Genomic DNA, 1,008,425 nt, shown 5'->3' with positions numbered 1-1,008,425 from the left:
TCTCGTCTTCCCGCTCTCTATTAAGTATATCTAACTGTTCTAAATATCCTAATAATTTGCAAGGTTGTGACCATTCCCTTTCTATCATTCTTTCCTTTACATAATATGGTAACCTACTAATTGGGACTCGTATTAGATGACTTTCAATAATTGGTTCTTCAATTAATTTAGCACAGTTTAAATGCCATTCGAAATAATTTCTATAACCTCCCCACCATTTAGAATAAGGAGGAGGGTCTAACAACTCTAAAGTTAAGTGTTGTTGTTTTCCTCTTGACCAATAATTTTGTTTAAACTGCTTAACAAAATCGTCCCAATCCCTAAATTCAGTTCTATGCAGTACTGCCCATTCCACAGCTTCTGCTTCTAATTGTCCTATTACAAATTGAATCCGTTTTTCATTACTCCATTTAGGAGATAATGAAGTTTCAAAAGCTTTTATAAAGATTATAGGGTGAAGTTCGCCTCCTGGTTTGAATACAGGAAATCGACTTGCTACATTTGAATTTGTTGTTATATCATCCCAACATTCTACGAGAGACATAGTTTGATTTTTTTTAGATTGCAGAGACGGAGTTGCGTCGGATTTGCTTGCCGTGATTTCTTGATTTGTATTGTTGTCGTCCGAGCCAGCAAACACGATGCGACTGTTGTCTCTGATTACGTTATTACTTCTACTACTTGAAATGTTTTTATTATTATCTAATTCCGATAACCGTTTAGTAATTTCCTGTCTTCGCATTTCTGTACTGGATAGACACACAGTCTAACATAACAGTCGCGACACTCACTGCTACAAAAGTTGTTGCCGTTTGACAGATGGAGCGACACTACCGCTCCAAGCAGCAAGTAAGGTGAACGTCAGACGCGTCGTAAGCATAATGTTTGTTTGCATCCATTTCCTACGTAATTTCCGAATTATTCGAGTTATTTTCTTGCCTCCAAGAGTTTGTGTAGTATCAGAAAGCATATACGTTTCTAAAAATGATTCTAAAATATGCGCAAGTGTGGACAAAAACCATGAATAGAGTGACAAGCTACAACACATTCGTGAAGAAACACTTGTGACATTGGACAGAATTTCAGCTTACCACGTTGATATCAAAAGAATATAAACACATAGATTCACATGTAAGAAGCACAGACATGTACCTCTACATGCAAAAGCGATCGACAGCTCGTTTATCGTTCTGTAGGCTTACTGTGTTTGTCATTGTCGCCTGTTGCCACAAGTGCGACCTTCGTTTTTATATTATTCTAAGTGGGACAAGCAACTGCCAAATAGTGGGAGACATATGCTGAAAACATTATAATGAGCTGATTACATTACATTTCACGAAAAACCAAATATTTGAATAATTTTCAAACAATCTGTCTGTAGGCACTTTCCTTGTCCGTAATAGTTTCGCTTCTGCACATTCTGACACTTCACACGCTTTTGTAAGACACAAACAGCTACACTTAATTTAATCACTTCATCGCCAAAGCAGATCTGTGTTGATGATTCACACAAATCTGGCACTGATACATGGAGAGTCGAACTGGCTGCTTCTGTGTCATAGGACTGTTTTACAGCTTTAGATTGACTGTCGAATCTTTGTGGCAGTTTCTTCTTCATCGTCAGTTGAGGGGGGTTATTTGGAATCTCAAACAGTGTGGGTACTGCATTCCAAACGAGTTTGTTATTGTCTGCGTTCATGAACTGGTTTTGTTCGAAATGTAGCGAACAAAACCTAGTATTATTATACATGTAAAGTGGGTCTTTCTTCATCAGGTCTTCTCGTCTGCTATTAACTAGCCATTTTCTGCTCCTAAAAGTAAACATTCATCATTTATACATATACAGTTTGCAAGTGAATCCTGACGATACAGTTTAGTAACATGATGCTATATACCTCCCAGGATCCTAAGGAAACCTAAAAAAAGACAGCTGTGGTGTCTTCTTCCTGTTGTTGCTGCAATTTATTGCGCTACAAACGCTCCCGATGGTAAAAACCATTGTATAAATCAAAATAAACAATCACTATTCGCTTTCACGATCGCGCCGAACATATAGTTCTGGCGCTGTAGGCAACAAAATAGAGGCGAAGTGTCGCGACTGTTATGTTAGACTGTGATACATGGTTAGCTAATATCTATTCTTCACTGTGTTCACGATGTGAAAGCTCTGTACGTTTCTTCTCAGAAATTATATTAATGCAAGTTATCTGCTTTAATAAATATTAAAACCACATTGAATAAACTTTCAAGACTCAAACTCGCGATGAACGTTCTCAAAAATTAATAATCTTGTCAAATAAATCAGTAATACTTCTTCCTTAACTTAATTTTTCATAAATAAATTCTCGGAACACGTATTTAAAATTTTGTAGTATACACTAGTTTATTATCTTCATATATACTACATATAGACGTGAACATGAGCCTTCACAAGATAGGACTGAACATTTATAGCATGATTAAACTTTCTATGACGTCATTGTCGTAGAAACATTACAAATTCTTATTTTTTCAGTTTTTAGAAGCACGACGCAACAACTCTGTTTCAGGATCTTCTGTTGCTCTTTGGCTGTCGACCCGCGACGTATAGTGGCCAACAATTTTCTCTCTGGTCCCAGCAGTGAAGATGTTGTCTCCATTCATTGCGCCGCCCTCTCCATACATGAAACATAAAAACAAATACAAAACTTTAGATAATTCACAACCATTACAAATATTACAAAATACATAAACAAAACACTAAATTAAACTTATATTCACCTGCAAACTGGGCTGACACTGGTGCATGGGTAACACTTCAATTTCGTGTCCACTACAACATATGGCTGGACTAGCACTTGAGATGGGAGAATCATCTAGAAGCTTTCAATAAAAGAGTAGATAAATGTTGCTATGTGCTAAGAATGCTTCGCGACTGTTTCAGCATTGAATCATCCTCAGGGGAAATACCAGTATGGCTAGATAAACTTTCAGGATTCAGAAAGTGCTATCAAAATAATGAAAAGAGGTCCCTATGGAAAATCATGCAGGGAAATATTTAAAGAATTTAAAATACTGACACTTCCTAGCTTATCGGTAAGCATGTGTTATCCAATATGTTCCAAAAGCTGTACATACAAACAGTATTCTTCTAGGACTCATACCTCAGGATCTGTTAGTGACAGGAACGTAGTGTCAATTTTTTGGATAGCCCTAGGGGTAGGGGCCATTTGAATACTTCAAGAGAAGGACCGTCTTCATGTCGTTATCCTACAGTATTGGGTCAAAGTATGAATATTACACACCTATTCCACCTTAGGCAAATGAAGCAAACTGTGTGCTTTTTTGCATTTGATGTGGGCTACAGTGGAGCTAAAGGAGCTTATGAAGGCACCATTAATTCATGGGTGGATCCTTAGAGTAAACAAAAAAATTTTTTTACCTTTCTTTCATACCAGGTCCCAGCCACACAGTGCACAGCAAATGAATTTTTTATTATATATTTCTAAGCTCCAGACCTCGAACATGCTTGAACATTTTTTTTAATATCTTTATCCATTTCTGAGATACAGATGTTCAAAGCTACTTTGCTTATACACATAAAATGCGCTCATAAATTCCAATGTGGGGTGGAAACGACGTTTATAAACTGATTTAGCATGGTGAATATATTTATTTATTTATTTAGTCTTTCAAATCCTATATGTATAGAATATATACAAGGATATTGGACATGGTTAGGTATTTACAATATAAAATACAGTTTGTATTGCAATCCTAAGGACTAGATATTGAAATTATTTAGCAAAGATGCATACATACAACAAACGTTACAGGCAACATACAAAGTAGAATATTAATAATGCATCTTTATTTTTGTTGTTTGGCTTTTATATATTCTGTCAGACTGTAAAAGCAATGATCAATTAAATATGCCTTTACTTCAGCCTTAAAACTACAGAGTTTACCTATTGATTTAATATGGTTAGGTAGATTATTGCAAATCTTTATCCCAGTATGTAGTGTGCCTTTTTGGCACAATGATGTTCTCACCTGTTTCATATGAAGGTCAGATTTTTGCGTTGTATTGTGTACAGCCGGCCGGAGTGGCCGAGCGGTTCTAGGTGCGTCAGTCTGGAACCGCGTGACCACTACGGTCGCAGGTTCGAATCCTGCCTTGGGCATGGATGTGTGTGATGTCCTTAGGTTAGTTAGGTTTAAGTAGTTCTAAGTTCTAGGGGACTGATGACCTCAGCTGTGAAGTCCCATCGTGCTCAGAGCCATTTGAACCATTTGTATTGTGTGCATGTATATCTTCATTTTTAATAAGATATCTGGGTGTCCATTAATATATTGTTTGATGAAAACTGATGTTTCGTAGATAAAAATGCAAGGAAGAGGAAGAACTGACAGTTTTTTAAATATGGGTCTGCATGATTTCGTATTGGTCACCCTTTCAATAATTCTTAGTACTCTCTTTTGCATCCTGAAAAGTTTAATATTTTTTGTTGTATTGCCCCAGAAGATTGTGCCATATTTAATTACAGAATGCACATAGGAATAGTATGCATTTAACAGGCTGGCTTTGCTGCAACAAGTTTTTAAGATCTGTATCATGTAACAGGTTTTGCTTAGTTTTCTTTACAAATATTCAATGTGTACCTCCCATTTTGTGTTGTTCTGGAGCCATAGTCCCAGAAATTTAGTGCTGTCAACACTTTCAAGAACTCTGTCCCTAAGTTCTATTTCTATGTTTGGGTGGTGTCTTCCTTTTACATTATAGAAGTTCAGTGCTACTGTCTTTTCTTTGTTTATAATTAGCTTGTTATAGCTGAACCACTGTTCTACACTGTTCATTGTTTGGATAGCGGAGTCTTTCAGTTTTTCTTTTGTTTTACCACTAATAAGGAAGATTGTATCGTCTGCAAATTGGAGGGTAGTTTGGCAATACTTGTACATAAGATCACTGACATAGAGGAGAAACAGAATGGGTCCTAATACTGATCCTTGAGGGAGGCCATATTTCTCATTTTCATATCTTGAATAGTAGTAGCTGATTTTGTTATGGTCAGTATATTGCACTTCAACCACCTGTTTGTGGCCACATAGGTATGTCTTGAGCCACTCATTGGATATATCTCTAATTCCTAATTGGTCAAGCTTCTGCAGTAGGGCATTATGGTCAATGAGGTCAAAAGCTTTAGATTAATCAAGACATATGCCTGTCACAAACTCACTTGCATCCAGCTTAGTACAGATTTCATTAAGAAATTCAAATATTGCACTTTCATTTGAATAGCCTTTCCTGAAGCCATGCTGTGAAGGAGAGACAATTTTATTTTGTCATTTGCCATTGTTTTAGCTTTCCTTACAACATTTTTGAGGATCCTCTTATAATTCTTCAGGTACAAATGAAATTCATGAGTCATGTTCTGTGCCTTTGCTATATCATGTAATCTTCTTTTCTCTGCACAAGAGATTCTAATACCTCTTGTAATCCATTTGTTCTTTTTGAGGTTAGGTTGACATAGTTGTTTTTTAAATGGAAATACAGCTTCAAAGTATGACGTGAAGATTTCCATGAATTTTTCAAACTTTTTGTTAGTATTTTCAAAAGTATACACTTCATACCAAGTTTCTTCACTTAGTCTCTGTACAAAAAGGTTTATTTGTTTGTTAGTGAATTTCCTTGCTTCTTTTACAAGTTCATCTTTCTCAGTTGTACACTTGGGGTATGCAAAGCAATAAACTGTGCATAGTGATCACTGAAGCCAGTATTAAGATTTCTGGCAAAGAAATTGTGAATTACATTTGTGTTTGTTAATATCTGATTACTTGTTGAGCTAGTTGTCGGTGTAACTCTTTTAGGAGAGTCTATGGTGGCTTTTATGTTATATGTTTCCAGTAGGGTCACCAAGCTTTGCTGGTCTTTTGAGATTTCTTGAAAATCAATATTAAAATCTCCACATATGATCACTGTTTTGTTGAAGTTTTTTATAGTATTTAAAGCTGCTTCTAGCTGATGACAGAAATCATTTAAGTTCCCATCAGGGCTCCTATGTACACAGGTGATTATTAATTTTAATGCAGAGAGTTCAACTGCAGATACTTCAAAAACTTTCTCTTCAGCTAACAGTTCAATGGCTTTTATGTTACAATAATCAATGCCACTTTTAACGAATATACATGACCCTCCATGACCGGATGTAATTCTAGAGAATGATGATGAAAGATTGAAGTCTGCAAGTTTTGTGACTGACATTGCATCTTTAGGCAGCCAGTGTTCAGTTATGCACATTACAGAAGCGTTTTTTAGCTCATCAGTACATAAAATTTCAACTTCATTTAATTTGTTAGCAATTATTGGACATTTTGATGAATCAGCATGAAATTAAAGGATGTGTTAGGCTTTGGCACATTTTTAGACTTTGGCATATTTAATTGATCACTTACCTTTACCTTGTCAATAAAAAATCATTCAGGTGTGCTGGAAGTACTGCTTTTCTTTTCCCGACTGCACCTATTCTTCTTTTATCATCTGCAGCAGAATTTTCTTCTGTGTCTGGCTCCCCTGGTAGTTGTTCAGCTGCTGATTCTACTGTTGATAATATTGCTGCTGGTGTTAGAGCTGAGTCTGCAATTGGTAGAGCTGTTACTGCATTCATTGTTGTTGCTGTGCCTGAATATTGGAGGCACCTTGTTCCTTCTTTTGTTGTTGATGTTGGTGAGTGAGGTCTTGCTGGCGTTGTTTCCTTCGAATATTTGGGGGGCCAATCCAGGATGATTTTGCTTTTGAGTGTTTGATGCCTATTGATGATAATTTCTTCAATTTTTCCGACGAGCAGTTTTTTCCCCATGTTGTTAACGTGCAATCCATGTAATGTGTGGAATCTGCGACCAATATTGTGAACATTTACGAGTTCTACATTTCTGAAATGTTTGCAAAGTAATGAAGTTTGTTGGTTGGCATTGATAATTTCTTTATTTACGCACGACCAAGACGGTAAGTCATGCCGATGTGGGATGTTCAGCACTAAAACATTTGTGTGTGTTAACTGTCCTAAGCACCTTTTTAGTTCTTATTTTGCTTTGTGTGTTTCGTTTTTATATACGTCATTTGACCCACCAATTAGCACAACCAAGTCTTCAGAAGATAAGTCAGCAACGTCTGTGGATCGTACATGCTTGCAAACTTCCGACACAGAAGCACCAGGCTTTATGTAAACGATTGTTTGTATACTGGACTGACCGTTCAGAAGGCGAGCAAGTCCACGACCATGACTGTCTGCCATCACAACTACTTTTCTGTGTTTATGTTTCACTGCATGTTTAGAAGGCCCACCGGCGTTATGGCCAAGCAATTTAGTATCAGCGCTGGACAAACAATTGATATTTAGGTCACGCAAGTGTTCAGGTCTTTCAGTTTCATTTCCTTTCATAACAGTAGTTGAGTTGTTAGGCACTCTTTTGGATGTATCACTCCGCGTATTTGTAGTTTCATATTCAGCTCGGAAGTTAGTTTTATCACATGCACAATGTTTCTTATCTTGGACAGTTGATTTCACACTGAACCTGCTTGTAACTGCAACAGTAGGCTCATACAATAAGCTTCATTGAGAATGAGGCACTTTGTTTTTCACTTTGCCTGGAATTTCGTGGTTACTGTGAGGCAAGTTTGATGTAGGTTCACACTTTCTGGACGTAAGTTTTTTTAGTTCGCTCATCAGAGTATTAATGGTTAGTTGCATACTACTTACACGATCATTTAACTTTCTGATTTCATCACTACAATTCTTGCACACGCTGTTTTTATCGGTGTAATTTTCACTTTTTTTCGCATGAACACTATGTATATCAACACTAGCCGCCATCTTTTTTATACTATAAAGCGTCTCTGTTATCATCAAAAGGAATATGGGAGCCCAATCTTGTAGTGCTGAAGCATATGCAAAACTTTTGTGCAGGTAAAATCTGGTCTGAGATGTAAGGTTAGTTTTGCATTGTCTCAATTTCACATAAGTAAACTATCAAGAGTTCACTGACCCATAATGTTCTTTCCATATGAGTGACATGCCCTGCTCTGGCAAAGATAAGAAGCAGACAAGCATAAAAATGCTTCTATCAGAGCAAAAAAAGGCCAATATGCTCTTGTTTACGTATTTGTACTCCTTTGTGCTGAGAGAGACAGTGGCAGTGGGAAAGAGATGGAAGAGCAATGAATGTGGAAGATAGTGGTTGTCGAACAGAGTGCAGGAGACAATGACAATGTGAGAAAAAGAGAGGGATACAGTTGCAGTGGAGCATAGCTGACACAGACAGAACAGTGCCAGAAAAAGAGTGAAGGTGACAGTGCTCATGGGACAGCAATAAACAGAAGGAAAAAGTGTAAGCAGATCAGAGCAAGTGATAATGAGAGACAGGGTCTATGACAATTATAACGAGGAACTGAGAGATAGTTACAGTGAGAAAAGTTAGTAGTAGTGGGAAGAAATGAATGAGACCGTAACAGTAAGAGAGAGCAAGAGAGAGACAGTAAGAAGGAGATTGCAGCTGTGGGACAGGAGACAGTGACAGAGGTACACAAAGAGATAATGATACACATTTGGGCTGAACTATGAGTGAGAATGAGCAAGTGGGAATAGATCATTTTGAGTGACTTATAGCACTGGACTAGTGAGTATGTGAACGGTTTACAATTAGGTGAGTTGCATTAAGAAGAGTTTGGATATGTTTGTAAGACAACATTTTGTGAAAATATTTGAAGGTGCTGAGGGAGGTAGAATGAGGTAGCTGGTACCCCACTTTTCAGTCAGAGTCTTTTAAACAGGAGCAGATTCACCTTTCTTGTGCTATGATAGAAGAATTTTTCTGCTGATGCATTTAGGAATGTGTGTGTTTTCTGAAAATTCACCAGGAATTTTCGGCATTGAACAATCAGGTTCATAACTAAAAAACAAGGAACAGAGATTATTTTCACAGTGAGACCCACAAAAAGCTCTTTACCCAAAATCTGAACGTTATCAACCCAAAATCTTTTTAGTGTGCAGCCTGCTACAATAAACAAAATTAGAGAATTTCATAAATTCAAAGTAGAGCTAAAGCGATTTTTAATAACTTGTAGCTTTTATAACACTGAAGAATGCCTGAACATGAAAAAGTAAAATTATTTGGATATATTGATGTAAGATGATTATATTTAAATGTACGTTTGTAAACAACGTAAATATAAGAAATTTTGTTGTAAGTAACTGGCGCTTCGCAAAAGCCGTCAAGCGCCGGCGCCACATGACAACACATCGCCATTTGTTGGGTCCAGCTCAGCTTCTATGACCACACGACATCCTGGCTCCGCTATTTGCAGCGTGACCTGCGTAGGTCCTTCCCATACACTGGACCAATGCACAGAGAAGGTGTAAATCAACAAGAGAGAGCGCTCCTGCCCCAAACCCTTTGCTGCATCCGCCAATTTGAAGTGCAGCCAATCGGGAGAAAGCGTACCTCTACCGTGCAGGTATTTAGGGCCGCGCCCGCGCCTATCACCGCAGTTACGATGAGCCAGCCCAGAGAAGAAGTCTGCTCTGGATCCAGCGCTGCCTCGACCACACGCCACCTTCGCCGCCAGGGACCTCGGAAACGTGTTCGCGGGACTGTTGTTATTCTGTCAGATTCGGTTGCGAAGACTGTAGAAACTGTAAACTCGTATTGAACGTAACTTAAGTGTTAGTCTGTTCCAATATGCTCCGCTCAAGCAGAGTGAGGACTTAAACATTTGGTAGTCAAACTAGTACAGAAAGAACTCTCACTGCAGAAACACTTATTGTGTTGTCTCCTCAACCAAGACTTGTATTCAAGTACTTGAATTTAGTTTTGAATTTATTTCCCTGCTGGGAACTAGTTACAAAGTTTGTTACTTATTTGTGACGATCAACGAAGTCCATTTGTGTTGAATTCATAGCGTCCTTAAATATAGAGGACGAACTACATGCTCATGTGTTTCTCGCAGATGTGTTCCAAGTCCAGGATAGTTTAGTTGGCGATGAGGATTTAAACTAAGTTGCTATGCAACTGTTACAGATAGTGCCGGTGTTCAGGCAGTTTGAACCATAGCAACTGCTTTGGAACTGGTGGACTTAATCGCCCATTCTGCTGCAGAAGATGTATCACACCAACGAACTCCTGATGGAGTGACTCGCAGCGATCTTCCAGACGACTCCGGAGGTGGCCATACAGTCATTGCAACTGAATGCCTCCATGTACAATGTGCAACGTCTGGCTGCTGCCACCACCTTTCCAGGAATTCGATCATAAGGCAGAACCTTGGTTGTGGTGTATTACAAGGGTGAAACATCATTTTCTGGGTCATGACATCATGGGAGAGACACAAAAGTGTGCTTCCCTCCTGGCCAACGCTGGTCCATCAATTTATAAACTGTAACAGTACATTCACCCAAAGGTAGAACTCCATGCCCTCCCTTATCATATGCTGCGATCTAGTCTGCTTGATTACTTTGATTACCACATACATGTAGCGGCGGCACACCACAAATTTTTTTGTCGTCATAAACTGTCTTCTGAGTCATACATGGAATTGATAGCTCACCTCCAAGTACTCTCTAGGGAATGCCGTTTCATTTGTGCTGACTCACAATGTAAGCAGACTTTTCACTCATGTAAGACATGATCCTTGTACATTCCTTGGATGAAACGTTATCTCATGATCTCTTGAAACTCAAAGACCCATATCTGGAAGCGTGTCTGCCTATCATTCGCGCCTTTGAGCAATTTTTGCACTGCTCTGCAACTTTGCAAGATCCATTGTCGATATTTGCCTCCCACCTTGCTGCTGGCGCTCCTTCTACCTCTCACACCTGCCGGGTGTCGTATATGGTCATGCTGCGGCCGTGTCGGTCTAGACAGCACCCTTCCTGCAGCCAGACCTTTGTCAAAACCCAGCACCAGAAATGTCGCCACCGACGGGCAAAATGCGCCGTCTGTGGAAAATCAGGTCACAAACCGAAAGTCTGCCAGTCTTCAAAGGCGATGCAGATGGACTGGACTCAGGTTAAGTTACGTGACTCAGGGTGGATGCTGCTGAGCCCATTGTGGTCTCTTTGGTACAGTCCGTTATTATGTCTTCCAAGAAGCTGATGTCTATCACTGTTCTCATTGATGGAGTACCAGTGGACCCGCAAATAAACATTGGCTCCCCTACTACAATTATTGACTGGGCTACATGTCAGCCACTGAGAGCACCCTCCCAGCAAAATTTTGGCACCCCCCTCTATAATTTCAGTAATTACCTTTGTCACAGAAGCGTTTTCAGCCCAGATCCAGTATGAATCTAAGACACTCGTTGCTGACATATTGGTGGTAGCCTACCCTGGCGTTTGCAACTCCCTGGGCCTGTACCTCTTGCCTGCCCTGGGCTTACATATCTGCAATCATAACCTCGCAGTTAATGTCATGAACAGTGGCCCTTACACAGAGGAGCCTTTTTAACAAATATCCATCGATCTTCTGAGGATCTTCCTCCAGGGTAAACAATTTTGGAGTGCAAATCACTCTTTTGCCTTTGTCAGTTCCAAAGTTCTGCAAGGCGCATTCCATGCCATTTGCTTTACAAGACAGGCTCAGTCAGGGACTGCAAGACGAGGGAATTCTAACATCAGGTTCAAATGGAAGACGGGCTTCTCCCATAGTGATTGTGGAAAAGCCAAACAGTTCTCTCTGAGTCTTTGGTGGTTTTAGTGTTACAGTTAATTCTCATGCAGTAATAGACTCATGCCCCATCCCCAAACTGGATGGCATCCTCACTAAACTCGGAGCTGGTAAGGTGCTTGCGAAGATTGATCGATGGGAGGCCTACCTACAGGTGCCACTGGACGCACCTTCTTGGGAAGTGCTTGTGATCAACACATTTTAGGGTTGTTTCAATACAATCAGCTTCCATTTGGCATCGCACGCGCGCCTGCCGTCTTTCAAAGGTGTCTTCAGCAATTAATCCGTGATGTCCCTGGTCAGCTAATTATCTGGATATCATGGTCGCCGGCACATATGTTGAGGACTGCTCCAGTCGACTGCCCCCATCCTCATCAAGATAGTATGATGCTAACAATGCTGGGCCCTCTTTCTATCGAGCTACACGCATGAGATCCAGTTCTGCTCTACAGCACACCATTCTAATGCGGGCATACTTTCGAGGCTGCTCACTGGACAAGAAGCAGACTTCAATGTGAATCCAGAAATGTGTTTCCACTTGGATGAGGTGGCAGCACAGGCACTTTCCCAGCTTCCATTGGGTGTAGGGCTCATCAAAAGCACACAGCCAGCGATCCAGTCCACAGAAGAGTTCTACACTACATCTTCTAGGCTGGCCTTATAACTGTAATACACTGCCATATCCCGACCTCCAGGCATTCTGGGGGCGCTGACAAGAGCTGTGTGCACTGCAAGGCGTCAGCCTCATCTAGGGCAACAATAGCAGATGTGTGTGGTTGTTCCACATGCCCTTCACAAGAGAGTCCTGGACCTTCTCCACGAAGGCCACTGGGGGAGAGGGGGGTTGGTAGTCTTCACCAATTAACTGGCTTGATAACATGTCTACTGGAGGGGCTTGGACACTGCAATAACCAACATGGACACTGCCTACTCCATGTGGCAGAGCAGACAAGCTGCACTAGCTTGATGACACTTCACCTGGCTCACTACTACCACGCCTTAGTCCCAGATCCATCTCGATTTTGTGGTCCCCTTCGTTAGTGCATCCTGGCTCATCATCATTGTTGCTGGAATGGGGTTTCCATTTGTAATTAAGATGTCCTCTACTCTTGCCACACAGATAACCAAAGCCCTCACACACATTTTTGCCTTAGAAGGTCTGGCTGAAACCATTGTCACAGACAATGGATATCAGTTCACCTCCAACGAATTCGCTTCCTTTTGTACCACGAATGGAATATCTCTCACTCATATGCCACCATTCTGTCCACCATCCAGTGGCATCACCAAGTGGTTTGTCCACACATTCAAGAACCAAATGGCAAAACTGTGTCGTCATCACTACTTGGATGATGCACTCATTCGCTTTCTGGCATCATATCATGCTGCTCCATAGGAGGGGACCTTCCTGGCGGTATGTTTACATGGTTGACAACATTGCTCCTCTCTTTTCATCCTTCACTCGCAGGAACAGCAGGACCACCCCTCAGTCCAGACAGCACTGCTTCTCCTTGCAGGACCCAGTGTGGACAATGAAGTTTGTCTTCAGTCAACCTCAGTGGCTCTCTGTTACAGTGACCAGCATCCTTTGCCATGCAGTGCTGTAAGCTACACTACACGATGGCTCCCACAGTCACAAACACATCTGTCAGGTCCAACCACAGCATAGCTCTGTTCCACAGACAGAAATTTATCTCAGTTTTCTGATCCACACAGATACCATGACAACAGGCTCCCTGGGAATGCTGACATCAACGCTTCTCTCCAATGGGATGGGAGGTGTCCATTGCCATAGTCCAACACCCCAATGAAAGTCAATACTACTCAGCCCTCACCTGCTTGACCAAGACTTGAGGATATTAGTGACCTCTTTCGGGAGCCAGACACCTGTCTCCACATTGTCTCTGTCACTTTGGGAGGAGTAAGAGGAATGACCTATCGCAAAAGCCGTCAAGCGCCGACACCACACAGCAACAAACCGCATTCGGGTTGGTTGCCAGCTCAGCCCCTGCGACTACATGATGTATCAGCTCCACCGTTTCCAGCTCGACCAGCAGAGGGCCTACACATACACCAGACCAAAGCATGGAGGGCGTGTAAATTAGCAAGAGAGATCGCTACTGTCGCAAAGCTTTTGTTGCATCCGCCAGTGTCATGTGGAGCCAATCAGGAGGAAGTGTACCTCCCCCGTGCGGGTGTTTCGGACCACACCCGCGCCGATCACGGCAGTTACGATGCAGCCATCCAAGGGAAGATGTCTGCGCCAGATCCAGCTCCGCCTCCATGGCACGCCGCCTTTGCTACCAAGGGCCCACAGAAATATGCTCACGGGCTTGTTGGTTTCTGTCAGACTCATTTGACGAGACTGTAGAAACTGTTGGAGCACGAACTCTGACTGTAGAAGGTTTCATTGTGTTGTCTTCTCAACACTTGTATTCCAAGAACTTGCGTTTACTTGTGAACTTATTTCAGTATTAGGAACCAGTTACAAAGTTTCTTACTTGTTTGTGACGGTCAACGAAGACCATTTGTGTTGAATTCATTGTGTTCTTAAATATAGAGAAATGACTGCCTGCTCGTGTGTTTCTTGCGAAAGTGTTATAGGTCCAGGATACGTGAGTAGCCTTGGTTATGAACTGACTATATCCATATAATGTATATTGTTAATGGGTGAATAAAGAGATTGAATTGAATTGAGATGGGGTGCTCTGATTACCAAGTCCTGACTTGCAAAGTACTAAAAATATGATAAAAAGTATCGAATCATATTATAGTAAAAAATAATATAAAGTCTCGAAGTAGAAGAAGAACCTACAAATTTATGAAAATTCCAAGTGATAACTTTGCACAAATATTCATACTAAGGTTCAAAATGGTTCAAATGGCTCTGAGCACTATGGGACTTAACAGCTATGGTCATCAGTCCCCTAGAACTTAGAACTACTTAAACCTAACTAACCTAAGGACAGCACACAACACCCAGCCATCACGAGGCAGAGAAAATCCCTGACCCCGCCGGGAATCGAACCCGGGAACCCGGGCGTGGGAAGCGAGAACGCTACCGCACGACCACGAGATGCGGGCTCATACTAAGGCGACTTAAAAGGACAGAAACTGACGATCTGAACCAAAGAAAAGTTGGGAGTGTTGTGGTTCCTCTACGAACTATTACAAATTGAAATGAATTATGCAAATTTTGGAAAACACGATCTAAATTCCAGTAGATTCTGGATTAAGTGACGTTGGTTAAGCAACTTTTTTTTATAAAATGAAATACAAATGACGTATTGAATGTCAATTGACCTTCATATTACGAGAAAGAATCCATCATTCATTTTCTCACTTTCGGGAATATTCATTGAAATACTTTGTTTGAAAATGCTAAAGAAATAGCTAAGGCTGGTATGTAAATCACTTGTTATCAGCTAACGAAATATCATTGCCAGCCTTATAACTGAGAAACTGCATTACACGTAAAAGTATCTTGCCTAGAAAGATACAAGTTCTTGCTGTGACCTTCTGATGTTTGCAAACAAAACATCACCAGCACTTCTCTTATGTAGTACCTCTGTTATCTGTATACTATTTTATCCATGGAGGTTACAGTAATTCTAACCTCATTGATTTTAGCCATACAACCGTTGTGTTTTCTTTTTCTGTTGGTTTTCTTTACAATAACTGCAGCACAAAATGCATAATAAAGAAATGGATGCATAGCAGATGTTAGAACGCTCAGGTGACATATGGATATGAGAGCACATCTGCATACAGTGCCAGTGGCATGTACTCAGGAGAAGCAACTGGACTGCTTCAGTAATAATAAGTGAAACAATTTGTTATCTAATTATAATTACATGGTTATTCCACAATATCTAGGTAAAACTTCGAAATGCATAGAACTAATATGTTAATTACATTACATTTTTGATAGAGCATTGTGATCCTAACCGCAGCAACGTCCATGTATAGTTGGAGTCACAAACGATGTTCTGCACATCTATTTAATGCATTATCTGACAACCAATGACCATTCAGTGCTGTTCTCAGCGCTCTGCCGTGACTGTTGTAGTCAATGCGAAAATTAAATGCGACTGTAGCGTGTTATCTAGTGTTTTTTTTTCCATTTGTTGCGAACTGTCACAGCTGATGGTGGTGGTAAGCGACAAATTCTGCAAGAGCAAGAGGGAGACATAATTTGCAGTATACAGGCTTTCTTCAAGGCCGAGAATGTGTACGAACTTACCGCAACTGTTGCATGGAACCGGCAACATTGTAATCCCTGTCCATGTCTTAAGTTGTATGAACTACCATGATTCACATATCAGACTATAGTTAGCTCAGCAGTGAGAGACAAACGTGCACATCTGTTGGTCACAGGCCATGTGCGTGTTTTTCTGCCATATTAGAAGGATGGACATGTAATACAGAGTAACAGTGTGTCAATAACTCTTCAGTATTGTTTCATTCAGTTTATGGGTTTGCAAAATGTGTATGAAAGTGTATTAACGTGCAAGGATGTATCTACAGTAATAATAAATATGTAAACGTGTTTTGTCTGGCTGATTGAATACGTTAATCTCCAAAACAACTAGTTGAATTTTCATGTGGTTTCGTGGATAACTTGAAAATAGCTTGGGGCACCATGTAGGTTATATTTCATCAAATTTGGATCTTGCAAAGAAGATATAGTGATTTAAAGTTGTATGTAAAAGTGCCATACTTACCTGTTTGGATATGCTAATATCTTTCGAGGGATTTTCACAGGTAACTTATTTTCTTTTCACAAAATCAGATCACAGAAGACAAGGATACTGTATCGTAATTGAAAGTTTTATCCACACTAATATTCAAATGTGAAAGTAGCTCTGTCTGTTACATTTTTATGACTAACTTGTTTCAGAAAGTGTCTAGTACAAGACACTTATTGATTTGAGCAATATTACAAGAATTAGGGAAAAATATTTACTCTTTGAAAAGCTATTTACTCTTTGACTTTTGATCTTTACCATATTTGTGAAAATGCTTTTATTGATTGATGTTTGCTATGTGATCTGATTCAAGGCAATGAGTACAATGCTTATGCAATCTTCAGTATTTTCAATCCATACTTCCAGACTATTTGTTGCATAATGTATGCATAGTATAATGTACAGCTACTTCAGTAGCACGATGGATAGATGCACACTCCTGTCCATGGCCCTGTGTACGCAGTACTCAACAGAAATGCTGCATATGCTGACATACGATATGTTGGGACAGTTTGGGAGGGGAGGAGAGTGGGGAGCACATCATGAGCTATGCTTACCCGAACAGGCAGACACATGAGAGTAGCTGATGTTATGGCCCTTACAGCAGCTTACTTACTTACCATCACTCATCATAACGAAGCTACTGATACTTGAGCACAGCCACGGGTAACGGCTAGTATAGGAATATAATACAGAATATGTCTAAGTGAAAATGAGCTTCCAACACCAGAACTACCAAAATTGGTTCAAAATATCAGTAAATTCAGCGCACAGTTTCAGTGTAATAAACAGGATGATTCACAAAGATACGCAAATATTTTAATATGTTATCCTACAAGTAAAACTAAAGAAGAAAGTTCATATAAACATAGCTCTGCAAATGTTTAGTTACAGAATTACGGATAATAAAAGATTTCGCCTGAAATTTAGCAACTTTGGTATTATGAAGCCATCACAACTGCTGAATTTCCATTTATTTTGTTGTTATTAGTCTGGTGACTCATGTCCCAGGTGTGTACTTGAAGTAATTTTCGAGAACATCCAGAGAAGCAAAGTTTATGTCATTGTTGGAATTTTTGTGTACGGGGGTGGATGAGAGACTTAGTTTATGAGGACAAAGTCAATACATATGAGGCACTACTTGCCTCCATTATGAATTCAATAGACGAAATTAAGAACAAACCTGTGAAACTGAAACGAGTAACAAAATCTGTTCATACACATGCAGCTAAATGCATTGAACTCGATGGAGAAAATTTTGAATATTTATTGTGAATGTATTGTGAAATTTTATGTAACTGTAAAACATCCTTAACACTGAGCTTTATTTTTTCTGGTTTAACATGAATTCACATATGCTTTGGTATTAATAAAAGGAGATTGTCTGACACATTCATACAGTTTCAGTTAACATTATACCATCATTTTTCGAAAACTAAATTTTCTACAACTTCCATTGAAAACTTTGTGTAATTGTCTGCCGGCTTCTATGACCGAGCAGTTCTAGGCGCTTCAGTCCGGAACTGCGGTCCTGCTATGGTCGCAGGTTCGAATTCTGCCTTGGGATGGATGTGTATGTCCTTAGGTTAGTTAGGTTTAAGTAGTTCCAAGTCTAGGGGACTGATGACCTGAAATGTTAAGTCCCATAGTTCTTAGAGGCATTTGAACTATTTGTAATTGTCTGGAATTTAAAAAACAAATTGGGCCAAGTAGTTAATAAATTAAAATTTTTACGATATTACATCTATGCTTCTCTGAATGTTCTGGAAAACTACTGCAAATACACATGTGGGACATGTTTCGTTAGATTCATCACATCAATAACAACAAAATAAATGAAATCGCGCCTTACTTTAACCTCATACAGTTTTGTGATGGATTCTTATTAGTAAAGCTGCTGAATTTCAGGCAAAATCTTTTATTAACCGTAACTCCGTTACTAAACATTTGCAGACGTATGTTTATATGAACTTTTTTCTTTACTTTTACTTGTATAATAACATATTAAAATATTTACTTATCTTCCTGAATCACCCTGTACAAAACAAATGTGACTTGTTAGTTGGTATGGTGGCCTAAATGTGATGTCTTGCTGGTATTCTGTGTTGTTTGGAAAGGATGGAAATGCTAGTTGGACCCAAACCAGATACAAGTATTTGGAAAATTTAGTGAAGTTGATAAATGATCATAGACTGATTGTCTGTAGCTATAGCTGCTTTTGGGGGAAATGGAATAGAAATTATGCTTGATGACCAGTTTAAAAATGATATCTCTCTACACAATCAAAAGGTAAGGCTGTCCAGGGGCATCCACAAAAGACTGATGCATGCAATGTATTTTCTGGGAAAACAAGAGTTGGCCTTTTGATGACATTATGAAACAACAAATTCTCTTAATCAGGGAAATTATGTGAAACTGGTGAAGTATATTGGAGAGTGTGGTCCTCTTTTAGTGGAGCAGATAGAAACCACAACTACGTTTAATGGAATTTCTAATCGAATTCAAAATGATCTAATACATACCATAGGTTCAACCATTTGAACAGCTATAATACATGAAATTGTGGACCCTCCTCTTGTAGCCATCATGGTTGACAGAATTTCAGATGTGGAAAATAAAGCACAGTTTACTTTTGTCCTACATTATGTATATGATGGAGAGATAAAGAAAATATTCTTGGGGTTCTGTGATATAAATGGTGACAAACATATCCAGGTTTTTGCAGGACTTATCTAGCAAATCTTATCAGAATTCGGATGTAATGAAAAATTAATTGCACAGACATTTGGTGGTGTGGTGACTGTGACGGAAATCTGAATGAGGTTTAAGCAAGAAATAAAGTCACTGTACACCCATGCACAAACCTCATTTTGTCTTGAGTGTAAAATATTTTTATAGTTGGCTTTATGGACTTGCACCTTTTTTCCATGGTCTCCTCAATGTCTTAAATTTTTAGAACACTCTCTTGCACATATCTGTTAAACGAAATGGAAATGCTCATCAAGATTGGTAAATAATGTGTGCAGGGATATAGATAAACTTTGTTGCATTTTTAGTGCTACGTAAGAATATCACCAAGAAGCTGATTCTGATATTTAGCACTAGTAAATGGCCTTATGGCACTTTTAGAAGACTTCAGATTAGTTTTTCTCTTGTACATATGCAACAAAATATTTACCTTCGCCAATGTATTGTACAACATCCTTCAGAACAAAGCATGTGATATTTTGCACCGTGTATAGAAAATCCAAGAAACTCCACATTCCATAGTTCAACTGTGGTGACTGTGAACAAGATTTCCAAGAAATCATGTCTCCTGTAAGAGAACCTTCAAAGACTGTCAATATAACTATAAACACATTTTCTACGAAGAGTTTGATTATGTAGGTAGCCACATGGATTTAAGACTTCAAGGTTGCTCTAAACTGAAATTTTTAAATTTACTATCACATGAAAACTGTGATTAATATTATGACTAGTTTCCTAGAGTTCCAAAGTTTTTTTAGATGCACATGGAAAATTCTTCAATGCCATTCAATACAAAAATGAGCTGACTGTAATGTTCACTACTGAAGAGTTTAGGAATAAAATCATAGTGAACTTGCAGAATTACTGAGTACTAATTCAATGATAAATAAAAGTTTTCAGCAGTTTAATATGTTAGTGTTACTACTTTATATACATCCTGTGAGTATCTTTTTCGTACAAAGGTCGTTTTCAGGACTGAAGAGACTCAAAAGCTACTTACGAAATTCCACTGGAGATGAGAGACTGCCTAAGCTTCGAATTATTTCAGTTGAAGCTCGCCTACTAGGGGAAGTCAGAAAGAAAGAACATTTCTTTGAGGAGATGGCCAACAATTTTGCTTCCCAGGAGAGAAGAATGGAATTTAAATTCTGTTGATCTAGCAGAAATGATCTACTGAAGTGTCAAGGGTGTCAAGCTTAAAGTCAAATAGTAAAAAAGTTTGTTTATGGCATTATAAATGGATATGATTAAGTTAGGGCAGTTGTTCTTTATTTTATAGAAGTAATACAGAACAATGGATAAAATTAAATTAAGGCAGTTGTTCTTTAATTTATGAAAGTAATAGTCATGGAAGAAACCATGACATCAATGGACAAAATTAAAGAAAATATAAATTATTAGTATGCATTAATAATACACCTCTTATAGTTAGGTCCGAGTACAGTACATTCTTTCTACAATTTTTGTGCATGAGTTCTGTTTCCTTGCATCTGTGCTAGTGTAAGATGAAGAAGGCACCATGTGAACATACTTTAAAGTGTGTCTATATTATGCCTTTCTTCTGTTCAACTTTAAGGTACACCCAAACAATGTCTTTTTTCTGTTCAGCTTTGCCTACGCACCTACGTTTCCTACAGCTCAAGCATGCATGCAAAGTTATGCAAGTGTAATTTATTTTAGTAACAAGCTACTAGATATTGAAGTGAAAGACACTAATGATGCAAGAAATACAAATTTTGAAAACACGGCACCCATTCCAGTGGATTCCAGGATTAATGACATTCCTGAATTTGTCAAGTCTGAGAATGTTAACCTATGTATGACCTTTTTAAATGAAGTTTTGTAAACAACTTGTTGTGTGTGAGCTAAGGAGAGAAATCAGTATCCAGTTAACTCTAGTGAAACACAAAAATTCTATTAATTAGGGAACAACTTATCTTTCATGGATCACCCAGATGTGGCAGTTACAACAGTGTGTAGTTGTTTAGTACTTGGTCGTTGCATTGCTCCAAGATGAAGCAGCTAAATAACAACTGTGCTGTGTGGTAATACTGGTCTGACAAGTTGACCCAACTGCTGCAGACAAATAGGTACACTGGTCAGAATCAGTAAGTATGGCAGTACTGTAATGTACAGTACTACAGTGAACGCTTGTAAGAACTATATGTTTGATTCACAATAAGAACTATTCCACTTGTCAGCCTGACAACAGAACTGTGAACTGATTGTACGATGGTAACTAGCTAACAACACTCAAGGAACACTGTAGCAGCTATACACAGCCATAATGATGCAACTCCCAGTACACTAGAACTGATTAACTGCTGCAACTATTCTTATGACAAGGCCACATGGTGGTATCGCCCAGTAACGAGGGTTGTGGGCAAAAGCCCACTCCGACTGGCTGCACGATTTATGTTGCATTAGGTTAATGTAATTTTGTGGTTGTAGACCTCTTGCTTTCAGTTTCAATATTTTACAACACCGCACAATGGTTTTATATAATAAAATACAAATGATGCATTGAAAGCCAATTAACCTTCTCATAACGTCCCAGAACAATTCTTAAGCATTTCTCAGTTGAAGGAAAGATCATTGAAGTGCTTTGTTTTGAGATACTATAGTCCACATCATGTAGTACGGCGCTTCCGCTCATAGAGGCGGAGCGGAAAAGAAGGATGGGGGGGATGAGAACTGCGCATGCGTGGAAGCAGAGAGTGGGCAAACAAAGTCCACATTGCTGAACTGCGTTGCTGTCGAAAACAGTCAGGCTCGTTTGCCTACGTTCATTTTATTATACGTTCAAATCTGTGAGGGGAATAGTATATATTGAAACTAATTTCGATCAATCGTCATCAGAGAAATATTTATTCAAGTTTTGACGACATTTTGTCCACTGCTCTACAGATTTACTCTGTGTGATATCAGGAGGCGAGAACAGCTGACACAGGTTCAAATGGCTCTGAGCACTATGGGACTTAACTTCTGAGGTCATCAGTCCCCTAGAACTTTGAACATTTTATTATACGTTCAAATCTGTGAGGGGAATAGTATATATTGAAACTAATTTCGATCAAGCGTCATCAGAGAAATATTTATTCAAGTTTTGACGACATTTTGTCCATTGCTCTACAGATTTACTCTGTGTGATATCAGGAGGCGAGAACAGCTGACACAGGTTCAAATGGCTCTGAGCATTATGGGACTTAACTTCTGAGGTCATCAGTCCCCTAGAACATTGAACTACTTAAACCTAACTAACCTAAGGACATCACACACATCCATGCCCCAGGTAGGACTCGAACCTGCGACCGTAGCGGTCGCGCGGTTCCAGACTATAGCGCCTAGAACCGCTCGGCGACCTCGGTCGGCTGCTGACACAGCTTTGTGCAGATGCGAAGTACAATTTTCCTCAAAATGACAATTGTGTGACGACATGATCATCGAAACGGCTTGTAATAATTACCATTTATTGCGATTTGAGCTGTGTTATAAGTAAAATTTTAATACATCACAAAATTGACTTTGAGCACAAACCGAAATCATTATCTTTGCTTGACAACTGCTTCTACTCAATAGAGTTTAAAAATGTGTAGGATGTGTGTGTGTGTGTGTGTTAAGTGCAATCACTGCACGTAAAGAAGAATTAGTGGTAGAAAAGACTAATGTAAAAACTGTCCTAAAAATGGTCAGTAAGTTGTCATATTTTTCGAATGGGCACTATGAGTGAAAACTAACTCGTTCTACATTGCAGTGAGAGACTGCATCTTTAATCCAATGAACAATCAAATAATTAACCATCATCTGCGAATAACTCCAGGGAATGCTGACCGATAACATCGAAAACCACCGATATCTCGACAATTACTGTCATTTTAGGGCCTTGTCCATTTCGCGATTTGAAAATGACAGGGGTTTACATGTGGATATATCGGGCTTCTGACAAATTTAATCAGCTGCATTCTAACGTGTTATTGTAGCATACTATTGGTAAGAGAAGCTTCACTTCTCCTTGGGCAATATGTTGAACATTATAGTCTGCATAATTCAAAGGATACAAAGTCCTAATCAAAAAGGCTACAGAGGTCTCATTATTATGTATGCAACTGATATGTTGACAAACACATTTTTTAAACCATAAGTCTTTAAAACTAAGAAATATTATTACTTTATTCCAGAGTCTACATCGTAATACCATCGTCACTTCTGTTTGAGTCTGTTTCCTAACAATCTGATTGCAAATTTACGATGAGAGGTTGAAGACTTATATCCATTATCACTTTCCTGTCAAATTCTTCTTTCTAAAGCTTTTCAGCACGCCACACAGCCTGTGCCTACGCAACAGGTGGAATGTTGTCTATAGCCTCATTCACAAGCGATTCAATGTATGTTATCTTGAATGGTTTTTTTTCTCCCACATAGCCCTAGCCCTATGCCCAAATTAATTCCATGGGGCTACACTGATAGGGTCATATGGGTAAATGCAAAACTGTGTGACCCCATTCACGTGCAACGAAGTTAAGTTTGTACGTTCTGTCACGTGACTTGTACAAATTAACGAGTCTGGTTTACACTGTGCTTAATATTTTTATTTTTAAGCCAGGGAAAATATCCACTGTTCTGGTTTTTATACTTGGTGTTTTTCTCCATAACAGTTGAATTATAACTGACAATGACTGACTTCGAAGCAAGGTATGACAAGAATTGTGAGTCATGTCACGAAACTGATAGCATTCATTTCCAAATAGTAGTAGCTGCTGTTTTTCTTACACATAAATACAAATCTCAGAAACAAAACCAGAAAAAGAGTCAACATGCAGACTATTCCTATGAGAACTTTAAATCGCCAGCATCATTACTCATTTTCCAGCAGGTCTTCCTGGAATGATTCTAATTGACCCATGTTTCATCATGGTAATACACTTTTCAACTACCTCCTTCTCTTGTAACGTTTATATGGGATGTAGTTTGTGCTGTACCTATGTCACTTCTTTGAACTAAAAAAACTATTCTTAACATATCTGGAACCAACGTCTTTTAAAATTCTTTACATCGACGAAGCGCTTACCATTGAAACCAATTTCCTCCCGTATAACTGCAACACGTTTTTGTTATGTCGGGAGCACTTTGAAACATCGTTGTTAAAACCATCCATTTGTGTTTCAGGTTACTTGCGATTTCTATGCTTTATAGGCGACACGAAATCAACTTTTTGTAGGTTCCTGCAGCTGTGACTCTTTCGTTTCTTTAGTTTTCTTGCAGACACCATATATTTCTGGACTCCGTTCTTGTGTCTTCAGATGTCAACAGTAGGGGATCTGCTTTCAAATTCACGTTTGAAAAAGTTATAAATCCGGAAATAAATCCCCCACGCCTGCTTGTGAAGCACTTCACATTTGTTGCCGTCGACTGAATTTTTTTTTTTTTTTTTGTCGCACTGAAATGATTACAGATACACATTCACAGCTGTACTGCTGCAAGAAAAAAAACAGAAAACAAAAAAATTGACAGTTGAATGAATAATTCTGTTGTCGTGAAGTACAGTAACAGTGCAACATGTAGGAGCGAGATTCTCCCCCTCTAGCTGTAACTCGCTGCCAGCTGCTAGGAAAGAGAATGAATATTATTGACTGCCAATGGCCTGTGGAGGGGGATACGCACAACGGCTGAAAATTGGGCCGCCTACCTACATGAGGCAAACTTCAAATAAGCTCCAACTACTATTACTACAGCATGCCATGTTGCATGCGGAGTCATGTAGAAGTGGCGTCACAAGCTGATGTGATACGGGATCCTCTGTTCAAACATGACCATCACCAACAACAATCATTTGTTAGTATGTATCATTTCTGGAAGGTTCTCGCAATTTCTTATGTTTGTATATTCTTGAATAATCGATATCTGTATAAACATCAGCACACTCCATCCATGAGGTCAGTTGAGTTCAGGCTGTATGTCGATATTCCGAAACAGCGTGCTTTCTGGGCCAACAAGTAAGTGTTATGCTCCACAGATGGTCCCAGTTTTGGATTTGGACTTGACTATAGTTACGACATGATATTGTTTGGTGGAGATACTGGCTGCTTCAAAACTTCTACATGGCTGTGGCTCCAATTATGCAACCTAGAAGACTACACGGACAGACATCAGACTACAAACAATTCATCATTGCCAGGGTCTGTATATTCAGGAGAACAGTGGTTTCCAAAATAGCAACAACCCAGCTGCACATCAGGCATCCATCAGCATCTTCCAGAGACACTAGTCAGGATATGACAATACGACTGAGAGGATTCGCTTGAGTTGCTAAACAGGGTATGCGGGATGGCATGAGGTGTTTGGCAAATGTGTGCTTTTACTTGGACAATTGGTTCAATAACAATGGAGAGGAGTTTAATAACTGGAACAAAATCCAATCCAAACTGAAAAAAAAAATTTGGCGACAATCGCCAGCAAATTTGTTTTCAGCCACTTGTTATGATCATGGAGTAAATCCAGGAATGGCAACCAAAGAATAGGCTAACGACAGTGTAACTGGGAGTGTGTGTTGCACGACGCCATTTTATTCACCAGTTAGTTATTCCTGGAACAGTATTTCCATCCAGTTAAGTTGGCGACAACTGAAGAGGGTGATGGGTATTTATACCCACATTATTTATTAATCATTGTCTGCGGAAATAGTGTCTTTTAAAAGTCCCACACATGAACGACAGATCACAGTGATCTGCAACATGGATGATGGATTGATTCATAGATCACACATGTGTGGGCAAATCACAGCGATCTTTCGCTAATCGCAAGGAAATGCCAGCTAATCTGATGGAGTGCAAGAGTCAAAAATGGCTCTGAGCACTATGGGACTCAACTGCTGTGGTCATTAGTCCCCTAGAACTTAGAACTACTTAAACCTAACTAACCTAAGGACATCACACACATCCATGCCCGAGGCAGGATTCGAACCTGCGACCGTAGCAGTCCCACGGTTCCGGACTGCACGCCTAGAACCGCGAGACCACCGCGGCCGGCTGGAGTGCAAGAGTGATTTGTGCGTACAACATGGCTGCCTCGCCAGTTAGAAACAATGTGTGGCAATGTGGCTGCATCTCATTTGTCTAGTTATTAAGTGTGGTAGTGAAGTTTTTCTTTGTTTCACTTTGCCCATGTCGAGGAAGAGCTTCACTTGAGAATTATTCTCGGAGCAACAAACTACCCTGAGAAGTGAAGTTAAGGTTGGAGTTGCCTGTAACATTAAGAAGATATACAAAATACACCTTTCGATTTTTCAGTCATTACCATTTTGAAGCTTGTGCTGCAGAAGTACAATTGATTGGAAGTAAGTAATAGTCACGAAGCACCGGGCTCCATCAGATGTTTTGAGTTACTTATGAAACAATTACTCACTTCCTTAGAGTTTTGAATGTCAAAGGCCAATTCGTACTACATGTCAACATACTGTTACGTCACGTCACGGTCACATCAGGGTTTGTTTGTTCACGCTGGATGTCATACCACTTTGCTTAAAACAATGTTCTGTCACATCCGCTGCCATGTACAAGGCTTCTTCGTAGGTGAATTTTTTGTGATTCAGTCCGGCTACGTGGCAGTACGTTACGGAATGCTCTTATAAAAATTATTGGGTAGACCTTTTCTGACTCGATAATCCCTGAAATTGGCAATGCTTTAAGAGACTTTCATCTACCAATACTATCAAAAGACGTTGTTCTGTCCCCAGTGAGTGTAGTACAGACTTGTGTGGCATGGTGCAACTCATGGTTAGTCACGAACGTTGGCGATTGTTTTTAAGTGTCGAAATCTCTTTCAGCGGCATTGTGAATCTGCAGAGATGAAAAAGTATTTTTTTCTCTCGTTTGCTAAACTCTCCTGCGTGTTTCCTGCATTAACTGAAGTCGATTCATTCGAATTCTGCCATTGGCCAGTTCAGAACCATTTCGTTTTACAGCAGCTTTGATGTCCGCATCTACTTTGGTAACAATTTTGTTTTCCTTTTCGGATATCAATTTTTCGGCTTCGCCGGGTAAGTTCGGTGCCGGAGTTCAAACTTTTCGCCAGTGTGGTGTCACTGTCGATTGCCCCCAGTTGCTCGCGGTCGTCCAGCTTCTTTACGTCAGCTTCAACACTTCTTTTCTAGTTTCGTAAACCCAGTTTCCTCCGACACTTACTCGGGAAGTTCGTTGCAGGTTGGTTGTAGCTCTGAAACATCTCTCTGAACTGTATATACATTCTTAGCTAACTCGTCATTTGCAATTTGCAGACTGTTTTGCTTTTCGGTCGGCTCATCTAACCTACAGGTAATTGCTTTTGTTCTTCGAATAGTTATGAAAATTTCTGAACAAAATCGTTCGATATTTCTTTCATATCAAGTTTTTGATTGAGAAAATCTGACATATTTGTAAACATATTTTTTTAAAAATCTGCATCATCTCATTCATGTCGCTCTGCTCAGATGAAGTCGCGTTTCTTGTCAGTTTTAACGCCATTTCATCGACAAATATTTTTTGTTCTCGCGACGTAGGACTCTTGAAAATACTGGATTCTTTTACAATGCCTCTCTCCAATATAAGCTGATAAAAAATACTGGTGGTAGCTGAGACGGTAATTCATCTATCGTTTGCCACATGAATATCTCCTAGCAAAACCCCTCGGTTGTATCCCACGTCAAATTCGGGTTGTGACTACTATTTATGGCAATGTCATTTTGATTATGGTCAACGCCAGTTATTTCTGTCTGCATATCTGTAGTATTTATTTCTTGACTAATCGCTTGGGATACTTCCATTAACTTCTTTATTTTATGCCCGCACTGCACTTAATATGAATACAAACGAGAGACGACCCCGTATCGCACGTCATTCGCATCGTTACCGCTGCTATCTATAGAGATCAATGAAGTCACTTCATGAAATAAGAGCATCGACTGAGCAGTGATTATCTAGTACTTATGGTGTAAATAATGTCCAGTGTGGAAGCGGGCAAGCTCATGAAAGACTGAAAAACCAGTCCACAGGTAACTGCTCATTCAGATGTCATTCAGTTCGTGCTAACAGTTCACTGCTACTCATAATAATGTTTTCTGCAACAAGATAGCGTCGGGTATAGGAGTTACAGTAAACTGCTCCGTTAAATTTAGTAATGTAATCAATATGAATTGCGTGTTGTGTAGCGAAGAAGTTACACAAGGTATGAAATTGTGTTCAGTGATTAATAAATGGATTCACTAATCGTGTTTGTCGAAAAGACAAATAAATCCCACTTATAGTTTTGGCTTGGTGCATTGTACCCACAAGCAACTGCTCTCTCGAAATTTTTAAATTGTCAAAATCAATCCGTTGAAGAGTGTTTACAGCAGGATATACAGAATCCAAGAAGATACATCCTCGACACTGACAAAGTGATAAATACTATCAAAAAGACGAAATACTGTAAAAATTGTTATTAGCAAACGATTCACTCAGAACTTCACGAACCTGTGTTTACATTATTTCCACCTCAAGTTTGTTCTAACAGCTGGTATCATTTACTTATCAATTAAATGTTGCGTTCTGCATAAAGATACAGACATACAGACGGACGACAAAGAAGTGAGTGACATCACCATCCAGAAGAGACTAAGAGCTGGTAATACACAGCATACTGCTTTGCAAGTGTTGCACCGCAGACAGGATGCACCATGGAGGAGAAAGATGATTTCCTTAATGAATTTTAAGAACAAATGACAGAGGAGAACACCGTCGTTATGGTCGACCTGAATGCTTAAGTTGTTAAAGAAAGACCAGGATGTGAAACATCATCAGTCTTCATGGCTATGGGAACAGAAACCCGGAGCCGGCCACTGTGACCGAGCGGTTCTAGGTGCTTCAGTCCGGAACCGCGCTGCTGCTACGGTCGCAGGTTCGACTCCTGCCTTGGGCATGGATATGAGTGGTGTCCTTAGGTTTGTTAGTTTAAGTACTTCTAAATCTAGGGGACTGATGACCTCAGATGTTAAGTGTCATAGTGCTTAGAGCCATTTGAACCATTTCGAACAGAAACCTGGAACGAGAAACCTAACTGATTTCTGTGTAAGAAACAACTTAGCATACAGAACACTGGTATCAGAAGAGGAGATGTCATAAAACAACGACATACAGCTGGGATGGTAAGGTAAACATTATGATAGATTTCATCATCACTCATACAGCTGGGATGGTAAGGTGAAGACTATGATTGACTTCATCATCACTGATACAAAAGATGGTCAGTATGTTACAGATGTTAAAGTCACATCCAATGAGTGCCTAGATCGCGACCACCAACTGTTAACTGCTGACCTAAAAGGTGTTCAAGCGCCAAAATTTAAACAAAGGAGAATGCCAAATATTAAGACTTGGTTGTTGAACGACATGGAAAGAATAGAAAGTATAAAGCACAAATAGCAGCCAAAGTACCCAAAACTGAGAAGGGGAGAGTAGAAGAAGAATGGTCCTTATTAAAAGAAACCCTTGTTAGAGAAGCCACGGACATATGCAGAAAAACGAGTGCTACATCTAAAAGAGAAGGAAACACCTTGGTGGAATGATTGGGTAAAGACGGCAGTGAAAGATAGGAACGTACTGAAAAGAAAATCTGACAATGAAAAACAGAAAACAGATGATAGATAAAATGAATTAGCAATTGAACACCTAGCGCTCAGGAATACTGGGAGAAAGAAACTAGCTGTTAAAGGCTGATCCAGGAAGAAAAGAAAAAGTGCTGGGAAAAATTTACTGCAAGGATACAGGAAGACTGTCAGGTAAGTAGAAAATTACTATCGAAAGTACTAAAGAGTAAATGAAATGAATATGTAAATATCCTTGCCCTGGAAATAGATGACGGTAACTTAAAACAGAGGAAGTGATCAGCGATGAAATGAAAAAGTACTTCAACATGTTGCTAAATGGAGATAGGGACAACACAACCATGAATGACTGTAGACTAATTTATGAAGCCCAAAACAACAGACACTCATTAACATGGCGTGAGCTAGAAACAGCATTAAAGAGCATGCAAATTGGAAAGTCGACGGGCTTTGATGATCTCACCTCAGACATGATAAAGGCAACTGGCATATTAGGCTTAAATTGGCTATACAGAGTGTTATCAGTGGTTTCGGAAGAAAATAAAATCCCAGAAGACTGCAGTAAAGGAGTCATCATCCCTCTGTTGGAAGAGACCAATCGACGAAAATATGGAATTACAGAGGTGTCACACTGCTCTCACACACCTGTAGGCTGCTAGAAAAGATCACAGAAGTGCGAATTAGAAAGATAGTAGAATCTTCGCTTGAGGAAGAACAGCATGGATTGAGGAAAGACCGTGGTACTGTGAATCTTATTCTTGCAGTAAGAATGCTGACAGAAAAGTACTGGGAATAAGGAAGAAATCTTCTGATTGTATTTGTGGACACTGAAAAAGCATTTGACAGTGTTCCTCGAAAAAAATATGGGAATGTTTGTAAGGCCTAAAGGTGTCAAAGTACGTTACTGATAAAGTCAACATGGTGTACCAAAAATATAACAGCTGCGTCTGGATACGCAACGGACGATCAGAATCGTTTGAAACAAAGAGAGGTGTCCAATAAAGAAGTGTCCTATCACCATTCCTATTTGTAATAATAATGGCCAACCTCACAAAACCTATCAGGAAAATGGACTGTGAACCAAATGGCCTGGCTTTTGTTGATGATTTGATAGTTTGGGGAGAGACATAAACTGAAGCACACAAGAATCTTAATGACTGGAACAACTCATTCAAAAATTTCGGACTAAAAGTAAGTAAAACAAAGACAGAACAAATGACCATCAACAAAAATGGTTCAAATGGCTCTGAGCACTATGGGACTTAACAGCTATGGTCATCAGTCCCCTAGAACTTAGAACTACTTAAACCTAACTAACCTTAGGACAGCACACAACACCCAGCCATCACGAGGCAGAGAAAATCCCTGACCCCGCCGGGAATCGAACGCGGAAACCCGGGCGTGGGAAGCGAGAACGCTACCGCACGACCACGAGATGCGGGCTGACCATCAACAGGCAAGGAACAACCTCAAGCATATTTCTAGGCGGAGTCAAAGTAGAATCTGTTTCGCATTTCAAGTAACTAGGAACCATAATCTCGAAAGATAACATCATTAAGCAGTATATACTTAGTAGGACACGGAAAGCATCCAATTTTTAAAATCAGAAATCTTCTGTGGGATCATAAAATGCCACAAAAAGCTAATGTGACCATTTACTACACCTATTTCATACCAATCCTAACATATGGTATAGAAATATGCACACTACCAAACAAAGACCTCACCAGAATTCAGGGAACATAAATGAGATTCATTAGCACTACGAAAGCACAAAATCAGGAATGAGATGAATAGAAATGTAGATGGTATTGAGGGTCCTGTTACTAGTGTCACAGAGAAACGCAGGCTTCAGTGGTATGGGCACATAATGAGAATGAGAATGACTTGCCAAAAAGTATTTGAACCTGAACCCTGTAGGAAGAAGACCATGCGGAAGACCAAGAAAACGCTGGATAGAGACTGTAAGATCAGACCTGGAGGAGAAAGGACACAAATGGGAAGCTGCCCTGGAATAGAAGCTGTATGAAGACAGGGATGGCGAGCTTTTGCACACCACACCTGGGAAACTAGAGTTGGAAAACGATGATGATGATGATGATGAAATGTTGCGAAGGGTTTGTGTAATTCTGTCAATATCGAAAATACCAACCTCAAATATGAAGAAGTATAACGTAGAGCCTGTGCTGGAAAAAATCCAAATATGTGCCTTAGCAGACAGCCATGCCAAAGGAGTAGCCAGTATAATGGCTGCTATGCAGTTTCCCAAAGGCTACCTTTACTAACGCAAACATCAAGGAGAGAGGCCACTTTACAAGGCATTGCATGCACACAAACACACAGGAAAAAGAAGCTACGTGCAAACAAGTGTTAGACGCTATCAACAGCACCACAGTGGAAAACATGCAATAATACCTCTGCCAGTGAGCTTAACAACAAGAAAGGAGGGAAATGAGTGCACCGAAAGTGCCTATTGCTATATGCTTAGATGATCCAATTTCGTCATCAAATAGGGAAAACTTAGTAGTTACATTTACTTAAGAGGGAAATCGCACTGGCAACAGGAAAAGAAACACTACCACTCATTGAACCTACAGTAGCACTGTTGTGCACCCATCTGCATGCAATCATCAGCAATATCATCTTTATCAGAAAGGACAGCTCAGTGTCAGCAGAAGGAAAATCAACAGCCTTCCAAAAAGCACACAGATCACAGGTAGATGTAAAGTACTCTGCCCTTTTTTAACCACAGTCAATAGAAAGAAGAAACCACTAAGATAAGTAACACCTCAAACAACCTGTCCATTATCTATCAAAGTGTATGGGGGCTAAGGAGCAAACTAGGTCAACTAGAAGTTAACATAAATGAGAAAAACTGTGTAAACAATGCTCAGATCTTGTGTTTCTCAGAACACCATAGTACTGAAGGATTTGAAATGTTACATATAGACAGTTAAAACATTGCCATCCACTACTGTAGAGATAGCAAGGGACAAGGTAGTGTAGCTGTTTTTATTAAAAATAACTTTATATTTAGATGTGTAGACAAAAGAATATATTGAATTGACCAACAGTTTGAAGTATGTGCAGTAGTAATAACATTAAACAGTTCAACAATAATAGTGGTTACAGTTAAAAGGGAACCAACGCCCAATTTCGAAGCGTTTATGGTTCACTTAGAATTATTATTATCAATCTTATTTTCAAAAAATAATGAAGTTATCTTATTTTGAGATTTAATGTGAACTTCTCAACCAAATGCAACAACAAAGTAGATCTCCAGAACTGATTAGTTACCACTATCTTACATCACACATTGACTTTCCTACTTGGGTCACACCTGACTGCCAAGCTCTGCAAACAATATATTTTTAGATATAAATTTGTACCAGAACTTCATTGTCACCCCAGTCTTAAATGGTCTATCAGACCATGATGGATAGCTCCACATTCTATGTGTCAATAGACCTCTCAATAAACAATCTCCTAGAAATCAAGCAGACTAATAAATGAAGAGTCCCTGGAAATTCTTAGCCATAAACAGCAGGACGAAGTTTGCAGTTCAGTACACAGCGTAGATAATGTTGATACCATGTTTAACATATTCATTAATGAATTCTTAGCACCCTTTGAAGAAGTTATTCCTAAAACGTTTGTTAGGAACAATATTTCCTCATCCTTAAAGAACACATGGAGCACAAAGGGGGTTAGACAGTCATGTAAACAAAAGAGGGAGCTTTGTATTCCAGTTAGCATGTCTGAGGACATTGAAATAATTAGCCAATATAAAATTTACTGTAAGATCCTAAAGAAAGTGATTCAAACAATAGAAGCACTGTAATGTGAACAAGAAACTGATAACTCTAATAATAAAATGAAAACTATTTGACGTGTAATTATCAAAGAGACCAGGAGGAATAAAAAAAGATCTGTAGGAAACTTACAAATCAATCCACAAAAAATAAGGACTTCTGTGGAGCAGATAGTAATTTTAGCAAACTGTTAAAACAGGGTTCTACTTCTGAAACTGATATTCTATGTCACATCTTTAATGCTTCTTTGCAGCAAAGAATCATTCCTGAAAGACTCAAGTATGCTCTGGAGAAGGCCCCTTCAAGAAAGTAGAGAAACCTGATGTTCTAAGTTTCAGGGCAATATCTCTCCATTTTTCATGAAGCCAGTCGTTCTTTCAAATATACTTGAAAAGCTTATGTATTCTAGAATTTTAGAACACCTGCATAAGTTTAATATTCTTAGCAAAAACCAGTTTGGTTTCCAAAAGAGTCTGTCAATTGAACAAGCAATCTATGATTATGTAGATGAGGTTTTCGACTTTCTGAATGACAAAATGAAGACAACAGGCTTATTTTGTGATTTATCTAAAGTCTTTGAAACTGTGAAACACCAAATATTATTACTGAAGGCAGACAATTTAAGAATAAATGGTATACCAAATAATTGGCTACAGTCATACCTGAAAGATAGGGAACAGAAAGTAATTTTAGGAAGATCGTAAGATTTGTGTGGGGGGAATGGCTTCATCAGAATGGGCAAGCATTAATTGTGGAGTGCTACACGGATCTGTTCTTGTTCCTTTACTGCTCTTGATATTTATAAATGATTTACTTCATTCTACAAGGACACAATGTAGTTTTACCATCTTTACAGAAGACATAATGTTTAATGTTTGTAAATGTGAAAATGTTCAAGAGTCTATGAATAATACTCTTATAATTTTTATTAAATGGTTTAATGCCAACTGTCTTTCACTCAACTTTAGTAAGATTAATTACATTCAGCTCACTCGAACTGGCAAAACTGAGAAAAAATAATTGTTTAATATGCCACACAAGTAATAGAGCTGAAGTAATAAGGTTTCTGGGTGTTAAGTTTGACTGTAGAGTAAACTGGTCCCATCATATTTTAGATCTTTAGAGGAGACTCAGCTCATCAATTTTTGCACTGCAAATTATCTCTGACAATGGAAAGTTAAGCACTAAAAAGGCAGCATACTATAGTTACTTCCATTCTTTGATGGCATATGGAATTATTTTCTGGGGAAATCAACATGAAAATATTCATGTCTCAGAAGCATGCTGTAAGAGTGATGGGTGACTAGACCCTAGATGCAGTTGCACAAGCCTTTTCTGAAAACTGGAAGTTGTTAAAACTGTTTCTCAAGACATATATGTGTTTCATCAGTAAAAACACTAGTTTATAACAGGTGTAATTGTGAATACTAACAGTAAAACACAAGATTCCATGTACTGAATGTAAAAATTTGGAAGTAATGCTGAACAATGTACAATAATCTGCTATAAAACTAATTAATGCTCTTCCTCCAGAAATGAAATGTGCCATAGAGAAAAACTGAGGCAATTTAGTTTAGCTATGTCATATTACAGTTTGAGTGTTTGTGAAACACAGTGAAAAATTGCCTTAAACCTAAAAAAAAAACCTTAAGATGTGCCATACTAGGCAGCTGCACAGTCTCCCTTGGGCATGGGCGTGTGTGTTGTCCTTAGCATAAGTTAGTTTAAGTTAGACTAAATAGTGTGTAAGCCTAGCGACCGGTGGCTTCAGCAGTTTGGTCCCATAGGAACCTACCACAAATTTCCAAATGTTTACCTTGAGATGTCTTTTCATATAAATTAAGCATTACGGTGTACATTCGTGTCAGATATATAATTCTTTCAGTGTTGTCCAGATTATATGTGATTTTCTGGGTTACATGTTTTTTTTGTATTTAATTTTATACATTCTATATTTGTAATTTGTCAGGTTCTCATTCTTGTGATCTTGTATTATGGAACAGTTTAGTAGTTATGTAAATCCCTCCTGTCCTACTTGTATTTAAATCTGTGGGCTATGGGGGCGCTTCTCATATAAGTTCTGTATTATACACATTCCAGTCTTTACTTGTAAAAATAGTATTAAGTACTGGTCATTAACAATGTAAAAATTTTGACACTCACTACATCCATTTGTAAATAATAATTCTGGTTAAATACCAAAAAAACCCTTAATTGCCCTGTATCTCTGTTTATGTGATGTGTTTTCTTACTCTGTAGTACATAATTTCTCATGGTGTGTAATAAGAAAAGAAAGTTACATTCATTATTGCTCAACAATTAAATATTTTATAATTGTTTACAAATATAAAATTATGTTACAGCTACAGTCCCTTTGAGGTTGCCAATGAAATATTTATACTGTTATGTGTAGAGAGAAAGAAGTGGCGTTCCTCACAGAGAACATTATTATTATAAGGAAATAAAGAAATTTTTTACAATTGTCTTTCAAGTTGGATTTAACATTCCTTGCCATATTTTCAGTGTAGTGTCCAATAAAGATTACCTTTCGAAGTTTTCCTTCTTCCTGGAGGTAGCACATTTTCCCATTTGCCATAATGATTTATGATGTGTACAATTCTCATGGCTGGCTGATGTGACCGAGCGGTTCTAGGCGCTTCAGTCTGGAACTGCGCTGCTGCTACGGTCGCAGGTTCGAATCCTGCCTTGGGCATGGATGTGTGTGATGTCCTTGGTTAGGTTTAAGTAGTTCTAAGTCCAGGGGACTGATGACCTCAGATGTTAAGTCCCATAGAGCTTAGAGCCATTTGAACCATTTTAACAATTCTCATACAAGGCGATTGGACTTTAAGCTGTGCTTTCTTCTCTTCCGTTGCTAATTACTATTTGCAGACTGATTTTTAAAGAACTCTAAGAGAATATTTAAAACTTTCTTGAAGTAGATTTAAATAAATGTACAAATTTTGTCATGAATTATTCAGTTAGGGATTACTTACTGTGCTGCTCATGCAACAACACAGAATGCAAAACAGAAGTTAAAAGAGGATCAGAAATGTTTCTTTTTAATTGAGATTTATTTGACATCTTAACTTTCCTGTACATATTTGTACAACACAATTACAGATTGTCAATAAAAAAGTGTTTTCATCATCAGTCCTTGTACCATTTGTCATCCATTAATATTTTCATCTCATTTTCCCATACTTACGTACATCACAGCATGATTGTCAAACCACATGATGAATTTGAAACTTTTGAAGTGATGGAAATTTTCAATAACATTCCCATTAATTTCCCACAGGTCCTCTTAGCTTATAGGTTGACTCTTACACAGAAGTTTACAGTAACCAGCCACTTTTTACACTCCGATTTATTTATTTAAACAGCGTCGGTACTGGTTTCGAACCGACAGGTTCATCTTCACATGGCTAGTTCACTTTTTATAGTCTTTTACGTACCTGGCGAGGTAAGCTTCATCCTATTTTGTCAAAAACTAACATATTGAGCCTGTGGGTATGTACAAAATGCAGTTTGACTCTTACACAGAAGATTACAGCCATTGTTATCACCAGCTAAAAAGTTAAGAGCTCAAAAGAGGCTTTCATTACAATAATATTTATTGGTTTTAGGTCTCTCTCATGCTGAAATGAAGCTATGATACTTTCAAAACAGAGTAAGGTGTTCTTAAACTGATGTAACTGAAACTTTCCAGTCTGACCATACGGAAACAATAACTATGACAAATAATAAGAGGCAAATAATTTTATGAAAACACACTGCTAGAAAAAAAGTACACCTGGAAAGACGATGTTGATTCAGATCTGATGATGGCATATGCCAACTGGGGGATAGTAGATGTACTTCTAATGGCTTCAGCTTCATCTGCCAATAGACAGCTAATGGCATAGCTGCCAGAGCGCCATCTGTGTCTATCCTTTAATAAGGAATTCTCACAGCCAAAAGACTCAGCGCAGTGTGCAGCGAACAGGTGAATATGCCATGAAAAAGAACTTGTTCTTTCTACTGTGGTATTGGCTGCTGTCCTGTTCGCCACACTTTCAAATATGCTATCCACCAGTTACACTGCCAAGTTTCCTACAGCTGACAATACAAGGGCGCTGCCATAAACGGCTACACTGCTGTCAATGAGATGCAAATATCTCTTCTCTGGAGCTCCAGCGGAGGATATGCATAAGTTTAAACATTCATGAACTGAGCCCATTTTGTGTGTTTGCTAGTTGAATAACATTTACAGGCTTTCATAGTGGCCAGGGCTCGACATATCTGGAATAGACATTGTGTTGAAGAGTGACACATTTACAGATCTTTTGTATCTGTATATATTTCTACAATCAAATATACAGTTACCAACAGGTGCTGCAACTTCAACACCAGACTTATGTATTATTTTTGCTGTTTGATATTATATGTAAAACAAATTACTCTTTGAATTTTCTGTTCATGAACAGCGTTTGTCCCTCAATCCCACATCCACTAAAAGAACCACACAGCGTTCAAAGGGAGATATATCACCTACAGCCAAGTGAGGGAGTTTGAAACGGGTCAAATTGTGGTCTGACAAGGGGATGTTCATTTCAGAGAATTGTCACACAAGTTGGATGTGCTGCCTCAGTTGTGCAATGATGCTGGTATCAGTGGTCACATGAACATTCTCACGACGAGGTTCTGGACGTCCACACAACACAGATGTCTGCCAGAGCCGTCATATTGTAAGGGCAGCTACAACTCTCGTTCATCTTTGGAGTTCCCGGAGGGGACACTAACCAGCACTCAGTATGTGTAGAATGTTGTAAGACCTGTTCTTTTGCTGTTCTTGCAACAAGGAGGTTCCAGCAGGATAATGTTTCTCACACACTGCCTGTGATACTCAACGTGCTCTATAAGAGGTGCAGCAACTTACCTGGCCAGCACGATCTCTGGATTTGTCTCCAATCGAGTAAGTATGAAATATGATGGAACGAGAAGTGACTGGTGCGATTTGTCCACCAACAACTCTAAGAGAACTACGTGAACATGCTGAGCCGACGGAGAATAATGTTACCCTTGACAGTATGTCCCATCTGTAAAATCGACTGGATGTAAAACTCAGCACCTGCATCGCCAGCCATGTACAGTACACCACATATTAATATTGGTTTATTACTGTGGATAGATACTCGGTGTCTCAGATCTGCTTGTGCTATTAATCTATAAATGTAATCATATCATGCAATCCACATACAATGTTCCAATAATAAATCATGAAAGAATCGGAAAACTCTAAAAGCGTGATTTACTCTTTTGGAGTAGATAAAAATATTTACAGCAAACATATACATTATGAATTTCTGTTACCACAGCATCGCCATAGCCTGTCCCTGAACACAAAGCATTGATGCAGTAGTAAAGCATACACACTGCACATCAGACATGTAAGTGGCGAAATAACACATTCTTGCTTTACCAGTGACCCCAGCATTATCAATAGTTTAACACGTAGTGGCAAACTTTCATGTGTGTGATTGACGTGAAACCAGTAGTGGTCTAATACTTCTGTCTTCATATACTAACTGTGATTTGTTTGTGGACAAACAATGGAGAACTTGGCGCTAATGGAAGATGATGGCCATGGAGGAATGGAAACAGACAATATGCAAAAGACAAACGACAGTAGATGAGCTGTTATTACACAACCAGAGGCTGGAGAGTGGGCTATAAGCATTCTCCTCACCAACAGACTCCGCACATGTGGAGCCAACTCAGGCAAACTTCCACACACAAGGCACAGCCACACAGACAGCTCCAACTACTATGGGAGTGATTGATAGCACAGAATGGGTGATAGTTAGGCTGCTGCCATTTTGGCCCGGTGCCCAAATCATGTTGTTTAGCCAAGTGGAGGCGGTTTTCCTGAGCAACAACATGACATGTTGCGTCCCGAAATTTGGACACATAATGAGGTAGGTAGACCAAGTGGGGGACATAATTACCACTCCATCAGAGAAGTCTACATATAGGCAACGAGAGGTAGCAACTATGTGTGTGTCAGTTGCTTGTTTAAAAAAAGCTAATTTTTAATCATCTCACATAAAATACCTATCACTGTTCCGAATACTAATCCAAAACCCTGAATACCATGAAATTAGTTGAACACAGAGCCTTACCTAGAAATCATGGTATTAGAGGCTACAACAAATTAAAGAAATCAGAATAAATTTATTCCATTATGTTGCAGGTGTTTCCTTTTCAAAATGAATTACATCATATAATGGTATCAAGACCAAATCAAACACCGAGAAAAATGAAATTAGTGAGACTAGATCAAATATTTCCATTCTAGTAAAATATTTGAGCAAGGCAAAGAGGAAAAACCATGGAAAAAAGAGTTATTTAAAAATAAAGAAGTAAGAGCAGGATTTAACGAAAAATTTAAAGTGTGGTCTATTCACTACAAAATTATCTGTAATGATACCAATGTTAGTAAACTTGATACCATTAATGAATAGACAGATTATGTGACTGAGGTACTCAGTTCTACTGTAGAAGTAGCTAAAACGAGGTAAGCTGAATTAACAACCACAAATTCAAAAACATTTTATTCAATTTCTACAGGATGTAAAGCATCAGATAATATTCAACAATCTGTTTCAATTTTTGTGCAATTGAGATATATTAACATCTGATGAGTCTGTTGATGTAGTAGGTACCACAAATATTCAGATGTTAGCAATTATAGAGGCACCAGGGCTAATAAAATAAAAAAAAATATCTGATGACAAAAGGACTAAAAGGTATATTACAGATATTAATACTTATGATAATCTATGTTGTCTTAGATCTATAATAATGCAATTAACATATCATAAAAATAATATTTTGGGTAGAGAACTAACTAAATCTGAAATTAAGAAAATTAGAGTAGGAGATAAATACAAACTACAAAGAGAGGTAACAGACATATTATGCCACCAATTACGAAAATACAATGGAGAAAGATTAACTCTAATGGTATTAAAAATGCTGAGCAAGTAAAAGTTATCAAAATAAGTGTTGCATGTGCTGATAATTTCAATTCAGTTATATATTGTGGTTCCGCCAATGCAGTAGATATATAATGGTATAAAAATTACAACTATTTTGATGTCACTAACTGTATGTCAGTATTCTTAGTATCATCATATTTTCGTGATTATCATAACAAGATATATAACAACAGAAACAAATAGAGATGCAAAGTAGAAAGAAAAATCTGTGTATTATGTGAAGGGCGAACACAATACTGAGGAAAATAAAATACATTATGAAAACTGTAATTGATATTGTTATAATGAAAAATGCTTAAAAATCATCAAGAAGTAAGAATGGAAAAGAATTTGTTTGCGATCTGAAGTACATAAATATGGTTTTAGAAGATGCAGTAGCTATCAACTAACAGTAAAAATTAAAAATCATCGATGTTACATGCAAATGGAAAAAGGAGGTGTATGCAAAAGAAAGTGTAGTGAAGAAATTATTGTCAAAGGATACCAAAATTGTAATGAAGGTAGTTGTTACTTTAATTGAGAATATGAAGATTATTATGTTTTCCAATACTGGGTATGCAATAAATTAGTTATAGCTAAACAGTTTTAATGTCATAAAATGGATTATACTGAAAGATATTCTGTTTTGACTATAAAGTGCAACAAAAACCAGAATGCATCTTCCAAACGTAATAGTAGCTCGTAATTTTAAAGGTGATACTGTTTATAAATGTAAGACAAATGCTGAAATCTGTAAGTGGATGATATCTGATAAATATCAGGTTTATACATTCATAGCTCATTATGATAAAGATTATGATGCACAACTGATTCTGAAGTATTGGGCTGAAAATATCGGTAAACTGTATACTATGCACTCAGGACATAAATTAATGTTATTCTAGATGAAACATTTAGGTCTCAAAATTATGGCAACAATATTGTATGAGGGCTATGTAGTAGCTTCTCAGAAATGTTTGGTTTGAAAGAACAGAAGAATGGCTACTTTCCACATTTGTTCAATACATAAGAAAATGAAAATGACGTAGAATATAATCCTGATGTCCAATATTATTGTTTTGAAACTATGAAACCAAAAGATAGATAAATATTTGTCAAATTGCATATACAAAAAGTTAAAGAAAACTGTTCACACAACACGAAAAAAGACATTAATGAATAATGTAATTATGATGTAGATATACTGAGAAGAGGTTGTTTAGAAATAAGGAAACAGTTCCTAGAAATTGCGATATAGATTCATGCTGTTACCTATCAATTGATGGTGTTTGTATGGCTACTTACAGGCCATAATATTTGCCTAATGGAAAAGTGCTCTGTTGGATAAAAAATACAGAGAAAATTATAGCAAATAGTCTGTAGCTTGGGTAGCCAACAATGATATTCAACATGCTCTTCATGGTGGTGAAGTATGTATAGCTGGAGCAAAAGAAAATAGTTTTGATAAAGTAACCAACACTGTTTACCAATTTCATGGTTGTTTCTAGCATGATTGTAAAAAATGTTTTAAAACTGAAATGAATAACAATAAAAATAGTGAATCAAGATATGGGTTGTATCACAAGACATCAATAAGTACTAAAACACGAATGCTGGATTTAATTTAGTAGAGGATTGAGAATGTGATTGGATTTACCCAGTAGAATATAAAAAACCTTGAGAAATTTAAACAGTTACCTGAAATTGTTGAGACTTTGAATCCAAGAGATATCTTTATGGTGGTTGTACAAATACAATCAAATTAGGAGCTAAAGCAGGTGATGTTAACACAAAAATAAAGTGTGTAGATTTGTTTAGTCTTCACCCAACTGTTCAATATTTTGATTATTATCCTGAGCAACATCCAATAAAAACATGTAGACAAAGAAGTTATATTAAAACATGGTGTGGATTTATAAAATTTAATGTATTGGTATCTAGAGGATTGTATCATCCAATTTTACCACTATGGATAGCGAGTGATAAAAATGAAAAACTGTAATTTTCTTTGTAAAATGTACAGAAAAGAAAATACATAAATGTAATCGCAAAGAATGAAATCTTATTGGAACTTGTACAACTGGTGAAATCAATTGAACTATAGGAATAGAATACAAGAATTTAGATGTCCATGAAGTATGTTATATGTTTAAAAATTATGTAAAAGGCTTTATAGAAATAAAACTAGAAGCTGATCTTCACGATTTTTAATGCAGTGAAAGAAAAATGGGTATTGAATTAGCTTATAATAAGATAAAGGAAAATCCATAAAATGGGCTGTTGTTGAAATATATCAAAATTCATTATGTGGAAAATTTAGAAACGTACAGAATATGAGTACAACCGAATATGTTGCAGATCTGGAACAGTTTCACGAGATATTATTGGATGACTGGTTATGCATACACATATCTACCTCATAAATGAGACTGTGGTTCAGATGAGGTACATTTGGAAGATTATTATATGGAAAATAACATGTATACAAATATTTTTACAGGAGCATTCACTACATCAAATGCAAGGCTAAGGTAATATGATATCTAAGATAAGCTAGGAGAATCTACTATATACAGATTCTATAGTATATGTTGATGCAGAGCTGCTGAGAGCCAGGACTGGGTCTGGGGCAAGATGTGCGACTGGTCCCCATCTCCAAATACAGCAACCCAATCCTACTGTTGTTTTAAAGAAGGTCTGACATGCTTTAAGTACAATGTAATTCACGGAATATTGGACATATAGAAAAAATACACATTTGGGTGAAATACCATTAAATATAGTTCCTTACTAAAAACTAAACATGTCTTCACAAATGCAATTGGCCCATACACAATACCAATATGTTCCTAAAAGCCAAGAGCGAGAATGTAATTCTTCAGTAGGTCATATCTCGGATTCCATTAATCGCAGAGATAAGAGGTCAACAGTTTTGGATAGCCCTTGTCCTAGGTACTATTTGTATACCTATCGGAAGAAGTAGCATACTGAGAGACAAGGATATCATCAGGAGTGCCCCAGAGAAGTGTGATAGGACTGCTGTTGTTTTCTACGTACATAATCGATTTGGTGGACAGGGTGGGCAGCAAACTGCAGTTGTTTGCTCATAATGCCGTGGTACATAGTAAGTTGTCGCTGTAGGAGGATACAAGACGAATTTGGTGTGATGAATGACAGATAGCCCTAAATGTGTAAGAATATACGTTAATGCGGATGAGTAGGAAGAACAAACTTGTAATGTTCAGATACAGTATTATTATTATTATTAGTATTAGTAGCTTTATTCATCTGTAGATCTCTCTTTAAAGGCTATAGGACATGTCAAAGTATTTACAAGTTCAGAACAATTAAAAATAAGCTAATTCGTATACACATACATTTACAGATTTTTAGTTGGACACAATCATTAGATTTACTCTTGGTGTAGAACACTTTTTGTTACAAATAACTTATTAGATAATGTCATGCCACACTGTTCACTCATATCTCACTATTAGTCACTGCACACACTATACACACATAGTTTCATAACACTTCACTCACTACACATACAAACACACACACACACACACACACACACACACACACACACACACACACACACACACACAGGTGATCTCTGGGCCATTCTCTGTACAGCAACTTCCCATTTGCTGTCCTGAAAAACTGAGTCAGCATCCCTCTATAATGAGTTAGATGTTGAGCTCATAAAGAGGAAGAGATGTTAGTACTGTGCTAAGCATAACTTGGGGGTAAGTACTTCTAGAAAAGGAAAAAAGTAAAAACATAGTGTAAAGATGTTATGTGGAGTGTTATCATTATTATTATTATTTACCTGTATAACTTCTTTTTTACCAAACCCTTACTCTATTTTGTCTACATAAACCTTCAACATATAAAATGTATTGCATAACAGGTATTTTAGCTGCCTTTTTAAATAAGTGTATTTCTGTAATTTCTTTAATCTCCTTTGGTAATTTGTTGTACAGTTTTATTACTTCATAGAAAATGCTGTTTTGAGTTTTATGTTTATTTTTTTCTTGGTAAATGTAAGTTAAGTCTAGCTCTTGTTCCATGGTCATGGACAGAGCTGTTTATGCAGTAATTACCGATTTTATTTCTGATGTGTACAACTGACTGGTAAATGTATTCACATGGAGCAGTTAAAATCCACAGTGTTTTGAACAGATCTTTACAATGAGCTAGACTACCATTTTTGGTTATTATCCTTATGGCTCTTTTCTGGATTTTGAAAATTGTGTTCATATTTTGTGCATTTGTTCCCCAAAAAAGAATGCCATAGCTGAGAATTGAGTGTACATATGAATAGTATGTAACTAAAAGACAGTGCATGCTACACACTGATGATAGGAATCTAAGGACATAACATACTGATAACATTCTGTTTGCAAGTACCTTTGTGTGTTCACACCACTTCAACTAAGAATCAATATTCATTACCAGAAATTTTGCATTTGTTACACAGTCTATAGAGGTGCCATATACATTTAATTTAACATTGTCATTTTTGCTCTTCAAAATGAAATTCATGGCATTAGTTTCCTTTATGTTCAATGTCGCTTTATTGCTTATTGAACAATCATAAACTGCCTTGAGAGATTCATTTCCTTTCTCTGCAAGGAGTTCTGTTGTTTTTCAGTGACTATAATTTGGCTGTCATCGGCACATTTTTTTCACCATGAGTACTGGGAAAGTCATTGATGTATATCAGGAATAGTATTGGTCTTAATATGCTACCTTGCGGAGCCCCTATATTAATGTATGTCAGTTCTGATAAGTGTTTTCCTAATGTTTAGATCTGTTTGAAGTATGAGTTATCTTTACTCTTTGTACCTTATCTGCTAGGTGTGACAGAAACCAGTCATTAGCTACCCCTGTTATTCCTCATGCTTCTAATTTATTTAACAGAATATTGTGGTCGACTGTATCAAAGGTCTTAGAAAGATTCAAAGATGTGCCTGTGCACACTCATCTTTGTCAAGAGCGTCAAGTACAACTTTTGTGAATTCTACTACGGCTGACTCCGTATTTTTGCCAATTTGGAAATCAAACTGTGATTCACTTAAAATATGGTATTTATTCTGGTAATTCATTAATCTGTCCTTCATAATTGCTTCTATTATTTTTGAGAATGATGACAGTGGGGAAATGGGCTGGTAATTTTCTATATCTTCTGCATTACCTTTCTCAAGCAAAGGTACAACTCCTGCCTGTTTTAACTGTTCTGGAAATGTTTCGATGTGAACGAATCATTTATTATATTTCTTAAGGGGCCTTGTATAATCTCTATGCATTGTTACAGTACACATATTGGTACTTCATCTAAGCCTACTGACTTTTTATTTTTTTAGTTCTCCAACAGTTTTACTGACTTCATTCTCTGTTGTTGGAAGTAACACCATTGTATTTAATGCAACATTATTTACAGGTATTATATTTGTTTTGGGAAATTTTTTTAACTTCTCTGCAATGCTTGAAAGTTGTTTATTTACATAGTTTGCTACATGTTGTGGATAATTTATTACCTTATCCCTCTCCCTTAGCAGTGTGTTTGTTTGCCTCTCCCTGTTTACTTTTTATAACATCCCAAACTGTTTTGCTTTTATTCTCTGCATTATATATTATTTTGTCAGTAAATGACTTTTTGCAACAATCAGAACCTTCCTATAGATATTTTTTTATCTGTTACAGAAAATTAAGAATTCTGGATCATTGCAACTCTTTTTCATGGAGCTGAGGTATTTAAGTGCTTGGGAAGACTTCTTAATACCTACTGCTATCCATCTGTTTTTGTGAGATGCTGATATAGACATGCATACTTTTGGAAATGCCTTTTCGAAGTTCAATTTAAATAATGTGGAGAATTTAGAGAATTTCATAGTCAAGTTGGTTTCCTTATACACTTAACCCCAGGTTTGTTTTGTTAGTTCTTTTGAAAAATCTTTTATTTTGATTTCTGAAAGATGTCGTTTGTAGGCTTGTAGTTTAGGGAATGGTCCAATGCCTGATTTTACTGTTGTTGTTTGACAGAGATGGCCTGATAGTCCGAGATCCTTTACAGCTACATCACATTTTTCCCTGTCCATATTTGTGGCTAAGTGGTCAATTACTGATGCACTCACTGTAGTAACCCTTGTTGCACTATTGACCAATAGGGGCATGCCAGAACTGTGAAGGATATTTATGAGGGTGATGCTGGGTTCATTTATGATATTAGTTTTGATGTTAATGTCCCCACACAGAATTATGTTGAGCTTTGTACGTGAGACTTTATCTAGAACTTCTGTTAATTTATTGGAAAAAGTGTCCACACTACCCCTGGGAGATCTATACACTCACATGTAACCTCCCCGCAAGAATAAGACAATGATAATGAGGCAAGTGTAACCTCACAGCAAAAATATGTCAATAAAAATCTAAATGGAAATGGAGCCAAATATCGTTACATTGAAATGAATCCAAGCGTAATCTCCTCACACAAAAATTAAAGAATAATAATGGCCCAAGTGTAAACTCTCCACAAAATTAAGGAATCAAGATTGATCATAAACCCACACAATAATATTAATCAAATAATGAACCATGAACCGTATCTAACATCTCAACAGAAATTATTAAACCTGATGAATTTTATAAGGACAGCAGCACTGACCTTCGGCCCTGTGAAATAATTAAACCTGATAAATTTTATAAGGGCAGCAGTGCTGACCTTCGGCCCTGTATTCTGAATAACAAAAGCAAAATTCTTACCTCAATAAACTGCATCTATATCTGCTCTTATTTATCGACACAGCTTCGTGCAATGCTGGCGTATATTTAATTTTGATTTTTGGACGAAATGCATAGGAAATATTCTTTAAATTGAAATGAATGTTTTTCTTTAAAAGAGTTACTTTATAAAAAAATTATTATTGGGGCATTTTTTGAACAAATTAATTACAATTAACATACATTACTAGATGTGCGCAATGCTGCTTCATTACCTTCTACAACAATACTCATCGTCCCGAATCGTGACCAGAGTCGCGAGAAGAGCACGCCGCCGACGCATGCCGACTTCTGCTCAGTACAACCGTCCACTCGCTACTACTACTGCCGACTAGCTACTACTATAGACAGAGTACAACTGTTCCTGCTGACTCGCTACATGCTACTACTGTTCCTGCCGACTCGCTACACGCAACTACAGAGTACAACTGAACACTCGCGCGGTCAAGCGCAGACTAGCAATGATAAATAACTCTCTGGTCAGAGATTCTGTCATGCCTCGCCATCGCTGGTAATGAATACATACGTGTTTCATAACCCTCCACTGGGAGGGCAAAAATTTGGCAGCGATGGTGAGTCATTAGGACTTGCCATGAGCAACAAATTTTTGTTAACTAACTAACTTTACAATCACAGAATATACAGATATATAGGTGTAGAACACGAAGTAAATATAGTGCACATGCACCGAGTACAGAACATATCAGATAATGACAAAATATATATCTAATGAGTACAAAACAAATTAACAAATGACATAAGTGCACATGCACTGTAGTTCAGAACATATCAGCAAATCAAAAAATGTATAGGTCATGAATACAAATCAGGTTAGCAAAAAAATGATTTTCGCTATGTTACAAGAATTAGGATAGGAAAGGGAAGGATTGCATCATGGTAGTAGCACTTTAGGTTGCACACAGCTGCACTGAAAGTCCATATCTTTCTACAGAAGCACAACACCAAGTGAGACAATCTGAAGTTCTTTTCCCAGAAGTATCAACCAGCGTAGCCAAGACACTGAAATGTCGTAGTAATATTCCATGTTATCTCTTTGGTAGTACATTAGGTACACCAAACAGTGGGACCATAATAGCATCTCCATCGCTCACGGTGGTGGACAGCATGTCGTGTCAACACCACGTTCTTGTAAGGTACACCAACGTAGAATTAGTGCAAAAACCAAATATAGTGCTCCATGATCATGAGGATATACAGGACAAACGGATATTGCAGTAATTCCAGGTAATTAGGTCAGAAGGTGAAGGACATTAAGTCACATACTAGTCTTCATTGAGAATTACGCTAATAGCTGGTGGCACTCATTTGCCCAGTTATTGAACATTTCTGTACCATGTATGTAGTATTACAGAATAATGTTCATGAGTTGTTTTACAGAGAACATTTGCACTCATTGCCTAATTATAAACCATCAGAAGTCATCATTGAAAACAGGAGCTTATAAATGACATAGTATTACAGAATAATGTTCATAAATCGTTTTACAGAGGACATTGGCACTCATTGCCTAATTACAGACCATCAGAAGTCATCATTGAAAACAAGAGCTAATAAATGATATAGTATTACAGAATAATGTTCATCAGTCGTTTTACAGAGAACATTGGCACTCATTGCCTAATTACAAAGCATTATATATATATATATATATATATATATATATATATATATATATATATATATTTAAGCAATGCATTGCGTTGGGTAATTACTGAAGAATGAAAATATTTGCTTTTGAGTTGTTGCTGCAAATGTAGATGTGTAACGCGTCATTCGTCATGTGTCAGCTGTAGCAAGATTATGAAACAAGTAGAGTATATGTAATCACATTCATAAATGACATAGGTTTAATGAACAACTGCTTATAGCACATTAATTTCATAAATAATTTATCCTGCAAAATACAAAAATGAATTATTAAACTGAAAGAAGAAACGCATTTTATGCTGAAAAGTAGTGAACTTCGAATTAACAGGTAGTGAAATGTGTATAAAAAAAATGTGTTCCCTAGCTGTCCTTTCCAAAACCTTCAGTCATCATACTATGCAATAAAACACATACTGTCAAAACGAACTGCAACAAATACTAAGATAACTACATAGCATAAATACATAACTTCAACATTATCCTCGTCTGTAAAGAAAAAAAAACTTCATTATCCATCACTTCATTATCTATATTATCATAACTCCATTATTATCATCACCTGTAAAGAAAAACTTCATTATCCATAGTAACATATTCTTCATCATTATTCATCACCATTCATTATCATCTGCAAAAAAGTCACTTCATTACTCATTACACAACTATTCCTTATTTCTAGCATATTTCATCACTAAAACTAAGATGTGTAGTTCTGTCTGACAGCCTGCATGAATCGCCTTGTATTCTGAAAGAAAAAATTAGTTAAGACTGCTATTCTACGATGTGTATAGTATATTCTTGTGAATGCTTGTTAATCCTGATCCATTTACCCTTCATCACGTAATATTGCATCCTCTTTCGTTCATTCCGGAGGTGAAATTCCCATTTCTGTTTAATTTATTTCTTTTACACGTTATTTCTTTCTGAAAATGATGAACAAAGATTAATGTCTTGCATTTAAATCATATACCCATTAGACAAAAACTGGTTTATAGTAGCATAATTGAGCATACAGCATAGCATGACAGAAAATGTAATATGTCAAAAACATAGATAGTGTTCAGAGGCAAAAATGTACCCAGTGTATCACAATGTAGCAGCAAAAAAAAAGAGGTAAAGTAGTCACGATGTTGAGATATCATAAGGCAAAAATGTCAAAGTCAACTGGTGTTTGCTATATCTTAACAATTTCATAGTGCTTACAAACAAAAAAGGGAAACAATCGTATATACATAAAAAATGATGACAAGAAATGTGACTTTCTTTGTGTTCAGCTTGTATGTCATGTAGTTAATAGAGGCGAGAATTAAAGACTTTAATGGAGAGAGAATTTAATAAAATTAACATGTCACTAGATAAAATTGCATAATTATTCATAAGATACGTAAGTTTATCTGGAAAAATGTGCACGGTCTGATGTGTAACGACAAGAAGAGCGACCTGCTAACCTTACCTTGCCGGGCACTTGCCAAGAAAAAATACGACAATCATCAGTAAGTATTCATGTGAATATAATTGCATAAGTGGTCATAAAAATTAGCAAATGGCATTACAGCATGTTAAATCATAAAGTATCTTTAATGAAAGGTTTGATATTCGATATGTGGTGGTTTGCTTTGGTTTTTCTGGTTCTCAAAGTTTCCACGTGTACAACATTGGGGTGAGGAATGCTGTGAATCCGATATGGACCTGCGTATAGAAGTTCAAATTTACTGCACCTACCTTTTCCTTTGTTCGATAAATAATGTGTACGTACTAAAATCTTCTGTCCAATGTGAAAGTTACGGCGTGTACAAACCAGTTTTTGTTGTCTTCTCCGGCGCTCTGCGGCACGTTTGATGTTGTTCAGCGCAATGTCAATTATTCCATGGTGTCGTAGTCGACGTGATGTAGGAAAGTTTACTAATTCTTTAATTTTGTTAGGTGGTTCAACATTTTTCAGTATAACAGACGGAGATAGCATAGTGGATTCATTTGGTATGGAATTAATTACATCCTGGAATGAGAGTATGTGTGTGTCCCAATCAATATGTCTTTTATGGCAGTATATTCTACACAGTTTACCAATTTCTTTCATTAATCGTTCACAAGGGTTCGAAGAAGCATGGTACCTGGATATATAGATCAGAGAAATGTTTCTAGCTCGTAACATACGTGTCCATATAGCAGATCGAAACTGTGATCCATTGTCGGAAATTACTTTCAACGCATGCCCTACATGAAATAAAAAATGTTTTACAAATGCTTTCGAAACAGTTTTAGCAGTAGCTTTGCGTAACGGAGTGAAGGTAACAAATTTTGAAGTGAGTTCAACAGCGACAAAGATGTAGCAAAAACCTCTATTAGTTCTGGGAATCGGACCAAAAATGTCTACAGCGGCCATGTGTCTCAATTTAACAGGTACAATGGGATGTAATGGTGGAATATGTGAAGTCGTATCTGATTTAGCTTTCTGGCAGATTTTACATGACGCTAAAACTCGTCAAATACGTTTCTCCATGTTCGTAAAATAACAGTTCTGTCTCAATATAAGAAAACATTTTCTGGCTCCGTAATGTGCGTAACTTAAATGAGTATACCAGATTAATTTGTTAACAAGTTCATCAGGAATGCATAATAACCAATTGTTGCTGTCAGGATGAGAGTGGCGAAAAAGAATGTCATTGCGTACAGTGTAATGGTTTCCAATGGTAACATATTCCTATCTTGCCAAAGGTGTTTAATCTCTTTCCATACGTTGTCTTTATTCTGCTCTTGTGCTATGTCCTGTAATGACGACGAAATGAAATTTTCAAATGCAACTTGTTGAATGTACATGACGCTGAAATTTGCTTTGCAGAAGTTGGTTGCGATGTCTTGCTGATTGTTGCTAAGAGAACGAGAAAGTGCGTCTGCTACAACATTTTGTGTGCCGGGAATGTGAACAATTGTGAAATTAAATTCCTGCAAGTAAAGTTTCCATCTGCTTAATCTGTCGTGTGTAAATTTAGCCGAAAGTAAAAACTCTATCGCTCTGTGGTCTGTGTAAACGGTGGTATGTCTTCCATAAAGAAAATGCCGAAATCTGGTAAAAGCCCATACAACACAATCTTTCAAGTTCTGTAACGGAATAACTTCGTTCAGCAGCTGACAAAATGCGACTCGCAAAGGCGATGTTTTTAATTACTGTACAACCATCTTCTTCAATTTCCTGAAAAATATGTACGCCTAAAGCGGTGTTAGAACTGTCGGTGGCAATGGAAAAATTTCTGGTAAGATCGGGGTGCGATAAAAGTGGTGCATTCAACAAAGCATGTTTCAGGTTCATAAATTCAGAATGTGCTTGCTTGCTTGTCCCAGGACCAAATTGTGTTTTTACCTGTCAATTGACATAATCTAGGGGTGTGTAAAGCAGAGTAATGAATAAATTTACGAAAAAAGTTAATTAAACCCAAAAAGCTGCCTAGTTGTTTTTTCGTCGTAGAAACAGTAATGTCACGTAAAGCTTGAAGTTTTTCCGGGTCAGGCGCAATGCCTTCTGCTGAAATTACGTGTCCAAGAAATTTTATAGATGTTTTACCAAAGTGCGATTTACTGAGATTAACTGTGAGTCCTTGTGCATGAAAAGTTTGCTACAGTCGTTCAAGAATCAGATTGTTTTCAGACCAGTTAGCTTCTGCAATAAGAATGTCGTCTACGTACGTTGTGATTCTGTCTTTAAATTCTGTCGGAAGTATTGTATTCAAACCGCGAATAAAAGCTGCTGAAGAAATAGTTAAACCGAACGATAATTTACAAAATTGATAACAGTCACCAAAAAAGAGAAATGCTGTGTACTTTCTGCAGTTCGGATGGAGCTGAATTTGCCAAAATCCAGATTTCAAATCTAATGTGGAATAAATAGCAGTACCGTGAAATTTCCGTAGAAGTTCCTCCAGTGTCTGTGGGCGATCTTTTTCATTAATAATAATGTCATTGATGTGTCGCGAATCAAGCACAAGGCGAAGTGAGCCATCCTTTTTCTTAACAATATGGAGCGGGTTTATGTACGGACTAACTGCCGGTAATTCCTTGGTCAAGCATAGCTTGCAATTCTTTCTTAACTTGTTCTCTATAAATATACGGAATGGGGTAATGCTTGGCTTTAAATGTGTCGTGTTCTTTGACTTGAAATTCATACATAAAACCGGACATAGTACCAGGAACATTGTCAAAAACTGGAGCTTGCTGTAAAAGAATTTTGTGTAGTTGCGTGCGTTCGTCGTCTGTATTTGCACTGCTTTGTTTAACTTTATCAGAAATCATCTGTATTACGTCATAGTCGGCTTCGTCTGGAGTATTATAGTTATGTACGTACGTATCTGTGAACAATGTGGAATTACAGTCTATGCTACGTGATACGGAAATGACCTCTGTGCGATTAATTGTTTGTTCTTCTGCAGATAATGAGTGCTGAAATTCTGAAGCCAGTTGTACATTTTCATCCTTTAACATTAAATAAGAATTTTGAAAATCAATAACTGCGTCGTGTTGTACCAGAAAATTCGTACCTAAAATAACGTCTGTCGTCAATAAAGGAACAATCCAAAAATTTGAGTGAAATGTGTGACCTGCAATACAAAATGATAAATGTGTCTGTAATTTAACATCTACTCCTTTACTCGATACTGCTCCTTTCACTTTCGTTTTGCCTAATGGTAACGTAGGATAGGTATTCTCTTTGTTACACTTGTTGAAAGTTTCTTCATTTATAACTGACATAGGTGATCCGGAATCGATTACTGCCGAAAATTTCTATGATCCAATTTTAATTTAGATGACAGGGTGTGAAATAGTTTTTTGAACAATTGGTCTTTCCTGCAAAAGAGTGTCTCGGATGTCGTCAAAAGTAATAACATTTTCATGAACAACATTCTGTGTGTCTGAAGTATTGCTTACATTGCTGGAAGATGCAACCTGTACAGTATCTAGTCAAATTCTATCTGACGTATTATTATTATCAGGAGGATTCTGTGGCATTTCGACTATTTGAACTGTTCTGTTATTTCTTCCAGACGTATTACGTTCTGGATGATACCTACTGTCTGGTTCATTCATGAGAATATGTTGTTGCTGATCATTTTGCTGCTGGTAAGACCGACTGTTATCAAACGTTGTTGAAAATTGTGCTCATTACTTTTACGTCTGTCGTGATAGTCATTTCTATACGGTGCATTGCGATAGGAATTGAAATACTGTGTTTTTTCTGTACGTAGTTATTTCCTTGTTGCTGTGCGTTACTATTTGTTGGAGCTGAGACTATACGTGCACGTGGCGAAACATTAAAGCTTGGTTGACCTTGTACATTACATTGTTGGTTAGGTATGCTAACCGGCTGGTTTTGTTGCTATTGTGGTGAAAAACCTCTATTGTTATTAAAATATGTTTGCGACTAATTGAAAATTTTACACATACTGATGATTAAAATTTTTTCTGATATTAACATTACGGTGGTAGTTCTTGTCATTTCGGGAACGTATAATGATGATGTCACTTTTGGTAAAATTTGTCGTATCAGGTTTTCTTTACTCATTTTTAATTACAGATAGGGTAATAGTTGAAGAGCTGTTTTGATAGATATAAAAGATTGTAGAAGAGAAGGCAGCAGTGCAGAAAACTAAAGATGAAACAGCACTACTACGGCTTGGGGCCCTGTGCACGCTACGGTACATTAAAGCGTAATGAATCCCCTGAGGTCAATTATGCGGTACAAATAAATTTCAGCTTTTGTGTTACAGGCAATGGCGGTAAAAATTCAGAAGTAAATTGCTGTATCCATGCTACTTCAAGTTTCTGCATTACAGGCAATGCTATTGAAAATACAAAAACAAATTGTCATATCCAGTTCAATGCGTGTACCTGTGCTCTGTCATTTTCAAATGCCTTAGATTTTATTACAGATAGAAAATGTTTGTAATCAAAATTATCGTCTCGGTATGTCTGAACAGGTTCACGATTGTATGAGAATCTGTTTGTCTGTGACTGTTCAGAATCTAACTCACGTAATCTCTGTAAATTACCTAAATTATATTGGCTGTGTGAGTCTGACAAATGTTCGCAATTCGCCGTATGCTGTGACGTGTTATTAACTGAAATATTTTTTATCTCTGTTACCTCTTGCTGTAAACTTGACAATTTTCTACGTAATGTATTATTAGACGAATCTATCTCATTGCTTGTCTGCTGTAGATTTTGGAATTCAGGTGTTTGGTTAAACGAAATCGGTGAAGTATCGTCTGATTTGCTGTCATAATTACTTTCGATAACATCAATACGACTGGCCAATTCATCATATTTTTCAGTCAGTATTTTTACCTGATCATCGTTTTTAGTGTCAGAAGCATTAATTTGTTTTTGTATTTTACGCGTGGTTTAGTTCAATTTTTTAACGTCAGCTTTAATGACATCAGAATCAAGTGTTGGTTCTAATTGTTCGAGTCTGTCTGTCACTGTCTGAAAGTCTGCTGTGTGTGTGTCCGTTTTTGATTTACGATCGGAAATTTCATCACGTAATTCTGTGTTCAACTGTTTGATGGTATTAATTTCGTCGGACACTGTAGCAATATTGTTGTCTACGTATGTTTTTGCTTTCGCAAACAATTTACGTTTATCTTCCTGTCTCTGTGCGGTGATTGTTTTCGTGACTTGTCGTTTTACTTTATTCTGTTCCTGTATAAATTTACGGAAACGCATATCACTGTTTTGTAGGTGATGATTAAAACGTTCGTCAATTTGACTATTCTGTTGGTCGAATTTCTCGTCTACTTTTGCATCCAGTGTGCGCGAAAGTTCTGCTGTCATTAATTTAAACTCGTCGCGTAACTGTGTTGCTTTTTCAGAGCACTGTTTACCGACTGCACTAATTTCGTCTCTAAGTGATTCTGTTGTAGTTGTTTGCATATCCCTTAATTCTTGAGCAACAGATCTAATTTCTTCGCTACTTTTCCTAGCACAAGCCTCAATTTCCTCGCGTAACTGTTCTTTAGTATCATGACATTGCGCGGCAACGGCTGTAATCTGTTCACTAAGCTGTCTGAAATTGTTGTCTAATTTTTCATTAAGGTTGTCATGTTTTTTATTAATTTCATTAAGTTGTTTGTAATTGTTGTTGTGTTTTTCATCCATTTGTCGTAAAAATGCCATATCTTGATCCCAGCCAAAATTATCGGCTCTATTCTCCATGCTGTATGATGGCGTACCTGCAATTGTCACATTTTGTGTGACCATTTGGTCATTCTGTGATTCACCAAAAGGTTTGCCCATCGGATGCGCACTGTTAGTCACTACCTCGGAATTAAATAAATCCGACGCATTCTGATCACACTGTTCGTTTTCATTAAAAAAATTTGTCGGTTCGTCACGTAAATCCTGCAAACCGGGTGTGTTAAGCTGGGCAGCGCTCATTGCAACAGAATGCACCGCGTCATCAATTGTCGTCAAATTAACAGAGGACACAATTGAATTCGTTTGTTCAACGTTAAGATAAAAATCATTTTTAATGGTCGGTACCCACTGATTGTCAGTAAACGGAGGATTGTCATCATTACACTGTGTGTCACAAGTACTATCGTTCAAATTATTAGAATCGGCTATTTCATTCATTATGCATCGCGATGTACTGTTAACAGTTTTTCGCGGCATTTTTCTCAAAACAAATTAATCACAAATGAAATAAGCACAATGCAAAAAGCAACAAACACAAATACAACAAAGAGCAACACATTGCCGATGATCTGTGGAAGAAAGATTGACAAATTAGAAAATGCGTTGCGCCAAATGCTAATTATATTAAGTAAATAATAGCGGATATATGACTACTTCTCAGAAGATTCACAAAGAAATACGATCCTGGTCCGGATGTCGCCAAGTGTAACCTCCCCGCAGAATTGTTTAACAAAAAATGCGAAATGGAACCATACGTGAACTCCCTACAAAATTGACAAATGAAAATTGACCAAGAACCCACAATAATATTAATTAAATAATTAATGAACCATGAACGAAATGTAACCTCGTAACAGAAATAATAATATCTGGTAAATTTTATAAGGGCAGCAGCGCTGACCTTCGGCCCTGTGAAATAATTAAACCTGATAAATTTTATAACCACAGCAGCGCTGAACTTCGGCCCTGTATTCTGAATAACAAAAGCAAAATTCTTACCTCAATAAACTGCATCTATATCTGCTCTTATTTATCGACACAGCTTCGTGCAATGCTGGCATATATTTAATTTTGATTCTTGGACGAAATGCATAGGAAATATTCTTTAAATTGAAATGAATGTTTTTCTTTAAAAGAGTTACTTTATAAAAAAATTATTATTGGGGCATTTTTTGAACAAATTAATTACAATTAACATACATTACTAGATGTGCGCAATGCTGCTTCATTACCTTCTACAACAATACTCATCGTCCCGAATCATGACCAGAGTCGCGAGAAGAGCACGCCGCCAACGCATGCCGACTTCTGCTCAGTACAACCGTCCACTCGCTACTACTACTGCCGACTAGCTACTACTATAGACAGAGTACAACTGTTCCTGCCGACTCGCTACATGCTACTACTGTTCCTGCCGACTCGCTACACGCAACTACAGAGTACAACTGAACACTCGCGCGGTCAAGCGCAGACTAGCAACGACAAATAACTCTCTGGTCAGAGATTCTGTCATGCTTCGCCATCGCTGGTAATGAATACATACGTGTTTCACACAAAATGATTAATTTCTTGATGATATGAAGCCCTGTTAAGTCAGTAGCTGATATTTGAAAGGGTTTATCTTCACTCACTGTACTGAGGTCATGTCTTGATTGGAACGATGTTCCTTCTCTGATATAAATGCATAATCCTCCACCCCTTGAAGCAGTTCTGCAGTAAGAGTTTGTCCTTTCATACTATGATAATACTACATGTTGCATTTCTGTGACTCTATTCCAGTGCTCAGTAATACAAACTACTGTGCAGTTGAGAGATTCGAGCTCAACTTCTAATAGTTGTGTTTTATATTTTATTGATTGCATATTTTGATGGAGGACTGTTAAGTCTGTCAAATGCCCCATGTTACTCTTTCCAATGGTTTGTTTTTCTTTGTGACATCTGGTATGTGTGATATTTGAAGTGTTAAAATCTGTCTTGTAAGTGATTGTTTCAGTATTTTTTAAACTGCTGGAGATACTCTTTAGGCAGGGGAACTTGTTGTCTTGATTACTCCTAAAAAATACCTACTTTTCCTACCAATGACAACAGGTATTTGACCATGTGTGGCCTGAGATCCGCTCTCTATACTTTTATCAATCAGCTGTACCAATCTTCCCTTCCCAGTCCTGTTTAAGTGTAGGCCATGCCTAGTGAAACCGTATCAGGTGATAGTCCCAACGGGCACCAGAGAAACATGAGAAAAGTTGGCTGCCTCAGAGCCATCCCTTACCCCACACTGATTTGCCTCACAGTTTCATCAAGGTGTGGTCAATCATGATGCCAGAACAGCTCAACAAAGCGTACATTGGTACCATGAGTCAGGGAAGCTATCTTCTACATGTCACCACCTATGTCATATGCCCCATCTCTGCGCAAACTGTTTCCCGCCCCAGCCACTATTACTTCATGGTCCTCTTTTGTAAAGTCCTTACATAAAGACCCTAAGTCCTCTATTACATGACTTAGTCCTGCATTTGGGTTGAAGATACTGGTGGCCTGGTATGCTGCCCCTAAACTTTCCTGTAACTGAGGATCTACACCTCGCTCATGGCTACTACCTATCAGCAGCACTTTCTTCTTTCTAACGATTTGTACATTCCTAGGCTTCTTGGCCTAGGTTAAAGTGTGCTGCACATTTCCTGCTCCTCGTTCTACCTGAGGCTCTTCTCCACTTAATTCTGGCTGTGGTAGATACCTGTTTCTGGTGTTGACGATAAAACTGTCAGATCACGTTCTCTTTCTTCCTATCCTCCTACCAGCTGCCGGTTCCCAACCATCCTCCTCCCCCTATCTCCCTTGATCCTTATCAGTTCATTCATCTAACTGTGTCTGAAGCGCACAGATTTCCCTTTCCTATTCCCCAATCAAAATATTCCTACTGCATACTCTGCAGTTCCAGGAGACAGCCTCTTCTTTTCTCCCAAAATTCTCCCAACTGCATCCACCCCAATGAAAATATTTCTTACAAGATTGGCAACAAATCCATCTACTCACTACCCTATAACAGCTCCCACATTTCTCACTCATTGTCAGTTTCGAAAGAATAATTAAGTTTAAAGAATGTTTTAAATTTGTCAAGGGCGCGAGATTGGCTGTGTATAAACAAAAAACGACACAAAGATCTTATGTGCGGTTGCTGTTGTTTTTGTGCTGATTTAGAGATACAATGACAGAAGAATGAATTAGTAATTACTTTGTTTTTAGAGAATTTACATTATCAAGCTTGTTTGGTCAGGTTTTTAAACCGTTTATAACTCCGAAAATTTAGGCCTAGATCACGTCTATCTAACTAATAAACAATACGAAATGTGTTAATTAAATACGATTTCGTAACGTTTAATTACACTTTTACTGCGGAAATAGACACTGATGAAACTACTAGCTGTCTTTTTTAAACGAATTTTGCACTATGAAGAAAACTTGAATAGAATTTTTTGTGTTTATGTCACGAAAAATTTGGGTTTATGTCGCGATTATCGAGACTTCAGATAACACGAAGTTTTTCAAGAACAAGCTCTGGCCGTGACGCTAATATTCAATTGTGTGACAAGAATGGTCACTACAGCAAGTACACAAAACAACGAAAATTTAAATTTGAATCTATTTCCTATTAAATAAGAAGAAAATACCTGTCATCTCACTTGCCGTCCATCTTGGAAGATATGTCCTGCTTGACACAGTCAAGTCGTTGAAATATGTGGGTGTAATGTTGCAAGGCAATACGAGTTGGAACGAGCATGTAAGAACTGTGGTAGGGAAGGAGAATGGTCGACTTCAGTTTACTGGTAGAATTTTAGGAAAGACTGGTTCACCTGTAAAGGAGACCACATATAAGACCCTGGTGTGACTTATTCTTGAGTACTGCTCGAGTGTTTGGGATCGATACTAAGTCGGATTGAAGGAACACATTGAACCAATTCAGAGATGGGCTGCTAGATTTATTACTGACAGGTTTGAACAACACGTAAGTGTTCGGGAACTCAAATGGGAATCCCTGGATGGAAGGCGACGCTATTCTCGAGAAATCCTGTCAAGAAAAATTTAGAGAACTGGCAATTGAATCTCTCTGCCATACGATTCTACTGCTGCCAACATAGATAGCGTGTAAGAACGACGAATATAAGATACGAAACATTAGGGCTCATACAGAAGCATATAGATATTCGTTGTTCCCTCGCTCTATTTGCGAGTGGAACAGGAAGAAATGTGACAAGTATTGGTGCAGAGTACCCTCCGCCAGACACCATTTGGTGGCTTGCGGAGTATCTATGTAGACGTAGCATTTCTACAGTACATGGCCAAAATTTAGACATTATAAACCTTCTCCAGGCAAGGCAGTTTGAGCAAATAATTTGGTTCCTCTGCATTATGCGTGGTGTAGCGTAGGCCTTAGGCAGATTATAAAAGCATGGGCGATTCGTGAGAAAATCCCGAAAAATGACGATGTTGTTAAAATGATATTCTCGTGGAACTTAGAAACTTTTTTGGATATCATTATCTGTTACAAAGCTCCAGGATTGAAAGCTGTAGTACTTATGCAGTAAAATATGTGTGTAGTATCCAGTTTGAGATATAAATGTAGTTTAACTGCCTTTGTGACACGTGGAAAAGGTTCTAAGGCAATTGCAAGGATTCTCAGCTCACCAAACTATGTTTTTAGTCAGAAATTGTTCTCTAGTAATACTTTGTGGGGTTCTGTTTCTATATAATAGGCACTTCATGTCTACACAAATGTGCTCAAAGTGGAACTGCAGTAACAAAAAAAAAATGGGCTAAAAAGGGTCTTAAAGTTCCTGAAAATAATTTAAAATGACTGGTAAAAAATGTGTAAAAATGAAAAGACTGCAAATTCAGTAAACTATTTCTAATAAAGTTTTTACTCTTTTATGTTACGAAACATAAATTGGTCATTTTCGATGAATTGTGATCGACGAGCAATATATTGAGAAAAAAATGTAAAGCAAACGATTTGTATTAACCTTATGTTATGTGTACTTATTTGTTGTTTTATGTGTCATTATATGAATGTGTCGAAGTGTATAAATTGTAGAACTTTGCTGACCCGTAGACTCGTTTTATATAAGCTGCATACACTGTTGTCCCAGGGAAAAGAAACTGGTGGAAAAATGCTCCTGTCACAGCACAAAAAAGGCGACTATGTTCCCCTTTAAAAGAATCTGACAGATAAGTGGGGAACCACCTCCCTCAATCCTCATTCTGCTATCCTAGGCAAAAATTTTGGCATTCGAATTTATTCACTCTTTTTTATGCCGAACGAAAATGGCAGAGACAATGATGGGGGAAGACAAAGGAGACAGCACCAGTGGGAAAGAATGAGAGAGGAGACAGTGGGAGAGAGAAAGTGTCAGTGAAAGAGAGAGAGAGAGAGAGAGAGATAGAGAGAGAGGGGCGGGAGGGAGACAGACAGAGATAGATCCAACAGTGGCAGTGGCATCCAAAGAGACAGGAGGTACTGACAGTCAGTGAGAGAAAGTGCAGGTAAAAGACAAGGTTGGAAGCAGTGGGAGGAAAAGAGCAAGGAGACAGTGGAAGTGAAAAGAGAGATAAATGAACAAAATACATAGGCTTTGGGGTGGGGGGGGGGGGGGGAGGGAGGTGTATCTGGCTCCTCCCAGTCCACCGAACTTCAACACTTAGGTATAGAGGAGGGTGTATCTTGGACCTAAATTTTAAACACTTTGGTATAGGGTAAAAATTAGTTGGCCCCCTCCCCCCAGTTTTCAGCTGGCGAGGTTTGGTGAAGACTGCACCAGTGGCAAAGAAAGACAAAAGGGAACAGTCTAAGTGAGAGTGGAGAAAGTAGCAGTGGGATATTCTGTAAATCAGTGGAAGAAATACTAGACAGTGGGAGAGAGACATAGACAGTGTCGGTTCGAGGGAGTTGTTGAATTTGGAAGCTTCACTACAGAGGGAGACTGGATAAAAGGATTTAGAAGGTTCTGTGTTAAAAGAGCACAAATATGTTCGCATGCCTAAAGTTGTGGTGTGGATGGTGGAATGAGGACTGAGACGGCTGGTTCCACACTTTTATGTCAGAGTCTTTTAAAGAGGAAGACATTAACCTTTTTTGTGCTCCAACAGGAGCATTTTTCCGCTGGTTTATACTGTGTGGTACTCTAAGCTGCATGAGATACTGCCAGCGAAATTCGAGCGAATGAAGAGTTATTCGTGGTACAATAGATTGAATCAAAATGCATGGCAGTATATACACAGTATCATTGAGCCACTATTAACAGTACTCACTTTTGTTGCATGTTGGATGCACTATTGTCCTGTATTACAGAACATGTGAACATTCGAGGAAATTCTACAGACTGTGACATCACTCTCATTTTAGATGCTTTTTGCAGTTGTTATTCTTGCCATGAGAACAATGAACTACTGGAATTAGTCTGGCACATAACTTCATAGAGATTTTATTTTGCGTGTTGATATTCCCATTGCTATGGGTTTATTTAACGATTGTCATTTCTTCTTTGTAGTTCTCTGTTAGTATCTGAATTTACAAATTGTCATTTTGTCATTAAGAGATAATGAATGGAGCTCTGTACACTAAAAATGGAGTGCTAAGTGGATAAATCAGAGGATTATATATGTATTCTTCTGTGTGAGTTCAATAGAGGGGCGAACGCAGTGGAGGCAGCCAGAAACATTTGCGCCATGTGCGGGGATAATATCTTGGACAGAGCATGACAAGAAAATGGTTTTCTCCTTTTAAGAAGGATCGTTTTGATGTTAATCACTCTCAGGCTCGGGAAGGCTTTCGTGGTTTGATGTAATCGTTTAAACGCATTAATCCACAATGTAGAACTGGCAGATGTGACGAACTGCATTCATTCCACCACTGTACAACATCTGCATGCAATGGGGAAGGTTCAAAAATCGGGTATATTGTATATTCTTAAGTAAAAATTACTGGATGGACATATGTGCATCTCTGCTCGTCATCAATTGGCATGGGAACGACGCCGATTATTCCTATCAGGCACCGTTACAGTTACGAGAAATAGCGACTTTATGCTAACAAAAGGAAAATAAAGGAACAGCTGAGCCCAAACAAAGCAGCAACTCCCCATCTTCATCAAACCGCGAAAGTCTTCCTGAACCAGGAGAGGGATTAACGTCAAAACAATCCTCGTTAAAACGAGAAAACCATTTTCTTGTTGTGCCCTGTCCACCAAAGATAATGTTACGCACCTGGTGGAAAGCTATGGTGTGGGTGCTACGAATTCCTTCTAGAGGTGTACCATCACTGCTGACATTTATTGTCAGCAACTGAGACGTCCTACAGATGCAGACCAAGAACAACAACCATGAAAACTGCATTAAGTGATACTGCTCCACGATAATGGCCGCCCACATTCTGTTAGACTGACAAAATACACTATACAAGAAATGGGTTGGGAAGTCTTGTCCCACCCACCTTATTCATCTGCTCTTGCGGTCTCAGATTTCCACTTTTTCCGTTCTCTTTTGAACAACCTTCAAGGAACTCCATTTTCCAATGAAAATGCGCTCCGAACATGGCTCGACGAGTTACTTGCCTCAACCATGTGCTTTCTATAGCTGTGGAATCGAAAAGATGCTGATGGGTTGGTAGACTGTTGTAAATAGTGAAGGAGAATACATTATAGGTGACTTAAGTGTCTGTTATGCGTATCTGGAAAAACGCTACGAACTTACGCACCAACACAGTAGTTTGTTACTATGGGTCACAGAATATATTCTACGAAATTTGTTTACTTATTTTCGGGCATAAAAATACGTAACACTATGTCTCCGATAGTAGGATAAGACAGGCCATCTAATTACAGAATTGACACTGAGAATTAAATTTGCTGCCTCCAATATGTATTTCTTTCCGTGTGCACTTTCTGCATTCTTATTTCTGATTTGCACATACATTGTTCCATCAGAATTAGAGTAGATGGCGGTAACTACGAATTTAAGTAAGATTTTAAAATATATTTTCAGTTTTCATTATATTTAAATATAATCGTTTCATAGAAGGAAACCAGTTGGTAGCACACCTGCGTGATGTGCCTTTGCTAAGATCATATTCCAAATTTCACGCTCCTTTTGCAGTGTATTCCTGGCGCGCAAATCGTATGAAGCATGAAAGAATATCCAAAGGTTAAATATACAGGAAAAATACCAGGGCTGTAATGCTTTCATGTAGTGGGAGACTAAAAGAATAGTAATAAATTGGTTTGAAAAGTGGAGATGGAGACAGTTATCAGGAGCCCAAGATCACCACAGCTAGGGAACTGGATTTTAGCTCAATCATGTCCTACATAGCAAGGAAGAAAACTGATGCAACTGACAAACTTACACGTTCATTTTCAGATGCTACTCAATAATGAATTATTGTAAAATGTTAGTATGCTCCATTTAATTTCATTTTTCAAATTGGTTTAATTCCCTTTCACTTCACTTTTAAACAGAAGGTTAAGAATTATATGGATTTGTATATTGACGAAATGTGTGGTGCAAGTAACGCTGCGATATGGAATGTTCTGTCACTGCTCATTCCCTGGCGTGTCCACACATTCAGTAAGCACACATCAGTACGCTTGCAAGTAAAAGGCAGTGTCTCGTTCAATGGCCTTGCCTATAACATTGTCAGTGGTGCACTGCGGACCATTCTTTCAGAAAATGTTTGAACTACAGCATCAAAGTCTTATATTCACTTGCCAAGGTTCCCAAAACGGTGAGACATTGTTGATGCATAGTTGATATGAGTCAGTTTTTAACATGGGCCAGAGCATGAATAACCTTCCTGCCTCAGGTACAATACCAGGAAGGGTGTAAAATAGGCGCAAAGCTACACATACATTCGGAAATAAGCTTGAAATGTTAAGCTCATGAATCTTATTCTGCAGGTCTAATTGTTCCACAGCGAAGTATTCAAAGTATTAACTGTGAATTGTTTTCAAATATTTAATTTCTTCCTCTAAATCTGTTGTGACATCATTAAAGTACTCATTAATTCAGAGATCTGATCGCCAGTCATCTTTGGGTACTTCGATAAAATCCAAATGTTTCATCTAAAATCTTCAAAGTTTCGTATTGGATTTCCAAGATAGACACTAGACTGGCAATAATACCACAAAATACATTATCTTGAATAAATCTTCTGAATTAAAATCTGTCACTGCCTCTCCTTATTGCACACCTGCAGAATTCGTGCTCGATATTAATTGCTTTGGCAACAACTTTAGCTCAGGAGAATGGCGTCGCAGTTTTTGCGAAAATATTTTAAATCATTTAATAAACTCTCAATGTCTTATCTCACCATCAACTGACCTGCACTTTAGCTAAACTGATGCCATGATTAAACACTTGAATGATCTCACGCAACCAAAAGGCCTCGTAGCACAGAACGCGTTTCAGCTGACAAATTAAACTTACAGAGTTTCAATAGCAATGGCAGTCTCATACAAGGAAGCTGAAATTGGTTTTGCAGCGTCCAACTCTCTGTTTTAGAATTTCCTATCTTTTAGACTGCTTCTGAACAGATTGTAAGAAGTTGAATCACTCCAAAAAAAGTACCTGTTTCATGAGAAGTCTCAACTGCAAATACTGCACATAAGGATATGACAACTACACAGAGAATATCTTGCAAGAGGATTTCACGAAGAAAATGTGTCTGAAGTCCTTTATAAGACCCTCTAATACTACTTCCATTATCATAAATGTGTCCATAGTATCTACTATTAGGAACTGAGTGTTTCTTAAATGTTGATCTGTTATGATTTGAGCTTTAAATGAATATGTGGTTCCAGTTTGAAACTAAGTAATAAACTTTTGTCAGTTAACAGAACGAAAGTGACACAATTAGCTTCCAAACGAAAAATACGCAATAGAGCACATACACAGGCTGTTTGAAAATGAACATACCGGTTTTAAGGCGTTGTAGCATTTACTACATTCAACTTACAATTGTAAATAATACACCAAATGAAAGAGCAACTCAAACAGTTTTGTCTGCATACCTGCGCGCAGAAAGAAGAGTATGGAATGACAAAGAGTGACTGAAATACATGTTGAATGTGTGCGAGTCTTTCACACTTAGCCCTAAGAAATATCCCCGCGGAACGTTTATGGGCCTTTCTTTTTCGGTGAATCAACTGTAACTGATGTTTCTTATCTTGATGTGCTATGGGAAGCTGAACGACACATCTTTACTTGGGAGCGAGATGGTGCGCCACCTCACTGGCATAACTCAGTAAGCGATTGGTTAAACGACATTGTATCTGACCGGTGGATTGGGTGCAAGGGGCAGTTGACACAGCATTTTATGCATGGCCTCCATATTCACACACGATCTGACACAATCATATGTATGTGCCTCCGATACCAGCTGATCTATCAAACTTTAGAAACAGTGTCATTGCAACAGTTACTCCTGACACATTGATCAAGGTTTTGGAACAACTCGCCTATCGACTCGATGTGTAATCGGTGTTCACACTGAATAATTGTAAGCAAAACTGTTTGTGTTTCTCTTTCATATGGTGTGTTATTTATAATTGTAAAGTGAATGTAATAAGTGCTACAAAGCCTTAAAACACGTATATTCATTTTGAAACACTCTATATAAAAACTTCCATAGTAATGACGCCAAAGATGAATGTTCTAGGAGAGGCACTGATCCTAAATGAAATTTCCAACACCCCAACTACATGCGATGCCTCTCAGTACTTCAGCTTCGTATTCCAAATTCTTCAGTTAGCTGATGTGTCCGGTTCTTGGCAATGTCTGCGAACATACCTCTCATTGAAATCTGCTCCACTGTGATTTCTTCTGAATCAATTTTTTCGCTGAAGAAGTGATGTCTGACGCCAATGTGTTTAGTATGGCTTTGTATCCACTTGTATTTTACAGATCAATTGCAGTTTTTATGTCACAAAACAATTTAATAGGGCCTTCTTTTTGAAAAGTGGATATTTCTCTTTGCAGCTGTTGCAGCCAAAGTGCTTCCTAACATGCTGAGGCTAATAGCATGTACTCTGCTTCTGTTATCGAGAGAGCTACAGTTGGTTGTTTTCTGCTGCTACACGAAATTGCTGCAACTTGTGACATAAGCAAGAAACTGGTAGTCGATTTTCTATCTGTAGTGGCCCCATAGCAGTCAGCACCTGTGTATTCTGTGATGTCATGGTCCTCATCTTTAGAAATTTAGAATTTGAAATCTTTAGTTACTTTTAGATGTTGTCGAATTCTTTTTACAGCTTGCCAGGGGGGTACTTCTGGGTTAATATTAAACCGACTCACCTCTCCAATTGCATATGCTAGATCTGTTCTAGTACCTAGTTGAGCATACATTAAGCTACCTATAGCTTCTCCGTATAGGACATTCATCATAGCAGTTTTTTCTCTCTCTGTCTTTGGGCTAATTTCATGAGTTAGTATTTGACTGTTATCCAGCAGTGTGGATACTGGATAGGAGTTTGGTCCAACAATAAAAGTCCATGCTTGCGATCTCTTGTTACTCGGTTTCTTAAACAACTGGATGCATCGCCAAGGCCTTTTAGTTTACAGTCTTCCTTTGGTTTCTCTTTAAATGCAGTGCTTTGCTGCAGACTGTTGCAAAAAAATAGCATATATGTTGACTAACGATGTTGTGGCTATCAATTTCTTCTCTGCATCACAAATTCGATAGCTTCTATCATCAAAAATGACAGAGTGGCCTGTTTAACTATTTTGCTGACGAATAATAAATTTGTACTCAACTGAGCGACATAGAGCACATCTGTCACCCAAATGTTTGTCGTCTTTCTGCAACCTTGTGGTTCAATGTAATGTCCCTTTAATGGGTAAATTTTCGTCGCTAGCCACTAGAACTTATGAACTGGTCGCTGGCGCTTTGAAATTTAAATCGCATGGGTGCACTGATACATGTGCTGCTGCACCAGAATCCACGTACCAGTCTTTGCTTATAGCTTTAGCTGACGCTGGCGTCATTAAGAATGTCTTACAACTAGTTTCTCTCATGTTAGATTTTCCGTTTGCCTTGTTTTTACTGCCTCTTCGCTTTGTGTCTATATTGGTTGCAATTGTAACATCTCGAACCTTGGTACAGTAATATGGATTGCGGTTGTCCTTTTTATTTGCATGAAGAGCTGCGTCATTAAAACTTGAATTGCCACATGCGTCATCCTCCACTCCCCGTAGTAATTTGTTTTTAATGGAATCACCTGTTAATCGGCATCTTGGAATTCTCTAAACCTATTATCATTGGTTTGTACTCATTAGGCACTCCACATAACAGAATACATCCTACACATTCGTCTTGCACTTCAAAGTTAAGACCATTTAATTTGTTTGATGTTGTAATTATTTTCGACACATACTCTTCCACCGACGAACACTTCTCCAGTCTTATAGTTAAATGTGTTCTCAACAAACCTACTGTTCGATAAAGTCCAGAGTCTTCAAAAATTTGTTTTAATTTGTGACTACGAAGGCTTTCTCGGCGTAATAATTGATAATATTCTTCTCGGGTATGCTGCCGGATCATAACGTCTTCATGACACAATATTTCCGCGGTCCAACTGGCCACCATCTTCAGGTGAGAGTGCTGGTGCACGATCTCGCCGGAACTGACTTCCCAGCGCAAGCGGCGGCCCCTATATAGGCCGCAGAAGACCCACAACGCGTGCGCGAGAAGGTGCCGTAACTGCCCTCTAGCGCAGTAGACATACCCCGCCGCCAGTGGTGGAAACAGGCGAAATCGAGATATCACTGTCAAAAATTAAAAAATTTTATTCCGACGATCGAACCACAGACCGTTGTTTTTTAATGTCAGATAACACCGGGTCCCAAGTCTTACTTAAAAGGTAACCCTTGTCTCTATTAATAAGATTGTCAGATAAACGAATCTCTATGGATTCTTTTAAAACACAGCCCCAATAGCGAGATGCAGGGGCAACCATTTGTGTCTCGTCATATAGCATTCTGTGTCCCTCGGTGAGACAGTGTTCCGCCACTGCAGATTTCTCAGGTTGAAGCAGCCGTGTGTGCCACTGATGCTCAACACATCGGTCCTGAATGGTCCGGATTGTCTGACCAATATAAGCCTTCCCACAGTGGCAAGGGATCTTGTACACACCGGGCTTCCTCAAACCCAAGTCATCCTTAACAGAGCCAAGGAGCGCTCTAAGCTTGGCTGGCGGACGAAAAATACTTTTGATATGATATCTTTTCAGAACCCTCCTATCTTCGAGGAAATGCTCCCAGCAAAAGGCAGAAAAGCCACCGATTTGCAGGTATCTTCTGGTGGTTCAGACGAAGGTCCAAACTGGAAAGCACGACGGATCTGTTTATCTGTATAGCCATTCTGCTTGAACACAATCTTAAGATGGTCCAATTCTTGTGTCAAGCTTTATCCATCTGAAATGGCATAAGCTTTTCTCGCCAACGTCCGCAGGACCCCAGTACGCTGGAACGATGGATGACAGCTAGAAGCATGTAGGTAACGGTCCGTGTGCGTAGGCTTTCGATAAACACTGTGTCACAGTGTCCCATCATCCTTTCTGTACACCAGAACATCCAGAAACGGAAGCTTTCCATCACTTTCCACCTCCATGGTAAACTTGATGCTAGGATTCAGGGAATTAAAATGATCTAGGAGGCGGTCAAGAGCTTCTCTCCCATGAGGCCACACCATAAACGTACCGTCAACGTACCTCCAAAAACAGGTTGGTTTTAAGGACGCCGTCTTCAGCGCCATGTTCTCAAAATCTTCCATTTAAAGATTGGCGACTATTGGGGACAATGGGCTCCCCATAGCCACTCCGTCAGTCTGTTCAAAATATTTGTCATTGAATAAAAAGTACGTCGACGTCAACACGTGGCGACAAAGGCTGGTTGTTTCCTCATCCAGTTTCTCACCAATTAATTGCAAGGATTCTTCCAGAGGAACCCGGGTAAAAAGCGACACGACATCAAAGCTCACAAGGAAATCCCAGGGACTAAGAGACAAGGACTTCAATCTCCGAATAAACACCATAGAATTGGAAATGTGATGTTCGCATTTACCGACGTGAGGGCCAAGAACAGATGCTAAATACTTGGCTAGATTGTAAGGTAGGAGCTACCATACCTATCAACTCGTCCAAGTTCTGGTCAGCCTTCCGTTGCCTTACCGGAACTAAACCCTCCCCCTACTATCCTCTTCTCCATGATGATCACCCCTTTCCTGACACCCTTAGTAAGGCCAATCACTTTGCCTCCTATCTCTCCGATGTGTTTTCCATCCCCGATGATCCCCAGTTCTATTACTCCCTCTTCCCGGATGTCTGCGATCGAACTGACACCTCTGTCCCTCCCCTCGCACCTGGTTTCCAGTACTTGGACAACATTGCACACACGGAACTCAATGCCCCTATCACTACACAGGATCTCATTACTACACTCCGCACAAAACGCAACACCGCTCCTGGTCACGATCCTGTCACCTACCGTCACCTTTGTGAAGCTCCTGTCGCTTCCCTCTCCACTCTGGCCAGGCTCTACAATGTAGTCCTGTCCACCGGTTACTACCCCGACCTGTGGAAAACTTCCCGTATCCTGATGTTCCTTAAACCTGGCAAACCGCCGTCCGCTGTCTCCTCCTACCGTCCCATCAGCCTTACCTCGGTCTTAAGCAAGGTCCTGGAATCTATCCTCACCCGACGCATCCACCAGCATCTCCACCAGCACCGTCTCTTCCCGTTACCCAGTGTGGCTTTCGGCCGTCCTTCTCTTCCGACGACCTTCTCCTTCACCTCACTTATCTCCTTTCCGACCAGCTTAATTCCCGTCGCTCCGCGATCTTCCTCTCCCTGGACCTCGAACGTGCTTATGACTGCGTATGGCATTCCGGTCTCCTCTTCAAGCTCCAAACCTTCGCTCTTCCCATTAACTACGTCCATCTGATCGACTCCTTTCTCTCCCACCGTCCTTCCTATGTCACCATCCATAACACGGATTCCTACACCTTTTTCCCCTCCGCCGGTGTGCCCCAAGGCTCCGTCCTCTCCCCCCTTCTGTACCTTTTGTACACGGCGGACATGCCGCCACCGTCACCTCCCGTCCACCTTCTCCAGTTTGCCGATGACACCACCTTCCTTGCCATTGCCCCCACCCTGCAGCGCTCCCAACACCTTCTCCAATCCCATCTTGACCGGTTCACCATTTGGTGCAACCAGTGGTTGCTCAAGGTCAATCCCTCCAAAACCCAGGCGATCATTGTACGCAAAACCACCCCTTCCTTCTGCCTCCTTGATTTCTATCTCACCATCTATGGCCGTCCTATCGCCCTCACTCCCACCCTTAAGTACCTTGGCGTCACCCTCGACCGTCGCCTCTCCTGGACTCCCCATCTCCGGACAATCCAAGCCAAAGCACGCTCCCGACTCCGTCTCCTCAAGCTCCTTTCCGGTCGTACATGGGGTCTGGACCCCTCCACCATCCTCCACACCTATAAATCCCTCATCCGCCCTCTCCTTTGTTACGCCCATCCGGCCTGGATCTCCGCCCCCCCTACCTTTTATAAATCCCTACAAATCCTTGAACGCCATGCTCTCCACCTTGCCTATCGCATTCGTCTCCCCTCCCCCACGCGGATCCTGTATGATCTCATCCTCTTCCCCCACCTCCTCCTTTTCCTTGAAAGGATACAGATTCTGTACACCTCCCGTAAACTCGATCCTCCTCATCCACTTGTCTCACCCACCCTCTCCCACCCCCGCCCGCTGCCGCACCTGTATTCCCACATCCCACCCGGTCTCCATCTCTCCACCCTCCTTACCCTCTCCCAAGGTGGCTTCCGCCAGCTCCCCCTTCCTGATGATGTCCTCCTCCTCTCTATCTATCCCTCCTACCAACTTTGATCAACTTTGATCCTCCCTCCCTCTTCCTGTGTCTGTTCCTTTGGGCACCCTCCCTCCCTCCTCCCTTTCTCCCCACTCCTCCCTCAGGCCTCCCCTCCCCTGTCCCTCTACTCCTCCTCCCATCTCCTCAGCCATTGGCATCTTTGTTCTCCCCTCTCCACCCTCTCCAGCCCCCCCCTCACCATTCTTCCCCTCTTGGCAGGTCCCTAGACTTGCACACGCTACGTGGACTTTCACGCGCCGGAGATCATCACCATCAGTGTCTCATGTGTGTGACGTTGTTTTGTGTTTTTAGTGAGAGCCGTCACGCTTCTACGTTCACTTGTGCCGTCGGATTCATCAGTGTTATGTGCGCCGTGTCAACGTGTTTTCAGTGTCGTTATCGTCGAGTGTGAACGGCTCCGTGTTTTTTGTGTATCTGTGACCACTATTTTTTGCCCGTCACTATGTTCATTCTAATTCTCCATTCTTGTACTGTTATTGTCAACACTATGGCTGAAGAGCGGCGTAGCATGCCGCTGACAGCCTACCTGATTGTTCAGGTATTAAAATAACAATAAAGAAAAAAAAGCGCTGGGAAGTCAGTTCCGGCGAGATCGTGCACCAGCACTCTCACCTGAAGATGGCGGCCAGTTGGACCGCGGAAATATTGTGTCATGAAGACGTTATGATCCGGCTTGTTTTAATTTATTCAAATCTTCTTTCGCACTTCAGGTGTGCGGTAGGTGCATATAAACAACAGGGTCAACTGATAAGATTATTTTAGTTCCTTCAGTACATATCTTAACTTCGCCTTTGATTTCGTCCATTACACACTGCCACAATTGTTCGTGTTATAAAAAAGATTTCATTGCAGATTACCATATGTTGTAGTTTTCGCTTCCTTTTCAATTTTTTCAATTAATGGCAACGAGTTAGCTGTGCTGGAACTCATGGTGTCTTATACCTTTCTTGACTTTTCTGCTTGTTTCAAATAAACCGCTGTTTTCCTTACTACTGGCGAACTATGTGGTCTGGGTCACAGACATACATGAATGTCCGTGTTCTGGGCCCATAACCTGTTGTAATTTGAGGTTTAAACGGAAACAGTTTGAAACAGAATGAAAGTAACATGATTAGTCTCAAAACGAAAATAATGAAAAAGAGCACGTACATAAAAGTGTCCATAGCAACGACGCCAAACATGAATGTTCCAGCAGAGGCACTGATTCTAAATGAAATTTCTTACACGATTGAATTAAGTATTTTCTGATCACAGTCTACGAATTCCAAAAACCTTTTATTTATTTCATATTTATCAATTTCTTTCTTGAACTGAATATAACGCAGGAGTAAATGTTGTTTGGTCAGCATGACTTGAATAAGAACTTGCATCAACAATAAATGACTAACTTCTCATTTTCTTTCGGTTCCAAGATGGTACCCCTGTCATGATGGGCAAAACTAGAAATAAATTAATTCTGAGAATTATATGACAGACAAAGCACTTGTAAACGTTTTCTTGTCGGCCTCTAACCTTGCAAATATATGTGTGGCAAGACGTGGATTAGAACTCTAATATTCTGAGGAAATTTTTATTACTTGGATTTCTTAATTTTCTGAACAGAACCTCCGAAGACCAAGCCTTTTTGGCCAAGAAATAATGTCATACAAAGTAACGAGAGAGTTTCCCTGTAACTTGGCTATTCTGTAACACACGAACAAATAAGAACATTGCCTGTTTACTTCTGAGCTTCAATATGGCCAATGTACCTCTTGCATATAATTTCATTTCTTCACATTTTTGTTTCTTCCAGGACAGCTCTACACAAATAGAAATATCTTACTTTATGTTTACTCTTAAAGCAAAGCATTTTCTTTATACTCGTTTTTCGTGTAAAAACGCCTTGTCATGGTACCTTATCATTGAATGTTGTTGGTAAACCTAGCATATTATAACGACTTTTCACGGCTGTTGACGAGTACATTTGTTAAGGAAGTGTTTTGGTAGGATTTCTAACAACATTTAAAGAAACTGCTCTTACGACTCCATCACAAGATGGTTATAGTGCACGGTGTGTAAAGAAAACGTTGTGCAGTCCAGGTTAATCCACGATCTAACATAAAACCATGGAGGTAAAAATAAGAGGAGTTGTCATGACGTCACAAACTTGAAGCCGACTCAAGTGAAGATCCGCCATGTTAGCTACCCCAAAACATTCGCTTCTGGTGTTTTGATTCCGTGTAGTCATGAAGTGTTTTGGTAAAAAATGCTGGCTTGCATCGCTTACGGGTGCACTAATCATTTTGATTGTAGTCTAAAGTTTAAACAAATAACATTTCATTTATAAGTGCACTTATGTAAGGGCTATTTACTTATATATACTTGAAAATTTGATGCACTTTACAGTTTTGCAGTATGGTTTTATTTCTGTGATTTGACTTTAGATTTACCATCAATTCAATACGAAGAGATCTCTGGAGGTAAGCAATAGACTTGGTCTTCATTGTTTGGTTATTCCCTAGTAACTTTCAAACTCCCGGCAAGAAATATCCTGGAAATGGGGACTAATTTTTTAAAATGCAATAATTTAATATAAAAGTAATATAAATACATGTAGTTAATTAAATCTTCAGTAAAACGTGTGGAGCACCTGCTACAGTGGTTAAATTATACACTACTGGCCATTAAAATTGCTACACAAAGAAGAAATGCAGATGATAAATGGGTATTCATTGGACAAAGATATTATACTAGAACTGACATGTGATTACATTTTCACGCAATTTGGCTGCATAGATCCTGAGAAATCAGTACCCAGAACAACCACCCCTGGCCGTAATAACGGCTTTGATATATCTGGGCATTGAGTCAAACAGAGCTTGGTTGGCGTGTACAGGTACAGCTGCCCATGCAGCTTCAACACGATACCACAGTTCATCAAGAATAGTGACTGGCGTATTGTGACGAACCAGTTGTTCAGCCACCATTGACCAGGCGTTTTCAATTGGTGAGAGATCTGGAGAATGTGCTGGCCAGGGCAGCAGTTGAACATTTTCTGTATCCAGGAAGGCCTGTATAGGACCTGCAACATGCAGTGGTGCATTATCCTGCTGAAATGTAGGGTTTCGCAGGGATCGAATGAAGGGTAGAGCCACAGGTCGTAACACATCTGAAATGTAACGTCCACTGTTCAAAGTGCTGTCAATGCGAACAAGAGGTGACCGAGACGTGTAACCAATGGCACCCCATACCATCATGCCAGCTGATATGCCAGTATGGTTATGACGAATACATGCTTCCAATGTGCGTTCACCGCGATGTCACCAAACACGTATGTGACCATCATGATGCTGTAAACAGAACCTGGATTCATCCGAAAAAATGATGCTTTGCCATTCGTGCACCCAGGTTCATCGTTGAGTACACCACCGCAGGCGCTCCTGCCTGTGATGCAGCGTCAAGGGTAACTGCAGCCATGGTCTCCGAGCTGATAGTCGTACTGCTGCAAACGTCGTCGAACTGTTCGTGCAGATGGTTGTTGTTTTGCAAACGTCCCCATCTGTTGACTCAGGGATCGAGACATGGTTGCACGATCCGTTATAGCCATGCGGATAAGATGCCGTTGGGATCCAGCACAGCATTCCATATTACCCTCCAGAACCCACCAATTCCATATTTTGCTAACAGTCATTGGATCTCGACCAATCCGACCTTTATCAAAGTCGGAAACGTGATGGTATGCATTTCTCCTCCTTACACGAGGCATCACAATAACGTTTCACCAGGCAACGCCGATCAACTGCTGTTAGTGTATGAGAAATCGGTTGGAAACTTTCCTCATGCCAGCACGTTGTAGGTTTCGCCACCGGCGCCAACCTTGTGTGAATGCTCTGAAAAGCTAATCATTTGCACATCACAGCAGCTTCTTCCTGTCGGTTAAATTTCGCGTCTGTAGCACGTCATCTTCGTGGTTTAGCAATTTTAATGGCCAGTAGTGTAAGTACTTAAAGGGTTACATATTTGTTAAAGCAAAGTTCCATATATACGTCCAGGCTATTTAGATCATTACATTAATCACTGTGTTGTCGTGTTACCCTATAAATTGCAGTTATCTGCCACACTGAATGTCACTTGGTAGGTACAGTTTAAAAACAAAGCACATGTGTAAACTACAATGGGCCTGACAATCTTAAATTTAGTTCTTTTCCTTCGTAATTTAACGAATCTTTCACTTTTTTGACATGAACAGCTCACTTGTTTATGTCATCCCTGCATACATCTATGGGACACCAAAGGAAATAAGGCAAGTTTCTCGCAAACTTGAACATTTAAAATTTACATTTGACTTGAAAATGCATCGAACATAAATCGGTGCCTCTAAACATTCAATCATTGCTATTGGAGTTCTGGCTTTATCAATTATCGACACAAACACAATGAAAGTGAATAGAAATGGATTAGAAAATTACGCTTTTCATAGCACGTACTTCTCTTCTCGGTTATTCGAAGTGTATAAACAAAAAAGAATTACGGTACTGAGGCCAGATGCGTCATATTTTCGTGTCGTATTACTGTATCGAATACGCATTTAAGACCAGTAAAGCGTTTGAAGTTATGTTCCTTATGGTGTGTTGTTCACTAAAACAGTGTAACATTTACTATATAAAGAAAATATCGCGTGCACACGACAGAAATAACGAACAAGAAGCAATTGTAAACACTCGTCTGCTAATGTTTTGGGGGGTCCAAGATGGCGGCAGGTCCCGCCCACTGGCTTCAAAACGGGAAGCCTAACAGATTGTGCAGCGCGTTTGCTTATACGTCATTTTGACGACACTTCCGAGTGGTTTTGGACCACAATGATGTGTCTGTTAGGCTTCCCGTCCCCACTCCGCCAACCGATCTACGTCACGAGGCGCTTCTACAGGCTGTTTCCCAACATAGTACCAGTATACCACAGTCTATGTTAGACTGTGGTAGACCGGCCCTGCCGCGGCGCGCGCTTTAACCCTAGGACTCACTCTGCTAAAATTTCCCTAGTACTCCATATGGGGTCATACATGACCCCAATCAATATATAATTGACTGTGTGTACTAATCATTCAGAGAACAACGTATTGTCGTTTAATACTGGTTGTTTACATTTAATTTATTATTTAGACACATTTCACAGCTTTTTTAACGGGTATGTACATAGTAGAATTAAATTACATATGGCAGAGTAATTACATATCAGAAGTTACAATATTACTCTAAGCCATAATTTGTTTCACTCATAAAAGTTTCACAATGGCTTCAAATTTACAGAAAATGTGATGAACAACTCAACAGGAAACATAATTCTAACCGGAATCCGTACCATAGTCATCTTCACATATTTTGCAAGTAGTAACTATTTCAGAATGTTCCTTGCAAACAAATTTGTTACACTTTTTGCATGTTGAACTTGATAGGGAGCAAATGGAGCCTCTGCCTCGCTTTCTCTTCTGATTGTCGGGTATTACGTCTGGATGTCCATTGTCTAACAGATCATCAAATCCACACCGTCTGATACTGCTAATAATATCCTTGTTCCTTGCTTGTGGTAAACTCAAACGACGTTCCACTTGGGGCTTTGCCATTTCTTTGGCCAACTTCATTAGAAAAAGACGTCTCTCTGTTTTTTCAACAGCAACACAGAAGAGTCTGTAGGCATTGAGTGCAGCTAGATCGACAAGATGATAAAATACTGCTAATGGCCAACGTTTTGTACCCTTTTTCACAGAATAGTAAGAGCGCATTTGATCTAGCGTATCAACACCTGATTTTGGTGAGTTGTAATCTAACACTACTTCTGGTTTTCGTTTCAAGTTGTTTTCTTTGGGCACTTCAAATGATTGATGTTGTGTTGACAGGATTAGCACAGCCTTATTTCTTTTTGGAACATACGAAACTAATAGGGTTTTACCACTGTATGCAAATCTGGAGTGCATTCTTCCCTAGTTTTCCAAGGCAAAAACTCTTTTGGGACTTCTTTTCTTGTAGAACGTAGAGTACCTACAAGTGTCAAATTCATTTTCAACAATTCTTGGCCAAGGTCATAGCTCGTGAAAAAATTGTCAGTGGTAATATTCCTACCACTGCCAGCCAGATGACGCACTAAATCTAAGACCACTTTCTTGCCTTGATTCACTTCTCTCACATCACCACTCCTTCCAGTGTACATTTGAAGATTTGTCAGATAACCATGTTCACAGTCTACTGCGCACCATATCTTGATGCCATACTTTCCTGGTTTTGAAGGAAACTGCACCGACCTCTGTATACGCAAAGATGTTCATCAACAGTAATGTTGCTGGAAGGTATAAATGATGTTTGACATTGCACGGCAAACAAATCAAATATTTCCTGTACAGCTTCAGCCTTATTTCCAGTCCTCTCTTTCCTTTCAAGTCTTGTGATGCGGTCGTCAAAACGAAGTGAACGCAGAATGTCCTGATATCGCCTCCTCGACATAGTAGCACGGAATAGAGGAGTGCCATATTCAGAGTCCCAAAATTCGTCAATAGGTTTCCCCCGGCTCTTCTGTACGCCATACAGAATCAGCAAGCCTAAAAATGAAAGAAACTCGCATCTGTCTGTATCACGCCAGTCAACTAATTTTCCAGACACTTTCAAATCATTTCCTCGTTGATTTGTGAACTGAACTATTATATCCAGCAATTCATTAGTAATAAACTGCCTGAAACAGTCAACAGCTGAGCTAACACTAACTGTACTAGGAATACCTGCTGAAAATCGTTGTATGTTGCGGATTGGAAATCTACGAATTGATGGTTCTTTTGTACTCCATGCAATATCCCGACCCCTGCTTACCAGTACTGCACTTTCATCTTCTCCACTGTCATCATTTTCAGCAAGAATATCATTTTCTTCTAATTCATGTAAACAAATTTCATCACTTTGGTGTACCTGTGTCTCTGTTCCATCATCTTCGGCGTCACTACCTTCTGAATCACTACTGCTACGAAATAAGTCTTCAATAGCTTGGTCTACACTATAACCAGGAGCAAAACGTATTCCATCCATGCTGAAGTTACACTGCAACAACAAACGTACAACAAACGTACAAACGAACTTCCAGTTTGAGGTTAGTTCTGAGTAACACCTGAATAACACCTGAATTCAGTGTTACCAACTCAAAATACCTAAGAAAGAGATAGATAGTTGATAATCTATACATTCTATGAATGTTACGTATAATCTATCTGGGGTCATAATTGACCCCAAAAGTAGTTTTTGTTAATTATCGATTTAAATGTTGCGTCAAGCGCTCTAAAAATTTCTGTGAGAGAACTACAATACTGTGTGGTAAAAGTCATAAAATTCTGGATTTTTACAAGAAATAGAAATATTATTTTATCCATAGTAAAGATGATTGGGGTCACCTATGACCCCAGAGTGAGTCCTAGGGTTAAGGGGCTCCGGAAAGGCTCAAAATCATGAAAAGTTCAATTTTTACTTTTTTGCGTTTTCTGAATCTGCAGACTATTACCTTTTAATAGATATATAATTTATTCAATTCCGAGGACTACAACTATTTTTAAATTTTTTTTGAAATGTGTTCTACATGGGCGTGACCCACTGTGGCGCTGTTAAACTGCTGTCAAATGGTGTTATTATTAACGTCCGTGTTCATCAGGTACATTTTAGTGATGTGAGATAAAGTATGTGGGAAATACAGAAGCGTCCGATCTTACCCGTCGGCTTTGACCCATGACGTCACAAATACCGCGGAAACGACCATAAACAACAATTCCAATATGGCGGATATAAAAACATCGAATACGTATTGTAAACACTGAAATACACAAGTTTCACAAAAAGCCTAATGACTGTAACGGGACAAGCGTGGGAAATTGGGGGTTTTTGGGTGGGGAGAAACTAAATATGTCGTTATGCGGTGGGGGGAGTCTGCAGTGCCCCCCCCCCCCCCCCATCCCCCCACAGGCTTCATTAGTGTCAAATCAATATTTTCGAATCATAGGCGGCCGCTGCCGCGGCCGCATTCCAAAAAAAAAACTCCCAACCTAACCTCAAGTGGGCTACGCTACAGATCAATATGTTCATCAAATTGCTTCATATTACGTATACATGTTCTTTAAACAAGAGTACATCAAACCATGTATTAGGTTGTGGTTTTTTGTTCAGGAATGGATATGAAAGACACCGTTAGAAGTTATCAAGTTCTTACAACTATTCGGTTTAATCGCCAAAGTTGTTGAACGGACGCTTTTGTATTTCCCGCGTGCGTGCGCGCGTGCATTTGTGTGTGATTGTGGTGGCCAATCTAGTTTGTGGGGCTGGAACTTTTTTGAGGTAAGTTCCTTTTTTTTCTGTTTTTGATGTATGTTTTGTGTCAACAGAAACATCCGATCTCACGCGTCGGCTTTGACCCGTGACGTTAGGGACCTACACATTGATCTGTAGCGTAGCCCTGAATACGAGGTTAGGTTGGGAGGTTTTATTTTGGCGGGGGGGGGGGGGGGGTCAAGGGGGGGCGCAGACCCCCCCCCCCCTTCCTGGCCTCGAGTACCACTTGTTTATTATTATCTTTGTTCGATCGTAATTTATGTGTTTGGGAGCTGTTGTAGATGTATGTAGGTGTAAGGGAAGCGTTGGTTTTTTAGGTTGGTGTTGGGGGATGTGATCGGTAGGTTCTGTTGAGCTATATAGGTCAACGGAAGTGTTCGATCGTAATTTATGTGATCGGGAGCTGTTGTAGATGTATGTAGGTGTAAGGGAAGTGTTGGTTTTTTAGTTTTGTATTGGGGGATGTGATCGGTAGGTTCTGTTGAGCTATATAGGTCAAGGGAAGTGTCCGATTCTGGATAGGAATGTGTTTTTTGGTATTTGGTCATTTTTGTGATGTTGATTTATTTCGTTGTTTCGCGTGGTTTTGTATGGCCGTCGCTGGCTACATTTGTGTATATTTAGTTTGTTCCCACCCAAAAACCCCCAATTTCCCACGCTTGTCCCATTAGAGTCATTAGGCTTTTTGTAAAACTTGTGTATTTTAGTGTTTATAATACGTATGCGATGTTTTTATATGCGCCACATTGGATAATACGTATGCGATGTTTTTATATCCGCCATATTGGAATTGTCGTTTATGGTCGTTTCCGCTACATTTGTGACGTCATGGGTCAAAGCCGACGGGTAAGATCGGACGCTTCTGTATTTCCACACCTGCCCATAGCAGTCAGAGTGGGGAAGAAAATACTTCACAGAAGAAGCTTGGTTCAATGAGTGAAAACTATGAATGTTTTATGGGCGAATCGGATGTGAATGAAATATTTGATATGTCGGTTCTCAAAGGAATTTTTTCAAACTGTGTACGATGTATTCATTGTAGTGAAGTTGGTCTGGAACTCTCCATAATAAAGCACGTAGGACTTGCTAGTGAAATACAACTGAAATGTGATAAGTGTTCATACATGACCACCTTTTGGAACAGTGTTGCAGTAACTGCAACTGAAGAAAATGGTAGCAAAATCTACGAACACAACATTAGATTTGTTTATTCCTTGCGTTCAGTTGGTAAGGGTGCTACTGCAGGTGCAATTTTCTGTGGCATCAAGAATCTTCCAAATCCTCCAACCAAGTTTACGACCTATAATAAATTAATAGGGTCTAAAGTAGAAGATGTCTGTATAGAATCTATGAAGAACGCTGTGGAAGAGGCGGTAATGGAAAATAATGGTAACAGAGATTTGACTGCAGCGTTCGATGGTACCTGGCATAAACGGGGACACACATCTCTTCATGGTGTAGTATCTGCCACCAGTATGTATACAGGGAAAGTTTTAGATGTAGCAGTAATATCAAAGTATTGTAGATGTCCACAAAAATATAAAGGTACACATGAAAATAATTGCAAAGCTAACTATAGTGGCAGTAGTGGAGGAATGGAAGTGGCTGGTGTTGCCAGTATATTCCAGCGTTCTGAGGCGTGTGATAAAGTGCGATATGTTAATTACCTTGGTGACGGTGATTCTTAAAGTTTCAAACATGTTCAAGGACTGAAGCCATATGGTGATGATGTTGTAGTGCAGACATTTGAGTGTATTGGACACGTACAGATGCGAATAGGAACAAGACTTCGGCGACTGAACGCTTCATACAAAAAACAAAAACTCAGTGATGGTAAAGGGTTGGATGGGAAGGGAAGGTTAACTGACAGTGTAATTGACAAAATACAGAACTATTATGGAATGGCTATTAGGCAAAATACACAAAGTGTCGACGAAATGAAGTAGGCTGTTTGGGCTCTTTTTTTTCATACTTCTTCAACCGATGAAAATCCCCAACATAGCTTGTGTCCCAAAGAAGAAGACAGTTGGTGTAAATATAACAAAGGATTGCTAACTGGTGAAGTGTACACTCATAAGCACAGTCTGCCTCATGCAATAATGGAGGTGATAAAACCTATTTTCAGAGACTTAGCACCACCTGAACTGTTGAAAAAGTGTATTCACGGAAAAACTCAAAACCCCAATGAAAGTGTAAATAGTGTTATATGGTCGAGAATCCCCAAGACTGTATTTGTTGGAATAGAAACACTTCACTTTGGTGTGTATGATGGTGTTGCGACTTTCAATGATGGCAACATTGTAATGTAAGGTGCAAGGTATTTAGAAATATGGGAATGAAGATAGGTTCTAACATGGTACGAGTGATGCTTGCTTTAGACAAGGAACGCCTTCGGGCTGCAGACAGGGCTGTAAAGAGTCTAGAAATACAAGCAAGAGTAAACAGGAGGAGGAACAAGAGGAAGCTGGAGGAGGAGTTTGCAGAGGATGAAGATAATCCATCCTATGGACCTGGAATGCACTAAAAAGTTAATCCAATCTTTGTCGCTCGATTCCCAAAACTTTTATTTTCTCATACTAATTACATGTTTTCTAAGGACCTTCCAAACATATTTGTTTCACACTTTCAGTAAATGTTACACAGTACCTTCTGCATAATTTAACACAGCCTTTTTCCAAAAAACTGTATATTTTTGAATATATAAATAAAAAATTGCAAAAAAATGTTGTGAATTTTCATTACAATTGAAAAAAAATCATCTTTAATAACTGAACTAAAATTTTGTAAAATCCCTGTGTTAAGTTGTAGCCCATATTCCAATAAATAATCTGTAAAAAGTTCAACTTCCTACCTCAAATACTTTGTGAGGAAAGATGTAATTTATAAGTGTTATTTTAACATTGCAAGTATAGGGCGTTCTGGAGCCCCTTAAATCCGTGGCGATGCTGTGCACTGATACGTCCCGGCAGCATTTATTTTTACACAAATGCGTTAAGACCATAATGAATACTAAAGACGATAGCTTCTTCCGAAACACAACATTATATAGTAAGCAATATTAACATAAGAACGGAAGTCAGGATTCTACTACAAACATAGAACCGACTGCCTGTTCATGTGAATCTATGCACCTCTATTGTTATTCGTAAAGAGAACCCCGTATAGTGCAATCAATCTGCAGAATTTAAGGCTTGTTCTTACTTCGTGTTTCTACTAAACGCTAGAAATTTTATTTGAAGGGTTGCGTTGAAACTTGACAATTCTTGCAACATGAAGACTGTTTAAAAAGTAAGGATGAATTTATGATTTCGCGTGTTGTATTAGTCCAATTTGCACTACATTTTTTGTCACTGTCTTCGTAAACATGTCTGAAAAGTGTGTTTATAATGTTATGCATATTGGGTATTTATTCTGTTGTCAGCTGTCAAAAAGGTTACATGGGTTTTGTAGTATCAAGGATTATTTGTTTTGTATATAAATAGAGTAGAGAATCTATATTAAAATTTTTAATAAGAATGGAATAAAGTGTATCAAATTTTTAGTAAATTGCCAGCAGGCTTATGAGATTAAAAATACAGTTACGAGACCCATAAACTATCCCGAAGAAACCGTTCCAAACGTGTTTCGGGAATTGGAAAAATCACTGGCATAAGTGTACAATATTTATTGGGGAATATTTTGAAGAGGTTAACTTGCTGTAGATTACTGCCTATAACGACCTCCCAAAATTATCAGTTTTCCTTCGTGGCGGTTCCAGTAAACCACGCGGCTTACTTTTGCTTTTACTTCCTTACGTCAGCCGGTCACTGTGGCCGAGCGGTTCTAGGCGCTTCAGTCTGGAACCGCACGACCGCAATGGTTGCAGGTTCAACTCCTGCCTCGGGCATGGATGTGTGTGATGTCCTTAGGTTAGTTAGGTTTAAGTAGTTCTAAGTTCTAGGGGACTGATGACCTGAGATGTTAAGTCCCATAGTGCTCAGAGCCATTTGAACCTTATGCGTCCTATTGTGGTGAGGCTGATGTTTGCATAAATTGCAGCCCTCTGACTGGGACTGGTTCAAAAAATGGTTCAAATGGCCTTGAGCACTATGGAACTTAACATCTGAGGTCATCAGCCCCCTAGAACGTAGAACTACTTAAACCTAACTAACCTAAGTACATCACACACATCCATGCCCGAGGCAGGATTCGAACCTGCGACCATAGCGGTCGCGCGGTTCCAGACTGAAGCTCCTAGAACCGCTCGGCCACACCGGTCGGCGACTGGGACTGGTAATATTAGCCAACAGTTCTTTTTGTGCCGCCTCTTTAATACACGCTGTAATAACATTAGAGACGATCGAACACTCGTTACTCCGCAAATACCTCCACTTCTTCGTATTCTGCATATTTTCTTGCAATACTAGACGATTATCCATCACTTCCGGATATCGAAGTACATCAGTAAGTATACAAAGTTAACTCACTGACACTGACAACTAAGATTCCACGAACAGAAACGGCCAGCCATTGTGGCCATGCGGTTCTAGGCGCTTCAGTCCGGAGCCGCATTGCTGCTACGGCCGCAGGATCGAATCCTGCCTCGGGCATGGATGTGTGTGACGTCCTTAGGTTAGTTAGGTTTAAGTAGTTCTAAGTCTAGGGGACTGATGACCTCAGCTGTTAAGTCCCATAGTGCTTAGAGCCATTTGATTTGAACAGAAACGGCGTATTATCACTGCACGCCGATCTACACTGCTAGATCGATAATGGGCAACAGATTTTGGGTGCCCCTGTAGGCCAGTGGCAGCGTTCTTCCAGGAAAGGCCACTTCCCCCACCAAAAGCACTGCTCACTCTTGAGTTTACAGACAGAATATAGCGTCATCTCCCCTTATTCTGTCTCCATGGGTTAAACACAAAATAGAATTGCACGCAATTCTCCTGTATGACTGATAAAACAGAAGAAATGCGCTGGAAAGGTGCTGGGGTAAAGGTCTTTTATTTATGACATGATACTTCTTTTTGTTTATACCACAGCTAATTTAGTACCTTGAGGAACCAAACCTTGAGAGACTTGGGGCGTACCATGAGGCTTGGGCCCTGGGGATTTTGCTTCTCCCCAGCCCCTCCCGCCCATCATAGCCTGCATTGATGATGATAAAAATACTGTGGAAAATGGTTCTGATGAGTTAAGAAACAGATTAGAAACTGGGCATTATTTTGAGAAAAATGATAAATATACTGTGATGAAGGTAAAGGGTATTACTTTAGACTATAAGAATATTCAGTAGTTGAATGGTGAATCTATGATAAGATTAACTGAGAGTGAAGTGAAAGGAAAGTGCAATTCGAGTGCAACCAGATATGTTAATACAAAAAATTTAATCAACAAGGAAATTAAGAAAGAATTCTTATTTCGGTCGATTATGATACAGTGTCACACGGATATTACAATTATTTGATAAAATAAAATTAAAATAAGTTTCCTATATCCTTTAGTGTTGCATGAAACATAGTCATAATAAGTTTTCAGTGTGTTCTAACATGAAAATAAAATTAGTATTGGGAAGTTACTTAAAACAATTGTATCAATGCAATAACTGTTTTTTATTGTATTCTTTTTTAAATCTTTCAATTCGTATTTTTGAGAATCATGAAAAATATCAGAATCAGAAGGAAAGAAATCTGAATAATATCTTTTTAAAAATGCTTTATTAAATATAAGTAACAGATTTTTGGGCAAAGTTGTAATTATTATACAAATATTCATATATGACATATAGACTTTGTTCTGTCAGTCTCAAGTTTTTTTTTATTAATTCTTTCAAGCATATTTCCATTCTTTATAAGAAGAAGACATTTTTATTATTTCTTTTTTTCACCAGGTTTTCATGAGTAATATTGTTTTCACAAAAAGCTTTGCCAGTTTGCGCACTGTAGTCAATTTATAACATATAATCTTTTTTATCTTACTAAAAACTTTTTCAGTGTAAACGGATGTACTACAGAAGAATCTCAATAACATATACAGTTCTATTTTGTTTAAAATATTTGTAAGCTGCAAGTAAAAGTTTTACATGGTAGTACCAGATCTGAATATTTGAATACTAGATGCGGAGAAGAAATTTGTATGGAGCTCAATAACGAGTTTAAGATTATTTTGCCAGACATATGTCATAAATTAATTAGTGACTGTGGTTTCAATTTTTTGAAGATGAAAATGTTGAACTGAGATAAAAGGGAATCAAGAAATTTAAAAATTTTATGATCTGGAATTTTTGGTTTAATGATTTTGTGTCTCAAATTACTAGTCGATATTATTTTAAATGTCAATGGCGGTTTTCTCTGGAAAGGTGTGCTCACAAAATGTATGCCCATGAAAAATCCCCTAAGTACCCTAACTTGCCTGCTAACTACTCACGTGAACTGACTGCAGCAAAGGACGACATTGAGGCAATGTTGAGACAAGGCATTTTTCAACTATCATGCAGCCCATGGTCTTCTGCCTTGCACTTGGTCTCCAAGAAGGGCAATGTGTGGCAACCAGGCAGAGACTATCATACCTTAAATTCATGAACGATGCTGGATAGATATCCAGTACCTCACCCACGGGATTTTGGCCACACCTTGGTGGGCTCAGTTATATTTAGCAAAATTGACTGCGCAAAGGTGTTAACGCAGATTCCTATGGCACCTGAAGACATTCAGAAAAGAGCAACTGTCATGTCCTTTGTGCCTTTCGAAAGCTTGTACGTGAAATTCGATGTTTGTAATGCTGCCGAGACCTGGCAGTGTTTCCTAGATGGCAGCTTATGAGGCTTGCAATGGTGTTTTGTATATCTTGATGATATCAGCATCTTTTCGAAGTTGCCAGAACTCTGTCGCCACTGCCTTACTACCACCTTTCGGTGCCTGAACAAGGCTGGCATTGTCATTAACCCCTCAAAGTTCAAATTGGGTCATGAAAATTGAGTTTCTAGGGCATTTAATCATCCCTAGCAGAACTATGCCACTACCAAACAAGGTACACACAATCTTGAACATGCCACAATCTCAGTTGCACAAAGGCTTATGCTGCTACGCCAGCATGATAAATTTTTATTGGTGCCATCTACCTAATGCTACTGCAGTGCTGGAACCACTAACTGTGAGAGAAACAATATATGTGAGAGAAACAATATATGTTTTGTGGATGGATGCAAAGAAGAGAAGCTTGATTGGGTCCAAATGGAGCCTCACTGAATCAGTGCTTTTCAGCCTCACTGAAGCAATGCTTTTCACTCACCCAGTGCACCCTGCTGAACTGGCCACGATCACAGATATGAGCGAGACCAGCTGTCCTTCAACTATGCACCAGCTGTATTTAGCAGCCACTCAATTTCGTCTTGCAGATGCTATCAGAGTCGTAACATACCTCGGGGGCTTATGACTGTGAGTTGCTTGCAGTGTTCATGGCAGTAAGATACTTCTGCCCATCTTTAGAAGCCCTTACCTTCATAAGTTTCACATTTCGGAACAATTGTACCGAGCGTAAACCGTGTCAATTCAAGCAGTTAGAGTATGTGTTGCAGTTCTCCACAGACAGCCACCATATTTCCAGAATTAACAGTATCGCTCTGACTGCTTCTCCATTGCTGGTGTCATTATCACTTCACTTGTTGACTTTGAGAACGTTGCTCAAGAACAGGACAAACTACTCAACAGACTCTGTCATGACACCTCCAGCAGCCTACAGCTCGAGCTAGTGCCCACTCCTGGCTCTGTTGGCAAGATTTGGTGTGATGTTTCAACGAGTACACACTGCTCATGGATCATCACACTTATCACACCCTAGCATTATCACCACTGTCGTTCATAGCCGGCCAGTGAACCACAGTTGTTACGCACACTCGTGCACCCATTGGCACCTTCCCCAATGTGGCACGCCACTTTGCACATCTCCATGTTGACATTGTGGGCCCGCTCCCCCATTCTTATGCCAAATATTACTTGCTGAGGATGGTGGACCGCTTCACTCGCTGGCTGTAGGCAAAACTCGTAGCGGACATCACAACTGAGACTGTCGACACTGCCTTCGTTAACACCTGGGTGCCACACTTCAGCTGTCCCAGTCATGTCACAATAGACCACAACCATCAATTTGAATGTGCTTTGTTCACACATGTCACTGGACAGTGAGATGTACAGTTACACAGAACTACTAGCTACCTACTAACAGCATGGTTGAGTGGCTTAAATGAACATTGAAAACCTCCTTAGCTTGCCATGACAGTGCGTGGATGGAAGCTCTCACATTGGCACTGCTCTGCCTGTGAGTAACACCAAAAGAAGAGATCGGTGATTCACCTGCTGACCCCGTCTGTGGATAACCCTTTGCCATCCCTGGTGATTTTATGGAGGAGCTACCAAAATCCCATGACACCTCAGCCCCTACACTGGCAGAAAGTCTGCACACTCACATGGCCCACCTCTGACTGCACGCACTGATGTGGCATGGCACTGGCAAAGTATTCATGCATGCTGATTTACTGTGCTGTACACACATCATGCCATACACTGACACAGAACTGCCACCCCTTCAGCTGCCCTACTTAAGGCCACACTGTGTCATCACCTGCAGTGAGAGAACACTTGACATATTGAGTGCAACAGCAAGCTCACCAAAGTATCAACTGACCAAGTCAAACCTTACATCTTGGCACTCTGGCCACCATCCACTCCTTTGCCCCATCAGAAGAGCTGTCAATGGGTGATGGTTCCTCCATCAACTGTCAGACAACACCACACCCATGGCTGCCAATGATGTACACATGCCATGAAATGTCACTGTGCCACCACATTCATCTCGGTCTCACCCCACTTTGTCCAGCCAGCTGGCATAGTTACTCATGCTGTGTTCACCACAGACACCCGGGTCAGCCCGCACCACAGCTGCCAGCGTACCACATCACGAGTGCCGGCCGCTGCAGCCCAATCCAAATGTCAGCACTGCATCATAACAATACCCTAGTCGCTGCCTGCCATAGGCTAAGGCCACACAAGCATGTTTTTCATACACATGTCTGCTGGAATTCATGCAGCATGCACAGTACTATCAGTGCTGGCCACATGAGCATTTGCAGCAGAAGTGCATTGGTGCAATCTGCAGTGACATTTACTGTGCACAGTTAGTATCAACTATGAGCAGAATTTCACTAAATAAGAATTCCATTTTTGTACTATGTGCTGCAATAGTTGTCCACAGGTGTTGTATAAGGTATAAAAACATGTGCAATTTTTGAGTAATAATAGATCTTGATTTCGAGTTTCACTGCTAACTCTGTGTAAATGTCAATAACTAACTAAAATTTTTGAGTGGTTTTATACATTACACTAAAAACAACAGAACGATGCAGCACCTCACGCATGGAAAAATCGAGAATAAGTGGCATAGCATACAGAAAACACACTTGAAAATGGGAAAAATTTTCTAAAAAGCATCATGCAAACTATAAATCAAAAGAAATCTGTGGGCTTTCACCAACCATTTCTGTTGGATCACATCAAATTTTACAGTTATCTATGGACTGGGAATTCGATGCATTCTCTGCTTTTTTTTGTTTCTTCTTGGCCAATCTACAATTGCTCGCATTATTAGAGACACATGCGCATTCGTGTGATAGATGCAAAAAGAGGAATGTATGAAATCACTGACCACAGAAGACTGGCAGAATGTCAGCGACCAGTATGAGAATACAGCAGTCTTCCCACATCATGTGGGATTCATCGATGGAAGACACATTGGAATTGTTAAGCCGTGGAGGTCAGGCACCAAATATTATAATTACAAATAGTACTTTTCTATTGTACTAACGACCACAGCAGACAGCAATTATCATTTCAGATTCACAAACATAGTGGCATCTGACCATCAACAAGGCTGTAAAGTATTAAAAGAAACTGAATTAGATAAAGAAATTTACAATCACACTTCCTTTTTGACAGATGCAGCACTGACTCCAAATGATCCTGAAAAGCCCTTATGTGTTTGTGGCTGATGAGACATTTGTTGCAATGAGTGACAACTTAGTGAGAACATACCCTACAAAAGATCTGACTAACAAGCAAAAAGTCTTTAACTACAGGCTATTATGAGCACAGTGCTATGTAGAACTTTCCATCATCTGATTGATGTTAAAGTGGATGTGGAAGAGATACTGTTATTCAAGTGTGTTGCTCACTTTACAATTTTGTGAGACTACATGATGGCTGCAAATTTTGTAGTACACTGACATGCATAATGGAAAGAAATCTTGCACATGGGAGAAAAGAAACGAATAGGGGCAAGAGTTTCAGAGCTCATTTTGCTGATTACTTCTGTTCCCCTCAAGAATCTGTACCATTATGGCAAAATCGTTACACTACATCTTCATATGAAGACCAGCTTTTTAATCAAAAAATTGTCTTGTTGAAATTTTGTTCATGAATACATTTCAGGGTACACTGTTTATAAAAGTGAATGAAATATTTATTGTCAATGTTCATCAAGCTCTGATTTCTGCTTGACATACATTCCATCCCACTTTTCTCCCCGAATGATCAGTGTAACTGCTTACCGTGATTCTCTCTTTTTATCTCTGTTTTTCTACTCCTCATCTCATTTGTTATACAGCAATGGGTGTTTCTTCACTTCCATAATAATTACTTCACTGACTGGAAGCTCCATTTTGATACTTTATAAGATACAACAGGATGGCTACAATGACAATGACATGAGAGTGGTCTAGTCTGTCTGCAAACTGAACAGCAAGCTGCCAAGTCCGCAGTCCCTTCATAGCTATGTTTGTGACTCAACATTCCCACTATATGATGAGTAGCAATCTATCTTTTCCAAAATATTGTATTATTCCATCCTGGATTTTCCATTTTTTGATTTCAGCTAAGTAACACCTGCATACTGACTGGTCCAGGGAGTTATAATGAGTCTTCCACAGTGTGCTTGTCAAATCTGTCATGACTCATTGTGCTGACATTTCTGAAGTGTGCTAAATTTTTGCTATGGCATACAAAATACAGTAATTATTAATTGATTTAAAAATGCAAGAAATTCACACAAACAATTTAAGTACCAGTCACTGCATTGTGCTGCTACATACATAACAGATTCTTAGTCCAATACATCCGTAGCCATCAGCGGATACAGTATCCTCAGTCTCCAGGCTCTCTACCCTGTCCACCCTCTGGTCCACTGGATTCAGGACTGCCTCCACTTGCTCCACTTGGGGGGCATCTCTGTGGCATTCCTCTGGATCCCAGGACATGTTGGTATCTGTGGAAATGAGGCGGCCGATATAGTGGCCAAGGCTGCAGTCTCTCTTCTTCGGCCAGCTATTCGCACGATTCCCTTCGCTGATCTACGGAATGTTTTATGTCGTCGTGTTGCTCTTTTATGGCATGCACATTGGTACACACTTCCCAATAATAAATTACGGGACGTGAAAGCTCTTCCCTGTGCTTGGATCTCTTCCTTCCGAACTCATCGTCCGGAGGAGGTAATTTTAACTAGACTCCAGATAAGGCACTGTCTTTTTAGCCATCGACATCTTTTAAGCGGCGATCCTCCCCCACTCTGTCCCCACTGCTTTCAACTGTGGACAGTGAGACACCTTTTACTTGAGTGCCCCTATTGTACTCCATTACGCACCCGTCTACAGCTGTCACCTGATATATCTTCCATTTTAGCAGATGACACGCGATCAGCCGATAGTGTTCTCGAGTTCCTTAGTGCCAGTGAGATGACGTCAGTCATTTGAAGCTCTTTTTGGGGACAAACAACCCCCCTTCTATAGTAGTGTTTTAAGCTTTCCTTCTGTTTTTGGTTTCCCCACTTTTTTGAGTTTTGCTCCCATTGCTGCTGGTTTCCAGTTTCGGTTTTTTAGCTTTTCTTAAGTCATAGATCGGGCGCTAATGACCATAGCAGTTTTGCACCCTAAAAAAAAAAAAAACAATTCTTAGTCATTCTATACTGTAGTTCTTCCTGGAAGGCCTCTCTAGCAGGTCGCATCTTCAGCACATCGTTTCCAGTTGAACTCCGGACATCATCTCTGCATAAACAGCTGCTTGTCTGTCGGAGTTCCTGAGCTTGGTTTCGCCACTGCATTGGGTATTGAGGCCAGATTAACTTCCATACAGGTTTTCTTTGCTTGTTCCCATCAAGCTTTGGACATCGTGCTCTGTGCTGATGGGGTAGTCCGTCACAGTTCTGGGATCCGCGTTCAAGTCACGACGACACTGTGCTTGCATGAGTATACACACTGCCACTAGCTAGCAACTTGAGGACATGCCCACTGTGCACTTGACCAGACCTGCACATTGATGTCACTCATCAGCACACAAACACCACTGATGGCCTGCCACCATCACACTTGTACTGACAGCACTATGAAGTACATGACAATCAAACATCTGTAACACAAATTGGCTGCAGGCTGGATGCCTGTGCTTTCTCATGACTGCTGATCTCCACTCTCTGAGGGGGACCTTTGTGGCAGCCATATAGCAGAACTGCAGGAATGAATCAGAGCTGTTCACGATCAGCACAAATTAGCTGCATCAGGTGTCGGGCAGTGGACACTCTTAGTGATAGTTGAAATCCTGGCAACATATGTGGTGTACATGGACACAGGTCAGCAAAAAGCAACAGCTGTGTGAGTTGAGCCACCAGACAGTACAGAACTGCTTTCCGGATTCCATTTCTGTGGGCCATGTGGGTTGAGCCAAACACAAGCTCCCCACCGATGTGTACAGAAGTTTGTTTGCCGTTCTCCATTGCTTTCCATTTCATCGCATCCACAAAGCATTCAGTGTCCCAAACTCATGAAAAAAGTTTGCTTCATTTGGGACAAATGGCCATAGTTCTCCTGCAGTCATGTGATCGGTCGATGCATCCATCACTGAGGAGTGTATAGCCTCCAGGAAAGTGTTAGAATGGAACTATTATGTACACACAATTAGTGCAATCACCAGTTAATAGACATTGTGAACATTCCATTTGTCAATTGCTCATTGACTCTTTCGGTGTAGACCAAATATATTGATGCTAAATGTGTACATTATGAATACCTGTCACCACACCATTACTGAAATCGCTTCCCAGAGCAGTAAAGTCTACTCGTTGCACAACTGACATGTAATCAGTGAAACAAAATGTTCCTGCTTCACAGTCATACCACTTAAAATTGTGGAACACCAACAAAGCATGTCTTCCACTTGTGGATGTTAACAATAGAATTTGCAACAACACTCACATTCTTTCAACATTTTAACATTGTGTATGTTGATTAAGGCCTCTTAGGTACACAGCTAGTTTCACCTTAAAAAGCCCTTTTTGAGTGTTTATGGAAAGAAAAATGCTATACACATGAAAATGGCAGCACACACACATAATATGTTACTTTTCACAATCGTTTCAAATTGTAGTAGAAGTACTGTTTGTGAAGGTTTGATATGTTTCCTCTGCACTTAAGGTGGCAAAAAGCTGTGGAAAGATACAACTAAAATTTCTAAAGTATAATGAACAGTAGAATTTCATTTGAAAACACTTACATTTGCATGTGTATGGCACCTTACTCTCAGCTAACACCTAAAAATGTTTTTAAGCTGAAACTTCACATGGATACCACTAAATATCTACAAGTGGATGACTTGTAAGGCACAGCGGTAATTTAGTGTATGGACCACTGTGTAGAGTTACTATTGAAATCCAGAGAACAATGTTAGATAACTGAATGTTAACTTCAAATTCTGCTCACTGTTATATAACTTAAATGGTTCAAGCAGTGTATGTCAGGAGAGTTCTCAGGAGGCATAACGTAACTGACAAACTTTATCATAGTTCCGGTAATTTGCACATACCTTCCATGTGCATCAGTCTGTCTGTTAGTGAAAATCATATCAAAATCCCTACAGTAGTTCCTGATATTAGCTGCCACTTAAAGACAGATAAATGCAGCAGGGAATTTAATTTATAGTATTTAGTTATAGTATCCATCTTAAAGATGGAGTTCCACATGTAACATACAGCAACTGATGCAAGAAATCGTTTCTTACCTTTCAAAATAACTTTTTTTCTGCATTCTTTTAATAACATAAAAATGAAGTCATTTAACAGGTCATTAATTGATGAAATTCACGCAAGAGTATTAGAAATTCATTGTTTATTTAAGCAAATATGTTACAAAAATGTGAGCACACTTCTCTTTGTATTTGCCCAGCTTAATGTTCATGTGAAGTTCTTGTGATATTGTTATTTATTGTGGATTAATACTGTTAATGACAGTAGCTACTTCTATTTAAAGAGTGAAATTTCAGATCACTGTAGTTATTTCTCAAAATTATTCTATTGACATAACAGAACTTAGAAAACATAGAAGTTTAATTGTTTTCAGTAGCTGTGAAAGTTTTACAATGAGCGAGAAGTCCAGGCTTTGTCATAGGTTTGTAGTAGGGGATTATGGTGTGAGATTTGTTCAAAGTATTTTCATTGGGGGAATGCAGTGGGGAAGTCAGTGAGCATTCTGGTGATATCCTCTACTGAAATTGCAAGTTACAAAATGCAAAGGTGGAGCTAGATGGCATGAGGAGGGAGGAGGGAGCTGGGGAATGGGAACTGGCAGTTGGCAAGAAGGCTGCTAGGAGAAGGAGATATTCAGATAGTTGTGCTTTGCTTGTTAGCAACAGATTTGACTAACTATCAAAGTCTAGTGGAGAGGAATCTCTTGTAACTGCAGATGTGGGAAATATGCAACAGTCCTCAGCAGTTATGGAGCCTCAATCAGTTGCAAATTCTAACAGAAAGAAGGAAGTTCTGCTGCTTGCATGACAGAGGTGGGGGCCAGCAGTTGCAGGAAGTGTTGGGGAATGAGTACCAGGTCACCAGCATTGTGAAGCCTAGTGCAGGGTTGGCTCAGGTGACTATTAATATAGGGGAGTTATTTAGGAATTTTATGAAAGAGGATCAGGTAGTGATTGTGGGTGGAGCTGGAAATAGTGTGAATAGGGATGGGGAGTATGATGCAGTATGATGCTACCCAAACTTGTGGCACAAATGTGCATTTTGTGCAGCTGTTTTACTGTCATGATCGGCCTCTTCTTATTACAGCAGTCAGACATATTAACCTGAGGCTTGAGAGGGCACTGGTGGCAGAGGGCATGGCTCACTTTGCAGTGGTGTTTGATGAGTCTATCTACAGGGTGGGTTTCACTAGGTATGGCCTACACGTCAGTACATATGGGAAGGGGAGGTCCTGTAGTAGCCAGTGTTAGAGCTGCACCTTTTCTAGACTGAAGTCAGCTCATAGGTATTCCTGCTTAAAGGAAGTCTCCCTACCAAAGGGACCACTTTCAACAAAGGTTAGGTATTCAAGTAATGTGAGAATTAGCATATTTCATCAAAATATTCAAGGTATTAGAAATAAGTTAGTGAAACTGCTTATAGATGTTGACTCTGACATTACTGTGTTTCAGGGCACTTCTTAAATAATGTGATAATTCAGAGGCTTTCTTTACCGGACAGAGGCTAGCTGGCTGTTTTTCTATGAGTACTTTGTGGTGTAGAGGACTGGCCATGTATGTGACAAATGATGTTCCATTTGAGTCCACTGATGTTTCAAAGCACTGCACGGAACAGGTATTTGAATGTTGTGTAGATGTGGTTGAATTTAGTGGAACTAAACTTCTAACTGTTGTTATTTATAGGTGCCCTGACTCTGATTTCAGAACATTCTTGCTCTTGGTTCACTTTATAGGAAGTATAAAAAATTAGTTGTATGTGGTGACTTCAGTATTAATTGTGTGAATGATTTTGAAAGAAAGAGGATGCTGGTAGATCTCCTTGATTCATATCATCCAATGCAAACTGTATTCTTTCCAATGAGAGTTCAGGGAACAGTAGCACAACCATAGACAATATTTTTGTGCAGTCTTCTTTACTACAGGGGCATTCTGTTAGCAAAAGGGTGAATGGCCTTTTGGACCATGATGCACAAATTTTAATGCTAAAAGTATACACTATTTAGAAAAGCTAATCCAGTTGCAATAGAGACCTTTTCAAACCTCACTAAGGAACAAGCGTGGCAGGATGTTCATAGTGCTGATAACTTAGATGATAAATAAAATGCTTGTCTCAACACATTTCTCATGCTCTTTGAAAGTTGCTTTCCACTAGAATGTTCAAAACAGGTTACTGGCACTAACAGGCAGCCTGGATGGCTGACTAGGGGAACATTCAGACAGAGCAATATGTGGTGTAAGTTTGCAAACATCTTGTTCACCTCTGTTCAGTAGTCTGGGAATTCTGTCATTGGCTTATCAGTAAATATTTTCTTTACTTTTGTTTGTTGTTAATAATGTCAGATTATTATCAAGCGTTAGCAGATTTCACTCAGTTAATACTTGGCAGAACTCCAAACTGCATTTGGAATGCACCTCCTTGACCCTTTTTCAGAAAGGTTTGCAGTATTCTGGTGCAACCATTTTCAGTAAGCTGCCACAAGAATTCAAAAACCTTACCAGCAATCCACACACTTTAAAGTCTAAACTGGAATGTTTCCTTATGGCTCACTCCTTCTATTCTGTCAAAGAACACCTGGAAAAATTAAAAAATTGAGCTGAATCCTATGTTACATTGTAGAGTATGTTTATTTAAATTTATGGCTTGTTATCTGCATAGGATTTACATAAGTTTCATTTTATCTGTTATTACTCTCCTATTATAATTTGATGTACTGACTTGTTCCATGACCATGAAGTCTTGCTCCTCAATTTGGACCTACCAAGCATGACAAATATAAATAGAAACAGAGAAGCATGAGAAGACAAATTACATTTTTATATGCATTTTCATTTGTTTCAAGACAAATGAAAATGAGAAGGTAGCAGAGATAGAATTACTGTAGGGAGTGTGTAATTAAGTAAATGACACTTGTCAAGAAAAATAAAGATGAAAACACTACATAAAACCATGAAACTAAACAGAAAAATTTATGTTGCAGCAGTGGGATGAGAAGTATATTACAGCCACCAGTTTTAAAGCAGGAGAAAGCTACAAATTCAGTAGTATTGATGTTGATAAACATGTATCTTTTTTTTATTTATTTAGCAGCTTATGATGTACATCTATGGAGTAAGTCCAAGTGCATATTTGCTTTGTCAGTTTTCCAATAAAATACATTACTTTTACTGATTCAAACTATAGTTTTGCTAAGATAACTAATAAATTTTATCAAAACTAGACATGATTTCTATAAATAAAAATATGGCATTTCAGTCTTGGATCACTATTTTTTATTTTCAATGACTGGTTTCAGGCTAGCTGCCCATCTTCAGATCTGTTAGATAAAGTTAAAAAATATAATTAACAAGAGCGATATAGTTACTGCAGTAGCCACCAGAAAGATCAGGGGAGGCGCACATCGGCACGGCACATCACGGACGGTAGTTGCTGCAAGTAGAGTCCCGTCAACCAGAGGGCACGCGAGAATTCGGCAGCAACCTCTGCTGGCGGAACAACAACAACTCAGGCAACACGGGCCGTGCCCATACAGTTCACATGGGGCATGCCTAGGACACAGTTCCCGGTCTATGCTAAGTGAAGTGGGCCAGAAAACGTGAACCGTGTTACTACACAATTGGCACCAAGTAGGGTCGTTCTTTCGCATGTTGCGTCGTTGTTCCGGTTTCGCAGCTTATCCACGGCATGGAGGATTTAGTGCGGGTTTTGGTTGAGCAGCAGACGGAGCTCATGGCAACCACGAAACAAGTGCTTCCGGCGTTGCTCTCCACGCAGTCTGCTCCAGCGCCGTTCCCTCCTCCCTTTCCCCCGTACGATGAGACGGCAGAGGATTGGGACGCATATGAACATCGCCTTCGGCAGCATTTCCAGGCGTTTCATGTTACCGATGTGGAGGTATGTCGTGCTCTTTTCTTGTCTTGGATATCTCCCTCGCTGTATCAAGTTTTGCGGCAGCTGGCGCCATTGCAGGAACCCTCGTCCTTGTCTTTTGACGCATTGTGTTCATTGCTGTCTTCATATTATCGCCACTGCACGCATGTTGTGGCGGCTAGGGTCGCGTTCTATCAATGCAAGAAACAGCCCCATCAGTCTTACCGGGCGTGGGCCGCTACCCTGCACGGCCTTAGTCGCAAGTGTCATTTTGTCATGGAGCAGTCGCGAGAGTCGTATGCCCACATTATGGTGCGCGACGTCATTGTTCGTTTGGCCCCTGATAGGGAGGTCCAGCAACGGGCCCTGCAGTTAGAAGACCCTTCCCTTGAGGAAGTCCTGTCCATTCCTCATTCGTATGAAGTCTCTCATGCTGCAGGTCAACAGCTGGAAGCGTGGTGCGATGTCGCGGTGGTTCAGGGCGGCGTGGCCACGTCCACTGCGTCCGGGGTGGACGATGTGCGAGCGGTACAATCCGGCCGTTACGGCCGCTCCCGCACGGTGCGTAAACAGAGTTCCTGCCGCCGTCCCCTGTTGCCGTCCTGTGCGTCATGCTATATACATCACAATTGGTCAGAGTGCCCCCAGCGTTGGGCCGTTTGTCGCAAATGTAATAAGAAAAGACAAATTGCTAAAGTTTGCTGCTCAGCCTCAAAAGAATCGAAGGAAGCAGGTACAGAGGACATGGACGTTGACATTCAGGAAGTTTCATCGGGCCAGGCTCCCGATGCATCGGCACGCAAACTCTTTATCGCGGTGTTGGTTCGGTCGCGCCGACTATAACTGCAAGTAGATACGAGTGCGGCAGTTTCTTTGTTGAATGCACAAACTTACTCCGACCTTGGGTCGCCCCTGTTGGCGCCAGTTTACCGGCGTCTATGTGGTTATGGTAAACAGTTCATTCCCCTACTGGGTCAATTCACTACCGAAGTGACTTACAAATCAGTCACTTGACCTATTACTTTTATTGTTGTCAGTGATGCGAGCTCCGCTAACCTTTTTGGCTTGGATGCCTTTCAAGCTTTTGGTTTTTCTATCGCTGACACCATACAGTTGGTCTCCAAAGACGTTCCCTATCAATCATTGGAATCTTTGATCACTGATTTTCTGGGTATCTTTGAGGAGGGCCTGGGGCGTGTTTCAGACTTTGAAGCTCACTTAACATTGAAGGCGTCAGCTCGCCCGTGTTTTCTACGCGTGAGGCAGATCCCCTTGGCTCTCCACCCTCAGGTAAAAGAAGAGCTAGACAGGCTGACAGCCCTGGGGGTCGTTCTTCACATTTCTTCTAGTGAGTGGGCTTCGCCACTTCTTATTGTCAGGAAACCCTTGGGAAAATTATGGCTTTGTGGCGATTTCAAGGCCACCATTAATTCCCAATTGGTGGTGGACACCTATCCTTTGCCTCGTGCTGATGAATTGTTCTCTGCTGTGGCGGGAGGCCAATATTTTTCGAAAATTGATCTTTCAGAGGCTTATCATCAGATACCACTTGATGAGGACTCCAAATGGCTGGCAGTCGTCAACACCCCATTTGGCCTTTACCAATACCAGCGGTTGGCCTTCAGAATATCCAGTGCCCCGGCGATATTCCAGCGTTATCTTGAGCACGTCACGTCGACAATCCCTCATTGTCTTAATTAGCTGAACGACATAATTGTCGCAGGCCGCAGCACGAAGGAACACTTGCACAACCTTCGCACCCTCTTTCTCAAATTCAGGTCAGTGGGCTTGCGTTGCAACCTGCGTAAGTCAAACTTCTTCCAACCGTCCATTGAGTATGTGGGCTACACCATCTCTCGATTCGGCGTCCAGCCGCTAGGAAGTTTGGTCCAAGGTATCGTCGACCATCCTCGGCCCACTTCACTGAAGGAGTTACAAGCTTCTTAGGCAAGATTGCTTATTACCACCGGTTCATTCTCAGGGCTTCCACCATAGCCTGCTCCCTGTACTGCCTTCTGCGCAAGGGTGTTCCTTTTGATTGGTCGCCTGCATGCGAGCGAGTGTTCACCTCGTTGAAGGGCCTCCTTACGTCAGCGCCTTGTTTGGCTACTTTTGACCCCCATAAGCCATTGGTCCTGGCTACAGATGCTTCACAGTATGGAGTGGGGGCAGTCCTGGCCCATCGCAATGCGGATGGTTCCGAGCAGCCACTAGCATTTGCGTCTAAAGCTCTTGGTCCTGCGCAGGCCCATTACTCCCAGGTGGATAAAGAGGCTTTGGCCATTGTCTACACTGTTACCAAGTTTCACCCTTTCTTGTATGGCACGAAGGTTAAGTTAATCACTGACCATAAGCCGTTAATATCATTATTTGGCCCCGCCTCTCAGATTCCGGATAGGGTGGCCCACAGACCACAGCGCTGGGCCTTGTTCTTCTCTAAGTACCATTATGACATTCATTTTTGCCCTACCGGACAGCATGCCAATGCAGACGCTCTTTCCGGTCTTCCGGTGGGCCCGGATTCTAAGTTCGATCGAGAGGAGATTATGTGTTTTCATTTGGATGTGGCATCTCGCCAAGCAGTTGATGGCTTCCCGATCACTAGTTCTAGAGTCGCCATGGAAACGGCAGCTGACCCGGTTCTCCGGCAAGTAGTTCGCCTCATTCAGCAGGGGTGGTCATCCCGACCTCCAGGCCGGGCCTCAGACCCTCTTCGTAATTATTTTGCTCTATGAGGCCACCTCTCCATCTTGGAAGGAGTTCTCCTTCTGGCTACCTGCATGGTTGTTCCTGCAGGTTTGCGAAGGGAAGTCCTCACGTTATTACTTGAGGGGCACTGGGGTGTTTCCCGTACTAAAACCTTGGCTCGCAGACATGTTTATTGGCCCGGTATTGACAGAGAAATTGAGCACTCGGTGGCCGCCTGTTTCCAATGTGCAAGCCAACAGGCATCTCCCAGGTCAGCGTTCTCTTCATGGACACCTGCAACCCAGGCATGGGAACGTGTCCACATCGATTTTGCGGGCCCGTTTCTCAATGGCTTTTGGCTCATTGTCATTGATGCTTATTCCCGATTCCCATTTCCCATATGTGGTTCGCTGCTCCTCAACCACTTCAGAAGTTGCAATCCAGGCACTAGCAAAAATCTTTTCTGTGGAAGCTCTGCCAGTCACCCTGGTCTCGGACAATGGACCTCAGTTTATTTCGCAGACCTTCCAGGATTTTTGTAGGCGTTTAGGTATTCGGCACGTTTGCTCTCCCCCCTTTCATCCACAATCGAATGGGGAAGCCGAGCGCATGGTTCGCACATTTAAGATGCAGATGAAAAAGTATGTGCACGAATTTCCTGCGGAGGAGGCACTGATGTTTTTCCTGACGGCATACCGGAACACACCAATGGGAGAACGCAGCCCCACAGAGCTCCTCCACGGGCGCCAACCTAGGACTCTGCTGCACCTCCTCTGGCCTGGTCCTCACCAGTCTTCGCAAAACAGAGTACCTGGCTTTCCACCGGGTATGTCGGTCTGGGCACGTGGTTTTGGTCAATCCACAATCCACGGTGGTCCTGCGCCGAAATGGCCGCCGGCTCTATACCTTGCAGGTGGGGGACTGGGAGGTACATCGTCACCAAAATCAGCTACGTCCACGTTCGGGCTCCCACCCTCCGAACCCTCGGGCGCTGGCTTCCCCATTGCCAGCACCCGTGTTGGTTTCTCAGGGGACGTTACCGCACCTCCCCACTGTGACTCCGCCGCACTGCGATGGTTCTCAGCCTTGGCAGCCTCCAGTAGTTCCAGCACCGGCATTACCATCATTAGATATGCCCCGGCGAGAGCTGCCCCCCCCTCGCAGGCCCGGTTTCTCAGGAGGCTGGTTCACCTGTGGTCGTCCCTTCCCCATCGTCCCCGCCACTGAGTCTTGCCCCTCCCGAGGTGGACCAGGATCCAGAGTTCGAAGGCTTGTCTCCCATTCTGTCCCGGGCTCCAGTGGTGGGACGACGGGGGCCTCTCCGTGTGGGTCACTTCCAGCCGTATTCGAAGGTTCCGGCTCGAGGGTTGGCAGATCCCCTCGACTCCGGCCTTCCCATGGACATGGAGGTCATCGCTCCTGCCCGATGCTCCACCTTCCGATGCAGTGGATCACAATGGCTTCACCCCCCCCCCCCCCCTCCCGAAGGAGGAGGAGTGCAGTAGCCACCAGAAAGATCGCGGGAGGTGCACATTGGCACGGCGTGTCACGGACGGTTGCGGCAAGTAGTCCCGTCCACCAGAGGGCACGCGAGAATTCGGCCACAACCTCTGCCGATGGAACAACAACAACAACAACTCAGGCAGCCCGGGCCATGCCCATTCAGTTCACATCGGGCATGCCTAGGACACAGTTCCCAGTCTACGCTAAGTGAAGTGCAACGGAAAACGTGAACTGTGTTACTACAGTTACTGATGGGACTACCAGTTTACAAAAAGAAATTTTGGAATGTATTAAGTGCAAAAATACCATATATTGCAGTTACAGAGTAACCTGTCAGTACAGAACTATTTGTTTACTATCATAACTAAAGTAATTTGTAATCTGTTAAAACCTTATATCACAGTTTGGAGAAACCTGATTTGTAACTGTAAAAAGTGCGCTCTATCTGTAAGAATTGTGTATATGTACTAAGATGTTATTTTGTCACCATACATATTAACGGCAGGATACTTTTTAATAATAAGACAATTTTTAAAGAAATAACATATGAATAATCGTTTTTGAGTGGACCATGAACTGAAATAATTTACTCTAATTTAAAAATTTATAAAGAAACTTTAAAATACAATTAAAACATATACATATTCTTTTGAAAATGTGTGTTTCCTCTTCTTTGTATTGATTGGTGGTGGAGAGGATTTCCCTATATCAGAATGTATACAGCACCACGCTAAGTCCTCTTCTGCCGCGTCCAATTATACTCGCTGCCAGTACGCTGAGGGCCTTTCCACTGCAGCTAGATAGAGGGCACTTTTTACTGTTACAAATCAGGTTTCTCCATACTGTGATATAAGGTTTAACAGATTAAAAATTACTTAAGTTATGACAGCGAGCCAAAAGTTCTGTACTGACAGGTTACTCTGTAACTGCAATATGTGGTATGTTGGCACTTAATACATTCCAAAATTTCTTTTTGTAAACTAAGAGAGTTCTATCAGTACTATATCTCTCTTGTTAATTATATTTTTTAACTTTATCTGAAGATGGGCAGCTAGCCTGAAACTGGTCAGTGAAAATAAAAAATAACGGTCGAAGACTGAAATGCCATATTTTTAATAAATTTTAGGCACAACATTTCTGGAAATTTACCTCATAGATAAAAAATTTAGATATTGTAAAGTAAATGGATTTTGTAAGGCATACATAATCTATGTACCTAAATTACAGAACATTTAATTGCAATGATACTATACTATGGGTCCATCATTTTATATATACGGTATAATATAGTCATACAGCACATACATATTCTAGATCCCATTTTGTTTACATTTATAAAAAAAATTAGCAGCAATAATACTGTAGAAAACAAAATATTTAGATAAAACAATGCTGTTAAGAAGTTAACACATTTTACTTTTTCTTTTTCTCTATACCTGTGTACATTTTTTTTAGTGTACTATGCCTGTTTGCCTCAATTATTTTCGTTTTAAAGAAATTATGTGACTGAATATAAAGGAGTTTCTATTAGCAGTTGTTTGATTGACTGTTTAAACTTATCCTTCGATTTGGCAATAGTGCTGTGTGGTGGTAAAGAGTTGTACAACTTTACTGCCATGTAACCACTGCCTCTCTCATATTGAGTTGTGTTATGCTGTGGAATTCTTAATTTCTTGGTGTTTCTGGTCTGGTGGTGGTGTACATCTTCATTTTTGTTGAATTTATCTTTATGATCCCAAGCAAGGAGCAGAATTTTATATATGTACAAGCTGTAGAAGGTTAGAATCTTATATTTTTTGAAAAGAGGCTTGCAACTACCTCTTGTTCTTTTGTTTCCTATTATTCTAATTGCTCTCTTTTGTGATTTGAATATTTTAATTGCCTCAGTCGAGTGGCCCCAGATTTCTATACAATAGCTGATTATAGCATTGAAATATGAAAAATACACCATGCGCACACCATCTTCAGTTATTAGTGGCTTAATTTGTCTGAGAGCAAAAACAGCACTGCTAAGTTTATTGCTGATATTGGAAATATCTTCCATCCTAAACAACTGACCACAGTGATCCCTAAAAACTTAGCACTTTCAACTACTCTTACATCTAGCTCGTGCAAATTTTCGGTTCACTTGTTTTTCTTTTGGTGTTCCTAAATAGGATTGCATTAGTTTTCCCATAATTGAGGATTAACCTATTCAGTTCAAGCCAGTGGGTGATCATTTCAAGTGTTTGACTGTTTTTACTGATGGCCTCCTGTAAGCTTGGTCTCACAGTTATGCTTGTTGTGTCATCTGCGAAGAGTATAAATTCACTGTCTATGGTACAAGATAAATCATTTATGTATATAAGGAAAAGGAGGGGTCCTAGAATAGCACCCTATGGCATCCCATGTTTTACATCTTGTAGTTCTGATAGCTGTTTCCCTTGATTGTCTGACACTTCCACTGCTTATTTTCTGTTCTACAGAAATGACTTTATGATATCAGGAGCAGTTCCTCTAATTCCATAATGGTGTAGCTTCATTATTAATATGTGGTGATTGGAAAGATCAAAAGCTTTAGATAAGTCACAAAAACACCAACCAGGATTTGGCCTTGATCTAGGGCTGCAGAGATTATATTAATAAGTTCAAATGCAGCTGACACTGCAGATTTTTCCTTCTGGAACCCAAACTGTCTACAATTTATGATACAGTTTTTATCAAAAAAAAAAAAAAATGCCATTAACCTAACAAATATTATTCTTTCTAGGATCTTTGACAAAACGGGATGAAGGCTAACTGGTCTGTAACTATCCGGGCATCTTTAACTATCTGGGCACATGTGATTACTTTTTTTTAATAGTGGTAGTACTCTGACAATCTTCATTCTATCTGGAAAGATTCCTTTTCGAGACATGAGTTGACTCAGTGACAGAGGGGTTTAGCAGTTTACCTAGGAGTTAGCTTCAAAATTTTATTTGCAGGCCATTTATGCCTATGGTCTGTGGGTGCTTTATTTTTTAGTTTCTCTATTATTTTTATCTCTTTTTCAGTTGCTGCGTACAGGTAACATGAGTTACTGGGTGACTTTTGTTTATTCTCAACTAGTAACTGTGCAAGTTGTTGGCAGATGCTGGTAAAATATTGGTTGAAAGTGTTGCTAATGATTATTGGATTAACCGTTACAACATTATTGATTTTTAGCCTTAAGCTTTTATTGTTATTTCCTGATGACTTTCCTGTTTCTGTTTATTATCTTCCATATTCTTCTTACTTTGTTGGGAGCTTGTGTAATAACATTTCCATTATACAGTTTTTTACAGCTATTGAAGTTTTATTGTAAATCTTTTTATAGGCTCTATAATATTCAACAAAATGAATAGGCCCATCTGAAGCTTTCAAAATTGCATGAAGAAGTTTCAACTTTTTACAGGATACTAATAGACCTTTTGTTAGCCATGGCAGATTTCCTTGCTTTTTCTTTATTGGTTTAGTTTTGGTTGGCAAACACTCTTCACCTTAGAACTTGTCATATCTCTGTAAGGGATAAAGCCGAGTGAATCTAGTTTCCCTACTTCTTTTATTATTACTGTTTGTGAGTTGTGATCTGATAAACTTATGTCTTCTGTAAGGCAGTTATATCTGCCAGACTGAATATTTGTAATTATGTAATCAATGGCAATTTGAGTGTTCATACCTATTCTCGTATAGTTTTGAATTGTGTTATGTAAACCATACATTATAAGTAAGCTCTCTAGTTTCGTTTTATATTTTGATTAAGATAGGGAGTCAATATTCAAGTCTCCACATAAAATTAACTTGTTCTGCCAAAATTGTATAGCAGCCTATCAAGGTTTTTATGAACACACTGAAATCACCACTGGGAGCTCTGTATAAAGACATTATTACATAGGTTACATTTTGCAATTCAGTTCTTATACCACTATACTCAAAATGTTTTTCAGTTGCATACCTTTCCAATGGAATTGCAGTTACAGGGCAGGAGATGCAATCTCTAACAAATATGCAGCTACCACCATTTTTTAAATTCTTTCTGCAAAAGTATGATACTAACTTATAATTGTCTAAGTTTATACAAGTTATTTCATTGTTTTTTAGCCAATGTTCAGTTACACAGAGAACAGTAGGTCTTATACCACTGCTTTTTATAGCTACTTGTAAGTTTAAGAGTTTGTTTCTGATTGATTGAATGTTTTGATGTGTAATTATTAATGTATTAACTGAGGTATTTACTCCTCCTGTACTTTTGTCCTTTTTCTGGCTCCCATCAGAAAAAAATCACTTAACTGAGCTGGAGTTACTGCCTTTCTCTTCTGTAGATGAACCATTGCTGGCTCTTTTGATGCTGGGCACTTCACTTCTGGTGAGGCTGTAATCTTCCTTCTCGGCACTGGAGCTGCTGTCTTATTCCTCTTCTGTTGCTCATCATTAGATGGTGATTTTACTGTCTTCTTTTTCTGCTGCAGAGGATTATTTGATGTTTCTGATGTCAGATTCACTTCTACAGTGGCATTGGATTGGTTTATATTTTTTGTATTGTTTTCCATTTCTTTTGTTTCCTCCATTGAAGAATGATGTTGTAGTTTTGATTTAGAGTCTGCTGAATTTTTCTGTGTACTTGAATTGAAAGGGTAATGCCAATGAAGAATCAGCTTTTTATCAAAAGTGTTTTTCTGCCTTTCTGACACAATATTGGTTATTTCTTTGGATTTCCAAGATTCAGTAAATCAATAAATCAATTTAGTGTGGCTTATGGCATACGACAAGCTCTTTGATTTGATGCCACTCAAGTAGATAATTCATAGGTATTGTTGCTTATTAATTCAGGAAGTTTCTTATTTGGTCTCACAATGCTAGTGTACATGGGATACCAGTTTTCAGAAATAAATTAAAATGTTGTTAAATACTAGCAGTGGAAAGCGAGAGTAAGAATGTCAACATTTTTATGAGCACTCTGTAAGATGCGCACATACCTACTTTACACATTATTGTTTCTGATCAATTTATTTATTGGTATTTTTGTGAATGGTTTTCAACTTTCATTTTTGAGCTTCTTTTACAATTTGTAGAAAAACCTTTTTGTCTTTCTTGTGTATGTCTAAATGAGCCTTTCCAGCAACAGGTACAAAAGAAATAATATCCACACAATAGTTCCAGGAATGAAATCTATCTGCCTGAGTAAATACAATGTGTGTGTATATGTTTGTTGATTGTTTGGCTTTTAAGTTCCTTGCTGCAAAATTATGTGATATGTTTAAGATATTTATGTATTTTGTTTTGGAGTTTTGGATGTACGTATATGGATCAGATCCAAGTACATATTTACATTTTCAGTTTAACACAATAATGATAATAAACACTACTTAATTATCAAGGTATATAATTTTCAAATAAAATAGCATTATACGTAATTACACATTTTATGTTTATTCTACCATATATAAGAACACATCTTGAATTTATAACAAATCTATGTGCTTTTTAATTCCATTACACTGTATGCAAATTTCCAATTTCTTGCATTTAACATGCATTCATTGACTGAATAAAAAGGACTTCCTATAAGTAATAGTTTTATTGTTTGCTTAAATTTCTCTTTCAAGCTAATGTTTGAAATATGAAATGGTAAGCAGTTGTACAGTTTTACTGCCATATAAACAATACTTCTTTCTAGATGGGAGAAATATATTAAAAACAAAGATTCCATGACTTACCAAACGGGAAAGCGCTGGTAGATAGACACAATAAAAAGACACACAAACACACACACAAAATTTCAAGCTTTCGCAACCAACGGTTGCTTCGTCAGGAAAGAGGGAAGGACAGGGAAAGACGAAAGGATGTGGGTTGTAAGGGAGAGGGTAAGGAGTCATTTCAATCCCGGGAGCGGAAAGACTTACCTTAGGGGGAAAAGAGGACGGGTATACACACACACACACACACACACACACACACACACACACACACACACACATATATATATATATATAACAGAGGGAAACATTCCACGTGGAAAAATATATCTAAAAAGAAAGATGATGAGACTTACCAAACAAAAGCGCTGGCAGGTCGATAGACACACAAACACAAATATACACACAAAGTTCAAGCTTTCGCAACAAACTGTTGCTTCATCAGGAAAGAGGGAAGGAGAGGGAAAGACGAAAGGATGTGGGTTTTAAGGGAGAGGGTAAGGAGTCATTCCAATCCCGGGAGCGGAAAGACTTACCTTGGGGGGAAAAAGGACAGGTATACACTCACACACACACACATATCCATCCGCACATACACAGACACAAGCAGACGTTTGTAAAGGCAAAGAGTTTGGGCAGAGATGTCAGTCGAGGCGGAAGTAGAGGCAAAGATGTTGTTGAAAGACAGGTGAGGTATGAGCGGCGGCAAATTGAAATTAGCGGAGATTGAGGCCTGGCGGATAACGAGAAGAGAGGATATACTGAAGGGCAAGTTCCCATCTCCGGAGTTCTGACAGGTTGGTGTTAGTGGGAAGTATCCAGATAACCCGGACGGTGTAACACTGTGCCAAGATATGCTGGCCGTGCACCAAGGCATGTTTAGCCACAGGGTGATCCTCATTACCAACAAACACTGTCTGCCTGTGTCCATTCATGCGAATGGACAGTTTGTTGCTGGTCATTCCCACATAGAAAGCTTCACAGTGTAGGCAGGTCAGTTGGTAAATCACGTGGGTGCTTTCACACGTGGCTCTGCCTTTGATCGTGTACACCTTCCGGGTTACAGGACTGGAGTAGGTGGTGGTGGGAGGGTGCATGGGACAGGTTTTACACCGGGGGCAGTTACAAGGGTAGGAGCCAGAGGGTACGGAAGGTGGTTTGGTGATTTCATAGGGATGAACTAAGAGGTTACGAAGGTTAGGTGGACGGCGGAAAGACACTCTTGGTGGAGTGGGGAGGATTTCATGAAGGATGGATCTCATGAAATCCTCCCCACTCCACCAAGAGTGTCTTTCCGCCGTCCACCTAACCTTCGTAACCTCTTAGTTCATCCCTATGAAATCACCAAACCACCTTCCGTACCCTCTGGCTCCTACCCTTGTAACTGCCCCCGGTGTAAAACCTGTCCCATGCACCCTCCCACCACCACCTACTCCAGTCCTGTAACCCGGAAGGTGTACACGATCAAAGGCAGAGCCACGTGTGAAAGCACCCACGTGATTTACCAACTGACCTGCCTACACTGTGAAGCTTTCTATGTGGGAATGACCAGCAACAAACTGTCCATTCGCATGAATGGACACAGGCAGACAGTGTTTGTTGGTAATGAGGATCACCCTGTGGCTAAACATGCCTTGGTACACGGCCAGCATATCTTGGCACAGTGTTACACCGTCCGGGTTATCTGGATACTTCCCACTAGCACCAACCTGTCAGAACTCTGGAGATGGGAACTTGCCCTTCAGTATATCCTCTCTTCTCGTTATCCGCCAGGCCTCAATCTCCGCTAATTTCAATTTGCCGCCGCTCATACCTCACCTGTCTTTCAACAACATCTTTGCCTCTACTTCCGCCTCGACTGACATCTCTGCCCAAACTCTTTGCCTTTACAAACGTCTGCTTGTGTCTGTGTATGTGCGGATGGATATGTGTGTGTGTGTGAGTGTATACCTGTCCTTTTTCCCCCCAAGGTAAGTCTTTCCGCTCCCGGGATTGGAATGACTCCTTACCCTCTCCCTTAAAACCCACATCCTTTCGTCTTTCCCTCTCCTTCCCTCTTTCCTGATGAAGCAACAGTTTGTTGCGAAAGCTTGAATTTTGTGTGTATATTTGTGTTTGTGTGTCTATCGACCTGCCAGCGCTTTTGTTTGGTAAGTCTCATATATATATATATATATATATATATATATATATATATATATATATATATATATATATATATATATATATATATATATATATATATATATATAACAGAGGGAAACATTCCACGTGGAAAAAATATATCTAAAAAGAAAGATGATGAGACTTACCAAACAAAAGCGCTGGCAGGTCGATAGACACACAAACAAACACAAATATACACACAAAATTCAAGCTTTCGCAACAAACTGTTGCCTCATCAGGAAAGAGGGAAGGAGAGGGAAAGACGAAAGGATGTGGGTTCTTTTTTCCCCCTAAGGTAAGTCTTTCCGCTCCCGGGATTGGAATGACTCCTTACCCTCTCCCTTAAAACCCACATCCTTTCGTCTTTCCCTCTCCTTCCCTCTTTCCTGATGAGGCAACAGTTTGTTGCGAAAGCTTGAATTTTGTGTGTATATTTGTGTTTGTTTGTGTGTCTATCGACCTGCCAGCGCTTTTGTTTGGTAAGTCTCATCATCTTTCTTTTTAGATATATATATATATATATATATATATATATATATATATATATATATATATATATATATATATACAAGCAGACATCAAATGTAGCTGTGTTGTGTTGTTGAACTATATAATGTTTCTCGTGGCATTTTATGTACATCTTCATTGTTATTGAACTTGCTTTTTATGTTCCCATCTGTTTTATGTACACAGGGTGATTCAAAAATCACGCTACATAGGGCAATTCCATTATTTGTGCAGGTACCAAAAAAACCAATAGAGAGCAAAATTTTTGGATGTAAGTTTTAAATCACAATATTGGTGTTGAATTCATATTTTTTTCGGTAATCAACAACAAAACAGCACGAAAATTATGTTATAAATCATTACCTTAACGTTGTATTTTTCTGCCTCCCTGCCTCTGAATAATCTACAACAGTGTGCCAATACTCAGTTCAGGAAAGGGCAGAAATGCTGCAGGCATGAGTCTGTGGGAAATGGGTTATTAGAGGTGTGATAGCAAAATAGTGACACATCATAGAGATACAATTTCCACATTATTTATTACTGGACACAATAAACATAACTTGTGTGATTGTTACAAGTGTACGGAGCATACTAACTCACTTTACCTTCTGGGGCAGTGATCTTCCTTTTTCTCCAGTCAGAGATGTTACGTCACTCCAAGTCTATGGGAAGCTGCTGAGGAATATCACAGACTGCATCCAGATAAACCACCCCCATATCATGCAACCACTGGACAGCAGTCTAAGGCATCAGGCAGTATCCATGACAAACAATGATCTGGGCGGCCATGTGCAGCAACAGATCATGCAGCCTCAGCTAGCAGTCAGTCAGTCCAACATGGTCAACAAGAAAAGTGGCTCACGTGTGTGACATCAGTCAAGCATCTGCATCCAGGATATTATCCAGAAATCATTTCCATACACATTATCTGCATTTCGTCCAGAAATTACATGTAAATGATGCAGCTAGGCATGTGCAGTTATGATAGTAATTGATAAAAAGATGAGAACATCAGCCACAGCTTGAAGCTGATATTCTTTTTCAACAATGAGGCCAGTTTCCACCTGAGTGGAGCAGCGAGTAGACATAATGCTGTTTCAGTCAATAAAATTGTTTTGTATTTGTGATCCCATTGTCAATATGTTTCGGTCACTGTTGCAAGTGGCATTCTTCAGGGTGTTTATAATGCTGTTTATTGGGCAACTGAAAACCCATGCATTGCTGTAGATGCTCGTCATCAAACTGACACAAGGCTAAATGTGTGGTGTAGCATATACAGGGATGTTCTCATTGGCCCCATATTTCTTAACAACAAGCTCACTGCTGAACTGTGCAGAGTGCATCTTGAGTTGACACTCCTGCCCCATTAGCATAATCTATCCCTAAAAATGATGGTGTTTTTCTTTCAGCAAGATAGACCACCACCACATTTTGGACAACCAACTCACGAACTGCTGAATGAAGCACTAGATAGGTCAAAGAGGTCCAATGGAATGTTCGCCTTGATCACCTGATTTGCCACCCCTTGACTTTTTCCTCTTGAGCCATATCAAATCTGCAGTGTACAGAAATGGACACTAAATACAGCAGGAACTGCAGGAAATTATCCGAGGAGTGCACAAATGTTATGTGACCTGTATTTGGATGTACCTTCAACACAATGAAAATCACCAACAAGTGCAAAGCTGGTTGGAAGCTAATGAATAGTGTCGCTAAATATGAAAGAAATGTTACAATTAATATATCTCCCCAAAAATTCAGTGATTATTTTGCTAAATCAGTTGAAGAAGTAGGAAGTAGTATTGCTAAACCCAAAATCAGCTCATCACAGTTACTGTCAAAAAATAGTTGTAGATCATCAACAAATACAAGTATCTTCAGTTTCTCTGAGGTCTCACCAGATTTTGTATTAAGAATAGTAAAGCAGTTAAAATCATCAGACAGTCTAGACATATATGACTTATCCTGTAACATACTGAAGAAAGTCGTAGGCAGTATAGTGTACCCCTTAACACATTTTATAAACAAATTTCTAGCTGAAGGATATTTTCCTGATGAGCTTAAACTATCTGGGGTAGTTCCAGTTTATAAAAAAGGGGATAAAGACTCTGCCTCAAGTTACCGGCCAATTTCCATAATCCCATCTTTTTCTAAAGTTCTGGAATGCACAATTTATAAACAATTATCTGATTACATTGGTAATATAGGAACTATTAGTGGATCTCAATATGGTTTTAGGAAAAAACATGTCAACAATTAATGCGATAGATGCTGTTGTAAAATACATCCATCAAGTATTTGAGGATAAAGTGCTCAAGTAACTTTTTGTGACCTAAGCAAAACCTTTGACTCTGTAGAACATACACTACTACTTAAAAAAATTGACTTCTATGGTGTTACAGGTAATAGCCTTAAACTATTAAGATCATTTTTACAGAACCGTAAGCAAGCTGTCTGTGTTGGCAAAGAATTGTCCAGTGTAGAACTAGTTAAGGTAGGTATCCCACAGGGATCTGTACTGAGCCCTCTCCTGTTCCTAATAATGATTGACCTGCCATCATGTATTAAATAAAAAACTGCACTATATGCAAATGATACAAGGTTTCTGAACAACAGTAATGAACTCAATAGCCTTAGAACTTGTGTTGCAGAGACAATTGCTCGAGCATCATACTGGTTTAAAGCAAATGGATTTTTGCTTGGTGAAAATAAAACTCAGCAGATAGTTACAGCAAGCACTAAGTGAGGAAAATGCAGATGTAGTTATTCTTACAGAACATGGATTGTCTAATACTTTAATTACAATGACTAAATTTGACAACTATACTCTGAGTAGTAATTTCTGTCGAACAGAACATAAAAGCGGGGGAGTTGCCATATATTGTAAAGACCATCTACATGTCACAAAACTGGATTTTATCACAGAACTTAGTGTGGAAATGACATTTGAAATTTCAGTAATAAAGCTGTTGGTAGACAAAGTGCCCCTGATTGTTATAGGTCTGTACAGATCTCCTAGTAGTATTGTGGACAATTTCTTACAAAACATGGAAAAAATAACATAGGTATTGTTATAGCTGGTGATTTTAATATAGATTCCTTAAAGTATACTAAAGATTATAAAAAGTAAATGATATTCTATGTAGCTATAATTAGTCAGACAGGATTAATGGGCCAACCAGACTAACTAAGGACTCTTCTAGCTGTATAAATCACTTTTACACCAACTTAGATAACTGCAGAGTTGACATAATAAACCTTCACCTTTCTGATAATCTTTGCCAGACAATGGAAATACTGAATATGTATGATTCACAAAGTACATATGAGACGATTGAAATAAGATGTACAAATGAAAAATGTTTAGAGAAGTTGAGGTCTGCACTGCCACCTGAGACATGGAATGACATATATTGTGCAGAAAATGTTGCAGGCAAATGGAATTACTTTTATAACACTTTCTTTGCCCATTTCAATGTAACATGTCCAGTTACTTTCAGAAAAAAATATACTCAAAACCACATAAGACTACCTTCAGAAGTAAAACAGCTGAAGAAGAAAATGTTTATTACTTGGAAAATATATAAAGGTTCCAGGACACATCAACTAGAGACACCAAACATGTCAAAAAGCCTATAAACAAGCACTGAATGTATACACAAAGGAAACTATACAGCAAAAAATTGCTACCTCAAATAACATAAGCAAATCAATATGGAACTGTGTAAATGAGAGAATCAGCAGAAAACCAAAGCCTAGTGCCAACAATATCCAACTAACAACTGATAATGTAAATATTTCAGATCCATATATGATCAGCAATGTTTTTAATACCCACTTTATAAATTCAAGTACCATGTGTGTGACCTCTGACATTGATGTCTACAGAACTCCTTACCAGGTACAAAAATCAGTGTTTATGTATAAACAGATACAACTGAAGTAGAGGGAATAATAAATAAAATGCAAAACAAATTCTCTACGGGATGGGATGAAATCTCCTCCATTATATTAAAACGATGCAAACGTTCTCTAATACCTGTTCTGGTCCACCTCTTCAATGAAAGTTTGAATAAAGGTGTGTTTCCATCTGAATTAAAATGTACAATAGTCAAGCCATTGCACAAAAAAGGTAGTATCGACATAGTTGAAAACTACCGACCCATTAACTTAATTCCAATCCTAAGCAAAGTATTAGAAAAGATTATTTCACTATGGTTAGAAAACTTTCTTGTCAAAGAAAAAGTACTTCGAGAAACCCAATATGGTTTTAGGAAAGGCTATTCAACATCATCTGCCATAAGTGATGTAGTACATACGATACTTATGGAATTAGATGAAAAAGAAAGGGTGGCATGTTTGTTCCTAGATTTATCACGTGCATTTGACACAGTATCTCATGAGCTGCTACTTGAGAAACTGGAAACTTATGGTGTTAGAGGAATAGCCAAAAGTCTCAAACAATCATACCTACAAGACAGATATCAGGTCACACAAGTCACACACAAAGTGGGCAATGTTATTAAGAAGTACAGCTCCAGTCCAGCTATAGTAAAGTATGGTGTGCCCCAAGGGCATATGTTAATGATCTGCCCACAGAACACAACAGCAAGATACTTAACTATGCGGATGACACAACCGTTGTTAACTGGGGAACCAATGAGAATGATTTGGCCAAAAATTGTTCTGATGTCTTATTTGGATTGAAGAACTACTTCCAAAACAATCACTTAAGCTTAAACATCAATAAAACAAATCTAATGGAATTTCAAATACACCACAAACAAGATGAAATGCAATGGAGTGTTGTGACTGACAATGGTTCAGAAATAAAATTGAAAGATAAAACCTCCTTCCTTGGCGTAATGTTAGATCAGCATCTCTCTTGGGAGCATCATATCGATTTCTTTTGCCAAAAACTTAGCAAATCAATTGTGGACAATGTCACAATTTATTAAATATGAGCAAATGAGTATAATCTACTATGCTTTAGTGTATCCATACCTCACAGATGGAATTGAAGTATGGGGATGTGCTGCTGCCATGTTAGGATCATTTGTAAGCTTAGATATAATGAGTCTTGCAAAGCAGTTTTTAAAATTAAGAAACTACTAACACTCCCATCACTATATATTTATAAAATTGTTCAGGTGATGCTAAAATACAAGCAGTACAATCATCTAAATAGAGAAGTGCACATGTACAATACTAGGAGGGACGATGATTATCACCTGGAAGGAAATAGTACAAAAAGTGCAGACAAGAGTCCCTATTACATGGGGATCAAATTTTATAACAAACTTCCAAAAAAATTAAAAAGCTTATGTGGAAGCTGCCTTGAAATTGCCTTGAAGGAGTTCCCTCAGCAATAAATGTTTTTATAGTATTAAGGAATTCCTCTCAGAGGAGTAGAATACTTTCATTTGTATAAATAGTATTTACATGTACAAAAAAAAGCAACATAATTTTTTATCTGTTAGATCTATTTTATATAATTGTTTCCCACAATGTTATAAGAGTAAATGATCAATATGTAAACAATCCAAAACAAATCCTTGTATTTGTCCATGGAGAATAAAAATAAAAATAAAAATTTAGTCTAAAAGACAAGCTACCATCTGATGATCCTAGTTATGTTAAGTTTTTAGGGGTATATTTGGATGACAAATTATCTTGGGGTCAACATGCCACAATTTAGTGGTAAGTTGTCTAGGGTAATCTATCTGTTAAGGTGACTAATGGATTTTGTACCTAAAAATTATGTTGGAATATCTTATCTCTCATTCTTCCAAAGCATAATAACCTATGGTGTCATTTTATGGGGAAACTCCAGTTGTGTGCATGACATCCTTCTACTACAGAAGAAAGCTATTAGGGTAAGTACAGGCTCATCATATAAGGCACACTGTAAACCTTTGTTTTCTGAGCAAAAAATTATGACAGTAGTAAACGTCTTAATCTACACAAAAAAGAAGCTACCCGAGCTACCGGAAGCTAAATGCAGAGAAAATTATACATTTCTACAACACTAGAATGAATAGATGTATTTATACTCCATTCCACAGACTCTCAAAATCACTGAACAGTTATGAACTAATGGGGCTCAAATTATTTAACAAACTTCCACTAGCTATATAAGATTTACCAGAGCAACCATTCAAACAAGCACTGTATGACTGGTTAGCTGCCCACCCATTCTACAACACAAAGGATTTCATCAATTGCAATATTATACTGTAATAACAAACCGATTGCTCTTTTGCAACAGGAATTATTTAGTAATATAAGTATGACTTTGTAGGATTTCACCAATCGTAATATTACCCTGTAATAACAAACCTATTGTTCTTTTGCAACATGAATTATATTGTATTACATGTATGACATTGTCAATTGTAATATTATACTGTAATAACAAATCTATTGCTCTTTTACAACAGGAATTATATTGTGTTAGAAATAATACTTTGCAGGATTTCATCAATTGTAATATTACACTGTAATAACAAACCTATTGTTCTACTGCAACATGAATTATATTTTATTATATGTATGACTTTGTCTATTGCCTTCATGGCCTAACGACAATAAAATTATTCTATTCCAATCAATTTTAACAGTTCCTCTGATACTGGCCAAGAAGTGCAGTTTGCTGGATTTTGCAGTTCAAGTCATTAATTTGTTTCAGTTTGTCACTCTGTTTGCTATTGTGACTGTCAATTTTGCAGTTATGGTGTATCAGTATGAAACTAATTTGTTTATTTCAGTTTGCCATTTTGACAGTCTCTCTCTCTCTCTCTCTTTCTTTTTCTTTTTTCTTCCAGGCAAACTAATAAAGTTACTCAATAATTAATCTGATTGGTGAATCTTACACAGTTAAACTCATGGTTTAAAACAATGTCTTTCCAACAATTTTGCCCTCTGCTTTTTTTTTATTATTATTCTTGCATTATCCACTATTCTGAGGGTTACTTATTGCAGTTTGAAAACTTTTTTTGCATCACTTGACTGAGACCATATTTCTATTCCATAGGTAATGGTACCATTAAAATATGAGAAATACACTATTTGCATAGCAGCATCTGTTACTAGTGGTTTAATGTTTCGTAAATGAGCTTAGTTTGCTTGTTAGGGTGGGAATATGTCTTCCCACAGTAAACAGTTATCTGTCTATGATGACACCTAGGACAAATGTTTGAGCAGTAGTGGCAATTATGTAAGAATTCCTTTTTTTTTTTTTTTTTTAAAAAAAAACCTCATAATTTTTTATGAGATACAAGTAAACCCTTCATCAACTGTGGCACGTGCTCTCCATTTTTATTTACTGTTCTTGTGGTATTTGGTAGGCACTCTTCTATAGGTTTGAAGTAAATATCCAGCAAAACAGCAGTGGGTATCTGCCTTCACAGCATCATTTATAATTAAAGACTGGGAATTGTGGTTCGATAGCCTCATCTGAGTTATAAGGCACCTCTACCTACTGGATTCTGCATTTGTAATTATAAAATCACAGTATTCTCTCTTATTTTAGTAAAATTCTCAACAGTATTGTGAAAACCATATGTTCTAAGTAGAGTGTGAAGCTCTGTTTTGAGTCTTGTGTCAGATAGAGAGATCAGATTTAAATCCACACTTCTGGAAGTATGACAGTACACTGTCCATATAACATCAAAAATTTTCTATCTTCGTTTGTTTCAGCTTTTATTATACTTTACCATCTATAGTACTAGTTATATATTGATACTGAGAAACAAATTACTATAAACCATTTATGTGGAAAGAAACTGTAAGTTTTCTGTCATTTTGTGCATTCTATATTTTCATTTTTGTGTATGACAAATCCAATTGTAGACTATTTCATTTTGTATGCAGTCTCAGGTAGCACCTGAAGAAGGCAATGAGTTACGTGGCCGAAATATTGTGCCAGAGCGACACAAACATCCAGCAGTAGACCCGATTCTTCCACATGTCAAGATCTCACCGGGAAACACTGAAGAGTTACACAAGTCCAATATCATTTGTACGATGACATGGATGCTAAGTAAATATATAAATAAATAAATTATTTGTATAAATCTGTGGAAATCGCCACTTGGTGACCTACAGACAGATATTGTATTATAAGTTACGTTTAGTAGCTAAAATTTTGCACCACTGAATTCACAGTGCTTTTCTACAGAATATTTGTGCATGGGAACTGCTGCTACTGGGCAGTTTATGCTTTCCTTTACAAATGTGCAGCTGCCTCCATTACTGATCTATTACCTGCAAAATTGTGATGGTAATTTATAATTTCCTAGTTTTATATACTTAGTTTCATTTTTCCTGTGCATTTTTTCTATTATGCATAGAACTGTGGACCTTAATTCTGTGCCAAACAATGGAAAATCCATGATGGAATGTGGTTTCAGTTGCCTGAGACTGCAGTCATGTGTGCATTGGTGTGTGTGTGTGTATTGTTGACAAAGGCCTTGATGGCCGAAAGCTATAATTGTGAGAGTCTTTTTGTTTTGCCTACCTGCGAACCAGCATCTCCGTTATATTGTTAATTCTATGTCAATGTTATTTATGGATACCTGAAAGTTCAAAAGCTTACTTTTTATTTAGGAAGGAGGCAAGATGACTCTAGCATTTCAGAAACAGCAGGAAGCTGTATACAAGGAAAATTCCATAATTTTTATTATTGGTGCATCTTATACATCTTTATTGCTTAACTTTGTGTACTTAAGTAATTCTGTCAATGAATCTGCTTGATAGCTCTGCAATAGTTTCTCCATGTAATGTATATTTTCACTCACTTTATATTTTGAAAATGGAGGGTCCTGTAACAAAAAATGGATATAAAAGTTTATACAGTACTTATAACTGAAAAAGTAAGATATTATATCCTAACAGTTGTTAGTAACTCATGCAAAAATGAAGACACTGGTACAAAAGGAAAAACGGACTTAACACAACTCTGTGGCTATGTAAGTGGTTCTTCAAAATGGCATGTGATGTTATTTGTGACCTATATCTATATATGCGAGGCACAGGCTTATCCAGCAGTTCATGCTATGAAATGTATCAGCCTGTGTTTTAAAAATGTGTTACATACTTTTCTTGCTTCACCTTCCACTTCAGTGATTCAGTTACTTATTGTCCATAGACAGGCACAAGATTGGTTTTAGATTATGGACACATGTTACAATTCACACCATAACTTTCTGAGTCCAGTTACAAAAACATAACATATCTCAATTACTCATAAATAATATGATGCAGATGAAGATACTCTAGTTCTATAAATGGAATTTTTTATTCCAATAACCACTTATTAGTAAGAACCTCCTTCAAATACACTTCCTTTTAAAGTATTTATACACTCTGGAAGTTTGTTATACAGTTTCTTCACCTTTCGTGTTATGCCTTGCTAGGTGATGATAATGTTTCTCCAAGTGTTGCAAACATGTATAACTTTGTTTAAACTATTATTATACTTGTACCTTAAAATGTACAATTTTAGTAATACTGATTTATGTAAGTAATTTATTACTCTTCAATAGCCTACAACATAACCCTCATGTATGAGACTCCACAGAATCATTCACATCATACTCCATTATTGTTCACTTGGATGAAAAATGTATCAAACAATTGCAGAAGGGTATACGCTGTCACTATTCTGTTGAAGATCACTGGGATATTGTACACCCTTGTATGATTTATGCCGAGATTATTTTAAGAAACTAAATATAATGACAGTGCCTAGCCTGTATATTTACAACTGCCTTGTCTTTGTTAAAAAGAATCTGAGTAAATTTGACTTAAGGAGAACAGTTCATGACCATAACATGAGAAGTGGACATACAAATTAACATGTCATATGTTAGACTTGCAAAGACATATAACAGCTACAAATATCTTGGTCCTGTCTGTTTCAACAAATTACCTGAAACTGCCTACACAGTGCCAGTAAATAAATTTAAAACTAGTCTTTCAAGGTGGATCAAAAGTAAAGTAATCTACTCTGCTCAAGAGTTCCTTGAGTATGTGACAAATGACCCACTTTCCTTATGAGAATGAACCATAAATTACTTGCAAACTATACATATGCCACACTGTGCAACTATTTTATTACTGTTTCATGTGCTTATTGTTAATTATTATTTGATTATTTATTTGTCTTTCACTGAACTGTGTAGTTCATTTATCTTGTAATTGAGCTATTAGGAAACTTCTTGTTGTTATTGACATTTGCACAAATATGTATTGTATCCATCCTGGATTATTATATTGTAGTTAATAACATTTGTCATGTTTAAATTTATATTATTATTACTGTTATTATTATTATGATGTAAACACTGATGACACCAGTTGCATGTAAATATGCTCAACAGTGGAATAAAACATTTCTGTTTATGTTAATCTTTATTGTGAAGTGGGTCACCATGAATACTGTTGTAGTTCATAATGAAGCCATAACATATGTAAAAACCATGTCATATTTAGTATAAGCTCACTGTCAGCAGTAAACTGCTTGAGTAAATCATGATAAGCAACATGTTTCTCCACACTGCTTGGGTTCAGTTCAAGTACTTTAGTTTAGCAACCAAGTACATCTTTCTCCTGTTTTATTAACATTGTGCATGGTGGTGCAGTGACTAAAGTGGTGTTTTTGCATTTTGGAGAAGTTGAGTTCAAATCATATGTGAATAACCATGTTATATATCAACATGCATGCAGGTACTGTTCAGCATTAGCTTTTGATGTCATGATATATCAGTATTAATGAGCATTGATAGAGAGATACATTGACAATATATAGCATTCAATAGGAGTTTGTTTTGTTACTAGATACATTTGGCTTATTTCCACTATTATCAGTATTTCAGAACTATGACCATATCAAGTTGTTTTCTTGCTCAAATTTTTCATTGTCATCTCATAATGGGTAAGGAGTTATCTCTTATGATTTCTATCAAGAAAGTGCTACCCATCAATTCAATAAGGATTAGTCTGATAAAGTTGTTTGTTGTATTTTTAAAATATACCAGGTAATAGACAGTAATGCAAAATACAGACTTCTGGGTCATGACTTTCTTCAATTTACACCCACTTTTAATATACTTATTTTTGTTGTAAGCATCTCTCATTTCCATTTATTTTTAAATTTTCTTTACTATTTCTTGCATTCTTTTGTCTATACATCTGTCTCCTTTTTCAAATGTTTCAATGTCTTTCAATCCTATTTCATCATTGCAACACTATGTTTACGTATATGAAGGCTATCTATTTGTTTCACTACTTTCCATTTTAATCTATATTTCCCATAAAATTAACTTCTTACTCTCTGTGCTTTAGGTCTAAACTGCTATACTTAGGTGTACCTTTCTTATATTCAGTTTTTACCTGAAGTCTCTCAGAAACTAACAAGTAGCTTGTGGGTATCTAAAGTTGGGTATTTTAATTGTTCCCTCTGTAATATTTGTTTCATGAACTGGAATTCTAACTTTTGTTCTTTTCTTCTTTCTTCTTAGTTCAAGACAAATGAGCTTCTGGTTACAAGTGCTAAGGATTCTGTTACTTTTTTTGAGTTACCTTCTAATTTATCTGTTTTTTTCTCAAGAACAACTGTTCCTTTGTGTCAAATAATTTTAAAGTTTCATTTATATTGCTCTCTGACTTAATATTGTTATTTTAAATAAATAATTACCTTTAGGCAGTTCCAAATTTCGCCACAGGCTGCAGCATCTAATATATGTGACTGTATATGATGGATTAAACTGACACAAAAGTAAACAATAATTTCTGGTGGATAGAGCATGCACAGTAGTAGCCAGTGACAGATCTGAGCCCAGTCCAGTATAGACCAAAAATTCTGGGCAACCCATGAATAACAAATTTGTGGCCATGGTACGTTCGACATCTGCAACATAAATAAGAAGTATTTTAGATAGTGAGAAAAATATCAGAATGCATTGATCCGTGAGGGAAAATGCAGCTTGATGGAGGATGTTTGTAAAATAAAAATTTCTTCAGCTTTGGCAACTATTGTTGTTCTGTTTGTGTGCAAATCATTTATAACTACCAGACTGATCTGTCAATTTTCAGGTTTTTACCAAGTGTCTTGTTGATATTTGTGATTTCATTTTTGCAATGTGTAGGTGCACTCAAAACAAATACTACTAATCACATCATTCGTGCAATGCCCATGTCAACAAAATGCATTAGTTTGTTTCCCATTACAAGCAAAATTATTTTTAAACTGGAATTTTATGTGCACGTTTAATAGAGCAGTCCCAAATTAGTCTATTGCAATAAAGGGTGTTTATAAATTAGTTATACAAAAGTAAAAGTAAACTTTAATTGTAGTAAAAGTAAACTTTAATGGTGAAAAAGGTAAAGTTTGATACAACACTGAAAGCAGTATATTTTCATGTTTTATTTACAAATTTTCAATGTGGCTACCATTTGTAACCTGGAAAATGCCCCACCTGTAGTCAGTTTCTTGCTAAATTCTATGAAACAAATCTTGATGTATGGTGGATACTGCTTGTGTAATCTGCTGTCGCAGCTCATCAATGTTTCCCAGAAGTGGACAACAAACACCCTGCTGTTAATGTATCACCATACATAGGAGTCTATTGGGATTAAATCAGGTGATAGTGCTGGCCAGGATATTGTTCCACCACATCCTGTCCATGTTGGCACATTCCTATCATTGGAGATACATGACGACCTCGTGTTGATAAAGTGGTGTTACACTACCTTGCTGGAAATAATAAAGTCTTTGCCCATATCCTGTTGTAAATGAGGCATTGTTCAGGTATGATATACCATTACAGTTGACTCAGCAAAAAGAAAGGACCATAAATCTTGTTACACCTTACAGAACAAAACACATTTACTTTAGGCTAGTCCCGCATATGTTCAATTACATTACACAGTTTCTGATCACCCCATATCAGAATATTGTGCCAGTTCACTTTACCACATGCATGGAAGGTGCCTTCGCCAGTGAGTACATTTTCAAATCATCTTCAGACTGCACTTTCTTAAACATTTCTACACAAAACTCAGCGCATTTTTCTTTGTCACTTTTTATAAAGCTCACAATAGTTCCAATTTGTAGGGTTTGAATGACAGATGTTTTTGAAATACCTTCCACACTGTAATGCTAGGCATATTCAGTTCTAAGCTGTCTCACGTCTTGTTGATTTATCCAGACCACAAATTTAATATTGCTGAGTTTATTCAATTGCTGCATCAGAGACTGCCAGCTGATGCTGACCCTGCATCCTATGTGATATAAAGCCAGTTTCGGTGAAACAATTGTCCCAATTAGTAACAGTCTGTCTTTGAGGTGGTGGCTTGTGATATTTAGTCCTTAACAGTGTCTGAGATGTAGTACCAGATTTGAATTCATGAAACCACAAAAAACACTGTGCATGCCCTGCAGCATTATGTGTCTCTATGATGCCTATTGGAATGACTTGTTCCTGCATGCCACCCAGCAGGAACATCAGGATTAGCAGTGTTAGGTGGGAATAAAACTTGTATAGGCTTCATTCAGTGCTGTATAAGACATTTCTGTAAGTTATTTACCCTTTTCATAATTAAAGGTTACTTTTGTATAACTAATTTATAAACACTCTGTGTTTCACTTATCTATATGTATTAACAGAGATAGTAAAACATGAAGAATAATGAGTACTCCAGCAGCGATTGAGCAGTGCTTCTGCATGGCGGCACAAGTCAGCTTGGGTCAGGACTGTGCTATTGGTGTTGGAGTACTGGTTATTCCTCATGTTTCATGTTCCTGTTAATACATACTGATAAAACAAATATCACATTAGACCAATTTGGAACCACTCTATTGAATAAGCATACAAAGCTCTACTTTAAAAAGATATTTTGTTTGTAATGGGAAACAAACCAACACTTTCTGCTAACACTGGGCATTGCATGAAAGTTATAACAAGTTGCATGTGTCTGGCCTGACTCTAGCTACACATGCAAAAACAATATTGCAAATATTATTCTCCACATGAGATGGCACAGTAAAAAGGGTAAGTAAGTAAATGTCATGCAGCTACCAGTCCATTGCAAGCCTTTCTACTTGACACCACTTCAGCAGCTTGTGTGTCAGTTCTGCCCCTTTTTAGTTCAACAGCTTCTCATTTGGCCTCATTAGTTTGAGAGAATCCCATTCCAGACCTTCCGACTACAGAAAAGTCTAAAACGGTCAGTAGGAATAAAAGCCAGGGCCTCTGCAACCATAAACAGCAACACCAACCCTGAGACCACAGTAGAGGTAAGATGAAGTTCCGCTTTCTTCTCCTGGCTGAACCTGTCAGGTCCAACGGATTGTTGTGTCATCCTCTGCCAATGGTGTCATTGGATGTAGTATGGAACGGCATGTGGTCAGCACGCTGCTCTCCCAGTCATCATTGGGTTCCTTGACCATGGAACCACTCCTAGTCAGTTGAGTAGCTCCTCAGGTGGCCTCACAAGCTGGCAGCCTGTACCAGTCCTACCACCAAGAAAAAAACCACTGGCAGTGCCTGGAATCAAACCTATGCATGGCAGTCAGCTGTGCTGTGGAGCAGATGTGGGACCACGGAGATGGCACTAAAAATGAGTGCAATATGAGAGAATAAACGAGCAGCTGTCAACTAATTTGCACATGAGTACAGCTATGATTAGTAGGCAATGCTGCAATAACTTATGGAATGTCATTAAATTTCAAGTCATTTGAAAGAGTAATTAATTTTTTTTTATTGCTCTGTTTATGTAAATACATGTTTTCATCTATATATGAGTGTGCAGACATCCTGTACAAAAATTGGTTGCAATGTGTTATTTTCTTTCATTTTTCCCCATTTGTTTTTCCCCATCATTTAATTATCTTTGTTTTCTGTTTATTATCTGTAATCTTATTATTTTGAGCTTTCTCTGTCAGAGATTCAGAAAACACACATCACATTTGGAAAGTAGGGTGCAGTAGGTCTCCCTCCAGTATCAACAAACAGGGAAGAGGTTTCAATCTGACTGGGGCCTCACATGGTTCTGTTCTGGGTGCACTGCCTTTCTGGATACAAATCAGTGTCTGTCACTAAGCAGGACATATGACTTAAATATGTAGCTAAGAGGGTAGTCAGTAACATCAGCATGTGGCTTTCAGAGAACAGATTTTAACTGCAACAAAACACAATTCATACAGCTTATGACAAGGAACTCTTGCAAAAGTGACATCATATATAATTTTTTTGTTTGTCTGGCAAAATGATCATGACCATCACAGTTTTCAGATCTTAAACAAAGGTTTAGTTGAGTCTCTGGTTTGCATCAAGCATGATTCTTATGGCCCTTTCTTGCAGTTTGAATGTGCTGATAGGTGCTTTCTAGTTTTTCCAAAATGTGACCCCTATTTAAGGTGAGAATGAAAGTAGAGATGATATGTGTTATTTACTGTTTTCTCACTACAGCACAATTTTAGGTACCAAAGATGGTAGCAGATTTTATTCGATTTTGTGTTAAGATATTTTATACATTTATTCTGTTTTACATTTCAGACTTAGCATACTGTTATTTAGAAAAAATGTTTCAAGTGGAATGCAGTATATTTAGATGCAGAATAACCTAATTAATTGGGTGAATAAATCTAACTTGCATCAGTTAGTATAAAACAACAAAGGTGCACTATTGGAAATAGAACTGATCTTTTACCATGCACACCATAACAAGATATTTATTGAGTAGCAATCTGCTTATGGGTAATAATGGAGAGGAGCCCATTGTCAGCCATTATTCTGTTGCGAAACTTGGTTGTTTGCCTTTTGGAAAATTAAACTGTTGTCAATGGTGATAAATTCAAAGTTGAAGGCGCCCCTGGTTGATGTGTAGCTGCCCCCCCCCCCACTCCATTTCCTAACAAGTATGACCTTGCAATATAAATATAGGAAAATGTACTTGCAATGGAATAACAGATGATTTATGAATTATGGGAGTACCACAAGTAAACTATGGAGATTAATCGGGTTTATCAAGATGAGCTGAATCAACTACAGAATGGGCTGAATTAACTGCAATGTGGGCTGAATTAACTGCATGATTATTTGTCTGTTCAAACTCTAACATTGATTTTCAGGTTTTTATATCCTGTTTTTTTATTTTTTTATTATTTTTATTATTATTATTTTTTATTTGCCACAGAAAAGTCCTCAATACAGACTGAAGGGTGTAGTGCAACATCCATTGACAATATGTGTTTACACCCAAATACCTTCAATGATTTAGACGTACAAGAAAGACTGAATAGTTTATGTGGCAACTGCAGTCAAATGTTAGCAATAAAAATACTGCCCAGTTAGGCTGAGATAATGTAAGAAGAAACACAGTATGCAGGATTGTAAGAAGGACTCTTTCACAAGTATGTTCAAAAATTTCTTATAACTAACTTACATACTAGAAACAAAGCAAAAAAAAGTAGAAAAATACAGGTAAGTCCAAACATATGTTACAGTCCACTGACATTTCCAGGCATTTCCAAGTTTAAGCACTTGTATCATACAGATGTGTTTAATACATTGTTTATCTCCCACAAGTCTCTTTCCTTTCTTGCTCAAAAGTGTTTTTGGCTTATTGTTGTTCCCACTGCTTTCCCAACTCTCATTGTTGAGTGCTGTCTCTCCACCCTCAGTTTGTCACCTCAGCAATGCAAATAGATAGTAACTGTGAATGGTTTATATGGCTTGGTGCCTTGTCAGCAGTGTGTGGAAATATTCTGCTCTAAGATTTATGATAGCTTGCATGGGGTAACAGAGTTGAAGGGTACAGAATGCATGGCATACAAGCCACAGAATTCTGTCATGTAAGCACCCAGATCATCCTCTTTTTTTTCTTTTTTTTTTTTTAACCATAGTCTTTTGTGTTCAGGAAGTTCCTTAGAATGTGCATTCATTCATCATTGATGTGCTGATCAGCAATTTTTGAATGATGCCTCACTTTTCACTTGACATAGCAGTACGCAGTTATACATTTGCCTTTTCAAGTAGCATTTGCTTATAGCTTTTGATCACTTACACTCTTCTTGATTCTTGAATATTCATAGCCCCCAAATACATTACAATGTATAATATACTGTACAATGATTACAACTGAAATATCATTTTCAACACAATTACATACAGGTCTATGTTTAAGAACAGACACATAAAATAGCACTATAATTCTACATTTCTACCTTATGGACAAGGACAGATTTCCCCATCCTGATGATCATATCTGTGCACCACCTAAAAATTCTGTACCCTACAGAAAAATTAACAGACCCATTTGCATCCATTGTATTTAACTACAGAGCATACGGCTTTGTAGAAAGTTTGACAGTACTGTGAAAAAAGATAGTTCACCATATAATGGAGAATCACAGAAGGCACAACAAAAAGACTGCTAAATAAGTAAGCTTTCAGCCAAAAGGTTTCCTTCTGAATTAAGACAATTTACACACGAGTGTGTTAGATGCGTTGGCATGATGTTGTGTGTTTTTGTTGTCTAATTCAGAGAAGGCCTTTTGGCCAAAAGCTCAGTTGTTTGGCAATCTTTTTGTTGTGCCTTTCCGCAACTCAACATCTACACTATATGGTAAGCAGCAATCTATCCTTTCCATAATGTTGTCACTAGTCCATGCTGAGTTTTCCATTGTTTGGTTTCTCCAAAGTTCAGTATAAAAGATTATATACTAAAAAGATTAGAAAGAATTACTATTCACAAAGGAAAGTAAAACTATTTCAACATGAAGTCACCTCATATTATCAACCAGAGCTTACCTGATTGTCAACATTTTACTCATCCAGGCTCTCCAGCATCTCGCTGCACCCACATGGTGACTTAATAGTGGATTTTGTTATTATGTATTCTTGTGTGTTGCTTTATAATGTGTGACATAAGTATTTTCTGGCATCTTTCAAAGGTGGACTTCAGTACAGGACAAGTTCTCATATGCAAATGTATTTTCCTTCTACAACTAATTATTTCTTTTTTATGTAGCAATTCATCTAACACAGAGTCTGAAACAGCACTGATTTATGTATTTGTTGAAGTGTTTTCCACAAATGTGAAAAGACAAACTAAGACAACTATGCAAAGTCAAAGCACCTTATAACTTCTTGTTATAACATTGCGTAAGATTTACGTATACAGGTGTACTTGTAATTGCACAAATGTGGGGCTATATAAAGTTATAGTACATTAGTAAATGTCATGGCATTTTATGTTCCTTCAAGGCTAAGGTAAAATATTCTGTCTGCCTTTATTAGCAGTCATATTTGTTTTTCCATTGATAGGTGAATATTCCAATGTACTGTTGTTGTTGTTGTGGCCTTCAGTCCTGAGACTGGTTTGAAGCAGCTCTCCATGCATGCTCTTCTGTGCAAGCTTCTCCATCTCCCAGTACTTACTGCAACCTGCATCCTTCTGAGTCTGCTTAGTGTATTCATCTCTTGGTCTCCCTCTACGATTTTTATCCTCAACGCTGCCCTCCAATGCTAAATTTGTGATCCCTTGATGCCTCAGAACATGTCCTACCAAGTGATCCCTTCTTCTGGTCAAGTTGTGCCACAAACTCCTCTTCTCCCCAATCCTATTCAGTACCTCCTCATTAGTTATGTGATCTACCCATCTAATCTTCAGCATTCTTCTGTAGCACCACATTTCGAAAGCTTCTATTCTCTTCTTGTCCAAACTATTTATCGACCATGTTTCACTTCCATACATGGCTACACTCCATACAAATACTTTCAGAAAAGACTTCCTGACACTTAAATCTATACTCGATGTTAACTCAGAAACGCTTTCCTTGCCATTGCCAGTCTACATTTTATATCCTCTCTACTTCGACCATCATCAGTTATTTTGCTCCCCAAATAGCAAAACTCCTTTACTACTTTAAGCGTCTCATTTCCTAATCTAATTCCCTCAGCATCACCCAACTTAATTTGACTACATTCCATTATCTTCGTTTTGCTTTTGTCGATGTTCATCTTATATCCTCCTTTCCAGACACTGTCCATTCCGTTCAACTGCTCTTCCATGTTCTTTGCTGTCTCTGACAGAATTACAATGTCATCGGCGAATCTCAAAGTTTTTATTTCTTCTCCAGGGATTTTAATACCTACTCTAAATTTTTCTTTTGTTCCTTTACTGCTTGCTCAATATACAGATTGAATAACATCGGGGAGAGGCTACAACCCTGTCTCACTCCCTTCCCAACCACTGCTTCCCGTTCATGCCCCTTGACTTTTATTACTCCCATCTGGTTTCTATACAAATTGTAAATAGCCTTTCGCTCTCTGTATTTTACCCCTGCCACCTTTAGAATTTGAATGAGAGTATTCCAGTTAATATTGTCAAAAGCTTTCTCTAAGTCTACAAATGCTAGAAATGTAGGTTTGCCTTTCCTTAATCTTTCTTCTAAGATAAGTCGTAAGGTCAGTATTGCCTCACGTGTTCAAATATTTCTACAGAATCCAAACTGATCTTCCCCAAGGTTGGCTTTTACCAGTTCTTCCATTCATCTGTAAAGAATTTGCGTTACTATTTTGCAGCTGTGACTTATTAAACTAATAGTTTGGTAATTCTCACATCTGTCAACACCTGCTTTCTTTGGGATTGGAATTATTATATTCTTCTTGAAGTTTGAGGCTATTTCGTCTGTCTCATACATCTTGCTCACCAGGTGGTAGAGTTTTGTCAGGACTGGCTCTTCCAAGGCCGTCAGTAGTTCTAATGGAATGTTGTCTACTCCCGGGGCCTTCTTTCAACTCAGGTCTTTCAGTACTCTGTCAAACTCTTCACACAGTATTGTATCTCCCATTTCATCTTCATCTGCATCCTCTTCCATTTCCATAATATTGTCCTCAAGTATATCGCCCTTGTATAGACCCTCTATATACTCCTTCCACCTTTGTGCTTTCCCTTCTTTGCTTAGAACTGGGTTTCCATCTGAGCTCTTGATGTTCATACAAGTGGTTCTCTTTTCTCCAAAGGTCTCTTTAATTTTGCTGTAGGCAGTATCTATCTTACCCTTAGTGAGATAAGCCTCTACATCCTTAAATTTGTCCTCTAGCCATCCCTGCTTAGCCATTTTGTACTTCCTGTCGATCTCATTTTTGAGGTGTTTGTATTCCTTTTTGCCTGCTTCATTTACTGCATTTTTATATTTTCTCCTTTCATCAATTAAATTCAATATTTCTTCTGTTATCCAAGGATTTCTACTAACCCTTGTCTTTTTACCTTCTTGGTCCTCTGCTGCCTTCACTACTTTATCCCTCGGAGCTACCCATTCTTCTTCTACTGTATTTCTTTCCCCCATTCCTGTCAATTGTTCCCTTATGCTCTCCCTGAAACTCTGTACAACCTCTGGTTCTTTCAGTTTATCCAGGTCCCATCTCCTTAAATTCCCACCTTTTTGCAATTTCTTCAGTTTTAATCTACAGTTCATAACCAATAGATTGTGGTCAGAGTCCACATCTGCCGCTGGAAATGTCTTACAATTTAAAACCTGGTTCCTAAATCTCTGTCTTACCATTATATAATCTATCTGATACATTTTAGTATCTCCAGGGTTCTTCCATGTATTCAACCTTCTTTCATGATTCTTGAACCAAGTGTTAGCTATGATTAATTTATGCTCTGTGCAAAATTTTACCAGACGGCTTCCTCTTTCATTTCTTACCCCCAATCCATATTCACCTACTATGTTTCCTTCTCTCCCTTTTCCTACTCTCGAATTCCAGTCACCCATGACTATTAAATTTTTGTCTCCCTTCAGTACCCGAATGATTTCTTTTATCTCATCATACATTTCATCAATTTCTCCATCATCTGCAGAGCTAGTTGGCATATAAGCTTGCACTACTGTAGTAGGCGTGGGCTTTGTGTCTATCTTGGCCACAACAATGCGTTCACTGTGCTGTTTGTAGTAGCTTACCTGCATTCATTATTAAGCCTACTCCTGCATTACCCCTATTTGGTTTTGTATTTATAGCCCTGTGTTCACCTGACCAAAAGTCTTGTTCCTCCTGCTACTGAACTTCGCTAATTACCACTATATCTAACTTTAACCTATCCATTTCCCAATGTACTAGGGTTCACTAATCATTATTTTTCTATTCATAAAAAAATTTCACTCAAAATACTTATAACTGCATTACAAGCAGGCACACCACCGGCACCTCTGCCAAAATCATATAACTCCTGTCATAGTAAGTGGAATATACAAAGCATCATTTCCATAACCTTTTTATAGTCTGGTTTTCCACAGATCAACCAGCTATTCATACATTCATACTCATTCATACAAGGGGTTCCTAGCCAAAGAATATCTACCATCAAAATAAAGTGTTAATATTTGTATCCTTTTGTATTACAAATATTTCAATTAAGTTTATACCTCTATCTGTTGTTGGTTGAATGTAACATTGGTCTGTGATGCATTTAATAATCTATACAGCTTCTTCTCAATGTAGGACCCCTTTTCCTTAAACGTAGAGCATATTGTTATACAATTATCTTCTCATTAGGGTACTTTTTTTAAAAAATAGTTTAGTAAATTATAGTTGTAGTTGTAGTACTTGCCTTATTTTTAACATCATTGTTAACTTAGACTTCAGTGCATATTGGATATATGTACATGTAGTTAGTTTGTAGGTTGTTGCATTGTACATAGCTGTTTATATTTGTTGATCATTGTTGTATATAGCTGTTTATATTTGTAGATCCTTGTATACATCATGTAGCTTGAATTATATATCATACATATTTTGCTATTTTACCAAATGGTATCTGGTATTCATATCCTAAAATATACCACGCAATTTATGTGCATTGATTGCCTCAAATATTTCTAACTCTCATCACGTCATAACATAGTAGTGTTCTCAATGTATATATCTTTTATTTGGCTCTTGCCGCAGATAATGTGGTGTTACTCTACCACCTTTTCTGCAAGTGTTGTATCACTGTCAAATAATGCAACATCAGCACAGTTGTTTAATTTTTGTGTGTCATTACTGATGCATTTCATTCTAATTTGAGAAATCCCATATCCTCACATATCTTTTGTACTTGATCCTGTAAACCCCTGTATCTGTTGTGTAAATCCGACATGCTCACTTGCACTACAGATACCATCTTTGTTAAGCTATCATGTTCTGTCTGTTGCCTATTTTGTTTTAGGGTCAGCGCATTTAACTGGAGAGTGTTTTTCTTCGATTCACCTACAAGTTCAGAAAATTTTTCATCAAACTTTTCGTCTTAGATTTGCTCAAAACTGACAATTCTGTTTCTAACATTTAAGTGGGCATGCCTATGTGTAAAGAGCACCAAACACAAATAAAATTATTTTGAACTGTTCCATTGTTGTTTCACAATTGCAACCCCAAGTCTATTCCTTCATTATTGATTCAGCTGACACAATGGTAAACTGTGTTGTCATACATCCAAGTGACCAGCAGTAATAAAAAACAAACAGGAGCTAGATGAGAAAAAATTTCCTTTGCTTGCAAGAAAATTATCCAGAATACAAGCTAGCAGCACAATTGCATAATGATGTAGCTGTCTATGAGATAAAAGAGTAAATGAGTAAGTGGTTGCCTAGGATCTGATGCAACTCCATTGTTTAATGCTTCAAGTGGTTCATTTCTGTGGGATATCATCTGTCTATAACAACAGAGTGATATAAATGAAAGTTTATTTTATAATTGTTTAATTAAATTAAGATTAAATGGTGATTTTGTTCATTCACGTTTACTGTGGTAAGAAAGCTATTCTTTACATGTGTACAAAGTATGCCACCTGCCCATTTGTGTTGTGAAAAAACAGCGCACCTGCTCCAGGGTTAAACTTGAAAGTTTCTGGTCAAAGTTACTTAACATTTGGTCGAAATGCTTAGACAATATTTGTTCATACTGCTTAAACATCTGTTCGAGACACTGTAGGACGAAACTGTCACTCCCAGATGCTGATAAGACTGGATTTCCTACTATTTATTGTCGTTCCTGTTGAGTGGGTATTTTCTGTTCCACTATTTGTGGACTAGGAACGAGATGTGATTCACATAAACCATTATGATAAAAACTATCATGCAAGGACATGCTTGTGGGGCATAGATCCAAATGGCCACTTATTATAAGTTATCATTGTATCATCCGACAAACCATTGTTTGTTATTTGTATTGAGTTTAAGATCAGGTTATCATCTGTCCTATTTTCAGTGCTTTCTTGTGTAGTCACAATTTCCATTTGTGACTGATTATCATTCTGTTGGACATTCATTTTGTTGGACTGCATTATTTTGTCCATTTTCTTCACTAATATTGTTCACTTCCATAGTAAAATTCTACCAGTAATGTCTATATTTACCAAGAGATACCCCTTTTATTGTGGATATGAGTATTCTACTGGCAGCATGCTTTCCTTCTACATCTGGAATGTAATAACAACACAAAGTCCACCAACTGCTACTACACATAACATGCTATTCTAATAAGCGAAATTATCTAAACAAGTGAAAGAAAATCTATTTTCTTAGATGCACTAAAATAGACTTCTAAAAGAGTTGTACAGAGTGGATGCAAATATACCTAGTATGATTCAGTTGATGTTATTAACTGAACTTAGTCACATATTTCAAAGACGAGTACATTTGTAAATGTTGTTGCCTATAAATGTCATATTATTATTATTTAATTATTTATACTTTTCTAAAATTCCATTTCTGCTCGAGACACATATACACTGAAGTTTTTCATGAAATGGAAAATGATTGGCATTAGTATAGCCCTACATACATTTTATTAATTCTGGAAAATTATATTCACACAGGTCACATAAGGTTGAAACTCTCATGTAATTCAAATAAAAGGCAAATAATTAGAATTTTATTTGGGTCCTGTCATTCAGAATTGTAGTATATTGTATTATTGTGTAGGTAATGATACAACAGTGTGATTGGCTTCAGAAGCTAGACATATGTTACAAAAATCATTACAGATGATCCACGAGTCAATTTTGAAATTATTTTATTTGATTAAATTACAATTGTTGCATTGATCACTTCAGTGATACAATAACTTTGTTTATTATTCAGAAATGACTGTTGTTGTAGCAACATCACTAGTGCTTACAGAAAAAATCTCAAATAATGCAGTTCATAAGACTTCATGTACTAGCGTGTCAGCAATGTTCAACCATCTACAATGTAATGTGTTGTCTCACAATATTTATTCTTTGACATGGAATGTTTATGCTAAAGGTACAGCAAATTTTATGTTTTATAATAGTAAAATATTCTTATTTGGTTTTCTTTCTCATTTGGAATCCTTTAGCATTCATTAGGATGAATTCCATAATTTTAAACATCAGCCAACAGCAGGCATCACACATTTAAGAGGAAACTGTGGAGAGGAAGGGATGAGTGTCAAATATATGAAAAGGGAGAGATCGGGGTGGGGGCATGCAGGTAGGTATGGAGGTGGGTGTAAAATTAGGCCAGACGATTACAGGGCCAAATGGTGTGTGGTAAAAATGACTCTCATATACATTATTTGGACATGTTTGTAAGAACAGAAGCCACACATTCATATAACTGATTCGCCTCAAGGGGCAATGAGTCCACCACTTTCAGTTTGGATGCACAAATAAATCTGACCTCTCACATGAAACTCAAAGTAGCAAGTATGGAGGACATGGATGTGGACTACACATAGGTGGCGCTATGTGAGAATGTGTGTCAGCTAAGAAGTGTCCTGAGATAGTCCACAAAATTGCGATAAACACTGTGTCCAGATGAAGCAGTGGTTAAGTCAACTGTCTAATATACAGGAGATCTTGGGTTTGAATCTGGTACACACTTTCACTCATCATTGCTGATTCCACATAAAGTCTCAATAGAACTGACATAAATAGTCCTTTCCCTCCCCTTTCCTTTCCTTTCACCCCCTTCACCTTCAATTCACATAATATGTATCACAGCTCTGGTGTCTGTTCTTTCGGAGACAGCTGAATGAACAGACACCACACATTGATATAATTATTCAGAGAGATTGTCATTGTGATGTATATGCGTGGGGAGGGGGAGGGGGAGGGGGAGAGGGAAGGGGAAGGGAGTTGAGAGGGAGAGGGGGAGGAGGAGGAAGATTGAGGGAGAGAGGGAGGGACAGAGAGAGAGAGAGAGAGAGAGAGAGAGATCTGAAATGAAACATGTGCTCAGCACTATGCTCTGGAACTGCGTGATCAACTCTGTTCATGACCACAGTATGGTAATGAGCATTGGTTCAAGTGGGGAGCTGGTTGTTGGTCATGACAAAATGGAAGGCTTGTCAGAAGTTACAGCAGGGCTGGTATACAATATGATTACTTTTATAGGTGCCTCTGCCTCTGACATGATGGGATATGGCTGTGTTGGGCTGAAACAAGATGTGCTGGATGGCTGCATAGGACAGATCATGTAAATGTGTCTTTAACTAGGTTGTCTGGGGTGCCTTGGGATTGGTAGAAAGTGTAACATAAGAATAGACTAGGATATTTTATAGATTTGGTATGCAGGATATGTACCATTCTGGGAGGGTTGGGAAGGGCTGTGTTTAGGATGTTCTTCTAGGCTGGTAATAAGCTGTTGAAGCCTTGATGAAGGATATAGTTTAGCTGTTCAAATCCAGAGTAGTCATAGGGGGAGTGCCCCTTTTTAGTTGTTTCGTAAAGATGATAGGATGATTAGGAGCATGTATGGACATTGTATGAAAAATCTGATTGTGCGTAAGATTTGGAGATTAATGCTTGTCTATGAATTCCTTAAAACCTCAGCATACTGGGAAAAAGAGAGCTGAACTCTGCAGATGTACCATCACTGGATGGGCTAGTCCGTATGGGAAGGACTTTTTACTGTGGGAGGGATGATAGCTATCAAAATGGTGGCGGTGTGGATGGTTAATGAGCTTGACAGAGTTTTTATGAAGTCTTTAGATAGGGGGAAGTTAACATCCAGGAAGGTATGCCAGGCCTGCAGGACCATGTGAAGCAGATGGGAGAGAAATTCTTCAGACAGTGAAAGGACAAGGGTAAAGCGTTTGGTGATGGGTCCTGTTCATGAAGATACCATTAATGAACTTGAATTATAAAAGTGTCTGTGATCTTGATTAGTATGAAGCATTCCTCTAAATGACTAAAAACCAGTTTGGCATATAAGGGTTCTATGATGGTGCCTATGACCATCTCAAGGATTTGTTTTTATACCTTTCCCACAAAGTTACAGGTAAGGATATAATTTTTTAGGTGTGTAAAGAGGGCTCTTCAATTGCCTGACAGAACTTAAGCTATTTCCTACTGGTGGAACGTAAATTGTCAGCACTATCAAGTTGTGTGTATATAATTCATTTTGGTGTTGCAGACTTCAAAGATCTGATCATCATAATAATATTCAGTTACCTGCAGGACCTGGTTATTAACAATGATTTCTGAATATATAGTCACTTCTTATTTCCTTTTACTGCTTGTGCAGTTGTGTGATATCTGTCTAGGATGCCGTGTACAGTTTAAGTGATTTACAAGTAATGACGTATCCTTTCATTACACTGTAACAAAATCAACAGTTCATCTCTTCATTTATTTAATTTTTCACATTCTGATGGCATTTACTGCTACAAGTTTTCTTTCAGATTCACAAATTGCTTCAAGCTGCAAGTAATTTGATTTGCTGGCAGCAGCATCAATGATAGCTCTCTGTCTTTCAGAAGAATATGCTTAAAAAAATGTATTCCAAACATTGGACATCACTGGGACATAAAGAGTAGGACTATTGCTTTGGCCAGACTAGATGCATATGATTGTTAACCATGCAAGTTATTTCTTAACACAAGCATTCAGGAGATAAAAGGCTGCATCTGCTGTGACCAAGTTGGGAGCATGTATGAATTACACCCATCTCACTGAGTGACCGTTAGCTGGTGAATTATTTGCATATTCTGTGCAACATAATTGTGACATCTTCCTATGATGTGGAATGAATCAGTTTAACACTGATATACACCTTCTCAGCAAAAAATATGGTGACAGCCAAACCATTTACATGATTTCATAAGTTCTTTCCAGTAATTACTATCATCTTGTCTTCGTGATCCCTAAGATCAAAAGACATATGGGTGCTGTAGTATATTGCGCTATTCGCCACTTAAAGATGGTTCTTAAAAATATATAAGTAGGCTTTCTTGGGTTAATTTGCGTCTCTCTTATAGTACCAACCAATTCAGCTTTTTCAGCATCTCTGTGATAGTCGTCCACAGATCAGACAAATCTGTGACCATTTGTGCTGCTCTTCCATGTATACATTCAATATTCCCTGTTAGTCATATCTGGTACAGATCCCACACAGTTGAACAGTATTCTAGTATGAGCTACAGAAGTGTTTTCTAAGCAATCTATTTTGTTGACAGATAGCATTTACCTAGTATCCTAACAAGGGAGCAAAGTCTGCTACCCATCGTGTCTATGACTAGGCCCATTTAATGTCCATACAAGTTGTTACACCTTATACACTGATGAAAATAATAATAATAATAATAATAATAATAATAATAATAATAATACTCATGGAGGCCCGGGAAAAGAATAGGCCTCCGGTATGTTCTGCCAGTCGTAAAAGGCGACAAAAAGAATAAACCACTAATAAGGCTAACCCCCCTTTTAGTGTGATTAGTTGGTTCAGGACAGAACTAATGAAGCCTTGGACAAGCGCTGTCACGGTCGGGGACGACGCTTGAACCCTATGCCCGTCCATAATGGTAACGACACTGCTAGCCACACAGAAAATGATTTAAATCCAAATAGAGGTGTTTTGCAGGATATGCTTCCTGCAACCACTCTAGAAGGAAAACAAAGACAGAGGATGAGATGGTCAGATGAAGTTAACCGACAGCTCATGTTCTGTTATTACCAAGCAACAAACTTGGGAACAAACACAACTGGATACAGATCACAAGTATACACAACATTTATTACCAGATACCCAGAATTAAAATTTTTAACAGAACAACAACTAGCTGATCAGATCCGTGTAATAATCAAAAATAACAGGATACCCCAGTCAGAATTAGAAAACATCAAACAACAAGTACAACACATACTAGAATAAAATAATGTGCAATCAGAAGAAGAAGAAAATACAGTAATGGACTCAAACAACCCAGAGCAAACAAACAAAGAACAACACACATCAATTAAACAATCAGAGGAAAACAAAATCTTAAGACAGCCACCAGAACAAGCACAAATAGAACACAAAGTGACACACCTGTTAGATATAGAAGAAAAATTTCAGCTGACATATATAGAATACAAAGACACAAATACAGACATTAGACCATTCTTGCATAGACCACCAAATAACCCACAAGTCGAAACAACAATAACAACTATCAACACAATCATACACAACAAAATAAATGAAAAATAAATGAAAATACAACTATGGAAGAGTTACAACTACTGATTTATATAGGAGCAGTCACTACACTAAATATACACACTAGGCAGAGATCAGAACCAACCAACACACAGAAGAAACCCACAAAACCAGCATGGAAACACAGGCTACAGATCAGAATAGAAAAACTGAGAAAAGACATCGGACAACTAACACAATTTATAAGAAATTAAATATCAGACAAAAAACCAAAAAGGTTAGGTAAAATCTCACAACAAGAAGCGATAGAGCAATTAGATGAAAAGAAGCAGAAATTACAAGCATTGGCCAAACGACTTAGAAGATACAAAAAAAGTGAAAATAGAAAGAAACAAAACCAAACATTCAACACATACCAAAAGAAATTTTACCAGACAATAGATAACACACACATTAAAATAGACAATCCATCAAACATAACAGACATGGAACACTTCTGGAGCAACATATGGTCAAACCTGGTACAACATAACAGGCATGCACGGTGGATACAAGCAGAAACAGACACATACAAGATGATACCACAAATGCCTGAAGTGATAATTTTGCAATATGAAGTCACCCAAGCAATTAATTCTACTCACAATTGGAAAGCCCCTGGAAAAGATAAAATAGCAAATTTCTGGCTAAAGAAGTTCACCTCAACACGTTCACATCTAACTAAATTATTTAACAGTTACATTGCAGACCCATACACATTCCCTGATACACTTACACAAGGAATAACTTATCTGAAACCTAAAGATCAAGCAGACACAGCAAACACAGCTAAATATCACCCCATAACATGCCTACCAACAATATACAAAATATTAACTTCAGTAATTACACAGAAATTAATGACACATACAACACAGAACAAAATTATAAACAAAGAACAAAGGAGCATGAGGATGTAAAGAGCAACTGATAATAGATGCAGAGGTGACATACCAAGCTAAAACTAAACAAAGGTCACCACACTATTCATACATTGATTACTGAAAAGCTTTTGATAGTGTACCACACTCATGGTTACTACAAATACTGGAAATATACAAAGTAGATTCTAAATTGATACAGTTCCTAAACATAGTAATGAAAAATTGGAAAACCACACTTAATATCCAAACAAATTCAAATACTATCACATCACAGCCAATACAGATTAAGCGTGGAATATACCAAGGAGACTCATTAAGTCCTTTCTGGTTCTGCCTTCCTCTGAACCCACTATCCAACATGCTAAATAATACAAATTATGGATACAATATTACTGGAACATACCAACACAAAATCACACATTTTCTATACATGGATGATCTAAAACTACTGGCAGCAACAAATCAAGAACTCAACCAATTAGTAAAGATAACAGAAGTATTCAGCAATGATATAAAAATGGCTTTTGGAACAGACAAATGTAAGAAAAATAGCATGGTCAGGGGAAAACACACTAAACAAGAAGATTACATATTCGATAACCACAGTGACTGCATAGAAGCGATGGAAAAAACAGATGCCTATAAATATCTAGGATAGAGACAAAAAAATAGGAATAGATAATACAAATATTAAAGAAGAACTAAAAGAAAAATATCGACAAAGACTAACAAAAATACTGAAAACAGAATTGACAGCAAGAAACAAGACAAAAGCTGTAAATACTTATGCTATACCAATATTGACCTACTCATTTGGAGTAGTGAAATGGAGTAACACAGACCTAGAAGCACTCAATACACTTACACGATCACAATGCCACAAATATAGAATACATCACATACATTCAGCAACAGAAAGATTCACATTAAGCAGAAAGGAAGGACGAAGGGGATTTATCGACATAAAAAACCTACATTATGGACATATCTAAAAACAAAGATGATGTGACTTACCAAATGAAAGTGCTGGCAGGTCGACAGACACACAAACAAACACAAACATACACACAAAATTCAAGCTTTCACAACAAACTATTGCCTCACCAGGAAAGAGGGAAGGAGAGGGAAAGACGAAAGGATGTGGGTTTTAAGGGAGAGGGTAAGGAGTCATTCCAATCCCGGGAGCGGAAAGACTTACCTTAGGGGGAAAAAAGGATGGGTATACACTCGCACACACACACATATCCATCCACACATATACAGACACAAGCAGACATATTTAAAGGCCTTGTGTGTCTTTAAATATGTCTGCTTGTGTCTGTATATGTGTGGATGGATATGTGTGTGTTTGCGAGTGTATACCCGTCCTTTTTTCCCCCTAAGGTAAGTCTTTCCACTCCCGGGATTGGAATGACTCCTTACCCTCTCCCTTAAAACCCACATCCTTTCGTCTTTCCCTCTCCTTCCCTCTTTCCTGACGAGGCAACAGCTTGTTGCGAAAGCTTGAATTTTGTGTGTATGTTTGTGTTTGTTTGTGTGTCTGTCGACCTGCCAGCACTTTCATTTGGTAAGTCACATCATCTTTGTTTTTAGATATATTTTTCCCACGTGGAATGTTTCCCTCTATTATAATCACTACATTGTGGACAGGTAGACAATTTAAGAAAATTCTTTATAGAACGAGCAGAAACTAGCAAAATACACAAAGCAATCACTCATATAAATACATCGGCTACACCACTACAATTTCATAACCACCTCTACAACCCTTTAGATCACATAACATCAACAGATACAAAGAAAATAAATTGGAAAAAGAAAACACTGCATGGCAAGCACCCATATCATCTAACACAGCCACACATTGATCAAGACACTAAGAAAAGGCAATATATACAGTGAGACGGAAGGATTCATGATTGCAATACAGAATCAAACAATAAACACCAGATATTACAGCAAGCATATTATTAAAGATCCCAATACACAACAGATAAATTCAGACTTTGCAAACAACAAATAGAAACAGTAGATCACATCACAAGCGGATGTATAATACTAGCAAGTACAGAATACCCCAGAAGACATGACAATGTGGCAAAAATAATACATCAACAACTTGCCATACAACATAAACTAATAAAACAACATGTTCCCACATACAAGTATGCACCACAAAATGTACTGGAGAATGATGAATACAAATTATACTGGAACAGAACCATTATAACAGATAAAACAACACGACATAACAAACCTTACATCATACTCACCAATAAAAAGAATACATTAACACAACTAATCGAAATATCCATACCCAATACAGCGAATACACAGAAGAAAACAGGAGAAAAAATTGAAAAATACATCCAACTGGCTGAGGAAGTCAAGGAAATGTGGCATCAGGATAAAGTTGACATTATACTATCAGCTACAGGAGTCATACCACACAATATCCACCAGTACATTAACGCAATACAGTTACATCCAAACTTATATATACAACTACAGAAATCTGTAATTATTGATACTTATTCAATTACCCGAAAGTTCCTAAATGCAATGTAACATGTACCGTACAGTTAAAAGGAAGTCACGCTTGATCAAGATCCGCGATTCTTTCAATTTTTAACCAGACATAATGTCCGAGAAAGGAAAGAAATAATAATAATAATATTCACCACACCCAGAAGGAGTTGTGCAAATAAACAAAATGTTGGTAGGCATGTTCCTATGTCTGAAAGAAGACATCTTGAAATTTTGTACCAGTCAGATAAGAGTGGCATTAATGGCACCACTATGAGGATTCATATCAGATTGTCTTTAAATATGTACTGCCACAGTTGTGAGCATTAGATACCTTTCAGATTAGATGTAGAGAGTTGATGTTAGTGAAGAATGCCTTTGAGACAACAATGATGCAATTATCGACACCTCGCTGAGTTTGAATGAGGTTGTGTAATAGGGCAATGAGAAGTTGAATGTTTCTTCCATTATATTGCAGAAAGACTTGGCCGGAATGTAGCCACTATACACGATTGCTAGCAGTAGTGGTCACAGGGAGGTATGTGTTGCGGATTGGCAGGAGCCAACCCACGGAGTTTGGAGGAAGCCAAAAGGCACGCGTTTAAGCTCACGCAGGCTGGCGTGAGGTCTGGAACAGGACAAGGAATTTAGACTTCAGAAAAAAGGTGGTACTTGGTGGAATACTTAACTTTAATCCATTAATGTTGAATGTAGCTCTTGTCTGTACATTCTTTACAATATCAATAGCAACTGATAATGGCGCCTTGCTAGGTCGTAGCAAATGACGTAGCTGAAGGCTATGCTAAATATCGTCTCGGCAAATGAGAACGTAAGTAGGCAGTGAACCATCGCTAGCAAAGTCGACTGTACAATTGGGCGAGTGCTAGAAAGTCTCTCTAGACCTGCCGTGTGGCGGCGCTCGGTCTGCAATCACTGATAGGGGCGACACGCTGGTCCGACGTATACTAACGGACCGCTGCCGATTTAAAGGCTACCACCTAGCAAGTGTGGTGTCTGGCGGTGACACCACAGTATGGTAGCAAGAAGACTGGGCTCCAGACAGCCACAAGAGGAAAGACCATTGTGTTTGACATATGGCTGTGGCACATAGTACTGCATCTGCAGCAGCAATTTGAGCAGCAGTTGGCACCACAGTGACACAATGAACTGTTACAAATCAGTTACTTCAAGGACAACTCTGAGCTGGAAACCCTGTAGCAAGCATTCCACTGACCCTAAACCACCACAGTTTGTGACTTTAGTGGTGTCAAGCAAGAGCTCATTGGAGGATGGAATGGAGTCTGTTGTGTTTTTTGATGAAATCCGATTCTGCCTCATTGCTACTAATGTCTGTAAGAGCCCACTGAAGGGTGGTGTGGAATCTGCTGTATTTTATGCTGAAGGGTGGCGTGGAATCTGCTGTGTTTTATGATGAAAGCCAGTTCTGCCTCTGCCTCTGCCTCTGACATGTGTCAGGAGGGGGCCAGATAAGCATTTGCAACCAACCTGTTTGCGTCCTAGACACAGTGGACAAACACTTGGAGTTATGAGCCGGGATGCGATTTTGCAAGAAAGCAGGAATACATTCGTGGTTATCTCATGCACCATAACTGCAAATTAATACATGAGTCTAGTGATTTGACCTATTCTGCTGCCATTCATGAACAGCATTCCAGGGAGTGTTTCCCAACAGGGTAGTGCTTGCTCATATACCACTGTTGCAACCTAACATGCTCTATGGAGTGTCATCATGTTGCTTTGGCCTTCTCAATCACCAGATCTATCTTGAAACAAGATTGTACATAATATAATTGGATGAAAAACCCAGCATCATCCACAACCAGTATTAACCATCCCTGTATTGACTGACCAAGTGCAACATGAATGGAACTCCATCCTACAGACCGACATCTGGCACCTCTATGACACAATGTGTAGTGTCGGCAGACTTGCCAACACTACGCACACTAATTGAAAGAGGCGGCCAAGATGCACACGCTAACTCATGAAGGATGGAGTGAGGTCTGAAACAGGAGACTTAATGAATGTGATAAAGAAAATACGTATCTTTGGAATATACTTAACTTTTAATACATCCTTGTATACATCGTTCTTGATGAGAAATCTGGAGATTGTGGCGATACAAGTGACTCTTTATATACAAGCTATTTAAGGCTAATGGCGCCTTGCTAAGTAGTAGCCATTAACTTAGCTGAAGGCTATTCTAACTGTCTCTCGGCAAATGAGAGAAATGGCTTCGTCCGTATAGTCACTAGCAACGTCGTCGTACAACTGGGGCGAGTTCTCGTACGTCTCTCGAGACCTGCCGTGTCGTGGCGCTCGGTCTGCGATCACACAGTGGCGACACGCGGGTCCGACATGTACTAATGGACCGCGGCCGATTTAAGCTACCACCTAGCAAGTGTGGTGTCTGGCAGTGACACCACACATTGCATGCACATTTGCATGCTTGCATTCAACATTTTGGCAATTACACTGGTTATTAACATAATCATTATTTCACATTTGCAATGGCTTTTCTCATGCTTACGTTAACATGTGATATTTCAACTTATCTACATTCTTGTTTCTTGGTGTTGCAACTTTTTTCTGTCAGTGTATTTGTATGAGTTTACTGATACCAGTTGTGACTCATTGACTTTATAATCATTTCTGCATTTTCTGAACTTCAAACTATTGTATTTCTGGACCTTATAAGCAAATTACCCACCTTTCCATCACTTTGAAGTCTTATCAAGGTCTGTCTGCATATTTGCACATCTATTTTCAGACAGTTGGCTCTACCTCAGTACAGGTAACTGTATCAACTGCAAAATGTCTTGAGCTTATTATTAATATTGTCTTCAGCATTCTTAATATGCAACATGAACAGCAGGGGTCCCACCACACTTCCCTGGGGCACATCTGAAGTTACTTGTACATCTGTCAGTGACTCTCCATTCAAGGAGCTGCATTGTTGCTACCTAGAAATCTTCAGTCCAATCACAAATTTCACTTGATAACCCATACATCACTCTTTCAATAATAAGTATAGGCTTAGTACTGAGTCAAATGCTTTTGGGACGTCAAGAAATACTGCATCTCACTGTATCACTGACCCAGGGATTTCAGGATGTCATGAGAGAAAAACATGAGATGGGTTTTGAATGTCCCATGTTCACAGAATCCTCACTGGTTGACATGGGGAGGTAATTCTATTTAGGATACTTCACTACATTTGAGGTCTGAATATGCTCTAAGATTCTACAACAGATGTCAAGGATATTGGGAGGTAATTCTGTGGATCAGTCCTGCTACAATTTATGTAGACAGGTGTGCACATGCTTTCTCTTATATGGACTTCATCGAGACCTGGAACTTTGTTCAGTCATTTCGATTTTAGCTCTGTCTCAACACCGCTGACACTAATATCTATGTCACTCATCTTTACAGTGGTGTGAGAATTAAACGGGGCAATAATCCTGGATTTTCCTTTTTAGAGGAACATTTTAAAACAGAGTTAACTATTTCTGCTTTTACTTTGCTAACCTCAATTTCAGTTATGACATCATCCATGAAGGTCTGGACAGTAGCACCACTAATAACCTTTACATATGTTCTTTGGGATTTGTGGGAGATTTTCCAATGATATGCAGCTATAGTGGTCACTGAAGGCTTCAGGCATTGCTCTCCTGGTAGGCAAGTGCATTTCATTAAGCATTTCTCTATATAAAACACATGTTACACATGTTATGCAATAGTCTCAGATCCTTTAGAGTGACTGTTTGCCAAGGGGGGTGGGGATGAGCTTTCCTCCCATCATGAACTCTTCTATTACGTATATATGTAATCAGTGTATAAATAACTATTCTTCTTAACTCCAGCCACAGTTTGTTCCTGTGCAGAGTAGATGCTTAAAATTCCTGATTGAGATAAAACAGTACTGTTTGTTTATCTAGTTTGATAAACATATAAATCTTTTGTTAGTTTTAGCTAGCCTTTGTACTTTGGAAATTATTGTTGCCACTAGTGCATCATGATCACTAATATCAGTTTCAAAGCGGACAACCTCAAAAACACCACATCTATTATTTTATATTAAATCCAATATATTTCTGAGCTGGCTTCTGAACTGTCTGTTCCATGTGGGCTTCAGAGGAGGCAGTTAGTATTTTTTGCAGGATGTCTTGACACAACCACCACTTAAAAAGCTGAATCTATACCAAATGAGTGTTGGATAAATAAAAACTCCTCAATTGATTATAGTATAATTGTGAAACATTCATGGTAGTGAACTGAGGGTTTGTCTAGTTTTTGATTACATCTGGGGAGTGAGTCTGGTGGCTGATAGAGAGATTCAGTTACAAGTTTACAGCCAACATTGTTAATGAGTTTTGACCAGACAATCTCACATGCAACTTCTGTTTCTCTCTGAGTGGTTTTGAGTTTATTGTTTACTGTGACAAATATGCCACCTGTATTTCCCATTAACCTAACATTTATATAAACTTAGATTTACCCCACAAATTTCACTGGGGTCAATTTTCAGTTTTAGACAGAGTTATAAGGTGTGTGAGAAAAGTAAGGAGACTGGCAGCACTGTGAGCAATCTGGCAACACTATGTTGTTCTGCCTGTGTAGCCTGATGTGTTCATCTCTTCCAGAGACTCAGTCCAAGTTTCAGCTCTAGACAGCCATCACTTGATTTTTGAGAGTGCAATCAGTGAAGCTGTGTTCTTGTTGTGTTTTACAAAAACAGAACAGCTAAACAATGTTAGGCAATCAAGTTTTGTATAAAACTTGGGAAATGCATGAGTGTAACCATTGAAAAGTTGAAACAGGCCTATGGGGAACATTCCTTATCAAGAGCAGAAGGCTTTTGCTGACACAAATAATTTCTGGGAGGCCAAAAAATAAACCTTGCTCAGGAAGATCTCCAAATTCAAAAACTGATGAAAACATCAAATGTGTGTGTGCTCCTGTGAGGTCACACCAATGTTTAACAATAAATATGATGAGTGACCTGATAAACTTAAACACTTTCACAGTACATCAAATAGTGACTCAAAGATTTGCACATGTGAAAGGTTTGTGCCAAAATGGTGCCAAAAAACCTCACAACTGGGCAGAAGAACAATCGTAGAAACGTGTGTTGATCTTCTTGAGAGGACTGCCAATGACCATGACTGGTTCAGTTGTGTGATCACAGGTGATGAATGTCATTTTGAGACTCTGGGGAACATTCAAAAGAAAGTGACCAACATGTTGAAGATCCTAACAGTTGAAGCCTTCCGGCGTTGATTCCAAGACGGAATGACAACACTGATGGTGTATAGTGGAATTGTGAATTGCGGTTTATTTGTCTCATAATGTACATAATCTAAATCATTTGAGTCAAATACAAGAGACACATCAAAGTTGTGGTAAAATTTCACCATAAACACAGAACAGCAGATGTTAACAAACAGCATCATAATAAAAATACAATTTTGTTACATATACGTTGTTATATATATGTACAAACTTGATTTAAGGAAGTGGAAAAGGATTTGAGAGAACTCCAGATTACCAAAGTCATGTTAAAGACCATGACCAAAGTCGAAACCAAGAGGTTCCAAGTTAAGATCAACACCAGGAAACCGATTCAGATATCAGAGGAGGAAAGAAAGAAGAGGTCATATAGAATGAAGAACTAATGGGAGAAAAAGAGAGCACAAGCATCTAAGAAGTGATTGATCTGACGTACCCCAAAGATGAGTGATTTGAAGTGGAAAGAAAAAAAAATGTACAATAAAATCTAACACTTAATTACCCCTTGCTCAAATTATAATTTCATCCTCTATGAATATTCTGTTGAACAGTAGCATTTGTCCCACAGAATCTGCTGTAGCCTTGTTTTTAAAATTTCTGGATTAATATTAAGTATGTTTTTGCCCATTAACTTATTGTCATCCCCATGTACCATGGAATCAGTGCATATAATTCCAATTGGTGTGTGGGTAGCATAAAATTATTTCTTGCATTATATGTGTAGTTGAAATGATTCTCCTCAAACTTTGTCTGCTGTGTAGGAAGATTATGATTTCATAAGTATATATGGAGGGAACAGTTAGGATTTGTAGTTTCTGAAATAATGGGTGACAAGACTGTGTTTGCTGTGCAGTACACATGTATCTGACAATTTTCTTTTATAGTTTCAAGGCTTGAAATACATTACATGAACTTCCCCAGAAGATTATACCTTCTCTGATAACAGATTCAAAATAAGTATGATAAGCAATTTTTCATGTGCTCAGGTCAGTAGAATTTGCTAGTATTTCCATTTCAAATGCAAAACTGCATAGTTTATTTGATAGGAAGTCAATATGTAAATTCCAGCTTAAGTTCTTGTCCACGTTTAGTGCCAAGAATTTAACCATGTTAACTTCTTTCATAAGTTGGTTTTCATGTTGTATTGTAAGTCCCACATATTTTGAATGTTTGGTTTTGAAATATACCATATAGGTTTTTGCAATGTTCAGTTTCAACCCATTTAATTGGAAACAGTTTTTTGAGGTATCCAGTGTGCTTACAATGGAACTTAGAATTTTTTTCTGAATTGTCTTCTTCAATTAAGACGAGTATTATCTGCAAACAGAACTAATGGGGAATTTATACTTATGGGTAAGTCATTTACATAGAACAGGAACAGGATTGGCCCCAAAATGGAGCCTTGAGTTGCACTTTGTGATACCATACGCCATTTAGAATGAGAATTCACTGCATCTGAGATGATAGTTACCCTTTATTTTCTGTTGTGTAAGTATGATGTGAGCCAATTAAGAGCATTGTCCTTAATCCTATATTTGTCAGATTTGTAGATAGGAAAGTTGTGGTTCACAGAGTCACAGAGCTTTTGTGGGATCACAGAAGATACCTGCAAATTTACTCCTCTGGTCCAATGATTTGCACACTTTTTCAGGAAAGTTATTCAATGTGTCCAGAGTGCTTTTTTCTGGTTGGAATCCAAACTGGTTGCTTGTAATAATATCATTTTTTACAATAAAATTTTTTATCTGGTTTGCAGCTACTTTCTCTAACACTTTTGACAGGACTGGTAGAATAGAAATAAGTTGATAGTTTTGATGTCTTTCCTTGACCCTTTCTTGAACAGAGGCCTGACTTTGGCATTCTTCGAAACATCGGGAAAGCATCCCCATTCAAAAGATTGGTTGAATATTTTAGTTAAGGGAGGTGCTATTATGTCACACACTATTTTAATTGCTTTAGTTGGTATACCATCCCACCTGTAAAAGTTAATATTTTTTTAATGATAAGGGAACTACTTTGAGGGGGACAATATTGTAGTTTGATAAAAATAATAACTATGGTAGATAAAAAATTAGTCTCATTATTTTTCTCACACACATAATACATCCCTATAGCTGGAGTCATGAATGATGGCAGTTGAATTTAGGCTTGTTCTGCACACCTACACTATGTGATCAAAAGTATCTGGACACCATGCTTTTTCATATTAGATGCATTGTGTTGCCACCTACTGCCAGGCACTCCACATCAGCGATCCCAGTAGCCATTAGACATAGTGAGAGAGCAGAATGGGGTGCTATGCAGAACTCAAAGGTCTTCGACCTAGGTCAGGTGATTGGATGTCATTTGTGTCATACATCTATATGCGAGAATTCCACACTCCTAAACATTCATAGGTCCACTGTTTCTGAAGTGATAGTGAAGTGGAAACACGAAGGGACACGTAAAGCACAAAAGCGTACAGGCCAATCTCATCTGCTGACTGACAGAGACCACTGACAATTGAAGAGGGTTGTAATGTGTAATAGGCAGACATCTATCCAGACTATCACACAGGAATTCCAAACTGCATTAGGATCCACTACAAGTACCATGCCAAACAATGCCTCGTTTGGTGTAAGGAGCATAAACATTGGACCATTGAATAGTAGAAAAACATTGTGTGGAGTGACAAAGCATGGTACACAATGTGGTGATCTGATGGCAGGGTGTGGGTATGGCGAACGCCCGGTGAACATCATCTGCCAGCATGTGTAGTGCCAACAGTAAAATTCGGAAGCAGTGGTGTTATGGTGTGGTTGTGTTTACCATGGAGGGGGCTTGCTCCCCTTGTTGGCACTATCACAGCAGAGGCATACACTGATGTTTTACGCACCTTCTTGCTTCGCGCTGTTGAAGAGCAATTCGGGGATGGCGATTGCATCTTTCAACACGATCGAGCACCTGTTCATAATGCATGGCCTGTGGCAGAGTGTTTACATGACAATAACATCCAGACTGGCCTGCACAGAGCCCTGACCTGTATCCTGTAGAACACCTTTGGGATGTTTTTGGATTACTGACTTTGGGCCAGGCCTCTCCGACCAACATCGGTACCTCTCCGAGTGCAGCACTCTGTGAAGAATGGGCTGTGATTCCTGAAGAAACCTTCCAGAAGCTGATTGAATGTATGCCTGTGAGAGTGGAAGCTGTCACCAAGGCTAATGGTGGGCCAACACCATACTGGATTCCAGCATTACCGATGGAGGGCACCACAAACTTGTAAGTCATTTTCAGCCAGGTGTCCTGATACTTTTGATCACATAGTGTACATCACACATTCAGCTACATCCAACAAGTGTTCAGTAGTGTTCTGAGCAGGTTGCTGTGAATGTTGTAAGCAATGCAAGCATTAAACCTGATTGTGGGGAGTTATTTAGTTAATTTTTATTTTATTTATTGTGAACTGTCATGGCTGATAGTGGTACTAAGGGACAAATTCTGCACAAGAAAGTGAGAGACATAATTTGCTGGATACATGATTTCATTAAACTCAAAGTACCTGTATGTGTGTACTGCAAACTGTCGCTTGGAACTGACAATGCAGTTCCCGTCCATGTCTCAACCTGTGCGAACCGCCATTGTTCATAGATCAGACTATAGTATTACATGAGCTACACTGCATTTTACTGGTGATTCAAACTCTGGAACTTCGTTACAAATGCTTTGCCAGTTCATCACTAGGATTTTGATAGTTTTGCCTGTTGGTGGGGGCATTTCTGTGGACTTAACATTAATACAGCTAACATCATCTGGAGAACTGTCTCATTTTAAAAGTCTGCAGCCCACACATAGTCACCTATCTGGATAGCAGCCTTTGCCGTGTAGTATACACATGACTATTTATGGGGTTCTTACAGTTCTCCACTCTATGCTGCAAGTTGAAGAAGTTACAGCTTAGCTTGTCACAGAATCTTCATAGTCACTGGTTCGAGCCTTCCACTTGACTCACAAGCAGGATGCCATGATCAGTCCTCTATGGAATGAATAATTAATCTAATCTAATCTAATCTAATCTAATCATGACAATGCCACAGAGTGTGTAGTGCTTTGAGAATTTCCACATAAATTCTAGAACCACTCGTCCTTCTAGATTTTAAATATAAGTGGGAGAGTGGAATCGTATCTACTGCGCCACCTGCTTCTGTATGCAGGTTGGAAGTTTGTTATGAGAAGACTTTACAAGTGGCGGTCCACTGACAACGACAAGTGTTTGCCGCTAGCGCCACAGATGCTGTGTGAATGAACACAGAGTAATTACATGCTATTCTTTGCTGTTTTAGTGAATGTGAGTATTGTAAAAAAGAAAAATGAACAATTGACTATAGACTTTTAACTTACTTCATGTCTTAGCCCTGTGTGAGGCAAGACGTATGTGATGTCCATAAATCATTTGGTTGTTAGACCAATGTTGTTATAAATATGTTTAATAGAGTCTAATATTTGATGACTAAGTTGACTTGCAGAAGTTATTGTCTCTGAAAGTTGAAAATATATTATGATTGAACTGAAAGTATTCTATGAGTACCCAATTCTTTTAAGAATAGAGAAAGAGTCTAATTCATTCCTATAACCAGCGAAAGTCTTCAGAGAAGAAGCTTTTGGGAGATCAACGTAGCTGAATATCCAGAGAAGAGGATTGACTAGTCACATCACGTAAGTCAACTGATGAGAGTGAGGTGTGAATTGTGAATGCAAATCCAGTTCCACACAGCTTCTCATGTCATCAAAACTATTAGAGGTCTAACAACCAAATGATTTATGGACATCACATACATCTTGCCTCGAACAGGGCTAAAACATGAAGTAAGTTAAAAGTCAATAGTCAGTTGTTCATTTTTCTTTTTTGCAATAATCACATTCACTAACATAGCAAAGAATAGCACTAGCGGCAAACACTTGTTGTCGTCAGTGGACCGCCACTCGTACAGTCTTCTAATAACAAACTTCCAACCTGCACACAGAAGCAGGTGGCGCAGTAGATACGATTCCACTCTCCCACTTATATTTAAAATATCATGTGTTCAAGATGGTAGAAGGATGAGTGGTTCTAGAATTTATGCAGAAATTCTTGAAGCACTACACTGTCCTTGTGACAATGCCACAGACTGTGAGATTCTTTGAAACTGTATGAACAAGGCTGGTCTTCCCAACCTACCCTGATGAACTGCTAATGATTAATACACTCCAATCCTTTTGCATTTTCCTCCCCTTGACACAGGATACAACTGGTGAGTTCTCTCACTGGTTCAGTTTCAGTGGAAGTCAGCATCTTGGTTTTGTGGGTTTGTGGAATAGGAGTAACGCCCTATGTTCTCCCTGATCCCAGCCTGCTCTGAATGGGATACATATACCTACCATTGACATACTACTCACATTCAAGTGGGTAACTGGTAATGGATCCCTTTCTTCCTGTAGAGGAGACAGTGGCCTCAAGAATGGATAGTATTTGAGGTACATTTGGTATCGCAGGTAAATGTTTCTTGGTAGTTATCTTTATGACCCCCTTTGCAGCAGGTTACAACTGCTGAACAGTAGTAAGGTTGATATCCAGTTGCCTACAAACAGCAACCAATTCATAACGAATACCTCTAGATAAGCTCAAGTACTGTGGTATGAATGGGACAGCACTCAAATGGTTTAAATCATACCTAACTGGAAGAGTGCAGAAAGTTGAAATAAGCAGTTCACATAATATGCAAAAAACTGGTGATTTCTCAAACTGGGGAACAATCAAGAATGGCACCCAACAGACAAGAATTAACTGGTGAAATTGTAAGTGATGTTTTTCAGAAAATCATTAAGTGGTTCTCTGCAAATGAGCTCTCATTAAACTTTGACAAAACACAGTACATACAGTTCCACACAGTAAATATAGACTTTGATCAGAAATTGGTAGCTAAGGTAGAATATTCAAAATTTCTAGGTGTATGCATTGATGAGGGGTTGAACTGGAAAAATCACTGAGGATCTGCTGAAACGTTTGAGTCCAGTTACTTATGCTATTAGGGTCATTGCAAATTTTGGCGATATACATCTCAGTAAATTAGCTTACCATGCCTATTTTCATTCTCTGCTTTTGTATGGAATCATATTCTGGAATAACTCATCATTGAGTAAAAGATTGTTAATTGCACAAAAGCGTGTAATCAGACACTTATTTAAAGAGCTAGAGATCTTCACTGTAGCCTCACAATATATATATTCACTTATGAAATTTGTTATTAACAATCCGAACGAATTCAAAAGTAATAAGTACATGGCTACAACACTAGGAGAAAGGATGATCTTCACTACTCAAGGTTAAATCTAACTTTGGCTCGGAAGGGGGTAAATTATACCGTCACAAAAACCTTTGGTCACTTACCTAATAGATCAAAAGTCTGACAGATAGCCATATAGTATTTAAAAGTAAATTAAAAGAATTTCTTAATGGCAACTCCTTCTACTCATTAGATGAATTTTTGGATATAGTAAGTGGGTAATTTCCCCAACCCCCCCCCCCCCCCCAAAAAAAAATAATAATAAATAAATAAATAAATAAAAATAAAAATGTGTCATGTAATATTTTGTGTAATGTAATATCTTGTATTTTATTTTTCTTTTATTAACCTGACACGTTCCACATTATTATGAAGTGTCGTATTCATGATCTATGGAACAAGTACTAATCTAATATAATCTAATCTAATCCTACAATTATAGTGGGGCTGCAATTTGGCCAGTGCAATGTTTTATAGAACAGTAAACAAAATAACTTTAAACTTATCTTGCTGACTCTTTAATTTCTAGGCCTGTTATGGTACAAGTATTGCAGGATCCCTCCTCCAGGTAAGGCTAAATGTGTGATAGTCTTTCTGTTGTGCCTATTTGAAATCGAATGTGTCATCTTCACATTGAGTTGCAATCTACCCTTTCCCTAATATTGTTAATTTTTTATTATTATTATTTCTTAGGTTGTGGTCACTAAAAAACTTGAAAGTACTGAAAATTTAATATAAATGAAGTCAATATACGAGGGGGGACCCAAAAGAAACCGGACTCTGAGGGCGCTGCCACTCGTAGACGTAGCGCAGGGTTCTCACGCTTGATGGTGTTAGTTGAGACCTTCGTGAAACAGCTGTGCATGTAGAGCTGAACGTGCAAGTGTAATATTGTGTCTCTCTGACTGCTGGCGGGTTACCTCTGCGAAGTCGTTATGGCAACTTTAAAAGAACAAAGAGTGTGTGTGAAATTTTGTTTCTTGCTTAAAAAAACTGCAACAGATATGCATCAAATGCTTCAGGAAGCTTTCCAGGAGGACACTATGAGCCGAACACAGGTTTTTGAGTGGTTTGGGCGTTTTAAACGTGGTGAGATGTGTGTTGAAGACCAAGCTTGTTCTGGATGCCCTTCAACATCGCGAAATGAGGAGAACATTGAAAAGGTCCGCCAAAAAAAATCAATGAGGTTCGTCGCCAAACAATTGACCAAATTTCAGCAGAGACAGGAATCTGTTGGAGCTCATGCCAGCAGATTTTGAGTGAGGATTTGCACATGAGATGTGTTGCTGCTAAATTTGTTCCACACCTTCTCACACAGGAGCAAAAAACCATCTGCATGAATGTGTGTCAGGAATTGAAAACAGAGATTGCACGTGATCCAAACTTCTTGAACAAAGTCTTTACAGGGGATGAGAGTTGGTGTTATGGGTATGACCCAGAAACCAAGCAAGCGTCAAACCAGTGGAGGACTCCCAACTCTCCCAGACCAAAAAAAAGCAAGGCAAGTGAGGTCAAATGTGAAGACGATGATCATTGTCTTTTTTGATGTTCATGAAAATGTGCATCGGGAATTAGTACCCCCTGGCCAGACTGTTAACCGGCACTTTTACTTGGATGTTTTAAGGCATCTGCGAGAGAATGTGAGGAGGAAACACCCGGAACTTTGGCAATCAGGTGACTGGTTTCTGCATCACGACAATGCCCCAACACACACGGCCTTACGAGTGACCCACTATTTGGCAGCTCAGAGGTGGTCTGTCATTCCCCATGCTCCGTATTTGCCGGACCTAGCCCTGTGTGACTTTTTCCTATTTCCACAAATGAAAAAAACACTAAAAGGGGAGCGTTATGACGATGTGGAGGCGGCAAAAACAGCTTCACAGAGGGCACTGGACAATATCAAACTTGAAGAGTTCCAAACATGCTTCCAACAGTGGGAAAAGAGACTTGACAAGTGCATCGCACGTAATGGAGAGTATTTTGAAGGTGACTGAAGTAATTTTGTAAAAAGGTTCATCAATAATTTTTTTATGACAACAATCCAGTTTCTTTTGGGTCCCCCCTCGTATGAACCTGCTGAAAAGGGGGAAACCAAATGTGAACACAATACGATAGTTATATTATACACTTCAGCAACTGTAATGCCCGAACATTGATTTATTGCAAAATATGCTAAGTACAACATTCACAGCTTCTAAAAATTATTAAAAATGTCTATTTTTTAATGAGATATACACTGAAATTTGGGGCAAACAACTTTTCTGAATGAGGATATTACTGCTAAAATTGTATACAGTGCAAAGGTAGATCACAAATGACAGTATAACACAAAACGTGTTTTTTTTTTTTTTTTTTTTTGCAGCTCTCAACATTTGAAAGTATAGAATTTATCATGACACATGTTCAAGTTTTGACACAATTGGGATGAAAAGCAGCTTTACATTTTAGGAAGTGTGTTTTTGAAATGAATTTATCTGAAGCACATGTGATTTTACTTGCACACAAAAAATACCAGAAGTTGACTTATATACATAAAGATATGTATGTAAATTTGATAAATACATAGATATTGAACTTAGATGGTTTCATGACACATTCTGCATTAGTGTGCCAAGTATGAAAGCACTGTAGGGTCATTAGATTTTATTAGAAACAATATAGACTGTGGACTCAACAAACCACATCTTCCACATGTCACAGCTAACAATGCCTGATGTCCATCAGTTCCACAGACAAAGCCCCACAGACTTAAATTACACCTATCTGCACCACTGACACATATACTTGAAAATGAAGTAGGACTGTCAACATCAACATGCAGACCAGTTATACTCCTTCCAATCTTCTGAATGCGTTTTCAGAAAGTGCCTGTCATTTTGATTTTCATAAAGGATTCAGATACTTTTGGATTCTACAAGAACTTTCTTACATCATAAAGGATTCTATACACATGAACCCTTGTCAGGGCATTTTATTTGGTGTACCACGAATTTCAATGGGGGAATTTAAACGGTATGTCTTTAATGGCATCCCTCTTACAGGGATGGAATCTCACCTTCATAACAGAAAGAAGGAGGTCACACTGACTAACCGGACCATGGAAATATAACTAAGTTTGGGATGTAACAACAAATATTTTGAAGTCTCAAAAAGTTTAGTGTTGGATCCCTACTTATTTTTAATCTGCATAAATGTCCCTCCAATGACTTACTGAAGACTGTGAACTGATGAAATAAGCTACTAATCAAGTGATTAAACTCAGCAATGTCATGCACACAGAGATGATAGCATGACAACAATATAGTTGGTTTATAGTATACAGTTTAAATTGTAATCTAATAAATAGTCATAATATTCCACTGTAAACAAATAAGATTTACCTGTCAGTCCAGTCAGTTAGTGTTCAAAACATCTGTTTTCATAACAAAATCGCAGAAGTTTTTTCGTCAATGGTTCTATATGTTTTTTGGGTGCTGAATCCGAATTTCATGTTTGCTGCTTCGTAGAAAGTGGTTTCACAATGAAAAATGCAAAAAACTTCATTTTTTTGCACTTTTTCGGTTTTTTGTTTATATCTAGAAAACTATTTGTTATTTGCACATGAGCACTCAAAACAAAAATTAAAGAACACAAAGTTTCCTACAAAATTTTCTAAACAGTTCTGATTTTCTGATGAGTGGTATCAATGCTAGAATACACTTAAAAGCAGAAATGTTTTGGATCTTCTGTGGAAATATCAAAAATGCCTACTTCCACCCATTACAACTCAAAAAACATGTATGTTATCAACTAAAATTTGTACACCAAATGGAAGTACATTAAATTTCCTGCAAGAAACCTCTGTAGCATGCAACTCTCACACAAGTGGGGAGGGAAAAAAGAGAAAATTGCGAAAAATGCCTTCTGTGCCCTATAGTCAAACAGTTCCTTGCACTTGTATATCTCTCATTGGTTCTATACTTTCAGCACATTATGCTTAAAAGAGATTACTTTGGATCAATGGTGGGAAAGCAAGTTTTATGAATACATTAGCAACATATTAGATATATGACACAGAATGGAAATATGAATATTAAATCTGTGTGTATACAAGCCATGAAATGAATGAATGTTGAACCCAAGATTGGATCATCACATCAAATAGGTACGCTATCTGAAAGAGAGAGAAGGCCTTTAGTGAAAGAGTACAAAAGACAGATAAGTTGTATAGAGAACAATCAACATGTGAAGGAATATCTGTACTGTAATCTGGTGTGTAGTTTTTTTACTCATCTCCCTTTGGATGTTGGTGGCCCATGCAATGTTTCTTGGATATTAGAGGGCCCAGACGGATTGGTCTTGGACATTCAAAGGCCCATGCAAAGTGTAAGGGGCTGCGGGAGGTCCAGGCTGAACATTGAGTAGTTGCTGTCCTTCATCTTCATTTTCTATATCAAAATTTTCATTGATGTTGCAGCATGACCCTTCACTTTATTGGCAGTTTCATGGAGGATAATCTGTCTGTTCTGGATTAAGGTAGTTTCCAATCCACTGTTGCACCTGACTGGACATGATTCCACTTTCATAGCATTTTGTTGTCAGCTTGATGATAAGTCTATCTTTGTTTCTTGTTTTCAATAGAAAATTTCCCTCTGAAACTATTGGTGTCATGGTGCTGCTAAATTGCATCTCACTGGACAGATTTTTGGTCAACCTCCTCAGAGAGCTCCATGGACTTGGTACTCTTCTGTTCATCTGTGGACTCATCAAACACAGTTGTTGCACTTGGCTGCATATCCTTCATATGTAATGGATATATGAGTCACAACTTTGTGCAAAGATATGCCCACTCGACCATACAAATCAGAACTACAAAAAGCCCCATCCGTAACAAACAGTCTACTACTTGGATCCAGAGCCGTTGGGGTGGGAGTTAACAAAAAATGGGTTGGCTCCTATTACCACACTAAAACCCTCGACCCTCCAGAGGCTTCTCCAGCCTATATCTTGCAAAGGCAAGACAGAATGCCAAGGCTGATGTGTGCTTTGCATGAAACAGTAAAGTGAAGGGTTATGCTGCAGACAGAATGCTTTGCATGAAATTGTAAATTGAAGGGTTATGTTGCAACTTCGTCGACAAATTTGATATAAAAATGAAGATGACATGGCCAAGCACCTTGCAGTACCACTGTCTGAAGCTCCTCAGGTGACACAAGGTATTAATTCATTTAATATTTTGCAGCTTCAGGCCTAGGCTCCTTTATTGATCAGTTGTTCTCCTGCATAACATTAATCATTCAGCATTGGCCATATTTTGTTGTTTTATTGTCAGCAAAATCGATTTTTGGTCAGTGCTGTAACATACAATTAAAATTGGTAGGCGCTGGTATCAAGCTATAACCACAACCATCCTCAGTGCTGTAACATACAATTAAAATTGGTAGGCATGGTATCAAGCTATAACCACAACCATAATTGTATGTTACAGCACTGAGGATGGTCACTAAGTGACCAAAAATTGATTTTGCTGACAATAAAACAACAAAATACGGCCAATGCTGATTTTCCTTCCAATTCTATCCACTATTTGGTCGTGGTGCACACAACATGCCATGGAGTAGCCAATCAATTAATCATTCAATTACAGTTTTTTCAGCTGAAAAACAGCAACAACTCACTCTTCAGTCTGGACCTTCCACAACCCCTTATGTGCTGTTTGGACCTTCCATTGCCCAAGACTCATCACCTGAACCATTTAGCACTCAGGAAAGATTGCTTGGCCCACAACATTCAAATGGAGATGAGTAAAAAAAAACTGGGCATGATATCAGTACAGGCATTTTTCATAAATTGATCATTTGCTATGCAGTTTATCTGTCTTTTGTATTCACATTCTATCACTAAATGCCTTCTGTCTCTTCCAGATGGAATACTTACTCAATGTGATGATCCAATCTTGGGTTCAACATTCACTAATTTCGTGGCACATGTACATTACTACATACATGTCTAATATTCATCTTCCTATTCAGTGTCACATACCTAATATGTTTTACATATAATTTGCTAATGTTTTGTCAAACATGTTTCCCCATCTTTCATTCAAAACAACTTCTTTTAAGCATAATACACTGAAAGTATAGTAGTGATAAGAGACAGACGGGTGAGAGGGGTTGTTTGGCCCTAACATGCATAAGGCATTTTTTTTTTAATTTTTGCTTTGCTCCCTCCCCATATCAGAGAACTGAATGTTGCAAAGGTTTCTTGTAGGAAATGTAATGTGCTTCCCCATGGTGTAGGGACTTATGGTGATGACATGTATGTTTTTTTAGTTGTAAGGGGTAAAAGTAAGAATTTTTGATGTTTCTGCAGAAGGTCCTAGAAATACTGCTTTTCAGTGTACTCTAGCACCAATACAGCACATCACAAAATCAAAACTGAAGTTTTCTCTACTTTAATTTTGTAGAGAGTGGTCATGATCAAAAAACAAATAGTTTTCGAGATATAAGCAAAAAACTGGAAAAAAGGGCAAAAGTTTTGAGTTTTTTGTATTTCCCTTTATGAAGCCGACCATCTAAAATGCAGCAAACATGAAATCTGCATCCAGCACCCCAAAAGACATATAGAACAGTTGAGAAAAAAACTTCCACAATTTTCCTTGGGAAAACCACCATTTGAGTGAGCTGTGTTGTGATCAAAATTTGAAATCATCAGGCAAACTCTTAATGAAGAAACTGTGCTTATACTTATTTATGGCCTATCTGGATAACAAACAGGAAAGGTATAAACACACAAGTGCTCAATTCAGTATGTTTTGCATGCTGAAAGGGGTTTCATTTGTTCTCTTGAAGACTTATTATGCTTGTTTTCATTGTTTGTTTCGTCACAGTATGCTCTTTTTAGAGTAATGCAGCCAAAGTAAAGAAATTATTCATTCAGCATAAGGTAACTGTATGATTATGCATGAAGTATGTAACTATAATTTGCAGAGTCATCTTCAAATGCGTTGCAATTAATCTGTCACAATCAGCATATTTGCTCCTTAACGGTAACTGTGGTTTATAAAAAGAGTCAACTTCAATTTAAATGATATTTGCAATACCACAACTCAATACAGAATAATAATTTACATGTTGACTTTGCCTAAAATTCAAAGTAGGCTTCTGTATTCTTGTGGAAAGGGTTTCAACAAGCATCCATCTGACATAAAGGAAGAAACTGAAAATCCCTATAAATATTAATTAAAATCATAAACTGTACCTTGCTAGCCAGTTGTTTTGCAGATTATCTGATTGTGTAGATGGCTAATGGGTTGAAGATTCCTGTTAACTGCATGACAAACAGCAGCGTCTATTGTAAACGGGAATTATGGCAACAGATAAATAACTGTTGTTCATAACAGTTTAATGATATTTAGTTATTAATCCACGTTCTAATTATTTCGTTGTTTCATGTAATGCCTCTCTCTCTCTCTCTCTCTCTCTCTCTGTCTCTCTCTCTCTCTCTCTCTCTCTCTCTCACACACACACACACACACACTCACACTCACACACACACATTTGCTCTCTTACTGATTCTGCCTTGGAATCCTCTAAATTCAATGCTTTCCTTCTGAAAACATCTCATTTTGTTGCTTTTAATACATTGTGAATTTCTAAACTTTTTTAACTTTTCAGATTCACTTCATTGTTAATTCCTTTTCCCAGAGTTACCTGAAAATCTATTTTGTCATCCAATTGCCTTTCATCCTGTAAAAATGTTGAAAGAATATTGGTGTTCATTTCCTTATTGTTTATGTTATTTTTCACATATTTTGACATATTTTATATTTCCAGGCTACTTTGCTTCTCATTGGAGCTAATTTTTTCACCACAATTCTTCTCTATGATTTTATAGTTTATCTAATCTGTAACTCAGTGCCAGGTAATGTAGTGTAACATGAGAGTCTCTGGAATAATATGTTCCACTATTATCATCTTAGGCTCATGAAAGATGCTTATGAAAGTTGAAAATATATGTTAAGTAGCTTTTAGATAGAGAACATGCAACTGTGCACATTTTGTGTTGCTGTATGTGCAGAGATTATGAAATAAGTACGGTCACAGGACATCGGCAAAGTGTGAAGTGATTGAGTGTCTCCACCTGCTGTGAAGGCATTGCTTGTGCTTTGACATCATGACTTGCCAGTGCTTTGAATGGCAGAGAGAAAGGTACACTGTCTACAATTTCAATGCCCAAGAAAACAATTGAAATCTTTTATGTCTGAAATGTATATGTTAATTTGAATACTCTTTGAGGTGATATCGTAAGTTTCACTCCAGGTTTGTTGTTCTGGTTAATGTAAGATTTTTTTACCCAAATGCATAACTGTTTTATTTGAACCGCAAAATACATAAGTTCTTCAAAAGTCATTTCATCATTTCATTGTGAGTTCAAGTAGTTGTGTGCTCTCTTACAAAAACTGACCTTCTACAGTCAGCGAAGAAGTTCAGCAGACAGTATAATAAGTGGAGCTGCACAGCAGATCCACAGCTTCAAGTAAATATAATAAGGCCACTGAAGTTTAAAGTGTAGAAAAATCTTAATACAAGAAACATCTGAATGACAGATCATCAACAAGTGAAAATTCAATTCTGATCCACCATCAGACACTTTTTTTATTTCACCTCAGACACTTTTTTTATTTCACCTCAGCATCCACTGTCTGCAGCCATTTTCTTTCACTGCAATGATGAAGTGAATCATTTTCACATTGTCTGATATTAATTGTTCACTCTAACAAGTCTCTCAGCATAGTGACTGATGGCAGTCAAGAAAAAGTCAGAAGATGATGAGTGACTTCATATCAACATTCAGTTGTTTCCTGCGACTACCAACAGAGCTTTCTGTACTGTATTGTGGCACACTGATATTGTTGTAGCCATATAGTTTCCATGTGATCATGGCTTGTGATTATGGTCATGTACAGAGGGCATGAATTGAAACTAATAATACAGTTTTGTTTACAAATATGCTCTGTCTCGTGCTGCCTGTCAGTTAATGTCGGATTTGCTGAGAAAGCTATGGATACCGACCAAGGTAATTTAGCTTCTCCCAAAACTGCTACTTCCATCAGCCACCCTACCAATAGTATTCTCAGAATGAATAATTAGTACCTCTTTTTACTGTTAATATTTTCTGTTGTTTCATATGCCTTTTCCACTTTGTGAATTTTTTGTTTATGGTTAATTTTTGTAACCCATTTTCTTGAATTTTTTCTCATAGATAATTAAACTTTTTGACATTTTCTATTTGACCAAGGTCTGTATGCAAACAATTTGGTGCATTTTTTACCTGTGATAAATTTGGTTTTCTCAGCAGAGAACCTTAAACATGCTCTACTGGCTGCCTGTTCCAAGAAATTGTTTTGTATTTTTGTATCTGATAAATTTTCACATAATACAGCAAAATTATTTTCAAATGTCAGACAGATTACTTTAGTAAACTGTTCCTTTCTTCTTTTACTTTGTTAAAGTGCAATATATTTTTCTGAACACAGTAGAGTAAAATTTGTGGTATTTCTACTCTCTCTCTCTCTCTCTCTCTCTCTCTCTCTCTCTCTCTGTGTGTGTGTGTGTGTGTGTGTGTGCGCATGGATTTGTACTCTAGCTCATCAAAGTATTTGTCCCAAAAGCTAGCAAAGTTTTCATTCTTTTTTGTGTGCCTGTCGACTATGTAATGCTTCTTCCATTTGCTGTGTGATCTCCTTTATGCCTAAAGTATTTACATCCTGCCAAAACTTCACTTACTACATCATATTTAACATGAGCAGTTCACACCTTTGCTGACGTATTTGCATATGCACCTTTCCTCAGCAAAAATAATAGTATAAATAGAGTTACCACGAAATTCCAGAACATCTATATCAGTGCACGCATTAAAATTCATTCCATTAATGGTAAGAAATTAAATTAACAGATAAACAATTCAGTGATATATTAGGGAACTGCAGTGTATGAGGACATTTAAGAAGTTTATAAGTGTGGCTGATACTTTCCACGGTATCCATGTGTACTGTCAGAACCTTTTCAAATTCTATAATGTTGATCTAATAATAATTGTATGCATGTAAATATGAACAAATTATTTCTTGTTAATTTGCTTACTTTCATTGCTGCACAAACTTCAGGAATCTCTCTATCTGCTGTGTATTCCAAGACATGGCAGAATGCAAGATTAATATTTGAATATCCAATATGTTCAGCCATTGCTGGCCAAATCAAAGGTGAACATGGTAGGTTAGCTGCATTTCCCAAGAACTGGATACATCTGTTTGAAATAAAACAGTTTATTAGTTAAGAGGCAAGCATTATTTTCATTATTACATTTGATAGTGAATTGTATTACAATAATGTGAGTGTTGAACAAAGATTCAGGCAGACATCTGATGAGCAGTTTGTGTAATTCTGAAAATATGATCTAAGTACATAACAGATGTGTACATAACAGATGTGTGGTACCAGTAAGCTATGAGAGAGCTCTACCTCATTTGAGTTGTTATTTTGATGTAACATTGCTACTTTCTTTTTAAAATGTTAATTAATGTGACAAAGTCATTTTGTACACGATGAAGGAAAATAAGTGGTACTGAACTTACTAGGTAATTATTTATTTCTGTTACTTGACTGAAATACAAGTTTTCCTTATGAACTGGAAAGAGATAAATGAATGTGGATAGATATGGCTAGTGTATTAGTAAATTAAACTCTTGGTAAAAACCCTATATCCTATGTAGCTGGCTAATTTATGAATTATTATACCCACTTTCAGTTTTAGTGAAAAAGACTGTCATAAAAAACTGATCATTGGTAACAGCACCCTCACTGTACAATTAAGAATGTCTTCAGTCATTAATAAGTATTCTAACCAAAGTTTTGGAGTGGAATAAAATCCAACCAGTTATAGCTTAGCATTTTTCAACAACATACATGAGCAATGTGGGGGTAAAGAACATTTGTTACACTTTAATTTGCATGGATACATTTTTAAATATACTTTCTTGAAGATTTTTAAACTTTTTTAGTGAACAATCTTCTCCTCCTCTTTAAGAGTCCATTGACAGTAATCAGTAAATCATACTATCTCTTTATTAAAGATATACAAAATTACTGATAAGCTCATTTCATCATGCTGATAAAATGAGAACAGCTGATTAACAGACATTATTTATGTAAAATAATTGAGGCATGAGAAGCAAATATTTGATCAAGCTGGCTGAATCAGTCCTGGACTTACATGTAAGCAGGTTAGCAAATATTGGTTTCCAAAATTCTGTTTTCATGTTAAGAAAATTTTGTTGGATATGGACAGGGTGAATGTTGTTATTCTGTTCCGTGTCATGGGGATGGCACGAGTCAGGGAATAGTCAGCAGATTCTGCAGTGTACTTACTGCTGTTAAGTCACCTTATCAGAGGAGTGGACATGACAAACCCCACACTACCAGCCAATGCAGTGCTGTAAACCATGCATGTCACTAGGGTATTCAACTTACCTCACAGGAATCAGATAATTAATATTATCTAACACCTATGTGTACTCAGATCCCGGGCACTAATATCTCACCTACATACCCTATCCAGTGTACTAATGCAATAGAATAGACATCAGCAAAAGATGATAAATTATTTTAACACAATGTCAACACTATCTTTCTATCACACCTTATGTGGTAGACTTCTAATATAGACTTCTAATATGGACTTCTATAGCAATGTCCCTAAACCATAAGATAAAGTAATCTTAATATTGCACCCCCCCCCTCCCCCCTCCCTCTCTCTTGACTAACTCAGTTGCCAAACCAAGTGACATTACATTATCTTATGCTCAAGAAATGTAGAAACAAAAAACAAGAAGGCCTATAAACAGACATGTTTACTGTTGGTAAATGGGTAACATTTTATATGAAGTTTTTATGTAACATAATCTAAAACATTAATTTATCAAGATGAAGTCATACCTCTCCATATCACCAGAGCACAGTATATATACAGATGCTGCAAACCAGTCAAATCTTTGGAACTCAAATTTATTTCGAGTAATACCAGCTCTGAGCATAAGAGTAAGATTATGTTCATGCTGTTGCTGGGAATCCAAAAGTTTCACTGCTATGCCATATCTGAAATAACAAAAAAATTACTATATCTGCTGATATTTGTATTAAAGCACTTGCCAACTTCTGATTATATTAAAAAAATGCAGAAGAATAATTGTACATCAACTGTTCAGCTGGTAATTGTGGTGTTATCTGAAGAGCGAGTTGCCAAAGTGAGGTCAGTATGTTGCAATGCAACTACAAGAGAAGATATCTATTGCAAACTGCATTGATGAATGAGTGATGTCAGTGTAGCCATGCCCAGAAATGTTTCATTATGCCACTGCAACTGCTCTTCTACTTATGGTCGAGTGCAGCCCCAGTATCATGAGATCATCAACTAAGATGATAGCATCAACTTTGTGATCAATGTATTAGGCAGACTCTTTGTGAAAGTTATTGTTAAATGCACTCTGAGTGAGACATTCATATTTTGTTTGTATCAAGTGATACATTAACCAACTCTGATTTCATAAGGAACCCTTCTTTGTAAATGACACATTAATATTCACAGACAGCTGTAAATACTCATGATGTTTCTGTGAAAATGGACTGTACAAAGTTAAATAATTCTTCTTATCTATATTTTAATAAAGTGTACAAATATTTTATATGTTATAGCATCCACTCATGCTCCTCCTGTAGCAAAGTAAAGAACCCACCATTGTACCAATGAGTATATTTTTGTCTGGTACAACACTGGTTATTCTATAACATGAAAAAAATAATACTTGAGTACAGAAAGAATGGCAAATGCAATGGAATCTTATTTATCCTCACCAGGTACGACTGTAGGTCATCCAGATTACTGAAAATCTGTGTAATCTAGAAACTTGATAAAAATTAGACTGAAATTGGTTTGATGCTTTAAATACGCACATTATATTTATTTTTCACATCACCACATGAATTATGCACTTTTATCACATAAATGTTGAGCAAATACTGTAAAAGAAGACAGTGAGTTTTATACACTGAAAAAAAAATCAGTAAGTTTCTTTTTAAGCCTGATTATTACTTCTTTCATGGCACCATGGCCACACAAGCCTTCCACTACCACTAGTACAGACAAAGCTATTACCTCCTGGTGTCCCAAATAAAGCATTATTTCGTTTAGCTTCATTGTTGCTTCTGTATGTGTCATAATGTTTTCAGACTGAGTACCAACATCATCAGCTAATCCCTCATCACTATCACCATTGTCTGCAAATCAACAAAAGCATTACTTTCATCATCAGAACTCATATTGTATTGTTATCATTTCATAACTTGGCATTAACATCTTTAGTGCATGTGTCTGAGTACCCTGGAGTGTTTGCAAATGCTTCAACAAACTCCGACCTGTCAACAATGCCACCAGTTTCTTTATTCAATGAATAAACTGCTTCTGTTGTTTCATAAATGACTGATCATCAATTATTTTTCCAATCTGACAACACTGAAGTATCAACACAAATCCTTCTATATCCACCCTACGTGGAGCATCCTTTTGTCCATAACCCAATACTATTGAAGCCCAGACTACATATTCCCTTTTTTCAACCATTTATGAACCCATATCCTAAATGAGGCTGATTCTACAGGCTTTTATCGCCAGACTGCTCATAATATTTGTTCATTGATTGTGCAATCTGCACAATATCTACTGTTTCCTTGGCATTTGATTCATGTCCTCTCATTACATGAGCTAAGATTCAAGCCCTTCACACTGGTAAATGTTGTCCTAAAGAGCTTTTAGAAATCTGGCTCAGTAATGGGCCAGTGACAGTTTGCAGGTCATCAGCAGAAAAGATCCTAAATTTCATAAAGTAGTTAGAAACAGTCGTAATGAGGATGTGCCAACTTATGAGAATTATGAGGGTTGGAACTTTAATAGTGGCGACTATTTATATACAGCTCATACAAAATAGATATTTTTTTCAAAGTTTTACTGACCTTCAAAGTAGTCACCAGCATTATGTATAAACCATTGCCAGTGATGTGGAAGTCACAGGATACTCTTAGCAGTGCCAGTTGTGTTGACAGTTTGATTGGCAGGGTCTGTTGCCCAAAGAATTTGTAGCAGTTCTGAAGCAAATGCCGTGAAGTGTTTTCTTCAGTTTGGAAATCGAGTTGAACTCATGAGGGCTTAAGTCAGGGGAGTGCAGTCAGCAGTATAGCACTTAGCAGTCCCATCAGTCAAACAAATCAGTAACAGCTTGCATTGTATGTGCTTGAGCATTGTTCTGCAAAATGATGGTCAGGTTCTGCAGAAAGTGTCATCACTTCTGTCTCTAAGCTGGTCGTAGGTTGTGTTCCAAAAATGAACAGTGTGGAGACAGAAGTGATGACACTTTCTGACCATCATTTTGCAGGACAATGTTCAAGTATGTACAGTGCAAGCTGTTACTGATTTGTTTGACTGATGGGGCTAAGAGTTATACCACCTACTGCACTCCCCAGACCTAAGCCCTCATGAGTTCAACTTGATTTCTAAACTGAAGGAAACACTTCATGGCATTCGCTTCAGAACTGCTACAAATTCATTGGGCAATAGACCATGCCACTCGAACTGTCAACACAAATGGCACTGCTAAGAGTATCCTATGACTTCCACATCACTGGCAATGGGTTATGCAAAATGCTGGTGACTACTTGGAAGGTCAGTAAAACTTCAAAACATGTATCTGTTTTGTATGAGCTGTAAATAAATAGTTGCCACTATTAAAGTTCCAGCCCTCGTATAATTTGTGGAGGCTGTTATCTTGATAAGATGTAAATGTAGATTATCAGTCAGATAGTGTTAATGAAGGGCACCTTGAGTTGCTGATGCCCAACTTTGCATTAATTCCAACACTAAAATTTGCTATGAGGACTGAAGAGCACAGTGAAAGAGCGGTTGACAGATAGTTATTAGATCCACCCTCCAATGACTTAGCTGTAATTCAGTAGTCAATAGTTTGTCCAATCATGATGGCCAAATTTTAATGATACAATATACTGACTATTTAGGTGCAGATAATAGAATAAAATTATTACACCATAGAGTCAAAAAAATGAATCGAGAATGGCAATTAGGGACAACTTTTGTGAAGAACGCTAGGGAAGACAGAGTAGAAGGAAAATTTAACTCTTGCTTGAATGTATTCCAATGACACTTTGAGTCTGGTTTTTCCTTAAAAGTAATAAGGACTGGGTGTCAACAGCTTCAGGTGCTCTTCATCAATAGTATGAGATTGAAATTACTATGTGCTACCCAAACTTTCTGAGAATATTCCCATAAAAAAAATCAGAAAACTAACCTTACATGTTAATTTCCACCATCTGCCTTCTGCCATAGTAATTGCACTCTCATAATTGTTTCTGGACCTGTACATGATGGTGACACTTCACTGTGTGTTTGTCACCCTCCACAGACTTCTGGCTATCTTTAAATTGCTTAAACAACTCACGAGTTCTTGTTTGGCTCAAAGCTTGTCCACAAAACCCTCCCTTATCACTGAGTGGGTTTCAGCTGCAGTTTTGTGGCGCTTATAAGTAAAACTTAATACAGAGCCTGTCTTCCTTCAAGTCAGCCATTCGCAGACACACAAGAACACAATGTAAAGAAACCAACAGTAATGTTCCCACTGATGCATTCACAATTGTGGTACTGTAGGGAAATTGTGGTGCCACATCAAAATCAGCAACATGAATTGATACCACAGACATGAGCAAGTGCTCACTGCAATTCACAACAACCCAACCATTGGGAGTCACTCCAGAAGACTTGCCCTCCCTCTCAGCATAGCAGCACCCTCGTGCTGAGGACAATATAGTGTCAAGTATGCAAGAACTTGGCCCCAGGTTTCATGACATTGGCTACAGCAGTCAACATCATTGTGTAGGATGAAAATGTACTTTTGTAAACGTAGTATTTTGTGCCTCAAGAGAACAGTTTGTTCATTAGTGTATGACGTGATGCTTTGCTAGTCAATGATAGTACTAAATTATTATCAAGTACTCCTGTGGCAAAGATGTGTGTCATAGTTAAGCAATCTTTTATCCAGTAATAAAGAGAACTAATATTTCGTTTGCTCTAGTTTGATGAACATTCTCACAGAGCAATCAAAGAATGGAGAGCTATTTTTCCAGGGAGATTGAAATATGCCAAGTTCCCTTTAAGAAAGATGTTAAGAGAGATGTCAATAACTACCAACCTGTTTCACTGCTAACATCATTCTCCAAAATTTTTGAAAAAAATTATGTATTCTAGAATAGTATCTCACATTAGCAACAATAGTATCCTCAGCAAATCACAGTTCGGGTTTCAGAAGGGTTGCCCAACTGAGAATGCCATTTATACATTCACTCACTAGATTTTACAAGTGTTAAATAACAAAAGACTGCTATGTGGTATCTTCTGCAACCTCTCTAAGGCATTAGACTGTGTGAATCACAGTAATCTCATAGATAAATTGACACTGGGATTGATTGTATAGCCAATCAATGGATAATGTTAAATCTAATCAAAAGACTGCAGCAAGTTGTACTTTGTAATTCAAGCACTATAGTCCAGGGATGTAATTCTGACTGGGGAGAAATCACATATGGGTTTCCCCAAGGTTCAATCTTGGGTCCACTACTGTTCCTCATATATATGAACTACCTTCCATGTTATATACAAGCAGAATTAGTTATTTTTGCAGATGGCACTAGTATTATAATCACTCCAAGCATTCATTCAGAAACAGAAGAAATGGTAAACAAAGTATCATTGACTGGTTTTCTGTGAATGGTCTCATCCTCAATTTTAAAAAGACACGACATATTGAGTTCTGCACATCTAGAAGTACTAAACTAATAAGTATAATACATGGTGAGAAAATAATACATAGGGTGGAAACTAGAAAGTCTTAGGGGTCCATATTGATGAGAATTTAAATTGGAAAAAAAGACATTTTGAAACTCCTAAAACAATTTAGCTGTCACATTTGTACTTAGAGTCATTACAAATATTGGAGAGAGAGAAATCAGTAATTTGACATATTTTGCCTATTTTCATTCAATAATTTCATATGAAATAAAGTTCTGGGTAACTTATCTTTAAGAAAGAAGTGCAAAAACGTGCTATAAGAATAATACATGGTGCTCACCCATGTTAATCTTGTAGACATCTGTTTGAGGAGCTGGGTATTCTGACTACTACTTCAATACATATTTATTCCCTCATGAAGTTTGTTGTAAATAAATGGCTACAATTCAAGAGGAACAGTGAGGTACACAACTGCAATGCCGGAAGGAGAAATGACATTTATTACTCCATACTAACCGCCTTTAGCACAAAAACAGGGTGTACAATGTTGTAACAATAATTTTTGATCACTTACCCAGTGATATAAAATGCCTGATAGATAGAAAAGTAAAATTTGATGAAAAACTGAGAAAGTTTCTTCTTGCCAACTTCTTCTATTCTATAGAAGAATTTCTGTAACTGTAATGTGTAACCGGTGGTCAGTAGGAATTACTAACTCACATCTGTATATAAGATTTAGAAATGTTCAGACTGTAACAGTATGTACAAATTAATTTGCAATGCAAAAGTAAAATGACTCATTCCACCTCATTATCATCTATAATACAAAATGGTCCATTGAACATGTAAGTAATTAACTAACTATGGCTACACGAATGCAGTTTAATAGTTTCATCTGGTCACAGCAACAGTGATACCACATGGCAGACTGGCAGTTGAAAGACACAACTAGAGACACCAACCGGTGGAAGATTTTACTGCTTAATATGTAACAAGTAGGTACTTCACATCTGCTGTGTCATTAGCTCCAAGTAATTATCAATTTTTCCCCAATATGATTATATTTTTAATAGAGTTGTTTCTGTAACATGCAATAGGTACATGAAAATCAGCAAATCATTATGAGGCAAAGTTCAATTTAAATTCATTGTGCAGTTTATTCTTCTCCCAGCACTGATTTTACTGATACCATTCATTTGGCTATATATCATATCAATTGAAAATAATAGCTAATTAAAAATTCTAATACAGTACACAATATATAAACACTTTGAGATATTATGTATAATCCAGTGTAATGACCTATACCATTTGAAAGCTAAACATTCTAGTTTTCAAATAACATATTTTAAATTACCTGAAAATAATTGTCCTGTGAAATAATTACAATTGTAGTTGTGAGACATTACCAATTTTCATTACAGATTTTGCCCTAACCTCTGTTAGATTCAGGCCTTTGAGTACTTACTTTTGTTACCACCTTAATTTTTCTGCACACTACAATGTACAGCACTAATTTATTATCCCTTTAATTAATAATTTCATGCAATATACTTTGATTTTCACTGTGATGCTTATATTTGTAAACAAAGGATTCACGTCACAGAAGCATAAAAGTATCCATAATTTTTTCTTCAGTTGTAGCCAGTAACATTTTTTTATAAGCCAAAAGATAGTAAAAGCTTGCAATTCATTCAAACCAGCCAAATTCAACACAGCCAATTTTTGAAGTACCTTGTAGTTTATGAAATAACAGTTTGTTCTCACACCAGTCTCTATAAGGTCATCTGAGCCCCGAGCTGCAGTCTGCAGCCAGATATCATTGAAATAACAACTACATCAGTCAGCATGGGGCAGTTTGCTGCAGTCAGTCTGACAGCAACAACAAGTCATAAAATGTACCACACTCAGGTCAGATTTCATATACTGTCATTTGTCTCTTAATAGATCAGTCACATTACATTCTGATCATTTTTCATTGCAAATCTGACTGTGGTGTGGCTTAATGTGTTAGAACTCAACAATGACCTACTGGAGCAGTGATAATTAATTGCCACCACAGACAGTGTTAACTAACGAAAACATGTGGTTACATGCAAACTTGTTTAATTTTGGTGTCTCTGCTCAGCATGAAAGATGATGGGAAGTCTAGAATGGAATAAAAACATCATGAAAGGATGAACTGCTACTCATCACACAGAGTAGACATAAATTAAAGGAACAATCAGAAAGGTACGTGGAACAGTGGATAATTGGAATGAGTGACAGTAATCAGTCTGTTAGATATTTTGTAGGAAATGCAGCAGGATATATGTGCTAGGAAAGACACTGGTAGTATGAATTAAAAAATGGACAAAAAATAGAAAAATGGTTGTGATTAAAACCAATACTACAAACTTGAGGACAAAAAGATAGAGTCTGTAAAAGTTCATTTTAAATATAAGTTAGAGAAAGTAGCACAGAAAACAGATATAAAGATAAAGACTGTTAGCAAAAATTATAAAACTGAAAAGGGCAGAATTAGAAAAAAATCTGTGAAAAGAGGATGGATGCTGTTGCTGATTCCAGTAAGAACAGTTATTTGACTTCAAATAAATTTTGTTCTGGGAGTATGTATGAGCATGAAAATCAAAGTGAATGGGCCAAAACAAGGCTGGACAATAAAATAGAAACAGTAGAAAGACAAGTACTGGATAAGTGTCTGGTTACTATTAAAAAGAAAATGAAAGCTTCTGGAAACCCAGCAGTTGCAGCATCTAATCCCATGAAAGTATGTCCTAGTATCCTCCAAAAGCATGCAAGGGAAAACTGACCACACACAAAGGATGTCTATTTAATTAATTAGTCAATCAATCTGGTAGAGCAAGGGAATATTTCCAAGGTATCAAAAGTTGAAGGGGGGGGGGGGGGGGGGATTTACAGAGAGGTGACAAGGGTGATCCTGAATCCATATTTTTCAATAGGAAGGCCAGCTGAAATCTGTCCATGGAGACGGTCTTCTGACCATGAAGTGGTTCAATAAGGGACTATTTTTTTAGAGTGTGAATGTATCAGATATTGTCCATCATAGATAGGTTGTAGAGGTTTTCTCCTTGCAAAGAGGTCATGAGTTCAGGATGGATGAAGACAGAGATGTTGTAACCTGTCAAACATCAGTTGGTTTAAGTGATGTCATATGCTGTTTCAAGTTGAAAATGATCATTGTGATGTCACACTCCATGGGTGTGGGATCAAAGAAATCAGCAGCAGGTCTAGTTGTCATGCTGTAAGCCATTTCTGCAGCAGTGGTATTATATTCTTGAATCATGTAACTACAGAGACACATTAAAATTGTTGGTAAGTTGTCAACATAGTCATCTGAAAGTCAGGCTCTCAATGCTGTCTGGATGTTGTGATGCACTATTCAACTCTGACTTTCAGTGCTGTATGGTAAGCAGTGGTTTTTATGTGGTGTATACCTATGGTCACTGGAAGGTGAGTGAACAACTGATACTCAAACTGTCATCCTCTGTCAGTGGTGTTGATTTTTGGGTCTCCAAAATTGGATCCATGGTAATAAGAGAGTGTTGGCAACAGTTTCTGCAGATGTGTCCTTCGGTGGAACTTCCTCTGGCCAACGTGAAAATCTGTCAATCATTTTTAAGAGATAAGTGAAGCCTCAACAGCAAGATAATGGTTCCACTAGATCAACATGTATATGTGAGAAGTGACTGTCAGTTTCACAGAAAGCTCCACAAGCACTGGTTGAACATTTTGAAATTTTTGCTTGTTCACAGCTAACACATGTTTTTGCCCATGACTTTATATCTTGTTTCAGTGAAGGCCACATGAAGTGCTGTTACATCAAGTTTACTATGCCTTTGATACCAGGATGAGGGAAGTTATGTAGTGGATGAATGAACTGTTGTCAGCAGGGTGGAGGAACGTATGGCCTGAGTTTACCTGTAGATTTATCACAAAGTAGCTATGATCCATCAGGTAACAATATCAGCAAAAACACTAAAGAACAGGAGTCTGAATTCTTCACTTTGTCCAGTTCACAGTCACTGCTTTGTGCCTTTGCATTGCCTTCATATGAAATGCTGGATGGTAACATGATGCCTGCAACTATGGGACATGTTTCAGCAGGAAGGTATTGAATATCCATGGTGAAATGACTGAAAAATTCCAGATGATGCAGCTGCTTGGGTGTTGCTTTTTCTGACTACTGTCTGTGAATACTGTGAATTCTCTGCCTGCCAAAGGAAAAGAAAAATGTTTGACTTCCAAATGTGCTGCCAACAGTTCATGGTCATAGGTAATGTAGTTATGTTGTGTGTCGGTGAGAGGCCTGGAGAAAAACACAAGTAATTCCTTCTTGTAGCTGGTGTAAGGAAGGACCTGTAGCATAGTCCAAAGCATCAAGCATCAAAATTAAGAAAAGATCTGTCAAGGAATGAGCAAGCTCAGCTGCATTAGCACTTTCTTCTTGTACCTCCTAGAAGGATTTGTCCATTTTTGCCAGTCCATGTAACAGTGAAATTATCCTCTGCCTTGGTGTTTTTGCACAAGTTAAACAAAGGTTGTTGGAGTTCTGCAGCATACATCTGCAGAAATTCATGTCCTAGAAAATGATGTACTTTTGCTGCTCCTTTAGGAAAATGGAAGTACTTGATTATATACAATGATAACCCAAGAATGATATCTCTTCCTCTCCAAAAGTGCATTTTCCCATGTTAATATTAAGATGATATTATTCCTGCCACTGAAGAAGCTGTTGCCACTACCGGTACTTTACATGTTCTTCATCTGATGCCAAAGGAACAAGGTTCTCACATGTGTAGGAATACACAAAATGCATATCAAAGTTCCTTCCATACAGTCATCAAAGCAAATGTATTTGTTCATATGCAGAAACACAGCAAGTGCCATGTAGATTCTTCCCCCAGACACCAGTTTCTGTGAACTCTGCAAGTGTGAACTGGCATCACAACCTGTCCTTAATTCTTGCCACCCACCTGCTCTAGATTTAAATTAATTTCTTTAGTCACAGTACTCCTTTCTTCGGTCCCTTTTAGTTTTCTATATCTTTTTTTCTGACCTGTCTACTTTCTGCCCCCCCCCCCATGTCAACCACATACAATGCAATTAGCTTTCCACTATTTATTAACTCATTGCCAATGTTTAGTCAATAATCTCTGTACTGCATATTGCACTATCTTGTACCTTAAATCTCTTAGGTTTTCAAATCTCATCCAGTACAGTCCTCCACAATCAGTCTTTCCATCTCATCCCATCCAGTAAGACTCTCCAGAACTGGGGTTCTGGGCAGCTTTTTCAAACTCACCCCATTTCCTAAACCTCATGTCATTTTCCTTCACCCCACTTCCTAACCCTTCATGCCTTCTGCTAGAAGGAGCCACTGGCTCCAAAAGCTTGTACATTTCTATACCTTTATATGCGTGTTATGTAAATTGGTGGCTGATCATCTCAAGTTTTGCTTCCACAAATTTTTCTGGTAAAAAGTGTCTGGCTCATGCATGCACTGGAGGTCCTGTTATTGTGATTGTAAGTTACACATTAACTTCAGGAAAAATGCAATTAGGTTACTCTGTGAGAATGTTAGGATATCTCTTAAGCACATCTCAATATTTATGATGTACGTCAATCAAATGCACTAAACTGTCAGAGGTATGTATGTAGAGCCAGTACTAGAGATTAAAGTTTCTCATTCCAGTAACTATTTTGAGTGAACATCAAGCAACAGACCACAATGACTCAAGAAATCAGTACCAATAATTGGGTGGCGAATATCTGCAAAAACAAATGGTCATGGAAATCTTTGTTAAAAGTCTATTTCAAGGTTCAGAAGTCATTCACAATGCGTGCCATTATGGAACTGTTTGCAGCACAGAGTTGCCATTTCTGAATGGTTCTGTGATCTAAAATTGTTTCTGGTAGCACAAACATGTCTGCTATGGAACTGACCAAAAATCAAAGATGTGTGTTGCGATTATTTATGAGCAGGCTGTGAGATGATTCAGCCTCCTCACTCTATGCTGTGCCAAGTGAGTACCATACCAAATTTCTGTCTGAGCATTAGCAAATTGTTGAGAAATAAATAAACATGCCAGTGTTCATTTCTTTGCCTTTTGTTTTAATTTATAATGACATCAGCGAACAGAACATTTCTGTGCATGCTGCAGAGATTTCAATCTGCTTCTTGATCATGTCCCAGTTTGTACTTTCTGAATCCAAATCATTAGCTCTAAAAGCTGCCTTTCCAGATGGGAAGGTCTGTCACATTGAGGTAGAGTTGAAACAGTTTCGTATTATATACAAGCTGACTTTGTGTTATAGTCACTACGATTTTGTTGGACATAGAAGCCATTGCTTTGAGATTTAGATGATGACTCTCTGCTAGTATAGAATGTGCACTAGTTAGTGGTCAATAAAGAAGTATTGTTGCAGAAGAAGCTGAGTAGCACAGCCACTGTAGTGTAGTGGGTATGATACTAGACTGTTGCATGGAAAGTTGTGAGTTCAAAACTCACCTGAACTGTAAAATTTTAATTTCTATATTTGGTTCGAGTACATTCTAGAAGTATCCAGTGTACTGGAATGTCTGTAACTGTATATATACTGCATGTGTTCTGGCCGGAAGCAGTTCGTACTGTGCTCTTGTATGTGCAAGTGCTGAATAAACCTTTGTTAAGTTAAGTTAGAGTTCATCATTCATCTAATTCCACCTTCTCCTATGTGACATTATTCTGGTGGAGACGCTGGGTATTGGAGCTTGTGATAGTGCACATTATTGATGACACAGTGGCTCCCATCAGGCCATGACAGAGCTGCCGTTTACGTGGCGAGAAACCCAAGTTTGAGCCATATTCAACAGATCACAATCTATTGGAGACAGAAGAAGAAGAGGATGTTAAAATGATAGCAACTGTGTGCCACCACATGAGACATCCTTCCGGTTTCTCTGGTGGAGATGGCCAAGATTCAAACAAGTGACTGAAGGTATATGAGCATATGATGGGATGACACCATGTGTTTGGCTAACGTATTTTTCTACTTGGAGGACACTACCAAGCAATGGTATGAGAACAATGATGAGAAGTTCGCAAGCTGGGAAGTATTCCAGGCAGAACTGCGCAGATATTTCAGCACACACAACGACAGAATGCAAGGCTGAAGATAAATTGAAGTGCAGGGCACAGCATCCAGGAGAAACTACAGCATCCTACATTCAAGACATCTTGGAGCTGTGTAAAATAGTGGATCCTCGAATGAAGGAGGAAGATAAGGTTGCACATCTCATGAAACTATCCTCGAATGAAGGAGGAAGATAAGGTTGCACATCTCATGAAACTATCCTCGAATGAAGGAGGAAGATAAGGTTGCACATCTCATGAAACTATCCTCGAATGAAGGAGGAAGATAAGGTTGCACATCTCATGAAACTATCCTTGAATGAAGGAGGAAGATAAGGTTGCACATCTCATGAAAGGTGTTGCTGAGGACATGTATCAAGCCCTTCTCCTGAAGGAGGATTTGACAGCAGACGACTTCATAAAATGGTGCCAGTATATTGAGACAAATCATTAAAAAAGAATTACACGCAAGAAATTTGAACAGCTTCCAAACATCGTATTGATGTCTGTGATGGAGGAAGAAACTGATTTCACAAGTGTTCTTTGTCAGATAGTGGGAGGAAGTTTGGAAGGCACATGGATTGCATGGCGAGCAAAAAACCAAGACACTTCAAGAGGTCACAAGGGAGGAAGTGGAACAGACATTGAACCCAGTCTCTCATCCTTTATTTCCCAAATGGTAAAAAAGTCGAGACCCAAGTGAAGTTACATTCCTACAATGCTGCATGGGGACCTGTTTGGGCACCAAGGAAGACTGACATCTGGAGGACCAAGGATAGCCAACCAGTATGTTTCTACTGCAGACAACTGGGACATATGGTGCACTTTTGTTGAGAAAGGTGGTGGATATTTGATGATGCCCATGCCAGAAGACAGCAGACCGATCTTGGCCGACACCAACTCTAGGACGACGAAGATGAACAAGAAGAGGTGGGTGCAGAACGACGTAGGTCACCATTGCCACAAGCTAGCCGCTGGAGAGGACACTCCCCAGCACAAGGTCTTCATCACTGTTTAGAAGCTCCAGCCAATCACCTAGCCGCTACAACCTGGAAAACTAAAGGGTGTGACCTTCCTTTGAGGTGAGGCCGCTGAAGAGAAAAATCATCAGCCATCAGTCACTAAAAAAATTATAGGAAACTACATCAATATCCTCGTGGATAGCCAAGCGGCCCAAGCTCTTGTGGACTCTGGAGCATCATATTCAGTCATTTTGGAGGAGTACTCCTGCCAGGTGCAGAAAACCGTATTTGACGACAGCAAAACATCTCTGCTGAAGGTGGCTAATGGGAAATATGTAAAACCTACAGGAAGATGTGTCATTCATGTGGGTATAAGTGGCCATACACAGCCCTTAGAATTCATCATCTTACAAGAGAGTAGTCATGATGTCATTCTTGGATGGGACTTTTTGAAAGCTTCTCAGACAATGATAGATTGTGGTCGCTCGAAGATTATGCTAGACGAAATGAGATACTGTGGACAGGAAGATGCGCTTTTGAGTGTGTAGAGACTATGTGTGCTAGATGAAGTGATCATTCCCGCAGTCAGCACTAGAAAGGTAACTGTCATGTGTCATTCCATGCATCAACCCATAGATCTTGTAGTGGAATGTTAGAGAAGCACACCACTGAAGAATAACTTAGTCATCCCAGCCTCTGTCATCTCATTTAAGAACGGATTCAGTGAATTGTGGAAAGTTAACTGTCACCGAGAACCACAGATCCTTCCAAGATGCATGTGTGTAGCAAATGCTGAGCCGTTTATTGAAGACCAGCTGAGCATCATAGAAACCTCCCATGCTGAGACTGTGGGCAAAATCAGCGCTACCACCATGAGACAAGATCTTCTAGTTCAACCATCACCAGATCTCACTAAGGAACAACAGAAGAAGCTACTTGGCATTCTTCAAGAGTTCTCTGAATGCTTCAATCCACAGGTGAAGAACAAATTAGACAAATCGATGGTGAAGCACCGGATTGGCACTGGAGACCATCAACCAATAAGCCACAGAGCGTACCATGTGTCAGCAACAGAATGTCGAATAATCTGCGATGAGGTAGAGAAAATGATGAAGAAAGACATCATTCAGCCTTCGCAGAGCCCATGGTCATCACCAGTGGTTCTCATCAGGAAGAAGGGTGACAGTTGGCGCTTTTGTGTTGATTACAGGAAGCTTAATAAGATAACTAAAAAGGACGTTTACCCTCTTCCACGAATTGACGATACACTAGATTGTCTGAAGGGGGCTAAGTTTTTCTTAACCATGGACATGTACTTGGGATACTGGAAAATTGAAGTAGATGAGGCTGATCATGAGAAAACTGTATTAATTACCCCTTAGGGCCTATATGAGTTTAAGGTAATGCCGTTTGGTTTGTGTAACGCACCAGCAACTTTTGAACAAATGATGGGTAATCTTCTATGTCACCTGAGGTGGACGATGTGCATTGTTATTTAGATGACATTATAATGTTCTCAGAGACATTTGATAAACACATAGAAGACTGAGGGCCATTCTTAAGTGTCTCCAACAAGGAGGACTGAAACTTAATCCAAGAAAGTGTCTCTTTGGAGCAAAAGAAATCAAAATGCTGGGACACCTTGTGTCAAACGAAGGTGTGCGGCCAGACCCAGAAAAGGTGAGATCTATAATGGAATTTCCTGTTCCTAAAAGTATTAGAGATGTGAGAAGCTTCCTTGGATTATGTTCTTATTACCGTCATTTTATCGAAGACTTTTATATCAAAGCCAGGCCACTCCAAGAGTTGCTAAAAGCTGATGCTAAATTTATCTGGGGTGGTGCTCAACAAGATTCTTTCAATGTGCTGTGATCAGGTCTGACGACTGACCCTGTACTTGGTCTGTATGATGAGAGAGCACCTACAGAACTACACACAGATACCAGTGGGTATGGGATCAGTGCTGTTCTGGTGCAAATTTCAAATGGAAAAGAGAAGGTTATAGCCTATGCATCTAGGACACTTACAAAAGCTGAGAGAAAATACGCAACTACAGAAAGAGAATGTCTTGCTGTGATCTGGGCCATGTGGAAATTTCGACAGTATCTCTATGGAAGGCCATTCACAGTTGTTACAGACCATCATTCACTTTGTTGGTTGACAGGTCTTAAGGATCCAACAAGATAACTCACCAGGTGGGCACTATGTCTTCCAGAGTATGACATTACCATAGTGTACAAAAGTCGAAGAAAACACCAAGATGCCGACTGTCTCTCAAGAAACCCTGTGCGTCCATCAAGACTTTGATGAAGATAGTGACTGTCCCGTTGCACTCGAGGATCTCCCTGCTGAGCAGAAGAAGGACGCCAAGATATCTCAAATTATGCTTGCCTTAAATCAGTCAGAGGATGTGAAAGGACAATTTAAGGCAGTTAATGGATGACTTTGCAAGAAAAACTTTGATCCGTTTGGAAAGAGGTGGCTACCAGTGATTCCTAAACACATGCGCTTAGATGTTCTACAGAAATTCCATGACACACCTGAGGCCAGACATTTAGGATTTATTAAGAAAAATGATAGGATCCACAAGAGATTTTTCTGGCCAGGTTTATTTAGGAGTGTCCATCACTATGTGTCACACTGTCAAGAATCCCAGAGGAGAAAGGCAGTTCCTCAGAAACCACCCGGCCATCTCATACCAATTCCACCAGCCAAAACACCTTTCCAGCATGTTGGGATTGACCTCCTCAGACTATTTCCAATGTCTGCTAGTGGCAATAGATGGATTATTGTTTGCACTGATTATCTGACATGCTATGCCATTACAAAAGCTGTGAAAACAGCCAAAGCATTCAAAGTACCCAAATTAATCATAGAAGACATCGTATTAAAACACGGTACCCCAAGGTTGTTACTTATGGATTGAGGGAAAGTTTTTCAATCGAGTCTTGTGACAGAGATAAACCGTCGGTGCAACATTACTCATCATGATGACTGCCTACCATCTGCAAACTAACGGGCTTACTGAACACCTTAATAAGACCTTGGCCGACATGCTACCAATGTTTGTCAATGTTAAGCGGAGCAACTGGGATGAGGTGCTACCTTTCATGACATTTGCCTACAACACTGCCAAACAAGACACCACAGGATTTATGCCATTTTTCCTGGTGCACGGGTGTGAGGCGACGATGACGACAACAACGATGGACACTGTGTTTCCGTTACAACCTGATGACACGGACGAAGAGTACATCGGCCAGGTGTTAACCAGAAATGAGGAAGTTCCGTAGTTAGCTTCACTCCACACGCTGCAGGCTCAAGATATTGATCACTGGAGGTATGATGCTAGCCATTGCCCTGTTTACTACCAGCCTGGTGACCTCATCTGGATCTTCACTCCTGTTTGGAAGGTTGGTCTCTCTGACAAGCTCCACGGGCACTACTTTGGACCTTATAAGGTTGTAAGACAGTTGTCTGATGTTACTTATGAAGTTGAAGATTTCCACCCCGACACAAGAGGATGAAAGATCAGAGATACGGTCCACATCCTTCGAATGAAGCCCTATAAGGATCCTGCAACCCAGGGTAAATTCGAAGCTCCAGTGACAGGCAACAAGCAGAAAGGTGATGAAGAGCATAGTGGCAAGGGAAGTTCTAAGAAGATTACTGCCAGGGTGAACATCAGTTATCAGGAGTCAGAGTATGCAGGACCAATTACTCATTCCCGAACGAGGAGGACGTAACACCGAGATGCTGTTCTCTTAAGGAGGGAGCAATGTCACAGAAGAAGCTGAGTAGCACAGCCACTGTAGTGTAGTGGTTATTATACTAGACTGTTGCATGGAGAGTCGTGAGTTCACAACCCACCTGAACTGTAAAATTTTAATTTCTATATTCAGTTTCACTACATTCTAGAAGTATCCACAAACATCAAGAATCAGTGTACTTGAATATTCTGTAACTCTACATATATCGTATGTGTTCTGGCCACAGGCAGTTTGCTCTGCACTCTTGTATGTACAAGTGCTGAATAAACCTTCATTAAGTGAAGTTAGTGTTCATCATTCATTTAATTACACCTTCTTCTATGTGACAGTATAGTTCTTAAAAAATCATTCATTACTTGCATTCCAGCAACTGCAGGTGTCCCTTGAGGAAAAGTAGATGGTGGCTTTTTGTCTCCTGGTTCTACTCTGGTTGGCAATTTCTTAACTTTGTGTGATTCTGATTATTCAAACTATTCAGTAAGATGTGTTTTTAAGTATACATGGGAAAGCTGATAATGGTTTGGTCACGAAACCTGAAATCACCTCAGACACTTGACTATTGAGCAATCCCAAACTGTAATGCTACTTTGTCATCTCATTGCTAATATTTGCAGCAATAAATAGGGACTACACTTGCAAAAACCATAGCTTTACATTTTTCACCAGAAAGATTGTATTTTCACTGCCACACACAATATTTCAATACTGGTGTTATTCGATGATAGGTTTGCCATAAAAAATCTTATTTAAACTGCCACAGTAAAATTTAAATAATTACTGGAGTGATTCTTGTATATTGACTATCATGCCAGGCTCACCAGTTGTTAGTTCTAGTAAAAATTATTATTTATTCACAACACACAAAGGAAATTATCAAGAATTCAAATGTATTATGTCTTTTATAGTATCAGATGTAATGGAAATTATGAACAGACAAACAAAACACTAATTACTCCAATGTGTATCTATAATTATTACGGAGTTTACATTTCACTGTGTCCTTTACACCCACAACATTTTTCCAGTACTGTGCAGAAACAGTGACAATCACTGCATATCCAGAAGTGAGTAGCATGTAGGTTGTTTTACATTACACATGAAAACAATGCTGCATTTGTATATAAAAAAAATCACATGAGAAAAAAGCAAAGTTATGAGACACAATTACTGTCCATTATGTACCTTCGAAAGCCAATAGAATACACATAAAATACATGGCATGATTGTAGCTTTTGGAATTATTAGAACATGGGAACAGGGGGAGTCAGACTTTTATCTGTCCCTGTCCTCACAGCAGATAATTGCCTCACAACCTGGGGCCTGAGTGACCTGTCTTCCATTTTAACCTTTCCCAAGTTATACCTCCCTCCTCCCTGAGAAAGGAATTAATAGTTCTGAAAGCTAAGGTACTGACATGTGTTTTATATGGGTGCGTACCTGCTAAGCTAATATTTTGCCTCCTGCAGATAGCTGCTAGCAATTATATCTCATAATTTTACAATGTTGACATGCCTCACACTAATTAGCATTCCTAATGATTCTCTAGGAGTTTTTACATAGGTTTGTTTTGGAAAGTGAATTTGTGCTTAAGGGATTTAGTTAAAAATTGTTTATGAGGGGACTGCTAAATTTTATTTTTTGACAAAATAATTTGCAATTGAGATTATTTAGCAACAGATGAATTTTGTAATTTAAATGTGGCTTTAAAGCATAAGTACTCTCTGAAATGATATTTACTTATGAGAAAAAGTGAGAAATATTTATGAACAATAAGTTTATTTACAAAAGATAATTAAAGTATCTACACAATATTAAGCTTACATGATTTGTAAGGACACTTTATTAAGTGTTGATTAATGAAGACTACATGATATATAAAAAAGTTTACTGCTACAGGAATAATGGATAAGTCAGTTCATAGCCACTAAACAATAGAAATAAGTCTTATTAGCCGCTCTTTCTACAAATGATCCAGAATTGAAGGATTGCAGGAGAGGTAGTAGAGCTCATCATAAAAAGATCTCCAGTTTTGTGGCATAAAGATAACCATTCTAAGCTAGCAAAAGGACATAAACAGTACTTATTTAATATAACCAAGAAAGTAGCTTTTTTGTCCTTCAAAAGCAGGATCTTGGCTATTAACTTCATTATGTCAAAATTTGTTTATGTAAGCCAAACAATTTGTTGTAGTTGATGATGTTGGATAAAATCTTCTCGGTTTTCAAGCCGCATCAATTCCAACAACATTCTCAAGCTTTAAATGGTCATCAAGAGTAAAACTACTGACTGCCAGGACTGGCACTATTTTGCATTTATATACCTATGATTATGGCCACTGGTACCAATCAGAGAGGGCTGACATGGTCCGTGAATGGAAGGTGAGCTGGGCAGCTCATAACAGCTCCGGCCCATCGCATGATCGAGTGACGTCAGGTGCCCCAAGAGGCCAGCGCCATGTTTGAAACTGCTGCTCCCACCTCCCTACAAGCGTTAGGCATCCACTGTTGCTTCCTTTCGACATCCAAAGCCTGCCCCCATGTCCCACTCAGTCTGTAGCCCTGTACTCTGTTGAAATTGTTGCTGTTCATTCTAATCTCATCCACCTCTTTTGTAACTGAGTCCCAGTGTGTTGACACCTGAGCCAAGACTCTTGTGTTATAGAACTGTATTTTGTGTCCATCGAGGCAATGCTCAGCTATGGTCGCTTGTCGAGCTCCCTTTGCTTAATATGTCTCTTGTGCTCAGTACAATGCTCCGCAACTGTGTGAATTGTCTGGTCTATATAGATGCTGCCGCAATGGCAAGGGACACCATAGATACTGGGCACATGTAGAGCTATGTCATCTTAAACAGGGTACAACATATCTCATATCTTGGGGTGGGCTGGAACACTGGTCTCAATCCATGTCTTTGCAGTAGACATCCTAACTTGCTGCTTGTTGCCCCACAGCATGGCAGGAAAGCCACTGGCTTGGCTTCTTCTGCCACTTCACAAGGCATCCTTCTTTGGTGACACCTGGAAGCATTTGCAATTTCTCTTTTGCTGTAGCCATTCTCCTTGAATATGTGCCTCAAGCGCTGAAATTCAGACTGCAGGTGGTCATCGTCAGAAATAAATTTGGCTCTGTGTATTAATGTGTTTAGGACTGCTTTCTTGTGTAGGTTTCATCAACATACCTAGGGAAGCAAGAGAGACGCAACACCACAGAGTTCAGAGCCTGTTCCTCAAAGGGCTCCATGAAGAAATTTGTGACTGCAGGAGACAGTGGCGAGCCCATTACTGTGCCATCTGTCATTTCATAATATTTGTCACAGTATAAGAAGTACATTGTTGTTAGAACAAGATGGAACAACTTGAAGATTCCAGGTGAAAACTGTTGGCCCAAAGGATCCAGTGTGTCTTGTACTGGCATCCTCGTAAAAAGTGATACCACGTCCAGACTAACCATTACATCATTTCAACATATTTCCCAGTTTTGGTGCTATGAGCAGCCCAGCTTGCCTTTTGTGCACATGTCATTTCAGCCCTCTCCAATTTGTGCCAGTGGCCATAATCATAGGTATACAAATGGGAAATAGTGCCAGTCCTGGCATTCAGTAGTTTTACTCCTGACAACGATGGTGGAGCTAGCCATTGAAAGCTCGTGAATGTTATTGGAATAGACACAGCTTGAAAACCAAGAAGATTTTATCTAGTCATGCCACCATGAAAGACTCTGAGGACACAGTTGGTGATGCTGTTTATAACATCTTTTTCACTTTTATAATGTACAACTTGATTCATACCACATTCCTGAAGGTACTCTTCCATGATGCAATTTACAGAAGATTAAAATGAGTACTAATAGTTGTGACCCTCATACCAGCTCCACTACATAGTCTTACAATCAAAACAACCAACTGATAAATTTGGAGTTGTGAATTTGTCCTGGAGAATGTGTTTTTTTTTTTTTTTTTTTTTTTATCCTTGTCAAATTTCACTATATTTTCCATTAATTTCTAAGTTGTTTTCTCTCTCTGTTCAATGCCACATATCTTTAAGCCACGCATTTGTTACACCATTTTCTCACTACTTCATGTTTATTGACTTTATCTTATAATTTGTCTCCTCTCTTTCTTGAATTCTACATTTGCTTTTCTTTACAGTTTGATCATCAGCTATTTGCGTCTTTCCTTTTTCATTTTGATCACTCTGTCACTGTATTACATTTTTTCCTCCTCTTACTTCACACTGCTTAATTGTTATCTCTCATCTATATCTACATCTACATCTACGTGGATACTCTGCAAATCACATTTTAGTGCCTGGCAGAGGGTTCATTGAACCACCTTCACAATTCTCTATTATTTCAATCTCATATAGTGTGCGGAAAGAATGAACACCTATATCTTTCCGTATGAGCTCTGATTTCTCTTATTTTATCATGGTGATCATTCCTCCCTGTGTAGGCTAGCATCAACAAAATAGTTTCGCATTCGGAGGAGAAATTTGGTGATTGGTATTTCGTGAGAAGATTCCCATACAGCAAAAAATGCCTTTGCTTTAATGATGTCCATCCCGAAACCTGTATCATTTCAGAGACACTCTTTCCCCAATTTCATGATAATACAAAACATGTTGCCCTTCTTTGAACTGTTTTGATGTACTCTGTCAATCTTATCTGGTAAGGATCCCACACCGTGCAGCAGTAGACAAAAATAGTGTACGCAGTCTCCTTAGTAGATCTGTTACATTTCCTAAGTGTCCTGCCAATAAAATGCAGTCTCTGGTTAGCCTTCCCCACAGCGTTTTCTATATGATCCTTCCAATTTAAGTTGGAAGGAACACATAGAAAATGTCTATCATCTTCAATATTGACACTTCCTGAAAGATTAAAACTGTATGCTGCAGTTAGATTCAAATATAGTCACAATATCATACAGTGACAATCTTACTACCTGAGCCATCATTGTATGTACCTCACAACTTAATCCGGCAGCAATCTCTTCTCCTGAAGTTCTGCAGTGTAATTAGTCCATATATATGAAGGTTGGAACTTTAATAGTGGCAACTATTTATTTACAGCTCGTACAAAATAGATACATGTTTCCAAGTTTTACTGACCTTCAAAGTAGTCACCAGCATTGTGTATAACCCATTGCCAGTGATAAGTAAGTCATAGGATACTCTTAGCAGTGCCAGTTGTGTTGACAGTTTGAACAGCACGGTTCTGAAGCGAATGCCATGAAGTGTTTCCTTCAGTTTAGAAATCAAGTTGAACTCTCAAGGGCTTAAGTCAAGGAGGTGCAGTAGGTGGTACAGCACTTAGCAGCCCCATCAGCGAAACAAATCAGTAACAGCTTGCACTGTACATGCTTGAGCATTGTCCTGCAAAATGATGGTCAGTTACTGCAGAAAGTGTCATCACTTCTGTATCTAAGCTGGTCATAGGTTGTGTTCCAAAAATGAACAGCATAGAGGCAGAAGTGATGACACTTTATGCAGGAGCTGACCATCATTTTGCAGAACAATGCTCAAGCACATGCAGTGCAAGCTGTTACTGATTTGTTTGACTGATGGAGCTGCTAAGTGCTATATCACCGACTGCACTCCCCTGACTTAAACCCTCGTGAGTTCAACTCAGTTTCTAAACAGAAGGAAACACTTCACGGCATTCGCTTCAGAACTGCTACAAATTCGTCAGGCAATAGACCACGCTGCTCAAACTGTCAACACAACTGGCACTGTTAAGAGTATCCACATCACTGACATTGGGTTATACACAACACTAGTGACTACTTTGAAGGTCAGTAAAATTTTGAAACATATCTACCTTGTAGGAGCTGTAAATAAATAGTTACCACTATTAAAGTTCCAATCCTCATATTTTCTGAGCAATATGGATGGTACACATCACATGCCAGTATGTTTTAGTTGACAAATTTTATTTGTCCTGTCATAAGTCTTAGAAGAACATTTCTGACTAAGGGAATTATCTATCTATTTAATCTGATATGATAGGGCCATCAAGTCCTCTCTTACACTGGAGCAGGATTTCTAACGTACAGTGCCTTTTTTACATCATATTTTCCTAAAAAATAACAGTTGTAATATGAGAAATAGTACTGAAATGATTTGAGTGTCTGAAGTGCCAGTGTGAGTATATAATACTGACTAGGGCTAATAAAGTTAACAGTGGCAGTAACAGTGCTATGGCAATTGCTACCACTGATAGTAATAATAAAAATAATGGCAATAATAATAATATTATTAATAACAATAATTTATTAGTTTACATTGTATGGAAAGTTGTTGATGTATTATTTTTGCTACATTGTCATGTCTTCTGGGGTATTCTATATTTGCTAGTATTGTACATCCACTTGTGATGCGATCTACTGTTTCTATTTGTTGTTTGCAAAGTCTGCATTTATCTGTTGTGGTATTGGGATCTTTAATAATATGCTTGCTGTAATATCTTGTGTTTATTGTTTGATCCTGTATTGCAATCATGAATCCTTCCGTCTCACTGTATATATTGCCTTTTCATAGCCATGTGTTGGATGTGTCTTGATCGATGTGTGGCTGTGTTAGATGATATGGGTGCTTGCCATATAGTGTTTTCTTTTTCCAATTTACTTTCTTTGTATCTGTTGATGTTATGTGATCTAAAGGGTTGTAGAAGTGGTTATGAAATTGCAATGGTGTAGCCGATGTATTTATATGAGTGACTGCTTTGTGTACATTATGGACAGGTAGACAATTTAAGAAAATTCTTTATAGAACGAGCAGAAACTAGCAAAATACACAAAACAGTCACTCATATAAATACATCGGCTACACCATTGCAATTTCATAACCACTTCTACAACCCTTTAGATCACATAACATCAACAGATACAAAGAAAGTAAATTGGAAAAAGAAAACACTACACGCAAGTACCCGTATCATCTAACACAGCCACACATCGATCAAGATGCATCCAACACATGGCCAAGAAAAGGCAATATATACAGTGAGATGGAAGGATTCATGATTGCAATACAGGATCAAACAATAAACACCAGATATTACAGCAAGCATATTACTAAAGATCCCAATACCACAACAGATAAATGCAGACTTTGCAAACAACAAATAGAAACAGTAGATCACATCACAAGCGGATGTACAATACTAGCAAATACAGAATACTCCAGAAGACATAACAATGTAGCAAAAATAATACATCAACAACTTGCCATACAACATAAACTAATAAAACACTACGTTACCACATACAAGTATGCACCACAAAATGTACTGGAGAATGATGAATACAAATTATACTGGAACAGAACCATTATAACAGATAAAACAACACCACATAACAAACCTTACATCACACTCACCAATAAAAAGAAGAAATTAACACAACTAATCGAAATATCCATACCCAATACAACAAATATACAGAAGAAAATAGGAGAAAAAATTGAAAAATACATCCAACTGGTTGAGGAAGTCAAAGACATGTGGCATCAGGAAAAGTTGACATTATATCAATTATACTATCAACTACAGGAGTCATACCACACAATATCCACCAGTATATCAATGCAATACAGCTACATCCAAACGTATGTATACAACTACAGAAATCTGTAATTATTGATACATGTTCAATTACCCGAAAGTTCCTAAATGCAAAATAACATATACCATACAGTTAAAAGGAAGTCACACTTGATCAAGGTCCACGTCACTTTCCATTTTTAACCAGACATAACGTCTGAGAAAGGAAAGAAATAATAATAATAATAATAATAATAATAATGATAGTAGCAGATACAAGAATAATTTATAGGTGTACAAAATAGATGCTTTCTGATATAGTGAGTTCTGGGGTACAGAAAATTTAAGGTTACTGCATTGGCTCAGAATACTGGGAAATGAGGAAGATTAGGTTCGAAAGAACGATGTACAAGAGTAATGAGTACGTACAGGTAAACGGTAATTCTTATTGCTGCTTTAGCAGATGTGTCATTAGGTGTTTTCTGAAGCTGAAGGTGTTACTCAGTTCTCTAATATAATGTGAGAAGTTGTACAAGAGTTGGGTTTCTGCTAATGAGAAAGACTTCAAGAAAGTGACTGAACAATGAAGTGGGGGAGAAAGGATTTTGCTCTGATGGGAGCAGTGTTTCTGCCATGTTGTTCAGGTATGAGCATTAAGGGTGAGGACAGATATGGGGTACAGTGTTCATTGATAAGACAGTAAAGACAGAGGGTATGGAAATCTCTGCATTTGTCTACCAGCAGAGCTATGAATATAATGATGAAATGTGGTCAAAGAGTGGAACATCAGAAATATAATGAACACAGGCATTACCAACCAGCTCCAAGTCCCATGAGTTTTCCTGAGAACAGCCTTCCAGGATAACATCACTGTAACCAATAATTAGGAATAGAAGTGTTTGTACAACATCCTTTTTCAGGTCAAGAAGGAAGACCTTTTTATATTTTCATGGGGTATAAAGATAATGCTGATCCCTTCTTGCCCATTGCAGTTACATGCTCAGTTCAATATAGATTTTCAGCTATTATTACTCACAGACTCTTTTTTGAAGGAGAGAAGTCGATATTTGTCCCATTTAGGGTTAAAGATAGTAGGGATTCACAATATTTTGGGCTAATGAGCCTAGAATGCTCAACCAGTACTGCATGGGTTTTGGATGGGCTGAACTTTAATCCTATATCCTGTGCCCATTTTGATAGTGCACATAGGTCAGTAATGAGATTCTTGGTAGGTGTCTAAATGGTTTATTGGTTTTGTATTTATATACAACTGAAAGTCATCAGTGTACAGATAGTATCTGCAGTAGGACAAAACTGACGGCACATCATTTATATACAAAGGAAAGAGAATAAGACCTAGTATCAGATCATGGGAGACCCATGATACCATCTGCCTCCACTGTGACTTTATGGTGCCAGATCAGTGAGACATCAGGTATGAGTGAAACCATTGCACTGCAGTTGGTGAGAAATTTGGGATGCTTAAGTTTGGCAAGTAAAATGTCCTAGTTGACAGTGTCAAAGGCTTTGCTGAAATCTGAGAAGCACATAATAATCACCTTCTGTGCAGCCATAGTGAGCTTCAGGTGATCTGTCACCTTTATTAAGGCAGATATGCTGTGATGTTGGTGGAAGCCTGATTGTTATTCATCTAGGAGATTGTGTGTAGTTAGGTAGTTGCTTAGCTGGTCAGGGACTACATATTTCAAAGCCCTGGACAGTGCAGGAAGAATGCCAATAGGTAGGTAGTCAGAGGGTGCTATGGCAGCACCCTTTTTAGGCAATGGCTTAACTAGTCCCAGTTTCCAGGCCCAGGAAAATCACTTGTTTTTAATGAGCTTTTAAGACATCTGTTATTGTGGTCAGAAGTTGGTCAATCACATGCTTCATCATTAGGACTGTGATGCCATCGTGTCCAGTAGATGCTGATCTGATATGCATGATGGCTTTTATGAAGTTGTTGCAAGTAACATGCTTTAGAGAGAATTTTTTGTGGATATGGTCCTGTACCCCCGTGAAGAAATCAATGAATCTCTGTTTCATTTGTGTTCAGTTGTGGTTTAGGTAATGAACCAATAGGATCAGCTGCAGCTTTTGCTTTTCATATACCGAGACCACACAGATCTTTCTAGAGGACAGCTGACATTAAAGTATGGGCACATCTGAGTTTTGTGTTTCTCACAGCTTGACCAACTCTGCTCCATTTATACTTGTAAGTAATAGGATTTTCTGGAGTGGGGTGTAGCTTATACTCCATGTCCGATGTGCAGTGTCTCTGAGGTTCATTAGCCATTTTAGTTATTCAGTTGTAGTCTGGTCCCTTCAACCCCCACAAACCAACCAACGGAGTTATTCAGTTAGCCAAGATGCATGTTTATGTCTTAATTTTCTGGTGCTAAGGGGGACATAATTGTCATGTAGCTGAGTAAGTTTATTAGTAAACTGATGAAGTTTATGGCTTATGTCAGAGAATGGATCAGAGAACAAACCCCACACTACCTGTTGTGCCTCAGTTGCAAGTTCAGATAAATTAATGCATTTGAAGTCTCAGTATGTAGTCAGCAGCAGTATCTTTCTAGCACTTTCTAGTGAGTACATCGTGAAAATTAAGTCATGGGTGAATATGACAGGTGCAGGTATTTCAGAGATACAAACAATTCTGTCTGGGGATTTCATCACAAATATATCTGTGATAGTGTGACTATTGTCCATATGATGGGTAACAGCAAGCTGAAGTAGTGATATGTTTGAAGAAAGCATCTACTTAAATTTCACCCTGGATGGACTAATGTACAGAAAATTTATTTATGGCAGTGCCACCAACTGTAATAATATATATGTATGTTGAAACAAGTCTTTAAAGAGCAGTTTCAAAGCAGGCAAATCACCTTACTATAGGAGGGCTGTAGAGTACACGTATCAGGCACTTGCAGTTAATGGATTCAATCTCTAGGAACAAATATTCCACTTGTTTATCCCCATTATCATTGGATGTATGTAGTACAGTAGATGATAAATAAGAGCATACATATGCCCCCTCTCCACTCCTTTGTCAGTCACATTTGTTGTCTTAGAAAGATACAGCTGTCTAGATTTACTGAACTTGTGGGGATACTTGATTGGAGCCAGGTCTCTGAAAGAAGTAAGAGGGTGGTTTGAAAAGTCCTCGGACTCACTACGAGAGGTCAGTGGTAGTGCAACATGTTGTTCACGTAATATTCATTGGACTGTTGCCTGTAAACATGTGCCATGTCAGTGATCTTGGAAGAGAGCTGTGGTGGTGATGTGGCTCTGTTGTTCCTGCATAGTGATTTGCGAAGATGGAAAAAATTGAGATTCGAGCAGTGAGTAAGTACTTTGCAAAGAAAGGTATGAAAGCAAAGAACATACATGCTGATTTCCAGAATACACTGGGGGACTCTCCTCCTTCATATTCAACTGTTGTCAAGTGCACAAATGAATTTAAATTTGGTTGGGAGGGCGTAGATGATGATCTGCACAGCGGTTAGCCAAGATGTGTCACTACTCCAGAAATCATTGCAAAAGTGCACAAAATGGTCATGGAGGATTGCCAACTGAAAGTGCATGAAATTGCTCACACTTGCCAGATGTCATCTGAAATGGTATATCACATTTTAACTGAAGAATTAGAAATGAAAAAATTATCTGCAAGATGGATGCTGCGACTCTTGCAGCTGGATCAAAAACGCATGAGAATGGACATATCGGAACATTTGGCCTGTTTTGCACCAATTTGTCACAACAGATGAAAATTGGGTGCACTACTATACCCCAGAGACAAAACAACAGTCAAAGCAGTGGAAAAATGCTGATTCTCCACCACCAAATAAAGCAAAGACAATTCCTTTGGCGGGAAAGGTCATGGCATTAGTGTTCTGGGATGTGAAGGAGGAACTGTTTGTAGATTATCTCCCCAGTGTGCAAATAATAACTGGAGAATACTATGCTAACCTCCTGGACAAATTGCAACAAAAGATACATGAAAAAATCCAAGTTTAGCAAGGAAGAAATTCATCTTCCATCAAGACAATGTGTGCCCACACACATGTGCCATCACCATGGCAAAATTACAGGAACTAAGGTATGAATTGTTGCCACACCTGACTTATTCACCTGATATGGCTCCGTCATACTTCCATTTCTTTCCAAAACTGAAAATTTTTCTTGGTGGTCAAAGATTCACTTCAAATGAAAAATTGATAGTCGGAATTGACAACTATTTTGCAGGCTTGGAGGAAACTCATTTTCGAGATGGGATCAAGGCACTGGAACATGGTTGGACCAAGGCATTACTCTACAAGGAGACTACATTTCAGAAATATAAAAAGTTTCAGTGATGTAAGTACTTTTTTTCTATTCCATTCTGAGAACTTCTCAAACCTCCCTTGTATTACATGGATGTCCATTTCTTGAAATGTATGATGTAACTTTTTGAGATGAGCTGGTGAGACTGGACATTTGTGCATGCAGTGTGAAGCTTAGTGCATTCAGGTGCAAAGCTGGAGAAGATTCCACTGGTTGGAGACAGTGACTCTGGGCCAGTAAAGATGGGGAACAATGTGTAATGGAATGCTCTGATGTAGAGGAGGTAAAGGAGCAGGATTCCTGGATGTGAAGTGGCAGCTAACAGGCGGAGTAAGGAGATATTGTCACTGAGGCCAGCTGGTGTTATACTGGTTGCTGAACAACCAACTGGAAACAAGAGAAGAAACTCACTAAACAGAATTAGAATAACCTATGTGGAGCAGCATTGAAAGCTAGATAAATGGAACAAAAACATGGTGTGTCATTAATAGTTCCAATTATGAGTAAGAACAGTAATACTATAATAAATTCCTAAATGAAAATGGAAATAAGACAGTGCATTAATTGTCTGAAATGGGGCCCTGTGGGAATAGTGAAATAATAGTGAAAGAATACACTATATTGATATTGGAAGTATGAGAATTCAACAGAAAATCTGTAATTGGTATTAAAAGTAAACCTAAACAAAAAAAATTATTATATCAGGAACCTGTTTTATGAAAAGATTACAAAATCTGATTGTTTCTTTACAAAATAAAGACACAAAGATAAACACACGAACTAGAGGTAGCAAGAGTTGAGATGTTTTAGCTTCTAAAGCACAGGCATTTGAGTTCATCTGCATCGTACACTGATCTTTTCCCATTTTCAGTCTTCATCATTATTCTGCCACCTTTTGTTCACAACACATTTTGTAGCCCAAGTCTTGATCACACTGTTCAGAACCTTTAGTCTTCCAGGTGAGATCCTTGCATATTGTCAGACCTGACTTTGTGAGTTTCTTCTTCACTCTGAAGATTTCAGATCTTTCACTGTAAGACACAAACTTCACTATTATGTGTCTGGGTTTTGAAGGTCCCGGCATCTTACACCCCACTCTGTGACTTCTGTCTATGTCACTCAGTGTCACCTGCAGGCCTAGCTTCTCTTGGTTAAGATCAATCATTAGTTCATTGGTGTCCTCTCTGTTGTTGAGAGTATTGCATCTCTGATATTGCTCAAATTTGCCCAATTTCTCAATCATTCAAGCAATCATGCCCTATCCTCTGTTTCTTTTAAAGTTGTTTAGAGCATGGATCTCACTCACATTCATCTCCAGTCTCCTGTACCTTGATCGTCACTGCTGCAGTGACAACATCAGTGGTGGTCTGCACATTGAGTCCAAGTGCATCTTGTGACTGGCATGCAGCACTCACCTCAGCTTTCATGAGCATGGCAATGTCAGGGATGCCGGGTTATGTCGCTGCAGCTCCTGGTGTCGGCTCGACTCCAGACTGGCCACGGGTGATTCTGCTGCACGTTGCTCGACAATTGTCTATTTTAAAAGCAGTTCCAAGTCACAGATTTTCAAAATCAAATGCTAATGTGTCGCTAGGCACTCTCCATACAATTCTTGTAATATATATAACAGCCTAGTTGCTTAATAATACCTCCAAAATTCAGATGATCTTGCGAGCCAAACTAATGCACATCGCTCATTCACTGCCATCTTACATATTTACTCCTGGCTATACAGATAATTTAAGAAGTGATGTCAGAATATAAGTTATGCTAAATTAATAGTGCTAATTTTTTAAAAAAAGATTTTACCTCACAGTCATGCGAATCCCAAGCTGTTCCTCTGGCCATAAGCTATGATCTGCAGTACTACCCCAATCAATACTTGATATAGTGTTTCCATAGTATTCAGACAAATTTCCTACAATTCTGTGGACAACAGTACCCTGTAAAAATGTTGCACATGATGGATATTAGTGAAAAGGTTATATTTTTCACAAACTTGAAACTAAGGTCTTGACCATATCACTTCACACACACCTAAAATAATAGTGTATTATGATCAGGTTTTTAACGCATAAATTGTTTACAAAAGCTGGCAGATTACTTGAGATATTGTACTAAGGACAAGGACCAACAGTTAGTCACATAAAATTTTTTCAGTTTATAAGGATTATGGTAAAAAACATTGCATTAATTTATCTCAGAAAACATTTAGTTTATTAATTTTCACAAGGAAATTTTCAATTTTCATGTCTATACTTCAACAAAACTATATTAGATTGTCTTACGTCAGTTATCTCATATACAGAAACACAGTGTTTCCACTTTACAGAAAACAAAGTTAATTTCTGAAATATAGTTATATGAAAATCTGTCTGTAAATGAATTTCCTACTGAGTGGAATGTGTATTCAACTAAGTCTTTGTGTCATATTAAAGTTGAATGCTCAAGTGTGATTTGAATTCAATTAATTTTTTTCTGTTTTATGAGTAATTTTTTTTTCAAAAATTAACTTAAATCATCAGTTTGTTACAGAGAAAAATCTTACATAGCTTAGCTGGGAAAACATTATGCACAAAAGACAGATTTCAGTTCTGAATAATCTACTCGTTTCATATTCCCTAATCATAAATGAGACATGATGGAAAGAAAGCCATGCTGAAAACACAAAGACCTTCTAAAATGAATAATTCATTTTACTCCCAGTTTACATCACAAATGATCATCCTGAGATAGAGAAACCATCACATTAGCACTGCAATGGGTAAACAATCATAACATCAGAAATACCAATTAGAAGTTGAATTACTTATTAAAGATGAAGGTTGTTGAGAGTTTCAGGGGAGCATTAGGCAATAGTTGACTAAAACAAGGGAAAGGAATATAGTAGATGATGAATGGGTTACTTTTAGAGATGAAATGATGACGGCAGTATAGGACAAACTGAGGTGGCGCAGTGGTTAGCACACTGGACTTGCACTTGGGAGGATGATGGTTCAAATCCACGTCAGGCCATCCTGATTTAGGTTTTCCATGATTTACCTAAATCGCTTCCTGTGAAAGGGCACAGCTGACTTCCATCCATAATCTAATGGGACTGATGACCTTGTTGTTTGGTCTCCCCCCCCCCCTCCCCCCCAAATCAACCAATCAATCTTAAATGACAAGGCCTAGCAGAAATCTTTGGATAACACAAGAGATATTGAATTACTGAATTTAATTGATGAAAGGAGAAAAAATAAAAATGCAGCACATGCAGCTGGCAAAATGGAATACAAACATCTAAAAATTGAGATTGACAGGAAGAGCAAATTGGATAAGCAGGAATGGCTAGAGGGCAAATGTTAGGATTTAGAAGCAAGGATTATACAGGGTGTCTATACAAGGGAAATGAAGACAATATTATAGAAATGGAAGGGGACATAGATGAAGATGATATGCAAGATATGATACGGTGAAAAGAATGTGACAGAGCACTGAAACACCTAATTCGAATGAAGGCCCCGTGAGTAGATGAAATTCCATCGGAACTACTGACAGCCTTAGGAGAGCCAGTCATGACTAAACTCTTCCACCTGGTGTGCGAGATGTATGACACAGGTGAAATACCATCAGGTGTCAAGAAGAATGTAATAATTCCAATTCCAAAGAAAGCAGGTACTGAAATGTGTGAAAATTACCAAACTATCAGTTTAATAAGTCACTGTTGCAAAATACTGACACAAATTCTTTACAAAAGAATGGAGACTGGTAGAAACTGACCTTGGGTAAGATTAGTTTGGATTCCAGAGAAACATAGGAAGTTACGAGGGAGTACTGACCCAATGACTTATCTTAGAAGAGAGGTTGAGGATAGACAAACATGCATTTATAGCACTTGTAGAGATAGTTTCTGACAATGTTCACTGGAATACTCTCTTTCAAATTTTGAATGTATCAGGGGTAAAATGCAGGGAGCAAAAGGTTATTACAACTTGTGCAGAAACCAGACAGCAGTTATAAGAGTCAAGGGGCATGAAAAGTAAGCTGTGGTTGAGAAGGGAGTGACACAGTGTTGTATCATATCCCCACTGCTATTCAATCTATACACTGAGCAAGGAAACCAAAGAAAAATTTGGAGAAGGAATTATAGTTCAGGGAGAACAAATAGAAACTTCGAGATTTGCCAATGACACTGTAATTCTGTCAGAGAGAGAGCAAAGGACTTAGAAGAGCAGTTGAATGGAATAGACATTGTCTTGAAAAGAGGATGTAAGATGAACATAAAAAAGGATGATGGAATATCTATAAATTATAGAGTGCAGCAATGAGTCGTCCGTTTTCTCTCCTTTTTTTTTTTTCTTTCACCCCCCCCCCCCCCCCCTTGCCTGGTGCTTAGCCATTATCAATGCACTATTTTCTAATCTCGATTCATGCCAGTTCCCTGTTGTTTGGGAGTCAGTCACAGTTGTTTGAATACTACCGAGTACAGTAGGGACGACTGATTGCTGCGCTCTATAATTTATAAATAATTTCAGTCACTGAGTGCACCAACTTTCCTAATGGAAGGTAACCTGATAATGGAATAGAGTTGAATTAAATCAGGTGATGCTGAGCGAATCAGATTACGAAATGGGACACTTTCAGTAGTAGATGGGTTTTGCTATTTATGCAGCAAAGTAACAGATGATGGCTGAAATAGAGGAGATATAGAATGCAGACTGGCAACGACAAGACAAGAGTTTCTAAAGAAGGGAAATTTGTTAACATCAAATATAGACTTAAGTGTTATGAAGTATTCTAAATCTACATCTACATCTATTCTGGAAGCCACCATAGGTGCATGGCGGAGGGCAGCATGTTCCACCACTGGTCATTTCCTTTCCTGTTCCACTCACAAATAGAGCAAGGGAAAAATTACTATCTATATGCCTCTGTATGAGCCCTAATTTATTGTATCTTATCTTCGTGGTCCTTACACACAAGGTATATTGGCAACAGTAGAATCATTTCACAGTCAGCTACAAATGCCAATTCTCTACATTTTTCAATAGTGTTTCTTGACAAGAACATCACCATCCAGGAATTACCATTTGAGTTCCCAAAGCATCTCCATAAGACTTACATGTTGTTCAAACCTGCCAATAACAAATCTAGCAGTTTGTTTCTGAACTGATTACATGTCATCTCTCAATCTGACTGGAATGGATCCCAACACTCAAGAAGTACTCAAGAATAAGTCACACCAGAGTCCTATGTGCGGTATCCCTTACAGGTTAACCACTCTTTCCTAAAATTATCCCAACAAACCAAAGTCAACCATTTGCCTTTCCTACTCACACGCTCGTTCCATTTCATATCGCTTTGCAATGTTATGCCCAGATATTTAAATGATTTGATTGTGTCAAGCAGCACACAATTAATACTGTATCTGAATGTTACAGGTTTGTTCCTCCTACTCATCTGCATTAACTTACATTTTCCCACATTTAGAGCTAGTTGCTATTCATGACATCAACTGGAAATTTTGTCCGAGTTGTCTTGTATCTCCCTACAGTCACTTAACTTCGACATCTTACTGTGCACCACAGCATCATCAGTGAACAGCCCAGATTGCTGCCCACTCTGACTGCCAAGTCATTTATGTATATAGAGAACAACAAAGGTCCTATCACACTTTCCTGGGACACTCCTGATGATACCCTAGTAGGAACACTCGCAGTCAATGACAACATACTGGGTTCAATTACTTACGAAGTCTTCGAGCCATTCACATATCTGAAAAATTATTCCATATGCTTATACCTTTGTTAACAACCTGCAATGGGGCACTGTGTCAGATACTTTCTGGATATCTAGAAATATGGAAGCTGCCTGTTGCCCTTCATCCATAGTTTACAGTATCTCATGTGAGAAAATGGCAAGTTGAGTTTCGCATAAGCAATGCTTTCTAAAACCATGCTGATTTGCAGACATAAGCTTCTCAGTGTCAAGAAAGTTTATTATATTCTGATTGAGAATATGTTCAATAATTCTGCAGCAAGCTGAAGATAGGGATATTGGTCTGTAATTTTGCGGTTCAATTCTTTTACTCTTCTTCTATACAGAAGTCACCTGCACTTTTTGTCAGTCACTTGGTACTTGGTACTGGGCAAGAAATGCAAGATAAAATGCAGGTTAGGTAAGGGGCCAATGCTGTAGAGTACTCTTTGTATAACTGAATTGGGATTTCATCCAGACTTGGTGACTTATTTGCTTTCAAATCTTTCAGTTGTTTCTCTATGTCAGAAATGCTTATTACTATGTTGTCGATATGGGAGTCTGTCCGATGGTCAAATGATGGCATGTTTGTATGCTTCTCTTGTGTGAATGATTTCTTGAATGTGAAATTTAAAAATTTGCTTTTGTTTTGCTGTCTTCAACTGCCACAGCAGACTTGTCAACGAGTGACTGAATGGAGGCCTTGCACTTGCTTAGTGATTTTACATAGGACCAGAATTTTCTCAAGTTCTCCACCACATCTTTTGTTAAGGTGTGACAGTGGTACTCATTGTATGCTTCATGCATAGATCTTTTTACTGGTACAAATCTCTACTAACCTTTGCTTGTCATCATTTGTGTGTTCCTTTTTTAAACTGAGTGTGTGACAGCCTCTGTTTCCTCTGCATCTTCCATATTTTGTTACTGAACTATGTTGGGTCTTTTCCATCCTTTATCCACTTACTAGGCACATAACTCTACAGACCATAATTTACAATCTGATTAAAGTTTACCCATAATCCCTCTGCATCCATCATACTGGAACTAAGTGATATCAATTCACTGTGAGATGCTAACAACTGCTTATCTGCTCTATCTGGTGGAAAAACTATCCTAGCCTTCTTGACTTTCGTAATCATAGTTGCTATAATGACACCATGATCACTGATCCCCATTTCCATACTGATTTTATCAATAAGATCTGGTCTATTTGTAGCTACAAGGCCTAAGATATTTCCATTGTGTGTGGGCTGCTGAGCTAGCTGCTCAAGACAGTTTTCAGAAAATTTGTGTTTGCAGCTTGGCTATATGTCACTTCACTGTTGTTTGGATAATGAACAAATCTACTTCATTTTAAAGACTTTTTGAGTCTGTAGTCACACAGACATCCTCTGATAAACTTTCATTGTTTAGCTATTTTCATCTAGCCACCCAAGAAGATAAATACACATTGTGACCACTGTTGGGAGGTAATGAACATCAAGTATTTAAGTGACTAAAATGAAATGACTGTCTATGACTCTTAATTTTTACAATTCAGTAAATCTCTTTGTTTGTGTCCTCTGCATGCTATGCATGTGAAATATGTCATTGTGACTTAAACTTAGGTACTACAGATACTGCTGTTACGGATCACACACTTTTAACTTGGCTGTGGGCAGAAAATGTTGGGTGTGACAACTTGTGATCAGCTCATGGCACATTGACTGCTGAGACAAGCTCCATCCCCTCCTTCCAGAGCATCCAGTTTGTAGTTTATAAGAGAAATGAACATGCAATGGATTAATGCATTGTAAAGATGACACAAAACTTGATGGTGAATCACTAAATTGACCTGCTTTCTGCTATGGTGTACAATACTATGATGTAGCTATGTTTGGCCACTAGTATAAACATTCTGGAGCAGAATGAAGTCACCCAACTTTCATCAAACAGAGAGGGGCCACGTTAAAGCGTGTGAACTGTTCCATCATTGGTCTCTGCACCACCATTATCAATATTTATGTAAAAACAAAAACATCACGTATCTGCAGGTGCTTTATACCATTTTACTTATTAAGTGTGTGCTCTAACATGACTCTTAGCAAAGTGGTTCATGGGAGTAGTTGAACAATGTAAGCTGAATTACCTTGAATAGCACTGAGTGCTTTGAAGTCATTTCCAACATTAATTAGCAGACAACACTGTATTCCAAGTAGAAGCAACATGTGGAGTTAACATATGCTGAAATGTTATGTATAACTGGGTTTGAAATCATTGTATTTATTGATATGTTGCAAGTGTTAAGCATTGTGTTGTTTGATAACTAAAGTCAATTGTGACACTGGAAAGTGTTCATTAGCAGACATCATATTTTGCTTGTTACTGATGCAGTTACATGCAAGCATAATACAAATGTTACCCAGCTTGTGGTTACCTGAGCACATGACTGGCCTTCTCCTGCTTTCACCTCTCAATGTATTTTTATTTTATTTTAAGTTACTGCTTAGTGAGAAAATCTGAAACTGAGCACAACTGTCTTGAAGCTTACACCTTCACCAACTACTAACCAGGACTTTAAATATGTCTATGCCCTGCACAACACCACCTTACGGTATGTGGCAGTGTGCTACAATTATCCAATACACCCTTCCTTGTCCCATTTGTGAATGACACATGAGAGGAACAATCGTCACTAAAACCAATATTAGCTTTAATTGTTTTTCTCGTTTTCATCATTTCTTGAGACATATGTGGCAGAAGTAATACATTGACTGACCATTATCAAAAAACATTGCCTAGGATTTTGACAGTAAACTCTCTGTGATGCACAATGCCTCTTTTGTAGTGCCTGCCACTGGAGTTTGTTGAGCATCTCTGTAATACTCTCATTCCAGCTAAACTATATGAGAAAATGCACTACTCTTCATTAGATCTTATTTATCTCTTCCATTAATCCAACCTGGCAGGGGTCGCATATTGATGAACAATATCCAAGAATCAGCCAAACAAGTGTTTTGCAAGTCACTTCTTTTGTGAATGAATTACATTTCCTCAAGATTCTTTCTATGGAATCTCAGCCTGGCATCTGGTTTCTCAACTATTTGTTAATGTGGTCATCATTCCACTCTAGTTTACTCTGGGTAGTTACTCCTAGGTGTTTTATGGTAGTTACTGTTTCCAGTGGCTTGTCTCTGGTAGTGAAATAGTACAGTAGTGGAGATTATAGTCAGCAAGCATACAAAATTCCACCAACTGGGGGAAATGACCCGAACAGCCACTGGCAAGGGCAGAATGCAACTGGGTGACAAAATGATCTGTCACAAGCTGACTATAATCAGTACAATCAAAATTACATTTCGAATAGTATCCAGGGACAACAAAATTTCAAATCAAGAACCATGCCAGATACTAACCGGTTGGTGAAACAAGCCAAATAATGTGTACATAGTTGAGGTTACACCTAATGAAGAGGTCAGTGCTCAGGGTAATTCATAAATCTCAAAACAGTCTTGATAGGTCCCCATTCAACAACCAGTAATAGGGGTGGAAGCATGGAACTAGTTGAAAGCTGTGTTCTTAGGTATGACAACTGTGGTGATATCAAAGATGACCTGCATTGAGAACATATTATGAACTGTGTAGATGAAAATGAAGACACAGTATAGGCAGTATTCAATGCACAAATATTTAGTTTCGGGATACCCATAGTACTGGACACTGGAGCTACCATCAATATTGTGGTGTCACCGCCAGACACCACACTTGCTAGGTGGTAGCTTAAATCGGCCGCGGTCCATTAGTACATGTCGGACCCGCGTGTCGCCACTGTCAGGATCGCAGACTGAGCGCCACCACAAGGCAGGTCTCGAGAGACTGACTAGCACTCGCCCCAGTTGTATGACGACTTTGCTAGTGACTACACTGACGAAGCCTTTCTCTCATTTGCCGAAAGACAGTTAGAATAGCCTTCAGCTAAGTTAATGGCTACGACCTAGCAAGGCGCCATTTGTACCATTGCATGTATCTCAAGATAGTCTCACTTGTATCATCAAGAATGCTGTATACCAAAGGACGATATAAAAGTTAAGTGTTTTAGTAGCTACGTTCTTTTCTTTATCACATTCATCATGTATCCTGTTCCAGACTTCGCGCCAGTCGGCGTGTGTGTACGTGTGCCCTCTCGGCTACCCGTCTTTGTGGACTGGCTGCCTTGTCAGTCCACTACAAATATAATTTCATAGGGTCTGTTTGACCAATTACAAAAATGAGGACACACCCATGCTTCCAGTCCATAATTGTAAAATCCAAACAGCTGTAGGGGTTAAGTCTAAAGGCATAATATTACAGGCACGGATTCCTATTCAAATTGATAGCTTCTCTTTGGAATGCATTTTTCTGATGGTCAAAAGGCTAATAGCAAACTGCCTCATTGGCATGGACACCTCTAGGAAGTACCAAGCACAAATTGACACTGGTAACGCAATGTGCCATTTTGTTGGGAATGACCAACAATATTCAGTAGACCTAGTCAAGTCAAACAGTAGTGAAATCAAATGAGAACACCCTGCTGACATTCTAATACAATTCTTCTTTCCTACCATCATGTTTGTAAACACACAAGAAATTGAGCAATCAGAGAAAGAGGAAATAGGCCATGAGATCATGCCTACCAAGGTGAGTGAGTCAGTGCATCTTACAGAAGAACAAAAAGAAGAACTGCAGGAGATTTTAATACATTATGCTAACATTTTTGAATAATGCCCTGGCATAATCAAAGGATACAAATATAAAATGGAGGCGTACCCACATGAAACCTTCGGTTTTTATTTTTACCACATTCCATGGGCCACGAGGAAAGAGATCAGTAGAACACTAAACTAGGAATAATAAAACCATTCTTTTCTCAATACTGTGGCTGCATTTTAGTCATTAGCAAATCAGATGGTAGTGTCTGCTTCATGATCAACACATGAGGAATAGATAAAATTATTATTCCTGTCAGGATGCAGCCCGACAAACTGAAAGAACAACTTCAAAAAATTCCATAATGTTAAGTACCTCACCATAATAGATCTCTGAGCCTTGTACTGCCAAATTTCACTACATGAAGTAAGTACACTGTCTTTGTATGTGGGGGCAAAAGCTATGAGTTCTGTGTTCTCCCTTTTGGTTTAAATGTCAGTGTATGTGTATTTATTTCTGCTTTAGATTGAGTCTTAGGGCCTGAAATGTTAAGTAGACTCACAGTGTATATTGATGATTTACTGATGGGTACCCCCACATGGTCAGAACACTTAAGGCTCTTGGCTCAAGTCTTGTATAGGTTTTCAAAATACAGAGCCACAGCCAATCTAATGAAGTTACATTTTGGTAAGGAAAGGGTTAAATTGGACACATAATATCTCCTCAAGGCATACTTCCAGACCCTAAGAAGCTTGTGTTATCACACACTGTGGTATGCCTCAAAATAAGAAACAGAGTGATATCTTGGATTAGTATCTTTCTTCAGAAAAGTTGTACCACAGAAGCCTTTAAATAGTGATGCTCTATCAAGCTATTTTTAATGCCAACATCTTGCATCATCCTGACATGATCCAGGATTTTTGTGTGTGTGTGCAGATGTGTTCTCACAATGGTTGGGTGCTTGTTTATTCCAAATCATTGACATGAATAGGGAGGTTACCCAAAGGTAATTAGTTTTGCTAGTAGGACCCTATCTGAAGATGAACAAATATATTCTGTGACCAAATTGGAAGCTCTCATGGTAATATTGGCTTTCAAAAAGTTTGAATATTACACACTCACAATTACCTGTGGGGAAAGTATTGTGACCATCAGTTGTTTTTCCTTCCTTTTCAATTGTAAAATCTTAGACAGGAGGTTTGCTAGGTAGAATTTGTATTTACAGAAATTTGATTTTGAAAATGTGCATGTCAAAGGTAATTAAAATGTAATTGCTGATGCCTTATCAATGTTTCCACAAGGTCTGGATGAATTCTTGGAATTTGTGTAGAACAGTTTAGACATCATGGTTCTGTTGATGAAAGATAAAACACAACAGCCATGCTACATTAGGATGTATAAAAGCATGGAGCAACTACAACAAAATGACCCCAGATGGTAAAAGGTAAGGTTACAACTGGTGCAGAACAAAGATGACAGGTTGAAGAAATTTTTTACGATTTACCAAGGTGTATTGTTTCATCGACACAACCCAGAACAGAGCCTGTGGTGTGTTTGTTTACCACATGATCATGTTAATTACTTTATGTTACACACTCACAATGTTTGAGGACACTATGACATCTCCATATGCCTTAGTAAGATAAGTACTTATTGCTACTATTGAAATTTAAGACGAAAAGTTCTGCTGGTAATATGGAAATTTGTTGTGTGTCCGAAGGCTAAGCATACAAATAAGTCAAAACTAATTGACCTACACCCAATATTGCCTAAAAGACCCTTGGAGATAGTTTCCTTGGACATGGTTGGACAGTATCCACAGGGGAAACAAGATGTACAATATGTTGTTGTGCTATATGATGTTTTCTCCAAGTATGTCAAATCCTGTGCCATATAGTCAGTGATTGTGAGCATCATTATCAGAAGTATTACAATGGATTTTCTACCCAGAGTAGACAAGCCAGAAATATTGTTGGTGCAAAATGCATTGTACTTTACAGGCAACTGTTGGAAAGATTTCATGAACACCAACAGTGTTAAACATGTACTTTTTCCCAGGCTTCACCCAGCCCTTAGTGAGGATATTTAAGGACTTTAACAGATTTATCTAGACTTACACCCCTCAAAAACACACAAGGTGGATCAAATAGATTACCCCATTCCGGTAAGTTGTTAATAATCTCCCACATAGCTCAACTAGCTATGGAATTGCTGTTTGACAAAAGACAAATACATAATTGGTAAAAACATCTATCTGAGCTATCTAGGAAGGAAATATTACATGAGGAGAAAATCGTTGGGCACTGCACTGGTTAGCATTGAAGAAAAGGCAGAGTACAGAAAACAACTGTATGATAAGAAAGTAGGAAGCACTGTAAAGTACCATGTGGGACAACAAGTACTCCTTAGGATCCATCCAGAATCATTAAAGTACGGTAAGCTGGATCACAAGTGGCAACACTGTACACAGGGCCATTTTTTATATCAAAAATCCTTCACCTACGATCCTATATGTTAGCATACTGAAACAGTGGTAAGGAGAAAGGACTCTACCCACACAAAGATTTAGGTGAATTTGTACACTAAACAGAATTTGTCACTGATCAGGCATGGCTTAGTTTAATGTATATAAGTGTATGTAAGAGATTCCCTACTGCCCACTTGAATATACTTATTATGACTGATCTTTAGTGTCAACAAAATATTTCATTTTTGCCTGTTTCATGTGTGTTGCCCTATTAGGATGTAAATTTTAGTTATGTAAGATTTTTATTGTATGTTTATGGGCCAGAGAAGCTCAGAAAACATTACCCTCGCTGAGCGTGAGAAATTATTTAATTTGACACTGTACTCTTTAAAAACACAGCAGGCATGTGGGATGCAGCATTTGTAAGTAGTGAAGTGGACTGAAGACAGAACTGTGTATACACAGTTGCTAGCTTTAAGGCTGACAGCCTCCATGCATGTGCACAGCACAGCTGCCAGATGACAATTGTAACTTAGCGAAGAAATGCCAAGCAAAGTACACTTACAGAAAACTTTAGACTTGACTTATTAGGAAATAAAATATCTACCCCACAGAACTAAACTAAGGTTAAGAAATTAGGAAGAACTATGCTAAGGAATGTGTATACAAAGAATGAAGCAAACACTATCTACAGAAAACTAGCTACACACTATAATACCATGGACAAGCTATTTACATTTATACAAATGGCTTCTTACATCCTACAGAAAAGGGGATATCCACATGAGGAATTAAGGAATATAAATTACGTCTTGAATATACTATGTGAAACAGGATTGTGCCCCACATACAACAACACTTTTCTTCCCAAGTGCAAAAAGGTAAGTCAAAACAACAACTACATACGAACTTGTAAACTCTTACAACTAAAAATAAATAAATAAATAAATAAATTTGATAAACTGATAAAGACTGAAGTGCATACTGATAGAAATTGACTGTATGAATATTAAAAATGTGATGCGTTAGCAGCAAGCAGCTAGGCACTTCCAGAATGAAATTTTCACTCTGCAGTAGAGTGTGTGCTGATCTGAAACAACCTGGCAGATTAAAACTGTGTGCCGGACTGAGACTCGAACTCAAGACCTTTACCTTTTGCAGCAAGTGTACAGCACTTGCCTGCAAAAGGCAAAGGCCCTGAGTTCGAGTATCAGTCTGGCAAAGAGTTTTAATCTGCCAGGAAGTTTCAACTATGCACTTAATTTTAAGATAATATTTAAGTGTCCTTCCAGCAAACAATCCAGAGTCACATCATTGGCAAAAAAGAGAATATACGAGGGCAGTTCAATAAGTAATGCAACACATTTTTTTTCCCGGCCAATTTTGGTTGAAAAAACCGGAAATTTCTTGTGGAATATTTTCAAACATTCCCGCTTCGTCTTGTATAGTTTCATTGACTTCCGACAGGTGGCAGCGCTGTACTGAGCTGTTAAAATGGCGTCTGTAACGGATGTGCGTTGCAAACAACGGGCAGTGATCGAGTTTCTTTTGGTGGAAAACCAGGGCATCTCAGATATTCATAGGCGCTTGCAGAATGTCTACGGTGATCTGGCAGTGGACAAAAGCACGGTGAGTCGTTGGGCAAAGCGTGTGTCATCATCGCCGCAAGGTAAAGCAAGACTGTCTGATCTCCCGCGTGCGGGCCGGCCGTGTGACTCCTGCAATGGCGGAGCGTGCGAACACACTCGTTCGAGATGATCGACGGATCACCATCAAACAACTCAGTGCTCAACTTGACATCTCTGTTGGTAGTGCTGTCACAATTGTTCACCAGTTGGGATATTCAAAGGTTTGTTCCCGCTGGGTCCCTCGTTGTCTAACCGAACACCATAAAGAGCAAAGGAGAACCATCTGTGCGGAATTGCTTGCTCGTCATGTGGCTGAGGGTGACAATTTCTTGTCAAAGATTGTTACAGGTGATGAAACATGGGTTCATCACTTCGAACCTGAAACAAAACGGCAATCAATGGAGTGGCGCCACACCCACTCCCCTACCAAGAAAAAGTTTAAAGCCATACCCTCAGCAGGTAAAGTCATGGTTACAGTCTTCTGGGACGCTGAAGGGGTTATTCTGTTCGATGTCCTTCCCCATGGTCAAACGATCAACTCTGAAGTGTATTGTGCTACTCTTCAGAAATTGAAGAAACGACTACAGCATGTTTGTAGGCACAAAAATGTGAACGAACTTCTCCTTCTTCATGACAACGCAAGACCTCACACAAGTCTTCGCACCCGAGAGGAGCTCACAAAACTTCAGTGGACTGTTCTTCCTCATGCACCCTACAGCCCCGATCTCGCACCAACGGATTTCCATATGTTTGGCCCAATGAAGGACACAATCCATGGGAGGCACTACGCGGATGATGAAGTTATTGATGCAGTACGACGTTGGCTCCGACATCGACCAGTGGAATGGTACCGTGCAGGCATACAGGCCCTCATTTCAAGGTGGCGTAAGGCCGTAGCATTGAATGGAGATTACGTTGAAAAATAGTGTTGTGTAGCTAAAAGATTGGGGAATAACCTGGTGTATTTCAATGCTGAATAAAACAACTCCTGTTTCAGAAAAAAAATGTGTTGCATTACTTATTGAACTGCCCTCGTAATAGTTAGGTGTTTAGAACCAAAGCATAAGGGCTGGACTGAAAATAAATAATTATATGTATAAAAATATGTGTGAATGTGGTTTGTGTATGAAAAAGTTATTGTATGCCAGATGTATAAAAAGGTTGGACTCAGGTCTTGTGCTACCAAATGAAAGGTGGTCAAACCAAGCATTACAAGTCCATGTGACTGAGAAGAGCATCAAGCAATAGATATTTCAGTACATTTGCACACGAACACAATTTGTCTCAGCATTGTTTAACACTAGCTCACTGACACAATTCTCAGAGAGACATATTCATGCACAACAGAATACACAGGGGTGATATCATGTAGCAAAGGAAGTATAAGTTACTGATGCTGGAGTACATTGTTTACAGTTGATGATGACACAATACTGTACTGCCAGAATGTATCAGTAGATAGTAAACATGAAGTAAGTGTATTAACGCTAACAGGTAGTCATGAAATTATGTACTCATTAGTTCTCTCATGATGAATGAAGGATTGCAGTGGTAGAGTAAAAATGAATGCTTCTTGCTGTCCATAACATTTCCTGAAGATCAGTAGACACATCCTAATAAACTTTTCAGAGGCACAGCTAAACGTAGTTATGTGGGCTTATCGCGATTTTGTGTTATGAAACTTCCCTTCCTCTGCATCTGTGGCAGTGATGCTCATGTCAGATGTGGTTTATGAACAAAAGGCTTATGCACATCATGTGATAATGTTGTATGCAAATATTTTATCAATAGTGGAAAATGAGATTGACAAAACGACAATCTGTATAATGTTAAAGTAAGACTATGAGACTATGAACATAGACTACTAACAAATGAACATTCAAAAGAGTAATACCGAAAAGCAAAATGTTATAAAAATGATAATGTAAAAACTGAAAGACGTTATGTGACATAAAAATCACAAGAAATGTATGTTGTATTACTGTCTTGTATTTATAATTTCTGTACAGTGTTTATATAAATGTTTGTACAATCTTTATGTGTAGAAAGGTAAATACCATATGAAAATATGTATGCATCGAGTAAAAAATACACAAACCCAGTGGGTCAATATATTTTAAAATGTAAATACTCAGGTTATTGTAACAGTGATAACTATGATGCAATGTAAAGTAAAGCTGAATATGTTTTCTGGGACTGCACATGTGAACAAATAACTGCAAATGTGCTACAAACATTTTCTGAAGGTTCAAAACCCTTAATTCTGTGTGTTACCATAAAAAAAGGTGTGCTAGTGCTGTGCCGTAACGAACATTTATATCCTTGGTAGACTCAGGTATCGACAAGACATTGTACTGCAGAGGGGGTATGAAAATGAATAAAGGCATTGGAGACTTACCTTGGACCCATTCAAATATCTTCAGGATGCTGATAGCATCAGCCTGATTTAACCACTTAAACATGTGTATCATGACAGGAACAAATGCCTGGGTCGTAAATAATGAACCTCCTCGCTACAGCATCGATGGTTCCACTGATACACAATCCTTAGCACACAACATTGCAGTAATGGGATGAACAATTTTATTGACTTAGGGTAAAAAAGTTAAATTATAGCACACTGATGGACAGCTCGACTTAACTGGAAACTAAACTCAAGAGCGTGCACAACATATGTCAAGTGAAACGCGCACACTGGCCAATGTTGCAGTAGCAGCGTTTATATTCCAATAACCAAACTACAGACTCCGAATTCAAATGTGGCTGTTGATGCAACATTAAAAATGTTTTTTTTGTAAATAGTAGTAGTAATAATTTGTAAAATGTACATTAAACAAAATTAGTCATACATATTATGTAATGACATATTCCAGGGGTAAATGAGGTAAAATTGGCCGTGAATAGAGGTCTCAGTACCCTGACAGGCCAGGAGTGGGAAGTACAGAAAAGGTGCAAATAGTGTAATGCATCACCACTGTATACTGAAGTCCAGTGATATGGATGAAGCCAGTATACAGTGAGAGGGGGGCAGTTGTGTAGGTTCTTTAAAGGACCTACACGTATAAATAAATATTTGCACCATCTTCATGTGGCAAAGATATCATAGGGAGGTATGTTTATCTCAATATGTTAACAAAAATTTGAAGGGTAAACTGTCAATTTTTTATTTACCTCATTTTTTTTCCTTCCACTGATCTCGGTCTGTCTGTCTTTTGAGCTGGTGTAATAAAGAAGTATGTAATTGCACTCTCCCAGTATTGTTTTAATTAAAAGTTATAATATGCAGAAGTCACAAGTTTTCATTCTCATACCTAGCTAAATCCTCTCCTCCACCTCTTGATGTGAAGAGGACTTGCATTTTTAAATGAACCTTTTTGGTGAGAAAGTCAACACAAAGAGAGGATAGCCACAGCAGACAGGCCAGCATTTTTGTACATCTTTGGGGAGAAAAGGTAAATACCAAGCTGCACACCAAAACTAAAAGAAATCAACATTTATCCAATGTTCCAGAACTGCGACAAAGTTCTTGACACACAAGCATTTATACCTGCGTGCACTTATGGGCAGGGAATTTTTGGTGCGGCTGAATGGTAATTACTACAGCTTTGGACAATTCACATTATTTCTCTCCCCAACCACTGTAGTGCCTTCTTGGTGTCGCAGGATGTCAGCCTTTTGTGGGATATGATGGAAAGACAGGTGCAGTGCTGTGATCCAATGACAACTACGACAGGTGAACTTGGGAACCAGGTGAATGCAGCATGGATGGCTAGACCACAGGACACTGTTCACGCCTTATAAGCATTGATGTCATCACACTTAGAACAAGTTATCAGGGCCCATGACAGATTCTGTGCCTGCTAGACAACAGTACACATGAAGAGCTGAGGTGTCTGAAACGCTAATCATTTCTGCAGAACACATTAATGTACATGTCTTGTGAATGTGATTGCCCTATCTCTAGTTGTTTGAGGTGTTCTGTTTTTTTCTGAGCAAGAGTATTAGTGTAAAACAAAGCATAGTGCTGGTGACAGAGATGCTGAATGAGAGGTGTTTGGCCAATTCCTGATGCCTTCAATGACTACTGTAGCAGAATATTGTCAAGTGAACTTTCACAAAACCCAAAAAATTCTGGTCATATATACAGGCTGTTAGTGGCACCAAAGTTAATGTTCAGTCCCTAGTGAATCAGATACTTAACTCAGTTTTCAAATGTTCCTTTACAAAGGAAAACCCAGGAGAACTGCCCCAATTTAATCCTCATACCACTGAAAGGATGAATGAAATAAATATTTATGTTAGTGGTGTTGAGAAACAGCTGAAATTGTTAAAACAGAACAAAGCCCCAGAGCCAATGGAATCCCTGTCAGGTCCTATACTGAAATTGTGGCTGAGTTAGCCCCTCTTCTAACTATAATTGATCATAGATGCCCCAAACAAAAAACCGTGACCAGTTCTTGGAAAAAGGCACCAGTCTCACCCATCTACAAGAAGGGTAGTAGAAGTAATCCACAAAACTACAGTCAAGTATTCTTGACTTTGATTTGTTGTAGCATTTTAGAGCATATTCTGAGCTCAAACATAATAAGGTATCTTGAATGGAATTGACCTCATCCATGCCAACAACAGCAGATTTCAAAAACATCGATCATATGAAGTTCCACTTGCACTTTTCTCACATGACATACTGAAAGCTTTGGATCTAGGTTATTAGATAGATGCTGCATTTCTTGATTTTGGAAAAGCATTTGACTCAGTATCACACCCACCCTTATTGTCAAAAATTTGATCATATGGGATATCAAGTGAAGTTTGTAACTGGATTGAGGACTACAGTCACACCCACCCTTATTGTCAAAAGTATGATCATATCAAGTGAAGTCTGTAATTGGATTGAGGACTTTTTAGTAGGGACAGAGAGTCATCATCAGATGTACGAGTATCTTCAAATGTGCCCTAGGGAAGTGTGTTGGGATCCCTGCTGTTCATGTTGTACACTAATGACTTTGAAGACAATATTAATACCAGGGCAGTTCAATAAGTAATGCAACACATTTTTTTTCTGAAACAGGGGTTGTTTTATTCAGCATTGAAATACACCAGGTTATTCCCCAATCTTTTAGCTACACAACACTATTTTTCAACGTAATCTCCATTCAATGCTATGGCCTTACGCCACCTTGAAATGAGGGCCTGTATGCCTGCACGGTACCATTCCACTGGTCGATGTCAGAGCCAACGTTGTACTGCATCAATAACTTCATCATCCGCGTAGTGCCTCCCACGGATTGCGTCCTTCATTGGGCCAAACATATGGAAATCCGACGGTGCGAGATCGGGGCTGTAGGGTGCATGAGGAAGAACAGTCCACTGAAGTTTTGTGAGCTCCTCTCGGGTGCGAAGACTTGTGTGAGGTCTTGCGTTGTCATGAAGAAGGAGAAGTTCGTTCATATTTTTGTGCCTACGAACACGCTGAAGTCGTTTCTTCAATTTCTGAAGAGTAGCACAATACACTTCAGAGTTGATCGTTTGACCATGGGGAAGGACATCGAACAGAATAACCCCTTCAGCGTCCCAGAAGACTGTAACCATGACTTTACCAGCTGAGAGTATGGCTTTAAACTTTTTCTTGGTAGGGGAGTGGGTGTGGCGCCACTCCATTGATTGCCGTTTTGTTTCAGGTTCAAAGTGATGAACCCATGTTTCATCACCTGTAACAATCTTTGACAAGAAATTGTCACCCTCAGCCACATGACGAGCAAGCAATTCCGCACAGATGGTTCTCCTTTGCTCTTTATGGTGTTCGGTTAGACAACGAGGGACCCAGCGGGAACAAACCTCTGAATATCCCAACTGGTGAACAATTGTGACAGCACTACCAACAGAGATGTCAAGTTGAGCACTGAGTTGTTTGATGGTGATCCGTCGATCATCTCGAACGAGTGTGTTCGCACGCTCCGCCATTGCAGGAGTCACACGGCCGGCCCGCACGCGGGAGATCAGACAGTCTTGCTTGACCTTGCGGCGATGATGACACACGCTTTGCCCAACGACTCACCATGCTTTTGTCCACTGCCAGATCACCGTAGACATTCTGCAAGCGCCTATGAATATCTGAGATGCCCTGGTTTTCCGCCAAAAGAAACTCGATCACTGCCCGTTGTTTGCAACGCACATCCGTTACAGACGCCATTTTAACAGCTCCGTACAGCACTGCCACCTGTCGGAAGTCAATGAAAGTATACGAGATGAAGCAGGAATGTTTGAAAATATTCCACAAGAAATTTCCGGTTTTTTCAACCAAAACTGGCCGAGAAAAAAAAAATGTGTTGCATTACTTATTGAACTGCCCTCGTAGTAAAATCAGGCTCTTTGCAGATCATGCAGTTATCTGTAATGAAGTACCATCTGAAAGAAGCTGTATAAATATTAACTCAGATCTTGATAAGATTTCAAAGTGGTGCAGGGATTGGAAACATGCTTTAAATGTTCATAAATATAAAATTTTGCACTTCACAAAATGAAAAAATGTAGTATCCTATGACTACAACATCATTGAGTCACTGTTGGAATTAGCCAACTCTTACAAATACCTGGGTGTAATGCTTTGTAAGGATATGAAGTGGAATGAACACATAGGGCGAGTCGTGGGTAAAGCAGGTGGTAGACTTTACTTTATTGGTAGAATACTTGGAAAGTGCAATCAATCCACAAACGAGATCTTACAAACCACTCGTGACCAGTTCTAGAATAATGTTCAAGTGTGTAGGACCCATAACAGATAGGACTATCAGGGGATGAACATATACAGAGCAGGGAAGTGCAAATTGTCAGAGGTCTGTTTAATCTGTGACAGTGTGTCACAGATTTATTGAAGGAACTGAATTGGAAGACTCTTGAAGACAGACATAAAAATATCCTGAGAAATACTATTAACAAAGTTTCAAAAACTGGCTTTAAATGATTAATGAATATTCTACAACCATATACATATCCTCTGCCATGCATCTAATGGTGGTATGCAGAGTATAGATGTAGAATCCCTTTCTAGCACACAGTTTTAATGAGCCAGAAGGTTTTGTACTATTCTTACGGTTCACTTTTCAAAAATAATGCTTTATTTATTTTAATTGTATTTCCTGTCTGCAGAAAAGCAATATAGCATCAAATTGAAACAAGGTCAAAATAAGAACAGTAGCTTTTAAATTTTCATCCATACTCTACAAATTAGAGTGAAGTGTATGACAGATGATACTTCCCATTCGCCGGCCGGAGTGGGTGTGTGGTTCTAGGTGCTGCAGTCTGGAGCCAAGCGACTGCTATGGTCGCTGGTTCGAATCCTGCCTCGGGCATGGATGTGTGTGATGTCCTTAGGTTAGTTAGGTTTAATTAGTTCTCAGTTCTAGGCGACTGATGACCTCAGAAGTTAAGTCACATAGAGCTCAGCCATTTTTTGAACTTCCCATTTACCCATATTAGGAGTTCTTCCTGTTCCATTTGTTTAAAATTTACATGTAGAAATATGGTTTAAATGCTCCTGTGGCACTGTAATTAGTCGTTATTGACTTGATGACTCCTGGGGGAGTGACGCGTAAAAGGTTGTAATATGTTCCTTGATTCTTTGCTTAATAGCAATTCTTGAAATGTTGCAGGATACTTAATAGCTAGCTTCAAACATCTGCCAATTCAGCTTTTTTCACATTTCTATTACTCTCTCGCATGAGTCAAACAAAAATTCCATGGTTCATGCTGCCCCCCTCCCACACCTTCCTTTTAAAGCAGTCTCCTTTTATAGACTGATTGTATTTTCCTAGGATCAGAAGTCTGCCACCTGCCACAGATGAACATGTACCATTATTCCTCTCGATATCCTCACAAATTGTTACAACCAAGTATATTTATATGAGTTGATTGATTCCAGTTGTGACAGTCATGTTGTAATTAGAATTGAGTCCAAGTCCAAAATCAGGTTCTTATTAAAGTACAGCACTTGACAATGAAAGCAAGTTTATTATCTACATGAACATATAACCAGAACATAAAAGAACTGACCTCATGGACAGAGAGTGCTGCTGTTTATACAAACAATGAATATTCTTGAATTTACAAACATAAGAAATTTCTAGAACCTTCCAAAACTGATAAACACAAAATAACAAGTACACATTAATGTGAGCACCACCTATGTTTGACATCAGTGTGCAATAACCACTCACATACAGCAGCTGCCAACACTAGCAGTGGAGAGAATATAAAGTGTGTCAGGAGTGTGCGGAAAACTGTGCAGTTGTTGTTGTATTGGGAAAACAGAGCAATTTACCTGATGCCCAAAAGGTAATGATCATTGGCTTTTGGGCCAAGGGTGGAATTATTTATGAAATAATTAAGTTTGCAAACCATTTACATGATGACATGGGTGAACAACAGTTGCAGAGATGTGTACAGACAAGTACACATTCAACAGTTGAGCAGGTGGCCACCCAGATGATCCAAGGGGATACAAACAGTTTCTCTTCAGTGATGGTCCAGTGAATGTTGCTATGTACAGGCCTCAGCAACAGGTGCCTGGTTTGTGTACCTACGCTGACTGCTGTTTACTGACAACAAAGGCTGAAATCTGCATGTCAATACTGCAACTAGAATGCACTGAGTGGCAACAGCTGGCCTTTTCACATGAATCAGTTTTTATACTCCATTGGACAGATGGCTGTTGGTATGTATGGCATGAAATATCTGAAAGCAAACACCATGCAACCATTGTTGGAAGGGTTTAGGCCAGTGGAGGGAGTGTTATAGTTGGGGGAAAGTTTCCATGGCAAAGTGCATCAACAAAAATACCGTATTTACCCAAGCATAAGACAACTCTGGTTATATAAGATGACTCCCATTTTTTTAAGAGGCTTCTTGAAAAAAATTATTTTTAATGAATTCTGACTAATCAAAATCACAAACTTTTTACTGGCATAAAGTTTCAGCCTGACATGTTGGCATATGTTATATACAGTAGAGTCCCATTAATCCGAACTAATTGGGACTGGACCTAGTTTGGATTAGCCGGAATTATGGTGACGAGTTTCTAGAATGAAGTATACCAAGCAGATAAGTAGGTACACCATGGTAACAAATGGGAACACGTGAGGGAACAATAGCTCACTCTCACTCCCTGCCCTTTTTGTTGTGCATTATTGAGACCTTTGTAGTGTCTGAGGTCAGTGCACAGCCAGTTGGCTCATAAAGCACTTAGTTATGTTAGTTATCGATTGCTGACACACATAACAGTTGTATTCATTCAGGTGTAGTGGTGTATGTATTTTCATTATGAGTAAACAGAACACACAATGTTAACGCTCAAAGAAAAACTGAACGCTATGAAGCGGATAGACAATGGTGAAAATGTATCTAAGTTGGCAACAGAACTGGGTGTTTGTACAGTAACCATTTGTAATTGGAAGAAGAACTGAGTGAAGCTTGAACAGTCCTGTGCAACGTCTTCGGGAAAAACACTCGAAATTTGGCAGACTTTGAAACAGTCCCAGTACAAAAAAGTGGATGAAGCTCTTTACCTTTGGTTTATGCAGGAAAGAGAAAGGGGAACTCCTTTGAGATGAGCACTGTTTCAGGAGAAGGCTGTTTACCTGAACAAGTTAATGAATGGTGATGAGTCTTTTAGTGCAAGTACGGGTTGGTTGGACAGATTCAAAAAAGTCATGGAATCCATCAGCTAACAATTACTGGAGAGAAACTTTCTTCTGACCATGATGCAGTGAAGGACTACTTGGGTGTGTCTGAAAAAATTATGAGAGAGGGAAAGTATTCTCCCCAACAAATTTATAATGCTGATGAGACTAGCCTTAATGTTAGGGCATTGCCAACAAAAAGCCTGGCATCAAAAGCAAAAGATCATGCTCCTGGTTTTAAAATGTGCAAAGATCATGTGACTTTATTAGTATGCAGCAACACTGCTGGTAATCACAAGCTACCTTCAATGCTGATCGGCATATCTGCTAGGCCCAGATCTTTTAAAAACTGCAACATGAAGTCCCTGCCCATGTATTATCGCAACCAGAAAAAAAGCACGGATAGATTGTAAGCTGTTCAAAGAATGGTTTCACGGCCAGTTTGTTCCCTCCATTCGACAGTTTTCTAAGGAAAATTATTTGGCTCTCCATGCAGTCCTATTCATTGATAATGCGCCGTCTCACCCCAGCACTGAGGAATCATGTGACGGAGAAATTGTGGCAAAGTTTTTGCCGCCAAATATTGCACTGGTTCTACAACCGATGGACCAGGCGTACTGCAAACATTAAAACAGATTTACAGAAGACAATTTTTAAGAATGCTGATGCAACATGACAGCATTCCTTTAGTGGAAAAAATAATAAAGACCTATGTGAAGGATGTTGTTTATTGGGCCGCTGAGGCATGGCAGAATATTTCAGAAAATACTCTGAGAAAATCATGGAGAAAACTGCGGACATCTCTTGAATTTCAGGACAACCTAGTTGAAAATGAAGAGGAAAAAATCTACTACAAATGATACAGACAGTCAATGGATGTGAAGAAGCTAGTGAAGGAGATGTAGATTAGTGGATGGCAGCGGATGGGGCTGATTTAGTTGCTGGTGTGAACCATACCAGGAAGAAGTGGACTGCTGTGATGGAAGTGACAATGAGCCTGAGAGCGACAAAGGAGAGCTGGTGTCACACAATGATGCAGCAGCCCTTCACCTTGTGCTACATTACTTAGAGCAACAGCCCACTGCTACACCTGCTGATTTGATGTTTATGAGATGATGGCGCAACTATGTGTCATACATTAGACTTTCTTCATTATGCCAAAAAATAATGACTGAGTTTTTGTTATCTAAAAACTAGGGATAAAATGTCCGATGTATTTTAGTAAGTTTGACAGCTTTTCTTTCATTATTATGCATTGTTTAAACCTAATTTTTTCTTGCCAATTTTTCTAATACACATTTAATGTACTGTGTAAATTAAAATAGTTTGTATGAACACAGTTTACTGCACAGTTTTCCATACTTAGCCTAACATTTCTTCATGTTCAGGTTAACCGAATGTTCGGATTATCGGGGTTTGGATTAGTGGGACTCTGATGTATTCTAAAGCTGGACCATTTATTGTTTGCCTGCAATTTGATAATATAAGGAGAAATAAAATAAACAAAAAGAATTGGTTAACATTAATTTTTATCCTCATAATCTGTAAGCCAGTTATTTGGGGTACCACTGTTTTTAATCACCACCATCATCCTAATAACACAGCTGTGAAACTTATTTGACTGTTCTCTCTGAATATATTGTGATTTCTGAGGTTGTGGTTATGGTTGTCCTGAGAATACAGCTGTTTCTTGCTGAACACATATTGGATTTCCCTTCTCTACTGCTGTGAGAATGTTACAATGTTTCTTGCTTCCAAACATATCATCTGCCCACCCCTCTGTCATTGGCTGTGTAGAAGCAGCACCTGACACATCCCCTTTCATTCCCAGCATACCTCACAGTGAACTTGACAACACTGCTGCAGTATGCTACTGGGCCCTGTGTAGACTCTTACTGTCTCCTGCAGAAATGTATACTATTGGTGCATATTTCTCAAGTTTTGATGTGAATTCAAATGGATCTGGACAAACTGTAGTTTAAACATGGTATACATTCATAAAAATTCAGCACTGCGCAAGGTGGTGCAGTGGTTAGCACACTGGACTCGCATTCGGGAGGACGGCGGTTCAAATCCATCTCCAACCATCCTGATTTAGGTTTTTTGTGATTTCCCTAAATCATTTCAGACCAATGCCAGGATGGTTCCTTTGAAAGGGCACGACTGATTTCCTTCACAGTCCTTCCCTAATCCGAGCTTGTGCTCCATCTCTAATGCTCTAATGACCTTGTTGTCAATGGGAAGATAAACACTAATCTCCTCCTCCTCATAAAAAGTCAAATTTCTTGGTATAGATTCCCTTGGTTGGCACCATGATGAAATTTGTTGCCAATTCACCACTGCTCTTCCCACACTCATCCTACTTTTCAGCTGATCTGATGTCACTGTTCCCCCTCCAACATTTGCACAATGCTGTGCTTGATCAAACATTGGTTCAAATGGCTCTGAGCACTATGGGACTCAACTGCTGTGGTCATAAGTCCCCTAGAACTTAGAACTACTTAAACCTAACTAACCTAAGGACATCACACACAGCCATGCCCGAGGCAGGATTCGAACCTGTGACCGTAGCAGTCATACGGTGATCAAACATTGTTTGTAACATCATCTAGGGTGTAGGTCACACACAAGAACACCAACTCACATGTAAATAAAAGATGGTAAGCACAGATCAGTCCAATTCTCGAACTTTTGCTCACCCTGTGGTCTCGTGACATCTGTCAGTACTATCTCCATGACTGGTCTTGCAGTTGAAATTTATTCTTACAATAGAAATTACAGTCAGTTTAACATGATTTATTTCAATATTTTTAGACATTTAATTCTGGATTAACTTTCTTTCTTGCTTCATCTGAATGTCACCATCTTGTTCTAAATCTGATTAAAAGGTTGTAATGTTTTTACCCTGTATTCTAATACAGGACAGTGACAAATTTCTCATTTGCAACCCACTTGGTAAATCATTACAACTCTCATAACCAAATAAAATACTGACCTGTATTTAGAATCGAGCAGTGTTTGCTGGAGACCAACATTTAGGCCTTTCAATATTACCGTTACTTAAAGAGCAGCATAAATGTTTGTATATGGTACCCATACATATACAAGAACTTTTATTGCAAACCTGTTCAAATACTACAAGAGCTTATAATATCTTAGAATTTAATGCTATGTCCTCTTGTAGTTCACAAAATTGTCAAATTTCAAGCAGATCAGTCAGTTCCTAGTTGCCTGTGCACCTCTTGCACTAGTACCCTGTGAAACAAATTTCTGTACAATGCAGTTTATTCATCTCATAACATACAGTTACAAATCAAAGATTCTTGTACTGGAAACATGTGAAATTACTCAAAAAAAAAAAAGAAAAAAAAGGTTATAATAAGTAACATATTTCAGCTGGCATTTCTGCATTTAACACATGAACAGTTTAACAAGAACATATATAACACTTATGGTCATTTTGCAGCTTGTAATACAATTTATACAATATATTAACAATTTATTATACGCCTGCCAGGTTAGCCAAGACCGTTAATGCACTGCTTCCTGCCTCGGTTCGAATCCGCCCAGTGGCTTAACGATGGGGGCCAGTGTGCCGGCCAGCCTGGATGTGGTTTTTAGGTGGTTTTCCACATCCTGCTAGGTGAATATTGGGCTGGTCCCCATGTTCCATCTCAGTTACATGACTCGCAGACATTTGAAACATGTCCGCACTATTCCATGGCTTACACTAGACACAGACAGTTGGGGTGGACACATTCCATCTTGGGGAAGGGGGGAGGGGGGGCAGGATGGTATGGGGTGGCAACAGGAAGGGCATCTGGCCACCCCTTCTAATTAACACAGCAAATCTGGTTATCCATAACAGCAGACCCCACAAGTCGGGATTAATGCTTGGAAAGAACTAACAATTTAATATAGAATAGATAACCTTTATTGTTTCTTTTCCTTTCAAATTTCCAAACAGTCCTGCATGAATTCTTCAATTGAATAATAACATTTTTCCACTAGTGTATTGAGTAAGAATCTCTTTAGTGGGTTAAACTTCATATTTAACAGATTTGTGTTATTTAATTTATTGTAAACTCTTAGTCCCATGTACAATGGTGTTTGAGCATAAAGTTTTAAATTACGAGAGGGAAATTTGAAGCTGTGTCTGTGACAAGCACTGTAATTGTGGTTAAAATGAAAATTGTCAGCTGAATTTTGATTTTGCATATGAAAATAAAAATTATGATTCTCTTGTGAAGTGTAACTAATCTCGGGCTGTTCATAGAGTTTCCCCAGAAAATTATTCTGTATCGACTTATAGACTCAAAGCAGCTGTGGTGGACTATCTTCTTGGTGTCCATAAGGGTGGGACCAGATAAGACAGTCATTTCATAAGCTAGGCTGTTTAGTTTGTTTGCTAAGAAGTCTACACGTGCCTTCCAATTTAAATTTTTGTCAAGGTTTAGACCTAGAAATTTTACATAACTTGCTTCAGTCATTTCCTGATTGCCTTGCCCTATTTTTATGGCAGATGATGATGTTTTAGGACTGAACTGCACTAACTGTGTTTTTGTGACATTGAGTTTTAATCCATTGTGCTGAAACCATCATTCTACATTTCCCATTATATTTTACACAGTATCATGAATTTGTTCTAAATTGTCACAACTAAAATGGAGTGAACATCAATGTTCAAAGGTAACTCATTTATGTACATCAGAAAAAGATACGGTCCTAAAATTGAGACCTGTGGGACCACTGTACAAATTTTTTGCAGTCCGAGAATGAATTTTTTCCATTTGAATTTAGAATAACTCTCTGTTTTCTTTCTGACAAATGATTTGAACCACTGCATGCCCTGTCCATGACCCTCTACCTATCTAACTTGTGTAGTGATTGACCAAATCAAAAGCTTTGGTCAAATCACAAAATATACCTGTGACCTTTTTACCCTTTTCTAAAGCAGAGCTTATCTTTTCAGTGAATTCCCTGATAGCATTTATTATTTTTCCCCTTTTGAAATACAAATTGATTTTTCTATAAGAAAGTTTTCAAGATGTTTTGCAACGATCCTTTCTATCACCTTAGCAAAACCTGGCAGCAGGGATATACGGCAGCAATTTCCCGTGTCATCTGGCGAGCCTTTCTTGAACAACAGTCTTATTTCAGCATATTTTAACACATCTGGGAAATATCCTTCCTAAAATGACTGATTAATAATTTTAGCCAATGGATGAGAAATGATGTTATAAACAGCCTTGAGTACAATGGTTGGAATTTCATCCCACCCAGCTGATTTCTTGTTTTTTAAAATCTTCTACATCTTTTGGGATAATTCTTTTGAATGTTTTAAAGCTTGCATTTTGTTTTCTATTTACAAAGTTGACATCTACCTTGTCCTGGTGGGCTGTGATATCTACTACTAATTTTGGCACATCTATGAAGAAATCATCGAAACAGTTTGAGATTTTAAAAGTGTGGTGTCACCGCCAGACACCACACTTGCTAGGTGGTAGCCTTTAAATCGGCCGCGGTCCGTTAGTATACGTTGGACCCGCATGTCGCCACTATCAGTGATTGCAGACCGAGCGCCGCCACACGGCAGGTCTAGAGAGACTTCCTAGCACTCGCCCCAGTTGTACAGCCGACTTTGCTAGCGATGGTTCACTGACAAAATATGCTCTCATTTGCCGAGACGATAGTTAGCATAGCCTTCAGCTACGTCATTTGCTACGACCTAGCAAGGCGCCATTACCAGTTACTATTGATGCTGTAAAACATGTACCGTCAAGAGCGATGTTCACCAATTATGGATTAAAGTTAAGTATTCCAGCAGCTATGTATGTTTTTTGTTAGTCTCATTTCCTTGACCTGTTCCAGACCTCACGCCAGCCTGCGTGAGCTAAAACGCTTGCCTTTCAGCTTCCTCTCATAGTGGGTTGGCTGTCTTGCCAATCCACAACAAAAAGGATCTATAATTATACGATTTTTAATTTTTATTTGGACAGTTTCTTGGCACTTTTTTTTTCTCCCTGCACAATTTTATTGAATGTATTCTTATATCCCTTTACATACCCCACAGAGTCAGCATTTTTATTATGTTTTAACTCATTGTGAAGCTGTCTTTTCCTGGCACTAGAAACTTTTATTCTTGGTGTAATCCAATTTATTTTGTTGGCCACTCTCTGTTGCCAAGCTTGAGGGGGAAAAGTTTCATTGAAAATATCTAAGAAACAGTTTAGGAATGTTTTGAAATTTTTTTTCACTTGACACACTATTATCTAGAGGCCAGTTTATAGTTCTCACTTTATAAGAAAATATATTTACATTCTCTTAGATAAAGATCCATTTAAAACATATTTTCACATATGCTGGTTTTCCTATTTTTGGAAGCTCTATGAGCGGTGCTGAATGATCCGATATGCCTAAATCTAAACAGAATTTGATGCCATCCTCAAACATAAATTGTCAGAATATTGTCAATAGATGTTTCAGAGTGGCTATTCCTTTTAGTACATTCAGTGAAATTTAAATTAAAAGCATATTTCTGAATTAAGTCACAAACATTTACAGTGTCATTATTATTATTTAATACTTTTATATTAAAGTCTGCTGGAATTACAATTTTTTTCTTTCTGTCTTTCTAATAAACATTGAAATCTGGATAAAAATAATTGTGTTACAGCACTTCCAGGAATTCTGCAAAGAGATACATTTACAGAATTTAAACAATTAGCTCCACAGCTCAACTTTCAAAATTACCTTCCTCATTCAAACAATTAAATTCATTTCTCTCTTTGAAATTTATTGAGTCATTTAGAAGGATGCAGCAGCACCCACAAGATCTGTTACCTCTACAAAAACTACTGGAAACTGTAAAATGTTCAATTTTGTTAAGGATCTCTATACTGCCTTTTGTCAGGCAATGTTCGCTTAAACATACAATTTTTAAATTTGAACATTCTGAAAGCAGAACCTGAAGTTCATCAATTTTTGAATAACTTGGGTTACAAAAATCTGAGGCTATACCAATTATATTAGAAAATGTTTATCGCTATTTTGAATGCTTTTAAATAATTTGTTGCAATATATCTATACTTTTTATTTTCAGTTGATTCTTTTCTTTTAACATCCCTTCCACACTTTGTCAGTTTCCCAGATTATCGATGATTTTGCAAATGTCCAAAAACATTTGACTCAGAGTTACTGAGCCTAGCCTATTTAGATGTACCCCATCTATACCCAGACATTTGTTACTTATAAATTTGTTTTGGTTTATAAATATAGCACCCAGCTTATCACATTGGCCCCTAATTCCATTGTTTATTTTATCTGTGTGTCACTCACTGATCTCCTGTAAAAAATACTACTTATTACCTGTCTTTAGTTACTACACAAAGATTTGGCAGTACAAATCAAGTTTTGAGATTCACTAATGATTTAGGCCTCACTGCTGTGTCGAACAGAGTTTGTCGCAATATGCATGAATATGCCCTTGAAATTTGATTTGACACCATTTTGGTTAGTAGCAATGGTTTTTGAATGGTTGTTTAGTTGATCCAGCCTAATGCCTGGATGCACGTCATCTTTTGAATTTGGCACAACGATATTTTTAAGTAAGGAATCTCCTATGAAGAGAAATTCTTCTTTTCCATTTGCTTAAACCTTACTTTGAGGCTTAATTTTCTTTTTCTTGTAAGTAACACTGCACCACTGGTATTTATTTTCTGAGTTTGTGCTGTTTGACTGCAGGCCTATCATCACAAACTGATTTAGAAGCATTTGTGGATCTTGTGAAATATCACTAAGTTTGCCAAAATTTTTGTTTTCACATTGGACTTGCTCTAAAGTCACTATGTATGCATCTGTTACTTCATCTCTTTGCAAATTGGACTGATTTGGATTGATTGTAAACCTATCACTCCACGTGGTCTTGAGGTTATGTTTTTCACTTTCACGATTCACGCAACTGCATATTTTGCGATTCTTCATATCAGTGTTTTCTTTCTTGAGTAATAATAGCTCTGGTTTTAGAGTGTTAACTTTGTTTTGCAGTCCTTTGATGGTGACATCTTTTGTTTTCACTTCCGAAGCTAGTGACAATCCAGAAATGACCAGTGACATTGTCATCAATGAATTTTAACGATATTTTTGTGCACTTTTCGTGCAACCAAAAGTTGCATTTCACACACAGAATACCTTTTACCACACATTTTAAACATTTTTTACACAATGAGCCACTAATCTTATTGTTTTTCATGAGACTTGTTCCACTGCACTGTTCTACAGATGCCATGTTTCCTTCTGTATCAAGCACTTCAGCATATCAGGAAATCTCTTGTTTGTTTGAGTGCAAGTGTCGTTTGCTTGAACTATGCTTCCTAATTCTTAAAAATAAATCTGCATGAGATCTCAATAGCCAAAGCTTAATTTGTAAATGTAAAACGAGCCCTATATCACTTTATTAAACAATGTTAATCTCAGCAACCATAGATTAATCTGCAAGTTTAAGAAAACCCAGCATTTTTCAACTGACCATTTTGGGAATCATCTTATAATTGAGTAAATATGATATGCATATACCCTTGTGGGCTATGTCCACTTTTAAATGCAGTTTATTTCTCCTCGGCACAATGGCATCTACTGTCAGGACAGTGCAAGATGTCACACAGCTCACACTGTACGAGCATGGTTCAAAGAGCACCTGGATGAGTTTACTGTACTTCCCTGGCCACCAAACTCCCTGGATGTAAATCCATTCGAGAATCTGTGGGACCACATCAATCAGGCTGTTCACACCCTGGATCCTCAACCGAGAAACCTAGCACAGCTGGCCACGACACTGGAGTTGGCATCGCTTCACGTATCTGTTGGTACCTTCCAGAACCCCACTTGCTCTTCCTGAATGTCTCACAGTGAACCACACTGCAAATCATGGTTATTCAGGCTTTTGACAGGTCGTCATATTAATGTTACTGGACAGAGTATTTGTTGGTGGTCACATTTGAACTGGTGACCTGCAGCAGGCCAGCTAATGATGTTAACTACTTTTCTACACTGCATGCAGCAAAGCTCACAGCTTTACACCCTCTCCTGGAGAAACAGTGACCTGCTATTTTACTGGAGGAAGAGCAACCCACTGTTTCAGAAGATCTCACTGGAGCTGACTGCGGAACCCTGTATCTAGACTTTGTCAATGGACCTCTGTATGACAGTGCCGACAGATTCTCAACTGTTATATTCTCTTCATTATGGCAAGCACCAAAGGCAGAACTTTCCATTGAGGTTTCTCAGCTGTTAAGCAGGTCTTCAGTTTCGTTAAATGAGACCTCAATCCTGGTTCTCTTATGACTGTAGTAGTACTTTGTACAGAGAACATGGATGATGTATCTGCACTTTTGAAGGGTCACAATTCTCAACTGCATATGTGATATTTGACAAGCAATGAAGGATACAATACAGTGCAGAGTAGCACTTTAGTCATCCAGGTTGTATCTCATTGGCTGGTGCTTGGTGTTATTGTGCTTTTAGCTTTTCTTCTTGGTGTCCAGGGTCCATATGTGAGCTACCTGTGTTGCTTCATGAGTTCTGGTGACTATGTGTTTCATGTATCATCCAGATCAAATGGGACATTGTTGTTTCAGCCTTGCAACCCTGTACAGAAACAACAACGTGAAGCCTGTAGTGTCTTGCTTTGCCATATTGCATGTGAATGTGATAATGAACAGCACTGTACTCCAATCTCTCTGTTAAACACCAATGTACATCAGCAGCATATCTGCTAATATTTTAGTAAAGCATTCTGTGACACCATTCATCTATGGGGCTTGGTAGTTGTCATCCTGTGGTCGATGCTGCAATGTGAAATTACCTCTGGCACTAGCCTTGACTGGTAAATTTTCCATAATCAGAGATGATCACAAATGGTGTCCTGTGCTCAAAAATAATATCTTCTCCTAGGAAATTTACAATTTCTGGGGATTCTTCAGCTGGAGCAGCTCTGGTGAAAGCATAGCAGGTGAGGTAGTCATTGCAAACCATTAGTGGTCACTTCATGTTTGTCAACTTCAGGAAACCCACCAAAAGGTCAGTTGCTGCTGCTGGTGGAATTAGTATCAAATGTCCTGAAGGGAACTGTGCCACATACTTTCATCATTAGCATTCCTTACAGCATCTCACATAGTGTCTATTGGATTGGTAGAGAGCTGGCCATTGATACCTATGTCTGATTGTGTCTAGAGTCTCCATAAATCCCACATGACCAGATGTAAGAGCATCATGGAAATAGTTCAGAATATCTGACCATAGATGAGTAGGGATAGGAAGAAACCATTTCTACTCCAATGGATCATAGTTCCTCTCATAAAATGATTTGTTTGTTAGCTGGAATTCTTCTTTGGTTGGTCCTTTCTTCATCAGGACTTCAGTGGTTTTCAGCACTGCTGGATCTTCCTTCTTTTCAGCAGCAATGTCATTTAATGCAGTGATGACTGAGGTAAAACACGGCCACCGCTTGGTCAAGTGTCAAGGTTGATATTGGATTACGGAAGATTGGGGTCTGTCAGATTCCTTGCCACTGTGGCATATACACATCAGACGGATGCTGCATACTGTTGAAGATCATTACCATGAACACCAATGACAAACCAGACTGCAGTAGCATAACAAGTTGTCAGTCATGGAAGACTGTCTATTAAAATTACACAAAATGGATTACAATCCTACTAGTTCTCACACAGACTTCCAACTTCTGAAATAACCTACTAAGATTAGAGTAAGGAACTGGTCATTGATGTCATGGTAGTAGCTACATCCTTAGCAAGGCCCTGGAACCTGCACATAGTTTGATTAAGAACGCACAATGAACTGACATTGGGGGCAGGTGGAGCAACGGCAGAAATGCTTCCAGCAAGCACCAGAGGGTGTGAGCTACAGACCAAGTGACCAGTAGGCAGGAAGAGGTTGGGGTCCAGATATCACACTCAGCGCAAGGTTGGTGGGAGAGGGGAATGTGCCACAAGTGCCACAGTAGCTCCTGGATACTCAGTTAACCAGCACAGCCAATGATGGCATGGTGGTCATTTGATGAAATATTGTGCCCATTGTAATGACACCCAGCCATTCACCCATGAACTATTTTGTCATAAATTACATGGGAGAAGTTGATAAACATATTATTCACACTATCTATGAGGCTGTAAAAGAAAGATAGTGTTTTTCATTAACTTACGTTTATATGTTTTTCAGATGATGCCTTAAAAGCTCTGCGTACTTGCTGTAACCATTGACTGTCATGCAGTCCTTTATCTTGGAGTACCCTTTGTAACTCACTGTTATCTTCATATTGGCTAGTTTCTTGGGATTCAGGTGATGGAAGATGCCTTTGAAAGTCCAGAAAAGGAACTGTACTGAGTTCAGCTACAATGTCATCACTGGTCCTCCTGATTTCATTGCAGGATACAGCAATACATTCATTTGGTCCACTTGGTGCATAAAGGCGAAATAGAATACAATGCCGTAAGAGACTGCACTTGTCAACAACAATGTGCAACTTATTAGGTTTCAACAAATCTTGATTAATATCACTCTTTGCTCTAGCATTTTCCTCTTGCAGCTGTAGAAGCTTGCTCTGTAAAAAGAAAATACAGTTTCTGTATTTGCAATAGAAGATAACACAAATCAAAACCAAATATAAAACTCCAGTTTTTCCTAGCACACACAATAATCAATTAAGTTATGAGCCAATATACAAAATGAAACTATCTGTGTTTACTAATATTTTGCCCCTGTGCTTTGAAGACATATTATGAGTGAGGCAGAGGGTATACAAGGCCAATGCACAAAATATTAGTGGGACATGTTATTTACACCCAGTGGTTGGCCAAAAATTTCAATGACAAAACCAAATAACTATGAACAGATAGTGTTTAAGAAAGAGTTATGTTCTTGCCAACATAGCACAGATCTGGAAATTGTTTTCTGAAGAAGAAGTGCAATTTAATAAAAATGTAAATAAAGAGCCATTGTGGTCACAATTGGTGGTGTCCTCTCATCAAGGGTCTGAGTAATCTGCCTCCTTTCTAACCTTCCCCAGTCCATTTCTCTGCCATCCTGAGAAAGGAACTAACACTTCCAACAGCTGCAATGGCTGTTTCTACTTTTCTGTGTGTCTATCAGCAGTAGTAATAATTTCACCTGAACGTATGATCTGGGTAGCTGGTGGTTTATGGTTTTGTTGGGCGGATATTCCTTTTGATACATACATTTAAGGACAATTATATTTATAAATTTTGCTCAGAGGAGTAAATAGAAGGATGTGCAACAAAAACAAAATTTCATAGTAACTCTCTATTGAGCATTCAACAATAATAAAAATGTAGTGGCTACTTGTGATTTTTGTACAGGCTTTCTTAAAAATTATCAGTGAGAACTTTGATAGTATTATGAGAAGGAAAGATTGCTACACACCATATAGTGCAGAAGTTGAGCCACAGATAAGCACAACAAAAATACTACTAAACATGTAAGCTTTCTATATGTGACATAGGCTTTCTGGCGTAAACTGTTGATGAAGATTTCTTGGGTCTCCAGCCGGGTGGTAGCATTGAAAGACATTTTGAGAAGTGTCATATTACCCACCTTCTGGCGAAGACTTCACCTGAAGATGTATAGTATGACACTTCCCAAAACATCTATCAATGCTACCACCTGGCTGGAGACCCGAGGCCACAAGTCCAATAATATCGATGAGAAAAAGGAGGACACTTAATACGGAGCCCTATGGAATGCCATTCTGCTAGGTCTGTCGAGAGTTGAGGGAAGTTCCAACCTAAACTCTGAATGACTGGTGGGACAGGAACTGACAAATAGAAGTTGGAGGGATCCCTGAGGAGCCCACTAATGGAGAATAAATAGGATGAGATGGCACCAAGCTGTGTTGTAGGCCTTACAAAGATTGAAGAGAATTGTGATAAGATGGTAGTGTTGAGAAAAGACCTCCCAAACTACCATTTTTAATCAGAGCAGATTATTGACTGGAGATAGTACCTCCCAAAAGCTGTCACAGAGGAGTAGGTCAAGTACAACTGCAGCTGTTTCAACACTTTGCAGCCTACAACATTTTGGGGGTTGTTCAATGGTCATATTTCTTTCCTTGGGTTGACATAAGTATCTTGTGCATCTTTGTTAAGCCTCCCTCCCATGTATTTCAACTTTCAGGTTTTGACCACTACTGCAGGGTATAAGTTCTTTTGTATGGAGCACCAACCTACCCTGCACATCTTTGTTAAGCCTCCCTCCCAAATATTTCAACTTCCAGGTTTTGTTCACCACTGCAGGGTATAAGTTCTTTTGTATGAAGCACCAACCTACCCAGTCCTATCAGCAGTGGCTTGTAGAGCTATGAGGCATTACTGCACCTGCAAATTTGTGTGTCCCTGTGGTAAGCGATACACAGATGCCATGTTGCAGAACACTAATGTTCAAAATGTTACTATTATCAGACCCTTTGCTTGAGGATGTCACTCAAATAAAGGCTTAGAAATTGTTTGACGCTAAAGAGCTGGAAATGATGCTGCCTGTCAGTCTTGTTTACAAAGGGTCTCTGTTTCTTCCTGGCATTGTAAACAGTGGTTGTTTTGGTTGCACACCCATGGAAACCACATAACAGTGGCATCATTGCTACATCTCTCATGATGTAGATGCTTGTCATTTCTGCAAACAAAATGTTTGTTTTGTAAAAAATTGGGCACATCCAAAACATTTGCTCAAAGAAATTATGGTAACTGTCTGTTAACATGACTGCACACGGTTCTGAGCCAATGTATGTCCATTATGTCAATGTCAATGATACCGTGCTCCTCAACTCTTTGCTTCAAACCCCCAGTTCAGATCTGCTACAGCATTTCCTCTATGCAGTAAACTTCCCAGCATCCATGTGCACATACATGAGCCAAAGAAACTTTTCATTCAGCTGCTTATTCAGAACCAGGATGTCCAATTGCAGCTGGATGCTGGGGTTGTATCACTGATCAGTAGGTGCACATTTGGGAAGCTCACCTCTCCATGGCTCGAACCTCGAGACAGGCCCTCAGCACATAAAATGGGATAGCATTGTCATCACTGGCACTTGTCTTCTACAGATACAGTAGAAATCTGCATCTAAGGTGTTTTCAGCCATGGTACTTACTCTTACTACAGTCCTAACATATTTGGCTTCTGTAATTGGGTAATCACAGCACCCCAAAATCACCAATAATGATTTTAGTGGAAGTACTGGACCCCCAGGCTTTTGAATCATCATTCACCACTTATTGAACACAATATGAGCTATACATAAAAAATTTCAGAATTAAAACAAACAATGAACTTTAAATGGAAATTAAAGGTTCTCTAAACACAAACAAAGTTTATGACTTTAAAGCAACTGTTTGATAATATAAAACTTTCAGATAGAGAAACAATTAATTTAAAAGAATTTCAAAAGTTGTTTGAATAGCTATAATAACAACCCTTCAGTGGGAAAGAGATCAGGAAGTGACACTTCATTTCATATGAACCAATTAATAACTGTTTTAGCAATTAACAAAGGGTCAAATGAATAATGACAATTCTAAAAATTTATTTACAACAGATAACAAGCCCCAAGGGGTGGGAATGATACTAATAATAATTTATGCCTAGAAAGAACAAGATGATAGCAATAAAGGGTAAGAACTTGATTTAGGAAAATGAGGGGATCACAACTCCTGCTTATTAAAATAATTTTGAACAATACTGATAATCACTATTAGTGGGGACAAGAATCCCCCATACTGTTAGTGAATATAATGGGTGAAATTCTTCATGCCCAATAGCATTTTTAGGAAATCATTGTCATTTCAAACTTAGAAATATAAAAAATAAACAATAGTAAAAAATATACCAACCTAATTACACGACCTGAAGACATTGTAATATAGTACATAAAACCCTTTTCTTTAAAACAGGATTTAGTGAACACTTTGAGAACACAAGCTATTAAAGGAAACATTCCAAAATTGTGTTGAACACTTTGAGGAATTGTACAAAATGGATATAACTTATCCTGTATATGAATGCTGTGCATGGAATGGGCTCTGATGACACCACTGCACACAATGGTAGACACAGTTAATGCTTCACTGGTGTGACCGCTTGACAGCTGCTGGAGAGACAAACAGTGGACCGCTATGTGCTTGCAAAACAAGGATCAGGATCCCCAACCATGCTTGACCACTCACTTCTGCACATTGTAATACAAGGCCCAAAAGCAATCAAATTTAGCACTGATACAAGGAGTGCAGAAACCTAACATGAACTAACCTAACAGTCATTGCTTATTCGATGCAGAGACAACTCGCAAAAGTCCACAGAAAATATCTGGCGGAATAACGAGGCTGTCGAATATTACAATATACTGACACTGATAACAGATTTTCAAGGTAACAGTGTCAGTGAAACAGTTCAAAACCTAGTGTGGATAGCTTGAATTACTGTTCAGCACCACTCTGAACTTAATGGATTGTAACACTGACTTGTGTAATAAATCATGAATATGAATTCAGAGTTCAGGTGCAAACAGCAAACTGCACTTAAAACAATTTCAGGGTAAACACATCTGCAACTATAGAGTCCAGAAAACATGTTCAAATAAAATGAGGTAAGCACAGGAAAATCACTTTAAAACATTTCCGAGAGTCCAAGTCTGACACTATAAATTCTCCTGTTGTCAGATAAGTGAACCAAGTCCACATGGCAACAGCTGTCAATGTCCCCTCAGTGCTTAGGCACCCCAGCTAGTCCACACCACAATGCAAGTACTGATGATGATGCTGAAATCAATGATCACTTTTCGAGGCACTTGCTAGGCCCATACTGCTCTCATCTCTTTCCAATGAACGCTTTTGTCCCCATCAGAGTGTGCCACCTTGTGCTTGAGTTGCAACCAATGACCAAAGAGGGAAGGATCAATAACTGGAGAGTTTCCATGCTCAGCAACAACTTGGCATCTTCAACCCAAATCTCAGATAATGTGGCAACGATAAACTCCTACAACACCCACAACAGCATTGTGGAGCTCTGTGACAAATATCATCAGCTTTGTGAGGACTCTTTGGGTATGGTAAAAGACTTTTCCACCCACTTTACCATGAAATATACCACCCAGCCACAATTCATGAAATCACAAGAAGTTCCCATGCCACTAAAGAGGAGGTTGCGGCAGACTTGCGAGATATGGGGTTATTATGCCCATCTCCGCCAGTCGGTGGGTGTTGTCCCTCATCATAGTCAGAAAACCCAACAAAAAAACTCCACCTTTGTGCAGATTTTAAGTCCACGGTGAATGCACAGTCCATCATATATCCATACACTCTCCCTCGCCCAGAGCAGTTAAGGGCAAATTGTAAAGGGAAGTATTCTTCTGGAATATTGATTTCGGGGATGCCTATTTGGAGCTCCCATTGGATGATGTGATGTAATCCTTCCCTGTCATTAGCACTCACATCAAGCAGTTCTAGGATCAGTGTCTACCCTTTGGCAGTGCTTCTGTCCTGGCCATCTTCCAACATTTTTTAGTACAACTGATATTGAAAATGCCCATCTGGGTGACATTGTCATCTTGGTCAGTACTCCAGAGGAGCACCTCTGGAACCTGGAATGCCTCTTCCAAATCCTCAATGAAGCAGGACTCAGATGAAACTGGGAGCAATGTGAATTTTTCTGCACCCATATTGAACAACTCAGTCAGTTCATCGACTCCCACAGTGTTTATCCTTCTGTTAAATACTTGGAAACTATTTGGGAGTTCTCTTTCCTGAAAAATCTCACCAAATTCCAGGCTGTTCTTGATGAGATCTCATATTATTTCACTTCATACCTAATGCTGCTCAGATCATGACACATTTACATGCAATCAAGCAAAAAAATATTTCCTTCATCTGGCCACCTGAGCAAGAAATAGCTTTCCAGACATAAAAAAAAGTCTTGCTTAGTGACAGATGTCTAGTCCACTTTGACCTGTGAAACCAGTAGCCATCATGGAGGATGCCTCATCTTATGTTACTGAAGTGGAGCTGTTGCACAAGATTGGTGCCACAAATTGCCCAATTGCTTTTTCATCTAAAATGCTTCGCAAAGCTCAGGTAAACATAGTTAACTAGAGGAGGAGGCCTTGGCAATTGTCTATGGTGTTTCCAAGTTTCATCAGTATCTTTATTGATGGAAATTCTTCCTGTTAATGGACCACAAGCCTCTCATCAGTTTATTCACGAAGTCAAACATGTGCCTGTCCAGATAGCACAAAAACTTCAACAATGGGCTCTTACCATGGTCAATTATAATTATCTGATTCTGTATTGCCCAATGACATGTCACACAAATGCCGATACTTTTCTTGTCTTGCTGTCAGATCAGATGTGGAATTTGATTCTTTTGAGGAAGCTTGCTTTCATACTGACCAGATCGATGAAGCCACAGTGGGTATCTTACTGAAGGACCATCATCAAATCGCCACAGCCACAGGGCAAGATGGTACCTTCCAGCTCCTTTGCCAGTTTATTCAATCAGGCCAAAATGCAGATGGGACATCACTTCCCAATGAGTTTCTTCAGCTTTGGTTTTCCCAGCAGGACAGCTTTTCAGTCCAAAATGGGAGTTTTGAGTTTTGCTCTTACACACACCAAATGAACAAACATGGGTGCTGATGGTGGTATCTCTGTGGCAGTTGGTGTTGGAATTACTTCATAAAGAGCATTGGGGCATCAACTGTACAAATCAGTTGACCAGGTGGCACTGCATTTGGCTGGGGATGGACGAGGACATTGAGCGCTGATATCACATTGCAAGTAATGTGCTGAGAACTTGTCTACTCCTCACAAAAAGTTTTTGACTGGCCCCAACAGGATATGCCCTAGCAACAAATCCTCAACGGTTTTGTAGGACCATTTTGGGGTTCACACTAGTTTCTCATTGTGGACACTATTTGCAAATTTCCTTCTGTGGCCCTCTGAATTTCACAACACTGACTGCCATGGTGCATGCTTTAGCAACTATATTTGGCCAGGAAGGGTTAACAGCTGCCATTTTATCTGATAATGGCCCACAATAATTTTAACAGAATTTGAATCTTTCTGTAAGGCCAAATGGCCAACTGTATCACCCACAGGAGACTGACAACTTTCTTACTACAATCTAACAGTAAAGCAGAACAATTCATGCATATCTTCAGAGCGCAACTGCGGAAATGAAGACAGTCCAACTCAAAGGAAAATGTTTTGCTATTGTTCTTATCGACATACCATATGACACCTTAAGAAGGGAAGTTCTGTGTAGCAAATCTCACCAGACTACACTGCATTTCCTCCATCCTTCACGTTCCCCCAGGGCTTCTCTGTCTCTTTCTAAATTCCAAACAAATACCATGCTGTATTCCATGGTTTGTAACAGTGGTGATCTGTGGCAACCTGGGATTATAGTTCAATCTGTGGTGAGAGCAATGTTGCTTGGAACACAATCCTCACAGACACCAGAATCAACTGAGCTCTGATGCTATTCCCAGCAGTGCTGTGGATCTTTCTGTTCCAGAGCATGCTTGGGCAGATGGTGGCTTCCCCAGCAGGTACTCATGGTGGATATCATACCAGCTGCTTGGCACTACCAACAGGATTCCTGCATTGCGACTGCAGTCACCGTAGCCACAGTCTTTGGAGCCTGAGTCACCTCGGTCATGAGTACCAATCTCTCCACTGCTGCAGCTCCAGCCATCACAGCCCAATGGCATAGCAGCCTCCATCATCAAAGCCCACAGAGCTGTTAATCCAGCAGTTGTTACCAGAGACGCTGCTCCTCCTGCCATCTTGGCCACAGCTAATGTCCTTGTCAGTGGCATCTACTGAGATGCACATGGAGCTGGACTCACCTATGCTGTCATGGGATTTCTCATACCAGAATGGGCAGATGTTGCATTCTGCCTTTGTTTTTCTTCTGGTTTTCCTGGGGGCCCATGCAGCAAATGCTGGAATGCCATTCCTGGGCCCAACTCCTGGTCTGACCTCATCATCCTGCCATGCAGCTGCAGGTCACATGTACGCAGCCCGCGACCAGCTATTCCCAGCTCATGCACGGCACTGCACAGCCAAGCAGCAGAGGAGCTGCTCATGCGCATAGCTGCCTCCATAGTAATGTACCAATGGCCATCTGGTATACTCATGTCAAATAGCTGCATGATGGTACCATGCCAATCACAAGGTGCCACGCCACTGTAGACTCATTGATGGTGGGCATATTCCTATGCTATTAGGGCTTTGTAAGTGCACATGGTACTTCACACGGGCATTCTTGTCTGACACTTCATTACTGTAGAAACCTTGATGCCATCCTCATCTGGATTTTGACTACATTTGGAACTGGACTGTTCAGGGATTTCTACAACTTGGCACTTGAGTCAATGGATTCATTCAACAAGTTTGCCAATTGCCATCTATAATATATCATTTAAATATACAATGTCTAAAATTGTGGAATTCATCTTAACAAATGCTAAAAAATTCCAAAAGAGAAACAAAACCAAATAAGAACATTTCCTCTTTTACTTTTATTGAATATAAAATTTATTGTGACTTGAACATAAATGTTTACCCTGGTGCAGTAGAAACAATCATAAGTAGGACAGTGACAAGTGAAAAAATTATGTACTTAGTGTAAGATAAAAAGTAACATTTGAAAGTATGAACTGGGGATTACAGTGGAAATGGACAGTGAAAACGTTTTGCATTGCACAATTGAATCAAAGCACAATGTATTTAACCTGACGGACAATAATGAAATTAACAATACCAGAGAAGGAAAGTTGTTACTCACCATATAGCGGAGATGCTGAGTCGTGATAGGTACAACAAAAAGATTCACACAATTATAGCTTTCGGCCATTAAGGCCTTTGTCAGCAGTAGACACACAAACACACACACACACACACACACACACACACGCACACACACACACACACACACACACACACGCACGCACACACGCAACTTGCACGCACGTCTGCAGTCTCAGAGAGCTGAAACTACAGGGCATGTGTTAGCGTGTGTGTGTGTGTGTGTGTGTGTGTGTGTGTGTGTGTGTGTGTGTGTGTGTGTGTGTCTACTGCTGACAAAGGCCTTAATGGCCAAAAGCTATAATTGTTTGAATCTTTTTGTTGTGCCTATCGCGACTCAGCATCTCCGCTATATGGTGAGTAGCAACTTTCCTTCTCTGGTATTGTTATATTCCATCCTGGATTTTCCATTGTTTAGTAATGAAATTAATTATGACACTGTGTAGCCAAAAATCAACAGGCACCACCAGAAGCAGAGGACTTCAGTCAGTCTGGAGCAAGGAGATCATGGTGATTCTGTGCCAAGCAGCAACCAATGAAGAACTCCAGCCCATAATCAAGCAGTATAGATTGCAGACCAATGTGGAGAAAGGCATATGATGCATTTATATGGCAGCAGTGACGGACACTGAAACAATATAAAGTTAACAGAGTTTGTCATTAAGAGTTCCTATAATATTGACAAAATGAGTGACAGGAAAATGAAAAACAGAGTATGAAAGATTGGCAAGGAGGACCTTAACTCATGTTTAATGGAGTTTGTGGTTTAAATGTACAAATGAACAAAAGTTATATTGAGTTTAAAAGTGAAATTAAAAGTGCCCTTCAGAATATAAATAATAAACTATGTCATGTCGTTAGCTAAAAGACAAGTCCTCTGAACAATATTAAGAATTAGTAAGAATAAAGATGGATCTTTGAGCATGGCAGAAGGAGCCCATGTGCCACATGTATTCAGCCACTGGAACTGGCTTAGGCAGCCTATTGCAAAAAAGTCATGCACCTGGCCTACAGGAGCCCAAGAGATCACCTCAGGAGGTCTATAGAGATAAGGAATAAATTACTTCACATGATTAATAAGGCAAAGGCCTCAGACACTTAAGATAAATTAGACAACAGAATTAATGAAGCAAGGTCCTTAGGCAGGGGCAGCCACACCATGCCAAACTTCATGCATGTAGCATGTGCAGGCCATGTGTGAGCCAAGGCCTGGCCTGTCACTCAGCTTTGTTCAGTACTTCTTGGAAATACCTGTAACAATACGACATTTAATTTCGCTTTGCAGCGTGGCTTGTTTCAGTCGGCAAAACTCTTGAGTTCAGGACAATTGTGGTGCAGTCGCTGTTTACTCTTTGCTATTTGTCATGGTATGAAGAACGTTCACAGGTCCACTGGCTGTTTGAAAAAAAGAGGTAGTCTAGTGACCTATTGTCATAATGCTTTAAAATGAATTGGAATGACAGAAGAGATGGATGAGATTCCTCAATTCATGTAAGGGATCGGTACTGCATATATGCTATGTAACGACATTACCATACCATGCAGAAAGAATTTAAAGATCTGGTTGGCAATGAAAGAACAAAAAATTACAATAATTGACAAACAGGATTCATTGTTCTGCAAATCAAGAAGCACTTTGCACTTAACTTGCAGGCATGGAGCATGTGAAGAAATTGATGGTAATAGTAAAATTTCTGAAGGCACACACATTATTCCATTGTCACTTGCAACAGTTTTCAGTGGAACTGAATAAAGACTAGGGAGACTTCATATATAACTCCAAAGTATGTTGGTTAAGTCAGGGGGCACACCTGGAATGATTCTTCAGTTTAAAACTTGCTATTGTTGAATTTATGAAAGAAAAGGAGTTCGGGAATGAAAATTGGAATATCCAGAATGGATTGCAGACTTTACATTTTAAGTAGACTTCACTGTACATTGCCAATAGTAAGACACTGCAAGGTAGCTTCTTTATGATTTGACAGGGGTGCATTTAAAAAGAAATTGCATTGTACAAGGTACACATTCTGACAAAGACAGTCCAGTTCTCTAAGCTCAATGGCATTAAAGAAAGCAAAGCACAAAGTTTGAAGAATTCATTGTGGCTTTAAAAGAATTACAAGGATAGTTTTATAAAGATTTTGAGGACACTGTCACTCTTGCAGCTGTTTTTGAGACCATTTTCCATTTCAGTTGAAAGCACCACAGGGCATGAGCAAATGTAACTGACTGACCTGCAAGGTAATTCCAGTTTTAATGTCAAATTGTTTTACATTAAAACTGTCTGGTGCTTCTACAGTGCTTTCCTTAAGTACAGTCTCCTTAATTAGGTTGCAAAAGTACTACAATATATTGATCAACATATATGTGTGATAGACTTTTTTTTTATTACGAAACTAAATAAGTCACAATTGCATGGCAACTTGAATGTGAAACTTTGTGACATTTTCTGTGTTTATCTGTAAGTCGACAGTTTGTACCAAATAAAAATTATCTTATGTCTTCAGCACATCAAAAATAATTAAATAATACTGCAAATTTGTTTTGGTTGTGATCTACGTTGTTGAGAAACGTGAAATATAAAACAAAATTGCAAGCACTGTGACTGCACTGCCACTAACATGTGATGCTTTGCAAATTTTCCCCCTCCTGAAGCTCACACAGCGTGGTGTGGTGGTGGGGAAATGTGCTAGCCAGGCTGAGTGTTTTGACACTCAGGTGAGGACATAGCCCGCGTGCTGAAAGCTTGGCCACCCGTGTCGTTAGGCAACAATTTTGAAACTTTGAATGAAGCTGTGAGAGAGAAAGAGAGAGGGATTTATGATGGAGGCTACAATAGTTATGAGAAGCTAATGGAGAGCTTTGGGTAATTCAATGGCCTTATAGGGGAAAGATTCCTCACCGCTCCACGCAGTCTCTGAAACATAACTGAAAAATAATAAAGTAAGATAGCCACTGAAGCCTTAGATGCTATGTCATTCAGGGACTGGTGGGGTCTAAGGGGAAAGGCAAACAAAATGCTAAGACTGGATTACAGCAAAAGATTCATAGTGAACAGTAATGGAGAGCAGTAGATAGGTTCAGTGGAGACAGGTGCAGGCAGAGTCTGCCAAAGTATTAGGCTGATATTGCTAGGTCAGAATTAGACAGCTGCAAGGCTCTGTTGATCATAGATTCAGATGAGGGTTTCAGTTAGCAGATGGAACAGTGGCAGATAGTCACCATCTCTGTGAAAAGGCCTTTTAATATGTCTGCTTGTGTCTGTATAGGTGTGGATGGATATGTGTGTGTGTGCGAGTGTATACCCGTCCTTTTTCCCCCCTAAGGTAAGTCTTTCCGCTCCCGGGATTGGAATGACTCCTTACCCTCTCCTTTAAAACCCACATCCTTTCGTCTTTCCCTCTCCTTCCCTCTTTCCTGACGAAGCAACCGTTGGTTGCGAAAGCTAGAATTTTGTGTGTATATTTGTGTTTGTTTGTGTGTCTATCGACGTGCCAGCGCTTTCGTTTGGTAAGTCACATCATCTTTGTTTTTAGATATATAACAGTAAAATGGTGTAGACATATAAAAGACCTAAAGTGCTTTACATGTGGACTGTGAGGAGACATTGCTGGTAAATGCAGAAAAAATAAGCCGGACAGCAGTGTGCAGTTGATGACAGCCATGGAATTTTCAAAATTTTGTTACTCATTTGACAAGAAGGATCACACGTACAAAGAAAGCAGATTAAGGAAAGTGACTTCTATAGATCCAAATGAATTAAAAGCCAATTGGAAGGAGGTTGATGGACTGCAGTCCTTACACAAATGGAAATACCCATAATTCAACTTGTCTGGTAGCTGTGGTGCAATGCATACATGAGAAAGAGATGTCACTTATTTTGAGTTTAGGCAATCGGGACACTACACCAAAGGTTACCATGAAGGTCTGTGGCATGCACAGAGGAAATGCTGAGTGCCAATGCCAACCAAAAACGGAAATTGCAGCAAAGCTAAAGCATGACAAAGCTGCACAGTCAGGCATTGTGGCGTTACAGAAGCCAACAGTTATGGCAACAGACGGGACCACTGAAAATGATGTGTTTGTACTGTACTGTGTAGAATGAAGAAAGAAATTTAAATCATTGGTAGAGACTGGAGCATGTTGTGCTTGTTAAAGAGAATGAGTATTCCTGCTAACTGCACTGTTAGAATAAGTGAATCAGAAAGGTTTCATCTGAAAGGCATTGCCAGTGAAGCAGTATGCACAATGAGTACCATGGAGGTACACCAAAGTGTGGAAGCTACTGGAGAAGTTGACCACAATTTCATGTATATGGGTCAGGGTTGGACATCTCATACAATAGGTTAACTGGAAGAGACTTTGTAACACAATATTTGGTTAAGTTAAATTATGCAGGAAAAGTGTTAAGACTACAAGTGCAAGACATACCCTTAGCAGTAAAGAGGAACTGAAAGGTTATGCATTTGAAATGGATCAGGAATCCAGTGGAGAAATAGAACCAATAGAGGAAAAGATAATGTTGCTAAGATGGATGGTAAGGTACCACAAGATAGTAAAAGGGAAATGGTTATCCCAAAACAGAGATTATACGAGGGGTGTCTGTAACAAACTTTTTTGTGACAGTACAAAGTGGCAGATGCATAGCGAACACAATACATTTTTCAGAGAACGAAATTCAATTGAAGAATGTCAGGTTGTGATGGAAGAATTGGAGTAATTAGCAAAAGTATGCAAAGCAAAAGGTAGCAAGGAAGCCAGAGAGGAGGCAGAAAGTCATGTCAGTGTTTTATGGAAACAACAGAGAATTGATCATTTAAATGCAGAAGAGAAGAGAGCAATAATGGAGGTTTCCATGGAGTATGGAATCATATTCTATATGCCAGGTTACAGATTATCTTATGCATCTACAGTAAAGCATTGAATTCTGATAGCGCCAGAATAAGAAGGAAAATTAGTGACTGCTAGACTGTACTGGATTCCAGGTATACAAAAGAAAATTTTAAAAGAGTAAATTGAGCAAATGCTGAAGGATGACATAATTGTTGAAAGCAAGAGAGCCTGAAATGCACTGTTATCATTAGATCTAAAAGTGACAGATGATAGTGATAAAGGGAAGTGGAGAGTTGTAGTGGATTACAGGCAATCAAATTATTTACTGTAGGTGATGCACTTCCGATACCAAATGTCTTTGATGCCTTGGACCATCTAGTGCAGGCAAGGTACTTCTCAACACTTGGTTTGGCAAGCAGATACCATAAAATATAGATGCCTGAGAAGTGTAGAGAAAAAAACTGCATTCAGTTTGTTTTATCAGCATTATGAATGTAAGAATGTTTCCAGCAGGTGATGAACACAGTATAAATAGGTTTGCAAGGGGTAAAATGTTTTGTGTGCTATGGAAAAAACCTACAGGAGCATAATGAGAAGCTCTATGAAATTTTCCGTAGGTTGCAAGAGGTTAATGTAAAGCTGCAACCAGATAAATGTGAGCTCTTAAGGAAAGAAGTGATCTTCTTATGCCAATGAATAACAGACAAGAGGATTGCACCAGATACAGTGAAAGTGGAGAAGGTAATGTTTCTCCCACAGCCATGAACAACAAAAGAATTAAATGGGTTTCTCAGTTTAATCACATATTACCAGTGGTTTATTGCTAAATTTAGAAAAGTTACTAATCCATGAGATATTAAAGAAAGGAGAAGCATATCAGTCAAGCTGACAATAAAACAATGCATTCGAGGAACTAAAGGAAAAATTGATTAATCCACCACTACATCAGTATCCAGACTTCGAAAAAACCATTGATAGTGATGACTGACATAAGGAATGCAGCATTTGGAGCAGTTTGTTGCAAAGTGAGAAAACTGGTGAACAAGGTGAAATTAAACTATAGCACTACAGACAAAGAATTGTTGGCTATAGTATATGCAATGAAGCAGTTCTAACTATTATATATGGACAAAAGTTAACATTGGTAACAGACTATAAACCATTCAGTGTGAAGGATCCAAGTTCAAAACTCCTGAAGTGGCGTCTAATGCTTGAAGAGTAGTTACAAGGTAGTCTATCAAACAGGCAGGTTAAACAGTAATGCAAATTAGGCCCAGAGAACAAGAGCAAAAAGATGAAAAAGAAGTGGTTTTTGAAAGGACTAATGTAAAAACAGAGCAGAGCTCTGTGGCAGAAGCAGGTGGGGACAGTAATTCCATAAACATGCAACAAGCATAGGAAACCCCTGGTATAGAAAAGTAAATAGACAGTGAAGAGGAAATCACTCTTTAAGAGAAGCAGAATATACTAACAGAGATGCATCATAATAAATTGGGAGTACACCATGAATGCACAGGACTTTAGAGAGAATAAAGTTGCATAGGCAGTGGTGCGGAATGAAGTATGATATTGAGGGTTGTGTATGAAAGTGTCTGTCATGTCAGAGAAATAAGTACACACAAGTGAAAACAATAACTTACAAACTTTCAGCATGCTGCAGGTGAAAAATAGGTCTGCAATTATATTATAATTGATATAAATGTATGTAGCTTCCTCATATGTTGCATTGAGAAGTATCTAGTTTTTGTTTCTTGATGGTGGCTAGTTTCGGACACCTGTGTCCATTTTCAAGCCATTTGTGCTGTAAGTGTGACAAATACAGGTGACTGTCCATGAACAGAAACAGGCCCTGCAGTAATGAAAGTGGCATATGGCTGACTTAACAGCAAAAATACACCACATAGGATGGATATTTTTGCTGTTAAATCAGCCATATACTGCTTTGATTACTGCAGAGGCAGTTGTGTACATGGGCTATCACCTGTATTTGTCACAGACCCAGCCAGAGACTGGAAACTGTCCAAAATGATGATGATGACAGCACGGATGTTTTGAAAGTGGACACAGGTGTCCAAAACTAGTCACCATCAAGAAATAAAAAATAGTTACTTCTCAATGCATCTTATGATGAAGCTACAACCCTTTCATTCAATTTCAAAACAGTAATGCCTTTAGAGACCACTGATGCAGCTGAGGCAGTGTTTGGAAAGTGTTCAATGGACACAGTGGGTCCATTAGATATATCAAGTACAGGTAAGAGATATATTTTAACTTTTCAGGATGATTTAAGTCAATTTACTTTAGCAGTTCTGATATAAAGATGATACACAGACACAATAGGTGAAGCATTTGTGGAACATACAGTATTAAGGTATCAGTATTAAGGATCATGGTTCAAATTTCTTGAGAGACATTTTCAGAAGAATGTGCAAATTGTAAAGAATTAAGTGGATAGAGACTACAGCTTACTGCACACATTCCAATGGCACACTGGAGAGAAGTCATTGTACATTTGTCAAATATCTAAGGTATTTTGTAACAGGGGATAAAAGCTTTTGGGACAAGTGGGCACACTATATGCAGTTTTTATGTTCAACCCCAACGCTGCACGGCAGACAGGGTACACATCATTTGAACTACTGTATCGAAGAAAAGTAAACATATCAGGAATACTGCAACAGGAATCAATGCAGGTAAGTTACAATTACAAATCATACATGGACAGATTAAGATCAAAGATGCAGGAAGCACACAGAATAGCAAGGTGGTGGGGGTTAAGAATAAGAGAGCAAGTAAGGAACAATATGATAAGAAACAGATCCTGAAAGAATTTAAGATCAGTGTCAAAGTATTGCTCTCCAATTATTTCATAAGCCAAGGCAGATCTAGAAAACTAGATTCACAGTAGCAAAGGCCATATGAAGTAATAAGGGTTGATACTCCAATGGAAAAATAAAGATTAAAAGAAACAAATGTATATGCAAACAGACTGAAAAAGTACTTTTAATTTCAGGCATGGCACATGCAAAAAGGATGTTACTACTACTACTACTAGTACTAGTACTACTACTACTACTACTACTACTACTACTACTACTACTAGTAGTAGTAGTAGTAGTAGTAGTAGTAGTAGTAGTACTCCTCACAGCAATATGTGCAAGTTTGAACACAGAGCAAATAACTGTGGATTTTGAAGTAACCAACGTAGATAAGAGTTTAGACTGTATTATGATAATTTAAGGGAAGTTGAGACATACTATACTACATTGAGAATAGTTAGACATGTAAATTTAGGTGCTACTACATATCATTTTCAAAAGGCTGAAAGGTATGGAAAATTAGCAGTGCAGAGATGTCGGGACTCAATGAAAGAACTGAATGCAAGTTTAATTGAGTGTCGCCTCTTAGGCCAACAAGTAGCATGACATATCAAGAAAGTCACAAGGCAATAGCAAATGGTGCAGCAGCTAACAAGGTAAATAAGTAAAATATTATAAGGTAGACTAGATGAAGCTGATGCTACATACTACAGAGAACACATAAAGACCATGGAAAGGAACTCAGAAGTACTGTTAAGGTTGACTATGGAACAAGTGGCAGCAGTAAGAGCAACAGTGTCCACAATCAATAGGACAGTAAGCGCAATAAAGGAAAATGGAAACACCTTGACACCAGGAATGGAAAAAATTATCAGATCGTAAGTTAAAGAAACAGACATGGGATTTAAAAGGGTAACAACTTTTGTAATTATATGTAACCAACTGCCAGATGTATTTGGGGCAATAGAAGCAGAACATGAACATACAATAATTGCAGTTGTTAATGCACAGAAGGGAATATTGCAGTCACACATAATGAGCCCCATTCAAATTGTAATATGAGAGGAGCTACAAGACATTAAGTTTCCTGTTCCTATAACTGAATCAGTAGGTACCCCTTGTTAAAGCTGAGTGATGTAGATGTATTCATAACTGTTCCTTTAGTTGATAATAACATGTTTAACTTGTGTAAAATGTTTCCATTACCAAAAGAGAGTCCTCAGTAAGAGGAAAGCACATATTTATTCAGCCTGAAAATGAATTTTTGTTAAGTGATGAAGCAAAGCGACAGTATGCAAAGCTGTCTGCTTAAATTGCAAGGAATTAAGTAAAAACAGATAGTTTTGCAGACAAATGTTTGTACTATTCTCAACATTAAATTGGGAAGGCTGCTTCAGCCAGTAGACAAAATTTGCAACGATTGACTAAAAAGAATAGTATATGTAAATCAGAGGCTCTGGATATACCTAAATAATGAGTGGTTGTATGTAGCTCCTAAATAGGAAGGTCTGACAGTACTATGTGGATACAGGTTCCATGGAACATATTGTTGAAGGGAGAGGGAAAGGTGAGTTACTAGAGGAAATGTAAGAGGTATGGAATAAGAGTGTTCACACAGACAGATCAGGTGATCCATACAAATATGACTAAGAAAGATATAATACCTCAAGCAGGATCAGAGTTTGACTGTTGTCTAATAAATAATGAAAACCCGAATATTAACTTGTCAAATTTAGAATTACCTTTGGATCATGTTGTCATACAGTTTAATGATTTGAAAGTTCTGGGGAAAGATTAGATGATTAGAAATAATGGATGACGAACAGTAGGAGGAGATGAGATGCTCCAGACACTTAACACATTTTTCTGTCTTGACTTATGTAAGCATAACACTTATTATATCGGTTATAGTAACATGCTGTAGCAGACAATGTAAACATTGTATGGAATTATTTTGATAAAATGATTGTTGTGGGAGAATTTGGTTAGAACTACCACAATAAACCAGTGTCCAGACAATATGTCATCTTGACAATCTCTAAACAGAGGCACCAAGGAAGTAGTAATCTATGAAAGACCTCATACAGACCATGACAAAACAGTAGCTTTTAGCAGCAGATGGTAAGTTCAAAAGAAAAATATTGTAATGACTGAATACTGTAAAACGGTGTATTATTTTCAGAAAAATAAAGAAATGTTTGAATATTGTAGTATAATTATAGAGTGATAAGGTTAAGCCATGTACAGTTCCCAAAGTATAACTGAAATAATAAGTATACCTATTTACAAGACAAAATAAGGTTGAAGTTTATTTGTGCAGGTCTCTGACTGAAGCTGTGAGAGAGAAAGAGGAGACACCTGGTAGAGGCTATAATACATCATAAGAACCCAATGGAAGGTGCAGGATGAACTTGCCTTTTATGGAAAAGCTTCCTAACCACTCCATAGAGCATCTGAAAGGTAATTAAAGAATAACAAAGTAAGATTGCAAATGAAGCCTTAGACACTATATCATGTCAGGGCCAGGTGGGTTCTAGGGGGAAAAAAAATGCTAGGACTGGAGTCCAGCGACAGATCCATAGGGGACAGTAATGGGAAGGGCAGGTCATACTGTGTCATCTCTTAACATTATGAAGTCACAATCTGGGAATGCTTTGTGAACAAAGACTTTCAGTGCCAATGGTGGGAGGCACAGACATGTGCTATGTTGTTCCTGGCATGCATGACTCTGTCCACTAGGTCTGAGGACATCAATGATGGTTCTTGAAGTACAAAGTCTGCAGGCAGTGATAATGTTTCTGAGGATCTCAAGTCAGGTTTTTGTGCTGTTTGTAGTCTGAGAAGAACCCGTGGGAGTGCCTCAGTCCATAGCCCTCAATGGGACATCAGGGCCACCTTTAAGGTGAGGAGCCATTGTTCAACCAGACCATTACTTTGAGGCTGGTATTCTACGGTTCTGAATCACTTAGTGTCTGTCATATTGCACCGTTCAAGAAAAGGTGCAGATCAGAACTGCCGGCCCTGGTCAGTTATAATGGACATGGAGCAGCCAAAGCATAAAATCCACATTTAAATAAATACTTTGGCAGTAGATTCAGCTGTTATCTCTTTCAGTGTTGCTCTAACCCAACATGGGATCCAATTGATCACTGAGAGAATATAGCACTAGCCGTTGCAGACAAGTATTGAGCTGATGAGGTCAATATGTGTCTGGTGAAATGGCCAATGGGCACTTGTGTATAAGGTGAGACTTTGATCTTCTGACACAGGACACACATACAAGCCCAAAATTTACAGTCTTTCTTTACAGGTTACCTGAACTTGTCCATTTCTAGGTGGGTGGTTGTGTGAATGTCCTGGTCTGCCAAGTTGTGGAGCTGATCAAATATAACATGGCAGAACTGAGACAGGCACCTCTGATTTTGAAAAATGATGCAGAGTATAGGTTGAGTCATCTCCAAGACAGGATGAGATTCAATCCATAGATTTATGGATGGGTCGTGAATGAGGACTTGTACTGTCCATCATGTTGTTGTGCCTCAGCAAACTGATCATAGTTGAGGGTAGATGACAAGGTGCTGATGCATGAAACATAATCTTTCACAACATTCTCTGCGCCTTTGAGGTAGTGGACACCAGTGGTAAACTAGGCCATGTAGTCTAAATGCTGAAACCATTGAGGGCAGGTGTCCTTGGGTGGGTTTTAAGAGATCAGTATAGATAATCAGGGGGTGTCCTTCTACATCCTATCTGAAGTAGAAAATCCCTTCATAAAGTGCTAGTAACTCCCTGTCATATGCAGAGCACTTGTTTTGTGAGGATGTGAGCTGGCATGAAAAAAAAAAAAAAAAAAACAGGGTAGCTGCTGCATTCCCTCCACCTCTTGTTGTAGCACAGCTCCAACAGTGTGTCACTCATACATGGTGTTATGATGAGCTGTGCATTTCCAAGGTGGTGGCCTTGTGGGGCGGCAGGTGAGGAAAATATGTTGTTTATATAAATATTGTTTGTAGAATGTAGTAACACTGCATTTCCCTGCCGATTAACCATATGTGGGGCGGCTGGTGCAGAAATTGTTGTTATATTAATGTTTCTATTACTTATGCTGTTGTTTGCCGTTCTCATCACTGGCTCTCTAACTACAATATTGGTAACCAGAAAGTGATTAGCAAAACGTGAAGCCCGTAATTAGAATTCCTAGTGACCACTTCATCTGAGAATACACTTATAGTTACAGCTTATAACTCTGATAAATTAGGAGATTGTCTGGGATTTATAATCAAAAAACGGTCATGAAAAAAAAAAAAAAAAAACGTTCTGTATTCTGAAAGTCACAGATGAAAACAAAAGAATCCACACAATCTAACTAACAGAGCAGCTCAGTGTCTAATGCACTGATGCAACTATAAATGTCCCAATCAAATGTTTAAATGCTCGCCATAATTTGATGATTAGGTTCATCAAACACCACGCTAAATAATTGGTAGAATGTCTGTCCCGCGGCGGCACGTGAAAATACGACAATACGCAAACTGAAGATCGATAACTAATGTCATCCCAGAATTAACACTTCACTCGAAAAATGATTTCATGGTTACGCGTATCTCGAGTAACTTAATACGGCATCCGAGGCTGTTTGTAGCAATGATACCGACGCGACGCGACTCCCGCCACAGATGGCTTACTGTTCAGCGTCTGGAGAGAACTGGGGCCTTGCTTCCTCGCGCAGCGTTCTTATATATAAAGCCGCGGTGCGGACGGCTAAGGGAACGCCTGATCAAATCAGCTCTCCCGACTAGCCGCTGGGCTAGTAATGCACCACTTTAAGTTACCTAATAAATCATTGCTTCTCTTGCTGATGGCCGATGAAGCTCTTAATTTAAATGTGCATTCAGCACGCAGGTAAGTATTGATAATAAAATTTTGACATGGCTAATTTAAATATTTTTGGCGAGAGAATTAATTTAATTACGCTGCACGCAGTAGACGAGCTCTGAACTGGCCCTTTGGAGATACGCTATCGCTATAGTTTTATAGGTATTCAAATGAAACTTCTCACATCCTTATGGTGATAGCGGATCTCCATTCTAATTAAATATAAACATCCTAGCCTTATTTATTAGCCTACTTAATCTATCTTGCTTCCTTAAGTTTTAAGACAAAAACCAGAAAATCATGAATTTCCACTAAATTTTTAATTTGTGTAATCCAAAGTACTGTTTTTATTAAATCATTATGAAAGATGAATCTAAATATAAATTTTTAACTTTGTAGCTCTTTTCTGTTGCGCCAATGATTTTTACAGAAAAACGTCCAAATTTCAAAAATGGCTAAAGTTATCGAACTGATATTCAACACATATTAATTTAGTATTACTCCTGACATGCTAGAAATGTTTTAGGTTATTTACTTGATTTTTAAAGTATTGCACAACATTTATGACGTCAGAGCTAGTTACAGCAGACTGGCTGGCACTCAATGGAAAAACTGATGTGAATTTACTACAGCGTGAGTAGGCTGCTTCCCTACAGCCTGGGTAAGACAGTCCTTAATGTTTTCAAAAGCAGTTTGTATCTCACTCATCTATGCGAGTTTGCATTTGCCAGTGGTATCTTTACAGGCGGGAGCATTTGTTGATGGGACTTGCAGGGAGGCTGCCTGTAGAAGGTGTATTCTGCAGAAATTTATCATGCCTACAAACTAATGTAGTTCTTGATAGTCTTTTAGTGGAAGCAGTTGTAGGATAGTCTCTATACGATGTAGAGTTGGACGGATGCCCAATGCAATGACAATATGATGTCTCAGAAAAAAATACTTCTTTAAGTTGATGTTGACCATTTGTCTTTGTTGATTATGATGTTATGAGAGAGAGTGTTGAAAACTTGTCAAGGTGGTGATTATGTGTTTCCTGGTCCAGTGATAAAACAAAAAATGTCATCAAAAGAAGCAAAACAGAATGAGCATTTGAAGAGCAAATCATCAATGAAATGTTGCCATGTTTGTGCCACATTATTAAATTTGTACAGCATGAGAATAAATTTGAACAAACCAAAAGGCATGATAATGGCTGTTTTGTAGCTATGTCATTATACAATCAATAACACTAAAAACAGAGGTGTTGCCAAATAAGGATAAAGTCATGGATATTTGGTGCCACGTAGTTGTCCCTAATGGTAACAGCAATGAGAATTCTGTAATCACCTGAGAGAGACAAGTTTTTTTTCAGGCATCAATTTTATGACAGAAGCCCAGGAACTGATGGAGGGGTGGACTACCCCTGCCTGTAAGAGCTTGTCCACTGTAACTTCAGCAGGCCTAAGTAGATCTGGTGGTAGCTGACATGGTATGTGGCATAGTGCAATGGCCAGGTGTGGCGATGATCTTATGTACTATTCTGTTTGTGATGGCATATTGTCTGAATTATTCTGTTGGTGATTGGGGGGGGGGGGGTAGGGGAGTACAAAGACTCAGTACAGTACAGAATGGGGAAATGGGAAGCACAGCACTGATATTCAACCTTTGTTGGAGTGGATGGGGGCAGTGATGCAAGTTTGTTCTTGTATGGTGACCGAGGTGCTGGGTCAGTGTGGTGCAGAGATATCGGTGTGATGGAGGTGATGGATGGAGGCAGTTGATGTAGTCAGTCAAGAATCTATTGTGTTGGGAGTTCATGTTTGATGTCTTGGATCTTGTGTCTGATGATGCTGTTGTCTTGTTGTAAGTGAAAGTTCATTTTGTACATGTCAAAATAGAGTTATTAGATGTGTTGAATATGGCCAATGGTATGGAGTGATTACTGGAGAAGACAATGATTGTTGGGTATATCTATGAGAGGAGGTAATAGTGGCGTGGATTGAGCTGTGCTGGTGTTGTGGCCCTCCAAGAGGGCATGGCTGAGCACACCAGAACCAAAGTATCCACTGAGTTAACAACATGCATTTTTCAGGTCCAGAACCAAATGGAAGTGCTGGAGAAAGTCTGTGCCAAATAATTGGTCCTGCTACATATATGACAATAAATAAGTGAATTCTTCATTGAGGCCAAGGTCTAATGTACAGACTTGTGAGCTGTAGACTTAGATTGTCGAATCATTTGCTACACAAGGTTCAACACGTATGTGGGATGGTGTATGGAAACTAGTGAGGAAGTCAGTGAAGTGCTGACGTCTGAGCCTGTATCAATGACATACAGCCTGCTGTTGATGTGCTCACTTTCAAGAAGTCTGTTATCCTAAAGGGGATGGGGCAAATGGGATCTGTCATCATTGGGGAAATCATGGTCTAGTGTGCCTCAGATGAACCAGGCACATAGGTTGGAGGATGGAAATTTCAGGCAGAATCGGAGTATGTTGCATGACAATTACAAAAGCAGTTCTGCACAGGCACAGTGTGGTCAGCAGCGTGTTGCAATGCAGCTGGCCATCTTCTGCACAGGCATGAGCCTGGCACGGATGGTGGGGATATGGGGTTTTTATGTTGTTTCATGAAGATCATTGCTCTGGCTGTGTGTTGGTGATGTCAGAATCAGTAGAAGTCAGGTGATGTTGGCTCGGCTCAAGGCTGGTGAGCCATCATTTATACTGCCACCGAAGTTGCAATCATGCTCAACACCATGTTGTCAATATTACTGATGTACTGCCTGCCTTGTGCAATAGAATATACACTGATAAGCCAAAACATTATGACCACTACCTATCACGACAATTGGATGCCACCTGGTGGCATTGGGGGTAAATGACACAGGAACAAAAGTATGTAAGCAGAGCAGACATGGATGGGGGATCACCTTAGTGAAGAAAGGACTGCAAATGGGAAAATCCATTGAGATAAATGACTATGACAAAGGGCAGATTATTATCACACAGAGCCTATGTATGAGCATCTTGAAAACAGTGAATTTGGTTGACTGTTTAATGCTACTGTGGTGAGCATCTACGGAAAGAAGTAGAATGACAGCAAAACTACCACTAGGCACTAAATGGTTGAATTACTATGAAATGACAGCCCTTAGCTGCTTACAGACGTTGACATATGTCAACGGGGACAGATGAAAATGTGTGCCCCGACGAGACTCGAACCAGGGATCTCCTGCTTACATGGCAGATGCTCTATCCATCTGAGCCACCGAGGACACAGAGGATAGTGCCACTGCAGAGATTTATCTCTGGCACGCCTCCCGCAAGACTCACATTCTCAACATATTGTCCCGCACTACATTCATAGTGCCCCCGCCCATTATACTCATTACTCGTGGTGCGTTGCCGATTCCCGTAAGAGTTTGGGCACTGTTTGTGCATCCGCACAGAAGAAGAAGATGGTCAAATGGCTGGTGAGCCTTAACTATATATATACGAAGATGGTATCTGTTCTTTCGGACATGTCCGAAAGAACAGATACCACCGGTCACCATGCAGAGGGGCACTGCGAATGTAGTGCGGGACAATAAGTTGAGAATGTGAGTCTTGTGGGGGAGTGCCAGTGATAAATCCCTGCAGTTGCACTATCCTCTGTGTCCTCGGTGGATGATGGATAGAGCGTCTGCCATGTAAGCAGGAGATCCCTGGTTCGAGTCCCGTCGGGGCACACATTTTCATCTGTCCCCGTTGACATATGTCAACATCTGTAAGCAGCTAAGGGTTGTCATTTCATAGTAATTTCGCTCTAACAAGCTGCATGGTAACCGATGGTATGTGTTCTTTCGGACATGTCCGAAAGAACAGATACCATCTTCGTATATACTAAATGGTTGGCCATCCGCAATTATTCAAAGAATTTGGGGTTTGGAGGCTTGTCTGCTTTGTAAAGTAGGATAAATGGTGATCTGTGGCATCTCTGCCAAAAGAGCACAATGGTGATGTACACACAAGTGTTTTGGAGCACACTGTCCATTGCACATTGTTGAACATGAAGCTCTGCAGCAGACCATCTCTAAGTGTTCACATATTGGCCTAATGACATCATCAGTTATGATTACAGTGGGTATGGGACCACTGGGATTCAACCATCGATCAATGGAATCACATTTTTGCTACACTAGGTCAATGGTTGCCTCCACAAATGACATCAATGAGGTAAACAGTGGCTCCAGACATGCAGCATAACTCAGATGCAAGTTGTCAGGAGCAGTACTATGCTATGGGAGACATTCTCCTGTACTTACATGGGACCCGTGATAGTAATGGAAGACAAAGTGACAGTTGTGGACAACCTGCATCCTGTCATGCTTGGTGTCTTCCCCAATGGCGATGTCATTTCTCAACAGTTTAATTGGCCTTTTCTTGGAGCCAGAACTGTGCTACGATGTTTGAGGAGCATTTTAATACACTCACATTGATCTCTTGGTGATCAAATTCACCTGATGTAAATTGTATGGAAACCATCTGTGTTGCTATTGGGCAACATTACCCCATACACAAACAAGTTACGCATTATTTATGTGAATTACATGACTTGTGCATAGACATCTAATGCCACATACTTCCACAAACCTACCAGCAAACTGTCAGAGCCTTGATAAATATCAGTGAAGTATTTAATTTAAAAAATGGACATATAGGCTATTAAGCAGGTGGCCATAATGTTTTTGCTCATCAGTGAATGTGATCAGCAAGTTGAAGGCATACACCCAAAAGTTCAAGCTTATATGAGAATATGGCCAGAGTACTCTGTGGCTTTGGCCCATTACCTACCTTGCATTTACTGTGAATCTCTCGCCCAGCACAAAGCCCCAAGTAACTGGAAAAAGGCACAGGTGACTCCAGATTTTAAGAGAGGTAGAAGAACAGACCCACAAAATTACAGACAAATATCCCTAACTATGGTTTGCTGCAGAATCCTTGAACATATTCTCAGTTCGAACATAATAAATTTTCTTGAGACAGAGAAGCTTATGTCCATGAATCAGCATGGTTTTAGAAAGCATTGCTTGTGCAAAACTCAGCTTGTTCTCACATGATATATCAACTATGGATGAAGGGCAACAGGCAGATTCCATTTTTCTAGATTTCCAGGAAGCATTTGACACAGTGCCCCATTGCAGGCTGTCAACAAAGGTATGAGCATATGGAATAAGTCCACAGATATGTGAGTGGCTCAAAGATTTCTTAAATAATAGAACCCAGTATGTTCTCAATGGCTAGTGTTCATCAGAGACAATGGTATTGTCAGAAGTGACCCAGGGAAGTGTAATAGGACCGCTGTTGTTCTCTATATACATAAATGATTTGGCAGACAAGGTGCGCAGCAATCTGCAGCTGCTCACTGATGAAGCCTTAGTGTATGGTATTGCATCAAAGTTGAGTGACTGTAGGAAGATACAATGAGACTTAGACAAAATTTCCAGTTGGTGTTATGAATGGCAGCTAGCTCTAAATGTGGAAAAATGTAAACTAATGTGGATGAGTAGAAAAAACAAACCAGTAATGTTCAGATACAGTATTGCTAGTGTCCTGCTGGACACAGTCATTTAAATATCTGCGCATAATGTTGCAAAGTGATATGAGATGGAACGAACAAGTGAGAACTACGGTAGGGAAGGTGAATGATCAACTTAGGTTTATTGGGAGAATATCAGGAAAGAGTGGTTCACCTGTAAAGGAGATCATGACCTATTCTTGATTCTTCAGTACTGCTCAAGTGTTTGGGACCTGTACCAGGTCAGATTGAAGGAAGATGTGAAAGCAATTCAGAGGCCAACTACTAGATTTGTTACCAGTAGGTTCAAACAACACACACATTATGGGGATGCTTTGGGAGCTCAACTGGGAATCCCTGGAGGGAAGACACTGAAAAACAGGGTGACTTGGGACACTTTTTGTGTTTCTTTAGCTATTTCTCAGAGCCTATGCAACTTATGAAAAGGATATGTTAGGTCTACGTCAGTAGATTACATTTATGTATCAAATACTATCTTAAATTCGGTCATTTATTTTTAATTTAATTTTTTGTTGGTGTCCCAAGTCACCCTGCAGGGTGGGGTGACTTGGGACATGTGGGGCGACTTGGGACACCTACAAATATTTTCCACACAACTGCATTCACCTCACCAAAGAGGTGACTGGGGACAGTGAAAATGTTTTTCTTTTTTTATTTTAAATATGTGACAGCAATTTTAGTGTCTTTTAAGATGAAATAATCAAAATTATGATATATTAAAATTTAAAACGAATCATGAAAAGTTAAAAAAGAATCAAAAGAAATTTTTATGACATTTATTGTCTTAAAATAGTGTTTCACATATATAAAAGTACAAAAATGAATTGTTTCATGTTGTTTTTAATTACAGTAATTAGATTTTTTTTCACATTAGGTACTCTGCAGTTTCATACGGGAACTTGTAACAACCACGAAGAACAAAGAGGGGAACAAGTTTGCACAAAACTTGTGAAATAGAAACTTCTTGAATGTCTTCTACATTTGGAAAAACATAAATGTCTGGTTGCTTCTGAGACTTTCTCATAAATGAAGGCCGGCCGAAGTGGCCGTGCGGTTAAAGGCGCTGCAGTCTGGAACCGCAAGACCGCTACGGTCGCAGGTTCGAATCCTGCCTCGGGCATGGATGTTTGTGATGTCCTTAGGTTAGTTAGGTTTAACTAGTTCTAAGTTCTAGGGGACTAATGACCTCAGCAGTTGAGTCCCATAGTGCTCAGAGCCATTTGAACCATTTTGATCATAAATGAAGTTTTCACTTTGGAATCTTTTATGGCCAATATTTTCCCTATGAATGTTTTCAGAACTATCTAGGATTTTCATCCAACATAGTTAAACATTACAGAAATGAAGCCTCCTTCATTTAACTCATCCTATGAAGTGATAGGTACTGGTGTATTAGTTTATCTAATTGCGGCATCTGTGTGCTCATTGTATTTGTCTGTTGAAAGATAATCATCTGTGTCATTATCATAGCTCGGATATTTTTCACTCTCTGATCTTAAATTGTCTTCAGCAGAAGGCTTAGAAGTTGAAGGTACTAATGGAGCATTAGTGTCACTATTCTCATGAGAGTGTGAGTCATCAAGATCATCCAAATCTACATTTGAAATGCTTTTACCAGGTGTGACAGAAAGTCTCTTTTGTCTCACACAAAGTGGCTGTGTCTCCTTTCTGAACAATTCATGCAAAAATGTATGAAATGCATTGTTCAGTGTTCGAGAGTCACCTTCATTTTCAGTAGTTTTGGGAATGAGTTTCAAGACCTGTTGTGGATCGAATGAAAAAATTCCAGTTTCCTAGAATCCAGCTTTTAAGTTATGTCTCGTTTGGTCATTGTAATTCATAATGCTGAGCGTCTTCTTCAGTGCTGCAGGAAATTTGTCCTTCATAATAGGACCCCAATTCTTCAGCTTCCATTCTTCTAAAACTTTGCGCCACTCAGCCTTCAGTGCATGGAAGTAAGCCACTTCAAGAGGTTGGCACAGATGTGTTGAATTGGGTGGCAGCAATATAAATTTAATGTTATGCTCCCTGCACTTCTGTAAAACATTTATGGAGATATGACTGGACAAGTTATCTCCTATTACAGCCTTCGGCACTTCTTTGGGCAGCTTTTTCACATATGGAAGTGTGATTCCTTTGAAACAATCAGAAAATATAATTTCATTCAACCAGGAAGTGTTTGAACATCCATAAAGTGCACCTTTTGGGCCGCCCTGCCTCCAAGTATCATACACATGTGATGCACCATAAACTACATATGGTGGAAGCAGCTCACCACTAGTTGTGCCACAGAACATGACACTAATACTACTTTTTGAACTGTCCATTATACGGTACACACATTTTGATCCTCTTCGACCAATGACCCTTTTAACTCCAGGATCGTCAGTAATGTTGGTTTCATCATAATTGATTATTGCTTCAGGAGGAATGCCATCTAAACTTTTTTGAAGTTCAGAAAAATACTCTTGCATCATTGTTTGGTCAATTCTAACATGTGCTCTTTTGATATTCATACATCATCGCTCAGACAGAATTTGCTTGTGTCTTTTTAGGAATGACACAATCCAGTCCTGTCCTGGAAGGTTGTTATTAAACTTTTTCACTCTTTTTGCCAGCCAGTCTAGATATTGTTTGACAATTACTCTAATATCCATTGAAGTCAAGGGAAAACCCCACTCACTCGCAGTTACCAAATTGATTACTATGGGGTCTTCCTCACGAGAACTGAGAGAAGTTTGGCCACTGGCTTTCTTGGGTGGAGAGTCTTTTGCTGATGATACCCATCTCTGAATAGAGCTCTTGGGGACACCATACTTATCAGCTGCTTGTCTTACAGACAAAGTTTCAGCTTGAACATCTGCCACAGCTTTTGCAAGATTCTCCGTAACATATCGTTTGTAAGGCCTACCACCAACCTTCCTAATATACTCTCTAGCCATCTGAAACAACATTAACAGTTTTCTTGTAGATATTTAAAGTAATATGTTCTTCAAAGTATACTGCAAAACCAAACACATTGATAAACAATTACACACAGTAATATCAAATGTGATGTAACCCAACATAACCTAACCTAACCCCTTAACCTAACCATAAAACAATAAGCAAATACTAACAATGACTCCAATGTGTATAAGAAACACCAAAAACTTCATTTTAATGCGCTTTTGTGCAAACAACTCTCTTTAGTTAAGTCTAATGAAAGGTTTCTGCCAATCAATGACAAATCACCCCAAGTTTGCTGTCATTTTCAAAATCGAAAATTTCAGTCCAAAATATGGGCCTAAATTTTTATCTTTCTGTGGTTATTATTAGAGATAGAAGTGGGGATCTCATTTAAACATTAACCACATTTCCACTATTAATCCATAACAACCAGCAGGTCTTCCTGTTTCACTATCATTTTTTTGTTAATATTTTGACAATTTTCAAATATTTAAAAGTGGTACTTACATTGATAACAAGCTGCTGAGGACATCAGCACACCATCACATAAACGATAACAATGAGCAAAACACAGTTCTGGCCACCCACTGCTGCCAACATAATAAAAAACAAAACACTATCAAAATGTCCCAAGTCACCCCACTGTCCCAAGTCACCCCGTTTTAAGGCAACATTCTTTTCATGAAACACTACTGAGAAAATTTAGAGAATCAGCATTTTAAGCTGACTGCTGAATGATTCTACTGCCTCCAACATACATTGCACATAAGGACCACAAAGATAAGACACGAGAAATTAGAGCTCATATGGAGGCATATAGACAGCTGTTTTTCCCCTATTTCTATTCACAAGCAGAAAAGGAAAGGAAATTGCTGGTAATCATACAGAGTATCCTACACCATGCACCATATGATGGCTCCTGAGTATCTACTTACATGTAGAAGTAGTTGCTGATATAGATGTAGATGTACTTGTGGGGGGAGCTTCACGACCCACAGAGTCCCTAAAGTATGGTCAGGTAGGAGGTGAAGGTCGATGTGCTTGCAGATGGGATGCTACTGAAAATTCATTGTGAATGATGTGACAGACTTCTTCCTTCAGGGAGTGAGTGAGGCTGGTAACAAATCTTGTTCTGTCACTGAAGACATCACTTGATGCAAAGACACTGTTCACCATGGAAAACCATAATGTTGGATGGTCTTGCTGGAATGATGGTATTTTGAGGTGTGTCCAATGGTTCATTAGGTTGGCCAGACAATGTTCATAGTGGGAGAACAGCTGACAACTATTTCCTGTACACAACAGAACATGATGTTTGGTAGATGATGCAGGAGGTGATGCAGTTAGCTGCATGAGTTTCAGTGTGATCAGATTCACATGCAGCATAGTTGATATCTCTTCAAAAGCAATTAAGCATATATCCAACTTGTTGGATTGCTGTGGGGTGGATATAGCCCAATCTGACAAAGAAATGAAGTACATTGTATGTTACATTCCACTGTTTTGTTGTGTAGCACTTTACCATAGCACTGTCCAATAGAGTATCACTGTCATTTTTTATCACAGGTGCTGCATGTTGTCCACAGACATAAATTATGTGGCATAATGGGGGCACAATGGTAAGATTCCAATTGCACAATAGTTAGAAATGATGAAATTATATGTAAACATGGTCATCAGGGTTCATTAATGTGGTTCTACAAGATGTGTAGGTGATGACACTGGCAACTAATCGCACAACCAGAATACAATACAGAACATTTTTATGATCACAAAGAGCATACACAAGACAAACAACCAAGCAGAAGAAAGCTATAAGCCAGACTGCCTGTAAGAGAGACTCTAACTGTAGTTCCAGTCGACCTTCAGCGACAGTGGTGTAACGAACTTAACTGGGGCTCGGAACATGACACTTTATACTTTATTGGCCTTCCTGGCCCCCACCTCCCTTGTCCCATCAGCACCCAGAGCACAACACTTGATGCCCCACCTCAACACCTGGGGTGTGACACTGCACTTTTTGGCACCCCCCTCCCTCCAGAAACAATAGTACTATAATATACAGAATTTACTCAAATAATAACACATTTTCCAGAAAATCTTGTTTATCATGGAGACCATTTGGTGTCCCTCTGCAAGCAGCACCTTGGGAATGATAGAACACTCCCTACCTCCTCACTACAGCCCTGATCAGTGATGCTAATGGTCAGTGCAATGTTCACAAAAAGGTAAAGAGAAGCTGTGCCTGCTATGCAACAAAAAGTAATGTTTTGTTGGATAAAAATTTGTTTGTTGCTGTAATGTGTCATTTTTAAACTTAATTTGGAAAAGAAAAAGAAGCAATAAATTAAGGTTTAATGACATTATAACGAAGAAGTATTTAATGAAGTAATATAGTAATGAAGTGACGAGTTGTAATGAAACAATAATGAAGCAACAACGTATTTCTGAAATAATATGGAGTAATAAGAAAGTTAGTGCTCAAGTAATAATTGGAGATATGAAATGTACAGTCTAGCACAGCAATGGTTAGGAACCCTCTTTTTGTTGCAATTTGTTTTTACAGATGCACTGTTACAGTTAACTAGGTTCATTATGTAAAATATTAAACAAGAGTACAGAAAAAAGCAAGTAATGAATCATAACTATGTGAAGTTAAAGATAAATTTTGCAGAAAGTTATTGTAGAATGTAAATTCTTTAAGATTAAAGGAGACTACACACTGAAAAGGGGAAGCATTGAGTTGTCAACAGACACACACAATTGGAAGAAAATGTCCTAGCTTTTGGATTTTATCCTTTGATAAGCTAGTGTATGATAAAACTCTTATTCTCTCTCTCTCTCTCTCTCTCTCTCTCTCTCTCTCTCTCTCTCTCTCTCACACACACACACACAAAGACAGACAGACAGTCTGACAGTGACAGTGCTCTCTCGTGGCAGGTGGACAGGTTGTGGTGGGGGGGAAGTGTGGGGCAGGGTGGGTGGAGGGAGAGGGAGGTATAAGGTAGGGAGAAGGACTGGGGATGGGTGACTAGTGGCTCAGAGGAAGGCAGGCAGTTTGCTGGCAAGGAATGGGAGAGGGGTAGGTGGCAGGTATATGGGCTGGCACAATCGTAGCAGCCAGTGGGAAGTGTTGTAGCAGCCAGTGGGCAGTGGCACATACTGAAGGAGACGTGAATTAGGAAGGGGTGGTGGATGGAGGAAGGGGAAACTGTTGGGTGGAGGGTGTGGGAACAGTGGGTTACCTGAGATTGAGGCCAGGACAATTACAGGAGCAGAGGCTGTGTTGTAAGGATAACTCCCATCTACGTAGTTCAGAGAAGCTGGTCATGGAGATGTACCGATACATGGTACAAAATATTAAATCATGGAATAACATATCAGACACAAAACAAAGTACTACAGAAAATCGTGAAACTCTGAAAAACCATGTGTAATTAATTGTCAGAACTGTAATTTGTAATGAAACAAAATGATAATGAAGCAGAAGACTCTACAAGATAACTGTATAGAATCTATGTAGCAATGTAATGGTTCTTTTACTTGCTGGTCCAAGGGGGGGGGGGGGGGGGGGACCACAGCGTTATTACACACTCTCTCTGTTCTAGCCTTTGACCGCTTCTCGGCAAAGCAAAGTTTATTCCATTTAAAAAAGGAAATACTTTCTTTAATTCAAAGGTTTCCTTAAAGTTTGCTATGGTGAAGATATCCTGAAGCAAAGCAATATTTTAATGTCATAATACCAAATATAATCCCTGAGATTATGTTTCTGTTTTCATCTCTATGAACGCTCCACGTAGACATCAGTTTTAACAGATTCTAAAAGCATCTCACGCAATCCTATATTAACAAGTTGGTAAGTCATATGCTGTTAAATAATTAGAGATGAGAGAATGATTTTATGAAAGTATAGATTCTGGGCCCCCATATTATCATTATTTTTTCTTGTGTCCACTCTGCCAAATAAATGCTCTATTCATGCTGTTGCTGGACATAAAATATCAATGAAGTTAGGAGTTAAGATTTTCTTATGCTCTTTTTGTCACATTTGTTGAAGACACCATATGTATACTTGAGATGGTGTCTGGACTTGGGCGTTAGCAGTACAGAGGTAAGGAGCCATATAGTTCAAGTTGTGAAGCAGCCACTGAAATTGAGCATGTTTTGCTGAGCTGCATGTTGTGCCACTGTGTGGGCAACAGCCTACCCAAGATCTTTTCCAGCCCTCCTAAAGTAGTATTTCATTGCCCACCCAACTTACACAACATCTTAGTCTCTACCTATCCCATTTCCACTTCCACTCCCAATCCCTTGCCACAGGGATCATATCCCTGCAGCAGACCAAGGTGCAAGACCTGGCCAATCCATCCACCCAGCACCTCCTACTCCAGTCCTGTCACCCCAGATCACGTAAGAAACAGATTGCCCAATCGCTTGGTCTAGCAGGCAACCCTTGTCAGGGAACAGCCACCAGGCGGCAACAGCATCACACCCTTACTTGTGGCACCAACCACTAGATGGCACTCCGTTCTTTGAAATATGTGGCAACATCGTCCGAACGCATGTAGCTTTCCATCATTTGGCGTCTGTGAAGTACAGCTGTTTCTGACATACCGGTGGTAGTGGATCGAGTCGTCATGTCGAGGGCGTGCGAGTATATCAACTGTGGAAGGAGTAGACGGACTTATCCTGAACTAAAAATGTTCAGATTTCCTGTCAAAGATAAAGAAAGGTTATGGGAGTGGATTTTAAATTCAGATAAATCAATAAATTAGTTACGAGTAAGAATTAATAAAGAGCCCCAAGCATTCAATCCTATCTAAATTTTGTTGATCTTATATTCTGATATAACGTGGCAGCCCTTCCTGTACAAGAATCATAGCATACAATTTTTAAATGAAATCTTTGCTGCGATTTGGACTTTTTAAAACTGTTTATTCACTGCACTATTGTAATTTTGGCTGTAGAGGCATTTTTGTGTGCAATGTGAAAACTGAAACAAATATAAGATATGGATAACAAAATGCAAAGCATAGTGTGGTAACATTTGGTAAATAATTTAAGAAGCATTACCTTACAAGACCTTTCCCTTGGTACTTGAAAATGGCTCTAGAGCTGAAATCGCAAAAGTGAAATAAATGAATAATAGCCGTCATCTAACTGCTAGGTCATCGGTCCCTCTAAATCCTGGTATATACTAGAGCGAACGAAGTGAATGAGTGTAAAACCTCATTTACACTGCAGCAAACGAGTATTCATAGATAATTCGCCAATTTTCACTGCCATTCGTTTATACTTGTGAACAAGCGTTTATACTGGAATGAAGGGAGGAGAATAGAAGAGAATGAGCATAACATGCAAACTATAGATGCTGCCTATTTTAATTTTTTTTATCTGTGCGCTAATAATCCTCTCACAGCTTTCACTCGAAAACAACACTACTTATAGTAACAGGTCTGCGCGAGTGCGGATATCTCCAGTAATAACTGTGTTGCAGATGAAAGCGTACCTCTGTTGTGAATATTTGCAGGTTATCTTTAAACTGTACAAAGTAAATTTTTAACATAATTATGGTTTGCCGTCTGTGGCTCTTCAAAGTTGACACCGCCAAAATATGCTCGAAAAACACGCTTCCACTTGTATATTACTGCGTTTGCAGCCCCCTTTCAACAACAATCCAAAATTCATCATTTTGTGCCACTCTTATATCATTTACGATAAGTTACATGCAAAGTAAAAGAATTTAAATTTGAAATGACTGTCACTGAAATATGTCCAGCATTAATTTGCATCATAACGGAGTGCGGATTTTGAAAACTTTCTAGTGTTAACCTGCACATGGAGATCTTTTTCACCACCATAATCTGTATGAGAAGAGCTGTATAGCAAAGGGGAAATAGACGGCATGGAAGGCAAGTGTAAAACCTATGTGACTGCAATACAGTCTGCATTTAAACAGTAACTCGCGAGAAATGTTTGTGTGTTACGTTTCATTTATTTCATTTCGCATATGATTGTGAGAAATAAACTTGGTTTGTAGAATTACAGGAGCTAATCTACATTCTTAGATTGAAAACTCAGGAAAAACCACAGCCGATCATGAGCTACTACAGTCAGCAGTGTGACGAATGCATTTCGCGCGCATCGCTCTAGCCGAACACAAATCAGCGTCATTCACGTCACAGAAGATACAGCGTTGCCAATTCCGCGACATGGACAGGTCAGTTAGCATTGTAGCATTGCCTGCGACATCTGTTGACCGACGGGAAAACTATTTTTTCGGTTGCCTGTTCTGCCGTAAGGACGGTCAATCTGTTTCTTACGTGATCTGGGCTGTCACAGTCTTATCATACCTCATCAGAAGTAGGGCCACCTGTGGAAACAGCCATGTCATATACCAATTCTGCTGTAAACAACTGCATAGCCTTTTATGTTTGTACCCACCAGCTGTCCAGCAGGATGAACAGCCACTGCCAAACTTTTGTGAAGGACAAAGCTGAGCATCTGGTTGCACAACATGCTAATCTGCAATGGCTGCTTCACAACTCAATCCGTCTGGACCCTTCCCTCCTTCACCAGCTTCTCTGACCCACATAAATGGAAGTTATCCTTACAAAACATCCTCTGCTTCTTAATCATCCTGGCTTCAATCTCAGGTAACCCACTGTACCCTAACCCTCCACCCAAAAGTTTTCTCTTCATCTGTCACCACTTCCCAATTTACATAGCCTTCAGTGTGTGCCACCTCCCATCAGCCGCTTCAATAATTCCAACCCATATACCTGCCACCCCTCCCTCCCCCAATCCTAGCCAGCAAACTGGCCACTTCCCCCTGAGCTGCTGGCCACCCACCCCCAGTCCCTCTCCCTCCCTCCTCCCTGCCACCTCTCTCTCCTCCACCCACCCCACCTGACACAACTCCCACCACAACCAGTTCACCTGCTGCAAAAGAGCATTGGCACTGTCAGTTGGCATCACATAGTGGTGTAGTCATGTGTCTGCATGCATAGGAGTGTTTGCTTTTGTGTATTTTATTTTACTCTAGCTCATCAAAGGATAAAATCTGAGAGCTAGCAAGTTTTCTTCATTTTGTGTGTGCCTATCGACAATCCAATCAATGCTTCAGCTTTTTGGTGTGTGGGCTTCTTTAATCCTCAAGTATTTATGAAGGTAAATATAATTTTGCTATGGTGAAACATTAATATGGATTGAGGCAACATTTGGTACTATGCTTGTAATTTGTGACAATTTAAACAAAAATATTACTTTCTCAACATTATGTGAAACTCTGTACTGCTGCATAATTTATTTTCAAATTTGCTACCTATGGCTTAAAGTGAATATATATTAAAAGAAAAGATGCTATGGTAATTAACTAGTTGCAACACATGTAAACATGAACGTTCTGAAGGGGAGAAATGCCAGTGAATTTGACTTGTTGTTCAATAAGTTTAAGTAATTTCCTTTGAGTGAAATCAGTTGACATTAAAAAAGAGCTTCCATTCAATTAATTAAAATTATATAATGTGTTGCCGTACAATAGTCATCAATATCAAATGCATAATGAAAATTTTTAATTGTTTTACTCTAGGTTTAGAAAGAAGTGTAGCATTTTGCTAAGGTAAGTTATTTTTCATAGTATTACTTTATTTATTATTAATTCCTTTCATCTCTTATTTGGAGCATAGGGCTGCAACAAAGGATCACTGTCTTTTTCTGTCTTCTGCTAGTATTTTCACTTCTTCCAATCCTCTTCCTTGTTGTTGACCTTCTGCTTCAACTGTTTGTCTCCACGTCATTTTTGGCCTACCTCATTTCCGCCATCCCTGAGGGATCCAATAAAGTGCTTCCTTCACAAAATGTTCATTTGGCCTTCTAAGTCTATGTACTAACCATATCCACTTCCCGCTTCTTATTTGCAGCTCTATTCACTTCTGGCTAGTTCTTTCCCAGAGTGTTTTGTTAGAGATGACATTTGGCCACCATTCCCCCAGGATGTTCCTCAGACATCTGTTGTTGAATGTCTGCAGCTTTTGGATTCGCTGCTTTGTCACTTTCCATGTTTCACATTCATATAGAAGCACAAATTTTACATTTACTTCAAATATCTGCAATTTGGTCTTCAATGTTATTTCTGATTATCTTCAGATAGAGCAGAGAGTCATAAAAGAGCTTTTGGCTTTGTTGATGCAACTGTTAATGTTCTCTGTTGCACCATCATATGGTGTAATCATGCTTCCAAGATTGCAAAACTTATCCACCATTTCGATTACCTGTATCCATTGCTTGAGTCATTACAAGATTCAGTACTATGTTAAATAGTATTGGTGAGAGCATGCTGCCTTGCTTGATTTCTGTTTTCAATGCTATTCAATCTGAAAGCGGACTTTGATGTTGAATCTGAAACACGTAGTTTTCATACATGCACTTGACAAGAGCAATTATTTTCATGGGAATTTCAAAAGTTTGCAGAGAGTTCCATATTTTTGTTCTAATCATACTGCCGAAGGCCTTTTCAAAGTCTACAAACAGCATGTAAAGCGGTGGTTGATTCTAATATGAATGTTCAGCTATTATTCTCAAGGTGTTTATCTGGTCAATGCAAGTGTGATCTTCCCTAAATCCTGTTTGTTCTCTTCTTATTTTCTTGTCTACATATGATTTTATCCTATTTAGGATTATTTACAAGAGGATCTTGCTTGGGATTGACTGCAGGGTGATGCCTCTCCTATTATCACAAACCGATAGGTCTCCGTTGTTGGGAAGCTTGATGAGCATGCTTCTGTTCCAATCATTCAGTACTTTTTCATTAATCCATATGGAGTGGCTGTCAGGATGAGAGATTGCAGGGCACTCTCACTTCTGATTCGGAGTAGGGAATACGATCTATGGCGATTTGACTTCATACATTGTGATAAAATGGTGGGCAGCAGTTTATGGTCTTGTTTGCATGCTCTAGGGAAAGAAATATAGTAAGTTTTACCTGCATTCAAAGGAACAGGGTGCAGACTTAAATGACTGCAGTAAAAGCACAGCATTGGTGGGGTGACAAAGCACGTTTTTTCTGGAGAACGATGAAGAGACATTTCCGGATGGCCCCATGCCGTGGTCGTATTGTGCAGAAACACATTAAGCTTGGCACCACAGACAGGGGCAGATGTCCAGGTATACGGCCTAACGCCGAAAAGTTGCTGACAGTGCATTGTAGGCCTTGTTAGTGAGCAAGCTGCCAAAAGAAATGTAAACATTCTGCAAATGTCCATGGGACAGGAAAACTGGCGCCCAGACATACAGACTCTGTTGGAAAACATCTTTTGTCAATGCGAGTTTATGGCCATTCTTTGCAAACTTTGAAATTGACGCAACAGGGGAGATAACAAGCTGTTTATGGAGGGCTGTGCTTTCACCCTGTATTGTGTTAGCAAAAGACACAATGAACATGTGGGAAAGAGGCTGCAAAGCTGAATTTTTTTCTGTTCTCTGCCAATTAACTTTAAAGTCTCCAATTGGTCGAATTGGTTTGCAGTGCAAAGACCATTCTCTGAGCTTAGAATGCCAGGCTCCAGCTCGTGATTGGCTTGTGTGAAACTGGGGGAAGTCAAAAACGAGAAATGTGCTTTTGGAACTGAGCTGAGGAGGCAACACAGAGAAAGGGAGATGGACTCTTGTACAAGTCTCTTGTACTGGCACTTTGCTAGTAAAGAACTGCAGGTCTCTACCTAAACGGTAAGACTTGTGTCCTTTGCTAGGGTGCGACTTAGAGCCTGTGCCAGTCACCTTCTGAATCATCAGAGGTACTGCTTATATCATCACAGTCACAACAAGTGATGCGTGGGTGTACTTATTTGTCTTGAGTCGGCCGTGTAAACATTAGATGTACTCCGACATGCACAGTCGTGGAATGGAGTCAAATTGGTTTGGCAGACCAGCAAACGGGTCCATCTGCACACTGGAATCTGTGGGGGTTTCAGAGGCTCTTAGGGAAGCACCTGCATTCTGAATTAAACGAACGCGAGACTGCTTACTTGGATTTCTCGGGAATGCGCATTTAATAACAGATTGCCGCCGTCCATGACTTTGGTCGCCGAATGCATCGTAGTGTGCCGCCTTGACCAGTAGTATGGTAAAGTATTCACTGCTTCGATGTAGGGCTAGGGCTATAATATCTATTTCTCAGCACCCTGTTCTTTCAAACCATAGTTTTCCTTTTTTTTGTATGGTAGAATAATGATGCTTGGTGGTGGCATAGTTTGATGCCATAACCTGGATTCACGTGTATGAAGTGAGATAGAGCAAGCAGTGTTCTGGTTAGTGTCGTGTGTCGATCCCCAGCAGATCACTTTGTCCACCATAGATCCCATTTTAGTAAGGCTTTTGTTAAATAAATATTTTTGTATGATGTTTCTTTAATAATTTTGTTGTTTTGTCTTGTTTAAGATCAATAAATCGATTATGAATAAGACTACAACTTCTCCCTGAGTTCTGATTAACAGTTCCTTCGCATTTTTATGGCAGTCTAGATCAGAAACATAAGGAGTAGCTTTTTCATTTGGTGTCCACTGCATGGATCCTTTACTTCATTAACCGTAGTCATCTTACAAGGAGTGGATGTAAAATTCTGCTGTTATAGAGGGATCCACTTTGAGTAACTCTGGACTGATGTTGTCAAGGCTTGGAGCTTTCCATTTTTTATTTGTTGTGCTGCTTTAACAATTTCTTCTTCAGATGGCGGTTCTATATGTTAACTGACATATCTTGGGGGAGTCTTTCCCCATCCACATTCAGTTGAGTTCCATTGCATATGTATTTTCATTCTTCAGAATGTTCTCAAAATGTTGTTTCCATGAGGGGTTACTGATCCTCCACCAGGCACCTCCACAGGTGGTGAATAGGGAAATGCTCATGAGATATGATGGGTTCCAATGAAATAAAATACCAGGGGCAGACCAAAACCAGTAGCTGCTGCCTTGCAGAAAGGGAGGACCCTCAAAGGTTAAAGGAGAGAAGCCCAACTGAAAACTCCTGTGAGCTTGACTATAGTCAAGGGAGCAGCCCTCCCATTGAGCTAGGGTGTATGGGCCGCTAACTCATGAACCTGGAACCAGCATATCACGGAAACTGCAACAGAGATTACCAATAATTGAAAGCCTTTAAAGATCACAACTCATGAACCTGGAACCAGCATATCACGGAAACTGCAACAGAGATTACCAATAATTGAAAGCCTTTAAAGATCACAACTTTGATACTTTTTCATATACTTTTCTTGTAATCAATTCCTGAGCATGCGTGGAGTCATGGAGACAGTTAGGAGCACCTGGAAATGAACCATAGCGTGGACATTTGAATGCTATGATTAGAGGTACTAGTGAAAGAAGATGTATTGCAGGCAAGATGTATCATGAGTGACAGATGTAAAAAAAAAGTGCTAGTATTATCCATTTGTAAAATTTTGTTCTTATCCAAGAAATTTATTGTCTATACCTACATAAAAGTAATGTAAAAAATTAACAATGTAGGAAAAGACAGATTGCTACTTACAGTAAAGAAGACATGTCAAGTTGAAGACAGGCACAATTAGAAGACACATAAAGCTTTTGGCCACAGCCTTCATGAGTAAAAGAGAGATATACACCATTCAAACACACAATTGTCTTTTAATTGTGCCTGTCTGCAACTTAATGTGTCTGCTCTGCTTTACAGTAAATAGCAGCCTGTCTTTTCCTACACTGTTGATATACTTGCCTGGAGTTTCTATTGTTTAATGTGAAACAGATTGGTATATTTAAGTATGAAGGGCAATGACCAGCCACAGCCTCTTTACAATTTGATGTTTATTATTGAAAATTAAGATTATATGAAAAATCTGATAACTGATTTCCAATGTATTTTAAGAAATTTGTAGCTAATTGTTGTATAATGGATTATACAATCAGCTATCTGTCTATATAACACAATATGGGAGTGTTGTGATATAGCAAGTTGGAATTATTCCATCTGTTATGACTTCAACTTCTGTTAATAACTAATTTTTTCCCTTAGCTTATTTCTCAAGTTTTGCATATTTTCTAGGTATGTATATGTGTGAGGTATTCAAATATTTCAAAATGTCAAATAAGCTGTTTCCCACTTAGATACATTACTCTGTACTGATTTTTTTCCAATTTCTGCATGGGTGTGACAACTAACAAGCTGTCTAACAGCATGAATGGGCACTGCCAAACTGTGACCAAGAGACAGCTGGGCCATGCAGCTGCAGAACACATCACCCAACATGATAAGTTTTACTTTAATGACTGATCATAGCCTGTGTCATTGGATTCTTCCTACCAACACCAGCCTTTCTTAATTTTGTGGGTGGTAACCCTCCCTGCAACATATCCTTTGTCCCCATGACCTGTCTGGCCTCAACCTTTGCTAGACCCTGCCCTCCACCCACCTATTCCCTTCCCTGCCCCCATTTCAACATCATATTTCTGGGAATTACCAATTGCCTTGTTTTACGCTAGCTGGAGCTTGTTTAGTATCTTTGCCCCAGAATACATAACTCCACTTAGAACCCTATACATGTAGGAAGTCTACATGAAAAACACATTTGTGTTTGGTATTACAATTTTGCATATCACAGTTCATTTGAAACTGCTTTTTACTATCAACAACAATAAAATTAAGGAGTAAATTCACTGGAAAGTGAGTGTAAGAATGCTGAGAGCCGTAACAAAACTTATGCTAGTTGTTCAGCTATCCTATTTACAACATTTTTTTCTGCTTGACTCTACTGAATAAATAATTTACTTATTATAGTGTCACTGCTGCAGAAGATAATTTCATATGACAACAGGGAGAGCAAATATATGAAATAAGCAGACACACAATTCTTTAGCTCAACACAATGAGAGGTATTATACTGCAGTGTCTGTCTTATTCTGAATTGCAAAGTTACTTTGCACATGCAAGCATGTCCAAAGGAACAGGCACTGCTGTGACTACAGCCATCATGAAATACATTAAATGTATTCACAATTGTGAATTTGGACAACCATCAGCTGTACAATGGAATGATGACAGTGAAAATTTTTGCCAGACTGGGAATCGAACCAATACTTCCCACTTATCGTGAGTGGTCACCTTACCATTTGGCTATCCATGCAGGACTCATGGCCAGACCCAAACTCCCATGTGGCATCAACCATGTGTCTCTAACCTGTACTCGTACATCCATTATACAGAGTGACCCATTTATCTTGACCACCTTAAATAACTGTTTGTCCAGATGCAAATTACAAAATGTTTCAAGAAATTATTCTTTAGCTGTCAGGGGGACATCAATCAGCATGATTGCCTTTGTTGAAGCTTTGTTTTTTACAAAGATATGAACAATGGTATGACCTTTTTAAATGGCATGCTGTATTTTTCATTCAGTAATTCATTTTGTCTCCTAAAGACCTATTCAAAAATGTATCACTGTGTACCATTCACTGAAACGCAACGTTATTAATTACATAACACAACATTGATGTTGACACTCCCAGTGCTTAGTGCAGGTACTCAGGGTAATGGAACACATCCATGTGCTGACGTTGACAGAGGACAAATGTAAACATAAGTAGAGTGCACACCCGTCATTCCATCAACCATCATCAGTTGAAGAGTTGTGAGAGTAGAATGCACACAAATGAAGAGAAGGTAGAAATGCTACTCATCTATGGGGAATGTAAGTTAGCAGAACAGTAACTGCAATACTGTTTTCTTATGTATGGGTATATTTAGTACAGTAGTTTAGTCCTTTTAAGTACTGTTGTGTAGAGTAGGCATACAGTGAAGGCTGTCCTTCCTAAAAACTGCATCAACATAACATTTCTTTTATTGTTGTTGTTGTTGTTGTTGTTGAAGGTAGGCGAAATGCTACGCAGGCAGCAAAACTGTACAGGGAGTGATATCCTGACAACACCTTCCCAATGGATGTTTTCTCATATTGTTGTGATGCTTCAGGAAACAGGAAGTTTCAACGCATGACAACGCAATCGATGTAGCACTCGCACAAACGAAGCTACCAAAGTTACTGTTCTCACTTCCATTGCTATGAATCCACATGTAAGCACATGACAGCCTGAACATGAGATTAGCATTCCTAAAACCACTGTACATCGTATTCTTACACATCACCGGTTCCATCCTTACCATGTACACCTGCATCAAGAATTGCATGGGAATGATTTCCAGAATCGTGTACAGTTCTGTGAGCGTGCACAGCGGCAAATTCTTGCCAACCAGAACTTCTTCTTCAATGTTCTATTTACTGATCAATGTTCCTTCACAAACAAAGGTCAGGAAAATACAAGGAACCTGCATTATTGGTCCAGCGACAACCCACGATGGCTTAGACAGGTGGAACATCAGCGTCTATGGACAGTTAACATCTGACACTACAATTATTGGCCCTTACTTCATCAGTTCCATGGGAATGCATTAAAGACGTTGTCTATCACAATATTCCAACTCCAGAGGACATGCAGGAACGTGTCGTGCTTGCTTGTAATTCTCTTCTGCAGGCAACACTGTAAGCAGTAAATAATTCTTTCATTCAATGAGTGCACCAGAGAGTATCAGTATCCAGAATCATCACTTTGAGCACCTTTGAATGTTCTGCTCCTGGGAAATGGTACAGGAGAGACAAAGTCAATTTTGTGTTATGTTTTTACTTGGTTTTCATTTGTTTTCTGACAACTCCAGCAAGTGGACATGTTTGTGATTTGTGATCCCAGGCTCAAAGTCAGGTTGTGTTATGTAATTAATAATGTTGTATTTCAGTGAATGGTGCACTGTGATACATTTTTGAATAGGTCTTTAGGAGAGGAAATGAATTACTGAATAAAAAATACAAGGCACCATTTAAAAAAGTCATACCACTGTTCATATCATCATAAAAAACAAAGCTACAATGAAGGCAATCATGCTGATTGATGTCCCCCTGACAGCTAAAGAACATTTGCTTGAAACATTTTGTAATTTGCCTCTGGACAAACAGTTATTTAACGTGGTCAAGATAAATGGGACACCATGTATATATTCCGGTACAGGTGAGACATTTTACTTGAAAGTTGTCTGCCCAGTTGTGGCAGATAAATACAATATTGCAGTGCAGTGTTATTCCAAATTATGATGCCGGGTTCTTTTGGTCATGTACACATGTCTTTGTATTGTAATTCGGAATAACAAAAGCACAGCAATATCATTTTTATCCACCACAACAGGGCAAGTGACTTTAAAATAAAATGTCTCACCTGTATGGGAATATACATATTGGATGTACGAGTACAGGTTGGAGATTCATGGATGATGACATATGGAAGTTGGGGTCTGGCTATGAGTCATGCTCGGATAGCCAAATGGTAAGACAACCACTTGCGATAAGCAGGAAATTTGGATTTGAGATGCAGTCTGGCACAAAATTTCATTGTCGTCATTCCATTCTAAAGCTGATGATGGTCCATATTTGCAGCTGTGAATACGTTCAATGAGAGGTATCTCTAAGACTAAAACATGGTGAACTGCAATCTTGGTTAGTTTATCTTTGCATTGACTGCATTTTAAATTGTTATCCAGAAATTATAAAAACAATGTTTAATTTAGTGTATGTAGTGTATGGCTAGGAGGTAATCTTTGCTTGTTTAAAATTTAATGATACTAGTGTTTGCTGTGGACCAACTGTACTAGTTTGTATGGTGATGCACTGTTTTTTGAGTTAAAGAGGGTATGAATAAGCTTTTCAGTGTTTTGTATTTGTGTTTATTGCTGCAGGCTATGAACCAGCTTTCAGCCTGAATGGTCACCACAAAATTATGACCAACACCACCCAGCAGCAGAACATGCTGCTGAGCACTATATGCTCCACTTAAGAGGCTCCTTCAGAACTCTTGACATCTGGTTCCTACCCACAAGTGCTAGCTGTGAAAATATCCAGTGCCTTTTGTTATAAACATCAAATAGAATGTACTGATCAGTTCAGTATCCCACTACTTTAATTTTGCCATATATATTCTACGAGCAATATTTTTTCTCCTTTCTTCCTCTTACTCTTTGTGGTGGCTAGAGTAATATACCCACCAGTTTCTTTAAACCTCCTATGACTAGTCTAAATGCCACACGGTTATGTTTACTTGTTAACAGGAACACTTAGTGAAAGCCACTGAAAGGCTACACCACCCATCATTGACAGTACATCCCTCTTACAATAAGATGGCCCTTTCATAGTCTGGCCTTGCATGGTCTGTGCATCTGCAGTGATAAACAGTCTTGTCACCAGACCTTCACAGAGAGTCACTATAGCCTCCAAATCTATTCCATAAACTGGTCTTTCCTGACACACTCCCAAATGCCCCTCATCCAACAGCTGCTCCACTTAAGTACTTGTAAGAAGTACCACCCCAATAACCCAATATCACCGCATACCATAGCAACTTAACTACATTCTTTCACAGAGTATTAGCTACAAATCACTGCTCCCAAAAATGAGGAACATCCTACCCACAATCCTTCCTAACTCTCCCACTGTGGGTTTCTGCTGCCCAGACAATCTACAAATCATCTTGGTCTATCATTATCACAAGCTACTCCTAACCACTTTCCACATAGACCATATCTCTGCGAAAGACCAAGACACAAGAACTGTCCTACGCATGCACCTGGTACATTCTATTCCAATCCTATCGCAGTCATATCCCACCCTGTCAGAAACAGTGCCACCTGTAAAAACAGTCATGTCATATACCAGCTCTGTTGTAACTTTTGCATATCCTTTTATGTTGACATGACCACGAACCAACTACCCACCCAAAACGAAAGACAACTGCCAAACTGTGGTCAAGTGCAGAGTTGACCACCCAGTGGCAGAACATACCACTGAGCACAACATGACTGACATAAATGACTACTTCACAACTCACTGCCATCTGATGTAGTAGACACAGGCTGCCAGAAGGAAATACATGTGTAAGTATATAGCCAATGATCACATGCCCTGCAAAACATGCACTACTTCTACAAACTGCCTCCATTCCTTTCTGTTTTGTGCTCAGTTCTTCCAGATATCTGCAGTCCCGAGGGCTGCAAAGTCCTTCACCAGCTTATCCAGCCACCACTGTCTTGGTCATCCTATGGGGCATCTGGTGCTCAGTTTCACAGTTTCCTTTCAAGTGCCTTCTTCATCTGTCTTTCTGCTGGCATACAGGCTGCATGGCCTGCCCATTAGATTCTTTTACTCTTCAACTTCTGTAGGATTATTAGATATTGTGTCAAGAAGTAGATTTTGTCATTCTTCATCTTCCTCCTCCTCCTCTATTCTCCTTTACCTGATATCAGTCCCCATATATTCCTCATTGCTCTTCTTTCACATAATAAATTTTTTTGCCTTCTCACATTTTATCATGTTCCATGTTTCCATACATGACTGCTGGGCATTTCCTTGTGTTACAGATTCTTATCTTAGTGTTTACTGATATTGATTTTGAGCTGAGTGTCTCCCTGAGTGATACATGCAATTCATCTGTACTGCTATTCTTTCCTTGATATTCACTTCTATGCTGTAGTTACTGGTAAACCAAAATCCCAGGTATCCGAAGTGGCGAACTCTATTGAGCCTCATGCCACCTATATCAAGAAATTATCCATGATCTTGTCTTCTTCTTAATTGCTTTTACTCTGTTTTGTCTTGATTCACTTTTAACCAAAACTTCTGTGTGTAGGTGTCCATTTTCTGGTACATTTCTTTCAACTAATAATTTCATTCACTTAGTAGTATTATACGAACTGTATATGCACAACAATTAAAATTACCATCCATCTGTATGCCAGCCCATTCCTGTTACCTACATTTCCTTATTACTTTCTCTAAGATGACACTGAACAGAACACATGAGAGAACATCCCCATGTCTAAGACCTGTCTCAGTTTCAAACATTTCTGAAATGACACCTCAGAAATGCACTGCTGCCCTTGACCCATTAATACATGTTTGCACCATTATTACAAGCTTCTCAGGGATTCTGAAGACACACAGTGCACTGTACAGGCTATTCCTGTGGATGCTGTTGTATGCGCACTGAAAACTGATGAACAGACTGTAGATATCTTTATCATATTACCGGTCTTTTCAAGCGACTATCTCAGAGTGAAAACGGGTCTATAGTTGATTGATTGTGCAGAAAGAAACTGTATTACCAATTTCTTCATGAAGCATTTTGAAAGATAAACAGTGGATTTGATACCTTGTAAACGTATGGAGTAGTGCAGGTATGTCACTTTTGACATGTTGAATCATGGTGAAGAATGTCTCGATGGCTTCCTAACACATCTGAACAGTCTTTGTGCCAGTTTTCTATGGAAACAGAAAAATACAAGAATGCTACTCTTTCTCGATATGCTGGTTACAAGGAATGATACAAACCAATACCAGCATGAACTTCCAAGTCACCAACTGAGCCACAAAAGAGGTGTGATCATTATGCTCATAATGTTATGAGGTACAATGGGTAATCCATCAGGGATATAAGGAGCTTCACAAAACTTAATGCCCAGTGAAGTTACACATCAGTAAAAGAAATGTCAGGCATGAATTTTCTGCCATACATCCCCAGAGTGACACATAGAATTGGCCATATATTGTGCAAACATGGTAACCAAGAATTTCAGAGGTCTTAGATTCAATAAGGACACATGGGACCCACTTGCCATATCAGGAGTTTACCACATGCCACATACACATAGAGACATCTATGTTGGAATGACCAGATGATCCAGCAATACCAGGATCACTGAACATAAATGGCACTGCAGGTTGGAACAGGTGGAGAAATCAACATTGGTGGAGTATGCACTGTGTGAGACAGACCACATTCTAAAATTTGTAGACTAAGAGAAAGGTAATCAGTTACTTATAGAGAATTGTTATGTGGCACACAGAAACATTAAATAGAAAAGAGTTAACACTTGCTCTCAAGCTCTTTTTCTTTTTCTGGAAGAGTGTGCACATTCACATGTGAATGTATGTACTCATATTAGAAAAAGCTTGAAAGCTTGTATTAACTGTTTTCTATTGCATGTTTCTTTCTTCTATAGGTAAGTGATTGCCTTTCCCTTATTTTGCATTCTTTTTCATCCAGAAATTTACATTATTTTACACATTATAAAATTCATTTATATGCAGGGTCTTGCTGTGGAGTAGAACTAGCCTACCGATTTGTGAAGATTAGCCTTAAAAATTCAAAATCTTGACAACAGTTTCAAAAGAACCAGAAAAGTCTCAAGATAAATGGAGGCTAGATTCTCCTGCTGCAGGAAACTATTGTTGCAGGCAACAAGGGGAATCGACAGTGGTAATGACCTGAAAGACATAAGTTGATGTAACAAGTGCATATAACATCCATGTGCATGTGTGAATTCAGTCCGCCACCAGCAACAGAGGAGTGAATTTTGGACAGTGCTAGCAATTTTTATGGGTAAATGTCAGAAAAACTAATAAATAACTGCTGCCTGAAGATACCAAAATGAGTTTCAACAGGTAATATAGCAAGAGGTGGCCATGAAAGCTATAACAATTTCATATTATTGTATTTTATAGCTTCTAACTTTTCAAAAAGTGAAGCTACTATATATTTACTTTTTAACTATTTATTCTTCCCACAGAAAATACTGGTGTAAGTACAGACATTGTCTTACCATCCAGTGCAGAATGGCAGCATGACAGAATTTTCTCTGAGAACAAGTGCCATTAAGAACATATACATACAACTGAACTGATATGATAAATGTCTACAAAACAATCACACCAAATCTTATAAAAGTTGAATAATAGGATGAAAAAGAACCTCAGATAATAAGAAACCCAGGACTTCCCATTCCATCTTTGACAATTAAGAACACACATTTTATGTTCTTGAATAATCAATGTTCTACTGTATGTAAATTATATGAACAGTTTGAGTTTATGTTTGTCGTACATCTAAGTGTAATAAGCACACTGCAAGAATGATGATAAGATGAAATATAATCAAATCACTCTATTCAATATAGATTTGGAAAATCATAAATACTTACAACAATTTGTCTTACCTCTATCCCAAAATTTGTTTCTATATGCAAACAAATGTCTAGATTTGCATTTAATCCTTGTAATATCCACAAGCATAAACTATGCCAAGGTTCTGTTCTGTCCTCCAGAGAAATTAACTCTGATATTTGCTTGTATTGAAATACATTATCTTCTGGCACTGTCTCTAATTTTTCTGGTGGTACATCCAAGATGCCTTTTGCTCCTGTAATTGACACATTTCACAAACTCATCTCTGAGTAATCAGCTAGATGTATCTTACAAATAAGTGAATAAAATATATGTTTATTAAAAAGACATTCTCTCTCTCTCTCTCTCTCTCTGTCTCACTCGTGCGCGCACACACACACACACACACACACACACACACTCACATTTATTCATACAAGCAAGCATACCCAACGCATAGATGACTGCCATCTATAGCATCTCAGACCAAAATCCAGCTGTCATGTAGAACAGAAGCAGCAATCTGGAGAAGGTGGGGAAAGGCAAGGTATGCCAGGATATTCGTGGGTGGAGGGAAGAGTGTTGTCTGGTGGAGCATGCAGGGATTAAACTGCTAACAAGCATAACATTGGGAGGCTGTGTGGCAGGGACATGAAGATGGGATAGGGCAGGAGGAGGGAGGGGGGGGGGGGGTGGCGGGGAAGTGAGGAGCAATAAAGGAAAGGGGAGGGCAAGGGAACAGATGGGCAGATGCATAGGCAGAGGCGGCACACAAAGAGGGTGATGGGACAAGAGTAGGGAGGAAGTGACAAGACAGAGGGGCAGAAACTGTTGGATGGAGGGTGGAGGGACAGTAGATTACCGTAGTTTGAGGCTGGGATAATTATCGAAGTGGAGAATGTGTTGTAAGGAAAACTCATTTCTGCAGTTCAGAAAAGCTGGTAGTGGAGCTGAGGATCAAAAAGACCAGGAATGTGAAGCAGCCATTGAAATCAAGCAATTTCTGTTCAGCTGCATGTTGTGCCACAGGAGTCTACTTTGCTCTTGGCCACAGTTCAGCCACGACTGTTCATATTGGTGGACAGCTGGTTGGTAGTCATACCAATGCAAAAGGCTGTGCAATGATTGCAGCAGAGCTGGTATATGATATGGCTGCTTTCACAGGTGGTGTGGCTTCTGATAGAGTAGGAGAAACCTGTGACAGGACTGGAATAGGAAGTGCTGGATGGGTGGAATGGGCAGCTCTTGCACCTGGGTCTTCCTCCCTGAGGTTAAGGGTTGGGACTGAGAGTGGCAAAGCAGTATACTAGACAGTTGCTGGTGTTGGGTGGATGGCAGAACACCACTTTAGGAGGGGTAGGATGCCCTTATTTCAGAACATGGTGATAGGTAATCAAAGCACTGATGAAGCATGTGGTTCAGTTGTTCCTGTCTGGGGTGGTAATGGATGGCAAAGGTGGCACTCTTTTGTAGCTGCATCTTTGGGGGGATGGGAGGATTGAGGATATCTGTTTGCAGACTACATCTGAGGGGTAATGCCTGTCTGGGAAGGCCTTGGTGAGACCCTCGGTATACTGTGCAAGGCAAGGAAGTTCTAATCACTGCAAATATGATGTCCTCTGCAGAGCACGCTGTATTGGAGGCATTTTTTGCTGTGGAAGGGATGACAGCAGTTGCAATGCAGGTACTGTTGGTGGTTGGGGGATTTAATGTGGGCAGAGGTGTGGATAAAGCCATAAGAGAGAAGGAAGTCAATGTCCAGGAAGGTGGCATGTGGGGTTGAAGAGGACTGGATGAAATAGATGGGAAGGAATGAGGATAGAGTGTATTGTCCATGAGTCCAGATTATGAAGATATCATCAGTGAACCAGAACCATACTAGGAATTTGGCACTTTGGGAGACTAGGAAGGTCTCCTCCTCTACAGGGCCCATAAACAGGTTGGCATAGGAGGAAGCTATGTGGGTGCCCATGGCTGTGCCATGGATTTGTTTGTATATCTTCTCTTTAAAGGGGAAGTATTTGTGAGTTAGGAAAAAGTCAGTATGGTGTATGAGGAATGAGGTAGTATGTTTGGAGTCTGAAGGATGTTGGGGAAGGTTGCATTCAATAGGGATAAGACCATGGGTGTGAGGAACATTAGTGTATAGGTAAGTCACATCAACAGTGATAAGTAGGGATCCAGGAGGTGAGATGGTGGAGAGTTGATGAAGGAACTGATGGGTATCATTGACATGGGAGGTTACATTATGGGCAACTGGTTGGAGGCATTGGTCAATAAGTGTCAGAATTCTTTCAGTGTAGGCCCAGTAGCAGTTACAATAGGACATCCAGGATTTCTGATGAATTTTTTTTTTTCAAATGCAATGCAAATGTGTGATCTTTTATGTGACTGTATAATATTCAATCTGTAGGTCTTAATATTGGGGTTTTATGCCCAGTTCCAATAACCAGATTAATGTCAAAAGCATATGTTGTATTTTTGTTAAAAAAAAAAGTTTTCTATATATGTATCATACTTTGCGTAAGCTTATGTATATTCTTCATGCTTTGTTTTTTGGGGCATTGATTTTCCAGTTAGCTGTTGTCAATACCTATCTGGTCAATTCAATCAGGGGTTTATGTAGCAAAGCAAGCTGGGATACATTCCCATGTTGTTTTGTTATTTGCCTCTTTAAATGACTTCTTTTTTCTTTTTTAGTTATCATTAGTGTTAGTTAGTGATATGCCATAACATATAGCTATCATTCTGTAATTTCAAGTATAAGACCAGGTCCAGATTTGCTAAATTGTATTAGAATAATTTGCTAATTAATTTAAATGATTTCAAGTAACCAGTTTTGCTAAAGCTCATTTCAGTTAACTAACAGTAATTATTTACTATTCCAGTCACATTGTTGACATGTAAACAGATGTAGCTATTATATTAATGGCAAATTTAGGAAAGTAACCCATAGAAATTCTTAACGTAATTTCCATGACATGGTAGGAACATCTGAAATTAATTGGCTTATGGGTAATTAACACTTTTATGTATGGTATTGATTATTAACCTGTTTTTGCAGTTTGATCATCAAGATGGCTTATTTCAATCAAAACTCTTGTTGTAACATAAAGTTCAGAACAAAATTAATTTTGGAATGGAGAGCAGAGGTCAAGGGGAAAGCTGGGAGGATGTATTGGCAGAGGGTGACACACAAAGAGGGTGGGAGAATGAGAACAGGGAGGAGATGATATGACAGAGGGCAGTGGAAATTGTTGGGTGGAGAGTGTGGGTACAATAGGATAGTGAAGGTTGAGGGTGGGATAATTTCAAGAGTGGAGAACACGTTGTAAGGATAACTCCCATCTCTGCAGTTCAGAAAAGCTGGTGTTGGAAGGGAGAATCCAACTGGCTCACGTTGTGAAGCAGCCATTGAAAAAAGCACATTATGTTCAGCTGTATGTTGTGGCACAGGGTGGCATACCGTGATCTCGGCCACTGTTTGATGGCAGCTGTTCATACTGGTGGACAGCTGGTTGGTAATTATACCAAATAAGAAGCTGTAGAGTGATTGCAGCAGAGGTGCCCGTGGCAAAGGACTGGGATTGGGAGTGCCATAGGAATGGACTAGGATGTTGTGGAGGTTGGGGTGGTGACAGAACACCACTTTAGGAGGGGTGGAAAGGATCTTGGGGAGGATCTTGGGAAGGGTCTACCTCATTTCAGGGCATGATGATAGTCATCCTGGCAAAGGATGTGGTTCAGTTGTTTGAATCTGGTGTGGCACTTGGTGGTGAAAGGGGCACTCCTATCATAATGCTTCTTTGGGGTTGTGAAAGGATTGGGGATGTGTGGGTAAATGGGACAGGAGATCTATTTGTGGTCTAGGTCTGGGGGATAGTGGCTGTTTGCAGAGGCCTTGGTAGGACCCTCAGGATAATCAGCAAGCCAGTTCTTCTCACTGCAGTTATGCCATAGTTCCCTCACAACCATCTAACACCTTCCTTTGCCCACTTTCATGTCATTCCCGTTTCACCTATAGCACTGCTGCAACAACAGACTCCTGGGCCATATTTCTGCACCAGTTCAGAAAAGTATCACTTTCCCTATTTAAACCCAGTCCCATGCCCTGTTTCTTAAATTCTGCCTAAATCATGGAATTTCCCAAAATGACCTAACCATAAAAATTCATTTCTTTGGATCCCAAGCCTCCTTTCACAATGATTGTTGCCTTTTCAGATTCTGCCAGTCCCCATCCCACAAAAGCCTGGTACTGCAAAAATGCATCTCCATTGCACAGGCATCCCAGAACCACATCTGCTCCCTCTGCAAGATACTGCTACTGTGCAATACCTACTACATACAACACATATCTGAAATTGAAGCCCTTGCTATCCAGCATCTGGAGGAGCATTCCAGACACATCCTTCATAATTTATCCAACCTGCTGACATCCTACTGGCGTTTCAGGGTACCACTATCCCACCCCTTCCCCAACCACAGAATTCCTCCTTGTTAACTCCTCACAGCACCCTGAGCCTGCCTCACTGACCTTTTTTCCTTTCTGTATCCCCCAAAACTCCCTACCAACACTCCACCAAATCCAAAGCTGAAACATTCCCATACTATTATTGTTAGTCTTTGCAGCAAAACCTTCTGCTGTGTGGAAGATTCAGTCCTATCCAAATGTCTCACCTTTAGCCCTGCACATGACTTTAATTATTTCGGATTTGTGAAGGAAGAGATGAAGATACAGTAGAAAAATTTGGATTAGGAATAGGAAATGAGAGAGGTGAATGACTAATTAGTTTCTGTTAGGAAAATTCATTAGCAGTGGGGAACACATTATTTGAACACCACAAAAGGAGATGTTACACATGGATATCAAATTTTAATAGGGAAAGATATCAGTTGGACTACATCCTGATACAAAAAAGGTTTAGGAACTGTTAGAAGAATGCCAAAGCTTATCCAGGAGCAGATATAAATTCATACCACAACCTAGTAGTGGGAGAAATACAAGTGAATTTGAAAAAAGTCTGGAGAGGTAAAGCAAAAGAAAGACTAAACATAGAAAGACTCAAAGAGGTAGGAAAGACATCAGATTTGGAAAACAGATTTATGGAAAAATGGGAAAGAGGTAGTGTTGATGAAAGTGTTAATGACAAATGGATAAAAATGAGGGAATGACTCATGGACTCTGCCAAAGAAGTACTAGGAATTAGAGTATCCCAAAGTACCAGGAAAGAATGGATAACAGAAAACATATTGAAAAAGATGGAAGAGCGGAGAAAGTGGAAAAGTGTAGAAACTGAAGAATGCGAAAAGAGGTACAGGAAACTGAATAATGAACTAAGAAGAGAAACTGAAGAAGCAAGGGAAAAATGGATGAAACAGAAATGCAACGAAATAGAGAAAATGGAGAAAGAGAGAAAGTATGAAATGATGTATAGACTGGCTAGTGAGATAATTTTTGAATGTAAAAGAAAGAGGAATAACATGGAAATAGAAAGAGCGGATGGTACTCTTGCAGAACAACTACAGAAGGTTTTGAACAGATGACAAGAATACACTGAATGTCTGTACAAGGGGGATGAGATACAAAATGAAAATAAGGTTGAAGAGGAGCAATATGTGCTGTAAGATGAAAAGGGATTCACCATCTTTGAAGCAAAAGTAGAAAAGGTGCTGAAGGAGATGAAGAACAGGAAGGCATGTGGAACTGATGATTTGCCAGCAGAACTGTTGAAGAGTCTGGGAAACAAGGCAAGAAAAGAAATAGTCTATATCTGTAACAAGATATATATGACAAAGGGGAATGGCCTGAGGACTTCCTTGCAACAGTTATGATACCAATAGAGAAAAAAGAGAAACACTAAAAAATGTGAAGAGCATAGGACCATCAGTCTAATTTCACATGCAGCTAAAGCCTTGCTGAGAGTGTTGAATAGAAGGTTATATGGAAAGCTGGATAGAGGGATTGCAGAGCAGCAGTTCGGATTTAGAAGAGGAAAAGGAACAAGAGATGCTATTGGCCTGCTAAGAACTATAGGAGAAAGATATATGGAAAAGGGTAGAGAAATCTTTGCTGTTTTTATAGATTTAGACAAGGCTTTTGACAGAGTTCAGTGGAACAAGCTGATAGATATTTTGAAGAGGAAAGGAGTAGACTGGAAAGAGAGATCACTGATACAGAATCTATATTTACACCAGAAAGTAAGGATAAAGATTGGAACTGAAATTTCAGAAGGAAGCAGCATTGGATGAAGTGTTAGACGAGGTTGTTGTCTTTCCCCACTGTTGTTTAATGCATACATTGAAGGGATTATTGCAAAAGGCTTAGGTGGGAAAAGAGGAATACGTATTGGTGGAAAGAGAATAGAGTGTATAAGATTTGCTGATGACATGGTATAAGTGGCAGAAAGTGAGCAGGCAGTGAATAACATGCTGAATGAAGCTTGTGTGGAATATGGGATGCAAATAAACACTGCAAAAACAAAGAGTATGGTCATCAGTACAAGATGCAGACTATCCAATATTAAAATAGGACAATCTACCTTTAGCCAAGTAAGATCATTTAAATATCTTGGGAGCACAATAACTGAAGACTTGAGATGTCACCAGGAGGTGAAAACTCGAATTGCCATAGTGAAGGAGGCATTCAACAGAAAGAGTAGACTCTTATGTGGCAAATTAGATAAAGGACTAAGGAATAGGCTTGGCAAATGTTTTGTCTGGATTGTGTCACTATATGGGGCAGAAACATATATGCTGAGATGAAAGGATGAAAAAAGGTTAGAAGCATTTGAGATGTGGATGTGGAGGAGAATGGAGAGAATAAGCTGGATGGAAAGAGTGAGTAATGAAAGAGTATTGGAAAGGGTGGCTGAGAGGAGATGTCTGCTGAAGGTTGTAAGAGAAAGGAAAAAGAACTAGTTGGGACATTCATTGAGAAGGGAGCACTTGCTAGCAGATGCTTTGGAAGGATTGGTTTGTGGGAGAAGACTGGGAGGAAGAAGGAGATTCAAGATGACATAAAGGGAAGAGGAAATTATGCAGACCTGAAGAGGATGGCAGAAGATGGGACAGCCTGGAGAACTACCATGTGAAAACCTGCCTTTTAGCAGAACACAGATGATGATGATGATGATGATGTGAAAGACCCCTGCAATGGAAAAACTTCTTTGCCATCACTCTCCCCAATCAAAGCCAACCGAATCTCAATACTGAACACTATCTCCCCCAGTTCATATCACTATCTGATCATCATCTTTCCCCTCTCCCACCTAACCACCTTCTGGTCACCTTCCAGGAATTCCTTACCTCCAACTTGGCCTCACCATCATCCCCTACATCCTTTCATCAGAACATCCACCTTTCAGAAGAAGAAATGACAGCCATACATAACTTCAAAACAAACGTTGACCTAATCATCCTACCTGCATACAGATGTTCCACCACTGTCATGAACTGCAGTAACTACCTGGCAGGAGGTCTCTGGCAATTATCTGATTCCTCTACCTATAACATCTGCCACAGTGATCTTATCCAAGAAGTCCAACATAGGTTCCAATCTCTGTATAAAGCCTTAGGGCCTTCCTAGAACATCTCTCCCCTGTATCAATTTCCCGCCTCACATGTATGATAGCCCACACACCCACACGATCCTCAAAATCCACAAACTCAACTATCCTGGATGCCCCACTGTAACTAGTTATTGTGCCTCCACTAAAAGAATTTTGGCACTCATTGATCAATGTCTCCAACCAGTTGCCCATAATGAAACCTCCCATTTCAATGATACCAACCACTTCCTTCACTGACTCTCCACCATCCCCATCCCTATGTCTCCTGGATCCCTACTCGCCACTGTTAATGGCACCCCCCTACTCATCACCATCTGTCATGCCTATGGTCTTACCTCTATTGAACACTACCTTTCCCAATACCTTCATAACCTAAACACATCACCTCATTCCTTATACACCATACTAACTTTTTTCTAGCTCACAAATACTTCTTCTTTGAAGGGAAGATACACAAACAAATCCACGGTACAGCCATGGGCACATGCATAGCTTCATCCTACACCAACTTGTTTATGGGCCATCTAGTTTCCCAAAATGCCAAACCCTTAGTATGGTTCTGATTCACTGATCATATCTTATCTGGAATCCTGGCCAAGACACCTGATCCCCATTCCTTCACACCTCAACTCCTTCTCTCCTGTCCATTTCATCTAGACCTCTTCAACCCAGCATGTCACTTTACTGGACATTGACCTCCTTCTCTCTGATGGCTCCATCCACAACTCTGTCCACATTAAGCCCCACAACCACCAATAGTACCTGCTTATCAACAGCTGTCATCCCTTTCACACCTAAACATCCCTCCAAAACAGCCTGGCTACCTGGAGATTTCATATCTGCAGTAACAATTGTGCAGAATGCTGACAGTTGCACCAAGCCCTTGACAGACAGACATTATCCCCTAGACATAGTCTGCAAATAGATGTCCCATGCCATTTCTCCAGACACTTCCAATCCTTCCACCACCACTCACCATCCAACCCCCTTGCCACTAGGATATTATCCCTGTGGAACACCTGGGTGCAAGATCTGTCCAGTCCTGGCACAGGCTTATCGTACCCCACAGAGTCCGAGCCATTGAAGCAGCCATGTCATACACAGTCAGTTCCTTTATGACCGAGGCTATTAAGAATAAAATCCACTAGTCTCCCCCTGACCCAGCACACAGCTGAAATTGTTTTAAAAGTGTTTTCAAACAGTCACTGCAGTCCGTTTTTGGAACTTCATTTAGTACTGCAGTACAATTTTCTTGGATGTCCTTCACTGCATTGTAACAGTGCCAGCTTCAATTTGGGGAACAACACAAATTTGGCAGGGTTCAAGTTTGGTGACTGTAGTGAGTGATCAGCACTGTGATCCAGTTGCTGGCCAGAAACTTGTGCATGATCTTCATTTTGTGAGGCAGGGCTTTGTTGAGGCAAAGTGACCAGGAACCTGCCTCTCAGTATTCTAGCTGAATTCAATGAATTCTCAACCTCAAACACAAAACGTAACACAAAACTTGATGTTGCCTCAGTGCTCCATCACCATTTTCTGATAAATGTCAGACACATACTGTTACATTTGCGACCAGGACACCTACTGCAGCAATGCTAGTGCTCTAACCTTCTCCAAGGCTGTTGAAACTTCATGAATTGTAATGCCACACCTCATCCAGAGATAGCATTGGAGTTAAGAATTTTACACAAGCAGTCTTAATGGGTCTGGGACACACTGTGTATACTAGTTCTGCTGCAATCATTGCACAGCTTTTTATATTGGCATGACTGCCAACCAGATGTCCACCAGTATGAACGGCCACCACTAAGCTGTGGCCAAGAGCAAAGTAGAACACCTTGAGCAGAACATGCAGCAGAATATAACATGCTTGGTTTCAATGGCTGTATCACTACCCAAGCCTCTGGACTCTCCCCTCCACCATCAGCTTTTCTGAACTGTGGACATGGGAGTTATCCTTGCAACACATTCTGCGCTCCTGAAATTATCTCAGCTTCAACCTACAGAAACCTACTGTTCCTATACCTCCACCCAACAGTTTCTGCCCCCTCTGTCCTATCACTTCCTCTGATTTCTTCTTCCCTCAATGTCTTTCTGTGCTATTCTCTGTCAACACACCCTCCTATCTTTCCCACCGCCCACCCTCTCCTTTTTCACTCACCACTTCCTCCCCCCCCCCCCCTCCCCTCCTTTCACACTTCACTGCCCCACATCCTCCTAAAACTGCACCTGTTGGTAATTGAGTCCCTGCACTCCCTGCCAGAAAGTGCTTCCCTCTCCCCATCCCTCCCCTCTGCCGTACCCCGCTATCCATCCCCTCCTTGTCATCCCCTCCAGATTGCTATTTCCATTCCACGTGACAGCTGTATACTGGTCCAAGCTGCTGTATATGCCAGTTATTTGTGTGTGAGGTGTGTCTGCTTGTGTGAATGAATGTGTATGTGTTTAATTTTCCGAAGAAGGCTTTGGATCCTGCAACCTTAATGTGTAACTGTCCTTTTGGTGTGCCTGTCTGCAACTCAACAGGTCATCTTCACAATGAGTACCACTCTATCTTTTCCTTATGTTGTTTCCATTGCTTGATTCTACCTACATTTCAATTATTTTTCAATCTGCTGTTTCAGTTTTTCTTCATTGACACCATGACAACCTCGAAGAAAAAAATGGATACATGGATACAGGAATTTTCACTGTTCATACATAATGCCGTGGAGCAGTCAGTATTCTCCTCACAATAGCTATAACCTCAGTGCTTGCTCAGTCACATGAATACCCTGAGACACAGGTTTACAAAGCTCTCTAGATGGAAACTGGCTGCCCCCCCCCCTTTTATGTTTCTGTAAATTATTTATTGGTCTTTTTTTTTTCCAGGGAAGAGTGAAAGATGCTCACCCAGCACATTGATGAGATTGGCGTAAACGAAATTTGGTTTTTATTAAGCTGGTAGATGTAGTGTTGCCACATGACATCATTATTGTCATTGGGCAAGAATGGGGGTTTACAACCAGGGAGCAACTACAACAACTGCTAATGCAAACTGCATGGGGTTTTCAAGAGTTAAAGGCAGCAACATTACCAGCAGTGCAAGTGTTAAAAAATGGAATTGGTACATCTTGCATGCCATCCACATCCATCACTTTTCCACCCTTTTACCAACAAAGTGAATAGTGTGACACTTACCACCAACCAATGCAGTTACATTTTACAGATTGTGGTATTTTAGACATGGAAAGACCAAAGATCACATTTTCATAAGAAAATACTGAACTATGTCATACTATACAGGAACTACAGCCACTAATGAATCCAGCAGAACTTGATTGCCTGGAATATTGTCTTTACTATTTAGAATATTTCTTGACAAAGAAATACACTATTGCAGACAAGATAGAATTTTTGCAGTGAAAGATATGCCCAATCCATCTTATGTAGACTGGTCTGCTGATCAATATTGATTAAATAAGAATTGCAATTTTCAATGTTTGTGTGGGCAGAATTATGCTGACTCTCTAATACAGGATATTACAGCAAGTCTTCTACATCTACATCTATACTCTAAAAACCACTGTGAGGTGCATGGCAGATGGATACATCCCATTGTACCAGATATTAGGGTTTCTTACTGTTCCATTCACATATGAAGCATGGGAAGAATGATTGTCTGAATGCCTCTGTGCATGCATTAATTATTCTAATTTTACCGTCATCACCTGTGTGTGAGTGATATGTTGGGTGTTGTAGTATATTCCTAGAGTAAACATTTAAAGCTGGTTCTTGAAACTTTGTTAATAGACTTTCTCAAGATAATTTATATCTGTCTTCAAGAGTCTGCCATTTCAATTTCTTCAGTATCTCTGTGTCACCATCCCATGGATTAAACAAACCTGTGACCATTTGTGCTGCTCTTCTCTGTATGAATTCAATATCACCTGTTAGCCCTATGTGGTATGGGTCCCACGCACTTCAGCAATATTCCACGTGATTTGTAACCAACCTCTTTTGTAGACTGACTGCTTTTTCCCAATATTCTACCAATAATCCAAAGTTTACCACCTGCTTTACCCACAATTGAACCTAAGTCATCATTCCATTTGATACACCCAGGTATGCATATGAGTTGGCTGGTTCCAACAGTGACTCATTGAGATCACAGTCATAGGATACTATGTTCCTCCATTTTGCAAAGTGCACAATTTTACATTTCTGAACATTTAGAGCAAGTTGCCAATCTACACCATGTTGAAATCTTATCAAGATATGACCAAATATTTATGCAGCTTCTCTCAGGTAGTACTTCATTATAGATAACTGCATCATCTGCAAAAAAGCCTGATTTTACTATTGATATTGTCTGCACTGTCATTAATATATAACATGAACAGCAATGGTCCAATGCACTTTCCTGTGGCACACTCAAAGTTACTTCTACATCTGACAATGACCCTCCATCCAATATACCATGCTGTGTCCTACCTACCAAAAAGTTCTCAATCCAATCACAAATTTCAATTGATACCCCATATGATCATACTTTTGACAATAAGCATACATGTGTTACTGAATCAAATGCTTTTCGGTAATCACAAACATTGAATATACCCGACTGCCTTGATCCAAAGCTTTCAGTATGACATACGGAAAAAGTGTGAGTAAGGTTTCACATGATTGTTGATGGCTGGAATTGAGGATGTCCTTTTGTTCAAGATACCTCATTATGTTTGAGCTCAGGATATGTCATAAAATTCTATAGCAAATTGACATCAAGGAATCTGTAAGAGAGTTTTGTGAATCACTTCTACTACCCTTCTTGTAGATGTGTGTGACCTGTGGCTTTTTTCCAAGGACTGGGCACAACTTTTTGTTCAAGGGATCTACAGTACATTATAGTGAGAAGAGGGGATAACTCATCCACAAATTTAGTATAGAATCTGACAGGGATTCTGTTGGGACCTGGAGCTTTGTTCAATTTTAAAGATTTCAGCTAATTCTCAACACCACTGACAAAACTTATTTCATTCATCTTTTCAGTGGTATGAGGGTTGAATTGGGGCAATTATCCTAGGTTTTCTTTTGTAAAGGAACATTTGAAAGCAGAGTTTTACCCCAAACTCAGATGGGAGAAACCACACACAGAGGAAATTGGAGCCTTCTCTGACGGACATAATGCAGATATCTGAAGGCCATAAAACTGTCCATGTAGCTCAGAATTTTTTTATAATGGAAAAAGACATTGCAGCAATCAATTCCCCAGCACTGGGTATGCAGGATGTCATGTCAGCTCTTTCAGGGGCCTCACCTCCTCCATAGCCTGGATGACCACATCAGCAACCCCACCAGCAGTGATGGTCCCCACAGCCTGGATGTAAGCATTGTACCCTTCACCACATTTGCAGCATGTGGTCAGTTGGTGCACAACATGTCACATGCATGGCAAAAGTGGACACTTGCAAGATACACATTTTAGCAGCTCCTCTGCAAATGTACCCTACCTGTGAAAGTGAACCAAGTGAGTCTTAAATCTGCAAAAGTCAGACTTCTCATAATGTAGTCCAGAAAATGTGCTTAGATGCATTCATAGGCAAAAGCTCAGAAATTTACTCCTTGATCCTGACACTTCTGTGCTTGTGCTAAACCAAACCACTTATTTAAGTTTTAGGTTGCTGCACTTGCAGGCAACTGAGACCAACCTTTAGGCCTATGGACATTGTCAAGGACCCTTGTTAGAAAATCTTTAAGTTTTATGCACTTACAACAAATCACATGTCTAGTAAATATTCTCAAGGTAGCTGACCCCAAAGTGGACAATGATTTTATGACAGAACCTTTCCATGCTTTTGGACTTACGGTTCTTGAAACAATATATTCCATGCAATATGAGGACCTTGTGTTACTCTCTGTGATAGGTACACTCAAATCTTCTTACCTGGGTTACAGAAAGAAACTGATTTTGAAACTCACCGCATTCTTCATGTAATACCTAGACCACAATTCTTCATGTCTCACATGGTGCCTCAGCTTGTAAAGTACACCCTCAAGACAGAACTAAACAGACTCACTCATGAAGATTTGCAAAACGCACAGTATGGGCTAGTCACATACAGCATTTTTAAAACATTATTAGTAATTTATGAAATGAATCCACTGGTTTTGCACCATCTGAACTTATGTTTGGTGAGAGACCAACTAACATTATTAGAGAAGAGGTGGATTTTCCAATGATAAAAGAAGTAGAAAAAGGTGAGAAAGCTACATTCGCCAAAGAAGTGATGAAGAAGAAGGCATTAGGACGGAAGACCAGACACAACCAAAATGACTGGAGAATCCTTCCTGGTGAAGACAAAAGAAAAATCTAGCAAGATTAACGATGAAACTAAGAAATTTTTGCATGTATAATCAAAATAATCTGAACTGCACATGATAATGCTTATGCCTATACTAAGTATTATAGAATTTTTGTCTTAAAGAATGTTACTGACTTAAAACTGTTTGTATGATCTGTAATATGTTTGAAAGGTGATTCACAACCATTTGAACTACTTCTCAATTTGGTTAAATCATGCGTGAGTTATTTAAGCAGTAATCTCTGTCTGCACATTACCCTATCTTCCACCTTTAAACTCTTGTGTTTTCAAATCTTGTCTGATGCAGTCCCCAAAAACCAGTCTTTCCTTCTCACCACGCGTGGCAAGTCTCCCCTGACCTGCATCTCTGGGTGACTTTCCCAAAATCTATCCCTTTTCCTAGACTTCTCCCACCCTTCTTCTTCACCCCTCTTCCTTCCCTTTCAACCCTTCTGCCTGAAGAAGGAACTACTGACTCCAAAAGCTTGCCAGTTACAACCATCTTTTATGTGTGTGTTAACTGTGTAAAGATACAAATGATTTTGTATAATGGAACATCTTGAAGAAATTAAACAATGGAAACTCCATTAGGAATATCAACAATATAGGAAACAACAGACAGCTATTTATCATAAAGAAGACATATTAAGTTGCAGACAGGCACAATTAAAAGACACATACACAAAGCATTTGGCCACTGCCATCATCAGCAAAAGAGAAACAAAGAAACACACACCATTCATACACAGCTCACCTCACACAAAAATGGCTCTGAGCACTATGGGACTCAACTGCTGTGGTTATCAGTCCCCTAGAACTTAGAACTACTTAAACCTAACTAACCTAAGGACATCACACACATCCATGCCCGAGGCAGGATTCGAACCTGCGACCGAGCAGTCGCACGGTTCCGGACTGCGCGCCTAGAACCGCGAGACCACCGTGGCCGGCTCACCTCACACACACACATGATCAGCAATTCTGGCAGCTCAGGCCAGAATCTGGGCTGAGTTGCTGCAGAAGGCAGTCATGAGTGTGTGAGATGTGGTTGATTGAGTGTTTGAATGGTGTGTGTTTCTCTTTTTCTCTTTTGCTGACAAAAGTTGTTGCTGAAAGCTTTGCATACATGTCTTAATTATGCCTGATGCAGCTTAATGCTTCTTCTTTATGGTAAGTAGAGATCTATATTTTCCTACAGTGTTGAACACCTTGGTGAGTTAGGCAACAATAGTGGATATGAAAATTGAATAGAAGAGTAATATTTTGATGAAGTACTAATAATGTTCTGCTGCATATCCAATTTTCTTGCAGTTAGTAGTTGCTACTGAAGTTTTCAATGAGAATGATGATCAGTAAAAATGAATAAGACTTTTGTTAATTGAGTAACTAATTACAATGTGTAAACAGTAATTTGAATCTGCAGAGTGGATTTGCCATTAACGAAATAGAAGTTATGCGAAGTATTAAGTAGTATTTTGCAAATTTGACTGACATTTTGACTTTTGAGTTCACTTACATGAAATGGTGATCCAAGTTCATGTACAGGAGGACATGAAACAGATCCAATTCCAATTACATTATTTGAAGTAAACCATTGTGACAATTTGACAAATATGTAGCAATGGAAAGTCCAGATAGGAATATCAACAATTACACAATGAGACAATGAGTTGCAGACAAGCACAACAAAAAGGTTATTACACACTTAACTTTTGGCCAAAGGCTTCTTCAGAAAATAAAATATAACACACATATGCATGTTCACATGAGATGGCACAGCTCAGGCACACATGACAGCTATCTCTGGCCACTTTAGCTGGACTTAATTTACTGTGTTGAACAAAAGGAGCAATCAGGGGCAGGGCAGGGATAGCAGGGTACTGATGTGGGTGGGAGATGGGGGAGGGGAGAAGGCCGCTGTCGGGCAGTGATTGCTGTAGAAGGTGGCAGGGCAAGGCTCGGCCAATGTTGGGTAGCGTGAGGAAGGAGGGGTGGGGAATGGGGACCGGAAGAGAAGAGGACCAGAGAGGGTAAAAGACTGGTGGCGGCATTGGTAGAGAACAAGCACAATGAGGGTGAAAGGACATGAACTGGGAGAGAGTTATAGGACAGAAATGTTGTGTGGAGGGCGTGGAGCAGTAGGTTATCATAGGTTGATGCTGGGATAATTTCAAGAGCAGAGAATACTTTGTAAGGATAACTCCCATCTGATAGTTCAGAAAAAGCTGGTGGTGGAGGCGAGGTTCCTGATAGCTTGGGATGTGAAACAGCCATTAAAATCAAGCACGTTATGTTTAGTTGCCACAGGGTGGTCCACTTTGCTCTTTGCCACAGTTTGGCAGAGGTAATTCATCCTGGTGGACTGCCAGCTGGTAGTCATACCAATATAAAAAGCTATGCAATTATTGCAACAGAGCTGCTATACAACATGGCTGCTTTCACAGGTGGCCTACATCTGAAGGGGTAGGATAAGCCTGTGACGGGATGGTAATAGGAAGTGCTGGATGGTTGGATTGGGTAAATCTTGCTCCTGGGTCTTCCTTAAGAATATGACCCTTGTGGAAAGGGGTTGGGATTGCGAGTGGCATAGGGATGGATTAAGATGTTGCAGAGGTTGGGTGGGCAGTGGAGTACCAGTTTAGGAGAAGTGGGAAAGATCTTAGGTAGGATGTCCCTTATTTCAGAGCATGCTAAGGGATGATTAAAGCACTCATGAAGGATGTATTTCAGCTGTTCTAGGCCAGGGTGGTACTCGGTGATGAATGTGGTGGTCCTTTGTAACTGGTTCTTGGTGTGGTGGGAGGACTTGGGGTGAGTGGGGAAATGGCATGGGAGATTTGTTTGCAGTCTAGGTCAGGGATAGTGCCTGACCATGAGGCCCTTAGTGAGACCTTCAGCATACTGGGAAAGGGAGGTCCTGTCACTGCAGGTATGCTGTCCCCTGGTGGCCACGCAGTGTGGAAGGGATATTTTGGTTTGGGAGGGATGTTTTGGTGTGGAAGGGATGGTGGCTGTCAAAATGCAGATACTGTTGGAGGTTGGTGGAGTTAATGTGAACTTGTTAGAAGCCATTTAAAGTCAATCTGCAGTGAGTTTGAAAGAAGCAAGACATATGTCAACAAATATGAGAAAATGTACCACAGATGAGAATAAATTAGAAGTAACAAAATGTACTGCATTTTATCTAAAGTTCATGTCTGTGAATTTTATTGACTGTTCAAATAATTAACTGGACAGTGAAGGCGTAATTATTATTATGGACTGCGTTAAATTTCAATAATATTTAGTTGTGACAATAGGGTCAAGCTGTGACCTGTGATATTTCCGAATGATAATTACTGTGCACATTGTTTTCATTTTGATATGACTGTTAGATTTCAAGAACAATGATTTAGGAACTGCGTTACTTATCTGTTTGCCACACATTAACTTCTGTGAATAGTTTCTTCAGTGTTAGGATACAACACTCGAACAATATCACAGGACAGCAATGCAATATGCAACTGTTTGTTTATCTGCATTGCAATTATAATACATGAGATTTGATCTGCCCATAAACTGTATTTCAGTCAGAAACAAAGTACAAGTAAAGTGTCTGAACTACAAACCTGATGTGGACTGCATTGTTAATAGCCAGATATGATGGAGGTGCAGCTACTGAAGGCATACTTGTACAAATAACAGCAAGTTTACATACTGTGTGCTGCACTTATCTATTTTTCACTATTTCATCCACTGTCAATAAGTGAAGTTACAGGCTAATGTGAATGCGCTGTTCTGACAGCCCCATGCCCATGGGGACCGACCTAGTTTTTGACCAGCATGAACTGGTGTGTTTTAAACTTCATGCAGATCTGGATTCAGCTGTTCAGCTTTCCCCTTGACATAATGTGACTTCACATACACCATCTATCATGACCCTATGTTATACAACCTCACTCATTTTGTGTAAAATGGAAGGCTGATCAAACCTGCTGGTCTTGATTTTCTCAGCTACTGGCCACATTGAAATCAACTGCACCTAAATCAAGGGGTTCTGTTGTGGATCTCAGATGAGATGCACCACAATATACTTATCCCTCTATCTCTTTCATCATGAGAGCTGCAACATCTGCACACTGCCTGTTAGGCCATGTACCAGATGAAAAGCATGGCGTGACAACCTGTGTTCTGGCCCAGTACTGATTCTGACATCACTGACCTTCTCTGTCAATAACTTTTCTGTCAGGCCCATGACGTTGGTCCTCCCCAATGGTTCTCTCCTAGGCCTCACCCTGTGGAGCTGTGGGAGTGTATCCAGCTAGATTTCACTGGCCGGTTTTTGGGTTTCATATAGTTGGTTGTGGTTGATTCATTTTTTCACTTCACTTTTGTGTTCAGCATGTGCCATGTCACTTCAGCTCCATGATAACAGCTTTGGAAAAAATTCCACATAGTTTTGTGCCCATAATGGTATCAACACCTTTGTAAAATGCTCCTTTGTCCAGTCTCCAACAGTCATGTGGAATGCCTTTTCAGCACTTTCAAGACTTAACTATGCAAGGAGATGATTCCAACATTGCACCTAATGCCACCTGTAATATTTTGGTAACTCACAGTGCCAGATCAATTAAAGGTTGCAGCCTGGTGAAGTGACTTCAAGGCTGCCCTCATTATGTAGTCTTGGGGAGTCTCATCATTGGGAACTCTCCTTTCCTGATCCACAGAATGACCTCCATCCTTCATGTACATTATGGTCTCCACCCAAGGCCTGCTGCACCACTGTCAAAATAAACTTTGGCTCCACTATCCTGATCAACAGCCAACTGCTTCTACACCACCATTGTAGCTTCCAGTGCCACAGTGGCTCATGTATTTTCCATTGAGCTTCATCCTCTTCTGGTCTTCTGGAGTGCCATCCACCGACACCAGTCTGCTGCCTCTCCCAGGGGTGGCTCCAGTGGATCATGTTCAACCATCTTTTTCTCCCTAACTTGTCACTGCTGGTTGGGTGGGGAGGTAGGAGTGCCACATCACAATGGAAACTGAGTAGCTTGCAAATACTGATGTCAGCCAGTATGGCACTGATATCCAGATGGCAACTACCACTAGGAGCACCCTCTGATGAGGCCACACCTACTAGACTCCTCCATATTAGCTGGCACAGGGCTGGATTGAACCTGTTGTAATTTGATTGCAGTGTGGATTGAAGTTCACACTGGTCATCTATTGTTTTGGCTCTGACTATGGACTTGGTTTGTAGGTGTATACTCTCTGGACTCTGTCGGTAACTGGCTGCACTCGGATACTGAATGAGCTGGTCTTGGTTTGACTGCTTTATTGAGGATGGCTTTCACTTATATCTCACTTAGCCAAATAAACCAGTGTGGGTTGCGTTAGTTGTCTATAGTGTAGATTGCATATGAGGACCCCAGAGGTCAAGGGGTCCAAGTGACATTTTTGACAAAAATTGGTTAAGTACAGGAATGGGACGTGATAATACTAATCTGTTTGGTGGTAAAGGGATCCTAGTGATTTTATTGACAGTACTTTTCATTTAGCATGAAGCCCCTTGGCTACTTGGTGGGTTGTAGTTAAACAGTGGTGCACTAGAGGTCCAATATCACTAGGATGCCTTTACCACCAAACAGTGCAATAGATTCTGTTTGTAGAAGCAGACATAAGTGATAGTGACAATGTGTGTCACCACATTATCTTTCATACAAGACTAGCTGACACGTGACCATTTCGTGCTGTGCTTAGTCACATTTGGGCATTTCATACAAAGTAATTGTAAATACATCATTTGTATACAATGAATTGGTATGAGAAAGATGTTCAGCCTAAGCTGCAAATGATCAACATATTTATAACTGGGTAACAATTTACTTATTTAATAGTAGAAGTATGGAAACTTTAGGCCTCTCATCTGTGTAGCAACAAACAATGAAATTGTGTATGAATTTGTTTTAAAAAAGTAGTTGTTTCCAGATCTTATGCCCAAGGCTGATAACAGAAACAGTCATGGTGATACCAATAATGAATGACAATGACAGTTATATTAGTAGAAGCAGTGATGCACCACTGTTTGGAGATGGTCATGATTCTGACACAGACAATGATTGGAATTCTTGTGATGACGATGATGAAACCAGTGAGGCTTCTTCAGCTACATTACCTTTGTAAGTTAGATATTCCTAAAGCTACATATCTAACACATTTATTTTTGTGTTTACATTTCAATGCAATTTAAGATACCACAACATTGTTAGCTGACATTATAAAAACCCTGATTTAGTATACATTATTTTTAGATGACACAGAAGAAGAAGCAGAATGAAGACCTGGTCAAATTGAGGACTTGCCGGCCAATGGTATTGCCCCTGAACCTCAGCCCAGGAACTAAGGGAAAGAAGGGAGCACACCAGGAAATCTCAGAAGAGGAAGAAATTGAGGAACACAGGACAGGCTTTTGTTGATCGTTATATGATGCTGCATGGGGCTAGAAAGTTACATGAATACGATCACCTATGTAAGTACAAATGTAATGAAAATATTCCCCATGAGCAGAGGGAAGTAATATTTAGAGTTATTGGAAACTAAGTAGCTGGGAACGTCTGACATCGTTCTTGAATGGTACCATAGACATACAGCCTGTGTTGAGGAAGAAAACCAGTTGTTGTGCACAAAGACACATCATGTATTGATAAACTAGATGGTTTTAGAGTGTTCAAAGACTTTTTTGTAAAAACGCTTGACATATCTAACAAAAGGATAAGAAATGTTATCATTAACAAAAAATCAAACCCATCTGGCATTTCACCATGTGACAAACAGGGAAGGAAGGAGCCCTCAAATAAAATTCCAGCAAACAGAATTGCAATAATCAAGGAGCATATAGGAAGATTCCTGATGTACTCAAGCCATTACAGTAGAGCAAGAGCTCCAAACCAAAAATTCTTACAAAGACAAAAAAGTGAAACCTGAAAATGAAAGTTTGTGCAGACATATATTCAGGACAGAATTTAACTTAAGCTTTTACAGGCCTCATACCGATACCTTTGTAATTAGTGACAGGTTGCAAATGAAAAGTGTACATGGTATGCCTGATGGAAAAAAGGCAGCTGGAGTTTAAAAAGAATTTCATCTCAGGAAGGCAGAAGCAGGAAAAGAAGCCAAAAGCAAATGCAAGGAATTAAAGGACGACAACCACGTTGAAATATGCTTTGATCTTCAAAAGATGTTGCTGACACCACATGTGACAAATTGAAAGCCTCCTATGTGCGACAGTTGTGGACATACAACCTCAATATTCACAACTTAACCAGTGGTACTGCCCATATGTTTATGTGGCATGAAGGACAGGCAAGTAGGGGTTGCCAGGAGATAGGATCTTGCCTGCTGAAGTATATCCAGAGTCTTCATCACACTGTGAAGCACATCTCAGCCTTCAGTGACAACTGTGGAGGCCAGAACAAGAGCCATCTAATAGTAAAATTTTGGTGTTATATTGTTACAAACACCCAAATTGAAACTGTTGATCACTATTTCCTCATTTCTGGACATTCATACAATGAATGTGATCAGGACTTTGGGATCATTGAACTTAAAAGAAAGAGGAACCAATGCGACATTTATATACTGGAAGACTGGATGAATCTGGCTGCTGCAGCAAGTCAAAAATTTGTTGTTACGAAATGACAGATGAGGACTTCATTGATCTGCAACCACTAAACTGGTACTTTAGGAAGTCTGTGCCAGGGATACGAGGAATGCAGGTACTTCTTTTTGAAAGGGGAAACCCAAATACCCTTCTTTATAGGAAAACATCAGCTGAAGGTATTCTGCCTTACCAGAAACTGCCAATGGGAAAAAAAGAACAGGAAAAATGTCTAAACAATGTCTCAGTCCTCAATCCACTGCTGTGAAGCCAAAGCTACCATACACAAAATATGAAGACCTGATGGAAGTTCTGCAATTTGTGCCACTGATACACCACCAATTTTATAAAAATTTATTCCATGAAACAAAGACTGGTGAACCATTTAAGCCTAGCACTCATGTGGATGATGATGATGATGGTGATGATGATGTCACTACGGACTTGTATAACATCTATGTGTAACATGTATGACATAGTTAATGACTGTGATACATATTGATAAGTGTTAAACCCAAATATTTGTATTTTGTAAATCAATCAGTACACTATTGATGCAATACTGTATCCTGTTATAACAATAAATCTCTGTTATGTTGAGTATGTACTCTGAGTATTATCATTTTATTCTGTTGTAAGTGAGAGGTAAAGGGGTCTAAGTGTGTTTGTCCATTCTTTGTACCTATCAACTATAAACCAGATGTTCTACCTACTTATTATCATTGGTAATAAAAGGCTAAGGACCGGAGTACTTGTGTGAAATGTTCGAAATGGTGAAAATCTCATGTCCCCTCCTACAAAAAACTTTTGACATGCGTTTTCTCGAAACTATGATTTTGTCTCTTAGACCGCTTGACCTCTGGGGTCCTCATACACAAAAATAGCTTATGTTCTTTCTTTCCTCTCCAGTCTGAAGACTGGTTTCATGCAGCTGTCCATAATATTCTATCTTCTTAATATCTGCATATCTACTGCAAACTACAACCACTGAAACTTGCTTGCAACTGTCAAGCCTTGGTCTAGTTCTACAATTTTAACCACCATTGCTTCCTTACAATATAAAAATAACTGTTCTTTGGTACCTCAGGATGTATTCTATCAACAAATCCCTTCTTTCAGCCATGTTTTTGCAGAAAGTTTTCTGCTCCCTGGCTCAGGTCAGTGCCTCTTCATTGGTTACTCAATTCACACACCCAATCATCAGCATTAATTGGTAACATAATATTTCAAAAGCTACTACTCTCATTCTGTCTGAATTTTTTGTTACTAATATTGCACTTCAATGTAAGCTGGTAGTTCAGACAGTTTCGTGTTTCCATACTTTGTTTTTCATTAACAACATGATTTGAAATATTTCACTGCTGATCTCTCAAGAACATCAGGTTTATAGCCTGAGAACTATGACCAATTTTGTCCTAAGGACTGTTTATTTATTTGAAGTAAACAGTTTTTACTACAAAAATAGTCACAGATCTCACACTATAACTTTATAGTTCTTGCCAGATAAGCAGCAGAGTATTCCAAATCATTTATTTAATGAAAGCCAAAGAATGAAAACAAGGAAATCAAATGATATTAACATGAATATGGGTAATTTTCAGAAGTAATTTAGCAGTTACATTGTAATAAAGCTTAACACATATTTTGAACTCTCTGATACCAGGAGGTAGCAATCAATTCATTTGTAAGACAGTAACTGAAAATGAGACTGTTTATATGAAAATGTCATGCTTCATGCTCTGCTGTTTATGTTCTATATTATTCAGATAATTTTGAAGTTATTTAACATGGAAATATGCAACTCTTATTTCCATTAAACCAAGTTTCATTTATATAAGTAGTATTTATCAGTCCATCTAAGAGTTTTGCAGCTCCTGTGAGCAGCTACTAAGACCATTATACTCCAGAGAAGAAGACAATGAATCCAGTATTCAAAATTGGTTATGTACAAAATTCTCAATCTATCAAAGTGGGAATGCCTTTCAATTTTATATAAAAAAAAAAAAAAACTATGAGCATCTGAACAGTGGATGTGTCACAAGACATATATTTCTTACTGCAAGAGCATGTTACACAATATGTTCTCTAATTAATGCGTGGATGAGAGAAAATATATAAAACAAGTATTTATATACTTTATGTGGAAAATGGTAACACCATGATACTTGTTAATCACTGTTTGATTTAGTATATTTAACTGGTATCACTAACTACATTGACTGGAAATTTAACACTGAAATCTATCTAAAATGTAGGAGATATGAGAAACAATTGCTGATATTGGTAATGTGCAGAAAGCATTACCCAAGATATGTTTAATTTTTAATTCATACATGTATCCAAAACATCTACATCTAAATACATACTCTGCAAGCTACTTTATGGTGTATGACAGAGGGTAGCACGTTCCATTACTAACCATTTCCTTTCTTGTTCCACACAGAGATAGACTGAGGGAAAAACAAATGTCTAAAAGCCTCCATACAAACCCTAATGTCTCTCATCTTATCTTTGTGGTCCTTATGTGAAATGTATGCTGGCAGCAATAAAATCATTCTGCATTTGGGCTCAAATGCCATTTCTCTAAATTTCTGCAATAGTGCCCCACAAAAAGAGTATCACCTTCCCTCCAGGGATTCCCATTTGAGTTGACAAAGCACCTCCATAATACTTGCATGGTTATTGAATCTTCCAGTGACAAATCTAGCAACAAGCCTCTGAACTGCTTCACTCTTTTTCTTTGATTTAACTCGGTGGGGATCCCAAATACTTAAGCAGCACTCAAGAGTGGATCATACTAGCATTGTTTACACCATATTCTTTATAGATGACATATGCTTTCCCAAAATTCTCCCAATGAAACAAAGTTGAGCGTTCACTTTCCTATTATGAACCTGATGTGCTCATTCCATTTCATACGGCTCTCCATCAGATATTTAATCAATTTGATTAATTGTCATGGATCACACTACTAATGCTGTATTTGAACATTACAGGATTATTTTTCCTACCCATCCATATTAACTTACATTTTTCTAAATTTAGAGAAAGCTGCCATTCATGCCAACAACTAGAAATTTTGTCTGTCATCTTGTATCCTCCTTTAGTCACTCAACGAAGACACCTTCCCAAGCATCACAGTGCATCAGCAAACATCCATAAATATGGGTTGTTGAAATGGGACTACCTTTTGATCCTTACCTGAAATTCCTCCCTCATGTCAACATTCTCTGAAGAGGTCAGTTTAGCTTTAATTTGTAATTTTATGGACTGTTTAAAAGAAAAACATTCCAAATTAATTTTTTTCCGTGTTCATGTACTCTACACTTCACGGAAATGGCCATGGGACATGAACATTTGTTTCAAAAATTTACTTTACCTGGAAATCGAAGGCCACCCATGTGACAACCTGGCATCCTACCACAAAGCCCCACAGCCCATCAAGACAGTGTACATGCTTTATGGTGTTAAACAACTTCTGTGAACTTTAAGGTAGATTTTGTGGGGAATTTTTGAGAGCTGCATTGAACTATTTTAGATAACTGATATTTGATTTTGAGCTTCATGCATCACATATATAAAAAATTACAAAACTCTGATTACTGTGCGGTCTCTTTGTCAGTTCCCAACTTACGGAAAAAAAAGAAAAAAGAAAAAAAATTGTCTGTTTCAGTTCAAGACATACGTTTGGATGGCATCAACTAGTAAACAAATAGGACCTAAGAAGAGGAAAGTTACAGAAGAGTTGAGAAATTTTCAAGACAAGTGAACTGTAACAACTTTTTTTGTGGGATATAAAACAAAACCCATATGTCCAATATATGAGTACAATGAATCTGTCTCGGTTTCAAAAGAATGTAACATCAAATAGCATTACGAGATTAAACATGCAGCTATGTCTGATAAGTATAAGGGACAATTTCGCCAAGACCAGATAAACTACTTAGAAAGGAAACTTTCTGCCCAATAGCAGATCTTTACAAGGTGAATTCAGAGTCAACAAGCTGTCTGGAAGGGAGTTGTGCACTGGGGGAAAAAAAATCAAAGCCATGTTCAGTTGACAAAATGGTTAAGTAATGCTTAGAGACCATTGTTGAAATTGTGTGTCCAGAAAAAAAAAAATGATTTCTCAAAAACAGGCCTGTTTTGTCATACTGTACTGACATGTGGACGACACAGGAAAACAAATTGTGCATCACATCGTGCATCTCAGTTAATATTTTATACTCTAACTTTGGATGAATGCACAGATACAGTGGATACTGCCCAAGTGGTGATTTGTGTCAGAGGTGCTGATGCCCTTTGTAATAAAACATAAGTATTAGTGGCACTGAATCTACTTAAGGATACCCTGACATTGCGTGATTTGTTGGAACCACGTTTATCAGCATTAAGTCACTTCTCATTAAAACTTAACAACCTATGGGGGCTAACAGTGGATGATGCTCCACCAATGGCTGGGAAACATGAGGGTTTAGTACAGCTGATTGAAAATGAGGCCCACAAAGTTGGCAATGTGTCAATGCTAGACTTTCATTACATTATCTATCAAGACAATTTATGTGGCAAGTCCATCAAAATGGCCCATGTCATGAAGGTAGTTGTCAAAACAGTGAATTTTATTAAGTCAAAAAGAATTGAATCACCATCAGTTCCAAGAATTTCTCAAGTCTTTGGATTCAGAGGATGATAACATCTTGTAGTACGCAGAATTAAGATGGCTAACAGGTGCAAAAATGTTGGAAAGAGTGTTTGATTTGAAGCAAGAAACACAATCATTATTTGACAGCAAGTCAAAGAGGTCCCAGAGTTCAAAAATGAAAACTGGCTCTCCGACTTTGTGTTCTTGGTTGATATTACTAACCACCTAAATGATGTTAATACTCAACTCCAAAGAAAAGATCAGCTGAACAATGTCATGCATGATCTTATTTCTGCATTCCAAAGTAACTTGGGTTTTGGGAACAGAGTTAGGAACAGAAAACTTCACAAATTTTCCTACACTGTCATAGCAATCGGACATCACACAGGCGGAAGCAGTTAAATAAGCTTCTTTGATATCTTGACTTGAAATACAAATTTGAAAACCGATTTCAAGATTCTAAGAAACATTGTCTGCTTTTTATTCTGTATGTCCTATGCCAATCTCCTATGGGACCAGGATGCATGTAGCAGAATATTGAACAAACTGTCCCACAAATATCTGGACATAAATATATATTTCCACAGTAGTTGTACACATGTACACAGCAAGAGACATAAATGCAGACTGCTAGAATAACATGGCAGCTTGAATGTCCAATCTCAGTCAAAGACCATGTTGTTCATGGTCGATATGACCTATTGATGCTCCCCCCCCCCCTCCCCCCCTCTCCCCAAAAGTACGAATCTTGGCTAGAGACAGTGTGGGCATTGACACTGTTGGTGGTCATACGAGATGGCAGATGTGTAACCGGGACCTTCACTTTGACCGGGGGGGGGGGGGGGGGGGGCGGAGGTGGAACGACAGGAGGCAGGTCCACCTCGAAGTCGTTGAGCCAATGAGGGCGGACGATGCAGCAGCCGGCCCATGAGCAGCGGGCAGAACGGCACATGGAGGGGTGTAGGTGTGGCAAACCAGGATGCTAACTGAGCCATCTGGCAAGATGAAGGTACAAATTGTCATTGGGTCGCACTCACGAGGGAGGGTGAGGCTACGCGCAACACTGAAGTTTAGCTGGTCATTGGGTGGTGAGGTCACGGTGTCTGTGAGTAGAATGAGAACTCAGTCATCGAGAGTTATGATTGAAATGTCATCCACATGGTGTGGTGGTATGTTGCAGAACAGGTTGACTATGTGAGAGAGTGTCTCTGTAGTCGGTGAGGTAGATGCAAAACCCGCACATGGGATGGACATTGACATATCCAAAAACCTGCAAATGACAATGGGGAGGCATCGGGTGAAAAAATCGGCATGGTGGCCGGAGGACAAATGTTGTTGGACTCCACGGCAGGAGAGAGACTGGCGGGAGAGTCGTTAGAAGAATCTTACTGAGCCAGCATGGGGGAATCGGGGTCCACAAATGCTGGTTTGAGTCAGTGTGATGAAACAGTTTGGGGAGAGTCTTTGATGATGATGTCGAAAGTTGTATCACCCTGCCGGAGGACTTTAAAGGGGCCGAGGTAAGGTGGTTGCACAGGTTGTTGTTCCAAATCATCTCTCAGCTTCACATGGGAGCAAGTGTTGAGAGCAGTTGGCACGCAAGTGTCCGGCGGGGAGTGGCTGATAGGTGGGTGCAGGCGCGTATGTTTGAAGTGAGTGTGCATGAGACTTAAGAAATCCGGGTGGGGGGGGGGGGGGGAATCTATGGGTACCTGAGAGGCTGAATGAGTTCCCCTAGTAGGATGGGGTTCTCCCTGAAAGCGAATTCTGAGATAGTTTCCTGTAGGTCAGGCTTGAAAGTTGAGCGGAGACCGAGAAGCACCCATGAAAGGGCTTTGGACCAGAGGTAGTCATGGCACCTGAGGGCCGTTTTCAGATTGCGGTGCTACCGTGCTACCAACCCATTGCTTTGTGGGTGGTAGGCTGTGGTATGAATTTTCTTCATCCACAGATGTTACACAAAATGGTGAACAGAGAAGATTCAAACTGTCGACCCTGGTCGGTGGTGATGGGGGTCAGGCAACAGAACCTAGCAATCCATGAGTAGATGAAACCCTTGGCCTCGGTCTCGGACGTGATGATAGGTAAAGGAACTGCTTCTACCCAGCGGGACATGTGGTTGATTGTGGATAGAAGGTATCTGTGGCCCTCTGAAGCTGGAAGAGGACCAATAAGATCGATATGTACATGGTGAAACCGTCCTGGGGAATGTCGAACCTGCCCAGTGGTGGGGTGGTGTGGCAGCTGATTTTGTTGTCTTGACAGGGGACACAGCTGTGTGCCCAGGTCTGTTTTATATTTTTCCAAATGCAATGCTCGGAGACGAGCCGTGTAGTGGCACGGACGCCAGGGTGAGAGGTGGGTGAGGTTATGCAACACGTCAAAGCCCTGCCAACGCAGGGGGGGGGGGGGGGGGCATGGGCGTAAGGTACCAGCAGAAGAGTTGCATGACACCTTGTCCACAACACTGGGGAATTTAGCTTTGGTAAACACAAGGGATGTTTGAGGGTCCGCGAGGAGAGCTTGAGATTCCTCGTCAGAGGCTTGTCAGACGGGCAAGTTGGATAAGTCTATGATGCGCAAATAGTACTGATCCATGAGAAAAAATCTACGGTGATGTTGTCCTTGCCTTTGATGTAGCGAACGTCAGTTGTCAATTGGGAGACTAGATCAAAGTGGCGGAAACGTTGAGGGGGTGGGTCCTTGGGGGGGGGGGGGGTGCAGAAAGCGTCTGCTAGTCGGAGTGGTTTGTGATCTTTGAGGACGAAGAACGAGTGACCCTCCACGTCAGGGTGAAAGTGTCTGATGGCCTTGTAGCCTGCAAGGAGTTCTCTGTCGAAAGTGGAGTATTTCTTCTGAGGTGTTGATAGTTTTTTAGAGAAGAAATGAAGAGGGGGAAACCATGTCTGCCTTGCATTGCTTTAGTACCGCTCCCACTGCGATGTCACTGGCATCTGCAGTGATGAACAACTCGACCGAGGGGTCAGGGTGGGCTCACGGCGTGGGCTAAAGAAGTCTTTAGTGCACTGAAGTCCTCCGGAATAGGTGCAGTTCAGCAAACGGGTTTGAGTCCTGAAGTCTGTTTACCCGGCAGCGAGTCTGTCAGTGGTGCCTGCACAGCAGTGGAAGAGAGCAGCTGATGGTGGTAGTAATTTATTGTGCCAAGGAAACGTTGGAGTTCTTTGTAAGTAGCAGTGGGTGGCATTGACATGATGGCCTGCACGTGAGATTTGGGAGGCTGTATTCTGTGTAACCCAAGAAAGTGACGAAAGGCTGGCACAATTGGAATTTGTCTCTGTTGACCTCAATGCCGTTGGAGTTCAAGGTCTGGAGGACCACAGATAAATCATTTTTATGTTCCTCAGCCATCTTTCTGAAAATTAGTATGTCATCCAGATATGCAAAACAAACCTCGAACTGTCTTAAGATGGAGTCAATGAATCACTGCCACATTTGTGCCACGTTTTTCTGGCCGAATGGCGTGAAATTGTATTGGAACAAACCAAGTAGCATGATAATTGCTGTTTTAGGGATGTCTTCTGGAGCTACAGAAATCTGGTGGTAGGCACATTTACAGTCGATAACACTGAAGATTGTAGCATCCGATAACATATGAGTGAAATCATGTATGTTAGGCACGGGGTAATTGTCTATGACAGTACGAGTTTTTAGACATCTGTAATCACCGCACATTTGAGAAGAACCGTCATGTTTGAGGGCAAGGTGAATCAGTGAAGACGAGTTGCTGTCTGACGGTTGCAGGATACCTGCCTCCAAAAGTTCATTAATTTGCTGCCGGGCCACGCGCAACTTAATAGAGTTGAGGCATCTAACCTTGTGCCTAATAGGAGGGCTGGCAGTACTAACTATCTTGTGCATCATTCCATCAGTGATGAAAGAAACTGAGAACAGCACACGAGACTGATCATTGTTATGAAACAAAGTTTTTGGACGAGTAGGGTGCGATGAGGCGTAGCCGTTAGCGTAAGTGGGAAAGGGCAGCCAGAAAGTCACATGCCTAGAACGTGAGCGCAGCATGTGCTTGTGTGGAGAGGGTGGCTGTGTGCACAGTGTGGAGCAGGCCGGAACGCATGGTGAGTGTCTGCTGCCAACCTCGCACTTGGTAACTGGCGTGGGCGAGAGCAGCGTTGGTGTTGCACGAGGAACTTGAATGACAAAAGTTTGAGTTCTCCACGCACGTTGAAGATACGCCTTGTGAGATCAGACTAGAAATGACCAGTGGAACTTGTGGAAAGTCACTCTGGTGTGGTAAGACGCCATTGGAAGGTGAAACAGCGAATGATGCACTCGAACCAGCGTGGTCGAAAACTTGAGCGACCGGTCTGGGGGGTGAGTATGGAGAATTGTGCACACTAACATGTCCTATATTAGTTTGCAAATGAGGCAAAACCTGACCAGGTCATGGTTGATAGGGGCTGGGTGCGTTTTGCGGTAATGGTAGCACTGCACACGGCACCACAGTAACTGTCGTTGCGGCCTGTTGAGAGTCAAAGTATGTGTGTGAATGTAGGTCGCTTTGAGCATTATACGATTGATCAGTAGGTACACAGTCCTGAATATTGTTAACTTCAAACTTCACACATTGGCTAGCACAGTCTGGTGACACGAAACCTGAGTCCATTGTATTTGTTAGCGGTGTAGCATTCGACCATTGTAGAGTCACAAAGTTTGAGGTTAACATGGCTGGAGATCACGAATTACTGTGAATTAATGTATAACTGGTTATTGGCAAAGGAATGAAGAGGTCAGGCGATCATTGTTGAGCTTCCAAATCTTCAAACAAAGTGTTGGGTGAAGCGGCCATGGCGGCATGCACATAACCTGTTGATGCTACAACACCCGGCGTGGTAGTCGCGGAAGACATGTAAACTTCAAGGTCACCAGTATGGGAACAGGATGCATGTAGCAGTATACTGAACAATCTGTACCACACATATCTGCACATAAATATATATTTGCACAGTAGTCGAACACATGTACACACCAAGAGACATAAATGCAGACTGCTAGAATAACATGCTGGCTTGAATGTGCAATATCAGTCAAAGATCATGTTTTTCATGGTCAATATGACCTATCGATGCCACACTCCATAGACACCAGTTCAGTACTGGGACATTTACAAATGGAATAATGTGAAATGCAGTATCACACACAGATGTGAAATGCGGTACGATGCACAGCTAAAAGATAAATTTAATCAGATTGGACTGGAACAGATCCTAGAAAACATGTTTGGACAAGAAGAAATATCCAACATTTTGCAAATATGCTTCAAAAATGATCTCATTATTTGGGCTACACTTACATGTCTGAACAGCCTTTTAGTCAGATGAATTACATCAAATCACTAATGAGAACATGAATTACTGATGTTGATCTGGAAAACTCTTTGTGTGTAGCAGCAACTTCAGTTGCCATCAACATTGACTCACTCAGTTCAGTCAAACAAAGCCAGACATCCCACCAACATTGTATTTCATTCAGTTATATAGTAAATGTATAAATGTTCTTTCCTCAGATTTGATTTATTTTCTTTAAAAAATAGATTAATATTTCTTCTTGTTTTGGTTCACAGAACAAAAATTGGTAATGTGGCCCACAGGGAACACCCCTCTCATAAATTTGGCCTATCTGCCAAAAAGGTCGGCCACCCCTAGTGTAGAGAATCTCCACTGGGTGTGCTTCAAGTTTAGTTTGTGCAGAGATGTTGTGAGCAGCATGAGCACAGGGCATCCACAAGGCAAAATGCTGTCAAGAGACTCTACCTGCTCTGTGGCTCGCATTTATACTTTGGTGTCATGATTTGACAGTGTTCTGGAAGGAACACAGGAAGCACCTTTGTTGACAATGTAAACACCCAGAAACGATTGACTGAAAACTGTGGAAAAATATCATTCAGTTAGGCGCTTTTCTGAGATTCACTTCAGATATGTTCTGATTAATAAGAGACTCATCACCTAATGTTGTAAATGTTATATATGAGGACAATGAAATACAGAAGAATTCCTTAAAATGGCAGTTATTTTATTTTGTGGTGAGTTATAGACGTGAACTCTCTTACAGCCCTAGACTCTTTCCAGCTGGAAATAAAAGCCAATGGCACAATTAATGGCACTGTGTAACATGTCCACTGCATGAAGAAAATATAGGAAATGGCAAACTGCAAATCTTAAATAAGGTGTAAGTGTTCATGAACAGTACCAAGGTGACAGCTCTTTTCTGAAGTTGCTAATTCAGTTACAAACCATAAAGACATTACTCATAAACACTTCATTTTGATTCAGTTTCATGACAGCACTGAGGCTGAACATGTCATTTGGTGATGAAGGTGAATGACATGGATAAGAGTCACTGAAATAAGAAAGGTTTTGAAATATAAAAAAGAATTTTCACAAAAGAGAAGAAATACTGACGTTGCCTTGAGTAATTGAAGTAAACCCACCAAAGAAGAAATTGGTGAACATATGCTGTGGTGTCGACCAATATAGTTGTTACATTTAAGTTATTTGGTGATTTGACAAAACCAAATAAGCATGAAATATCACAACATATGACATAAACAAGATTAGCCAACCATTGCAACCGGGTCAACAATGACAAATATTTGCCTGTTGAAATAATCGTCAACAAGAGAGTGTAGAAACAGTATGTCTAATAAATTGAAGACTTTGAAGTACTGCTTCTATATCTAGACATGTAGCAGCAATCTGCTTCAGCATTTTTGTGGCAGCTGACCAACACAACAGCAGTGTGTCTAGGTCTAGCAACGGGGCAGCCAGTCAGTTGAATATGGCAACAGCTATGTAACGGTTCACCAAGACATTGTTTCGCCCACATACAACATGTTGGCAGCTTGGTGCTGTTGGCACTGTCCCCCCTCAGGTGGACTGTACAAGCCAAAGAGGGGAAATTTTTTTGCGATGATTTGTTCATGAAATGGTGTCGATAAAAGGATGATTGTCGGTGTGTCAGTTTCAAGTTTGGGAATCTTATGTTTTAATATATGGAGTAGCTAATTTTCGTACAAGAACAATTGTTTTCAGTTCTCCTTCTTTTAAAGTAAATGGGATGTAACCATGTGAATAATAAAGAACACGGAATAATATTATTATTTAGTACCAAGGAATGAGTCTTTGGCCAACAGCACTTAAAGATAACTGCCTGTGAGTGAAGACTTGTTGTGAAGTATTTCGAGGACATATAGGTGACTTACAGAACTATGAAAAGTGTAAAGAAGAGATATAAAGGAAAGAGGCAAGAAACATGTTTTAATTAGCTATGTAAAAGTCACTAAGCTTACGGAAAAGCTTTGTCACTGAAATTTATAAGGTAAGGGTCATAAATTAAGCATACAATTTCAGATTTTTAAGATGGGTGGACCACATTTTATGTAGGTATGAGAGAGAAAAAGGGATGGATCAACCTAGAGAAGAGATTGAATAATCTTCAGTCAGGCAGATCTGTGGAATGAAAGATCTGTATGATTTCTTTCATGTATAGTGGTAAAGAAAGGGACACCCACATCACAAAAACGATAATGTATGTACACAGTATTTGCTCAAAAGATAAGGTGTGAGTGCAGTTCTTACAGGGACATGGAGCTATAACGTGACTGTAAGTCACTCTATAGAAGTATTCTTCAAAGCACTTGGGTGATGATTAATTCTTTGAATTTTAGTTTCCTTATACATTAACTTACAGCAAATGTGAGATTTCAAGTCACAGTAGGTAGTGTAGAGTGAAATGTTGGCATGTAACTCCTTATGGTAAATAAGATACTAATTCTTGTTTATCTCAATAAATTTGAGAACCTGGTGATTTGGTACACAAAAATTGAAAAGCAACATAAAGTTAATTGCCTTTGAGCAAAAGTAATGGAATGATCAAGCCTGGTTACACAGAATGAATCTCCTATGGGTTTGCCCTTCTGCTATAAAAAGCTAACAATATAATTACAAAGTTATTGATTGACAAATACGTGAAGTGAACTTAGTTACAAGACTCCTTAGCCTTTAACAAAGTAAGCACAAACACATGTTAAAGACACTATCCAAAAATAGAAAAATAAGCTACATACTTGCCTTTGGTACACCAAGTGATTATTAATTACTAATGACATATTTAAGGGTTATGATCACTCATATTTTGTTGAGTGGAGAAATTAAATTCAGTCTCACAAGACATTTATTTTGGTAATATTAGTAATTTATTAAAGAGTACGACATTATTATAAAGTTAAAATTAGATAATTAAGTTATTTTACACAACATCTTTAATCTTAGTGAGGGGATCTGTGGTGTAACAACTTGTTTCATCTCTTCCCTGCAATCAGATGAAAGATGTTCATGTAAAAACATTGTTTATGTAGTTATCACATGGAAAATCTCATCTGTGCATGTTTCAATTTTGGTTTGTGCAGAGATAATGAGAGAGGCATGAGTGCAGGACACTGGCAAGACATAGTGCTGTCAACAGTTACTATCTGCTCTCAATGTGGCTTTTACACTTTAGTATCACAGTTTGGTGTTGTTTTGGAAGGCACAGAGGAAGCCCCTCCACTGACAATTCATGCACCCAGAAGCAAAAGAAAAATTCTTGGGTGGTGTTCTGAGATTCACTTCAGATATGCTTCTCTGGGTAATTTATTTGACAGATTGTCACCTGACATTGTAAATGTTAAATATGAAGACAGTCAAATACACATGAGGTCTTTAAAAGGCCAATTACATCATTATGCAGTGAGGTGGTACAGACATGAGTTCTCTTACAGTCCTCGACCCTCTTCAATTGGAAACGAAGTCCCATGGCACAATTAGTGGCACTGCATAGCAAAGCAACTGCAGCAAGAAGACTTGAGAAGGTGACTGTAACTCTTCAATAAGGTAAAAGTATTCACAAACAACATCAAGGTGACAGATCGTTTGACAGGTTGTTTGTTCAGTTACAACCCATAACCACTTCAGCATTGATCATCTTACAGATGCATGGATTTCTACTAACTTTAGCCTGTCAACTTTTGAACATTCTTATTTGAATCAAGGATGCAATAATTTCGTCCATTCACTGTCTCAACAGGATGCTAACAACTGCTTATGTGCTTTTTCTAGTAGAAATACTCTCCTAGCCTTCTTGATGGATTTATTAGTACTCATTGCCACTATAGTGACATTGTGATCATTAATCTCTGTCTCTATACTGACGCTATTGATTAGATCAGGCTTGTTTATAGCAAGACGATTAAAAATATTTACCTTGCATGTGCATTGTGTAACTAGTTGTTTAACACAGTTTTCAGAAAACATGTTTAAAAGTACTTCACAAGGCTGTCCATACTATGTGCATTGGATCCATAGATGTCACGGTCTATACTCAGTAGATTAAAGTCACTTAAAACTAATACTCCATGATTTGGGTATTTCTATGCTACTGACCACAGTCTTTCCTTGAATGATTCTATAACTGTTATGGCGGAATCAGGTTGTTGGTAAGAACATCTGATAATTAACATGAGTCCACCTAGGCCTGTTCATCATGGAGCAATGACTACTCCACCAAAATCAGTGTCCAGGCACTCATGAATGAAACAGGAACTGACACTGAGGGTATAATACCTAAAAAAGAAATGATATATTCCATTCTCAAATGAATATACAGGAGTATTGTGCCATTTACTTCCTGCACCATTCCAAAGATGAGCGATACAGAGTTCCTATCAGATTCTATACAGAATCTGCAGCTGGGTTAGCTAATATTTTGACCATTATATTCTGTATATCCAAGAACAAAATACAATGCCCAGTGTTTGGAAGAAAGCACAGATGTCACCAGTCTACAAGAAGGGTAGCAGAAGTGATTCACAAAATTATTGTTCTTTGAAATCCATCTATTGTAAAATCTCAGAACATATTTTGTACTAGGACATGACTAGCCATCTTCAGCAGATAATCTGGTCCATGGCAACCTGCACAGTTTCCAAAAACGCTTCATGTAAAACATAACTTGTGCTTTTCCTGGTGACATTCTCAAAGCTATGGACCAAGGCAGTTAGATGGATGCAGTATTTCTCAACTTCTGAAAAGCATTTGATTTAAAATCACACCAGTGATTATTAACAAAAGTTGATTACCAAACAAAATATGTAAGTTGTCTGAGAATTTCTTGGTATGGAGAGTCATCTGCAGAAGAAGAAGTAACTTCAGGTGCACCCCTGGTGTCTCCTGTTTTATGTTGCATATTAATGAAATGCTGGACAATATTAACAGTAGCCCCAGACTCTTTGCAGTTGGTGCAGTTGTCTATTATAAGTCACTATCTGAAAAAAGCTGCACAAATATCCCCTCAGATTTGGATACGATCTGAATGTGATGTGAAAGATTGGCAACTTGTATTAAATCTTCATAAATGTAAAACTGTGCACTTCATAAAACACATAACTACAACATGAGTGCATCCCAATTGAATTCAGTCAACTTGTAGAAATATCTGATTGTAACAATTTATAGTGATATGAAATGGAATGGGCACATAGGCTCAGTTGTAGTTACATTACCTAACAAGATAGAGCGGTATAGAAATGACTGGAAACAGCAGTGTTGGGTCTGTGGGCAGACAGTCCACTGGAGATTACAGCAGAAGCATGGAAAAGAAAGTTCAGAGCAGTGAGCCTACTTGAAGGCTCATGACGAACACACGTGCTTGTGACAATGGAGTGTTGATTTGCGAAAGTTAATAACATGTAAATCAGAAATAAGTGCAGAGTGCAAGTTGTAATTATCAAAATGTTGAATATCCACAGAGTAAGGTAGTGAGATGCAGCTGGGTTGGTTCCAAAATACTGAATGGTGTGTGACAAAGTTTCATACAATACTGGAAAGTCACTATCAGACAACCATGTTTGGAAACTTAATGTATTAGCCAAAAACACTTTTTGATCACCTGATCCAGTATGAGCTAATGCACAGGGAGGCTCATATGCTGCTGACTTGGTCACCTGTAGCATCTCTGATTTATCATTTGAGTTAACATCTACATTGTACAATGTTATGCAGAAATCATATGTATCAACCATCTTAGAATACTGCTTAAAAATTTGGAAAGGAGCAGGACATGTCATTTATGACAACTTGCATGGTACCTCTAACTTTAAGTGTAACCGCACATCCCATGTCCTTGCGTGCTTTGCATCTTTACAACAGATACCCATCCTCATCCATTTAGGCCTCTTTTACTTGTGCCCAAGGATACTTTTTGGTGCATTTCTCATCCTTCATGTATGGGGATGTAGGGTTCAGCACTCCATAAGGACTTGGATTAGCCCCTTAGTGACAATATCATATAGTTCTTTGTCTACAAAAAAATATAAATCATTCAAACCCAAACAGAAAAGCCAAATCATTGTTTAAGGATCCTGATAATACCACAATCAACTACCCTTCCCAAGCATTCCACTTGTTGCAAGATATTTTCATACATATATATTTCATTGCTAAGGAGTTGCTTTTATTCTACAGGAATATTTCTGCTGTTCTGCATTTATGTACATACTTATTTCATTTAACAATCCCACAGGAACAATGATTTTTTTCACAATAAAAGGTAATGTATCATATGTGTTAGTTCAGGATACACACTATTTTCATTCTGAATTTATGTAAACAAGCATACTAACTCAACGAAGAAAGAAAATAAGCAATTATTAGTTCAGTGCAGTGCAAACTTTATAACATTTGTAGGCGTAACAATGTCACTTGCCCTCACATTTGTTTCAGTTACCAGTGGATATGCTCACATATCATAATTAAATCCAGCCTCACTAAAAGCCTGTCATATTCCACATGTATAGGCATGACACCTCCCTGTCATACAGCATTTAAATGGCATCACCATCCTGTGTCTTCAAGTGTCTCAGATGCTGGAAGATACGGAAAAAAAGGGGGGGGGGGGGGATTCACACAATTACAGCTTTAGGCCATAAGGCCTTTGTCAGCAATAGATACACATACACATGCACACACACACTCACACAAACACAACTATCACACACGTTTGCAGTTTCAGACAACTGAAACCGCACCACTTCAGTTGGTGGTGTCTGGTTGCATATCCAATTGAACCTGGTTTGAAGTTAAAAAAAATGTGAGGAAAAACTGGCAGATGATGGGTCGTATCACATTCCTTATCAGCAAGCTGTTGGTTGATTTGTATATATGACTAAAGGCATAAAATTGGGCATCGGATGTGCTTTGCAGACTGTATATAGATTTGACTCCAGGTAATGATAAACGCAGATAAGAAAAACGAATTATGAGATGCATCAAGACACAGTTCATAAATGACCAGCTTTACAAAAAAGTGGAACATCTGAACTGTAGCTTACTATGATGCTGATTATGAATCAGATCTCAGTCAGTGATGGGCTGTATTTTTTAAGATAGCGGTGGCAGAGGTATTGTGGACTTCAAAATGGCAACAATCAGTAGCTATATCAGCTACAGTAGCAACTACAACACAAGAAATTATATCCCTTCAAGCATGTCTCTGTGAAAAACAGATAAGTGTTTTCTGTGATAATTGAGGTGCCACTGCACTCAAACAAAAGAGATCAATGTGAGGCACCAACACATTCACGAGCTCATTAATATGGGAAAATTCAGTGTCAAATTGATCAGTACCAAAATGTAATTAGTTGATTTTTTGGATGAAGGCACTTTCTAGGATTGAGCCTCAATGGTGCAATCAAGTGGTGGTAATTCTGTAGTTTACTAATTAACATCTTGAGAAGTCATTGAAGGGGGGGAGAGGAGGATGGGATGGTTATGAACAACTATGTTTTCATCCTGACATCTTGTTTTAAGATTGTAGTTTTCTTAACTTTGGTTTCTCTTGTTGTTTATTCTTTTAACAAAAAAGTGGTTGTTGTTGAAAGCCAAAAAAAGTTCTGTTTCACTTAGAATGAATTTGCCGCACACTTTTACGGAATATAAAAGCACAGAACAACTAATTATAAATCACTGCTTTGACAAAAGATTTTCCATTTGTCATGTTTCTACTGGTACGTGTCCATATTTGTTGTAGCTATAACATCTCAGGTCTTTTGGACAGCGGTGTGGGTTGTTCTGTGTGTCTTCCATATCTGCTTGAAGAGCTATGTCATTGAAACATTATTTGTCAAATGTCCATCCTTTACTTCCTTTAGTAATTTGTTCTTGTTTGAATCCCATCATGAAGAAGAGTCTTCACTGAGCATTCTGAATATTTTATACAAAAATTGCATTACATGAAAGAATTTCTGTCTTTCTGGATTTGAAACGATTGAATTGGCTGAACAGAAATATGTATTCATAAAGTCAGTTTGTATGGACATATAAATCTGCATTAGAAATGAGACGATGAACTTTGTTTCTGTAGGTCATTAAATTACTTCAGATCATATAAAAGAATGATTATTATGTGTGACAGAAAGAAATGTAATCATAAATATACACCAACATGAGAAAAATTATAGTGTATCCCGTTCTTCATTAGAAGCATGCATTGTCTACTCCTATAGATATTCGAAATTAGTTTATTTCATTAACCCGCCATCAGAATTGCCCAATTAAATCTCAACATTCCCTCAATCCTGTTCTGTGGCATATGAAGTGGAATGAGAATGTGAGAACTGTGATAGTGAAGGTGAATAGTCAACTTCAGTTTATTAGAAGAATTTTAGGAAAGAGTGGTTCACCTGTAAAAGAGACTTATTCTTGAGTACTACTCAAGCATTTGGGATCCATACCAGGTCAGATTGAAGGAAGACATCAAAGCAATTCAGAGGTGGGCTGCTAGATTTGTTATCCGTAAGTCAGAACAATACACAAATGTTACGGAGATATTTTAGAAATGCTTTTTGAGAAATACTTTTAAGAAATTTTAGAGAAACAGCATTTGAAGCTCACTCCCAAAAAACTGTAAACCTTGGGATGTCAGATCGTGCAGGGCTGTTGCTTAGGAGCTCTCTAAACAGAAACAGACAGTTCTTCAACTGAACTCGGGAGAGCAATCAGGCCAGACAATGAACATAATTTTGAATCAGTTAAGAAACAATCTTAATTGCATAAACTGGGGTACAGTACTCACTAATGTCTACCAATGATACAACATAGAATTTTTTAGAATTATAGGAGAAATCCTTGTCTAATGTAGTCCCAAATATCACAGAAAACACACAAAGAAGAACCAGAGAAATAAACCTCAAGAACTGAGAAACTGGTATATGTTGCACCTGTGCAAACTTAGAGATGGTGTACCATGACAGACTTCAACAGAATCAAGCTGAGAAGGAAGCTTACACAGCTGTGAGAATCGTGCATAGATCAGAAATTAGAGCAGCCTAGAGGAAAGCCAATGACAGTTACACGCTCAATTTGACAAATAAGTTTAAAGCAGCAAGGAAACACAAGTAAGCTCTGAAAGTAAACATAGCAACATTCCATTTCAACCAAATACCGTAAATGCCTGCTTTACCAGTTCTGGCAAAATGACACTTCAGCTGGTCTCATGTATCCTACAGACAATTTAGTGAAGCAATTGCCATACTTAGTAAATCTAAAGCAGAGGACTTCTGTGGACTTTCAAATCATACAATAAAAATTATAAAGAAAGAAATTCTACTGCCACTAAACAAAATCATCAACCAAGTGCTACATGAAGAATCTTCCCAGATTGCCTAAATATTACTATTATAATAAAAGCATCTCCTGATACCTATCATCCCACCTCATTCATACCAATCATATAAAAAATTACAGAATATTGTTTGCACAAACACTGAACCAGTACTTTGAGCAAAATAATGTACTTAGCTCTTAACAGTCTGGTTTCAGATCTCATCTTTCCACAGTCAAAATAATTGAGACTATCATCACAAAAATATATGATTCTTTTGAGACTAAGAAAACAGCCTGTGCAACTCTTCTAGATTTGAGGAAAGCTTTTTATACTGTCTCCCACAGTATACTTATCAAAAAGCTCCAGCACTATGGAGTTGGAGAGAATGCTCTTCACCCTATTGAGTTAGATCGAAGCAACAGAAAGCAGGTGGTAATTATACACACCCAAAAGTCAAACTCATTACCTGTTACAAAAGGTCTTTCACATGGCTCAGTACTGGGTCCATTTCTGTTCATTGTACGAAGGTTGGAACTTAAATAGTGGCAACTATTTATTCACAACCAATACAAAAGAGTTACATGTTTGCACCTGTTACTGTCTTTCAGAGTAGTCACCAGCATTATCTAGAACCCATTGCCAGTGATATGGAAGGCATAGTATATCATTAACAGAGCCTGTTTTGTTGATGGTGCAAATGGAGCGGTCTACTGTCTGTCGAATCTATGGAACACTTCTGAAGCGAATGCCATGAAGTGGTTTCTTCATCTTTGGAATCAAATCAAAGTCACAAGGACTTAAGTCCAGGGAGCATGGTGGATGGTACAGTACTTCCCAGTCCCATCGACTTAACAGAGCAACCACAGCTTGCCATGTAAGCGCCCATGCATTTTCGTGCAAAATGATGGGTGGGTTGCGCAGAAAGTGTCGCTGCTTCTTTTGTCAAGCTGGTCACAAGTGTTACTCAAAAGATGAACAGTAATATTGTGCTCTGACAGTCTGCCATGGAGGAACATAATGTGTTAGGATAACACCATCACAGTCATACGTGAGAATCACCGTAACTTTCACCATACTGGGGCTCTGACGCACTTTCGACTTTCGTGGCAACCCATAATTTGTTGGATTGGCATTTCAGTTTTGGCTCATACAATGTAGCCCATGTCTCATCCAGTGTTATGATAATGCATAAGAAAGCCTCTCCTTCATGCTCATAGCGCTCCAAGTGCATCCGAGCAGCATCATAACGCATCCATTTCTGCATTTCCGTCAGTTCATGTGAAACGCATTGTGATGCAATTTTTTGCATGCCAAGGTGTTCCTTCAGGATGGGTAGCACAGTCATATGTGCTAATCTGGTTTCATGGGCGAACTCATGAATCGTATGGCATCGATCACTGTCCACTAACATGGCAACAGCATGCACTTCTTCTTCAGAGATGCTAGGACGAACTGCCCGATGCATGTCTGCCACAGTTTGCTTTTACCCAATGTGCCACTGTTCTGTACAGCAATGCCAACTCTCCGCACGCCTCTTGAAGACCTTGATGATACTGTTGTGCTGTATGACCTGTGGCACATTCAATCTTGATCCAACTCCATTGTTACTGTTTCGAAAACATAGTGACACCATTACGTTAGACTGCTCGCTCACAAATGACTGTTTTTCCCTCGTTTGTGTGCACGCTGGTGATGTGGGACAGGCGAGTCCATTTGTTTGGAGGTAAGGTAGGTATGTCAACAATGTGTGCTATCAGTGACAATAGTAGTTTCCATTGCATAGTATCTCCACAGCAGTGTTGCCACTATTTAAGTTCCAACCAATGTATATATGAATGAATTACCATTGCTTTGTCAGGCAGTACTGTATGCAGACAATACAACTCTAATCACATAAGCTGATGATCTAGAGGAGGTGCGACATAATGTAAATATAACAAGGATCAATGCACTAACTCGTTTCAGGCAAATTATTTATAAATTAATAACAATAAAACTGTTTTCAATTTCAATGTTTCTAATGAACATAAAAAATAATCGAATTATTAGGTTTCCACATAGATAAGAAACTCAGCTGGGCAAGTCATACAGAGAAATTGTGCTCAAAACTTTCTCGAGGGATTTATCTGCTGTACAGACTGAGAAATAATGTAAGCAGAACTCTACTAGTATACACATATTTTACACTTTTCCACTCCCACCTTACCTATGGAATTCTTCTGTAGGGTAACTGCCGCAGCTCAGAAAACGTGTTCAAGTGACAAAATAAGGCTTTCAGATGTATAGCAGCACTGACTCCAAGAGAATTTTGTAAAGATCACTTCAAAGAGCTCAGTATTATGACAGTCCCATGTCTCTACATGTATAGTTACCTTATCAGTGTTAAAGAGAATTTAAATTATTTAACCTTAAGATGCCTATACAGGGTCACAACACAAGAACTGGACAATCAACTGATGTACCCTAAAATTGGCTAGCTAAGGTTCACAACAGCCACAAACATCTACGCCCCAGACTTTACAATAGAATCCAAAAAGCTGGTCATTTTGTTTCCTATAATACATTTAAGAATGTTCTAGCAGAGTGGTTTGAGCAGGAAGCATACTACTCCATAAAAGAGTATGAATCACATAAAGTTCTGACCACTGTCATACTAAGTTGTAAAAATCACTGGTTAAGAGGTTCCCACACATATTACTTTCACATTACATGTAACAATGTGTCACTGATATTTATATCATGAAATTTTTATGTATGTCATGTCTCTTAGCCTTTATATGCAAATAATTACACCAGTAACACATAAAATGTTCAAAGGTGAATAAATTCAGATTCAATTCTACTCTGATAAAATACATTGTACATAAGGACCATGAAGATAAGATACAAGAAAGTAGGGTGCATAAGGGGGCATACAGATAGTCATTTTTCCCTTGCTCTATTTATGAGTGGAACAGGAAAGAAAATGATTAGTAGTGCTACTGGGTACCCTCCGTCATGCACCGTTCAGTGGCTTGCGTAATTTCTACGTAGATTTAAATGTAGATCTTCTGTGGCACTGAAAGTAATGTGAAAAACTGTTCATTCTACAGAAGTGCACAATAAGAAAAGTGTGTAAGTTTGATAACCAAACGTGTTACAGAAGCATCTTCAGGAACCTAGGGACTATTACTCTTGCCTGACAATACATATACTCCCTAATGGTATTTGGGTTGAGGTGGACAAGAGTGCATTTAGGATAAACTCAGCAACTAACAACCACAGTAGTAGAAGTAGAAATAATTTCCATATAGACTATGTATCCATTTCTACAATACCTTTCCTTCTCATCCTGTTTAGTAGGTCTCCCCTGACCTGGGGTTCTGTGTGACTTTCCCAAGCTCTCCTCATTTCCTAAACCTCACCAGTCTTTTTCGTTCACTCCTCATCCTTCCCCTTCAAACTTTCTTCCAGCAGAAGGAGCCACTGGCTCCGAAAGCTTGCAAATTTCAATACTTTTATATGTATGTGATTTTTTATCCATACAATTATATTATAGTTTCAAAAATTTGTTATTTTTGTTGACATATTAGACCCTGTTAGACCCTGGGATTTAATAAGTTTTTTATGTGAAGACCCCCCCCCCCCACACACACACACAGAGTTACACTGTCTCTCGGCACTAACAGTCCCACTGAGCCAAGATTTTGGCTGAGATCACTACTCAGCCCAGTGGTGTGTGTGTGTGTGTGTGTGTGTGTAGGGGGGGGGGCAGGGGGTGTCCACACATGTGTGAACAGTCTCCCTTTAATTAAGCCTTTTTGTCATTAAACGCTTCCTCTATGGGGCAAGAGATATAACTGCCACTATGTCTTGTTACATCTTATGCAGATGTGACAGAGTCAGGGGTGTTGTTTTCAATGTTCACCATCTCCCTCCAGACATTATTAGAGATTTTCATGGGGTAAATATCTGGGCTTTAGTAAGGTCAGCTCAGATTTCTGATGGATTCTGAATTTTTGTCATGCCAATAAGGGGTAGCACTAATTTGGCAAGTGCAAGAAATATCAACTTGGGAAATATGATTAGTAGTGTTACAATTCTCACTAAAGTTATGGATAAACTGTGAATTCTGATTTTCAAGCAGCTCAATGCAGTTGGTGTTATTCTGCATACTTTTTCCTTCAATCAAAGCACACATCATTAAAACAGATCCAGAAGAAAATCAGAGCCTCCTCGATTCCACACACACAGACAGTCTTCCAGAACGTCACCTAACACTTGTGATGAACATGGTGTTGTAGGTCATACAAATACAGATATAAATGTGATTCATTTGACCACATTACAATGTTCCATTTATTCCAGGTCCACTCTTGATATATCTTTGCCCACTTTGGATGGGACTGAGAAAGGGAGCACAATGGTTATTACACTGGCCTCAAATTCAGAAGGACAAAGGTTCCAATCTCCATTATGATATCTTGGTTTCACTTAAGGCCAATCCCATGATGGTTCCTTTCAAAAGGGCATGGCCAATTTCCTTCCCAATCCTTCCCTAACCAAGTTTGTGTCCTGTCTCTCATGACATAACTGTCTCTGGGATGTTAAACATGACTCTTCCTTTTTTTCTACTTTAAATGGATCTTTATGGACTGGCTCAAATACCTTGTGTTTGCATGTAACCCTACTTTAATGTCAGTGCAAAGCAATTGCTTCTGGATTATACATTCAGAAATGGCTCACACCCTACAGAAATTTCTGCACTGTTGTGAAGCATTTTTAAGCCACAATGTGGGACACACTGAATGTCTACTAGCCTGTCATTGTTATCTTACTGCTATAGTCCTGATATGAATTCCTTGTAGACAACAATATCTGCCATTGTTGATGATCCTATTATCTGATACATTTGAAATCTGCCATTTCCTTCAATGGACTCTGCTATACCAGTCTTTTCACTACAGCTTGAGACTTGTTATCAATGGAGGAAAGATAAGATTGCACAGATTCACTCTAAGCATTCTCTAATTGTCAGGCTATAGGCCTAGTCTCCAAATAGTTACACTCTGCATCATCTCCTTTCTGACAGTCAGCAGTTCCCTAAAGATTGTATTAACTTTGACATACCAGGTGGTTAATATTTATGTAGTGCGCTTACTACTTTTACAGACTGGTCTATTATGGAAACTACACTCCTGGAAATGGAAAAAAGAACACATTGACACTGGTGTGTCAGACCCACCATACTTGCTCCGGACACTGCGAGAGGGCTGTACAAGCAATGATCACATGCACGGCACAGCGGACACACCAGGAACCGCGGTGTTGGCCGTCAAATGGCGCTAGCTGCGCAGCATTTGTGCACCGCCGCCGCCAGTGTCAGCCAGTTTGCCGTGGCATACGGAGCTCTATCGCAGTCTTTAACACTGGTAGCATGCCGCGACCGTGGACGTGAACCGTATGTGCAGTTGACGGACTTTGAGCGAGGGCGTATAGTGGGCATGCGGGAGGCCGGGTGGACGTACCGCCGAATTGCTCAACACGTGGGGGGTGAGGTCTCCACAGTATATCGATGTTGTCGCCAGTGGTCGGCGGAAGGTGCACGTGCCCGTCGACCTGGGACCGGACCGCAGCGACGCACGGATGCACGCCAAGACCGTAGGATCCTACGCAGTGCCGTAGGGGACCGCACCGCCACTTCCCAGCAAATTAGGGACACTGTTGCTCCTGGGGTATCGGCGAGGACCATTCGCAACCGTCTCCATGAAGCTGGGCTACGGTCCCGCACACCGTTAGGCCGTCTTCCGCTCACGCCCCAACATCGTGCAGCCCGCCTCCAGTGGTGTCGCGACAGGCGTGAATGGAGGGACGAATGGAGACGTGTCGTCTTCAGCGATGAGAGTCGCTTCTGCCTTGGTGCCAATGATGGTCGTATGCGTGTTTGGCGCCGTGCAGGTGAGCACCACAATCAGGACTGCATACGACCGAGGCACACAGGGCCAACACCCGGCATCATGGTGTGGGGAGCGATCTCCTACACTGGCCGTACACCACTGGTGATCGTCGAGGGGACACTGAATAGTGCACGGTACATCCAAACCGTCATCGAACCCATCGTTCTACCATTCCTAGACCGGCAAGGGAACTTGCTGTTCCAACAGGACAATGCACGTCCGCATGTATCCCGTGCCACCCAACGTGCTCTAGAAGGTGTAAGTCAACTACCCTGGCCAGCAAGATCTCCGGATCTGTCCCCCATTGAGCATGTTTGGGACTGGATGAAGCGTCGTCTCACGCGGTCTGCACGTCCAGCACGAACGCTGGTCCAACTGAGGCGCCAGGTGGAAGTGGCATGGCAAGCCGTTCCACAGGACTACATCCAGCATCTCTACGATTGTCTCCATGGGAGAATAGCAGCCTGCATTGCTGCGAAAGGTGGATATACACTGTACTAGTGCCGACATTATGCATGCTCTGTTGCCTGTGTCTATGTGCCTGTGGTTCTGTCAGTGTGATCATGTGATGTATCTGACCACAGGAATGTGTCAATAAAGTTTCCCCTTCCTGGGACAATGAATTCACGGTGTTCTTATTTCAATTTCCAGGAGTGTATTTTACATACCTGTTAGTGTTGTGGCAGTAGAAAAGACAGCATTAAGCAGTTGTTGCTGTTTCTTATTCCACAACCTTGCATCATTTTGTTCAATGCACCATGACAACTGAGACAACAATAAGCAGATCTCCACAGTAACATCCAGAGCATTGCAAATGTTGGGGATAATTGAAGATAAGAAATACGAAGTAAAGGATGGATTTTCATTAATATTTTGTTGGAAAAGTTTAGTTATGATATCTTTGTGTTGTAGAAGTAGCAGGAGCCCCACTGAAGAGTTGGCAGTCAGCGTGAGAAATTTACTGTGAACACAATAAAATGCTTATATTAGTTCTTTTAAGAGATAAACAGTAAATTTTAAGCTTAAAATGGCACATCTTAAATGTATTTTCATACAGTACAGAGTCAATACGAATCAATACGAATGAATACATATAAACTAAATAAAAGCTACTAGTTTATAAAACAGATTATGAATGTGTGCATGTGTGTGTGTGTGTGTGTGTGTGTGTGTGTGTGTGTGTGTGTGTGTGTGTGTGTGGAAAGTCCAGGACGGAATAGCAATAAAAATGAAAAGGCAAATTGCCGCTCACTACAGAGAGGAAGCATTGAGTTACAGACAGGCACAATGAAAAAGACTGCTTAAATATTTATTCTTTCAGACAGTCTTCCTTCCGAAATGGAATACATTCACACAAGTACAACTCACACACACATGGCTATTGTTTCTGGGCACTGGGATCCAACTACAACTGCATCTGATGTGAGAAGTAATCTGCTGGGGTGGGTGATGGGGGGAGGGGTAGCAGGATATTGGTAGGGGAAGATGATGTGCTGGACATGATGGGAACAAGATACAACTACTATGAGGGTGGTTTGAAAAGTTCTTGGAATCATCACGAGAGGTCAGCTCTAACACAACGAGTTGTTCACACAATATTCATTGGACTGTTGCCTGTAAACACATGCCACATCAATCTTGAAAGAGAACTGTGGTGGTGATGTGGCTCTGTTGTAGTTCCTGCATAGTGATTTGTGAAGATGGAAAATATCGAGATTCAAGCAGTGATTATGTACCTCATAAAGAAAGGTATGAAAGCAAAGGACATTCATGCCAATTTCCAGAATACACTGGCGGACTCTGCTCCTTGATATTCAACTGTTATCAAGTGGACAAATGAATTTAAATTTGGTTGGGAGAGCTTAGATGATGATGATCCACGCAGTGTTGACCAAGTTGTGTCACTACTCCAGAAATCATTGCAAAAGTGCAGAAAATGGTCATGGAGGATCACCAAATGAAAGTGCATAAAATTGCTCACACTTGCCAGATGTCATCTGAAAGGGTATATCACATTTTAACCGAAGAATTAGAAATGAAAAAATTATCTGCAAGATGGGTGCCGCGACTCTTGATGCACGCCCACACACACGTGCCGTCGCCATAGCAAAATTACACAAACTAAGGTATGAATTGTTGCCACACCTGCCTTATTCACCTGACATGGCTCCATCAGATTTCCATCTCTTCCCAGAACTGAAAATTTTTCTTGGTGGATGAAGATTCACTTCAAATGAAGAACTGATAGCCAGAGTTGATAACTATTTTGCAGGTCTGGAGGAAACTCATTTTCGAGGTGGGATCAAGGCACTGGAACATCATTGGACCAAGTTGCATTAATCTACAAGGAGATTACATTGAAAAATAAAAAAAGTTTCAGTGATGTAAGTATTTTTTTAATTTTTTTTTTTTTTTCTGAGAAGTTTTCAAACCACCCTTGTAGATGCAGTGTCATGAGGCTGTACTTGGAAGCAGCGCAGGAGGGAGACAAGTAAAGAAAGGAAAGAGACAGGTGTGGTGGTGGTATAAAAGGCGTGTGTAATCATGGAGTGGGAGCAGGAAAGGGAAGAAACAAATGTCACATTTATGTAATATTTTTGTGAAAACGTGGCATTCAAATAATATTTTTCTGAGACAATTATGTTTTGTAGGTCAATTTTGAATACAAACACTGAATTATTGCAAATAAAATTGAGTTTTAATATCGATTCAGCTACTGCGATGGACTGAATATGGAAATGGGTTCTATAAATTGTGAGACGGAATCAATAGAAGACAAGTTGAATCACAGTTGTAGGATTGAAACAAGTATATTTAGTATAATTTGAAATCAGAATCAACTATTGTGAAATAGAAGAATGGAAGTAACTGTACAGAAAACAAATTACTAATGCAAATGAAATGGGCTATTAAAATGTTACAATGTAACTAAAACAACCTGTCCAGTAGCTGCACAGCAATCAAGATTTTCATTGAGGGTGGAATATCATGTTCGTAAGTGGAGCCCAAATCACAGCATATCTACAAGGAGAAGAGAAGTATTGCAGAATATATTGGTCTTCAAGAATAGTGTGGGTGGCTGAGACACATTGAAAGCAATGTTAGATCTGAATTTGGTGCTTAAATAGAATTCAGAAATAAATCGTTGCCACAGAATTTTTAGGTAATCATCCTAAACTAAACAGTTCATTGCAAATTGTGGAGGAAGCTCAAAATGTAAATATTATTCAGTTCAAGCAAATAGCATAACTGGAACTTTGAATCAGAAGTAAACCATGCAAACACTACCTAGCATTTAGTTTGTGGCGTTTTTAGTTATCTTGGGAAGGTTTTTGAATGTGCAGGTTATGCCATTCCAGTGAGTGCCCACTGAGGGTGCCAGGTGTTCATGCACACAGGTGGGCAGGGTGGGCAAACAGCTGATGAACAGGCAGTCAGGGTGCCAAGCTGTAGCCTGCACAATGGTATTGCCCTCGCTGAGCAGATATGGGTGGGTGTGGCCAAGTAGCTCATGGATGCACACAATCTATCCAAGAGGGCTGCCCAACAAGTAGCTTATCATACCACCTGTACCCACCTGCATAAAATTTGACTAGGGAAACAAAAATGGTATGACATTGAAGGGATTCCACTCACATCGATAAGTCATATTTCAACAACAGAAAAACGCAGTTTGAAACTAACAGACAACACCATACAAATAATACTCAATTCAGAATGGGTAAATATTAAATGTGGTGTCCCACAATGTTCTGTATTTGGTTACCTCCTGCTCTTAATCTCCATAAATGATTTTCATTAGAAAACACTTCAAACAATGTGATACAAATATACTGATAATGGACCCAAATGCTTCAATACCACATGCAGCAATGAGAAAGGAACAAAATACACCTAATTTACAGCAAAAAGCTTAAACCTCAGTCATTCAAAGACTCATATTATGTAGCACCACCACTACTACTACTAGTAGTAGTTGTAGTAGTAGTTTTCATTCATGGCAATTTAATTGCCTTGGTTCATTATTATGTTTTCAACAAAATTATGAACTGTGTTGATTACTAAAAGAACTGAACATTCTGCAGTTTTTAGTGTGGACTAACTGCCATAGTCAAAAAATAATTTTAGTGGTGATCCCAGTTTCATGAACAAAGTAAAAGTTTCATGTATATAAAGTGCATACTTGTAAATCAAGCCAACAATGCAAGATATAAGCCGCTCCAGCAACATTTCATTTGTGCCATTCCATATAAGCATCGAATCAGACACCGATTTGATCTCATGAATAGTTCGCTGTTTACCACAGTTTTGGCCACAGAAATCAAAAACTTGGTTCACACAAGTGGAAGCAAACGTTTTCTATAGTGGAATAATGAATGATAAGACAAATTTCAGGTATGTGGTCAAAACTTCACTTCTATAGTGAAAGATATTGTCACTCCACCAACTTCCATTTGTTACGAACATTTGAAGTCAGTGGTGATGCAACAGGTTTCCAAATCAGTGGTTAATGTTGTTCCCTGTTTTGCCTGTGACTGACTGTAGCTATCTTCTGAGGAGGTAGTTGCATCCTGATGTTCCATATGAGGTCTGGTCCTGTTAATTATCCCCAGTTGTCTGAGGTTCATTATTGGAGAAGGAAACTTTTTCCCAATGTTTCTGTGCTAGTTCCAAAGCCACATTCCATCGTCTACTGGGCTGGTGTCCTTCTTCCCAGCTGATCAAGTTCTCTGCCATCAGAGTGCCGCAAACACATGATACCAACAAGGTTGGTCTGAGTGGTCACACATTAGATGATGCTACTTTAGAGATTTTGGAAGGGACCTCAACTTTGCAGTCACCTTAAGAGCCCTACCAGTTCTGGTTTCATCAGCTTAGAGGAGAAAGTGGTCAACACTCTGCCATCAGTTGTTCCAGAAGAGATTCAGAGAGAGAGAGAGAGAGAGAGAGAGAGAGAGAGAGAGAGAGAGAGAGAGAGAGATGCAGAATTCTAACCAGAGCCAGGCCGCTTAAAATAAACATCTCAGGAGATGAGAAGATGGCGCTCAAGGGTTTGCAAGAAGATGAAAACTTAGTAGTGTTACCTGTGGACAAGGGGAATTCTACTGTCTATGATAAGAAGATCTGTCAAATTTTAGAGGATCCTACTTACAATCCACAAGAGAATAATCCCAGTGATGGAGTGGACAGGAAAGCCAAGGCTCTTCTTAAGGAAACAGGATGGCCTCAAAAAGATGTCAAGCAACTGAAAGCTAACGCACCAGTACCACTCAGACTATATGGATTACTCATGAGCCATAAAGAGGGTGTACCACTTCATCCATTCGACCAACATTGGTGCAGCCACCTACACTGCAGCCATATACCTTAAGAAGATGTTAGCATAATTTGTGGGAAAATGTGTCCACCACATCAACAACATCCTATGAATCTCCAACACAGACATCATGGTCAGTTTTCACCTTGTCTAAGTAATATTAAATGGCTACACTATGATATTGCAATAGGAGGTGATCTGAATGCTGATTTTGATGTTACTAAATGTAAGGGTAGTGTTGCAGATCTGGAAAACTTACTAAGACAATACAATTTACATCATGTTAATAACAGGCCCACAAGAAACAAAGCATGTTTAGATAACATCTTTGTAAGCTTCAAGACCACTGAAAACACATGCAAAGTTGTAGTGTTCCCATTCTCTGACCATGACTCCGTATCTCTAAATTATGCAAGTAAAATTCCCCTCAATAGGAGCAATGCATACAGACCTGTCCCAACAGTTGTGATTACCAGACCCGTAACTGAGGATAAAATTAACACATTTCGTAATTCCCTTGCTGACAGAAACTGGTTTGGCCATTGTAGTGTCGATGGACATTACACATCAAGTAATGACCTGCCAGCTAAAATAATATTTGATAGATTTTTTAATGCATTCTTGACCCTATTTAACCATAGTATTCCCATAAAGAAAACCAAAATAATGGACAGCAGCCACAAATCCAGATCTCAAAACAGACAAAATATATGGTACACTAAACAGCTGACAGATCTAAAGAAACAAGTTTTGTTACTGTACAACATATACAATAGTATGAATCCTGACTGTGCCAAATCAGCCTATGTGGAATGCAGGAGTGAATACAAAAAAGTCATCCTGCAAGCCAAAAAAACCTACAATGCCATATTAATTCAGTGAAAGAAATAGGAGATGCAATTATCAAACCAGACATTAGTCCATCAGAGCTACTCTCCCAAAATTGGGGTAGACAGTTACTAAATACAAGCATGCTAACATTCTCCGAAGTATCGCCTAGATATGTACAAGGGGTCATAAAACAACTGAAATCATCTGATAGCTTAGATATATGTGGCATATCATGCAACCTGCTAAAAAAAGTGTGTGATTGCATTCTGTACCCTTTAACCCATTGCATAAACAAGTGCTTACTTGAGGGATATTTTCCTGATGAGTTAAAACTGTCTAGGATTGTCCCAGAATACAAAAAGGGAGATAAAGACTTTCCATCTAGTTACAGGCCTATTTCAATAGTACCCGCATTCTCCAAGGTAATAGAATGCATCATGTACCAACAATTATCATCTCACTTTGAGAATCTAGGAATAATTAATGCTACACAATACAGGTTTAGGAAGAATCTGCGACCATTGATGCAATCAACACGGTAGTCAGTTACATCCTCAAAGTTTTTGAGAACAAAGGCTTTGCTCAGGTCTCATTCTGTGACCTAAGCAAGGCCTTCAGCTGTGTTGAGCACACACCACTACTAGAGAAACTAGAATTCTACGGCATCAAAGGAAACAGTCTCAGACTATTAACAGCTTATCTCAACAACCGTAAACAGGTAGTTTGTGTTGGTAAGGAAATGTCAAACATAGAAAATGTTAAAGTAGGTGTGTCTCAGGGATCTGTACTGGGGCCCTTCCTGTTTCTGATAATGATCAATGACCTCCCCTCGTTTATTAGATCCACCACTGTATTGTACGCAGATGATACGACTTTTCTTCATAGCAGTAACAATCTTAAACCTGTGCTGAAAATACACTCACTCATGCAGCATATTGGTTCAGATAAAATGGTTTCCTGCTAAATGAAAATAACTCAGCAGATAATCTTCACTCTAAGAGACAAGCCACTATCTGATGACCCTAGTTCTGTTAAATTCCTGGGAGTTTATTTAGACGAACAGTTTTCCTGGGGTCAACATGTAAACTATATTAGTAGTAAGCTATCCAGAGTAATTTATTTATTAAGACAACTCAGAAATTGTGTACCTGAAACATACATCAGATCATCTTATTTTGCATTTTTCCAAAGTATAATATCCTATGGCATTATCTTGGGGGTAACTGTAGTCATATACATGACATCCTATTATTGCAGAAGAAAGCCATTAGGATAATTACAAATTCTTCACATAAGGCTCACTGCAAACCCTTATTTACTAAACAAAAAATTATGACAGTAATAAACCTCTATATATACAATGTCTTAATCTTTATGAAGAAGAACCTACAAGATGTGAAACGTAGAGAAAATGTACATTGTTACAACACAAGAAGCATCAAACACATATACACGCCTTACCACAGACTATCAAAATCAATAAATAGCTATGAAGTCACAGGGCACAAACTATTTAATAAGCTGCCACATGCTATACAGGATCTTCCTGAACATACATTTATTGCCCACCCGTTCTATGATATCAATGAATTCTTCAACTGTAAAATGCAGTAATCCAATAGATGACCCACTGTACATTTATTGTAATATAAGCTAAAATATTTCAGTAGTCAATACCTTATCACACTGTATTATAAATTGTAACTTCATTTGACGTTGTCAATTGCTGTAATGGCCTAAAGACAATAAAATCTTTATTATTATTATTAGTATATACCAGGGCACCACTTCAGGACACACCCAATTTGATCAGTGAGAGATCTGACAGGGTTCTGCTGGATTGTTTCAAGCATATTTTAACACTGACTTATTTCCTATGAGAAGGCCAGTTCTATGAGCACACTGAAGGAGTGGTGATGGGCAGTCCCTTATCTCTTGTATTGGGAAATTTGTTTATGGAGAAATTCAAAGATGAGGTCGTTTCAATGGCTGCCTACCAGCTGACACATTTCTTCATCAGAAAAATACTGGACAAGTTCCTGGATGATCAGAATTAAAGACATCCCAAGGTTAAGTTCACCATGCAACTAGAGAATGATGATCAGCTGATGTTTCTGGAAGTATCGGTGAAGAGGAAGGCAGATGCCACATTTTTCCAAAGTGTGTATAGTAAACCAACACACACAGACTTATATATACCACACAGCTTTACAGTAGAGTTCGAACACCTACAACAAGTGTTCACAGACAATGGAAATTCAAGCGTGGACATCCCCAAAGCATTACATTGAACCAGGTAATTTGATACAATGGAAGAGGAACAAGAGAAAAAACCAGTAAAATAGCCTTTCTACCATATGCAGGGACCTCTATCTAAGATCATTAGAATCCTGAAGAAACACAAAATCAAAAGTGTGTTCTGCCTGTCCAGCAAGACTGGCAAGCTTCTTGGAATCCACATCTACATCGATATTCTGCAAACCACAATAAGGTGTGTACCACTACTTGTCACTTCCCCTCCTGTTACACTTGCAAATAGAGTGAAGGAAAAATGACTGTTTTTACACCTCTGTATGAGCCCTAATTTCTCGTATCTTATCTTTGTGGTCCTTACACATGATGTGTGTTGGAGGGAGCAGAATCATTCAGCAATCAGTTTCAAATGTCAGTACTCTAAATTTTCTCAGTAGTGTTTCCCAAAAAGAAAACTGCATTTCCTCCATGAACTGTCATTTGAGTTTGGAAAGCATCTCCATAACACTTAAGTTTTGTTCGAACCTACCGGTAACAAATCTAGCAGCCCTCCTGTGAATTGCTTCGATGTCTTCCTTCAATTTGATCTGGTATGAATCAAAAACACTTGAGCAATACTCAAGAATAGGTCACACCAGCATCCTATATGTGGTCTCCTTTACACTCTTTCCTGGAATTTTACCAATAAACCAAAGTCAACCATTTGTCATCCCTACCACAGTTCTGACTTGTTTGTTCCATCTAATATTGCTTTGCAACATTATGCCCACATATTTAAATGACTTGACTGTGTCAAGCTGAACACTAATAACACTGTATCTGAAAATTACAGGTTTGTTCTTCCTCCTCATCTGAATTAACTTACATTTTTCCACATTTAGGACTAGCAGCCATTCATCACATCAGCTGGAAATTTTGTCTAAGTCATCCTGTATCTTCCTACAGTCTCTCAACTTTGACACCTTACTGTACACCACAGAACCATCAGCAAGGCTGTCCACCCTGTTGCCAGATCATTTATGTATACAGAAAACAACAGCAGTCCTATCACACTTCCCTAGGGTACTCCTGACGATACCCTTGTCTCTGATGAAAACACAGGACATCCCAGTCTATGAGGACAACATACTGGGTTCTATTATTTAAGAAGTCTTCAGGCCACTCACGTATCTGTGAACTTATTCCATATGCTCATTCCTTACTTAACAGTCTGCAATGGGGCACTGTGTCAAATGTTTTCAGGAAATCTAGAAATATAGAAGCTGCCTGTTGCCCTTCATCCATAGTTTGCAGTATATCATGTGAGAAAAGGGCAAGCTGAGTTTCACAGGAGTGATGCTTTCTAAAACTATGCTGATTCATGAACAGAAGCTACTTAGCCTCAATAAAGCTTATTATATTTGAACTGAGAATGTGTTCACGGATTCTGCAGCAAGCAGAAGTTAGGGATATTGTTCTGTAATTTTCCAGGTCCATTTTTTTTTACCTTTCCTATATACTGGAGTCACCTGCACTTTTTTCCAGTTGCTTGGGATTTTGTGCTGGATGAGAGATTCATGATAAAAGCAAGCTAGGTAAGGGGCCACTGATATAGAGTACTCTTTGTAAAATACAACTGGTTCTCCTATGTAAATGATTTCCTGAATGTGAAATTTAAAACTTCGGGCTTAATTTTTCTGTCTTCAACAGCCACACCAGACTGGTCAACAAGGGACTGAATGGCAGCCTTAGAACTGCTTAGCAGTTTTACATACAACCAGAATTTTCTCAGGTTCTCTGCCAGATCTTTTGCTAAGGTGTCACAGTGGTAATAGTTGTATGCTTTGTGCGTAGATCTTTTCAAAGGCACATGAATCTCTATTAAACTTCACCTATCATCATTTGTGCATCCCTTCTGAACCTACATTGAAGCAGCCTCTGCTTCCTCAGCATATCAAAAATTTTGTTATTAAACCATGGTGGGTCTTTTCCATCCTTTATCCACTCACTAGGCACGAAACCCTCCAGACAATGATTTACAATCTACTTAAACTTTGCCCATAATTCCTCTACCTCCATCTTACTGGTAGTAATGTTAGTAGCTGCTTATCTGCTCTGTCTAGCAGAAACACTCTCCTAGACTTCTCAGCTAATTTATTAACTTTCACAGCCATAGTTTCTATAATGACATCATGGTCACTAATCCCCAGTTCTATATTGAGATTGTTGGTAAGGTCCAGGCCATTTGTAGCTGCAATGTCTAAGAAAATTCCATTATGTGTGAATTGTTGAGCTAGCTACTCATGACAATTTTCAGAAAAATATGTTCAAAAGTATTTTGCATGACTGTCTGTCTGTATCCCCCACCTCACAATGAATCCATAGACATCCCAGTCTATGCTCAGCAGGTTAAAGTTGCCTCCAGTTAGTACTGCATGATCTATTTACACACTATTGACCATAGACTTTCTTTGAATGACCCTAGAACTTCCACAGTGGAATTGAATGACTGGTAAAAACATCCAACAATTAACTTAGTTTCACCTACACCTGTTATACATGACCATACAATTTCACTGTCATGCTCAACTTTGACCTCAGTAGAGACAAAATTTTTATCAACTGCAATGAAAACTCTCCCTCCAATGGTCTCTAGTCTGTCTTTCTAATAAATGTTCCATAACATGCTAAATATCTCAGAGCTTTCCACTTTGTGTTTCAGCCAACTCTCAGTTCCAAGAATAATTTGTGCATGAGAATTTTCCTGGAGGGCAGTAAATTCAGGAACTTTACTACAAATACTTTGACAGTTTACTGATAAAATTGTGACAGTCAAAGTGTCTTTATTCTAAATCTGTTTGACTTCCCTTGCTGTGAATTGACTGGTGAGTGTTCATCAGAGCACCTCAAACTACCGCCAAGCCTATAAAACCCTCATGTGCACCCCTTTGTGCTTCCTTTGTGAAGTGCACCCCAGACATATCAAGGAGAGTCCTACAAATCCCAACATGATAACACAGGTCCAGAAATATACATCCTAGACTGTCACAGAGTCAATGGAGCCTTGGTTGAGGCCCTCCACTCAGCTCCAAACCAAAGGACCCGAATCAACTCTGGGAATGATGCTGCAAATTGTGACTCTGCTTGCACCCCATGAGTGAGGCCAGCAGTCTTCGCCACCTCCGCCAGCCACCTGTACAAACTGGGAATCATCTCAGAACCCAGGTTACAAGGTGTTGTTGGTGCCAACATGAGTCACAACTTGCAAATGATTGCATCCTGCATGCTTGATAGCCCCTGGCAAGGTTGCCTCCACATCTCGGATGAGGCCCATCAGTAGACGTACTGAGTGATCATTGGCTTTCTTTCTAGCCCTGAATGCTATCTGCCTAAGGGGCTCCAAGACGTGCCTGACATGGCAGTTCCCAATAACCAGTAAACCACTCCCCCCTGGTGTGCTTCCTCGGACCCTGCTGAAGGAGCGTCCACCTGTACACTCACAGGATGAAAGGGCAGCCGGTCTCCACATCAGCCCTCTGCCTCAAGTGACACGAATGCATTACCACCCACTGCTCACCCTGTTGTGATGGCGGAACCACTGTGTCGTGTGCTCTAGGAGGTGCCTTGGAAGAAGAGACCATGGGCAATGAATACTATTGATTAATAAAGAAACTGAGTATTCTGAAAAGGTCTTAGTGTGCATCAACTTTTATAAATAATAGCTTTATATCCACAGATTATTTTTAAAAGTATATTGACATGCAGTTCCATACAAAAAAATCACTTACAGGTATCGGAAGTAAAGATAAATAGATGCACACTGAATCCAGATGGACAATAAACTGAGGTGGCACCCGAATGTGCTCAAGTTGATGAAGAAGATCAGTTCTGTGTCCTTTGCCCTTAGAAATTTATTTAGATCTCTTGACCGGCATGTGGGATTGCTAGCACACTTATAGCATAATATTCTGGGACAATCCAACTAGGTCAAAAAGTATTATTTCACAAAATTGAGCAATACGGGTTCTGAATATTGCAGAAGCCTTTTTAGGGACCTATAGAGCATACAAAAAAGGAATAATAGGGGACACTGCTAGGAGGGTGTGCCATGAACAGCATACTAAAGACAGTGACTAACAAAGCTTGAGGCCAGAAGAATTATGGGAATATAGGATACATTGCAGGGAGAGTTCCCACCTGCACAATTCAAAAAAGCTGGTATTGGTAGGAAGGCACAGGCTATGAAGCAGTCTTTGAAGTGAAGAACATCATGTTGGACAGTGTACCCAGCAACTGGATGATCCAGCTGTCTTTTGGCCACAGTTTGTCAGGGGCCATTCATGTACACAGACGGATTGTTGGTTGTCATGCCCATATAGAATGTCGAACGGTGGTTGCAGCTTAGCTTGTAGATCACATGACTGGTTTCACAAGTAGTCCTGCCATTGATGGTGTAGGTGATGCTTGTGACTGGAATGGAGTAGGTGATGGTGGGAGGATATATGGGACAGGACTTGTATCTACATCTATTACAGGGATGTGAGCCATGATGCAGGGGGTTGGGAGCAAAGGTTGAGTTGGGATGGATGAGGAATTTGTGTAGGTTCGGTAGGCAGTGGAATACTGCTGAGGAAAGTGTGAGAAGGATAGTGGGTAGGACATTTCTCATTTCAGGGCATGGTGAAAGGTAGTCAAACCCCTTGCAGAGAATGTGAATCAGTTGTTCTAGTGCTAAGGAGTACAGAGTCATGAAAGGATGCTTCTGTGTGGCCGGACAGGAGGACTTCATGGTAATTGGTGGGTCACTGGAGAGATAAGGCATGGGATATCTGTTTTTATACAAGCCTTGGAGGGTAATTACAGTCTGTGAAGGCCTCGGTGAGACCCTTCAAGTACTTTGAGAGGAGCTGTTCATCATTACAGGTGCAGAGGCCATGGGTGGTTAGGCTGTATGGAAGGGACTTCTTGGTATGGAATAGGTGACAGCCATCAAACTGGAGGTATTACTGGTGGTTGGTAGGTTTGATATGGTTGGAAGTACTGACATAGTTATCTCTGAGCCAGTGATCAACATCAACACCTTGTTGGGTTGAGGAGGACCTGGTGAAGCAAATTTGGGGGAAGGTGGCGAGGTTCTGGAGCAGTATGGATAGGGTTTCCTCACCCCAATCCACATCACAAAGATGTCATCAATGAATCTGAATCAGATGAGGGGTTTGGAATTCTGAGAGGTTAGGAAGGATTCCTCTAGATGGCCCATAAATAAGTTGGCATAGGGTGATGCCATGCAAATGCCCATTGTTGTACCCCAGATATGTTTGTAGGTAATGCCTTCAAAGGAGAAGTAATTGTGGGTGAGGATATAGTTGGTCATGGTAACCAGGAAGGAGGTTGCACGTTTAGAATCTGTTGGGGGTTGGAAAAAATAGTATTGAATAAAGGCAAGACCATGGGCATTAGGGATGTTATGAACAGAAAGGTGGTATCAATAGTGATGAGCAGCACACTGGGTGCTAAAGGAACAGGAACTGCGGAGAGTCAGTGGAGGAAATTGTTGTTATCTTTTATATAGGAATGAAGGTTGCAGGTAATATGCTGAAAGTGTTGGCCTACGAGAGCAGAGCCTCTCTCAGTAGGGGCACAGTCACCAGTCACAATGACATCCTGGGTGTTTAGTTTATGGACTTAAGGAAGCATGCAGAAGGTAGGAGTGAACGGAGTGGTAGAGGTGAGGAGAGAGATAGACTCCAGGAAGACAATATGGGATGGGCCTAAGGATTTGAGGAGAGACTGGAGATCCTGCTCAATTTCTGGAATGGGGTCAATGTGGCAGGGCTTGTAGATGGACAAATCTGACAGCTGGCAGAGTCCTTCCACCAGGTAATCTTTGTATTCAAATCAACAATGGTGGAGCATTTTCCAGCATGTACGGTTATAAGGTTGAGATAAGATTTTAGGTAGTAGATTGTGGTTCTTTCAGGGGATGTAAGGTTAGTTTGCAAGTTGAGGGATTTTGGGTATGAGGGTGATGCAAGGTTGGAGGTTAAGAAATACTGGAAAGTTAGCAGGGAGTGATTTGGGGTTAGGGGCATGGATCACAGTTGGATGCGGGAGTCAACTGAGTCAGGCAGGGTTCAACATTGATCTTTGCTTGAGTCTGATTGGCAGGGTTTGCAGCAAAAAAGTATTTCCACTGTAGAGACGGGTTGAAGGAGAGGTCTTTAAAAAGTCCCGCATGACTGAATTTGGGAATGGGGCAAAAGGTAAGAGGCCTTTGCAAAGGACTGATACTTCTGTGTGGCTAAGGCTTTTGGAGGAAAGTTTCTTGACTATTTCGGGTGTGTTTAGCTTCTGGATTCTGTATGGTGGTGGAGGGAGTTTTTGAGGGTGAGGTAAATGCAGCGGATCTGTGAGACGGGGTTTGTCAGCTACGAGAGAATGTGGGGGAGCTCTGTAGATTGTTGAAGAGGTGGTGTACAATGGTAGTCCAAGGCGGGAGCATGAAGTGAACAGGGTGGAGTTGTTTTTGAGGTGGCATTTTCCATGTTGCTCTAGTTCCAGGAGAGCGAGGGTTTCTGTGTGTGATATGGGATCCAGATTTTTGGGATTGCATAGCAAGAGAATTTTACAGATGGAGAGGAGGTACTGCAAAGAGGTTTGCCCCTGATTGATATGGTTTTGTAGGACTTTGTTGGTCCTCATCACAACAAAAGGACTGTCATAAAATGAGCTTTCAGCCAACAAGGCCCTCATCAGATGTAGAACATAAACACACACACACACACACACACACACACACACACACACACACACACACACACACACTCACACTCACAAAATGCAGCTCACACACACAGCCGCAGTCTCTGGCTACTAAGGCCAAACTGTGGGCAGCTACACATGATGGGAGATGGACTGGGTGATGGTGGTAAGGTGGAGGCTGGGGTAGGGAGGGGCAGGATAGCAGGGTGGGGTGGAGCCTGTGGGAGCACACAGAGATGAGGTGGAGAGAGGGTAGGGCAGCTAGGTGCAGCACTCAGGAGGTTAGACAGAGGGTGGGAGGGAGTTAGCAGAAAAGGAAGGTGGTAAAAGGACTGTGGGTGTGTTGGAGGAATAGAGGACTGTGTATTGCTGGAATGGGAACAGGGAACGGGTTAGAGGGTAGGGTAAAGACTAACGAAGGCTGAGGCCAGGAGGGTTATGAGAACATAGATATATTACAGTTAGAGTTCCCACCTGTGCAATTCAGAAAAGCTGGTGTTGGTGGAAAGGATCCAGAAGCTATAGGCTGTGAAGCAGTCATTGAAATGAATAATGTTGTGTTTTGTGGCATGCTCGGCATCAGGATGGTTCAGCTGTTTTTTGACCAGAGTTTGTCAGTGGCCATTCATGTGGACAGACAATTTGTTACTTGTCATGCACATGTAGAATGCAGCACAGCGGCAGCAGCTTAGTGTGTACATCACATGATTGGTTTCACAGTAGCCCCGCCTATGATGGGCTAGGCGGTGTTTGTGACTGGACTGGAGTAGGTGGTGGTGGGAGAATATAATGGACAGGTGTTGCATCTGTGTCTATTGCCCAGATATGAGACATGAAGCAAGGGGTTTTGAAGGGATGGACAAGGATTTTATGTAGGTTTGGTGGGTGGCTGAATACCACTGTGGGTGGGGTGGGAAGGGTAGTGAGTAGGATTTCCTCATTTCAGGGCACAATGAAACGTAGTTGAAACCCTGTCAGAAAATCTGCTTCAGTTTCTCCAGTCTTGGGTGGTACTGAGCCATCAGGGAAACACTCATCTGTGGCTGGACAGTGGGACAGTTGAAGGGAGTGGGTGGCTGGAGAGATAAGGCATGGGAGATCTGATTTTGTACAAGGTTGGGAGAGTAATTACAGCCTGTGAAGGCCTCAGTGGGAACCTTGGTGTGTTCTGAGAGGGACTATTCAGGTTTCTGCCTTGCTCATCAATACTGATGCCACATTCCTTTACACTAACATCCCTAATGCCCTTGACCTTACTGCTATTGAACACAACCTTTCCCATTGTGTCACAAATTCCAAACCTACATCTACTTCCTAACTGCCATGACCAACTACATCCTCACCCAAAATCACTTCTCCTTTGAAGCATTACTTACAAGCAAAACTGGGGTATGGCTATGGGCACCCACATGACACTATCCTTTGCCAACCTATTCATGGGCCATCTAGACGAATGCTTCCTAAACATCAAGAATCCCAAACCCCTCACCAGGTTCAAATTCATTGATTACACCTTCATGATCTGGATCGATGGTTAGGTCACCCCATCCACATTCCTCCAGAACCTCAACATCTTCTCCCCCATTTGCTTCACCTGGTCCTACTCATCCCAACAAGCCAATGTCATCAATGTTGGCCTCCACCTCAAAGATAGCTACATCAGTACCTCCATCTATATCAAATCTACCAACCACCAGCAATATCTCCACTTCGACAGCTGCCATCGATTCCATATCAAGAAGTTTCTTGTGTACAGCTTAGCCACTCATAGCCGTCACATCTGTAGTGATGAGCGGTCCATCACAAAATACACTGAGATTCTCACTGAGGCCTTCACAGACTGTAATTACCGTCCCAACCTTGCAAAAAATCAGATATCCCATGCCTTATCTGTCCAGCCACCCACCACTTCCAACAGCCCCTCTGTCAAGTCACAGATGAGCATTTTTCTTGTAACTCACTACACACGCAGGACTGGTGAAACTGAATCACATTCTCTGCCAGGGTTTCAACTACATTTCATCATGCCCTGAAATGAGGAATATCCTTCTCACTACCCTTCCCATCCCTCCCACAGTGGCATTCTGCCACCCACCAAACCTACATAAAATCCTCACCTATCCCTACAAAATTGCTACTCCCAGCCCCATGCCTCATCGTCCCTCATATCCCTGTAATAGACTAGATGCAAAGCCTCTGCCATACATCCTCTCACCATCACCTACTCCAGTCTGGTCACAAGCATCACCTATCCCATCAAAGGCAGGGCCACCTGAGAAACCAGTCATATAATCTGCAAGTTAAGCTGCAACCACTGTGTTGCATTCTACGCGGGCATGACAACTAACAAGTTGTCTGTCCGCAAGAATGGCCACTGACAAACTCTGGCCAAGAAACAGCTGGATCATCCCACTGATGAGCAGGCTGATTTTCATTTGAATGACTGCTTCACAGCCTGTGCCATCTGGGTCCTCACACCAACGTCAGCTTTTCCGAATTACATTGTTTGGTAGTGGAAACTTGTCAAATGATAATATAACACAAAGCTATGTAATGAGGAAATGGAAGTTGCTGTTGTTGGTCTCTATCAAGCTGAATAAATAGAGACAGAGAAGAATAGTGTTGATATGAAAGGGAATTAACTGATGTGTGTTGCAGAACATGGCAATAATGTTGATATTTGGGATCCGGAGGTCGATCAGATAATTCTCGCTGTGAAAAACCGAGTCCTTTGTTCATGTTGAGACAGACTGTTGATATGAAAGGGAATTAACTGATGTGTGTTGCAGAACTTGGCAATAATGTTGATATTTGGGATCCAGAGGTCGATCAGATAATTCTCGCTGTGAAAAACCGAGTCCTTTGTTCATGTTGAGACAGACTGTGTACAGTTACTAAATGGTGGAGAAAGTTAGTAATCTTATTAACAAGGAAAGTGTGTTTAATAATAAGGCAAACAGAAAGTGTGAGCAGCACCACAATGAATGCTGCTCCCTCTGTCATGTTACCACTGCCCTATTCTCACCCATTTTGTCCGTATATTTGGGGTCGGCCAGGTTGGGTCCATAGCCCAAATTTTCTCTTGCGTCACTTGTGCACCTACAGTACCTGTAATCAGTGTCAAGTGTCTTATTGCATGCATTCCTTTCCTCCCCCTCCCCTCCCCTTACTGCCATATGTCAATGGGAAATGTCATTAAAAAAAAAAAAAAAAAAATGGGGCCATCTCTCAGCAGTGTTCCATATTCTGGAGCTATGTGGTTGAAAATCAAGTATTCATATTTAACTTACAGCAATATTTAAATGAATAAAGTAGATTTTCTGCTAAAAACATACTTTAATTTATTAAGTATTGAAGAGACGCTAGAAACCAAGCAGTTAGGTGCACATCAACCAACAGATATCTCAATGTCTGAATTCTGTGGAAAGAACAACAGAATTTTCTGCAATATATGGTCCTGCAAAAAGTCATGTTTAACAATGAGAGAAGACAAATAGAAGTTACTTTGTTTCTATTGTGTGTTATTTGGTGGTGAAGTATTGTGCACAACAGTCAGTTGTAAGGATATAAAGCATTTAAGGAATCAAATGAAGACACATGAGGAAAGTGAACTACATTTAGAAAATCCTTCTAAATACAATGTGTTTGTCTCTATTAAGATTGCTTCTCAGATTGAGTCAGCATATAAAATGTCAGTTCAGAAATGTAGTGAATTTGTTATGAAGAACAGACAAATATTAACAGAGTAGAAGAGTGCTTAACATTTTGTGGAACACAAGTTAGCACTAAAGCAGTAATTTTTTCAAATATTTCTGATATGATTGGGAGTATAGATATGGGACGATAATTTCCCGTATCACCTTTTGAGCCTTTCTTAAACAATGGTTTTACTTCTGCATATTATAAATGATTAGGGAAGTAAACTTTCTCAAACAATTTGCTAACCTTGGCAGTTTCTTAGAGCAAAAGTTAAAATATATAATACTGGAATGAAAAGTGTGCATATTGGAAAGACAAAGGTTGCCAAAGCAAAGAAGCATCTTGTTAAGTCAAGAGTAGCTGATCAAATAATTAGAAGTTAATAAAGATTAGGAAAATAGTGTAGTGGTGGTAGAAAGAAATTTTGAAGTAGACAAGTGATTTGAAAAAGTTAATGATCAGAACATAGTTCTTGTAGATGTAATGGTCAATGCACTTGTGTTTTCTGGGGGTCAAATGCACAGAAAGTTCATTATGTTTTGCACAGGACTGACAAATGTTTTGAAAAGTAAGGGTGAAATTACACCCAAAGTTTGCAAAAATAGATGGTGAAGCAGAAGATCAGATTCAAGTCTACCAGTATGTAGAGGGTTCACTGTTATTTACTGGATATGTTACATGGTGGGCAATGCTGCCCTGAGCTGTGTGATTCTATTCTGGTTTCCTGGAATCGCTACCTCTTGATTCTCTGACTACTCTATTTGTAGTTTGAAAGAAGAAAAACATAATTATCTTACATTACCTGCAAGTGCATATAAATATGTAATATGTCAATAATCAAATTTTTCTTTGTGCTTTTGGGTTACAAATGTGTACTGTAGTGAATACTGGCATAAAACAAAAGGATGGAAGCATAAGTTTTTATCATATTGGTGAATAAGTTTGTAATGTTTTTAGCATGTTGGTACTCCAGTTGCTATTGGTTTATTTATCAGCTGTCAATTTTTATTTGTAGTTCACAGTTGGTATTTCAGTTTACATACTGTCATTTGGAGATAGTGAGTAGGACTGTGGATGCTACAGAATGGAGTCCCAAGTGGAAAAAATGGAACATTTCCAACACATTCTTCTGTTAGAGTTCAGTAGAGAACTCACAGCAATGGAGACAGTCAGAAACACATGTATCATGTATGAGGATAATTCCACTGAACAAAACATAGCAAGAAAATAATTTCCTCTTTTGAGGAGAATCTTCTTGGCATTAGTGACTTCCCAAGTTCAGGAAGACCTTCGAGGTTTGATGAACATCATTTGAACACATTAACCCACAATGGTCCATTACAGTGTACTCAAGAACTGGGAAAAGTTATGAACTGTTATTATTCCACCATTGTGCAACATTCACATGTAATGGTGAAGGTTCAGAAATCGGGTGGATGGGCTCCACAATGCTCTATAAGTGGGTGACCATAAGTGCATCACAACTTGATCTTCATTACATGGGTCATGATCCCATCTTGTATCATTACTGGTGATGAGAAATTGTATTTTTGTGCTAACATAAGGAAAAGAAAGCAATGGCTGAGTCCAAACAAAGCAGCAACTCACCACACAAAAACCTGCATGCATCTACAAAAGATAATGTTATGCATCTGGTGCAACAACAGAGTGGTGTACCATGAATTGCTTCCCCGTGGTGTAACCATCACTGCTGACATTTACTGTCAAGAACAGAAATGTCTTGTAGGTGCAATCCAAGAATAATTTCCAGGATGAATGTGTGAAGTGGTGCTACTCCACCACACCACCCGCCTGCATTCTGCTAAAATGACAGAAAACACTATACAAGAGTTGGATTGGGGAGTCATTTCACACCCATCTTATTAACCTGATCTTGTGCTGTCAGATTTTCACCTTTTCTAGTCTCTATTGAACAACCTTCAAGGAACTTCCTTTCCAGATGAAAATGCACTCCAAACATGGGTTGATGTGTTCTCCTCAATACCACATGAGTTCTACAGATGTGGAATCGAAAAGGTACCCCAGAATTAGCAGACTGTTGTAAATAGTGCACGAGATTATGTTATTGATGACTAAAGTCTCTGTTAAGTGCATCCTTTGTTTTTATTAAACTTCTGGAAAAATGCTACAGTCTTATGCCCTAACTGAATAAAATGGTATTTATATTGCACAATAGATTTTCCACTGCCATACTCGTTACCACATGGGTCCCTTCTGTCCTTTATCTCATGTCATGTTTTTTGTTGCTGCCTGGTGTTCAGTATCTTTTTCCATCAACAAACAAAGTAGAATATTCATAATGCATATTTATTTTTGTTGTTTGGATTCTAGGTACTCTGTCAGACTGTAAAAGGAATGATCAATTAAATATGCCTTTAGTTCAGCCTTAAAACTACTGAGTTTACTTCCTTATTTAATTTGGTTAGGCAGATTATTGTGAATTTTTATCACGATATGTAGAGTGCCTTTCTGGCACAATGATGTACTCAGCTCTTTCTCATGAAGATCAAATTTTTGTCTTGCATTGTATATCTTCATTTTTTCATAAGATATCTGGGTATCTATCAATATATTGTATTATGAAAACTGACATTTCATAGATAAAAATGCAAGGAAGAGTTGATATATTTTTGAATATGGGTCTGCATGATTTCCTATTGTTTACCCCTTCAATAATTCTTAATATTCTCTTTTGCATCCTGTTGCATTGCCCCAGAAGATTACACCATATTTAATTACAGAATGCACTTAGGAGTAGTATACATTTAACAGGCTGGCTTAGCTGCAATAACTTTTTAAGATCCTCATCATGTAGCAGGTTTTACTTAGTTTTCTTTGCAGATATTCAATGTGTACCTCCCACTTTGTGTTGTTCTGGAGCCAGAGTCCCAGAAAATTTGTGTTGTCAGCACTTTCAAGAACTCTGTCCCTTAGTTCCATTTGTATGCTTGGGTGGTGCCTTCCTTTTACACTGTAGAATTTCAGTGCTACTGTCTTTTCTTTGTTTGTAATTAGCTTGTTATTGCTGAACCACTGTTCTTTGTTTGGATAGCAAAGTCTTATAGTTTTTCTTCTGTTTTCCCACTAATAAGGAAACTCTCCCTGCAGTTTTCTTCTCACCTATCTTTGCTGGACTTCTATAGAACTCTGTAGTACTAACTGCAGTCACTAGGCCACAGTGTAAATATCCACCTACAAACCAAACTATCTTATAACAGGTCAACATTATTGAAATAGCAAATTACCTCAGTTTATCATCCAACCTATGCACCCTCTCCCATACATTGGTCCTGTCATTATTTCATGTGATATTTGTGTTGTTGTTGTTGTGGTCTTCAGTCCAGAGACTGGTCTGATGCAGCTCTCCATGCTACTCAATCCTGTGTAAGCTCCTTCATCTCCCAGTACCTACTGCAACCTACATCCTTCTGAATCTGTTTAGTGTATTCATCTCTTGGTCTCCCTCTATGATTTTTACCCTCCATGCTGCCCTCCAATACTGTATTGGTGATCCCTTGATGCCTCAGAACATGTCCCATCAACTGATCCCTTCTTCTAGACAAGTTGTGCCACAAATTTCTCTTCTCCCCAATTCTATTCAATACCTCCTCCTTATCTACCAGTTTAATCTTCAGCATTCGTCTGTAGCACCACATTTTGAAAGCTTCTATTCTCTTCTTGTCTAAACTATTTATCGTCCACATTTCACTCCCATACATAGCTACACTCCATACAAATACTTTCAGAAATGACTTCCTGACACTTAAATCTATACTCGATGTTAACAAATTTCTCTTCTTCCGAAATGCTTTCCTTGCCATTGCCAGTCTACATTTTATATCCTCTCTACTTCAAACATCATCAGTTATTTTGTCCCCCAAATAGCAAAACTCATTTACTACTTTAACTGTCTCATTTCCTAATCTAATTCCCTCAGCATGACTCGATTTAATTCGACTACATTTCATTAACCTCGTTTTGCTTTTGTTGATGTTCATCTTATATCCTCCTTTCAAGACACTATCCATTCTGTTTAACTGCTCTTCCACGTCCTTTGCTGTCTCTGACAGAATTACAATGTCATCGGCGAACCTCAAAGTTTTTATTTCTTCTCCATGGATTTTAATTCCTACACTGAATTTTTCTTTTTTTTTCCTTTACTGCTTGTTCAAAATACAGATTGAATAACATAGGGGATAAGCTACAACCCTGTCTCACTCCCTTCCCAACCACTGCTCACCTTTCATGTCCCTCGACTCTTATAACTGCCATCTGGTTTCTGTACAAATTGTAAATAGCCCTTCGCTCCATGTATTTTATCCCTGCCACCTTCAGAATATGAAAGAGAGTATTCCAGTCAACATTGTCAAAAGCTTTCTCTGTCAAACTCTTCACGCAGTATCATATATCCCATTTCATCTTCATCCATAATATTGTCCTCAAGTACATCGGCCGCTATATACTCCTTCCACCTTTCTGCTTTCCCTTCTTTGCTTATAAATGGGTTTCCATCTGAGCTCTTTGACAATGACCTAGATCTTCATACTCCACCAGTCACTATCCCTTACCAAGCTAATACTATGGAAACAAATCTCCATGACACAGGTATTTTGGAACCTCCTCTGCTCCCTCTGTAAAATACAGGTCTTGTGCAGACCCAACTAGCTACATGTCCCAAGTTAAAGCCCTTACCCCACATTCCAGACACCTTCTCTGAAAGTTTCCAACATCCGCCTCCTACATCAGAAAATCATTGCCCAAGACAAACTACCGTATCCAAACCCCCCTCCCCCCCTCTCACACACACACTGAATTCTCTTACAGCTACCAGACTCTGCCTTGCTGACCCTTCTTCATCTGCCACATCCCCCAAAACTCAAAACTCCCCCCCCCCCTCCCCCCCCAATATCCCTCAAAACAAGAACTGAAACAAAAGCAAACTATTGTTGTAAATCTATTGACCAAAAACCTCAAACCTGCATAAGTTTCAGTCCTATCCAAATGTCTCAGCTTCAAGCCCACATCCACATTCCCTCATACTGGACTTTTCTGTGACCTGCTCTTCTTCTGTTGATCCCTACAGTGGAAACACTTTTTTGCTGCTAACCTGCCTGACCGTAGTTAACAAGAATTCAACACTGTATATTGCCTTTTCCAATCCACACATTTGTCCAACTATGACCTGCTCCCTCTCCCACATAACCAACCCCTCATTATCTTCCAGGAATTCCTTACTTCTAACATAGATTCCGCCTCCCTTTCTTCTCAATAACATAAACCTCACAACAGAGGAAAGAAAATCCATTTGAATCATTAAGACAAATCTTGATTCAATCATCCTCTCTGTAGACAAAGGCTCCACTACTGCTGTTACAAACTTGGCAATTACTTCACAGAAGGTGTCCACATCACCTGTCTGACTCCTCCAGCTATAAGTCCTGAGACAGTGATCTCTTTCCTGGTTTCCAACATAGCTTCCAGTTTCTACTAACATCCTCTGGCCCCTACCACAGATTACCCCTCAAATCCTTGTCCCTCCATACCCAAACTATCCAAATACCATATATCTAACCATCCTGGATGCCTCATTGTAGTTGGTTACTGTACTCCCATAGTAAGGGTGGCGACCACCACCCAGGATTAAGTGAAAGTAAAGTAGTAAGTACTAAGAGAGAAGAAAATTGGTGACATTCTGTTGTATTCGTAATTGGAGAAACCACAAATAACGATTGGTGTGAGTTCCAAATTCTGTTTATTGCCAACAGTTCCACAATACTAACACAACTTGGCGCTTGATCAAGAGCAGCGACTGGGCTGCAGAGTCCAAGTCCGGTATCATAAACAGTCGTAGCACAGTGTAGCGTCATTCCTGGGTGTGACGTCTACATAGCAAGTAGGTGGCCCAACAGGAGACTGCCAGGCGTGGTGGCGTATGCGGCTATATAGGGTGAGTGGTGGAGGCATATGCCCGCCGTAACCGAGTCCGCTTGTCGTGTCCTGTTATGATTGGTGGCGTGGCCTCACGTAACTATATCTCGGGAGGACGGCGGCTGAGGTTGCCGTGGCAGTGCGGAGGCACTCAGTGTGTGAGGCCCGCGCGTGCGCTGTACAGAGTTGCACACAAGCGGGGCATGCTGGCCGTTGGCTGTATGACGTAAAGACCACGGCCACGCAGCTGCAGGCGCCACGGTGTGGGCATTGACTATACCACACATCCTGTCGATAGTACTGAACTAAAGGAGCAAATTACTCCCAGGAGAAAATTTTCGTTTACTTCTGAAGTAAATTGATTTACTCCATTACTGGTGGAGAGCACCATTGAAGAGCATGCTACTACGTTAGTAACTTGAGGAGGAAATAAGCCCAAAATTTACTCCTAGGCAGTTGTAGGAGTAAAGTAAGACAGCAAAGTGCGATCTTTGACTTCTGTGTTTTAAGTGTTGAATTCTATGGATTAACTGGACTATGAAGAATATATGGAGATGGAGAAAGAGGTGAACATCCCATGAATGAGGGTTGTGATGGAGAGAATAGACCCATTTGCGATGTACAGTGATGGTGATTTCAAAGAGTGGTTTGGGTTTTGTACGGAATCTTTTGAGTTGCTACTTGTTATGCTGGAGCCGTTACTGCAGCAGAATTCTGTCATGAACTGTGCTTTGTCTCCTAGGCTGCAACACTATTGTGGACTGCAAATCTTTCACACAGGTATTTACCAAATTGTAGCAGGATATCTCATTAATATCCATCATACTACTGCTGGAAGAGCTTCTAACAGTGTGATAAATAGTTGAATTGCCTTAAAGCCACTGTATGTGTGCGTGCCACAGAGCCATGAAAATAAATCAAAGAACAAAAGGGATTTCTATCAAACTAGTGGATTCCCAAATGTCATAGGAACCATAGAATGTGTACACATACCCATACTTTGCCCTTCTGGAGCACAAGAAGAATTATACAGAAATCACAAGAATTTCTTTTCTATCAATACATATGTTATCTGTGATGCCAATGTGACGCTTTGAACATGATAAGCCGTTAGCTGGGTTCCATGTACGATGCTTGCATTTGGGAAAAAGAGTAGAGTTGCTGCAAAATTTGAAAATGGACAATACGACGGGTTGCTCGTTGGAGATAGTAGACATGCTCTCTCCAAACATCTTATGATGCCTGTGTTCCGAGCTCACACAGGAGCTGAATGGTGCTACAATAGAGCCCATACTGCTACCAGGTGTGTAGAAGAGCGAGTGTTCGGTGTTTGGAAGAAATGTTTTCAAATTATCACTAAAACAATGTGATTTAAACCAAACAAGTGTTGTAATGCTATTGTGGCTACTGCAGTTCTCCACAGCTTTGGAACAGAAGTTAGAGATGTGTTTCACCCTGATGCTGCGGAGATGAATGACATCACATTGTACCTGCCACCGGATTGTCATTACTGCAGTGAAAAGTGACTCATTTTATTTATGTGTAACATTACAGTTATGTTTTTTTTTTAATTTTTATTTTTTTATATAGACGATTAACCTTCACACTTTATTTCTTAATTGAGTATACAAAGTCATACAATATTTCGATTATTTCTTATACACATGAATATTTTCATATTCATTCACAAAAACCCAAATTACTCAGCACATTGGCTGAAGAAATGGAACCTAAAGTTTGCTCCATTACGTTCTTGAACTTTTTCATAATTTCCATTTTAAGGTTATGCTCTTCTGCCATGATTTCTCTGTCCTTCTGTTAGTAAAATCTCGTATTAAATGCATTTTTAAGGAATGAAGCTCATCTGCTTTTTTCAGCAACTCTCAGTTCTTCATTACAACTGCATGTTCTCTGCCTCTTGTGCTCGATGCATCTTCTGATAAGCTCCCACCAGAGATTGCAGGCTGAGGTTCATGACTATGGGATAAAGTTCCACCTTCAGCAGTTTCATTGTTCCTTTCAGAACAGTTATCATCATCAAAGTTGCTTGAAAGTATCACACTATCTTCATATGTGTCATTGTTGTTGACTACAGCTACAGCTATGCCCTTAAAAACTTATGGGATTATATCAACAACAATTTGGCTTATATCATCAATCTTCATCTCACCTACTCCACCACCAGTTTGAAATTGTTCTCGATTACATTTAGCTTTCATTTTCTTTGCTTTTGCTTTCATGTTCTTCCAAATTACTTTAAGCTAATCTAGTGATCTTTGTGTATAAGCTGCACTGTATTCAACGTGTACTTTTTCCCAAGCGTCCTTTTCCCTTATTAGCATGTTGACATCATGCTTTTTAGATTTAATAGTAGTTATGTACTTTTTCATTATTTCAGCAAACTGCTCTTTTTCATTTTCTAGTATGTTTTTTGAACATTTCTTGGCTATCACCATGTTGCTGCTAGCTCATATCTCAAGCTGTCACTTAAATTAATGCATGTCACCAACCAACAATGGATGTTATAGCTGTAGATGGTGGGGTTAACAATAGATTCATCCATTAATAGCACGTTTCTTTTTCATAATACACAGGTCTTATCATTAATTAGTACACTAGCATTTAGATTTTTTCAGTTTTAATAATTCAATTTAATAATCCTTGCTAGCTTCTAAAACTGTAGCGATGAACGTAAATTATGCAAAAGGTGATGCAATAATGTCTACCGACAATCAGTATCTTCTAAGAGGGAATGTAATGCACGTGCCAGCAGTGTGCAGAAATGACTTCTTTAGTAAAAAGAAATTGAGCTCTCCAAAATACTAAAAAGATAACCGGTATATTACTACAGAAGTAGTTTACTAAAGCAGTTCAGACTAAAGGAGTAAGAGTTACTACAAGCGTAACTTATACTAGTTTGGTGCTCATCACCCTAAGAATCTTAGTTCTCATTCACCAACACCTCAAACACATTTCCTGCATTCTAGCCTCCCTTATCAAAAACACAAAGCACTTCCTCCACTATCTCAACCATCCTCAGCCCTTATAACCAGGATCCCTACTCATCACTGTTCACATCACCTCCCTACACGCCAACATCCCCTATGCTCAAGGTCTTTTCACCATTGAACACTAACATTTCCACATTTTTTTATCAGTTACAAACCCACCCTCTCATTTCTTACAAAACTGACTAACTACATCCTTATTTACAAATACTTCTCCTATGAAGGGAAGGAACAGAAACAAATCTGTAATATAGCCATAAGCACCTAAGTTGCATCCTCCTGTGCCAACCTGTTTATGAGCCATCTAAAGTAAACCTACCTATGCATACAAAACATTGAAACCCTTTTCTGATTCAGATTCACTGATGATATCGTTATCATTTGCACTATCATTTGCACTCAGCATCAAGACACACACTATCCTCATCCCTCCACAGCTTCTTTCTCTTCCTCACGCCAGTATGTTCCTTTCTGGACACTGACCTCCAACTCTTTGATGGTTCCCTGGAAACCTCTGTAATAAGCACATAAATCATCAACAGTACCTGCATATCGATAGCTGCTACCCCTTCCACACTACATATTCTCTCCCATATAGTCTGGTCACCCACAGATGGCACATCTATGGTGACTAGCAATCTGTTAACCAGTGTGCTGAAGCTCATACTAAAGCCTTCACAGACAGTCACCACCACCACCAAAATTAGCCTGAAAAGAGATTTTATGTGCCATTCCACATATTCTTCTAATGCTCTGAGCAACACCCTAAATCAGGAATACCACTTTTATCCTATGCCGACCTATCCATGGGCCATCTAGAGGAAACCTACCTAGAAACCCAGAATAACTAAACCCCTCACCTGGTTCAGATTCATTGTGACATCTTTGCTATCTGGATCAAAGGTGAGGGCACCCTACCCACATTCCTCCAGAACCTCTCCCCCATTTGATTCATCTGGTCCTACTCAACCCAACAAATCACCTTCCTAGATGTTGATCTCCACCTCAAAGACGGCTAAATCAGTACCTCATACATATCAAACATACCAACCACCAGCAATACCTCCACTTCGATAGTTGCCATCTATTCCATACCAAGAAGTCCCTTCTGTACAGACTAGCTACCTGTCATCGTTGCATCGGCAGTGACGAACAGTCGCTCTCAAAATATACCAAGGGTCTCACTGAAGCCTTCACTGACCGTAACTATCCTCCCAACCTTGTACAGAAACAAATCTCCTGTGCCTTATCTTTCCAATCTCCCACCATCTCCCGAAGTCCCACCATCTGGTGACAGAGGAGCATCCCCCTCATAACTCAGAACTACCCAGGACTGGAGCAACTGAATTACATTCTCTGCCTGGGTTCTGATTACCTCTCGTCGTGCCCTGAAGTGAGAAATGTCCAACCCAATATCCTTCCCTATACCCCTCCCACAGTGGTATTCCGCCGTCCACCGAAACTACACAATATACTCGTCCATCCTTACACAACCCCTGCTCCCAGTCCCTTACCTCATGGCTCATATCCCTGTAATAGACCTAGATACAAGACATGTCCCATACATCCTCCCACCACCACCACCTACTCCAGTCCAGTCACTAACACCACCTATCCCATCAAAGGCAGGGCTACCTGTGAAATCAGTCATGTGATCTACAAGCTAAACTGGAACCACTGTGATGCATTCTATGTAGGCATGACAACCAACAACCTGTCTGTCTGCATGAATGGCCACCAACGAACTGTGGCCAAGAAACAAGTGGACCACCCTGTTGCTGAGCATGCTGCCAAACATGACATTCTTCACTTCAATGACTGCTTCACAGCTGTGCCATACGGATCCTTCCTACCAACACCAGATTTTCTGAATTGCACAGATGTGAACTTTCCCTGCAATACATCCTATGCCCCCATAACCCTCCTGGCCTCAACCTTTGTTAGTCACTGTCCTCACCCATCCAGCCCCTTCCCTGTTCCCATTCCAGCACTACACAGCCGTCATTCCACCACCACACCCAGTCTTTTTCTTTCTCTCCTTTTCCGCAACTCCCCCCTCCAGCGCTCATCCCTGCCCACAGTCTAACCTGCTGCCTGAGACTCCAGTCTTGTGTGTGGGTCGCGTTTGTGCATGTGCACCACATCCTAGTCCATCCCTAACACCAACCCTTTGTCAAAAGGATCATACTCTGTGGAAGATCCAGGTGCAAGACCTGCCCAATCCTCCCACCCAGTACTTCCTATTCCAGTCCTGTCATGGCTTTTCCTACCCCATCAGAGACCAGGCCACTTCTAAAAGCAACCATACTATATAAAAGCTCTGCTGCAATCACTGTTCAGCTTTCTCTATTGGTGTAACTACTAACTAGCTGTCCACCAGGATGAATGGACACTGGACAAAGTGTGGCCAAGAGCAAAGTGGACCACCCTGTTGCACAACATACAGCTACTCATAACATATTTTATTTCAGTGGTTGCTTCACAACCCAGGCCATCTGGATCTTCCCCTACACCACGAGCTTTTCTGAACTGTGCAGATGAGAGTTGTCCTTATAACACATTCCCTGCTCCCAAAACCATTCTGGCCTCAACCTACAGTAACCTACTGTCCCCATACCCTATACCCAAGTGTTTCTGCCTTCTCTGTCCTATCATCTCCTCACAATTCACCTTCCCTTGCCCTCACTGTGTGCTGCTCTCTTCCAACCCATCCACCAATCTTTTCCCCTTCTCCGATTATCCCCTTCCTGCTCCCCATTCCCCTTCTCCACCTTCACAGCCTTCTGATGCTGTACCAGTGGTGGTACCTCTAGTCCCTGCATGCTCCGCTGGGCAGTGCCAATTCCTATTGCCCTCCCATACCCTCCTCTCCCCACTTCATCCCTGCCTAGCTCTGGATTATTCTCTCTGTTCAACACGTGTGTGTTGCAATATGGATGGTGGTAGCAGTCTTATGTTTATGAGGTGTGGCTGCTCTTGTGAATGCGTGTGCATTTCTCTTTTCGGAAGAAGATTTTGGCTGAAACCATATATGTAAAAGCCTTTTATTGTGCCTGTCTGTGACTCAGAGTGTCATCTTTTGGTGAGTAGCAATCTATCCTTTCCTAATACTGTTAATATTTCAGTATGAAATATAAAAAAAATGCATTTCCTCAAAAATATACTTTTTAGCATTTATTGAGTCGTACAGAAATGCTACACAACTCTGGAACAAGAGAGGAGTTAATATTTAAATTTTGAGCTTATTTTCCAGTAGCATAAATACATTTAGCACAGTTTTGTGCTGCAGTTTGCAGCAGGGCTAGATCAGATGACAGGATTATAGTCAAGTCTTTCTAACCAGTAAAAAGATACAAGAGACGCTGCAAGTCTAGATACCTCCAATTGCTCCAGTACGTTGGAGACTGTGGGCAGAAGCATACAGGCGTACTAACAAGTTCTGAACCAGTCTGCCAGTACAGATCATAAGGTGCAAGCTAAGAATTTAATGGAGAGAGTTAAGATGATGATGCTGGAAGTAGTCATGAGAAGGAAATATCAGAACTAGTATAGATTTCTTGGAGTGATGACTATCATGTAATAAGTATTTTTAAGCTTAGTGAATGACTCAGTGATGTCATCTTTGATTGTGGCTCTTTTGGGGAGGCTTATGGCAGAGGTTGTCATGTGTGTGTAGTGGTAGTGGTAGTTGTGTGCACACATTTGTTTGTGTTTTCATCAGTTTTCTCTGAGGAAGGCTTTGTCAGAGCTTAGCAATAATTCCAGTCTTGTTTACATTCGTGTCAACAACTCAATACCTGAACTAATCAGTGGGAAGTTATATCTACTTATCAATATAAAATTAAATATTTTTCTTTCAAAGCTTCTCTCAATATGGTAAACTTTTGGAAAGAAGGTTTGTGAGTCACAACAGCTGACAAGGAGAGGACGCCTACTAGTCATCCCTGAATTTGTCCACATTCATGGTACGTGTAGGGTGTGGTGAGACATGAAAGTGCCCCAAGTGGAAATTCCAGAGATGGCCAAGCATTTAGGAAATAAAAGGAATTTTGACACAGATCTATCAACATGTGTGCCTTATCAATTGTCCCTGTGACACTGTGTTTAGGAAGTGGTGTTCAGCTCAGCAGTAAGAGATCAGATTCACATTGAAAGGATTGCAGGTTTGACTCCGCCCAGTGGCAAATATTTTTGTGCTCCTTGGCAATGTGTACACTAGTAACATCATAATTAACCACATCATATATGTCATTTTATTAATTCATATAAACACAAAAAGTATAGGCATAAGATGAAATGCAGGACTGCAAAAATTTAAAAAGGAATTGTGGTTGACACGTACACAGAAATGTCTTGTATGTAAATCGATACTTCCATTCCTTTGCAATTGATCAATTACATGTACTGTGGTGGGGGAAAAAAGAAAACAGGAAGAAATAATTTTGACCACCTCTTGTGCACATTATAAATGCTGCCTTTTAATAGTGACATGGTTTTTTTTAATGTCTCCATTGAAAAACAAACTTGATTGACATTCTGAAAACAGCTTCTTTCATTGCACAGTCCAGCAGTGAACCACACATAATGCAGTATGTCATTGAATACGTGCGAGGATAGCTGGTGATGTATAATGGAATGTAGTTTGATGCAAGATTCTCAGGATGTGATTTCTTCTTCTTTGTTAATGAGGTAAGTGCAGTTTTGATATTTTTTTATCTGATGATAAAAATATACATTGCAGGGTTGCAGTAGTGGCGTACATTTGGGGAGAATTGCTTTGTTACTGCAAGTTGGCAATCTGTCTTCATCTTGGAACAGTTCGTTGTATATTTGTGGACTTGTTTGTTCTTCCCACAAGTCAAGACATTTATTCTCTTCTATGTAGGGCTTCATCACATCAGTTGAATATTTTTTGTGCAAGTCTGTTGTCAGTTTACTGGATTTTGAAGAAGTGATTATAACATTTGTATATTTTGCTGCATACACACCTACTAATTTTTTAATACTCAGTCCAAAAGAGCCAGTACTCTCCTGTAGCCAATGTAATGTGGTAATAGTTTTCCTTAATGGCTCATAGCATATTGTGCTGTATATAAGTGTGTTACTTTGTTCATATCCTTTCATTTCACACACACCTCTTTTGACCCTTGGTGTTCTAGGGTTCGGTCATATGTCGACAGAGAAAGAGAAGATACAAATGTAAACCTATTATACATGACAGTGCAGAATGTATGTAAATCAACATAGACAAATAAAACATCTGGTTTACCTGTCTGATCGGTGTATATAACAAAGTTGTTGTAGTTGGGAATAAGAGCTCGAGTCTGGTGACGAAAATTCTCTGCCACAGCAGGCGTTTCTTCAATAGTAGCAGTCTCTCTTCCCGATACAAATTTTGTAACCTTTCAATTTTATGTCTTTGTTTAAACCCCTTGACCCAAGTTGCTGAAGCTTTCAATTTCTTATCTGGAAACTGCATCACAGCAGCAAATGCCCATTGTTGCAAGTTTCTAGTAGTGATTTGTTGGTTACAGCTCCACGCTTCTACGAAGTGATCATATGACCAGGAATAAATTATGTGATATTTGTTGTTCCGAGTTTCACCCTGTTAAATATGTTCTTCCCAAATTTTCAAATCCTGCATATGCTTCAAGCGAGATGCACCTTCTGTTTGCAGACTCTTCAACTTCCACTTTGGACGTGTTTTTGCAAGATCAACCATCATTATTTTGTAATCCAGTGGAACAGATTCTGGATCTTCTTTCATTTTTTAAGATTGGATTCGTAGTCATCACCTGATGTAACGCCACCCTTCATGTCTGCATATTCACATTCTTTGGAAATGTCGCATCGAATAAACTCTTGATCGCACAAGAATGTATATTCTGACAAAATGTCTAGTATTTTCCGGTGTATTTTATTTGCCATTTGAATGTGTTCTTTGGTTATTACTGTGGAACTTCCTAATGTGGTCAGATCCTCTTCGGTCAAATGCTGTGCACATAAATCCAGCACAGTCTTCAATCGTCGCTCTGATGCATCGCTGTGGAGGCTATTATCTTCTGGCTCCTTTTCTTTATCTACCAATGTTCGAGGCATGTTATGATTTTCACTTTTGTCTGACATTTTTGATCTTTCCACAGTATTTTCCTCCATTGTTCTCAGGTACAGTTGTTTTGTCTGCAATGATTGCAGATAATTCCCAGAATATTCACACACTAATCTCGCAATATTAACATTACCTGGTCAAGAGCAACCAGGTGAATGAGTTACCTGGCTAGTGTTGTCCCTTACCTATTGTAAACCAATACAACAAGACATTGTCTGACAATTAATGGATATGACAATGGCAAAGTTCACAACACAAACAGCGATACCTGTTCAAAGCACCGTCATAATAAGCATGAAAATCACCATGACCACAGCAAGTATCCACGAGCAAGAGTCCAGTACTCATAGCACAGTATACAATCAGCAGCACAGTATGTACACGGAACCTGAATGTATGATGGTGGTGATCTGTTGTCTGGTAGCAACCTCTATATACCTGCCTGTCATTCAGGCCGGCATTGTCAGGGGTGTTTGTGCCGACAGCACCACCGAGGTCAAAATAAACTCACTGTATATGATTATTCATGTTTGCACCTTATGGACTGTTCACAACTCCAAGTTTGCAAGATAATGCGCTTTTTTTAAAAGACTGACATCCCATGCTGATGTTGTGCAAACAGAAATGCAAAATAACCTATATGATGGTGCAGTTAATTGTGACGTCAGAAATGTACGCGTTGCCAAGGACCACAAAAATACTTGCCACTGGCCAGAGTCGAACTGACAACCCTTTCAATATGAATCCGTTCTCTTACTGCTTAACCACACATCACTCCCTGAACACAGTATCACAGTGACAATTGATAAGGTGCACAGGGTGATAGATCCATATCAAAATCCTTTTATTTCCTAAACAGTTGGCCATCTGAAGTTCCCACCTGGGGCACTTTTATGTCTCACCTCACCCAAGATGTACCATGAATTTGGACGAATTCGGCAATGATGGATAGGCGTCCTCTCCTTGTATGTATATTTGCCCATGATACAAGCTCAGTGTGGTTGAGTATTATCATTTGTAGGACTAATCTTTCACTTATTGAACTGGGCTATGAAATGCCTAAGGATAACCTTGATAGATCAGCCAAGTCACAGCTTCAGAAGGAAGTATTTGAAGGTGTATGTGTACAAATAAAAATAAACTACTGCAAAATTTATTTATGATATCGGACTTCCAAGGCTCTCTATCAAAGTTAGTTCAGTACGATACCTTTATATCATTAGATCAAGTAGGCTATGCCATTGCATTCTCTTACACTCACAGCATCAACCCTCATTTTATTCTCCATCACCTAGTAGCTTAATACCTGCAGGTGGTGCAAGTTTTACTGCACCACTGGTATGTTCTGTGTAGCTTAGCTGTGATAACAATATAATAGACTTTGACAGTTGCCTTGTGCTATTCAGAACTATTTTTCATTTACCCTAAGTTATGAAAACATACAGATTTTAATATATTCTGCAATTAATTTGTTATTGTGTCACAGACACAAATTGAGAGGGCTCCCACGGAATAAATGTGCTTTGGATATTACACTACATAATTATTTACAGTGCATGATCCATGCCTGAACAAGAAAATTAGGATTATACAATTCCGATACAACTGCTGCTAGCAGCTTTCCATCAAATATGAGTGACATAAAATGACTTGTATGTTGTCGTTGTGGTCTTCAGTCCTGAGACTGGTTTGATGCAGCTCTCCATGCTACTCTATCCTGTGCAAGCTTCTTCATCTCCCAATACCTACTGCAACCTACATCCTTCTGAATCTGCTTAGTGTATTCATCTCTTGTTCTCCCTCAACGATTTTTACCCTCCACGCTGCCCTCCAATACTAAACTGGTGATTCCTTGATGCCTCAGAACAAGTCCTACCAACTGATCAATTCTTCTAGTCACATTGTGCCACAAACTCCTCTTCTATCCAATCCTATTCAATACCTCCTCATTAGTTATGTGATCTACCCATCTAATTTTCAGCATTCTTCTGTAGCACCACATTTCGAAAGCTTCTATTCTCGTCTTGTCAAAACTATTTATCGTCCATGTTTCATTTCCATACATGGCTACACTCCCTACAAATACTTTCAGAAACGACTTCCTGACACTTAAATCTATACTCGATGTTAACAAATTTTTCTTCTTCAGAAATGCTTTCCTTGCCATTGCCAGTCTACATTTTATATCCTCTCTACTTCAAACATCATCAGTTATTTTGCTCCCCAAATAGCAAAACTCCTTTACTACTTTAAGTGTCTCATTTCCTAATCCAATTCCCTCAGCATCACCCAACTTAATTCGACTACATTCCATTATCCTCGTTTAGCTTTTGTTAATGTTCATCTTATATCCTCCTTCCAAGATACTATCCATTCCGTTCAACTGCTCTTCCAAGTCCTTTGCTATCTCTAACAGAATTACAATGTCATCAGCGAACCTCAAAGTTTTTATTTCTTCTCCACGGAATTTAATACCTACTCTGAATTTTTCTTTTATTTCCTTCACTGCTTGCTCAATATACAGACTGAATAACATCGGGGAGAGGCTACAACCCTGTCTCACTCACTTCCCAACCGCTGCTTAGCTTTCATGTCCCTCGACTCTTATAACTGCCATCTGGTTTCTGTACAAATTGTAAATAGCCTTTCGCTCCCTGTATTTTACCCCTGCCACCTTCAGAATTTGAAAGAGAGTATTCCAGTCAACATTGTCAAAAGCTTTCTCTGAGTCTACAAATGTAGATTTGCCTTTCCTTAATCTATCTTCTAAGATAACTCATAGGGTCAGTATTGCCTCACGTGTTCCAATATTTCTACGGAATCCAAATCGATCTTCCCCGAGGTCGGCTCCTACTAGTTTTTCCATTTGTCTGTAAAGAATTCGCCTTAGTATTTTGCAGTCATGACTTATTAAACTGATACTTCGGTAATTTTCACATCTGTCAACACCTGCTTTCTTTGGGATTGGAATTATTATATTCTTCTTGAAGTCTGAGGGTATTTTGCCTGTCTCATGCGTCTTGCTCACCAGATGGAAGAGTTTTGTCAGGACTGGCTCTCCCAAGGCTGTCAGTAGTTCTAATGGAATATTGTCTACTCCCGGGGCCTTGTTTCAACTTAGGTCTTTCAGTGCTCTGTCAAGCTCTTCACGCAGTATCATATCTCCCATTTCATCTTCATCTACATCCTCTTCCATTTCCATTATATTGTCCTCAAGTACATCACCCTTTTATAGACCCTCTGTATGCTCCTTCCACCTTTATGCTTTCCCTTCTTTGCTTAGAACTGGGTTTCCATCTGAGTTCTTGATATTCATAAAAGTGGTTCTCTTTTCTCCAAAGGTCTCTTTAATTTTCTTGTAGGCAGTATCTATCTTACCCCTAGTGAGATTTGTCCTCCAGCCATCCCTGCTTAGCCATTTTGCATTTCCTGTTGATATTATTTTTGAGACATTTGTATTCATTTTTGCCTGCTTCATTTACTGCATTTTTTATTTTCTCCTTTCATCAATTAAATTCAATATATCTTCTGTTACCCAAGGATTTCTACTAGCCCTCGTCTTTTTACCTACTTGATCCTCTGCTGCCTTCTCTACTTCATCCCTCAAAACTACCCATTCTTCTTCTACTGTATTTCTTTCCCCCATTCCTGTCAATTGTTCCCTTATGCTCTTCCTGAAACTCTGTACAACCTCTGGTTTAGTCAGTTTATCCAGTTCCCATCTCCTTAAATTCCCACCTTTTTGCAGTTTCTTCAGTTTTAATCTACAGTTCATAACCAATAGATTATGGCCAGAGTCCAAATCTGCCCCTGGAAATGTCTTACAATTTAAAACCTGGTTCCTAAATTTCTGTCTTACCATTATATAATCTATCTGAAACCTGTCAGTATCTCCAGGCTTCTTCCATGTATACAACATTCTTTTATGATTTTTGAACCAAGTGTTAGCTATGATTAAGTTGTGCTCTGTGCAAAATTCTAGCAGGCGGCTTCCTCTTTCATTTCTTACCCCCAATCCATATTCACCTACTACGTTTCCTTCTCTCCCTTTGCTACTACCGAATTCCTGTCACCCACGACTATTATATTTTTGTCTCCCTTCACTATCTGAATAATTTCTTTTATCTCGTCATACATTTCATCTATTTCTTCATCATCTGCAGAGCTAGTTGGCATATAAACTTGTACTACTGTAGTAGGCGTGGGTTTTGTGTCTATCTTGGCCACAATAGTGCGTTCACTATGCTGTTTGTAGTAGCTTACCCGCACTCCTATTTTTTTATTCATTATTAAACCTACTCCTGCATCACCCCTATTTGATTTTGTATTTATAACCCTGTATTCACCTGACCAAAACTCTTGTTCCTCCTGCCACCTAACTTTACTAATTTCTACTATTCTATTTCCCTTTTTAAATTTTCTAACGTACCTGCCTGATTAAGGGATATGACATTCCATGCTCCAATCCATAGAATACCAGTTTTCTTTCTCCTGATAATAGCGTCCTCTTGAGTAGTCCCCACCTGGAGATCCGAATGGGGGACTATTTTTCCCTCCGGAATATTTTACCCAAGAGGACGCCATCATCATTTAACCATACAGTAAAGCTGCATGCCCTTGGGAAAAATAATGGCTGTAGTTTCCCCTTGCTTTCAGCCGTTCGCAGTACCAGCACAGCAAGGCCGTTTTGGTTAGTGTTACAAGGTCAGATCAGTCAATCATCCAGAAAAGGCTGCTGCCCTCTTCAGAAACCACATGTTTGTCTGGCCTCTCAACAGGTACCCCTCTGTTGTGGTTGAACCTACGGTATGGCTATATGTATCGCTGAGGCACGCAAGCCTCCCCACCAACGGCAAGGTCCATGGTTCATGGGGGGGATGACTTGTATATAGTTTGTAAAATGTTTTCCACTCCATTAGGCTGCCTGGTACAGCGACAATATGTAGAAAATTTGAATTAAAACAAATCTTGGTTGCAATTTATTCCTTAATTAATAACAAAAGGACTAATAGCAATGAAGGCAGCTTTTAATCCAAATATTGCATACCTTTTTTTTAAATCAGATACCTCTTTCTCAATCCTCTTCTGGCCATGGGAATTGCTTTTTCCATGCAGCTGTGTAATAAATTAAAATTGCAGTTCATGAAGTTCAGAAGAGTGTACTACGTTTCCAATTCTAAATGGAACAATGTGGCTTGTGGACTGTTCAGTAGTGGCGGTACGTGATAGTGTTTCACAAATTCCAATAATTTTACATATCATATGTTCCCTTTTCCTATTTAGTTTTTGGTTCATGAAGCTTAACGTAGAGGGTGATACAGGGGGAATACCATGTAACTTGTGAGGTAATTCTACTTGAGGCAAATTGAAAAATTCCTATGAACATATGTCATTATTTCAGAAATTATGGAATTGGAGATGGTTGAAGATCACACACATCCATGAATGACTATGATGACAAACATGAATATTAATGACTGATTTGCTGCGTTCGCACTGTGATGGACAGAATAATGGCAGGACAAATGACTGAATCCATCCTACAAGAGGTGTTAAAAGAAGTTCCACACCCATATGAATGCACTTGTCAACGTATTGGAGAGTGTGTTGTGTTGCACATCAATCATCATCTCAGCAGGCTTTAATATGGGCAACAGCATCGGTGATCTGAGCGACAAGTTCTTCACATGTATTCACCTACGTAACGTACAAATCCCCCTTTAATGAGATCCATAATAGAAGTCTAATAGGGTTAGGTTTGATGGTCTGGCAGGCCAGTTAATGTGACCATCATGTCCAATCCACCATTGAGGAAGTGTGTTATTCAGATACTGGGGTACCTGTCTGGTACAGTGAATCAGTGATCCATTATGTTGCAGGTACATTTGCATCGTTGCTTTAAAGTCACGTCTTCCAGATGTGAAGGTAGGTCTTCTATCAGGAAATGTGCATATGATATGCTGCAGTTGTCATGTGATTTAGTAGGAACTCAGGCCCTATCGCCAGATGATCATCAATCATACACCCCCCCCCCTCCACCCCGAACCATGGACCTTGTCATTGGTGGGGAGGCTTGCGTGCCTCAGCGATACAGATAGCCGTACCGTAGGTGCAACCACAACAGAGGGGTATCTGTTGAGAGGCCAGACAAATGTGTGGTTCCTGAAGAGGGGCAGTAGCCTTTTCAGTAGTTGCAGGGGCAACAGTCTGGATGATTGACTGATATGGCCTTGTAACAATAACCAAAACAGCCTTGCTGTGCTGGTACTGCGAACGGCTGAAAGCAAGGGGAAACTATGGCCTTAATTTTTCCCGAGGGCATGCAGCTTTACTGTATGATTAAATGATGATGGCGTCCTCTTGGGTAAAATATTCCGGAGATAAATAGTCCCCCATTCGGATCTCCGGGCAGGGATTACCCAGGAGGACGTTGTTATCAGGAGAAATAAACCTGGTGTTCTATGGATCGGAGCATGGAATGTCAGATCCCTTACTCAGGCAGGTACGTTAGAAAATTTAAAAAGGGAAATGGAAAGGTTAAAGTTAGATATAGTGGGAATTAGTGAACTTCGGTGGCAGGAGGAACAAGATAGATACGAAGCCCATGCCTACCACAGTAGTACAAGTTAAATGGCAACTAGCTCCGCAGTTGACGAAGAGATTGACGAAATGTATGATGAGATAAAAGATATTATTCAGGTAGTGAAGGGAGACAAAAATTTAATAGTCATGGGTGACTGGAATTCGATAATAGGAAAAGGTAGAGAAGGAGAAGTAGTAGGTGAATATAGAATGGGGCTAAGAAATGAAAGAGGACACCACCTGGTAGAATTTTGCACAGAGCATGATTTGACCATAGGTAACACTTGGTTCCAGAATCATGAAAGAAGGTTGTATACATGGAAGAGGCCTGGAGATGCTGGAAGGTTTCAGATAGATTATATAATGGTAAGAAAGAGATTTAGGAACCAGGCTTTAAATCGTAAGACATTTCCAGGGGCAGATTCGGATTCTGACCACAATCAATTGGTTATGAACTGTAGATTAAAACTGAAGAAACTGCAAAAAGGTGGGAATTTAAGGAGATGGGACCTGGATAAACTGACAGAACCAGAGGTTGAAGACAGTTTCAGGGAGAGCATTAGGGAACGACTGACAGGAATGGGGGAAAGATATACAGTAGAAGGAGAATGGGTAGCTTTGAGGGATGAAGTAGTGAAGGCAGCAGAGGGTCAAGTAGGTAAAGTAACAAGGGCTAGTAAAAATCCTTGGGTAACAGAAGATATATTGAATTTAATTGATGAGAGGAGAAAATATAAAAATGGAGTAAATGAAGCAGGCAAAAAGGAATACAAACGTCTCAAAACTGAGATCGCCAGGAAGTGCAAAACGGCTAAGCAGTGATGGCTAGAGGACAAATCTAAGGACGTAGAGGCATATATCACTAAGGGTAAGATAGATACTGTCTACAGGAAAATTATAGAGACTTTTGGAATAAAGAGAACCGCTTGTATGAATATCAAGAGCTCAGATGGAAACCCAGTTCTAAGCAAAGAAGGGAAAGCAGAAAGGTGGAAGGAGCATACAGAGGGTCTATAAAAGGGTGATGTACTTGAGGACAATATAATGAAAATGGAAGAGGATGTAGATGAAGAAGAAATGGGAGATATGATACTGCGTGAAGAGCTTGATAGAGCACTGAAAGACTTAAGTAGAAACAAGGCCTCGGGAGTAGATAACATTCCATTAGAACTACTGAAAGCTTGGGAGAGCCAGGCCCAACAAAACTCTACCAGTAGAGGACGACCTCGGGAGAGATCAGATTGAATTCTGTAGAAATGTTGGAACACGTGAGGCAATACTGACCCTATGACTTATCTTGGAAAATTGATTAAGGAAAGGCAAACCTACGTTTCTAGCATTTGTAGACTTAGAGAAAGCTTTTCACAATGTTGACTGGAATACTCTCTTTCAAATTCTGAAGGTGGCAGGGGAGCGAAGGGCTATTTACAATTTGTACAGAAATCGGATGGCAGTTATAAGAGTCGAGGGACATGAAAGCTAAGCAGTGGTTGGGAAGGGAGTGAGACTGGGTTGTAGCCTCTCCCCAATGTTATTCAATCTGTATATTGAGCAAGCAGTAAAGGAAACAAGAGAAAAACTCGGAGTAGGTACTAAAATCCATGGAGAAGAAATGAAAACTTTGAGGTTTGCCGATGACATTGAAATTCTGTCAGATACAGCAAAGGACCTGGAAGAGCAGCTGAACGGATTGGAAAGTGTCTTGAAAGGAGGGTATAAGATGAACATCAACAAAAGCAAAACGAGGATAATAGAATGTAGTCGAATTAAATCGGGTGATGCTGAGGGAATTAGATTAGGAAATGCGACACTTAAAGTAGTAAAGGAGTTTTGCTATTTGGGGGACAAAATAACTGATGATGGTCGAAGTAGAGAGGATACAAATGTAGACTGGTAATGGCAAGGAAAGCATTTCTGAAGAAGAAAAATTTGTTAACATCGAGTATAGATTTAAGTGTCAGGAAGTCGTTTCTGAAAGTATTTGTATGGAGTGTAGCCATGTATGGAAGTGAAACGTGGACGATAAATAGTTTAGACAAGAAGAGAATAGAAGCTTTCGAAATATGGTGCTACAGAAGAATGCTGAAAATTAGATGGGTAGATCACATAATTAATGAGGAGGTATTGAATAGGACTGGAGAGAAGAGAAATTTGTGGCACAACTTGACTAGAAGAAGGGATCAGTTGGTGGGGCATATTCTGAGGCATCAAGGGATCACCAATAGTATTGGAGGGCTGTGTGGAGGGTAAAAATCGTTGAGGGAGACCAAGAGATGAATACACTAAACAGATTCAGAAGGATGTAGGTTGCAGTAGGTACTGGGAGATGAAGAAGCTTGCACAGGATAGAGTAGCAGGGAGATCTGCATCAAACCAGTCTCTGGACTGAATACCTCAACAATAACAACAACCACACCACACATTCACTGAGATCCTAACTTGGAATCCTGTTTCACTAGTGTCATGTGGGTTCTCCACTGCTCATGTATGAGAACTGTGAGTGTTCATGTTACTTTGTGTATAAATGTCGCCTCATATGTAAATAAAGTGTACTGCATGACGTCTCTGTGTACAGCCAACCGTTCACAAAATTTTCATGTTTACTAAATTACCTGGATGCAGAGGTTGCATGTGTTGACACGGAATGGGACAAGCCCACAAAATATAATGTATGCCACACTCGTGTCTGTGGAAGACACAGCTAACAGTTAATGAGCCATGTATTGGTAGCATGACTGCATTGTACCATTTCAATAATGTCTTCCCTTCCCTCAACTGACTGGACAGCCTCACATTCTGATATTACTTGTACTGGTTAGTGTTCAGGATTCATGTAATGTTTGAAAAACCCTGGGAAATATCCTGGGACAGGGGGTTCATCAATCAAGGAAACATTTCTGGTATTCTGTCATAGCTGCATAGGCTCTGCCATTAAAGTTCCCATACACAAATAACATATCTGCGTAGGTGGCGTCATGTTGATATTCACGGACTTGCTCAATTAAACAACACTCAAGCATGGCATGCACAAGGCCTAATGATTTTTCACTGATCCAATCCACAGTTGCACACTGGGTACGCTTGCAGTTGTCGCTTCAGCGTTATGTCACTGTGCTGTCATCTGTTGAAGAACCCCCACACCTCTCGTAGAATGGATCAATCATCTGTCCCACCATCATTATGCCCACCACAACACCTACACAGCGTTTCAGTAGGTAATATTCAAACTTGTCTTCATACTCATTCATGGATGTGTGTAGACTTCTACCTATTCCAGTACTGTAACGAGCGAAGATTGGACACGTCTTCGAGGACTTTTCTGGTTTATTTTCACATGTTGTTTTTGAGACGATTCTACATGATATTAATCCTGAATGACCTCGTATACCATTAAATATGTTACAATCAACTACTTTTGGTCATACAATGACCTACTGCTTCATAACGGACCCAAAAAGACTGCTCGTCTCGAGGCAAACTCAGAGGGTTTCCACTCCTACAGCAATGCCCTGTCAGACAGTATGGCCCATTATACTTCAAGCAGGCACGAGATGAGGCCTGTCCATAGCAGAATACCTTCTGCTATGGACAGGCCTCATCAGACTTGCATGCATGCATGCCAGTGATGTCACAGATTGTTGCATTGGGTTGCAAACTCCCTGTCTAAAGAGTTCCAGATGCACTCTACAGAGGAGACGGTTTTAGAAAAAAGCTTTCCGAGGCTATCTGAAATACTCCTCCACAATACTGACAAGGGGGAGATACAATCAATAATTAAATCACTAAGGACTCTCGTAGATATGATGGTGCATCTAGCAGAATACTTAAGTATTTTTCTGCAAATATTAGCCCAGTATTTAGCAATATCTCTAAATTTTCCTTTTGGAATAGTCAGTTTCCTGACCAATTAAAGTACTCAATAGTAAAGCCACTTCATAAAAAAGGAGAACAGGGTCACGTAGAAAATTTTAGACTTCCCATCAGTGTTTGCTTAAGTTATAGAAAATGCTGTACGAGGTGTGGCTAGAAAAAAACCGGACTAGTACTGGTGAAACAATAAAACGAATGCAATAAGGCTGAAAGTTGTGTGGCCTGTCACGTGACTCTCGCTCCGCCTACTGCTCGAGTTTCATCTGCCTCCTGCACTCAGTCTGCCCGTGGCATCTGTTTTAAGTAGTTGATGTTTTGTCTGTGCGTCGGAAAATGTTGAGTGTACAGAAAGAACAGCGTGTTAACATCAAATTTTGTTTCAAACTAGGAAGATCTGCAAATGAAACGTTTGTAATGTTACAACAAGTGTACGGCAATGATTGTTTATCGCGAACACAAGTGTTTGAGTGGTTTAAATGATTTAAAGATGGCCGCGAAGACACCAGTGATGACACTCGCACTGGCAAACCATTGTCAGCAAAAACTGATGCAAACATTGAGAAAATCGGTAAACTTGTTCGACAAGATCGCCGTTTAACAATCAGAGCAGTGTCTGAGTTAACAGGAGTTGACAAGGAAAGTGTTAGGCAGATTCTTCATGAAAGTTTCAACATGAACAAAGTGTGTTCAAAAATGGTTCCAAAGTGTCTCACAATTGAACAGAAGGAACGCCGAAGAATGATTTGTTCTGACATCCTGGAAAACATTGAAAGTGATCCCACCTTCTTACAAAATGTTATTACTTGCGATGAATCGTGATTTTTTACTTACGATCCCGAAGCTAAACGCCAATCGATGCATTGGAAAACTCCTGGTTCTCCACGACAAAAAAAAAGCACGAATGTCAAAATCGAAATTCAAGGCAATGATGATTTTTTTTTTTTTTTTTTTTTTTTTGACATCAAAGGGATTGTGCACATTGATTGGGTACCAGAGGGACAAACAGTGAATCAGCATTACTACATTAGCGTCCTGGCTACCCTACGTGAGCGAGTACGGAGAAAACGGAACGATTTGTGGAGTAAAAAGTCATGGATCCTTCACCAAGACAATGCCCCAGCTCACAGTGCGTTGTCAGTGAAGACGTTTTTGGCAAAAAACAACATTCCCATCTTAGATCATCCACCCTACTCACCTGATTTGGCCCCCTGTGACTTTTTTCTTTTCCCTAAAGTCAAGTCAGCTTTGAAAGGAACTAGATTTGAGACTGTTGAAGCAGTAAAAGAAAAAGCGACGGAAGTAATGTATGGACTTACCGAAAATGATCTGCAGCATTGCTATGAACAGTGGAAAATTCGTATGGAGCGGTGTAGAGACCGAGGAGGAGAGTACATTGAAGGAGATAACATGAAATTGTAAATAATTGTAAATAAATGTTTTTTTCCAGCATCAGTCCGGTTTTTTTCTAGCCGCACCTCGTATATACAAATGTAATTGAGCTTTTCAATTCACACAATTTACTGTCAAATGTACAGTTTGGTTTTAGAAGTGGCTTAATGACTGAAAATGATATTGTGGAGCACTGGATGGATTAAATAAAAGATGGTGAATGCTAGGAATCTTCTTTGATTTAACTAAGGCATTAGATTGTGCTGACCACACGTAATTATTGCAGAAATTGGACCATTTTGGAATAATGGATGTATCTCACAATTGGTTCACCTTTTCCCTTAAGAACAGAAGGCAGAAGGTCATTCTCCACAGGACTGAGAATGGCTACAATGTGCAGTCCCAATGGGGCAGAGTTAAGTGGATGGTGCCACCATGGACCAGTGCTGGGGCTGCTGAGCCCCTATTTCTTATTTATATAAATGGCACGTCTTCTAATATTACAGTTGATTCTAAAATATTTCTGTTTGCTGATAACACCAGCTTGGTAGTGAAGGATGTTATGTGCAATAGAGACACAGTATCAAATAACACAGTTCAGTATGTAAATTCGTGGCTTGTAGAAAATAAATTGACGCTAAATCACAGCAGGACTCAGTTTTTACAGTTTCTAACACAAAATTCAACAAAAACTGACATTATGAATACACAGAATGTGGATATGAATAGTGTGCCTCCAGACTGCCAGGTGGTGAACCGAGAGCTACAGACCACCAGGTACCTTTGCAGGCAACAGAAAGTGGTCATTGGCTGCATCACAAGACCACTCCTATGTCCAGTCATGAGTTACTAGGGATCAGCACATCTTTTCCTGGAGAACAGCTATTTAAGGAAACCCAGCATCACTGCAGACATTTCCCATTGACGAAAACTGGCCGATTCATGCACTGACTGCTTGCAGTTCCTAAATTAAGCTCTTGTCAGTGTGCCACTTTTGACAATAGTGGAATGCCGAAAAGTAGGCTTCTGCATTGGAAAAGAGCTTAAGATTAAGCATATCCACTAAGCATGTTTTAGAACCCGACTATTTGATGTGAATACATAAAACTGCAAGCAGACACTTTTTTTAAATCATTATTTATTCATCCCTTGAACTGGTTTTTGAACCTTTTCAGGCTCACCTTCATATGGTTTTTCAGAAGTTACATAGCTATTTCAAGCATAATCTGGGTGCTGTGGCTCTGTGTCAAGAAGATGGAACATGCTTTAATGCATTGCCATGAGTGTTGTTTATCTGTCAATTTGGGTCCAAAGTTCTGTTTTGTACTTACTGTGACAATATGGACAGCTTCTGTTGTTAGTATTCATCCGTCTGCTTCCACTGCGATGGTCAGTTGGTACCCCACTACTCACTTTTACACAATACGTATGGATATACTCTCTGATAATGAAAAATTGCCAGCATCCAGCATGCTATTACTTGTTACCAAGATCTTGACACAAAGATATGACATAGGCCTACTTTGCTCAGAAACAAACACACATAATATCTCTGAGCAAAACAGGCCTGTGTCATATATTTGTAACAAGTAAGTTATATAGCACGTGCTGGATGTTCAGTCAGCATCAGTTTGAATCTGAGTCACACACACATAGCTGGTCAGTCACTAAAAATAAAAAATTAAGGGTTCACGTTGTTGTGGCAACAGACACCACCTGATATGTGCACAATATACGTCACAGATGCAGTACTCCAGTCTGCGCGAGATGGACAATCAAAGTCGATACCTTACTAGCAGCTCAACAGAGAGCGACACCACTGGCCAAGCCAGCAGTAGCTCCAAGTCGCATGTGCAGCCCTGATTGGCGTTCATAGGCTGAACTGTTTCCTACTGCTACTGAAACTAAGTTTGAGCCAATCAAACAAAAGTGTCACTCTGCAAGATGACTTTAGGCCTGTACCACAATAGCAGCCAGCAGTTCCAGTGCAGTCAGCCTTATTGGGAAGATCTTGCCTGGACAATGTCACCGTTAAGGGGGAGTTTGCCAACAGGAGACTGCCGAGTGGAGAGGATTTGGTATTTTAATTCTGCTAAATCTCAAATACTCGGAAAGTGTCTGACTTGGTGTCGTCATAACAAATCTGATTCATACAGACTCTAATGGATTTATCTTGTGAATTATTTTTGGAACTTAGTTTACTTGAGCATGTACTCAGTCAATAAAGTTTCTGTGTGTTTCATTTTTCTCCAGAATTTACTTATTATGTTCTGTTGCCTGCAAAGGTACCTGGTGGTCTGTAGCTCTCGGTATGTAAGTCTGTGAAGTTATATCTTATGTTGCAAATAAATATGTTTAATTGTATACCTAGTGAATGTTTCGTGTGTTACAACTGAAGTAAGTGCCATACCACTTGGTGACGGGGTTTGAAAGAACAAATTTTAATTCGACACACACTGTTCCAGGTAGCCATTATGAACTTCTAAGGTTGTTTCAAGACGGCCACAGCCAATGCTCCGGTGGCTCTGATGCATCCAGTAGTCACACAGCTACAACGGCTGACGGAACAAGCGGTGGCACTCACCATGTCGGGACAAGAGGAGTGGGTTGATAGAACTGTTTGCACCATCTGGCCAACGCCACTATCGTTTCCAGGGTTTGAATGGAAGGTAGAACCCTGGACCTGCCATATACCCTCGAAAGAGCAACACTTCATCGTCCACACAATGAAAGGTGATACACAGCAATGAACATTTTTTTCTTGTTAATGACTGTCCTCTTATTTGGCAGCTGATACAACAGTTGCACTCTGAATCACAGCCCCACTCCCTATCATATACCACACTTAATGCTGGTCCAACAGAATATTTTGATTCCCTAGTCAATTTGGCCACAGCAACACACACATTTTTTTGGGTGCCACAATTGTGTGATGTTATACAGAATGGATGGCATGACCTTAAGGTCTATCACAGGAGTGTTGTATTCAATGTGCCAACGAACAATGCAAACAATCCTACACATCCTCCCTCATTCAGTACACATTGCTCAACCATGCACCCGATGAGGCCCTACAACAGAACTTGCTAAAACTGAAGGACTCCACACTGGATGCCTGCTTAACAATCATACATGCTTTTGAACAATCAGTACAATCCATGGCCTCCATACAGGACTTGGCTTTAGTTATTACATCTCACCAAGTGGCTCGCCCAGCAACAACTTTCTTGGCAGCATATGGACAGACATCACTGCTTTGGTCTTTCCGTGTTCTACAGATCACAGCAAACAGTCCACCCTTAACAATTGCTCTCTTCGGCCCATTTTTAGGCTCCTCCAGGATTATTGCCATAGATGCAGAAACAAACTTCCCATTTGTGACCTGGATGATCTCCATGTCCTCCACCCATACCACCAGAGCATTAGCATGCATCTTTACCTTTTTCATTTCTGCACCAGTGAGGGTATTGCTCTTGTGGTTGCATGGGTTGGTGGAAAGGTTTACACATATCTTCAAAAATCAGATGACTATGTCATCACCATCCCGTCAATGAGGCAAAACACCTTTTCCTTTCTTCCCACTGAGCTACACCTCAAGAAGGTACATTCCCTGCCAAAAGTCTGCACAGCTGTCCTCATCAATCACAACTATTCGTCATCCACCCCTCTGCACTCCACCTTCCCGACCATCTTGCCATCACAGATTTCCCGTATATGATCCATTAAAGGACTTCACTTTCACAATCAGACGCTCCCACTGGCTACCCCTTTGCACTCCACCTTCCTGACAGTCTCACCGTCACAGGTTTTTCATACACGAACCCAATAAGGGTCCTGACTTTCACAAGTGGACACTTCCACTGGATACAGGCCTCCGTCACTCGCCCTCTGGGATGTGCCGTGTTCAAAGCAGAGTTTCTGGATGGGTCACATTATGAAGGGCACGTCAATCAAGTGTGATCTCATTAGGGTCCTTCTCTGCCACAGATGGGCCAATTTTATGTTCCATACAACCTTCTGTTCAACATTCTGCTTCCAGAAGCTGTGCAGCCAACATCTGCTGATGTGGACATTACCCAAGACACTGATCGATGAGCAGCCCAGCTCTTGCTGTGGAAGTGGATCAACATCCTGGACATTGGAGAAGACTGAAGACTGCCTACTCCTCACCTACTCTGTCCCTGGAGGAGAGGACAGCTGTGGCGGCAAGTGCAACAGGCACCAACATCTACCTGCACTACATACATTATGGCATCGGTACTCCAGTCCATGTGAGGCAGAAATTTAAACCAGACAGCTTACTAGCAACTCAACAGAGGGTGATACCAGTGGTTGGGCCAGCAGCAGCTCCATGGCACTTGTGCAGGCTGAACTACACTGCTGCCCACCGTAAATGCAACACCCTGAAGGAAGCATCCGAATCAAGTGAAATTTACACCATGGGTTTGCAGCGATGAGATATGCAACTGATTAGAATTTCAGCGCAGACGCACATCACGCGCGCCTGTGGCGCCACCTCATAGCCCCATTTAAGGCTTGGCGATTTCGACGAGTGTAGGTTTGGCACGTGTGTTTACCTTGTGGTTGTTTCACAAGACGATCAGTTATGCCTCGTAGACAACAGCGAACATCGTTTGATCAAGTATCCGAGTTCGACAGAGGAAGGATAGTGGCTTACCGAGATTGTGGATTATCATACAGAGAAATTGCTAGTCGTGTTGGACGAAACCAAACAACTGTAATGCGGATATGTGACCGTTGGATGCAGGAGGGTACGACGGACCAACGTGGTCGATCGCATTAACCTCGGTGCACCACTGCATGTGCTGATAGGCAAATTGTGCGCATGGCAGTGACGGATCGCTCAGTGACATCCCGAACCATAGCACAGCACATTGCGTCTGTAACGCATCATCCAGTGTCTGCGCGTACTATTCGACGCCGTTTACAGCAGAGTGGTCTGTCCGCAAGACGTCCATTGCTTCGTCTACCATTGACGCAGAACCACAGACATCTCCGTCGCCAGTGGTGTGATGACAGACAGATGTGGACGGCAGAATGGAATGACGTTGTCTTTACTGACGAGGAACGCTTCTGTCTGCAGCACCACGATGGTCGGATTCGAGAGTGGAGACACTGTGGAGAGAGGATGCTGGACAGCTGCATTATGCACCGCCACACTGGTCTTGCACTGGGTATTATGGTATGGGGCGGTATTGGATATTACTCTCGCACGCCTCTAGTACGCATTGCCGGTACTTTAAATAGCCGGCGCTACATATCCGAGGTGCTGGAGCCAGCTGTCCTTCCTTACCTTCAGGGCTCGGCCACAGCCATATTTCAACAGGATAATGCGTGACCACACGTGGCACGCATTGTCCAAAGGTTCTTCGTCAATAACCAGATTGAATTGCTTCCCTGGCCGGCTCGCTCTCCGGATCTTTCGCCGATAGAAAACATGTGGTCCATGGTTGCTCAACGAGTGACCCAGATTACATCCGCAGCTGCCACACCAGATGATCTTTGGCAACGTGTGGAAGCTGCTTGGGCTGCTGTACCCCAGGAACACATCCAACGTCTCTTTTACTCAATGCCGAGACGTGTGGCAGCGGTGATCTCCAAGAATGGCGGCTACTCTGGCTACTGATTCTGGCAGGAACCACATGTCACAGTTGTCTGTAAACGTAATCATTTGATACTTGGTCAACATGTTATCTACAAAATAAATTTTGTTGTGCTACCTCTTGTATTTCTTGGGGTTGCATTTACGGTGGCCAGCAGTGTATTTCCTACTTCCACTGAAACTATGTTTGAGCCAATTAAACTGAAGTGTCACTCTGTGAGATGACTATTTAGGACCATGTCACAATGACAGCTGGCAGTTCCAGTGCAGCCAGGAGCATTGAGAAAACCTTGCCTGGACAATGTGCTCTTCTGCACATCGCCATCACCATGAAGTGGGATTCACCAACAAGACGCCACTGAGTGGAGAGGAAATGGTATTCTGATTTTTTAAAATCACACACATGTAAAAAGTGTTGGACTTAGTGCCATTATATCAAACTTCATTTACACAGACACTTATGGATTCAATATGTGACAGTTATTTTTGGAACTCAGTTTATTTGAGCATTCACTCAGTCAAGAAAGTTTCTTTGCATTTTCTTTTTCTTTAGAAGATAGTTGTTTTGTTAATATCAAACCTGTGAAGTTATTTCTTGTCTTTCTCGCAAGTCTGTTTAATAATATACTTGGTGAGTGTTTCATGTGATATAAATGAAGTAAGGGACATATCATTGGTTGCGGAAGCCGTTATCACCAAAGTGAAGTGGGCGTAGTGCAAGTTGGTTTTTATTCTCTGAAACAGATCTAGTTGACAGTTGCTTTATTCTTTGGACTCTTATTATTTGTTCCTTGGTTGTTTTGTTTTGCATTTGTTTGGACAGTTTATGCCTAGGATTGGTAATACAGTATATAGCAATGCTGACACATGGTAATTGTTTGGATACAACTTAAGTGTAGTCAGGGTACCTATAAAATGTTGACCCCACAAGCAACCAGAGATATCTCAACAGACACGCACAAGCAATATCATCAATTCAAGGGATGACGCGTGCATGCACACATACAAAAAGCAGTTAGCAGACCTCCAAGATGGGTCTGCAGTGACAGATGAAGATTGAGGAGCTGCAGTTGGCAATGGAGGAGCAGGAGAATCCTGTGGTGTGCCCAAGTACAGCATTTAGCAGCAGATGTGCAGCAACAAGCAAACCACTAATGAAGGTTCGGACACTACAGTTCCTGCCAGACAAACCGGAACTTTGGTTTGTGATGCTTGGGCAGGAATTTAATCAGAACAAGGTAGTCAATAAACCCATGGCACTTGTAGTGGCAGTAGACACGGACATCATACTTAAGCCCCTGGCAGAACAGCAGTATATGTGTTTGAGAAAGTTGTTGATCAGTAGGTCTTGTAAACCACTAAATTAATGTATACGGCAGGTACTGAGGTTCAAGAAAATGGAATACAGAACACCCTCCAAATATTGGTGGCACCTATGGGGCACTCTTGGAGAAGAAGAGTTATTTGATTGATGCTGGAACACATATGGCTAGCGCAGCTGCCGGTAGCAGTCAAGGTAGCAGTAGCGACTTGCGATAAAAACGATATCCAGTTGTTGATAATGTTGGCAGACAAAGTTTACACAACATTGGAAAGTACACACACAGCAAATGAAACAATGGTCACAGACTGCTGCATACAGCAAGATATCGCAGCAATACAGAAGGGCCAGCACATGGATATTACTAAACAAATACAAGAGCTTACAGAGCAATTTGATGCACTACAGAGGCAAGTGTCTATGTTATTGCAAAAAGAAGAGCTTACCCATGCAAGGAACAAGTAACAACAGAGCTGTCAGAAATAGCCAACTAGAACAGATTTGTTGGTAACACCAGTTGTTTGGTGACAGAGCAACAAGATGTATGCAACCACGCACACATGCAAATGGTGACAGCGGCTGGCAGGAGGCACAGCAGGCTGTGAATACTAACAGGAATGCCTTCAGCAGAGATGTCAGCCCAGCGAGGAAACCAGCATGATTTTACCTACTCCACCACACAGGTTATATGTTAAAGACATGAGGTCAGGATGCCCCTACCTCACTGATTCAGAACCAGACATTAGTGCACTGACATCCAGAGACAGAAGAACTGCAACCACAATCTTGCAAACGCACCTCACAGCGGCAAACAAGTCACCAGTAGCGATATACAGAAAGTGTGAAATGCAGAAACATTCAGGATTCTGTTACCAATGAATCTTTGTAATAGCAAAGGTGGCAGATGCCATGCCGGGTGCTGATTTCAAGTGACTGATGGGAATAGAGGTACCTATCAGCACAGCGCAAATTAGGAAAGAGAGAAGTCATATGGGTATGCTAGGATGAAAAACAAATCAGATCATGAGCTACACATGCAGTGGTAGTAACTGCAAAAATGGTGCCAACATGGCACATATGCCAAAGGTGTCGCATAACACAGTCTACCACATCAGGATGACTTCAGCACAACCAGCCTCATAGCAGCTGTGGAGGTTAGTCTTAGATTGTTTCGTAGCAGCAAAAGTTGAGGGTTTGTTGAAGACGGGAATGCTACACAAATCTGATAGCCCGTGGGCATTTCTGCTCCACATGGTAAAAAGAAAGATGGCACCTGGAGGCCCTGTGGTGACTAATGGATGTTAAACATCAGAACAGTGTCAGACTACTACCTGGTTCCAAACATCAGGGATTTTACCATTTTCTGGCAGTGACAATATTTACCATATCTGACTGCAAGATGGCATACCATTAGATACCAGTTATGGAAATGAATATATCCAAGACAGCAATAACAAAGCACTTCACTTCCTTTCAGTAAGTGTGAATGCCATTCGACTTGAAGAATGCTTTTTGTTAGTTTTGTTTTGTTTTAGAGCACAAAAACAACTAGTGTCATTATGCGCCCATGTCAAAACTGTAGAGCATGAAGACAAAGACGAGAGTTAAAAACAACTACACATTAATCCCAATTGATGGAAAAGATGACAGCTAAAACAGGGATGTGGAGAAATGTCTATAAATTACGCCATACAGAAACGGAGGTCCTGAACTAAAAACTAAATGGCTTCACCATATTGCTACAGTGGATAAAAAGTAAAATGCGGTCGACAGCCCTCATGTTGTTCACTAAAATGGCCAGTAACTCAGACGGCAAACACAAATGAGAACGTAAGTGGTTAAAAAGAGCATTCCGTCAGGAAATGGCAGTCTGTCAAAGGTTGAGCACAATGAGTACAAAGTGGTGGGGAAGTACCACTTAACAAATGGCGATGGCTAAAAACACAGTGCCCGATATGCAACCTAGCTAAAATAATCACCTCACAGTGAGAGGGCCAAGAGGAGGTCGTCCAATCCACTGGGAGACGCTTAATGGCCCGGAGCTTGTTCCCATGAAGGGAGGACCAGTGGAGATGCCAAAGTGGCAGGCACCACTGCTGACAGACAGCAGCACAGAGATCATCAGAGGGCATGTAATAACTAGTGGGCTGAAATGTGACAACTGCAATCTTGGCAGCAGCATCAGCAGCCTTGTTTCCTGTCAGAATAACGTGACCACAGACCCACATAAACATCACAGTGGCTTCATCAAGAGTGAGCTCTCCTGGACCTGTTACACTAAGGGATGGATGGTGGACAGTACACAGAGGCTTTGAAGAGCACAGAGAGAGTTGGAGCAGATAATGTAATTGAAAAGCCTGTGTTGCTGGAGTACTGTATTTCCTGATACAGGGTGAAGAGCTTTCCTATAAATACTGAGCAGTGTTCTGGAAGCTGATACAGAAAAATGTCGGTGTCAATGATGAAGGCCCACCCGACACCACGGTCAGTCCAAGAGCCATCAGTGTACACAAAGGTACTAACGCAAAGTTTCGTGAGAAGGTCATGAAACTGAAGGCAATAAACCAAGGCTGGAGTAGTGTCCTTACGAAGCAAATCAAGGCCAAGGTGAACGCGGACAGCTGCATGAAGCCAAGGTGGTGAAGGGTTCAACCTACTGGGAAAGTGGCAGATAGTGTAAAGTTAAGCTGCTGGAGCAAGACCTCAAAGCAAACTCCAGGAGGTAACAGAGAAGAGGGACATGTCCCATACTGCCGATTAAAGGAGTCACTGAAGAAGGAGGCATAGGATGGGTGGTCACTCATGGCAGACAAACGGCATGCATATCTGCTGAGGAGAAAGTCATGGTGGTAAGACAGTGGTAGTTTGGCAGCTTCTGCATACACTCTTAACTGGACTAATGTAAAAGGTGCCAATGGCCAAACGAATGCTACAATGGTGGATAGTATCAAGATGGCATAAGAGAGACAGACGTGCAGATGCATAAACAAAACACCCATAATCTGGTTTCATATGGACAAGGGACCGGTACAAATGGAAGAAGGTTGTTCAGTATGCTCCTCAGGAAGTACCACTGAGGACATGTAGGACACTGAGGAACTGCATATAGCAGGCTGCCAAGTAAGACACTTGGGAGGACCAAGAAAGTTTCCTATTGAGCATGAGCCCCAGAAATTTCATACTTTCAACAAAAGGAAGAGCAACTTGCCCAAGACATAAAGATGGTGGAAGGAACCAATAGTGCCACCAGAAATACATAGAAACAGTTTTGTCGGTGGAAAAGCGAAAGCCATTGTCGATGCTCCACGAGTCAAGACAATTGAGAAAGCACTGAAGACACTGCGCTATAAGACAAGTAAGCGGAGAACTGTAATAGATTGCAAAATCATTAACGGAAAGGGAACTGCAGATGCCTAGCAGGAGACAGGCCATTATGGGATTAATGGTGATAGCGAAAAAGGGAGATGCTCAGGATGGAACCCTGAGGCACTGTTTTCCTGGATAAAGGTGTCTGACACGGCAGAACCTATACGTACCTTGAACACTCAGTCTTTTACAAATTACTGAAGGAAATGGGACATGCGGCCCTGGAAGCCTTGAGGATAAGGAGGATACAAGTCTTCTAGCAGGTGGAGAATTGAGAAACAGGGCCACAGTCTAGGATTTCTGCAGAAAACTATTCATGAGATGGGTAGACTGCAGAATGGCACACTCCAAATCCACAATGCGCAGTGGTTAGTAAATTGCGAGACTCGAGCCACCATACCAGCCGGGCATGAATCATATGTTCCATCACCTTGCAAACACAGTAACACAGCTGGTGAGAGAAACTGGGTGGCAGCTAGAAGGAAGGTGTTTGTCCTTACCAGGCTTAGGTATGGGTATCACAGTGGCTTTATGACAGCATCTGGGAAACGTTCTCTCTGCCCAGAGGCCATTGTACATATGAAGCATAAAAGTGGTTATCCGGAAGAGAAAGGTGCTGCACATCTGAATGTGAACGTTGTCTGGTCCTGGGGAGGAGATCGGGATGAAATGAGAGCATGGTCTAGCTCCCTCATAGTAAATGCAGCATTATAGCACTCACAGTTCTGAGAAGAGAAGGGTATTGCCTGAGCCTCCTCTGCTTGTTTATGATGCAGGAAGGCAGGGTGATAATGGAAGGAGCTCGAAATCTCCGCAAAATGCTGGCCCAAGGGGTTACAGAGAGCAGTAGCGTACATAATGATGTCGTCTGCTACTGTCAGGATGGAAAGGATCTTGGTTCCAGAGAGCTGTTGGAGGTTGGCCCACATGACAGAAGAGGGAGTGGAACTGGTAAAATAAATGGTGAATGAAATCCAGCTAGCTTTTTTGCTATCCTGAAGAATGCAACAACACTGTGCATGCAACTGTTTATAATGACTGCAGCTTGTTATCGTCGGATGATGGTTAAAAATGCAGAGAGCATGCTTCCGCACGCAAATTGCATCAGGACATGTCTCGGTCCACCAAGGGACCAGGACACGGTGCGGCAATAAGGATAACACTTTTAAGATATTCTACCTGGTCATCACAACTGGGGAATTATTGTTCGCTGAAGGCTGCCAGGGAGGAGTAAAGGCTCCAGTCGGCCATTTGGATGTGCACATAGGTGAGGTAGGAGTCAGCAAGCAGAGAGCACAAGGGAAATGGTCACTCGAGCATGTGTCAGAGAGAACGGACCACTCGAGACGATGGGTAAGCTGGGCAGTGCAGAAGGATAAATCCAAATGGGAACAGGTGTGTGTGGAGTCTGAAAGGAATGTGGGTGGTCCTGTGTTAAGGCAGAGGAGGTCAAGTTGATTGAGGGTGTCAGCGAAGAGGGTGCTTCTCGGAGAGGTTCTGAGGAAGTCTGCCCTGGTAACATTGAATAATGGAGGAATGTAAACGGTACAAAGTGAAAATGTCAAGTGTGAAAGGAAAAGGCGAACTGCAACCCCTTGAAGTTGGGTAATTAGGGATATGGTTTGACTATGAAAGTTATCCCATATGAGCAGCATGATCCCCCTCCCAATAGATGAAATGCCGTCCTTGAGGGAAAGGTAAAAATGGACCGGGAGGAAAGGCGACAACTCAAAGCGGTCGTGAGGATGCAATTTTGTTTCCTGAAAGCAGAGAACAAGTGGATGCTGCAATTCTAAGAGCAGACGTACATCCTCTTTGTTGCATCGAAGACTGCAAACATTCCATTGGAGGAGAGCCATGATGAAAAAATGAGGGGGTATCAACTCGGCAGCTGCCGAGTGCCAGCTTTCGTAGACTCACTGCTACACGGCACAGAGGCAGAAAGAACCTGCTCCATGAGGTCTACAGAAGCATCGGCATTCTTCCTCCATTGGCCTATGGAGTCCAGAGCAGAAAAATGGTTGTTTGTGTGCACTGGCAATACGGAGGTTGGCCTGGCGATGCACGGCAACACCATAGAAGAGGATCTTCAAGTTGGTAAAGGAGAAGACTGTTTGCTTTTGCCTGACTTCTTCGGGCCTTTCTGGTTAGCAGAGGAAGACTCACGGGTTAGTTGGCTGGAGGGATGCAGAAAGTCTTCACAGGAGCATTTCATCTGTCCTTTCCCACCTGCCAGTTATGCAGCAGGTGACTTCGCCCTGAGAGACGAATGTTTGATGGCATGTTGCCCAGCTGGAGGAGGAGACAGGGATGCTACCATTATGCTGGGTGATTTCACAATTGCGGGGCTAAATTTGAGGTCGCATGTCCGCCTGTCCATGTCCTTCGTGGAGCGAGATGTAGCAAGAACAGTACTGTAGGTGCCAGATGGTGAACAAAGGTTTTCCAACTAGCCAACGACTTGCAAGCTACTGGGTAAGGCACTTTTTCCTTTATCCAGATATTCTGGACAGCCTACTCATTGAGATACATGGGACAATTGCAGGACGTCGTGGCATGGTTCCCACTGCAGTTGATGCAGCGGGGAGAAGGAGGTGGACAATGGCCCTCGTGAGCATCCCTACCACGAGTTCCACATTTGGCTGGGCGTTGACAGGGCTCTCATGTGTGGTTGTAACGATGACACTGGTAGAATCCCATCATGTTCATTATATATGGTCTGACCGTGATAACTTCATAACCTGTTTTGATCTTTGACAGAAAAAGCACTCCATAAAAAGTGAGAGTGAGGGCACTAAGGAAGCATCTACTTTTCTCATTACCCAATGGACTGCAATGACACACTGATCTGACAGGTAGATTTGGATTTCTGCGTTGGTCAGCCCATTGAGCAGCCTAGTGTAAATAACACCATGGGAAGAATTCGGCGTTCAATGGGCCTCAATATGAACAGGATAGCAACAGAGGAGCGAAGCTGCAGGAAGTTATTGTGCTTGAGAATTAGAAGTAGCCTCCAAAAGCAAAGTGCCACTGTGTAAACGAGGATAGGATTTCATAGGGCCAACAATTGCATCAACACCTTTCTGAATAATAAATGGATTTACTATAGCGAAGAACTGACCGTTTTCAGTGTGAGAAACAAGGAATCGTGGTGCAGCTGGGAGGGTCTTTGAAGCATTAGCCTCATTCCATTTACATTTCATAGACATTGATTGTGAAGATGATTGGCTCATTGCGAGAAAATCCCCCACAATTGTCAGCATCTCCAGCGGTGGATAGTTCACGCCTAAGGCTGGTAACAATGTTTACAACAATCCTGAAGTGTGGTAATTATTTTGATATGACATATGGGTATGCAGGGTACCAAGAAAGTATTTCTTGTGGTGTCACCGCCAGACACCACACTTGCTAGGTGGTAGCCTTTAAATCGGCCGCGGTCCATTAGTATACGTCGGACCCGCGTGTTGCCACTGTCAGTGATCGCAGGCCGAGTGCCATCATACGGCAGGTCTAGAGAGACGTCCTGGCATTCGCCCAGTTGTACAGCCGACGTTCATAGCAGTGGTTCACTGACAATCACGCTCTCTTTTGCCGAGACGATAGTTAGCATAGCCTTCAGCTACGTCATTTGCTACGACCTAGCAAGGCGCCATTACCAGTTATATTGAGCTTATTATAAAACCTGTACCGTCAAGAGCGATGTACACCAATTATGGATTAAAGTTAAGTATTACACCATCTACGTACTTTATTTGCAATTCTCAAGACATTGTCCTGTTCCAGACCTCACACCAGTCTGCGTGTAATGCACGCGTGCATTTCGGCCTCCTCTAGCAACACGGTGTTGGCTCTTCTGCCAACACATCATTTCTCTTTCTTAATTCGCCACTCTCAGTGAGTCATACAATAGGTGTGGTACCTAGAATCTCTCCCGTGTTGTTCAGATAAGACTCCATCTATGCAAGGAATGACTTGGCATCATACCATTTTAGTTTCCCTAGTATAATTTTATGGTATATATGATAAAAGGCTTTGCAAGATCACAGAAAATGTCATCAGAGCAATTTTTATTTAGTTCTACCAGAACTGTTTTTATTTAATCATATATTGCTTACTCAGTGGAGAAACATTTATGGAAACAAAGTGGGCTATTTTCTGCTGTTTGCTACATTCTCAATGAGTTTTGAGAAATCGGGAGGGAAGGAGATGGTCCTATAATTAATAAGAGATCACTAGCACATCTTCACTTTTATAAATGGATATTACTACTGCGTACCTCAATCTTTCAGGAAATACACATTTAATTGTTGACTCGTTACTGAGGTCAGCACAAGATTCTAGTACTTTAGTTAAAATAGCATAAAATCCTGCAGAGTTATTAATTTTCAGTGACATAACGATTTTTATGATTTCTCTAACAGTTGATTCAGCAAAACTGACCTGTTGGTGGATTATGAAATCCCTGTCAACATAACTCTAATGGGTCTGCTTTTCATAGCCCACTTTTTGTCCCTCTGACTTCTGCTGCTGTTAGGAAAAATTCATTGAATCTAGTGACTAATGATTTGAATCTAACATTGTTTACCTTGTTTCTACTATTATCTGGTTTACAAAGCCATGTGTTTGATGAAGGATATGTTAACACTGCAGTCTCACTGTTGGCACATCACTGTGCACTACATTATTCTTCAGCTTTTCACACTGTTAGCTCAGTACATTGCTTGAAGTGGTATGAAGCGAAAAGAATAATCTTACAACAGTAACTGTGGTTTGTTCATGCCAAAAATGTTGTTACTGGTGAGGACAAAGAAGAGAAGGAATGGGTGGCTCTTTTGAATGCAGAACATCTACACTGCAATTCAGCTGAACTCCTGAAAGCACACAATTAACCAATCATGCTGAGAAAGCCTGAGATATCACATGCTTTTCTTTTAAATGGAATGGTTGTTGTATAGTTTATATTTTGTAGCATGAAAAGAGCATTCTCTTAAAGACTCATAACCATATACAAGTATAAACTTGTTTCACCTTGGGGGCCTGTACTATTTTCAGCAAAAAATGGTTCAAATGGCTCTGAGCACTATGCAGCTTAACTTTTGAGGTCATCAGTCGCCTAGAACGTAGAACTAATTAAACCTAACTAACCTAAGGACATCACACACATCCATGCCCGAGGCAGGATTCGAACCTGCGACCGTAGCGGTCGCTCGGCTCCAGACTGTAGTGCCTAGAACCGCACGGCCACTCCGGCCGGCTATTTTGAGCACTACAGATTAATATGCCATGCCAGTGGCTATTGAATGGTACAACCAGATACAGTTGGTGGTACATGTTGGTGTGAATGATGCCTGGCACTTGGGTTCTGATGCCATTCTCAGTTCCTTTCAGCAGATGGCCAATTTGGTGAAGGCAACTAGCATCACATGTTGGGTTCTACATATATACTCCACTAGCCACCATGCGGTGTGTGGCGGAGGGCACTATTTGCGCCAAAGTCTTATTTCCCCCTCTCTGTTCCACTCGCGGATCACGTGAGAGAAAAATGATTGTCTGAATGCCTCAGTACAAGCTCTAATTTCCCTATCTTTGAATGGTGATCACTGGGTGATTTGAAAGTTGGTGGTAATAATATACGCTCTGGGGGCCTACATTCTTGGTGAAGATCGGATTTTGGAATTTAGTGAACAGCCCCTTCCATTTAGCGCGTCCCGCTTCAAACTTTCTATGAGATTTGTAACGCTCTTGCGATGGCTAAATGCACCAGTCACAAATCTTGCCACTCTTCTTTGGACCTTCTCAATCTCTTGAATCAGACCCAACTGGTAAGGGCCCCACACAGATGAACAATACTGTAAGACTGGAAGAACTAAAGTATTGTATGCAATTTCCTTTGTTGAAGGACTGCATCGCTTCAGGATTCTACCAATAAAGCGCAATCTAGAGTTCACCTTACCCATTACTTGTGTAACCTAATCATTCCATTTGAGATCATTTCGAATAGTAAAACCAAAATACTCGACGTATGTTACCGCTTCCAAAGACTGGGCATTTATTTTGTACTCTTACATTAACAGGGATTTTCGCTTTGTTATACGCAGTAGGTTACACATACTAATATTGAGAGATAACTGCCAGTCATTTATTTTCTGCAAATCCACATTTTAGTGTGATACTACTTTCCCGTAGACTACAGCATCATTGGCAAATAGTCTAATGCCGCTGTCAATACTATCAACCAGATCATTTAAGTAAATCGTAAAAAGCAGTGGACCTATTATGTTGCCTTGTCGCACATCTGATGTTACACTTCTTTCTGTCAAAGTCTCCCCATTCAGGACGATATACTGCTCTCTGTCTGTTAGGAAACTTCCTAACCAGCCACATGTCATCCGATACAGCATAAGCATGCACTTTTTGGAGCAAGCGACAATGAGAAACTGAGTCGAACACCTTTAGAAAGTTGAGAAATATGGCATCAACCTGGGAGGCAGTATCTAGAGCCTGTTGTATATCATGCACAAAGAGGGCCAGCTGTGTCTTGCATGACCGCTGTTTCCTAAAACCGTGCTGGTTTCTGCAGATGAGCTTCTCAGAGTCTAGAAAGGTCATTATGTCTGAACACAAAATATGTTCCTTGATTCTGCAACAAATTGATGTCAGTGAAATTGACCAGTAATTACGTGCATCCGATTTTCTACCCTTTTAATAGATTGCTATGACCTGGGCCTTCTTCCAGTCCCGTGGAACTTTCTGCTGTTCCAATGATGTCTGATAGATGATGGATAAGAATGGTGCTATATTAGTAGCATAGTCAATGTAAAATCTTACAGGGATACCGTCTGGGCCAGATGACTTCCTGGTGTCTAAGGATCTTAACTGTTTTACAACCCCAGATACACTAAACACTATGTCAACCACCCTTGCGTTTGTTTGATAATTGAAAGGGGGAATGGTGCTGCAGTCCCCTACCGTAAATGCGTTTTTGAAAGCTATGTTTAGAATTTCGGTCTTCTGTTTATCATCATCCATACATTACCCGTTTTGTCAGCAAGCAAAGGTATTGAATTAGTTGTAGGATTCATAGAATTTAGATAGGACCGAATTTTTTGGGGTTATTTTTAGAATCTGCACATAAAATACTGGTTTCAAATTCGTTAAAAGAATCTCTCATTGACCTTTTGACAGTTGCTTTCATTTCACATAATTTCTGTTTGTCAGCAGGGCAGTGATACTTTTAAAATGACTGTGCAAAATTCTCTGCTTTCTCAGCAACTTCCTAATACGTTTGTTGAACCCAAGTGAATCCTTTCCCTCCGCTATATTTTTGCTAGGCACATACTTCTTTATCATTTGGTGGACAATACCTTTAAATTCAGACCAAAGATCTCAATATCTTTGTGTCCTGCGGTGAATGCTTGGAGCTATGAAGATATTCATTAATGACACTATTTACTTTCCCAAACAAGAAAACTCTACACTATTTTTTTTATTTTTTTTTTCTCCAGTCAATGACATAGAAGCCACAATGACGTTATGGTCACCAATATCTTCTTCTAGATTAACTTCCTCAAAAAGATCAAGTCTGTTTGTTGCCAAGATATCTAATATGTTTCCATCTCGTGTTGGTTTTCTAACCAATTGCTCAAAGTTATATGTTGAGAGTGCTCCTAGAAAAACTTCACACGAGTCTTTGCTTCTGCCCCCTGTGATAAACATGTAATTTTCCCAGTCAATGGACGCCAGATTAGTCTCCACCTACAACTAATGAATAATTTGGATATTTATTTCCTATGTACTCAAGACCTTCCCTGAAACGTTCTGTGATGTATGTTGCAGATGCTGGTGGTCTATAAAAACATCCTAATACAATGGTCACTCCTTGTCTAATTGACAGCTTTATCCAGACTATTTCACAGTCTGACCCAGTATCGATCTCGACTGTGTTTAAACAGCTTTTAACTGCAATGAACACACGGCCTCCCACAGTATCAGTCCTAAGGCTAAGCTCACTACTTGTAACATCATATCCATGGTTGACCGCAGTCCTCTGATCTGGAGCGGAGTGCAAGTTCTAAACCAGAGGCTCAGACTATTCTGTGATGATATTGGATGCGAATTTCTGGACCTTTGCTATAGGGTGGAAAACTGCAGGGTTCCCCTTAATAGGTAAACTGCAGGGTTCCCCTTAATAGGTCAGGCTACTAGGGTACTGGAATATGTGTGTGAAGTGCAAATAGGGGTTGTTTAGGTTAAAGGAAACCCCTTGGGATCAGAGGTGAATTGCCTTGCAAAATCAAAGATACGTCAGCCACAATGTTCTCAGAGAACACACATCCTCACATATTGTACACAGAAGAGATTAATAAGATATTAGTAAACTGCTGGAGAATCCCAGGAGAGGTCTCAGAATGATCACTTATTGAAAATTATAATGCACAGGTAGTGTTAGGAACAGAAAGTTGGTTGAAACTGGAAGTGGATAGCAACAAAATCCTAACTTCAGATTGGAATATTTATCACAAGGATAGGTTAGTCATCAACGAAGGCAGCATATTTACTGAAGTAAAGAATTTGACAACATCTGAATTAATGTGGGTGAAATTATGCATTAAAGGTGGGTCAAAAATGTAATTAGAAGCTTTTGTAGACCACATGCATCAGGAGCTGTGCTGGTAGAACATTTCAGAGAGAATTTTGATATCCCAATCATGCCATTGTAAGATGGGGTAATTTCACCTCGTCAGGTATAGATTGGGAGAGTCAAGATATCAAAACTAGTGCTAGAGACAGGGATTGGTGTGACAGTATTCTGAATGTCTTGACCGAAAATTACTTTGAGCAGATAATTGGAGAACCAACTTGAAAAAGGAACGCCTTAGACCTCCTAGCTACAAACAAAACTTATCAAATCAGTTTATGTGGAGGAAGGTTTCAGTGAACGTACTGATGTGAGAGGTATACAAGGATTGTTAAGAAAGATAGGAAATTATTTTTGTTTAGCAAGAGTGACAAGATACAAACCACAGGGTATCTAAGTTGTTGGCATCATATATTCAGTGATGAGGTTGAAGACATGGAGCACAAATAGAAAAAATTCAAAAGCATTGTTAAATATGTCTTAGACAAGTATGTTGCAAGCAAGGTCTTGAGGGATGGGAGAGACCCACCATGGATCACTTTCAATGTTAGAAAACTGCTACATAAACAAAGGGAGCATCCGAGATTCAATGGAAGGCAAATGTTAGCAAACAAATAAAAGCTGTGCAAAGCAAAAACAAGTATAATGGGGTCGACCAAAGCATCCGATCCCACCCGTCTGTTTTGACCCATGATGTAAGGCTGCTGTTGTGTGTGATGTCACAACGGCGCGGAATTTAGTTTGTGAGAGTGTTGTGTTTGTAGATGTCATTTTGATGAGATTGGTGGTGCTCTCTGGTGGTGTGTTAGGTGACGTTTTTGGTTTAGTTTGCATGTGTGGCGTGTTTATAGGTGGCGTATTGTTGCACTCAGTGGTTCTCACTGGTGGTGTGTTTATGGGTAGCGTGTTACGTGGCGTATGGGGTTCATTTGTGTTATAGCATTGCACATGTGTGGCATTGGGACTGTGCTTTCAGCGAAATATTTTTGAGTGAGTTAACGATTTTAGTTTTGTTATTTCGACGTTATTGTAGCTTTTTTTTCTGTTCGTCGTGTATGAATTTTGGTAAATTGCTTTTTTATGTCTTTGGTAGGTATGGATATGACTGACAAGGTCAACAGTTTTCGGTTGTTGGCAATGATGGGGGACAGATCGTTCTCTCTAATAAAATTTCTTCAAATATTCGGATTTTTGGATGAAGTTGTGAAGTGTTTAGTATGTCGTGAAGAAATGAGGCTTACGAAAGTTCCTGCGTCTCGGGCCAGGGACGGCTGTAGGTGGAGCTGTCGTAAGGATAACAGGTCAAGGGAAGTGTTCGATTCCAATGTGTGTTTGTGGCTGTGGGTGTTCCAGTATTGGGAGTTGCTGTTGAGCTATATAGGTCAAGGGAAGTGTTATTTGTGGGATCGGGAGCTGATGTTGAGCTATATAGGGCAAGTGATGCGTTCGATTCCAGAGGATATTGTGTTTAGTGGAATTTGGGGAGTTTTGTGTTGTCTGTTTTTTCGTTGTTTTGTGTGGTTTGGTATGGTGGTGTATGTCTAAATTTGTTTATATTTACTTTGTCCCCAGCCAAAAACCCCCAAATTTCTACACTTGCCCTGTAAGTTTCTTTAGGTTTTTTGCGGTACGTGTGTGTATTGGTTTTTCAATGTATTTTCGGGTTTGTGGTCATGTTTACGTAATGACGTCATAGACGTTATATTGGAGTCGTCGTGCATGGTCGTTTCCACCATATTTGTGACGTCATGGGTCAAAGCAAACGAGTGGAATCGGACGCTTCTGTATTTCCGTATAATGAGATCAAAATGTTGTCAACTGATCTGAGTGAAAACCCCAAGAGGTCTTGGTCTTATGTAAAATGAGTATGCGGTTGGAAATCATCTATTCAGACACTCAGTGACCATAAAGGCACCAAAATGAAGGTAACAAGGAGGAGGTCGAAATATTAAATTCAGTCTTCTGAAATTGTTTCACTGCAGAAAATCATAATATGGTTCCTTCTTTAAATTATCATATGAACATTGAAATGGCAGATATTGGGATAACTGATCGCAAAACAGAAAAGCAATTACAATTACTTAGTAGAGAATGGCATCAGGACCTGTAAGATTCTGCAAAGAATATGCAAAAGAACTTGCTCCCCTTTTCGCTGCAGTTCATCACAGGTTGCTGGAGCAAAAGGGGACCTAGCAACTAGAAACAAGTGACACTGCCCCATACTGCTGTCTAGTGAAAAAAAGAAAAAATGACCTTACTGAGAAATTGAAGCTGATTTGCAACTGGATTCAGGACTTCCTTGCAAATGGAACTCAAAATGATACTCTTAATGGAACAAATTCTACAGATGTAAAGGTAATTTTTGGAGTACCACAAGGAAATGTGATGGGACTGTTTACAATATATATAAATGATCAAGTACAAAGCAGTTTAAGTTCTTTAAGACTTTTCACAAATGATGTAGTCTATAAGAAAGCAGGAATGCCGGAAGACAGTATCTATCTGCAAAATGACCAACAGAAGATTGATGAATGGTGCAATCCCTGGCACTTGATCATAGACATAAATAAATGTAACATACTGTGCATACACAGGAAATGAAATCCACTACTGTACAACTATACCACTGATGACGAATTTCTGGAAACAAAAACTGCTGCAAAATATCTAAGAGGAAGCATGCAGAGTGACCTTATGTGGATTGATCGCATAGGCCTCACATAAATAGAAGGAAAAGCAGACAACAGATTGAGACTCACAGTAAGAATGTCGAGAAAATTTTACTCATCCACTAAGTATGTGGCTTACAAGGCGCTTGTTCAACCAATTCTTGAGTATCATTTATCAATTTGGAACCCTCACCAGGGGAGGACTGATACAAGAGAGAAAGATGATCTATCGAAGAATGACGAGTTTCATCACACGGTCATTTAGCTGGCACAAGAGTGTTAAAGAGATGTTCAACAAACTTCTGTGGCATATGTCACAAGAGAGGCATTGTGTATCATGAAGAGATTGACTACTTAAATTTCGAGTGACTACTTTCGTGTAAGAGTTGGACAACACATTACTTCCTCCCACACACACCAAGTGAAATGATCATAATGAAAAAAAAAAATCAATAAATTAGAGCTAATATAGAGTCTTACTGACAATTATTCTTCCCATGCACCATTCAGGAGTGGAACAGGAAGGGGAATCAGTTAGTGGTACCTGAAGTACCCTCTGCCACACACCATTAGGCGATGTGCAGAGTATTGATGTACATGTAGATATAGCATAAACCTATACTGAAAACAGAATTATTCCTTACTGTTTAATTTTCAAATCATCATTCCTCATTTGTTTCATATCACATTTTAGGGATTTGTAGATGACAAAATATTTCTGAGAGTCGAAGCTGCAGAGGCACATTATTGTTCCAAGAGGGCAACTTTAACAAAATACAACAGCATACATTAAAACTGTGCATACAAAACATTTCTGTGAATTATCTACTTGCACCAAAAGAGGAAGAACAACAACAATAAAATGTGCTCTTATATGTGAGGGAACCAATAAGTGAGATACAAAGAAGTTGCCTGCCTTCAACTTACCCAATCTCTTTGCCAAACTGTGTTTGTTCCCCCTCATTAATACCAGTCTGAGACAACTTGTAATAAGCAATAACAGTTGTTAAAAAATTACTGGTGAACGAAGGTATCGTACAACCAAATGAGACGGGCATTAATGCTACACACGTTTCCAGGAGCATGCTTAACAATCCTGCGGTTTCTTTTTCATGTCTTTCAAGTCTTGAAACTACATAATTCATTATCAAGTTTTGAAATGGTTCATCATTTGGAGCCTCCACTGCACATTTTGAAACTGCCTCAAGTGTACCAACCGATTTTCGACACTCTTCTGCACTGTGTAGTAAATAGTGCAGGGAACGCTCATCTGCAGTGATGGAATGTAAGATTCTTATAGTGTTCTCTGGTAACATAGTAGTCTCACAATTTAATGTTTTAAGTGGTTCCAGTAAACACCTTACTGTTGACTCATTTATGTACTTGTCACCCCTGTTGTGAAATATTTTTATCACAGTTTCTGTAATTACTTTTTTCAGCGGAATACTACATGAGTGTGCATTTAAAGATGTTATAAGGGCAATTAGGATATGCTGCAATGGCACTACTCCAGTCTGCTCACTGAAATAATCAAGAATAAAACTGTCTCCTCTTTTATAGCATGCCATAATACCTAAAATACTGACAGAATGAATAAATATTCCTTCCTTAATTGCAGAAGAGGTGAGCTTATTGTTAAAATCAGTACTGTGACATGAATATGTTGGGTGCTTTAAATACTGAAGTATTGAACCTGACACAAATTTTAAAAATGCAGACACTTTTGACTGAAAACTGAAGAAAATATTTCTTCCAAGAGTGCCATGCAGCCAATGGAAACACCAAATAGCTCTTGGGTCAAGAGCAGCAATTACATGAAATGGATAAATTAATGCATCCCCTGTTGTAGTGTGTATATGCATGGTGATCAAAATCATAAATGCATTAATTATTTCTTCTATCCAACTGTTTTTGAAGCGTGCCCAACTCTTGGGCATTTCGTTCGACATTGCAAGTATAAAATGTACCAGTTTTATCAATTTGTTATGCACAGGATTTGAAAAATTCAATCCTTGTACAAAAGATGGGGTGGTGCCGATTGCAGCATCTATATAGTACAACCGTAAGCTTTCTACAAGATTTATATAACATTCCTTCACAAACGCCAACGACGGGGACGACATTATTCTGGCATGCACTTTTAAGCTTAATGTGAATTCTTCTTGGCTCTTCTGGCTAAGGCTGTGCTGTAAATTGCTTTGAAGAGTGGGCCAGCTTTCAAATGATATACTGTCCGGTAAATTAACAGATAACAACTCTCGTAACGCATGAATACGTACAAAAAAAGATTTGTGTGGCGAAGTTTTGCGGCATAAACTTTCAAAATATTTTGACGGCACAAGTTTAGTATTATCCCTATACTGCAGCAATTTGTGAGTGTTGATCAAATTTCCACCTGTTACAGACAAATGAATCCAATCAAAGTCAGAATATTCTGCACGCTGTTTAATTGCATCAGCAATGTCTTCAATGAATAACTTCACTTCTGCGGAATCTTTTACAGCTTTATATATATTGTGGGAAACTATTTTCCATGTCTGCTTTTTTATTTCACCACTGTATCTAATCTTCCTGCGCACCGTTTCATTAAATTTTTCCTTGGTTATCATCTTAATCCACTTTACAATTTCGTCATTGGTAGCATCTTGATGAGGTAAAAAATTCATTTTCATGTTACATGGCAAGATGATTATTCCCCTAACAGCTGTTCATTCACTTTCTTCGTGAAGACCTTCACCTAAGCTTCAATTCACACTTCACTGATGTTCAGTGCTGCAATAGCACCTGCCTTTTTGATATTAACCCTATCCCAACTCCACTACACAGCACAATATTAACGGTGATATCCTATAGCTTCAAGCTTCCAAGTAATGACACGAGTACACGACTCATTCAGAGTAAGTGTTGGGAGAAGCCGCTGTCAAAGATACTATTTAGCAACACAGATTCAATGACATTTCTAACGCCGTTCAACTTCTTGCAAACTGTAGACAGTAGTATTGCATGCTGATGTGTCGCTTTAATTAGATGAAAAGGAAATTTTTAAACTGCGAATAAAACACATTGTGAATACGAAGAGAGTAGTGGGAACTTGTGGCAAACACGACACAAAGCTGTTGTTCTAGAGGCTGTTTTTGAATATTTATCTCACGCCGTGAATTATATTTTAGATATGTTTGAGAGTACGCGACTGGGGATTAAAGGGGATTATATTTGTCGTGCAGGCCGACAGACTGCTTGTCACGGTAGTGAAGTCGACAGCGTAATGTACGTTGGGTGAGTCAAACGTGAAAGTCCAGGAACAAAAACGAGCGAAGTCCATATGATCGTCGCGATGTATCGGTTTTGCCATAAATACAGAGATTAACAGACGACAAAAGCAGCAACAATAGTGCCAAATCATTATTTACTCTTTATTAAAGTATGAGAAGCAGAACGACAATTAACTTTAATTACACATACAGAACCTGGAAGAGGACGCTGCTTATGTTATGAAATGGTTTCAATTATAAAGAATCAGCTTTTGAAGCATTTGTCGAGGTAATGTAGCGTCAGTATGTTGTTGTGCACTTTACATGTGTTTCTTGCGAGTAGTTGGATCACAAAATATTTCATTTTCCCAGATTCACCAAAAATTTGTCAGCTGATAAGATCAATTTGAGCACATTTAAAGGTGAAGGTGAACTGTCAAACCTCCAACTGGATGAGGCTGTGCTCACTGATTTGCTGGAGCTGCCATCATGGCTTCAGCTTACAAGTGCAACCTGCAACAAAGTTGCCTTCCGGATTCAGTGGACGAAATTAAAAAGTGTTCCTATTTGTCTTGTAAGTTAAAAGTTAACATATCAAGCTGCCACATCTCTTTTTTTTATGCCTCCAAAGTAAATTGATATAACTAATGAACATTACACACAGAATTGTACCCATTTATTTGTTTCTTTGTTCTTGTTACAACCATGCCCCCTCCCACTGAAAGAAACACTTTTGCTAGAAGCAGTAACATCATATGTATGTTTCCAAGCAGATATGTTTTGGTGGTGCTACTGTCAGACTCAGAAATGATAACAATTTAATAGCAGCATCCATAACAATTATAGAAATAAACAAAACATTAATGAATAACTATTTCTATAGAAAAAAGGTTGAAAAATGTTTAAAATGTAATATTGTACCCGAATATGCAGATAACATAGAGTGACAGTATTGAAAATTATACCTGATTAGTGATGAGTTGTGGAAAAAAAAAGCGTAGCAAAAACTTCTAAATGAAGGGAACAGATCAGTAGTACACTTGATAACATTCAGTGGCATCTATCATTTTACTAAACTAGTAGCCTACAATATGCAACCAGATAACTGTTGATAGGTGTGTACTGTACCACATCGTATATGACCTCCTACGACAGATTGATACTAATACTAATATATAAATGATCGGGTTCAATGCATTGTAAATGAAGAACAAAATAAGCCGTGCTCTAACTTACTAGACACATAGTAATGGTAAGTGTTTTATAGTGATCTTCCTTTGCATAACATGCTCAAAAAACATTTCACAGATTTCCTACTGTGAAATACAGCAGTTTTAAATTGACTTTTAATTTGCTGTTCATAATGAAAAATGCTGTATATTGTGCAAATGTTGACCTTAGGCTTTGCTACAAATCAATCGGTTACCCTATCACAATTTTTATTTTGCAGTTCACATTTGTTGACTTAACAAAATCACAAAGAGTGTGTCACTTTTCGACCAAAGCCAGACTTCGGTTTGTGCTACAGACCAGTCGGTCTCTACAACCAAGATTTCACAGGATAGACACTAAAACATTCAGAAACCATAGTCATTGCTGTAAGATATTCATTTCTCGAGTTTTCTTTTTTCGTGTGAATCACTGAGCCATTGTAGGCAACTGCTTGATAATGCTTCAATATTTGATTTCTACAGAAATTTATCACCAAATTCCAGTTTTACACCTACATACAAACTCTGTAAGCCACCATATATTGCGTCAGAGAGTATATCTTGTTCCACTCTTATTTATTTGCTTTCCTGTTTCACTCACAAAGAGAGTGAAGGAAAAACGACTGTCTGTATTCCTGTATATGAGCCCAAATTTCTCTTATCTTCGTTGGCTTTACATAAAATGTACCGTGGTGGCAGTAGAATTGCTCAGCTTCAAATTTCAGTTTTCTAAATTTTCTCAAGAATGTTGTGTGAAGAGAATGTCGTCTTCCCTTCATGAAGCGTCACTATAATTGTGTATTGATAGAATATATGGTAACAAATGTAGCAGAGTACTTCTTTCTAAGCATTTTATCAGTGTTACTTTTACAACATATTGCTGTCATTTCTCTCTTGAACAGTGCCCCAATACTTTCTACAATATTTAATAATTGATTGTTAAATGTATTTGCTACCAGTGACTCATTGGTTATAGCTCTTCCATCTCCTCCATTCAGTTCAGTAGTTATGTTATCCTTTTCTGTGGCTGGTTGTCTTGCCTCTCGTGTCACCACATTCCATATAGCCTTAAGTTTGTTGTCAGAATTACTGATTTCTGACTTTTTAATAATCTGTATTAGCCTACTAATTTTGAGGATGTCTTCTTGTTCTTGGCAACATATATATTTCCCTTCCACAAGATACTTTAATCCCTCTAGAGATCCATGGATTTTACAAACCGACAAGCAGCTTTTTCATCCAGAAACTCTAATACTCCCTTAATATGTTACTAGGTTTGTAAAAGGATGAGTGAAAAGCTGATTATCAGTTGGATGTTGTGAGTATGACATTCAATAAAAATAGCCATTTGTTTGTTACAAACTGTGTTTTGGAAGTTTACATTTTCACACTATTGGTACCTTCAATATATACCTTGCACTAATACGGCACAATTGCCGTATATCTGTTTCCATTCCCAAAAAAATTGGCAAAGGCTATTCTTCAAAATAACCTGTAAAGCACTCACAGGTGGTGTTTCATTATCAAAATTATATCTGTTAATATTCGTTACGGTGGTGCGGTAGAGAAAAAAATTGCAGAATGCTAAGTTTGGACTGTAAGCTGGTTGTGGTAAAAATTCCTTTCTTGCTCATAAACTTTGTCACACTTTGGGCAACACAAGCCTTGCATTATCCTGATGAGGCTCCAAATCTCGACTGGCCCAGTCCCATTTTTTTACACGAGCTCTTTCTGTTTCTGAGTGTGATCCTCATCAGTTGTCTATAGTATGCTGCAGTAACTGTAGCAACTCTTGGAACAATACGACTGTACACCACTGAAGAATGTGATGACTACATATGGCCTTATTTGCAGGCCTCTGTATGAACACTGTTTTTTGGAGATTGGGGATGTGGACCATATAACACTTACTCTGTGCTGCACCATTTCATTTCTGACTCATAAGAATACAGAACTGTTTCATTCACATTGTCGTTGTCAATAGTTTGTTCCCAATAGTGGCCCACATCAACATGATTCTGCCTTTGTTCTGAAGTAAGCAGTCGTGTTACATGGTGTGCATACTATAGACTTCTACAAATGTTCCTTTAAAGGAATATAAATCCTTTCAGTTGATATGCCCAGAATGTGTGCAAGTTATCTGATAGACATGGATCACTGCATGTAATGGTAGCCACTGTATTGATTGTTGTCTCTGTCAAGGCCATAACAGGCACACAGAATGTACCCTCATTGCAATTTGCAACTTTCTGGCAACAAAAACAGGATCAACATGGCATGGATGACTCACCAAAGCCTTTCTTCAGTTCATCATAGGGCACAGAAGCATTTTTGTTCAGGTGAATACAGCATTTTATTGTGTAGTTCCACTCACAAAATTGAGACATTTTGAAGTCTTAAAGGTGCCAAGAATGCACAGCCACTTCCATTATGTATTGTGATAATTGTGTGGTTTGGGTATCGAGACAGGTCGTAGAAGGTGCTGGTGCCCCACCGCACATAGCATTTCTGGGGCACCCTGCTCTCCCCATTTCAACCCCTGCCCCCCCCCCCCCCCCCTGTTCTTTCCTCTTCATACTGCCCTTATGTCCCTTCTTCCTCTTTGTTTGCATGTTGAGTGGACTGTGCTGTTTTTGTTGTTCTTGCCTTGCTTCCTGCCATTGTAGATCGTAGGACCAGTAACATCACTACGACACTGTTTGGTTCCCTCCCCCACATCAACCAACCAACCAATCAATCCATTACTCTTTACCAGTCATTGAATACGGTTCAGGATGTCATTTTTCATAAGGAGCTCATCCTTCAAACTGATGAGGCAGGGCAATCTGGAACAGCTTTTTGTTTGTCATTTTCAGAAAGACAACTAAAGTAGTCTGATAAAAAACACACGCAAGAAACAGCATGATTATTTTGTACTAATTTTGCAGATTTCATATTGACTATTTCCTTCTACATTGTTAATTTAGCTTGTTATATTATTAACAAAATTACTTGACTTTTCATCTGCATTTTTATGCCATTCAGAATTCATATGCAGGTTTGCAGAATTGGAAAACCTTTATGAATGCATCATGATGACTGCCATGCATTATATGTGGTGGGAAAAACTACCTACAACACAGTAAGTGCGCCTTTAGTTGCTTTAAAATACACCAACCGTGGATATAGTGACAGCCAGTCAATTGAAATGTCCTCTTTATGCCATCCACATTATTCTTGAAATAATAATTTTTGTCAGATTGCCATAGATTCAATAAACTCTTGTACTTTCGGGAATCGTCAGTCTTGTTTGTTATTTTTTTTTTTTTTCCTCAACGTAATTTCCAACATTGGAAATACTGATGAGGAGACTACTGCTATTCTCATCAAAGCACTTCAAACCAGCAGGTTCTCTTAGCTCTATATTTTCTCCATCAGTACAATTAATGTTATGTTTTATTAGAACTATTTGAGCTTGACCAACCCTTTTTTTGTGATATTTCATCACAGGTAATATATTTTTTTTTTAATCCCGCACTTTCATTTTCAGTTTTCATTGGTTTATGAAATACAAAAAACTTTAGGAAATAGGTCATTTTGCCACTCTATTCACTATGCTTTTACTCATCAGGCTACACACAAACTTTTAAATGAACCACATTCAGGCACTGCTGCTCTTTTAAACTCATTGTTGACTGTGCAAGAACTGAGAGATAACTTCAGTAATTGCTGACAACACTCTCACCCCCTATCAGTCAGCTTAGGTTCGTGTAGTGCATTATACAGTTGTTTATGCTCAATTGTGGTGCTCATTTGCAGTAGTGATTATGCAGTTAATTAAATGAAGGCTGTTGTACCGTAGTTACTCAGTGAGTGTCACACTATTGGATCATATAGGTTCATAGTAGTTCAAATAATGAGGACTTCCTACTTCTATCGCCAGTTACCAATCGGCAGTCACATAGTACAAATGAACACACCCAGCAGATGAAGAGAAATATAACACAATGTACTACTTTTAATTAGCACCTGACAGTTATTGCTACATTTACTTTAATTTCGAAGACGATAGCTTTTGTAGTGTGTGTTTTGTTGTGTAACTATTTTACTACACCAATAGCCATTTGAAGTTTATGAAGATGTGCACATGTAGTGATGTGGGAACTGGGAGGGTGACCTTTTTGTTCTCTAGGTTGGTAACGTTTCTGAAATGGAACTCTCACCCTGGGTATCCTTAACGGGAGAAGTATGTACAAGGTGAGTCAATTAAGGACTGAAAAGGTCCACTGTGATTTACCAACAAAATTCAAAATCTGCTGAGAAAACCGAGATTGCTGCAATCTTCATTCTTAAAAGAATGCAGATATGTCAACAGGAAAAAGTTAATAAAATTTCGTGCATCTATAAAAAGATAAATTTGTGAATCATACAACTGCTTCTACGTCATTCATACCTTGTTAGCGAAAGGTTGTGGTGAGAACCAGAGAAAATTCTGGTCCTGTGTAAAATCACTAAGCTGATCAAAGACGTCTATCCAGTCTCTTGCTGACCAATCAGGTGTGGCAAAAGATGACAGGAAAAGGAAAGCTGAAGTTTTAAATTGTTGTTGCTGTAGTCTTCAGTCCGAAGACTTGTTTGATGTAGCTCTCCATGGTACTATATACTGTGAAACTGCTTAATCTCTGAATAACTACTGCAACCTACATCCTCCTGAGTTTGCTTAATGTCTTCATCTCTTGCTCTCCCTCTACGATTTTTACCACCCACAAATCCCTCCATTACTAAATTGGTGGTCCCTTGACATCTCAGAATGTGTCCTATCAACAGTCCCGTCTTTTAGTCAAGTTTTGTCACAAATTTCTTGTCTCCCCATTTTTATTCAGTACCACCTCATTAATTACACAATCTACCTATCTAATCTTCGGAATTCTTCTATAGCATCACAGTTTAGGAGCCTCTATTCTCTTCTTGTCTAAACACAACTAATCTGCTACTTTAAGCATTTTGTTTCGTAACCTAATAGCTTCAGCATCACCTGATTTAATCCAACAACTTTCAGTTATCCTTATTTGACTTCCTCCTTTCAAGATGCTGTCCATTCCATTCAACTGCTCTTACAAGTCCATTGCTGCGTCTGACAGAATTACAAAGTCACCAGCAAATCTCAAAGATTTTATTTTTTTCTCCTTGAGTTTTAATTCATACTTCAGATTTTTCTTTAGTTTTACTTACCACTTGTACAATGCACATATTGAATAACATCAGGGATAGCTTATGACTGTGTTTCATTGCCTTCTCATCCACTGTTTCCCTTTTATGCCACTCAACTCTTATAACCACCATGTACTGTCTGCCCTCAGGGGTTGAGCATTCGTTTGCTGAGTATGGGCTAGGTGACCCTGGGTTTCCTGAGCTGGGGACAGGTAAGTGCTGCCAGTCTCCTTTCACTGTAAGCTCTAGGCATGCTTCAGTGATCACCATGTGGTGCGGCCGCGGATCATTGTGTGTCACAGGGAATGGGAATCTTAGCTTGACCACCTGTATCAGGAGGATGCTACTAACCTCCATTAAAAAGCCTTAATCTCAAGGTGTGCTGTGTGCTGATGAGATTTATGAGTGTTGAGGTGGAGCAGTCATTAACGGGCAACCTGTGGGGAATGTGCTGCACCTCAGTTGTATAAGACTTACCTAGGCATGCAGGGTTTTTCTACATGGACTTTTGTTTCCCTAGATGCTCATTTGACCGAGATGGATCCTTCGAAGTTTCCTCCTTCACTCCCAATGGAATGGGTAGGTACCAACACCCAATCAAATAAGAGGGCTTATGTAGCCAGTCCTCCAGACTCAAGTATATTAAAGAATTATAGTGTCTTTAGTAACAGAACACATCCTGATGGCCAGAGTGGTTTTTTATTTGTTAAAAGGAAAGAGGGAAGTTTTGGAAAAATGTCACCTTTTTACATACAAAAGATTTTAGAGGGGATTACAGGTCCATTAAAATTTGTTAAGTGGTTACAAAATGGGTCACTGATGGAAACATCAAGTTACCAACAAGTGACAAATCTGCAGAAGTCCAGAACTCTTGGGGAATATGCCATTGAGACTGAGCTCCACACCATGTTAAACTACATTAAATGCGTTGTGACATGCAGAGATTTGATGGACATCCCCAGAGAAGACGTGAAAGTGGAATGGACCAAAGAAGGCATTGTAGATGTGTAGAATATTATGAAAAGGGTGAAAGGTGATCTGATTAAATCTGACTCGTTCATCCTCACTTTTAATAGCACGAAACTCCCAGAACATATTAAGACAGGTTTTCTTTGCTTAACTGTGTGGCCGTAAATCCCCAACCCAATGTGCTTTGGGCACACCACTCTTAGATGTAAGGGAGAAGCCACTTGTATCAATTGTCGTAAGGCTGCCCATGAAAGAGTTAGATGTTCATATCCTCCACAGTGTGTGAAGTGCTCTGGGGCTCACCCAGTGTGGAGTAGAGACTGCTGTGTCTTCCTTGATGAATGGAAGATACAGGAGATTAAAACCAAAAGACAGATCTCCTGTGGCGAGGCCAACATGATTTACAAGACCATTCAGGCTCTGACTTTTGCTAACTCCTTTGCTTCAGTTGTTAAACAGCCAGTACAGAAAATGGATGCTGCTACACAATTGGTAGTCGTTAATGTTGCGGAACTTACTGCTCCTCCAAAGGTTCAGTCCAGTCCACCATCCACTGCCGCCATTACCATTGCCGTGATTGTGGCTGGGAAGCCTACCCAGTGCAAAAAATCAAAGGCCAAGCTTCCATTGCCAACGGAATCAGGAAGTGAACAGTCCAACAATATTTATATCATCTTATCTGATGCCTCTCTTTGACTCTTCAGTAGAACTAATGGACCTTGATGTTGGACTGGGGAAATCATCTCACCGCAAGACTGACTGATCATCTATTATGGGCTTCCCACCCCAGTGGAAAGACAGGGTGAAAGTACAACCCTCATGATAGATGGCTTCCATTTTGCAATGGGACATTTATGGGTTCAGGACACATGTGGAAGAGCTGAAACTGCTACTGCATAAATGCCCCCTGTGCCTGTGTTTACAAGAAACACATTTTAAAGTCACTGATACACCTGTGCTATGGAGCTATACTTTTTGCTGAAAGAAGTCATTCAACTGGGGACAGAGCCATTGGAGTGATTGCTGTCTCTGTCCATAAAGCACACCAATCCTCTGCTCTCCCCCTGGCTGCTGACCTGATCCGGCATTTTGCCACTACTGTGTGATTGCAGAAAGGGGCAAGTTGGACTTCAGACTCTACAATTCTGAGTCTTACAACTGCCCTTTCTCCATGTGGGAGCTGGAATCGGCACTGTCTGAGACTCATGATAATGCATCTGGTCATGATCAAATCTGGAACTGCATGCTTTGGAATTTGCCAGCAGTGTCAAGGAAATCCTCCTGGAATGTTTTAATTTGATATGGCAGTCAGGTCAATTCCCCAACTTTTAGGGAGAGACAATTTTTGTACCTTTTCTCAAACCAGGAAAGGACTACACATGCCCCAGTAGTTATTGGAGTGTTTCCTTAATGAACTGTGTAGGAAGGACTGTGGAGGAAATGGTTAACCGTCATCTGGTCTGGTTGTTAGAGACTAGGCAACGCTTTAGCCATCCTCAGTGTGGATTCAGAAGATTTCAGTCCACTGTCAACAACCTGACCCTGCTAGAGATGGCTCCCCATCTGGCTTCCCTACATAAACATCACTATATCAGCATATACTTCTATATCAGTAAGATGTGCTATACTACTTGGAGACACTGTATTCTTGCACAACTGCATCAATGGGGCTTTCATGGCCACGTCCCCATCTTCATACAGTCTTTCCTGTTTTAGTAGGTTCTTAGGGCCCAAATTGGTGATGCGTTATCAGATCATTTTGAGCAGGAGAATGGTGTCCCACAGGGAAGTGTTTTTAAGTGTTACCCTCTTTATTATAGCCCTAAACAATATCATGTCTATGGTGAGGAATCCTGTTCAGTGCTCCCTATTTGTGGATGATTTTGCTGTTTTCTGTTCCTCCACCGGTGTTGCAACAGCGAGCCAACGGTTGAAGGAGTGACTGCAAAGATGGGTTTTCAGTTTCTGCAGATAAGAGAGAGAGAGTGAGTGTGTGTGTGTGTGTGTGTGTGTGTGTGTGTGTGTGTGTGTGTGTGTGTGGAGGGGTTCATTTTAATTGTTCTTGTTGTATTTTTATTTTGCCTGACTTGCGTATGAGGGACACCATCCTAAATTTTATATGAGGGACATCGTCCTAAATTTTAGAGACTTAGTGAGCTTTCTGGGCCTCATATTTGACTCCAGATTGTCATGGTTGTCACACCTGAGAGACCTGAAAGCCAGAACACTCAAAGGCACTGAACATCATAAAGTCCTTAGCCACAGGTCTTGGGGAGCGGACAAGCGCATCTGCTCCAGTTTGATAGGGCTTTTGTGTGTTTGTGGCTGGACTGTGGGTGCACAGTATATGGTTCAATTAGGTCATCTTACCTGAAGATTATTGATGCTGCCCACCATGAGAGTATTCGACTGGCATCTTCATCATCATCATTATTTAACAATTCCAGTTTCCTGGGTACTGGTAATGAGCCTCTTCCACTTAGTCCTGTCCAAATACACCTGTTCATGGAAAACATCATCCACTGTCCATCCTCTGGTCACTGGATCACCCTTAATGAAGTCCATCCATCGGGTTCAAGTTCTTCCTTGAGGTCTTTCCCCATCCACCTGCCTTTTCAAATTTATTTTGGCTGTTCTAGTTGGCTCCAGTCTCATCACATGCCTGTACCACCGAAGTCTAGATGCGCCAATTCGATCTAATAGTGATGTCTTTATTGTATCTTCTTTCCTCACCTCCTAATTCCTTAACTTGTCCATCTTGGTCTTTTTTATGGTGGATCTCTGATACTTACAGCCTTGATGATTCTCTTTTTGTGATGGTACATGTTTCGATACCATAGGTCAATATTGGTATGAAATAGCAATAAACATTATCAGTTTGGCTGTTTTTGGAATCAAGTTATCCAGAGTATTCAAGTGGCAGTGGGTGCTTATAGGACCAGTTCCATACCCAGTCTCTGTGCTGAGGTTGGGGAACCACCACTCACCATCTGGGGCACCTCCTCATGGTACATAAAGCATGTAAATTCACCGCATAACATACTGTTGCTCGTCTATCTCTGGAATGTCTTTTCTCCAATCGTCCACGGGCAACATTGCCATTTGGAATCAGGGTACAGCATGTGCTGGATTCGCCACTCATTGTGGAGCAATTACAACCCCAAATCCAGGTTTTTAACTGTCTGCCGCCCAGACTACTGCAGAGGTCCAGAGTCATTTTAGATATGGTGTGGTACAGGAAAGATGTCACTCCTAATTCTATTTTTAATGTGACATATTCTGTCATTTTATGTGAGCACCACAACTGTGTGGCTGTCTTTATGATGGGTCTAAACAGGGGGACTCAGATGGTTGTACTATTGTTTTCACGGATCGTGTACTCCAGGTCTGACTGAGTGAAGACTTTACTATCTTTGACACAGAATGATATACGCTCTTGCAGGTACTGGAGTAAATGAGACAGTCTTCCAGTTCTAAATTTCTTATCTGTTCTGAGTATCTTAGTGCCCTTCACTCTCTACAATGTTTGCGCCCAGCAGATAAAATAGTTCAGAATATGCTGAATGCTCTCCTCCAACTAAAATGGCAGGGGAAGGAGCGTCTTTCTGTTGCGTACCAAGGCACATGAGTAATGCGGGGAATGAAAGAGCAGATCTAGCAGCCACGGAGGTGTGTCATGATCCTCAGCTATTTCAGTATGCCATCCCCTGCATGCTGTGGCCTCACTGTTGAGCTCCAGACTCTTGCATCAGTGGAAGGATGAGTGGCTGGAAGTGACAAACAATAACTTCAGTGTAGTAAAGCACACAATGCGGCTGTGGCATACATCCTTTCAGCCATGTTGATGGGATGAGGTCCTCTTTACTTGTCTTCACATAGGCCACAGCCCTATGAAGCATGGCTTCTTGCTCTGGCGACAGGACCCTACAGTGTATTGTGCTTGTGGTGTGTAGATCACACTGTGCCACATTTTATTGAACTGTATTTTATTTTCCAACCAGTGGACCGCACCCGATCTGCCCTCTATTGTAAGTAACGAATGTGGTTCGTGTTTTTAAAGTTTTTTGAATTGTCCAGCATTTTTGCCAAGATTTTAGGAAGACGGTTGTAATGTGTTAACAGGGTGATTAGCTCACCCATATTTTTTGTAAGTGGTCAGCCAGTGTCATTTCCTTGTGCCTTTCTTTTAGCCCCTTTGTCATTTACTTGTTTTTTTTTATCTGATGTATAGCTACTTGTACTCTTTCTCTTTTGTTTTGGCACATGAGATAGAGGGATTGTGTGGTTGACTCAAGTGCATGAGTGGGTAACAATTTTCGAGGTTTTATCCACATTTGTTTGTTTTAATGGGTGTAAGGATGCTGATAAAATCGCCGTTGAGTGCCCATAAGCTACACACACACACACACACACACACACACACACACACACACACACACACACACACACACTGGTTTCTTTATAAGTTTTAAATACCCATTCACTCGCTGTATTTTACCCCTGCTACCTCCATAATTTCAAATAGAGTATTCCAGTCTTTGTCTAAGTAAACAAATGCTATAAACATAGGTTTGCCTTTCCATAACTTACTTTCTAACATGAGTCATAAGGTCAGTATTATCTTGCGTGTTCCTACGTTTTTCCAGAATCCAAACTGATCTTCCCTAACATTGGCTGCTACCAGTTTTTCTGTTCTTCTGTAAAGAATTCGTGTTAGTATTTTGTGTGTGTGACTTATCAAACTGACAGTTCGGTAATATTCACATCTTTCAGTGCTTGCTTTCTTTGGAATTGGTATTATGACATTTCTCTGGAAGTCTTACTGTCTTTTGCCTGTCTCCTACATCTTGCTCACCACACAGAATAATTTTGTCATGTCTGGCTCTTCCGAGGCTGTCAATAGTTTTGATGATTTGTTGTCTACTCCCAGGGTCTTGTATCAGCCTAGGTCTTTCAGTACTCTGTCAATTTCTTCTTGCATTGTTGCATATCCCATCTCATCTTCATCTAAGCCCTCTTCCATTTGTGTAATATTGCCTTCAAGTTCATCTCCCTTGTATAGGTCTCTATATACTCCCTCCACCTTTCAGCTTTCGCTTCTTTGCTTAGCACTGGTTTTGCATCTGATAGTCATATGGTTGCTTCTCTTTTTTTTCCCAAAGACCTATCTTTCCCAAGTGATATATGCTTCTAAATCCTTACATATGTCATCTAGCCATTCCTCCTTAGCCATTTTGCACTTCGTATCAATCTCATTTGTATTCCCTGAGGTGTACTTCATTTGCTGCATTTTTGTATTTTCTTCTTTCATCAGTTAAATTCAGTACCTCCTATGATATCGAAGGATTTCTAGAAGACCTTGTCTTTTTACCTATTTGATCCTCTGCTGGCTTCACTATTTCAGCTCTCAAAGAAATTCATTCATCTTCTGCAGTATTTTGTTCTAGTCAATTATTGCCTAATGCTCCCTCTGAAACTCTCAGTAACCTCGTGTTCTTTCAACTTATGCAGATCCCAGCTTATTAATTTTCTACTGTTTTGCAATTTCCTCAGTTTTAATCTACAGTTTATAACAAATAAATTGTGGTCATTCCACATCTGCCCCTGGAAAATCGTTGAGTTTAAAATCTGGTTTTGAAATCTGTGTCTTACCATTATATAAGCAATATGAAACTCTCTGGTGTCTCCGGATCGTTTCCACTTATAAAACCTTTCAGGATCTAAACAAAATATTAGTGATGATTAAATTATGCTCTGAGCAAAATTCTATCAGGCAGCTTCCTCTTTCATTCCTTTTCCCCTAGTGCACAGTCATCTATCCTTTCCCCACAAGTCCATAGTCATCTACTGTTTTTTCTTCTCTTCCTTGTCCTACTCTTAAATTGCAGTTCCCACAACAATTAAATTTTTGTCCCCATTAACTGTCTGAGTAATTTTTTTATCTCACCACACATTTCTTCAGTGTCTTAATCATCTGCAGAGCTAAACTGGCACCACTGTGGTGGGTGTGGCTTGGTGTCTATCTTGGCTGCAATAATGGGTTCACTATGCTGTTCATAATAGCTTACCCTTCTGCCTATTTTCTTATTCATGATTGAACCTACTCTTGCATTTCCCTGTTTGATTTTGTGTTTATAACCCCGTATTCACTTGACCGGAAGTTGTGCTGCTCTTACCATCAAACTTCACTTCATCCCATTATAGTTAACTTCATCTTATCCATTTTCCTTTTTAAATTTTCTAACCTACCTGCCCAATTAAGGGATCTAATATTCCACACTCTGGGCTATAGAATGCCTGTTTTGTTTCAGCTGATGAACACATCCTCCTGAGTAGTCCCTGTCCGGAGATCCAAATGGAGGACATGTGAAATATTTTACCCAAGAGGATGCCATGGTCCTTTAACATGTTAGAGCTGTATACCGCTAAGAAAAATAATGACTGTTTTTTCCCTTTGCTTTCGACCATTTGCAGTGCTAGCATTGCAAGGCCATTTTGGTTGATCTTATGAGGCCAGATCAGTCAATCATCGAGACTGTTGCCCCTGCAACTACTGAAAAGGCTGCTGCCCCTCTTCAGTAACCACATGTTTGTCTGGCATCTCAACTAATATCCCTCTGTTGTGGTTGCACTTACAGTTCTGCTATCCATGTCGCCGAAGCACACAAGCCATCCCAGCAACCACAGGATCCATGTTACATGGGGGTGATTGGGGGAGAGTCTTAAATTACACCTTTAAAAAATCATACATGCAAGAGGATTGTACAGACGTACCATTTTTTTGCCATTGCACAGAATCCCATATGAAGGACACAGAAATAGGCATTCATGCTGTTGAGAAGCAACTGAAAGAGCTGAAAATAAATATATCGCCAGGTCTGATTGGAATTCCCATTTTAGTTTAACAGAGAACATGCTTCAGCATTGGACCCTTACGTAACTTGCATTTCTCATCAATCTCCCATCCTGTGCAAAGTCCCAGGCAACTACACAAAAATGCAGGTGACTCTCATGTATAAGAAGGGTAAGAAAACAGACCAACAAAATTGCAGACCAGTATCCTTGACATAGGTCTGTTGCATAATTATTAAGCATATTCCAAGCTCAAATATAATAAATTTCCTAGAGACAGAAAAGTTCTGTTGACAAATGAGCATAGAGTTAGATGGCATCACTCGCATGAAACTCAGTTTGATCTTTTCTTGCAATATATCCTGCTAACCACAGATGAAGGGCAACAGACTGGTTCCATATTTCTAGATTTCTGGAAAGGTTTTGACACAATTGACTATTGCATACTGTTAAAAAAAGGTACGAGCATATGAATAACTTCTCAGATGTAAATAACTCAAAGACATCTTAAGTAATAGAAGCCAATACATTGTATTGCATGGTGAGTATTTCTCAGAGACAAAGGTATTGTCAGGAGCACCCCAGAGAAGTGTGAGAGGACCGCTGTTATTTTCTATGCGGGGCGAATGACGTAAAACTTGCACCACAAATATTGCAGAATGGAAAGTGCTATTGATGTGAGGTTTTCACAGAATAGATTGGTAGTCAGGGGCTCGTATTGTTAGCCAATCAATAGATCGTAATAGTACTTGGAAAGTGTATTTTTGTGCAAACATACTCTTTTTTTTTTAAAAAAATGGAACAATACTCATTGACATTTACAATCTAAAACTAGGGTAAATTAGAATGTCAGTGGTATTTCGTGCAGGATTTACTGCGAGTTATTTATGAGATACTGTATTTTGAAAAGTTCTAACAGACAGTTGTATAATACCTTTGGTAGCACACACTTAAGAACTACACAAGTGCAGACACTATTTATGTGGATTCTGACCAGTAACGAGACAACTGACCATCATAGTTGTGTTCAAAATGACCACTGGCAGTGGCAATACACTCTTGCAGTCCGGTATGAAATGACTGCTGCATGCGTGCTAGCATTTTATACGTCGTTGCATGTTACCGGGTGAAGTTGGTATGTCCTTGTAGACAGCGTCTTTCAGCCTTCCTCACAGAAAAAAGTGTACGGATGTCAAATATGGGGAATGGGGTGGCCAAGGTACAGGTCCCCAGCATCCAGTCCAACAATTTGGAAATAATTCTTGAAGACATACTGTAGTACTTTGTGCACTGACAGCCATAATGTTGATAACACAGGTTCCTTGGTTCCTTAGTCTGCAGAGGAATGTGTTCTAGCATTTGTGGAAGATTGTCTGTTAGGAGGCTGCGATACTTGTGCATATTCGGTGTTCCATCTATGAAAAATGGATCTTTGAGCTGATGGTACACTATCCCATACCACACAATTTCACTCCGTGGGCACCGATATTTCACCTGACGAAGCCAACGGGAGTTGTCAGCAGACCAGTAGTGTGTGTTTTGGTGGTTTACTGTGTCATGATTGGTAAATGTGAGCTCATCTGTAAACAAGATACGTGATACATCTGGAGTGTCTTGTCTTAATGTCTGTGTACAGAAGTTAACGGGATTATCACAATTCTTTCCATGCAGCTCTTGATGGGGAGAAATGTTATACGGATGGAACCTATGTCGATGGAGAATGCATAGGACACTGGCCTGATTGACGCCAAATCCTTGTATGACTGCACAGGAGCTAACGTGTGGATCAACTGAAACATCAGCCCACTGAAACATCAGCAAGCGTATGAATTTCCTCCTCTTCTGTTGTCACTTGTTTCCTTCTGTTATGGCTTCTAGGTGTTATACTGCCACGTTCACATTTCTGGTTGAAGAGGTCGATAGATAATTGCTGAGATAGTTAATGTCTGTTGGGATATCTTGTCACACACACTGTACAAGAATGAACTGCATTCTTCTTGCACTCTCCATACTCCATGAGCATGATGACTTTTTCTGCATTGGTAAATACCATCGTCCATTCATGACCTACTGCTTGAACTGTCACACCCCACCTGACTAGCAAATCGTAGTGATCTCAAGGAACAAACAAGAGCCCTGTAAGCAAATATAAAAACATTGTACCTAGTTACTATGCAGGTTGCATGGCACAAACAAGTGTCAGTGTTCAAGCTTTTCAAAATACATTGTCTCATAAACCACCTCACGCTAGAATCCTGCAACAAACACTATTCAAATTCTGATTTACTATACTTTTAGGTTGTTATGTCAGTATCATTGTTCCATGTAAATAGTGTATGTTTGCACAAAAAAACACTTTCTAACTATTATTACACTCCGTTTATTGGCTAACAATACGAGCCCCTGACTACCAATCCATTCTGTGAAAACCTCACATCAATAGCACTTTTCATTCTGCAATGTTTGTGGTGCATGTTTTAGGTGATTCACAATGTATACACCAGTGAGCTGATGGATAGGGTGAGTTGCAATCTGTGGCTGTTTGCTGATGATGCTGTGGTGTACAGCAATGTGTCATTCTTGAGTGACTGTAGGAGGATACAACATGACTTGGACAATATATTTTGGTTGGTGTGAGGAATGGTAGCGAGCTCAAAATGTAGAAAACTATAAGATAATGCAGATGAGTAGGAAAAACAATCCCATGATGTTCGACTACAGCTTTAGTAGTGTGCTGCTTGTTGCTTAAATATTTAGGTGTCACATTGCAAAGAGATATGATATGGAACTGTCATATAAGGATTGTAGTACGGAAGGCAAATGGTTGACTTTGGTCTATCATGATAATTTTAGGAAAGTATGTGTCATCTGAGTATGACACCATGTTTACAACACTAGTTTGATCAATTCTTGAGTTCTGGTTGAGTGTTTGGAACTCCATCATGTAGGTTTAAAGGATGACATCGAAGAAATTCAGAGAGGGACTGTTAGATTTGTTACCGGTGACATTTGCACATTAGTCCATACGAACGTTCTTGAAACAAGGATCCCCCTTTATACCACATTGGAAGTCTAGGTCCATTTAGTCTCTGCAGTCACGGTTCACAATCTCTCTCTCTCTGTCCTGACAAGCCACAACTACATCCAGTGCCCTAACTACCTTCCTTCAGCAACTCCTCCTCCTTTCCTCCTTGGGGATTTTAATGCCTGTCCTCCCTTGTGTGGCAGTGCATTTTTGTCTAGTCAAGAGCTCTTCATAGACCAGTTTTTTTTTTTTTTTTTGCAGACTGTGACCTGTGCCTTCTTAATGATGGTTCACCTACCCATTTTAGTGCCGCTTATGGCACCTTCTATGCCAGTGATCTTTCACTAACTACTGCTCCCCTTCTCTGTTCATTACATTGGTCACCACATGATGACTTCTGCAATAGCAATCATTCCCCACTGATTCTCTTGTTCCCTTCCCATCTCCCAATGGCCAGTTTACCCCCCTTTGCTTTCCATCCTGCTGATTGGTCTCTAAATACCTCCTAGGTCTTGTTGACCCATTCTTTGTTAGATTGTATCGATAAAGTGTAGAGACCACTCATTTGTCTAAAAGTAAGAAATAAAGTAGATTAGAGAAACATTGACATGCATTTGAATGATTCTTGAAATCATTGTCTAACGTATAATCTTAGAATTTCAAAGAATACTATAGGATATTTGTTTGATGGATTGTATAGACTGTGGAGTTTGCTGTTATGCTGCCTTGACAGATTTCACACAACATTTAACTTGCTTTAAACTACTACATAATTCACAAATAATAATCACCATTAAAATAGTTGAAGCAGCAAAACAGTATCATTCAACAAAACTAAAAGCAAGCAAAGACTCGCGAATTTAATAAAACATTGTTGATCGTGGTTCATTCATACTCCATGCGTACCTCAATATCCACTCTGTTTTTCTACTTCTCCAGCTCACAAATGTCTCTGCAACATAAAAAACCTTTTAGATTGAAGAGAAATAAATGTATGTGCATTGGATTGGCTTATCTTTACAATTTCAAAAAAATTATTTACAAAAGTGACATGACTTTTTTTAGTCCTCACTAATACTAGGTCTCCAATAAACTTAGTCCTATGTTTCTGCAGCTCTTTTCACCATTACTTGCTTAACAAGCCCTTCTCTCTCCTGTGGTGTGATGACTTTCCCTGTTGGTAACTCTGCATAACTCCGCTATAAGGTCAAGAAGTTTTATGTAGTGCGATCAAAAACTAATAGAAATATTTGTTTTTCTTAAAGAATCTGTACTTATTCATCATCATCGTCATCATCATCATAGTCCCATTCAAAGGAATACCCCTCATATGTAATACATTTGTGCCACAGCTTATTCCAATCTTAGAAACATGCCTGGAACTGACTTTTCACTGTGATGTTCAGCTCCCTCATGTGTTCTGTTTTTACCTCATTAGTAGTGACAAAACAACAGCCTTTCATGGTTATCTTCAGCCTCCGGAAAAGAAAGGGGGAATTTAAAGTAGACTGCGGCTGAAGTGAGAATTTGGATCGAGGAGGGAGGCATTGCAGCGTAATCCGTAAAGTTGTGTGAACCGCAGTGCCGAGCTGGCTTAGTGGCTAACACACATGCCCAGTAAGCGGGTTCGATTCCCAATCTTTGTGCAAATTTCACTGCTTCAGTCTCTATTCATTAAAAGAAGAGAAATAAGTTGCAGGAGCCCATGTCCAGCAGTTACGGCAGCTGAGGCAACATAATTTTTTTTTTTTTTTGCTTTCTTTCTCCCCCCCCCCCCCCCCCCCCCCCAAAATTATAAACAAGCATTGAGGTGTGAGCAGGAGCAGTATTGTGATGCAATTTCCACAATTTGCCAGAATTCTGGTCTTTCGGATTGCTTCACACAAATGGTGCGTGACTTCCAGATAGTATTTCTTATTGAACGTATGACCATAAGGCTCATGATTGATTGTCTCATTGTAATCAAAGGAAACAGCAAGAAGAATTGTCACATTTTATTGAATTTGTCATTTTTTTCCTCTCTCTCTCTTTCTCTCTCTCTTTCTCTCTGTCATCATTAGATCCATTAATTACGAATTACCCAGAAGCATAGGTCATCAGGTGCCAACTGATGACCTGTGCTTTGAGGTAATGTATAGTTAATAGATCTGTGGATAACTTAAAAAAAGAGTTGAAAGTGGTTATCCAATAAAATAAGTGACCTGGATGGTATTTGTCTTTCTATACACTGGAACTGGCCAGTTGTGTCTGGCTTTTATCCCAGATTCAAAGCTCTTTCTTCTCCCTCCTGACCCTGTTATTGAAAAGTACCTTATCTTGCAAGATTTCAGTGAACTTACGTGGTTCATAATGATCATAACTTTGATGGAGATAGTCAGTGAACTCTTCAACATAGTCTTCAGGGAAACACAACTTCCATTTCTCACTATGTTCATGCTTCCTTCTGAACAGAATCCCTTTATACAATTAGTAATTTGTTTGTTATTCATGGTCCCCACTCCCTAAATGTCTCCTTTCCAGCTGTTGTTGTTGTTGTTGTTGTTGTTGTTGTTGTGGTCTTCAGTCCTGAGACTGGTTTGATGCAGCTCTCCATTCTACTCTATCCTGTGCAAGCTTCTTCATCTCCCAGTACCTACTGCAACCTACATCCTTCTGAATCTGCTTAGTGTATTCATCTCTTGGTCTCCCTCTATGATTTTTACCCTCCACGCTGCCCTCCAATACTAAATTGGTGATCCCTTGATGCCTCAGAACATGTCCTACCAACCGATCCCTTCTTCTGGTCAAGTTGTGCCACAAACTTCTCTTCTCCCCAATCCTATTCAGTACTTCCTCATTAGTTATGTGATCTACCCATCTAATCTTCAGCATTCTTCTGTAGCACCACATTTCGAAAGCTTCTATTCTCTTCTTGTCTAAACTATTTATCGTCCATGTTTCACTTCCATACATGGCTACACTCCATACAAATACTTTCAGAAATGACTTTCTGACACTTAAATCTATACTCAATGTTAACAAATTTCTCTTCTTCAGAAACACTTTCCTTGCCATTGCCAGTCTACATTTTATATCCTCTCTACTTCGACCATCATCAGTTATTTTGCTCCCCAAATAGCAAAACTCCTTTACTACTTTAAGTGTCTCATTTCCTAATCTAATTCCCTCAGCATCACTAGACTTAATTCGACTACATTCCATTATCCTCATTTTGATTTTGTTGATGTTCATCTTATATCGTCCTTTCAAGACACTATCCATTCCATTCAACTGCTCTTCCAAGTCCTTTGCTGTCTCTGACAGAATTACGATGTCATCGGCGAACCTCAAAGTTTTTATTTCTTCTCCATGGATTTTCATACCTACTTTGAATTTTTCTTTTGTTTCCTTCACTGCTTGCTCAATATACAGATTGAATAACATCGTGGAGAGACTACATCCCTGTCGCACTCCCTTCCCAACCACTGCTCCCCTTTCATGTCCCTCAACTGTTATAACTGCCACCTGGTTTCTGTACAAATTGTAAATAGCCTTTCTCTCCCTGTATTTTACCCCTGCCACCTTCAGAATATGAAAGAGAGTATTCCAGTCAACATTGTCAAAAGCTTTCTCTAAGTCTACAAATGCTAGAAATGTAGGTTTGCCCTTCCTTAATCTAGCTTCTAAGATAAATCGTAGGGTCAGTATTGTCTCACGTGTTCCAACATTTCTGCGGAATCCAAACTGATCTTCCTCGAGGTCGGCTTCTACTAGTTTTTCCATTCGTCTGAAAAGAATTCGCGTTAGTATTTTGCAGCTGTGACTTATTAAACTGATAGTTCGGTAATTTTCACATCTGTCAACACCTGCTTTCTTTGGGATTGGAATTATTATATTCTTCTTGAAGTCTGAGAGAATTTCGCCTGTCTCATACATCTTGCTCACCAGATGGTAGAGTTTTGTCAGGACTGACTCTCCCAAGGTTATCAGTAGTTCTAATAGAATGTTGTCTACTCCCAGGGCCTTGTTTCGACTTAGGTCTTTCAGTGCTCTGTCAAACTCTTCATGCAGTATCATATCTCCCATTTCATCTTCATCTACATCCTCTTCCATTTCCATAATATTGTCCTCAAGTACATCGCCCTTGTATAGACCCTCTATATACTCCTTCCACGTTTCTGCTTTCCCTTCTTTGCTTAGAACTGGGTTTCCATCTGAGCTCTTGATGTTCATACAAGTGGTTCTCTTATCTCCAAAGGTCTCTTTAATTTTCCTGTAGGCAGTATCTATCTTACCCCTAGTGAGATAAGCCTCTACATCCTTACATTTGTCCTCTAGCCGTCCCTGCTTAGCCATTTTGCACTTCCTGTCGATCTCATTTTTGAGACGTTTGTATTCCTTTTTGCCTGCTTCATTTACTGCATTTTTATATTTTCTCCTTTCATCAATTAAATTCAATATTTCTTCTGTTACCCAAGGATTTCTACTAGCCCTCGTCTTTTTACCTACTTGATCCTGTGCTGCCTTCACTACTTCATCCCTCAAAGCTACCCATTCTTCTTCTACTGTATTTCTTTCCCCCATTCCTGTCAATTGTTCCCTTATGCTCTCCCTGAAACTCTGTACAACCTCTGGTTCTTTCAGTTTATCCAGGTCCCATCTCCTTAAATTCCCACCTTTTTGCAGTTTCTTCAGTTTTAATCTACAGTTCATAACCAATCGATTGTGGTCAAAGTCCACATCTGCCCCTGGAAATGTCTCACAATTTAAAACCTGGTTCCTAAATCTCTGTCTTACCATTATATAATCTACCTGATACCTTTTAGTATCTCCAGGATTCTTCCATGTATACAACCTTCTTTTATGATTCTTGAACCAAGTGTTAGCTATGATTAAGTTGTGCTCTGTGCAAAATTCTACCAGGCGGCTTCCTCTTTCATTTCTTAGCCCCAATCCATATTCACCTACTACGTTTCCTTCTCTCCCTTTTCCTACTGCCGAATTCCAGTCACCCATGAGTATTAAATTTTGGTCTCCCTTCACTATGTGAATAATTTCTTTTATTTCATCATACATTTCTTCAATTTCTTCGTCATCTGCAGAGCTAGTTGGCATATAAACTTGTACTACTGTCGTAGGTGTGGGCTTCGTATCTATCTTGGCCACAATAATGCGTTCACTATGCTGTTTGTAGTAGCTTACCTACCTGCATTGCTATTTTCCTATTCATTATTAAACCTACTCCTGCATTACCCCTATTTGATTTTGTGTTTATAACCCTGTAGTCACCTGACCAGAAGTCTTGTTCCTCCTGCCACCGAACTTCACTAATTCCCACTATATCTAACTTTAACCTATCCATTTCCATTTTTAAATTTTCTAACCTACCTGCCCGATTAAGGGATCTGACATTCCATGCTCCGATCCGTAGAACGCCAGTTTTCTTTCTCCTGATAACGACGTCCTCTTGAGTGGTCCCCGCCCGGAGATCCGAATGGGGGACTATTTTACCTCCGGAATATTTTACCCAAGAGGACGCCATCATCATTTAATCATACAGTAAACCTGCATGCCCTCGGGAAAAATTAAGGCCATAGTTTCCCCTTGCTTTCAGCCGTTCGCAGTACCAGCACAGCAAGGCTGTTTTGGTTATTGTTACAAGGCCATATCAGTCAATCATCCAGACTGTTGCCCCTGCAACTACTGAAAAGGCTACTGCCCCTCTTCAGGAACCACACGTTTGTCTGGCCTCTCAACAGATACCCCTCCGTTGTGGTTGCACCTACGGTACGGCTATCTGTATCGCTGAGGCACGCAAGCCTCCCCACCAACAGCAAGGTCCATGGTTCATACCAGCTGTATAGTGTCACAAGAATTCTGTGGCCTCTGTAGATTCTTGTACACACCTTTGATGTACTTTATCTTAAACTGACACTCTTCCTCATCCTTATCGTCATCATCAACCTGTTTAACACCAATTTGTGGTCTGGAAAAGGCATCACCACCCTTGTTATTAGTACCCAGATGCTGTAATGAAGCTGTTATAAGAATGTTTCCCATCTTGTTATCTGATATGTAGTAATTTACATTCCTGCAGCAAACTGGGTACTTCATGGTACGTAAACACCACTGTTTTGTGTCCTAGTAGATATTTCTGAACTAAGTCCACATACTACGGGAAGCAACTCCTCTGCTGATATTCCATAAGACTTTTCATGTTTTGACTGCATCCTGCAAGCGGATGCTATGCTCTCAAGCTGCTATTCAGATTCCATAACTGCTGCTGTCAGTTTGTAAATAGAAAGACAATGAAAGGTTTTGTTCATGCAAGAGTGTGCTGTTGCACAGACTTTACTTCATTCTACAGAAGACCTCATTGCTCTTCTTAGACCAAATCCAAGCAGCATTTTCCTTCACCATTATACTGTGACTTGGGAAATTAAAACATGTTTTTGAAATGAATTTGTGACAGAATCTATTCATTCCTAAAAAGGTTTTGAACTGCTTCCTGGCTTTTGGTATTGGAAATTCAGCATTGCCTTGATGCTGTACTGTTTTTGTAAGTCTATGACTTCTCATTGTCTTGATTCTAAAATCCGACACTTGAATTATGAGAGAAATGTGGGTAAATGAATTAATAATTTATGAGAAGAAATTGATAGCTTTGTAACATGTGGAATTTTGGGTCGGTCCAGGGAATGTGCTCGCATAGCCTAAATGGTAAGATGACCATTTGTGATAAACAGGAAATCTGGGTTCCATTCCTGGTCTGGCACAAATTCTCATATTATTTAATCAGATAGATAAAAAATCTACTCACCAAGAGCAACAGAACACACCCACATAAAAGACTGTTGTGACTGGCAAGCTTTTGGAGCCAGTGGCTCCTTCTTCAGGCAGAAGGGTTGAAGGGGAAAGTAGAAGGGTGAAGGAAAAGGACTGGAGAGGTCTAGAGAAAGGAGTAGTTTTTGGGAAAGTCACCCAGAGTCATGGGTCAGGGAAGACTTACCATATGGGAGAGGGAGACTGATGACTTTCCCAAAATCCACCCCTTTCCCTAGACTTCTCCAGTCCTTTTCGTTCACCCTTCTTCCTTCCCTTCAACCCTTCTGCCTGAAGGAGCCACTGGCTCCGAAAGCTTGCCATTCACAACAGTCATTTATGTGTGTGTGTGTGTTCTGCTGCCGCTATGTGAGATAAATTTTTTTTATCTATCCGATTAAATAATTTTATTAGTAACTGATTGTTTTCATTGACAAAGTCTCATATGTCACGTTAAGTAGTACATCTATACGTATTACAGCTAAGTTGAATTTCAGGAATAAATTTCAATATTTGTAACTGTAGTTCATCATCAGATATAGTACCAAAGTGAGTTAAGATGAGGCTTTGAAGCTCTGGCTCCTTCTTTACAGATCCCCACTTACTCAATTTGAGTTTTATTCCTTTTCTCCTGAATGCGTTAAATAGTTTCTCAATTAAACTGCAATCTTATTCCCAACTGGGGAATGAAATTAATATGTCATTAACATATGTTGTTAATTTACTCATTAGCTGCTTTCCTAGCACAAGACTAAAATTGCCATTGAAAAGTTCAGACCAAATGTGACAATGCAGGAGTGATAGGACTTCCTCCACATAAGAAAGCAGTGTACTGCCAAAGGTATCTGCCAGAACCTAGATATAAGATCCATATTAGACATAATGTTTACCCGAGTAAACTGCTGTGACAATTAATCTCTGGATGGTCTGTGCACACACACACACACACACACACACACACACACACACACACACACACACACACACACACACACCTCCACTCTTTCCTACTCCATCTCGATTAGTACCTTTCAAAGCTGCATCTTTGATTTATAGTGTTTGTAATAATGGCTTGCTTGGCTTGTTGCTCAAAATGCATTCAGAATTCTGGAGCTTCAGAGAATGCACCACAATATTTCTCTAACAATTCAGAGACTTGTTTCATCTTTCTTTTATGCCCTCTGTCCCTTTACTTCTCTCATTAACTGCACAAACTGAAGTTTTTCTCACACAACTGCCAAAGTTGTTAGCAGACTCATGACAGAATTAGACTGAAGCTGCAACTTCATTCTTGGATAAGACCTTGTTAAATAGTACTGTAAAAATCATTATTTTGTTCTGTAAACCGAAACAGTTTCCGACTTGCATGAACTGTTCCATTATCTATTATAAAATACAGATTTCAGCTGGGGATCAGTAATCATGACTGACGGAAATAAATATAACCTGTTGTGAATGTTGGGAAAATCTACTTAGTTACTGGATTATTTTGCTTGTTTGTTGCTGCTTGTATCTTCATCCCAGTGTCTGACATATCTGCTAACTCAGTATGTGCTCTTGTGTGACCTAAACACATTTGGACAAACCACAAACTCGATTCCCTGTATCCCGTAAAGCCTCTGCTTCAAAATCTCCTCTGTTTACTTACATCATCATTGTATTTTAGTACTAAATGTCCCCTTGCATACATCATCATTGTATTCTAGTACTAAATGTCCCCTTGAGCTTCTGTGCCTTTAACAGATCTTCAAAATTATCTTAATAAGCAACTGAATGCATGGTAGTCACATTAATTTGCTTCTCAAGCAACTTGATTTCCAGATCACCCTCAAATAATTTGTTGTAAGTTACCTTTCATGAAATATTCTGTTTTACAGTGCATTGTAGCACCCTCACATATTATAATTAAGTGGCTGGTTTTTAATTGCTGTCTGACCTCACTTGGTCCGAGTTACAATCCTGGCCTTACGAGGAAAAACCCCAAAAAACTTATTTTTATTGAACTCTACATTCACAGTGATTTAGCCCTCTTTACATTATTGTCCATATGCCTTAACACACTTGTCACAATGCTTTTGACAATGCTGAAAACAATTCTGGACATTTTGAGGCAGGATACTGCTCAAAGCCATTCATGTGTTTTTTTTGGCATGATATCCATCACTGAATTGCTTTCCTGAATGTGTTCCATTTGTGGAAACCAAAAAAGAAAGAAAGAAAAAAAGGTCAAACAGAGCCAGATCAGGTGAGTAGGGTGTATGAGGCACAAGCACCATGTTGTTTTTTGCCAGCTGTGTGGGCTGGAGCATTGTTCTGGTGGAGCAACCATTTCCCATTTCTCCACAGTTCTGGTCATTTTTTCCTGAGTGTGTTCCATTTGTGGAAACCAAAAAATAAAAAAAAAGGTCAAACAGAGCCAGATCAGGTGAGTAGGGTGTATGAGGCACAAGCACCATGTTGTTTTTTGCCAGCTGTGTGGGCTGGAGCATTGTTCTGGTGGAGCAACCATTTCCCATTTCTCCACAGTTCTGGTCATTTTTGTTGCACACTCGTTCACAAGCTTCTCAACACATCTGGATAAAGATGTTTGTTCATTGTATGTGCTGGAGGAATGAATTCCCCACCATTGACATCAAAGAAACAGTCAACATTATTTTCACATTGTATCTCACTTGATGTGCTTTCTTAGATTGTGGTGACATTTGATTTTTCCACTGGCTTGATACTTACTTTGACCATATCGTACCTGTAACACCAACTCTTGTCCCAGTCACAACTTTCTTTTGGAAAGTTTGGATCATTCAGTACTTTGTTCTTCAAGGTGTTGCACACGTTCACGTGGTTCTCTCTTTGGTCATCTGTGAGAACCGAGGAACAAATTTTGCAGATAGCTGTCTCACTTTCAAATCTTTGCTTAAAATTCGTTGGACCATGCTCCATGTTACTTTTGTTTCCGCAGAAATTTGGTCAATGGTTCTTCGACAATCTTCATCAGTGGCATGTTTGATTGTGGCAATGTTTTCATCATATCTTCCTGTTGAAGGATGGCATGGGCATGACATATCTTCAGTTGATGTGTTACCAGATATGAAATGAGAAAACCACTCTCAGACCTGTGTTTTTCCCAAAGCATCATCATTAAAGGTTTGCTGAAGCATCCCAATAGTCTCGACTGCAGTTTTCCCTAACAGAAAACAAAATTTTGCACAGACTGTTTGCTCCTTCTTGTCAGCCATGTCATTAATCACCAAATGGTGGAAATAGGCAAACAAAAGAGCACTACAAACAAACCACATAATTTCAACGCATAACTACAAAGGGTGCACGTGCAGCAGTTTGAGTCCAGTTATTTGTGGGCCTCCTTGTATTCATCACAGTGTGGGCCTCGAGTGGGATCCCTCTTTGTTTCCCCACTTGTAAATTCTGTTATATACCGCATTTGTACTTCCTATCTTTTTTGTCTGACTGTCTCTTGGAACCCAGTTTCCCACGTTACTGTCTTGCCTTCCATTATTTCTATTTCTTCAAGGCTCTCTTCTTGCTTCCTATGCAGTTTCCTATGCTGCCAATATACTTTTCTTTATTCCTTCTGTATCTTTTGTTGTAAGACACATTTCTATTTCTGGCCCCATGCATTGCCCTCTGCAAGTTCTGCCTGACAGTCTTGAAACTTATAGTACCACCCCTCCTTTCTATATAACCTAGGTAGGTGTCTGTGTCTTCATTTGGCACACTAATCAAATCCCATTGAATATTCATTAATCAAATCCAATTGAATATTGTTAGGTAGACAACCTATTTTTAAGGATAGAAATTACTGTAAATGTATCTGGTGGTGGTTCTGAAATGCATTAGATTTTTCAGTTTCTTCATACAGAATGCTTTTGTGCTTTTTCCTGTGTGGTCTTTGTGTGAAACCATTCAGAAACTCATTTTGAATCTGTTGAGTCCTCCGAAGATAGGTGCCCAACGTAAACACAGCAGGAAATGAACCCTGCTACACAACTCCTTGGCTATAGGAAAGTGGCCTACGAATGCACTATCACAGTCATGTCACAGGCCAATATATCTTAAACTCAATTACTCTGACAACAAGTGAGTAACAAGAATAATCATTTTTTAAAATAATGTACTTCAAAATCTCTTCAGCTTTAGCTTGTAGAGAAGCTGTGGCACTAATCTAACTAATAACCATAGCAGAGTCACAGATAGGCACAACATAAAGATTGTCAAACAAGTAAACTTTCAGCCAAAAAGGCCTAATCGGAATTAGATACCATACACATATACCCTCATGCAAATGAAACTCCCACAGCCACGTGGAGTGGCCGTGTGGTTTGAGGCGTTCTGTCAGGGACTGTGCGCCCCCTCCTGCCGGAGGTTCGAGTCCTCCCTCGGGTGTGTGTGTGTGTGTGTGTGTGTGTGTGTGTGTGTGTGTGTGTGTGTGTGTGTGTTGTTCTTAGCATAAGTTAGTTTAAGTTAGTTTACGTAGTGAATAAGTCTAGGGACTGATGACCTTAGCAGTTTGGTCCCCCCCTTAGGGGGGGGGGGGCACATGTGCGCCTCTTTGGCTGAAAGCTTACATGTTTGGCAGTCTTTTTCTAGTTCCTATCCGCGACTCATCTACCTTTTTCATACTATTGTCATTATTCCATCCTTGGTTTTAGATTGTTTACTCTAACTAAAGAAGTATACAATTGCTAAATAATCTAGTTGAAGTTCAATATGGACTACAGTTTTGGGTGTTTAATTTCAGTCTCTCAGTGTCTGTCCCTTTGACACTCAACTTAAACTCTGTGGCAACTGGGGATTGGAATTGCAGGAACTGGCCAAGTATAACAATGCAACTGCTTAAATTATGTGTTCATCATATGAATGTCATCCTATGAACTATTTGGCAGATAAATCAGGTACTTCCACATTGCAGTGGTCTCTGTGGTGACCTGCATAATTATTGTTGGATGAACGGCCTATTTCAATGTCTTTTGCAGGATGATAAAATAGTTCCTGGTAGGAGTGCCATGTAAGAGATGACTGACCATACTATGCAGGAGGCACCACACTGTTACTGCCTTGTGTGTGGTGCCCTCAAAAAATAATCCTGTGTACCATGTCTGACAGAGATATAGCATTCTTCTCCTGGGATAGTGGATAGTTGGGAGGGGGGGATGGGGTAACCTGATGAAGCTAGCTTCATTAGCTGCATGCTTTCTTACTTGTGTCTGCAGTTCTTGGTCTGATGGTTAGCATTGCTGCCTCTGGATCATGGATTCCTGGGTTTGATTCGCGGCCAGGTTGGAGATTTTCTCCTCCCGGGGACTGAGTGTTCGTATTGTCCTCATCATTTCATCATCATTTGGGAAAATAGCAAGACTGAACAGTGAAAAGATTGCTATCTTCATTCCCTCCCTCTTCCCCCTCCCCGCTCCAACTCCTGTTATCCCTCCCACCCCCACGTCTCTTCTGTACCAGCACTACCCAGACCACTGAAGATCACTAGATCCCCACACTCTAGCCTTGGGCCTCAGCACCCAGAGACGACAGTGGCCATATGTGTGTAAGTTGTGCACTCATGAATGTGTGTTGTGTTTTTCTGAATCTGTCAAAGAACTTTCCCTGAAACTTTTAAATTACCTGTCTGCCACACACCATCTCCTCTTTGTGGCGATTAGCAGTTTATTCTAATTCATACTGTTACGCCACCCCTGCGTTTCCATTCTTCAGTTTTATCTTCTTTTTGAAATAAAGATCTGGATACGAGGGTGAGGGGGGAGGAGTTTTCCTTGGACTGAATAATCAAAATTCACATTGTTCTGAACTGACAAGTCCACTATATATTAAACTATGCTAAAAAGTTAAGTACTAAACACATTGTATTGTCATTAAACATGGTAAGTATATTGTTCACTGGCTCACAAGTCTTTTTTACAATTTGTACTTCCCTTGTAATATACTTAACTTACTGTCAGAATAGAACAACTATTTGTCAAACTGTATTGGAATTTGAGAGAACCCATCACTTTTATTTTTTTCCTTCATTGAATACCTGTTATGATTTTGAATTAATTCATTTATTATTAACTTTTGTATGAACAGCAGAAAAAAGTTATTGAAATATTTTGATATCATTTATAAACAACAGCACTCGTAAATTATAATTTTAACAAAAAATCCAGATTTATTGATTTTTATTATTGATAACTGATTTTGTTCTACAGGGTGGGGCAAAAGAAAGGGGCCTGGAGAACAGAGTTTCAGGGTCAAAGAAACACAGCAAAGGAAAGAAAATACAGCAGTAGCCTGCCTGTAGTAGATGTTAAAAGTGACCATCATTCATCTCTTGGCACTTTTGGGCCCTGCTCAGCAAGTTGTTGAATGCAGTTTGAAGCTGGGCTGCTGGAATTGCCACAGTCTTATCTGAAATGTTCTGCTGCAGTTCTTGAAGACTACGAGTGTTGTTGCGATGCACCTTTGCCTTGCGGGCTCCTAACACATAGTAACTGGACGACACTGACAGCACTGACAGGTCAAGTGACTTGGATGGCCAGTGAGGTCCTTGACCCTACTGACCTCTGCTAACACCTCTGTCTGGTATCAAGATTGGTAAATGTGCTGCAAGGTGTGGCTGGCTGTATGGGCAGTTGCTCCATCCTGTTGGAAGTAAATGTGGGTCTTATTCTCCTCCGTTAATGCTGCCATAAATGGTACATAGAAGTCAGCATCTGGTGAATGATGATGGGACCAATAGTGCAGCCTACAGACACTGCACACCAAACTCCATCCGTCTGATCATGCGACGGTGCTTCATTCAAATTATACGAATTCTCTCCTCTGCCCAGAACCTGTGATTCTGTGAGTTGACATAACCATGAACGTGAAACCAGGCTTCCGTAAAGAACAGATATATGTCCAAGCCATTCATTGTTATGTAAGCCACTCTCAAAACTGGAGGTGTTGAGGAGATTTTTGCCGGTTTTAAAGCATGAACAACAGATGCATTTGCAGGTCGAGGTCATACACATGATCCACGTGATATGCAGGCTCTTATGACAGGTGCTGGGTTGATTTGATAGGACTCTGAAGCATTTTCTGGTGAACTGCAGCCATGTTTTCTGGTGTGCGGGCATATTTCGGAATGTTTTTTGACTTGTTCAAAACAGATTCTGTCTGACGCTGTTTTCAGACTAAGCATTGCGCAGCACTGTGTGTTTGCACTTTGACAGCATTAATCTTACCTGCAAACAAATGACCACACTGTTTCCATGACTTTGTTGTCACGTAACTGCCCTCAACAAACACCTGGTGCTCTGTATTCTGAGTAAATTCATCCCCTTTGCACCGCTCCACTCACACTCACACAACCTGCACCATACCCTGAACTGTGTGGATCATGTTGCAGGGGAGTATGTGGTATGCGTGTCACGATGTGTGGTTATATGCATACATTCACATCCAGTCGTATCCACTCGTCTGGGTGACTTTTATTTGGCCCACCCTGTATATGACTATTTCCAGACAAAAGATTCAGATGACATCAGATAGCTGTCACCAGCTGATAATGTACCAGTTGGAGGCAGGTACCCATTGGTACTTACAGCATTACAAATCTAGTAACTTTTTCTGGTTACTACTTTCGATCATAGAAGCACCAGACGTATTTTAAATGCCAAACATTTAATGCCAATATATATATATATATATATATAGTGTGTGTGTGTGTGTTGTTGTATATCTAAAAACAAAGATGATGTGACTTACCAAATGAAAGCGCTGGCAGGTCGATAGACACACAAAATTCAAGCTTTAAAGTTTGCCAAGGTAATCCCATTCCCGATGTCCAGGTGGAGCTTCAAGGAATCCTCAGAACCTTAGGCCCCCTGCAAAACCTTTCACCTGACTCCATCAACCTCCTGACCCAACCAACACCCCGCACCCCTACCTTCTACCTTCTTCCTAAAATTCACAAACCCAATCATCCTGGCCGCCCCATTGTAGCTGGTTACCAAGCCCCCACAGAACGTATCTCTGCCTACATAGATCAACACCTTCAACCCATTACATGCAGTCTCCCATCCTTCATCAAAGACACCAACCACTTTCTCGAACGCCTGGAATCCTTACCCAATCTGTTACCCCCAGAAACCATCCTTGTAACCATTGATGCCACTTCCTTATACACAAATATTCCGCACGTCCAGGGCCTCGCTACGATGGAGCATTTCCTTTCACGCCGATCACCTGCCACCCTACCTAAAACCTCTTTCCTCATTACCTTAGCCAGCTTCATCCTGACCGACAACTTCTTCACTTTTGAAGGCCAGACATACCAACAATTAAAGGGAACAGCCATGGGTACCAGGATGGCCCCCTCGTACGCCAACCCATTCATGGGTCGCCTAGAGGAAGCCTTCTTGGTTACCCAGGCCTGCCAACCCAAAGTTTGGTACAGATTTATTGATGACATCTTCATGATCTGGACTCACAGTGAAGAAGAACTCCAGAATTTCCTCTCCAACCTCAACACCTTTGGTTCCATCAGATTCACTTGGTCCTACTCCAAATCCCACGCCACTTTCCTTGACGTTGACCTCCATCTGTCCAATGGCCAGCTTCACACGTCTGTCCACATCAAACCCACCAACAAGCAACAGTACCTCCATTATGACAGCTGCCACCCATTCCACATCAAACGGTCCCTTCCCTACAGCCTAGGTCTTCGTGGCAAACAAATCTGCTCCAGTCCGGAATCCCTGAACCATTACACCAACAACCTGACAACAGCTTTCGCATCCCGTAACTACCCTCCCGACCTGGTACAGAAGCAAATAACCAGAGCCACTTACTCATCCCCTCAAACCCAGAACCTCCCACAGAAGAACCACAAAAGTGCCCCACTTGTGACAGCATACTTTCCGGGACTGGGCCAGATTCTGAATGTGGCTCTCCAGCAGGGATACGACTTCCTCAAATCCTGCCCTGAAATGAGATCCATCCTTCATGAAATCCTCCCCACTCCACCAAGAGTGTCTTTCCACCGTCCACCTAACCTTCGTAACCTCTTAGTTCATCCCTATGAAATCCCCAAACCACCTTCCCTACCCTCTGGCTCCTATCCTTGTAACCGCCCCCGGTGTAAAACCTGTCCCATGCACCCTCCCACCACCACCTACTCCAGTCCTGTAACCCGGAAGGTGTACATGATCAAAGGCAGAGCCACGTGTGAAAGCACCCACGTGATTTGCCAACTGACCTGCCTACACTGTGATGCATTCTATGTGGAATGACCAGCAACAAACTGTCCATTCGCATGAATGGACACAGGCAGACAGTGTTTGTTGGTAATGAGGATCACCCTGTGGCTAAACATGCCTTGGTGCACGGCCAGCACATCTTGGCACAGTGTTACACCGTCTTGGTTATCTGGATACTTCCCACCAACACCAACCTATCCGAACTCCGGAGATGGGAACTTGCTCTTCAATATATCCTCTCTTCCCATTACCCACCAGGCCTCAATCTCCGCTAATTTCAAGTTGCCGTCACTCATACCTCACCTGTCTTTCAACAACATCTTTGCCTCTGCACTTCCGCCTCGACCGACATCTCTGCCGAAACTCTTTGTCTTTAAATATGTCTGTTTGTGTCTGCATATGTGTGGATGGATATGTGTGTGTGTGTGTGTGTGTGTGTGTGTGTGTGTGTGTGTGTGCGAGTGTATACCCGTCCTTCTTTCCCCCTAAGGTAAGTCTTTCCGCTCCCGGGATTGGAATGACTCCTTACCCTCTCCCTTAAAACCCACATCCTTTCATCTTTCCCTCTCCTTCCCTCTTTCCTGATGAGGCAACAGTTTGTTGCGAAAGCTTGAATTTTGTGTGTATGTTTGTGTTTGTTTGTGTGTCTATCGACCTGCCAGCGCTTTCGTTTGGTAAGTCACATCATCTTTGTTTTTAGATTATATTTTTCCCACGTGGAATGTTTCCCTCTATTATATATATATGTTGTTGTTTTGTTATAGACTCTGGATGAAGTACGTGTTGAAGTTGAAACCTGTGAAGAACTAAGATCAGTTTCTGTTCATCAAGGGCTGTCGTCAATAGCTGGGCCAGCAAAATATAGTTTCATAAATAAGGTTATTGATGGTATGACTGTCATTGTTAACACTGTACGAATTACATTCAGGAGTCCAGCTTTCAAGGCGACTGTTCAAGTGAGTATAGATAAAAATCAGATACTTAATATAACAAGTAGAAAGGCTACTTTGTTCAAAGAATTAACTTTTGTATATTTATAACCTTACTCAGGCACAAATAGAGCATAACAGATTGATGATAGCTAGTTGGTAATACAGTACGCAGTAGTGCATTGATAGCTTCCTGTCCTAGATAACTAGTACTTTCACTTTACTGACATGTCTGGACATTTTTCTTTGTTACGAACCGTGATTACAAACAGGACATGCAAAATGAGTTGTTGGGTTTACCTACAAGAAACTTGCTGAAATCGGACACTGTTCCATGCCACAAAATACATAACTGGTACAGAAATAAAGTTGTTGCTGCAGGTTGTGTCAACTCAGAGGACAGCATATCAGAAAGAGAACATCGTAGTAACATCAGAGCAGTGTGGTGTAAGAGGGTGCCCAAAATGTTGAAAGTTTTGTCTCCAACAAAAACAAAACTGGACAAGTCAGTTGACACAGAAATTCTTTCTGATCCTATCTTTAAAAAATCAAAAGAGCAAGAAATTGCGCACTTGAAGAAATAATTGGCTATTGCGAAGAGCAGAAATGCTTTAATGGAGCAAAAAACTGCAGCTATGACAAAAGCTATGAAAAGGGTGTACCTCTCAGAACAACTATTCCTGCTAGTAAGAATATGGGATGAGTAAGTAAGAAGGTTAAAACTATACTGTATCAGTGTTTCACCCAAGGAGGAGGACACAGCAGTCGCCCTTACTTTGGCAGCATTATCTACAAAAGCATATGCTTATCTAAGAAGAAAGAACTATCCTTTACCCTGCTGATCAATGCTCCATAAATGGGCAAAACAGTTTAAGTGTCAACTAGGAATTTTAAAGGAAGCACTAGATTTTACAGAGGCTAAGTCAGGAATGCTTACGCCATTTGAGACCACGGCTGTCCTAAGCTTTGATGAAATGAACCTTTGACAGCATTGTTGCTGTGATTCATCTGACGATGTCATTCTTGGAACAAACAAAAACGTCAAAATAGTTACGATAAGAAGTTTATTTTCAAAGTCTAAACAGCCAGTGTATTACAATTTTAATGTGAAACTGGCCAGCAGTTTTTTGAGACAATCATTACAGAACTTGAAACAGTTGGGGTTCGTGTTGTAGAGGTTATATGAGTATGTAATTTGGGAGTGAAAAATTCAAAAGCGAGGAAATCACTTGTATCCACTACTAAGATGTATTTTTCAAACCCTGTAGGTAATACAAGGAAAATATGGGTTTTTACGAAGTACTCCATTTTCTAAAATTACTAAGAAATCACTTTGTTGACAATGGAATCACCTAGTCCATAGGTACCGTATTTGCTTTGAGACTGTGATCTTAGTGAGTCAGCAAGCTCCAGTGAAGATGTTACTCACAATGCTTTAAAATATTTGGTTAGATACATTGCCTACAAGTGCAAAAACACGGTCAGTTTATTTGTAATTACAGTCCTATATGCCATGTCGATGAAAAATGAACAGCTAAAAACAATAGGTGAGTTTGCTTCTCCATTATCTGAGTAGTTTGCTGCAGTATCAGATTTCAGAATTATTTTTGTGTATTTTATGGAACAAATGTTTCACATTGCAAATGTGAGGTGGAATCATTAGCAGCACTACTACAATCAGGATTTCCCACAATCAAAAATAAAATCAGTGATTTTATGTAAGAACGAGAAGTTTGATCTGCATTAAATTTTCGAATAAAAGAACCATGTGGCATGCAATTGGGTGGGATTCAGTGAAAAGATATGTTCTCTGGACTGTGTCGTCTTCAGCAACTTCAAATTAAGTTTTCTGTGTCAACATCATCAGGTAATTTTCATCATCTCTGTTGTAATATTCTGTAAATATTCTCGGAACTAAAGCAGCACATAAAACTGTAAAATATTCAGCATAGTCATGTTCTGAAGTTATAAGTTTCATTGATAATCATCTACAGCTAGCTTTGGAAATTAACATGTGTTGTCATCAATGCTTTTACCTCTTAACATTTCCTTTAGGATATTTCAAAAACTAATTCTTTCAGATCATCGGGAACCCTATCAGTGAGATGCTAAAAATGGAATGAAAAGAGATGTGAAAAATTCTTTTACAGTGTGAGATTTCCATTAGTGACTGCCAGCACTGGCCACCAGACGAACAGTATAGCTTCAGGCCATGAAGATGTGTAGTAGATCTCTGATTTACAGTAAGACACCACTATGTATATTAGAAAGATCTACTGTTGGTCTTCCCAGATGCAGGGAAAGCGAAGTTTAGGAAACATTAATAAGGAGAGTGATAGAGAAGCAGACTGTACTGAGAAACACCACTATAAATGTGAAACATTGGAAAATCCAGGATGGAATGATGACAGTATGATGAAAAGGACAGATTGCTACTCAAGATATAGCAGAGATGTTGAGAGGAAGACAGGCACAGAAAAAAAAAAAAAAAAAAAAACTTCTAAACATGTAAGCTTTCGGCCAGAAGGCCTTATGGCTGAGGCTGTCTCTGGCTGCCAGGTCGCGTGTGTGTGTGTGTGGGGGGGGGGGGGGGGGCTTCTAACCAAAAGCTTACATGTTTAGTAGTCCCTTTTGTTTTGCCTGTACGTGACTCAACATCTCCGCAACATCCTAAGTACCAGTCTATCCTTATCATAATATTTTCACTATGAATCAAACAATGAAAAATCCAGAATGAAATGTGATTTGTGACAGTCTTTTTGTGTTGTGCCTATCTGCAAATCAGCATCTCCGTTGTATTTTCACTATAAATATGAGATAGTTCTGTCAAATGAAGTAAGAATGAAAGGGATGACAAAGCAGACTGTACAAGGTAAGAATTGTACTAAGAAAGTTAACGGGAATAGAACAGGATGGCTGAAACAGAGAAACAGTGTGAAACAAAGAAGTGCACTATATTCTTTACTTTTGTTATTGGTGATTAATGATAGAATGACACAAGCGGTAAGAGAGAGAGAGAAGACAGAATGACAGCAGTGGTGTTTGATGATTTTTTTTTTTTTTCTTGGGAGGGGTGTGGGGGAGGGGTGAACGATGAGGGGGAAAGTACAGAAGCAGTTATATGTGCAGAGAAGAGGTTGAGCAAGAATATGGCCTTAAATTTAATACAAATAAGTGTTAACTGGTGATCATGACAAAAGTAAATGGGTAGATCTATGCTACCAAGCTGATGGGGGTGGATCAGCTAAAAACATCGAAAATTTCAAGTATCTGGGGATTATAATACAGGAAAATACAAAAAATGACCAAGAGAGTAGTGAATCTGCAAGGCAAGCTCATAGGTTTACGGAAAGTGTGAAAGGAATGATATGAAACAAGTAAATCACGCATAGAAGTAAGAAGGTGATATACTAAATAATATTATGTGGGAATGTACTGCAGAAACCAGGGTCATGAAGTTGGGGGGGGGGGGGGGAGGCAGGGGAGAAGTGGGAGCAAGTGAACTGAAGTTTTTGAGAAGTCAGAAAGGCGTGACAAAAATGGAAAAAATGAAAAATGTAAGTCTTATGGAGAAAAATAAATATGGAATGTTTGCAATCTATGATTGAGAATAAAAAGATTGAAATGGTATGGTCATGTGAAGATAATGGGCAAGAAGAAAATGCCTGGGAAGATGCACGAGTTGAAGATAGATGCAAGAGACCATGGAAAGAGCTAAGGGACAAGTGGCTTAAAGAAGAGGAAGAAAGCATCTGGAAGGGAGGAGAAGACTGAACTAAGCAGTGACTTGTCACTTGACTTCCCTTTGGTCTTTCCCTTGGTATCCTGTCCTCCATATTCATCTTGTGCATCTTCATAGGCATCATAGTCTCATCCATATCATTTTATCTTCTTGCGTCAGTCTTACATTGTAGGGTATCTTCGTGTTATCTTCCTAACCCATTCATTTCTCATTTTTCTTCCATTTTTGCTACACCTCTCTGATTTCTCAAAAAACTTCATCTCAATTGCTTGGTCCTTACTTTTTACTCATTCTTTCAGTACCCAGCTGCAGCAGAATTACTGTATATTTTTTTGGGATACCACTTTCTTCCTCCTCTGAGGAACTTGTGTGTTCCAGACTATTCCTTGTGGACTTTACATAAAGCTATGAGGTTACCTTACCCATTCACGTATCTCTTGTACATTTCTTTCAATTTCTTGTATTATGCTCTCTCCAGTATCTGAAACTTCCTACTATTTCCAGCTTGCTATAGGTCTATACTTTTTTCTTGCTGTGACGAACAGGTAACACTTCTCAGCATCAATTTTTAGGCCTAGCATCTAATAGCTTCTGTAGTTCCTCCTCATTGTCCTCTCATACCATTGAATCATCAGAAAACAAGATTGCTATAATCCTGTCTCCAATCTCTCTTGCCATTTGTATCGTATCATCCATCACCACTATGAACAGTAACATACATAGTGTAATTCCCTCTCCCTGTTTCTCATCTTCAACACTCACACTACTTATGCTTCTCTGGTGCAGTCTCCTCCTCCTCCTCTTCCCACCTCTTTTTTTCTCTCACAGTGCAGTTTGCATCTCAGTACCTTTCCTTCTTAGTGCCTCCAACCTTTTACTTCTGGGTGCTGTGTCGCATGCTTTCTCTAAATCCAGGAGGACTATCTGTAGTGCTCTCCTGTACTCGTACTGGTGTTTCTGTAGCTATCTCATTGCAAATTTGAGATCTGCTGTAGTGTGTCCTGGTCTGAAGGCATACTGTTCTTCTCTCAGTTGCTTTTCCACTGTTCTGCAGATACATTTCACTAGAGCTTCTCGTAGATTTTTGCAAAGTGACACGTAAGGCTAATGTTAGCAAAAGTTTCTGGAACCCTTTTGGAGACAGGTATAGTTATTTACTTCTACCAGTCTTCTGAAGTTCTCATTACAAACACTGGAAAATCCATGATTGAATGTAACAATATTATGAAAAGGAAAGTTGTTACTCACCACATAATGGAGATGCTAAGTTGTAGAGAGGCACAACAAAAAGACTGTTACAAATAATACTTTTGGCTGGCCCATAAGGCCTTCGTCAAAAATACACACACACACACACACACACACACTCACACACACATGCAAACGCAACTCACACACACATGACTGCAGTTTAAGGCAACTGTAGCCACACTGCAAGCAGTAGCACCAGTGCATGATGGGAGTGGCATCAGGGTGGGGGTAAGGAGGAGGCTGGAGTGGGGAGGGGGAGGGATAGTAGGATAGGGATGGTGGACACGCAGTGCTGCTGGGGAGTCCACAGGGACGAGGTGGAGAGGGTAGGGCAGCTATGTGCAGTTGTGAGGTTAGACAGAGGGCAGGGGAGAGGGGGTAGCCAAAAAGGAGAGAAGTAAAAAGACTGGGCGCGATGGTGGAATGAGGGCTGTATAGTGCTGGAATGGGAACAGAGAGGCTAGATAGTTGAGGACAATGACTAATGAAGGTTGACGTAGATATATTGCAGGGGAAGTTCCCACCTGCGCAATTCAGAAAAGCTAGTGTTGGTGGGAAGGATCCATATGGCACAGGCTGTGAAGTGGTAATTGAAATGAAGGATGTCATGTTTGATGGCGTGTTCAGCAGCTGGGTGGTCCACTTGTTTCTTCGCCACATTTTGTCACTGGCCATTCATGCGGACAGACAGCTTATTGGCTGTCACACCCACATAGAATTCAGCACAATGGTAGCAGCTTAGCCTGTAGATCACATGGTGGGTTTCAGAGGTAGCCCTGCCTTTGATGGGATAGGTGATGTTTGTGATTGGACTGGAGTAGATGGTGGTGGGAGAATGTATGGGACAGGTCTTGTATTTAGGTCTATTACAGGGGTATGAGCCATAAGGTAAGAGGTTGGGGACAGGGGTTGTGTAGAGATGGACGAGTATACATTTCTATCACGCAGTGGTGTGTGTGTGTGTGTGTGTGTGTGTGTGTGTGTGTGTATTTTTGACGTAGGCCTTACGGGCCGAAAGTTTTATTTGCAACAGTCTTTTTGTTGTGCCTATTGCGACTCAGCATCTCCACTATGTGATGAGTAGCAACTTTCCTTTTCATAAAATTAAAGTTCTCATTTAATTCCATATATCTCTCATAACTCTATAAAACAACTGTGTCCTGATCTCTTCTGCTGCTCTGATATTCTCCTCATTTGTATCATTCATCCCAAATGCCTTTCTCATTTTTAATTTTTTTTAGTGCTTCCTCCACATCTATCCTCATTAGATCTTTTGCCATTTGGAGTTCACCCCCGTCTTCTAACTATCCACCTATCTATTTATGTATCTATATTCGGTGTGGTGGTGGTGGTGGTGGTGGTGGTGGTGGTGGTGGTGGGGGGGGGGGGGGAGGGGGGAGACACCTGCCGTGATTTTGTTTGTATGTTTGGGCTAATCTCAGGAACTATTGTAAGGATTGTGATACAATTTGCCCCTAATTTGTGAGGAAGGTTTCTATCTATAATTTATGAATTTTTGTGCAACTTGGCTGAGCTACAAAGAATTATTCCCCTTCCCCAGTTAAAATGATGCCATTGTCATCTAGTGGTGAATGGCATAACTCCTCTGTGTAATGCAGCCAATGCAAAACTGAGTGCACATAAACCCTACACTTCTTTTGATGTATCAACAACAGCCGGAACGTGTTTGATGTGGCATAATCATTGTGGATGTGACTTTATGTATTCAGGTATTATTTCTTGGGACACTTTGAAAGAATGCATGAAACTGGTAAGTGAATCTCAACTGATGAGAAAGGGATACAGGCATTCTATGATCATAAAGAAATATTTGATACATTAGCAGTGTATAACCTACAGTGTAGCAACTGAAAAGTAGCAGCATTGCTTATAAACATTGATGGATTCGTGAGCTTCTTAAAGAAGGAAACAGACATAAATACAATCTCCTTGACACTTTAAAACTAGATGATCAAATAGGATTCTGAAATTCCTTGTAGGTGACTACAGAAATTTAGAAATACTTGTAAGCCAGTTGGAGGACACATTTCGAGAAAAAGATAATTTCACACTGTTAATTTCTGCCTTCCTTATAAAGGTTGTTTATAAATGATTATTGGGGTTTCAACACTTTATAATATTTATTACATTAAACTTACAGTTGTAAATGATATGTCAAATGAAAGAGCAAATCAAACAGTTGTGTTTGGCACCAGTGTGCATGCGCAGCGCGCGATGTTTCTGCCGCAATCCGCTAGATTGGTTGAACTTCACTGTACCCAAGTGCTGGATAGGTCACAAGGGACCCAGTGACAGGGCTTGCTTTGCATGGCCTCCACATTCACCCGACCTAAAGCCGTGCAATTTTTTCCTTTGGGGCTTCATCAAGGATCGTGTGAACGTGCCTCCGCTACCGGCAGACCTCCCTGAATACAGAAACTGGATTGAAGGAGCTGTTGCTACAATCACTGAAGACACATTTATCAATGTGTGGGAAGAACTTGGCTATAGACTTGATGTATGCCGTGTGACAAATGGTGCTCACGTTGAACATTTATAAGATTCTTGGGAAAACTGTTTGAGTTGCTCTTTCATCTGATATCATTTATAACTGTAAGTTTAATATAATAAATGTTATAAAGCATTAAAACCCTGATATTCATTTATAAACACCCTGTATTAGCAGTTGCAATTTGCCCTCATAATTCAGAGCACAGTATACAAATTACAGACAGTGAGTTAGTTTGAAGTAACATAAGCAGTCACTTTAGAACAATTATGCAGTGAAAAAATATGTGAATTCAGAAGATTGGTTTTTAATTTGTATGTGAAAAGTAAAGCATTTTCTGAAAAACTGCTTCTGCAAGAGATGCATCTTCAATTCATTTACTTAAAGTAAGTTTTTCGGCAGTGCAACAGAACACTTAACTTTCAGATTTATGTTTTTCTTGAACTGAAGCTAGATACGTACATAGTTCTTTCTGTGGCAGGGCAAAAATAGTTGGCAACAAAGAGTTGTGACAATGAGTCCATACATTGAACCAGTGTGTGCTAGGGTTTATAAGACGAGTACTGTAATAGGCCACATATGTACATATGTAGATTATGCATTTTTTCTGGTTTTATTGTGCTTAATTTGTGGCTTTTGGACATGATATGCAACAAATTAAAAGAAATATATAAACACACACACACACACACACACACACACACACACACACACACACATGATTGGCATAGGATATTTACATTGGTTGTAAACATATTAATTAAATCGTGATGTACTCCCACCATTGCCATGAGAAGTTACTCTGAATGCCAATTAAATATGTAATAGACAACACTCATGCCTCCTAATAACTGTTATGGCTCGCCCTGCTTAGATAGCTTGTCATATGAAATTTGATGGTATTCAGTTACATAACATTGTTTTATGAATTTTAACTCTAATAAATGGCCTGTGACCAGTTTAACACTGCACCACACAAGTCATCTGGCCATAGATATTTAGTAGTACACATGTGAAGCGGGGAGGGAGACTAGTCACAAGTCTGCTCTACATTTCTATCTTTCTCCACTTGTTTGTCAAAATTTTCAGCAAATCGGCAGAATTTTCAGAACTCCACCAGTGAGTGTTGTTGTGTCGTCTCCTATTGCCAGTTCTTCCACATGTCTCTTCTGCTGCTTCTGTAAGTGTGTTCTTAAAACTCCAGTCTTCTTTCACAGCTACCCAGGGGAATTTTATCTCTAATTTCCCTTTGTTATGTTTCTTTAACTCTGCTTCTTTTAGCTTCTTTACTTGTATTCAACTTGCTTTGCTTTCTCACCTTCATCATCTGTAGTCTCTAAGGCCACTGTAGGTATTACCTTGACACGTAACATTTCTCATCATTTCATTATCTATTAACAGGTAGCCACTGATTTTTTTAGACCAGTCACTGCTATACCACATTGCCTTGCACTCTAATCCACTCCTTATGCAAAAGTCCAACAATGCTTTACCTCAATGCTTCTGCTTCCCCAGGCATTTGCACCAAGTATATTTTCATATTCAGATTTTCTGCATCAACATGTGCATTCATATCTCTCATTACAGTTGTGTTCGGTCCAGTCATATGCTTTCTTCTTCAGACTCTCTCTCTCTCTTTTTTTATCCGATGTGAGTCCCACCAGGTGGGCATACTATTATTATAGTATCTTCACTGTTTTCCATTCAGAGATGTTTTGGTCAATATCATTCTCTCATTAATTCCAGTTCATTCAGTGTTTCTCTCACAACTATTGCCACTCAGTTTTTGGTGTCATCATCATTGCCTATCCCAGACTATTTGAACATTGCTCTTTGGGGAAAGAGCACCCATACCTGTCCCTCAGTACTTTCATGGGCAGGCACAGGCAGTGTAGGCCACCCGCCAAAAGCTCTTATTGTGTGCTTTCTGAGCACGTGGAAGCTGTTTGGCTACATCTTCTCGCGTGCACTCGGTTGGTGGAACACAGTTCCATGCCCTGCAGCAAGGCTGCAAGATCTTGAATGCTTCAGCTGTTTGCACCTCTGCCCACATGTGCCTTTTCCGACCCGGCTGCACCCGGATGGGCATACGGACTGGAACAGTCTGATCTATCCTGTACAGCATCAACCCATTTCTCATTTCACATCTTCCTTCACTTCTCCATCTTATTTCTCCTACACCCAACATACTATTCCAATTCGCAAACCATGTTTGTTTCTCTGTCATCACCCTGTGGCTCCATTTTCCATTCCAAGGTTTGTCCATTTTTGAAAGCTCATTATTTGTCCATTGTTGGCTTGCTTGATCTATCACTACTACATCAGTGCCCCAATTGGACAGGTTTTTTCAGGGTTCCCATAGGGCATTCATAGATTCCTTAGAGGTTATGCAGCAAAGGTCTCCAGTATACTTCATCTCTATAGTTGGTTATGAACTGTAGATTAAAACTGAAGAAACTGCAAAAAGGTGGGAATTTAAGGAGATGGAACCTGGACAAACTGAAAGAACCAGAGCTTGTACAGAGTTTCAGGGAGAGCATAAGGGAACAACTGACAGGAATGGAGGAAAGAAATACAGTAGAAGAAGAATGGGTAGCTTTGAGGAATGAAATAGTGAAGGCAGCACAGGATCAAGTAGGTAAAAAGACGAGGGCTAGTAGAAATCCTTGGGTAACAGAAGAGATACTGAATTTAATTGATGAAAGGAGAAAATACAAAAATGCAGTAAGTGAAGCAGGCAAAAAGGAATACAAACATCTCAAAAATGAGATTGACAGGAAGTGCAAAATGGCTAAGCAGGGACGGCTAGAGGACAAATGTAAGGATGTAGAGGCTTATCTCACTAGGGGTAAGATAGATACTGCCTACAGGAAAATTAGAGAGACCTTTGGAGAAAGAGAACCACTTGCACGAATATCAAGAGCTCACATCGAAACCTAGTTCTAAGCAAAGAAGGGAAAGCAGAAAGGTGGAAGGAGTATATAGAGGGTTTATACAGGGGCGATGTTCTTGAGGACAATATTATGGAAATGGAAGAGGATGTAGATGAAGATGAAATGGGAGATATGATACTGCATGAAGAGTTTGACAGAGCACTGAAAGACCTAAGTCGAAACAAGGCCCTGGGAGTAGACAACATTCCATTAGAACTACTGATAACCTTGGGAGAGCCAGTCCTGACAACACTCTACCATCTGGTGAGCAAGATGTATGAGACAGGTGAAATTCCCTCAGACTTCAAGAAGAATATAATAATTCCAATCCCAAAGAAAGCAGGTGTTGACAGATGTGAAAATTACCGAACTATCAGTTTAATAAGTCACAGCTGCAAAATACTAATGCGAATTCTTTACAGACGAATGGAAAAACTGGTAGAAGCCGACCTCGGGGAAGATCAGTTTGGATTCCGTAGAAATGTTGAAACACGTGAGGCAATACTGACCCTACGACTTATCTTAGAAGCTAGATGAAGGAAAGGCAAAGCTACATTTCTAGCATTTGTATACTTAGAGAAAGCTTTTGACAATGTTGACTGGAATACTCTCTTTCAAATTCTAAAGGTGGCAGGGGTAAAATACAGGGAGCGAAAAGCTATTTACAATTTGTACAGAAAGCAGATGGCAGTTACAAGAGTCGAGGGACATGAAAGGGAAGCAATGGTTGGGAAGGGAGTAAGACAGGGTTGTATATCCCCGATGCTATTCAATCTGTATATTGAGCAAGCAGTAAAGGAAACAAAAGAAAAGTTCGGAGTAGGTATTAAAATCCATAGAGAAGAAATAAAAACGTTGAGGTTCACTGACGACATTGTAATTCTGACAGAGACTGCAAAGGACTTGGAAGAGCAGTTGAACGGAATGGACAGTGTCTTGAAAGGAGGGTATAAGATAGACATCATCAAAAGCAAAACGAGGATAATGGAATGTAGTCGAATTAAATCGGTTGATGCTGATGGAATTAGATTAGGAAATGGGACACTTAAAGTACGAGGTGCATTCAAGTTCTAAGGCCTCCGATTTTTTTCCTCCGGACTGGAAAGAGATAGAAACGTGCGCATTGTTTTAAAATGAGGCTGCGTTCATTGTCAATACGTCCCAGAGATGGCAGCGCTGTACGGCAGATGGAATTTTACCGCCAGCGGCGAGAATGAGAACTGTTTTAAATACTTGAAATGGTGACGTTTTCCTTACTTGAACAGCGTGCAATCATTTGTTTTCTGAATTTGCGTGTTGTGAAACCAATTCAAATTCATCGACAGTTGATGGAGACATGTGGTGATGGAGTTACGGATGTGTCGAAAGTGCGTTCGTGGGTGCGACAGTTTTAATGAAAGCAGAACATCGTGTGACAACAAACCGAAACAACCTCGGACTCGCACAAGCCAGTCTGACGACATGATCGAGAAAGTGGAGAGAATTGTTTTGGGGGATCGCCGAATGACTGTTGAACAGATCGCCTCCAGAGTTAGCATTTCTGTGGGTTCTGTGCACACAATCATGCATGACGACCTGAAAATGCGAAAAGTGTCATCCAGGTGGGTGCCAGGAATGCTGACGGATGACCACATGGCTGCCCGTGTGGCATGTTGCCAAGCAATGTTGATGCGCAATGACAGCATGAATGGGACTTTCTTTTCGTCGGTTGTGACAATGGATGAGACGTGGATGCCATTTTTCAATCCAGAAACAAAGCGCCACTCAGCTCAATGGAAGCACACAGATTCACCGCCACCACAAAAATTTCGGGTAACCGCCAGTGCTGAAAAAATGATGGTGTCCATGTTCTGGGATAGCGAGGGCGTAACCCTTACCCATTGCGTTCCAAAGGGCACTACGGTAACAGGTGCATTCTACGAAAATGTTTTGAAGAACAAATTCCTTCCTGCACTGCAACAAAAACGTCCGGGAAGGGCTCCGCATGTGCTGTTTCACCAAGACAACGCACCCGCACTTCGAGCTAACGTTACGCAACAGTTTCTTTGTGATAACAACTTTGAAGTGATTCCTCATGCTCCCTACTCACCTCACCTGGCTCCTAGTGACTTTTGGCTTTTTCCAACAACGAAAGACACACTCTGTGGCCGCACATTCCCCAGCCGTGCTGCTATTGCCTCAGCGATTTTTCAGTGGTCAAAACAGACTCCTAAAGAAGCCTTTGCCGCTGCCATGGAATAATGGCGTCAGCATTGTGAAAAATGTGTATGTCTGCAGGGCGATTACGTCGAAAAGTAACGCCAGTTTCATCGATTTCAGGTGAGTAGTTAATTAGGAAAAAAATCGGAGGCCTTAGAACTTGAATGCACCTCGTAGTAAAGGAGTTTTGCTATTTGGGGAGCAAAATAACTGATGATGGTCGAAGTAGAGAGGATATAAAATGTCGACTGGCAATGGCAAGGAAAGCGTTTCTGAAGAAGTGAAATTTGTTAACATCGAGTATTGATTTAAGTGTCAGGAAGTCGTTTCTTAAAGTATTTGTATGGAGTGTAGCCATGTATGGAAGTGAAACATGGACGATAAATAGTTTGGACAAGAAGAGAATAAAAGCTTTCAAAATGTGGTGCTACAGAAGAATGCTGAAGATTAGATGGGTAGATCACATAACTAATGAGGAGGTATTGAATAGAACTGGGGAGAAGAGGAGTTTGTGGCACAACTTGACCAGAAGAAGGGGTCGGTTGGTAGGACATCTTCTGAGGCATCAAGGGATCACCAATTTAGTACTGGGGGGCAGCGTGGAGGGTAAAAATCATAGAGGGAGACCAAGAGATGAATACACTAAGCAGATTCAGAAGGATGTAGGCTGCAGTAGGTACTGGGAGATGAAGAAGCTTGCACAGGATAGAGTAGCATGGAGAGCTGCATCAAACCAGTCTCAGGACTGAAGACCACAACAACAACATATAGTCGGTCTCCTACTTCACGTCCCCATTCCCAGAGCTTGGATGAGTAGTTGGACTTTGGGAAACCATTTGTGATAGTGTGTAATAGGAAATCTTGGGTATGTTATAAACACCCACCCACCCACACACACACACACACACACACACACACACACAAAGCTACTTTTTTTTAGTTAGTAAAAATGTATGCTTGTTGTGTGTTTAAAAGCAAAGAATTCACTTAAATAATCAATATGTAGCTATATATCCACCAAGAAGAGACATATTAAAAAAAAAAAAAAAAATTGATGTAATATGTATCGTAGCAGAAAATTGCAGAATTGAATCAGTAAGTTATGAAAATATGAATCTGAGAGGTACATCTTCATGTTTCACAGTATAATCAGGTGTATTGTAAGAACTACATGTCCTTGACTGATCTACTGACTGAGCTACCAGACATCATTCGCGTCCACCTTTTAAAAGTTTGCTTGGTAGAATGGTACACTGACGGATAAAAAAGTGAAACACCCAGAAAGGCATGGTCATGGTCGACTGTCACTGTAACTTTGTACGCATGCACACCATCGACAAGTATGTAAATGATTAGAGTTGGCAATTCTCTGTGACTGGTAGAATGGCTGCCAGAGTGCATTAGTGTTGTAGGTGCCCTGTGTTGTTTCCAGGCTTGGTTGGGCATATAAGGGACATGTACAGGATCTAATGTTTACTGTGAAGGATGTGGAGGAGACGAGTACTCCTGTGACGCAGCATTATTGGTAAACAACAAAATTTGAAAGGGGACTCCCTGTGGATCACCATTTACCCAGATGGTCGAACTGTGCAGTATCCAGATTTGTAGGGCATTCGGATGTGACAGTGACCTGATGTTGGATTGCAGTGGGAATATGAGAAATGGCACACTTGTTGTCAAGTTCCTATTGATCACATCTGACTATCATAAAGCAGGATCACTATTTGTATTCTGCACCAAGCACATCATAACCCCTCCACATCTGTGCATGCTATCCAAGAACGAGTAATGGACACCCCACACTTTTGATTGGAAACTAGCAGAGGTCCGAGTAGGGACTTACTGCCCCATGTGTTCGTTGTCTTTAGCACTGTAACACAAATGGAGTGCGTTTGGAGTGGTGCCATGACAGAGAAGCCTAGACTACTGATGAATAGTGGTAAATTGTGTTCAGTGATTAATCATGGCTCATCACTGCCCCATATGAACTGAATTGTTAGCTGCTCCAGGCAGAAGTCGTGCTTTGTTGATGCTGCACGTTTTTGCAATTTTCATAGAGATAAACTGATGCTGCACTGTTTGTCTTGGCATGCCAGTGGGCTAATTGTCACAAAATTATCTAAGTAAAAAATCAGTGCAACTTGCTTGTTTATTTATATGTAGAAACCAACTTCGGAATTTTCCTTTGTGTGAGATTGTGTGTGTCAGATTCATGTGGTGATGTGAAATTCTAGATTCACATATTTTACTGTTTGTGTTACTTCTGCATAATTTTTCATTTATCGTATCACTACTCATTTGTATTGTGATATACTGTGAATTTCAAAAATTTGTGAGTGCCAGGATAAACTCTTACTGTTATTGTGAATTGTAGGCTTTAACTTATTTATTGTATTTTAAAATTTTTGAGAATAGTAGGCCTATACTTGTTGAAACAGTTGTTCTCTAATTTCATTGTATAATTACAAGAGAAATAGTATTCTGAAAAGGATAGTTGCTACTTACCATATAACAGAGATGCAGAGTCACAGATAGGCACAACAAAAAGACACACACACACACACACACACACACACACACACACACACACAAAAGCAACTCATACACATGACCAGATGGGTAAGGACAACGGCTAACGAAGGTTGAGGCCAGGAGGGTTATGGGAATGTAGGATATATTGAAGGGTAGTTGCTACCTGTGCAATTCAGAAAAGCTGGTGTTGGTGTGAAGGATCCAGATGGCACAGGCTGTGAAGCAGTCATTGAAATGAAGAACATCATGTTGGGCAGCATGCTCAGCAACGAGATGGTCCAAGTGTTTCTTGGCCGCTGTTTGTTGGTGGCCATTAATACAGACAGACAGCTTGTTGGTTGTAATGCCAAACATAGAATAAAGCACAGTGGTTGGAGCTTAGCTTGTAGATCACATGACTGGTTTTGCAGGTAGCCTTGCCCTTGTTGGGATAGGTGATACTTGTGACCAGACTGGAGTAGGTGTTTGTGGGAGGATATATGGGACAAGTCTTGCATCTACGTCTACTACAGGGATACGAGCCATGAGGGCAAGCGGTTGGGAGTAGGGTTTGTGTAGGGATGGATGAGAATATTGTGTTGGTTTGGTGGGTAGCCAAATACTGCTGTTAGAGGGGTGGGAAGGATAATGGTTAGGGCATCTCTCTTTCCAGGGTGTGACAAGAGGTAGTCAGAATCCTGGCGGAGAATGTGATTCAGTTGCTCTGGGTGGTACTAAGTCACAAGAGGACTGCTCCTCTGTTACTGGATGGTGAGACTTTGGGAGGTGGTGGGAGACTGGAGAAATAAGACACAATAGATCTGTTTCTGTACAAGGTTGGGAATGTAAATATGGTCTGTGAAGACCGCTTTAACACCCTAGATACATTTTGAGAAGGACTGCTTGTCATTACAGATGTGACGGCCACATGTGGCTAGGCTGTATTAAGGGATTTCTTGGTTAGGAATGGGTGACAGTTGTCAAAGAGGAGGTATTGCTGGTGGTTGGTATGTTTGATATGGACAAAGGTACTGGTGATGGGGATCAACATTGAGGAAGAAGGTGGCTTATTGGGTTGAACACTACGGTTCCAGTGCCCAATGGATTCCAAACCTACAATCTCCTTCCTAGTCGCCATGATCAACTACATCCTGACCCACAATTACTTCTCCTTTGAAGGCATTAGCTACAAACAAATCTGGAGTATGGCTATGGGCACCTGCATCACAGCATCCTGTTCCAACATATTCATGGTCCATCTAGAGGAATCCTTTCTAAACACCCAGAATCCCAAACCTCACCTGGTTCAAATTCATTGATGACATCTCATAATCTGCAATGAAGGTGAGGGCACCCTATCCACATTCCTTCAGAATCTCACCTCCTTTTTCCCCATTCGCTTCTCTTGGTCCTACTCAACCCAACAAGCCACCTGCCTTGATCTTGACTGCCATCTCGAAGATGGCTACATCAGTACCTCCTCCTATCAAACCTACCAACCACCAGAAATATCTCCACTTTGACAGCTGCTACCCATTCCATACCATAAAGTTTCTTCCATACAGCCTAGCCACACGTAGCCATTGCATCTGCAGTGAGGAACGTTCGCTCTCGAATATAGCAAGGGTGTCACTGATGCCTTCACAGACTGTAATTAGCCTCCCAACCTTGTACGAAAACAGATCTCCTGTGCCTTACCTCTCCAGTCACCCACCACCCCCCAAAGTCCCACTATCCAACCACAGAGGAGCTCTCATCTTGTGACTCAGTACCACTTAGGACTGAGGTAACTGAATCACATTCTTTGCCAGGGTTTTAACTACCTCTTGTTGTGCTCTGAAAACAGGAATTTCAAACCCACTGTCTTTCCCACCCATCTCACAGTGGTACACCACTTCCCACCAAACCTACACAATATACTCGTCTATCCCTAAATTATCCCTGCTCCCAACCCCTTGCCTCATGGGTCATATCGCTGTAATAGCCCCAGATGCAAACCTTTCCTTTGCCTCCTCCCACAACCATCTGCTCAAGTCCGCCCACAAGCATCACCTACCCCATCAGAGACAGGGCTATTGGTGAAACCAGTCATGTTATGTACAAACTAAGCTGCAACCACAGAGCTTCGTTCTACGAGGACATGACAACCAACAAGCTGCCTGTCTGCGTGGATGGCCACTGGCAAATTGAGGCGAAGAAATACTTGGACCACCCTGTTATTGAGCATGCCACCCAATGCAATGTACTTCATTTCAATGACTGCTTCACATCCTGTGCCATCTGGGTCCTTCCTATCAACGCCAGCTTTTCTTAACTGTGCAGGTGGGAACTCTCCCTGCAGTATATCCTTCATTCTCATAACTCTCCTGGCCCCAACCTTCATTAGTCATTGTCCTTACCCATCGATCACCTGCCCAGTTCCCATTCCAGTGCTACACAGCCCTCTATCCCACCAACAACCCACAGTCGTTTTACTCCTTCCCCCCCCCCCACTACTTGTCTAATCTCCCAATGGGACCTAACTGCCCCATCTTCTCCCCACCTTGTCCCCCTCCCCCCCAACAGTGGGGGCAAATGGCACTTTCTGCCTCTCACCCCTATCCTGACCCATCCCTGCCCCAGCCTCTTCCTTACTGCCACCACCCTGTTGCTTCTCCCATCATGCGTTGCTGTTCACAGTTGGGCTTCAGTAGCCAGAGACTGTGGTCGTGTGTGTGAGTTGCTTTTATATGTGGGTGTGCGCGTGGGTGTATTTCTGACGAAGACCTAGTTGGCTGAGAGTTCACTTTCTGACAATCTTCTTGTTGTGCCTACCTGCAACTCGGCATCATATGGGGAGAAGCAACAGTTCTTTTCATAATACTGTTACATTCCATCCTGGATTTTCCATTATTTGATTGTAGATGAGAAACAGGTTATTCTTGAGTCTTTCTGGACACTTACAAAACTGTATTTTTGAAAATGTTCATAATTTTTGTAAGTTTGTAGCGAATCAGCATTTGTGGGTTAAAGTTATTGCCAAAGAATAGCTCACACTAAATTTCATTGTATATCAATGGAAATAAATGTACATTTCTGAGAGAATTTTCGGAAATTACAATTGTCCTGTGTATAAACTAAGTCATAGTATTAAATCAGCATTTGTGATATAGTTACTGTAGCAGATGTTGTAACTAACATATTGTTTTACTTTTGGTTTTTCCCTTTCAAAAGGAGAAGGCTATATGTTATCCAATCATATCATAAATTACCTCTATTTTTGATTTTTTTTGCATTTGTAATGAATCTCAAAAAGCTGTAGTAAACTAGTAATTTTTACCAAAGGTTTTTCTGTTACCTGAGTAGAAGTCTCGTTTTGTGTATTTGCTACAATTCTTATAGGGAATTTGTAATTTTTTAGCTTAACAGATTAAGTCAGGAGGCTTAGTTTAAAGTTGTTTGTTCATTGCCCTGTAAAACATTGCACCAACGACATTGCAGCTCAGCTGTGAATGCTGTTTTTGAACACAAGACGAGTTAGTTGACATTCTTAAGGAGCTGATTACTGTCAAACGATTCGGAGCTGCTGCAAATCAATGTGTGGCATGTGGCACCAAAGATACCTCAAGCAAAGTCCTCTCTTATGGGTCGTGTCTCCACTGCAGCAAGTACGGGGTCTGTCATTACTCATCCACATGACTGTGGGTGACCTGTCAGTGGTAGATCTAGGCATCCTGTGCAGGGTAGACAGGGACCAGGGAGGACTCAGGTGTTATAGTGATCTCCCTAACGAACAAGTTCGAAGTGCTGTCTGTCACTGAAACTGAGCCAGTATGTCTCATTTGACCTTTCTGGAGTAATCTAATTTGTCCCGTGTCAAGAGAACGCAAACACAAAAGTGCTGGGTCTATAAATCATTGACAATTAAAATATATGGTGAATTATAGTACCCCTTATGGAAATGGCGGCAAGGGATGGGAAGGAACACCAGGTACACTTAGTGTGTATGTATGAGGGCCTCATTCAACATGTTGAAGAGGCTATTCAGCAGACATTGAGGGAACAGGATGAAGCCAACTGCAAATTGTGGCACACATTGCAAAAATGATGACGTGTCATTTAGGCTCTGAGGTCCTACTTCTTCATTCCAACTGTCAGAAAAGGTTGAGAGGACCAACCTTATGCACAGAGTTTCAACAAAGCTGACAACCTGCAGCATTGTCCCCTGAACTGATCTCGGCCCGTTGGTTCTAAGTTGAGCGGTAGGATTGAACCAGAGACTTTGAGGGTTCTGTGACAAGCTAGGTTGCGATTTCCTGGAATTGTGCCATAGGGTTGAGAACTGTAGGGTCTCCCTGTGTGGGTCAGGTGTCCACTACATCAGTGGCTGGTAACCAGATAGCTGACTTTGTGTGTTTTTCTGGTTAGGCGACTTCCCACCTTATACAGATAATGATAGATGTAGGATGTCCAGAAGTATCAGTGCAAGATTGTAAGAAATGTCTCCCACAGTAGAGAGTATTAAAAACCTAGTGGTTAACTGCTGAAACGTTTGCAACGGAGTGCCAGAGTTCGAAGTCCTTCAGAAAAGCAGTGAACCTCACATAATACTAGGTACTAGTACTAGCTGGTTGAAACCTGAAATTGATAGCAGTGAGATTTTTGGGGAAAATTGAAGTATCTATCAAGAGGATAGGCTTATGGGAAATGAGGTGGTGTATTTGTCACAGTAGACAAGAAACTCAGATGTACCAAGATAGAAATTGTAACTGCATGCAAAATTGTTTGAACTAATCTCAGAACCAGGGAAGGGCATAAAATGGTAATTAGATCTCTCGCCCATTGGGCTTACTGCCGAAATAACCAAAAACTTTAGAGAAAATCCCAGTTCATTTCTATGTAAGTTCCCCAATCATAATCATTAAAGGAGACTTAATCATGAGACAGTAAACTGGAAAATTTTAGTTTTGTTAGAGGTGGGGGTGACAAAATATCCTGCTTCACCTCATCAGTGTTGCCACAAGTTCTGGAAATGAGGGAATTCCAAATGTGTCAGGAAACTCAGGGAAATTTGAAAAAAATACTGGAAAAATATCTTTTTGTCTCAAGAGATGAAATCATTTGTTTACTGAGATATGCATCATCACTGGCTGGGCACAGCTGAGTATGTTAGCCACTAGTCACTTGAATCAGCAGTTGTCTTGTGACAGCCAGAGCGAGAGCACCAGCAGCAGCGAGTACTGTTTGTATAAAGCGTTTTTGTACTTATTTGCTGCGCTTAGCCTTTAAATAGTTTTTCTGGGAAAACCTAGCGTAGTTTTCGCGTCTCGTATTTCAGTGAGTGTTTCTTGATTATCAGAGTAGCTCATCAGAAGATTATCTTGGGAATTTGTCACCGTATAGAGTAGGGTAATCATTGTCATGTGTAGGGACTGTGGTTGTTGTGAGCGGACGCAAGGAGAATTGGCCACTCTTCGGGGGCAGGTGGAGGCTTTGTCTGTTAGGCTCATCGAGCTCGAGGCGCAGGCGTCGGCTCGTAGTGGCGTTGGGGCAACTGTGGTGAGACCTATGCCTACTTCGGTGGCCTTGGAATCACATGGAACCCCTGATGTCGCTGCGTCTTCCGGCAGTGAGCATCTTACCGGTCAGCCATCACTCCAGGGTGAATGGCGGACAGTGGTGGGCTCGCGCGTGCCTGGCCGAAAGGCGAAGGTGGGATCTGGCCGCGTGGCAGCTGCCTTACCCCTTTCCAACAGGTACGGGGTGCTTCCTAGTGGTGATGACATCGTTTCCGAGCCACCACAGGATGCCTCGCCTGTTGGGCCAGTGGCCGATTCTCCGGCAAGGTCCCGACAGTCACAGAGGGCGGGCCTATTAGTTATAGGGAGCTCCAACGTTAGGCGGGTTATGGAGCCCCTCAGGAAAATAGCGGGTAGGTCGGGGAAGAATGCCAGTGTGCACTCGGTGTGCTTGCCGGGGGGTCTCGTCCGTAATGTGGAGGAGGCCCTTCCGGCAGCTATTGAACGCACTGGGTGTGACCGGCTGCAGATAGTAGCACATGTCGGAACGAATGACGCCTGCCGCTTGGGTTCTGAGGCCATCCTTGGTTCCTTCCGGCGGCTGGCTGATTTGGTGAAGACAACCAGCATCGCACGCGGAGTGCAAGCTGAGCTTAATATCTGCAGCATAGTGCCCAGAGTCGATCGCGGTCCTCTGGTTTGGAGCCGTGTGGAGGGTCTAAACCAGAGGCTCAGACGACTCTGCGACTATAATGGTTGCAAATTCATCGACCTCCGTTATTGGGTGGAGAACTGTAGGGCCCCCCTAGACAGGTCAGGCGTGCACTACACACCGGAAGCAGCTACTAGGGTAGCAGAGTACGTGTGGCGTGCACACGGGGGTTTTTTAGGTTAGAGGGACCCCCCCTTGGGCGAAACGATAAAATACCTGACGGCTTACCAGAGAGAACATTATCATCGTTGATAAAGAACGTCCGTCCTCAGAGACCAAAAACAGGAAAAGTTAACGTAATATTGGTAAACTGCAGGAGTATCCAGGGCAAGGTTCCTGAATTAGTATCTCTTATTGAAGGAAATAGTGCGCATATAGTATTAGGAACGGAAAGTTGGTTAAAACCGGAAGTGAACAGTAACGAAATCCTAGACACAGAATGGAATATATACCGCAAGGATAGGATAAACGCCAATGGTGGAGGAGTATTTATAGCAGTAAAGAATTCAATAATATCCAGTGAAGTTATTAGCGAATGCGAATGTGAAATAATCTGGGTTAAGTTAAGTATCAAAGGTGGGTCAGATATGATAGTCGGATGCTTCTATAGACCACCTGCATCAACAACCGTAGTAGTTGAGCGCCTCAGAGAGAACCTGCAGAACGTCGTGAAGAAGTTTCGTGATCATACTATTGTAATAGGGGGAGACTTCAATCTACCAGGTATAGAATGGGATAGTCACACAATCAGAACTGGAGCCAGGGACAGAGACTCTTGTGACATTATCCTGACTGCCTTGTCCGAGAATTACTTCGAGCAGATAGTTAGAGAACCAACTCGTGAAGCTAACGTTTTAGACCTCATAGCAATAAATAGACCGGAACTTTTCGACTCCGTGAATGTAGAAGAGGGTATCAGTGATCATAAGTCAGTGGTTGCATCAATGACTACAAGTGTAATAAGAAATACCAAGAAAGGAAGGAAAATATATTTGCTTAACAAGAGTGATAGGGCACAAATCGCAGAATATCTGAGTGACCACCATCAAACGTTCATTTCTGAGGAAGAGGATGTGGAACAAAAATGGAAAAAATTCAGAAACATCGTCCAGTACGCCTTAGATAAGTTCGTACCGACTAAGGTCCAAAGCGAGGGGAAAGATCCACCGTGGTATAACAATCATGTACGAAAGGTACTACGGAAACAAAGAAAGCTTCATCATAGGTTTAAGAGTAGTCGAATCATAGCTGATAAGGAAAAGCTGAACGAAGCGAAAAAGAGCGTAAAGAGAGCAATGAGAGAAGCATTCAACGAATTCGAACATAAAACATTGGCAAACAATCTAAACAAGAACCCTAAAAAGTTTTGGTCATATGTAAAATCGGTAAGCGGATCTAAATCCCCTATTCAGTCACTCGTTGACCACGATGGCACCGAAACAGAGGACGACCGAAGAAAGGCAGAAATACTGAATTCAGTGTTCCGAAACTGTTTCACTGCGGAAAATCGTAACACGGTCCCTGACTTCAGCCGTCGCACGGACGCCAAAATGGAAAATATTGAAATAAACGATATCGGAATTGAAAAACAACTGCTATCACTTAGTAGCGGAAAAGCATCCGGACCAGACGAGATACCCTTAAGATTCTACAGTGATTATGCTAAAGAACTTGCCCCCTTTCTATCAGCAATTTATCGTAGATCTCTGGAAGAACGTAAAGTACCTAGCGACTGGAAGAAAGCGCAGGTCGTTCCCATTTTCAAGAAGGGTCATAAATCAGATGCGAATAATTATAGGCCTATTTCGCTTACGTCAATCTGTTGTAGAATAATGGAACATGTTTTGTGTTCTCGTATTATGACGTTCTTAGATAATACAAATCTCCTTCATCATAACCAACATGGATTCCGCAAACAGAGATCATGTGAAACTCAGCTCGCCCTATTTGCCCAAGAAATTCACAGTTCCGTAGACACTGGCGAGCAGATTGATGCCGTATTCCTGGACTTCAGGAAGGCATTTGATACGGTTCCGCACTTACGTTTAGTGAAAAAAATACGAGCTTACGGAATATCGGACCAGGTTTGTGATTGGATTCAGGATTTCCTGGAAGAAAGAACACAACATGTCATTCTTAATGGTTCAAAATCTGCAGATGTAGAGGTAATTTCGGGAGTACCGCAAGGAAGCGTGATAGGACCTTTATTGTTTACAATATACATAAATGACTTAGTTGACAACATCGGTAGCTCCGTGAGGCTATTTGCAGATGACACGGTTGTCTACAAGAAAGTAGCAACATCAGAAGACTCGTACGTACTCCAGGAAGACCTGCAGAGGATTAATGAATGGTGCGACAGCTGGCAGCTTTCCCTAAACGTAGATAAATGTAATATAATGCGCATACATAGGGGCAGAAATCCATTCCAGTACGATTATGCCATAGGTGGTAAATCATTGGAAGCGGTAACGACCGTAAAATACTTAGGAGTTACTATCCGGAGCGATCTGAAGTGGAATGATCACATAAAACAAATAGTGGGAAAAGCAGGCGCCAGGTTGAGATTCATAGGAAGAATTCTAAGAAAATGTGACTCATCGACGAAAGAAGTAGCTTACAAAACGCTTGTTCGTCCGATTCTTGAGTATTGCTCATCAGTATGGGACCCTTACCAGGTTGGATTAATAGAAGAGATAGACATGATCCAGCGAAAAGCAGCGCGATTCGTCATGGGGACATTTAGTCAGCGCGAGAGCGTTACGGAGATGCTGAACAAGCTCCAGTGGCGGACACTTCAAGAAAGGCGTTACGCAATACGGAGAGGTTTATTATCGAAATTACGAGAGAGCACATTCCGGGAAGAGATGGGCAACATATTACTACCGCCCACATATATCTCGCGTAATGATCACAACGAAAAGATCCGAGAAATTAGAGCAAATACGGAGACTTAGAAGCAGTCGTTCTTCCCACGCACAATTCGTGAATGGAACAGGGAAGGGGGGATCAGATAGTGGTACAATAAGTACCCTCCGCCACACACCGTAAGGTGGCTCGCGGAGTATAGATGTAGATGTAGATGTAGATGTATGTGCACCACTTCCCTACTCCATAGTTCTTACTGCTTCTTCCCTTTCTACCACTTCCCTCAGCCTGCAGTCAGTGCTACCACCATTTTCTGCCTCTAGCCTAGCAGCTGCCAACGAGAGGCAGGGAGGAGTGAGAAGTCATTTGTTTGGATCTGATTCTGAGAGACTGTTGACACAGCAGTCGGAGACAGGGGTCATGTGTACATGAGTTGTGTCTGAGTGATTGTGTGAATGTGTGTGTGCTGTCATTTTCTGACAAAGGCCAAGGCCAAAAATTTAGTTGTGAGATTGTCATTGTCTTTTCTACGTGCCTGTCTGTAGCTCAGCAATCATCTTTATGGAGAGTTGCTACCTGTCCTCATTAGTATTGATTCTCGGAGTATTTGAACAAGTTATCTGTTGCATGGATTGATCACCACAGTCTCATGGTGTCTGTGACATGTGAATACCTGCCCACATGAATGGACTTCCATGACGGGCCAAAACTGCAGGCCATTTCTGTGGGTATCTCTAATGGATCGGGCCTGTTGATCTGAAGCCCATCATTTCCTACTAATGTACAGGCCCTGCCCATCGGCTCTAGTCTCACTGATCTGCCTGCAGGCCAGGTTTCCTTTGTGTGTGGCATAATGCAGCGGATTTTTGTGGTTTATCCATGGACTCAGGACTCCAGTGCTCCTCGGCAGGCCAGAAGCCACAGGCAATGGGTTTCAGGAATTGTGACTGTCTCACCACATGTACCTTGTACAGTGTGGCATTTTATAGACATTTTATTTATTCGAGTACATTTTGGCTTCAGAATTAGTTTATATATTATAAAGTATGGACGATAAGAAGAAGAAAATTGTGGCAGTCGCTGGCAGTTTGTATGCTATGTACTCATGTATTTTTTGAAAGAAGAACCACACAATACCTGTAAAATAATAGACATAACACAGTGGGTAATAACCGACAATAACAAACATATACACTTTTTTCTGAGGTTATATTTGTAATCAGTGAAGGTATTTTAAATCTGTCTTGCAACTCCAATGAAATGCATGTTTTTGTCACCAAATGAGTTTCGTTTTATTGAAACCAAATAACATCAGTGGTCTTACTGAAAAACATATACCATTTAGCTTGCTATATTCATCTAAAAACAGATCGTTACAAAAGATGTTGATGTTAGTAGTTAAGAGTGTTGCTGACATGTTTAGAGATACAGTAATCCATACATTTTTTGTCATAATGTATCTTTACATGAGATCTCAAAATTTGTCAGGGAAAAATGCTAAAACTTGTCTGGAAATCAGGGAAATATCAGGGAATTTCACTTGGGGAAACATGTGGCAACCCTAATTACGAAATGCTTTCTCTGAAAACTACATATAACCTATAGTTAGGACCTCATGATGGAAAGGTGGTGGTGTTGTTGTTGTGGTCTTCAGTCCGGGGACTGGTTTGAAGCAGCTGTCCATAGTGCTCTACCCTGTGTGAGCATCTTCATCTCTTAATAACTACTACAACGTACATCTTTCTGAATCTGTTTACTGTATTCATCTTTTGGTCTCCCTCTACGGTGTTTACCCATCCCCCTCCCCCCTCCCCCACCCCGCCCACACAAAATACACACACACACTTCCCTCCAGTACTAAATTAGAGATCCCTTGATGTCTCAGAATGTATCCTATCAACCAATCCCTTCTTTTGATCAACTTGGTCCGCAATTTTCTTGTCTCTCTAATTCTATTCAGTACTTCGTTAGTTACATGATTGACCCATCTAATCTTCGGCATTTTTCTGTAACACCACATCTCAAAACTTCTATTCTCTTTTTATCTAAATTGTATATCGTCCATGTTTCACTTCCACACATGTTTACACTTCAAATACCTTAAGAAAAGACTTCCTAACACTTAAATCTGTATTCAATGTTAACAAATTTCCCTTCTTCAGAAAAGCTTTTCTTGCCATTACCAGTCTACATTTTATATTCTGTGTACTTCAGCCATCGTCAGTTATTTTACTGCCCCAGTAGCAGTCTCTGGGGGGGGGGGGGGGGGGGGGAATGCAATATTTTCAGCAAACCTCAAAGATTTTATTCCTTCTCCCTGAACTTTAATTCCTACTCCAATGTTTCTGTGGTTTCCTTTACTGCATGTTCAATGCACATACTGAATAACATCAGGGATAGACTACAACCATGTCTCGCTCGCTTTTCAACCACTGCCTCTCTTTCGTGCCCCTAGACTCTTCTAACTGCCATCTGGTTTCTGTACATATTGTAAATAGCCTTTCATTCTCTGCATTTGATCCCTGTTATGTTCAGAATTTGAAAGAGAGTATTCCAGTCAACATTGTCAAAAGCTTTCTGTAAACCTACAAATGCTGTAAATGTAGGTTTGCCTTTTATTAACCTATCTTCTGAGATAAGTCATAGAGTCATTATCGCCTCTTGTGTTCCTACATTTCTCCAGAATCCAAACTGATCTTTCCTGAGATTGGCTTCTACCAGTTTTTCTATTTGTCTGTAAAGAATTTGTGTTAGTGTTTTGCAACCATGATTTATAAAACTGATAGTTTGGAGATTTTCACACTTGTCCGCAACTGCTTTCTTTGGTATTAGTATTACTACATTCATCTTGAAGTCTAAGATTTGTCTTGGGGAATTTTCGCTGTAACTTCTCTGCAATACTTGAAAAATGCTCGTTTACATAGTTTGCTAAGTGTTGTGGATCATTTATTACCTTATCCACTTCCCTTAGCAGTATGTTATTCTGTGTTTGTTTGCCTCTCCCTGTTTCCTCTTTTATAACATCCCAGACTGCTTTGCTTTTATTCTCCTCATTATATATTATTTTGTCATTATATGACTTTTTTACCGCAGTCAGCACCTTCCTATAGATCTTTTTCTCTCTATGATAGAAATTTAAGAATTCTGGATCACTGTGAATCTTTTTCATGGAACTGAGGTGTTTTAAATGTTTGGGAAGACTTCTTAATACCTGCCGTTATCCAGCCGTTGTTGTGAGATGTTGATACAGACATGCATACTTTTCAAAATACCTTTTCAAAGTTCAGTTTAAACAATGTGGAGAATGTAGAGAATTTCATATTCACATTAGTTTCCTTGTACACTTCATCCCAGCTTTGTTTTTCTAGTTCTTTTGTAAAATCTTTTATTTTTATTTCTGATAGGTGTCGTTTATAGGCTTGTAGTTGAGGGAATGATTCGATGCCTGATTTTACTGTTGTTATTTGACAGAGATGGTCTGATAGTCTGAGATCTTTTACAGCTACATCACATTTTTCCCTGTCCATATTTGTGGCCACATGGTCAATTACTGATGCAGTCATTGTAGTAACCCATGTTGCACTATTAACCAATAGGGACAGGCCAAAACTCTGAAGGATGTTTATGAAGGTGCTGCTGGATTCATTTATGATATTAGTGTTGATGTTAATGTCCCCACACAGAATTATGTTGACCTTTGTAATTGAGACTTTATCTAGAACTTCTGTTAATTTATTGAAAAAAGTGTCTACACTACCACTGGGAGATCTATGCACACACAAAATGATTAATTTCTTGGTGATATAATGCCTGTTAGTTCAGTAGCTGATATTTCAAAGTGTTTGTCTTCACTTACTGTACTGAGGTCATATCTTGATTTGAACTGTGTTCCTTTTCTGATATAAATGCATGATCCTTCTTACAGTGATAATACTACAGTTTGGATTTCTGTGTCTCTACGTCAGTGCTCAGTAATACAAACTATTGTGCAGTTCAGAGATTGGAGCTCAACTTCTAACAGTTATATTTTATTTTTTATTGATTGCATGTTTTGATGGAGGATTGTTAAGTCTGTGAAATGCCCCATGTTACTATCTCCAATGGTTTGTTTTTCTTTGTGACATCTGGTATGTGTGATGTTTGAAGGGTTAAAATCTGTCTTATGAGTCAGTGTTTCAGTATTTTTTAAACTGCTGGAGACACTCTTTAGGCAGGGGAACCTGTGTTCTGATTTATCCTAAAAAATACCTACTTTTCCTGCCTATGACAACAGTATTTGACCCTGTGTGGCCCGAGATCCACCCCCTATGCTTTCATGAATCAGCTGTACCAATCTTCCCTTCCCAGTCCTGTTTAGGTGTAGGCTATGCCTAGTGAAACCCCATCTGTTGATAGTCCCGACGGGCACCAGAGAAACATGAGCAAAGTTGGCTGTCCTCAGAGCTATCTTTAATCCCACATTGATTCGCCTCACAGCTCCATCAAGGTGTGGTCGATTATGATGCCAGAACAGCTCAACAAAGTGTATGTTGGTGCCAGGAGTCAGGGAAGCTATCTTGTCCAGGTCACCACCTATGTCATATGCACCATCCCTGTCCAAACTGTTTCCCGCCCCACCCACTATCACTACATGGTCCTCTTTTGTAAATTCTAGGAATATACTGCAGCCCTGATAATTCTAGGAATATACTACAGCCCTCTACTTATCACTCACATACGAATCATGAGAATGAGATTAGATTAATTACAGCAGACACAGAGGCATTTAAACAATCATTCTTCCCACCATCAATATATGAATGGAATGGGAAGAAACTCTAACAACTGGTACAATGGGGTGTTACACCTGCCTTGCACTTCACTGTGGTTTGGCAAGTGTATATATAGATGTAGACAACAATTGTCAGCAAGTATGGGGACAGTTTGGAGAGAGGTTCCATTCTTCCAATGTTTAGGAGAGGCACAGTGATGTTACACCGGGTGCCATGGTGTGGGGAGTCATTGGGTATGACTCAAGGTCACAGCAGGCAGTGGCTGAGGGATCTTTGGTGGCGCAGTGATACGTCAAGGACATCCTGCCTTCTCATGCGTTACATTTAATCTGATAGTATCGTACTGCTATTTTTCAACAAGACAATGCTCGTCTATGCATGGAATGTGTGTGTGTGTGTGTGTGTGTGTGTGTGTGTGTGTGTGTGTGTGTGTGTGTGTGTGTAGATACTCCTGTGACGAGTAAGTTCTCCAGATCTGTCCTCAAGAGAATGTGTGGGACCACCTTAGTGTCACTCTCTTATATGCAATACCATTTACAATATTTGTGGGTCACCTTGCCTCAGAAGCAGGGCTGTTCATAAAATATTGGAAGGATCGCAGGTTCAATTCCAGCTTTACTTTGCTCCTCCCCCCTCCCCCCCTCCCCCCTCCCCCCTCCCCCCCCTCCCCCCCTCCCCCGGCCCCTTTTTCCTGAAGACAGAAATGTTTCTGGCTCAATACGAAACACATTCCTCAGTCCTTGTGTACTGTTAATTTTCCATATTATAAGTGATGCTCAGTTGGCTATAAATTCACTTCTGGAGACAGGTATGATAACACTGGTCACAACCTGTAAATTCACTGGCTGCTGCTGCTGCTTCTCCACTGTTTTGGGATGGCTCTGACATCTACAAGAAATAATAATAAAGGATGAATTTTGTTACAGTTAAGCAGAAATCTATCAAAATCTGAAATTTTGTCTATGTAACAGCAGCAGTACAAAACAGAGATTTTAGAATGATTTAATTAATAAATTTAATTTTGGCTTTTTACAGCTCAGTTAAGAAGAAAACCCTCACTTCAGTATACTGGTCTCCAGCAATATTTGAACAGGCTATTATAGCAGCCTTCTGGAGTTTCTGTAAACTTGTTGTCTCATCTCATGTATGGATTATTCAGAATATTTCATTTACTTGAAACATGTGACTTATTCAAGTATTTCATCAATTTGACTAGAAAATATTGAGTAAATGTAACCAGATAATTCATCTCCGCACCAGGACATTGCTTGATGATAATAGAATTGCCAAATATTTCTATGTTGTTATTGAAGTGTCAAGTACATTGACAACAGAAGAAACTCATTTTGATGGAAATCTGTTTCTTGAGCAGATGTGATGTCTTGTGCTGCTTGGCACAGTCTGTGGTGTTCAGCTTTTTAGGAAGGACTTGTGATAGGGTATCAAGATTAAGGAGTAGTAAAATACTAAAAGTTGTTTAAGTGTAGCTGGATAAAAAAACTGAATGCAGTGATTGTCAGCTACTCCATAAATTAAGAAGAGGCAGTTAACCAAGCTGAATTACATTTGTGGCCATTTTTCTTACAATACAAACTTATTACCTTCAAAAGTACTCTTCAATATACATAACACATTTGTCCAATGGGTGAATCCATGCTTGGAAGCATTTTTTATACTCATCTGCATGGGTCACGGCGGACAACTATTCCTTTTTTCCCCACCTCTGCCATGTAAAGTTGTTTCATGCTCTTATTTGGAAATATCATGCTCTATTTGGAAATAAGAAGAAATTGCATGGAGCTATGTGAGGAGAGTAAAGCATGTGAGACAATGGGGTCAAATGTGAAGTGCAATAGCAGCAAGATCAAAGCGAAAAATCAGAAAACTTGTGGAAGTAATGCAACCTTTGTGCATGAAAACACATTTCAAGTACTTTCAACCACCGATAGTGAAAATGCAACATATAGTTCACAAGAATGATGGGAAAAGCGTAAAGGCTCTGTGAATAAGGTAGGAGAAGAAAATTTATTGACACAAACAAGCGTGGTTGAGGTCAGTGTAAATGTACCGACCAAAAATTGTGCCGAAGTGTTTAGTAAACCAACACAAAACGATTCCCACATTGTGAATCCAGTAACAGCAGACTGTTTGTGCTTTCAGACAGTGATGGTCGTGTACTTGTGATTAAGCTAAAAGAAACAACTAAAACACATTCATATGGTATAGTGAAACTGGGAGCCACACTTGGCAAAATTAAAAGAATGACTGCATCCTCAGAGGTAAAAAATCTGCATGATAAAGACGTTGTTGTACTTCTGGGAGGCACAAATGACATCTTCAAAAATGAAATGGGGAGTGCTACGCGTGATCTCAAACAGTGTATGAGAAACCTCACTCGTGCAAATTGTAGTGCCTCAAGAATTTCAGGGTAAATTCAAGAAACACTCGGCCTTCAACCATCTCGAACACCCAATTTTTTTAGGTACGAGTGCGGGAGTGTGAGAATGTTTATACTGATCCACCTGTTTCTATGTGCAGGTCAGAAGTTTGTTATTAGAAAACTCTAAGAAGGGAGAGTCACTGACGACAACAGGTGTTTGCCGCCAGCGCCACAGAAGACGTGATGAAAGCTCAGGGAATAATTATGTAGTATTCTTTGATGTGTTAGTGTTTGTGGTGATTGTAAAAAAGACTAATGAACAATTGAATATAGATTTCTATGCACATTCATGTATTGGACTCTCTGAGACTAGAGACTTTATTTATTTAGTTATTTATTTTTATTTATTTATTTATCTATTTATTTTCACATCTTAGCTCTGCATGAGGCAGGACACATGTGATGTCCATAAATTATTGGATTACTATGATATTGAACTTGTGGTTTATAGAGTCTAATGTTTAAAGACACCAGTTGGCTTGTCAGAGTTTACTTACTTATGTGAAAAAGAGTAAATGTAGTTTTGTATTGAGAGATGAAAATATACCAAGAATGATCTGAAAGTGTTCCATGAGTACACAAATTATTTCAAAAATAGAGAAGTAGCTTAATAATTCCTGTAATCCGCTATAATCTTCAGAGAAGAAGCTTTTGGGAGATCGACGTAGCTGATTACCCGTGGAAGAGAATTGACTGCACACAATACGTAAGTCAACTGTGAGAGACGTGAGTCTTGCAACTCAGTACCACACTGTCTCGTGCCGTCCGAAAAACATTAGAACATGGCGACCGTGACAGGACCCGAAGAAAACGGGAATTTAAAGAGAGATATGGTGCACATGTTAAATGTAGTAATGGTCAGTATTTCAAATCGCTATGATCTTGTAAGATGGTCATGTATTAATACGGAAATAAAATGTGCCAACAATCAGTTTGCAAAAATTTGCAGACATTTAAAAAATGTCAAATGTGTTGATATAAGCAATATTGGACATATATTCCACACACAACACAAACTTCACCTGAATGGCTTGGGGAAATAATATCTGGCAAACCTGATAACCAAGGGAAAAAAAAAAACACCAAAATAAATTCAAAACCAAAATGATAATTGCATCACTATCGCCAGACTCCATAACGAAAACACTTCAAAAAAAAAAAAAAAAAAAAAAAAATGAAATCATTAAAACCATCATCAGCACTAGTAAAGTGTGCAAAAAAAAGACGGTGCGTTAACAGGAAGAACAGCGCACAACGATTTCAGCGACAAGAGAACTACAGTTACTCATCATCCAAATATTATTTTATACGAAAACAAGAAAAACGAGATTACTCCAAGTTCACAAGATAGCATGACAGTAGTGGCAGAACCAACATTTCAAGTGTCAGAAACAGCATCACCATCAACAACAACAAGAACAGAAATGGCAGTATTAAGTACATTAGCAGCAGCACCAGTAGCAGCAACAAGCAACTCACCACAGCCCAATGTACAGGTACAATCTGAGAGGTGCAGGAGACCTGTCCTTCTCAAGAATTTTTGTATCTTACCAGGACACGGGAACGAATATGACAGCACAAAATGTAAATAAAACTGTAACCAGCTTTCCTCCTAGTTACCAGCAGATTTTAAGCCTAAATATTCAGTGCCTTAGAAATAAATCACTAGAACTTGCGGTAGCAATGAATGGTGTAAATATTGACTGCATATGCATCATGGAGCATTGGTACAGAATTTTTGAACTAAATAGCATCAGTATTCATCCATATAAGTTGGAAAGTCAGTATTGTAGAAAAAAATGTCAAAAATGGAGGTGTATGTATCCTTAATAAATCAAGTGTCAGGTACAAAAGAAGGTGTGAAGCTGTATCATTGAGTGTCGAAAATCTTTTTAAAGCAGCAGCTATACAGTTGTGTGAGATACAGGGAAAAGCCATAGTCATAGCAACATACAGACCACCTACTGGGGATACAGACATGCTCATTAATCAATTAGAAACACTGCTTACATTACATTAGATTAGATTTACTTTCATTCCAATTGATCCGTAGTGAGGAGGACCTCGGGGATGTAGAGCATGCCAGAAGAACAATAATTTATAAGTTAATAAACATATAATAGAACTACTACAATACTTTTTCAACAGAGAAATCCATCAATCGAGTTGAAGGAGTTGGCCACCAATAAATCCTGTAGGCTTCTTTTAAACTGAATTTCATTGGTTGTTAAGCTTTTTATGGCTGCTGGAAAGTTATTGAAAATGTGTGTTCCTGAATAATGTACACCCTTTGGTACAAGAGTAACTGACTTTAAATCCTTGTGAAGATTATTCTTATTTCTAGTATTGATTCCAGAGCTGAGCTGTTGGTTTGAAAAAGTGATATATTTTTAATGACAGTTTTCATTAAGGAATAAATATATTGGGAAGCAGTATCCCTAGTTCCCTAAACAGGCCTACGCAGGATGTTCTTAAGTTCACACCACCTATAACTCTTATTGCACATTATTGTGCCCAGAAAACTTTAGCTTGGCTTGATAAATTGCCCCAAAAAATAATCCCATATGACATCATGAAGAGAAAGTAACTATAGTATGCCAGCTTTTTCATTTTTATATCCCCTATGTCTGACAATTCGCATTGCAAACACAGATTTGTTAAGACGCTTTGGCAGTTCTGTTGTGTGCTCCTTGCAGTTGAATTTATTATCAAGCTGTAATCCCAAAAATTTAATACTGTCCACTTCTTCTATCTGCCTGTCATCATATGTTAGGCATGTAGTCATGGAACACTCCTTACAAGTTCTGAACTGCATGTAGCGTGTTTTTTTAAAGTTTAGTGAGAAAGAATTGGCTAGGAACCAGTGATGAATGTCCACAAATATTTGATTAGCCAACCTTTCTAAGACTACACTTGATTTCCTATTTATTGCAATGTTTGTATCATCAGCAAACAAAACAAACTTGGCATCTGGTAATGTTACTGACAAAAGGTCATTGCCATATACAAGGAAAAGTAAGGGCACTAAGATGGAGCCTTGTGGGACCCCACATGTAATTAGTTCCCAGTTGGATGATGCCTGATAGCTTAATACATGTCTCTTTCCTAATAATGCTCTTTGTTTCCTGCCAGAAATAAAAGAGTTGAACCATTTTGCAGCATTTCCTGTTACACCACAATATTCTAATTTACTTGAAAGGGTATTGTGATTTATACATTCAAATGCCTTTGACAGATCACAAATATACCAGTTGCCTACAAGTTTTTGTCTAATGAATTAAGTACATTTTCACTGGAAGTGTAGATAGCCTTCTCAATATCAGAACCATTTGGTAATTTGAAATGCAACTTTGACAATATGTTATTTGTGATAAGATGGTTATAAAGTCGATTGTACATTACCTTTTCTAAAATTTTTGAGAATGCTAGCAAAAGTGAAATTGGACGGAAATTTGATGCTATTTCTTTATCTCCCTTCTTAAACAGTGGCTTAACTTCAGCATATTTCAACAATCCAGCAAATATTCCACTGATAAATGACTGATTACACAAATAGCTTAATATGTTACTTAACTCAGAATAACATTCTTTAATTAGCTTTGTTGATATGTCATCATACCCACCAGATGTATTCGATTTTAAAGATTTTATGATGGACATTACTTCTGCTGCGGCAGTGAGGGTCAGATTCATATTATGGAAGTTACTTGAAATGTCTGGTTTCAGGTATTCCATGGCAACATCTACAGAACCTGACAATCCCATCTTTTCATTGTTTTTACTGTAGTTGTCTGTGGGGATTTCAACATAAATCTTATGAATGAAATGCTAAAAAATCAATTCCTAAATCTATTGTGTAGTTTCAATCTGTTTCCGCACATACATGAACCCACAAGAATAACTTATAATACAAACGGTCTTATAGATAATATATTTTCAAAGGTACGATATACAGAAGTAGAAGTAACAAATACTGATTTGGGGTTACCAGACCTTAATGCTCTTTCTCTCAAAACTCCTTCAATGCCACTGCAAGGGAAAAAAGCATACTACATGTATGAAAGAAAATTTTCTACTGAAAACTGTGTAGAATCTACAAATATCCTAACTTGTGAGTCCTGGGCATAAGTGCTGTCCCTAACAATTACGAATGATGCATATAACACTACTATTTCAATTTTCATGGGATATTTCGAATGTGCTTTCCAAAGAAGCTGTCAAGAATCAAATCAAATCACATCACAATACAAAGCCAAGTTCTTGGATCACAGCTGGCATAAAAACTTCTAGTGGAACTCTAAAGAGACTAAATTCAAAATTGAAGACAGCTACAGATCCACAGTTCATAGAATATGTTAAGAATTACACAAGGGTACATTGAAAAGTAACTGCCAAGGCAAAATTTATGACTAATGACTACTTAATAAGACAGTCTGATAACAAATCAAAGGCCATATGGTGTATTGTGAAGACTGAAACAGGAAAGAGATGCAAATAGCAGGGTATCATTCTCAAAAACGCAGGGGGGAAAAAATTGCCAAATTACACCAACAATTATTTCATAAATGCAACAACTTCATTAACACTTTCGCTGTGCCATCGGTGCAGGCGTGCAACTCTCCAGTGCAGCCCGGCAAGTGCGAGTGCGGGCGGGGCTGGTAATGCTTGAGTGTGGGCCTGTAACACTGAAACGGCAGATACCGTTTGGAGCCGACGCTCCTAAGCACACCTCAGTTACAGGCTGATGTCACAACCTTGTAAGATCTGTAGGATCATGTTCTATACCGACTTAATGATGACACCTTAGATGCATTACTTCAAATAAGCTTCGACTGTATTGTGGTCATGTTTTAATGTCCGTTTGCTATCTGAGACCTGTAGGGGTCACCCGCGACATTAAAATGTTCGTGATTTGTTGATAATGTAACAAAAATACAATTTGGATTCCAAAATGCATATTCTCAAGAAGGAAAGAAAGGAAAAAGGAAACTGGATTCATTTGAATTATTTACTTCAAATGCGCGTTTTTAAGATTGACTCTGATAGAGGTTGTCAATTTAGTAGCAAGTTTGCTACTGGTGTGAGAGAAATAGCCATCTACATTTATCATAGACGCCCAGGGGATGACCAGGATGTGTAGAAATTAGTAAGCGAAACACTTTTCCTGCTCCTTTTCACATTGGAATGTCCATTAACTGCCATTACAAACAATATACGTTCGATAACTGACCATACAAAACAAAAGTGCACACGCTTTGATGCTAGCTTAGATGCTGCAACTAGACTGAGTAATCTGACAGAAACCAAGGAAAACCAGAATTTCCAAAAGCTACTTGTAGCATGACAGTAGATCCAACAGATGAACATGAAGTGTTCAAAGTAATAAAAAGTTTGAAACCTAAAATGTCCGCAGGAGTAGGGGAGGTGCCTGCTTATATCGTAACAATGACAGCTGCACAAATCTCAAGGCCCTTGGCATACATAGCCAACTTATCATTTAGCGAAGGAGTGTTTTTGGAAAGGATGAAAATGTCAAAAGTAAAGCCATTATTCAAAAATGGCTACAAGTGTAAGATAGAAAACTATTGGCCAATATCCATCCTGCCATTTTACAGAATAATAGAAAAATTAATGAAGCACAGAATCAACAAATATATAAATTACCATAAGTTACTAAATAGAACATCTGCGTCATACTCTGCAAGCCACCTGACGGTGTGTGGCGAAGGGTACTTTCGGTACCACTGTATGATCCCTCCAACACTCCCTCACGAATAGTGTGTGGGAAGAATGATTGTCAGTAAGCCTCTGTATTGGCTCTAATTTTTTTAATTTTCTCCTCGTGGTCAATATGCGAGATGTATGTGGGGGGGAAGTAATAGGTTGTCCGACTACTACTGAAAAGTGCTGTCTCAAAATTTCAATTGTAAATCTCTCGGTGATGCACAATGCCTCTCTTGTAACGTCTGCCAGTGGAGTTTGTTTAGTATCTCTGTAACGCTCTCTCGCCAGCTAAATGATCCTGTGACGAAACACAACGCTCTTTTCTTTGTATATTCTCTATCTCCTCTATCAGTCTTACCTGATAGGGATCACAGCTAGATGAACAGTACTTAAGAATCGCATGAACAAGCACCTTATAAGCCACTTCTTTTGTAGATGAGTTACATTTCCTTAAGATTCTTCCAATGATTCTGAGTCTGGTGTCTGCTTTTCCCGCTATCTGTTTTATATGGTCATTCCACTTGAGGTCACTCCGGATAGTTACGCCTAGATATTTTACGGCAGACACTGTCTCCAGCTGTTTGTCAACAATAGTGTGGCTGTACAGTAGTGGATTTCTTTTCCTATGTATGCGCAATGTGTTACATTTATTTATATTCAGAGTCAACTGCCAGAGTCTACACCATTCATCAATTCTCTGCAGATCGTTCTGCAAATTCTTACTATCTTCTGGCATTGCTGCTTTGGTATAAACAACTGCATCATCTGTGAATAGCCTTAAAGAACATCCAACACTTTCTACTAGATCATTTATATATATTATAAACAGCAATGGTCCTATCACACTTCCCTGTGGTACTCTAGGTATCTGTCGATTTACTTCCGTTAAGAGCGACGTGTTGAGTTCTATCTGCAAGATGGTCTTGAATCCAATTGCAGATCTGCTCCAATACTCCGTAAGCTCATATTTTTTCCATTAAATGGCAATGTGGGACCGTGTCAAATGCCTTACTGAAACCAAGGGACAAGGCATCAACCTGAGCACTGTTGTCCACTGCACTGTGGATTTCGTGGAGGAACAGAGCGAGCTGCATTTCCCAGGATCTCTGTTTGCAGAATCCATGTTGATTCTTATAGAGGATATGTTCATTTTCCAAGAACGTCATAATTCTTGAGTGTAAAACATGTTCCATAATTCTACAACAGATTGACGTCAACAATATAGGTCTATAATTGTCTTATGACCTTTCTTAAAAATGGAAATGACTTGCACTTTTTTCCAATCGTTGGGTACCTTTCATTGCTCAAGCGATCTACGATAAATTACTGCTAGAAGGGGAGCAAGTTCTTTCAAATAATCTTTATAGAATCTTGTAGGTATCTCATCTGGTTCTGAAGCCTTTCCAATACTAATTGATTGTAGCTGCTTTTCAGTTCTGCGGTCGGTTAGCTCAATATCTGCCATTTTGACGTTCGTATGACTTTTGAAAGCAGGGACAGTGTTACAATGTTCCTCAGTGAAACAACTATGAAAGACCGAATTCAATATTTCGGCCTTCTCTCTGTGATCTTTCATATCGGTGCTGGCGTGGTTGCTGAGAGAATGGATAGATGATTTTGACCTGGTTACTGATTTTACATGTGACCATTCTTCCATTTGTTCTCCACATCTTCGTCCTCATCACCGAATATTTGATGCTGACTGCTGAGATATTCTGAAATTTGTATCCTGTCACCCTTGCTGAGCAAATATATCTTCCTACCTTTCTTAACATTCCTTGTAGGATCCGTCATCATAGATGCTGCCACAGCCTTAAGAGCACTGATTCGATAAGTTCAGGTCTGTTTGTTGCCAGGAGGTCTAAGACGTTACTTTCACGAGTTGGTTCTCTATCTGCTCAAGGTAATTTTTGGACAACACATCCAGAACAATGCCACGAGATTCTCTGTCTCTGGCACCAGTATTGATGGCATAACACTCCCAATCTATACCTGGAAAGTTGAAGTCACACCCTATTACAACGGCATGATCAGGGAAATTACTAATGATATTCTGCAAGCTCTGTCTGAAGCACTCTACAACTGCAGATCATGATGCATCTGATTGTTGTTTTGACTGTTTTTGATACTCAATTTCACCCAGATTAATTCACTTTTGGAATCTGTGATAACCTCGCTAGATTTTATCGAATTTTTTAGTGCAATGAACACGCCGCCACCATTGGAGACTAACCTATCCTTAAGATAAAAATTCCAGGCTGAACTTAGGATTTCATTGTCATTGATGTCTGGCTTCAACCAGCTTTCTATTCCCAATACTATCTTTGCATTATAACCTTCAGTAAACAATACTAATTCTGGGACCTTTCTTTGGATGCTCCTGCAGTTTACTAAAATCATATTAATCTTTTCTATCTCTGATCTGTGAGGACCAAGATTCTCTGAGGTCACTGTGGCTGATTTAACAGGCAAATTGTCTTTGCTTCCAACTAACAAATCCCCATGTGCACACCACACGTACTCTGCTACCCTAGTAACCACTTCCTGTGTGTAATGCATACCTGACCTATTAAGGGGAACCCGCTATCTGCATCCGATAGCGGAGGTCAACAAATTCGCACCTGATACCATTGCAGAGCCATCTGAGCCTCTGGTTTAGACCTTCCACTCTATTCCAAACCAGAGGACTGCGATCAACCCTGGGTATGATGCTGTAGATAGACAGCTTAGCCTGTGCCCCGCATACATTGCTAGTTGCCTTCACCAAATCAGCCAGCTGGCAAAAAGGAGCCCGAGGATGGCCTGAGAACGCAAGCAACAGGCTTCATTCGTGCCAACATGTGCCTCTACATGCAGCCGGTTGCACCCAGTGCGCTCGATTGCCACTGACAGGGCCTCCTCCACATCACAAATGAGACCTTCCGGGATACATACCGAATGAACACTGGAATTCTTTCCTGCCTTACCTGCTATCTCCCTGATGGACTCCATCACCCGTCTAACATTGGAGCTCCCAGTGATTAGCATACCCACTCTCTGTACTTGTCTGCAGTGGACAGGAAACTAGACCGCTGGCCCAACAGGAGAGGCATCCTGTGCTGGCTCTGAGTTATCAACAACACTGGGTAGCACCTTGTACCTGTTGCTCAGATGTAGGGAGCAAACCACATGGCCTGCTCTCTCTTTCGCCTTTCACCCACTGACACGTGAACCCACCACTGTCTGTCTGCCACCCACTCTGGAGTGAGGATGTACCAGTCAGATGTGTATCAGAAGCCGCAGCGATGTACGGGTCACCAGGGGATTCCAGTGACACCAAAGGTGTCACAGGTCTCGTCACTGGCGCCATAAAATCACCGCATTAGCTAGTAGCTTGTCGATGGTAGCCAACCCCGCTTCCAGCTTTTTATGGACAGCAGCCAACTCTCCTTGTGTCCGCTCAAAACCAGCACAGTACCTACCCATATCGTACTGTGTGTAAAATATATATAAGGTCTCAAATGGTGCTACTGAATTTGAAAATATACCAAAGGAGAATAAAGTAACACTAAAAGTCAGTGTGCAGATTTCTCCCTGTACTCTGAGACTGTAAGCTATTAAACAGAAATGAATTTCTCTATATTGAAAGTCTACACTAGGAAGCCGCCCTACACAAGGATATTCACAAGACTTATGCAACAACAAAAACTATGATTAATTTTCTAACCACTAGTATACACAGTAAAATACACGTGTACAGTTCACTTCTTTGCAGAAGCAAGTGAACAAAAAACAAAGACTAAATTAATTTACAGTTTATTACACAAGTGCTGCTGCAGCTGCTCTGCTGCACGTCCTCTCGGCTCAGCGATTGAAATCAGCATGGCTTTCAGACAGGTAAAGATACAGAAACAGCACTAATGTGCTACACTAGAAAAAGACAATTGCATAGCAAGAATAAATTTAGATCTCTCTAAAGCATTAGACACTGTCAATCATTGCATTTTTTTAGAAAAACTCGAAGCATTAGGTATTCATGGGACAGGGGAAAAGTGGTTTGGATCGTATCTACAAAACTGAACACGGATTGTAGGACTGATGTCAGATTTTAAAAAATAAAAAAATAAAATTTGGAAATAGGAGTGCCGCAAAGCAGTATTCTAGGTCCCTTATTGTTCTTTGCCTGCATAAATGACATTCACACCTCAGATGGAGCAGCAAAGGCCATTCTATTTGCAGATGACACTAGTGTGATAATAGATGCACCAAAGCAAATGCTGCAAACAACTACTTCTCAAGTAATAAAGAATGTCCACACTTGGATCAATGCAAAGCGGTTGACATTAAATGCAAATAAAACAAATTATATGCAGTTAGGGAAAAATGTCAAAATGTAAATCTCGATCTGTTTTTCGGTGATAAGGCCGTAGACAGAGTGGCGTCAACAAAATTGCTAGGGATTCATGTAGATGAAAGTCTTAATTTTAATGACCATGTAATGAAACATGTGAAAACCCTTATTCAATAAGCTTAAAGTCCTAACAATACCTTCCTTTATATATATATATATATATATATATATATATATGATGTGACTTACCAAACGAAGGTGCTGGCAGGTCAATAGACACACAAACATACACACAGAATTCGAGCTTTCGCAACCTAAGGTTGTTTCATCAGGAAAGAGGGAAGGAGAGGGAAAGACGAACGGATGTGGGTTTTAAGGGAGAGGGTAAGGAGTCATTCCAATCCCGGGAGTGCAAAGACTTACCTTAGGGGGAAAAAAGGACAGGTATACATTCGCACACACACTCATATCCATCTGCACATACACAGACACAAGCAGACATTTGTAAAGGCAAAGAGTTTCAATATATATATTGGTCTTTAAATATGTCTGCTTGTGTCTGTATATGTGTGGATGGATATGTGTGTGTGCGCGCGAGTGTATACCCGTCCTTTTTTCCCCCTAAGGTAAGTCTTTCCGCTCCCGGGATTGGAATGACTCCTTACCCTCTCCCTTAAAACCCACATCCTTTTGTCTTTCCCTCTCCTTCCCTCTTTCCTGATGAGGCAACAGTTTGTTGCGAAAGCTTGAATTTTGTGTGTATGTTTGTGTGTCTATCGACGTGCCAGCACTTTCGTTTGGTAAGTCACATCATCTTTGTGTGTCTATGGACGTGCCAGTGCTTTCGTTTGGTAAGTCACATCATCTTTGTATATATATATATATATATGTATATATATATATATATATTAGAGGGAAACATTCCACGTAGGAAAAATATATCTAAAAACAAAGATGATGTGACTTACCAAATGAAAGTGCTGGCAGGTCGACAGACACACAAACAAACACAAACATACACACAGAATTCAAGCTTTCGCAACAAACTGTTGCCTCATCAGGAAAGAGGGAAGGAGAGGGAAAGACGAAAGGATGTGGGTTTTAAGGGAGAGGGTAAGGAGTCATTCCAATCCCGGGAGCGGAAAGACTTACCTTAGGGGGAAAAAAGGACGGGTAGGTGGGTAACGGGAAGAGAGGATATATTGAAGAGCAAGTTCCCATCTCCGGAGTTCGGATAGGTTGGTGTTGGTGGGAAGTATCCAGATAACCCGGACGGTGTAACACTGTGCCAAGATGTGCTGGCCGTGCACCAAGGCATGTTTAGCCACAGGGTGATCCTCATTGCCAACAAACACTGTCTGCCTGTGTCCATTCATGCGAATGGACAGTTTGTTGCTGGTCATTCCCACATAGAATGCATCTCTGTGTAGGCAGGTCACTTGGTAAATCACATGGGTGCTTTCACACGTGGCTCTGCCTTTGATCGTGTACACCTTCCGGGTTACAGGACTGGAGTAGGTGGTGGTGGGAGGGTGCACGGGACAGGTTTTACACCGGGGGCGGTTGTGGAATGTTTCCCTCTAATATATATAAATTAATAGAGGGAAACATTCCACGTGGGAGTGTGTGTGTGTATATATATATATATATATATATATATAAGGGCCCATCTTGCAGATTTTCAGACAAATGCTAACTTGCATAGCTACAATACCTGAAATAGCACAGCACTCCATACTCAGTGAACAAAAAGAACACACACACACACACACACACACACACACACACACACACACACACACACACACACAAAGGCATGTGAGCCATATTGGTATAAAACTATACAACATACTGCCAGCCAACATCAGGAAGTTAGAAGATGAAAACAGATTTAAAGTAGAATTTGAAGAATTTCTACTTGAACAGTGTTTTTACTTGGTAAATGACTATTAACGCCAATACATAATTATGATGATATTTATATTAAGGCAAAACTGAAAACACTGTCTTTCATCCTCTAAAGTTTCTGTTGAATTTGTATATCTGATGGACAGCTATTGAGTGTGGTAAAATTTTTATTAAAATGATGTAGTGAATATAAGAGCTTCCTGTTTAGGAAAGACAAAAGTAAATCCTTCTAACAGACTATGCAGTTACAATACATGTTAGTATACATGTATAAAAAGTTGTATTACTGTGTCTTGTATGACCAAGTGTTATTCTTTTTACATTTTTTGTACAATTTTGTATGTATTATTCTTTGTACTACTTGATGTAAAATTTTGTATGTTCCTTTTACATAAATTGTTTCCCATAAATTTACATGTACTTTTGGACAACATCCATGCAGTATTTATTGTCTACAGATGGATAAATAAAAATAAATCCTTTTTATGACCAATGAACTGGTGCACAGAGTTGACAGTACCCACAGGAATGTTTTAAAGGGGGAAAATCCCCGATTGCCACAGATAGGGCTGTCTGACAGACACTGTTAGGAAATATTCCCAGAACCTCCAAGTAGAGACCTTAATTAGCAGTCGTACCTGGTAGCATGAACTCTGAATGATGCACTGTCTTGTTGTTGTTGTTGTTGTTTTTACAGACATCAGATAACTCACCTCCAAAAACATATGAAAAATTGCGTAATTAAATAGTCAGTTTTGTTTCCATTTACCAAATAGTGACATAGATTCATTTTTATAGAATATCCATATTGTTTCATATGACTGCGGTAATGTGTTATAGACAATAGCACAAACTTTTATTGTGCTATTGAGGCTATAATTTATGTCTCTACAACAAGCATATATTTCTCATAATTATCTACTTACAAATGATTGGAATTTGAGAAGTTTGAAAAGAACACATTGCATGATAATGTGCACTTTGATATTAGATAACATTGAATAGAAGAGCTATTTCTTTAAATTTGTTAAAAATTCTTTTATGTGAAAGCAGTGCTTTTGCAATCTGCTTTTGGGAATTGTACTTCATGAAGATATATGTGCTAAATAATGAAAATAATTTTAATTGTACATATTGATTGTGTTTGTGTGTTTGTGTGATTGTGGTAGGTTCTGACCATGTGTAATTGAAGTGAATCCTATATTTTGTGTACTTTTAATCTTATAGAATGGGCTTACTTTTTTGCAGTTTTTCTTTATTTTCCTTAAGTTATTTGTGTAGTAATTTAAATTGTGTCACATGTTTCTTTTTGTGAGGGTTGGATGCATTGTTCATATTTGGGCAATAAACAAAAGTCACTGAAGGACATTACTGGTCTTTCTGTCAACAGATACTACGCATTGTTGTCGAGTCAAAGTCACCAAACTGGCAGAAGTGTGATTTACGGATGACAAGGTTAAAGGAACCTGACCGGGGGCAGATCCTCATTTTCAAGGAACTTGAGTGGCAGACAGTGAGAATTGAGGCAAATTCCACAATGGATAGCACTATGACTCCACTAAGGCTGCTGACAAACCATGCATCATGCCGTATAATAATAAAGAAACGATTATCAGATAGTCTTGTATTGGGTTCGTGCCTTGCACTTATATTGGATGATTTATTATGGGTTTTGACTGATTCACAGCTGAAAGCTGCCCTATGTTTTGTGGGTTCCCTTGTGGGTTTGATCCAAAAAGCCACTGAACTGACACGCATACGCAAAGCGGCACGGAAAATTGAGGTAAGTGAACATGTGAAACTGATATATACAGAGATTAATACAGTTCACAAATTTTGTAGGAAAATAAAGCTTTTCTTCATTGCTCCTCACACCAATTTTAAATAACTGTATTCAGCTTTTGTAGAGTGCCTTATGAAAGGATGTGCTTACAGGTCCCTGAGAGTCTCAGAGCAGTCAGTCTTTCCTTGCTGTTTTTAAGGAAAGATGATATTACTTGGTATTGGAGCAAAACAAATATCCCATTGGCATAGAACTAAACATGACTGGTAAAATCCATACAGTGATTATTCTTGAAACAACATGTGTTTTTTGTTTTATTGGAGCGTGACAGATGTTGTAGGCTACACAGTCTTGGTGCTGTATGTGCCATCCTATGTCTATTCTGATAGGAAAGAAATAGTACAGATTTTCAGGAAACTGAAAGAAACAATCAAATAATCCTGTAAATGATGTTTATTCAAAGTCTAACAGTGGAAATTCCAGGTTGAAGTACAACAATATTATGAAAAGGACTGATTTCTACTCACCATAAAGATGACATATTGACCTCCAGACAGGTGCGATGAAAAGACTGTTACATATTAGCTATCAGCCAACTCCTTTTTCAGAAAAGAAAGTACACACACATTCATAACAGCAAGAACACCTCAACACACATGGCCACAACATATGGCCACTTTCTTTCCTTGAAGACTGCGTCATTCAAAATGTTAAATGGGAAAAGTGAAACCCTTTAATAAGATATTGTTGACATGTACGTGGCAGTAATCTACCAGTAGCATTCTTACTCTGCTTAATGTATCACTGCAAATTTTGTCTGCCCTTTTTCTATCTTAACAGAAGTTGTCCATACTATGCTATGGAGCTTATAGTTTGTGTCCCAGTGATTGAACTGTTGCAAGACTCATTTGTCATTACAATCATGACTGCCAAACGCTCTCCAATAAATGCTGTCAACTGATATCTCATTATATCTCTGCAGATATTACAGTGAGAAATGTTCTGTTGCTTGCACTTTAGTGAACAGTTTCACATCTAATTCCAGCTGTCAGACAGAATTGTTTCAGGAAGAAAGCTGCCAGGATTAACACCTATCACAGGAAAGTTAGCTTTGCATTTGTCTAGATGTCCAAACAACATTCATAGTTGGTAAATGTTACAAGTATGATCTGCCAAGCTGCTTAACTATCCATTCTTCTGGCTATCTACTAACACAACTGTTTCTGGTGGAGTGATAAAAGCAGCTTTACAACCAGGGGCAAATATGCATCACTGTTAATTGTGAAGGGTGGAAAAATTGCATAAAACCTCACATTGTTTTGCATAGGGAGATGAAAATATTGACATGTTGTATTAAATACAGAAAGAAGGGTTTGTGACAACAGTTTGTAGACTTCATAAATTGTTCCACCAGACTATGAGTTGTGTGCAGTGGATTATTAAGGAGAGGTGGAAGTTGTATCTCTTCCTTTGAGAGCACAGCCGGTGGGACAAAGCTCAGGTAATCTCAGAATATTTCACTGGTACCAGCTGTACCATCGATCATTGTCCCATATACTATCACGATATAGTTGCTGCTTAGGTAAATGTAATTCTGAAAGGAGTGGTGGGGAGGGGGGGGATTATGAACTAGTGCATGTGATAACTAAGAGGCACTGAACCTCCTCATAGTTACTTTACAACACAGCCCCCCTTTCACTGGTAGTATGATGTGACTTTGGTGTACAAGCAGAGGGTCATGTATGAAATGGAGGAGTAATTAATGAAAACAAAGATGAAGTTGATGAAATCTACATCCGGTCACATTGTATATCCTTCTGATACTTTCAAATTTGGTGGCCATAAGGTGCCTTTATGTAATGAGTTTCCCTTTGATTCATAGGTTCCTAATCCCAGTGAGAGATACCAGAAATATGTGCACTCATGACAGTAGCTGTGTTGTATATTACAAGAAACATCTGACAAGTTCCCCTGTAGTAGTCTTCTACTTCAACTGATAATGAAATAGATGTTTGAAAAGTTTTCAAATTTATTATGTTGTTTGCCTTCGTTCTGAAGCTGTACTTTAGAATGTTTTCAGGATGGTGAGCTCTTCTGTTGTTGTGAATTACCAGTTAGACATATTTTTGTGAACTACTGTTTAACCTTACTCTGTCCCTTCAGTTTTATTTTCAATCATGTTTCATGGAAATGCACCACCAAAAGTTGTTAAATGTTGTCTACTTTCTTATGAACATTCAGTGAATATGAAACAATGGAAAATGCAGGATGGAATAATGAAAATATTACGAAAATGATAGATTGCTACCCACCATATAACGGAGGTGCTGAGTCGCAGATAGGCACAGTGCACAACAAAAAGATTGTCAAACAAGTAAGCTTAAAGCCAAAAGGGCCTCCATTTGAATTAGACAAAACACACACACACACACACACACACACACACACACACACACACACACACATTTGGCTGCCGAGGCCAGACTGCGAGCACCAGCACGTGATGGGAGAGTCAATCTATGTGGTGGAGCTAAGGAGCTGTCTGGGTTGCGGAGAGATGGAGGAATGGGGCGGGGGGCATGGGCACCGTAAAGTGCTGCTTGTGGGAGCATAAAGGAAGAGGTGGGGAGAGAAGGGATAGGGTGGCTAGGTGCAGTCAGGAGGTTAGGTTAGACCGAGGGTGGGGTGGTGGGTGGCTGGAGAGGTAAGGCGTGGGAAATCTGTTTTTGTACAAGGTTGGGAGGCCTTACTGAGACACTTGGTATTTTTCGAGAGGGTCTGCTCGTATCTACAGATTCGATGACTAGGGGTGCCGTGCAGGTGCCAATGGCGTATTCTGGATCTGTTCATAGGTAATACCTTCAAAAGAGATGTAATTGTGGGTGAAGATATAGGCTGGTCATGGCGATTAGGTATGAGGTTGTAGGCTTGGAATCCATTAGGCGTTGGGAAAGTGTGTTCGATAGCGGCTAGGCCCTAAGCATGAGCGATGTAGATGTAAAGAGAGGTGGTATCAACAGTGATGAGCAGGACACTATATGGCCTATGCCAACATATTTATGGGCCACTCTAGAGAATTCCTTTCTAGCCACCCAGAATCCCAAACCCCTCACCTGGTTCAGATTCATTGATGATATCTTTGTGATCTGGTTTGAGAGTGAGGTCACCCTATCCACATTCCTTTAGAAGTTCAGCACCTTTCCCCCATTTGCCTCACCTGGTCCTACTCAACTGAGCAAGCCACCTTCCTCGATGTCGACCTCCAACTCAAAGATGGCTATGTCATTACCTCCATCCATATCAAACCTATGAACCAGCAGCAATACCTCCACTTCGACAGCTGCCATCCATTCTGTCCCAAGAAGTCCCTTCCATACATCCTAGTAGCCACCCATAGTTGTCACACATGCAGTGATGAGCAGCCCCTCTTGAAATATACTAAGGGCCTTAGACCATAATTAGCCTCCCAACCCTGTACAAAAACAGATGTCCCTTGTCTTATCTCTCCAGTCACCCACCACCTCCCAAATTCCCACTCTTTGGCCACAGAGGAGCATTGCCCTCATGACTCAGCACCACCCAGGCCTGAATCACATTCTCCACCTGGGTTGCGACTACCTCTCGTCATGCCCTGAAGTGATTAATGTTCTGCCCACTATCCTTCCCACCCATCCCACTCTGTGATATTCCACCATCCACTGAACCTACACAGTATTATTGAGCATTTGCACACAATCCAGCTCCCAACCTCTTGCCTCATGGCTCATATTCCTGTAATAGACATAGATGCAAGACCTGTCCCATACATCCTCCCATCATCACTTACTCTAGTCCAGTCACAAGCATCACCTATCCCATCAAAGGCAGGGCTACCTGTGAAACCAGTCATGTGATGTACAAGCTAAGCTGTAGTGACTGCGCTCATTTTACATGGGCATGAGAACCAACAACCTCTGTCCGCATCAGTGGTCACCAACAAACTGTGGCCAGGAAACAGTTGCACCTCCAAGTTGCTGAGCACACTGCCCGACATTTCAGTGACTGCTTCACAGCCTGTGCCATGTGGATCCTTCCTACCAACACCAACTTTTCTGCATTGTGCAGGTGGGAACTCTCTGTGCATTTCATAACCCTCCTGTCCTCAACCTTCATTAGTCATCGTCATTTACCTACCTTTCACCTTTCCCGTTCACATTCCAGCACTACACAACCCTCTTTTCCACCAGCATGTGCACAGTATTTTGATGGCAATCCTTTTCACTGCCCCCTGCCCCCCCCCCCCCCTCTTCCTTCTCACCCCGCCCTCTGACTAAATGTCCCAACTACACATTGGCTGCAGTGGAGGGAGAGTCAGTGTGGGGTGCACAGCCCACACTATTGTCAAGCAGTTTCGGCAATACACTTGCATTCATGTTCAGTCTGTGTTCCAGGGGGCACTGATAATGCCATTTATCAGCCAACGCCTTAACGGCACTCAACTGCTACATATTGTGTGTCCATGAAAGTAAAATTTGAGACATACAACACTTCTGTTGTGGCAATAAAAAGAGAAAGAGTAAAATTGTGAACATTTATTTACATATGTAATGCTGAATTGTAATAAATCACTCAAAGTCACTGTCATGTTCGTCATCTGTACATGATGCATTATTGTTGCTACTGTACTATTCAGTGGTATTAATAATAATTTTGTTTATTGCATATCTGATGACACCATCGTGCCTTCAGTAATCTTCTTCCAATTGTTGGACCTTCCTGCAACACCCTTCCCAGTCATCAGCAGTTATTGAAATAAGGGATTCACTTGCAAACAGTCTGTGCTTGGGCATAGTCCCTGAAAAGTTGTGCTTCTAACAACCATTTCACTTTTTCCCACACCAAGTGGACAACTGTATGGCCTATCTCTTTTGCCATTTTGTTGAACACACAACTTTTTTTTGCAGTCATTCCCAAAGAGGAGATTTCTTACCCCATAACGACGACATCATCATCCTTCTGCAAAAATTTACTGATTGTCATATTACTGTCCATAAAAGTTTCACCCAGATAGAGTATTTCTGTGTATTTCCACAATGTATTTCATTCCTGCGATGAATTGCAACTCCCAGGCAATAATTTCTCTATGCTCTAGCAATAAAGACCCGTTATTTTGTTCTTTTTCCACATGACTCCTATGGACAACAAAATATTCAACAGAAAATACCCCAAGTCCAGCCAATCGTTTCCTTGAGTGTTGATCAAAGTTTCCGCAGAATGGGAGCAATCTTCTGAGCCAAGAAGTAGTCTTCAATTGTTTGTTTCATGACACCTCTGTTGAAGTTATCCAGCTGGACTCTCCCAGTAGATCCTGACCTAAGTAGATCCTGACCTAAGAATTAAAAAAAAGTCAGAACGTAGAATTCCATTTTATGTAGTATGTGTAGTTTTCCAAATAACAAGAAGAGGCACCAGGGGAAGGATCGACTTTTGAAATCACTTATATAGAAGTGAAAGCTATGGTCCTAGGTGTCACATGATGCACCATTAACTGAATAAAATTAATGTTGGCAGTCATTTACCATATATTGCAATGTTTTTTTTTTTCCTCCAAATGTGGCAGGTCTCGTGCCACTACCTTTAGCACACCAGTCAAGTACCTTAACCACTATGCCACATGGGAGTTTCTGAATAATCAACTATGTTATTTCCTCTTCAACCACCTACCGGATGACAAGAAATTCTTTTACACACACAAGCAAAACAACCACTTTAAATCAATTTAGACGAAGGGGCAGTTAGTTTCAAAGCACTATCAAACAGAAAAATTTGAGCTGCAGTTTAGCTCTTTTTGCTGGGAGTTCCTGGTTATTACCCAGGAATACCTTTACAAAATCTGTGAATTCTTTTCACAGAGCTGAAGCTTGCCCCTGTACATGTCGCTGTTTGTCTTCTTGGTTGAGAAAGAGAAAGGAACAGCTCTTTAATTTTTCTCTCCTTCTCTGAATATGCAGTGACATTATTATTTCCCTTGCTTCTCTCCATAATATACTATCCCTTGCCTTCTTGGACGGGTTCAAGGAGTTTCTGGTGTTGTCTGTGACAGGCCAGGAACTGCATCATCACTCATCAAGAGATGTATTATTTTGCAATGGAACACAATACAGCACAACAGTTGCTTCACAATAGCTACATACGCAAGGTTCTGTATTAGATCTCTGAGTTTGGCACTGGCTGGTCGCAAAACATCAGCAGACCAAAGTCTACTGACTTCCACCAATTCAGAACTTGGGAAGCCTCCTCCTTCTTTTTGTGAACAAACTGAGCACTTGCAATTCATTTGAGAAGTTTGAAAAGAACACACTGCACTTTTATTTTAGGTAAAGTAATGAGTTATGAAAGAACACTGAATAGAACAGCTACTTCTTTAAAATTGTTAAAAATTCTTTTATGCAAAAGACCTGCTTTTGCAGTCTATTTTTGAGGTCAGCACACAGTATTCATCAACATTGTTATTGCCCTTGCTCCACTCCATAATATGCTACCCCTTGTCCTTCCTTGAGGAGTGGGAGTGAGTTTTTGGAGTTGCCATGATAGGCTGGGAATCACTTCATCACTCATCAAGATATGTATTACATTACTAGGGAACACAATACAGCACAACAGCCACTTCATAATGGCTCTTTTTCTTACCTTTGATAGAGTGGTGCTCCTGTCCAAGATCAAAGCAGGCTATGAATTTATAAAAGTCCGACTGTACATACCGAACCCGATGCGCTGCTACCAGTGTCATCATTTCAACCACACTAGAACGTCTTGTCGACACCCAGCCAAATGTGTAACCTGTAGTAGGGATGCACATGAGGGTGATTTTCCGCCTCCTTTTCCCTGCTGTATCAACTGCAATGACGAGACTGTCCCATGTATCTTGATGAGCGAGCTGTCCAGGAGATCCGGGTAAAGGAAAAAGTGCCTTACCCAGTTGCTCGCAAGTTGTTGGCTATTCACAAACCCTGTGTCCTCCTGTCTGTCATTTACATTTCTGTTCTTGTTACCCCTCACTCCATGAAGGACATGGCCACACAGACATGCAACCTCAAATTCAGCTCTGAGGTTGTTAAATTGCCCAGTGTCAAGGTAGCATCACCATCCCCCCTGTCCAGCTGTGCAACAAGCCATGAAACTCTCGCCTCAAGGGGTGAAGCCCCCAGTTACACAATTGGTAGGCCGGAAAGGACAGGAGGAGTACTCCCATGAAGACTTCCTACCTCTCTCCAGCCAAACAACACCTGAGTCCTCCTCTGCTAACCGGAAAGGGGCAAAGAAGTCCAACAAAGGTAAACAGTCTTCTCCTTCGCTGACTTGAAGATTCTCTTTGACAGTGTTGCCAAGTGATACCTTAGCCAGGCCAGCCCCTGTGTCGCCGCTGTGCACAACCAACAATTTTTCTGCCTTCGACTCCACAGACCAACAGCACAAGCAAGCCAGTGCTTCTGTGGACCTCATGGAGCAGGATCCTCCTGCTTCCGTACCTTGTAGCAGTGAGTCTTCGCAGGCTGTCACTAGCCCCCTTCATTTCTTCCTCATCATGACTCTCCTCCAGTGGAATGTTCATGGCCTGTGGTACCACAAATAGGATTTACAGCTGCTTTTAGCATCGCAGCATCCCCACTCTGCCATCAGGAAACAAAATTGGGTCATCATGACTGCTTTGAGCTTTCATATTTCTTCCCAGTTCATTTTGACCTTCCCCCTGAGGTCAGCATCCCATCTCATGGGGGCGTCATGCTGCTCATATGGGACGATGTTCATAGTCAACCCCTCTCCCTGACTACCCATCTTCAAGCTATTGCTGTTCGCCTTTTCCTTCCTCACCTGACCTTTTCCTTCTGTACCATTTATGTCTCTTCGTCGTCCGATGTCACCAGGGCAGACTTCCTTCAGCTTATTTGGCAGCTACCTCCCCCATTTCTACTACTCGGTGACTCTTAACGCACATGATCCCCTTTGGAGTTCTCCCAAAACCTGCCAGAGAGGTGCCTTCTTGGCTGATCTTAATCAACTTAACCTCTTCTGCCTTAACACAGGAGCACCCACATTCCATTTCGACTCCTCGCACACCTATTCCCATTTGGACCTATTCTTCTGCATTGCGCGGCTTGCCCATCATCTCGAGTGATCCATTCTTTATGACACCTACTTGAGCAATCATTTCCCATGTGCTATCCATTTGCTGACTCCTATGCCATCGGCATGCATATCCAAGTAGCAGCTTACTAATGCTGACTGGCAGCTTTACTCCTCCCTGGTGACCTTCGAAGATCAAGATTTCCCCAGTTGTGATGACCAGGTGGAATATCTCACGAACTTTATCCTTACTGCTGTAGAATGTTTCATTCCTTACACTTCCTCTTTCCCATGCCGTTTCCCTGTTCCTTGGTGGACTGAGGCATGCTGCAACACAATTCGTGTGCGGAGGCGTGCTCTCCACGTTTTTAACCGTTATATTAGAAAGGCAAACTGGATTTATTATACGAGGGCATTTCGAAAAATAAAGATACAATGGCTCACAGTACTTAAATAGAACATTTATTTAGAAAACTTCAGTTACATCTTATTAACTGGATTATTTGTTATTTTTCAACTCAATCGCCCCCATTATCCAAACATTTGTTAAGTCGGTGCACAAGCTTTTCTATTCCACAGTCATAGAAGGTTGCCGCCTGTTGTCGGAACCATATTTCAACTTCATCTTTGATCTCTTCATTGTCGTAAAATGATTTTCCGCCAGGATGTGACTTCAGGTAATGGAAGACATGGAAGTTGGTGGGCGCAAGGTCCGGGCTGTATGGCAGATTGTCCAATATGTCCCATTTGAATTGTTTGAGTAGTGCTTTGGTTACAAGCGCTGTATGAGGCCGAGCGTTGTCATGAAGCAAGCGGACTCCGCTTGTCAGCGTTCCCCCGCGTTTGTTTTGAGTTGCCCTTCAAAGACGTTTCAAACTCTGGCAATATGCAGCAGCATTAATTGTCGTTCCAGGAGGCATAAATTCCAACAGAAGAATGCCTTGTATGTCCCAAAAAACAGAAGCCATGATTTTCTTCGCTGAAAACGATGTTTTCCATTTCTTGGCTTTTGGTGAATTCGAATGGCGCCATTGCATTGATTGTTGTTTGGATTCAGGTGTATGATGATAAACCCACGTCTCGTCACCTGGCACAGTGTGATCAAGGAACTCATCACCTGCTTCAGCATAGCGTCTGAGGACGTCGAGTGCAAAGCCCATCCTTTTCTTTTTGTGTTCTTCCGCTAACAGTTTTGGAACCCAGAGCGCACACAATTTCCTGTACCCTAACTTGACAGTCACAACGTCATAAAGAGTTGTCATTGACGCGTCCGGTATGATCTGATGCATTTCTTTCAATGTGAGACGTCTATTCGAACGAATTGCTTCCTCCGTTCTCCGAAGAAGGGCATCAGAGATCACAGATGGCCGACCTGTTCTTTGTTCGTCGTGGACATCGGTCCTACCTTCAGAGAAACGACGACACCATTTCGTTACATTTTGTCGATTCATAATGTTCCCATAAACACAAACAATTTCTTTGTGAATATCCGCTGGTCGCTGACCTTTTGCATGAAGAAAACGTATGACAAAGCGCACTGTGCATTTGGTGGGATTCTGAATCGGCGCAGCCATTTTAAACATGACCTACTCCAACCAGAAGCAACGTTCAACTGCCGAACGACTGCGTGGAGAAAGCTAATGGTTCAAGGTTAACACCAGTGTTACCAACTTGCTTGCCAAACTCTTCTGTTCCTCTGGCGTACAGTGTATCTTTACTTTCCGAAATACCTTCGTAAATAGGTGTGTACAAAGTGTCATCGCTTTCTTCAGGATAACGAAAAAAGGTAGCTGGATTTTATTCACTGGTTATTTTAACAGTTCCACCCCTTCCTCTGTCATGTGAGTCAACCTCTGACAGCTCTCTGGAACCAAGATTCATTCACCAATTTCCAGCCGCACAGTAGCAGATGATGTCATCGTGGACCATATTGCTATCTCCAACACCTTGGGCCACCATTTTGCGGAGATTTCGAGCTCTTCCCACTATCATCCTGCCTTCCTCCATCAGAAACGAGCGGAGGAGGCTCGGGCAATACCCTTCTCTTCTCAGAATTGTAAGTGCTGCAATGCCGCCTTTACTATGAGGAAGCTCGATCATGTTCTCAATTCACCCTGATCCTCCGCCCCAGGGCCAGGTACTGTCCACATTCAGATGTCCCAGCACCTTTCTGTTGCGGGAGAGCACTTTCTGCTTAATATGTACAACTGCATCTGGGCAGAGGGCTCATTTCCCAGACATTGACATGAATTCACTGTCATACCCATACCTAAGCCCGGTAAGGACAAAAGCCTTCCTTCTAGCTACCACCCCATCTCTCTCACCAGCTGTGTTTTCAGGGCGATGGAACATATGATTCATGCTGGGCTGGTATGGTGGCTCGAGTCTCACTGTTTACTAACCACTGTACAGTGCGGATTTCGAGCATGGCGTTCTGCAGTTGACCATCTTGTTACTTTGTCCATCCATGTCATTAATGGTTGTGGAAATCTCAGGCTGTGGCCATGTGTTTCGATTTGGAGAAGGCCTATGATACCTGCAGGAGAACTGGTATCCTCTGTACTCTTTACACGTGGGGTTTCTGTGGCCGCCTGCCCTGTTTCTTTCAGTAATTTTTAAAAGACTGAGTTTTCAAGGTGCATGTGGGTTCTGCCTTGTTGGACACCCTTATCCAGGAAACCAGTGTGCCTCAGAGTTCCGTCCTGAGTGTCATACTCTTTGCTATCACCATTAACCCCATAAAGGCCTGTCTCCTGCTGGGCAACTTCAGCTCCCTTTTTGTTGACGATTTTGCCATCTATTGCAGTTCTCCACAGACCTGTCTCACTGAGCTGCATCTTCGGTGAGGTCTTGATCGTCTTTACTTCTGGAGCATCGACAGTGGCTTTCCACTGACAAAACCATCTGTATGAATTTCTTGTGGTGCAATTGGCTTCTCACCATCTTTACATCTTGAGCCTGTTTCTCTTCCGTTCGTTGAAACTGCTATATTCCTGGGGCTCATGCTCAATAGGAAACTCTCTTGGTCCTCCCATGTGTCTTATCTGGCAGCCCGCTGTATGCGGTCCCTCAGTGTCCTACGTGTCCTTAATGATACTTCCTGAGGTGCAGATCAAACCACCCTCCTCCGTTTCTACCAGTCCCTTCAAAACTAGACAGTGGATGCTTTGTTTATGCACCTGCACATCCATCCCTCTCACGCCGTTTCAACACTATCCACCATCGTGGCATCTGTTTGGCAATTGGCGTCCTTTACACTAGCCCTAAGTCTGTAATGCTCAAGTTGCTGATCTACCACTGTCCTACCGCCATTATTTTCTCCTCAGCCGGTATGCGTGCCATTCGTCTGCCATGCATGGCCACCCATCCTATGCCCCCTTCTTTGATGATTCCTTTGATCGCCAGTATCGGGCGTGTCCCTCTTCTCTGGTACCTCCTGGAGTCTGCTTTTGGCACTTGTTCCAGCGGCTTAACTTCACACTACCTGCAACTTTCCTGGTGGGTGCGAACCCTTCACCACCTTGGCTTCGTGAAGTGGCCCATGTTAACTTTGGCCTTCATTCACTTCCTAAGGACACTACTCCAGCCTCGCTCTATCACCTTCAGTTTCACAACCTTTGCATGGAACTTCACGATAGTACATTTGTTAACACTGATGTATCTTGGACTGACTGTGGTGTCAGGTGTGCCTTCGTCATTGGCGCCCACGTCTTTCAGTATCGGCTTCCAGCACACTGCTCAATATTTACAGTTGAGTTCTTTGCCCTGTATCAGACCACAGAGTACATCCAGCGACACAGACTTTCCAATTGTGTCCTCTACTCAGACTCTCTCAGCACCCTTCAAAGGCTGTACACTGCTCATCCATTAGTGCAACGGGTTCAGGAAAATTGTCACTTGCTCACTCTTGGTGGAGTCACTGTGATGATTGTGTGGGTTCCTGGTCATGTCGGTCTGCCAGGAAATGAGGTTACTGATGCTGCTGCCAAGGCTGCAGACCTTGTACCTTAGCCCACTAGTTCATATATTCCCTCTAGTGATCTCTGTGTGGCTGTGTGTCAGGAGATGCTGTCCCTTTGGCATCGCCATTGGTCTTCCATTCATGGGAATAAGCTCCGAATTATTAAACCTCTCCCAACAGCTTGGACGACCTCCTCTCGGCCCTCCCACTGGGAGGAGGTCATTTTAACTAGGTTGCGTATTGGGCACTGCCTTTTTAGCCATTGTCATTTGATCAGTGGCGCTCCCCCACCACTTTGTACACATTGCACCCAAGTTTTAACTGTTCGCCACTTCCTGATGAAATCCCCATTTTTTAACTGTACGGTGTCTTTTGTAGCTGTTTCTCCACATCCCTGTTTTTTAGCTGTCTTCTCTTATGTCAGTTGGGATTGACGTATAGTCATTTCTTAACTCCTCTCTGTCTTTGTGCTCTATAGCTTTGACTTAGGAGCGTATGACCCCCATTGTTTTTGCACCCTAAAACAAAACAAAAACAGCTGCCCCATCCTCATAAAGCGTGTTATCGATTCTGTGTGGTGCTTATTTTGAGCTACTGATTCACATTATATTTCCTCGGCAATTCCTATCATCATTGTGAGATGATCCTTGGATGAATAAAGATAAATTAAGTGCCCAAAACAGGGAATAACCAACTAAAAAGTACACTATACAAGTACACTATTTAATTCATCATCATTTATCAGTTTGTATGTTCATTGGACTGGTAAAATATGTATGGATTGCTTGGCATTGAAATCTGTGCCTGATTATTACCTGCGCCCCCTGCCCCCCACCCAAGAAAAGGAAAAGAAAAAGAAAGGAAAAACATGTTTTTTGCAGTGCTAATTGTGTTTCTTTCCTTGCAGAATTGGGTGCACAACAGTGCTGATGTACAAGAGACATTACATTTTTTGCATGATGGAGAAAACATAACTCTTTTTACCAGCTTTTATAACACTTCTCATGGTAACATTTTTTTGCATGATGGAGAAAACATAACTCTTTTTACCAGCTTTTATAACACATCTCATGGTATTACCTTCAACATAGTACTTAATGGTCATGCAGACAGATTTGACAACACCAAATGATTGCAATACTGTTATAGTATTTTTATATTGCACAACTTCTTAGTGATAGCGATCCTGTATATGATTCAAAAGTTTTCATTATTTTTCAATAAGATACTGCGACTGATAAGTCATGTTAGCTCTTCGTGGACTAATGTTGCTTGTTCATCCACTGCAAGTGCTGTTATGTCACGTCCAAGTCAGAGCTGTTCTCTCATTCAAATGTGAAAGTTTTCCATTATCATGGTGAAGAAAGTTTCGTAACTAACAGCTGGAAATCAGACCTTTTGTATATAAGTTCAATAACTGGTTTGACATTTTCAATTCTTCTAAACATTGCACACCAGAAAAGTGTATTCATTCATTTCAGAATGAACTTAAATGAACAAGAGAAGACATAACCTAACTAGGATGCCCACAATAACTTCTGATTCGTTGGAAGAATGGACTGACCCTATTACATCCTGGTGTGTCACAAGTTATGTACAGATAGCATTGGTGTATTATGGGCAAGTGGGAGATAAGTGGTGAAAGATACCTTTGCTTTGCAAGGTGTGTTGCTCTCTATCTCTGAAGTAAATACTCCAGCATATGTAAAGAAGCAGCTGAAACTTCTTATAGTAATATAGGAGTATTTTGTAAATTTGCTACAAAATGAAATCCAGTTATTAAGAACAGTTAAGAAAATGATATTTGATAAAATCAAGGACTTGTTAGTGCTAGAGAAAGTTACTGATAGATTCATTTGTGCTAGGACTTGTCAGAATGTGACTCCTCAACTAGGAAATAATTGTACAGCAAGATGACAGGAGCAAGAACAGATCAAGAAGTTGAGAAAATATTATACACTCCTGGAAATTGAAATAAGAACACCGTGAATTCATTGTCCCAGGAAGGGGAAACTTTATTGACACATTCCTGGGGTCAGATACATCACATGATCATACTGACAGAACCACAGGCACATAGACACAGGCAACAGAGCATGCACAATGTCGGCACTAGTACAGTGTATATCCACCTTTCGCAGCAATGCAGGCTGCTATACTCCCATGGAGACGATCGTAGAGATGCTGGATGTAGTCCTGTGGAACGGCTTGCCATGCCATTTCCACCTGGCGCCTCAGTTGAACCAGCGTTCGTGCTGGACGTGCAGACCGCATGAGACGACGCTTCATCCAGTCCCAAACATGCTCAATGGGGGACAGATCCGGAGATCTTGCTGGCCAGGGTAGTTGACTTACACCTTCTAGAGCACGTTGGGTGGCACGGGATACATGCGGATGTGCATTGTCCTGTTGGAACAGCAAGTTCCCTTGCCGGTCTAGGAATGGTAGAACGATGGGTTCGATGACGGTTTGGATGTACCGTGCACTATTCAGTGTCCCCTCGACGATCACCAGTGGTGTACGGCCAGTGTAGGAGATCGCTCCCCACACCATGATGCCGGGTGTTGGCCCTGTGTGCCTCGGTCGTATGCAGTCCTGATTGTGGTGCTCACCTGCACGGCGCCAAACACGGATACATCCATCATTGGCACCAAGGCAGAAGCGACTCTCATCGCTGAAGACGACACGTCTCCATTCGTCCCTCCATTCACACCTGTCGCGACACCACTGGATGCGGGCTGCACGATGTTGGGGCGTGAGCGGAAGACGGCCTAACGGTGTGCGGGACTGTAGCCCAGCTTCATGGAGACGGTTGCGAATGGTCCTCGCCTATACCCCAGGAGCAACAGTGTCCCTAATTTGCTGGGAAGTGGCGGTGCGGTCCCCTACGGCACTGCGTAGGATCCTACGGTCTTGGCGTGCATCCGTGCGTCGCTGCGGTCCGGTCCCAGGTCGACGGGCACGTGCACCTTCCGCCGACCACTGGCGACAACATCGATGTACTGTGGAGACCTCACGCCCCACGTGTTGAGCAATTCGGCGGTACGTCCACCCGGCCTCCCGCATGCCCACTATACGCCCTCGCTCAAAGTCCGTCAACTGCACATACGGTTCACGTCCACGCTGTCGCGGCATGCTACCAGTGTTAAAGACTGCGATGGAGCTCCGTATGCCACGGCAAACTGGCTGACACTGACGGCGGCGGTGCACAAATGCTGCGCAGCTAGCGCCATTCGACGGCCAACACCGCGGTTCCTGGTGTGTCCGCTGTGCCGTGCGTGTGATCATTGCTTGTACAGCCCTCTCGCAGTGTCCGGAGCAAGTATGGTGGGTCTGACACACCGGTGTCAATGTGTTCTTTTTTCCATTTCCAGGAGTGTATGTAAAAAGTTTTGTGCATGTAAGTTTTGTATTAGATTTGAAAATTATCAGTAATTTTATTGTTAAAGAAAGAAGGTCTTTCAATACAATAAGTTAGGAAAGTGTCCTGACAATATTGAGGTTTACAAATAATATAGAAATGTCCAGTGCCATTTCTTGCAAACAACTGTGGCTATTTTATGTCCCAAGAACATCTGTAGTAAACATCCTGTATTTGAATAATGTTTAAGTTTTGGAGCTTTATTATTATAACACTTTTACTTGAAATTATATCCTAATCTTTTTTTGTAGGAAGGAGATGGGGGAAAAGAGAGAGAGAGAGAGAGAGAGAGAGAGAGAGAGAGAGAGAGAGAGGAAACAAGACACTAAAAGCTAATCTGGATCTCTTGCACTTAGCTGCAAATTTACTCTTCATTTGAATTGATCTTGTAAGATGAGGAACAAAGTTGCACACTTTACCCTATCCATACTAGGAGGAGTAGGTAGTAAGAGTGGTGCTTTAGATTGGTAAAATCTGATAACCTTGTGGGCAGAGCGGGAACAGTTATGGTATTTGAATTAACATTGAAATAAAAAAGCAATTTTTTTAAATGTAAACTTAGAATTCCAGTATCTCGTACAAAAAAACATGCAAGAGTCGCAATAGCAGTGTGGCCAGTATAGTAAATGGCAAGTATAGGAAAGTGATGAACAGATAACTTCTAAATTTGGATGTCCGTGATTGAGAGTCCAGCATAAAATGGGAAATGAAGAACATGAAAGGGGTTTGGCCCTCAGGCTGCCACCTCAGGATGTAGAGGTGGCGGAGAATCTGGTGCATTGCCTGAGACATATCAGTTGTTGCTTGTTTCACCCACGGGCTCAGCTGCCAAGGCATTTCCTAGTGTAGCCGATATGGTGGGTCCACCTTTACAGTAGGCTATGTGGCAGGTGGTAATCCGTTTGTGTTGCTCGAGGCAAAAGACCAGTGTGGAGGCTGGCGGTCTGGCCTCATCGTGTGAGTGAACTGGTGGCTGTTCTTTCAGCAAGGTCCAAGCTGACACATATGGGTAGTGGTTCGCTGGTTATCAGGAGCTCCAACATTAGGCACATTATGGAGCTTCTTAGGAAGATAGTGTTCAGGGCTGGAAAGAAAGCCACTGTGCACTCAGTAGGTCTGCCCTGGTGCCTCATCCAAGGTGTGGAGGTGGCTTTGCTATTGCTATTGAGTTTGCAGGATGCAATGGTCTCCAAGGCTCACATTGGCAATGATTACACCTGTCGCATGGGTTCTGATACCATCCTCATTTCATACAGGTGGCTGGTGGAGGTGCTGGCCTTGTGTGTGGGTTGAAAGCATAGATTACAGTTTGTAACATTGTTCCCAGTGTTGATCAGGGTCCTTTGGTTTGGAGCTGAATGGAGGGTCTCAACCAAAGACTTTGTCAACTCTTTGGAAGTCTTATCTGCAGATTTCTGGATCTGCATTATAGGGTGGAGAATTGCAGGACTCCCCTTGATAGGTCAGGGTTGCACTGCACAAAGGCAGCAGCTACTCAGGTAGTAGAGTACTTGCGGAGTGCATATAGGGGTTATTGAGGCTAGGCAGTAGTTTCAGGTACTATGATCAACACTTGTCAGTAGATGCTGCATTCAGAGTAAAGACACTTGACTGCTATAATTTTCTTAGTGAAAATGATGTTATATGGTCATGTATAACAGGTCTAGATGAAACCAAGTTAATTGTTGGGTTTACTTACTGGCCAGCTGATTCCGCTGTGGCAGTTTGAGTCAATCAAAGAAGATCTATGATGAATAGTGTGTAAATAACTAGATCATGCAGTACTAGTTGGAGGCAACTTTAACTTTCCAAGCATTGCAGGCAGTACAGTCAGTATTGCAAAGTATTTTTGAAGACATTTGCCAAAAACTGTCTGGAGCAGCCAGTTTGGCAGCTCATATGTAATGGGAATATCTTATACCTTGTAGCTACAAATAGGCTGGACCTTATTGATGGTGTAGGTATAGAGATGGAGATTAGTAATTTTAATCTCAACATATCGACTGGGGTTACGGAAGTTAATAAATCAGTTAAAGAGGTTAGGAGACTATTTCTGCTAGAAAGAGCAGAAAAGCAATTGGTAGCATCTCATTTAGACAGTGAATTGACATCATTTATTTCCATTATGATGGGCATAGAGGAATTATTGGCAAAGTTTAAATAGATTGTAAATCATGCTTTTGAGAAGTAGGCACCTAGTAACTGGCTTAAGGACAGAAAAGACTCACCATAGTTTAATGACAACAGAAAATGCTGAGGACACAAAGGCTGTTGCACTATCACTTCAAAAAGAATGTGCAAATTAAAACAGACAAAGGTTAGTAGACATATGAGCATCTTTGAAAAGATCTACGCATGAAGCATACAACTACTACCACTGTCATATGTTAGCAAAGAACCTGGCCGAGAACCCAAGAAAATTCTGGTCCTGTGTAAATAGCTAAGCAGGTCTAAGGCTTTCATCCATTCACTCATTGACCAGTCTGGTGTGGCAGTAGAAGATGGCAAAAGGAAATCCTAAGTTTTAAATTCACTTATTATGAGTCATTCATGCAGGAGAATTTTACAAACATATTATTGTTTGACCATCACACAGAGTCCAGTTTGGGCAACTTAGTAATGAGCACCCATGGTGTAAAGAAACAACTGAAAGAGTTTGAAAACAAATAAATCACCAGATCCAGATGGAATCCCAGTTCGGTTTTACAGAGTGTCCATTACTTAGCTTGCATTTATCGCAAATTTCTCTCCCAGTGCAAAGTCCTAAGTGACTGGAAAAAAGCACATGTCTCCTGTATACAAGAAGGGAAAAGAACTGACCCACAAAATTACCAGTATCATTAACATTGGTTTGCTGCAGAATTTTGGGACATATTCTGAGTTCCAGTATAATACATTTCCTTGAGACTGAAAAGCTTATGTCCATAAATCAACATAGTATTAGAAAGCACTGCTCGTGCGAAACTCAGCTTGCCCTTTCTCACATGATATACTACAAATTATGGATGAAGCACAACAAACAGGTTTCACATTTGTAGATATCCGAAAATCATTCAACACGGTGCCCCACTGTAGGCTCTTAACAAAGATATGAGCATGTGGAATAGGTTCCCAGATATGTAACTGGCTCAAAGACATCTGAAGTTATAGGACCCAGTGCATTGTTCTCTATGGCGAGTGGTCATCAGGGACAATGATATCGTCAGGAGTGTCGTAGGGAAGTGTGATAGGACCGCTATTATTTTCTATATATGTAAATGGTCTAGGAAAGGGTGGGCAGCAGTCTGAGGTTTTACTGATGATGCTGTGGTGAATGGGAAGGTGTTGAAATTGATTGACTGTTGGAGGGTACAAGATGTCTTTGACAATGTTTCTAGTTGGTGTGCTGAATGGCAGTGATCTGTAAATGCAGAAAAATGTAAGTTAATGTAGATAACTATGAAAAACAAACCAATAATGTAGGGATACAGCATTAGTAGTGTCCTGCTTGACACAGTCTTGTTGTTTTAAATGTATGCGTGTAACACTGCAAAGTGATATGAAATGGAATGAGCACGTGAGGAGTGCGGTTGGGAAGGCAAATGGTCAACCTTATGTCAGTCTTGTTGTTTTAAATATCTGCGTCTAACACTGCAAAGTGATATGAAATGGAATGAGCACGTGAGGAGTGCGGTTGGGAAGGCGAATGGTCAACCTTATGTCAACAAAGATAATCCATTTTTGGAAACATAATTTAATTGGGTAGAAAAAAATCTACTCACCAAGCAGTGGCAGGAGAAAACATATGTAAAAGATACTATGTGTGTAAGCTTTTGGAGCCAATGGCTACTTTTTCTGGCAGAAGGGTTTCAGGTGAAGGAAGAGGGGTGAATGAAAAGGATTGTTGAAAATTAGGAAAAGGGGTAGTGTTTGGAAAAGTCACCCAGACTCCAGGTCACGGGAGACTTACCAGACAGGACGAGAAAGCTTGCATACTTAATACTTTTTATATGTGTGTTCTCCTTCTGCCACTTAGTGAGTAGAATGGTCAGCTTTGGATTATTAGGAGAAAAGTCTGAGGGTATTTCGCTTGTCTCATACATCTTGCTCACCAGATGGTAGAGTTTTGTCAGGACTGGCTCTCCCAAGGCTGTCAGTAAGTCCTAATGGAATGTTGTCTACTCCCGGGGCCTTGTTTTGACTCAGGTCTTTCAGCGCTCTGTCAGACTCTTCATGCAGTATCATATCTCCCATTTCATCTTCATTTACATACTCTTCCATTTCCATAATATTGTCCTCAAGTACATCGCCCTTGTGTAGACCCTCTATATACTCCTTCCACCTTTTTGCTTTCCCTTCTTTGCTTAGAACTGGGTTTCCATCTGAGCTCTTGATATTCATACAAGTGGTTCTCTTTTCTCCAAAGGTCTCTTTAATTTTCCTGAAGGCAGTATCTATCTTACACCTAGTGAGATAAGCCTCTGCATCCTTACATTTGTCCTCTAGCCATCCCTGCTTAGCCATTTTGTACTTCCTGTCAATGTATTTGTATTCCTTTTTGCCTGCTTCATTTACTGCATTTTTATATTTTCTCCTTTCATCAATTAAATTAAATATTTCTTCTGTTACCCAAGGATTTCTACTAGCCCTCGTCTTTTTACCTACTTGATCCTCTGCTGCCTTCACTACTTCATCCCTCAAAGCTACCCATTCTTCTTCTACTGTATTTCTTTCCCTCATTCCTGTCAACTGTTCCCTTATGCTCTCCTTGAAACTCTGTACAACCTCTGGTTTAGTCAGTTTATCCAGATCCCTTCTCCTTAAGTTCCCACCTTTTTGCAGTTTCTACAGTTCATAACCAATAGATTGTGGTCAGAGTTCACATCTGCCCCTGGAAATGTCTTACAATTTAAAACCTGGTTCCTAAATCTCTGTCTTACCATTATATAATCTATCTGAAACCTGTCAGTATCTCCAGGCTTTTTCCATGTATACAATCTTCTTTTATGATTCTTGAACCAAGTGTTAGCTATTATTAAGTTATGCTCTTTGCAAAATTCGACCAGGCAGCTTCCTCTTTTATTTCTAACCCCCAATCCATATTCACCTACTACGTTTCCTTCTCTCCCTTTTCCTACTGCCGAATTCCAGTCTCCCTTCACTATGTGAATAATTTCTTTTATTTCATCATACATTTCTTCAATTTCTTCGTCATCTGCAGAGCGAGTTGGCATACAAACTTGTACTATTGTAGTAGGCATGGGCTTCGTGTCTATCTTGGTCACAATAATGTGTTCACCATGCTGTTTGTAGTAGCTTACCCGTACTCCTATTTTTTTTATTCATTATTAAACCTACTCCTGCATTACCCCTATTTGATTTTGTATTTATAACCCTGTAATCGCCTGACCAAAAGTCGTGTTCCTCCTGCATTCGAACTTCACTAATTCCCACTATATCTAACTTTAATCTATCCATTTCCCTTTTTAAATATTCTAACCTACCTGCCCGATTAAGGGATCTGACATTCCATGCTCCGATCCATAGAACACTAGTTTTCTTTCTCCTGATAACAACATCCTCTTGAGTAGTCCCTGCCTGGAGATCCGAATGGGGGACTATTTTACCTCCGGAATAGTTTACCCAAGAGGATGCCATCATCATTTAACCATACAGTAAAGCTGCATGCCCTCAGGAAAAATTACGGCTGTAGTTTCGCCTTGCTTTCAGCCGTTCGCAATACCAGCACAGCAAGGCTGTTTTGGTTAGTGTTACAAGGCCAGATCAGTCAATCATCCAGACTGTTGCCCCTGCAACTACTGAAAAGGCTACTGCCCCTCTTCAAGAACCACATATTTGTCTGGCCTCTCAACAGATACCCCTTTGTTGTGGTTGCACCTATGGTACGGCTGTCTGTATCGCTGAGGCACGCAAGCCTCCCCACCAATGGCATGGTCCATGGTTCAAAGTGAATTATATTACTGATCTTTGAAGGGTATTCTGTATCTTAATTAAATGATTAATAAATATATGTTACAGGTTGAATAAGTCACTATCTGTTACAAGGAAAGCACTTAAAGGTAACATGGCAGTGACTGTAGGGATGATTTGATCTTAATCATATGTTAAGAAAACTGTATTGCTGTAGAAGGCAAACAGAATACAAATAATGCACGTAACAATGTGAACTAAGGCCAGTATATGGTACACTTTGTCATTTACGCCTGATGTGTAAGTGTTGTTACATTTTTTGCTTTCAGCAAGTAGCCTAATACATTGTGTATATAACATTAGATGATCTTTATTGTGCCCACCAGGTGGCACAGTGACGTAGGATTTCTAATGTTTTGTGACAATATTATGAACAAGATAGTTTGCTGAGATGCTGAGTCACAGATAGACACAACAAAAAGACTGTCAAACAAGCACACTCTCAGCCAAAAAAGCCTTCATCGGAATCAGACAAAAAAAAAAAACACACACACACACACACACACACACACACACACAAACACTCAGTCTCTGGTTGCCAAGGCCAGATTGCGAGCATCAGTGAATGATGGGAGAAGCAATCTAGGTGGTGAGAGTAAGGAGGAGATTGGTGCGGGAAGGGGAAAGGATAGCAGGGTAGGGGTTGGTGAATTGTGACTTGTGGAAGCATACAGGGACAAGGTGGAGAGAGGATAGGGCAGCTAGGTGCAGTCAGGAAGTTAGATAGATGGCAGGGTTGGCGGGCATAGAGGGGGGGGGGGGGGCAGCGGAAAGGACAGAAGAAAAGATTGATAGGTGGGTAAAGGATAATGTCTAATGAAGGTTGAGGCCAGGAGTGTTATGGGAACATAGGATATATTACAGGCAGGGTTCCCACCTGCACAGTTCAGGAAAGCTGGTGTAGGTAGGAAAGATCCAGATAGCACAGGCTGTGAAGCAGTCACTGAAATGTAGAACACAGCAATGTGCTGGGTTCTGCATGGGCATGGCAACCAACAAGCTCTGTGTCTGTATGAATGGCTACTGTCGAATTATGGCCAAGAAACAGCTGGACAACCCAATTGCTGAGCATGCTGCTCAGCATGATGTTCTTCATTTCAGTGACTGCTTCACAGCCTGTGCCATTTTTCCCTTCCTACCAACATCTTTCCTGCATTGTTTGATTTTTGAGTTTTCCCTAGACCACTTAATGAAAATTCCATAGATTAACAATACCATGTCATTCTTTTACCATCACCATTATTGAGTACAAGCAATCCATGTGCCAGTTCTCTGTCTCAATTTCTGAAGCAGGTTCATTTCTCAAAGTAGATTATTAATAAACAAATGCATTTTTGCTCCGTTTATACATTTGTTTAGTTATATCTTTTGCTTTTAGGATTCATGTTTTTATTGTATATTGGCTAGACAGATGCTAATGCTATGATACTGTGGTAATCTGTTCATGTATAATGTACAAAATAACACTTTAATTTTGTAAGTAAATTGTCAATCATTATTTTAGAGCTTCTCAAGCAGAGTTGAGAACGCCTCGGAATAATGGAATCACAGAAGTTCTTGGGTGATGCACAACCGAATAAATTGTAACTCTTACTGCTATGTTAATTCTATGTGAACCCAACATCAACCAGTTTGTTTGTTTGTTTGTTTGTTTTTTAGATGCTACCTGAGTATCAAGCACAAATATCACAACAGGAACATATCAAAGATTCTGGAAGCACTTTGTCCCGTCTCTTTAACCGCTATGACTTCATTGAAACTTCCTATCATTTTCTGCTTAAGCACATTGACTTACATCTTTGTGATGATCCAGGTGGTAAGTAATTCTGTCACTCAGCCTTTATAGATGATGAAAATGAGCAATAGTTTTATAATTTCTAAATACCGCATACCAGTGTGCAATATTATGCGGTTACATTTCTGTGTCGAGAGACACAAAAACGTGTTAACTTATTACAGCACAACTCACGACTGAGCAGGCGCATCAATGTGCCGCTTGGACTAGAAGCAGTTTAAAGACGAAGGTCAAAGATATTGTGCCTATGCAAGCCTGCAGGGTTGCCACATCTTGCAAAGAAAATCAGTCTCATTACTTTATTGTCGCACCTCATAGAAACTGTTGCCAAAATATCAAATAGGCCTATGAAAGCCTCTAATTCAGCAAATAAGGAAAGAAGAAAATAATAGTGCATACTAAGCTGCAACTTCTAGCAGAAAGAAAACAAATTGCAAGTAATCAGCCATCTTGAACTTTTGTAGATCTGTCGTTTTCATTTACATACACTGAAGAGCCAAAGAAACTGGTACACTTGCTAAATACCTTGTAGGGCCCTTGAGAGCACGCAGAAGTGCAACAAAATGATGTGGCATGGACTCAACTAATGTCTGAAGTAGTGCTGGAGGGAAATGAAACCATGAATCCTGCAGGGCTGTCCATAAATCCATAAGAGTACGATGGGATGTAGATCTCTTCTGAACTGCACATTGCAAGGCATCCCAGATATGCTCAATAACGTTAATGTCTGGGGAGTTTGATGGCCAGTGGAAGTGATTAAAGTCAGAAGAGTGGTCCTAGAGCCACTCTGTAGCAATTGTGGACATGTGGGGTGTTGCCTTGTCTTGCTGGAATTGCCCAAGTCCATTGGAATGCGCAATAGACATGAATGAATGCAGGGGATCAGACAGGGTGCTTAAGTACGTGCTATCTGTCAGAGTCGTATCTAGACATATCGAGCTCATATCACTACAACTGCACATACGCCCCACCATTACAGAGCCTCCACCAGATTGAAAAGTCCCCAGCTGACATGCAGGCTCCATGGATTCATGAGGTTGTCTCCATACCTGTACGTGCCGATAAAATTTGAGACGAGACTCGTCTGACTAGGCAACAGGTTTCCAGTCATCAACAGTCCAATGTCGGTGTTGATGGCCCAGACGCTTTGTGTCATGCAGTCATCAAGGGTACATAAGTGGGGCTTCAGCTCCAAAAGCCCATATTGATGATGTTTTGTTGTTTTACACGCTGAGACTTATTGATGGCCCAGCATTGAAATCTGCACCGATTTGCACAGGGGTTGCAGTTCTATCATGTCAAATGATTCTCATCAGTTTTCGTTAATCCCATTTTTGCAGGATATTCTTCCAGCCACAGCAATGTCAGAGATTTGATCTTTTACCAGATTCCTGATATTCACAGTACACTCGTGAAATGGTCGTACAGGAAAATCCCCACTTCATCGCTACTTGGGAGGTGCCATGTCCCATCACTCATGTGCCAGCTATAACACCATGTTCAAACTCACTTAATTCTTGAAAACCTGCCATTGTAGCAGCAGTAACTGATCTAACTACTGCGCCAGACACTTGTTGTCTTATATAGGTGGTGCGACCACAACACCATATTCTGCCTGTTTACGTCTCTCTGTATTTGAATACGTATGGCTATACCTGGCTTTTTGGGACTTCAGTGTGTAAAGTTAAGGTGTTTTGATAATTTTTACTTTTTGGCTGTCATCCCAGATATAAAGCAAATAGCATAAACAAAAATATACATATTACAGGCCACTGAAGATGCCTATCAAGTGCTTTTCATAATCTTCACATGTGTATTTGTGATGGGACACAATGTGTAGCATAGATTATTTATATAGAGCATAAGATCAAAATATGGTAATGTAGTCTTACCAAAACCGATTATCCAAATAAATATTTTAGTAGTGATCTTGGCTTTTTGAAGTTTTTCTGCTGAGTTTAATATGGTGCTGCATACTGTCCACATTCTGGCACAATGTCAGGAATATATAACAAATGGTAGCAGGTAATGAGCACTAAACAAAATTAAAAAGAAAAAAACTGTTTATTCTTAAAGTCTCAAAATACGCCACTTAGACTTTGGTGGGGCGGGGAAACATTTTTTTGTAAAAAACGGCTGCAGTATTTTTTTGCAGTATTTCTCAAGACAAAATTTTGTCTATTGTCTGTAGATAAATACTGGATGTTGCAGTGCACTACTAATAACTCTGACTCACCCCTGGGCAGCCTGGAGTAGGGTGGTAGACTGGTTTGTCCCTTTGTTGGGCACTCCCTGCTGCCAGGGTCACTGGCCGCTGCTTCCGTGAAGTGACATAACAGAGGGGTGTCCGAGATTTTGCGCGACCTGTTTGTGACTCTGTGAGTGCCAAAAGAAAGGCGATTGCAAGATATTTCCTAATGTTGCAGGGGTATAGAAAATGGAGTAGTGGTATTTGGTGCAAGGAGAATATGACCAAAACAGTGACGGCTGTATGTCACTGTGTATCCTCTGTCGTAAGAAGTGAAATGTAATTAGTGTATTTGAAACAGCTTAGGATGGAAATAAGGAAAAGGGGAATGATTTAAAAGGCCGATGTTACCAGCAGAGAGAAGTAAGCTTAATAACTAGTAGATTATCATAGGAAGGTAGAATTAAATTGAAATTTATTAGAGTGACACTGATAGTGATTATCGTAGGAAAACTACAATTGGATTGAAATTTACTAAAGTGATACTGATAGTGATTTTTATTATGAACAATTGAAACCAAAGAGATGGGTGATTAATGAACAAAAGGAGAGACTAATAATTGCAACGGTACTATTACAGAATGGAAGAGAATAAACTGAGCAAATAAAAATAGTATTATCAGTAACTAAAATTAAGTAAATGTCAGAGCTACAGGTACAAAAAATAATACAAAATTAATACAATTAAAAAAAATTAGTTGAAGGTACAAATATGGGGATAATTAAAAAGTTAATACAATTATGAGACAGTATATCTGAGTATAGGGGATGTTACAATTTGCAAATGGTGTTAAGTTTACACTTTTGGCTCGAGTAGCTTCACTTAATACTATTCAGTTCTGTCATGTTTGTGACTGTATTCTTTCCAGCTGCTGTCTTCATGATTACTCTGCCATTCTGAGCCCACACATTCAGAAGACCGAAATGGGATATGGCACTGTTTAAAATCTTTAGCCATTCATGTGTCAGATCTTCCCTTACTGTAAGCCCTGTCTTGCTAACCTCTCCTTCTGGGTAAAGAACTCTGCCCTTTTTCGGTATGAGACAAATTTAACTATTGTCGGACGAGGTTTGGTAGCACCTGGTAGTGTTTGTTCCACCCGATGGCTCCTGTCAATGTCTACCTTAGTCACTTCAATGCCTAATTTTTCACGTGCAACCTGTATAAGCAGTTTGTCTGTGCCTTCTTCCTTATTTTCTGTTATGCCAAACAGTCGTAGACTATTTCGCCTTAGGTACTGTTGTAGCTCGTCTGTTGCGGCAGATAGTTTTACTTCCAACTGTCATGCCTTTTTCTCATATTCAGACACAGACTTTTTTAATGCTGTAATTTTGGCAGTATTGGCCTCAACAGTTTCACCATTTTGGCCAATACTGCTGCCGTTACTGTATCTGATATAGTGCCTGCTATCAGATTGAGGTTGTCTTTATCGCGAAGCGCAGCGTTTACCTCAGAGTGGACCATCTCAGCTATACCGGGAGCCGTGGCCACATCTTCCACCAAGAGCAAGCCCGCCGCACCTGCTGCTTCCCTGCTGCTGGACACACTGCTGTTCACTCTCCTGTTTACCATTTTCTCCAGCATAGATATTGGTGGAGCACAGAAAAAATAGCACTACCACACAGAACACTGTTGTTTACACAATTTCCACTGGTACTAGACAACACCACTTACGAGAGCACCTTCGAATTCAACTAAATGTCACGAGATTGAACTTAACACGTTACACTGCAGCCGCCATCTTACAGGCCTTACATGGATGAAAGAAAGAAATTACTAGTTTTCTTGAAGCAGGTGTTCTATTGCCTAGAATAACAACACCCAAAATCTCTGCACCTGACTAAGAAATACCAATTTTGATTCTATTCTAATAAAATTAATAAATTGCTGTCATTACCTTCAGACATTAAGTGTATCGGGCAGAAGAAAGCTTTAGTACTGCAGACAGACACACATTAAAAGTAAAACTGACATCATCCCAGCTTCAAAGACAACCCATTAGACAAAAACAGGACCACTTATTTACCTGCAATTGTGTTAGGATCAGTTGCTTCACTGCTAATATACAAACTAACATAGAAATGCACCAAATCTCAAACTTCTGGAACTTTAATCACAATTTAAGGGAAAAACATAGACACGAGATAGAGGAAAGTTAAGGAAAACAGTGTAGGTAAAGGAGGAACAACAACATAACATGCACAATCAAAAGATATCAAAGCAGCTAGTAAGTTAATGGAAGTAACATAAATTAAAACAGCCAGTTTTTGAATTCCAGAATTTGGCTGATGAGCTTGTAGTACTGAGCATAAAAGGGAGTGCCAGCATTTAGAAAGCCACTATTCTTTGCTAGGTGAAACAAAAGACAAAGGTGTAAAAATATGATATAATAATCTTTATTTTATAATTATCTTTTATAGCACATTGTATGAGTTGGTAATATTATTACAAGAGTCATATACGTGTAGTGAATGGCAGTTCTTATTATGTATTTTAAAGAGAATCAGTATATGTTGTTAAAAAAGCATTTTTCTCATTTGTGTTTTTTTGTTTTTATTTGTATATTTATTTGTTTTAGATGGACGATCTGTGCATCCAGATCTTCAGGATGGTGGTGCGTTACAGATCAACCTCCAACAGCTGCAGGTAACGTTATATTGAACAGTTTTAATAATTAATTCATTTTACAGAGCAGCAACAGAACATTGATCCAAAGCTACTTTTAAGCAAGTTCTCTTGCTCATATGGCAGCATTGAATAATGATGTGAAATTTTCATAAATGACAGTCTAAATATGATGTTTGTAGTATACAGTGTGTGCCTGCATTGTTCATTTTGTTCCCCTTACACAACACAGAATTGTTAGCAAATTGTGTTTCCTTTCATTTCCATAATAAATCTTTTCCTTGTCCCTTCTGTTGATTACTAGAAAAATAATTATTATTTTTGAGAGAAGTGCTTTGTGTTGTTCTAATACCTGTTAAAATCATTTGAAGTTCCAGCTTTTAGAAACAGTGATCTGTTCTGTATGGACAGATGCAGGAAAACTGCATATAAGAGAATAATAAGTAAGTCACAAACCTTAGTACACCTAACTGGGGAAAAGTTTAAATGTTCGAGATTATAGTAGGTGAGAGCTGGACCAGTGTAAGGCTCAAGTGATACAAACCACCACTTGCGGTGTCAAGCTGAGGGGGCCACCAGAGACACCACAATTGTACGATTTCTATTCAAGACGTATTAAAGTAATTTGCAGCCTCTTTGTGTGTCAAGCTGAGAGGGATGCCAGGATCACCCAAGTGCAAGACTTGTGTAGTGTGTGTATCAGTAGTAGTGAAGTGCGAACTGACACAGGTGAAAGGATAAGGTGATAACATTGGGTGAGGGAGGCACCAAATGATGAGCCGTTTATGTGAATAAATGATTTCTAACCGATCCTGCATCAAAGACTTCGAGGACAGTTAACGAGGATAAGGTAAATGATGTGAGGTTACAGGCATAAGACAAAAGAGTTAAAACAAAAGGAATATCAAGGATACTGAGCCTTAGACTGTCTTTATATGTAATGGTGGTGGTAGCAGCAGCAGTAGAAGTAGTAGTAGCATTTGTTGTTGTTGTTGTTGTTGTTGTTTCATTCAGCCCTTACAAGGATGTTGGCTATCACGCGGTATTACAATTTAAGAATAAAGAAGAAAACATAATTCATACATACAGACATTTATGTACTTATGGGTATAGTGTGACAAGGATGGAACAGGTAGTCGGCTATGGTATAGAAAGTAATACTATTTACTACAGAGCTTTGGTACTTTTAACTGTCTTTTTAAATAAGTTAAAGAAGTTGTCATTTAACAGCCTCTTTAAATAAGTTGCTGTAGTACTTGTGATCTCCATAGAAACTTTTTTGTACAAGGTTATTCGTTGATAGAAAACGCTGCTTTGAATTTCCTGTTTATTATGCACTCAATAGAGGTGCTATCTACATTTAATTTAACCAAGTCATTTTCCCATTTTGAAATAGAAATTCATGACATTTGTTATTGTTGTGTTCTGCGTAACTTTATGCCGTATTGATACATTGCAAACAGAGTGTTTAAAGTGCTTTCTCTGCAAGGAGTTCTCTTGTTTTCTCAGAGACTATAATATTGTTGACATCAGAAAAAAGATTTTTTTTTCTCCAAGTCTAGCACTGTTGGGAAAGCCAGTGATATGTATCTGCAACAATATTGGTCTTAAAATGCCAGCCTCAGGAATTCTTACATTAATATATTTTGGTTCTAATAAGTTTTTCACTGATACATAGCTTTATTTGATGTTTGTGTTATCTGTACTCCTTGTACCCTATCTGTGATTGGAGCCAGTCATCAGCTGTTCCTCTTATTCCTAATGATTCTAGCTTATTTAATAGGGTCTTATGATCAGCATCACCAACATCCTTAGCAAGATTTATGAGTGTGTCAAGAGCAATAAGTACCACTTTTCAGAATGAGATTTTCACTCTGCAGCGGAGTGTGCACTGATATGAAACTTCCTGGCAGATTAAAACTGTGTGCCGGACCGAGACTCGAACTCGAGACCTTTGCCTTTCACGGGCAAGTGCTCTACCAACTGAGCTACCCAAGCACGACTCACGCCCCGTCCTCGCAGCTTTACTTCTGCCAGTATCTCGTCTCCTACCTTCCAAACTTTACAGAAGCTCTCCTGCGGGACCCGTAAAGCTGCGAGGATGTGGCGTGAGTCGTGCTTGGGTAGCTCAGTTGGCAGAGCACTTGCCCGCGAAAGGCAAAGGTCCCAAGTTCGAGTCTCGGTCTGGCACACAGTTTTAATCTGCCAGGAAGTTTCATATCAGCACACACTCCACTGCAGAGTGAAAATCTCATTCTGGAAACATCCCCCAGGCTGTGGCTAAGCCATGTCTCGGCAATATCCTTTCTTTCAGGAGTGCTAGTTCCGCAGGGTTCGCAGGAGTGCTTCTGTAAAGTTTGGAAGGTAAGAGACGAGATACTGGCAGAAGTAAAGCTGCGAGGACAGGGCGTGAGTCATGCTTGGGTAGCTCAGTTGGTAGAGCACTTGCCCGCGAAAGGCGAAGGTCCCGAGTTCGAGTCTCGGTCCGGCACACAGTTTTAATCTGCCAGGAAGTTTCAGTACCACTTGTGTTAATTCTACTGTGGCTGATTCTGTACTTCTGCTACATTGGACTCCAGACTGTAACTTGCTTAGAAAGTTGTATTTATTCAAGTAATTCATTGATATGTCTTCCATATCAGTTGTATTATTTTTGAGAATGATGACAGCAGGGAAATTAATTTGAAGTATTCTGTGTATTCGGTGTTACCTTTCTTTAGCAGAGGCACAATTCGTACCTGTTTTGACTACTCTGGAAAATTCCCCAATGTGAATTCTGTTAGTTAAGAGAGCTTATACATCCTGCATGCATTTTTTTTTCAGCAGACAGGTTGATACTTCATTGAAGCCTGCTGACTTAATTTTTTAAGGTTTGTACATCTCAACATTGATTTGCTAGTGGGTAAGTCTTTTGTAGGTGTGCAGGTTTTGTCCATACATGGTTTTACTTCCATTATTTTCCAAAAATTGTCTGTGAATCCAAGATATTTTACAATATTAGAGAAGTAAAGTTGCTATTCACCATATAGCGGAGATGCTGACAATTATAGCTTTCAGCCATTAAGGCCTTTGTCAACAATAGACACACACACACACACACACACACACACACACACACACACACAGGCAAATACAACTTCCACATACGTCTGCAGTCTCGGACAACTGAAACCACATTGCGAGCAGTAGCACCAATGCATGATGCGAGTGGCGACTGGTTGGGGGTAAGGAGGAGGCTGGGGCAGGGATGGAGACGGATAGTATAGTGGGGGTGGTGAACAGTGAAGTGCTGCAGTTTAGACGGAGGGCAGGAGAGAAGGTGGGGAGGGGGGTAAGTAGCGGAAAGGAGAGAAATAAAAAGAAATTAAAAGACTGAGTGTGGCGTTGAAATGATGGGTGTGTAGTGCTGGTATGGGAACAGGGAGGGGGCTGGATGGGTGAGGACAGTGACTAACAAAGGTTGAGGCCAGGAGGGTTATGGGAACATAGGATGTATTGCAGGGAAAGCTCCCACCCGTGCAATTCAGAAAAGCTGGTGTTGATTGGAAGGATCCGTATGGCACAGGCTGTGAAGCAGTCATTAAGATGGATGTTATATTTGGCAGTGTGTTCAGCAACAGGGTAGTCCACTTGTTTTTTGGCCACAGTTTGTCGGTGGCCATTCATCCAGACAGACAGCTTGTTGGTTGTCATGCCTATATAGAATACAGCACAGTGGTTGCAGCTTAGCTTGTAAATCACATGACTGGTTTCACAGATAGCCCTGCCTTTGATGGGGTAGGTGATGTTACTGACAGGACTGGAGTAGGTGGTGGTAGGAGGATGTATGGGACAGGTCTTGCATCTGTGTCTATTACAGGGGTATGAGGTAAGTGATAGGTAGCAGGGGTTGTGTAAGGATGGACGAGTATATTGTGTAGGTTCGTTGGGTGGCAGAATACCACTGTAGGAGGGGTGGGAAGGATAGTGGGCAGGACATTTCTCACTTCAAGGCACAATGAGAGATAATCGAAACCATGGCGGAGAATTTAATTTAGTTGCTCCAGTCCCGGATGGTACTGAGTTACGAGGGGATGCTCCTCTGTGGCCAGACTGTGGAACTTTGGGAGGTGGTGGCAGACTGGAAAGATAAGGCACAGGAGATTTGTTTTTGTACAAGGTTGGGAGGATAATTACGGTCACTGAAGGCTCAGTGAGACTCTCGGTATATTTTGAGGGGGGTCTGCTCGTCACTGCAGATGCGATGACCGTGGTGGCTAGGTTGTATGGAAGGGACTTCTTGGTATGGAATGGGTGGCAGCTATCAAAGTGGATGTATTGCTGGTGGTTAGTAGGTTTGATATGGACGGAGGTACTGATGTAGCCGCCTCTGAGGTGGAGGTCAACAACTAGGAAGGTTGGGTTGAGTAGGACCAGGTGAAGCAAATGGGGGAGAAGTTGTTGAGGTTCTGGAGGAATGTGAATAGGGTGTCCTCAACTTCAATCCAGGTAGCAAAAATATCGTCAATGAATCTGAACCAGGTGAGGGGTTTAGGATTCTGGGTTTGTAGGAAGGATTACTCTAGATTTCTGATGTATAGGTTGGCATAGGATAGTGCGATGCAGGTATTCATGGCTGTACCCCAGATTTGTTTGTAGGTAATTCCTTCAAAGGAGAAGTAATTGTGGGTGAGGATATAGACTAGGAAAGAAGTTGTTAGTTTGGAATCCATAGGGCGTCTGGAAATGTAGTGTTTGATAGCAGCAAGGCCATGGGCATTAGGAATGTTAGTGTACAGGGAGGTGGCATCAATAGTGACGAGCAGGGCACTGTGTGGTAAAGGGACACGAACTGTGGAGAGTCAGTGGAGGAAATGTTGGTATCTTTTATATAGGAGGATAGGTTCCGGGTAACAGGTTGAAGATGTTGGTCTGTGAGAGCAGAGATTCTGTCAGTGGGGGTGCAGTAACCGGCGACAATGGGGCATCCTGGGTGGTTGGGTTTATGGGCTTTAGGAAGCATGTAGAAGGTGGAAGTGTGGGGAGTGGTATGGGTAAGTAGATAGATGGATTCTGGGGAGAGTATCTGGGATGGGCCTAAGGATTTGAGTAGTGGCTGGAGATCCAGATTACTGGAATGGGGTCACTGTGGCAAGATTTGTAGGTGGAAGTATCTGACAGATGACGAAGATCTTTTACAGCTACGCCACACTGTTCACTGCCCATATTTGTGGCCACATGGTCAGTCACCAATCCTGTCATTATTGTTACCCTCACCACACAATTGACCAACATGTAATGTAATTGGATAGATTAAAAAATCTACTCACGAAACAGTGGCCAAGGCGTTAAAGGGAATCAGAAGAGGGATATAAAGGAAAGGAAGATCAGTCTTTCCTTCTCATCATGTCTAGTAAGTCCCCCCTAATCTTGGGTTCTGGATGACTTTTTTGAACTCCCCCCCATTTTATAAACCTCACTAGCCCTTTTTCTTTATCCCTCTTCCTTCCCCTTTAACCTTTCTACCAGAAGAAGGAGCCTCTGTCTCTGAAAGCTTGCTCATTTCGTTAACCTTTATATGTGTTTTCTCTTGCTGTCTCTTGGTGATCAGATTTTCTTTATCTATTCATTTGTATTGCATTTTCACAGATCGACCAACGTAGATGTACATAAACTGCGAAAGATGTTTATTGGGGTGCTATAAGATTCATTTGTGATGTGTTTATATCTGTATCTTCATACAGAATTATGTTAACATTTGTTGTTGAGATTTTACTGTAAAAAGTGTCCACTCTGCCACTAAGTGATCGATACAGATTCAAAATGATTAATTTCTTACTGATGTCAAGCCCTGTTAAGTCAATAACTGACATTTTGAAGTGTTTGTCTTCACTTATCATACTAAGGTCAGGTTTTGATTTAAACTTGTTTCTTATGCGATAGAAAAGCATACTCCTCCACCCTTTGAAGTAGCGCTACAGAAGAGTCTGTCATTTCATACAATGGTAATACTACATGTTGGATTTCTTTGTCTCTAGACTTGAGCTCAGTGACATAAACTATTGAGCATTTCTAAGATTTGAGCTCAACTCAAGATGCTGTGTTTTATTTTCTTATTCATTGCATGTTTTGATGAGGTGTTGTCAAGTCTGTGAAGTGTCCTGTATCACGTTTTCCAGTGGTTTCTTTTTCTTTATGACACGTATTACGTGTGTCATTTTCTGTGTCATGAGTGCTTGTTGCAGAATTGTTTAAACTGACAGGGGTACTCTTCTGGCAGGGGAACCTGTTGTTTTGATTTATCTTAAAAAAAAAAGACCTGTTTTTCCTACCTGTGACAACAGGTTTTGACCATTTACGGACTGAGATTCACCTCCTATATTTTCACGAATCGGCTGTACCAATCTTCCCTTCCCAAACTTGTTTTAAATGTGGGTTGTTCCTAGTGAAATCCAAGCTATTGATAATCCTAAATGATACAGCAACATGCACAGGGTCAGGTTCCATCAGTGCCATCTCTAACATCACATTAGGCTACCTTACAGCTCCATTAAGGCATAACTTATCATGCCACTACAACAGTTCTACAAAGTTTATGTTGGTACCCACAAGTGAGGGAAGCTACCTTGTGCTAACCATCACCTAAATAATATGTCCCATCCCCATCCAAATAGTTTTCTGCGCCACCTACTATGACTACATAGCCCTCGTTTAAAAAATCCGTACATAAAGACCCTAGGTGACTTGACTTACCCCTGCATTTTATCTGAATATTACGGTGGGTTCTAAGCTTTCTTGTAAGTAAGGGCCTACATCTCACCTGCAGCATTTTCCCCCTTCTAACATTTTATACACTACTAGGCTTCCTGATTACAGCTGTAGTGTACTGCACAATTCTTGCCACTAGTCCTACCTGAGACTCTTCTCCAGTTAATTCTGGCAGTGGTTGATACATGTTCTTAGTGTTTATACATATACATCTACATGGATACTTTGCAAGTCACACTTAAGTGCCTGGCAGTGAGCTCATTGAACGTCCTTCTCAGTAATTCTCTATTATTCCACTCTTGAAGAGCGCGCGGAAGAAATGAACACCTATATCTTTTTGTGCGAGTTCTGATTTCCCTTATTTTATTATGATCATCATTTCTCCCTTTTTAGGTTCGTGTCAACAAAGTATTTTTGCATTCAGAGGAGAAAGTTGGTGATTGAAATTTTGTGAGAAGGTTCTGCTGCAATGAAAAACGCCTTTGCTTTAATGGTGTCCATCCCAAATCCTGACACTCCCTCCGCTATTTCCCGATAATATGAAACATGCTGCTCTTCTTTGAACATTTTCAATGTACTCCATTAAAACTATCTAGTAAGGATAGCAGCAATACACCAGAGGAGGACGGTCAAGTGTAGTGTAGGCAGTCTTTTTAGTAAATCTGTTACATTTTCTAAGTGTTTTGCCAATAAAACAGTCTTTGGTTTGCCTTCCCCACAACATTTTCTATGTGTTCTTTCCAATTTATATTGTTCATAATTGTAATTCCTAGATATTTAGTTGAATTAATGGCCTTTAGATTAGACTGATTTATTGTGTAAAGTTTATCGGATTCCTCACACTTTGCATTATTTAGCATTAGTTGCCAGTTTTCGCAACATTCATATATCTTTTCCAAATAATTTTTGAATTTGTTTTGATCTTCTAATGAGATTACGAGACAATAAACGACAACATCATCTGCAAACAACCTAAGACAGCTTCTTACATTGCCTCCTAAATCATTTATATAGGAAAGGAACAGCTGAGGGCATATAACACTACCTTGCGGAATGCCAGAAATCACTTCTGTTTTATTCCAAGACTTTCTGTCAGTTACTACGAACTCCCCACTGACAGGAAATCACAAATCCAGTTACATAATTGAGACGATATTCCATAAGTACGCAATTTCACTACAAGTTGCTTGTGTGGTACAATGACAAAAGCCTTTTGGAAATCTAGAAATACAGAATCAATTTGAAATCCCTTGTCAATAGCACTCAGCACTTCTTGTGTGTAAAGAGGTAGGTGTGTTTCACAAGAACAATATTTTCTAAATCCGTGTTGACTGTGTGTCAATAGATCATTCTCTTCAAGGTAATTCATAATGTTCAAACACAATATATGTTACAAAATCCTACTGCGTATCGACGTTAATGATATAGGCTTGTAATTAGTGGATTACACCTACTACCTTTCTTGAATGTTGGTGTGACCTGTGCAACTTTCCAGTTTTTGGATATGGATATAATGCAATTATCAGATTGCATTCTCTTTCTACCGGCCTGTTAACCAGCTGCCAGTTTCTAACCCCTGCTTCCGCTTTGTCTCCCTTAGTCCGGTCAGCTTCTTCAGTACTTCTTCCAACTGTGCCTGAAGTTCACAGATTTTCCTTCTGTGCTCCTCATTTAATATTTTCCTCCTGCATACTCTGCAGTTAAAAGAGTATCTCTTCAGTTCTCAGTCTAAAATATTTCCTATGTGATTGCAAGCCCACTACCCAGTAACAACACCCACATTTCTTTTCAGGATCAAGTGATTTGGAAATAAGAATTAAATTTAACTTGAAAGTATGTATTAAATTTTTCAAGGACATGAGTTTGGCTGTATGTAAACAAAAACTTTCTAAGTTATAACCATTTAGAAATCTAACCAGTCTTGGTAATGCAAATTCTCTCAAAAGGAAGCACTCTAGACCGCATTTATACAACTTGTATCTAACATAAAATGTGTCCAGAAATACGCATCCTGACAACAAATGTGAAGCACTCGGAAGGGAAGGAGGAAACAGAAAGATATTACATTATTTCAGCGATTAAAAAAAGTGAACCAAATTTGCACAAAACTTGGAAGTATGAGCCCACTTACGAGTATGACATTGCACTCTCTCCAGTCTGAATACATGCACAAATTCAGTTGGGAAGGGTGTCATAAAGCCACTGTGTCATCTCCTGATGCATACTGGCCCACATCTGTTGTAATTGGTCCTTGATATTCTGGATGATGGTAGTTAGATAGAGTTGACATCTGAGGTAGTCCCACCCATGTTCTAATGGGAGCAGATCGAGCATCTTGCTGGTCATGGCAGTATCTCAGTTTCATGCAGCCAGTTCACAGAGACAAATGCCATGTGTGGATGAGCATTGTTCAGTTGTAGCCTGTGGCTTGAAGCAGAGGCGGATACAGAAAAACCTCAAGGAGAGGTGCTAAAGATATCTTGAGCTACCTTTACTTTTACTGTAATAAAAGATAATCAAGTCACATGCCAAGTTTAAGAAGGTTTTATTTAAACTGATTATACACATATACAAGACAAAGCCATCTTATGATATAAAATAGTTACAACTGTGATTATCTTCCTTAAATGATGAATTCTATGCACCTATTCTTCCTGACAAATTGGTTAATTACATCATCAGTAGGACAATCAGTGTCAGGGTGAGTGAGTGTTCAACAGAGCTAAGCCATTAAGATGATCCTCCTTCATTGTCAACCTCAGCCACATCTTTGTATGTTGCAAAGTTGAAAATCTTCTTTCTGCTATAGCAATAGATGCAGGTAGACAAGCAGATATTTTGTACAGCGTGTGCAAAGTAGGATAATCAGATCTACGACAGACAGACAACGCTTGCATAACAGAATCACAATCATTAAGAGCATTTATGCTCATTTGCTTGTATTGAAGAATATCTCCCATTAGTCTCTTTTTAATCACAGAGAGCGATTCTTCTTCAAAGTTAAGCACTGATTCAATTTATATGCCAGATCATTACTGTCATGTTTCATAGTTGTGAGGGCAAAAGTATGTTGAATTTTAAGTGATAAATATTTTCTTCAGAAAAACATTCTCTCACGTCGGTCGTAACATGGTCCAAACAGTTCTTTTCCAATATGTCATGGCATCATCATTATGATCGCAGTTTTCCTTGTGTCTTTGTCTGCTTGTAAGACGAGGAACAGTCATCTCCACGTATAACTCTTCCATAACTACCTTCGCCTCTTCAATAATACGAGCAAAGTGGCTAAAGTGGCTATCAGCATTAGCTCTCATGCCATCATGCACCTTGAGCATTGAATCTGATTTTGGCTACGACTTTTCTCATAGGTATGTTTTAGCTATCTATGTGCCAGAGTAATTGAGTTCTGTAACAAGTTTCAGCTAGTAATAGCGAATACCCTGTTCAAGAATCACAAGAGGAGGAGGTATACTTGGAAAAGGCCGGGAGATACGGGAAGATTTCAATTAGATTACATCGTGGTCAGACAGAGATTCCGAAATCAGATACTGGATTGTAAGGCGTACCCAGGAGCAGATATAGACTCAGATCACAATATAGTAGTGATGAAGAGTAGGCTGAAGTTCAAGACATTAGTCAGGAAGAATCAGTACGCAAAGAAGTGGGATACGGAAGTACTAAGAAATGACGAGATACGTTTGAAGTTCTCTAACGCTATAGATACAGCAATAAGGAATAGCGCAGTAGGCAGTACAGTTGAAGAGGAATGGACATCTCTAAAAAGGGCCATCACAGAAGTTGGGAAGGAAAACCTAGCTACAAAGAAGGTAGCTGCGAAGAAACCATGGGTAACAGAAGAAATACTTCAGTTGATTGATGAAAGGAGGAAGTACAAACATGTTCCGGGAAAATTAGGAATACAGAAATACAAGTCGCTGAGGAATGAAATAAATAGGAAGTGCAGGGAAGCTAAGACGAAATGGCTGCAGGAAAAATGTGAAGACATCGAAAAAGATACGATTGTCGGAAGGACAGACTCAGCATACAGAAAAGTCAAAACAACCTTTGGTGACATTAAAGGCAATGGTGGTAACATTAAGAGTGCAACGGGAATTCCACTGTTAAATGCAGAGGAGAGAGCAGATAGGTGGAAAGAATACATTGAAAACCTCTATGAGGGTGAAGATTTGTCTGATGTGATAGAAGAAGAAACAGGAGTCGATTTAGAAGAGATAGGGGATCCAGTATTAGAATCAGAATTTAAAAGAGCTTTGGAGGACTTACGGTCAAATAAGGCAGAAGGGATTGATAACATTCCATCAGAATTTCTAAAATCATTGGGGGAAGTGGCAACAAAACGACTATTCACGATGGTGTGTAGAATATATGAGTCTGGCGATATACCATCTGACTTTCGTAAAAGCATCATCCACACAATTCCGAAGATGGCAAGAGCTGACAAGTGCGAGAATTATCGCACAATCAGCTTAACAGCTCATGCATCGAAGCTGCTTACAAGAATAATATACAGAAGAATGGAAAAGAAAATTGAGAATGCGCTAGGTGACGATCAGTTTGGCTTTAGGAAAAGTAAAGGGATGAGAGAGGCAATTCTGACGTTACGGCTAATAATGGAAGCAAGGCTAAAGAAAAATCAAGACACTTTCATAGGATTTGTCGACCTGGAAAAAGCGTTCGACAATATAATATGGTGCAAGCTGTTTGAGATTCTGAAAAAAGTAGGGGTAAGCTATAGGGAGAGACGGGTCATATACAATATGTACAACAACCGAGAGGGAATAATAAGAGTGGACGATCAAGAACGAAGTGCTCGTATTAAGAAGGGTGTAAGACAAGGCTGTAGCCTTTCGCCCCTACTCTTCAATCTGTACATCGAGGAAGCAATGATGGAAATAAAAGAAAGGTTCAGGAGTGGAATTAAAATACAAGGTGAAAGGATATCAATGATACGATTCGCTGATGACATTGCTATCCTGAGTGAAAGTGAAGAAGAATTAAATGATCTGCTGAACGGAATGAACAGTCTAATAAGTACACAGTATGGTTTGAGAGTAAATCGGAGAAAGACGAAGGTAATGAGAAGTAGTAGAAATGAGAACAGCGAGAAACTTAACATCAGGATTGATGGTCACGAAGTCAATGAAGTTAAGGAATTCTGCTACCTAGGCAGTAAACTAACCAATGACGGACGGAGCAAGGAGGACACCAAAAGCAGACTCGCTATGGCAAAAAAGGCATTTCTGGCCAAGAGAAGTCTACTAATGTCAAATACCGGCCTTAATTTGAGGAAGAAATTTCTGAGGATGTACGTCTGGAGTACAGTATTGTACGGTAGTGAAACATGGACTGTAGGAAAACCGGAACAGAAGAGAATCGAAGCATTTGACATGTGGTGCTATAGAAGAATGTTGAAAATTAGGTGGAATGATAAGGTAAGGAAAGAGGAGGTTCTACGCAGAATCGGCGAGGAAAGGAATATGTGGAAAACACTGATAAGGAGAAGGGACAGGATGATAGGACATCTGCTAAGACATGAGGGGATGACTTCCATGGTACTAGAGGGAGCTGTAGAGGGCAAAAACTGTAGAGGAAGACAGAGATTGGAATACGTCAAGCAAATAATTGAGGACGTAGGTTGCAAGTGCTACTCTGAGATGAAGAGGTTAGCACAGGAAAGGAATTTGTGGCGGGCCGCATCAAACCAGTCAGTAGACTGATGACAAAAAAATGTGCCAGACAGAAACAAATAAAATATGATGACACGGATTTGCGTGCTACATAGGAAAGTACAACTATTTGATAACTTGATTCACTCGAGTCAACTGACCAAAGAAATGAACGAATAGCATGAGGGCTGACTGGCAGGGGCAGCATGGGTGGCAATGTGGGCAGCCCTGCAAGGGCAGGGAGGTCCTGCTTCCCCCCATATGTATCCGCCACTGGCCGTAAGTCATATCTGAAGACTCACCACATGATGATGCCAAGAGTAATATTGCTGTGCCTCTCCAAAACATTGGAAAAATGAGACCTTGCCCGCATTAACACCATACTCGCTGATGACAGTCATCCAGGGTAGTGCAGAACACGATTTGTTGCTGAACACTGTGTGACACTGTTCATCAGCAGCCCGTGCTTCTCGGTCATGACACCATTCCAAATGCACAGTGATGTAATTGTAACCTATGCATGGAACAGTAATTGCTTAGTGCACTTGCTGCTTGTTACCAACCAATGGTGCGGGATGATACAGAATGTTAAGTGAGTCCATTATTTGTTCATGGAAGGCAGGCCTAGATGTGAAGAGGTCATGATGTGGTTGATGTACAGTTCGGAATCCTCCCTTGTGGTGCTCAGAAGTGGTTGACTGGAGCATTGACAACCAGTATGCCTGTCGGTCCACTGTCACATCTGAATGTGGCCCAAATTTGATATTGCACAGTTTTACCAGCCAGTCAAATGGAGACCTACAGTGATGCCCTTTTCAAACTGTGCCAGGTACTGATGCTGATGCCTCACATGAGTATGTAGCATTTCCGTATCACTCACTGTGATTACTCAATATGTGATGCTGTTCGTGTCCTTTATAAACCCTACCAGCCTTGGTAACAACACAAAAGACCAACAACACTAATGCACACTGATGTCTGTTCTACTGATCACAAGGAATTCCAACTCTAATAATTTACATGCCTACCAATGGTGTGTATGTGTAAAAAATTACACAGATGTCCGATTGTGTCTTTTGAGGACTTTACATTTTTTGTCTGGCAGTGTGCAATTCAGAGCAAGCACTACTGAACTATAGCTACCTTCTTTTAAAGAAATTTGTTGTATTAAGAAAGGTTCAATAGAATTTGATGTAAAAGCAAAAAAACTGCAACCAGTCACTTTTTTGAATAGTTATTTATTATTCCATGAATCAGTTTTTGAATCTTTTCAAGTTCACCAGATGGTTTTCTGCAAGTTACATATCTATTTATAGCTTAGTGCTAGACAATAAATTGTCTATAATACAAGTTTGGTCTCTTTCTGTTCTATTGGAATTTCAAGTAATGCGAGTTGATTTTAGGAAGTAGTACAGTAAAAATGATAAATATTAAATTTGCTGTGAGAATAGGTGCTACAACAAATATTCAAGTGACACAAAATTTAAATTAAACATTGTTTGCTCTTAAAAAGTAGCTTCTTGTCGATGATCTGTATTTGTATCACTCAAATTACATCTTGAAATTTAAGCACAGTTTGGTGTCTGACTTCTGTGTCGTTATCCAGATTCCCTCTGTGGTTTCTCGTCATAGTGGGTTTAGCCACTGAAGTGTTCTCTGAAGCCCTGGCACAATGTGCGTGGCCTGAACGAGAAGCATTGGCTGAGGATGTCACACCTTCTGTGACCTTCTGACTCTGTTCAAAGACTTTTTGCTATGACAGACAAACATCACGATGTTGGACCTTTGTTCTGTGATGAAATGTAATAGGTTGCACATAATTGCTGTATAGTAATAGAATAACATATCAGTGTTTGTGTCTGGTGCAAACTCCTGGGAGAAGGGCCAGCCATCTTTCACCACCTTGAGGACCAAGTTTTTGTGCACTCACCTGTTTTTCTGGACTGAGTTACTTTGGGATTGATTAATTACATAGGTTTTTGAAATAAAACAAGCTGTTGGCATGTTTACTTTCTCATCAACTTTTTGTATTGTATTTAGTTACTTGATCAGTATTACAAGGAAGCGTAAAATTTACTCAGATTTTTTTTCAGGGAGTGGTACTCCTGACAGAATGGAATTACATATAAACAGATGTTGCACTCTAACATATAAACAAGTGTCTTTTCTTTTTGTGTCTCTTCGTGTTGTTTGACTGCATACGTGGCATGATCCTTGCGTCTTAGACCATTGTGCCACAGTCTGTGGTACTGGGGAAGGAAAGTGCCTCTGTATATTGAGCAAGCAGTAAAGGAAACAAAAGAAAAGTTCGGAGTAGGTATTAAAATCCATGGAGAAGAAATAAAAACTTTGAGGTTCGCCAATGACATTGTAATTCTGTCAGAGACAGCAAACGACTTGGAAGAGCAGTTGAACGGAATGGACAGTGTCTTGAAAGGAGGGTATAAGATGAACATCAACAAAAGCAAAACAAGGATAATGGAAAGTAGTCGAATTAAGTCGGGTGATGCTGAGGGAATTAGATTAGGAAATGAGACACTTAAAGTAGTAAAGGAGTTTTGCTATTTGGGGAGCAAAATAACTGATGATGGTTGAAGCAGAGAAGATGTAAAATGTAGACTGGCAATGGCAAGGAAAGTGTTTCCAAAGAAGAGAAATTTGTTAACATCGAGTATTGATTTAAGTGTCAACAAATCGTTTCTGAAAGTATTTGTATGGAGTGTAGCCATGTATGGAAGTGAAACATGGATGATAAATAGTTTAGACAAGAAGAGAATAGAAGCTTTCGAAATGTGGTGCTACAGAAGAATGCTGAAGATAAGGTGGGTAGATCACATAACTAATGAGGAGGTATTGAATAGAATTGGGGAGAAGAGGAGTTTGTGGCGCAACTTGACCAGAAGAAGGGATCGGTTGGTAGGACATGTTCTGAGGCTTCAAGGGATCACCAATTTAGTACTGGAGGGCAGTGTGGAGGGTAAAAATCGTAGAGGGAGACCAAGAGATGACTACACTAAGCAGATTCAGAAGGATGTCGGCTGCAGTAGGTACTGGGAGATGAAGAAGCTTGCACAGGATAGAGTAGCATGGACAGCTGCATCAAACCAGTCTCAGGACTGAAGACCACAACAACAACAACAACAACAACAACAACAACTTCTGTTACCCAAGGATTTCTACTAGCCCTCGTCTTTTTACTGATTGGATCCTCTGCTGCCTTCACTATTTCATCTCTCAAAGCTATCCATTCTTCTTTTACTGTGTTTCTTTCCCCGATTCCTGTCAATCGTTCCCTAATACTCTCTGTGAAACTCTCTACAACCTCTAGTTCTTTCAGTTTATGCAGGTCCTATCTCCTTAACTTACCACCTTTTTGCATTTTCTTCAGTTTTAATCTACAGTTCATAATCAACAGATTGTGGTCAGAGTCCACATCTGCCCCTGGAAATGTCTTACAATTTGAAATGTGGCTCCTAAATTTCTGTCTTACTATTATATAATCTATCTGAAACCTTCCAGTACCTCCAGGCCTCTTCCATGTATACAACCTTCTTTCGTGGTTCTTGAACCAAGTGTTAGCTACTATTAAGTTATGCTCTGTGCAAAATTCGACCAGGCAGCTTCCTCTTTCATTTATTACCCCCATTCCATATCCTCCTCCTACTATTCCTTCTCTTCCTCTTCCTACTATCGAATTCCAGTCCCTCATGACTATTAAGTTTTTGTCTCCCTTCACTATCTGAATAATTTCTTTTATTGCATCATACATTTCTTCAGTCTCTTCATCATCTGAGGAGGTAGTTGTCATATAAGCTTGTACTACTGTTGTAGGAGTGGGGTTTGTGTCTACCTTGCCTACAATATGCGTTCACTATGCTGTTCATAGTAACTTACCTGTGCTCCTATTTTTTTTATTCTTTATTAAACCTACTCCTGCATTACCCCTATTTGATTTTGTATTTATAATCCTGTATTCACCTGACCAGAAGGCTTGTTCCTCCTGCCATCAAACTTCACTAATTCCCTCTGTATCTAACTTTAACCTATCCATTTCCCTTTTTCAATTTTCTAACGTACCTACCCAATTAAGGGATCTGACATTCCACGCTCCGATCTGTTGAACGCCAATTTTCTTTCTCCTGTTAACAATGTCCTTTTGTGTAGTCCCTGTGCGGAGATCCGAATGGGGGACTATTTTACCTCCGGAATATTTTACCCAAGAGGACGCCATCGTCATTTAACCATACAGTAGAGCTGCAGGCCCTCGTGAAAAATTCCGGCTGTAGTTTCCCCTTGCTTTCAGCCATTTTTTAATGTTACCGATACTTAAAAAGCGGCATTAATGTTTGTACACAGTATCCATACATGTATGAGATCTTTTACTGCAAAACTGTTCAAATACAAAGAGAGTTTGTATTATAAAAGAATTTAGTGCTATTTGCTCTTGTGTTTTACTAAATTGTCATGTTTTAAGCAGACTGTAGATTGTCATTGTGACTAGTTCATAGTTTCTCGTGTATGCATTGCACTAATGCCACGTGAGGCAAATGTCCAGGACTGCTCAAGCGACACTGATACTGTATCAAAGGCTTCAGCTTATCAGGAAATCTCGAACCTGTTTGAACACGAGTATCATTTGCCAAGCCCTGTCCTTCCAAAATCTTCAAAATAAATCTGCACGTGATTTGAATAGCCAAAGCTTCATCTGTGAATGAAAGACGACCCATATATACTCTATTAAACAACATAAAAATGTTAACCTCGTCAGCAGTACTTTAATCTGTGAATGTAAGACGACACGTTATTTTTTGAATGACGAATTTGGAGAAAAGCCTCATCTTACAATTGGGTAAATATGGCAGACTTTTCCACATGTACTTATACGATGTACTCCCAACATTACAAGTGGGTCCCTTTTCTTGTTTGCCAATCCGAGGCACTCTTTGATCTTCTTTGTCAGTTTATAAATCACCTTTGTGCCATGTTTGCACAATGTACAACTGATTCAGTGCAACAGCCTGAGAGGTACAGCAGATAGGCTGTACCTAACATTTCTTTTTACAGCGTGTCACTTAGCCAAATGTTTGATTCTGTGACACTTCTTATGTCATACATTAGTCATCTGAAAATACCATTGCTTTCATCTTATCATCTCTAGATTTTGCTGCCACATTAATCACTATCTCATCCAAGACCACAATAAAGAGAAGAGATGACAATGAACTGTCCTGTTTCAAACCATTTGTTTGTTGAAACCAGTCTGTCCTTTCATTTTCCACTTTCACACAACTCAGAGTCCCACAGTACATCTCTTCCACCATGCTTGTTATCTGTTTTTCCACTCCCTTCTTTTCAGGTGCTTCCCAGATGTTTATTCTACAGATGCTATCAAATGCCTTTTCTATATTGAGAAAAGTTACCATAAGGTCTTCCCCAAATTTATAGTGGTGCTCATAGAGCTGCCACGTTGCAAATATGAGGTCAACCAGGGGTCTACCAGGTCTGAAGCCATGCAGTTCCTCTCTCAATTTGTTCTCGAACTTTCTTCAGATTTTGCTCTCCAAGATCCTTTCATATACCTTGGCACAGTGTGGTGTCAGTGTGATTCCCCTGTAGTTCCCACAATCCTTTCTCTCCTCAGCCACTGTCATATTTGCCTCTTTTTTCTTTCACTTATACTTCTCTTGCTAATCCTGTCCTTCCTCAGAATCACAGTCTGAAGGCATTGTTCTTCCTACGCACTACCTTCGTAAATCTTTCATTCCATTACGGTGTCTCCTTTCACTATTTTGGGCCACTTGGCCTTCCACATAGAGCTACTGCAGCTTCTACCATAGCACTTTTAAATTGTCCCCATTCCTCTTCTTCTGTTTTTGGTTCAGGCTTTGGTAACCTCTCCCTTATAATCTCCTGCTATTCTTCTGTGACTTCCTTTTCCATCATACTCTAATTTACCTTTCCTGGTTCTCTGTCTTCTTCCATTCCTTCATGATCCTCGTGATTCTATTCCCCCTCTCAGCATCTCCCAAAACACTTACATCACTAAAATGTAACATTCGAAGAACTATCAGAAATCTGTCCCTAGGCATTACTTTCAAAAAGGAAGGTGTTTCAGTCAATGAGTCTGTAGACCAATAATACTTCATTCTATTCTTTTTCATGTGAGTCATCACCATGCAGACTGCTAAAAACATACATCTCATCTGCACCTTTGTGTGTCCACTGTATTCCCCAGGGATATCCATATATAATTCATTCACTACTTTGTAAAAGCTGTTAGTTTCATTGGTAATGTATCCCATTAATTGCCTGTCAAAAATAAGATCAAAACCTTCACTTTCACAAGGTTCCTCACTTCATTTACAATGAGGATCCACTCCAAAACTACCAGTGTAAAATCTTAATTCTGAGGTGTAAACACACCATCTATCAGTATGCACTATTTACAGCCTTTTGCTTCTTTCTCACCTGTGAAGAGAGCCGCCCCCCCCCCCCCCCCCAGTTCCTGAAAATGTCAGTGTCAGTTCATGAATAATTCCAACATTACTCAATGAATCTTCACTTTCTCATTGTAACTGTAACATCTCATAGTCTTTGTGGTCTTCAAAATCACTACCAGATTCCACAGCTGAATTTAAATTTAGCAGTATTTATCTAATTTCATCAACACTCAAACCTTTCAAATGTGCCTTTCTCACCAAACACCAATGCAAAAGCGCAAGTATCGAATTTAGTTCCTGTAGATCGAATGGAAGCAAGGTCTCCTGAAAATGCACAGAGTGCCAGCTGTTCCCAACATATGGCAGCACCATTCAATTACAGAAGGGAGAAATTGTACTGATACGGGTGCAGATACACACAACAGAAAAGTGAAAACATACATGTATGATCGTAGGCTGGTGTGACAGTATGGCCGCAACCATACTGGTCCAGTTTCAAGGGTTAAATATCTGGCACACTGTTATTATTATTATTATGCTCATCATCTTACGTGGTGCTTGCCAAATTCTTTACTTTTTTCTTGTACATTTGTAATTGTCATTTGACTTACCTTCAAAGAAATGCATTTGTTTGAACAATCCTGCATTAACTTATCATAATACAGCTGCAGCAGCACAGTCCTCCAAAGGCCACTGTAAGGCAAAGCTTATTTATCTTTTACATTGAGAACTGAAAACTTATTCGTACTAAACACATTCTACTATTTATGATATACACAAAATAATTAAATATTATGGCATCAGTTGTGAATAATTTCATACATATTCAAGAAATAAACCAATAAGGGATGATCATCCTTCTTTTGTACATAATTGAAAACATAGGATAAAGTCGTGCTTACTCTACCTACCCCTGCATCCCCACTAGGAAATTACATTCATCTGTTCTCATAAAAAGGTAAAAGGCACACTGTAATTTGATCTCTGATGCACAGACTTAACAGTTGTTCACATACAGTGATTGTCAAATATCTACATGCTCATTTCCCTCCAATATTGCTTATAATTAATGCTGTACTATCACTCCACAATTTAATCTGTATCCCAAAGAAAAATCAGTATGTGATGTTCCAAGATACGTTCTGTACTGTGAGTTAGTTCTACCATCATACCGAGTTCAGTTATTCATCATAGTATTTCAGCAAGACTTACCTTAATTAATCATAGTTTTATTGCCAACGGAGCTTCACATTACTCTGTAGTAATCAGAGGCTTTATGGCTTTATGCCTGACCACAATGTCCATAGCATTTACATGTAAAACTCCACAGCCCGACAGCCCCCCCCCCCCCCTCCTACTTTCATTTATGCCTGATTCTTCAGATCCATGCAATAACAAAAAATCTATAACTTCTGCCACATTATACTTTTGTGTCATTGGTTGACGAACACTGCTAACTATAGTGTGTGTGTGCTCCACAGCATCACACCACTATCCCCAGCTACACAGTTACTTGTAGTGTCTGTGGATCAGTTTCCCTGACCACATAACATGATCCATATGGACTTTAGTTACTCTCAGTAGTCTTTCATAACTGCCAGTACTATAGAGTCATGCAAGTAAGAAAGCAGCAGCATGGCTTTGCTTTGTTTTTGTGATATATTCAGTCCAAAGATTGGTTTGAAACGCCTCTCCGTGCTAGTATATAACCTGTGCAAACCTCTGCATAACATAGAAGAATGCTGTGTGATGAGGCGTGGCACTGCATTTGGCACACTTAAGCCCAAATAACATGTCTTACACTTACTCGAACACATATGTTTTATGTATCAGACTCTTCAGAAAGATGTGCACTGCAAAATGAGCATATTTATTTATTTTTTTTTTATGTCCTATCTGAAACGCTTGATGGAGAGGGGAGGGGGGGGGGGCACTCTATAGTATTGCCCCAGGTCAGAAATATCGTATATCCTGGGCTGATGCACAGAGCAATCAGAAGTATAGTGGGGAAGTGGGTAGTCTCCATGTGACCTGTGTTTACATTAGCGATTTTGTTTTTCCTCTTCGTTTACTGCTCTCATGTAAAATGAAAACAAAATGGATTTTTGTGGCCGGGAGCTATCAAGTGAAGTAAAATACATTCACATAATTACGGAAGACTAAAATATGTTATTGGTTTCAGATTTTATTGTATTTCCACCTTTGTAACAGTCAAGCATTAATTGACTTGCAGAACAATGAAGTTATTTTTGTCAGTTTACTAACTAAATTTGGCTTTTATTAATCTTTTCTGCTGAGCCTGTTAATGTATTTGAAACGAAGTGTTTAATTCCACACTAGTGGCTAGTTTCTGTTCGCTGCATTTCAAGTGAATGTTTCCATCTTCTAGCAAGTGTGGCATTATGTCATAACAAAGAACTAAACATCAGATAATATAGTACTGGTACTCCAAGAAAATTTTCATCCAGAAAACCACGCTGAAAAGCTTAATATCAGGTCGAGGCCTACTTCATTGGGAATCTGGACATAAGAATGTGCACTTTAAGTATGCACTTTAAATGTGCACATTTTAGTATGGTTCACAAAATTCTGATGCTCTTGGAGCATCCTCTGATGTCTTGTTTCTTTTATGACATAATGTAAGGTCTTTTAATGTTTCACATGTACGAACATATGGGCTTCCTACGTCATCGTAGCTGGACAAGCACAGTGGGGCCTGTTATCTGGTGCTCTCTTGGCAACTGCTGAAACAATCTATTTCTAACAGGTCGCAGGAAAATACTATGAATGGTTGTTTGAAAAGTGTTACTTTTAAAGTAAATTTCCTTTTTCACATGTCGAACTATGTGTGAGAATGTATGTTGAATTCCCTGAATCATGGAGCGTTTGACTCTCATTAAAAACCAATTCTTTGATGACGAACCATTTAGAAGACTTTCGAGCCCAGAAGATCAGACATTTATGTCATTATTAAAAATTTTACTGGCACATTTGTGTGATATATCATAAAGTAAAACAAGTGCAAAAAATGTGAGACCTTAACTTTTCCCGGTGAATTGAATGTTCAAATAACTTACGGGTTTGCTGCCGGCTGACGTCGTCGACCACCGCCGATATTTCGACAAGAGCACACCCTGCCATTCTCAAGGCACAAATGCAAGGAGGAAGCAGTGTGCAAGGAAATTTAATACCTCGGTTCACAGAGGAGAAACAAGGAAGATACCACATACAGAACAAGTGTCAACGCAAACAAAGATAACCAACATCAGAAATATCGATAGTGACTATTAATCAACAGGTGAGGTAGCACTAATTCTGTTGGTCTGTTTTTTGATGAGAGACAGAGCCGGATTCCGAGCAGCATTTAAACAAAATCCACCATCTCTGTTTATAAGGTTGCTTGATAGTTTGATTTCAACAGCTTGCTTAATAACACTATCCAAATAGCTGGATGTGCAAGCCAGAATCTCCGTGTTGTTGTATTCCATAGGATGACCGGTGTCGAGGCAGTGTTCTGCAATAGTGGATTTGCTCCACTGTTGTAAGCGTGTGTGATGCTTATGTTCAATACACCGGTCTTCCACAGTCCTGATTGTCTGACCAATACACGACATGCCACAACTGCAAGGAATACGATAGACACCAGCTTTACACAAACCGAGATCATCTTTTATGGACGCCAACAGGGCCTTAATCTTAGAAGGTGGTCAAAAAACACATTTCACATCATATTTCTGCAAAATACAGCCAACCCTGTTGGAAATGCTTCCTGCTTAAGGCAAAAAGGCCGTAGACTTAGATGCCACTTTGTTGCTAACATCACTCACTTGTTGCACAGAAGGCTGATAGCGCAACACAAGTTTGATCTGCCTCTCACTATAACCATTCTGACGAAAGGTGACTTCAAGATGTGATAGCTCAGCTGCCAAACTTTCAGGGTCTGAGATAATGTGGGGCCTGTGAACCAAGGTACGAAGTACTCCTTCATGCTGAGCTGGATGGTGACAACTATCAGCTTGCAGATACAAGTCAGTGTGAGTAGGCTTCGTATAAACAGAATGTCCCAACGCACCATCAGTCTACTTTCTGACCAACACATCAAGGAAGGGAAGGCATCCATTCTTTTCCACCTCCATAGTGAACTGAATATTCGGGTGGATTGAACTCAGGTGTTCCAAAAACCGGTTCAAATTCTCACTACCATGAGGCCAAAGAACAAAAGTATCATCTACGTATCTGAAAAAAACACGCAGGTTTTGAGGTCGCTGACTCCAGTGCACTTTTCTCGGAGTCCTCCATAAATAAATTGGCCACAAAGGTGACAACGGGCTTCCCATTGCAACTCCATCTGTCTGTTCGTAGTACTGACATGGAACTTGTGCCTAATTCTGTATTATCACTTTTGCTTTGCCTATTTTGCTACATCATTATTTTCTACTGTACTACAAGATGAAAAAATAGTACATTACATAAAAAAATTTGTCATAATATGAATTAAATTTAAAAAGTTGATTATTTACAATCATTGGTTTCTCTACAAAACACGGCAAATGCATAGACAGTAGTTGTTTTCGTTCACTATTCCACGTTCAACTGTCTGTAATAATCCCTTTCCTTATAGCTAATTCACTATATTGCTATACTTAGAAATCCATCCATTTCCACAACACAACTTAACAGTTCCATTTCTGTTAGGCAATTAATATCCAGTCCCTATTACTAATGTAAAAAGTAGAGTTTCCCTTGGCTCACATATGCATCTGAAACCACATAACTCAATTACAGTGGAACATCGATTTTACATTCTCCTATTTTAATTTTGTGCAATTCTACATCATAAATTCGAAGCCCATGTGAAAAACCCATAAGATCAATGGTAAAAATTCCCTGATTTCACATTTCTTCCTAGTAAGGTTTACCTTGGTTCTAAGTTCTTACTCGACGTCTAGCTTGACTTCATCCTGTTTTCTTCCTATTTACACTTGATGTGACTGAATGAGTTATAAATGGCACAAAAGACAGATGGTTCACGCCACAGGTGGTGGCAGGGTTAAGGGAATATTTTAGGCCATCGTGAAGAGGGGAGACATGAGAGAGAAAATGCTGACATAATCCTGATTGGTGCTGCCAGCACAACTTGTCACATTTAGCTTCTCCACACAATTATGATACGACTACTGCTAGGTTGCAGTGGTAATTGAAAAACAAGACAGTCAACAACACAAAGTGTTCCAGACTGAGCCAACATGTGACGAAGGAGACCAACCACCACCTTTTTTGTTCCACTTATAACTCAGTCTCATCTTTTTGCATCCATTTCCGATGTACTGTATTCAGCAACAGTATCAATCTTCACCCTTTTAAATTCAAACACTGAGTCTTGAAAAATAACCTGTGTCATAATCGAGGAAACAACATCCATTTCCAGCTAGTGAATTCTTATTGGCTGGTGACTTGTTAAGCCACCCAATAGCCAGGACAGCAACCACACCACACCACACCACACTAACACACATAAAATGAGCTCACCTGGATGTGTGGAGAGGGAGACTTGCCCTTCAATTATGGGAGTGCAGTTAGGGGTGACACTATTTTGTGAAGTGCTGAAAATATACTTTTCGTGCAGATAATGTACTATGACAGAGATGTCACTCGGAAATAGAACAAGGGTTTGGCGATAGCACATTTTAAAGACTTTCTGTGTTCAAATCTGACATGATACAATTGCAAAAACTACCTACATTACTCATGTATATGCTTTGCACCACACATTGTAGATCATAAAGACTGGCAGCAGTGATAGAGGGCATGAAGTGAAACAGTAGCACTTGAGGTTTCTTTCAAATTTACATTTCACACCGTGTACAGAAATTCACCGAGCTGACTCCTAAAAAGCTTGTAATGTCAGTTGGGAAAGTAAACTCATGTTTTCATGTCTCTGTTTCTCTCATCAAGCCTAAAGTAACACTTTAACACTAGTGAGCACATGAAATGGGGCTCACAAGAGAGGCATTAAACAATAACAGCAATGGTGACAAAGTATTTCATTAAGCAGATGTCCGCATTTATGCTTATGGTTTAACCTCATAGCTGCTGTAATGTTTTTGGTTTAATTCAACATGTTCAACAATTTTTGTTCCTTTTTTTCTGGGTGTGTACAAAGGATGAGCTCTCAAAAACGCATTTTGAGCGTATAATTTGTAGTCGTTGCATGTCAGAAAACGATTAGATTACCCGGTATCCAGATACCAATTTCAATTTTTTGATGAGTTTTTACTTGCTGTTACACATCTCTGACTTTTAAGAACTGATTAAATTCATTACCACAAATTAGTGGATAAACATTGTACTGTACATTTAATTTCCTTCACTTAGACCAATTTTTATACAAAGTATTGAAAACAGTTGTGATTTTTAATCATATATGTCAATTCATGTATTTTTGCTGATATTTTGGGGGTGTCAACATTTTCCTCAGATTTGCATTTTTTAAGTCTGTATCCACAATAAAGTATAATAGGGGTTTCACTGTATTGTGCTGTGTAACTCAACAAAAGTCAAATATGTGTTCTATAGTTTTTCTGTCTATAACAAATACTCAAAACCAAATGTTAGATGGTAACTGTTCTGTGTTGTTGAAACAATAATTATGGGCAGTTAATTGTATTCTTTGACTTCACTGATTTTTGCCCAAATTCATAATCCCCTATCTTTCACTTGATTTTGATACCACAGTGTCACAACCTCGAAAACCCCACATCAAACAGAAAAGAAACAAAAAATATGGATATATTGAAATAAAATTAATGTAAATATATTGAAATATAAAATTTTAAACATTTACATTTAAAATAAAATTATAGACATTTACCTGATGTTTCTCAGGTTGGAAACAAATCAGTATTATCATCAGTGTTTGTAACAGTAGAGCATTACACAATCAGCCTTCCTTTTAATTCCATTCAGTGCTTGGCATGCCTCATTTTCTACCTGATTTTTTTGCAACTTGTTCCTGGCATACACATTTAACAGAAATAATTCTCAGACTGAGGGAATACACTACACACTGTCCAGGCTGTACCAAGCTACCAACAACAAGTGTTCTAACATTCAAATGACTATATCAATCAAAACTGTATACAGGCAGTATCAGAGAATCATCAATATGGTATGGTAATGGACGGAAGTGTAAGGAGATTATTATTTATCATATGGATATACATATATAATTAACAACATTATTTACAGAACGAAGTACAAAAGGAATATGCAAGAGCTCTGGTCTCAATCAACTTTACAGAGTGCTGTCAAGAGAGTCTACCTATTCCAATGTCCTTGGAGAGGCATTGATGATATCCTTCCAGCCTCCACAGAAACTTCTCTCAGGACATTCTTCGACATTGTGGTCAATGGTCTGCTCTGAAGCGCAGACGCAAGAGGTCCAACAATGTACATGTACATTGCCGTGTGGCATCGCCCGCTCTGCATGTGAGTGGACATGTGGCCGCTCCTTCAGCAAGGTCCGAGCAGGCACACGGGGCGGAGGGGTTTATTAGTGATTGGGAGTTCCAATGTTAGGCGGGTGATGGAGCCCCTTAGGGAAATAGCTGAAAGGTCGGAGAAAAAGGCCAGTGTTCACTCTGTCTGCTTGCCGTGGGGTCTCATCAGAGATGTGGAGGAGGCCCTGCCGGCGGCAATAGAGAGTACTGGGTGCGTCTGACTGCAAATTCTTACTCATGTCGGCACCAATGGCTCCTGCCGTGTGGGTTCAGAGATCATCCTCAGTTCATACAGGTGGTTGGCGGAGTTGTTGAAGGTGGAAAGCCTCGCTCGCGGGGTGGTGGAATCTGAGGTAACTATTTGTAGTATTGTTCCCAGAACCGATCACGGTCCTCTGGTTCGGAGCCGAGTGGAAGGCTTAAACCAGAGGCTCAGATGAGTCTGCGGAGGTCTGGGGTGCAAATTTCTCGACCTCTGCTATCGGGTGGAGAAATATAGGGTCCCCCTGAATAGATCAGGCATGCACTACATGCAGGAAGCAGCTACAAGGGTAGTGGAGTACATGTGGAGTGCGCATGTGGGTTTTTTAGGTTAGAGAATTCCCTCCCTAGGGCAGACAAGACACCTCCTGAGACGCGACAAGGTGTTAGTAGGCAAAACGCAACAGGGAATAACAGTATTAATGTGGTAATAGTAAACTGCAGGAGCGTCTATAGAAAGGTCCCAGAACTGCTCTCATTAATAAACGGTCACAATGCCCACATATACTAGGGACAGAAAGTTGGCTGAAACCAGATGTAAACAGTAATGAAATTCTAAACTCAGATTGGAGTGTATACCACAGAGACAGGCTGGACAGTGAAGGGGGAGGCGTGTTTAAAGCGATAAAAAGTGCAATAGTATTGAAGGAAATTTATGTAGATCCGAAATGTGAAATAATTTGTGTGAAGGTCACGGTTAAAGCAGGCTCAAACTTGGTAATTGGATGTCTCTATAGGCCCCCTGGCTCAGCAGCTGTTGTGGCAGAGCACCTGAATGAAAATTTGGAAAATATTTCGAGTAGATTTCCCGACCATGTTATAGTTCTGGGTGGTGATTTTAATTTTCTGGGTATAGACTGGGAGACTCAAACGTTTAAAACAGGTGGCAGGGACAAAGAATCCAGTGAAATATTTTTAAGTGCATTATCTGAAAACTACCTTGAGCAGTTAAACAGAGAACCGACTCGTGGTGATAACATACTCGTATTAGACCTTCTGGTGACAAATAGACTCGAACTATTTGAAACAGTTAATGCAGAAAAGGGAATCAGTGATCATAATGCGGTTACTGCATCGATGATTTCAGCTGTAAATAGAAATACTAAAAAAGGTAGGAAGATTTTTCTCTCTAGAAAAAGTGACAAAAAGCAGATTACAGAGTACCTGACGGCTCAACACAAAAGTTTTATCTCAAGTACAGATAGTGATGAGGATCAGTGGACGAAGTTCAAAACCATCGTACAATATGCGTTAGATGAGTATGTGCCAAGCAAGATCGTAAGAGATGGAAAAGAGCCACCGTGGTACAATAACCCAGTTAGAAAACTGCTGCGGAAGCAAAGGGAACTTCACAGCAAACATAAACATAGCCAAAGCCTTGCAGACAAACAAAAATTATGCGAAGTGAAATGTAGTTTGAACAGGGCTATGCGAGAGGCGTTCAATGAATTCGAAAGTAATGTTATATGTACTGACTTGGCAGAAAATCCAAAGAAATTTTGGTCTTATGTCAAAGCGTTAGGTGGATCAAAACAAAATTTCCAGACACTCTGTGACCAAAATGGTACTGGAACAGAGGATGACAGACTAAAGGCCGAAATACTAAATGTCTTCTTCCAAAGCTGTTTCACAGAGGAAGACTGCACTGTACTTCCTTCTCTAGATTGTCGCACAGATGACAAAATGGTAGATATCGAAATAGATGACAGAAGGATAGAAAAAAAATTAAAATCGCTCAAAAGAGGAAAGGCTGCTGGACCTGATGGGATACCAGTTCGATTTTACACAGAGTACGCGAAAGAACTTGCCCCCCTTCTTGCAGCAGTGTACCGTAGGTATCTAGAAGAGCGTAGCGTTTCAAAGGATTGGAAAAGGGCACAGGTCATCCCCGTTTTCAAGAAGGGACATCGAACAGATGTGCAGAACTATAGACCTATATCTCTAATGTCGATCAGTTGTAGAATTTTGGAACACATATTATATTCGTATTCATGTATAATGACTTTTATGGGGACTAGAAATCTACTCTGTAGGAATCAGCATTGGTTTCGAAAAAGACGATCGTGTGAAACTCAGCTCACACTATTCGTTCACGAGACTCAGAGGGCCATAGACATGGGTTTCCAGGTAGATGCTGTGTTTCTTGACTTCCGCAAGGCGTTTGATACAGTTCCTCACAGTCGTTTAATGAACAAAGTAAGAGCATGTGGACTATCAGTCTAATTATGTGATTGGATTGAAGAGTTCCTAGATAACAGAACACAGCATGTCATTCTCAATGGAGAGAAGTCTTCCGAAGTAAGAGCGATTTCAGGTGTGCCGCAGGGGAGTGACGTAGGACTGTTGCTATTCACAATATATGTAAACAACCTTATGGGTAACATCAGAAGTTCACTGAGGCTTTTTGCGGATGATGCTGTAGCATATCGAGAGGTTGTGACAATGGAAAATTGTACTGAAATGCAGGAGGATCTGCAATGAATTGACGCATGGTGAAGGGAATGGCAATTGAATCTCAATGCAGATAAGTGTAATGTGCTGCGAATACATAGAAAGAAAGATCCTTTATCATTTAGCTACAATATAGCAGATCAGCAGCTGGAAGCAGTTAATTCCATAAATTATCTGGGAGTAGGCATTAGGAGTGATTTAAAATGGAATGATGATATAAAGTTGATCATCGGTAAAGCAGATACCAGACTGAGATTCATTGGAATAATCCTAAGGAAATGCAATCCGAAAACAAAGAAAGTAGGTTACAGTATACTTGTTCACCCAGTGCTTGAATACTGCTCACCAGTGTGGGATCCGTACCAGATAGGGTTGATAGAAGAGATAGAGAAGATCCAACGGAGAGCAGCACGCTTTGTTACAGGATAATTTAGTAATTGCAAAAGTGTTACAGAGATGATAGATAAACTCTAGTGGATGACTTTGCAGCAGAGACGCTCAGTAGCTCGGTACGGTCTTTTGTTAAAGTTTCGAGAACATACCTTCACCAAGGAGTCAAGCGGTATATTGCTACCTCCTACGTATATCATGCAAAGAGACCATGAGGATAATATCAGAGAGATTAGAGCCCACACAGAGGCATATCGACAATCTTTCTTTACACGAACAGTACGAGACTGGAATAGAAGGGAGAATCAATAGAGGTACTCAAAGTACCCTCCACCACACACCGTTAGGTGGCTTGCGGAGTATGGATGTAGATGTAGATGTAGATGTACTTCATCCATGCAGAACCTCCACCAGAGTACACTCATTTACACAAGTGGTGCGGTACATAGCTAAGAAGTGTGAAAGAGCATCAGGTATTAGCATGGCTTGCACCACCATTATCATTTGTGTTGTAAATGTCCTGACCATCCGCACTGCCTCTGTGCGTTGGACATTGAATGGAAATGAGTGGTGTTTAGAAACTGTATACTATTGCAACAGCAAAACTCCCGAAACTCGGACCCATAAACTGGGGGCCATTAGCAAGACCAGCATAGCTAGTGCACCCTCTATTGCAAATATGGTTGTGTGCACCTTGATGTTGCATCTCACTGTTGTGGTGAACATCCATGCTATATAGGGGAAGTTGGATGGATGTCCACCAGTATCAACCAAATTTCCTCAAGAAAGTGTGTGCCAAAATCCACATATACTGTATCTCGTGGCTGAGCTGGTTGAGGCAACAACGGAAAATTATGTTGACAGTCCACTTAGTTCAGCAAACAGGCTTGGCATGCTTCACTGCATGTTCAATGCTGGTGTTTATCACAGGCCATCTGAGATATCCCCTGGTAAGAAGAATGCAGCAACCGGAGGACATGTGGTCAGAATGAAAGCAGAACTGCACTGCGGCGCTCTGTGACGTACATTGAGTTGCTCTGTAATATTGAAAAAAGGTCAAAAATTGGTATGGGCATCCTTGCAAGGTGCATGGGGCATCCTGTTTGAACCACTGCAACAAAGCTGTGCAACCCTGTACTGTTACTTGTGGTTACTGCTACTTCTTCGGTGATGAAGTGGAATTCTTGCAGTGTTGTTTCTAAAGCACTACCAATTGGAAAACAAATTGTTTCCTCCGTATAAATCTCTGTATTGGGCCCATGGGCAACCTGGACAATGAATCAGCATTATCATGCTGTGTGGTGGGTCAAAAATGGATATCATCAAAATAATTATTGAGAAATAATGCCCAAATTTGTAGACTCTGGGCTGTCGCGTCACAGAACCTCACCTTAGGATTAAACAACAATACCAATGTATTGTGATGTGTAACGAAGTGAAATTTGGAGCCATACAGGAAAACGTGAAACTTTTTAATGCTAAAGACAATGGCCTGTGCCTCTTTTTATACCTGGAAGTAATTCTTTAATTCTTTTGGGTGCAAGAGACGGTCTTAGATGTGAAAGCATTCAGTTGTTCTGATGCGTTTCGATTTTTTGTGGGAGAGTATAGCACCATTCCCATACTGTGATGCACCAGTAGCCCGTATTAAGCTTTTCTTCAGATCAAAGGTAGCAAGAGAAGGAGCACAGTGTAAGCAGTGTTTTTGCCAGAAAAAAGCTTGTTGTCAAGCAGCTGACCAAACAAATTTCACATCCTTCTTAGGGTTTGAGACCTCCAATGCATTAGTATGAATTGGTTATAATAGTTCACCTTGCCAAGGAACAACTGCATCTCCAAATTCCTAGGGATGGCCAACTTATCAATTGCTACATAGTGGTCATTGAGTGGTTTAATGCCCTCTGTACTTAAGATGTGGCCCAAATATTAGAGACTAAATGCCATAAAACATACATTTTTCTAGCTTATAATGCAAATCATTGTCCTCCAGTGCCTGAAACTATGGCTTCTAGTTTTGTAAATGTCCTTCCCTTCGAATCAGCGGTGGGGGGGGGGGGGGTCAATGACAGATAGGCATCTTTCAAATTAATCTTTGAAAAGTAGTGTCCATCTGCCAAACTTGCCAATAGCTCCTCAGGGCGAGGGATTGGATAAACCTCCACCTCCCTCTGGACATTAACTGTGGCTTTAAAATTGCCATACATCTGAATTCCATGGGGTTTTTTAACCATTGCTAGCATCATTGACTAATTACTTAATGATACAGGTGAAATAACCTCCAATTCCGGTAGTCTGTCTAATTCTACTTCAACTGTATCTCTCCTGGCAAATGGCAAATGGAGGGTGTGGCAAAACTTAGGGGTCACAGATGGCATAAGCTGAATTGTGGGCCAGAAAATCCTTCAACTTTGGCTCAAACAACTGCTTACAAGACGGCAAAAGTCATTCAGGGTCAGGAAAAGGAATGATTTGATATACCAGATTAACGTGATCAACAATTTAGAAAGGAAAACAAATGCTGTAAAAGCGTCCAATAAAAGAAAAAAGAAAAAAAAAGAAGAAAAAAATGCTGATGCAAACTACCACAGCTGGTTGACCTCATTGATGACTACAAGAGACTACTGTTTTGTTAACTGTAATGGTGGGCTACCCAGTTCATGATGCACAGACAAACTGATAGAGATGCAGCCCCAGTATCAAACTGAGATTCAACAGAGTATCCCAGAACAGACAATGGCAGCACGAGCTTATGAGCTATTTACCAGATATGTGACATTGGCACGGAAAGTATGTTAATAGACAACTTGTCAGTACTGCCCACAGTGCATTGTGCAGCACAGACAGCAGCAGTGTGACCCATTTGGGTACACTTGCAACAAACTTAATTTAAATGCAAACATTTCTACAACTCATGCTAGTTGTGGCAACTGCAGTGACCTTATAATCTAAGGGACCTCCCGATGCCTAGGAGGAATGTGCGTTACTATCTGCTATACTGGACCAAATTTACATGAGCTGTGCACCTTTTTTACGAAGTCCAGTCCAGTGGTAGGGGAAGCTTATTCCTGGTATCTGCCTTATTAAGCTGCTTTAACAGAATAGCCTGCTGTGTCTCTGACAATGTGTTATTGGAAAGAACTACAATCCACTTCTGTTATGTGGCATTCATCAACAGGGGGTTCCTGGGCCTTTGTGAACAGCTCATGTGTATGTGCTACCTGCCACATCAAATAGAGATGGGTGTGATGACTTTGCTTTAAATGACTTATCTGGGAATGACCAAATAATTATGTCATAGACAATGGAGTCCACAAAAGATACGCAACACTGACTACAGCCAAACTTATGATCTGTAGGCAAACCATGTAACTCCACTATCAATTCTGCGTATGACTTGTAAATCTGCTTTTGCTGCTAGTTTAACTCAAGGCGCACTGCCACAACATGTGACTTATACTCAGAATGGGAAGTCAGTTCCATACACAACTCATTAAATTTCAATGAAGCGGTCCATGCATAGACAGAGCTTTTGCACCAAATTATAAAGAAATGAGTGAGAAGGAAGGAGAAGTGCACTCATATCTACAGGATGACTAATTTTTTGAGGATGATTGGATGTAACACTATCGAACAGGATGGGTTTGAATGTTTTGCTTTCTGGCATATGACACATCTTCTTATTACCTGTTGCACTTTGCAGCAAACATTGGGAAAACAGCAGTAAGACACAATTTTATTAGTACACTATTGTACTCCATAATGGCCTAAATATTGTGAGCAGATGTAATGAAATTATCTACGTACATCTCTGGTAATCATATGCACCACATGATGATTCTGGCATGCGGCAGTGAAATAGTTCAAAACAGTGGAAAATCCAGGATGGAATAATGACAATTTATGAAAAGGATAGATTGCTGCTCATCATGTAGTGGAGATGCTGAGCTGCAGAGAGGTAAAACAAAATGACTGCTAAACAAGAAAGCTTTTGATGAGAAGGCCTTCTTCCGAATTAGAAAACACACACACACACACACAGAATCTGGCCTCAGCAGCCAGAGACAGTAGTCGTGTGTGTGTGTGTGTGTGTGTGTGTGTGTGTGTGTGTGTGTGTGTGTGTGTGGAGGGGGGGGGTGGGAGCATACATGCATTTGTTTGTGTGTATGTTGTGTGTGTGTGAATGTGTATGCATGTTATCTGATTCAGAAGAAGGCCTTCTGGCTAAAAGCTTACTTGTTTAGTAGTCTTTTTGTTGTGCCTGTCTGCAACTCAACATCTCCACCGTATGGTGAGTAGCAATCTCTCTTTTTCATAATATTGCCTTAATGAAAGAGTACAACTTGATGTTATTTTTAGTGCTTGCCTAAATCTTCTTTATCATTTCTCAAAGTGCCTGCGTGACCTTTTGCCAGCGCAGATCTTCTTCTTGTAATTTACTCATGTTGCAACAGATTTTTTAGTAGTGTGGATGGTATGTGCCATCATGCATCAATAAAATGCAGAAGTCGGAAGTTAATTTGGCAATTGTGTTGTTGTTTTATATGTATGACCTACAGATTAAATTCTTGTAGGTAGAGGCACCATCTTGCTTTTGTGTGTGTAATTATTTGCATGTTAAGAAAAATGACAGGGTTTGGTGGTCACAAAATACTTTCGTATATTTCCCCCTAGGTAATATTGGAATTTTCTAAATGCACAAACTGCTGCCAATGCTTCAAGCTTGGTCACTAAATACCGTCTGTCGCGTTCGTAAGGGCTAGACTTACAAAATTAATTACACATTCCATTGGTTTCCCTTTGACTTCTCTGATCTGAAACATAATGACCCCATTCCGTATTTTGAAGCATCTGTTTTCAAACAGAATTCTTTACTCATGTCCAGGTGGCACAATAAATTGGCATTTACTAAAGCTTTCTTAATAGCATCAAAGTCCTCTGACATTGTTGTGTCCATAACAATGTGTTGTTCTTTTTTAATAAATTTAGCAATGTATCACTGTTCAGTAGTTGATTAAGTATGAATTTTCTACAAAATGATGTTAACTCAAGAAATGCCTTCAGCTGGTTTTTGTTTTAAGGTGCTGGGATGTATTCGATTGCATGGATTTGTCCTGTATCTGGTAGTACCTCTTCTGGAGAGATGAGGTGACCTAAGAATTCGAGTACCTGTCTCTCAAACTCAGATTTTTGTAGATTTATGCTAACACCAAACATCACAGATTTCTCCAACACTTTGCTTAGTAATTCTACGTACTCCTCCTATGAGTCATCTACATAGACTGTCACTCTGTTAAGCTGCTGTGGGGCCAACACTGTGTCCGGCACTGCTATGAATACTCCAGCACTGATGTGTAGCCCAAAAGATAGAACACAGAACTAATAACTTCTACCGAAACAAATAAATGCAATATATATCCTGTTATCTGCCAGGATAATTCCCTCAGATCTGTAAATAACACTTTCCATTCCCTAAATCTATCTTTACTTGAAACTGTTAAAAGAAATTCATTCCGAAATTACAGTTAACTATTAATTTCTTCATCACAAGGAATGTACATTCAATTATAATTTTATGGAAGATTGTAGTTTTATTCCTCTTGATGTACCTCTGAGGACAGTAAGAATTTTACAGTTTTGAACAGGTAAGGTTGGTATGTGCATACTCTTTTTGATCTCGTTAAATAAAGTCACTAATATTACATTGGCTGAACCTCCGGTATCGAGTACAATAGGTACTAAAATTTTCCCTGTTTTGGCACTTATTATCACTCTAACTATTTTGTCAGTGTTTTCATCATTCAGTAGCTTGTGTACATATAACTCACCCCTTACATAGTGGTCTTTATCTTAAAAAAAAATAATGTTTTATGAACGAATGCTCCCACTTTCCCTTGTGCTCGTCATCGGGGGGCTTAATGCACCCGTTTGTTGCTTTCCGGTGTTGGTGCTCTCCATCTGAAGTGTACCCATCATGTGCCCTGTGTTATGGCAATTTGTGTCTTGGTTATTACTTAAACCCAGTTCTCCTTGCCTAGTTTCGCTACCTTATCTGAGACCAACAGTTGCTAGTCTGTACTCATTACATTATTTGGTCTTTGGTCCACTAAGATCTGTAGTGCTGTGCCAGTCATTTTACCTGCTTCTGTTGTTCAGATTTGGTGGGTTCTGATTGCTTGGTTCATCCTTTCAATAACCATTGTTTCCCCGATAACCGAAATTTCGTTGCCTATTAGCTGATGGTGATGGTATGAGTGCCAACCATAGTTATTGTTGTTACTGGGTGGGGGTTTCCATTACTTTGGACATTTGACAATGCATTCGAATTATTGCCTTGACCATCTTCATGCATGAGCTATATCAAATCCAATTCCAAGAGAAAATACACAAGGTCTTTCTCAGATGTAATTATCAGTTACTCTCACAAATTCAAAGGTAATCCAATTTTCAAGATCTCAAGCACATTTACATTCGAGACAGGATTACTTCAGTATCTCATCTTATTGATATGCTTTTTGAAGGATATTTATAATCTTCCGTGTTTTGCTATTGAATGGTTATGGGTCAAATATTTCTCATTACAAATGTTTTTGAACACCACTGGACCAAAACTTGTCTAAAAAGGCATGGTCAAATTGGTCATAATTTTGATAGCATTATGCAACACCTGTTGTCTAGAGCAGAGCGTATCCTTGGCAGTGCATGTCGTACCCTACTACATAGTGTATTTTTTGTGATTCCTTCAGGCTATGCATATTGTGGAACACTCATATAAATATTAGTGCCTGAACCTATTTCTCTCTGTGGAAAACACCTGAAATTGGCAATACTTTAATAAGCTTTCATCCACCAATATTGATGAAAGATAGAGTCCTTTCCCAGTGAGTGTGGTAATGACGTGTGGCAATGGGGAGTGATTTATTCGGTTTGTAATTGACATCGTCGGATCCTTATATGAGCCAAAACCCTTTTTGTTGACATTGTGAGACTGCGGAGGTGAAAACATATTTTCTCTTTTATATCGTAAATTCACCTGCATGTTTCATGTGTAAATGGTTTCTTTTGAACTCTCTCTGCCAGTGGCCAGAACGAATTGGTTGTACTGCAGTTTTGATGTCCACATCTACCTTGGTAACAATTTTATATTCCTTTTCGTCCATCAATATTTTGATGTCAGTTACAGAGGTTTGATGCTGGAATGCAAACTTTTCAACAAGTGTGGTACCACAATTGAACGCCCCCACATTTGTGTGGTCGTTCAACTTCTTTGTGCCTTTGGCAGTGCATTTTTGTTCTAGTGTTATATACCCTACATGTTCTGATAGTTTTCAGGAAGTTCATTACGAACTGATTGTATCTCTGAAACCTCTGCCTGAGTGGTATTTATGATCTGAGCTATCTTCTCATGCACGGTTTTCGAATTGTGCACAGTTTTCGAATTGTTGTTTTTCAGTGAGCCATCTAACCTACAATTAGTTTTCTTTTGTTCTAGTAATAGTGAAAATTTTTGGTCAAAACTATTCAAACTATATTTAAATTGCTACTCACCAAATAGTGGAGATATTGAGTCGCAGACATGTGCAACAAAAAGACTGCTAAACTGGTAATCTTTCAGCCAAAAGGCCTTCTTCTGAATTAGACAACATACACACCGACACATTCATCCAAACACAACTTGCACACACATGACCACTGTCTCTGGCTGTCGAGGCGAGATTGCAAGCAACACCATATGATGAGAGAAGCAATCTGAGTGGTAGAGACAAGGAGGCAGCTTTGGTGAGGAGAGTGATGGCTAGCAGAGTTGGGGTAGGCAACGGAAAAGTTCTGCTTGTGGGAGCACACATGGTTGAGGTGGAGAGAAGGTGGGGCAGCTAGGCACAGTCGGGAGGTTAGATGGGGGATGTGGACCGAAAAGGAGAGAAGTAAAAAGACTGTGGGTACGTTGGTGGAATAGAATGCTGTGTAGTGCCGGAATGCGAACAGGGAAAGGGATAGGTGGGTGAAGGACAGTGACTAACAAAGGTTGAGGCCAGGAGGGTTATGGGAACGTAGGATGTATTGCTGGGAGAGTTCCCACCTGCACATTTCAGAAAAGCTAGCAATAGTAGGAAGGATCGAGATGGCGCAGGCTGCAAAGCACACATTGAAATGAAGAATGTTGTGTTGGGCAGTGTTCTTAGCAAATGGGTGGTCCAGCTCTTTCTTGGCTACAGTTTGTCAGTGGCCATTCATGCGGACAGGCAGCTTGTTGGGTGTCATGCCCACATAAAATGAAGCACAGTGGTTACAGCCTAAATTGTAGATCATATGACTGGTTTCACAGGCAGCCCTGCCTTTGATGTGATAGATGATGTTTTTGACCAGGCTGGAATAGGCGGTGCTGGGAGGTTCTATGATAAACTAGGCAAGGGGTTGGGAACGGGGGTTGAGTAGGGGTGCTCGAGGGTACTTTGTAGGTTCAGTGGGCGGCGGGATACCATTGTGGGAGGGACTGGAAAGATAATAGGTAGGACAGTCCTAATTTCAGGGCACAATGAGAGGTAGTCAAAACTCTGGCAAAGAATGTGATTCAGTTGCTCCAGTCCTCAGTGGTATTGAGAAACAAGGAGATTGCTCCTCTGTGGCTGAATGGTGGAACTTTGTGAGATGGTGGGTGACTAGAGGGAGAAGGCATGGGAGATCTATTTCTGTACAAGGTTGGGAGGGTAATTATGATCTGTGAAAGCCTCAGTGAGACCCTTGGCATATTTCGAGAGGGACTGCTCATCTCTAAAGATTCGATGGCCATGGGTGGCTAGGCTGTATGGAAGGGACTTCTTGGTATGGAGTGGGTGACAGGTGCCGAAGTGGAGGTATTGCTGGTGCTTGGTAGGTTTGATATGGACAGAGGTACTGATGTAGCCATCTTTGAGGTGGAGGTCAACATCTAGGAAGGTGCAGCCTGAGATTTTCACTCTGCAGCGGAGTGTGCGCTGATATGAAGGTGGCTTGTAGGGTTGAGGAGGACCAGGTGAAGCGAAGCGGGAAGAAGGCGTTGAAGTTCTGGAGGAATGTAGATGGGGTGTCCTCACCTTACCTCATAATATTGCCGTCATTCCTTCCTATCCTTTTCATAATATTGTCATTATTCAATCCTGAATCTTCCATTGTTCAACATATCTTTAAATTTTTGATCAAACTTGCTTGCCATATTGGTAAAATTTTGATTGAGATCATCTGACATATTTGTAGACACGTGTTTTAAAATTTGTGCCATCTCATTCTTGCCACTTGGCAATAGTGAGATGTTGTTTCTGGATTTGTGGCATCTTCTTACCCGTAAACATTTTGTGTTCATGTTACCCTGTTCTCGGTTACTGAAAATATTTCCATTCATTTCATTACTTTCTTTTGAGATGTTTGAATATATATGTTCATCTTTAGTACATTAATTATTGTTTGAATTACTGCAACTTATATTCAGTTTTCACCTCAAGTTCTTGTATTCTTTAGCTGGGTCTGTGTAAGTTGATCCATTACACTTGCAGTAGTCTGGAAGTGGTAGCTTTGCTCGCCTATCTTGGCCAAATACGTAATGCAATTTTGAAAATGTCTCTATGCAGTGCCTTAGTATTGTCACAGGCCAGCCGCGGTGGTCTCGCAGTTCTAGGCGCGCAGTCCGGAACCGTGCGACTGCTACGGTCGCAGGTTCGAATCCTGCCTCGGGCATGGATGTGTGTGATGTCCTTAGGTTAGTTAGGTTTAAGTAGTTCTAAGTTCTAGGGGACTGATAACCACAGCAGTTGAGTCCCATAGTGCTCAGAGCCATTTGAACCATTTGAGTATTGTCACAGCTCCATATAGGGGTATTGTTTTCACCCATAGCCATTTGCGCAGTTGAAAGCTTGTAACAGTGCTGCAAGCTGTCAGGGATGTTCTTAGACTGTCTTGACTACATTTGTGTACAACAAAATGGCTGCTGTTCCTAGAGCACAAATTAAATGACACAATAATCACTCCATATTTACCTATTAGTTTTCACGCAAATGATGCTATGAAAAAATGTTAGGAAAGTAATTTTGATATTGCTAAAATGAATGACAGCAAGGATCTGTTGTTGTTCATCCTAGATATAGAGCATTAATGATTACAATAATTGGTAATACTTGGTCCTACCTTGTCTTCTGCTGATGTGAATATTTGCATATTTATGTAATTTTCTTTTCAGTTATGGTTTTTATTTCATTTTACTGTTGCTTTGTAAATTTCCTTCTGGGCTCTTATTATTATTGTTTTCTTGAAGATCATGCATCATGCAACAAAGAAAATGTTCATCATTGTTATGTGAATGATGAAATTTTTTACAATAGTATGAATAATAGCAATTACAACATCCGATAGGCACAGTCTCTGTGAGGTCTTCAGTGTACTGAATAAAAAAAATAATGGGTGTGATTACAACTGTTTTAAGGCAGCCCTCACAAAAATTGAAAGAAACATCAGACAAAAGTTTTACAATGTTGACATTTATGTATATTGTCCTTTCTGGATAAATGTTGTTGCCCGTAGGCTTGAAAACAGTAAATAACGGCTTTTGTAGTATTTCAGTTCCTGTGAGTTGGTTGTGGTTCCCCTAACACATCTTGTACTTTTTCTGTATAGTCTGGATTCAGCAATTGCACGTGATTTTGCGTCGTACCATGTTGTGACTTTCGTACACCAATAATTCTTTCTTCATAGTTTCATTAGGGGAAAAAAAAACAATATTGGCAATTATATTTTCCCACAAGGATTTTTATTAAGAGCACTATTATGCCTGCTTGATACTATGAGGTCTCTAGATCTCTGACAGAAGTTAATTAAAAAAAATTGAATGTAGACTACTTGTCGTCTTTCTTTTACTATTTCACAGTTGTAGTTCCTGTCCTTGGTTCTTATTACTCTGTGAAATTTACCAGAAGCTGTTACACGATAATAAAGTTTACCATCGAAACAAAAGGAAAAAATGACTTTCCTCTGTTTTTACATTTGAAAACATTGCAGTAACATGATTCATTTGTGGTAAACAGTCAGAGAGCACAGGCTTGTCCTGTGTCTGCGCAACTTTTCTTTTCTATTTTCTTTTTTTTTTAGTATATACAGTAAAGTAAAGTAAGTAAAACGCGAGTGCCTAAAAATGCCAAACAGAATATTTGTACAGATAGGAAAAGTTAAAAAAGTAGCCTGAGTCATGCAAAAAACACTGCGATTGGTAAGTGGAAGGCAGTCAATAAACATAATTTCGTCAAAATGATGGTATTGGTGAAACAAAGCCCAACTGTACACTGTACATTGTCTGTTAAAGGTTTGTTCAGTTCCAGTATTAAAAAACATAAGTTGAAACTTATAAACACTTACTCTTTCTTTTTTCCAAAACAACATTTCTCAGGTCATGAAGTATACACACAATAACATTATACCTGTTTTTAACTCACGAGTCGGTGTTCTTTCCACTGAGGTATGCAGGATTTTTGTGATATTTTGATTTTTGATGCTTTTTTAATAATGGTTTTTTGTTGAAAACAGTGTCTTTTATTTCAGATTGCTGTCATTTTGTTAAAAAGCATTTTTTAAAAATACACTAGACTCTCGCTAATCCAGCCATTCCTGGCACATGTGGGTGCTAGATTAGTGGAAGTGCCGGATTATTGAGTGTCTGAAACTTATTTTATTCATTTACTTTGTTTTTTATTTATTTTGAAAACATAGGGGATATAGTGTACTGTACTTTATTAAACCAAAGGATAAAATTTTAAAACATAGATGATATACTTTATTAAATTCAAAAATACGTTAATTTTTAAATAAAACTAAGTCCGTGAGTGTATACTGTACATAATTACACAGTTGTATCACTCACAATGAAACATGTCCCTAATTTTTAACTGTCACAATGATGGTAGGCGATGGTGGCATGCTTTATCACGCAACCGCTTTACAAGCATTACATCAGTACTGCATGTATCTGGTTGTTACATAATATACTCTAGGAAGACCTCAGCAACTTCAGCACCAGCAGTGTGAGAAATCTTCATGCTCTCTCCTACTGTGTCCTGTTCTTTATCACTTTTATCATTACTTTCTTGCACACTTTTGATTATTTCTTCGCCTGTTAAAGTTTGGTCCCCTATCACAGTTTTCCTCATTCAGCCACTTAGTAACACCTTCATCATCAATTTCTTCTCCTCCTGGAAGGTTGTGGAACATATCAGTGTACAAAGTGTTGTGGATTGGCAAGACAGCCAACCCACTATGAGAGGAAGCCGAAAGGCACGCGTTTTAGCTCACGTAGGCTGGCGTGAGGTCCGGAACAGGTCAAGGAAATGAGACTAACAAAAAACGTACGTAGCTGCTGGAATACTTAACTTTAATCCATAATTGGTGAACATCGCTCTTGACGGTACATGTTTTACAGCATCAATAGTAACTGGTAATGGCGCCTTGGTAGGTCGTAGCAAATGACGTAGCTGAAGGCTATGCTAACTATCGTCTCGGCAAGTGAGAGCGTATTTTGTCAGTGAACCATCGCTAGCAAAGTCGGCTGTACAACTGGGGCGAGTGCTAGGAAGTCTCTCTCGACCTGCCGTGTGGCGGCGCTCGGTCTGCAATCACTGATACTGGTGACACGCGGGTCCGACGTATGCTAACGGACTGCGGCCGATTTAAAGGCTACCACCTAGCAAGTGTGGTGTCTGGCGGTGACACCACATTCCTCCCCCGCAAATCGGCGGACGGTTGTGGCATAAGGCTTCCGCCCGCCGGGGGAAGGACCCTATGTTGACGTATGCGATGAGGTGGGGAGCCAAACAACAGGCGAGGCTGTGCCACCCGCACCCTGCCATTCGGACAGAGGGGAGCTAGGAAACGCCTGAAAACCTGCTCCAAGGTGCACGTCAACATGCGGTGTATGCGCCCGTAGAGAGACAGGAGGGGCCGAAGGGTCGACCTCCATCGAGCCAGGACACCCGACGGGCGAAGACAACATATGGTCCGGAGCGGGCAAGAGTTCCATGTCGGAGGACAACTGGTCACGGGAAGCGATCAGCGGCGCGTGACCCAGGGAGGCATCCGGCGGTTGCAGCGACGTGTCCACTGTGGGCGTCGCCGCGGGAGAACAGGCGGCGGCGGCGGCGGCGGCGCGTCGCCATGGGGCAAAATGGAAGGCAGCGTCGGTAACACCTGGGGCTGAGGCGAGCCAGTAGATGGGTCCCCAGGGCGCTGACCGTACGGCACTGTTGCTGAAAGCAGACGGGGAGCGGCAGATCCCGTGCGACGACAGAGGCGCAGCTGATTGAGATGCCAATGCACCTCACCAGAGGCCTCCAAAACCAGATACATGGCGCGGCTGAGGCAGCGAAGAATGCGCCCTGCGAGCCAACGCCGTGAACCTCGATAGTTGTGATAGTAGACAACGTCGCCTGTGGCAAAAGCAGGTGTCTGCCGCTGCACAGGAACCTGATGCGGCGGATGTAGCAAAGACATCAAGGTTCAATCAGGACGACCGTGGAGCAACTCAGCTGGCGAGCGACCATCTCGGGGCTGATAGCGATACAAGGACAAGAAGAGCAATAACGCGTCCTCCCGAGAATGCAACGCTTTCAACTTCAACATCTGTGACTTGAAAGTCCTGACCAAACGTTCAGCAGCACCGTTTGACTGTGACGAAAACGGCGCGGACGTCAGATGTTGAATACCATTGGCCTTGCAGAATGACTGAAATTCTGCGGACATGAATTGTGGGCCATTGTCGGAAACAATAGTCTGAGGAAGACCTTCAATGCAAAAGATAGCGGATAACGCTTGGATGGTGGCAGATGACGTTGTGGAAGACATCCGGACAACAAAAGGAAAATTACTGAATGAATCTACCACAACTAACCATCGAGCATTCCAGAATGGACCAGCAAAATCGATGTGTAAGCGTTGCCAAGGGGAAGTGGCTTTTGGCCGTGCAAAGAATTTCTGCGGTGGTGCTGATTGTTGTTCGGCACACACCATGCAAGAAGAGCACATATTCGTAATTGCGGCATCGATTCCAAACCAAGTACAGTGCTGACGAGCAAGTTGTTTCGTTCTCACTATACCCCAATGTCCTTGGTGGAGAAGCCATAAGACAGAGGACTGTAACGAACCTGGGACCACGACCCTGGACTGATCATTATCAGAACGCAACAGCAAAACACCATGTTGTACAAAAAGTCTCTCCTTGTGAGCAAAAAATCGGCGAACCAACGGATCCCCGATCCGTGACTTGGGCGAGGACCATTGAGTAGCAACGAAACACAGAGCGGTAGCCAGGATAGGGTCGGCAGCTGTGGCTGTAGCTACACGACGAAAATCAATCGGAAACGAGTCGACCACGTCATCGGTTTCCAAATCAATGAACATGCAAGCAAGTTCGGAGGAATCGAATGCTCTATCCTCAGCAACAGGCAAACGGGACAACGCATCGGCGTTTCCGTGCTTAGCAGTGGACCGATACAAGATATTGTAGCGGTACTGCGAGAGGAAAATAGACCAGCGAATGAATTTCTGCGCTATACGTGGAGGTACAGGCTTGGTCAGATGAAAAAGCGATGTCAAAGGTTTGTGGTCTGTGATGATGGTAAAGTGACGACCATACAAGAAATCATGAAACTTTGTAACACCAAATTCGAGAGCCAATGCTTCTTTCTCGATCTGTGAATAATGTCTTTGCGCAGACGAGAGCAATTTGGACGCAAAGGCAATAGGGCGATCGTGCGAACCATCTTTGTGCGCAAGCACAGCACCGATCCCGAAATCCGATGCATCCACCATCAACAAAAGGGGCTTCTGGGGATCGAATGGCGTAAGGAAAGTATTGGAAATCAACGCCGATTTCAACTGGTGAAAGGCGCGTTCACATTCCGTCGTCCAGACGAACGGAACACCTTTACGGCGTAAGCGATGAAGCAGAGCTGAAATGGAAGAGGGGTGTGGGATATATTTATGATAGTAATTTATTTTTCCCAGCACACTCTGTAGCTGCTTCAAATTCTGCGGCGAAGGCAAGTCTTGTATGGCACTGAGGTGCTCTGGACTGGGATGTATGCCTTGGGCATTGAGTACATGTCCCAGATAAGGTAAGTCACGAGCAAAAAACACGCATTTGTCCTTCCGCAAGCGAAGACCATTTTGTCGCAAGACCTGAAATAATGTTCTGAGATTGGCTAAATGTTCTTCTTCCGTCTTTCCGGAGATCACAATATCGTCCAGATAGTTTGCTGCAGTAGGGACCGACGCACAAACAGTTTGTAGATATTGCTGAAACAATGCAGGGGCGGATGCACACCCGAATGGCAGTCGTTGGAATCGATACAAACCAAGATGCATGTTAACCACCAAAACGCGCTGGGATTCTTCGTCCACCGGTATTTGCAAGTACGCATCTGCTAGGTCCAACTTCAAAAAATATTTACCCGGGCACAGTTTGTCAAAAAGATCTTCTGGGCGGGGTAAAGGAAAAGTTGCAGTCACTAGTTGTGGATTCACTGTTGCTTGAAGTCCACACAAAGTCTCAATTTTCCGGAAGGTTTTTGCAAAATTACTAAGGGTGATGCCCAGAGAGAAGCCTGCACACGTTCAATTACACCTTGTGATTCCAAATCGTGTAATGTTTTTGCGACCTCATCACGCAATTCGTGGGGAACATTGTGCGCTCTGAAAAATTTCGGTTGCGCGTTTACTTTCAGTTCCAAATGTGCTTTATATTTCTTAGCACAACCGAGGCCCGGTGCAAAAATGTCTGCAAACTCTTCACATAGACGAGAAACGCTGTCTGAAGGCACAGTCTGGTTCACTGATAGGACCTGATTGACTATAGACAAGTTAAACAACTGAAACAAATCGAAACCAAACAAGTTCACTGCAGAAGAAGAACAAAGGACATACAATGACACAAGTTTTGTTTGTCCCTTGTATGTTGCAAGAAGGCTGCACTGTCCTAACACAGGGAGCCCATGACCTGAATATGTAGTTAGCTTAACATTTGCGGCACGCAACGGAGGTGTGCCCAGCTGTTTGTATGTGTCTTGATTGATCAGTGAAACTGCAGCCGTTAATGTCCAAGTCTACAAAAAGTATATTGTCCTGCTGACGACGAGCGACTTTCTCGTGCAACGTGAACTGACACTGGTACAAAATCACTTGCGACTTGACGGGAGTTCCTGCGATGTCGACGCACACTATTTGTGGGACAAACACAGTCACTGTTAGAGAGAGTGGCACTGGGCGGAGTGGCATGAACTATATGAATTTCCATGGGTGAAGTGTCGCGAGACTGAGTATCCTTGGTTCGATTCCGATTCCGGCGCGATGCAAAGGGCCTGGAATGGCTGTGAGTGGCCGATCTGAGCTTTTTCTGGCAAACACTCTGAACATGTCCTTTTTTATTACAGAAAAAGCAAATAGCTTGGCGTGACGGGCAATTCTCACGCGAATGTCTAGTAGCACACCGCGGGCGTGATTTTAGCACTGCATTTGCTTGCCTGCACGGCGCACGTCGCTGAGAGCCTGGTGGCAGCTGCACGGATGGGCGCAAGGGCTGTTTAATGTTCCGCGCAGCTCGCCCAGCGGGCCGGTTAATGTGACACACTGCTGGTGAAGTTTCAAATGATTTCTGAGCAAAGTCAAGTAGGTCCTGCCGATCCAATATGTCCATCACTTGTTCAAGGGAGGGATTGACTAGTTTCAAAATCTGTTTCCGTATACGAACATCAGAAACGTTCTGTGCAATTGCATCACGTACCATAGTATCTGAATAAGGGAGACCACATTGACACTCAAAAGCACAATCCCTAGTAAGGCCTTGCAAGGTTGCAACCCACTCACGATTAGTCTGACCTGCCGTACGTTTTGTACGAAAGAAGGTATACCTTTTGGCAACTACATTGACTGATTCTTTGAAATATGCATCTAATGCAGACAAAATTACTTCGTAGGACAGAGTTGCTACGTCGCGTCGGGGAAATAATTTGACTATCACACGGTACATGGTCACTCCGACGGAAGATAAAAGAAATTCTGCCGCTCGTTAACTTAAATTCTGTAGGCGGCAAGATGGAATCCAAATTGGCGTGACCACTCCGTCCAGCTTTCCAGTGCAGCATCAAAAGGACGAAAAGTTGGTGCAACTGCGTGTGGTGGCTGCGTGAGCGGTGGAGCGGCGGCTGCCGCATCGTTTTGCATTGCACATTGACCCTGGACGAGCTGTCCAAGGGCATCCAGTGAGGCCTGTGTCTGCTGATTCTGTAAGCGATAAAATTCGGACAGTACATCTGGAGATTGTGGCGAAGCCATTACACAAGTAAATCAGGGCAGTATAGTTACGAACGCGAATTGGACTCGTCGCCAAAATGTGGTGGATTGGCAAGACAGTCAACCCACTATGAGAGGAAGCCGAAAGGCACGCGTTTTAGCTCACGCAGGCTGGCGTGAGGTCCGGAACAGGTCAAGGAAATGAGACTAACAAAAAACGTACGTAGCTGCTGGAATACTTAACTTTAATCCATAATTGGTGAACATCGCTCTTGACGGTACATGTTTTACAGCATCAATAGTAACTGGTAATGGCGCCTTGGTAGGTCGTAGCAAATGACGTAGCTGAAGGCTATGCTAACTATCGTCTCGGCAAATGAGAGCGTATTTTGTCAGTGAACCATCGCTCGCAAAGTCGGCTGTACAACTGGGGCGAGTGCTAGGAAGTCTCTCTAGACCTGCCGTGTGGTGGCGCTCGGTCTGCAATCACTGATAGTGGCGACACGCGGGTCCAACGTATACTAATGGACCGCGGCCGATTTAAAGGCTACCACCTAGCAAGTGTGGTGTCTGACGGTGACACCACACAAAGTAATTGATAATTCCGAATTGACTGGCTCACTGCTGTTGCTCCCTACTGGATCCAACTCAGCATCGATGGATGGTCACAATTTAGTCCAGCTCTTCATTATGGTAGTACTCTCCACTTTATCCCATGCTTCGGAGCTCTGAATGGTCTGTCTTGAACACGCCAAATAAGCTCCGCATGGTCAAGTCGTCCACGGCCGTATGGAACTCATCCTTGAGGGGCATGCGTAGGGACTCAGTTGTTCTCTGCCGTCTCCGAATTGGACGTATGTGGTTGACTCACAGCTATCTCCTTCATCGTGAGAACCCGCCCAAGTGTCGCTGTGATGCAGGGCTGACAGTGGTCCATCTTCTGATGGACTGTCCCCTTTTAGCCCCCTTGTGGTAGTCCTGTAATTTACCAGCTGCACTTCCTTTAATTCTAGGTGATGATGCCTCTATAGCTGACTCAGTTTTACGTTTTATCCATGCAGCTGGGTTTTATCACTTGCTGTAGTGTGGGTGCTCTCGCATGATTCCTCAGGCTACACCCATTCCAGCAACTTTTAATTGTGACGTGGATACCAAAATAGTGTCTTTTATGGTAACAAGTTGTGTTGGTACCTCTATCAACGCTTTCCAGCTGGAGGTTCTTCATTTGTAGTTACGAGGTTGACCTTTTACCTGATCCATCAACCACTGTAGTCTGTTTTACTCTAGTCAACTATTAGCTCTGCTCCTTTTAAGTGTCCTCTATTTTGTGTTACTGCGGTGTTCATTTTAGCTCTGTACCTCTTGGTGTTCCCTCCCTCTAGGTGCAGAGGCTACGCTTTTACTGTATAGGTCTTTTACAAGTATGTCTGTTGGGAACTGGGGACTGATGTCCTTGATGTTTAGCCCCCATCAAACCCCAAAACCAACCAACCAACCACGCTTCGGCTGTTTTGAAAACATAACATAACATGTGTTAATTGCTTTTCTCGCCTTCAGCATAGCCTCAATAGTCGTTTTCTCTTTCTTTGAGCAAGGAGACGAGAAGTGAATGTCGATAATGACATTCCAAAATTCCCTGACCCATGGGCTGAATTAGGGCTGTCACATTGGGTGGGAGAAAGAGTTCTTGTATACCATCAGACTTTAGAGAAACATCTGAAGGATGACTGGGAGCATTGTCAGGATAGCTTTCAGGGGAAGATTTTTCTTCTTTAGCTCTTTTCTCACTGCTGGTACAAATGTTTCATAGAACCACCGAGAGAATATTTGTGTGTCCATCTACGCTTTCTTCTGAGCACAATACTGCACTGGTAGAGTATTTATGTCACTGTGTTGAAAACCACGTGGATGTTAGGATTTTCTAATCACCATAAGCAGTAGTTTATGACTCCAATTTGCATTACAACATGCCATTAATGTTTCGTGCTGTTTCTGTTGCTTATAACCACGACCTTCCTTCTCGTTCTTGGTAGATAATCTTTTTGAAGGAAGCATCTTGTAAAAGAGTCCTGTTTCATTAGCATTAGACAAGGCGTCAGCAATTAAATCTTCTTCCTCTATTATTTTCTGTATCTTGATTACAAACTCATCAGCATCCTTATCATTGGCTGAACGACTTTTCCCGGTGACTGTCAGCTGCCGAATGCCATGTCATTTTTTCGTCTGCCAAAATCGAAGATACATCAGTGACATTATTCTCAGAAAATGTTTGTTCCTGCAGATCGGAAATTGGAAACGTTAATATGATATTAGTAAACTGCAGGAGCACCCATGTTAGGGTCCCAGAATTGGTACCACTTATTAATGGTGGTTGTGGCCAGATAGTTTCAGGAACAGGAAGTTTGTTAAAACCTGAAGTAAATAGCAAGTTCAGATTGGAAAATTTGTTGTAAATATAGATTAGATGCCAAAAGTGGTAGTGTATGCATTGCAGCAAAGAACTAAATAATAATTGGTGAAATTATCACAGATTCCAAATTTGAACGTGAGTCACAAAATGGTAATTCGTTGCTTTTATACTACCTGTGTTGGGAGCTTCTGGCAGTTTCCGGCGACTAGAGGAAGCCGTGTGGTGCTGGTGTGCAAGACTCACATGTCCCCTTCATCATTGGACTTACTTGGAGGTGCTTTGCCGATCTTCTTTTCAGGATAGCCAGCTGCATCGATCTCCTCAACTTCTTCTCCGAAGATATGATGCTGTTTGGAGGAATTTTCTGTACTCTTAAAATGATTTCGTACACTCGAGATACCTTTAAATCAATCCCACTATATTTTCATTTCCACAAACAGAACACCACATAACAGTTTTCATATAAATGAATCATATTTCGTAACCCCAATGACTTGCGGTCTATCAGAAACTATTAAGTACTTTAACAATAAATACAGTTCCAGAAATCTCTCAGAGTTCTCGCAAGTCCACCATCAGCATCTCTAGAGAGTCAGTAAGTAAGTCAGTGTCTTTTTCTTTTCTTAACATAATTCAACTGTTCACAATAATGAATGACGTAGCAACGTCACGGAGTAAAGCGCACTTGCTCCTTGTGCTGGGCATGTAGCTTCTGTGGTGAGTGTGGCAACCACATGCCCGCGTTGATCAACCATCCACATTGTGGCATTCTCTAGATACATGTCCACCCTGTGCACACAAAAAACCAGCACGAGGTAGACACTCTCCCGTACTCACTTTCGTACGTTGTGTTCGGGTGTTCGAGACGATGGAAAGCTGAGGGTCTCTAGAATTTATGTGAAAATTCTCGAGGACCTACATATACATCCCCTTAGCTCGAACACTCGATATTTTATACATATTCAACATGTACATTGACATCATACTTAATGACAACCCACCTCTCTTAAGATATTCATTTACTCCATAATTCTAGATATATATGTATTTTTCATAAATTCTTCAACTTCACTGGGTAAGCTGACTCTTTACTCCATTTTGATACCTTTGAAGAATATAAACCTTTATTTACTACTTCAATCCGCTTTATTCTTACTTCTGTATTTTGAGGACTCTCCTTTCAGTTCCCCTCATAAATTCCAGGTGTCATGGACCTTTAAACATTTTATCCTTTACCCTTAATCCTTTATGCTGCTCCTTCCTTCGTTCGTACGGACTAGTACTGTTCTATACAGCTTTCTGTAGTCTGGAGAAACTCTGGAGAAAATTTATGAACCTGTTCTTTCTAACAACCATAAATCTTATTAACACTAGAGGTATTAAGAATTCAAACTTACCAAAATAATTCCTACCAAATATGTGATTTCTATCACTATACTGCCCTTTTTCCCTTAGGAACAGTACTTATCTCTTAACTATCCGTTGATCCTATGGGTAACTTTTCTCCTGCCGTTATGTTAGGTACGCCCCTTTCTTCTCCCCATATTCTATGGCACAGGTCAATCCCCTTCTTGGTGCCCCTGCCCGCACAGTATAGGTCAGCCTCTCTTTGGTCTGCCTATCTGACCTTTTTTCCATTAATTAAAAGTTGGGTGCCCCCCCCCCCGCCCCCCCCCCCCATTCTTTGTGAGTTGGGAGCCGATGACGTGGAGAGAAATTTTAAGGAAAAGCTAGCAACCACAGACACCATAAATATAAGCAGTCTGGAGGAACAAGAAATAATCAATCTAGAAATTACCGATAGTATAATCTCCGGAAACGTTGCGAATGTTGCTTTTCCCAAATGTAATGATAATAACAATCTTACTGATGACTCGCGGAAAGAATTCAAACTTGTCCATGACAAAGTAGAACATAAGATAACTTTACCTGCTGTTGGGTTACATAGTAAAGTGGAGATTGTTTTGTTGTGGGGAGACTTTCACACAAAATTTAACAAGAGGTACTGGTGTGCACTTGCTTAAGTGAGGTTAATGTCAGAGCCATGGGATCTGGGTGGAGTCCTATCTGTTCCCCAGGGATTTTAACATTCTATGTTAATGGGCGGAGTGATGACCATTGGTTCCTGAGTTGTTTTCGGTGTTACTTCCACATTAGTTTTCCTACACCGAATTCCCTTCAAATCTCCAACTATTTTGTAAGCAATTCATAGCCTCTTAAACTAGCTTATCATGTTAGTATTTAAGTGACCGAATATGACTAAAAGATTGTGACTAATTTAAGAGAATCACGAAAAAACAGTGATCTCTAAACATAAAATGGAATGAACAGAATAGAGTATTATATTTAGGAATTATATAATATGAAGTGACTGAGGAAATAACTATTTGATTATAGCGTATAATTGTCTATTTAGTATAGAATATTTTATAACTTTTATGAGAGGTCATGTAGACAGGGAGGGTTTAGATCGATTTTGAAAGGGGTGGGTAGTGTAGATACAAACATGACTAATACTACACACACACACACACACACACACACACACACACACACACACACACACACACACACACCTTTCAAACAACCCTCGCAGACAAGTGTAAATGATTCTTCACCATTTGCCGTTCCATAGGAGTTGCTAAGATCTTTCTTCGGGTACTTCAAACGTGAAGGTGAGAATGCCCGTTCTGCAGGAGACGTTTAACATCATACCTCCTCTGGCTTCTCACTCAAGTACCGGCGAAGTAGGGATCCTGGGGTAGGGGGGTGGGAAGGGTTTCCTGTCTTTGTGGCTATCTTCTTTTACTTCTTCAATCTTAGCAATCGTTGCTATTTTTTTCCTTTCTTACTTCTCATCTGTGTACCGGTCTATCTTTCCCTCTTTCCGTATGCATACACTTCTATCGCTGAAGTCCTTCTTACTTTCCATGGTTTCCGATAACCTTCAACTTATTTTACATAAGTAGGTCGAAGAATCAGGCTACACAAATACACTCCCACATACACCTAATCAAAGACGGAAACACAAACAATAAATAAACATTCAGGGCAATAGCTTGTAAGAACCATCAAGTGATGTAGGGGGAAGTATGTGCACATGGTAAAACATGAGGACATGGTATTATAGGTGATGGTTCTACATCGATTAATTCTAAAGCTATATATATATGTATATAAATAAGAATGACTTAACAACTTGTTGAATAGTGGGCCATTCTGATAACCTAAGTAAAGATGATATACCCTTTGATAGCCTAAGTATATATAATAAGTAACGAATTGTATATAGAGGTATGGTAGAGAGGTTTAAAAGTGAAGGACGAATCTAGGATATGAAATTAAGTATTAATGAGCAATATTGGAGATTAAAGTAGATTTCTTAATTTTACTGGGTAATATTTAGTGATAGTATATGGGGTGATGAACCATCTAAAATAACATCACCTCTAACTGTACTAGTTACGGTGCTATAGTCTTTGAACAGTTTCTTATTTTTTATTTTCTACTTGAACAATTATTGTCTTTCGCTCACTCGGCGTAGAGTTTAAGGCTGTGTCGGTGATCAGGTGTAGAATTAGCACCGGGAATAGCACAGGCACTGGCAGTGTCAAACGTTGGTTGCGGCTTTGGCGTCGGCGAGCGGACACGAAGTCGGCAATGGTGAACGGCAGCCGTTGCAGTCAGCAACAGTGGCGGGTTACTGCGTCAGTGTCGGCGGCTGGTTACTGCGCCGATGGCGGTGGCTGGTTAGTTCGTCAGCATCGGCAGGTTACTGCGTCACCGTCAGTGGCTGGTTACTGCGTGTGTGAGAATTGCTTCCTTCCCACACCCAAATCATCTTAATCGAAATATTTTCTTAATCTTCTTTTATGTAGTATTCATTAAATCATTCATCCCTTTTTCTGTTTGGGGCGCACCCAACTCTGCAGAACAGTTTCTCAGTCTTGTTACTGCTGCTTGCTATGACAACTCTCAATACTTCTTGTCTCAATTCACTTCAAAAATTCCTCCTTTCCCGAGTCCTGATTACGTTGGTCGTCACGTTCTGGCGGTTTCCGGCGACTAGAGGAAGCTGTGTGGTGCTGGTGTGCAAGACTTACACGTCTCCTTCATTGTTGGACTTATTTGGAGGTGCTTTGCCGATCTTATTTTCGGGATAGCCGGCTAGGTCGATCTCCCCAACTTCGCTGAAGATATGATGCTGTTCAGAGGAATTTTCTCTAATCTTAAAATGATTCTGTACACTCAAGACACTTTTAAATCAATCCCACTATATTTTCACTTCCACAAACAGAACACCACATAACAGTTTTCACATAAATGAATCATATTTCGTAAGTCCAATGGCTCACAGTCTGTCAGAAATTATTAAGTACTTTTACAATAAATACAGTTCCTGAAAGTTCTCTCAAGTCCACCATCAGCATCTCTAGAGAGTCAGTAAGTCAGTCAGTGTCTTTTTCTTTTCTTAACATGATTCAGCTGTTCACAATAATGACTGACATAGCACCATCACGGAGTAAGGTGCGCTTGCTCCTTGTGTTGGGCGTGTAGCTTCTGTGGCGAGTGCGACAACCACTTGCCTGTGTCGATCAACCGTCCACATTATAGCATTCTGTAAATACACATCCACTCTGCGCACACAGAAAACTGGTGCGAGGTAGACACTCCCCCGTCTCTGTTCGAGAGGGTGGAAAGCCGATGGTCTCTAGAATTTGCGTCGAAATTCTCGAGGCACTACAAGCTGCAAATAGAACTTGGAGAATTTTGTGAATGAGTAATCATGCTATTGTAGTAGTGGGTGACTTCAACTTGCGAGATATAGAATAGAAGAGTCATGTGATCGAAACTGGTGTCAGAGACTGGAATTCATGTCATATTAGTCTGAATATCTTGTCCAAAAATTACTTTGAGCAGATAGTTTGAGAACCAACTTGTAAAGGTAATTTCTTAGACCTCTTAGGAATGAACAGATTCAACGTTTCGAATCAATTAACATTGGGGAGGGTATCGATGATCATAAGGCAGTGATAATGTCTATAACTACAAGTATTGTTAAGAAAGATAGGAAAATATTTTTGCTTAGCAAGAGTGACAAGATACAAATTACTGAGTACCTGAGTAGTCAGCAAAAATATTTATTACTGTGGATGAAGATGTTAAACTCAAGTGGAAAACATTCAGAAGCATCACTCAGTACACATTAGAAAAGTATGTTCTGAGCAAGGTTGTAAGGGATGGGAAAGAATCAGCATGGTTTAGTAGCCATGTTAGAAAACGACTAAGTAAAGAAAGAGAGCTTCACCACAGATTCAAAAGAAGTTAAAGCCTAGCTAACAAACAAAAGCTGAACAAAGTCAAAATAAGCATAAGGAGAGCAACGAGAGAAACCTTCAATGACTTTAAAAGTAAAGTTTGCCTGCAGAGCTGAACAAAAATGGTAAGAGGTTTTGGCATTTGGTAAAAATCAGTTAATGGATGGCCATCATCTATTCAGTCATTCTGTGACCAGATTGGCACTGAACAAAAGACGAGGGAGAGAAAGCCAAAATACTGAATTCGATCTTTCGAAATTGTTTCACCACAGAAGAGCGTATCAAGATCCCTCCTTTCAATCATCGTATGAACATCAAAAGTGGTAGGCGTTGAGGTAACTGATCGTGGAATAGAAATGCAGCTACAGTCACTTAGTAGTGAAAAGGCATCAGAATCAGATAAGATACCTAGAGATTCTACAGAGATGCACTGGTCATCCCCATTTTTAAGAAGGGTCACAGGACAGATGCACACAATTATAGACATGTATCGCTGACATCAGTCTTTTGTAAAATTACAGAGCATGTTTTATGCTAATGTACTATGTCATTTTGGGAAAATGAAAATTTCGTCTATAAAAACCAACATGGAGTCTGGAAACCGAGATCTGGTGAAACTCAGCTCGCTTTGTTCCTCTATGAGTTCCACAGTGCTCAGGTTGATGCTGTGTTCCTTGACTTCAGGAAGGCATTTGACACTGTCCTGCATTACCATTTTGTGATGAAAATATGAAATTACGGAGTATTGGACCAGATTTTCAACTGGATTTAGGACTTCCTTATAGATAGAACTCAACATTTAGCTCTTAACAGAACGAAATTGGCAGATGCAAAGGTAATTTTGGGAGTATCCCAAGGACATATGACAGGACCCTTACCATTTATGACTGCTTAAGTTTCTTTACAGACGATGCGATTGGCCCTAAGAATGTAGCAATGCCAGAAGACTGTACCGATTTGCAAAAGGACCTGCAGAGAAGTTATGAAGGGAGCACTGGCAGTTGACCCTGAATGTAAATAAATGTAACATACTTCAAATACATAATGTACAATGATGACAAATTGCTGGAAACAGTTATCTACCGTAAAATATGTAGGAGTAACCAGCTGAAGCGACCTTAAGGGGAATGACGACATTAAACAAACAATAGGAATAGCAGATACTGGACAGAAATTTATACGAAGAATCTTAAGGAAATGTAACTCATTCATGAAAAAAGTGTCTCAAGAAGCATTTGTTTGACTGTATCCTGAATATTCTTCATCAACCTGGGATCCTTATCAGGTAGGACCGATAGAAGAGAGAGAGGAGATACAACAAAGAGTGGCACACTATGTCACGGGATTTGTTAGTCGGTGTGATAGCATTACAGAAATGCTTGACAAAATCCAGCAGCAGACACTACAAGAGAGGCATTGTACACCAGAGAGAGGTTTAGTATTGAAATTCTAAGAAAATACATTCCAGGGAGAGTTGAACAACATATTATTTTCTCCCACATACATCTTGTGAGATAACCACAAGAAAGTTTGAGAAATTGGAACTAATACAGAAGCTTGCTGACAGTCATTCTCCCCATGCACCATTTGTGAATGGAATGGAGACGGCACAATCAGTTATTACTATCAGAAATACACACTGCCACACACCATCAGGTGTCTTACGATATATTAAATGTTGATGTAGTTATGTTGTAAACTGATTTTTCTCTTTGATGGTGCATAGGTACAATAGCCTAAGAATAGTGAAATGCAGCTCAGTGTATGGTATATTTCCATATTTTGTGACAAGTTTGTTGTTACCTCGTGCCAGAAAAATGTTTTAACGTTTTTTTTTTTTAATTATTATTCCACATCCATTAGCACCATTTCACTTGGGATCTGTGTAAGAGACATTAGCGTCTTTCATTTCTATGTAAATATGTATTATGTATTCTTGTCATATTCCACATCCTTGAGAATCTCCTCACTATGGAGAGTGCATTTAATATAATCATCTAATACTCCTTGGTGTTGTGACAATATTATGAAAGAGATGGATTACTACTCACCATATAGCAGAGATTCAGAGTCGCAGATAGGCACAACAACAAGACAATCAAACAAGCAGGCTTTTGGCCAAAAAGTCCGTCATCAGAGTTAGACAGCACACACACACACACACACACACACACACACACACACACACACACACACATACACACACACAACCGCACTCTCTGGCTGCCGAGCTGCGGACATCGCAAGACATCTGATGGTTTGTGATGGAACGTACTTCTGATAGGGCTAACTGATCACTCCGTCTGCATTCCATTCACAAAGGGTGCATGGGGAGAATGACTGTCAGTAAGCCTGTGTATTAGCTCTCCGATTTTGTGTGTGTGTGTGTGTGTGTGTGCATGTGCGTGTGTATATGTGTATGTGTGTGTTTTCTAATTCTGACTAAGATCGTTTTGGCCAAAAACTTACTTGTTTAACAGTCTTTTTGTTGTGCCTATCTGCGACTCACTGTCTTCACTATATGATGAGTAGCAATCTATCCTTTTCATTATATTGTCATTATTCCATCCTAGATTTTCCATAGTTTGGTTTCTTGGTGAAATTGTGATTGAATTTGACATGCTGAGGAATTGTGTTGCAGTTAATTGATTTCATGTCATAACTATGTAAATTTTGAAATTTGGCCTTGAAATACTTTTGCATTTCACACATACGCAACAGAGCTAGGTGGCATACCTTCTCTTCTCATGGCACCTAAATTTTCTTTTGCAATGCTATGTCTTTGTCGTGGTACTCTTGAATATATTTCTGTAGCTGCCCTGTATTTTCTGAAATTAGCCCAGAGCCTCAAGCAGTGCCCTAATATTGGTTTCCATTTTCAAAATACTGATATGTAGCTTTATTGCACAACGACTGAACACATACACAATGTCGGCCAAACTTGCTAAAATGTAATACTGGTATATAGAAAAAATTGTTTTCACTTTATTGAAACTATGCCAGCCTGCTAGAGCAGAGACTAGCAAACCTTAAAGAAAAACTTTACCCTGTACCAATGTATCACTTCTGTGAATCACTACACTTTTGGGGAATGCTGTGGGCACAGTTAGTGCAATCCTGCCTCTAAAATCTTAACACATATTCATCCTACAACGCAGCTCAAAAGGAATCCACCTGCAGCGTTGCAAGATGTGCTGGCATCTCAGATGTACTGGCAGCAGTTGTAATTGAGGTGACAAAAGCAGTTTGCCAGCTCTTTGCACTGTGTACACAATACAGCTGCACCAGTAAATGCTGTGGTCAGTGATGACATGGTGTTGTCTGCTCTGTTTCTTTCCAAACATGGGTGTGGCCAGTGGCAATGGCACCAGTTGGACTCCTCGTATACAGCTATCAAATAATGTTCAAGAGACTCCTACTATGGATCTCAAAATTTCAAAAGCATTTTCAGAAAAGTGTAGCATTCTATCTGCATCACAGTTATCTATTTGTCAACTGTTTTCTGTTCCATTAGTACTGAATGCATTATAGTCCCTTACACATTAAGGCAATGTTTAATCTGGACGTTGACTTTTTCTTTTCTTCAGTTTCCAATCATTGCACTTCCTTCTAGGGTATCTGTTTAAGTAAATCAAGCTTCAAACCCTTTATCTTCTAAAGTGGGCTAAGTATGTGGGAACTTTAATACTACACTTTTATTTATATTATTTTTAGCCACAATCATCGTCCTATCATTTCTGGACATACTGACTCCAATACCCAAATTGAAGTGACATTAGCTGATTTCGCTAGAATTTCCATTTCATAGTTGGGTTTCCCCCCATGAACCATGGACCTTGCCGTTGGTGGGGAGGCTTGCGTGCCTCAGCGATACAGATGGCCGTACCGTAGGTGCAACCACAACGGAGGGGTATCTGTTGAGAGGCCAGACAAACATGTGGTTCCTGAAGAGGGGCAGCAGCCTTTTCAGTAGTTGCAGGGGCAACAGTCTGGATGATTGACTGATCTGGCCTTGTAACATTAACCAAAACGGCCTTGCTGTGCTGGTACTGCGAACGGCTGAAAGCAAGGGGAAACTACAGCCGTAATTTTTCCCGAGGACATGCAGCTCTACTGTATGATTAAATGATGATGGCGTCCTCTTGGGTAAAATATTCCGGAGGTAAAATAGTCCCCCATTCAGATCTCCGGGCGGGGACTACTCAAGAGGACGTCGTTGTCAGGAGAAAGAAAACTGGCATTCTACGGATCGGAGCGTGGAATGTCAGATCCCTTAACCGGGCAGGTAGGTTAGAAAATTTAAAAAGGGAAATGCATAGGTTAAAGTTAGATATAGTGGGAATTAGTGAAGTTCGGTGGCAGGAGGAACAAGACTTTTGGTCAGGTGATTACAGGGTTATAAATACAAAATCAAATAGGGGTAATGCAGGAGTAGGTTTAATAATGAATAAAAAAATAGGAGTGCGGGTTAGCTACTACAAACAGCATAGTGAACGCATTATTGTGGCCAAGATAGACACAAAGCCCATGCCTACTACAGTAGTACAAGTTTATATGCCAACTAGCTCTGCAGATGATGAAGAAATTGATGAAATGTATGACGAGATAAAAGAAATTATTCAGGTAGTGAAGGGTGACGAAAATTTAATAGTCATGGGTGACTGGAATTCGTCAGTAGGAAAAGGGAGAGAAGGAAACATAGTAGGTGAATATGGATTGGGGGGAAGGAATGAAAGAGGAAGCCGCCTTGTAGAATTTTGCACAGAGCATAACTTAATCATAGCTAACACTTGGTTCAAGAATCATGAAAGGAGGCTGTATACATGGAAGAAGCCAGGAGATACTGACAGGTTTCAGATAGATTATATAATGGTAAGACAGAGATTTAGGAACCAGGTTTTAAATTGTAAGTCATTTCCAGGGGCAGATGTGGATTCTGACCACAATCTATTGGTTATGAACTGCAGATTGAAACTGAAGAAACTGCAAAAAGGTGGGAATTTAAGGAGATGGGACCTGGATAAACTGAAAGAACCAGAGGTTGTAGAGAGTTTCAGGGAGAGCATAAGGGAACAATTGACAGGAATGGGGGAAAGAAATACAGTAGAAGAAGAATGGGTAGCTCTGAGGGATGAAGTGGTGAAGGCAGCAGACGATCAAGTAGGTAAAAAGACGAGGGCTAATAGAAATCCTTGGGTAACAGAAGAAATATTGAATTTAATTGATGAAAGGAGAAAATATAAAAATGCAGTAAATGAAGCAGGCAAAAAGGAATACAAACGTCTCAAAAATGAGATCGACAGGAAGTGCAAAATGGCTAAGCAGGGATGGCTAGAGGACAAATGTAAGGATGTAGAGGCTTGTCTCACTAGGGGTAAGATAGATACTGCCTACAGGAAAATTAAAGAGACCTTTGGAGAGAAGAGAACCACTTGTATGAATATCAAGAGCTCAGATGGAAACCCGGTTCTAAGCAAAGAAGGGAAGGTAGAAAGGTGGAAGGAGTATATAGAGGATTTATACAAGGGAGATGTACTTGAGGACAATATTATGGAAATGGAAGAGGATGTAGATGAAGACGAAATGGGAGATAAGATACTGCGTGAAGAGTTTGACAGAGCACTGAAAGACCTGAGTCGAAACAAGGCCCCGGGAGTAGACAACATTCCACTAGAACTACTGATGGCCTCGGGAGAGCCAGTCATGACAAAACTCTACCATCTGGTGAGCACGATGTATGAGACAGGCGAAATACCCTCAGACTTCAAGAAGAATATAATAATTCCAATCCCAAAGAAAGCAGGTGTTGACAGATGTGAAAATTACCGAACTATCAGTTTAATAAGTCACAGCTGCAAAATACTAACGCGAATTCTTTACAGACGAATGGAAAAACTGGTAGAAGCTGACCTCGGGGAAGATCAGTTTGGATTCCGTAGGAATGTTGGAACACGTGAGGCAATACTGACCTTACGACTTATCTTGGAAGAAAGATTAAGAAAAGGCAAACCTACGTTTCTAGCATTTGTAGACTTAGAGAAAGCTTTTGACAATGTTGACTGGAATACTCTCTTTCAAATTCTGAAGGTGGCAGGGGTAAAATACAGGGAGCGAAAGGCTATTTACAATTTGTACAGAAACCAGATGGCAGTTATAAGAGTCGAGGGGCATGAAAGGGAAGCAGTGGTTGGGAAAGGAGTGAGACAGGGTTGTAGCCTCTCCCCGATGTTATTCAATCTGTATATTGAGCAAGCAGTAAAGGAAACAAAAGAAAAATTCGGAGTAGGTATTAAAATTCATGGAGAAGAAGTAAAAACTTTGAGGTTCGCCGATGACATTGTAATTCTGTCAGAGACAGCAAAGGACTTGGAAGGGCAGTTGAACGGAATGGACAGTGTCTTGAAAGGAGGATATAAGATGAACATCAACAAAAGCAAAACGAGGATAATGGAATGTAGTCAAATTAAGTCGGGTGATGCTGAGGGAATTAGATTAGGAAATGAAACACTTAAAGTAGTAAAGGAGTTTTGCTATTTAGGGAGTAAAATAACCGATGATGGTCGAAGTAGAGAGGATATAAAATGTAGACTGGCAATGGCAAGGAAAGCGTTTCTCAAGAAGAGAAATTTGTTAACATCGAGTATAGATTTAGGTGTCAGGAAGTCGTTTCTTAAAGTATTTGTATGGAGTGTAGCCATGTATGGAAGTGAGACATGGACGATAACTAGTTTGGACAAGAAGAGAATAGAAGCTTTCGAAATGTGGTGCTACAGAAGAATGCTGAAGATAAGGTGGGTAGATCACGTAACTAATGAGGAGGTATTGAATAGGATTGGGGAGAAGAGAAGTTTGTGGCACAACTTGACTAGAAGAAGGGATCGGTTGGTAGGACATGTTTTGAGGCATCAAGGGATCACAAATTTAGCATTGGAGGGCAGCGTGGAGGGTAAAAATCGTAGAGGGAGACCAAGAGATCAATACACTAAGCAGATTCAGAAGGATGTAGGTTGCAGTAGGTACTGGGAGATGAAGAAGCTTGCACAGGATAGAGTAGCATGGAGAGCTGCATCAAACCAGTCTCAGGACTGAAGACCACAACAACAACAACAGTTGGGTTTAGTTCGGGAGTTCATCATTCGATAAGTCGTATGCCTGCCGGTATTGAGTATTATTTATATAAATGTTTTAGAAACAATCCAAAGTAAAATCATTGTCACCTTTATCACCATTATTTGATAACAGTATCACATGTGCAATGTATTTTGTCTATGTATGTGGTTAAAGGTACAATTTATCGGAGTGGTATTTCTATTCTCCACTGTATTTTCTCTGACACACACACCAGATTACGTTTAGCAGCATACACCATAAGTAGTATACCATGTTCAGAATGTTTGACTGTTTGGTTCTCTTCCATACTTGTCAATAAAACAACAGGTTTAGTTGTAAAAGTGATAAGTTACACCAACTGTTTCAAACCATGAATCAGGTGAAAAAGATCTGCAAAATTCATGAAGACATAATTTCTTTTTGTCTGTGAAATTATATATGTTGCAAAATTGCTTTAATTTATAAACAATAAAATTGTAATTTATTGTTTTTAATTTTTGTAGTTGGATTACTATCCATACCATCTGGCTGTGGGAAATCGAAAGCACTGGCCAGTCTATTGGGAAGAAATGTACCCTCATACACAATGGCTCTCACAGGCTCTGAGTACTTTTCGTGCACGGCTGTTGGACATTGTAGACCAGGGAGCTGGTGTTGGCCATCACGCACCTGTTGGCCGTGCTCAGCAACAGAACCCACACCAACAGCAGCAGCAGAAGAACTTAGGAGCTCAGCATGGAGATTCAAATGTGAAACGCAGCCATAATGCACAGCCTTCATCTGGATCTGCCACCAGTGGAAATCCGATGAAGACGTACATATTGCGGGAGCTCTCAAAGCTCATGACTTCGTGTTTTGTACTCAGGGTCAGAGACTTCACATTGTACCAAGTGACAACCACAAAACGCAAACAGAAACCAAAAATATTTATTGCAGGTTAGTTGAAATTTACCTTATGATGTTGTGATCCTTAAACTGCCAATATATGTTGCTCATGATGCAATAGGGAGTTAATTTTTGGTAAGAGAAATCAGTTGATATATTTAACTAAAAGGCAAATGATACATGAATATAAGAATTTATTTCATACTGTGCTTGTTACTGTGGGCTAGTTAAATGCAGGTACCTCTGTTCTTACAGCTGTCTGCTTCTCAACTGTCATGTGAATTTTGTGCAGGAAAAAGGCATTGAATTTTAAGCCCACTTTTCCCTTTGGAGACATCTTATAAGTGTGTAGTAGTACAATTACCAAGTCTCTCTAAAAATGTCTGCAGCGATGTACTTGTCCTTTATATTTTTTGAAGTTTGGAGAATTGCATAACGCTAAAATTTTATATGCATCTTAAGAACATCGGCACTCTGTGAAGGATGATTAAAAAGTTACAGAAAAGTAAGAAATTACAGAGATGTGATGTGGATAAATTTAAAAAACCATAGGTTTTTGAGTGCTCCAAGGAGAGCATTAGGCAACAATTGTCTGAAATGGAGGAAAGGAGTACAATAAAATGTGAATGGGTAGCTTTGAGAAATGGAGTAGTGAAAGTAGCAGAGGAACAAATCGGGAAAAAGACAAGGTCCATTAGATATCCATGAACAGTTTGAAATATTGACTTTAACTGACAAAAGGAGACAATATAAAATGCCCAGCAGGCAAAAGGAAATGCAGATGTCTAAGAAGTAAAATGGTGAAACCGTAGTGAGTAGAGGAGAAATATTTAGATCCTTGGAAGAATATATCAGGACAAAACTGTTCTGCCTTTTATGCAAGTTGTACGATTCAAGTTAAATGCCCTCACTATTTAAGAAGAATGTAATAATTCCAATTCCAGATAAGGCAGGTGCTGACAGTAATGAATATTATTGAACCATCAGTTTAATAAGTTATGGTTTGAAAATATTAACATTAATTATTTACTGAAAAATTGAACAACTGGCAGTAGTCAACCTTGGGAAAGGTCAGTTGTTGTTCCAGGGAAATGGAACAACATGGGAGGCATATCTTCGAAGACAGACTGAAGACCTACATTTGTAGCAATGGTAATGTAGAGAAAGCTTTTGACGCTGTAGCTTGGCATACACACTGTACAGTTCTGAGGGTGGGGAGTTATTTACAGTTTGTACAGAGATCAGATTACAAATATGAGTACAAGGACATGAAACAAAGCCAGTAGTTGAGAAGGTAATGAGGTGGGATTGTAGCCTGACCTGCGTTATTCATTCTGTTCATAGACTGGACACTAATGGGCCTAAAAATAAATTTAGGAAATCTATCAACACATGAAAAGGAAAGTTGCTACTCACTATCTAGTGGAGATACTGAGTCGCAGTTAGGCACAACAAAGAGACTGTCACAAATAAGCTTTTGGCCAACAAGACCTGTGTCAAAAATAGATGACACAGTTGAACCCACACTGCGAACAACAGCAGCAGTGCATGACGGGAGTGGCAACTGGGTGGTGGTAAGGAGGAGGCTGGGGTGGGGAGGGGGAGTCATAGCAATGTAGGTGTGGGGGACAGTGAAGTCCTGCTGGGGAGCGCACAAGGACAAGGTGGGAGAGGGTAGGGCAGCTAGGTGCAGTCGGGAGGTTAGACGGAGGACAGGGAAGAGATGGGAGATTGGGGGGGGGGGGTGCAGAAAAGGAGAGAAGTAAAAAGACTGGCTGCGTTGGTGGAATGAGGGCTGTTTTGTGCTGGAATGGGAATAAGGAAGGGGCTGGATGGGTGAGAAAAATTATTAATGAAGGTTGAGGCCAGGAGGGTTATGGGAACAAAGGATATATTGCAGGAGAATTTCCACCTGCACAATTCTGAAAAGCTGGTGTTAGTGGGCAGGATCCATATGACATGGGCTGTGAAGCAGTCATAGAAATGAAGGATGTTGTGTTGGGCAGCGTGGTCAGCAACAGAGTGGTCCACCTGTTTCTTGGCCGGCCGGAGTGGCCGAGCGGTTAAAGGCGCTACAGTCTGAAACCGCACGACCGCTACGGTCACAGGTTCGAATCTTGCCTCGGGCATGGATGTGTGTGATGTCCTTAGGTTAGTTAGGTTTAAGTAGTTCTAAGTTCTAGGGGACTTATGACCACAGCAGTTGAGTCCCATAGTGCTCAGAGCCATTTGAACCATTTTGAACCTGTTTCTTGGCTACAGTTAGGTTGTTGGTTGTCATTCCCACATACAATACAGCACGGTGGTTGCAACTTGACTTATAGATCGCACAACTGGTTTCGCAGGTAGCCCTGCTTTGATGGGATAGGTGATGTTTACCGGACTAGATTAGTTGTTGGCGGGAGGAAGTATAGGACAGGTCTTGCATCTAGATCTATTACAGGTATATGAGCCATGAGCTAAGGGGAAGGGAGCAGGTGTTGTGTAGGGATGGACGAGTATATCGTGTAGGTTTGGTGGATGGTGGAATACCACTGTGGGAGGGGTGGGAAGGATAGTGGCCAGGACATTCTCATTTCAGGACATAACGAGAGGTAGTCAAAACCCTGACAGAGAATGTAACTCAGTTGCTCTCGTCCTGGGTGGGACTGAGTTACGAGGGGAATGCTCCTCTGTGTCCAGACGGTGAGACTTTGGGAGGTGGTAGGAGACTGAAAAGATAAGGCATGAGAGATTTGTTTTTGTACAAGGTTGGGAGCATAATTACGGGCTGTGGAGGCGTCAGTGAGACCCTTGGTGTATTTCCAGAGGGACCAATCATCACAGCATGTTTGACAACCACAGGTGGCTAGGCTCTATGGAAGGGACTTCTTGGTATAGAATGGGTCGCAGCTGTAGAAATGGAGGTATTGCTGGTGGTTAGTAGGTTTCATATGGACAGATGTACTGATGTAGTCATCTTTGAGATAGAGATCAACATAGGAAGGTGGCTTGTTGGGCAGAGTAGGACCACGTGAAGCAGATGTGGGTGGGGGGGGGGGGGGGGGGGGCAGGGGAAGCGGTTGAGGTTCGGGAGGAATGTGTATAGGATATCCTCACCCTCGATCCAGATCACAAAGATGTCATCAGTGAATCTGAACCATGTGAGAAGTTTAGGATTCCTCTAGATGATCAATGAATAGGTTGGCATAGAATGGTGCCGTGCGGGTGCACGTAGCCTAGGTTTATAGGCAGATGTATCTCAGTTCACTCCTCCCTCCAACTGTAATCCACCCCCACTGCCCCCAAATCACCCCCTGTTAACTTTCCCAAATTCCTTAACCTCGAACCTTGCCTCACTATCATTCCCCAAATCCCTCAACATGCAAACTAACCTTACATCTGGAGAAAGAACCACAGTCCATCATCTAAAAACTGATCCTGACCTTATAATCCTACCTGTGGACATTGGCTCCACCATTGTTGTTTTGAACAGCAAGGATTACCTGGCAGAAGGACTCCACGACTCCACCAGCTGTCAGATGCATCCACCTACAAACCTCTCCATAGTGAACCCATTCCAGTAATCCAGCAGGATCTCTAGTCACTCATCCAATCCTTATGCCCATCTCAGTATCTGTCCCTGCAGTCCATCTGTCTGCTCACCCCTACCACTCCCTGCACTCCTACCTTTTACATGCTTCCTAAAGCCCATAAACCCAACCACCCAAGATCCCCATCATGGCCCACTGAGAGAATCTCTGGTCTTGTAGAGCAACACCTTCAACCTATCACTCGGTACCTACCCTCCTTTATAAAAGATACCAACCATTTCCTCCACCGACTCTCCACAGTTCCTGTCCCTTTACCACACGGTGCCCTGCTCGTCACTGTTGATGCCACCTTCCTGTACACTAACATTCCTAATGCCCATGGCCTTATTGCTATATAACACTAGCTTTCCAGACGCCCTATGGATTCCAAACCACCAACCTCCTTCCTAGTCGCAATGACAATCTATATCCTCACCCACAATTACTTCTCCTTTGAAGGCATTACCTACAAACAAATCCGTGGTACAGCTATGGACACCCGCATGGCACCATCCTATGCCAATCTATTCATGGGCCATCTAGAGGAATCCTACCCCTCCCCTCCGTCTAACCTCTCAAATTCACCTAGCTGCCATGCCTTCACTCCATCTCATCCTTGCGTACTCCTCAGCAGCACTTCACTGTCTCCCACTCCTACCCTGCTGTCCCTCTCTCCCCACGCCAGCCTCCTCCTTACCCTCACCCAGTTGGCACTCTCATCATGCTCTACTGCTGCTGCTCGTAGTGTGGGTTCAGCTGCCAGAGACTGCAGTTAAATGTTTGTGAGTTTAGTTTATGTGCGTGTGCGGTCTATTTTTGATATAGGCATTCATGGCTGAAAGCTTATCTGTGACAGTCTTTTTGTTGTGCCTATCTGTGACTCAACATCTCCGCTATGTGGTGAGTAGCAACTTTTCGTGTATTGTTACATTACATCCTGGATTTTTATTGTTTGCTTTGTAAAATGTATTCAAGTGTAGTGAGAAGAAATAAAAACTCTGAGATTTACAAGTGAAATTTTAATTGTGTCAGAGATGGAAAAGGGCTTTGAAGATAAAATGAATAGAACAGATAGTCTTGAAAAGAGGTTATAAGATGAACATCAATTAAAGTAAAACAAAAATACTGGAATAAATTGAATTAAATGTTGCGTTTCTGGGGGAATTAGATTAGGAGATGAGTTTCACTGACAAAAGAAAAAAACTTCTGAAAAAAAACTGCAAAATTGCCAACATGAATTGTAGATAAATGCTGGGAAGTCTTTTCTGAAGCTATTTCTCTAGAGTGTAGCCTCGTACAGAAGTGAAACATGGGTGATAAACAGTTCAGGCAAGGAGAGAAAAGGAGCTTTTGGAATAGTGGTGCAAGAGATGACTGCTGAAGATTAGATAGTTTGATTGAGTAACTAATGAGAAAGTACTGAATTTAATAGAGGAGAAAAATATTTGAAGCATCTAGACTAGAAGAAGGTGTTGGTTGATAGGATACATCCTGAAGCATCAGGGAATAGCATATTTGGTAATGGAGGGAAGTGTGGCTGACTAAAATTGTAGAGACAGTCCAAGGCTTGACTACAATAAGCACGTTCAAATGTATGAGAATTGCAGTAGCTACAAAGAGCCGAAGAGGCTTGCATGGAATAGGTTAGCAAGAACAGCTGCATCATACCAGTCTTTGGACTGAATACCACAATAACAACAACAGTCTTTATGTAATTCAAAATGTTTCTGATCCTTCTTTCATTCATTACGTTTTTATTACACTTTGTACAGTTGGAATTATTCCTGGAACACATGGTAATTGTTACAGTCTTACATAAATAACTTTTATTTGTATTTGTATTTTCAGTATTTTACATTATCCAATACCAGAAGGTTCAAAATACTTTTTGCTGCAGATTTTATCCAGGACTTGTGCTGCGTTATGGCATATGAAAGAGGTTTTACACCTCCAGAGAAATACATTGCTCTGTCAGATTTATTGTTCATTTTGGTAAGAGTAACTTTTTCATTCCAAAGATCAGAGTCTAACACCCAACTGGGTTACTTGCAGCACTTCATGAAAAAATGCCTAACTAAAGTATGATTTAGATACCTAACTTCAGTGTATGGTATCTGCATAACTGACTTGCAGTAAGCAAATCAAGTAGCATACATGTAGCAGGTATGCTGTGTGAGTCCATACTATCAAACATAAACTTTGATGATGAGAAAAATGAAGACAGGCTATTGCAATATGTCAAGTGTGTAATACAGTAACTTCCAACTCAGTTATAGTTTCTATTGTAGTGTAATATAATTATCTTATTTTTTGGCTGTTGACAATAATATGATTTGATTACATAATTTCTTGTTAAGGTCTGATTGCTCAAACCATTTCATCTACAGGTGAGAGCAGTCGCTTGAAAGGAGAATCCACACTGGTACATGCTGAATTCACATATTATTACTATCCTGGGGATAAAGCGTTCCCTTGTGAGTAATATTGTATCATTTTTTTCAAATATACTTCTTCTATTTTTATTAATATTGGTCATCTAAGTATAGAAATTATTTGGATAGTAAGCTCTGTAATGGTCAGCTGAAAACAATAACTTTCATACTACCATGAATATGATATCCAGTAAGGAACTATTTGAAATTCAGGAAGAAATAAGTCACTGGCAGCCAAATCAGGACAGTCAGGCTAGTGAGGAAATTGCTCTCAGGCAAATATTGTGATTCTTGCGTCACAGCTGCCATCAATGTGACTCAAGATATCTGCCTTGCTCTGAATTCCATGCAATTTATGTATTGCCCTGCATTTCTCATAGATATGACGGTGAACTCCAGTAGCTAATCACTGAGCAAACCATGCAGTTACTCTGAATTCATTCAGTGTGTAAAAACTACTTAAATGTAGGTAGCATACATTGTTAACCAGAACAACAATCTATGTTTGGCTATGTACAAATTTGAGCAGGCTTCAGATATAATAAATGATTAAAAAATGTATATCAATAGAAGGAAAAACTCGGTAACTGTTTGAAAACAGCATTAGTGATCTCCAGTTAGGTTTGTGGCAACTCCTTCCATCGCCTCCATCTGTAGCAGTAGATGAAGGGCTGCGCAGACAAAAACCTAGTGATGAGCAAAGCACCTGCCAGCCAAGGTACTACCACATCCACCAACACCCTCGCTGGTCACTTCTGCTGAGTTAGAACTTAGATGGCCTAAGCAAGGACACCACGATGCCAAAACACCTCTTGGCCAATCTCTTGGTCCACATCAACGAGGCAAGACCTCCTGGCCATGCTCTCAACAGCCCACCCACACAGCGCCATGTGGATTATGTCGTCGTCTGCCACGTTTCGCCACAGTATGTGCAGACAGCATGTTTTTATCCCACATCCAGTGTCGCTGTTGTATCACAGTTCGAGGATGCTACTCCATTTTTCATGCTGCCTTCCTAAGCCATGTTTGCTCAAGGTGCTTCCATTGACTGCAGGTGTACAAAGCCTGATGCTGGATGCCTGGTTTGTCCCCTGATATCAGCACCTGGAACACTACATAAAGTGTGGTGTAAATAGTGCAGTGTGTGCCAGGACTACCAGGTGAGTTTATCACCATTCCATCCACGGCTGTTTTGGCACCCCTTTGCTGGAAAGCACACCACTGAAGCAGGTTTTCCTGCACCACCAGATGATGCCGAACAAAGGCTGTGAGCCATTCATGGCCCACCCATTCCAGTGACTCCATAAAAAGCAGAGGCCCTCCCTGATTAAGAACTAGTAACTCACTAAGTTTTACTGTAGTTGTTAGCTTAGAGAATAATGTCTCTGAACCAGCTCGCGTGGCCCTTCCAGCATGCACCATTATTTATTGTGATCTTTTATTATTAGCTCAGCGCTATAGACATGTATGCCCCTTGGGAGCATAGAAGGAAACCTAAATCATTCCTTCAAGTTCAATCCACATAATTTAAATATCTGGTTATTAACAATATTAAGAACTATGTAGTGGGACAAACATAAGAAATCCATTATAAAAAGGGCTGAAATTTTACCTGTGTTTATTGGGAGAATTTCTGAAAGTGTGTTGATCCAACATTTACTCTGTAAAGATCCTTGTGAAACCTGCAGTTGAGTACTGCTTAAGTAGTATGTATCTTCTGAGGGTGCTTTGAAGGAGATAAGTGGAATGTAGAGGTTCGTGAAAGGGTAGTGGAGTTAATACTACAGAACTGTAGAGATTCTCCAGGATCTTAGGCATGGATTAAATAAATAAAAAATAATTTGCACTCAACAGAATTGGACACATTTAAGAATCCAATGTTTAAGACAGACTGTAAAATAATTCACTGCCAACAACTATATCACAAAATAATAAGAACACCATAAGAGAGATGAAGTCACATATGAAAACACAGGAGGACTAATTTTCCTTCCCTGTAACTGCACAGAATACAATTGTTGAGGTACGTGGCTATATGGAGTGGACTTAGTGGTGTATAATCTAACTGTCTTTTATCTTTTACTCAGTAATGACAGAGAATGTCAAAACTCATTGTGCTCGGACTAAATAAAGGAGTATTTATGTGTGTAGCCATCAGATGATTCTCCAGAATGTCTTTCATCAAATAGGGTTTTTAAGCCTTAACTTCCTGTGTGTCTGCAAAGAAAATTTTGTCAGTGTATATTATCAGTTCTGATGTGTGACGGTGAGACATGAACTTTTAATGGGAGGACCTTTAAAAAAACTTAGCATTCATCAAGTGAGCACTGTGGAAATGCATGTTAAGACAAGACAGGAAAACTTGATTTGGATCAGTGGACAGACTGGAATGGAAGATGTAATGTGGGCTGTATTGAAAATTAAATAGAGATGGGTGGGTCATATAAGCAGGTGGATAGATGGTAGATGGGGAAAGGATTTTTTTTTTTTTTTTGCTGAATTCCAGAAAGTAAGAAATAGAATAACATACAGTAAAGTAGGTAGATGGCATTAGAAAACACATGGGCATAAAGATGAAAATCTTAATGACATTGAAAAGTCAAGGGTACACCTTAATCCAGTATGGATGTCAAATTGTGGCAGTGGCAGCTGCTGCTGTTGAAAACAGTGACAGTGATGCAGTAGTGCCCCTTTCAATTTTTGCAATATATTGGAAGTATGTACATGTAATTGAGACAGACACATGTATATGTAGGAAATAAATAAAATAATCATTTCTGCATAATTGCATTATATGTGAATAAGTTTATTCAAGTTCTTTGGGATGTACAATATTACTGGCCTTTCTGTTTTGTGCAAAGACAAATACAATTTTTTTGGCTGTTCCATTTGTATGGTTGCAACATATATCTGACCTTGTGAAAAGTATGGATTTTCCACATTTAATCCATCCACTTGAAGTGAATGATCTTGCAATTTGTTGTTGATCATTGAGAATGCCAGGCAAGTGGAGAATTTTAGTCTTGAAGTGAAGTGAATGATCTTGCAATTTGTTGTTGATCATTGAGAATGCCAGGCAAGTGGGGAATTTTAGTCATTTAAAATGAAATGGCACGTCAGTGGGAATGATAGGAATTTGTTGAATGAGCACATCTTCTCCGTTTGACTTGTCATTCAGAATTGTTGTCTCAGTGATGTTTGGCATAAGTTTTTTTGATGGTGAGTTTGATTCCATTGAACAACCCAGATGGATCAATTTTGCACAAATTAATTATTAGTGCCACAGTTTTGAGTTACAATGTATGCAGTGGGACAGCAGGACAATCCAACGAATTCGAAAACTCAGCTGGATAGTTTGTCAGTAGATTTGTAGGAGACAAACCTGCCGGCAACTTATTGATGGATGGTGTAGTTCATTGTACTGATGTCAGTGTTTTCTGCTGCCAAAATAACATGTTCACAAAGTTGTTGGTGATTTTTGTAATGTCCAGAATTGTAGCATTGTCTTTCTAGCAGTCTATTCGAACAAAAAACCAGTACATTGTTGCTGGAAGAGCTATATAGCTACAAAACTTCCCAAGACAGAGCCAGTCTTTTTTTTTTTTTTGGGGGGGGGGGGGGGATTGCGCATGAAACAGACCATTACTTTTTGAGATCATACGTTCCAAACAGGCAGACAAACATGAATTTTATGTAAGGATTTAAAGCCAAAAATTTACTTAATTGCTACTAATTTTTGCTCCTGCCCACTTTTCCCAGCCCTTTAACCTCCCTATACAAATGTGGGTGAAAGTATGTATATCTATAGGTACATCAATGATTTTTCAGAATGTATCAAAGTAACAAAGTGATTTTTAAATGCTTAGTTCCTCCTAGAAATTTCACATCATCTGGCAAAGCCCAGTTTGGAAAGACAGTGTGCGTAAGAATGTGTTCAGTAAATAAAAATTGTAAAAAGGTAACAGTGTTATCAGCGTGCCCAATACTCTAGTGTGCCAGTTGTGTACGGTTGAATGGCCTGTGTAAGATAAACACAACCTAGGACTGGACCATGTTCTCAATTGGATGTACACATATCTGCCTGTCCTCATTCTATACTGCATGACAGTTTCAGAAAATATCATTCTTAGGAAACACAATTGGCTCTTCATTCACATCAAATAAAGACTGCTGTTGCCAGGTATTCTCAAGTTGATTCCAGAATTCCCAAAAGTTTTAGACATTGTTCCTCATATGCAGCTTTTAATGAGGTTGATTGCCTATGGAGTATCTGGTAAAAACCTGGCGACATTTATAGGTCATACGTGGATACATAGGTCATACGTGGGGAAGATGCCACACATCTGGAGGGGACTATCATGCTCAAAGTTTTGAATGCGCTGTAAGAGACTAGAGAATGGACATGATGTTGCATCAGTAGCCAGCAACAGAAAGAGTGAAGCATCTCCTCACTGATCCTCGGCTGCCTGAATCTGAGGTCCCACATGAGCCTGTCTTAAGTTTTCATTGGTCAAGGGTTGCAGCTGATGCTCGCAAAGGCATCTGTGTGTCAGCAGTGCTTACCGTGGGGACCCTGCCTAGCCCAGCATCAGGTGCCTGGAAGCTACACTGGTTGTGAGAGCGCTCTCAGCAGCAAACTCAATCACAGAAACCAGTTTAGAATACAAAATTTTGATAAATCATCCCAACTTCCTCCACACAGCTGACCACCTGCACATTCTTTCCCCCTTCCGCAGGAGTAGAGCAAGAAATTTGCAAAAATGATGATTTATGGTATTCTCTTGTAGACAGACGGTGATTATATGGGGACCTTGCACACTAAGGGGAACATCTAAGTGCAATTAATTTTGTTCTCTGGATGATAACATTTACAATAATTATTTCATTGCTTATTAAATTGGGATGACCAGGGCTGACAGAGGATTTATTTGTTGCTTTTAATTTTATTACGTCTTACCTTACAAATGGATTCTGGTGGACTGTCAAGGCAGTGGAGGGGCTCTGTGAAGCGAGGCAGTGAGATGGCATCGTAGAGTACAGTGAGGAGGTAACTCATGTAATTTGGAAGGGAGGCTTGTGGGGCTTCTATACATTACCTCATAGGGAATGTGCCCCGTTGAGTTGTGAAATCTGCTGTTGTAGACAGATAATAAATATGGCAGATAACAAACACAATCATTATGTGTCTTGTTCATGTAATAGGATAGGATTAGAATAGTGGTTTTATGAATACATTCAACACGGCCATTGATTTTGGGATGGAAGGGATTAGTTCTCCACTTCTCAATCTATAACAGTTTACACACTTGTACAAATAGAGCAGACATGGAAATCGTTTCTTCCTCCATCAGAATGGCGTTGGGACTCCTGAGTGGTGGCACTAAGTGATTCATAAAGGCTTTTTCTACGGTGTCCGCCATCTTATCTGTAATTGACACCAAAACCAGGTACTGTGAAAAGTGATTGTAGAGGCTTCTGGCAAGGTCTGAAACAGAATCCGTTGCTGTGTTTGTTGCGCTACTTGCGTGCACTGAACACAAGCATGTATATCTATATCCATATCACGTTGCCCATGTTGCCACCAGTAACAGGTAGCAATTCAGTTCTTTGTAGCTCGTTTGCTGATGTGGCAGGTTTGGGTGCTATCATGGCATAGGATAATGATACAAGACTGGAGTGCTTTCAATACTGCTAATCAATTCCCAAGAGGAGTTTTATGGTACAATATATTGCCTTCGGATACGAGATCTGGGAGAGTAGCACAGTGCTGACAGTTGACGTCCTCACTTTGCTTCTCTTTAAGCTCCGTGATAAGCGCCTCATTTGCATGCACTACATTTCATCTAGATATGTACTCTGAAAGCCACCACAGGGTGCATGGCAAAAGTTACCTTGTGCCACTATTAGTACAAGGTCCGTACGCCTCAACACGAGCCCTAATTACTCTTATCTTTGTGGTCCTTACACAAAATGTATGTAGAAACTTTCTGCAGTCAACTTCAAACACCAGTTCCATAAATTCTCTCAGTAATGTTTTGCGATAAGAATGTCGTCTCCTATCTAGAGTGTCTCATTTAAGATCATGAAGCATCTCCATAATACTCATACATCTGTCTGCAGTGTGACACCTTATCAAACCCTTTTTGGAAATCTAGGCATATGAAATCTGCCTGTTTCCCTTCAGCATTGTTTGCAGGGTATTGTATGAGAAAAGGGCAAGCTGAGTTTTGAACGAGCTGCTCTTTGTAAGTCTATGCTCATCTGTGGACAGATGCTTCCCTCCCCCCCCCCCCCTTCCCCCCATTCTAAAAGGACAGATCTTCTTACTTAATGCAGCTGGATTTTGATGAAATTTCTCCAGTACTGCTTAACTTCAACACCCAGTGCATTGAGCCTCCGCTGGGGTCTTTCAAATTCAGTAGTCATAAAAGAGCAGCATTGGCAGTTTCCAGTGTGGATTTCCTGCTGTACATAAAGCATGTAAATCCAATCACCAAGGCTGACAATTCCTTCTCTCTTGTGTTGTAATTAACTTCAGCATTAGTGAGTTGATGAGAAACGTAACAATTCAGTTTTTCTTCCCCATCCTGTTCCTGACTCAGAGTGCATCCTACAGCAAACTCAGATGCAGCACTTGAGAACATATATGGCTTCTCAGAATTGGGGTGTGTCAGCAAGGACGAACTTGTTAACACATCTTTGACCTGTTGTGTTGCAGACTTGCATTCTACAACCCATTCAGAAGATGCTCCTTTTTTCAGCAACTTTGTTAATCGTTTTGTTGCTGTCACATAATCCTTGCTGAATTAAAGATAAATATTCACCAATACTAGAAAATTTTGCAATTCCTTCACATTAGTGGGTGCGGAGAAACTGTCTGCCATTTTAGAAAATTTTGCAATTCCTTCACATTAGTGAGTGCAGGGAATTTGTATGCCGTTTTCGTTAGCCGTGGGTCTGTCTGTACCTCAGCTGAGCTAACAATATGGCCCAGATACTGAACTTTAAACTCAAGTGGGCACCTTGTAATATTGACAATATACTTCATAATCATCAGCATCTTCCTCAGTTATACCAGGTGTCGTAGTACCACATGAGACTACTAGCCAGGATACAGTGACATTCAAGGATGAGATACGTCTGACAAGTGGTCTAAATAGACCAAGCATGTTGTTGGCTTCAGCCATCTGAAGAAGAAGTTGACATACCACCGAAATGTGGTGGGCGCATTCCTTAAGCCGAAAGGCAGCCTCAAGAACTCGTGTACCTGGAGGGCACTACAGACATGGTTTTTGGCCTGTCTTGGGGTGCAATCACAATCTGATAATATCTTACTTTCATTTCTAAAGTGGTAAATATTTTACAGTTCCACAATCTATCCAAAGTTTCCAAAAGGAGATTTTCACTCTGCAGCGGAGTGTGCGCTGATATGCAACTTCCTGGCAGATTAAAACTGTTTTAATCTGCCAGGAAGTTTCATATCAGCGCACACTCCGCTGCAGAGTGAAAATCTCATTCTGGAAACATCCCCCAGGCTGTGGCTAAGCCATGTCTCCGCTATATCCTTTCTTTCAGGAGTGCTAGTTCTGCAAGGTTCGCAGGAGAGCTTCTGTAAAGTTTGGAAGGTAGGAGACGAGATACTGGGAGAAGTAAGGCTGTGAGTACCGGGCGTGAGTCGTGCTTCGGTAGCTCAGATGGTAGAGCATTTGCCCGCGAAAGGCAAAGGTCCCGAGTTCGAGTCTCGGTTGGGCACACAGTTTTAATCTGCCAGGAAGTTACTTATCCAAAGTTTCGTTGATACAAGGCAATGGGTATGTGTTGGTGTTGTGACTTCATTTACTGTCCTCATATCCACACAAAGTTTCTTATCATTAATAGATTTCTTGGGAACAACCACTGTTGTTGGTGATGCCCATGGGCTGGTTGAGGGTTGTATAATTCCGACATGAAGCTACTGCTGAATACTCTTTTCCACAAATGACTGTAAGTGCTGTCAGTCTGGCATCCCCAATCAAAATTTCATGGTGAACTAGGCAAGTATTTTCTCTCTTCAAACAATCATGCAAATTCCTCTAAAACTGGATGCAAAATTGCCATGGCGCGCACAGCCACACAAACGCAATGGTTGGCTACTGCGGCAGAGTTAAGCGGCGCCTGCAACTTAGTGCTGTCGCGTTCCGCCAGCTGGCACTAGAGGCATTCCCGCCAAACATTTAATCAGCCAAAAACTATGCATTCCCACGAGCCTTTTTCCGGCATGGATGGCCACACTATGATATCACCATCCACCCGTCAGGGATCGCCAATGGCCGCCAATCATCACTCCGGAATCAGTGGAGGAAGTCTGGAGCCGCTGTGTAAATAGCCAGAAGAAAGGGAAACTGGCGTCTTTCGACCTGCAACCCGGACTCTGCGCCTGTCTACTTCGCAGCATCCGCCGGGAAGCGTCGAGAGAAAACCCGACAAAGGAATGTAAATTCAGTTCAGTTGCTAATATTTCAATTCAATAAGGTGGCATATTCTTTGGCTTGTTATAAAATTTTGGTTGGAGAAGCAGCCTTTTGTTTTCAAGGAAAGTTTATCTTTTTGTAAAATTAAGCAGTGGCCTTGCTCCACCTAATAAAAAGTTTTGTTCACACATGGGTGGTAATCTGTGGATATAACAAAAATACTCCACTCAAACACAATTAAATACAATAACTTTTCCTGAAAATGTTTTTAAGGGGTAGCATGATTGAAGAGACTCGTATGGGAGATGATTCCTATCTCCTGTTCTCCTGAAACTGTGTCCCTCCTGTCAGAGGAATCTTATACTTGATTGTCCCATTTGGTATTACGACATCTCTTGCTCCAAAATCATCCAAACACACTAGAACACATACTTTTGTCACTACAGTATCTTTGTTACACAGGCTTAGTTTCATGCGGGTCTGAAATCTATCAGTAACATCATTCTGGATGAGTGGGTCAACTAGGAAGGCATTTCATCCAAGGATCTAGGATTTTGACTGTCAGCCAGAGAAACGTTCCAGTACCACCACTAATGTTTACAGGGGTGTTGGATTTTAACATCACAGTATACAGTTCTGTAGGGACTCAAGAAACAGGCTGTTTTTCCGGGATTTCTCGCATCCGTGTGGTGTGATTGCTGCCAAAATGGTAGGTGCCTCATCAAATTGGACAGTATGCGACCTGTATTCAGTCCCCAGGATGACATCAAAATTGTGCCCTCACATCCTTAATGATTCCATTTCAAAATTGTAGACTGCTCCATCAGCTTCTGAATGCCCTTGCTTCAGCATCCAGATCACTGTAGTCTAATTCATGAATGATGGTGAGTCATGTAGTTCAAGACATAGATGGGGATTACAGTGTTGTCGTTCAAAGTGACATTTGCAGTACACACATATGTGTGGTGTGCACTTGGAGAATGCATGTATCCTGCAAATTATGTATCTTTCTTGCTTATGTAGAATTTGTAACTTACCATCACCATGAGTGTGGACAACTCACGGCAAATGGAGTAAAAGTTCACTACGTAATCCACTATGATCACTTTTAATGCTCACATTGGCTAAGTCACTCACAGCAGATCACTCATATCACTACTGAATGCTCATTGGCTCTTGCAGAATGCATGATGTAGGTGCGCAGAAAAAGCTTAAACTTGATGACCGTCATTCTTGACACTAATTATAACACAGCAGTGTGGTGGCTTTAACACCTGTTTGTCACCACGGAACAAGAAAACTGAACTTATTTGAGCACTTGTGTGAAACAAAATTCTCACATTTCTCCCTTACATTTTACCCTTTATATTTCTATTTGCCATCTTCTATAAACCTTGGTAATTAACTGGGTTCGCTGTTCTTAAAGGAAGGGGAAAGGGGGCGGGTGTTGTCCACTTCCCTGATTAGGTCTCCCATTCCCTGTGTGAGTCTTAAAGCCACCCAGCCATACTTTCCTCTGTTTCGTTACTGAGGACAGTTTATGTTTTATGCACACATGTCCTACTTCTCTATAAATGGGGCGGTATGGGGTGTGACATCTGCTGGCGGTATGACCTTGCTTGCTCATATTGTCTGCAGTTAGTTTCATTAGGGAACATGGGACGTGGCTCATTATTTCATAAATTGGTGGAAACAAATCACCCTGCTTCTTCAAGTAATAGTGCTAGAATCCCCGAGAAAGATGGTGAGGCAGTCATACAGGCTTCACCTCCCTATGGTCTCCCAAAAAAGGCCAGAACACGTGAATCTTTCTTTGCCACAGCTGCCTGTAATCACATCTGCCAAAACTACTCCTCTGTCTACATATATTTTGAGCCTCAATAGAGACATCACACCCATCTCAGCAGTCCTCTCTTGCTGGGAGCATCTCAGGCACATGGTTCCAAACAAAGGTGCCTAGAATTTAATTTATGAACAAAACAATCATTGCAAAACTAAGGGTAGACACCTGCAATGAGAGCAATTCTTGATATTCTGTGTTTTTGCACTGATGCAAGCATTTGCTGGCAGGACAGCACCAGGAGCCAAAAGGCAAAGGCTAGTGACACACACATTATTGGCTGCATGGCTGCGGAACATGGAGCAGACCCTATGATCCTCAGCTATCCAGTGACACAATGACAGCAGCAGTGAGGTGATGGTGGCCCCAGTGTCAACATCTAGACATTCATGGAGACGACAGGAGTGGGAGTCGGCGGCGACAAGACCGGGTTGATACTGGACAGTGTGGTCGCAGTGACAGGAGGTGAGCCGAAGAGACACTACCGAGTGCCAGTAAGGTTGTCCATTGCTGGCAGAAACTCAGCACGGTAGGAGGCAGTGGTGGTTAATGCAAGTACAGTAACACAGAGTGCGTGCTTTGGCCGGGTGACGAACATCAGCAGAATGAGCCGCATGGCATGGAGAAAGTCCACGCCTGCAGAACTGGCTAACGCAAGTCAGAGGTGGTTACGGGACCACATGTGAAGTCGTTACGGGGCCACATATAAAGTTATAACTCCTGCCCATTGACAACACTCTGATAGCAGCTCCCAGCTGTGAAAAGGCTATTATTACTGGATTAAACAGTGAGCACTATGCTACTACACTGACACCAGATGTGCAGGATGGAATGAGTGTTGGCAGATACGTGGATGTCCAGGACAGTTAAGTTTCAAATGAGAACAGAGACAATGTGGCAAAAACTGGGTGCTGTTTATTTTGCCTTTCAGGATACATTTGGTGCACTTGGAAAAGATGCCATATGTCTGGACTGGGCTACACCAAAATTCTGAATGGATCATAAGAGAGTGGGGAAAGAACATGTTGTCAAGTTGTTACCCCAAGACCAGTGCTTAACCCAGCATACGTGCTGGGACAGTGCACAGGCTGTGAGAGCAGTCCCTCAACAAACAGCAGACATCAATTCAGAATTTTTTTTTAAAAAAAAAAAGGTTGATAAATCATTCTTATTCACTCCAGACAGGTAGCCCTTGCATCTGGTTGTGTGTCAACAGCTCACTTTCTTTGACTTATTTCATAATGTTTGAGCACATTATATGTTTCAAAATCCTGCTACCAGTCAGCATCAATGGTAGGAATCCAGAATTCAACAGATTTTTTGTGTGTTCCTTATTTTGTATTGGTGTGACCCATGCAACTTTGCAGTCTTTAGATATGGATCTTCAGTCTTGTGAACTGTTGTATACATTGCAAAAAAAGTGGAGCTACTTTACAATGTACCACAAAAGGAACTTAATTGGTAAATAATGTAGACTGAAACACTTGCCTTTATTAAGTGACTTGAGTTGATTTGCATTCCGGAATTTTACTGCATCTTATTTGCTGAAGGAATTTCAGAAAACCATGATTAATAACTTTGCTTTTCCTCAAACTGTTAGGCTCTCATATGCACATAGGTGTTATATCACTATGCATTTTGAACATGTGGACAGCAGATCCCCGTGTTCGTGAATTGTGTAGCAATAGTAATATAGCAATATAGTCATTCCAGTTTTGTTGTAATTGTTTTTAGATCATTTAAATTTATATTTGTCAATCACAATTTGATCATAGCTTTGTGCCTGGTGTTAGTGTTGAAATATTTAATGTGCAGTAAGAATGTATATTGTAGTTGATTAGAGTGGGATCCTGTCTGTACATAAAGGTGCAGAGTATTTAGAATCCACTCAGTTTGAGTTCACATCCTGTTCAAGAAGTTTTCTGAACTAACGGGACACATTTTTCACAAACAGATACTAAGTAAATGACAAACATAATTAGCGTAGGGGTGTGGAAAGTAGTAGTAACAAATAAATAGCATCTTTTTTCATTTCGGGTAAAGCATGGTTAGAGAGATCCTTAATAGTTGCTGATGACAAGCCATATTGAAATATCAACTCTGTTGCAGAAGGCAAGTCAGTGACAGGAGCAACAGAATGTGCTTTAAGGTATACGAGATGTGACAATAAAATAATGAGACTGATGTGAAAAAAAAAATTTGTTTACCATTTTAGTCAAGTTTAGTGTTGTGTCCTTCAAAGTAGTTCCCTTCTGATTGCATACACTTTTTCCAGCGCTTCTGCCATTGATGGTAACATTTCTGGAACTCATCTTCTGTAATATCCTCCAAGACCTTCGTGACAGCTTTTTGGACATCTTGCGTTGTTTGAAAATGGTGTCCCTTGACAGCCGTTTTGACTCATGGAAATAGAAAAAAGTTGCACAGAGCGATATCTGGTGAATAAGGTGGCTGTGGTAGTACTGAAATTTGTTTTGAGGTTAAAAATTGGTGTGGTTGGGATGGTGCATTATCGTGATGCAGAAGCCAATTATCAGCAATGTTGGCACAGACACGGAGAACTCTTTTACAAATTCTTTCTAAAATTTCTTTGTAGTAATATTGGTTTACTGTTTGTCCAGGAGGCACCCACTCTTTATGAACAATTCCCCTGGAATCAAAGCAGCACACAAGCATGCATTTCACTTTTGACTTTGACATGTGAGCTTTTTTTGGTCTGGGTGATCCCTTTGAGCACAATTGCCAACTTTGGTGTTTTGTCTCTGGATCGTACTGAAAAAACCAACTTTCATCACCAACAATTCTGGATTGATTTCCGTTTGCTCTAACAGATCAGCTGCCACATATTTCCGTGTTTCTTACTGTTGTGGTGTGAGATTTTTGGGTACCATTTTTGCACAAATCTTTCTCATACCAAGATCTTTAGTTATTATTAGATGAACCAGTTCTCGATTGATGTTCAGTTCTTCTGCAATGATTTTCACGGATAATCATCGATCAGATCGTACGAGTTCACGCACCCTGGCCAAGTTGACATCCGTCCACTGCGGTCTTAATCTTCAATATTCGTCCTGCCTTCACTAAACATTTTATGCCAACGAAAAACTTGAGCTCTTGACATAACCTCCTCTCCAAAAGCCTTCCGAAGCTTACTGTAAGTTGTCGTTGCCTTTTCACCCAATTCTGTGATGAGAGACATAAACAGGTGTTATCGTATTACAGCACAACTCATGACTGAGCAGTTGCATTGATGTGCCACTTGGACTAGAAGCAGCTTATAGACCAAAGTCAAAAATATTGTGTCTACGCAAGCCTGCAGGGTTGCCACATCTTGCAAAGAAAATCAGTCTCATTGCTTTATTGTCACACCTCGTATATTTTATAAATTTTTTTTTGAATGTAGAGACCACTGTTCCAAATTATACACATTGTCATCTACCCTTTACTTATTGTTTGGCTATAAAATAGAGGGAAGCCCACTAATTATGATATGTATATAATCACTGTAACATGTGGGGGTAAAGAGAAAGAGACCAAGAAATTCAGTTTTGTTGAAGGCAAAATTTCCAAAACATATTCATGTATTCAGTTAGTTTCCTGTTTCTTATATATCCCTGCACTTTATTGTTTATGCTGGGTCTCAACTACAACAGCTACATTAAAAAACTGATGTGTAGGTAGCAGCTTTGAAAAATGTTGTATTTTTGCCACCAATCTCTTCAATGAAGTACTTAGTTGACTTTGCTTTTCCCAGTATTACTAATACCGAACAAAAAAATACTGAAATCTTTGCAGCTGCAGTTGTTTATATGTTAGTACACTTTATTAAGTGATCAATATAAAAGGATGGTAACGTTTTTGCAGTGGAATACCAAAGACAAAACAGTGTTAATAAATTCGTGCTAAAAGAACTAGCGAAATCTATTTTTAATTTATTTGTTTTATTAGCACATAATTATCACATACATGTTAACTGTGTTATAAATCTAATCTATTTGAATTTGCTGAAAGAAACTCTCCAAGAATTGAGATACATCATTTGTAGTTACTCTGTGTGCATGGCAAGTAATGGGGATGATGAGAAGTAATGTCACTACAGTTTTGTCTGTTATGGTTGAAAAAGACCGTAAATTATAGGAATGGGTTTTCTTAATGCACTCAACTTCTCCAATTAACATGGTAATTTTTTATTTGTTGTAAGCAGAAACAAATTACTCAGGTGACTTGCAGTGCTCCGTGTGGTAAGCACTTGAAACACTAGATGCTCAAGCAATACAGCACTATCAGGTTGTCCCCTGATGATGCTGCTCAGTAAGGGAAGGTACAATCATGGAACAGTTGTAAGAAAAGAAGTGGACAAAATTTTCACTCTTTGTAATAAATGGCAGTATCACTCCTGCTTTTGAAGTGCATATCAAGTAGGAATCACAGCAGACACAGATTAATTCAGAGATTCACTGGTAATATTTTGGCAGATTTCATAGCTTCTACAAAAGTGTAGTAGTGATGATTAGGATGTGATCACAGTAGCACCGATATTGGTGGGTTTTGTCTACATCAATTGAAGATGGCCGATCTTTACAAATCAGTACACCAGTATGTGCACAGTCTCAGTACAACGGATTCAATCTCTAAATGTACAGACTTTGTATAACGGTCAGCAGAATTTGAACCAGTTCGTTTTCTTTGGTTGAATTTGGCGACATTTCAATGTGAATACTTAGGTTGTGAGAAACATACAAGAAAGAATCAATTTGTGGCATCCTTAGCATGAGATTAATCATAGTATGGATATATCTAGGAATCTATTGTTTTGAAGTCATTTGTGAAATGCAATTCAGTATTTTTGTTATAAGATTATTTTAATTCCATTGTCATTTCTAATCTGCAAAATTATTTTTTTACTAGCTATGAAATATATCTTACCTATAGGTAAATTAAAATTATTTGCTTACAATTAACTGGTTGCCCAAATCGATGGATGTAGGTGATTTGTGGGCAACTTCAATTAAACAAATTTGTCCTGCAAAATATATTACTGCACCTGGTATGCTGTGAGATAATACACTGACCAGTACACTAGTAGATTTATAGAACAAGGTATTAAATAGAGTGAATTAGAAAAAAGTTACTATATGGGTATGATTAGCCTTCTTTTGCTGAAATGCATTTTCTGAAGTTTGATTGCTTTTCACTGTCACCACGAGTCATTTCAAGTACGTCATAGGAAACATGTATTAGAACATTTATCTCTTCATTCTCTTAAATTAAATGACTGGTTGTTCCAATAACTGAGGAAAGTGTGTGATGAATGATATTGGTCATACCGTGACTGAGTCATCAGCCGATGTTATCAGGTGACCTCTGGCAATAGCATCATGATTGCAGTCTTAGGCAACTCAAATGGTAGTCTTTGCAAGCAAGCCATGTTGTTCTTGCAAAACTCTGTTGAATAAATTCAGAGAAATGCAATTCAAGGGAGACTGTGTGACAGTTTGCTGCTGGCATCATATATCTCTTGTAGAAACCATGAGAATAATGTAAAAGAGCTAATGACACATAAGGAAATGTACACACAGTCATTTTCCCCTTGTTTCATATGTGAATGAGATAAGATGTAAAATTCCTATTATTGGTATGAAGAACCCTCTGCCATGCATTGTATAGCATCTTGGAGAGAATGTATGTAGATGTAGAAACTTTTATACTGCACTACACGGAATCACCAGATTGAAAACTGTCAAGTGCAATGAGGGATTCACTGTTGGAACACAATCACAGTATGAAGATAGTAGTAAATACAACACTAGGAACAAAAGTAACCTCTATTGTACACTTACTCTTGTGTAGTAAGGAGAAAAGTGTGCTCCCTAGGATACTGGCATGTAATGAAACTGTGACATTCAGTGAACACAAGTACGTGTGTGGTTCTGAATGTCATGGATGCAAAGTCATTTGTTGTTTAGCATTGAACTGATGATAATAGGTGAACTATGGCTTTTATTGCCTGACCCTAGAATCTGCAGTTTTCTTATCAACATATTGTTGGCCACAACAGTTTACTTGAGCAGTTCTAAATTCCCTCATTTTGATGTATACATGGCATGATCTTTGGTGATTGGGCATGTGAATAGTCAAGTTCTTAGATGATCTTGGGGAGGGTACGTACAACATGTTCAAGCTCCCACTATCTGTCAGTGAACAAATACAATTATTCTGTGTGTTTTGCTTATCTTGCATTTGCTTGCCATGCTGACAACCTGTACACAGTCTGAAGAAATCGCGCTCATGTAACATATCAAACTATTTCAAACATAAGGACAAGAGCTCATCTTTCCACCACTGAAACTGTCTCTGATTTGACTGCTGATGAATGGATTTCCATTTGGTGTACTGAATGACAGCTGTCTTTAAGTGTTTATAGAAACATGATAATACCCATCAAAAAAGAAGCACATAGAAGTGTGTGGTCAAAAAAGAACCACATAAAAGTGTGTGATCAGTTCTATAGTTTTGTAGCAGTGTTTGAGATCTTGATGGGAAATGTTTAAGGGATTCAGATGTGCGGAGGTAAGATCATAGGGAGTTGCTGTAGCCCATACTAAAGTATAACAGTGGTGCTCAAGGGTCTAAAATAGGGATCAATAGAAGAAAAGCAATGCTATTCCTTGGAGCGTTAATAGTTGTGGTAGACTGTGCAATAATTCTATTATACCCAAAATGTAGCACTCAGAAAGATCACAAAGGTAAAATATATTATGGCATGTACAGAGGCATATGGCTGACCATGCCTAAATGAGATAAGAAAATGGGATGTACAGGAGCTTGTGCCTTGGAGGCGTTCAGTATGTAATGCAACACTTTTTTTTCTGAAACCAAGTTGGTTTCATTCAGGATTCCCATATACCATATTATTCTCCACTCTTTTTGGCTATGAAATCCTATTTCTCAACATAATCTCCGTTCAATATGATGACCTTGTACCAGCTTTCTGGATGGGCCTTTATGCCCACTTATCACTCCACTGGTTGACGTTGGAGTCAGTGTCATGCCGTGTCAATAACCTTCCCATCATCCATATACTACTTCCCACAGAGTGCATCCTTCATTGGGACAAACAGATGGAAGTCAGAAGGTACTGTAAGGTGGATGAGGAAGAACAGTCCAATGAAGTTTTGTGACCTCCTCTTGGATCTGCAGACTCGTGTGAGATCTTGTGTTGTCATGTAGAAGGAGAAGTTTGTTTGCATTTTTGTGACAACAAACATGCTGAAGTCATTTCTTCAGTTTCCCGAGGGTACCACAATACACTTCAGAGTTGATCATTGCAACATGAGGGAGGACATCAAACAGAATAAGCTCATTAGAGCCATAGAAGACCATCGCCATGACTTTACCAGTTGAGGGTGTGGCTTTGAACTTTTTGGTCAGAGGGGATGTGGTCTGGTGCCACTCCATGGATTACCTTACCCATGTTTCATCACCTGTGATGATGTTTGACAAAAAATTTTCAAAATCAGCTGTGTGACGCACAAGCAGTTGTGCACAGATTCTCCTTCGTTGCTCTTGATAGTCTTCTGTTAGAGGTGAGGAACACGGTGCCACATACCTTTTAGTACTCCAACTGGTGGACAAGTATATCAGCATTACCAACAGAGACATGAATTTGAGCAGCGAGGTGTTTGATTGTCAATCCCTTCGAATGAGTGTGTCCACACTTTCCAACATTGCAAGAGTTACAGCTGTGTGCAGGCATACAGCACATGGGAAATTGGACAGGTCTGTGCGACCTTGTTGCGATGACGACAGATGCCTCACCCAATGACTCACCATGCTTATGTTCACTGCCAGATCTCCATAGACATTCTGCAAGTACCTATGAATATCTATGATTCTCGGATTTTTCGCCAAAAGAAACACAGTGACAGATCTGTGCTTGAAATGTGCCTCCATTACAGGTACCATTTTGAAGGCCACGTACAGTGCCAACACCGATCAGAGTTTCAAGAAACTATAGGAGCTGAAGTTGGAACATTCCATGGTGCCCCACAACAAATGCCACCTTTTTTCAACTGAAATTGGCTGAAAAAAATGTGTGTTAAATACCCTTTATGTGTGTGTGTGTGTGTGTGTGTGAGAGAGAGAGAGAGAGAGAGAGAGAGAGAGAGAGAGAGATTGATTGATTTTCTTTCTGAAGTAAGCATAATTTATGTAAAACAATTCAAAGCAAAGACATGGAACTAAAAGTCGAACAGCTTTTCATGATATGTGAGAAAGTACTTTACTAAACAGTCTTCCTTTATTTTAAAATGAAGTTAACTAGGCAAGAAATATGTTGGTATAATAATTCATAGAACCACAACATATGCAAATCATTGTGTCCAGAGTAATATGAACAACTATAATTCTAACCCCACGTGGAACAGGCTTATTTTCCCATTCTTGTTGTTCAATATCCTCTTACAATTCCCTACTTTGCATATGGTGCTGGATGAAACAATATTGTGTATTAATAATATGAAACTTGAGGCCACAGATTAGTCATCCTTCTGCAGGCAGAGAAAACTAAAGAGTTATGTAGTGAATCCAAGCGGAAGTATTACTTTTCCTTCTCTGCATAAGTACTTGGTGAAATGTGGTGATTGCATTTTCTGATGAAATAATACTCCTCAAAATATTTGTAAGCTGCATTATGTTTTAAGCAGTACTGACATTTTTAAAAGTAGTATTGATGTCTCTTTTACTGCTAATTATTTATTGTGTTTAAATTAGTGGTATTTTTGCAAGAATATAGTTGAACAAATAAGGCGTGTGTTTCCTGTCCTTTACTTTTAATTTTATTTTGCTTTCTTACATTGGATGAATTTTGCTTCGTCTCATTATTATCTATAGCACAAGTTGACAGTATTCTACGTTTTATGTGGAAAGTTCTCAGTATGGCTACTGTGTAAAGTTTCATAAGGGTGTTCCATCCATTCCTTCCTTTTCCATTAGCTGCATGATACACAAGAAACATGCCTTCTCGTGAAAGCTTCTGTGTAAGACATAGAATAATTGTACCTGTAGTGGATATAAATTATTTTTTTCTGTGGTTGCTGCAGCTTCCTGGCACATATGCTTCCAGAAATTTTGTCATTAACATTTGTAAAACACATTTGGCACATCACAGTATGTTCTATTGGGCGCAAAAATAAAAGCTACTTTCCTTATAAAAAGTTTCATGCTCACTGAATAAGCTTCAGTTATTTCTGTTTCTTTGCAGTACCTCCACCAAAATTCTATGCACAGCTAAACCCAGTGCAGATAAATTTTGATTTACATAGTTGTGTATGGGCGAATGCATTTGCGCTGAATTTGTATCAGTCATTATTGACTGCAGCTGCTGCTCAAGACAACGTGCCGGACCTTTTTTATGTTGATGTGAAACTAGAAGCTATAAAAATAAAGGTTGGTGAGTGCTTACTTTACATTGGTTCTTAGTAATTTTGTAAAAGCTTTTAGGGTGTGGATTTAGGAGGATTGTTTACTTTACTTTACAACATTACAGTGACATTTTCTTTTATTAATCTGATACAATGATCTTCACTTCATTTCAACTTTTTTTTCATGTGTTTGTAATATGCATGTTTTCTGTTATAATTTTCTTTTATGAATCTAATTTTTGCAGCTGTTTTACCCCCTTCTTCAGAGATGAATAGTGTTATGATTTGCGTGTATGAAATCAAACTATTCCTAGAGAATAGCATTATACTTTATGCTGACTGTAAGCAAGTAGTTGTGTACATATTGTTTTTATGTTGTCTCTGGTTTGTATATAAATACAAGAGCAACTATTTAATTGTGCAAGTACAGATCAGAAATTATTGTGCAGGAAACCATATTATCTTTATTTACAGTACAAAAGTGCTTTCATAATTTTTCCTGCAATGAAATGGAATTAACATTAGTTACACCAGAGTAAAATAGCATGTTCAGACAGAGATTGTTTGTTAGATGAACAACAATGGTCTTTATCTTCCTCCATGAGTGAATTCGTTAAATTGTAGTAAATTGGCATTATCTAATGCAAGTTATAACTAATTTTAACACAGGTACAAGAAAAAGCTGATGTAATTGGAATTTTGTCAGCCCCCTTTTGCATGATGGTCTAGGTGTTAAAAATAGAAGTGCAATCTAGAGTGGTGTTGTGCTGTAGTGACGGAGATGTTTTGGTAAGCTGCTTACGGTGCACTGTTTACATTTCTGAATATGATACTGTGCTATGGGCATGGCTGGTAGAGAATCTTATGAATTAAATAAATCTCTGTACTGAACTAACAGTGTCTCCATGACTGAACAGTCACTACCCTTTAAGTTTCTAACCTGGCTACATAATGCAGATGTGCTGACAGTTTGTATCTCTGTGTTTTCAGTCTTCTTGTCCATGAGATCCAGACTGACAACAGATACATGTGCCCTAGTATCTGTTAAAATCTTGTATTTATTTATCCAAGCTATCAAGCAACATTCCATATTTTTACAGTACTCCAATTCACTGGGAATGCTTCCTGATGGAAGAAACATTCCTGTTGGCATTTCATTGTTTCTTTTTTGTATTGTACTTGCACTGTTTCCTGGTTTCACAAACCCAAGCCTTATCCTCATACTGCTGCCAATTATAACATTGTGGTTGGCAACACTGTGCATTTAAATGTCCCTGCTGACCACAGAATATCTTCCATTCAGTGTGCTTGCACTGTCCACTTCTTGTAGGTGTGTAGCAACACAAAGTGCAGTGGCCAAAGCCTCAGGGTTTGCCGTTTGTACCCATTACAAAAAATTTGGAAGTTATCACTCTGAGAAACACATCCAGCACTCAATTTCCTGCTTTTTTGAGCAACGCACTGTCTGCATCTGGTTTGTGCATCAGCTCACAAGTCTGCTTATTAATCTTGCATATTCTGTTAGAAAATTATTCCAGTGTTCCATTAACTTTCTGCATTAAACTATTAAGTTTCTCCCTAAAAATGGAGCACTGTTCTGTTTTCTATATCTCTGATGCTTTCTGTGTGGAACTATTGAGTTCTTCTATATCTCTGATGCAAACACTCTGCTAACTCACTGAATGTGGATACTTTATGAAGCACTTTGTGGTATTGTTTTGAATTATTTCTTGAAGCATTCAGCAGCCATTCTCTTTATTTCCTGTATGATTGTACAATTTCAGCCCTAGGCCATTTTCAAGTATTTTATGGATGAATTTTTTTTGTAACAGATTATGTCATACACATGTGAGATATTGTAAGAGATACAGGTTTTCACCTCACTCATGATACATAACTTGGCCATCCATGAGTATGTTTCATCTGACCAACTTCTTAACGACGCCATGGCTAATACGTGGTCTATAAACACAGTAATGTCCTCTGTTGTTTCCTCAGAGTAGGGAGTTATTAGATTTGAAGCTGAAAAATCAACAAATGATGAAGAAGCACTTAACAACTGTTTTAGTCTCGCACAAACCTGATTGAAGCCGTTATTTTGTCAGTTAGGATTGCTCTTGTTGTGTTAGCCATTTGTTAAGTGTTTTCTGCTATTCATTATCCTCCAACAATTTAGAAACTTGCTCTGTAAGGATGTCTATCACCTTGTTAGTACTAGCTGCCCGTATTTGTGCCATGTTTCTGCAATTTACCTTTCCCTCTTATACACGAACCACACTACTGTTACTTCTGGCAATAATTCAGTAGCCACAGTTGCAAAAATAAAACAGTTACATTTAATTCCTATGCCTAATTGTTAACTAACAACATTCTGAACAATTGTCTGCTGTGTGACCATATTTTTTACAAGTAGTACATGTTGCTGTTACAGATCTGTTACATAGTGCATAATATCCCGTTAATTTGCAGCTTTTTCAGAGTGTCGGAACAAGATTTTCTTGCCAACTGTTGGAAATCCGCCAGTTCTCTCAAAGTCTTTAAGTCCTAACCTGGATATAACAAAGCTTACGCATTTACTTTTGAGAGCTAATGACAAAGGGTTTTCTGTGACTCAACCTCTGTGACTGATGCTGGTCTTGGTATGCTGGATCATGGGAGGGCATCAAACTCTTACTTATTCTGTGCTGGAGAATTTCTGTACACCAGTTTGTAGTGGCCTCACTCTGCTGGGCTGGAGACCTCTACTAATTTGTCAGGATGCAGACCTAGGACCTGTGTGGCATTATTAGAAGCATTAAAACAATATTGAAAACCATTCCATCTGTTACTGAAGATACAAGTCATTGCTGCTTCTTGTGCGTGGACTGTTAGATGCATAATCCGTAGAAGAATCTGCTGAACTCAGTAGTGAACCCATGGCTGCCAAGGGCAGTGCATCAGCTTGGATTCGAAGTTGGCTCTCTGACGTGGTGGTTTTGCTGCCCGCTGGTGAAGTAGGCACACCCTTTCAGTAGTTCTTGTTTTGGAGATGTTGGTAATGAAGATGTGTGTGTTTTGATTCATACACCATTTTGGGCAGCTCTTTATTGCTCCCAAATCACTGCACATGGCATCCTCATAGGTGAACCACAATGTTGGATTCCTTGTAATCAGGCTGAATGCTGAACCTGGCCTGCCAGTACAGTGGGCCTTCTGCCCCGTATGACACTGGAGTTTAGAGCAGCTCCTGCCCTGAACCAGAGTCATGTTGGTAAACCTTTGGTCTACCCATCAGTGCTGGCTGCTGTGCTGATATCAGTGGATGCAGGACTCAATCAGCTTGCTGATCGTTTCATAGGGCAGCAAGTGCAAAACCAACACTAGAACAATCTCACACACAAGATGTAACATACCATAACCAAAGAATTGAGTGTGAATGACATGAACACCATCAAACCTACTGATGGAGTGCTAAAAGATAGTGGGGGAGGTGTATTTATGTCACCGAGGAGAGACTCTGATCTGTGACGTCATTTGTAATGACCAAATTGATTTAGCTCTTCCCAAGTCATCAGTGGTCTTCAGTTCTGCTACATTTTCATAATGAGTTTTTTAGAGGGCCTTTACTGCTTAGTCAGATTCTCACTTGTCATTGTTGTGTCCTATCTAGTGTCTCTTGTGTAATGTTGGGGGTGTAACGAAGGCAGTTTGGTGTGTACTGTTCTAACCACTTTTGTTGAGTTGCTCACAGTCTCTCTTAAGAGTTGCTAGGTGGCTGTTTTTCCTGGCCCAGAAATGGTGTTGGAATGTTTCACGTACCAGCTTGTGACTGGTGAGACTTCTGCATGATTGTGTAATGCCAGCTGTTAGAATAATTTTTACTCTCGCGTTCTTTTACCAGTTTCGTCATGTAACATTTGTCATGAATTTTACCCTTTTCTATCTGGTTGGTTAACTATCTTAGATATTTACATTTACATTGAACCTTTTGTTCCTATGATTACAAAAAATCTTAACCTAGCTTAACATTATTTTTACATTGTACTCCAAAAATCTCTTGCTTCTTAGAACGAATCCATTCTAAAGGAATTTTGTAAATGGTTGTTCCCTTTGCGTGATTTGTTCGCTTTCTGAGGCAAAAGAATACAGCACAGATGAAAGTTAGATAGAGGAAATAGAGAAGATCCAAAGGAGAACAGCACATTTTGCTATGAGGTCATTTAGTAAGCATGAAAGTTTCATGGAGATGCTCGGTCAGCTCTGGAGATAGATGCTGCTAGAGAGGCATTCTGCGTCACAGTATGGTGACAAGAGTGTACATTCCTAGCATAATCAATAAATATATTGCTTCCTCCTATGTATATTTCAGGGAAAAACCACAAAGATAAAATTAGAGATTAGAGCCCACACAGAGGCTTAGCAGCAGTTGTTCATCCTATGAACCGTACACAGCTGGAACAAGAAAAGGAAGAAGCGACAGTGATCCACAAAATACCTTCAGCCGCATACTATAATGTGGCTTGCAGGATGTAGATGTAGAAGTAGAAATACAGTAATATCCTTTTGTTTGGTGTTTCTAATGGTAGAAGTTAGCTTGCCATGGAAGTGGCCCTTAGTAGTCGTAATCATATTCAATAATTAAAAAATAGACTACTTAGATATAGCAAAACTTAATTTTGTTTAATTTAACTAGCTGCTTCCAGTTTCATATTTATATTACGTGGACCTGGATCTTTGCTTTTCTTTCTATATTTCACATTTTTGTGCACTTCATCAGGTGTTATGATGGAATGCCCTCTTATGTCCAGTCTTCATGCACTGTTTATTGTAAGAAATGAGGCCTGTTCATCCATTTTTCAATGCTTATTGGATTAATCTCAGTGTAAAGCTGTAAGGAAATTAATCTTCATTAGAATAAATCCTACGTTTATTAACAGGGTGATTATAATTGAAGTGAAACTTTCAAACCACTGTAGAAATAACACCACTGGTCAGAATGACGTCAAATTGCAACGGAATAGTATTGGACAAGGGTGACAACATATGGCAGAAGAAAAATAAATAGTTACAAAATGTAGCAGTAGATGGCGCTGCAAGCATCATAATTTAATAGTGGTCAACTACAAGTGACAAATGAATTGTACAACAATGCTTAAGGTGTACGTTTGATGTTAAACAAACTTTTCTACTCACTGTGCATGGGTGTACAGATGTGATACGGTTAGTTATGTAAGCCCATCCACCAAGGCGAGGTTATATCACATTGGATGAGAAAAACGAGTTTTTAATTGTCCTGGGGCAAAAAACTGCCTAAAAAGCATCAATCACATTGGTTTTTAATTTCTCTGAGGCCATAAACCTCATAAAAAGCTTAAGTCACATGGGTTTTTAATTGTCCTGAGGCCAAAAACCACATAAAAAGCAGCAATCACATTGGTTTTTAATTGTCCTGAGGCCAAAAACTGCATAAAAGGCATCAGTCAGAATCAAATTGGATTATTAATTTCCATATGACTGGCGCAAAACATGTCAATATGCTGTCTACCATTTTCTGCAACAAGTTGAAATTAAGAAACAGCATGTTCCACAACTGATCAAAGTGTTTCTGGTGTCATGTTCAGAATATGTTGTGCAATGCATGCCTTTAGTGCTGCTAAGTTTGCAATCGGAACACTGAACGCAACATCTTTCAGATAGCCCCACAGCCAGAAGTCACACACATTAAGATCAGGTGATTGGGACAACCAGGCTGTAGGACAATGGTGGCTGATAATTTTAGCATTTCCACAATGGTGCTTCAGTAGCTGCTTAACTGGATTTGCAATGTGCGGAGGTGTGCCATCTTGCATAAAAATGATCCCATCCATGCTGTTGGAGAGCTGGAATGACGTGGTTGCACAAAAGACATTCATAGTGCTTACCAGTGACAGTACAGGTAACATGAACCAGAAGCATCTGTCTCTTTAAAAAAATATGGCCCTATGATAAATGATGCCAAAAACTCGCACCACGTAGTGACCTCTTCAGGGTGAAGTGGTGCTGGTTGATTTGCGTGTGGATTTTCCGTTGCCCATATTTGACAATTCTGTTATATGCTCTTAGATGGAAGTGGGCTTCGTCTGTACACAAAATCTGCCATGGCCAATCACTGTCCACTTCCATTTCAGCAAGAAATCCTAAAGCAAAGGTCTTTGTTGCTGGCAGGTCAACAGGAAGCGACTCATGCACATGGTTAATTTTGAATGGATAGCAAAGAAGGATGTTTCATAGCATTTTACACACCAAGCTCCTGGGTATGTCCAATGTTCGCACTATTCTCCATGCAAAATTGTTGAGGCTTTCGTGGCCACTTGTTGACAAACTGCCTATTGGCTTCTGTCTCGGGTTCTTCGGCCGACGTTCATCTAATGATTTTTCTGACGTTTCGCCAGCACGAGTGGCTGGCATTGTCAATGCACTACACGTTTGCACACCACCACTCGTCTCCTCCTGCATTGCTGTGGCCACTGCTTCCACTGACGACGTGTCAATTTGTTTCCTCCCTCTACCAGTTTGCACATCAAAAGAACCCATCATTTTGAATTTCTGAATGATTTCGTCCAGAACCATGGAAGTCATTGGACCAATGCCTTTTTTCAAACCCTTCAGTGTTTGGAACTTCTGCAGAGCAATGTGTGTACAGTCATCATTCTTGTAATACACTTTAAAAGCAGAGCACAATCCTGCATTGAGACAGTCATGCCGAATGATGGACGCAAAAGGAGGAAAAGCCATGTACCCGGTGCGTTTGTACCAACTGCAATGGGTCGTGCGCAGAACAGGTGTTTTCATTTACATATTCTGACACATACAGCACTATCTGTTGATCAGTTTTCATGCCGCCCCCCCCCCCCCTTCTGCCATACGTTTTCCTCCTTCTCCAATAATATTCCATTACAGTTTGATGTCTTTCTGACCAGTGGTTTTATTTCTACAGCGTTTTGAAAGTTTAACTTTAATTATAATCACCCTGTATATCTTGTGTTCTTCTTGTCTTGAGGATCTTCTACATTTTGCATTGTAATTTCTGACATTTTTATCTGTCTCCTCCATCTTTCTGCCATGCCTCTTTCTAGGCTTTATTGTTTATTGTTCATATCCTCAAAGAATGCAATGTGAATGTTATTTGCTCTGTAATCCTGGAAAGTTGTCAGTGTTCCAGCTGGAATGAGCTGACAGAGAAAACACACTGAATCGTATATTGAGGGACTCGTATTAAAACCAACAAAAGATTGAGGTCTAGTCTGAGATCTGGATCACATGGGTTTGATAAAAACTTTTACATCGAACTGCAGCTGAGTACTTTTGATAATTAGTTTCCTTCATCAATAAAATTGTAATATCAAGTGAAAAGTAGGAATCACTTTTTTCCATGTTGCAACTTGTTGCACTGTAGTGAAGCCATGGTGAAAGTTATTTTAATATAGTTTATACAGTAACCTAGAAACTGGAAGTCTCTCATCAGGGTGCTATGTACATTAGTATTATATGAGAGAAATTGAGACTAAAACTATTTTATGACTGTACTAAGGCTGTTGTTATTATTTTAAAACTGACTGACAGAGTTACATGTGCTCAGGTTCTTGTGGACACTGGAGGTGTCGAGTACCGTAATCAGCGAGACCGGCCACGTCTTCTGCAGATTCAGGTGGAACGTGCATCAGTTACAAATATACGCAGTATGGAACATAGCTCACGAGCAGATCTGGCTAAATGTGTGGATGTTCTTCAGTCTGCACCATTGTTCTATGGGGCCAGTTTTCCTGCTATCCCTTCTGACAAACATGTTGTAACAGAAAAGTTCTTGAAGCATTTGGCAGGTAAGTTTCGCACATATCCAGTGAGCAGCAAGAAACTGCATAAAGTAAATACAGTGTAAGTGTGGATACATGTGACTGGTCAGTCAGGCTTCTTTTCAATAAGTAATGATCAACCATCAGTTCCCATCCTGAATTTCCGTTGCTGTATTGGTGCAGATGAAATAGATGTGTTTATTTGTTTCTACTCTCTAAGTATCTCGAAATGTGTGCTGCTAGATATTTGGTGGTTAAGATTCATTTCATTAGTTGGCAGTGCTGTAATCTATCAGTGTTGGTTTACAAAGAAACTATTACATTTCAATATTATGAGAAGGAAAGGTGCTACTCACCATAGAGTGGAGATACTGAGTCACAGATTGGCACAACAAGATTTTCACATGTAAAGCTTTAGGCCAATGGCCTTTGTCAACAATAGACACACACATGCACACAGACACTCAGGCAAATGCAACTCACACACATGACTGCAGTCTCAGGCAACTGAAACCACACTTGCCTGAGACTGAAGTTGTGTGTGTGAGTAGCAGTTGCGCGCGCGCGCACGTGTGTGTGTGTGTGTGTGTGTGTGTGTGTGTGTGTGTGTGTGTGTGTGTGTTTTGACAAAGGCCATGGGCTGAAAGCTTTAAGTGTGAAAATCTTGTTGTTGTGCCTATCTGCGATTCAGCATCTCTGCTATATGGTGATTTAGCAACTTTCCTTCCCATAATATTGTTACATTCCATCCTGGATTTTCCATTGTTCGACTACTACATTTCATTATGTTGAGGATCAACACTTAGAAGCAATACCTGCAGGAAATGAATGTCCAGTTTCCACTCAGTTTGCAATAATTTTCTAAAAATATTATCTCCTTGTAGACAACTGCATCATTTTCATTTTCCTCTTTCAGGGATCACTTATATTTTTAAGGATTTCAGTATCTTTATTAGGCAACTCGATAATTTTATTTTTAGAGTTTGTAATATTCCTAACTTCTACACATTGATCTTGCATACACTACTTCAACAAATAGGATAGTCATTCCTAAATTTGGAATTGAGTTTTACCAGTCTCCTATGAAACCAAATACCGCATTGGTCATAAAGCATCCCTTCTCAACTTTCCTCCCACAACAGTACAATATCACAGATATGTCAGTGCCACCTTTATTTCAAATGGTTTGAGTCAGTAAGTATTTTGAGAGCAGCTATATCTAATGTGAAACATAACCCGTGACAGGACATACTTAGAAGATAAACAGCACTGAACAAAAAAATATGAGGGTATCAAACATTCTAGAGGGTTGTCAGTAACAACAATAAAAGACAATGATTTCTAGACAGTACTCAACATTTATTTCCACAGTAATATTTATACAAATATGTGAAATAATCTGACATCATAAACTGGGACATGGTTTAATTTATCAGAGAGTATATCAGACAACTCGCCAGAAAAGAACCTGCCCAAGTCCAGATCCAGGCATGAGTCCAGTAGCAGCAGATACAGACAAAGTCCAAATAGCACATTGAATGCTGCACAAACAATCTCACAATTCGTTATAAAAGGCACACTGAGATCTCTTCAAAATTCTGGCATATATAAACACTGAAGTGGCCTTAAGTGGCTAATGACAGTCTGTAGCCAACCTGTCATTAGTCCCGGGAACCAGCTTGTGTAATACACTGCCACGGACCATGCACCTTACACTAGGCAACTCACAGTACCCCCATTAGACATTATATCATTTATGCAGATCACTTATGTACTTTACATATCTATATCTAGCAAGGTTGCTTGATTCTTATCCCCGGAAACTAGCCCAAAGAATCAAAAGTGCCCTGTTCAGTGGAGGAAGAATTCCCGGCATGTGACATTGCAGTTCTGGAGTTGATGTGATGTAGGTATGTTTCTGGTAGAAACTGGTTGGCTGTGTTCCACATCAAGGCAACACTTGAAGGGGGAAGGAAGTGATGATAATGGCGATGCTGGCTGGTCCACTTCCATTGGTATGAACTTCGTCGATTAGCAGGACTTTCAGAGAGACAATTGAAAATGGGTGTGTCACAGGTGACCCTGAAAAATGTAATGAATTGTGCTAAATTTCCACATCTAGCCTGAAGCGAACCCAAATGTACATACCCACAATGAGGTGCCAACTTGTAGCGGTATCCTCGTCACACTCTGTTACTGTCGGAACAGACCAGAGAGTGTCTGATGAGGTTGGCCGTGAAGCAGCGCAGCTGGACTTTGGCCATGGATGCATGTTACTCTGTATGTTATTAGTAAACTATTTACTGTTCTTTCAGAAATGCCAAAGCAAAATTCTGTAAACATTCAGTTTTTAAAGTATGCATAAATGTCTTCATAGTGCAATTGGATGTGAGGTGAAAGGCAAGTTACTTTGATGTCTGATGCCATTGTCTGTACAGAAGTGCTTAGAGGTAGCTCCTGTAAGACACTGGGAAATGGGAGTGTGTCTTGGGAAATGGGAGTGTGTCTGTAACAGTATCAGGTCAAGCGAAACTGGCATAGATATGATCTGGCATGGATATGATCCCACATTTGTGCGGGCTCTGGCCATGAGAGAAAAATGTTTGTGGAGCTGCTGGTTGATATATTCTACATGCCTGACAATTCTGTATAAGTTGTCTAATGTTTTCATCCATTTTTGGGCAATAAACTTACATCCTAGCAAGATTTTTCAACCTTGTAGTTCTGTAATGTAATTGATGAAGTAAGTTTAAAAAGTTATTTTGCAAGGAAGGTGAAATTACAGCCCTGTGCGTTCTCCGTTTTCAGATGGTATAAGAAGGATGTCTATGAAAGCTTGTAACTTATATTGTCTTACAAAATATTGATGAAGAGAGGGATTTTTGTTGTCAATAACTGGGTTGACCATGCATGTGTAAAATGTAGTGCTTTGCTCAGATTAGGGTCATGCCTTGTGTCTGTTGATGTGTCCCAAGCCTTGATGTAAAATTATTGAAAGATTTGGACAATTTGACAGACTATTTACAGTCATACACTTTCTTGGCTATGAACACCAGTCCACTATATCAACAGTAATGATCAGTGTTTGAAAATATAATATAGGCAGATAAAAAATCTGCTCAACAAGTAGTGGCAGAAGAAAACACATATAAAAGATGTGGGAATATGCAAGCTTTCAGAGCCTGTGGTGCCTCCTCACAACAGAACGTTTGAAAGGAAAGCAAGAGGGATAAAGGAAAAGGGCTATTGAGTTTTAGGAAGTGGGATGGAAAAAGCCTCTCAGAATCCAGACAGAGTAGACTTAATGGATGGGATGAGAAGGAATGGCTGACAATTGGTTCATGCACTGGACAAGATTTGAAAATTTGAGAATCTACAGCTGGAAGATGGTGTATAAGCAAGTCAAGGATCACTGAAAAAACATTGTGAAAGAGTCAATAAGAGTAAAGCCAACTGCATTATACATTGTAGACAGATGACAGATATTGGGGCAAGGGGGGGGGGGGGGAGGAGGAGGAGGAGGGGGAGGAGGAGGAGGAGTCAGTTCAGGAAATAAAAGGGAATTGAAGAAAAGAAGTAATTAACTGAACAGAAATGCTGAGATCACAGGAATTAATGTGAATTTAGGTCAGGTGAGTGGTAAGAACTGAAGACATGTAAGCCAGTTCTCGGTTCTGAAAGTCTGAAAACTGGTGGCAGAAGAGAGAATCCAGGTGACACGTTTCGTGAAACAGATGTCAAGGTCACAACTGTCATGTTGTAGGGCGGGCTCTACAATGGACGTTTTGCCACTGTACACTCCCTGTACCCATTTATCCTAACTGAGACTTGATGATAGTCATACAAATGTAGCAGGTCTAAGAGTGCTTTTGTAACAGCTCATACACAACATACTATATGTTTTACCAGTTACAGGGATGATGAAGTTGCTGATAGGAGGATGTGTCGAGTGAGCCTTACAGTGGGGACAGTCACAGACCACAAGGTGAGGAAATGGTTGCACACAGAGCATTGGATCTGACCTGGATACTGCAAAGATATATGTGTGTGTGTGGGGGGGGGGGGGGGGGGGGGAGAGATGAGAACTTATTATAGGTGGTTGGGCAGTATATCAGGCAGAATGGACCTCATTTTCTGGGCATGATTTAGGAAATCACAGCCCTGTCAAAGTAGCTGATTAATACATTCAAGACCAGAATAGTACTGTATGACAAGAAGTGCACTCCTAAGTTTTTTTTTTTTTTTTTGTGGTGGTGGTGGGGGGGGGGGGGGCTCAGCAGTACTAGTACTACCAACAGTTTATAGATTGAATGTAAACAGAAATTTATAGTTGATGCTTGGTAAGGATAACGTCAGCATCAAGGAAAGTGGTATGAGATCTGGAACAATCTGGTTGGGAGAATGTATTTAGAGATTGCAAAAATTTCAACAGATCAGCTTCACCATGCTTCCATATGCAAAGATGTCATCAATGTTCCTAAACCAAATTAAGAACTTAAGGTTTATGGATCCCAGGGAAGTCCCCTCCAAGAGACCAATGGAAAGGTTGACTTAGGAAGGAGCCATCCTGTTATCCATGGCCTTACCCCTGATATGTTTATATATCTGCCCCTGCTTTGCTTTAGATACATTGATGACATCTTTGCCATATGAACACATGACAAGGCTGAGCCATTGAAATTTTTGGAATCTCCAAATAGATTCTGCTGATTATATTTCACATGGTGTATGTCAATTTCCTTGATGTTGACCTCATATTCACTGAGGACAAACTACACACTTTTGCTCACATTAAACCTACAAACAAATAACAGTACTGACACTTTGACATTTTCTATCCTTTCATGTCAAAACTTCCCCCTCCTACAGCCTTGGCAATTAAGGAAAACATATTTGTTCAGATGTAGAATCTTTGCAGGATTACACCATCATTCCCACTTCAGCCTTCACTGTATGTAATTATTCCACTAATCTACTTCAAAAGCAGATTTCCTGGGTCATCACATGCAGTCCTGCTGCTGCCAATCCCTCCAAAAAGCTACTTAGGAGTTCAAACCTCTTGTCACTTATTCCTATCCTGGTCTTGACTGTATTAATCAGCTATTTCGACAGGGCTGTGACTTCCTAAAATCATGCCTAGAAAATGAGATCTTTTCTGCCTGATATATTGCCCATTCCTCCTAGAACAACTTTCCATCTCCCCTCACCCCCTAATCTCTGCAATATCTTTGTCAGACCCTACACATGTTGTGCACCTGTTTCTCTACCATAGGGTTCCCGACCTATCAAAGGGAAATGTCACATGTTGTATATCAGTTGTAATGCATACACTGTTAGCCTTCTACATTGCTTTTACTACCACCAAGTTATCAGTTAGGCTGAATGGGCATAGGGAGTGTATACTGGCAACACACAATGTTCTATTGCATAGCATACCGTACAACATGAGCAATGACCTTGGTGCCTTTTCGACCACACATGCCATCTGAATTGTCCGACTTGACATCAGTTTCTCAAAACTTCAAAAGTGAAATTGTCTGTACATATGCTTGGTTCTCACCACTTAGCTGGTCTAAATTTACATTAATTTCTGTGATCTCATCATTTCTTTTCAGTAACTATTCCAAGCACTATCTTCCACCTTTAAGTTCTCAAGTTTTGAAATCTCATCGGTTGCAGCCACCAGCACTTAGTGTTTCCTTCTCATCCATCCAGTAAGTCCCTCCTAACACTGTGTTTTGTGCAGCTTTTCGGTAAGTCTTCTCATTTCCTAAATCTCACTAGTCCTTTACCTTCATCCCTCTTCCATTCCCTTCAACCCTTCTGCCAGAGGAAGGAACCATTTGGTCCCAAAATCTTGCTTATTCCCCACATCTTTCACATGACACAACTTGGGTAGTATATTTTGGATCTATCTATATTATATATTCGAACTCTAGACCAAGTTCCAGGAGGCCATGTAGATGATGTATCTCGGTTTGAATGTAGCTGCAGTTGGTGATAATAATGGAATATTGAAAAAACTGACAGATGTAAATCTTAGTGCTGGAGCCATGTTCAGTGCTGTTGGGCAGTTAGGGTTTCAGGCCATAAAGGGAAACTAAAAAATTATGATCAGTAATTAGCTGAAATTTGTTGCTGTATAAAAACATCTTACATTCCGATACATGAAAAGTGGTTGCTATGGCTTACTTTGTGATGTAGGTATATTTTTCTGGTGTTGTTGATAATGCTATTGGTGCAAATTCCAAAGGCCTTTGGAAACACATGGAAATTTTTATCATAAGACTGCACTTCTTGCATGTGCAGAGGCACTGCTTGCTAAAAGGAAGGGCAGTGCTGATTGGTATCAAGGTGCTGATTTTAGCTCGGTTTTTAATTACAGGCTTTACACTATTGAAAGTTTGTGCCTCTCATGTATGAGATTTTGGTCGGAGTGTGGAATGTGAACTCCCTTAATTGGTCAGGTAGGTTAGAAAATTTAAAAAGGAAAATGGATGTAGTAGGAATTAATGAAGTTCGGTGGCAGGAGGACCAAGATTTCTGGTCAAGTGAATACAGGGTTATAAATACAAAATCAAATAGGGGTAATGCAGGAGTAGGTTTAATAATGAATAAAAAATAGGAGCACGGGTAAGCTACTATGAACAGCATAGTTAAAGCATTATTGTGGCCAGGATAGACATGAGGCCCACGCCTACCACAGTAGTACAAGTTTATATGCCAACTAGCTCTGCAGATAACAAAGAGATTGAAGAAATGTATGATGAGATAAAAAAAAAAAATTATTCAGATAGTGAAGGGATACAAAAATTTAAAAGTTATGGGAGGCTGGAATTTGATGGTAGGAAAAGGAAGAGAAGGAAAAGTAGGTGGTGAATATGCAATAGGTGTAAGGAATGAAAGAGGAAGCCACCTGGTAGAATTTTGCACAGATCATAACTGTAGCTAACATTTGCTTCAAGAATCCTGAAAGAAGGCTGTATATGTAGAAGAGGCCTGGAGACACTGGAAGGTTTCAGATAGATTATATAATGGTAAGACAGAGATTTAGGAACCGGGTAGATGTGACTCTGACCACAATATATTGGTTATGAAGTGTTGATTAAAACTCAAGAAACTGCAAAAAGGTGGGAATTTAAGGAGATGGGACCTGGATAAACTGACAGAACCAGAGGTTGTAGAGAGTTTCAGGGAGAGCATTAGGGAGCGATCGACAGGAATGGGGGAAAGAAATACAGTAGAAGAAGAATGGGTAGCTTTGAGAGATGAAATAGTAAAGGCAGCAGTGGATCAAGTTGGTAAAAAGACGAGGGTTAGTAGAAATCCTTGGGTAGCAGAAGAGATATTGAAATGAATTGATGAAATGAGAAAATATAAAAATGCAGTAAATGAAGCAGGCAAAAAGGAATACAAACACCTCAAAAATGAGATCGACAGGAAGTGCATAATTGCTAAGCAGGGATGGCTACAGGACAAATGTAAGGCTGTAGATTCCTATATCACTAGGGTTGTAGGGGTAAGATAGATACTGCTTACAGGAAAATTAAAGAGGCCTTTGGAGAAAAGAGAACCAACCACTTGTATTAATATCAAGAGCTGGAATGGAGAACTAGTTCTAAGCAAAGTGGGGAAAGCAGAAAGGTGGAAGGAGTGTATAGAGGGTCTATACAAGTGCAATGTACTTCAGGGTAGTTTAATGGAAATGGAACAGGATGTAGGTATGATACTGCGTGAAGAGTTTGACAGAGCACTGACCTAAGACCTAAGTCGAAATGAGGCCCCAGGAGTACACAACATTCCATTAGAACTACTGATAGCCTTGGGAGAGTGAGTCCTGACAAAACTCTACCATCTGGTGAGCAAGATGTACGAGACAGGCAAAATACCCTCAGACTTCAAGAAGAATGCAATAATTCCAATCCCAAAGAAAGCACGTGTTGACAGGTGTTGAAATTACCAAATTATCAGTTTCATAAGTCACGGCTGCAAAATACTAACATGAATTCCTTACAGACAGATGGAAAAACTGGTAGAAGCTGAGTACGAGGGAGATCAGTTTGGATTCCATAGAAATACTGGAACATGTGAGGCAATACTGAACGTATGACTTATCTTAGAAGATAGATTTAGTAAATGCAGATCTACGTATCTAGCGTTTGTAGACTTAGAGAAAGGTTTTGACAATGTTGACTGGAATACTCTCTTTCAAATTCTGAAGGTGGCAGGGGTAAAATACAGGGAGCACAAGGCTATTTTCAATTTGTACAGAAACCAGATGGCAGTTACAAAGAGTCGAGGGGCATGAAAGGTAAGCAGTGGTTGGGAAGGGAGTGAGACAGGGTTGCAGCCTATCCCCGATGTCATTCAATCTGTATATTGAGCAAGCAGTAAAGGAAACAAAAGAAAAATTCGGAGTAGGAAATAAAAACTTTGTGGTTTGCCGATGATATTGTAATTCTGTCAGAGACAGCGAAGGACCTGGAAGAGCAGTTGAACGGAATGGACAGTGTCTTGAGAGGAGGATATAAGATGAACATCAATAAAAGCAAAACGAGGATAATGGAATGTAGTCAAATTAAATCAGGTGATGCTGAGGGAATTAGATTAGCAAATGAGACACTGAAAGTAGTAAATGAGTTTTGCTATTTGGGGAGCAAAATAACTGATGATGGTCGAAGTAGAGAGGATATAAAATGCAGACTCGCAATGGCAAGGAAAACGTTTCTGAAGAAGAGAAATTTGTTAACATTGAGTATAGGTTTAAGTGTCAGGAAATCTTTCCTCAAAGTATTTATATGGAGTGTAGCCATGTATGGAAGTGAAACATGGATGATAAATAGTGTGGACAAGAAGAGAATAGAAGCTTGCGAAATGTGGTGCTACAGAAGAATGCTGAAGATTAGATGGGTAGATCATGTAATTAATGAGGAGGTACTGAATAGAATTGGGTAGAAGAAGAATTTGTGGCACAAAGTGACCAGGAGGAGGGATCAGTTGGTGTGACATGGTCTGGGGCATCAAGGGATCATCAATTTAGTATTGAAGGGAAGTGTGGAGGGTAAAAATCATAGAGGGAGACCAAGAGATGAATACGCTAAACAGATTCAGGATATACGTTGCAGTAGTTACTTGGAGATGAAGAAGCTTGCACAGGGTAGAATAGCATGGAGAGCTTGTAACGTGCGCGCGGGGCACACAATACTCATTAAAGCCTGTACTATGATAAGTGAATGGGGTTCACTTTACAAGACAGAATTTTTGTATAGATATTGACCGCGTGTACCTGAATGGTGGCTAATAAGACTTACACCCACTCTGTAATAACAATGATACGTCAAGTAATTTCGAAATGACACTACACGTCAGTACGGACAAAAGAAAGCACAGCAGATGCTACCAATTTGTTAATAATACAGTCGCCAGCCTAATTAGGCATTAACTGAATTTATTCCCTGTACAAGTTGGCAGATATTCGTGCAAAGCAACAAGTAGTAACACTGCATAATATAGTAGAATTTTAGAACAAGAAAATCTATTGAACTGATAGTTTCACGTTCTGTACTGATATGGAAAAACCATAAATACGTAACACTACACTATAATGTATACTACGAAACTTCGTACTGTCTATTGATCTAATTAGAATCGGGCATAGGTTACCCTAGAAATAGCACTTTCAAATCACACACACAATGTCAATTTTGATAAAGGTAAAACACTGATAAATTTTGGCTTTTATATTGACTTTAACTTTGCTGGTCAAATCAGTTAAAAACCCTTCAGAATTCAAATGAATAAAAAGGGGGCAGGGGGGGGGGGTGGACCCTGAAACTGTTATGATCACTGTATAAAAAAATTTGATTACTGAATTCATTATGCGCTCAAGATTTCCAGTATATGAGTTACTACTCTTTTTATCTTATTTCCTGCTTATTTAAATACCTTTTTATCTGTCTTGAAATAATTAAACTTCATTACTAAATCAATATTAAAGTTATCTTCCAACTTTGTCAGACCTTCATTATTCATTTACTGGTTCATTAACAAAACAGTTCTTTAAACACCATTCTAACATAGTTAGGTCTGCAAGTAATTATTATTAACACAAAATTTAATTTTTCATTTCGGGACACTCGGATTGCACAACATTTGGAAAGGACCCTATCTAGGTTAGTTGTGTGGATAAGAATATGATAGGAAAGTTCTGGTAAAATTTAAGTGGTTATTGAACAGTATGGAACAAAAGTAACACTGGTCCACACGAATACAGTACTAAAAGTTTCAACCTGTTTGTATTGATGCAGTGGTTGGCAGGCGGCGAGATGGCGAGGCACAAAGCACACAACAACCACAGCTATGGCTCTTGACGTACCGGCACTTTATTTCTTCATAGCGTCACAATACTTTTCCCTTTAGTGCCTATGGAATTGTGCCATGCTGTATGGGCGTTGGAACGGCATACCCGAGGCTCAATGAAACTACGTCTTCCGGGAGAGCCTCCTCGATCCAGAAAGTGTTGCTCAGACCAATGCCAAACTCCAACTACTACTGCTGAGCCCGTTGTGCCGTGCAGCGCCCGTGCGCATTTTCCCGCGCTCGCCTGTCATCCACCTTTTACCGCTCCCCTTCAGACATGGTATTCACCCGAGGTTTTGCATTCTACATATCCTAACACATTGCCTACGTATGGACCAGATGCACAGTTACAATTTTAAATACCTTACAACAGTCTCAACATTTGTTACATTTCAATTCTATTACCTTATTGCTTGACATTTGACATAAACATTAATATTCACATTGAAAATTGTTTACAGTTTTCTTAACACAATGGCATGAAACAAGAAAACAAATGAAATCAGAACATCAATTACTCAAGTTTAACGAAAAATCAGATGGAAAAAAAAATATTATTTATATGTACAATAGTACAACGTTGTTGTTGTTACAAGCTGCATCAAACAAGTCTGTGGACGGAAGACCATGACACAACAACAATTACAAATCTTTAAGATTAGTCAGAACCAGCAGGTTTCCAATTATTGCAACACACTCTTGGTTGATTTGGGACCATCCTTGCTTAGGATGTATCCTACATATGGAACAGAAGGTTGCAAACAAGAACATTAGGAAAAATTATATAAGGTCCTGCTGTGAAAGTTTCTTAAACACAAGTTGCAAATTTTTCAGATGACCATCATACTGTAAATTGACCCTTCATGTAAATTTTTGTGTTTAGGAATAAAAAAATAAGTCACTTGGCACCATCTTGTGTGAGTATGAATGAAGGGTGGTTGAAAACTGACCCCCCCCCCCCCCTCTCTCTCTCTTTTCTCCTATGACATTGACATTCAAATAATACTGAGAATTTACAGTGATTCCAGTGAAAATAAATTCCCTTTCAGTAACGCCACGAGAAAAAAAGGTGATGAACATTGTCTTCACTTTCAATTTTGTCATTCGCAACTTCTTCGGTCTTGGCAAACCACTATAGACTCATTCTGTGTGGTAGGTTCATATTGATAACACCAAGCCTCACCACCTGTGATGATTTTTTCCAGAAAGAGTTGTCCATGTTTTTCATTTCAGTCAAGTCATGGCAGGCATATGCCTTGTTGTTGTCATTTGGGTGCCAAGGTGTGCAGGACAAACTGTGTGCATGCTTTTCTCTTTTTCAAAACATTCTGGAGAATGCTCTGAACATTTTATTCAGAGATGTTCAGTTCTCCAGCAATAGATCTGCGTGAATGATGATGGTCCATTCCAAAAGATCACGAAACTTTCTGGTGTTTCTGTCGCATAAAGTTGGGATGGGACATCCTGACACCATGTTGTCCATGAGTGACATCTGTTCTTCTTTAAAACATCTAAACCATTGAAACACTCTTGCATGATGATTACCACTATGAGCCTTATTCATGGGCTCCAATATTTTCACAGGCATTTTATCATGTGAAATTGAATTGTTGCTTGTTGTTTCACTCCGATTTGTGACGTGACAATGTTGATACACTATGGCTGCATGTCCACTACAAAACATTGCCTTTTCACAGATGAATAGTTGAATGCATATCTATTGCTTAGAGTTGTTTGTACAAGCTGCCATCTTATTTACTGTGGTGATATCACTTATATGCCAGGAATAAAATTACTCTCAGAAGTTTCCATACAGGCAGTATACAGTTGATCCATGCGTGGAATCCAGCACTTTGTGTGATAAATGCATAGACATTGCTACAGTGTGCCTCCTATTGATGTGACAATAGCCTTAATGGATTGTGTGTGTCTGCGGCTGCTCCTCCAAAATCTAATGGATCGGTCAATGCCTTGGGAAGACACATCATCTAGGTAATCTGTGCATTGTATTGCTTTTTTAATATCTTTTTTAAAATCTTATACAGTCCAAAAGGGGCATAGATGACAAAAGATTTTTTTCAATTCTTAATCTACTGGGAGTTAAAAATAAGTGTTGGACAGATCCATCTTGGAAAACTATTGCCCTCCAGAAAGCTGAACAATTAGTTCCTGGCTCTAGGCTCAGGATACAAGCCTTGCTTTATGGTTTGCTGGTGTTGCTTGCAGCAATCTAGTTCTTCTTTAAGGTCACATTATGAGGCATTGGTATTGGATGGATTTGAATGAAAAGAAGCAGCATAGAAAATGTAAGCATAATGTGAGCCTAAAAATCTGTTGCTCTTCCTAGGCCAGGTTGCAACAGTGGGACAAACTTTGGACAAAGTGAATCTATTTCATCACAAAGAGTAGGTTGCTGAATGGCACAAACAGATTTGCGAATGGAAATCTGAAGCCAGTCTATGCTCAAGGCCAAATCTTCTACTGTTAAGAATATGCTGGCATGAGTTAACATCTGTAATAGTCAGGAGTATAGTTTATAGACCAAGGATCAGAGCATTATGGCTGCCATACACCCAGAATTGAGATTTTTAGGGTTTTAGTTGTGGAACAGCAGTGGTAAAGTGTGAAGATTTACATACAATGCACACTAAAGTGTCTGTACCAAAAGGAGAGTGATTGAAAACTCTTAAATAACAGCTGAAAATATTAATTTCTCCTTGAGAGAGAGAGAGAGAGAGAGAGAGTCATCGTGGCTGCATTTGAAAACTGAGTGTATTGTTGTCACAATATGGGTTTGGGCAGAGGGCCCATGGAATTGTCTATTGTACACTTCAGCAATATGTTCTCCTTTGAAGTCAGTTGGGCACTGAGCTTCATAGTAAAGATATTCTACATGTGGCTGCTTTACAAACACTATGGGCGACTTGGAAAATGGCAAGAGCTATGGAGTGTTTGGTTGCTGCACTTCTTGCAGGTCTCACAGGCATTGGCAATTCAGATCACTCCATCTAGGGGAGGATCTGACTTTCATTACAGCTCAACATCTTGGTCTGGTGTCAAACAAATCAAAAGGTATCTAATTAAGAAGTGCGATTTCAGTGTAGAAGAATGGGATTTCAGAAGATTATCTACAGTATTTATAATCTTACTTGTATCAATGAAGGGCATGGCTCAGGGTACTACCATTTGTTAGGGCTTCTTCCCATCCCTTTCATATTTGGAGTCTGGGAGAAACGATAGATTAAATGACTTTGTGTGAGCTATAATTAGTCTAATCTCATCTTCATAATCCCTATAGGTGCAGTACGTGGGAATAATGGGGGCAAGGGGTTGGTGTTGTATATTCCTGGATTCCTCACTTAAGGATGGTTCTTGAAACTTTGTAAGTAGGCTTTTATATATACGCTCTCCCATGAGCCAGACAAATCTATGACCTGTTGTGTTACTCTTGTTTTTATGCATATTTTTTATTAGTCCTATCTGTATGCATCCCACACACTTGAGCAGTATCCTGGGATGGGTTGCACTAGTGTGATGCAGTTTTGAGTGATTGAAATTGTAGTCATACAACACAACTTTTTTTTATTCATTTTATTTTATTTATTTTATTTTTTTTTATATGCCCGGTTTTATATTTCTGAAAATTTAAAGCAAGTTGCCAGTCATTTCTTCCCTTTGATATCTTATACAGTTCTAACTGAATATTTTTGCAGCTGTTAACAAACAGTTCTTCATTATTGATAACTGCATCACCTGCAAAAATTCTGAAGTTACCATTTTATTGTCTGCAAGGTCATTAATATACAACGCAAACTGCAACAGTCCAAAAACATTTCTCTGGGTGAATGCAGCTTTTGTTTGAGGTGTCTAAGTTACAGCGTGGTTAAAAGAGGAGCAAACTCAGCCACAAATTCAGTATAGTGTCTGATAGAGATTCTGCTAGGCCCTGAAGCTTTGTCCAATTTTAATGATTTGAGCTGTTTCTCAATGTCATGACACTAATATCTAAGTGACTCATGTTTGTAGTGGTGCGAGAATTAAACTGAGGCATTGCCCCTTGATTTTCGTTTGTAAGGGACATTTGAAAACAGGATTCTGTGTTGCTGTTTTGCTACCCTCAGTCACTGTCTCATCTATGAATGTCTAAACACACTCTTTGATGCTGCTAACAGCCTTTAAATAATACTAGAATTTCTCTGGGTTTTGTGACAAATCTCTGTTGCTGTTTTGCTACCCTCAGTTTAAGTCACTGTCTCATCTATAAATGTCTGGATGGTTTTGTGACAAATCTTTCATTGCAGATGATGTATTGAGTAGTTTTTCCTACAAGTAGCATTGTGCTGCCAATATGAAAGGGCTTTGTTTCAGAGTTTAAACTGTATTATATATTTACTTTTATTCCTGACTATGAAACATGATGCCATGTCAAACAGATAGCAGTTAGCCAACGTAAGATCTGGTGAGGTGAGATCAATCAGATGACATGTAAGATGAATATTCCTGCAAATATTTTGTGTATTCATCGTCCAAAAAACATTTGTGTTTCAAAAATGAAAAGCTGAAACTTCACAGTGTATTTTGAAAATATAATAGTAAATGTTACTGATTATTTCTTGTTTTATGTTATCATCTGTTGGCTCTGTTAGGGAAAAAAACCCTTGATAAAATTATTGATGTTGTTTGAAATGTTGCTTTTAGATTAGTCTTTCTAATATTATTTGACTTGACATCTCCTCAAAGTGCAGAATCATAGATTATTATTATTAATACGCATTTAGAACATATTACTCCATGTAGCCATTGTTTCAGTATACATTGTCAGTAGACTGCTAAAAATTAATACCACATTAATTCTGTGCAGGAATCGACTCTGTGCGACCAGTTCCTCATGTAACGGGGGATGTATCTCAGTTGGAGCATTCTTTGTCTCGTACACTGTTATGGACAGATGCACGTGATGTTTGGTGTGTGTCTTTGGAACCTGTGAGTGCAAGCTTTTCGGGTGCCCCTGCAGACATTGCTGCAGGAGTTGATCCTGTACCGTTGACTGATGCATTCCCATTAACACTGTGGGCCCATTGGGATGCAACTGACTCTGTGCTCAATACACTTGCTCATGTACCAGCACTGGTTAGTGTTCTGAATGTTTATGTGAATTTACAGATTTGCTTATTAAGAGATGCAGTAATACTTCATAACTGTTGTACATAGTGAATTGCTGCAAGATATGACAGTAATTTTAAGTAAAGTAACGCCTCACATTGTTAATACCATCTCAGTTTCCATCAGTAGGTTTCTTTTTTAGTTATTTATTTCACAAACATAAAATTGCAGTTGACATAACTTAGATCCTTTCTGTTTCCTACTTAATGTAATAAGGCTGTGGTAGTTACAGTTACAATGCTGTTTAGTAATAATTAGCAGTAGATGTAGAAATGCAGAAAATAAGAAACCTTTTGCAGTGTAGTAATATTTAAACCTGTGGTTTTGTATTTATTGTACAATATATGATGGAATAAGAGAGCAGATTATTGAATTTATCAAGAAAAGCGATTTTTGTATAGTTAGTTCTAGAAAGATAACCTATTTTGTCCATATATGGTTAACTTTTAACAGTATAAGGAAAAGATGGATTGCTACTCTCTGTAAAGATGACACGTTGAACAGTAGACTGGCACAACGAAAAGTCGCTTACCCGTAAGCTATTGGCCAAAGCCTTATTCACAGAAGGACACACACACACACACACACACACACACACACACACACACACACACACATTCATTCACACAGCCAAGCACACCTCATGCACACGACCACCATCTCTTGCAGCTCAGACAGGAATGCAGTTGTCACGTGGAACGAAAGCAGCAATCTACAAAGGGCGGGGCAGGGGGAGGGATTGCAGGGTACGGTTGGGGGAAGACAAGAGTGTTGTCTGGCAGAGCATGCAGGGATTAAACTGCCAACAGGTAAGTGTCGGAAGGCTGTGGGGTAGGGAGGATGGGGGTTCGTGGGAATGGGGAGTGCAAACAGAGAGGAGTGGGGAAGGGAATATATGTACAGGTGTGTTGGTAGAGGATGGCACACAAAGAGGGTAAGGGGATGAAAATATGGAGGAGATGATAGGACAAGCGGTGGAAACTCTTGGGTTGAGGGTGTGGGGACAATAGGTTACTGTAGGTCGAGCCTGGGATTATTTTGGGGGCAGAGAATGTGTTGTAAGGATAAGGGCCAAGACACCCATGATCATTCCGTCACAACCTCAACACCTTATCTCCCATCTGCTTCACCTAGTCCTCTTCAACTCAGCATGCACCTTCCTGGACATTGTCCTCCTCTCTGATGGAGATGCAGTATGGCATTCTGGTCCGAGCTGCTGGAGATGACAGTCGTCTGTGGGTTGAGGTGTGCTTACTTGAATGAATGAATGTGTTTGTGTTTCTCTTTCTTTTTCTAATGCAGTCTGTGACCAAAAGATAATGTTAAGTATCTTTTAATTGTGTCTGTCTGCAACTTAACGAGCCATCTTCACGGTAAGTAGCAATCTATATTTTCCTTACTGTGCTGATATTCCAACCTGGAGTTTCTGTTGTTTGATTCTGTCTTTACTTTTGTTGGATAAACATAATTTGAGAGGATGTAGAGGGCTTTTTTCAATTAGTAAAGACTCATTTTGACACCGGGAATGATGGGAATGTGAGTTTTTATGTGTCATACATTGACACCCCAGTCACTTGCGTGGCATTAAATTGAAATGCGTATGCCACACTTAGAGTGATTAAAATCTTTTTCTACTGCAAGAATTGAACCAATCATTTGTTGCTCACAGAGCTCAAACTTTTGAGTCTGTTGTTTCTTACTTTATATGTCGGATTACTGTGTACCATCTGTAATGGTGACTTTTACAGAAGTTCTCACAGATGCCTTACATACAGTCATAGCAATACACCAGATATGATGCTGAATGCTGCTGGTGTCAGGTCCAGTTTCTTTAAAATTTGCTATTACTTGGTGCTCATAGCGACTTTCCTCTTCAAGAAGTTGTTTTTTTGGGGAATATGTTTAAACATTTAAAGATGAGGCCATCAAAACTACATAACAAGTAACTGATTCTCAGAAATTCTTCTCAGAATTATGAAACATCATTAAAAATAATGCTGCCATTTAATTAACTTACTTTGTGAAAGTTAATAAAAAGGGTGGTCCATTGATAGTGCCCAGGCCAAATATCTCACGAAATAAGCATCAAACGAAAAAACTACAAAGAACGAAACTCATCTAGCTTGAAGGGGGAAACCAGATGGCACTATGTTTGGCCCGCTAGATGGCGCTGCCGTAGGTCAAACGGATATCAACTGTGTTTTTGTAAATAGGAACCCCCATTTCTTATTACATATTCGTGTAGTACGTAAAGAAATATAAATGTTTTAGTGGGACCACTTTTTTCGCTTTGTGATAGATGGCGCTGTAATAGCCACAAACGTATAAGTACGTGGTATCACGTAACATTCCTCCAGTGTGGACGGTATTTGCTTCCTGATACATTACCTGCGCTAAAATGGACCATTTACCAATTGCGGAAAAGGTCGATATCGTGTTGATGTATGGCTATTGTGATCAAAATGCCCAACAGGCATGTGCTATGTATGCTACTCGGTATCCTGGACGACATCATCCAAGTGTCCGGACCGTTCGCCAGATAGTTACGTTATTTAAGCAAACAGGAAGTGTTCAGCCACATGTGAAATGTCAGCCATGACCTGCAACAAATGATGATGCCCAAGTAGGTGTTTTAGCTGCTTTTGCGGCTAATCCGCACATCAGTAGCAGACAAATTGTGCGAGAATTGGGAATCTCGACGTCGTTGAGAATGCTACATCAACATCGATTGCACCCGTACCATTTTCTATGCACCAGGAATTGCATGGCGACAGCTTTGAGTGTCGTGTTCAGTTCTGCCACTGGGCACAAGATAAATTACGGGCCGATGACAAGATTTTTTGTACGCATTCTATTTAGCGACGAAGTGTCATTCACCAACAGCGGTAACGTAAACCGGCTTAATATGCACTATTGGGCAACGGAAAATCCACGATGGCTGCGACAAGTGGAACATTGGTGACCTTGGCGGGTTAATGTATGGTGCGGCATTATGGGAGGAAGGATAATTGGCCCCTATTTTATCGATGGCAATCTAAATGGTGCAATGTATACCGATTTCCTACGTAATGTTCTACTGACGTTACTACAAGATGTTTCACTCCATGACAGAATGGCGATGTACTTCCAACATGGTGGATGTCCGGCACATAGCTTGCATGTGGTTGAAGCAGTATTGAATAGCATATTTCATGACAGGTGGACTGGTCGTCGAAGCACCATACGATGTCCCGCACGTTCACCGGATCTGACGTCCCCAGATTTCTTTCTGTGGGGAAAGTTGAAGGATATTTGCTATCGTTATCCACCGACAACACCTGACAACATGCGTCAGTGCATTGTCAATGCATGTATGAACATTATGGAAGGCAAACTACTCGCTGTTGAGAGGAATGTTGTTATACGTATTGCCAAATGCATTGAGGTTGACGGACATCATTTTGAGCATTTATCGCATTAATGTGGTATTTACAGGTAATCACGCTATAACAGCATGCGTTCTCAGAAATGATAAGTTCACAAAGGCACATGTATCACATATTGGGACAACCAAAATAAAATGTTCAAATGTACCTATGTTCTGTATTTTAATTTAGAAAACCTACCTGTTACCAACTGTTCATCTGAAATTGGGAGCCATATGTTTGTGACTATTACAGCATCATCTATCACGAAGCGAAAAAACATTCATATTTCTTTACGTACTACACGAATATGTAATAAAAAATGGGGGTTCCTATTTAAAAAAAACACAGTTGATATCCATTTGACCTATGGCAGCACCATCTAGCGGGCCAACCACAGCGCCATCTGGTTTCCCCCTTCAAGCTAGACAAGTTTCGCTCTTTGTAGTTTTTTCGTTTGACCCTTATTTCGTGAAATATTTGGCCCTGTCGCGATCAATGGCCCACACTGTATATTACCATGCAGAGCACAGTCACACATTGTTGAAAGTGGGTATAATTCTATTAAGTAGACCGTTATTGAAATTAGAGAATGGGCCAGAGTTTGTAGTTTTCTGGATCTTTCAACAGGAACCATTTTGTAATCGGTATTTAATAGCTTTTTGCATAATTCATACCACACTTCTTAATTACTTCCATTATTAGTAAAAAATGAAATGTGTGAACTGACATTGAATGAATAATGTGCACCATGTTTTTTTTATAATGAAAGGATTGTCTGATACTTGTAAAACTGTGTTTAGTTACACGTGTTCCACAATTCACAATTATTTTTTATTGAATGTGCCATTTATAAATAAACTCTGATCCACAGGTTAGTTTTCAACTTAATCATTATCAATATTTGTTCCTTCTGAGAGCGATGGATAGAATTAGTGAGACAGCAGCCGTAATGAGTGTTGACTCACGTCGCATTCAAGGAAATGATGGTCTCCCACCAACAGTTATTTTAGCAGGCGTGTTGCTGCCACAGGTACATGGAATTTATTTTTAATAGATACTAGTATTTAGTTTTTAAAAAGCTAGGAAGAGATAGATTGCTACTCACCATAAAGACATGTTAAATTTCAGACAGGAACAATTAAAAGACACTTGCACATAAGAGTTTAGCCACAGCCTTCATCAGAAAGAGAGAAACCAACACCATTCATTCACATAAGCAACCACACTTCAATCACACATGACCATCAACTCTGGCAGCTCAGGTCAGAAGTATTTAGGTGTTGTTCTTTATTTTCATACATAAACAGAATTAAGCTTTATTCTGTGCTGTTGGTAATAATAACAAACAAATTTTTTGATTGGCAGTAACTTACACACTGATGAATGATGAGTGTCACGTATCCATACTAAACTACACTGACTTCTTGCTGTGACTTTTTTTTCCCTTATTCCACAGTCCTGTTTTTTGGAATTTCAATTCCGTGTGATGTTCACTTGCCCATGGTTTCTGTGTTAAGCTCCCACAATCAAATGTAACATATGGTGTCAATCAGTATACACAGTAATGTTCTTCTCAAAGTACTCTTGAAAAAGTCTCTTGACAGGAAGATCAACTTTGTCAAGTGATATTCATTGTAGAGAAGAAGCATAATCCTTGCCATAATTGTGGTTTGTTACAAAAACAGCTAGAGAACTGAAAAAAAGGCAATTCTCTGGCCAGTAATCACTCATCTTTTATCTTTTGTGTAATGCACATTCAAAGTACAATCACACAAAAATAAATACAAAATGAAAAGTTAATTTCTATGCTTCATTTATTTGCCATTTATTCCAAATGCAAGTCTCCTTAAATTTGCATTCTCAGGTTTACGCTCATAGAATCAACACTGATTTTATTACATTTAATCTCATCTCATGTGATAAGAATAAACTGAAACAATCATGTTGTTGGTACACTGTTCAAAGGTACCACCACACATCTTTTTCCTGTGAAAATATGACAGTGTACCAGATCTGCTGCTTTCCATCTGAGATGTGCATCTCATTACTTTGTTTATACCGTTTCACATCTTTTACGCGGTACTGATGTTCAGACAGTGGAATTGAGGGATCAGGGTTATCATTATATAAGTATTTTTGTTAAAAGTGGGACAGTCAGCATTCTAAAATATGTGCTTTACCCCTAAATTATTTGCATCCTGCGAGGATTTTCATTCTATATTTATATTTAGTTACACGAATATTTATATTTCTCCAAAATAAGATAACATATGTCCCCTGATTGCAAGTCATTGGAAGGCTTTTCCAACATTTACATTAATACTCTGCTCCGTCATGTCTCCAGAATAAGATGTAGGGACTTCGAAACATGCACGGGAGCAAAGAAATAATACACATAGGAAGGCATTGTATCAATGAAGTATACATATTTGTGCCCTTCTAGTAGCCACTGTGTTGTTCTACATGGTACCCAGGATGCAATATTGTCCAGCAGACTACCTGGTACTTAATGGTGTGGTCCATGACAAATTCATAGAGAAAATTTCAGCTCTAGCTCAATTCTCTTCAGCACTTGCAATTAACTGATTCTGACTCTGGTGCCATCCACAGTAGGTTAAAATATCATTTCATACTGTATCTATCTGCTTAATTTTTAAGTCTGTGTAATATCACATTTCAAAACACCTCAGTTGTTTCTATCATTATTTTCCAATTGATAATATTTCATTCAGTCATACAATGATCTGAAATACAGATGTAGAAAGTCCTCTTGCAATTCAAGGTAAGTATTTTGTACCTGAAAGTTGCTCTTGTTTAAATAAGCTTTATCCCTATGTCAGTGTGGCCTCTGTGTTGCTTGCATATTATGTGTTATGACTTTCTTAGTAGTAAAAGTCTTTCATTTATACTTTATTTTCCCCAGTATTGGCTTTTTTTTAATTGTCTATTCTAATTTTCTCTTGTATTTTGATGTTATGTGTCTTTTAACCGATGTTTGCAACCAATTTGAAAGCCTTGCGATCCCGATAATTCTAGCTCTGCCTTTCTTTTGACCACAAAAATAAAGTCAGCTGAAAAGCTTGGCGTTAATATCTACATTTCTTAGCCATTTTTGTTGCTTAACTGTAACTTGAGCTTCAAAGGCTTGCACAATGGCACACTTAGAAAATTGGAGGCAGTTTTCCATGTGCCAAAATTACATAAAGAAATAGTTTTACTCCCCTTTCTCTTTCCAGTACGTACGATTCTTGTACTTCCCTCCATATCATTTTTCTATAACTGATTAAATAAGAACATGTTCATGAGATATTACTTTTTTCAGGTTGAAATAACATTTGTTATGGCATCACAGACACCAGGACGAGAATACCATGGCAGTGCTGATCTTGAATCTGTTGTCCCTGACTCTGCAAGTCTGGCAGATGAAGGAGTGAGAATACATGCCAATAGCCTATCTTCGTCTCCTTCATTTGAAGGTCCATTTGACTCTCGACTTCGCCATAGTGTTCCTCCTAATGTGGCATCTTACATGGACACAGTGACTTCATCTCTCCCAGTAAACTCTGTGCAACCCCTTACTGGTCTTTCAATACCTGATAACTTCAATGCTAGCATAAGCACTGTTAAAAAGGGTTGGAAAGGCCTGAGCAATATGGTTACATCATTAGATTCAGTACTGAAAGCCAGTCCGGATGATTTGGCCAGTGAGACTGCTTCTCAACGTAGTGATGCCTCTTCAGACAGTGAAAGGTATATTAAATTATGGCAGTTTCATTTTTATCACTTGATTTTGGTATTAAATTTTAGTTCTTTGACTGTCTCCTCCTCATATATATTGCTTTGTAGGCAGCACATATTTTAAGCACTAACATAACACCAATGTTTTTGTAATCGATATATAATGAAGATTTTGCATGTTGTTCCTGTACCAAATTTCAGAACATTGTATCTAGTGAACCTTGCATTTTCTCTCATTTCATTTTATATTTCCTGTGTGAGTTCTTTAAGTCATGTTCAAGTGATTGAGTACTTTAGTAATTTGTGTAAATATTAACTTCGAGTGAGAATGATCTAAGGTGTGTTTCACCAGTCGTGTAACTATAAACATTGGCATAAATGTGCACTTTTACTATGTATTGCAGATTTTAACCACTGACAAATGTCAAAGGAGTGCTACATATGTAGTCTAAATTCAGCAAGGTGTATATTTTTACTTGTGAAAAACCTGTTTGTAATATTACTTTTGACAAAACTGTGTGGAATGTGCAATACACTCTCCACTGAAACGTCAAAATGCCTGAGTAATGAATGCACAATGGAACATGACGTACAACCAAAAAGTTTTTAAATGTCTAAAAATGTCAGTCTTGCCTATCGAAACCAGTTAGTAGAAAATAGTTTTGAATGCAGCCTTGGCTATAAAACAATTTCTTTAAATATTAACTAACTACACAGGTCTGCAAAAAATGTTTTGTTTAGCTGCATGAGGTATTTTTACTGAATTATATGTTTTAGAATGCGCTGATTTCAGAAGTGATGTTCATTTTTTTCTACCGCATATGTGTTTTTGCAAATTAAAAAAAAAAAAAATGGTAAAAGCACCCGTTTATTCAAAATTATCAAACATAATATTTTTTCACACTCAACGAAACGTTATTTTGAGACATATAGTAACAATATTATACTTATTCATGTTTTTTATGAAACCTTTTCTTCTTTTCCTTGATACTTCGCCGAGTCCTTTTCCGATTTCCATCTTTCGTTTCCCGCTTAAACCTCAAACAGTAGTCAGTGAGCATAGTGGCATCCCATCTTCCTTATTACCATCTCTCAATATCATGGATATCCTGGTGAAACTGCTCCCCCTGTTCTTCACTGTAAGCTCCCAGGTTTTCAGGAGGACTGTCTATGTGGGAGTGTAAAAAATGGACCTTCAAGCTCATCTTGCAGCCTTGATTTTCGTATGCTGCTAGCATCCATTGAACAATGGTTTTGTAGTCAGGCTCCTTAGTATTTCCCAAAAACTTTTGCACTACATCCTTGAACGATACCCAAGCTTCTTTTTTCTTCTCATTCATACTTTCTACAGAGAGGGTGTCGGTTAAAAGTTTTCTTATGTCGGGGCCAGTGAAAACTCCCTCTTTCAACTTTGCTTCTGGCAGTTTCGAGAATTTTGTACACAGATATTTAAAACAGTACCCATCCTTTTGTAGTGATTTTACAGATTGTTTCATCAATCCCAATTTGATATGGAGAGGGGGCAACAAAACCTTTTCTGGTGGTACCAAAGTTGTATTGATAACATTTTTCTCTCCAGGTTTTAAAGTTTCTCGGGGAGGCCAATCACTTTAATCCATTGCTGTTCTCTGGCTCTACTATCCCACAAGCATAAGAAGCATGGGTATTTAGTATAGCCTGCCTGCTGACCCAAAAGCATCGTGAGTATTTTGAAGTCCCCACAAATCATCCATTGATGATCCTGATACTTGATTTTTTCCGGGATAATGGCCAAATCATTATAGTTTTCATCCATATGCACAGAATGTCCCATCGGAAGTGATGCATATTTATTTCCATTATGCAATAATACTACTTTAAGACTAGTTTTGGATGAATCAATGAATAGGCGCCATTCAGATGAGTCATACTGCATATCAAAGCAGCGCATGAGTCCTTCCACATCATTGCAAAAAACTAAATTTCCTTCTTTTGAGAAAAACTGGGTAAATTCTTTTTCTCCGTGTCTGTACCATGAAAGTGAGGTGCCAGATAAAAGGTTTTTATTTTTTAATCGTGAACCTAACAGCTCGGCTGCATCTTTTGAAAGACCTAAATCTCTTACTAGATCATTGAGCTCACTTTGAGAAAATAGTTGAGGCCTTTCATCTTCGTGTGAAGAAAAATCTGAGCTTGACTCCCCCTGAGGAGGTAATGTAACTTCGTCCTCCAACTCACTCGGGTATTCATCCAAACTGGAAGATGGCTGTGGAATAGGTATTTCAGAGCTGGACATATAGCTGAGTCAAGCTTAGGATAAATTATGCTTCTTTTGTTTTTTGAATTGAATCCCTTTACGTCAACTGAACAGAAGTAGCAATCAGTGGTATGGTTTTTCTGCTCACGCCACATCATAGGAATTCGAAATCTAAATGTATTTTTCTTACCATTAAACCACAAACGGAAATCTTCTTCACACCATCTACACACCTTATGCGGTGCCCATGGTTTATCTTGATCACCAAGTTTTAATTTAAAGTAAGCAAAATAAACTTTCCTCACAAAATCACTTATGTTTCTCTGTTGACTTTTAATAGTGTATTCGCCACAGATACAACAAAAACTGTTTGGAGAAATAACACAACCTCTTGTAGCCATGAATAGACAGAAACAACAGCATTGTTCGCTTGATTAGCAATATGTCCACCGAGAGTTTCTCTTCATTTCATGCAAGATACAAATCATCATTTGACTTGTCACAACATGATAAAACTGAACAGTAAGATTTTTTGCATTTGCTTCTGACACCCAGGAATTCATAGTAAAACCTGCAAGTGGTAACAAAGAATAGTTAACAGTGTAAATTTTTAAATTTAAGTTTATTTTATCAATTATAATTGATATAATTTTTAATAATTATTAAATTAAAAAAACACATAGGTTTATTACCAATGAACATAAATACTGCAATATACATAAAAATGTTTGTGATATAATTTTTTGAATATTTTACTTGTTTTTGGGAGGTCAAAATGTGTAAGAGAATGTTAAAAAATCCCATGCACTTTTTTAGTTGCAGACCTGTGTTATGGTTTCATATATGAGCATTAAGCCATCTTCAGGGCAATGAATGGCTCCTTCTCCGAACACACCTAAGTAACTCCCAGCAAGCGTTTGCCCATTACAGGCACAATACGGACATAGTAGCTCTCACAGAGACCAATGAAAAAAGGAAAGGAACAGAGGAAGGAGATGGATTCCTGCACATGTTTAGTAGTGTACCAAAGGAAAGAGCTTGAGGAGGAGTATCCCTAGTAGTTAAAAGGAAGTCTAGAAAATAAGTCAATCACAGACATTTACAAATGGATATCAATGTGATAAATCAATCCTTTGGTAACCATATCAGCACATGCCCCATCGACAGTGCTCCAATTACTGAGGAGGACTGTTTGATCTGATGACAATTTTGGAAAAATTTGGAAATTGGAGTGAGGTATTTCTTATCTGTGGTCTAAATGGCAGAATGGGTTCCAAATTAAATGACCCTGTAGTAGGATGCTACAGAAAAGTTGCTGTGAGTTGTTGTTGTTGTTGCTGTTGCTGTTGCTGTTGTTGTTGTTGTTGTTGTTGTTGTTGTTGTTGTGGTCTTCAGTCCAGAGACTGGTTTGATGCAGCTTTCCATGCTACTCTATCCTGTTCAAGTTTCTTCATCTCCCAGTACCTACTGCAACCTACATCCGTCTGAATCTGCGTAGTGTATCCATCTCTTGGTCTCCCTCTACAATTTTTTACCCTCCACACTGCCCTCCAATACCAAATTTGTGATCCCTTGGTGCCTCAGATCATATCCTACAACTGATCCCTTCTTCTAGTCAAGTTGTGCCACAGATTTCTCTCCTTCTGTTCAGTACCTCCTCATTAGTTATGTGATCTACCCATCTAATCTTCAGCAATCTTCTGTAGCACCACATTTAGCAAGCTTCTATTCTCTTCTTGTCCACACTATTTATCGTCCATGTTTCACTTCCATACATGGCTACACTCCATACAAATACTTTCAGAAACGACTTCCTGACACTTAAATCTATACTCAATGTTAACAAATTTCTCTTCTTCAGAAACGCTTTCCTTGCCATTGCGAGTCTGCATTTTGTATCCTCTCTACTTCGACCATCATCAGTTATTTTGCTCCCCAAATAGCAAAACTCATTTACTACTTTCAGTGTCTCATTTGCTAATCTAATTCCCTCAGCATCACCTGATTTAATTTGACTACATTCCATTATCCTCGTTTTGCTTTTATCGATGTTCATCTTATATCCTCCTTTCAAGACACTGTCCATTCCGTTCAACTGCTCTTCCAGGTCCTTCGCTGTCTCTGACAGAATTCATCTACATCTACATTCATACTCCGCAAGCCACCCAACGGTGTGTGGCGGAGGGCACTTTACGTGCCACTGTCGTTACCTCCCTTTCCTGTTCCAGTCGCGTATGGTTCGCGGGAAGAACGACTGTCTGAAAGCCTCCGTGCGCGCTCTAATCTCTCTAATTTTACATTCGTGATCTCCTCGGGAGGTATAAGTAGGGGGAAGCAATGTACTCGATACCTCATCCAGAAACGCACCCTCTCGAAACCTGGCGAGCAAGCTACACCGCGATGCAGAGCGCCTCTCTTGCAGAGTCTGCCACTTGAGTTTATTAAACATCTCCGTAACGCTATCACGGTTACCAAATAACCCTGTGACAAAACGCGCCGCTCTTCTTTGGATCTTCTCTATCTCCTCCGTCAACCCGATCTGGTACGGATCCCACACTGATGAGCAATACTCAAGTATAGGTCGAACGAGTGTTTTGTAAGCCACCTCCTTTGTTGCTGGACTACATTTTCTAAGCACTCTCCCAATGAATCTCAACCTGGTACCCGCCTTACCAACAATTAATTTTATATGATCATTCCACTTCAAATCGTTCCGCACGCATACTCCCAGATATTTTACAGAAGTAACTGCTACCAGTGTTTGTTCCGCTATCATATAATCATACAATAAAGGATCCTTCTTTCTATGTATTCGCAATACATTACATTTGTCTATGTTAAGGGACAGTTGCCACTCCCTGCACCAAGTGCCTATCCGCTGCAGATCTTCCTGCATTTCGCTACAATTTTCTAATGCTGCAACTTCTCTGTATACTACAGCATCATCCGCGAAAAGCCGCATGGAACTTCCGACACTATCTACTAGGTCATTTATATATATTGTGAAAAGCAATGGTCCCATAACACTCCCCTGTGGCACGCCAGAGGTTACCTTAACGTCTGTAGACGTCTCTCCATTGATAACAACATGCTGTGTTCTGTTTGCTAAAAAATCTTCAATCCAGCCACACAGCTGGTCTGATATTCCGTAGGCTCTTACTTTGTTTATCAGGCGACAGTGCGGAACTGTATCGAACGCCTTCCGGAAGTCAAGAAAAATAGCATCTACCTGGGAGCCTGTATCTAATATTTTCTGGGTCTCATGAACAAATAACGCGAGTTGGGTCTCACACGATCGCTGTTTCCGGAATCCATGTTGATTCCTACATAGTAGATTCTGGGTTTCCAAAAACGACATGATACTCGAGCAAAAAACATGTTCTAAAATTCTACAACAGATCGACGTCAGAGATATAGGTCTATAGTTTTGCGCATCTGCTCGACGACCCTTCTTGAAGACTGGGACTACCTGTGCTCTTTTCCAATCATTTGGAACCCTCCGTTCCTCTAGAGACTTGCGGTACACGGCTGTTAGAAGGGGGGCAAGTTCTTTCGCGTACTCTGTGTAGAATCGAATTGGTATCCCGTCAGGTCCAGTGGACTTTCCTCTGTTGAGTGATTCCAGTTGCTTTTCTATTCCTTGGACACTTATTTCGATGTCAGCCATTTTTTCATTTGTGCGAGGATTTAGAGAAGGAACTGCAGTGCGGTCTTCCTCTGTGAAACAGCTTTGGAAAAAGGTGTTTAGTATTTCAGCTTTACGCGTGTCATCCTCTGTTTCAATGCCATCATCATCCCGGAGTGTCTGGATATGCTGTTTCGAGCCACTTACTGATTTAACGTAAGACCAGAACTTCCTAGGATTTTCTGTCAAGTCTGTACATAGAATTTTACTTTCGAATTCACTGAACGCTTCTCGCATAGCCCTCCTTATGCTAACTTTGACATCGCTTAGCTTCTGTTTGTCTGAGAGGTTTTGGCTGCGTTTAAACTTGGAGTGAAGCTCTCTTTGCTTTCGCAGTAGTTTCCTAACTTTGTTGTTGTACCACGGTGGGTTTTTCCCGTCCCTCACAGTTTTACTCGGCACGTACCTGTCTAAAACGCATTTTACGATTGCCTTGAACTTTTTCCATAAACACTCAATATTGTCAGTGTCGGAACAGAAATTTTCGTTTTGATCTGTTAGGTGGTCTGAAATCTGCCTTCTATTACTCTTGCTAAACAGATAAACCTTCCTCCCTTTTTTTATATTCCTATTAACTTCCATATTCAGGGATGCTACAACGGCCTTATGATCACTGATTCCCTGTTCTGCACTTACAGAGTCGAAAAGTTTGGGTCTGTTTGTTATCAGTAGGTCCAAGATGTTATCTCCACAAGTCGGTTCTCTGTTTAATTGCTTGAGGTAATTTTCGGATAGTGCACTCAGTATAATGTCACTCGATGCTCTGTCCCTACCACCCGTCCTAAACATCTGAGTGTCCCAGTCTATATCTGGTAAATTGAAATCTCCACCTAAGACTATAACATGCTGAGAAAATTTATGCGAAATGTATTCCAAATTTTCTCTCAGTTGTTCTGCGCCACTAACGCTGCTGAGTCGGGAGGTCGGTAAAAGGAGCCAATTATTAACCCAGCTCGGTTGTTGAGTGTAACCTCCACCCATAATAATTCACAGGAACTATCCACTTCTACTTCACTACAGGATAAACTACTACTAACAGCGACAAACACTCCACCACCGGTTGCATGCAATCTATCCTTCCTAAACACCGTCTGTACCTCTGTAAAAATTTCGGCAGAATTTATCTCTGGCTTAACCGAGCGAGGTGGCGCAGTGGTTAGACACTGGACTCGCATTCGGGAGGACGACGGTTCAATCCCGCGTCCGGCCATCCTGATTTAGGTTTTCCGTGATTTCCCTAAATCGCTCCAGGCAAATGCCGGGATGGTTCCTTTCAAAGGGCACGGCCGACTTCCTTGCCCGTCCTTCCCTAACCCGATGAGACCGATGACCTCGCTGTCTGGTCTCCTTCCCCGAAAAAACCAACCAACTATCTCTGGCTTAAGCCAGCTCTCTGTACCTATAACAATTTCAGCTTCGGTGCTTTCTATCAGCGCTTGAAGTTCCGGTACTTTACCAACGCAGCTTCGACAGTTTACAATTACAATACCGATTGCTGCTTGGTCCCCGCATGTCCTGACTTTGCTCCGCACCCTTTGAGGCTGTTGCCCTTTCTGTACTTGCCCGAGGCCATCTAACCTAAAAAACCGCCCAGTCCACACCACACAACCCCTGCTACCCGTGTAGCCGCTTGCTGCGTGTAGTGGACTCCTGACCTATCCAGCGGAACCCGAAACCCCACCACCCTATGGCGCAAGTCGAGGAATCTGCAGCCCGCATGGTCGCAGAACCGTCTCAGCCTCTGATTAAGACCCTCCACTCGGCTCTGTACCAAAGGTCCGCAGTCAGTCCTGTCGACGATGCTGCAGATGGTGAGCTCTGCTTTCATCCCGCTAGCGAGACTGGCAGTCTTCACCAAATCAGATAGCCGTCGGAAGCCAGAGAGGATTTCCTCCGATCCATAGCGACACACATCATTGGTGCCGACATGAGCGACCACCTGCAGATGGGTGCACCCTGTACCCTTCATGGCATCCGGAAGGACCCTTTCCACATCTGGAATGACTCCCCCCGGTATGCACACGGAGTGCACATTGGTTTTCTTCCCCTCTCTTGCTGCCATTTCTCTAAGGGGCCCCATTATGCGCCTGACGTTGGAGCTCCCAACTACCAGTAAGCCCACCCTCTGCGACCGCCCGGATCTTGCAGACTGAGGGGCAACCTCTGGAACAGGACAAGCAGCCATGTCAGGCCGAAGATCAGTATCAGCCTGAGACAGAACCTGAAACCGGTTCGTCAGACAAACTGGAGAGGCCTTCCGTTCAGCCCTCCGGAATGTCTTTCGCCCCCTGCCACACCTTGAGACTACCTCCCACTCTACCACAGGTGAGGGATCAGCCTCAATGCGGGTAGTATCCCGGGCAACCACAGTCTTAGTCCGATCGGGGGATGCGTGGGACGAGCTGGCCGTCCCCGACAAACCCCCATCCGGACCCCCACAGTGATGCCCATTGGCAACAGCCTCAAGCTTTGTGACCGAAGCCAACACTGCCTGAAGCTGGGAGCGAAGGGATGCCAACTCAGCCTGCATCCGAACACAGCAGTTGCAGTCCCTATCCATGCTAAAAACTGTTTTGCAAAGAACGTCTGAACTAATCTACAGAGAGCGCAAACAAATCAACAAAATTTAAACGGTTATTAAAATACAAGATTGCCTAGTAAATGCAGTTTTGCTGCTACTAACGCACTGCTGACACACTGCTCGGCAGCGGAAGGAGACTACGCGATTTTACACTATTCAGGTACTAAAACGCGATGCTACAACTCGCAAATACTATAATACGCCCGAAATTTATGTATCAAACAATGCAAGTACCAAAAACACTCAAAGAAATTAAGAATTAAACTATGTAAGAAATGAGTGAGCTAGGAGTATACAACTTGCTGCTGCAGCTGCTTATCCAACGGCGGCAGGGAGCACACTGACTGACCAACCGACACTGGCCGTTCAAAACAAAAACAGAAGACAAACGACTACGCGAATTTACACTATTCAGGTACTAAAACGCGATGCTACAACTCTCAAATACTATAATACGTCCGAAATTTATGTATCAAACAATGCAAGTACCAAAAACACTCAAAGAAATTAAGAATTAAACTATGTAAGAAATGAGTGAGCTAGGAGTATACGACTTGCTGCTGCAGCTGCTTATCCAACGGCGGCAGGGAGCACAATATCATCGGCAAACCACAAAGTTTTTATTTCCTACTCTGAATTTTTCTTTTGTTTCCTTTACTGCTTGCTCAATATACAGATTGAATGACATCGGGGATAGGCTACAACCCTGTCTCACTCCCTTCCCAACCACTGCTTACCTTTCATGCCCCTCGACTCTTTGTAACTGCCATCTGCTTTCTGTACAAATTGTAAATAGTTTTTGCTCCCTGTATTTTACCCCTGCCACCTACAGAATTTGAAAGAGTGTATTCCAGTCAACATTGTCAAAACCTTTCTTTAAGTCTACAAATGCTAGAAATGTAGGTCTGCCTTTCCTTAATCTATCTTCTAAGATAAGCCATAGGTTCAGTATTGCCTCACATGTTCCAGTATTTCTACAGAATCCAAGCTGATCTTCCCCGTAGTCGGCTTCTACCAGTTTTCCATTCGTCAGTAAAGAATTCACATTAGTATTTTGCAGCCGTGACTTATTAAACTGATAGTTCGGCAATTTTCACATCTGTGAACACGTGCTTTCTTTGGGATTGGAATTATTATATTCTTCTTGAAGTGTGAGGGTATTTTGCCTGTCTCATACATCTTGCTCACCAGATGGTAGAGTTTTGTCAGGACTGGCTCTCCCAAGGTTATCAGTAGGTCTAATGGAATGTTGTCTACTCCCGGGGCCTTGTTTCGACTTAGGTCTTTCAGTGTTCTGTCAAACTCTTCACCCAGTATCATGTCTCCCATTTCATCTTAATCTACATCCTCTTCCATTTCCATTATATTGTCCTCAAGTACATCTGCATACTCCTTCCACCTTTCTGCTTTCCCTTCTTTTCTGAGAACTGGGTTTCCATCTGAGCTCTTGATATTAATACAAGTGGTTCTCTTTCCTCCAAAGGCCTCTTTAATTTTTCTGTAGACAGTATCTATCTTACCCCTATACACATAGTGATATATGCCTCTACAGCCTTACATTTGTCCTGTAGCCATCCCTGCTTAGCAATTATGCACTTCCTGTCAATCTTATTTTTGAGGTGTTTGTATTCCTTTTTGCCTGCTTCATTTACTGAATTTCTGTATGTTCTCCTTTCATCAATTAAATTCAATTTATCTTCTGTTACCCAAGGATTTCTGCTAGCCCTTGTCTTTTTACCTACTTGATCCTCTGCTGCCTTTACTACTTCATCTCTCATAGCTACCCATTCTTCTACTGTATTTCTTTTCCCCATTCCTGTCAATTGTTCCCTAATTCTCTCCCTGAAACTCTCTACAACCTCTGGTTCTGTCAGTTTATCGACCCATCTCCTTAAATTCCCATCTTTTTGCAGTTTCTTCAGTTTTAATCTACAGTTCATAACCAATATATTGTGGTCAGAGTCCACATCTACCCGGTTCCTAAACCTCTATCTTACCATTATATAATCTATCTGAAACCTTCTAGTATCTCCTGGCCTCTTCCATGTATACAGCCTTCTTTCATGATTCTTGAACCAAATGTTAGTTACAGTTAAGTTATGCTCTGTGCAAAATCCTACCAGACGGCTTCCTCTTTTATTTCTTACCCCCATTCAATATTCTCCTACTGCGTTTCCTTCTCTTGCTTTTCCTACTATTGAATTCCAGTCACCCATGTCTATTAAATGTTCATCTCCCTTAACTATCGGAATAATTTATTGTATCTCACCATACATTTCATCACTCTACTGGTCAGTGTTGGAGCCATTATCATATTGCATCAATAAACTCATCATCATCCACGAATTGCTTCCCGCAGAGTGGGTCTTTTTTTGGGCCAAACAGTTGCAAGCTGCAACTTCCAGTCCATAGGTTGAATGACGGAGAACAGTCCAGTGAAATTTTGTGAGCTCCTCTTGGGTGTTCAGACTTGTGTGAGGCCTTGCATTCTCATGGAGAAGGAGCACTTCATTTGTATCTTTAGTGACGAGTTACATGCTGAAGTCGTTTGTTCAGTTTCCTGATAATAACACTATACATTTCAGAATTGATCGTTACACCATGTGGTAGGACATCAAACAGAATAACCCCTTCAGAGGGCCAAAAGTCTGATGTCACGACTTTGATATCGAAGGGTGTGGCTTTGAACATTTTTCTTTGGAGTAGAGATGTGGTGCCACTCCATGGATTGCTGTTTTGTTTCCAGTCTGAAGTAATGGACCCATGTTTCGTTGCCAGTGTCAATGTTCAACAAAAATGTGTCACGATCGGCCTCGTAACACGGAAGAAATTCTGTACAGATGGTCCTTCATTACTCTTTATGGTCTCCTGTTAGGCAGCAAGAAACCCAGTGGGCACACAACTTTGAGTACCCAAATTGGTGGGGGTCCAGTCAAGCGGTGAGGTGACTGATTGTGACCAATAAATCTTCTCGAATGAGAGGGTCCGCTTCCAACACTGCAGGACTCGCAACTGTGAATGGCCGTCTGGCACGTGTGAGATCAGACAGGTTTGCGCAACATTTTAATGATGATGACAGATGCCTCCCCAATGTCTCACCATGCTCTTATGCTACATAATAGTGGTGCCGCCTATCAGAGCTTCGTGAAAGTATGGGGGCTGAAGTGGGAATATTCTACGCTGCCACGCAACAAATTCCATATTTTTTGAACTGAAATTGGCTGAGGAAAAGGAATGCGTTGCATTACTTGTTGAATGCCCCTTGTAATTGATTTGTGTGAACAACGGAAGCTAAAAATTGGTAACATATGCACAGATCTACACGGACATAATCTGAATGCAGCCTAAAATCGATCATTGACTATACTACTATTGTCAAGCATAACAGTGAACTGAAAATCTCAGAAATCATATACATCCATGGCCCAGAATGTGGTTCAGATCATTTATTAGTCGTGCAGAAATCTATTTTTCATACAAAAAAGACTTAAGGTCTTAACAGACAGCTGACAATAATGGAACTCCATTGAGTAATATCAATTATAACATGAAGAGATTTGAGAAATAGCTCAACTAAGTTCTTACACCAAATAAGGCTAGATACAAAACTGTATAGAATAACATAAAGACTGGCGAATGACATGTATGAAAAATCTGAAAACATGCATACATCAAGCTACAAATGGAGCACTTGAAGAAAAAATAATCTCAGATAGGAAAGCTACACCATTTTGGAGTGAAGAGATAGAAATTATTATAGGTGAGAAGAAAGCTGTTATGAAAAATGGTTATCTACACAAAACACATATGATAAATTAAATTACCATGATAAAAGGGAGCGAGTACAGAAAAAATTACAAAGGGTAAGAATAAATATTGGGAAGAGAGATGCCAAGATTCCACCCTAGAAGCAGGCAATACAAAATAAATAAAGCATGGAAAAGAATAAAAGGAATGTGAATGCAACATAAAGACAAGTGAAACATAAAGTAGAAACACAAGTAAGGAGATGGAGTAGGAGAAGGGGTTTAGAATGGGATGATCATTTGCAGATGACACACTTAAGGTGAAATCAGACTCCCTATAGCAAAATGCCAATTCCCGTCAACATTTAGCCCATTATTTCTTAAACTATTGATGTTGTCACTACCAAGTTTTTAATAGTCTAACATGTGGATGTATTTAGTTCACTGATCTGGAACGAGGAAGATCCATGTATTGGAAACTGAGATTTTGTATATGAATTTTTTTTAAATAATTGTGTTTTATAAAACACAGCATTAATGATATCACTCAGAAAACCCTAATTACCACCATTGCATGAATAAGTTCCACAATTTGTTATGTTCCTGTGTGTAATGGTTCCTGAGAAAATTGAGCTTTTGTCAGAATATTTACAGTTTTGAGAAAAGTCAAGTTGAAGTAGTAAGCCTATCCCAGAAAAACTGGTTGAAAGCAGCCTGCTTCATAATGTTATCCTTCATCTTTCTGTTCATCTATCTTCTTCCTTATTTTCTTCTTTCATGTCTTCTGGGTCATTTGCTGAACAGAAATTTCAGCCATCTGCACTCTTAATCAGTTCATGATTTTTAATGTTCTTCCTGTACTCGGTTGTATATTTACTCCCAGGTGATCCAAATCTTCTAGAGTTTCCTTTGTTGGAGGAGATCACTGCATTGTACACACCTAGCCTTCATGTTTTTGTGCTACAAAGACAATTTTGGCAGTCCGAATCCAAACAATATTGTTATATGGCTCGTTGATATTTTCTCTCTTCCCATGGAAGCATTTCTGAAGCATTTCTTTAGCAAATCTGGATTTGCTAAATCTCTGAATATATGCCTAATGGCTTCCCCTACTGATTCAGGAACTGAATGTTGAATGCGTGTAGTTTACCAGCTGCCTCTGCTTTTCTACACTTGCACCATGGGCACAAATTGTGTACAGAGTTAGTATCTATTGACAGCCCATGAAAATATATTGCCCACATTGCTCTCCTCACGCATTCTAAATCATGCTTTTTCACTAAGGGATTTTCCATAGTATTTCTGAAACTCATCAAGAATATTATCAGAAAGCATTCCTGCAGATTTCATACTTATACGATCTTATAATTTGGTGTCACCAAATTTCTTTTTTAGCTGTCGAAGGTGGGCTCCTATCCTTGTGTGTTCTGGTGCATTATTTGTGGAAAATACTTGTTATAGCTACGTATGCATCACAACATCTCAGCGTGATGTGGAGAATGGAAATGCTTGCCACACGAAAACATGACAAGCTACCTGTAATAATTAACACTAAAGGGGTCCAGAAAATTCATGCTCACCAAATGTAAAGAATAAATAAAAATGAAAACCCACTTATGATAGCACAGTGGTGTCGAAACATGTTTGGGTACTGAGAAAAACGGTGTTTTGCGTAACTGGTGGACCTCAAATCCCAAAAATTTTAACTGCAAATACGGCCAATACAAGGAGCTGCAAATCAAAATATGGATATGTGTCAAGTATAATTTTAAAAAGTATTAAAAAGCATAAAAAATACCTATACTTAGATTTGCTGCAAAAATTATACACCAGTATGTTCAGGAAAGTCCAAACATTTATATTCAGGATGTTCCAAAAAATGTATACACTCTTTTGTTGAATGTAATGCTAATATTTATTAAGATACGGAAAAATTTCAAAATTCTAGATAATAATATGAGCAAATGTAGAAACCAGCCATTTATCAAAAGTGTTCAAATTATTGGCCATTGTGGTCCAGACACAGCTTATTACACTGACCAATGGAATCCAATACTTTCCTGATCATTGTAATTGGTATTTTGTCACTTTTGTTTTCAATGGGTGCTCTTTCAACATACTGATTGTAGCTGGTCTTTTGCTATGAATGTTATGCTTCACATGCCTCCATAGAAAAAATCTGTAGGGTTCAAACGTGATGAATGTAGAGGGTACTCGGTACTGCCTGTGTCCTAGCTGTGTGTCTGGTTGGTGTTCATCACGGTAGGCCCTTGTGTCGTGATGGTAGTGGGGAGGTGCTCCATCCTGCTGGAAATACCATTCTCCACCAGATAATTTTCACCAGCCCTGCTCAAAACAGAAACGTCCAGTCAAATCAAATGCTGATAACCACACCACACTTTAAATCTTGACAGGTTCGCAAGGTGTTCTATTGTTGTTGTGGTCTTCAGTCCTGAGACTGGTTTGATGCAGCTCTCCATACTACTCTATCCTGTGCAAGCTTCTTCATCTCCCAGTACCTACTGCAACCTACATCCTTCTGTATCTGCTTAGTGTATTGATCTCTTGGTCTCCCTCTACGATTTTTACCCTCCACGCTGCCCTCCAATGCTAAATTTGTTATCCCTTGATGCCTCAAAACATGTCCTACCAACCGATCCCTTCTTCTAGTCAAGTTGTGCCACAAACTTCTCTTCTCCCCAATCCTATTCAATACCTCCTCATTAGTTACGTGATCTACCCACCTTATCTTCAGCATTCTTCTGTAGCACCACATTTCGAAAGCTTCTATTCTCTTCTTGTCCAAACTGGTTATCGTCCATGTTTCACTTCCATACATGGCTACACTCCATACAAATACTTTCAGAAACGACTTCCTGACACTTAAATCTATACTCGATGTTAACAAATTTCTCTTCTTCAGAAACGATTTCCTTGCCATTGCCAGTCTACATTTTATATCCTCTCTACTTCGACTATCATCAGTTATTTTACTCCCTAAATAGCAAAACTCCTTTACTACTTTAAGTGTCTCATTTCCTAATCTAATTCCCTCAGCGTCACTCGATTTAATTTGACTACATTCCATTATCCTCGTTTTGCTTTTGTTGATGTTCATCTTATATCCTCCTTTCAAGACACTGTCCATTCCGTTCAACTGCTTTTCCAAGTCCTTTGCTGTCTCTGACAGAATTACAATGTCATCGGCGAACCTCAAAGTTTTTACTTCTTCTCCATGAATTTTAATACCTACTCCGAATTTTTCTTTTGTTTCCTTTACTGCTTGCTCAATATACAGATTGAATAACATCGGGGAGAGGCTACAACCCTGTCTCACTCCTTTCCCAACCACTGCTTCCCTTTCATGCCCCTCGACTCTTATAACTGCCATCTGGTTTCTGTACAAATTGTAAATAGCCTTTCGCTCCCTGTATTTTACCCCTGCCACCTTCAGAATTTGAAAGAGAGTATTCCGGTTAACATTGTCAAAAGCTTTCTCTAAGTCTACAAATGCTAGAAACGTAGTTTTGCCTTTTCTTAATCTTTCTTCTAAGAGAAGTCGTAAAGTTAGTATTGCCTCACGTGTTCCAACATTTCTACGGAATCCAAACTGATCTTCCCCGAGGTCCGCTTCTACCAGTTTTTCCATTCGTCTGTAAAGAATTCGCATTAGTATTTTGCAGCTGTTACTTATTAAACTGATAGTTCGGTAATTTTCACATCTGTCAACACCTGCTTTCTTTGGTATTGGAATTATTATATTCTTCTTGAAGTCTGTGGGTATTTCGCCTGGTAGAGTTTTGTCATGACTGGCTCTCCCAAGGCCATCAGTAGTTCTAATGGAATGTTGTCTACTCCCGGGGCCTTGTTTCGACTCAGGTCTTTCAGTGCTCTGTCAAACTCTTCACGCAGTATCTTATCTCCCATTTCATCTTCATCTACATCCTCTTCCTTTTCCATAATATTGTCCTCAAGTACATCGCCCTTGTATAAACCCTCTATATACTCCTTCCACCTTTCTGCCTTCCCTTCTTTGCTTAGAACTGGGTTGCCATCTGAGCTCTTGATATTCATACAAGTGGTTCTCTTCTCTCCAAAGGTCTCTTTAATTTTCCTGTAGGCAGTATCTATCTTACCCCTAGTGAGACAAGCCTCTACATCCTTACATTTGTCCTCTAGCCATCCCTGCTTAGCCATTTTGCACTTTCTGTCGATCTCATTTTTGAGACGTTTGTATTCCCTTTTGCCTGCTTCATTTACTGCATTTTTATATTTTCTCCTTTCATCAATTAAATTCAATATTTCTTCTGTTACCCAAGGATTTCTATTAGCCCTCGTCTTTTTACCTATTTGATCCTCTGCTGCCTTCACTACTTCATCCCTCAGAGCTACCCATTCTTCTTCTACTGTATTTCTTTCCCCCATTCCTGTCAATTGTTCACTTATGCTCTCCCTGAAACTCTCTACAACCTCTGGTTTTTTCAGTTTATCCAGGTCCCATCTCCTTAAATTCCCACCTTTTTGCAGTTTCTTCAGTTTCAATCTGCAGTTCATAACCAATAGATTGTGGTCAGAATCCACATCTGCCCCTGGAAATGTCTTACAATTTGAAACCTGGTTCCTAAATCTCTGTCTTACCATTATATAATCTACCTGATATCTATTAGTATCTCCAGGATTCTTCCAGGTATACAATCTTCTTTTATGATTCTTGAACCAAGTGTTAGCTATGATTAAGTTATGCTCTGTGCAAAATTCTACAAGGCGGCTTCCTCTTTCATTTCTTCCCCCCAATCCATATTCACCTACTATGTTTACTTCTCTCCCATTTCCTACTGACGAATTCCAGTCACCCATGACTATTAAATTTTCGTTTCCCTTCACTACCTGAATAATTTCTTTTATCTCGTCATACATTTCATCAATTTCTTCATCATCTGCAGAGCTAGTTGGCATATAAACTTGTACTACTGTAGTAGTCATGGGCTTTGTGTCTATCTTGGCCATAATAATGCGTTCACTATGCTGTTTGTAGTAGCTAACCCGCACTCCTATTTTTTTATTCATTATTAAACCTACTCCTGCATTACCCCTATTTGATTTTGTATTTATAATATCTAACTTTAACCTATCCATTTCTCTTTTTAAATTTTCTAACCTACCTGCCCGATTAAGGGATCTGACATTCCACGCTCCGATTCGTAGAATGCCAGTTTTCTTTCTCCTGATAACGACGTCCTCTTGAGTAGTCCCCGCCCGGAGATCCGAATGGGGGACTATTTTACCTCCGGAATATTTTACCCAAGAGGACGCCATCATCATTTAATCATACAGTAAAGCTGCATGTCCTCGGGAAAAATTACGGCTGTAGTTTCCCCTTGCTTTCAGCCGTTCGCAGTACCAGCACAGCAAGGCCGTTTTGGTTAATGTTACAAGGCCAGATCAGTCAATCATCCAGACTGTTGCCCCTGCAACTACTGAAAAGGCTGCTGCCCCTCTTCAGGAACCACATGTTTGTCTGGCCTCTCAACAGATACCCCTCCGTTGTGGTTGCACCTACGGTACGGCCATCTGTATCGCTGAAGCACGCAAGCCTCCCCACCAACGGCAAGGTCCATGGTTCATGGGGGAAGGGTGTTCTATTGTCACTTGAGAATTCTTAGGTGGTCAGTAGCTAAAATTGTTACAATTAATTCAACCTAAAAGTGGCCTCGTAACTCCAAACAACCTTGTATGGGAATTTTGTCCTGTGCACATGTTGCTTGATACCACACAATAAATTAAATTAAATTATCCAGTCACAATCATCTTGATTCAGAGCATGGAGCAAACTAGGAATAAAATCTTTCTGTATTACTTACTTCAAAACATGATGGGCACTCATTTATGGAACTCCTGTTTAATGAACCAGTTGCTGCATCGACTTTCTAGGAGAGTGCTAAAACTATTTGAATACTTCGCTGTCTCATGTAGGCCCAATGGATGTGTGATGGTCTTCCTGGATGGTTCTTGTCGCCAATCTGGTCTGTTCCTTCTTCCTCAAACGTATCTTGCAGCAAAGTAATTGTGAGTCGCATTCGTGCATCTCGTTAGAACTTCATTCTGGGACTGTGTTTGCACTTCACTTATGTTCACGGTCTTCCACAGCACTTCAGAGCAGACTTTCTGTGCTCAAGATTCAGTATGCTTTCAGCCATTTTTCAAGCCATCACACGTGCAAAAGGAAAATGAAGTATTTAGGTTATGAGTTGTAAAAGAGTGTAAATTTTTTGCAACACCCTGTAGAACAAAAAACGAAATTATTATTATTGTTTTTGAAAAATTTGACATCTGATCTTGCCTTAAATCATTCATTTAACAGTTGTTGACCTGCAAAAGCCCTATGATACAGTTCCACTAAGTATAAGTAAATTGTGGTTAGTAATGCAACATTTTGGTCTCCGTAAAACGTGTGTTTAGGCAGTAAGAAACTTATGTGAGGGTTGCAACAGTATGATTAAACTAGGTACCAGAAATTTCCCAGAAATTCTCCATAAATGAGGATCTAAGACAACTGTTCTCATAAGGACCAACTTTGTTTAAAGCATACGAAGAACTTTTATAAAATTGGAAGAGGAAATGTCAAGTAATGGAAATCCTAGTAGAACAACCCTGATAGCAGGAGACAAAGCCAACTCCTGTTACACGTTCAGGAAACTATGTGAAGAGTACTCAAAATAGTGTCTGGCAAATAATGTGAAAAAGGCAGAGTGCGTGATAATGGGTGACGATGACTGAGATTTGAATGGAGGATTGTGCACACTTAAAAATGTCTGGACATTTAAATTCTTGGGCGTCACTTTAACAACAAATGGAAGAAGCACACAAGACTTGAGAACTAAAATTGGGCAAGGAGAAAGAGCAATAAGTTGAGCCTATCCCTTAAGATGGATTTTTTGGCAAAGAACTTACGACATCTTCATACTATAACGCAAACACCTCAAAAATGACAGAATATGGGAAATTATAGGAAAAAAAAGGACACTGTTCTCAGTGCCATAATAACAAAATACACTGCTCTGCAAAACTGAAGGATGAGACTGCAAGTGCAGGAGCATGTTGCCAGAGGTCTCCTAATTGAGCACAAAAAGTTGGATGTCACATGGTGTGAGGTCAGAATGACTGTAGTATGAAATGGGGCTGGTCCTGCTACACGAGGCAGTTGAAGAAATAGGAAAAGACTGTGTGTGTCTATCAGTGAGCAGTTACAGTGTCTGTCAATGAGCAGTTACAGTGTAATGTGGTACTGGTCTTCATTACAACATGACCTGGAGACAACATTTGGATACTTCACATAGGGAAGAATCGTCTGGAAATTGGAAGAAGCACGAAGTGTGACGAGTGTAAACCAGGAGTTTGATATTGCTCACAGCATTGTTTCACATGTATATGGTGTGTTGCGAACCACAGGCACTGCAGCCAGAACGAGAGGAGGTGGTGATCACAGTCAGCTACAGCGTCAGATAACCACTAAATTGGTAGTCCCATGTTTAACCAACTGTGACAATATTAAGAATGTCTATGGACCACCCTTTGTTGAATTTTTCAAGCATACAATGACACCACTTCATTCTTGTGTGTTTCTCTGCTTCTGCCAGGTAATGTAGCACTCAATGAACCCATCTCTTTGTTAGGTCGAAAATGGTCATGCACAATGCTCTGTCACACAGTTGATCCAAATTTAGGGTCTTTTCACTGTCACAAAATGTGAGATGAAGATCATCTTCAGTCATTTTCCTCATAGCATGAATGTTTTCGTGCACCATTGCCATTGCTGGGCAACCAGAATGAGGTTAATCTTCAAGAGACTCCAGATGCCTTGAAAATTCACATAACCAGTTTTCAACTGTGGCCCTAGAAAGGGAAGTGTCATCAAGAACATATGCCAGAGAATAATAGCATTCATCTGCATTTAACTTCTTTTTGTAATTATTGCACGGAAACCACACTGTGCCTGACTCAACACTGCCTATGTCTTCACTCACCAGTCACAGCATGGCTTGAAATCCAGCAGTGGGAATACTGCCATGCACACACTCCAAGGTCGAAAAACAATGCTCTTTCAAATTGGAATAATTCCATTCTCGAGAGGCTTCCTAATTTAACAACTGCTAAAAACTTGCAACACAGCACTCCTGCAATTGGAAATAATATTTTTGATTCTAAATGTTGCTTGGTTCCAGCACATCGTTAGCATGATGTTGTTTTCAAATCATCATATTAATTAAGAGTCTGCAACAGAAAGCAGTCAGATGTTATGTTTATATTTATTAATGTTTGCAAGTGTGTTTTGGTGCACAAAATCATTTCGTACCAGACTAGTAATTTCAAGATTTAGGATACAATGCCTTTTGTTCTCTGGACTACTTTGTCCCACTTAATATGATTTTGATCTGCCGAAACCCTTCCATGTATAATTAAAAACAAAACATTCTGCTGTTTGGTTTCCACTTTAAATTGTACTCTTATCAGAACTCTCTTTGATAAGTTGATTAATAATTACAGGAAACAGCAAAGTACCTGAAAGATATCTGTGGAAAATTCTACAAAGAAATACAGTACCTGCTTGTTTCCATAGTCTGTACAATCTTCTGCTTGATACTCAACAATTTTCTTTTGAGTTTCTTTCACTGTGTGTTTCCTTTGCTCACTGAAAACTAACTTCATCCTCTTTCTCTCCATGGTACATACATGGCATCTCTAATCATCATCATCATCTCTAATGTGGGCCTTAAACAGTGCCTTAAAGTACGGAAAAGGAAGAATAGAATCTACTGAAATGTAGTGCTACAAAATAATGAAGAAGGTAAGGTGGCTACATCAGGTAATTAATGAATAGATAGTGAATTGAATTGGAAAGAAAAGAAATTTATTCCACACAAGTACATGAAAAGAAGGAATCAGTGGATGGGTCACATTCTAAGGCATCAAGGAGTTGTCGGTCCACCATAGAAAATTCTGAAATGATCACCAGGAATTTAACTCAGGATTCCACTTGAGCAGCAAACAACATTAACCCCTAGACCACGGAGGTAGTCAGAGTCTTTCGAAAAGATTCTGCTACAGTAATCCTGAAGTCTTCACACATTGCCCTTTTGTGAGCCAAAAGCATTTGATACAATATTGTTATTTTACAGTGCAGGAGTTGCCATTCTTTAGAAGTTTCTTTACAGAGACTGCATACCACAGACCATCTCTTCCTCATCATGAATTGTTTTACTAGGAACATATCTATCCAGTGCTTGGTGAAATATTCATCTAGACTCCAACCACAGTTTATCAACTTCCTCTTACTGTGAGCTAAATGCTTGAAGTTCCTCAATGCTTCTAGTTTACTGATCATCTAAATCTTCGTATTTTTTTCAATTGCCATTTATACTTTTGTAACTATTGTGATTGAAGCTCTCTTTTTGACCATGTTTGCTTCCTGACACATAATTATGGAACTGTGATTCTGCCTTGACAAAACACACATTATGCTTGTTTAATACCCAAACATGCTTCAGTGTAGTTTCACAATCGGCATTTATTATCATAGTGTGACATACTGATGTTTATGTGGCTGTCTGACATTTTCAGTACAGCTGATATTTTGCTCCAGTTTGTCATTTTTGTTGATTCCACTTTTGCATGCCACTACAGGGTATGTAATCTGTCTTGTAACACACACTTGTTCTGTCCTCTTGTTTTATATATTTTTGTTATAAAACAAGATGGTGGAACCAATGAATATCTGCTAAAAACTGACAGTGCATGTTACAAGGCACAGTAGACATACCTTGTAGTGTTATGAAAATCAGAATCAGCAAAAAATGACAAACTGGAGCAAAATATCAGCTGTGCTGCAAATGTCAGACAGCCACATAAACATCAATACATAATACTAAGAAAAAAAAATGAACACTCTGATGATAAAGGAACTTCATCGAAACATGTTTTAGTGTTGCATAAGAATAATTTGTGATTACTTAAAGGCAGATTTGTGTTTCCATAATGACTTTGGTAAGCATTATTGATGCAGCTGTCTCATGATTTCTGATACTTGTTTCAATGTGAACATCCTCAAAGATGTCGAGGTGCAATATATTTCTATTATGAGTATTCCTCTGAACTGTTTGATCTAACAAGGAGAGGCCAGATTTTAATGAGGTTAGTATACTAGTTGGTGACCACTCGAAAGTACCTCTTGCTGTATCATGCTGCTAGTGTGTGTGAGTGTGAGTAAGCTGAGTGTAGTGTCGCCACACGTGTGTTGTTAAATCAGCCGTCAACTGTATCAGTGTGGGCAGGCTGCTAGGGGATGGCTGTAGGAAGTGTACACATGGTATGGTCTCCCCCACGCCATCTAACAGTGACTCACACCCGTATACATTCAGAGCATCACTGACTCACGCTCACTATTTCTTTTAGTTTGTACCACGCACATTAGTTATTCTGTGTATCACTTATGTTGCACCTTCTGTATGATTCTTTTGTTTTGTTATGTGTGAAGTCATGAGAGGCTTATTTCCATTATTGTTAAGAGGTTTATGAATAAAGCCATATTTCTTTTATTTGGATTGGTTTCATGTATTACTTGGTTGCTACACCACCTGTGGAAGAGTATGGGCCACTATGCTTCTGTTTTTTTAAAAAAAATCAAGATACATTGCCATAGCACATGGTCAGTTTGGAATCAGATGGAATCATCAGAACAATCTAAAACAAGAAAAGTTTATTTCACCCATTTGGCCTGCAACCTAAAAGTTTCTGAAAAACTGGGAAGTTAATGGTTTTGGTCCATTGCAGATATACTAAATGAGGAAAAGTTGTGTGTTTTTGGTCAGTGACAAAGGTGTATTAAAGCCTGCTTCCTCATTCCTGGGTTTAAATCATTGTGCTTATAACAGGTTTGCTATCATGAAACATATATTGTTTCTTGTAATGAGACTTTTGTCTTCTTGTGCTACTCATTTAGCACTACCCAGGAGGCATATGTGACTTACGGAATGTTACAGATGTGTGTAACTACTGACCTATTGGCCTAAAAAGAAATCGTTATACGAGCTAACAAAAAGCCCATTCCACCTGACACAGTTGAGTAACTTATTCACAACATTGTTATGGAATCCCATATAACAAGTGAGACAAGTGGCAGAATTTGGAGAAATGTGCATGACTATTAGAACCTATTTAGGAATAAACATAGGAAGGAAGCAGTAGCCATCTTTCACCTAATGTCAGGACATGATTGCCTAGCCCAACACATACATCTACATACACATTCCACAGGTCGTATATGGTGTATGGAGGGGGCGGGGGGGGGGGGGGGCAGGGGGGCACGACCATGTACCATGTAAAATATGTGTATCATTTATGGCTATCAAGAATAGATACTTAACTTGCTGTTTCTTGATTATTGTGATTTGTGTGTGTAACTTGCTGCAATTATCTCCTCATGTAGGAAAGCCTTGGGCTCTCTGTAATGTCAGGATAAACTTGTCTCGGTTTATCAGATCTACTAAATGATGTGGCAGAAATGAAATTGTGCCTTATAACATGTTTATTCTCACAACAAATATGACGTAACATTGACTCTACAAAATCTGAGCCAATAATACAAAATTTGACTCAATAATAGCTACTACCATTGGTACTTATATAGTTTTTAATAATTGAAATCTGAATATCTTCATTGTTTAAAACAGTGATTTTGAAGTTACTGTTAAAAGTTTATTGGTTTTTTAAAATGTGTTACAGAATTTGGATTTACAGAGAGAGCTGAAACAATACGGTTATCATTTTTGCAGTACGTGAAATACCTTTCCACAATAATGTTTGATTTAGAAATGTTCATAGCTTTTTAAATATGGATTTGATTTTTTAAGTGATAGAAATACTGGATCTTTACATATGTCTGAACCGTGTTTCAATCAGATTTCTGTGTTTAAATTTTGTAAATACATGTTTTACTATTCGTTTACATTTTTTACACATATTTTTGAATAGAAACAACGTTTCATCATAATTTTACTTTATTTCATTATTATTCAGATACCTCAGTTTCATTAATTTAGTCAACTAATATTGTTGCAATGCATGCTCATTAAGCTACGTAAATTTGCATTTGCATTTACATTGAAAGTATCAGTTACTAAAATATGGTGTGTATTGCACTCTCTTTTGTCGCATTCGCATTCTTTTATGCTACACACTACTAGTCATTTCTTTTCTTATTCTACTAGCAATTGGAGCAAGGAAAAAACAACTGTCTACATGCCTCCTTATGAGCCCTAACATCTCGTATTTTCTCAATAGTGTTTTGCAATATCATCATCTTCCAACCAGGGATTCCCATTTGAGTTCACATAGTATTGCCATAACACTCATATTGGTCAAACCCAATGATAAATCTAGCAGTACACCTCTGAATTGCTTTGATGCCTGCCTTTAATCCGACCTGGTGGGGATCCCAAACACTCAAGCATTGCTCATGAGTGGGTGGTACAAGTGTTCTATATGGCATCTCCTTTGTAGATGAGCTACAGTTTCCCAAAAACTATCCCAATAAACTGAAGTCGACCATTTGCCTACCCTACGATGTCAGTATGTGCTCATTCCATTTGATATCTCTTGGCAACATTAAGCCTAGATATTTACATTATAAGGAAAAGGATAGATTGCTGCTCACCATAAAGATGTGACATTTATTGGCAGACAGGCACAAAAAAAACGACTGTTACACAATTACATTTCGGCCAAAGTGTTCAAGGATTCTACAAAAAAATCAGTGTTAACATTATTGCTCTGTAATTCTTTTACCCATCTTTTATATAGGTTTCAGCTGCACTTGTTTCCTGTCACTTATGACCATGTGCTGGTAGAGAGATTTGCGATAGATGCAAGCCAGGTACGGAGTTAATGCTCTAGAAAACTCTGTAAAACAAAATTGTGATTCTATCTGGATATGACGACTTATATGGTTTCAAATTGTAAAGTTAGTTCTCAACTCCTGGCACACCTATTTCTATGCCCTTCATACAGTAGTCTGTGCGATGGTCAAACAGTGGTATGTGTGTACAATCCTTCGTGAATTACTTTTTTAAACACAAAATTGAAAATGACAGCTAATTTTGCTGTCACCACTAAACTTATTGATGAGTGATTGGATCAAAGCCTTCGACATGCTTAGTGATTTTATGTAGGATGAGAATTTTCTTGGATTTTTGGCAAGATCTTTTGCTAAGGTATGCCTGTGGAAGCTGTTGTATGCTTTGTGCATAAGTCTCTTTATAGATGCACAAATTTCTACTAACTTTTGCTCATCACTATTTCCATGTTCTTTTTTGACTTGAGAGTGCAACAATCTGTACTTCCTCAATATTTTCCAGCCATGATGGGTCTTTAACATCATGAATCTGCCTACTTGGAACGTATGTGATTTACAATCAGTGTAAACATTTCCCACAGTTCCACTACATCCATCATATATGCCTTCCTAATGGATTTATTAACTTTAGTAACCATCGTTGCTATGAATATGTCGTGATCACAGTCTCTGTGCTGAGAGCTCTATTTGTAGCTACAAGATCTAAAAGATTTCCAGTGCATGTGGGTTGTTGCACTAACTGCTCAATGCAGTTTTTACAAAACTGGTTCAGTACTAGGCTGTGAAACATGGACATTAAATAAGTTCATTGTTAGGCAGCTAACAGTAGCTCAAAGAGGAATGGAAAAATCAATGTTAGGTTACTCGAAAAAAGACAGGAAGAGAGCAGTTGAAATAAGACGAACAACGAAGGTCACCAACCTAATAGAAAGAGTGAATACATTGAAATGACAGTGGGCTGGTCATGTTGCTCGAACAAAAGATGATAGATGGTCTAAACAAGTCCTAGACTGGAGCCCAGTTTACCAAAAAAGACCTAGAGGAAGACCGCCAGACAGATGGGACAGAGATATAAAGAAGACAGTGGGATTCAGTTGGCAACGGGAAGCTCAGGATCGGAAGATCTTACTGGGATGCTTTATTACATACCGAGTCAAAGAGGCTACATCATTAAGTGCTAGTACTGGCTGCTGCTGCTGCTGATGATGATGATTTCAGTACTACTTGACAAAACTATCTGTCCCTACCACCTGCAATGAAACCATAGATGCCCCCGTCTGTACACAGTAGGTTAAAGTCACCACCATTATTGTGTGATAGGGATACATCTGCACTACTGAACATAGACTTTCATTGAATCATTCCACAACTTTAAGGTGGCCCTGAGTTGCCAGTAAAAAATCTTATGATTAACTTCAGAGTTACCTAGGCTGATTATTCATGTCTAGATAACTTCACAGTTCGAGTCAGTTTCAAGCTCGATAGAGACAGTGATAGAACAGGAGTACTTGTCACAAGTGAATTTCCTACTTGCAAAATTGGTGTAAGGTATTCAGATTATCTAATGATATGCTTAGGTTTGGCTGAAAAAATGCAGAAGCAAGCTCACATCTGCAAATTGTACTGGGATACCAGAAATTATATGTTCCAACTCTTTGCAACATTTGCGTCGTTTATACATTTACTTCTATAATTTATTATTTACATCTATAAATTTTACTGGGATGCCAGAAACAACTGTTCGTTATTACTTTTCTGTAAGTTACGCTCTTATTGCTATTTTCAAAGTAGTTGTGTTATTTTGTCCAAATCTTAAATGTTTAGCAATCTTTTCATTGTGCCTGTCTGTGAGTCATACCTCCTCTATGTGACAAATAGCAGTCTGCCCTTTTCATAAAAAAATATTATTGGTATACCTGCCTGTCATCTATGCGATGCTAATTTCTTTCACTTTTTAATTTAAGAATTTCATTAGAAAGTATAAAATTGTCACATACTTCTAGAAATGAACTGCCTGATCAAGTACATGCCATAAAGATCCATTGCTTAGTACTTGCTAGCCCCTCTATATCACACTGTGTTGTCATATGCATGCTGTGTGTCAAATTAACACTCAAGAGAAGTGTCTTTATGGCTGGAAAAAATGTGCATTCTGAAAAACGGTTTTCATCTAATTGTGCTTGATGCAGAGGATTTCTCTGTTCTCCCTACTTGTGTGATGAATACCATACAATGTACTGTGGAGACTTAATAGGGACAGAAGGAAAATGTGTGTGTATTTCCTAGAGAGAGAGATATTTCAGAAACAATTGTGTTACAGTTTTGGTTCCTGTTTTGTTCTCATATTCCCTTAAAAAGGATAATGTATGTTGTCAGAAAAAAAAAAAAAAAAATAGCATTAAGCATAAACATATCATCGATGTTTGTAGGCATGTAGCATTTTACTATTTTTCCTAGTTCACAATAAAATTTACTTTGTTGAAAATAACTATTCAGAAATTATGCTGCAATTTTCATTCTCTTCCCAAAGATTAAATAAAATTATCTGTGGACCTTGCCATTGGTGGGGAGGCTTGAGTAACTCAGTGGTACAGATGGCCGTACCATAGGTGCAACCACAATGGAGGGGTATCTGTTGAAAGACCAGACAAACATGCGGCTCCTGAAGAGGGGCAGCAGCCTTTTCAGCAGTTGCAGGGGCAACAGTCTGGATGATTGACTGATCTGACCTTGTAACATCAACCAAAACAGCCATGCTGTGCTGGCACTGCGAATGGCTGAAAGCAAGGGAAAACTACAGCCGTGATTTTTCTTGAGGGCATGCATCTCTTCTGTATGCTTAAATAATGATGGCATCTTCTTGGGTAAAATATACCAGAGGTAAAATATTCCCCCATTCAGATCTCCGGGCGGGGGCTACTCAGGATGGCATCGTTAGCAGAAGAAACAGAACTGGCGTTCTCTACAGATTGGAATGAGGAATATCATATCCCTTAATTGGGTAGGTAGGTTAGAAAATTTAAAAAGTGAAATGGATAGGTTAAAGGTAGATATAATGGGAATTAGTGAAGTTCAGTGACAGGAGAAACAGAACTACTGGTCAGGTGAATGAAGGATTATAAATACGAAATCTGATAGGTGCAATGCAGGTTTAATAATGAATAAGAAAATAGGTATGTGGGTAAGCTACTATGAACAGCAAGCCCACACCTACCACAGTAGTACAAGTTTATTTGCCAACTAGCTCCACAGTGAGAAAGAGATTGAGGAGGATATTTATGATGAGACAAAAGAAATTATTCGGTTAGTTAAGGGAAACGAACATTTAATAGTCATGGGGGACTGGAATTCGGTAATAGGAAAAGGAAGAGAAGTAGTAGGTGAATATGGAATGGGAGAAAGGAATGGAAGAGGAAGCCATCTGGTAGAATTTTGCACAGAGAATTATTTAATCATAACTAACACTTGGTTTAAGAATCATGAGAGAAGACTGTATACGTGGAAGAGACCTGGAGACACCAGATTATATAATGGTAAGACAGTGATTTAGGAACCAGGTTTGAAATTTGACAAGTGTGGACACTGACCACAATTTCTTGGTCATGAACTGCAGATTAAAACTGAAGAAATTGCAAAAAGTTTGGAAATTAAGGAGGTGAGACATGAAAGAACCAGCGGTTATAGAGAGTTTCAGATGGAGCATTGGGTAACGATTGACAAGAACAGGGGAAAGGAATACAGTAGAAGAAGAATGGGTAGATTTGAGAGATGAAATAGTGAAGGCGGCAGAGGATCAAGTAGGTAAAAAGACGAGGGCCTGTTGGAATCCTAATATTGAATTTAATCAATGAAAGGAGAAAATTTAAAAATATGATAAATGAATCAGGTGAAAAGAAATACAAACGTCTAAAAAATGAGGTCAGTAGGAAGTGCAAAATGGCCAAGCAGGAATGGCTAAAGGACAAATATAAGGCTTTAGATGCATATATCACAAGTTGTAAGATAGCTGCTGCATACAGGAAAATTAAAGAGACCATTGGAGAGAAGAGAACTACCTGTATGAACATCAAGAGCTCCGATGGAAAACCAGTCCTAATCAAAGAAAGAAAAAAAAGGTGGAAGGAGTGTTTAGAGGGTCTATGCAAGGCAGATGTACTTGAGAGCAATATTACTGAAATGGAAGAGGACATAGATGAAGATAGAATGGTGATACAATACTGTGTGAAGAAATTGACAGAGCACTGAAAGACTTAAATAGAAACAACTCCCCATGATTAGACAACATACCGCTAGAGCTATTGATAGCCATAGGAAAGCCAGCCATGACAAAACTCTTCCATCTGGTGAGTACGATGTGTGAGATGGCAGAATACCAACATACTTCAACAGGAATATAATAATTCCAATTCCAAAGAAAGCAGGTGCTGACGGGTGTGAAAATTATAGAACTATCAGTTTAATAAGTCATGGTTGTAAAATACTTCACAAATTATTTACAGAAGAATGGAAAAACTGGTAGAATCCAACCTTTGGGAAGATCAGTTTGGATTCCAGAGAAATGTAGAAACATGCAAGGCGATACTGACTCTACGACTTCTCGTAGAAGGTTAGTTAAGGAAAGGCAAATCTGCATTTATAGCATTTGTAGACTTACAGAAAGCTTTTGACAATGTTGACTGAAATACTCTCTTTCAAAGCCTAAAGATGGCAGGTGTGACATACAGAGCACAAAAGGCTATTTACAGTTTGATAGAAACCAGATGGCAGTTGTAAGAATTGAGGGGCATGAAAGTGAAGCACTAGTTGAGAAGAGAGTGAGACAGGATCATGGCCTATCTCTGATGCTATTCAGTCTGTATATCGAGCAAGCAATAAAGGAGACAAAAGAAAAATTTGCAGGAGGAAATAAAGTCCAGGGAGAAGAAATAAAAATTTTGAGGTTCATCGATGACATTGTAATTCTGTCAAGAGACAGAAAAGGATGTGGAAGAGCAGTTGAAAGGAATAGACAATGTCTTGAAAGGAGGACATAAGATAACATCAATAAAAGCAAAATACGGATCATGGAAAGTAGTTGAATTAAATCAGGCGATGCTGAGGGAATGAGGCACACATTAAAGTAGTGGATGAGTTTTGTAATTTGGGAAGCAAAATAACTGTTGAAGTAGGGAGGATATAAAATGTAGACTGGCTATGGCAAGGGAAGGGTTTCTGAAGAAGAGAAATTTGTTGACATTGAGTATAGATTTAAGTGTGAGGAAGTCCTTTCTGAGAGTATGTGTATGGAGTGTAGCCATGTGTGAAAGTGAAACATGGTCGATCAACAGTTTGGACGAGAAGAGAATAGAAGCTTTTGACATGTGGTGCTACAGAAGAATGCTGAAGATTATATGGGCAGATCACGTAACTAATGAGGAGGTACTGAATAGAACTGGGGAGAAAAGAAATTTGTGGTACAACCTGACAAGAAGAAGCGCTCAGTTGGTTGGATACTTTCTGAGGTATCAAGGGATCACCAATTTAGTACTGGAGGGCAACACGGGAGGTAAAAACAGTAGAGGGAGATGAAGAGAAGAAAACACTAAGCATATTGAGAAGGACGTAGGTTGCAGTACTTACTTTGAGATGGAGAGACCCAAATAGGGTAAAGCTGCATCAAACCGGTCTTTGGATTGAAGACCACAACGACATCATTCTAACTGAAGGACATGGAAATTGACATGATCAGAGTATACCACTTGGCCACTGCTCCAGTTTAGCAACAGCTTTCATCCTTTTGTTTATCCACTGTGGATCAACATAATTAATTCTTCATTCTGCAGAAACTGTTAGGTTTTGGGCCTGATACCTATAAATAAAATTTTCTTGCCTCCGTTGTTGTAGGAATTTCATCTGATCCAAAACAGATCCTGCTTCATGAGCTTCGACTCTGATTTTTTCTTTTTGTTTTAATGAGTATGTAGTGCCCTAATCTCTTTCACAGAAGTTACTTTAGAGATCAAAATGTGTCCCTTCTTCTTGTAAATAGATTTTAGAGATGGCTCATATTAAGGTTTCACAGGATGTCTTGCCACACCCACACTTATAAAACTGTAATTACTCCAACCAATTATTGGGTGATTAAAATCTTCTCTAATAATGACAGTACATTTGTAAAATACATGTGGTGCCTAGCTGAGGTATTTTCTAAATCCTTATTCACAGCTGTCAAATATTCATGCTTTAACAGAATTAAAATGAAGGGAAAAAAGAAAAAATACTGATGTGGAACTTATTCACAAAGGGTTTGATGAAATGGCTTCAGTCAGTGGCTACAGTTCCATACATTTTTCAATACTGATGGTGTAATTTAAGTGTTATAGAGCTGCAGTGATTTGCAGATTCACTTAGCATTGCAAGATGTGATGTATGGCATTCTATTAACACTATTTTAGTCTTTGATTTCCCACTATTCATATATTCGGTGTAAGAATTTGTAGTGTATTCTGCACAACAGTTATATAAAAATAAGGGATATACCTATTTAGAAGTGGGGTTGTGAAATGACATAATGAACGAAAAATGAAGAGCTTCAGACACCAACTACTCCCAAAGCACTTTCATGTTACTGTCGTGGTTAGTGTAGTTATCATGTCCCCCCCCCTGAGTTAACTACAGTTATAATGCTGTAGATGATATAGTGTGTATCATATACATCTGCGAAGCAGAAAGAGAGAAGTTGAAATTGAAACTGAATGACATGCGAAAACTTGTGGATTTGGAAGTAACAAAAATGACTGTCAACGTCTTAGAGGTAAGGAAAGAATAGACTGCAGCAATAAGAAGTGTAAATTGGCCAGTGCTTACAGGAAGTAAAGAATCAAACAGCATATACAAGATTAATGGAAAGAAAATAAACAAAAAGAGAACACACAGATAAAAATTATAAGATAGACAACCAACAGAAAAAAAAGTTGGGAGTGAACAGTAAGAAGATGAAAAGGAAGGAAGGGAATGCGTGTGGGCATGAGGGGAGAATGTAACAATCATCATGGTGATAACTAGGCTATCAATAAGGCTAAAATGACACAGGAAAAGTCTGGACTGGAACAATCAATCCCTTGTCTCAGAACCTGTTTGGCGTCACTGTACCTGCAATAGTTGTGCCTGCTTCATCATACAGGCAGTTTAGATTCTATACCAGTACTTCGGAGTTTTGCAGATGGGAAGTGACTTCATGATGTGTGCTTGCTTCTCACCAACCAGTCAACTCACATTTCACTCATTTTTTAACTTCTGTTGTTTCTGCTCCACGTTGCTTGTATTGGGGTATTTTACTTTTTAAGTTAGTTGTGTTGTTTCTCAGATTGTCCATTCTTTCCATGGATAGTTCACTTCTCCCATTTGCTTCTTTTATCTCTTTTTCCTCTTGTCTGTGGCTCTGAGCGCTCTCTGTCCTTTGCTTACTTACAATTTCTGTGAGCATAGACTTCCAAAGCTGTTGTCATCCTCAGTAAAACTTTACGATGAAATGTCATACAGAAGTTATGTTGTCTGTTTTGTAGAAGAAGAATGGTTAGCTTTGAGGAATGAAATAGTGAAGGCAGCAGAGGATCAAGTAGGTAAAAAGACAAGGGCTAGTAGAAATCCTTGCGTAACAGAAGAAATATTGAATTTAATTGACGAAAGGAGAAAATACAAAAATGCAGTAAGTGAAGAAGGCAAAAAGGAATACAAACGTCTCAAAAATAAGATCGACAGGAAGTGCAAAATGGCTAAGCAGGGTTGGCTAGAGGACAAATGTAAGGATGTAGAGGCTTATCTCACGAGGGGTAAGATAGATACTGCCTACAGGAAAATTAGAGAGACCTTTGGAGAAAAGAGAACCACTTGTATTAATATCAAGAGCTGAGATAGAAACCCTGTTGTAAGCAAAGAAGGGAAAGCAGAAAGGTAGAAGGAGTATGTAGAGGGTCTGTACAGGGGCGATGTTCTTGAGGACAAAATTATGGAAATGGAAGAGGATGTAGATGAAGATGAAATGGGAGATATGATACTGCATGAAGAGTTTGACAGAGCACTGAAAGACCTGTCGAAACAAGGCCTCGGGAGTAGACAAGATTCCATTAGAACTATTGACAGCCTTGGCAGAGCCAGTCCTGACAAAACTCGTATCATCTGGTGAGCAAGATGTATGAGACAGGCGAAATTCCCTCAGACTTCAAGAAGAATATAATAATTCCAATCCCAAAGAAAGCAGGTGTTGAAAGATGTGAAAATTACCGAACAATCAGTTTAATAAGTAACAGCTGCAAAATACTAATGCGAATTCTTTACAGACGAATGGAAAAACTGGTAGAAGTCAACCTCGGGGAAGATCAGTTTGAATTCCGTAGAAATGTTGGAACACGTGAGGCAATACTGACCCTACGACTTATCTTAGAAGAAAGATTAAGGAAATGCAGACCTACATTTCTAGCATTTGTAGACTTAGAGAAAGCTTTGACAGTGTTGACTGGAATACTCTCTTTCAAATTCTGAAGGTGGCAGGGGTAAAATACAGGGAGCGAAAGGCTATTTACAATTTGTACAGAAAGCAGATGGCAGTTATAAAGAGTAGAGGGGCATGAAAGGGAAGCAGTGGTTGGGAAGGGAGTGAGACAGGGTTGTATATCCCCGATGCTATTCAATCTGTATATTGAGCAAGCAGTAAAGGAAACAAAAGAAAAGTTTGGAGTAGGTATTAAAATCCATGGAGAAGAAATAAAAATTTTGAGGTTCGCCAATGACATTGTAATTCTATCAGAGGCAGCAAGGGACTTGGAAGAGCAGTTGAACGGAATGGACAGTGTCTTGAAAGGAGGGTATAAGATGAACATCAAGAAAAGCAAAACCAGGATAATGGAATGTAGTTGAATTAAGTCGGGTGATGCTGAGGAAATTAGATTAGGAAATGAGACACTTAAAGTAGTAAAGGAGCTTTGCTATTTGGGGAGCAAAATAACTGATGATGGTCGAAGTAGAGAGAATATGAAATGTAGACTGGCAATGGCAAGGAAATCGTTTCTGAAGAAGAGAAATTTGTTAACATCGAGTATTGATTTAAGTGTCAGGAAGTCGTTTCTGAAAGTATTTGTATGGAGTGTAGCCATGTATGGAACTGAAACATGGACGATAAATAGTTTAGACAAGAAGAGAATAGAAGCTTTCGAAATTTGGTGCTACAGAAGAATGCTGAAGATTAGATGAGTAGATCACATAACTAATGAGGAGGTATTGAATAGAATTGGGGAGAAGAGGAGTTTGTGGCACAACTTGACTAGAAGAAGGGATTGGTTGGTAGGACAAGTTCTGAGGCATCAAAGGATCACCAATTTAGTACTGGAAGGCAGTGTGGAGAGTAAAAATTGTAGAGGGAGGCCAAGAGATGAATACACTAAGCAGATTCAGAAGGATGTGGGATTCGGTGGGTACTGGGAGATGAAGAAGCTTGCATAGGATAGAGTAGCATGGAGAGCTGCATCAAACCAGTCTCAGGACTGAAGACCACAACAACAACAACAACAATTTTTTTCTTGTGTATATCAATGACCTTTCATCAGTAACATTACCAGAAGCCAAGTTTGTTTTGTTTGCTGATGATACAAACATTGCAATAAATAGCAAATCAAGAGTAGTCTTAGAATGAGCAGCTAATAAAATATTTGTGGACATTAATCACTGGTTCCTAGCCAACACTGTTCAACATGGGTTCTATTTCTGATATTAAAGTTTGTGCTTCTAGACCATTTTACCATGGGAAATTCAAATATGTAAACAAAATATCGTTGTCAGGGATACTTTTTATGTAACATGTATATATATGTATATTCACAATTTAAGGCATACACAGAGACGTTGTAGAGAAATACGGGTATGTTGCCGTATCCAATAGTGATAGAACGTGATAATTTCTTGTGCAACAGCAGGTGGGAAGAATCAGACATCATTAGGTTATCCCCCGCCACACCTATGTCATTAAGACCACCTGAAACATCTCATTAACTCGAACAACGACAGCCGGTCACTGCCTCGGCAGTAATGCTTCACACCTCCTAGGGGCAGGTGCATCGAGTTTACAACAGTGGTGTTAGCCGCAATTTGTGTCAGTCTTAACGAGTGGGTGTTTTGGCTGACAAGTAACTGTGTGTCATATTTCCAAGCACTGTTGAATCTTTTAGTTCCTGTGTGTAAACTGATTGAGCCTGGTGCTGAAGGTAAAACGACTGCTTGTTTTTACACATCAGCGTTCCTCTAGTTCCCTACTATTAATTTAATACAGGTGTATTACCAGAGTGGTATTTTTAAATTTGCACAAATGCCACGTCGTCGTGTATGTTGATATAAGCCGGACTACTTCTGCTACATCTGTGGGAAGTTCTCTTTTGCCATAAATAGGAAGAAAATTTCTTCAATCATAAAGAAAGCATACAAACATTACTTTGGAGTAGAGGTAGGAGACCAAGATAAAGAATGGGCACCACATTTCTGTTGTGCTACATGTTACTGCAAACTAATTCAGTGGTGGAAAGGTAAAGAGAATGTGGCGTTGTTTGCTGTTCCCAATTGTGTGGAGGGAGCCTAAGGACCATGTTACTGATTGTTATTTCTGTCTAACAAAAATTCAGGGTTTTACAAACAAAAAGTCGAAGAGGCACATTGTTTACCCAGATCTGCCTTCAGCGAGAATGCCAGTGCAGCATTCCGACAACCTTCCAGTACCTTCAAGAGCCCGAGGTCAAATTCCGAGTGACAGTGAAATAAGTAGTACTGAAGAAATCACAGATGATGATTCTTTATATCACTGCACAAGTGAGTCATCGCCACATTTGTTAACACAGGCAGATTTAAATGATTTAGTACGTGATCTAGGACTAAGTAAACAAAAGGCGCAGCTGCTTGGTTCAAGATTACAAGAGTATAATCTACTGCACCAAAGTACCAAAATCAGTGTGTTCAGGCACAGAGAACATGCCTTTATTTCTTATTTTTCAACTGACGAAGCACTGACATTTTGCAAAGACGTTGCTGGCCTGATGAAAGTGCTGAACTTCACTTATATTTCACAGGAGTGGAGACTTTACATAGATGCACCAAAAACAAGTCTGAAGGGTGTTTTGCTCCACAATGGAAATAAAATACCCTCTGTTCTAATAGCTTACGCTAGTTTGACAAAAGATAATTACGAATTCGTACAAAGGAGCTAAATTCATTAAAATACAATGAATACAAATGGAAAATATGTGCAGATTTCGAGGTAATTGCTATGGTACTGGGAATGTAATAAGGCTACACAAAGTATGCCTGTTTTCTTTGCGAGTGAGATAGTCGAGACCGAAATTCTGACTACGTGGAAACGAAATGGCCTAGGCGAAGATGGAAAGTTGGCGAAAAGAATGTACAACGTGAAAGTCTGGTAGCTCCTGAATATATACTACTTCCACCACTTCACATCAAACTTCGCCTGATGAAACAGTTCGTGAAGGCCATGGATCCAACAGGCTGTGGGTTTGCATATCTAGCTACCAAATTCCCCCATCTTTCAGCTGCAAAAATAAAGGAAGATGTATGTGTGGGCCCACAAATCAGGGAGCTGCAGAAAGATGCAAATTTTGAAGCATGTTTAACTGATAAAGAAAACACCGTATGGGACTGTTTCAAGATGGTGTCGGAAAACTTCCTTGGAAGAAGAAGAGCTACTAACTACAAAGCAATGGTGAAGGATATGATCAAAGCATATCAGGATTTGGGGTGCAATATGTCTTGGAAGGTACATATGATGGACTCTCATCTGGACTACTTCACAGAGAGTTGTAGTGACGTATCGGATGAACATGGGGAAAGATTCCATAAAGACATTTCTACCATAGAAAGGCGCTATGAAGGGAAGTGGGTACCTTCTATGTTAGCAGATTATTGCTGGAATATCATTCGAGAGAAGAAAGATTCACAATACAAGAGAAAAAAGCGATGTGCATTACAATGCAGTGGCTCATTGTTTGTCAATTTTCTGTAATTTCTCATGTCAAATAAATGCTTTAATGTGTATACACAAAGGTTACTGTGTTATATGTTAGATCCCACCCTCCATTAATGTGATGAACTTATAACATCATAAAGATGTGCATTTGTTTGTCGAATTTCACCTCACGTTTGCTGCACTATATCAGGAACTGAAAAGAGAAATAAAATTGCGATTACTCATAAACTATCCCTGACAGAAAAAAACCAAAAACAGTTTTCAATTCAGCACTCAAAATACAACTAGGATCACAATATTTTTTATCAGAAATAGAAAAAAAGGTTTTTTTTTGTAGAACAGTGTTCTTTGTCATTAAACTTTGAAAAAACACACTACATGCAGTTCGGAACTTGTAAGGGGTGTCCCACGAGTATATGCCTAACATACGATGACGAGCAGATAGAAGAAGTGGACAGTGTTAAATTCTTGGGATTAAAGCTTGATAATAAATTCAACTGGGAGGAGCACACCACAGAACTGCTGAAGCGTCTTAACAAATCTCTATTTGCAATGCGAATTGTGTCAGACATAGGGGATATAAAAATGGAAAAGCTGGCATACTATGCTTACTTTCATTCCATAATGTCTTATGGGATTATTTTTTGGAGTAATTCATCAAGCCAAACTAAAGTTTTCCGGGCACAAAAATGTGCAGTAAGAGTTATATGTGGTGTGAACTCAAGAACATCCTGCAGAAGCCTGTTTAGGGAACTAGGGATACTAACTACTGCTTCCCACGATATTTATTCCTTAATGAAATTTGTCATTAAAAATATATCACTTTTTCAAACCAACTGCTCAATTCATGAAATCAACACTAGAAATAAGAATAATCTTCACAAGGATTTAAAGTCACTTGATCTTGTACAAAAATGTGTGCATTATTCAGGAACACACATTTGTATTCCATTGATGAATTTCTCAGTAAAACCAACTGATTTGTGTGTGTACATCAATATAACTTCTGCACAATTTCAGTGCAGTAATGCGTTCATTGTGTGTGTGTGTGTGTGTGTGTGTGTGTGTGTGTGTGTGTGTGTGTGTGTGTGTGTGTACAATCTAACTTCTGCACCATTTCAGTGCAGTAATGTGTTCATTGTAAATAAGTATTATAGTAGTTGTATTACACGTTTATTACCTTATAAGTAAATAAAATACTTTTTTATTTTAAATTCAGTGCATTAGTATTTGTAAAATGATTCTTTCATATAGTGTTCATTAAAAAATGACGATCATTCCACTAGCGACCTGTGGAACGGTACATTAGCTTATTTGTTTTAGTTGTAAATATTTGTCATGTATTGTTGTTTTTCTGACATGTACATCCTGGAGGACCTCCTCACTACGGATCAATTGGAATGAAAGTAAATCTAATCTAAGGTTGAAGTATGCCATGTGTGATGCAGTTATTTGCTGCATTGTAGCATTTCTGTATGTTATTTAAAGCATAATACTATTTATGTATGTTATTTAAATCATTAAAATCAACCAAAATTTCTCCAGGTACTCATGGAAGGCATCACAGTGGAATTAAAATAATACTAATAATTTGCTGCCTTTTTTTTGTGTAAGGTATCTTCTCGAAGGACAGCAGACGGAAGGATTAGACACTATGTTTCGTGCTGGAAGTATTTGTGAACTGTGGCAGCCTGGTCTGGAACTTGCAAGTGAGGTGACAGAAGATATAGAAAGAATTGCTCCTGATGGCAGTGTCAGCTCACCTAGTGATGGCCGTTCTCCTGATGACAGTACTGGCAAGCGAAGGGATCTGGTATGTATTTTTCTCGTGAGATGAATCATATAAATCTCTCTTTCATTACATACAGATATAATATTTAGAAATGGAGCTTAGTCATGAAAATTGAGAAATTGCTACAAATCACTATCAAGATTGCTTCACAAATCAGGTTTGTTCTGTTAGTGCAAGAAAGGCCTACTGCCTGCTTAAAATACTGTGTATGCATGTGAAGACACTGTTTATTACCCTGGTTGACACAACACAGAAAGTAGGTGAACTGTCAGATTTTTTTAACTTTCTTTAAGATGCACAAATCTTAGGTAAGAATTGCCGGTTGCTGTCTGTTATTAGGGTTTGAGGAGTTCCCTTGATGCCACTTATTTTGCTGACACTTTAGTGATAACACAGTGGTTGTAGACGTCATCCTGCTGATATACTGAATTTGAGAATTTTACCAGCTGAATTATTCAGGCATGACTCTTGACCCAGCCTCATAGTTGCAGTTCTACTTTCACCTATCTCCTACTTGCAACTTTCATAACATATTGAATTTTTATTGTAGGATGTTCATCAACATAAAGCTACATAGCCAAAAGTAGTGAGTTCACCCAGTCCACTTGCATGAACACCTTTGGCAGATCCTGGTCCTGCCTGCCTTGAGAGTGACTGTGTGGAGATGGTTAACACCCATTGAGAGCAGGACAATGAGGATTAGAGTTAGCAACTGGTGCCTCATTGTAAAGGAAATTTCCTTTCATGTGGGGAACACTGATGGTAGATATCATTGCTGCCATGCTGAATTACTCTAATGATTTGGGGAATATTATTAGCTTATTGAGGAGCAGGGTTGCATGTTGATACATTGTGGGGATGCCATCCAATACCAGTAATATTGGGTGGTTATAATTAAACTTTCTCTATTTAACACATTATAACATGGAAACTGATTACCCTATGAGTACCAAACTTGGTAGCTTTAATGTCCACAGTATGGTGTGCATGATTTCCATGTGTCACAGTGCCACTGTCCAGTTACAATTGTGGCCACCAGGTGCCTTGATCAGTCATTGAGACTCATGGTTTCAAACACTTGACCAGTTGCAGTGCACTTGTTGACATATCAACATGAGCTTGGACAAAAGGAGCAGGGCATTATTGGTGAAGCTCTGTTACCAAAACAACAGTAATGCTGCAGCTCCACTTCGAGAATATCACTGGCTGAAACTATTACAGAAGGGTCCTCTTTCTCTGCCTGCTGTGTGTAGTGTGACGAAGGAGTTTGAAACAACTGGAGAACTGGACGTCACTCCAGGAAGAGACCAGTGACCAGTTGCACTACAGGTGGTTGATGGAATTGCTGTTGCTATGGCAGACAATGCTGCGCGCAATTCCCGATCATCAGGCAGTGCTCGTGCTGTGTCGTGACAGCTGAACATCCCATGGTCCTCTGTATGGAAGGTGCTTCAAACCAATCTCAAATGGTATCCATACAAGATCCATATTGTACAGCAGCTTGCACCACAGGACGCATGACGACATGTTGACTTCACTCTCCACTTTCTCACAAGGATTGAAGTTGATGAGGGCTGGACCTGGACCATCCTATCGACAGACTAAGCTCGTTTTCCTCTGACAGTTGAGGTGAACACACAGAATTGCTGAGTGGGGGATCTTCACCTCCAGTCACTGTGCATGAAGTTCTTCTGTAGGGTGAATGTGTCACTGTATGTTGTAGCTTCATGGCTACGGTCATCATTGGCCCTTCTTTTTTGAACAGGTTGGTGCTCAGGGACCAAAGACATGCAGTGTGAGTAGCCAGCGTTACTGCGATATACTTCGCCAGCATGTCATACGCGCCCCACAGGAGAGAAACGCATTGAACTCGACAGTTTTCATGCAAAATGGAGGTCCACCACACATCGCTCGTGAAGTTCACCTGCTTCTCCAAAACACTTGATTGAATTATCAGCTGATCGTTCCAAATGCATGGCTGGTGCATAACTTCTGTCTGTGTAATTCAGAAAAGCTGGTGGTAGAGGCATGGATCCAAATGGCCTGAGTTGTGAAATGGCAATCAAAATCAAGACTGTTAAGCTCAGTTGCATATTGTGCCACAGGGTGGTCCACTTTGCTCTTTGCCATATCATGGTGGATATCTGGTTGATAGTCATACCAATATAAAAAGCTGTACAGTGATTTCAGATGAGCTGCTATATGACACTGCTGCTTTCACAGGCGGCCTGGCCTCTGATGAGTTAGGATAAGTCTGTGACAGACCTGGAATATGAGGTGATGGGTGGGTGGATTGGGCAGGTCTTGCACTTGGGTCTTCCATAGGGATATGATCCCTGGGTTGGGATTAGGAGTAGCATAGGTATGGACTAGGCTACTGTGGAGTTTGGATGGGCAACAGAACACCACTTTAGGAGGGGTGGGAAGCATCTTGGGTAGGATGCCTTTCATTTCATTTCATGGCATGATGATAGATAATCAAAGTCCTGACAAAGGATGTGGTTCAGTTGTTCCTATCTAAGCTGGTATTGGGTGACAAAGCAGGTGCTCCTTTGTAGCTAGTTTTGGGGCTGCGTGGCCATGTGGCAAGGGAAATTTGTTTGCAGACTAGATCTGTGGAATAGTTCTTGACTGTGGAGGCTTTGGTGAGTCCTTCAGTATACATGACAAGGGACTTCTTGTCACTGAAGATATGCCATCCCAGGGTGGCCAGGCTGTATGGGAGGGATTTTTTTTTTATCGTGGAAAGGATGTCAACTGTCAAAAAGTAGTGGTTTTTTGGTTCATGGGGGCAGTGGTGTGGATGGTCCCATGGACAGGAGGTCACTTTCCAGGATGATGGAATGCGGGGTTGAGGAGGACCAGGTGAAGTGGATCAGAGAGAAGATGTTAAGGCTCTGAATGAGGACAGGATGTCTTGGCCCTGAGTCTAGATCATGAATGTATCGTCAGTGAACCTTAACCAGACAAGGGGTTCAGGGGAAGGTGGGGGTCTAGAAAGGTTTCCTTTGGGTGCCCTATAAACAAGTTTGCATTGGAGGGTACCATGCGAGTGCCCATGACTGTGCCACAGATTTGTTAGGATAAAGTTTGTTAGATGTATGAGAAATGAGGCAGTGTGTTTGGAGCATGTAGTATGTTGGGAGAGGTAGTGTTCTATAGCAGGAAGACCATGGGCATGAGGAATGTTGTTTTATAGGGAAGTGGCGTCAACAGTGATGAGTATAGAGTCAGGAGATAAAGGGGTGGCGATGCTGAAGAGTCAGCGAAGGAAGCGGTTGTTATCTTCGAAGTGGGAGGCTAGATTTAAGATAATTTGGGCTGAAATTCTTTCAGTGGCAGCACAATAACCAGCTATGTAGGATGTCCAGGATTGTTGGATTTGTGGAGTTTTAGGAGCATGGAGATGGTGGGTGTGCAGGGATTCATAGAGGTGAGGAGGGAAATGGATTCAGGGGAGAGGCTTTCTGAAGGGGCTAAGGCTTTAAGCAGGAGCTGGAGGTTATGTTGGACTTCTGAAATGGGATCACTCTGGCAGAGTTTATAGGTGGGGCAGTCAGACAGTTTTCAGAGGTCTTTTGCCATGTAATACCGCGATTCATAATGACAGTGATGGAACCATTGTCTGCAGATAGGATGATTAGCTGAGGATCTAATTTGATGCTGTGAACGGCTATCCATTTTCCTGCTGAAAGATTGGTGTTCTTAGGAAGGGACCTGGGATGGTGAGGGCAAGTTGGAGGTAAGAATTTCCTGAAAGGTGACCAGGGGGTAGTTAGATGGGAGTAGGGAGGGGCAGAGGATCACAGAGTGAACTGGGAGAGGCATGGTTCAGTGTTGTGATTAGTATGGCTTTGGTTGGAGGGATTGGTGCCAAAGAAGTGTTTCCATTGCAGGAATCAGGAGAGGGAGAGCATGTCTTTGATTAGTGAAAGTGGGGCCTTTGGATAGGACTGAAGCTACTGGGAGCTGAGGATGTAATGGGAAGAAGCACTATTTTGATCACTCTTTCAAGGAGCAAATGTTGGAGTCTGCCTTAATATGGGAAGTGCTGTGAGTGGTACAAGTGGGGATGTCCAGTGAAATTTCAGGCCCCCTAGAAACTGCTTGCAAAGTCATGGCACAAGATGACTCATTTGAATTGAGAGTGGAGAACATACACTGACATAAATTCGAGATTTGACAAGTATAACTGAAACAGAAGAGAAAAAAGTCTAAGGACAACTAATGACTACATAATGATACACGTGACAGGGTAGAATGGCACTATTTGCATGGAAAATGTGAAAAATGCTCCAACTTTGGAGTTACAAGCATGTCAAAGAAATTGATTCCAAAACACAAGACAAAATTCACAAGTAAAGAGTAAACAGAACCAGTACTGGAAAATCAGACCACAGGAAAGGAACAGGTGTGACAAGTTGTAGATGAATAAACCAAATGATTTCTGGCAGCAGTGTAAGTGCTACATCTAAGAACAAAAGGGCATGTTTAGAATTTCCCTCTCAGTGGATATAAAATTATTGATCATGATGAAAGAAGACTGCTTCAGCTACCCCAATTTTACATTTTTGTGCAGTCCTGACTTAATGAACCCAATTGAGGAAAGTGCAGAGTCAAAATAGAAACCCCAAAATATGGGCAAAAACACATGTAATTGGCATATATGATTAAAAATTGGAATCATCTCCATAAAATCTGTCTAAGCGAAGGAAATTAAATGTACAACACAATGCTTATACAATAATTTGTGGTAATGAATTTCATCAGTTATTAAAAAATCACAGATGTGTAATACCAAGTAAAAACTCATAAAAAAATTGAAATTGGTATCTGGGTACAAGGTAATTAAGCTATTTTCTGAAATGCTATGACCAAAAATTATACATTCTAAACATTTGTTTTCGTGAGATCATCTTTTGTGTTCATCCAGAAGAAAGCAAACATTGATGAATATGTTGAATTAAACCAAAAACATCGCAGCAACTAAGTGTTTAAACCGTAAGCATAAATGCAGATATCTGCTTAATGAAAAACCTTGTTACCATTTCTGTTATTGTTAAATGCTTTTCTGAAGAGCCGCACTTCATACGGTCACTGCTGTTAAAGTGTTATTTTAGGCTTGATGAGAGAAACAGAGACTTGAAAAAATGAGTTTACTCCCCCAATTGACGTTACAAGCTTATTAGAAGTCGGCTTGGTGAATTTCTGTATGCTGTGTGGAATGTGAATTTGAAAGAAAGCTCAGGTGCTACACCTTTACATCATGCCCTCTATCACTACTGCCAATCTTTATGATGTACAATGTGTTATGTGTGTGTTGCAAAATGTACGGGGTATTTAAAAAGTCTCTCAGCAGTGCCACATGATTGTTAGCCGTGCATGCCGTTTGCCGCAGTGAATATACCAAAATGAAACTCAGTGAAATATAAGTTATTAATTTATTGAATATTCATTTTTACTTACAAATTTTCACATTAAATGTTGAAAGTGTCCTCCCTGTTGTTGAATACACAATTCAATTCATCTAATCATGTTTCCAAACGCAAGGTGTAACATTTCTTCTGTAACAGAAGCAGTGGAAGTGGATATTGCAGTTTTCAATTCATCGATCGATTCTGAATGGTTTGTATAGACAGTTGCTTTCGCTGCACCCCAGAAGAAAAAGTCAGGTGTTGTTAGGTCAGGCGATCATGGAGGCCAAAGTCCCTGTGAAATTATGCGATCACCAAAAACATCAGCATGCAGTGACATTGAAACGCACCATCTTATTGAAAATAATCATTCAATATTTCACTTAACACAAGTTCTCCTTTGAATGGGTACAGAATATCACTGCAATATCATTGTGCGTTTATCACTTTTCGTTGAAAAATGTGGGACCCACAATCCGATGTCTAGAAATTGCAATCCAAACTCCTATTTTCACAGAATGAAGTGGTTCCTTATGAATACGCAATGGATTTACAGTACTCCACATATGAGAATTTTGTGATTTCATGATCCAGGTAAATGAAACCTCGTCTCATCAGTGAAAAACGTTTCATTAAGAATATCCCTTCCATTTTGTTGAACGAAATTTTTTAACCATTGACAATAATGCAGTCTCTTGCCATGATCAGTATTGTTCAGTTCTTGCAAGACTGTCACTTTGTGTGGGAAAAGTTCTAATTTTTTCCTTACAGTTGTGTGGGCCTTTCTGACACTAACATAAATTTCCTGGGCGAGTTTTCTTACTGACTTGTTTGGACTCATGGACATTTTATTGGAAATATAGATAGTTTATCCTCAGATAAAACCCTAGGATGACCACTCCTCGGTGCATCTGTCACTGAACCTGTACTTTGAAATTTGTTAATCTAATCTTGCACAGTATCGTGATCTGGCAGTGTTGTCTCTGGGAAAACTGAATTAAATGATTGACAACCTGAAACTGTGTATTTACTGCCAGCTTGGGACACTTATTTGACTAAAAACACACATTCTTCAATGGTTAGCTTTTTGACAGTGACAAAAACGAAACAAATGAACAAAGAACTAAATTTAAACGTTCACGTCAACATGTAACGGCACACACCAACGATACTACTGAGATAAACGAAACGGTGGAATGATGGGAGAGTCCTTTTGAAGGGAAGTAACCCAGGGAGGCGAACAATCATACGGCACTGCGGAGAGACTTTTTGAACACCCCGTTTATGAGTGTAGTGTATGTATTTGTTACAATTGTATTGTATCAGATTTGAATGCAGAAGTCTTTAAATTACGTTTTCACAAAACCCTTCTTCTGTTTCCCTGTGATCTCTCTGTCGTAGCACATCATCTGCGTGAAAAGTATATTTTCAGCACTTCAAAAAATGTTTTCATTCCTATCTGCATTCCCGTCATTGAAGGGCCACCTCATGTCTCCACACATCCAGTAGGTGAGCTCATTTTACGTGTGTATTCTTCAAGACTCAGTGTTTGAATTTAAAAGGTTGACAGTTGTTATTGTTGCTGAATAGAGTACATCGGAAATACATGTAAAAAGATGAGACTGAGTTGTAAGTGGCACAAAAAAAGGTGATGGCTGGTCTCCTTTATCACATGTTGGCTCAGTCCAGAATGCTTTGTTTTGACTGTCTTATTTTTTTGTTACCACTACAACCTAGCAGTAGTTGTATCATAACTGCGCAGTGAAGCTAAATGTGGCAAATTGTGTTGGCAGCACTAATCAGGATTACGTCAGCATTTTCTCTCACGTCTCCCCTCTCCGTGATGGCCTAAAATATCCCATTAACTCTGCCACCACCTGTAGTGTCAACCATCTGTCTTTTGTGCCATGTATAGCTCGTTCAGTCACATCAAGTGTCAATGGGAAGAAAACGGGATTAAGTTAAGCAAGATGTTGAGAAAGAACTTAGAACCAAGGTAAATCTTACTAGGAAGAAATGTAAAATTGGGGATTTTTTAGCATTGATCTTATGGGTTTTTCACAGAGGCTATGAATTTAGAGTGTAGAATCACGAAAAGTGTAAAATTGGAGGACGTAAAATCAATGTTCCACTGTATTCATTTATGAACCAGTTAGTATCACAGCATTAGAGGCAATCTTCAGGGAAACATCTGCATTTAAAAAAGAGCAAAATATATAAAAGACCTCGCTTTGACTAAAATATACTTGATCTACAACTATGCTTTTGCTGTTTTTTCTCGGAGTTCAGGGCTTTATTGTGAAAAACTTACAAAAAAATTATGATACATAGTATTGCCCATCGCTGGCCACCACATTTGCCTTCTTTCAGATAGCATACAAATCCCGTGGCGGAGGAACTGGGTGTCTTTTGTGGGGATCCATGAATCGATAAAATTTTGCACTTGTTCATATGATTGGAAGTCCTGGTCAGCCATACTGTATACCACTGATTGAGAATGGTGGTAGTCAGAGAGAGAAACATATGGAGAATACAGCGGGAGGGATAGCACTTCTCATTTCAATGTTTCCATGTATATTTTGACGAGTTTTGCGACATGGGGTCAAGCAAAATTACCTTTATGTGTCTATCGCTGTATTGTGGCCATTTGTGTTTCAGTGCTGGGCTCAAATGCATCAATTGCTTTCGATAAAGATGTCTGGTGACTATCTTCGTCTGTTTCAGTAGCTACGAAAACATTCTGTCTTCCACCATCATGCTGGTCTTCAACATCAAAATCACTGTTCTTAATGCATTGAAAACATTCTATGCACGTTCTTCCACTAACAGTTCGCCCACCATTGATCTTCCCCAGCATTTTAAGAGCCACAGTTGTAGATTTCATGTTACAGAAGAAAATTATAACTTCCTGCAAATGGCGAGAAATGGGTACGTAAGTTGACGTACTTAATCGAGAATGACCTTATGATGCAATTACAAATCGACTAATATTTTTATGGCATTATGTTTACAGATGCCTAAGCTTTTTGTATTACACCTATGACCAACCACCTGAACCCCACTAGCCGCTACTGTCATCTATTGCAAAATGGCAGAAGCAAAGTTGTAGCCCTAATAGTTGAACGTTACATGAAACTACGTGGGAAAATTATGTAATCGCATTTATATCATAACATACTTCAAGCAATAACCAATAGATCACCCAACATTCTCTGTCCAATTGTAATAAAAATGTTCAGCAATCAAGAGGTTGGTAGTCACGTTAAATACGACAAAATGCAGGGAACATCATTCTCATAAATTAAGAAAAAAGTGGTGAACCAGATGGATGTAAAAATATGAAACAAATGATATGTGTAAGTGATGAAAACCTACGTTAACCTGGTGAGGGAGAATAAACTCAAAATCAGAGCCTGCATGTATGACAGATAATGAAGGTCAAACTAGATAGAATGCTGCTTACAAAATAGAGATTGTGCTGACATGAGGCATGCAACGACCACCAAGAAAGCAACTGAGTTGAACAGGGGCCTGTAGGGGTAAGAAAAATAAGTGCATGTACTTAAGAACGTACACAACACGAGGCAAAGCAGGAACAGAATCATAAAATGTGGTAGAGAAAGTTGGGTAGCACCTTTACAAGTGATTTTACAAGTGAAAGGTAGATGAACCTAAGGTACAATCGCCTGACTTTATTTATTTATTTACACATCTAGTTCAATAGGACCAAATTGAGGACAAATCTCCAAGATCGTGGAAAGTGTTGGTACGTTAAATTACAACATAAAAGTAATAACAGATAAAATAAAATGTTATGAACCCAAAAAGAGACAAGCCATAAGCTTATGTAAATGCAATCAACAATATAACACAGAGATCAGCTTAATTTTTCAAGAACTCCTTGACAGAATAGAAGGAGTGACCCATGAGGAAACTTTTCAGCTCTGATTTGAAAGCGCGTGGATTACTGCTAAGATCTTCGAATTCTTGTGGTAGCTTATTGAAAATGGATGCAGCTATATACCATACACCTTTCTGCACAAGAGTCAAGGAAGTGCGATCCATATTCAGATTTGATTTCTGCCTAGTATTAACTGAGTGAAAGCTTCTAATTCTTGAGAATAAGCTAATACTATTAACAAGAAATGACAGTAAAGAACATATACAGTATATTGAGAGGCCAATGTGAACAGGGGTCGACAAGAGGTTCGCGAACTTATACCATTTACTGCCCGGACTGCCCGTTTCTGAGCCAAAAATATCCTTTTATAATGGGAGAAGTTAACCCAAAATATAATACCATATGACATAAAGAAATGAAAATAAGCAAAGTAGACTACTTTTCATGTCAAACGATCACTTGCTTCAGAAACCGTTCGAATAGTAAAAATGGCAGCATTAAGTCTTTGAACCGGATCCTGAATGTAGACTTTCTGCAGCAGTTTGCTATCTATCTGAACACCTAGAAATTTGAACTGTTTAGTTTCACGAATCATATACCCATTCTGTGAAATTAAAATGTCAGGTTTTGTCGCATTGTGTGTTAAAAACTGCAATAGCTGAGTCTTACTATGATTTAGCATTAATTTATTTCCTACAAGCGATGAAATTATGAACTGCACTATTTGAAACAATGCCAATGTTGCACACAACATACTGCACTACCAAGCTAGTGTCATCAGCAAACAGAAATATTTTAGAATCTCCTGTAATACTAGAGAGAATATCATTTATACAAATGAGGAATAGGAGTGGCCCAAGCACTGATCCTTCCCCCCCCCCCCCCCCACCGCCCCCTCCCCCACCCACCATTTGATCATGCCCCACTCAGACCCGACATCATAGCCATTGGGTCATTCCATATCAAATCACCCAATAAAAAATAAATTTTACACCCACCTCCTGAGATTTTCATGAAATTTGGCTCAAATGGTTCTAATACCATCCTGACAACACCTGCAATTTTTTTTGCTGTATCTCTTACAGTTTTTTTTATAAATTTTTAAAGTTTTTATGTTTTGCGTTTTCTGAACCTTCGGAAATGGTCAATTTAATTTGTATTCAAAACTTTAAATTTGCTTATCTTAAAAACTCTTTTAGATAACATCATGAATTTTTGCAGCAAGTTTATTTATTATACATATTTGAAGATAAAAATGATGCTATTAAAATATATTAATATTTTCTATGAAAAAAAATATATATGTATTTTTTTTTTTTTTTTTTTTTTTTTACAGATGTTTTGTTTTATAAGAATTGCAATATCTAGAGTCTCAGACCTGATAGAATGCTCAAATTTGTTTTAATTTACTCTTAAACATATAGGCTATTTGATAAAATAAAAATAATGATGGCTTTTTAACATGTTTATTAATTATAGTAGATTACATTAGAATTATGTACAAAGATACTTACGACACTTATGTATAACCCAACTGATTGCTTGAAACATTGAATTTTTTGAGTAATTTTGTCTTTTTAATAAACATTAATGCTGATTCGAACTGTTTTTCCACTTCATCCAAGAGCTTTCAGTTCTTTTGATACAGTCTTTTTTGAAGTAATACATTCTCCCAGTGCCGCTTGATTGAGGTGCGTCTACTACACAGACTATGTGCTCAAAAGGCACTATGCAGGAATCTTCTCTTTCAGGCCAATAAAATGATGCAGCAGGTCCTGAAGGATGTAGAAATAGAATTTCTGCATCTTCTTCATCATTGAATATTGTTTTTACCAGTCCAAAGTACCAGTTACCATCATAATTTGCAGCCACATAGCTATTTATGGATGGTTCAACACGAACCCAATCAGAAGAAGAATGGAAAGAAAAGACTAAGGAGGGTTTTACACTATCTGTAGTCCTTCTAATTTCAAGGTTGTTTGTTGGAAGTGGTTTGAAGTTATGAAAACTTCTTGTTCCAGGAATGGTTCGGGTTGCTGAAAAACGTTTTTCTAGTTTTAACTGTAGCAAATCAGCTTCTTTTTTGTCAATAAAGTGAAAATGAATGTTCTCAATATTTTTTTCACAAAACTTATACACATCGATTGCTGTCATTATTTGTTCTTTGTCTGAAAGCTGTAGACTGGCTTTCCTTAAAATTCTTTTAATAGTTCCTCCTAGGCCATCCAAATTGACTTCCCATGACTTGTTGCAAAAAAAGAGTGTTGGGCCTTCAAATTAGTCTCTCAAGTGTTCAGTCAAATTTTTAAAACTGTTTCTATTTTTGTACTGCCCATCACAACCATCTGTAAAGTAGTGAACTGAGTCAATGTCAGTATGATGTAATGACAGCGACTTTGTAATTTCTTTTTGCACAAAGTTAACAAAACCAGTGTCATGTTCTTCGTCATCACTAATAAAACAGTGGTTGGAAACAAAAACATTGTTTTCCTCATTTCTTAGAAAAACTCCAACTTGGTGTGGAGTACAACCACCTCTATTCCAGTGGTAACTTTGGATCTCATTTTGTATAACAAAGGAATAATTTTCACTGAAATCCATCACAATAATTGCTGTTTTGGGTGGTGGGTCTTCTTTCAATCTTTTAAAGGCTGCTGATTGGGATTTTGCTATAAACAAGTTCGGGGTGAGCTTTTCCAATGACCTAACCAATAAAGAAATGTAGTCTTCAACACTGATAGACTGTTTGATCATTTCTGCCCTGTCTGTGTTAACCCACTGACTGATTACAATTTCTTCTTCTAAATCATAATATTCACTTAGTTTTTCAGTTAAGCACTCTGTTAGTGCAGTATTTGCAGGACAGCTGTTGCAATGATGTAGCATGCAGTTTTGGTTTTCTGTGTTGCACACAAGCATCTTAATTAGGTCTTTATAAGATTCTTAAATTTTCACAGCATCCAGTAATAGTTTAACATTCTGGTGGATACTGCATACACATACAGTGTGTGTGCCTGCAGCGCCAGCAAGGATACACCATTTAGGTCTCAAGAAACAAAATTTTGAAAATCCTACTTCTACCTCAGGATTCTCCTATTTGAAATAATAATAGAGTTCTCTCAAGTTACACAAAATGAGTCTTTTTTGCATGTACACATTTTCTTCAACACTTACTTTGTCTTTCGTTCCAGGTAGCACTCTGGAACTTTCATCCTTTTCATAAAAATCTGTTACAAGTCTTACTGTATTTTCAGAAAGAGTTTTACCTTTTTTTGGACCAGGAGTTTCCAAAATACCCTTTTCAGATTTTAGCTTTCTAGCTTGTCGCACCATGTACTCACTTACATTAAATTCTTTCATCACGTTATTTCGACTCCAAGAATCTGGAGCCAAGGTCAGAATCTGGATTTTTCTAGACCTCCCAACAGATGAAATCTCTTTCATAAGAGAAATCATTACATCAAAATCCTTTGCTTTCTCAACCACACTTTTATCTTCTTCGTCATCATCAGAACTTGGTGCATCATATTTTAATGCTTTTGAAACCGCCTTTTTTGCAGTCTTTTCAATACTGCTAACCTTCCTTTTAAAATAAGACCCTTTACTTTGTTCTGACAAGCCATGAATCTTTATCGGTGTTAACCTAAATAATCAAGAGCAATGTTTGTTTGTACGAGGGATTCATTTCTGGATTCCAATGATTCTAATTCAACCATGACTTCATCATCTGTTTCACTTTCATTGACTTCAACTCTTAATTTTTCCTCACAAAAGTTACGGCATGTTGAGCAAAGCTTTTGTCCGGGTTTTATGCTAATATTTTTTGTCAGTAATTGTTTAGAAAGATCCAAGCCTACACTTCTCAACGATTTTTTGATGGGCTTTTTGTGTTTTTTAGTGGGTCTACACATGTTGTTTGATACTTTTCAAAAACATTTAAAAAGTAGTAGCTGTGGTGTGAACGTATGTTCTTAAATTCACACAGATTAATTCCAGATCGTAAGTGGATCAAATCTTTTTCTTCCTCACTCAATTCTGATACCGGTTGTAACTTTTTTGAAGGTGTGTAGGTTGTTTGGAAACAGTCAGATTTTTGAAATGACGCTACACTACAGGTTTGAATATCTGACATACTGATTTCACTTTTGGTCTGATTACTGTTCTGGTTACTTTTATAAGATATTGGAAAAGAATCTCTGTAAACTAAGTAACAGTACTTACTGAGAGTTCGAATAAACTTAATAAAATACTATCCAAGCACTATTTAACACTGTAATAATTTTTTACTTCAAAACACAGGAGTAACAAAACAAAATCCAAGTGTACATTGCTACTCCAAGAAGACAAAAACTTATTTTCGGTGTCTAAGTCACTTGGTATTTTTTGTTTTTAAAATATAATTAATATTATTTTAAAAATTAGATAACTATTAAACAGGTTAAAAAGCCAACATAATTTTTCTTTTATCTAATAGCCTATACAATTAAGAGTATTTTAAAACAAATTTGAGCTTTCTATCAGGTCTGAGACTCTAGATATTGCAGTTTTTGTAAAACTAAACATCCGTTAGCTAAAAAAAAATAAAAAACTTGTAAATTTTTTTTCATTTCGAAGATTTTAATATATCTGTATGGTATTTTCTTTTTACATTTAGATATAATACACAAACTTATTCCAAAATTTCATACTGATATCTTGAGTATTCTTTAATATACAAATTTTTTTAGTTGTGAGGACACGTTAAGTTACAATTTCCGACTGCTGAAACAACGCCAAATCTAAAAACTTTAAAAATTTATTAAAAAAAACTATAAGAGATAGAGCAAAAAAATTTTACAAGTGCTTTCAGGATGATAAAAGAAGTAATTGTACCAAGTTTCATCAAAATCTGACATGGTTGGTGTCAAGGCCTGGGTGACTTGACATGGAATGACCCCATTCTCAACACTGTGAACACCTTTTGCTGTCTGTTGTTGAAGTAAGAGGTGAACCAATTGTGAGTTATACCCGTATTCCATGTATTCCATAATGGTCCAACTTCTGGAGAAATATTTTGTGATCAACACAATCAAATGCCTTAGTTAAATAAAAAAAGATGCCTAGCATTCGAAACCTTTTGTTTGATCCATCCAGTACCTCACAGAGAAAAGAGAATATAACATTTTATGTTGTTAAACCACTTCTAAAACTGAACTGTATATTTGACAGCAAATTATGTGAAATAAAAAAAAGATCAATGATTCTTACATACACAGCCTTTTCAATAACTTTAGCAAACAGTGATTGCATAGAAATAGGCCTAAAATCGTCTACATTATCTGTTTCTCCCTTTTCATAAAACGGCTTTACTATTGAATACTTTAATCGTTCAGGAAACTGACCATTCTTAAAGGGAAAATTACAAATATGCCTATGTAGAGGGCTAACATGTGCAGCACAGTATTTTAATTTTCTGCTAAGCACTCCATCATATCCATGAGAGTCCTTAGTCTTCAGTGATTTAATTATTGACTCAATCTCCCTCTTGTCAGTATCACAGTGGAGTATTTCAGACATCTATTTCGAAAAGACATTTTCCAAGAGAGTTATAGGATTCCCTGTAGAAACTAAGTTTTTATTTAATTCACCAGAAATGCTCAGAAAATGAGTGTTAAATACTGTACATCTATCTCACGTATCAGTAACAGAAATATTTTTACTACGAACTGACTTTATATCATCAACCTTGTGTTGCTGACCAGACACTTCCTTCGCAACTGACCATATGGTTTTAATTTTATCCTGTGACTTAGCTATTCTAATTGTGTACCACATAATCTTTGCCTTCCTAATAACATTTTTAAGCACCTTACAATACTATTTGTAATGTATTTGAAATGTATTTGTAATGTGGCCTGATTGTAACTACTTCCAACATTTTGATATAATTCCTACTTTGTTTTATGTGATATCCTTATCCCACTAACCAGCCACCCATTCTGCCTTTTATGCTAGGACCCTGTTTACAATGTTCTAATGGAAAGCAACTTTCAAAGTGTATGAGAAATGTGGTAAGGAAAGCGATATATTTGTCATCTATGGTATCAGCACTATAAACTTCCTGCCACTCTTGTTCCTTAATGAGGTTTAAAAAAACTCTCTATTGCCATTAGATTAGCTTTTCTACGTAGTTTGTAATTATATATAACATTTGTTTGAGTACAAAAACCTTTTAGTATCAAAATTTATGCATCATGGTCTGAAAGGCAATTCATGCTCTTACTAACAGAATGCCCATCTAGCAATAAAGAATGAATAAAAATATTGTCTGTGGCTGTGCTACTGTTCACCTGGTTGGAAAAAACACAGTTTGCATCAGATCATATGAATTTAGGAGATCTTCCAACATCCTTTTTCTTACACAATTACATACAACATTAATACTGAAGTCACCACATATAACTAGTTTTTAGTACTTCCTATGAAGTGAACCAAGAACCCCCTCTAGCTTGAGCAGAAATGCTCTGAAGTCAGAGTTACGGGACCTATAAACTTTGCAAGTTTAATTGTGCCAAATTCAACTGCCCCTGCACAACGCCCAAATACCTGTTTAGTGTAATGCCGTGATATGTCTATGGACTCAAATGGAATACTGTTTTTTACATACATGGCCACTCCCCCACTCCACAAATGGAATACTGATTTTTACATACATGGCCACTCCCCCACTTTGCAAAGAACTCCTTGTAAAACAGCCAGATAATCTGTATCCTGGTAAAGGAAGCCTCTGAATTGTCAAATTAAAAAATGGTGCTCCAGTATACCAATAATCTATGAGCAGTTCACTAACTTTATCTCTAATACCTCTTATATTTGGATGAAATATGCTAACTCCTTCACTTCTTGGAGGCTGGACCTCCTCTGAAGGTGATTCCTTTGTTAGAGGGACTTCCTTTAAGCAGCGATACCTGTCATCTGACTTCAGTCTAAACAAGGTGCAGCTCTAACACCAACTACAACAGGAATTTTCCATGAGTGATCCCACCACTGCCCACTACACTGTCACCTATAAGCTTTGCCTCCCCTTCCCATACCTATTGACGAGCAGGTCATGCCTAGTGAAAGCAGTTCTATTGATAAACTCACCTTGCACCGCTGCTATGTGAGCCATGTCCTTCGTCATCAGTGCCTTCTCCAGACCCAAGTTAACATGCCTACCAGTAGCATTAAGATGAGGCCAATCATGACACTGAAACAGTTGCACAAAGTGCGCATTAGTGCCTCAGTTTGAGTAGCTATCTTTACTGAGTCACCACCTACATCATCTCTATCAAGACTATTCCCTGCTCCACCCACAATCACTACTACCTGATCCTCTTTTGTAAAATTCCTACATAACTCTCTTCTATTAACAGTCATCTGAGCCAACCCTGCACTAGGCTTCACAATACTGGCAACCTGGTACTCACTCCCTCACTTCCTGCAACTGCTGGCTCACACCTCTGCCATGCAGACTACCTAGCAGCAGGACCTTCTTCTTTCTGTTAGAATTTGCAACTGACCTTATGCTCCCTAACTGCTGAGGACTGCTGCATGTTTCCTACACCTACACCTACAGCTACAAGAGACTCCTATCCACTCAATTGTGACAGTTGGTCAAATGTATTGGTTGTACGCAAAGTACAACTGTCTCACTATCTCCTCCTCCTAGCTGCCTACTTACCAACTGCCAGTTCCCACTCCCCAGCACCCATCGCACTTCTCAACCTACCTAGTTCCTCCTCTGCATCTTGTAATTGCACCTGAAGGGCGCAGATCTTGCTCTTCTGCTCCTCTGTCAACTTATTCCTGCTACAAATTCTGCATTTCCAGGAGAGGATCTCTCTAGAATGCCCACTGCATTCCCCCCAATGAAAATACTTTGAAAAAATCTCACACTGTAACCCACTACTCACAAACCTATGACAAAGCCCACACTTCTCACTCATGGTGAAATTTTAACAGGAACTGAAAAACCTAAATGTCTATGTTACCTAAGTTCAGTTAAACAGTAGAACTATTTAAAGAACTAACAATAGTAATCATGAGTTTCACTCTCTACCAAGAAAGCAACTACTTTTGTTAATACTACTAAACCACAGCTATTACCTATACCACAAAAAGTTCACACAATTTCTTATCTGAAACCAAAATTTCAAGTGACCACTGGAACACTCAGTGAAATTAAACACCGTGAATGAAAGTTTTACTGTAATATTTCACTGCAAACAAAAAGAAACATCAGCTGGAAACTACCGTACTAAATTTAATAAATGATTTCAACAGACAAACAATGCTAAAAAAAATGGTGGGCAAAAATATCCGAAAATTTATTAATCATTATTTTGCCAGAAACAGCACAAGACACCATTGAAAACTACTAAATTTAGTAACTGAATAACAGTGCTCAAAGCTCACCCTGATATATAAACACACTGAAATATTTGTATGAAACTAGTTAGTTCATAAATAAATTTTTATCATAGATGTGAAGCTGTCTTTTTCATTTTGATACAATCCTACAGCTGTGGATGCCCAAATACAAAATTTTCAGGAACTGACTGCCTTGTGAGGCAAAATGGCATTTTCAAAATTTCTAAATTTCAAGTAAGTACTAATATCTGTTAGCTAATATTCAACAAAATTTACATCCCAATCTATATTAAGAATATGTTTAGTGCACTTCAGGATAAAGCTGTCCATTATTTATGTTGCGTGATGTTTTCTGGCATCCTATTCATGCGATTATAAGACGAGGGCTTTTCCCAAATTCGTCATTAAAAAAATATGGGGTCCTCCTATATTCACAGAGTAAACTGTTGCTACTGAGGTCAGCATTTTATGTTGTTGAGTATAGTATACAGGTTTAGTCTCACATTTAGAGAAGCAATTTTGGCTATTGTGGTCACATGCTTAGTTATTTTGATGAATTTGGAAGGGCAGAGCTCAACAAACAATACTCACGGTTCCTGATGTACCAAAGTGCTTGATACAGTATTGACGTTACTCAAACCATCATGTGACAGTGACTCGCACGGCCCTGGTGCAACAGATGTGAGAGAGACTATGAAGTAGCCACTCTCACTATCTATTGATCTGATTAAAATTTGACAATCTTATGAAATACAGAAGGGAATAGCATTAAATTCTATCATTTTACAAACTTTTTATGTATTTAAACAGGTTTACAATAAACATTCTCATCCATGTATGGATATCGCATACAAACATTAATGCCCATTTCTAAGTAAGGGTAACATTCAAAAACGGAAATGTTGCCCTTCAAAAAGCATTAGTTGATTCAGACCCCAGACCAATATTTTATTTGGTTCTGAGAGGCTAAAATGATATACCAAGTGTACTGTATATGGAAAAATTCGCTCACTGTCCACATATTAGAATGCCAGGTAAACATTACCAGTTTTTAATCAGCTTTAGAACACGCTTGTGGCATTCAGTTGAAACTAAAAGGAAACTTAATCCAGAGTGAAATGACTAACAAAGGAAATAAATCATATTAAACTGATTGTAACTGTTGTTACAAGAAGAAACTACAGTGGCAAAATATATCATGGAGATACAGTGGCGGATACAGATGGGAGGCATGCGGCCCCTGCTAGTCAGCCTGCACGCTATTCGTTCGTTTCTTTCGTCAGTTGACTCAACTGAATTGTGTTATTGAGTAGTTGTACTTTCCTATGTAGCATGTGCGTCCGCGTCATCGTACAAAGACATGGCTGAGGTCGACAGCGAAGGAGGATCGACTTTATGGCTTAGCACTGTTGAACGCTCATCCTGACGTCAATTGCCCTATTGACAATGTAATTGACCAATTTGCCAGGAAGAATAGGTGCATAGAATTTACCATTTAAGGAGGTGAACCACAATTGTAACTTTTTTATATCATAAGATGCCATTGTCTTGTACATGTGTACAATTAGTTTAAATAAAACTTTCTTGAACTTGGTATGTGACCTGATTATTTTTTATTATGGAAAAAGTAAAGATAGCACAAGATATCTTTAGTGCCCCCTCCTTGAGGTTTTCCTTTATCTGCCACTGTGGAGGTAGTACAAAACAGATATCATCTAGATTGCGGGACAAGCGAAAGTTCAAGAATGGATCTGCACACTAGAAAATATTACAGCCTGTTTTTCACAGTTGCTCAAGTTCAGCACTACAGAAGGGTTGGAAAGCGTACAGTGACATGAGCTTGGCTGAGAGCCTAGGACAATTGTGGGGACGGGGGTGGCAAGCAATGAGCAAATTTTGTCACATTGCCAACCATGTGAATCTATACTGCATACTAGGGCTTTTTATGAGCATCCGCCACATTTAAATTACAGTTAGCCTGAATCCATTTGTAGTCGGAATCGAACTGACTTTAAAATTGGACAAATATCAGTAATATTAGCCATTTCTGCAGGAGAGGGTAAAAGTCTAGATAGATATCAGTAGCATACTTGCATATTTATTGCTGCAATGTTGTCACTGCTTGCTGTGACATATGATGAGGATGAAAGGGGTGTTTGAGTTAGTTCTACACAGCCAATGAGAGAGCATCGGGAAGGCGCTATGTTTGGAAGAGACATTGTAACTGTCTCTTATCATTATAGAAGCGAAATCCAGTATATATTCAGATAAATACAGTGGCTCAGAAATAGTAACATATTCAGAAGAAATGGCAAAATATTTGTGACAATGAAGATATAAATTTCACAGCTGTGCTATTAGGATGATGATGGTGGTAGTGGTGATTAAAAATTTTGATATCACAGACTACAGGGTTATTAAGCAAAAAAGATAGAAAGGACAATGGTCCAAAAATTAATGTAAACCATTTCTTTTTGTTTATTTTATTTCTCCTAGACAGTCAATAAATGGTATAATTGTAGGATAGGTACAATGTTAACGTTGTGGCAGATACTTTAAGTTAGTAAAAAATTTGTAATTTTGATTAGTTAGAATATGTTAAAAATAAATTTCTCTTGAGGAACCTCTTTAAAAAAAAATTGAGGGGGTAGGGGGGGGGGGAGTCGTCTAATACTTGGGTAAAACAGTATTAGAAGCGTAAATAAAATGATGAGGCTCTGTGTTCCTGGGCATCAAGAAGGATAATAAACGTAAGTGGCACCAGCATGTAGATGAGTCAACCAAAAAGTACAGTACTTTCTGCAAATCTCAGGAATGTCTCCCCTTGTGTTGATCAGTGGGGAGGGATTGCTGGAATATGTTGCATACTTTCACCCAGTATTGTCCTATAGCGTAATCTTCTGGAGCATTGCAGACAGGGTTAAGAAAGTGTTTTATGTACAAAACAAGAAATTGGTTCTCTCTACCAATTCAAAGGAAAATTAAAAACATAAAAATTCAGGAGTTAAAAAGTTCTGTTAGCTACGTACCAAGTAGTAGAGTTTGTTGTAAAACTGCATGATTAGTAGTAATGTACTGTTAAGTAGGACATGGCACTTATCAATGTAGGTACATATTTTCTTTGAAAAATACCATTGTACTCAAGTAAATAATAAGCTACTACTGGACAGCAGCTGTGTAGTATAAATGAGGAGGCAGCAGATTTTGTTGAAGAAGCAACCTCCTTTCTGATTTACTTGATAAAATGTAAATGACTTGAGTGTTACTGTTTGTGTTGACTCCTTTTACTTGTGGATGGGATCTGTGGAACATGACAAATGAGAACCTAATGATCAGTTAGGTTGTGAAGTCTAAATGCTGACAATTTATTAAGAAAATATAGAAAGGATTGAGATGGTGTGATTTTGGAAACATTATAAATTGTTCTAAAATATACACTGTGATGGGGGATACAATTAAGAGGATTTTCTGCAAAAGTTAGGAAGTGCCCAATTACAAATGTAATGTGGAAATGAGGTACTGAGAGCAGTCTACATACTGGAAAAACATTTATAAAAGTGCCTGCTAACCCATCAGATTTCCGCCTTTCACTATAAGAGAACTATAATTGAGAGAGAGAGAGAGAGAGATAAGCAATTCTTTCAGTCCAACAGCTAGTAATTTCCGTTTTTCATGTGAGAGCTAGATTTTCCATTGTCTGCTCAAACAAGTACAAAAGAAATCCTCATTCAAACACATTTTAGAAGCAGGAGATTTTCACAGCTCGTACACAAGGAACCAAGAAAGGAGCAGGTTGTTGTTGTGTTGTCTTTTGTCCTTCATTGGAAAAGCTGTCAGGTATGAAGCGTGTCTCTCTTTTGTCTGGATTCTTCTTAGCCAGTCCCAGTGCCAGTTCAGAAGATATCATTACATCACTGATAATCTGACCTTGCTGGAGATGGGTGTACAGCAGATTTCCCTACATAGATTATTTCAAGAAACTGGGCTCCACAAGAAAGCTTATGGAGTTCCAACCTCTTCCCCACTGCCGTTAATATTGTTACATTCACAATAAGGGAGGCAGTACAGTGCTCCTTGTGTGTGCATTACACTAAGGTGACAAAAGTCATGGGAGAGTGATATGCACATATAAAGATGGAGGTAGTATATGTACACAAGATATAAAAGGGCACTGTATTGGCAGAACTGTCATTTGTACTCAGGTGATTCATGCGGAAAGGTTTCCGACATGATTGTTGCCGCACGACGGGAATTAACAGACTTTGAATGCAAAATGGTAGTTGGAGCTCAACACATACGATATTCCATTTTCGAATTTTTTTGGGAATTCAGTATTCTGAGGTCCACAGTTTCAAGAGTGTGCCAAGAATACAAAATTTCAGGTGGACAACTGAGACAGAGACTGTGCCATCACTTAACGACCAAGAGCAGGGATGTTTGCGTAGAGTTGTCAGTGCGACAGACAAGCAGTACTACATGAAATAACCACAGATTCAGTGTGAGATGTATGACAAAGTTAGGACAGTGGAATGTTTTTACGTAACACCTCCTTTGTTTAACCTTTAAATCTAAAGAGAGTGGAAGGGCTGACCCAATAAAGTGAACATTTCAAATTCAATGTGTTTATTTACTACCAAAAACAATCTCACATAAAAACTGACAGATGCCACTGAGGCAAGATTATTTATGAAACACTCATTACATAAAATCATAAGCAAGTTAATAAGTCATTAGCCAACGATCTCCCATAAACATTAAGAAACGCCACTCAGGCAAAATATTTAAGAAACTCTCTCATTGCATAAAATCATTAATAAAGTAATAAACCATTAGCAATGATCTCATTTAAAAATTGACAGAAGCCACTAAGGCTGAATCTGACAACCTCAATTTTAACACGAATATTTAGAACATATTTATTAAAATGTAACTTCATCAATATCACAATTTACTAGACTAGAGAACCTTGCAGAGTGAACCATGAAATTATTCAGATGCCCATTGGCTTGTAAGATGGACTTTTAGGGCATAGAAAGCTACAACTTTGTACAATCATAAATGTGTAACAACAGAAGTAAGGCCGAAGCTTGTAAGGCCGAAGTTTAACCACGAATGATGGAACTGACTGAGGGAAGTAATACTTAACTTTGAACCAAGATGTGGCTCCGTTTACAACCCCACATCGAGTAGACCACCAAAATGTGGGCCCATCAAATGCTACCAAAGAGGAACACACAAGCTCAGGCGAAGTCCACTGCCTGTAAGCCAAACTTTCGATCTAAAGGGAAGCTCTGCTCTTCAGTTGCCCACTGCTTCAGCTCACTGAAACACAGACCACACCCGACAACAGGAGGCCAAAAAACTTTTCTTAATTTTAACATTCAAGATTGACCAGTAAATTAACACTATACAATCAAGGCTAAACAACAACTAATTTCACTCACAAGTCCTTTCTTTAAGTGAAACAGTACCTGATAAACGAATGCTAAGAGTGGGAAATGAACTGGCTCATGAGAACCGACACTCACTGGAACTTAATGACACACATATTGGCCAACTTAAGTGGGCCTGCAAAGCTCAACACGGTAACCTTTAGAAATAAAAACTCAGATCGCCCGCAGAGGACATATTGACATGGATTAACCGATATTGTAAGCAAATTAAACACCTGCTAATAATAGCTAATGAACTAACATTCTGCAAATACATCAATATTATGCGGAAGCAGGGCACACACTTAGTAAGAGGCATCACATGAAATTGAACACACATAACATCACGCGTCTGGCAACGTCTTAATGTACCAAGAGCAATCACAATCACAGTTAACTAAGTGGTCTTAGTAATTAGAGTACTTAACTGGGTGTCTTGATGCTCAGGCGATTTTGTGAAGATGTCAGACCATCACTTCGCAAGACCTTAATAGTGTGTCCCTCCAAGGGAAGCGGCCACATCCACAGCTCACGAGGTTGCCAGAGAATGCACAGTGCTGGCCAACTCCTGCCACTTCCAGTATAACAAGATGATAACCACCGCCCGGCCTCAGGCACACCATTTTCGTTTCTGCCCGCCTTCCATTCTCAAAGTGTTGCTCCCATTAGTCGTGGTCGGCACTCCCTTATATCCCGAACCGGCCCAAGCCCCAAGACAAACCTCTGCACTAGGAATTCGATCGTACTCATGTCAGAGTTACTACTAGCGCCGGTCCCACCACAGCTCAGACAGTTTGGCAAAATGTGGTGTTAATGTGTTATAGCAGCAGATGAATGACACAAGAGTCTTTGCAAACAGCATGACATGGCCTGCAGCGTTTCTCCTGGGCTCGTGACCATATTGATTGGACCCTAGACAACTGGAAAACCATGACCTAGTCAGATGAGTCCTAATTTTAGTTGAAAAGAACTGACAGGAGGATTCAGGTGTGGTGCAGACCCCACAAAGCCATTGACCCACATTCTCAGCGAGGTACTGTGCAAGCTGGTGGTGTCTCCATAATGGTGTGGGCAGCTTTTATTTTTTTCCCACTAATTTTTGGGTTTGCAGCCGGATCCCATCAACATTCAGCCGCGATATTTCGGCTCAGAGATGGCCGGCCATCCTCAGGTGAGTAGACGAAGCACTGAAGAGACCTGACACAGTCATTGTATTTATAGCAAATTCCGCACATGCGAATCATACTGATGGTTTACAGTGCATGCATTAGGAGGTGACATGCGTGAGGCAGCCAAGTTGTGTGTGCTGCCCTCAGTGGTGAAGTAAGAGCAAGCTAATCACTGAGTATCGACTGAGCATGTCGATTCCATTGTGACTCCATAATTTTAATAATTGGATTCCAATTTTTGTCTAGCTGAGAGCCATTATCACGATTCATTACATTATCTGCAAGACCTAGTTCCACGGTTTCCTTAATTACAAAGTTCCAGAAGCTGGAAACTGGTGCAAAAATATTGGTGTTATTGTATTCCAATGAATGTCCCATGGAAATGCAGTTTTCTGCTACAGCTGATTTTAAAGGTTGCCGCTGATGGGTGTGTCTTTCGTGTTCTACTCAGCGTTCCTGAACTGTTCTTGTTGTCTGACCTATATATGCAGAGCCACACTCACAGGGAATTATATAAACACCTGCCTTCCTCAATTGTAAATCGTCTTTAACTGATCCGACTGAGGCCCTGCTCTTTGCTGGTGGACGGAAGATGACATTAATATTATTCTTCCTAAGCAATCTGCCTATTTTAAAAGACACGTTCCTGGCATATGTAAGGAACGCAGTTGATTTATAGTCGTCATCAGTCTCTTCAGAGCATTGCTTCTTGTTATTATAATTGTGCATGACCTACTGTATTTGACATGAAGTATAGCTATGCTCTTTAAAAACCTTCTCATGAAGGCTATCAACATCAGATATTACATGAGCCTGATGAATTAAAGTACTCAGAACACTGGTGGTTTTGCGGGGTGATGGCAGCTGGACGCCTGAAGGTATAGATCTCTATGTGTGGGTTTTCTGTACACCAAATGTCCCAAAGACCCATCATTCTTAGGGTGTACTAACATGGCTAGAAAAGGTAAAGTCCCATCTTTCTCAATTTATTATAATTGTGCATGGCCTTCTGTATTTGACATGAAGTATAGCTATTCTCTTTAATAAGCTTCTCCAGATGCACTAATTCTCTGTGAAGGCTATCAGCATCTGATATTACATGTGCCCGATGAATTAAAGTACTCAGAAGACGGGCGGTTTCTGCAGGGTGATGGCAGCTGGATGCCTGAAGATATAGATCTGTATGTGTGGGTTTTCTGTACACCGAATGTCCAAAAGACCTATCATTCTTGCAATGACAAGAGTGTAATTTTCTGTGAACACGCAGCTGCCACTTGGTTAAGAGTGGTGGTGAGACCCTGCTGTTGTTCTGCTTTAACTTACTGCTGGGCAGTAAGACGTCGGAGTATTTCTTCTATCAAGATGATTGTCGGGTGACTTAGCACTGACACTAACATCCACAGAAAATGTAACCCTCACTTGTTGCCAAGTTTCTTATATCAAGAAAAAACATGATTTATGGAACATAGTGGTATACTTTCCTATTTATAAATTCATAAATAAAACATGGTGGAATCGAGTTGAAGTTGACGTTCTTTTCATGGGGAGTTCCTTTTATGAAGAGACATTTGTGAATGCGGCAAGAATTTGACCTAATGAAAGCCGCAACAATGTGACACGGTGGATTCTGCAACAGTTATCTGTAGCGTTCTAGAGGTGGAGTCAGGAAGTCATTGTCGCAAATGTGTATATGTTAACTTGTGAATTTCTCACGTAGATCGAAGTTTTGTTTGTTGGACCCCACGGCTGAGGTGAGTGTGAAAATACTGCATGTGCACAAACATAAATCAGGTGAATTAAGAAATATAACCTAGTTGTTTTAGGACTATCTCTCAGAGGAATTTTAAATGGAAAAGTAAGCATTATCAAGGTTAGTCGAGTGTGTACAGTTCACAAAGGAATCCTGATAAACAAGATGTTCAGAATGAAATTTTCACTCTGCAGTGGAGTGTGCACTGATACAAAACTTCCTGGCAGATTAAAACTGTGTGCTGAGTGGAGACTCAAACTCGGGGCCATTGACTTTTGCAGTCAAGTGCTCTGCCATCTGAGCTACCCAAGCACGACTCACGCCCTGTCCTCACAGCTTTACTTCCGCCAGTAGATTCCTGGTCGTCATTGTGAAACACAAACTGGTCAGCCTGTTTTTAGTGCTAAAGATGAGGAGTGTGTCTGTCTTTGGAGTTTTCTAATGCAAAGTTTTGAGCACATTTTTGTGCCTTAAACTTTAGTTGTATGTTACTTTTAAATTAGCTTTTGAAACGTGGTATTACAGAAGAATGCTGAAGATTAAATGAGTAGATCATGTATAATTAATATGGAGGTACTGAGCAGAATTGAGAAGAAGAGAAATTTGTGGTACAACATGACTAAAAGAAGGGATTGGTTGGTAGGACACACTCTGAGGCATCAAGGGATCACCAATTTAGTACTGCAGGGTAACTTGGTGGGGGTGGGGGTGGGGGGTGATTGCAGAGGTAGACAAAGAGATGAATACAGTAAGCAGATTCAGAGGGATGAAGGTTGCAGTAGTTACTTGGAGATGAAGAGGCTTGCACAGGCTAGAGTATTGTGGAGAGCTGCATCAAACCAGTCTTTGGAATGAAGACCACAACAACAACAACATTGAAATTAGCATAAAAATTTAATTATGTTGCTAGATTTATTTTTCAATTATTGATACGTTTTGGAACAGTTATAGCCACCCTGGAATTACAACCAATCCACAATTACCACATAAAAGATAATTCAAGTTGAAGTTGGTCTAATAGACCAAATTTCAACCCATTTGACAGTTGTCATTTATGGTACTCTTCTGAGGTATGTATCTGGATAATGTACATCTACATATACATCTACATGATTACTCTGCAATTCACACTTAAGTGCCTGGCAGAGGGTTCATCAAACCATTTTCATACTACTACTCTAACATTCCACTCTTGAATGGTGCATGGGAAAAAGGAACACCAAAATCTTTCCGTTCGAACTCCGATTTCTCTTATTTTATTATGATGATCATTTCTCCCTACGTAGGTGGGTGTCAACAAAATATTTACGCATTCGGAAGAGAAAGTTGTTGATTGAAATTTCGTAAATAGATCTTACCCCAAAGAAAATCACCTTTGTTCCCGTGACTGCCACCCCAACTCGCATATCATATCAGTGACACTCTCGCACCTGTTGTGTGATAACACGGAACGAGCTGCCCTTCTTTCCACTTTTTCGATGTCCTCCATCAATCCTACCTGGTAAGGATCCCATACCACGCAGCAATATTCCAGCAGAGGATGAACAAGTGTAATGTAGGCTGTCTCTTTAGTTGGATTGTCGCTTCCTCTAAGTGTTCTGCCAACAAAGCAGTCTTTGTTTCGCCCTCCCAACAATATTATCTATGTGGTCTTTCCAATTTAAGTTGCTCGTAATTGTAATTCCTAGGTATTTAGTCGAATTGACGGCCCTTAGATTTGTGCGATTTATCATATACCCAGAATTTATCTGATTTCTTTTAGTACCCATGTGGATGACCTCACACTTTTCTTTGTTTAGTGCTAATTGCCACTTTCCACACCTTACAGAAATTCTCTCTAGATCATTTTGTAATTGGAATTGATCATCTGATGATTGTACTAGACAGTAAATTACAGCGTCATCTGCAAACTGTCTAAGGTGGCTGCTCAGATTATCACCCTAGATCATTTATATAAATCAGGAACAGCAGAGGCCTACGACACTACCTTGCAGAACGCCAGATATCACTTGTGTTCTACTCGATGATTTACCGTCTATCACTATGAACTATGACTCCTCTGAGAGGAAATCATGAATCCAGTCACAGCTGAGACGATACTCCATATGCACGCAATTTGATTAATAATCACTTGAGAGGAATGGCATCAAAAGCCTTCTGTAAATCTAGGAATATGGAATCGATCTGAGATCCCTTGTCGACAGCACTTATTACTTCATAGGAATAAAGAGCTAGCTGTGTTGCACAAGAACAATATTTTCTGAATCAGTGTTGGTTATGTATCAATAAGTCATTTTCTTAAAGGCGATTTATAATGTTCGAGAACAGTATATGCTCCAAAATCATACTGCAAATTGAGGTCAGTGATATGGGTCTGTAATTCAATGGGTTACTGCTATTTCTTTTCTTGAATATTGGTGTGACCTGTGCTTCTTTCCAGTCTTTAGGATCAGACGTTTTGTCAAGTGAGCGGTTGTATATGATTGCTAAGAAAGGCGCTATTGTGTCTGCATACTCTGAGAGGAACCTGATTGGTATACCATTTGGACCTGAAGACTTGCCTTTCTTAAGTGATTTGAGTTGTTTTGCAACACCTAAGATATCTACATCTATGTCACTCATGCTAACAGTTGTTCTGGTTTCGAATTCTGGAATATTTACTTCGTCTTCTTTCGTGAAGGAATTACAGAAAACTGTATTTAGTAACTCCGCTTTAGTGGCACCATCATCGGTAACATTTCCATCGCTGTTGCGCAGTGGCGGTATTGACTGTTTTTTGCCACTAGTGTACTTTACTTATGATCAGAATCTCTTTGGGTTTTCTACAATATTTTGAGACAATATTTCATTGTGGAAACTATTAAAAGCATCTCACATTGATGTCCGCACTAAATTTTGAGCTTCCGTGAAACTTAGCCAGTCTTGGGGATTTTGCATTCTTCTGAATTTGGCATGCTTTTTTCGTTGCTTCTGCAACAGTGTTCTGATGTGTTTTGTGTACCATGGTGGATCAGTCCTGTCTCTTATTGACTTAAGCGGTATGAATCTATCTATTGCTGTTGATACTGTATCTTTGAATTTGACCCATATCTGGCATACACTTACATAATTAGCTTGGAAGGAATGGAGACTGTCTCTTAGGAGGGCATCAAGTGAATTTTTATCTGCTGCTTTAAAGAGTTATATTTTGCATTTATATTTAGTGGTTTTGGTTGATATGGTTTTGAACCTCACTACAGTGACCTTGTGTTCACTAATCCCTGTATCCGTCATGACGCTCTCTATTAGATCAGGATTATTTATGGCTAAGAGGTCAAGTGAATTTTCACAACCATTTACAATTTGTGTGGGCTCGTGAAGTGATTGTTCAAAGTAATTCTCAGAGAAAGCATTTAGTACAATTTCAGAAGATGTTTTCTGTCTACCACCGGCTTTGAACATGTATTTTTGCCAACAAATCGAGGGTAGATTGAAGTCCTCACCAATTATAACTGTATGAGTGGGGTACTTATTTGTAATGAGATTCAAGTTTTCTTTGAAGCATTCAGCTATTGTATCAGGGGGTTGGTAGACGGAGCCAATTATTATTTTGGTACGGCTGTTGAGTATAACCTCTACCCACAGTAATTCGCAGTAACTACCTGTTTCAACTTCACTACAAGATAAACTACTATCAACAGACACAAACACACAACCACCTACTTTATTTAATCCATCCTTTCTGAACACGATTTGCGCCTCTGTAAAAACTTCGGCAGAATTTATTTCTGGCCTTAGTCAGCTCTTTGTTCGTATAATGATTTCAGTTTCTGTGCTTTCTATCAGCACTTGAAGCTCTGGTACTTTTCCAACACAGCTTTGACAATTTACAACTACAATACCGTCTGTTGCTTGGTCCATTCTTGTCATTTCTTTGCCCTGTACCCTTTGAGAGTGGAGCCCTTTTTGATGTTTCCCGGAACTGTCTAACCTAAAAAGCCGCCCAGTCCACACCACAGAGCCCCTGCTACCCATGTAGCCACCTCCTGTGTGTAGTGGATACCTGACCTATTTAGCAGAACCCGAAACCCCACCACCCTATGGCACAAGTCTAGGAATCTGCAGCCTACATGGTCACAGAACCGTCTGACCCTCTTCATCTTGCTAGCAGGAATGGCTGTCTTCACCAACTCAGATAGCCACTGCAAACCAGAGAGTATATCTTCCGATCCATAGCGATACACATTATTAGTGCTGACATGAGCCACCACCTACAGTTGACTGCACCCCGGAAGGACCCTTTCCATATCTTGGATGGCACGCCCTGGTATGCACACGGAGTGCACATTGGCTTACTTCCTGTCCTTAGCTACCATATCCCTAATGGGCTCCATCACCTGCCTAACATTGGATCTCCCAATGACAAGTAATCCCACCCTCTGTGCTTGTCAGGACCTCTCAGGAAGACCGGCCACTGCCACAACAGGCAAGGCTGCCCTTGCTGGCTCAGAAGTACTTTCAGCTGTGGGCAGCACCTCAGACCTGTTACGGAGGCATAAGGATACAGCCTTGCGGCCAGCGCCAACTTTTGCCTTCCACCCAGGGATTCGTGGCCCCACCATGGTTCGCCAATCACCGTCAGGCAAGTGTCGACCAGCAGGGATGTCCGAATCCAAGGGTGCAGCGGCATCAGAGATCCCAGGTGATGCTATAGGTTCCAGAGGCACCAAAGCGCTCGCCTCGGGTGTCCCAGTGTCACTGCAGCCCAAGGCAACAGCCTGGAGCCTGTTGACCACGGCCAACACAGCTTCCAGCTGTTTACGGACGGTGGCCAATTCCCCTGGATCTGTACACAACAGGCGCAGTCCCTATCCATCCATAACAATTTTTTTCTCTTTTTTATCTCACAAGCCATTCAAAACAAATAGATGACTGATGACTGTGCGAATTTACACTATTCAGGTACTAAAATGCTATGCTACGTTCTCAAATACTATAATACACCTAAAATTTGTGAGTTAAACTATGCAAGTACCCAAAAACACGCAAAGAAAGTAAGAATTAAACTATGAAACAAATAAGTGAGCTCAGAGTACAACTTGCTGCCGGCTGCTTCTTATCGAATGGCGGCAGGGAGCTCACTGGCTGTGACCAACCGACACTGGCAGTCATCTTGAGACCATATTTAAATGGACCAACTAACCACCATCTCCAAGTGAGTATGCAGATGCACTGTCCCTCTGGAACTGAGTTTCCAACAGAATTGGAGTCTCCTATATACATATTTTCGAGAATATACTTTCAGCAAAAGTTAAAAAAGCAACAAATTTACAAGTACCCTCCAGTGGTTTCCTCCATGGTTCAAATTGAAGAGCATAGCATATTTGTCGATCACTATGACCTTTTTGCTTAAAAACAACTTTAATATGGTCCAATTCTTGTTATCAAATTTTCTGTGTCAGAAATGTCATAGGCATGTCCGCATGACCACAGTGCATTGGTGTGGTGGATGACAGCTGGTCACATGAAAATAAAGGTCAGTATGCATAGGTTTACAATATACACTGTGCCTCAAAGTCCGATCATTGTTTCTCTAAACAATAACATGAAGGAAAGGTAGTTTGCCATTATTTGCAACTTCCATCATAATTTTCATGCTAGGATGGACACAATTTAAAAAAAAAAAAAAAAAAAAAAAAAACCAATCCGGCCAAACCTTAAAAAGTATCATCAACTTATCTCCAAAAACAGGTCTGTTTAATGAACAAACTCCTGAGCGCCATGTCTTCAAAGTCTTTCATAAAACGATTGGCAACTATGTGGGAAGGGTGCTACCCAAAGCCACTCTGTCAGTTTGCTCAAAATATATATCACTGAATTAGAAATGCATCAATGTCAGCACATGACACCAGTTATCCACACCGACTCTTCCAGAGGAACACAGGTAGAAGTAACACAACATCAAAACTGACAAGGAAGTCTGAAAGACCAAAGAACAAAGACTTAAACTGCTGGATAAATTCCACTGAATTGGAAATGAGATGTTTACATGTTCCAATGCAGGAGGCTGAGGTCAGAAGCTAAATATTTGGGCAAATTGTAGGTAGGAGCACCCAGATTGCTGACAATTAGATGTAGAGGAATCTCATGTTTGTGAACCTTAGTTAAATCATATAATCTTGGGTGGAACAGAGCTCTAGGGTAAAATGTTTTATCGCCCCATCAGGAAAGGAGCTCTTCCTGAGAAGTGAAAGAATCTTATGTTTTATTTGTTCTGAAAGATCATTATGTGATCTTCGAAATGCCGAGTCCTACAATAAAAGATTCATTTTAGCCAAATAATCTCCATGTGAGAGAAGAACTGTGGCATTGCCTTTGCAAGCTGGAACATTAAGTAAATCCTAATCATCTCTCATGGACCAGGTGTCTGCCATTTCACAAAATGAAACATTCCTCCATGGGACTGGTGTTCAATAAAGTGTTATTTCTGTTGAAATATTGTGTCAAGATGACTACATTACTCAGCCGCATACCTGAGAAGAGTATCGTCAGCCATTATGCCAGGAAAGTCTGTGTAATCACATCAAGATCCTTTACAGACAATCGTTTGATAAACTTTGTAAGAAGAAAGGAAAGCTTCTGAGTACACTTGTGTTTATACTAAGGTCACATAGTGAAGATACTAAACCTACATTTACTAGAATTGTCCATTACGTTGATGTAAAAGTGGCTAATAAGATTAAGGAGCATGCCAGTTTTACTCTAGTATATGAACACATTTGTTTTACCATAGACAACTGGATTTTATGTCGGAAGATTTATATTATTTGCATTTGTAGATTTCATCTTGGCTGTCGGCCACATCGTGGGAATGGATAGTTCTGCCTGGGCATTTTCACACTCGGAGCAGAGGAGAGCTGTCAATAAACAGTCTTCTAAGTTTTAATGACTTTGTGCTCAGTCCATTATATCTGATGATGACAGCTGTTAATGGATTGTGATTAATATCACTAAAAGGGATCTGGATGATGGTATGTTATCAGTCTTTGAGAAAGGTTTAAAATTTATGCCAACACTGAGGAGTGTTTCTACTATTGATTTCATTTGTGTACTTGAGCAAGCTGTATCCTGCATTCCTGAGGACCAGACACAAGAAACCTTCATTGAGCACCAGCCCCATGGAACAATGTTTCATCTTGTGAAAGGTCTGTCATCCGGTTCATGAGAGAAGATCCGGATTTACTTTTTCTTCCAGTTGACAAAGGCAGTGTCACAGTTCTTCTCTCATGTTGAGATTATATGTCTAAAATGGACATTTTATTGTAGGACTTGGCATTTTGAAGACGAAACAATGATCTTCTGGAACGAATAAAATGGAAGACTCTTTCACTTCTCAAGAAGAGCTCCTTTCCTGACGAAGTGATTAAAAACCTTCACCCTGAAGCTGCAGTTCCTCCAGGATTATATGGTTTACCCAAGGTTCACAAGCAAGGGATTCCTCTTTGTGCAATTGTTAGCAATCTCGGTGCTCGCATCAGCAATTTGGTCAAATAGGCAGCTTCTGTCCACAGCCCCCACACTGGAAAATGTGAAGATCACATTCATTAAAAACCTTTACCCTGGAGTGGAATTTATCCAGAAGTTGATGTCTTTGTGCAGTGACCCTTCAAACTTGCTTGTTAGTTTCGATGTCGTGTCACTTTTCACCTGGGTTCCTCTGGAAGCCCCTGCTGGTAAGAAACTTCACGATGATACATATAAGTTATGTCATCATCTGGTAACATCGACATATTTTTGTCCCATAGTCACCAATCTTTTTTATGGAGCCAGCTGCTGTGGCTGAGCAGTTCTAGCTGCTTCAGGCCAGAACCGTGCTGCTGCTATGGTCACAGGTTCGAATCCTGCCTCGGGCATGATGTGTGTGGTGTCCTTAGGTTAGTTAGGTGTAAGTAGTTCTAAGTCTAGGGGACTGATGACCTCAGATTGTTAAGTTCCATAGTGCTTAAAGCCATTTGAACCATCTTTTTATGGAAGACTTTGAAGACATGGTGCTCAGTACTTTGTTTCTTAGGCCCACCTGTTTCTTTTATAATTTGGCCTGATGAGATTGATACTTTGAATCATTCTTTTGATCATTTTAATTGTATCCGTCCTTGTATCAAAATTATGATGAAAGTGGAAAAGAATGGCAAACTACCTTTTCTTCATGTTTTGATTCACAGAAATGGTGATGGAATATTGAGGCATAGTGTATATCTCAAACACATGCATGCTGATCATTATCTTCAGGCAACATCAACGCACAGGGGTTGCACGCTTTGGTGAGGACAGCCTATGCCATTTCCAACTCAGAAAATTTTGTACAGGAATTGGACCACCTTAAGCTTGCTTTTAAGCAGAATGGTTATATTAACCGACAAATATGTTGTGCTCTTCAGTTTGGATCACCAGGGAAGCCATTGGAGGATACTTCTAAATGTGTTGCTTTTTTATCTTTGCTTTATTGTATTTATTTATTCACATGTCTAGTTCCGTAGGGCCAAATTGAGGAGCATATCTCCAAGTTCATGGAACGTGTCAGTACGTGAAATTACAACATAAGAGTAATAACACATAAAATAAAATGTTTATGAACCCAAAAAAAGTCAAGACATAAGTCTAAGTAAATGCAATCAACAATATAACACAGCAGTCAGCTTAATAGAAGGTGACACCCCTGAGGAAATTCTTCAGTTTAGATTTGAAAGTGCACGGAATACTGATAAGATTTTTGATTTCTTGTGGTAGCTTATTGAAAATGGATGCAGCAGTATACTGCACACCATTCTGCACAAGAGTTAAGGAAGTGCGATCCAAATGCAGATTGGATTTCTGCCTAGTATTAACTGAGTGAAAGCTTCTAATTCTTGGGAATTGTCAGTGTTTTAGGAATTATATCTTGTGTCTCGGCTTCTCTTGGTAAGTAATTGCATTATGCCACAATAAGTGGATATGGTTTGGGAGCAACAGTTGAAGTTGTTCAACATGGGTTTAAAATCCATTCTGCCTATCATTGGTGTAAATTGTGCCTACATTGGTCTCAACAAGGGAGCAATCACTGTAGGAGCAGAAAGTATATTTTCAACCAAAGTTTGTGGTCCTAATTTAACAGGTGTTCATTTTAATAATAGTATATCCTCTGTCAAACAGAAACAACGTAGGAAAGCAAATGATTTCATTTAAATTGTAAATTAAAATGTTTTCACAAGAAGGCATTTTGATGTGTTACATGAAGAGATTATTAATGTACTTACTTGAATTGTATACTATGTTTTTCTTATTTTCAGACCCTTAATTTCATAGTTCTGTTATTAATGTGTAACTGTTTACATGTTTACTAGGTATCCTTGGCTACAATCAAGTGTGGCCAGGTAGCAGTGATCCAGCAATCGGAGGGATTCCACTCAGTATTAAAGTTGCAGATAGCCAGGATTGTGACAGATGAATGTGGAGCTATTCCGCTTGATGAGTTTCAGGTAATTGGTGAAACTGAGTTACTACACATCCTTTTGCCATTTTTCTGTGAACTCACCAACATATGGATTTTACTTAGAAAAATATTACTTGTAACATGTTACAGTGCCTTGAACAATGCTCTTGACATAAGGCTGAAACGTGACGTGTGTAATGCAGTTGCCATAAGTGTTCTTATTTTAAACTAATATACATTTTTCAGATTGAAGGCAAGACCATTTGGTTTCCATGTAGGGAATATATTCCAGTACCTGCTGTTTTCACAGAAAATAATAAAAGTGAGAAGCAAAAATTAATTTGATATGCTTGAGAGGGTTTCACACCATTTTAATGATGTAGCTGTACATTTTGTATTTAGTAATTGCCACTACACCATTAAATTTGTTTCTGCTTGGTAGAAGTCATGTAAGTAACTGACATCATAGTTTTGATTGACTGTTCTAACATTTTGTTAGTGTAATGTTTAAAAATGAGTAAATAATGAAAGAAATATTAAATAGTGTCTTTAGTGAATTTCTAAATTAAGATGTAAGTCAGTGAATAGCAACAGACTTTCATTGTGGAGGATTCACTATTTGATGCTAGAACCACAGATCCAGTGTGCATCAGTACCTCCAATAAGTTGGTACAGGTTGTTTCAAATGAGATGTTTTTTCTCTTTAACCTACAAAACAATAAGTGAAAAGGTCACTTATTTTTTGGGTAAACTTAAATAAAATTTATTCTTTATGCAGAGTCGGAAACATAGTTTATTTAGTTACATTCCATAGATTCTGCAATGAGTTGTATTTAAAAAAAAAAAAAAAAAAAAAACATATTTTTTTCCTATCATGTTGATACACTCCTGGAAATTGAAATAAGAACACCGTGAATTCATTGTCCCAGGAAGGGGAAACTTTATTGACACATTCCTGGGGTCAGATACATCACATGATCACACTGACAGAACCACAGGCACATAGACACAGGCAACAGAGCATGCACAATGTCGGCACTAGTACAGTGTATATCCACCTTTCGCAGCAATGCAGGCTGCTATTCTCCCATGGAGACGATCGTAGAGATGCTGGATGTAGTCCTGTGGAACGGCTTGCCATGCCATTTCCACCTGGCGCCTCAGTTGGACCAGCGTTCGTGCTGGACGTGCAGACCGCGTGAGACGACGCTTCATCCAGTCCCTAACATGCTCAATGGGGGACAGATCCGGAGATCTTGCTGGCCAGGGTAGTTGACTTACACCTTCTAGAGCACGTTGGGTGGCACGGGATACATGCGGACGTGCATTGTCCTGTTGGAACAGCAAGTTCCCTTGCCGGTCTAGGAATGGTAGAACGATGGGTTCGATGACGGTTTGGATGTACCGTGCACTATTCAGTGTCCCCTCGACGATCACCAGTGGTGTACGGCCAGTGTAGGAGATCGCTCCCCACACCATGATGCCGGGTGTTGGCCCTGTGTGCCTCGGTCGTACGCAGTCCTGATTGTGGCGCTCACCTGCACGGCGCCAAACACGCATACGACCATCATTGGCACCAAGGCAGAAGCGACTCTCATCGCTGAAGACGACACGTCTCCATTCGTCCCTCCATTCACGCCTGTCGCGACACCACTGGAGGCGGGCTGCACGATGTTGGGGCGTGGGCGGAAGACGGCCTAACGGTGTGCGGGACCGTAGCCCAGCTTCATGGAGACGGTTGCGAATGGTCCTTGCCGATACCCCAGGAGCAACAGTGTCCCTAATTTGCTGGGAAGTGGCGGTGCGGTCCCCTACGGCACTGCGTAGGATCCTACGGTCTTGGCGTGCATCCGTGCGTCGCTGCGGTCAGGTCCCAGGTCGACGGGCACGTACACCTTCCGCCGGCCACTGGCGACAACATCGATGTACTGTGGAGACTTCACGCCCCACGTGTTGAGCAATTCGGCGGTACGTCCACCCGGCCTCCCGCATGCCCACTATACGCCCTCGCTCAAAGTCCCTCAACTGCACATACGGTTCACGTCCACGCTGTCGCGGCATGCTACCAGTGTTAAAGACTGCGATGGAGCTCCGTATGCCACGGCAAACTGGCTGACACTGACGGCGGCGGTGCACAAATGCTGCGCAGCTAGCGCCATTCGACGGCCAACACCGCGGTTCCTGGTGTGTCCGCTGTGCCGTGCGTGTGATCATTGCTTGTACAGCCCTCTCGCAGTGTCCAGAGCAAGTATGGTGGGTCTGACACACCGGTGTCAATGTGTTCTTTTTTCCATTTCCAGGAGTGTATATTTCAACCACCTATTGTCAAATCCATTTCAGTGAAACTTCTATCAGTTTTAGAAAGTCAGCTAGAATCATTCAACGTTTTAAATCTGGATGCAACGTGATGTACGTAATAGGTTGGTTGCAGATGGATGTTTGGTAGCAAAGTGTTCAGATGAGTGCCCCTATTCATGTATGCACTACTCAGTTCACCTTCTAAATGACCTGCAGACTGGATTTAGAGTTGCTAGTATCATAGAACAACAAAAGCTTTCTTCAATGGGGTGTCATGTTTGGTTAGATTGTAGAATGTATCATTACACTCCTGTATATAAGGTAAGTTGGAATGCACAATTGACAAGGTCCAGTGTGACATGGAATAAACATGGCATACACATCCAACAAAAACTCCATCTGCCGTCACATTCTTGTGTGTTGGCATCAACTTCAAGAAATGTGAAGAAAGGATATGGAAGTGTTTGGTTCTGGCTGCAATAAACAATGGTCCTCATGTCACCTTAATAGAAACTGCTGCAGTCACTGTTATCAGTCTTACGTCTGTGTGATGAACAGTACATGGTCACAAGTTTTGTACATATTATGGTGCCATGTACTGTCATAATGTGTATTATTGGCCACAGAAATTCATAGGTGGGCACTTTGTGTTGATTTTCAAAGAAGGTAATCTGTCAGTATGTGGCATGGAAATGAAATAATCAGTTCACACTAATTACCCTGGTGAAATGTATCAAGCTTTTATCATTGACAATTTAGGTGTTTTTCTTGAAAATGTCAGTCTAGACATAGAGGCTGTACATAGATACAGGTCAGTGGTTATCCAGCCCACTCTGTGTATGACATGAGAACTCAACAATTGATTTCATGGAAGCTGGTTAGGGTGGAGTGACCCGTACGGTTGGTTGGTTTAACACGGATGTCTTGTGGTGGGACTGAGCAAGGTCGTGCATCAGTTAGCGCACTTGACTTGCATTCAGGAGGATTGCAGTTGAAACCTGCATCCGCCCATCCTGATTTAGGTTTTCTGTGATTTCCCCAAAATGCCCTAGGCAAATACTGGATTGGTTCCTTTGATAGGCCATACCCAATTTTCTAACCTGTCCTTAAAACTATCCAAGCTTGTGCTCCATCTCTGATGACCGTGATGTCATTGGGACATTAAACCCTAATCTTTCATCCTTCCTTCCTTTTGGTGAGTATATCTATAAAACTGTTTGTCACCGAACCCATAACCCCAAATGACTGCCCCCCTGTGGGCGTGGGTGTTAGAATAGGCCTGAGGTATTCCTGCCTGTTGTAAGAGGCAACTAAAAGGAGTCTCACTCCTTTCGGCCTTTATGTGATGGTCCCCTGTAGTATTTGACCTCCATTTTTTCAAAATTTTAACGAAGAATGAGCCAATTGGGGAATGGCGCCTTACATGGTGCATTGTGTCCATCGTGTATTGAGATCTTTAGCCCACGTGCTCATCGTGACATTGCAGTCCTGCTGATCCTCCATCTCTTGAGTGAGGACACCTTCCTGGGTGCGGTTTCCTCCACCCACTGTACAGTGTCATTTTCTGCGCCAACGATGACCGTGGAATTCTTTGCACCTCATATCCAGCATGGTAGCCAATCCGTTGTGGTGGGGCCACCATGTACCCCCCTGACTAAACAGGGATCACTCTGCTGATGCCTGTGCTGCCAACTCCTCACATATGCCAAAGACTAGATGCCTGTCACCATGGGGCAACGGGGCTCCCTGCAATGGCCATCCTGCCAGGTGGCCTTTGCTACGGCTGGGTGGCACCCATGGGGAGGGCCCCTGGTCGCAGTGGGTGGCATCAGGGCGGATGACACACGATGAAGTGTACCATGTCATCACTTGCTTGTGATCAAATGCCAGCAGTCTCTAAGCATTCCAAGTCTCAGTGCAATGCAAGGAAGTATGATCCTAAATCGTTCCCCTCCCTGGCCACACCATGGGAGGAACATCAGGCTAAGGATGGCAGTGAACCTTATTTGCCCCAGTACCTCATATGTATGAGAGCTGATGGGGATCCTTTGTCTCGATGAAGCCTCAGTTTTTTGTAGAGGATTTAGAGGACAGGTTTGGGGAGGTGGATTGCTTGTCCAAAATGCGGTCAGAGTCAGTCTTGATAAAAACCGCATCCTTTGCCCAGTCACGGGTATTACTCTCTTGTGACAAGCTGGGGGATGTTTCCATTACCATAATGTCTCATAAGAGCTTAAATATGGTCCAGGTTATTATATTCCACAGAGACCTTTTGCAGTCTGAAGACGAGCTGCACACCAACTTAGAGTTCATTTCGTCCGGCGCATCGATCAGGGTCCAAGGGATAATCAGGTTGCCACCGGTACCTTCATCTTGGCCTTCGAGGGTGACACATTACCCAAGAAGGTCAAGGTGATGGTCTACCACTGTGATGTCAAGCCATATATCCCTTCCCCAATGCTGTGCTTTAAGTGCTGGATGTTTGGCCATATGTCATCCCTCTGAGCATGACATGTCGAGGTTGTGGATGTCCATCCCATCCTAATACTCAATGTGCCCTGCCTCCCATCTGTGTCAACTGCAGAGAGCATCATTGCTCCGTACTTTCTGTGCCCAAATTGGTGCCTCCCATAGTAGCCCCCCACCCCCCTGTATTCAGGAGAGTGGTGTTCCGCAGGGCTCTGTATTCAGTGTATCCCTATTTTTAGTGGCCATTAACAGCCTAGCAGCAGCTGCAGGGCCGTCAGTCTCCCCTCCTCTGTATGCGTATGACTTCTGCATTTCGTATTGGTCCTCCAGTACTGGTGTTGCTGAGCGGCCCCTACAGAGAGCCATTCACAAGGTGCAGTCATGGGCTCTAACCCACAGCTTCATGTTTTCAGCTGCGAAGTCATGTGTCATGCACTTCTGCCGGTGTCGTATCGTTCATCCAGAACCTGAACTTTACCTTAATGACGATCCACTCACTGTAGTGGAGGTATATCGATTCTTAAGACTGGTTTTCAACATCCAATTGACTTGGCTATCTCACCTTAATCGGTAGTGCTGGCAGCACCTCAATGCTCTCCGGTGCCTGAGCAACGCCACCTGCGGTGCAGATCACTCTACGCTGCTGCATCTCTACAGAGCCCTTGTTCAATCCCGCCTTGACTATGGGAATCTGGTTTACGGTTCGGCGCCGCCCTCAGTGTTGCGCTTACTCAACCCAGTGCACCACTGTGGCGTTCGCCTAGCGACGGGAGCTTTTAGAATGAGTTCGGTGACCAGTGTTCTGGTGGAGGCCGGAGTTCCTCCATTGTGGGTCCAACGTACGCAAACTGCTCGCCAGTTATGTTGCACATACTTGTAGGTCTCTTGAGCATCCGAATTACTGTCTCCTTTTCCCACCAGCAGGAGTTCATCTCTCGCATTGGCGGCCCAGATCAGGGCTCAAGATTGTGGTTCGTGTGTGCTCCCTTCTCTCCGAACTGGAGTCCTTCCCTTTACCACCACTACTTGAAATCCATTCACGTATACCTCCATGGTGTACACCTTGCCCGAAGCTTCGTCAGGACCTTTTGCATAGCCCTAAGGACTCCATTAACCCCGCCGCTCTCCACAGTCACTTCCTATCGATTCTTGATGTGTTCCAGGGCTCTGAAGTTGTTTGCACCAACGGCTCAATGGTTGATGGTAATGTTGGCTATGCCTATGTCCACAGAGGCCATATTGAACAGCATTCTGTGTCCACTGGCTGCAGTGTATTCACTGCACAGCTTGTGGCCATATCTCGTGCGCTTCAGTGCATCCGTTCCTGTTCTGATGAGTCATTCATTCTCTGATCTGACTCCCTGAGCAGCTCACAAGCTATCAAACAGTGCTACCCTCGCCATCCTTTGGTAGCGAACAGCCAGGAGTCCATCTGTGCTCTGGAAATGTCCAGTTGTTCAGTGGTGTTTGTGGACCCCAGAACACATCAGAATCCCAGGCAACACACTTGCTGACAGACTGGCCAAACAGGCTACGTGGAAATTGCTCCTGGGGATGGGCATCTCTGAAACTGACCGGTTTTGTCTTATACTGCAAGGTTTTTCGGCTTTGGGAGGTGAAGTGGCATAACAGTATGCACAACAAACTGTGTGTCATTAAGGAAACTGCAAATGTGTGGAAGTCTTCGCTGCGGGCTTCTCACAGGGAATCAGTTGTCCTTTGTCGGCTCCGCATTGGCCATACGCAGCTCATACATTGATTACCTGCTCCGTCGTGAGGATCCACCTCAGTGTTGCTGTGGCTCCCAAATGACAGACGTCCAGCTCCTCCTGGACTGCCCACTTTCAGCCGCACTGTGGTGGACTTCTAACTTTCCCAATGCCCTACCTTCGGTGTTGGGCAACAATGCCTGAACAGCAGCTTTAGTTTTACGTTTTATTTGTGAGGGTGGATTTATCATTTGATCTGAGTTTTAGCACATGTCCTTTGTCCCTCTGTGTCCTGCACCCTAGGGCTTTTAGGATGGAGGTTTTAATGTGTTGCAGAGTGGCTGGCTTCTCCTTTTTTATTCTCATGGTCAGCCAGCCATGGTAATCTGCGTTCTCGTTTTTAATCTCTTTTCCCAGTTTCTTGCATCTCTCTGTGGTTTTCTTGTCTTGTTTTGCCCATTGTAGTGTTTTTTGTCCTTCTGCCATTCTTCTGCTTCTTCCTTTCTCCTGTTATTGTGCTGTATGTCTTCTTTGTTTTCTTCTTTCCCTTGGGAACAAGGGACCGATGACCTTGCAGTTCGGCACCCCCCCCCCCCCCCTCCGCCCCAAAATTGTAAACCAACCAACCCAAATGACTTCAAACAGTGCATTGAAGAAGCTCTGTGAAACCAGCAACAGTGCATCTTGTTCACAGGTCATTCAGAAAGTGCATTAAGTTATGCATTCAGTAAAATGGGCACTGACCTAAACACTTCACATAAATGAGTATTCGGCCACCAGACTATCCATTTTAATACAACCAATTACATACAGCATGTTTCATGCATGCACTTATAAAACTTTGAACATTTCTAGCTCTCTAACTAAAATAGATAGAAATTTGATTTGAACTGATTTATACCGATTTGGATTAAATACATCAGCTACATGATAGTAAAATAAATGTTCAGTATTATGAAAGGGATAGCTGTTATTCAACATATAGCAGAGATGCTGACTCACAGGTAGGTACAACAAAAAGACTGCCAAGCAAAGCTTTCGGCCAAACAGCCCTTCATTAGAATGATGACATTCACACACACACACACACACACAAATGCAACTCACACACACATGACCACAGTCTCTGACTGCCAAGGCCAGACTGGGAGAGAATACAACTGGCCTTGGCAGCCAGATATGGTGGTCATGTGTGAGCAAGTGGCATTTCTGTGTGTGTGTGTTGTGTATGCCATTTATTCTGAAGAAGGCCTGTTTGGCTGAAAGCTTTGTTTGATAGTCTTTTTGTTGTGTCTATCTTCAACTCAGCTATTCCACTTTCATACTAGTGTTGTTATTCCATCCTACTTTTCTCATTGAATAACAATAAATGTTTTCTTTATTTGTTGCTGTAACTCTCTGCAAAATAAATACGGTATGTTCGTAACTCTGCAATAGGAGCAACATTTCTTATGTTTACCAACCTAAATAAATATTCCTTTCCTCATTACTTTGTAAGTTACGGAAAAAATATCTTACCTTAAACACCCTCAATGTGACTAACAGTACTGTGCATAGATGTCTATGTACAAGTTATTCTGCTCTCAGCGGCACTGCATGACATCTCAGATCTTTTTTGATACTGTAGATATGTGATGAATTCTGGGGCAAAACTGTCAGTTTGAATTCCTCAAATTATTGTGGCATGAGTCTGATCTTGTGGCACTGGTTAATGTCCCACTGCAGAATGTGATTTACAGTGGAGAAGACATCAGCTATGGAGTGATACAAGTAGTCAGCATTGGAATGGATCTTGTATACAGAATTCTGTAACAGTTGCAGGTCTCAAGGATGACCAGCTAAATATCACTGTTAGCATAATATAGCAATCATGGACATTTGTTCCACTTCTTTCACATTTTCTTCACTTTATGGTCCATATCCATGTCCTTGCACCAGCGCATTTTAATTGATAATGCCATTGTTTCAGTATGAGACTGGACATCAATATGTTGTTAGTGATATGCTCCAATACACTTGAGCTTTTCTTCGCACTATACACCACTGTTAGTTGGGCATCAGACTACCACATATTCTTCTTTACAAAATAGGATACCATCCATAGTCAGCAACCTTTAACAAAACACAGATGTCTAATACCGTCAATTTGTAATCGATATTAGAGGCAGCAGCACATAACAAGCCTTGATATTTTTTGTGACACAGTTAACAGCATCTAGGCCATTGCAGTTTGCCCTTTCTCAAAGTCATTTAAATGACACAGTTTCCGAATTTTTTCTGTGTGGCGGGATATTAAACTCTTATCTTCCCTCCTACCATACTTTCAGTCCTCAGTAACTTGAACATAACCTTCATGTTAGTTATGTGCTCTCCAAACGACCTACACTCATTCTGCTCTACAATATAGTGTTGGTTGTAAGGTACTGGCACACCAGTGTATGTAAACAAAGCTTATTTGCAAGAGATCAAAATTCTGATGGAAGTATACCAGCTGGTCACTTATTAAGCCGCAGATTTGAATGTAGTTCGACAACTGAATGAAAAAAATAGAAACAACAAAATGAATTTTTTAAAGTTGAATAGATCGGCATCAGCATAAGATAAATTGATGCTTCATGGGAACTAAGGATGCAGTTCCAGAAAACTGAAGGAAAAGGAAAATGAAAAATAAGGTGGCAAATTAAAGGTATGAAGGATATGATTTATGACTTTTCTGGCATAGCAGTAATAAATTATATAAACAACCTTTCTCATTAATCAGTCTGTCTGATAGTAAAAACCATATAAAATACCCTGCAGTAGTTCCTGAGGTTAGCATTCACACACAGAAATAGAAATGTGGTGAAGGACTATAATTCATCATATTTCAGCCAATTTGCACAAAATACTTATAAACTATGTACACCAACATTCCTAATGAATCATTTTTTAGTTAAAACGAGATCAAAATACTTATAATAGTTCCTGAGATTAGCTTTCACACACAGGCCAAAAAAAAAATGTCACAGGGGCTTTAATTTATAATATGTCTATATGATCAAAGCTGACATTCACAAAAGAGATGAACAATTGTATGAAGTTATTCACTGAACATCAGGTGTCATACACCAAAAAAGAACAATACACACTGGAAAAAAAAGTCTGTGGGGCAGAAACATATAAAATGCAGACAAGATTTAAAAATAAATAAGGGAAGATAGCTTAGATAGTTGTAAATAAAGTATTAAAACATCCTATTGTAGGGCAACAGCCACAAAAACATATTTCATTCAGTTGCATCTTTGAACTTGTTCTGACAAAAAACAATGGTACATACTGTTAATTTGATGAAAGAAGTTCTTGATCCTTATGTTGTTTCCCAAATGCCAGGGATATACCATCCATTATTAGGTGCTAATCTCATACAAACTTTAATAATGAACTCTCGACTACTTCTGATATATATCAGTAGCACTTGATGTGAAATATTCTCCGCTTATATTCTTTGTGCTCGTTCTCAAGAAACAGATAAGCATGTGTTACAACATGTGTTCAGCTAAAGAAGTTCTTATTATTAATGATGGATTTGGACGATGAAATACTTTTTCATGACAAGGTTTATATTTTTTAAATCTTGCTAATGCAGTAATAATAATATATGTAATATATGTTGTGGAACCTACTACTGTAGAATAGGTTACATCTCATATTTGCTACTTACAACTAAGAAAAGTGACATCTTGGAGGGTTTGAGAACAGTTTTTGGATTACTGTAAATAACATAAAGTTTGCAATGCATTCTTAAAACTCCTTCAAATTACATGAGAACAGGATGAAAAATTGTTAGTCTAGTAGTGACAGACTCATTTTTATGTTTAAAAAAATGGCCTTCTTTTTTGCCATAGTCTCCTTTTAAGTCAGTGTTCTTTGTTCATTGTTTTTCCAGTAAGCAAATTCGTCCCTTAAGTGTGACTGATAAAACTGACCTCATGTATTGTGTTGATTGCTGTTTTGTTTCTGACATGAAAAGGTGCAGCCATGTCTCAAACACAGTACAGATCATAAAACTTCACTTGGATACTTTTAACACCAGAAGGTGGAGTTTTTGACATTTGTAAAAAGGTGGAAAGGGTTCATTTTGACCCCGCATAAAATATTTTCATATTTGACTTACAAAGGCCTATATTTTAACGTATGTTAACCCCCAACTTTTTGTGATTTATAACAATATTTATTTCACATTATTTAATTCAACAAGAAACTATCCTATTGATTCATCATTATTCATGCTAACAAATTTCCTAAACTGCAGACTTTCATATGTTAGCTATTTGGAGAACCTTCTTGACACACTTAGGATATATTGTACTCGCATGTTTTCTACACATCTTTGTTGTACTTCTTAATCAAGTCATCGGAGTGTACTAGACACAGTTAGCACAGGTGAATTTTGTTTTACTTGCACATTTTCTGCACGTGGCTTTGTGGCACCTCACACAGTTGTTGCTGGTCTTGTTGTCTTTTCAGAAGCTGACTTGGCACTACTTCTGCTTTCTAGATGATTTTGGTCTCATGTCCTCTTCTTTTGTCTGTTCTTCTTCCTGGTATTGTGTTCCCTTGAATCTATTTGTCAACTGAAGTATGACCTTCCTTCTTTCCATTTTCTTGTTTGTTACTATTTTGTAGATTACTCATGATCTATTGCTGCCTTATCCAAGACAATGTAGAAAATGTGCATCAGCTGTCTCGTCCATGCAACCTCGTTGTATATGTGCAGGTCATTTGCAACTATGTTCACCCCTTACTTTGTTGCATTGTGGAATGTTGTGGTTTCAGGTTCTTCTTTCCTTCTTTCCTTCTTTCCTTATTGCTACTTTAGCTGCAGTGTTCTCAGAGGAATGACATTTTTATTCTTCTTTCCATAGTACACAGTCTTGGTGCAGTCTGTGTTTGCCAATTTAATGCAGAATGGTTGTGGAGTGTATTTTAGCATTTGGCTTCCTTACCTCATCAGAGATTTCACAATGAATCTTGCTCATTGCACCAGTTAATGAAGGTTTCTTTTTGTGTTCCGTAACAAATTGAAGAGATGTGAAGAAGTTGTCCATCATCAAATTTCTTCCTCAATTTAGAAATGGCTCCATGGGATGCAGAACAATGTACTCTCTGAATGATTGCTTCTGAATGTGTATGACCTCTTCCTTTGAGGCAGGGGAAAGTATTACATATATATTATGTTGCTTAGTCAGCAGCAAACCAAAATTTGAGGCTATATGTGTTGGGTTTGTTGGGCATCGGCTGAGTGAACCTGTATCTTGGTTTTTATGGTAATAGTTGCTCATCTGTAGTTATATTTTCTCCAGGATGGTAAGAACGAATACCGTTTTCCATGAACATTCCCCGAATTTCAGATACAAGAGCGAATTTGTTGGCTGGCGGGCATTCTGTTCTGTTGTAAATGGAGAAATCTGAGAATTTCATGAAATTTGTCCAGTGGGTAATGCTCATAATGAAAGTAGGCCTCCAAGAATCGACCAAAGACCATCTGCAGATTGTTTTTAATACTTCTTGAGACGTGATTCTGTGTATTTCTGTAGTACTGCTTCGTAAAAAATAAGTTGAAAAGCACTGATGACAGAGCTGTCTACCTGTTGGTGAAATAGTGGGACCACGTCTTCTCGTTATAATGTTTAAAGCCAATCTTTTTCCAGATGATGAAAAATTAGCAATCTTACACTCAGTTACATTTCCAGCGACCATCTTTTTGTAGACATTCAACTGGGCCTGCTGTGATTGGTGGATGAGGTGAGGATTGATGTAGGTTAACATCTGTGTCCTCGTCCTCGTCCATATTGTTAATATAACAAGAACACCAAGCAACAACAACAAACAGAAAGCCAAAGAAATAAAACATGAGCTAAAGTCTAAAATGTCTCAAGGACAGCCTTCCAAATTTGCACAGAAAGTCTCTGCAGCCAAAGTTGTTTCAGCCCTAGACTCTGAAATCTGGTAAAGCGGCTGGTTGTGATGGTATATACCTGGAGTTCCTTAAACATGCTGGCTAAGGTGCAGTGCAGTGGCATCAAAATCTGGTAACAATCCTGAAGACTATAGACCCATTGCACTTCTAAGTGTCTGCTATAAACTGCTGGAGAGAGTACTCTATAATAGAATTGCACCAACTATCCTGAAACACATTCCTGTAGAACGGGCTGGCTTCAGACAAGACCGCAGTTGTAGCGATCAAGTGCTAGCTTTGGCAACATACATAGAGAAGGGCTTCGAAGACCTGAAGAAAACAATGGCCGTGTTTATTGACCTAACATCAGCATATGATACAGTGTGGCGGAAAGGCATGCTTCTTAAGTTCTTAAGAATAATTCCATGTAAAAGAATTGCACAACTACTCAATAACATGCTGTCCAACAGGAAATTCCAAGTTCGACCTAAAAGGTCAAGTAAGCAAGGTATACAATTTAAATGACGGACTACCACAAGGATCAGTATTGGCCCCACTACTTTTCAATTTATATGTCGCTGACTTGCCAGAAACGAAAGCAATCCCTCCTTTTTCACAGTGTCTTTATCTTCATTTGCCTCTGGTACAAAATCTACATATTCATCAGCAAAGTCAATCTCTGATTCGCTGGACTTCTCTAAGAGACATAAGATTTCTTCATTGGAAAGCCCATGCTGGAGAGACATGTTCAAAAACATCTTTCATAGACAAAGAATACTACCTGAATGACATGATATACACTGAAGAGCCAAAGAAACTGGTACACCTGCCTAATGTCGTGTAGGGCCCTCGCGAACACACAGAACAGTTACAGCACCACTTGGCATAGAGTCTACTAATGTCTGAAATAGTGTTGGAGGGAATTGACACCATGAATCCTGCAAGGCTGTCCACAAATCAGTAAGAGTACAAGGGGGTGGAGATCTCTTCTGAACAACACATTGCAAGGCATCCCAGATATGCTCAGTAATGTTCATGTCTGGGGAGTTTGGTGGCTAGCCGAAGTGTTAAACCCAGAAGAGTGTTCCTGGAACCACTCTGTAGCAATTCTGGCCATCTGGGGCATCCCATTGTCCTGCTGTAATTACCCAAGTCTGTTGGAATGCACAACGGACGTGAATCGGTGCAGGTGATCAGACAGGATGCTTATGTACGTGTCAACTGTCAAGAATCGTATCTAGATGTATCAGGAGTCCCATATCACTCCAACTGCACACGTCCAACACCATTACAGAGCCTCCACCAGCTCGAACATTCCCCTGCTGACATGCAGGATCCACGGATTCATGAGGTTGTCTCCATACCCTTACATGCCCATCAGCTCTATACAATTTGAAACAAGACTTGTCCGACAAGGCTGCATGTTTCCATTCGTCAACAGTTCAATATCGGTGTTGATGGACCCAGGGGAGGCATAAAGCTTTGTCATGTAGTCATCAAGGGTACCTGAGTGGGCCTTTGACTTCAAAAGCCCATATCGATGATTTTTCATTGAATAGTTCACACACTGACACTTGCTGATGACCCAGCATTGAAATCTGCAGCAATTTGCTGAAGGGTTGCACAATCTGTCACATTGAAAGATTCTCTTCAGTCGTTGTTGGTCCTGTTCTTGCCGGATCTTTTTCCAGCTGCAGCGATGTTGGAGATTAATTGTTTTATCAGATTCCTGGTATTCACGGTACACTCATGAAATTGTTGTAGAGGAAAATCCCCACTTCATCGCTACCTCAGAGATGCTGTGTCCCATCGACTGTGTGCCGACTATAACACCACTTTCAAACACACTTAAATCTTAATAATCTGCCATTTTAGCCACAGTAACCAATCTAACAACTGCGCCAGACACCTGTTGTCTTACATAGGCATTGCCGACCCCAGTGCCATATTGTACCTGTTTACATATCTCTGTATTTGAATACAAATGCCTGTACCAGTTTCTTTGGCACTTCAGTGTACAAACTATGGCAGATTGGAATGTGCCCATGCTATGATGTAATGATGTTGCTGCTTCATTATTGAATTATTTACTTATATTCAGAAGAGAAACAACCGTGGTGTCAAATTGACACCTTCCACCTTATTAGGCGTATTGAATGAAATGTCCAAAAAAATATAAATGTTTTGTACATATTAATACATCACAGGAATAATCTTGATTTCATGAATGAAGTTAAAAAAAAGATATAGATATTGAAGAAAAAAGTATGACAGTTTTTTTTTCTATTTTCTTTTTTACCTCTCTGCTGTTGTACTGTTAAAATGTTCCAAAAATTGTCGAAAATTTGTCTTTGCAGCTGTTATTGGTTAGCATTCGACAAATGTGGCACCCACAAAGATTGTCTGTCACTGTTTCTGCATAACACACTTTATTGAACACCATAACACACTTTACTGAACACAAGACAAAATACATTTTAAGTATTTTGCAGACAATGATAACTATAGAATTGCTTAGCAGTGGACAGAGTACATCAACATCTAGGTAAACATTGTGCAAATCACTGTGAAGTGGATAACAGTGGGTACTTCCCATTGTACCACATTTTAGGTTGTCTTCCAATTTTATTAATGCCCAAAGTGTGGGAAGAATGGCTATGTGCAATTAGTTTCACATTCCCTTTGTGATGCCCAAGTGAATGATTCATAGTGAGCTCTATTATACTCCTCTGTTCACCATTTAATACTTGTTCCTGCAACTTTGTAAGAAGGCTTTCCCAAGATAATTGGCACACACTTTATCTAAAAGTGTCTGCCAAAGCAGGTTTTTCAGCATTGCCATGATGCTCTCCCATGAGTTAAAGAAACTTGTTTTGTTTTCTTTTTTTATATTCAATATACCATTTTAGTCCTATTTGGTATAAGTCCTATGCATCTGTTCAGTACTGTAAGATGGGATGCACAAGTGTTTTGTAAGCAATATTCTTTGTGGACTATATTTTCTCAGTATCCTACCAATGGACCAAAGTTTGCCACATGCTTTTATTACATCCAGGTATTTGTACAAGTTGTCAGATTCTATTTGTGAGTCATTGATTTTATAGTTTTTGGTTCTGTACTTTCTGAAGTGCACAGTTTTACATTTCTGAACATTCAAAGCAAGTTGCCAATCTTTCCATCACTTTTCTGTATTTTTCCAATAATATTTCATTATAGATTACTACATCATGTGTAACAAGTCATATTGGCAGCCGAGTTAATATATAACATAACAGCAAGGGCTCCATTACACTTTCTGTGGCATGCCTGTAGTTATATACATTTGTTAGTGGCACTCCATTCAAGACAACATGATGGGTCATTCCTAGAATCCAGTCACAAATTCTTTTGGGTGTATTAGTGAGTCAAATGCCTCTTGAAAGTCAAGAAGTACTGTATCTAATTGACAGCTGAATCCAGTCACAAATTCTTTTGGGTGTATTAGTGAGTCAAATGTTTCTTGAAAGTCAAGAAGTACTGTATCTAATTGACAGCTGAATCCAGTCACAAATTCTTTTGGGTGTATTAGTGAGTCAAATGCTTCTTGAGAGTCAAGAAGCACTGTATCTAATTGACAGCTTTGATCCGTGGCTTTCTGAAAGTCATATGAGAAAAATACAAATTGATTTTTTCGTCATTGATGTTTTTGGAATCCATGCTTGTTGACTGGGAGGAGGTCATTTTGTTCAAGATACCTCATTTGAGCTCAGTTTATGTTGTAAGATTTTACAACAAATGGATGTCAGTGTTGTGAGATAGTAGTTTTGTGGATCACTTCTTGTTTCTTCTTTGTAAAGGAGCATTCCAAAACCGAGTTCAGTATTTTTGCTTCTGTCCTGCTGCTTCAATTTTGATTTGTGTGTGTGTGTATGTGTGTATGTGTGTGTGTGTGAACTTTAATGCTGCTTAGATTTCACATATGACCAGAATTTCTTTGGATTTTGTGACGGATATTTCAATACAGTTTTGCTGTGGCTGTCTCTGAAGGCTTGCTTCACACACCCTTTAGACAGCCACAGCTCCTGATCATTCACTTGCTCATAGCTGTGTGTTTTGAGTTTCTCCTTCACTTATAGCACTATTCTCTATTTATCTACTTTACTAAACATGTAAATCTTCGTGCTTGCAATGCTTTTCATACCTGCTGTAACCTATATCCATTTGATCTAGGCCTCTCTCTTCTATTTTCAGTACCCATCCTCTCCCTAACTCCCATCCATTACTAAAGTGACTATACCTTCATTTATCAGAATATGTGCTATTAACCGAGCCCTTCTTTTAGTTTAGTCGTGTCATAAATGTCTCATCTCTCCAATTCAATCTCCTCAATAGTTATTTGATCTACCTGTCTGATCTTCAGCCATTTCAAAAGCCTCTATTCTCTTCCTGCCTGAACTGCTGAACTTCCACTTCTCATTCTCATACAAGGCTACATTCCAGACAAAATACTTTCAGAAAAGACTTCGTAACACTTTACGTTATGTTAGTGTAGGTGTTAATAAATTCCTCTGATTTGGAAATACTTTTCTTGTTGCCTACCTTTAGAGCACTTTAATTATACCAATTGATTAGTGGATGATGAAAGTCTACTTCATTGGTGACAGTATTATGTGGAAACATATAATCAGTAATCTTACATTTTCTCTAAAGTTTGTTGTTAAATCTACTGGTAAGTCTGATGGTCAATAGAAAGATCATTAAGTTTACACCCATCCTTAATACTAAGTCTTGTCCAAACAATCACACAAGCAACTTTAATTTATGTCTTGCTGGATTTGAGTTCCTTGCCTGATGCCACAAATACACTGCTCCCATTTCCTATTAGTTTATCCTAACAGTTTACATTTATACTATCCTCAAAAAACTCTTTGCTAGCCAGCTTCCTGTACCTACTATTATGTGTGCTGCAGTTGTTTTTAGTTAGGAGTGCCTCAAACTTTAAAATTTCGATGTGAATGCTTCGGCGGCTGCTCACTAGGATTTTAGCAGTTAATCTGTCAGAGAGGGATGGGGGAGGGGCAATTCTTTGGAACTTCCACTAATATTTAATGGTCTCCTACAGCTAACATTATCTAGACTGGACCCAAGTCACCTAATCTACAAAAAAAGCTTTTGTTTTCACCTCACATTTAGTCACCTACTTGGGTAGTAGCCTACACCCCTGATCTATTTAGAGGGACTCTGCAGCTCTCACCCCAGTGACACAAGCATAAAAAATATATATATATAAAAATCTCCTTGGCCATTTTGCATATTTAATGATCAAAAGTGACAATTGTTATTGGAGTTACGTAATGATCAGAAGCGGAGAACCAGTGTATGTGGAACTGTGCTGTAGAGAAATTTAAAATCAGCAAAAATGGAAAGGGTATTTACTGGCTGTGAAGTAAGACAGCTTTGAAATGACAGAGAAAGAATTGAAATCATTAATTTATGTATGTCTGTTAACTGAATGAAAAGGGTTGCTATTTTGAATGTATGAAGCAATATTGCATATGGTGGCCTTGAATCTTTTATCTGTGCAGTGATTGCAGACTAACACTGATTGTTTACTTTCCATTGTCCTAATGGAGCCTGCATTAACAGTCCCCCATCCACAATCTTGCTTGTGCTCATTGAAATAGACATGCTACCTTTACCCACACAAAAATAAAATGTATATTTTCTTTTAGCTTCCTACTTTCAAATTAAACCTCTATAGCTCATCTTTGAGTCATGTGCCACATTTCTTCCTTCAACTTTTGTGTCAATAAGGTCATCTGTCATATTTGTTAACATTAAATTGAGAAACAGTGGCAATACATACATTTTCATGATGATGACATTTCCCATAACACCTCCCCTTCCGTGAAACACTCTTATGAACAAGTTGTATCTTGAAATTATGTTTAAGACTGAATGAGGATCAAACTTAAATCATCGTTCACATCAGATACCAAAGTTACAATTCATGTAACAAGTGTCTCTTCAATCTTGTCATTAATCTTCAAAATTACACAGAATCCTCGCTCTTTAACATTGTCTGTCTTTTGTTCCAAGGTACTTACTTCCTCACAGAACACCAGAAATGAGATACACAAAACTTCCTCACAGAACACCAGAAATGAGATACACAAAACTTCCTCACAGAACACCAGAAATGAGATACACAATTTTAAGTGTGTGTGCTTGTGTGTGTGTGTGTGTGTGTGTGTGTGTGTGTGTGTGTGTGTGTGTGTGCAGGAGGGGGGAGGAATATTGGCATGCACAATGCCCTCATCTACCACAAAATCTGTGTCAGCAACCTGTTGCTAACAACTTACTTCATCTCGTAATTTATTAGCTCCTAGCAAATTGTGTTCAATGCATTGTCACAAATACAATGAATTTGTTATACAGGGTGTAACAGGCATAAGTGCAGATATGTATGTTGGTGACTGTGGACGGTGTACTGAACAACAATGCATCAGTATTGACATCATTTGCCCCCCCCCCCCCCCCCCCTGCAGGTCCGGGGCTTAGAATAGGCCCAAAACATTCCTGCCTGATGTAAGAGGCGACTAAAAGGAGTTGCACATGTTTCGGCCTTTATGTCCATGCCTGACATCAACCATTTCTACAACCTCTAAATACTCTCTGGGCAAAGCACTATCAAAAATCCTGATCAGTAGGAAGTGAGCTCAAGTCAGAAGAACTCAAAAAATTGTAAAAATAAAAAAGTCGTCTTGTGACATCACTGTCATGACATATTTCATCCAGTTTTTCTGGGATAATAACTACAGAATACTTCAAAACACAACTGTGCACTACCAAGGCACTGGAGACTAAGATAGTAAAATGGTTGCAGAACAGCTGCAACACACATTGTATAAATTACCTTCCAGTTTTGCACCATTGTCGCATTTGAAATTTTTGGTGAAGTTCATAGCAGTCTGCCTGACAATTCTCAGAAAAGGATTCATGTTAATGAGACTTTTGAATGTGTCTGTTTATTTTGCAATGTTGCTGATGTGCTAGTTTAATTCTGGTCTAAAGAGTAGCAAACCTACTTTTGGCCTTTTTACAAGAATCACCAATTTTGTCCTCAGTTTGTAAACATCAGTTTGTGAACTATAGGAAAGCAGTAGGAGAACAACATTTTGTATTCACAGACCCTGTGTTGGTAAGTTATCACATGCAAAGGTTCAGGTTTATCATACACTTTGCTTCTAAAGATATAAAAATCTGAACCTCACAGTTTTTTCAAGTGGCTGTTTTTTTGGCTGACTTTGTTTCAAATTATCTACATCAAAATTGCTCATGAAATCTTTTTTTATTATTCCATCACAGGGAATGGAGAAAGATGTACAAGATGGCCTCGGTTTGTTTCTTTCGAGTAAATATTGCTGGAGGTGTTATGTCTCAAGGTTGGGAAAATCTCAAGGGTACACTGTAGAAAGCTATGGTATGGGGTCAAAGAAGTGACTATATCTCTGCAAGTACTAAACTGGTTAAAGTAAAACCTTACCAGTGTTAATTGGAAATGTACAAATGTTCAAAGAAAATTTTCGCAAAATCCATGCTGGGTAAGCGAGAACTTTTTCCATAATTAGACCAATTGCCATTATATTTTCAAACTGTTTTGTTGATATAAAGTACCTGCATAAAAAAATTGACATTATAAATCCTTTGAACTTACACCATTTATTGATTGTCTACATTTTAGTACTACAAAAAGAAACAAAAGTAAATGGTTTATATTAATTTTTACCATCATTTCCATTTTTTGATGTTTAAGTTAGTTAATCATCATCATCACTGGTTTCATTATCTTCATTTCTTAGCCTACTGACATTTCTTCCTCCCTGACATATCTCATGTAGTGTGTCATATTCTGAGCCATCCATAGGATATGCAACAATAGGTTTGTTTATAAATAAATCTTCTGCTACTAGTAATGATTTTCTTTATTTACTTTTTGCACAATGCATTTTGGGAAATGATTGCCATTTTTAAGTACATTTTTTGTGTGTATTAAGCCATTTCTATTGATGTTCTCAATGTGTGAGAACATTTCGTTGACTTTTACTGCAATATATAGTTGGTTATGGATTCTGTTGGTGAAGTTAGTGGTGTAATTTAGAAGAATCTGTGCTTACAGTTTTCTAATTGTCCATTTGTGCAGAGTCCCACACACACTAAACATCACACACAACTTCTTGTACATTTTAAACATCGAAAATATCTTATATAAACAAAACAGTTTCAAAGATGTTCTTGCAAGTAGTCCACAGAGATAACATTATAGGTCTTCCACAGATTACGTTATCCTTTTGTATAGAGGTTATTTATCTTAACAATTTGGCTGGTTGATTATGACAGCATATGCAAGCACAACATCTGTTAGTAAAAGGGGATACCAAAGACATCACAGGCATTCTAAATTACTTCAGTAATCTACATGAGAAAATCAAATTTACAGTGGAAAATGAGCAAAATAAAAGCATCAACTTCTGGACCTAAATATTACAAAAGACAACAACACATGCACATTCAAAATTTATAGAAAAGACCCAATGACTTACACCACAATACCTACAACCTCATGTCACCAAAATATCCATAAACAGGCAGCATACAGGTCGATGCTACATAGGGCAACAAAAATATCATTGAACCAAGAAAACATGCAACAAGAAATAAACACAGTGAAAAAAATTGCTGTTGCCAATATTTCCATGGTTGACACAATCCTAGACAAAGTGAAGAAAGACCCAGGTGCAAACTGTGCCACAGAAAAGAAAGAGAAAAACAATTGTATATCTAGTATCCCATACATAGCCAATGTATCACAGAAGATTGCAAATATTTTCAAAAATCAGAAAGTAAAAATTGGGTTTTCTACATCTAATAAACTACAACAAAAACTAATACATAATATAAAGTGTAATCATGATCCATATTCAGACTGTGGAATATACAAGGTAAAATGCCAGGAATGCTCCATGTTCTACCTAGGACAAACAGGTTGAAATTTCAACACCAGGTACACAGAGCACATTAAAGCCTACACACACAACAAACACACTATGTCAGCAGTAGCAACACACATACATAATACAGGACACCCATTTGGAAAAATAGAGCAAATTGTCAAAGTACTCCACCGACTAAATAATGGACATAGAATGGATTTGCCAGAAGAACTGAAGATATATTCACATTACAGAAAATATGAAGATAAAATATTAAACGAAAAACTTGAAAGTGAATAATTGAATTTCTTCAGATGTTTCAATAGTATACTTAAATAAAAATGGTAAAACATAGAAATAAGCACAATTGTAAAATTGATATAAGTAAATTATGAGCCAAATTGTTAAGATAAATAACCTCGGTACAAAAGCATATCATGATCTGGGGAACATCTATAATGTTATCTCTGTGGACTAGTTGTAAGAACATCTTTGAAACTGTTTTGTTTATATAAGATATTTTCGATGTTTAAAGTGTACAACAAGTTGTGTGGGATGTTTAGTATGTGTGAGACTCTGCACAAATGGACCATTAGAAAACTGCAAGCACAAATTCTTCTAAATTACACCACCAACTTCACCAACAGAACCCATAACCAACTAAAAAATTGGATGTTTCTTATATATTGCAGTAAAAGTCAACGAAATGAAGCAGACTCTCACACATTGAGAACATCAATAGAAATGGCTTAATACACACAAAAAATGCACTTAAAAATGGGAATTATTTCCCAAAACGCGTCATGTGAAAAGTAAATAAAGAAAATCATGACTGGTAGCAGAAGATTTATTTTTAAACAAACCTATTGTTTTCATAGTTGCAGGCTTTCAAAAACCATTTATAATGGATCAAATCAGGATGTGTATCTACACATCTACATGGTTACTCTGTAATTCACACTTAAGTGCCTGGCAGAGGGTTCATCAAACCATTTTCATACTACTACTCTACCATTCCACTCTCGAATGGTGCATGGGAAAAAGGAACACCAAAATCTTTCCGTTCGAACTTCGATTTCTGTTATTTTATTATGATGATCATTTCTCCCTACGTAGGTGGGTGTCAACAAAATATTTACGCATTCGGAAGAGAAAGTTGTTGATTGAAATTTCGTAAATAGATCTTGCCGCAAAGAAAACCACGTTTGTTTCAGTGACTGCCACCCCAACTCCCATATCATATCAGTGACACTCTCACACCTATTGCGTAATAACACAGAATGAGCTGCCCTTCTTTGCACTTTTTCGGTGTCCTCCATCAATCCTACCTGGTAAGGATTCCATACCATGCAGCAATATTCCAGCAGAGGATGAACAAGTGTAATGTAGGCTGTCTAATTAATGGGTTTGTCGAATCTTGTAAGTGTTCTGCCAACAAAGCACAGTCTTTGTTTCACCTTCCCAACAATATTATGTATGTGGTCTTTCCAATTTAAGTTGCTTGTAATTGTAATTCCTAGGTAATTAGTCGAATTGACAGCCCGTAAATTTGTGCGATTTATCGTATACCCAGAATTTATCTCATTTCTTTTATACCCATGTGAATGACCTCACACTTTAGTGCTAATTGCCACTTTTTGTACCATACAGAAATTCTCTCTAGATCATTTTGTAATTGGAATTGATCATCTGATGATTGTACTAGACAGTAAATTACAGCGTCATCTGCAAACCGTCTAAGGAGGCTGCTCAGATTATCACCCTAGATCATTTATATAAATCAGGAACAGCAGAGGCCTACGACACTACCTTGCGGAACGCCAGATATCACTTGTGTTCTACTCGATGATTTACCGTCTATCACTATGAACTATGACTCCTCTGAGAGGAAATCATGAATCCAGTCACACAACTGAGACGATACTCCATATGCACGCAATTTGATTAATAATCACGTGTGAGGAATGGTATCAAAAGCCTTCTGGAAATCTAGGAATATGGAATCGATCTGAGATCCCTTGTCGACAGCACTTATTACTTCATAGGAATAAAGAGCTAGCTGTGTTGCACAAGAACAATATTTTCTGAATCAGTGTTGGTTATGTATCAATAAGTCATTTTCTTAAAGGCGATTTATAATGTTCGAGAACAGTATATGCTCCAAAATCATACTGCAAATTGAGGTCAGTGATATGGGTCTGTAATTCAATGGGTTACTCCTATTTCCTTTCTTGAATATTGGTGTGACCTGTGCTTCTTTCCAGTCTTTAGGATCAGACGTTTTGTCAAGTGAGCGGTTGTATATGATTGCTAAGAAAGGCGCTATTGTGTCTGCATACTCTGAGAGGAACCTGATTGGTATACCATTTGGACCTGAAGACTTGCCTTTCTTAAGTGATTTGAGTTGTTTTGCAACACCTAAGATATCTACATCTATGTCACTCATGCTAACAGTTGTTCTGGTTTCGAATTCTGGAATATTTACTTCGTCTTCTTTCGTGAAGGAATTACAGAAAACTGTGTTTAGTAACTCCACTTTAGTGGACCCCACCATCGGTAACGTTTCCATCGCTATCGCGCAGTGACAGTATTGACTGTTTTTTGCCACTGGTGTACTTTACATACAACCAGAATGTCTTTGGGTTTTCTACTATATTTTGATACAATATTTCATTGTGGAAACTATTAAAAGCATCTCGCACTGACGTCCGCACTAAATTTCGAGCTTCCATGAAACTTAGCCAGTCTTGGGGATTTTGCATTCTTCTGAATTTGGCATGCTTTTTTCGTTGCTTCTGCAACAGTGTTCTGATGTGTTTTGTGTGCCATGGTGGATTAGTCCCATCTCTTATTCAATTATGTGATATGAATCTATCTATTGCTGTCGATACTGTATCTTTGAATTTGACCCATTTCTGGTCTACACTTACATAATTAGCTTGGAAGGAATGGAGACTCTCTCTTAGGAGGGCATCAAGTGAATTTTTATCTGCTGTTTTAAATAGGTATATTTTGCGTTTTGGTTGATATGGTTTTGAGCCTCGCTACAATGACCTTGTGTTCACTAATCCCTGTATCCATCATGACATTCTCTATTAGATCAGGATTATTTATGGCTAAGAGGTCAAGTGTATTTTGACAAACATTTACAATTTGCATGGGCTCATGAAGTGATTGTTCAAAGTAATTCTCAGAGAAAGCATTTAGTACAATTTCGGAAGATGTTTTCTGTCTACCACCGGCTTTGAACATGTATTTTTGCCAACAAATCGAGGGTAGATTGAAGTCCTCACCAATTATAACTGTATGAGTGGGGTACTTATTTGTAATGAGATTCAGCTTTTCTTTGAAGCATTTAGCTATTGTATCAGGGGGTTGGTAGACAGAGCCAATTATTATTTTGGTACGGCTGTTGAGTATAACCTCTACCCATAGCAATTCGCAGGAACTACCTATTTCAACTTCAATACAAGATAAACTACTACCAATAGACACAAACACACCACCACATACTTTATTTAATCTATTCTTTCTGAACACGGTCTGCACCTCTGTAAGAATTTCGGCAGAATTTATCTCCGGCTTTAGCCGGCTTTCTGTTCCTATAAAGATTTCAGCTTCAATGCTTTCTATCAGCTCTTGAAGCTCTGGTACTTTTCCAACACAGCTTTGACAATTTACAACTACAATACCGTCTGTTGCTTGGTCCATTCTTGTCATTTCTTTGCCCTGTACCCTTTGAGACTGGAGGCCTTTTTGATGTTTCCCAGGACTGTCTAACCTAAAAAACCGCCCAGTCCACGCCACACAGCCCATGCTACCCATGTAGCCGCCTCCTGTGTGTAGTGGATACCTGAACTATTTAGCGGAACCCGAAACCCCACGATCCTATGGTGCAAGTCAAGTAATCTGCAGCCTACATCGTTGCAGAATCATCTGAGCCTCTGATTCAGTCCCTCCACTCCACTCTGAACCAAAGTTCTACAATCGGTCTTGTCGATGATGCTGCAGATGATGAGCTGTGCCTTCACTCGCTAGCAAGACTTGCAGTCTTCATCAACTCAGATAGCTGCCGAAAACCAGAGAGAATCTCTTTTGATCCACACACTTTTTTTAATACCTTTATAATAGATTCAGTTAAGATTCTGCGACAGGCAGTAAGAATCCACAGGTCCAGCATGGATATTTAAGGTTCCTTAACTTCCCATAATGAATATTTACTGTTCATTTTACATATCTGAAAAAAATCTTGAAGGTTATTAATTGAGTGTAAGACATTTACTTTTTCTTGTGAAGTAAAAGCTTATTACATTTACTCACGTATAGAGCTCATTATTGTGAGTGCTGTCTCTTATTGATTATCTGGTGTGATAATTAAAAAAACAGTCTTGATCACAAATTTCTTTTTAATCGGAATGACAGGTTTCAATCCTTAAGGATCATCTTCAGACTCCAGAATGGCTGGTGGACTTCCATGGAGCAAGCTGCGCTGACCCACGATGCTGAACCTGCACTGACATTTTCCTTCTGTTCAGCAAAGACCTGTTACTCTGTTCTAAGTAACCTTCAACCAGTCTAGTGTCAGGCCATTAGTTGTCCAACTGTTTTCTTAGCACCAAATAATAGGGCCACCAGGCAGTTTCTCTTTCAGTATCATTTTCCTGTGAAGGATCACATATTAGAGGAACTTCCTTCCATCTGCTAGCACCCCCAGCATTACTGTTATTGTGTTTTTTTATTGCTGTAATTTTATATAGAAACACTTTTATGTCCTCCACAAACGCAGTAACATCTGACAGCATGTGAAAATAAACTGACATCTGATCAGGTTGCCCATAAGATTTAGAAAATAGTGTGTTGTTTCCTTAGACAATTAATTATATGACACTGATACACAAGAAGTTTCACGTCATATACTGCTTTAATATGCTGAGGTAGCATTGTTGTGTGTCATAACATAAGCCCTGCCATCTTCATAGTCTTCACATACCAGCAAGTACTTTCTTTGAATTCCGTGAAGCATGTTGTTGTTGTTGTTGTCTTCTGTCTGACAATTGGTTTGATGCAGCTTTCCATGCTACTCTATCCTGTGCAAGCCTCGTTGTCTCCAAATAACTACTGTAATGTACTTCTTTCTGGATATGCTTATTGTATTCATCTCTTGATCTCCCTGTATGATTTTTATCCCCCACACTTCTCTCCAATACTAAATTGGTGATCCCTTAATGTCTCAGAATGTGTCATGTCAACCAATCCATTCTTTTGGTCAAGTTGTGTCACAAATTCTTGTCTCCCCAGTTCTATTCAGTACTTCCTCATTAGTTAAATTATTGACCCATCTAATCACCAGCATTCTTCTGTAGCACCACTTTTTGAAAGCTTCTCTTCCTTTTTTATCTAAATTCATTATTACATTTAGAAAAGACTTCTTAACAGTTGAATCTCTATTCAGTGTTAACAAATTTCTCTTCTTCAGAAACACTGTTCTTGCCAGTCTACATTTTATATCCTCTCTACTTTGGCCATCATCAGTTATTTTGCTGCCCAAATAGCAAAACTCATCTATTACTTTAAGTGTCTCATTTCCTAATCATATTCCCTTAGCATCACCTGATTTAATCCAAGTACATTCCAGTATCTGTGTTTTGTTTTGTTGCTTATATTCCATTTAGCTGCTCTTCCAAGTTCTTTGCTGTCTCTGACAGAATTGCAATGTCATTGGCAAACATCAAAGTTTTTATTCCTTCTCCCTGAACTTTAATTCCTACTCCAAATTTTTCTTTGGTTTCCTTTACTGCTTGTTCGATGTACATATTGGATAACATTGGGGATAGGCTGCAACCCAACATCGGGGATAGGCTGCAACCCTATCACTCCCTTTACAACCACAGGCCCCCTTTCATGCCCCTTGACTCTAACAACTGCCCTTTGGTTTCTGTACAAGTTGTAAATAGCTTTTAACTCCTTGTATTTTACCCCTGCCATCTTTAGAATTTGAAAGAGAGTATTCTAGTCAACATTGTCAGAAGCTTTCTCTAAGCCTACAGATGCTATAAATGTAGGTTTGCCTTTCCTTAACCTTTTTTCAAAAATAAGTCATAGAGTCACAATGTCTTTTGTGTTCCTACATTCTTCGGGAACCCAAACTGATCTTCTCCGAGATTGGCTTCCACCAGTTTTTCTGTTCTGTAAAGAATTTGTATTAGTATTTTGCAACCATGACTTATCAAACTGATAGTTCAGTGATTTTCACATCTGTCAGCAACTGCTTTCTTTGGAATTGGAATTACTACATTCTTCTTGAAGTCTGAGTTTATTTCACTTGTGTCATGCAACTTGCTCACCAAATGGAAGAGTTTTGTCATGGCTGGCTCTCCTGAGGCTATCAGTAGTTCTGACAGAATATTGTCTGCTCCTGAGGCCTTGTTTTGACTTAGATCTTTTAGAGCTTTATAAAATTCTTCTTGCATTATCATATCTCCCATCTCTTATTCATCTACATCCACTTCTCTTTCTACACATTGCTTCCATCCCCCTTGAATAGACCCTCTATATACTCCATCTATCATTCACCTTTCCTTTCTTTGCTTAGGACTGGTTTACCATCTGAGCTCTTTAAATTCATGCAGTTGTTTCTCTTTTCCCCAAAGGCTTTTTTTAATTTTCCTATAAGTGGTATCTCTCCTTCCTGTAATGAAATAGGTATGCTTCTAAGTCCTTATTTTTGTCCTCTAGCCATTCCTGCTTAGCAATTTTGCGCTTCCTGCCAGTCTAATTTTTCAATAGTGTGTATTTCCTTTCATCTGCTTCATTTGCTGCATTTTTAAATTTAGTTCTTTCATCAGTTAAATTCAGTATCTCTTGTGTTATCTGGGGATTTCTGCTAGACCTTGTCTTTTTACATATTTGAGCCTCTGCTGCCCTCTCTTACAGCTAGGAATTTGTCTTCTGCTTATTCCTTTCACCTGTTCCAGTCAACCATTGCCCTCGGGAACTTTCAACAACCTTTGGTTCTTTCAACTTATCCAGGTCCCATCTCCTTAATTTCCTACCATTTTGTAATTTCTACAGTTTTAATTTACAGCTCATAGACACTAAATTATGGTCAGAATCCACATCTGCCCCTGGATGTGCCTTACAATGTAGACTTCTATTTCATAAATATCTGTCTAAGCATTATATAATTGAACTGAAACCTTCCAGTGTCTGCAGGTCTCTTCAATGTATACAGTCTTCTTTTGTATTTTTAAACCAAATGTTACCAATGATTAAATTATGCTCTGTGCAGAAGTCTACCAGGCAGGTTTCTCTTTCATTTCTTTCCCCCCAGTCCATATGAACCTACTACTTTTCCTTCTCTTCCTTTTCCTGCTATTTCCAGTCCCGCATCACATTTCCTTTAATTAACTGAATAAATTATTTTATTTCATCATCTCTTCCATCATCTGTGGAGACAGTTGGCATGTAAACTTGTACTACTATGGTAGGCGTGGGCTTCGTGTCTATCTTGGCTACTATAATGCATTCACTATGCTCTCCATAGTTGCTTACCCAAAGTCCTGTTTTCTTATACATTACTAAACCCATTCCTGCATTACCCCTATTTGACTTGTATTTATAACCCCGTATTCACCTGACAAGAAGTCTTGTTCCTCCTGCCACCAGATTTCACTAATTTCCACTACATCTAACGTCAACCCATCCATTTCTCGTTTTAAATTTTCTAACCTACCTGTATGGTTAAGGGATGTAATATTCCACACTCATAACTGTAGAATGTCAGTTTTGTTTCTCCTGATCATGACACGCTGCTGAGTAGTCTCAGCCCATAGATCCGAATGGGGGACTATTTTACCCAACAGGACACCATCATCATTTAACCATACAGAAGAGGTGCATGTCCTCTGGAAAAATGATGGCTGCAGTTTCCCCTTGCTGTCAGCCGTTTGCAGTACCAGCACAGCTAAGCCATTTTGGTTGATGTTGCAAAGCCAGATCAGTCAATCATTCAGACTGTTGCCCCTGCAACAACTGAAAAGGTTGCTGTCCCTCTTCAGGAACCACATGTTTTTCTGCCCTCTCAATAGACACTCCCCTGTTGTGGTTGCACCTATGGTACAGCTATCTGTATCGCTGAGGCATGCAAGCCACTCCACTGATGGCAAGGTCTGTAGTCCATATAGTTGGAAAATTCTTCATATAATTTCTAGAATAATCGGGAAGCCTTCATTGCATTTCTCTTGCACATTCTTCACAACATCATGGTACAACTCGTGAAACCTTCCCTGGTTTGGTTTGCTGAAAGTTTGGAATATAGAACTGGCATTCTTTAATTTATACTTTATCTGTTATCACCTATGAACATTTGCTTATATGGTGGCAAATTTTCTTCTTGCTGCAGTGTTGCTCATGACCTCTGCTCCATGTATCACCACTAGCTTAAAATTAGCATTGTATTGTCTGCATGAACGAATTGTGAACTGCAAAATTATAGATCCATGTTTCTCAACAAAGCCATGGCTGTAATTGTCATCAGTTTTAGATTCCTACAATTTATAGTGCTTACAGCACTGACAGTTTAAGCAAACTGTATGACAACAATATGTTGTGCTCTCAGCTCTCTACAGGTGAATCAGCAGAAATTGTACCGCTTTGGATTAACACTGTAGCCAACCTTGATAAAATAATAGCAACTTCAGCACCATTGGTGAAGCACATTTTTCATTTGTTATGTCACATGTTAAGTGAGTGTTCTGTTCAAATATATTTTTATTGGTGGTATGTGTTTAATGTTCAGAGTTAGACAATGCATCAGTCTGCCAATTTTAAAGTCAATTCAGTTCTGATTACAAATGTATTCAAGTGATTGCATATAATACAGGGTAGATATTCATAAATAATAGCCAAGGTATGTGGTATATATTCCAACGATTGACTGCACAATGAGTTTTGATGCCAGCTTATCGCTCGTGCACCACATTCATCCTAATTCCCAGCCAAGCTGGTTTCATTAATCCAACTCCAAATGATCCGAAATCTTCAAATTAAGTCTGTGTGTGACTTCAATTGCCAATGCGTAATCTGTAAATTAAGATGACCCTATATTAATCTATTACACAATGTGGGAATGTTGACATCAGTAGCAACAAATTTGTATGCAAATCAAAGATGACCCTGTATTTTTTGTATGACAAATTTGGTAAAAAATCTCATCTTTATAGTTGTGTGAGTATGGTATTTAAGAATTTAAAAGGCTGGTGCTACACTGTTCATTCATTTTTCTCTCCAAGTCACTGCACATACATTATTTCGTAATGTAACACTACACCCACTTCCAGCTGAAGTCAGGATCATGACAACAATGTTTAATTTCCATTATGTGTACTAGAATTTCCCATTTGCTATCATGAGAACCTGTCAACATCCCTCTGTAACCGTGGTTCCCATCCTTTCCACAGTCATTACCCCAAAGTGCAATCAGACAATTGGTGTAGTACCTGTCCTCCCTCCTCCCCCCTCCCCTCTCCTCCCCTCTCCCCTCCCCTCCTCTCCCCTCCCCTCCCCTCCCCACCCCTCCCCTGCCCTCCCCTCTCTCTCTCTCTCTCTCTCTCTCTCTCTCTCTCTCTCTCTCTGTCTCTCCACAAACACACACACACACACACACACACACACACACACACACACACACACAGTGAACAAAATAGTACCCAATTAATCTTTAAAATCAAAAAAAATTTTCGTTGGAGACTCTTATTTTTAAAATAATGAAAGGTAAGTGACATATAGTTTGTACGTAGTATCGCGTACACAGGGTATAAAAGGGCAGTGCATTGGCAGAGCTGTCATTTGTAGTCAGGCAATATATTTGGAAAGGTTTCTGACGTGATTGTGGCCATGCAATGGGAATTAACAGCTTTAAATGCAGAATGTAGTTGTAGCTTGGCAGATTTTAGAAATCATTAGGGAATTCAGTATTCCGTGATCCACAGTGTCAAGATTGTGCTGAAAATACCACATTTCAAGCATTACATCTCACTACAGACAACTCAGTGGCCAACAGCCTTCACTTAACGACTGAGAACAATGGCGTTTTCATAGAGTTGTCACTGCTGACAGACACCCAGCACTACATGTAATAATCACAGACATCAGTGTGAGACATGTGATAATGTATGCATTAGGGCAGTGTGGTGAAATTTGGTGTTAATGGGGTATGGCAACAGTGACCGACTTGAGTTCATTTGCTAAAAGCATGATGTTACCTGCAGCACTCTCCTAGTCTCCTGACTGTGTAGGTTGGACCCTAGATGACTGGAAAACAGTGGTCTGCTCAGATGAGTCCCAATTTCAGTTGGTAAGAGCTGGTGGTGAGGTTCAGGTGTGGTGTGCACCCCACGAAGCCATAGACCAAAGTTGCCAGCAAGGGGCCGTGCAAGCTGGTGGTGGCTCTATAACAGTGTCAGGTATTTTTACATGAAATGGACTGGGTGCAACTGAACTTATCGTTAACCAGAAATGGTTATGTTTGGCCACTTGGAGACCATTTGCAGCCGTTCCTGGACTTTATGTTCCCAAACAATGATGGAATTTTTGTGGATGACAGTGCACTATATCACTGGGCCACAACTGTTCGCAGTTGATTTGAAAAACATTCTGGACAATTCGAGTCACTGAGTTGGCCACCCAGATTGGCTGACATGAATCCTGTCAAACATTTATGGGCCATAATTGAGAGGCCAGTTCATGCACAAAATTCTGCATTGGAAACACTTTCACCATTATGGATGGCTATAGAGGCAGCATGGCCCAGTATTTCTGCAAGGGATGGCCAATGACTTCTTGAATGTGTGTTGTGACATGTATAATGAACCAATTTTTCATCCATTGTGGGAATGACATTCAACTCAGAGAAAGCACTCTCACGAGATAGTTAAGCGTATGTTTAAAATGTACTGCCATAGATGCTGGGTACAGAGCATGTGGGTAGTGAGTGGAGTATGGAAGGAAGGTGCTGTTCATACAGTTATTTCAGAGGCTGTAAACTCCACAACATTGTATCATGCTTTAATGCAGGTATTTGAGGAAAAGGTAATTATTCAAAGCTTATGTGATCAATAATACAGTATTGTGAAATAGTGATGGTAGCAAAATTTTTTAAAAAATAAATTTAGTTTTGTGACTGAAACACCATCAAACTGTTTGATTTTACCATTCAGTTAATTTAACTTTACCACTCAGGGGTTAATTACTCCCATGTTGGGAACCATTGCTCTATAGTTACCAAAATGTTGAGCTCAGATAGAGGATAAGGTATTAGTATTGTACATTGCATAGTTTTGGGACTAATATTTTCCAGAAAAGGAGAAAAAACAAATAGTGTGAATAAGATTAGTCAAACGATAGATATTTTATTATTATTATTATTATTATTATTATTATTATTATTATTATTATTATCATCATTATCATCATCATCATCATTGCTGTTATTATTTACTCATGCTACATGTTTTATCACAACTCTCGTACCTGTTATCTCAGTAACCCTTCACTGTATAGAATACACTTCCGGAAAAGAAAAATTAGCACACCGTTTTATGGACTTCCAGTTCACTCAAGATTTATTGTTGCAGCAGTACATATGGAGTACATGAAATGATTACATTTACAAATCAATAGCACAAGCAGTTCTCAGGTACCAGGTATTGATCCACACTGAATCATCCATATCAGTACATTGTGTAGCCTCCAAAGGCAACAGTTCAGGCACAGACACTGGCATTCAGTTGATTGTACATATGGCATACCGTGTTTTAGGATACATTATGCCATGCCTGCTCGACTTGTTCGCATAGTTCTGTAATAATTGTTGGTTGATGAGTCACATGAGTCACCCCCCATTCCATCAAATCCCGTGTGTGCTCTATTGGAGACAAGTCCAGGGAAGTTGCAGCATGTCTTGCAGAGGACGTTGAGCCTTACAGGTAGTATGTGGGCAAGCATTAGACTGTTAGAACAACACATCCCCTTCTTGTTGCAAGAATGGCAAAAGAATGGGTCTAACAGCATTCTGCATATACTGAGCGCTGTTCAGTGTCACCTCCAGAAATCCCGAATGTGAACAAGAGTTGTAGCTTATTGCACCCTGGACCAGGAGGCCTGAGGTGAGGTCAATGATATTGGGAGAATACACTCTACAAGACAGTGCTCACCAGGTCTACAATGAATGGCTGTCACTTCCATTCAGGCAGAATCTGCTTTCATCGCGATTCCATCGTCCAAGTGATCCTCTTGAAGTGTTGGCAGAAGAGCCAACACCATGTTGCTAGAGGAGGCCGAAATGCACGCTTTTAAGCTCACGCTTTCTGGCGTGAGGTCTGGAACAGGTCAGAGAAATAAGACTAGCAAAACAGGAGGTAACTGGTTGAATACTTAACTTTAATCCATAAGTGGTGTACATCGCTCTTGATGGTACATGTTATAACCTCAATATAAACTGGTAATGGCGCCTTGCTAGGTCGTAGCAAATGACGTAGCTGAAGGCTGTGTATTTGTCAGTGAACCTTTCCTAGCAAAGTCGGCTGTACAACTGGGGCGAGTGCTAGAACGTCTCTCTAGACCTGCCGTGTGGTGGCGCTCGGTCTGCAATCACTGACAGTGGCGACACGCGGGTCCGACGTATACTAATGGACCGCAGCCGATTTAAAGGCTACCACCTAGCAAGTGTGGTGTCTGGCGGTGACACCACATTCCTCCCCCGCAAATCGGCGTACGGTTGTGTTATAAGGCTTCCGCCCGCCGTGGGGAGGACCTCATGTTGACGTATGCGACGAGGTGGGGAGCCTAACAACAGGCGAGGCTGTGCCACCCGCACCCGGCCATTCGGTCCGAGGGGAGCTAGGAAACGCCGGAAAACCTAGTCCAGGGTGCACACCAACATGCGGTGTATGCGCCCGTAAAGAGACAGGAGGGGCCGAAGATGCAACCTCCATCAGGGCGGGGCAGCCGACGGGAAAAGACGACATCTGGTACGGAGCGGGCAAGAGTTCCATGTTGGAGGACAGCTGATCACGGGAAGCGATCGGCGGCGCGTGACCCAGGGAGGCACCCGGCGGCTGCAGCGAAGCGTCCACTGCGGGCGTCACCGGTGGGAGAACAGGCGGCGGCGCGTTGCCATGGGGCAAAATGGAAGGCAGCGTCGGTAACATCTGGGGATGAGGCGAGCCAGTAGATGGGTCCCCAGGGCGCTGACCGGACGGCACCGTCGCTGAAAGCAGACGGGGAGCGGCAGAACCCGTGCGACGACAGAGGCGCAGCTGATTGAGATGCCGACGCATCTCACCAGAGGCCCCCAAAACCAGATACATAGCACGGCCGAGGCAGCGAAGAATGCGCCCTGCGAGCCAACGCCGTGAACCTCGATAGTTACGATACTAGACAACGTCGCCCGGAGCAAAAGCAGGTGTCTGCCGCTGCACAGGAACCTGATGCGGCGGATGTAGCAAAGACATCAAGGTTCAATGAGGACGACCGTGAAGCAACTCAGCCAGCGAGTGAACATCTCAGGGCTGAGAGCGATACGAGGACAAGAAGAGCAACAACGCGTCCTCCCGAGAATGCGACTCTTTCAGCTTCAACATCTGTGACTTGAAAGTCCGGACCAATCGTTCAGCGGCACCGTTTGACTGAGGCGAAAACGGCGCGGATGTCAGATGTTAAATACCATTGGCCTTGCAGAATGACTGAAATTCTGCGGACATGAATTGTGGGCCATTGTCGGAAACAATAGTCTGTGGAAGACCTTCAATGCAAAAGATAGCGGATAACGCTTGGATGGTGGCAGATGACGTCGTGGAAGACATCCGGACAACAAAAGGAAAATTACTGAATGAATCGACCACAACTAACCATCTAGCATTCCAGAATGGACCAGCAAAATCGATGTGTAAGCGTTGCCAAGGGGAAGTGGCTTTCGGCCATGCAATGAATTTCCGCGGTGGTGCGGATTGTTGTTCGACACACGCCATGCAAGAAGAGCACATATTCGTAATCGCAGCATCGATTCCGAACCAAGTACAGTGCTGACGAGCAAGTTGTTTCGTTCGCACTATACCCCAATGTCCGTGGTGGAGAAGCCGTAAGACAGAGGACTGTGACGAATGTGGGACCACGACCCTGGACTGATCATTATCAGAACGCAACAGCAAAACACCACGTCATACAAAAAGTCTCACCCTGTGAGCAAAAAATCGGCGAACCAACGGATCCTCGATCTGTGACTGTGACAAGGGCCATTGTGTAGCAACAAAACGCAGAACGGTAGCAAGGACAGGGTCAGCAGCTGTGGCTCTAGCGACACGACGAAAATCAATCAGAAACGATTCGACCACGTCATCGGTTTCCGCATCAATGAACATGCAAGCAAGTTCGGAAGAATCGAACGTTCTATCCTCAGCAACAGGCAAACGGGACAACGCATCAGCGTTGCCGCGCTTAGCAGTGGACCGATACAAGATATCGTAGCGGTACTGCGAGAGGAAAATAGACCAGTGAATGAATTTCTGCGCTGTACGTGGAGGTACAGGCTTGTTCGGATGAAAAAGCGATGTCAAAGGTTTGTGGTCTGTGATGATGGTAAAGTGACGACCATACAAGAAATCATGAAACTTTGTAACACCAAATACTAGAGCCAAAGCTTCTTTCTCGATCTGTGAATAATTTCTTTGCGCAGACGAGAGCAATTTGGACGCAAAGGCAATAGGGCGATCATGCGATCCATCTTTGTGCGCAAGCACAGCACCAATCCCGAAATCAGATGCATCTACCATCAACAAAAGGGGTTTCTGGGGATCGAATGGCGTAAGGCAAGTATTAGAAAGCAACGCCGATTTCAACTGGCGAAAGGCGCGTTCGCATTCCGTCGTCCAGACGAACGGAACACCTTTACGGCGTAAGCGATGAAGCGGAGCTGAAATGGAAGATGCCTGTGGAACATATTTGTTATAGTAATTTATTTTTCCCAGTACACTCTGTAGCTGCTTCAAATTCTGCGGCAAAGGCAAGTCCTGTATGGCATGGAGGTGCTCCGGACTCGGATGTATGCCTTAGGCATTCAGTACAAGGCCCAGATAGGGTAAGTCCCGAGCAAAAAACATACATTTGTCCTTCCGCAAGCGAAGACCATTTTGTCGCAAGACTTGAAATAATGTTCGGAGATTGGCTAGATGTTGTTCTTCCGTCTTTCCGGAGATCACAATATCGTCCAGATAGTTCACTGCAGTAGGGACCAATGCACAAACAGTTTGTAGATATTGCTGAAACAATGCAGGGGCGGATGCACACCCGAATGGCAGTCTTTTGAATCTATACAAACCAAGATGCATGTTAACCACCAAAACTCGCTGGGATTCTTCGTCCACCGGTATGTGCAAGTACGCATATGCTAGGTCCAACTTCGAAAAATATTTACCCGTGCACAGTTTGTCAAAAAGATCTTCCGGGCGGGGTAAAGGAAAAGTTGCAATCACTCGTTGTGGATTCACTGTTGCCTTGAAGTCCACACAAAGTCTCAATTTTCCGGAAGGTTTTGGCAAAATTACTAAGGGTGAGGCCCAGAGAGAAGCCTGCACACGTTCAATCACACCTTGTGATTCCAAATCGTTTAACGTTTTTGCGACCTCATTATGCAATGCGTGGGGGACATTGCGCGCTCTGAAAAATTTCGGTTGCGCATTTACTTTCAGTTCCAAATGTGCTTTATAGTTCTTAGCGCAACCAAGGCCCAATGCAAAAATGTCTGCAAACTCCTCACATAGACGAGAAACACTGGCTGAAGGCACAGTCTGGTTCACTGATAGGACCTGACTGACTATAGACAAGTTAAACAACTGAAATAAATCTAAACCAAACAAGTTCACTGCAGAAGAAGAACGAAGGACGTAAACAGACACAAGTTTTGTTTGTCCCTTGTATGTTGCAAGAAGGCTGCACTGTCCTAACACAGGGACATTCTGACCGGAATAACTATGTAACTTAACATTTGCGGCACGCAACGGAGGTGTGCCCAGTTGTTTGTACGTGTCTTTATTGATCAATGAAACTGCAGCTCCGGTATCGAGCTGGAATGGGACCACGTTGCCGTTAATGTCCAAGTCTACAAAAAGTTTATTGTCCTGCTGACGACAAGAGCGACTGTCTCGTGCAATGTGAACTGACACTGGTACAGAATCACTTGCGACTTGACGGGATTTCCTGCTATGTCGACGCACACTATTTGTGGGACGAACACAGCCACTGTTAGAAAGAGTGGGACTGGGTGGAGTGGAATGAACTACATGAATGTCCATGGGCGAAGGTTCACGAGCCTGAGTATTCGTGGTTCGACTCCGATTCCGGCGCGAAGCAAAGGGCCTGGAATGGTTGTGAGTGTCCGATCTAAGCTTTTTCTGGCAAACGCTCTGAACATGTCCTTTTTTATTACAGAAAAAGCAAATAGCTTCGCGTGACGGGCAATTCTCACGCGAATCTCTAGTTGCACACCGCGGGCATGACTTTAGCACTGCATTTGCGTGCTTGCGCGGCACACGTAGCGGAGAGCTTGGCGGTAGCTGCGCGGACGGGCGCGAGGGCTGTTTACTGTTATGTGCAGCACGCCCGGCGAGCCGGTTAATGTGACACACGGCTGGCGAAGTTGCAAATGATTCCTGAGCAAAGTCAAGTGTGTCTTGCCTATCCAATATGTCCATCACTTGTTGAAGGGAGCGATTGACTAGTTACAAAATCTATTCTCTTATAAGAACATCAGAAACGTTCTGTGCAGTTGCATCACATACCATTGTCTCTGAATAAGGGAGTCCACATTCACACTCAAAAGCACAATCCCGAGTAAGGCCTTGCAAAGTTGCAACCCACTCCCGATTAGTTTGACCGGCCGTACGTTTTGTACGAAAGTACGTATACCTTTTGGCAACTACATTGACTGAGTCTTTGATATATGCATCTAATGCAGACAAAATTTCGTCGTAGGACAGAGTTGCTACGTCGCGTCGGGGAAATAATTTCACTATCACTCGGTACGTGGACACGCCAACACACGAAAGCAAAAAAAGGCTGCCGCTCGTTACCTTGAATTCTGTAGGCGGCGAGATGGAATCCAAATTGGCGTGACCACTCCGTCCAGCTTTCCAGTGCCGCATCAAAAGGACGAAAAGGTGGTGCAACAGCATGTTGTGGCTGCGGTAGCGGTGGAGCGGCGGCCGCTGCATCGTTTTGCTTTGCACGTTGACCCTGGACGAGCTGTCCAAGGGCATCCAATAAGGCCTGCGTCTGCTGATTCTGCAAGCGATAAAATTCGGACAGTACATCTGGAGATTGTGGCGAAGCCATTACACAAGTAAATTAGTGCAATAGAAAGAAGAAGACCATTTTTATACTCGTCGCCATATGAAGTGTTGGCAGAAGAGCCAACACCATGTTGCTAGAGGAGGCCGAAATGCACGCTTTTAAGCTCATGCAGTCTGGCGTGAGGTCTGGAACAGGTCAGAGAAATAAGACTAGCAAAACAGGAGGTAACTGGTAGAATACTTAACTTTAATCCATAAGTAGTGTACATCGCTCTTGACGGTACGTGTTATAACCTCAATATAAACTGGTAATGGCGCCTTGCTAGGTCGTAGCAAATGACGTAGCTGAAGGCTATGCTAACTATCGTCTCGGCAAATGAGAGTGTATTTGTCAGTGAACCTTTCCTAGCAAAGTCGGCTGTACAACTGGGGCGAGTGCTAGAACGTCTCTCTAGACCTGCCGTGTGGTGGCGCTCGGTCTGCAATCACTGACAGTGGCGACACGCGGGTCCGACGTATACTAATGGACCGCGGCCGATTTAAAGGCTACCACCTAGCAAGTGTGGTGTCTGGCGGTGACACCACACCTCTGATGACACCAGTGAAGCCCTGCATGTCAGTACTGTGGCATGAGTGGCAGACAGGCTAGAGGTGTGCATATCCATAGTCCCACTGCTATTAACTGATTCGCAACAGTTTGTGTTGACACATCTGGGCTCACAACCTCTCTTATCTGTGCTGTGGTAGCTGTACGATCTGCCACTGCTGCCCTTATAATACGACAATCCTGGCCGGTCTCTGTGCCGCATGGATGTCTAGAACTTCGTCTACGGGTGTGATGATGTTTGCATGACCATACCAGCATCATTGCACAACTGACACAGCACATATAATTTGTGTGACAATTCTCTGAAAGAACCATACCTCCACTCGGAAGGCCGAAGTTTGACCCCTTCCAAACTCACGCCCAGTTGCATCTCCATTACATGGTTTTCTGCTTGCTTCACACATTTGCACCACACTGAGTCTGTTGGCTGTGAGCATTCCTCATTAAAATGTAGACACAGATGTTGCTCTGATAGCTATGCTAGTATGCTGTGTGTTGGCAGACGACACAGAGATCATCATCAGTACATCTAGTAACCCCCCCCAGGTGGCATATGCTGCCATTGGATCAAAATCCATGTCGTCTTTCCTGGGTACAAATTTTTTTTTCTTTTCTTTTTTTCCCCCTGACAGTGTATATTGCTTACGAAGGACTTTTTAACTGCCTTTTAAAATATGTCTGTTTTAATAAGGTTTTTAGACTACTTGGGCAAATAATTGTACTATTTTAGTCCTTGGTTTTGAGTTGTATGTTTATTCTTTCTTGGTAAATGTAAGTTGATTCTAGCTCTTGTTCCATTGTCATTGACAGCTGTTTGTGCAGTAATTAAAAGTATTATTTGTGATGTGCACAGCTGATTGGTAAATATACTCCCACAGTGCAGTTAAAATCCCCAGTGTTTTGAACAGATCATTACAGTGAGCTTGAATACTATTTTTGGTTGTTATTCTTATGGCCCATTTCTGTAGTTTGAAAACTGTGGTAATAAAAGATACTGGATGTTGCACATTGATGACAGCACTCTTAGAGCATAACGTGCTGATGAGATTTTTTTGCAAGTATCTTAGAGTGTTCACACCATTTCAGCTGAGAATCAATATTCATTCTGACAAATTTTGTGTTTTTTATGTGGTTTGTAGAGTGTTACCTACATTTAATTTAACATTTTCATTTTCTGTCTTCAAACTGAAATTAATGGAATTTATTTTGTCTTCAGTGTCAGTTTATTGCATATCAATCAACTGTAAACTTCCTTGCAGGTTTCATTTGCTTTCTCTGCAAGACTTCCCTTGTTTTCTTAGTAACTATAATATTCCTATCATTAGTAAAATGAATTTTTTTCCCTGGGTAACACTATTGGAAAAATTGTTTACATAGATCAGTTATGGCATTGGCCTTAATGTAGTACTCTAACTCCTATTATTAATGTATTTTTGTCTGAACAGTTTAATCTCCTAATAATTCTGACTTATTTAATAGAATCGTCAAGTATCACTTTTGTGAATTCAACTGTGGCTTATTCTGTACTTCTGCCACTCCGGAGAGCAGATATATTATATTTATTCGAGTAATTCATTACTATTTCATTCATAACGGATTCTATTTTTGAGAATGATGATTGCAGGGAAATTGGCCAGCAGTTTCCTGTGACCTCTGTATTACCTTTCTTTTGTAGAGGCACAACTCGTATCTGTTTCAGATATTCTGGAAATTTCCCTGGTGTGAATGATTCATTTATTATGTTTGTTAAGGGAGCTTCTGTGCATTTTTTCAGCACACACATTCCTCTGAGCATACTGACATTACTTTTTAGGTTTTGTACATTTTTATTGACTTCATACTCTGCTGTAGGTAGTACTTAATGCATAATTATTTACAGATGTTTTATTTGCTTTGGGGTACTTTTTGTTATGATTTCCATGCAATACTTGAATAATGTTCATTCATGTAGTTGCATGAATTTGAACCTGGAGAACAATGACAGCTAGTGATACTAGTCAACATTCAAAGTCAGCTTTCGAGATAGTTATTTATGAATTGATTAGATACTGCAGACTATTAGGAATTGGAAGCTATGACTGTAGACACACCAGAATTCAATGCAAATTAGCAAAGGGGTCAGGGGACCTGCCATTTTATATTTAAAAAAATGACTTTTTAATAGAAGATTAAGTAAGAAGAAACAGTTGGTGAAGAATACAACAAAATGAAAAGGAAGAGAAGAGAATTAAAGAAGTGGAGTAGTATGGAAGGCAACCATTATTAACATTACTTGAGGCCAGTGTGGCTCGGTGGTTAAGTGCCACGCTACAGACCCAGATCTGTAGGGTCTGATCCTCAATCGGTCCTAGGATATTTCTCTGTCACTCATATCTTCTTCCCCTCCAGGAAATTCTTGTTAATGTGAAAAATGCTGAGTTGGACAGTGGTTCAGAGCTGCTGATAACTATGCATCCCTTTATAAGTATCTGGGTAAATGAGTTCAAAGGTCAGAAGAAGATGGGGGTTACCTCCTCCAATAGGACCATGCCTAGTAAACTAATATTGTTTCCAAACCAGTGTTTGAATGGAAGACAGATTTACCTTTTAAAGCTGTTGTTGTTGTGGTCTTCAGTCCTGAGACTGGTTTGATGCAGCTCTCCATGCTACTCTATCCTGTGCAAGCTTCTTCATCTCCCAGTACCTACTGCAACCTACATCCTTCTGAATCTGCTATGGGATGTAAAAAGGGAAAGATTATGGAGAATACATGAACTACAGTTGTAGGTCATGAATTGAATAGTTAATCACACATAAAAGAGAACTAAGCTTCCAAATTGTCTCAAAAGAAAATTTTACAGTGTGTCCCTTCACTTTGCCTTCTTGTGGTAGACACATACTTTAAATATGAAAATGATTCAAGAAATGGCGAGTTATCTGGGGAACAGTAGAGATATGCTAGATGGAAGTTACTGTCAGAGAAAGGAAACAAGTGAATCATTCTAGGAACAAACTGGTGTGGAATATGTAGTCATGACTGCAATAAGAATGAGACATAGCCACACAAGTGGATAGTTGCCTGGACAAAGTAAGTATTTTGGTGGATTCTAAGACATAAGAAAAGACTGAAATACAAAATATGGAAGGAGCAGGAGCAACATGTATGTATTTAGCTGAAAATCGCAATGCATGAAACAGCCTTCAGGAAGCCCGTATCCAAATGTCTTATGGTTAATGTGGGAATTATGGTGATGAATAGCTCTTTTTTTTTTTTTTTTTTTTTTTTTTTTTTTTTTTTTTTTTGGGGGGGGGGGGGGGCTGCAGATTATTAAGTATTGTGCTTATTCACTCTTGTAGTCATAGAAATGTTAACAGTAGTCTGTGTGAGGAAAGCTCATGCTAACTAGAAAAAGAATGCGTCAATGAGACTCAGTTATGATCAGCAAGCAGTGAGACAAGAGTGAAAATAATCAGGAAGATGTGATTGTCTAGTGAAGGAGTATATTTTGTAAGTGAACCCTGATGATGGTGGACAGTTACATAAATTAGATTTATTCTGTTGGATGGGTCCCACTACAGAAGTGAGGTAACATTTTTAAGTTCCTAGAACGACACAAATTTTTTTACAAGAAACAGCTATACGTTTGCTATTTTACTATCATGGGTAAGTGGCCATATATAGTCAGGAAAAGTTCAATAGTATAACCATTGCTTCAGGATGTGTTCAATTTAACTGTGTTCTTGCTGGATATGTAGGTAAATAGTCACTTAACATACGTAGCAGTAATTTGTGACAGAAAATGGACAGATTTCCTTTTTAATGTGTCCATATGGAACTTATATTTTAAAGCACAAAAGTAGATATATTTCTTCACATAATTATTGAGCCTCTGTTTCACTTAAAGGGAAAACTGCTTGCCCAAAGCATGGATTGACATTGGTTTGCTTCACTAGGCATGATCCTGTTTGAGGTGGTATGCCCTACCCTTGCGATAAACTGAGTTACACAGCCAGCCAGTTACATGAGGACCTACAGTTTAAAGTGGACTCGAAACCAAAGGGCTACTTTGCATTTTTCCCATACACATATCACTGCCAGGGGTGGAAGAAGTGATAGTTGATAGGGAAAAAATTCTAGGACTGACTGCTGATTGAACGCTGCAGGTTTGAATATGCAGTCTAACATCTTCCCACTGAGCTGCTGAGCCACCTGTTTATTGCTTACCAGCTGATTATCTTTGTGACGAGTTTACTCATTGAAATATTAAGAATGATCTCTCAACCTTTCAGTTATATCTTCAGACTATCTCACACTATACATATTTTCATTCCTCTTCGTCTGTTATAAGAGAATTAAATGGCTTTGAGGCCTCCAATTTAAGTCTCTTTTCATTCCTTTCCACATTCCTATTAAACTTATTAGTGTTTCATATGACACTGAAGAGAAATATTTTTGAGCTTTTCCTGTGTTAACTGCATTAATCTTAAGAATGTTCATCTGTTGATGAGTGAATTATATTTTCTCATATTTTGTAGATGGGTTACAAACTTGAATATTTTACTACTTGTGGGTTGTAATATTTTGAGATGCCAGGGACACAAGGTGTGGCACACTCAGATTTGATGGTTCAATTACATGTTGTTGTTCTATCACCTTGAGAATTTTGTTGACATTATTTTTCAATATAACAACTGTTGTAATACTTTAATTGCAAATAAAATCATAATAATACCAAAAACGTATTTTTCATGAAATAGGTAATCCACTTCAACTTAGCTCAAATCAGTTATAGGATATAGTCATGTTAAGTAATTTTGTTTTTCAAGTGAGCATTATTTGTAATGTTTATGTGTACCTTAATTATTGAGGTAAGTGTTGAAAATGATGATGGAATGTTTTCATTTCAGTATTGTTTTGAGACTGAATGGTTTTAGAAATGTGTTTTAACTTCATCTGTTTCATACCTTTTTTAACATTTGTATCATTCTATTTCTTTTTTGCTTATTATTTAATTTTTCTTTCCCGCTTCTTGCACCAATATTTATTACAAGAAATAAAAATCATTTTGTGTTAATCAGTATGCAAAGAGATACAGAGGCTTCCCTCCTTTCTGGAAATATTATCTGTGACTGCTACAGTAATTAAATATGCATTCCAAAGCAGACTGTTCTCATAAATATACTTTTTAATTCTGTATTTTTATATTGTGTATTGCTCAGTTTGGACTGATACGGGCTACAGTATAAATTCTATTGGATTTTCTGTCTCCTTTCCTCTCATTTTTAACTGAGTGAGAAAGTACTAATTAGCAAAACTCATTTATTGGAGTAATCTTTGAGAGTATTGGGAGCATGTAATGTAAATACACAGTTTGTGTTTGGTATCAGAAGCAGTTTTTTGCAGAAGAGCTCAAAACTGGGACAAGGAGCATGCTTTTGTGACTTGGAAATAACCCAAATGGTCTTACCATAAGATTTACAAAATGCTTTTAAATGACAGTACATACATACATACATTCTTTTTCTCTGTACATTTTTTTGCATGCTTCCTGCCTACGGTCTCTTGTGAATGTTTTGTGTGGCACACATGGCAGCCTGCCAAAATCAAGGTATTAGCAATCTTCATTTCTAATTTGAACGCTGCTTGTTATATGCTTATATTGTACTTCAGTGATTGTGCAGTAATTTGGCTTTAATTTCCTGCTAACTGGCATAACAGTTAGTAATATGGATCACATGATAGTAGCAGTATGAAATTTCACAAGGCTGAGAGTATAAATGTAGATGCATCATAAAAATACTAAGATGATAATGTACAAGCTTTCTTTATAGTTAAGTGCACATTTTTTTGGCACTGGGTGTGGTTTGAAAATTCTGCATGGCCCACACTATGATGCTATATTAAAGTTATACATTCAGGAGGATCATTTTTTATCCTCGAAGTAACATCTTTTGTCTAAAATTTATATCACAATGAATGACAAATTATTGGTGTAATGTTATGAATATTTGATAATGTAAGTGTACATATAATTATTTATTTTTCTATTGGACTTAGGGATGGGGGGTTAAAAGAATGAGTGTTGTCAACGAAAACTAGTTATCTTGATTTCATTGTACAAAGGATCTCCCAGTCATTAATAGTAGTTAATTCGGGAGAAAAAAAGAAAGAAAAAATGTGTTTCAGAAATAGATGACAAAATTGGACATTTCTTTGAAATTTACTACTTATAGTACTGCCCCCCTACCTTCCCCCCCCCCCCCCCCCTCTCTCTCTCGCTGTCTCTCTATCTATCTATCTATCTATCTATCTATCTATCTATCTATCTCTTCCCCCCCTCCCCCCTCTCTCCCTCCCCCTCTCTCGTTTCTGGATAGAAATTTATATATCACCTAGCTCTAGTTTTATCAAAAAACAAAGATGATGTGACTTACCGAACGAAAGCGCTGGCAGGTCGAAAGACACACAAACATACACACAAAATTCAAGCTTTCGCAACAAACTGTTGCCTCATCAGGAAAGAGGAAAGGAGAGGGAAAGATGAAAGGATGTGGGTTTTAAGGGAGAGGGTAAGGAGTCATTCCAATCCCGGGAGCGGAAAGACTTACCTGAGGGGGAAAAAAGGACGGGTATACACTCGCGAGTGTGAATTTTGTGTGTATGTTTGTGTTCGTTTGTGTGTCTTTCGACCTGCCAGCGCTTTCGTTTGGTAAGTCACATCATCTTTGTTTTTTGATAAATTTTACCCACGTGGAATGTTTCCCTCTATTATACTAGCTCTAGTTTTGTTAGGTAAGAAATAGATTACTTTTTTTTTACTGCTGCTCAAGAAGCAGATGCTTTTGAAAATTTTGAATTATACATTTTGCAGAATAAACATATCATTGTGCCATTGATTCACAACAGATGTTAGTAAACATAGCTGCAGATGGGTTCCTTAGTTTCTCACTGTTAATACTCCTTCCATCCTTAGTTTCACTGATTTCTGAGGATTAAACTATGGTCCAAGATACATTTTTGTGCCTGATGTTTTGTCCTCTACTATAGAAGGCTTCCCCAGAGGCAGTTGAGACATAGTTAGTTAAGTCTGCTAAGGAAACTGCTTTAAAAAATGAATCAATGTATATTGTAATTACTCAGGTAACTGAAACTGGCAGATTGATTGTTTGTAATTAAACAATGGTTAACCCACAAAGTCTTCTGAATGTTGCCAAGGATTATGAAATCATGCCAGCATTGGTTATGAAGCAATTTCAGTCCTTCTTTTCCGTTACTCTTGTTTTGTGCTCCTGAATTTCTCTGACCTGTCTACATGTCCTGGCATTTTAGTGATTGGCTCTTAATAAAACTTTAGTGTCAGAGTAAATTGAGTAGTGATATTTTGGAACAAGATCGATAATTGAATGTACTGAGCTAAAGAAGTAGATTCTGCAAAATCTACTAATACACAGAAGAACAAGATTGATGGGTTGCAAGAGGAGAGTATTACTGTTCTACATTCTGATACAGATCACGTTGTTATTAATTGATCAGACATAGGATTGTCAAAGAATTACGGAGCCACGATAGCCAAAAGAGGCATGGGAGGTGAAGGGCAACTATGCAACAGGCCTATCTAGAATCCCAACAGAGGATATCTTTTTCTACTGTTGACGGAGAATATGTCTCTTACCTAATCCAGCTGCAGATGAAATACCCATCAAATCAGCCAGGACATTTTCTAAGAACAACCTGCCTTGCATGCTTAACAAAATGCAAGAAGAAAAATCTTTTATAATCAACAGAATTATGAAAAGAATAGTTGCTACTCTCCACTTAGCGGAGGCACTGAGTGACAGATAGGCACAACAAAAGGATTGTCACAAAATAACAAAACCTGTGTCAAAAATAGACAACAGACTGACACATACACACACACACACACACACACACACACACACGCACGCAAATGCAATTCAAACACACACACACACACACACACACACACGACCACAGCCTCTGGCAGCTGAAGTCCTGCCAGAGGCTGTCGTCATGTGTGTGTGAGTTGTGTTTGTGTGTGTGTGTGTGTGTGTGTGTGTGTGTGTGTGTGTGTGGTCTATTTTTGACAAAGGACTTGTTGGCCGAAAGCTTATTTTGTGACAGTCCTTATGTTGTGCCTATCTGCGACTCAGCATCTCCAATAAATGGTGAGTAGCAACTATCCTTTTCATAATATTGTTGCAATCCAACCTCGATTTTCTATTGTTTGATTTTTCTTCTATAATTAAGTTTGATAAAGACATTGTGCCTCAACTGAAACATTATAAGGTTGTAATGTTTTTTGCTGTCACCTAGTGCACCTGGAAATCTCGGTCAAGGTAAACTGTGTTAGAACTTGGCCATACTCTTCGTTAGACATATGAACCAATTCAGCACAGTCCGAGTGCCTAACTTAAGGGATTGCCAAACAGTTGGCATTTCTCCCACAACTATTTGCAGGAAAAACTGCCAGTTACAGTAAAATCTTTGCTCACTTTATCAAAAATAAATAAATAAATAAATAAATAAATAAATCGTGTAATTTAGTCCTGAGATAATATGATCAGTTACAGTGTTCTATCATTATTCATCATGGTTCCTCTGCTGCCAAAGTTGGATTGTATTTTTGCAAAATATATTGCAAATGACTCTCATCACTGTGTCACATAAACTTACTTTGAGTGGACAACAAACTCTAAGAGCAAGCTGATGGCATGTCTGTGGGGAAACCATTCAGTTTAGTTATAGTGAATTTTCATATGGAAAACTTGAAAGAAGCAGCTCTTTGGATGGCCAAGAATCAACTGTATCTGTTATGATATGTTGACATCAATGTTTTCATATAGCAGTTGACAATTACAGCATACTCTTGGTACATTACAGTTTCCTATTTTTCATTAGTCATTGCAAGACATCTATCTTGCTGCAGGCCCAAGATAAAATAAATTTAATGATATTTATTCAAGCACACAGTTCATAATGCAAAATGAGGGAAAGTGAAGGGAGCAGATTCCATTTTTTGATGTATAGGTGCTTCTGCATCTACTTGACTACTCTGTAATTAACACTCAAGTGTCTGGCAGAGGGTTCATAGCATCACTCCCAAACTATTTGACAACCATTCCACTCTCAAATAGCAATAGAAAATATGGACATGTAAATCTTTCTGTGCAAGTTGTGATTGATTTTATTTTATTTTATTACAATAGGCATTGCTCCCTATTCAGGTCAGAGACATAAGTATCCACGAGAGGGAGCACTAGTAACACTTCCCCTCCCCTCTTCCCAAATGGATTCTGGAGTTCAGAGTTTTTATTCATACATTCAGAAGATAACCATCAGTTGCCTGGGATATAATAAGTTTTTTGTGCCATCTATAGAGTATATATATTATGATACATCTGAAACTGACCAAATCATTTATTTAAAAAAATAAAAAATTAAATAAAAAGTAATTTTAGAAGCTTGCCATGCCTGTAAAATTTCTGCAGTTCCCGTGGCTGGAGTCAACAAAATAATTTTGCATTCGGGGGGGGGGGGGGGGTTTGGTGGCTGAAATTTTGTGAAAAGATGCCACTGCAACTAAAAAGCCTTTATTTTCATGTCAACTCACTTTTCATATCTATGATACTCTCACCCCTATTTTATGGTAATACAAAACAAGCTGCCCTTCTTTGCGCTTTCTTGGTTTTCTCTGTTAGTTCTGCCCGGTAGGGATTCTATACAGTGCAGCAATACTGCAGAAGAGGACAAACAAGTGTAGTGTTGGTAGTCTCATTTAGTAGATTTGTTGAATCTTCTAAGTGTTTTGCAAGTAATACTAACTCTGTGGTTCACCTTCCCTACAATATATTGTATGTGATGTTTTGGCTTTAATTCATCTGTAATTGTAATCCCTAGGTATGTAGTTGAATCTACAACCTTTAAATTTGTGTTATTTATCCTGTAACTGAAATTTAATGGATTTTTTCCTTAATACTCATTTGGAACAGCTCACACTTTTTTTTATTGTTTAGGATCAACTGCCACTTTTAGCAGCATGGGGATATTTTTTCTAAATCATTTTTCAATTTGCAATGACCCTCTGATGACTTTACTACTGGATGGTGAGAAACAGAATTATCTACAAATAGTAGATATCACTTCAGTTTCACTAGATGACTTCCAGTCAGTTACTATAAACTGCAACATTTCCTATAGAAAATCACAAATCAAGTCACACAACTGAGATGATGCTCCATAGGCATGCAGTTTGATTAGAAGCCAGTTGTGGAGAACAAATCGGAAGCCTTCTGGAAATTAAAGAATATGGAATAAACTTGAGATCCCATGTTGATAGCACTGAATACTTCACGTGAATAAAGAGCCATTGTGTTTCACAAGAACAATATTTTCTTAATCCATGCTGGTTATATGTCAACATATTGTGTTCTTTGAAGTATTCTGTAATATTAAAAAATCCTCCTGCAAACCTGTCTTTGATACAGGGCTGTAATTTAGCAGATTGCATTCCTATCCTTGTGTATTGGTGTGACGTGGCTTCCCAGGCTTTAGGTTTGGATCTCTCATCTAGTGAACATTTGTATATAATTGCTAAAAATGGAGCTATTTCATCAGCAGATTCGAAAAGACCCCATTTGTTATACGATCTGAACCAGAAGACTTGCCACTATTAAGTGATGTAAATAACTTCGCTACCCTGAGAGTATTTACCTCCAGATTACTGTTGTTCACAGCCATTGTTTATCTGGATCGTGGAATGTTTGGTGCATCTTCTTTGGTGAAGGAATTTTAGAAAACTGTGTTTAGTAACTCCACTTTAGTGGCAGTGTCATTGGTAACATTACCATTGTCATCACACACTGGAGGTATTGATTGTGTTTTGCTGCTGGTATACTTAACTACTGCTGTTGCAAGTAATGTTTCCTTACAATACAAGTAAAGGGTAGCTTTGTAATTAACCAGCTTAATTGAAGTATACTAACAGATATGATTTTTAACTGGAGGTACAAGGGATTGAGAATTGAGTTCCAACTTTTCTGTGTGAGAAGGCTGTAATTACTTCCAAACATAAAACTGCTATGTTCCTTTGGTATCCTTTCTGTGATCTCCATATGCTTGACATAAATGAAAAGTAGGAAATTCTTAGCTGTGTGCAATAAATTTTTGTAGGCTATTCAGGTACGACATGCAATCTTTAAATAATCATTTTTGTATAGTTAATGTGTAGTGTTTTATAGCCAAATGGAAGTATCATAATTCATTTAATATTTCCTCATTTAAAAAATATTTTCTTTGGATGCATGTTCATACTCTCCACTTCAGTTCTCTCTCTCTCTCTCTCTCTCTCTCTCTCTCTCTCTCTCCTGTTTAATAATGTAGAGCAGTGATAGTCAACCAGGCCACCACCACCCACTATTAGGCATTCCAGCTGTCAAGGTGTGCAGTAGGAAATTGGGATTTTAAAAACATTTTCCTTAGATTTTCATAAAATTTTTACATTAAATTTTTTGTAAATAATTTTTGTTATATGCTTTGACACGCTGTAACTGTTCATTACGAGTTTTGTGAAGTGAAGTTACTTTCCTACTTTATAAATCAGTATTAAAGTGGAATCAACGAGTGATTAGAAAATTTCACTGCTACGAGAGATAGAAAAGTTGGCAGTAGGTAAAATACGTTGGATATCCCTGATGTAGAGCCTTTGATTGTGGTGTTATTTTTGCTCAGAAAGAAAGATCATTTCAGGGACTGAAAGAATAACGAACCTTATGCAAAGATTAAGTAGATCTCCACATTTAATTCACCCCAACGATGATGAATCTTAAAATGGTAGAACAGACCTGGAAAGACCCTACCATGGGTGGTTGCAGTGTGTATCATAGCAACAGGTGCACCTATTGAATGCACCTTAGTAAAGCTGGCATGTTATTAACAAAGTGTTGCAATGAATTAAATCCAGGATGCACATGTGATCTGCTGCTGATCAAAAGTAACCTAAAAATTTTCTTCTCTTGCAGTTACTGGCAGGCAGAATAAATCTTCTGTGTGGAAGTGAGTCTTATCTTTTCTCTGTGATTGTACTGACGTATCAAATTATTTTCCCCATGCTGTATGATGTTAGCCAGGTATTTGTATAAGAGAGAGACAATGGGAGAGAAAGTGAGGCACTGGATTTTGCAGTATGGCCAATCAAAGTGAGGTGAGTTGAGGTGTGAGCGCGGACCAGTCACGCTCAGGTATTTGCACATCCAGAGTCTGGACAACAGACACGCTACAAGTTTGCAGCTGAATGGAGTAATGTTGGGCTGGCCACTAGTAGCTCAGTCACCCCTACAGTAGGCAAGCTGTAACTGGTCAAACATAGAGCATTACAGCACTCTATTGCATACAGAGTGCAGACAAGAATTTACTCCTGCTTGGCAGCCGTATCTTTAAGCAGTGAACTGATCAGGGGTCACATGGGATCACTGGGTATCCCTCAGATCGTGACATCCACCCACCCACCCGTCCATCCACCCACCCACCCGTCCATCCATCCAGCCATCCATCCATCCACAGTGATTTTCATTGGCAACTGCCTCAAGCTGCATGAGCAAAGCCAGAACTGTCTGGAGCTGTGAGTGAAGGGTCTCCTTGCAAACACAGCATTCATAGACCCTGTCCATACTGACGACACTGTAAACTTACATTACACAAACAAAAGAAATTAAGATTAAACTTCAGAAGCACAGAGATTAAGTTCAAAAAAGTAGCTCGCTCCTACTAGATGCTCATAATTTAATGAACAAACAATCTAAATGGCTGGCACTATTCGAACAGAGGTGGGCTCCACACTGATCTGGCCACAGTGGTCACAAGCCTTACAGTCATGCTGCAGACAGTCTAAATTTACACTACACAGTTACTAAACAGATGTCTACACCTCATAAATACTCAAACACACAAGAAATTACGATCTATAGTACAAAAGCACAAAGAGAGAGCTAAAACTTTAGGGCATAGTCTATAGAAAATCCACTCATTTGCGTAGGTACCTTCATAAAACATCCAGCCACCAGACCATGCAGAAAAAGATAATGATTAAGACATTGGTGGACTGGCATAAAAGAAAAGAATCTGTGAGCCACAGTACTTGGAGGAAGAACTGAATCAATTCAGAGATACTTTCAAAAGATATGTGTACTCTGACAAAGTGATAAATAGGTTGGACCAAAAGAGAAAACCCCACTCCCCAAAATCCCTTGCACATGCAGTCATGTGTACATAGCAACTACAGTACAAAAGGCTTAAAGAAGACAAGGGCTGTTGTTATCTAAGCATTGTGGATAAATTCATAGTAGAAATCTATGTAGTGCAACCAGGAAATCACCAAAATTGATTCTCTGATACCAAAACTTTGAGGTCAAAGCACTGCCATGTTAAGCTGTTTGTATAGAGTGTAGAAATTCAGAAACACAAAAACGCCTTGAACGGAAAAGGAGGAGGACTGAAATTAGACAAGTTATGTGTACTTAGTGCTAAATAAAGCAAATACCACTAACGCCTTTGTCATAAAGCTCCATAATATACATCACTTCAACTCGGAAATCTTTAGCAAGAAGCAAATGACTTCACGACTTGAGTGCTATATGGTTACAAATAAAGTTTTGCAGTTTAAGCCTGTAAAAAAATTCAGTATACATGAATTCACTTCTTAAAGTAATTTGCGCTGGAGAATCAACTCCTGATATCTCTATTAGCTCTGTAGATGTTTCCCCATGGTAGGAGACAAAATGTCACACCCCAAAAAATTGTGTTGGACTGTGTGTCTAATTTCCAGAAACTCAATGTCACCAGGTATGTAAACCCAGTTGCGAAAGCCTGTAATGTACAATTGAGGCTTTTTCCAGTCTCTACGTCAGTCTTTACTGATTTTTAACTATGTGTTCAAAAACAATAAAAATTCTGTATGCAAAAATAAATAAATAAATAAATAAATAAATAAATAAATTACTAAAACCATGATTTAACTAGGGGCATGATTATCTAAGAAATGAATGACTGTAAATAAGGATTTGAAGAAAAGCAATATTGTTTGTTGTCATATCAAACATAGGTGAACAGGAGAAACAGGCTTCATTGAAAAGAATATCTCGAATTTTGTGCAAAACTTTGAAAATTTGTTTGTAGATGTATTTGATTACAAACCTGTACCTTATTTACAATTGACAGTGAAGTTTTACAGTTGTGGAAGTGATTTCCTTGGGAAACTGAACCATTCACACCTAAAGGAAAATTTAAAATGAACTACAAAAATTAAAGCCAGAGCAAAATGTCAGGGGTGAATTAGTTGCGAGAAAGAGAGAAACATTTAAATGAAAGAAATTGTTCTGTCTTGGTTCTTGTTTCACTTATCTTTGTCAAGTAGAGGGAGAGAAACAGTATATGGTGCAAAAGATAAAGGAATAAAGAGATACTAACTTTCAATCCAAGGTTGGGAGTAAAGAACAAAATGCTTGATCAAAATCTCACTACCATAGGTGACCAGACAGTAGCAGCAACAAATATTTTGATAATTGCAACAATTTAGCTGTAAGCAGTGCTGTTGTAATTGTACTAACAGCAGCCTTGTGATGAACATAATATCACTATGCCTGAACCAAAACAGATAATGGCAATTATCTAAATTTGCCAAATTCCCCTTCAAATGATATTCCTCGAACAGACTATTTATTTTTGCGTGCTTTTCTAATAATATCCATCACTGTGAGTTTGATTTTTTTCTAGGGAAATCAGCACCTGGGATATATGAGATAATGGTGAAATGTCGTGACACACAATACATATTATGACAATAGACAACAAGTCTCAGGTATATTACCACTTGAGGTAGCTTTAAATGTGTATCAATGTCAAATAGGAATAGGGTATGTAACATACCCAGTTAATATTGCATGAATTCCTTCCCTGAGTAGTAACATTTCAGTGTCAGAGCCTCATATAGCTTTCTTTAAATGGACCTAAATTCATCTACATTATCTTGTTCCCTTTTAATTTATTATAAATTTTCAATCCCTTGTATAGAGACCCCTGTGCATACAATTTGAGGCAGTGGGTGGGTACCATAAAATTTTCTTGTATCATGTGAATGAACAAAATGGTTACCCTCAAATAATTCATGTCTGGTAGACAAAAAGATAGTAATTTCACACACACACACACACACACAGAAGAGACGGCACTATGTCTGTTGAGTTACCACAGAAAATAGTGCAATACAATTGCAATACAAATTGCAATACAATTGCAATACAAATGGATTTAAAGTAGCTTGTATATGCTATTTTTTGTGTGTCCATGTCAGTTACAGTGGATAGTATTTGCTTTCCAAATGTTCCTCACTTTCCTTGCTAGGTACACAAATGTGTACCTGCCATCTCAAATTTTTATACAGATTTGATCCTAAGAATTGACTGAGTCAGCTTCTTCTGTATCGTGGTTGTTGTAAAAAAATCTGAAAGTAGTCGCATATGCTAATGCGTTAATGCTGAACTGATTTATGCTGGAAAAAAAAATAGTTAAAATTTTGGCAACCAGGTGCAAATCTGGCACTGTACAGCATCTTGTCAACATTCCCGGTGCTGGAACAGTGTAAACATCAATTAATAATAAAATCAGCATTATGCACTTCACACTTGTGTGACCTTTTCTGCCCACGTCCTGTCCCTAATCCAATCCATATGGAAACTTTTTGGTATCTCTTTCTCGTATTCACAGTGCCATATTTTCAACCTGGTGACCAAACCTAGAACTAATTTTTTTTTTACTAGCATAAATTGGGTCTGCTTTAACGAATTAGAATATCATATAATAACAACAACCAACACTGGACCTCCGTTAGTAGCTGCACTTGAATTACAAACACCCAATATGTAATTACAATAATAGAAAGAAAAATGTCATTAATTACTCTACATTGTAGTTGTCTTTAGTACAAAAAGGGATGCACAGTATGATGACTATCCAGTGACATAAAATGTCTGACAGACATCAAAGTAAAATTTGAAAAGGAACTGAAAAAGTTTCTCCACGACAACTCTTCCTGTTCTGTGGAAGAATTTCTGTTATCATAATTGATAAAAGTTGTTGCGTAGGAATTGATAACTCACATCTGTATATTTAAAAAAATCTCAATATATTCAACATTAAGCCATATTTAAGAATTAATTTGTAATGTTAATGTAAATGACTGATTCCACATCATTACAATTTCTTGTGCAAAATCGTCCAAACACTGTTGACTGTGAGTAAAGTTAGCTATCTCATATAAACAGAGCTGCGAGCAGATGAAGACCACTATTCTTAAACACTGCAAATTATGTGTGTATTTCAGTGATTGTTGTTTGGCATACAATCTTATAGGATTTTCTATAGGTCTGTTAATGACGGGAAACCATCAGGGATGTGGAATAATCTAGTATATAACTGTTAATTCAGTATAGGCCAGTTCTGAATGTGCTCTCCTAATGGGTAACAGTTATGAAGTAAGGAAATGGGGATTGACGCTAAGGTAATTACAAGATATGTATTTATTCCCACTGCAGAAGCTCAGTGCAATTGCATTCATTATGTGTATAATGCCCACAGTACTGTGATACACTGAAGATGGTTTATTTCACAACTTCAATTGTTTTCACGTTGGTTAATGACATCACACTTCATAGATAATTTCTGTATGTACCACTTCATTAATTTCACATTGCTTTTAAGAAAGCGAGTTTGTCAGCGGAAAGTTCTTTAAATCACTTTTCAACTATGGTGTAATTTCCTACAAGAATTTTAATATATTATGGCAATTTATTGAAATATGTGCTTCTGTATGTAACTCCTTGAAACTGATGTTGAACCCTTGAAGTCTTTGTAGTTATTGTTATTGGTCTTGGGATTATAGTAGTCTTTTTGTTACTTTCTGAGGGTTGTGGAGTCTGGTTCTGTTGTGAAGTGCTATGGTTGATTCTAGTCAGACGAGTTAATTTTCGGATTCTTGTCTTATTTCTGGGTGAAACAGGAATTTGATTCCATAAGCAGGTTAAGTTTTACAAGTCATAGTGTACATCCCGATGCCAAAAGATTGAAAGCAACATCTAATTTGAGGATGGACAATGGCACACGTAAGAATCACTGATATGCGAGCAGCAACCCTTTCAAGCTTCAGACTATCAATATTAAATAAGTTGGTATAACTGAAAATATTAAGCCTGAAACATGTGGAAAAAGAAAGGAGATTAAATTTAACAGCAAAATATTAGAAGCCAAAAAGTGACCCACCCTCCATCCCTCACTGCCCCCCCCCCCCACACACACAAAAAAATCACTCACCCTCCCTTCCTCCCTCTCCCTCCCTCTCTCTCTTTCCCCCCTCCCCCTCCCCTCCCTCCCTCCCCCTCTCCCTCCTTCCCTCCCTCTTTCCTCTCTCTTTTCAAAAAATTGAACTGCTGCCTACAAATATTGCAGATATAAAATAAATTTGTAAATATCAGTTCATCATTTAAATATGAATACCAAGCATGGAGGAATAAAGCCTAGCATTTAATTACTGTTGATCAGTAATCAACCTTTCACCACATGAGAATGGATATAAAATATAGCAAATTCTATGATATATTCATACACTAATTTGAAATGCTTGTACTAAAACAATCACAAAAATCCTTCATCTGTAAATTTACCCTCATTATCCATAGCAATTTGAAATTCACTGCTGAATAAAAGTCTTCTCCCTACCCCTCTGTGGACTGGGGCCTTCATATGCATCCTTCTTGCTCCTGCATATTTTTTAGTGTTATTTGCCCACTGTCCATTAGATCATCTTCTCTGACTTTTCTCTTGTCTTGAATTTCAGCTAACTGCAGTATTTCTTTGGTCCATTTGCCTGACTGCACACCATATGTTTTATTTTCATTTCAGCAACAGTTTCATCTTGTATTTCAAACTTTTCTCTGATTCATTTGTTTGTTTTTCCTGTTTCACCTAGCAATTCCCAACATGCTCATTGCTCGCTTAGCAAACTTTACTCAGTGAAAAATCGTTTAAAAGGACTGACAACTGAATAGGCTATATTCACCTCAATATGCAAAATTAGTAGCACTGGTAAGATTTTGTGCCTTATCTACGACTTATGAATGTCTGAAACATGATATTCTTGTAAAAAATTAGAATATTATTCAATAATTATGTACATATGCAGACAAGCAATGAGTGAAAGTTTATACCAAGGCTGCGATTCAAACCCGGGTCACCTGCTCACTAGGCAAATGTGCTAACTGCTGCACCATTCTGGCATACTGGCCTTGAACAACTGCACAGACTACCCTAGCACTGCTCCCTGCTCAGCCCAAATTCCCATTCATGCCTCAGCCCACTCGGTATTTCCCCTAAATTCGAACAGCATTGCAGAGGCTTTCAGACAGGATCCCCCATTCCATTTGATACTGAGAAGCTATTCTAATACAGTTGGAGAGCCTCTGTACTGATGTTCTAGTTTATGAGAGGCATGAATGGGAATTTGGGTTTAGCAGGGAGGCATGCCAGGGTAGTCCATGTAGTTGAGCACAGCCACTGTGGCAGGGTGGCATAGTGGTTAGCACATCTCCCTAATGAACAGGGGACCTGGGTTTGAATCCCAGCCTTGGTACAAATTTTCATTTGTTGCTTCACTCAGCATATGCACATCATAGATGTTTTGAGACTTGAGAAGATCTCTGGAATCGTATAGTTTCATATGATTATTGTTCAATAGTCAACACAGGATATTCACTGGTTTTAAATAACCATTCCAATAGCAAACAATTTGCATAAGTTCTGAGAGTGTTGTCCAGCAGCTGGCCGCAGTGGCCAAGCGGTTCTAGGTGCTGCAGTCTGAAACCGCGCGACCGCTACGGTCACAGGTTCGAATCCTGCTTTGGGCATGGATGTGTGTGATGTCCTTAGGTTAGTTAGGTTTAAGTAGTTCTAAGTTCTAGGGGACTGATGACCTCAGAAGTTAAGTCCCATAGTGCTCAGAGCCATTTGAACCATTTTGTTGTCCAGCAGTAGACACACTGAAAAAATCGGCATGGAGCACCATGTGATTGCTGGTTGTGTCCTTCATTATTTTTTAATTAAAATTAATGACAGTCCGCTTCTATTGTCACAAGAAATAAATTTTGTCCCCATTTACAGACTATTGAAGTATAAAAATAAAAAATAAAAATTATCTTTTCATCCTGAAATGACATTAATGAAGATTTCAGCAAGTGGTTCAAGACACATGAATTATCATTGAAGTTTGGAGAAAAAAATACAATCACCACTAAACAAAGTAAATAAAATGGGATGTGATTTAAGTGGTTAGTCAATGTGATTTAAGCAGGGTGCAGTCATTGAATTCCTGACAGCAGAAAGTGTCACCCCAAAGGAGATTCATCAGAGAATGAAAGCAGTTTATGGTGATTGTGTTGATGCAAGTACTGTGCGTCATTGAGCTATGGTGATTGTGTTGATGTGAGTACTGTGCGTCATTGAGCGAGTAAGTTTAAAGATGTTGAGGCGGGAACATCTGACCTGCATGACAAATAAAGATTTCGACATCCTGTGACAGCAACCACCGGGTTTCATGACCAAAATGTTGACAGATTGATTCAGGATGATTATCATATCTCTCAGAGAGAAACTGAAAGCACAATTGGCATTTCACAAGAACGTGTGGGTCATAGTACTGCTTTGTTTGGCTATTGGAAGATCTGTGCTGACTCCTGAAATGAAAGCGCACAGACTTGAAATTTGCCAGGAACTCCTCTCATGTTTTGAGAATAATGGTGATGCCTTTCTCCATTCAATTATGACAGGAGACGAAATGTGGGTACACCATTACGACCCGGAGATGAAATGTCAGTCTATGAAATATCGACACAAAGACTCGCCCCAGAAAAAGAAATTCAAGATACAGCCCTGAGCTGGAAAAATCATGGCCACAGTCTCTTGGGATGCAGATGGGGTAATCCATGTTGATTTCCTTGATCGTGGAACAACAATACATTCAGAGCATTACATCACAACACTGCGAACGCTGAAACGAAGGCTAACAAATGTCCGAAAGGAAGAGGGAAATGTTTTCCTGCAACATGACAATGCCAAACCACACACTTCATGTGCCACAGCAGAACTTCAGAGACTGAATGGCATCCTCCATACAGTCCAGGTTTAGCACCGTCTGACTTCCATCTGTTCCTGATAATGAAAGACGATCTGCAGGGATATCATTATGCTTCTGATGAAGATGTTGAGACAACTGTGAGTCTGTGGTTGTGGAAACAGAGTTTCGACTTCTTCCGTGACTGCTTCAGAAAACTTGTTCATTGTTGGCAGAAATGTATCCAATTGGCTGGTAATTATGTGGAAAAGTGAGTATTGGTAATTAGGATTATTTCTGCATTTGATTTATTAAAATATTCCCATCCAAACCAATTTAACAAAGGTGGAGGCATTACTTTTCATTCAACCCTCATAAGTTGCGGGCAATAGAATCATTTGACAGTCAGCTTCACATGCCGGTTCTCTAAATTTTAATTCATAGCAGAGGTTGGCAACAAGCCATTTATTTAATGTTTTCCCAAATTCACACTCTTGAAAGTCTTGTACCCTCTGCAGAAGCTTATTAACATATGTATGGAATTATTATTCCTAATGTTGTAAACATGAATATTATTTCTACGTTTTACTTCATGTAGATTCTTTTTTGTTTGGGTTAAAACTTGGTATCTATGCTGATTTATAACAGTCATTACTTTACATTCAGAGAAGAAAGGCTTACAATGTGCTTTATGCTGAGAACATGTAATGACTCTGATTGCATTCTTCTGCAGAAGTAATATGTTCTCAACATGGCTTGAGTTTCCCCAGAGAATAAGTCCATATGACATGGTACTTTGAAAAAGTGCAGAATAAGATGTTTTAATATAAGCTTCTGGTACACATTTCATAAGACATGTTAATAAGTAAATTACTCTGGATAAGTTAACACTAATGTGTTACTCCCAGGACATTTTTTCATCTAGTTGTACCCCCAAGAAATTTGTATAACATGGATTATTAAGGGATTATTAAAAGGACTTTTGTCCTTTGGACTAAATACTATTTTTTGTGTTTTGTTCTCATTCAGGACAAACCCATTTGACCTGAACCAGTATGACGCTTGGGCGAGTGTATTGTCAGCAGAATCTTAAAGGAACTCCCACCTTAGTTTGTTTCTCGATAGACTTTACTGTGCCAGTACACACTACATGCCTATGATTTTGGAGATAAGATTTTAGTAGTTTTAGGATGTACTCCCGGATGCCATACAAATGGAGTTTCTGTAGAAGTGTGTCATGTCCTACACAATCAAATGCTTTACTCATATCACAGAACGTGGAATGAGCAAATACCTTCTCCTCAAACACTTGAAGAACATATTTAATTACAGAGTCTATTGTGTCTACTGTTGATGATTTTCTTCTATCCATATTGTGCTACATTAAATATTCCAGGTTTTTCAAAGTGAGCAGACAGCTGATGGTATAAATGATGTATTCTATCATTTTGGCCACGACTGGAGCTATTGATATTGGCCTGAAACTTAAAGGGTTGTCTTTGTCACTCTTTTTGCACACAGGAACTAGATAATTTCAGCTCCTCTGAAAATGATTCATTTATGCAGTGAGTCAATGGATAAACAATGGAATCAGCGATCGCTGTTGCAGTGGTAGGTTTTCAAGATTTAAGTGAGTCTGAACTTGGTGTTATAGTGGGCATGTGAGCAATGGGACACAGCATCTCTGAGGCAGCAGTGAAATAGGGGTTTTCCCATATAACCATTTCCCAAGTGCACCATTAATATCAGGAAACTGGTAAACCATCAAATCTCTGACATTGCTGCGGGCAGAAAAAGATCCTGCAAGAACAGGACCAATGATGACTGAAGAGAGTCGTTCATCAGAGAGAGGTAAAATCCTTCCACAAATTGATGCAGATTTCAATGCTCGGCCATCAACAAGTGTCAGTGTGCGAACCTTTCAATGAAACATCATTGATATGGGCTTTTGGAACCGAAGGTCCACCTGTGTACCCTTGATGACTGCATGACACAAAGCTTTACACCTCGCATGGGCCTGTCAACACTGACATAGGACTGTTGATGACTGGAAATATGTTGCCTGGTCGAACAAGTCTCATTTCGAATTGTATTGAGTGGATGGACATGTACGGGTGTGGAGACAACCTTGTGAATCCATGGACCTAGCATGTCAGTCTGGAATTGTTCAAGCTGGTTAAAGCTTTGTAATGGTGTGGGACATGTGCATTTGGAGTGATATGGGACCCCTGATACATTTAGATATGACCCTACAGGTGACACATATGTAAGCATCCTGTCTGATCACCTGCATCCATTCATGTCCGTTGTGCATTCTGACAGACTTGGGCAATTCCAGCAGGACAATGGGACACCCCTCCCCCCCAGGTCCAGAATTGCTACAGAGTGGCAGCAGGAACACTCTTCTGAGTTAAAAACTTTCGCTGGCCACCAAACTCCCCAGACATGAACATTGTTGAGCATATCAGGGATGGCTTGTGATGTGTTGTTCAGAAGAGATCTCCACCTCCTCATACTCTTAACGGATTTATGGACTGCTCTGCAGGATTCATAGTGTCAGTTCCCTCCAGTACTACTTCAGACATTAGTCGAGTCCGTGCCACGTCATGTTGCGGCACTTCTGCACTTCTGCTGCAGGTGTACCAGTTTCTTTGGCTCTTCAGTGTAAGAGGTCTACATCTACATCCACATTGATACTCCACAATCCACCTTACAGCACATGGCAGAGAGTCGCCATACCACTACTAGTAATTTTCTTTTCTCTTCCACTCGCAAATAGAACAAAAGAATAAAGGCTGTCCATATGCCTCCGTATGAGCCTTAATTTCTCATATCTTATGTTCATGGTCCGTGGCTGCAATGTATGTTGGAGTAAACAGAATTTTTCTGCAGTAAGCTTCAAATGCTGATACTCTAAATTTTTTCAGTAGTGTTCCTTGAAAAGAACGTTGTTTTCCCTTCAGGAGTTCCCATTTGAGTTCCTGAAGCATTCCCGTAACACATCCGTGTTGTTGGAACCTACCACTAACAAATCTAGCAACCTGCCTCTGAATTGCTTCGATGTCTTTCTTTAATCTGACCTTGCACAGATCCCAAACACTTGCGCGATACTCAAGAATAGGTCGCACAACATCCTATATGCGGTCTCCTTTAGAGATGAACAACACTTTCTCCCAATAGACCGAAGTTGAATATTCAACTTTCACACTACCGCAACCCTCACATGTTTGTTTCATGTCATATTGCCCATCTGTTTAAATGACATGATTATGTCAAGCATCCCACTACTAATGCTTTATCCAGACATGGGTTTGTTTTTCCTACTCATCCACATTACCTTACATTTTTTACATATAGAGTTAGCTGCCATTCATCACACCAGCTACAAATTTTGTCTAGTCATCTTATATACTTCTACAGTCACTCAGCTTCATCACCTTACCATACGCTACAGCATCATCAGCAAACAACTGCAAATTACTGTCCATCCTGTCTGCCAAATCATTTATATATAGAGAGAATAATAGCATTAGGGCACTCCTAATGATACTCGTGTCTCTAATGCCAACATCAACTGCAGATTTTTAGTGTGGAAACTGCATATTAAGCATGACAGACAAGAAACAGGTGCCAGGAGGAGTGTTTATTGACTATTGAAAGCTTTTGACATGGTGAATCAGTATTCTGCTGTCAAAGATTGAGAAGTATATGTCCTACAAATGGATCAGTTCCTTCCTGAGCAATCTTAAGCAGGTAGTGAGCACCAAGTACATTCTCAAATGTAAAGTTATTTCTGAACAAATTTCAGTGTGATTTAATTAAGTATGGTGTACTCCAAGGGGCCACTTTAGTTCCTTTCATAAATTGATGCCCGTAAATAATCATAGTTGCAGTTGACACCACAGTGCTATGAAAAGGAGAAAGTAACGAAAAATTATATCAGGAAATACTGTCACAAAACTGATCACAGAATAACCAGCTTTAACAAATAGTAAAAAAAGATTACAGCACGAAAATTTCACAATTTTCTGAACGAGGATATGTAAATCCTGTTTTCCTCTATCAATGATGAACCAAGTCATTCTGTTGCATTTCAGTTGTGTATTATGTATACAACTGATTGCTCTTCACTGAATTGACTAAATATTGGTAGTTGTATCAAAGGAATATCCATAGAAAACTATGCACCATATAGATATGCTGAGTCACAGACAGGCATAATGAAAAGACTGCTCCACATTAAAGCTTTCGGCCAAAAGGCCTTCCTCGGAAATGCCCCCCCCCCCCCCCTCCCACGCACACACACACACACACACACACACACAAAATGACCATTGTCTCTGCCTGGACTGCCACAGTCCGGCTACAACACCCAGCGACTCTGTGTGTCAGTCAGTCAGTCAGTCTGTCTTTTCATTGTGCATGTCTGCAACTCAGCATCTTCTCTATGTGCTGAGTGGCACTTTATCCTTTTCATAATATTGCCTTTATTCCATCCTAGAGTTCCCATTGTTCAAGAAAGAAAACTAATAGACTACAAAATACAATTGTTGGTGAGTACTATAAAACTAAAAGTTATACACTTCCTAGCTTTTGGAACTAATTGTTCCTTCCTCAGGAACGAGAGAGGGATATGTTTCAAGGATGAGAGAGATCCACCTGTGAGAGGACAACGGTAGTCAAAAAGGATTGAGGAGGTGTCAAAGATATGATAAACTGGTAAGCACTGGACCAACTTTTGTTCAGAGATGATAAGGACAGAGTGGGAAGTAAAGGTAAATAGTGGGTCATTTTCACCTACTGGGTACTGGGAGTCCCCAATATGGAGAGTTTTTCTGTGCCCATTAACGTCCTCAACCAATTTAGTGGTGGTCATGCAAAAATAAAACACAATGCAGTGGATGCAAGTTAGTTGTGGGGGAGGTTGAGAGAGCAATGGGAAGGTGACGGAGGGTGGTGTGGGGAGGACATCATGGACAGAGGATTTCATTTGTGGGTTTGACTTGACAAAATCATAGACTTGGCAGAGTAAAACATTGCGGTATTCAAGACTAGGGCAATACTGTGTAACAGTAGGTGTATTTCTGAGGTCTCCCCCCCCCCCCTCCCCGCACCCCCCACCCTCTCTCTCTCTCTCTCTCTCTCTCTCTCTCTCTCTTTCTTAATGGGGCTGTGTTAGTGTGTGACCTGCTGTGCCCTTTTAATCTTCCCCAACCTCTCCTCCCTGAGAAAGGAATTGGGTAAAATATTCCGGAGGTAAAATAGTCCCCCATTCGGATCTCTGGGCGGGGACTACTCAAGAGGACGTCATTATCAGGAGAAAGAAAACTGGTGTTCTACGGATCGGAGCGTAGAATGTCAGATCCCTTAATCGGGCAGGTAGGTTAGAAAATTTAAAAACGGAAATAGAATAGTAAGAATTAGTAAAGTTAGGTGGCAGGAGGAACAAGACTTTTGGTCAGGTGAATACAGGGTTATAAATACAAAATCAAATAGGGGTAATGCAGGAGTAGGTTTAATAATGAAAAAAAAAAATAGGAGTGCGGGTAAGCTACTACAAACAGCATAGTGAACGCATTATTGTGGCCAAGATAGATACGAAGCCCATGCCTACCACTGTAGTACAAGTTTATATGCCAACTAGCTCTGCAGATGATGAAGAAATTGATGAAATGTATGATGAGATAAAAGAAATTATTCAGGTACTGAAGGGAGATGAAAATTTAATAGTCATGGGTGACTGGAATTCAAGAGTAGGAAAAGGGAGAGAGGGAAACATAGTGGGTGAATATGGATTGGGGGAGAGAAATGAAAGAGGAAGCCGTCTGGTAGAATTTTGCACAGAGCATAACTTAATCTTAACTAACACTTGGTTCAAGAATCATAAAAGAAGGTTGTATACATGGAAGAATCCTGGAGATACTAGAAGGCATCAGATAGATTATATAATGGTAAGGCAGAGATTTAGGAACCAGGTTTTAAGTTGTAAGACATTTCCAGGGGCAGATGTGGACTCTGACCACAATCTATTCGTTATGAACTGTAGATTAAAACTGAAGAAACTGCAAAAAGGTGGGAATTTAAGGAGATGGGACCTGGATAAACTGACTAAACCAGAGGTTGTACAGAGTTTCAGGGAGAGCATAAGGGAACAATTGACAGGAATGGGGGAAAGATCTACAGTAGAAGAAGAATGGGTAGCTCTGAGGGATGAAGTAGTGAAGGCAGCAGAGGATCAAGTAGGTAAAAAGACGAGGGCTAGTAGAAATGTTTGGGTAACAGAAGAAATATTGAATTTAATTGATGAAAAGAGAAAATATAAAAATGCAGTGAATGAATCAGGCAAAAAGGAATACAAACGTCTCAAAAATGAGGTCGACAGGAAGTGCAAAATGGCTAAGCAGGGATGGCTAGAGGACAAATGTAAGGATGTAGAGGCTTATCTCACTAGGGGCAAGATAGATACTGCCTACAGGAAAATTAAAGAGACATTTGGAGAAAAGAGAGCCACTAGTATGAATATCAAGAACTCAGATGGAAACCCAGTTCTTAGCAAAGAAGGGAAAGCAGAAAGGTGGAAGGAGTATATAGAGGGTCTATAAAAGGGTGATGTACTTGAGGACAATATTATGAAAATGGAAGAGGATGTAGATGAAGATGAAATGGGAGATACGATATTGCGTGAAGAGTTTGACAGAGCACTGAAAGACCTGAGTCGAAACAAGGCCCCGGGAGTAGACAGCATTCCATTGGAATTACTGATGGCCTTGGGAGAGCCAGTCCTGACAAAACTCTATCATCTGGTGAGCAAGATGTATGAGACAGGCGAAATACCCTCAGACTTCAAGAAGAATATAATAATTCCAATCCCAAAGAAAGCAGGTGTTGACAGATGTGAAAATTATCGAACTATCAGTTTAATAAGTCACTGCTGCAAAATACTAACGCGAATTATTTACAGACGAATGGAAAAACTGGTAGAAGCCGACCTCGGGGAAGATCAGTTTGGATTCCGTAGAAATATTGGAACACGTGAGGCAATACTAACCTTACGACTTATCTTAGAAGAAAGTTCAAGGAAAGGCAAACCTACGTTTCTAGCATTTGTAGGCTTAGAGAAAGCTTTCGACAATGTTGACTGGAATACTCTCTTTCAAATTCTAAAGGTGGCAGGGGTAAAATACAGGGAGCGAAAGGCTATTTACAATTTGTACAGAAACCAGATGGCAGTTATAAGAGTCGAGGGACATGAAAGTAAAGCAGTGGTTGGGAAGGGAGTGAGACAGGGTTGTAGCCTGTCCCCGATGTTATTCAATCTGTATATTGAGCAAGCAGTAAAGGAAACAAAAGAACAATTCGGAGTAGGTATTAAAATCCATGGAGAAGAAATAAAAACTTTGAGGTTTGCAGATGACATCGTAATTCTGTCAGAGACAGCAAAGGACTTGGAAGAGCAATTGAACGGAATGGATAGTGTCTTGAAAGGACGATATAAGTTGAACATTAACAAAAGCAAAACGAGGATAATGGAATGTGGTCAAATTAAGTCGGGTGATGCTGAGGGAATTAGATTAGGAAATGAGACACTTAAAGTAGTAAAGGAATTTTGCTATTTGGGGAGCAAAATAACTGATGATGGTCGAAGTAGAGAGTATATAAAATGTAGACTAGCAATGGCAAGGAAAGTGTTTCTGAAGAAGAGAAATTTTTTAACATCGAGTATTGATTTAAGTGTCAGGAAGTCGTTTCTGAAAGTATTTGTATGGAGTGTATCCATGTATGGAAGTGAAACATGGACGATAAATAGTTTGGACAAGAAAAGAATAGAAGCTTTTGAAATGTGGTGCTACAGAATAATGCTGAAGATTAGATGGGTAGATCACATAACTAATGAGGAGGTATTGAATAGGATTGGGGAGAAGAATAGTTTGTGGCACAACTTGACAAGAAGAAGGGACCGGTTGGTAGGACATGTTCTGAGGCATCAAGGGATCACAAATTTAGCATTGGAGGGCAGCATGGAGGGTAAAAATCATAGAGGGCGAACAAGAGATGAATACACTAAACAGATTCAGAAGGATGTAGGTTGCAGTACTGGGAGATGAAGAAGCTTGCACAGGATAGAGTAGCATGGAGAGCTGCATCAAACCAGTCTCAGGACTGAAGACCACAACAACAACAACAACAACATTACAATACATTACTTTTAACAGAAAACTTTATGTTCAGTGTATTGGAAGTAATATGTGACAGGGTATCCAGGACACAAATGCCAAAGCAAATGCGAAACAGTTAAAGAAACTGAATTACAACCAAGGACAGAAATGCTGTTATGTTGTCTGAAATATTTTCATTAATGATGGAAGAATGAAAACCTGGTAATGATCAACCCTGTTATGACAGGTAGAAATCTGTTTTATTGGCAGATGTGCATCATGTGACTTACCCAGCAACAGGTAACACTAAAGTATTTTTGTCCAATGATTATGTATTTATTGCTTCAAAATAAGTGTCCCAGAATTGCTTCAAAATAAGTTTCCCAGAATTCGCGCAGGAAGTAATTTTGATAGAAACAGGTTAAAAATTTAATTAAAGTATAGAGCACAGGGCTATGTGGGGAATAGCATATTGGGTAAATGATCTCCACTACTTTGCTGGCACACACACACTCTGTTGTCAAAATTTTGCATGACATTTTGCATTAAGGTGCCTGAATTTTGTTGATACAACAAACTTTCTCCTTAAAGGTGTGAGTTGTTTTAGAAATCATATGATCTGGATGCCCTATTCTGATCATCAAAATGGGAAATGACACAACTTGGAAATGACTCAGGTAGTAATTGAATTGTTTCTTGGGCTGTATGGCATGTAGCTGTTATCTTGTTGAAACCACAAGTCATTTACATCCATATATTGCAGTTTAGGCGCAAAAAAAATTACAGTTTTATCATGTCGGGATTGTGAGCATCATTAACTCTTGCTGCCTTAGTAGCCACATTTTGAAAGAAGAATGCTCCGATGGTGCCCCAGTGCCAAAATCACACCAATCAGTGAATAAGGATGCATTTGTTTCTCAACAATCACTTGGATTTTCTAAACCCCAAATGCAACAGTTTTGTCAATAACCCAGCTGTCAAGATGAAAATGAGCCTCATTGCGGAAGGTGATTTTATTTGATAAGTTGACATCCTCTTGAAATCCATTCAGTGATCTCTATTTGGTGTGTGTGTTCAGTAGACTTCAGTTTTTGAGTCAGCTGAACCTTGTAAATATGAAGATACAAATCTTTCATGAGAATACACTGTAGAGAGCTTCTTGAAATGTCCAGTTCTTGACCAGGTGGCAATTTGACGTACCTGGACTTTCAGCAACACTTTCACAAACTGCTTCAATGCTTTGTGTTGCACAGTTTGTTGAAGGATGGCCAGAGTGTTTGAGATCAGTAATTGATCCAGTCTCCATAATTTTTTAGTTAATTTTTTCACAGTTGATGAAGTTAAATTGCTGTTCCATCATATTTTATACAGAAATTGCAAGCTGTAGCTGTCAGATCTTATTATTTTTAAAACATTGTTTCAACACTGAAAAGACATTTTCTTTCGCGTGGCACTCCATTTTCGATAACCCTAAGTTGTCAGCTCTCTCTCTCTCTCTCTCTCTCTCTCTCTCTCTCTCTCTCTCTCTCTCTTTCTGTGTCCCTTTACACATTGCCTCACAAATGGTACAAAATTCAAATCTTGCATGAAATTGTGGGGACGCCCTTTACATCCTTGCAAAAGGGGGTTAGAATTAATCTGTTCTTGTATTTGAGCACAATGCCTGATTTCTATTGCTTCAATTTCTGAGGAATAAAGTGATACTGTTAATACGTTAACAATAAATCTGACACATGGTCATTGTACCCAGATTATGCCACTCTGAATGTAGAAGACCTAAGACAACCACTAGTACATAACTAGAAAAAATTCTTCACTTTTAAGATTTACATTTTTAAACAAGTGGTTGATTTCGCCTTCAATTTTCTTTTTGTAAAACTTTTGGTAAGAACTTCATAGCTGACAAAGGCAATACTTCTTCAAGAGTATGTAGACAGGATTCTGAACATGTGCTAAGAATACTAGCAAACAACAAACAGATAACAACAAATTATTTGACTCACTTTTGAATTGGTGAAAAATTGTTCAACATCCTATATATGAGCATTAACATCCATGCAAATGCACAATATGACTCTTAAATAATTTCAGAGTAACTGCAATAGAGGCGAAAATAATTTTTTTTCCCTGGAACCAACAGCATAGGAAAATTCAGCATGCCATCCAGGGACCATCATTTTATATCTGTTCCAATTTCATAGCAAGATTTTTCAAGCAGAGACATATAAAGTTACTCATCAAAATCAAATTCTGCCTGGATTAACAATATCTCATAAAAGATACAGAAGCTAGAGATATGATCCTCCTCCGAGCAACATCTCAGTAATTCCTGTTGCAATTTTTTTACTGTTGTACAATGCGATACATAGGACAACCATCTGGTTGTGAGAAATTTTGTATAACAAAGAGTATCACAGCCCATTCCTTGTTTAACATTACAGATGAGATACAACTAATGGTTAACAATGGAGTGTACAAAGTGTGGTGATTGTTTTATGTTTTACATTTGCCAATCAAGTAGTGCTAAGCCACTTAGAGTGGCTGAGCATGAACAGTATCTAAGATACTGGGAGTCTGACCTTACATGTGTTAAGCATGTGCTCACCCTGAGTCACTGCTACAAAGTCCTGCCTGTAATCTTAAAGTTAGCTAACAAACTGCAACATGGATTTTATGGGAAACTTGTAAAAGTTTAATCACTGATTTACAGCCCTCAGTAGACTTTCAATGAATACATGCATACTGGCACATAGACTTCTCCCATTTTTCCTCTTACCCTACAGATGCAAATATTTCTCTCAATCTGTTATCTGTGCTCCCTTTGCTTTTATGTTTTTAATACTTGTCATTCTACTTTAAACTTATAAATGTAATTGATTTCATCATTTTGTCATACATACATACATGTACAAATTCTTATATAAATCGTGAAAAAGATATGGTAACATTTATCAGCGATTGCTATTACTGGTCTATATACAATTTGTATACAAAATGATGAATGATATTCATTGAATATATGTGTACATTTACGACATAAATGAAAGAACATTAGTACTTAAGATCATCTTTATACCACTTTTGAATATTTATGTTGGATGAAATAGATTTTATTTAAGTCATTTTCACATGCTGCTTCTGAATGAACTAAGTGACACACCATATACCCATGCTGGCAGTAATTAAATAATGTGAACCCATGTGTGTGTAACTGTCATGAGTTTTCTTCTGTTTTCTGGAGTCGGGCAGGTGTAATATCAATCTGTTCTGCTTTCTGTGGGTGCCATACTGGTAAGCAGATTGTTGCACTTCACGGTTCCATAGCTTTTCCTTTGTTAATATCATGTAATTTAAAATAAAGACGAACATACCTGGTAGTATTTTTAATTTCTTGAACTATGGTGATAGCAGTCATTACTTTTGACTCCATAAATGCAGCTGCTAGCCTTTTTTCCCCATTAAGCTTTTTTCCCAAAAAGAAACTTTATGTAATGAGCAGCTGAAGAAAAAAGTATAATATGCTACAAACAGTAGCTTATCACTAACACATGACCTAGAATTTCTTAATAAATATTTAACTCATTATTCAGTATGAATTCTTCATGTCAATTTTAAGTGAAGATGAAACCCAAGCAGTTTAATAGAAGCACAGTCATATTTAACACATAAACAGAAGACAATGTTTAGTTCAATCCACTATTACATTTTCTTGCATTTCCTTAGAGAAAGTAAATTGATACCTCTCTATATCACTTACCTTTTACACCAGAAATATAATAGAAACATATTTTCTTTGTGAAATTATGCTTCTTGGTTCAAAAAATTGTTTGTTTTGTTATAACTTAACCATAAATCATAAATCCACACACATTTATGCATTATATTGTGACACAGTGTTCTTGTGCTCAGACCTCAGAACTTCAGTATGGTATTTTGTATTTAATTGTTGCAGTTCAGTGTTACTCTCTGTGTACATTTTTATTAGAGCATTTGTTTAAATTGTGTAGTTACAAGTGCTGATCTTCTGTGCCCATGTTGTGTTTATGTGCCGACAATCTGTTACCGAACATGTTTGATAATTTACTATTTGCCATTGTGTGTCTCTTGACACTTCTCATTTTGTCTCTGAACTTCTGTCACAAGTTACATTTAGTAGAGATTTATATCTATTTAGTATCGTCTGACTATAGCCACACCAGTGTTCATAGCTCAGCTTTGTGATTTAATAGCAGTTTCAATTTGTAATATTTAAATTAAGATTCATTTTACAACTTGCAATAATAGTCAGATATCATAAATATTGATAACACTGTAAGTATCATTCATAAACTAAGTAAATACCAACATAAACATTTTTAAATTTTTGTGATGATTAAGTTAGTACAGTCAGATGATAGCAGCCTTAAAATTTCATGTGGATATAGGTATTATTTATGAGTTCCTGAAAAGTTTTGGATTAATCACTACTGTATTAAAAAACAGGCCAGCCCTGTACTGGCAAACACCTGCTGAGCTGGAAACTCCAGCTGATAACGAGTTTGTGTGTGCCCAGCCTTGCAAGAAGAAATTAACTACTTCACATATTCTAAATCAATCTGATCAGTTTCTTCATCATCATTTAACAGTTCCAGTTTCCCGGGTACTTCACTTCATCCTGTCCAAATACGCCTGTTCACAAAGAACATCATCCACTGTCCTTCCTCTAGTCACTAGATCAGCCTTAATCAAGTCCACCCATCGGGTTCGAGGTCTTTCTTGAGGTCTATTCCCATCCACCTGTCTTTCCAAATTTATTTTGGCTGTTCTAGTTGGCTCCATTCTCATCACATGCCCATACCATCGAAGTCTAGAAGCGGCAATTCAATCTAATAGAGATGTCTTTATTCCGGCTTCTTTCCTCACCTCCTCATTCCTTAACTTGTCCATCTTGGTCTTCCGGACTGTGGATCTAAGAAATCTCATCTCCGATACTTGCAGCCTTGATGATTCTCTTTTTGTGAGGGTGCATGTTTGAATACCGTAGGTCAATATTGGTATGAAATAGCTAATAAACATCATCAGTTTGGCCTGTTTTGGAATCAAGTCATCCCATAAAAGTGATCTTATTTGTTGGTAAAATTCAGATCATTTTTATACTCTGTTGGTAATTTCATTTCTGACCAAATTATCACTGGAGATTACGCTTCAAAGGTAAGGAAAACTGTCCACACACTCTAGTAGGTGGTCTCCTACTTTTACACTGATCAGTTTCTCTGATAAGGAAATGTGGGAGATCCAGATTGTTCTACAGTCGGTTCAAGCATGTCATTAAATGCCCACTTATTAAGTTTGGTCATGTATGTGCTACTCTTTACATTGTGTCAGGTGTTACAGCTTTTTTCATATAACATTAAATTAAATATACTCTTCTGTAAACCCATAATGAGCAGATCCTCAAGGATATAGAACTTGTCAGAAAACATGTAATACATATTTACAAGAGAACTAGCATGCTAATCTTTCTTCCACTAACTTTAAATGAAATGTTTCTGAAGAATGTGGAATAAATCAAATTTTTAAACATATTTTTATTTAAAAGTAATACAAAACTTATGACAAACAGATAAATTTGTACACTTTGAACCCCGTATAATGAGTAATTTGTATACTGTTGTAACCAAGAAATTTCATAAGAAAAAAGTGTACAATAATTACTTACACAAATTGCATTACTGTGCTTGAAGAGATTCAATGTTTAAAACTACAATGAACTCTTAGTGATGGTGATTGTTCTGAGCTACAAACACAAACAAGCAAATGGCCCTGACTTTTGTCTTGCAAATAAGCTCATGTTAAAAAAACAACACTTTGAACGACTAGATGTAGAATGTTTTTATTCGTAGGACATTTACACATTAGTATGTTCTGCAGAAATTATTAGCATTTCAGTCACTTTCGTTCAGCAGGCGTCATGTTGCCTAGTAGGCACAGGGTTTGCCATTTGCCCTCATAACTTGTTCCATGCATGGCATCGACACATATAAGGAGGGAAGCATCCTGCGGTATAGCCATCCATGCTGCGTTCACCTGGTTCCAAAGTTCATCTGTGGCTGTTGTCATTAGTTTTACCATATTCCAAACATTTTTGATTGGCAACAAGTCTGGTGACGTGGCAGGCCAGGGCAAAAGGCTGATATCCTCTGACACCTAGAAGGCATGTGTTCGTGCAGCAACATGAGGTCGTACATTGTCTTCCTGAAAAATTGTACCTGGCTAGTTGTACAGAATTGGCATGCCAAAAGGTAACAGGATGATGTCATTCATGTAGGTCACATTGGTCACAGTGCCATGAACACACACCAACTGTGATTAGTGGTTGTACCCAATTGTACCCCGCACCACACGGCCTTGAGTTGGCACTGTATGTCTCATGTGAATGCAGTCACTGTGACACCACTCTCCCTGTCTGCACAGAACCAAAATGTGGCCATCATTTTCAAACAAGCAGAACCAGGATTCATCCAAAAACACTATCTAATGCCATTCCTGTACCCAGTGATGTCATTCCATACACCATCATTTCCATGTATAATGTTTCTGTACATTCGTCAAAGGTCAGTGGAGAAGTGGACGACGTGCGTGTATCCCATGTCGTAATAAATGGTGGCAAACTGTCAACCCTCATAGTGTACAATGTGTTATACTGTTTCACTAGAGACGAAGAGAATGCAGATCTGTCCTGCAATACCATTCGGGGATGTATCAATTTCTCGTGGGGTTAGCCTTGGTGGTGTGACTTGTCACATCTCGTTGTGTTATACGGCCTTCTGTGAACCATTCGACACACACCCGTTGCGCTACTGAAACATTCCCTTACGAGCAGCAATTTTCTGGATGGATGCATCACAGTCTCTCATGCCAATTATGTGCCCTGTTTCAAACTCACTGATTTGGTGGTACAGTTCGCAGATATATTTGCGAAGTATCCAGCCCATCTGCTCTAGTCACACTGATCCATTACCTTTGGTTTATAGCAACAATGAAAGCCACAGGCACATTTTGCCGGTAGGTGGTGTTGTGCCGCAATATCGATGTTGACCTTGAACCTGCAGGCTGACATGGTTCAAATGACAATCATTTCTGTACATGCCCTGTCAATATGAACATCCTATCTCTAGTCATTGAAGGTGTTCTGTTTTTTTCTGAACATGGGTGTACTACACTGAAGAGCCAAAGAAACTGCGTAATATCATGTAGGGCCCCTGCGAGCACCCAGAAGTGCTGCAACACGACGTGGCATGGACTCGACTAATGTCTGAAGCAGTGCTGAAGGGAAGTGACACCATTAATCGTGCAGGGCTGTCCATAAATGTGTAAGAGTACGAACGGGTGGGTATCTCTGCTGAACAGTATGTTATGAGGCATCCCAGATGTCCTCTGTAATGTTCATGTCTGGGGAGTTTGATGACCAGAAGAAGTGTTCGAACTCAGAAGAGTTTTCCTGGAACCACTCTGTAGCAATTCTGGACATGTGTGGTGTTGAACTGTCCTTCTGGAATTGCCCAAGTCTGTTGGAATGCACAACGAACATGGATACAGGTGGTCAGACAGGATGCTTACGTTCGTGTCACCTGTCAAGAGTCATATCTAGATGCATCAGGGGTCCCATATCACTCCAACTGCACATGCCCCACACCATGAAAGACCCTCCGCCAGTTTGAACAGTCCCCTACTGATATTCAGAGTCCATGGAGTCGTGAGGTTGTCTCCATACCTGTACATGTCCATCTGCTCGATACAATTTGAAATGAGACAGGTCCAACCAGGCAACACGTTTCCAGTCATCAACAATCCAATGTTGGTGTTGACGGGCCTGGGTGAGGTGTAAAGCTTTGTGTCATGCTGTCCTCAATGGTACATGACTAGGCCTTCAGCTCCAAAAGCCCACATCGATGATGTTTCGTTGAATATCTCGTACGCTGACACTTGTTGATGGCCCTGCATTGAAATCTGCACCAGTTTGCAGACGGGTTGCACTTCTGTCACATTGAACAATTCTCTTCATCATTGCTGGTCCCATTCTTGCAGGATCTTTTTCCGGTTGCAACGATGTCGGAGATTTGATGTTTTACCAGATTCCTAATATTCACGGTACACTCATGAAATGGTTCTATGCGAAAATCCCTATTTCTTTGCTGCCTCAGAGATGCTGTGTCCCATTACTCATGTGTCGACTTAACACAACATTCAAATTCACCTTAAATCTTGATAACCTGCCATTTTAGTAGCAGTAACTGATCTAACAACTATGCCAGACACTTGTCGTCTTATATAGGCATTGCCAACCACAGTGCCGTGTTTTGCCTGTTTACATATGCATGCCTGTTTGAATATGCATGCCTATGCCAGTTTCTTTGGTGCTTCAGTGTATTTGTTGAATGTTTCCTGATCACTTTCAAATGGCATGAGAGGAGCCAAGGTCACAAATTTTGTCCAGTACTGTTTAGACTCCTGTGGGAAGAGCTATGGTGCAGGTGGAATGGAGGAACTGAATAAATTCAAGCTACCTCATGTAGTGCTGGTGCCACCCATGTTCTATACCAGAAGTGGCAAATGTTTAAATGATTTGTAAAAGTTCTTTATTGACAAGTTTGTTGTTGTTAATAATAATAATAATAATAATAATAATAATAACCCGTGGAGGCCCGGGAAAAGAATAGGCCTCCGGTATGTTCTGCCACTCGTAAAAGGCGACGAAAAGAACAAACCACTAATAGGGCTAACTCCCCTTTTAGTGTGATTACTTGGTTCAGGACAGAACTAAAGAAGCCTCGGACAAGCGCCGTCATGGTCGGGGACGACGCTTGAACCCTATGCCCGCCCACAATGGTAACGACACTGCTAGCCAACTGGAAAATGATTTAAATCCAAATAGAGGTGTTTTGCAGGATATGCTTCCTGCAACCACCCTAGAAGGAAAACAAAGACAGAGGATGAGATTGTCAGATGAAGTTAATCGACACCTCATGTTCTGTTATTACCAAGCAACAAACCTAGGAACCAACACAACTGGATACAGATCACAAGTATACACAACATTTATTACCAGATACCCAGAATTAAAATTTTTAACAGAACAACGACTAGCTGATCAGATCCGTGTAATGATCAAAAATAACAGGATACCCCAGTCAGAATTAGAAAACATCAAACTACAAGTACAACAAATACTGGAACAAAATAATGTGCAATCAGAAGAAGAAGAGAATACAGTAATGGACTCAAGCATCCCAGAGCAAACAAACAAAGACCAACACGCATCAATTAAACAATCAGAGGAAAACGAAATCTTAAGACAGCCACCAGAACCAGCACAAATAGAACACGAAGTGACACACATGTTAGATATAGAAGAGAAATTTCAGCTGACATATATAGAATACAAAGACACAAATACAGACATTAGACCATTCTTGCATAGACCGCCAAATAACCCACAAGTCGAAACAACAATAAAAACTATCAACACAATCATACACAATAAAATAAATGAAAACACAACTATGGAAGAGTTACAACTACTGGTTTATATAGGAGCACTCACTACACTAAATATACACACTAGGCAGAGATCAGAACCAACTAACACACGGAAGAAACCCACAAAACTAGCATGGCAACACAGGCTACAGATCAGAATAGAAAAACTGAGAAAAGACATCGGACAGCTAACACAATTTATAAGAAATGAAATGTCAGAAAAAAAAACGAAAAAGGTTAGGTAAAATCTCACAACAAGAAGCGATAGAGCAATTAGATGAAAAGAAGCAGAAATTACAAGCATTGGCCAAACGACTTAGAAGATACAAAAAAAAGTGAAAATAGAAGGAAACAAAACCAAACATTCAACACAAACCAAAATAAATTTTACCAGACAATAGATAACACACACATTAAAATAGACAATCCACGAAGCATAGCAGACATAGAACACTTCTGGAGCAACATATGGTCAAACCCGGTACAACACAACAGGCATGCACAGTGGATACAAGCAGAAACAGACACATACAAGATGATACCGCGGATGCCTGAAGTGATAATTTTGCAATATGAAGTCACCCAAGCAATTAATTCTACTCACAATTGGAAAGCCCCTGGAAAAGATAAAATACCAAATTTCTGGCTAAAGAAGTTCACCTCAACACATTCACATCTACGTGGAATGTTTCCCTCTATTATATTCATAAATTATTTAAGAGTTACATTGCAGACCCATACACATTCCCTGATACACTTACACACGGAATAACTTATCTGAAACCTGAAGATCAAGCAGACACAGCAAACCCAGCTAAATATCGTCCCATAACATGCCTACCAACAATATACAAAATATTAACTTCAGTCATTACACAGAAATTAATAACACATACAACACAGAACAAAATTATAAATGAAGAACAAAAAGGCTGTTGCAAAGGAGCACGAGGATGTAAAGAGCAACTGATAATAGATGCAGAGGTGACATCAAGCTAAAACTAAACAAAGGTTGCTACACTACGCATACATTGATTACCAAAAAGCTTTTGATAGTGTACCCCACTCATGGTTACTACAAATATTGGAAATATACAAAGTAGATCCTAAATTGATACAGTTCCTAAACATAGTAATGAAAAATTGGAAAACCACACTTAATATCCAAACAAATTCAAATAATTTCACATCACAGCCAATACAGATTAAGCGTGGAATATACCAAGGAGACTCATTAAGTCCTTTCTGGTTCTGCCTTGCTCTGAACCCACTATCCAACATGCTAAATAATATAAATTATGGATACAATATTACTGGAACATACCAACAGAAAATCACACATTTGCTATACATGGATGATCTAAAACTACTGGCAGCAACAAATCAACAACTCAGCGAATTACTAAAGATAACAGAAGTATTCAGCAATGATATAAATATGGCTTTTGGAACAGACAAATGTAAGAAAAATAGCATAGTCAAGGGAAAACACACTAAACAAGAAGATTACATATTGGATAACCACAGCGACTGCATAGAAGCGATGGAAAAAATAGATGCCTATAAATATCTGGGATACAGACAAAAAATAGGAATAGATAATACAAATATTAAAGAATAACGAAAAGAAAAATATAGACAAACAAAAATACTGAAAACAGAATTGACAGCAAGAAACAAGACAAAAGCTATAAATACTTATGCTATACCAATATTGACCTACTCATTTGGAGTAGTGAAATGGAGTAACACAGACCTAGAAGCACTCAATACACTTACACGATCACAATGCCACAAATATAGAATACATCACATACATTCAGCAACAGAAAGATTCACATTAAGTAGAAAGGAAGGAGGAAGGGGATTTATTGACATAAATGACCTACATTATGGACAGGTAGACAATTTAAGAAAATTCTTTCTAGAACGAGCAGAAACTAGCAAAATACACAAAGCAATCACTCATATAAATACATCGGTTACACCACTGCAATTTCATAACCACTTCTACAACCCTCTAGATCACATAACATCAACAGATACGAAGAAAGTAAATTGGAAAAAGAAAACACTACATGGCAAGCACCCGTATCATCTAACACAGCCATACATTGATCAAGACGCATCCAACACATGGCTAAGAAAAGGCAATATATACAGTGAGATGGAAGGATTCATGATTGCAATACAGGATCAAACAATAAACACCAAATATTACAGCAAGCATATTATTAAAGATCCCAATACCACAACAGATAAATGCAGACTTTGCAAACAACAAATAGAAACAGTAGATCACATCACAAGCAGATGTACAATAATAGCAAATACAGAATACCCCAGAAGATATGACAATGTAGCAAAAATAATACATCATCAGCTTGCCTTACAACATAAACTTATAAAACAACACGTTCCCACATACAAGTATGCACCAAAAAATATACTGGAGAATGATGAATACAAATTATACTGGAACAGAACCATTATAACAGATAAAACAAGACCACATAACAAACCTGACATCATACTCACCAATAAATAGAAGAAATTAACACAACTAATCGAAATATCCATACCCAATACAACAAATATACAAAAGAAAACAGGAGAAAAAATTGAAAAATACATCTAACTGGCTGAGGAAGTCAAGGACATGTGGCATCAGGATAAAGTTGACATTATACCAATTATACTATCAACTACAGGAGTCATACCACACAATATCCACCAGTACATCAATGCAATACAGCTACATCCAAACTTATATATACAACTACAGAAATCCGTAATTATTGATACATGTTCAATCACCCAAAAGTCCCTAAATGCAATATAACATATACCGTACAGTTAAAAGGAAGTCACGCTTGATCAAGGTCTGCGTCACTTTCCATTTTTGACCAGACATAACGTCTGAGAAAAGAAAGAAATAATAATAATAATAATAATACTTGGTTTATATAAAGCCCCATGCTAATGTGTGTCCTGTAAAATGTTAGCAGGTGACCCTATCTTATATGGCTACTCACTGGCTGTTATTGTCTATCATTTATTTGGTGACTGATTTGCTGCACTGTGGCCTGCCTGTCTACCAATACAATCCTGTATAGTTAACAATACCTGCTGCTTGAAAGCATGTTATTGCCCACAACAATTGACTGTTGTGTTGGCAGTTTTTTTCCAAAACTAATGCTCACAGTATACACTTGAGACTACAACAAGTGAAAACCCGACTTCCTGTGTAATCATGAAGATTCAATCAAAGCTAGTGATATCGTTCACCTTGCCCATTATATATGCTGACTATGAGGTCTGATGACATTTCATCAATGAGACAGTTTGAATTATTACATTCACCGTTTTTACAGGAGTGCTATCCCTCTGACACAGAAAGCTGTATTTATTGATTCAGGGAGGGGGAAGGGGGAGGGGGGGGGGGAATGTATGTTGGAGGGTGAGTGTGTAATTATCAACATTTACTGCATGAGTAAACTAAAATTTTTTGTCCATTAGAGTCTTCAGCTATATGCTGCTGTGCTCATCCTGTCTGTTTTCTAATGTGATCTGCCCCATCTTCCATAAATACACTATCTTAGTCTTTTCTTATCTCTCATAATCATTCATTTGCCTATCCACATGCTTCAGCCCTTTTATTTTCATTTTGACTGTGCCTTCCACTTCAATCTGTTTCTTAAACGTTTGATTGTTTTCCTGTCACTACTAGTAATTCCCAACATGCACTTCTCCATTGCTTGCTCCCTCCCACTCCATTCCCCAGTCTCTGTCCACCTTGTATGTCACCCACACACCAATGGAAACCAGGAAACCAGGTAGCTCTTACCCCCAGTGTTTCTTTCAAGACAGTAAGTGTAGCGTGTATACCAAGTTTTGTTGAAATCAAGTCACACGTTTAAGAAGAGGTGGGTGTGTGGGGAGAGGAGGGGGGCGGGGGCATGTGACCTCACACTTCTATAATTTTATGAACAAAACACATTCTAGGTCACATATTTTTATTGTGACAACTGGTTTAGGCTGTGTTAGGCCATCTTCTCATACAAAATATGGAGGAGGAGTAGACTAGTGTTTAAGGTCCTGTCGACAACGAGGTCATTAGAGACAGAGCACAAGCTCAGATTAGGGAAGGATGGGGAAGGAAATCGGCTGTGCCCTTTCACAGGAACTATCCTGGCATTTGCGTGAAGTGGTTTAGGGAGATCATGGAAAATCCAAATCAGGATGGCTGGACGCATGTTTGAACCGTAGTCCTCCCGAATGCGAGTCCAGCGTGTTAACCACTGCACCACATCGCTCTGTACAAAATATGGAGAGGATGGTAGTTACGACCATCATGAATTGGTGAATGCTAAGATTTGACAATGTGCACCAGCTAATGCTTGTGATAGCTGTCATCCTCTCCAAATTTTGGAATGGCCTGATTTGGCTGAAACATGTTATTACAATAGAATTCATGATCTAGGCTGTGATTTTCTCATTACAAAAATCATTCAACTTTGCTGTGAACTTTTCTTTCTTTTTACTCAGAGTTTTCTTATTCTTTTCAAGTGAGCCTGTTTGCTCTCCTTTGCTTGAAAGGCACCTTGTCATGCATCTGGTTGTTCATGTAAGTTTATCCCATTGAACACTGTCGATTTTGCAGTATTACTCTTTTTCTTTTCAGGCTTAATACTTCCTTGGGTTTACTGTTCTCTCATTCTTGTAATAGTGTACTAAAATAATTATGTAATTTTTTAACTCTTGTTTATATAATTCAGGAAAACATTTTAAGCTGTGTATAAAATTATTGGTTTGAGAACAGTTCTATTGTGTTGTAACTTAATATTAGGCTAGTTAGAGTTTCCACATTTGTCCTTGATGTGTAGATTTACCTGTTCGTATTTTTCGTGATGATATTCCCAAACTACTTGCTTTGTTTTCTTTTTTCATGTGTACATATTTCATGTAATGTTTTGTGATGCATCCTTAATATCGGCCATCACTTTAGTTTGCTTGTGTGTCTTTTAACAACTTGATTCCAGTACCAATAATGTCCACATCAATTCACAATATGTTTATGCTTCTACAAAAATCTTACAAAAAGGAAGTAGTTCATTTAAACATATGTCTGTAAAACCACTATTTGTTAATTATCAATCAAAGTTTACATTCACTCTGTGTTGAAAAAATATCCAAAAACTGTAGTTCATAGCCAAAAACTAAAATTAATTTCATAAGGTGGTTGAGTGATACCATTGATACAGGTCAGTCTCACAATACTTTCATGGTATCGCGGATGGCGAAGTGTTGATTAAGAGTCACATTTGACTTGCAATTTTTGTGCATTTGCGATGATCTGTTTTGAACATTTTACGTATGCATTGGTGGTGGTGGTGGTGGTGGTGGTGGGGGTGGGGGTGGGGGGGGGTGAATTGCCTGGTAATTGATCGGTTTATTTAGGTTATATACTTAGTACTCTGACAGATATGATTTCAGTCTATGGGCATGCAAATGGCAGTGGAACTAAAACTGCACAGTTGAGAATAAAATAGCATTTTCATATGGGAATTAGACTTAACTATACAATCCCTGTTGAATTTTACACTATTGGTCATTAAAACTGCTACAAGAAGAAGAAATGCAGATGATAAATGGGTATTCATTGGACAAATATATTATACTAGAACTGACATGTGATTACATTTTCACACAATTTGGGTGCATAGATCCTGAGAAATCAGTACCCAGAACAACCACCTCTGGCCTTAATAATGGCCTTGATACGTCTGGGCATTGAGTCAAACAGAGCTTGGATGGCGTGTACAGGTACAGCTGCCCATGGAGCTTCCACGCAATACCACAGTTCATCAAGAGTAGTGACTGGCGTATTGTGACGAGCCAGTTGCTCGGCCCCCATTGACCAGACATTTTCAGTTGGTGAGAGATCTGGAGAATATGCTGGCCAGGGCAGCAGTTGAACATTTTCTGTATCCAGAAAGACCCGTACAGGGCCTGCAACATGCAGTGGTGCATTATCCTGCTGAAATATAGGGTTATGAAGGGTAGAGCCACAGGTCGTAACACATCTGAAATTTAACGTCCACTGTTCAAAGTGCCATCAATGCGAACAAGAGGTGACCAATACGGTGTAACCAATGGCACCCCATACCTTCATGCCAGGTGATACGCCAATATGGCGATGATGAATACATGCTTCCAATGTGCGTTCACCGCTATGTCGCCAAACCCGGATGCGACCATCATGATGCTGTAAACAGAACCTGGATTCATTCGAAAATATGACGTTTTGCCATTAGTGCACCAAGGTTCATAATTTAGTACAACATCGCAGGCAATCCTATCTGTGATGCAGCGTCAAGGGTAACCACAGCCATGGTCTCTGAGCTGATAGTCCATGCTGTTGCGAACGTCGTCGAACTGTTCGTGCAGATGGTTGTTGTCTTGCAAACGTCCCCATCTGTTGACTTAGGGATCGAGATGTGGCTGCACGATCCATTACAACCATGTGGATAAGATGCCTGCTAGTGATATGAGGCCGTTGGGATCCAGCACAGCATTCCGTATTACCCTCCTGAACCCACCGATTCCATATTTTGCTAACAGTCATCAGATCTTGACCAATGCGAGCAGCAATGTCACGATACGATAAATCGCAATCGCCATAGGCTACAATCCGACCTTTATCAAAGTCGGAAACATGATGGTACGCATTTCTTCTCCTTACACGAGGCATCACAACAACGTCGGTCAACTGCTGTTTGTGTATGAGGAATCAGTTGGAAACTTTCCTCATGTTAGCATGTTGTAGGTGGCGCCACCAGCGCCAACCTTGTGTGAATGCTCTGAAAAGCTAATCATTTGCATATAACAGTATTTTCTTCCTGTCGGTTAAATTTAGCATCTGTAGCATGTCCTCTTTGTGGTGTAGCAATTTTAATGGCCAGTAGTGTATTAAGACATTGCTAAGACAGGATCCATAACACAACAAATGGTGTAATGAAGGAAACCAAGATTTAATCAGATGCCTGTCTACAGCAGCATTTACACGGTGTCTGAAACATGTTTTACAACATTATTTGCGGCTATTGCCGGACTATCAGTGTTCACAGCATTTTGTTAATATGAAAGCAGCTATTCTTGACTCTGTTGGTACAGATCAAAGGAAACTTTGTCTCTGGCCTGCTGCTGCTAAACGCCACTATCTGGTGCTGGTGTTTGTTTATGTGTATGACTTACTCCATGCAGCCATGCAGCAGAGTTTAGTAATTACGTTGTTCTGCATTGTGTGGTAAGGTCAAAAGTCTGTTGGTGTTGTGTCAAGACATAGATATTCATTGTGTTGTACTCTACGAGGCAGAGGAGAATGTGGAATGTGTGAGGTGCAAAGTATAAAAATCCCAGGGTAAAACGGCACTCCATATTAATGGATTTCAGTGTACAATAAAACATATAGTTTAGCATTATTTACATGATTGGATCATCTTTGCAAAATCCTTCAACCAACGCTTCAAAAATTGAAGCTAGAGCTGACTTTGAAAGGAATTTCTTGTATTTCTGAAAAATTTGTGCCTTTCTTTGAAACAAATAGCCATGAAAAATTTTGAAATCAAATCTTGTAATCCTAGTGAAGCAGCACCATCTCCTACATTCATCTCATGCAGTATATCAGTCCCGCAATGACTGCTATATTGTTTTTTCAGCCAACACAAAACCTACATTTTTGTCTTCATCTGCTTCTATTGTTGAGTATTAATTATGCAGTGTGGCCTGAGCTCCCCGTTGGTGCACCTCGACAGCGCAGAAAGATACTTATATAGCTTCTTTTCTGTGTTTACTTCGTAGATTCTTACTTACATTGCGGGTGAGTTTCGTATAGGAGGTGGAATTTTGAGTTTTAGTTACTGTACTCGTAAATTCAGGCAGATTGTAGCGCAGTTGTGAGGCATTTGTTTTGTTTTGGTACGTCAGTGGCACTTGTCTGTCTAGTAGGCTCTCAGAGACCAGTGTGGCCTCAGCTCCCAGTTGGTGCACATCGACAGCACAGAAAGATACGTATATAGCTTCTTTTCTGTGTTTACTTAGTAGATTCTTACTTAAATTGCATGCGAGTTTCGTATAGGAGGTGTAATTTTGAGTTTTAGTTACTGTAATCGTAAATTCAGGCAGATTGTAGCGCAGTCGTTAGGCATTTGTACAGGTTAGTTCATACATTCTTTGCGTGTTTCCCTTGCGTTGTCTAGGCACGGACTCGTGTTTCAGTAACTGTTGTTTAATATCGACTAGAATGGACAGGGACTGTGGTTGCTGTGTTCGGATGAGGGCCGAGTTGGCATCACTTCGCTCACAGCTGCAGGCGGCGCTGACTTTGGTCGCGCAGCTTGAGGCTGTTGCCAATGGGCACCACTGTTGGGAGCCGGACTTGGGTATCACGGGGATGTCAACCTCATCGCGTCTGTCCCCAGATCGGTCTGCTGCTGTGGTTGCCCCAGTTGCTGCCCGCAGTGGGGCTGAGCCCTCGCCTGTGGTTGATTGGGAGGTCGTTCCAAGGCATGGCAGGCAGCGAAAGACGTCCCCAGAGGCTGATCAGAAAACCTCCCCGGTGCGTCTGACAAACAGGTTTTAAGTACTGTCTCTGGCTGAGGCAGATGCAGCTGCCTGCCCTGTTTCAGAGGATGATTCTCAGCCTTCAAGGTCCGGGCAATCGCAGAGGGTGGGCTTATTGGTAGTTGGGAGCTCCAATGTTAGGCCCATAATGGGGCCCCTTACGGATATGGCGGCTAAGGAGGGGAAGAAATCCAGTGTGCACTCCGTGTGCATTCCAGGTAGAGTCATTCCTGATGTGGAAAGGGTCCTTCCGGATGCCATGAAGAGCACAGGGGGCAGCCAGCTGCAGGTGGTGGTACATGTCGGCACTAATGACGTGTGTCGCTTTGGATCTGAGGAAATTCTCTCTGGATTCCAGCGGCTATCTGATTTGGTGAAGGCTGCCGGACTTGCTTATGAGATGAAGGCAGAGCTCACCATATGCAGCATCGTTGACAGAACCGACTGCGGACCTTTGGTGCAGAGCCGGGTGGAGGGTCTGAATCAGAGGCTCAGACGGTTTTGCGACCGTGTTGGCTGCAGATTCCTTGACTTGCACCATAGGATGGTGGGGTTTCGGGTTCCACTGAATAGGTCAGGAGTTCACTACACTCAGCTGGCAGCTACACGGGTAGCGGAGGCTGTGTGGCGTGGACTGGGCGGTTTTTTAGGTTAGAAGGCCTCGGGAAAGTACGGGGTGGGCTGCAATCTCAAAGGGTGCATGGCAAACACAGGACGTGCTTGGATCAAGGAACATTCGGAATTGTAGTTGAAAATTGTTGTAGTTGTGCTGGGAAAGTCCCTGAGCTTCATGCGCTAATAGAAAGCACAGAAGCTGAAATCGTTATAGGTACAGAAAGCTGGCTAAAGCCTGAAATAAGTTCTGCAGAAATTTTTACAAAGTCTCAGATGGTGTTCAGGAAAGATAGATTAGGCAGAATTGGTGGTGGTGTGTTTGTGTCTGTCAGTAGTGGTTTATCTTGTAGTGAAGCTGAAGTAGATACTCCTTGCGAATTGGTATGGGTGGAGTTTATACTTAACAGCCAAACTAAGTTAATAATTGGCTCCTTCTACCAACCCCCAGACTCCGATGATATAGTTGCTGAACAGTTCAGAGAAAATTTGAGTCTTGTAACAAATAAATACCCCACTCATATGGTTATAGTTGGTGGGGACTTCCACCTTCCCTCGATATGTTGGCAAAAATACTTGTTCAAAACCGGTGGTAGGCAGAAAACATCTTCCGAGATTATCCTAAATGCTTTCCCCAAAAATTATTTCGAGCAGTTAGTCCATGAACCCACACGAATTGTAAATGGTTGCGAAAACACACTTGACCTCTTAGCCACAAACAATCCGGAGCTAATAGAGAGCATCATGACTGATACAGGGATAAAAGTGATCACGAGGTCGTCATAGCTAGGCTCAATACCGTTTCTTCCAAATCCACCAGAAACAAACGCAAAATAATTTTATTTAAAAAACAGTTAAAGTGTCACTAGAAGCCTTCCTAAGAGACAATGTCCATTCCTTCCGAACTGACTATGCAAATGTAGACGAGATGTGGCTCAAATTCAAAGATATAGTAGCAACAGCAATTGAGAGATTCATACCTCATAAATTGGTAAGAGATGGAACTGATCCCCCATGGTACACAAAACAGGTCCGAACGCTGTTGCAGAGGCAACGGAAAAAGCATGTGAAGTTCAGAAGAATGCGAAATCTGGAAGATTAGCTAAAATTTACAGACGCGTGAAATTTGGCACGGACTTCATTTCCTCGAAATTTGGTAGAAAATCCGAAGAAATTCTGGTCGTATGTAAAGATAAAGTACACAAGCGGCAAGACGCCGTCAATACCTTCATTGCGCAGTGCCGATGGTACTGTTACCGACGACTGTGCCGCTAAAGCGGAGTTATTGAACGTAGTTTTCCGAAATTCCTTCACCAGGGAAGACGAATGGAATATTCCAGAATTTGAAACACGAACAGCTGCTAGCATGAGTTTCTTAGAAGTAGATACCTTAGGGGTTGCGAAGCAACTCAAATCGCTTGATACGGGCAAGTCTTCAGGTCCAGATTGTATACCGATTAGGTTCCTTTCAGATTACGCTGATACAATAGCTCCCTACTTAGCAATCATATACAACCGCTCACTCACCGATAGATCTGTACCTACAGATTGGAAAATTGCGCAGGTTGCACCAGTGTTTAAGAAGGATAGTAGGAGTAATCCATCGAACTACAGACCTATATCATTGACGTCGGTTTGCAGTAGGGTTTTGGAGCATATACTGTATTCAAACATCATGAATCACCTTGTAGGGAACGATCTATTGATACGTAATCAGCATGGTTTCAGAAAACATCGTTCTTGTGAAACGCAGCTAGCTCTTTATTCGCACGAAGTAATGGCCGCTATCGACAGGGGATCTCAAGTTGATTCCGTATTTCTAGATTTCTGGAAAGCTTTTGACACCGTTCCTCACAAGCAACTTCTGATCAAGCTGTGGGCCTATGGGGTATCATCTCAGTTGTGCGACTGGATTCATGATTTCCTGCCAGGAAGGTCGCAGTTCGTAGTAATAGATGGCAAACCATTGAGTAAAACTGAAGTGATACCAGTTGTTCCCCAGGGAAGCATCCTGGGACCTCTGCTGTTCCTGATCTATACAAATGACCTGGGTGACAATCTGAGCAGTTCTCTTAGGTTGTTCACAGATGATGCTGTAATTTACCGTCTAGTAAGGTCATCCGAAGACCAGTATCAGTTGCAAAGCGATTTAGAAAAGATTGCTGTATGGTGTGGCAGGTGGCAGTTGATGCTAAATAACAAAAAGTGTGAGGTGATCCACATGAGTTCCAAAAGAAATCCGTTGGAATTCAATTACCTGATAAATAGTACATTTCTCAAGGCTGTCAATTCAACTAAGTACCTGGGTGTTAAAATTATGAACAACTTCAGTTGGAAAGACCACATAGATAATATTGTGGGGAAGGCGAGCCAAAGGTTGAGTTTCATTGGCAGGACACTTAGAAGATGCAACAAGTCCACTAAAGAGACAGCTTACACTACACTCATTCATCCTCTGTTAGAATATTGCTGCGCGGTGTGGGATCCTTACCAGGTGGGATTGATGGAGGACATCGAAAGGGTGCAAAAAAGGGCAGCTCGTTTTGTATTATCACGTAATGGGGGAGAGAGTGTGGCAGATATGATACGCGAGTTGGGATGGAAGTTATTAAAGCAAAGACGTTTTTTGTCGCGGCGAGTTCTATTTACGAAATTTCAGTCACCAACTTTCTCTTCCAAATGTGAAAATATTTTGTTGAGCCCAGCCTACATAGGTAGGAATGATCATCAAAATAAAATAAGAGAAATCAGAGCTCGAACAGAAAGGTTTAGGTGTTCGTTTTTCCCGTGTGCTGTTCGGGAGTGGAATGGTAAGAGAGATAGTATGATTGTGGTTCGATGAACCCTCTACCAAGCACTTAAATGTGAATTGCAGAGTAATCATGTAGATGTAGATGTAGATGTAGACATATCATTAATCCATTCTCTTCACTGGACACAGTGTTGTGAACGATGCTTATACACATATAGAAATGTTTGTCACTAGTGTTAACGGGGACATGAACAACAAACAGAGCTTCAAGTATGTTTCGGACATGGTTGGAAACATTGTTGCAAAAAGTAACATGTTTCTAAACTTACTGTAAATGCCCATCAAGAGAGACTCAGTTTGCAGACTGTTGAAAGTGGTCCCAAAATCAAGGCACAGCATGTTGCCATAACATATTATGTATCTCATAGGACCAAATGAAGGATGTGTCATAGCCAGTTCATGTATCTGTATCACCTTCAGCGTATGTGGGTCTTACAGGAGCTGGTCACATCTGCCAATGGTTTGTAGCTCACTCTGCCAATCATTTGTTTTTGTCTCTTCAGTTTTGTGTTCAGATGGGGCAATGGCTGGAAATTTGAATAACCATGAACAGCAGTTAATAATTAATGTGAGGGCTGGAATTGAAGGTTCACATATTCTCCTTGTCTCATAAGTGCTGTCTGTAAGGGCTTTTGTCAGAATAGTCTGCCAGATTTGTTACATGATACACTCTTTCAAATAAGAGGAAGCAGTTAGTGTGTCTATGATGAGGATCCAGCACAGTTCAGTTATGTTATTTGAGTTACACTGGATACTTGCATACTTTGGATACTTTGGGAGTGCCAGTTTCATGGCTCGCATATTCCCCTGATGGCAATTATTTCTATGATGAACATCTAAACAGTTAATTTATACAACTGTCATTCCAAATCGAGAGGAACTTCATGGGCACATCATGGAAACTTGCAAAACCATTGACACCATACAGATGTGTCTGAAAGCATGTGACGAACCACGATACACTGAGTACATACACCTGCAAGAGCAAGTGAATGAAATTTTCAATGTTTCTGAGTTTGTGACTTTTAAATTTTGTAATATGATCTTCCATCACTACTTCAAAAACCAGAATTTTTTTTTTTACTGTTATGCCATAAAATAACAAGGACACAAAATGGCCACCAGTACTTCAACTCCAGGAGTGAATGTCTCAGTACTGGTGATAGACAATACAAAAGTATTTTTTAGAAAAGTAAGTTCCTTTCTCAGAGAGGAGAGAGGTATAACATGGGGAAGAATAGAAAGGAAGGACAGACCATCGATACGCCAGGTGACTCTCTCAGCTTGAGGTGAGTGTTGTGCCCCTCCTTCGTTAACTTCACTCTTTCCTTCCCAAGAAAGGAACTAACTTTTCTGAAAGCTAGACTACCTTTTTTTTCTAATTGTGTGTGCATCTAGTGGCAGTACTTAGGATCTCATCTCCTGAAGGGAAGTACTAGCTAATCATTCTGTCTCCTCATAATTTTACAATTTTGTTGAGGGCCTTTTCTCCTTATCAAAGAGCTGGGATGTAACTTATCTTCTGTTTCTGTCAGATACTTGTTGAATAGAATGTACAAATATGTATCTGGTCTTCTACCATCAAATAATAAATTCAAGACTAAGGGAAAAAAAAGGACAAATGGAAATCTATTTCTCCACCCAGTGATTTATACTGAAAATCATCCCATACATTTTAAATTCAGAGTATGACCATTGTAGGCCAACATGAGGTTATTATAGTCTTACTAGCTGACATTCCCGACACTGCTTGAGTATTCATTTTTGTAGTGAAGTTTCAAAATGATTTCATTTCTATATATTTGTAAAAACAGATTTGAAATTATGAAATAGTCATACTAAGACATGTGCATACTGTATGAATGTATCAGTATCCAAATTAAGAAACATGATCCTCGACAATTTTTGTACACTGGATGCAACTGCTTCACGTTTCTACAATGTCATTCTGTAAATGTCTCTACAGCTATCATTTTCATCTATAGCTGTTTGCACTTCACAGTTGAAAGCTGTGAAAAACCCTGCCAGTGTTAAGAATTTCCTTAAGTTGCTCAACTGTGGGATTGTCTTAGTAGTAAAGAATAAAGGTGTTAAAACTTTATTCATGATACTGCATTTTTTCACATATCTCAATTTTTATGATTTTGTATCTCTTGGGCTATGTGTCATGCAATGATATATGTGTGCAGGTATATTTAGCATCATTTGTGGACACTGTCAGTGAAGTATGCTGCAAATGGAGTTAGTAGAAAAGAAGTAATAAATTTAAAGGTTATGCATGATGCAGCAATTTTCCATGCATCTCAGTGTTTCTTACATCATATCTCCTAATACATGTGTCTCACACAAATATGTATTTTTGTAGGTACATTCAGCAGCATGTGTGGGTAGTGTCTACAAAATGTGTTGTGAGTAGAGTTAGAAAAGGAGTATTAAATTTAAACGTCATGCACAATGTGGCAGTTTTTCACACGTCTTAATCATTATGACATCATACCTCTTGAACTGTGTGTGATACCAAGATATACTTTTATAGGTGCATGTAGCAGCATATGTAGATACTGCCTGTGAAATTTATTTTCAAATACATTTGGTAGCACAGAAATAATACATTTAAAGGTCATGCATGATGTGACATCTCATTGTTTATGATGTCTTATCTCCTAAACTATGATAGCTTGGTGGTTCTTAACCCTTGAAATCTGTCCAGTGACTTAGGAGGATATGTGGAGCATATGTACATACATGCATCCATTTTTATAATATGTATGGATGAATTTTGTATATTCTTGTGCTTGAACCTAACACATTCTGTGGCGTGTTTTTCATGAACAATGTACAGGCATAGCCTAGTGGGCCAAGGCATTTACATTTCTTAAGGCAGAAATTTATTTCTGGTACACTGTCTTAATTCATTATGTTCTAAATAATTTTTCTAGAAAATATATGTTATCGGTATTCATAAATGCTAGAAAATATATGTTACTGGTATTCATAAATACCAGCAAATAGGAGTGTTGACAAGGGTTACAAGACTGACTCTTTTGCAATGAAATCTGGCTTAGGATTACAGCAAGAAGAAAATTATGTTCATTTGAATTTTTTTATAAACAAATTTTGTTGTTTTCACTATTATCAACACAATTGCACATTTGTAAAGCTTCCAGATGAATTTGCATATGTCTGTGTTGTATTACAAATCCGTTGTTTGTGTTTTGGTTCCATATAACTTGATGTTCTTAATGTAATTAATGTGTTGTTTAATGAGAAAAGATATATTAGATTCCTTCCTCAGGCATTATCATATATGAATATATCATACGGCAGTTATTTCACTGTCAAAAACACATCAAACCTCCAAAGCATTAAACATTTAATTTCACTTACATTCTTCCTATCTGAATCCACAGTTAAATGACAGTACCTCTTTTTTTAGAGAAACAAATGCCTCTGATATCTTTCATAAAAGAGCTGCTGTGCATTGTTTTACAATATGCAGGCCCAGGAGTAGAAAAAAATGCCCTGGCATTCTCAGACAGATTAAGTTATTCTTCTGCTTGGACAGAGTGTATTCTCATGTTAGTTCCCATCAACTTTATCTGCAGAGTAAGTTCGGATGTCGTTCAAGAGCTTGGGCAGAAGTACCAGCGAGTGATGAGACAATGCCGAAGGTAGCAGTGCGATTCGAGCACACTGTTGAGCCAAGGAGAGACCTCCATCCGCGCTCCTGGGGAAAGAACAAGCTACAAGGTGAAGTGCACGACCTGGAAATGGAACTGAACATGAGTTCACTGATTGGGCTTGCTGATTTTATTGAAGATGAAATTATACCAGAAGCTGTTCCCATGGAGGTTTGTAAAGTGTATACTTGTTTGTAATTTTATTATTTACATTTATTATTCAGCTGATTGTAAGAAACAAAATCACTAACTAATATTCTGGCTTTGTTGATTTTTAAATGTAGCTGTGACTTTAAAAATTTATGTAGTTGTTGTAATAATCAGCTGTTTATCATCCACTGACTGAAAAAATCCTTTTCTAGAATTTTCCATCCAGGTACTGTTGCCTGTATCCTGATGCTGTCTGCTTAACATACAGTAGATTGTGCCACATTGGCCAATCCTTTATTTGCTCACCTCGTCTCTTGTCCTTTCACTAACACATTTGTTTATTGTAGTGTGTTTTTCCCCCTCTGTACTGCTTTCAACTTATGTTAGATATATTTCAAGTTGTATATACTTAATTTTTGTGTTTCTGTAGGATTGTTTAGAACTGGCACTGCACATTAATTATTTTTAGACACATTGAGTTGTTAATTCAAAAATATAATCCCAGTTCCCCAGATGATCATCCAGCTATTTCTCCTCTCATATTTATTTATTTTAGTGTATATTTACACTTTTTGTTTCAACTGCTGTAACTACATGAATTTATTAATTGTAAAGGGGTTCTCTTATTCCTCACTGTCTTGCTCGAATATATGTACTAGGCATCATTTTGGTTTACTGCAGTTAATTTGCACTCATACCCCTAATACTTGTTCTGCTGAGTTTTATCTTGTTGTAGTTCTTTTACAATTGAAGCAAAAATAAAATTAAAAAGTTAAAAACAAACAGTAGCATCCACAAATCATAAATGGTTCAGATAATATCCCCTTACACCTACTTCTCCTTCATACCAGTTCATTAATTTAGAAACATGCCAACACATTAGAGCAAAGTGTTGTTAAAATCAAGTTATATTGTCATCCAGTTCCCATAACATTTCCAATTATTCTATTTCTGAGGATCTACTATCGACATTCCCTAATAAACTGACTTTTTCCATTTAATTTCTATTTTCTCAACAGGAATTACCATATATGTTATCAGATTAAAGTCAACATTTTTTAAAGGAAAAACAATAAATTCAAGATGCCATGGCAGCTCATATTGATCACTGCTTTTTTCCCTGCATCCTCATTTACCCATTTCTAAAGACAGTTTTTCCTTATTCTCCTTAAATTTCATTTTTATTCAAATGGACATTTATCTTAGTGACACATTGGCACAGAATACATTACAACACATCCAGAACTTATTGAATGAAAGCAAAACAATAATAAAATGATTAATTATGAAATTCCAGTATGAGAATAACATAAAATAACATAGTACTTATAAACAATCAGCAATAGGATTTAGTATGTGTTACAAATTTTAATCACTGAAAGAGAACTTGTCAGTTGTAGACGATTTCTGCCAACAATCATGGTATTTTCCTGAAATTTTTTGGAAAAACCAAAGGAAACTCATGTCAGGATGACTGGAACAGATAAGGTGATCTAGATTCCATTCCAAGTGTTTCATTGTCCACTTTCTTCATGTGTCAGGGTTTTGGGAGGGTAAGGGGGTTGTACTAATCATAATGGACCTCCTGGAGGCCAAACTGATAATGTGGAGATGGTTGCATACTCTTTGGATCAACCCAACCATCCTAGTTGCCTTCAAAAGGGGAGTTAGTAGCTTATTTACTTTCGCCTTGAGATATCTACAAACCATAATTTGTTTGTAACGGTCATCAGCTGGTGTTGTTGACTACAGGTGACCAATATGAAGTAGGTGTTCAATATTTTGTGTCTTACAATAGCAATCAAATGGTTGAATGACACTTTTGTGGTGTACCCCAGTTTGTTAAGCAACTTCCTATGCTGACAGCCTTCCTTAGCATAAAGTAATAAAGTAACAATGCACAAGTGGTTTAAGCTATAAATGTCCCTTTAAGGCATGTTTGTGACAACAATGCCCAGAAACCTCATAGTCCCATTCATAATTGGAGACGCAGTTGCACTTGCATTTCTCCACCACATACCCAGTTTAAGCCCTCAAATTTCCCCACCACATATCCTCTCTCTCTCTCTCTCTCTCTCTCTCTCAAACACACACACACACACACACACACACACACACACACACACACACACACACACACACACACACACTCATGTGTATGGGTGTTTTGAATAGGCTATATATATATATATATATATATATATATATATATATATATATATATATATATATATATAATTACAAAAAATACAAAAATAAATAAAAAAATTGTCTCACTCTTACTAAGTAGTGCAACTGCACATCATTTAAATAACCTTAAAAATTCAGTGGACTGTATTCTTCGTTTGTCTTAATGTCCAAGTTTACTTCTGTATGTCAGAATAGGGAAGCCATTACTTGTTAAAGTTTAGTGTTGTACACTTCCTTGTCCTGTCGCCCAGTAAATCTTCTCATAAATATATGAGCAGTATTGCCCACAGATCAGTGTATCAAATTTCAATTATGCAATAAGTAGACTTAAAGTATTCCTACTAAGGGTGAGGAGGAGTTTTCCAGAACACGAGCCTTAAATTGTATTTGGAAATATCTCGTTTGTCACTAGGAGTCATCAACTCCTGTGAAGACATATTCCAAATGTATCTCCAGAGTGCCGAACACCTTCTTCAATGGCATAATACTACTGTGGTGTCACCGCCAGACACCACACTTGCTAGGTGGTAGCCTTTAAATCGGCCGCGGTCCGTTAGTATACGTCGGACCCGCGTGTCGCCACTGTCAGTGATAGCAGACCGAGCGCCACCACACGGCAGGTCTAGAGAGATGTACTAGCACTCGCCCAGTTGTACAGCCGACTTAGCCAGAGGTGGATCACTGACAAATACGCTCTCATTTGCCGAGGCGATAGTTAGCATAGCCTTCAGCTAAGTCATTGGCTATGACCTAGCAAGGCACCATAGCTTTGATAATTAATATTTTGAAGCATGTATCATCAAGAGCGATGTTCTACAAATGTGGATTAAAGTTAAGTATTACAGCAACTGCGTCCATTTTCTAAGTTCTCATTTCCTTTTAACTATTCCAGACCTCACGCCAATCTGCGTGAGCTTAACGCGTGCCTTTCGGCTTCCTCTCGTTGTGACTTGGCTGTCTTGCTAAGTCACAACAACTACTTCTTGTATCTTTTGTTCACTGAATGAATGTTGCTGTCGATTTTCAAAGAAATTCTTGTTCCCAACTGCACGTCCCATAAAAGAATAAATGTACGGTGATATCAGTATAAGAACCTCAGCTTTTTAAATAAGAGGCTACATGAGTTCCATGAATTACCAACATGTATTTATTTATTTCTGTGGTTATCCATCTGTAGCAAATAAATATTGTAAGGATGTTTTGTCAAAATGTACATGTAAAATTTATTTGAAGTCATGACGAGGAATTGGAACATACAAATACATAACATAAGATAATGCACACAAATAATACAAAGTGATACAGAATAAAATAGAATCTTTATTATAATATGATGTCATATAAAATTATTTGATGGAAAAATTGCTCAGGCAATGAACACTGTTGTATGCCTACATAAGTACACCATGTGATCAAAAGTATCCGGACACCTGGCTGAAAATGACTTAGAAGTTCGTGGCGCCCTCCATTGGTAATGCTGGAATTCAGTGTGGTGTTGGCCTACCCTTACCCTTGATGACACCTTCCACTCTTGCAGCCATACATTCAATCAGGTGCTGGAAGGTTTCTTTGGGAATGGCAGCCCATTCTTCACAGAGTGGTGTGCTGAGGAGAGGTATCAATGTCGGTCAGTGAGGCCTGGCATGAAGTCAGCATTCCAAAACATCCCAAAGGTGTTCTATAGGATTCAGGTCAGGACTATGTGCAGGCCAGTCCATTACAGGGATGTTATCATTGTGTAACCTCTCCGCCACAAGGTGTGCATTATGAACAAGTGCTCAATCGTGTTGAAAGATGCAATCGCCATCCTTGAATTGCTCGTCAACAGTGGGAAGCTAGAAGGTGCTTAAAATATCAGTGTAGTCCTGTGCTGTGATAGTGCCATGCAAAGCAACAAGGCGTGCAAGCCCCATCCATGAAAAACATGACCACACCGTACACCACTGCCTCCGAATTTTATTGTTGCGCTACACACACTGGCAGATGACATCCACCAGGCATTCGCCATACCCACACCCTGCCATCGGATCACCACATTGTGTACCGTGATTCATCACTCCACACAATGTTTTTCTTCTTTTCAATCATCCAATGTTTACGTTTCTTACACCAAGTGAGGCATCATTTGGCGTTTACCAGCATGATGCGTGGCTTATGAGCAGCTGCTCGAACATGACATGCAAGTTCTTTCACCTCCTGCCTAACTGTCATAGTACTTGCAGTGGATCCTGATGCAGTTTGGAATTCCTGTGTGGTTGTCTGAATAGATGTCTGCCTATTACATATTACAACCCTCTTCAACTGTCGGCGGTCTCTGTCAGTCAACAGATGAGGTCAGCGTGTACGCTTTTGGCTGTACATGTCCCTTCAAGTTTCCACTTCACCATCACATTGGAAACAGTGCACCTATGGATGTTTAAGAGTGTGGAAATCTCGCATACAGACGTATGGCATAAGTGACACCAAATCACCTGACCACGTTTGAAGTCCGTGAGTTCTTCGGAGCGCCCCATTCTGCTCTCTCACAATGTCTAATGATTACTGAGGTCGCTGATATGGAGTACCTGGCAGTAGGTGGCAGCACAGTGCACCTAATATGAAAAAATTATGTTTTTGGCGGTGTTGGATACTTTTGATCATATAGTGTACACACACACACACACACACACACACACACACACACACACACACACAAGAGAGAGAGAGAGAGAGAGAGAGAGAGAGAGAGAGATGTATTACAATGTAAAAAGCTGAATTGGTGTTACATGTCTCCCTCTTTCTTACAATTTTCCACACTGTAATAACATTTCCTTTTTAAGTATTTGCCAATATTTGCTTCTGTAGTTTATAAATATGGTTGTACACGTGAATCCATTAAAAGAAACACAGATATTATATGAAGAAAAAAATAATATCGGGTACTTGTCTTCCTCATTTATAGTATCTTCCACAGTGTGATAAAATTTGCTTCTTAAATATTTTTCAGTGTTTAAGTCTGTAGTTTCTAGCTTGTAGTTTTGAGCATGGCCCATAATTTATTGTTAAGCTAAGCTTATGACAAGGCGACGTGTAGTCTTATATATGCTTTGGTTCATAATCATGCGTAAAAAAAAGAAAAAAAAAAAAGAAAATCCTTTAAAAAGTTGCTTTTTGGTTTTTACAGAAGAGGCCTCCTTACTTAACCTTCCAAACCCATAGCTACTCCTACCCAAGCCTAATGATAACCCTAATCATATTCAAATACCTCACAACCTTGGCTTCCATTCAATCCTTAACATATCTGCCAGATCCCGCTCTGGTCTTGAGACATCCATTCTTTCTACAAGCCTAACCTTCAGCCCCATTCTCAAATTAACCACCCTACCCTAGGCAAAGATCTCTTCTGATTTACCCAAAATCTCAACTGCAAATACCAATTCACCATCCAGTCCCAAACCACTACTAACAGAGTGAGTACCAAACTCTGCCTGAAAAAGTTCCAGCCCAAATCCCAAATTCTCCTCCTCCTCTTTCCTAAAACCATCCTCCCAATATTCCAAGAATTCCTCACTTTCTGCATTCCCTCTCAATCTTTCCTGAAAAATATCACCAAAACCCCAAACCTTACTTGAGCAAAGTCCCAAGCTGTCACCAGCCTGAAAGCAGAAAACACTGTCATCCTCCTCCCTGCATACAAGAGCTCGACTACTGTGGTGCTTGGTTGTGAGGATATGTGACAGAGGGGCATTGTCAGATCCTGGACATCCCAGCATACGAAACTGGTCCGAATCACCCCATTCCTTTCATCCAAACTGAGCCACTGAAAATCCTACTAACCTTAGGTCCTTCACATCTGCTTCCGTGGAACTGCTCACCTCTTCTTATCTCGACACCCCTTCTCTCTACGTACTTACCAAAATACACAAATAGTAGCTGTCTAGAAAGCCCCCATTGAATGCATGTCAGGACTGGTTGACCAACACATCCAACCCACATCAAAGAGCCTCTCATCTACAAAAAAGACACCAGTCATCTCAAATCCATTCCCTTCTCGAACCCCCCTAAACACTGTTCAAGTGACCTCACATTTATGCAAACATCTGGCATTCCTTTGATCTCTCAGCCCTAGAACACCACCTCTTCCAATGACCATCTCAAAGTCTTCCTGAAACTTCCTCTGTTGTCATCCTAGCCAACTTACCCATAACTTCTTCAACGAATCTCCTGAGCAGAATCTCCTCCCATACTCTGTCGAATACAGATCCCACATCCAAGGAACTCAAAAACACCCCTCATGTCACACAGAACCACCCTAGTCTTCAATACTTCAGTGTTTTACTCTGCCAATAGTATAAATTTTTCGTCAAGCCTTGAAATGAGATGTTATCTCCTCGATATCCTCACCACATCACCCACTGTCACTGTCTGTCACACTCCTAACCTCACTAATAACCTTGTGAAACCATATGAGATATTCTCAAACCATTACCCCTAACCATTGTTCCTACACCTGTAATGGGTCCCTGCTATAACTTGCCCCACACACCCACCCACAACCACTTACTCTATATTCACCATCCATAAGCAGCACAGTATCAAATGTAGATCAACTTGATTAACCATGCTCCCCCCTCCACCTATCTTCTCAATCTGTCCTTATCATCTCTGAACTGAAAATGCCTCAGTGCTTACCATTCTAACATTAGATGCTCTCTCTGGTGCCTCCCACTTCCTGCTCCTCTATCCTGGTCGTCACCACAGATAAAGCTCTCAAGTCGAAGTGACCTGTCCTTCCTTTTTAACATTCCCCATTCCTTGGAGAACAAACTATTATTTATGAAAGCTAGGAGGTGTATCACATTTACTTTTACATGTCTGTTTTGGCAGTACTTTCGCCTCCTGAAGGTAAGTATTGGCTAGCAAAATTGTCTCATGATTTATTAGTCATCTCAATTTAATATTCATATTAATTTGATACAAGTAAAAAGAAAACAAGTTAATGTGGCACATTTAAATATTAAAGAGGAAATATTGCAGTTTCTAGATGTGCTTTTGTGATAAATCTCATTTGGTCATGTAGCGTGTAAAGTGTGAGGAGAATGAGCTTTTGGTGGAACTCAGATTGCATAGTGCCTCTAATTTAGTTGCGTATTGTTAATTATCACAAAGACATAATTAACGTTTTATATCTAGGAATTATTACATAGGTATGTGTTAAGCAAATCGTAAATGTATTTATTCGTGTGGGACGCTCTGCATAATACACTAACATTTCCTAAACATTGCTTCAGGAATTTTAAATTGTTTTTTGCTTTATTTGACTGATAGGCTAATCTGACTTTTTAAGAAACATTACATATTAAACATTTCTATGATAACTTTGTACATGTTTCAGTGTTTAACTATTTGATTTTTATGTATCTTTCACTTATCAGTTTGGTGTGCAGAATGTAAAATTGCAATTGAATGATGATCGCCCGCCTTCTAGCATAACTTCTCCCAGCCCCGTTCCAGTGAACTTAAAGATACTTGATATATTGTTAAAAAATGACAGCAACAGAGTTTTGACTGTGGAATCAAGAAGTGATATTTCGGGAATGAGCAAGAGTGTCAATACTAACATTGGTGAGTAGTATTCTAATTAAAATTTGATGTTTGTTGTTGGTGTTAAATTATCTTGTATACTGATCTGTGCTAGAAATAATAGGGATTTAATAGTTATCCTGGATTTTCAGCCCTTATGGTTCTGATTTTCTCAAGTGCTAGTTCAGGTAAAATAGCATAAACTGGAAGAAAACCATAGCCAGTCTCTTTATGTTTTCTTCATTTGAGGTCCTGTACCTAGTTTCAATCCAGTGTGGCTCATATTCTGATGGATCTGCTTTTATGCAGGCTAATGTACACCAAACATGCCACTTGTAATTGTTTGTAGTAACCTATATGTCTGCTTGTGACTGTGTATGTGCGGATGGATATGTGTGTGTGTGCGAGTGTATACCTGTCCTTTTTCCCCCCTAAGGTAAGTCTTTCCGCTCCCGGGATTGGAATGACTCCTTACCCTCTCCCTTAAAACCCACATCCTTTTGTCTTTCCCTCTCCTTCCCTCTTTCCTGACGAAGCAACCGTTGGTTGCGAAAGCTTGAATTTTGTGTGTATGTTTGTGTATCTATCAACCTGCCAGCGCTTTTAAGATGATGTGACTTACCAAATGAAAGTGCTGGCAGGTCGACAGACACACAAACACACACAAACATACACACAAAATTCAAGCTTTCGCAACAAACTGTTGCCTCATCGGGAAAGAGGGAAGGAGAGGGAAAGATGAAAGGATGTGGGTTTTAAGGGAGAGCGTAAGGAGTCATTCCAATCCCGGGAGCGGAAAGACTTACCTTAGGGGGGAAAAAAGGACAGGTAAACACTCGCGCACACACACACATATCCATCCACACATATACAGACACAAGCAAACATATTTAAAGACAAAGAGTTTGGGCAGAGATGTCAGTCGAGGCAGAAGTGCAGAGGCAAAGATGTTGTTGAATGACAGGTGAGGTATGAGTGGCGGAAACTTGAAATTAGCGGAGATTGAGGCCTGGTGGATAACGGGAAGAGAGGATATATTGAAGACCAAGTTCCCATCTCCGGAGTTTGGGTAGGTTGGTGTTAGTGGGAAGTATCCAGATAACCCGTACGGTGTAACACTGTGCCAAGATGTGCTGGCCGTGCACCAAGGCATGTTTAGCCACAGGGTGATCCTCATTACCAACAAACACTGTCTGCCTGTGCCCATTCATGCAAATGGACAGTTTGTTGCTGGTCATTCCCACATAGAATGCGTCACAGTGTAGGCAGGTCAGTTGGTAGATCACGTGGGTGCTTTCACACGTGGCTCTGCCTTTGATCGTGTACACCTTCCGGGTTACAGGACTGGAGTAGGTGGTGGTGGGAGGGTGTATGGGACAGGTTTTACACCGGGGGCGGTTACAAAGGTAGGAGCCAGAGGGTAGGGAAGGTGGTTCGGGGATTTCATAGGGATGAACTAAGAGGTTACGAAGGTTAGGTGGACGGCGGAAAGACACTCTTGGTGGAGTGGGGAGGATTTCATGAAGGATGGATCTCATTTCAGGGCAGGATTTGAGGAAGTCGTATCCCTGCTGGAGAGCCACATTCAGAATCTGATCCAGTCCCGGAAAGTATCCTGTCACAAGTGGGGCACTTTTGTGGTTCTTCTGTGGGAGGTTCTGGGTTTGAGAGGATGAGGAAGTGGCTCTGGTTATTTGCTTCTGTACCAGGTCGGGAGGGTAGTTGCGGGATGCGAAAGCAGGTTGTTGGTGTAATGCTTCAGGGATTCCGGACTGGAGCAGATTCGTTTGCCACGAAGACCTAGGCTGTAGGGAAGGGACCGTTTTATGTGGAATGGGTGGCAGTTGTCGTAATGGAGGTACTGTTGCTTGTTGGTGGGATTGATGTAGACGGACGTGTGAAGCTGGCCATTGGACAGGTGGAGGTCAACATCAAGGAAAGTGGCATGGGATTTGGAGTAGGACCAGGTGAATCTGATGGAACCAAAGGAGTTGAGGTTGGAGAGGAAATTCTGGAGTTCTTCTTCACTGTGTGTCCAGATCATGAAGATGTCATCAATAAATCTGTACCAAACTTTGGGTTGGCAGGTCTGGGTAACCAAGAAGGCTTCCTCCAAGCGAACCATGAATAGGTTGCCGTACGAAGGGGCCATCCTGGTACCCATGGCTGTTCCCTTTAATTGTTGGTATGTCTGGTCTTCAAAAGTGAAGAAGTTGTGGGTCAGGATGAAGCTGGCTAAGGTAATGAGGAAAGAGGTTTTAGGTAGGGTGGCAGGTGATCAGCGTGAAAGGAAGTGCTCCATCGCAGCGAGGCCCTGGACGTGCGGGATATTTGTGTATAAGGAAGTGGCATCAATGGTTACAAGGATGGTTTCTGGGGGTAACGGATTGGGTAAGGATTCCAGGCGTTCGAGAAAGTGGTTGGTGTCTTTGATGAAGGATGGGAGACTGCATGTAATGGGTTGAAGGTGTTGATCTACTTAGGCAGAGATACGTTCTGTGGGGGCTTGGTAACCAGCTACAATGGGTCGGCCGGGATGATTGGGTTTGTGAATTTTAGGAAGAAGGTAGAAGGTAGGGGTGCGGGGTGTCCTCTTTATATATAAGATGGTCTATACTGTCATTGAGTGTTACTTATGGCATACTTCTTGAAAGGTTTAACAATAATGTCTTCTCTCACTCTAAACCATGACCCTTTTATCCACTGAAAAACTTGTTTGATTGTAGGTCACTTTAAAGCTCCCTTTGGCGTGAATTCGTGTTGGATTTCATCCACCATCCATTTGATCCATTCTCTCTCGTGTACATCTTATATGGTTCATTTATCGAGACATGAAGAGGTTGTAATTGTAAAGTAAGTCCTCCCAGAATAACAGTAAACTCTCTATTTCCCTGTCCCAATTTCTCTTTCACAGAATTTTTCAAATTACTACTAAAATAGTCTACCACAAGAAGAGAACTCTTCTTCAATAAAGCACCTTTTCCTCTCTCCCACACTCTATTAATCCATAATTCCATACCAATTTTGTCCATCCAACCCTTGTCATGTATGTGAACAACATAATTTGGCAGTATTTCAGAAGGTTTCGCCATTGTTTTGTGGTTGAAAATGATCACTGGATTAAGTTTAGTACTGTCGGTGCAACATGAAAAGAACAACAGTGCAGTGCATCTTTTCACGTCCACTTGTTTTTATAATTACAGTTTAGCACCTTGCATGGCAAAAGTTCTGTTACTCAGCACATCAAATGTCAGACGAGTTTCGTCAGTATCTGCCATTTGGCTTAATTCCACTCTGGTTTTCTTCTGAAGCTGAAGAATAAAGCAATGGAAAGACAATATTTTCTCTTCATACTCTTGTGGCATTTTCTGAGATACTTCAGTTTCGGGTTGAATGCTAAGTCCATGATGCTTCATAAAGCTGTTGCCCCAATGCCATTTTGATGGTGTCCTTGAATCCATTTCAATATGTCATCATCTAGTTTTGGGCATTTTGCATTCAGACCTCTATTTGCACTTTTTGTCTTCCTAATTTTTTTTAGTTGTCTTTTACGAACTTGCCAATTGCAAATTGCTTTTTCTGTTGGTAGGGGGGGGGGGGGGTGTCAAAATACCACTCAGCTGCTCTGTCTCCACGTTCTTCTGAACATGCTATTACTTTCAATTTGTTGCCCGCATCATATGAATACCTTTTACTTTTTCCATTATGAAACTAGCTACTAACAAAAATACTGTACTGCTACTGACAATGCAAATGACTTTCAATTCAGGTTCACTGGCACTGTATACAGCAGTGAATCATCGTAGGCTAGAGAGTGTTCTGGGGTTTTGACGACATACTTCGATGAAATATACTTTCAGCATCAGTGTACTTGAAATGTACAACTACAACAGTGTCAGCAAGCTTGTGAATACCTGCAACTCATCTTCATCGCATCAGTACACTGTTGCTGTCAGCTGAATCCAATGTTACCAGATAGACATAGGTTTCACACAGCACTGAATATATGGCCTTTTTTATATTATTTTTGTGTATAAGATGCACCAGAACTTTGGAGGCAATTTTTCTAAGAAAAAAAGATTGTCTTATAGTCTGTAAAACGTACTAAGAAGGCTAGGAGAGTGTTCCTGCTAGAAAGAGCAGATAAATAGCTGTTAGCATCTCACTTAGATAGTGAACTGATGTCACTTAGTTCCAGTAAAATGAATGTAGTGGAATTATGGGCAAAGTTGAAGCAGATTTTAAACTGTGGTCTGGAGAATTATGTGCCTAGTAAGTGGATTAAGGATGGAAAAGACCCACCATGGTTTAATAATGAGATTTGGAAACTGCTGAAAAAGCAGTGGCTGCTGTACTTTTGGTTCAAAAGGGAACATGCAAATGATGACAAACAAAAGTTAAGTGTTGAGATCCATGAATCTGTGAAAAGATCTACGTCTGAGGCATACAAATACTACCAACGTCACACCTTAGCAAAAGATCTGGCAGAGAAACCAAGAAAATTCTGATACTATGTAAAATTGCTGAGTGGGTCTAACACATCCATTCAGTCACTTGTTGACCAGTCCGGTGTGACAGTTAAACACAGCAAAACGAAAGCCGAAGTTTTAAATTTCATGTTCCAGAAATTGTTCACACAGGAGAATCATACAAGTATACTGTCATTTGTCCATCAAACAGACTCCCGTATGGACGACGTAGTAATAGGCGTCCCTGGTGTAGAGAAACACATGGAGTGGAGAACAAATAAGTACTGTAGTAAATGATGACGTTGACAGCACTGTCAATGTCATCATTTACTGCTGCACTTTAAACATAAGTTTAAGTACTAGAGTACAGCCAGTTTAATCTTCAGAGCTATCAGCCAACTTTAAATGCAATCTTTAATGTTGTCAGCCAACTTTAAAATGAATATTCTAATGATGCCTTTATTCATTTGAAGAATGAAACCAGTAAATTAATGATATGAATATAATAGAGAGAAACATTCCACGTGGGAAAAATGTATCTTAAAACAAAGATGATGTGACTTACCAAACGAAAGTGCTGGCAGGTCGATAGACACACAAACAAACATAAAATACACACAAAATTCAAGCTTTTGTCTTTCCGCTCCCAGGATTGAAATGACTCCTTACCCTCTCCCTTAAAACCCACATCCTTTCATCTTTCTTTCTCTTTCGTGATGAAGCAACCGTTGGTTGCGAAAGCTTGAATTTTGTGTGTATGTTTGTGTGTCTATCGACCTGCCAGCACTTTCGTTTGGTAAGTCATATCATCTTTGTTTTTAGATATATTTTTTCCCACGTGGAATGTTTCCCTCTATTATATTCATATCATTAATTTTAACCCAACAATTACGTTTGTTATTGTCACTGTTGCATTTCGAAATCTTTCCTGTCATCTCATTTTCTCTTTCTGTTTTTTCAAGTAGTATCTCTTTGTATTCACCTTCTCCTCTTTACCGAATCTACCATACAATTTTATCCCGCCTATATATACTCAATAATACGTAACCCACTTCCAAACCATAACCAAAAATTTTTTTCCGCTTTCAACACTACTGCTGCTATAAAATCCACCGTTTCCAGTTCACAAACAGTTCCTTTCAGCTATTAAACAGCCATTTCGGCTAGTTCTAATAACTTTCGCTTTTTTCCATTTCCGTTTTTGCCACATCACTGATCTTTTTTAGCCGCTTCCCACAGGTTTTTACGTCATTTTGTCTTCATCAGACAATTGTTAGCCTCATTTTCACAATCTGCCACCACAAAACCACTCCTTTTAATACATTTACACGCAGTTTTTTCGTAATTTTCCCGAATTGCTCCACCCTTTAACGTGTTTTGGCGGCAACACAACCACCTAACTTTTGTGCACATCGTTGTCTACCAACCCAAGTTCACCACAGGATCAACAAAGCCCACCTATAACCAACACTTTTTCGCCTTTTTTCACACCAGATCTCCAGTTGCTTTCTAGTTCACCTTTATCTCTCCCCATATATTTTTATTTTCATTTTCATTTCAGCCTTATGTTACACTTTCCACCTTCTAATACCATTTCACCCTCACAACATCCCCACAATGACCCCATTAAGTTTTATTTACATTCCCTCCACAAACATGCCTTCGCCCTAGCCAGATTACACTCCCATATTTTATTTTCTCAGGCTTGTCTGACATTTGGCATTACCCCCAAAGGCCTCACACTTAATGTTCCCATCTCTGGCTGTAACCCTTCTTTCCATCAGTCCCTATACCAGTTCCAAACTGAACAATCCATTGCCCTCACCCACCTAATCCTTCACCTACACATCAACTCAGCCAATGAACACACCTGTCAACTCCTATCCTTAATAAAAGTCCTCAATCTTTCCTCTCCCACTTCCACACCGGCTGTTCAGAGCATCCTCCTACAGGCCAACCGCAAATTAGAACAGCATGCCACCCTCCACCTCAAAAAACTATCCAATCTCCTGGTTTCCCACCTCCGGAAAGGCAACTCACTCACCCTTCACAACCTTTCCAGCAAACCTCAACCTCCTCTCATTGCACTCAGACCCAGTCTCTCCCATCTACTCAATCTCCCACTTCCAGCTCCTCTCCCCCCAAAACCTCAAAATTCCAATCAACACAATCTGGAACCACAACACCCTAATTCAGTAGTTAACTTTTCCTCCAAACCTCTCTCCCAATCCGAAACCTCTGTCCTATCCAAAGGTGTTCAAGCCCCACTCCCATATTCAACCAAACAGCCCTTGTCAAAGATTTACTGTCATACATCTGTACTCTCTGCTGGAAATATCACTTTGCCACGAAGAAAAATGATCCTAATCCTACTCCTAATGATCCAACTCCCCAAGGCACTATCCAAATTGAACCCTGCCTGGAACAGTTCCGTCCTCAGTCACAGCGGGATCCAGCTCCTCTTCCTCAAAATCACCCCTCTCCAAACCTTCCAGAAATTTCTGACTTCCAGCCTTGCCTCTCAATCCTTCTTAAAAAAAACCTTAATCCTACTCCCAACATCACCACTGCTGAAGCCCAGGCTATCCGTGATCTGAAGGCTGACCGATCCATCGTCATTCTTCCAGCGGACAAGGGTTCCATGACCGTGGTACTTGATCATCGGGAGTATGTGGCTGAGGGACTGCGTCAGCTTTCAGACAACACTACATACAAAGTTTGCCAAGGTAATCCCGTTCCTGATGTCCAGGCGTAGCTTCAGGGAATCCTCAGAACCTTAGGCCCCCTACAAAACCTTTCACCTGACTCCATCAACCTCCTGACCCCACCAACACCCCGCACCCCTACCTTCTACCTTCTTCCTAAAATTCACAAACCCAATCATCCCGGCCGTCCCATTGTAGCTGGTTACCAAGTCCCCACAGAACGTATCTCTGCCTAAGTAGATCAACACCTTCAACCCATTACATGCAGTAACCCATCCTTCATCAAAGACACCAACCACCACTTTCTCGAACACCTGGAATCCTTACCCAATCCGTTACCCCCAGAAACCATCCTTGTAACCATTGATGCCACTTCCTTATACACAAATATTCCACACGTCCAAGGCCTCGCTGCAATGGAGCACTTCCTTTCACGCCGATCACCTGCCACCCTACCTAAGACCTCTTTCCTCACTACCTTAGCCAGCTTCATCCTGACCCACAACTTCTTCACTTCCGAAGGCCAGACATACCATCAATTAAAGGGAACAGCCATGGGTACCAGGATGGCCCACTCGTACGCCAACCTATTCACAGTTCGCTTAGAGGAAGCCTTATTGGTTACCCAGGCCTGCCAACCCAAAGTTTGGTACAGATTTATTGATGACATCCTCATGATCTGGACTCACAGTGAAGAAGAACTCCAGATTTTCCTCTCCAACCTCAACTCCTTTGGTTCCATCAGATTCACCTGGTCCTACTCCAAATCCCAAGCCACTTTCCTTGACGTTGACCTCCACCTGTCCAATGGCCAGCTTCACACGTCCATCCACATCAAACCCACCAACAAGCAACAGTACCTCCATTATGACAGCTGCCACCCATTCCACATCAAACGGTCCCTTCCCTACAGCCTAGGTCTTCGTGGCAAACGAATCTGCTCCAGTCCGGAATCCTTGAACCATTACACCAACAACCTGAAAACAGCTTTCGCATCCCGCAACTACCCTCCCGACCTGGTACAGAAGCAAATAACCAGAGCCACTTCCTCACCTCCTCAAACCCAAAACCTCCCACAGAAGAACCCCAAAAGTGCCCCACTTGTGACAGGATACTTTCCGGGACTGGATCAGACTCTGAATGTGGCTCTCCAGCAGGATTATGACTTCCTGAAATCCTGCCCTGAAATGAGATCCATCCTCATGAAATCCTCCCCACTCCACCAAGAGTGTCTTTCCGCCGTGCACTTAACCTTCGTAACTTCTTAGTTCATCCCTATGAAATCCCCAAACCACCTTCCCTACCCTCTGGCTCCTACCCTTGTAACCGTCCCCGGTGTAAAACATGCCCCATGCACCCTCCCACCACCACCTACTCCAGTCCTGTAACCCGGAAGGTGTACACGATCAAACGCAGAGCCACTTGTGAAAGCACCCACGTGATTTACCAACTGACCTGCGTCCACTGTGAAGCTTTCTATGTGGGAATGACCAGCAACAAACTGTCCAATTGCATGAATGGACACAGGCAGACAGTGTTTGTTGGTAATGAGGATCACCCCGTGACTATACCCCGCCGGCGAAACATTGCACTTGACAGTTCACTTTTTGTCTAGTTAGGTTGGCTATACTGTAATAGCGATGTTGCAACAGCAGCCTATATACACACATCAGACGATACAGTTTAGTTCCCGTCTCGTAAATGCAAGCAATTGAGCAATTACAGTGTATATAAAAACTCATTTTTAGTTGTACTACAATGACAGGAAGTAAACAACCATATAATAATGCATGTAAAAGCATAACAATGCGCACCCTTTCGATAACGGAGCAAAGAAATACAAAAAACAAGCATCTGACGACTGGTACTTTAAAATCAATAATGTACGTAGTTTACAAAATAAATAATAACCGAGATTGCAATAAATAACCAATATTAGTAATTTTTCACTCACCAATTTACAGCGATAATGGCGCAATTCCATCCAGCTCGCCATCGTCACTGTTGTCCGACTCATCGCCAAAACCGTCTTCATCGTCGTCATCAGCAAGACAAATCATTAATTGTTCATGGCCACTGATAATGCCTTCTATTGTCTGTGCTGCTCATATAAGCTTCTCGACGTGCTCTACTTTTTTTCTCCATGAGGCTGCATCCACAGTCACAAGAGCTTCATGCAACAGCTTTTCCACCTGTGTTATTGTAAAGGACTTGTTGTTGTTCCTTACATACATTTTTACATCACTCCATATTAACTCAGTAGGGTTGAAATGGCAGTGATATGGTGGCAGCCTTATTACAGTATAACCCTGCTCCTTGGCTATTTCGTCTATTACATATGTAGGTGTCGTAGGATTATTTTCTTTAACAAGAGAATATAACAGAACCTTTGTCATACTTATATCCGCTGCAATATTTCGAGCCTGTAACGACTGCACCATAACTTCTTTCCGATCATTTGTGGTTGGGGCTTTGTTCTGTATCACCGAATGATATGGAGCATTGTCCATTACAATTGTTGTAGGGACAGGAAATTGTTTTAAAAGGTTCCTGAACCACTCAACAAATCGTGTGTGATCCATATCTTCATGGTAATCACCAGTCTTTTTTGATCTAAAAACTAAAAGTGCGTCAGGTGCAAAACCACTGGAGCAGCCTGCATGGACCACAATTAATCTAGCTCCTCTTCCCGTTGGCTGATGGCCGCTACTGCTGGGTGTGTTATTCGTCCAACATTTACTGACAGCTTCCCCAGCATTAACCCACGTTTCGTCCAGCCAAATTATGGAATGAATGTCTCTGCCCACAATTTTGTGCAAGAAAATGCTACGAGCGGTAACAATATGTGCCCTCTCTAACAGTACTTTGCGTCCATCTAGCATTTTGTAATGGAAACCCATATTTTTTAGCACAATTTTTAGTGAGGTTTTACCACCCCTGAAGAGTTCACTTTCTTTTGAAGAGATTAATAACTTAGCTACAGTCGGATACTCTTTTCTGCTGTAGTAAGAATAAACATGCCTACGAATTGCATCAGTCTGGAAAGAATCTGAATCTGTGAAAGGACTAGGCCACTTTTTCTTCTTTCCCGGGGTCGATAAAAATGTATTATTTGATCCAGACAGCTCGGAATCATTACAGCTCACTTCAGTATCTTCCAAGTTTTGTAGTAATACTCCCTTACTTACTATGGTTCTTGCACTAATACCAAGAGTTTTCGACGTACGTTCCACCACTTTGTCGGCAGGAATTGATGGCTGTCCATGAATGCTTACGTAGTTTTTCTCCTACTCGTAAAACTCACGAGTTCTGCGTAGTAACTCCAGTGCCTGGCTGTTTAGTGGCACCCCTCGACGCAAAGGATTGTCACTAGGTGAACGAAGTTTTTTCGGTGGCATTTTGCAAGTATTTCCACTCACAACGTAACAGAAGTCACAACGATATAGCACACAGTACAACGAAAACACGCGGTAAACAACATACAATTTACGTTGTATACACATTCACTAAACAAAGCCGGCAACGCGGGAACTTTGACGTCACAGCACGTGAGTAACAGCAGTGCTCACTGCGCTGTGATTGGCTGGTGCCCCATGCTGAACGCCTAGCGCCTATCGTTCTTCACTTGTTACTCTGTTACGCTGCCAACTTCATACACAAACGTCAAGTGCAATGTTTCAGCGGCCCGGGTATAAACATGCCTTGGTGTACAGCCAGCACATCTTGGCACAGTGTTACACCGTCCGGGTTCTCTGGATACTTCCCACTAACACCCACCTGTCAGAACTCCGGAGATGGGAACTTGCCCTTCAGTATATCCTCTCTTCTCGTTATCCGCCAGGCCTCAATCTCCGTTAATTTCAATTTGCCGCCGCTCATACTTCACCTGTCTTTCAACAACATCTTTGTCTCTGTACTTCCGCCTCGACTGATGTCTCTGCCCAAACTCTTTGCCTTTACAAATGTCTGCTTTTGTCCGTGTTATGTGCGGATGGATATGTGTGTGTGTGTGCGAGTGTATACCTGTCCTTTTTTCCTCCTAAGGTAAGTCTTTCCGCTCCCGGGATTGGAATGACTCCTTACCCTCTCCCTTAAAACCCACATCCTTTCGTCTTTCCCTCACCTTCCCTCTTTCATGATGAAGCAACCGTTGGTTGCGAAAGCCTGAATTTTGTGTGTATGTTTGTGTTTGTTTGTGGATCTATCGACCAGCCAGAACTTTCGTTTGGTAAGACACATCATCTTTGTTTTTTTATGGGAAACATTCCACGTGGGAAAAAATATATCTAAAAACAAAGATGATGTGACTTACCAAACGAAAGCACTGGCATGTCGATAGACACATAAACATACACACGAAATTTGGTTGGTGTTTGTTTGTGTGTCCATCGACATGCCAGCGCTTTCGTTTGGTAAGTCACATTATCTTTGTTTATATATATAATGTTCAGTAGTTCAGTAAACTAGATACAAAATCAGTAATGTCATATCTCAGTGAGGAGTTTGAAACTTTCAACACAGGCAGGAGAGCGTCTATGAACTATGGCTCAAGTTTAAAGGATAGTTGACCATGCACTGGATAGATGTGTACACAGTAGAACAGTTGATAATGTCAGGGATCCCTCAAAGTTATACTGTCACTGTAAAGAAACTTCTAAAGAAACAGAGATTAATGCATGATAGGTGTAAAACATAGAATAGGGCTATAGATGGAGAGATGCTGAATGAAACACATTTGGCTGTCAAGAGAGCAATGCTTGATGGCTTCATTGAGTACTGTAGCAGAATATTGTGTAATGATATTTGACAAAACCCAAAGAAGCCCTGGCCGTATGTAAGAGCTTTAGTGGCATGTGCAACCCCTATCAAATCAAACAGAAACTGAAATTGAGGGTAGCAAAGCAAAAGCTGAAATGCTTAATCCCGTTTCCAGATGTTACTTTACAAAGGAAAACCTAGGAGAATTTCCCCTATTAAATCCTCATACCACTGAAAGAATGTATTAGTGACAATGGTGCTGAGAAACACCTGAAATTGTTAAAATTGAACAAATCTCCAGAGCCCAGATTCTGTATTGAATTTGCAGCTGCTCTTCTAACAATAATACCAATACTGGACTAGCAGGTGAAATTTGTTACTAGAGTGAGGACACAGCATGTTATCTAGGATGGACAGTCATCGTCAGATGTGTAAGTAACTTCAGTTGTGCGACAGCGATGTGTGTGGGACCTTTGTTGTTAATGTTGTGTATTAATGACCTTGCAAATGATATTAACAGTAATCTCAGACTTTTTGCAGATAATACAGTTATCTATGATGAAATACTGTCTGAAAGAAGCTGCATAAATATTCAGTCAGATCTGAATAAGATTGCAAAGTGGTGCAGATATTAAATGTTCAGAAATGTAAAATTGTAAACTTCACAAAATGAAAAAAATGTATTATCGTATGACTATAATATCAGTGAGACAGTTGGAATCAGCCAACTTATACAAATACCTGGGAATAACACTTTGTAGGGACCTGAAATGGAATTATCACATAGGCTCAGTTGTGGGTAAAGGAGGTGGTAGACTTTGGTTTATTGGTAGAATACTGGGTAAGTGCAGTTACTCTACAAAGGAAATTTCTTACAAATCACTCATGCAACCGGTTCTAGAATATTGCTAGAAGTGTGTCAGACCTGTACCAAATAGAACTAACTAGAAGGTTAGCACAAATTGTCACAGGTTTCTTTGATCCATGGGAGAGTGTCACAGAGATTCTGATGTAACTGAACTGGAAGACTTTTGAAGTTGACGTAAACCATCCTGGGAAAGTCTATTAACAAAGTTTCAAGAATCAGCCTTTAAAGGTGACTCTAGGAATATACTACAACTGTCTACATATCCCTCACATAGGGATCGTGCTGATAAAATTACAATAATTACTTCACACAAAGAGGCGTTCAAAAAGTCAGTCATTCTTCCCATGCTCCATACATCAATGGAACGTGAAGAAACCCTAATAACTGGTACTGTACAGTGGGACGTACCCTCTGCCTTGCAAGCTCAGGGTGGTTTGAAGAATACAGATGTAGATGTAGATGTAAATGAAGTATGTGGCTGGTTCATGACCCCTCACTCAGCTGTGTTACAGACAAAATGGTTTTGCATCTGAATGCCTGTGGTAAGAGGCTACTTCTGTGGCTGATTATCAGATATATCCACTCTGACCAAAACAGTGTCCATCCTATTTCAGTGATACACACTATGTTCCATAGGCCTTTTGTGGGTAAATTCTTCCAAATAACAGAGCTTCCCAATAAATGTAGTTAACAACAGCTTCTGTCAAAACAAAATGCAACAATTTGGCTGGAGCTATGTATATTAAAGAAAATGCATCTTGCGTCTTCTGTCAAACCGCCAAAAACTATGTTGATAAGAACGATGAACTTCTCATATCTATGCAGGAAAATAAAAGAATAGATGGAATTTCAGGAAATTTGTTGTGCATATTAAAATATCGCAAGGAAATCATTCAAATTGAAGATATTCAAACAGCGGAAACTCCTGTAGGAATGCCAACAATGTAGGAAAACACATATTGCTACTTATGTAAAGAAGACACACAGAGCAGCAGACATGCAAAATTAAAAGACACTTTCATAAATCTTTCAGCCACAGCCTTCATCAGTTAAAGAGAGACACACACCATTCATACATAAAAGCAAGCACACCTCATTCACACATGACCACCAAATCCAGAATCTTGAGCTGGATGCTGTATTGACAGTCATGTGTACGTGAGCTTGTGTGAATGAATGGGGTGTGTCTCTCTGTTATTAATGAAAGCTTTATGTAATTGTCTTTTGATTGTGCCTGTCTGCAACTTAACATGTCTTCTTTATGATAAGTAGCAATCTGCCTTTTCCTAAATTGAGTATACTCATATTGATGGATACAAGCTAATATCATATTACTCCAGAACCATAAAAGAACAGGTGATAGGCAGACCCATCATGTTAAGAAAAATTGTGTTTGAACAGCTTTTGAATGCTATGCCACAGTAGTGATTCATAAGCACACAAGCGTGTAGTACTGATAATTTACAGACCACCAGCAGGAAGTATTTTAAGCTTCATGCACGTAAAATCAGTTTCAATAAGGTTACGCTGATTTAATTGCAGAATCATTGTTTATGGACACTTTAGTATTGATATTCTGTGAGAGAGAGCTCATCAAGGACACCTAGTTCCAGCAGGACAATGGGACACCCCATATGCCCAGAATTGCTACAGAGTGGTTCCAGGGACACTCTTCTGAGTGTAAACACTTTCACTAGCCACCAAACTCCCCAGACATGAAAGTTAGTGAACATATCTGGTATGCCTTGCAAATGTGCTGTTCAGAAGAAATCTGCACCCCCTCGTACTATTATGGATTTATGGACAGCCCTGTAGGATTCATAGTGTCAATTCCCTCCAGCACTACTTCAGTCATTAGTCGAGTCCATGCCACGTCGTGTTGCGGCACTTCTGCGTGCTCGCAGGGGCCCTACATTGTATTAGGCAGGTGTACCAGTTTCTTTGGCTCTTCATTGTAGCTGCTGAGTCTTACCTTGAAGAGGAAAATACCAGTAATGCTGATAGTTGCATTTAAAGGTGAAAACACTAACTGTAGCTGTTGGAACTATCAGTGCCTTCCCCAGGGAAGAAAAAAGGTTAGAAAGGCCTAGAATCAGAAAGACCCGCCTTTGGTAAGGATGTGAAGAAACAGAAACTTAGATATTTCCTACTGGTGGTGTGTAAACTGTCAGCTTGACTGCATTATGTGTTCCTGATCCACTATTGTGTGGCACAGCAGTTAATTTCAGAAGGCAGTTGCAGTGCAGTGACTACTTCAAACTACATATCTCTACCAATAATATAGAATAAAGTAGTATAGATCACTAAAGATGGTTCCAAAAAGGATGTGTGTGGGTCGATGATTTTCCAAGGTATCTCTGAACTCTCCTCCTCCACACCTGCCCCCTTGCTGTGACATGATGGCAAGAACCTCATGTACTCCTTCAACCTTTCCCATCTACTTCTTTTTCAGTAATTATTTATAATTTCTTATTTTTCTTTGGATATAGATTTCTTATGTTTTGTTAATTAATTTTAAAGAAAAGGTTGCAGAGGAGGCTAAAGTAAACAAAGCAACACCCAAAAAAGTGGCCTGCCTTCACGTTGTTGGGGCATGGGCAAATCTGCATCAGATCCTAGACCTAAGAGCCCCACATTCTATCGTAATAGATCTCTCAGATTCTGGGTCCAGCACATTAGCAAAGAGGCCAGGCTGGCAACATAATCTGTAAGGTGATACGTTGGAAACAGGTAGCAAGTGAAATAAAAGTGCCCCTATTAACAAATATCGTTAAACTGTATTTTGAACTAGACTAATTTGACACTCCTCAGATGGGCACATAAAATACCACTTTAACAAACACATTGTTTGCAGTAAGACACTGGTGTTTTCCTGAATTAACATATGACACTGTACTGCTTTAAGCATGTCTTGGGCAGTATTTGTTTTGTGGATTGTGTCCAAACACTGCAAAAATGAAACTGAAAGTACCTGTTGAAATAGTAGAGAAAACATTAAAAACAGACACCCACTATATACACTATCTCTATTGTTTTTAATAGCTATAAACAAGTGTAATAATAATTTGTATCTAATGATGACAATATTATGAAAAGGATAGATTGCTACTCACCATATAGATGAGATACTGAGCTGCAGACTCCATTATGCGGTGAGTAGCAATGTATCCTTTTCATAATATTCTCATTATTCCACCCTGGATTTTCTGTTGTTTGATTTTCCCTAATGACTTGTATCCATCTAGACATACTTACTAAATTTCATTTATTTCCAAACAATATTTTAGGAAGCATAACACATTTCATACTCCATATATCTTCACATTTTTCTATATTGTTATTAGAAAGTCATCTTTTTTATGGAACTCTATATGTTTGTTGGACGATATTAAATTAATGTTCTTTGAGATGCATCATGTTGTTGAAGCCGTAGTGTTCTGCTTTACAAGTAGTTTTTTCAATTGTAACTTTATTTACTCTGTGGCTCTGTCCTGTGGAGTAGTAGCCCCAAAAATAGACCTAGTGGAAACATTGTAATATTATATCTAGTGCTCTGATCAGAGTGGATTCTTATGGCAGTTAGCTATACAAGTATCTTCTTAGCAAATGGTTTCAAATTCTGCTATGCTGCATATGTGACTGTGTGAGAGGTGATGACATCAACCGAACAACTGCACACGTTTGCCTGAATATTTTTGTTATAGATACTTTTATGTGACAAGAATTTTGTTTTTCATTGGTATATACTGTAACTGCATTCCTTTTTTAATAAACAGAAAATGCTGTGTATGAAAGTCAGATCTGCAAGTTGAAACAAAGTAATGAAGAACTGAAGGCTGAGAATGTTGAGCTGAAACGTCGGATGGCTGCATTGGAAAAAATTGCAGAAGAAAATTGCTCATTAAGACAAGCAGTGGAAGACTGTCAAGTAAGTCAAAATTAATGCTGTAAATATTCATAGGAACAGTATTAAGCACAAAAAATTTGTATCTTGAGAACACCAATAAGATTAGTGACCTGTAAGGAATATAACGAGAGTGAAAATCGCAGTCATCTATTTCTGTTACTTTTGTTACTTGTACTAATCTCCTCAAATCTGGAATGCATGAGGTAGGTATATTTATAGTAGAATGAGTTTCTCAGATGTATACTGTAGAGAACATTTTTAACTGACAGTAAAATTGCTCCTGTATTAAAACAAACATTTAAAAACATCTTGAAGGTAGTTGCATAAAAGCTTGAAATTTGAAATATTGTTGCCTAATAACATAATAATAAAGTCTGTTGAACTTGTAGCAGAGAGAGATAGAGCAGACTGAACGAGAGGACATAGTAGTGAAGTGTGGAGTTCTTGCCTTCAATTGATTAAGGCAAATGTCAGGATGGCTCCGGATTTCCTTCTTAAAGCTTGTTTTGTCCAGGTTTCAAAAGACTGTATATTAAAGGCTAAAATTATCTTGTACTTCTTCCAAAGATGCATAATTTGTAAGCAGTTGCCATAATTCAATGACTGATCATTAGGAAAACTTAGCAACATATTTTAAAGCTAAAGTCTGAGGCTCTAAGAAAAATAAGACATTGCTAAATTTATTAACTTGAAAAACAAATGTTGTATAAAAAATGGGAATCAGAGAAGTATACCATTCCAGAATATCATACGGTTCAGAATGAGAAAGATTGTGAATAAAATTCCAAAATCATTGGCCTACATTAATGGGAAGAGAATTGTGTAATACTGTAATTTTTTTAAAAAAGAAAAAACGCTGGAACAAAACTAGGAGACCTGATTTGTTGCTAAGATTATGGTACAGTAGTTAAAGGAGATAACATGTCAAGGAAATGCTTGTAAACAATTAATTTTGGATAATTACACTGTGCAAAGAACATTGTAAAATTACAGGTTGCTGCACGTTGGGGTCGGTCGTCTGCACTTTTGTTAACACTATCTTTGTTGTTCAGTCCACCTACCTCGATAGGCTTCTTGCCGATGTCCCTTCACTCTGTGATAGCAGATACATGCTGGGCAGTCTAAAGCAGCGTTGATGAAACCACTACCTAATACCTACCACACAGAGGCCGCATAACTCTAGTTGAAAGTCAGTTCCTGAAAGTTAATGATTAAAAAAAAAACCAAGGCATTCAGCATCTTCATTCTACTTGCGGAAAAGTGTTTAAAATTAGATTAACACTGCTTTTTATTCATACTGAAACACATGAAATGGCTATCGAGTTTGTATTTAATAGGGTAAAACGATATCATTCAAAGTTCACTGTCTGTATAACAAAAATTTTAGTAAGTCCGACCCGATTAATTTTCACGTTCTATCAGTCACAGACCCACAACTATTCACGAGTTAAACATTCGGTCATTTCAGTGGTATTTCTCTTAAGAGATACTCGCCAAAATATTCTGAACAGAGCACGAAACATGTCACGCAGAGTTGTTATTATGACCAGAAAGTTCACATGCTCATATCTCTCAAACTATTTAGTTTAGAAACACCAAACTTTCATTAAAATGTTCATAACTCCAGTCACTTCAGTCATGATATGTTTGAACCAAAATTATCTCACTATTTTCTCATCTTACAGAGTATTTTTAAGGAGCGATCTGATATCGTGTTATCCATAGACCGGCTAGCAAACAACCCCTCTCGAGGTAGTCTCCTATCTGTCACTTCACTATTCATGCGGGAACAGCTTAATTCTGATTGGCTGTTGATCTAAACGACCAGTCAGAATGTTCCTTTTCAGATCATTCTCGCGGAAAATCTTGCCTTATCCAATCACTAATTTGATAGTAATTAATGTCAGCAAAACTTCAAATTCTTGTATTTTGTTTAATCAAAATAAACGAAGTGCAAAATATTCTTCAAATTGATAAAAAAACTTATTCCACCTCTAACTTCCATTCTGCGTACATTTATACAAAATCAAGCGCACACCGACTTACGTCACCTGAATCGTGGTTGCAACATAACTTTCCCACAGTTTGTTTGTGCAAGGTTTTACGTAAAATGGAATATTAAATTTTAAAGTTTGTCCCACATACACTCTTAACCATTCTCACACACTCACATGGCAAAATATAATTAAATAATAATTTTGACCGATTTTTGTATTACGTAATGCGCAGTGACTAAAGTTTTCTAAAGAAAATTCTAATTAATTGATTTTTATGAACTGATAATTTTGGAATGGCTTCAAATGATAGTGAAAGTCAATCTGTTATTCTTCCTAACTTGGTTTTAAAAAACAACCGTGGGTTTTAGGAGTTTTAGTTAATACTCTTTATCTCCAGAACTGTAATAAATAAAAATCTGAAATTTTGACAGCATCATTCCATTAATAACAAAAGACTGTGTACCAAATTTGAACAAAATTGGATAATAACTAATATGGATTATTTAGATTCGTAGATGAAAAAAAATATAGCCATCCTGCAGCCACTTTACTAGACGGCTGCATGCCTTACTGCAACAAATGTCATCTCATAATAACTTGCTGCGTTACAAGGTGTCATTATTTATGGGTCTTTGTAGAGTCGTAAACTTTGAATAACAAGCATCACACTGCTTATCCTGTGACTGATGAATGTATGAGTGATACTATTATATGAGGGTCATTCAGAAAGTAAAGAAAGTTTTTTTTCTTTAGAATTTTTTATTTGATATAGCTAGACAAAATAGTATCTTACATACAATTTGATACCTATTAAGTTATTACTTCTCTCCTTTTCTGTTACATCACTCCCCTCCCCACCTGTCCCCTCCCCTGCCCTCTGTCTACACTGCAGCCCTTCACTGTCCGCCACCCCCACCATACTATCCCTCCCCCTCTCCACCCCAACCTCTTCCTTACCCCCACCCAGTAGCCATTCCCATCATGCACTGGTGCTGCTGCTCTCAGTGTGGTTTCAGTTGCCTGAGACTGTAGTCATGTGTGTGAGCTGCATTTGCGTGAGTGAGTGAGAGTGTGTGTGTGTGTGTGTGTGTGTGTGTGTGTGTGTGTGTGTGTGTGTGTGTGTGTGTTTTGTCTGTTGTTGACGAAGGCCTTAATGGCCGAAAGCTTATTTGTGACAGTCTTTTTGTTGTGCCTATCTGTGACTCAGCATCTCCACCATATGGTGAGGAGCAACTTTCCTTTCATAGTATTGTTAAATTTGATAGTTTAGCTTCTTTTCTATGTAGTCACCATTCAAATATAGGCTTTTGTACTGTTTTACCAGTTTTTCTATGCTTTCTGTGTACATAATTGCTGCCAAGTTATTGATCCACTCATTAAGGGCTTCTTTAAGTTGATCATCATTTCTGTAGCAGTGTCCGATCAAAACGTCTTTCAATTTGGGGAATTGGTCATAATCACTTGGGGCTAAGTCTCGACTGTATAGCGGATGTCACACCACACCACATTCCAATGGTGCTGTGAAGTCATTGAAGTTTCTGACAGTAGGCTGGTGCATTTATGGTCTCACACCTAGACATTTAATCGATGAGCAGGACATCCTTACGATCCCAAAACACCATAGTCATAGTCTTTCTGGTGCTCAAAAATTGTTTTGCTTTTTTTGGTTTCATTAGGGATTGTGAATCATGCCATTCCGTTGGTTGGTTCTTTGTTTCTAGTGTGAAATGTGATATCCAAGTCCATTACCTGTGACAACATGTTTCAAAAATTCATCACCATTATTTTCCTCAAGTGATGAATACTTATAGCTCTATTAGCTACATGAAAGCACAGCTTCCAATTTGTAGCATCATTCTGAGAATGGAACATGGCTGTCCGGCCAGAGGCAACCGGAGGAAATAAGTATCTGTAGCCATCTCACAATGGAATGGTCCAGTCTGACATGTTGAAACTGCTGTGAATTGGCAGGAGCCAATTCACGGAGTTTGGAGGAAGCCGAAAGGCACACGTTAAGCTCACGCAAACTGGCGTGAGGTCTGGAACAGGACAATGTAATTAATATAGCCAATAAGGTACGTTGCTGCTGGAATACTTAACTTTAATCCATAACTGGTGTACATCGCTCTTGACGGTACATGTTTTTCAATCTCAATATTAACTGGTAATGGCGCCTTGCTAGGTCGTAGCAAATGAAGTAGCTGAAAGCTATGCTAACTATCGTGTCAGCAAATGAGAGCGTATTTGTCAGTGTAGCATCGCTAGCAAAGTCTGTTGTACAACTGGGGCGAGTGCTAGGACGTCTCTCTAGACCTGCCGTGTGGCGGCGCTCGGTCTGCAATCACTGACAGTGGCGACACACGGGTCCGACGTATACTAATGGACCGCGGCCGATTTAAAGGCTACCACATAGCAAGTGTGGTGTCTGGCGGTGACACCACAGAAACCTACCCTGAAATTTTTCACACAGGAATAATACTCTGAAAGAAATGCTCTATCAAAACTTAAGCTGCTAAGGCACACTCTAAGTATTTAAAAAAACTTGAAAATTTCCAAATTTGTAGTTCATCAGGTGTCTGGGAAATATACATCCCTGCCTTAGTTGTAGCAGTCTGTGTGTGAGCAATACAGCAGGTACACACACTTGATTGACGGCACATCAGTAAACAAATAATACAGCACAATGTGATCGTAATTTATAAAGCAAAATCCAATTCCATTGATAGTTTCACTGGCAAAGTTGTTCACAGTTACTGTTCACTCTAATTTGCAACTTATTCAATACCTCATGCACACATGACTGCCAACTCCAGCATCTCGGACTGGAATTCAGTTGTCATGAGCCTACCCCCAGAATCCATTTCCCTCCTCACCCCTGTGACACACCACACCCCAACCTTGTATATGCTCCCCAAAATCCACAAACCCAATAATCCTTTACTTCCCATTGTGGCTGGTTATTGTGCCCCACTGAAAGAATTTCAGCCCTAATTGACCAACACCTCCAACTAATTGCCTTTAATCTAGCCACCCATGACAAAGACACCAACCTTTCCTTCACTGTCTTTTCACCATCCCCACCTCTTTAACTCCTGGATTCCCCACTCGTCACTGTTGATGCCACCACCCTATACACCAACATCCTTCATGCCCATGGTCTTACTGTTATTAAACATTACCTTTCCCAGTGTCCTTCAGACTCTAGACCCACTACCTCATTCCTCATACACCTACGAACTTTATCCCAACACCCAACTACTCTTCCTTTGAAGGGAAAGCCTATAAACAAATCTGTGGCACAGCCATGGGTACCCACAGACAACCTCTTGTGCCAACCTTTTTATGGGCCATGTAGAGGAGACCTTCGTAGCCTCCAAAAACACCACACGTTTTGTCTGGTTCAGGGTCACTGATGATGTTGTCGTAATCTGGACACAGAGGCAAGACACCCTATTTGCGTTCCTTCACAGCCTCAACACCTTCTATCCTACCCGCTTGACATGGTCCTCCTCAACCCAGCCTTCCTAGATGTTGACCTCCTCCCCTCTGGTGGCCTTTAATCTAGCCACCCATGACAAAGACACCAACCATTTCCTTCACTGTCTTTTCACCATCCCCACCTCTTTAACTCCTGGATCCCCACTCGTCACTGTTGATGCCACCATCCTATACACCAACATCCTTCATGCCCATGGTCTTACTGTTATTAAACATTACCTTTCCCAGTGTCCTTCAGACTCTAGACCCACTACCTCATTCCTCATACACCTACGAACTTTATCCCAACACCCAACTACTCTTCCTTTGAAGGGAAAGCCTATAAACAAATCTGTGGCACAGCCATGGGTACCCACAGACAACCTCTTGTGCCAACCTTTTTATGGGCCATGTAGAGGAGACCTTCGTAGCCTCCAAAAACACCACACGTCTTGTCTGGTTCAGGGTCACTGATGATGTTGTCGTAATCTGGACACAGAGGCAAGACACCCTATTTGCGTTCCTTCACAGCCTCAACACCTTCTCTCCTACCCGCTTGACATGGTCCTCCTCAACCCAGCCTTCCTAAATGTTGACCTCCTCCCCTCTGGTGGCCCCATCCACACCTCTATCAACATTAAACCCAACAACCACCAACTGTACCTGCATTTTGACTACTGTCTTCCCTTTCACACCAAAAAAATCCCTCCCATACAGTCTGGCAGTCAGGGACGGCATTATCTCCAGTGACAAGAATTTCCTTGCTCAGTATACTCAGCGTCGCACCAAGGCCTTCACAGGCCAGTGCTACCCAAGAACCAGCCACAAAGGAATATCCTCTTAGTGACCCACCACCACCCCCTCAGACTGGAACAACTGAACCACAGTCTTCGCCAAGGCTTTTATTATCTATGACCATGCCCTGAAGTAAGAACATCCTACCCAATGTCCTTCCTACCCCTCCTAAAGTGGTGTGCCATTGCCCACACCCAATGCCACCCCCTTGCCACAAGGATCATATAGACCTGTGGAAGACACAGGTGCAAGACCTGCCGAGTCCACCCACCCAGTACTTCCTATGCCAGTCCTGTTACAGGTTTATCCTATCCAATCAGGGGCCAGGCCACACCAACCCGCTGTCCACCAGGATGAATGGCTACAGTTGGCAAAGAGCAAAGTTGACCACCCTGGCACAACATGCAGCTGAACATAACATACTTGATTTCAGTGTCTGGTTCACTACCTGAGCAATCTGGACCCTGCACCACCAGCTTTTATGACCCGCTCCAATAATTATCCTGGCCTCAACCTATGGCAACATAATGTCCCCAAATCTCCACCCAACAGTTTCCACCCCCTCTGTCCTATCATCTTTTCCCCATTCTCATCTCCCACCCTGTTTATTTGTCACCCTCTGCCAATGCTCACACCCATCTTTTCCCGCTCCTCCACCAGACAATGTTTGTCTCTCTCCCCACCTACTATCCCTTCCCCTTTCCCACCACCTCTAGACTGCTGTTTGCAGCCCACTTGATAGTCGCATTCTGGCCCAAGATGCTGGAGAGTGAATGAGGTGTGCTTGCTTGTATGTTTGAATGGTATGTGTTTCTCTTTTGCTGATGAAGGCTGTGGCTGAACGCTTTTAATTGTACCTGTCCACAACTTAGCATGTCTTTTTTACTGTAAGTAGCAATCTGTATTTTCCTGCCCTATCGATATTCCTACCTGGAGTTTCCATTGTTTGATTTCAACTTATTCAATATCCATAATAATTAGCAGGTGCCTTTCTGGTATCACTGAATGTTAACACTGGAAGTAAAACAATTAATTTTCTTTGCATTTTCTTCATATATGCTTGTGTAACACCATCTCTCTTTGTGCACTTCCAGAGTTTCACAATAATGGGGTATCCAATTAATGTTTTGTATAAGAACGTAGGCTTCCGCGGCCAGTGTTATAGTGATTAAAATTCTTCTGGGAATTATGCCGCGTCATTGCTAAAAACTAACAAGTTCAGCCGCGCAGTTACGCGCGTCCTCTACATGCGGCGCTGTGGCAGCTGCCAGCGGATGCTAGACTCAGACTCAGTTATGATTTGACTGTTAAAGTGTACACATGTCTTACTCTGTTTACTTGATCTGTGACTTTCATGTGTTGCGTCTGCCTTGAAATATATTTGTTCAACTTGAAGTTATAACAATTGGCGACGAGGTAGTGATTTTTCTTTTCCATTGTTGACCCACATGTTTCCATGGCTACTTTAGAGCAACTATTGCAAGGTCTCATAGAACAGCAAACGCTTCTCACAAATGCGATTCATGATTTTGTCACGGCATCAAATGTGGGGCGTCTCTCATCGTTGTCTCTCCCTCCTTTTCCTCCTTACGACGAGATGGCGGAAGACTGGTCTGATTACGAAAAAGGTCTTCGACAGCACTTCTTGGCGTTTCATGTTGCGGACGAACAAACATGTAAGTCTTCGTTCCTTTCATGGATTTCACCTCAAATGTATCAGTTGTCGCAATTGGCTCCTTTGAAAGATCCTGCGTCTCTGTCCTTTGCTGAAATGTGCTCACTTCTGTCCGTCTATTTTCAAAAGCAAACGCATTTGGTAGCCTCTCGTGTTGCCTTTTATCATTGTCAAAAACAACCAAATCAATCCTATCGCACTTGGGCTGCTGAACTTCACGGCCTCAGTAGAAAGTGTCAATTTGTTACTGAAGTTCACAAAGAATCCTATGCTGATTCCATGGTACGGGATGCTATTATCCGATTGGCGCCTGACAAAGAAGTTAGGCAACATGCTCTTCAGTTGGCAAATCCGACTCTAGATGAAGTCCTATCTATCGCTCAGTCTTTCGAAATTTCTCGCGTCACTGAAGTGCAAATAGAGGCATGGGGCGACGTCAGGGAACTACAACCTCTGTGCGATGTTGACGAAGCATGTGGCGTGTCCTCGCCGGCCGACGTGGCCATAGTACGCTCCCAAAGCGCAGCCTCATCCTAACTGTAAACAAACCTCTAAGAAACTGCAGCAAAACCCATGGCAGCTTCCTTCATGTCTGCGGTGTTTTACGAAACATTCACGAGAAGATTGTCCACAACGTTGGGCCGTGTGTCACATATGCAAAGAAAAGGGTCACGTGTCATCCGTTTGCAAATCCGACTGCATACATGATGTTCATGAACATGACGCTGATTCTGATTCTGTTTTGTCTGTCAATTGTACTTCTTCCCTTTGGTCGAGATGTTCGCATGCAGGTGGACACTGGTTCTGCTGCCACTATCATCAATTCTTAGACGTATCTTCAGTTGGGGTCTCCAATCCTGTCACCTGTCACTAGGCAATTACGGACTTACAATAAACAGAAGATTTCTCTCTTGGGACACTTTGATGCTGAGGTGTCTTACAAATCAGTCGTTTGCACTGTTCCCATATTTGTGGTCAACCATAGTAACGCAGAGAATCTTTTTGGTTTCGATGCCTTTCGCGTTTTTGGGTTCTCCGTAGATAACACTGTCAATATCGTCTCTGATGCTATTCCTTATGCTCAATTGGATTCCTTGTTGACAACATTTTCATCCCTTTTTTCTCGTGGGTTAGGCCGTTCAAACGACTTTGAAGCTCATATCATGCTCAAACCCACTGCTCGGCCTAAGTTTTTTGGGGCTTGGCCCATTCCTGTGGCCCTTTGTGATCAGGTCAAATGGGAGCTGGATCGTCTCACTGCTTCAGGGGTCTTGCTTCCTGTCACTTCCAGTGAGTGGTCCTCTCCTGTCGTTGTCGTTGCTAAGCCAAATGGTGATATTCGTCTCCGTGGCGATTTCAAAGCTACTGTAAACGCTCAATGCCTTATCGACACTTAGCCTATGCCTCGACCTGAAGAATTGTTCACTGAACTTGCTGGAGGCCAGTATTTTTCTAAACTTGACCTGTCAGAAGCTTATCATCAACTTCCTCTCGATGCTGCTTCCCGGCAGTTTCTGATCCTTAACATGTCTTTCGGCCTCTATCAATACCAATGATTGCCATTTGGGGTTCCCAGCGCCCCTGCTCTCTTTCAGCGATTCTTGGAAGAATTATTGCTCACCGTCCCTGGGTGTATAAATTACCAGGACGACATTGTTGTCACTAACTCCATCACTGCCAAACATCTTCAAAATCTCCGCACACTTTTTCACGTCTTACATACTGCCGGTCTTAAGTGTAACCTTCAGAAATCAAAATTTTTTCAGGCATCTATCACGTACTTGGGGTTTCAACTCTCTCGGTATGGTATTCGTCCGCTTCAGCAAACTGTCGCTGCGATCGATGCCCTTCCTCGCCCTACATCTTTTAAGGAACTGCAGGCCTTCTTGGGGAAAATAGCATGCTATCACAAGTTTTTACAGTCCACTGCTTCAGTGGCTCAGCCATTGCATCGCCTGTTGCATAAAAACGTGCCTTTTCACTGGTCCGCGTCATGCGATGCGGCTTTCCAGAAATTGAAGACTATGCTGAAACAGACCCCGTGCCTGGCTACTTATCGACCTGACCAACATCTTGTTCTTGCCACGGACGCCTCTCAATACGGGGTTGGTGCAGTCCTTGCACACCGTTTTTCTGACGGTTCTGAACAACCCATTGCTTATGCCTCCAAAACGCTCACGGATGCCCAACAAAAGTATTCTCAAATTAAAAACGAAGCTTTGGCCATTATTTATGCTCTTCATAAGTTTGGTGTTTTTCTCTATGGATCCAAATTTCATTTTGTTACAGATCACAAACCACTTGTTTCCTTGTTTCATCCATCAATGTCATTTCCCGACAAGGCTGCACACCGCCTCCAGCATTGGGCTCTTTACTTGTCTCGTTTCAATTATGAGATTCATTTCTGGCCGACGACTCAACATGCGAATGCTGATGCACTGTCTCACCTTCCCATGGGTCCTGATCTGGCATTCGATAGGGACAAACTTTTGTGTTTCCACCCAGATGTTGCCGAGCAACGGGTTGTGGATGGGTTCCCCATCACCGGGGACTGGCTGGCGGCTGCTACGGGTTCTGACCCTATCCTCTCCCGGGTTTTACGCTGTATTCAGAAGGGTTGGCCAGATCGTCCATCCGCTAAGACTTCTGATCCGTTGTGGTACTACTAAGCTTTGCATTACCGCCTCACGGCTAGGGATGGTGCTATCCTTCTTTCCACTGAAAATGCTTCACCGTGTGTTGTGGCACGTGCGTTTTTGTGTGCTTTGGTCTTGCGCCTCCTTCACCAAGGGCACTGGGGTGTCTCTCGCACAAAATCTCTGGCGCACCGTCATGTGTACTGGCCTCGCATTGACTCTGAAATCGCACACATGGTCGCTGCCTGCGGCCCTTGTGCATCATAGGCTGCTGCCCCGAAGTCATCTTTGTCACCGTGGCCTTCGCCTGAGAAGCCCTGGGAGCGTATTCATTAGGTACTTATTGGCTTCTCGTTATTGATGCCTATTCTAACTTTCCTTTCATTGTCAGTTGCACGTCGCCTACCACTGTGGCAACCACCAATGCTCTAGCTCGCATTTTCTCTTTGGAAGGCCTTCCCTGTAGTCTTGTTACCGATAGTGGTCCGCAATTTGCCTCTTCCGATTTTGTGGATTTTTGTGCCCGTCACAGCGTCATGCATATCATGGCCCCTCCGTTCCATCCACAGTCAAACGGTGAAGCTGAACAACTGGTCCGCACATTTAAATCTCAGATGAGGAAACTCCTGACTTCTTCTGCTGCTGATGATGCGCCTCTCCAATTTCTGGTTTCTTACCGTTTCACCCCCATTGGTGACCGCAGCCTGGCTGAGCTCTTACATGGCTGACAGCCCCGCACGCAACTTCATCCTCTGCAGCCTTCCACCTCACGGCCGCGGGTGCCTTCGCTTGGCCGATTCACTGCCGATGACCTTGTATGGGTACGGGGATATGGCAGGCAGCCAAAATGGAGTCCTGGCTGCATCTTACAACACCGTGGCCGACGACACCTATATGAAATCCAGACGGACATGGGTGTTGCAGTGCGTCATTCGGATCAGCTTCGGCCTCGTGTGCCGGCAACACCTGTTCCGGATGCCGCTACACCACCTTCGGCTCTACCTGACTCTCGGGATACTGGAATCTCTCATTACTCACAACACAGTCCTCTCACCATCATATCGGTGCGAGCACAAGAACTGACGCCACCAGAAGACAAGCCCATGCAGGAACCAGATGACCATCATCTGTCGGAGCAACTCTACTCGCCTCCTTCTCCTACAGACGCGGACACATCGCCCATGTCTCCTGTTATATCAACCGGACTTGCCGCAACAAGCAGATTGGTACACGGGGCCCCAGCAGATTCAACCCCCACGTCTCCTGTCATCTTGACCCGTTATCATCGGGGACACTTCCGGCCGTACGGGAAGCCTCTTCCTCGAGACTTTACGGCCAGTCAAACAACACCTATGGACGTTAGCAATCTACAGGTCACCTCCATCAAGACCTGTGCAAAAACTTCAGAGGGGGGAAAAGTGTTGTGACTCGCCGATCTTTCAAAGTGCCGCCACGCAGTTACGCGCGTCCTCTACATGCGGCGCTGTCTGTCAGCGATGCAGCAGCAGCGCCACCTAAGCGACCGGCCAGCCAGAGGCCGCTAGATTCGGACTCAGTTATGATTTGACTGTTAAAGTGTACACATGTCTTACTCTGTTTACTTGATCTGTGACTTTCATGTATTGTGTCTTCCTTGTAATATATTTGTTCAACTTGAAGTTATAACAGTAGTGATAAAATCTGAAGACTGGTATGCAGCTAAAATCGATATTTCTCCTGAAGACTTGCATACCTGTTATTTATTACTGGTTGATGATTTCTTGGACATTCATATGAATTATGTTGAGATTTTGTTAGAAATTGTGGAAAGGTAGGTGAAAAAGGAAATAACTATGATGATTCTGTGAATTGTGGTTCGAACAGTGATTGTTTTGCTAATTAAAGTCCAAAGCAGAAATGCAGTACCTTCCTAGCCCAAAGAAAACATGGAGAGCAATAGCTTTTGGTGGCAAAAAAGGGCTGTAAACTTTTTTGTTAAACAAAGGAGGGAGAAAATGCCTAAAGTTAAGCTGTGTGAAAAGCCGGTTTCATTTTGTAAAATCTGAATGTGAATTGTATTAATGGAAGAAAGATTCACACAGTACAAAATATGCACCAAAATGAAACTCACAAAAATGTGAAAGAAGAATTATTGAACTATTTAGATCTTGAAAGACAATGCAATATTACAGAAGGAAATCTAGGCTTTGTCAATTGCAAGTGAGATGAACATTACGAATTTCCAGGCTTCTTCAGTCTGGTTAAGCAGATTCAGCAAATTGTTTAGGAAAGGAAGTTGCAAAATTACCAAGTTTACTTCAAGTGAACATGCAGAGGAGATGTCATTAAAAGGTAGCTTCAGGTTATTTCCTAAAACATTGTGTATAAAGTGAGTCAGTCAGGTTTCATGCAAGAACTGCATGCAAGCCACAGTTTATTGTTTTGATCGAAAAAAGAGTCCCTTGTGCAGTCATAAACAACAATGCCAGTGGGAAGTATCAGCGGATTACTGTTTCCACGGGTTTATATCTGTCTTCCAGAACCTCAAGGCAAATTAGGGCCAAAAATTTAAAAAAGAAAGACTGTGCAGCTGCAAAAATCTTGTAATTGATGCAACAAACTCTGGAAAAATGGGAGAGAATAATTTTCTGTATTTTACATGAAACATCATCTTACCAGATGCAGAAAATTATTTATTGCATTTGTTGGACTCTTGGCCTCGATAAAATGACACCTTTGTGCATAGGATGACGGCAGCAAGACTGTTGATATAATTCAGATTCTGCCTGGAACTGTGGTTCAGACCCTAAATAAAGAAATGTTTTGACAGTGTAAAGCATTTTTCAGAAAATTGTTGGACAGTATAATTTCTGCTAGCTCTTTGGTTATTTTAGTATTATTAAAATCAGTCATTTGTGTATTGTCAGTCTGCATCATCAGACTAAAACTAAACATCATTTGAAAAAAACCTTGAAGACCCGTACTGACATGATAACATTTTATGAATAACTTAATCAAGTATTCATGGTACACAGCTCAGTATGCAGAACAAAAGCCATGTCATTTTTTTCTCCATCATAATTCTGCCTAAATAAAAACTAGTAATTACTGTGTAACGCCTGAGTACATTAATTTTTCTTTTATCAGGTGTGACTAGTACAAGGCATAAATAAGGAACTGTTTCATTGTTAGTAAAATATACATTATTTAAAAATTACCATAAAATTTGTGGTCAGAAATTTTTATAAATCTTTCATGTCAACAAATTAAAGTCCCCATTAATGGAAGTAGTCTGTAATGAAACATCATACACTACCTTGATTTTTCCTCTGCTAGTCACCTATGTAACAATTACATCTGCAACATTTTAGGTGTGATTTAAATTCTTAAAATTTGATGTGTGCACTTAGGACTTCACGCTACATGGCGCTACTTTGTATCACCATCGCTGTGTGTGCTTATTCAGCGATTCACACATTAGGCAGAAAGTACTGTACAAATCATTGTGATAAGTGGCTCTTTGTGTGGTAAAACTGCAATGCGTCTTAGTGGATAAAATTTTGACATTGAATTTCTTTAGTTGTACTCTTCTTGTGTGCAAGATTTAAGTGTAGGTTACATGTCGGATTGGACTATTTCTTCTCAGAAGCAGATTTGTTGATCTTTGCTATCACATAAAAGCAGTAGAAAACCCATACGTAAGACACAGGTAATCTGCTAACAAGCTGCATGTAGCATGTATGTGGGAAATTTTTAGACCTGATAAATGGCCTCCCCCTATAGTACCACTGAGAATTTTCCAGCAGTTCTCACAAGGAAGGGGGGGAAAAGAAAGGTGTCACCTTTACTAATTGCAGACAAGAATGCATAACCTTACAGGAAGAGAGAAGAAAAGTAAACCTGCCCTTGAAACTGTATGCATTCAGGATAAGCGTTCAGAATTTGTCCTTATTATTAACTGTAGCAACACCTACAGAGTGCTTGAAATTAGAAGTAAAATCTCCAAATCTGGATGTAATATTTATAAAACATATTGGAGGTGATAAATTGTGCTGACATGTTAATTCCTATGAAAAGATCAGTTATTCAGTAAGTAGTGTAATAAGTACCGGTCCAGAATTTGAAACAGTCTGGGTTAAGACTGGTCGCCAATCAAGTATTAAAAAATCGGCATGAGTTTTGAGAAAACTTGGATAATCTAGTAGATGGTGTAGCTGGAAGATTACCTGTAAGTCCTGGCTACAAATATTTTTATTGAGGCCTTTAAATATAATGCTATTTCTGAAGGTCTCTATAAACCATTACAATGGGTTCGCTTTATAGTGAAGCATTCGAGATAAAACAACATGGGTGAAAGAAGCTGAAGAAATTCTCCAGGCATCTAAATGACATTCACTGCAGCATAACCTTTATGTTTGATATAGAGAGTGATTAATACATCCTAGAGCTGATAGTATCAGTAATGCTTAACAAGAACAAGAAACTCAAGGTTTTAGTGACAGCACTTGTTGGTCAGTGGATACTGCATGATTTCATTCAGCAGAGCTCTATAGTGGATGTTCGCTTTGAAGAAAATGGGAAAGGCAGCACCTCGAGAGAGCATTTCTTACAATTCTTCTAGGAAACAAACAAAAAAATGCTAATGTAACACCAGAACAAGTATGTAACTGAATCAAAGGCTCTTTGAGGCTTATTGACATACTGAACAGGGTACACAAGTCTTATTGTGGTTGTATGTAGTGGTTTCCTGTGATAAAAAGAGTTTTGAGAAACATATTACTGATTCAAAAAACACATTTCTTGTAGATTGGGCTGAGAAATAAACTTAATTGAATAGGCAAAACTAGTGGAAAATGAAAGTAAACTTGTCAATAATGGGGGGGGGGATCTAACATGTAATCTGTACCACTGTGAAACTTTTCATATTTCACATTCATGCAGCCACCAAACCACTTAAACCAGGAATATAACCAGAACCAAAGTTGGAATCAGAGGATGCACAATTGTTTTGTCAAAATTGAAGTCAGAGGTGGAAGTGTTATTCACATAATTATGAATAATGAAAGTTCTATATAACATAGCCATTTTATTTATTTACAGAACAAAATTAGTTATATTGAGTTAATTATATAATTAATGATCACAGCATGTAATTGAAACATGTATATTGAAAACAGAAAGAAATGTACATCCCCTTAACCGATAGTTTGGCTTTAAGAGTTGAAATGCAAGACAACAGAATTGAATGAGAGGCTGCTACTTTCATAAATCAACTTCTCAATTTCTTTTGCGAGTTGTGGCATTATCACAATGAAGAGAAACAGTGATCCAGTGAATGTTGATTTTAACCCCCACTCCTCCTCTCTCTCTCTCTCTCTCTCTCTCTCTCTCTCTCTGTGTGTGTGTGTGTGTGTGTGTGTGTGTGTGTGTGTGTGTGTGTGTGTGTGTGTGTGCTAATGCCAGGGCTTGAATGCAAACATACATAAATTTATTATTGATATCTGTCTGTGACAATAATCTTTAGATCTGTAGACTGCGTAACTAAATAAGGTAACACACCAGACAGTGCTGATGTACATGGAAATTGCCATCTGAATTTGCTATGTGCTGGCTACTGACAACTGTGTGTAGATAAGAGTTAGGTCAAGTTCTGTAACGGGTTGTAGAAGATCCTTAGCGCTGCCGAGTGCAGGTGCTACTTGCTGTACTGATGCTGGCAGCAAGTGTGGTGTGGCAGTTAGTGATGACCACCAGAAGTGTTGACAGTCTAGTAACGACTGATGACAACATCTGTATAATGTTTTATATCACAATTATATAGTAAGTCAATGAAAATGTACAAGGGTCTCTTATTGGGGAAGCAGTCACCATTGCTTCCTTCATTCGTTTTTTGAATGCATAGACAAGCTAATCAGTTCCTGTTTGAGTAGTAGATTCTTCTGCTTCTGGCTACAGGAATGTGGCTGTTGGCGGTGCAAGCAGTCACAGCAAGCAGCTAGATCCATAGATACAGACTACCAGAATTATAGGTGTGAAAGATTACGTATGATCTTCTGGGTATATTCAAGAAAACAAAATTTTGACAGAGAATTTTTGGTCAGATCGCTACACTATTAAGGACCAGTTGTACAATTCCCGGCTAGCAGTCGCTTAAGTTCTATTCTGGAAGTAACGCAGAAAACGTGTTGTACAAATATGTAAAAAAGCCTAACCAGAGAATAACTGCGGGATAACAAAACCGGTGATTGTGGCAGGAATATCTACAGAATTGGTGGTGACAAGATTTTTGTTAGAACGAGGAATGAGAAGAAATGGGGACATCACACAAATTATGGAAGAATAAGGCGATTCCAAATTTATATAAAAATTTCGTAATACTTTTCGATCTCGTGCTTGAGAAACTGGTGCGTATTAATGAAATGTGAAACTGTTTCCTACCATAAAGCTTTTTGCTTGTAGTAGGCCTAATAGGCATTTGATATTGGTACTTCGTGAATTATATTCTGTCGTGTTATAAAGACGACCATCTGTGCCAAAACAGTCTCGTTTATTTGGTGTGTGTTACAAAACTGCTGCAATATTAGAAAGGCCTATTTTGTTTTATCTAGCAGACACTGAAAAAATAGAAGTAATCACATCGAGAAACCACACCAGTCTTGGATATTATTTGTGTTAATAGCTTTTTCAGTATTAGATAACGACATTTCGATTGTTCATGTAGCAAAACGGTTGACGAACTTTGATGAGGTAATAGATTCTTTCGCAGAAAGGGAGGCACACCATGTAAAGCTGTAGTACGATTAGAGAGAGAAAAAAAATGCTAGGAGTTAAGGATTGAAAAAATGAGTACTTTCTTGCTTGTCTCCTGTCTTTATTGGTTTTATGTATCCTATATTTAATTTTATGTACAGAAAACAGCAAATTTTAGCTAATAGGCAATAAAGAGTGCAAATTTTTGGAAGAGTTCTTGTTCTCCCAATTGCAAATAATTCCATCCGCTATTAATTCCATTTTTTTATATATTAAAAAAAAAAAAAGAGGGGCAGGCTGTCAAACCAGCCGACTGGGAGCAGGAGAGGCACCACAGGGCATTTAAATTTCCACTATCCTGAATATAGTTTGGTGGCATCCGTTACAAAATATAAACGTTTCAATTGCACAGAGCGCGAAATAGTGACATGCGATAGAAGAATGCTGTATGAAGAGGCGTGGCACTGCACTTTGGCACACTTAAGACCAAATAATGCCTTACATTTCCTCGAACACATATGTTTTATGCTTCAGACGTCTCAGAAAGATGTGTGCAACGAAAAAATGGTTCAAATGGCTCTGAGCACTATGGGACTTAACATCTGATGTCATCAGTCCCCTTGACTTAGAACTACTTAAACCTAACTAACCTAAGAACATCACATACATCCATCCCTGAGGTAGGACTCAAACCTGCGACTGTAGCAGCATCGCGGTTCCGGACTGAAGCACCTAGAACCACACGGCCACAACGGCCGGCTTGTGCGCAACAAGATGAACATATTTTTGAAAATTCGATTTTTTTTTTAGTATTGGCCCAGTTAGCAAATATTGTAGATCCGGGGCTGATGTGCAGAGCAGTCTGAGTTGTAGTGGGTAGTCTCCATGTGACCCGTGTTTACATTTAGTGATTTTCCTGTTTCCCCTTCGTTTATTCTCACGTCAAATGAAAACAAAACGGATATCTGTGGCTGGGAGCTATCAAGTGAATTAAAATACCTTCACATAAGTACGGAAGGCTAAAATATGTTATTAGTTTCAGATTTGATTTTATTTCCTCCTTTCTGACAGTCAAGCATTAATCGCCTTGCAGAAAATGAAGTTATTTTTGTCTGTTTTCTAAAGGAATTTGCGTCTGCGGAAAAAGTTTATAAAAGTCAGTCAATGTATTTGAAACGAAATGTTTAATTCCACAGTAATGGCTAGTTTCAACTGTTCAATGCATTTCAAGTGCACGTTTTCATGTTCTAGCACGTATGACATTATGCCTTAATAAAAAACCAAACATGATATAATACAGTACTGGTGCTCCAAGAAAATTTACATCCTGAAAACCACACTGAAAAGCTTAATATCAGGTCGAGGTCTACTTCATTGGGAATCTGGACTTATGAATGTGCACTTTAAATGTGCACATTTTAGTATGGTTCACGAAATTCCGATGCTCTTGGACTATCCTCTGATGTCTTGTTTCTTATAAGACAATGTATGATCTTTCAGTATTTTACACATATGTACATATTGGCCTCCTACGTGTTGCCTGTTATCTGCTCTCTCTGGCAACTGCTGAAACGAACCTATTTCTAACAGGTTGCGGGAAAATATTGCTAATGAAAGTTTGAAAAACGTTACTTTCAAAGTAAATATGCTTTTACGTAAGTTGGACTATGTGTGAGAATGTACCATGTTCTTAAATCACAGAGCGTTTCACCCTCATTTAAAAATCAACTCTGTGATGACAAGCCATTTAGAAGAATTTCGAACCCTGAAGATCAGACATTTATGTCATTATTAAAAATTTCACTGGCACATTCGTAAAGTGTAACACACGCAAAAAATATCAACATGAACCATGGACCTTGCCGTTGGTGGGGAGGCTTGTGTGCCTCAGCGATACAGATAGCCGTACTGTAGGTACAACCACAATGGAGGGGTATCTGTTGAGAGGCCAGACAAACGTGTGGTTCCTGAAGAGGGGCAGCAGCCTTTTCAGTAGTTGCAAGGGCAACTGTCTGGATGATTGACTGATCTGGCCTTGTAACAATAACCAAAACGGCCTTGCTGTGCTGGTACTGCGAATGGCTGAAAGCAAGGGGAAACTACGGCCATAATTTTTCCCGAGGGCATGCAGCTTTACTGTATGATTAAATGATGATGGCGTCCTCTTGGGTAAAATATTCCGGAGGTAAAATAGTCCCCCCATTCGGATCTCCGGGCGGGGACTACTCAAGAGGATGTCGTTATCAGGAGAAAGAAAACTGGCGTTCTACGGATCGGAGCGTGGAATGTCAGATCCCTTAATCGGGCAGGTAGGTTAGAAAATTTAAAAAGGGAAATGGATAGGTTAAAGTTAGATATAGTGGGAATTAGTGAAGTTCGGTGGCAGGAGGAACAAGACTTATGGTCAGGTGACTACAGGGTTATCAACACAAAGTCAAATAGGGGTAATGCAGGAGTAGGTTTAATAATGAATAGGAAAATAGGAATGCGGGTAAGCTACTACAAACAGCATAGTGAACGCATTATTGTGGCCAAGATAGATACGAAGCCCACACCTACAACAGTAGTACAAGTTTATATGCCAACCAGCTCTGCAGATGACGAAGAAATTGAAGAAATGTATGATGAAATAAAATAAATTATTCAGATAGTGAAGGGAGACGAAAATTTAATAGTCATGGGTGACTGGAATTCGAGTGTTGGAAAAGGAAGAGAAGGAAACGTAGTAGGTGAATATGGATTGGGGCTAAGAAATGAAAGAGGAAGCCGCCTGGTAGAATTTTGCACAGAGCACAACTTAATCATAGCTAACACTTGGTTTAAGAATCATGATAGAAGGTTGTATACATGGAAGAACCCTGGAGATACTAAAAGATATCAGATAGATTATATAATGGTAAGACAGAGATTTAGGAACCAGGTTTTAAATTGTAAGACATTTCCAGGGGCAGATGTAGACTCTGACCATAATCTATTGGTTATGACCTGTAGATTAAAACTGAAGAAACTGCAAAAAGGTGGGAATTTAAGGAGATGGGACCTGGATAAACTGAAAGAACCAGAGGTTGTACAGAGTTTCAGGGAGAGCATTAGGGAACAATTGACAGGAATGGGGGAAACAAATACAGTAGAAGAGGAATGGGTAGCTTTGAGGGATGAAGTAGTGAAGGCAGCAGAGGATCAAATAGGTAAAAAGACGAGGGCTAGTAGAAATCCTTGGGTAACAGAAGAAATATTGAATTTAATTGATGAAAGGAGAAAATATAAAAATGCAGTAAATGAAGTAGGCAAAAAGGAATACAAACGTCTCAAAAATGAGATCGACAGGAAGTGCAAAATGGCTAAGCAGGGATGGCTAGAGGACAAATGTAAGGATGTAGAGGCTTTTCTCACTAGGGGTAAGATAGATACTGCCTACAGGAAAATTAAAGAGACCTTTGGAGATAAGAGAACCACTTGTATGAACATCAAGAGCTCAGATGGAAACCCAGTTCTAAGCAAAGAAGGGAAAGCAGAAAGGTGGAAGGAGTATATAGAGGGTCTATGCAAGGGCGATGTACTTGAGGACAATATTATGGAAATGGAAGAGGATGTAGATGAAGATGAAATGGGAGATACGATACTGCATGAAGAGTTTGACAGAGCACTGAAAGACCTGAGTCGAAACAAGGCCCACGGAGTAGACAACATTCCATTGGAACTACTGATGGCCTTGAGAGAGCCAGTCCTGACAAAACTCTACCATCTGGTGAGCAAGATGTATGAAACAGGTGAAATGCCCTCAGACTTCAAGAAGAATATAATAATTCCAATCCCAAAGAAAGCAGGTATTGACAGATGTGAAAATTATCGGACAATCAGTTTAATAAGCCACAGCTGCAAAATACTAACACGAATTCTTTACAGACAAATGGAAAAACTAGTAGAAGCCGGCCTCGGGGAAGATCAGTTTGGATTCTGTAGAAATACTGGAACACGTGAGGCAATACTGACCTTACGACTTATCTTAGAAGAAAGATTAAGGAAAGGCAAACCTACGTTTCTAGCATTTGTAGACTTAGAGAAAGCTTTCGACAATGTTGACTGGAATACTCTCTTTCAAATTCTAAAGGTGGCAGGGGTAAAATACAGGGAGCGAAAGGCTATTTACAATTTGTACAGAAACCAGATGGCAGTTATAAGAGTCGAGGGACATGAAAGGGAAGCAGCGGTTGGGAAGGGAGTAAGACAGGGTTGTAGCGTCTCCCCGATGTTATTCAATCTGTATATTGAGCAAGCAGTAAAGGAAACAAAAGAAAAATTCGGAGTAGGTATTAAAATCCATGGAGAAGAAATAAAAACTTTGAAGTTCGCCGATGACATTGTAATTCTGTCAGAGACAGCAAAGGACTTGGAAGAGCAGTTGAACGGAATGGATGGTGTCTTGAAGGGAGTATATAAGATGAACATCAACAAAAGCAAAATGAGGATAATGGAATGTAGTCGAATTAAGTCGGGTGATGTTGAGGGTATTAGATTAGGAAATGAGACACTTAAAGTAGTAAAGGAGTTTTGCTATTTGGGGAGCAAAATAACCGATGATGGTCGAAGTAGAGAGGATATAAAATGCAGACTGGCAATGGCAAGGAAAGCGTTTCTGAAGAAGAGAAATTTGTTAACATCGAGTATAGATTTAAGTGTCAGGAAGTCATTTCTGAAAGTATTTGTATGGAGTGTAGCCATGTATGGAAGTGAAACATGGACGGTAAATAGTTTGGACAAGAAGAGAATAGAAGCTTTCGAAATGTGGTGCTACAGAAGAATGCTGAAGATTAGATGGGTAGATCACATAACTAATGAGGAGGTACTGAATAGGATTGGGGAGAAGAGGAGTTTGTGGCACAACTTGACCAGAAGAAGGGACCGGTTGGTAGGACATGTTCTGAGGCATCAAGGGATCACCAATTTAGTATTGGAGGGCATCGTGGAGGGTAAAAATCGTAGGGGGAGACCAAGAGATGAATACACTAAGCAGATTCAGAAGGATGTAGGTTGCAGTAGGTACTGGAAGATGAAGAAGCTTGCACAGGATAGAGTAGCATGGAGAGCTGCATAAAACCAGTCTCAGGACTGAAGACCACAACAACAACAACATGCAAAAACTTAGCTTGTCTTGCAGCTTATTAACCTTAGAGACCAATATTATAGATGAAAGCTCTGCTTTTCTTGTAGCAACACTGTGTATATTAATGTAAACTATTAACTTTTCCTGTTTGTGTGTTCGTGCTACTTAAATGGTGCTGCTGTTGGCTGACTACATCACGTGTCGTGGCCTATGCTCTGCATATTAGCTGTCATCGACTGGCGAGATCACGTGACTGGCTTACAAAAGCACATCGCAATCTCTATTTCAATGCTTCGGAAAGTAGCATGCGGTATTTGGTGGAATTTGAATTTATACTTTCGTAATACGAAAATATGCAGCATACATGTTGCTGCACATCAAAGATCTTTCCAAAACGCATTTTTCTTCTGCGTTTAGTTTTATAAAGCACCGGGAAATTCTACGCCCATGTATAAAACCATAATCATTCAAAGAACTTATAAATTATACAGTTCCGAGAGAAAATATATTGTCAGTTAACAGGGAAAAAGTCTGTTTTCACCCGGGAGAAAGTATATTTTTAACCGGGAAATCTGGGAGAAATCGAGGAATTTTTTTTCCTTGTCGGTGTATACACCCTGTAGAGGAGATAGGTGTTATTCTCTTTTGTTCCTGGAGGTGACCTAGTTCTGCTCACAAACCTTCTTCAATACAAAAAAAGTTGGTCATGGCAGGCAAGAACAATGTTAGGTTGAAGATTTCATGTCGATATATCCCATGAAGTTGTTTGCACAACAAAGATCCAGTAAGAAAGGTGAAGCAAGTCCATATCAGAAGGTATAAAGTATGGCATAGTAGTAAATCCCTGGCTTTTAATCCAAAGGTAGTAAAAGTAAAAATATTAACAACTGTAGAAGAAGGTACTACGAGGGCAATTATATTGTGGAACCTTCTCATATTCAGCAGCTTTTATATCTTGAACTTGTAGCAAGAATCGATTGATTACTATATTTCAACAGGCGTCTTCGTTGCAAGATGGGCGAAGCAATTTACATATGAGTACTTTTATTGGTGAACCAGCACTCCAGTATCTTTTGAAGTGTCACAGGCTTGTTCCACGTAAGCATGAGCATCATCTTAATTGTGATAACTGTGCAGACAGGTCTGCTTAAGATATGCTAGCAGAGTGATTTTAATAACTATAACACCATATGTTACAGTATGGATATTATGGCTCCTGTTGACGGTATAAGAAAATACGCAGGCTCTTGACAGGCATTTTTGATCTCACTGATGCTATCAATTTTCCGCTCCATCAAGTACTATGGGCTGAATGAAAAGAACTTGATGACATTGCCATACTATATTTTGATCTGATTTTATGCTTTGCAAAGTGTGAGGTACTTCTCACATTTAAGCTATAAACATTTCTCAACTTGTTGCATTCTGAGTTGTAGCAAAAACTTTATAGACTTGAGCAATTGTGAAGACTTCAGCAACATAGAATTAGAAAATTTTACCACCTAGGTTAAACTCAATCTCGAGTGCCAGGTGGCTCTGATGAGTGAATCTGCATTTCAACATTAGCAAGTAGAATTTGAACATCTGAAATGACGATGTCTCCTGAGATCTTCTAAATCCATAATCCAAGGGGCACATGACTGTGAAACATTAATTTCCATTGAGCAGCAACAACAAGCATCTGTATATTAAAATAACTATTTTCTGTTCAAAGTTACTTTATGATTGGCACTTCAGTAGGAGCATGTTGAGGTTCAGAGCACAGTTGCTACATACTGCATTTCAAAACACACAAATTAACATATGTTAAGTGATGGAACTGGCATCAATGTCTTCAGGGGTAGCTACACTTTATTTTTCTTTTAGTCTAATCTGGGGCAGAAAATTTTTTAGATGATATACACAAAATTTCCAAATATTCTTTTCTGCTGATATTACTGAATATTCAGCATGTGGGAAACATTTTTATTATTGAGTTTAGATGAACACATTATGCAAACTAAATCTTAAGAATAAATCATATTTTCATTGGCTCCAAACTGGAACCCTGTAACACAAGATAATTTGAGATAGTTGTGACACTTTATACATCAAAAAGTCAGCACTCATCCTTTTAGTTTCATTGCGAGAAACAGAGTTCTGCATTTATAGTTCACCTATTATTATGTTTTCAGATCAAACTTTCCGCATATGTGGGTCATCCCATAAGTAAATTTCTGCATTTTATTTCTATGCAGAAGAAACTATGCCTAAGATGTGTCAGGGCTGGAGAGTTCAACTATTAAGTGTTGACAATGCTGACACCGGCTTATGGCGCAGTATGTTGCCAGTATGCTCCCAGCTAATGTGGAGTTACCACTATAAAGTTTGTTCACTTGTGACCTGCACTCTGTCATTTATTTTTTCCCAGCAAAGCAAATTTCCATTATACCATTTCAGGAGTTAACCTATGCCTATGGGGAAGGCTGTATGTGCATTCAAATGGTTTGATGTTGGCATGTGCAGTTTGTGGAAGGGTATGAAGACGTGCATGACAAACAGTGCACATGGACACGCACTATAGTGACATGAGATAATGCTGTTATTGCAATTCACAATATTGTGGAGGGAGATTGTCAAATTACCATTGTCAACATCGTAATGGAGCTACTTCCTCAGGCTGCAATTGGATGTTCATCCATCACAAAGATCCTGATGGCCATCTTCATTACTGCAAAGACTGTGCAAGACAGGTGTGACATTTGCTGAGTGATGTCCACAATCACTAACAGATGGATTTGGCCAGAATATTTTTGGAAATGCATCACACACATGTGTGCACATGTGCGCCCCCTGTCAAATTACCATTGTCAACATCGTAATGGAGCTACTTCCTCAGGCTGCAATTGGATGTTCATCCATCACAAAGATCCTGATGGCCATCTTCATTACTGCAAAGACTGTGCAAGACAGGTGTGACATTTGCTGAGTGATGTCCACAATCACTAACAGATGGATTTGGCCAGAATATTTTTGGAAATGCATCACACACATGTGTGCACATGTGCGCCCCCTGTCAAATTACCATTGTCAACATCGTAATGGAGCTACTTCCTCAGCCTGCAATTGGATGTTCATCCATCACAAAGATCCTGATGGCCATCTTCATTACTGCAAAGACTGTGCAAGACAGGTGTGACATTTGCTGAGTGATGTCCACAATCACTAACAGATGGATTTGGCCAGAATATTTTTGGAAATGCATCACACACATGCATGCACATGTGCGCTCCCCCTCCCCACACACACACACACACACACACAGTGGGAGAGAGAGGGGGGGAGGGAGGGAGATAGAGAGAGAGAGAGAGAGAGAGAGAGAGAGAGAGAGAGAGAGAGAGAGAGAGAGGAGGGAGGGAGGGAGAGATCTATTCTTCAAACGGCTTGTCACAGGAGATGAGACCTGCGTCCATCATTTGACTCATGAGACAAAAAATGTTGGGGAATGATTTGGAAGAAACCTGGAGAAAGTGCCCCAAAAAGGCAGAGGTCACTTATTCAGCAGGGAGAGTTGTGGCAGCCATATTTTGGGACTGTTAGGGAGTTTCGCTTGTTCACTACCTCTCTCGCAACACAACAACGTATGCAGAGAGGTACTATAACGTCTTGAGGAATGTGTGAGCTGCCATCAAAAGAAACCATCCTGAGCTTTTCTCTCACAAAGTTCTCTTTCTTCATGACAATGCTGGGCCTCATATCACTCGAATGACCCCGGCAGAGCTCCGAAGTGTCAACTACGAAGTGATCTCACATCCTCCATATTCACTAGATCTTGCCCCAAGAGTGATTTTCACATGTTCCCGTACTACAAAGGTCATCTTGAAGGTGAGCACTTCAACACCAATGATGAAATCACATGAACAGTAAACAGCTGGTTATGATCAAAGCAGTAAACAGCTGGTTATGAGCACAGGATTCAATCTGGTACAGCACTGGGTTGGAAAAACTTGTTGCATTAGCAAAAATGCTTGGAAAAATGTGGCAGCTAAGTAGAAAAGTAACAGAAGCATTATACAATGTCAACAATTTATATATATTTAAGATAGGGACACCTCTCATATTTGTAACATAACAGAAAAAATATGCTTGTTATGTGAGATGAGGAGACTTATCATTTTGGAAGAATGAAGAGTAGTGATACAAAATACACTACCTCAATATTGCAAAAGTCATAATGCAAACAGTATGAGGGATTCCTTTTGTGTGCTAAGAACTGAGTGTTGGTGATAAACTTTATTTGGACTTGGCTACTGATAGCAGCCTTCTTATTAGTAGTCAACATCTATGAAAATATAGTTTTTCTGTGCTTGTACTTAAAAATATTTGTGATGAAATTTAAAAGATCTACTGAGATTCCTCACATTGCTATCACAGATGCTGAAGAGATATTGTCACTGCCACTGTTTAATGATTTGATCATTTCCTATAACTGAAGACCATCATCTCCTTCTTTTACTTTGACATGGTTAAAATATTACACAAAAAACATTACTTATAACAGGAAATGTTGACACTACAAATGTAACAGATGAAAATAATTCGGTGCCCAACGAATGAACCCACAGGACAGCAAGCGTCCTGAAGCAAGCAACAAGTCTTTTGATGGTGGAGGTCAGGGCCGAGCAGCTGCAGGCGGTTGTTGCAGCTTCAGGCCTTCCTCCTTAGCCTCTCCCCAAAAGTAACTTTGAACAGACTGCAGACATCAGAGCACAAATTTCTTCTTAAGCCAAGCTACAGGAGCCTGACAGGGGACTGTGTGCAAATTAATTCATAAATCTGAACACGCAAAAGCGACGAGTAGTTTCAATAATTCCACTTGCCTTGAAATGATGAGACTCTGACAGATTTTCCAGCCATCCATATCTTCCTTGAGAGCAGAAAATGGTGGCAGTCTGAGGCATGATTTGGGGGCTGTAGTTGTTGCTGTTCCAGTAAGTGTGACATGGTCTGCAGATAAACTTGACAGTACTTCCCCTGTTATTAGTTCTGCTGTCATTAAACAGTCATTTGTTCTTGATGTTGTTGCAACACTGCTACTCTAGAAACAGTCACTACAAACGTATTTGAAATCTTAGTGTCACTTTTGCTTTGATTGTGACGTTATTTAACAGACATAAAAGCACAGAACTTGAGTGGCTACAGAATGACACTGAACAGAAACCGGAATTGCTGGTATGTTGCATACCAAGACAATGTTGTACCCTAATGAGAACCAAATCGTTTTGCATATCTTTGACAACTGAAAAAGACTGCCCAACCAGATTGAGATTCATCAGTCCACAAGAGTTGATTCTAATGGCCTTGTCAATGCGGTCATGCATTGTGTGGTTGTTATGGCCTTCTAAACATAATAACTGTTACATAACTTTTTATAACTTGTAGGGACACTAAATGTACCACCCATCTTCACTGTTGGTTGTAGTGATGTGTCTAATAACAGTAAAGATGGCACACTATTATGTAGACAATACCCCTTATACAGTTCACTTTTGCCCAACTAATGCCAATATGGAAGATCCGAACAAATGACTAATGACAAACATGTATCGAAAAGTTTCTGCCTTGAGCAAATTATGGTTACTTCTTCTTTCACCAAAGGTAACAAATCAAGTGGAAGGTCATGTGGTTGGCTACAGAACATGCCATTTTTCAATTCACAAATTGAACTAGTTGAAAGCATTTGATTGTGCAGGTCACAGTATCCTCCAAGAGAAACTCAAATATTACGGTATTAGAGATATTGCCAGCAAAGTACACCAAGTGTCAAATTAAGAAATTTAGGGATTGTACTCAATGATTCAGTCAGTATCTTGAAAAGGGAGGATAATCACAATAAATATTCCACCGTCTCCTGTATTGGGCACACTGTTTTAACAAACATTTTACAACTTTTACTGAAAAGATGGGGTTGTCCGGTTCGGTAGATGCTGCTATGGATTACCTTAGACCAGGCATTTCAAGTAACTTCCATAATATGAATTTGACCCTCACTACCCCAACAGAAATAATGTCCATCATAAAATCTTTAAAATCAAAAACATCTAGTGGGTATGATGAAATATCAACAAAGTTAATTAAAGAATGTGATTCTGAGCTAAGTAACATATTAAGCTATCTGTGTAACCAGTCGTTTATTAGTGGAATATTTCCTGAATGGCTGAAATATGCTGAAGTTAAGCCACTGTTTAAGAAGGGAGATAAAGAAATAGCATCAAATTTCCGTCCAATTTCACTGTTGCCAGCATTCTCAAAAGTTTTCAAAAAAGTAATGTACAGTCGTCTTTATAACCATCTTATCTCAAATAACATACTGTCAAAGTCACAGTTTGGATTTCTAAAAGGTTCTGATATTGAGAAGGCTATCTACACTTACAGTGAAAATGTGCTTAATTCATTAGACAAAAAATTGCAGGGAACTGGTATATTTTGTGATCTGTCAAAGGTATTTGACTGTGTAAATCACAATATCCTTTTAAGTAAACTAGAATATTATAGTATAACAGGAAATGCTGCAAAATGGTTCAAAACTTATATCTCTGGCAGGAAACAAAGGGTGTTATTAGGAAAGAGACATGTATCAAGCTATCAGGCATCATCCAACTGGGAACTAATTACATGTGGGGTCCCACAAGGTTCCATTTTGGGGCCCTTACTTTTTCTTGTGTATATCAATGACCTTTCATCAGTAACATTACCAGATGCCAAGTTTGGTTTGTTTGCCGATGATACTAACATTGCAATAAATAGCAAATCAAGTGTAGTCTTAGAAAGATCAGCCAATAAAATATTTGTGGACATTAATCACTGGTTCCTAGCCAATTCTTTGTCACTAAACTTTGAAAAAACACACTACATGCAGTTTAGAACTTATAAGGGGTGTCCCAAGAGTATATGTCTAACATACGATGACAAGAAGATAGAAGAAGTGGACAGTGTTAAATTCTTGGGATTACAGCTTGATAATAAATTCAACTGGGAGGAGCACACCACAGAACTGCTGAAGCGTCTTAACAAATCTGTGTTTGCAATGCGAATTTTGTCAGACATAGGGGATATAAAAATGAAAAAGCTGGCATACTATGCTTACTTTCATTCCATAATGTCATATGGGATTATTTTTTGGGGTAATTCATCAAGCCAAGCTAAAGTTTTCCGGGCACAAAAACGTGCAGTGAGAGTTATATGTGGTGTGAACTCAAGAACATCCTGCAGAAGCCTGTTTAGGGAACTAGGGATACTAACTACTGCTTCCCAATATATTTATTCCTTAATGAAATTTGTCATTAAAAATATATCACTTTTTCAAACCAACAGCTCAATTCATGGAATCAATACTAGAAATAAGAATAATCTTCACAAGGATTTAAAGTCACTTAGTCTTGTACAAAAAGGTGTGCATTATTCAGGAACACACATTTTCAATAACTTGCCAGCAGCCATAAAAAGCTTAACAACCAATGAAATTCAGTTTAAGAGAAGCCTAAAGGATTTATTGGTGGCCAACTCCTTCTACTCCATTGATGAATTTCTTAGTAAAACCAACTGATTTGTATATAAGTACAACATAACTTCTGCACAATTTCAGTGCAGTAATGTGTTCATTGAAAATTTGTGTGTGTGTGTGTGTGTGTGTGTGTGTGCGCTAGTATAATCTAACTTCTGCACCATTTCAGTGCAGTAATGTGTTCATTGTAAATAAGTATTACAGTAGTTGTATTACCTTATAAGTAAATAAAAAACTTTTTTATTTTAAATTCAGTGCATTAGTATTTGTAAAATGAGATCATTCCACTTGGGACCTGTGGAATGGTACATTAGCTTATTTGTTTTAGTTGTAAATATTTGTCATGTATTGTTGTTTTTCTGACATGTTCCACATCCTGGAGGACCTCCTCACTACGGATCAATTGGAATGAAAGTAAATCTAATCTAATCTATACTGTTTTATGTTCAGAATGAAATGATTGATATTAACTCTCCTTTTATTGCTCAAATGGACCAACACATGACATTGACATTCCATACTAATGATAATCTGCTGATAGACATGTAATTTTTCTTACATGGTTCCTACTCCCAACTCCTTTTCAGTGTTTTTAATGGAATAATCTCAGTTGACACTAGAAAGGAAGAGTATTAATCATGTTGTTGTTGTGGTCTTCAGTCCTGAGACTGGTTTGATGCAGCTCTCCAGGCTACTCTATCGTGTGCGAGCTTCTTCATCTCCCAGTACTTACTGCAACCTACATCCTTGTGAATCTGCTTAGTGTATTCATCTCTTGGTCTCCCTCTACAATTTTTACCCTTCACACTGCCCTCCATTGCTAAATTTGTGATCACTTGATGCCTCAGAACATGTCCTACCAACTGGTCCCTTCTTCTTGTCAAGTTGTGCCACAAACTCCTCTTCTCCCCAATTCTATTCAATACCTCCTGATTAGTTATGTGATCTACCCATCTAATCTTCAGCATTCTTCTGTAGCACCACATTTCGAAAGCTTCTATTCTCTTCTTGTCCAAACTATTTATCGTCCATGTTTCACTTCCATACATGGCTACACTCCATACAAATACTTTCAGAAACGACTTCGTGACACTTAAATCCGTAATCGATGTTAACAAATTCCCTCAGCATCACCCGACTTAATTCGACTACATTCCATTATCCTCGTTTTGCTTTTGTTGATGTTCATCTTATATCCTCCTTTCAAGACACTGTCCATTCTGTTTAACTGCTCTTCCAAGTCCTTTGCTGTTTCTGACAGAGTTACAATGTCATCGGCGAACCTCAAAGTTTTTGTTTCTTCTCCATGGATTTTAATACGTACTCCAAATTTCTCACGTGTTCCAATATTTCTATGGAATCCAAACTGATCTTCCACAAGTTTGGCTTCTACCAGTTTTTCCATTCGTCTGTAAAGAATTTGCTTAGTATTTTGCAGCTGTGACTTATTAAACTGATAGTTCGGTAATGTGCACATCTGTCAACACCTGCTTTCTTTGGGATTGGAATTATTATAATCTTCTTGAAGTCTGAGGGTATTTCGCCTGTCTCATACATCTTGCTCACCAGATGGTAGAGTTTTGTCAGGACTGGCTCTCCCAAGGTCGTTAGTAATTCTAATGAAATGTTGTCTACTCCCGGGGCCTTGTTTCTACTCAGGTCTTTCAGTGCTCTGTCACACTCTTCACGCAGTATCATATCTCCCATTTCATCTTCATCTACATCCTCTTCCATTTCCATAATATTGTCCTCATGAACATCGCCCCTGTATAGACCCTCTATATACTCCTTCCACCTTTCTGCTTTCCCTTCTTTGCTTAGAACTGGGTTTCCATCTGAGCTCTTGATATTCATGCAAGTGGCTCTCTTTTCTCCAAAGGCCTATTTAATTTTCCTGTAGGCTGTATCTATCGTGCCCCTAGTGAGATAAGCCTCTACATCCTTACATTTGTCCTCTAGCCATCCCTCCTTAGCCATTTCGCACTTCCTGTCGATTTCATTTTTGAGATGTTTGTATTCCTTTTTGCCTGCTTCATTTACTGCATTTTTATATTTTCTCCTTTCATCAATTAAATTCAATATCTCTTCTGTTACCCAAGGATTTCTACTAGCCCTTGTCTTTTTACCTACTTGATCCTCTGCTGCCTTTACTATTTCATCTCTCAAAGCTACCCATTCTTCTTCTACTGTATTTCTTTACCCCATACCTGTCAGTTGTTCCCTAATGCTCTCCCTGAAACACTCTACAACCTCTGGTTCTTTCAGTTTATCCAGGTCCAATCTCCTTAAATTCCTACCTTTTTACAGTTTCTTCAGTTTTAATCTACAGTTCATAACCTATAGATTGTGGTCAGAGTCCACATCTGCCCCTGGAAATGTCTTACAATTTAAACCCTGGTTCCTAAATCTCTGTCTTACCATTATATAATCTATCTGAAACCTTCTAGTATCTCCAGGATTCTTCCATGTATACAACCTTCTTTCATGATTCTTGAACCAAGTGTTATCTATGATTAAGTTATGCTCTGTGCAAAATTCTACCAGATGGCTGCCTCTTTCATTTCTTACCCCCAATCCATATTCGCCTACTATGTTTCCTTCTATCCCTTTTCCTACTCTCGAATTCCAGTCTCTCATGACTATTAAATTTTCATCTCCCTTCACTACCTGAATAATTTATTTTATCTCATCATACATTTCATCAATTTCTTCATCATCTGCAGAGCTAGTTGGCATATAAACTTGTACTACTGTTGTAGGCGTGAGCTTCGTGTATTGATCATACAACAAAATTATGTGCACCTTGGATTACTATTCTTCACTGGAAACCTCATGACAATATCTTCAACTTCCATTAAATAAAGGTGGCGTTACAGCTTATGCAAATCAAACTGCATGACTGATCTGCCATCGTATATCCAAAAAATGAAATAGGTCTCTTTGCTGATGATGTAAGTATTTTAATCAGGCCAAAAGAAGAAATTCAACACTGAAAATTTAATCAAAATTATCTTGCAAATTATTGATCCTCTTCAAATGGAATGTCGCTGAACTTGCATCAAACACAGTTCTGCAATTCTGTAATGCCCAAGACCCAATCACATCACTAGAAATAATCTATGAGGGAAAATTAGTAAATGAAACAGAATATTGTAAACACTTGGGTGTTTACGTTGACAAGAGCTGAAACTTAAGGTCGCATGTTATAAATCATCTTAAACTTCCAAGCTATGCAGCGTTTGTGTTATGGATAATAGTTAACTTGGAAATGAAAGCGTCTGAAGATTGACTTATTTTGCTTTTTACACTCTAATGTCTTTGGAATCACATTCTGAGGAGGCACTTCATTTTAGAAGAAAATGCCATTGCACATAAGGATATAATAAGGATAACACAGGGTATCTGCTCAGCATAGAAAGGAGTAAAATATTCAGCCATAAAAGTCTATGACCACTTACCTAGTGATGTGAAGAATCTAATAGGTGATAAAATTCACTTCAAACACAAACTTAAATCATATGTGCTTGACCTCTTTCTAATCCTCTAATCCACAGAAGGTTTTCTTTTGCTTGCTTGCTTGCTTGTGTGTGTGTGTGTGTGTGTGTGTGTGTGTGTGTGTGTGTGTGTGTGTGAGAGAGAGAGAGAGAGAGAGAGAGAGAGAGAGAGAGAGAGAGAGAATCATAAGCACATATAAAAATAACTAACTCTTAGTTTAAGGAGAATGAATAGGTTTAGGTTTTGAATTTGTTGTATTCTGTGGCTGGGTAATGATGCACAACTTAGCAGAAAATTTTAGATAGAATCTGTATCAGTTTACATATTTAATCTATATATACAAACTAATTGTTTTGATTATTAGGGATCAGAAAGAGAGAACTGCAAGATACAATGTTTTTCTTGATGTTGGTGTTTGTACTTTTTGCAGCATTTATAAAGTTATCAGCCTTGAAGCTCTAGGAAGCTAGATCAAATATCACATATCCAAATTATTTCTATGTCATTTTCTATCTTTATCGTTATTTTCATATCATATTGACACTCCCGTATCCATAAAAAAACTTTACTCATAAACATGCAGGTTTGACTGGTTGTTCTGAGTGGAGAACATGATTGATTACTTCTGCATCGTCCAAGCTGTCTCACTTGAAAAAATTATTTTCATTCAACATTTTTAATTTTTTCACTTGTGTAAAGCTAAAATATCAGATGCAGGGATATGAACTATTTAGTGTTCTTGAAATAAACTACACTGCATTTCCTTGTATATTTTCTGTAATAAATCTTCTAACATCGATGTTTATTGCGTGTTAAGATACATAGATAATTTCCTCTATGTACAGTACAAATAGTTTCAGTGTTACATGAACAATGTCAGCCATTAACTAACTCCTAAAGGATATGAAGAAATGTTTTGTTCCACCAGGCTGCAACTTAAAAGTGTACTTTATTAAATACTACTATTTTAAATCATGACTCATTTTCAAGTGCACTTGTAACTAATGTGGATACATAATCCTCATCAAATAAAAATCACAAGCCACCTATGTACAACTGTTCATGATAGTGCCACATGTACCATAAATACATAAATACAATTTATCAAGACTGTGGTGCCCACCTACAAGAAATTGGCCTGATGCATACTAAACATTTTCATTATGTCAGTTACAGGCTCAGCTGCAAAGCGTTTGATATCAGTTATGTTTTAATTATTGTAATAAAGTGCATTGAAGCCCTTCACAATGCAGATCCCATCTTCTCGCAGGCACTAACTGTCATTTAAAGAGTCACGTCAACAAAGGAGTGTTAGTCGTAAATTCCACATGAAACAGAAATCAAACAAAATTTTGTGAATGTTTGGAAATAAATCTAACATAAATACACTCCTGGAAATGGAAAAAAGAACACATTGACACCGGTGTGTCAGACCCACCATACTTGCTCCGGACACTGCGAGAGGGCTGTACAAGCAATGATCACACGCACGGCACAGCGGACACACCAGGAACCGCGGTGTTGGCCGTCGAATGGCGCTAGCTGCGCAGCATTTGTGCACCGCCGCCGTCAGTGTCAGCCAGTTTGCCGTGGCATACGGAGCTCCATCGCAGTCTTTAACACTGGTAGCATGCCGCGACACCGTGGACGTGAACCGTATGTGCAGTTGACGGACTTTGAGCGAGGGCGTATAGTGGGCATGCGGGAGGCCGGGTGGACGTACCGCCGAATTGCTCAACACGTGGGGCGTGAGGTCTCCACAGTACATCGATGTTGTCGCCAGTGGTCGGCGGAAGGTGCACGTGCCCGTCGACCTGGGACCGGACCGCAGCGACGCACGGATGCACGCCAAGACCGTAGGATCCTACGCAGTGCCGTAGGGGACCGCACCGCCACTTCCCAGCAAATTAGGGACACTGTTGCTCCTGGGGTATCGGCGAGGACCATTCGCAACCGTCTCCATGAAGCTGGGCTATGGTCCCGCACACCGTTAGGCCATCTTCCGCTCACGCCCCAACATCGTGCAGCCCGCCTCCAGTGGTGTCGCGACAGGCGTGAATGGAGGGACGAATGGAGACGTGTCGTCTTCAGCGATGAGAGTCGCTTCTGCCTTGGTGCCAATGATGGTCGTATGCGTGTTTGGCGCCGTGCAGGTGAGCGCCACAATCAGGACTGCATACGACCGAGGCACACAGGGCCAACACCCGGCATCATGGTGTGGGGAGCGATCTCCTACACTGGCCGTACACCACTGGTGATTGTTGAGGGGACACTGAATAGTGCACGGTACATCCAAACCGTCATCGAACCCATCGTTCTACCATTCCTAGACCGGCAAGGGAACTTGCTGTTCCAACAGGACAATGCACGTCCGCATGTATCCCGTGCCACCCAACGTGCTCTAGAAGGTGTAAGTCAACTACCCTGGCCAGCAAGATCTCCGGATCTGTCCCCCATTGAGCATGTTTGGGACTGGATGAAGCGTCGTCTCACGCGGTCTGCACGTCCAGCACGAACGCTGGTCCAACTGAGGCGCCAGGTGGAAATGGCATGGCAAGCCGTTCCACAGGACTACATCCAGCATCTCTACGATTGTCTCCATGGGAGAATAGCAGCCTGCATTGCTGCGAAAGGTGGATATACACTGTACTAGTGCCGACATTGTGCATGCTCTGTTGCCTGTGTCTATGTGCCTGTGGTTCTGTCAGTGTGATCATGTGATGTATCTGACCCCAGGAATGTGTCAATAAAGTTTCCCCTTCCTGGGACAATGAATTCACAGTGTTCTTATTTCAGTTTCCAGGAGTGTACATTGGACATTGGTATAAAATTTTATTAATGTCTATCTGACATCGTTCAGGCGGGAAAGACATGAATGTTTACACTCAATATTTGTAACACTTCAAATATCAAGTTGCCACTCATTAAATATGTTTGAAAAATGAATTACTTCTTTTCTGTGTTGTGTAATTGAATGTATTTGAAAAGTATAAGCTGTTGTTTTTGTAATGTTTCGTACGTGTTCGTTAATGTAGAGTGGTCATCGTTTCTTTCCAGATTCTTCGAACTTGCTTGATGACTGCTCAGGATGATGTAGCACGTTTGCTTGAAGAGAAACGCACACTCATTGACAGGTTACGTGGAATGCAGGAACAGCTTGATCAGCCACCAAGAACCAAGAGATAGCACAAGTGCTTTGAATGCTGTGAATAAATGTGCCACTCGCAGCTTTTCAGTGAAGGCAGTATCACTCGTAATTTGTTAACGGTTTAGTTTCTTCTCCTTAAAAGATTCAGCAGATTATATTTTCCTGGAAATTGACTGTTCCATTGATAAAAAAAGTTATGAAGTGCTAGTCAGTATGTATGCAGAGAAATAGGTTGTGTTGTTTATACATGTGTGCAAGATGGAGACATGTTCATGGAGAGTTATACAGATATATTTTTTTAACCATCCGCAGGTGTTATGTTCCACAGTTCCTTGTTACATATCTTTCCTTTTTCTTAAATAACATATAGTACACACATATTGCAATTTATAAAACTAATTTTACTTAAGTCCACTGTGCTTGAATACAATGATAGAGTTGATATTTTGTGTACTTTTTTTAAAATAAGATATGCATTTATTTTTATTTTTGGTCAGTAATAACTTATCACAATTTTAACATATTTCTGTTACAATGGTGCCTTTATGCTTGCCTTTACTTTCCTCCTTATTGTCATTACTGGTTTTTTGCCATTAGTAGTGATATAGTAAGGAATTGTGTTCATTAGTAGGACTTAAGAAACAATTATGTATTAAAATATTAACAAGATGTGAAGTTTCCCAAATGTGATATTAGTAGAAGCTGTGTGCTTCGTAAAGTTATAATTTGTTGATTACATTCAGTGTACATATCTATTTTTGTCAATTTCATCATTAAAATTCATTCATTATTGTTGTTCCAGCGTGTGCAGACATGATAATATTTTAGTATGTAGGTTGTGGTATTAAGGTGCTCATTCTAATGTGCTCTGCATTATCATGTCCCAAACAGCACATGACTTTGTGCCAACAGTGCAATATCCCACAAGTTGAACTGTTGAAGTTTCATTCAGTTAGAATGTAAACTGAATGAATTAGCTTTATCATAGTCCTCATATTTATAATCATTGTGCTGTTTTTAGTATCACTGTTATGGAACATTGCTAGACACACCTCCATGACCTTAAAAATCATAAGTGAAATGTACCTAATTGTCTTGAAAGAGTATGCAGCATTTTAAACAAAATGAAAGTACGTTCAGGCATGTTTTCTTGACACTTTGTCTTCCTTCTGATCTTTATCCACCCTCCTTTTTTATTTCCTTCAATTTATGTGATATTATTGTTACTTATATTATGTTGCTTACATGTCTCACTCATTAAATTGTTTTGTATTTTTGTTCATCCTGTCCAATTCTTTAACTACACCTCAGTAATTTCAATTTTCTCACTTCATTTCTGCTTCATTTTTAACATTTAGTTTATGCAAGACAGTATTGGTACATATTTTTCAGTAAATATTTGATTATTAAAAGATGTTTCTAGACCTGGTCTGGGTTTCAATGCCAAAGAGTTAAAAAAGCATTGTCGCGCTATGTAATGTTTTTGCCAAGTCTTCCACATTCTTTCACTCTTCACTTATATAACAAATGAGTCACTTCTTATGTCCACATTATTACAATAAAGAATGTTTCCAAGATATTGAGAGAAAGATTTGAAACAACTAGAAGATTAACCTGGAAAAAGGATTTTAAGTCTCCATCATAACATAATTCTCCAGAACATATCAAAGTGCAAATTATATTTGAAGCTGCAGTTAACAAAATTCCTAATTTATTATTGATAAGCACACACTTGACAAATGGCAATTTGTATCATGTTATGACTGTGTTAAAAATCTACAGCTGTGGAAAGTCCATAGTCCTTTACTTTTGTAGCTGCAAATCATCTATACCCCACAAGCTTCCATATAGTGCGTGTAGAGTGTGGCGGATGGTACTTTAGGCACCACTACCCTTCCCTCCTCTTTTTCTTTTCTGTTACATGTGGGAATCTTTCATGGGAAGAATAATTGTCAGTAAGCCCATTTTATGAGATCAAATTTTTCTGATTTTACTGGCAGGGTCATTTCGTGGTGTGTATATGAGGATAGATCATAACTCATGAAATAAGAGGCACTGAGCAGCAGGCAGTTTATTATCCTATTCTAAATGTGTGTCTTCTGGGTAACATGTCTTCTATTTGATGAATAGTACCTTATACTTATGCACATAATTATATTCCACAACAGAGTTTACATGATGTTTTTAATGGGTACTAAACATACAGGGACTGATTCTGCTTCCAGTTTGTAGCAGTGATGTAAAATACTAGGATAATTTCACCATTCCTGTGTCAGAGGTTCCTCTTGTAGTGCTTGAAGATGCTAAAGAAAATTGTAAAAAGTAAGAAAATTGAGGATAAGTCTCAGAATTGAGAATAAAAAGCAGGGAGTCCACAAAGAATTGTAAGTGACTTATTATCTTTATTTTCTCCTGCACTTTCTTTTTTATGTTCTGTTTTCATTTATTGCACCTTTTCTACCTTATTTTACAATGTTCTTATGTTGGGCATTTTTTATATCAGTAAAGTGCAGGTTGTGTCAATTTTTTTTTCATGTCTGCTCTAAACTCCATTACAACTTGTAATTTTGGCAAGCACAACTTTATATCATCAGCAATTTTGTCTGCTGACAATGTGGTTCCAGCTTTTAAGTTTCGACGTTTCTTTCATGAAGACAAACCACATAATAATGCATGAGAAAAATCTGCACGCAATAATCACTGTGCAACATTTTCCATAACTGACCATAATAGTGAAACATCATTTACAAGCCAAAATTTGTGTAGTGTACACAAAGCATTTTGGTTAATCACAAATAAGGCAGAAGCTGTATTTATCTTTGATATTACAGATCAGTTAGAATATGAGGAAATAGTGTGGTACCCTTCTGTAACAAAATTTTGAATGGGAAACAGCAATTCTAAATATTTTATATTTATTGGTTGTCACATATTTGTGTAGACTTCATTAAACAGACGTCTAATTGCACATCATAAATTGTATTGCTAAATGCAGAATTACGTTTTCATTAAGAGTTTTCATAATATTCTTAATTTATGAGACTGCATAGAATTCTTTTGTTTCAAGTCTGTTAATCCCTTGCCTGAAGTTTCCTCCTCCCATTATTTCTTGTTCATTTTTTCTTGCCTGACAGATATTACTATTTACCCAGTGTCAACATATAAAGCAGTTGTAACAACAGTTTAATGCACAGAAGATAAATTAATGAAAATACCAATATACATGCCTGGTTTATGATTGAAGTTTGTAGCTTATGCTGTAATTTTTTTTTAAATACAAATTGAATTTAAGTTTTGTTTGCTTGACTCATATCCATATAATAGAAGTCAGATATATTAAAGAAGTGTCTCTGCACATAATCTTTGCAGTAACCATGGACAGACTTGCAAATTGTGCTTGATACAATGAGGCAAGCATTACTATGTAAAACTGACATATAAAGAGCAGTTGGTGTAATTATTCTGAACTACTTGTGAGAGACATTTAGACAGTATGGCTTTAGAAGACCCAAGACTCATAAATCATAGCATTGAAACTGAGGAATTCCTTAAGCCTTGTTAGCTCATTGTTTTAGAATACACATACTATAACAGGTGCAATTTTTGGATAACATACATTTTAAGAAATACTTGTATCTTGGCCTATGAACTTCTCGCTTTGCATCCTTTGTTGTATTACTGAAGTTTTAAATTTATTTCCTAAGACATCCACCAAAATTTTATACTTCCTTGTGTGTATGTGTCATATACCTGTATGTATACAAAATGTATCATTATATATTGAGAATGTTGCGAAAAACTAAAAAAAAAAGTACTTTTTTCCATTCAAGTCTCTTTTAATACCTTGCTGAATCCCAGTCTTATATTCAAAGGTAAATTAAGGAAGTAATGATCTACTGCACATTCCCACTCCATAGGTTGGTGTCGGGCTTCTGGCTCATGGTGTCCAACATGTTGTCTCAGTGTTTTGTGAGCGTCAGTCAAAATATGTTGTTAGCGTATATTCTTTGATTGTTTAAAATTAACTGAGTAATACAAAGTCCCACTGGCTTAAAGGTCAGATATGATTTTTTGATGCTCGAAAGTTGCAGAAATTTACCACCAGCTAAAGGAAGCGTAAATAATACAGTAGGGAACAAAAGAAATTTGAAAAACTGATGTGCCATCTCCAACAATGGACAAACAAGTATACATGATTAAACTAGAGCCAAAGAGATTATTTGTAGAACCAAGTGAAAATTAAATCATGCTTGCCAGATATGTGATATTAGACGAGTAACACATTTTTGTCCCTAATATTTCTCAATCTTTGCTGGTGAAAGTCTGTCCAGACATCTTTCCTTTAACAGAATCTGTATATGATGGGCTCCCCAACAACTGAGTGACAAACACGAAACACAGAGAATGGCTGCAGCACCGAAGTTTTTGAAGTACTGTCACATGTATAGAAATGCCTATCTTGACCAGATTGTTAATGGTGATGAGACCTGTCTGTCTCATTTCAGTCCAGAAACCAAGAACTTTGCATTCTGACAGATTTATTTGAAAACAAACTCATGGTGATTGTTTTCATGGATTGTAAAGCTACTCTGGCTTAATTATAGTAAGTAGGTTCAAATCAATGTAAGCTGCAGTATTTACAGTGAGGTGACAAAAGTCATGGTTTATCTTCTTATATTGTACCAAATCTCCTTATGCCTGGCATAGTGCAGCAACTTGATCAGGCATGGCTTCGACAAGTTGTTGAAAGTCTCCTGCAGAAATATTAAGCCATGGTGCCCCTATAGCCATCCATAATTGTGAAGATTGTTGTCAGTGCAGGATTTTGTGCACGAACTTGCCTCATGATTATGTCCAATAAATGTTCAATGAGATTCATGTGGGGTTATCTGGGTGGCCAAATCATGTGCTTGCATTGTCCAGAATGTACTTGAAACCAATTGCAAACAGTTGTGGCCTGGTGACATGGCGCATTGTCACCCATAAAACTTCCATCGTCGTTTAGGAGCATGAATTCCATGAACGGCTGCAGATGGTCTCCAAGTAGCCAAATGCTACCATTTCCAGTCAATGGTTGGTTCAGTTGGACCAGAGGACCTAGCCCATTCCATGTAAACACAGCCCACACCGTTATGGAGCCACCATCAGCTTGCACAGTGTCTCATTGACAACTTGGGCCCATGGTCTTGTGAGGTCAGCACCACACTTGAACCCTACCATCAACTCTTACCAGCTGAAATTGGGATTCATCATACCAGGCCACCGTTTTCCAGTTGTCTAGGGTTCATCTGATATGGTCATGAACTCAGCAGAGGTAATGCAGCCGATGTCGTGCTGGTTACAAAGGCACTCACACCAGTCGTCTGCTGCCATAGCATGTTAAAGCCAAATTTCGCCTTACAGATATGTCCATCGTACATCCAACATCGATTTCTGTGACTGTTTCACACAGAGTTGCTTGTCTGGTAGCACTGACAGCTCTACACAAACTTCAAAGCTCTTGGCCTTTGGCCACTCCATTGTCCTTTATGAGAAATAATGCCTGAAGTTTGGTGTTCTCGACTTACCCTTGGCACTATGGATCTCTGAATATTAGTTGCCTAGTGTTTCCAAAATGGAATGTCCCACGCGTCTTGCTCCATCTACCATTCTGCGTTCAAAGTCTGTTCATTCTCATTGTGCAGCCATAATCTTGTCGGAAACCTTTTTGCATGGATTACCTGAGTGCAAATGATAGCTCCGCTGATACTGACGCTGTACAGATGGGCCTTGGCCTTTTCCCGAGGTGAAGGAGTTTTAGCTTATGACAGGTTTTCCTCCTAGTTCCTTGCAGGATGGGTTGATGTTGCCTGACTTTGTGATCTGTACTTGTGCATTCCGTTGGTTATTCCTAGCTGCAGGCATGCTAGCAGTAGGAGTTGTGGTTTTGGTTTTTCTTTCCTTCACGCGTGGCGTTGTGTAATGCTGTCTCCATCTCTGCTGACAGCTTCCGCTCGCTGTCACAAACCTTCTTCCGTAGCTGCACAACTGCATCCTCCAGGATGTAGTCCCAGTCGCACGGCGTGAAGATGGGGTTCGCATTGATGATATGCAGGTCCTTCTTTGTGGGGAATTCAAGCACGATCACCCGATGTCCGCCACGTAGGTCAAACAGCCTATGAAGAAGTGATGGCTTCCGTTTCCCTTTGACATATGAAAAGAGGTAGGTATTCTTGTGGGTGTTGTAGCGCCCTTCCTGCAGCATGGTGGCGATCTTCTTCAGCACCTGTGGCATGTTGGTGCTGTCTGGGAATGGAATGACGTCTGTATGTAGCTTCCCAGCCTCTTCCTCTTGTTTCCCCTGCTGCTTTATCTCCCTGTTGGTAGGTGGGGAAAGAGAGGACGGTGCCACGTCAGTGGGCTTCTCCCCGATTTCCTGTATTACTACAGGTTCCAGAGGGACATCCATTTGAGTCGGTACGTCCGTTTGCGGTGGAACATCCATCTGTGTCACCACATCTGCCCCTACTTGTCGACCCACCGTAGAGCTGGCGTTGGGGACGAGTGTCTTCTTCAGCACCGTCCTGAGTTCTTCTCACAGCTGTGGAAGCTGCTGATGAACGACGACGAGCTCCTTCTGCATAGCTGCATTATCTTCCTCCATTGCGGTTTTGAGAGCAGTCACTGCGTCATCAGTGGTGGTGCTGGCCGGAACTCCAGCCTCGCCGACTTCTTGGTGGCGCGGTCTGTTTCCCCTGTGGAGTGGGATTGTGGGGCCGCAACCTCTTCTCTGTGCGCCACTTTCTCACTTGCAGTGGTGGGTGTCTGCTTCTTCAAGTATGCACAGCTGCACGAGTTTGCAGTGTGCGCGCCACTGCAATTCGCGCACTTAGGCGCAATGTGTCGCCGTTTGTCACAGTCTCGTGTGTCATGAGCCTTGGCACACTTCAAACACGCGACTGTGTCCCTGCACGTCCTGGTGACGTGCCCGACCTTCTGGCAGCGGTAACACTGCCTCTTGTGCTGCTGTCTGCTTCGCCTCTTCTTGTTGCCCTGGCCATCTCCCGTCAGCGTGAGCAGGAGCTTGGCCATGGCAGCCAGCTTGCCTCCCTTTCTGCGTCCCGACATGGCGTTTGGCTAGTGGTGTTGGCGTGCACAAGTGATGGTAACAAAGTGAGCCACAGCGAGTCGAGCAGTGGAGGCGTTGTCATTGCATTGTGAAATGATAGCTCCTCCAATGCACTGCCCTTTTATAACTTGTGTATGTGATACTACTGCCATCTGTATACTTACATATTGCTTTCCCATGAATTTTGACACCTCACTTGTATGTAGAGATGAAGGTACTTCTAAACAATAAACTAACATGGAGAACTGCAGCAAACCAGTCTTTGGACCGAAGACCTCAACAGTAATGTGTTTATTTACAAATAATTTAGATTTTCTTTTCTTCCATGTTGCTGCCCATTTGCACATTATATGTTTGGTATTGTATGAAAATATGTTTGCTCACACCAAAACAGTTTTGCGGTTTTGTCAGACATTTTTCATAGTTGCCCACTTTTGCCCATTTGTCTGTGTAAGGCATTTCAACTTACCTACAGTTCATCACAGACAAGAGGGATTTAGCATAAGCGCCCACCTTCTGTTGCACAGCAGTGACATCCTAGCGTGCTACACAGAGATTGTAGCAGAGCATGCAAGTGCCGCTTGCTCCATATTTGAGCCTTAAAGTCAGCATCAGTTTTGCAAGTGACATTTATTTTTTATTAACAAAGTTTATTGAAGCTAAATGGCCATTACTTTCAGGATTACCTTCATGTTTCTCGAATTATGGACAAATATTATTTCAGTGACTTGTCAGCAATCTTTTCTGCCTACCGTGTATGTGTGTGTGTGTGTGTGTGTGTGTGTGTGTGTGTGTGTGTGTGTGTGTGTGTGTGTGTGTGTGTGTGTGTTGGGGGGGGGGGGGGGGTTTCACGTGTGCATGCGTGCCTAAACTGGAAGTAACACATAGGGATGAAAGAGGAGTAGGGCAGGGATGGTTTCCTCGTATTCTGCCTGGATAGTGATTTGTTGCATGCAGGAATGTTAACAGGGTGACAACAAAGAAGGTGGCAATAGGAACATTATCAGTGTGGAGGAGGGATGAGAACAAATTCTATCAGATATGAGATGTGTACTTAGGTATGTGTAATAGTAAGAAATAGATGACGGAGGGCAGGACGAAGATGTTGTGGATGAAGACAGATTTTAGGACATTTATTATTCGGGACTCGATTGAAAATATTGTGGGACTGAAGGATGTGTTAGAGGAGCAGTCCTCAGCTCTGTGTCCAGAAACACAGTTTCTCTGAATTGCAGACAGCAGATGTTGTGAAAGCAGCCATTTTAGTTGTTTACATTCTGCTGAACAGTCTGTTCTGCCACTGGGTGATCATCTTAACTGATTTGACAATTACCTGATAGGTGGGTAATTGGTTGCGGACCATGCACAGCAGTGCAATGATATTATCAAAGTTGACGTGCTAGCGTTTGTTTCACAAAGGCCCTACCTCTAGTCGGTTAAGATACGCCTCTGACAATAGTGAGTGGATCATGGAACAGATCACAGACAACAGTGGCCCATATTGCAAAGGTTTGGAACTAAGAATGAAATAACAACGAACAATAATGATATTTCATAGTTCAGATATATGGAAGAATGCCACTTTTGGAACAGTGGTGTCAATTAAGGGAGGATATTCTGCATTTCAGAACTATAGAGAGATATTTGAAGCCTAAGCAAAGTTGAAATGTACTGGTAGATTAAAACTGTGCACCAGATTGAGACATAAACCTGTAACTTTGCCCTTTGTGGGCATGTACTCTACTGACTGAGCTGTCCAAGTATGACTAATGACCCTCACACCTATATTTCTGACACTTTCTCTTCTCCAGGGTCCCAGGTTCATGTCCTAGTCTGGCGTACAGTTTTAAACTACCAGGAAAGTCCATGTAAGTGTATTCTCACTTGAAGTGTGAAAATTAATTCTAAAACAATCCCCTAGGCTGTGTCATAGCAATTTTTCAGTAATGGCATTTACTCCATATTAAGTTCTCAAGCATAACTTGCAGAACAAGCACTACTGAAGTTTGTAAGGTAGGAGAAAACATACTGGCAGAAGTAAAGCTGTGAAGGTTGTGAATCATATTTAGGTAACTCAGTCAGTAGGGAACGTGTCCATGACAGGCAAAGGCCTCACCTTTGGGTCCCAGTCCAGCCCACACAGTTTTAATGTGCTAGGAAGATACAGATCGATGCAGACTACACTACAGGGTGAAAATTCATTTTAAATAGAATATATTGTCTAATAATATTTATGGACGATAACCAGTTTGGACAAGAAGAGAATAGAAGCTTTCGAAATGTGGTGCTACAGAAGAATGCTGAAGATAAGGTGGGTAGATCACGTAACTAATGAGGAGGTATTGAATAGGATTGGGGAGAAGAGAAGTTTGTGGCACAACTTGACTAGAAGAAGGGATCGGTTGGTAGGACATGTTTTGAGGCATCAAGGGATCACAAATGTAGCATTGGAGGGCAGCGTGGAGGGTAAAAATCGTAGAGGGAGACCAAGAGATGAATACACTAAGCAGATTCAGAAGGATGTAGGTTGCAGTAGGTACTGGGAGATGAAGAAGCTTGCACAGGATAGAGTAGCATGGAGAGCTGCATCAAACCAGTCTCAGGACTGAAGACTACAACAACAACAACAATATTTATTTTTTGTCCGGGGGGTGGGGGGGTTTCTGTTTCTTTCTACTTGGTTAGCAGTGTAATTTAATCAACCCCTCCCCTAATGCAGTAGCTTCTCATGGTCATTTCTGTCAATCTATCCACATTCACTCATCATTTTCAAACTATACTCCAACTTCGCTCTCCTTGTTACACAACAGCTCTTTTCAGTACATGTGTCACCTAATGTGCAGAATTAAAAGTTCCTTGACTACTATGCCCTATGCATATTCTATGTAACTGCAAAAGAAAACTTGGAAACAATATGTGAAACAATATTGAAGTGGGCCTGAGGGAATCTGTCATCACAACTTACATTTCATAATTAAATACTCATGCAGACCAATGATACATACGTTTCCTTTAATTTACGTTTATGGTCACAAACTGTTTTGTTGTTTGTGACCATAGATGTAAATTAAAGGAAACTTATTGTATATACAAGTCACTGTTTTATTCGCAACAATGTCGCAGCAATCAGTAGTGACTGTATTTAAACACCACAGCAGCGTCCAGGAAACTCGACTGTTTTAGCCATTCCACAGTTTTACATCCAGCTATAAAAACAGCCTGTTCCATGTTGGAATGAAAAGTGCATTTCTACAATCAAGACCAGGCATGTGGCTTTGGGACTGTTCAAATGCTGAAAAACTGAAGAGAACCAAGCAGCCTTTTACCATCTGAGGGCAAAGGCCAAGAAGCTGCATACAGTAGTAGGTCATGGTGAGAGTTCCTGGAACAGATTAACAATTCCAGTAGTTCAGTGTAAGTGTGAAAATTTATCAGAAGAAATAACAGAAAAAGCAACCAGTCATATACAGAAGCTGAACAGGAGACACTGTGAGACAGTGTTGGAACATTTTGCTGATACTATGGCAACTGTCTGCCCAGATTTGGCAACTGTCTGCCCAGATTTGCCATCTCTATGCCACCATATAATCATAGAGAAGGGCTCCATGACAGAACTGTGGTCACATTGCCTAAGATTTGTGACTCTACACTTGGTCATAACTCATTTAAATACAGAGTGCTGCATCACTGAGACAACAAGCTGAGATAAAACCTAGAACTTTACTGTCCTGTGGCAGACAGAACATTTTCAATTTTGTAGAGAGAGAAAATTTTTGTAGCCTGCTTCAAACAAGAGGATGTGCCCCAGTGATTACAGAAATGGTTCATTAACAAGATTGTGGACCAAATGGTCAAAATTTCTTGGTCTGAGTCCAGGGAAATGCTCTGTAACTGCTCCCAATGTAGATCCAGATTCCTAAACATGCCATTCACATCCTGATCCTGCTTAATCAGATATGTAAAAAACTTACTGATGAAACCATTTCATTGGCACACTTTTTCCCTTTTTCCAGGACGAGCTATTTGAATTCTTAATTGTGGTTATAATGCTTTACTTACACCCATGTCTTCTCTGTAGGATAATCGAAGCAACAGAGTCGTATTCCTCTGGACAATATACCTTCTAATAAGGTGCCCTAATATTGGATCGTCAGTGGCAGTGGTTTAGCAAAGACTGGCGGTAAGGTCGTCCCCCAGTCAGCTGATGTGCCAACATGATTTGGCAGCTCTGCTGCACAGCGTGCAGCATTCAGATACAGTCCATGTCCAAGCAGTCTGGTTGGGTCAGAAGCTGCCAGTTTGCTGGAGTCTGAATAGCTGCAGAAGTGGCGTACTCTGTTCTCTGTGGTGGCTTTGACATGGTCACTTGGTTACTATAAAGGATGAGAGTACCATGCATCTCAATCTCTGAGGCAGTTAGATGATGCACCAGGCGTAGTATGGGGCTTCCTGTTGCTGGGCACATCTTGTGAGTGCTGGACCCGACATGTCTTTGAAACTGGCAGTGACATTGCAGACACGGGGTGTGTCACAGTTGTAAATCATTGAATGTGATTACCTATAAAGCACAGTTCACACTGAAGACAATACGGCACTGCAAGAAAGGTCATACAACACAACCCTTATCAGTGGCATAGTAGTGCTTCCAGTGGCACAGTACAGTATGAAATACGATAAGAGATGCACCTCTTCATATGAAAAATAACAACTCTGGTTAAGTTGTAATCATGAGATCTTCTGAAGAAGATTTTATTGTGGTTAATCATTATTTAATGCCCAAAAAACTGGAAAAGAAACTGAAGTACTTGGTGCACCCATATAATGCTAATGCTATAAATATCAAACGTAGTTCAGCTGTTAGTTTCTTGTGAGGTCTTTCAATGCAAAAAAATTTTACAAATTATGTAGAATGAGTGCAGTAACTACTTTTTGGAGCAACTAATATCAGATACTCTGACAAAGCAGGACACAAATTTTTGACTTGGTGTTTCTCTTGCTCAGAAGCTCCTCATTACAATGAGATAAGTTGGTGAGGATGTGGGTGGGCGTTATTGTGGAGAAGCATCATTTCACATAGTCTTCCAGGTCATTATTCTTGGACTGCATTTGCAAAATTTCTCGAACGTTGGCAGTAATTGTCAGCAGTGATGGTTACACCTCGTGAAGAAATTCATAGTACACCACACTGTCACTATTCCACCAGATGCATAATTATCTTTCATGGATGTGCACAGGTCTTTGTATGGCAAGTTGCTGCTTTTTTTCGGCTTGACCATTCCTTTCTTTTCTTTATATTAGCATAAAGATGTCATTTCTCATCACCAGTAATGATACAGGAATGGTCAGTGTTGTTCGCAAGACAATTGATGAAGAGTAAACAGAGATGCACATATGGCCACCCGCTGATTTTTATGATTTTGGCCTAGAGCATGCGGTACCCATACACCCAATTTTGCAGTCTTCCTCTTTGCATGCAGTGTCGCAGAATTATGGAATGATCACAGTTCACCTCATTTGGCAATTCTAAAGTACTCTGACTGGATCATTGTTTATTAACGCTTGTAAATGAGCTCCTTCAAACCACAAAATTCTTCCTGAACATGGAGAACCAATCATGTCAAAACAATCCTCCTTAAAATGAGAAAACCATTTTCTTGTCATGCTCTGTCCAATGGCATTATCCCCATAAATGACGAAAATGTTTCTGGCTGCCTGTGCTGCCGTAACCCCTCTATTGAACTCAAACAGAAGGATATGTCAGAAATGTTCTGATTTCTCCACTTGGCACTCCACTGTCCAGAGTCCCCAGCACCACTCACTATATCCAAATAAAAATATGTAAACTCAAATGACAACAGTGAAAAACAAATAAAAAATTACAGTTGATAAATAAATCCATGGCAACCTGAATACTAACATAAAAAACGAAAATGCTACAAATATATGCAAAAACCTAATACACTAGTGTCCAAAATTAAAGTAACAAATGGTAATTTTGTAAGGTTGCATTTATTTTGCCACAAAATAGTATAAGCAGGCAATAGTAAAGTAGAAACAATGTCAAGAGCAAGAATGTAAACAACTGCAACATACATAAGAGTAGACAAAAATGTTCTTTCTTTTTTCCCAACTTAATGTGCTGAGTAAAAGATGTGACAACCTCTGGCAGCAATACAGGCCTGACAAGTACAGGGCATGCTGTGAATGATGTCATTCATCTCATGCAGAGGCAATAACACCCATTCTTCCTGCAGAGCTGCTCGCAGGTCTCGGATTGCATCATGTCAGCACCCACCAACCACTCTCCGTCTCCCTTGTGCATCCCAGACATGCTCTATGGGACTCAAATTGAGGGAGTGAGCAAACCACACCATATGTGCAATATCTTCTCTGTTCCAAGAAAACATCAACCACCTATGTTGTATGAGGTCAAGCATTATTGCCAATCAGTACCAAGTCTGAGCCGACAGCACCACGCAACAACCGCACATGTTACAATACCTGACAGCAGTTAAACCTTGACCACTCTAACTCCTCTTCATGAAGTTGTACGGATGAATTGGCAACTTAATCCCTGACCACACCATAAGGTATCCTCCTCAATATCGGTCTCTTTCCACAATATTTGGATTCTGAAATCATATTCCACGTTCCCTCCAGATGCAAATCTGTTGAGAATATAAAATTGGGACTTATCTGTGAAAAGAACATTGGCTCACTGTTTGACCATGCAGGTGGCATGTTGACAACTCCACTCTAGATGTTCCCTTTTGAGAAGATGCGTCAGATCACACATAGAGCAAGTCTCCAACAATAAAAGCCACTTTGCCGAAGCCTTCTGTACACCGTTTTCTTCAATACAACATATCCAGTGGATACCGCAATGTCAGAGGCCAGCTGGCGTGCAATGTTAGGCCGTACTGTCATGCCCTTACAGCCAAATAACAGTCCTCTCTTTCTGGTCTCACATGTTGTCGGCTCTGTACTGGTCTTCGGGTACAGTTTCGGTCTCCATAAACTGTCACCACATCTGAGAAACATAAGAATGATTCACATTAAGCCATCGGGTCACATCTGTTTGTGACTGTCTTGTATCCAGTCTTCCTATGGCCTCCCACCGCAGAGAGTCTGGTAGGTGTCTCCTCTGTGCCATACTGCACCATCTGTGACTGTGTACACAGCAACTGTGCATCTGGGTCTACCTGGCAAACATTTGATAGGTGCCCTGACATCATTGTAGGTGTGGGTAACCATTGACTGGGATGTTATCGTATGTTGCAAAACACGATCATACAGACATCTTTTGACAGTTTGTATGAATATCATGAATCAGACACAGTATTGGAAAACAGCAATTTGTTGCTTTAATTTTGGACACCTATGTATATAAATAATGATTACAAAGTAATAAACACAGGATAGTATTTCGACAACTTTTGGGGTTTGCAGAGTAGTATATGATTCAGCTTGAGAAGTATTCAGAAGAAACTTTTCTGGATTTTAAGTGAGATCAATCACAACTGAGAGTCATGTCAACTAGTTTTCTGTGTGCTCCACCAATGTGGGTTGCTTCCACATCAAATGACATAACATGTCATATTGCATATTGGATTGCCTCATTTTGTAGCTCGCGTAATTGTTGTCTGGTGCAAGTGGTGGTGACTGCGGGGGTCAGCAACAATGGCTATGGCAGTGGTAGTGACACTAGCTGCACCGAACACCACTACCGCATCTGCAGCTGCAGTGCTGTCTGCTGATTCTGTGTCCATTGTGGGCATAGGTGATTCCTATGGTGGGAGAGTTCTGAGCCCTCAGCATTGACAGTAAACATATGATGCATGTGTGTCATGTTGACCATCACTGACGACTGACCGGGAATGGATTCACACCTAACTAGGGGCATACAGACTATACTGGGTTTGATACGGGTGTTGCTTAGCCTCTGGAATGAGGCAGAGCAAATGGAGGAGGTCCAGGGTTGTGGCAGTGGAGGCCTTTCTCAGGGTGGATGTGGACCTATATGTATTCGAAAATAATGTGAGAGTAGACTCTTAAGGATGCCTCCTCCAAATTCCTCTTTGTATGAGCTTTGAAAGTGTGAACTATTTGTTTTATCTGTTGCAGATTGAAAAGTGGGGCCAGTATATATTTCAAGTTCTTTTGGCTGAAGAAATTTTTAAAGTGCCCCAAAGTAAAGTGCGAGTTATTGTCAGCAGTGATCATGCAGGATATCACTTTTTGAGCCCATATTTTCACCAAAGTCCACACTGTGACTTCTATGGTAGTGGACCACATGTTAACCAGTTACGGTAATTTTTACAGGATTTGTACCATCACTAGCTTCGCTGAACTCGGGAAGTAACCCATAAAATCTAAATGGACACAGTTCTCAGGGTTGCATGCAAGTGGCCCACAGTAAAAACTATAGTGCTAGAGCTGCATGCTGACCTGTACAATGCATGCGCATGCAAATGAGATGTTCTGATGTCAGTGTCAATGCCCGACCAGTACATAGAGCACTAATATGATGTGTCACACAAGCCATTCCCCTGTGAAGAAGTGTCAGTGCCTTTGTCTGGCAGTTCCATGGGTACTTTGAACAAAGTTCACCTTTTGCAGTTCAAAGCAGCAATGTTGTGTGTATTGTCCTGAGCACATGACGGAGATGAAATAATTTCTGGTTAGGGCGTCTGTGGTTGGTAGGGCACGGGCCAACCATTCTGCACATAGTGCATTACTTCTCAATGAATATCATTGTTTATTTATTTACTTATTCCTCACTGTTTTTGGAGCATTATTGGATACATTGGTTTGCATTTACAATTGCAGCTACAGTGCAAATTGCAATTTGAGCTCTTATATTGTTATTTTAGAATAGACTTACACATATATGTAAAATAATTAATGAAAACATTTTATGTACTATGTATATTCAACCAATTTCAGTTTCTGCAGCAATAGATGAGACATAAGAAAACTTTTCAAGTTTACTTTTAATTTACACAGTGTCTGTATCACAGTTCTGCAGTTATTGCTTTAGTACTGCAAAATATTTCTAATTCTTTTGGAGTGACCTCAAAAGAATCTTTAACACTATAAAAATATGCTGTTCTTAAGTAGTCTCTTAATTTTGTTTTGAAAACTGATAATATTTTTATATTTTTTAAACTGCTTGCTAATCTGTTGCATCATAAGCACCCTGCTTTAGTAGGGTCTTTATCAGCCAGTTGTAGTCAGGTACTATTCTTGTGCTGTAATTGTCTAGTCCTCAGTGTACAATTCAGTTTGAGATACATTATAGTTTCAAATGTATACATAGAGGACATGGTCATAATTTTATATTCTTCGCATTTATTTTTACAGGACTTTCTTGGTGACAGCCTCCAATAAATCAGACTGTTCCTCTTTCCCCCCCCCCCCCATATGCACATTTGCTGCCTTACCCCACATACAGGGTGCCTCATGAAAGACGCCTGGAAGGTGTCCGCAGGTCACGCGGCACATTTTCTGGCTGTTGCCACTGCGTCTGCTGGTTGTTGCTGTATGTAGTTCACAGACACCAATACTTCGTGCGTGATGCCTACACTGTGCGACTGAGTGTACTAGTGTCTTCTTTTGAGTTTTTTTTTTGTCAAGTTTAATTGCTTCAAATATTGTTTCTAGATACTGTTATTGCAATTGCACCATGTCCTGGGCTTTTCCTCCCTGGTCTTCAGATGGAAACACCATACATGTGTCATCTATACTGTGTGACTGAGTGTTTGGGTGTTTCATTTTGAGTTTCCTGTCAACTTTCCATTCAGTGTGGTATACATAAAGGATCAATGAGTGTTTCTTGTGTTGAACTATGCAATAATAGAATCATATGTGGAATGTCGGCTGGAATTCATACGAAAATTTTACATTGTGCATTCCCAGTGATTCGATGATATGCAGATTAGTGAAGGAGTTTCAAGAGACTGGCTCTGTGCTTCACAAATGAAAGCCTAGAGAACCTAGTGTTTTAACCAAAACTAAATTAGAATAGAAAGGGGACATTTTGGAAAGAAGTGTAAGAAAATCTCTGTTCCTTTTGGCACTTCAGAGTTGTGTGTCAAGAGCATCTGCCCACAGAGCAGTGCACAAACTGAAATTGACACTGTACAAAATAATAGCAGTGCATCAACTGAGGAATTCAGATACTGTTGCTCGACATCATTATTGCAACTGACTGTTACAGTCTGTGCACGATGGGGAGGTTTATACTGAGACACTTCATTTATCATGGCATGTAAATTCTCAGACCAGTTAATGTTGAAGTTCTGAAAATCTGAATTCCATCAACAACCTCTGCATGATGTGAAAACAAGAGTGAGGTCTTTCCTTCTCGACCTGTCTGGTAGGTCTACCATGACCGGTGGTTCTGGGTGACTTGGGGTAGATTTTGGAAAAGTCACCTTTTCCTAGACCTCTCCAGTCCTTTTCCTTCACCCTTCTTCCTTCCCCTTCAACCCTTCTGCCTGAGGAAGAAGCCACTGGCTCTGAAAGCTTGCCTAATTATGACCTCCCTTTATGTGTGTGTTCTGCTGCTGCTTGGGGAATAGACTTTTTTTTAATCTATCCAGTTACATTACATTGTCAAAAATTGACTGTTTCATTGTTATAACAGATTAGTATGGCATACAAAGTCAAAGGCTTTTGAGAGCTCAAGAAATATTCTACAAACTTTCTTTTATTCTTCCAAAGCTCTGATTATGTGTAATGAAATTTGTCACTGCTGTTTTTATAGACTTCTCTTTCCTAAATCCATACTGTGCCTCATCCAGAATATTTTGTTTTTCTATTAAATTGTAACTCTGTTTGTAATAGCTATTTCACAATTTTTGATAAGGTCGGTGTAATTGTTATAGGTCTGTAGTTTCCAGGATCCCCCTTGTCACTGCATTTGTAAACTGACACTATTTTACTCTTTCTCAAACATGTGGGAAACAGCCCCTTCTCCATTACCAAGTTTAATAGGAATGTCAGAGACTTAACTAGATACTGTGAGAAGTGTTTGATTACTTTTGCAGATATTCTATCTATGCTCTCTGTGTCTTTGTTTTCAGTGATCTGATTATATTTGTAACTTCTGCTTTGTGTATAGGAAATAGGAATAGACATTCTGTTATTTTTGGTGAAACTATACTCATTTTAGTCAGTGGTCATTTTGTTTCATTAGCTTCTGAACTATATCCACACAACACAGATTTAAACTGTAATACACTTCACTTGGCTGTGCTGTAAATACCATGTTCCTACTTCCTGTTTTATTAGATTCATTCCTGTTTGTTCCTGTAGCCACAGCTGCATGCTCCAGTGTAACTCAAATATTCTCTATCCTTTCTTATACGGGTATATCTATTTAAAAGCATACTTCCTCTGTCATGTTTAAAGCTGCACTTGTGCCCATGGGGAAATATAATAGTGCATCATCTGTATGCTATGTTGTGGGTTTATAACGAATCTCACAGGGGTATACACTTAGAAAAAAGTCTCTCTCTCTCTCTGATGTTTGCATTGTTTTTCTGGAAGCTAAAGAGTGTGTCTTATACAGAAACAAATTTTATACACCACGATTCACAAAGTGGATTTCTTTAATTGCATATCCATCATCCCAGGCCTCTTTTTTGATCTGCAAATAATTTTGTTGTGCAGATGTTAAACTTTTGGAGGTGATCACAATAGGTAGCTGTGACACCATGCTGCAAGGCATCTGCTGTAGCACAAACTGTTTCACAGGAGTAAACACTCCAGGTCTGGCCATGATCTCAATCTGAATTTTTTTGTGTCAGACAGTTTGTCATATTTGGGTGTCAACTTGAAAAAGATATAATGACACAATCTATTTAACAGGTTTGTGATTTTTGCCACTAGTCAAATGAATTTCGATAGTATTTAATTTTTCTCAAAAAGATTAGTATCTTTTTAACTTTACAGCTTTGGTAGCCTACTGATAGCAACAGTTTAATGCTGTTTTCAGTATAATATGATCTAAATGTTTGACCTTCATCTGAATACTAATATTTTCATAAGTGGCATTTAAAGTCTGTGTGCTTCAGCCTCATGAATAACATTATGATATAGTTCTGAATGGTGAACCTATTACGTTACCATTGTGTAAGTAATTTGTGCAGGATGAAATCATTTGCACGATCTGTTCTAAATATCTTTAAAACATTGCAGGTGCACTGCTCTACACTAAAAGGGAGGTGCTCAAACTGATATAGGCTGAATGATGTGTTTATCACCAGTACATTTTATTAGGCTCCAGATGGTCATTGGACAAATTTATTTTGAAGAAACATTCCTCTCCATTTATTTTGGAGAAATATTGCCCTCCAGCTAGCCCTGTTGATGATTCATAACCAACTCCATTGTCAAAAGAATTAATGACAAATTGCACATTTAATGTGAACTTGAAATCGCTCAAAAAGTGAGGACCTGGGAGTGGTTTTCAGATGACAGTTAAGGATCAGAACGAATTACATTCTGCACCAAAAGTGTGCTGATTTGAAACTTCCTGGGGGATTAAAACTGTGTACCATGCTGGGATTTGAATTTGGAACCTTTGTCTTTCATGAGGTCCACTGACTGAGTTCCACCAGTATCTCTTCTACTACCTCCTTGACAGAAGAAAATTCATTCTTGAAACAATTCCCCAGGCTTTGGCTAAGCCACATCTCCACAATATCCTTTCTTCCAGGAGTGCCACCCCCACAAGGAGTGCAGGAGAACTTATGTCAGTACCTCATCTTCAACCTTCTAAACTTTACATAAGTAAAGCTGTGAGGGGAAAATGGCAAAACTGCAATGGCACCTTCTCTCCTAATCGTTGCCCACATATTGTTTGCATAAAGAATCTGCTATTAACAAGACAAAACATTCACACTGCCGTCCATCTGTAATGCTACATTTATATTCATACCTGCCTGGATTTTATATATATTTAGAATTGAAAGTAAAATGTTACCAAAGTGAGGCCGCATCACACTGATGACAGCAAGAGTATAATACAGTCACAAAAAACAGTTTTAGAATTAATGCTCTAAAATCATGTTATCCTGTGTTTTTAATACTTTTAAAATATCATATCCCTGCTATCTTCATTGAAGTGACTGACCAGACCCAAAAGTCATCATTGAAGAGGGGATAAATTTGGTGACACAAGACTGTGTTAATGTATAGTTTCAGTGCAACAAAATGATGTCCATGATAACAGCAGTGATAATCGACCTTTGTAAAGAACTTTTGATTTCTGGCTCAACTAGTAGAAATGAAAATGCATGCATTTGGGCATAGTTGACAGAATAACCTGAAAAGACTGTGATCAGGCCTTCAGATGTTATCATTTTACAGGGTTATAGATGTAATGCAGCATTTAACAATGGGAACAAAACAGAATAGATTACAGGTTTTGATGAGTGTGGATCTCAATGAACCAGTTCATTGAAAGGTCATATAAAACATCACGAGGTGTTGAGAGTGATGATGGGTGCACGATTTTGTTGGCGATGACAGGATACGATGAATCCGAGGGCAAGTTGTTGGTTATCTTGAGGACCCATCTCAGTAGTCAGGATCGGGAAAAAGGTTGATGACTGAAGAGCAGGGTTGTAGCTCATGATGCCATCAAATAGCCAATCGTCACCAGGTTGTATGAAAATATTTTACAACAAAATCACTACTATGTAATGTAGTACATACATCAGTTGTACTGAAAGAAACTTATTTGTTAACATAGAATTTTTTCTCTTTCACACAAATAGAAGTGACTAAGGATAAATTAAAAACATGAAATGGACCCACTTGGGTGTGTGTGTGTGTGTGGGGGGGGGGGGGGATCTTTTTATATAATTAACAAAGCATCGTTTAGTGTGTAGTACACAGTTCCAGACTGCAGCACCTAGAACCGCACGGCTACTTTGGCCAGCTTTGCTCATCAATATGTTGGATTATGGTAATTATTTTTAAATTCTGTTTATAATTTCATTGCTATTATGGTTTATAAAAGGTAGTGATTGAATGCTTGCATTAAAAATTATTGTTTCATAATATGGACAAACATTTTATGCTCAAACAACGAAACTTTACAATGAAAAAGATACAGGGTTGAAGAAGTGTAAATTTGTTTTATGGTTATATGCAAAAACAAACACAGCTGGCTGTAAAAACACCATTTGCATAGTCAAACAACTGCCCCAAAAAGAGATTAAAGGACCTGTAAGAAAGGTAAGTTACGTGGGCCACATGCAAATTATGCAGAACATAATACGCAGCTACTGTGGTAATATGGAATAAAATATGCAGGCTTCATGTGTTTGTAAAGTAACTTACTCATACTTAAGAGTACTCCAGGAGTATGCAACATTCAATTCATCCAAACAGATCAATCTTTTGCAAGTCTGACGTAGTTGTGTTGGATCATTTGCAAGAGCTGAATATAGGGAAACACACGATATCACACAAAGATGGTTCCACTGATCTCAAATTTCATTTCTGAGTCCAAATATATAAACATCTTGCTGCTCTGGTAAAAGTCCCACTCACTGGGAATCCATTTTATTTCGAATATTTTACATATAACCTACATGACCAACCATACTCGGAAAATCACAATGAAGCACAAAGAAGAGGACACTTCCAACTGTATTTCTGTCACCTATTAGTGTTTATTCTTGTTCCATTCACGTGTTGTGCATGGTACAAATGATCACTAAAATGTCTCTGTGCGTGCAGTGATTGGTATAATCTTGTCTTCACAGAGGTATGAGAGTGATATAAAGAGAGCTTAAAAATATCTACAGAGATTCTTCAGTTAATACTGGCTCTTGAAACATTGTAAGTAGGCTGTCAATGGAAATTTGGTATTTATCTGCATCTACGTCTACATACATACTCTGGAAAACACTGTACGGTGCATGGCAGAGAGTACCTTGCACCACTACCAGTCATTTCATATCCTGTTCCACTTGCAAATAGAGCAAGGGAAAAACGGTTGTCTAAAAGCCTCCATACGACCTCTAATTTCTCACATCTTATCTTCATGGTTCTTACGTGAAATGTATGTTGTGGCAATAGAATCATTCTGCAATCAGCCTCAAATGCCAGTTCTCTAGATTTGCACAATAGTGCCTCATGGAGAGAGTGTCATTCGCACTCTAGGGTCTCTCATTCAAGTTCACTAAGTATTTCTGAAAAACTCACATGTTGGTCACACCTACCAGTAACGAAACTAGCAGCCTGCCTCTGAATTGCTACAATATCTGTCTTTAACCCGACATGTTGTAGGTCCCAACACTCATACAGTACTCAAGAATGGGTCACAATAGCACACTATATGTCGTCTCCTTTAGGGATGAGCTACACTTTCCCAAAATTCTCTCAATAAAATGAAGTCAAGCATTCACCTTCCCTACTATCAATCTGATATGCTGATTCCACTGATACTTCTTTGGAACATTACGCTTGAATATTTAATCAAAGTGACTGCCTCAACCTGCAGCCTATTAATGCTGTATTCTAACGTTACGGGACTTCTTTTTCCTATTCATCCACTTTAACTTACATTTTTCTACATTTAGAGCAAGCTACCATTCATCACATCAACGAGAAATTCTGTGAACATCATTTTGAATATTCCTACAGTCAGTCAATGATGCCCTCTTCCCATACGCCACAGTGTCCTCGGCAAACAGCTGTAAATTGCTGTTCACACTGTCTGTCAGGTCACGCTTCCCTGGGGCACTCCTGACAATAGCCTTCTTCGAGGACCACGTCTGGGTTCTTTTACTTAAGAAGTCTTCAAGCCACTTACATATCTGGGAACGTGAACTGTGTGCTCGGACCTTCATCAAACGGTTAAAAAAAAAAAAAATAAAATAAAAAAAATAAATAAATAAATAAAATCTAATCTGCCTGTTGTCCTCCATCCACATGAGAAAAGGGCAAACTGAGTTTCACATAAGTGATGCTTTCTAAATCTGTGCTGATCTGTGAACAGAAGCTTTTCTGTCTCAAGGAAATTTATTATATTTGATCTTGGAATATGTTCAGGAATTCTGCAGCAAACCAATGTTAATAATTAATTATATTAGTCAGTTCTTTTACCTTTCTTATTTAAAGGAGTTGTCACCTGCACTTTTTTCCATTCACTTGGGACATTTTCCTGGGCGAGAGATTAGCAATAAATGCAGACTAAGTAAGAGGCCAATACTGCAGAGTAGTCTGTAAATCCGAAGTGGGGTTCCAGCTGAGCATGGTTACTTATTAGATTTCAAATTTTTCAGTTGCTTCTCTGTGCCACAGATGTCATTTTGTATGTGTTTCATGCAAGGGTCTGTACAGCAGTATAATCCTCTTGCATGAATTATTTCTTGAATATGAAATTTAAAACTTCAGCTTTCCTTCTGCAGTCTTTGGGATGGACAGAAGCCTTCGACCCGCTTAGTGATTTTACACATGACCAGAATTTTCTCGGGTTCTTGGCAATATCTTTCGTTCAGGTACTGTATGATGGTGGAAGTTGATGTGTACTTTGTGAATTGCCCTTCTTACAGATGCAGGAATTTCTACTAACTTTCACCTGTCAACAATTTGTGCATTATTTTTTGAACTGACAGTGCAACAGCTCTATTTCCTCAGCATCTTCCAAATTTGATTATTAAACCACAAAATGTCATTTCCATCCTTAATTCATTTATTTGGCACAGAAATCTCCAAAGAGTGATTTATAATTAGTTTAAACTTTGCCCATAATCCCTCTATATCTGCTCTATATCTGCTTTTTGTAGCATAAACAATCTCCGCTCCTTTTTGAGAGTTTTATTAAAATTAGTAACCATTGTCACTATGAAGACTTCTTCAGGCCTGTTTATACCAACACAGTCTAAAATATTTCCAATGTGTGTGGGTTGTCTAACTAGTTGATCAAGGAAGTTTTTGGAAAACATGATCAGTAGTACATTGCAAGACCGACTGACTGTACCACCTGCAGTGAATCCATAGACATCCCGGTCTACACTCAGTAGGTTAAAGTCATTTACAACCAGTATTGTACAATCTGGGTATTTATGTGCTAATAAACATAGACTTCCTTTGAATGACCCTAGAACTGTCACAGCAGAATCGGGAGGCCGGTAATAACATCCAGCAATTAGTTTGGTTCCACCTAGACATGTTACATGTAACCTGGTAACAACTGTCACACTCAAGTTCGAACTCAATATTTTTGTCAACTTCAATGAACACACTCCCTCATTCAGCATATTCAAGTGTCAGCCAGTACAGATCTTTCAATATGTCCACAACCCTCTCCTGTAAGTAAAAAGAAAAATGGGAAACAGAATTTCTGTTGCCATTCCTTGTATACCTTCAGTATCCTCTGTTAGTCACATTTGGTACAGGTCTCGTACATTTAATACTGTATTTGCAACATGTAAGTGTTTTCTGAGGAATTTCTTTGGCAGATAGATTGCATTTTCTGAGTGCCCTATCAATCGACTAAATCCTGCCACCTGCATTACCTATGAATGAGCCTATGTAATCACTCGATTCCCTGCTCCCACCAATTATTACACCCACATATTTGAATGAGTTGACTGATTTCAGCTAAGACTCATTGATATTGTGCTTGTTTCTGCATTTTGAGGAATGCGCAGTTTTACATTTGAAGCAAGTTGCCAACCTTTGCAACAGTTCTAAATCTTATCTAGGACAGAATGGTTGTTTGTGTAGCCTTTTCGAGACAGTACTTCCACATAAATAAATAACTGCATCAGCTGCAAAGTGTATTATCACTTTCAATACTGTCTTTCAGGTTATTAATATACAATATCAACAATAAGTGTTCCAATACACTTCTCTGAGGTCTGCCTGAATTTGCTTCTATTCCTGTCACTGAATCTCCATCCAAGACAACATGCTGTGTCCAATCTATTAAAAAATATTCAGTCCAGTCACAAGTTTCATTTATTAGCCAATAAGATCTTTCTTTCATTAGTAAGTGGTATGGAATCAAATGATTTTCAGAAATTAATTAATACTTCAACCCCCTGGTTATAGTTTACTATAGCTTTCAAGATGAATTGTGAGAGTGATGGCATGGATAAAATCACTGTCTTTTATGTATCTCATTTTATTTGAGTTCACGTGTGTATATTTGTGAAACTTGTTCATATAGTAAAGGGTAAATCAGCTGTAAAATCTGCATACAATCTTACAGAAATTTCATGAGTTCCTAGGGCATTGATAAACTTTTATGGTTTCAGCTGTTCTCTACATTACTGAAACTATTATCACTATTCTTGCAGTGGTGCAAGTAATATTCTCTTGCAGTACGCTGAAATTTTCCACTTTAAAGGAACATTTGAAAATCGATTTCAGCATTTCTGCTCTTGTCATTCTTTGATTCTTGTGTCATCAGTAAGTGTCTGGACAGTAAATTTGTTACCACTGCCTTAAAAAGGAGCAGAATGGCTTTGGCCTTTGTGAGCAGACTCCCTAAAAGAGTCTGTTATGGGTCACAGCTGAGGGTTCACTCATTGCTCTTCAGACAATCAAACACATTTAATTCCACATCTCTTTATCTATAACCCTCCCTCTGTTTGTACCTGTTATGCAGCAGTCACTCTTTCCTTAGGAGTTTCTTTAAAAAATTGTAGAGTATGGAGGGTTCATTCCTTCACAAACAGTTTTGCTATATATATATATATATATATATATATATATATATATATATATATATATATATATATATATATATATATATATATATATATAACAGAGGGAAACATTCCACGTGGAAAAAATATATCTAAAAAGAAAGATGATGAGACTACAAATATACACACAAAATTCAAGCTTTCGCAACAAACTGTTGCCTCATCAGGAAAGAGGGAAGGAGAGGGAAAGACGAAAGGATGTGGGTTTTAAGGGAGAGGGTAAGGAGTCATTCCAATCCCGGGAGCGGAAAGACTTACCTTAGGGGGAAAAAAGGACAGGTATACACTCGCACACACACACATATCCATCCACACATACAGACACAAGCAGACATATAAAATCTTCATATGAACATGGGTCCAAAAATCTTTCACTGGGAAGCTATGAAAGTATTTTGTTATTCATGGCTGAAGATTGATACATTTACCCAACACATTTAAATTTACAGAAATAGCTCAAAATGCCCACCTCTTGCTTTCATGCTTCCTTTGAACCTCTATTTCATACTTTGTGGAAAACTCCTGCTGTCTTTGATATTTGGTCGAATCTATTTTCGATGCACTCCCTCAAGACATGTTGAATATGCTAATGGTTCTTAATACCTGCAGAGCAAAAGATCCACTGTATTTGAACCTGGCAATTGGTTGGCAATGCAATAGGTTCCCTGTGACCAATGCACCTCTTTCGTAACTGTTTACTGAGATACTGGCAAAGTATACATGTAAAGTGAGGTTGAGCATCATCTTATACAAACAACATTCATTGGATGACATCTAGAGGTTTATCATTAAGTGAATTAAGCAACTCATGTCTGAGAAAATACAGATATATTTGTGCTGTAAGGCATTGCTGAGAGAAGTAGTGAACAAAGAATCAGTCAAGAATGATCCCACCCAACATGTCAATGTCCATCTTGTCACATTTCATGAGGGTTTTCATACACCCAGATGTAGTTCTTATACAACTGAAGAACCCATCACTTGGAAAGCTAGCCTCATCAGTGAATAATCTATGTGCCAAGAGCTGAAGAAACACTACACACTGCCCTATTATGTGTAGACAGAAAGTTCTTAGCTGGAAAACTGAATCATTTAAACCTTGAATCCCTTGAAGATGATGTGGGTATAAAAGATTTCCGTGCAGAATGCTCCAACTGTCACGGAATTACTGCCTTCTCTTCTCGCAACTCTCCCCATACTTGTTAATGGAGTTTCATCCACAGTATGAAGAATTTGTTCTTCATGCCCAGGCATTCACATAGCACATGGTCTCCCACCATTTGCAATTCTCTTTTCATATGAGACTGCCTCTTGCAAATCTTGGTAGAGTAGTACTAAAGTTCTTGTGAGAGATAACTGCCTCTCATGGTAACAATGAGCTCAAATTTAATGTACTGCCTCCACATCCCCATCTGCTAGGCTGTACATGCAATGTGTATCCTACATTACAAACACTGAATACAACATTGTGATGGAAAGTACTTTAAAATAGAACAAACGACACACAGACAAAATACACAGATACCATGAACAACTGTAAACATGAATATGAGCGAAAATGCACATCTGTGGCAAATTACACTATTGGGTGTCAATACAGGGAATTCCTTACATACCTTCCTATCAAAAGATTTTTAGGTCCATAATCATATGGGCATGCTGAGTGTTTTGATGTCAAGAATAAATCCCTAAAGATTTTGACACTTTTTATACACTTCACATTCTTCTACACACCTGCAACATTATGAGCTGATGTCTTGCAAAGACAAAGGAGCGGTGGGGGTGGTGGGAGGTATAGAGTTTATTTTGACAGCAAGAGCCACTGGGCCAGCAATGGCTTGCAGCCAAGAAAGCGAGCAGCTACAAGAAACAGCTTGCCACAAGGGTCATGTCTCACCTTGTGGATGGGAAAGAAACCATTGGGGGCAATGTAAATGACGATAAAGGGACTTCAAAAGCAGGCACTGTGTACCGATTCCAATATGGCTACAGTAATTTCAGTAAAATTATGTTCCACAGCCTATCATCAAGAACCATAAAACTCACCATGGATATTGTGAGGCTGAGACATCACAGAATGAAACAGTTCATAACTGTATAACAGTTAATGCAAATTGTTACATTTCTTTACAGTTAAGAATTTTACTATAGAAAAAGTGAAACTGAAATTCCGCATACACTTTTAAATCACAATAACATAAATAACTGTATAGCAGTTAATGCAAATTGTTACATTTCTTTACAGTTAAGAATTTTACTATAGAAAAAGTGAAACTGAAATTCCGCATACACTTTTAAATCACAATAACATATATTAGAAATGAGTTGAAAGATGGAAATCTCATCTATCACCATAATGAAACCAAACTTTAATTATTTTAGCCATATCAAAAATTACAGCAGATTTAATTACAGTATGACTACCACAATGTGCCAGTATTCAGTCTCCCAGAGAACATGAATTAACCTGATATATTTACCATGACAACTATTTAAAATTTAAGCTATTAGTTGGTTTCTCAATTATTCAAATGGTCATTAATAAAATCATGAATAAATCTGAAATAGTAAAAGCTCTCCATAATATGAAAGCACATACAGGGTGTTTCAAAAATGACCGGTATATTTGAAACGGCAATAAAAACTAAATGAGCAGTGATAGAAATACACCGTTTGTTGCAATATGCTTGCGACAACAGTACATTTTCAGGCGGACAAACTTTCGAAATTACAGTAGTTACAATTTTCAACAACAATGGCGCTGCAAGTGATATGAAAGATATAGAAGACAACGCAGTCTGTGGGTGCACCATTCTGTATGTCGTCTTTCTGCTGTAAGCGTGTGCTGTTCACAACGTGCAAGTGTGCTGTAGACAACATGGTTTATTCCTTAGAACAGAGTATTTTTCTGGTGTTGGAATTCCACCGCCTAGAACACAGTGTTGTTGCAACAAGACGAAGTTTTCAACAGAGGTTTAATGTAACCAAAGGACCGAAAAGCGATACAATAAAGGATCTGTTTGAAAAATTTCAACAGACTGGGAACGTGACGGATGAACGTGCTGGAAAGGTAGGGCGACCGCGTACGGCAACCACAGAGGGCAACGCGCAGCTAATGCAGCAGGTGATGCAACAGCGGCCTCGGGTTTCCGTTCGCCGTGTTGCAGCTGCGGTCCAAACGACGCCGACGTCCACGTATCGTCTCATACGCCAGAGTTTACACCTCTATCCATACAAAATTCAAACGCGGCAACCCCTCAGCGCCGCTACCATTGCTGCACGAGAGACATTCGCTAACGATATAGTGCACAGGATTGATGACGGCGATATGCATGTGGGCAACATTTGGTTTACTGACGAAGCTTATTTTTACCTGGATGGCTTCGTCAATAAACAGAACTGGCGCATATGGGGAACCGAAAAGCCCCATGTTGCAGTCCCATCATCCCTGCATCCTCAAAAAGTACTGGTCTGGGCCGCCATTTCTTCCAAAGGAATCATTGGCCCATTTTTCAGATCCGAAACGATTACTGCATCACGCTATCTGGACATTCTTCGTGAATTTGTGGCGGTACAAACCGCCTTAGACGACACTGCAAACACCTCGTGGTTTATGCAAGATGGTGCCCGGCCACATCGCACGGCCGACGTCTTTAATTTCCTGAATGAATATTTCGATGATCGTGTGATTGCTTTGGGCTATCCGAAACATACAGGAGGCGGCGTGGATTGGCCTCCCTATTCACCAGACATGAACCCCTGTGACTTCTTTCTGTGGGGACACTTGAAAGACCAGGTGTACCGCCAGAATCCAGAAACAATTGAACAGCTGAAGCAGTACATCGCATCTGCATGTGAAGCCATTCCGCCAGACACGTTGTCAAAGGTTTCGGGTAATTTCATTCAGAGACTACGCCATATTATTGCTACGCATGATAGATATGTGGAAAATATCGTACTATAGAGTTTCCCAGACCGCAGCGCCATCTGTTGTTGAAAATTGTAACTACTGTAATTTCGAAAGTTTGTCTGCCTGAAAATGTACTGTTGTCCCAAGCATATTGCAACAAACGGTGTATTTCTATCGTTGCTCGTTTAGTTTTTATTGCCGTTTCAAATATACCGGTCATTTTTGAAACACCCTGTATTTATAGATGGTGGAGAAAGCTGGCCACCTTTGTTTACTAAATTAACATACTTCGTTTGTGTTATGAAAAATATGATTTACATTTTAATTAATGTTTAATGTTATGCTGAACTTCTAATATCTGGAGAGCTCACAAAATGACTGTCAATGTGAGGCAACTATTTTAATTTAATTTGTATGCACCACATCAGACCAAATATTTTGAGACTCAATTAATGAACAAGTGAGAAAAGTTAAGATGGTGGTTTAAATGGTTCAGATAGTCTATTTAGTTTCCCCCAATTGAGTGGAATCCACAGAACATTCATAACACATGTGAGACTGTTAGAAAAGTCTTTCTTTGGGATGTTGTTCAACTTGCACTTCACACAGCTCTGAAAGTTGGCTATGTCATCAAAGTGTTGATCCTCCTTGTGAATTTCAGTATTTAGTTATTTTGTGATACATTTGCATAGATAACACTGACCATCATCACCTGTGATGATTCTATCCAGAAAACTCTTGTCTGCATGTTGTATTTCAATCAAGTCATGGCAAGTCTCCACATATCACTCACCACATGCTCATACTCTGCATCTGACACGGCAATACCTGAAAGTTCGCTGGAGAATTCGGTTATGTTGGTCAGTGTCGTTTCGTTAAACTTCTCCACAAAATGCAGATATTCATGTGGATGTATTTGTTTCTTCATTATGGGCTGAAATTTAGCTTTATTGGGAATGGAGCCTGAGTGAGATGTAAATCCCCATGACACACTATTCCATCTTAGTGAGCCTAGAAAGTGCAGTAATGTCATCTTGGTGATTCTCTTCAAAAACTAAACATATGTTTCCATGCTGTCTAGCAGAATACTAAACTGATCATGGTACAGACTGAAATAAGTCAAGGGCCCCACAAGGAAGTAAACATTATACCCACTTAAATTATTGATGAAAACAGGTATGTGTCATGGGAAATGGTAATTCAAGCTGCATGAATTGTGGGCAGTACCATGTTATTTGCCAGTTACATTGCAATGATCCCTTCACAGTGTTTCAGCTTTATTAGCTAATGGCTCCCCACAAGTATAGCAATCAACAGTATATGTGTATTGTAGCAATCAACTGTATACTTGTACTGTGATCTACCGTTTTGCGAGGTTTTCAAGCTCAGAGACCAACCACATTGCAAGATCATCCCCAACGTATGACAGAAAATCATTACATTTCGAATCAGATGCACATATAGTTTAATACACTGCCACAAGAAGTAAATGTTATTTTTGGAGCAGTGGGGTCACCCTCAAAGCCTGCCACAGTAGCGAGAATGCACTCGAAGTCAGCATATACAACAAAGGGTACTTTCTCCTTGTAGAGAGAATCCTTAAACTTGAGGAATTTATATGCCTCAATGGGTATTTCTACAAGTATCAGGTCGTGTGTAGAGCAATCCGCCAGATTCTCTATTTGCTTGCTTGTAGTAAACTAGTTCAGGATCCTACAGCAAAAATGCCATTCATGACTGAGTTTACTGAACCGAGGGCAAAGAAAGTAGGCCACTGATGATAACATTTTCTTGGGTTATCAGCTGAGTCAAGGAATCGTTCTGCAGAAATTTGTCGGAAGTTTGCCACAGAAATGACGTGCTGACTCAGCTGATAATGTGAGAAAACTTCATCATCAAGACTTCCAAGAAAGCCTACATTCCCATAAAGGCAGTACATGTTTTTTGATCCAGAGGTAGTGCTCCTTCTGATCCTTGGAGATGTTATGCACACTGACCAGCGATTTTGATGAAGTAAAGATTCAAACACTTAAAAATAACATCACCATCATGTGACTTACATTGCTGCAAGACATGTACAATAATAGATACATTGGAATTCAGCATCTTAAATTTACAGATATCCTGAGGGGTTATGGAACATTCAATACCATCATGTTTATAATACCTACAAATATCCACTTGGCATTTACTGGTATACTCAGGATTTTGTTTAATTTTTCTCTCACAAGCCATAAGTGACCACAGACTATACAAAACATGAAATGCCATTGTAGTTTTGGACATTAATAATGCCTTTTTTACCAGCTGTACCCTTGGGAGAGGAATGTGGGAAGATCGCACATGCATTGAATCAAACACATGCACATGAGCATCCATATACAGGACCCTACTAAGAGCTTTCCTGGGATCTCTTTCTTGGCATTCAGAGAGTAGGGCCAATGATAGCTTTAGCATAAAGTGCTCAAACTTCCCAGCAACTGGGTTGCCCTGCGATAACACTCCATTATCACCCTGCTTACGTATAACGGTGTTTTCAGGGACAAGAGTCATGTCACAACATAACTTAGTGATACATCTAATGGCGGGATAGTGCGGCTTGTTCACAGTCTTGGAGAGTTCAATTTACCAGCCAACCGAGGTGGCTGATACAGCAGAAATCAGCAAATGGTGAGTGTACAGCATTTGTAAGGTACTTTCTACTTTCAGAGAAGAGCGCATTATACTTTATTTCCAGTTTTGTTATTTCACATACGTGAAGTGAATGTATCAGAGGTGCAGTATGAATGGAGTAAGGAATGAGTGGTAGGGTCCCACACTGGCCTGCAGAGACAGGTGGCCATCCGATGCTCTCACAGCCACCAGCGGGATGAGGTGCCAATGCAGAAATTACTCGTGACATCAGCAAAGTGATACGTACAGAAAGTACATTTGTTATAGTGTGAATCAAGTAACTGTTATTTGTAAATATTAGTAGAACTTATCCAAGTTACCCAGGACCGGTACTTTTATACTACTATACTCCCAATTTTAGGTCAAAATTTGCGTATTTTCATTTAAAAAACTTCTATTTTATATTAAATTACTTAGAATATTAATAAAAATATTTTTTATTATCATGTTCACTTATTATACATTCATTATTTTTTAAATCAAAGGCGAATGTAAGAAAATAAATAAAATGAATAATGGTCAATGCAAGAAATCTATTCCTTACCTAATTACTTACAGTTCTACCACATTCACAAGTAACTTTAATTTTCAGATAATATTTTTCAAATTCTTTAAAAAACCAAAAATATCCATGTATTCCATATTTATCTTTATAAAATTCATGAACATTCTTTTTCTCTAGACAGTCACCACACTGTTTTAGCTGTTTGCTACTGTCCATTTAAAGGATATAAAATTTAAAAGTAAAAAATAAAATTTTAAAAAAGTTTTCCAGAGTGAATTCCAGATCATGAAATTCATTATTTCTATTTTTAAGTCTCTTCATTCCTTAATATTTCAGTTTCATCTGTTCTTTTTCAGTTACTTGTAAATCCAAATCAATAATCAGAATATAATATCTATCATGTAAAATAATCTCAAACTAATTATTAAGCTCCATACAATTTTTTTTCCATATCTAGTATTTAAATATTCTTATCCAGTAATATTGTGTAACACATTTACCTCTAACTCACTTAATTTTTAAATCTCTTTTGAGGCATTTGTGTTGCTGAACCTTCTTGATTAGTCTCCATTTATATAGAAAAATTCTTATTAGATTTTTTATTATTTGTAATGTCTGTATGGAACGCTTTCTTGTTTATTTCAACTGTGTATATTTCGTGTTTTTCATTTCGAATCGTATAAATTTTTCTGTGCTGTTCCCTATTGTTAAACAAACAATCATTATAATCTTCTAAGCTTATTCTAAGTTTAGCAATACATTTTTTAACTCCTTTACTTTTTTTTCCTCTATTTTATTACCAACTTTATAACCATACATTTTTGCTCTCAAGCCACAAAATTCTTCCATTATTTTCTCCATTGCATTCATTTTTCCTAAATCTTTCTTGGTTACTTGTGGAATACCATAAATATTATTTTCAGGATACTCACTAGTATCAAATTTCTCAGTCATCATTTTCATGTCTTCACAGCAATCTTCAGTTTTTATATTGTAGATATAGCTGTCTGTATCTGGATAACACAACTCAATATTTTCTCCTTATTTTGGTTTCATTGTTCTGTAGTGAAAATCATTCACAAGTTCTTTAGATAACTCAGTTGTACTCATTCCAACACAGATTGGTTTATTAAATGTAAATTTTGTTTTATTGATATGAATAGCAAAAAGATTTTCATTAAATATAGTTCTTCCTTTAAAGTTTGGTTTAGCTATAATTTTATCACACTTATCTCCATCTGATACTAATTTTATATCAACTCTATTTCTAATATTTTTCACTGCCTTACCAAATACTGAATTATTCAACAATTTATAGAAATATTTTTGAAAATCATTTTTGGCTTTAGTTCTCATTTCTGTATTTAAATCTATATACTACTTTAAACAATCTGATTATTTAAATTTTAAAACTCTATGTATTTTTGTTAATTTCATCCATAATGCTAAATATTGTTTAAGATTTCTATAGTGAACTACATATTTTTTTATGATTCACAGTTTTCAAAGACTTGCTTACTTTAGTTCCTCGTACAATTTCATTTTCAGGGGCTAATGATAAATCTTTATGTAGATCATGTAATTCTTTTGGATATTCTAAATCTGCTTCAAAAATATATCCTATTTTAGCAGTATCTTATATTTCACTTACCCTACTCAGTTGCTGACTAATCTTTATCTTACCCAGCATCTTGATGGCTACTGAATGAATTACAAACTTCTCTTATTTCGGCCTGCCTAATTGATTTTGGAAACTGTTAATTTGTCTATCAGAACTTAACACAGAAAGCCCTTTGTTTTTTGTATATCACCAAATTGTTTAAGATGCCAGTTGCTCCCTACAGTGCTTCAAAATTAAAAAAATATCTGAGAGCACAGTGCCTCGAGCTAGACATTGTCGAGATCCATTCTTGCATCATTCCCGCTAGCATAGTCAAGACTTTCCAATGCCATAGGAATTGTCTGGTAATGCTGTCATCATAACAGCGATTTGTGAGTGAGGGACTGATTGGTCCTGCTAAATTTCCTTGGCTTTTCCGTAATATTCTGAATAATTCCCACTTAAGATATTGTACTTTTCAAAATTCTTTGATTCCAAAATGGACGTTTCGTGCACAAGATACCGCTACTTTCATCTTTCACATTGCGAGCTATCTACGTCAGCTACGATTATGGCAATGAAAGTGTGTTCACTACAGCAATGCCTTGTCCGCGTAACTGTAAAGTGCTCCCTTTCTAAAACAGTAGCAGCTTTCAAAATTATTTTCATTTTTTTGTGGCAAAAGCTTTGTCTTATCACTTCCTGCTACTACTACATTAACTGACCCGCTAACTGTCACAACCGATGTCATGAATGTTAACACTCATTCTCACATTGTCTCCTGGCAACCTCATCTATGTCGCAGGAACCTCTTTAGATCACCAACAAAACAGGAGAAAATCTCTTGGACAGATTCGAAGCAACTGTTAGTGACATGAATCTGTGTTTTGTTCATCATCTCAGTATCAAGCAAGATGGGACAAACCATAGAATCTATGAACAAGCTTGCAAGTATGTGTTACTTACGGTAGATCTAGAGATGAAAAACATATGAAAGTGCACAAATGCACATTAAGTTGTTTTGTTTCTACTTCCGTAGTCACATGTTCAATTTTTCCTGTGAATCCACAATTTGATTTATTACTATGTGTCATCTATGTTTCAGCCTATTATCCATAACATCTCTACATTTTGGCAGTATTCCCAATAATCCAGTTGTGCAGGACACTAGATTGGAACTAGATACAGTCCATCTGAGGTAAACAGTGCATAGTAGCTTACTATTTACTGACATTTTCGACAGGGTTGTTTTGCACACCTTTTTAGTTTTGTTACAATATGCTTTTGCCACAAGCTGAATTGGTTAAAGACTGCAACTCATTTGTATGTTTTAGTGGTGTAACCATATATCAGTTAGAAGTTGTCCCTTAGATTGATGTCTCGAAGTGCAGCTCCACTGAAGGCTGGCTGAAGTAGGCTGTGGATAGCAGTGAGGACATTGTGGGCAATCCATGAAGATCTTCATCTTGCTAGTACAGATGAGAGTTGGCAATATTGCCGATGATGTTTGGCACCTCATGACTGTTCACTCATTTTCGGGATCCGTGCAAAACGATTATGCTAAATCCTCATAACAGTCTGTTTTCATACTGATGAAGTAATCTGAATAGTCATTACATACATATGAGATCGACAATGTAAGTTCAATTTTTCAACCCTAGGAAGGTAATTCAACACTTAAATTTCACCTGGTTTTGTGTTTCATGTTGTGAGCTGTCTGCACTGATTATCATGCGAGCAATGGCAGAGAGCTAAACCAGTGTCATGTTTGCTCCATGGCATCATTCTCATCCCATGATGCTATGCAAGGGTAGTTTCTGGTTCAGATCTCACTGGATTACCAATGTGTATCACTTCATTTTTCTTCTCTGGAAACAGCCACAACAGAATTCACTAACTAAATGTTACAAAAACCTTTGTATTGTGCCAGCTGAACATCAGCCTGTTTTTATTTTTAATTCTCAACATTCTTTTGTAATGCAAGAAACGTCCTTCACTGTCAGTTTGTTACTGATACTATTATTATTGTCATCTGTTCGCTCGCCAGAGTTTTCCTATCCTTATTTTGTACCAATGCGTGTGACTAGTTAATGTGAAAGAATGGAATATTGCATGTTCTGCCATCATAGAGTGCGTGACTTTAGGAAGTATCAGGCGATAATGCTGCATAAGAACCAAACAAACTCTTGCCTCACCTCAGAGCCTGTATACAATGAGCACGACAAACATTTTGCCACTTCACCGACTTATGCTACATAATCCTAATGTAAGATGAGACAGTGAGACAGAAAATTAAAATTCTGGGATCTCAGAATCCAATACTTCACATACGTTACAACTGTTCTTATCTTTAACATAACACTATGAGGCCCAGTAACCAATACCGTGATCAGATACACATACTCCCACTGAGAGGAGAAGGGTATCACCCGAGCCTCCTCCATTCATTTCCAATGGAAGAAGGCAGAGTGATAGTGGGTAGAGCTTGAAATCTCTGCAGAACAGCAGCCTAATATGTTGGAGACAGCAATGCAGTCTACAATGACATCATCTGCTAGTCAGCCTGGAAATTGAGGAATGGACCTTGGACTCGGAGAGCCACAGTAGGAGTAGGTAGGCCCACATGATGGAAGAGGGAGTTGAACTGTTAAAAGAAATGAAATTCAGCAAGCTTTTTTACTGTCCTGAAGAATTTGGTGACACTGTGCATGCAACTGTTTATAATGAATAGTCCACAATTGTAGGATGAAGATTAAAAATGTGGAGAGCATGTCTTCGCACGCAAATTGCGTTGTGGCATGCCTTAGACCACAAAGGGCCTGGGGCACGGCACGGTAAAGATGAAGTGCAAGGAATGGAACATTGTGTGGTTGTAAGAATAATGTTTAAAAGGTATTCTACCTGGTCATCACAACTGGGGAAATCCTGTTTGGTGAATATGGCCAGAGAGGAGTACAGCCTCCATTCAGCCTTAGAAAGCTGCCAATTGGGTTTACACATAGATGGGGCAGGAGTCAGCAAATGGATAGCACACAGGAAATGGTTGCCTGAGTACATGTCAGAGACAACAGACAAATTGAGACAACAAGCAAGCTGGCAGTGCAGAATGACAGGTTCAAATGGAAACATGTTTGCATGAAGTCTGAAAGAAACACGGGTGCTCCAGCGTTAAGGCAGATGAGGTTGAACTGATTGACATAGTCAGCCAAGAGGGCATTTTTTGGACAGGTTCTGGAAGAGCCACAGAGGGGATGGTGTGCATTAAAGTCACCGAGCAGCAGGAAGGGATGAAGGAGTTGACCAAGTAGCTGGAGGAAGTCCTCCTTTGTGACACCAAATCATGGTCAGATGCAGACAGTACAAAGAGAAAAGGTGGAGCAAGGAAGGAAAATGTGGACTGCAACAGCTTGTAGCAGCCAGGTGTTCAGTGAGATGGTTTGACTATGAAAGTCATCCCAGACGAGAAGCATGACTCCCCCATGAGATGAAATGCTATCCTCAGGGGGAAGGTCAAAATGAACTGTAAGAAAATGTGAGAGGTCAAACCAGTCACAAGGACACAATTTTGTAACATGCAGGTAGAAAACAAGGGGACACTGCAATTCCAGGAGTAGCCACAATTCCTCTTTGTTCTACATCTACACGATTACTCTGTTATTCACAATTAAGTGCCTGGCAGAGTGTTCAATGAACCACTGTCAAGCTGTGTCTGTATTGTTCCACTCTCAAATGGCATGCAGGAAAAACGCGCACTTAAATTTTTCTGTGCAAGCCCTGATTTCTCTTATTTTATCGTGATGATCATTTCTCTCTATGTAGGTGAGTGCCAACATAATGTTTTCACAATTGGAGGAGAAAATGCCTTGGTTTTAATGATTGCCACTCCAATTCACGTATCATGTCTGTGGTATCATCTCCCCTATTTCATGACAATACAAAGCAAGTCACCCTTCCCCGAACTTTTTCAACATCATCCCTCAGTCCCACCTGATGTGCATCTCACACCGCACAGCAATACTCCAGAATAGGGTGGACAAGTGTAGTGCAAGTAGTCTCTTTAGTAGATCTGTTGCAGCTTTAAGTATTCTGCCAATGAATCACAGTCTTCGATATGCTCTACCCACAGCATTATCTATGTGATTGTTCCAATTTAGGTTATTTGTAATTGTAATTCTTAAGTATTTAGTTGAATTTACAGTTTTCAGATTTGTGTGAGATGTTGCATAATCGAAATTTAGTGGATTTCTTTTAGTACTCATGTGAATAACTTCACACTTTTCTTTATTCAGGGTCAATTTCCACTTTTCGCACCACACAGATATCTTATCTAAATCATTTTGCAGTTTGTTTTGGTCATCTGGTGACTTTACAAGACGGTAAATGACAGCATCATCTGCAAATAATGTAAGAGGTCTACTCAGATTGTCTCCTTTGTTGTTAATATAGATCAGGAACAACAGAGGGCCTATAACACTTCCTTGGGGAATGCCGGATACTACTTCTGTTTTACTTGTTGACTTTCTGCCTATTACTACGAACTGTGACCTTTCTGACACAGCTGAGGCGACATTCCATAGGCACACGGTTTGGTTAGAAGGTGCTGGTGAGGAACGGTGTCAAAAGCCTTCTGGAGATCTAAAAATATGGAATCAATTTGACATCCCCTGTCGATAGCACTCATTACTTCATGAATATAAAGAGCTACTTGTGTTTCACAAGAACAATGTTTCCTGAATCCATGCTGACTATATATCAATAAATAGTTTTTTTTTCTAGCTAATTCATAATGTTCGAACACAGTATATGTTCCAAAACCCTGCTGCAAATAGATGTTAGTGATATGGGTCAGCAATTCAGCGGTCACTCTTATTTCCCTGGTTCGGTATTGGTGTGACTTGAGCAATTTTCCAGTCTTTAGGTATGGAACTTTCTGTGGGGAGCGGTTGTATGTAATTGCTAAATATGGACCTATTGCATTAGCATACTCTGAAAGGAACGTGACTGGCATACAATCTGGACCAGAAGCCTTGCCTTTATTAAGTAATTTAAGCTGCTTTGCTACACTGAGGATATCTATTTCTATGTTCCACATCTTGGTAGTTGTTCTTGATTGGAATCTGGGAATATTTACTGTGTCTTCACTGGTGAAGGAGTTTTAGAAAACCGTGTTCAATAACTCTACTCTAGTGTCACTATCATCAGTGAATTCACCACTGTTATTGCGCAGTGAAGGTATTGATTGCGTCTTGCCACTGGTGTGCTTTATATATGACCAGAATCTCTTTGGGTTTTCTGCCAGATTCTGAGGCAGAGTTTTGTTGTGGAAATTATTAAAAGCATCTCGCATTGAAGCACATGCTATATTTCAAACTTCTGCAAAACTTCGCCAATCTTGGGGATTTTGCGTTGTTTTAAATTTGGTATGCTTTTTTTATTGCTTCTGCAACAGCAATCTGATCCGTTCTGTAAACCATGGAGGATCAGTACCATCACTTATTAATTTATGTGGCATATATCTCTCAACTGCTGTTGATACTATCTCTTTGAAATCATTCCACATCTTTACTACGCTTACGTGATCAGATCAGAAGGAATGGAGACTGTCTCTTAAAAAGTTTCCCGACTAGGTAGAGCACAAGTGTCCTGTTTGTCTCAAGTTGCTACGTCAATATGCTATCTCAAATTAGCCTACAAAATCTATGTAAGCTACAGCACATGCACGTTGAGTGAGTTTTTCAACATTCTCGCACGCTCTTCACACTAACAATTTGTTATTGAGAAAAAAATGAACAGGACCTTTTTTTATAGGAAATTTAAAATAGTTTAATTTTGCACTGTGACACTTTTTCGCTGGAGGGTGCGGTTTTCAAGTTATTCAAGAAAAACGTACAAGAGTGATATTAAATGTGTTCTATCTCAGAAACCATTTGGAATAGGCATACGTCCACACAGTTTTTGTTCAGAATCACTGATATTATTATCTCTCAAAGCATGTACCTTTCCTCCTGACTCACTCTATATTTGCTCAGCAAGGGTGACAGGATACAAATTTCAGAATATCTCAGCAGTTAACATCAAATGTTTGGTGATGAGGACAAAGATGTGAAGAACAAGTGGAAAAAATTCAAAGGCATCGTTCAATATGTCCTAGACAAGAATGTTCCGAGTAAGGTTTTAAGGGATGGGAAAGATCCACCATGGGTTTTAATAGCCATGTTAGAAAGGTGCTACATAAACAAAGAGCTTTTCATTTCAGATTCAAGAGGAGTAAAAACCTAGCTGACAAACAAAAGCTGAATGAAGCAAAAATGAGCCTAAGGAGAGCAATGAGAGAAGCGTTCAATGATTTTGAAAGTAAGATGTTGTCAACTGACCTGAATAAAAATCCTACGAGATTTTGTTCATATGTGAAATCAGTAAGTGGGTCAAAATCATCTATTGATTCTCTCAGCGACCACACTGGCACCAAAATCGAAGGTAACAGAAAGAAGGCCAAAATACTGGATTCAGTCTTCCGAAGTTGTTTCACTGTGGAAGATCGCAACACTGTCCCTCCTTTCAATCATTGTACGAATGTTGAAATGGCAGATGGCAGATATTGAGATAACCAATTGCAGAATTGAAAAGCAGCTACAATTGCTTAGTAGCGGAATGGTGTCAGGACCAGATGAAATACCTATAAGAATCTATAAAGATTATGTGCAAGAACTTGCTCCCCTTCTAACGGTAATTTATCGTAGATAAAGCAAGGAAAGGTACCTAACAATTGGAAAAAAGTGCAGGACATATCGTTTTTAATAAATGCCGTGAGGCAAATCCACCCAATGATAGATCTATATTGTTGACATCAATCTGTTGTAGAATTATGGACATGTTTTATGCTCAATAATTATGACGTTTTTGGAACATGAATGTCTTCTGTACAAAAATCAACATGGATTCCACAAACAGAGATCCTGCGAAACTCAGCTTGCTCTGTTCCTCCATGAGATCCATAGCGCAGTGGACAATGGTGCTCAGGCTGATACCGTGTTCCTTGATTCCAGTAAGGCATTCGAAACCGTCCCACATTGCCGTTTAATGAAAAAAATACAAACTTACGGAGTATCAGAGCAGACATTTGATTGGATTCAAGACTTTCTTGCAGATAGAACTTAACACGTCACTCTTAATGGAACAAAATCGACAGATATAAAGCTAATATCTGGAGTACCACAGGGAAGTGCAAAAGGACCACTGCTGTTTACCAAATATATAAATGATCTAGTGGAAAGTGTCAGTTGCTTTTTAAGGCTATTCGCAGATGATGCAATTATCTATAGCAAAGTAGCAACGCCACAAGATAATAAGAATTTTTAGAACGACCTGCAGGGAACTGATGAATTGTGCAGGCTCTGGCAGTTGATCCTGAACATAAATAATTATAACATATTGTGCATACATACAAAAAAACCCGCTACTGTACAGCTAAACTATTGATGACAAACAGCTGCAGACAGTGACTGCCATAAAATATCCGTGTGTAACTATCCAGAGCGATCTTAAGTGGAATGGCCGCATAAAACAGATAGTGGGAAAAACAGAGACCAGGCTCAGATCCATCAGAAGAATCTTAAGGAAATGTAACTCATCCATGAAAAAAGTGGCTTATAAGGCACTTGTTTGCCCAATTCTTGAATATTGTTCATCTATCTGTGATTCCTATCAGATTGGACTGGTAGAGGAGATAGAGAAGATCAAACGAGGAGAGGTGCGTTTCATCACGGGATTGTTTAGCTGGCGAGAGAACTAAACAAACTCCACTGGCAGATGTTAAAAGAGAGGCATTGTGCATCATGGAGAGATTTACAATAGAAATTTCTGGACAGCACTTTTCAGGAGGAGTCAGGCAACAAATTACTTCCCCCCCCCCCCCCCCCGCCCCACCCCCCCCCCCTCTCCCCCACATACATCTCACATATTGACCACAAGGAGAAAATTCAAGAAATTGTACTCGGCTACACACAAATTTTCTTATTTACTGTATATTACTTATTATTCTGAACCATGGCCCACATCACAATGCTTCATGTGCTGTTGGTGTGTTTAACATCTGCTATTGCATGTTGAGCTACTGGTTAACATCCATCCCCACTGTAATGTTACACATTCGGACACAGTATTCATCTGTCTAGGGTTGGCACTGAGGAGATGTGAGTAAGCTTATTTGGCTGAGTGCAAGTCAACAGTGTTTGGAGGCCACTCAGCTGCTCCAGGTGAGCTCAGGCAAAAAGGCAGTCAGTGAGTGCTCAGATATGGAAAATTTGGACAGTGATTGCTCGTACTGCTGGAGTGCAGGAGATGTACCAGTAACAGTGGTGTTTAAGGCAGTCAGAAATATGGCTACTTACAACTCACAGAAATTCAATAATAAATCACAGTTCCATAGTCAGGCACATCCGAATACATACGAAGTCTCAGAAAAGTGAAGCACATCCAATGAAACAATAACATATTTTAAAACCTACAAAAGTGAATAATTTATAGTTACCAAATATCTACACAATGAAACTCAAAACTAACCACCTTTAAATGATTTGTGTGATTTCAACAGTGTCTCAGATCGTAGCATAGCACTTTAGCTATTGTGGTGTGTGTACTGTAAGACCTTCGGTACACACACCATCAGATTATTTGACTAGTCGCTCTATGCGAGTGTCAGCAATATGTCTTGTGGTCTTATCATGGCGTGTTTATCTTCTGCCGTTAGGTCAGACGATAGAAATGCCACTTGCACGCTTAGAGTAGCAGACTGACGGTGACCAACTTTAAACAGAACTTGATTAATTTTCACACACATTTATTAAAATAATAAAAAGCATAGATATTACGTAACTTGATTCTGGATGCTGTTTGCAATTGACAGTCTGAAGTTCCTTTGGTCTTGGTACGTTAATCTTATTCTCACATATCTCCGATATTTGACAAAGTGTCTATTCATTTATCTTCATGGCTATGTACAGGAATATGAAAATCTTATTAGGCACAGACTGAAACTTGATTATAGACTAATGCAGACTGACTAATCCGAGGTCTGTACACTCGTTATAATACCTTGAGCGTTCAGGTATCACTGCACGAGTGTGATCCGCGAGGAGAAAAGGTTCTACGTTAGCAGCAATCTCATTGGCTGCGTTACATATTAATACGCGGATCGGCGGAAGCAGAATTTGGTCTGTCTCTAAGACAGCTCCATCTCGTAGTGTGGAGATGGACGAGCGATGCGCCTGCGCTGTTGTGCTTAGCAGGGCGCACTCTATTGGGAAAGTTGTGTGTGCGCTGACTACGCGGAACTATGTACACAACAGCTATCATCCCTGAAAGCTTAACATCTGTATGTATTTTATTTATTGATGTATTATGTTTTTATATCTTTTTCATTGTGAAAACGTCTGTCAGAACATTGTGTTCTGCACAATAACACAGCAATTGAATGCAGCATGAATGGCAAATGTTTTGTCATATTTGTGTAGTCATTTAATAAGTATTTTACTACTTTTGCCAGTAACTTAATTTAAATTTTGATGATAGTTGATACTAAAAACCACTGTAACTTAAAAGTGATCACTTGCATGTATTGGCTGACACCATACTTGAAAAGAGTGCCAGAAGATGCTTCTGTCAAGATGGCCTAAGGAACTGTTTAATGTGAACACACATGTGCAAGAATTCCAGCTTGTTCATTTATGAATGAACTATTATTTGTACTTATTTTAAATGGTCTGATTGTGGCCAAATATTTGTGACATTCTTGTTATTAAAAATTGTTACAATTTATTATTTTAGAGCTGAAAGTGGTCAAGTTTAGTCACGCCTAGAGAACACAAGAATAATGTATTTGTGGTGAATGTAGCTTTCAGCCAATGAGAATTAGCTAGTGGCGGTACAGTACTGGAATCAAGTGAAGATGGGCTCTTTTTGAGTGGTGCTCTCAAGGGAGCGATTAAGGACTTTTACATTGAGATGTGGAAGAAGGCTGACCTGCCCGAGGTACCATAAGATACTTGTGTGTAGTTGATAAATTCTGGGCTATAAATGTCTGCTAGACTGCTTTAACTTGCAATGGGACTTTAACTTTCATAAAGTCAGAAGAGGCCCCAGTTCAAAACTCTGACTTTTTCTCCCTGCAGTAACACGATTCACATTTTCCGTCGCACTTCACATAGTGTAGACCGGGAACTGTCTGCTAGGCATGCCCGTGTGAACTGACTGGGCACGGCTGGTGCTGCCTGAGTTGTTGTTGTTCCGCCGGCAGAGGGCGCGGCCGAATTCTCGCGTGCCCTCTGGTGGACGGGACTTTACTTGCAGCACCTACTGTCCATGATGCGCTGTGCCGATGTGCGCCTCCCGCGATCTTTCTGGTGGCTACTGTACTCCTCCTCCTTCGTGGGGGGGGGGAGGGGGGGGAGGTGAAGCCACTGTAATCCACTGCGTCGGAAAGTGGAGCGTCGTGCAGTAGCGATGACCTCCACGTCCATCGGAAGGCTGGGGTCGGTGGGATCTGCCAACCCTCAAGCCGGAACCTTCGAATATGGTTGGAAGTGACCCACACGAAGAGGCCCCTGTCATCCCACCACCGGAGCCTGGGACAGAACGGGCGACAAGCCGTCAAACTCCAGATCCCGGGCCACCTCGGGAGGGGCAAGACCCAATGGCGGGGACGATGGTGAAGGGACAATCGCAGGTGAACCAGCCTCCTGGCAAACCGGGCCTGCGAGGAGGGCCAGCTCTCACCGGGGCATCTCTAACGCTGGCGATGCCGGTGCTGGAGCTACTGGAGGCCACCACGACTGAGAACCATTGAAGTGTGGGAGTCACAGGGGGGAGGGGCGGTAGCATCCCCTGAGAAAACAACACGGGTGCCGGCAAAGGGGAAGCCGGCGCCTGAGGGATCGGAGGGTGGATGCCCAAATGTGGACGTAGCTGATTTTGGTGACGATCCAACTCCCGGTCCCCCCCCCTGCAAAGTATAGAGCCGGCGGCCATTGCAGCGCAGGACCACCACCGGTATCCAACGTGGATTGTGACCAAACCCACGTGCCTGGACTGACATACCCAGTGGAAAGCCAGGTACCCCGTTTTGCGAAGACTATTGAGGACCAGGCAGGAGGAGGTGCGGCAGAGTCCTAGGTTGGCGTCCGTGGAGGAGCTCTGCGGAGCTCCCATCGGTGTGGTCAAGTATGCCGTCAGGAAAAACGTCAACGCCTCCTCCGCAGGAAATTCATGCACATACTTTTTCATCTGTGTCTTAAATGTGCGCACCATGAGCTCGGCTTCCCCATTCGATTGTGGATGAAAGGGGGGAGAGCAAACGTGCCGAATACCGAAGTGCCTACAAAAATCCTGGAAGGTCTGCGAAATAAACTGAGGTCCATTGTCCGATACCAGGGTGACTGGCAGACCTTCCACAGAAAAGATTTTTGCTAGTGCCTGGATTGCAACTTCTGAAGTGGTTGAGGAGCAGCGAACCACATATGGGAATGGGGAATAAGCATCAATGACAAATGAGCCAAAAGCCATTGAGAAACGGGTCCGCTAAATCTATGTGAACACATTCCCATGCCTGGGTTACAGGCGGCCATGAAGAGAACGCTGACCTAGGAGACGCCTGTTGGCTCACACACTGGTAACAGGTGGCCACCAAGTGCTCAATTTCTCTGTCAATACCGGGCCAGTACACATGTACGTGAGCCAAGGTTTTAGTATGGGAAACACCCCAGTGCCCCTCATGTAATAACGTGAGGACCTCCCTTCGCAAACTTGCAGAAACAACCACATGAGGAGCTGTATCATCGGTAGCCAGAAGGAGAACTCCTTCCAAGACTGAGGCGGTCTCGTAGAACAAAATAATTACGAAAAGGGTCCGAGGCCTGGCCTGGAGGTCGGTACGACCACCCCTGCTGAACAAGGCAAACTACTTTCCGGAGAACCGGGTCAGCTGCCATTTCCCTGGCGACTCTAGAACTAGTGATCAGGAAGCCATCAACCACTTGGTGGGACGCCACATCCAAAAGAAAACACATAATCTCCTCCCGATCGAACTTAGGATCTGGGCCCACCAGAAGATGGGAAAGAGCGTCGATGTTGGCATGCCGTCCGGTAGGGGGAAAATGAATGTCATAATGGTACTTAGAGAGGAACAAGGCCCAGCACTGCAGTCTGTGAGCCGCTCTATCTGGAATCTGAGAGGCGGGACCAAATAACGATATTAATGGCTTATGGTCAGTGATTAACTGAAACTTTGTGCCATACAAGAAAGGGTGAAACTTGTTAACTGCGTAGACAATTGCCGAAGCCTCTTTTCCACCTGGGAGTAATGGGCCTGCAGGGGACTAAGAGTTTTAGACGCAAACGCCAGTGGCTGCTCAGAGCCATCTGCATTGCGATGGACCAGGACCGACCCCACCCCATACTGCGAAGCATCTGTAGCCAGGACCAACAACTTTTTGGGGTCAAAAGTAGCCAAACAAGGTGCTGACATGAGGAGGCCCTTCAACGAGGTGAATGCTCACTCGCATGCAGGCGACCAATCAAAAGGAACACCCTTGCACAGAAGGCAGTAAACGGGGTGGGCTATGGTGGAAGCCCTGGGAATGAACCAGTGGTAATAGGCGATCTTGCCTAAAAAAGCTTGTAACTCCTTCAGCGAATCGGGCCGCGGAAGGTCGACGATACCTTGGACCAAACTTCCTAGCGGCTGGACACCGTGCCGAGAGATGGTGTAGCCCACATACTCAATGGACAGTTGGAAGAAGTTCGACTTACGCAGTTTGCACCGCAGGCCCACGGACCTGAATTTGAGAAAGGGGGTTCGAAGGTTGTGCAAGTGTTCCTTCATGCTGCGGCCTGTGACAATTATGTCATCCAGGTAATTAATACAATGAGGGATTGTCGACGTGACGTGCTCAAGATAACGCTGGAATATCGCCGGGGCACTGGATATTCTGAAGGCCACGGCGGAGAACAATTCATCAGAACGAGGCAAGGGACAGATGTCCACCACCAATTGGGAATTAATGGTGGCCTTGAAATTGCCACAAAGACGTAATTTTCCCGAGCGTTTCCTGACAATAACGAGGGGCAAAGCCCACTCACTAGAAGAAATGGGAAGATCGACCCCTAGGGCTGTCAGCCGGTCTATCTCTGCTTTTACCTGAGGGCGGAGAGCCAAGGGGATCTGCCTCGCGCGTAGAAAACACGGGTGAGCCGACGCCTTCAATGTTAAGTTAGCTTCAAAGTCTGAAACATGCCCCAGGCCCTCCTCAAAGATATCCTTAAAGTCGGAGATTAAAGATTTCAATGATTGATAGGGAACGTCTTCGGAGACGTCTGTGATAGAAAAACTAAAAGCTTGAAAGGCATCCAATCCAAAAAGCTTAGCGGAGCTCACATCACTGACAACAATAAAAGTAAGAGGCTGAGTGACTGATTTGTAAGTAATGTCGGTAGTGAATTGCCCCAGTAGGAGAATGAACTGTTTACCATTACCGCGTAGACACCGGTAAACTGGCGCCAAAGGGGGCAACCCAAGGTCGGAGTAAGGTTTTCTTGCTAGTCTTCCGCCAGCTGCGAACATGATACGGGCATTGTTTACACACTAGCGTCCCGTTTTCCTAGCACTGACACCTTCTTCACGCCTGTATCTACTTGCAGTTGTAATCGGCGCGACCGAACCGACACCTCGATAAAGAGTTTGTGTGCCGATGCGTCGGGAGCCCGGCCCGAAGAAACTTCCTGAATGTCAATGTCCATGTCCTCTGTACCTGCTTCCTTCTAATCTTTTGAGGCTGAGCGGCAAACTTTAGCAATGTGTCCCTTTTTATTACATTTGCGACAAACGGCCCAACGCTGGGGGCACTCTGACCGATCATGATGTATATAGCACAACGCACAGGAAGGTAACAGGGGCCGATGGCTGGAACTCTGTTTACACGCCATTCGGGAGCGGCTGTAGCGGCCGGATTGTACCGCTTGCATGTCGTCCACCCCGGACGTAGTGGACGCGGCCATGCTGCCCTCAACTGCCGCGACGTCGCACCACGCTTCCAACTGTTGACCTGTGGTGTGAGCAATGGACATGACTTCCTCAAGGGAAGGGTCTTCCAACTGCAGGGCCCAATGTCAGACCTCCCTATCAGGGGCAGAACGAACAATGACATCGCGCACCATAACGTGGGCATAAGACTCTCGCGACTGCTCCATGACAAAATGACACTTGTGACTAAGACCGTGCAGGGTACCGGCCCATGTCCAGTAAGACTGATGGGGCTGTTTCTTGCATTGATAGAACTCGACCCTAGCCGCCACAACATGCGTGCGGCAGCGATAATATGAAGACAGCTAGGAACACAATGCGTCAAAAGACAAGGACGAGGGTTCCTGCAACGGCGCTAGCTGCCGCAAAACTTGAGATATCCAAGATAAGAAAAGAGCAGGACATACCTCCGCATCGGCAACATGAAATGCCTGGAAATGCTGCCGAAGGCGATGGTCATACGCATCCCAATCCTCCGCCGTCTCGTCATACGGGGGAAAGGGAGGAGGGAACGGCGCTGGAGCAGACTGCGTGGAGAGCAACGCCGGAAGCACTTGTTTCATGGTTGCCAAGAGCTCCGTCTGCTGCTCAACCAAAACCCGCACCAAAACCTCCATGCCGTGGATAATCTGCGAAACCAGAACGATGACGCAACATGCGAAAGAACTACCCTATTCATTGCCAATTGTGTAGTAACACGATTCACGTTTTCCATCACACTTCACATAGTGTAGACCGGGAACTGTCTGTTATGCATGCCAGTGTGAACTGACTGGGCATGGCCCGTGCTGCCTGAGTTGTTGTTGTTCTGCCAGCAGAGGGTGCGGCCGAATTCTCGCGTGCCCTCTGGTGGACGGGACTTAACTTGCAGCAACTACTGTCTGTGATGCGCCATGCCGATGTGCACCTCCCGCAATCTTTCTGGTGGCTACTGCACTCCCTGTATTATGGAATTAAAACTAGACACAGTATGAGTATCTATTCATTATCTCTTGTGTGTTAATGCATAAACTGTCACGCAGAATCGTGAATTATTTTGAGCTAATGACTATTTCATTTACTGTGATCACAAAACGAACTGAACTTTTATGCATTTCTTGGATGACTACTTACCTTGAGGATTCTGATACCATTCTTGTAACACAATTACCTTCATTGCATTTTAATAATGTTATCTTTCTGACTGTTGTATTTGTAATTGTAGGACCACTTACCGTTTATTTGAGATTAGTTACTGGAATAAACATTATTTAATGTAATTCTCTGGTGTCATCTTCAAAAATTTCAGACATTAGAATAAAACCATTTTACTAATTATTTATTATCTTTTATTTAATATTTTTGATTATTTTATTAATTCATACTTCTAACTGATGCATTCACAATTTGACAGCAGGATCACAGGTACATGTTATTATCTGTAGCGAGTTTAGGTGCAGGGCAAGACAGAAGATCTAAACGGTCGCCCCTGCGAATTTATTGAGCCATTCTTTTTAAACAGAGCTATGCATAGCCCAGTTTTCTAAGTATCTCATTACCGATCCTTTTTTTTTTTTCAAAATTAAAAAAAAAAAAAAAACAAAAAAAAAAAAAAAAAAAAAACATTTTCATGTGACAACGTCAGCACTGTAAGTGTTGCAAGTAGCAGTTACGGCTGAAGAATAGCAGGTGTTGGAATATGCCTATACCGGCACATGTCAACAGCTTGTGCTTCACAAACAATAAAGTCACTTCTGAATACTCACTGTCATGCTGGAGGATTGTTGTTTGGTCTCTTTATACTCCAAACCCACCAACCGACCATGCTGAAGGATATTATATAAAGTTATCTGATACACATATTCTACTTCTTTTTTCTTCACTTTTCAAATAAGTGTGTCGTGTTGCAGAGATTAACAATTGAGGACAGTTTATAAGAGATGTGAGCACACTTGATCCCTCATGAGAAATGTCAATGTTATAAAAAGTGTATGCCAAATGATACTTTTTCACGGGTGGGCAAACATTCGTTTCTTATTATGTCATGATGAATGTATTCGTCAATGAGTGTCCACTGTTTGACAGGTGGACAGGAATTATGTGAGCTACCCATATCAAGACATGACATTTGCATACTGCAAAACTCTATTCATCAGGCAAGGTGATTAGAGGATATCAATTTAGTGCAGTCCAAGTTTACTTATGTTTTCTCTTGTCTCAACAGACGAACAATTTTATCAAAGCTTAGTGTGAGCTATTTTTAAGTGTGCCTTCTCCCCAACTTTGCGGAAAAGAAATATTAATTATAATGAAGCTGGAAAACGTTGTCATATCATAAACTTTGTACAACTGGGGTACAAACAGAAAGAAAAATAAATGTAGACATTACTCAACTGCAGGAATGCTTGCTGTTGGTTGAATAGGAGCCTATGGCTGAGTGTGTTGCAGCAGAAAAGCACGTGGCAATCACAAATACTGATCAACAGTATTCATCAAATCGTGTGCATATGTGTGTATTGCCATATTTTCAGCTGTGCTGTTTATAATGTTAAGCTGCAAACACAGTACACAAAATCAAAAATTTACGATACAAAAAAACTGTACAATACCTTTCTGCTGTACTGTGATTATGTGTCAACTTAGCTTCATCCTTGAGCTCCTGAAAGAAGGATGGAGAACATCTGTAATAATAAATAATAATAATAACAATAATAATAACAATAATCACAACACCTGTGTGGAGTTGCCATTCTGCCATCAGGCACGTCCCCAGATATAAGATGGAGAAATATTGATCAGGTATGGAGGGTATCAGAGAAAAAAAGATATCTTGGGTGGACCAAAACTGCCATCCATAGATCACGTCTCTATGACATGTTGGTTTCAGTGTTCAGCAGCACCTGCACCACGTTATAGATGCAGCTCAGTAGTCAACTTTGGAGCCCACAACCTAAGAAGTTATTTCAGTATCATCACAGCAAAGTGTTCCTAAAGCAATTAAGCATGCTGACAATGTCCCCAACAGATGTAACTGCTGCAGGTGATAAGTAACAAGGTAAAACCATCAATACAACAAGTCACACATCTGTGCGTTTTGGTTTTGGGGAGCCCAAAACAACACGCAAGGACGATTCGGATCACTGTTGTAAATACAATCACAAAATTAAAACCCAGAATAAGCCATTGGCTTGGAACATTAAGAGCTGACTGTACAAAGCAGTTGATTCTAGACATGCACAAAAAAGAACTTTGATCTAGCTTGCCTTGGAAACCTGCATCGCATAAACATTACTCTGTGATTGCTTCACTGCAAACTAGGATCAACAGTAACTAGCAACATTTTGCAAACTGAATCAAGTTCAGTTGCAGTCATTATGTAACAATCTAGTGAAACTATAAAAGAATAGATTTTGTTTAACTCAAGTACAAGCTGAAGGTAAATATAAAATAAAGTGCTGTTAACACCCCCACACTGATGATGTAAGAAATGATTTTTTGGATTTATAAAGTTATGTCCAAGAGAATAATGGTGATGTAGATAATGACTACAGTTAATTGCTCCAATAACAATTCTTAATGGAAAGTATGACTGGGAAATTCGAACTATTTGCAGCAAACAGTTAAGTTTATGGAGATCGACTACATTCAATAATGACTGAACATCTATTACAAAAATGACTCTAAGCTTGAACAGCAGTAACTACACATGTCGTATTAACTTTTAATCTATCGAACAAGTGCTTAATCTGCTGTGGCAACTGCACATCAATTAATGAACAGAAATAGTATGAACGTGTAAGACAATTATTAAGGTCATGTTTACAGGCCAATTACAGAATGAAGTTGTCTTGGAAGCTTAGTGATTACATGCTGAACTTAAGTGCCAATGGTACAGCAGTGGGTGAATGTAGGTCAGACCCAGGATTTCCACCCCCCCCCCCACCCCCCCACACACACACACCTCTGACAATGCTGGTTAATCTGCAAAACAGCAAGCTGCAATGCACTGCATCATTGTACTTATTAAACTGTTGGTCCCCAAATAGCTGGATATCAAATGTCTGAGAAAGGCAATTATCATATCAATGAACCACTGTAGTTTTAAGACCAACCTTTTAGTAGGCAGCGAACAACATAAATGTGTGCTCTGTGTTAATAATTTCTTTAGCAATGAGTAACAATGGCTTTAATACCTCCTAAGTATTAAAAAGCACGTTCAGCAAATACTGAAAGTATAACACAATGCCACAGTCATCTACAGTTTGTGTTCACAGTGCAGCTGGATGTGCCTCCTAATGGAAAATGGTAGGCGGCCAAAAATTATCAACTGTGAAACGATATATTCTCTAGAATATTGGTTACAAAGATAACAATAACAACTCTATGTTTTGAAACCATACCACCGGACAATGAAACATGCTTTTTCCTAGCATTAAGGGCCACTGTGATGGCCAGCACTCCATGTCCAAGAACCTTAGTGCTGAGAATTATACAGTTTCTGCAGTATTGATTGGCATCTTCATTGACCACACCTGGTGTACCATGAGCTGCTCTCAGCTATGCAAGAGAGAGAGCACTTTTAAACCTGCCGTCAGGGCAAGCTCACTATTCGTCACTTGCTCTTCTCTATTGGGTGGCGCCAAGCATACTGCCACCAGAGCTGATGTGATCTAACTACATGCAACACTGACTGGCCATCTTTTTAAGCAACCACGCTCAGCGTTTCACACTGAGGTTTAGTGCATTGACAGACTTATCAACATTAGTACAAAAGACTGCAGTGAGGACAATATGTCAACTTAGCACGACACTACTAAACATTACTGTGTGTCAGAGACTTAAGGAAGTGTATCAGCATTCAAGAATATTTGTTACAATCAAGAACTTTATTCTCTCTGTATGTAGCTCAGCACCACAGAAGAACCTACAACAGTTCAAGTTACATATATCTCAACTCCTAATGTACACAGTGAAAATGAACATATTACTGAGTTATCTTCTTGTACACGCCTAACTGTGTTTGTTGGCCACCTCCTTTACCAGTACAACTGTTTCTTTTCATTTGTTTTGCAGATATCTTCTTCAAAATTTTGTAGCTGTGGAGAAGTTTCTTTAAGAAGCTTGAAAGGCTTCATCTACTTATTTTACTCCATCTTTACAAAATGAAACATAGAATAATAAACATTCTGTATCTATGATGTAAGATTAATTCCTGCAGTCAAAAAGCAATAATCATGTCAATGGTTGATTTAGAGGTGTTGCCAAGCATGTCTCATTCAGTTGGTCTATGTCCAGTGTTACTCAACATAATTCATGAGCTGCATTCATTTTCTGAATACAAAGGGGAACTCACATGCTGGGCCTCAACAGTTTCCTTCATACTTACAGGTTCTGGAGATCAGTGGCCAGACACCAGTTTACAATAGCAGTATGACACAATTCTCAAAAATATTCGAAAAAATTGACTTTGAAGATTTACACGTGCTGTTAAGTACAAAACATTTCATGTAATGTAACAGAACTGGTAGTAAATGAGTGCACAGCACAGAAATCTAGTAATTGCAAAGTTACTGGTTTCAATCCCGCTTAAAGGAATTCTCTTTTTTTATTTTTATTTATTTTTTTATTTATTTTTTTTTATTCAATATTTATTAGCAAATGGTAATTTTAATTAATAAATACAGGATTAAAAAATAACATTTCACCATTTTTTATTACTAATGACATGAAATGCAAGTATTCACAACAAAATAAAACTCAGCACAAAAATGCAAAACATCACATTTATTTCTAATCACTGAACAATATTATTGACATACAGGTTCAATCCAAAAGTTGCATACAGACTTAAGGAGCTGACTGAAAAGTAAAAATACAACAACTTTAGAATAGGAGCTTATGGTCTTGGAAGTAATCCTCAGCCAGTGAAAGTTTATGAATGTCAAGAACACCAAGGATAATCAATGCACATGCACCGCAACTTCAGCACAGATAATGTACCATTCATGCATACATACAACTTCTTGTCATTCAAACAAATTCCATCTGTTGTCATGCTGTTAAGGTCTCATGTATAAGTTGAAGTGTACATATATCTGATTACCATTTGTCATTGGAAATAATTTATTTCTGAAAGTAAATGTAACTGTATATCTAAAAACAAAGATGCTGTAACTTACCAAATGAAACATTGGTATGCTGATAGAGACAATAACAAACACAAACACACACACAAATTTCAAGCTTTCGCAACCCACGGTTGCTTCATCAGGAAAGAGGGAAGCAAAAGGAAAGACGAAAGTATGTGGGTTTTAAGGGAGAGAGTAAGGAGTCATTTCAATCCCAGGAGTGGAAAGTTACAGCATCTTTGTTTTTAGATATATTTTTCCCACGTGGAATGTTTCCCTCTATTATATTCATATCAGTAAATGTAACTGGATAGATGAAAAATCTATTCACCAAGAGGTAGCAGGAGACCACACACATAAAAATGCACTGAAATTTGCATGCTTTCAGAGCCAGTGCCTCCTCCTTCTGGCAGAAGGGTTGAAGGGGAATGAAGAGGGGTGAAGGAAAAGGACTACTGAAATTTAGGAAATGGTGAGAGTTCAGAACAGTTGCCCAGAACCCGAGGTCATGAGAGACTTCCTAGATGGGATGAGAAGGAATCTGTGCTCTTTGACAAAAGTGGGTTGTTATTGCAGTACTTATATGGACTGGTAATGTGCACTGCAGAATTCCCAAAGACAAATGCAATGTTTGGGGCATGTACAGTACTTTGCAAAATGTAATAGTACACTTACAGTGTCTGACGATGTTTGTGGTTGCCTTATATGCTTGGTAGTGTGTGTCAGAATTCTGTGTGATGTAGTTATGGTTGTATTGAACATGGTGGTCACAGCTGAGTAAACAGAACATCATCTCTGCTAAACTTAAGGTACATGCGCACTGTTTGTCCTTGTTGTTCCAACAGTCCAAAGCATTCACAGAACTACTTCCAATATCATAAATTCCTATTCCAATATTGTTGTATGTTAAATCCTTCAATTTGTGCATGACCTTCTGAATACTGCTTTACACACTTTTCTTTTAACAGTAACACATTTCACATTTCTTTATCAAATTTTTATTACTTTCTTACGGCTGGTAACGAAAAATAAATGTATATTATTCACAAAAATCATAATTCAGTATTTGCTTGTGTCGTAATTAATATATCCATTTGATATTAAAAAAAAAAAAAAAAAAAAAAAAAAAAAAAAAAAAAAAAATTGAAATAATTTTTTTAAAAGGTTGCTAAAATCAGATTCGTACCTCCAACTTTGCTATTACAAGACTTTTACACTATACTCTCAGCTACCAATGACTCTGTTACGGTTTTTGAAATGTTTTGTACTCATCAGTTCTTGGAAATCATCAAATCTTGAGCAACTTGTACTGTCTCCTTGTAAGATCAACATTGATCTCCAGAGAGTGCCATTTATACAGTAGCCTCTAAATATTCTAGCACTGATAAAAGGTAATAAACCCAAAAAACTGGCAAATATGCTCAATTCATTACAAAGTAAAATATCATCATTACAACAAACCAGATTTACACATGAAGAAACACCAGATTCAGATAATTATAGTATGGGCAAAGAGAAACCAGGAAAAACCTCACTAGGTACTACATTCATAATTAACAAATCATTAACAGATTCAGTGCTAAATTTTTCAATACCTTCAGGACGATTCTCTCTTCTCACAGTACAGTATGGGAATAAGAGGTACACATTAATTAATGCATATGCATCAACCAATAATGACAAGAAAAAAATAACCCAGAGAAACTACAGGAGTTCTGGGAACAATGGTACAAAGTTAGATAAAGTGCCATGTAAAAATGTATACATTTTATTAGGAGATTTTAATGCTCAGACTGGTTAAGATAATCTATTTGGAAAAATTATTTGCAATGATTCCGTTTGCAAATAAATGAATATAAATAGAAAAGACTCATACATCTGTGTGAAAATTTTCACATGAAAATAGCACTAAAAAAATTCATAAAGTTACCTAAAAACATTATCAACCAATAACATGATTAGAGAATTTCAGGTAGATCATGTTGCAACAACTGAGTGGAATTCCAAAGGGATAATGAAAGTGGAAAAAAAAAGATTCAATAAAGAAACTGATCATTTTTTTCAACAAAAGTAAGCAAACACTCCTATAATTAGGGTATCTACAGCTAAAATAATTATGCATAATGAAAGGAACACTCAAACAAATTAAAATATATTGAGATGTTGAAATGCTGCTTAAAACTGACTGAGAGTCAAATTTGCCACATTAGCTGTTTTATTGCAGTTGCTCAGAGACTGGAACCATGCACTTACATCCTCAGGTGTTCTTAAGGTCTAATTGTCCCACATTATTGAAATGCATTAAGCAATTTAGTTGACATGGGACATTAAAGTGTTCCTTTCAATATATACAGGGTGATTCATGGAGATATGTTATTCTACAAGCAAAACTATAGACAAAAGTTCATATAGACATAGGTCCGCAAATGTTTAGTTATGGCTAATAAGATACACTCCTGGAAATTGAAATAAGAACACCGTGAATTCATTGTCCCAGGAAGGGAAAACTTTATTGACACATTCCTGGGGTCAGATACATCACATGATCACACTGACAGAACCACAGGCACATAGACACAGGCAACAGAGCATGCACAATGTCGGCACTAGTACAGTGTATATCCACCTTTCGCAGCAATGCAGGCTGCTATTCTCCCATGGAGACGATCGTAGAGATGCTGGATGTAGTCCTGTGGAACGGCTTGCCATGCCATTTCCACCTGGCGCCTCAGTTGGACCAGCGTTCGTGCTCGACGTGCAGACCGCGTGAGACGACGCTTCATCCAGTCCCAAACATGCTCAATGGGGGACAGATCCGGAGATCTTGCTGGCCAGGGTAGTTGACTTACACCTTCTAGAGCACGTTGGGTGGCACGGGATACATGCGGACGTGCATTGTCCTGTTGGAACAGCAAGTTCCCTTGCCGGTCTAGGAATGGTAAAACGATGGGTTCGATGACAGTTTGGATGTACTGTGCACTATTCAGTGTCCCCTCGACGATCACCAGTGGTGTACGGCCAGTGTAGGATATCGCTTCCCACACCATGATGCCGGGTGTTGGCCCTGTGTGCCTCGGTCGTATGCAGTCCTGATTGTGGCGCTCACCTGCACGGCGCCAAACATGCATACGACCATCATTGGCACCAAGGCAGAAGCGACTCTCATCGCTGAAGACGACACGTCTCCATTCGTCCCTCCATTCACGCCTGTCGCGACACCACTGGAGGCAGGCTGCACGATGTTGGGGCGTGAGCGGAAGACGGCCTAACAGTGTGCGGGACCATAGCCCAGCTTCATGGAGACGGTTGCGAATGGTCCTCGCCGATACCCCAGGAGCAACAGTGTCCCTAATTTGCTGGGAAGTGGCGGTGCGGTCCCCTACGGCACTGTGTAGGATCCTACGGTCTTGGCGTGCATCCGTGCGTCGCTGCGGTCCGGTCCCAGGTCGACGGGCACGTGCACCTTCCGCCGACCACTGGCGACAACATCGATGTACTGTGGAGACCTCACGCCCCACGTGTTGAGCAATTCGGCGGTACGTCCACCCGGCCTCCCGCATGCCCACTATACGCCCTCGCTCAAGGTCCGTCAACTGCACATACGGTTCATGTCCACGCTGTCGCGGCATGCTACCAGTGTTAAAGACTGCGATGGAGCTCCGTATGCCACGGCAAACTGGCTGACACTGACGGCGGCGGTGCACAAATGCTGCGCAGCTAGCGCCATTCGACGGCCAACACCGCGGTTCCTGGTGTGTCCGCTGTGCCGTGCGTGTGATCATTGCTTGTACAGCCCTCTCGCAGTGTCCGGAGCAAGTATGGTGGGTCTGACACACCGGTGTCAATGTGTTCTTTTTTCCATTTCCAGGAATGTATTTTACCTGAAATTCAGCAACTTCGCTAATATAAAACCATCACAAAACTGTACAAGGATAAAGTATAGCACGATTTCCATTTATTTTATTGTTATTAATCTGGTGAATCTAATAAAACATGTCCCAGGCACATACCTGCAGTAGTTTTCCAGAATATCCACAGAAAGAAAGAAGTAATTTTGTAAAATTTTTAATTTATTAACTACTTGGCCCAAGTTGATTTTTTAAATTCTAGACAACTGCACAAAGTTTTCAACAGAAGTTGTAGAGAATTTAATTTTGGAAAAATTCCTCTGTAGTAAATTTGAAAGATATCCCTATTTCATAAATAATCTGCAAACTACAACAGTTACTATGTGGTTTCACTTAAATACACTGTTGTTGTTATGTTCTTTCACTGAAAAATACAGAAAACTCACTCGTTTCAAGGTTTGGAAATGACCGAAACAACTCACTATCGGTTACCAACAAAAAAGTTCCTACATTCTTAATGGAAAGTAAACAAATTTATTTGTATAATAATCTCTCTTCCTCTGGATGTTCTGTAAAACTGCTGCAGGTACATGTCTGGGACATGTTTTATTAAATTCACTAGTCCAGTTACAACAAAACAAATGTAAATCAAGCTTTACTTTAACCCTGTACAGGTTTGCAATGGCTTCATATTAGCGAAGTCACTAAATTTCAGGCAAAATCTTTTATTAGCCATAACTAAACATTTGCAGATCTATTTTTATATGAACTTTTTGCTTTAGTTTTACTTGTAGAATAACATATTAAAATATTTACATATCTCCATGAATCACCCGCATAACAAAAGTAAGACTTCTGGTCCACAATATGCAATAATCAAATTCTCAAAAGATTTTTAAATTTACAAATTAAAACTTAAAGAAGATAATATATAGTTAAACAGAAGCATGAGAAAATTAGATTCGGGGAATGGGGAAGAAGTAGAAGAGAAATTACATCATGAAGCAAAACAAAAAGTCCCAGAGAAAAGAATACAAAACACCTGTGGTGGACAATGGAGTGTGACAAGGGAATAACAGAAAAACTAAAGGCCTGAAAAATATGGCATGCTAATAAAAATGAAGAAAAATTGAAGAATACAACAGCATAAAAAGGACATAAAATTATTAGGAACATTGAGACAATGTACAAGAAAGAGCAATTAGATTTGACAGATCACAACTTCATGAAAAACCATAGCACAGGCTTTTATTAACCATTTTAGAAGAAATTAAAGAAATTTCAGCCGTGTTTTGGGCTATGAACATTAGAGACAGGTGCAAAAACTCAGCCAAGTATAAAAATGTTGAGGCTTTTATGGCCACATGTTGGTTTATTGCCTGTTGCCTTTTGTCTCAGAAAGTACAAAAGAAAAAGGCATCATGAGCTTCAGAAACAGATAAGCAATGTGGGTGCAAGTTTGGAAACCATTCTAATACACACAGCTCAATCCATACAAACACTGCATGCTGATTTGCACCATGGTGCACCGCATTACGATGTTAATTATGATTACAGTCTTCATATGAGTTTGTTTTTTGGAAAATGGGTACATTATTTATGTATTCCAGTGCTCTAAAATTTAATAATGATACACCAAGAATGTGCTGCGCAGGTGGAAAGCAAAATTTGCCAGAATTATGTTAATTATCTGAACCATTATCAACACTGGTGTCAGGTGACATGAGCCAATCGAAGTATTTCTTGGCGAATATATGCAAGTACAGTTCATGATTCCTAATAAGACTGTTCAGTGCAGTAAATATCATATGCAAGAATTAAATGAAAGCAGTCAAAATACAAGAAAAAATTTATAATCATGCAGGATCACTACCACCACTGCCAAACACACTCAATTTTTTTTTTAATTTATTTCATGGGAAAATTTATAAACAAATCAACTGTCACTGTGTTACAAACTGTAGTCAATCAACAGATCATCATGATATTTCTGTGCCTAAATTCAAACAAAAACTAAAATCTTTAAAGGATTTCAAAGTCAAGCAACATGTTTTTGAACATTGAATGGCAAAATAGAGAACTGCACATGCACACATTTTTAATTGGTTGATCAGAAACGTCACATCACATCAAATTGATCAAGTCATCTTAGCAGAAATACCAGATGCTGATACAATTTTGCACTTATTTGAAGCCATCACCAAAAACACGATTCATAGTACATGTGATTTACTAAACAATAATCCATCATGCAAATTCGGTATGAAATACATGGAACAATACACAAGAGACTTCTTTGTTGAGACTATTGCTGGGCATCCACTCTACTGTCTATGATCAACCAAAGACAACAGCAAATTTATCAGATTGGGGGGAAAAAAAAATTATGCTTCTGAGCCAATCCAAAGGATCTTTGGGAATAACACAAGCTACAAATCAAAATATAGATATTCAATTTATACTAATTGTTTATTATGAAGCATTTGTTTCAATTGAAGACATGTTTGGCACTTGTAAAATTGGGAATGGCTGTGCCTCCTCGCATGTGATTTGCAAAGACAAACACACTCTGATGTCGACAGATTAGGCACGTTTGTTCATCTAATTTTCCAAAATTGGTTAGAAAACAACACTTAGCATATGACAGAATTATGAATGCAATTACAAGCAAAGGAGTGAACTGAATTTCCTTGATGCACTCAGAGGCACACGCATAACTTTTCTTGAATGAGATTTTCACTCTGCAGTGGAGTGTGCGCTGATATGAAACTTCCTGGCAGATTAAAACTGTGTGCCGGACCGAGACTTGAACTCGGGACCTTTGCCTTTCGCGGGCAAGTACTCTACCAACTGAGCTACCCAAGTACGACGGGCTTTAATAAAACTAATTGGTTACACATGTATCATTCAAAATATTTTCCATCGCTGGCCATTACTTTCTCCCACCTTTCGGGCAGTGTACAAATCCTGCATCGAAAAAATTGTTCATCTTTTGAAGCGATCCATGAATTGATCCAATTTGTGACTTCTTCATGAGATCGGAAGTGTTGGTCAGCCAGGCCATGTGCTATTGATCTAAACAGGTGATAGTCAGAGGGAGCAATGTCCATATGTAGGAGTTAGGGTGGGGTAAGACTTCCCATTTTAACATTTCCAAGTATGTTTTGACCTCTTTTGCAACGTGGGGTCGAACATTGTCATGCTGCAAAATCACTTTATGGTGTCTCTCGCTGTACTGTGGGCATTTGTCTTTTAATCCTCAGCTCAAATGCATTAATTGCTTTCGATAATGAGCACCTGTGATTGTCTCACTTGGTTTTAACACCTCATAGTACACAATGCCAAGCTGGTCCCACCAAATGCAGAGCATGATCTTGGAGCCATGAATATTCGGTTTGGCCGTCGACGTGGAAGCACGGCCGGGATATCCCCATGATTTTTTTGCATATAGGGTTATTGCAATGAACCCTTTTTTTGACCAATGCATAAATCCCTTCCGTTTTTGCCTTTGAAGCAACTGTTCACAAACACACAAACACCATTCAACATCTCTTGGTTTCAGCTCACGTGGAACCCAAGTTTCTTCTTTCTGACTCATGACCATAGCCTTGAGACATTTTGAAATGGCTTGCTGTGTCACTCCCACTAATCATGCCAATTCTTCTTGAGTTTGACGCAATGTCTCCAATTCTGCATCTTTGAAAACATTCTCTCTTCCACCACTATGCTGGTCTACGATGTTAAAACCACTATTCCTGAAGTGTTGAAACCACTTGTGATGCAGACACAAATCGACTAATGTTTGAATGAGGTTATGTTGACTGAGGTCCAAGCTAACTGCCTGATGTCTGCGATCTATTTCATTCGACCGTTATTTACCGTTGTCACCACCTATCGGCAAACAGTGGAAGCAAAGTTGTACACCTTGTACATTTTCACTTTTCATTCAGTAAAACAGCCACATGAGGCACAACATTTTAATTTACGAGTATTACTTCTTTACTTCAAAATGTATTGGTGACGCACTTTGCAGACAGTATTAACATATACCACTGACTGTACTCGCAAAATTATGTCATTCTATGACAGATAATGCAAGTGATATTAGGTCATAAACACTGAAATGTGTGAAAAACTGCTGCATTTATTTCTTTTTTGCAACTAATGCTATTCACAGCACATTTCACAGACAGAATTTAATTACATTACTGAAAGTACCTACAAAATTATGTCGACGTATGACACACAGTTCAGGGAATATGACATTGGGCTGCATGGAAATGAAGCTGCAGAGCAAAGTCTGCTAGAGATACAGATAAAATATGTGTACAGATATGTGTGAAATATGTTAGACATATGTGCAATATATGTGATGTAGGTTTGTGGGGAAAGTCATGAGTAAAAATCTACTCACAAAACCTCTGGACTGATTTCAATCAAACTTGGTACACATCTCCTATGCAGGGGAGGATGGGGGGAGAAGGAATAGGGTTGATACATGGACAGAGAATGAGGGGAGGAAGAGATTGACAGAGGGAGAGGGCATGGACGATGCGGATACAGATTTGGGGGAGGGAGGAGATGGATACAGAGAGGGTGGAGGATGAGATGGAGAGGGAGCTGGGGAAGAGGAATTGGACAGAGAAAAGAGATAGAAAATGGGATGAGAGAGAGGGGGAGGGGGAGATGGGTAAGAGTGTGAGGGTGAAAGAGGGGAACAGAGAGGAGGAGAAAGAGATGGAAGGAAAGGGGTGGAGGAGACAGGCAGAGAGATGGGAAAGGAGGAGATGGACTAACAGAATTAGAATAAATGCATATCTGGGCACTACCAGGTATGCAGCTAATTATCTAATAAATAGGAGAGTGCAACTGCTGCGCACAATTTTTTATGTGTATTTGTACGTGGCAAATAATCTGGAGGGGTGACGCATGTCTTCAAGCTGGAACAACAATGGCATTAACTGTGCAACTAGCAGTATCTGCAGGGGCACCTGTGCCCACTTGATGTATCATTAACTATGCAAGTGGCAGTGCCAATGGGGTCATTTGTGCACAATCCATGTATCACCACCCCATGTCGTAATGGTGCATAAGCACTGGAGCACTGGCCACAGATGACAACAGGAAAAAATCTATACACACAAACAAAAGGTTAATTTTGAAATATGTATTAATTCTATTGTAAAGTTTCAAGTTGCCAAAACGACAGACACAGTCTTGTTATCTACATTGTAAAGTTGTTGATAAAAGAAGTGTCTTTATTTTGTGAAACAATGTAAGAAATCATTGCTGAAGGATTCTTCATGTCTATTTCTGAGAGCTGAAACATTTAATTTCTAACACACTTAAGAGTGCAATGGTGACAAAGTTTGAAGACCAGCAGCATAATTGTCTCACATAAACATATTTCAGGTGCATAGATTGATAACTGCGAGTCAACAAACTCAAAAATCGATCTCACATACATACGGGAACATTAGATTCTGACACCCTGGTGAAAGTCCCCATAAAAATTAATGCTGTAACTGGATCAAACTGATAAAGAATGTTAATACTAACTAAAACATGGGAATTAATCAAGAAGAAATAAAAATTTTAATCGTACAATATTATGAGAAGGAAAGCAGCTACTCACCATATAGCGGAGATGCTGAGTCACAAATGAGCACAACGAAAAGACCCTCACAATTTAAGCTTTCGGTCATTGGTTTTCATCAACAATAGACACACACACACACACACACACACACACACACACACACACACACACACACACACACACACAAACATGACTCACACATACAACTGCAGTCATGTGTTTGAGTTGCGTTTGCATGAGAGTGTGTGACTGCAGTAGTATGCTTGAGTTGTGTGTGTGTGTGTGTGTGTGTGTGTGTGTGTGTGTGTGTGTGTGGGTGGTTTTCCATTGTTTAAATTTTAATCTGAGATTGAGTGGAAAGTTGTTGCTGTTGTCCTTGACAACTGACAAAATTCAAGGAGAAATGCATAGCTAACAACATGTTCACTGAACATTAAACATTAAAAAGGAATAATTTTGCCAGTAAGTAATGGTCACAGTAACCGGCAAAAGTCACATCGTGAGATGGAAGAGTGGTGATCAACAACTATTGAGTGCAACAACAGTATTCATCGACTATGCAGTAGCCACTTAGCAGTTGACCATATTCTCAGTTCAGATTACTAAATTTTCTTGAGACTGAGAAGCTTATGTCTACAAATCAGCATGGTTTTAGAAAGCATCATTCATGTGAAACTCAGCTCGCCATTTTCTCACAACATACTGTGAACTTTAGATTAAGGGCAACAGGCAGATTCCATATTTCTAGATTGCCACAAAGCGTCTGACACAGTGCTCCACTGCAAACTGACAAAGAAGCACAAGCATATGGAATAGGTTCACAGATACATGAGTGGCTCAAACACTTCTTATGTTATAGAACCCAGTATGTTGTCCTTGACGGCGAATGTTCATCAGAGGCAAAGGTATCATCGTGAGTGCCTTAGGGAAATGTGATAGGACCACTAATACTCTCTATATACATAAATGATTTGGCAGAAAGGGCGGGAAGCAATCTGTGGTTGTTTGCTGATGGCACTGTGATGTACGGTAAGGTGTCAAAGTTGAGTGACGGTAGGAGGACACAAGATGACTTAGACAAAAGTTTTAGTTGGTGTAGTGAATAGCGGTTGGCCCTAAATGTAGAAGAATGTGTGTTAATAGAGATGAATAGGAAAAACAAAACCCACAATGTTTGGATATAGCATTAGTAGTGTACTGCTTGACACGGTCACATCATTTAAATATCTGGATGTAACACTACAAAGTGATATGAAATAGAATGAGCATGTGAATATTGTGACAGGAAAGGTGAGTGGTTGACTTCAGTTTATTAGGAGAGTTCTAGGAGAGTGTGGTTCATCTGTAAAGGAGACTGCATAAAGGACATTAGTGTGAGCTATTTTTGAATACTGCTCAAGTGTTTGGAATCCGTACCAGGCTGGATTAAAAGAACACATCAAGGAAATTCAGAGGTGGGCTGCTAGATATGTTACTGGTAGGTTCAAACAGCACACAAGTATTACGGAGATGCCTTGGGAATTCAAATAGAAATCCCTGGAGGGAAGGCGACATTCTTTTCATGGGTCACTAGTGAGAAAATGTATAGAACCAGTGTTTGAAGCTGATTGCCAAACCATTCTGTTGTCTCCACCATACACTGTGCATAAGAACTACGTAAATAAGATACAAGAAACTAGGGCTCATACAGAGGCATATAGATAGTCATTTTTCCCTCACTCTATTTGCAAGCAGAATAGGAAAGGAAATTAGTAGTATTGGTACAGGGTAGCCTCTGGTATTTGCCATAAGGTGGACTGGGGAGTATTGCTGTACATATAGACAACCAATGACCATCCAACCTCACTGAGTTGCTGTGATGTGGTTCCAGCTAATATCACAACATGACGGGCTGTGCAACTTAGTTTGATGAGCTGCATTGAAGCCAAGTTGTTATTATTTTTTAATTTCATTTTGTGATGGAGTGTGTTTTGCACAGATGAAATTGATTTTGTTATTCAAAAAAGTCTGTAACAAAGTCACCCACTCTTTAAACAGTTACTGGTGGGAGAAGATTACTTATAAACATATCATCTTAAATACTGTACACCAGTGGTAACATAACAAAAAGCACAAAGGAGAAATTAAAGGATTAGTTTGCTTCCTTAGTGCATAAATAACTGCAGACTTAAAGGTGGATATGAAGGTGCATGGTGAGGAGTTAAATTCTGGATGAAAAGCAGATTTACAGGCAGATTTAAAAGCTCTGTGTGACGAATTAAAAACTTATCTTAAGGTTCAATTTGACAGCAGTAATGCTAACCTATTAGAACAATTAAAGGCTCAATGTGATGACTTAGGGACATTTGTCTTCAACAGTTTGCAGTTTCCATTAAGACTTACATTTGTAATGACTGTCAGCAAAGCACAGGGACAACTGCTAGAAGTGTGTGGACCAAATTTGGCAAATGCATGTTTCTCAAATGGACAGCTGAATGTGATCTGCTGACACATTGGTAAACATTTTGATTTATTTGTGTATGCAACAGATGGAAAAACAAAGAATACCATGTCCCCAAAAGCACTAGAATAGCAGAATTTAGGCACAAACACTTTCTTCCTGTGAGCGGCAATGGAACATATGCTGGATGCTAGCTATTAATCAAATAAAATATTATTTCTACTTGTACTGAGTTCAGACTCACATAATACATTTTAGGGCAACACTTTTGTCTCTGAATGTCTGCTTTATGTGAATCTCTCCATGAATATTTATATATGTGATGTTGCTGTTGTGGTCTTCAGTCCAGAGACTAGTTTGATGCAGCTCTCCATGCTACTCTATTCTGTACAAGCTTCTTCATCTCCCAGTACCTACTGCAACCTACATCCTTCTGAATCTGTTTAGTGTATTCATCTCTTGGTCTCCCTCTATGATTTTTACCTTCCACTCTGCCCTCCAATACTAAATTGGTGATCCCTTGATGCCTCAGAATATGTCCTACCAACCGATCTCTTCTTCTAATCAAGTTGTGCCACAAATTTCTCTTCTCCCCAATTCTATTCACTACCTCTTCATTAGTTATGTGATCTACCCATCTAATCTTCAGCATTCTTCTGTAGCATCACATTTCGAAAGCTTCTATTCTCTTCTTGTCTAAACTATTTATCGTCCATGTTTCACTTCCATACATGGCTACACTCCATACAAATACTTTCAGAAATGACTTCCTGACACTTAAATCTATACTCGATGTTAACAAATTCCTCTTTTTCAGAAACTCTTTCCTTGCCATTGCAGTCTACATTTTATATCCTCTCTACATTGACCGTCATAGCAAAACTCAGTTACTACTTTAAGTGTCTCATTTCTAAATCTCATTCTCTCTGCATCACCCAATTTAATGCGACTACATTCCATTATTCTCATTTTGCTTTTGTTGACGTTCGTCTTATATCCTTCTATCAAGACACTGTCCATTCCGTTCAGCTGCTCTGCCAGGTCCTTTGCTGTCTCAAAGTTTTTATTTCTTCTCTGTGGATTTTAATTCCTACTCCAAATTTTTCTTTTGTTTCCTTTACTGCTTGCTCAATATACAGATTGAATAACATCAGGGAGAGGCTACAACCCTGTCTCACTCCCTTCCCAACCACTGCTTACCTTTCATGCCCCTCGACTCTTATAACTGCCATCTGGTTCTGTACAACTTGTAAATAGCATTTCGCTCCCTGTATTTTACCCCTGCCACCTTCAGAATTTGAAAGAGAGTATTCCAGTCAACATTGTCAAAAGCTTTTTCTAAGTCTACAAATGCTAGAAATGTAGGTTTGCCTTTCCTTAATCTATTTTCTAAGATAAGTCGTAGGGTCAGTATTGCCTCACGTGTTCCAACATTTCTACGGAATCCAAACTGATCTTCCCCGAGGTTGGCTTCTACCAGTTTTTCCATTCGTCTGTAAAGAATTTGTGTTAGTATTTTGCAACCGTGGGTTATTAAACTGATAGTTCAGTAATTTTCATATCTGTCAACACCTGCTTTCTTTGGGATTTGGTATTATTATATTATTCTTGAAGTCTGAGGGTATTTTGCCTGTCTCATACATCTTGCTCACCAGATGGTAGAGTTGTGTAAGAGCTGACTCCCAAGGCTATCAGTAGTTCTAATGGAATGTTGTCTACTCCCGGGGCCTTGTTTCGACTTAGGTCTTTCAGTGCTCTGTCAAACTCTTCACGCAGTATCATATCTCCCATTCCATTTTCATCTACATCCTCTTCCATTTCCATAATATTGTCCTCAAGAACATCTCTCTTGTATAGACCCTCTACACTCCTTCCACCTTTCTGCTTTCTCTTCTGTGCTTAGAACTGGGTTTCCATCTGAGCTCTTGATATTCATGCAAGTGGTTCTCTTTTCTCCAAAAGTCTCTCTAATTTCCTTGTAGGCAGTATCTATCTTACCCCTAGTGATATATGCCTCTACATCATTTATCCTCTAGCCATCCCTGCTGAGCCATTTTGCGCTTCCTATCGATCTCATTTTTGAGACGTTTGTATTCCTTTTTGCCTGCTTCATTTACTGCATTTTTGTATTTTCCCCTTTCATCAATTAAATTGAGTATCTCTTCTGTTACTCAAGGATTTCTATTAGCCCTTGTCGTTTTTACCTACTTGATCCTCTGCTGCCTTCACTATTTCATCTCACAAAGCTACCCATTCTCCTTCCACTGTATTTCTTTCCCCCATTTCTTGTCAATTGTTCCCTAATGCTCTCCCTGAAACTCTGTACAACCTCTGGTTCTTTCCGTTTATCCAGGTCCCATCTCCTTAAATTCCCACCTTTTTGCAATTTCTTCAGTTTTAATCTACAATTCATAACCAATAGATTGTGGTCAGAGTCCACATCTGCTCCTGGAAATGTCTTACAATTTAAAACCTGGCTCCTAAATCTCTACCTTACCATTATATAATCGATCTGAGACCTTCCAGTATCTCCAGGCTTCCTCCATGTATACAACTTTCTTTCATGATTCTTGAACCAAGTGTTAGCTATGATTAAGTTATGCTCTGTGCAAAATTCTACCAGGCGGCTTCCTCTTTCATTTCTTACCCCCATTCCATATTCACCTACTACGTTTCCTTCTCTTCCTTTTCCTACTATCGAATTCCAGGCACCCATGACTATTAAATTTTTGTCTCCCTTCACTATCTGAATAATTTCTCTTATCTCATCATACATTTCATCAATCTCTTCATCATCTTCTGGAGCTAGTTGGCATATAAACTTGTACTACTGTGGTAGGTGTGGGTTTTGTATCTATCTTGGCCACAATAATGCATTCATGTTTGTAGTAGCTCACCCGCATTCCTAATTTTCTATTCATTATTAAACCTATTCCTGCATTACCCCTATTTGATTTTGTATTTATAACCCTTTATTCACCTGACCAGAAGTATTGTTCCACCTGCCACCAAACTTCACTAATTCCCACTACATCTAACTTTGACCCATCCATTTCCCTTTTTAAATGTTCTAACCTACCTACCTGATTAAGGGATCTGACATTCCACACTCTGACCCGTAGAACATCAGTTTTCTTTCTCCTGATAACAACGTCCTTGTGAGTAGTCCCTCCCCAGAGATCCGAATGGGGGACTATTTTATCTCCGGAATATTTTACCCAAGAGGAAGCCATCATCATTTAACCATACAGTAAATCTGCATGCCCTCGGGAAAAGTTACGGCTGTAGTTTCCCCTTGATTTCAGCCATTCGCAGTACCAGCACAGCAAGGCCGTTTTGGTTAGTGTTACAAGGCCAGATCAGTCAATCATCCAGACTGATGAGCCCACAATTACTGAAAAGGCTGCTGCCCCTCTTCAGGAACCACACGTTTGTCTGGCCTCTCAACAGATACCCCTCCGTTGCGGTTGCACCTATGGTACAGCTATCTGTATCACTGAGGCACCCAAGCCTCCCCACCAACAGCAAGGTCCATGGTTCATATATGTGATAGAATGGTTAATTTTTTTGGCATGTAGTTACACAAAAATCTTCCATTTTGAAATAACCCTGTCATTGTTGGTACAGTCATAGTGAGTGATTGGAAATTAAGTTAACAGTGAATGCTGAAAACTATGACCTTCAAATGAAATATATTTCATCATAATTAGAAATTCTGAAATAAAAACATTAATCAAACAACATAAATATATGTTGTCATCAGGAAGCATCTGAACTGTCACTTGTATGTTAAGTGTAAATTTCAGCAGACAATTTTTCAATAACAGAAACAGAAACAAATATGTGTCAAACACAAGGGAATAAAAAATCAAATTTTGGGCACAAATCTTGGGCATTATTAGAGTTCAAGAATACTATATTGCCAACAACAGTTCTATATAGACTCTTCCACTGTTTTTCCAGTCTTTGGAAATATTATTTTGCTTGTACAAAACTAGCAAAGTAAGTCTATTTGTTTGCCATCAAGAACTGAATTGTATAAATCCTTCAATTTCACACATTATAAAATATCTGGTATTAACATTACAGTTAAATGACATGAATACAACAATGGAGGAAATTATTTATTAGATAAAAGAAGCGTTATCAGATTGTGAAATAAAATATTCCCAGATGGCACAACTCATCATCCATTATCTATATTACTACAATTAATTAACTGTTCTGCATACACCAGGAAGAGAAAAGAAGGAACATCACTGAACACATACCGCATAAGAATCCTTACCACAAGTTCATTCAAATGCAATGAGTTTGCTGACTGTGTAAGTCAGTGGGAAGATTTAATACTATATTCTCCCATATTCCATGAAATTGTGAAATTTTAAACAGAGCAATAGCCTGTTGCTGTGGGTGCTTGTTGACTTGCCATCCATCGTATATACTCATTCAGTGTAAGTCAAATTTCATGTTACTGCTCACGTTGCACTCAATACCATATTGAGGCCTGTGGTGTGCAGGAGCTGTTAAACCACAGGTATTTTGTGCCTCTCTGTAGCTGCAGCAGCAAGGTTAAATGCAGTCAACAGCTCAGTTGTGAAATGCAATTGCTTTAAAACTTATCAATCAGATTCAAGTCAGGAAGTTCTAATACAACAGCAAATGGATGAAGATAATAGGAGAGACAAAAGAAGGCAATAAATTGTGTTAAATAAGTACCTCTTTTATATGTTTGTAAATCACTGAAGGTGCCTGCTACAACTAGGTGAAATGTGTTTTGTTGTAAAAATAATCGAAACTCAGTCATAAAAGAGAAATAGTTATTCTTATCTACAGGATAAATAACATTCTCCAATAGTATGGATATTCGGTACACACAAATTGGTGATAGACAGCACCTGTTAATTTGTAATTTGTCTGGTAAAGTTTATGGTGCTATGAGTCTGTCACCTACAATTCCTGACAACATATTGACACTAAAGTGAACTTGATCCCTTGCTTCCACGATTGCTTGATAATTTTCTTCTATTTGCATGTGGTTATTGTGCTATTATCTCAGTGTGAATCTTGTCTCAACCTTAAATAAAATGCAAGTTGCACTTGCACAGCACTGACCACGTGAAAGTGTGGTTTATGTGTTCAGTAGCGCCTATTTTTGCATACTTATCCTACAAAAATCAGCCATTGCAATGCTCCATAAAGGGTATGCAAACTGCATGAGGTCTACTACAGTCCCTCATTCTTATTGTGAATGCACCCATTTCTGGAAGTCTGCTGAACATTTTCTAAACAGAATAGGGCACCAAGTATGATGTTCACTCTATGTAACAATTGCTTGTCAATTAATGCCACTGGTTAAACTGCAGCAGAATATCGTATCTGCCATGCAATAATAGGATTCCATGTCACTCTTTATCTTGTTCACACTTCACAGGATCAGTAATACTGTTCTGATGCCAGCATAACATCAAACTGACTAATATAGAACGGATTGTCTGACAGCATTACGTATAGGGACAAACACAACCAATACAGAATGAGCACTGTACATCAACTGGAGGATTTCCTACACCACTAAGTACTGGCTTTCTCAGCAGGAGTGAGATGGCCCATACCTACACAAGTTTCTGCTTTTGCACACCTGTTAACAGAACTGTTTTTATATTTATGCCCAGCACTACCTCCTGTGAGAAAAGTTGTCCTTTCTAGACACTCTGTACACATCAATATAAGAACTAAACAGCATTGGCTGTCAAATCTTTTCCTCCCCATCAAATCACTTTTGTCCATAACATTCACAAGCAAATCCAATATTCCACAGGCAGCAATTTGACCTTACTAGTATCACATGGCTGCCACCAACACACCAACAGTGGACAGGTCACACGGAACATAACTCACCTCACCATCGCCCTCGCTCATTGCATCCTCCATATCCTCCTCACATTCCTCATCCTCCATTTTCCCACTATCCTGAGTGCTAGGCCCTGGAAAATCATCTGAAGGTGAATATTCCTGAAACAGTTAGAAAATGCTACATAAGCTGAGGGACAGGAAATAACAAACTTTCCAGCAAAAGCACAAAGAAATGATCAGCTCACTTCCTTTTGTTTTCTTTTAATAAATGTGTTTGTGGAAGTGATCATAGCTATGAATGTGGTACCACACAAGTATCACGCACAAAATTTATATTGTGTCATAAGTACAATACAGTCAGATAACACAGCTGTTCAAACACATTAAAGATAAGCCATTAACATTGGATTATCACCAAATCGCCTGGACGTCAATGGCAAATCACTTGGACGTCAATGGAATGTCAAATGGTGCTATACCCACACTAGAAAGAATGTGAATGTGCACCCCATCACTCAGCATGACACTCAACAGGGAAACTGAGCATACAATGGGTAGCCTGTCTTATAAATAGTTGGAATGTAGTATCAACATTTAGGAACTGGCAATGCTGACACAGTTTAATGGTCAAGGAAAACTGTTTTGAGAATAAACTCGTTTAGATCGCTTATCATATTTCATTATTTTAATTTCATTTTGGTTACTACTCTCGTCAGGTCAAAACTTTGAAATTTGAAAAACAATTTTCAATGTCACATTCAATGACATCCCACTTACGCAAATGTTTTACTGGAATGGATACTGGACATTGTTTTACAATTTCCAAGTTTTGACCATATCATGGCATCAGTCAATACAGCATTATAAGTAAAGAAATACGTTAAACAATCTAGATGGCTTTTTCACAAAGTCCCCACAATAACACAGTTTTCTTACAGCTGTGCCAGTATCAATATAGTCTGATTTAAAGTAGTAGTCACTTGACAGGCAACGGGCTGCAGGGCTCCCGCCACCAATAAACCAATGGCAGCTGGCGCTGTCGGCAGCCACTGCGTTGCCACTTCGCTCTGCTGAGCTGACTAAGGCAAGGCATTGTGCCAGCCAGCCAGTCCTCAGCGAGCCATTGTAGACATGCGGTTGAGAGATTTGAGTGACTTGTAGCTTTGCGTGTTTATGATGTCTGATGGAAGCAGTCGCAAGAGAGGGAGACCGAGGCTGCACACTCCTCAGAAACCTCCGAAAAGTGGCGGGCATGGTGTCATTATACGCAGACAGGTGCGTGAATACGTGTGTTCCTTAAGGGAGTATTTTGAGAGAGAGAGGGATACAGGAGGGCCTCTCATTCCTTTGGATAAGGTGGTGGAGTGAACTGCAGCTGCTCTGCAAGTTAGCGAATGAACAGTAGTAAGAATCAGCAAGGAGAAATTCATGAAAGAAGGCTCAAGTGAATCATCTAAATTGGAGACACCTGGGAAAAAGAGGCGACTTGAGAAGAGGGTCACAAAACTTGACTCTTTTCAGGAAGATGCCATTCGTCATCAAATATACGCATTTTATTCGAGGAAGGAGTATCCGACACTCAAAAAACTACATGCTACCCTTACAGCGGCTCATCTATTTCAGGGTAGTAAATCGTCTTTGTTACGAGTCGTGAAAATGTTAGGATTCCGATATAAATCCATCTCTGGCAGAAAGTTATTAATGGAACGCAAAGATATTGCAGCCTGGCGATGCTGCTTTCTTAGAGAATTAGTGGGGACAAATTTTGGTGATATCGTTTGGCTTGATGAAACGTGGGTGAATGCAGGACACAGTTTAAAAACAGGCTGGACAGACAGTACCATCAGCGGTAGTATGGCAGCTCCGATCGGCAGAGAAAAAGGATAATTGTAGCACATGTCGGAAATTCAAAAGGTTTCATTCCAAATTGTCTGCTGCTATTCGGTTCAAATAAGACCTCCGACTACCACAAAGAGATGAACCACAATACTTTTGTGAAATGGTTTGAAGACTGTGTGCTCCAGAACATAACAAAAATCTTCTATCATTGTTATGGATACCGCTCCTTATCACTCAGTAATACAAGATAAATCACCCACAAAGGCAACGAAGAAAAACAACATTGTTAGCTGGTTACAGAAACATAAGGTACAGTTCGACAGTAATGTGACAAGGGCAGAATTATTAGAACTTGTATCCCAACACAAGCCAAAGAACCCGACTTACGTTGTGGATGAAGTAGCAAAAAAATACAGGCATAAAGTGCTCAGATTGCCTCCTTACCATTGCCATTTCAACGCAATAGAGCTGATTTGGGCTCAGGTTAAACGGCGTATTGCTGCAGAAAATAAGAAATTCACATTAACCGAAGTGGAACGCCTTTTGAAAGAGGCAGTTGAAATTGTGACATCGGAAGACTGGCAGAAGGTAGTGCATCAAAAAGAGTGATACAGGACGCATGGAACAGTGAAAGTATCTTACAACAAAGTGTCAAAGACTTGATTATGTCTGTCAATACAAGCATTGACATGGATAGTTCCACTGACTCTGACTCTGAATTAAGCGGTGTTTTCACATTGTCTGATTAGTGTGTAGTGCACTTACTGCCATCAAATATTGTGTTTGTGAATTTATTTCGATTAATTCTTATTCTTGTTGTGAGAATAAGAAATACTGTTTGGCCAGCTCTCGTCATCTCCTTACAGTAAGTTAGACTGAATTTTAATTCTATTTCATTTTGTATACACACCAAGATGTTATTCAATGTGTGTAATAGTTTTCAAGATTTGCAATCTAAAGAAGAAAACTTTTTCCGGACACGAAAATTTCTCACACTTCAATAGTTAATGTAACAATGGCCCTAATTAAAATTAAGAGAAGATATTTGATATGCTTATAGATACCACTGAGACCGATACTGTACGTAAATTTCAAAATATTTACATAATATTTATAGGAGATAGAGATTTTAAACGTCATACTTGTTCCAAGTTCAGTACTGATAGGGTTGCTTAAAAACGCTGTCTTCAGAAATTTGTATATGGGAAACGTAATGCTCTATGAAAACTTGCCGAGTGCATTATTTTGGTAATGAATGGAAAAAAATATTTTGCTGTGATGTCAATAGTTTTCAGTAATTATGTGATAAGTTAGAAGCTGTTTGCGAAATCGAGAATTTAAATGGTATCAAACAAATTAACGTAACTCTTGTCCTAATTAAAATTAAGAATAGATATTTGACAGTTTGAGAGATATTGTAGAGATATACATCATATGTGGGTTTGAAATTTTTTACTTATTTTTTGTAGAAGATACAGGCTTTAAACGATTTTCTATCGCCGGGGGTATCGATGCGCTGAGACGGCTACCTCCAGCCAATGCTTGACGTGACAACGCCGCAACTTCGCAGCGCAAACTTCAAGTGACAACTACTTTAAATCAGACTATAGTCAGTGTATAGCAGTCATATATAAACAGTTCTTTTTGTACTCTGCACCAACTACAAACATATATTGTCATTCAAGTCAACACCTAATGCATCTAAGTTAGTTGGTTGATATGGGAGAGGGGAACAAACAGTGAGGTCATCGGTCTCATTGGATTAGGGAAGGGTGGGGAAGGAAGTCGGCCGTGCCCTTTCAAACCAACCATCCTGGCATTTGCCTGGAACAATTTACGGAAATCACGGAAAATAGTAAAATAAACTAATATTACATGTGCACTGTTGTAACTGCTCAACCTCCACCTGCATTAACTATAGGATTGCTACAACTCACAGAAGTGGCAAAATAGTTCTTTGCTTTCAGGTAGTGTGGTTATTATGAGAGAACAATCATAGCAAAAACATAAAATTGTATGAAATAAACAAACAAATAAAATAATAAAGAAGCAGCAGCACTATGTTAGCCTACCCTGTGCATGACTCTCTAAATCAGTATATCTATTGAAACCTACATCCATCTGAATTCACTTACTACTGTCAAACCTCAGAATTTGTCTAAAATTCTTAGCTGTCACATACAAATTAACTTTTGCTTCATGCCTTTGGACACGTCCTAACAACCAATATGTTCTTCTAGTCAAGCTACACCACAAACTTCTACTCTCCCAGAATCTATGCAGTACCTCAACAATACTTACTTTATCTACCCACCCAATCTTAAACATTCTTCTGTAATATCTCATTTAATAAGCATCTGTTCTCTTCGTAAATATGCTGTTTATTTTCCACATTTCACCTCCATATAATGTTGCACTCTTGACTAATACTTTCAGAAAAGACTTTATAACACTAATATATATTAGATATTAACAGTTTTTTTCTTTTTCAAGAATGCTTTTCTGGCTACTGCAAATCTGCATTTTATGTCCTCTTGCTGCCCAAGTAGGAAAACTCATCTATAACTCTGTAAGAGTCGTTGGGTCGTCACCTTTACAGATGCTGGACGATGAAGTGTGGAGCACAGTAGTGAGCACCTGTCACGCACACTGACTGCTAATGAGAGAGACAGCATTAGCAGTTTAGACAGTTATTATTTACAATCGAATAATCATCTCCTTGACACCAGCGAGGTCAGTGGAGGTGGCATGCAGAATTGGAATGCACTGACGCATCCATATCAGCAGTCTTGAGGCGGTCAGTGAGGTCAAGGCTGCCAGCACAGCAGAAGTGATGTCACGCAGGCCACTTTCCTAACTGGCAGCAGGCATAGTTTGTCCGGTGGTGGTGCCCTACAGCTTGATGACACAGTTTACTAGGGCACACTCATGGATAGATAATGAGCATTCTAGAAAGCTTCTAGTAGCTCTGTACGGTATGACGGTGGTGGTAGTGTCGATTCACCGGGGGAAGGCAGTGGATGCCAGCGTCCACTTACAAATGCAAGTGGGGGTAGCAGCAGCTATCACGCCTCCCCAATACAGTGACAGTTTGACAGTGTGCCAAACACTGTCAGTTTGCCCCCTAGCAAGCTGGTGGTAGAAGACTCCAAGTCTTCACATCAGCAGAGAAGAGGTGAGCAGTTCATAACAGTTAAGTTCAACAGACGGGGCTGGCTGCAGTCTCGATGGTAGTAGTTGCAAATGGTGTCAGCATGAGAGTCACTGGTCCTGCCTCTGTGCTGACTCACTGCAACTGGAATAGAGAGAGGCTCGGGAGGCCATGTATAACTGGCCGTGGGAGGTAATGACATTATCCCTCGGCGAGGATGACTGAATGTGGCCCAGTTTTCTGGGCTCGTCAGCATTCTTAACCACTCTTCTAAGTCTCAACTGTGGCTTGCAGCTCTTCAGCTTGGCACCTTCTCCAATGTCAGCAGGTTGAAAGGCATTTTTGTGTAAGATTTAAATACAGTTACTGCACCTTGCAGTGCTGTCAGAATGACATTATGTTACCTCCAAAGCAAAGTCGTACTGCCGAACTGCCATTTCTGACATCTTGTTCGACCAATGTGTGGCAATGATCTCGGCTGTGAGTCACAATATTTGCAGTTCTGGTTCTCCTGCCAGTTTGATATTCCTGACATTCCTGTTGTGATACTGAGCTCAAGCCTGTCTTGGCTTGGATCAGTGCTGGCTGCGAAAAACTTTTAAAAAATTATATATTCACCCAGTATATCTTTCTGCAATGCAACAACTTTTAGCATTTCATTTCCTAATTTCATTCCGTCAACATCAACTGATTTAATTTGACTACTGATCTTCAAAGTTCTCCACTCTCTTTGACAGAATTGCAATGTCAGTGACAGATCCCAAACCCACAAATTTAATTTCTTTTCCATATTTCTCCCTGGTTTCCTTTACTGCTTGCTCCAAGTCATATCGAATAACCTGGAAGACATGCTACAACCCTGTCTCACCCGTTTCTCAACTACTACTTCCCATTCCCGTGTTTTGATTCAGGGCTGCAGTCTGGTTGTCAAATATGTTGTAGACAACCTTTTACTTCCCGCAGTTTATCCCAGATAACATTATAACTCCATTGAGTGTACACAGACAACACTGCCATAAGTTTTTTCTAAACCTACTAATGTTGTTTCTGTTCACAGCCTGTGGAAAAAAATTATTTGAGATTCTAGCAACCAATTGTTCACCAAGTGGTGTACCTCTTCTGTGGAATGGAATTTCTTTGTGTTGTTTGCTTCTATGGTGGATCCAATTACATGGAAATCAGTGGTGTGAGGTCTCATCAGTATAACGGACGGGGAAGTACTGCTGGCCAGGGAGTGGATTTTCTGGACTATTGGTTGGTTGGTTGGTTGGTTGGAGGGTTAAGAGACTAAACAATGAGATCATCAGCCCTATGGTAAAGAGACAGATCATCTAGAGTTGTGACAGCGGACAGAAATTTGACTGAATTATGAAAGTATGTAGGAATGGTAAAATCGAGTCACTGAAACAATATTGAGGCTGGAGCTAAGATGTAATTTAAAGAGATGTAAATTTGTAAGGCCAATATGCAGCTCAACGAGTAGATGAGGATGGCTCCAGCGTTCATCTGTGGTTAGAGAAACCTCACTTGCACCCGACCTCCACCAATCAATTAAGGGCTATAACAGTTATGGAGTAAGGAATGCATTCTAGCATGGAAATTCATAATAATACAAGTGAGACGTCTAAAACTGCACAGAACATCAGTTGGACTGACAATGATAAAATAATGTGAGGGAAATATTCAGGTAAGTATGTGGATGGGGCCATGTAAGTGTTTCCTGGCGCTAAGCATATAATGGGACCCGTCCCACCCATAGTTGTCCTACCCCAGCTCCATTATAGCATAAGTGTTAAAGACACAAATAATAACAACTATTCTGAAGGGAACATAAAAACCAGCTCAACTGTCTTTCCTCATAAAATAACATCAAGGATAGGAAACCCTTAACACGCTGTGTTCGTCAGAGTGCTACCCTTATAAAATTACATGGGATGCAGCAGTGAAAAGAGCTAACCCCATTGAAATATGATTAAAATTGAGTAAAAGAGGAATGACAAAGGTAGATGGTAAAGGACACAGGGTTGATGGTCCCCAGGTCCAGCAAGCAGTGGGAGATGACCCAATCCCATACACACTGTCCCCACCCCAGCAGTAGTTTAAAATGTTATATCCGAGAATAAAAACCACTTTCATGTAGAAAACACAGAAACAGATCAGCTTTCCATGAATTTTCTCACAATGTTAGAGGCAAAGGATCTGGAATACAATGCTTGGCACAGAGAGTGAGAAGGAGGAGTCATACCATGAGGATGTGAGCTACTGTCTGTAAGGTTCTGCAACCATAATGTGGTGGTGCTTCGTTAAATAAAATAAAAGTATCAATGTGGTGAAAACGTAGGACATGGAATAGGAGTATGAGCGTGATGCTGCAGTAGTCTCCTTGATGGTGCAGAGTTTATTGCATATGCAACTCTGTTCCTGCAATAATCAAAGCAAATATACGAGAAGTAATTGCATCTTGTCAAATGGAAAGCCAGTTCATTCTCTGGGATACCCATATGACCTGGGATCCAGAGAAAAACAACTTAGCAGGCAGTATGACTGAGCCCCAAGAGAAAGCCAGCAACAGCAGATATCACTGGGTGAGAAGAGTAACATCGATCAATAGCCTCGAGATTGCTCACTGAGACAATACAAATTAAAAGGCATTCAAGGGAGATCTGTTTAATATAATGTAGGGTTCTGTCAATGACCATCAGCTCTGTCATAATAAAGACTATCTGATCCAGCAAACAAATGTTGTTCCTGACCACTTGAGGACGTATCCATGGCTTCACAGCTGTCAGGGTAAATGATGGTAGGACCCTACTACTCCTGAAGCTTCAAAGGGAACAGGCACTGAAGGGTCATGGGGGCAACAAACTTACGGAACTGAAAATAAATCAGTTCCAATTCATTGTCTGGATACTAACCAAGGAAGGGTGGAAGGAGGGGGGCGAAAGGGGAGGAATTGCAGAAAGGGCTTTGAACCAATTTCCACTGGTAATGCCACCCAAGAGTCAATGTCTTGGGGTCAACACCCCTTCTATGCAAAAAGACTTTAAGAATTTGGATAACTTGGAAGTATTTGGATGGTGATTGCAGAAGTGAGCAAGGGCTGCTAGCAATCAATTGAAGACGGAAAATTTCCATTTTGGCAAAGATACTTTTTAACAGACTAGTCCAGAAAGCACCAATAGCCACTCACTTCATGATGATGAACTGACTCCCACAAACTCAAAACTGAAGTTGCAGCTGAGCCATAAGTCCAGCAACTTTAGCCCAATCGGAATGAGACCAGAGCCCGATAAATAGAGAGTAGAGTGGTGTGATTCGCACCCAAAGAGTAATGGGTAAAGATGCAGAGCTCATTAATCTTTCCCATGAAGCTAGTTTTTAGTTGAATATTGGACAGCATATCCACTTTTTATCAAAGAAGGGTCTTAAAAATTAGGACTGTGTGACAACACCCCAACAGTAGACACCCAAGTACAGCTCTAAGTTAAATGGACTGTTGTATGACAACAGAAAGGCATGACTTGTGCTTTCACCAGACAGCATTACAACCCATGGGAAAGGATCTGAGCAGGAGCCATTTGGATTGCATGTTGGACCTAGCATTCAGCCAAGGTAAATGGAAATTCCATGTGGTTAGGGCTTCCCATCGGGTAGACCGTTCGCCTGGTGCAAGTCTTTCGAGTTGATGCCACTTCAGCAACTTGCATGTCAATGGGGATGAAATGATGACAATACGGACAACGCAACACCAAGTCCCTGAGTGGAGAAAATCTCAGACCCAGCTGGGAATCTAACGCAGATCATTAGATATGACATTCCGTCACGCTGACCATTCACCTACCAGGGATTCAGCCAAGTTTACAGACCGCGAGCTACACTACATGCAAAATTCTTTGAGATTGTTGTATACCATGACATTTCATTATGAAATGCCATGGTACACTCTTAGGCCCTTTGAGAAATGGAAGACTATACGTGAATATGCAGAAGAACTGTTACTTTGCATTAACCGAGCTAGAGTGAAGCAAAACATTTTTGCTAGGCTTCTGTTTACCTAGAGCCAACAATATAAGCAGTTGCCTCTCCCTTGGGCATGAGTGGTGCATAGACGTCATCACTTGCTGTTGTGGATAGTTATTTTGTGCAGCTGCTGATGGAAGGTGTTATGGTGGCTCGCCAAGCAATAAACAAAGAGCCTGTATTGCCAATTAATGTTATGTAAAACCTAATGATTTGACATACCCTGTCACTATGGGAAATTAGAGAGACCTCTGGAGAAAAGAGAACCACTTGCACGAATACCAAGAGCTCAGATGGAAAACTGGTACTAAGCAAAGAAGGAAAAGCTGAAAGGTGGCTGGAGTATATAGAGGTCTATACAACGGAGATGCACTTTAGAGCAATATTATAGAAATGGAAGAGGACATAAATAAAGATGATATAGGAGATAAGATACTGTGTGAAAAATTAGACAGAGCACTGAAAGACCTACGTTGAAACAAGGCCCCAGGAATACACAACATTCTATTAGAACTACCAACAGCCTTGGGAGAGCCAGCCATGACAAAACTCTTTCATCTGGTGAGCAAGATGTATGAGACTGGCTAAATGCTCTCAGACTTCAAGAAGAATATAATAATTCCAATTTCAAAGAAAGCAGGTGCTGACAGATGTGAAAATTACCGAACTATGAATTTAATAAGTCATGGCTGTCAAATACAAACACGAATTCTTTACACAAGAACGGAGAAACTGGTAGAAGCCAACCTGGGGAAAGTCAGTTTGGATTCTGAAGAAATGTAGGAACACAGGAGGCAATACTGACTCTATGACTTCTGATAGAAGATGGGTTAAGGAAATAAACCTACATTTATAGCATTTGTAGACTTAGTAAAAGCTTTTGACAATGTTGACAGGAATACTCACTTTGAAATTCTGAAAGTAGCAGGGATAAAATGCGGGAAGCAAAAGGCTATTTACAACTTGTACAGAAACCAGGTGGTAGATATAAAAGTCGAGAGGCATGAAAGGGAAGCAGTGGTTGAGAATGGAGTGAGACAGGGTTGTAGCCAATCTACACTGTTATTTAATCCTTACATTGAGCAAGCAGTAAAGGAAACGAAAGAAAAATTTGGAGCAGGAATTAAAGGCCAGGGAGAAGAAATAAAAACTCTGAGGTTTGCCATTGACATTGTATTTCTGTTAAGAGACAGAAAAGGTCTTGGGAGAGCAGTTGAACAGCATGGACAGTGTCCTGCAAGGATGATATACGATGAACATCAACAAAAGCAAAACAAGGATAATGAATGTAGTCAAATTAAATCAGGTGATGCTGAGGGAATTAGATTAGGAAATGACACACTGAAAGTAACAGATGAGTGTTGCTATTTGGGTAGCAATATAACTGATGATGGCTGAAGTACAGAGGATATAAAATGTACACTGGCAATGACAATGAAAGCTTTTCTGAAACAGAGCAATTTGCTAACATCGAGTTCAAATTTAAGTGTAAGGATGTCTTTTCTGAAAGTACTTGTATGGAGTGTTGCCACATTTGGAAGTGAAACACGGATGATACACAATTTAAACAAGAAGAGAACAGAAGCTTTTGAAATGTGGTCCTACAGGAGAACATTGAAAATTAAATGAGTATCACGTAACTAATGATGTGGTACTAAATATAATCGTGGAGAGGAGAAATCTGTGATACAACTTGACTAAAAGAGTGGATCGGTTGGTAGGACACATTCTGATACATCAATTTGGTAATGGCAGGAAGTGTGGGGGACACAAACTGTAGTGGGAGACCAAGAGATGAATACAGTAAGCAGATTCAGAAGCATATAGGTTGCAGAAGTTACTCAAAGATGAAGAGGCTTGCACAGAATAGAGTAGCATCGAGAGCTGCATCAAACCAGTCTTCGGACTTAAGACCACAACAATAACATTGTATACAGACCAGAGAGAAGGAGCAGCCTCGTGCTCATTGTAGAGTACATTGTATTAATGGTTAATTTGACAATATATTGTTGAAATGATAGAAATCTGGTTATGAATGCTTTATGTTATTTGAGGAGAGAAATGAGCTCTCATCCCAGTCAATTCATTAAATGTTCAAGGAAGAGGATCTGAGCATTGTGAAGAAAATTATTAGCTGAGACTGAATAGCAGGACCATTTATAGACGACTGTAGTATCCAGAAGATATCAGCAAACAAATCAAATCTACAAAAAGTGTGTGATACTCTGGGAGGACATATGTAACTTGTAGGTTTGGCATCTCCCCAAAAGCAATGGGCAAATGACAACATACAGTGCAGAAGTGACCAGTGGCCTGGCACAGGTCGCAAGCATAGTGATGGTGATGTGGAAGAGCGTACTGCTCAGTGCAGAGCCTATCAGTACAGTCCTGAAACAACTGACATGATAAAAATTGATGAATGAAAATTAATAGGGAGCCTCCAAAGCCCTAGTCGTGGAGGATAAGTAAAATGTAATGAAGCACAGTGGTGTCATATTTCTTATGTAAGTGTAGGCAGACTGGAAAGAGGAATTGGCATTTTGAAAAAGCCTGGCAGATTATTTTTTCCAACCTAACTGGATGGTTGGTTGTGGATTGTCCTTCCCAGAAAACACACTGATAGGGGGAAAGAAGGACCTGTAATTTGAGAACACAGCATATAACTAGGTTACCACCCTTTCAAGCAGTTTGCAGAGCATGTTGGTGATGCTAATCGGTCACTAGCTACAGATGGATGATGGTTTTTTGACTGGTTTGAGGATTGGAATGATGATACATCTTGCCATTGCAAAGGGAAGACATCTTCTAGCCAAATACAGTCAAAGACCTTGAGTAGGTAGAGTCCTTTGAGTAACATTTTGATGTTGGATCAGCTGATTATGAACCAAGTCAGGGCCTGGGGCCACAGCGTATGGTGAGTCAACAGCCTGAAGCAGTTTCAGTCAGTAAAATGTTCATTGTATAATTTGGCATGATGAGAGTTAAAGGACATGGGGATGTCCTCAACTTGCTTTTATGCCATTGGAGTGGCAGGCAGGTAAGAAGACCATGCAGATGCTGTCACAATGTGGGCCATGCGGTGTTCAGCAAGAATCAATGTATTTGTAGAAATACCACCATTAACGAGGAAACCCTGGACAGTAGACTATGCAGCTTGAGATACATGTGGGATAAAGAGGCATACAATCCTAAGGGGACATAATGATCCCAGCATTCCCTCTTACTGTGCTTAACTCTTTAAATGACACTGGTAAGTATATATACCACTGGAAAATGACTGGAATTACAATGTATAATTTTTTTCCTGATTTATTGGTACGAATGTTTACTACCGCTAACTCATGCTACACTTAAGAATAAGTATAAAACTGAGTAGGTGTATTCATTGGCATTACCAGAGTACACACCGATATGTATTGAATTGTTAGGCTGGGAAAAACCTCTTGTCACTTAAAGGGTAATATAGATAGAGGGTGGCCTGTGAAGGATGTAGCTTGAGATACTGTATGCTCCTTTGATGAGCCTGAATAGTTCTTGGAATGTTTTTAGTATGCAATGGCACCGACCAGCATGGGGTTGGCTCAAATAAAGGGGGAAAGCAGATCTTGCAGTGCAGATGATCACACTGGAGACATATTCTACAACCTCTTCAGGGCAATTTGACAGAGGGGTGATGAAAGTACAGCAGAAGTATATAATTGCCAGTTGGCTCTTTGAAGAGACCACTGTAATAACTGGTCCATTAAGTGATGATGAGGAAGTGACAATATCCTCAAAAAGTAACAAAGATCTCCATGCAGTAACCACTGACGTGGAGCCACAAGACAGGGAGAAAAGACTGTACAGTCGATAGCCAAGAAGGTACCAAGGATGATACTAAAGTGGATAGAGTATCATCAACGAGGAGACGCAGATCGAGCTCTTCACTTTTTCCATTAGCACATGGTAATCGTAGGCTGGAAATAATGAATATTATTTAATTTATTCTCGCAATATCATTAAGAACAGGGATGTCACAACTGAGAGTAGTGATAACTGTTTACTGATAGCAAGATACTTATTAATAATGTTAGTGATTTTCTTCTTCAAATTAATAATTGAGTTGCATAAATGTCTCCATATTCATTTGCAAATTCTCAATAGTGTTCTTATCTAAGGCCATGAACTACTTACTCTGTAACTGTCATGACAGACTTTTGGAGACTAAGAGTAAATTCAGCAAAACAATATGCATTGACGCGATTGGTGACTTTTCCCCTCTGCTTATACAGGACAACAACCATCAGCCTAATCATGTGACTAACAGTCTATCAACCAGAGCAGTGATACTATATAGTGGGTAAACAGTGCATCAGCAAATGAGTGTCCCTCTGATGAATTTCACATAATGGCTTTCTCATTCTGTATACATTATTGCAGCTGTAACCAGCTTTCTCATCTGCTTCATGCTCCTGCATTACATTGTTATATACAAGCAGAAAACTTGTGGTGGGGGAGAGGAATAATTAAGCATTCACACAAACAGGAAAAGAGAGATTCTAAACCACTTCACAGTACTGTGAGATGAGAACCATCTGGGGGGAAAATGGTGTAATGAGACTGAAAGCTTTTTGTAATAAGTCTGAACTTGTCTTTGTAAGCGTCTAGTTGGTATCTGAGAGATGTATACAATTTATTTTGATATCAAAATGTATAAATTTTGATGCTGGGCAACATAACTAAGAGAAAATTTAATTCTGAACAGAAATATTGGGAGTTCACATTACACCATGGGAAATCAAGACTTGCCGGTGCATCAAACAGTTCATCTGCAAGAAAACAATTCATTTCCAATGAAATTTGCATGTGCCATCTGACTGCAAAACAAAATGATTCAGATTAAAATGTTGGACCTGAACATTCCTAATCTTTATACTTAGTCTTGCAAACAATAAGTGTATCAGAACTGTTACTGTAATTACTGAGCAAATGAACATAAAATTAATGCCTCTGACTTTCTGGTCAAACTGCTTGAAAATTCACAAGATAGCATTTTACGGAAATCTTCTACTGGTATTAAGCCTGGGAACTGATACATTATTTTAACAAATCACTCTAACACTCACTATACCTTACAGGGACACGAACTTAGATGATAATTAAATTTATTGGCATACCAGTGCGCACGGAACACTCATCCGCTCTGAAACACATTCCTATTAGGAATATATTGAGACTGTCAAAAATCAAATTTAATTTGCCATACATGTGATGTGCATTGTGAGATGGTATCTTACCATCTGTCATAAAATGCTCCTCAGTACAGAACTGACGAAGTGCAATGCAAGTATGCAAACAGTCATGAAAGTAAAGAATAAAAAATAAGGAAATAAACTTGAACAACTTATAAATGAGAACAAAGATTGAAAGTATAACTATGCTTCATTAAGCCGTAACAACAATACACCTTTTCATAAAATTCTCACACTTTAAGCAGCAAAAGTATTTCTCAATAACTCTCTTGTGTACAATTGATTGTTCAACTATCAGACAAGTCCATGTGGTCCACTATAAAATTTCTACAGCAAACTTTAACCATATACAGCATCCTAACAATAAGAAACTCACAAATAATTAAAAAAATGGATTACCTTAAACATTGGCTTTGTCATTCCTGCATTTTGAATCATCTCATTTCCTCAAAAATTTTTCTCAAGACATATTGCTACAAAAACCTTTTTAAATAATTCTGCCTCCACTATATGGCAGGCCAGCTTCCACCCTTTTCAAACCAAGCACATAGTCAGATTGTCCAACACACACTACTACTATCTTCGAAAGAAGTAACCTCTTTGACCCAGTTGGATGACTCTTGTTTCATAGGCTTCCAATTTCTGGCCAAGTTTATGCCCCAAGTCTGAAACACGGAGGGGGTTCGATGATGATCTGGGCAGCCATAAAACAGTACTCCATGGGCCCCATGGTGACTCTGCAATGTTGTGTTCCTGCCACGGATTATGTGATCATTTTGGCTGACCAGGTCCATATCGTGGTACAATGTTCCCCAGTGGTGATGCTGTGTTACAAGACAACAGGGCCCTTGTTCACAGAGCTCACATCATCCAGGACTCATTTTGACAACACAAAGATGAATTGTTGCATCTCCCCTGGCCACCAAGGTCATCATATCTCAATATTATTGAGCCTTTATGGTCTGTTTCTAGAAAGGTGCATGATCGCTATCCATCTACATTGTCACTGCCTAAATTTGCAAAACTAGTTGCACAAAAAATGGTATAAGATTCCCGTAAAAACATTACAGAACCTCAATTTATCCATACTGAGACAAATGGAAGCTGTTTTGAATGCAACTGTTTCCCTACACAGTATTTGGCATGGTAGTGTGTTGTGTTTTTGGTGTTTTATAATTTTTGTCTACCAGTTGTATGTTAAGTTTGATGATACCTGTGACAGGGCTAAGAAAAATTACTGTGTCATCTTATGTTACATTTGATGAGCACATTACGTTAAATGCTGACTTTGGCAGTTACTAACATATGTGAGAATTACTGAATCATAAAACCTGTAACTCATGGTAACACATTTTATGCACACAAGAATGGAACAACTGGTAGGAGACTATACTGGAGCGGATGAATTTGAGTTCTGGAGAAATGTAGGAATATGACAGGCAACGCTGGCTCTGTGACTTGTCCTTGAAGGTAGAGGTAAGAAAGGCACATTTAGGCTAAGAAAAAGCTTTTGCCAATATTGTCTTGAATACACTCTTTGGAATTCTGAACTTATCACGAATAAAATTCTGGAAGCCACATTATATCTACAACTTGAACAAAAACCAGAAATGAAAGGAGGCCAGCAACTGAATATGTAGTGAGACTGGGATGTATGCCATACTCCAAGTTATTCCATCTTACACTAAGCAAGTAGTAAAGGAAGGCAACGAGAAATTTAATTTTTGGATAAAACAAGGGGTAAATTCAATAAATTAAAATTAAGTGACCAGAACTAAAAACATGAAAGTTCACTGATGATGTTGCGATTTTGTATGAGATATCAAAGGGTTTGGAAGATTAAATTACCAGAGAAGATAACATTTAGAAAAGATTTTATAAGATGAACATCAACATATGTGAAACAACGATAATGGAGTGTAGTTGAATTAAGTCAGCTGATGCTGAGGGAATTAGAATAGGACCAAGAGGCAAAAAGTAGTAGATAATTTTTGCTATTTGAGCAGCATAATAACTGATAACAAAAGAAGATGAGAGGATATAAAGTGCAGACATATAATAGCAGCAAAATCACTCCTGAAAAATAAAAATATGTTAACATTTCAAAAGAGTCATCAGATTTCACAAGACCATATCTTCTACATGAATGAAGGTGAAAACTTAAGGTGAATTTTAACTTGCATCGGGTTACAAAAGCTTTGTTTCCAGACCAATTTATAATTTTGCAAGGTTTTGTCTTCTACATGTGTGTGCATAAAATCTCAGAATACTTTTTAAAATTATGTTTATTTATGAAACTTTTCATTACTACCACAAATATTCCATGTGCCCTCCAGCAGAAGCATGACAAACATCAAGATAATAGTAGTACTTGTCCCACAGTTTTGCAAGCAAGTCCGGAGTTTCAGCATTCAATGCTGTTGCTGGGCAGTGTCGCAGTTCGTCCAAAGTCATTAGAAGCAAAGGTATGTAGTTGGAGTCTTACAAAAACCCCCACAAAAATAAATATTATACTGTGCGATCAGGATATCTTGGAAGTCAGAGGCACAACGTGAGAACCTTTTGACATAGTTGCACTAAACTGTATCTGTTGAGATGAAGAACGCAAAACACCCTCTGCTGCTGTTATATTGCCATCTCAAGTCAACACACATTACACAATAAACGAGCAAGCATGTGATCTAGGTGCACCAGGAAGAACCCTACAGCAATAACATTAACTGGCAAGTTACAACTGAAACAGAGGTAAACTCTTAGTTTCAATGTGACACACTCACCTCTTTCTTGATGCTTCAGAGGTTCTGTGCACTACTGAGACTGTCAGGAAACTACCATTTGTTTAGAAATTGAAAAGGAGTTACTCCCAAGTATGCATTCATGCACAAGTCATGTCATGACCACCATCAAAATGTTTTATCCATAATGTGCACCAAATTACAAATGCAGAGTTGGCTCTACATAATCTCATGCCCTCGGCAATTAGTATACTTGGTATTCCCACTGAAAAAACTAAGTTTTAGTATAATGTTTCTTCCAGAGCCATATAATCGACTCTACCTTAACTGGACGTCGAGCTGTAGTTGTCTGAGTGTTCCAGCAAAAAATACTCTTACTTAGTCTCTGCCATGTTGTTGTAAGACAGGAAACAAAGTGCAACTAAGGCAAAAAGAAAATACTTCCCATACAGTGCCTACAAGGAACAGTTATGACCAATGTCTAGAATACTGCAGAAGAAAAAAGAAACTGCTTCAAAATAAGTGCAAAACAATGCCAATAGTTCATTTCTATAATTTCAAAACTAGAGTGTGATCTAGAAATTGGCAGGCCAAACATAAAAATGATTCTCTTTTCTTTTCATATACGCTTTATTTGCCCATTTATGGATGTGCAGAGCAGTATCACGGGAAGCAGCAGAAACTGATAAATCAGATTCTATGTTAGCAATATGCTTTGATATATGTAAAATAAAGTGTCCCAAAAAAATGCAGACTGGTCAGACAAGCCACTACTGACAGGAAATTTATGGGTGAACTGTCGAAGTACTCCTAAATATAAACAGAAACTGACCCGTGCAAGGGTTCTCACTTCTCAAGCTAATGCAAAATACATTTTACATACTTCATATCCAAAGAATAGATTGTCTACCAGAATTTATGTTACCATTCACTGTCATAGAAACACACCCTGCAAATGTGACACAGTAGCAATACATTTAATTTTGAAATTTCCCAGACATAATCTGCACTTATTGGTAAAACATATGTCGGCTTTGAAAATAGAAATGATACATAATGGATTTCAGAAATAGTGTTCAGAATATCTCTCAAATTTCTGCTTGATATACATAGTAAATGGGCCTCCATAATTTTTAAGTTAATCACGATTTTCAGTCAACTCTTGCTGGAACAGGACCACAAGAGAGAAAGTACAACTGTTAGCTTATGTGAAGGAAAGAATTATTCTGGTTATGAGGCAGTCAACTGACAAAATATCGCTATGTATTTCTACATCTACATCTACATCCATACCCCGCAAGCCACCTGACGGTGTGTGGCGGAGGGTACCTTGAGTACCTCTATCGGTTTCGCTTTCGTGATTACTAAATGATCCTGTAACGAAGCGCGCTGCTCTCCGTTGGATCTTCTCTATCTCTTCTATCAACCCTATCTGGTACGAATCCCACACGGCTGAGCAATATTCAAGTAGGGGCCGAACAAGCGTACTGCAACCTACTTCCTTTATTTTCGGATTGCATTTCCTTATGATTCTTCCAATGAATCTCAGTCTGGCATCTTCTTTTCCGACAATCAACTTTATATGATCATTCCATTTTAAATCACTCCTAAAGCGTACTCCCAGATAATTTATTATCTGCTTCCAGTTGCTGACCTGCTATTTTGTAGCTAAATAATAAGGGATCTATCTTTCTATGTATTCGCAGCACTTTACACTTGTCTAGATTGAGATTCAATTGCCATTCCCTGCACCATGCGTCAATTTGCTGCAGATCCTCCTGCATTTCAGTACAAATTTCCATTGTTACAACCTCTCGATACACCAGAGCATCATCTGCAAAAAGCCTCAGTGAACTTCCGATGTTATCCACAAGGTCATTTATGTATATTGTGAATAGCAGCAGTCCTATGACACTCCCCTGCAGCACACCTGAAATAACTCTTACTTCGGAAGACTTCTATCCATTGAGAATTACATGATGCGTTCTGTTATCTAGGAACTCTTCAAACCAATCACACAATTGGTCTGATAGTCCATATGCTCGTACTTTGTTCATTAAACGACTGTGGGGAACTGTATTGAACGCCTTGCAGAAGTCAAGAAACACGGCATCTACCTGTGAACCCGTGTCTATGGCCCTTTGAGTCTCGTGGACGAATAGCGCGAGCTGGGTTTCACACGACTGTCTTTTTCGAAACCCATGCTGATTCCTACAGGGTAGATTTCTAGACTCCAGAAAAGTCATTATACTCAAACATAATATGTGTTCCAAAATTCTACAACTGATCGACGTTAGAGATATACGAGGGCGGTTCAGAAAGTAACCTCCGATTGGTCACAGTGCGGGTTGTGGGGGGAGTAGCGATGCCATCTGTGCGTTCACGCACTCAACAGGTCAGTCGGCATCAAGCCGTGGTCGAGTGAACGTCGTACCTGCGCTAGTTTAGTTTTTGTGGCAGTTTGAAATGTGTGCTGCAATAGAAAACCCCGCCAAATGTGAAGTGCGTGCTGTCATAAGGTTTTTTACAGCCAAAGGATATTCTGCAGCAGCTATTCATCGTGAGCTTTGTGCCGTGTACGGACCAAGAGTTACGAGTGAAGGAGTTGTCCGTGAATGGGTACGTTTATTTAAAAGTGGACGAGAAAACGTTCATGATGAAGAGAGGAGTGGCAGACCATCATTGGTGACTGACGAACTCGTTCAGACAGTTGATGCAAAAGTTCGTGAAAATTGATGTTTCTCAATGTAGGAGTTGTCTACTGGTTTTCCACAGATTTCTAAGACTCTCTTGTACGAGATAGTGACAGCAAGATTGGGTTACCGTAAGTTCTGTGCACGATGGGTGCCCAAAATTCTTACCGACCACCACAAAACTCAAAGAATGGCCTCTGCATTAGACTTTCTGTCACGTTATGAGGACGAAGGAGAACCATTGTTAAACAGAATCGTGACCGGTGACGAAACCTGGATTAAGTACGTGAACCCTGAGACAAAAGAACAATCAAAGATGTGGGCACATTCAAATTCGCCTACCAAACCAAGAAAAGCCTCGCAAGATTTTTCTGCCAGAAAACTGATGGCAACGGTGTTTTGGGATGCCAAAGGGGTGTTGTTGGTTGAATTCATGGAACGTGGTACGACCATTAATCAAGACGTGTACTGTGAAACAATAAAAAAGTTACGACGGGCTATACAGAACAAACGCCGTGGTATGCTGACTTCCGGTATCGTTTTTTTGCACGATAACGCCCGTCCTCACTCTGCTCGCAGAACAACGGCCCTTCTTGAGTCCTTCAAGTGGGACGTTATCAACCATCCACCTTACAGCCCAGACCTGGTGCCAAGTGATTATCACCTCTTCATGCATTTGAAGAAATGGCTCGGGTCACAGCGGTTTGATGACGACGAAGAGCTCAAAGATGCGGTCACAGGCTGGCTCCAGGCACAAGCAGGTGATTTTTATGCAGAAGGAATTTCAAAGCTTGTGAAGAGATACGATAAGTGCCTCAATCGCTATGGAGACTATGTAGAAAAATAGTGCAAAGATGTAGTTGTAAGATGTATATATTAAAATATTTTTATTTAACTTGGTGTATTTTTTTAAATCAACCGGAGGTTACTTTCTGAATGGCCCTCGTAGGTCTATAGTTTTGCACATCTGTTCGACGTCCCTTCTTGAAAACGGGGATGACCTGTGCCCTTTTCCAATCCTTTGGAACGTTACGCTCTTCTAGAGACCTACGGTACACCGCTGTTGATCTGTTATGTATTTTACTTACAATTCTTTCACAGTTAGGGACAAAGTTAATAAACAGAAATAGGTAAATACACTCTAACCACATACAGACCAACAGAAACTGTTTGCCTAACTGCAATGTGACACGTGATGCAGATGTCAGACATGGAGAAGTTCTGTGCTCCAAGATCAAGAAATACAACAATTATGATGTCTCACCATTTATTTTAGTAACGGTTTCAGAGATTTGATTATGAAAAAAAGTGGAGCAGCAGAACAGCAACAAATCAACAGAGTAAAATGATTCTTAGATGAATAAATTATTAATATTAATACCAAATATGGAAAGGTACCGACACAATGTACAGTCATCTATCTGCTATCATCTTGGCATTTGGACTGATGCACTGCACCTAATGAGAAAGCAAGGTAAAATTTAAGTGAAGCATAGAAGCCGTCTGTACTAAGCTCTGATGAGACGAATGTGGACAATCATATCAACAAGTTCAAGAGACTGACACCACCATGGACCACATGGTGGGCTACATGTTGTTTGGCGCATGGTTTATGTGAAAACTGGCAGCAGCCAATAGAGCCAAAAGGATCTGCATGCTGGAATGCCTGGACACTAAATTAAAACATCTACAGCAGGCTTTCGAGAAAAATGGCTACTCAGGGAAAGAAGTAAACAGAATTCTATGACTAAATAATGGAACATCAAAGGACAAGCATGAAAAACAACGGTTGAAAAATACGGTTTCTCTGCCTTTTATTAAAAAAGTAATAGATCAGATCGAAAAGATTTTACAGAAACATGACATCAGACTGGTTTTTACACCAACAAAGAAAATACATCAAGCACTCTGATCTGTGGATAAACGCCCTCCTCTATTAGCATGTGGCATGTATAAAATTCTGTGTACATGTGGTAAAGTTTATATTGGAGCAACCAAGAGAAGTGTGGATACATGGATAAAGGAACCCAAAAGTCTTTGACAATTAGAGAAAATAGTCAAATTGGCCTTAGCAGGACATGCTCTTCAGCCAGGAAGTCACAAAGTGAAGTTTTCTGAAACAAAAATTCTATCTACAACAATGAACTATTATCCACAGTTATGTAGAGAAGCCACTGAAATACATAAACATAGGCAAAATTGTAATAGGAAAGTAGAGACCATGAAACTAAGAGACATTTGGACAGTAACTCAGCAGAATCGCCAAACAGTTTTTGTCTTTGACAAAATGACAATTCCAGAATGAAATTTTCACTCTGCAGCAGAGTGTGCGCTGATATGAAACTGCCTGGGAGATTAAAACTGTGTGCGGGACCGAGACTCGAACTCGGGACCTTTGCCTTTCGCGGGTAAGTGCTCTACCCAACTGAGCGACCCAAGCAAGACTCACACCCATCCTCACAGCTTTACTTCTGCCAGTACCTCGTCTCCTACCTTCCAAACTTTGCAGAAGCTCTCCTGCGAACCTTGTAGAACTAGCACTCCTGAAAGAAAGGATACTGCGCAGACATGGCTTAGCCACAGCCTGGGGGATGTTTCCAGAATGAGATTTTCACCCTGCAGTGGAGTGTGCGCTGATATGAAACTGCCTGGCAGATTAAAACTGTGTGCCGCACCGAGACTCGAACGCAGGACCTTTGCCTTTCAAGGGCAAGTGCTCTACTAACTGTCTCCGCAATATCCTTTCTTTCAGGAGTGCTAGTTCCGTAAGGTTCGCAGGAGAGCTTCTGCAAAGTTTGAAAGGTAGGAGACAAGGTACTGGCAGAAGTAAAGCTGTGAGGACGGGGCGTGAGTCATGCTTGGGTAGCTCAGTTGGTAGAGCACTTGCCCGCAAAAGGCAAAGGTCCCGAATTCCAGTCTCGGTCCGGCACACAGCTTTAATCTGCCAGGCAGTTTCAAGATGACAACTGATAAATAAGTTTTATCTTTGACAAGGTCCATCAGTGATTATTGCATGTAACTCCGGCCACATCCCTTATTCTACAGTATATATCGAGACAATACAGCAGGCTGATGGCGCCTTAATTTGTTTGGTAATTTAACTAATTTTTCACTTGGGTTGTTACAAGTGTAGAAAATTGTCAGTTAACACTTTAGTCCAGATTCAGCACCTATTGTGGTCGCTAGATAAGTTACAGGAACAAAGTGAAAACTGTGGATTGACAGGACAACACTTTTATAAGTTGCTATATCCAAAGCATGCAGCGCAGTTAATGTGATCTGATAACACTGCTAGAATAGCACAGTGTAGCCTCAGTGAATTTGGGGGCTATTTGTGTAATAAAATGATACCTTCTCTGCAGATATGGCAGGAATTAGTGCAAAGGGACTACTGGTGGGTATAAGAAAACAGGGAGCTGTTAGCACGGTACATATGGGATATTAGGCAGATAGTAAAGGCATTATATTTACCACAGAGTGAAGCAGAGGTTGAAGGGGTAAGTCCAGAGGATAGGTGTTGGTTGTTGTTTGTGGAAAGGCCAACTCATTCATGGATTTACAAGGCAGACACGTGTGTACACGATCCATTACACAGATATGAATATGAAAGATATAATGTGAGACAAAAGGGCAACTCCATCTGATACGTAGGGACACCTTTGATACTAGCAATATAGCTCATTACAAAAATTACTGCAAAATACTAAAGAAGGTTATCCAGAAATCTAAACACCTGCATTATGAGAAGAAGATAAATAAAAACAATATGGGATATAGTTAAGTCAGAGAGAGGTAGGACCAGAAATGAGGAGGAACAAATAGCTCTAAAAATAAACGAAACCGTGGTAACAAACGCATGTTGTGTTGCAAAACAATTAAACAAGTATTTTGCCTCTGTTATTGATAGAATGGGGTTGTCAGGTTCAGTAAATAATGCAATAGAATATCTGAGACCAGTGCACACAAGCAATCTGAGTAAAACGGAATTGACACTTACTTCACCCAAAGAAATAGAATCCATCATAAAGTCCTTGAAATCAAATCCTTCTAGTGGTTATGATGACGTGTCAACAAAGTTAATAAAAGAGTGTTCATGTGAGCTTAGTCATATCTTAAGTTATTGGTGTAATCAATTACTTGTCACAGGAACATTCTCGGACTGGCTTAAATATGCTGAAGTTATACCTCTCCACAAAAAAGGGGACAAAGAAATGCCGTCAAATTACCAACTGATCTCACTTTTGCCAACTTTTTCAAAAATCTTTGAAAAGGTTATGTTCAAGCATCTACTTAAGCACCTTAGTGAAATTAACATACTGTCAAAGACACAGTTTGGGCTTCTTAAGGGTTCTGATATTGAGAAAGCTATTTACACTTACAGCAAAAATGTCCTTTAATGTATTGGACGACAAATTAGAGGCAACTGGCATATTCAGTGACCTGTCAAAGGCATTTAACTGTGTGAATCACAGCATTCTTTTAAGTAAACTAAAATATTAAGGTGTCACTGGTAGTGCTGCAAAGTGGTTTCAGCCGTATCTTACTAACAGAATACATAATGTGTCATTATGTAACACTTCAGCAGAAGGCAATCAGACATCAACTGACTGGGAAGAAATTACATGTGGTGTTCCCCAAGGTCCCATACTAGGTCCACTACTGTTTCTTGTGTATATTAATGACCTGCCATCTGTTACATTACCAGATGCCAAGTTTGCCTTATTTTCAGATGATACAAACATTGCAATAAATAGTAAATCAAATATAAATTTAGAAATGACAGCTAATCCAATTTTTACTGACATTAATAAGTGGTTCATAGCCAATTAACTGTCATTAAACTTTGAAAAGACCCACTATATGCAGTTCAGAACTTCCAACAGATTTCCTTCTGGTGTGTGTACAAAATATGATGACATGGAAATAGGAGAAGTTGACAGTGTAAAATTCTAGGGATTACAACTTGATAATAAATTCAGTTGGGAGCAACATACTAATGAACTGCTAAAGTGCCTAAACAAGTCTGTGTTTGCAATGTGAATGATGTCAGACATAGGAGGTATAAATATAAAAAACTGGCATACTTTGCTTATTTTCACTCCATTATGTCCTGTTGTTGTTGTGGTCTTCAGTTCTGAGACTGGTTTGATGCAGCTCTCCATGCTACTCTATCCTGTGCAAGCTTCTTCATCTCCCAGTACCTACTGCAGCCTACATCCTTCTGAATCTGCTTAGTGTATTCATCTCTTGGTCTCCCTCTATGATTTTTACCCTCCACGCTGCCTTCCAGTACTAAATTGGTGACCCCTTGATGCTTCAGAACATGTCCTATCAACCAATTCCTTCCTCTGATCAAGTTGTGCCACAAACTCCTCTTCTCCCCAGTTCTATTCAATACCTCCTCATTAGTTATGTGATCTACCCATCTAATCTTCAGCATTCTTCTGTAGCACCACATTTCAAAAGCTTCTATTCTCTTCTTGTCCAAACTATTTATCATCCATGTTTCACTTCCATACATGGCTACACTCCATACAAATACTTTCAGAAACGACTTCCTGACACTTAAATCTATACTCGATGTTAACAAATTTCTCTTCTTCAGAAACACTTTCCTTGCCATTGCTGGTCTACATTTTATATCCTCTCTACTTCCCCAAATAGCAAAACTCCTTTACTACTTTAAGTGTCTCATTTCCTAATCTAATTCCCTCAGCATCACCTGACTTAATTCGACTACATTCCATTATTCTTGTTTTGCTTTTGTTGATATTCATCTTATACCCTCCTTTCAAGACACTGTCCATTCCGTTCAACTGCTCTTCCAAGTCCTTTGCTGTCTCTGACAGAATTACAATGTCATCAGCAAACCTCAAAGTTTTTACTTCTTCTCCATTAATTTTAATACCTGCTCCGAATTTTTCTTTTGTTTCCTTTACTGCTTGCTCAATATACAGATTGAATAGCATCGGAGAGAGGCTACAACCCTGTCTCACTCCCTTCCCAACAAACTGCTTCCCTTTCATGTCCCTCGACTCTTATAACTGCCATATGCTTTCTGTACAAATTGTAAATAGCCTTTCGCTCCCTGGATTTTACCCCTACCACCTTCAAAATTTGAAAGAGAGTATTCCAGTCAACATTGTCAAAAGCTTTCTCTAAGTCTACAAATGCTTGAAACGTAGGTTTGCCTTTCCTTAATCTTTCTTCTAAGATAAGTTGTAGGGTCAGTATTGCCTCACGTGTTCCAACATTTCTACAGAATCCAAACTGATCTTCCACGAGGTTGACTTCTACCAGTTTTTCCATTCATCTGTACTGAATTCGCATTAGTATTTTGCAGCTGTAACTTATTAAACTGATAGTTCAGTAATTTTCACATCTGTCAACACCTGCTTTCTTTGGGATTGGAATTATTATATTCTTCTTGATGTCTGAGGGAATTTCGCCTGTCTCGTACATCTTGCTCACCAGAGGTAGAGTTTTGTCAGGACTGGCTCTCCCAAGGCTGTCAGTAGTTCTAATGGAATGTTGTCTACTCCCAGGGCTTTGTTTCGACTTAGATCTTTCAGTGCTCTGTCAAATTCTTCATGCAGTATCATATCTCCCATTTTATCTTCATCTACATCCTCTTCCATTTCCATAATATTGTCCTCAAGAACATCACCCCTGTATAGACCCTCTATATACTCCTTCCACCTTTTTGCTTTCCCTTCTTTGCTTAGAACTCGGTTTCCATCTGAGCTCTTGATATTCATGCAAGTGGTTCTCTTTTCTCCAAAGGTCTCTTTAATTTTCCTGTAGGCAGTATCTATCTTACCCCTCATGAGATAAGCCTCTACATCCTTACATTTGTCATCTAGCCATCCCTGCTTAGCCATTTTGCACTTCCTGTCAATCTCATTTTTGAGACATTCGTATTTCAGTATCTCTTCTGTTACCCAAGGATTTCTGCTAGCCCTCGTCTTTTTACCTACTTGATCCTTTGCTGCCTTCACTATTTCATTATGTCATATGGTATCATATTTTGGGGTAGCTCCACAAACAGAGAAAAAATTCTTAGAGTACAGAAGCATATAATAAGAGTAATGAGTAGTGTAAATCCAAGAATATCACGTCGACACCTATTCAAAGAATTGGGCATATTAACCACAGCTTCTCAGTATATTTATTCCTTAATGAAGTTTGTTGTAAATAATACATCTCTTTTTCCAACTAACTGCTTAGTACACAGTATCAACACTAGGAATAAGAACAATATGCATAAACATTTAAAATCACTTACTCTTGCCCAGAAAGGAGTCCAGTATTCAGCAAGACATATTTTCAATAAGTTACCAGCAACCATTAAGAGTTTAGTTTCAGACAAGGCACAATTTAAACATAATTTAAAAGAATGTTTGGTGGCCAACTCCTCCTATTCCATCCATGAGTTTCTCAACAAGTGCAGTAGACCATTTTCATGAAAATTTATTATACTTTAATTTTAGACAATACTTGGTTGTAACAGCCAAGTAACTACCTACTGTGTGAATGATGGATGTATGGAAAGCAGATGTAAGTCTTAAGTCTGTAAATAATGGAAGTTTAATTTTAAATCTTGTACATAATCTGACTGTTCTTAACTGAGGATCAATGAAATGAATAATTTACTTTAATTTTTGACAATACTTGGTTGTAATAGCCAAGAAACTAGCAAATGTCTGAATTATGGATTTAATGAAAGCAGACGTAAGTATTAAACCTGTAAATATTAGAAGTTTAAATTTAATTCATGTACATAATTTTACTGTTTATTGACTCAGGATCTTTAAAATTAATGAAACTCAAGTTTTTCTAATTACATTTTTGTAATGTGTTTATCTGACATGTTCCACATCCAGGAGGATTCCCTCTTTTATGGGTCTATGGAACGAATAATTAATCTAATCTCATCTAATCTAAAGGCCGAGACCGGGATACAGCATTCAAAGGTGCCTATAGGAGGCAGAAAGTGCTGCCTTACACATAACAGGATGCCATGTACACATTTTAGATGTGGGATTCCTGACCATTTCAAATGAGACTGTCCAGGCATCCAGCGAAAGAAAAGCGGGAATTCTGACTGACTAGAGGCCAGTAATAGGAGCGAGGTTAAGGGGTAGACCCTTTGTTGTGTACATAGTTCCGCGTAGTCAGCGCACACACAACTTTCCCACTAGAGCGCGATCCGCTAAGCACAACAGCGCAGACGCAGCGCTCGTCCGTCTCCGCACTACGAGATGGCGCTGCCTTAGAGACAAACCAAATTCTGCTTCCGCCGATCTGCATATTAATATGTAACGCAGCCAATGAGATTGCTGCTAACATAGAACCTTTTCTCCTCGCAGATCACACTCGCGCAGTGATACCTGAACGTGCGAGGTATTATAACGAGTGTACAGACCTCCGATTAGTCAGTCTGCATCAGTCTGCACTAGTCTGTATTTGTCTGTACCAGTCTATAGTCAAGTTTCAGTCTGCACCTTTTTTGGTCATCAGTCTACTGACTGGTTTGATGCGGCCTGCCACGAATTCCTCTCCTGTGCAAACCTCTTCATCTCAGAGTAGCAATTGCAACCTACGTCCTCAATTATTTGCTTGACGTATTCCAATCTCTGTCTTCCTCTACAGTTTTTGCCCTCTACAGCTCCCTCTAGTACCATGGAAGTCATTCCCTCATGTCTTAGCAGATGTCCTATCATCCTGTCCCTTCTCCTTATCAGTGTTTTCCACATATTCCTTTCCTCGCCGATTCTGCATAGAACCTCCTCATTCCTTACCTTATCAGTCCACCTATTTTCAACATTCGTCTATAGCACCACATCTCAAATGCTTCGATTCTCTTCTGTTCCGGTTTTCCCACAGTCCATGTTTCACTACCATACAATGCTGTACTCCAGACGTACATCCTCAGAAATTTCTTCCTCAAATTAAGGCCGGTATTTGATATTAGTAGACTTCTCTTGGCCGGAAATGCCTTTTTTGCCATAGCGAGTCTGCTTTTGATGTCCTCCTTGCTCCGTCCGTCATTGGTTATTTTACTGCCTAGGTAGCAGAATTCCTTAACTTCATTGACTTCATGACCATTAATCCTGATGTTAAGTTTCTCGCTGTTCTCATTTCTACTACTTCTCATTACCTTCGTATTTCTCCGATTTACTCTCAAACCATACTGTGTACTCATTAGACTTTTCATTCCGTTCAGCAGATCATTTAATTCTTCTTTACTTTCACTCAGGATAGCAATGTCATCAGCGAATCGTATCATTGATATCTTTTCACCTTGTATTTTAATTCCACTCCTGAACCTTTCTTTTATTTCCATCATTGCTTCCTCGATGTACAGATTGAAGAGTAGGGGTGAAAGGTTACAGCCTTGTCTTACACCCTTCTCAATACGAGCACTTCGTTATTGATCGTCCACTCTTATTATTCCCTCTTGGTTGTTGTACATGTTGTATATGACCCGTCTCTCCCTATAGCTTACCCCTACTTTTTTCAGAATCTCGAACGGCTTGCACCATTTTATATTGTCGAATGCTTTTTCCAGGTTGACAAATCCTATGAAAGTGTCTTGATTTTTCTTTAGCCTTGCTTCCATTATTAGCCGTAACGTCAGAATTGCCTCTCTCGTCCCTTTACTTTTCCTAAAGCCAAACTGATCGTCACCTAGCGCATTCTCAATTTTCTTTTCCAATATTCTGTATATTATTCTTGTAAGCAGCTTCGATGCATGAGCTGTTAAGCTGATTGTGTGATAATTCTCGCACTTGTCAGCTCTTGCCGTCTTTGGAATTGTGTGGATGATGCTTTTCCGAAAGTCAGATGGTATGTCGCCAGACTCATATATTCTACACACCAACGTGAATAGTCATTTTGTTGCCACTTCCCCCAATGATTTTAGAAATTCTGATGGAATGTTATCTATCCCTTCTGCCTTATTTGACCGTAAGTCCTCCAAAGCTCTTTTAAATTCAGATTCTAATACTGGATCCCCTATCTCTTCTAAATCGACTCCTGTTTCTTCTTCTATCACATCAGACAAATCTTCACCCTCATAGAGGCTTTCAATGTATTCTTTCCACCTATTTGCTCTCTCCTCTGCATTTAACAGTGGAATTCCCATTGCACTCTTACTGTTACCACCGTTGCTTTTAATGTCACCAAAGGTTGTTTTGACTTTCCTGTATGTTGAGTCTGTCCTTCTGACAATCACTTCTTTTTCGATGTCTTCACATTTTTCCTGCAGCCATTTCGTCTTAGCTTCCCTGCACTTCCTATTTATTTCATTCCTCAGCGACTTTTATTTCTGTATTCCTGATCTTCCCGGAATATGTTTGTACTTCCTCCTTTCATCAATCAACTGAAGTATTTCTTCTGTTACCCATGGTTTCTTCACAGCTACCTTCTTTGTACCTATGTTTTCCTTCCCAACTTCTGTGATGGCCCTTTTTAGAGATGTCCATTCCTCTTCAACTGTACTGCCTACTGCGCTATTCCTTATTGCTGTATCTATAGCGTTAGAGAACTTCAAACATATCACGTCATTCCTTAGTACTTCCGTATCCCTCTTCTTTGTGTATTGATTCTTCCTGACTAATGTCTTGAACTTCAACCTACTCTTCATCACTACTATATTGTGATCTGAGTCTATATCTGCTCCTGGGTACACCTTACAATCCAGTATCTGGATTCGGAATCTCTGTCAGACCATGATGTAATCTAATTGAAATCTTCCTGTATCTCCCGGCCTTTTCCAAGTATACCTCCTCCTCTTGTGTTTCTTGAACAGGGTATTCGCTATTACTAGCTGAAACTTGTTATAGAACTCAATTAGTCTTTCTCCTCTTTCATTCCTTGTCCCAAGCCCATATTCTCCTGTAACCTTTTCTTCTACTCCTTCCCCTACAACTGCATTCCAGTCGCCCATGACTATTAGATTTTCGTCCCCCTTTACATACTGCATTACCCTTTCAATATCCTCATACACTTTCTCTATCTGTTCATCTTCAGCTTGCGACATCGGCATGTTTACCTGAACTATCATTGTCGGTGTTGGTCTGCTGTCGATTCTGATTAGAACAACCCACTCACTGAACTGTTCACAGTAACACACCCTCTGCCCTACCTTCCTATTCATAACGAATCCTACACCTGTTATACCATTTTCTGCTGCTGTTGATTTTACCTGATACTCACCTGACCAGAAATCCTCTTCTTCCTTCCACTTCACTTCACTGATCCCTACTATATCTAGATTGAGCCTTTGCATTTCCCTTTTCAGATTTTCTAGTTTCCCTACCATGTTCAAGCTTCTGACATTCCACACTCCGACTCGTAGAACATTATCCTTTCGTTGATTATTCAATCTTTTTCTCATGGTAACCTCCCCCTTGGCAGTCCCCTCCCGGAGATCCGAATGGGAGACTATTCCGGAATGTTTTGCCAATGGAGAGATCATCATGACACTTCTTCAATTACAGGCCACATGTCCTGTGGATACACATTACATGTCTTTAATGCAGTGGTTTCCATTGCCTTCTGCATCCTCATGTCGTTGATCATTGCTGATTCTTCTGCCTTTAGGGGCAATTTCCCACCCCTAGGAAAAGAGAGTGCCCTGAACCTCTATCCGCTCCTCCGCCCTCTTTGACAACGCCGTTGGCAGAATGAGGCTGACTTCTTATGCCGGAAGTCTTCGACCACCAATGCTGATTATTTATCAAAATTTAGGCAGTGGCGGGGATCGAACCCGGGACCGAAGACGTTTTGATTATGAATCAAAGATGCTACCCCATTTTTTTTTTCAATGGGGGAAATAGAAAATTTGTGCTGTACCGGGATTCGAACCCAGGTCTCCTACTTACTTTTTTTTTTATCAAAAATGAAAAAAAGGGAAAAAGGATTTTGGAAGGTTTGTTTTTCTGCTTTTTTTTATTTTTATTTTATTTTATTTTTATACAAATGGATAAAAGGAAGGCCGTTCCTCTTCAGCTACATAAACAGAATAATAGGAAGTCGTCCCGTTATGACAAAGAATGCTCCATACTATAGCCCGCTGCGAATTTTTCGATGACTGTCTTCTCGTTGCTGTGTTGTTATCGTTGTTTGTTCAGTCTCATAAAAAAAAGGAACTGGGAAGAGGTGCTATGGTTATCGTCTCATCTCATCGATAATCCAGCTGTGAGGCGGATTATGGAATGCGCTCCAAAGAAAATGAGAAAAATATTGCCTATATTTAGGGTTCTTGACGATCGCACAATGTCGTTCGTTGAGGTAATACCAAAAATCGGGTACTGTCTTTTCGCCATTACCGAAGAGGTAGTGAACAGCGTGGCCGCTGATCCATGTCACAGAGTTCGTTTTTGCTCTTGGGAAATAAATCTTATCAGGGAAAAGAAGTGATCGGGTAGTTACCCTGTCGGGAGTCATGGGTGTGAGAAAAGCCAATATCTGACGCACCAAATACCAAACGTCCTTTGCCGACCCGCATTCGAAACGATGTTCATCCGTGTCAATCACTTGGCGTGTGGCACACAAGAGTGAATCAGCGAGGTGGATGTGATGTAGGCGGGACTGGCACAACTGTTTCCCATTAACAGTTACGTACCATGCAGATTGCACGTTAGTATCAAGGGTGGTGGCATTCACTGCCTGCCACACAGCGCACCACTTTGTATTGGGGTGTTTGCTTTCAATCACATTCGGCGTCCTGTTCATTTGCATGATAGCATATATCGCCCTCGTCATCATAAAGCGTGTGGGTAGTAGTGCGGTGCGGATGTAGCTTAATTCAAGGAAGAATTGGCTAATGTAGAAGAAAGGTGCTGGGATGTCCGATATCATCACAGGGGGTGCGAGTGAGATTGGTTGTAAGGCTTCCAGTAAGAGACTTGTGAGGCACGTCGGACTTCGTCACCACAGTTGCAGGTGACAGCTGACGAACAGGGCCTTCGCTCTGTTCTGAACATGACAAAGGCCTAAACCCCCTCTGCTCCTTGGGAGGGTTAGGGACTCGTAATGAATCTTAAATAACATGCCTGTATTAACAAAGGATCCCAAAACCGCCAACATGCGGTGAGCCAGGGTAGGTGGTATGGGGAGTATCTGTGCAAAATGGGGGATACGTGACGCCAAATAGACGTTAGCGTATCGTGTCCATTGCAGGAGGTCTAGATGTCGCAGACAGTGGTCACTTATTCCTGCTCTCATCTGATTCAATAAACGCCTGTAGTTAAGGGCTGTTGAAAGCTTCATGTCAGATGTGAAATCAATTCCAAGACAACGGATTGTGTCACTGATTCTTAGCGGTGCGACGCTCTCGTCGGGTAGGCCTGTACCTAGAGACAGGGCGTGCGATTTGTGGAGATTGAGATGGCTCCCCGATGCCACGCCGTAGGTCGCCACCCATGCCAGTGCTGCACGAGCATCGTCATTATTGCGAAGAAGGAGTACCAGATCATCCGCATAGGCAGTGCAGTAAAAAGTGTGTCCACCAAGGGACATCCCAGTCAGGCATTGTCGGAGGCCGCAGAGAAGTGGTTCCAAGACGAGGGCGTACAATATCGCCGAAAGAGGGCAGCCTTGTCGCACCAATCGCTGGATCTGTATCGGCGGCATGAGACGGCCATTATATAACACCTTGGACGTCGCGCCGCGTAGGAGACGCATCAGTACATTAACTAAGACGTCCGGATACCCCATGTGTCGCAGTATCTCCATCAAAAATGTGTGGTCGACTCTGTCAAAGGCCTGGCTAAAGTCGAGTGAGGCCAAAACTCCTGGCAGTTGGCGAGCTTTGGCTAGCGCGATCATATCTCTATATAGGCACAATGCAGTGCGGATATTATGGTCACCACGTAACGATGCCTGGTATTGCGACACAACACTTCGTACTGATCGCTTTAGGCATGCCGCCAGAAGCCGGGTGAAAATCTTCAAGTCAATGTTGAGTAAGGTCAAGGGCCGATAGTCACTGATCCTGGATCCGCCTCGTGGTTTGTGTATAGGCACAATCAGTCCTTCTAGAAAGGCCCCAGGTATCTGCGTCGTGGGAGACATAAGATCGCGGCAAATATCAGTCCATGCTGGTGCCAGCAATTGTTGATACGTCCAGTAAAATTCCAGAGGAAGGCCATCTGGTCCCGGGGACTTATGAGCAGCCCCAGCCTGTATTGCTTCAATGATTTCCTCTTCCGTTACATCTGCAGTCAAATCCGCCGCCGCTGTCGGAGAGATCGAGCCATAAGTGAGTTGAGAGACTTTGGCGATCACCTCTGGGGGATGTCGATGTTCCGAGTACAGCGTAGTGTAGTGAGCATGAAGGGCGTTTCCTATGTCGCACTGGGTATCAAGGCGTCGTCCGTCTTCCGTCGTGATAGCTTGGATCAGTGTCCTGCGTCGGTGCCGTCGTTCTGCAATGACATGGTACATAGACGGTTCCTCCTGGGCGATTCTGTCTTGAGTGCGCGCTCTGACGATCGCACCCTCAAGGTGGCAAACGTGTTAATCTGATGATCTGTGCCTTGGCACGGTTCACCGTCACCTGCCGTGCAGGTGAGTACGGCAGTGTTGTACATTCCCTTAAGATGTTATAGTAAAAGTCCATGGTATGTCTCTTCCATGCTGCAACATCTCGGCCATAGCCTATCAAGGTCTTCCGGAGGGCTGTTTTGGCGCAGAGTAACCACCACGACAGTGTAGACCAATAGGTACCACGCCGGCGACTACAAGAGTCCCACGTGTTCTCTATAAGGCGGCAGCATTCCTGAGAAGCGAGGTGGGCAACGTTCAACTTCCAAGGACCACGGCTGTGCCATACCTTCTGGCGGCCAAGGGTAATAGCGCAGATGTAGGCCTCATGGTCAGAAAAAGCTGTGGGCCAAACTTCGGCAGCTCTTGTCCCCACAGCTATGGAGCGCGAGATGTAAATCCGGTCGATGCGGCTGGAGGAATGGCTGGTCTAGTGAGTAAATCCGGGCCGATCATCACAAACATGTTCCCACGAGTCCACCAATTGAAGATTATTTATAATTGTTGTAAGTTCTGCGCAGGGAGAATGATGTGGTAACTGATCCTTAGGTGCTTGGCTACGGTTGAAGTCTCCTCCCATTATCAAGGTGTCCTGACGGCCCATAAAGAGGGGCGTGATTGTATGAGTGAAAAAGGTGGATCGTTCGTGACACCGACCAGATCCCGACAGTGCATAGATGTTAATAAGTTTGACTCCTTGGATTGTAAGAGCCATACCTCTGGCGTGAGGGAGATACTCGATGTCTTCTGCGGATATACCTTCGCGGAGGAGGATCGCCACACCACTGCCATTGGCAGACGCATGTGAGACCCAAGTCTTGTAGCCATAGGGTCCCTTGAAGTCTGTGAATTACACCTCTTGAAGGAGCGCAATGTCGATGTCTGCTGCATTGAGCAGGTCCTGTAGCATCGCTAGTTTATGTCGAGCACGTATGTTGTTGATGTTAATCGTCGCTAGACGGTACGTTTGGTCAGCCAGGTCGGCAACTGGGTTGTGTAGGAGGCCAGGTGTGGGCGGCAGGGGCGGCCCCACAGAGGCTGACGATACAGCCGTAGTCACTGTGGTTGGTCGGTGCTGGGTACAACCAAGGGCGCATCTCTGCCTTCGGCATCCTCCTGGTGCTGTGACTCATCCTCGACATCATCCGCCCAAGAATCAGATGCAGCAATTGGTAACTGTTGATGAGTGCTATCAGTAGAGCGCTCACGCGCATGTTCAGTAGCAGAAGTGATGTTGTCAGACAGGCTCTGAAATTGTATCTGCCGTAGCATCGTGACGGGAAGGGTGAGTTGTGGTGGTAGAGTCCTGATTGTCATCCGACGCCGGATGTTCGTCCGTGTCACACATCCGAAGCAGGCAATCATCGGATGGCGTATGGCGCCGTTTCTTGCGTTTTCGAGGGGACCGTTGTTTCCGGACATGTTGTTCTGTGTCAGAGTGCGGGCGACAATCATCTGATGCGGTCCCCATTGGTAGGAAGGCAGAGGTCGGGACAATTTCAGTTTCTATTTCCATCTTCTCTTTAGGCTCGTCTTGGTGGCACAATTGGTCACCGTCTTGAGGCAAGTCTGCCGATGACGTCGTAGAGGGGGATATGCTGTCCGCCACACTGTCATCAACCACTGACTGCAATAAGGTGTTACGATCCTGGGCAGGAACAGCTGTTGCGGTTGCAGCCGCTGCATACGTGATGGGGAGTGAAGTAGGCGTCGCCGGGGATGGAACTTCACCAACCGGTGTCTGAGTCAGTTGGCGTTGAATGCAGGCCGATCGGACATGTCCTTCCTGGCCACAGCTGGCGCAAGTACGCGACTGTCCGTCGTACATGACAATGGCTCTGCAGTCGCCAATTACTAAATAGGATGGCACATGCTTCGTAAGTTCAATCTTAATTTGTCACACTCCATTTAAGACGGGGTACATTTCAAACGTTTGCCATTTTTCAGCCAAGTGGCTTAGCACGTTGCCGTACGGTTTGAAAGCGGTCATCACAACATCTGGCGGGACTTTGAATGGCAGCTCGAAGACCTTCAGAGTGCGAATGCCTAATCCAGCATGGTCGATCGTGACAGTTCCTATGTGACCATCAGAATGCTTGAATTTAAGTCCATGAGCGTGTCGACACACAACATCAGTGCATGCCTTTTCATTGATCATTTTTATGTAGACGACACTTTGTGTTATAGAAAAGTGGATCCCAATGATGTCTTGAGGTGCAATATGAAGTTCTTCCCGGATGAAACGTTCAATGTCAAGTGCTCGAGGTCTTGCATAGTCCGCTTGAAATGTGATCTTAATGGTGGACTTGTGATACGAGTGCACCATGGCACTACCGAGACACGGACGCATGACACTCGCCACAGCGGAAGGTAAACAGTAAACACTCGCGCGCGCGGTGCGCTAACAGGGGGACACAGGCACGACGACCTTGCCCCACCGCTGCTAACAGCGGACTGATCCCTAGACCACGGGTACATAGCCATGAAGATAAATGAATAGACACTTTGTCAAGTATCAGAGATATGTGAGAATAAGATTAACGTACCAAGACCAAAGGAACTTCAGATTGTCAATTGTAAACAGCATCCAGAATCAAGTTACGTAATATCTATGCTTTTTATTATTTTAATAAATGTGTGTGAAAATTAATCAAGTTCTGTTTAAAGTTGGTCACCGTCAATCTGCTACTCTAAGCGTGCAAGTGGCATTTCTATCGTCTGACCTAACGGCAGAAGATAAACACACTACGATAAGACCATGAGACATATTGCTGACACTCGCCTACTTCGTTACAGCAACCAGTCAAATAATCTGATGGTGTGTGTACCGAAGGTCTTACAGTATGCACACCACACCCTTAGTGTGTAATAAGGCAGTGGCTCACAGTCAAACCTTCTAAGGTAAAGTTTGCACAATCACAGATGTCATTTTTGGCACACACAGTTTCTCCACAGTGTATTATTGTTGACCAAAGCTGCTCTAAGACTGTGCACAACTGTTTAGCACCTAAGAGTCCGAAGGCTATGGCAAGGTTCATTGGCATGATTAATTTTTTCCAAAAATTCACACTTAACTTTGCCCAGATCGCTAGTCCACTGAGTTAAATGAGAAAGAAAGGAAAGGGAATTTGAATGGGATCCACAGAGGAGTGGAGGAGGGGGAGGGAGGAGGGTGGGGATTTCTCAGAAGGGTGGATTATCTGCAGGAGGTGTCATAAATAAATTAGCAGGACAAAAGGTCAAGAGAAGAGGAGGGGGAAGGGTTGGAGTTTTCTCAGGGTGGATTATCCCCTGGATGCTTCTATGTCAGGTGTAGCACCTCTTCTTTTATTAGAACACTAGTCAAGGAGAAGACCAATAGGGTACACCTCTCTCAGTTTTCCAAGATTAGAAATTTTATATTCAGTTTACAGGCTGGAAAGGTTGGCTGTATTGTTTGCTTTGCAGAAAATCCGTACATCCCGGGAGCACCGTCCATTCGTTGTTGAAAGTGATAACCGTGCCCTTATTGGGTACGGGGATGACCAAGGTGGATGGGGTGTATTGCAAGAGAAGCAATTCGGATCTCCACCTCCAGTTTAGAGTGTGTCATATAGGTGAAGGGTATAAAGCTGTTGCTGACAAACATAATTTTATGTTCGGGAAAGGGGATATTGAATCATACAGTGAGTGGACCTTTCAAGGAGGCAGTAAGCACAAAGCAGACTTCTTTGTGGCTATCCTCACCTATCTCCTGCGGTTGTTTACAGACAGTGCAGAACATCAGGATTCCAATGTTAGGTTACAAGAAATTAAAGAGATGATAAAGGGAGGAGAAAAAGTTAAGCCCTATTGGTTAACTGTAAATGTTTTGAGGTGTCCAGTGTAATTGTCCGCCTGGTCGTAGATATTGCTAATTGCTATAATCGCACTATTTCACTCCAATTTACGGAGCTTGTTAGCACTTGATGTTAGGTTGGCGCCATTACAATGTATTGTATTGTAGTAATCGCTGCTGCTTGCTGGATCGCTGCTGTGTCTCGATGCTGATGCTGGCTCTAAATCTGGTTGTCTAGGGTAAACACATGAGGTCCTGTGTTTTTCATGTGCTTTTGATGATAAAGAACAAACGAAACCAACACATATGTAAACATCAAATATTTATTACTTTGGTGGCCATCTTAATTCCACTGTCCACCAAAGACCATAACACAACACAAAGTAGTACTTCCTTTACATGTTCTTTGCATTGTTTTTCCATCCCAAACAATAACACAGAAACACACTTCACCAAAGTGACATTCCGACTGCCCCCGACTGCCTCCGACTACCTGTATTTATAACATTGTCAAAGAACTACTAAAAAGAGATATAGTTTATAAGTCACATGTACATCTGTTATCATAATTTGTGCAGAAAAGTTATTAATTTGCATCGAGTGACATAATTTAACATGTTATTAAAATGACAGACAGATTTGTTGACTTGACAGAATAATTCTTTGTTACAAAAAGGTCGTTTTTTAGAAGTTTGTCAATTGACTTCTCTAATTTGCATAAATAAGTAAGTAACATGAATTATTAAGAATTACATTGGTTTTCGTCTAAAATAGGATTGATTACGTGAATACTGAGTGAAAACGCTCCTAGTGAACAAATAGGTTTCACTGGGTGATTTTTATTTAAGGAGATCCAAAATACCTATGTTGGCCACTATTTTTCGTACTTCATATTAATTATTTAAGATGAACTTAGTGTTTTTACATGATGACATTTGCTGTATCAGTGATCAAGTGATATTAACTTTTGTGTGGGTCAGTTATTCAGTATAATTTAATGGGTTGACTGTTTATGGAGACATGTTATGCAATCATTGTTAACATACACAATAACTTTTCTATAATCATAAATACTCATTAAACTGGTTGAATTTGGAAGGGATCGCATACTTCATTAAAGTAAAGCCTTTAATATGTTCCGTTACAATACCCCCCTCGGGTAATATCATTTACAGAATGTTAATGATATTAGCCGACTAGGACAAATGTGTCAATTACTATGCATAATGTGTATGTATACAACAACCATTACACCGTTTCAAAATGACTTTTTCCTGCAAATATTTTAGTTGTGTTGTTTCAAATGCACTTTGTGTTATGGCTCTCAGTATGACAGCATCATAAAAATATTTAGTAATATATGAAAGTAAAAAAAAATGTTAATCTTTGCTCCCAGTGAGCCACATGGAAAATGATCAAAAACAGACACAAATATATCACATGTGATTTTAAGATATGTAAAAAATATATGTAAATTATTTCAAAGTCAGCTCTCATTGAGTCACAGAATAATCAAGATAATAGAAGGAACATAAATATATTACATAGATGGACAGGTCAGATGTCCATAGGAAAATATTGCAACTGTCTGCTCGTTTTGAGCCACATAAAGGAAATGAAAACAAAGAACATAATTATAAGTATGGACATGATATATAAACACAAACACTAGAGAAGTCACATGTATGAATATAATATGCATTTAAAAAAAAGAAAATATTTAAAAAACTTGTCTCCCATTGAGACACATAGTCAAGATAGTACAAGAACATATTAATACCAAAATTGCACACTTAATTTGGTCACAAAATAACACAAACATCAAACTTGCTAAACATCTGATTAGCTGTAGAAAATTGTACACAAATCTTATGCCAAAAAAAAAGAATAGTAACAAAATAATGGGTCTTGCACAACAATTTTTTCATTGTCTTTTATATTTGGTGCAAGTATGTCCCATATTCAACAATACAAAAAGAAAGTAATAAATGTTTGTCACCTTCTTGCCCATTGCAAGTAAAGAAGATATCACAATATTTAATATTCAATAGTGACAATAAAAATATAAAAACATTGTCTCAGAGATCTGGAACTTTTCCAGGGTCTATAGGATGAGTGGTAGTTGCTATCTGACACACCCAGTAAAAATCTTTGCTGGTAAAATGCTTTACGGAGAATGGGTAAGTAAGTGTATTCAAACAGGGAAATGTGCTTAATCATGTTTATATGGTTTCAATTCAGTGATGTTTCTTAATCCAAATAACCTTCTTGATCTGGGAAAGATAAGTCTATAAGCATTAGGATGTGGGCTTTCTTTTATTTCAAATGAACAAATGTCAATGTTTACTTTAACATATAATACATCATTTTCAATTTCTTTAGTTCCTAAGTCTAATGTCTCTTTCCTACACTTAGACACATCCCTCTCTGTTTGCAAAGCATTGACATTTAAACATAAACCTTTGTTTTCATCTGTTCCTCTTAACACTGTGTTGCCACTCAACAAATTATTGTTTTCACCCCATTTTTTATAAAGTCCACTACGGATTCTTATCCACCATATAGGATACAAGGTTGCACTTACCTTTGCTAATTCTTTCCAAAAGGCATCTTTGTTTATACAGTTTCCATAGTTGTTCCACAAAACTTCTAAAAACTTTTCCCCTTTTCCTTGAAAACACACATTTACATTCCATCCCTTTATATTTTCTTTAATATTATTATTATTATCATTCTCATAGATTAGCGTTTCGTAGTTCCCAATAGGCACTAGCTTGTCCTCAGATACACATTCCCTAGTCTGCATTTCACTTAAATTAACCTCATTATTACCCATGTTTGTCACATCACTTACCTTTATCTCATCATCACTTTTCAATTCTACAAATACTTTTATTTCTTCCTCCACACTCTCATCAATAACATCACTTGATTTAGGATCATCATTTAAATGTCCCTCTATTACTTCTTCCTCCTCCTCAACAACAACCCCATCTTCAGTTTCCCCCCTATGTATCTGAATCTCAGCAATTGAGTCTTTTGCTCCATTAAACACTTCGTCATCCCCCTTCGTATCAAATAAACCCCCCAAAATAGATTCTACTTGTGGTGTGTCTGACTTGTTATTAACGCCAGTATCTTTTTCAGCCCAACTATGGAACTCTGCAATACCTTCAACTTCTGCACTTTCACTAACTACCTGTGCTTGAATACTGTTTTTATTAACTGTATCACTTTTACTCATAGTATCCCAAAACCTTTTATTAAATTCTAATTTATTCATTCTAACAACATCAGTATTTTCATGGTATTTACTCTTTACATTGTATCCTCTCCTTTTCCAGTTTCGGTTATGTGTTGTCCTGTCATAATATTGTCTAGCCCCAAAACTACGGACATCTAGTGGGACTGTCCACCGTTTCCTGGCTGGTTCCCTCGGTCTGTCTGCTTGTAGTTGTCATTTTGTTCACTAGTTTCAAGAAACCCCCTTCTATCTGGTTCTCTTCCCCAATACCTATTTCTATCATTCCTGTTATCTCTCCTCCATCCTCCCTCCTGTGTATTGTTTCCGAAATCATTTTCATATCTCCTATCTCCCCTATTTGGAGCATTATTTCCAGAATTTTCAAAGTTTCTCCTCCCATAATAATCTCTATTTACATTCCTGTTCCACCCCCCATACTGGTTGTTGCCAGAGCCAAAACTTTGGTTACTTTCTCTTTCCAAGGCCCTATCTAATCATCTACAAATTTCAGGAACTCTTCCATTGAATCGTCTGGTCCATGGACCAATTCCCACTGCAGTCTCTCTGGTAATCTTCTTTTTAAAACATCAATTTGTGTCATAATATCAAAAGAGTTATTCAAGTGAGCAAGTTTTTTCAATTGATCTCTGCAAAATTTTTGCATTCCCCCTACTTTCCCTCTATACACTGGTCCATTTAGAAATTCTGACTTTAATCTGGCTTGTATGGATTGTGACCAAAATTTGCAAATAAATTTAGCTTCAAACTCTTCAAAAGTATTCCAAGAATCATTATTCTCATTTGCCCAGGATAGGGCCTCCCCTTCTAGAAACCATTTAACTAACTTAATTTTTATGTTATCTGACATTCCTACAACAAACATATCTTTACATTGGTGAATAAAGTCAATAGGGTGCAGATTTTCACCAGGAAAGCATTTCACTTGGATGTGTCCATACATTGTATTTTGATTGTAAAACATTTGTTTTGACATCAATGCAGCTTCCAATTGTGTATATTTAGTGTGTATATTTTCTACTTTTGTATCTACATTAGTGGTATACAGGTTGTATTCTTGTTTAAGGTTTTCTGATGTTTTGTCTATTCTCTGATCTAATCTTTTAGCTTCAGTATCTACTCTGTTGTAGATGACAGCAATGCTGTCTGTGTTCGCTTGTATGTTTTCATTTAAACTTTCAACTTTATCTTGAAATTCTTTTCTGAAGTATATCAGCTGCTCTCTAGTGTCCTTACTGAGGGTAGTTTTAATTTCCTCACACTTCTCATTGAGATGAGTACTTAATAGATCAAAATCCAAACTTAACTTATCCAGTCTATCTGTGTTTTCTTTAAGTTTCAAACTTACTTGTTCACTTGATTGTTTAAAATCCAAACGTACTTGTTCACTTGATTGTTTAAGTTGCGAGCTTATTTGAGTTGCAAACTCTGCTAGCCACTCTGTTAAGTTTAATTGTTCACCACCCCCTGGTTCAATTTTTACATTTCCTACGATCTCATCACTCTCAGGTACAGACATGTTCACTATTAATTATTTTAAATGACAACAACAAAATACCTTGCTTTATGTAGCTATGCTATGATGTCGTGATCGGTGTTCTTGTTGGCTTTCTTCACTTTTATTCAGTTTTATCGGAGCTGAAGTCTTGATTGATGAATTCCATTGACATAATCCAGACGTTAATCTTCCGAGCGGTGTGATGATAGTTTTTCGTAGTCGCACATACACACGTTTTTTTTGTTTTTCACTTTGACATATTTTCACTGTTGCCACACTGCACAAATAAACTTTTTTGGAGTGCTAAGCACTTACGAAGTTTATCGCTGCACTATTATCATCGATGCACTTAAAGATCCCGGACGAGCCCCCACTTTTGTAAATGGTCCGCCTAGTCATTGATATCTGTAGTTGCTGTAATCGCACTATTTCACTCCAATTTACGGAGCTTGTTAGCACTTGATGTTAGGTTGGCGCCATTACAATGTATTGTATTGTAGTAATCGCTGCTGCTTGCTGGATCGCTGCTGTGTCTCGATGCTGATGCTGGCTCTAAATCTGGTTGTGTAGGGTAAACACATGAGGTCCCGTGTTTTTCATGTGCTTTTGATGATAAAGAACAAACGAAACCAACACATATGTAAACATCAAATATTTATTACTTTGGTGGCCATCTTAATTCCACTGTCCACCAAAGACCATAACACAACACAAAGTAGTACTTCCTTTACATGTTCTTTGCGTTGTTTTTCCATCCCAAACAATAACACAGAAACACACTTCACCAAAGTGACATTCCGACTGCCCCCGACTGCCTGTATTTATAACATTGTCAAAGAACTACTAAAAAGAGATATAGTTTATAAGTCACATGTACATCTGTTATCATAATTTGTGCAGAAAAGTTATTAATTTGCATCAAGTGACATAATTTAACATGTTATTAAAATGACAGACAGATTTGTTGACTTGACAGAATAATTCTTTGTTACAAAAAGGTCGTTTTTTAGAAGTTTGTCAATTGACTTCTCTAATTTGCATAAATAAGTAAGTAACATGAATTATTAAGAATTACATTGGTTTTCGTCTAAAATAGGATTGATTACGTGAATACTGAGTGAAAACGCTCCTAGTGAACAAATAGGTTTCACTGGGTGATTTTTATTTAAGGAGATCCAAAATACCTATGTTGGCCACTATTTTTCGTACTTCATATTAATTATTTAAGATGAACTTAGCGTTTTTACATGATGACATTTGCTGTATCAGTGATCAAGTGATATTAACTTTTGTGTGGGTCAGTTATTCAGTATAATTTAATGGGTTGACTGTTTATGGAGACATGTTATGCAATCATTGTTAACATACACAATAACTTTTCTATAATCATAAATACTCATTAAACTGGTTGAATTTGGAAGGGATCGCATACTTCATTAAAGTAAAGCCTTTAATATGTTCCGTTACACCAGTCAGGGGAAGTAAACAGGACAAAATAGCTTCATCTCTCACTCCTGGAGTAGTATCTTTACTATGTAAATATTACTGAGAGTTGCTAGTCAGTAGCCATTTAGGAATATTTAAAACACAACTTAAAATTCAGGAAAATTTTATATGGCAGATCATAGACAAGGGAATTACGGGGTGGGTACAGTTTTGCAAAGACTGTGCAATGAGTAACCAAATGATGAGTACACGGCACAGAGTGACTGCTAGCTTCTGAAATCGTGACATCACCCACGCAGATATTGTACATAAATTATGTAGACAATCTTCTGCAGCAGCAAGTCAGGAATAGGTTCATATTAATTTGGGTGGATATCTTTACCTGCTTTTGCTGGTTATTTCCGAGCTGTGATATGACTGCAGATGGCACTATAAATTGCTTAAAGTCCTTGTTTGGTACCCTTGGGCAATTGCAATAATTAGTCTCTGATAACACTGCGTCATTCGAGTCGAGACTGTTTCAGGGTTCCTGTTTCAAAAGGGGGACTGCACATACTGCTACAACACCTTACTGTCCTAACTCATCATTTGAGGAATGAGTCAACCGCAATTTGTATTCTGCCCACATAGCACACCAATAGCAAGACCTTTCCTGGTGGGTCTATTCACTTCAATGGTTAGCTTTTGCCTTCAACATGATGGTACATGAGTCTCAGAAACAGATCCCACTAGCCTTATGTTCACATGTAAGCCCAACATGCCACTAGAAAATTTGTGATAAATCAACCCACTGTTAACTGAGAAAAGTGATACAATGCAGATCTGAGACTACTGGAAGAGGTCAAGAGCTAATTTGAAGAGCAAGAAGCCCAGAATTATAACAAGGGAAGATGTCCTACTCACCTCAAACAGGGTGACAGAGTCTGGGTGCAGAGCTTTCAGGCAGTCAGTAAAGCGAAAGATAAAATAATGATGAAGTTGTTGCCCAGATTGAAGGTGATGGTACAACTCTTTCAGTTTGCAACTCCAGCCACCCTTCGCATCAAAAACCCACATTGTAATTGAATTTTTTTGTGTATATTTATCCCAGGTTAAACCTAATACTAATGATGTAAGAAAATGTAGTAAGTGATGTGTATGAATTTAAGCCTGTATAAAGAAGGGGAGCAACTGTTTTGATAACCAACGTTCAGTAATAGTGTTCAATGAACTGGTGCAACTGTGAGCAAATCATCATCTCCTATGTATATTAAGTATGTACATTACAAACTGTACTTTTGAGCAAGGCATGGGTAGATATTCACTACCTCTACTCCTGCTATCTTCCAATTTATCCTTAATTAGAGATATAACAACACTAAAGAAAAGGACCTTAAGCAATTTAATTTAACTGTAGTATCCCGTGCAGTGGTGGCACTAATTTGTCTTCTCAAGTTCCCTCACTAGGAAGCTCCTACCTCATCTAGACATTTTGGGGATGGGAGTATGTGCTGTGATGGGCACAAGTACCATTCTGCAGCTGCCAGCTCTGCAAGTTTTTAATTTTGCAGTGGCCACACGGAGTGACATCCAGCCATGAGAGTACTTGACTGGCAGACAGAATGATTGCTGTGGCTGAACTGATGGGACATTGACACTGGACAAGCAACCGGGCTGCTGATATAGAGCAAAAGCTTTACCCTGAATGATTTTGGAAGTCTTGCCGAATGTGATGGGACCAACCTATGTGGCCATGTCAACAGGCATCCTAATGTAACTCCCAGCTACTCAAGAGGATATCTGAAGAGTTTCTGTAGAATAAGGTGGTGAAGGCAATCTCTCAATTTGCATATCTGTAAAATGACTGATCAAATTTGAATGTTAAATTGTTTCTCTGTTTTATATCGGTGCCAACGGCAGTTTTAATGTAAGTTTTTAATTTCAGTATTGTTGTGCCAAATTCTTAAAGGTTTTTGTTATAATTTTGGTAGTTGGGGACAACTGCTATTTTTCCTGTTTTCTTAAGCAGCCATAGCTCCTAAACTATATTCAGTGTGTTTTTTAATTAAACAAATGGAGATGATTAAGTTTATTTCTAATTTATTTGTTTTAATAAAGGTTGTTAAGTATAAACCACTTAATCAACCAGCCCTTCCACTCTCCTGTCACACTCTTACTGACATTCTTTATTATTTCAACTGCACTGTCCACTGCATTATAATGTCAAACATGTGATACTACACTAGGGTGCAGATGTACACCAAATCAGTCAGCACTGAGCCGCAGTGGTTGGTAAACTGAAAGGGCCACAGCTCCCGAACATTCTCCAAAGACCAGAAAATACATTCCACCTCAACATAATAGATGAGATAATTTTATAAATGAAACATTTGCAGTCGTGAAAACTTATTGATTAATCCCTGTTTGGTCCTACATAAAATCCACAAGTGAATTACTAATAACCATTATTTGTTGAACATAGTTCACACCAATTGTAATAAATGAATAAATAAATAAACAAATAAACAGCAGAACTGATCCACAGAATTACTACAAATGGCCTATTCGAGACAAAGTGACCTTCTCTACAGCAATGAGTTTGGGTTCCCTAAACAGTTAGTGATGTGAAACCTATCCTGTACTCTTCATACGTGATACTCCTACAATGGAACCACAGTAGCTTGGATGACTAACACTGAATAAAAATTAGTTTAAAATAAGGAGATATGTATGGTCTACCACCCATCAAGGTTATTTATTCATAAACCTTAATATTTTAACACTACCAATGTTCAAAGGTTAACGAATCAATGACTACAGAAGCATACATTTCGTAAATTAGATTTCATATGGAAAAAGCTAAATATTTGTTTGAAAAACCATGCAGTACTTGAATACTCATATTCCCCAAAATAGATTCTGCTGGGTTTCTGTACAATCTTCCCCTATTAGTAACTGAAACATGACTGTGGAGATTCAAGGAGATGATTGAAATACCCCAAAATGGAAGTTCAATTATGAGAAATATAATACTAAATATTGCATGTGTTAATTTTTTTGCCAAATCACTTATGATTCTTATGAACCTTCTGTGACTTTTGCTTCTGCAGTATTCAAATTTGTTAACCTTTGATCATTGATTGTGCACAAATGCACAGTTTCACAGATAAATGACACTGAGGAGTGGCAGAGAAGACATTTCTCCAAACTTAAAAACTATTTTTATTTGGGTTAAGCCATGTCAGCTGGGTTACTTTCCTTGTGAGAGTTATGGATATGACTTGGATTTGGTATTACAACACTTTTCAGAAGTTTTTGACTCAGTATGTTTTTTTGGAGACCTAGTCATGAATGTGACAGTCATAATATGTCATGCATGGATAAAGAAGCATCTACAGTTACTGAATTTCATACCTGGTATCCTCATGGATGTGTAATAGGATCATTACTGTTTATGTTATACATTAATTGCTTAGCAGATAGTATTAGTTTCAGGCTCAGCTTTTAGCAAATGATGTATCTATGACAAACAGTCATTCAATAAAGAATTGTAGGAATGTCCAGCTGGTTTTCAACAAAATATCAGTCTCATTCAAACAAATGCAGTAATGTTGCACTACAGGGTTAATGAGTCACAGCAAAAGTCAGACCTGTCCTACCAGTGTCTGTGCGTAAACAAATTGTAGAGATATGAAGTTGAACTACTAGATAATCTTAGTCTTAGGTAAAACAAACGGCAAGATTTAATCCATCGATTGGCCACCAGGAATTTTCAGTTTGGTTGTGAAGGAGACTGCTTATGCCATACATTAGAGTACTGCTTAATTGTGTGGGATCCAAAACTGTTCGGACTAACAGGGACCATTAAACTTGTGCAAAAGAAAGGGATAGCAGAAATGGTTGCACACCTGTCTGTTCTGTGGAAGATAATAATGGAAATTACGGGTAAAGTATACTGATAACATAACAAAATCCCATGAAATATATTTACAAAAATATAAGTCTCAGTTATCAGGACAAAATCTTCACATACCTTTTGAACACCATATATATCTGCTGAAGAGACTGCAGAAATAAAAACTTACAGCAGGGCATGGAGAAAGGCATGCAAGTAATCATTCTTGTCAAGCTTCATCTGTGAGTGGAACTGTTAAAGAACTGCCTACAAAATACCTTTCCATCTTAGTATATAGATATATAAGGGACATTCCAAAAGCAACTTTTGTCATTGTTTTTGAAAGAGAACGTGGTACACCAGGTGACACAACAAGTGCCATACGAGTCGACATCCATTGCTAGTTTAGAAAGAGAAGAGGTGCCAGTGGAGGAAGAATGATGTATGCACAGAGTGCCAGAAGAGATATAATAGCAGTAAACTGGCATAACTGAGGTTATTAGAGCACCTATCACGATGGCAGACAGATGTGCACTGACAATGTGGTCACCAATGGAAACGTGTGCTGTTATCTGGTGCGAATGGGTACATGGGACTAGTGTGTGAATGCCTACAGACTATCCCCATCTAGTCTCGGGATGTCACTTCCAAACCAATGCTGAAGTGCAGCAGGCTGTGCAAAATTTTCTTGCATCCTGAGGCACCAAGTTTTACCAGAGTGGTTTCTTCAAACTGATTGCACACTATGACAAATGTCTTAATATTTGTGGTGACTATGTCAAAAAATAGTGCAAGATGTATAGTTTTTGATGCCATGGTGTATTTGATTTTGGCAATCAAGTTTCACCATTGTTTTTCAAACAGAAACGTGTTTTCAGAACATCCTTTGCAGTTTACTTTACTTTTTGCATGTTCTATGAATCACATTCACAACAACTCAACTGTGATCTGGAACACATCAATAGTTTCCAAATAAGATACATTTTCTCTGTTGAAACAATGATACATTATGACCATTTATGTAACCAGATTTTTTATCTTAATATACAACAAAATTTGACAAATGTAACCCAAACACATTCAGAAGTTCATAGTTGTCAAATAGAAAGGCTTTCAATTGGTTTTTAAAACTTTCATTATTTACCGGCAACTTTAATTCATAAAGGTGATCAAATATATTTGTTGTCGCATACTTTGCAACTTTCTGTGCAAGAGTTAAGGTAATATTGGAGATAGTGAAGGACATTTTTGTGTCTATTTAAGGGTGCTGCTATTTTCAAATAATGTGACTAACTCTTCACAACAAAAGGTCATAAAATACTAAACATACGTGAGGCTGTTGTTACTATGCATAATTTTTTAAACATCTGTGTACATGAATTTTGAGGATGGGCACCAGATTTACTCTCACAGTTCTTTTCTGTATGATGGATACTTTATGTTTACATCCAGAAATGACCCAGAATGTTACTCCATTTGACATCAATGGATGGAAGCATGTAAAGTAAGCTAATTTTGCAATGCTTTCCAGTACCAAATGTCATGTACAGTGGACAACACTGAACCCAAGGGTTTCAGAAGATATATCACATTCAATAAAAATTCTGATGCACATTGCTACCCAGGAACACTGAACAGTCAGTTTTACATCTTTCCTTTCTCCTGTGATGTACTTATATTGATAGTGACCTATTTGCCTTGCACTGTACAGGATGAACTGTGATTCATAAAGAGTACATCAAGCAATGTACCATTTACTGACAAATAATCAATAATACTTCTGAATATTTGATTTATAGTTTCTTTTACCTCAGCATGCCACACTGAAGGAGATCGAGGGAAGGAAGCGAGACAGATCAGGGCTCAACATCTTGCAGGTGTCTAGATCTTTACAGGGAAAGGATGGGAAAGAAAATCAGATGCAACCTTTTCAAAGGAACTGCCCTGCATTTGGCTTATCCAAATCAGGGAAACTCCAAAAAATTTAAATATGGGTGGTCATACAGGACTCTCAACTCCTGTCCTCCAGTATCTTAACCAGTGTTCTACCTCACTCAATCCACTTCAGAAACCAGCAGTTCAGATAGACTGAAACCCAATTGCTGTATCTCTATCACATAAGACACACCAGAAGCTTACAAATAAGGTACAAGGCTAGGATGCGTGTGGAGGCCGGTAACATTCCTTGCGGATCACCTATGAGTGAAATAACAAGACGAGGAGTTAATATCCACACAAGTCACCTTCCATCATGCTGTGCACATTGGTTTGCAGACAATGTAAAGACAGATGAATTTGGATACTTACCAGAGTTTCTTCCTTAATGAATGTGTCTTCAATCTCTTGAGTTGGAGATGTGGATGGGTCAGTTTCAACCTGAATGAAAATAAATGAGAGGTACAGGTGCAACACAGGCTACAAAAATTCAGAAAAAACGGGTCTAAACAACATAAATGAATATGTCATGACAACTGAAAGTCTGTGACAGACTGGGACTTGAACCTAGACAAAATTGCCACAATAGTCAAATTGTCTGACAAACCGTCCTAGCCTGATTCAAACTTTCATTTGTCACTGATGTTCCCTGCTACAATTTCACAATCCTATTTCCTGAGGTTCTGCAACATGTGTGGTACAGAACACAACAGCAGCTCTAGGGGAACAGAGTCGGTGGAGCACTGTGGCTTAGCCTCACACAAAGGATGTACATAAAGTTAGTTAAATGCTGTGATATTAAATAACTGGGTCATTACGGATGAAATCAATGCATCATATTTCAAACACTCCTACTTTGAGGGAATCAATGAGATTGTATATATGCTGAATTTAGCTGTACATGCAGTTTACTCAACAAAAAATTTACAACAAATTTAAAATTATTCAAGAGCAGAAAGCATATCCTTTGCTTTACTCATCTTTACTGATCAATGTTCTCATCTATTGTTGATTGTAGTCATTCCATTATTTACTTAAAGCACTGGATTTCGCTATTTTGTATGCATCAAATGTGGAATTGGTGATTTCTGAGTTAAATCCAATATGCAATTTTACTCATTCTTGGATTTGTTTATATTTTGTTGAAGACATACCATTCAGAATGTGTTTCCACTCTACCATTCAGAATGTGTTTCCACTCTACTCAAGTTACCACTTCACATACTGCTGGCCATACTATTACCATCATGCCATTTACCCAATGAACAACAATCATAATGTAACAACATCTCATTCCAAAACACAGAATAAAAACCATATGTAACAGTACAAATTCTTACATAAGTTAACAAGTAGTCATCGTGCTAATCTTGACAATAATTTAAGGTTCTGAAAGCTAATTCTGTGAAGTCAAACTATTATTTTGGAATTTTTTTTGATTCTATACTGTAAATAGAAAAGGCAAATATAATTTTGCTATAACTGCTTTTTGGATGTGATACGATCACCCACATAGCTATTATTTCCATAATCCATAGAATAAAAGTAAATCTGTAATGGTTTTGTCTGAATTTTTTAGTACGAAAATGACAAATTAAACTTATCAATACCGTACAGTGACATAAACTGAAGGGACTGTTACCCATCAAAACAAACTCGCATACCTTCAACATATTTCACATTGTAGGTTCAGCATATCCTGAAAGTTTTCACTGGCATAATTCATGTTACTCTGTCTACACCAGTTTCATCCATACCAATCTCTCCACTCATTTCTGCTCTTTTAACTCATTTCAGTTACATAATATACACACAGGTCCCGCAACACAAGCATGAGAAGTGTTCAGTACCCACTGTATTAGGCACCTCACTGTGCAGCTGCAGGTTGAATGTCTGGAATCAGGTTGTACGCAGGTTGCAGGGAGTTGGCTTACAGAGATACTGTACGGCTCTACAACAAAAGAAGAGTAGACCATTCACACCGGGGCACCACTGGGGTCTGTCTCCCATTTACTCAAACCATACTGAGGTGACCTTTGTGACTAGGAGAATACTTGTGCTCAATCTGGAGCCAATCCCAGACTTTGCGTGTCTGAACACAACACCCAACTTCAACTTGGCAGTTGCTTCCAGTTTTCCAAGACTGTGTACAGGTTCTCCTCTAACCCTCTATTGAGTTAGCACTCCTAGGTGAAACAATATTATGAGGATTAGCTCATCCAAAGACTGCAAGTTGATTCCTGGAAGAATCTTTCATTTTGGAGCGGCACTTGTACTGAAATTTCATCTCAGTGCCTTATAAGTGTACCTCAAGTTTCACCACAAAGGACCACAGTTTTATAACGTTAATGGAGGGAACTACTCTCAACTAAAACATATGAAACCATATGTAACAGTACTTTACAGTACAACTATATTATTTTTAAAGTCCAGTAATACCCATTGAAAATGTAGTGGGCTGACAAGGCAGCCAGTCCACAGAGACGGGTAGCCGAAAGGGCACACGTACACACACGCCGACTGGCGCGAAGTCTGGAACAGGATTCGTAATGAATGTGATAAAGAAAAGAATGTAGCTACTAGAACACTTAACTTTTATATCGTCCTTTGGTATACAGCATTCTTGATGATACAAGTGAGACTCTTTAGATTCATGCAATGGTACAAATGGCGCCTTGCTAGGTCATAGTCATTAACTTAGCTGAAGGCTATTCTAACTGTCTCTCGGCAAATGAGAGAAAGGCTTCGTACGTGTAGTCGCTAGCAATGTCGTCCGTACAACTGGGTGAGTGCTAGTAAGTCTCTCCAGACCTGCCGTGTGGTGGCGCTCGATCTGCGATCCTGACAGTGACGACACGCGGGTCCGACATGTACTAATGGACCGCGGCCGATTTAAGCTACCACCTAGCAAGTGTGGTGTCTGGCAGTGACACCACAGAAAATATTCAAACTAATAATTCCATCCTTTTATTATCACCATGGCAAATCATAAGATAGGCAATTATTTCTGGGGACTACACTCACTACGGATGTAATGGAGTTGGTTTTCTCAAAACTCAAGTTGAAGGTGGTATTCACTTCATTATCATTTCTGAAATGGCCTAAAACTGTTAATTTACTCATTTACCTGATAAAATTGGTTTTATTGTAAATTACTTATGTAACTAATGATGGCAATTTGTATACCGCAGCGTTCCTCTGTGGAGGGCCAAGCCCACAATGACGCTCAACCATCCACAGTACAGAGCCGATAATACCGCTGTCACTACTTGATAATTTTGCTTTTAGAAGTTTCAAGTTCAAATTTTGAGCCTTCACCTTCAGTAAAACTTCCATTTTCAAAACTATCTGAGCCAGAAATGCAACTTCAAATGCAAGCTCCATTACATCCTGGATCAGGAATTCATCTGTGAATATCAGAAAGGTTTTATTTACAGGACTATTTTTCCACCTTATCACATTCTGGACACTGAGGTACCTGTCTTAACAGTGTACATGCTTTGGGGATGTCCATTAACTAGCTGAACTCAAAACCTCACCAAATCTCATTTAATGGTGGAGGGGAGGGCAATGAAAACCTCACATCAGTTTGTTAATGGAAAGAATATACATTATTATAGTGGATAACATTTTCATTTACAAAATTACTCTCCTGTATAACAATATCAAAGTGTCCATCAACCTTTACGGCCCCTCTGAACTCAATGCTATCATGCCAGCAAGACGTTAAGCATTCATGGTCAGATGCTAAGATGAAGTGCACCAACGTGACCTCTCTAGTGATCATACAAATGAAGTGAGAGAAAAGCTAAGTAATCGTACAGTTCAAAGGAAAGTAAAAACAATGTCGTCTTTCATTTGCAAAGTAATTAAAGGTTCAACGAGATTTAATGTGTTGTATAAAATATATCAATACAAGACTAGTTTTTTACCTATCCATCCAAACTATGAATACCATATTCGCAGAGCCTTTTCATCTGTCTGACTCTTGTCTGTCCATCTGGATACTCCTCAGAGCTGGAATGTTTAAAATAAGTGTTTTAAAATGTTTTTAACCAGGAGTTAAAAATACTATTTAATACACTTTCTAAATGTATGTACTACATTTTTTCTGCAAAATTAGCTGTCAAATGACAGCTACATTTACAATGAAAAACAACAATTTTAATTGATTTAACTTTCTTGAAAGCTGCCAAATGGAGGAGAATATTCAGAGAATATCTGTTATAATACATGACATTAAGTTTTATAAAAATAAATATAGACCTTAATCAGAAGCATATAGCTAAGGCAGAATATTGCAAATTTTTAAGTGTGTCCATTGATGAGAGGTTAAATTGGAAGAAACACATTGATGATCTGCTGAAATGTTTGAGTTCAGCTACTTATGCAATAAGGGTCATTGCAAATTTTGGTGATAAACATCTTAGTAAATTAGCTTACTACGCCTATTTTCACTCATTGCTTTCATATGGCATCATATTTTGGGGTAATTCATCACTGAGGAATAAAGTATTTATTGCACAAAAGCGTGTAATCAGAATAATAGCTGGAGTCCACCCAAGATCATCCTGCAGACATTTATTTAAGGATCTAGGGATATTCACAGTAGCTTCTCAGTATATATACTCTCTTATGAAACTTGTTATTAACAACCAAACCCAATTCAAAAGTAATAGCAGTGTGCATAACTACAATACTAGGAGAAAGGTTGATCTTCACTATTCAAGATTAAATCTAACTTTGGCACAGAAAGGGGTGAATTATACTGGCACTAAAGTCTTTGGTCACTTACCAAATAGTATCAAAAGTCTGACAGATAACCAACAAGTATTTAAGAAGAAATTAAAAGAATTTCTGAATGACAACTCCTTCTACTCCATAGAGGAATTTTTAGATACAAATAAAAAATAAAATAAAATAAAAAATTAAAAAAAAAAATAAAAAAATAAAGAAAAAAACACAATAAAATAAAGTTGTTATATTAACTTAAGTATGTTGTTAAATTAACCTAATTATGTCATGTATTGGAAAATTCGACTCGTTCCACATCATTACGAAATATCGTATTCATGATCCATGGAACTAGTATTAATCTAATCTAATCTAATTCTGAGCATTGTATTAGGTATTTTTAGTGGTAAAAGCAAAAACATGAACATATCAAATAAATTTAATTATTTAAAAATTATAGGGTAAACTTCAAGTGAGGGGAATGGAGGGAGTTTAACCACATCTCATCTAGGGAGGAAGGTGGGTTCAAATTTTCTTAAAAAAACCTCACACAATTAATGTACGTACCCTTTCCTATATCATCCACAGACAGGCCTGTTTATCGAGATGCCACTCTCTACATCCACATTCCTGTTCCTTGTTTCCTTATTTTACATACTTCTTAAGATAATACTGCATCATCTCCACTGATAGTCATGTGTGACAACATTTATTTCAATCAAAGGACATAAATAAAGAATGAAGTTGGAGATACCACACCTTGTCAAGTTTATAACTAATATTTCTGGTATGATTGCTGTACCTTTTGGCATTTGTATCCTGTGTATTGATATTTACAGTTCATTACAAAGTGCCAAATAGATTAAGAAGTGGTGTTAGTCATCAAAACTGTGGTGTCACCGACAGACACCACACTTGCTAGGTGGTAGCTTAAATCGGCCGCGGTCCATTAGTACATGTCGGACCCGCGTGTCGCCACTGTCAGGATCGCAGACCGAGTGCCACCACAAGGCAGGTCTCGAGAGACGTACCAGCACTCGCCCCCAGTTGTACGACGACGTTGCTAGCGACTACACTGACGAAGCCTTTCTCTCATTTGCCGAGAGACAGTTAGAATAGCCTTCAGCTAAGTTAATGGCTACGACCTAGCAAGGCGCCATTTGTACCATTGCATGTATCTCAAGATAGTCTCACTTGTATCATCAAGAATGCTGTATACCAAAGGACGATATAAAAGTTAAGTGTTCTAGTAGCTACGTTCTTTTCTTTATCACATTCATTACGAATCCTGTTCCAGACTTCGCGCCAGTCGGCGTGTGTGTACGTGTGCCCTCTCGGCTACCCGTCACTGTGGACTGGTTGCCTTGTCAGTCCACTACAAAAACAAGTAAAACAAGTCCAATAAACATGTGCCAAGAGAGGCATACTTTCTGAAATCTGCATGAGGAGCTGAAAGACTATTGGTTGCTGATGTGAGCACAGTCACCACTTGGTGCTTCATAAAGTGTGTCAACAGTACACATCACTCTGATGTGGTCAGTAATCAGTTATGGGGCTAGAGTTGTGTTGTAGCATAGCTTGTTTTGTTAGCCTATGTAACTGTACAGTAAATTACTCACAACCCCTGGTGTTTAATGTGGCATCTTAGCTACTTATACAGATTACTTTCATACTGTTTTTAAGTACAAATGGTCCAGTGCATTTTCTTTTCTCTCCAACAATGGAAACCTACTACTCCACAAATGATATGGCAAATATGATTTTATGTTGCAGTTTAGCAAATGTAAATAACTTTCAAGTATGTGAACTTCATGCTGAAAACTATCTGCACCTCAGAGTAGCACCTAATAAACTGTTTGCCAAACATTTCCACAGTCCTAGTTACACAGGTTCTTTGGCAACCCAAAGGGTAAACAGTTGATACCCTCGTCCACTCCATACACCTGATATGGATGGAACATGCCATCCTTAACAGACAAAAATTCTATAAAATGTGTGACGATTAGTGGGCTGTGTGGTTCCTACCCTTTTATAGACAGTACTTCATACACAATTTCTGTATCCATACCAGCACAACCAGACATCAAGGCAACGAGATCACAACTGGCAACTTGCAGTTCTATCAATGGCGCAAGTAAGAGTGTAGTGCAGATCCTTTGTTTGTATCTAATATTTCACTTACAGATAAGGTGCGCAGCTTACATCAATTTGTGTCATAAGCTTCCAATATGAGCATGTGTGGGCTGATGAAAACCTCATCCACCTGCACTAAGACAGGATTGTTGTGGCGTAACAAGCTAGTCACGCCACACTGAGGAGGAAGCCGAAAGGCACGCGTACACACATGCCGACTGGCGTCAAGTCTGGAACAGGATACGTATTGAATACTATAAAGAAAATACGTATCTTTGGAATATACTTAACTTTTAATCAATCCTTGTGATACGTCTCTCTTGACTATACAAATGAGACTCGTAAGATACATGCACTGTGACAATTGGCGCCTTGCTAAGTCGTAGCCATTAACTTAGCTGAAGGCTATTCTAACTGTCTCTCGGCAAATGAGAGCAAAGGCTTCGTCAGTATAGTCGCTAGCAACGTCGTCGTACAACTGGGGCGAGTTCTCGTATGTCTCTCGAGACCTGCCGTGTGGTGGCGCTCGGTTTGCGATCACACAGTGGCGACACGCGGGTCCGACATGTACTAATGGACCGCGGCCGATTTAAGCTACCACCTAGCAAGTGTGGTGTCTGGCAGTGACACCACAAGGATAAGCACTGTTTCTCAAACAACAAAAAGGCAGGTGTTTTTGGGCAAAGATTAATAGGGCCACAGAAATTAAATGGTGCTCATTATCAGTATTTTCTCATTAATACTGATCAAGGACGAGTCATGTCAGTGAAGACCACAGATAAGGTTGATGCACAACGGCACACCAGCACATTCTCGCAGCAGTGTGGTAGAACATCTAGCACAGACATTTCAGGACCACCACCAGTTTGTTTGGGAAGGCCCCACTCTCCTGGTACCCCACACCTCAGTCAAAATACTTTCACTTATGGCAGCAACTGAAGAAATAATGGATTTAGTTTCAAAGGAGTGTGATTCCTAATCCTGGAGAACAAAGGGACACACTGTTGTGGTTAGTAATAACACTGAGCCCCTCCTGTAAACAAGAATTGAGATCTAAGAAAGTAAGTGATTCCACAAGCTCCTTTATAGGATCTGTTTTCTTGTTTTGATGATCACTACCACTTCTTAAATTATTATACACCTTAAAAAAAACCTGTTTATTTTGTGATTTTGTGTACTGTCTTGTTCCAGATGTAACCAGAACATCTGAGCAACATCAACAGCTTTGACACTTCTACATGTCAAAGATTTCTGGGGGTGTGAAATAATAAAAAAAAAAAATAAATGTGTTGACTGGGAGAACCAGTCTGCTGATTTGTCGTTGCAATCATACAAAATAAGATTGCAGGGATGCTGCAAAAAATAAAGTAAATACATTCTCTAAATAAGAAAGCAACATAAGGCAAAAAATATTACAAGCTGACAGCCCATAAATGTACAACGTGCCAAATAGTTGAATCTGAGTCATAAGTAATGCGATATCACTTCAAAGATTGATGCACTTATTACGGTTTTAGACATAAAAATAACAATACAGAAAACCTGCCAAACTTGTACTAAATTTCCAGAAAAGCAAGACCCACTGAAGGTGGCTCTCAGCTGTGAAAACAATTAGGTAACAAAAGATCTGAACTTGGTCAGTGATTGCAGAAACCAGTAATTTCCCTTTGAAATTTTGTGTGCTTGTGCTGGACAATAACCCATTTTAAAAAGGCTTATTTGTTTCCCTATCTTTGGTTTTATTTTTGAGATACTGCTACAATCTTAAAAAACAAAAACATAATAGCTCATATTAACATTACTTACTGACTCTTGTTTGATGGTAGTCACACCACAAACAAAGCTTTGATGTTGTTCTGCTTCCATCTTCTGGGAGAAAAAAATTAACACAAAACAAACAACAAATAACTAACAGCAGGTAAACCATGCACTACAAAAAAAGTGGGTGACTAGTTCCAAATCTTTTATTTCGTTTGACTGGAGCTTCAAAACATGCACAGCTATTGCATAGGAGTTGACAATTAAACCAATTGTTGAAACCTTGTCTCACATACACACACAGATTCAATCTGTACTTGACGAAGTTTAAGTTTATTCAAATCATTTTTCTGGTTACATATTTTTTATAATATGTAGATTTTTTATAAGTTTCCCTTATATTAGAGCTAGATAATCAGAGCTCAAAGTGGTGTTACGATTGGCAACTTGTTTTCAGTGTTTGGAACTGTAAAATTGTGCATTTCACTAAACAAACCACAAAAGGGATATTCTATGACCACAACATCAGTGAGTCGGAGCTGGAAGCAGTGATCTTATGCAAACACCAGGGTGTAACAATTTCTAAGGGTATGAAATTGAATGATCACATGGATTCTGTCATAGGTAAAGCATTTGGCAGACATCTATTCACTGGTAGAATATTGGTGAAAGATGCAATATGTGTATAAATGAGATTTCTCACAAAACTCTCACATGACCCATCCCGGAATATTGCTCAAGTACAAAATAAGGCTAAAAGGGGATCCTGAATGTATACAGATAAGAGCAGCATAAATTGTCACAGGTTTTTGACTCAAAGCAGCATGCCACAAAAGCGTTAAAAAATCTGAAGATATATGCCATATTTACTGAGAAACTGAGCTGTGATGTTTCCGGAAACATTATTATGTGAAGAATCTATAGAGACAATGTTCAGCTCTCTGTGTATCACTCACACAGAAATCGTGAAGACAAGATTAAACTAAGTACAGAAGGCTCAGAGATATTTAAATAGTAATTTTTCTCATGCCTCAGGTGTAACTGGAATTTTAAAAAACCGTAACATGTGTTACGGCATAAGGTTTCCTCTTCCATGCACTTCACAGCGGTTTGCAGGTATGCAAAATGTAAATCTTTCAAAAATTTATATCAAAACCAAACAAATATTTGTTCATCACTAATTCTGTAAATTATCTGAACATTTGGAACACGGATCCACAAAATGTTTTTAGTGCTGCAGAAAAGCAAATTCGTTGTGTATAACCTTAGATGACACAGCTTCAAGTATTTTCGTTCCTTCATCAGTTGTTAGCATACTCATGAAACTTCCAGGCATCTAGTTGTTCTCGAACAGCAACTGAATATTTCACATTAAAGATTACTTGAACAACTAAGGATAATGATAAAAACTTTAAAAGGTTATTGTTAATATTGAAGACTAATAATCTTGCAACCCCCCCACCCCCCTTGAACCATGGACCTGACAATTGGTGAGGAGGCTTGTGTGCCTCAGCGAAACAGATAGCCGTACCGTAGGTGCAACCACAATGGAGGGGTATCTGTTCAGAGGTCAGACAAATGTGTGGTTCCTGAAGAGGGGCAGGAGCTTTTCAGTAGTTGCAGGGGCAACAGTCTGAATGATTGACTAATCTGGCCTTGTAACATTAACAAAAACGGCCTTGCTATGCTGGTACTGCGAATGGCTGGAAGCAAGGGGAAACTACAGCCGTAATTATTCCCGAGGGCATGCAGCTTTACTGTGTGATTAAATCGTGATTGTGTCCTCTTGGGTAAAATATTCCAGAAGTAAAATAGTCCCCCACTTGGCTCTCTGGACGGGGGACTACCCAGGAGGACGTCGTTATCAGGAGAAACAAAACTGGCATTCTACGGATCAGAGCATGGAATGTCAGATCCCTTAATAGGGCAGGGAGGTTAGAACATTTTAAAAGGGAAATTGATAGGTTAAAGTTAGATATAGTGGGAATTAGTGAAGTTCGGTGGCAGGTGGAACAAGACTTCTGGTCACGTGAATACAGGGTTATAAATACAAAGTTGTAGGGGTAATGCAGGAGTAGGTTTAATAATGAGTAAAAAGATAGGAGCATGGTTAAGATACTACGAACAGCATAGTGAATGCATTATTGTAACCAAAATAGACACAAAGCCCATGCCTGCCACATTAGTACAAGTTTATATGCCAACTAGCTCCACAAGATGACGAAGAGATTGATGAAATGTGTGATGAGATAAGAGAAATTATTCAGATAGTGAATGGAGACGAAAATTTAATAGTCATGGGTGCCTGGAATTCGATACTAGCAAAAGGAAGAGAAGGAAACGTAGTAGGTGAATATGGAATGAGGATAAGAAATGAAAGAGGAAGCCGCCTGGTAGAATTTTGCACAGAGCATAACTCAATCATATCTAACACTTGGTTCAAGAATCATGAAAGAAGGTTGTATACATGGAAGAATCCTGGAGATACTAGAAAGTATCAGATAGATTATATAATGGTACGACAGAGATTTAGGAACCAGGTTTTCAAATTGTAAGATATTTCCAGGGGCAGATGTGGACTCTGACCACAATCTATTGGTTATGAACTGTAGATTAAAACTGAAGAAACTGCAAAATGGTGGGAATTTAAGGAGATGGGACCTGGATAAACTGACAGAACCAGACGTTGTAGAGAGTTTCAGGGAGAGCATTAGGGAACAACTGACAAGAATGGGAGAAAGAAATACAGTGGAAGAAGAATGGGTAGCTTTGTGAGATGAAATAGTGAAGGCAGCAGAGGATCAAGTAGGTAAAAAAGACGAGGGCTAATAGAAATCCTTGAGTAACAGAAGAGATATTGAATTTCATTGATGAAAGGAGAAAATACAAAAATGCAGTTAATGAAGCAGCCAAAAGGAATACAAACATCTCAAAAATGAGATCGACAGGAAGTGCAAAATGGCTAAGCAGGGATGGCTAGAGGACAAATGTAACGATTTAGAGGCATATATCACTAGTGGTATAATAGATACTGCCTACAGGAAAATTAGAGAGACCTTTGGAGAGAAGAGAACCACTTCCATGAATATCAAGAGCTCAGATGAAAACCCAGTTCTAACCAAAGAAGGTAAAACAGAAAGGTGGAAGGAGTATGTACAGGGTCTATACAAGGGCGAAGTTCTTGAGGATAATATTATGGAAGTGGAAGAGGATGTAGATGAAGATGGAATGGGAGGTATGATACTGTGTGAAGAGTTTGACAGAGCACTGAAAGACCTAAGTCGAAACAAGGCCCCGGGAGTAGACAACATTCCATTAGAACTACTGATAGCCTTGGGAGAGCCAGCCCTTAAACAGCTCTACCATCTGGTGAGCAAGATGTATGAGACAGGCGAAATACCCTCCGACATCAAGAATAATGTAATAATTCCAATCCCAAAGAAAGCAGGTGTTGACAGATATGAAAATTACCGAACTATCAGTTTAATAACCCACGGCTGCGAAATACTAACACAAATTCTTTACAGACGAATGGAAAAACTGGTAGAAGCCAACCTCGGGGAAGATCAGTTTGGATTCCGTAGAAATGTTGGAACACGTGAGGCAATACTGACCCTATGACTTATCTTAGAAAATAGATTAAAGAAAGGCAAACCTATGTTTCTAGCATTTTAGGCATAGAAAAAGATCTTGACAATGTTGACTGTAATACTCTCTTTCAAATTCTGAAAGTGGCAGGGGTAAAATACAGGGAGAGAAGGGCTATTCACAAGTTGTACAGAAACCAGATGGCAGTTATAAGAGTCGAGGGGCATGAAAGGGAAGCAGTGGTTGGGAAGGGAGTGAGACAAGTAAAAGTAAAATAAGAGCCCTGTTCCTTTAAATGGCTGTCGGTTCATTAAATAAAATAATTTTTTTTAATATAAGTGAGTTTACTGGCGACAGTATTTCTGTTTACCATGACTTCCGTCTACGTCATTTCCCAGCGTAAACCGGCTCTGCCCAATTGGTAATGAAGGAACGTGGTGTTTAATGCGGATTCTGAATTATAACGTCTTTTTCTTGAGGTTACCAGAGGTAAAGTAAATCTGTTTGTGCCTTTTAAAAGTAAATGCCTGAACCCACGCATTTCACCTGTGATAGTGCGTTCCACCAGACCATTGTGGTCACATTTCCCAGCCCCAGGAGTGTGCTGTAACGGATCATATGCTTAGCTTACAACATTAAGTCACGGTGGAAAATATGCGAGTATATTAAATGGTTAAGTAGAAGCAAGCTTCTGAGAAGGAGATTATGCTATTCTCATGTCAGCAGGATATAAAGACTCTTCTAGGCATCATAGCCTCGATGTGAAGCATTTTGAAATTTTCACTAATTCAGCAAATTTTCTAGTTCGAGAAAATCCACTTTGAAGTGTGAAGTTACCGGATAATTCGATTATTACCATCATTATTATTATCATTTTCTTCATACCGCTGCTGGAACACATGTGCTTGAACATCATTTAATGCCTTTTGGTCATTATAGAAGTAGTTGCCCAAGAACAGTTTCCTTCCCTGTCTAAGGAATTCTTTTCATGTTAATATCAAACATAAGCAATAACACGTAGATTACATTAAAACTGAAGTAACTGATGAAGACATCACTTGATAACAAAAACGCGCTGTCTTTCTTCATTTAGTTGCGCCTAGAAATGGCTGTGGAATACTGCCAAACCAAAAGTCAGTGGATCTTACTGTCTTCCGATATATATCGCTGTCATTTCTTCCATATGATTTGGTCGACGTGGCCTGTTTCAAGTTGTGTATGACAGAGAGGGTTTTAGAAAATAAATTGTTTTCCATTGCAATAAACAGAAAGATTTTCATTCTAAGCTATCCAAGTTCAAAATTTTCGCAACATCAGTTCAAATTTAATATTCGCTTCTGTAATGTGGGAAAGTATTTCACAGTTGCAAAACCCGCATCCGACCCATTGACCCTACACTTAATCGCTGACCATAAATTCTAGCTCATAGTGACATCGGTTTAAGTAACCTAATGTAGCGAAGACTATTTGCCAGTGCTCTTTCTCACCAGAAAATACGCAATTAACCCACTGGGCTCCATAAGTAAACTGTAACAGTAACTTCTGTGTGTATGCAACGCATACGGATTGTAGAATTTAGTAGTGCTCTCTCTTCCAATTCTGTCTACAATACGCCTGATCAAACGGGCCCTTTATCATTACAGGCAACATCATACTGACAACAGTAATGTGCTTTTACTGACAACCTCACTGTTCGTTTTACCTGATTTTGTAACCATTTAAATATACAACATGAGCTTCCAGTGTACGTTTTTTCTCTTAAGAAGCATAATGGCAATGAAGGTTGAGGCATCAAAGAGAGACCACTTATGTTGTTTAATTTTTCTCCTTTTCTGTTTATGCCAACTTGAAGGCACTACATTCAATTCAGTTCTCTTTATTTTGGTGCAGGGACGCGCAAGTGCCAACGCAGGCACAAACAAGAGATCCTTAATTTTAATACCAAGCAGAAGCTACAGAGGAAGTTACATGGCGGAAAACTGATAAATAGCAAGACTACGACTATGAAGGTCTCGGCTTCGATCCCTGGTCAGTGACACGAATTTTATATCCCGTTTTACACTTATTTCCCTTTGGGCAGTGTTTGTTGATGTGAAAAATGCCGAGTTGCACTGTGGTCCGAAAGCCACGTTAAACTGTAGGTTCCCCTATTAACTGTCTAGAGAAGTCAACTCAATGGTCGGAGGAAAGCAACGACATAGCACCTCCAACAGGACCGTGCCTATTAAAGCACTGTGGTGTTCAAACCAATCTTGTGACTGATGACTGATTTACTTTACTATGGGTTCCCAAGTTAATGATCTTCAGGTTATTAACATTTTTGTGTTTTCATGGTGTAGCTTTGATATCAGTAAACGTAAGTAACCGGCCGAGCACTGTCACCGTTCGAGTTGTCAAGGTGGGAGACGACGATGCTGTCGACCCCAGCTACAATCTTGTTCGTGGCTATGTTTCAGTCGACTACCACTTTGTGCCTTTTCTGTGTATTTCAAGATATACTTTTATACACTTGGTTGATATCTGATAGAGCTGAATCAGATATGTTTTCCGAGCAATATATCAGAAAATATGTCAGTGCAGCCAGGTTTCGTTTGTGTGTTGCGCATAGTGCAAGAAATATTTGTGTTTTGCTTGCTTCTGTGATAGGTTTCACCCCACTGAATGTGCGCAAGCTCACGAATAGACTATCAACAATTGTAATAACGCAATAATACACTTAAATGTGTATTTTTGCATTATATAACCCGATGAAAATAACTGTAAATAGATTATATCCCTATTTGCTTATTACTCGCGCTTCTTGATGCTTTTCTCAAAAAATTAAAAGAAAAATAAAAATAAAAAGAGAGAAAGAGAGAGAAAACAGAAATGTATTTCAAATATCAGCTCGGTGATGCCATGTTCGTCTCGTGATGTAAAGCAAGGATAGTTGATAGGTAATATCTCGTTGTACTAGCGATATGTATGGCTACAGGGTTCTTTCTTTTCCCTCTGCAAACAACCAAAACAGAATTCAGTAACAAACTGGTAAGAACACCTACAGTGTGTAAACTTTTGGATGGCAGACCTCTCCGTAGTCCTGAATCGGTAGAAGTCGGTAAACGTCGGGAGGCTTCGGTAGGCACGCAGTTTCGACTGCTGCCAACATTACGTAGCTGACTGTGTTGTACAAGGTAGCCATTGTAGTCTGCTTCGTTATTGTTATGCGCTGTACTGTTCTGCGTGTTTTTAGTGTGCAGTTGCGCTAAACATTATGAAAATGAGTGAAGAGGCAGTTGCTGGCCCATGTCGGGAGTCACCAACAACCCCCGTGGTTTTATATGCTTTTTTTAACACATTTGCGAAACGTGTTGCGAATAGTGTTAGTAGTGAAGAAATAATAGAACAAAACGTCATGCCTGACGCGGCACTTTTTCACACATCTCGATGTTTACCACGTCATATCTACTGAATTATACTTCGTAAAGAGACATAAATTTGCCGGCGCATTTACTGATATATGTGGATACTGTATGCGAAATATGTTGCGATGAGAGTTAATAGTAAGGAAATAATCCATTAAAACGTCATGCCTACTGCGGCAGATTTACGGTATGTACTGAGAAAATGTAGTAAGCGACAACCTATTTTCCTTTCATTATTATGTGGGGGTGTCAGCGAGAAAAGTTTTCGTAAAGGTTTGAAATTGTATGTAACGTTTGTTGCTAGTCGCTAAGTGCCCTCATTCTCAAATAGTGGATGCATAAATCTGGGTATTTTCCCGCGGTGGCATCTCATTGTTTATGACGTCGTATCTCCTCAAGAATGTGTCTTATTTCTTTTTTTTTCTGCTAGGAACCTTCGTGGGCGTACGGAGAGCAAATCACCAAAATTTCATCGCAATCGGATGAATGGTTTGTGAGCGCATAGTAGACAAACACCTACACATATTCATTTTTTTTTATATATAGATTTTAATGTACATGACGATTTCAGTTTCGTTTACGAACAACATTTAAAGCGCGTTTTACTTCCAAGCCTTTTGGATGCTTTCGTGTAAGCATGACGCGCAATTTGTAGTCCCAGCACTGCAACTGGTAGGCGTGGCCCGCATCTCGTGGTCGTGCGGTAGTGTTCTCGCTTCCCACGCCCGGGTTCCCGGGTTCGATTCCCGGCGGGGTCAGGGATTTTCTCTGCCTCGTGATGGCTGGGTGTTGTGTGCTGTCCTTAGGTTAGTTAGGTTTAAGTAGTTCTAAGTTCTAGGGGACTTATGACCACAGCAGTTGAGTCCCATAGTGCTCAGAGCCATTTAGGCGTGCCTTGTCCCCCTCCCCCCCCCCCTCTACGGTTCGTCACCCCTCGCCAGCCAATGCTTGCTTCCTCCTTTCCCCGCACTCCCCTCGCAACTCAGCCGTCTTACAGTTAACACACTGTATGCAGGGCGCCAATTAAACACTCAGCCTTTCCTGGTTATTTTGTTAATCTTTAACACTTGTCTGTAATGCAGTAAACATCCTTGATTACTGATTTGTTACTACTACCTTTGTTATTGTTATTCGTCACCCCACAACACCTTTCCTATCACTCATTGCTGCCGATGCACGTAACGAATGGATCAGGATGAAAGGAATGTGGGATGTTTCGTCACGGAGAATATACACATTTATCTCGGCGTCTTGTGTTCAGGGTAATATGAAAATCTCAGTAAGAGAAGACAACATCTACATCTACATTTATACTCCGCAAGCCACCCAACGGTGTGTGCGGAGGGTACTTTACGTGCCACTGTCATTACCTCCCTTTCCTGTTCCAGTCGCGTATGGTTCGCGGGAAGAACGACTGTCTGAAAGCCTCCGTGCGCGCTCTCATCTTTCTGATTTTACATTCGTGATCTCCTCGGGAGGTATAAGTAGGGGGAAGCAATATATTCGATACCTCATCCAGAAACGCACCCTCTCGAAACCTGGCGAGCAAGCTACACCGCGATGCAGAGCGCCTCTCTTGCAAAGTCTGCCACTTGAGTTTATTAAACATCTCCGTAACGCTATCACGGTTACCAAATAACCCTGTGACGAAACGCGCCACTCTTCTTTGGATCTTCTCTATCTCCTCCGTCAACCCGATCTGGTACGGATCCCACACTGATGAGCAATACTCAAGTATAGGTCGAACGAGTGTTTTATAAGCCACCTCCTTTGTTGATGGACTACATTTTCTAAGCACTCTCCAAATGAATCTCAACCTGGTACCCGCCTTACCAACAATTAATTTTATATGATCATTCCACTTCAAATCGTTCCGCACGCATACTCCCAGATATTTTACAGAAGTAACTGCTACCAGTGTTTGTTCTGCTATCATATAATCATACAATAAAGGATCCTTCTTTCTATGTATTCGCAATACATTACATTTGTCTATGTTAAGGGACAGTTGCCACTCTCTGCACCAAGTGCCTATCCGCTGCAGATCTTCCTGCATTTCGCTACAATTTTATAATGCTGCAACTTCTCTGTATACTAAAGCATCATCCGCGAAAAGCCGCATGGAACTTCCGACACTATCTACTAGGTCATTTATATATATTGTGAAAAGCAATGGTCCCATAACACTCCCCTGTGGCACGCCAGAGGTTACTTTAACGTCTGTAGACGTCTCTCCGTTGATAACAACATGCTGTGTTCTGTTTGCTAAAAACTCTTCAATCCAGCCACACAGCTGGTCTGATATTCCGTAGGCTCTTACTTTGTTTATCAGGCGACAGTGCGGAACTGTATCGAACGCCTTCCGGAAGTCAAGAAAAATAGCATCTACCTGGGAGCCTGTATCTAATATTTTCTGGGTCTCATGAACAAATAAAGCGAGTTGGGTCTCACACGATCGCTGTTTCCGGAATCCATGTTGATTCCTACATAGTAGATTCTGGGTTTCCAAAAACGACATGATACTCGAGCAAAAAACATGTTCTAAAATTCTACAACAGATCGACGTCAGAGATATAGGTCTATAGTTTTGCGCATCTGCTCGACGACCCTTCTTGAAGACTGGGACTACCTGTGCTCTTTTCCAATCATTTGGAACCCTCCGTTCCTCTAGAGACTTGCGGTACACTGCTGTTAGAAGGGGGGCCAGTTCTTTCGCGTACTCTGTGTAGAATCGAATTGGTATCCCGTCAGGTCCAGTGGACTTTCCTCTGTTGAGTGATTCCAGTTGTTTTTCTGTTCCTTGGACACTTATTTCGATGTCAGCCTTTTTTTGTTTGTGCGAGGATTTAGAGAAGGAGCTGCAGTGCGGTCTTCCTCTGTGAAACAGCTTTGGAAAAAGGTGTTTAGTACTTCAACTTTACGCTTGTCATCCTCTGTTTCAATGCCATCATCATCCCGGAGTGTCTGGATATGCCGGTGATGCAGGCAATAACACCCAACTATTTCTGTCGACTTAACACCATGACGACAGACAAACTGGCGTCTCAATGTATCTTGATAATACTTCGTTAGCCTTGTTGCGACCTCGTTCTAATACCTCGTGGAAGCAGGCATAACATTTTGGTTTTTGAACACCGAGCAATAACACACAAAGATAGTAGATGGAAGGATACAAAGAAACAATCAGACTCATGGGTGTGGATGCAGTTCGTCATTAGAAAACTAAAAAAGCGCAATGAATACGCTGGTTAGTATACATTATTTGTATAGATCTGAAGATGTAAAAGCGCAGATCTGCACAGTGCCCGCATCTGCACTTTAGTTACAATCATTTCTGAGTATTATTAGTAACTACGCTCCAGTCCCTAAACCTAGTTACAGAAATGTGAATCAGACGCATTACGTATTCCAGGCCGTGCCAGCCGTGTCTTTGAGATGCCAGCTATGGTCACTTCCCAGCCCTCTGTAGGAACACATCGGTTCGTCTTCTTCCTGCTGGTTCTGTAACTGAGATTTGGCAATAAAGGAAGGTATGTTTGGCAACTCTGTGATCGACGAGTTACTTCCTGGTGTGCATGGAATTAAGCCTCAAAGTTCACTTGATTTTTCCTGTCAGTTCCATTGAATAATCTGAGTTGTTATCGCTTGAGGTGTAACAAAAGATTGTAAATTTACCGTTTTCAGCCCATGAAAGTCGTTGCACGTGGAAATCGCAACTAATCTTGTCCTTTAAATAGCGATTCACGAGTTATAGTCACTATTGGCTCGTAATAGGAAAGCTAGCTCTGTGGTAATATGCAGACATGTAAAAAGCACCTGTTCTGGTTCGCGGTTCCAGTCTCGCTTGATCTGACGTTTTTATCCCTTCTGTGAAAGAGCTACCAGCAGTCAGATCAAACATCGATAAGGAAAACGCAAGAAAATACTTTCGGTTCTTAGTGCAATGGTGAAAATCTTACAATGATGCACAACAGGTAATGCCTCTTTCCGTTGCTGAGAAGCAGATTTTGGGTTTCTAGGAATACATAACTTTATTTATGAAATGCTACATTTGCATACCTCTTGAGTATGACACAGCATACCAATTAAACACAGACCCAATCTAAATCTAAGTGAGTAGTATTTTACTAATTCGGCTCGATAGAGACACGCTTGTGTACGGATACTCAGCTTTATTAAAACAGACTTTCGTTGTAACGTTATCGTGGGTAGTTTTATTTCATTTCTTATAATACAGTGCACAATTTTCGTAGGGTTTCTTTTAGTGTTGTTTGAAAAATAGTAAACATGAGAGAGAAATTAATCATCAACGATATATGCGAATTCTCTGATGTTATCTATAACAGTCTGACAATGCACATGCAGTTTGTTGATTACATGCATGTTGAAAACTTGTTCTGAGTTAATGCTGTCAAACAAGGTTTGAAGAAGAATAATATGCCACTACCACATGACAGTTAATGTAGAAAATACTTTTCTGACGTACGAGCTGCATTCAAGTTCTAAGGCCTCCGATTTTTTTTCTAATTAACTACTCACCCGAAATCGATGAAACTGGCGTTACTTCTCGACGTAATCGCCCTGCAGACGTACACATTTTTCACAACGCTGACGCCATGATTCCATGGCAGCGGCGAAGGCTTCTTTAGGAGTCTGTTTTGACCACTGGAAAATCGCTGAGGCAATAGCAGCACGGCTGGTGAATGTGCGGCCACGGAGAGTGTCTTTCATTGTTGGAAAAAGTCAAAAGTCACTAGGAGCCAGGTCAGGTGAGTAGGGAGCATGAGGAATCACTTCAAAGTTGTTATCACGAAGAAACTGTTGCGTAACGTTAGCTGGATGTGCGGGTGCGTTGTCTTGGTGAAACAGCACACGCGCAGCCCTTCCCGGACGTTTTTGTTGCAGTGCAGGAAGGAATTTGTTCTTCAAAACATTTTCGTAGGATGCACCTGTTACCGTAGTGCCCTTTGGAACGCAATGGGTAAGGATTACGCCCTCGCTGTCCCAGAACATGGACACCATCATTTTTTCAGCACTGGCGGTTACCCGAAATTTTTTTTTGGTGGCGGTGAATCTGTCTGCTCCCATAGAAATGACTGGCGCTTTGTTTCTGGATTGAAAAATGGCATCCACGTCTCATCCATTGTCACAACCGACGAAAAGAAAGTCCCATTCATGCTGTCATTGCACGTCAACATTGCTTGGCAACATGCCACACGGGCAGCCATGTGGTCGTCCGTCAGCATTCGTGGCACCCACCTGGATGACACTTTTCGAATTTTCAGGTCGTCATGTAGGATTGTGTGCACAGAACCCACACAAATGCCACCTCTGGAGGCGATCTGTTCAACAGTCATTCGGCGATCCCCCAAAACAATTCTCTCCACTTTCTCGATCATGTCGTCAGACCGGCTTGTGCGAGCCCGAGGTTGTTTCGGTTTCTTGTCACACGATGTTCTGCCTTCATTAAACTGTCACACCCATGAACGCACTTGCGACACATCCATAACTCCATCACCACATGTCTCCTTCAACTGTCGATGAATTTCACTTGGTTTCACACTACGAAAATTCAGAAAACGAATGATTGCACGCTGTTCAAGTAAGGAAAACGTCGCCATTTTAAGTATTTAAAACAGTTCTCATTCTCGCCGCTGGCGGTAAAATTCCATATGCCGTACGGTGCTGCCATCTCTGGGACGTATTGACAATGAACGCAGCCTCAATTTAAAACAATTCACATGTTTCTATCTCTTTCCAGTCCAGAGAAAAAAAATCAGAGGCCTTAGAACTTGAATGCACCTCGTATTTTGGCACGATGTGCTCTCCCCATACATAATACAAAAGTTTCGAGGTGCATCTGCTGCCTCGCCGTCTATTAAGCCTGAAAAGAACAAAATGTCGCAGTAGCTGGCCCTTTTTCCACATGCGACTATTTTGGGTTGAGAAGTGAAGGGAATTATGTTCAAAGTTCCATTAGATTGATAACTTCAGCAGACAGCACAATTGCGTTTTAAAAAAGGTATTTGAACTCGCGACGTTTCGTCTACAGTGCATTACACTTACCGTTACACTACCAGCTGAACTGTAGCTACAGCACCTCAAGAACTTCCGCATTCCACAGTGTTGTGAGACAATGCATATGGCCGGATGTTGACTTCTGAGAGACAGACAGTTACAGCTTTTCTTTTGCACTGCACGACGTTTTCAACAAACATATAGCGCAATAGATTAGCTCAAGTGGAAAGGAACACTTCCTATTTAAATTTCTGCATCCTACACTGTTGGCAGTTCTGTGTAGGTGGCAGTTACGTGATTTTATTTCGGTGATTACAAAATAGAGCCGAATGTATGCACTGGGTAGCTGAGGCAGCTAGTTCATGGCGATTCGGTCAACCAAGTAAATGAATGTACTGAACATGCTGCAAACCACTACAGGGAGCCTGTGTGTCAGGATTCTCATCCAGTGTGGCGCAACGGCGTTACAATAGAAAAATGAGTCACAGAGGAGAGGATTTGGTGGTCTGTTGGATTGCTGATAGATTCATATACGTGTTTTTGGCGTTCAATTCCAACTTCTGCCAATGATTTTTGATAGGGAGATACAGATTCTATTCTCTTCTGGCTACGCCAGGTGAAGAAGGTATTGTTGTGCTAGACAAGACAGCCTAGACACAATGAGAGGAAGCCGAAAGGCACGCGCTTAAACTCACGCAGGCTGGCGTGAGGTCTGAAACAGGATACGTAATGAATGCTATAAAGAAAAGTACGTAGCTTCTGGAATACTTAACTTTAATCCACATTTGTAGATCATCGCTGTTGATGATACATGCTTCACACTATTAATTATTAAAGCTATGGCGCCTTGCTAGGTCGTAGCAATTGTAGCTGAAGGCTATGCTAACTATCGTCTCGGCAAATGAGAGCGTATTTGTCAGTGAACCGTTCCTTGCAAAGTCGGCTGTACAACTGGGGCGAGTGCTAGTAAGTCTCTCTAGACCTGCCGTGTGGTGGCGCTCGGTCTGCGATCACTGACTGTGGCGACACGCGGGTCCGACGTATACTACCGGACCGCGGCCGATTTAAAGGCTACCACCTAGCAAGTGTGGTGTCTGGCGGTGACACCACATTCCTCCCCCGCAAATCGGCGTACGGTTGTGTTATAAGGCTTCCGTCCGCCGTGGGGAGGACCCCATGTTGACGTATGCGATGAGGTGGGGAGCCTAACAACAGGCGAGACTGTGCCACCCACACCCTGCCATTCGGTCCGAGGGGAGCTAGGAAATGCCTGAAAACCTAGTCCAGGGTGCACGCCAATATGCGGTGTATGCGCCCGTAAAGAGACAGGAGGGGCCGTAGGGTCGACCTCCATCGCGTAGGGGTACCCGACGGGCGAAGACGACATCTGGTCCGGAGCGGGCAAGTGTTCCATGTCGGAGTACAGCTGGTGACGGGAAGAGATCGGCGGCGCGTGACCCAGGGAGGCGCTTGGCGGCTGCAGTGATGCGTCCACTGCGGGCGTCGCCGGCGGGAGAACAGGCGGCGGCGGCGGCGGCGGCGCGTCGCCATGGGGCAAAATGGAAGGCAGCGTCGGTAACACCTGGGGATGAGGCGAGCCAGTAGACGGGTCCCCAGGGCGCTGACCGGACGGCACCGTCGCTGAAAGCAGACGGGGAGCGGCAGAACCCGTGCGACGACAGAGGCGCAGCTGATTGAGATGCCGACGCACCTCACCAGAGGCCCCCAAAACCAGATACATAGCGCGGCCGAGGCAGCGAAGAATGCGCCCTGCGAGCCAACGCCGTGAACCTCGATAGTTGCGATAATATACAACGTCGCCTGGAGCAAAAGCAGGTGGCTGCCGCTGCACAGGAACCTGATGCGGCGGATGTAGCAAAGACATCAAGGTTCGATGAGGACGACCGTGCAACAACTCAGCCGGCGAGCGACCATCTCGGGGCTGAGAGCGATATGAAGACAAAAAGAGCAATAACGCATCCTCCCGAGAATGCGACTCTTTTAACTTCAACATCTGTGACTTGAAAGTCCGGACCAATCGTTCAGCGGCACCGTTTGACTGAGGCGAAAACGGCGCGGATATCAGATGTTGAATACCACTGGCCTGGCAGAACGACTGAAATTCTGCGGACGGGAATTGTGGGCCATTGTCGGAAACAATAGTCTGTGGAAGACCTTCGATGCAAAAGATAGCGGATAACGCTTGGATGGTGGCAGATGACGTCGTGGAAGACATCCTGACAACAAAAGGAAAATTACTGAAGGAATCTACAACAACCAACCATCGAGCATTCCAAAATGGACCAGCAAAATCTATGTGCAAGCGTTGCCAAGGGGAAGTGGCTTTTGGCCATGCAAAGAATTTCCGCGGTGGTGCGGAGTGTTGTTCGGCACATGCCATGCAAGAAGAGCACATATTCGTAATCGCAGCATCGATTCCAAACCAAGTACAGTGCTGACGAGCAAGTTGTTTCGTTCGCACTATACCCCAATGTCCTTGGTGGATAAGCCGTAAGACAGAGGACCGTAACGAACGTGGGACCACGACCCTGGACTGGTCATTATCAGAACGCAACAGCAAAACACCACGCCGTACAAAAAGTCTCTCCTTGTGAGCAAAAAATCGGCGAACCAACGGATCCTCGATCCGTGATTTCGACAAGGGGCATTGCGTAGCAACAAAACTCAGAACGGTACCAAGGACAGGGTCAGCAGCTGTGGCTGTAGCTACACGACGAAAATCAATCGGAAACGATTCGACCACGTCATCGGCTTCCGAATCAATGAACATGCAAGCAAGTTCGGAAGAATCGAATGCTCTATCCTCAGCAACAGGCAAACGGGACAACACATCAGCGTTGCCGTGCTTAGCAGTGGACCGATACAAGATATCGTAGCGGTACTGCGAGAGGAAAATAGACCAGCGAATGAATTTCTGCGCTGTACGTGGAGGTACAGGCTTGTTGGGATGAAAAAGCGATGTCAAAGGTTTGTGGTCTGTGATGATGGTAAAGTGACGACCGTACAAGAAATCGTGAAACTTAGTAACACCAAAGACGAGAGCCAAAGCTTCTTTCTCTATCTGTGAATAATGTCGTTGCGCAGACGAAAGCAGTTTGGATGCAAAGGCAATAGGGCGATCATGTGATCCATCTTTGTGCGCAAGCACAGCACCGATCCAGAAATCCGATGCATCGACCATCAACAAAAGGGGTTTCTGGGGATCGAATGGCGTAAGGCAAGTATTTGAAAGCAACGCCGATTTCAACTGGCGAAAGGCGCGTTCGCATTCCGTCGTCCAGACGAACGGAACACCTTTACGGCGTAAGCGATGAAGCGGAGCTGAAATGGAAGAGGCATGGGGAACATAGCGATGATAATAGTTAATTTTACCCAAAACACTCTGTGGCTGCTTCAAATTCTGCGGCGAAGGCAAGTCTTGTAAGGCACGGAGGTGCTCTGGACTCGGATGTATGCCTTGTGCATTGATTACATGTCCCAAATATGGTAAGTCACGAGCAAAAAACACACATTTGTCCTTCCGCAAGCGAAGACCATTTTGTCGCAAGACCTGAAATAATGTTCTGAGATTGGCTAAATGTTCTTCTTCCGTCTTTCCGGAGATCACAATATCGTCCAGATAGTTTGCTGCAGTAGGGACCGACGCACAAACAGTTTGCAGATATTGCTGAAACAATGCAGGGGTGGATGCACACCCGAATGGCAGTCTTTTGAATCGATACAAACCAAGATGCGTGTTAACCACCAAGACGCACTGGGATTCGTCGTCCACTGGTATTTGCAAGTACGCATCTGCTAGGTCCAACTTCGAAAAATATTTACCTGGGCACAATTTGTCAAAAAGATCTTCCGGGCGGGGTAAAGGAAAAGTTGCAATCACTAGTTGTGGATTCACTGTAGCTTTGAAGTCCACACAAAGTCTCAATTTTCCGGCAGGTTTTGGCAAAATTACTAAGGGTGAGGCCCAGAGAGAAGCCTGCACACGTTCAATCACACCGTGTGATTCCAAATCATTTAATGTTCTTGCGACCTCATCACGCTATGCGTGAGGAACATTGCGCGCTCTGAAAAATTTCAGTTGCGCGCTTACTTTCAGTTCCAAATGTGCTTTATAGTTCTTAGCGCAACCGAGGCCCAGTGCAAAAATGTCTGCAAATTCTTCACAGAGACTAGAAACACTGGCTGAAGGCACAGTCTGGTTCACTGATAGGACCTGATTTACTATAGACAAGTTAAACAACTGAAATAAATCTAAACCAAACAAGTTCACTGCAAAAGAAGAACGAAGGACGTAAAAAGACACAAGTTTCGTTTGTCCCCTGTATGTTGCAAGGAGGCTGCACTGTCCTAACACAGGGATATTCTGACCTGAATACGTAGTTAGCTTAACATTGGCGGCACACAAGGGAGGTGTGCCCAGTTGTTTGTACGTGTCTTTATTGATCAATGAAACTGCAGCTCCGGTATCGAGCTGGAATGGGATCACGTTGCCATGAATGTCCAAGTCTACAAAAAGGTTATTGTCCTGTTGACGACAAGAGTGACTGTCTCGTGCAATTTGAACAGACACTGGTACATAATCACTTGCTAATTGACGTGATTTCCGGCGACGTCGACGCACACGTTTTGTGGGACGCACACAGTCACTTTTAGAGAGAGTGGCACTGGGCAGAGTGGAATTAACTACATGAATGTCCATGGGCAAAGGTTCACGAGCCTGAGTATTCGTGGTTCGATTCCGGCGCGAAGCAAAGGGCCTGGAATGGTTTTTAGTGTCCGTTCTGAGCTTTTTCCGGCAAACACTCTGAACATGTCCTTTTTTATTACAGAAAAAGCAAATAGCCTGGCGTGACGGGCAATTCTCATGCGAATGTCTGGTTGCACACCGCGGGCATGATTTCACTGCATTTGCATGCTGCCGCGGGACACGTGGTTGAGATCGTGGCGGCAGCTGCGCGGACGGGCGCGAGGGCTGTTTACAGTTCTGTGCAGCTTGCCCGGCGGGCCGGTTAATGTGACACACGGCTGGCGAAGTTTTAAATGATTCCTGAGCAAAGTCAAGTGTGTCTTGCCTATCCAATTTGTCTATCACTTGTTGAAGGGAGGGATTGACTAGTTTCAAAATCTGTTCCCTTATACGAACATCAGAAACTTCCTGAGCAATTGCATCATGTACCATAGTATCTGAATAAGGGAGGCCACATTCACACTCAAAAGCACAATCCCGAGTAAGGCCTTGCAAAGTTGCAACCCACTCCCGATTAGTTTGACCGGCCGTACGTTTTGTACGAAAGAAAGTATACCTTTCTGCAACTACATTGACTGATTCCTTGAAATATGCATCTAAAGCAGACAAAATTTCTTCGTAGGACAGAGTTGCTACGTCGCGGCGTGGAAATAATTTCACTATCACACGGCACGTCTGCACCCCTACACACGCCAATAAGTGAGGCTGCCGCTCGTTACCTTGAATCTGTAGGCGGCGAGATGGAATCCAAATTGGCGCGACCACTCCGTCCAGCTTTCCATTGCCGCATCGACTGGACGAAAAGGTGGTGCAACTGCATGTTGTGGCTGCGGTAGCGGTGGAGCGGCGGCTGCCGCATCGGTTTGCATTGCACGTTGACCCTGGAAGAGCTGTCCAAGGGCATCCAATAACGCCTGCGTCTGCTGATTCTGCAAGCGATAAAATTCGGACAGTACATCTGGAGATTGTGGCGAAGCCATGACACAATTAAATTAGTGCCATACGAACGCGAAATCCTCTTTTGAGACTCATCGCCAAATATGTTGTGTCTAGACAAGACAGCCTAGACACAATGAGAGGAAGCCGAAAGGCACGCGCTTAAACTCACGCAGGCTGGCGTGAGGTCTGAAACAGGATACGTAATGAATGCTATAAAGAAAAGTACGTAGCTTCTGGAATACTTAACTTTAATCCACATTTGTAGATCATCGCTGTTGATGATACATGCTTCACACTATTAATTATTAAAGCTATGGCGCCTTGCTAGGTCGTAGCAATTGTAGCTGAAGGCTATGCTAACTATCGTCTCGGCAAATGAGAGCGTATTTGTCAGTGAACCGTTCCTTGCAAAGTCGGCTGTACAACTGGGGCGAGTGCTAGTAAGTCTCTCTAGACCAGCCGTGTGGTGACGCTTGGTCTGCGATCACTGACTGTGGCGACACGCGGGTCCGACGTATACTACCGGACCGCGGCCGATTTAAAGGCTACCACCTAGCAAGTGTGGTGTCTGGCGGTGACACCACAGGTATAATGGCATTGTGGTCTGAAATTCACATTAAAAATGATATTCCTTCTCTACCAAGTAGACATTAGGTTGAACCACAATAAAGCCAGGAGTGGCGACATGTAGAAACCCTATCACTAGTAACCTCCCTTATACACTCCTGGAAATTGAAATAAGAACACCGTGAATTCATTGTCCCAGGAAGGGGAAACTTTATTGACACATTCCTGGGGTCAGATACATCACATGATCACACTGACAGAACCACAGGCACATAGACACAGGCAACAGAGCATGCACAATGTCAGCACTAGTACAGTGTATATCCACCTTTCGCAGCAATGCAGGCTGCTATTCTCCCATGGAGACGATCGTAGAGATGCTGGATGTAGTCCTGTGGAACGGCTTGCCATGCCATTTCCAGCTGGCGCCTCAGTTGGACTAGCGTTCGTGCTGGACGTGCAGACCGCGTGAGACGACGCTTCATCCAGTCCCAAACATGCTCAATGGGGGACAGATCCGGAGATCTTGCTGGCCAGGGTAGTTGACTTACACCTTCTAGAGCACGTTGGGTGGCACGGGATACATGCGGACGTGCATTGTCCTGTTGGAACAGCAAGTTCCCTTGCCGGTCTAGGAATGGTAGAACGATGGGTTCGATGACGGTTTGGATGTACCGTGCACTATTCAGTGTCCCCTCGACGATCACCAGTGGTGTACGGCCAGTGTAGGAGATCGCTCCCCACACCATGATGCCGGGTGTTGGCCCTGTGTGCCTCGGTCGTATGCAGTCCTGATTGTGGCGCTCACCTGCACGGCGCCAAACACGCATACGACCATCATTGGCACCAAGGCAGAAGCGACTCTCATCGCTGAAGACGACACGTCTCCATTCGTCCCTCCATTCACGCCTGTCGCGGCACCACTGGAGGCGGGCTGCACGATGTTGGGGCGTGAGCGGAAGACGGCCTAACGGTGTGTGGGGCCGTAGTCCAGCTTCATGGAGACGGTTGCGAATGGTCCTCGCCGATACCCCAGGAGCAACAGTGTCCCTAATTTGCTGGGAAGTGGCGGTGCGGTCCCCTACGGCACTGCGTAGGATCCTACGGTCTTGGCGTGCATCCGTGCGTCGCTGCGGTCCGGTCCCAGGTCGACGGGCACGTGCACCTTCCGCCGACCACTGGCGACAACATCGATGTACTGTGGAGACCTCACGCCCCACGTGTTGAGCAATTCGGCGGTACGTCCACCCGGCCTCCCGCATGCCCACTATACGCCCTCGCTCAAAGTCCGTCAACTGCACATACGGTTCACGTCCACGCTGTCGCGGGATGCTACCAGTGTTAAAGACTGCGATGGAGCTCCGTATGCCACGGCAAACTGGCTGACACTGACGGCGGCGGTGCACAAATGCTGCGCAGCTAGCGCCATTCGACGGCCAACACCGCGGTTCCTAGTGTGTCCGCTGTGCCGTGCGTGTGATCATTGCTTGTACAGCCCTCTCGCAGTGTCCGGAGCAAGTATGGTGGGTCTGACACACCGGTGTCAATGTGTTCTTTTTTCCATTTCCAGGAGTGTAGTAGTTATTTATTTCTAGTGACGAAACAAACGCTATGTAGGGTCACAGGACACTTATTCCATCTTTTATTTGAGCTTCAGCATGTCGATAAAATTGGTTCTGAACTGGGAATGCAACTCAGACCGCCCTTAACGCGGAATTTGATCCCTTCGTGACAATACAGCTCGACTACAATTTGTTGTTTGTTCAAAACTGCAGATTCCTCAACATCTCCACATATTGGGCGTGAATGGGTTCCAATCCCGTCCCGGCACTAAAGTTTTCATTATGTGTTATCAAGCTCTAGCGTGAGAACACCTATCTGCTGGTGGATAATAATTTTGATTTTTAGCGTATTTTCATTCGTTGTCAACACTAACGATACCTGACGTTTTTGACTCCCAGTGAGACACAGAACTATTTGCGAGATCACTGTAAGTTCAAGGATGTTATTCCGAGCTGCTAGTGGAGAAAAATTCGGTAGCTGACGTCTCTTTATGTGTAGTCAACAACGATATGTGTGGGGTTCGATTACCGGTCAGCACTGAACTCTTCGTCTTATTATTTCTAGTTCAAACATGCTGACATGTCGCTGCTGGTGTAACAAACCCATATTTAACGTTAGTTTTCTCTAGAATATAACAGCGATAGGTGCCGGGTTGGAGTTCTGGGAAGGAAAAAACTAATGTTTCGTCTCTTCATTTAAGTTAAAACATCTTTCTACTGCCGAGAAAATGCGATATGTCACAGTTGATTGTGCTTCGGTAACAATCCGATTAGGTTCTGGGTTCGAATCCCTGTCCAACACAAAGCTTTACTTCACGGCATTTCAAGTAAGTTACTTGTGAAGAAGCAATATTTAACATGTCTCGTAGTTCGTTAACAGGGACAATAGATGCTGGGTAGGAATTCGCGTCCGTTAAAAATGTTTACGTTATGTAATTTAAAGTTGATATTTCCTAACTGATACTACCTAAAATCGAGGTATATCACTCTCTGTATTCCTAGTCAGGAATGACTGTTAGTTTCCGTTAGTCACGAAATCTTTGCTTAGTCTGCATGACCTGGGTTTGAATCCATATGCATAACGAGACAGTTCGTCTTGTCATTTGAACTTCATACGTATTCTCAACTAGCAGCTCAAGAAAAACGTTAAATTTTAATGTCATTTTGTGTTAAATAATAAGTACGGTATGTTTCTTTTAAGAAGAAATCATGAATACGACGAACTTACTACGTGCATTACCTATCTGACGTAATAATGAGAGTGGTAACATTTCAGGTATGTTATTTATTGTAATAAATGTGAACTTACAAGCCTTAAGGACAGTCTTACCTGTGATAAGGTGTTCCCTGATATTTGTAATATCGTGGTATTACTTTACATCTTGAGTTATTGCGATACAGAGCAGTGCTTTCTAGTGGTGATTTGTTGGAACCATTTTCAATAGTCAAACGACTGTACCGAGGAGCGATTAGAGGACCTGCTAGACAGCTGCGTTATGAGGGTTGTATGCGAATCAGGCGAAATGCAATTCAGGTCGTTCGGATACTTTTGAGCACGACTGTACATCGTGTCTACCGATTTCCGTCCCATTCAGATAATTCCTTTGTGGTGCGTCGTTTGTCTTGCCGTAGAACGTATTCTCTACAGACTTCTCTTTCCAATCCACAAGTCTGCGCAATTGCAACATGCCAATGGAAAAGGCTCTGCTAAATGCAACCAATGTAATTTTTTTAAGAACACAACTATTCCCCCGCATAGCAAAAGGTTTTACAATGTAAACCAATCGTTTCAGTATCAATTGCTCAGTTCTTACACAGTTCCAACTCTTCACCTTTCCACCTCAGCCGATACGCTAGTGTCCACGCTCACATTTCGCGGAAATTGGCGTCCTGATTTCCCCTTCTCTACTGTTTTGTTAAGATTAACCACAGAGGAGCTCTCTTAAAACTTTATAGACAGGAGTGTGCTCACATGTTAACCGGCGCCGAAAATTTGGCCAGACTGCACGAACAAAGGATCTCATCGCGCTGCTATATACGACTTTTGTGAATCTAGGCCTGGACCCCATAGTGTGCAGTGTATGTTATGTGTATCACTGCCAGAAAGCAATGCGCAGGCACCTAGACCGAACAAGGCTCGAGCTGTGGTGTTTACCTGTGATGAGCACATACTCTGCCCATCACACTTGTTTTCTCCTCTGAAAACTAAATTTTGAAGTGTTTATATGACCAGCCTGAAACGGAATTGTGAAATCGGTCTACGAAATCAGGATTTGAGAGCCTCATGTAAACATAGTGAGTGAGCTGCTTATAAACGTTGACTCAGACATTGTTGGTGTATCAGGGCACTACAATTGGCTCTGAGCTCTATGGGACTTGACATCTGAAGTCATCAGTCCCCTAGACTTGGAACTACTTAAACCCGACTAACCTAAGGACAACACACACATCCATGCCCGAGGCAGGATTCGAACCTGCGACCGTAGCAGCAGCGTGGTTCCGGACTGAAGCGCCTAGAACCGCTCTGCCACAATGGCCGGCTATGTGACATTTCAGAGGCTACCTTCTGTTTTACAAGGAGCTCTTTTCGGAGGGGGGGAGTGGCTATGTACATGAAAAGCGATATTCAATTTGGATCTACTAACGTAGCAAAGCACTGCACTGTATTGGTCTTCGACTGTTGTGTAGGAGTAGCTGAATTTATTAAAACTTAACGTTAAACTTTAATTATTTATCGGTCCCCTAATTCGGATTTCAGGAAATTTCCGTTCAAGCTAGAGAGGGTTCTCGGCTCACTTTATAGAAAGAACCAAAAATTAGTTTATGTGGTGACTTTAACATTAATTTTACAAGTGACTGTGCAATAAAAACAATGTTGAAAGATCTGCTAAATTCATGTGATCTGACGTTGATTATGTTCTTTCTGACCAGAGTGCAGGGTACGGTAGCACAACCACAGATAATATTTGTGCATACACAAATGTTAAATATAATCGCAAATCATTTAGAAAAGTTAATCCAGCTGCAACAGAGACTTTTTCTAACTTCATTAAAGAACAAAAGTGGCAGGACGGTTATAGAGCTGATAACATTGGCAACAAGTAAATATAATACTTTCCTCAACCTATTTCTCATGGTGTTTGAAAGTTGCTTTCCATTAGAGCACTCTATACTGGATACTAGCACTAACAGGCATTCGAAGTAGCTGATTAGTGAGATAAGGATATCTTGTAGAACACAGTGGGAATTATATAATGTTAGAAATAGTCACAATAGAATTGCAGTAGCCCATTACAAACAGTACTGTAAAGTACTTAAAAATATTATTGGGAAGGCAAAAAGCATGTGATATGCTAATAGAATAGTTAATTCCCGGCATAAAATTAAAACCATACGGTCTGTATTGAAGGAAGTGTCTGGTCGGCAGCACAATGCCAAGGACATAAAATCAGTATTTAATACAGATTCCGTTACTGATAAGTCAGATTTAGCTACAATATTTCACAATCACTTTCCCAATATAGAAGGCGAGTTAAATAATACCTTAGTTTCCAAGGAGACTCACATAACTCTCTTAGAAAATGACTTTCCAAGACTATTCTCTGAAATATGCTTCCGTGATACTGACAAGGGGGACGCTGAGTCAATAATTAAATCGTTGGAGACTTAGGGCTCTCAGGGATATGATGGGTTACGTGGAGAATACTAAAGCAGTGTGCTGCATATATTAACTCAGTCCTTAGCCACATTTAGAACTTTTCCTTTAGGAATGGTCAGTTTCTTGAACGATTAAAGTACTCAGTAGTGAGACCGGTATATAAAAAAGGAAAAAGGGATAACGTACACAGTTTCAGACGTAATCCTATACCATTGGTGTTAGCTAAAGTTATGGAAAAAAGCTGTATACATAACGATAATTAATCACTTCAGTTCACATAATTTGCTGTCAAAAGATAGGCTTGGGTTTAGAAGCG

The 1,008,425-nt window shown here is 39.9% G+C and overlaps 2 protein-coding genes across 6 annotated transcripts; one reads left to right on the top strand and one right to left on the bottom strand.

Annotated features, from left to right (window-relative positions):
- Nucleotides 1-119,697: 119,697 nt before the first annotated feature.
- On the bottom strand, nucleotides 119,698-397,330 carry LOC126199111 (protein broad-minded-like). 3 transcript variants are annotated; one of them, XM_049935865.1, is made up of 9 exons: nucleotides 395,377-397,330; nucleotides 327,753-328,045; nucleotides 280,339-280,541; nucleotides 230,528-230,926; nucleotides 196,940-197,073; nucleotides 166,493-166,651; nucleotides 164,642-164,804; nucleotides 122,711-122,923; nucleotides 119,698-119,834 (listed from the first exon to the last, which is right to left on the bottom strand). In XM_049935865.1, exons 1-9 carry the CDS (start codon nucleotides 397,119-397,121, stop codon nucleotides 119,706-119,708), a joined length of 3,438 nt encoding a protein of 1,145 aa, XP_049791822.1. In that variant the 5' UTR covers nucleotides 397,122-397,330; the 3' UTR covers nucleotides 119,698-119,705. The 3 variants fall into 3 exon arrangements, with proteins under 3 accessions (XP_049791822.1, XP_049791824.1, XP_049791823.1); XM_049935867.1 differs by lacking the exon at nucleotides 395,377-397,330 and adding an exon at nucleotides 395,094-395,356; XM_049935866.1 differs by lacking the exons at nucleotides 119,698-119,834; nucleotides 122,711-122,923; nucleotides 164,642-164,804; nucleotides 166,493-166,651 and adding an exon at nucleotides 167,767-167,830.
- A 69-nt stretch (nucleotides 397,331-397,399) lies between these two features.
- LOC126198474 (UHRF1-binding protein 1-like) lies at nucleotides 397,400-856,254 on the top strand. 3 transcript variants are annotated; one of them, XM_049934829.1, is made up of 20 exons: nucleotides 397,400-397,989; nucleotides 398,073-398,274; nucleotides 431,764-431,955; nucleotides 476,716-477,108; nucleotides 500,223-500,379; nucleotides 505,186-505,253; nucleotides 567,344-567,776; nucleotides 573,685-573,771; nucleotides 593,282-593,466; nucleotides 601,039-601,279; nucleotides 616,473-616,741; nucleotides 621,053-621,211; nucleotides 623,504-623,931; nucleotides 662,687-662,885; nucleotides 698,281-698,415; nucleotides 743,278-743,292; nucleotides 791,184-791,429; nucleotides 799,013-799,202; nucleotides 815,737-815,888; nucleotides 852,376-856,254. In XM_049934829.1, the coding sequence occupies exons 1-20, from the start codon at nucleotides 397,946-397,948 to the stop codon at nucleotides 852,502-852,504; spliced, it is 3,924 nt and encodes a 1,307-aa protein (XP_049790786.1). In that variant the 5' UTR covers nucleotides 397,400-397,945; the 3' UTR covers nucleotides 852,505-856,254. The 3 variants fall into 3 exon arrangements, with proteins under 3 accessions (XP_049790786.1, XP_049790787.1, XP_049790789.1); XM_049934830.1 differs by lacking the exon at nucleotides 743,278-743,292; XM_049934832.1 differs by lacking the exons at nucleotides 743,278-743,292; nucleotides 791,184-791,429; nucleotides 799,013-799,202; nucleotides 815,737-815,888; nucleotides 852,376-856,254 and adding an exon at nucleotides 698,616-699,071.
- Nucleotides 856,255-1,008,425: the final 152,171 nt, after the last annotated feature.

Source organism: Schistocerca nitens, chromosome 8 (genome assembly GCF_023898315.1).
Source record: "Schistocerca nitens isolate TAMUIC-IGC-003100 chromosome 8, iqSchNite1.1, whole genome shotgun sequence".
Taxonomy (NCBI): Eukaryota; Metazoa; Arthropoda; class Insecta; order Orthoptera; family Acrididae; genus Schistocerca; species Schistocerca nitens.
Note: the sequence above shows the minus strand (reverse complement) of the source record. Positions and strands in the feature narration are given on the sequence as shown.

Excerpts from the sequence above, each read along its gene's own strand:
- LOC126199111 (XM_049935865.1), bottom strand. The coding sequence starts at position 397,121 with ATGAAAATGAATTTTTTACCTCATCAAGATGCTACCAATGACGAAATT. Across the intron at positions 230,927-280,338 it reads AAACAAATTTTGGGATAGAG|AGCAAGCTTCTACAGCTGCA; the intron begins GTAAGACAAATT and ends TTCTTTTTACAG. Across the intron at positions 164,805-166,492 it reads TGCTCTGGTGATATGGAGAG|ATGTATCCAGTTCTTGGGAA; the intron begins GTATGACTTCAT and ends TATTTCAAACAG.
- LOC126198474 (XM_049934829.1), top strand. The coding sequence starts at position 397,946 with ATGGTTTCAATTATAAAGAATCAGCTTTTGAAGCATTTGTCGAG. Across the intron at positions 397,990-398,072 it reads CTTTTGAAGCATTTGTCGAG|ATTCACCAAAAATTTGTCAG; the intron begins GTAATGTAGCGT and ends TCATTTTCCCAG. Across the intron at positions 505,254-567,343 it reads TCAACCTCCAACAGCTGCAG|TTGGATTACTATCCATACCA; the intron begins GTAACGTTATAT and ends TAATTTTTGTAG.